Here is a 1,072,342-nt window from a genome sequence, read left to right on the forward strand (position 1 = left end):
GTCGTTAGTATCAGCAGCACGACTGACATAGATGCTAGAAGTATAAAAGAATAAGCAACAATCTTAAAGGAGTCTATCATCTATCATTCCTTTGCCGAAATCATACAGGGTTTTCCACGATTTATTGGTCAGTTTCCACGATTTATTGGTCAGCTCCTACGATTTTTTTGTGTGTTCCCACGATTTTTTGATCGTATCCCATAGATTTTTAGTTCGTTCCCATAATTTATTGGTATTTTCCGATTGGATATCAATACAATTGGACCACAAAATTCTGGGAAACGGTAAAAAAATCGTGGGAACGCATCAAAAAAATATGGGAACCCACCAAAAATTGATGAGAATCAACCAATAAATCGTGGGAGACCCTGTAATTTAACTAGCCAACAGTCCATGGTACATTTCATTTAATTTTATTTTAATTAAACATCTGTCATCAAGGCTAAGTAGTGAATATTGAAAACTAATTAAAATAAAACATACTTGAGACGTTTGGTGACGGTTGCTTAAAGAATGAACACCAAATAACTGCAAATCCCGTTTCATTAGGAGGTAATGAGGCAGCACAAAAAAAAAAATGAGGTAAAACGTAAACCAAGGTTCCGATTAGATTTAAGTAAAACGTTATTAAGCTGCAGTTTAAAGTTTAAACGACTATCAAATATTACCCCAAGGTCACAGACATACAGTCTCATTCACATTTAGGTGTTGTATTCTCATTAACCATTTTGTTTGTGTCATTACGATCGAGATTTGGTGGTGCTTGTATTTCATTTCATTTCCCTACGTCTTCCAGTAATAAATGACCCGAATTTGTTGTGAATGTAACCTCACCATATTTATTGATGCTATTATTGTTCTTATTTCTGTTACCATTCCCCTTGCATGCCGCAGCTTCGAACTCGAACAAAACAATTAATGATATTTGCTGTACGCGAAAGTTGCTAATGCACGGGGGAGCGGCTCACATATTCACTTCACTGGCGCACTTCACGCACGGAACGGAAAAAAAGGCAGAAGAAAAAACACAAACAAACTAATTCCAAACACACAAACACACACACACGCTGGAAGTACTCTCGATGCAGCTGGCCTTACAAACGGACGAAAGTCCCACCGACCTCGTGTCAAACGGAACGGTCGTTGAAGACTATCGTCCGTCCGTACCGTACCGTATAAGCGTAGTGTGTAGCGGAGGAGATAACAGGACACTTCTCTGCACTCAATCTTCTTACCCGATGGAAGCAGAAAGAAATGCTCCCCGACTCCTTCCATGGTCGGTGCAGCTACTTCCGGAACGCACGCGTTTTTCAGAGGGAAATGATTCCGCTGCTGATAGGGAATAGAGGGGAGGAAAGGAAAACGATCGTTAGCGACAATTTCCACCACCACCATCACACAGGCCATTAACAGACTTGATTGGTGGACAGGAGAAGGTAGGGAGGAGGGGGAAAGAGAAAAACTAAACCAAAACCACCGTGGAAAACTAATTACACAACTTTGCTCCCCTCGCTTGCTCTCTCTCTCTCTCGTGCTTCTTTTTGTTCTGTCGAAGTTACTTCTTCTGCTCCACATCGCAGCAGGCGCAGCAGGGTGGCGTGTGCTGGCGGGTCCTGCAAAGAAATATGACTAGCTTCACCGCATACTATGTTACAGTGTTTACGCACTAAATTTGCTGCGCAATGATTTTTCTATTGACGTGCGTGCGCACCACACACAGCGGGGGGAATGTATTGGAAAAGTCGCATTAGACACATTTTGTAACAGTTTTATCTAACCAAGACGTTCCCCAGGGGGGAACGGGGTGATGGGTGAACCATATACCTCGGTTTGGAATGGGTTTGCATGCTGTCGGGGAATTAATTACCCAAAAACTTCCGCCCACAGTTACCTTTTGCGCATATTTTGGTAACCGCTTCTTTCGCTGGTTTTGCGGTATTGTCCTCCGGTTTACCTCATATTTATTGCTGTACTTCACTGATCCTTTATTATCTACTAACTCACACATACACACAAACACTAACACACTTTGAAGCTTTTGACGGCACTTTCAACGTCACTTGCGTGATAAAACCGGTTGCGCGCTCGCGTAAACAGTAATCCAATATCCTTGCTCATAATCTCATTAAAAGCTTTTCGGTCGCGCCACCAGCACCCGCTCAAAGGATCTGCATTTTTGACGATCGTTCGTAGACGCTAGCGAAACGGGAATGGGACTGGGGAGCCGTAATGAAGGCGTTTTTTCTCTCTACCACATAGTATTCCTTCACAAAGGTTAGCTTTCCACAGAGAATACTTCTTGCGTGTGCTGTTTTATTCCCTTTTTTTAGCGAACGCGAATGCCAGTCTTTATTTCTTTACTATTTTGCGCACACAGTCGCGGCGGTGCTGTTTGCTGCAGTACACTAAATTTGCTCCACACACACACACACACACACACACCCCTCCACGGGGCGCTGCAGCAGAACAGGCTCTTTTCTTGCCTCTATTATATTATTTATTATTATCATTATGCCTTCTTTTCGGTAGTTCGGGACAGCGGGAAAAATTAAAGAACAACCTTGTTTGGGGGAACGTACACAAAAAAAGGGGGGAAACAGAAACAGAGTACGTGCCACGCACGCAAGAAGGCATTGTATTCAATCCTTATAAGGAGGCAATAATGGGGCGAAATATGGAAAGCGCAACGCCACGGTAGCAGCCGAGCAGTTGCAGCAAACGGTGGCGGCAATGTTTCACTGTTTAATTTTTTATCTACCGGACGGATTATAAAAAGCGCCTGTTTGCGTTATTCGTTGTGTTATTTTTCAACTGTGTTTTTTTTCGTTTTGTTTTGGGGGGGGGGGGGGGGGTACGGGTGGAAGCGAAATACTAACCGAGTGAAGTATGTGGTTGGGTGTTGACAGTTGCTGTGGCGAGTGGATTAATTATGTTCCCGCCCGGGAGAAAAGCGTACTGGCACTGGCAGTGAGAGATGTTTGCTGTTTTTTACTCTCTTTTTCCCGTTCAACTGTTTGTTTGGGTGTGCCAGGTCGGAAATAGAAAAGTAGGAAAAAAAGATAATTAAATAGCTATGTGGGAGGAAAAAAATGTAGGATTAGACGTTAGGCGTTAGAAAAGGGCAACGTGGGATGTGTTTTGCTAAAATAGATTATTTTCGCGTGAAAGACTAAATGAGATAAAATAACGATAAACAAATTGGAAAAGTTATAAACTGTTTGCATGGTTGGATAAGAGGATTTTCAAATATGAATCTAGAATCTCACCTGATTCTAGCGAGGAGTCCTTTTCAGAGCCCTTTTTCTAATGTGATTTTATAAATTTTAGGTTGTTAAAACTCTAAACTCTAATTCTAACAGCTTCAAATGTGTTACAAAATGTATAACCACTCCAAATGTATAGCTCCCGTTTAATCTTAATATCAATTACTCACCATTAAATGAAACAAACGGAGGGTAATATTTTTCACCATCATCCTTTGCTTATTATCGCCCCAGAGAGAGAGCAGCAGTTTCGTAGGTGGTGCTGCATTTGGTGGCGCATCCCCCCCCCCCCCCCCCTACATTCGCCAAAAGGCTTCAGCCGAAACACCTCCCCACACACACCGCTAAATCCACTTGAAACGTGCCCTGCTTGAAAGATTCTCCTGCAAAAAAGAAGGAAAAAAGCACACACACCAAAAAGCACCGAAAGCACTGAAGGAAGGCTGCTTTTGCTATCTGCTTTCCCAGCATAGTGAGCGATAAATTTAAACGCAAACAACCATCCACACCCAGATCCCAGCTGGCGGGGCGTTCGTCTTTTCGTTCGCATCGCAACGAAAACAATGTTCGCGGGCAGTGGCAAAGAAGAAAAGAAAGGGAAAAGGGAGATAAAATCCAGCACATTTCGGAGCATCGTTCGGAATGGGGACGGAATGGGTTTCAAACCGGAATGGGCGATGCGCTGTGCTCGTTCTAAATCAAATCAGCTGGACCGGAGAATCAGTCGAGAGTTGTGGGAAAGATGGCGGCAAACACAAAACGCAAGAAAAGGCTGAAATCCTGAAAAGAGGAAAAAGTGTACCGCCGCTCGCTTTGTGGCGTCGAGCTGTGGTACCGAATTTTCCGTTTTTATTCCTCCACGGGGGAATGAGGAGGGGGGGGGGGGGGGGGCGGGGATAAAATCCCGTTCCAAATAACTATAACAGATCTGTTTTGGACCGGGGAAAAACGGCAAAATAATACTAAAAACAATGGATGCGGAGGGGCGAGACACTAGCACACCTTTGGCCGCGCGGCATCACTACCATATCATCATTTTTCCAATGGACTCATAAAGTAGGCTGTGGGGCACATTTTAAATACACAAGTGGTTTTCAAAGTGAGAAAACAGGGGAAAACCAGGGAAGGGCGGTGGGGGAGGCAGGGAATAAACCGCATAGCAACGCCTACGGCATGGCACATAAAGGCGCTCCATGGCCTACTTCAGTTCAACTGGGATGCTTCACAAACACACGCGCAGACACGCGCGAAAGATGCGGAAACGTAAAGCAAGTGAAGGAACAACATTCAGCAACGAGTTGATTTTCTTCCTCCGTCGCTTTCCGTTTCTCCTTCCACGCCGGAAGCAACTCGGCGTAGTAGCTAAACAAAAAGAAGAAAGCGAACAAAAACACATTTGGGGAAGATATTTTTCACTGGAAAACGTAAATCGCAAGCGAAAAACTCACGTCCCATTGGAGGTGGTGGGAAAATCGCGGCGTGCGCGCGGGTATAGCAAAAAAAAAGAAGCGATTCACAAATGAAATAAACTCCCCGAAAATCAGTTGCCAGTCTAACCCGTTCTCTCTCTCACTCTCTCTATCTCTCTCTCTTACCCACGGTTGGTCTCTCGGAACGCTGCTCTTCAAAGGGAAAAAACGGAAATATCTCTTACCCATCCTTATTTACGTGCGTTTCCGAGCCGCACTTCCGGTAGACAGGCCAAAAAAACTGGTACGGGCGCGGTTGAACGTTTCCGGCTCCGTTGAGTGATCGTTTCTCCCTGTGGAAAATGATGAAAAGGAAGGAAAGAAAAGGGGACGCATTTTTAGTATTTTTTGTACTGTTTGTTGTTGTTGTTTTCGTGTTAAAACAAAGGGCAGAAGAAGAAGGGGCCTGCGCTGGAGGGCGTGTGGAATCTTTTTCTCGACAATTTATTTTCTTTTCTGCTGTGCACTTTAAACACTGTTCCGTGGGGGGTGGTAGTGCTGGTGGTGAAAGTTTTGCACCACGTTTAACACAGTGGTTTACTCCTCGCGCGTGTGTATGTGTATGGTGCCGTTTTCGCTTGAGCGAGAAGTTTTGGGTTTGAACATGAAAGAGTTTGGACAGTTGGTTGTAAGGAGGGAGTTTTGTTCCTGAGATATCTTTCCTTTTAATCTTAAGTTTTGTTCATTCATCATTATTTAAAAACAATTATACCTTTATTCATACCCCTTGTTCGATTTTCCATTTGGGCTCCATTTTCTAATGTTATGCATTTTCTAATGCAAGCAAAATAATAAGAGCCAAAGAGTAAAGTTAAATGTTTAAAGAAATGTTTTAAATGATAAAGTAAAAGGTAAAATGAAATTCATATTAACAGTAAAAAATGATAAAATTTATGTAACATCACAGAACTCAATAAGAAAACCCTGAGAAGTACCACCATTCATCCTGACTACTAAATCACTGTTGTAACTATTCCACTTTTCACCGTTTTAAACTAGGCTCGATATAAACTTTCTTCCACTTACTAAATGTGACTCAGGGGGACACTTACAAACGATAAGAACTTATTTCTTAAATATTCTAATAAGAAAGCTTAACAGAAATGGTTACGGAGCTCTAAAAACATGCCCATTAAATAAATGTGTGTTGGAAAACCACACAAAAAAGCCCAAAAATGTCCTTCCAGTACGTACACACACACACTGTTCCAAACAAAAGAAAATAAAACAAAAATACTAACTTCTTCACGTGACAGTTTGATGAATTTGTTCCTCTCGCTCAAGTGTTTGCCCGTTTTCCACTACACCAACGTCCCGCAAAACGACCAGTACTGACCTGCGTCAGTACAAAACCCCGACCTATGAGCAGATTTGTTGCTTTTTTTCCTAGCCCACACCAGAAACCCCATAAACTTTGTAACTTTGTTCCCGGTGCCTCCACAGTGCGGGCGCAAAATGTTGGAACCCTGGGGAGGTGGTTGGGGATCAACAAAAAAGGGGGGATAATGTGAAAAATTTGCATACCCATTTCAGGGCTATTGGTGGAGACCAGGCCAGGCTCTTGTTGTGGTGGTAAATGAGCAAAGCACCGAATGGCCGCTTGTTTGGGCGCTTGGGTTTTCCTTTCGTTTTCCGATTTATTCCAGCGTTAATGCTGCACAACTTTACGTGTCTCTTGAAGGTGGAGGACACAAAATCCCTTCCCTTTTATTTTTTCGTCACGGCCATTTGCTAGCAAAGCTACTATATTTAAAGCGTCCAATAATTTGCGGCCTTCCCTTCATTGGCACTCCTTGCTTCGCGTTTTTGGGGTGAAGGAAGCGAGGGCAACGGGGTTCGAAAAACGATTAGAGGATTTTCTTCGTTCGTGTTGCTACTCTTTCCACGTGTTTTCTTCACAAGGATGGGGCCATTTTGGGGGGAACCATAAATTATGCTGTCCCTAATTACCGGACGATGTCACGCGCTTTCTAAGCAATGAAGGAAGCGACCATCGACCTGCTAAGCGCAATAAAAGTAAAAAAGTCCCTCCGAAACAAGGCAGAAAGTCCCTTTCGACATATTTTGCACTAACTTTGATTAGGTTTTTCGCTCGTTTTCTTTCCCCTTTCCTGTTCGGTAAATCAAGATTCCGAAGGCACATTATGCAACGACAGTCGCGGGAGGGCTGGAGGAGTTGCCGCCAACCGTTTTGGCGTATCGTGTGCGTGTAAAAATCACCTGTTTTAGTTTCCAGAAGAAGTCGTTGCAGAACGTGCACAATAGGACGCGTTCACATTAATTTAACTTTAATGATCATACACACGAACCGTGCACGAACGGTACGGTGACACGAAGGTGTAGATGATGTTTTTTTCTTTTCTTTTCTTTTTGTTTTATTTTGTGTTCCGGTGGTCGTTGAAACCCTTTTTGATAATCGGTGGTGCTGTTCCTTAAAAAGGGGTTTGTGAGACAGTTTTCTTTGTTCGTCTTATCATTGAGGTTTAGGTATGAGTTAGGCACATTTTTTTTATTGGATCAAAGCTTTTTAATTTTTCATCACGCGAGCATAAAACTATGAAAAATGTCAAAGCGAGCAAAAAAAGTGCTTGTTGCGTGATTAAAAATAGGTAGCAATTTTTGTTGCCATTTTTTTCACTATTTGAATAAGTGAACTTTCCGGTGTACATATTTAAAATCGTATCATTTTTTTTACTACTGTGTCATTATACACTTTTTGAGCAGTTGGAATTTTTATTTATTTTAATTATTTGCTAACAAATATCTCAAGTTTGAAAAAAAGCAACAAAAGAAATCATGTTTTCTTAGGTTCATTCACACCTTCACATTGTCACATTGTAGCACATTAAAGTCCATTACTTTTCTTATTGGAATGGAGACGCACAGTCATTTCAAGCAACATTGCTGTAAAAAAAAGCGCCTGAATGTATGCAATTTAAAACAATAACGTAAAAATTCCTTAAAATAGGCATTTATAATTCTTTGTCATTTTAAATTATTTTGTTTTAGTGTGAATTCATTAAATTTAATACTAAACATACATGAACCTCCCTTAAATGTAAAAGAATTAACAGCCAAAAATCGATAATGTGAAAGAATAACCTCCTCCCGAGCTGCACCGTGCCATGAATGTTAATCCTGCACATATCAATCATTACTTAAGAACACTCTTAATCGCACGTCAATCATGTGCAGCCGTAAACGGTGTTTTTGCTCACAGAACATTTCATGTGCCGTTAAATTAATTAAAAAAAAAAAAAACAAAATCCCACCACAACCAACTTAAACTGCAGCTTACATTGCTACCCCCTTGTGGCGATATAATACAAGAAACAAGAGAAAAAAAAGTTGAGTGAATTTATTACAAAGCTGCACCCCTTCACTGCAACTCCCGGGGGTGAGTACTGTATTTTCCACTGTTCCACAAGCTTCTGTCATTAACATTCATTTTTGAGTATGAAACAAAGCAACAAGAAAAAAGAAAAGAAATGAAAGAAAGTCGAAACCGGTACTTGTAGTTGCAAATAAAGCAAAACTTAAACACACTTTTCTCCTTCTAGGAGCAATGGAATGCATCCATCTGTGGCTTCACACACACACACACACCAACCCTTGCACACAGCCCTTTTGTACGGCGGTTAAATTTTTCAAATGAAATGCAAAAACTTTTGACACGCAACTTCGTCTACGGTTTTGTGGAAAAATATCGCGTTCCGGGGGGAGAGCAAAAAACACAGACACGACTGCAAAAAAAGGATATTATAAAACTCACTCGCTCCGCTCCATGTAGCTCCACGAGCTACAGCGAATCGTGTGTAACGTAACGGTGGCGGAAAATAAAACAGCACACTGAAAGGCAGGCACAAAATTTGCCTAAATTCCGCAAAGAAACGTGTTGCAAAACCCACCAGCAGACCAGGGCAGAAGTGTTGCATACGTACACGCAGGGTAAGGCACACAAACACACACACAGGCACACAATAAAACCTGTCCCAGCCCCAGCCCACCACCGCTAGAAAAGCGATTAACTTTACCGAATGGTATCGCTGACTCGTTCGTTTCTCTTTGGGTCTTTCTCGCTGTCCTTTTTTTGGGGCTCGAAGAAAGAGGGAATGGGAGAAGAAAATTACAATGCATCCACACACAGCGCAAGCCGCTACACCAAGCGTTTGTTGCCATGCCACGACCACGACGCTTACACAGAGCTTGCCGAAAGGGGGTAGGAGGGAAAAACCATAGCGAAAATGAACCATATTTAAACTTAACATCCTCCAGGGGATGGCCAAAACCTTCACCAAAAAAGTCCAGCACCTCCTCCCAAGTGTTTCCCCAATTGCAGCCACAGTTTCGTTCAAATGTGTGTATATTCATCCCCCTTTATCTTTACTCTCTCCAGTCACCAGCCACCACCAGCTGGCAGAAAGTTAAGTGAAGTTAGCTTAAAAATTGTAGCATAATTCACATTCCACGGCAATCTAACTATCGCGTCCTGCTCGTGTCGCGCGGACGGGATTTGGAGTGCGATGGGGCGACAGCAGGCGAACTGGTCCTGGTAGGTTTCTTGTTTGTTTTCCCCGTCCATTTTTAGTGTTGTGTGCCAAAACTTGCCAAAGAATTGCAGCACGACGGCTGTGTGCAAGACTGAAAGTAATTTTCCACAGCACAGTGCACCATCGGGGTAAAAGTTTGTGTGTGTGGAAAGCGAATAAGAAAAGCGAAGCAAAACGCACATAGAAGCATAAATAATCTTTCACCATTGCGTTGCAAGCCAGTCGCGTTGGGTAGGGGCAGAGCTGCAACACAATGTCCGTGTGAAAGGTGTGCTTTCTGGAGTTCGTTTTGGTACGCGAGCGGAACCGGGTTACAGGTTTGGCTCCATTGCATCCATTCGGGCAGCATCACACCATCACACACCTTGACCGTTTGCTGCAACCACGGTCAGCTACAGCATGCTTTATTAAATACCGTGAAAGGGAGGGAAAAATGAAAAAAATAATGGAACAGATTGTCCACCTGCCCAAACTTGGGCAAGAGCACAGATCGTTCATTTTCACACCGAAGCATATTGAGGTGAAAGGAAAAAAGATGAAAAAAGGATCATTTCGTTTGCTGAATGAAGCCATTTTTTTTTTGTGGAGCCTTCACACTAACGGGTCCCACACCAAACCGTTGAATTGCTTCTGTAAAAAAGGGAAAAAAGAGGATGTTTTTGAAAGGAATTTCTTCGTTTTTGCCTTACGGGTAGAGCACCGCCGATAAATAAGTGAAATCATGCTCAAAAGATAGGAAATTGAAACGAGTCAGCACAAAAGACCGTTTGGTCAGCACAGGAACTCTCCTTGGCAAGGAGCTGATGCTTCTTTAAAGGAAAAGCTCCGGAACGTTGCTATCTGCACGTGAACTAAACGCTTGAGAGCTTTAAGCGCTTTGGTACCGTGTGCGCTATGCGTGCCCACCGATTCAATTAAAGTTTTTCTTTATTCCTACTGGATGTGGCAATGTTTGTGGCCTCCCCTTGAGAGTGGAATGCAGCATAAACGGTGCTCCTCCTTCTCCACTTGCTACGTGTATTAGGCAGAGCATTAGGATAATTTCTTTATCGGCGCAAGCACGGACACATTCGGACGGTCATTAAAAATTAATTCCTTGTTCGGGGGAGGCGCCTCATCATTGTTGTGTGACCGTGGCAAACACCCCCGAGAAAGCAGCAGCAGCAGCAAAGATACGCAATGAATGATGATGATAATGATGATGCATCATTCGTGCTGTTCCCACGGGAGGCTGCTGCGTGCTGCGCGCTGCTGTTGCTTTCACTGGCTCATTTTTCGCTAATAAATCAAAGTGAGGCACGGCGCTCATCCAAACAGACACACAAAAACGCCACAGTGTGTGCGTTGTAGAGTGTAATATTTTTAAAAGGTAAATTTACGACCTTTAATAGAGCAATAATCATGGAATGGCTCCCCGTGGAGAGGATAAGCCGTGCACTGCCGGAGCCGAGCGAGGTTGTGTTGCTATTTAGCTAAGTTTGTTTTCTTTTTTAAAGAAACGTGTCCAGGGCGGACAGCAATTCTCGTAGGCTTTTTCTTTAGAGCTAATAAAAATAGAAACAACAGTAAAAAACACAAACTCCATCCGGTTTGGACCTAGGAGTGGGCTGTGGCGTGGAGTCCGGAGTCCGATAGAGGGAAGAAATTTCCCTCTGTTCTCTTGGGAGAAATTATTTCATTCTGACGAGTAGGAACAGTATGAAGAAGCTACCGGGCACTATTTCTCTTGTGTTTCCCGTGTGTGTGAGTGTCCAGGACTATGAAGAGTTTAGAGCACACGAAAGCACCAGCCACAGCCGTCGGACTGGAATGAGGTCTTCCTGTCTTCTCCCTGGCTCAATATAATGCTTGAGAAGGCAAGAAGGCGGGCAGTAAAAACAAAACAGATACAGGAGAACACTCAAACACGGCCGCCGCTATCGGTGGAAATTTTAAACCAGCTACGTGCTTCACTAAGCCGAATGACTCCAAGTGAAGCTACTTATGCTACCGCGTGTGTGTGGGTATGTGTTTGTGTGTATCGGGGTTTATGTGTTGTGTTAGACTTTCCAGGATTTTCACACTGTCGCTCGCCTGCCCATGCCAAACGAGCACTTAAATTTTACGACCATCTCGCCTAGGTCCACGTCACTTTCCTCATCTCACGCAGTTTTGTAAAGATGAGGAGGAAAGAGAAAAGAAAGCAGGGGACACATCCTCATTTTCTCCCCGGGACTGGTACACTTTCATCATTTACACTATCGATCATCGCGAGTCTTCGGGCCTATCCTTCGGGAGGAGCGCTAATGTAGAACGAGGTGGAGGATGAAAAACGTACGACAAAATAAAGTAGAAAGGAATGCAGTAAAACGTGCCTTCTGCCAAACGAGTATCGTTGTGTTCCCAGAGTGTCTTCTACACACTTAATGGTCGAAGTAGATAGGCAAAACCAATCGAATAGTGCGTGTGTGTGTGTGTTTGTGTCTTTCTCTTGGTACTTTATCTGTCCATTGGATTGAAGTCTGTTTTGTGTCTTTCGTTTGAGACGTTTTCTTACTCAAGAGATGCTATCTAGAGTCTTATTGCATAATGCTAGTCATGCAAGGCAGAGATTCTTAACATCATTGTGCAGTATTTGCTTATTCAAGTTTACTTTCTTGCTGTAAGGTGGGATTTTAGTGTTGCTTAACATTCACAATCATTAAGACACTATCTGTAAATCATTGCAATAAGAGAGCCGGAGAGGCTCAATGTGTCTAAAAACATGTTCAACATTGAATAAAGTAGAACTGGTAATTTTACGACACAGCAACAGAAAAGTTTCAATTCAGTTTCATGAAAAGTTTCAATTCAAAGCTCGCTAATAACAAATTCATTAGCATTGTGGCAAAATTAGAAACACAACACAACTGACCACGCTAAGACCTAGAACCAAACGTTGAATGTATCTTATACATACATCTTCATAAACCATGTCTGAAATTGTAGAATAAAATGATAAAGTAAAGCAATGCGTTTATTCCCGTCCTTGTTATATTGTCATGTGTCGCTGTAAGCAAATTAAATTAAAGCTTGATTGAAACGGGTTAAGCCAAGGATTATATTGGATAATAAAAAAAAGAAGTAAAACAGTAAAGAAGTAAAATGAATAAATCAATACATAATTCAATAAAATGTAACCTACTTCACTCTCGGGGGTTTTTTTTTTCATTTTACTTAAAAGGAATCACATTTTTTCCCTCTCCATGGCATCAATTTGAACTATTCTGTATTTAATTTTGCGTCTCTAAAATCAGAATTTTTATGTAAAATGCAGTCTTTTAGCAGGAAATACATTGTTTGCTTTATGGCAATTGTTCATTTAAATCACATAATTCATCATTTAATGAAAATGAATTCGTAAAGTGCTCATAGATTGGTTATCATCATTATTTTAAACGAGTAATTTGATTTAAGCCATTAATTTTATTATCGAATATTTTACTGTTTTACCATTGGATTCAGCATAAAAGTAGCTCCTAGAGGCATGGCCTATATATATATTTTTAATTTATCGATAAGCGTTGTGATGTTCTGATTAAACGAATTACCTGGGGTTATACTGTAACCGTGATGAAAATTCTGTTTTTCCTCCTTATCGATACAGTCATTGCTTTTCTGATGATAACATTTCTACTTGCTTAGTGCAAAAAAAGCAATAATTAGAATGTTCTCTAATCACCACAGGGTGCCACGGGCAGGCAGGTATTACCACCGATTGCGAAATCAACCACCCTGACCACCGCCCGATACATGCAAAACACGGCTCAAGGCAGGGCGAAAAATAAATAACAAAAATACACACACACACATCCATCAACATACTTTCTCTCCCCGGCCGGCATTGTTTTGTTGCGCGGCTTCAATTTTCGCGCTCAAATTAATGGTTGCGGAAAAGTAACAACTAAACAATGCCTCCCAGTGAGGCAACAACAATTTGCCGGATGGTTTTGTTTTGTGTTTCTCCACCTGTCCAGCTGGCTTAGACCGATTAGGTTTTTGGCGAAGTCTGGGTCAAACAAGGCGTTACATAAAAGCTTTTCTTCGCTGTCCGTAGGTGACCCAGATGGTATCACAACACAACACAACACCCGGCGGTGTCCATTTCATCGGAAAAGCGACCGGTATTTGCTCACGGGTTTACGTGTCCCCAGCGGAAACTATTCCCTTGTTGGGAGGGCACGCAACAAAAAAAAAACCCACAGAGAACGCTACGCCACCGCACCTGTTTTGAGGTGAATATACACGCACACACGAGCGCTCGCGTGGTAATTTCGCCACGACCAGCTAATGACCCCACGGGGGTGATTATCCTTGGACCTGTGCTCGTCTGCAGCTAACAAAGACCTCCGTTCTACAAATAAAAAAGATGCAAAAACCATATTCGCGAACATGGAATTTGCTAGTCGTGGGATGGGATGAGGCAAGAAAACCGCGACACAACATAAGGAAATTAATCAAAATGAGCCTTCTGCTGCTTTTTCTGTCTTACCGCTTATATTCACTTCGTCGGTCGATGGCAAAAACAAGCAAAAAACACCTTCCCGCACGCACATTACCATTCTAGATACAAAATTAGCTAAAGAAGGCTCACGTATACAGGCACCTTTCTTGCCACGACAGCCCGATATATCTTACGGATCAAGAAGTCAACCGCCTGTTACGCTGCAAAGCGATTAGCTAATCCGCTTGGGAAAATGAATGGAAAGCAAAGCGCCTACTCGGATCTTCAGGTTTAATAGGCTGCTGGCAGGCCAATGGTCTATACAAGGGGTCATATACGTACGGGTATGGTTGGCCTCTGTATCTAAGGCTCAGTCGCTTGCATAACCGTAGACTGTTTTTAGGCCTCCCCGGGGTTATGCATTCCACCGGTCCCCGGTCAATTCCAATTAGATTGCGTATCCTTCCCAGAATGTGTCCTCTGTCTCTCTCTCTCGCGAGGATTGTGCTCTCTGCCTCCAAAAACGCTTTAATCTCATAAAAAAACGAGAAAAAGACAACCCATATTTTTAAGTGCAAACCCCATCGTCGTAAAAAAACGGTGCCCTAAAATTGCACTTAAAAAGTCCAATGTAGCTCATCCGCTTGCACGCGGCCGACACTGTTGACTCATCAATCCGCTACATTGACTTTCAAAATAAAGTGATTTCTTTTCGTGGAAAAAGTGAAAGGGATAAAGCATTAAAAAGCAACAAAATAGGGACAGGCGGCGGCAGCAGTGCCTTTTTTTGATGAAGGATAAAAAACAAAGCTTGGTCCCCCTTTTCCAGCAAGCTTGTCATTAACAGCCCCACGGTCCCGTCCCCGCCAGGATGAATAACTTTGTTTCCGTAGTGGCTAAAGCTTCTCTTGCGGCGCGTGAATTAAAGTTTTATGCCGGGCTGGATTAAAGGCTCGGAGAGAGGATTTTTTTATGGGATCATTTGGCTGTTGTATTTTTCCTGTGTGGAGGGCTATTTGTCTTCTTTTTTTATCCTGGCTACCACCCTTCCAGCTTCCCAGAAGGGCGTCCCACAGGGCAAAGGGCAAAACGTCAAACGTTGTCTCGCTGGTGTTTTTTTTGCAAGCATTCGAAAAACTTTGAGCAACTTTGGTTCCGTGTCATCTCGTGCCGCGCGCGTCTGTTGCTTCTTTGGGTGAAGCTTTTCATTAGCCTTGCTCTTAAACCTCACGCGCGCGCTGCTGGAAAACTTAAGTTGGCAGGGGAAGGTAATTGTTTAATGGAGGGAATTACAATCCGTCCCTTTTCCCTTTTTGTTTGGTACGGTGCTAGAGAGGCATTTTTGACAGTGACAATAAACACTGGAAATTATCGTTCACAAAAGAGGGAGCATGTCCCCTTTTAAAATCTTTAAAATATGAATGTATTTTATTTAATATTATTGTATTCAATAAATGAGAATTTGGAAAACGAAAGAGACAAACTCAATCCATAACGACAAAAGAATAATTTCAAATCAGATTAATTCCAAAGCCTGTCCTATCACAACCTGTCCTAACCTATCCATGTCGTACAATCAGATTCAATTCGTTCATTATAGTTTCCACTTAAAATGGAAAACCTTTTGGCCATGTTTTTTCCCCTACCACTACCCTTTTAAAGACCTGTCCCTTCCTCCCCATTGGTACGGGGTAATAAAAACTAACCAACTTTCACGACACAAAAGGACTGAATGCAACAACGCAGAGAAAACAGTGGTTAGAAACGACGGAGGAAAATTAATATTTTCGCTCGCTTTTCGGTTCCGTGGTGCGGCACGGGGTACCTGGGAGCCAATTCCCACTCCCCGACGTGACACGACAATAGAATAACCAATTTAACTCCACCAGAACCATATGTACTACCGTGCTGCTCCCCACAGCGGAGTGTTCCAGCGTTTTTGCCTCCTCTCCAACCGGTTTGCCGAATTGTTTAATCAACTTTCAACAATCGTAAGCCCCGCACACCTCACCTCACTCGCTCCTGTTTCCTCCATCTCTTATCTCATTTGTGTGTCGGTGTCTGTGTGGTCCTTGTTTGTGTGTAGGCAATGTATGTTTGCGAATCGTTTTTCTTAATTCAAATTATTCTGTCATCGTCGGCGGTTGTGATGATGTTTTCCATCGCGCAAAGAAAGTACAAACACACACACACACACACACACACACACACACACACACACACACACAGACACGTACGATTGAGACACACTTGGTGCACCTTTCCCCCAAAATGGCGGTAAAAATGTACAGTAAAGTCAAGTGACGGTGCTTGAGCGTTGCCAACTTGATGTTGAAATGAACCAAAAAACAACAAAAAAAAAAAAAATAAATACAAAAGCTCAAGTTGCTATGGCAGTGCGAAACAAAGCAAACAGCAGGGGAAACGATGACTGGTTGAGCTTAGGAGTGGAAATAGATATGGAGTGGAAACCTGGAGCTTCACAATCGTGTACGAGCTCCGTACGAGCCGGGAAGCGGGTCGTTCATTTTGATTTTCAAATCCGATCTGCTCACTTGTTTTGCATGTTTTTTTACGTATGTGTATATGGGTGTGTGTGTGTGTTTGTGGGAGCAGAAGCAGTAGAAGTAGAACGCTGAACTGAATGAGCCAAAAACAAGAGCCCCTTTGAGGAGTCGGAAAAGTGCAAACACAGATTCAGATGGAGTACAAAAAACACATACACGGCGAACAAAAACTCAATTTGTCAAAGCAAAATTGAATCGTCACCCAAACCGCCACCCGAGACAGCCGGGAGGAGGTGGCCTCCTCGAACGTACCCCCAAAACGGGGGGGGCTTCATTTTGCACACAGCGTCAGCAAACGTGAAGGACGACGAACTTCTGGGCTATGGACGGATGGAAAGTAATTTTCTCTTCTTTATTTGAACCACAAACACCATGGACACACGTGGAATGGTTTGTGGGACGGGTCCGCGTAAGGTGCAAGAGGTTCAATCCGGGTGGCAACCCCGAAAAATGGATCAAATTTTTAAGGCAGCTCAGTGTGTACGTACTGCTGTACGTTTGTGCGACCACAAACGACACGCTGCAGGGTCGTAAAACTCTTTCTAAACAATTTCACTTCCACTTACTGCCAGCTACAAGCGGCACAGCTTTTCTGAAAATGCCTCACATGTCACGGCAGCCGAAGCCGGCACTGACAAAGTTTTCAATCGTTCAACGGGGGCCTTCGTTTGCCCAGTGTTCGGTCCACCAAAATTTCGTGCCAAGCTGCCAGGCACGGCAAAGGGTGAAAGGAAATAAAATCTGATATCGTTTCCAATTGTTTAAACAAACGTACCAGAGATCCATTCCCAGCCCTAAACCCCGTTTGCCGTCTGTGTGCTAGAATCACGCTCGATCTCAAGCACCACAAGCATCAATAAATGGGTAAATGTTATTCAAACTCGAGCACCAACCGACAAACTCCACCAATCGCACCGATGCAGAGCGACGACGAGAGCGACACGAAATTCCAATAAGTCTTTCTCCGCTGAAAGGACAATCAGTCAGAGCTATCCAACAGTGTACACTGTCGAACGAACGAAAGAGAGAGAATGTTGTAAGGGTTAGTGTTCTGGCAAGACCTGCTACTGGGCTATTTTGTGGTTGACAGAAAGACAAAATCCATCCCAGTTGGAAAGTACAACGGCGAGAGGCTCAAACCGGGCAAAAGGCGGCGGAAAAATTCGATTTGAGATCTTGTCGAATTGGAATTGTTTTTCGAGGCTGGGCCACAGAATGGCGACACATCCCGTATTGCCGAGCGCGGATCTACCATGGTTGGAGTGCTCAGTCGACTCAGCAGCACAGCACCAACTCAGTGCGCTTATCTTTCTGCCGAATGTCCCGGAAGCAACGCGTTGTAAAAGAGGCACGACGTTTCGGTGCTTTCGGTGGACAGTGCTGGGAGATTTATCATAACGAACACCACACACACACACACTATCAGAGATTGGACCGGCCAGGGCAGCACAACCCAACAAGGGCAGGCCCGGTGACATCAAACATAATAAATGCAACGGAACGGGGGCGGCTACGGTGCTTTCTCGTTTCTCATTTCCGGCCGGGACACCGAGGAGGGCAGCCCAGAAAGCAAACCAATCGATTATGCTGGATGCCGGATGGATCAGGCTGTCGTCAGTCGTCGTTCGTCACACACCGGGGCAGCGCAGCGTCGAGGTCAACACAGAGCGCTCCGTTCGATGACCGATGACTTGTGCGAAGGCTCGCCCCAGCAAAAAGCATTTTAGAAAAGACCAACCGACGGAAAGGTTAAAGCATAACGGATGGGCTGTTTTGGGAGTTTCTCGCCCAGCGTGAAGCGAGCAAATGAAAAAAAAAACAGCCGTTTCGATGAGATGATTGATTGTGCCTTTTAAAGATCGAGTGCTTATAATATCACCTCCCATCTCCTCCCCCCGTGTTCCCGACTGTGAAAGCTTCGTTTTACATCAGCGTCGGATTTGCTTATCGAATTCTTCGAACCATTTCTCTTTCGCCCCCTTTTACACGGTGTCACGTCTAATCAAACGGATGGATGGTGTTTTTCTGCGTTCGAAACAGTCACACAGACATAGAAACACGCGGTTCGCGGGGTGATCCTGCAAGCCAGCCGCATGTCGAAATTTAGCTCGTCAACCGGTCTCTTGTCACGACGGGTTGGGGTTTATGAAAAATTCATTTCTCGATTAGATTTATCAAAATTTGTCTAAGTGTGTGACGGTTCGTTTTGCTTCCTTTTTTTCGCTCTCTCTCATTCGTCGCCGGTATCCGCATTTTCCGGTACATAATTTACCTTGCGTTTGTGCTAGGCAAAAAGGGAGAATGGAGAAGATCGTGCGGCAGAAGCTTTCCATTCCATTTTTCGTACGCGCGCGCCTTTAACGTGCAATGTACACGGTCCTTCGGCTCATTGCGGCTTAAGAGGCCAGTGGCAAAAGAATCAAGAAGAAACATTTCGACTACCACTTATCCTTTATCCCGTTCGCCGTCGACGTTCTTGCCGCCTCCTGGCAGCACACGGCTCGTGCCCGAGGTCAGCCGATGTAAATTGCCTCATTAATTTTGATTGTTGGTGAAAGATTGGCAAGGCAAATTGGGTTTTGCGCCACTGCCGTAAGGACTTGTGTAGGAAGACACACACATACACACATACGCACACATTTTCCACCTTGTCGTTCGTTTTATCCTCGCTGGGGGTTTTTTTGTTCCTCCTCGGAAAGCAAACGCAGCGGCTCACGTACAACCGTCACGATCACGATGATGGCGATGATGATGATGATGATTGAGGACTTTTTAGACATTGTAATATATGATGAAAAATGCCTGTTGTGCTCTCAATTAGTCTATAATAGATCAACCTGCATTTGTAGAGACCTCCCCTTTTGCCCCCGAGACGTAAACAAATGCCATCCTGTCACGCCTCCATATCCCTCCTCGCAAATGGTACGAGGTACGAGTTGCGTTCACCCAACCCAACAACACTTGCTTTTATAGCCGTGTGTGTATAGTTTTGATGAGTGGAGCGAAAGGATTATTTATGTTCCGCCATCATACCATAACCAGCACACGCACTTTCCCTGTTTCGCGCACAAAGTAACACTTTGCTGCATGGATGGCCGCGTTTCTTTCGGTTGCTTCCATTCCTTAAGCTGTGCTCTCTGCCTCATCAGGGGAAGAGTGTATAATTATACCCACATATCAATGCGGCCACCATTCGCCGGCAGCATTTGTGCGCGTGTTGTTGTTTGAATAATCTCTCCCGCCCCTACTGCCTCCCTTGAAACTAGGATGGGCACTGAATAATGTTTCATCGCGCCCAGCACCTGCATTTTGATGCGACCAATCTCGCATGCTCGTAGGGTGCCGTGGGGTTAAAAAGGGTCAAGAGCGCAACGTGGCGGTGGTTAGTTTTATCGTGCGATTGCACACAAATATTTGCTTTAGCGAGTTGGGGCCGAGTTGGGTTGGAATATTTTCCCAGTGCCGGATGATGGCGGCGGTGGGTTGAAAATTGTAGGCCTTGCAGGGGGCCTAGTTAAGCGGAACGGGCCCTATTTGGTGGAACATTTTTTACCCCATGCCTACCATGGCGAAGTGTGTCTTGGACCGGTTTTGTAGGAAAACGGGAGCTTAAAATGACATTAGTCAAATGGTATTCGCGCTTCGCTTGCTCCACCGGAGTGCGATGGTAAACACTGGAGCGAAAGCTTTAAGGTAGTGTTTTAGGGACTTTAATTTGTGTCCTATCATTTTTTGAACAGTTCAGTTCCGTAAATCAACTAACAGTCAATCGAACTATCATTTAGTTAATGCGATATTTGTATTTAAACACACAAAACTGCCTTTCCGTTTTAAGTTCGAAGGCTGAAATTGCAGCCTGTCAGCTTGTACTGCATTGTATAGCAGTTTTCGAGCAGCTATCAAAGTGGGTATAATATACAGGTGGGCTTATCCCAAGGTGTATGTATTTAGAAGGTTGATTTTTATCGCTTCTGTTTCTGAATGAAGATTTTAAGAGTGTTTTGTGTATTCGTCAAGCCTCCAGAAAGCTTGGTCGAGCAAAAATATTCACCCGTTTTGTCAAAAAGTGATGTTTAAATTTGGTTATAGAAACATGATGTAAGACCTCCTGGTCTACATACACTTTGATTACAGATTCCACCACCTGATCTCTTTAATGCACCTTGGGATAAATGAAAATACGACCTTGTTTTGCAATTGTTTCGAGCAGGTACTCGAATCCAATTCTAGCTTTGAGGCGGAAATAATCTAGGTTGAAAATCGCAGGCTAGTTTTGTGTGTGGATTTGTATGGAGTGTTTACATGATTTCAGCCTCCAACTGTCAAACTCCATATGAAAAAGCTGACCAGAATCGTGAAGGGCCCCTTCCAGGGTTTTCCAGGGGTTCTCATAGTTGTGGGACACTTCCTTGACTTTTTCTGATGGGACGTGAAATTCAAATGATGGAAATTGGACTCTATGGCACTCTTTTTGGACAGGCTCCTAACAAATTCCTATTAGATTTATCCAACAATGGTGCTATAGAGTCAAATTCCCAATTCCCATTAACTTCATTACACGTAAGTAAGAGTCAATAAAGTGTTCCACAGCTATGAGAACTCCTGGAAAACCCTATAATTGGATAAATTCATGCTGTTGTTGGTGCTGTACTCGCAGGAATTATACACTATTGTTTAAACTTCAAATTTATGTAAATTATTTTAAATGCTTTCCTGAATTTTTCGATATAAATATTGTTGAATGTCATTAAATACTTAAAGGCTGGAATATCATTTCGTTGGGCTTGTTATTTTCTTCTATATCGAATTAAAAAATAATACTTCACGTTCACTTGCACTCGAACAAATTAATGAACCTATGTAGTTTAATTTATTTATTTTTTCTTATGACCTTTGACCCTTTAGCTTTACTTTTTGAAATGCAGTCCAGGCTCACATAAAGATCGTTTGTTTCAACTTAACTCAGAATGGTTATAGCTTGATTATAAAACTCATAATTTATTTCATACACACAACGAAACTTGTGCACAGTACAGTTCAAGTAATAAAATTACAGAAGATAAAAATCACTTTAATGCTTGAAGTTAGATGCATGAAAAGATTTGCACCGACAAGCTTCACCAAAAAAAAAAAAAAACAAATATTCATATTTCTTCATGATATCTACCTTTAATATCTCCTTCAGTGGCACAGCTGCACTCTTTCCCGCTGGCTTCAACCAGTCCGTACCGAAGAGCGAATCAGAAATATATCACTACAACCGTATGATATATACAATTTCCGTACCCATACAACCACGGCAGTGCCAGCAGCAGCAGCAAAAGCAGCAATTCCACCCTTCCGACACATACACACACGGAAACGAGCAAACTAAAACTAATTAGCACTCAAACGAACCTAGACAGAAGCGAACGAAACCTTCAATTATGCGGTATATGGGAGGTCGCCTGCATGCCATCACCCTCACCTCATCCCATCGCCAACGGGAAGCACTTCCCTTTCCCATGAAGCAAAAAAAAAAAGAAAAAGAAACAGACCTCGGGAAAAGCGACCGTAACACGACCAAAACGATACTCAACTGTCCGGGAGAAGTTTTCGATTTGCAGTGTATATGTGACTGTGCCTGTGTGTGTGTGTGTGTGTGTGTTTTAAAAGTCTTTCCTTCCGCGCCACATCTTTCCCTATTATCAGACCCCATTCAACATTGTCCTGCGTTATGCGTTGCTTTAATTTCAACTTGCTCCTACCCTCCTATCCCCCAATCAGAACCACCAAACTACAAAACCAGCATTTGAGTTTCGTGTTTCACCGCAAAACGGGAAAAGATTTGAAAGAAACCGCCATTTAGAAAGGGGTGGGGGGGAAGGGAGAGGGGGAAGATTCAACCCTCCCTTCTTGCCTTCATTCGCTTGGAAAACGAAAACGAGTTGTGCTCTTTTAACTTAATTTAAACTCAAAAAGTGTTTAAAAGTTGGGCCCCCCGGCCGAAGTGAATTTATCGTCCTCATCGTCGTACTGTTGTGTGCCCAATTGTCCGGGAGGCTTTTTTTTTCTCTCTCGGATAAAATTCATCTCTCTCGGTAAGATTCGGTGCTAGGGAGGGGATAATAGCAGCGGATGTGATCTGATCACAGAATGAAACGTTATTCTGCTTCTTGGAATGCTAGGAATCGTAGGCGACACCGTGTGCCGTTTTGTGATTGCTCTAACGCTGCGCTGGCTGTATCTTTTAGACTGTCTTCTAATGTTATCCTGCACCGGTGAACCTTTTCTTATCAACACACAGAGACACACACACACACACACACACACCTACGAGGTTGATATTTTATCATGCTCGGAGCTAAACCCGGGAACGATGTCGCGCGTGTGCTTCTTCACAAAACACATCCCACATGACAGCGCGTTTCTCGTTGTTGCGCATCGCTGCTCGCGTACACATCACACCCACAAGTGGCCAAATAGTGTATGTGTGTGTGTGTGTGTGTGTGTGTGTGTGTGCGGGGCATGAAATAGGAGTACTTTCAAACCATCCCATTCTTCCCACCCCTACCCTTCCCCGTGCTATCGATGAAAGTTTAAATAAGCGAACGAAACGATAATAATGCACCCGTGCGCAACTTTTACCTTTCATGCTGGAAAAGAAGAGAATGGAAGGATTTTCCACCTTTTTCACCCAAGGACACACACACACATAGACTGTTCTTGGAAAATCTTGCTTACCTTCTGCGCTTGCTCTTGCTTCAAAACGTCTTCGCCAAGATTATCTACACCAAACTACGAGTGGGCCGCGCGTGTGTGCTCCATCGGAGCCCGTGAACAGTAGTTTGGCGAAGGATATGGCGGGTCACTTATCGTTCCGGGACGGCGGGCTCTTCCTGAAACAAAAACGGAAATGCTGAGATAAGCAAAGAGCAAAGACACATATACACACACGGCTGTACGTTCACTATTTTATGTGGCAGGAATATGTTAAGGAATAAAATTAACTACAACAGCAAGAGTGCTCTCCAACAGATTAGGGTGGGCGAACGAGCAAGAGAGAGAGACAGCGGAGCACCGTTGAATTCAAATTAAATTTTCAAATTTCATCTCCAAACTTTTGCCACGATTTTACCGTTTATACAACCGCAACACACAATGCGCCTGTGTGTGTGTGTGTGCGTTCATTCCTTCCGGTTTTGTCTTCAACTTCAACTCGGCGAACGGCTCAGAATGACCACTAGCAACGATGGAGTGTGTTCGAGGCGTACTTTAACTACAGCAGCTACACCACTCGAGTGTGTGTGGTAGGATAACGAGCCCCGGCACAGGCTAAGATACTACTACCTCATACCACTCCTCCCCTAGCACACTCTTATCCTCCAAGCGCAGCAGTCTTTAAGTGAACCGTTTATCCACTCTCCCTACTGTCGCTCGTACGCTCGCGCTCCGCACATGTATCGGCAAGCTCGGGAGCAGCTAATTTTTCCCTTTTCCAGCTCATTTAAAGCGAAGAACGAAACACGCTTGCTTGCTACGAATTGATAATCACAAGATAGCATTGCAGATGAATGTGACTGGCTTGATAATCGTACCGACGGCGAGCAGCAGCAACGGAGCGAACGGAGCTGCCACTTCGTAGGCTTTAGCCCTGGATGCGACGAGCCCTTGGTGCGAACTGAGACGGAGCTTCAAACTGCTTCCGATTAGCATAGTTTATGGCAGGCACACACACACACACAAGCCGAACGAAAAGAGTGGTTTAAACAAGAAGCCACTCCACTCGTAATTTATTCAAACTATGCTGCTAGCCGGTTGGCCATGCACACACGATATGTTGCCACGTGAGCCGGTCTGGATCGTACGGAAGGCTTGACCATCGGGCCAGTGAAAGACATGAGCCGCCCTTTCCCTTCTCTTTCTCTCTCTCTCTCTGCCCCAAACGGTTAACCTCCTTTTGTGCTTATCGAAGTTTTCCGAACAGGCCCCATTGCGAAACATTGCCCCATTGCAACAAAGTTCCGCAGTTTGAGAAGTGCAGACGAGAGGAAGTTCCTCGACATGAAGAACATGCACCGGGGTGGGAAGGGGCGTTAGAGTTTGTGTGATGTGCGATACACCTGTGTGTTGGGAATGCGAACACCACCACCGGCTAGATAAAGCAATCTTCATCTTCAAGCAACCCATCCGGTGCAGCTAAGACAATATCCACCTCACAAGCTCAGCTCGCTCAAGCTTAAGCTTAGGTTTAGTTATCTCAACAAATATCTTCGACAGTTTCTTCGAGCGGACGGACCTGCTCCACCCTTTCCTTGGGTGTAAAAGCAAGCACTCGGGCCCAGACATGCTTGCTCTTGCTGTACTACATGAAAGAATCAGCACACAGAACGTTCGCAAATGGGTCCGCCTTTGTAGGTCGGGCTGCGCTTTATTCAAGAAGCTTTACGTGCTCGTGTGTGTGTGTGAGTTATGTATGTATATGCTTAAACGCTCGATAGTGACACTTAAAACACGACCTGAAAACCCCGGCTTCAAACTACCGGTGGCAAAATTATCGGCCTCTAATCGCCGTCTAGAGCCACCACGAGAGCTGGGCTGGGTTTATACATACGACCACATATTCACACATACACCGGACCGCTTTAAATGACACCTTTCAGCCACAAACACACGCACACGCACACATTCAGACAAGCACCCTTTCCGATGGGATGCACACAAATGGAAGATAATGAGTCGTGAGTAATGTGATTCAAAAGCAGACAATATCACTAAAATTATGGTATTATCAGTGTGTTGCGAAAAGGGAGGTGGGTGGGAGGAACCCGTTTGCTTTCGAGCTTCCTCGCGCTTCGTTTAAACGCGCTTTTGCATTCCAATTACACTGCCGCCGGAAGCAGGGCAGGGGAAGGTAATTCATAAGCGTGCTCTGGTCGATTTGTTCAAGTGCATTTAGAATAATAGATTGGAGTAATAATTATTCATAGAGGTGGATATCGTTTACTGTCCATTTTTTGTTGCTGTTGTTGTTTTGGTACTACTCCCATAAACACCTACACCTGGGTATCAATTATAATCCGACAATAATTACATGCATTGCTGGAAGGAATGAGAGTGCGTGGGTATGTGGGTGGGTGTGTGTGTGTGCATAGCGTAATATGCATTTCCCTCCCATTAAACAATCACAATCATTTGATGTTAATGATCATGAAATTTCATTCACTACACACATAGTTTTAAGCACAACAATAGCCAAGTGAAGTTTGATGACAGCTTCATTTCTAGCGCGGTTAATGCCCTTTGGAAACTATTGGGTTTAAAAAAAGAATCTATTTTGCAACTGATGCATTATTTGAGAGATCAGCAAAACTATTAGTCAGTCCTTTTCGTTTTCCAACCTACGAGCTGCAATGAACTTAATGTAATGGGAATTGGACTCTAAAGCACCACTGTTGAACAAATCCAGTAGGAATATCCAAAGAGCCTGTCCAAAAACGGTGCCATAGAATCCAATTTTCATCATATGAAGTTCATTTCCAATAAGAAAGAGTCAAGGAAGTGTCCCACAATTATGAGAACTTCTGGAAAACCCTGTAAAAAGTGTTTATTTCCTCCTTTTTCTGTTTGAAATGAGTAATAGTGCTCTTATTAAACTTAAATAAGTCGATCCAAAAAATGTTTATGCTTTATTGGAATAATATTTAACCTTCAGTTCAAAAGTGTAATCCTTCATGAGCATCCTTCATCACGCCCGCGACGAATCGGCGTGTGTTTACATATTTTTCAATAAATTCTTATTTTAGTTACAAAATTATGATATTGGCTACAAGCATTTGAATAATCTAAGCTGTCTAAAACCGTTGAATTTTATGTGATAAGTGTCATGCATTTCAAAAAGGTGCTTTAATCTTGTACCCTGTCTTAGTACAATGAGCGCTAAAGTCTTATGCTGATCAAATTATACCATAGCACTCTTGCTTAAGGAAAACAAAGGTAGTTGTAAACTGCTTCAAAAGCAAGCAAATTGTCCAAAGATGGTTCAGGGAAGTTTTAAAACATTCCAAGAACAGATTTATTCCTCCAAGAACTCAAGTTACGTCATCCCGGGCGAAGGAATGCCATACGAGGAATGCAACATACCGAAACGAACGCTGTGGAATCTGAACAATGTCATAAAAAACACACACACACACACATACACGCACACACACACGTGCAAACAATGCAGCTAACTTCCAATCGGGTCCAATGCCGGTGCCAAATAGACACATCGCCGGATACGTTCAAAGTTATCGCACAATGAAGAGGAACGGAAAGAAGAAAAAAAAGAAATAAAGGAAAACAAACGAAGAAACGAGTGCCATCGGTAGAAAAAGAGTAAACTATTTAAGTATTTACATTTCAATTTGCTTTTTTCCCCACACTTTTTTTTTGTCGGGAATCGCCATTTTGGGGTCCGTTTCGCTTTTCAACGACGCGCTCTCCCACGGGACCGAGCAGGGAAAAACCGAGCAGCTTCTCCCATTTTTCATGTTCCGGTTGGGATTGAACACACACACACACACACACACACACACACACACACACACACACACACACACACACACACACACACACACACACACACACACACACACATAAGCGCACACCAGTCGACACATATCCAGTTTGGCAGGTATTTCCCTGGTCGGTTTCCGGTCGTTTGTTGTTGGAAGGAAGCACTCTGGTATAGGGTTCTACCCCGTTTCAGCAAGCGCCAGGGAAGGTCGGTGTGGCTGTCCTATCCATTTCTTATACATTTTCAAAACCCACCGCGATGGAGCAGCTCTTTAAATTTTCCAACAAAATGGGAGTTTTTTTTTGTACGCGTTCTGCTCTAACATTCACGAGAAATGAGCGAACGATTGGAAAGAAGTGGGTTAGTTGGTGGTGCGAAGAGTTTCCGATGCTTTTAGACAATTTCGAAGACTCTGTTTGTGGGTCAAAGCAACGTTTGGGCGCCGCAAGCCAGCATGAAACCGCTGGGAAAATGGTACCGTGTATGTAGATTTCACATTTGTTTTTTGTTTGTTTGTGTGGTGTTGTTGTTGTTGCACCGTTCCGCTTTTTCATGTTATTTTATTGTCCGTTGCCGCACACTCTTAAGACTTTGCTGGGGCCGGTCTGCTGAACGAGCCGGGAAGCCCACGTGCCGCTGGTTCAGGCTTTTTTTTTTGGCGTAAGCACAACCAATCTAAAGAGAGCGGAAAAAGCACCGGAAATGTGAACGCTCGCCAGCTCAGCAGCGGGCCAAACGTGAAAGGATGTAAATGTGGCACATGATAACGAGGTGCTCAGGAAAGACAGGATGCGGCAGACGCGTTGGGGGAGGGACAGACGTAGCAAGGGTGGGAAAAAGATTATTGAAACGAAAAAAACATAACGTACGTGTGCGGTGCGGTTCCATTCAATATCGTTCCATCACGACACGGTGTGTACTCGGCGGAGGCCAGTAGAAAGTATAACAAGTGGAAAGAAGCAAAAGAAGCAATGAAAAGGGGGAAAAAACATTTCCACACACGCGGAAACGATACTTCCGTGGCACGGACAAATTGAGAGAGAAATGACATTTTTGCAACTACCTCGTTAGAGACACACTGGTGAAACACACAAACCACACATGCTACCGTGGAAATAAAGTGCTTCCTTTCGGTATGAAACGAGTGGCGCCGACGGCGAGGCCGATATAAAAGGAAGAAGCAAGAACACGCAGCATTTCCTTCCACATGGCAATGTGTCTTTTCACCAGCACAATATGCAGGATGTTTCTGGGAAGCGGGGCGCACAAGTTTTCTTATTGAACTGGTAGAAAACTGCCACTTATGTGTCGTACTTTTCGTTTTTTTTCTGTTTTCCCCTGTGCAGCGAACATTCCAATAGGAAAAGCACACCGAAAGGTGGGAAGATAAATCGAGCATTTAATTGATGCATTATGTAGCCGCTTTTGGCCGGGTGCGATGGCTGCTACGTTTGCAAGAGTAGCTTTTTGCAACAGTCACGGGTGAGGCGAGTGCAAAGCAGTTATTTAAATGTGGTGTGATATTTTTAAACACATCTTATAAAAAGCAGACGCGCAATGGAGACGCACGGTCTTTCACCAGACAGCTGGACGTTGCATGGAGACGCCTGGTTTTTCATCCGGTTGTGATGGAGGCGCCCGGTCGTTCACTTTTTGTGCGATCAAAACGTTGAGATAAGCATCAGATTTTTTTGCGAGGGTTGTACCTATGGTGATAAGGTCACAGGTTTTCTGATAACTGCATTACGTTATAAAACAAATCAACATTTTAAGGGGATGATAATATAACTAGAACAGCTACAATTTATTGAAAATGGATTTCTTTTAATGGTTAATAGTTGCACACAAAATCAAGTTTACTATCCGTACGATGGTACGTTGGAGAGTTCGTTCGAGTGCAAAAAAATAAATATGAACAACTTGAAGCCCCTCAATAATTCGTTAATTTATTTATTTCATTTGTGTCATGTTTCAATGCATTTAGCATCTTACAGTCGTTGCTGCTAAATTTTGACTCTAACTCACTTATTTTTGTCTCGAAGGCACCAATTTTTGACAGCGTTTCACGATTTTTGTCTCGAAGGCATCAATTTTTGACAGTGCGCATCAATTTTTGCCTCGAAGGCATCAATTTTTGACTGTGAGTTAATCGATTTATTTACAAAATTTTATGTAATTTCTGAAACTGTGTGTTCTGAAATGATTGAAATTTAGTTAAATAGTGATTAATTTTATTGATAGAATTTAAAATTAAACAATTGTTTTGCCAATTTTGGCAGTTTTAATGGAGTGAAAAAAATTGGCACGTATTTTCAGCTGTAAACAAAAGCTTTAGAAATTGTAAAATTTTATCATTTTTTCTCAAAACACAATCAATTTACACAGTTTTTGTATTTTTTATGTGTTGTGGAATAACATTTGTTAAAAATCTGCTGAAATACCTTGTAAAATTGTCATTATTCCTACAAGAGTCAAAAATTGATGACTTACAGACAAAAATAGGTGCGTTAGAGTCAAAAATTGATGCCTTAGAGACAAACATTCATGCGCACTGTCAAAAATTGATGCCTTAGAGCCAAAATTTGGTGGCAACGACTGTAATAGATGGCAAAATACATGGATACTAATCGAAGTAATGCTACACCAATATAGAACAAAAGTAATACTCAATTCCAAAACATGCAACATTATTTTACGAAGATTAAAAAATAAAGACAATTGTATAACAACAATTGTAGAAAATCGTAGAGTTCGACATTTCTTTAAAATAATAAAAACTAGTAAGAATTAGCATTGAGCACGTGATCCATGCAGACCCAGAAAGAAATATACAAATACATTCCTCCACAAAGGAATATCAATTATAAGGCGTGCAGCTGAAACTTGATAATTTAATAATCTGCTCAACGATTTATAGCTTCATAAAGCGACATTTCTCAAACAAATTGCCTCCTGCCGTCCGAAAAACCTATCGCCCGTTTCTTTGTGGTGCTGGAAAAAGCCCCCCACCCCTCCTCGATTCAATGGACTAGCCAGCCCCGCTAGCCTTTCAATACCGAAGCGATGGTTATAATAAAATCGCTCACCCAGCTGTAAGCAGCAGGCATGATTCATTACCATTCCGAATGCAACGGGATTCGTTTCCAGTGCTATGTAGATGGCAGTACTGATCCGGCAATAACCTAGCTACATTTCCCAGCCCATATATGCGTGTGTGGATGTGTCTGTGTGTATGTGTGTGTTTCCTATGGCCTGCAGCGTCGTTCCGGGTTTACGCTATCATTCATCTTTCACTAATTATTTCCGCACTGCAGCAAGTGGAGTGTAAAATTTAACACCTAATGCCGTACTCTCGCAACCCCTCTCCCTGCCAGTGTCGTGCATCCGTAGCACGGCCTGAACTTGCTCTACACACACACACACACTGTGAGCTCTATAAAATCCGCCTCACTGCCTCGCTGGATGCACCTCGCAATGCAATCATCCCTCCCTCAACCCGATGAGGTTGAGTCTGAAGCGAGAAAGCGCTTGAGAATGGATCGCAAAATGCAGAAATGTGGCCCAAGGCAATGTAGCAAAGCTATTTGTGTGTGTGCGAATGTGTGTGAGGGAATGTGTTACCGCTTTCGTTTCACCGCTTTCCGGTGGCGCAAAAGTGCAGCAGGAAAATGAGCTGCACACCGCTCGGCATGCCGGAATGGAATTATCCCCGGGAATGTACTGCAAGGCGGAACTGTCGTCTCAGCACAAAACAGATCGCTCTCGCCTGCTCTATCCCACACACACACACACACACACACACACACTTACGTTGATGGCACTCACCAGATACTGTATGCTAATACGCACGATGGTAACAACATAAACACGAGTTTTTCGCTTGTAAACAAACATTAGCTTTTGCACTCTCGGAGAACTCTCGCAGCGGGAAGCCAACGCACATGGACATAGGGCGAACCCCGACGACGACGACGACGACGACGACGATTGCAGATTGGAATGATGTTCTGCGTGCTTATGTTGATGATTATGACGATGGCAATGGTGCCGGTTTGTCGAGGCGAGTGCAATAGGGCCCGGAAGGACAGGACAGGACAGGAGACGCAAGTGGTGTGGCACATTAATGGTTGCTCTATCTGTGAAGATGAGGACTCGCCGAGCTGGGATGTTGATGTTCACCGAAATTGGAATGGACGGAATGATGATGGTTTCCTTTCACATTCCCTCTCTCTCTCTTTCCCTATTTTTCGCTAGCTCTGCTGCGAGGGTGTGTGTGTGCGTGCTCGTACCCTCAAAACCTCCGACCAGAGCGAGAGATTCGATCACCATCATTACAATAATCACAATAATGATAATGATAATAAAATATACATAATTTATCGATATTGAATTGCAAACCTGTGACCTCTTCTCTCTCGCTCCATGCCATTAGGGACACAATGGACAGAAAAGAACGACAGTACAACGCCTTTTGGGGTCAGCCTTTGGTTGTGCTGCTACGGTAGAGTGACAGAAAGGGCTATGGAAATGACAAAAAACGCGTTGGGGTTGGAGAAAAGCGTTTGATGGTAGCCCTTTTTCTTGGACATTCGGGGAGATCGAATGTACGCCAGTGCTGCAGCAATCGAAACGAGCTACGAGGAGATGGAGACCGCAATCGCCTTCCGGTTTGCTCGTTAATAAATTTTCATTTGGAATGTTATTGAAATGTCATCAAAAAACATAAATATCGCTGCTTGGGAGAGGATGGTGTGTGCAGTGCAGGAAAGGAATCTCCTGGATGCCAGCAAGCGATGGAACGTTTCGACCGTTGGCTAGTCCGCAGCCGCCGTTGGTACCGAGGAGGACAATATAATGTTTCATTGCAAATATTCACCATCAACATTGTGGATGACATGGAAAGGGAAGGGGAAACAAGAATGGACCACAAAATAGAATCTCACATTTCACTGGCTTTGATTTGATACACCCAACAACAAAAGCAAAGCCGCCGGCAAAAATAGGACATACGGTCGTTTGACAAATCTCTTTTTTGATGTTTTCTTTTCGATTTTCATAAAAAAAATCGACAAGAGCTTAGCTGAATCGCAGGTCAGGGGGCGGGGTGGCTGTTTCGATTTGCCTTCGAAGCGCCATCCTCATTTATTGTCACGACGGTGAAGGAAACAGGTCGCTCTCTCTGTTCGGTTACGGTTCTCCTTTCAATGTTTTTACAAAGGTCAAATGTTTTATTTGAGCATTTATTTATGATGCACTTCATTTCCCGCTTTTGGGCTTGATCTTCCCATTCGCTGGTCCTTCCAGGAACCACTTTCTTTTCTTCTGGGTTTTCGCTTCAAATGAAGAAAGCTTGTTTCACGCTATCTCCACACACAAATCCGATTTTGAAAGCCATTTTCTTGATCCGAAAATAGGCCGATACAACCGTTCGACGAGGAGAAAGTCTATTCCGTGGTAGCGTCGCCCAGAACGGAAAAAAAGGTTTTTGATAGTGCATGTTGTTGTTTCTTTTTTGCTTTTTATTTTGCAAAAAAAACAAACCAATCCATCAGCGCCGTGCCTTTTTTCCTTGTAGAGGAAGGCGAAGGAAAAATGTGCTTCACATGTCGAAATATTACGACCTTTCGGGATGGTCAATTTGGCTCAAACGGCTGCGGAGCAGCAAAGCAAACACAACACAACACATGCACTACTCAACCGCTCGATCGATTGATGGTGGAAGATGTGTTTGAAAGCGAACGAGGTAAGCGAAGAGCGGAGGCATCTTTTAGGCAGCACTAGAGAGAACGACTTGGAAAGGTTTCTTCTGAACCTGTTTTTTTCTATTTTCTTTGCCATGCTTCTGAACACGCTCCCCAACAGTATCAGGTGCAACAGTGTAGCAATTTTTATACGTTCGCTGACCCATATCGCTGTCGTAAAGTTTTGAGCATCTTGCGACCTGTCACTGTGTGTGTGTGTTCCTATATATGTGTTCCTCATAATGGGATATTCCATTTCAGAAATGTAGCGAAAAAGCACACAACACACGTTCCGTGTTGTTACACCTCCTTCCTTTATGACAGTGTAAAAAGCATGTTTTCATTAGGGATGTTGTAAACTTTGAAAGCTCACCACACACACACATACCTACCACCAAGCACATGTGCATGATCAGCGTGTGTGTTTTTGCGGTTTTGTCTATCTTGAAAGATTATTTACGACAAGTTCGATTCTCGAGAAAAAGGACGATATGGAGGTTGCGCTTTTGCAGAAGCTATTTCGTGCTCTGCTGGCGACGAACCCCTTACCAAACACATACACACACACACACACACTCAACACATCACATTGCCTTGTTTTAGTGGCATATAATTTTGAAATAAAAATTCTTTACTAAAGAACAAACATCCATCCATTGCGAAACCGACGCCATCGCTGTGGTAATCAATTATTAAACACCAATAAAAGTGGATTTTCGATTCAACCACCTATACCTATACACACTGTTTATGGTTGGCATATGGAGGATACATTTATCACTCAGGCCAGGGTTATTACTGATGCACGGTTGTAGTAGCAGCAGCAGCAGCAGCTGGCAGCGGGTGTGCGTTGATGCAAAGCTGATGAACTTTTCAAATATTTATTTTGCTACAACACACACACACACAATCTGTGCGCAAAGGGTGGTTGAACGACCGCCTGTTGACGGTTTAATATGTTGATGTTGGTGAGCAGTTGCATTACATTTTGATTCCATCGGTCCAACAAAGAAAGACAGAAGCCTGCTGAAAACTGATGTCTTCTCTTCATTGAGCGTAAATGAAACGTCAGATTGAAAAACCATTTGCTTCCGACAGCTTGGCGCAGCAGCAAGGCAACTTAATTACGTCGCTGCAATCCATCGATCTAGCACTATCCGCCGAACCAAAGCGATGATTGGAAAGTGAAGAAAATGCAGCATCAATATGTACTGGTTCCATTCCATCCAATCGGTTGCTCTCCACTCTTCACTAGCGATGGTGTGAGTAAGCGTCGCTAACTGACGTAGAAAAACAACCCAGCGAGAGTTTGAAAAAAAAACAAACAGAAGAAAACTAGCTAGATGATTAACTTTCGATTGTTCTTTTCCCCCATCTCGCTAAATAAGCTAAACGAAAATTGATTTTTCATCACAGGGCAGCGAAAACCAATCTCGTTTGACCATCTCACCCAGATGGGGTGAGGGAGGTGATGTACCGGGAACACGTCAGCTTACAATGAAATCTAATTTATTAACCTATACTCTACTTAAACCCTTTTTTTCTTTCGTCGGAGAGAGCTAATAAACGTGTCTGATGTGAAAAGTTTCAGCATCAGTGTTGTTCGATTTGTTTTCATTTTCCTCATTTTACTACAGTGCAACACTGGCTGGTGAATAGTGTGTAAGCTATTTTCAGTGTAAGCGTACAGCGGTCCGATGGATGGATTTTCTCAACAGCAAACGCAAATGTTAGTCTGCTATCAATTGTGATGAAATATTCATTTGAATCCTTTATCGAATGCCGTGTGCCCACACCCTAGGATATGGAGGAGCATGTTGATGGAGAGCATCCCTTGAAAGGGCATATAAACATGCCCTTTTAAATTACAGGGGATCTTTCACAATTTATAGACAGGTGTCTTAAAGCTACATTCCATTGGGATACGGTTTAACAAAAAGTGAAGCATTGAGTTCCTAGAAGATTTTGCAGCAGACAACCGCTGTTTAAACATTTTGTGTGACTTTGTGCATTATTCCACATAATATTAAGATCTTCAAATTCTCCATCAACACATCAAGCGTCGTATGGTAAACTAAAACTGCATTTGTTAACAACATTATACAGCATTTAGTAAAATTAATAAAACAATCTAATTTCAGAATATTTTTATCAGAATCTTCTTAGAAAGATTCTAATAATGTTTCATAAAGGAGCTTATTTGTAGTATTTTACGCAAATTGATCGTTCACAATATTCACTTAACAAAGCATATGATTCATGCACTGCCGAAATTTCATTTTATTTCTTCGACTTACACATTTGCACACTTCAGAAAAGCGCAAATCATTTTACAAACCCCGTCCTGAAGTGTGCTGAAGGAGTGCACACCAATCAACCTTCGTAATGGAATGGTTTGAATGAGATGATTTGCTCCTTTCCATTTGTCAAAAGTACACAGCCTACCTAAACAAAACCCCCCGAAACCCCTGTCCTTTGGCTCGAGTCCCAAACGGGGTCCCTTAAACACAACCACCACCGCCACCATCATGAATCATAAATCACATTCGCACGCGTGCTTAAAGCTGATAATATTCGAGGCAAAGTTTTCAGCAGCCGCTCGGTTTAAACTGAACAACTCCACACGCCACAGACACCTTAATGCCTATGATCCCTATTTTATCATATCAAACTCGCCACTGACTACCACTACCACTACGACTACATCAATCCTTCCGCTCCCCATACTGACAGCACTCGGTGCATGGTTCCGGTACCGGCTTTGCTGTTTGCGCTTCATTAAACACATTAAATTTCAACTTTTGGTTGGCAATAAATTTAAAGCCTGCCCTAAACAAACGGAAATAAAACCCAACCGGCATGTGTGGACAGCATAGAGGACAGCAGCAGGAAGTGTGTGTGGGGGGGGAAGGGGGAAGGTTCGAACAAGCATAAAGCAGGCACACAATGCCGCGTGTGTGTGAGATAAACTTTAGCCCTTAAACCCGATACGAATGCGCTGGAGATGGATCTTTTAACACACAAACACATGCACACATGCTGTGGCACACACGTGTTCCAGGATTCAGCAGACACACTCGTTCCTCAAAACGTGATGTAAATCAGGAAAATCTGTTGATCCAGGAGTGTGTGTGTGTGAGGGAGGGAGGCACGTCACAATAAAGGACGAAAAACGGTGCACGATGACGACCTTCGTCAGAAGCAACTTCAACGCCGTTTTTCCACCCTTCAAACTGTGTTCGCTATTTCACAAAAAGCTACCGTTGGAGGCAGATGAGGCATCAAACATACACACACACACACACACATGCTTGTGTTACGTACGTTTAGGGTAAACGGTAAGGACTACCTCACACATCAGCCGGCTGTTCCGCGTCGCCGACAAAAAGGGTATTAGTCATCCATCCAGGGCGAGGGATGAATTTGCGCCTTCCAACCCCAACTCAAGAAAAAAAGGAGGCGTCAACGGATCGTTAGCCGTCACCAACCCGGACGCTACCCGGATGGAAATTGATTCTGATGATAAATTAATCAAATCAACCATATCCATCCTTCCAGCGTACCCGGTACCACTGGGCCATTTGTTCCGCTATCCTTTGCTGAAGGTTAAATATTTTTTAAGAAATTCACACAGAACTGGAGCATAAGCAAAAAAAGGAGGGATCAATATGACGGCGACAGAAATAAATCACAGTTTGTCTAAGCCGCTTTTCATCGCCCGCTTGATTGCTGACACTTGCACGAGATGTGACGCACGAGTCAGCAGAATTCACAGCATAGTGCACCGAAACCAGCCATCGTTAGCTCTAATGCGCCACTAGGAGGGAGGATGGAAAGGAATTTAGTTTGGGGGGGCTGTTGGAGCATACAATGACTGATTCGCGTACGTCACCTTCCGCCGCAAAGCCGCTAACGAAACGGAGCACCCGGGAGGAAACGGGAGGAAGAATATCTTCCTTCAAGGTGAGTTGAAAGGTGAACGCAGCTTGTACAGGTGAAGGCACCCGGGTGTCGGCACTCGTACGCGGGTGGAATATTGAAACGAAGCACGGATGGACACAGGAGCACTTGGAGTGAGGAGGAGTGCGAGAAAGAGACACTCACGCCGCTTAGCACGCCGACACAGCAGCTCCAAGCAAGGCGGGTTTTCAAGAGGTAATTTGCTATGCTGCGGTCAGACATGAAGGAGCGAAGCAGTAAAGAAACAAACCTACACCGGCAGCGGCTCAGCTTCTCGAGCTTGTGACGGAAACACAAAAGCAAATCAAGTCAACAACGGTTCGGCGCCCGGTTCGGTAGCAAAGCAATGGAAACGTGAAAAATGATGCAACTGTCATGGGGCGGTAATATAAATAATGATGTTGAAAAGCGTCCTTGCTTGCTTCAGCCACGACAAGTTTGAGTGACGCGTTGCCACGGGAAACGGGGCCCGACGAAGAAAGCCCCACGACATTGGCACGGGCTGCTGCTGCTGCTGGGTTTTGGTGATGGTTCGGTGCCTACACAGCAACTTTTCGCCCCCACTGTTTACACTGTGTAGCTGTGGAGGAGGAAAGCGTATTCTTGTTCGTTTTCGTTTCGTACGCAAGCGGGAGAGAGGCGATAAATCTGCCAGCCGAAAAAAAAGACCACGCCAGCCACCGACGCGTCAAGGTATGTAAACAAGCGTTCAGCAAGGCGCTCGGAATCAGAATGAAAAGAAAACGCAGCCCCAACTTGTTAGCTAAACGAGAGAATCCATAAACGGTTTGGTAAAGTGCCACCAGTACAGGAAAAAAAGAAAAGAATGCGGCGACCATCACTTCAAAGTTTTTTGTGTGCGATTGTTATTGTAAGGCTCCGGTGGTAGGTACGCTAACAAATGGATAAAGTTTAGCGTTCGCTTCCATTGGCTACAGTTGTAGAACAAATTTGTGGGTCGGCGCTGCAGCCGAGCAACCGACTTTTGATTGGATTGGTAACGCGTGGTACGCGTCTGCTGTCTTTAGGACGACATTTTGCCGACTTTCAAGAAATCCGGTTCGAAGGACCAAAAACCCCTCGTGGGACGTATATTTATATTTTACCAATGTTTGTTACGTTTTACAAGCTACAAACTAGGACAGGTACAGAGGTGAAGGAAAAGCAATTGAAGGCAACTTTGGCATGTACTTACCGTGGTGAAATAATCGGCGTTTCGGTTTATCCCTTGAGCCTCGGTCTCTGCCTAAAGAATCCGACGCTTCCGACATTCAGTTTGTAGCACCTAAAGAGGCAGGAAGAAAGGCACAAAACAAATGAAATTGAATATTAATCAGCCTTGCTAAGACACACTCGACAATTCGGGAGGAGATTTCACTGACCCAAGGCACCATCGACTGTGGTATCAGCTCCCACTGCCATAGGAAGCATATCATAATATCTCCCCGGAGTTAGTTTGGTTCGTTGTTCGTTGCTGACTTCCAACCCACTGAACCCGAAATGTCCTTTCGGTAACACCGAACATCGTGAACATTGGGACCGGGTCTCCCGAAAAAAGCATACATAAATATATTCAAGCCGATGTTATTCATGGGATTTGGGCATCCTTCCCTCTCCCTCTCTCTCTCCTTTCACAACACAAAGGTCCCCCGTTGGGTGAGTGCTCCAGTACGGACATGCCCCGCCAGAGTGCCGTACTTTCTACTAGTCTTATCGTAAAATCACTGCCTTCTGGAAGGACCTGCCATCGTGTAAAGCAACAACCAACAGAGCGGCGCTACACTTGGGCACACAAACTGTCACTGTTGCCATGGTGGCCGGGGCGCTTCAGCGCATCGAACCGAGTACACTCAATGTGCTCTAAACGCTCCGTACTGTGGGCTTCGCTGTGCTGTTCTTTAGAGATTGCTTTGCGTTGTACCTTCGTTCGTTGCTTTTCCTTCTTTCAACTTGTCTTCTTCGTCTTACAGCATCCGCTTATCGATCGCTGGCACAGCACAGCGTTTGCTTCTACTTCCGGGCGAGCATGGCCGAGTGCATAGCTAAACCGATGCTTGAAATAAACTCAACATTCATTAGCTGTCACCTACTCACGGCCAACGCCAACGATCGCCTGGTCGCCTTCAGACAGCAGCATCTCGTGTGCGATTGCCAACGCGTACGCATGATGAGGATGAAAATGAAAGAAAAAGCCGGCACCTTCATAGCGCACCAAAGAAGCCTGGCCAAGGATATAATGTCCCTGCCGACAACCGTACCCGTATCTCATGCCTGTACTGTAACGCGTGCGCGCGTACCGTAGACTAATAAATAAAATCTAATTCCGTGATTTGTTGTGATAATGAATGCCAAACCGACCACCACCGCCTGTTTCCTTTGAACTCGGTCCACGGACGGTTCTGCCTAGCCGTCTCGCAGCACCCCACTTGGCGACAGATTTGCTAAAACCCCAAGCAGGCAGGCGGAGTGTCTATAGGTGAGCCCTTCATCATCATTAAACGGTGATTGTTGGCGCTGGCCCTCGAACATTTACCCCACACCGACTTTCCACTGCGGAAAGTCATTCATCAGTACATTCCCGGCGCTACCCCGGGTGTGGTGGTTCCCGTTTCTTCTCCATTTCTCCTTCCTTCACGCTCTCACGCGGCCGACGGTGCACGGAAAACAGCACAGAAGGTCTGACGAACTTCGACATGCCGCGCCTTGCGCGACACGTATTTTCGCGTCACGATGGCGACGATGACGACGCACTGCGGACACGACTTGCGTGTGTGTGTGTGTTTGTGCGTTTATGTGTATGATTTAAGCTTTCCGTAGTCGTTTTGGGCCACTCTCGCCTCTCTTGCAAACTGATTGCAATTGTCAAATGGCAGAAAATCATGACTCTCCGCTACCTTTCACCGCGTTTTGCATATCCTTGCAACGGATTGCTGTTGTTGTTGTTTGTGTTGTTTGTCATAGCACAGTTGCTCCTCCAATCTCGACACCGACAACCTCGCAAATTAGGCTTCATCGACATCGAAGCGTTTGCAACACACCGTGAAAACCCATCGTTACCGCATTTAGCACGCGCAGCCGGTGCCGGTGGTCGGATGTTTTGCTGTGGACGGCGGTTACGTGAGCTGCTGGTGGATGGTTGATTGCTCCGACGGAAGCATCATTCGACGTTTGCAGCTAATTATTTTCAATGGATAATCAGAGCAGAACTGTCACGTGCCGCGGGCGCTGGGTGGAACGCGGTGATTTGTCGCAAGCAAGTGTTTGTTGAATTCTGCCAAAGCCGAAGAAATCAGCAGCAAAGAAAAGAAAAATGGTATTTTCGTGGAAAAATATGAGAAAATATATTGACACATTCACAAGAGTGTTTCATTGTGACGACAATACGATCATTGAGTTAGATCAACTCAAAATAACATCATTTAAACAATGAAGCAATCTTTCAAAAATCTTCACAAAATGATTTAATTTCTCTGCGCGTGCTTAATTACATCAAACAACAAACCCCGTTCCAACAATTAGATTGTTTATCTTTATCGCATCTTGCGTATCTTTTGTCCATTTTTTCGTCTCCCTTTGTCAATGTTGTTTGACAGTTTCGGGAGGCTTTTTGGCACACTTGTTTGATCCTTTCAGTCTCCCAAAAAAGCAAAAAACCTATGCTTTTATAATGAATTTAATGTAAACAAAACTCTCCGCCGCGCATCCCAGAACACCAAAACACGGGAAGTGCAAATTAGCAAAGCTATCTTTCACAGTGAAAGGTCACTCCAAAAAACAAACACCAAAACGAGATCAACGTCCCAAAAAACCCACCGGTCCTTGTTGGGAACGGTTCAGATGCGCTCACTGGGTTTTTCCCCTTTTGTCTCTTTCACGTTTAAACGATCGTTTTCATTTTAATTAAACCTTCGCGCCAAACGGGAAAACATCTGTCATTCTTTGGCTTTTTTTAGCTCTGTGTGTGTGTGTTTGTATGTAAAGGTGTAGAAGAGCGGAAGAGGAAACAATCTTCGCTGCCAACAAAAACACAAAAAAAAACCGGCTGACAACAACTGGCCAACTTTGCTGAAAAACAATGCGGGCATCGGAGGGCATCCATCTTTCTCCAGCAGAACACCACCCAGCCGTTCAGTGGTGCACATCGAAAGTACAAGAAAAAACAACAACATTGTTCAAACAGATTAAAAATCAACGAGCGTCATGCTGGGCTGACTGGTATTATCCCTATCCCGCAGTCCCGGAGGTTAGGGCCGGCGACAGGCAGCGAAAGGATGTAATTTCTATGCAGTTCAGGAAGCGTTTTGTTTTTGCGCCAACCGCTTCCCAGGCCCGTTTGGGTGTGTCTAGGGATGTGTCTAAACTTTTCCGTCTCGGCTGGTCACCGCGCGATCGTGCACTTTTCCTTTGTCTTTCGCTTTGCCATTGGATTGGATGGTGCTTCGAGGGGCAGCAGACACACTTTATCCGAGTAGGCGAGGAGAGCACGGTGCATCGTTGCATGTGCTTCCGGCAAACGCGTTAACAACACACGCTGAAGCGAGCTTTTCGTCGACGATGGAAATTCCTTTCTATTGACGGCTGTTTCGCAAGGAGGATCGTTTTCTCATTTTTTGTAACGCGAGCAGCCGATGTCGTTTGGCCGTTGCTTTTGTCATACAAATCGCGATTGGATTGCTCCTTGGGCGATAATCGAACTGAGCGGTATGGTGGCGTACCATTTGGCGAGGAAGATTGTTTTGTGCATCACCATTTGTGTTGGGTTTTATAGGGGTTTACAGGTACTTTTCAATAGAAATCAATGTCAATCTGTAAACCTTTTGTTTACACTTTGACACTAGCAATGCCTAGACACTCAATTGACATTTTCGAGCATAGAATATGGAAAATTCGAACAAAGTACCTTAAACATGCGCCTTAAACTTTCCTTAAACGGCATCAGTTTAGGCGAATTTTAAAACAGGTCCTTTAAAATCGATGGTGATGCGATTTTGCCGGCAAATGGCGTTTCCGATCGTTGTTTTTGATGATGTAGTTATTTTATACTTTAAAAAAACAACGAGTTTTCACAAAATAACGCCAAACACAATTTGCATTTGTTATTAAATACAGGGTTTCCCACGATTTATTGGTGGGTTCCCATATTTTTTCGGTGCGTTCCCACGATTTTTTGGCCGTTTCCCAGACTTTTGTGGTCCAATTGTATTGATATCCAATCGGAAAATACCAATGACTTATGGGAACGACCCAAAAATCTATGGGATACAATCAAAAATTCGTGGGAACGCACAAAAAAATCTTGGGAACTGACCAATAAATCGTGGAAAACCCTGTAAAAAACCAAAACAAATGAATGTAATTGTTCAAACTCGACGCCATCGTCAATCGATAGCAGAAGTTCTAATTTACAATACAATCACAACATTTTGGCACTTTCAGCACAGTTGATCACACAAAAATCCACAATTTCAGAATACCTTAACTTCAAATAACTCTTGGAAAGTGTTTCTACTATCCGTTGGATCAAAGGAGCGAAGAAAATCATATTGACGATAGTAACCAACTTCCAAAGAAAACGGAATATGTTAACTTCAACCTAAAAACCCCTGTAAATCCAATATGAACAACGCTTCATCATGCTGACAACGCTCCAACACGCTCAGCCCGTACGCCTACCGAGCTGACATTAACCAAAGTTTACATTATCCACTGTGTACTGCCGGCCCTCCCATTCGATTTTGACCCCTCAGTCTCGAAGTGAAGAAAGTTTGCTGTGTGCGTGAGTGTATCTAACCTCTCAGCACATCCATCGCCGCTCGCTCGCTTGTCTTGTCGGTTTTGCTTTGCGTCAAAATCCATCAGAGCATCACAGCACAGCAGGATCACTCTCGGCAGCGCCGAGCGCGGGTTTGCTTTTGATAAGTTCCCGCGCCTCCAGGCTCCCGCACATTACGACCAACCAACGGTATGACACAGGCACGAAGGTTATGCTGAATATTCGCCATCGCCGGCGGGCTGCTACATTGCAGATTCTCTGGCGCCAACAAAAAGCCGTCGAATGTGATGTGCAAGACCATGTGCTTTGCAGTGCTGTATTTTTTTCCCGCATTTTTTCCCCGTTTCTTATTTACAACACCACACGCATACACGGTTTTGTGTGCAGTATCTTTTTTGGGCATGCCGTTTTACGAGCCGAAAGGAGAGAAACGATCTTTTTTCTTCCCGTCCACGTCCGATTTTGTTCGTTTTAATTTAGCACCGAGAGCGTTCTGGTTTCCCCGAAACACTTCACGTTTTGGGACGTACAAGTCGGAGCAGATTCCAGCTGCACGGTGGCTCTCAGTAGTACAGCGATGGCCGACAACGCACACCAGCCAGACATTTGAACCATTTTATTCGATTTGTTTCGCCCACGGTGGTTTGCTATCCTAAACCCATTAAGCGTTTCTCTCCCGATCGTTTCTCGTTCGGTTATGGTTCGGCCCGGGGTGGCTCATCTTGCTGTACTGCCCAACCCAACTAAAGACACACACAAAGACAGTACGATCGTTAGAGAAGGTCCTCTCATTGGCCTCCACGCTTTGCTTCCGCCCTCCCCGGGGGACGCTGCATATGTCCCTCCGCTGTCACATCCAATTGAAGGCCATTTTTCATTCGCTCAAAACCAAGAAAAGCTGCTCCATTGCCTTGCGCTTGCTTCTCACGAAAAACCAATTCACACAGCACAGACACGAACACACGCCCAAAAAGGAAAAGGTTAAATAAAATGAAACTGAAACGAGCTTCCATTCTGTTCCATTCTGACGGGCAGCAGCAGCTGAATGGATTCACCGTTTTGATTGCACCAAAAAGCAAAAAAAAAAAGGAAAGCAAAACGGAAAAGCGTACTGCTACACACCCCACCGGCGAAACGCTTTCCGAATGCTGCAGCAGTCAGCCGTTTTACTTCGATCTGTATGCCCGATGGTTGCCGCAATAAAGTGAACACCGGAAGGCAACGCACATACACACAAACACACAGAGGCGCACACAGTGGCAGCAGCACAAGATCACAAATAGCGAATGAATTAAACATTCGAGCACACTGCGGGGCAGCCATCGGCAGTATAGAGGGGAAGCTTTGCTGAAGCTTCATTCTTTCTTCCTGGCTTTCTTCTCGGTGGCTGTTGGCTTCCTTTTATTTGCCCTTCCGGAGCACACTTTAGGCACGGAGTCGCCCAATCTCGGGGCAGCCCAATTTGTAGACTGTTTATGATTCCGATGACGATCCGATACGTTCGCTTTTTTCTGTCCTTTCTTTCCTCTCGCTTTCCGCCTGACTCGTTTGATAGCTCCGTTTTATTAGTGTCTAAATCGGGGTGAGGGCAAAAAAACCATGGAAGCATTGGGCGTGATAAAAGCAAGAAAACTAGTCGAAATTTGTGTGAGCGATTTCCCGATGGAAAACTCATGCACAGCAGCAGTGCAAAGGAGCGTAAGAAAGCAGCCGTTTGCCTTAGAGTCAATAATTTAGGCTCATCTCGTTCCGGCTCCGTTTGGCGGGGGCCACAGCGCTTTGAGCCCCACAACCGACCCACAGCGCACTAATCGTCACGACGGCCCAAAGGAGGGAACCGCTTTTATCGCCCGTTTGAGCAGAACTGGCAAGGCAGGCAAGTGCCACGGTTTGAAATAATCATCGAGAAATTGAGTGAAGGCAGTGCAGTGCGCACAGCCAGCGGCCGGTAACGAGCGACACGATCGCACCGTAAAACATAACGATCGGCTCCTCATCATGCCAATCGGAGATGAGATGCCTGCTGCCCCGGCAAGTGATCCACTGCGAGTGGATGGATGTGGAATGTATGATGAGCTTTCCTTTGCTCTCTTTCAATGCTGTTCTCAAAGAGCCCGAAAAAAGAAGACAGCAAGCTACCTTTTTTTATTCTTCTTTAAAGCCAGCAAAGTTACATAAAAGCGCAACTTTAGTGGTATTACACATCTTCCAGCCAAACTACTTCCATTTCTTGCCATTCCCGCCTCAATGCGAGGCCTTTCTTTAATGTATTGAAATAAAACAGAAACAGACAGTTGCCTTTTTTTGCGGATGAAAAACATTGAAATCGGTCTGCCGCCAACCAGCCAGCCAGCCAGTTTGCGATTGCTAATTTATGGCCCCCCATTTTTGCCGAAACACAAGCCTCCCAGAACGTTTCGCCAAATGTTCACCCCGCTCTTCTGCATCGATGAGTGTGTGCCAGCATTGCTGCGCTCGGCCGGTGTATTTTTTATGGTGCGGGAAAATTCATGGCAAATGCAGAGAAAACCCCATGCTCCCATGCACGCGCACATACAATTTGGAAAGAAAATAATAATATCGAATTACACACATGCAATACACACATACACAGAAGAGAACTGCAATCTGAAATGCAGAAATAAAATACTGTCACAAAATAAAAAGCCCCCGATTGGTGCGGCGGAATTGTTTTTTAATCGTTTATTACATCAACGACGGGGCGTTTTCATGTGTGTGTGTTTTTTTTTTGGTGTTATTCCATTCCTCTGATCCACACACACACAGTAGTAAAACATTAAATAAATGTGAGAAGGGAGGGAAAACACAGCGTAACAAAAGCACCTCCGAGGAGGTATAGAGAGAGAGAGAAGGAACTGGGAGGAAAGGCGAGGGCAATATTTTCACATTCCCTGCATTAATTTGCCATTTCACTGGGAAGCGCGCGGCAAACGGCCATCCGTAACAAATTCGGTTTTTATTGCGCCGCAGCGCCAGCGCCAAAATCGAGCGACCCGGTGGTGAGTGTTCCCCGGCAATCGTTTTCCACCGCTATGTCAACAAGCTCGGGCAAACACATACGCATGCCGTAGGTGCGCACCTTAGGCTCACTTTCATGAGTACACAAACGAACACACACACACACTGGAGCAGAGCGTGTACAAATATTGTTATGTTATTCATGTTTCCTGAATGTTTGTCTCACTGCCATCACCACCAGCCCCATGCACTCATGAATGTGCTAAGGATAATCCTTATCAAGCGGCACTTCTTACGTATTACCTTCCCGTGTTCCACGCTTGGGAGTAAGTGTATATGCTGCTTCATGGGTTGTAATATTTTATCATGTTTTTCCTCCTTCCTCTACCGGTACCGGCTGGCTTCACGAGTAGTACCGGTTTCCTACCTTTGCCACTGTCCCGTCCCCACTTAGGGTGTCATAATCTCTCCGAACCATGCAGGAAATGCTTGGGAATGTGTATCTTCTTGCGAGGTGTACCTCGCGTAGAAACATGACAGACAGCGCACACGTTAGAAGGAAGGGCACGGTTTAACAACGGGAGCTGCTTAAGTGTTTGCCAGCATTCAAGCGACTGCAAGCGACTGATCCGAAATATGATGATCGTGTTGCGTTGATGCTGCTGCTGTCGCCCTGATGATTATGCCAGGCGTGGGCAGGGGTGGTGGTGGTGTTGAGAACATCCTTCAACCAAAACCCCCCCAGCCCTCCGGCCAGTCGGGGTACGGAATAAAGGCAACGAGAAGGAACGGCTCAGCTCTTACAGCTCAGGTTTTATGGGGACGACTTCTTCCAACAAAACCGAATCGTACGGCACAGTCGTACCTTCGTATTTGCTCTGATAAATGGTTTTTCCCTTTGCGGAGGGCTCATTGAGGGAGGGTCTGCACGAGGCCAAACCATCTGGCAGGGGCTGGAAGAATTTAATTTGCGTTATAGTCCAGCCAAGGTTGCAGCAGCCACACTTGGGAGCGGCAGCGGAGCCATAAAACCGTCGCCGTCTGACGACTAACGACGGCACCACAGCTAGTCGGTTTTAAATCATAGCCCAATTTTCATTGCTTTTAAGATGCTGCAACATTAATTCTGAGCACTGACCCCCCCCCCAAAAACAAATACCTTTATGGGAGGTTTTTAGTATGATGAGTACGGGGAAAGCGGTCCGAGGGCAATTCAAAATATGATCCGTTTTGCTCGGGACACGGCAAAGCTCGAGCGTTTTAGGAACGAATTCTCTTGCAGTAGGAGCGAACCCCCCGAATCTTCCCTTTTCCAGGAACGCATTAGCAGGCGGCTAGTGGAAATGTGTTGGATTTAGCACGTAATCCCCACTCAGCATCACATGGCGGCAGGCAGCTATTCCTGGCAATGGCCGAGCTTAGCACGACTTCACTCAATCCTTTTTCCGAACGATATCACACACACACGGCAGATTATGTTTGATTGAGTTTTTGCCTTGTCATAACACATAACATACACTACACCAGCACTGAGAAACGGTGCGATGTGTTCCGGAGTGCAAAGATGGTCCCTCGGATCTCGGGAGATGTTTCAAAGCAACAGCGACCACATGACGATGGGATCGGATCAAGTCGACTGACAGGCAGGAATTCTTTGGAAAGCGATGAGGAGAACTGACTGGAATAAATCCTTATCACCGATGTAGCACATTCCAATCTAAATAAAGTTCTTGCAAAAATGGGAAATCAAACCAATAATATCAACAAAAAAAACAGGATCGTGAGGCAACTTTTGAGGTTAAGACGTAGAGCACATTGCTGAGGGATTCAACACTCCAAGCAATTTACGACAACTCGATAACTTCCCAAACTGTAGATTCCAAACAGGACATTCATCGCATCATACCACAAACACACAAGCGCGCGTAATACTAACATGAGTGCATCGTTCTGTATATTGAGGTTTTTCCAATTGCTACTCCACACACGAAAAATAGAAATAAATATAGAAAGAAACGAAAAACCCGAATCACAGTTACAACATTCGCAAGAAATCGAATGAGCAAAGTTTGTGGAAAAGATAACTTTGGTGCCATTTTCCTCCTCGAACCGGCAGACACTGTGTACGTGTACGTGAGCGTGTTTCGTTCCTCCAAAAGAGCAGAAGAACTTGCTTTAACGAAATTCCTGAAGGGTGCTAAAAGAGGGGGGAAAGTGGCACAACCCGAAAAGCCAATCACCAGGATCCATTCCGTCTGTTTCCGGCATCAGCACACACCGGTATGTAGCTCGAAAGCTGACAAATGGAAAAGTTTTACCCTTTTTTTTTGAGAGTGTGTACGCCCGCACCCACACACACACACACACACTCACACACACACACACACACACACACATTCACACCCACGTGCACGGTGTCCGTTTCACACCGTTGCCGTTGTGTCATCGCAGGAAAGCAGGCAAATCGGAAATACGTCCGAAGGGGGATCGCTCACGTAATCCTTGTTAATCGTATCGACGTTGTTAACGCAGCCCTCGCGCCAAACCCCGTTGGGGTCTGCCAGCGTGGGCAGCCGATCACACATTATCCGTGGGTCACCAGCAGCAGCATCAGCAGTGTAAATGGCAGTAGATGTAGTAGTAGTTAGCCCCAGATAAAGCCATTGCAGCGGGGGTCTCGACATCGTTAACATCATCACCATTAAGTACCATTAACTATCAACGATCACACGACACCGGGTACAACCTTTCGGGGTGTGCAGTGAGGGAGTTTTTTGCTGCTGTTCTCTCCTTCGTCGTGCTTGCGTTGGCTTTGGTGGACGTCATTAAGGGATGAAGGAGTAAAATGAGATAGAGGCTAATTGAAGCTCTCAAACAAATCCGTCCATTTATGGGATGGTTACAGCGTTACAAAGGTTTCATCATTTGACTTTAGGCCTAACGTTTTTAACATGGATTTTTCAAGCAAAACGGGTACAATATGGCGTGATGAATGAACTCAGATCATTGAAGCTTTAAATAATGCTCGTATGCTGTGAATTTTGCATACCTGCAGGCGCTGAGAGAGCACTTTAAAATGAAGTGTTTTTGACTGTATTAAATTCACCTCGAAGTACCGCATATTTATAATATAAAAAATCAATTAAAGTAGAAACAAATTCCAGATTGCACAAACTGTATTTCAGCTTCTGCTTGATATTAAAATCTAACTCCAAGTATTCTGTTGCTCAGTCGGTTGGAAACAATACCTTGTTCATAATTAAAATATCAACTACTCCACTCCATCGAGACAGACAATGGTGGGCTAAGGTTGCATCAAAGCAACGTTTTCTTTCCCTGTGCTGTGGTTGTGGTTTACCACCGCAACCACATTTCCCGTACAAGCGCAAAAGTCACTTCTCCAACAGGAAAAGCTAACGTTGAGGACATATTCTAATCCGGTACTGAAAGGTTTCCTGTTCTATCCCGCATCCTAGTTTTTGCTTTTGGACACAATGTATCGACTGACTGGGCGAAGATTAGGAAGCTGGAATGGGTCAGTAGTAAAAAATAAGTAAGCACAAGCTAGCGTCCCATCACGTTGCTGTTGCTAGAAACTTACCACAAAACTTCATTCACCGACGCAGCATTTCCCCGTAAGCCCAACATTATTACACCAGACGCAAGAAGACTCCCGCCGGCACTTTCACAACTACCGCACACTACCAGGAAGCTTTTCCTGCAAGCGCGTGTTTACTCTTCCGGCCCGATTTCCGTTTATGAATATTCATCGTTACCCGCACACAATCGCCCACGCCATCGTCCGGGACTGCTGCTTGCTTGGGGAAGAAAAAGGGCCGAGGGCACGCGGGACAACGGCAAAAGGATCCATCTAATCGAGCACACAGATGGAAGGAAGGTACTGCGTAGCGCGATGATGCTGGACGTTGAAAATTCGAACCACCCATCAGCAAAGAAACTTCATTCATCCATTTGCGTCACCCTCGCCTAGTTTGCACCCACTCAAGGATGAAAGGTTAAACAGATCGAGCACCACACCTCGGGCGAGCGAGCAAATCGAGGGAGTGAAAATCTTGCGGGCAGGGATTTGCCAATAGCAAATGATAATGGTAATTGATATGGCATTTCCGTTGGCGTTTGCGGTTGCGGCCAAGGTGTTGGAAGGTTGGGTTGAAACTGGGCAAAGTAAGCATCATCAGCAGCCGCAGCAGCAGCAGCAGCAGTGTTGGCAACTGCTGAACCGATGGAACGGCTCAATCCCGTACGCACTCGTTCGTTCGGTCAGGCACCAAGGAGGCGCCTGAATGTAGGCAAACGCTAAGCAAAATTGGCTACGCGGTCGGGATTTGCGTACCGAATGGGAAATTAATTCCCTTTGTGCTTATCGTGGTCCTTCTGCGCCACGAACACAAGCTGCTCTTCTCATTTGCGTGACCATCGTTTGCCTTTTGCGGGCTCGCTGCTCTGTCACGCACGCTCTATCTCTCTTTCTCAGCGAACGCAACGCGGCGTCTTGCTGGCGGATATACGTGGATTAGAGGCATTTGGGCTAAGTTGCTGCTTACGATTTAATCTCGCCTCTTTTTTTGTTTCTCCCACTCCATCGTCACAGTAGTGTGTAATCGTGGTTCGTAAAATCTCCGCCACGGTTTCCTGCTAGTTTTGCTGCAGCAATCAGTTTAATCAGCCCGAAAAGCTGCCGGCCCCGAAAGCTTCAAATCAATCTCATTTTGTGCTGTTGACTGACACGCCGTACAGAGGCAGACAAAACAAGTGACAAGCAATCAATCGGAAAATGCGGAATACTTTTTTTTTGACTATACAATCCATCGCATGGTATGGTGTGTCGCAGACATATTCGGCTCAACTCACAGTTCCCACCGCTCATGCGGGTCCATAATTTACGAACGCACATGCGGAGACGCATATGCAGCGCACAAGCATTGGGAGAAGCACGCGGAAACGCTGAAGCGCATAGTAATTTTGCTGTCGGCTTGAATTACGAAATTTACAAAATGGCAAACGCAGACAAACACACACAGTGGGTTGATGTGTGGAGCCAATAATATATGTGTGCCGCCTTCCTGCTTCCGCAGTTTCGTTCCACTGTTCGTCTCCACTAAACTCGCAACGGTCGATGCAGCATCAGCAGCAGCAGTAATATGCCAAATTGAATTATACCAACCAATGAATAGATGCCGAGTGATCGGTAATAAATGGGGATTGCCGAGCGTTGGAACGATAATATCATTACCGATGCAGCATTTGAGACTGCCTTCGCACACACCGGGTGGGTCACACACATGGGCGGCTTTAGGCCTGGGATGCGGCAGATCGTTTGCTATCTGCCTGATACTATTTAGCAATTTATTTTACAAGCTTCCCGTACCCCATCCGCACAGAGCCCTTATCTACCGGTGGAACTTTCTGTGTGCGCCTGGAGAGTATGCAACGCGCACCATTGCGGACTGTTAACTAGGTTTAATACAATTATTAACAACATATTCATTCCACTGTGAATGTGACATAATTATCGTTCTAAAGAGCGAAAGCACACACCGGTGGAAGCGGCACGGGGAATTGCTGTCAACTTTCTGCCGCACGCAGTCAGCGTTTGTAGAAATAATAATGAAACTAGCAGAAAAAAACGGGTCACATGAAACGAAATTAGCCCACTGGGAGTGTCACACTGTTGTGGGGGAGAGGGGGGGGGGAAGGGCGTGGGCGCTTATGAAAAATTAAACCCAAACTTTAGGACGAACAAAAATAAAAGTCCTACAAGGCAGTGGAAGACGCGTGTGCCCGGCCCGGGGTTTAAGTTGAATGCAGATGGGGTGGCGTTGTCGTTGTTAAAATTGTTTCACCTCGTACACACACACACCTACAAACACCTTTGGGAATGGCGCACGCAAACATTAGTATGCGCTGCACGTAAGTGTAAGCCATTCGGGGGAAAAAACGCCAAAAAAAGGATATCTTTCTCTAGCGTTCTTAACGCCCGAATGTAGGCAATGTGAGACGTTTCAAGGAAATCCTTCCATTTTTTTTTATGAAAACCGCTACAAAAAACCCACACATCTCGACTTTATCTGTGGTGAGCAAGTATGTGTGTGTGTGTCTGTCTGTTTGTGTGCACACGTACACGAGCCCGTGCAAGAAGTGGCATTAGGTGAAAGTGTTGTGTTAACACGACACACCAACACTAAATCCTCGCTAAGCTCACGCACATGCCAGGGAGGTTGTGGTGGCCGGGGCTCCACTTCTCGTACCTGAGCCGAGCGGTATCTTTTTTCTTGCTTCTCTAACATTACAGCAAGCTTGGGAGCAAACAGTCAGAGAATCTGCCGTTAATGAGGAGCGAACGAAGATGGGGAGCATCCCATGGGAAAGCCGTGACGAGGCGTCACGTTAACTAGGAGGAAAATGAGAAAAAATAGAAACAGACCAGGAACCAAGAACGGTGAACGGGATTACACGAGTAAAATGCCCGGTAATCCTGTAATTCTCCAACATCCGGTGTTTTGCACCCTGTTTTTTATCAGAGGGGGCTTCCATTTGCTCTTCCATCTTGAGAAGGAAATGCACAATGAGCAATAGCACCAAACACACACCTTTATCACGACCTCTGTTCGCAATTTAGTGTGTGCTAGTGTGCAGGGATGAGATTAATGTTTGAAACCTTGGGAAATAGGGAAAACGAACACCTACTTTTTTATCCAAAATTCGTTTCATTTCTAGTGAAAAGCGTAAATGGATTTTCGTTTTACAAGGCTCAAAACAACTTCTCCCGGAACCGGAGCTGGGCCGTCCTGCGTTGCTGACCTAAAGAGGGACACCATGCGCGGAGCACAAACGTCCCCGCGTAAACGAATATGAATCACGACGAAGATTTCACATCGGCCTTCTTGAGCTCTCGTCGGAAAAGCCCATTTTTCATCCCCATTGTGTTGCATGCAAAGCACAAGGACACGCGCACAAGACGCACCCTGCCAAGATGATGTGTTGCTTTTTGGGGCGCGTTGTAATGTGAAGTTCCTCCGGTTTTGTACTTTGCGCCGTAGCGGTAACCCTTTCACAAGGGGATTGGGAAACGAAAAGAAAATCTGCCACCGTCACTTTGCTCCTGATCGTTATTCCTGCCCATCATCGACCGCCGCCAAAGCAAACAGGCAGAAAAGTAGAGCGAGAAAAAAAAAACCTGCAAAAACCTGCCGGCGGTCGTGAATATTAGAGATTTATATCGGAACCCCACACACACACACACACACACCCGCAGCTACCGCCAATGAATGTGATTTTAATTTCAGATAAAAGCTGCCACGAACGTCGCGAGGGGGCATAAAACGAAACAGCGGATATCCGGGTTACGGGCCCGAAAGGATCTAGTCAATATGATTTTTCAACAGCAACAACAGCACAAAAAAATGCACTCAAATCGTCTTCGGCAGGATGCTATGCTTCTGTCCGCGTGGGGCACAACGCGATCTATCGTGATGATAATCTAATATTGGGGCTATTTTTTCCTCCATCTCAAGTGGCTGGCACAGAAAGAAACGTGCGATCCGTTGCTGCTTCGCGCGTCGCGTTCGTGTGGTGTCAAATTTGCATGTATTATTTTTTTTGCGGAGCCCCCACACCTCACCACACTGGACATACCAAAATGAAGAAACACAAAAAGCCTGCAATTTTCCTTCCCTCTGTATTGTTGTTTTTGCCTGTGATGCATTGCAGATACACTCTGGGGCAGTAGTTGTGATGCTATCGCGCGTTCGGCATTCATAGGACCGCCATCTCTGTTTTGTTTTTTTTTTCCTTTCTCTCGATAACCGTAAATCGATACCCGTAACCCAGTCAATTGCTTCCCTGCCCGGGGAACAATAAACCACTTCCGAGCGGTATAGTGCATACGCATAACGATCTCGGTGTTATCATCTTCTGCTGCTGGAGCTGTAGATGCCGTCGATCTCGATTGGCACCAGATCGCCGTTGGGTTTCCCTCACAAGCTCTCTCTCTCTCTCTTTCTCTCTCTCTCTCTCTTGCTCTCTCTCTCTCTCTCTCTCTCTCTCTCTCTCTCTCTCTCTCTCTCTCTCTCTCTCTCTCTCTCTCTCTCTCTCTCTGTCTCTCTCTCTCTCGCTCTCTCTCTGCGATACCACTTAATCGAAGCCGTGTCGAAGCTTTACGATGAGCACGAGCTTTTCGCAGTTTTTCCCACGCTACGAATGCTTTTTATGCCATCGACAGATTCAGTGCTGCTGCTAGATTTATGATTTTTTGCATGTTTGCAAATAACTGAGATTTTTGTGCGGATGAAAACGAACAGGAAAAAAGACATTCCCCCATTCGCATCGGATAGTGATTGGAGAGGTGACGATGAATATAAGGCGAACCTTTTTCTTGACTCGATGCAATGCAATCAAAACTATCTGGCACAAAGCATCATACACACACACACTTTCCGACTTGAGAAACGCCACACCGATTGCCATATGGTGATTTTGATTGCTTTGGAATATTGCATCAAGGGATAAACTTTCATACGTGTTCGCCAGCCAGCCAGCCAGCCAGCCAGCCACCAACAATAAATACATATGAGCCCGGCGTACGCTGCAGCTGTGCAGTGGTTTTTCCATCCACTTGCCACACACGTTTTTTTTCCTTATGCAGTTCCGCACAATCCACAATAAACCAACTGTACGGGAGTCACATATAACACAATAACGCAGCCGGACAAATGGCCGGGTTGTGTGTTGTGGTGGCATTTTGTATGAATACTAGAGTAGGCCTTTGCCGGAAAGTGGACCGAGGTGGGTGGCTTAATTGACTTCTGGAATGTCGGCAAGGTCCAGGCCAGCGCGGCAGCTAGAAAGCTACCAAGAAGAGGAGGAAGAGGAAGAAGAAGAAAAACAATGCATGATGCAACACACGCAAGATGCCTGGCACATAACGCCAACCCCAAACACGGATCTGGTCCTTTGCAGCGCACTGCAACCACACTGCGGTACACCTCGGCACGGTAACAACAAGAGGAGATGAGTGTGTGTGTGTGTGTGTGTGTGTGCTCGCATGAATGCTGCTCTGTTCGCTTTCTTCGTCCTTTTTGCTCCGCGCTCCCTCCCCTCACTGGGCAAAAGCGGCGTTGCACAAAGGCGAAACAATGCAGCTTACATTATGCTTGCCACATTCCACCACAAAACGATGGGCATCATGCTGGTGACTTCCGTCCCGTGCTGGAGCGGGGTCGCCCGGGTCCGGCGGAGAAGATCATTCTGTTACAACAATATTTCATTATTGCACTCGGGAGGTAGTAGTGTGTGCGTTTGTGTGGAAAAGGTAATGGAAGGTGCAAAGAAAAGGCGAAGTGCACAGTGCACCGTTTAGCTTAGCAATGAAAAGGGGTTGTGCTTTTGCTGCAGAGGTTCATTTTTAGTATCACAAGCAGCAGCAAACCGTACCAGTAGCTTTTAGTGAGCAAGAAGGAAACCTTAAAATAAAACTGTTGAACAGGAATTGTAAGATAAAATTGTAGTGCTCAATGTAATTACTAGTTGTGCAATGAGATGAAAGGGCTTTCATGATTGAAAGTATAACATAGAAGCTTCTTATTGAAGAGACCTCGTCGCTGCTACTTGCCAATAAGTTAGCAGTGCTTGTCGTTAATGCAACAATTGTTGACAGTTTGTTAGTCAAAAGAGAACGTAGGTTTGTTGAAGTCCAAAATTCGATTCAAACTGCAAAAATTTCCAAGGCAAATTATCCAAAATTGATAGCTAACAAGCAAAACATCGCATGACCTGATTTAATGATACTTGTGTAAATAAATAATGGTAAATCTAGGATAAGCGAGCCTCCAATAAGGTAGAACATGATCAACAATCCATTTATAGGTAAAAAAGCTCATTAAAGAACAAGAAAGAAAATTGAAGAAGTAAGTATTTTTATCTGATCTGTTAGAGGATTTAATTTTTATGTTATTATTTGTAGTTCTGTACCCAGGAAACTTTTCAATGAAACTCCAAAATCTCTTAAGTTTTCATGCACCACGAATTACAAGAATTTAATTCTATGTAAATATAACAAAGATCCAAAAGATCGTTTAATCGATAAGTTATCCTAATAGACTACTTTCTGCAGAGCACATTTTTCGAACAAGAACCTATCTTCCACGGATCCTATGACTCCTGAAGGATGTTTTGTATTGTTTACTAACATTCCTCCCGAAGCACTGCCAACAAACTGCACACATTCTTTATGAGGTTTTGGAGTAGTTTCAGATTGGTAGAAACAACCGCGGAAGAACACATACAGCGAGTCCTTTATTTCTTACCAGCAATGTTTCCTTTGCTTTACAACGACGGAAACCGATAAACCTCCGTTTTGGGAATCGCAGCCATACACTCCTGTACGTACTGTATGTAGACACACACACTCTAAAGCCACCAAATCCCTATTTTCTCCTCGAGCCATGAGCTGTAAACGATGTAGCTGCAACGTAAATGTAAACTTACGCCCTGTTTGCTTGCCTTCCCTCGAACGTTACAATGCCCTTCACCTGAAGGCCACCCATTTCTTTTTTCCCGGATATAGAAAGCGACTCACAGCGTTAACACACGCTATGTTATCGTTGGTATAGTCGGTGGTCTGCTCACAAACACAAAAAGAGGAAAAAAACCCCCCTATTCCACTCTCGGGGTTGCAATGAGGTGGCCATCACCCGGCCCCGGCACAACCACACGCCGGGACCGTATCCGGCCACGAAGCAAAGAGTAAGGTTATTTTCTCATTTTAACCACCAAATGCCACAACAGGCCCGCCACTACACCAGCCAGCCAGTGTGCACACAATGCGGGATATCTCCTCCGTCCCCCCCCCCCCCCCCGTGCTTTCCGGTTGACGTGTTGTAACGTTGTGGTAGAATATGGGTCCCATCACTGCATCAAGCGAGTAACGTCCCTCGTTCAATGTTGCCATGCGTTGATGGGCATGCTATGGCAGACGATGATGGCGGCAGCGACGACGGCGTACGCTATGTTGCACTGAAAAGCAGAATTACGTTTCACCCTTTTTCCCATTCCCCAAGTGCAGCGGGCGGGTGCACCCGGCACGTATCCCGACGCCAGCAAAAATGTCACGTCAGGCGCGTGTGCATGATGCAAAAACTGCTAATCTCATCGGAAAATGTCTCTAGCGCGCGTGCGTTTGTGGGGCAGGGCTTTGCGCAGTCAATTGCAGGTCGTTAGAGGTTGACTGAGCTTTCGATCCTGTACCGCCCGCCCTGCAGCCCATTCAGCCTGCATTTGCATCTATATCCGATTAAGCGCGGGAACGTTTTAAACCCTTCGTCGCTCGATTTACATATCAATGGATCGGGAGATGACGTTTTTTTTTGCGATGCATCTACCCTTCGAAAAGTAACATCGAGGTGCACTGATTCCAATCAGGATCAAGGGTGACCAGCTTCCGGGGGTGCACAGAATTCGCGCAACTTGGTCAGCAGGACTAAAACATCGAGGCGGGAGCTCTCTCTCTCTCTCTTTTCGGAAGCAATTAACTGCACAACCTTTTATCCGTTCCGCCGCGCTGTATCTCGCTCGACTTAATTCCCCATCAACGCTACGCGACGCGGTAGTACAATAACTTGTTAAGCCTATCAGAACTTTTACATCTGGGTGGGCTGACGGCAGTGACGAAAAACGAACGAACAAAGACCACTTCTTTTACCCCCTTTTTGTTGTTTCCTTTAGTTAGTGGTGTATGGAAAGGCTGATGACAATTACATACCTGTGACATGGTCTGCTAAATTGCAGCTCCAAACTGCAGTCCAGGACGCGCGCTGCTCGGTTGATGAATTTAGAAAAGCAAGTGATGTGATTGCCCACAGCCACGCACGTAAACTGGTGGTGAGAGTGCACTGTGTACATGGCGCAGTGGCGATGTTGATTCTCCGAAATTACAGCTGACTTTTGGTCACCACCACAGTCCGTACCTGTTTGGAGAAGAGGGCAATAGAAAGAAAGAGAGAGATGAGAAATGAGGTGAAAATTTAAATACATGCACGCACGGGCTCTTGCACAAGCACAGAGTTCCGAAAACAACTGCTAGTTGTTGTTTGTGGTAAAGAAGGTAATACACGTAGAAGGAGTGTGCCTGACCAGACCAGGATGGTATGAAGTAAACCTTAGTTGGTAATGGTGCATTACACCGTGCTGTGTTGCAGACATGTAGCAAAGCATATACCGGTACCGGATTAGGCTACACTCTACAGGCGTCGAGTGGTCCTTCAGAGCCAATGGGTGACTTAATTGTACGTTATGGTTTATCGAGTGTTGCCAACGAGCCATGTAATTAACTAGTGACCGTAAGAAGGCAATGTGACTCTATCGTTCAGAAGTGCCAGCTCCACAACTACTGTGGACGTGGACTTGGTTGCTTGGAAGCGTTTGGATGCTTCAGTAAAGGTTGCACGGAAATTAGTCCTACAAGTCTTTAGACATTTGTGTGCCTTTGAAGAAGTGGTAGAAAAAAAAAATATTTATTCAATTTTATTATTTTAGTTGCTGCTGTAACTACAAAATTACAAAATTAATGTGCTTTATTCACAATTAGCTTCAAACAAAATTGATTATCAATAAAAACTCCTTATACAGTAAATTTAAATACTTGGTTAGGATTGTGAAACAGAGTGGCTCTAATCCGTTTCCCTTAGATAACAAATGATACTCTGTAACGACTGTAATGTTATCCATCTAATCAAAAATCTGCCTACAAAGATGTAGAGGGAGTTCAAATTATTCAAAAGAAATGCTTATAACAAAAGCTGTATGCTCCAATAATACATCGCAATGAAACAACTGTTTAAAATTCAAGCTACTATTCTCCAATGCATGTATTTAACATTGTACCGATAATGAGAACACATATACAATTATTCTCCTCTGCATCACCAAAACCGAGACGAAAAAGAAATGTTTAATTGAAGGAAAATTGCATTAAGAAAATGGCCGAACCCCGTTCACCCCGGGATAGGATAGGAAAGCAAAGGCCGAGCAAATTATGCTTAACGCTCACTTCGCTTCGTCTTATCATTATCGCACGGTTGTGTGTCGCAGTGGCAAATTAAAAGCAATCACAACCCTGCAATGCAGACGAGAGATTCCCGTTCTTTGGCTGCACTTTCCGCTCCGAAGCTGTCCTTTAAGCTTGCAACAAAAAAAAAGGAACTGTTGAAACAGTGCTGGATATTCGCTTTTCCACCTAATCTCTAATTTGAATAGCTCCAGAGAATAACCACCGACTGCGCCGAACAAAAGCAAACATTCGTTGTTTTTTTTTAAACCACATCGTCGCGAATAGCTCCAAAATAGACTGCGACGACAGTGCGAAAGACTCACAATCTCAAATCCCCTTCCTAAATCCTCCTCTTCCTCCTGCGAATTCTACTTTGTTTGTTTGAAAAAATAAATTTCACCATTTTCGCTTCGGTTATGTGTGTGTGTTCATTTTGTTTTCCACTTTCAAACAGTTCGCGTTCGGTTTCGTGACCGCGTGCGGTGTGCCACAGAGACCACGACGGTGCCTTCTTCATCTACTACTAGCTCCCACTCACTCCTTTCCTGCCCCACAATTTGGTAATATTTATTTGGCCTCGTCACTCGACCGTGCCGAGTTTTTCACGCTTTTCCAGCTAACCTGACGGTGACTACCGCCACTACTGCGCTACCTCTACCTCTTCTTCGTTCTCCGGTCGAGGTCGACACGCCATAGGAAGAGCGCACCGACGAACAAGGATATTCTTTTATTTTCATTCACCATCTCTCTGTCTCTCTCTCTCTCTCTCTCTCATCATCCCCGAGCGTAGGTCACGCAGAACATTATAGTCTGTGCACACACACACCCTACTAGTCCGAGACCGATCACGGTTATTTCATTTTTGTCATAATGACGTTTTTTTTTTTCTTCTATTTTTATTTTCCCCTTCGGTCACACTCCCCGGAGCAATGCGCTTGAGAGGAGGGGGGGGGGGGGGCAGAACGACGACTTGGTTCCTTAGCCGGTTCCTTCTAATTTAGAGCATGATTTTCCAGCTCACCTCCTTCGGTGTGGCGTGTAGCAATGGAGGGAGGGCTGGCTATAGTTTCACTGCGGCTGTTTTCTATGCTTTGCTACATAATCACGTAATTCCTTCCGCTTGGGCCAGTAAACAACATTAGCGTAATGAGAATTGTTAGCGAAAGCGGACGGTGCCACCGTCCGTATTGTGCTTTCTTTTCAACATTAACCGGTGCCGTGGGTTTTATTTTTCTCCTTTTTTTTGTTTCGTTTCGTTTTTGGTTAGCTGCTGAAGTGAAAATTTCGGAGTAATTGGTGGTGGTGGTCTAGGAAAATTAACTTCGCTAACAGCACACCAAGACCCCGGGTTGCTCGAGGTGGTCGAGTAGAGTACATTGACCATTAAAGAAGCACAAAAGCAGTACTCCAGTATTTTGTGGCGTGGAAGAAATGCACAACAACAACAACGAAAACACATCGTCTCTAGAGGCGTCAGCGTCATCACTGGACACTCTCGGGCACTCTTTCATTCCCGAAAGTGTTGCCGAATGCTACCCCACGTAAGCCAACCACGCGGTTAGGGAGTCAACTTCTTTTCCCGCTCATCGTCATCACCGTTTCTTCGTTTTCCAAGCACCCAAGCACAGAGCGCGCACTGGATCTCTTTAATTAATTGCTTCTCAATTAAATTTAATTTCACACCGGAACGCGGACCCGGTGTCAACTAATAGAGAGGTGGAAGGGCGGACTATCGCACCTCGCAGAGCAGCAGGACGAACTCCGAACATCGTCCGGTACGACCACTGGCAGCAGCAAAGGAGCAAGCGAGTGCTCCAAAGTGAAATTATACGGTTATTGAGATCGAAAGTTCAGTGCCGAGCACCGTCGGTCTGGTAGTTCGTACACTCACCGTGTAGGCACGTTTGGCGAACACCGTCGAACATAATAATTCTACCAGCCATTGCAGAAGGGAAATGGCGTGCGGTTTGTACAGGTGCTCGTAGAAAAAAGGGAGGGTTTTCTTTTCACGACGAGACGAGGCCCGTTTTCTCAGCAACGGGCACGATTACGGGCACGATGGTGCAGCAAATTGCAGCATCGACTGCTCTCTTATCCGTATCCTTGGCGCTTGCCAAGTGCTGCCGTCTGCCACAAAACCGCAAAACGGTAATGCAGGGGATGCCCATAACGAGCCGCACTGTATATATCACTAAATCAACAATCACATACTCCTTCCGAAAATTGCGAGCTGCACTCTAATGTATGAGCAGGTACGGATCCGATGTACTCCGAAACAGAAATGAAATGGCAAAGGGCGTGCCAATTTCAGAACGTGCCAACGCAAAACCCCATTCTCGTTTTGCACACTCCTGTGCCGTCTGCCGAATCGAACGAAAAGGGACGTCGTCGTCGTCGTCTGAGTTCGCACACTAGCTGCAGGCTGTCAATATGTCAAGAAGGATCCCCCCCCCCACTGCCACAAACCGCTCAACCCAGCGCTCAATCGACAAATGATGGCGTCTCTGCAGTTCGAGCGCCGGCAGGCTCGCCTCTGCCGGTGATTAATCATTTATTCAACGAAAGATCACTTCCGAAAATTATCCACCACGCGACGCTTTTGGATGCAAAACAAGGGCACCTGAGGGCGGTGGCGTGTCCAGGGAACAAGTGATTACTAATGGCCAGCGCAGGCAGGCAGGCTGGCTGGCTGGCTAGATGCAGGACCGAACTTCACCTGGTGCACAGATAGCCTTGGTGGTGGTGATGGTGTTATTCCTAGTTCGGTTGTTTGTCATTCATTCTGACACGCCCGGACACACCGGTAGCTCGAGCTCGCCGAGCGCCTCTGACAATCGCTTTCCACGTTTCCACGGCAATCGAACTGATGAGAGTAGAACATGAACATGGTTTCGTTGTTTGGTTTTGGATAGGACGTCCTGTTGGAATGCGCCACAATCATAATTCATTTTCTCGCTGGTCACTTTCGCAAATTAGTTTGCAACTCAGATCATGTTAATTAGCTCTTCGCTTTGTCTCTTGTGGCTCATACAACTCTTTCTCAACTTTAGCATGGATTGGTGCTGGCAACTGGGCCAACCCTTGTCCCTTAAGTCAACTGTCAATTGCATCCCGGACGAGATGATGATAAATTTAAAAGTGTGTGTATTTTTTTAGAAACTATGCTTTGCTATAGAAAAAAAAACTTTATAACGCTTTAGCAGCAGAATCTGCCATCCAACTTCAGAGTGACAGGGTGCGCCATCCTGAGCTGGCAGCCTTTCTTCTGCGGACACTCTACTACTGCTGCCGCCGCCGCCGCAGCAGTTTCATTTTCACGTGTCAACGAACAAACTCATCAACCGGACCGACCCGGGTCGACTCCCTGTTTTTTCGCTTCTACCTACTCTACTGCTGGCGCTTTGTTTTTGTTTCCCCAGCCCCACAACTCGACACGATGACGGCTACGGCCATGCCGTTGTGGTTGGTTTTTTGGGCGGCTCTGTGTGAGTGTGCGCTTTCGCGTTCCATTAATTTCGATTCAAATGAAAGACAAATTATGTAGCTCGGCTTCATGGCAGTGACACTATCGCCACCACCACCACCTCTACGAACTCGGTTGAATCACATAACAACAAAATACCACAACAACGACAAACGGCTCTCCAACGTATGGAGAGGAAGGTGTCTTGGGCTGCTGCTGTCACGCACCATAACAGCAAGCGCCACTAACTCCCGAAAAAGCTCGGAACAGCAAATGGCAAAACCACACAAACACACAGACACCCACTCCGTACTGGTGATAAATAGTGAATCACTTCAGCAATTTTGGAAAAGGGAGTGGAAGAGAAAATGCGTCTAGAAAGTTGCACAAGACACAAACAAAAGGGCTGTGCAGTTGTGTGGCGTTTCACGAGTTTAGAAGTCTCTTTACCGAGCGAGCGTCTTCGCTTAGTTCTCTTACCACAAAATCTAGCCGAGCGGGAGGCCCGCTCTTTCCAATGGGACAACTTGGACCACCTTACTCCTCGCCCCAAGTGTTTGGGCACTGTAATTGAGCCACGATACTTGTTCTGCTCCGGTCGGACATGCTATGCTGCCTTCCTTAAAAGACACACCACAAGAGGGCACTCTGCCTGTGTGAGTGCTTCTCGTGACGATCCATTTACTCAAACCTGGGAAGCGAATTAGTGAGTTCGTCGCCTGAGCACAGGGAACCACACTTTTTTGTTGTGCGCTATTGCGCTATCTCTGCTCTCTATGGCGGTGCGTGCTCAAGATGATTCTAACAAGATTTCCTACTTGCGACCGGTTTCTTTTGCAGATCGACAGGAGGAAAACTTCTCGCTTGCCTCTGATAGTCAACACGAGGACGTTCACGAGTACGTCCAGGGACAGGTTGCGTACATCACTATCTGATTAGAACGTACGGCTGCAACGTCTCGGAAGCTGTGCGTCCAGCTGGATGCGTATTTGTGTGTTTGCTTTGCCGACGAGACCGTGGATAAGAACCGGAGAGCATAATTGTGTTTGCCAAAGTTGATTCCTAGACAAATGCGTGCACAACACACGCACATACCGTACCCAACAGGTCGATTGGAGCTACTCAGACGACGCACGAACGACGACGAAGTGATACGCTTCTTGAGGTGGTTTGTCTTCATCAAATGCTATCACGTACAGCGTGCGGTGCCGTATCCTTTGGATGATTAAATTAGATGCGGATAGTTGTAATCTCCCAAGCGTACCCCGGAGCAGTAGTTAATTAAGCTCAATAATATGCATACAAGTGTATGTATGAATGCTGTAGGCACACCCCAGGGCGTATACTCGGTCTAGCGTTATACTAATTTCAAACATGATCTGCTCCATTTTCTGGGACGGAATAGCGTAAAATTATATTTAAATTTAAACTCTCCTGAGAAGAAAAAAAAAACTGGAGCTCTTTCAATTCACCTTAAGCACCGACATTGAAGTCTTCCAAGAGTGTGCCAAAAAAACGCCTTTTTTACACCAACATTTATTTCCATAATCTCAAAGTACGCCTGTTACCGCCATTTATCACGTGACAGAGCCAGCATTCAATGGCCCGTAAAAAAGCTCCAACTCCACCCCTGCACGAGTGCGTTCAGCACCACCACATCCACATATTCGCACATTGCGCTGTTGAATATTTTGCCGATAAAATTCGCTTTGCCCTTTTCCCTTCCACACCCGTCTCGATTGCGTCTTTCGCGGGGAGTTTGTTCGATCATTTGAAGCGAGATGCAAATTGTGGGAATTTATTCTCGTACAGGATAAATTATCCATTTCATTGCAAATGGCACCGTGCAGCAATCAAGCGAGCGGCAAGACACAGTTGGACGCAGGCGATGGTACAGGACACGCAAAACGAAAGGAACATCTTACACTGCTTCAACGCTTCTCCACATCAAAGGAAGTTTTGGAGTAAGACATACATATAACTAGAGAGAGAGAGAGAGAAAGATAGTGAAAGAGTCAGATAAGTTGGGTGCTATCCTTCACAGCTCTCTGAAATCGCTTAAATATCAATCCATATCCGCTCGAGCGTGGTTAGTGCGATGGAAAAACAAACAGACAGCACAGCAACCGCTATCTCGATCTATCTGTTTGCCTTTGCACGGTGAGATTGCCCTGATTGATACTGTGATCAAATCAGTTTGCATTTAATTAAAAACGCGCTGCGGACAACTAACTAACCAACCACATCAGGAATGGGGGAAAAAAGGGTCCAATTCAAAATTGGCTCAATCGATACTTTGTCGGCATTGATGACAGGGATTTATGACAAAAAAATGGGACATATTATTTGTATACATTTTTTCTTTGCTTTGCTGACGTGGATGGTCAAATAAACAACCTCCACTCCACGTTGCTGTGCTAAAAAAAAAACTGGCCAATCTATTTTGCCGATAATGTTGCTACTGCTCTTTTGGCACCCGACCACTGCTGCTGCTGCATTCGATCGTGATTTGAATTCGCAATCCGTTCGACGCAGGCCGGGCTCTCCCGCAATTCATTATCGTCGGTGCTCAAAATCAACATAAACTAACCGGTCCCGCAGTACTCGCAGTTGGCAAACGGCGTACACACACAATGCGTTAAGCGCAAAATCTCGGCTGATGTTTGATGAAAGGGCTCTTCCATCCCCAGTGCAGGACTTATATCCTCACGGCTTCGGGGGAGCTAGGAGCACGAGAAAAAAGCGTCACGCCCCACAGTACTCCCGGGAAATCGGGCGTGATTTGATGAGCAGCGGGACGGTACGTGATGAACGTGATATGAAAAATGTATATCACTAGCGTTAAACTAGCTTAGCAGGGCGAGAGCCAGCCAACACACGGTTTGTGTACGGTAGGCAGAAACCCCAACACTGCCGGGGATGGATTAAACATAAGCATTAAAATCGATTGTACCTCGCATTGATAGCAAAGGAGTGAGTCGATGGATGGAAAAATGACTTTTAAGCTGATTGCTGAAGCTAATATTGGGATGGTATGTAGTTATTTTGCTGGAGAATAGAGACTGTCCGACTTTCATTGAACTGGAGCAGCGTTCGGCAAAGTGCGGCTCGCGAGCCTCTTTGATTTTGAGAAGGAGGCTCTTAGTCGTTTATATATTTCATAGAAATTTCACACATTTTTATTCTTGGATTATCTCTTTGTTTCTTCACATAGAACTCTACATTTTTGTAGAATTTGGTAGCAAAGTTTGCCTACCCCAGAACTAGAGAAATTTCACGCCTTTTTGGCATTAACACATAGTTTTCTGAGTTTTTTAAAGATATCGGTCTGTTTTTTTTGTAGAAAAATGGCATTTTTTCAAATAAGTGGAAGTGGAAGTCTAAGGAACTGTCCAGAAAGCCTCCAAGTCACATGATAGGTAAAAATTTGAGGTATTCAACTTTTGTTGACTGCATATGATCTACTGCATATGATACTTGATCTAGTTAATCTTTAAACATAACATGATCTCAGGAAATCAATGCACAATACAAATAAAAGAAACGGAAAAATATACCCAACAATGAAAAAATAGCAAACAAAGAATAAACAATAAGAAATGTGCTCTTAAGTTTAGAGCTGAAACAAGAAATAGTAGCAATATTACCATTCTATAGGTTATGCTCTCTCTTTCTCTCTCACTAATCTTTTTAAAATTCGTTTACTACTACAATCCACCAGATCCTGTCTTCCTCTTCTGTTGTAATTTGAAGGCTCTACATTCTTTGGAGGATGCTTTCAATATCAAACGAAAATCATTCCAATGCCATCAAATTAGATAAAGATGATGGTGAGCGTTAACCTGCCAGAAACAGAAGCCGGCAAAGCGCGGAAAAGCCGCCCTCCGGAAAGCTCGCGCAGCAGCATTTTCTCATTACACTAAAAACCTGCCCGGCGCTAAATCGCCATGCCTTCAAGAAAGTGAAATGTAAACAGAGCACCGGGAACAGATCGAACGAACTTTGCAAAGCAAAACCGAGAATGAGATGAGAGTGACAGTTTTCCACCGGTCCGGGGAAAAACTTTTACACATTTTCCAGCATACCAGCGGCACACGCCACTGTGTGCGGCACTCCTTCCACGCGAACACTCATCAAACGCTCGGGTCGCTTTTCCCAAGGAGGCTAGGAAAATGGGCTAATTTTAACGATTGAAAATTGAAAACTCGAGCCACAATCAGCGGGAGAGCGAAATTACTTACTTGCCACCCTGTCAGCCCCGCAGCGTCACACCCATCAGCGATTTAGGGAGAATTCCCATCACACCCATCTTACCCCTGCTGCCCACTCTCTTTCACCCCTTTTCCATCCGCCCTTTTCATCCACAGCCTACTAAAGCTCGATTATTTGAAATGACGCGTTTGAAGACGCGCGTTTTCCCGTTCGGTTCGGTAGGGAAAACGAGGCAGCGGGAAGTGGGTCGGTTTTTGGCCAACGAAAGCGAAACCCAATTGCTTCGTTTCAATGTTATGCAAACAAGAGAGCAGTTTAAGTAGTAGTAGAAAACAGTGGGCGGCTTTGTTGGTTGCGTTTTCTTTGCGCCCAGCGCTTTACGCCTCCTGCTGGTCAAATGGATTTCCGTTTTGGCCCGCAGCAACAGCACAGCGTCGAAGGTTTTTGTGTTTTAAGAAATGAAGGTACCGTTTTTGTGTTACTTTCTTTGTGCTGATGCTTTTTTTTTGCCGCTTGGTTCTTGCGCTCAAAAGGATTTAATAAACCGGCGGAGGGAAACGAATTATTCCCCGCGCTTTCTGGAGCTATTCGTGGACACAACGTTAGGATTACGTCGTAGCGCCTGTCGGTAGCAATTTATCGTTGGAACCTGTGTCCTCGACCCGTCCCAGCGATGGTTTGGAAAGGATTGCAAATTTACGCTAACAGAATCAAGCGGGCTCGATTTAAAGTGGAAAAACAAACAATGGAAAGCGATTCTATCCAATCAGCAGTTTAGTGCCGAGTGGTCCCAAAGTGCTAGGAAAAAATAATGCTGACCTAGGCGGGGCATATTCGTGTCACGAAATATCAATCAGATAAGTGAAGGCGAGTAAACTGTTTTTGGATCTTTATTTTATACAGGAATTTAAAATCAAACGGAAATAAATACCGAACTTATTTGTAGTATAGATGAGTTAGTACAAAATATACCTTCTATAGTAAACCTACTAGACATACACATTGCATTAAATCATATTAGTCTATATCATTAAATCATATAAGATAACGCAAAGCGTGAGTTGTTACGTGAAAGGGATAATGGTAGTATATTAAATGCAGGAACAGAAAACAAACCAACAAAGCCCCACCGAATGATAATCCCACAATAATCAAGCTCTGACCTTTATCATAAATCTTTCCCGTGACCCTCGACAGCAAATACCTTCGCTATGCCGGACTGGTGGGGGCAAGAGCCCACGGCGCATACCTGTGCACACACAACTAACTCGGCTGCAACTCCGAAAGTAATGTGAAGGAAACCAAGTCTTTTTCCTTTTGGCTCACAGAGTAAGAGCAATTTGGAGCAAGCCCCCATCATTCCCGGCACAGAGCTGGGCGCCGGCATTTTTGCGCGTGTATTAATCCACCATTTGGCAAGATTTATTGAAATGTCCTGCAGCCTTTTCCGGTTCCCATTTTTCGGGTACCACGACCGTGACCGGAACTCTATTACCGGTAGAGTGAACAACAACAACAAAAAAACGCACGATAAAATGGTGTGGATAAAATGGAGTACCGAAATTTCAACAATGTTGGTAGTTCTTTTCCTTTTGGTACACACACACTAAGGGTTCGCTGAGGATATAAACCAACACACACACCATTTCGCAACATTCATCTCTTAATAAATAGATTGCAAGACCTTTGTTGCTGTTGCTGCTGTAAGCATGTTTAAATTCGGAAACTTTAAAACTACGCTTAACTTGTCGACACGTCGCTCCAGAGCTTGCGAAACTGCCGAGCGAAGATAATGCGAAACCAAGCAGCAACAAAGGCGTGGAAAACTTCAATCAGCTGTCTTGCAAACCAGCAAGACAACATCTTACCACTGTTGTTGCTGAACGTTTCGACACGGTGGTAAGCATAAAATTTACATTTTACAACACCCAATGCCGTCCTAATGGCTGTGTTCTAGCGTTCCTTTTTCCTAGCGGAGATTCCCGTGCACGATATGGCTCCTAGAAATTGTTCTTATCATAACCGGAACATGACAGCTTCGCAAAAGCTACATGCAAAACACGCGACGCCCAAGGAAAACTTTCGAGCCACGAGCCACTTTGCGAAAGCTTCAAAGAAACACGAGACTTGACTCTCGCTCAGCTCAAACCGGCAAACGGATTATGGGAAAGGTTGTACACAACAACGCACATTTTACCAAGATGTATCGCTGGTATGTTGTACTTTTCTTCTAGTTTTTTTTTTTTTTTGAGAGCACTAAAAATGAATATCTTCCATCAACAAACACGTGAGCAATGTCAAATAACAAGCCGCCCACCAGGAGTACCAAACAGGAAAGTGTTTCCAAAAAACATTCCCATCGTCACATGGAGGTGGTATTGATGTGGTGTTCGTTATTTCATTGCGTATTTGACTTTTCCACAAAATTCTTAGTCTTGTTAGGAAAATAATTCACCTACGGAAGGTTCAAACATCATGCCCACGAATGAGCGCAACACACCGATGTACAGAGATTGCGTAAAATGATGTAAAAGTTTAATGTCGTCAGTTACGAGGTACTCACCGAAGCGTAACTTTGGTTGTTCTTGGAAATCCCTCGTGGTGTATTTCACTCCCTTTTTTTTTGCTTACTGAAAGGTGTTTATGGGATCAATTCCGATAAGAACGAAACGGCTCGAACTTACCCCCCCACACACACCCTGGGATTGCTAAAAATCCTTCTCCGCTCGTCGGATGCGTCGGTTGATTCGGTTGGCATGACCATCAAGAACACCGCTCCTTCCCCAAGCCGTCATTCTAAAACTTCAACAACTTGCTTTTATCTCCGACGCTGACGCACCGCATCTCACACACTTCGTGGAAGAACAGTTACTCAATCTTTTAAATTCCACCTTCAACTGAAACCTAAGCCACCGGAACCGTTCTTGCGAAAAGGTGAAAAGTGCTCGAAACCGGCCCGGACTTGCTTTCCCGGGGCCAGCCCACAACAGCGAAAGAGGCCCGCTCTTATCATCTTTCCGATGCCCGAGGGGAGCGCGCGCGCGCGAATCGTGGCGATAAATTCATTAAACCAAGCTCACCCACTCACTCTCGACGCTACGTTCTGCATGGATCATCGGGCTGTGTTGATGATGGCAAAAAGGGCGCGCAAAAGACCTGGCTCTATGTACCAGCTGCTCGTTCTAAGCCGCGAGGGACTTTTGACGGGCGCCATCGACAGGTTTCGACGCGCGCTGTTGCTTCTGGTGCGGTGGAAAAGTGTTTTAAATTTACGATTTTCAATTTACCCGTGGCAGCCGCGCCGCGGACCTTTCGGGCGTAACGACGACGGTCACCTCCCACCCCGGGCTGGAGGGAGTGCAAATTAAAAAATAAACCGAACTTTAGATGAGCTGACGGTTTTATCCCTTGGAATTATCCTTGGCAGCGTGTGATCTTTGCTTCGGGAAGGTTAGCTTTCTTGTTGTGTGGCGTTGCTGGATGAGTGGTTGCATATTAAACCCAAGAAAGTACATGACAGCATAGACCGTTCAATGTTTGTGTACTGAGTTTTGGAAAAAGCAAACTTTTTGTTCATGATATTTGACCGTATTTCATCGAAATACCAAATCCCCATACTGCATCGGAACCGCATTAGTCTAATATAATTTATGCAACCCGCTGTGGTCCATTTTTGTCCCATCGTGACAACCCCGTGGTGGCGCAGATGCTCCCAATCGATTAAATCATGGCTGTCTATCGGTACCGATCGGTCGCCGGCGGGACGGACACCAACAACGCCGCTGGGAGTGTTGTCCCGCCCTGCAGCATACCGACAGCGTCCATATTCAACAGCACCGATAAGGTCCAACCGGCAGCACAACCCCCGGGGCATGACGACAGCATAATGCGGTAAATATGTGACCGCAGCATCCTCGCCACTCACCACCTTGTCCACCCAATATCACCTCCCCAAAAACAGGGCAAAAGCACAAGCAGTGACATGCTGTGTGTCCGAGTCAAAGCGAAACCTAGCATCGGTACACAGGCAAAGCCATCGGGGAACGCCCTTGCTATTTTGCTCACCACATTCTCCCCCCCCCCCCCCCCAACGGGGAACACACGACAAGAGCCGTTGAAATAAAAACTCCTGACCAACCGACCGAGAGCGACCTAAAGCTCCGATGTCAACACACATGTTGACCGAACCGAAAATCGAACGCTGCGGTTCCCGTACTGTGGACAAGAACACGAAGAAGCGATAACCAAACGAAGTTGAGCCACTCTACGCAGAGACACGGAACAAAAAATCTAGAACCTACACTTCGCACACACACCGAGAATGAACCACCGAGGGGAATAGGGCAGGCCAAAAAAGTCGTCAGCTAATTTATTGCCCCAAAAATTTGACCACCGGGCCACGAGAGTCCGGGCTATGTCGAAAGCAGGCTCCACCTTACCTCAAACCACTCTCGATGTGGGTGGACAAGATTTGCCCACTTTTCCTTTGAAAGTCTGTACCGACTCTCGTATTGACATTTCTGATCTCGAGCCAATCGTTTGCCGTTCGAGACGGTATCTATCGTTCGATAGCTATCGAAGCCGGTTTTGCTGCCATTTCCGGTTGGCACTCGGTGGTTGGCAAAACCCTTCAACGTGCTGTGGTGCTGGCTTGTGTGCCGGGCGGAAGAAGAATGCAAAAGGATGCTCTTGCACGAACTTTCTGCAATTTCATCGGGACCTGGAGAGCAGTGAGGAGGTTTAAAAGCTCTTTCCCGCAGTTGCGGTGGTGTCCGGGATAGTGGATCTAGAAGTTGGCTATATAGCATTGGCTAGGTCGTCAGGAGTACGGTTTTGGTGCAAAGAAAGGACACAGTGGTCAACAGAACGCTTTTTGCTACTGTAAACATGGCAACCTGCCGCTTTTGGAGGGAAGCTATTCATTCCTGCCAAAGCGTGCTCACTTCAGACATGTCTAGAACAGCTTTCCAAACGGACTTTGGAGGTTCGGAGTTAGAGTGCAAGCTGGAGATGGAGCTAGAGCATGCACAGGCATATTCACGCTGGTCACTTTTGTTCGAGATTATGATTTATTCGACCTTTTCCCTTTAAGATTTAAAGCACGATAGCATTAAAGAATAACTCTTATCGATGTGGAATGGTTAAAGATCTATTGAATATGTGGTCATCCACAAGAAGTACATTTCAAGTAAATTTTAAAGTTTCATCCCTTTTCCCTCATTCACCCTTGTCGCTAACCATGCGTGATGCGTCTGACACAGAAAAGGCATTCCATGGTGGAAAAGCGATAGCACTGGCATAACGTTTGCTCAGCAAACACAGTTATCCCCCCCTCCCAACCCCCGTCCCACCTGTTTTGCGACATTTTCCCGCAGCACTTGTAACAAATCGGTCCCGATGGGGCGACTTCCGGTATGAGAGAAACATGCTCCACCGAGGCACTCCGGCACAACCCTCTCCCCTTAGACACGCATGTAGCACAACGGGGCCCACAACTGTTTCTAAATTGTTTGTGACTACATCAAACAAAACGTGAGAAAGTATAAGTCAGCACGGATTTACACGATTGCCATCTCTGAGTGTGTGAGGTGAGGTTTCTTCTGCAGTAGGTTGCTGCAGAATGCCGCCGTCGGAACATTTACTTCCGGAAAATAATTTAAATTGATCGTAATTTCCTCACGTACACACAGGCGCGGGATGCGGAGTCGTGGAGGCTTCTCCTGTTCGCACAAATTGGCACACGGGCGAAAAGTTGTAGGCCAAACTTTTCCCATTCAGCACCCGGAATCGAAATCGTTTTAACGTGCGGTGAAGAAGCCGGGTGGACGCAGGAGTTGCAACCCTGTGCCCGTTGCAAGTTTGCTACACACACATTCACACTAAATGGCAATTTCTTGAGACAGGCAAAAGGGGTTTTGGATGCCGGTTCTTCCTAATGTTTGTCTTCTATTTGGGATAATTAAAGACACTTTACCGAGAGAGCAGATAACACACGTATCGCCCAAACTCCTCGCTGCCAGTGGGATATTTTGAGGGTGGATATAGGGGGCATGCAGTGGTACAGATCCTGGAATGGTTTGCTGTCGGAGGTTGGTGAATGTTTCTCGGAAGGCTGCCCTACATTTGACTCTCTCACACTACACTTTGTGCCCACATCAATCTGTGTGAGCTACTGGCAAATTACCTTTCAACTTCTACGGCTTACCAGCCGTCTTGAAGACGACAGCAAGCATCTTGAGCTGCCATAAATAATCCGGAGTAGATGTCCGGATGGTACGCTTGGTCCAGAAGAGCTGATGCATCAACATTTTTCGCCCGTTCGGTTCCTAATGGTGTGAAAGCAATAACTTGTTTTGATAACAACTGCCGACTTCTGAGGAAACTAATATTGTAGCATCATAGCTTCTTGGAAATGAATAAGTACACGTTCGTCAAGCGAATGAGATGTTGTTTACTTCTAAAGTTTTTAGTGCCTGTCACTCTCATTCCTATTGCTTTCAATAACATTGTAGCTACTAAGTAATCTTGCATTTCTTTTTTTCCACTTACTTGAACTCAGGCTGCAGGAGGTCCGACAAGACATGATGCGAAGCAGAAGTGCTTCACTTTACTTCACCCAACCACACCAAACACCTGTCCCATAACACAAACACACAGGCACAAAAGTCATCGCTTCGAAAGTTAATCCACTTCTCTAGCCAAAAGCGATAACGATGACTGAGCTACCGGATAGGTGGTACCGTTCTTAATCCAGGTGACACTTTCACGATTCCTCAAGGATTTTCCCATTTTCAGCATCGGGCACCGGCTAAGCCTTCGCCATCATCCTATTTTCATCGTTTTTTCTTTCTCTCTCCTTGTATCGTCCCGAAATAGAAACCATTTCCAAGGGGAAAGAAGAAAAAAAACAAGCGTGCGAAAAAGTTGCGGTTCCTTTCCCCCCCGGGGCCATTGGGAGCACTGATCGCAAGTTAAGCCTTGTGCGAGACGTTGCGTGAAAGAAAAACAATGACAGCACAACCCACTGCGGCACTGCAGGTCGAGCAGGTGTCGGAAGGAAAACGTCCACTTAGAGCCGTGGGAGGTGAGATCAGACCTCGGCAAAAAGGGGTGAAGAGATGCAGGGGAAAATTCCATTATTCTTCAATTTCATTGATGGCTTCCGGGTAAAGATGGCCCCAGAAGGGACGTCAAACGAATCTTTTGCTCTCCTTCCGCACGGTTTTTTTGGGTACGATATGTGCCTAACTTTTGGCAGTTTTGTACGGTGGAATGACGGTTTGGGATGAGAAGTATTTAGTGGTACTCTTGACGGTACGAGTCGAGTGTCGTATGTCGAACTGTGTCAACAAGTACCCGGCTGGATGGTTTTAATTCAACGTGTTTGTTTAGGCCTTTTTGGAAGCATCAGGAAAAACTTCATACGAACATTTTCGAAAAAGGTAATTTTAATTAACATTATCAGTACACATCAAACAAGAGATGATGCCCCACACATGATCAACATGAATGAGCAGCGTTAACATGGTTGGGTGAGCTTTCAAAATATAGTGCCGGTGATGAAATATTACATTCCGAGTTCGAACATCGATTCGTCCAAACTGTAAATATTCAAACAAACCCTTAATTTATTTAGTTATGCAAAAAAACAGCTCTTCAATAACACACTTCTGCATCCCAACTCCTCGCAAGAAACTCCCCCTGCAATGCTCTCACAAATCTGACTCATATAAGACACACCCGAACGCTAACCTTCAGCCGATCCCGCCTGTGCGAAGGAAGTTTATCATAATAATTCATTTATTCATTGAATAGTAAATAAGCTTCGTCAGCCGGCGTGCCGTAACATTGCACCGCAAGTGACATGCAAAACGATAGCTTCGGGAAAATGTGACCAATCCCAATTTCCAACGCCCTCCGCCGTTCCTCCACCGCCGCAATACCTAATTTGAATCTCATTCTCCCCTTGGTACGGTTGAGGAACGTCGTACCTCAAAGATCCTGAACTACCAACTAACCGTTCGCCTTCTTGATCCTATCATGCATTCCGGCAAAAGGCGTATGGGGCACACTTGCGTTGTTTTTCGTACCCGCACCCGTCGTTCCCGCGCGCCCCTCGGCCCAAACACCAAGTGTTGGTAAAATCATACCACATGCCCTCTCACAGAATTGGTTTCCAGAAATTGGGTTAGCCCCGGGGGCACACATCCAACCAACTCTTTTGGCTCCTTCAGAAGCAGAGCACTGCGTACCGTCGTTCCTTCTGACAGGGAAAATGTTTGCGTCCTCCTTCAATCGGAAGGATGTGGATGAGAACGGGTGTTGTTGGTAGGGTTGAATGCAAACTGTCCCCCCCCCCTCGGCTTCTATTCTCACCCAGAACAAACTGGCAAATAACGAGCGGCCTGGTTCGCAACAACACACAAGCACACACACAGACACTGCCCTGGAAAGGCACGAAGCACACGTTGAGGAGTTGAGAAAGTTTTTCAATAGAGAAAATAGTTCAACATATGTTGCCGGTTGGGTTTTATCGGGGCCAACTCCCACCCACCCGGCCGGCACACATACAAAAACAGCCCTGCATTTATCCGACCACGAGGTGACAGCTCGTAAATGGACATGATGGTAAACGAACCAGGTATTGGCTGATCTTTTAGCTGATTCGGTTCTCAACTTCCGGGGTGCGGTCGGTCGTCTTTTCATGCAGACGCAGACGCTAAGCCACAATGGGGAGCTTCTAATATCGCCTTCATGCTGATCGGGGCTGTTTTTAGCAAGGGGAAAGTTTTTTTTTGCCATGCCATGACATTAGAATGGTGAGTCGTTCTTCTTAATTTCTTCATTGGTTTATTAATGAATCAACACCATAAAACATGAAGGAATTTTAAACAGCTTTAAAGAGATAGGAATTAAAAATATCTATTTCTTTGAGCACTTTCTTGGTGCTCTCAAGGACTGTTTGAAGTTCATGGGATTTTACCTAAGGATGAAATAAAATAAAAATCCTATCAAGTGCAGGCGTCTGAGCAGTACACTTAATGACTTTACCGGTATTTCCAAGCATTGTACAACTAAAAAAAGGCAATAGAAAAGACACTCATCAACAGCTTCCTCTTTTTTTTCATTTTTCAGCATGTTTCCATCTCATCTTCTTCCCTCCACCGAAGCTAATCACAAAGCGAGGTCCCTCGTAAACGCGCTCTTATCGCAACGGTTCTCCGTTGCCCGAAACGGAGTGCCGCATGGAAACGGAAACGACTTCTAATTAGCTACGGGAAGTGGCTATTAAACGTCACAACGCTTGATGGCGCGCGAGTTTGAGATGATCTTGAGATGACGGCCAAGCCGGGACACCAAAACGACGCACAATGATAACGATGAGCCCATGGGATGGTGGACATAAATCATCGCGCGCGAGCGCACGGCGTGCCGAATCGTGCTCGAGAGAGACCCCGAAATTCCAGCAACGGAGGGGCTATCGGGTGGCACAGCAGCTGATAAAAATCGTTCCAAAATCCACTTCAACACGTCCACTCCACCGGTGGGCCATTGTGAAGTTGACGTCGATTGAGAGGTTTGCTGGAATGGACGCTCACGCTTCTGCTGGAGGTCGTGTCGAGAAGGTCGAAAGGAAAGGCGCCCCGAGGAAAGGTTTACGGGCGGATTTGTACTGATAAGCGTGGCAAAACGATGAACTTTTAGGTTTGTGGGTTTAGGAGGTGCTTTGAATAGCTCTCACCAAATGCGATGGATGATATAGCATCACTAAGTAATTGTTTGCGCAGAAACCCTTTAACAAAATTCGATGCCTTAGCTCCCTTTGGCTAGCAAACAAAGTGACACAAGCAGTTTCGCATTGAACAGGAGAACGCATTTTTATTTATCAATTCGATTGTTGACAACACAACACAAGATAACAGTTATAAATAAATTCAATTCTATTTTAAATTCTCTCCATACACGACAAGCTACGCGTAGTGGGCGAAATATTGACCATGCATGCGACTGTCCCCGATTCATGCTCTTCCCACGGCTAATCAAATATTCCAACATCGAGTACCAAGCACATTCGCTCGACTAGATTCAATTTTATTTACAGCACACACACAGACACACTCACGACACTGCAAAGGTACACAATAAATCACCCACGTGGGAATGAATTTCGGCGTCCAAAGCTTAACAGTGTGTGCGGGAAAAAAGGCTGACTTTAACGAATTTGTTCGCTACTGAGAATGGAGAAAACATTCACACACACACCCAAACAAAAAAGGAGCCAAACCGAACGATAATTTAATAACAGAACGTAGCAGTCAAACAATCCTGTCGCAGGCAACACAAAACAAGCTAAAACCGTTCTGCAACTTGACCGTTTGGCGCGAGCGAAACATAAATGGAAGTAAAACAAAAGGATGCAATCGAACACGTGTTCGCTTGATTCCGTGCGCTGCCGTATAACGGTTGCGACCAACACCGAACGCAACCGAAGACGCATTCCCACCCCTGAAACGGAGTCAAATCGAGAGCAAAATAAAGTCCCCCGACCACCCGTCTCAGTGCCGGCAGAACAAAACACTAAAATCCACCATTGTCGCACCGCTATGCGCAATAGAGCAAATGCACACAGACACACATACAGGCACACAAACACCCAAACTATTTCCATAATCGTCGCTGCATTTGTAGTCCAAAATGGGAGCCAGCACACACAAAAAGAAACAAACGAAAAGCAACACCCTCCAATTAGAAGGGCAAGGGGGACACACCACGGGGATGGGATGCAATGGTGCAGTTGCAACGCTGCAGCACCGGCGTGACAAGTGCAACCCCACCACAAGGGTTACACCCCGCCCGGAGCCACCACCTCGGGAGCCCCTCGAGGCACAATTTAAAGCACCGATCTCTCGCTCTTGAGCGAAATTCTGAATTGGATCTTTTCCGCAAATATCAGCGGGTGATAAGGGGGGGCGGGATGGGTACAACTGGTTCACTGCAAAAAGGAAATGCACTCCAGTGCAGTAGAGCCACACACACACACACACCGCCGACCGACCCGAACACACCGTCGGCGAGAGTATATGGTGCACATGTTTTACATTTCTGCAGTTGCACTTTTCGAAATCGAATGGAATATCGTTCGTGGCCATCCACCACCGTCGAGTGAAAGAGGGGGAAGGGAGGAGGGTTTACCCCCTCCCCCCCTTTTTGCCACTAGCGGTCCGCTACCACCACACGCGCAAACAAAGCACCCGCAAATGCGTTTTGGCGAAAACGGAATGCAAAGCGACCCGCCGCGTGCAACCGATTTTCACCTTTTTCCACCACCACGGCGTGCTCGAGGGCCATCGTGCCGAGTGTGGGTATGAGTGGAAGAATCAGAAAGGGAAGTTTGCAGTTGCTTGCCCTGAGCCACACACACACACACACACACACACCTACGGGGGGTCTTATTTTTTCGAACTAAAAACAAGGGAGCAAATGAAAAACGGCACAGAACTGTAGTTTACCAGCAGCCTTTCCATTCCATTGCCGCCCGCCTTGTTCGGTTGAACAAAAAGTTGAACCAGTTGCGGTAGGAACAAGTAGAAGGAAAATGCTGGCCTACTGCTACTACTACCCGTCATTTCTTTCTTTTGCAGGACAGCACCACAAATGGTACTAGCCGATTTTCACACACGAGAAAGAGAGAATGCTTCTCTGCGTGGAAAAATCTCCCTCTCGATGGGCATTTAAAAACGTCCCCGGCGTGGCCAGCTGGTTGGGGACGGACGCATGGGGCGGGTTTTATTTGCATGCATGGAATAAAATTTATTGCAAGCAGCAGCAGCAGACAGAAAAAGATGTAGACCGAACGTTTGTGTGTGTATGGTGCAAACGGTAGTACACATTGCTGCATCCTTGCAATAGTTTTACCTCTTTGCGTGTATTGTTTAAGCGTGTCGTTGCGTGTGATGGTGAGTAAGGATGGAAAAGAGTTTTGTAGCTTTGTTTTTGTTTTGAGTGCTTTATTTTTGAAAATATTTAGACTCTATAAAGGACATGATGTTGATTAAAATGAAAGTAAAGAGAAGTCGTACTTTGCTTTTATACGCCTGGAAGATATATTTATGATCGTGAGTTGGATCAAGTACATATGTAAATATTCTAAACTTGGATATTAGAATTATTTACCATCAACGGCTATGGAGGATGAATGGGTCGATCGCTGCTACAGCCAAAGTTTGATTTTATTATCATAATTATCAATGGATTGGCTACATTGGACTTATTATGGACTAAATAATCTTAGCCGAAACATGATCTGTACTGGAATATTTCCTGGTGTCTTGGAGAACCGCATCACATAGGCCCATAAGTTCTCCCAAATATGATTCCAATAGGATTGATTGCATGTATGAAAAAACCTATGGTTATGAATTTTGAATCTTGCACAGTATAAAAATTAAATGAAATGCTTTACAAGAAACAAATTTTTGAGCATTTCTGTACATAAATTCAGAGAAAAGAGCATTTTAAACTCAATGTTGTGTTGAATTCAGTTTGAAAGACTTGTATATGCTAATGTGTTTTCATGTTTCAAGGATAATTTTTATATAACAAAATGACAAAAGGAATTTTCATACAACACAACCCATGAAATTATCAGCGAGTGTCTCCAAAGCTTGGCAAGATGGCGTGGAGGCGTCCGCCATTAGGGCCGGGATAATGGACTGGCAGACGAAGGCGCGAGACCGTGAGCGGTTTCGGACACTCCTGAGGCAGGCCAAGACCGCAAAGCGGTTGTAGCACCCGATAAGTAAGTAAGTAGGTTTCCAAAGCTAGCTGCGCTTTATCATCACATGTTCAGCTGAAGCTTCAAGCTTCAGGTTTAAAATTCCCGATGGTGATCTATAGGAGATGATAAATTACAAGAAACAGTAAACTAATATATTATCCAGCTGATCAAATCCTGGATTCAAAATTGTCTTATATACTAACAAAATAAACTATAAACTAAATAACTTATATACTAACAGATGGCAACCAATTGGAAACGATTACTTTCAAGATCCCATCATCGATATGTCTGTTTCGATAAGGGTAGAATAACAATATTTCCTTTCCATACGCCTAACGAAACTACTACGGTATCGCTTATTTGCAGTGCGTAGGAAGTTGTCAATACAATGTACAGACCTATTCCAGACGACAAATAAACGATTGTTTACTTTATGAGCAAGCTTTACCAACACACACACATAGATCCAGAATCAAACAAAACAAACGCAAACAGCGCCTAGAGCCTAAAAAAACTTCCACCCATAAACGAAGACATTGTCAATTGCAATAAATAAACAATTACTAAGCGCCCTTGCCCTCGGAGGATGCCTACGTCATGCCGAACCCCACGCCACCCACTGCTGCGGGAGAACAATGAACCAACAAAAGCTTCGCCCGGAAGGAGGCGTCTGCTACTCGATTCGGCTAATTTGATGCAATCTTCTTCGAAATTTGCTCGACAATCGTAGGAAATAAAATAAAATAAATACGATCGAAGGACCGTGGGGCCAGTAGTGCCGCGCCGTGCAAGAATAGCACTGTTCGTGTGTCGGTGTGTGTGCAGGCAGGGATGATGGTATCGTACCGGTGTTGTGATGTCCGCCTCTCACGATGCTGTCAGAGATTTTCCGATCTGATGTGGTGAATTGAATCAATAAAGCGAACGAAATCGTGTGGCCACTTCAGCGCGACGGTTGTGAAATGGACTTAGGACATAGCCCAAGCGCACAGCAAAACAAAAGAGGCAGAAGAGGCAGGCGAAAAACTGCTGCGCCAAACAGAAAATCGCTGCTCCAAGACGGAAAAGGTTCAGTTGTTCGCTCGATCGGTCTTCAGGCATGGTGGTTCTTCCCCCTGTTCCCCTCCCTTGCGACAAATGTACTCCCACGCGCTGGCAGGCGATTTCGGTAGAACCTTTCTGGGGTAGAGCCGGTTGGAGTCTCTGTGGAGTCCGCAGTAGCGACAACGGCCGAAAGAAAAATTGTTGCTGTCTATTGAAATGTAACGATTCGATTCCGGTTATGGGATACTGTTATTGTTCGACCGAAAGCCTGCCCATCCCCCCTCCGCACCTCTCGGTTTTGCGCGCCATCATGAATGGAATCTCCGCGCTCCGTGTGTGAGGATGAAAAGCAAATTCCAATGGAAAAATGGCAGGGAAGGGGAAACTGTTGGAGAGCATTGCTTCTTCATCGGTCCCCGTCCATTCCCCTTTTCATATGCTTCTCCAATACATTCTTGCGCCGGCTGTGGGGGTGGAAAGGATAACGCGCTCGGGATGATTGTGGGAAAATTGTGGGCTTTTCCAACGAAACGAACGCACACAGCTCTGTGTCCACAATTGGGCGCTCGCTTTAGTCCCGATGTGTTTGCTTCCTTCCGGCCCATCGCCCCACACACAAGCACATACACACACACAACCGGAAGCCTCTCATCATCACGCCCCAGAAATAATCTCCTTCCTATCGCTTTTTCTCTGCATCTCTTTTTTTTTGTTAGGCCATTTCCCCACCATTGATTGTGGTGATTTTCCTCCCTCCCTTTTTTCCCGTTCGCTTCCCATTCGCTTGTCTGTCTGGTCGGCACCGGGTACCGATGGAATGGACGGAAAACGGTCGTTTGCTTCGCGTTCCACCACAAAACCATCAGCATTATGCAGCAGCAGACAAAGAAAAAAAGAGGACGGCGAGCTTTCGGGCGAAAAAACCCTTTAGCAAAAACATAGCTGGAACCATCCGGACCAGCACTCGCACACACACGCTCACACAAACACAGCTACTCTTTCCGCATGGAGAAATGTGGAAAATATGGTACCGCTCGCGACACGGTCTGAGTTAGGCGGGTAGGCACGCGAAAGGATCGACGGCAAAAGCAGCCTTCTAAGGTTCGTAGTCGCTGCTCGTAGTCTTCCCTCCCTGGCTCCGTTCGCTATCAAAAGAGTGTAACGGCAACATAACGGCAAACAAAAAAGAAAGAAAGAAAGAAAAAGGAACACAACACAACCTCCAATGCTGGCGATTGACTGGCAGGCTGGATGGCTTCAATAAGGATCGAATTTGGACTCGAACCAACCCCCCCCCCCCCCCAGCAGGAGCACAAAATGCCCATTTCCGGACGCCATTTTCACCCACTACACATCCGGCACATCAGGGCGGCACGGAGCTTTTGGGAGCAGTGAACGACGGCGGCTTTGAAAGGCTAGACATTCCCGAAGGCACACGCAAAAACCCCTTGGTATGAGATTTCCAATCAGTGCGGTTCGGAGCGGGCGGGTGCTGTGTGTGTGTGTGTGCTGTGTTTTTTTACGGCAAACTTTTACCAGCGATCGGAATTTTGCGTTGCTTTTTTTTGTCTTTTCCTTTTTATGGTCGGGCGAACGCCTCATGTACCTTTGGGTACCTTTGGGCGTCCTTTAACTTCTATCGGCCTACGAATTTTTACGGGACGCATTTACCGGACGGACGCACTTGGTACGATGTTGCAGACGGATCGCAGGTTGTTTTTTTATTTGGTGGTTGCAAAAACTAAAACCAAGCCCCAAGTGTCTTACCCGAAGGCATAAAACTGCAACACCATCCCAAAGGTATGGAGTGGAGAGAGAAAAACTCTCTCACACACACCCAACATGTTACTTTGCCACTTCCGACACAGTCGGTAGTTTCGGCCGGGATGAAATAATAAAATCAGAACCAAGTGGCTTTTATGCGTTTTATGGCGCATTATCGAAAGAAGCACGCTCTTTCCTCGGGGTGAAAGTAGTATCATCAAACACAGAAACGCCGGTCCCCCTACCACCACCACCACCATTTATGACCGCTTCATCGATAGGGCAAACGCGTCTTCTCGCTTAGGCGAGGAGGAGTGTTAAAAACAAGACGTCACGCATTCGCGATCGGAACAGATACACTAACGCTCAAACTTTTGGGCCGATGGGTTAACAACAACACATGGCCACGGATGGGAAGGGAGCAAGTAAAACAAACGATGAGCGTGAAATGTGCCATCAAATGTTGATGGTAGGCACGGTGGGTGGGTTGGAGTGTATCGATAGAACCCACCTTTCCCTGTACGTACACCATTACCGGATGGTTTGGGAATGGTAGCATGTTGGAAATGGTAGATTTTGATTTACGGCCAGTTGTGAGGTGAAAAATGGGCAAACAGACAGCTGCAAGTGCTCGTGCAGCATGAGAGCACGGGGAACTGTTTCGAATCGATAATATTTGCTTTCTTCACACACATACGCTTAACGGGAACACCCACTTACCAAGAGGACGTTTCTAATCGGGAGCCTGGTGCGGTTGGGTTGGGCCGATGGGGAAAGTGAATTACTAGCATCTGGAAGAATAAAGAGACAAATAATAGTAATGATCGGTTAGATTGGTAAACGCTGGTACGTGTTTGTTTTTCAGGGTAGTTAGATATTGAATTCGATTCTCAACATCTTCATTATATACAGTTAATGCAGCTATTTAATGAACCTTTGAAAAACACTGTTGAATGGACTGTTAAAATAGCAATAATCATTATCATCAGATTCAAACTTTTGCAAACCAAACCAAAGACCTACATAAATGTATATCGTTTTGTAATACTGGGGCCTTTCACGATGCTAGCCAGCTTGTTTATATGGAGTTTGACAGTTGACGACTGAAATCATGTCAACGCTCCATACAAATCGACACACAAAACAAGTGTACGATTATCAACCTAGATTATTTCAGCCTCAAAGCTAGAATTGGATTCGAGTACCTGCTTGAAGAAATGTCAAAACAAGTCGTTTTTTTTATTCACCACAAGGTGCATTAAAGAGATCAGGTGGTGGAATCTAGAATTAAAGTGTATGTAGAGCAGGTAGTCTCGTCCCATATAGTTTGACAACTATTTACAGAATCGAAAAAAGCACCATTTGACAGCACATACGCAGCAAACATTAGTCTCCTCATTGAAGATATTGAATCGAAACAAAAATGGAGATTAAGTCGTTCAGATTTGATTTAGCTTATTAGCGGTATTTTGCACGCGTTTGAAGAAGTTTTAGTGTATAAAATGAAGATTTTAAGAGAGTAATGTGTAGCCGTCAAGTTACCAGAAAGCCTGTTAGAGCAAAAACTTTCACCCGTCCTGTCAAAAAGTGACGTTCAAATTTGGTTATAACAAACATGCTCTGAGACCACCTGGTCTACATACACTTTGAAAATTAGTATGCAGGGATTAACAGACGTCTCCCACAATGTCGCCCAGCAGAAGCGATAAAAATCAATCATACATATACCTTGGGATAAGCCCACCAGTATATTATACTCACTTTGATAACTGCTCGAAAACTGCTATACAAGCTGACAGGCTGAAATTACAGCCGACGATTTTAAAAAGGAAAAGGGCCCAATGTTATAATATGCACAAACCGTCAGATGACTGTTGGCCAGGAAAAAAACATTGAAAATTCCGAAGTCTAATGTTTTTCTTAAACCTGACTAAAAACATAGGATAAATTTCCGTTAATAAAGAACCTTTCCTTTTATAACATATCCGTAGCGTTTAGCACTTATTTTTTGGAAAGAAGCAAATGTTCGGGTTTTAGTATCAAATTACTATCATTTTCTTTGCGATAAACTTCTCGTACACTAACAAGAATTTCACAAAACTGGAAAAAACATCCTAACACACAGTCCGTTCTTTCAATGAAACATCCTCGAGACACAAAGCTACACCAAAGATACTATTTATTCAAAGAAATAAACACTGCTGCTAAGCTTAGTAATTGGCTTTTCTTTTCAAAATAGCCTTTCCTACCTTACTGTAGGCCCTTTTACTTCACAAAGCAACTTTCCTCCAAACAGCACCTCTCCCTCCATCGCACACAAACGGGCCCGTTAGGGCTTTGTGCGGGACGACCGTGCGGACTATACTATCCCGATCAGGCTTATTTACGAGACATTACACCACGATCGGATAACACTTGGCTACCGAGGTCCGCTAAGGTCGACCAAGAAGCACAACCCATAAAAGCACAACGGGCTGGTGGTGTTCGGGGTATGTAGAAAGAAAGAAGCTCCACGATACGGTCCAACGATTGCCACTTCCAACAGCCAAAACCCCCCCGGGGCAGGTCGCCGGCCGGCTACCCGAATCTGGGCCATAAAATTCATTGCACCATTGTAGCGGAGAGGGGTCGGTCGCGAAACGATTCGGGTTAAAAAATTCGAGCTACCAGATGACCGCCGAATATCGGCCCCATGTGATAACAATGCCCGGCGCGGGCCCACTCGTTCGCTCGCCCATTTCTGGCCCAATGGCCAGTGAGGCTTAACGTTAATCAGCATTACGTTGGCGTCTAATTGGAGCCTCGGAGTTTATATTTGCGGTTAGGCTCAAGTGTTGCTGCGCTCGGGCAATAATCGGGGTGCCAACCCTCCAAATTGCGCCTCCCTCCACCACAACACTATAAATGTGCGCTTCACCAAACACCACCCGGCTCAGTACTTGCCCGGTTTGCCAATTTGTTCACCGAAAAAAAAGGGTTTTTTTGTTATAATTTCGGAAGCGCGCGACCGGGTGCAATAGAAACTTCATCGCATCCGGAGCACACCCCGAACCACCGGACAAACTGGGGTAGCTGCAAAACGCACGGAACCATCCTACACACACGCCACAAATCAACAACACTTGCCAGCAGCAGCAGAAACAATCATCCGCGCGGAAAGTGTTAATTAAAAAGCCATGTGAACACGTCTGTTTTTCGCGGCTGGAATCGGTAACGGTTCAGTTTGCAGGAAGTTTTACACAACTTTATCCCCTTCGGAGCGCCAAAGGGGTGGTGTGAAAGGGGAAGGTGATGGGGTAGATACAGTGAAAGAGAGAGAATGTGGCGTGTGTGTGGGAAATTGGCACATGTTTTGTTTAGTACTGGTACACAGTTTATTTTCGCCGCTGTCCACCCCACCGTCCGCCACGCGCCAGCCATGTGCAATCAAACGCAGCGAAACTTTAATTGTTTTAATGAAAATTCGAACCTATCATTCGCATTTTTCGCCAAACTTTTGATTGGTTTGGAGCGCGCTCTGTTGTTGGGCCGGCTGGGTGTGGGTCGCGCCACAAACCTAATACACCAACCCGTTCCCTACCCCGCCGGGTGGAGTTAATCCGTATAACTGATCATAAATTAATTGCCACGCTTCCACTAACCACTAAACAACCTGTTATTGTTAACGGGCCAGTGATTTCCCAACAGCGGAGAGCAGGGTGGTAGATTTTGGTGGAAGTTTTCCTAAACAAAAAACCCCCCCTAGTGACCATAGTTTTGGTTGCTGGCTGCGTTGGTCGCAAGCGCAAGTCGTGCGTAAACTTTTGGACGACCGGCGCAAACCCACCGGCAAACTAACCTAACCTCCACTCGCTCCCCCACCGGTCAATCATACGCACACCACGGTCTAGCGTCCTACCTTATAATGCGTGCACCTGCGTGCGCTGATGAGGTGACGGCGGTATGGGTTCTTACCTCAGCTATTTTCCAATTCCGATCCGATCCGTCCTCCGCCGGAGCGATCGGTCAAATTGGCTGCTGAACTTAATTGGCTCACATTTCGAACGCACTTTATGACCCTGGGCAACAGCAGCAGAAGAGACCGGGTCTCCGCCGGGTCCTAGGGTCGTTGCCGTTGTCGTTGGTGTGATTAGAGAGGAAACAGAAGGGGGATTTATACTGTTTATGATTGTTTTTTGGGGCGTTGTTTTTTGCAATATCGGGCGTAACGGTCACTGAATCGACATCAAGATAGGTAGTAAGGAAATTGGGATGGGTTGGGCAGACATAAGCAGACGGCGATTAGAGCTCAAGCAGAAATTTGGTTGACCTAGGCAGGTTTGTACCCAGTTTGCTATGGGAAGGCGGTGCAAGATGGTAATTCTGATGTTTTATTTCTGAGTTTTGTGGACGGCGGCGTGTGAGCGTCTCTGTGAATAATTTAACAAAAAATACCCCTTTCACATTTAAACATGGAAATATCAGTCTGTGTATTTTTGGCTATTTATGTTATTTTCATGTAGCACAACAGACAAACAACTAATAATGTTTCCTTGTTATTCTTTACACTAGATTAACCGTATGAGTCATTTGGATTGGTTGAATAGATTTCGAGCGTTACATTCGTTGCAGCTTTTAGATCTTCTTTGTAAACAAACATACAGTGTGAGCGATGATTATATGATTCGTTTTTCTGTTCAATAAGTTGTTTAATAATAATTTTAAATACATGAAAAAATATGTAAAAACGTTAAATTTCCAACAAGTTATACTAACATTTAATCCATTTCTACTTTAAAATTACTGTCTACACACATAATTATGGTTCTGGCTGTACTTTTCGATTTATCTCGACGAACGATATCGTATTAGTATTACATTGCATCGAAGTTTATACATTTATGATGCGTAGCGTTGTCCACTTTAAAATCAATACCATCTGATTGCTCGTTTAGCACAACTGCTTGCCTACAAAGCACACGCACCAACAAGCGAAACCGCTTGATTTTCAATATCTATTTTTTGCATTGAAAAAACATTAAACGACGAACCCGCTCTTTTCAGCTGGCATGACTATTCCAAATTTCTCACGCTCAACCAACATCAAGCGCTGGTTTTCGCATAACATTCCACGCACCACGCATCCACCAGGACCGCATGCTCGCTGCTTTCAAAAATAACATATGCCCGGCTCACCCAATGCCGAGCCGCAGATAAATATTTTCACTGTATGACTTTTAACGAACCTCTTTTGGGTAGTACGGAGGTAACGCCGGTAACGCCATCACGGTGGGAGTGGTGGCGGTTCGCAACCGGCTACATGATTATTGCTCCTTTTGCGGCTACGAAAATTCGTCATTTTGACATCAAAAACTCGCGCTCGCGGGAAGCTCATTCGTCGCCTATCATCACTCAATCAAATGGCATATATTTTCCTTTGCCCTCGAGACGCGCAAACAATTTCCTTCCACAATCCTTCCCGGGCTGTCCCACCCGCGGGCCGTCCTGGCCGTCAAGTATTTACCACAACAGGCGGTGCAAGGAGTGGTTTTTGTTCGGAACACTACCGCGAAGTCATTCACATCATCATCATCATCAGTCATACAGTCGTTCTGATGGGCCGTTGGGAAATGAGGGAGGAGGCGGGGTTGATGATCGTTCTCGTTCCGTTTACGGTTAATATTGCCGGTGAAATTCGTTCCTCAAGGGTGTTTCCTTCATTTGTGTGTGTATGTGTTTGTGCATTTCCTTTCAGTACACCGGAAAACAGCGAGCTTGTGGGTTTATGACGAGAAATGAATAATGAAAAATAGACAAAATGTTATTTTCTTGCTTTCTACTTTCTATTTTAAAGCTCTTAAACGCCAAAGAATGCCATTCTTCGAACGAAAATGAATAAAACTGTAACTAAATCATCGTCCATCATCTTTTATAAGAGCAACAATGGAAGGTTTTATCTCAACCATGTTACTTCTTTTGCAGCTTATTGAATAATATCACTGAACTGGTAATTGATTTTGAACTGGTTGTTCCTCCTCGCTAATATCCATCAATAATGCCGATAAAAAGCTGCAATGAACCCTTAGTAATTGCAAATTGAAAAGAAGAAAACCGCAATGCACTAATGCGCTATGCCACCGCCATCGCATTCTATTTATAAATAGCTACATTATTGCAAAACAGATATTAACTCTGCAGCAAACAATAGCAAGTTCCATCGTAGTTCCTGCACTCTGGGGAAACGATTTTTTTTTTTTGCTCAACCCACTGTCATGTCGTGGTGGATAGAATTTTCTGTGTTTTATGCCATTCAACTGACATTACACGAAAACTCCCAAAGACATTCGCGTGCGGCAACGAATTTGACTACATCCCAGGTGATCGGTGTTCGGTGCAGAGGTTGCAGAAGCCATTGGCAATTGAATCCATTGGTGTAGAAAATAAAGATGTCCTGCTTATCACAGGCCGGCAGTAGAATAACAGCAAGCACGCCACGAGGATGGGTTTTAAAGTTTGTAAAGCCGTACACGTTCCGCCCTTTGGCTTGTTTGGTGGTCGTATTCTAGGCTCTTTTTTTGTGGGGGGCTGATACCACAAAAGTTGCTCCAAAAACTTTCGAGCCGTCCGTAGGTTCGTGGGTTTCTGCCAGCAATGGAGTAGATAGTCAGGTAGACAAGTCATGCCATATCCTTTCTCCCCGCAGCTGTTTCGGGGGTGTGTGCGTGTGTGGGAAAGAGCATGGCTAATAATTTTGCACAAAACTTTTGGCCCAGAAAATGCAGCATACACACACACACAGACATTCCGTAAAGTAATTTTGAGCAAATGGCTGGACGACTCCTCTGCTGGCTGCCATTGTCACAACGGCTCCACCACCACAACGGCTTCTGTCTGATTCAGGGGTGCCAGCCAGTTGGCAAAAGTTCATCGTTTGCGTATATACCGTTTGAGTCCTCGACCCTCTCTCTCTTCCTCTCCCTTTCCACGTTGTATTTTTGACATTAACTGCCGTGTCCCCTCTGCATCATCTCACCTGAGCAAAAAGGCAGAAAGTTCGTTCTGTGCACGCCATCAGCCACAGCGCGGCATAATGCAGAACAGGTTGGCAGCGAACAAAACAGAACAAAAAAAAACTGCAGAAAACTGCTACCAAACACAGGAACACAGGACTACCAACCAAGGCTATTATCGAGCGAAAGCTTCAAACGCGCTACAACACTCCGCATCATGATTATGATGTTCATGCTCATGCCGAACAGCCGAAAATGGCACTTTCGGCCGTTTTATGTTGAACAGAGGGAGGAAAGGGACTGGAAAGACCGTCTAAAACTATTATTTGTTACTACACTCGGCCTCGGTCAGGAAAACTTTAGCATGGTACCACATCGTAGACTTGCAACCGTGTTCGAACTGAGCTTCTGTAGCAGTTGTATAAGAAAAGGCAGGTGGATGTGGAGCAGATGAAAGGAAAATAGGCATGAAACATGTGACCAAACATTCCCAAAGCCAGGGCCTGGGAACTGGGGTGGACTGGGCAGACAAGAAAGGAAGGGGAGAGTTTGTCTTCTAACGATCGGACCACCTCCTCCACACAGGGCACGTGGATAAAATCAACAGAGTCGAGAACCGTTCGGTGGAAATTTTCCAATACATGCGCGCACCGAGAAGCCGCCCACCTGTCATCCTACTAGGAGGAGAAAATATACACTCAGAATTCCATTTTTAAATATCAGCTCCCCTTCAAGTCACCTACCGTTGGGCTGACTGAACGATCATATTCCAAACATACAGAGGCAAATTCTAAGGTAAGAAAAAACTGTTTCAAAATGCGCTGTGTTTCTCCACTGTCAGAGTAAAATTACACCATTTTTGGTCACCGGTGTGACTAAATTAATATTGTTATGCAGCCATTCGCCTCTTGGGAGCGTTGTCCGACAGCACACAGAGGTGGAAAGACATAAAAATATCGCAACAAAAAAAATAAATAAAGCACAACTAGCGCAAGTACACTTTACGCTTCCCCATGGCAAGCCGATGAAGACTGTATGCTTTTTATTAAAGCACCTCGCAAAATGTAGACCGAGATAACGAGAAACGACAGTATTCTGAGGAAGTTACAACAAAGACACGGGCCCAACAACAGCAACAACAAAAAAACACTGCAAGTAAGAGTACAGATAGCGACCACGGCTGACGGGCGAAGTTCGGCGAGTTTGTTATGGAGCTTTCATTTTCATTTTCATTTTCAAGCTCAACAGCTCTCGAGACGTTCTTGCTTGCTTGCCACTACTGCTAGCTGCCACTTTTCACTGCTAACGTTTCCATTACGATTATCATCGTCGCATAATGCCTGGAAGGAAGTGGAAGGAGCACCGCAGTACGGGGCAGTCTTGTAACATTCTCACTGATGGGGCCGTGCACACTCCAACGCCAGCTCGATAGGCGTATCATCATCGTGCCTTGCGATCATCGTGCAAAAAAGCCTCTTGGAAGATTCGTTTCTTTATCTTCTTCTGCCATAATCGAGCACACTCGTTAGATTTAATTTGTACGACCTGCTCAACATCAGGCGTGCTTTGGTCCCTGATGTAAAATAAAACCCGGAACTTTCACTCATGACTGGAAACTTCTTCTTACGCGTGACTGAAGAAACTGAAGTGGCTTAGCACTGCTAAAAAAAGGGCTCTACAAAGCTTTACGTTTTCAAAGAACATACTTTCACACACTTTTTCTTACGGGTTTTAATGAAAATTTGAGAGCATTATTACGCTTGTTGAAGGTTGATATACAGACGAGATCATTCCTTGTCAGTGTGTCTTTGTTACGACCTAAAATCTGGAAGGGCGCGATGATGAACTTTCAATCTTCATCTGCACGGTCGGCTTTCATCTATCTGGCTTTTCCCTTTCCCCACGAGGACGGTGGCAAAACGATTCCAAAAATAGGTAAACACGCACCACTGTATGCTAATTTCCATTTATCTCGTCCTATATCAAAGACGTCCTCTTACCTAGATATTTGGCAATAGGGAAATTCATCCGCATTACGTATGTGTCGTCGAATGTGTCGTGTGAAAAAGCTTCCCAAATCAAGGATGAAAGGATCTTCATTTCGGTCCTGAAATGCCGCCACCCCGAATTTGGGACAGGCTACACAGCAAAATCTCGTAACTCCCGTGACTTTTCGTTTGATTCTTCACGACATTTCAAAATGTGTCGGAGTGAGACCTAGCTAAATACATTAAATATTCAACCTGCCCACGTCCCCTCTGTCATTTAGCATGTCTTTAGAGCTCATCAAAATTGGAATAATGCTGGCGGGGAGGGATGGGTTTTTGCAAACATTTTACTCCTGTTTGAGGTTAATGATATTGGACAGTTGAAGTTTCTCAGAAGTCTGCCCGAATTGATGAATATTTACTAGCATTCCGGGAGGACGGTGGCATCTATCACTTAATTATTGAATGACCTGCGAGGCACGTTTGAGTTTTGATCCGTAGCATTTACAGCGGATTATGTCCAGGATTATCAGGACGCTAACGAACCACTGCCAACCAAAGCCCGATTAATGACGCAAGTGGCATTCATTAGATTGCTAATGGCACTTGTGATTCCTTGAAGATGAGACATCTGAGTGTCTATTCTGGAGACAGTACTGTGTTAATTGCTGATCAAACAAACTCTGCTACTACTTTCCTGGAGATGTTGTGCATTAATCCATTGTACCAGTGTTGTCTGAAAAGCTTGGACGTTTCGATGAATTTTGAAATATTCTCCAAGCACGAAACCTAACCATACGGCGCAAGCCGTCACTACCATCGCCCCAACTGACTTGTTCTTCAAACATGCGCAATACTCCTAAAACTAAGACACGCAATAGATAGAGCCATGACCAACCCACCATCAGTTTTGGGGGCCATTCTTCAGATGCTTAGAGGAAGGGATGAAGCGTTAGGAGGCAGCGCTACTACGACGGAAGCTGAGAGTGGAAGAATCAGTGCTATTTGGTTACAGCAGAACGGGCGAGCACAATCTAACCCTTGTGTGTGTGTGTACTACCGCCACAAAAAAGGGGGACAACGGTGGTCCGAATAAGCAAAGAAGCCGAGTAAACCAAGACGAAGCGACACGAAAGATAGTGAGTGGGGTGCAAACCAAGTAAAAAAAAAAAAGATTGCCAAATTTTGTGCGTCCATCTGTGAGTGTGTGTGTGTGTTCTGTTCTGTTGGTTGCTGATTTTTTTTTGTTTTGCTTCTACCGCTTTTAAAGACCACAATTCGCAAATGGAAGCTTCAGAAGCGTGAGCGCTCGCAAGACAAAAAAAAAACAACACGTTGGCGGTTTGGAAGCGGGACGGATTCAGGGTCCAGCCCAGAAGATGTTGCCGAAAAGAAGGGTGGCGCGCAACAACGCCAGGCAGTCCACCGGCAGGGCAAAGTGTTGCAAAGAACTAGAAACTTCCTTCGTGCCAAGGTCACATTCGCTAAACTTTGCGCGAACTGGCCTCATCGCGCGCGCGCGCGCGCGCTCACATTCGCTCGCTCGTTCTCTCTCCCTTAAACCTCCGTACCTGCTGCACGGGGCACTTCGGCTGCCAGCGCCTCCCGCTGCCACTCGAATGAATGCGTAAAATTCGCATAAATACATACGCAAACCGCGAAACGGTGCGCGCGTATATGTTTTAGACCCCTTTCCCTGCCGCACCCCCGGCCTGTCTAAGCTTCTGCGCTTGTCGGACAGTCGGAGAGGCAGTGGTGGTGGTGGTGGTGCCGGTAGCACAGTGTGGTTTGCAAGGGTGAGCGGAAAATTTGGAACGCGGGTTGAACGGCAGGGCCACAACAATTCGGCTCTTTGTGCTGGTTGAAGAGTCCGTGTGTGTGTGTATGTGTATGTAAGCGCGCGCCCGCATGTGTGTGTGTTTAAAGACACATTGGCGGGCCTTCTGGTTCTTGGAGGGCGGCGGTACATGGTGTACGGAGAGTGCGTCAGGGGTAACGCATAACCTTTTGGCTGTCTATTTCGCGATGTTCGGTCCCGCACGGCGACGACCGTGGCCGCGGACGACGGTGGTAGCGGGGTCTTTAGATTAGGCGATATGCGTCGGAACAAACGGCGAATGACATCAGCCGAAGCCGTGGCCGGATTGGAATGGCCTGGGTGTGTGTTTGTGTTTGGTGAACGATTTTGAACTTCTGAATGTCTTTAGAATTTTTGGACAATATACGCTTAACGGGCCCCAAAAAGCCCTTTTTAAAGGATTTATGACTGGAGATGCGCTCCAGAAAGATTATTTGATCAATTGTAAAATAGCAAACTTTTAACATCTTCCAAGAGAACGTTATTGGATCTGGTTTCTCATAATTTGAGTACCTGTAGCAGTTTACAAGTTAACCCATATTATGGACATGGTGTGAGGACTTAAACTGCCTCTTCATTAAGAGTGAAGTCATTCCAGAGTGCAAATTGAGTTCTAGTTTCCTGTACTATGATCTAATACTATTTATCCACATAAATAAATGATAGTTCGCAGTTATATGTTAATCTTCTGTCAAGGCTATATTCAAACCCTTGATTTCTTCAATAGTTCATCGCATTAAGTTCGTTTTTACAAGATATCTTCCTAAGCTTTAGATTCCCTTGAAGTTTACCTAATGGAGCAGTCTCCAGTGAGTTCAACGACAGTTTATTAACGTCTGAAAGCATTTTGTCACCTATAACACCTAAAAACTCCCAAACCCAAGTTATCAGGTTGTCTAATTTGCAAATTGTTATAATGTTGATGCCTGGACGCCATTCTCAAGAAGACCCTGGTAACTGAAGAAGAGATCTTCAAATAGAAATTGGAATGATGTTTTGGAATTTTGAAATAGGTCTTCAAAGAAAAATTACTTCTGATTCTGTCCAAGTTTCTCTTTGTTCAGCATCGTAATGACTCACAAAAAGACATTTTAGAGTATACATGAGAAATATAAACAATCAGGATCGTCTTCAACCAATTTGAACAGCTTCATACACATTTTGATGCACACCACAGTTTGCTTCAAACTGAAGTACGATTTTTTCCTTAAACCATGAAGTTTAGAACCCTCTCCGCTCAGTATTTCTCTTTCAGACCTTCCCCTTGATCACTGCTGCTAGGGGTTATTGATCTCGTTACTGGTTCCTTCTCCCCCCCCCCCTCCCCCCCCCCCCCCCCTTCGCCCGCAGCCACGCATGATCGGTTTGATTATTCCAATTGCTGCTGGAGGCCACCCAACGCCACCCGGAAAGCGACTCTTCCCCGCTCAGCGCCATCCAAATTTGCCAACAATCTCGACGTCTCGCGTTCAAAAAGCATCCACTGATATGCTTCTTCTTGCTTTTGTTTGCCCTTTATGTGGCGCGTTCTGCCGCCAGTTCCCCGGCAAATCCCGGTACCGTGGATCGAGCAACTTGAAACCGCTGCGCCAAAAGAAAAGGGAAAGCACAGCCCGGCCGCGGGAGCGGAAATGTGAACCGGAAATGAACGAACGGAACCCCAACGCTGCAGAGGGAAACCGAAACCCCCCTTACTTCGTGGATGGAAACGCATAGATCAGTGCTACCAGAGGGAAATCGGGGAGATAAGTCTGCGGTACGGCAAGCAAAGAACAAATGTTTGCTTTCCGTTTGGGATTGCAATATTGCGAAAAAAAACAGACACACATGAATCGCTTTGTCCGTTGGTGCGCCGTTGGTGGTCAGAGGATGGTTGCTACTTCCGGCGGTGGCGAATGAGTGTGTGTGTGTGTGTGTGGGTCTATGTGCGTATGTGATTTGAACACTATCAATAACGTCAGTAATGGTCAGTGGAACGGAAAGCTCGAACAGATGACGCTAATATATTCGATTGACACATTATGGCTGGACGGGAGCCACTAACGGGAGGAAATTCAGTTTCTTAAGAAATTGAAGCTCGGATTAGGACAGAGGAGCAATAAAAAGCGAACCCCATCAAGATGTGGGCAATGAAGGGACATTTTACCTCTGATTCAATTTGAAAGCATTCGACTGGATCGTTCTGCGAGCAAAACAAGTTTCTTGGGAAAGTTTCTATCACCCTCAGTGACACATGCTCAAATATTACTCATTTTTGCATGCTTATGTGCCTCTTTTTTGCTATTACTTGTCTTCGTATTGAAATCGTATAGTATGAAGTCATTCTTCCTGCCAGACTGTTTCTTGCGCGTACAAACAAGATCGTACTGAAGGATTATTTTTTTCTCCCGCGACTGACATCGACGTCAAACATTGCACACGTCCGGTTGCCCACACACGATTGACAGCATTGACATCACTTATCTCGGCTGCTTTTGCTGCTAAGTGAGTTGCTCACCAGATGCCGGACAGCTTGGCAGACTTGGCGTGAGGACGGGCGATAGATTGCTAACGCTTTTACGGCCATACGAACACACATTGAAGGTTTAGAAACTTTGAGATGTTGGAAAACATTTTTACAGAATTTAGAAAAACTAGTTAAAATGTCATAGTTTACCTTTTTTATAACAGCAGCAGCAGCAGCTTTCTTGCAAACACTCAGCGTTGTATTCAAACAGAAAATTAACAAAAAATGCACTGCAAGCAGCACTCTTGTGTGTACACGGCGGCAACTAAACATCGGCAGCGTTGATTTGAAGGAAGTGTCAATCGTTTCAATTCCACAATACACTTGCAAAACAGAAACCAACCAAGCAAAAACCGATGAAACACAAAGCGACTCAAACGAATGCACTCAGCTGGCCGAAAAATTGCAACTCAAAACTGCACTCAACGATGGCATAGGAAGTAAAGCACGCACATCCATTACTGCAAACACTGGAAAGTTTAGCGACCGGTTTCATTATTTAAAAAAATCACTCAAAACACAAACTTCTAAACTACTTCTAAAATACTAGTTCTCGATCCGATTCCACAAAACTTCGATGCATGTAGCTCACACTTATAACACTGCAAACTAAGATAGTTGCTAAGGATACGGCTACGGCTGCTGCTGCTGATGATGTTGTTGGTTCAGCATTCGAAAGGACATTGCACCCCAAACCGGACGGCGAAAGGACCACCACACGACCCGGGTGGAGAAAGCGTACTGTACGGGACGACGACGGTAAACGGGCACTACTACTAGCGGCACTAACCACTGTCCAGGATCCCTTCACAAGGAAAAGTGACGGCCAGCCGCGAACGCAAAAGCGCCATCACCCCGTGTGTATGTGCACACACACACACACACATACACATACACAGGAACACACTCGGACACACATACACACTGGGGAGCAGCGGAGGCACGACCGAGCTGCCAGCCAGTGCACGAGAGGCTGTACTACCCCGATCCGAACGCTGCCCAAATTCAAACTTCAATAAAACCGGAGGCATCCGATCGGTTGCCCTGAACGCTGAACATCCCCCCACGAGCCAGGGCGCGTTTCGCTCTCGCGCCGAAGGAGAGGGTTTTTCGGTAGTTTTCTCTCACGAAACGCTCGCGCTCGATCTCACCCCTACCCCCGATCGCCGCACGATAGGGGTTGCGTTTTTGACATAAACGGGGGTTGCGGTACTTCCGGGTTTTTTCTGTTTTTTTTTGTTTGCTGTTGTATCTCTCGCTTCAGGTTGCTCTGATGCCTCTCGCTTTCGCTCAAGAATACATTCCGCTGTACGTACGCGCTCTCTTCATCCTTCTTTTTAACCCCTCTTATGTGAGCTCTCTCCTTCTCTCGGTTTCGTTCGCGAAGTTTAGCGCACTCATGAATTTCTGCTCTCTCTCTCTCTCTCTCTCTCCCCGTCTCAAAATGGACACACACGCACACGCACTGGTGAATTCTCACTAATTCTCCCCTATTCGAACAATTTTTGGGGTGCGTTTTTCGTTTCGGGGCAGGGTTTGGCAGCTTCAAACACACGCAATGACGACGCTCCGACGAAAATTTGCGTAGGGGAGCAGCACAGCTTACTATGGGAGAGTAATGAAACACGCACACACACACACGCGCTCTATACCCCTTCTTCCTCTCTCGTGGTGGTTCATTTTGCGTGCTGCAGTGTTCGCGACGTTCTCGTGCAAATTTCTTCGTTTTTGTTAGATCTTGCCTCCGGTTTCGTAATCTTCTAACATTCAAAAAAAAAAGGGCAACGACGACGTAGCGGTTCATCTGACGATTCAGGCGGCTCCCGATGATAGTCTGCAGAAAGAAAGCGTACAACAAAAGCAGAAAAAAAGGCATGAATTCCAAGACAAAAAGATCGTTAGATCGCGCGCGGAAATGAAACAGACAAAACCCGTCCCCGAGTTTCGCTCGCTGTGTCTGTTTGCGTCTGTATGTAGTAACTTTAAGCCCGGTGCAAGTCTGGAAGAGCTGGCACGACCGTGTTTGGACAGCTCTCGTGCATGCCGGAATGTGTCGCTGTGTTTACCGTCCCGCGTAACCCACGCTCTATCGCCGAAACGCGGGAGACCAAGTAAATTTAATTTTCAAATTTCATGCAACCGAATACCGCCGCAAAGCTATGCGACACGTAACGCTCGAAAGCGGACGAAGGGCACACGCATTCGTGCGGACAGGACTAAACGTGTTCCTAATGCGAGACACGCGCACCAGACACATGGCAGCAAACCGGCACCGAGGGAATGGTAATGTGGCGAGCGAGAGCACACAAGGGCACAGTGAAATACTAACCTTCTTGTAGGATTAACTGGAAATGGTTAGATTCTGACGAATTCTATGATATGTATTCACGGTGATACTACTAATACCAAAACACATACAAGATCCTTTCAAGTATCCTAACATCAGGTAACAGGACTCAACTGTCTAGAAGACATCACTGAAACATCACAAAAGGCATATGTCACACAGCACAAGAATCAAAGATTGTTCCAATGTATTCTTCACCACACTTCAGACACACACCACAACAGCCCACAACAGGCCAGACCAGAGCCTACCAAAGTGCAGTCAAGTGTCGCGCCACACTGCGCTAGCCGAAACCCCGTGCGAGAGAGCGTGCGACTGTACCGTTTCACCGATGGAATGCGATTGCGAATCGGTTCGTCCGTTTGGCCGTGAGGTAGCAGTTGGGCCCATGGGCTCCAGTCGCCTGTGTGCGCTCTGGCCAACACGTGGCGCGACTGCGTGCGCCGACAGTTTGGGCGCACGAACGAAACACACGCGAAAACCGCCCGAAAACTGCACGCAAAAAGGAGCAACCGAGGTAGCCGAGCTACGAGCGAGAATGGATGTGAAGAGGAGCGAGAAAGCGAGCGACCGAATCCAAAAAATGGCAAGGCGAGAAACGCGCTACCGGAAAGCCATAAATCAAGCCGATAAATAAGTCTCTCTCTCTCCCCGTACTCCTTTCCATTCGGTGCGGCTTCTTTTTTTTGCGTAAGAGGTCCGCGCGCTGGCTGGCTGGCTAGGACGACAGTTCAAGCATTTCAAAAACGTGCATTATGTACAGACACGGGTCCGAGGACATGCGGAGAGGACCGTTCGCGGCTGGAAGCAAAAGGAGCAAACCCCCGTGAGACAAAGTTTTCCTGCCCTACGGTTGAGAATACGACCGGTTGCCGAACGATCCTTTCATGGGAGAGGAGCAAATTCTTTATTAGAGAGAAGGTTTCTTTTTCTCGGGGCTGGCAGGGGAAATTCGTTATACCTGGGGAAAGTATAAACCGAGCGAGACCGATTCCCCTTAGTTATGGGTAGATCGAAAAGGATACGTTTAAGTATACGGTAAATGAATTCTAAACATGTTATGGTCAATAAACCAACACCAAGACCAACAGGGGTCTAATTGTGTTCCTTATTTTGAATCAACACAATTGCAATCGGATGTAAAGATTCATACAATGAATAAATCTATTGCACGTTTCAAACGCAAAACCATAAACCCCGTACCATGGAGACAATGTTATACAATACAGCAATTCTTCACTCGAGCACTGGTAGACAGATTACACAATCATCTGACAGCTGTGTACCGCAAAAAAAAAAACGAGCTGTAACTGCTGCAGACAGAAGCTGCTAACCGCTATCTAATGCAACGAAACAGAGCTGAACAACCGATTAGATAACGATAATACACGACCTTGACCGTAATTCGCAACACTTTTGCAGCGCACCAACATTTTTGATAACAATACGTTGATGATAAAGGAACGTGAGCATGTGGGAGTTGTAATGTATTTATACTGCTTGCAATTACCTGCTTTATGTTCAAAGAATGATAGAACAGAGTGTTTTTTCTCCCACTTCTTTTTTGATAGTTTTATGATGTTTTTTTTACAATTTTTATTACTGTACGTTTTAATCTAAAAACTGTATAATCTAAAACATAGCTTTATATTTACACTCTTTCAGGTTTGTTCCCAGGTTTTACACATTTTTGTTTGTTTTTTTTTTTTACAGTTTAACTTGAATAAAAATTGAATTATCCCGAGAAAGGATTAAAAAAAAACTCTTCACGAATTCTTGAGAAACGTTAAATCGTCATAAATTTCAAACTAAAATCATGAAATTAGCCATTTTTAACATTTTTTCAATACATTCCCAATCATTCTTTTTTTATTAATGAAAGAAAATGTGCAGTACTAACGATAACAAAGAAATGTACAAAAATCTGGTTATTCGAAATCAAGCTAAATACGATAATACTTTAAAAAAGCACAGGTAGTTGCTGCTTCTTGTGAAAAACAATTTAATAGTAATCTAATGTGATACCAACAAAATAAGGTAAAACAACTAAAAATATTAAGAAAAAACCAAAACAAAATAAACAGATATAAATGAATATCAAACAAACTCAAAAAAATATATGAGTAGTCAAACTTACAACAAGACTAAAGAAAATGTAAAAACAAAGTTAACAAAATCTAAATAAAAACCAAATTGAAACAAAAAGCACCTAAAACAAGTGCAAAGTATGAATGATTCGCCTTAAATGTTCATCTGATGAGATAAATTTCACTCCAATTTTTCCCCTCATTTGAGTGTCCCTTTAGTGAACCCCTCCCTACTACACCAAAACGAATGCAAACTGACCAGCAAAGGTGCGTTTGTATGCGTTCGGCCGATACACGATGTTCAGGGATAAGCGCTTCCCGCCCCGAGCATTGTGTCCGAAAGCGGAACCAAAATTTCGCCCGAGGCACTGCCCAGTTCCAAGCATCTTTTGCCGATATGTTAGCTGTTTTTTTTTTGCTGTTGGCTTTGCTGCAAACTCTCCAAACCTCTCTGCGAGCGGAGGGATGACGACGACACGGCAGCCTGAAACGACGGAGATGGCAAAAAAAAACTGGAATCGAAAGGATAGAACACACGAGAGGAATGAAATCATGCCGCTTGCTAACGGGATTTTACGGGGCCAACCCGCCGCCAGCACCGCCACTGGAATGTGTGTGTGCCATGCTGTCGGGACATATTTGCATCCCGTTCTTGCCGCTTGCCTTGACACATAAACCCGGCGGCTCCGTCTGGGCAAGGGGGAGATTAGTGGTGGATGAGAAGATTGGTTCCTTCGGCCGAATAACACCTTCGAGAAGCTTGGAAGCTTCAGCGCTCGAGATTCGATCCTCAGCAATCTCCTGATCGGCTGTTCTCTCGCCCTTTTTATTGGTACGGGCTCTCTCACTCTCTCTCCCTCTCTCGTTCTTTCGCGCTTTTTGCTTTATCAATGAACGATCAGTTTGAAAGTTTCGTGCGGAATTTCAAGAATTCGTTCAACTTTCTTTCATCTCTTCAGCCAGTCAGTCCTTTCCATTTTGCCACTCCGCGAATGCGGAACAAGTTTTGTGCTAGAAAGATTCGGCAGGTAGGTAGCTGGTTGGCTCGTGTGAACTGAATTTCCATTTCGAACTAATTTTTGAATTAGACAAAAAAAGGAAGATCATGCCTTTTGAATTGTAAACAACATTCCACTCAAATGATTGAATCTCATTTTACAGCGTTGTGTGTTTGTTTTGTTGTGGAAAACAACGTTTAACACACAAAACTTCTGCTTTTAATTAAATTATTAAATTCTATGTTTATCGACCCGTTTCAGCTTCTCCGCTCAAACCACTCTAATTTCGCCATTACTTTGTTATCGCAAACACATTATGGGGCCCTGTCGTGCGGCCCGAGCCGTAGCCGTACACCATCTGCCTGCCCTCTGCTGCGCGACGCCAGTCACGAGCAAAACGCAAAACGCGAATGATAAATGATAATTAATGTGCGCAATAGTTTATGTTTTCTTCTGCCATATCCATTTTAAACGTGCCGGGGGAGGGTGGGGGAAGGGGAGGACGAGTTCATGCCCTCTTTGACCCCTTTAGTTTTTATTCTTCTACTCATTACATTGCCTTTTCTTTTTTTCTTGCTAGTGTGTTTTTTTTTAGCTCCACAATGTCTAAATGATTGGCGTGAGCAAACTTGATAAACACGACAAATGGGTCATATTTTGGTGCAGGCGAGCGAAAGATATTAAATTCCAGCGAATTTTGGTCCTCCTGTTTTCCCGCTCCACCTTGATCGATCCGATTCCACCTGATCCGTGACGTGTGGCGCTGTCACACACAAAAAGAGCTGTTTCAAATTTCAGTTTTATTTCGATAGCGGATTGCACTGTAAACATAAAAACAAGTAATTAGCACCGCTGCAGCACCTTTACCACCATTTGCACAATCTGATCGACAACTCATTTCTGTTCTTTTTTTTTTTTTTTTTTTCAAGCCCCCAAGTGGCAAAAACGTCGAATCATTCCACATTTAATTGAGCAAATTTAAGACATCGAATAAATTTCAAAAACGTAACCGCAACCAGACGTTACACCCTGCAGTGCCGAATTGCAGCAATTGCATTTCAAATTTACTGCATATTACATTTTCAAGCTGCATTTTGAGTGGCGTTTCGGGAGCGTTTTTTCACTTTTTTTTCTCCAAACAAAACGACTTGCTTTTCTATACTTCAAAACGAGTTAATAAACTCCGAACCTTCATTTTAATGAGCCCCTGCACAGCTGTACCCCCATTTTCTGATGCACCCGAGTAAGTAAGAATGCGGTTTTCGGAATGTTTTGTTACCATTTCTTTTTTATTATTTTTGTTTGTCCTTACTAACATCGCGTGCATCGCCCGCAACGGGAGCAGCAGTTGCGCATCAAACACAAACACACACACAAACAGCGTTCGTTTTGTTGCTCCACCAATCAAACCCTTCAAAAGAAGCGAGAATGGGCAAGAAATCATAACGTTCGTTTAGGGTTGTCGTAGTACCGCGGAGCAGCAAGGAGCTTCGGCATAAAGCTCCATCGCACACAAATTAATGAACCATGAAACGTCAAACACGGTCCAGGGCTATCCCACTCACATCACCACCACCACTGCATCGGTGCATCGGTGAACACTTCCGTTTGGGGGCAATAAATGGAGCAAAGGAACTCAGAGAATAAGAAATCCATTCCCTGTCTGCCAGCGTGAAGATACCGCTTCTTGCCTTTTGCCACTGCACCGGGCTGTTAAACGATACTTTTATTCTATTTTCCAATCTCAAAGAGCTATATTTGCATTCGTCCTTTTTTTGTATGTTGCCCTCACTTTTCCTTGCCACTCCACGCACGCCGTGAATAGAATCATCGGCCTGGGTGGTGCAGCAGTGCGACCGCAACTTTGTGTGTTAAAGTTAGACTTTTATGAATGATTTATGCTGCGGTATGCGATAAAGTTTATTTTTTCCTTCCCATTTCCCCACCACTTCCCTCATTCGCTCCCTCTCTTACCTATTTTTAAATTATCTCTTTTGCACCTCTCTGGAAGGCAACTGTGGGGGGGGGGGGGGGGGGGGGGAATGAGAAATGGCACCACTAGCAGGATTGAGGCGTGACAGAAAAAAGCTTCACAGCATAATGGAGCAGTGTCAGCAGTGTCACCCCGCTTTCCTCCATTGGGTGATATGACAGTTTGTGACCACTTCCCCCTGTGACAACATCAGTGAGCGAGAACATCTTCTCTTCCCTCTGACCGACAGACACACCGATCGCGTTTATCTCGTGGTCCCGGTGTGCAGCCAGCCCAAACTTGTTGACAGCAAAACTGACAGCTTGCATCGGTACGGTGTGCGCGAGAGCTGCGAGCCGGCGATAAGAAGAGGTGGGAATGCTGCACGATGTCAGCCGCCTGGCAAATCGAATGCAGATAATTAGCCGCAGCCTGGGGATTGGCGAACCTAAGGCACCGGATGGGAACGCTAACGAGTGCATTAGTGCGCAGTGCTAAAGGTGAGCGGCGGGGTCGTGCCGAGGCGAGAGAATAATTTGGTTAACAATTAGTGCACAGGAGTCGGCATGCCGTTGATGAGGTTTGATGAACCTTTTTTTTATGTGTTTTTTGTGATGAAGTTTTAGCTTTCGCTTTAGTATGTGTGTCTCCTACAAATAAACAAAAAATGATGGATAGATGTAGGTTTGTGACATTTACTAATATGCTTTTTTAATTCAATATTTTATAACAACAAGGGCCCTTGATAACCTCATTTCAAGGATGGTAAAGTAGAAAAAAGTATTTTACAAAAAAAAAAAACAAATGAAAACATAGAGAGTTAGTTATTCTAACTATAGTTGCGTATTTTTAGCAAACAATTCTACAATACTACAATATTGCACATGGTTTAGAGCAGCCCGTGGAGGATTCCCTCCCAAGTGGGGTAATATTACTTTCCAAAGGGGAACTACTTTGGGGGAGGATTTTTGGTTCAGTTTTTGGTAAATACCATGGAGTGCCAAGCTCTACCCCTGCTCATGAGCTTGTGAGTGGGAAATGAAATCCTACATGCACCCTACATGAGCTTTAGAGCTTTAGAGCTACCCGATCTAGTTCTGAACTGAGTTATTAAGGTTACCCAGTAGACAATAACTGTAATCAGTGTCAGGCCTCGGAAAAGTGGCCAGTACCAGGGAAATTTTGAGAGAAACCTTTGGATATAAATTGAGCCAAGGTAACGGAACTGAAACCAATCTATTTTTTCCAGCAAAACAGCAAAAGTAATAAAATAGGGACTAAAATCCAACAAGGAACTATAGAATCTTCTTCTTCTCATTCTTCTCCTTCTTTTGGCGCGACAACCGTAGTCGATAAAGACCTGCCTGTACCACTAATGGACTGGGCCATCAGTGACTTCTTGATTACTTATAGCAGGATAGTCAGTCCTACGTATGGAGGACACGATCCATACGGGGCTTGAAGCCATGATGGACATGTTATTAAGTCGTGTGAATTGTTCTCAGGACCTCGGGACCTCGAGACTGGAATATAGAATAATACTTTGAAACAGCAAGTCAGGGACGAACACAGGAATATAATGTGAAATAGACCAAACAGGAAGAATTAATAAATTACCACAAATTCACAGATTCCACAGAACATATTCTCGAGCCTAAAACGCCCTGAAAAAGATATTGACATATCGAAAAAGAGTATTACAGTGGAGGATTTTACTCAAAATGAATCAAAAAAGTTTTCTGCGCTCTTGGGATGAATCACAAAAGATTGTAATAATCTAGAATAACAAGCCCTACTCTCCCTCCCCTTCTTCTGATGTTGTCTGTAGAGATGTTCAAGCGTCGCAGCTTAATATAAAGTTACTCTGAACAAGTCATATGTCAGATTTATTGTCATTTCCTGTAGTGTGTAACACTATGTGACGGAACAACCTCATCAACTTGATACTTTCGTTAAGACATCCAACAAATCCCTCGTACAGCACGAATAAGCTGCGAATGTTCAGTTCATCATTACAATTGAAATACCCGTATGTCGGTGTCTTTTAAACAAAGTTTAAACATTGTGGACTCAGGAAAACGATGGGAGAGCCACTATATACACAAAATCCAACCAAGCACATACAACAAATCCAGCAGTTCATTGTAACATTCATTGTCAAAAATGGGGAAAAAGATGTGCTTCATATGATCACAATAGATTGATTGTACATAAAATAATTCAGTCACCTTTAATTAAGACTAAATTGATATTGGCTTTCATAAAGCAAACTCCGAGCGGATAATGAACTGCGAAAACTTCCCCGTACACCGTCTGCCTAGCACATATATCCCTCCCCAAAAACACTCCACAGGTTGCACAATTGCATCACTCCAGACACTTTCTATCAAATTACACTTCAGCGGAAAACTTTTCCCAGGTAATGGCTGGAACTTGGTGAATCCCACCACCGGCAGCAGCAGCAGCAGCACAGTTAATTACAAGCACAGAATCGGGCAAGTTTTGCGCTCTGCTTCAGGTTTTACTGGGTCACTGCACGATTACAGCCCCGTACCGTAGCCACCTGTTGGTAGTCCCGATTACATTTCCACCCACGTGGCTACTGGGTCGAGCCACTGTGCGGCAGATTAGATCAACAAAGTTAGCCCAAAAGTTTGACCAAACTACCAAGCACATCACACGCCCGGCCCGGCTATCCCGGGAGCAAACAACACCGGCAGCAGGATTGGAATGAGTGAAAACGGGGAGCGAATTTCCCTTCGCTTTCCCCCGCGCTTCTGTCGACGTCAATAAACGATTAAATTACAACCCTCTCAAAGGCACGTCTCGTTACCTGTACCGCTTCAGTAGCTTCAGCAAATTGTGGCATTTTGCACCTTTCGCAATCGACCTGACCGGATCGAAATTACTCGTTTCACGCGTTGCCCTGAGATTGGCAACAGTGAACAGGGACGGCGGCACACCAGTCGGAAATCGGCAAACATCGTCATCATCATGATCATCATCATCATGTTGCTCTGAGTATTTTCAAGGGTATTATTTTCTCTTTAGCGAATAATAGACCGGACAGTGCCGAATAGTTTCCCACACTCAAAATTAGGAGTGAGAAAAAACAACGCAAATTCGATAAGGATACATAAGATATTCCTCACAGTTTTCGGCATTAATTCGACCTAAATCAGTTTGAAAAATATCTATAATTATAGGATTGTTTACAAGAAAATAGCACAACCGGCTAACAAAGATGCAAAACACATCCAAAGCTATGTCATTTGCAAAAATCAATGAGCTCTTTCCTTGCCTGTTCGAAACGCTAGACAGCAACAAAAAAAGAAACGACACAAAGATGTCCATCAGAGATTTGCTGGGCGGCAAGATTTCTACTTACACTCGTTTACCCCATCCTTGCCGCACTGCCAACCAAACCTTAATCATGCCCTCTATATATCAATACGATCGCGTAATTTGCAACCCAAAACCCAAGCCCACCCCCACCACCACCACCGCCCTCTGTCCCTCTTAACGATCGTGTACCGCAATCCGATCTAGCCGGCAACGATTCCAATGAGACAACGGATCGCAGGTTTCGCGAAAACGCAGATCCCCCGACACAACATCAAACAACCTTTACGAGAGCAACGGCCCACCGAAACAGCGACACGGGGCAGAAAAATGAACGATTTGCGAAATCGTTTCCATTTCGGCGCCTCTCCCCACCAAATTGAGGCCATCTGGTTTTTCGGCATTTCGGCGAGCAAGCGGGGAAGCGAAACTGCCGTTTGTCGTCGTCTGCCGGTGTGCCGGTGGGATCTCGTTCGTTCGTTCGCTTCCTACTGACATATTTGCGCGTCCCGTGTCCCGGGGCCGTTGCGGTCCTAAATCACCGTTTTTACTCCTCTCCCCTCCGGTGCCGCCAGTGGGGATAGACTCGTAGGTCTCGTTCCGCTACGCGATTGGAGCTACCGCACGGGGAGGTTGTTTTGCGTCCGCGAGCGCGCTTAGCAGATTTATTTACGCTCGCAGCCCACCTTGCGATTTATCCGCACAGGGTACAGGCAGGCTTTGCGACACAAATCATAAGACGGATCTGAAGCGTGGAAAGCGTTATTTACGTTAAGGCAAATGATTAGAGTTGAGGAGGAGTATATGGTAGAGGTAGAGCAGTGCAGCAAAGTGCAGGTTGAAAAAAGGAAAATTATTTTAATTTTTTTTAAGGATTTTTTTCATAAGGAGTCTTGGTGACTGCTGCTGGCAGAAGCATAAACCTAAATAAAAATAAAATTAATTTGAAAAAAATTATATCTAAGTTCCAGAAAGAATTCCAGGATTGGTAAGATCAGTTCTAGAAACGGTTAGGTTTTTCAATGAGTTCCATGACTGATAGCTGACTTGGCCCTGGATTTGCGTTGTCTATTAACAAAACCTTGGAGTTATTATAGTGTTTAAGACCATAAAAGTTGTTTCGGCAAAGACTGACAAAGGACCACAAGACCCTTACCCTTACCCACAATACCACAAAACCCTTATCAGTAGACAGTTCACTGTTTGGTAACTAAGCAAAGACATTGCGGCGATAAACGAAGAAAAAAGCTAAATCATTGTAATCCCATCATCGGAACGCTATACTGGAAAATATGACAATTCTGCCCCGCTACATAGTTACACAAACTGACCCATATATTTAACATCTAATCATCTTCCACTTCACATGTAAAGCGATTACACAATTCTGTAGATTATTAGGATGGAAAGGGTGGAATAGAATTTTCATGAGCATGTATTTTTCATCAGGCCCGCTTTACCGATCAATAATGCTATTCTGTGGCGAAACGGTTCATCCATACGGTTTGATACAAAAAAGACGAGGTAGATGGATCTTCAAGGTAAAAAAAAAATAAAAATAAAATTACAAAATCATGTACAAATTAATATACATAAATTACGAGAGGATTAATTAACAATAAATACTATCGAAACAACTAAATATTCAGATAATCCTTCTCCCACAAGTAAAATGTTTGGTTCACAGACCAGTTCCAACAACAACAACAAAAAAACATTCACCGGACACTTTTCGTACTACCACCGAATAAACGTATGCAGCCAACCCGCCCGGCTAGCAATGTCAACTAAAGACAATCAAAACATGAAATTCAATCAATCGTAGCCAACGGACGCGTGAACGCGACCTGCACCAGCAGCACCACGGAACCTACGGCAGGCGACTGGAAGAAGGTGAATCCTGACCTCATGCCATCCCGTGAAGGAGTGAAACTAGCGGCAGCCCCAGGCCCACCTATTCTACCCGGTAAGTGAATTCCGCTCTTGTTTTGCATTTCCAATCGGATTGGAGATGCGACCAGAAGAAGAAAAAAAACCGCCCGGCTGGCATGGCTGGATGGATAAATCCACACATCAGGATGAGGATTTCACCTTTGTCGCTGTGTTTTGTTACTATTTTTGTACCGCTTTTCCTCTCGCCGATTGTCAGCATACCAAGGGCAACGGTGATTCGATTGAACTTCAGCCAGTGCGTGATAGAACTTGTGTGGCTCGGGCAGGGGTCACTTATTGAAGAGGGGAGGAAAAGTGTGAAGAGGAACTGGTAGAACTATGTAATCAGATTTTGCATGGAATTTTATAATAAACAAACTAATAAATAAATAAATAAAACAGCATATTGTTTGCGGTTTGCGGAAGACATAGAGTTCCAATGATGTTGTCACTATTGGAACCAAAATCCCATCAGTGTCCTTGCAACAAGAAAAAACAAAATGAAAAGATTGAAACAAGAAAAATGCGTTAGAAATTGAAAATGTTCCGCCAAACTTCAAGACAGCTACTGAAAAATTAATTTACCAGCAAAAGCTACCAAGCCAAAGCAAAACAAAACAGAAACAACAGCCAAAAAAATAGTTCCAAAAAAAAACAAATGCATCAAAAAAACGCAGAGAGCTAACACACGTCACACAGCAAAACATTACCGGGCATGAGATGGCAGAGCAAAGAAACCATATCCACAAACTTTGCGAAACCGGGTAGGAGCAAGAAAACGGCTAAGAACCAAGAAACAAGTACCAAAAAATCCCAGAACCCCAGAAAACCACGCGCTCAACCTCAGTTTCTGGTTCGCCAGCTCTGACCGACACCAGTGCTCCAGTCACGACCCGTGGTGCCAGCAAGGGCCACGTCCCCCGGGGCAATGCTGAACGGACTGCTGCTGCTGCTGCTGCTGCCACCGGTGGAAGATGGAATGGAACGCAATGGCCGGGCAGTTGGCGCTCGTTCAAACGCAATGAATGTAGCCCGGGAGTCTCTTCCTGGGAGGATAAGATTTACATCGTACCAAGAAAACACTGTGGGATATTGAATAGAAAAGGTATTGCTTGGGTGGTCAAAATAGTTCACGTAGACGAGGATGCCTTTTTGAAGTTCTTTTTGGAGGATCAAGTCCATCAGGGACAAGTTTAAGCTAGTTATTATGAGCTGACCTTTCTGAGAGCCCTTCATAAATGAACTAATGAGGACAGTTGTTCAAAGTTATAGTCCAACATGTTTCTTTGACCAAAATCCAAACACCGACACCTACTATGCCTTTTACCACTCAGATAAACACTCCTGCTGCAAGTGATCCGCCATCGAGCGGCGGTGCGAGCAAGGTCTCACTTTAAGTCTTAATTCTTTTCTAACTCGATTTGGATCTTGCCCATCGTCATATAGCAAGAATGGGCTCCACAAACATACACACGAAATTTCCCAATACTTCTTGGGAACTCGCTGCAACTCTCGTCCACCATCGCGCACGTGTCCCCGAGAACAAAACAGTCGAGGGGGAGAAGCGTGATGGTCGGGAAAGCTGCTGCTGCTGCTGCTGCTGCTGCTGCAAAAAGCACCCATAAATCATGCTCCTTTTGGCCACGTCCGGAGCCACTCTCTTCTTCGGTTTCGGGCGCTCCGGTTTGTTTTGTAGGTTTTGCGCCTTTCGCCTCATGAACGTTTAATGGCTTTCTGCTTCGCTTGATGGTGGTGGTGATGGTGGCGCGCGTTCGAAGTTTTCTGTCTGTCGACCCACCTGGCCCCAAACCTTCACCGCCCCTCGCCTGCTTGAAAGGGGGGAGAAGCTTTCCAGCTGCTTGAATTTCTTGAGCCATCCCGGAGGCGCTGCTGCGCGCCCGAAAGGACACTGAGGTTGCTTTCGGTTCGGTTCGGTTCGGTTCATTAATTGTTACCATTTCACCCGGCAAAGGTTGAACGTTTTGCACAGCTTCTTTGATTGTTTTTTTGCGCTCTAGGGTAGGTTTTTGTGTGTTGCTGATGTACCATTGCGCTGTGTGACAGGTGATTCATTCAGTATGTCGATTGTCACGTTTGTCATTTGCACCTCGGCCGTTGGCGACAAACATGGACGTGAATAACAGTCCCATCAAAAAGTGGTTTATTATCAGGTTTGGGTTCAACATTTCCTAGGAACTATTGTTTGTGTCGGCTTTTTTTGTGTTTGGATGAAAAATATGGTAACGATTCTGCCGATGATCTGTGCAAAACTGACATCGAAGATCTACTCTTAATTTTTTAATAGTTTTTTCTTAATCATATGGAAAAGTACAATCAAATTTGTTTCACCTCATATAATTTTTTTTCGAATTTTTTAAATGTAAAACTGATAAAATATAATATAGTTATGCGTACTATAAATAATGTTTTGATTTTATTAAAACTTTAAGAATTAGGAAAAAGGGATGATATTGCTCTAAATTAACTATAAAGAAAAAAAAGTAAATTAAAACGAAAGCAAAAAATATATTGCTTTAAATTAAAATGAAATGAGAATAAAAGATATCAATGAAATGTGTTTAAATATCCCAACAATTCGGCAAAAACTTTTCAAATTTATATTATTTTTTAATATACATATTTTGCATCTTGCATGAAGGTTACATTAGTTTCAAATAGTTATTGGAATATATACATTTGAATGCATAACCTAAGTAGAACTTTAAGTGTTTTAGGTATGTTGTTTTGAGGTTACTTTAAGCAGTTATTTTAAGCCAATAATATAAACACTTTTCCGAACCACTGTCGAACGCTTTGAGCCTATTATACAAAAAGCAACCCAACAGTACCGTTTTGATCTAATTCCGCATTAGTAGCTGCTATTTGAATATGTATTTCTCCCCATGCCGGCACATCCCCAGAAAGGTCCCTCCTAGAGGGACATACACACAAACAAAAAAAAACGCCTAAGATACCATCACCTAGCAATTTCATTTTTTGCCAAACCGATGCGATCACCGAAAAAATCGCAAACGACCGAACCGATCGAGAAACTAATTTGGCCTTGAATGGCAATGCTTTTTAAATCTACTCCCATCCCCACTCGGGGAGGGGGTTGAAACGTTGTGGGTGCTTCTAGCGCTTTTAGCTTAGGTTAGGTCTATGCGATGCAGGGGAAGGAGAGCAAAACTCGCTAGCTGGCGATAGGCAACAGCGGCAGCAGTAGCAGCACCAGCCCGAAACCGAAATGATTATTCGGATACCGTTTTGCACTGGTGTTGGTGGTGGTGCTGCTGCTGAAACGATGCGAGTTGATGGTGCGGGACGGTTTCTTAATTTGCAAAGAACGACCGCTGTGGAGGCCATGCGTAAAGGCCAACCAAAAGCAAAAGAGGAGGAAGAAGAAGAAAAAAAAAACATTAGCGAAACATCCGCGATCTACCCCTCACGTTTCCGTTCACAGCCGTCTCGTGTCTGTGTGTGAGTTAGCGATCACGTTGAAAATTGCAAACGGAGATTGGGATTGATGGGCAAAGTTGTGCGCGAAATTCGGCTGCGTTGGCCGTGGCTAGGCCTCCGAATGGTTTATTTGGTCAGATGTTTCCGATCATGAGCGAGCGAGCCGGATTTCGCGGTTTGACCTTAAGCAATCGCGGATGGATGGAGAGGGCGTAAATGGTGGAAGGGGAATAGAAAAACGCGACCCGATCGTGATTCGATCATCTGTAACGACGATTTGCACCCTCCATTTTAACTATTTCTGTTCATTCTTGATATTTACATTCACATTTTTTTCGAGTTGATTCTATATGATGATACAAAAGTACCTCCGCTTCATAAGCAATTTATGTTCGGGATTAGCGAGTATGGGATACTATTTAAAAACTAGACTGAAAATTCATAGAACATTCGTCAGTTTACCCATCTTGCTGTCTTACACTCAATTAAGGCGATGCCGCTAAATTTTAAGTCTGAGGAATGCATTGTTGGGGTAGTGGGCATCCATTTTTAACTCTAATGCACTTATTTCTATGTGAATACAATCAGTTTTTATTCTCATGATCAATTTACAAGGTATTTGAGCAGACTTATGATAACAGCAATTTTATATCTCAATAACGTTATAAAAATCGTATAATCTGATTGTTTTTAGTGAGAATAACTACTTTAGTGCGAATTAACTACGTAACTAAGATTACTGGAACACAACGTTCCCATCCCAAGTTCCAAAGTTCCTAATATCTTAGGATGAATTTTAGGATTATGATTCTCAAACGAATACAGTCACATGCTGGTTATAAATGTTTGATGCAAGTTGTAGCTGTAAAAAGCACATTATATTCTTGAAATTGAGATATTTGAACTCCGAGCTTAAGGATTTTCGTTTGACAAAGCTCACTTTGGGGTTCATTTTCGCGATCCGAATGCAGTCGAAATCAGAATACAAAACGCTTGATTATCGATACAGTCTCGTGAAATGACAAGCTTATTTCGAATAAAGAAGAAGAAGAAGACGGTTAACAATATAAAATACAGTACATCACACGAATCTACCCTAAATTACATTAAACAGCCCTGCTTAACGCTACTATTTGCCAAAAAGAAGTAAACTGGGTCACTGTTCGCTGGGAGATAGAAAATGAGAAACCTTCCGGTAGCGTATAATAGCAGCAAATCACACTTATCATTCCGACGTGCGTTCTCCCGGGCTCCAGCCGAAAATCCCGGAAAAATGACCCAATAAAAACACACACATAAACACCTTGCAACCTTGCCCGACCGATGGTGTTGCGTATACGTATACGCATCCCTCCCCGTACGCCTCGCTGTGGTGACGACGCTTTAGACCCCCAAAATGCGGTCAAACGCGCTTCCAAACGCACTTTCGGTGTGCGAAAACGTGCCATTGCGTGGACGAGCGATCAAAGCGACCAAAGGGGTTTGGTCGTTCTCGGTGGCAAGTGGTCCGAGGTGCGCCATTCACTTCCACTACCTTCTGCTAACGCTTGTCTAATGCCGCCAGTGTTAGACACACACTCAGTTAGGTGCGACGCACGCAGTTCAATGGCCGTCCTTGAACGAATCTACGCGTCGGTGGTATGTGCTAGATGTTTGTGTAGATTTTTTATTATTATTTTTTCTATCTCGTCCAACCAGAATCGGTAGGGAGCGTTAGTAGCTCCAATGCTGTAGTGGTGAAGCGTGTTTGGCCGTGCGTCGTAATTTGTGTGCGCGGTTCGTCGCTTCACCACCACCATCAACGTGCGCATCGTACACAAATTGGCTGCCAAAATTAAAAATCGCGCTCTCGCACACACATTCTTACGCACCACAAAACATCTGTGAAACCTTGAAAATTTGCACTGACGGTGGGAGAAGAAAAAACACGCACAGAAAAGCAGTGGAATGGGGCAACGCTAGAGTCGACGGTTCCGTTCCACTTCTCTTCGGGCTGAGATTTTGCGCGATCATCATCATGCGTGAGAAATGCGTAAGACGAAGAATGGCAAAACTGGCACGCAACTTCTGCGTGTGCCGCCCTGGCGGTTTCTTTTTTTAGGTCATCGGAAACGGTTCCCTTTTTCGGCATTGAGCGACTCCTGTTTGCCGATTTCCCTTTTTTCAAACCGGGACCTGAGGTTGGTTGGTTCATTTTACGCGTTCATTTCGAACGGAAGGGTAACTCGCACTCGATCGTGCGATCGAAATTCAAATTCTCAATCGCAGGTATGCGCTCTCACGAGAGAATGAGAGCGGGAATGAACGAAAAAAAAAGAAGAAGAGTGCGTGAGGGGACAGCTGGTACCCGCATCATCAACTCGTGATCGTGATCGTACGGGAGGTACAAGGGACGGCTGGGTGCGAAATGGTTTGGGGAGAGGTAGCCAAAAATTTAGATCATTGCCAACTAACTAAACACACCGCCCCGGCGAGAACAACCTCCGCAACATACGTGAGGGCGAAGGGAGAGAGAGAGAGTGAGAGAGACGAAACAAAAAACATAACATAGCGCAGAAAGGGTCGTTGACCGGGCGAATGTGGGATTGACGTTCGCTTCGTGTTACACACGCATAGCAACGAGCGCGTGTGCGTGTTTTGGAACGGTCCAAGCATGCGGGAAACGCGTTGGCGAATATTCTTATCGAACCACCAACACCACCACCACTGTGGGTACGCTTAGAGGGCAGCAAGGTAACGAATGTAGTTTAGTTTGCTTTTGTTTTAGGAAAAAAAATGTGATAGAAACTGTTTAAATGCTGGTTCTAAATCTTGAAGTCTAGGAAATATTTTCTCTGCAATAATTTGGGGTTCTCGCTTCATTAGGCATGATTTCATTATATTATCCATGGAATTTACATTGAAATGGTACGAAAAATTGGTACATGAAACGGACGAATAGCAATTTCAATTAACTTTCCACCTATTATGAATACTAAGAATATGTTAAAATTAATTTATTTGTTTTTTGTTCAGCTTGGACTCTGCACTGTATGTTAAAGAAATCATTAAAGGAAAGAAAATTTGTTTAAAAATTTGGATATAACAAAATTACCCGTTTTTTTACAAGGAGTTTGACATTTGGCTACTAAAATCATGGTATCCATCTTATAAAACCACACGCCAAACCAGATTATCCACCTAGATTATCTCAGCCTTAAACATATGTAAGCACATACAGATTCGTCGTAAGTTCTATCAGGTTAGCTCATAAACGAATAATTGATTTGTAGCTTGATTGTATCTTTCAATTTGACATTTTGTCAAGAAATGTTAAAAACTGTATAATTCGATAATTCTATTATTATTCTTATCTAATATGAAAATTTCTATAACTACACTATTTCAAGCAGCAATCAATTTTAAAAAATCAAATGCATTTTTGTTTGTACACAAATTTTGAAAACCAGTATGACAGAACGTAACTGTCAAATAGATACAACTCGGATGATGAATATTGTACCACTGACAGACTGAACTGTCATATTTTTTACCTAAATTATAGAAGTGACCTATTTTGATTAATGTAATCATCATTAATAATTTTAAAGGTAATTGTTATTGCTGTTTAACATATTCAGTTTATATAAATAATTTAAGAAAAGTTAATCAAAAAGCTCTCAAAACAAATGCTATAAAGAAAATAGTTCAACACACAGAATTGAACATGAATCTGAAAAATATAATCGTTTTTGTTATATACGTTGTCTGTTGTAATAGGCTTTTAAGGTACAACAGACAAACAAATGACTGTATCATAAAACATTCGAATAATGTATTCCATTATAAATTTTCCATTTACATGACAAATTAAAAACATGATGGTCAAAAACGGACCTATCAACACATGTGATTAAACACCTATGATAAATATTATTATCATAATGAATATATTGTGAAGCGCGTTGATGTGAAAACGTGAATACATTCATCGATCAACTTAATCTTGATTTTTACCCATTGTGCAAATTTGGAGACATTTGTGTGCTCTAATTTTCTACAAAATCCCCTTGCCACATTTTTTTGCTACCTACCATGCCCCATCCACCTCCTGTACAAAGTATCTTATCTTTCGCACCTTTTCGAACTCCCACACACACACACACACACATACACACACTTGGATACTTCCGACGTCATCTTTGCTAACCCCGTTGATGTTTCTATTTCAATTACGCACATAGTCGTGTGCCTTTTTTCCAATACCACCTCAACACACCTCGCCTATGCTCTCGCATTTTGCCCGCCAAGCCTGTCATTCATATTTCTAACCTTTCTCCTCTGCCGAGGGAACCACATTTTTATTTTCTGGTACCACCTTGCCGCATGCCATTCGGGCAGCTGGCCCGTGGCCACCACATTGCCACCACCGGCGAGGGAGAGTGAAAACGAGTGAAATTAAAAATGGCAACATTTTTTATTGACGCTAATCAGCGGTGGCACGATGTCGGAGGCCCACCACTACACGCACACGGAACGGGCGTGTACGGCACACAGACCCGGACATTCTTATCGCAAAACCAGTTGCCCGGAAAGCTCCGCACTGAAACTGTACCGGTGTGGAGGAAAAGCACTCGCAGCAACAACACCGAACGACACATGCCGAAAACAGACACACACACACACAAAAAACAGAAACAAAATGCAATTAGATTCGAACGTTATTTGTACTACGAAGCAAAAACACGTGTTGCTGTGCGTGAGTTCCTAGTATAAAGCGCATATACACCCAAAAAAAAAAAACACCTTGCTCTACATTGAAACGATTGCTGCTAAAACCACTAATTGAGAAGCTATCGCTTTGTATCGTTTTGCTGCCGAACGAACGCTTTCTAGTGCTACAGTGCGGCTCGCACGCACTATTACACCTATTGGACTGACGCGTGTCGTTTCGAACAGTTTTAAAACAACATTCGCCCGAAGGTAATGTTACGAGGTTCGAGTTCGGGTGAAATGATTTGCTACCTCATTTATGCGAAGAAAGCATAAATTAGGTGCAATAAGTAAGAGAAGCGCCTTGAGGTGAAATTTATCATCCGTGTAATTGGAAGCACGTGCAGCGAAGCAAAGGGAATGATAAAGTGTAACAAGAAAAAGGCAAACAACAATAATAATTCATTCCAAGCATCATCAGGTCAGCTAAAACTGTCAGAATTTATTGAATGGCTTCTTACTATCCTTCAATGTGGCAAAGGAATAATGAAATGATAATAGTTTAATTAACAAAAAAAAAACGTTAAAAACACTTTCCAAATTAATTGCAAAATAGTAATTCATATGTAACTCGAATTTGCTATTGAAAGGGTACATTTTACAAGTGACTTAGTAACCTATTGACCTTCGTAGAACAATAGTTAGGTGAATTTTATTTTTTATTGTACAATGTAGATAACTAGCCGTTGAGTTGGTACTATAGAATTCATTTTCTCACTTCCAATCGAATTGAGTCGAAATCATAATAGAATAGGCATATATATATAAGGTTTCTGGCGCATTGAGAGTGAATTTTGATTTAATTGAAAGTTGAAAAGATTGAAAATATGGTCGAAGTCGTGAAAACGTATATTTCTATAAAAAAATAAAGTAAAATACAATAAAATAAAAGAAACATAAAAAAACATAAACTAACATTCAAAATAAAATAACAAAACATAAATAAAATAAAAAAAAAGTTAGTAAAAAAAATAAATAAAATAACATAACATAAAATTATAAAACAAAATAATAAAATAAAATAAAATTGTATAAAAATAAAAAATTATATACATTAAAACAAACAATAAATTTAATCAATCCTGAAAATTCCATTTACTATAAATGAGCTAAGAATAAATGAGCTACAAATAAATGAGCTAAAAGTTTCTATGTGGCAATATTAAACCATAAAAAATCAACAGTAAACGATGTCGTCCGAACCAAGCATATGGATTGAGCAACGTTCCACTAGGTGTGAGTTATTATCACTTCAGCCGAACCCCAAGATGACACCACCGTCAACTATATCTCAATCCTACAAATCTCAATCGACAGTAAACGAGCGACATAAAAGTGCATAATACTTTAATCCACTTCATCGCCCTGTAAATCCGGCTAAACTCCAACATCCACATCCACATCGTGCACCGAGAGTGCATGGGTTTTTCCCTCCTATTGGTCCTTTTTATCCTCTCCCCCCTATTTTTTTTTGTTGCTCTTGGTTGCTCTTCTAAGCGATACCACCACCCGAAGAGCATCAAACGAAACGGCACTCGCCTGCCAGCTAGATGCAAAACAGGTCAACAGGCAAAGCAAAAAAGGCAACAGAAAAGAGAGCCCCCAACCCCAACCACAACCTCTCCCTTATCCACCTGGTTCGGCGCGTCGATGATGAATGTGTACTGGAATGCAGTTTGCACACATTTTCCCAATTATGGTCACCGGGACCGGGTGCACCGCCGTGTTGCTGCAGTGGCTGGACACTTTGAGAGCTGCTAGAGTTCTCCACACACACACACACAACACAGCAATAAGCCTCCTTGCATTGTTGCTCGCATGGGCGAGGGAATGAGGGACGGCTCTGCTGCATTTTTGCCGAACTGCATCCAATGCAAAATTGTCATTTTTCATCGTCTCCCGTACGGACTGCTGTCTCATTCCCTACCCTTTGCCGTACTATCTCTCTCTTTCTCTCTTCCTCTCTCTTTCTCTAAACCTGTTCTTTTATTTAGCATTGGCAAATCTTCTTCATTGCAGTGGCCCGCTGCAGTTGGGGGCCTTGCAGCAACGATGACGCCGTACCGAAATCACCTCTGGGACGCCGTCGTCGGCTTTTACCACAGAGTCGGGGACAGGGCAAGAAGAATAAATGCCCTACCAGCGGGCGAGCTTTCGGGATGTGATGGTCGCATTTACAGCATCAATAAATATGCATGAACCACCGCGCTACGCCGCGCGATGACAGCAGGGACAGCGCTGACAGGCAGTGTTGGGGACAGGTTGGCTGGATTGGCTACGCGGTACGATGACTAAACACGGTGGCCACACGTTCAACGCCCGGGTCCGATGAATCATCACCACCATCATCATCACCGGCGAGCTAGAAGCCTTCGTCGTCCTTCTATTACCAGGATCGCTTTGCACGAGGAATGGCGAGCTGTCAGTTACTTTTACACCCATTCTCATTAGAGATGCTTTCATGCCGGTCTAGCCGACAAAACGATCTCTGCCGCACACGGGGAATTTTATTTTTTTTGCACGTAGGGCTTCATAATAGCGGCCAGCACGCGGATCCTTTCCGACTTGCCTCGAGGGATTGAAGTCCAGCTAGAGCTGCAGCAGTCGAGTAAGTAAATCATTCCGTTTTAGCTCAGGTGAAAAGGCCGGTGGTTGCACGAATCATCGTCCAAACGTTACGCAGAGACTAATGCAAAGGAAAGTACTAACACAGTCCTGGGGGATTGTAAAGTCACTTCCCGCCACCACGAAAGGTCTGCTAAAAGGGACGGCTTTTATTACCGGCCAATTACTGACCGGCTGGGAAGGGTTTTAAATATTTGTATAATGCTATCAAATTAAGGAAAGAAAAGCATTTTCATTCTTCGGGTTGATTGGTTTGGTGTTTGAGTAGAGAAATGGACATAATGGGTCAAATACGCGGGTTTCGTGGAACGATCCCGTGGTACGATCGTGAGCTTCCAAGACTTACATATGCCCGTCATGGGATCAAATCTCATATGGACCATTCCCTCCCGTACCAAGGGGAGTGACTAATCTGATTATTCGACTGCTAAATTACCACTAAATGTAGTCTCGAAACCCTATGAAATTGCGCGTAGACATGACCTCATTAAGGCGTCATCCATCAATTACGTAACGCAAAAAAATGCCATTTGCTTCGAATCGCGCGTTACCTGCGAATCGCATGCTAATATCATCAAATGCGTGCCTTTTTACAATCAAATGCGTGCCAGTGCAGTTGTCACAGTACCGGAATGCAACGTGTTACTGCGACGATCCTTTGGTAAGTTTTTCCGTCCGTCCGTCCGTGGTAGCCAAATTCCGCCTTGAATTCAATCTTCAAATGAATCGGCCCATTGACAATGACGTTCGGCATTCGGCATGGTACATAAAAATAGCGAAATCCTTTTTTTTAGGCCGGCATAACCGCAGAGGTTGGTTATGTTACCAAGAGTAATCCTCGTTTATCACTCATTTGTTATTCGAAAAAAATATTGAAATGATTTATTACGCGTTACGTAGCAAAAGATAAACTCCCCCTCTCCCACATGTAACACATTGTAACGATTGACTACACTCCCCCCCCCCCTATCAGCGTTACATAATTGATGGATGACGCCTAGGTCGTTACGCAAACCAGAAGTAAAAGAATAGGTACCAGTTTCAAACTACTTGTTAAGTATATATTTTGTTATAATCACAAAAATAGCCAATTTTCATTTGTTTCAAACAATTGTTAAAGAGTGTGTCAAGCACCAACCATAAAACAATATTAAAAGCGCTTATTGTAACACACGTTATTATCCTGTTCGCTTTGGCCACAACCACATCAACTGTAAACGTTCCACGTAAATGAGCGTAGAAAACAGCAACCACCACAACGAGCTACTAGCGGCGCAAGATGGAAATTAAGATAAAATAAAGATAACAATAGACCCTCCGTACGCCACGATTCCATCCCACAGATTTATCATGCTCGCGGCCAAAAAACCAGTGGCAGCGTAAAGTATAAAATAAAACACCACTAAAACAGTGATGATAAGTGCTGCGATGACTGTTGGGAAACAGTTGCCCGTTGTTGCTTTGCCTTAGCGACCGCCGCATCCGCGAATGGGTTGTGTGTGTGTATTTGGTGAAATGTGCCTCACACATACACGTCGTAAAAATGGCTAGCCCTGCAAGAAAGCGGAGGGGGTGGGTGAGGTAATTTTACAACGCAGAAGGGTTGTGGGAAAAGCAATAAAAAGTGAAAATGATGTGCGAAGCAGCGATCGGCTTTTTGATGGATGTTGACGAAGCAGGAATCAAGTGTACGCGACGCGTTGGGTGAATACGAAAATGTGGATGGTCTTAATCTTAATAGGATTGTTCAGATTTCAAGTAGGGACTTTCAAACGTATGTTGTAATTTATACTTGTTTACTTGTTTGATTGAGGGGCAATAAAAAAATAGTTAAATAGTCTTTTTCTAAATTCGTTTTAGGCTTTAGGCTGTAAATGATATATGTAGTATTTGCAAAAAATCGCATTCCCAGCTATGTTACCAGTTATTTCTACAATATTTAATACTGTAAAAAATAATTTAAATTATGTTTAAATTAGTCAGCAGCAATAACAAATCTCACATGCATATAAAATCCTCAATTTTGGTAAAAAGGAATTTTACTTAATTCACACATATTTAAAGTATCAAATATCGAAGAAATAAAATAAGAAAAACTATACTCATTTAACAAACAAAGACACAAAGGATAAAAAAATGTAACATTCATAAACAAATGAATGAGAAAATGAATAATAGAAAAACAACAGTTGAACATACATATGTTAACAAACATGAAAAAACAATTAAAATAAAGAAAATAATATGTTTTTAACTACCGGTAACTACTTGAACGGCAACCAAGTTATTAAACATTATAAAAATGCTGAGAAATTATATAAATGAAAAAAAAGTAGTATTTTAATAACATAACTATTGGTATCCGATACTTTTGATTAAAAATCAACTAAACGTTATAAACATAAACGTGTTATTTGACAAGTTTAAAAAGTCGATGAATAAAATGAATAAAAACAAAATTAAAGTATCTTCCCAATAACATAGCTTTTCATACTACCTAATCATATGAAAGACCTACCATCCTTTACTTAAAATTTACAAACAATAGAGTGAAAGTTTACATAAGAAAATTAATTCTGTCAAAAGCTCAAAACACACGCAACCGCAACAAAAAAAAATACATCCTATTCAGCACACACATACACAATAACGTTTCTTTTCTTCCAGCATGTAACAAAGCGTTACGCACTTTGCACGCAAAACCACGCAAACGTTCTACGTTCTGCCCCGGTACCTATTCTCTCAGATGCAGCCAGCTCCACAAAACCCGCAAACTTACAAAAGTGAAATCAATCGCTCCCCGGATACCGTTGCGGACGCCATAAAGCATTTTCCGGCACGCGAACGAGAGAACTGCCTCCCCCCCCCCGCCCTCCCCTTCAAGCAATTCTGTACGCAAAAGCGGTAGAGTGCACGCGCCCAGGTTGGTGAATTTTTCATGTGACGCCAAATGTGACTCCCAAACCGGAAGAAGTTAAGATGGTGGTGGAGCATTGGAAGAAGCAAAGGAAAAAAAAAATCCGTAAAACAGTCTGCAGAAAAGCAAAGGAAGAAAAAAACATTAACAGAAAAGCAGCGCAGTCACGTCCCATCTTTAAAGGGTTACGCATAACGAGCATGTATAAGCCTCCTGTGCTGATGGAGTTGGAAGGAGAGCACAGCAGCTTTACTTACACTTCGCCAAACATTAGCTGCCGCGGCACAAGGATGCGGTCGATTGTTGCGATCATGCAAATCACGATAAAGCGTGTAGTAGTTAAAAGTTGTACAGAGAGCGAGAGAGAAAGAGAGGTATCAAATTTTACTACTCATTCGTGCAAAGAGGTGGAAAGTTCGGAAATTTCCATTGAAAAGAAAGCCTCCTTATTTCTGCTCGAGCATCCAGGTTCGATTGAATCCTTTAAGCAGCAGTATTATCGTCAACATTCCTTTTTTCCAATAGACTGGTTGTGTTTATAGGTAAACTGGGTTGGATTTTCACACAGCAAAACAAAAAACGATTAAACTATCACAGATATAGAACAGTAAAAAAGTAAAAGGGAAAGGTAAAAGCGACGAAACGACATCCTGATGATGATCCTTTGCCGTACACGCACACACCTACAGACACACCGCTCCGTGACGCAATCGAGTAATGAACACTCGAAACGCACCACCCGAGCTTAGCAGTAGTAGTAGGCTTTGGGGTGGGGCCAGTGTCTTCCACTTCACGAAACTCTTCCCCTCCGTCCCAGCCATCGACAACTTTCACGCCGTCCCGGGCGCAGCTAATTCGGCAAACTATTTTCGAACGATGCGGTAAAACGATTTTATTATACGATTATGATTCTCCGTCTGCATTCGGTGGCTACCGGGCCAGGTTTCCCCCTTGCTCATGCACGGTAGTAGGCCCAATAATGTTCCCACTTGCTCGTTTGCTCCACCATCACCGCCTTGCTTGGCAACAGCCCCTTTGCCTGAACACAGCCGACAGCCGGTGGCATCAATTCTGCTCTCAATAAATTCCCAATCAGCCATGGGGCGGAGGGGGTTAGGGTTAAGCTTACGCTGCTGCAAAGTCACACGATTATCAAACCTCCCCTCTCCGTTTTTTCATCCAACTCCAGTGTCTTGGAAAATTTCGCCATCGACGCAACGTAACTTTTGCAGCAACTTCAACCCCTCTCTTTCTACTGTGTGTCTGTTTGAGTGTCTCTGTGTGTGTGTGTGTGTGTGCTTGGGTGGACATAAATTCATAAACGATTTTCCACCCCGCAAACTCGTGGTTGGATTGGTATTGGCGTTCCCTCTTGCTCTGTTTTTTTGCGGGCTTCTATCTCAAGCATCGAACGACTTTTCTCGAGCGTTGAGGTTTGGGGTGAAAATTGCAACCTTCTTACCAAACCGGTCTTCTTCTTCTTCTTCTTATTCTTCCGTTGGTATAGTTTTCCATTAGGATCGGCCTGCAGTTTGTCTGCAGCGGTCAGCACCAGCGTTGGAGTGTAAGAAAAATGGCTAATCAAACGGTCCACCCGAGTCGGGCTACACTTGTCTTGTTGATCCTTTCAGCAACAGACACGGGAATAGACGGGAGGCGAAGATATTTATCACTTACGGTTGCATCTTTCGACCGAGATATGACGATCGATCGATAGTGATACACGACGGTTCGCCAACGACGGTAGAATGTCTTGGAAAGGGGTGGGGTTTTTCCGTTTTAAGCACAAAAATGCGTAATACATAATTCACCGTAATTTGTCTGCGGTTTGAAAAATGTCCTGGTGGGCAGGTGTTATTAATTAGTTCCTCGCAGTACAGTACGTAGGTCGATCGGTAAATCAAACCCTGTTTGCATTAGATTTATGCTGTTTCTTGTAGGCTTCTTGGTGAAAATGATTGCTTTTATTTTAAGCACCTTGAGCACCTGCATGCAAATGATCGAATTTTCTAGTAAGATAGTATTTCTTTCTTTTGGCACAACAACCATTGACAGTCGAGGCCTGTCTGCACACTAATGGGCTTGGCTTTCAGTGACTTATTTATTACCAAAGCAGGATAATCAGTCCTAGGTATGGGGACACGGTTCACTCGGGGCTTGAACCCATTACGGGCATATTGTTAAGGCTGTCGAGTTGAAGACTGTACCACCAGACCAGCCCTAGTGGTACACACAGTATGCTTGGAAAATTCCACAATTCGGTTGCAACACTCCATTATGTGATTGCAAACCTCCACAGAATGTTTACAAAACTCCACAGAATACTTGCACTATTCCACTACCCGTTTTGAAACATTCTCTTAACCGATTGAACTATTCCATTACAAGGTTATCGATGATATTATTGACATGTTCAGCGAGTTGTTCGGACGGACATTTAATTGACTCTTTCAGCGATATATTGAATTGTTCGGTTGTATATGTTGACATGTTCGGCGAAATTATTGAACTAAAGAAAAGTAAATTGCTTCTTAAGAACAACTTTTATCTGTAAAAATCGTCGTATCTAACGTCGAATCGTTGTTACTGGAGGGTCACTGGGACCCCTACCTTTGATAACTTGATCTACTATTATATATCTTGGACTGATCATTCATGTGGCCCCCCGGCGGCACTGCGTTTTATCGTATATATTAACATAAACATGTTAAAAGCTAAGATTAAGAATACGACACAAAGAACAACGAGTTATTTTATATCACTATTTTTTCCTAACCTAAAATCTCTATCAAATTATTAAAAATCAAAAATCATTTAAGCACAGACACAAACAACCATCCCTTAATACAACAACGTACACGCGCTTGTTTACAATATTCTTCAAAATATGCAAAATATACAATTACTTTTCCACTGTCATTTTAGCTGAATTATCTAGTCGGCAAGCAGTCCTGAAATGGCAACATTCCCGGACGTTCTGAACATGCAACCTTAAATTTGATAACTAGCTGCTAATGATGGTAGTATTAAAATGACCTCCAGCAAGTAAGCTTTCCTTTTTTTTTTTGGTTCCATTGCCAACCGTTGTTTGTTTCTCGATTATTACTTTTTTATCTTGATGTGGCATAGAACCACGTTTGACCGCTTTGCCGCGTGACTTTAACCGCTGTAATGATGGCCATCGTGTTGGAATGATATTAGTCGTCCTGATTGTAGCTGAACCGCAGCTCTGCAGGGAATACATCAGCAGCGCAGCAAATGGATGGGACAAACGAACGAAGGTTTTGTTTTGAGTAGCATACTTGTGCTGAAGTGTTTAGCAAGTATTGGAGGAGCATAAGTGGAATACGATTTAAATGATAAGCTGTAACGTAATAGCAAATTCATAAACGAGAACATCTCTTCTATTATGCCTGTTACGTTCAAAAGAAACGAAAAAAGAATAAAGCATAAAGTTACGCTCGTTCATCGTATCGCAACGGTACTACATCCTACATTACGATAATAACCCTCCCGTGGTGGTTATTTAGTGGTGCCCCAAGTTACACTCTTGTTCCAAATTGTTCGCAGAACTATTCCTGCTGCCATTTGGTGCTCCTTCACCCCGAAACGCTACACAGGGATGGATCCACACGAAAAAAAACTTTCATCGTGTGCGGCTTTTTTTGCGTGATTCATAAATTGTGAATTATTGCTTTGCGCTATCGGGGATGTTTTCTTGCTCTCTTCCACTCTTTCTATCCCCACCAAATGTGGTAGTAAATGAGACAAAACCGCATCCACAATGAGACCGACCGATGGGTTAGTGAAGAAAACGTTCATTGAATCGTGACGATTACAGCACATTCTATGGTGCAGCGTAGGGGACGAAAGAAGACAGAGAGAGATAGAAAACAACACCGAGGACTTGTACTTACCACACTAATAGACCAGACAGTGGCCCAAAAGCAAAGTTTGAGCAAATAGCTGGGCGAGAAACTCCCTTTCCCCCCTCCCCGTAAGCCATTGGACGTGGCTAAAGTAAAACAATTCACGTTCGGTCAAACTTTGGTGGCAACTGACCAACGACCTCATCCACAAATGAGCCTCCATTTGCTCTTCGGCTGCTGCTGCTACATCGTTTGTCTTTGCTTTGCCGATTGTTTTCACCACCTATATGTGGTGATTTTTTCTTTTAGCGAGGTGATATCTATGTTTGGCCTAGGGACTGGGGAAACAATTTGTCACTTTAAAGCAAAAGGCGAGCAATAAAAGGCACGGTGGCACCGAGCTGTACAGGGATTCCTTTTAGGTCCCAAGAGCTCTCCTGGACGGATGTCTTGAGCAATACTGCAAGTTTCTATCAAAATCACCTTCCAATGCATCTATATGGCTTACAGGGGTTTTGTGCACTGTTTCTAGACGACGCAAAACTTTTCCAAGACATTTTTGGCGATGTTTTTCCTGTTGTCAATTCATCGAGGTACATTTTTTTGTACAAAAGGAAGGTTAAATGTACTAAAAACAGCTCGAAGGTTTTAGAACAAAATAAATGAAACGATAGAGCAACCCTGTACAAATTGCTTCCCGTTTTTGTAGAACCCCTTTTTATCCAAAACCTGTACCACACCTTCGCGGTTGAATGAGACAGAAGGTTAGGCAGGCGAGAAGGTACCTTGCTGCACTGTGGAGCTCCTATGGCAACCCTGTCGAGACCGGCGTCACACCGCAACCGGTATAGCTCATCTGATTTACATTACCCATTGCTTATGACGACACATCATCGAACCGCAATTTGTGTCGCAATCTGGTCCCAGCTGGAAGTAAACAGACGGTACCTACAAAACACGAGGGGTAGGTAGGGGAGGGTCCGTGCAAAACGTGTGAACCGTAACCGCGGTTTGGCGCAACGTTGCAGCCTGTAGATTTGCCGCAAAGATCTGTGTCTTGCCATGCAGTAATTTTCCTCTCTCCAAGGACTCATGTTTAGGATGAAGACTTCGACATGATGCGCCACCGATAGTACCCCAACCCATCTCCCCTCTCTCGTGCTCGGGCAAGCGTATCGGTGGAGTCTGTACAAACTCGTGGTCAGCACAACTGCTCGCTCCGTCTCTATCGCTATCTCTTCCTTGCTCTCTGTCTCTATAGGGCCCAATCGTTGCCCGCAACCAGTTCAAAGTCCGCCGGAACGCCTGGGAGATGTGTCTCCAAATGACCTCCGATGTGAGAGGAGTGAGGACTGCAGTAAGGGACATCCTTTCCGAAGGGGGTCGACGACAGGCAGGACACAGGAGCATCCCTGGGCGTGGTCCACCGTAGCTTGGCGAAATGTGTAGCAACACATAACATCAACAGTTACACGGCGCGTCCGAGGGGGTAAAGTACGACCGTGTTGACTTTACCAGGCAAAATGGGAAGGCTCCCGTCCCCGGGGCGCTTCCTGCGGGCGCGCTTCTTGTTTGGCTGATAAAATATTTATCCACTTGGGCATTTTATTATTCTGCACATATGTGTCAAAGCTCCGTCCCCCCCTCCCTGATCCACACTACGATAGCTGTCCTGATACGGAATCTGTTGAATCTCGGCGTTCTCACCCTATCCCGGCGGAGGGGAGCAAGAAAAAAAAAAACGGTGCGGAATGGGTCGGAGATGTCAGAACCTCCACCGGAGCCTTGGTTAAACAGACTGCGGCATATTACTGCCGCGCGATGCAGTATCTTTACCGTGGCACGGAACAGTTACCCGGTGCCGTGAGTATGTGTATTTCGCTATGCGCCTGCCGTCCCTCCATCCCTTTCCATGGGTATGTGTGAGTGTCGACCACCCATTTGGCCCTCTCCCTGGAGGGACATGCAGGGAAGGAAAGTACCAGGATTTATGAAGATGTCGTCGCCGAAACCACGCCACCGCGGATACACGCGGGGTGGCTCTTCAGTTCTTTTAAAACTTCCGCACAAACTCGGTGACCCCTTACTACCCTAACACGTGCGCCCCCCACACACACATACCGGTAAATGGAAACAAATGGCCCAAAGTGCACTCGCGTGACGACGGATGCATTCCGATGCATCTACTTTCCGGAATTACTTTCCATCCGGGACAGCGAGGGAACCGAGCGCCAAGGCCTCGGCGATGCATTCCGAACTCACGGTACAACACTGCGGCGCGCTGCCGCTGCTGATTTATGGTTCCATGTAGCCCTCATCGCATAAACATACCAGAAGGGTGAGGAAGGAGAGTCATGTTTATTTCCTAGCAGCTTGTGCCGGTGGTGGTGAAGTTTTCTGCCTTTTTTTTTGTTTCCCGTTCTCAAGTTCCCTCTGCGAATGATTGCACTCGCGCTGGCAAACAGCCGTATCGCTTTCGATCGTTTTGCAAATGTCCTTTTGCACTTGCAGTGCAAAAGGATAACGATTTGGGTGCTATGCGTCTTGAATTTTTGCTGCCCCCAAATTGATATTATACGATTTATGTGCTTTGTGTGGTTTGCGAAGCAAAGTGAAGCATAATGCTTGAATAATTGTTAATTTTGCTAAGCGAAACAACATATATCCTTGCAATCCTTCTTGTAAGCGAAGCGATAATTTATCTCGTGTAGTGTTTTAAAATTTGAAATAATTGCATACACAGTGTTGTTACTCCTGGTAACAATCTGTTTATTTTGGTAGCTGGTTAGACTTTCTTGTAACTGGCTCTCGCGTATAGGGTTTTCGCAGCACAGTTCAAAAAATAGTCTTTCTTCTTTCGCTTGACTTTTGCTACTGTCCCTTTTACGATGGCGGCATTTTACTCGATCAGCTGATCTCCTTGACCTTGTTTGCCCTTAAGTTGACCGTAGATGAACTATTTCCTAATTGGCCCTAATGTTGGAGATCTAGCTGTCTCGTATTTTCGTCCTTGTCTGTATGTTATAGCGCCATTTGAGGGATTTATTGCGACTTATTCGAGATATTAACAAGATAGCTCGATATATGTCAACATTCGCCTGACAGATCTCGCACGAGGTCGATCGAAAGAGAAAACAATGTAAATAATACCAAACAAAATAAATATAGGTACTATCAATAAGTAATTTCAATAAAAAAATAACAATAAAATAAGTTACCGAAATGAACTATGACGATTAACAGAAAATAGACAATACAATGAAAGTTTACAAGACTTTCTTTAAAAAAACGATCAATTTAGAGGACTTACAACCATGCCAAACAATCGATAGCATTGCCTTACAAGTACACTTGGGTTGAACACCCAACTTCTAAGTAAAATCAATTGGTATTTGTTGCTAAAATCTTAAAAAACTAATTGGATGTCCCTTGTTTATTAGAAAAGATCAACATCTACGCGCATTCGAGATCTTCTCGTAGTTTGCTTGTTGCTGGTGTTCCTTATATGGATACAGCGAACCGTTTGCAGCTATGACAAGACAATTCAAGACATGGTCCCATCACTTTGATTTTAATTTAACAACCAACGCAATTAATGAGATTATTTTGTTAATTTTCAATTTTGACGACACCGCATCAAGGCAGATGTTAGGAGAATAATTTAGGGATTGAGTCGAAGATAGTTATTAAGTAATCAGTTTGTCTTGGCCTCAAAAGAGCTATGACATGTATGTCATGTTGGTTAATAAATAAATAATATGAAAATGAAAATAGACTGTAATAAATAAAGTAAAGATCCAATACTAAAACCACGTCCGGTGATTTCCTGACCATGTTTGTCTGCAGCAGAGTAGCGACCGTTTTAAAATCGGCTCTGTTTCCCTTGCATGTCCTTTTTGTGATAATTATTAATAATGCAAGAAAGTCAAATTAGTAGAACAATTTTCAGGACATATTAATGCATTCCTCTTGCACCAAACAACCCTCTTCTCTTACACGTTCCATACCCTCCTCATGGAATGACACACACTCGCTACAGCGTGAAGGCTCGTCCTCCTGATAAGAGCGCCGCGACCTGACGCATGCGCACGCCGGCGCCCCTTAGGTCGGGAAAATTGCCTGGAAAACTGTACACTTCCACCGAGAGCAAAAAGGACATTTCATTTCCATCATACAAGCGGCCGTGTGGCCTAATGGAGAAGGCGTCGGACTTCGAATCCGAAGATTGCAGGTTCGAGTCCTGTCACGGTCGACCGCGCGCTCGCTTGAAGCTTCATTTTTGCTGTATTTGGAAAAATAAAAGTGCCCGTGAATTGATTTTTTGTTTTTGTTCAACTAGCACTGCAAAGGAAAATCATTTTTCTGCAGCCGAAAAAAAAGGAAGAAGCACAACTGGACGAAACAAATCGGCCATTCGTCTCCGCTGATTTAATAAAGAAAATTAATATTCATTGAATTTGGCTGATCGTCAGCGAGAGATAGCCCACGGCCATGTGTCCCGGTTCGAGGACAGAACGAGTCCGATGCCTATCTGTCGTGTCGAAAGTTTCTTTTTTGGACAAAACAGTGCGAGAGTAAAACGGAAAAGAAGCAGGAAAACTCATTTCGAAGGGGCTTATTAACACAAATGTGGTGTCACTGACCACTCAGTCCCTACCAGATAAAGAGAGAGAGAACCCTCCGAGGTTCGTGCTTTCTATGGCCCCAACGAACGAACCATTCTGCTAATGTGAGCAGAAAACTGTCTCCTTTTGCCGGAGCCATCAATCCGCTTACTAAACTCCGAGAGGCGCAACCCACACCCAGCAGCATTTCAATTAGCTGACTGGTTGGCGAATTAAAACGCGTAAGCCCGGCCGTGACCAAACCAACACGGCACATATTCCGTCGCGTATTCAAGGTATGTTATAATTACAGCGAGCTTACCCCGCTGCCATTTCCCTGCTGGCAAAGTAGAGCGTGTGGCAAAGGGCAAACTCATTACAATGCGCATTACAGCGCCACCCGATGCTGCCGATGTAAGCGCGAATTACGCGCGTACTGAAGGTAAGTTTACGATTTTAGCGCACCAATTTTTTACGATTACCCCCGTTCCCTCTGTCTTCGATTTGTGGTCAACCACCCATCCGCCATTGCTCGGTGGAATTCACAGCCCTCAGGCTTTCCAGCTTCGGCAAGCAGCTCCATTCAATCATTCGATCCACAAACCATCTCGGGCGACCGCATGTTTATCGACGAGTTAAAAACATCATGTCGGGAAGTTGGTTGGTTGGAGCGGGCGCAGTGGCACACAAAGGATTGCAGTGGAAAGAATCAAGGTGTGGATGTGGAGTGGACATTCAGTAAGGCCGTGACCATGGCCGATCAGCGTTTTTGGCAGCGTTTGTTCGCAAGCGAGCGAGGAGGAGCAAATTATCGGATCACTTTCCACGTACCGTATGGGGTAGAATACAAGGTATCACACACATACATACATACATACACACACAAACACAGGGATGTATACAGTAGCCGCTTTAACCGGTGCGGATTACAGTGGTTATGGTTTTGATCGTAAATTCCCTGCCCAATCCAGTTTTCCCTCCCGCTAACAGGGAGTGCTTGGCAGGGAGAAGGCTTGCTTTCACACACACACACACACACATACGCACACAGCTGTTTCAGCAGTCCCTTTCACCAGAGGGACTCCCTTTTCCGCACGCGGGCCTGACACAGCCGTGAAACGTACCAAGCGCCTCCATGTCGTGTTAGGAGAAATCGAGTAAAACTCGAGCATGGCGTAAATAAACGGGGATTATTATTCATTGATCCCCATTCTACACACACACACGCGCGTACACTCGACAAGGGGAAACTGATAGAGCTTTGCAGCTAACCGCTAGCGAACATTCAAATTACGACCGGTACGGGCAAAAAATTGTTCTTGTAGACATAGGTTCGAATGGGAAATTATGTTGCGGTCCTCCGAAACCGTTCACCCAACATTCCCTTCTCCCCTCCCCTGCATCGAAGTACCTGTGTACCTGTGTTTATGCATACGCACACACATACACATTTATTCTAATGGACTGCGACATGCCACTCGCACGTCAAGCCCCGGGTTTTCGCACCGTTGTCGTCAGCATCGTTAGTCAAAAAGTAGCTGATGTGTTTTGCTGGCAGGCGGCCGCGGAGAATGAGCAGACGCAAAGTGGGGTGCAATTGATGGGTTTTACGACTTCCTGCCTCCGCAAAGGGACTGCCGAAAGGGATTAATCACTCATAATCTTAATCGGGCGGGGGTAACGGGCGATGGGTTAACCACATCAATGGGCAGATACATTGGGGGAGAAGGAGCAGGAGAAGCTTTACTGCTCGGTGTAATCAATGCTGGAGGTTTGCCTTTAATTTTAATCGCTGTTTTGAAGAGAGTAACTCATCTTTTCTGTATAACTGATGAGGAATGAAACGACTGGACCCGGATCCTGGTGGATGTAAATTAATATTTTAAAAATTATCATATGATCTCGGGATGATGCAAGAAATGCGGAATTGAAAAAGAGGACAAAGGAATAAATATGTTTTAATGTTATATAGATATCTGGCATGAGGTTGATAAAACACAGAAAAAGCATTTAACCCTCAATAAGATTTTTTTAAAATGGAAATGGCGTATAATATGGAAAAGAATAATTATGTAAAAGGATGAAATATAAAGCTTTTTTAAGATTCTCTAATGTTCTACAAAACATCTAAGAAACATAACATTGTATAACTAAGGTCACACACTAAACAATTTGTTCACAAATTCACCGGAAAATACAAGAAATTAGAAAATAAATCAATAAAAAACATTCAATATGTGCATAAGCTTATCTCAGCTGATCATTCCTGACATAGTCTAAGGTATTATGTACTTGGTATTTCGATTCTAAGACAGTTTCTAATACAGTAAATATCTGAATATTAAAGATAAGATAACTTTATTTATTTTTAAGTATCCTGCTCGGGGTCAAATCATTCCTAGGTGCAATTAATATTTATATTATTTATTTATATTTCTCCCTTGAGGCACGTCCGAAGTACAACAAAATGGCTTCGAGTGTAGTTGTCCAAATGTTACCGTGTAAACCTGTTCCAACAGATATGATCTAAACCACACAATTATGATTTCTGGCGAACCGAGTTTTTTTATCTTTGCTAGCAGTATACCGTGCGATATACTGTCGAAATATTAATAACATATTCTCTAAATTATTATACGCTACAATTTTCACTATATCTAGATAAACGGTTCCGCTCAGCAAATCTTCTATTCCACCACCGATTTGAAAAATAATGACTTAATTTACACCGCAAATCATCCACCAACGGGGAAAAAATAATTATTTCTATTCGCGACGCTCCAATTAATCAAAGTTTTAGTGCTGCAACTGTACCCCTCACAGGTACCATCACCACCCGGGCCACCCGGGAAGGCACTCATTATCCAAACATATTACGTACCATACCGCGACCAGCGCCGGCAGCAGCAGGCGCCAATCCAAAACGGGCAAGTAGGAACTCTCATTAATTTGTCCCCGTTTGCCCGATGATTAAAACTTGTGTGCATCGATCCACTGCACCCTCGCAGACAGGACTACAGTAGTCACAGCGGTACTCTCACGCGGCTCTTTGTAGGACCTAGTGGTTTTAGCATGCTATTAGAAAAGTTCGCTTTTCCACTGCACGGGAGCCAGTATAGCAGTAAAGGAAAACAAAAACAACGCAAGAAACTTTCTCTACTCTAACCTGCCTTTTACTGGTTTGTCAGCCCTCGACCCAGGTATGGTTTGATTTCAATCGGTGTGCGTGGCCGTACCAGAAACTATCTCAGCAGTGTGGTCGTGCACATGTCGTGGAGTGCAAGCACTCGCAAAAGGACATTATTTATGAACTGCAGTGTGCCTTTCGTGCAGTAACGATCAAGCCTAAAAGGCCCTAGGGAGTTTTGGGTAGATTTTTTTCTTATTTTTGTCTAGGCTTTCGCTATAGGCTTTCTTTCTTGAGCAGTAGGTAATATCCGCGTGGCGTGAACGCGCGGTGGCGTGAGCTTGGTAATTTTCACAACTTTACAACCACAACGGTCGGTGACTGGCGGTAGTTAAAGAATTGCAATTACTACGTCCACCGTATCTGGGTTGCAGCGCAATTTGAAGCGCAAGTCAAAAAATGATTGTTATTCCAAGCCAAACATGTTGGGAGAGGTAAGGCACAAAAACAAGATTAGACAAAACAAGAAAAGACTATGACATGACGGATTTGTTTGAATAGTGTTTAAAAATAGGTTCTTTAGCATTCTTATAATGGGAATGTTTTCAGGTGGTACGATGGAGTGATTGCGGCATGATACAGTACTCTTAATAGAGAATTATAATTGATAATTATGTCAGAACTTCAGAGAGAACGTCAAAAAGTCAAATTTGACTCAAGTTAAAATATATTTCAAGTTTATAACATCTTTGAGGCAATTCATTGATAGAATTGATAGAATTTGAACATATTTTACTAAACTTATGTTTGCAAACGATTGAAGCTATGATGAACCGTATACAATTACGTATATGTAACATTTCGCTGAATTGTGCTGATCCCATTTCCTCCAACCGGAACACTTCAGAACAGAACAGAGAAGTCCAGAACATTCGCAATCGAGAAAGATAGCAGAAGGCTACATTTTGTCACTGTTGTCACCCTTTTCTACGGTTCTTATTTCAACCTCTGAAACGATTGTACTTCCCTTCGCGTGATCCACACACCAAAAAGATATCGTAGGGCTCGAGAAGAACCATCGACAAAGAACCATTCCCTCCACACAGGGAGAATTGTCGATCGTCGCTCCAAACACATCCCCCCGGCGGATGTGATCGTCTGAAAAGCTTCCGCGGTGTAACGTTACCCACTATTCCATGGGACGAATCTTTTCTAGGGTCACGATCGTACTGATACATTCCTTCCAACGATCGTCACCATCACGAACCGCTCTTTATTGTACTGATTCAAACATTTTGGAAGAGATCTACGGGGAAAACACGTCAGTTGAGCAAGCTGTAAGGAATCAGTGCGAGAACGAACCCCGTCCAGCGTTAGTCGTGATCAAGTGGTCGGCCTGAGCTGAAGCTACTTCGTGTTTCGCAGTGTTGAGAGTGCTGTAGCAAATGTGTTTAATATTGTAGAGTTTATTTGTTAAAAACTATCTAAGCCAGAGATTGTTAACTTTTAAAATGGCTGTTAAGCTAAAAGTATGATGAATTGAAAAGTGTGAAAAAGGTGATCCTCGAGGGAACCATTATTAGTCCTTGTAAGCTAATTATTCCGATATATATTGTCATACATAGACACGGATATTGAAACAAGTGTCGGTGAGTGCAAAATTAGCTAATTAAAATAACTCAAGAACGTGTGCTACAAATTAAAGGGAGTATCTACTTCTTCGTAGTAAAATGTTCAGAGTTTCTTCAAAGCAGCTGATAATGGTTAGATAAACGCATAGTTATTTGTAATAAAGTTATTAAGAATAAAAAGTCTAAGAATACAATGTACTCTCTCTAATCTGAGACCTCTCCTATTTGAAAATTTCCTATTATTTGAACATTTTAGACAGTCCTTTCATTTTTAGTACATTTTTGACCCACTAATTTGGAAAACCTCTGAAATATGAGTCCCTTTTATTTGTGTATGGTGTTGCCACATGGTTATTGAATGATGGATACTCCAATTTGAAAAAGTGTTCGCAGTTTCCTATGTCAACAGTCAACACTGCATATTAAGTGTTCAAGCTCTTTCTAGATTGTATAAACTTTCATTCCCTTTCAATCTTTCCAATTTGGAAACCCCTCTTATTTGACAATCCTATTGGCTCTCATATAAGAGAGAGTAGACTGTATTTCCAATGTATGGTAACATTTAACACATAACTAGAACATTGTTAGAGAAAGCTACAATTATTGTGGAAAGTGTTTTATTAAAAGTTTTAGTGTGTTTATAGTAAGAAAAGTCTCTCTTTGGATTCAGTATTTATAACTAGTAATGGTGTCAATAATAAAGAAGGGCGCTGAAGGTTCATTGAATTTAAAGCAAATTCTGAATTCAGGAATTTCTGAATTTAAGGAATTTTTCTGAATTGCTGCAAGCCCCTTATATGTCGATACATTATTACCCTGAATCAATGTTTTTAACTATGTTAGCTAGCTACTGCTTAAAAATAGTATGTAAATTTATACATTATAAATTTCCTACACTATAAAAAAATATAATCTCCAAAGCACCGCTGTAAGCTAATAGACATCGCCACAAATACAGGTACCGCAGATGCTACTCCTCCTGCATTCCTTCATTTCATTCGCAAGCTGCTCGTTTTGTCTAATACACTCTATTTTCCCAACTGCACTGTGTACACACTCACACACACACCACACACACATGGCAACCAATGGGGCTGTGTACAAAGTGTACCGAAAATTGCAGCATTTCCCAACAATGTCATTTTTCCCCCCTCGGGAGCACCACCCCACTCCTTCTTGTACTGGAACCAGGAAACCTTCAACCGACGAAGCCCAAGTATTTCACTTGTTTGGTTTGACACTCCACACACACAGGAGTGGAGCCTTTCTAGTATGCCACCGCATGCTTCTGGATGCTCTTTTCACGGTAAACAGAACCATCCGCGCGCGCTCAAAAGAAAAATGAAAGAAAAGCGCAGGGAATATAAAGAACAAAACAAACAAACGAGCTGAGCCCGCGTGTGTTGAGTCGCCCCAACCGCAAAAAAAAACGGAGGGGAAAAAGGGGCTCAACCAGCAAACCATTTGTAGCATTCGTTAGCAGCAGACAGGCAGGCAGCAAGCAGGCAACAGCAACGAAACACAGCGAAACAACAACCGCAGAGAATTCTTTCACCATTTTTACAGCATTACCATAAATGCAATCATAAATTTGGAGCCCATTCCCAACGACACTTTTGCACACACCGTTACAACGGGGCTTCTTCCCGTGGCCTGCACACACACATGACACATTTGTAACGGAATAGAGGGAGTGGAGAAAAGCGCCAAGAGAGAGTGAGAGAGTCACTTAGTCGAGACAAAAAGGTTTTTAAAAGAAAGAAAAAACCGCAAACCGCGGCAAGCACTTGGCAAATCTGTGATGTTTAAGCTGTGTGACAAATTATGACAAGGACGTGATTTTTATTCCTTCTAATAAATTTCAAACAATCTGTGGCCCGATGCGGCTTACACCACCAGAGCGCGATGAGGGGTGAGTTGCCGTTCTGTTGCTCTGTTCTAGCTTCGCTCCTTTCGCGTTCGCTGGAAGCCAATTTTTACTGCACGCGCGGCCAATCTGTACACTCTGCCAACGGTTTCCACCCATGCACACTATCAAGCGTTCTTGCCTCTGTCGTGTGTGTGTGTGTGTGTGTGTGTGTGTGTGTGTGTGTGTGTGTGTGAATGTAAAATTTTACTTAGCCAAAATGTTGAAAGTAAATACGCTCGCCCCCTCGCGTTTCGTGTGGCTTGCACAGACGGCGATGATGGTGGGACAGAGAGAAAAACCCGTAGTAAAAAAAAAGAAGGGCTCCATGGTGGGAGTTTTCACCGAAATTTTCCAACCCACCCAAGCACATTACTGTCCTGCCAGCCCGCTTTTGTCTCTGTTTGGTGCTGGTAAGTGATACATTTTTATTGAATCGTTGAACGGGCGACAAATGGGTAACTGTTGCACATGTGTGTTTGCCCAAAAAATCCCATTGGAGCCGCGCGTGGGATGGAACAAAAGAGCGGTGGGGGGATGAGGCGCCCCACTTCACAACCACCTTCGCACACACCCGGTGGAGGGAAGGATTGTGGGTTTTAATTCCATTGCACAACTGTTTCTCCCGTTCCCGCAAAACCGCCGAGACACTTGGAGGTTTTGTTGCTCGTTTTGTTTCTTTATCAAGCTGAATTGTTGCTTTTTCTTGTTTTATTTGATCGAAATGTTCGATCAATACGCATCTCACCGACTGTTTTCTGTGTGGCATTTCATCGGTTTTTGTGCGTTTTCAACATACGCACATTATTTAATGTCACCCTTCGTCGGTGAACGGGGTGGTGTATGGGGTGCCAGCGCTTTATGGATGCTTTTCGGGGACGATGCGACAATTGTGTGCTGCAAGTAATTCAATATGTTGCCGCTGCTGATTTGTGGTTTTCGTGAGATTTTTTTTGTTTTGTTTGCTCGCTCCTTTTCGCCCGTCCCGAAATAAGCGCCATCAATTCCCCTCTCGATCGGATTGATATTGTGGTGATTTTTATTGGATTAACGGTTGCAGCGCACAAGATGAACGCACGCACCGATGCTCCGATGGGGTTTTATTTCCGAGATTTGCGGCAATAAAAAGAGGAGTTTGTGAAAAAGCATGCCCGTGCCCGTACCCGTGGTATTGTTCTTGCTCAAGTAATAGTTCCGCTTAATGTTTACGCAACGGGAATGCGATTTTGAAAGAAATGGATTACTGCAGAATACATTGCAGGGGTTTTGGCGAGCTTTCTTTTTTTTGAGAATTTCACATGTTTTTTATTTTAGTTTTTATGTAATATGGGTGGAAGAGTTCAACAGTTCATAGGGTTAGAATAAATCTGGGAGGACAAATGTGAGATATGTTTGTAAATGTCACTGATTTTTGTAAAACTCCATTATATCAATCATGGACTAATTTAATACCTGCTTTTGTATTCATAATATGGCTTCTTTAACCACAAAATCATCCTTTCGTCTATTATATTTCATATGATTCTTTCTATTTCATTGAGGCTTTTGAAAGAGAAACAGAAAAAATAGGCATTTGGTACCTTCTACGTATACCAATCAATATTCTTACACACCATCTTCGCACCATCTCTCTCAGTATTGCTTACGGCCTACTATTCATTGCTAAGAATAATTAGCTGCTTGGGAAATTTGCACTAAAATTTGGTCAATATTCCAGCCTTAGAAGCTTACGACTTTCTTTATGGTAACTTGCTTGAACACTTTGAATGTCATGACTATCATATATGATAGCCAGTTATGGTTCCTGGGGGACATGGCTATTATATACGATAGTCAGAGATTACTGATTTTATCTCTTAATATAATCTAACAGATAAGGCGTAATTTACAATATGCTAAAAAACATGATTAATAACCCTTTCATGCACATGGTTTTCGCAAATAATATGTTTCCCCTTGTTACTGAATCATTTAATGATACTCATTACAGGGTTTTCCAGGAGTTCTCAGTTCTGACTCCTTCTTGCGTGAAATAAACTTAATGTAACGGGAATTGGTCTCTACAGCACCCTTGTTGAACAAATCCAATAGGAATTTCCGATCATATGAAGTTCACTTCTCATAAGAGAGAGTCAAGGAAGAGTCCCACAACTATGAGAACCCCTGGAAAACCCTGTAATGGTGAAAAACCAAAACTGTAAATCTAAAAAAACACATTCCATTGATAAATAAACTGTAGCTCTAGTTATGTTGTATTGTATATATTGTAATGTATGTACTCTAGTTATATTGTCAATGTTTCAACGAGCTATTTGATGGAAAATATTACTTAAAATATCCACTAAATGAAAACTTACTTTCTTTAACACTGTTGTATTCCCGACAACAAGACAACAACCAATTGAATATTAAAGTGATCAAACGTTTGTCACCATTTCATTCGGCTCTGAAACATATTTTTACAACATTCGATTATTTTGTTCAACAAATTCGGTTATTTTGTGTTGTTTTTTTTATATTCTGTGAATTTTAGAAATTGTCTGAGGAGCTACAAAAACGACACAATCGTTGTGAAATGATGAGGTTTTTGTTTCAAAATAACAGAAAACAATGAAACAATAACCATCCAATAAAGTTTAGCTGCATTTACGTAATTACTGAGCATCATCATCAGTGATGTTCTATTTTCAAATGTATGCATTCATATGTTGCGTATCTCACATACCTAATATTATTCGTCAATGTATGTGCATGCCATTAAATGAATTAAGCTTGCCGGACTCTTACAAACACACCACCATCCTGCCGGTTCATATTAAACGATTCCCACCACTACCACCCCGAAACCCGCAAAGCGAATCAATTTGCTGTGACTTTTGGTCAGTCTGTTTACTGACTGTTTTCCGGAACATAGTCGTAAAGTGTTGTCAACGGACTGCCAAAAAACAACCGAACAAACGCAACCAAACCGGTGATTAACTTCAAAGACTGCTCTCATTCCAGCTACCAGAGCAAATACAGTAAAATAAGAAAGTCTAAATTGTGGAAATAGTTTTCATCCCTTACTCCAAAGTCACACATTCCCACTGCTCGAGAGTGCCTTCCCCAGAGTGAGGCAATGTTAAGCGTCACGCGACCTCCACGAGAACCGGTTTGAGACCGGACTCGGGGCTCGGGTCGGTAAGGATGGTCGTAAATTTTCCGACCAGCCTTCGAGTGTTGAAAACTAATTTCGACAAAATTGTCATAAAAAGCTGCTGATCTGAGCGCTGCAGCTACGAAGACTTCTGGGAAAACTTCCCCTAAACGTGGGGGAAAACCTTACGCCTCAGCAGTCGTCGGTACACATTGCAACTTTGATGGTGCGTAAAGATCTTCTGAAGATGTGTTTTTTTGTATGCCAAAAAGTTCCACACTTTCGAGAAGCAGCTCGCCAAAACCAGCGTTGGTCAGTAGCGAAGGAAAACACTAGAACTCTGGGGGACGAAAAACTAGAATACCGCTCAAAAACTCATCCTAAAGAGTCGCAGAGTTTTTCACGTTGGAAGGACCAACAGGACACAAACAAAAGGCTGAACCAAAAATCGCGAGCCCATAAATTATTTCCCTGCCCTTTCGATGAATGATTTTGCGCACGCCAGGAGATGGGCACAAACACAAAAACCCAAAAAGGAAAAATACTTCATTTTATGTCGATAGCGCGTCGATCGGGGGGGTTGGGCGCCCGTCTTTTTTTCTCCATCGCCCCGCTGTGTAACGACCAAAACCGGGCCAATCGGTCACACTGGTTCTGGCTTCCTTCCGCTTCAGAATTGTCGCACCAATTGTCTCACACGCACCAAAAAAAAAACGCATTGCGTACAAGCGACGAACGCGAGCGCGAACAGTTCAGTAGGTTTTTGGGGATATTAAAATTTCGCGCGTTCATCCCCCCGCTGGGAGCAGTGCTTTGTCTTATTCGAACACGCTGCTGGCGATTTTTTTCCGAACAACGAGAAATAAAAACAACGATAACCCGACGACAGTAAGTCTGCCGAGACTCGCCGAGACGCCGACGGAAACCTGCAGCCCAATATCGCGGCGCGGCACAAAAGGGAGCTCTCCTGGGCTGGCCGGCCGGCCGGTGCCGAACTTTACAACAATCAATTTATCTCTTCAGCGCCCCGAATGCACCATCTCTACACATGGAGCCCACCGAATCTGCCAAAGGTTCGTCCGGGTGGAAAAGAAAATTGATGCAAAAATCCCTGCTTCCTCTGTGGATTGAAAATGCCCAAAACGAAGGGAAAACTCTCTCTTTCTTTGTCTTCCCCTTTGCTCCCTTCGATGCGGTAAGATTGTCGAGGAGGCAAACGCTGGGGCAGAACTGTCGCCAGCGGGCCTGCTACGTGCCTTGTTTCCGGTTTTAACGTGCCGGAAGCAGTCTGCCACGCACGACCCCGTCGACCTTTGCCCTCTTTCTTAGGGCTTTTTCTCCCCGTTTGTTCTTACTCCTCTTTTGCCGTGCCATTTGTCAAGCGGAAAATTGCTTGAGCACGGAAGAAAAAGGGCATGAGGAGGGGTGCCGATGCCCCACAAATCCTAAGACAAACGGCCTATGCAAAACCTCGAAGGAGCACCAGCCCTTGAGTAAGTTGTTGAAGATGATAAAAATTCCAATCATCGGAAAAAAGTCATCGGCAGCGGAGGAAAGCGGACATGAAGTAGTCGATTCAAATCGGCCAGCAACGTGTCCTCGCCCGCTCTGTTGCTGCCTGCCTGAACGGGGACACAGGCAGGTCACATATCAGATTTTATGTTGCGCCTCTTTTAACATCACTACAGAGGGAAAAGGAAAACCACAGCTCGTCACTGGAACACTTTTCGGACATTCCAATACTAGAGCTGGAGCTGATGCTAGTAGCTGGTGTGTACATTTGCTTATCACCAATTCAGCTGCCGTCCGCTATGTCTAACATAACTTACCTCATCCTTCTCCTCCTTCTTGCGGCTACTATCCTCAATCCTCTAGAACGCGTGCAGAATTTGAGTCACAGCATCACAAATTTCTACGCTAATCGCGTATCGCTCTTACTCGGAAAAGGGCACGTCTATAATTATGTCAAACTACTACTACTACTGCCACCAGCATCACCATCAGCAGGAAGAATTTCCGCTGCACAGCTTTGCATCAATCTGCACGCCAAGCTGCGGACATTGGACGAGCTTTTCGGAGTGGTTTAGTGTCACGCGCAGAATTCCTAATGCCGCCACGCAAAGATCCCCGCGCGTTCAATCCACTCAATCCAATGCGGGTATAGATAAAATCCTGATGGGAAAGATGGTAATAAAATAAAAAAGGAAATGCGAATTATACATTTGCGGTAGAGTTTTTTTTAGTAGTAAGTTTTATGTCGATATACAGTATAGTATAAAGCAAGCTTTGTTGCTGTGGTTTGCAATCCCATAAATAATACTACACTCATTTCGGCATATACTTTTCAAACGTTCATCGTTCAAATTGATTTTATCCTCTCCTTTTTTTTGGAACGGCTTATGTTTCACAATCACCATGACGCCCGATAGTGAACGATTTAACCAATGCGTGCCGAGGGAATTAAGCCTCTGTTTGCTGTTGATTTATTCCGAATAAATAAATTGTCGTGATTATTGTCCAGCAACACTGCTGTTGAGCACGGGCACGTGTACTGTTTGTTATGATGTACTGTGGTGGAAAGTTGTTGGGTTTATCAAAAAGTTTGTTCTACGATTGGCAGTAGATGCTTCGAGCTCGTGTGAAGAAAGGAAAAACATCACACATTTGTAAAAATGCAACTGCAATTTGTAAATCGTTAATGAGTGATATCACTGACTAATACTAATAAAGTATTACTAGATTAATTGCACTGTTATGGGACTAATAATATGTATTGCAAGCTTTTGATAGCTTTTTGGAATTTGTGTTTTTCATTCACTTTTATTCTAATTTTTATAGTTACTGATATTTGCCTTTATACAGTGTTTCAATATGGGTGTTTGGTTGTTTCTCAAGGATGTTTAGATGCATTCTAATGTTCTTAAAATATTTTTACAATTTATTTGTCCTTTTACATTACATGAATTCGTCACTTATTTTATATACTGTTTTCGACATGTTTTTGAATTGTGTAGAGACATCGTCAAAACTATTTCGAACAAAATAATTGAAAAAAATATATCGATACATTCAATAAATTCAATAAATCATGCTAGCCCTGCAAACATAAACGTTCATGGAATTCAATAACGTTACGATTTCTTGAATTTCCGCGTAAGTCGAATTTCACGCTTTAAAGCCAAAATATCACTAGTTTTTGTGTAATTTATTTTATTTTATTAATTTTATTTAAATTTAATCCTGACTTTATATTACAATTGTAAGCCTTCTTGAAGAATCATTAAATTTGACCAGAAGGGAATTTATTTTGGATTGGACAATTAATGTGTCAAATCAGTAGAATTGGCTCAAGAAACTGCTAAATTTAAAAAAACGCATTACTCTTAAGGACCGGGTTGGTGATACAGTCGTCAAGTGGTACCACTCAAAAACATGTCCGTCATAGATACCAAGTTCAAGCCCCGAATGGGGAACCATGCCCTAACTGGTCCGGACTTGTCTTGACTTTGACTATTCTGCATCATGAATGTTGTAATCATTAAGTCACTGAAAGAAAGGTCAACTAGTAGTAGTGGACAAGGTGGTAGGTCTTGACCCCGACTACGGTTATTGGGCCAAAAGAACGAACAGAAAGAAGCGTAACTTCAAGCGTATTTTCTCGGGGGACCTGTACTAAATTAGAAAAGACTAGTTCCTCGTATCATATTCCTTTCTATTATACAGAATCAATGGTCTAGTTATCAATTGTGTTTCTAAATGTATCTCATATAAAACGCTAGTTGAACTGTCTTTCACTAACAATATAAGGTTGATGAATAAAAATGGACTGATTGATACGATTTATCCCATATTTCATTCAAATTTAAAAGATGAGCAAATTATAAAAATCACTTTAACATAAAACCAAATAATTAAGAAAATTCAAACACATTTTTTAAACCTAATTGTAAAGCAGATTTTGGTATGCCCAATACGCTTACACGATTGATTGGCGCTGAACCGTTCGGGCGGCTGCCACGTTACATCACGTTCCGGTTGGCAAGTGATATTACCACCACCGTTGGCAATGCAGTGGTGGATCACATTTCATCAAGCCCATAAATAATACTATCTATCGGCGCATCGGTGCACCAAAAGCCACCATCAACCCGATAAAGTCCAAGCCCGGGTGCTTGGTAGATAACACAAATAGTAATAAAAAAAGGTGCAAAAAACGAGCAAAAGGCACATGCAGCAGCCATAATCTAAATGGTCATTTATCAAATTGCTTCCAGCAGGCGTTAAAAATCGATCACAATCGGGACGAAGGGAAAAATGGAGGGGGAGGAAAAGACACAACTGTACATTTACGGTTGCACTTTTTGACGTGGCGCACGTGAACATTTACCACAAAAGTAAGCCACACAAAAGGCAAAAGGACAATATTTTTTGCTGTGTGTGTGTGTTTGTGTACCGCATAAGTAACACGTAACACGAAAAAACTTTTTAACCCTGCAGCTATATAGGGAGATAGAGTGCAAACACCAGGTAAGCTTTCCAACACATCCTAATCTTTCGGATAGCACAATGTAACTAACACATGTAAAATAAAAAAACAAATCAGTACAATAAACCACTTTTCAAAGGCCAAAACCAGGGGGACGTTACATGACGTTGTGAAAAATCCCATATCAATTGGCCCAGACCTGCAACCCCCCAAAGCATCGCCACACGAGATGCTCCTGTTGCATCGTTTTATAATTTATTTGCTAACGCAGCCCCAATCTCACCGACCCGTCAGGGCACGCACGTACGCACGATATAGGCGGCGATAGAGCGATTGAAATGCGGCATTATACACCATGGCAAACCTGTGGCAAACAGGTACCAAGACCATGTGGGGGGAAAAAACACATAAAAAGGGCACAGGTCCCAACATACTATCCACCGCACACACCACACATAGCAACTTGGGGGTGTGGTTATCATTTTTCTACCAATATTTCATGACACTGTCCACACCCGGGGTGCCCCGCCAGCCAAAACCAACCTTTAAAAAAGTGTTGTGTCCTTTAAAAAAGTGCCAGCGCAAAAATGGCCATCAAAATGGCCTAACCAAACATCAGACAGGACACTAGTGGTGGGAGCACAGAATCAGAACCACCAGATTGCGGGTTCGGAATCGATTCCGGAGCTGATTTCAATTCTTGAAACTGATTCCAGAGTTGACTACGATTCTCCGTGGTCGGTATCGTAGTCGCTATCAACTCCAAAAATGAGTTCTAAATTGAAATCAGAAGCCTTCATAAGCGGAATATTCAAGATAATGGATCGTTTACAAGTACAACTTTGGATCCTTTGCGGCTATCGATACAATCGACTCCGTAATCGGAATTATCTCCGGATTCGGAATCGGTCCAGATATTACAATCAGAATTGGATCCGGAATTGGAATTGGTATCGGAATTATAATCAGTACTAAAATTAAATCAGAAATGTCATAAGGGGAATCAGTTCCAGAATATCATGAGAATGGATTGTTCACAAGTACATTTGTGGCTTACGATACAATTGTAGATACGACCCAAAATCTAATTCTTATAAAGATGCCCAAAACTGGTTTGATTCCGGAAATGATACCGATTCCGGAAACGATTATAACATCGGAACCGATGTCGATTCCAGAATTGGAGTCGACTCCGATTTCAGAGCCGATTCCAATACAGATTCCGAAGCCTATTCCGAAGCCTATTCCGGAGCCCATTTCGGGAGCCGGTTCTGATTCCGGATTAGATTCAAATTCCGGATTCGATTCCAATTCCGGAACCGATGTTCGATTTCAATTACGGAATTGATTCTAATTTCGGAAACGAATCCGAAAACTGATTGCTGACCTGTTATTCGAAATCGATTCCAAACAATTTTGAAGCTAGCCGCAATCGATTCACCCAAATACTTCATTTTTCACATCACTAGTCACATGACGTGATATCGTTGGACCGTGCCGTTTTTAGTTGAACTTTGAACAGTTTATAGAAAAAAAAAATCAGAAATAAACCAGGGCCAGGACTCCACAACGCGCTTCGATGGTGACGTTCACGATCTTCCGCAAACGAACCCTGCTTCGATTAAAACGATAGACAGCATCACCGTGCAGGTTGTGATATTACCCCAATTTTTTTTGTTGGGCTTTTCCATAGATAATGTTCCACACAACAAAAATCCCCAAAAACGTAAGGTACACAAGCGCCACCAACCAAGTTGTGAAAATAGAATTATTCGAATGGGAAAAAAAACTCCATAAACGCCTAAAACCACCGTCCGCATATGCCGTATACACTGCTGTTTCGCGGCAGTCACGGTAGATTTATTTACAACAAGCCAGCCAGAGATAAATTTATAGCTGCATCCGAGGTAGTGTGTGTGTGAGTGCATAAAAATGGTACCTCGCAAAACGCACACACATACACAGCCTCCACAACAAATGGTGACGCGAGGAGGCAAATAAAATAATCCGCTAACGTATTTTAGTCCAATCCGGCACATTCCATACCAATACGGCCGTGACGTGCCGGGAAGGAATTGAACATTAAAAGCAAACCATCAGCCCCTTCGGTGAGGACATAAAGCTTTTTAGGAAGGGATGGGGCGGCTAAGCAATCAACGCGGAAAAATTGGGGATGGAACACTCCCAACCACAGATTGGTGGTCAGCGCTTCCCTTTTTCTCATTCCCATTGGCGAACAGGCCGAATCTGCAATAGCGCACCGTGTGCGAAACGATATAGGTCAATATTTACTCCACATTCGTTTCGTCCTCCCCTTTGGGGACGCTTTTCTTTGGTTTGGTGTGCAGCAGCAGCAGCAGCAGGTTTAGTGGTCGCCATAAGCACGACCGGAAATGGAACCGGACGAGAACCGGAACGGGAGCGGTTTCCTTCCCGCGGTCCGTACACACACACACACCCGAAACGGTGTTGATGCAGAAATATTAAACCGACTTCCCTGAAAAAAATACTAAAAATAAACGCAATCCCTCCCCTCCCGGCACATCATCTTCCAAGGGGTGGTTGTTATCTGCATTGGGAAAATTGAAAATCTGCAGTGCCAAAACAACAAACCTTCTCCCCATCGCCACAATCACGCAATGAGGGATAATTTGGCCGGCGGGCCGGCTTCCCCCCGGTGTCCGGAAGGGCAATGGGGACGGCGGCTTTGCTGTTTGCTGCCGCTCCGGAAGGTGACAGCCGCGCGCTGCAGTAAGTCGTAAACAGGACCGACCCTGTCGCCTTGTCCCTGCAGACCGTGGCAACCGCTCAGGGGAACCCGACACGGTTTGCACGGATTCCGGTGTACATCCGGTGTGTGTGTTTGTGTGTGTCTTTCAGCATTTTTTTGTTGTTGTTATGTCCGATGGGCGAATGAAGTACTGTAGCATGATAAGTCAGGCGCCCCGTGCCATTGGAGCCATCGTAAAGTTACTCGCACGCGCTTCTCTATCCGAAGAGCGACATTCCACTGCACTTCTTCCCGCTGGAGCAATGTTGAGTTTTTTGTAGGTCATCCCCTAAAATAAAAGGATAAACATTAATGCTCGGCGGCTAAAAGAAGCTGCATTTATGCACACGCGTACAGTGTGCACTTTCCCTTCGGGGCAGGGTTGTTTGTGTCCTATCCGGTGCGTTATGTGTGTGCTTTTTGTGTTGCTGTTCCCTTTGCACAAAAAGCTTCCCCCCCAAAATCCCGACCAATTTCACTAACGATGAGGTTGAGCTAACAGTGGCTTCCGACTTGCACCGCTCTCCATCCTCTTGGGTCCTTTGGAAATTTCTTTGGTTTTGTGATAATACACGATAAATCTTGCCTTCGCCCGGGAGAGCACGGGACAAGGTTGGGCATTCCCGCAGCACAGCTGGGAGGATTGTGCTCCCTACCCTCCCAAGAGTCCCATGGAACGATGCCAACTGCGTACGAAAGTGTGTTCCTCCTTCTCCGTCCATCGCCATTCCCAAAAAAAGCGGGGTAACGAGGAGCTTTCGCGGCTTTCTTTGCATCCTGGCAAGCCTACCCGGAATTCTGACACAAACTCACACACACACACGCTCCTTTGGGGGGGGGAAGAAGAAGAAACTTCCCGGCACACCGGAAGCAGTAGATTTTGTGCAAGTTACGCATTCACAAATCAAATCGTAGCTTACAGAAAGAAGGCCCCCAGAAGCCTGCTCGGTTTTGGTTGTCGTACACCGATTGTTGTACGGTTGCAGATTTACTGCAATTTTATCGTCACCGATCGTGTTTCGTGAGGCGAGGAGTGAGGTCGGAAAAGGAGGCCATCAGATCCCCGGACACCCGAAAAAGCTCGTAGACATGTAACGTGACCGGCTTGCGAGAGAGAGAGAGCGAGGAAGAGATAAAGTACAATGAACCCCATTGGTGCACTCTTCTGCTGTGTCTTCTTGTCTGCTCTTCTCCGGGTGTGTGTGTGTGTGTGATACCGATCTTGGGTCCAGCGACCCAAGTTTCGGCAGCCACGGTGGGGCCTTTTTTGTTAAGGTTAGTTGCTGTGCGTCACACTGTAAGTTTATGGAGTGGATTTAAATAATTACAAGCGATGGCGACGGCGGCGGCTTATGGCTTTGTAACCGGTTTCCGGTGCATTGGGAATGCAGCAGCAGCAGCAGCAGCGTGGTAAGTTGGCAACTGCAACACTAGGATTTTGGGGCTGTAGTTTTAGCACATGTGCGCCGCCGGTGTAATAAAAATAAAGATGCACTGCAAACGTTTGTCTTTCTCCGTGTTTCACACAAGATGCATGTTTCGGTATTTTGAGGTAAGCGTTGATATATTTTAATCTTTTTTTTCCCCACCCATAGCTCTGCAAAGACGGGGAAATTGATTATGAAGTAAGCAAGCAAGTGGCAGCGCTCCAAGGCTTAACATTCTTTTCTGCTTATAACGGACGCCTCTACAAGGAATGTAAGACTAATTCGGACATCTTTTACACGCAAAAGAGTGAGAAATTGTGGTAAGATTTGAAAAAACACGTGCAGGTTTTGCTTGTAACGTGCAGTGACTTGAACGTGCGCGAACGAATGAAAAACATAATAAATGGGCATGCATATTGAATGATGATGATGACATCCACACGGATAGCTATACGGATGAAACATAGAAGGGCATGATTTTCCCTTTCTTTGTAATTGGAATTAACATCTTCTTCTCTTTAACAGGAAACACGTAAATTATTCAAAACAACTACTGACATACAATATTGGTGTAACCGTTTTATAAGCTATCTAATTCACAAAACCTCCAAAGTAAATGGATTATAAATGGTGCACAGCATCGTTGAAGGAGACCAATACCACAAAAATTTGTTAAAAACGAAATAAAGGTAATATTTTTCACTAATAGACGCACAATTTCAATATGAAGTTACGAATTACGTTCGATTGTTGCATAATGAGGACTTTCCCGTCAATTTTAAACGGGTTTGAGACACACACACGCGCGAAAATGTCTCGATATACCCAACACACTGATGCGACACCCTAAATAAGGCATTTCTCATTTTTTAACAAGGATCCAGGGATCATTATTGACCGCCTGCAAGATGTTTTTCAACCGCTTTCACGTATTGTATTGACATCACAATAAAATATTAGTCAGGGATTTTCAATAAATCGCAAAGAATTGTAAAACTTCATACAGCTTGAGACGTGTTGAAAATCATGTTGATGAACTGAACTATAATTGTGATGCAAATACCACATTTGACAGCTGTTGAACAACATCTCGAAGCAAAGATTTTTCTTATGGTTGAAATTTAATATTGACTCGGAAAACCCTGTAATGATGAGTTGCAAAAAAGGTATAAAAAGTGTTAAAGTATATAAATAAACTAAAATTTCAAACCAGGAATTACCTCAAAAATGCATTCCGAAAATATAAGTGCCTTCACAGGGTTTCCCTAGCCAGCTCAACACCATAAGCAAACTATTCAATATCGTAAAATACATTTCTACAATTACAATGAAAACTCAAATGATCTGTTATTGGTTGCTTTGGGTACGTTCGACATATATTTGACAATGTTGAATAGCGATTTAACGCATTGGTAATGAAGCTTACAGTGTTGAACTGTTCCAGTAAACGGTAAGGTAATTAATAGTGTTTATGTATATTTTACTAATGTCCTTTGTTACAATCACAGCATTTTTTTGTTTTATAATACAATTATTACCGTTGGAGAGCGATCCGGCCGAAAGGTATTTCCGGTTATTATTTACTGTCAAAATCCTTTTGTTTTTTGCCCTCTTATTTCTGTCTTTAGTGCCTTTGTTCTACTATATTTTCATTTTGTCTGCTAAATGTTCCCTGATTTCGCTCAACTATCGAATAATATCTTTTCTGTTACATACTTAATTACGAACATAACTTGTTTTAAGCTCCTTTGCTTCTTTTTTTCCTTTTTAAATAACTTTACAAATCTCATTATTATGTATGTTTTTATGTTGTTAAAATATTATGATAATCATGATTACTTTAATACCATTATCTTGTCATTTATTCAGATCTATATAAAATTAGCCAGAATAGGATAAGGTAAGCAAAATTAAAAGAGTTTTTTGTTATACTTTCTTAACCCCTCAACCTCCTGCACTCTTCAATGTGAATTTCAGCTGGTTTAAAGGTCAACAATGATCAACAGCAACAACCAAAATTACATTTTTAAACACTTTTTATGGACCAGCAATTTGTCCTCAACTATCCTCTCAAAGCGTTGGCAAACACCAGCCAACCGAAATCTTCAACCAAAACCATGCCCCCCAAAGTGCCTAATTTTCGCCCATTTGGCATCATATGTACGCCCATCATCAACAATCGCTTCAAGTATGACCACCACCCTTCTTCCTCGAAACCAGCTGATTACGCCACCGGCAACCAGACCGAAACCGTCACATCCGGGATAGGTCCCACATGCGCTTGAACGGGCGCGCACACACGCACACACCCACCTGCCCAAAACCGCACCACGGAGGGAGCGAAGAGAGAGAGAGAGAAGCGTATGTGCGTGTGTGGACAAACAAACAGAAAAAATGCAACCCCGCGTAACAAAACCGCGCGAAAGAAAGCGAACAAACACAGCAAAAATCATGAATGATATACAAACAACCGCGTAACCGCGCAATTGAAAACCCATGGCAGTTTAACAAATGATGAAACGCATTCCCATCCTTTCCGCCATTGTCCCATTTGGATATTACACACGCAACAGCCCTGCCTGCCCGCCCCCTGGGGAGAGAGTTTGTTGGGTGTGTGGAGTTTATAAATCATTCCCAAACCCAACAGCCACCACGTGACGGATACATCACCCATGGTCCGTTAATCCGTTTTCTTCCGATAAGCATCCCCGAAAAAACAACAGAAGAAACTGTTAAAAATGGGATGACGCACGCAGTGCGAGTGAAAGACACGAAAGATGAAAGTGCGCAAGACAGGTATGCAAAGTGTGGCCCTAAAAACAGTCCAACTGTCCAACGGGGTTCGTCCCGGTTACAGCAGAGGAATGCGGTGCGTACATAATATCGCATATCTTTCGCTTTCGTGATTTGTCTGTTCACCCCCGGCCCGGCGTGCGACACGACCTTGCGAGATGGCCAATGAGCAAGGCCCCCCTCCGCTAGTAGAAAGCCGTACACGAAGAAGTGTGTCACGAGCGGAGGGGGTAAACATAACCGGATGCATTAAAAGAAAGTAAAATTTCCTGCTTCAGCAACAATAACCCTCGTTGCTCACTGTCGAAAAACGACAAAAAAGTTCTCCACAAATCCGGGCTCGTCCGGGAATTGAACCCGGGACCTCTCGCACCCGAAGCGAGAATCATACCCCTAGACCAACGAGCCACATGCTAGACACACCACTACACTCCCTACTGTTTGCTCTGCCATCTACCGAGAGTGGGTCGTACTACCATCGTCGCAAGCCGTAACGGTTATGCTGACCTCTTCCCACCCAGCACCGCAGCATGCTGTTATGCTCTTTGCTATGCTTTTCTGTAACGCCCAAACAACAACAAAGCGACACGATTTTCATTGCAATATGCTGCACAAATTGCACAGAAAAAAAAAAGATTGATTGAGTCGCTTCTAATCAATAAACGCTAAATGTGGCGTGCACAGGTCTCCGAAGGGCCATTCAACAACAACAACATCGTGGCCTGATGACATTCTTTTGATGTCATGTGGCACCGCGTGGCAACAAAAATGCGGCCTAAAAACAGGACTTCAGCTAGATAAATGGATGATGTTGACCGGATTTTTCACGTTCATCACTCTGGTCTGCCCTGTACAGTTGCCCCCAGGGAGGAAGGTTGATTGACCTGTCCCGGTGTTTGGACCGTTTGCAGCAGCTTCCAACCAGTAACGATGTAACGATGGCTCTAAAAGCAGAAAAAAACGGACTTGTTCCCCTTACAGGACACTTTCTTGACCATGGTACAAAGCACGGATTTTGATTATTCGAGACGGCTAATCGGATGATGGATTAAGGATTGCCAATTCCCTCAGGGGAAAGTGGAGGAATAAAAAACAATGCACATAAAACCCATTTTATAGGCAAGCCCATTTGCATACGATGGGGACACAACAGCATGTGCCCCCCTTGGGAACTACCATGAAAGGTTCCTGCCTTTCCCTACCAGACCGACATCAAACGAAGCAAATCGTTGCAGCTATAGCCGTTTTTGTAATGCCTTTTCAGTCTCTTTCTCCGACTCTATCACATCGTTCACCTAACATCACATTTCGTCACTTTAAGTGATACACTAAACCGCGGCCGGCCATCGATTTAAACAACAGGCCAGTCGGGAAAAATGGAGCAATTATTTTCACACTCGATTAATCCCACGTGGATCGGACTCGCCCCGCCGATCGCCGTTACAACCGCAGTTGGTGGGCGTTTCGCACCTAGCCGAAATTAATTGGTCTCCCCCCGGCCGGTTGGCATGGGTGGTAAATCAACCAGGAGGTTGGTGGTAGCCGGCGCTCACATCACTCGTAAATCATTGTAGAAGAAAAAAAAATGCAATCCCCAGTAGCGGCCCAAATAATGCCAAATAGTAGCAATTTTCTAATGACATACACACACGTGGCATCGGTATAAAAGATTGAAGTTGCGAGGGGCCATAAAAGCGACTCATTGCAAGGTGGTCTCCCCCTGCGCGCGCGCGGGCTGGTACGCCATCCGTGCGCGGATCGAAAGCGAAAGCGCAAAGCGGGTGTGTGCGCCGCACGAAATCGAAAGTGTCCGAGCACTGCGTGCCACGAGATCCGTCATAAATTGTGTTGAGGCTGTTGTAACTCTCTCTCTCTCTCTCTCTCTCTTCAAATATCTCAATTTGTCAAACGATTTGCGCCGTGACGCAAAACGGTGTGACACGCGCGCGCGCACGTAGTTTGGTAGCGATGGTGGCGCGGAAGGATTGCGTGACTTCCATTGCGTCGTGTGCGAGACATACACGCACCAGCGGATCCACGATCCAATGCACACTGCAGCACGCGCGTCCGGCCGCTGGGTTCGTGTGAAATGGTGTTGGCGCGAAACACCTCCCACCCACCCGCCGGCCAGATCCGGTAGCCGAAATGTCACCGACCGCGGTCGCGATTTGGGGATGTTGCTGAGAGAAGGTTGGCTACCACACTGTCGATGAGGCGGATGTGAATGAATTGTTGTGCGGTTCCTTGTTTGTTTCCCTGTCTACAGTTCCCCACCCGGGCCAGTTACCTCTGCGTGGGGAGTGGGTGTCTGTCTTCCCGGGCTGCCTTTTGGCACCTTATTCGCTTTCCTTCGGTATATGGCGCACCATATCCGTGTGCGTGGTCGGTACGGGTTTGCCCATTCATAAGTTGCGCGCGTCTGGGAGCAAAGATGGGCCAACACAAGGGAGACGCACCACACCGGGATGAAGTAGGATGCATCGCCATCATGGAGATGCATTACGAAATCTCTCTCAACCTAAAAAAACAAGATGGGTACGGATGTGATTAAAATCTTCTCAACAGACACGCTCAACGCAACGATCTCCGATCACTTTTTGGAACATTACCCAAAATGGACGTCCTTGCCAAAAAAAAAAAAGCTGGTTATGCACAACTTCACACATCTCCCGGATGGAACCACAAACAACTTTCATCCGTTGTCTGTCGTCCGGGAACTAATCTGCCAAGTGTGGGAGAGAAGAGATTCAATATCATCCGGCACTGATCAACTTTTAATTATCCATATTTGGAACAATGCGTTCCCGTTCACACGTACATGTATTTCGATACTTTTGATCACTTAAAACACACAAGAAACGATACCGGAACATGTCTCGAAAGCACTACACAAGCAAGCATCTCACGGAAGTAGATCTGCAAATGCAAATGATGCTCCCCAAAGGACGCCATGATAAACTAGCTGTCAAAATCGGAGCAAGCGGCTGACGTCTATAGTTCATTACGCCATTTGCATTGTTTCCTCATGCAAAGCTACTGCTGGGAAGGACGCGTAAAGAAGCATCTAGTTTTACATTTGCAGTGGAAGAGCAGTTTGTGCTTTTTAATATGTTCGCAACATTGTGTTAATTGTGAATAATTAAGTGTTGAGTGACAGTTAAAGTTATTGTTCTTATGCAAATAGTGATTACCAGTGAATGGGTGAACTGTGTATTGTTTTTGGTGCATTGGATATCATTCGCTCTTGTTTCGGGTTGTAGAAAGAAATTGAACTAAAAATGAAACAATGCAGTCATTTCGAGAACAGGTAATGTACCATCATCTGAAAATCACGGAAATAATATCGTGAAACAAGGAAGCGCTAAATACTGTTTTTTTTTTTTCTCCAAAAATGTCACACAAATGTTGGTTGAACATGTAAGAACTACACTCCGTACATGTAGGAATGAAAAAAGATTGCTGGATGTTTACCCCAGATGGGACTCGAACCCACAATCCCCGGCTTAGGAGGCCGGTGCCTTGTCCATTAGGCCACTGGGGCGGTGTTTGAGAGGGCGCCAGTAGAACGTTTTAAGCTGGCTGTCATTTTCGCGCAACAAACTGTCAATCAAGCGTTGGCTTCATACTTTATTAAGTAAGCGTAATTTTTTGGTCGAAAAATTAAATTTTTAATCACCTACACATTGCATCATATGGCACCATTAACGATCATGTGGATAAAAATATGTGCCATATATTTCTTTCTTTTTTTCTTGATATTTCGTACCATACTGGCCCTCTGGCGGATTTTGCGTGAAACTGCGAGTTTATGGCATGCTAAAATCAACTGTCACTCGCAGCTGTCAGCACGATTTGTTTACAAAATAACACGCGCGCGTGCAACAGAGCAAGCGGCCGCAGAAAATGTCGCGATTGTGTGAAATTTGTGCAGTGAGCGAGCATAAATACCGTTGTAAGACCTGTCGTTTGCTCTAGTAAGTAGTGATAAAGCAATACTAAAACATTCGATGTAAACGATGCCTTTTTTGCAGCTGCTCGGTAGTCTGTTACAAAAAGCACCAAGAACAACCATGCGAACCACCGCCACCACCACCGGAAGATGCCAGCAAACCGGGTGGTGTTGCGGAAGGACAGCAGCAAAAGAAAATCATTTTATTCAGCACAGTTGACACCGTTCCAGCGGAAAAGCTAGAGCTGCTCGGTAAGCGTTTTGCGGATCGCTTTTATCATACGTTTTTGTACATGTAAACGAACGACACTTCCTTATCGTAGGCCAAAGTGAGCATCTGAAGAACCTGCTGTACAATCCTCACCTAAGACGGCTACTGACGGAAGTGGACAACGCTCGGGATGGCATGAATGCGGTCAAGGTCGCCATGATGGAGCCACTGTTTGTAGAGTTTGCCGACGAGTGCCTTCGATTGGTTGAGCCGGCGGAAGACGAGCCGGAAAGGCTGGACGATCTGGTGTTTACCAACCTTCAGCATCGGCGGTAGCATATCGAGAACAAGTGTATGTGATATTTTAATAAAACCCATTCAGTTGAATAAATTCCACAATATTTCATTGCATTATCAGTCCAGAAATAGTTCCGTAGTAACACTTAACAGCTAGATGCTAGAGAAATAATAGCGGAACAACGCAAAACGATTGTCCAATACTTCAGGGTTTCGTGCATAACTCTAAACCAATTGTAAGTGGGTTGTTTGGCGTTAATGGCAGCTACACACTCACTCACTCGCTCACTCATTCTCTCTTTCTCTACAGTTCCGTCTTCTCATGTGATAGCTGGCTGTTCTCGGGGGCCGTGTACAGGAACAGATCGTCCGGCAGGTGACTCTTGCCCAGCTCGCCCAGCGCGTGGTACCGCTGGCGCAGCAGATACGCGGCCGCCTTCGGTTGCCGGTTGCGAGTAAAAATGCCCTTCTTGTTGCCCCCGACACGTGTGTACGCTGTAAAGATGAAAGGGAAAACATTGACCGTTTAAGCTGCAGGGAACCGTCTCCGTCCGGGTTTGAGCGAGTTTTAGCCTTACTTTGCGCCGTTTTGAAGTCGGCAAAGTTCCACACAAACTCGCCGATGAAGAAGTTCTGCTTGCGCAGCGCATCGAACGCCTTGAAGTGCTGGCTGAAGACACGCGTCTGGTAGTCCTCGGACCAGATGTAGGCAGGAAGCTGTGAATGTGAGTTTTGAATTCGTAGTAGTTTAAAAAATAACAGTGTTTTTTTTTTTTAATTTTATGTACCGTATGAAGTCCTTCCTGCGTATCGGCACCATACTCCGACATCAAGACCGGCTTATTGTGTTTTTTGTTCCATGCTTCCGCCTCTTCGATGACACGGTTGGTGATCATGTTGAGCTTCCCGGAGTTGGCATACCACGCGTTGTACCGGTTGAAGCTGACAATGTCCAGGTATTGTGCCTGTTTGTGTGCGCAAGAAAGAGATAGAATTAGAAGAAAGTGAAAAGATGCACATGCGTAGAGGGCGCTGGTTTATGAACGCATTGTGGCCTTGCCCTTCCAAGAAGCAGTCGTGGCCGAGTGGTTAAGGCGTCTGACTCGAAATCAGATTCCCTCTGGGAGCGTAGGTTCGAATCCTACCGGCTGCGAATTCCGAAAATCTTTTTTCTTTGTTTTCGTGTAATTTTTGCCATTCGCGCTTTCTACATAAGCCAATGGAAGGTGACATTTTACGAAACTGTCAACTTACCGCAACATCATCATTTACGTTCACGGCAATGGCGGCCGTTATGGGACGCGTCGGGTCCAGCTTTTTCGTGTACTGCGCCACGGCCTCGAAGTAAGGACTCGCGACCATCTTGCCCGTGCGAGGTTCATTGGCGATCGACCACATCACCACGCTCGGATGGTTACGGTCCCGATGGATAAGCTGCTCGATGCTGGATTTGTGCTTTTCCAGCAGGATCTGTGAAAAATTCCTGTACGAGAGGAGGTACAGATACAAACTGTAAGGATGAGCATGTCCTTTTTAGATAAACAACCCTCCTTTGAACCAACTTACTCCGTGTCTACGCTAGGACACTCGTCGATGATCATGATACCGTGCTCGTCGGCAAACTGCATGCTTTCCTCCGAGTAGGGATAGTGGGACGTTCGGTACGCGTTGGCACCGACCCATTTGAGCAGATTGAAATCTTTGGTTAGAAGCGCTAAATCTAATCCCTTGCCACGTATCTGTAATGATGGCGGTAGTGTAAAGAACCATACTCAGACATACTCCAAGCTATGTGTGTGCGGAAGGCACTCCACTATACTCACATCCGAATCTTCGTGGCGTCCAAATCCCCTGAAGTAAATAGGCTTCCCGTTGATTAGGAACGAACTGTTGTTCCACTCGAGCGTACGGATGCCAACCTTGAACCGGTACACATCCAGCACCGTATCCTCTTCCTTCTCATCGGTAGGCGCATCGTTTGATTGTGCTTTCCCGAGAGTGATCTCCATCGTGTAGAGATAGCCCGGCTCGGGATGCATCAGATATGGCCACCAGAGCTGCACCTGCGGCACAACTACCGTGCCCTGCAGTTTCGCCTCCGATTCGTCCTTGCTGACGAGCGTGCCGTTGCGATCGTACAGCTTCACCTTCAGCAGCAGATGGTCGGTTTCGTTCGTACTGGTCGTGACCTGGTAGTCCACCCGGCCTTCATCTCCTTCGTAGCTGGTGTGGATGACTACATCGCGGATGTAGACCCGCGGCACCGTGTACAGCACAACCGACCGATGGATACCTGCGTAGTTGAAGAAGTCGAACGTGTACGACTGGACCAATTCCACACCGTTGTCACTGTGAAGTGGGACGACAGATGAGTGTTTTATGATCTATTCTAGTCTTCCAACATCAAACTTCAGTCTCTTACATCGCCTGATTGTCGACCTTGCCCTGTGGAACCGTCACCTGAAGCAGCACATTGTCACACAGCACGGTAATGCGGTTCTCGGCGCCGTATTTAAGCGCCTTCGTCACGTCGGCCTCAAACGGAAGATGTCCAAACTCGTGGGTCATCACCTGAACTCCATTGATCCACTGCAGGAAAAAAGAAAGGATTTAGTTTGAAAATTTGAGCTTCAGATTCCTTATACACTAGCTCCTGGAAACACATACCACAATTGTAGAGTAGTGCACAGAACCGAACCGCAGGAAAACGCGATCATCACCCTTGGACCATGCCCTCGGGACGAAGAACTTGCGATCGTACCACACCGTGCCGACGTGATCGCGCAGGCCCGCATCCTCCGTGACGTCGTTGTAACTGCTCGGCACGGGCATCTGGATCGTTTTGCGAAACCGGGCCAGATCGTCCGTGTACCACTTCTCCCGGATACCTTGCGATGGGTTGTTGCTTTCCGAGCGCACAAAGTTCCACATACCGTCCAGCTTCTTCATTTCGCGAGTTTCCGATTCACTTGTGGGGGGGTAGAAAATGAGAGTAACGATGATCGTGTCAACGTCATTAGTATTTCAGAGATGGAAGAGGCTGTGGCACTACTAGAATGCGACGCCCTCTCGACGCGCTCTCTCTCTCTCTTACATCGGATAGAGAAGGCCCTCGGTGGAGGACTCATTGCCTGAGGTGTACATTGCTCCAAACACGACGTTCACCATGCAACCGATCATGCCCATTACCGCAAACGTCACCACTGGAAAGAGACAAGAGAGAGAAGAAAAACGGGGTTAGGTGTTTAGAATTATTCATTGCTTTACGCTGCGATAGTTTGTTGTTGTTTAGCCTGAGGTACGACGCGACGATTATTGTAATGATGATCGTGATCTTGAAAACCAGGGCTTTTCCTCGTAGAATCGTTTAGACCGAATTCATTACCAATGCCAATATCGTATACTTTCGATTCGGTAGAATGCGCGATCATGGGACTTGCATTGGATGATTTTAAGCAGCTCCTCGAGTGTGTGATGATTGATGTGGAAGTTTCTTAGACACTCTAGAGTTCAGCACGACCTGTTACTGTTATTGCAAAGATCACTAATCTTCGCTCTCTGTTGCAGGTTCCCAGAATGGGCAACTGGTTTAATAGTTTTGCTAAATGCAGTTTTCGTGACCAACCTCAACACTCAAACGATCGAAGGTAATTAAAATGTTCTGAAGACGAGGAATAACTCCCGAGAGAGGGGGTGGTAAGTTGCTTTTAGTTTGCTTGAATCATTATTTATGATAATATAATTTATATAACGGCAACATCATACGTGACCATATAAAAATGAACTCAACCAATTACAGGGTTGTACCAGGTCAACAAACAACTGTCCACTTGCTTAAAACAATCATCTCTTTGAATATCCTTCCAAGCACATCAGCTGGTTCTGTGTTGTCTATTAAAGGAGACGATTGTGATAAACATGTTATTTATTGGACTGATAAAACCCTGGCTATAGTGAATGATTTTACAAAGTTCCAATTGCATGAATGATTTGTTTTCTGATCCCCATCCCTTGTTCTAAATAGTATATTTAGGACATATTGATTTCTTTAACTTAAAACCATCTATTACATCATTCTACATAGTTGAATCACATGTGTTTGTGCAAGGTTGACAGAGACCCGTACATTATCGCACGTTTGATTAACGTAGAGACAAGCGCCACACAGAGTTGGGGCACTCCCTTTAGCCAAACGAATAAACCTTAACCTACTACACCTCTCGCTTCGTCAGAGGCTTCCGGCGTCACGTGTACGTGTAAAATATATTTGGCAGCTAGAATTTCATGCAAGACTCATGTTTATTTACTAGTTACGGGAGTTTTTTTTTTTTTTTGTTGTGGTCGGGGGTTCTTTCAGGGGCTTCTCGAGGCATTCGTTGGGAAGCGCTAGTTTTGTTTATTTTTAAGGTTGGTCATGGTGGTTCGAGGCGCATCCATTCCAACCTTTCCGAAGTTGCGCCCGGTAAATGGCATTCTTTCATGCAATCCGGGTATAAAAATGATTACCCAGACACACACGTATATAAATTATAATACAGATAGGCGTAAATCCTTCGCAGAAGTGCTTCTAATTACGCAAATGCTTATCAAACCCAGAACTGCTTGATTTAAACAAGGGCCTAAAGAGCGAATGGTTTGATAAGCAGTGATTTTGTGTTGTCCGGAGATGCCTTTGAAATGCAAATGCTTTTTTATATTAACGGAAAACACTTGAGCCTGAAGCGTGCTCTGTCCCCACTTGAGATCGCGGGCATATGGTGGGGCCAAATGCTTGCGTAGGAAGTCCTCTTCTGACTATCGGACTAGCGTTAGCCGATATCATTCCACAGAGGAAACACATCCGTCCAGGCATTTATTGCGTTTATACATATTTATCGGCATGTTACATTGTATCCAAGGTCATGTTTTACAAGTCTCTTGCTACAACTATAGTCACAAATCCGGAGAGGGTCTACGACGAATCAATCGACTAGGGAAATATGGAATGGAACAGGGGCAAATCGTTCACCGATATCTCCAAAAACCAAAACAGAATGAAGCAAACTCCTAAAAAATGGGGGTGCGCGCACTGGCGCCGTGTGCATATATCTGTTCCGATCACTTTCGTTTGCGCAATTGAAGGATCGCGTGTTATTATTGGGGAACGTAAACGACGGCTATACAATCAACACATCGTGAGAACGTGTGTTTGGCAGCTGATACACCACTGCTGCCCCCCCCCCACTGCAAAAAGGGATGTTCCTCCCCGCAGGGCTGATGTATTCTTGTAAACAAATCTCACCCTATCATAACCTAACAAATGCCCGCTGCGTAACGAATTCGGTACAGCACGCCACACAAGGTCACAACACACACCTATAAGGAGCGCTGCGCTGTTGAGTGACGCGCAAAGCGATCAGTTTTTGTTGCTTAGATCAGCATATCTCAGATGCAGCTTAGATGGATATGTGCTTCCAGAGAATCCAAGACACGCGATAGGCCAAACAAAGCGAGCTCTCGATCCGTATGGGTGGGAAATTGTACGCTTCACGTGGTTTTTGTACGATCGTGTCATTTACGAGCATTATTGGTGGGGTAACATTTCACAGGAAGCACAAAAGAGTTTGTTTAGAGAGGTTTCCACGTCGTATCCCCTTCAGTCTACTCTCAAATAATGTATGACGAAATGCAGTTTTTATTGCTTTGGCTTCACAGCAAAACCAGATTAGAATACACATGTGTGTCTGTGTCTTCTTCTTGCTGTAAAAATCAATGTAACTCGTCCTGTTGGCTATACCCGGCTGTAGCTCGGAATTCGGTGATAGCAGCTGCAACGTTTTTGTGCTGTTGGCCATACTCGAACGCCTCTTTCTGATAACCAAACGTGGCTGGGCTCAATTAGATTGTGTTCTAGCTGAACCGAATTTATGACTTATTGTCTCTCTTTTGGGTCGAATTCAATTGTAACTTTCTATTGTAACTTTATGAACAAAGATAGCAAAATTCTTTAGCGATTCTACACCCTCATAACAGTGTCTCAACCCGGCAAAAGCTGTTTCTCCCGCGTACCTCTGAACGTACGTGTGCATTCACCTGTGTATATCAATTTGCGCCTCGGTTTTCTTCGCCGGTCTGCTGTGCCTGCGGCCACGGGCTGCTCACCATTCTCACTTTCACTACCACCGTTAGCGTTGCCGGCTTCATTATCGCGGTCCACGGAACCACCACCACCAGCACCACGACTGCACGAAAGTAATCGCATTACTCTACTGACTTCTTTCCGCGGGGACCGGCGCACATTTGTGCGAGCTGAGTTCTGGAGAGTGGCGCGACTTTGCGCGAAACCACCACTAAGAAAGCGCCTGCAGCACGTGCTTGTGTGATTGCGAGATACACGTGCACGGGCGCCGCTCTGCTGGCGCGAAGAGGACAGAAACGGAACGAATGCAAGATTGATCGCCAGTGTTTTCTTCGGTTGAAAAATTTGCATCCACCGGTCAAACTCTATGGGTGCGACAGCGCGCGCGCCCCTGAAGCCTTACGATGACCGCGGCCGACTACGGTTTTGAGTTGAACTTGTGCCGGCGTCGCGGGTAACACTCTCTCCCCTCCGCGGACAGCCTTGCACGCTTGAATCCCGTTGCTTTTTAAACTCTACATTACCGCCGCTGCCGCCATCCACCACCCCTTTTGCCCTAGTGAAGTTGCTTTGCAAAAGGATCCTCGCGTCCTTGTCGCTCCCATGCACGCTTTAGTACAATGGACACTGTAAAGAACTGCGTCGTGTGTGTGTGTGGGGCTTCCTGTGGCACAAACGATTATTTTCACTCTTCCTTGAAACTGTATCTTTCGTCTCCTCCTCTCCTCGTCCTTCACTTAACTGTTTTCTATTCAATGAGAAACTATTTATCACATGCCACTAATCACTCAAGACCACCCACCCGACATCGACAGCGCGACCGGCGTGCACGACTACAAAATGACGACTAATGCCTACTCCGTTGCTGGACGCAACTGATACGGTGGAAACAAACAATACACACACGTGAAGCGATCGGTGGGTAACGGTTTTACGCGCTGCGCAAGACACGACCAAACCGTGGCTGCGCTGGCATGCTTTTGTTCTCTTGTTTTTGAAAATAAAATTCGATCGTTTTGTTTCAAACAAAATTTGTGGAAAAACTGTTCAGTTGCGATTCCCAGGGAACAAAATCCAACACATGCTATCGCATTCTACGTCCCAAGGGACAGTCAAATAAGAATATTTAATATTGTTCAGTGGATTCTTAAGGCGCTTGTAGATGTTAGGCTGGAAATAGACGAACCGAGAATTTCGCGGTACCGGTGAAAATCGCGTATGACTTGTAAATTTAGCACAACTTGACTTGTGTTGCGCTGCTTATCCGCAAAAGTCCTTTAATTGCCTTCTAATCGCATTGTAATCGTCGGTGAATTGAAGTTTTCAATGAAACATTTCGTTTTGGTTTTGAAATTTAAATATGGAACTGCCAAAAGGAAACCTTACAAGCGTCTTCAACAGAGCAATATTGTAGTGATTCCCAGTGATGTGTGAGAGATTCGACAGCACTATATACGTGTTACGTTCTCTTGAGTTAAACCCTGAGCTATTTCACGTTATTAAAGAAGGACTGTATTATTCAATTTTTAAATACAAAAATATGAAAACTGTTAATTAGTAGTTCTCTTAAATGGTGAAATAAGAAATGAAATATGCATTAGAAACAAATACTAAAAAAAGTTATCATAAAAAATTAATAATTGAAATACACACTATCATGGGTTGGAATCAAACCACCACTCTATTCGGCAATTATATCTGTTAGGAAGCAAAAACGGAATATAAACAAATTAGGATGGTGGTAAGCTATTTGTTCTCGCTTAATTCACAATTCGAAAGATTTCGACGAGAATCCTTTACAGCCGTGATAGTTTCGGTTGAAACCTTTATTCACCTAAAACGAATAAGTCCTTATATGCCTTTTGGAGAAGCGATACTTTACGGAATTTAATTTCCTGGCAGTGTTAGACCGCTTTCAAAGGTTTGAATATTTAAAACATACTAGATTTTTAGTTTTTTTTATTTTTATTTATTTTTATTTTTATTCTAAAAATTCGAAATGTGGCTTTGGCGAATCTACTTTAACATGCTTTGTTAAACATTTTAATGACCACAATGTAGATTGAAGATTCATATACTAAATAGTTTTGAGGATTTAGTTCTTAACCAGCTCTGTCAACTCATCACATCTTACTGAGAGTACGGCACTTCAGACCGTTCTTGCCTCCCGCTTCCGATTCTTCAGAAGATAAACACGACACCGTAGGCTCGCCATCCTGCTCGTTTGGTGTCGTATTGTATGTACACGACTGCTAGTGGATAACTTTCACACAGTTGTTCCGTAATCCGATATGAAGGCTAGACGCGTCTTAAGCGGTTCTTAGCTTAAAATATAAACAACCATATGCTGACCTATGACGGCTTAATGTGGCATCATAATTCAATTTTTGCATCTTAATTTCATTAAAAAATATCAAACCTTCTGGCATTGCTTGGATTGCGTTAGCTTATATGTTAGTAAAAAAAGACCAAAAAGTGTGTTGCTGTACACTGCTTACCGATATTAATGTTATGGCTATATTTATTCTATTCTATGCTGTGTTATACCTATATTATTATAATTATTCTTTATTTTTGCATTTCATCGTTACTTGCCATTAGCACAAGCGTCTGATGTCGAGCGTACCTGAATGTACCTAAATTTCAACCAATTATTTCATCTTGATCATAACTCAATGCTCACTCGGCACAATATCGCCCTCAAGCAAGCTGGCCACCGTTTAATTGGCCCCTTCGATGATAACTCAATGTACGTTTCTTATCAATTTTGGTTTAGGCGCCTTCGACTATCAAACCTCACATGGTGCGAGATACACAAACTCTACCTCCGTTTTGGGAAAGGCGTACGTTTCATGATGTACTTTTACATTAAAATTTCTCGCTTACCTATTAACGCTATCACAATCAGCCGCATGCAATGATCGTGCTGGATGCGGCGCAACTTCTCTATCCGCCGCTTGCGTCGGTCTGCATCCCTGAGCAGCAGTAGCTTGCGGGACCCATCACTAGATGGCGCCACCATTATTGCGTGCTGGTGCTTCTCGACGCCACAGCCAATGGTAGACCGGAACACAAACACTCTTCAATCACAGTTGGGTTCGCTTGGCCAGCAAAAGTTACCGACATTGGCGGTCGGTAAACATAGGTCTTCGCATGCTCTCGTACCCTCTTCGTCAAACCTGTTGCGTGGTTTAACCCGATGCACTCCGAGCACTGACTTGCTGCTGTGTACTTTGAATCACGTGCTTCCCAATGCTGTAGCTGCTCCTGAACTAGTACACCCTACACCACACACGTTCCGACACTTCCGATTACGACAATCGAATTAAAGCGCTGTGTGGACATCTCATCCAACCAAACCCGACCCGCGAACCCGCGCTTCAACGAGTGACTGAGTTTGGTGTCGCTTTGATTATTTCCGATGGAGAGGAGGATGTCTCTCGCTGTGGTGTGTTGTGCTGCCCTCCTGGTTAACCACACCACGCACGCACACACACACACGCTGGTCGACGCTGGGGCTATTATCTTCGTCAAGAGCCAAAGATAGTCCCGAGCGTGAGATATGAACGGCGCGCCATACCGTACCGGGCCCAGGGATTGGTGCATTTGGTCCATTGCGTGGCTGGTGTGATTTTAGAGGTCTTATCGAACCCCTCGCGGGACTGTTGTCCCGACCGCCGCAACCGCCACGACCGTCGATCAGAGCTGCCTGCCTGATGGATTGGCCTCGGCAACGATAAGGGACGGTAATGATCAATCGATAGCGAGCCGTGTCATCGCACACACCAGCCCGGGAAAGCGATGTAAAGCTATAATCTCTGTTCTAGATAGGCCTAAGTCCTCTCCTCGGATAAGGCTTTTTTTCTGTAGACCAAAAGCGAGATAAGCTGTTGAAGGAGCTACGAATCCCCAAAAAGGGGGTGAGCAATGCAATTTAAATGTTTGCTCACTTTTGTAAAGGTAGCGTAACGTGTCGCGGATGCATTATGATGGAGCGTTATCGGTAGTCCTGGTGTGTTATTGTGACACAACAAGCGCTTCAGCTCCGTTCTACATATGGTTTGACCTACATTCCATTCTTCACAATCGCGCGCATGTAGAGAGGTCCCAACGACGCGGGTCCCAATGAAGAAATCGTTGACCTCGTCGTCGTTGATAAACTGTACCACCTGGAGAGGAGCTTCCATTTGGAGATAAACTGGAGTTGACCGAATTTTGAAGCGCGTTTGTGTGTACCGTTCTGTGAGGAAGAGGAGGACGTCGCTCGAGTTGTACTTAATGATGTTTGTTAAGCGATAATGCCAGGATGTAATTAATTCGGTGTCAATATCCATTACCCGAGAGGCACCACTGAAGCTCCAAGCTTTACAGATGCAATCAAGCGATCAGAGTTGACATAATTGGTTACATTAGAGCCCGGGAGGGATATAGCATAGAATAGCAACCAAGAACCTCTGAGTAATGTGTGGTGAAACGTGTGTACTGTGAAGGTTATTTATCACAAGGGGCATCAAGGAGAGCAAGATGACGATGACGACAACGCCGTGAGCATGCGAAGGATGGTCATTTCCAATGAAACGTTAATTGACACGATGATCAGAGATGGCTTTGGTGACGAGATCGATCCGGAGGGCTTTCTAACGATAAGCTCTGAGCTATGTGAGCTTAAATGGAGAACCATCCTTGATGATCGTCCTCACGATAAAGTATCGTCACGCACACAATAATCATAATAATTAGTATAGAATATCATTCGTTTCCAAGAACAATTAGGAGATACAAAATTATTTTGGGTAATTTTGCATCGTTCGTTTTGACGATCACATTCGTATGCAAAGCTCTCCTTCGCTTGACCTTTCACGGGTTTTTACACAGAGTTTTTGTTTACATTCTTCTCCACTTTACACTGTTAATTACTTAATACTAATTACCAGCAGCGATCGAACAGGTTCTCGTGATACGTTCCCAGAGACGTAAACCAGCAGCATGGGGAATTCAAAACGATTAACACACAATTCGTTGGAATCACTGTTGCTTTAAGCGAAGTTGGTATGCATCAAACAGCCAATAATTCATGTGCCAATAAAAAGAAGTATAGTAATAACTCATTTACCTGTTTTAGGTTGACCGGTGCGACGACCTCCACGCACAGCCCGCGACGAGCTATTACTGGCGGGACTCATCTTCGAAATTCTACCCAGAACCTTCAACACAATGAGATCAGCTGCACCCCGGGAACGGTTTTGAATTTGAAACTATGCTCACAACCACCGTATCACAATTATCAAATTTACACTACTCTATTTGTCTCGGACATCAGAGTTAATGATACGCGGAAGGGAAGAGCAGCCCTCGCGATAAGTATCAACTTGGCGTCCACCGCCAAAGGCGAATGAACCACAAATGCTTGAAGCTAATCAGCAGCGATCTTGCCGATATGTTTGTATGTGTACTTGTCTCGTTTGCACTTTGCTGCTGGACGTCTAATGCGCGCGATCTTGGAGTAACATCCGACGACGACGATTACCGATGATGAATTCTAACCCGCCCCCTCCCTGCGGACAAGTCCACACTCACAGGACAGACCACTACACACTCCACTCTGTGCTGTGCGTGTGTAGGAATAATCCACCACGCTTTACGCTACCAGCAGTTCGGACTCCGAGACGCTGCCCACTGATCAGTTCGAGACGACAATTCGAACTGGCGTGCTCGGCCCGACCGGAGACGCTACTTGTATGCAAAGGCCTCGGCCAGTTCGTGAGGCTTTGCCACCATACCCATCCGCGATCCGCATATCGCACCCGCACGCGGCCCGCACGCATTATTGCGATTATCGTCTCGTCGCTTTTCGTACCGGCGGGGAGGAAGGTGGTGTGTTTGATGATACAGTAGAAGCCCCCGAGGGTAGATATCGAGCGGTGGTAGGTTTTGTTCTCACACGCAAAAAAGGTTCTATTAACGTGATATGTTCCAGGAGTTTGTGTAATTTAAATTTAAAATTGTTGTGATAGCAGTTTATAGTATTTTAGATCACGAATGACTATCTCTTTTTACCCAAAAATTGTGTGAATGATTAAAAAATAAATAATGTTGTTTTATAGTTATTTGTTTGTGGAATTTTGTGGAATTTTTACATATTTTTCTCGATATTATAGAGTACAGTTAGAAGACTGGGCTTTATTTTTCGCGGATTTTTTTACCACTTTCCCCATTTGCATCGAGTTTCGTATTTAAAACAAAACGGAATATAAAAAAAAAAAACGAAAAGAATTTGGAGGAAAAATATAGCAAAAAAGTAAAAAGTTTAAAATTAATTATATTTACGAATAAAATAGATTGTGTTTGGACTGCCATTTCGCACACAATATCAATGTCGGTTGCTAGAGTAAAACAATTCCGATTCGAATCCAGCGAGAAAATGGCACTAATAATACAATGCTGAGCATGTACAAATAACGCTGAATGTTATACTACTGCTTGATAGCATGATGCGTAAGGCAACAGAGAATGCTGCCGTTAACGCAAACGATCTCTATGGTAGAACACCATCACAAAGCGAACGATTGCTACACTTATCCATTGAAGGTACACCGCACGATATAAAGGGGCTGATAAGAGCCCAGTCTCATTTCAACACGTTAACATAAGAAGATGAGTGCAATAGATAAGAGAGGCAAAAGATAAGGAGCAACGGCACATCAGCAACGACGAGGAATACACGCCATCGAGTCTTTGCCACTTTGCAAGCGTAGAGTGAGTGTTTTGATTCTACCCGCTATGCTACTCGCACAAGCAGAGCGGTAACTCTATCAAGCACGTGGATCATGTTAATTCTCACGTCTACCGGTGCACCTGTGTTCAACTATGACGTCATCAGGTGTATGCTAATGCTGGGCCTACATACCTCTAAGAAGGGCCAACAGATTGGCGCGCAATCGATCCACAAGTCGCCATCGGATGCTGTTGCTGTTTAACGATACTGATGAAGATACGGTCGACACTAGTTTGGTATTGTTTGATAACATTAAGAAACAAAAAAACGCACTAACTACTCATAAAACGTGTGAGTAATAACTAGCGAGCTAGCTGAACGAGAAACATCCACCACCAGTGGCCGATTGTTTACGATTGAGCTCATGGAAGGGGTGTGTCTGTCATCTGCTTTGACAATCAGCTGAGCACAAAAGCAAGAGCTTTGTGTGTTAGTTTTGCAGAAGCTTATTCGTATAACAGATGGTTAGATGGAAGCGTATGACAGACTTTGAAAAGCGTTTGTGTGCTGTTATACGAAACGCTCGAAAGTGGTGTAAAGTGTGAATGAGAGAAGGTTAGTAGCAAAGTTGGCAAAAAGAGGTGCGCAGCCGGTAGGATTCGAACCTACGCTCCCAGAGGGAATCTGATTTCGAGTCAGACGCCTTAACCACTCGGCCACGACTGCTTGGTGGAGAAGGAGGGTTGCATTGCCTACTGTACACGATGGACCGAGCGAAGTAAGCGTTACACGTTGTAACACATGATTGCAATCAAGAGACTTGAGATCACGTTACTTCAAATATCGAAGCAGCCAAACTGGTTTGGCGGAATGGTGATTTTTTTTGTTTGTGAATTCGCTGCCAAATACGGTGTTACACCACGTACGGCTTCAGCTTATCATCCCCGGGAAGGGGGAATCGTGATCCTATAATGGTCATCTGGTAGCTGCCAGAGTGGCTCGGCGTCTGAAATTTGCTGAAAGTAAAAGGCTTTGGCTTTTGATACTGGTTTTGATGGTTTCCTTTTTATCATTATCAGGCGCTCAAATCGCAGCTCTGATGTATCGACGCTGTAAGTTGTTCAATTGTAGAGTGTGATTGGCTTATAAAAAAAAAGAAAAAAAAAACAGAGAAAGACTTATCATTGGTCAGATAATTTCGTGATCATTTCAAAGGTTCTATCACGACGTGACGATTGTTCAAATAGAACCACGTGTGTGATCGTGTCCCATATGATTTTTTCTTCTGTCTTTTTGTTTCTCAGCCCTACGATTTTCTTTATAAACTGCTTAGAAAACGTGAGTCGTTGGTATGAATCACAAAATGATTAATAAACCGATCTTACATTGGAAAGTTTATCTTTCATTGGCTTAAAAACAATCATGTACACGCGTAGTAATTCATTTGGAATTGCATCATGTTGTGTAAACTTTTTTTTTAAAGAAGCGTTAATTTGGCAATGAAAGTTATCATGTGACCGGAACAATCGGTAGCGGAAACAAAATACATCACCATGCAATTAATCATAATGTTTGCCACATGACGTCACTGTGTCGATAATTACAAATAAACAAAAAATATCCTTACGATACAAGCAACATCTCTGAGTGCGACCTGTTTCGAATGTAACGGTATGCAATCTTGACACTATTGCGCAAGGCATAATCATCAATCATCGATTCCTGATTCCATGCTCGTCATTGATCCGGGTTCGCACGTTGGGTGGTCTAGTTGCTCTATTGTTGTTAGAACGCCGATGGCCGCGACAGATTTCGTTCCGAATGACTGTCTCCTCACGTGCTTTCTTTGTTGGGAATGTGCGAAGGACGGCCGAGATGCAGGAGATGCACAGCATGGTGGGGTCAGTTTGAAGGCAGCTTGCAATGCACGCGCATTGCTGTTTGAGCTTCGTTGTTCAGATGCTGGTTTGCTGGAAGATTTTTCCGCTGCGGGAAGGGTTTGTATACAAGCGTGATACTTCTCCAAGGACACATATACCATTTATGGAGGTGTGCACCGTGAAGCGTGCAATTCACACGAGAAGGCGTTACGCCTCATTCGCAAGCTCTTCCGCTCGGGTAAGATAGGCTTTTTTCTGGCAAACGTAGCATACAAGTTTGCTATTTTTGTTTAAAGGAAATGGTTCAAAGCAGTGTTGTGCTTAGAACATCGAAACAAAACAGAGTTTTGATCTTATCTGCGATATTGGGATTGCCATATCCTTTTATTTGTCTCATGTAGATGAGAGAGTCTTCTGCTTGGCTGCTGGAAATGACACCATCCTAGGGTCTGTCGTTTAGCAGCACTATTTATATGAAAACTAGAACTCATTTTCAGTTCATCTTACGTTCAACATAGCTACGTTTAAAAGTACGAAATCCAAACAAATTTCATGTTAAGGAACATTACAGCTTGTTGAAACAATGTTGATAGCTAAAACTATAGTACACGCCTGGTGCGTACGTGATAAGAAACTGTAGCTTTGGGGGAAAAGTAAGAAGCAAGCAAGAACCGAGACAACAAAGGGGTTATCAACAAGAGTTGTAATTGTTCCGGGGCAAGCACGCAGTTAGAAGGAGTCCCTGGAAATGCATATGCATGCATTGTCCAGTCAATGGGACACGCTGATAAGACGATTGACCATATGAAACCATTGCGTAGGATCAGAAGGTTCAAAATGCTTGTTAACCTTATGTTCGTTGCTTCCATAGGTTCATATTGCTCTTGATTTCTATATTAATTATTTATTCAAAGAGATTGTGCCTTCTTATCCGAAATAAAACAGTACGGTGAATATGATTCTCTTATGTTTGTTTTATTTTATATGATTAAGACCATTTAGTTACTGTATATAGATATGTATCAGTACTCCATTAAAGGGTTTTCCACGATTGATTTGTAGCATTTTTTTTGGGCTCGTTTCACGATTTATTCATCATAGCCCATAGATTTCTGGATCGTTCCTATGATTTGTTTGCAATCACCCAAATCGTGGGAACACAGCAAATAAAATTGGCAAAGAACCAAACATTTTCAGGAAACAACCAAAAAAAAAAAAACTTGAGAAACCCTGCAATTGATTTTATGCTGAAAAAAATTGTTGCCAAAGATGTAGTGATGTATTCTTCGCTTCGATCGGGAATTTTCGTTTGATCGGGGAACATCCGGCCGATCGGGATTGACGGCATCCAACGAGACCAGTGCTATAGTCTACTCTGTCAGGATAAACGAAGAATAACTCGTATTCAAATAATCTGCATCGCAAATGGCTCTTATTAGAACTTTTAATTCAGACTTTGATGTTACTTCTGACATATTTGGTGTAACATTCTTCGAGAGCCTGTACAGGCTTTCGAGACTTACACAGTTTTTTTGTGTCAATTTTTACTCTTCGCTTTCATTTGTTTGAATTTTTTAGTGTAGAGTGCTAAATTAAGTAATCGTTGTATTTGATATACATTGGAATACCGCATAACGAGTTTAACCCGTTCCAGTGACTCACTCGTTATACGTAAAACTCGTTATTGCGGAAGGCTTTTTTCCATTTGTATGAAAAGTAAAATAATTGGTCCCAGGATCAAAGGTGTGCTATAACAATGTGCGTTAAAACCTACAATCTGAAAAATAACAAAATGTCTTTATATGCAAATCATTTTGAAGATTTACATTTGTAGTTCACTGTTTCTGTATCGTTATTATTGATTCATTTTCTTGAAAAGATAGTTGATTAATTTAGTTTTTCCTTAATATTTCCCGAATATGTCGTTTTTTAAATGATGAGGGTTTGGCAACCAAGTTATACGAGTTTGATCGCAGTACCAAGAAAAACTCGGGACGTGTGTTTTGGCCTAATATGTAATATGTAATATGTAACATGTAATATGTAACATGTAATATGTAATATGATAAATATGATAAATATGACGTGTCCGACTTCAGGTTGCCGTCACTGTATAAAATCGAAGATCACAACAATCGCGAGAGAGTGAACGTTCTGCTAGAGAGAATGGTGAGAGCAGAGCTCTCTTAGGAACGTGCGTTCCTGCGAGAGCAATTGCTCCGAGCACCATTGCGCTCCTATCTGGCGATGGAGTGATGGTTACTTACTTTTTTACATTCACAAACCCATTGCAAACCACAAGCTATTGACTATTAAGGATATTTTTATGAAAATTTAAAGAAGCAAGTATTAGCTAACCGAACAGCAGTTTCTAATCAACAACAATAAACAAGAAATCAATGCAGAATGACTACAGAATGACCCACAATGGCACTGTACTTACTGTAGTATGCCTAAGTGAGCCTAGGAATCTAGCAAGAGTGGACAACTGATTATTTCACCATTCTACTCATCGGTTTTAGTTTGGAGGAACTCTGCTAAAATTAAGGACACATCACAACACATTAGAAGCAAATTCTGAAGAACAACTTTGATTTTGCGAACACTCCAGAATTTGTGGGGTCCCAGTAGGTTCCATCGGGCCTTATGACAAGTATCTGATTGAGACACCGATTTGTTTTATGGCTCACCATTATTGGTGCGCCCTTTCAATACGTGCTTGTTTAACATCTATCATTGTGGTATCTTTTACTTTCGATTGTCTATCCTATGACAAAGACAATTCAATGTTGAGTCATCAACAAAGATTTGTTGAAAGATATTTTTTTAAATTTCTCTCTGGCAGCCGTTACATTCACTTTTATGATCATTCCCAAAGGCCCTAAGACCCTAAAAAATGTTGCGAGAACATTTGTTGCCTAATTGGACGGACGAACTGTCAAACTCATGTTGGGGGAACATTTTTGTTCCAAGAGAAACAAATCGAGTTGCTACCCATACTTGTATGTATTGACAGATATTCGACATACGACTTTTTCGATTTACACTTTCAGGATTCAGGACCTGTTTTCGGTCCCAAATACAATCGTATGTCGGGGGTCACCTGTATTTTGAAGAGGTTCAATACCAGCCGGATAATCATTTCCACACTTTTTGCGTGACTGGCTATCAGAAACTGGATTCGTCACAGTAAGGTAGCTTAATTTTTAGGAAATATTATAAAAATCCAAGATACGGCGGGGTTTTTTTCAGATAGTTAAAAATTATTCACACACCGACAGGGATTCCCCCAAACTACCGGTATATTCCAATATACTTCAATATTCGGTTTATTCCAGCCAAGTATATTTCCCCCTCTGTTTTGTTGTCTTCGATATTCTCTCAGCGCTCTCTCTTGTAACGCAGCAAAGTGAGCGTACGCAAGTCCTACACGCGCGTGGCATGTTCGCTCTCTGTATTTTGCTCCCTGTAGATCGTAACGCTTCTTTGATCGTACTTTTGAAATCCTGACAAGAGCTAGTTAAGATCTGAACGCGCAGCAATACAGACCGGTTGCGCAGCGTCAGAAAGCGGCAATCTGGCGGGCTGTAACCAAACAACAACCGTATAGCGAAATATTACATCGGCATTAACGATTGAATAATGGTGTTAAGTTCTAGGCTTCTCATCCAATCGATTGCATGCCGACTTGACCGTGGACGGTATAGCATTTGTCCCTCTGTTTGAAGCCCGCCTGTTGCCGCTCCTTCCTCGTGTCAGCAAGCATTTACGCGTTACCTTCTATCGCTAAAGGAGAAAGGTAAAAATCACCTGTAACAGGAACAAGAGCCAGCGTAATAAGTGGTAAAACCAAAATAAAGCAAAAACAAAAAAAACTTCTAGAAGCCAAACGAATACGCACTAACATTTATACACGAAAGGACACATTGTACGCAAGCGCCGGAATCAACACGCTTCCCTCTGTACGGTCAGTCTGACGCCTTTAACCGGTCTTCCATTCTGTTTTGTTCGTTGTTATGCTCGTTGTTGGCAGTATTGTTTTGATACATCGATGCGTTTACGGTGCCCAGTGGCGTTCCGAATCTTGCAGTTTGAGTGAATCATGAAAAAAATAATTCCTTATAAAGTGCATTTATACGAGTAAAGTGGTTCAAAAGGCTCCGTATTTGTGTGTTTGTCAAAGTGTTTTTGAAAGTTTTCCTCGCATCGTGTAGTAAGCTTCGGCGTGTGAAAGTGTGTCAGAAGTGAGAAAGGAAAGGGGGAAGCGAGTTTCCAGCAAGGAAATCCCCCGAGTGCGTGAGTCATCGCTTCCGCCAAAACGGAAAGGATATCCTTTCATGTGTATAACGCGACCGAGTGGTGTATGTGTATCTGTATGAGTGATTCCAGTTAGCTGCCAGGAAGTGACGTGAGACGATACTCACACAAACGAAACGCCGCTCTGGCGCCAATCAGCTGATACGTCAATTGGTAGTGGTGTACGGCAAGTGTCTGCCAAAGTGTTCCCCCGTGTTAGTGCGTGCAATAGTAATAAAGCGTAGTGTGTATAATGTTTTAAAATTACCAAGCAAAAAAAAAAAAAAATACGGCCATCTTTTGCACGAGTGTGTTCTTTTTGCAAAATAGTTTAAATTAGTGGAGCCCGGTTTGTGCATTTAATCAACAGTGAACGTGAGCTACTGCTTACTATTACTGCCAGTAAACGTGCAATAAGTGTATCATATGAAAGCCTCTGCTGTGCCGTTTGCCTCATTCCCAATGGAAAGGATAATGTGGCTGCACAGTCCTGGAAGCAATAGCTGGCCGAGGGTATTTCGGATAGCGGGGTTCAGCTTAACGGTCCCATTTCTAATGCTCATGCTCATAGCCATAGCAATCGTGGCCAAGCCAATTGAACGGGAGCGACGGTCCGAAGCCAAATTCTGGGATTACGACGATAGCGTGGTAAGCATCTGTTTGTACGGTCTATACCCGTAACATCGAACAACCTTCGACCTGTTGATACGGGTCTTCTTCCTGATTCCGACTTGAAACGTGTTTTAACCGCTGGAAGATGTGGTAGAATCTATTCTTGACTCTGGTATTTTGACTTATTTATACGCGTTTCATGCGTTAGAATGAGACGATGTTATTCCGATTGGCGTCATTTGATAAGGAGTACGAGTTGGGAGTGATTACTAGACTGGCTGAGGAGTTGTGTGAGCCAATCGGCAGAGATTTAAATGGTTTTCAGACGATGCTTTAGAGAGCATTTAAAGAGTCTTTTAGGATGATTTTACACGCTTTTTGTGCTTTAAAAATCGTTTAAAACAGCAGAATGTTAAGTTGTGTAGCGAAGAACAATCAATATCAATAAATGAATGTGTGAAAATAATTATATATGATAGGCTAACAACTTCGTTATGGCCTAGGTGGCCCGGTGGTCGAATGGACACATGTGCTAACTCACACAAGACCGGACGGGTTCTCAATCTAGTGATGGGCGGGTCGACCCGAACCTACCGGGTCGGAGCCATCAGCGACGGTTCAGCAACGTTTGAGTTTTGAATATATTTGATAAAGGAAATTAGGCCTACTTTGGATCTGAACCTATCCCGGCCGCGTCGATTCAACCCTGTCTACGAATGAGCCTGAAAATATGAATCTAACCGCGCGGCTACATGAGGGGTGATATTATACAGCGAAATGAACTATTTGACAGGTTAAATATCTGTCAAATAACACACATCACCGCAACCCTTGATGTGCGTGCAGTACATAAATAACGTGTATAAACAAAATCGCATATTTTACCTCGTGTAGCCGCGCGATAAGATATAGCGCCTAATAATTTTTGGTGACTTCTACTAGGATTGAACTCATTACCGGTGGTGCACTGCACTCAACTGGTAGGCACAACGCTATTGAAAGGCTGTTATTTTTAAAGTGGTTATCTTCTATGTGATACTCAACATGGTTTTGTAATGACGATATCGCTAAAATACTCTGTGATTTGTTGTTTTTATAAAAAAAAAATAGAACAACAAAATACAGTAATGATGTTTAAACACCATTGTAATCGTAAATAACAACGCACGTGTAATCCGTTTTAAAATTTGACGGATGAAATATAGGTTTCGCAGTGTTCAATTACTTCCACCACTGAACCGGCTATCGGCAAATCTCTCAAACCATCTGCAATGTTTAAAGTTTCATCTACGAAGTCATAGAGCACGACCGACACGCTTGTTGTTAATCACGCATGGTAACGTGCCAACCCTCTGGCACATTGTAGAGAGATGTGTGTAGGAAAACTAAGCTCTACCCATGCAAACCCCGCAAAGAATGATGGTGCCAGGGCTGTGAAAACAGTAATCATAAGGAGTTGGGTGTCGGATGGGTGCTGCTATTTTCGCCCATTAAATCTAATCCATCATGGCTTTTGCGATGTGACGTGCAATTCTCGTGTAAAGTGTCCAGCGTGAGAAACGGTTTGAACAGTGGAAGAGCTACAATCATTATATGGGTCATAAATTAGCAGTTTTTTTTTCTTTGGTGGATAATGAACAACCTATTCAAAGAGGTCGCCTTTTACATATGTAGAATGGAATGAAGCAAAGCTGCAACTGTACGCCGATGATTCCAAGCGTAATGCCAAAAGCCATTCTCACCCGTGCGGATCACGTCTCACCGATAATCGATGGTCGCTAATTGCCTCCCTTGACCGTTACTGATGTACTGACTCGCTCGCTCAATATCCCTCATGGGCAACTGCATCACGTACCGGCGAATGGAATGTATGAATGGAATGGTTGGAGTCTTGCACTTCGGCCGGAACTGCAACAGCCAAGTCGTGCGTAAATTTGTCATATCCGTTGTAGTAAAATATGCAAAATAATAGGTCCTCCACTGTGTGCTACCATTTAAATCATGTCGACCCTCCCCGAAAGTTAATTCGTCTCAATTGAGTGCAAAAACGAAGCACAACTGGCTCGCTCGGCTTTTTAATTAAATTAAACCATCATGCCAGAGGCCCGGCGTTGATTACTGCGCTGGCTTGTAGAGCAGCATGCAACAGGAAACTCTTGTGTGGACTTATCAGCAACGAAGAGCCATGACATGCACGACACGCATATATGCATGTGTTTGTCTACACTCCAAACAGATGTTGGGAAGAATAGTACCAATGCAACACAAATACTTGGCCACGTCTCTGAACTCTGAAGTTCTAATGCTCTGCATCTCAATGTTGCTCACACAATTCGTCTTCATCAAGCGTTACCGGGGCAACATAAGCCAATTTAAAACAGCAGTTTGTTGCTCTCACTTTCTCTCTTTTACTCATTTTCTCTCCGTTCTTCCTTTACGGATTAATGCAAACTTGCTATGGTTATGTTCTTTATTTTTGGTTTCGTCCAGAGTTTCTTACTGGAAATTTTGAGCGCCATTTAAATTAGTTTTCTCAATGTCCATTTAATGTTGTAATTTATTCTTTTATTCTGTACGAAAGGTATTTATTTTTACGAAAATACTTTCCATGTTCAACAACTCATTTTTACCAAGAATTCATTCACAATCTCATGCCCCAACACTGTAGTCTCGTACTTCAAATAGCTTCCATCTGTGCATCAACAGTTGTACGCTTTCAGCGCTTTCTTTCACTTGTGCACTGCTTACTAGCCTATAGCTGGAAAGATAACAAAACCATTGCAAGATAATTCTATGCTGCCTCTGTGTTCTGGGTGCCGGTTCTCGCTTCCTCTTCCTTCTTTGGTTCACTGTACTGCTTTTCCATACTGTGCCGGCTGCATTTGTCAGACCCCTGCCCCTCGGTACCCGTCCCAGTACCCGACATTATCATGCTCATCATAAACATCATCATGCTGCGCATATGGTGGCACATGGTTTCCTGTACGCAACTTGAGACGCGGGCAGTAGCAAAGAATAGAACGGAAAAAAGGGGTACAGCGTGCATCGAGAACCGCGTCCCTTTATGTTTAAGCCGGGAGGCGATAGGAACGCTCTCCCTGCTCGTGCTGTGTTATTGGAGTAGGCCGGGAGTTTGTAGGAGTTTGTGGTTCCGCATGGTACTGCTGCTGCTGCTGTTAGCTCAGCTGGATGGATGGGTGGACGCTGCGCTGGATGTTGCTTCCAGGTCTGATCGAAGGGTCAGGAAATGGAAATGAATGGTTCATTCAAATATGAAAAAAAAAACACTCCTGTCATGCGTTGGGCACTTCTTCAGCTACGGAAAACAAACCGCAAAACCCGCCTTCGAAGCGGTGAGCTAATGAAGCGATGAATTTTCAACAGTTTTCGTAAAACATTTCCGTTGCCCTCTTCCGCTCGGAAAGCGATTTACTGTGTAGCCGAATGTTACGAGTGATAGAAAATCGATTGACAGAACTTTCTGTAGGTTCTGATAGGGTCGAACGGAAATGTGAATGTTCGAGTTGGGTTAACCTTAACGCGGGTAGAAGGAGTGGTATTTTTTCCCTGTGGATGAGGATGTGATGAGGAGAGAGAGTAGGGCAGGGTAGTGCTGACCACCCGACGATCCGTAGACGGTTGGGTACGCCGGCTGAATGTAACGAAGCGAAAGCGTTTAATGAATTCAAATGTCATCGTTATGTGAGTTGATTGACGAGATCGCGCAGGGTGAGCTCATGGGCTGAATGTTAAGCCCTATGTGTCGTAGAGAGTGTACCTCTGTTGCAAGCGATGTGTTGTCCAGCTCATGCCAGAGACCCATCAGAACGCATCGAAACAATCGCGCTATTGCTGAGAGTGTGAGAAAAACAGTTAATTAGTTAAATATACTAATTTTTACTAATTTTAAGTTGCTATGGTCTTGAAATATTCGCTTGATTTATTTGGTGACGAGTTGCGCTTGGTTCAGCATTCGCCGCGAGTCCCATGCTCGGTCAGCTTCATTAGGTCAGCGCCGGTTGGGTTCAGCACGCCATTTTCTAATTAACTTCTTGTGTTTTTTTTTTCTGTCCACAAACTCCGGTTCAAGGCTGGCAGCCGGCAGGGTGTGAATAATGTTATTTTCGAACGCAGTAGCTAGTCACCGGCGCGTCACTTGACGTCGAAAGTCCTTCCGTGGACATGTAAATTATGGCAATCGAGAAAGTAAATAAGAACCTTTACTGGCTTCACATCGCTTTAAATGTAGAGCAAATATTAGCCCGAGAAGAAGAAGACAAATTACCGCAAAAACAACATTTCTCCTCTTGATATTGCTTGCTCACCGTTCGGCCCTCTAAGTGGACGTCGGACCTAATGGATTGTGTGCTACCACGTCGAGAGTCGGAAGTGGTGCCGCTTTTCAGCGCCATACGATCATCGAAAGTGATTTTTGGCACACGGACGTTCGGGGGCCTGTCAAAGTCAATCACAATTGGATCTAGTTGGAGGTTGCCCTTAAACCCCTAAACCTCCTAAGGAAGGTTGAGAGTGGTTTTATTTTTTCCTGCGCTTGCTTGCTCGTCATGGGGTCGGGGTTGCCACCTTGCTGCCACCGTGAAGCCACTTGAGAAGTGAGGATTCAGAATGGACGCATGCCGCGGTTAGTCAGCTGGCCCGGTTAGATTTACTTGCGGGGGGGCTGTTAGTGAAAAAAAAGAACATTTTTGCGTGCGTAATTTAATAACTTTTCCATTCGAGTGAAGTTCTCTTGGCGTGGGGCGTGGCTTGTTGTTGTTGGGTCGTTTGTTTTGCCTTTAGTCGGTCGCGTTTCGTGACCGAGCATGCTTTCGCGTGTCTAGTCGGAAGGAATATTTTGTGTGTTATTGTTTTATACTTTTTATGTCTGTCTTTGTATGTGGCTGTGAGGTAAACAGTAGACGTGCAGTGAAAATCGAAATCGTTACATTTTTCACTTCTGTGCATGTGCGCAGGGTGGAATGAACACTGCGTTCTACCTCAACGACAACGAGACACAGCGGAGTGCCGGTTCGGTGCGTTTTTCATGCTGGTCTGTGGAGCATGAAAACTTCACATTTCAGCAGCACCAGAACGTACGGGAACGTTTCTTTGTTGACACTCTTTGTGGCATTTTGATGACGTTTTGGAAATGGATAAAATTTTCAATAAAAAATGGAGATAAAAATTCCATTTAATCTAGAATAATAATTTTAGTGCAGTGATCCTCTTCTTCCTTCCTATCATATCCTTCCTATATCTTTCCTTGTATTTACGTGTTTCCGAAAACTTGAGCTGTTGGCAGAAAATCAGTCAAATCTGCTTACTCGATCGAGATTTATTTATTGTTCAATTGGGACGGCCTGGCCGTACTTGATCGAGATATATGATGTCAATTTAAGCTTCATCGACATGAATCTGCCGACCGGAATCAACTTGTCAAATGATAGCAAAATGAACAAAATGAACAATTCGATTGAATTGTCTTGAGGCCTATTTGTCTTATGAGAGCCATGGGGACTGTGCTCTAAGTTTTGTATTTTAAATTTTTTGGGTCATCTTGTCACTTTTTGAAAATACCTAGAACTCTAGAACAAAAAGACATCAAACACAATGTAAAAATTAGTACACACCAATTTAATAATTTTAAATCACATTGAAAACATATAAACTTACAGCTTAAGCTAACCTGATACTCAAGAATTGGCACCCAAGAGTTAAGACGCACGATCCTAAGCATGAATCACACAGAACGCACCAAATTGTTTTTTTCGAACTCCCAACGATATTTTTCATTATATGCTTTGCGGCATGCGCCGGCACTGTTACAGCTGGTTAATTTCAGTATTCCAGTCACCATATCCGGCCATTCCGTCCAACAAGGCAGAGGGTTGAGGTCTCGCAAGGTCCAAAGCAGGAGTACCCAGACCAGAAGGCTTCGCTACGCGTTGGTCGCTTTTGTTTTCATGTTGTTATGCACACAAAGACATTAAGGTAACATAAAGCCTATCGATTGCATTGCGATTTCCGTCCGGCTTCCTCGACCGGGGGTAAAGAGCCATGATCACCCGCGGGTAGTAACGATCGTTCACGAACGATAGGCCGGCTATAGCTTACTGGCACTTCTACCTTCTTTTTATGCTGCCAGCCTTAGCAACTAAAATCCTCACCGTGCCCCTTCAGTTGACATTGTTCCGTTTCGAACTGTCTGTACGTGTCCCCGGTTAGTTTGGATTTCCTTTCTTCGAACATTGATTGCAAATGACATCACATGCAACGTTTACACCTGAACGACCAATTTTGTCTTTACGAAGCAACTCATTGAATAAGCACGTTGTAGGGTTGCTCCTGCGTAGGGCACGGGGTGACACATTTGAATTATGTGCGTGCGATGGGTTTTAATTAATTTCTCTGTTAGATTTCTTTTCCAGTTAACGCCACGCACCGTCCTTTCTTTTGTCCTCCCTCTCGGTACTGGGCGACTTATTTGCCCAATCGCGTGAAGACTTTGAGTCAGTCAAGCTACTACCCCAAACGGCTGCATGTGTTGTGCGAGCGCGCGCTCTATCCAATCAGCTAATCGCTGGAGCTTCTTCTTCTGTCACCGGGCGACAGCAAAAGGGATTCCCTGGTGATCCGTTGTCCGCTGGCTTAGAGCCGCACATCGTGCTGGGTAAAGAGCATACACAGGAGTCAATGGTCTCATAAATCAGGAACAGTACACCACTTGCTAGTCTCTGTGTTAGGCGCAGGGTGTGTGTGTCTGTATGTTTGTGTTTACGTTGTCTGCGCTTGCTGTATGCGTTGCCATAGGCGACGCGTCTATTACGCGAATTGAGGCAGCCGTCGCTGTCGTTGGCTCTCGCGCGCTACCAATATTGATTTATGAAGTTCAATCTCGCTGGCACTGCCAGTGGCAAGGGTGAAACGCCACTGGTAATAGGGACCGGGGAACCCTGTCTCGCCTGTCAAGGGCTTGAAAATAAAGGTCAATATTGACGGTATTGAACGGGGCTTGGTATTGGACCGTTGGCATGGTGGTTTAGTGTGGCTTTAAGGGGTTTTAGCGCCGCCGAAAGGAAACTGTATGTTTGTAGCCGGATAACGAGACGTTCGATTTCATTCTGCTTTCGGAGTCTGACTTTGATTGTTATGGGAGGCAATCAATCGAACAACGGCTATTTGCGACATGACACTTGATGAGTGCCGTGGAAGCGTGTATCTGAGTGAATCATCTATTCCATCAGAATTACTCATGGGATAGATGGGATTGTAACTTGTGAAGTTCTTTGGCAACAATTCAAGAGCTGCTTATTAGCTCATTAGACAGTGAAGCAGTCGTGTAACAGTAATTATTGAACGTCGGAAAGTTTTTCTCTTTCTTTAATTATTTACCTTTACTCTTCTTTTGTGTTTTTGAAATGATTCACCAATACACCAGCTGTACCTGGGAGACTAATCATACAATGTCCACGGAGTTGTATCACAAATGGTGGAAGGTGGGGATTTATTTCAAACCAACCAGATCTTGCAGGATGCAATGGTACTTTCCCCAAACTATGAATCACCAATCAGTTGCATCTCGTAAACTATTAAATGAAACAGTGGATAAACCCTCCATAAAGCATGGTTCATTTCTTGGAGTTGAGTAACAAATGACACATTCCCAGGAACTTCAACTTTTCAGCAAAGTTTCGAGTTTCCATTTCGAAGGTAGTGCATAAATTCGCTCCATCCGAAGCTTATTATCCACTGGATGCACCTTCCGGGCAATGAGGAATCATCCCTGCCACTCTTCTATCACTACAGGTACATAAAACTTGCCAAAAAATTAACCTCCGCCTCATCCGATAGGTTCGTCGCCAGCGCCCTTTTTTAACGAGCGGAAGTGGATCAAACCGGTTGGAGTGGTGTAGCCTATTTCAAATTGCAGCGCGCATCGCGCGTAGTTCACAAACAGCAGGGCGGCAATCCCGATCCTCCTCAATTGCATGTAAATCAGATGCAAATACCTGTCCGACGGTCTGTCTTCCTCCCCTCCCCACTGCCACTGTTTCGGGCTGGAAGGCGTACAAAAATGCGCGAAGTGGTGTGGTAAATGCCGATGCTATTTGCATCGATGCATCGTTTCCGAAATGCACGCCCATAGTTCACGCTCTCCCCTATTCCCGTCCTATCCATCGGTCTACCAGCAAGTGACCATTTCGAGAAGGAATGCTGTCGATTCCACTGAAAAGAAACGGCAAAAGGGCAGGATGGCGCCGGCGTTTTCCTGCTGTTAAATGGTTTGGCCGCCGGTACCGCGGCGATGGGCCAATGTTTCAGATGGTAGGGTGGTAGGGGGCACTCGGGGACGATCACTTGTGCATATTTATTTAAATTATTATGATTCCACGTCCATAATCTTGGGCGGGGAGTCGCCGCGCGACGGTCGCGAGGATACTGCTTCCTTTTCCAGAATGCCTCCCCCCTATGGCGAGGAACTCGGCGTTTGTCGAGTTGCTGGGTGGCACAAGTGCACACCATTGCATTGTTGCATATTTAATTGTTGCGAAGGGGTGTGATGGGAAGGGAAGCGATAAATGTGCACGACACGAATTTCGTTCCTCGCGGGACCTTTGAGAATCCTTTGCCCGATCATCGTGCCCGTCCGTCGTAGCGAATGTCCTCGAGAAGGGGCAATGTTTCTTTCGGACGTTTTATTTCCACCCCTCAGTGGTCCCAGGGTGGGATTTCTTCTTCTTTCGTCGAATCGTGTCTCGCACGCCGTGCGAATATAGCGAATGATTCTTTATCCCGCCTCGGCTAGTCCCATTCCTCCTGCTGGAGCTTCGTTCGGTAATTCCACCCAAGTGCCCCGGCGCTGGAGCCACGTTTCACTGACTTTTAATTATTCTAGTGTGTAGTTTAATTAATTTCCCAGTCCCTTCCCAGCGGACCAGGGGGCTCCTCATTTTGCATGCTGCCCTGCAGATCGAGGTGTGTGTGTGTGTGGGTTTTGAACACTGGCAAGAGGTACCGCCGGACTGAACGACGGTGGGTAAAAATGGTTCGAAGTCACTGACCAACGATATGCCGTGGCGTTCCTTACTTGGGAGTCCGGGAGCTCTAGACGCTTTGGGGGAGGTGCTGGGACGCGCTTTGGTTAAATTGTTTGCCAGATCTTCCTTTCCGAAAGGACGGGGCATGCAGCAGTGTTTTTTTCCAGTTTCGTCCAAGGAGAGACCGTTTCAGTCGAATGTGTTGCAAAGGGAGAAGCCGTCCTGGAGACGTGTGAACAGCCAGCGAGATATGTAAATCCAGCACCAGCTCCAAGCCGCTCCAATTCCATAATGAAGTAAAGTCCGAGCTGCATAAGCAATACTGGTCCTCAGGGGTTGCAGTTTGAGCTTGGTTGTAAAGTCATTCCAAGCAGCTAATGGAGCAATATTGAGTGTGTTCTACACTACACTCTGCATGCGGAACGTGAACTTTGACGGCGGCGAATCGGAGGTGTACCTCCCTGCCGGACGAAGTAGCCTCGGGATCTCCCGCTGCTGTTAATTGTTATTATACCAACCAGGGGGAGATGAAAGGCGCGCGCACTACTAGTCACTTGGTCGTGTGTTTGCTTATCAGTTGATTTTTATTAATTTAAGCAGTCAACCCGGGTCGGTGTGGCTTGAGCGCCTTGAGCGTAATATTCGGAAGGCGCCCAGCAGTGGGAGGTTTTTTTTTATTATTATTGTTTGCGTTGACCAAATCTTTATAAGGAAGCCGAAAAGTCCATGCAGGGATAGTTGGAACGTGACAACCATTGGAGGATAAAGTTGTCTCAATGTTGGTGTTTTTTGGAGTGGGAGGTTACTAAATGAGACTAATTTTCCCCCCTTGTTCTCATGCGCTCGGGATAAAAATCTTGGTAATTGCTGTTATGTTTATTCAAGAGCTTTATTGATTCGTCTGGATGTTTTAATTAAATGATGTGTTTAATTTAATACGTAAGCATGAATTTGATGAGCCTGTTTGGATGTTTCTTTTGAAGCAAATATGTTTTAACAGTATTTCTTTTACTTACTTATCAATTTCCATCGTGTTCTCATCGTCACATCCTACAAAGTTATGCGTTGCGACGTAAACGACAAGCAAACCGGCAAGTCATCCATCATATTGGGGGGTATGATGGTGTCGATATGGCTGAGTCCTCCTTGTCACTGCAGTGTTTATCGGTCCCTGGGTTTAACCGGCCTGGTAAATAATTTATCATTTTTAAAACGAAACTCCCTGCTCGTTCAATTTTACATGTGGTCTCTGCATCCCGCATGGGTTCTTCTTGTTGGAAAAGTCTCACTCCTGCCGGAACTTGGTACGGTTCCATTAAGCTAATCGATTTCCCGCGGCACGATCATTCACTCTGCGATACGATCGTCACCCGTCACACGATTATTCCCCTTCGGACGCGCGTATATTATCTCCGCTATACTTTTGCAGATGTCAGTCAAGCCCCTCGTTTCTTCATTGAAGGGATATGCCTAGGTCAGTTATGAAGAGAGCGCGCGCGCGCTCACGCACACGTGTCCGGTTCAATTAATTAATAACCCTCTCTAGGGTAGAATATGATGTGTATGAAAAGGGCGCTAAGAGTACATACAAACACATTCATGGTGTTTGGCTAGTTATTGTATATCTCGACCAACCAAATTCTTGTGCGATTATATTACGTCTCACTACTTTACCTTATATCCCCGCGCTATGTACTGTATTAATTTTGCCTTTTGTTTGGCTATGTTATCATCTTTAGGGTTGTAATTAATTTCAATCCGCCTGTGTGTTTCCTGCAATGAAAATCCTCTCCTTAAAAAAAGAGGGTTGCTATCCCCAGATAACGATCGATCCTGCCAGGAGTCGAACCTGGAATCTTCTGATCCGTAGTCAGACGCGTTATCCATTGCGCCACAGGACCCGTGTATGTACAGGCCGTCATCTGTTGATGTGTAATTAACACCGCAGCTAATGGAAACGTGCCTGTATGATCCCTTTCCTGCATTACACCACAGCGTTGTTTGAGGGAAATAAATTAAACTACGAAGCTTTAATTTCCTTGTTTGTTTTCTGTGTCCCCAATCGCCAAATCGGTTTCGGATGCAAAATTGGCGCCAGTGTGCTTGTTGTTGTTTTATCGCTTTGATTCGGAAAACTGCACGATTTTTCGCACATGTCGCATTCTCGTTACTCCCTTTCCGTCCTTTTGCTGCTGTTAAGATAGTTGGTTGTATTTGGCAAAAGGTCGGTGGCTGGCGGGACGGCATTAATCCTCACGCGGTCACGGTTCAATAGTCAATGGAATGGCCCGGCCGAAAAGGGGAGGGAGTGGTTCTATTTTTGGGGCCTGTCTAAGATTAAAATTTCGCTTACGGGGAAACGGCGATGCATACTGTGCGTGGATGAGCGTACTCTGTGACTGCGCGTGTGAATTTCCGTACCGGGGAATCAAAATAGGCGCGCGTGCGAGAGAAATTTATTTTTCACTTATATATGTATCAAATGCTCCACTTTCCAGAATCGTTTTCTTTACCTCGTCGTAAATCTTTTCCATCGGCCCAGCCGAGTGTGTGTGTGTGTACTCTCTGGCTATCTATCTATACTCCATTTCAGCCGGTGTTTTGATGGCATATTTTGTTTTACTTTCATTTCGATTTTCATTGGTTTTGAAAATAGGAAAGGGTAAAAGAACGCATAAGAAGAGGGAATAGTGTCGTTGCTCTTTGCGTGCTTCACGATCGCAACATTAGAATGATGATTTACGACACTTGTCGTGTTGGTCCATCCTTTATAAGAGCATATTGGGGTGCATTGGCCAATTTTGGAAAATACGAGCGAGAGAGATACAGAGAAGGGTTCGTATGCCGTGTTGTGATACTGGTTATGTTCCTTCTCTACACAGAGTGCTCATTTAATGATCCCAAAGTCTCAAAAGCGATAACTTCGCGTTGCAAATATGCAAAAAAAAAAAAAAGAATGATGGCACATTTGTTTGGAGATGTTAGAATTTCTCCAATATTGGCACGGCTTATGGTTCGGAGGCGCCCCAATCTCCCGGCAAGACAGCTCGCGGATGGTAAGGGGGAGTCATAAATGTCTTCCACAGCACGGACACGGACCCGTGCGCCGTGCAACAACACAGCTGTCGAAAGCGGTTCGGTAGATCGGCTTAGTTTATGGTGTAAATATACGAATTTGCAGGCCCGCTGCCTTGAAGCGCGCGCTGTGTTTGGAGCGCGTTGTGTAGACGCATCGAACAGGAATTTTGTGTACGTCAGCCGCAGGCTAGCGCAATCGTTTCGATCGAAGGCGGGAACCTGTGGGGCACATAGTTTTCCGGGATCCATTAGCATGGGCTAATATGGTGTTAATCCGTGGGACAGTGAGCGGCAAAGGAGTTACGGGTATGCAGTTAATCGAAATGAAGCGTGGCAATTTGCGATGTGTAATTCAAGCTACCAGCTATTTTGTCAGTTAGGTCTATAGGAGTAGTGCAGTGGAATGTTGTAATGGTACGGGCGTGTGCATTTATGACCAGGAAAAGGTTTGAAGACGAAATCTCAATTTGAGTGCTATGGTCGGTGTCGTAGGCTTTCATTTAATTCATTTGGGACCCAGATTATGACAGTCTCTTTTTTATATATTATAGTATTTGTTCGTGTTTTGTAATCAGTTAGTTAAGTTAAATCCTTTTAAATGATTTCATAGTTTCACTCATATGTTTATTAATATTTTACATATTTTTAAATGATATTTGTAACTTTTCAATTATTCATGGTTCTTTTGATGATAATTTTTATCAGGTTATATAATTTGAACCAACTTGTGCTATTTATCATTTATTTTGTTCCTTTTGCTTAAGGTGTTCTTTAACTTGTTAAGTCTTTTTTTAATTTTGTAATGTTATTGTTATGTTTTGTTGATATTTACTTGTAATGGTGCATATTTCAACCAGATTTTTGTACAGTTTCATGTGCTAATCGTTTAGTTTTTAAATTTCTATCATTTTAAGCAAGCTAGAGAGCTCTCGAGTTCTTATTGTCTTTATATTCTCACATGGTTGTGCAGTTGGCAATATATTCCGATCAATTTGTTAAGCTGATTCGTCGAGTGGATAGCGTCAATTCAGGATCCGGATAGTTTTAATTTATGAACTATCATTCAATCAATCCTGTCAACCAGTAGCGACTAGATAAATTGCATAAATTTTATCCATTTTCTCAAATGAGTGTCCCACGCGCGCTCTCTTCCCCAAGTGGTGTGCTAGTAGTAGTGGCGGTTAAGTGATCAATGTTTTGAAAACCTGCTATCCATCACCGGGCGGTATTCAGCTGGTGTGACTTTTCTTTTGTCGCGACCCAGTGAACTCCGGGCGGGAAACACCCGCCGTACAACAACCGACCGGCACTTGTAGCATATGCTGCGAAGGCTCACGGCAACAACCAGGGAGTTGAAGTAAACTGCAGTTAGCTCCATAAATCACGGTCAGAGGAAAAAAAACTGTAGCAATGGTGAGAAAATTAGTACAAGCAGAAGGAGGAGTACCCACAGACTGCTGTTGCGCTTGGGCGGCCCCAGTCCGGTCGGGTTGTTCAAAGGGGCAAAAGGATCCGATTTTACTTTGCCGTGTAACGTCAAGCCAACTCGGTTGGATCGGTTTACTTCAAATGGGTGTAAGCTACATTTTTCCGTACAAATGAGTGGGTTTGTCGGACGGATTGTGTAACAGGGAAGGCAGGGAAACTGCATGCAAAGCAATGCGTTTTTTCCAAAAATAAACTCACCATACTTTTCTTCCTCTACCACAGTGCAGTTCTTTTCGAGGCGTATGTTAGAGGCGAATGATTTTCCACGCTCTCCGAGTAAATTTCTTTCTTTCTTTCTCACTTTCTCTCTCTTTCTCTCTCTCTCTATCTATCTCTCTCTCTCTCTCTATATCTCTCTCTCTGTCTCTCTTCCTCTCGTTAAATGGTTAAGTAGTCACCCTCAGTATCGGAAAGGGGCAAATGTTTTCCCATCTCCAGGGTCACTCACCCTACGGTCGATCGATGCTTTCCGTCCCATCAGCTCTCTCTGCCTCTCTCTCTTCTTATAAAATTACTGTTTTGACGTTGGATTCGATTTCTGTATTCCAGATGGGATAGTTCTCGGAGGGCTAGTGAAATGTAACAGTTGCTGGTCGACGGGGCTTTCTTCAAAACGAAAAACAGTTTCACATCCAGTTTGCAGACGGACATGCATAGGTGTTTTTATTACTATAATCACATATTTACATCTTGGATGTGTTGTTTGTTCGATGTTAAATGTCATGTTTTTCTCATTCAATTGGCTGAAAGTGTTTCGTTGTTATTTCTTCGTTTTAATTTTGAGTAATCGTTTGTTGGTATAAGATTTGTTTTAAACGATGTTACATTATTTTAAATGTTTTTCCTCAATAATTGTATTTTTTTGTATATTTTCATAAAACTTATTGTGTGTTATATTTGTTTCATGTTTTTTTTTATTCTAATGTTGTGTATTCAACTTTTGTTCAATTTTCTCCTAATAAATTATTTTATACGCGTCAACATATCTACTTAATATTTGTATTTATATTTAATATTTTTGTTTATTATTGAAGAAAAGCTAGCTTCTTGGATGCTATATAGACGTTGGAATATTCGAAAATAATAGTTCAACCTCTGCAATTACTTACTACCCCCGCGGGACCTACGCAATGTTATTTTACCTCGGCTGGATGTTAGTAAATCTTCATTCTTTCCTGCATTTCTGTTTACCGTAGGCGCAGATTGCATACACCAGGTATGTCAAACTGGCGGCCCGCGGGCCGCATGCGGCCCGCGTCGATTCTGGATGCGGCCCGCAAGAGTATTTTGAGAATTGCTAAAAGCACTGCAAACCCTAAATCTGTTATTACTATTTGTCAAAGTGTATTAAATTTTCCAGAGAAGGACAATCCTTTTGTTGGTATATGGAAACTAACATGAATGTACCCATAACATCTCATAAACTTATTTTACACTAACGTACATATCAATCGAGACCCTTAAGAATCATTGAATCGAATGCAAGCTCAGTCGTATTATGTTTCGATTAAATTCTGAATATTAGCATAGTTTTGTGCACATTCGATTGCGCATTCTGTATGGAAAAATAGATTTGCGTCAACTGTCTACAAACGAAAAAGAAATGAAAATAACTTGATACACACACTAGGAAACTTCGCAACAACTAGTGATGGATTGTCGGAATCGCATCCACGGCTCAAAACCATTTCCGATTTTAGCTATTCTTACTCCGAATCCGGCCAAAATCAAACCAACAGTTCCGTTCGGTGCCGTCCGAAGCCTATCTTCTTCTTTTCTTTGGCTCAACAACCGATGTCGGTCAAGGCCTGCCTGTACCCACTTGTGGGCTTGGCTTCCAGTGACTAATTGATTCCCCCCATAGCAGGATAGTCAGTCCTACGTATGGCGGCGCGGTTTATTTGGGGATTGAACCCATGGCGGGCATGTTGTTAAGTCGTACGAGTTGACGACTGTACTACGAGACCGGCTCAATCGGCTACGGTCCGAAGCCTATAGAGCCGTTTAAAGCCATTCGGAACCGTTGGAGTCATCGGTTGTCCCACCGAATTTGACAATCTCCATGCCCCCGACTGCCGAGTAAAGGATTCATTCGGCTTCGATTTTTCCGACCTTAGAATGTTACATCATTGATATTCGATTGGAGCCACTTCTGTTTTTTGTCATAATCATGCCACCATAAATGTTAATAAAAATGATTGTAGCCAAGTTGGAATTATTTGTACCCAACATTCTGCAAGACGAATTAATGTAATTTCCAACCTCCTCAAAAATCAAAACCAAAATGATATGATTACGTTTAAGCCTAAAGGATTTAGATTAAGGATAAAAATAATCTAAATGCCGAAGCCATGCAATACAAAGCTTATTAATAGATTAGCTCACACAGTCCTCAATTCCTCAATTCGCGAATCATCTCCCTTCAAGTGTCAAAAACAGATTTGCCGATCTGTATGGGAACACACACCACGACTCTTCGTCAGATAAAATTATCGTAATTTAAAAAAAAAAGTTATTCGTAAAATACGGGTTCTTGTTATAAGAAATGAATATATCACCAGAACACTTGGAACTTGGAAATTAGCAAAAAGTAATGTTTCAACACGTGTTATTACAATTTTTCTCTTGATCTGTCAAAACATTGCAAGCAAATATTTTTGTTATTCATCCAGTGATGGATAGCTCGGATTGCTTGAAAAAGATTCACTACAGGCTGCTAGACTTCTCCTACTTCAGTGAAAAAGTGTGTTTAACAGATATTTTCTAGCAGAACTGCCGTAAGAGAACGCGAGTAATGTAAAATGTCCTATTTTAATAATAACGTTGAAAGTACATTAAAAAAAATTTCTCATGTAAAAAATAGCACATATAAAAATAACATCGCAAATTTGTACATAACAAACGATTCCAGATAAGAAGCGAGGAGTACACAAAAAGTCAATTTGTTTAACAATAAAAATGTAAAAAAGTATTTTACATAAATATTGGGGTATATTTTCCATTCCCAACTTTGCGGCCCGCGAATCACTGAAAATTTGTACTTGTGGCCCTCTGATGAAATGAGTTTGACACAGCTGGCATACACAATCCCGGCACCAAGCCTGCGTGCATCTGGGTGCACGCATTTCTAAGCAACTCCATTACCCAGAATTAACTCTCATACCATTACAACGATTACCCATCAAACACGCTGCACTAGAAAGTATGCCAACGGAATTGACTCACCAGCGGGTGTGCTGTACTACTCGCGAGACCTAGGTATGATATTTTTGGGAGCGAAAACGCCCTTCCGGTGCACTCCGAAGTATGTCGCTCCGGTGATGTTGTGCACATGCGATACTAGTTACGACATTTTCACTGTCGTTTGAATTTTTCCTGGCACCCGCTACCCCGCATGTTGCTGTGGGAATTGCTCCACCTATCGTGCCTGGTCCCATCTATTTTCCCTTTCCCTTTCGATGTCTATCGGATGGATCGGACGAAATAAAAAAAAAAAAGTGAAAGGAAACGCAACTGGCAATTGACTGGCGGCTCTACTGACCTACATTTTAGAAACAAATTTTTCATCGCTCTACTCGACGGTTTTCGGGGGTTTATCACGTGTTCGGAAATGTTTTCCCTACCGTGTCCCGACCCGATCAATATGCAAGTCGCGAACACTGTCTCGGACATTGTTGATACATGAGTTTTTCGTTGATGATTTTATTTGACCAATATAACCTGAGGCAGCTGTAGCGGACGGGCCCGATCCAGGCCGGCTTTTTAGCAGCGCAGCTTGTGGTGTTTTGGTGCAAGCGTGGCCTTTTTTCTTTCAACGTTTTCGCTTCGTTTCCTGTTTGTGTAAACAACTGCTAAACGCGCCCTGCAGACATGGGGAGATGACTCTAGTTGCCGAAGCACATCTTGACTGCAGCTGCAGTAGGAATGCGCGTAACGCACTTGGCGTGGGATGCAGTTTACTTTACGCGTTTCCTCATCCGCCAACTGCACATCTCCCCAAGTGGCTGACCGGGACGCTTGTTGGTACATTGGAAAACAGGTTTTCAGCTGGTTGATCAGTACAGCCAAGCCAAACTCGCCGATGTCCTTTGCCGGGTGTGTTGGTTTTACTGCGGAGCGTCGTCGCAAGCACCCCGGTCGTGCTGGTCGGGTTTTTGACCTCTACGTAGGACGTTGGCGACCCACTGGAAGGGCACTAGAATTGGCTAGGTGATGCACTTGGCTCGGACAAGGGTCTTCCAGGGACGCTGTCATAGTCTGGGCCTGACCATCTGGAGACAATGGAGCGGTGCCGTTGTGCACCGCACGGGGGGGGACCTACTCACGCGGACAAAGTAATAAAGAAATCACACGCCATTGCCCAGTGTTTACCGAAAAACCTCTCCAGAGATGACGGATCTGTCGGTGCTGTCTGGCGCGCTAATACAAACATGACGCTAATTAAGCTACCAGCCAAACGCTACCAGTCGTCGGACGATGCCGTACGGTTAAAGTCAGAGGATTTTCCACGAATGATGCGCTCTTCCTGGATGATGCGCTCACGAAGCAAAGTAGGAAAAAAAAAGCGATCCCAAAATAATAAATCATCTAAAAGGGTTGCTCCCACACACCAAGCGCCAAGCGTGTGTATTTTTACTTGCCAAGTCTTCAGGAAATACCGTCGTCCATCAGACCAAATCTGTCTGGGTGACCTTGCGGTGATTCATCGGCTAGTAAATGCTTCGGTCTAAATTAGAGAAGCTGACATCCAAAAATAAACTTTTGTATGCAACAGTTTTCGCAAAATCAATCAGATTTTGATGCGATTTTTAGAAAAGAAAGTGAATCAGAAAACCATTCTGAATTCAAGTACGCTGGCGCCGTTCCCTTGTTCCTTAACGCAATTCTCTGTGATGTGAACAATTCATTGGGCTTTTACAATTCGTTCGCCACTGTCAGACAACTGGCTTTACCTGGCGCGGCCAGGGATTTTTTTGTCGAGCAGTTTAACCTGTTGGAATCCGGTTTTTGCATTACTTTAATAGCTTATGTGTCTCGTTCACAAGTGTGTCCCCAGTATCAAGAGCTTGTGCGATGAAGAAGAGAGGAAACAAACTTACTTGAATCCAATGCTACCTTCGTCATCGTGTTTAATTCGTCATCGCACAAATTCCCTCTCCAAAGCTTGTGAGGCTCGTACGAAAAAGCCTGTTTTGGACGGTGACGCCGTAGATGGGCTGTTTGGCAAAAGACGTCACCTAAGCACTGCCACGCTACATCGGTTAGAAGAAACTGAGTAGTATGAAAGTTTGGTTGGAATTTCCGATGCTGCAGTCAATGGTGGTTCTTGCAATAAAAAGCAAAATGCGATCGAATGTCAGTTTATGGGCTCAGAACATCAGCAGCCTTCCATTGTGTGCCTTATTTGGATAAATTGTGCTCGCGGGATGAAACATATTTGCCAACGGGTGTGCTTCATCGGAGCGACCGGTACGATTGCACACAGCTCAAACCGGCACTCTGCACTCGGCGCGTCTGATGCGATCTCCAACGGAATGGAACGCTGTTAGAGAGAAATCGCAACCGCGATAGTTTCGTTGTTTGGTGTGTGCAAAGCGCACGCTGATTTTGTTCGTTTGCCGTTTCTTCCAGTTTTTATTCGCCGCCTTTGTTGCTGTTCGCATATTTATTCAAATGCATACACCGGATGAACCGAAATACGCATCCAAAGGTCAACAGACAGAGACCGGCCGGCACCCGACACGGGTGGCTCTATTACCATTGTGTTTGTTTGAGTAGTTTTTGGGAGATTTTTCGTACTGAAGCTTCTGCTTTTGTGTGCGCGTTTTGCTCCGGGCGCCATCAGATTTCATTAGAATGGATTTTGAATTGGGATGCATTTTGGGTTTGGATTTGTTTGTAGAACGATTTTTTTAGAATATGTTTGGAACTTTTTACTTTCATTCTAATGTCCATCATTTTTAATCGTATTTCAAAAAAGAATAGCACGTTTTTTTAATTGGTCCAATTGTCTGGTAATAGATTTCACTTGAATCTTCTTCTTCTTCAGTTGAATCTAAAAATGAACAAAGCGTTATATGATGTTAGGTCTCAAAATCTGCGTTACGGTAGTTATGGGGTGCGTGTTGAGAAATCCCAGTAACGAGTTTGTATAATACGTCATAAATTGACAGATAGGCTCCTTAATTTTTTTTGATAAATTGAGTGGAAACAAAAATAACTTGCAAGCGATGTTTTTTTTAAAACTACCTTTATAGTCTGTTTTTAACATTACACAATATATTATTTTCAGTTTTATTACACAATATTCTAGTTAAGCTACGATGCACTTTGATTTGTTTTTGAACTGATATTTTGTATAATTCAAAATATTTGCTAATTATCCTGAAAAAGTATCATGACATTAAAACGTCAAGCTACAATGGAAACTAAAGGTTGTAAAACTCATTTAATAAAAAAAAACTAATCACTTCGCCGATCCTGCCAGGAGTCGAACCTGGAATCTTCTGATCCGTAGTCAGACGCGTTATCCATTGCGCCACAGGACCCACATGCTGAGAGGGCCGTTCGTTGAGAAGCTGACGCACTCTGATGCTGAACTCGCTACCATGAGCCATGCGTGAGCATTGCGCACATTCTTATGTTCACAGCACTGCGCAGAGAGCGACTCAACGATTGCGCAATAGACCACTCGCCCGTCCGTTCGGCTGCTCTCGTTGCTGATAGCCCTTATCATGCCGCTGTCCTTCCGGAGGGTGGTCGCTTCCCATTCTTGTCGCAAGAGAGGCTCGTTGGAGGTCATTACACTTTTTTAACGAGCGGCTTTATCATTGCGTTTATGGTTCTTGTAATGTTTCTAAGAAGCATTAACTTGCTCACAGCATTTGAACGTCGCACCACACTATGTAAATAGCAACTCCAATCATCGCCCTTTTCTGCATTACCGTGCATAAACAAAAGTCTGAGGCGCATCGTGTTTACATTCGTCCGACCGCATTTGTCATACCAGGCTGCAGTCGATGGCAGAATGGAGGGTGATGGGCAATGGCAAATATTGATGTCAAACATGTTTACGCGATCTGAACTGTACGGCACGGATGACTTGTCACAGGTAAATCCCACTGGCCGGACAAGGCTAAGGAACAAAAAAAAAAGGTTAATCCTTTGTATCACACTACCGCACGGAACAAAGCACCGTACACACCAATTGCATCTATCATTAACCCACAGTCAGTCACAGCTTCTCATTCTGTCCGCCGTGTGCATCACGCTGCGGGATGAACGATTATTATTTGACCATTTCCTCCCGCGGATGCATTGACGTTCTTGTGTCCCAGTGTGGAAGTAGCACAGAGATAATCGTCGTGTAGTTATTGACCATGAAAGTGCCCCCTGATGAGAGCGGAGGGAGTGTGGTCAGCTTTGCATCTCACCTTTCAATTGTCCTTCATATTTTGTCCATCATTGTGGCGTCGGTCGTGACTGATCTGTTGCTGCATCACACCGTTTTATTGGCGGCGTCACGCTTGGTCGCGGCGGCGTCTGGTGCTGTCTGGTGCTGTATTTCCCCAGGGGCAGTAATTGTCTTTGTTTCGGTGCATGCCTTTAATAGCTGTAAAAGGATAAAAAAGGAGTGTTGTTTCATTTGGATGAAAATAGGAGGTAAAATTAATGGAAGTGACAGGGACGAAATTCAGTGTCAATTTGTTACAGCAGCGGTTGGTTGGCTTATAGAGACTTTGAGCATCTCTGCTTCATTCGTCTCCCCCAGCAGTTATTAACAAGAATTGAGGGGTATAGAACACGTGCAAAAAGCAGTTTATTTTCTATTCTTTAATTTTCATTCGTTGAAATTTTGTTCAAATTTGAACGTTGAATAGTTAATTTTACTCTATTATACAATCGAAATCATGTAACTTAATCTTTCATTAATATTATTATAGTTATTGATGGGAAATTATTTATTGGTTAATCTTCACATTGAAGGTAGTTTCCTATCCCTCTTCTGTATTAACAAAAAGAGCACGAATCGTTGCCAAAAGAGACCTTCTCAAACAGACGCCAGTTTCAGGGTGTGTTTCGCAGACGAAAGGTAAATCTTCGCGAAAACGGATTACCCTGTCATGCTAATTCTGGTCGCGAGACATACGTGGAAAATGGTTCGTGTCACTAAGCCAAGGTGGACGCAGCCGGGACGCGTGTACCCTGTCGACCGATGTGTTCCGGTATCTCACGGCTGACAACGCACGAGCGGTGTGCTTGGAGATCTCTGTCTAATATGGCAGCAGAAGGACATTGGTCGGCGAGATCGCGTGTGTCCACGCAATTCTAGACGAAAGGTTATTGAAAACGTCGTATGAAAGTGTTTATTATTAGTTTTTCATTTCTTTTTTATGGCGTTTGTTTGTTTGGAGTGAGACGCGGGGAACAGCTCGCACCGGCTAATGAAGAAACCGACTTACCTTTGTGTCAATTAATGTCATACTCGATCATATTAGCTGGCACAAAAATAGGAGACAATACTTTATTATAGCTACTGCAAGAGCGTGTGTTTGGAAAAGAGTAATCCACAATTTATGTTAATTTTTGCGCGGGAAGCTGCGACCATGCTCAATGCAGTACTAATTCATTGGCTTCCTTCACAGCGTTGGCGCCACACTGCAAAATCAGCGCTGTTTGCTATCGAGCGTAAAAATAAATTAGAGAAAATAGAAGCTTGGCCACGCGTGTCGCGTTACGGTCGGTATGAACCCCCTTGCTACCACTAGCAGAGAGCCAGAAAGTGAGAAGCTAAATGCGTGGGTGATTGTTTTGTTTACGATCCGCGGGGATGATGCTGGCCATCACGTTTCGGGAGACGTTTGTATAAGAGTCATTAACATTTTATTGCAACCGAAAGCGGCCGAACTGAGCGCGGTAGCGTCCGGAAGTCCAATTTAATGGTTTCGAGAGATTTTACGCGCTCTTACCGAACTCCCGACTAGATAGCGAAGCAGTTAGAACGGATGTCAAGTGTTATTTGATGAAGATCGATCAGAGCACTAAGCGGACCAATGATCGAGCGTGCGGTTTTGTTTGAGTGGAGATGAATTTATTGCCCCGAGGCTGTCTGACGCTAGTTGGTGGTGGTGGAATGCAATAAAAGTTTCCCTTTTTCTTCTCATAATGATTTGCTCCGCATGATTGTCCAAATTGACAGCATAGTCCGATGTTGGGGCTGGTTGGCTTACTGTAAACGCCTATTTTCCGTAGGATAATTAATTGCTAGCTGTTTATGTATCGGTATGGGTTACGCGAAGTTGCTTAATTACAGTGCAGAACGTGCTCGATATTTCAATCTTTTTTACAGCGGACTTCTTCATTTTCTACATTTTTTGTTTTCTTCTTCTTCTCCTTCCTCTTCTTCTTTATTTTTGTTTTTTTTCATCTATTTTATTCTTCTTATTAATTAAAGTTTAGTACGTGCTCGTTGTTTCAATCTTTTTATATCTCATCGATTCTTTTTCTTCTTCTTCTTCTTTCTTGCTTCGTTTTGTTTTTTTTCAAATCTTTCTCTTTTTGATTGAACAAAGCATTATTCCTCATTGATTTCTTCTTCTTTTTGTAGTTTCCTTTGGAGTATTTTGCTTTTTCCCCTTTTCTTGCATCTTTATTGTGTTTTCTTATTACAACTTGTTCATTTGGTATTACAACTTTGTCCTCTTTAGCTATGTAATACGGGTTTTTCTTCTTTTTTGTTTTCTTTTATGTCCTTCTTTAACTTATTCTTCTTATTGTTCTTCTTCTTCTTCTTCTTATTCTTCTTATTCTTCTTCTTCTTCCTCTTCTTCTTCCTTGCTTCTTTTTTGTTTTTCTAATTATTTTCTTTTTAATGAACGAAGCATTATTCCTCATAGATTTCTTCTTACAACTTCGTCCTATTACAACTTACAACTATATTATATTACATTACATACAACTTCGTCCTCTTTATTACAACTTCGTCCTCTTTAGCTATGTAATATGGTTTCTTCTTCTTTGTTCCTTCTTTTACTTATTTTTCTTCTTCTTCTTCTTCTTCTTCTCTTACATTTTTATTGTGTTTAGTTATCACAAATTATCCACAAACTTCAAGAGAATGAAGTATTTATGGTCGTGGTAACATAGCAATTTTTTGTTGCAATTCATTTGGAATTGGAAGAATACATTATCCTGTCCTTTCTTGCGTAGTATATTGAGAATCATGTTAATAAAATGACAGCAGAGCTTTAAATTGAATCAATTTAAAGTCACAATCAGTGCGTGTTCTCTGAACCACCACATTTGATAAATCAGAAACAAAAAGCTCATCGTTCACAAAAAAGTGCAATTTATTCATCTCCATTGCAGTACGAGGATTGAGGTAGGTCTTCCTTCGCGTCAGGGAATTGTGCCCGCCTAGCAGTAAAAAGAACCACTGTTAACATAACACAGTGACACCAAACAATCCCGCTTTATCCTCAGTCTTACCGAGATTGGTGGTTTCATTTTTTTGCCGTGGTTTGTTTTATGCTTGCCGGCGCTAGAAAACAGATAGTATAGACTCACAGATTTATGATATTTTCCATTTCCCAAGTGCGATTTCGTCGTGCTACCGCAGCGGGGCCCGAATATCTTGGGGCTGTCGGCGACGGGATAGTGTGTGAAAAGATGACATCGTTAGCTAAATGTCAAATCCCGGCTGGGGAAAACTAGTGGCGAAGGGAATGGCACGGGAGAGAACCTTGGGGAAGTAGGTATTGGTAGGTAATTTATGATACCATTTTACACTACGCTTCCCACGGGCGGCTCGCATATTAACACTTGCTCGCCCGGGGGCGGATAATGGTCTCTCGTAAACATAAAACCTCCACATACACATACATCCACATCCAAGAGCTCAACATTAAATTGCAGATTGGATTTCTTTGCAATAGTAGTTGTTGTTTTTTTCTTCTTCTTCTTCGTTTTGTTCTAACACTACGACTGCCGGGTGAACGATTGTGTTTGGGTTGCGAGAAAAACGATCTCCTGTTTGCGTGGAATATGAAAGAGAAAAATTACACATGCTCTGCTTGGTGGGTTCATGATAGTTGTGTTTCGTTGTAAACGTATCGCAACGGAAGGGTTTCCGTTTGCTTGATTGTTTGTGGTTTACTTATTGCTCACTGGCCGTCTGCTGCACGAGAACGGGTGTCAAATATCGCAAAAGTTTCCTGCAAAGCACCACGAGCACGGGTGAAGCATTATCACAGCTGGCAGCAGGGGGAGGGATAGTGTGCATTCCAAACGCATCAAATAAGCACCGAAGGTCGTCTCCATACGTCCAAGTTTGCTCACAACGTAAACAACTATCCAAACCCCCGCACCATCACAGGAGAATCGGATCCATGGTGCAGATGGTGTCTAATGGGTAGTGCAATTTTGTTTGGCTCATTTTTCGACCCTTCATTTAGCACTCGTAGCGTGTGTGTATGTTTAGGGATGGGCATCCATCATCGGTGGATCAAACTTTCTGTCCAGCGATTCCATCGTGGGGCGCTTTTCTTTTCCCATAAGTCATCGGGCTCGAAATTGGGTTGATTGTATCGCCAAGCGCGGGAAGTTGATGTTGAAAAGGAACGTGGAGATGTAATGCTGGGTGAGGTAAAGCATAATTTATGTGTCGTCGATGCTATCCAACTGCTCGTAATGATTTGTTGAAGGTGTTACCTATCCCCTCCCCTGTTCAATGGAGAGACTGTGGACGTTGCATGCTGGCGCTTTCCCGTCCTGGAATGGACGCGCTGAATCGCCATAACTCATCGGCCACAGTTATAGCCGGGGCCATCCCTTCCTGAGAAACACTCGGGCGCGTCTGTTCGTCCCAGCGAAGTGTATTGAATTAGTTGCATATTGTTCAAGTTGCGGTGGGGAATGTTCATGCATTAAACATCTGCACTGCGTGCTGGACAGCATCGTGCATAACGTTTCCCGGTTTGCAGCGGTATCGTCGACCGCATGTCGTTCGCTGCTGACTAAGCGTGCAACTTTTGAAATGGCTGATGCGAAGTGAAAAATGGGCAACGCAACGCTGTTCGCATATGTTTGTGGGAGGTTTGGAGCGTTCATAAATAGGTGACAAATGTTTTGAATGTGCTCCAGCATAAAGTGACCACCAGCGTTGCGAACGTTTGCAAACTTCGTGAGCAAACGTCTTGTGGAAGGAATCATTCCTCTCCTGATGACCTCTTGTTTGGTATTTACTATAAAGCTTTTGCTTCACCATACTTTTTCGTATACGAACGATGTATATATGTCCTTTTTGAGAAACTATAAACACACAAGAAATCCAGTTGCCTCAGAAAATTACTTCGATTGAGCCAGGTCAGAGGCGGAGTACGCAAACTAAGCAACTGCGTGGGGCCCCGAAGTATCGAGAAGGTCCCAATGAACGGAACATACCCTCTGCTTACAAGTAAATTTGCTTCTCAATCATCCTCTGATGAAGAATTTATCATACAATTTCTTTTGAGACAGTTCTGAAGAGCCTACATTCGTGTGACCGCTCAAGGCCTTAACTCGTGTTAATCCGCTACTGACTCAGGTTGTAAGAAAATGTATGATATTAACTTGAAATTAAGCCTTACTTACTTCTAAAACCTGAACATTATTAGATATAAATATTGATTTCTAGGGCCGGTCTGGTGGTGCAGTCGTCAACTCGTACGACGCGACAACATGCCCGTCATGGGTTCAACTCCCGAATAGACCGTACCCCCATACGTAGTACTGACTGACTGACTACCCTGCTATGGTACCAATGAGTCACTGAAAGCCAAGCTCACTTCACTAGTGGGTACAAGCAGGCCTTGACCGACAGTGGTTGTTGTGCCAAAGAAAAAAAAATATAAACAATGTTAAATGGATCAAATGAATATGGCTCGAGCTAAAATTAACGAAAAATCGCAAGGGTCGATCGTACCGGATCGATCGAATTTAGGAAATGTTACTAATGATTCACGTTGATCTTAAATATATCAAACTACATCGTAAACATCAATAGTCTTAATTATTTGATACAAATAAAAACCCCAACGCTGTAAAAATAACTTTAACCCAAGTGATTCATTGGCATTCTCGTCGAGTTACACGCTGGCTGTGAACGCCGTCTTCTGCCACTATCTTAATTACCGTGTCAACAGGCGCACGGACGCTGCCGAATAGCCCCAGCAATTAGCAGCGATCTTGTCAAACAACTCATGCCGCTCTTGCCCGCGCGATTTTTTTACACGCCACTAGAACGCTGAGATGGTGTTGGGTTGATAATCTCTGATCTCTTGTTGGCGCCTTGTCGCTCGATGTTTTCGATGAGGTGTGCGGAAGGAGCAACGGTGCAAAGGGGGGAAAAGAACGGAACAGAACGGCTCACCTACACGCCAAACGCCTCTAGACAGCTCCCTAGAATCGAAGGTTTTTATCGGGTGCCGCAGTTATGTCACCTTTTCGATGCGTTCGATGTAAAGAACGAAGATAAATGAGCCGGAGACGCATCGCCACAGCGACACGACACCCACGATATGTGTCTCGGACAGTACCGAACGTTCCCCGCGTGTGTGGAGGTGTGATGGGTTTTAAATGTAGTCGGATGGGAGTGCGAACCCCCCTCCCTCCTGAGTCTCGGACAAGCGCATGTCGTCGATCTCCTTCGATTATCTGTTTGCCGGGAACAGAACTGTCAGTTCCTGGCGCTTCTCGGAAGAAACGAGACGATGAGTTATATCGTTTGAAGGCAATTTTCCCCCAATAATAATAATCAATCTGCACCGAGACGGGGAGACGCGTAAGGGAGGAGGAGTAAATGGTGCAGGGTAGGGCAGAGAAGAATCGGAAATATTCTGATGGAAGGAGGCGTTTGTTTTGTGAGACGCGCATCATTCCCCAAAACGCGTACGCGTTTCGATGCATGACCGGATGCTACGCATACAACATAAATGAATCAATGATGGATTGGAATCCACCCACCATTGGAACTCCGGTCTTCAGTGTGTGAGTAAGTTTTTGTTAGTTCACTTTGTTTGATCTTCATCGTTGATTTTTATACTTCTCTCGTAGGCCGTAATCAGGGATGAGAAGATAAATTCATTGGTTACAACTTGATAATTTTGGAGATTTTCATAATTTTTATAATTCTTTATTCTACTTTTTGGAGAAAGAGACGATACACATTTGCAAAAAATATAACGACAGCTTTGAATTGTATTTTCTATGTACGATGTTTTGGCTAATCACTGTTCAATCAATCTACCCTCTACCGATTCTCTTGAGTGCCTTTTCCGATGTTTATCGTGTGGAAGCAAAACACACAAGTTGCCTTTTTCCCGTATCTTGCTCGTTCATTTTCCAAACCACCAAGCAGCACTCTTCTGATTTGGATATTCTGTATCAAGAGCATCCCGAGTGGGCTGGCTGCAAAATGTTTCTTCCGAGTCAACAATCTTCGGTTTCGGCTTCACCTTCCTGTGAACCATCACCCGCGCTTCAAACATTGCCTTCGCTTGTTTGCATGTTTACTTCCATTTTCTTTCCTTTACCGTGTTGATCCGGGCTGGTCGAGAAGGTTTACGGGGTTTGCGAGAGACCCCAGGGGAATCGAGTCTGCGTCGAGAGGGACACGCGTAATCCATCAAAACAAAGCGCGTCGTCGTTGCATAGCGGAGAGAGAAGCGGAAGAGCAGACAAAACCGTCTCAGACAGACGGCTGCGCGGGACAGGGGCGCATACAATAGATCGCGTTTGATTTAGTACCCATATGCGTGCATGTGAGCCGGTTTTTGTGTGTGAGATTTTGTGGTTTTCGGCATTAATATTTTCTCTGAAGCGTGATCGCACAGCGCGCGCTGTGTTTTGGGTGAGGTTTGACGCTGGAAAAAGATAAACCTTCCGGCACGTGCTCGCGGGAAGGTGTAGGAAAGAAGACACCGAGATCTTTAAATATGCGATTCTCTTACGGTTAGGTTTTCGTTGGTATATTTATGTTAAGGATGAGTAATGTCAGCCTGTTTCGTTTGCATGCGCGTCTGGAGTACGAACGTACGAACAGCATCGAAAACGGAACAAGATTTTAATGTTTGGTGCGGTTGTATCAAGCGGCCTCGTAATGTCTGTTTACAAACCACAATATCTTGTTTGATTATTTACAGGCAACATTGATGTTGCTATTCTCTCAATTCTCATGCGCTGCTTTAGATCAATCATTTATTTATTTATTAAATTCTTCGAGTCCTTGCCTCCCAAATGGAGCTGTGTTGGTGAAAGATCAAATTTGCCAACCGGTTGTCTACATTCTTTTATTTTTCAGTTTTATCTATTTCCCTCTTCTGGGTCAATCAAAAAGGCTCTGAGATCATCAACGCGAGTGGCCATTAGCTGTGGCCGAATATGGAAGACTTCACGAACAACAAGAACAACAAAATGGGATCACTTTCTTTCCACTTACAGTGTGTCACACTGTACTTCCATGAGTCATGGTTGGAGCAGATCTAAGCCTAAACGATGACATCAGTTTCTGCTTTATGCTTATCTATATAGATCGCCAAAATTTCAATTTTGGAAATGATCTAATCATAGTTCTTTATCCAACATATGTATCCGGTTTTATGACACTGTTTTATGCATAAAAAAGTCGCAAGCCTGTTGATGGTACTGTTCCCTTTTACTCAGCATGTCTGGAGGCTTATGGGAGGTATCAGTCAGCATCCAGTTGAGATGAGTGAGGATTGTTTTGTGCATTGGATTGTCACCATTCCTTCAATACGAGATATTCAGCAGGAATGGTAAAGGCGATAAATGCACGGGATTCGAACTTCCACTCCACTTGGGTATGGCAAGTGGAAGTGATTGCTAGTGATCTTCTTCAAACGACATCTTCAGCAATGTCGAACATCGGTCAACCAACAGACTCGGATGTAAATTGATAGTCGAACAGCGGAAAACTTCATCTCTACGGAAGGTGTTAAATGGGCCATTACGGACAAGATGAGCTGTAAATAGCTTCAAAAACGACCAGTAGTGGGGATGTTATGCGACAGACTGTTGGAATGATGAGAAAAAATTATGACATGTTTCCGTGAAACGTTATAACCCTGCCGAGACTGGTGCCTCTCCGCAGTCACGGCTGCTCGTCGCACGGCTGCTGGTTTTATCACGCAATCGCTCTTAAAGCCATCCAGTAAGATGAAGACATTTGCAAGAGGTGATAAATGTACGCGATTGCTGTGCATGATACCGTGAAGATGGTATGGTCCCGTCCCGAGATTGATTCGATTCACCATCCCCAGACTCGACACGGTGCACAACTCGAGGTGACAAAATCAATCGCCGACAACGGCAACACTCCCCGGCTCTACGCCACCAAAATCGGAACGGAACGGAAGCGGCGAGCGCCTAAAATCAGCTCGCGAGCACTCGAAGTGGTTGGGGGGGGGGGGGGGGGGGGGGGGGCTCGCTGAAAAACGCGATTGCTGTTTAATTGAATTTCCCAAACTAATTAACCGCCCGCGCGCGCAGTGACGATAAATTGAATTACCTTTCTAGCGCTACTCGCTGTTGCTGGCGGTGCTGTGCCAGGATTGTGGAAAATGTGGCATCCAAGCGTACCAAGAGTGTGTGTGTGGCAAGGCGCGAGTATGGGGTACGAATTATAAGTGAGTGTGTGGGTAGGTTGGTGGTGATGGTGGCTCGACGAACTTTGACAACGAAGCGTCATGTCGCATGCGATGAACTTAATCAAAGCACTAAAGTTGAATTCAATAATTTCAATTGATCAATTTCCTGCCGTTGATTACGATCATAAAATATTGACATGACGGATGATGCCGAACGCGGTCGTGTCGTAGTAGTGGTGGGCTCGGACTTTGGAAGTTGATGCTTCCGTGTTTTTTTTTTTTTGTTTGTTGGCGGCTGCTGTTCGGAAAAATTATTAGGTGTGCCATTCATATGGAGGCTTTTGGATGACATTAAAAAGAAAAAAGAAATAATGATAGCCATTTCAAGTAAAGTGCGATTTAAGGCACGTGTGGTTTGGAACATTATTAAATTTTCAAATTGAAGCAGTGGGGAAAGTCAATCTCTGTACGCGTTATATTCAATTTTGATTTTAGGAATTACCCTAAGGAACGTGTCCTTCTTTTGTTATACCTCTATAGGTCGTCTTTTTTACCTCTTTTCTTTTGTGTAATTAACCAATGAGTTAGAATCGTTGTTGGCCACCTGGAAAAGGTTCTAAGACATATTATTGATTGATGTACACATGGGTATATAATAAGCACTGCAACGAAATGTCGGTCTGAATGAGAATCAATCCCATGCTGGGTGGTTGGAGTCAGCGTGTTTACCGAATAATCTACCGCCACGCTCATCTAGGCTAGCCAATAATCGATTATAATAACTGGATATAATTTCACATGCAGTTCAAGAGGAACTTCGATCTTACTTTAGAATTTTCGTTATATTTTGCATGATTAAAAGCAAGAATTCATTATTGCTGTACTTTTTCGTATGTTTTTCCTATTCATTGCATAAGAATAAAATTAGAGAAATCGCTAATAAGTTCGTATGAACCTATTTTTTCCGTTAGCGTAAAGTGGTTTTGTTTGACACATTTTCTGCCTTTACCATTTGTTTTAAAAGTCATATCACCAGTGCGTATGGAAAATGGGCACCGAAGCCAACACAGATCACATACGTTGCAGAACGAATAAAATAAAATTTCCACAATCAATCAAACGTCAACCTTATCATTCAATTACCGGGATGCGTACAAACATCCCAACCCACAGGAAACAGATTCTTCCTAACAAGCTACCCCATAAGCTCGCTGTGCGGTTTGGAAATCGCACAATCGAATTGCCACTTTTGCAAACCGATCATTTTTCATGGTCAACATAAGCAAACACTCACGCAATGTGCAGAGGCTTGGGGGAAAATATTTACCCAAACATTTTCCCCTAGCCTCCCGGCACCCATGATCCTTGGCGGCCGATCCGATGTTGAGGTTGTGGGAACGGTTGGTCTCTCTTGCCCACGGCAGCATCCGAAACTTTGGACCCAAAATGATTGACAAGAGTTTGTAGTTCATTGAGAGAGGGTATGTACAGTAGTGTGGGATGCCTCCTGGCTATGTTTGGTGTTGGGATGGCTTATTTTTACACGTGCGTTGCCAATATTTTGGCAACAACGTATGCCGACGAGGCTCTATGCGGTGCTACCCAAAAACCTGCGTTTGCATGTGTGTACATACACACAAAATTTGTGCTTTCTGGAGTTTTTTTGTCCACTATAGGGGGAAAAAGTAGCTCACCAATGCATCGGTTGCCATCGGTTTCGTGGTTTCGCTATTTTATGTATGGCGGTGGATGGTTTGCCACCCATCGCGATAGCAGCGTTATTTATGACCACGCGGCTGCTAGTAGCTGGAGCCTGGAGCCGGGCACGCATGCTAAACGTGTGGAGATGGTACAGATGGAAGGGTGCGAGGATGAGGGGAAAACGAAAAGTGGACAGCTACTCCGGTGGCGGTTGACGCTTTATGACATAAATAAATATGGTTTTGAAAAATGATGATACTTTTCGCAAACGGACACCCAAGCTGTCGAGGCCTAGGAGGGATGGAACATTGGGTGAGTCCTTCGGGGGGAGTGAATTATGTATGCGTTGCGCGTATCTTCGGGTGTTAGGAGCGACTTCAATTTTTGGCGTGCCCACAATATTTCCAACTTTTGTTCCTCTACGAATTCGTTAAGAAACAAGCATATTTCTGGAGATCAAGCCTACTCGGGTGATTATTTCGATACAAGACAAGAAATGACACTTTTGTTCGTTAATAAACTAACGATTTGCATACGCATAGAGCGTTTGTTGGTAAATATAATTGAAGGTCTTGTTATCTATTGTTTGGTTTCGTTCAAAAATGTATTGTTTGTTCATGGCCAAATGCTGCATTGTGTTTGTCATGATGAAATATTGAAAGTTTGTACAGCAATGAATAAGTCAAGATCACCCCAAACTATACATAAGTTTAATAGACAAACGGCCACTCTTCATGTTCATTTTCTGATTGGAATTTGGCAAAAGATGACAAATTCGTTGTCGTAGCTATACGTCTAATAATGAAATTCATGACATTTGCTTTATATATGAATTGAATGTTCTTTATTATTACAATTCATGATACTAATAATCATCTTTTTTTCGTTTTATTCCCAGGTATGTACACCAAAACTATCCTTAAGCACAAGAAATGCGGGCTGCAAGCAGCAGAAGCGAATCCACATCGAAATGATGTTCATGAAACATTTACAGTAAGCTCTCGAGTTGCAGTCTTGTCCACGCAGAATGATTTATTTATTCCTAAATAGCCCTTACCGACCACAGCTCCATTAGTGGCTTAATTTATACCCCATCTAGAAGCAGAAAGCACCGCACAATTAAGGAAAGCTCTTTAGCCTGCACCAAAACCGTACGGCTCGGAGCCGAAACTCAATTGTAACGATATCGATATCGGATCTAATTTGCAACAATCTATTGGTCGATGGGAGGGCGATAGGAGGCGACAGATGTTGATTGGAATCAGCGGCACAGGTTCGTTCGGCCCGAGATGGTCTGATGAGATAGGACAGTAAACGACAGGATAGATAAGATCGCCGCTGACCAATTTGGTTTGGTCATTGGAACCGACTTGGTTCTGCGATGTTCCTCCGTGCATATATCCTTTCTGTGATAGTCAAAATTCTCCCCCTTCCATGTCGCATCAGCAACCGTGCCGCTGTGCGGTTCGAGTCTTACCGTAGCGGCAACAGAGTGGTGCGTAGAAAAAAGAAGCTCTCTGGCAGCTTGTCCTAACGTGTTATACTGGACCTTCTGGAAGATCTTGAAGGATTCGCCAAAGTTGGGATACATTTTTTGCATCTTCAGATGTCGGAGAGCATCCTTGTTTTTTTGCATCATTCCTTACAAGTGTCAGCAATACTTACATCGCATTTAACTTTTTAAAGACTCTAATGCATCAAGAATTGTAAATATTAATTTTCAATATTCAAAGTGTTCTATTTATAGCTCTTTGAAGCATCCCCACTCGAGTTTTTTCCCATCACTTCGTCCAACGAGCTACCGCCACTGTTGTTGACTTCAGCTGGAAGCGAGCTCTAATTGTGTGCAAGCATTGGGCGCACTTTACACTGATTATCACGCTTCGCTGACGCTCGTCATGCATGCGAGAAGAGTCTGCATGTGTCTCGATTGCTCAAAACCAAATCACTGCAGCCGCTCCGATAAGGTGACATGATAGTAGTGTCGGTTTCGTGCTGGAGCAAGCTCCAAATTCGGGACAATCACGCACCGTCGCATGTCATCACAGTGCGAATGTACCTTTTCCATTAACATTTCAAGCCCCAAACCAGAGTCTATATTCGTTGGGCTGGGTTCGAATCTAGCTTCCTCTCGTTCACCCTCAATTGCAATAAATTCGTCACATCCGAGCGAAGAGCTTTCGGTCGGTTTTGTGAACATACACAAAACCATCGAATCGTGGTCGCTGGGATCCTCACAATTGCATACAGCAGAGAGGTTAGATTAAGGAGGGTTTACCCCGGACCAGTGGGTTGTCTGTGCTGGTCCGGATATGGAGCCCATATCCGCACACAGAGCCATCAAAGCCGCATGGTGATTCCTTTTTTTGTTTGCCTGCCAGTTTGTGCGGTTATTTTAAGCTTGTTTGATGTTGTGTTGTATCGGTCGGCAGCTAATACGCCGTGAACGCACGGGGGTGCGTGTTTGGTGGTAATTTTTAATCACAACTTACCCCAAAAACCGAAGGGCGCATCGCTAAATGCTGCGTTTTTGCTAGGGCTAAGTGCACCTGATGATGGCAGATGGAATGAAACGAAACGGAGTGTGTGGGTCAGTAGGAACTAGATTAAAATTTTCGCAAAAACGTGCACCGCATCACACCACCCCACACAACACAGCTGGTCACTGCTGGGAGGGCGCATGCTGTTGTATTAATTAGTTTATGTAACGATCGTAAAACCTAATCCCAAACCATCACCGCGCTAAAACGTGCGGAGCGCATGGTTCCGAGCATATGGACGTTTAGCATTATGTTGGGCGGCCGCCACGGTACGCCTGGAAAATTGCAACCAAACACGTACAAGTGCCGGCGGGATGCACCAGCCGAGTTGTAACGGTGTGGTGAGAGAGTTTATTTACCATATCCTGGGCGCTGTTCCGGTGGTCAACAACTGTATCGGCAAGGAGAGGCAGGGAGAGCTTAGGGACAACCATAAGGATACTTAGAGATAGAGAGCGAGCGACGCCCGGAACTAATTGAATCCTAACCGCAAAAAAGCGTTGGTGTGGTAGAGGAAAGTTTTGCAGAGATTTCCCCAGAGTCGGCGAAGCTCTTTGGTTGCGTCGGAAACGAAGGGATAATGAAAATGTGGCACGCACAGGGGGGGGTAGTAGCTCATCTTCACCAATTGCATTGGTGCCGGTCGTCAATTGATGTGCTACACTCCGCTGGTGGAAAGGAAACTGCATCATAAAAAAAACACAAAAAAAGCTTGATGAAAGGTTTTGTGCCGCATCGGAAAACAACATTAGTGGTCCGGATGTGAGTGAAACAGCGGCGCGTAAACAATGCTGGACACAATTCCTGCTCGCAAATGGAAATGTATAATCCCGTCGTGGAGGGAGAAACTTCTCCATTCCATTCGGTGAAGGGGGGAGTATTGTATGTTCAGTAGCAACTTTATGATTTAGTTGTTTTGTTTTACGGTGGTTTTATTTTTCATTTCGCCCTGCGAAGCATTTGATTTGAGCGTTTAGATTACCAGCGTTTGTATGGATATTTGTGTGGGTTCATCATGTACCCATACCCTGTTCATACGGGTTTTCGACTGGAGTTCGACTGGAATAAAGCGCAACGATGATGATTAGTTTGAGTTTTAATTCGTTTGTTTTGCTTCTCCCTTGCTGTGTTGGCAGTTGGAACTGATGCTGGGAGTGTTACGTTTGGCCCGGATTTTAAAACAAGAGTTCCAGAAGCGCAACAAACCATATCGCGCAAATTAATTCAGCGCCGAGTCGCTGCAGCAGCGCTCGTCAAATTGCATTGAAGGAAAAGAGATGTAAAAAGCTGCTTCTAGACAACAAAGGAATGTTTTGTTTTAGTGCGCCGTCTAATATTTAATTGTTTTACATGAAGAAAAAGAGACATTACCCATGTTTACTAACCTTCCTTAATTTGCTTTTCTGACTTAACAGAACACCTTAGAAATAACAAATTGCTTTTATCGTAGAAAGAGTAAATACAGTTTCTATGGGAGGAATTAAACGCATACTATTTGCACAAAGAATATTGGAAAAATGTGTCGGTTCACAGAGGTGGCAATGAACGACATGAAAACATTGATATTGAATCACTGGTATGCTCCGGATGTTCAATTAATTTTCATAAAAAAGTTAGGTTCGTCGCTTATTCAACGGTTGAAGTCTTTTTCTCATTAGGCTTAATTACACCTAGCCACTGATGAATAGATTAAGAGATAAGTCACAGTAGATTAACTTACAGAAAGAGAGATATGAAATAGACTAAAAGGAGCATTATTGATCGTTGCATTCACACTTCGTGTAACTAAATGTCTGAAAATGTGTTAAATTATTATTTTTAGTGTGTTTTTTTCCTGAAGTAATGTTTTGTTGTTTATGTCACATTTCTAAAAATAAAATAATTTTTATGTCTATTATTTTTATACTGACCTTACACTCTTCCCCTTCACTGCATTAGTCTCTCCCTCCAATGTTGCTCCATTAAGCTTCGCTCAATTTCAGTAACCTCATTTTTGTTTAATTCAATCCTGCCATCCTTGACCACCACCCGTGACAAAAACATCCAGCACAGTAATGACAGACAACGGAAGGGCGTATCATTTGTAATATCTTTTCCCCCACAACCTACCAAAAGGAAACACGCAGCACAAGACTAGCCCTTTTTTGTCCGCCACATGCAGCGATTCCGTGGTATGTCCGTATGTCCACCTTAGTAGAATGAAACAGAAAAGAAAAAGAACAAACAAGTCTTGATGCTGGTTGTAAACGCTTGTTTCATTGCGTCTCGGTTGGTGGCAGAGTGGTTAAAGCAGAGAGCGAGAAAAAAAATATGATAAATTAGTGCAGCAAAAAGTATATCTGTTATACCCTCGCCTGCTTTTTGTTTGTATGGCTTTTTTCCTCGCCAAGAGTACCCACCTTTTTTTACAACAGCACGGAATCACATCCTTTGTGCGAGAGGTTGCTCAAGATGGTCAGCGAAAGAGCTCGGATCAGATTTGTAATTGGTAGTGATTATGACGAATTGGCAGGAGCGGACATCATCTTTGCCTTCCCAGTGGTTTTTGGAGAGGATTACACTCGTGTCCTTTGTCACCAGCAGATGGTGGTGGTGGTAGTGTTGAGTTAATTAGATTGGCGAGTAGCATTATCCACCCAAGCGAAACTAGCTGAAAAAAAACTACCAGCTGCACTTTTTGCAATTGCACTTACTGTCCGGAACCGCCCGTTACATTCCCCATTTTAAATGTTCGCTTTCTTTGTTCGCCCAGCGAGAACACGTGTGCTACTCGCGTGGCTCGCGTTCGGTGCAATATTGAACCGCCCTACAGACAAGGATGCAGTAATATTAATCTATCTGTACTACCCTTTGTACCTCTCGCTACTCCCATCCCCTAAAATGGACTAATTCGATTTGACCATTTAAACATCGAAAGCTTCCGCCAAAAGCGTGGTGAATTTAAACGTGAAACAGCTACCGATGGCAATGGCCAACATGTGTGTGTGCGACCAAGGCGGCGGGGTGTGTTGCAAGCAAATGGAGTAGAAATTCATTTAATTACCGCCGTCGCCGGTTTTGTACACAGGCCATCATAATGGTCCAGCTGGCAGCTGGCGTAAGGGCGAACGGTGCGGGAAAGGGCCAAACGCTTCGGGCAGTACAAATGTATAGATATCGCGTAAACATATGCGTTTATGTTTTCTATGCAATTGGTTTGTTTGTTGGTTGAAATAGCCCAACCGCGGGCCTCAAAATATAATCGTACCGGTGTTAAAATGTACCATTAAAGAGGTGGCAATGTTTGCACGCGAGAGTGTATGTTTGTAGGTGTTTGTGTAGATGCATTCGAAGCTGGATTTTCACGGATCATTATTTCAAATCAAAATGAAGGTGTGCTGCTACGAGTTTAGCGGTGCATAGGGGCGGCGTGTTGTGTAGGACGAGCGGTATTAATATTCGTGCCCAAAACGGAGTGCGTGTTTGGGCTCGAAACAATATCGCACCTCTAATTTAATTGCTTTATGTCGCGACACCCGGAAGGAAACGCGCGCGATCGACACCTCGGTGCTCTGCTTCTGCCTATGCGTTTATGCTTTTAGGATGGCACACGAGCGATATGCCGTAGGGGTGTGTGTACATTAAATTTGTTTTTGCTGCTTAAAACATCGGGGATAATCCGCTCGTTTTATCACATTGATGACAAACACGAACGCGAGAGTGATGTTCATAGGAAGCTAGCGAGGCTTTTCATTAGTGGGACATTTCGTGGGTCGGCTCATCTACATGATAACTGGTTTGAATTTGTTATGAGCTTAAAATGGACATTATGTGTTTAGCATATCTTTGTCCTACTTTGTCCTTTTAGTCCTACGCCGACTTTGAAATCTTAAATGGTTTAACACATTGATTTACTAAAAAAACGAGATATGCATATCTTACTTTGCATAAGTTTCATTTAATACGTCTATTTGTTATTATTTTCATTTAATGTGCTGCTGATTTTTCTTTCATATTTTTTAACTTTATTTTATGTTGTTTAAATTTTCAACATGTATCATAAATTTGACTCAATTTATGTTTTCCTTAAATCTTTTGTCTTATCTTACATTTTATTTTAATTTCTTTAAGAGTTGTCTAGTTGTGTTTTTGTTGTTTCAACTCATTTCTTTTTAATGTTTACCCAAAAAACTACTTTTCACTAACGTTTTTAGTTTTATTGCAATTAAATTTATGTATCTCTTTTTGGTTGTATTTTTAGCCAAGAATAGATCCAATGATTCACAGATAATGCATTTATTTATTTATATCAAATGACAGTCATTACCCGTGCAACCGTTTTTTCCCTCCGTCTCGGAACGATTTCTAGACCCAGCTTACCATTGTATCTTAATGGTGGTGGAGCTCCGATCTACATATGGCACCGAAAGGGGCAATGCGCCGTTTGATCGGCACCATAAATCTTACTCCCATTACTGCATGCTTGCTTGGTTTGTTTATTTTTTTTTCTTCTATTCTTCTATTCTATAGTTCAGTTTCCGCTGCCATTTTGCACTCCCCATGTCGCGTAACAGTTCATCGATCTTCGGAACTCGATGTGGTTTGTGTGTCGTTTCTGGTGTGTGTATTTTTTTGCTCCCTTCATGCTTCTTCTCCATGCTGCGATCGTACGCGGCGATAATGTGTTTGACAGTTTTTCAAATTGATCGTCGTTTGCCACACATAGTCGAGCGGCGTGTGTGTGTACGCTTTCATGCCCGCTCCGAATCGTTTGTAGGAAAAATAATACAATTATTACTACTATTGCCACTAAAGGATAGGATGTCACGGCTGCTCACCCGAGTGTGCTGTTTGAAACGAGTGCGTGATCGATGTCGATGCATTTCTTAGCTTGCACTTGCGTCGAAGAAAGAGTGCGGCGGTGGGAACGATTTATAGTCCCGTGCTATGTGGGATTGAAGAAAACTCATTATACCAGGCACATCGTGGACACAATCGTGTGCATTCATAGTGGCGGTAAGATGATGATGATGATGTGGTGATCATTGGGGTAGTGTTTTCGAGAGCATAAAAGCATCAGTCTCTGTGCCCAACGATCATAAGGTCGAAGCAATAAAAAACTACACTAGAACATGACCTATACCGTGGACTTGTGCTCTAGCCTGAGGTCTTGCCGAGCACTTGAGCGGGTACGGGCGGATTTAAAGTGGAATGCTGATCTATGACCAACTCCTCCAACCAACGAACAGTCGCTCCGTAAATGATGCCGCCAATGGTGCAAGATTGAAATCGGAGTCAATGAAATGCGTTCCTTTCGTTTGCACAGCATCTGGTTTGATGGTTCAGCATGATCATGCCTTATGTGAAGGAATGTTGTTAATTTCCTGGTAATGACCACAGCGCTCGCCGCGCGCACACGCCATCAGATGTGCAAAAATGCGATGACTCGTGCGGAGGATGCTGAAACGTCATCAAACGTTTGGTTACACGTCATCGATGGGGTTTGACCTGCTGGGCTTGGGGATTTAAACACGCCCCGGGTAAAACCCGCACCAAAGAGGTGTTAACCCATCTGCACGGATTTCTTCCTGTCCGGTACACACTCGTCTTGGTTAATCATTCTGTTGATCGATGAGTCAACGATTGCCACTTGGAGCTTTTCTGTTTACCGAATGCAATGGGGCATCCTCCCTCCGGTGAGAGATTGTGTGAAAATATTCAAAAAATGCAAATTCCAGCTTCAAAATACCGCATTGTTTGGGTTTGCGTCGGTGTCGAGTGTGTTTGCTCAACGATTGTCACTTGGTGTCTGACCGTTGCGCTAATAACAAACAGCTGCCAAAGTGGCACAAGCGACAGGGGCCTCTTCTACGGCTCGCGCTTAGGTGTTTGAGGCGGTGAGTACACACAACAAGTTTCCTTTACCGCGAATCTATCGTCGTCCAACGTAGGTGAGTCAGGTAATTGCGAGCGATGGAATCTCGGCAAATGATTCCACGCGTGTGCGGAGATTGATAGTGGAATTTTGAAAAGGGAAAATGAGCGGATTGTTTAAGCATTAACATTGCTAATGTGAATTATTTGACGTACAATCTATAATTAAATTACAGTTCGTATGCTAATGCTACTGGCAGTGTAGTAATTTCATCGGTAATATCAATTGTTTCCTTTGTTTTTGAACCCATATCATCATGTTGGTTGTTTTCTTGTGTTAATTAATCATGTCCATTTAGAGTTTTGCAAATTCCAACAATAATGTGATGTTAATATTGATGTATTATTATTAGCATATGAAGGTATATTTTTCTTTAGTATATTTTGTTTTCTGATGTGAAAGTTTGGCACACAAGCTAACCCTGCAATGTTATCTTTTTTGTCATGCTTTATTCGGATTTAGGATGTGAAATCTTAAATCTTTATATTTTTAGTTCATAATGCGACTAAATAAAAAAAAAAAATTGCTTTTATTTTACAATTTTAGTTGTTAAGTTGCATATAATAGTGTTTTTGTTAAAATTCAATATCAAAAGTTGAAAAAAATGTAAGACAATACTGCCAAATTTTAGGTAAAATAAACATTTTATTTGTAATTTTAAACGCTGTATGCATTGTTTGCTACAAAATCTTATTGTGATCGAAGAAATCGCTTGCTGTCTTATTGGTATATATCCACAAGGAAACCCTTTTACTTCACATCCCTGTCCTGGCTTTCATCCTAGCCTTGCTTAGAGTATCAGTTTTCATCTTGCCACATGTTTCGTTCTGTGCTGATGGCTCAAACAATTCCCTTTCTTGTACACATGGGATGCAGGAATCTGTATCTGCTAAGATCAATTACCATCCTGCAGTTGACTTTTGGTATGTGTGTGTGTTTCTCACATTAAGCAGAAAGCTAGTAATTGGGCATTAATGGCGCCTGGTGAAACACAAGAAGCGCGTTCACATTAACCGAAATTGAAATTCCATTTGTAGCGCAGACACGCTGATTCTTCCATTCTCACGTGATGCGAGTGATCTGGAGTTTGTCAGCGTGCGATGATGCTAATGTCACTTGACGCAGCAATTGAATCAAGAGTGAGAACAGAAAAAAGCAACCAAAAAGTATGTCCTCGATATGTATGAGAAAGATTGTATGCATGATGAAATTTGCTGCAGACACTGCTCCTATTGGAAGGTACTGAGGAACAAAGTAACAAGCTCAGTTTGCGCTGAGACTTTATTTTTGCCCGCTTTTCTCATTTACTCCTGCACTGGGAAAAAGATCCTTATAGCGAAAATTGGATCTTGATTGCTACCAGAGTGCTGGCGCCCATGTGTTTTAATTGATGATGGACGTCTATCGTGCGTATCCTTAATCCCTAGCCGGCTTGAATCGAATGCCAATTCCATATGCCCAACAAACCCATCCAGTCCCACTTAGTCGTCACTTGCAGTGCAGCAGGTTCTGCAGAGTCCGCGTAGATGGAGTCATAAATTTCCGATTAGCGTAAATTTATCGTCCTATAAAATTGTGAAAAATACTGCACTCTTCTCGCACTCTCGGTCAATTTTTTCCCCGTATTTAATCGATTGCCGGACTCTGTGGTTGAATGTCTGGTTTTGCAAAACAGTAAGTTGCAGCTGTAGGGGAAAAGGGTTGGCAGCGCAGCGGTTGAGACACGATGCTGAGCATTGATAGTTGAATTAGAACAGACGCTAGCTATTTGAGGAAATAACACAAGTAGCCGGACCAGACGTCCTCCATTGTACGTATATGGACATTGTCCGCCAACCCGACGCAGTCCTTATCGCGATCCGTCTACGCGCGCCGTCCTTGCCAACGATCGAAGCAGCAGAAGGAAACGTTCTTTCAAGTCTGATCGATCGGTCATTTCCAATCAAGCCCTTATCTTGCGGTTTGCACGGTAAGCAAGGCATTAAATTTGTGCAATAACACAAGAGCACTCTTGCTTCTTGCCCCTCAAGGGCCTTCTTTGAACTGTGGCCTTTCTTTTGTAGCAGAAAAAGTGACAGCTTCACCGGACTTGGCAGCTTGATGGTGGTACTGTCAAAATCGGCCGCCCAATACGGATGAGCAGTGCTCAAATGGGTGGAATCCAGATTAACGATTATCGGGCCCTGAACCACGCAACACGGATGGGGGACGCTTCACTGTCTATCCGTTTATCGGTCATCCGCCTCCCAGTTGGCGAACATCATGAACCTGTCAATCAGATTCGCTTCGATGGCAACCGCTTGATATCAAACCGTTCATTCCGTCTTATGGGCGGGTTTGAACTCCCGCCTGTGTGTGTGGGTGCTGTCCTTGGATTGATAAAAAGGAGCAGTTGTTGCTTGCACTGTTCCAACGATGGAATAACCGTCCGTCGCGTAGACGCTAAATACCGGAGGTCTAGTAAATCGAAGGAAAGGTAATATCTGCCGGTACTAATGATGCTGCTTGCATTGCTCAATGTAGGGCCCAAGCACATCAGAGGAATTACCGGCAGGTTCGCTAGTATGTCGTTGGTGCCAACGTATGGTATTGTATGTTCTCGTGATTCGTGGGGACGAGATCGGGATGAGATTCGATCACGGAAAAGTAATTTTCACGGTGGGAAGCTGGGAGTAAACGTTCGTTGAGCTCGCGTTTTCAACCGAAGCTAGCCGTGCGGTATCTTGGTGAAGAGTTTAGGGTGATCTTTTCCCTGCGCCACTGATCTCGATGGCAAGCGAGATGATATTTTTATCTCGAGACGTTGCTCGAGAGTCCGGAGGTAAACATATGGCACCGGAATGGTACTTGAATTGTAGACGGTGGTGCATATGTATACAAACGCTCATTAGCGAGAGCGCGAGAAAAGTTCATACAAATGGGCCGGCGCATGTGGAAGGCGCTCGTGAATGAAAATTATATTTAGCGCACAGCTGGGTAGTGGGGAGATTCACTCTGCGCCTGGTTTCTACGGGAGATGATAATAACCCGCGAGAGAAGAGAGTGCTTGAAGATAACATTCCCTTTTTGTGAAAATCCTATCTTATCATCTATTGTCCAGAGCTATGCAAATACGCTGAAAGACACTGCAGTTTTTAGAGGAAGATTCGTAAGGCTGATCAGATATTAAAATTCAAAATTTAGCTTGATAGAGCGCAAAATAGTGATCGTATGAATCATAGTAAAACAATCTAAATTAAAAATAATTATTGTTCTCAACTGTCTCAAATGTCCACGTGCTGCTAAAACTTGTCCAGCCCTGTTCACCAGACCAGTTAGCAAGACCGTTCAAAGTAACGGAGATGCGTAACGCTACGTAACGCTGTGTAACGCTTCTCAGCGCGTGATGCGTGTGCGTCATCGTACCGCTGTGCGACAAAAAGCAACTCGTCACGTTGCGTGGTTGCATCGTGAAAACGCGCGGTTCAGCACGCAACACGGAGCATGCTCGATGCGTGTCGTGTACTGGCTGCGCAGCGAAGCAGCAAAAAGAGGATGTCAGAAGTGGGGTTCGAACCCACGCTCCCTTACGGGAACCAGAGCTTAAATCTGGCGCCTTAGACCGCTCGGCCATCCTGACTTGTGCTGGCTGTGAGTCAAAAGCGCTATACAAACAATTCATCCCATGGCCGCACACAGCAAAGTGTTCGATGTGTTGATGCTGTTGACGGAGGCGGGTATGTAGATTTACGAGCGTTGTAAGTTAATTACAGCATGCCGCTGTTGCTATTTTCTCGTTCACATGTTTGATTAGGTGGTATTTCGTTTGCAAGTGCGTTCATGTCAAATGCTGCTGTTATTGTTCTGTTGGTGATGTAATTTTAGATTGCTCAGCAGAACGTATCGGTTTGGCATGCAAACTTGCCTATAGTTTTGTACGATTTGACATCGCATTAGGGTAGTAAAGTTCATTGGTTAGCGGTTGATGAGGATTTATCTTATCGTTAAACACCGATTCGACAGGAAGCTATCAGAGAAAATACTTGTGTTCTCTCTTTGTCGGGGGAACTCTTTACAAGCACGTTGACAATGCTCGCTGAGTTGTGAAAATGAGAAAAGTTGATTTGCTTGTTTCGGAAAACTTTCCTTTCTCGTTCTTCAGAGCATCCCTTATGCGCGCGCGTGTATGGCATCTTGCGGTGGTCTTTATTATTGCCCGCGGCGAGAGCGAAATCTGCATACCGTTGCCGATGAGCATCTAGGTTGGTGTGCTGCGGGTGCGGGCGCAAATATGGTGGCGGCAGTTTTCAATATCACCTAACGCCGCCGCCGCGTGTGTACCGGGGGTGCCGGCTGCATTCGTAATATCCGACGTAGGATCTCATTTAAGTTGCCGCCGCCAGCTCGGCCTCGTTGCTTGCCTGCATGATGTCGAACACACGTAATGCATTCCTGAGTAGAATCTGCTTTTATATGGGGATGATTGTAGTAAGCCCGATTGGCCAGGACGGTAAGGTTCCGCCGAGTCAAGGGTAAGTAGTTTTCAAACAGCTGCAAAGTTAGCGTCTCGCGATTGGGGAGCACAGTGGGGGAAAAGGTATGTTGCACCTTTACCGGCCGCGCCCGGTACACCATTGTGCATAAACGGTTCCGCGCTCGTGTGTCCTCTTTATTGGTTCCCACACAAAAGCACCGATGGTAATTTCAGCGATGATTAATTATGCAAACGAGAGTACGGCGCGGGATTGTGTTAATGAAAATTTGGGCAACAGTTTGTTGCTTGTGTGTGTGTTCCGTTGTTAAGAAGGGTGAAAAGGGACCTGCTACGCTGCTTAAGCTATAGGTAATAGGGGTGGCAAAATAGCTTAGACCTGGCAGGCAACTCAATTCTGGGTAACATTTTTGCGTTTATGATCATTAATCATGCAGGTTGTGGTCGGAAAAATAAGGCGGGAGGTATTTCCAGACCTATTGTCATTTAAGGAGTCATGTTTTGTTTCCTTTTCGTGTGCGTGCGTGTGTTGCTGTAAGTGTGTAAGTATATCGTTTCCTTTACTGCTGTCGCTGCCTGCCCCTTAGGGCCCAAGAGAAAGGTAAACCGTAAACGTGCGTAATGTTAACGGTAATCGCTAGCTTTTTATGGCGGTTAATTACCGATAAAGCTTTTCCGAATAGCAGACCCCGACAATTGTGGCCATCCAATGGGCGTCGTGCATTGTTTGCTGGGCCATGTGTGTGTATGTAGAGTAATAGAATATTTATGGTTGATTTTTATCGAATTGGTTTGCTTTAATACGAAGCGATCAACTATTCTTTCATGGTTAGCGTTACATTGCTGCTCTGTTAATTAATCAATAATAACTTTATATGAAGTGATATTTGTTGATTTGTTTATTTATAATATGTTTATTCAAGCTATTTTTTTAGCATTGTACAATAAAGTAATTTGTGTTTTTTTTGTTCTACGTTTTATATTACACAAATTTTGATATTAATTTTAAGTTAGATATGTTCTTTCCATCCATGTAACTGCATAATTATGTCATTATCATGTTTAATTAATTTTAATTAGTTCTGATGGTTTCGGGTCATTTTTGTTTCGTCTTTACAGATTTTCATACTTTTTGTTTATTTCAATTTACTTGTTGTAATGCCAGGTTGCGTTATGCATTAGTATTTAGTATGCATTCTTTAGTTGTAGTTATGTTTGTGTATCAGTCTTTCATTTTCGTTTAATTTTTTATTACAATCCTTTTTATATTTTAATATACACTTCGCGAAATTAAAATAGCACCACCTGTTGTTTGCAATAATTGTGGAATTACCAATCCACTAAAGATTATTTTACCATATACCATAAATATTTTACATTTGATGTTTACATTTCAATTGTTTCATTCACTAATTTTTATTTGTAATTGTTATTGTAATTGTTATTGTTTGTAATTGCAGTTATTCATTGAAGTACAACATTAAGCCTTCTTTTTATATATTTTTCATGTGTTTTTACGTTGTTGTAATTAAACGTTAGAGTAATATAGCCATAACCATTAATATAGAATCTTTTTCGTTAATTTTATGGCCATCACAAGGGTATTATTAAATAAATAAAACCCAAATTCTTTATTTATTCAAGCGTTTTGCATACGTTACAGTCTTTTACCTTTGGGATACGATTTTGTTTATGTTTTTCCAAGGCAGTATAACGAGATATCAAAAATGACAACCACGAGGGGAAAAAATTCTTCCTTTCAATCAGATTTTAACAAGCTTATCATTTGCAAACATAAAACATAAACAGCGCTCACTCCCATTCGCAACCGCCTCTCAAGTATTGTCCGCCTCAAACCCATGCCATTTACGATCCAATAATCGTAATCACATGCTTTCGTAGAGCCACACTTTACATCTCTGATCGTCATCGAGGTCTTATGACAATCATCACCCCGTACACCTTGTGGGCTGGGGGATGGTGTACGTTGTTCGAAAAGAAAAGCTCTCCACGTAGAAAATGCATAAACAAACACACAACTCAACAACACGGGGGGAACGGGGCAAACGGTATGCTCAAAGCAAACAAAGCGATAAGAAGAAAGAACAAAAAAAAAAATGAACACAGAAAGAAAGGAATTCACAAACAAAACGCAAAACTATCGTTAAATGCCCCCTAAAGGATTGGATGGAAAGGAAAGTGCGGCTGTGAACCAGTCAGTCGGTTTTTATTTTATTATAATCCCCCGCTGCCGTCCCGTGGCGCGCCAGCCAGCACAGCAAAACACTCGGCTAAGAATCGGTCCCCCCCAAGGGGTGGTGCAAAAGAGGAATAAACAAGTTTATCGCATAAAACCTGATTTAGGTGAGAACAAAGAAATGCATAAACTCTCCCTGTGTGTGTATGATGTTGTCGTTTTTTTTACACACATTTCGTTTTCCTCCAAAGGGAAATAATGTTCGCCCGGATTGGATGGATTAAGGAAAATCAAACCGAAGTAACGAGGAGCGCGCGTGCAGAACGGGGAAGTAGTCAGACGGGGGTTTGCAAAAAGGATTCCTTCGCACTTCGGAAAACTACTTCGGTGTGTATTTGTTACAGCTCTGTACCGCACGAGACGAGTTGGATAATCGTTATCGCTCCGGACAGTGGGTGAGGAGAGCTTGGGGTGACGGTATAGGGGGGGTGGCCCCTGGGTTCAATAACCAAATAAATTCGCAATCAAATTGACAGTGTGCTTTTCGTTCTGGTTCGCTTTTCGGGAAAAAATCGGAACCACCCGGGTTTCGGTGCAGCACACAGTGGAAAGGAAAAGCTAGCGAGAGGGGGCGTCTGTGGGTGGGTGTTTGTGTGAGATTATGTGTTTGGGTACGTGTCAATAAAGACGCATTTTACTTGCATCTTCCTAATCGTTGCCATGGGAAGGCCAAGGCGCCAGATCGAAGGAAAATCGTGTTTGCTTGGGGGAAAGTCTTACCAATAGCGTAATAAACCATTATTCGAAGTCATAAAAAGCAGGGAACGGGACAGTTTCCCCCCCATTTTTTGCGGCTTGAAACAGAGTTTGATTTTTGTTGAACGAGCTTTTTCGTCCTCGTTTGCTTGGTGTCATCACGACGTTTCTTCCGTTCCGTGCTTTAATGGGTTGATGCCACACACACAGACACATTAAGAGAAACACAGCTTCCTTCTCGGCCACAGTTGCGAATTGCATCCTTCGCTTGTCGATCGGAATCGTTTTTCGATGTAGCTGGTAAACTTCTTTTCTCAGCTTGTGTGTGTGCTTCCTTTTCCCCCAGAACCGGGTGTACCGAACCCCGAAGCCGATTCTTGTTGTCATGAAATCACACAAAGGCAAATAAATATTTATCACACAGCGTAGCACACCACGCTTACGACGCTGCTGTCGCCCAGGAGTGACGATGAAAATCGTCGGTTCCCTCAGTGGACGGACTGTGCCCATTAGGTGCAAAATCTTGGCAGGGAATGAATGGGGGAAAAATACAGAAAGAAAACACTGTAATATCGCGTTGACATCTCCTCACGTAACCATCACGCGTTACCACTCGCCCGGCGTGCATAATACTGCTGCACTAAGCTTTTTCGCTTCTTAGATAGCATGGCAATGGCTGTTCTTTCTTCGGCGGTCGGTTTTATCGGTTCATCGATAGCGCGCGAGCGTTAGATGGTGATGATGGCGTCCTTTTTTTAGTGAGGGTTATGGAATTTAGGTTTATAATATTCTTGGACAATTTCTGCGTTCAAAACCATGTGTAAAAAAGGGAAATATTTTCCGACGAATGTGATTAGTTGTTAATGAGTTCTCAATTGCAAATTCATTACAAAGTTGTATACAATTTATACAAAATATGAAAGTTTAAGCTTAACTATGAATACCAGCTTATCGTAGAGTTATTATGTTTTTGAATATATTACTCTTGTTGTGCGCTTATTAAATTTGGCATAAGCTACGTACAAACTATAAAAGAAGAAAAATAGACAGTGGAACAAAACAAACAAAAATAATAATAAATTATAACGAGACATCTATTTTTCATCTTTCGACTTTCTGTCGTAATGTTACCTTTTCCTTTGGTTATCTTTTATTAATTTCTTTGTACATTGATTCTGTTTTATTCATCTATGTTTTATACGTTTCATTCTATTCGATTCTATAAACATTCATTCCACTTTATGTTTACTTCGTTGTCTAGTTTAGTTGTCAATCAATTTATATTGTTTCCTTTGTTTTTATTGTAGTTATTTGATTGTTATATTTTTTTTTCTCTCGACTCAAAGTAGTATCATTCTTCTTCTTTTATTTGGTAACGTCCTACGCGGATATGCCGACCTACATAGGCTTTAAAGATATTATACCTTCCATACACCATGATACAAAATCATAATTCATTACAAGGTTTACAGCTCACTTTCGAATGTAAACATTATTATTCATCGCGTGCAAGATGTCAGTGCGCATCAATCTGATATTTAATTTCCATCATAATAATTTTTAATTTCATCAGCATGATTATCAACACTCATCGGTCCATTGTGATCGTTTTTTTCACCGGGGGCTTGAAGCCGCATCTCATCAAAATGAGTGCAACATTTTCAAAATTACAGGGTTTCCAAGCCAATTTCCAACATCTGCAACATTTTCCATTGTATGCGAGATATTTTTCAACAGCTGTCAAATGTTGTATTTGCATCACAATAATGTTTCAGTTCTTCCGCATGATTTTCAACACGACTCAAGCTGGATTGAATTTAATAGTTCTTTGTTATGTGTTATGTGTTGAAACTTAAATTTCATTTTGAAGCTAATAAACTGACAGCTTTTTAACAACATATTGGATGCGGTGAAAAACAATGGTTACATTCGAAACTTACTTGGAAAATCCTGTAATGATGCGCTAGAAAGTGACGTAGAAATGCATATAACACTAGTTTTGTAAATGTTGTACTAATTTAGATGAGATGCGGTTTCCAAACCCCGATGAAAAAACGATGGAAAAAATATACCCATGAAATGTTGAAAATCATGCTGAAGAAATTGAAAATGATTATGACGAAAATGAAATGTCATAATGATGTGGAAACACTTTTTGCACCAGGTGAAAAACAATATTTACATTTGAAAGAGACTGTGAATGTCAATAAAACTCGTTAAAATAATGTAATGAATGATAAAAGCGAAACAGTTTTGAACGCGAAAATGGGTTTTGCTCTTTTATTTATTTCTTGATAATTTTTACTTCCTTAAATGTAAAACAATGAATTTCTGATCACTAACAAATGCTTCACACACGCGCTTTGGTGCAGTAGCGCGCACTTGGTGGGATTCAAAATGTGATTCCAACGCCACCGCAACCTTACCATAGCGTTTCACTTGCCGCTGGCTACCCGAGGCGTAAGGATAAAAAGGAAAACATTTCCTCGGCATCGGGGCGAAAAAACATTTGCCTGCAAGTTAGTTGAAAAGCAATAAATGATATTGTCGGACCGTACAAACCGAACACATCCTCGAGAGAGTGAAGCGGTCATCGTGTGACGGGCGCGGATGGGAAGATTGCGGCGGCGGTTGCGAAAACATGAAAACATTTACCGAACACCACAGATCTCGGTGTGCGGCAAACGAAAGCCACTGCGCGCGACAACTGTTGAAGCAGCGTGGAGCAGCGGGGCAAGCAAAGGAAGTTTTGTTTTCACTGTTTTTGTTTGCCTTTTCGGCGGTGGTGGTGGTGGTGGTACTGGCAGCTGGCAGCAATGTCTTTCGTTGCTTTTAGAGCGATAAAAAGTGCAATCTTCTTATCGCCCTCGGTGCGAAATAGTTCTTTTACTGCAAACGGTGTGCCTCCTCCGCTCCTCCTCGCTCTGGCAATGGCCACTTCACGCTCTCTCCGTTCCTGAGCACAATGTATGCTGCATCCTGACAACCCCCGCGCCCGGGGGTGGTGTTCCACGGGTGACGGCTAGAGACGACATTTTCGCACCACCATTCCGGTGTGGTGCTGCCTGGCAGGGCGAGTGATGATGATGCTGACTTGGTGCTTGGTTTTGTGCAACCCGAACAACTGCAACCGAAAACGTCAACGACAAAGTTGATAAAGATTTCCCAGCCCCCAAATCCGGCAGCAGCAGCAGCAAGCATCCCAAGCTCTCTGCAGGCGATTGGGAAAGAGTGTCGGAAACTCTCCTGCCGCTGCCAACGCGGTGTGTGTGTGTACTAATGCCGGGGAAAGAATGTGCCACTTTCGAGTGGAATGACTTATTTCGGGCAGATTGGTTCTTGACGGAGCTAAGACGAAAGTGAAGTTAGCCGTAGAAAGGTTGGAATGTGCGTGTGGGTTTCTTTTTCTTCACTCTTCTGCTGCAAACAGTGCAGTGAAAGTGTTGTTTTTTCACTCGAATTGGAATGAAAATAGAGTCCACAAAAACAAATCGCTCCAAGAATGGTGCATTCCGGAGGTCACCATTGTTCCGGGCGAGTCGAATGGAAAATCGTTGTCTTTGACTTTGAGGGCTAGCTTTTTTGGTGGGAAACTTTTGAGTGGTTTGTTTCCTTTTCCCTTGAGAGGGGCGTTGGGTAAAGTTGGGAGTTTGGTTCGATGTAAAGCTAACGAAATAAGCTGTCAACTTCGAATTAAAAGAAAATAATTATTTGACCCCTCATGCTGTACTTACAATTCGTCATTGTTCAGCCTCACGTAATAATCGTGTTATCCTTGCGGGATTGGAGGGGAGGCATAACTAATACATTTGTGTGGTGCATAAGTAATATCTTCTTTATGTAATACGATTCATATTTGTGTTCATATCATATGAAATCCCAAGTGGCGAAAGAGACGCTCGAGATCCAAAACCGCTCTAATGTTACAACAACAACAGCTTGAAATCTCAAAGTGATCAAATAAGTCACATGATATTTTCTACTACCACCATTAAATGGTCACTAAGCTTATAAATCAATGTGAGTTTTCCATTATTAACATCAAACACCTGTGATTTCATTCATTTGGTGCCCTCGGACGATAGGGTTTCTGCTCGAATAATAGACGGGGGAAATCGAGCAAGGTTCGCAAAAGGGAAATCGAGTAGCAAAAACGTCCAGTTGTTACTGGTTAGGGGAATTTGGGGCAAGTGTGCCATATGGGGCAAGAGTGCCACCAAACATTTTTCCTTAAAAACTTTAGTTTAATGATCAATTGTGTATACAGTTGGTTGCTTTCCAACGAAAAGGTATACTGAGCCGAATTTCATATTGACCAATCGATATTTCGCATTGTTTTGAACTGATTTATATTGAGCTTCAAAATTGTGCAGAATATTATAATTTTTTCATCCAACCAAATAAGCTCTCAAAAATCATGCGAACAATCAACCGAGAAAATATTTACACCACCGTATAGCTGAGAAAACGTGAAATTTTTTGTGGGGTTAGTTGAAAAAACTTTCTTTTTGTCACTGAAATATTCAATTTCAAAAAAGTAACAACTTTTGGGGCAAAAGAGCCATCTCTATTTGGGGCAAGTGTGCCACCATCTTTCATAGGCGCGAGCTGTCAAAAATGTAAACATTGTTGTAGCGTTCAGTGGTATGGTCCGCTTTTACGAGCGGATTCTACTCCGGAAAAACAGACCAGCAACAACCCATATTGCGATACAGTTTGTGATGAAAAGGGGTTCATTGGTGACTCAAGACATGTAGGAATACATACACTAGTGGTACAAACGTAATTATTTCCAATTATCTAAGAAATACGGTTATTTTAACCAGGTGGCCATCTTGCCCCATGCGAGTGGCACTCTTGCCTTGCCCCATAACCCAAAAACATCGTCTTTTTGGACCCTTTTTAAAACGCTTCAAAAACTATGTTGTTTGCACTTTTTTCAAGCGAAATTCATTTATAAGTGAGGAAATAGATGTAAAATGGTTATGAGATTGAAATCGGCTTTTGAATAACACGTTTTAGTGAGTTATAACTTGAAATGCTTATGGTGGCACACTTGCCCCAAATTTCGCTACTATGGAATAGTTGCTATCAAATCATCATTATTTTTGCGGCAGTGGTGCCTAGCTTCCATAAAACGGATGCTGCTCGAAAAATCCAGTTATAATAACCGTTTCTCATGGTTACGACCGATCTATCGCCCGGCCTATCAAAAGATTGCAAGCAAAATAAATTTTTGTCATCCATCCAGCTCTTGAATTGTTCGAAAAAGATTCTCCAAAGGCTGCTAGACTCCCAGTCGGACAAATCGGACTTAATTTACCTCTATCTTACGACTAAATTACCGGTAATTTAAACCTAATTTAATGGTAAATTAGTAACCGTTAATTTACCCATTCGAGCAGTTTTGACAGATCCTATTCCTTCCTCTATTTTATTTTTATTTTTTATTCGGCAAAATTGTTAATAAATGACACGAAATGTATTATATTACAGTTTAATGGTTATATTCAATCATTTTCCTTAACTTATAAAAACGATTACAATGTATTTTTTTTAGCAAACTCGACTTGAACAGAAAAAGGAAGGTGATGCACAAATAGCACTAATAGACGCAATTTCTCGGCTGTTTTTTTATTTAACAGTTTTGAACATAGCGCCGACGTCTTCTTCCACTAAAAGGTCATTAAAATAATACTCTTTTAGTTCTTATTTATATCTTTTCACAGACAACAAACGACAACACTTCGTACCGCTAAATTGCTCCTAAATTACTGTTATGACAGACACAAAACTGCTCGAATGGGTAAATTAACAGTAGGCTGTCTGACTGGGTTCCCTCGCCTGAGTGAAACAGTGTGTTTGACAGATATTTTCTAGCAGAATAAGCATTGTAAAAAACGCAGGAAAGGGAAGGTTTCACCAGCAAAAACAGTCGATCGTTGGAAAGATATCTAGGATATTTTAAAATATTTTTGTTGTTTTTTAGATTGTATGCATTTCAAGAATTTCGTAAAAAAAATCCTTAATTTACCAAAAAAAAAGCTTCAAATGTCAGCTGTATTCTTAGTATGTTCAGCTCAGTTTATGTTTTGCTTTGATTTTTGGGAAGATGAAGCATATTGCAACACTATTTGTTTCTAAATTTTAAAATGCCTTTTTCAATAATCAAATATTGTGCAATCTTTCTCACCCACAATCTTAAAAAAAGGATGCAATTTCTTCTTGTTGCGCTGACCATTAAACGTGCGCGTGTTTCTCGTAAAACCCAGACCCAGTGATACCCCTCCCGTCCGGCAGTAGTGTCCCAAGCGCTTTGTGAAATCGGAAGAAACGTATGGGTAGAAAGTATGTGTGTGTGTGTGCTGCCCGATTTTCCACTCGTTGCATATTCCGTATGCAAAACTCACGGCGCAAATGAGGCAGAAGAACACATGTACAAACGGATCGTTGCGATGGCTCGTTAGCTGCAGCCTCCTCATGCACGTTGCGCTTGGTTGGGGGTTTTGCGGAGGAAAATAAAATTGGTGTATTTTCCACCAGCACCGTCTGTTGCAAAATAAGAAAAAGAAAGAAAAGTAAAACAAAAATGGAAAGGAAATCACATAAAAGCGATTCGATGTCGTAAAATTTCCCTATAAACGCGGACGAAAAAAAAAACAGCTCTTGATGGACAAAACTTGGGGAGCAAGGATATTTTCTTCCTTGCGATTCTTAACACTATGTAAGAAAGGGAAGCTGCACAAAAATTGTCCCAGGAGCGGGCGATCCCTTAGTCGACGACGGTTCGACGAAGCAAAATCAATAGTCCGCGGCATTACTTTTATGGTACAATAATCGTTATTGGATAAACACGGGGACCATAGTTTCTTATTGCTTTCTTCAAGAGCTGTCGTGGGGGGGGGGGGGGAGCGGTCCGTTATCCATCCCGCGAGCCGAACATTTACTATGTAGCAACATGCAACACAACACAACCGTGCTCGGCATGGTACAACACGGAGACGATTTCAACGATGGTTTTCGTTGAAAAATGGTGCACAGGCAGGCGAACGGAACGCCCCCTGGCCTTATGCTACTTCCGCTCTCCTTATCGGCAGTACACGCCGGCGACAGAGAAGGCGGAACCGGAAGCCCCGGGTGGGAGGGCGTAAATTGATTATCAATAGCGTGGAGCATTAATTGAATCATTCTAACTCGGCGCCGTCAGTGGTGTACTCTGTTGCAACACGGGGATCAAGCCGGCCCTTCGAGTTGGGCGTCCCTGGCGTCCAGAAGTCGTCCCGGTGTTCTTCCCCACTAAAAGGAACATTGTTTTTAAAGCCGCGAACGTGCATTTTTGCGATGCATTTGCGATCGAACGGCCGTCCCTTCCATGCTGGTAGAGGAAGCGGTGGGGGGATGCGGGATTCATTGCCATTGTTACCATTATTATTGTTGCCATCGCGGTCACCCGGAAGCTCTTTACCGAGCAAGGGGGAGGAAGGGTTGCATCCATTAGGGTGCGGATGCGGGGCTGATGATGCTTTCTTCAATGGTGAGTGCATCATCGTTTGACGTCAAGACTTGGTGTGGTGGGTTCGAGCAACCCCTACAGTGGAGTTGGCTCTCTGGATGCGGCACAAAATCGATGGCAAACAGGACGTGACGGATTTTTCTGACGTGCCTGCACTGCAATCTACTGTTCGTTTTTTTTTCTCCAGTAACCAAGCTGGGCCATAGTGGTGGTATGCCGTTTGCAAGGGAAACGTTATTTTTAACGGAAATCTTATGCACGTCTTCACTCTGCGGGAGGTCGTTATTGTGTGATGGGTGGGTTGCGATCTTTTTAACCCATCAAGTATTGATGTAGTGTTATTGGTTAGAGAGGAAATTGTGTTTATTTTTCAATTTATAGCGCTCTATTGCATTTCTTGTGGTTCAAAATTTTGTAATCTTTTTGAAAAAAGAAGTATGAAATTTGAATAAAAATAGTCAATTTTATTTGTGTAGTATATAATTAATTAGTATATTATAATTAGTAATATAATGTAAAACCTCGAATTTTACTTATTTGAATTAAACGTTCAAGTTATAACAAAGGCACAAAATCACAAAGTAGAAAAATAGACAGAAGGCTGAAGGTGTTATCAGTACAACGATCCGTAAACGAATGATCTTTATTTTGACATTCAGATTATCGCACAGTTGTCACGGTGATGGTCATATTCTGATCCGGCATATTGGGCACTATGGTCTTATCAGGGGTCAAATCTCCAGGATATTACAATAATTTGTGTTTTTTTTTTACGATACATATTAGTACAGTTAACCCTCTCTTATTTGAGAGGCGATGGGACTGTCGAATAAGAGGGGTTTTCAAATTAGAGAGGTTGAAAGTGAATGAAAGGTCCATACAAATAAGAAAGAGACAGAACATTTAGTATGCAGCCTTAACTGTTGCTATAGGAAACTGCGAACAGAATCGCCAATTTGAGCATACATCATTCAATAACCATGGCAACACCATACACAAATAAGAGGGACACAGATTTCAGAGGTTTTCCAAATTAGAGGAACAAAAATGTACTGAAAATCAAGGGACTGTGCAAAATGTTCAAATAAGAGAGGTTTTTCAAATTGGAGAGGTGTCAAATAAGAGAGGGTTCACTGTATTAGCAAACTGTCAATCAATATATGTCAAATGTTTGTTGCTCAATTGTGAACATTTGATGTTTAAAACTGTTCCAATCGTTTGAAACAGGAAAATGGAAAGCAAAACGATTTTCAAATGTATCTTTGAATTGTACACAATTGGAAAATTCCACTATGGTGCAAAGAAACTTTTAATTATTAAAACTAATTGGGATCGGGTGGACCAGAAGATGATACATACAAGTCTAGCCAATTTATTGTTATTTAAGCCTAATTTCACTGTAAGTCATTTTTGCGCAAATAACATCGAGCTTACTCTTAAAATTTCCAGGATATACATTTTCTTTCTCTCTCTCTCTCTCTCTCTAGTTCGTGGCCAATTAATACCGCTTGTCGTTTTGCCTGTGATCCGATCCGTGTGCTATATAGCTAGGTCATGTTCATTCCCCGAAATAGAACAAGCTTATACTCATCACGCATAAGCTTAATCATTAGAAACGACCATACATTTCGCACCGTTGTGCCTCCTGCTGAACTCCCACAGCGGCTGTAGATTCATTTAATCGAGCACAACACGTCCACTTTTCATCGTCCGGATGTTATTAAAACCACGTACCACAGGGCTGGACTAGCACGACTTCAGTGCGAACAGTGCAAGCCAGCGCACATCAACTTGCTCGGACAACGCGGATTAACCATTTCGTATTATGGAGTGATACCGTCAACGGGATGGGTGGTACCATTGTCCTGCTTTATGCCCTCCTTCTCTCTCTCTGTCCTCATCTCTTGTTAGTATATGCAAGTACCTCCCATCGGAAGTGTAATTAGTCATTCGCAACAAACGATAAAAAATAACCACCACACCGACGTGAATAGAAAGGAAGCAGAGGGTACAACAAACAGACATACATTGTTTTACATACTGTACGCAAACCTGTCGTTTGGTTTGTTGCGGGTTGAGACAGGGGGCCACTGTTATGTTGGAGGGACGGGTTCGATGGGATCGGTAACCCACCATTGAAGCATTCATCACTTACGGCGATTGGAATCATTGTCACTTGCAGGCGCACACTCGCGCTGACCCCGATCGGTGTTTTGGATTTCGTTTTATTGTACCCCGGGCCTGGCTCTGTGGTCAGTTTCGGTGGGGGGAGAGGAAGGGTTTGGGTTGGCAAGGTTGGAAACAATTCTATTTATGCTCTCGGTGCTGGCTCTGGCTCCAGCCGCACCGAACCCCGGGAACCCCGAGTGTGGTCGCTTTCGAGTGTGTCAATCAATATGGGCGTACACTGCAGCAGTGTGTATGTGTGTGTGTCCTGCCTCGCATTCTAGCTGAGTGGGGGGGTGGGGGGGTGGGTAGTGGTTGGTGTGTTGTTGTGGGCTCTTCCTGGCCGGCGGCCGGTCGGCATGTTGCTGGTACGGCGGAACGGTGACTAGAGGACGGTCTAAAAAGCCGCACTCGAGAGCTCGAGAGCGGTTGTTACGGGTGATGACGATGTCAATGCGGCGTCCTCCGGCTCGAAGGACCAAAATAATCGAAGTAGGCGAGGATGTATAGCTGTGTGTGTGTGTGTTTGTGTGAATACAATATAAATAAAATCCATATCGTTCGCACACGATACACCCAGCATCCCTGATGTGCTGGCTGGTCCGGTATGGACACCCGGTTCTGGCAGGGACTATTCAACAATTCCAGCACAATGCTTACTTCTTCACCTGCTGTGAAGTTTATCCACTTGAAATCAATCTCAATCAGGCCAATTTCGATTTTCTATGATCACGGCGGTGTGAGAGGGTCGTGTGGTGTGTGTGTGTGTACCAGAGTCCTATAAAAAGCCTTTAACGCTGCCCAATGTGGAACGATGCCAACAGCAGGTCCCGGTGCTTCAGATATGTGTTTGTGTACGTGTGTCGTTAGTGCACAACCCCATCATCTCCTGTCACCCTCGACCCTGTGGTAGAATTATTTTAACTACCGCTCACAAAGTCATCACCATCAGGAATTGCTGAATGAATGCAGGCAAGGTGTGCGCATAGTTTGTGGGTGACGGCACGGCCGGGGTTCGATCGCTTAGAATGCGAGCGTCAAGTGCACTAAAAGCACGTCGATTATTGACCGATGTGACAACTATTAGTTGTGTGTGTGTGTTGTCTTTGTCAACTTGTAGTTCCGGGCAAAGCGTTCGCCTCTCGGCAGGACCTCTCCGCGCAACACACAGCAGCAGGGAATCGTTTTGCTATTTCTAAAATGCTGCCTGAGGGTGTCGGAGAGAGGGTCCTGCCGGCAGGCATTTAGTCGATAATCCTTGCTGACAGTAATCGGTACCCGGAACACACATTTTGTCACCGCACACATCGCGATGTTATCAACCAGGCAGGCGTGTGGGACGCTGCTGTCCCGAATGGCTAATGGCTTAAGGGTTATTTATAGGAATCCATTCAATCCTGGAGTGTGCTGGGGACCGATCAAGCCTTCATTAATGGGTCGTAAGCAAAAATCCTACTATCTAGCCTGTTTGTTGATCTGTTCTCTGAGGTGTGTACTGGCACGGCAATTGTTTCAGACGAGAGCTTAACGGATAATCTAGAATGAAACGATCGATTATGGATGCATGTTTCCCAGCTGTAAGGGAAGAATTTAATAAAATATTGTAAGATTAAGAATTTAAAGTATTAACTATCAACTCAACAGGATAGTTTGGATCTAGAGCATTCCTTGGCGGCTATGACTCATTCTAATCTGATTATCCGTTCATTTTCCTTTCAAACATACAAACAAACGCACGCGAGACGGTACAATTGCTTTTTGAATTTCTTTACACGACTCCTTCCGATCGGATAACCGATTTACTTGCTCCACCGGGAGCTGCCAGTTCTAAATTTGCGTTGAAATGGTTTCCAACAAACAACCAAGCACACACACACTATATTGGACCACAAAACAGACCCACAACAACGGTCGCAATATCCGTTCTACGTTGTCGTAGATTTTTATGATCAAACTCTCAAAAGACCACACACAAACACAGAGAACCAGACGAAAAAAACGAAGTCGTCAAATTCGGCATCAGCTCGAAGCTGCTGTCATTCACTCTACCTAGTTTTTGATTCGTTAGTTTTCTCTCCCAACCTCCTCATCCTCAGCCTGCGGGAGTTTGATTCTTTCGAAAATGGCTCCAAAGCGACCTCTAGGACCTAGAAACCTTGGATCAATAGAAGGATATGCAAATCGATGCTTCGGTCGAATTTATCGCTCTAGGAATGTAGACGTCGGTCGGCAAAGAGGATATCTTTCCCGTTTCGTTTTGTGTGTACTGTGATACGATATCGAACGGAGGGATGGATTTCAAAAGGGATATAGATCGTTGGATTTTGTGATTTGACCGTTAACACCAGTCGAGCTAATGTTTGGAAAATCCCTGGGAACAGTTTTAATAGCGGTTTGGCCCCGCTTTTCGTGTCCTCTCTCTCTCTGCTTCGCTATATATTGGCTATCGTTCGCTTCAGTTCGTCGTCTGTTTCGGCTGTCGTTAGAACCATTTGGAAAGGATTCGTTTCGTTTTGTGTGTGTGTGTGAATAGAAGAATCCTGATCGAAGTTTTAAATTGTTCAATCATACTATGAGCCCGCGCAGTCGAGTCCCTGGGGGTTTGGGGGAACGTATCACTTTCAGGAGGTTATTGCTTTTGGTTTCACTAATCGAGTGTTGGTTAAAATGCCTGCAAGAAGAAAAAAAAAACAGCTCGGTTTACTGGAGGACTCTGTTAGCCTGAATTTCACCGGCCATCGGGAGGAAGGACAACAAAGCACACACATTGAAGAGGCGGAAATTGTAGTTGAAAGCTTTTGTGATGTGATTTCCTCCTGCCGGAGTCCCGGCGTGAAAGCCTACCCATGTTTTACGTCACCGGATGTTTGACGCGTCCAAGAGGGATGCTGTCAAAATGAACACCCAACACACCCAAGAACGCTTTCCAACAGTGTTAATGTAAGAAAGATTCGGTTTTTCTGCTGTTGTTGTTGCTGTAGATGATGAACGATGCGATGAGCAATAAGGAAATTACATCGAAAATAACGCTGGATATAATTTAATCACTACCAATCATTGCTCATGCTCCCCTTCGAATACCCTCCCGAGAAGCATACAATTTATTAGCCCGCCTAAACGAATCAATTAAAACTGTGTGCGTGCAGTTCCGGGGATGCATTTAATTGCGGTCGGTAAAGTCCGCCAAAGTGGTGTCCCTTTGGCGGTTGCCGAAGAAGAAACCGTTGGCGCCAATCGGGCGGGCCAGAATTGACTCAGAGTAGGGACACACGCTGTCATCGGGTTAAGGCGCATGGACTACGGAGAGACAATTTAATTAAGACCACAAGTAGAGTGTACTACGTGAAGCAGGCACACCGAGAGAGAGAAAGATAGAGAGAGCAAGGGAATGGCGAATAAAAAAGAAAAATGAAAGGTCCACAGCAAAAGGACCCGATCGAAATATGGGCAGTGGTGTGGCAAGTTGTGAAAGTAATTGACACGAGCGAACGAGGAGCAGCAGCAAAAGAGGATGCAAAATGAGAGAGTGTAAGGTGAAGCCGCGCAACTGGTGTCGTTGTGTCGTCTGTGGTTGCCAATTTGTTCTGTTCGGTGGGTCCCTTTAGGTTCCGCCGTCTCAAACGGGGAAGGATGCGCGCCCGAAGGGATATATTTGTTGTTTTTTTTCCTTTCCGTAATCATTATTGCTACTGTTTTTTTGCCCGTTCTCTCGAATCGTAGTAACGCAATTCTTCGATCGGGGTATGTGTTTTCGTTCGGCTCGGCTAACTTGTAAAGACCGATGGTCATAATTCAATTGCGAACGAATTGATTCCCTATTAGCGGTTCTGCGGAAGTCCACAGACAGAGCGAAAGAGTATTGTCCGCGTCGATGGTATCTCGAGCTTGGGGAGGAACCTTCCTCTCCCGTTCTAACTAGACAGAGTGTTTACAGCGATTGGCATCGTGATGGTATTTTTGTGTCTGCAATTTTTCACCTTTGCACTCGTGCGGCGGCAGTATCGACACGAGCAAAAGAAACTTTAGTCTTAACTCTTTGAACTGCTTTTGCTGCAATCGAACGCGCCCTTGCTTGCCCATTAGTAAGTAAATTGACAGTTATTGCGCTGACTATGCTCCTCGATTGTCGTTTGTCGAGTTGTTTGTCATAAATCTAACCAACCCAACTAACCAACTAACTGCTGCAGATCAGTTGGGGCTGAGCTGTTGATAACTCTATGTTCTTTTGGAGAGCGAAAACTTGTTGCCGTTTTTGGCTTCACAACTGTGATTCGATTTGGCTCTGCATTGAAAAAATGGGGCAAGGCAATGCGTTATCCTTTCAAGTTCGATTCGTTTATTGATCCGTTTGAGTAGTGCATTAGAGAGTACCATTGCAAAAGTATAAACTCTGGAGAAATGGACACCAAGTCAGGATGGCCGAGCGGTCTAAGGCGCCAGATTTAAGCTCTGGTTCCCGTAAGGGAGCGTGGGTTCGAACCCCACTTCTGACAAGCAAAAGAGGATGAAATTTGTGGAATTGTGATTTATGTTACAATTAAATTCCGCACGTTTTATTACAACGAAACAATTACAATTATTTCCAAGACTTTTTCAGTAACTGGACTTTTACTTTACGTACTACGTACTACGTACTTCAATCTGATTGACTGCATTCCCTTAAATCCCTCTCTAAGTTGTAATTATGTGTGTAACCTCTAATGTAGTAGTTATCTAAAAGTTACAAAATGGTTGTTGAGAGCTGCTAAATATTACTTTATGAAACAGGAAAGAGTAAGCTGTTGTTTTTTTTTGTATTTTTGTTGTTGTAAACATGAAACACCATAAATAAAAAATCATTATTTTATTTATTTATTTAATTGATAGCGTTGATAAAAGTCTGCTGTATTATTTTGTTGATTTTTTTTAGAACCATAAAAACCCAGTAAAAATGAATACATATTTTGTTACTAGCGGTGTAGCTTGTCCTCTTACCTCGACCTGTTAATAAAACATAACAAAAAGAGTAACAGATGTTAGTAAATTACTACAGCTGTACAAACGTTTGAAAATTTGTTTAGTATGAATAATGTAGATGAATATGAAATTTCATTTAAAATAGAAAATATGTGCTTTTGGTGTTGCAACTAAGGTTTTGCCGTGCGACTGTCGCACGTAATAGTTGCGTTTGATGATTGTCACACGAATGGCTGTCGCGCAACATTTATTTCGTTGTGCCGTTAGAAAACGTTTGAAATGAATGGAAGCAACGATGAACGGCAGAAACGTAGCGTAGAATTAGTAGGCCTGTAAGCACCCTCTTGTTCAACCGGGTCCTGTGGCGCAATGGATAACGCGTCTGACTACGGATCAGAAGATTCCAGGTTCGACTCCTGGCAGGATCGCTCATGAGAAACTTTTTTTATTTTTTTCTTGTGTTAACGTGGAAATAATAGTGACACTTGTGTGATGTTTTTCTTCTATTTTTTTTATTTTTAGCAAAAGTACTTGATGCAATTTGGATACTTGGAAAAATCAAACATCGAAACGGGCAATCTACGAACGATCGAAGAACTGGAGCAAGCGGTTCGTTCGCTTCAGGTGAGTCTACTAAATGCCGTATACGTAAAATCGCAACATACTAGTTTTAATCTATTATTTCTTTTACAGAGATTCGGAGGTCTCAAGGAAACCGGAACCGTCGACGAGGAGACGCTCGCACTGATGCAAAGGCCACGCTGCGGTGCTCCGGACGATAAAGATTCGCTAGACTTCCGGCCATCGTACGAAGTGCGCCTGAAGCGGTCTCGGTCTCGACGGTACGTCATCCAGGGTCAGAAGTGGCAGAATCCCATCGTAACTTACAGGTAAGTGCACAGGATGTAGCAAAATCATTTTCAACCCCACGCACCCCAACCCCTACCAACCAGACCAATGACATGAAAGTGTCGCGTGCGCTTCGATACTCAATTTATTACTTAATTAAATTAAAACACAATCAACCTCGTAACTGATTTGGAAAAGTGGCACCTTCCCATCTCGGGCCGCCCCGGTGCCGCCGTCAATGGGTGCGCCATCTCACTTGACAGGAACAAATTGGCAAACAGCCGTCGTCTCGGCGTCTCGGTGGATGCAACGCGGCCAAGCAAAGGGGTTAGATTTAAACTGTTTACTTAACGTTTTAGGGAAGCAGATGGATCAATAGCACCGCGTACACCCACTGCACTTGCCCAGCGTAATTGAACTGCAAAGAAAATGAATCTTGTCCTCCTTTTGCCCCAGCCCCAGGTTTTGCTCGCTCAGATTCCGCCCGAGACGAGACAGCTAAATCGAATTGACAACTTGAGTGATTTTGTTTGTGTGGTGCTCCCGTCCGCTTCCGGTGCTAATTGTGCGCTTAATGAAGTACGGATAATTGACATCCCTTTTGGGAGGAGGGATGGGGCTAAGCCCGGAAGTTGGGAGAACATCTGCTCTCGGGGGTTTTGCAATTGCAAACAAGCGTCTTGTCCTTCTTCTCTAAGGTTAGGGTGAAGAAGTAGGCTCACGGTGGTGCGGAAGAAAGTCAAACAAACGCTTCACAACACAAACTTTCTTCACCTTTGTGTGCTTTGCTGTTCCGTGCCGTCCGGGTATAATGTTCTTCCCCGTGGTATGGGACAAAGTTTAGAACAAGACTGCCAAACTCCTTCTACGGTTAAGGGGTGTTCTCTGTCTTGATTTTGTTTTTTGCCTGCTGTCATTTTGGCATGGTTGGTAGCTTTTTTGGTAGTTATAATTCTGTGTTCCTCCTCTCTTTTGAACTCGCAAACCGTTAAACTAATGCAACGGCGGGACGCCGTCTCGTGCAGTCGTCGTTGGTCAACCACTTGTTGGATGTTGTTCAGCATTTGGTGGTTTCCTTGGCGGTGTGTTTTTCATCCCAGTCTCAGTCCGAAGCTCACACACACACACACACACACACACACACACACACACACACACACACACACACACACACACACACACACACACACACACACACACACACATATATATATTGTTTTGTTTATGCCTGACGACCTGGCTCTAAACAGTAGCTCGTTTAACAGATGGACTCACGTTTCGCTCACGGAGGACTCTGTTCAGTGTGTCAAAGTCTCCGATCCTCGGGACTGGCTTGACAAGGAAAGCTTTCTCCCTGGGTCGCCATTTTTATTTACATCACGTGCAGCCAAAAGAACCACGTCACGTGGAGCCACGTGCCTCTGAGTATGTCTACGTTTTGCTTCGCCAGGGATTCATCGTCCTGTACCGAATGTCCTTTTCAACCACTTGCAAGGGTTTGATGAAGTCTATGTGGCCCGTTCTTCCTGAGTTGTCAGAAAAAGAGAATTGGCAGTAAATGGTAAGAAAAACAATTGTTTCTTGCAACCAATGCAATTTGCCATCTCTGGTAAGCTTTTTTTTGGCAATCCAAAAACCTGAATATAAACTGGAAAATGTGACAACATAAAAGCGGTTAGAAGTTTATGAATTGCGCTAGCAGAAGCGGAGTAATGCACCAATGTAAGACAAGGAACTTCGGGGAATGAAACCTAAAGCTGTGAAAAAGGTCAAAACTTTACCGCTGACGAATGTTTCACAGAAAAAGTGTTTTCTTTCCGGCAGTAGTATTTAGCTTAAAACTAGTCGGTGGTCCTGTCGGGAAGCCGTAACGCAAGTTGTGTGTATGCTTGTTGAAAACCTTTGCAAATGTTTTAGTGGAAAGGTGGAAAGTTTTCCCTGGCTGTGAATGGCGTGGTTTTGCGTAATTGTTTGCAAATGTTGTCTGATTGTTTTCCAAACGGGGTTGTTTCCGGCTGTTTTACCAATAGGTTTGGCCTTCCGTAGGTGCTGTACTGCGTAACATTGCCTTGTCATGGCTTCTTGGTAAAGTTTCTTTTTCTATGAAGTTTATCAACAACAGGAAACAAGACTTGTCGAAGAAAATCTGTGCTGTGAAACAGTTTTAGTAATGTTTAACATTTAATAATTTTAACTAACAGTATTTCTCAAATATTGAATATCGATTAAAATCAATATTTAGAGCTATTTTTACAAACTTGATTTATATTTTTTGAATGTATTAGACTTGAATTTAGTAATAAATTGTATATATCTCATAACACCTAAAGTGGCCTTTTTGCTGAATTGCGCATTTGTAGTAATTATGTGCTCTCTACCGAAAACAATAAACATATCGGTGATAGTTAGATGTTCATTGCTGATACTCAATGAAAGTAGGTCATGACATGCCGAACGCTACGTGCGAGTGCTTGAGTTAAACCCTATAATCTGACTGACAAGCTGGGCTCAATGCCGACGCAAGCATAATCATGATTTTTCTGGCTGTGAACAGTGCTGCCAAATGCTATTGTCACAAGCACCAACCAATCACATGCTTGGTGACATTTTGTTTAGCACCCAACTCTTGGACACTCAGTTTGTCACGACATTTTCTGTGGGTGATAATAACGACATTCTTGGAATATACTTGGTCTCGCTCTGTCTAGTTTGATGGCCTGTCGAGTCAAATTGAGCGAAAAAATATGCTCATTTTGTTGCTTGGGACCACTCGCACGCACCGTATATCTCCCGTGACTATCGTGATGATCACCTACAGAAAATATCGCAACCAAGTGACGTATCAAGAGTTGTCACAAAATGTCACCAAGCATGTGAGGCTCGCAGCAACTGTTTGAATCTCACCTATGATCATCACAGTAGAGCTCATTATTATCAATAGAGACATTATTTTGTTTCAGGCGGAATTTGTCATGACTATGTCAGTGACGTTTTGCAGAACTGATTGCAGTAAAAAAAGTCATGACAAAGTAACTGACAAGCAATGGATGCTACATTGGGTACACCTCCATTCTTGATAATATTACTGCCCACCCGAGGGCATCCAATTGATTAAAATTCCATTTTGAGCATTCCATTTCCGATGCAATTACGCCTCAAACTGGAAATGTTGTCATAATTGTCGTAGTGATTCGAGAGCCACCATACGCGCATGAATGTTATTTTAACGGCTGATAGAATGTATTAAATGGGAAACCTATGTGTCCTACATTGTATCATAGGTGTGCTGAAACTAAACCACTTCTTCCAAAGCGCCAGGCGGCAGCATGCAGCAGCGTGAACGTTGAAATCGAATTTTAATTTCTGCGCGTTCCATATCGACTGTAATTAGATTTCGGAAGCGAAAATCTTCTCCTATAAGCATATTTTCCATTAAGGAACGAGGCACCCATATACACAGACACAGTGACACACCTGCCTTCCCTTGCCGTCGTCCTGTGTCACCGTCGACGTCCTGCATTTGCTCCGGCCCCAGTGCGACCGAAGCGACCGAAGCAATTTGCTACTAATAACAATAATTAATATATAATGTAATATTATCATCTCGTCGCAGCGGTCTCAGCCACTGCTTCTGTCTGCTTCCTTTGCCGTCGTTGGTTCAGGTGGATTCTCGCTCGCTGCAATGTAAAAACGGGGCTTCGCCGTGTGGCTTGTTGTTGCATTCCGTCGTTGTCGTTTTTCTTCGACGGCCGGGGCCAACACTCGCATTGCTCTCGTGGGAGCAATCTGTGTGTGTGTGCGGCACCAGTCGAGACAGGAAACCAAGAATGATGGGATTCGACCTTCTTTATATTGATGGTGTCGACGGTAGGGAGGCAGTGTGTGGGTGAGCCCTCTGTCCATGGCGCGCTGGACAGAGCGCTGAGCCCTTGGGAAAATGCTTTAATTGCTTTCTGTAGTAGCATTCGTTGAAAGCTTTTCCCTACCCTGCTGCATCGGGTGGCATTCCTACCCTGCTGACCTCCTAGGTGGTGCGCTAACCCCTTTGGTTGGTTGATTGGTGTGAATTTTTGGGGATGGAACATCTTCAGGACAGCAGGGACATACGCCCCGGTGATGTTTTATCTGCTAACGGTACGGAATACTGTGAGTAGTGTGAATTAGTGATGTGCTGTGTAGAGCGCACCCACGACTCCGATCCGACTCCGACTATTGTTAGTTCGATTCCGACTCCAGCAAAATGGAACCACTAGATCCGCCCGGAGTCGGAGTCGTTTGGAATCGTCTGGAGTAGACCGGAGTCGTCCGGAGTCGACGACTCCGAACGACTCCGAACGACTCCGGACGACTCCGATTCCGGGCGACTCCGAACGACTCCGGACGACTCCGGACGACTCCGAACGACTCCAAACGACTCCGAAAGACTCCGACTCCGGACGACTCCGGACGACTCCGGACGACTCCGGACGACTCCGAACGACTCCGAACGACTCCGAACGACTCCAAACGACTCCGAACGACTCCGAACGACTCTGACTCCGGGCGACTCCGAACGACTCCGAACGACTCCGAACGACTCCGAACGACTCCGAACGACCCTGAGCGACTCCGGATGACTCCGACTCCGGGCGACTCCTGACGACTCCGAACGACTCCGAACGACTCCGAACGACTCCGAAAGACTCCGGATGACTCCGGATGACTCCGACTCCGGGCGACTCCGGGCGGCTCCAGGCGACTCCGTACGGCTCCGGACGATTCCGAACGACTCCGAATATTGCAGCGAGGACCTACCTTCCGGAGTCGATTCCGAATTTATCGGAGTCGGATCGGAGTCGACTCCGAATTTTTCCCAACTTTACCCATCGCTATTTTGAATAGATAGCAACGAGGCGCGTTTGGTTCTTAGAACTGATAATTGTCACTATCGTGGCTAGAAATGTTCGAGTGGGCTTTTAGCTCACTTTCCAATCAGAAAAGATAGGATACACATCTAATATTTAATTAAAAAAGCAATATAATTAGACGTTCTATCGCGATTTTGAATGCAACTCGAGAAACAATTCAATTTGAAATAATTTCAACACTGATTCACAAAAGATAGCCTATTTAGTAATTTACCCACAATTTCATTAAATAAACGACTTCTTCTCTCCTTAATTGGTGCAATATTCATTCTACCAAGATTTAAGTAATAATTTAAATTTAATTTAAATCCCATTATTGATTGAGAGCTTTTACGATTCTAGCCAGCAGTTCTATATAAGGAGCGTAGTTTATATATATATATATATAAGGATTGAAAATGTTTGGGGGAAGAATTAATGGCTGGTATTATTGAATCCGTACGTAGCGGCGGCGTACGTCCCGACACTCATTTTCCTAACGTACTAGATGGTTGCTACAGTTATTTACCGCGGCGTTATAGGACCGGGTTCAAGAAATGTGTTGCCATCCCTAGAATTTCATGTGAGCGCCGTACGTTCCCGCTACGAACGGATTCAATAATACCAGCCAATATTTCACCAAGAAACGTTAAATCTGTTTATTTATTAAACGAAGCCATCTGGCCATGCTAGCGGACCGAGCTTAATACTAATCTTTTAACACTCAACACATCGTAACACTCAATGCTCACTTAACACTCAATACAAACACTCAACACATATTGCAAGAGCTGATCACAAAAATAAATTAATAAATGAGAGTTTCGCTCGTCAGTATAAGCTGCGCAACCTTTTTTTGAGTACATTTACACTTCCATGCTAGGTTGTGACAGTATCTGTCAAATGGATACAACCTGGATGATGTTTATTGTTCCACTAACATGCTTAATTTTCAGATTGTTGACTAGAAAAAGAAAATGCACGATTGTTGGCTAGAAATAGACATCTGTTAATATCTGTATTCCTCTTCCTATATTTTTGGTATATTTCGAACATCAAACTATCACTTATCAAACTATTACTAGCTGCTGCATTTAAGCTTTATCATAATTTTAATTTAAAGAAAATAAATAATTATAACATAACTTACTGCTAACAATAAGTTTAACAAAATAAAGCACCCTGTTGGGCTGTTCCGGTTACTCACCACGCACCAACTCAATCGCCATCCACTCGACGTCAAATGCAGATTAAAATCCTATCGCTTGCTATATCGGTAAGCTTTCGTTCACTGTCATCCAGGCTCAACAGAAACACGTGGCATTGCACACAGCTAGCCACACAGCTCTGTCACACTAAGGGACGTGAAAAACAAAAAAAAAACCCTGTCCATAAGCATTAAATCACAGCGAACCGAAGCGATGTGTAAGATTGGTTCAGCTTGTATGTATTTTTGTTGCTGTTACAAAACACCACCTGCTAAGCCACCTTTCCACCACCGTCCAGCTGGTTGATGAGTGGCCTAATGGATCGATGGATTGAGCCCCTGGTCCCCATTACCCGTGTCCATTCTGACCTTTTTTTCGTTGTTGCACATTTTCAATCAAGCAAGAAAAGCAACAGGTTGAAGAGAACGGACGGCGGCGCATATAGGAAAGAAACTTTCATTTCGAACCAGGATAGTATGTCTCCCGTGTCCCGGTGTGTGGTTGACATGGCCATGGTTGTGTCAAACAAGTGGTAGGCCCCTCGCCGTATGTGCCTTAACCCTTCGCATTGGATGAATTTTCCGTTTATTAGATTTACGGAAAATGCTTTGGCTGCCGTAGGATATGGAGCACGTTGTTGCTGACAAAACCCCTCCCCCTTGCAAACACGAGGCAATGGCACGAGGATGAACCCCGGGGGAGAGGGAAGGTCAGAATTTATGGGCTCCGAACCACACCGGCGACAGGCGACGGTCGCGTTCGTCACTTGACGGGACTTGAAATTAACCTCTTTTTTTCGCTCTTTCGTTTACTTGCTTTTTTCTTCCGTTTTTCATGAGGGAACGGATAATTTAAACACATTTTGCTTGATGCGAGGAGTGAGGAATTTTACACAGGATATTTCCATCACACCGTAAAAAAAGAGCCCTTTCGTCCTGCTGTGCTCTGTCCCTCTCTCTCTACCCGTAACACCGGGTGGCACCGGTAAAATATATATCTTTTACGATTGTGTACAGGTTTTAGTCCGCCCGCTCTAGCCATGCTCGTAATGGCAAATGTCAATCCTTTTAATTTCATCACACATCTTCCATTGTTGTCGTGTTTTTTGCTACATGTCAAAGGGTGTAAAAAGTAAAAGAAGAAACACTCCCCCCCTCTGGAACCCATTGGATTGTGTTTGTATAGAGTGTTATCCCATCAATTCTGGTGCGGTCACAGAGAAACACGGAGACAACACAGAGACGGTGGTGTGCACTGTGCGTGTTTGTACTGCAAGCTAAAGGACTTTTAGTTCGGTTGATTTTCTGCCACAAAAGCTCTACAAAAGTCACACTGTGTGTGTGTGAGGCCATGCTTCTCGGATGGGAAAACCATCCATTTCCGTTCGATGCACGCCTTCACGACATCATTTTGCCTCGACTAGAGTGATGTGTGAGAACCTGTTGTTTATTTTTTGTTTCGTCTCTCCTGTTTTGTTTTATTGACCATCACGAAGGAGTCTTCGAAGCACAAACCAAAGGCTCTCCAACACTCCTCCTCCATACCACAGTACCGAAGTAGCTTGTATCGTTTCGGTGTGCTTTTGCTTTTATTAATCTCTCAGACGTGATACCATTACTCGGTCGGTTTCATTTTCCGGTCGGGGTTTGGGTTGCACAGCCCGATTGTGTTGGAAGAGGCAAAACAGGAAAAAATAAAACTTCACACTGCGACTGATTGCTGAACTGGTTTGGGTCTCGGCTCCTGCAGGACCTCTCCGGACGGATGTTGTGGCAGAATGTGCAGCCAACATGCTCAGTGGTTGGCTGGGCGGTACAAAACCATTAGCAGCTGCAGTGTTAGCTTTTTGGCACCGTATCACGGTGAGCAAATCTAATGTTACAACACACACACACACATTTACACAAGCATATACACACTGATGTCGGTGGTAGTGGTGCTTAAAACCAACGAGATCATTTACGATGCAATTCGAACACGCGGTGTCGAATTTAACCACCAGGCGTCCCCATTTTACGCGTGCTTTTAGTTAGTGTTTTTTTTCCTTTCTTCTTCTTCTATTTGTTCTAGTCGTGTTTATTTTGCACAGTTACGACTGCAAATTGTAGGGGTTTTTTTTTTAATTCACAAAAATTCAGACGCTTTCATATACGAATTGAAAACAAGAGACAATTTAAAATTTCGTGTCGCTTCCTTTTTATTTGTTTAAATACCAATTGGATTATATGTCACACGCTGTACTAACAAGCTGAGCCGATTGCTTTTAATTGATTTTAAACACGCACTGGTGGTAAATAGGGGTTCAGTTTGATTAGATGTTAATAGGATATGAAACTAAAAATAACCTTAATTTATAAGAAAAAATGCAAAGGCAATTAAAATATTAAATATCACATTTGGATGATGCAATACATTGTTTCAAATTATATGCAATATAATTTATCCAAAGAATTCGTAAAAATCGTTGATACTCAAACAAACGGGGGCTTTGACCGATTTTAACCATATTTTTTTACATGAATATTGACATTTGAGAACGGTTGAATGACTTAAAAACTTCGTTACGGGGGCCTCAAAGATATATACAGGCCTTCTTCTTCTTCTTATTTTTCTTCACATTGGCGTAACGAGCTAGGTGCTTTCATGCAGGTCGAATGCAGGGGTTTCATGCAGATAGATGGGCCCATATGAGGCATGAACCCACGACGAGTAGGTTATTAAGTCGTGTTCGTTGATAACTATACCACAGGACCTCCCAGACAGGACCTGCTTTATTATGTTTTTATTTATAACAGCCGGTTTATTGTGTACTCTTTAAGGGTAGCTCATGAGTATTTTAACTTTTAGTTAACTATTAGTTAGAACATTTGAACTACTATTGAATGTTATGTAAATGGATTTATCATTATGATGGAATTCATTGAGCTTTTTTTTACAAATTTTAAGTTTATACTGTTTTCAATGAGATTTGCGTACTGAGGATTACCTTTCAAATTTTGTGTTTGTATCCACAAAAAAACATATCTGTGACATAACACAGGTAGGTAAAGTTTATATTTGTTTTGCTCGATAAAACCGTTGAACTGTATAATGTTGATCATAGCATTTGTTTTTTACGTCCGATTGCACGAAGTCGAAAAAGCGACCAACTGTTTTAAGCGTCTCGCAGGAATTGCTATCATCAACCTGCAAGACGCCTGAGTGTCATCCACCAAGCGATAGATAATGCCTTTACCCATCACAATAACGATGGTGTTCATAACCGCGGATGTAATGAAACGCGCAAGTAATCAAAATCCAAAGCCCTCTTGCACTTCCAGCTCGCAGAAGAATAAATAAAACAGCGGATGATCCAAGGCAGCAAATGTGCATAGTTTCCGGTGCGGTATGTGTGTGTGTGTGTGTGTGTGTGTGTGTGTGTGTGTGTGTGTGTGTGTGCGATTTTCACACGATTGAACCCTGTGTGCAGGGCAGGGCACACAGGCCCTGACGGTGGACAACATCGCAGCGTGGTGGTGCATTAAACGCGTGCTAGGGTGCTTCATATTTAGCTCTGGCGACGAACCACCGATTGCAGGCGACAGGGGACGGGCGGTTCCCATAAACCAAGAGGCAACCGTACCGCGCTTTAGCATGCAAATGCGCGCGAAGCGTTTGTGCGAATGGTTCGCCCGAGCGGTGTCGCTTGTAGCCGTTTTTAATGCCGCTAAACATTACCGCGCCACAGCCGCTCCTGGTGGCACCACCTTCCCAGTGTGGGCGTGTGCCCGCGCGACGGAATCTAGCGCGCCCGTACACCGAGAAGCCAGCCCAAAGATTAATACCGGCGTCATCGTTGAACTTTCGTTGGGCGCGCTACGGCTTCGGAGGTTGGCTGTGTTGTGTGGCCATAAAGGCGGGATGTTGTGCAGCGGGCAAAAGTGGTGCGCGGTACATCCTTTAACCGTCTTGATCTGCTTTTAGAGCCTGTGTGTGTGTGACTGGTGGAAAGTTGTTGTCGTCATTGTCATCACTATTTTTGCCAGGGCCACACGCAGGCTGCCCCAGCGCCAAATGCGACAACAAAGCGGCGAACGAAGCAGGCAGCGAAGGCACCAGCGCGCTAATGATAATGATGCCAGAGCATATTATCGTGTCGCGGATGTTGTACTGGTACTGGCGGCGGTGGCGGCATCAACAATCTCTGCTGCGAACGAATGCTGATGAATCACACCAACGAGAGGAGAGTGGCGGAGGGGGGGGTTTAAGTGTATTTTTGTCGCCCAGTTCCTCCGCCTCCGCCAGCATGTGGAAGTCGTCTTCCGGGTGTTGTTCCGGGCGCAGAGTCACTCTGGCCGACGGGCGGGAAGGAAATGTCTTTGATTTTATCCATTTTTACTGAGCCGAGTGTACCGCTAGAATCATCGTCGTGCTTCTCTTTAAATTATACCGCTAGTTGGCCGCCCTGTAATCGACAACATTATGGGGTTGGAGAGCACAGAAGGAAGAAGACAAAAAACACACACACACACAAGACAACAATCACTCTTTGGCGGTACATGTTTTCCTGCCCTGCTTGGAGTTGTCTGTTAGTAAAAAAAAGAAACAACACTCCACCACAAAGCACCATTTTTAACTTCGAGTGGCAGGAGCTTTCCAAGCAGAAGCACAAGCAGAGAAAAGAGCAGTTAAAGCGAGAGGCAAAAAAAGTCCAATGCAATAAAAAGTGCTAATAAAAAATAATGCAAAATATCGTTGATAGCAACCAGTAACGATAAAGCTTGCGGGTGGGGAATGAAAGGCAGAGACGATACGGGTGAGGTAAGATGACAAAAAATATGTATGTATGCATATTGTAATTTACTGCCACAAAGTTCGCCGCCCACCATTTGTGACCATCCTCCGAGCACGAGGCGAACGATGATCGGGCGGCTGTCATCGCAGTGCGCCTAAATGACTGCAATGCTGGGCGTGGAGCGTCTACGGGCATACGGGGCAGGCGCGCGCCGTTTCTTATGTGCCTGCACGGGCACACTTTGCGTAACGCTCCGTTAGCGTTATGACTCTTTCGGGAAAAGAGGAGGGATGGGAAGGGGAAGAAAATATTTCATTAGAATTTTCATCGTTATCATCATCATTATCGAAGCGAGCTGATGTGGATGATGTGCTGAAGGGGCGTACCAGGGCGCTATGGGACCAGCATGAGCGGGACAAAAGCGGAGAGATTTGGGTTGTGCGCTATCGTTAAATTTAAGAAAACCTTCACCCTCTTTGATAGTGAGTGCGTGTGTGTATGTGTTGCAATAAAACAATATGAAGTGATGGATCCGGGATAATGAATTGTTTAGCCCAAGTGGAACCTGCTGTAAAATGTTTTAAATGGTCGGTTGGAAGCGTTGAGGTTGATGAGTTATTTTCTTGCTGTAATGAGATTGAAAACTTAAAAGGGCTATCAAACACACAAAAGCTAAGCATAGAAGCATTCACAAACAGTTGCAGTGTTGTGTTGCACAATTTATTGGATTTATTGCACGTTGTTTCGAATATTCACCATTCTTAGTATTAGTGAGCTGTAATGCACCTCCTTTCAAATGTATTGCAATGGCCCAAATGATTTTTGACAAACGTTTAGCCCTCAAAGCATGTGTTTCAAAGTTTAATTTAGTTATTATTCAACTGAATACTTGTCTTATTTTGTTCAAGTATACCATGAGCTATAATATACATTAATAGTTTATTGATATAAGTGATATCAATTTACAAATCATATTAATCATATTTTAAATAAATAAATAGTTGAAATTGCGTAACGAGAAACAATTTGTTTTTTAGTGCAAACATTAATGAAAATGAAGGAAGTAATAAAGTGAACATTATTTCAAGAAACTGGTTTATTTCGTCAGGTGTTATACAAGGCTGCGCTACGAAATTTCAAGGATCCCGTTTACTCTGAAGTATACGTCGAAATTAAATTAAAATGAGGTGTTGGAGACGACCCTTGAAGAGACCTAATACCAAACCCATCCAGGTCCTGATACCGATACCTTACCTTTACTAGTTAAGGAACTGATCTTGGTCACGTGCCGGTGACCTGGACCTGATCCGGAACCTATACCGGCCCAAGAACCATTCGGTAACCCAAATGGGTTCTGTAACCGATCATGAACCCATACCGGTCCTAGCACGGATACCGAACTCATACCAGCTCTGGAATCAAAAATGAGCCCAAACCAGTCCTGGAACCGAGAATGAACCCATATACCGGTCCTGGACTCGGTCATAAACGCATACCATTTATGGAGCTGTTTATGAACACATACCGGTCCTGGAACTGATGGAAAAACTCATACCGGAATCAAGAACGAACCTCTACCAGCCCCGCAAGTGATACTTAACTCATACCGGTCTGAAAATCTTCTTCTTCTTCTTCTGTTTGGCATAACAACCGTTGTTGGTCAAGGCCTGTCTGTATCACTAGTGGTGCTTGGCTTTTAGTGATTTATGTATTACCATAGCAGAATAGTCAGTCCTACGTCGCACGATCGATTTGGGGCTTGAACCCATGACGGGCATGTTGTTAAGTTGAACGTGTTGACGACTGTACACTCCAAAATAGGTCAAAATAGCTCCCAAAATATCCAAAATAGTCTGGAAATAGCTTCCTATTTTATTTCGTTCCTGAGACTGTACCTGGAACTGATGTGGATTCGGAACAAAATTTAAACTGGAACCGATACAGTTCCAGTTTCGATCGAGTAACTGATTCCGCTGGGCGACAAATCATACTCGCCAGTACATGAGCAGGAATTAAAAAAAAAAGATAAAATAAATGAATAAAAAGGCAAAATTTAATTGTTTTGTACAATACTCTTCAAAAACTAAAATATTGTGGTAAATATGTTAAAAAATATGCTAAAAAATGGTAAAAAAATTCTTTGGTCGATTCGAACGTACCGCAACAAAAACGTCGATGAGCGTTATTATAAAACCCTGCAGCACAAAAGGGCAGTGCATTTGCATCGGCAAAATTATCCCATCTACCGAACTGCTGCACTAAACATTGCATCACAGCCTGGTGTGCCAGAGGAAACAAATCTCTTCATGCAGTGTCAGCTCATTAAAATGAAGAAAATGAAGCATTTGAACCAAACCCAAAATCCCGGTGCACCGACAGCTGCACCACAAAGCTCCACTCCAGCATGGTTTGTGGTTCGTTCGTTTTCGTTCCTGTCTCTCTCCTCCCCACACACACACACACACACAACCATTCCTTTCTTGGGTTCATCACTGTTCGGGAAGAAGGGGTACTGAGTGTTACTCCTGCTGCACTTAAACTCCGACACACACTCAGTACATTTGGGTGAGTGATGACGAAACACAAACTGCTTGGTATGTGGTATGTGGGAGGACGGGGCGGGGGCACTGTTAAAGGTGCGAAAGGTGGGTGGTCACCTTTTTTGTGTTTTGTGAAACAAGAAACAATTGCACCAAAAAAAAAATAGCACCGAACATGCAGAACATGTATGATGGCGGCAAAGTTTTAACTTCGGGGTTATTTCTCATGCTTGTTTCGGGCACATGGGTTCTGTAGTGCGGCGTTGGTGCTGTGTTGCAGAGTTAGAAGGTAAAAGTTCGAGTGACATCGAACCATTTTCGGGGCGACGTTTCCCAGCCACAGGAACGACCGGGACAGCAAGCGAGCATTTCAGGTGAAGCAGCAAAAGTCGGGCCGCTCCTTTGGATTATGTGTTGCAAAAATCGCGGAAAAAATGCCAGGTGACTTTTGGAAAACAAGCCACCGTTCCCTATCCCTCCAAGATGTGTTTTTGGTGTGTTGGGTGAAATTTGTCCTTGAATGATGGCACTTTCTGTACGCTTGAGTGTGTGTATGTGTTTCCACCATCTCCTTCTTTCATGGAAAAAAGCAACTACTTCAAGGCCTTTCCAGCTGGAACCTCCCCCGCCCTTCACCGAACGCACGTCTGAATGGTTCTGAAAGCGAAGACATGTTTCTTGCGGCTGACAATAATTGCTGGCGAAGAAGAAAAGGCAAAAAAAACAAGACAAACCCGGTGTGAGATTTAGCCCAGAGACAAGAGCTGGAAAGTGGGGCCCACCTTCACAGCGCACAACGACAATAGCGGAAAAGTGCAGCCGAAAGGAAAATAGTTGGAAAAACCGCCGCCGACATTCCACCGTTTGCTGCTGGAAGTGGTGGGCTGGAAGGGAGGCCATTACAAAGCACGAACGGCGCGTACCCACCTGGCGGAAGCAGGCAGGGGGGGGGGGGGGGGGGGGCAAGCTCGACGAGTGGGATTAGCTGTCAAAACATGTCTTCTTCATTCAGGGACATCATGTCACTGGCAGGACACGGGCCCCGTTGCGCGGGAAGACTGCTCGCGAAATGTCTCTGCAAAGCTGCAAGGTTGTTTTTTTCTTCTTCTTCTTTATTGTTACATTTTGTATCGCCATTTTTCTCATTCGTATGTCATACCCAGAAGGATAAATAATTGAAGCGGTGGGGGAAAACGGGAAAACCCATCGAGGGGTGGGCTGAGCGGAGCAAAAAATCCATCAACGACACACACAATTGGCTTTCTCGTTGGCGACCGACTATTGACAGGTGCGGTAGGTCCCCGTTGCAATCGAACCGAGAGGGTGATGGATGGAAGGAGGACAAAATTTATTACACAAACCATCACCCAACCCCTCGACTCAGTGACACAAAAGGGAGGCTTTCGTCGAAATCGTTTATTTGAAAATGTAAAATCATTCCCAAAACGCGTTTGCAAAAGCTAATGTTGTCAGCAAAAGGCTTAAGAAAAGGCCTGGCATGGCATACAATATTGCGCCTGAATCGCGGGACCACGACAACTATTAATGTGTGTTTGGGGAGGGGGGTGTTTGCGGCGATGATTTTTCCCCAATTTCCCGATGACCCTCATCAAACGCTAGACGTCCTTTCCAGCGAGAGAGATATGGAGCCCATCTCGCAGGGGTCCTGCCATGCAAACAACAACACACTTTCAACCTACGCACCGCTTTGAGGACTATAAGGGGTATTGCTTTTGAAAAAAAGTAAAATTTATTGCCTCACATCAAGGTGCTAATCCTCCCACTCCCGTTGCTTTTGCTGCCCTCTAAACTACAAAAATATATTTAACGTTTGTCGCTTTCGCATTTATTACAAATAGTTGTTTATGGGTTTGCCCCCGGGGCGTTGGCTGATGGGAGGGCAATTATTTTAAAGCGCCTTGTATGCGCCTCCTCCCTCCGTGACGTGAGAAGCCTCCTGGCGCGGTTGGGAAAAAGGTCAAAACTGCGGGAAAACTCAAAGGCGTAGGCGATAAATTTCAATTTCCTGCTAAGCATATGGGGAAGGATTAATATCGACAGCGTTTGAAGAAGGATGCTTGAAAATCAAACACACACACACACACACACGTGGCAAGATAAAATGTGGTTGGAAAAGTGGAGAAGCAAACATTCCTAACCTGAAGAGAAATGGCACTTTGCTGTGTGTGTGTGTGTTTTTTTGTCGATGGACGACCCAAAGCGATTGTTCCGCCCAGTGACGGTTTGACTTTTGTTTTCGCTCGCCGAAGGATGAAGAGAAGAGACCAAGGCGTGTGTCGGGTAAGGAAGAAAAAAAAACAGAAAACGAACAACAGGCGAGATAGAAATGCCTTCGGGACCACTCGGACGCAACAAGCGTAAACCCAACACAGCGCTGCTCATCCTCTGCCGTGGATCTGCTATTCGAACGCGATGATCTATTGCGCGCTATGGCTGACATTCCTGGGATGAAGTGTGTGTGGGGGGATTAAAGAATTATGGCAGGAAAAATTTACAGACACACACATATAACACAAAAGGCAATAAAAGCTGCGCCCTCCTCCATGTCTGCAGCCCTGCAGGATGACCGTTCCATTTACAAGTGCGATACAACTCAATTAAGGATGTATGGCGCCCGGGCAGTGGTGGCGTCGTTCGCCCTTAGGGATTGTGCATTAAGGTTCGGAGGAGGAGGAGGAAATAAAATAAAGTGTGTCACCCTAAACACATCAACGGAGGGGGCGGGGTGGGATGATTAATTGTCCGCTCTAGTGGGCCATAGGTGACGGGGGCTGTTGTGTGCAATTTAGTTTCAATTTCCGACGGTTTTACAAGCGCTGTCAATGTTCGCAAGCAATCATCGGGTACGGGTTATGAAGTCGTTAATTTGCGAGAAAAGGAGTTGTTATTAACTTAAGTACAGTTTGCAAATGATTCATAAATTTTAACATAAAATTTTAGCTCCGTCTATTTGGATTTTGTTGTGAAAATCTTGCTTTTGAAAGAAACCAAAACAAAAAACAATGTTTTCGATTTAACGCCTAAGTGTAGGCAACTCGCATTGCAAAAACATCCTATTACTGCGTGATTCATCGTTATGAAAACAGAAGCATGGGATAAGCTTCTTTAGCATATTTATTTGTTTTATTTTTTCTCACAACGCAGGGTTCTTCGATTTATTTTGATTAAATGAGAAGTATTAGCAAATGATTCATAATTCTTAATATTAATCTTTATCTTCACCAGGCTATAATTTGCTGTGACAATCTAGCCTTTAAAAGTAATAAAATAAACTCGACTGTATTACGCCTACGTGTATGCAACCCGCATTTCAAACGCATTGCTATACTACGCGAGGATCTTTTTTTTTTTCAAAGGGATACACTCCCTTAGCATTATAATTTGTTTTATTATTTCTCACAAAACAGGGTTTTGTAATACCTTTTTTAACTTAAATGTTTTTTATTCTAATTTTTGAATATTTGTTTATGGCCTCTCTTCATCCTACTTGCAAATGATTGTCCTTCAGCTGTTGTGCAATCGAGCGTTCCGAGCGCGCCACGGACAATGGAAACGTGCGCCCTTTTAGTGCCCTCAATAAAGTCAAACAAGGGATGAAATATTATCCTACCGCTTCGGTTCGGGCACCACCGATACACACAAGAAGCCGGCAGGCTCACTTTAATCCATTTTGGCCCGGGCGATCGAGGAAAGCGAGCGGTAGCCATTAGTCGAGCAAGAAGTGTTTAATAGGCACGATGAAAATATATCCACAAGGAAACTCATCCTGACGGATCGTACACATGGCCCCGTACGCACACACGCGCACACAGACTGTTCCGCCGAATCGTGCCACGTGATGGATGGATTGACAACTTCCGGCCCTTCGGGATGGTCGGCTCTGGACCGTGTGCGAGTTTTTTGTTCGGTTTTGTTTTGTTTTGAAAGGCACACTGGGAAGTCCATCGCTCGAAGAAGGAGGCCTAAAATGGGAGGATTGGAATGGGGTGGGTAATATTGGAAGAACGGTCCAAAGTATCAAATGACCACCATTTGCCTGGAAGTGGCTATCGGTAGGCACACGCCATTTCCGCCTACTTAGTTCGAACTTCTCGCAAGGGAGCCAGCTGGATCGGTGTTTGGCTTTCATTGCTCGCTTTGTCGCAAACGTGTACATCTACTATCGCTTTGTTCATGCTTATCGAGAAAACAAAACGGGAATGAAACACACAAACGAAAAAAAAAAACCCCACAACCTCCCCCCCAAATGGAGGCTGCAAACTGTGAGTGCTTGCTTTTGCCGCCCCCTTTTTCCGGTCGGGTGGTCGTTACGGGCTCTCCGGCAACCGTAGCCGTAGCCAACCCAGTCTTCGTCCGGCCAGTGTAGCCAGGGTGGTTTCGTATAAAGTTTCCTGTCGATAAAACGCAGCTAGAAGACAGAAGAGGGGACGCCAATCCCTGTTGGTGGTCGAATGTAATCGAATAATGAGTGTACGCCCCCGGTCGGCTATATTCGCTGCATGACGGCACTGCATGTGCTGATTGTGTGTACGGGAGTATGGGATGTAAAGTGTGTGAGTGTGTGTTTGTGTTTAGGTAGTTTGTTTCTTTTGTCTGTGCTCTTTATACTGTATGTCCTTTACTTTCATACTACAAGGATGTGCAATAGTACAGGGTTTCTCAAGGCGAGAGTAAATTGGAGAGAGAGAAGCACCGTTCATGAATTGTATTACTTTGTATTATACATAAAAAAGTGACAAACTACAAAGCGCTTAGCGATATTTCACTCTTTATAATTATAAAGGCCAAGTGAACCTATTTTTTTTTACTAAAAGAAATCATTCACAGCTGAATAACAGGGACTCGATTTAAAAGTTAATGAATAAAAACAGCATTTTTTATGTTTTTTTTGTTTGATTTTCATTATTTATTACATTTGGTAAAACTTCATAAGCGTTACGTACTCGGTAAACGTGATTCAAACTAAAGCGCATCATTGTGGACCTACTAAATGGTTTAATGGTAACGCTTTGGCTTCTGCCAAGGCCGGACGTTGTTCTATTCTCAAGTTGAACCAGTGACAGAAGTGACATTAAAACATGTAAGTGACAAACGACTGACTTTTGACTGACTTGGCTTTCGTGCGAGAGTACAATGATTTGTGACATACTTTCAAGGAAAAAATATTCTTTGCCAAAAGCACAATTGTAAGGAGGCTCTCTCAAAAATTCCATAATCACACGAACCCTGTGCTTTTCACGCTCATCATAATAGCATTGTTTTTGTATGCATTGTTCGCTTTTGAGACGTAAACAAGAAAGTAGACCCATCAACTTATCAGGCAGCAGCGTTTGATCAAACGTTGTCACGCGAAAAAGCTTCCACGAGAGAGTGAGAGAAGGATGGCAATTTTTAATCGCCAAACGCGAACGATCTCCCATCCCGGTCTCATTCCCCCGACACCAACACACCAGATAGGTGCGCAAACCATGCGTCATCCCCAGACCAAACTAATGAAGGTGTCTGTTCAGCTCGCAGGCGCCGAAACCGTACGTCACCGGTCCAGGCCGGAAGCAGTGCGTCCGTATGCTTCATTTGTTTGATTTTGCGTTTAATGAAAAGAAAGTGAAAAATGCGTTGCACATTCCAGCTCTTCTTCCCGCTGGCATGTCTCAGCGCGTGTGGGGAGCGTCTGCAGTGAAAAAGAAAAACGGGGCCCACCCCACACACACATACACACACACACATTTTCTCGGGCTGACCTCGCTGAAGGTGATGCTGGAAATCGTGCTGTGCTGCAGCTCTGTCGGCGCCCGGTGGCGCAAGGGAACCTTCATAAAATGCAAATGATAGTGCCTGACCAGTCCGCATATATGGCTGTGTGGGTGTGCTTTAAACAAGTTCGTTAGTGTCATCCTGCCGTCCTGCCGCAGCAACCGCCACAGCTTCTTTTTTCAGCTGCCTTTCCAATCATCCCCCCCCCCCCCCCCCCCCACAAGTACAAAATAGTAGTTTGAAACGAGTATGCTGACAAGTAATTGGTATCGCTCATCTACATACGAAGTAGATTCCACTCGGTTTGGGGAGGGGGGGCGTGGGATTTGTGAGGAGTGAGGGCCTCCGGAATCCGGACGCAGTGGCGCCAAAATACTTGTTACGCATTTTATTACTGTTGTCGGGGACTGCTCTCTGGTTGACGAGGAGCAGAAGGAGGAGGTACATGGGGCTCATCATCCTTCATGGTTCACGTTGGCTTCTCGCATCGGTCTGTCGGGCGACGGGGTCGGGTGAATCTCCGGAAAAACGCGTGGAAAGTGTGTAATGAAGTGAGGAAAACTATTTGTTGTTGAGCAAAAATAAAAATAAAACGGAAGCACTGCTACCGGGTGATAGCGTACTATTTCGTTATGTAGTTGGAGAAATCGTTTGAGAGGAAGATTTAACGTATTTAACAATTGTAATAAAGGTTGATTCTTGATGAAATTTTACAATAATACACTCTCCAAAAAGCCGCACATTAGGGTTTCTCTAAACAACTTAAACTGTTTGTTACACCATATCGAACGACTCGAGACAATACAGTGATACTTTCTACACACTTTGTAGAAAATGTACATATTTCGTACGGCTTCTTCAATCATTCAGACCAAGACTGTGAGGATGATTTCTGATACCCAGCCGGACCAGAAAGGCGATATCGGAAGCATTATAAATTGATCCCACCATCACCATGCCTCTCCTGTTTACCTCATCTCCAAGCGAAAACCAAACGTGAAGCAAACGTTTGGCGCAAAATGATTGTGCTTTCGCTCTTGTTTATGATGAGAGAACCCTGCTGGGCTCGAACTTACCAGCGTGTGTACTTGTACTTCTTCCTCATCCTTGCTCATCGCGTGACGGCCCAAGCGGTCCGGTAACAAATATCTGCTGAATAAAATATCATTTGATGTGCGCCTGAAAGTTATGCAATGTGCTCAGCAATCGCACGCTAAAACTGTTTACAGTGTACGTTTGAATGGTGCTGTAGTGTTGGCATAAACAAAAAAACACACCGAGCCATTGGAAAACTGCTCCATCCCTGGTAGGCTTCATTGTAGATGTTTAGAAATTTATTTTCGTTCATTTATCTCCCCCAAACGGTTGCGAATCGGGGTGGGATAAATTTTCACCTCGTTTAGTTCAATGTGTTCAGTTGGGTGGAAGTTATCCCACGACTGCTTCAAGAGCGAGCGAGAGAGAGAGAGTCAGAGTGGGATCCACAGGCCACGCGGTGCTTGCTTTATTCGAAACTATACGCACACACCGTTGTTGTTTGTGTGTCCCGGTTGCAAATGTATGCTGCTTTATGTACAACCACTGGCAGTGTACAGCAGTACACGAGCGTTCGTTCAACATTTCGCCCCTTGTAGCTGTTTTAGATAAGGCTAGAAACCGCTAGCTAGCTAGAACATGGTCTCCTGTTCGGTGGCAGGATCAAAATAGTCAAAAGCAAAGAAAATGAACAACACACGCCGTAGCAACCTGTTGCATGCGGTGGGGTTAGATGAGCAAGAAGCCGGGACGCGAAACTCGGCATGCTTACTAAACATTCCGCACGATGTACACAGGGTCTCCTTGTTTTAAGGAACGGATCCCACCATAAAACGCCCCTTCTCTGCACGCAAGCGTTTGTCTTTTTAGACCGACGAAAGACAGAAAATGAATTACGGTACCCCGGTTGGAGGCCCTTTTCGACATCCGTGGCATGGCGTGGTAGCACATCATTAGAAGCAGACCTCCAAAAACTACGCTATTTATGATAACGATCCAACAATTTATGTGTATGTTGGCCCCCACCCTGAATTATGCTTGATAGAGGTGTAGGCGGTGGCAACTACTTTTTGCCTTTACTATTGATAGAAAAGAGTGAAACAGAGCTATTCGTAAGAGTGATCCAGATGATGCGAGAAACTATTCAAGGTAAAGACAAAGGTTGGAAGGGAAGTTGTTCCCCTTCGTAACCACTGTCCGCTGCAATCCTTCCGGAACACCGTCTGGCACACGATGGATACAAATTTTGAATCGATTAAGTTGTACAAAATAAAACCCGAAACGCGTAAACCTGCTGGGCGTGCTTCTGTCCTGTTAGCTACTAAGCAGCTTTGTCTAGATATTTCCTAAACTCTCTGCAAACGTTTTTGGCTAAACTTTTTCAAACGTTACCGACGTCTGCTTTATCAAAATTACGCACTATGTGTACATAATATGCTAATCACATTAACTCTCTCTCTCACTCTCTGTAGCCTAGACACAAACTAGGCGAACTCCACCGAGTTATGAGCGCCTGTAGATAGTTGGCCCCTGCCGAAACGGTGTTTAAGCGAAAATTTAAACCCAGCAGCTTTGGCTACAAACGAAAATTTGACTAGTTGATTTAAATCGAAGTTTCTTTTCAGGTAGCATTAGTTTTTAAAAACGTTACCAATAATTATCTGTTTCAGAAAAACAAAAAACCCTCAATCAAAAAAGGCTATTGGAGCGTTTAAGGAAAATTTTGGCTTTTTTGGGAGTGCCTTGGCAAGAAGCGGGAACGCATGACGTCCTGCAGGTGGATTCGAAAACGCTTCGCAATTTAGATACGATGCAAGCTGTTCGGATGGATGTATCGACTCGAGCTCGAATCATCAACCAGGAGCACACGCCGACTAGCATCCACCCGTCGGACAGGTTGTTTAGGATTTTAGAGCATCGAACGCAGCACCGTTATGGTTTGGGCGCTCCCAATCCCGGGGACAGTTGTTTAATGGGCAAGTCTATGAAAACGCGCCTGACGCTATGTACTCCAGCATCCGCTGTAGGGTAGGGTTGTGAATATACAAGAGAGTCGATAGTGTCACTGAGCAAGCAGCAACGATAGGCTTTGTACTGCTCTATTTCCAGTCGAGACAAGATTGTTAGAAACTCATTTTTGGCGCTAAAATAAGCCCTGTAATTTGTGATAGTTTTGAGCACACATTCACAGTGCCATTTCATGTGTGCGTGTGTGTGTTCGGTTGGACTGAAATGGTCCCAACTCACCGATAAATAGTTCCCCGTACCAAGATCCCATGACAGGACAGAGGAGTAGTCCTCTAAACACGCATGTTTAGCTAAACACTATCACAACACATCACACCACGTTTCCCCACTGCTTACCACAACCCCGCAAGAATGAAGCCTGTTGGCGTATGTGTGAACCTGAGAAGGACGCTGTAATTAAACCATTGTACATTGAATCAAACGTGTAACGGACGGGGGGTTATGAAGCGGCAAACAGGTCTTCAGGTTTTTGGTCCTTCGAACCGGATTTATAACTCTGAGACCGAGCGCACCGGTTACAAGACCGAACGGTATGTGTGGGTGTGTGTGTATGCGTATTTACCTCTCCACTACAGCCTCAACGCTTCAAGAAGATCGTTAGTTAAGAAGATTTACATAGATGAACAGTATTTAGTTTTATTACCAAACCGTAAATATCGGACCGAAAGGGCATCACTTCACTTGAGGCCTAGGGGTTTGGGATAAGTAGCCGCAAGGGTTCGCAGAGAGTGAGAGCGGATGTGTGTGCCTGTGTGTGTATGTGTGGTTTGGTATGTTAACGGGGGCGAAGAAGGCATCCAGCCCTCTTGGGAAGGGAGAGGAAAGGATGTTGTGCTATGCCGTTGAAGAGGCAGAGACGTATGCTCTGCCCAAAACCTCACAATGGCAGTTTGTGGCTGCTTTTTGGAGCTTATTTTGGGATGGTTACGTTACCAGCTCGAAATGGGACCCGAACCCATTGGAAGGAAGGTTCAGAGGTTTTTCTGAGAAAATGAATTATTATAAAATTCTAGAGCGGAAACTGATAAGAAGGAAGATATTCAAATAATTAGAATGTGTTCATCATAAATTGGGAAAACATGTTTAAATCAACAACAGTTTTTAGTGTGCATACTGTGTATTTCGCTCAAATGGAATCGCTGCTATTCGCACAACCTGGGCTACGTGCTACTCACAAGCAAGGAGCAGAGCTCAAACGGCAACCATCATCAACCCAACGTTTGTGAGGAACGCCAAACTAGTCTGGCATGTGTTTGCGAGCGAAAAGTGTGCATCCTCCAGCGCAACATTTCATCCTGGTAGTGGAAACAGTTTGCCAAAAATCGAACAAAACCATAGCAATGAAACTCAAGCACTTTCCTCCACCTTGTACCTAACCCGGAAGCGACCGGAAACGTATTCGTCGCAGTGCAATTGAAAAGAGGAAATCCGTACCGCTTGAAACATCCGTGTGCAATGCTCGGTCGATCCATACCTCCAGAACATGTTGTTCATTCCACACTTGATCGGTGATTTATTCCTTGCGCGTTGAATACAATACAAAAGCGAGCATGTTTTGTGAGGGGGGGGGGGGGTGCTTATTCTTCCTTGGGCATAAGAAAAGTTTTCCCCGTCTCTTGCAAGAATAGATACGTGTGGATGCACGCAATGAAAATATGCAAAATACACCTCCCTGCTTCTTCGTTTGCACGATGACCGGAAACTGCAACCTTGTTTGGGTTTTATTGCATACGCTTGGAAACTGTCCTGGTGGGGTGGGCGCAATGTCTGCCATTTTCCGGTCCGGCACCGTTTTGATGTGGTCCAGTCTGGCTCCCTGCGAAGCTGGAACACGTCCTGGAAAAATCATTGCCCATACACACACACAGAAAAAAACCCCAAATCGAACATTGCTTGTACCCGTTCCGTGCGTGCCCGTCGTTTCTTTATGGGAGGAAAAGATTAAAACTCAACAGGTTCCTTCTGTTACCGATCACTGGCAGAGGGACTACATAGTGACTCACTACGAACAGCAGGAAAGCTTATAGAGAGCTCATGTTGTTCCTACCACTGCGTTTTTCTACAAACGTTCCAAGTACTACAAGGGTGACTGCTTTGCTTCTTGGGAAAGAGTTAAGAGTAGAAAATCACTTCCGGCTTGCAGTCGGTGGATCGTCGTTGGCGCTTGCATTGGTGTGCTGGTCACCTGCAGGGTTAAAGGGAATGTGTTTGCTTGGGTTGTACCTCAAGAAACACACAACCTAGGGGTTTTGTTGGGTAAATGTTTCTGTTTGTCAAATGTACGGGGGATGTGTTTGAGGGGTTCTGTATGCATGTAGAATTATTTAGCTGAACAATAAGATTCCAGTGGAATATAATGGGGGTTTTCTTTGATGATTTATGCACATTAATTGGTATCCTTTAGCGGTATGTGATTTTTAGTTTTTTTTTCTATGATTGTTCTATGATTGTTCTGCTGGAGATTTGTGTATCTTAAATGTCCCTTAAGTTTTGGACAGATGTTAAAATAGTTGTTATTGGAAAACTTATAAAATAGTTGTTATTACGCAGATGTTAAAATATTGGACATTTTCAAGCAACTGGTCATCTTAAATGAACTAAGTATAGAAAGAAAAGTGCAAGATCAGCCATTGCGACCATTTTCGATGTCTGTTTAAGCTTTACTTCTGCATTACCTTGAACATGTTATCAATTTATTATGTTCAGTTTCCTTCTTTATTTTATTATTGTTTATCACATGCCACAAAAGTACTGTCACCAAATTTGGCAACAGTAACACTTTGATAGTCATTTTTGAATTTTCCACGCTACCGGACAGAACACCAAAAAGCATACCCATCACCGCCCACCGTCTGCCCGAAGCGCTTCCGCCTTGTAGCAGTCAGTCGAACGCCAGTCAAAATCAGCTGGCTACACCAAACATCAACATAACAAAAGAAACAAATAACGGAAGTGGCAGCACCGCGGACATGATGATCATCATTAGCATCATCGCTGTGTATCTCTCTGCTCATGTTTAAAAACCAATTAATGAGGCGATTTATCGCTGCCCATAAAGTGTTTATTTATAGCGAAACGTGAACGGAATGCGTAAAAACACCGCTCATGCTTTGTTTGCCATTCACTGGGGTGTATGTGTGAGTGTGTGTTTGTTGGTTTTTTGTTGCCCTCTTTATCTACACCGGTGCTTGTGGTAGTCCTTTGGGGGGGGGGCAAAACCGTTGAGGTGAAGCAAAATTCGGTGGACAGCAAGCCAGACGCCTACTATGCTGCCGGAGGGAAAATATGAGCTTGTACTACAAGCGTTGCGATTATTATGACGATAATGTTCCCGTGGTGTGTGTGAGAGTGTATTGCGCCATCATTGAGACCAGAACACGATGGATGAGTGGAGTGGTTGAGTATGCCCGCAGGACACACGAGCAGCACGCGAAGGAACCCTCCCATCCGTTTCTTGATTTGTTGCTGGGCGGATAAAACATACAGCTTTATCGACTGAAGGGAAACGATAACCATACACACACACATACACATGTATACCTTCCTTTTGCAGGCCTCTCCCGGCCGTGCCCGCTCATGGATTTATAATCGAAATAAAAAACACTCGCGGCCAACGGTGCGCCGCCATATCTTCACTCACCCTGCCAGCTGAACAATGGGGCCCCCAAAGCCACACCGGAAAGGAAACGCTCGGTTGTCCAAAGCAAACCAAAACCATGGAAAGGCCAAAACCATCTCGGCGCAGATATTGGGGGTGTGTGTCTCCATCTTTCGGGAAGAAAGTTTAGCCTCGATGTAGAATCGGGTTTTCGGGCTGCTAGGGCGAGCGGAGAGTGCTAGAATCGTTACCCAAGGCCCAACCATAGTGACTCCAAGATATTCCTTTCAATCTTCGCCTTTCAATGGCAAACGCATGAATGCAAGCCGCCAGCCCGCCAGCCCGGGTGGTTTTGGTAGATTGAGAGTACGATGGAATGATTAAAGTTTTGCCCCGGAGCCACCAGCTCACCTATTCACCACTGGAGCTGGCGCTGGAGTTGTTCGAGGTTCGGTATGGTGAGCAAATTAAACTATACCCGCGTCTCTATATCGCGATTCACCGCGCGCTTGTGGCGCTGACAGTGTGGGGGTTTTGTGCAAAGGTTAGCTTTAGTAAAAATTTATCAGCTTCTTCAGGTGAATGGCGGTGGGATTTTCAATGAAAAGCAGGAAATATCGCGCAACGGTGGCCATTATGTTTGAGACTCGTAGTGTTAAAGGAGGTTAACAACCGAATAATGAAAATTGAAGGTTATGCCGGAGTGTGTAAAAAAGTTCCTGCACGCTACTAGACAAGTGAAACATAATACAAGTTTATTGGAATTTAAAACAGCTAAAATTCTTTATTTATATTGACGAATGGATGTTTGAAACGAATAGTTACATGACAGCATTAAATTATTAACTTTTCTTAAACATATTTTGAAATAATAGAAATAGAAACAAAAAATAGATGCAAAATGTTTCAATATCGATATTTAAAATCAAAAATTTGTAAAATCATTTGATCTCTAATTAATGATTCATGTTTGGGCAAAGCGAGTGGTATTAGTTGTATATAAAGAGAATATGTTTTGTAAAGATATTATCAAAAAATTTAGTAGTTTGAATTCTTATTCTGATTTATGGAGTCAAAACAGGAAAACTATAATTGCATATTGTATTTCCGATACGCAAAAATTCTTGCCATTTCAGGCCTAGTAGACATGTAAAGAGTGCGGGCGTGTAAGGCTTTCAAAAAGCTTAACATACTTGTGATTCTTGTAAACATTTATTTTCAAACTTCTTGATACTGTATCGCAATATATAGATGAATTTCATTATGATCAAAGAAACGTTCCTTTACGTTTCTTGTTGTCCTTGCAACTTAATTTTGCCTCTATGTCAGAAATTTTGTGACATTTATTATGGAGTTTTGCTTCTTAGGTATATTTTTTGTCAAGAGGTAAGCCAATAACGTGTGCTTATAGCAAAACTCATAATAAATCCAATGAGAATTTCAACTGATTTGATGGAACTTATATACTTTACAAGGTTTTCATTACAAGTGTTGGGAATAAAGTATTACAATTGTATTATGTGAAACAACTGAGTTAGTTTAAACGTATTTTTAATGTATTGTATTTACTAGAAGATTATTTTTTTAAATGAATCAGAGCCTTCAAAGGGTCCTCAAAATTGTTACATTTGGTTACTCTTCAATTAATTTTTGACTTCTTAACTAGGCTTACCAATTAAGGGTTACCATAATTCATAAACTATACAATACATTCTTCATTCGTCTTAATTTCTATGAATTAACCAATAACTGATGCCTTGTGAATTAACCAATAACTGAAGCTAGAAAACCTTTCAACCAAAATGAAATTTCTTTTGTTTATTTCTATTTTCAGGTAAGCAAAGAATACCACCATACCAAAAATACCTCCATCACAATATCATTATAATCTCGCAAGGTAAATATCACTTATTGAAAACACCTCTGTTGACAGTTCTGCTATTATGCGCTGTTAAGCAGCGTACCCTCTCATACCTTTGTGTCAGTTAGCCGACCTGCATAAGGTAGGTGGCGTTCATGAATGCGTAAGCAGTAACAACACCGTCCCACAAAGCACATTTACCATTTTCCAGCACGTTCTCCCGGAACCAATTGAGTGAAAATAATGCCCCTGCTCATAACAGCTTGGGTCCGGATTTGTCGGAACACCCTTGGGTGTTCCGCACGCGTGAAGCAGTTGCAATGGGTAACGAGCAGCAGCAGCACCAGTACTTTGAATGATGCCCTAGCGACATGCAAAAGTTTCTCTCGTGCGGTGCAATACTTCGACGGGGTAAGGTTACTGCCAAATATCATTTCCACCACTACCCCGTACACTTTTGTGCAATGGTTCTTATAAAAAGACTGCACTGTAGGAGCGGTTGGCGGAACGGATCCAATCAACGTTCCCGTAGCATGATCCTTTGGCGCTGTGGTGGAACGCTAAAGAATGACTTTGGCAGGAAGTAAAGCGTCCAAAGTGGCCCTAGACAATGGGAATTAATAAAATATTTCGCACCGTTCACTTTCGTTCAAACGATAAATACATGTACCAGAAAAATTGTCCATTATTAGAAGAAGCCGCCTGTAGATAGCTGTGACTATGACTCAGCCTGTTTCAGCGTTTCTTTATTCTTCTTTTTAAAGCCCCTTCCAAAAATCGTTCTTCTGCAAGCAAAGATTTTAAAGGCAGTGATTTTTTATTCCATTATCTTGACCTACCACTGATTGATTGCTTCGCGAAAAAATTGATATCATTCATTTGGACGAAACTAATGGGTCTCGAGGCCACCTCTCTCCCGGCCTCGAAAACAAAGCCCGAACGGGAAAAGGAGCGAGGAAATAGATTAAACTTTTCTGCCGACTCAGAGTGGCATGGGAATCGGATGGTAGAAGGGAAACTTCGGTGCAAAATAAAAAAGAAAGAAACAGACGTACGAGACACAGCTCTGCTGCAAAGCGGAAGTGAAAGCAACGATATGGAAATAATGTTGTCTTCTAGCAAAGTGTGGGTGTGTGTTTGTGTGTGTGTGTGATTTTGGTTTGACTCCCCACGGAACCGGAAGAGAAATGGAAGCAGGCCGCGAAACTAATTGACAAATTGGTTTACATGGGCCACTTCCGGCTATATCCTGATGGTGGCTGTAAAATACAGTGAGATAGCGAGTGGTGGCGTTGGAGGGGCTGAGATATTCATCTGTCCCGGGCATGAGTGAAGACATGAACAGTCGGTCATTCGGTTTGTGTGTGTGTGTGTGAGTGACACAGTGCACGAAAGCTAGCATAAGCGGAACATTTAATTAGATCATAAATCATCGCTCATGAATATGTATGTCGGCGGAGATGGACACGATCTACCTAACCGGTGGTAGATACTCCGCCTTGCAAACAAACAAAAAGTAAGTTGTCCAAAAAGAGATACCCAAAATAAAAGGAAAAAAATGGACAAACTCCTGCAACACCGGCCCGTGATTTCCATGGGCCGTTCATCCCAACCCCAAGCAGTCGAGTCGAGTTTGAGCGCTCATCAGTGCGAGTACCGTGCAAAAATGGGTCGTAAAAGATCAAAGGATCGCTCCGTTCCCCTTGCCACGGGAAAAAAAAATCTCTCTCTCCCTCTAACCGGTTGTGTTAGGTCCCTCTATTATTCGTTGTTTTGTTTCCTTTCTACCTCCCCCTACTTTCAACTGCCATCAATTCAAACTCGAAACGCAGTGCCAAAACCGAATCAAAGTTCATACGAATCTCTCGATTTGTAATTCATCATTTCTCGCTCGTTGCAAAGGGGCGAAGTGGTGCGCTTGGTTGAAAGAAAAAATCGGAGCAACAAAAAAAAAACAACAGAAAAATCGAGTCAGCTCGCTAACACGTGGCGCGGTGGGCGCTTCGTTGCGATTGTTCTCCCAAGTTTTCCTCTCCCTTTGCGTACTGTTTGGGCGATTTGACTCGGACGGGAAATTTATTCAAATTTATACTTCCTCACTTTCCTCAAGAACATGTTTCGGGTGTGTGTGTGCGTTTCTTTTTTTTGTGCATACGTCATTCCATTCCAGCATTTTTTTTGCACTGGCTTTTCGCTGTCTTTGCGTGTGGAGTAGTACTCGCGCTTATCTGTTCGCGCTCTAAACGTGCGCTGAAGCGAATGTTCAGTGTCTTTCGGTTACATCGTGTTCGGTGCTAAATGCTGACGGCTAGAATGCTATTCATAACAGCAACTTTTCATCGGCGATACGAACTAGGGGAGTTGCGGTGAGGGGAAGGTATGTCAGCGAGCATTTTTTGTCGCTGTAACCACATGTTCGTGCCGGTGCGGGTGTGAAGATTTGTGTCCAATTTTGGAATTAGAGCGAAAGCTGTAGGGCACTTCCTTCGTGTGACATTGTAAACGATTAATATTTTACCTTAATTTGCACTGTAATTTAAACAGATTATTATCATGTTTTGCAATATAACAATATTTCTTGTACTTAAAGAGTAACAAATTACTTAAACAAACCTTAAAATAAATTTAAAACACTCATAATTATTATTCAAAAAAATCAAACTAAAAAGTAAAACAATTAACCAAAACGTTTCCTGCGGCTTGCCCGTGGTGAAAGCTCGCCTTTACGAGTGGTGAATAAAGGATACGAGCACGATCCCAGTATGCTCACCAAAACATTTCCCCTCACATGTTTATGGGTGTATGTTTCTTTGTCTGGAATCGTACACCAGGTCCAATACAGCGACGTGTGGCGTTCGGAAAGCTTTGTCGCAAAATCAGCTGACAAGTGGGGAAAACCTGTGTGTACATACATACAGACGCGGAAAGCTTCGCACCATCACCCAACCAGCCACTTAAACGAGATACTCGTTTGGTGAGCGATGAGAATGCAGCGGAGAGCAATCGTGCTTGCATGAGTGAGTGCTGGGTGAGTGAGATCCGGCGAGGGTTTCGAAAAATGAAAGAAGTGCGTGCGCACAGTGAAAAAGAAGTTGTGCTCAATTGATCAAAAAATAAGTTGTGAGATTAGAATTAGAAGGCAACGTTTCGAAGTAGTAATTGATTGGGAATGATTAAAGTTTATTTTGATATAGAGTTTCAGCATTATTATTTTTCACAAATTATTTGATAAGGTGTTTTGACGCTTTTATATTTTTAATTTGTTGAATTATCTTATGTTTCTTCTTCCTTTAATGTAATGTACAAGACAACTTATTTTGTCCTTGGAAAGAATATTTGATTTGGCCTTTTTGTAAACCACACTATGTATCATACTAGGTTCGAACTAGCGCCTGGCTGAGTAGCAACTTGAGACCTTACCGTGAGTCCATGGAGCCATCCATTTTCTTTGAGCTTATTATTGTTTTTAAATCAAGCAATGAAGCAAGTACTATTTCTTTCTTTCAGGCTCCTTTACACAGACTAAACGAGATACGATTTTTCTGTTCATTGTTCTTATGTAGTAATTTATTTCTACACTCAAGTTGAACATTAAGGAGATTAGTATTAATACCTAAACATATTTTGAGATTGTTTATGAACAAAATATACGTCACCCGCGCTATGGTATCGGTTTGTACCACCGTGGTGGTGCGTGCACGCTCCGCTTCGTTGTTGAGGAATTTCACTCCCGTTATCATCATTATCGGCCTAGCATGAAATCCGACCCTTCCAAACGACAGAGAAGCATACTCTTCTTTGTGTGTGTGTATCAGCAGCAGCAGCAGTTCGGCCTCCACTCGGCAGTCTTGCGTGAGAACACGAAGTCCCCGGGTCGTAGCGGACAAACCCGAACACTCATCTGCGCTGGGAGAGCATCCCTTCACGCGGCTGCTGCTGCTACATGTTCAGACCATCGCTGAGCGCTGCGGTGAGTGGAGTGTCTGTATGTACAGTTGGTCTTCTCCTTTCTAGTGCGAACATTACCGTTTTTTTGTGGAAAACAGGACACCGTACGAACGGTGTTCGGTTTCGTCCCGTTCACCGTGGGTTGGAGGGAAGTTGGAGTCGGTTTGGGTGTGGTGCGGTATCGAGTCGAGTGTGTGCGTGTGCTGGGTGGAGGTGAAAAGTCCTTCGGGGTCCGGTGCATATCCGGGTACGCTTCGGGTAGTGTTCGGGTCCCGACACCCGACGGAAGGAAGCGCGTGCGGATTGCATTCCACGCCCGGTCGATCGGTGAAGGGGTAGGGCGGGACAGGACGGCCAGCAACCACTCGGACCGGTCGTCTCGTTTTGGGGCCTCGCTGTTGGTGGTGCGCGTGTGTTAGTGCGCGGTGGTGCGTACAAGGCAGGCAAGTAAAGCGTGACCGGGATCCTGTGCTCGAGCAGCAGCAGTAGCCGTCCGTCGTCGGCTGGGTCCTGCTGGAGTTGGCAACTGCAAATTTAGTCATTGGCCTGGCCCAGTCAGGAGTGGTTGTGCTTTCCAGTGCTAACAGGAGCAGCAGTAGCAGCAGCAGCCAAGACAGTTACACCAGAGCCTTTTGCTTTAGGTTTGGTTAGAGTGAGCTTCAGTGAGATATAAGAGAAGTGTGTTAGCCTTAGATCCTAGGACAAGTAGTTGATAGTATAAGACAGTTTGTCTTACAGTTTGCTTAGACATTTAAGTCCCAATAAGCAACGTTTAAAGTCACCATAAACTGCAAACAATTAAGAGCTTAAAGCTGCAACCAAACCTAACGAAACATTTCCAACGAAAATTCCACTCCAATACGTTAGACAATTCCGCGTACACGGGAACAAGCGTACCAGCTTAACCTAGACGCTAAAGTGCAATCGGTTGTGTTCGCGTTTCAATCGCGTAAACTTTCCACTCCCTTAGCAACACCAAATTGGACAAACCCGATCCTCTTTATCGCACTCTCTCCCACTCTCTCTCGCTGTCGTGCGCATTAAATTTAGTGTGTGTAAAAAGGTTGGCAGCCCAGCCATTCCGCGCTCACAATTAAAACAAACGGTTAACTGAGCAAACAAAATAGGAAGCAACCAACGGGACGAAAACCAAAAAAAAAAAAAACGCCCCAAAACAACAGCACCAGCAGCACCCGGCACGATGACGAGCGCCCGACGAGTACCGACGATGGCGCTCCAGCAGCAGCTGCAAGAATGTTGCCACACGGCACTCGAAGCCTGCACCATCGGGCATAGCCTCGGTGCGCTTTGGACGCTTTCACCAGACCTCACGTGAGGAAGGCTCGAAGCGCTGGCGAGTAGCCTCCAGAATTTATGGCCCACCTGCCACCGCCCTCTAGCACTCGTGCCCGTACAAGCGAGGATGCTCCGGGGCTCCGAGGCTTGAAAGGGGAAGCCACCACGATCGGGTTGAGAGGCGCCCATGCTTTTGCTGTACTAGGAAACGTGTCAAAAGCAGCAGCAGCAGCAGCAACAAACTTCTGGTACACAAACTCCACACGTCCCTCTGTGTGTGTGTGGAAGTAGCGTCCTGATTTTGGGGGCTACCCGGGAATGCCGGGAGTAGGGGAGATTTCGGTCATTCGAGAATGATGTTGCGGTTTGGATGGGCAACGTGACTCAACCAGCAACCAGTGCTACCACCGGGAGCTGGCTCCAGCGCTTCCCGAGGTAGCAGGGTCAACAACGCCAGCACCACAACAACGTCCCAGCATCATCATTGCCATCATCGCCCTTCATCTCTCGGGACGCAGAAGGACCCGGGAAAAAACGGAAGCAGGACCACGAAACGCAACTAAAAGTGAGTGAAACACTGTTGTATATTTTTCCTCTCCTCTCATGCTCTGCATGCCACATGATTATGCTTTTCCGTCTGTGTTGTATGTCCCTTGAACAGTTCGTTCACTTTCCCTCCAGCCGTTCGGGGCCCATTTTCACCATTCCATCGAGAAGGGGAGCAATCGCCCCTATTCCACACCTACCGAGACACGAGTGCGATAGAGTATAGTCCCATTTTTATGTTACTCGACCTTTTTTTTTCTCTGTTCTGCCTCCAATTTCCATCGCTGGAAACTTTCCTCTGTCTTTTGATACATTTTTCATTGGGTCAGGAGAATGTGCGTGCGTGTGTGTTCGTTTTTACTCTCCTCCTTTTCTATTTCCGATCTCGCTGGGGGTGGCAATGTGGGCTCTTTTCGAGGCCGGGTTTGTTTCGGTATCGAGCTTTGGTCGCTTTTTTTCCTTTGCCTTTTCCTGTGAACCCGTAACAGTTTTCCGTATCCGTACGAATGTTTGTTTGGAAGAGTGTTTCCTTTTTGCGCCCAACGCATACACACACACACACACACACACACACACACACACACACTAACTCAATTTTATCTTTCGCTTTGGCTCTCTTTCCATTCTCCGGTCCGGTCTCTTATTCCATTTCAACCCGGAATATTGTAAGGACGAAGGGTGATGGGATGCGATGCGCGCTCTCTCTCTCGTGCACGCGCCCGAACACGGAACTCGACAGAGCACGGGGTCATATTTCTATTTTATTTTATTCGGCCAGCGTAGTGCCGCTCAAAAAACAAAAAGGAAAGAAAAATAAAAACAACTTCCAAAAAGTAATGCGAAACACCGCACCGAACGAAGGGCGCCTTTCGCTCCATTTCGCTGTGCGGAAAGTGGCATCATAGTGCTCTCGTTCTCGGCGTCCGTTGTTGGTTGTCTGTTAATTTTCGTCAGCCAACTAACAGTGCAGACTTGCTGCTGTCCGCCCACCGTTTGACGCCCCGTTCTTTCCATTCATGGACACGTTGGCACCACATACGGACGGTTTTGAGGTTGGAGAGCGCGCGCCACAGTTTTATTTATTTTTATGCGCACCAATATACACTAACGGCCATGGGGGGGGGGGGGGGGGGGGGGCGTTCCGCTATGCTCCGGGTCGCCGGCTCGATGGCAAGTGACAATTATCAACACGTCAATTGCACTTGGAGGGTTTCTGTTTTATTGGTTCGCCTGGAACAAATGCATTTTTAAGCCATTTGATAGGGGTAGCAGGGGAGGAGAAATGTGTCGCGTTGCAGAAGATGAAATTGAATTCGTTTTGTGTGTCGTGGACTTTCGAGCAGCGAGCGAGAGAATGTGAAGAGTTTAGAGGAAGAAAAAAAGAGTAATTTATGGGCTGAGGAGTTTTGCAATATTGTACACGACAAATTAGCGAAAAGGCGCGTGCTGTGAGAAACGAACTGTAGATGATTACTTGTGCTCTTTTTTTAATAATTATATATGAAAACACATTTATCGTTAATATCAGTTCATTGTGCTATCCCTACAAGACAGTAAAAGTCTCATGGTGCGTAAGATTAACCAAACCCTTGTTGGAATCGAACTGACGCTCTGCGGTGCACTGGAACGAGCGTTTACGTTCACCACTATAAGTCCGGTCCTGGCGTTCAAGAGTAAACTGTGCATAAAAAGAGAAACAAGATGGAACATAATGCATTCGTAAATAGTTTAAACTCATAAAAGTGGAATTATTCCAAGATAAATCACTTCAAAATGTCAACCATGCTCAAACATATTACATGCACGCAAACATAAGAGCACATGCGAGCCAACCACAAGCAAACAAATCATTCGTAAGTGTTTCATCATCATTAAAAAAGTACCAAAGCTGACAGCGCAAACAACGTCCACTTGTGAAAAATGGTGCACAATGTGCTGTGTACGGGTGTGCAAGTCACTCAACTCACTCCCGGAACCATTAATAAGCTGCCTTGTAGCGAGTGCACTACTACGGGTCCAACAGGGCCCATCAGCTCTCAGCACCCCTTTTTGTCTCTTTGTCCTTGCCATCCATCCTGCCATCATGGTGTTATGCATTATTCTGTGCACTATTTTCTTTCTATATGGTGTTAAACCATAAATTTCAATGTGCATAAATGTTGGTGGTTGGGAATGGAGGGAAAAGAAACACGCACAATAATCACACAACACCACACCACCACCAGAAGAGCTAGTTCATTGCGCTTACGAAACGTACGGTCAGTCGGGTTTGCGATGGCAAACCGGTTGCGAGTGTGTTAATCAATTATTGATGGAATTAATTTCTGTATTTATAAAATCGGAAATTGATTTTATGAAGTGGCTGCAGCTGCACACCCGCTGATGCCCGCTCGGGGACCCGCGGAAATGGGCGGCAACTTGGGGCTTTTGGGCCACACCAACCCAACAAGCGCGCCGATCGTGGTTCCACTCTGCACTGGGAAAACAAATATAACAATCAACACCGAAAGCAATCCGCTTTCAATCGGTCCCTGGGCATGCTTTAGCGGGGTTACGGAAGGGGTCCAGAGATGTACAATTGCAGTGGAAATGGCTGGTGGTAAGTTGCGCTTTCGGTTTTCCTCTCGGCTTTGTTGTTGTGTCTGTGTGAGTCCTTCGTTCGCGGTGTGTCTGTGTGGCGGAACCGTTTGCATTTTTTTTATATTGTGCTCACTTAAGCGCGGCCGTGTGCACACCCAGTGTGCATTTATTGCAGTTTTGTGTTTTTGTTTTGTGTTTGCTATTGGAAAACTGTGTGGAAAAATAAAAAGGAGAACAGGGCAAAATGACCAACGCAGCAACGAAGGAAGTGGTGAAGGTAAAAGTTTAAATTATTATAATGCTTCACTCTACCGCTCTGCTGCTCGTTTTTGGTATTTCGATTTGTGTGTGTTTGTACCTTTTTTCTGTGTGAATGTTTTGCTATTTTATTGGAAAACTCGACCCACAACACGCTTCATGGCGATTTTTGTGTGGGAAAAGAGGCGAATGGCATTCGCTTTTCGATCAGTTTTTTGTTGTGTGGAGAGGAGTTATTTCCATTGTGGGGCGGCGGCCTCCACTCGAACTAAAGCAATTACAATTTTGTCCACGCGAGCTGGCAGCTCATCCTATGTTTAAACACATCGACACACACACACGCGTGCGCGTACATGGCAAAAAAAATAATCATCCCAAGAACAGACGCCGAGAAATAATGAAAAGCTCGACCCAGGTGGTGATTGTTCCGTGGTGGAAGAGGGAATAACCCCCGGACATGACCGTACTTTATTTATTATTTGCCCTTTTTTGACGTTTAAACGGGTGTGTCACCGACGGTAAGCTGCACGCGGGATCAATAAATGAGAAGAGTAATAATTATAATAACCCCTCATCGAGTAACAAGCGAGCCTTAATTCGGCACACACATCAAAACCATACATTGGGTAAAATATTGCCCAATGCCTCAGTGTGCACCCAGTGTTCCTCCGCCGTAGAATGCAGATGTAAATTCGCAATAAAGTATTCATTCGACAGGGCCACTGCCACTCACTGTAATTCCGTCTTCTGTTGGTGGCACCCCCCCGGTGGCGTTGGGAAGCGGGCAAGGGACAAACGTTGCAATTTTTTGTCGTTTCAACGGTGTTGAACAAATTAATTCAAATAGCGAAAACCACGACGGCACACAAATTAAAATGAAATATGCTTGGAAGGGCGGCGCGGTGGGTGGGTGAGAGATGGGAACTGAAAGAGGTCAACTCGTGCCAGCAGCCAGTCGGTACGGTTTTAATATGTTAATCCACGTTTTGGTGTAGCATATGGAGCATGGTAGGTCTTTTTTTTTGCAGAGCGAAAGAAGTCAGGGACGGATATTGGCAGTGTAACGATGGGTTTTGATTTTTTGTTTAATTTTCTTTCATATAAAATAATATTTTGAAATAAATCAGATTTTACTAAAATAACAAAATAATTGATTTTTTTGCTGAAGACTCAAGCTAGTAGATAACGAACATAATGACGACAGTCAAAAAGGGTGCATACAAGTGTTAATCAACTTTACTTGAAGAAAATTCAGTAAAACAGTAAAACAAGCATAAATTCCTAAATCTTGTTTGTCTTGTTTGTGAAATAATGCTCCAAAAGCCACAAAAAAGGGATAATATTACGGTTTTGTTTGACTTCACTATTGCCTGCACTGTACGTCCATACGCCACGAAGTGAAAATGTCAGGTCAAAGGTCAATCTTCACCCATCGTTAACCGTCCGATGTATCAGCCTCGCTTATACCATGTACCTTAAAACACACACAACCATACAAGCTGTCCCAAACACCCGCATAAAAAAAACCGCCCAAACGGTGAAACATTTATCGGGAAATACACCGGAAACGACCGTGTACTGGTCACACCGCCGAAAATGTCCCACTTCCTGCCCTCGGCAAAGCAACAGCAGGCTCGCCCGTTAGCGCGTGGGCTTTCTGGGTCGAGTAGATGGTTAAACAAACAAGCTCGCTCTCTCCCGGGCACTTACACCAACAAACGAGGCGCCGTTTAGTGGCAAAATTAAAGCCATTACAGCCAGTCGGGGGTAGCCTTCCCTGGAGGGTGGCCGGCCGGCTAGCCCGGTGGGTGGTTTGCTCCATGCTTGCTCCATGGTTCGGGAAAATGATTAAGGGCAGTCCCGGACTCACTGGAGGCGCGGGCGCGCGCGCGAGGCTCGGGGTTTTGAAGTAGAAGGTGAAAAATTAGTTCCCCAGCACGCCGCTGCAGACCGTTCCTGTTTCCTGTTCGCATTTCTCCCCTCCACCGAGATGCGGGATGCGAATCAGCGGCCTGCGGCTCGCCTTGGGTTGGGTGAGAAAAACGGCCACCATCACCACCACCTTCGCAGCAACCGTTGCAAGACCGCTTCGCAAACACGCAGGCAACATTTACATTTGTACGATATAAATTTTCCGCCAGTGTGCGGAATATTTTTCCATTTTTATTCCACCCTTGGCTGGGGACCCGCTTTCGTCGGGCCTTCAAAGGTGCGTGTTGGTAGGTGCCCGCGGGCACAGCAGTAGCGTAGCTCCTTCCCGTGTGGAAATGCGACGCACACGCACGTAAGCGGTGCAAACGTGCGTTGGTTCTGTTCCCGGCCGGTTCCCATCATCAATCTTATTTCCGTCGTCCGTGGCCGTCTCTTTCTCCCGGGCGCTGGATGTGTTTGTTTTGTGAGGTTTGGAGTTTGGCGGAGCGCGTTTTGCCCATCGTAGAGGCTGAGGCAGGCGGGCTGGCAGGCTCCATGTACGGTCAGAGAATTCAGAAATTCAGAGTCCCTTCACCCTCGGTAGCGGGTTGGGATTTCTTCTTCGCGGGCGGAGATTCAATCCCATCCACTTCGGCTTGAAACACGTCGCATCTCGTGGTTCGTGAAAAAGGTTGGACGATAAATTGTGCCTTCCATTCCCTAGACACACACACACACTCACATCACACGCCTACGAATCTCGGCCCTCCGAGAACTCCGAGGACGACCACCAGCAGACCGTCCCTAGGACGCACCCGGAAGGCGGAAGTATGTGCGTGTTTGGGGATAGTACCTACCAACGTTCTCAAGATTTCTTGGAAAATGGGCCGAGAGAAGTCGAAGAATTCCTCAAAAATACGCACTTTATCAACATTATCAACCACTCTCGTTCCGAATTTCCCTTTCCAATCCGAAGTACTTTTCGGTCCTTCTGTAGGGGGGTATGAGGGCCTCTTATCACAATTTGTTTTATAGGCAACCGTTTTCTTTTTTTTTGCGTAGTTGCGTGCTTCGTCCAGCCGTTGTAAGTGGCTCCTTTTGGGTTGGTGGGAATCGGGCCTATCTATTCGCCTTCGAGCTGGACAGTTTCCGCACGCACTCAGCGGATCATCAGAATGTACAGCACCAAATTCCTTTTCCCCAGAATGCTCTGTTCGGTGGCTTGTATATTTGTACATGTCTTCCCATCACGGGTAGCCGGAAAACCGTATCGTGCCACCGATCGCTTAGTTCTGTGTCATCGACGAGCGAGCATCAAGCCGCCGCGAAGAGCACGGTTCACGGCCACGGATGGGATGTCCGTGCGGGTTTCCGTGAAAATCCTACCGTTACATCCGTTGCTACGAACGAAGGATTACGCTGCTGGATCCGTACCGTGAGGCTGCATGGGAAAGGGGTGGACACAGGGAAGCTGGGTTGCAGGATTGCAATGAAATAAAGAGACAAAGAAGCAAAAGCGGAACGGTACACTGAAATGGCACACTTTGATAAGGAAGAGGAGAAAGCGTCTGTAACCATACCATCGCACGTGATAACGCACATTCGACGGAAACGCGATTTTCACAGTAAATAAAACCGATGTTTTGTTCCCTTTTTTCCCTTTTAGTCTGATAAGAAATCATTGATAAGGAAGCTTCCAGTTAGAAGGTGTAGGTTTTTTTTTATTTGTTGCAATTGTGTTGGGTGTCAATAGGAATGAAACCGCGGCAGAAAGGATGCTTCCGATGTCTGACGTGTTCTCCTGCAGTTAAAGATCTTTGGGGTTTGGGGAGTAAAAAAATGGGAAGAAAGCCAAAAAAAGGCTTTGGTTGGTCTGCAAAAGTGTTGATTTCGGCACAAAGTTTAGCCAAACGGCGGCATACCCAAGCGAGAGAAAGTGCTTTATTATACACCAACCGAAGTAAGGGTTCATTTGCAGTGGCAGAAAGTTGTGTGGCAAGAATTTCCAACAGCAAATAGCTGCAAGAAGAACCATTTCGTTTTTGGAGTTTTTTTTTGTTTTGTTTGTTTTTGTTCACACGCCAAAGCCCCACCCTGTTCGATGAGATTTTCCAACCGAAAGAACATCCGGTTTGGCGATGCGTCGGCCCGAATCGAAGATGGATTAGAGTGGAATTAGATATCTTCTTGTTCTTGGCTTTTGTTTGGTGTTTTGTTTGTTTTGTATTGGTTCCTCCCAACCCACGGCCCGTCGAGCGGCGGTCTGTGGCGATTGATTGACGTACCTTCCCCCCCATTGGATTGGGGGTGGTTGAGTTTATTCTTCTGAAATGTTGTTCAAACTGTTTTTTTTTTTTTGCTGTCCGTACTGAACAAAGAACCAACAAAACAAACATTTTCACGAAGAGAAGATTCATTACTCCAAAACCAGCTTCGAACGCTACGGGACACGCTTTAGAGATTGGGTGGGTAGGATTAGTTTGCCCGGTTTGTTCTTAATTGTACTCGATTATTTCGCCCCGATTCCACCGAGGGAAGTGATGGGAGAGGGGAATAAAACAAGAAGCTGGTTTTGCTGAAGAAAAAAACAAACAAACCGGTTAAGTTTTACACTGAACTCTATTGCAATCGAATCGAAACTTTTCACCAGAGCGTGTCCACTGTGACGAAAGAAAGTGCAATTGAATTAGGGAGCGTAATGTCAAACCGAAAGTTCAGCTGCCGGGTAGCGAACAAATGTCATAAAAAAGAGAAAAATAAAACTGGGACACAGTCACAGATACTTTAGCTTTAGCGCTTCGTTCGGATTGAGGAAACTTGTTGTCGTTGTCTCTGTGTGTTATTCAATACGGCGCGCACACTTCGAACAGTGAGCGAAAATGGGAATGTCTTCCAGCCTGGACAGCAACGCCAAGGAGCGATGGGGCTTTGTCCAGCTTGTTTCCGTGTCAACACGCGCCGAGAGTTATGGCGCTGTTTTGTTTTTTTCCCCCGCTTTTCCACGCTTCGATCTTCAGTCCTCCTTGTCATTGCTCATTTGTAGTGTTTTGGTTTTTAATTACTCGCTTGCCCTGCAACGACGATTGCTGCGCTTCGCGGTGCTTTTAACTTTCAGTACGCTGAACTCTCTGTCCTCGGACGGAGGACATTGTGGATCGAGTTTTCGTTTTCGTTTCTATCGCCTCTGTCGTGTCAACGTGGAAGGTTGATAATTTTTCATGATTCATGCTCCTTGCTCCCTGTTCTCGGCATTTGTTTCGTTCCGTTTGGCTTTTCCTCGATCTGTAGACTGTTGTGCTTTTCTTCTTCTTCTTCTTTTAATTTAATTGCAATCCAGTTCGGTTAGCGTTTGAGTATCGCATTACGTGCGCAGTAACTTTTTTACAGTATTATTTCCCCTTTCTTTGTGTGTATTTAACGAGCACGACGTTTTTTTTTTTTTGCTTTTCAACGTTAATACTTATCCGTTATGGTTGGTTTCTCAGTTCGTACTGATAGTACTTATAGTTTTCTGTTCATTTTAGACACTTTTTATTTTATTTTATTGAATCATCTTTATAAAATGTTGCATTTCTGTCGCTTTTCAGACCGATGTTTGCAATTCCGGGCAGACTCGGGTTGTGTTTCTTTGGTCGCCTCGCATTCACTGTTGTTTGAATTCGCCCACTTAACGCAAAACGATAAAATGATGATGAGCGTTTCGAAAGGGTTCTGACCCAGCGACAAAGAAAAAGAAAAAGATCCAAGGTTCAAACTGAAAGAATAAAACTGAGTTCGGTCGAATGGGTTGAGAGTTTAGGTTGAAAACGCTCCACAGAAGGACGGACGCTTTAAAACAATGTTTTTACATTTTTATTTCTTTTCCTGAGCTAGAAAGGGTGGAAAAATAATCATAAGTAAACTCAAGTGCTGGTTGGATTGAGACCAACGAGCGAAGCGAACCATTAGTGATAATTAAAATTTAAAATGCATGGATAATGTTTAAAAACAGCTCCTTCTTTCTCCTCAAAAAATGACAAACAATTAATTTCTTGTTGGCGGTGGCGGTCCCGTGGTACAGTCGTCAACTCGAGCGACTGAATAACAAGCCCGTCATGGGTTCAAGCCGAGAATGGATCGTCCCCCAGCAGCAAGGATTTGACTTATCCGGCTGTTTGGTAATGAATTAAGTCTTGACAGGCCTATATAAGCCAGCTCGTTCGCTATATGGGGCTATATATCAGTAACTGTAGTATCAAATTGCGATGCAAAATTCCATTTTGTTGTGGAATGCCTTGAAAAAGAAAGAGAGAAAACTCAACATCGATTGAGCGTTACACTCAAACTATTACACACTTTTAGCTCTTCATTTGAAACCCATTGCCGAAACTCGTTCCTGCTCCCTTTATTTTTCTCTCTCTAACTCTCTCTGTCTACATGTCCTGCGTGCGACACGTCGAATGCATTACACCCGTGCAACGCGCAGTGCACCATCAATCTTGTAACTAGTTTATTTTCACCTTCACCCGCACCACCACCAGGCGGCCACAGAATGACCACCGACGATATGCAAGCTGTTAATGGTCATCCGGGACGGGCGCGCCTTGTAGAGGGAATATATGGCCACTAGATCATCCCTTCAGAAGGGTGACACAGAAAAATAGTTCAACTTGTGTTGCGTTTAAAAAAAAAAAGAACCACAAAGGGAGGATGATCTTTTTTTCTTTGTTTACAACTGTTTGCAAAATAGTCAGGTTCGGGGCAATAAAAGCTTCCGCATGGGAAGCTGCTGACCGTTTCAGTGGTCTGCGTTTTCTTTTCTTTTCTTTTTTATGCCCAGCTTTTCCACCGGCTCGGTTCCAATCCCAGCCGAACACTTTGTAATAAAGTGTGTGACCAAGTGTTGTCAGCATAAAAATTGTTGCATCCATGTGAAGCTCCCCTGCCTCCCTCCGGGTGTGGGTGGATTAGCACGACTGCTAAGCCCTTGAAAGTGTGTGTGTGTGTGTGTGTGGCAGATCACTGTAGCGTAGCGAAGGGTAAACTGGATTTTGCAGAGTGACACACAGGGCAGGGCAGTGTTCAAAGTGGTGTCCAAAAATGAAAACGAACCAACTACAACAACAAAAAATGGATACAATTCGACCGAAAGGGACCGGACATGAAATCCAGGAGATGAACATAAAAACAAACCAGTAAAATGGCTACGAGTGATGGGTACAATGGAAGGAGGAACAGTCACACGCAAAAAGAGCAGGAATGATAACGAAAGAAGGAAAAAAGTCGGTGTGGGAAGGGAAGGATAAAAACATCCTACCCTTCACACACTCGCGCGCGTGCACCACCCCACCAGGGAGCAAATCTACCTCACACGGATCATAAAGTTGATGGTTTCACTGTGTCCGTGGATGGTTTTAGGATTTTTTAGGATACAATTTGGTCGCGTCGCCTTTCGGTGGCTGTCCTTGTTTGGAGCTTCCAACCATATCTCTCGTCATTGCATCTCATCGACCCCATCGACCGATGATGACGATGGCGATCGTGCGCGGTATAGTGCAGGGGTGGTTGGTGGTGGTGTGTATTATTACAATAAAAAAGCCCCACTTCCTTCTCTCGCAACGGGGAGCTGTATTATCTTTTGCCAAGGGGTTTTTTGTTTTGCTTGTTCTGGTTTCGTTTGTATTTGTATATTGTCAACTTATCTGGGACGCCCCCGGGAGCGAACGTTTTGCGGTGGTGATGAGGTGCAAATATCACACTCGTCCAGTGCAATAAATAATGCAGGCACGGGGGCAGCAGGTTTAATTAATTTTATATGAATCCTAACGACGATAAATAAATGCCACCAGCGCGCGTCATACGCTCCGTTTGCGAGAACGCGCGATGCGTGGCGTAGAAAAGGGACACTGACGGCAACGGTTGTTTGCTTCATCGTTTAAGCTGAGTGTTCGCAAGAGTGTGCACCGTGGGAGTGCGAAAACTGAAAGAGCCAGAAAAAAGCTTCTCGTTTGTATCGTTTTTCACTCCTCTGTTTTCATTATTTGCGCGGATGGAGAGGGAAAAAAGAACAGCTCCTCTTATGGTGGCGATCAACGCGATAATTATGATGCTTATCGTGGTTCAAATATTCCCTGTTTTTTTTTTTCGTTTTATTCATACAGCTATTTTATTATCTTCACACCGGTTCCTCGCGCTGTTCAGAGAGATAGTGGCTGTTGCTGGCGAAGGTGTGAACAAGCTATGCGAAAGTATTCCTTTTCCCGCATCACACCGGCATGAAGAATGTTGGCGCGCTGGAGCTCATTTAAAGGTGTTAATAACGAGTTTAAAGTGTATCAACCCATCCCAAGCGACGCTCGAGATTCATGAAGGAGTGCATTAAATCACTCATTGCAATTGTGTGATTAAGGAAGGGCTACAACAGTGTGTGCAGCCATCACTGCGAAAGTAACCACGAGAGGGAGAGATAAAGAGAGAACGAGTCCATGTATCTAAATGTGTGCAGCAGCAGTATGTTATGCGGGATCGCTCTTCTCCTTCTCCACTGCTGCTCCGTGGCCGTACGATGAAAAGATGAAACTTTTCAACAGCACTTTATCGCGTACTCTAATTCGTTCTGCTCGAATTCACTTTTGATCCACTGCTCGAATCTCCCGCTCCGTAGCAAAAAGCAACGATTATATCCTCCCTTTTTTTTCAGCAGAAGAGAGTGGGAAAGAGAGACTAAAGGAAAAACATGAAACCGTACTGTTACATTGGGCAATGCTTCCTGCTATACCCCATAAAGAGCGTCACGCTTTTCCTCGCGGCCACTCCACTCCACCGTGAGTTTCACTTAACTTCGGGGCTTGCGTTCGGAAATGCTGGCGAATATTATAATTTGCATAAATTTGGAAACATAATTTACGGGGTTTTCCGGCATCTATTTATTTCCGTTTGGCGTCGTTACTTACGTTCTAGTTTTCATTACTGTAGTTTAAAAGCTCGCGCTGTTGGGTTGGGTTGGACGGGAGTGGTGGTTGGTTTCTTTGGTTTGAGCCCCTTCCTTTTTCTCGTTCGAATGTCGAGTTACCTTTGCCAAGGTCGTAAAATTGCAAACCCTGCTAACACGTGGCTGAGGGTGGGGATGTGGCAGGTGGAGTTGGTAAAGTTAATGTAACGAGAATAACCTCAAGCCTGAAAGGGGTCAAAAATGCAGCACCGAGAGCGCGGTCACGGTTTTCTGGTTGGTAGACGATGATACGGTTGGAGGTTGGGATATTGAAATTAAATTTGGAAAAAAAAATTTAAGATTTACTTGGAAATAAAAGCTGCTATGTTTTCGAATCAGATTACTTTCTGAGCGCGAGTGGCATTATATTTAACGATTAAATCAAGTGATTTTGATAATGATCATTAGAATTGATGATTTTTACGAGTTTTTCGGTATTGTTTGGTGATAGTTTTTCGGTACTTGACGAATGAATACAGTATATGATTTAATATTTTTTTTAATCAGAAAAGTGCTTACTAAAATTACAAATAAAAGTAATTCGTAATCCGTGATTAGTTTCAAGGTTTGAACCCACAACTTTGGAGACGCCCATTAACTGCGTTGCCATAGAGCCACAAAGCTTCCTACGAACAGAAGCAATTGAAGAGCATCTGGTTCTTCCAGTATAAGCTCGAATTATTCGTTTATATTGTTCATATGCATAAAAACAGAGTTGAAAACGACACAATTAAAAGAACTTTAAGAATTTCTCTGTAAATATGAGATTATTCATATGAGATGCACTGTAATGTTAAGCACAAGCGGTAATTAATTTGACTTTATCTCACCCGATGAATAATAATAATTTCCTCCCTTCAAAAACACATTGCACAAGGCGCATGCATGAGCAAATGTGTAACCGTCTCGTGTACACGCACCGAAAAGTAAGGCATAAAATTTGCAAAATTTCATCACACTATCACACCGAAAATGCTCGAGCCGTTGGAAAAGTCTCTCAAACGAGCGGGCCGGAATCCTTCCCGCTAAGCTGCTATCTTCCGCGTACAAGATTGTTGTACAAAACTTAAGTGAGCTTAAAGAAAAAGGTCCCCCCAAAAAAGGGAAATGCTTTGCACCTCCTTTGCATCTTGTCGTGCGAAGCTTGCTGCATTCTTCGCAAGCTCGCACGTAGCGCACTGCTGCGGCGCTCTCCAACTAGAAGACGAATTATCCTTATTGCGGCACACGCGACGCGTACCATCTGGACGCGGGTCCCGTCCTCTCTACCTCAGTCCGTTGCGTACCCTGTGTGCGTACATTCCACCACGGTATGTGTATGTTGGTGTGTTAATATTTATGCCTTCTTACACCTCTCGCACAATTTGCCCCCGAACAACAAGGACGACAGTGTACGAGTACGAGACACACGGTGACGGTGACATTTTCTTGATGAATGTTCGCCGTCGCAGCACCGTACAGCGATCGCTTCATTTCTCCCTCGTTATCAGAGGTTCATCGTCGTTGCCCTCGTCGACGACGGGTAGCACGCCCGAGAAACCACGTGGAACAGGAATTTGGGCGCGCTTACTACCGCGTCTAGCGTTTTTCTTTTTTGTGAAAACTCAGCATCATTTTGAGGGAGGAATCCCGAATGTGTATGTGTGTGTTTGTGTGTCTTATCGCGTGTATTTTGTTGCTGCTGTTGTGCTTGTTCTTCCTCTGTTGGGCTGTTGCGTTTGAAGGAAAGCGTTGAATGTAGATAAACCTTTGGTACGAAGATGGATCTGCTCGCGTGTGCCCTGCTGTTCCTGGGACAATTTATGCGTGGCGTAGTGAAGCAGCCCGAGCAGCATTTTTCTCGTGCATGATGGATGAGGGAAGCAAACAAAATGCGTAGCCCGGGAGCCTGGAAAAGGGAATTAGGTACGATTAGGACGAGCGAACGAGAATAGGGGATGGTGAAGAAGAGTGACACACATACACACACAAACAGAGCTTGCTTACCTTTGTGTGTGTGTGTTTTAGTCACCTTAGAGCGCATTCTAAGTGTGACGTGAGAAGAAGGAAAAAAGAATGCCTGGCATTGAGAATGGGGCGCCGACAAATCCATACCAAAGCTGCTGTGAAAAACGACTTCCAGCGAAAAAAAGGCGAAACGAATGAATTCATCAAAGCAATGTACCGGGGAGGGGAGGGCAGGGAAGGCATGTGGCCTAAAGGAAGGCCCAAATGTGTGGCAATATCTTCTGGAAAGTTTTGCTCCATCTCTCACGCACCCCAGACCGCACAATAACGTGTGACAAAGCTGGGCACAGGAGCATGATAATGGGACGGAGATGCAGCCGGGGGGAAATCATCCCGGATGGGAAGCTAACACCCGTTTCCGGCCAGCGCCAACGGTGATCCCGCTCCGGAAGCTAATGGTTGATGATGACGAGAATATGGAACAGAGGGTGTGTGCGTTTCGCCTCCGAGGCTGAGATTTGTGCAGCCGATTTATATCTGGCTGGGTTTGCTTATGTGCTTTTTTTTTTGTTATGCTTTCACTTCGTTGTCACTTTCTTCTCGCACTGGAAGTAGAATTAAGCTGTTCAGCTGCTTCTTCGATGAAGGTGGGGTGTTTCTTTTTTCCCCTTACTCTTCCATCCTTGAGGATGCTTTTTTTGGGAATGGGGTTTTTGAATATGCGTTACACGCGGTGCGTGTGAAGTCACGGCCGGGCAGGAGCCTCAATAAGAAGGCCTCTTAGCACAAGAGTAGAAGAAGTAAAAAAGAAACACACACACACACTACAGAAAAGAAGCATCAAGAGCAGAACAGCGAGGACATCGATACAATCACGAGCGCGTGTGCGACAACATCTCGAGCCTTTGAAAACCCCAACGCCCAACTCGTCGGGTCGGGTTGCTGCGACTACGGGTACGGGGGGAAGGAACGGTTTGCGAGAAGTTTTATTATAAGCACGTGCCAGCCGGGCTCTGATCAACCATGGCTTAGTGGAAGGCGGTCGGAAGGATGACAGAAGACGGTGTTTCGGTGTGATTACAATTAGGAATAAATTAAGAAGTAACACACCCCGGGTGGGAGCACTGTCACCCTCCAGTACAGGGAGGAAAGGAGCCACGGTTGCAATATTTATGAAAAATTGTACACAAACGCATACACACTTACTGCCGCGTTCCTCCGACAAAGTATGGACAACGGGTGGAAGTTTGTTGGATTTTGTTTTTTTTTCTTTCCTCTGTTTGTTGGCTCCATTTTCCTTGGTAAAGTAATTAACTTTACTGCCTGTTTTTGGGGTATTTTTATGACTTTGCTATCTGTTTCAATCTAGCTGCTGATGATAAATATGGCCCGCCAAAAGGACAGGGCGGTGCAAATTGGCGCCCGGTGTGTGGCTGTGGTGAGTGGTGATTTAATTTTTTTTTCTTCTGTCCCTCGCTGTTGTGCCCAATGGAAAATAATTACCCGCGTGGGGTGTACCACCGGCTGCCCAAGCGATCGTATCGGAACGTTTAATGTTAGTTTAAATTTATTATTTGTGTGACCACCAATTTACTGTTTTCCATTTCGCGTGGCAATTTTGTTTCCTCTCCGAGCGACCCTTGCGCACGCAATTGACTTTACGCAATAAAGTGCGTGCGTAAGTAACACAGTGATGATCTAAATTATGATTTTATGGTCATTATGATATGCTCGGGAAGGAAGAAAACTCGAAACACTAATGTTTATTTTTTGAAAGACATTTATTTTACTTCGTCCTGATAAATCCTGATAACTTTAGGAGAGATAACATTAGGGGCATAATTCTACGCAAATTAACAATAAGCAACTATTGTAACTTTTGCGATTGTAAATCATCAGCGGCTAAATTTCCTTACCTTAGCAATTCCAAAGCCTGCAAAGTGCAAAACGAAATATCATTAAAATAAACGCCTTTATGTCATGAAACATGAATATAATTCCGGGATTTGGAGCACGAGAAGACCTGCAGAACCTGACACAGGGGCCTCTCACAATTCTAGTCAGCTTATTTCTATGGAGTTTGCCAGTTGGCGGCTGAAATCATGTCAACGCTCCATACAAATCCACACACAAAACTAGCCTGCGATTTTCAGTTTAGATTATTTCCACCTCAAAGCTAGAATTAGGTTCGAGTACCTGCTCGAAACAAAAAATGCAAAACAAGGTGGTGTTTTCATTTATCCCAAGGTGCATTAAAGAGATCAGGTGGTGGAATCTAGAATCAAAGTGTATGCAGTCTAAGTGGTCTCATAGCATGTTTGTTATAACAAAATTTGAACGTCACTTTTTGACAGGACGGGTGAAAACTTTTGCTCAAACAGGCATTCTGGCGGCTTGACGAACACACAAAAAACTCTTGAAATCTTCATTCTGAAACAGAAGCGATAAAAATCAACCTTCTAAATTCATACACCTTGGGAAGCCCACCTGTACATTATACACACTTTGATAGCTGCTCGAAAACTGCTATACAATGCAAACAGCTGACAGGCTGAAATTTCAGCCTACGAACTTAAAACGGAAAGGGAGCCACAGCTAGACACTTTATTCTATCTAATTAGATATTGTATCAAAAATGTTTACATCAAATGATTTACGTTTTCTTTATGATCAAAAGATTTATCAATTTATCAATAAGTCAATCAAATGATAAATTGAAAGCTTAAATCAATAACGAAGAGATGACGAGAACTACATAAAGTCATCTAAAATAAGTGTTTAGAATGACCTCAAAAAGATACAGAAATAAAAGTTTGAATTCAACAAAACCCTTCCAACACATTGCAATTGAAATCTTCTATCCTTGATCATTAAATCACAATCACATCAACAATAAATCGTTCCAATCTCAAATTGAAACACTCTTCAAATGCGTCAAAAATCAAACCAAAGATGCAAAGCCATTGGGAAACAAAACGCACACAAATTGTGGTGCTGTGCGAACTTTGCTCGTTCTCCCGGCTTTTTCTTTCTTTCCATTTTTTCCTTCGGGTTAATTTAGCGATTGTTATGCAAACGAAGCGGTGCGTTGTGCGTTTTGTGTGCCGTTTAGGGGTTGGAAGTTTTTTCCTCCCACCTCCCATTCTCAAATCCTCAAATCTCATTGCTTCTCGTTTTCCGCCCCGTGCTAATCTGCGACAGAATGTGACACTCATTTCCCCACTCTCTGCTAATCGGCTCGCTCGTTTTACCTGATGGTGTCGCGATATGCCTTGCGGCGACGGCGGCAGCGGTCAGGAGCGGATTGAAGTGACACCACTGACAGAAAAGAGCCTTTTAGCGAGAGTGCGTTTGTGAGGTGAGGAGCGGAATTGGGGGGTACAGGACAACTGCGTGAAACAACGCAACCAGCTGTGCGCCCGCTTTTGTAGGCCCAAAGTTTGACACCCAACGCGGGCACACTTCCGCACACAACACTCCAAGGCAAGGATTAGGTTTATGGGGGTTTGGCAAAAATGTGCGCCACTTTGGGCGCCACGATGGATGGAGTGGGTGGCGGTGGGGTGGATGGATATTACTTCCTTCGCCCACCGCCATTCGGTCACGTTGAGTGATTAAAACATTCGGCATGGGGGAACGTCCTAAACGCTGCTCTACACACCTGAACGCGGCGCACAAAGTTTTCACGCCGGTGAAGAGCAGTTTGGAGCTTGTGTTACGACACGGTAAGTGTGTTCGGTTGCTGCTTTGCGCGCGGCATAATTTATCCCCGCTGGTGGCCTGCCCCAGAACAAACAGAGAGTTTCTGTTTGATTTGTTGAGATAAAAAGATTTAATTAAAAACTTCCGAAACGCGCATTCGCTGTACGAAAAACCGCTCGATTGAGTGCCTCGCTTACTCGTTTTGCATAAATGGTTCGCGGAAACTGTTTTGTAATATTTTTCCGCCCCACCGCCATGCTCCAAAAATTACACTCACAAATCAGAGTGGACAATAATTTACCACAGCTACCTCATCTACTCCCCGCGTGACAAACACACAGCACATTAAAGGACACGATGCAATCCTTCGGTAAATTCTCGTTAAATGCTGTACCTGTAACCGCGTCGGCTCAGGAACAAGGGGAAATGTTTTATTCTCCCCCTATCCTGTCCCCTCCCAATACCCCTTAACGATTGATAAATGTTTTTCTTCTGGTGGTTTAAACATATTTATTCCGAATGTGCAGTTTCCTGCCCGCCCGCACTCTGGTGGACGCACTGCCAATGAACCCCGTCCGCATGTTGAGGTGCGCATTTACATTGGAAACAGATAAGTGATTTCAAGCGCGGATATTTATGCGACAATATGAGAGAAATTAAAACCACTAGCCGGTGCGTGCGTATGTGCGATGTCAGACTCGCCAAAAGATCAGTGCCGGCCAGAAAAAAGAGGCGTAAAAAGGTAAACAATCAAATAAAAGAGAGCACAAAAAAACAGCAAACATATTCAAACAACAAGCAAAAGGAAATGGTAAAAAACACACACCAAATGTACAACAGTTTCCACCGATCATGCCAAAAGAGGAGGGTGCCGGGAAGGGAGAGTGTGGCTTCAAGTATGCCAAATGGAAATTGCCAGCGAAAGGAAACATATTAATTAAACGATTTACATGCTAATGAAATAAAGCGCCTGGCCTCATGTTACTGGCGCGTGGGAGCCGTTTGCGGTAAGTGACTGTGGGGACATTTTGTTTGTTTCATTTATGCATTTTTGTTTTTTGTTTTGCTGCTGCTGCGCTGCTTCCATTATGGGTTGCTCTTTATTGGTTTATTTTTATTGTAGTGTTGTTGTTGTTGTTGTTGTTGTTGGCTTTCTTTATGATCACAATCATTTGCATCTCGCACCACATTGCACAGAAACCTTACATTATAAAGGCTGGCAAATGGCGTCACTGTAATGCTTATGAATAGGTATTAACAGTACTGCTTTACTATTTTTTTACAGTCCAATTGAAACACTCTATGATGGTAGAAAAACAAAACAAAAAAGGCAATAACATATGTGAAAACAGTGCATAAACAATGATCAGATTCAATCAATTGTAATGATCAGAGTTGGGCGCTGATCGAATAAGCCTTTTGAAGAGGGCTTGTTGTATATGTAATAACTCTAAGGTAGGTTAGACTATGTATTTTGGGAATTCGACAAAAAAACGGTTGTAGAAGGAATTTCGAAGAATGTTGTGCTAAATTGTTTGTAAACTATGATTAGTTTAAGGGATGGGTGATTGGTAAATTCGTATTGGATAAAGTTCAAAAAATCCAGAGTCCTCTCCAATTCGACTCCCAGAAGTCGTCAGGAGCCGTCTGAAGTCGTCCGGAGTCATCCGGAATCGGAGTCGCAGTTTTCCAGAATTCGAATCGAAGTCATCCGGAGTCTGAGTCGGAGTGATCCGGTATCGGAGTTGAAGTTGTCCGGAGTCGGAGTCGAAGTTATCCGGAGTCGGAGTTATCCCAAGTAAAAATCAAATTCACCCGAAGTCAGGGTTGTCAAGTGTCGACTCCGGTTGATTCCGACTCCGGTCGACTCCGATTTCGTCGTACTGACTCCAAATGACGCCAACTTCGGGCAGAATTGATGGTTCACGGTTTTGAAGAATTCGGAATTGGACTCCTAATCGTCACTCCAATAACCAGACACAGACTAGATTCGTTAGAACACTCCAGAGAGCTCCACATCATTACTCCCAATTTGCCACATTACCTATTGTGAGCTTTTTTGGTCAATATGTTTAGCCTTTTTACATCCAACATTGTGCAATGTAACATTTTCTATGCTTCAATTAAGGAAAAAGTTCAACTTAAGGTCAAATTACGGTAGCTTCGTTTAAACAGTGTACCAGTGCAACCCGCGCAGCGAGGCTAACTTGTAACGCTCAATCTTTGTAACGTAATTTTGGAAAGGTTAGAGGGAACACATCCTTGTTTACCCTCGTCGAGGCATGCCGGCATTTATGACTGCAACAGTTACGGTGGCTTGAAAGCTTCTGTCCATTTTTCACCTGAGGCAGGCTGGGCGGAAACAGCGCGACGGTGGTCGATGCCCTGCCGCGGATAATGAGTATTACGATTATCCTCTCTGGTCAGTGGCACTGGCAGCAGGGCAAATAGAGCAGCGCACCCCCCCAATGGCACCCATGGGTCACGTACGAGTCAAACTCTCGCACACACACACACAACCAAAAACACACTAGCAAGGACATGAGCCGGGACGGCTATTAACGGCACGGGGACACTGGCCAGGTGCGCCCAGTGCTCTCGTTGTTGTGTGCGAGTGCGAAATCCCAGAGATTGTTATTGTTTTCATCGGATGGCTTTCATGTCATCATTATCGACAGGGGCTGGGCTAAAGAGGTGCATATGTTTTCGGTTTGCCGGAGGGGGACACGACGGGCGGACTGGCGCGGGTCGCGGCAGATGCTAATGGGATGAGAATGGAATTGATAATGATAATCAGTTGGAGTTCATAGTGTGTTGGGTGTGTGTTGGGTGCAATGTGATGGAAGAGAGCTTATCCGGCCGGCTTTTGTAACAACGAAGGTAGGATATGGAAACGCGCCATTATCACCCCGTTGATCCCGGAACACGTGCGCGTGGCGGTGTTGATTCCATGGCGGTGGGATGCATAGGAATAAAGCATCTACCAAACGATCGGGGTGGGGTGTACATGTAGGTAGCATGTACATTCCGTTTGTGGATTCGTTGTGCTGTATGATTAACATTCCCATAATCGGTTTATTACAATCCGATCAGATCTGGCGAGCTTCTGGCAGCTGGGCGGAAGTGAAAGGTGTATTTTTAAATAATAACATCTCTCTCACCCACTAGCAGCTGGATTTGGAAAAACGTTTCATCAAAGTGTAGAATGTATGTTGCCCCTTTTTTCGTTTTGCTTTTGGTAAGGGCGTTTCGGTAAACCACAACCATTTCTGGTTTGCTTTTCTGGTTTCTACTGCTGTTGGCAGAGTGTGGTCAGAGTGCGCAGAGAGAGAGAGAGAGATGGTTCTGTCATTCGGGCAGACAATTAATGGAAACATCAATCGGACAGAATTCCATGGGTCAGTAGCAGTACCGCTGCGATGCTGATAATTGGGAACGATCGGATCGCGTTCCGGGTCGGTGGCTAATGTTTGGTTTTAATTGCAAAATTATTTCTCGCATCTCGCATGGTTGGGAAGCGGTTTCACCACTTGATTGGCAATGCTTTCAAAGCTCTCCCTTTCTCCTGTTTATTTTTGATTATTTTTTATTATACACTTTACAGCTTATAGGCTGTGAAATTGTTTATTAGCATTTGTTTTACATATTTCTAACGCTTCGTAAAAAGTAATCGATCAGTATAACATACCTATATGGTTTGCGGGGAAAATCGGAAAGGAAAATAAATCCATTCCACCAAACTCCAATCCCTAGCAATACAGGGAAATGCATACCGCACACACGCACGCCCAGATCATCGGAAGAAATCAAGGAAGAAAACGCACACACGAGATATAGCAAAAATCGAACACACCATTCTGCTGCTCACACGCTGCAAATGTTTTATTCATTTCAATTCACCGCGATGAATAAATTATTGGGCAATTTGTTAAACGAAAGAGCACGAATGCCGAATTTATGAGGTTTTGAAAAACAGCAACCAACAACCACCACTTCTGTGTTGCTACTTTGCTTTCCCCGGTGGGGAAGGATAATAGAGGGAGGAAATTTGGAAAACGAGAAACGGCAACAAATAATACCTGTGTGTGTGTGTGCTTGTGTGGCACGGGGCAACAAAGCAGTAGCAAAAGCGGAAAAAAGAAAGAAAGAAAAAAACATTCGGAAAAGAAAAGTGCCTTTCCGCGCCCCGATCGATTGCCTGCTGTTCGATGACTTTTCCCAACTCTCTCGCCCCCTCCGGGAACGGTACCGCTTTGTTCGTGAGCCGAATTGTATCACTTGTTGTTGTTCTCACCTGTGTGACGGGTGGCAGCAGAAGCACTGAAACAGCGGCCGTTGCGGCCGTTCGCTCCCTGTGTGCTGCCCGAATTCATTTCAATTGTTGTGTCCCAACAACAACAAGAACAACAACAACAGCAACACAAAAAAGGAAAGGACACGAAACGTGCTTAAGGCATTGTGGGCATCCCGACGCTATCTTGATCCTCCTAACCGAACCTTCAAACGATGAGCAGGGATGGTGTACCGCTGTATCCTTGAGCTTGCTGGTCGTGCTCTTTGGAGGAACCGAACACACGATACACGATAAAAAAAGTAGAAAAAATAGGGACCAAAACGGACCAAACCCCCGATGGGAAAATGAGAGTTGAGTCTTTATCTCAACGTTGGCACACTGCGTCATGAATAAACAAAAAAGGTCTAGGACGTTTTTTTTTTGTCCCTCTCTCAGAAAGTACCAGTCCTCTACCATTGCATTGTCACGCTACCCTTACCAAAGCGTCCAAACAACGGGTAGTTTGCTTGTTAACCAGTGGTTCTTGCTGTGTTGCAAAAGCTGGCACAAGTACACACCTCGCAGCATGGGCAGGAATGTCAAACGAAGGCATTTGAAGGTGGGATCATTAGAAGCAGTTTTACTAAGAAGAAATTATAGGAAACTGCTTGTTGAATGTGTGTGTTTAAGGTACTCGTTTTGACATTAAATGGTGCTTGAAAAGAACACGATTGGTGTTTGATTAGTTTCATTTATGTTCAATATATCAAGAGAGCAAACAGAACTGTAGGTTTATTGTTTGAAGTGTCGAGGGAATTCAACGACCCAGTGTATGTGAATACTTTGTACTGTGCATTAGTAAGGCCTATACCGGAGTACTGCTCAATTGTCCGGTGTGCATCTGCAGAAGTTTGGAAAAAGATAATGGAAAGAATCCAACGCAAATTCACGCGTTTTGCGATATGGCTACTTCAGTGGAGTGACAGTAGCACTTTGTCACCATACCAATCACGGCGTTTACTGCTAGGATTAGAGACTCTTGCGGCTAGAAGAAGAAATGTGCCCAAGCTGCTGTTTACTGCTGACCTACTTTGTGGAAAGAATGACTGTCCGGAAATATTGGAACAAATTAATTTAAATGTAAACAGGCCAACCACTAGAAACCGACAATTATTAGGGACTAATTTCTGAAATACGCAGTACGGATCTAACTATTATTACTAAGGTTTGCAACTCAGAAATACATTAAATACATTAAATGTTAGTAGCACTCTCGTCTTGTAAGTCGCATCTCTTCAACTCCTGCTCCACTGTTCTACTCATCAAATCCAGTTTTGAGCATGTAATACCTCTATTTTGTCCATATTGGTACTAGGGCCTTACTTTTACAAGCAGTTTTGAAAATATACTGTTCGAATCATGGCAGGTTTTTGATCATTTGATTGTTATTTTAAAAAAAATAAGGGAAAAGATGTCTTCTATTGGGTTTGAACAGACCACTCAAGTATTCCAATGGGAAAAGAAAGATAAATATGTTCGTTAATTTAACACATTCTTATCAGATTTAAGGATTCAATAAAAGACTAACTAGAGTAAAAGGTTATATCATTTACCTTAACTTAATGTTAGTGCCTCCTAACTTTGACAACCCTGTGTACAAGCCGCGTTAGTAGCACCGGATTATTCCTGTTAAAAGCTCAACCCGCTCCAGCATCGTGCTCCTGTCTTAGTACGGGAAAAAATGAAAACCCTGCACCATTACCGGGCACCACTTCCCCCCCCCCCCCCTCACACTATGTACGAGCCAATAAATTTTCACCTAGATTGTACACTTGCTTGCGCCTTGCCCCTTCTGCGTGCTGCTACTTTAACGAGAAACGCCGTGACACAAACAACGGTGGACACATTACACCGACACCTGGTACAACAACCAGGGCCCGGGACGTTAGCGACCATCGCCGAGCGAACGCGGAGCCAAGATTGCGGGCAGGGAATGTTGGGAGGCTGCCCCAACCGGTGCTAATTAGATTTATGCGGTGCTTTTTGCATGAGTATAATTATCATGGCTGCGTTGTGGGTAAAGAGAAGCAGCTCCAATGGTAAGAGATTTTGTAGATAAAAGGTGTTTTTTTCCTGCACAGACAGATGTGCGAAGTGCACACGGAGAAGAACCTTCCCTAATAAGAAACCGTTCGTGGTGATGATCCGAATGGGGGAAGAAAGCAGACCCTCGGAATAGATGGTGTAAGATCCGATTCCGTTTCTGAGCGCGTTTTTATCGCTCCTCTCATCAGCCAGCCTTCTAGGAAGTGAGATAAATTTACTGACACGTTTTCCACGCTGCTGCTGCTGTTGCTGTACCGGCGTGTGTTTCGGTTGTAATTAGTAGCGACACAAAGCACTCACTCAGTAGAAGCTCATTTAGGATGAAGCGTCGTTTACACTGTCCGATGGAGGAGGAAGGAGGCGAAGGTTAGAATGGGGAAGGCAGTAAAAAAAAGCATCGAAATCAGCGATCGATAAATTGCAATCACAGCTCACAGAGCATCATTTAATTATAAGTTAATTGCATTGAAAAGAGCACACGTGTTCAGCTGGCTCCCCGATGGAAAAGTGCGCCTATACGCTCACACTCACACACCGCTCGACCAAACTACCTCGACAATGAACTTGCTAATTAGCGTATGTGAAGTGGTGTTCAGCTTTATCTTGAGTGCATCATCCTGTTTGGCAGTATGTTTTAAGCGGCATTTTGAAATTTGCCACTTTGTGACGTTTCACTGACCCATGACGTAGTTTTGCAAAGCCGCAGCCCGCGCTGGACTGCCCCACTGCTCGCCAGTTTAATGTGCATCAAAGTGTGCCATGCGCCATCATTAAGCACTGGGGTTTGTACTGTTGACCATCATTATCAAGCTGTTGGGTTGAATTATTGATTTAGGTGAGAGTGCACCACTACCGCGACGCGTGTATTACGCATCAAAATCGGCTTACTGATCGATACAAAACTGGCTAGGAAAAGGTATTTTCTTTTTTTTTTTGTTCCGTTGCGGTCTCACGATGGGTTTACACAATCAAAATTTAATTATGACGCCGTGACGCCAAGGGGTGGGCAGGGGACGCAATAAATATGGCGCCAGCAGAATATCGGGTCTCCATTTTGCTTCGGTGGAGAGCGCCCTTGTAACTCGTGGGCGCGTAAAATCAGGGATTCGGAAAATAATGCAATAAATATGTTAATCTCACCTGGGCCATGAATATAATTAAAATCGACAACTCGGCACCGACGCACGGTGCAGGTGCCGGTGGCGCGATGCTACCGATGGGCTGGAAAATGAGCTAAATTGGGATGAGGTCACATTAAAACACACACACAGACACACACAGAGGCACAAAGAGCGTCCCATCACGCCACCGAATCCGGACCAGCTTGGGCGTTTGTAAAACCGATTTTCCATCACATCAATCGGAAGCTGACCCCTCCGGACCGGGGGAGATGGTGAATCTTTTCCGTGTCAGTCTGCTGGGTTGGGTTGTGCTGTTAGGTTTATTCACTCTTTCTGCTTCATTTTCTGCACTGCAGCAGCGATAGCGACAGAAAGGATTACAGAGAGCACAGCGAGATTAGAGAGCACACCGGGGTTTATGGTTTAGGTCGATGAAGATTTCCCTGAAAGCGCCGGGTCGGGTCGGCCAACTGCTCGACATACCCCACAGCAAAGATCGAACTTTTGCGCTAAGAAAGGCTGCACACACAGCTTGAAGGATGAATTGGTCGGCTGCCGTGTGCTGGCGATGGTAGGTCGGTATTAGAAAATCATCACGACCGAAGGATTTGCATAATTTTCAGCTCATCCGGATGTTGGCAGTCGGGCTCGACAGTGCACGACGGCCACGGGACACTGTGCGGCATGAAAGCGCCGAGCAATGGACCGAAGCTCAGCACGATCGTGTGAAGTGTATCACTCGAATCGATTGCTAACCAAAAATGAATGTTGGTTTGGAGTGGTTTTTCAGTACGATCGATGAGCGATGCGGTGCGGGGTATGCCTAATCAAATTCTGTTTGGTGATTGGGTGATCAAACTATTTCAGCTAAATTAGTACTTCAGTAGTCAGTTGAGATTCTGTTAGCCGTTGATAGTTTTGCAACACATTATGGGGAATGGAATCGTGTTTTGATTAGTTTGCTTGGTGATGAAACGAACCGAATCGGTCAATGATGGTTGAGCTTTATTATAATTGAATTGCTACTTGTTTGGTCAACAGGGAAACAAAATTTCATTTTACTCAAAATATATGTGTTACGCAGTTTGGATTAATTAGAACTTCATGACCACTTCACTTCCACTATTCAAATAAAGTCAGAACTCGAGCTGTCTCTCCATATCGGTAGCAATAAAATGGGCAACGCATCGTTCCACGCTTTGTTTCGAATGTTGTTATTTATGTTATAATTCACAATGAACAAAAGGGGAATCAAAAACACGAGATGGTTTGTTATAAACGTTCAATTTGCAGGTTTGATTGTTGCATTTGTTCTTTGTGTATCCATTTTTTCTGACGCTTCCAATTGCTTTATTTGCCGCTTGCACAATACATTAACAAGCATTGCACATTTGCAAGTACATGTGTGAAATACATACATTTACTGGTATAAATTAACTGCTGACTTTTATTAATGGGCGCTTGGTGCAATGCCCACAGATTTGTTTGCGGTAATGGTACACGCTGACCGTATTACAGCGGATTCTGAGGCATTTAGGCACTTTTCCAAGGTATTTTGACAGTTTTCCATATATATTGGTATGAACTGTCTGGTTTAATGGCATACAAATAGTCAATAAATTGAAAGAAAAACTGTCCAAAGTACATAAGAAACCTTAGAGTAGATATAGTTTTAAGCTTACATTGTCTGTCAATCGAACTCTCTATGAAGCAACCATTACACCACGTGGCAATCCGGTTCGAAGGACCAAAAATAAAACAATCGACCGCAACCCAAATGTGCACACATCTCTTGCTCAAGATGCATCGTTTGCCGCACAGAATGGCATTAAAGATTCATTCGCTCCTCTCCCTTATGTCGGTGACATTTCTTGGCGCCACATTCGCATCGGACAGGTTTGTCAAGCAATTGAACACTTTTATTACGTTCATAGTGGATATATGGCGCATCCATTGTGGCTGGCAAAAATGGCAAAATGGCTTTGCACGGACCCCGCCCGACACACATTTTTTGGGGGGGGAGATGATTGTTTTGTTTTTGACATTTGCGCCATACTGACTGCCGCTGCACCATTGTGTGGTGGTGGTGGTGGGGCTCTGATGAGGGGAAAAATCCCGCGCCAAAAAATACGGCCACCTGACAGTTGAACTGTCACTGCCACGTTAACCCGGCAGCGGTAATTTCGAATTCTACCAAGCGGTACTGCACTGCGGATGAATGATAATTATCGGCCATTGCACATAGCAGTGTAGGGAGCCGTTCGGGTTCGGTTGAAGAGTTGAGCCAAAGTTTGGTAAAAGTTCGATTTTTGATAGCATGGCGGAGGAGGGGGGGGGGCCTTTTGACGGCAAAAGGAAACGTGAGTGCAAAATTCGGCCGGGACAAATGACATCCCTCTTAAACTGTCTACTCGGATGAAACGGTTTTGTGGCGCAATGGGATGTCACTGCTGTGTGTCTGCTTATTTGGCAATGACAACGGGCAAAAAATGAAGCGTACGTCAAAACTTCGACCAGAGGCCAATCATAATAATGGCTTCACTTTCTTTTCGCGTAACCCTTCCAAATTTTGGGCTTGCTATGTGACAAGTTTAAATTATTGAGTAGCATCGCAACTGTGCTCTAGTTTTTTTTGTAGTGTGTTTCTTCGTCTGTTGTTCCCTTTCGGTGAAATTGGGCGAACTTTCACCTAAGTTTGGCAATGTCCCATCATTCGTCTTACTTTCTTTCGGGTTTTTTTTGCGTTCTTCATCTTGTTGTTATTATTCGATAAAGTCTCTCTCTCTCTCTCTCTCCCCTACTCAACGTCAAACGCTCGCTCATCTGTCTTTGTGCAATCTCATTTTCCAATCTATTACCCCTTTTCTGTGTGAAAGTTTTTGATCGTTTGCCGAACTTTGCCTTGAGGCTTGAGCGTCTCGTCGAACTCAATTTTCTCTTTTTTTTCGCTTCAGAAATCTCACAGTTTTGTATTGTCTTTTTCATCATCTGGTTGCCTCTGGTTTGTTTTTTGTTGTCTACTGATGATACAAAACGAAAGGGAGCAACAATCCCCAAGAAGGAAATGGCCGGTGAAATTAATTAAAAAACAAGGCAGCTCATCATATTTATCCTAACCCTTTGGCTAGCCCTTGGCATCGGCCCTTGTTCGCAAAAACCCGGCCAAGATCCAGCCAGGACCCCTGTGCCCTGGTGGGCAAACAAGTGCATAAATTTTGGAGGCCCCGGTTGAGGCAGCTCCCCAAAACCCATCGCGGTGTCATTGAGGCCTGATGAGGCCCGGTGAGGTTGGTCGGTCTGGCAATTCGTGGAAATAAGGCTTTTTTTGTTTGCAGGGTGTGGTGGCGGCAAGAACTCATCCACCACAGGATTTTGCTCCTTGTGTGAACCACGGACAACGAACACGAACGCGGGGATTTCATTTCACCTAATTTGGTCCAGCACAGCTTTTGCTTCTCCTCCTTTCTGTTGTTGGTAAACTGATATCCATTTGTGTGTGTGTGTATTTTTTGGCTTTCAATTATAAATTACTTCCTGGAGAGAGCTGGAAGTGGAACTTACTGTTGAGATGAAAAAAAACTGACAAAGGATGGACTTTTTGGAGCAGATTACTGGTAATTCCCGAGAACCCGTAACCGAGTGATGTGGCAGCAAAAGGGCCAGTTGAAGTGGTTGTGTGTGTGTGTGTGTGTGTGTCATTCGAAGGGACACGGTGGGACTGGTGGGACACTGTGTGTAAACACTCGCTGGTTTTCGCGTCACGCTTAGCTTACTCTTCCAAGGAATGGTACCAGACAATGTGTTACGACGCGGCGAGAAGAAAACGGATCACTTTTTGTCGCACTTCGTGGAAAAGGTTTTGCTCATTTTTGGAGGCGAAATTCTGCCAAAAAGACTTTCCCATCTTTTGGTGAGCGAGGAATGAATGTTTTCTTTAATTGTTTGGTTAAGATTTATTCCGCAGCTAAAGCCATTTCATGTTCATAGCTGCTAAAAACCTGACATACCGTGAGCACTTTCTCGCTGTCGTTGGCACAGGAACATAAGTTAATTTTGTAAGCTTTATACAATTACTGGAAACATTTGAGTGCAACAAAAATGCTTTAATTAGTTTACATCTAAACCCTCACGAACACCATTAGCAGCTTCCCTCGGTGCGTGTCGTAATGATCGAGTCAGCAAAAGTCAGCAAACAAACCCGATCGATCGATTCATTATGCAAACGAGTGCACCTTAACGGAACGTAACTTCCACCCGTTCTCCGAGCCGCAAACGAAACTACTACTAGTTCTCGAACGCTAAGAACTATGTTTAACGTTTCCTTCGCATGTTGCGCAAAGAAGAAGCAAGAAAAAAATAAAGAAAATAATCTCGCGCGGTAAGCAAACTGCTGAACTGAAAGTTTTGGTTGCTGTTACTCCGCTCCGCAGTAGGAAAACTCCGATTGCCGCAGTATGTGTTATGCGTCAAACTTTAGAATCGTACTCTGGCAGCCGGCAGCGAATCGGATGACAGTGAGATGGGTGTCTGTGCGCGCGTGTGTGTGTGAGTTAAATTACTCGATAGTGGATTAACTTTTCCATGGAAGGAGAATTCAGCTTTGAGCCACTCGAATTCGTCGTTTTGGAGGACGACTTTAAGCGGCGGAAGAAAAATGCACCAATGGTGGAAGTTTCTCCGGATCTGTTTTGCCCATTCCTTTCGAAGCAGCAATCCATTCGGCGTGTGAAGCAATATCGGGCGATGGTCGCATTCCAGGAAGACGAACCGAGCCCGGAAAACACGGCCACATTCCGCTCCATTCCGCCGGGGCCGAGTGCCGCTAAACCAAACGAGCGCAACCGGAGTTCGATCGATCGGGGAAGAAGACCTGCTTCTTCTGCTGGTATTTTGGTTAGGTATTTCGTTCTCACACCCTTTTCCAACGGACGGAGGACGTTTCTTGAGCGAGTTTTCTTTTCGGACAGTCAAGCGTTCTGTCCGCCTCTTGGCTACGTTGCTGTGCACTTCTATTCAGGCATTTTATGTGTGTTTTTGCACGAGCTGTTTCAAGGAGTATTTGTTTCGCTCCGTGTTCCGCTTGTACACTTCTTACCCGGTGCATTATAATGTTACCTGGGTGTGCATGTGTGTCGCATTTTATGAAATGATAAGCCCAGCTGACTGTGCCTCCACCATCATCCACCACAAAGAACGTTATGTACGGTTTCCCGAGCAAGAAGAGTAATGGAATTATGTCCTGCGCTTAAAAGGAATAAATTTGTCTTTTCCCACCTCTACAAAACCCACTCCCGGACCAGTGTGCCCAGTCCAGTTGGCGGAGAGTGATTTAAAAGAAGAATGGGGGGGCAGGGGGGAACAACCACTCGGCAAAAGCTCGATGCTAAATTATGTGCACAGCAACCACCCCGGGAAGGGAAATTTATGAAAGCATGTGCGGTTTGTTTTGGTTTGGTTTGGTGTGCTTCTTTTGTCGCCATCGCCAGGCCATCTCTCGCAGGTGTGCTCCGTGTGTTTGCTCTTCTGATTGTGTTTGCCTGTGTGCTTTGCATTTCTCGGACAGTGCGATTTGAAGAGCCCGGTGGCTAAGGTGCGGCTAGAAACACTTGTCAATGAGTGAGGGCCAGTATGAAAGGGGTACCACTGTACGGAGGGGCACCAAACATCTCCAAGGTTTGATTTCGCACCACCCGTTTAGCCGGTGACGTTTCATTTTTCACTGTGAGTTTGGTACTGAGAGGAAAACAAATTATTTGCAAACCAATTCGAGTCTAGATAAGACTACTTGGTTCACGTTTGCCTGAACCAAACAATGCTCAATTCTGTTTACTACTTCAATGGTTTTATTGGATTTTTCTTCTACTTTTAATTCTAATTTTTTAGTTGTTTACTGATCTTATTTTGCTCCTACGTGACGTGTTTTGTTTGACATGTGTTGTCTTGTTTTGAAAATGAGTTTGGACACTGTTTTCTTGGATTGTTTTGGTTAGATTTTGCATATATATTGTTCTGTTGATAGATTTAACGTGTTTTAGTATGCCATTTTATACGTTCAAACTCTTTCAACTTTGATTATCGTAATATGCATTGACGGACCAATCATTATGGACGAATTTTTGGCTAAATTCCCATCACAACAATATCACTAATCGTATTGCTTGATATCATTAACCAATTATTTAATTTATAAAACCTTATCATGTAGTAATTAGGGTCCAAGAAATAAAATTACCCTCTACATCCTGGCCCGCTGCTCTCGATATTCTATTAAAGTTGTCCCTTAACCCCAAAAGTTTGCCGACCGCTGCTTTGAAATGATTTTTAATTATATTTTAATTATTAATTACAACTAATCCTCCTTTTTTCATTTCAACATGTATATTCTTCTCAATTCTAACATATTTTTCTTTCGTACGACTTTTATTTCTAAAAGTAAGCAACCTATTATTGCCGAGCATCTAATTTCGTTTGCTTTACATCTTGCCTTGCATTGAATTTGATTCGCTTTTTCTTTTTCAATCATCTTCATCATCATTTCTCGGATTATTTATTGCACATTAATTGAACATTTTATTCGGAGAAAACCGTCCAAACACGCAAAATTCATTTGCAAAACTTACCAAGTGGACATTACAAAATTATCCTATCCAGTTTGTCAATCTCCGCGTTCACGTGAACCTCGCCTCATGAGCAATAAACAAAGTTTTCTCTCCTGGCCTTTTAAGCACCAGAAACGTGATCTCAATTTCACCATGAAAAAAAAAACAGTATAAATTTACCCTGTACCACTTCAACCTCCCCCCCCCCCCCAACCGTAATTGTACGGAGGAGGGAGGAGGGTTGATATTTTACCTCCCCCCCTGTGTCCCCCGGAACCGCAATCAAAACATCGCGAAAACAACGTTTCCTAATCTTGCCATAATTTTAATGTAACTCAATTTGTTTATCAACTCCCAACCGTGAACCGGAAATCACCGATACGGTACGGGAAAAGCAAGAGACGCACGCAAGTGAAGAAACTGCAGCGGATGATCGGCTCATCGCCTCAAAGTTCCCTTTTCCGCCTACCCAAATCGCCCAGGTTTCGGTTTCCGTTCGTTAGCGTTATAGCCGGTTTGATAATTTTCCATCGCTCCATTCCATTCCCTCTCTCTTTGCAATCTATCTCGCTCTTTCCACCGCTGTGTATGGCTGCTTATGGTTTTTCCCTCATTGCCGCATTACTGAACGTTGTGTTTTTCTTGTTTCGATTTCTCGTTGCAGGTAAGAGTTGCTGATCTTTTAATTTCCATCATAAAGCAAACAAGTCACGTCGCAGCAAGCGAGACAAGCCAAGCGGAGACCAATCGATGGGTCTGTGTCGGTGTGTGCGGGTTGTGTGCTTGTGTGATTTGTAACGGCGAGTGCGGAAGGAATTATAACCGCACGCAAAAATGGAAACATCCTTTGGACTGGTGGCTGTGCGGATGCTGTGGGATGAACGATAGTGGGGAAGAAATTTATTTGCTTCCGCTTTCCGGCAACGGCGTATGGAGCGGGATACTCAGTACCATTCCCAACAACACTGGAAAGACAATTCTTGCCCCTCCCCTGAGTGCTAACGACAATGTTTCGCATCTTGTGACCGTAATGGGGTTAGAAACCGTTTAGGAGATTTGTAGTCACTGCGCCACAGCACGTCGCAGCAGCAAATTTGAAATAGGTGAGTTTTGTATGATTTGTTCACACCTCCAATTATCTTACAGAGGAAGATTTAAAAACACACAACAACGTAGAAGCAAGTTGTCTGCAAAACACGTTTCCTCCCCAAGTACTACGAGTGGTCGGTGTGATAAATCTTGTGCGGACGGAATGGATGGAAAAACATTACGATAACGCTCCTTTCGGTATTCTCGATAATAATCAGTAGGTCACGCCATCATTTTCTTCCCGATCTTAACACGCACAACGGAAAAAGAGAGAAGGATAGATTTACACGGGACAATTTTAAAAGAAATATCGCTCCAAAAAATACCGGATAAGGTCAAAGAAAAACGTGGAATGAGATGAAATTTATGAAACCCATTTCTCGTCATATCTGCGGCAGGTTGTTACACTGTTGCCCGGTAGCAACCATTCACCCTCCCTCCCATCCACCAGGATCCATCGCGGAAAGGCAGATAAAAACGTTAATTAATCTTCCCTTTCCGAACACGACACATCTCCCGCAAAGGGTGGTGAGAAGCGGAACCTTCGCACGCCTCCTAGCGCGCGGGCGCGCTCTCCTAATAGGTTTCGCGAAAGCACATTTAGATTTTTATGCTAAAAAGGGCGTGTTGTGTGTGTGTGTGTGTTTCGCTTTCGCTGCTACACCTGCTGGGTGTTGGAAAATTTAGTGCGAATTAGATTACCGACATTGGGCGGGTGTGTGTGTGTGGGCTTAATTGGAAGCGGCAAAGATGCGTGTCTATACAGCCGCACACCATCCTTCATGGCTCGTTCGCAGCAACCTGGCTGTTTGATAAGTTAAAGCAGATTATGTACTTTCCTGGAATATCCGCATTTGCTACAAAAAGCAAAACAAAAAAGCGGAAGCAAAAATGGAGCCTCATTTCCGCCGCAAACATCAAAAGCGCGCCTTTAATGGTGGGTAAAACATGGCTCTGAGACTCAGCTGAAAGCCCTATTTTCGTTCGTATGTGTGTGTGTATGTGTTTGTTTCATTCATCTAATCCAAAGCGCTTTAGCGAATACTTTTCATTTAATATGATTTGAAAAGAATTTTCACCCAGCGCGCGCTGCTTATCCTTGGGATCTGGGACGGATTTCGATCCATCCACTTCGTCTGCAGCTGTGTGGGTGTGTGTGTTTGCTTGGCTTTTCTTGTGTCATTAAAACGAAATTTTACTTCCACCCGTCAAACCCAGCCAGCAGTTTAGGGAAGAAATGTAATTATAAAAAAAATATATATTTATTTCAAAATAATGCTGAGAGGACGATTTTTTGAAATCAATCTTCCATCTAGCTGATTGTGAGTGTGTCCGTCCCCCCTTTACTGAAGGAAAGATGGAACGGGAGGAAACGAATTAGACATAATTGGAAAATAATGAATGAAAAATGAAACCATCTTTCAAAACCCTCCGGCGAAGAACAGGCTTGGCTTGGTATCGTTTCCCGTGATCCCCCCCGGACTTGTTCCGGTACTTGCCGAAATGCTTGCGGTGTTTGCAAATTTTTCACCTCCGTTTTCTAATTTATCGCACACCATCGCACAACAAAAATGTTACACCCCGTCATCATGCCTTCCGTCGCACCGTTGAAGTGTGCTGGTTTTGGTCCTTCGAGCCGGATTTATGCATTTACATCACACATTCTTGCCGGTGTGGTGCTGGTGTGCTGTGTTGTGATATCCACGCTGCCTTGTCACACCTTTTTGTGCGTGTTGGTCCATTCGCCAAATGTCCCTGAAGGATTTAGCCTCCCAAAAACGGTACACAAAATTGGAAATAGTTTCCACTAGGCGGCTTCGTTTGTTGCGTTCCGTTGGACCAGGAGCTCTCTCGTGCCTACATTGCTTGAAAGGCACACACACACAGAGCTCTAACGGGTCGTCTTTCTTGAGGTGCTTTCTGCTGGCCAAACGCACGTACCTTCATTCAATGGTACGCTATAAGGAGTAATGAAATTAGGTGAGTGTTTTTTGTGTTTCGGTGCTTTTCTTCTTTGCTGCTGCCCATTACACTCGGTGTAGCATTTAAATATAGAAAGGCAAAGGAATTTGTTGGGCAAGAAAACACAAAAAAAAAAACACGCACACAACACAACCTAAAGATGAAGAACGTGCAAATGGAGGGAAAGTGTTCGGAAAGCAAAAGGGAAATGAGCACAAATTCCTAACGAATTTAGTAATGGGATATTAAAAACCTGTAATTTGATACCCCGGCCCGGTCGTGGTGGCGCCAAAGAATGGGCCAAAATACTTTCGCAGTGTAATGAAGCAAAAAACGGGGGCAAAAAAGGCAACGCACACAACGATGGGAAAGGTAGCCAATGAGAGGGAGGCCGCAAATGAACCGACCGAACCGAGGGAATCATTTAAAAGAGAGCGCAAACCAATACACATCATATCGGTTTGTCTTATAATACTGGTAAAATGTAAAGCTTGCGGAGCAACAACACCCTCCACAACAAAAAAAGGATTCTGTAAGATAAGAATCTTTACAAAATGGAGCCGGAAAAATAATTGCTCATTTTCCCCGGTTCCCGGTTCACTGCGCTTTCTGAGTTTCGGTCAGCTTCTGGCCCCTTTCCCGCGACCATCGGAAATTGGAGCTGCAATCATCTTGGCGCTCACACACATACACACATACATACTCATAGAAAAGAAGCAAAGTTCTTTTTTTCCTTTCGTCCCCGTTGAATGAAGAACGTATGTCCTCTGCGTGAACGCACACGTATGTGTATGTGTGATAAACGACCAATCTCCTCCCGCTCGAAGAAAATAATTGCATTGTCTTAGTGTAAGTTGTTAGCCCAGGGGGAGGAGAAAAAAAAGTGATCATTCTTGCTCTCGGGGGAAGTTGGGAAGTTTCGCAAGCAGTAGATATAGAGAGAACGCGGGAGAGAGGGACTAAGTGCTTAGACGGATGGAAAAATATATCGAATTTCGTTCGCTTCCGTTGAGCTGCGCCAAGCAGTTGGGTGGGTGGTCGTAGAAGTGGGACACAGTTGGCGCAATCAGCTTCATTACTGCGCGCCATCGTCCCCCGCCCGCCCTCGGAAGAAATCGGAAACTCGTGCGAATCGTGCAGATTTGATCTAATTTGTGCGCGAAACCGTTTGGCAGTCCCAGCAGGCGCGAGCCTTTGCAGCGGGTGTGTCTTACGAGCCGGCGAAAGAAAGGCATAAGTTATTTCATTACTTTAAGCAATTACCTGCGCACAGAGAAAGAATACACGAAATATGATGCGTTTATTTGATAGGAGATGTGAAATTGGTACCTCATCGTTGGACTGAAAATGTCTTTTAAAAATGTTCATTTGGGTTTTAATAATTACAATATTAGATTATAGGTTTTAGTACAGATTTTTCACAGGGATTTTGGTCCATCCAGGTGCTGTTTTTGTATCAGATTTTGTAAGTCCAATCGTTCAAAGTAGACGTGCGTCACTTCCAAATTGAATTACTCTGGAGATGTTTTTATTAATTGGTATGAGTTTAAGCCGATTCTGTAGTCACAGTAGTTTACTTTCACGACTCAACAACATGCCTGTTATATGGGTTAATGTCCCGTACAGGATTTTCCAGGAGTTATCATACCTGTGGGACACTTTATTGACTCTTTCTTAAGCGAAATGAACTTAATGCAATGGGCAATGGACTCTATTGGGTATTGGAGCACCCATATTGGTCAAATCCAATACCAATTTCCAAGGAGCCTATCCAAAAAGGGTGCCATAGGATGCCAATTTCCAGCATATGAAGTTCACTTCCCTTTAAGAAAGAGTCAAGGAAGTGTCCCACAACTATGAGAACCTCTGGAAAATCCTGTAAATGTACTGTATTCACTATACGTTGGACTGAATACTCTACTATGCGTAATCAAGTCACTGATAGCCTAACCCATGTACCTTGGTGGTGAAGAACAAGAAGAAGAAGAAGAAGAAGAATATAATAATTTAAATTCATTAATATGAGATTTAAAAGATTTTTTATCATGCAATATGACTTCCGGCATATTACAAGCCGAAAAGGCATCTCTTTTTCACAGGGGTTTGTTTTTAAGAGCAGAAAAAGAACCGAAAATACCAACATATACGTGATAACAGGCTTGGTCGGATACAATATGTAATTAAACCCAGAAACAAGGATATTCATTGAAGTCTAAACAGCCAAAACTAGCAAATCTCCAAAAATAAAACCTTTAAATAAAACACGTACCACACCGTGCTTCCTTATCAATTTAGCAACTCGGCATGAAACCGAAATAATGAAGCTGTCGAAGTTAATAAAACTCAACATGCGTACACTACTCACAGTACAATAAAGACAAAGCGTGGACCTTGTCTCTTACAAATTACACCCTCAAAACCTTATCCCAGTCTTCGATAATCTCCCGAGTGTCGATTCCGGGGCGCGTTTGAATTAATTTAACCTTCCCATACTCATAAACCTGCGCCTATCTTACGTGCTCTCGTCGTCTCCGGAGTCCGGGTATCATTTGCATTCAATTTTCGTCCTATTGATTCAATCGCGATAACAACTCGCCTACGCTGCCTGTTAGTGGCAAATAACCGGAAGACACGATTGCTGATAGCCGATCGAGAATAGGGAAAGAAAAGAAAAACCGCTCAATAGTAGAACTCAACAAGTCGTCGCCGTGGTCGTTGTGACCTTGCGAGATTGTGACGATTGGAAATCTGTAAAATCGTTTTGCTCGCTGTAAATGCAGTATCATAACACACCCGCCTGCCGATATCGATTCGTACACAAGCCCCGTGATAACTAACGCCACCGCCATCCGCTTGAGCACCTTAACGACACAGCGGCCGTCTTTCGCTCGTGTTGATTTCCTGGCCTGTACGTGCTGGAACAACGCGCGAACCTCTGGCAGAATAGAAACGAAATGAAAATAAATGAAAGCAATAGAGCGGTGGCCAAAAACACAAGTCCTCACCTTGCCGGGAAAAAGACTGTCGCTCTAGTCTAGTGGCCCCTTTAGGTAAGCGGCAAGTCTGTTCAGAAGCAAGTACTCTCTCTCTTCACGGTGGTGCTTCCAGTGGGAAGAACCCTACCAGCTCCGGATGCTGCATGTTTACACCGTCACGAACCGTAATGAACTTGGACCCCTGCCAGCAGCCGCCCAGCATCCAGGGAAGCATATTCGCCTCATCATTCGTTGCCTCTCCCGGTCGGGAATTAGTTTGCATGAAAAACTAAGCTTGCAGTGTGTTGTTTAAGGGCGTTTTTTCTCCCCCCAAAAATAAGGCAACTACTGCTGCTGCTGCTGCTGCTACTACTACGTTGGCTGTCAGCGTCAGCAGATTCCGATGGACTGATGGCGATGTGTTTCTTTATGTGTGTAACTGTGTGTGAGAGGAGTGTCAGAGGCCTTTTACACGGAGGCTTAAATGTATTCCAAGCACGACGCTCACGTACATTCCTCCACAAAAGTACCGCTTCTGCACAGATCCATACCTTTGTGTGTGTGTGACCCCGGTTGCCGTGACCCTCGTGTGCTGAAGATTTTTCCTTCGGTCACAGTCGAGGGCTAGCTTGGCATGGATTTTTTGCTTCTCTTCCTTCGTTTTTTTCGTAAGAGTTGTTGCCTTCATATCATCTCAGATTTTTTTCTGGCAAATCGCCACCAGCCCCAGCTTTGTGTCTGCGCGCGCGTGTGTGTGTGTGTGTTACAGTGGACAATTTCGCGTGGCGTCGGTGAACATGGGGCAGTTTTTTTAACACCCGACGATGGCTTTCATCTTGCCACGTGACCCCACACCCCGGTATTCGTGTCGTTATTGTGTTTCTCTTTTCACAGCGAAACATTGAAAAAACGGGGGCGCTTGGTGTGGTTGTGTGCAAGGCGCAGAGCCAACAGGAAAGCACATTCCCGCCATTGTGGTTGTGTTCCTTTTTCCCGCTGCAAAGAAGGTGTTTTTACCTTCCCGTGGACACGGTGAGGCGAAGGATCCGTACCTAAATCAAACCGAACCTCGGACATGATGGGAGGATGCAGCTTACAGTAACTTGAGCTCGGTGGCAAGAAGCGGATGGCGGTGTGGGGAACTTCCGGTCGTTCCGTTTTCTTTAGGTGGCGTTTTTTTTCACAGGGACACACACACACACAGAGAAATCAGGTGCGTTGGGAGGGAATTTTGACAGAAAGAAGATTTTACCGTAACATCCCTATTACGTCGTTACCGTCCATCTTCGGACTGCCGGAGCTTTTCCGCTCGTCAAAGGAAGTAGACACCTACACACACACACACTTCCACAGGGTAAAGTTGTCCACTGAATAGGGGACAGCAGGAGCGTCTTTTCTTGATTTTATTTCGCTTATTTTTCTTCTAGATGCCTTGTTTGGTTTCCATTTTCTTTGGCTTTTTATGCAGCCTTAATGGTAAAACCTTGGAGCGGGCAGTGTGCGGGAGCTTTCAGTTTTGTTTGAAGCAACAGTGGGAGAAAGTTGTGCAAAGGAAGAAAAAAAAAGCGACGCTTTCCCCGACTGGTGGGCGGGAATAAAATGATTCATTCAGTTGCGAGAAGCATAAAATAGCTTCTCTGTTTCGGCAAACACTGCATTTTTTGTGTGTTTGTAATAAATTCTTTGAATAAAGTGTACGCCACAGGGAATGTTTGCTCTCTGAAGAAAATCGGGAAAATGGTGAAATATGCAAGAAAAATTATACCTCTCCAATTGAAATTGTAGCGTGGGTTCTTATATTTTCTGAAATATAATATAATATTTTGTTCGCTCTATTCTTGAATTCAACTACGTAGTTCAAAAATAGGATATTTTTAGGTTGGATTAATAGGGCAAATTATTTTAAGTTATTGTTCAATTAGACTTAAGTCCGTTGAACAGAATTAAAAAAAAATAATAATAAATGTTAGCTAAATTTGCTCATAGATGGCGCAAGTATCGTAATTGTTGAAAGGAGACTTAAGTAGAAATATATCAAATGTGAAACAACAGACAAAATAAGCTTTTATAACTCCAATAAGAACAACTGTAATAAAAGAGTAACTCGAGCAGATAGAAAATGAACGAGATTGCAAACACAACTGAGAGAGATATCTTAATTATAGACAGATTAGATAGTGCCTTACTAATCAAAACAGTGATAGTGCTGGCCGCTATCTATGGAAAGCCCTTCTAATCAAGCGTTTATTTGGCTTCATAAAACGAAACTTTATCCTACTATCGTAACAGAATAAACTAAAGCTTCTTGCTTTATTGATTTTCAATCACATTTTATATTTTGGAAATATAAGAATTATAAGTTACGTATAAATTAGCTTTTTTGTGTAAAAATAGTTCACAAAAACGCTGACCGAAATCATCAGCATTTATCACATGCAATAGTTTAGTTAGCAGTTTTATTGTTTTCTCCCAACCAAAAAAACCTATCACCAAAAGGATCCATCGCTCCCATTCCCAACCACATCCAGTATGGGCCACGTAACCGGACAGATCGACTATTCAGTGTCTCATTGTAATTAACTCTTCCCCGTACCCGCCGGAAACCCGACCCGTGCGCATCGACCAATACACCCATTCGAAAGGTCCCCCTGACAGGTCGTAAAATAACTGGTTCACGTGTACGTGACACGTGTTGTAACACACAATTTACTTCCTTTACGCCGTCGTCACCCACCGGTTCACCCACCGTCCAAGCATGGTCCAAACATCATGGAATAGTGTGGACAGCGAAAAGGTCAGCGCAGCGCTACGAGGACCACTCGAAAAACACGACGTACGTGATTCATTCTCCCCATACCTTCTCTCTCACTCTCTCTCCCCCCGGAGCTTACAAGCCACAACGCGTCGGATGACTTATGTCCGGTCGATTATAGTGCCGGCAGTGCCGGATTGTGCACGCGTCCTTACTATTGCAATGAAAAGTAATGATATCCGACACTCGACCGGCGGCCGTACACCGATCGAACGAACGGATGAGATAGGCTCCGGGCGCTGCTTCTTCAAGAAAATGATGGGGTCCGCCACTTCCGCCACTTACAAATCGGGTACATTATGTGCTTGATGATGATATGTGCCGCGCGTATAGCCGTGGGCGGTATTTAGTGCTGCAGGCGCGCTCAATTTCGCTCGTATCGCTTCATCCCGGATCGGCTGTAAAGTTTCGCTGTACGCGGATGTGACAATGTTTTGCTGCGCGGACGGAGGTGTGCGTTCGCTCCGTTCCGTGCCGCGTGGATTTGACGCTTACCCGTGATTGATGTAATCAAGATTGATAACAGACAAAATGGCGTTCGACAGATGGGTTCGGGAGGGAGTGGGAGGGAGCGAGTGTGCGGCCATTTACGTGCTTTATGTGAGGCTGATTTATACGAGCGATAACGCGCAGCTGCTTATCCACCGTACAGCAGTACATCAGTGTTTGCGATCGTAGCCGGAAGAGGAAACAACGATGGAAAAGAAAACCCATCCCGATAATCAAACGCATTTTCTCTGTTGAATGCACTGCGCACTTACACTCACTCATGTGGATGGATCAGCGGGATTGGGAAAAACGGTTTTCTCACCAAATCAAATTGGTTGCCCCTTTTTCCCGCCTCGGTCCTTGCACTGCTCGGCCGGTTATGGTGCTTTGGTGCTGGCGTTCGCTCGATCGCCGGGAGGATTAGCATGAAACCCGTAAATTATTTGCCGCATTATTGAAGCAAAGCCCCTCCCCCTCCCCACGCCATCAAAGTGCTCAATTATGGCGGCCATTAAACGGCCATCTTACGCTGGCGATAAGGGGGGAGGGATGGGGCCACCCATTTTGGAAAGAAAAGGGAAAGCTAACACGGACGGACAAGTAGGCCATGATTTTTATTTTGACAGCTCCAAAACTCGTTCGCTTTTTTTAGCTTTTCCGTTCGCTTAAGTGACCATTTGTGCATTGTTGTAAGCTTTTGTGTGTGTGCCAGGGGGGGTGGCTTACTGCTTCTTGTTCAAACAAAAAGCCCAAGCGCACTAAATTACTAGCGCCAAATCGCGTGAAGCTAATGGGAAGCGCGTGGATGATTCGCTTGTATTTGCCCAAGCCCGACGCCGGGCCATCACTTTTGTGGCTTTGTCTTGTCACGCACTAACTTTTGGCCAATGGCCGCCCAAATAGCTGAATCATTAAAAGCGGACCCCCCCCTTCCCCCAAACCCCAGAATGTTCGGAAATGGAGGAAAGCTCGTAAAGCGATCCATTCGTTCGAGAGCAGAAAAATTAAGACATACTGGAGTGGGCGGGCTGGGCTAGTGGGGGCGCAAAAAATGATGGACTACATCAACGTTTCCTTCTTCTACCTGCTGTTCTACTTGCTCTAAGTTGGACTTCCAATTTTCCAAAACCCACCCGCCGGAAGCTTTCCCGACAAAGGGGGCTACTTTTACGCGGACTTCACTTTTGATGAACGAGCCCGTACGTAGCCCGTAAATTGACAGCCCGCGCGAGTGAACCGGTTTTGAACAAATAGTAGTTCTTCCGCACGGTTGGCGTGAACACACAGACACACAGACACACATAATCATAATTAAGTTCCACTGGGAACCGGCTGGCCGCGCTTGCTCGGAGAGTTTGTCCCCTTGTTTGCCCAGCGAATGAGCTCGGAAAAGGTGATGTTCTAAAAGGGGGAATGAAATGAAAAAAAAGAAGAAAAACATGGAGAGCAACCAGGGGACACGAAGCTGGCTACGGTCGGATGAAAAGCTGGCGGTCAAATTACACGAGTCAATTAAGATTACAGTGCAAAGCGTACTTCTACAGGACCTTCGCACACAAGAGCGCGGTAATCGTCCTTAGCAGGGACAGACGGTTCATTGTTCTGTGATTTTTCAACCTGTAGTAGTAGTGTTTTAGCGCGCGAGTAAAAAGTTATATAGCTTTTTTTTGCTCTGTTTTGGTTTAAATTATGAGCGAAAGACAGCGGGGAAAAGAAAACGCGTTGCATCAAATATGCTTCAGTGCGCTTCGCAGGAACAAAAACAGAACCTGCCCACGGACAGCTGATCTGTTTGAGCAGGGATTTGGTGCGCGTTGCATTGGGATGGGTTGTAAAACTCGCTTTTATTAGTCTTCATGAATGTCACTTACTATTTCAAACCATTGTATTGTTATATAAACTATTTTTGTTGCAAAACTATGGCATTTAAAAGGTACAATCACGTTACCATTTCATATAAAGAAACGAATGTTTACAGTAGGATTAAAGTCACTGCAATTGTTTGTTTAAAGTAAGGTAAATGTACTAATAGCGATACTGGTGCAGATGATTTTAATGCTAGTGAAATGAAAAAGAAATCATAAAGCAAATGAAAAACGCTTTATCTTCTCAAACATCAATCATTGTTGCCATTAAAATGACTGCTCCGTGGGTTTTCCAAAATGAACTATTTTTTCTGAATATTATTACTAGAACCAATATAGACACATACTTTTTAATGTTCCTTTAGAAGCACCAGGTCTCATGGTACAGTCGTCAACTCGTACGACGTAATAACATGCCTGTCATGGGTTCAAATCCCGAATAGACCGCGCCCCCGTACGTGGAACTGACTATCCCGCTGTGGTAACAATAAGTCACTGAAAGCCAAGCTCACTTCACTAGTGGGTACAGGCAGGCCTTGCCTGACAGCGGTTGTTGTGCCAAAGAAGAAGAAGAAGAAGAAGAAGAAGAAGAAGAAAAAGAAGAAGAAGAAGAAGAAGAAGAAGAAGAAGAAGAAGAAGAAGAAGAAGAAGAAAGTAGCACTATAATAAAAATAAATGTGAAAAATAAAGAAGAACTTACCAAAGGTAATGAATTAGAGCCATTACAATTGGTACATTATCCCTAATCATATAGGGTTTTCCAGGAGTTCTCGTAGCTGTGGGACACTTTATTGACTCCTTCTTAAGTGAAATGAACTTAATGTAACGGAAATTGGACTCTATGGTACGCTTGTTGGACACATCCAATAGGAATTTCCAAGGAGCCTGACCAAATAGGGTGCCATAGAGTCCAATTACCACAATATGAATTTAACTTCCAATAGGAAAGAGTCAAGGAAGTGTCCGACAACTATGAGAACCCCTGGAAAACCCTGTACAATAGAAAAACATGTTTTTTAATGCTTTCCTGAAGTTAGATATAATCCGTTGTTTCATATAACCCTAATATACAGTTTGACTATTTAATGTTGACAAAAACCCTGCACTAATTTGCTCTTGTTTAAAAAACCAGTTGAAAATTTATTTCAAAATATTGTTTTAGATCTTCTATTCTTAGTTGTAATGAATTTAATTGTAACTTCTATCTATACCAGTAACAACGTTACACTTTTTGCTGTATTTGTTACCTGAACGAACACGGACAAGGAGAAACAGTACACATGATGAAGCAAACAGTCGCGCTATTTGGTCCAGTGGCTTTCTTGGCGACAATCGACAAAACTATAGAAGAACCAAAAAACGGTAGACAAAAAAAAAACAACCTCAAAGCCAACAGAACTGATGCTGATATCAAAGTAAGAATGAAACCATTTCAGCAAACAAAGTGTTTGCGCGAATGCATGGCGGGAGTGAAAAGAAAGAAAAAAAGTAAAACGTTTAGTTTACATGTAAAATGTACCAGAAAAGAAAAGAAAGAAGTGAACAGTATTAAGGCACCCACGACGACGACGACGACGACGACGATCGTTTGCCTTTGATATGTTGTTTTCCTCTACTGCTTTACATGTTCGTTACGTCCCTTACGGTTGACGTCGGTGCGTTAGTCTTCCACACACTGGAATCCTTTGAATCCTTTCCTGCAGCCCGTGCTGAGACACCAACGACCGAGGAAACTGGAGAAATTGCCAAATAAAAGAAACGAAAGCACCGTGAATCAGATCGCAATTCCTAAACGGTAGCGAGTCAGCCAGTGCGCGCTTCCCTGGAACACTTGTAAATAATTGTCCTTGTTTACATATTCATCTTTGTCGCATGACTATGCATCCACGGCGGCGGTGGCGGTGCCCGTTGTTTTCGCCACCCTCTTTGCTGCCCGCCCACCCAAATTGATCCCCGGGAAAACAAGGAATTCCATTTTATCACACGCCCGAAATGGGCTAAAGGCGTTCCAGAAGAATTCGCTGCCCGCTGGTTTGTCTGTCTTTGCCCCCAAAACGTTTCGATCGAATGTGTGCAATTTCGTTTACATTTTGCTTGTGCAGGGTGGCTGAACCAGAGGTGAAAGAAGACGGCCGAGAGGAGCTTGTTGAGCGTACGAACAAATTGTACACTTGTACCACCATCACCGGGATGGTGTATCAGATTTCCATCTTTACGTACCATTTTATTGTTCGTTGTTTGGCCCTCCGTGCTGCGTGCTTCTTGTAAGTGCACTGTTTTTCTCTCGCTCTCTCTCTCTCTCTCTCTCTCTCTCTCTCTCAGTTCCTTTTTATAACCAATTACAAGAACGTCAACAAAACCATCCGAAAGGAGTTTTGTGCTCCCCGCCGGGAACAAAGGCACTACAGCCCCGTACTGCGCCATACTGTTTGGCTGACGAGTAAAGGCAACTCTTGCTTACCTTCTAGGAGCATATTCTCAACTTCAACTTCTCGTTTTTGCTCCACTTTTGGGCCACATGAAAGCGGTAGCAGCACACACATTATCTTACGAACAATATTTTTCCCAGGAAAATGGGAAACCAAAATCTCAAAGTCGTCACCGTCAGCGAGTGTTTTTCGTTACAAATTATTACCTTTCATCCTTAATCCGTCCACAAAACTAAAAATAAAGGAGGGAAGCCAATCCTACTTCCAGGCTATTGTGGGAGAACCCGTTCACATTTGCTCCCTAGAATGGTTGGTATTGCAAACACACACTCACGAGGCGAGGAAAGCAATTTCCAGGTGCAATCTTGGTACTTGATCGTTTTTGGCACCGTGCACCGTGGGTTAAGCGATTGCTTCTGTGACTGCTGATGGCACACGGCTGTAGTAATGTGTACTCTGCAACTCTGGGTGTGTGTTTCTCTGAGAACACCGTTTTGAAAGGACCGTAGAAAAGACCAAAACGAACCCCTTTTTCCCGTGCATTACTTTTCTTTGCGCAGCAGCAGGTGGCCGGGATAGGAACATAGGGTAAGGTCCTTCACACTCGGAGGCAGTTACAGTAACAACATACCCTGCAAAAAAAGGGTCGTACTTGTAAAAGTCGTTCCCAAAATCGCTTCCGGATCGGTTTTTTTTTTCTTCCTGGGAGGGAAAATGTGAGCTTTACGACACTTTTCCCAGCAGCGTGTGCGCAACCTTTAAAAAGCGTGTCGCCAGTGAGGACTCGGGTCATCATAGCTGCACAGAGAGGTTACAACAAAAAACACATAAACGAGAACAAAATGGCACCCATCCCAACCTTCTCCTCAACCACCTCCATTAAGGGGGCCCATAACCCATAGGGGACCGCCGTTTGTCTAGGAAATGGGTTTCAAATTAGAAAACTTTCACTTGATTCCCGAATTTTTGGACCATTTTGTTGCGTTTGCCCAGGAGAGGACGAACCCCGAGCCGCTGATAATCGGTTCCAAAATGGGTGCTGCTGCTATTGCCGTTCGTACGTGAATAACGGACGAAGCCCAGGGAAAACATAAATAATTTGGCACACCAGTGGAGAATGATTGTTTTATAAATCGCTCGTGTGTTTCGGGTTGTTTTTTGGCCTCTTTTTTCTTACACTTTATCTCACAAATGTGACGTGTGTGTATAGCTCTCTTTCTCTCTTTGTTTGGTATGTTGTGTTTGTACCCCAGAGAAACAATTTCCAAGTTTGGCATTCGATAATGTCGGCGACAATGGAGTGAAAGCAAAAAAAAACACCCCTCACAAGCCTGTCAATTTCCAGCCCCGACCTAAATATCGGCCATTAAGGGCTGACAAATTGTGCGAAAAGGGAATTCCAGTCGGGGGAAGGAAAAATGGGATTTTACTCAGCAAATGGTTTTTGTTTTTTTTCTGTAACAGTTGCTGCAAATGCTCTGGTACACTTTGTTTTTTTTTTAACAAAATGTATGAAGATTTGTTGCTTATTTTAAAACTTTGAACTTTACGTTCAATGGTTTGAACATCCCTGGGCGTAGTACGTTAGTCTTGTTTCGACGGTTCCTGCTCGAAAATTCCAGTCAAAATTACCGTTTCCCATGGCTACGGGAAAACAAGCAGAGTTTGGCTTAACCTTTTCGAGCTCTTTGGTCATCTCTTATGGAGCTAGAAAACCCAGAAATTGTGGTTTTCTATCTGATTAATCGTGTTTAAAGAGTTAAGATTTCGTTTGTGCGTAAAATGGACTTTCTTGTAGCCATATTGACAATTGCGGTGAGTTCATCAAACATTCATTTCTTTTTATTGTTTGACAAAGAAGCGTTTTTATGCCGTGGTCATTTGTTGACAATTCAGTGCTTTTTATATAATTGGAAGTAGGAAAAAATAAACTATTTTCAAATGTTTTTATGTCGCCTCGTACACTTTTCTTCCACACAACATGTAATCCTAACAGCCCAAAATGTCCTCTTAAAACCGTGCCAGAAACTACTAAAACCACCTTTACGCGAGCGTCTTATTGCACGAACGCAAGCATCGATTTGAGACACGATTATCATCGCCATCGCTCCAAATTAGTATTCCACATGAGACGCACAGACACACACACATGCTCGTTAGTGCAGTGCGATGGAAAACGCCCGAGAAAACTCATCCTCCATTCCCTTTAGTGCCAGAGCCTGTACGAGCTTTAGCGTTTGATGAGCGTGGTGAGCAGCAGCAGCAGCAGCATCAGCAACAAAAAAAAGGACAACATCCTAGGTAAAATGTAATTTAGGCGAAAAACTGCTCCCTAAATAACCCTTCCGAGGGTGACTGGTACACTGTTATTCGCCTTTCCCCTGTCGCACATTCATTAGGGGAGTGTGTGCGCGCGCGCCCTTTAGAAAAAAGGTTTTCCAACCGAAAATAACTCCAATTATCATCAGTCTTCATCGAGGCCGAAAGCATCCGGGGAAAGAACCGCCCCGTCTCAAAACCCCGCTGTTGTTGGGATGGTGTCGATAATTATGACCCCGTCTGATAAATAGCCCAACCAAAGGTAACGAAAATACGCACACAAACACACACCCTGGCACACAAATGAAGGTTGGAAGTTGGCAGGTTGGCATCGGGGGCCGGGGTTGGGTGACGAACGGCACACACTGGCCATTCTTTCCCCGAGGGTCATTTTGCACGAGCGTAAAGAAAATGTGCTTTTCTTACTGTGTGACTAGAGATCCGTAAATCTAAATCTCTCTCCCGGCAGTTGGACCGATTTTGGCGCAGATGAAAGAGACCGCGTGGAAACCATAGAATGAGAAGTGGAGAAAAAAAATCCCTTCGGCCTAAAATACATCGCCCCCCAAAGTTACGCATTAGCGAAGCGATTAGATTTGCTCCACTGGTGTGGTGGGAAAAACGACCCCTGGTGGAAATTACCTCGGCCTCAGTGGGGTGGACGATGAATTTACGTACACGCTGTTTGGGCTTTAGGTGGAAACAAAACCGCAAACGAGAGAGAAAGCAAGAGAGAAGAAGAAGGACAAAGAAAAGCGAAACAGCAGCTTGAATCTTTCCATCTGTAGTAGGCTATCGTAGATGTGTTCGCCTGCCTTTCCCTCATGAAAAACTCATTCATTCGTACAATCAATTACCAACCGAAGCGCAAAAGGGAATGAAAGTGTGTGAGTGAGAGGAAGAGTATTAAGGAGCGAACGAGAGAGAGAGAGAGAGAGTGCCCATACAGAGCAATGTTCGGAATGGTAGATTAAACCACCATAATCTTGACATTTGCTCGTGGTTCTTTGGTGGAAATGATTACCATTTTCCTTCTGGTTTAGGAAGCGTCGCATGGATTTTTTCTTTTTTTTTTTGCCGAAGCCAAAGCAAAACCGCAGCTTCCAACCAGAAAATGCCTTTGGCACGTTTTACCGCGAGGCGCGCGCAAATTATGACCTATGAGCACGTCGCCGCCGGTCGCAAGGATCGATAGCAATCGGAGCGGTGTGTGTGTGTGTGTGTGTGTGTTTGGGTTTGTCAGCCATCGAAAAGCTTCTTGCGGGCAGGAAAATCATTAACCAGTGTCGGTATCATGCCCGTTTCGGTTCCCTCAGGTACGCATTCCTACCCTTGCAGTACCCCGTTCAGCTCTCCATTTCACATTGATGGTTGGCATAATTATCGAAGCCTATCGGCAGAGTGGATTTTTTTCTCCTCGTTCCTTATTATGGGGAGGGAACAGCATCGAAACAACAACAAAAACCTTCTACTGGAGCTGAGTAGAACGCAAGCTTTACGTTAGTTTGGGGAAGAACGCAAGCAAAAGGGGTTTGGTGGAGGCAGAACAAGAAAAAAAACCTTATTAATGGTACTGTGGAAAAATCACGCGCCATTTATTTCGTTTTGTTTTCCCTGTTTTTACTCCGGAGCATTTCCATTTGCTCGCCGTTTCTTCTCTGACTCACTGTTCTGGTGGTGTAGTGTGCCTTTATTTTTTGCCCTTCTAGTTTACTGCACCGACATGGCGCGACCTTTTGGCGCTAATGAGTGCGTCACGGAGTCGTGCAAACAATAATAGGAAGAAAAAAATGGCTTTTATTCCTTCAATACTCAACCGTGGAAGTGGGGAAAAGATTTCCCGTGGCATCAAAACAAAAAAAAGACCTCATTTATTGGGGCGAAAAGCACGGAACGGCTTAAGGCTCTTCAATTAAAGCTCTCGGTACGTTTGGTACTACGGGAAGCGGGAATTTTATAATATTATTTTTATTGCACCATTGGCACACGCCGCCACCACGAGGACAATCAAAACCATCTTGAGATGTCGAAAGCTGCGCGTACGATGGCACTAAAATAACCGATGAGCCTGAGAGTTCCTCACCAAATTCGGTATTTTTGCGTAGGCTGGTGTCACGTTTTTTGAATTCATTTCTGTTCTCATCAGTCCCATAAAGCGACCTCGGAAGAGGAGAGGAGGAGTAAGACACATAACGAAAGGGAAGGGTGTTGGTATCTGAGGTACTTCCGTTTGGTTCGGTTTTTACGATGTGTCAAAATGGGTTTTCCATTTCTTGACAATGACACACGCCAAACGAATGTAATGGTGTAAGGAGGGCGGCTCTACCATTACTCCCAGGGTACCGATAAGAGAACGGCGAATGTAGCGGAAGTAACGTAGGACAGTGTCTATGGACAATAAAATCACAACAGAATTCAGAGCAACGGTGCGTTGTTTTTTTTTCTTCTTTTCCGTCGCAATTCTTCATCAACGCTGTCTTTATATTTGCAACGTTCCACGCGTTCTGCTAATTCTTAGATGTGACAGATTTTCATTTCGCGCCACCCCATTAACCCAACACGAACATAATCATTATGGGGTTGAGGAGGATGGGGTTTTGGGGTTGAGCAGCACTGCTGGTGATAAAACGAGCAAGATGGGAAAAGGGACGCAACTGGGCTGTGATTGTGTTTTTGTGTGATGTAGTGTGGTCCAGCTGGGAGCAATGAAGCAATGGCTCGAGGAAATGTGTTGAAATGGGTTGTGTATGTATTGTATTTTTGTAGCGTTTGAAGACTCCGCTGGCGTATTGCGTTTTATTGTTCGATCGTGTAGATCACGCTGTGAACAAGACTTTTTTTATTCAAGGAATCAATCATATTTCTAGCTCTGGTAGAAACAATCATTCCTCCAAAGATGAATGTCCAATTGTTTTTCATTGTCTATTTCTCAAACGACTTTTAACATTCGAAAATTGTTCAAACAAACGAAACAAATTGTGTTTAGTTTTACGTGAAAAATTCACTTTTTTTTACAAAATTTCGTTGATATAGCTCGTTAAATTGATGCTTGTATTTGATTAAGTAGAGATGAACTTGTATATTCCGATGAGCTTGTAGATTAATGGCATGGCAAAACGTTACGTCAACGCAAACCAAGACGAAGAATTAGTGGAGGAGAATTGTGTGTTATTGAAATACCACAAAATCATGCTTAATTACGCAAGTAGTATAATTAATTAAATATCATCATGGTTGACAAGGTTTAAAGCATTTATTCCTACTTGATACACCATTTTATACTTCTTCTATTTGGCCGGTTAGTCAAGTCAATCCTTGTTACGGTATATTCTAGGCTTGAACCCACGACGGGCATTTTATTGAGTCGTTCGAGTTAACGATGGTACCACGGAGCCACCTCCATTTAATGCATTTCAAAGTTTTATACATTCTCACACTATAAAATGTGTAGGAAAATTCTAAAATGTGTGCATGAAAGAGAACTTCAAGCATTACCAGTGAATCATATTAACAATTTCACTGTTTTATCTGCTTTCAGTTAAATATTTTTGATGAGTTTTGCTTGTCGTTGAAAAATCACAAATTAGTTTGAAGGAAAAAATAAGCGCTAGAAAACCGAACTACTTACCACCATATTGGCTCGCCTCAAAGTTCAAGTGCCACACTTGCGTTGCATACGGCCAGGAGCTTGAAGAGTAAACCAGCCAACCAAGCCAAACCAAAAACAAAAAGAAGAGATAGAAAAAAAAACGAAGTAGAACCACAACACGTCCAATATTTTATGAGCTTTACTTGGCCCCATCCTTTCATCTCAAGGGGAATATATCATTGGTATTCCGTCCGTGGGTAAAATGCGAATTCCGTATGTATTGTGGCTCCGTCCGCTACGTTCATCCTCTCCTTCCAGCTTCCCGCTCTAACAAAGGACCCTCTCTTCCTCTCTTACTCTGGCATGCTCTGCCATTTTTTTGGAGGAAGGATGAGAGTTAATTTTGTGGTTCATTCTACCGCCATCAGGAAGAGAGAGGTTCCACAACGATTCGCTGATGACAACGAGGTTTGAAATTACTTTTTTTGTTGTTGTTGTTGCCGTTCGGTGTGTATGTGGTTGGGGATCTATTTCCAAACAGTCCAAAACGGCATTGGTTTTGGATGAGTTGGTGGGCTCGCGTGAGGGGAAGGGAGTTGGATAGAGGAGGGGTGTTTTATGGGCTCGTTAAGAATGCGGCAGCGAAGCATTCGGGAAGCTCGTTTGAAAAAGGATATATATGTATTGAAACCGATTGGAAACCCATCGCCCCACACCAATCCCATTGCCCGACGGTTGTAAAAGTGTGTTCGTTTTGGCTGGAGCGCGCCACCGCCGCCGCCGCCGCCTAGTTTTCCCTATCGCAAACGGATTGTAATTTCAAATTCAAAAGATGCTCAAATCCCCTCCGGAGCGGTAAGCGGTCGTGTTTCGTCGTGTGACATTATACGAATGTTGCCCTTTTTTATAGAGACTTTGAGCCAAGAAGAATGTAGGAATGGCACGGCTTGGAACCATCCCATCGATGTGTGGGTTTTGTTTGGTTCGTGTTGCGCTGTACGCGCAATCTTAACAAAGCTCCCGGAGAAGCATTCATTATCAGCTCGCCATATTAAATCCAATAAATCACGCGCCTTTGCCGGCCTTCGGCTGGAACGATCTCTCGTAAAATCTCGGGATCCATTCACCCGTTTGATGAGATTAGCTCCGGTGGACTCCCGGCTGTGGACGGACTGTGCGTTTGGCAGGCAAGAAGCTGCACGATGACCGCCAGGCAGCAAGGCTTCCGCCTGTCGGTCGCTTGGAATAGTTTTAATACCCTTATCTGCCGGGGTGCTGCTATCTACCCAGCAGAACCATTCCAGCAAATTCCAACGACCAGGGGGTTCTTCTTCCTGGAAAGAGCACCCTGGACTCCAAACAACCGCACACAGATTCCAGGGCAAATCGTTACACGTCCGAGATCATCCCCCTATCGTGTCGTCCATATTCTGCATCGTTTCTACCACTTCCGAGTCGGAACACGCTGCAGTTTGCGATAAATTGTTTCACAAAGTTTCGAACCAATTTTCTCACACTTCTCATGCACTGCTGCGGAGAAACGACGGGTTGTGGCGGCCGCTTACAGCGCGCTGGTGGAAAATGAAGGACAAAAATGAGGGGATGAGACGTAAGTGAGAGCCGAGAGACTGAGAAGAATATATACGTATAACATAAAAGTACTTTAAAAAAAACTCCTTTCCTGGGTCGATTCTCAGTACGTTTTATGAACCATTTTCCACACGGTGAGAATGTGTGCGGGATGCAGCATCCCCGAGGGTTGGTTGTCTATAAAAACTATCCATATTGGTTCTTAATTAAAAGTGTAGCACAATCGTTTACCCACAGCTTCCCCAGGCCCCAGAGCCACTGACACACACTACCCGACGTGTCCGTAGTGCCTTTATCCTATCCTTGTTGTGTTATTGCTTTATGGCGCCCTTTGGCTCATTAAATGTGACCTCTGAAGGGAGCGGTGCTGATATTATAGCATACTGAGCTCATCTCATAGCAGGCGACGGGGCAGAAAGAGCCCAATGATATTAACCCAATCCCTATGAGAACAACACAGCTGTGTCTCTGTGTGCTTGTGTGTGTTTTGCTGTGGGAATGAAGAGCTCCACGTGCGCACGGGAGAGTAATAATAAATTTACAGGCTTTTATGTGGACGCTGCTTTTTGATTGATTTTAATTGCATTGCAGCTTCGATATGGTGGTTCGATAGTTGGGTCTTGCTGGGTTTCCTTACCCACGAAAGAAACTTGCACCATAACACTAATTTCTTCTGTCCGTTTGTGGTTTGCGGAGAGATCTAGAGCTCTTACGGATATTTAATAAACAAGGTGCGCTGTGGACTGGACACAGGCAAAAGGGATGGAATAAGGATAAATGATTCCAAGCTTTGTGAGCGGTGGTATGTCCTCTTTCGAGCCCGTTCTGTTTGACCGCAAGACGCGCTTCCCGCAAGATGCACTTTAAATTAGTTTTATGATGAACCCAAAACGCAAACCGCGCCTCGTCTTTCCTGCTGCAACCTTTTGTGGGTTGTTTTTCGTTTGACTTTTCCCTTTCCGGGTGCCCCTACCCCGTACCAAGCACACAGGGCACAGGGCAGGCAGCGGACGAGACGCTTGTTTGATCAGCACCGGCACGAAATTGATCACCCCACAGGGGATGGCGTTTCGGGAGGTTGGGATCGGGCGGGCAAGAGGTTAAAGTAATTAAACACAAAGTTTACGACTAATTTAGCTGATTGAAATTGCTTTAATTGGCGCCAGTGGAGGGTGGAAGGGAAATGATGTGTTTTGTTTGTCCATTGGCGGCGGCCAACGTGCCTGTAGGAAGGGGAACCGTTAGGGAAGAGTTGCGAAGGAGCCGGAAAGCCATCACCATTATTGAACTTCCCTTTTTCCCATTCCCTAGGAAAAAAAAGAGAAATTCCATCCCTGACGAATGCGTGTGTTTGCTGTTGTTTGCCATGTGGATAAACACGTTTGCACTGTGCGCTAACGGAAAAGCACCATTATCTGGATCACCATTAAGATGCACAGCTTTTGGACAGTTTTTGGTCCTCGCACTCTACCTCTACCGTTCTCTTTCTCCTACCCAGGACGGACAAGAATCATTAGGGAAATTGAAACAGTATTCCATGTGTTTCATTACTCCACGATCGTACATTAGCCACCATCTTGGATGCATAATTTGCCCCCAAAACCAGCCACCAGCAACCTCTCCAGTCAACGCTTCCCCTTCCTCTGCTTCCAAAAACCAATGACAGCAAGAAATGGTCAGCGAGTTAGCGGCGGTGACATAGGTCTGCGGTTGGCTTGCACTGATTGCATCGCTGCTGGACCCAACCGGACGTCCAGACGTGCTAACCGGGTACGTGCGATTGCTAAAACCACCACCACCACCACCATCACCGGGCGGGAGCTTATCAAATTGATGAATGCACTTTTAATTACATCCACCACACCACCACACCGTTCTTACCTCAAGCTGGTGCCACAGATGAAAGCATGTAGGAAAGCGCGGACAATTCCAAATTGCTTCCGGGTGCCCTGGCTGGAGCGCGGCGGGATATACGGGCAGCAGTCGTGCAAACGTGACTGGCTCCATTCGGTGTGCCCATTTGCAGTTGCTCTTGCCAGCGCTCAATCTGTATGTTAATAAGACGACGATAAATTGTTTTGTTGGTTAATTGGGATTGCTGCATCGATGGCGCAGGGATTGTGCTGGTGCCCTCTCCTAAGGTGGTGGTGGTAGCTCTCCTTGATGAGGTCGTACTACATTTCACTCGCAGAAGTTATTTCTAATGAGAGAATGCATTCAAAGGGTGGTTGAGGGACACCCACACTGTAGATGAAGTCACCTTGCTACACACCACTTGAAGCATTGGATGTTGTGTGTGGCGGTTGTGTTTTATGCCAGAATTATGCGCTTCTACGAACTTGCCGGTTTGGATTTCAATTGCAGTTTGCACCGTTTGCTTTATTTCTGCAATTCCACAAACTGGTGGCTTCGTGCAATTTACAATTTAATTTTATCGCACCATATACTAATGAGCGTTGTTTGCTTTTTTTTCAATTATCGTTACAGGTAAATGTTCAGGACTTTACTCGAATTGATCGTATCATGGTTGATGATGTTGTAAGTACATCCGGTTTGAATGCAATAGTATACCAAGTAGAGACATGGCGTTCGTATGTCTGCAGTTGATTGGAACGCTGTTTGTCGTACACAGCGTTTAGTTTGGGTTTGTTTTTGTATCCATCCAATCGTTTAATTAATGTTATTTCCGCAAATAATTGTCGGACCGGTGTGACGTGCTTAATTTTGACTATGCTTACCCAAAAAAGACACCGAATGTGCCATATTTCTCAGTAAATAACTAATTACAATGTTTGATGAGTAGAACTAAATTGAACAAATCAATCAATGAGGTAAACCAAAGTTGGAATCAACAACTTTTTTGCACCGAAAAATGTAATGAATGATAAATCGGTTTTTCCGATTGATTTATGATTCCAGTTGATAAGGTGCCTATTGATTCGGTTCTTATAGTAACAAGGAAACCTGGCACCAGAATTGCATAGCATAGGAATGCGACTGAATTTTGAAGCTTTGTTGGTATTGAAACGTTAGCAAATGTATGATTTTGATTGATAAAAGCATGGCTACGATAAGTAAGTTATGAATGTGTTGTTCTCATGCATATTATCTAGAAATGTCATCTTTTCGTTGTCAATAAGTCTTCCGGATGCTCCAGGATCTGGAAATGCTAGTAACAGAATTTATGATTCCTTAGGTAAATCATGAGTAAATCAGGTAAATCAGGAGTCTAGAGTAAATCAAGAGTCAGAAGATCATCCAAATTCATTAAAGGACAGAATTGAGTTCTTGATCTTTCATCTAGTACGAAAGATATCTACCTTACATTGGTTTGAAAGGACACTAGAGGTGTTTAAACTGAATAAATGAAATATGAAATATAATGCGTTTAAATAGCTCCTTTTGGTGGTAAGTTTCATTTGTCGATTTTGTTTGTTCACACCAAAATAGAACGACACTTTATCCGAGCTTATTGGAGCATTGACGTAGGACATCTGAAGAGTGTTACGTGTTATGCCAGCACACACACCACACCACAGACAACACATGTACAACACATCGAACAAGGCTACCGAACGGGGCATCCATCCCGGGCCTGGGAAGGAGAGGATGCTACTGTCATTTGACTCGTTGCTTGCCTCCCCGGTGTGCGTTGCAAACATTAGGACCATCGCGCCATGCTGTGCCGAATAAACGAAATGAAGATATTAATCAATCATCTCCAATTAAGCTAGCCGAGGCCCAGATATTATCGGACTGGGGTTCAGGCCAGAACGGACCGGGCCAGGTTTTGCAAATGATCATTTGGCGCACACGAGCCTAACGAGACACGAGACGAAGACGACACTGGCTGTCCAGTCCTGCAGACTTGCTCTGTCTTGCGCACAAATTGATTTATCTCGACTGCACTGCTCAAATGCGTATGCGAAGTGTGTGTGTGGTGGATTGTGCGAAAATGAGTTTGATTCCCACCGTTCCACCACCTCATTTCCCCGCTCTCCGTAACACGGTGCGGGTGTGTGTGGAATTTGGGCCCGTGATGTTCTGTTTATGCGGCATCGGTAAAACTCGTTTCCGGGCGCATAAATCCGTTTCAATTATGCACCCGAAAGCTCACCCGACCCCGACTGGATGTGTAACTGTAACGCCGAGCAGCATCCTCTTCGTGCGTTGGTGGTCACCAATCGATGGTGTTCGGCGCCAGCTCCAGGCTTGACGTAACTCGATGCCAATTATTTCTTGAATCATTGCGTCCATTTGCGGACACAGCTGGGAAAGCGTGGTGGCAAAGGACAGGAAAGGGGAACTAAACCAGGAGCGTCCTTTCCGAGGAGGGGGGGGGCAGTGTCGATCAATTATATCAATCACCGGTTAAGGATGTGCTGAAGCTTCCGACATCTTGCATCGGGCACACACTCTCTCTCTCACTCAGTCACTCAGTCTAGAGTGCGCAAACGACGGTTGCCGTGAGATTGAATTCGAAATGATGGCTGAACGGGTAAGGGATAACTGTGAGTCTGTGTGCTGTGACCGACTTCTTCTTCATTCCCCCGTGAACGGTGAAGGGTTGCAAAACTTCAACCATCATTTATCAGCTCCTCCAGCAACCCGGAGGACGGAGGAAAAAGGATCAAATGGTTTAATAGATGATGGGTGGCAGTACGCGACGAGTGAATCCTTTCCCTATTCCTTTCATTGCCCCTGCACCGGATTTTTAATGATGCCAGCAGGAAATGGCTACCCATTCATCACAACGGCGTCGTCCGTTGGTCGGCCCATAAGGTGTGGCGAAGTCAAGTATAGGGATGGTGTTACGGTATCGGTCCCAGGACAGGAGAGAGTATCACCACCACTCTATTCCAATGCCCGGCTAGTCGACGGGTATTCTTTACATTCACTCCACCACCTTAACGTCGTTTATCGCACGGGGGTGTTGTTTACACTTTTTCACCCCAACAAAAAAAAAAAAGGAAAAAGCAAAATGTGGGAAATCCTTTCTTTTGCGAGAGCCAATTTTTCACTCCGCTATAGCCCGGGCTGCGCAGCTTTGACTCTTGCTTGGTTTATCTCCTTTTCTCGCAGCATGCTTTGCCAAAACCATTACCCCCCCGTTCGGTTTATGATCCTTTCTAATAGGATGGTTTATGGTTTGGTAACACGTGGTCCTGAGTTTGACTTTGCGAAAGTTTACGAGTAACGCCGCGCAAAGGAAAACGATAGTGCAAAACGGAGATTGCTCCGAAAGGTCTAAAAAGCTGAAATTAAGTCAAACAAAGCACTCATACACTCTTGCACGAAACTACATATGGGTAGAACCTTGTGTGTGTGTGTGTGTGTTTGTGCTTCTTTGTTGCAGTAGACGAAGGGAAATATTAAGAGCAAAAACAACAGAGTAGACATTGCAAATTGATAGGTTCAACTCGTTCGTTCGCATACGATTTTTTTACTTGCTCTCCATTCCCTATCGACAGTTGATATGGTTCAATGCACGTTCAGAAAGCTTCCTTCAGCTACACAAACATATACACCCGTTCGAAGCGTTGATGGATGGAGCAGCAAAAACTCCCTCCCATTGACCTCCCCCTTAGTGAGATTGTTTATCCTGATGAAAGGCATCCTCCTACACCCGAGCGCTCAGCCTCCAAGGCATTATTGTAGGAAATAAAGCGGACGTGGAAAGCAAGTCGACGGAGAGTCGATAGTCCTCTGTTTGGGCAAATAATTACTCAGACGTTTGTCTCGACCCGGCTAAGAGAGAGCGGTATGAAAAAAAAACAACAAAACCGTTTCCGCTATCGCAAATCTGCGCGCCTTTCCGCGCAAACGGTTTCATTCCCTCCCATCGCACCATCGCCTATAATTGATCATTGTTTGCTCTGCAGCACCATTGTTTGGCACGCCACGAATGTAGGAACTTTGCGTGGCTGGCGGCACCGCGTTATGTCAGAGGCTGTAGGGTTTTCCTTTTTTTTTTTTTTTGGCTTATTCCCCGGAACAGGACACGACACGCCACTCGCGGCTCGTGATGTTTGCGCATTATTTCACATGTGCTCGCACGCACACGGATCCGTGAACGTCGATTTATACCCGCTACCAATTTCTTTGCCTGTGCGCTGTTGTTCTTTGCGATCAGTGCCGGCCAACTTTGCGCGGCACCACGCTTGGCGTTTGGCTTTGTTTGGCGCTACGGGGACCAAAACACCAAAGTTAAAGTTCGATAAATCATTTGCGCTTTCGTGACAGTTTTATTTCACGCACAAGTACAAGAATCGATTTGCGAAGAAGATGTTAAAAGGCTGAGCAATATTTCAGGAATTGAAACGCTAAACGTTGCTCCATCGATTGTGTAATTTTAAATGTGAGTATTTTTTATCTGCTTATTGTAACATTAGAAACTTTCATTGTTATAAAACGTAAGATAAGGAAAATAATTCTTATTTTTTTTAATGTAACGTTAATCTCCCCTTCTGTGAGCGTTACGTGAGTTATGGTTGACGCCCTGATTGGAATTGAAGTTAAAAGTTGGGAGCTTCATACTTTATTAGTGCAGAATTTGGCGCTCAAAAGTAACAAAACAACAATTGCTGACACTTTCACCAATCAGTTCTACCCAAACAACAAAAAAACACAACACTTAATGCAAAACAAACGTTCCGTTTGCAATGTTTTGCTTTATTCGCAAACATTATGTCACGCTGCAGCACACAAACCCGTTTTCCATCTGCTCGAAATTGACCATTAAAAAGCATGAATAAATCTAAAATTGTTGCAGAGTTCGTTTTGCTTTTTGTAGTGACAAAATGATTTTTGTTTTATTTCAAAGTTGAGTAGCCTGAACAATTTCTGTTTGTAAAATATTTACACGAAAACCGTACGCTCAGCGCGCACCATCATCGCTCCGCTGCCAATATTAGCTGAACGACTGCACTCGGGCGGGCAAGTAAAATATTGTCCATCATTTATGGCCAGCACACACACACACACATGTCCCATTCCACCGGTTACATGGGTATATTTTATCGAAATAAAGCTATTGTTCCTGTTCATAGATTATTTATAGCGCTCTGGCCTGAATGTCGAGCGGACTAATGCTCAAAAAGAATGCAATAAACAAAACAAAGCAACGAACACAGAGCATGGGCAAAACGGAGCCACTTTCCCCCCTTTTTTCTCCCCGATATACACAACAAAATGAAGCAATATGTGTGCGTTGACGGGAGTTTGCCCATGTGTATGTGTGTGTGTCTGTCTGTGTGTACAGCGAACAATGAGCCCTCTTAGCGCGCCTGTACTTGGGGCTTGGTAAATCGCTTATGAATGTTACATGACCAGTGGTGATTTTTTATGCCCCATCTACGTCCCGCTCCAAACGACCACCAGGCTGCCCGCCACCCGGCTCCTTGCACACTAGTGTGTACCCATTTTTTTTTCCTCCTTTTTACTGATAGTGAATACTGATTCGCTCATCTGTTTGGCAATGATTTTGTAGTTTCGCTGTACGCATTTTTGCCGTTCAGCCGTTTGTTTTTCCACTTCCACTTTTGGTGCTCGCTTTGTTGCATTACACATCGCATTTGTTGCAGTTGCGCATACGAACGAATGGTTCTGCTGGATGTGCTGGAAAACGGGTCACGGTGGCTTTTGGGTGGTGGTCAGTTCGATCGGGCCTCGGACGATACAAAGCCAATCCCTCTCGCACCAAAGCGTGGCAACTTTTGGCCACTTTTATTATTATCTTTTGTGCCAAACAGCCAACAGCTAGGGAATGTCCTCCCGGCCCGGAAACGGAGGGACTTTTCGCTCTGGCATTGGTCTGTCCTACCCCAAAAGCAAGGGCGAACTGTTGGGATACGCTTTTCGAAAACGGCCCGCCGGAATCGCTGAAAGAAAGAATCACTGGCGCTGGCTGGCTGGCTGGCTGTGTGCTGCAACTATGCAGCTGTTTTATTATTATCCCATAGAATGGCTCGAAAATGGCTCGCCTTCATATATCCCCCACAAATCCCCTTTCCCTAGCACCATTCTGTATTGCAACCGGCATGGCATATCCACAGCATATTGTTCATAAATTTTTATCACTAAATTTGATGATGGATGGTACGCGATTGCTGTTTGTTATTACCCGCCAGCTAAACTAAAGCCTGTGGGGGCCAGTGGGCCATGCGGAGAGGGTTATGTCGCGTGAGGACGAATATGTTCTGTAGCAATTGTTCTTCTTCCCTCCCTGTCCTTGCGCTGCCATTAGTGAGTCACTTGAATGGGAAGTGTAGTTTTCGGTAGCTAAATAAACGCTCTCATTTATGATGGAAAATAGAAATAGTCTGCGTGAACCCACAGCACAGAGAACAATCTCGTTCGCTTGGTATACCCGTGCCCATCTGTGTCCGCTGTGGTTGAATGGAATTTTATGAGAATTTGCTGTACTGTAGCGGAACGTATGTTTGGGTTAAAGGGGGTTTTAGCAGTAAATGTATTTTTATATATATATATTTCATGCAACATATAACTTACTGCTATATGAATTGAATGTGCATAAAAGCTATTTCGATTCTTGCCATTGCTTTAAGCTGGAAAAGCCATAATAGTTCACACGAAAGGCATAAAAATGCATTTATTTTTTTTAGGAAAATAGAAAGAATTGTAAATTAAAAACAAAATTGTAAATGCCTTTCATTAAAGCAAAAAATCGCAATCAATTCTCCTACGAGAAAAACTCACTCGCAGAAATTCATTTATTTCCCTATTGGAAACGATTCCCATTTTCCCAGAATATAAACACAAAGCTGTGTACCTACGATTATATTCTCCTTCACCGTCGTAATTACAAAGAAACAGAAGCACCCAGAGGGGAAAGCGTTTCTGCTAATAAATGCATGCTGTACGGAATGTTTGCATTAAACGGCGATTAAACATGTTTCGCTTCAATAGGGTTTACCATTCTCGGTAGATCAGACGGCCTCGGACAGTAAATTCATGGAACGGGTTGTGATAATTATAACACTGATCAACGTTTCACGCTTAGGTTAGGAAGATTCACGGTGTAACTTTTATTGCCTGGAAGCAAGTCAATTAACGCGAAACATCCATTCTATTCCACAATTAATTCCTAGAAGCGCTTCCAAAAAGTTAACCTTCAAAAATGCTTCCCCGTTGTGGCAAACTACACGCACAACAGTCCGTTCTAGCGCGCACTGTAAAAACAACATGAGTTTTCCGAATCGCTCAATGGTTACGCTACACAATTTGCTTCTCCATCGACACAAATGGTGCTATATATTTCCAAAATTAAAATGATGGAATACCGACACTTCATACATCTGTATAATGTCCATCATCGAGAAACGCACCATATTCATCTTCGTTTGCCATGTTCGTTCTAGCAGTTAGCTATTTCTTAGAAGTGTCTCTTTAAACCCATGTCATTACCTCTAGGGCTCTTGTCAGCAAGCGGAAACAGTTCCCTATTCCTATACAACCACCAGCAAGGCGCTAATAAAAGAGGAGAACTGCATCCATCCAATTGTTTCCAGCTCGGTGCGTGTCGGAAAGCGCTTGCGGTGGATCTTTTCGATCTCCCAAATGATGGTGGTGCGGCTGGTGCCTTATGGGCCATTTGACATTTATCGGTGTGCATAGTAGGTGCTCACCGCTTAAGGGAGATGTTCGGATGCCGCTTGAACATGGCAAAAGAGACGATGTTGAGCCGTTGCTACCTCCTATTAGCTCTAGCGGGATCGTTTTACACAATGTTCTGAACAGTTGCAGCAGCACAAACGGGGCATCGTGTGTGGTGGACTTTCTTTTGTTGTTGTTACCATCAAGTTAAACTGTCTTCCAATTTGTTGAGCAAAGCCCGAGCTGGCTCTCCAAATCGTCACTCTTTTTAACGCTTCTAACGCAAAGCATTGTGATGATAAAAATATGAATCCTTTTTTCTTTCTCTCTCTTTCTTCACTGTTCCGCATGTGTTATCGGTGCGGTGTCAAACGTTTATTATTTCTTCCCCTATCGCCACGCCAACCCTAACTCTAACTAGGACATTTTCCCACCTCATCATCATGCCACATTGGGAACTGGCACTGAAGCGGAAGTAGACGTGCCCTCGTACAATAAAACCCTTTGTGTCGGGGTACGGTTTTGGAATGGTGCATTTGCCTTCCATTTCACCGCACACACACACATAGACGCACCAACCCAAAAGGACTCCGGCTTTTGGCAACAAACAGGGTGGAAAAAAACAAACCTCGTCACGGCGTTTCACTTTTTCAAGGGCTTTGCGTGTGAGTGGTTTGCATGCCAATGCAGAAAAAAAGGGGCCGGAGATGAAGTGGTGCGAACCAACACACACACACCGATCGACACCGTCACCGGTGGACGATTCTCGGGGCACCGACACTCACACACGTCGGTGTAATGTCGTAGAAAAGGGTTCAATGATTTTCTTGTTATTGAATATTTTATGTGCCGGAATGGAATGGCCGACCACCATACCGAGCACCGGCAGCGTTGTGTGTCGTCCGGGCTTCCGAGAGCCAACCGAGACGAATGTTACACATCCCATTTTGGAAGGGGTGGTGGGGTTCCACTCCCATGCCCGTACGCTTCTGGCTCGTTCTACGGCAAACAGCAGCAAAAGCTTATCGAATGGGTTGCGAGGTTATGTTGCGGAAAAATAATGATGAAATGGGAACCAAATGCTTCTCACATCGCTGGACGGACATGTTCGCTTGCACATGTGGGAAGTTGCTTTGACGTGTTGAAATCATTGTGTCCAATGCTCTTGAGCGTTTCATTCTTAATAATCTTTTGTTGCGAGTAATTGAATAAAAGGTAGCAAAAAAACAAACTTCTTTGTTAACATCCTTTAGGTTGCAACAAATGGAAAAAAGTCACCTTTTTATATTGTTGCAAAGCAGACACCATTTGATGCTTGCCCAAAATTGATGATGTCACCCGCAGCTCTGTTGCCACCCTCTCGCACCGGACAAGCGGACAGGCGAACAGGCGGACGGTTTTAAGTACCATCTCAAGGATGCTGACATCATTAAAAGTACACGAAGTAATGTCGGAAGCAGTAAAAGTGCTCATCCCCATCACCCCGCTCCCCACCCAGTTTCGGCGCCCCAGCGTTCAATGTTGCTCCAACGAACTTCCTAAAACGCTTCGGCGGATTCTTGGGTGTATATGTGTGTGTGTGTGCGTGTAATTGTGTAAGAGCGACCAGGCGTCTCCACCATCCTCCATCGGGTGTACCGCTGGTTTGGTGCTCTGCATAGGAAAACTCATCCACTCAAACAGATTTCCTCCCATACACACACAGACATCCCATACTCAAATGCTTGGCTTGCGGGCGAAGAGATTTTGTCCCCCTCCCGGCGGGGTCACACCAAGTCACGAGTGGGCACTTATTTTCCTGTTCAATTATAATTTTAATTTCAAGTGACACTCCCGCCCGTGACGGGAGCACATTAGCGCTAAGCAGAAGCGTCCCCTCGCCACGACCGAAAGGGGTTCGCAAATGTGACGAAAGCTCGTGCCTGAAGGCTGCAGCATGTCGAAAGCTGTTACACTTTGCGTTTTGCAGCGGCGCCGTAAGGAGATTTTCCCTGCTTTTTTGCACTTTCTTTCCTGTGATGCTGTGATGTGATCTAATTGCATTATATTTTCCCATTGGCATGGCAGCCCCAGAGCAGTCGACGATGGCAGATGGGTTCATTATCGATTTTCCTCTAATTAAGATTGAACGCTTCCAAGGCCACACTCGAACCCCCCGGTACTGGGGAACCCCAGCAAAAGTCGCAATGTCCCCGGGAAGTCTCCGTAGTTTGCGCTTCTTTTTCCGCCATGTTTTGGAGTTTTAATTTCCACTTCCGCATTGGGAAGAGGATAGCAAAAACACAAAATGAAAATTTAATCCGACACACACAGTGTCACGCTTTGCGCGCTCCGTTTTCGAGCGGTGAGTGGAGAATGAAAATTGAAATTAATTTTTTAATATATTAACACACCAAACGCGCGACTGTGGAATGGTACGCGGCTCACGTTTGGTGAAGATTTTCGCACCCACCACCCGCACCGCACCAAGATTTTCGACATGAAGGATTGAAGTTTAAAACATATTTTGCCCGATATTTCCCAAATTTGAAACCGCTTTTTGCAACAAACTACGCGATAGTGGCACACTTTCGGTTATTTTATATTCTCTTGCCTTAGCTTTCGTTCTTCGAATTAGCTTCCCAGCCCTGGGGGGGGGGGGGGGGGCAAAAGATAGCTTATTCCCGGCGCGAAAAGGCAAATGACAATTTAATTCTTCTAAGAAATCATCGTCGAAGGTGTGCTGGGTGCTGTGTGCCAGAAGAGGAGAGACAGCGTATTTGCTGGAAAACTCAATTACATCACTTTCCAGCGGGAAAACAGCAGTAGTGCCGGGAAGGATCCGTCTACTTGGAAGCTTTTCCGTCCGTCACACTCGCCAGCGAAAGCTGTATCCCCATGGTGGGCTGTCAATCGGGCCAATCAAATAGTTGATTAGATTTCGCCCGAAAGGGAAATACCAGCGCCTTAAGTAGTGTGTGTCTGTGTGGTGGTAATGGTGGCTTCCCTTTGACTGCGTGACGACCGCAATCGGGCGCGCAATCCTGTGGGAATCCTGTGGGAATTCTGTGGAGTGCGTTGGTTGTTTCAGTTAAGCAAAGGGAAAGCGATGTGGCAATGAAATGGGCAAATAATCATCCCTCTTTCTCCAAATATGAAACATTTCAACTTAAAATTTTAAATATATTTATAGCAATATTATCTTAAAAAACAAAACAAAAGGTCAAATGGTGAGCATGATATTAGCTTGAAATATAAAATCATCCAATTTTAGCTTCAGCAACATTTGGGCACGTGTACAACAATTTAATCCTTTTACAAGCAGCAAGCGAACCATGACGACCCGCTTTTATAAGCACGTTAACTCCTGTTATATTCCACCAATCTGCTTCTTGCGGCCCTGGCGATGATAGCTTTTGATGATGATTGCACCCTGGACACGTGTAAGAGTGTGCATGTGTGTGTGTATGTGTGTTAACAGTGAAGGACAGCTGAGCTGTCTTAAACGACTGCTCTAACACCTTCCACCATCGTGCAGAAAATTCACATTGCCCAATGTAAATTTTGCCGACAGGGAGTTGCACCACAGACGACCAGTAAGCTTTCACTGTGCTTGCTCTGTGTCTGCGACCTCTCGTCCCTCTTCCTTCGCTTGTCTTCTCGGAATCGGGGCTACGTTTTAAGAAAATTGGATTTCCACTTCGCGACAAACCGTCAGACACATACACACTCTGATACACACTTATAGACAGGACAGGGACAGCAGGCCAGCCGCACAGCAGCAATACCACACGCCCCACAGGCACTTTACCTAATGATTGTGTAATTCGATAGCTTAACGTTGAACCGGACAGTTGTCGGTGGCGAGCCAAACTGTACCACCCTGTCCTGTTCCCGTGGCCTATGGGCTGTCCGTGCATGCCACCATTATCCCCGGCCGGAGGGAAAAGCCACAAAAGCCTTCCATGACACGCGCTCATAATCGAAGTCGTGGTCACGTTCCGTGTCACAGCCGAGCCGAGCGGCCGACTAATTAAAAAGTCATCATTTACCTGTTCGATCACGGTGGACGTTGTACTGTGTACTAATGGTATACAGGGCAGACAAGACAACACGAAAGTGTATTGAGTGTAATTAATTGAGACACTATGCGAAAATCTTAATCCATGTGTAAATTAAATATATTATATCGTAAGGTTGTAATCCTGTATTATCAAGTTCTATGTTTCTAGAAAGTTGTTGAAATAAAACTGCCTGAATTTATGCAATTTGCATTACTAAAGCAACTGTCAACAGTAGAATAACGCCTAAAACTATGCAAAATAGGTATTTTTTCTGTTTATCACAAATTCAGAACAAATTATAGTAACATAATTGAAATAATTTCATTGAAATATTATGAAATGCTCAAAACAATCAACAAACAGTATAATGAGAAAAGAAGTAAATAAACTTAACAAGTGCATCAGTTCCGTTCAATCAAATACCAGCTAATAGTCGGTAGAGGATAATCATATTTTAGGCTTAACTTATTGACTAAAGCATATTTTATCGCCAAATGTTGCTTGCTTTTCTTCACACTTGTCCGTTTGTGTAAGAAAGCATTGAATAATCTTCCATTGAGTAAAACCTATTACCTCATCCTACACTTTTCGGCTACAAATGGCACTGCATTAAAGGTTGCTCTCAAACTCATGCATCAAAACAACGTTAATCAATTTATCAAACACATCACGTCCTCATCAAGCATTCGTACCAATTTTGCTCTCGTAACTTTGCATTACCACCACCACCACCCGCAGACAAAATGCAAAAGATGACAAATGGCGCACCGGAATCGTAAGCGACCGTAATCAGAGAGTTCAATTGACAATTACCGCGAAGGGTCAAGGATTATCAGGGCGACAATAATTGAAAATTATCATAATCGTATGTTACCGTACGGCGGCTGCAGCATCACGACCGTGTTTGTGTGTGAGTGTATTGGAAGCAGTGTTGAAGAGGGGAAAAAGCGTAGCTCACCTGAGCGGTATTTCGACCTTTTTACGCCCACGATGTCCTTTCCCCGTGTTATGGGAAATTCAAAATTCCGACCCCCAAAACATAATCCAGACTGACACAAAAGCGAACGACGCACATTGACCAACGCCTGAAATGGTACTGCAGGGCACAGCACGAGCCCAACGGATCAAACCATCGAACGATGGCCGCGCGAGTTGAACTGTTTAATGATTCATAACGTCAAATGATTTGCCATGGTGTAGCGTACGCAGCGGGCACTCACTCGTACGGGACACAACGTTTGAAACCGAGGCAGTTGAACGATGCCAACATTCATGAATTTTTAGCTGCCGTATCGTTTTGCATTTTCGAACGATGTGAGATAGCGCCTTGCTGCATGACGGCTTGGCTCTGCCGCCGTACACGGTAGGCTTAAACACTTGTGTCCCGTTTACTCTTCGAACTACTGTTTCGAGCTCCCAATCGTGGGAAGATATCTAGCTAGATGCGTAGAATCGCCCCGAATGCCCAGTACGGCCGCATTTGCAATCATTCGAACGTACTTGAAGTTGACCGATGATTCTTTTTGTTTTGCTGCTGCTGCTGCTGCTGCTGCTGCTGCTAGCATCTATCTACCTTCCAGGGTGATGATTTAGTCATCGAATACATCGACTGCTTTGCCGTGTCCAGTGGTAAGAAGGATCCGAAATGAAGCTCTATCTTTCTGATTTGCAAAGCACTAGCCACCCCATGGGCGAAACCTTCCGGTCGTCCGGGGATCCACAGCCTAAAAAAGGACGCCCAAGCAGTGCGGAACGAGATAGAATGTCACACAGGGCGTTATTAACGTGCAATGGGCGTACATGCGCCCCCTTCTTTACATCAGCTGGTCAGTTTTTCGGTAACGAATTCTAGGAAAGCGGGAATAAAAGAAACACACAGCCCGATAATGATGAGTGAGAACGCAACTCGTCACTCTCGTGGAACACTCCAGTGTGGACAGTGGACGGTCTAGTTGTTCGGTGTCCGAACGGATCTCCGCAACCGGAACGAACCAGCAAGCAAGAGCAGGCAAGAGAAAGGCTTTTTTGTGTAGCAGGACAGAATCCACTTGTAATCCACTTGATATCTCGTTATTTGAAGTAGATGAGTTCGGTTCGGAGTTGGGAGCTGCGATAGAGGAAGTTGGGATACTCCTTACTCCACCTGCTCCGTTCTTCAGGACTGTGCCGAGCTTTCAAGTGTGACGCGTTCAGCAGAGGACGGAAGTACAAACGATGTACACCCAGGATCTGACATAATTCATTCGCTACTGTTACGCATACATTCAGGATCCACCATCGGAAAGGTCATGTGCAAAGGAATCCTTTTGTTGGGGGTTACGCACACACAGGCACTCACACACTTCGTCCGGCTGTTTGAATACTTTCATCTGTGCGGAATGGTAGGTGGTCAGAATGAAGATGATACCGGTACGTTCACAGTCGTTGCAATAACATTACGCTCATCTTCGCACCTTGCTCTCCGGCTCACCCAACGTTGCAGAATTATTATTGTTCCATTTACTTTCTTATCGTTCATCGTGTGCCGGCGGCTTGTGTACTAGTAACGAATCTGAGGGGGGGAAGCAACCACCGCTGAAGAAGCACTCAAGCTGTGTACATTACCGGGGATTGCTACACTGAGTGCGTACGGTCAATACACGGTGCCCGAGAATTCACCTTCTCGAGCTCCAGCGCTACCTGAAGGTGACAGATTTTCATCTTTTATTCTTGGGCGTGTTTTTTTCCGTTCCAAGAAAACACATTGAATGACACCAGTGAGATGACCAGTGCCGATACTGCTATCACGATCATCATCACTACTCCGACCAAAGGCGAAGAGATTGTTCACCTTGTGATCATTGGGGCGAAGCGATAAAGTAGCCCTTTTTCCTCGAATGAAGGCTGCGTACTCTGGAAGAAACGTGAGAGAGCCAGATATAATGATTATACTTGCGACGGATTGACAAAAGGACCAGCAGGAGCTCTGTATCATGTAGGTGGGTGTGGAATAATATTAGTTTTCGCTCATCGGGGCAGCAGTACAAGCAGTTTCTGAGCCTGAGATATCTTTTGAAGGAAATTCAGGTTTGCAGACAAGATTAATATACCAGTTTCTGGGGAAGAACAATGCTGCCACTGCTCTTGAACACAGGCTACGAGTTGATGTATTAGTGGCTTATATCGAGGGTTTGTTCTAGCTCTCGAGCATTAAATGATCAACCAGTTGCGGTAGAGAGAACAATTCTCTGCCAATTCCATTTGGATGTGGTTTTGTCAGTGCAATGAGGGTTTCTGGGCGACATTTGTCAATGTCGCTACCGATAAGCGTCCTACTGCCTCCTCATGCATTGATTGTGAGCGATGAATTCTGGAGACATCCCAGAGTCTTGAACGGTTTTCCCCCGCTCGCTCAAACCAGCTGTTCGGTGGAACCTGTCGCGGTGCGATTTATCATTCCAACCTACTACTACTACTACTACTACCGTACGTCCAGTGCCATAATTCCGACCGAAGTCCAGTGGACATTCGATTGGATTCTGAGGACAAAAGCAAACAACAACAACAACAAAAAAGCGCACATTTTTCAAGATGTTTCAAGGAAACAGAAATAGAACAAACTAGGATAGGAAGTACCGTTCCCTCTATCTTTGCGATTTCGTTTCCCACTTCGCAAAGGAAGCAACCGCTGCCCGTGACACCGTTGCACAATTGTAACTGAACGCCCAACCCACCACCCACCACACAGCGATACGACGACACAGTCGAGGAGACAGTCTTGAGCAGCGCTGGGGCAGGGGGACGCTTCAGAAGAAATAAAACCGTAAAAGCTATAGTGTGGGATAAGCGACGTGAACGAGCGAAATAAAATCCTTTGCAATATTAATTTAATTTACGAAATTGAACCGCCGCCTCCCCTGTAAACGGTGGGCCCCATGCTCTCCCTCTATGTCCCCCATTGCAGCAGTGACAAAGTGGAAGTGGACGGATCACATTCCTCGAGTGAGTGTGCTCCACTTTTGCTTCGGTTCACGCAATTTCTTGGTATTGTATTGTCCCACAAAGCCGCTGATGCGAAACTTCCTTCTAGAAGGGACATCCTTTTTGGTACGGCCATCGATTGGGCTGGGAATTGCTCTGTGTGTGTGTGTGGGTGTGTGTTTGTGGGAGAATGATGGACAAATATGCTTACCACCACTATGCACTATGTCTGCGGACTCCAAAGCGACATGAGGGTTCCCAAAGCGGGCTAGCAGGAAAACTCTCTTGAAACAACGGAAGATCGATGATGACATTTTTAGCTTTGCTCCGTTTCTGAGCTCCGGCGCGATGAGATCTAAAACACGTTTCACGGCTTTGGGAAAGTAAGCAGAACCAAACGACATGAATGTCGTCGGCGTGTGTGTGTGTGTGAATTTTTATTCACACAAGGATTCAAAGAAGTTGGAAAAACTTGAGCCGATGTGGGACTTAGTAAATGCTTGGGAAAAAATCCACTAACAGGATACAAGAAATAGAGCCTTCAGGGAAGTGGTCTTTTTGTTTTCTCGATCAAAATTTTTCTAGTTTTACGGAGAATTGTACAAGTCTTTACTTGACGCCTTAAAGTCAACAAGACATTAAACTGCGTCCTTTCAATTGTTTTGAGATATCATGTAAAAAATTAAAGGTTAAAATCTGTTAAATACGTTTACAATGTACGTACTCCAAACCTGATTTTGACTGCTTGATACTTGTTTGTACTTAAATGTCACCAGAATAAGAACAAATGTCAAAATATGCAATATGGTGGCGTACAAACCAGTTAATGAATGATTCTCTGAAACAGACTTTTCAGGCTACAGTTTTGATGTTCCATACATAAACCCTCTATTTGCTACTTTCTTAAGAATAAGTCAGGATTTCTTGTCTGACTGTCCAAAAAGGTAAAAGAGAATGTTTTGCTGGGAAGTGATTCAAACAAATCAAAACCACATTGCAATCGATGTTAATATACATGGACGGAATTGATTATTCGCAGTATCATACAACCCTGAATCTAAGTTAAAATTAAACTTTTTAATGCCTTTTTTAACAGTTTCTTTGATATGGGTTTCTAAAAATCAATTTTAAGCAACCGAACCAATGCTCCAATAACTGCCACCTAATGTCACAACCCCAAAGGGTCACGTCTGTCAAGCAAAACGTTTACCACATAAGTGGAGGGTTCGCCGTTCCTGGAAAAAAGACAAACCCAGCATTTCTGCCTATCGGTACCGAGACCAGCAGGTGAACCGACCCAGCATGCTCAAACAATCTGAATAATATTACCGACAATAATAACGCTGATGCTCCACAGCACACACACACATGTCATCGGCCTGGTGAAATCGCGCACCCGAAACGGCAACTAATGATAAGGTTATGAATTTATGCATGACTGGCTAGCCGAATGTGTGGTTTCTCGTGGCTTTTGGTTACTGAACTTTCCCCCAAAGCAGCTCGATTCGTTCGCCCTTTCTTCTGGTGGATTTTATTTATGATCCCACCACCGTTCCACCGTTCCACTTCAAGCAGAGGGGAACGCGCTCGTGGACAAGCATATCAGGGTCCTCTTTTTGAAGCTGGAAGGAAAAGGTGTCGCTTTGAAGAGCGACTTTCAGCTTCTTTTCGTTATTGGCTGTCCAGGCCCTGCCCAAGAACCCAGGATCGGAGTTTGGATCGGATAGAGGAGAATGCAAAGGGATCCTGTGGTCGGTGTGTTACGAAGAAAACCTCAAAGAAATGCTCATCATGAATAGCGTCGTCCACCACACCAACTGAATTGGAGATTTCTTTGAAGTCGTTACCACACACAAACCGGGCAGTTGAAAACTCCAATTGACCTTCCGAGAAGTTTGCGTGCAAAGTGGATTACGGCCACTTAGCCATACGTACGAAGGGCAAAGCGTCGCATATACGGGTGCTGAGGTGGTCGCTACAACGGGTCGGGCGGGGCACAAAACTTGAATGATCAAATAATATTTTCATTCTCCCGGGACGATTCGCTCGTCGGGTGGACCGATTTCAAAGGGGAAGACCCGGAAGGGCGTAAAAAGGTCGCCACAAGAACGATATATCCTGGAGAATGGAGCACAAGAATAAAAAGGCCTTGCTGTTTGGCCTGTTGTAATAATCTTCCTGCTTTTGCTGATTGCACTAAAGAAACGGGTTGGCAGACACTTTCGGATGGGGTCCGAGAAGGAGTTAAATGTTCAAGGACCCGAGAGCTTGAATGCTACTTGTGCTAATGAACACCAAACATTCGTCCATTTCCGCAGGATCTCGTGTTGACCAGACACTGCTGTAATCGTCTCATCATCCGGGAGATGCTTCTGCCACTATCGATTCAAACGGACGAACAGCGTCATTCGGACATGATATGTTCAGTGCCCAGCATTGCTTGCAATCCAATTATCTGCTACATGATTACATTTGAGTGGCCTGCTTACGGCAAACTCCGGTCTACTGCTGTACTCTCTGAAAAGTTTTCCACCGGCACACTCAGTAAAATTTGCTTATCATATCAAATACGAAAAACCCCTTCATCATTCATTTATTGACACCTGTCCGGTAGTTTTCATACTGGGTACGCTCTGGGGTGCTCTCAACCACATTACAATTTCTCAGAAAGGGTCTCTTCCTACAACAGTTGAAAAATGGGATGCGAAAAGGGGCGGAATTTGTTTCTTTTAAGACTTGATTTGATTTTATTTGATACATACTGATGTATTTTTACAAGAGTTTGCAAATGAAAAGTTTAAACAAATGAACTGGTCAGCAAAACCATTTGCATGTGTGAAACAATAACACTACCCCTGTACTTTGAAATCATCATGAAACCGTCCGTTGTGGACTCGTGAAAAACACGTGATAAGTAGTGTCGCAGTCGCTCGCAGCCGGGCAAATGTATATGGCCCTGACGGGCATTGGGTAACACAAAAAGCCCCGGATGCTGCTCTTGTTGTTTTAACGTGTTATTTTGACTCAAAGCTCGACCCCTATCGCTCCTCCCCGTATCACTTTATTGCTTGCCGGTTGCTTCAACACGGATTCACAGATTCGAATGTTTTCGAAACGATTCGAAAGCAAGACAAACCCACAAAACCCCACTCAAAAACGTCCAAAAACGAGACAAATAAAACCCGTAACGCACAGCCCGAAAAGCGTTGCGGTTGCTATGGAAACGTTTTTATTCTCCCTTTTGCGCTATGTTAGGAGGAATAGCAAGCAGCACGGAACAGGATGGGTGGATGAGGTCACGCGCAAAAGGGACCTGTATCAGGTGTGGGAGGGAGGGTTTTGCGTTGCGTGCGTGTGCCCCTCGTTGTTTTGGCTTTCTCATTTCTCGCTCAAGCTGGCGAGCGCCACAAATTGATATTTAAATGAGGGAAAATTGATTTTCTTTTCCCTGCTGCCACTCGCTGTGCTGTACCGTTCTTTTTGGCACACTCTGTACAAGTCCAACCTTTTTCGCATGAATTGACAGTTTCCGGGGGAATTGGATGGGGGGAGGGGGAGGGACTACTCGTTCAATAAAACAAGCAGACAGAACAATATAAGCACAGGACACACTCTACATACACATGTTTCGTCGTACTCAGAAAAGGGAACAGTGTGTTGTACGGTCCAAATAATGTTCCTACGCTTGTTTTAGGCGTTTCCCGACGGGCAAGATGTTGCTTCAGCAGCAGCAGCCGTTACGAAAGCATCAGCACTCGTCCCGTTTGCAGCACAAAAAAAGCGTCCACCAAATGACTTCTTCCGCTTTGCGAAGCGACTTGCATGCGACGGCTTCTGCTCTAAGCAAACGCTTGCCTCTGCTCTCAAACCCACGACCACTTCAATTAATTTGAGATTTAAAATTTATATTCCCTCCCCTTTTACGCCGTCATGTCTCGTCGTGTGTGCCTTTGGAGTGGTTGGTGGAAGGAGCGCGCTGAGCGTTTTAGCGGTGCAGCAGCATAGTAGAAGCATCCTGGGCAGATCACACACACACACCAACCGTAGCTACGGACAGGTGCTTTATGCATTTAATGTGAAACGTGATTTTGATGAGCTTGCAGCGATGCCGAGACCACCACCACCACGGCGACGAGTTTGACTGGTTCTCCGAAATGGAGCGATGACACATGACGGATGCCACTGCGGAGTTGTGGCAAAAAACGCACCCCGAACTGGATGAAAGACGTGGACATAGAACTGAGACTTAGATGGAAGTGTGTGTGTGTGTGTGTGTTATTCAAAATGACACACACACAGGGGGTTTTTACGTCCCATCCGAGCTTGTCGTTCGTGCTAATGTGGTACTAACGCTCCGCTCCCTTGTGGAAGCTGTACACTTTCGGACAGACGCTGGAACCAATCAACGACTGGGCCTCTTTTCTACGTTGTACACGTGATCAATTTGGCGTTAGCTATGCCTATATGTGTGTGTATCCTGTGGAGCTACCTGTCATAAATGGTTGATGGACGGCCCAAAGCTTGAAATGTGTCAAAAACGGAACATTCTCGATTTCTCGTTTGACGGTTTAAATCCATCAATTATCGGCTACGAGCGAATGAATTTCTACTGATTGATTTGGTTGGATTGTGCATGCTGAACCTACATCACCGTACCTAATGAATATTCTTTTTTCCTCCTCTCGTTTCAGGTAAGCTTACAAAACCGACGCAACCAGCACTGGAATAGAAAACGTTTGTTTTGGGGGTATGTTGAAATCTTTGTGTGTGTGTGTGTGTGTGTGTTGTTTTACTTACGAAAATGTACCGTTCGCTTTAATTGAGCTAATGGACGAGAAATGAGCCGCCGAAAACCCGTGACGCTTGGCCCGTAATCCCCACTTCCGTTCCATTAAACTGTGTGTTTTGACACACCGGAAAAGGCTTAACCGAAAGTCATGATTTATCGACATCGTCGCTCTCCCAGTTGTGTGTAGAAAGAGCCGAGCCGTTCAGTCGAAGCCCAAAACCGTTCGCAACCCGCCAAGACAAATATCATCGTCTTATCGTTAATCAATTCCGCTTTTGGGCTGGGGAACGATGCTTAACAATGTGGGAATCGTTGGGCTAGTTTAGGACTCTTACAGAGAGACTGACTCTCCCGTCCAAACAGCCCGGCAGTCCGGCATCCCGGCGCCACCGACATTGATGATGACAAATCGGATTTTGGTACGATCCTTACCGTGCGGGGAAGGTTCATCAGGCTAGATATACATACAGAGATGCGTATGCAAACAGCCACGCATGGGAGCGATGATGAAGATGGATAATATCAATCGACGACGTAGAGGAGAGCGCGGGTGGTGGTTTGCAAAGGGTTGTCTTGTGAAAAAGGCAAGAAGGAGCGAAGGAGCATTCTACCGGAAATTCACAAGTCACAAAACCACAGCACATCTACCACCACTCAAATGTGTACTGGCCTGGCGGTATCATTTTTCATACCAAAGGGGACAAAATTGCATTTAATGCTGGCTGAGGATCAAAGCCAACGGAACAAGATGTATGTGTGAGAGAGCACTGGGAGAGGAGACGCTCATTACAAACATAAACCTCGATACAAAAGAAACCTCCAGGCTCCTGGCATAGGACATTCGATTGATCTTCCAAATGGCCAATTATGTTTGATTGCAAATGGGTAGCTAAATTGAGTTTTAGCACCCGTTTTCCCGAACCGAAGCTAGGGAAATTATTTATAGCTTCCAGGGCTGTACAAGCCGTAAATTGATGCCAATTTGCCCCTTTCGTACGTAATACGAGTTAATTGTGTAAAATAATGAATTCAATTGCATCGGGAAGACATCTGGCCAAACACACACACACATACGCCTGTGTCGCCCCTGTGCAAGGTAAAGACGTGTTGGCACCAAAACTTTGTCCTTCTTAAGGTGCCTTTCTTGGGAGGAGAACTTGTGGCAAATCCACACCACACTGCACATTGATTATTGTGCCTGGAATCGGTGGTTTTTGCTCCTTTTAGTTGTGTCCCCCATTAGCATCATTGCCCCCCTTCAAGGTACAGAAGCTCCCCGTGGTGAAACATAGTTTTTGTTTCTAGCAAGCAACGTGGGGCCTCCTCGTTCTTATTGGGCCTTTCGTGTGCCCCAATGGGGTGCTGTTTCCACTTATGGCTTCAGAAGTCCACTGCTTGAGCTTATAGTTTGCAAAAACCCTTTCTACGCTATTGATTTCCCGCTGTGCTGAGGAACCGTAAGGGATAGTAGAAATAAGGACGCAAAAGCTCCGGACTGAATCCATTGCCGACCAGTGCTGCCTTACCCTAATGATGATGACGATGGTTCGTTATTGTTATTATAATTGTTAAAGGAGCCAAAAGTGGTTTCTTATTGTGGGTTTTTCGGGGGTGGCTTTTCTGCCCAGTCAGATCCATCGCACACCCCTCGGCCGGCTAGCATACTCAAAACCCAACCGCCACCATCATCGAAAAGCAATCGCTTTCCCTAAAAACAACGATGTGCTTGCCCCTACTTGCTTCTCCGACCACAAGCAAAGCACCCATTTATGTGCTGACCTTCACATTTTCTCTCAAGCGCTCCATTCACGATCGTATATTGTCCCTGTTAATATTCAAACAGCATAGAAAATACATTTCTAGCACCCCCCCTTTCCCAATATTTGGCCAAATTTGGCCACAGTCGAAAGTGGAAGTCGAGAACTTGCCTCGAGAACTGCTATATCCCCAATCACTGCCAGCTAACAGCGGGGACCACCGCGCATGTGGTCTCATTTTATTTTCTTTCTCCTTTGGGCCATGGACCGGATTGAAAGTTAATAGAAAATTGCGGCAACCACCCGGGAAAAGCGACGGGTCTGTGTGTGTCTCTTACATTGGTGCCTATTGTTTTATTAATGGAAACTGCCATCATCACCGGGGGCCTATTAATAATGTAACATGTATGCCCTCTCGGTACCGCCTCGGTCCACTTTTTTGGGGTAGGATTGGGGGAAGAAATTATTAAATCATCGTTTTCTAATGGCGGAAGAATGTATCGAGACGATTAGGTAGAGGGGATCGTGCATCGCGCTCATCCTACTTCCCTGTTTGCTCTTTGTATCGATGATAGGCGCCGTACAAAAGGGAATCTGTCTAGGATGCTGGTTTGATGTGACTTTTCCTGATAGTCCATTGTTCTGTTTGCTTTATGTGAATGTCTTGTTCATATATTGTACTCGTATTCGTTGGGAAATATCCTTATGTTGTCTATGAATGAACACCACGCCTGTATGTTACAGGCAATTAAGGACGGTGCTTGTATTAATTTTTAATTATTTTCTAATAGATGGCGCTGGTTAAAAGCCCAACTAGTCTCCGGATGATGACAGCTGTCATTTCGGGATTACGTTGTTTATTTTTTGAAATGCAAATGATGATGATTGTGATCCATCAACAGTCCTGGAATGGTGTAAATTAAACATTCTTGTGCTAACATGTATTGTACAGCCACTATTGAGCATTTGTTTACACTTTAAAGTCCTGGGGTATGTTTGACTTGTGATTTTGCATGCAAATTTTTGTCACCAAATGTCCTACTAGGCACAAATAACTGATTGTTATCGTGAAATACCTCAATGCTGCGTTAAACCTTATCGAACCGCATAAAATAATGAGTACTGTTCCATGAATTCTGCATTATTTCATCAACAGTGAGCGTTAAGTACTACTACAGACGAAGCGCCCTCTATTGGGAAATTATAAGCATGCCCATTGCTTTAATGTGACATTAAATTTAGAGCCAGTGATTGGGTACAACTAGCTCACAAATGCGCTCTGCCCAATCAATACCATTAATGTACGCCACAAATAATTCACACACCGTCCTAGCAGCGCTGCACCGCCCTTCTCTTTCTCCCTGTACATGTTGAGTAATTTCTAGCATTTAATCATACCGTACCTACCGAAAACACCACCACAACTGTGTACAAACTACACTAAACTAATCATGAACGATACTTATCACTCAAATTTGACTCCCTTTCGCCGTGCTAGAGTCCAATTATATTCCCCCAGAAACTCGACCACTCCACGCCCCGCGGCACCGGAACCAATTAGATATGCCAAATTAAATCACACCGTGCATCCAGTTTATGATTAATGCATCAATATTAAAAACGACTGCGGTGGCGGTAACATCGGCCGTGTGTCGTACGCTGTTGTCACAGGGAAGCCCCCCTTTCGCGTTCGATTTGCCCGAAACTGTTGTCCGGCAATTAACCGGCCAGCCAGGTTCGGGATCGACTTTTCGCTCTCGCATGTGCCTCTCTCTCTCTCTCTCTCTCTGTATGACTGTCCATCCACATTTGAGTTTGTCTTTCCGTGCCGTCACCTGCCCAAAACGGTTCGCATCCCAAACCGGCGCAGAAGAGGTCAACTGCGGGTGCGGTGCAATCGAGTTGATTAACTATTTATCCACCATTTAAAACCCGCACTCGCATCACTGTCATTCTGCTTCACGGGACCGGGCTACAGGAGCCACCATCACCCCCACCACCACTACCATCATCATCATGCTAATTGGCTGATTAAGTTGAAACGCATGTCCTATCCGCCCGTCGACTTGTCAACCTTTTCGGGAGAGCCCGACGCGGATGGGATGGGCTTTATGTACATACCTTGTCCAAACCCGGAAAACCCGAGGGGTAGCGACCTCCTTACCGACCCCACACCCCGTCGTGCCATCGTCATCATCGATGTCGGGCGGACGATGTCAAACCCGCGTCGAGCCCCGTCGAGCTGAAAGTCAACGCCGTAAATTCGCACTCCACCAACGCCAGCCGGAGATTCCGAGGGACCGGAGCGACCTGTCAGATGTGTCAGATGGATGTTTGTTTAAACGGGGCTTCTTCGCGACCATGCCAACAGTGGTGCCTAAAAGGGACCGATTTCGGTTTGAGATAGATGGATGAGATGAATGGATCGGGATTTTCACAAGAAATGCTACCTTTTGCCCACTGCTTGCGACCAGGGTGCGACCGTTAGTGTCGCTCGTCAGTATTAAGGTGAACCATTACCAAACATACTGGGCCCGGTCGAAACCGGCTCTGTGGCACTCCTACCGGGTTAGTTGATTAATTTATACTGCGTGGAAATAGTGCTTGCCGACCCAAATTGTAGCAAGATATGGGTTACCCCGGAAGTAGTAGCTTCAAGCTTCCACACGCACTCCACAGAATTACGGTATCATTTGGGTCCACGACCACAAGTGAGCACCAGCTGCTAAAAGAAGTATTAGTTCTTACTTGTACTTTGCGGGGGTAAAATTTTAAAGCAAACGCTCCATCATCATGTCACTCACTCAAACCGCTCTTGCCTGCAGAAGAAACCCCCCAAGACTATTTGCCTGGCTCACAAAAAAAAAATGGGGGGAAATCATTCACGTACTGCTGCTGCTGCTGCTGCTACTACTGCTTTCGGGTACAGTCGTCTGCCGGCACAGAATTATGGTTTCCATTTCGTATATTAAATCCGCCTTTGATTGTCGTACTAATATCGCAAACCCACCCGACATTTGTCTGCCGAAAAACTGTGCTAAACCCAGGCAGCCCTGTGGAGAAAAAAGGGGGAAGGGAATGCCGACAACTACCCAGAGCACACAGCCCACCGTGTCCCCACACAACTTCGCCACCACGCACACTACTAAGCGCAACCAGGATCGTTTTTCATGCCCCCCCGAAAAGTGATCTCCGTCTTTATGTGTTTGGCAAGAAAACTTTATGGCCACGTGTATATGTGTGGATGTGTGTGTGTATGCCCTTCATATACCGCGCTCTTTGCACCACACGCCACCACGCTCCACCGTTTTTGGTAATAATATTTTTGGGAATTTTCAAATTAGTCATAAAAGTTGCTCCTTCAGCTGGAAGCGTTCACTGTCGCTAAAGCACTGTCGCCTTCACGGTAGAGCAAGTGTCAAACCGAGGGAAGGATTATATGAAGGAACGTGGAGCCTGATCCAATATCCCAGCCAAGGTGACGATGACGATGGTAATGATGCTGCTAAGGAAGTACTTCCTTTCGAGGTTGCACCAGCGCCCGACTGCCGGCAGTGCACTTGCCAGGTTAGATGACCAACACCGGGAGATCGTTACATCACGGGAGACAAGTTCGAGGGTAGGAGCAGAGCAGGCGTTCCTTGGGAAAAAGGTGACAAGCTTAAGCATGGTTTTGGGATGCCCGCTGCTACCTACCGCGTGAGAGATTTTCCCCTCTCCAAGCTAAACGGTCGGCATGTAGGACGACAGCCACTATAAGCACCCGGGATCAGGAAAAAGGGACAATGTTGTCCGGGTTGTAATCCTTTTAGGAAAATGAATGTGTGTGTCCCTTCCCGTCACGGGAGCGTTACAGGCGCATGGGCGCTCAAATGTATAAATTGTACCAAGCCCGTCGTCTTCTGGGACTGACAGTACAGTGCCTTTCGCTGTATGTGTGTGCGAGCATTTTGACAAACCTTCAGAATGCGAAAGACATGCATCCCTTACCCATTCCCTAACCAAGACTCTCTAGCGCTCTCTTACCAGTAGCCGCTGGTGCTGTAAGATCTACACAATTTGTGACCTGCTAAAGAGTTCATTTCCTCCCGGCGCGAAAACCATGACTCGTAAATCCGGCCCCGGGACGATGTGTCCGATTGGATTGGATATGTGAATATGCTGGATTCGATTTCTTGGAGGATCCCGTGAACCTTCGCCGGGACAGACAGACAGACAGAGAGCAAGAGAGCGAGAGAGAGAGAGAGAGAGTGAGTGAGCGTAATTTATGCTGATTTATATATAATTTAACCATTTTCTTGATTGCCTTAGACGCGCTCGGGGATTGAAGGTGATTTTCCGTTCCGGACGTTGTCACCCCGTTGTCGGAGGTCGTCACGGTGGCAAGGCTTCTTACCAAGCGACCGACGTGAGAGTTCATTCCATACTTGCAATGATGATGATGATGATGATGATGACGATGATGATCGTACATTACAATCTTATTACGGTGCATGTGCAGTCCGGGCTTTGGTGTAATGTAATTCCCCCCAGTAAGGAAAGGCGCGCATTCCCATCGGGAGAAACTGTTGCTAGCCAACAGCATTTTGCCGAAATTGAACACACTTACCGTCCAGAACACCGGATTTGGTGGTTTGGCTTTTCTTTTCTTTCTTTTTTTTTTGTTGTAAAGCATCCTCCCCAGCGGAAGAAAGCAAGAAAGAGCCGAGCTTCGCTTTCATTCCTTACTTGGCATTCCATTCCGGAAACACGGACACACGGAAACAAATGTTCCGTACGTGACTGGAGTGTTTCGTTTACGGTGGCCTGGTGGAGAGACACACCCATCGTGGTCCACAACAATAGGGCGAGTAAATTTCCCTAAACTATTGTGCCTGATTGCTGGTAATGGATCCGTTGATTTTGGGCCCCTTATCTGGGCCCGCCAGCCCCTCGAAAAGGAGCTCCGGAGCCAAAAGTCCGAACTCCAGGAAAATGCTCTCCCCCCTTCCACCAGAGAAGATCTATTGCGGAAAGGTTGATGGTCCTTTTCAGCCGCGATGCAGAACGGGTGATAACGGGGGCATACAGCAACCGAAAAAGGAGGGCACAATACTCCCGAGGAACTACACACCATTTATCTTTCCACTGGTCCCCATTTTTTCCCACGCTCTAAGCCTTTGCGGTGTGTGTCCTGCTCGCATGGCATATATTTTATTTCTCCGATTAACATCGATAATCATTAGACAAGTGACGCCCCTACACACACACATTCATTTGCGCCGACGAACTTCATCTCTTCGAGATGTAGTGCTAAAGGTAATGTGGAAAGGGAGGACAAAGATTAATGCCAGTGATGCTGTACTACATCCATTCTCTACTATGTAACCAGTAAGTTGCAGTTCGTTGCAATTGTTACTCACTCAGCCGTATCTAAATGTAATCTTTCGTTTGATGAGGCGTTCAAAAATGTTAATTGTTCTCAGGAAGGAATTACAACGAAAAAGACAAGATTAGATTAGACGAGATTGAGATACCTTGTGGTGTATAGTGGTTTGCGGAATGTATACATTTCATGGTGGTTAGCTCATGTGGTTTCTGTCTTTTAAATCCCTTTAATTGTAATCAAGCCTTCCTGCGTTTCAAAAGAATGTTTCAATTGGTTCGCTTAAAGTCGTGCGATGTTATTTGTGTCATCCAGAGCTGTTCCCAGAATTTTGGAGCAATTAAAGTTTCTACATGTGTACATTTATCATTATATAGAAGATCTCAAGCAAAAGTGCTTCATTTTCACCTCATTTAAACAATTTAAATGTCACTGCATCATTTCCTATGATTGAAAGGTTTGAAGATCAACTTAATTTGTTTTATTTCTAAAAAAAAATAAGCTCGATGTCTTTAAATATAATTAATATATCAGCTACTTATTTAAATTTTTAGAATATTTATGAGTAATACAAAAAGTAATGGAACTACAAGCTCCATTTTGCTAGATTTTTCTAGCCAAAATTTTGTAATATTTTCTCAAATCTCTTCTTTAAACTTCCATTTTTGTTGATGAATTTCCTCCAAAACCCTTCCCACATTGCCCACAGTTTGTAAGAAATCCCCCCCAGTCACTCGCTCCCTTTCCAAAGAAGTGTAAACGATGGCCTTCACTGTCACCGGGTTTAATCCTTCGATTAAATGGCCTCATAATTCTCGGTCACCACCACCGCCACCAATGCTGCTTCTACTGCTTCCTTTCGCCACCCACTGTCCCACCCACTGGCCGCTAATCCGCTGGCATAATGAAACATCACGAAAATCCTCTGCCAGAAATTCATCTTCCTTAACCCTGTAGCGTCCTTAACCCACCAACTCATTTATTGTCACTCTTTGTGTCCTCTCTCTGTCTCTCTCTCTCTCTCTCTAATGCTGGGAGGGTCGTTTTGTGTTTTCTTCCCGTTCCGGGGAGGCGAATGGAGCTTTGTTTGTTTGACAGGCGGTGGGGTGGTGCAGTAATTACAGTCGGGGAAAAGGGACAAGGAAAATTATGACATTCTCTCCCTGCGTCTCAATTTATGTACTCTCGTCACATCACACTGTTGTGTGTGTGGGTGCATTGAGCGGTTACAATAGCTCCCCCCTCCCCCTCTCCCGGAATATCACACCACCCCGCTCTTCCTTGAGGCCGTTGGAGAGGGTGGTGGTCGTTTAATTGGATGTTGTTAAAAATTAAACGGGGTAGCGGGAGGATTTTTACTGACAGGACGATATTTCACGCTTGCCATTGTTGTTTTTTTTGTGTGCAAACTGTATGTCGTTATTTTAAAAGCAAACAATGCACAGCACAAATTTACTGATTTTTTTATGGCAAACACAACTTTTAGACGATCCAGTGCAATGGAGCCGTGGACGTAGCGGCGAACTTGGGGGAAAAATGAAATGATAACAGCGCACAATGAAACGAGCTTTGAAAATTAACTTTGCCTTAAACTCTCGACAATCCACTCAACTCGCGCAATAAGCATTTGCATTTGCGTAACAAAAACAATCGATTGTCAGAGTTTTTTTGCGCAAAAAAAGGGAATTCACTCGCAATGATCCCCTCGCAACGATCGTCGGACGCGCGATACGCGAGAGAGATTTTTTCCCCCTCGTCAGTCCATCCGGCGTTTGCGATTATTCAGTTGGCCGAGAATAGATTAAATTGAAATTTGCTACCTACGGAAAGTTAATTGCAGTAACACGGAAAGTGCATTTGGTTGCCATATTCCAGTAGCAGAAAGGTGCAGCAGCTCCCTCTTCAAGCTCTGCTGCGAACGCGGGCAAACAATATATAAAGGGCGTTTCTCTTCCCTCCCAGGCCACGCAGGGAGACGATAAGTCCCACGGGAGGGGGAGATAAAATAAGCTCAAGCACTCTTACACATACGCGCTCACACAACGAGAAATAAATGGGCTCTCTCAGGCATGGGCTCCTCGTGTCTCTCCTCGTCGCCGTCGTGGTATGCGCATTCTGCTGGGGGAAATCTGGACGGATGGAAAATATGAAGATAATCGTATCTATCGCTCTGCTACTACTTCCGACACGCTGATGCGCTGTCCGCTGGCCGCCGGAACGGGTTTTTGGGGAAAATGCCCGTTCGGAAAATGCCAGGTAATGGACGATAATTATATTTTGATTGAATGCACAAACGCATTAATCACGAGCAACTGGTTTGGCTGTGTGCGTGGTATTGCAATTTCGGTACTTTGATTTTGATGCGATTTGTGTCGGACAGATTTTGGATGATGTGCATCAGTTTGGGGTATATTGTGTGTGCTGTTTAATGTTTGATTTAAATTCGAGTATTTTCGTGGTTGCTTTAAATTATTTGAATCATATTTATTGAATATTTTGATTGTATTTATACATATCAGAGCGTGTTTGTAATTCGTTCCAAGTTCATTTCTTTTAATTTTGGAACCTTGTCTGTCCGGTTTTGCTCGTTATCAATTGATAAAATTGATCGATTGAATAGAAAGTAACACCTTTTGGTAGTTTTTGTTTGTGTAATCACAAAAGGAACATAAGATTCTTTGAAAATCATAGAATATGGGATAGTTTTTGTGAAAAAAAACTAATATGCTAAACAACAATCACTTTCAGTTTAACATTCATGGAACCTGAGGAATATTTCGTAAAAAAACAAAGCTAGTACACCACGCCCCAAGTGCGAAGCATGCTCTACAGTAGCCACTACTACTAAACTGTTCCCGCTTAAAATGCACTCAACCGGGATGGAAGGAACACACAGCACGCGCTTACCACGCGGTCGTACGCACACATTTGCTCTGCTCGCTTACGAAGGAAAGCTACGCTTGCCCAACAAACCCGCCAAACCCTGCCCGTGTAAGGATGAGCCACTAAAACTTATCCCTTTTTCTAAACCCCCCTTTCCCAGGCGAGCCAGAGAGCTCAGAAAGGGAAGGGACAGTACTAGCAAAACCGGAGCAAAACGGAGTGAACTAGAGCTCTCTATTCCATCAGCAAGCGGTGAACGTGTCACACAATGCTGTATCGCGTACCAGCACACATCAAGATCCCTTCGATTCTCCCCGCGCCTTACCGCGGTTCTTCGGGTGTGTGTGTCCCTGGGTTCAAGCTTGATCGCCCGGGACAATTTCTGTTTACACAAACGTACTGTATCCCTGTTTTCACCCGTGCTCGAAGGTGAAGCGGGCAACCCTATTCCGGGACACCAAAAAGAGAAACTAAAACATTGTGTATTGACAAAACCTGGGCAAAGGCAAGCGCGCTCGGTGCCATCCCTCGCACTTCGGACGATAACTTGGGATCATGTGCCGTTTAATCACTCACACCCAGCACCGAACACTGTGGGTGTGTGTGTGGTTGCGTGCGGTACACAAAATAAACAACCCAACCATGAACTATTGAAATGTGAAACCATGCAGCGTGGACACATATCGGAGTGGAGTGCACGTTCCCTGTTCGAAACCGCCCCCTTTTCCACCCCCTTTTTCCCCGAGAATTCCGGGGGACGGTTTTTCGTGAGATGATTACCGCCGATTGTGGTTCCGTGAGTTGTGCATTTGACCGGAACGTCACCGTCACAACGCTTTTTCGGTCAGCCGTTTGTAGCAGAAACGATGCACCAAACCACTGAGAGGAAGAGAGAGAGTGTGTGTACCATGTGGTCCGTCCTGAGCTTCCCCTCTGCCGTTTCGGACCATTTCAATCAAAACCAAACCCAAACGGACGTACGAACGGTCTGGCGAACGCGAACGGAGCGGCGAATTAGCTGCATAATGGAAATATTTTATTTTCCATCAATTTCTATTTATTATTCAAGCGTCGCAATAGACTGGGCTGCGTGAGGCGTGCGGTCGAAGGGGGGGATCAAGCGAGCAGGACACTATCCCGGCCACCGGGTTCCCGTCCTGTACGTGAGCGGGGTTGGTTTATGTTCAGTAAATGCACAGCAAAAATATGGTGCAACCCGATGCTGCACAGCCAGCCGCGGCTTAGCATAAACACCCCCGGAACACCGCTTGACCACGGATCGAAATGGCAAACATTCTGCTATTCACCGCGTCCAGCACAGCGCAGCACACACACACACACACAGGCAGACGGTTGCACCGTGCACGTGGTGAATCGATTTATTATCTCAACCTTTCCCCTCCCCCCTTGCCGAGCGAATGAACCACAGCGAATGATGTTGCTACTGCTGTGGCGACCTCTCGGCCAAAGCGAAACTCACCGTGGTGTGGTAGCAGGAGTCCGTGTCCTCCCCGCTGTCGCCCGTGCACAGTGGCAGGCGTGCGCAAATCCCTAATATTTCCTGCAAATCAAACCCGAAATGGGTTTCAAATCCCACCGGGAACCAGCCATTTCCCAGGAATACGTGATTACGGGCAAGCGAGCTTTTAGCCGATTGGACCCCGACCGGGTGTCGTCGCTTCACGTTTGCTAGAATATGGCATGGGGGCGATTTCCGTTCGCGTGACGCTCGTGGGTATCCGGACGGCAGAAAATGTAGTGCAAGCTTTGCAACTTAGAGTAAAATTGTCTGAATTTTTACGAAGAATAAACATGAATTTTCTCTAGAATAATCTAAAGTGCTTAAATTACAAAAAAAAATACAGAAGGCAGACTACAGCAAATGTTCAAGCTGCTAAACAATGCAAGCATGATGTGGCAATTGAAATCAATCTTTCAATTCAATCGTGGACCACTGGAACACAGTTTTAAAACAATTTCACAAACTTTAACAATTTACCAGTGTCAGAACCGATTACCCCGCCAGGCAAACAAATGCTTCGCCATCTTTTGCCTTCCCCCTTGCGCCTCCAAAAATGCATCCATTGGCATGAATAAATGGTTCCCGTCACTCTCTGCTTGACGCCCAAAATCTCGACAGCGCACCAAAAGCCGTTGCCGCCGCCCTGCCTAAGCGTGTCCTTTCCCCCGCGTGCTAAATGCTTTGCAAACTCCTTACGCCTTCCTGTGCACTCGCTTTCCTTATTTTCTATTTGTATTATCGCTCCCGAATACTGCCCGAATGCTTGTTAAGCTCGATTCGCTTCAGACAAGGTTCGCTGTACATTCCAAACAAACGCTTCCCGCTTGGTACTCCTTGGCGCGGATGGGAAGATGGTCTAGGGGAGTAAGAAACCAAACGCCATGACCACCATTCATCGTCCATTTATTACTTCTGCTTTTGGTGGACGAACTTCCCGCCTTTTTGTGTGTGTGTGTGTGCTACTCCCGCTTCCCCCAGGTACTATTCATCATCCCCTATTGGAGTCTGTTTGTTTCCTGCAGATTGTCGTAATCTTTTCAATATTTAAATTACCCACCGTTCTTACTCTGCATTTACTGGCTGGTGCGACCATCGTCGCATTGTGTTCGCATCGAACGCTCGGCTCGGTCGCTAGAATCGTTCTAGGGGATGGTGATGATGCGGGAATGGCAAAATTTCCACGGTTTGTTATCTACGATTTTAATTAAAATCCTTTCCCGAACGGTTTTTCACGTGGCAAACGGGGAGTTGTTCTATTCCAAGGCACACACACACACACAGTCATCGTCACTCCTCGGTCGGGGAACGATGGATCGCTTTCATCATTACGAGAGCAAAAACGAAATGCAAATATGCCAAGATCACTTACAACCGGCAACTTTTCAGTTCAGTTTTACAATTGAAAGATCGGCACCCCCCCACTGTGTCGGGGTGACGGTGTCCCCGGTCTACATCACACTTCACACGCCAGACGGAAGAGGATACAGCAACAAAAAAAAAACACACACAACTTTGACAAACGTGCACGACAAAACCTGCTTTTGCAGCGGGTTTCATTCGATTGTTCTGCTGGCATTGTGTGCTGGAATGCATTTTGATGAGAATAATTTCAATTATAATCGTTTTTTTTTGTACTTAAGTAACGTTTGTGTTATTATAGAAGGGCGATAAAAAGTATTAACTCATAAACGGATGAGTGCTGGCAAACCATTCCAGTAGAAAGTACAAACTAATACAGGAAAAACAGAGAACAGGGAGTTCGCAAGATTTAAAAAGAAACTTGCAACTAATTTTAAAGAATTCTGCCTGTGAAACCAATGCTTAAGCAGCTTTAACATTGGCATTCACAGATTTTGTTTACACCCCATTTGGTCGCTGCGAAAGCTGATCAAACGACTGCTTTCAAAGCTGTTCTTGCAGGCAAACACACAACCGAGTGCCCGTGCCCTTCTCTGTGCTGGTTATTTTAAAGTCAAATTACGCAGCATGGAAATGTAAACGACCGTAACAACCTGCAAACAGCGGGCCTAAACGCAGCTGCGTATATGTATATGAGTACACTCCAACCCAGTCTCCAACCTCCGGACGATCTGGGTAGGTGGGGCAATGGGGGCAATGGGATTGAAAACTTTTTTTCCCATCCCAGCCGCTTGCTAAGCAACCCGGGCGTGTTTACGTATGCACAGCATGGCATGCTTAGTCTATGCTACAGCTTAAGTGGTGTGAGGTGAAAAGAATTAGACTTTGTTTTGTCTTTGACGATATCTTTCCTTAAAATTAACAAGTAAGATAAGAGATTGTGAGCAAAATAACCCCAAACAAAGGACAAGAACAAAGCATTGGATAGGTTGAAAACTTGCCTTTTCTAGCTTGGAAAGTAGTCACAGTTCTCAACTAGAACTAAAAAGCTCTTTTTTCACGATGTGTGCAAGCAAGTCCCCTTGTGCTATTCTCTTTTGCGAACCACTGCTTTGTTAGGAAGATGATTGTTTGGGAAATCATCACAACAACGTCATGCCTTTTCCCAACACAATCGCTAAAAATACGCCTCCCGAAATGGCAATCGTTTAAAGCAAAATAAACCGTACCATAAACAGGGCTATCATGAAGATAAGCACACTTTATGCTGACCATTGCACGCATTCTAAACCCATTTAATTTACCATTTTGGGCTCAAACCTCGCACCCTTATTTTCCGTGCCACAATGCCACAATGGCTCCATTATGCTCCAACTATTACACTCACGCAATATTAAAGTGCTGGCCAAATATTGAGAAAATGGTCAAAAGTGAAGAGTAAAAAAAAAACACAACATTACCCCACAAAGCATTATCCGATGCACCCCCATTCTAAAGCACAAAAAAAACCCCCCATAGAATAGGCTTCGGAAAATTTAAATGGAAAATCTCAAAACAGCCACTCGAACTCGAACCAAATGTAATGCAAATTCATCTCTACCACTCGCCACTCAAACTCAACGCTCCGTTGAACCTTTTTCGAACAAAATGGCCCTGTGTGTGTGTGTGTGCTGTGTGCAAAAACCCGGATTATCCAAAGATCCGATTTTGCTCCGAAACCTTACCCCCACCGTCGCTCTATCACTCGCTCTTTCTCTTCTACCAACGTCCCGTAAATTCCGAGAAGAAAAAAAAAAGCATCATTTTCCCAACCGTTCGCTCCAACAGCATCTGAAAGGTAGTGACCGATAAAAATCTGTAAGTAAATAAAAATTGTAATTTAATCTATTTTCCAATGCCCACTTTCATCTCGTTCAGTCGGAAATGCGCGAACGCGAGGAATTGCGGAATTGCACCTGCCATGTTTAGCGCGTGATTTCTTTCCATTTTATACCACACACACACACATACAGGCACACATACATAGCAAAGCATAGCTTACCAAAGCAACATTGGTAACCGGCGTGGAAACAAGATGTATTTAAAACAGCAAACAGCAGTTTCGTGCTTCGATGGAGGCGCCTGGTAGGTTTCAGCTTACAAGTACAACTTCTTCGTATTACTCTATTACGTGTTTTTGGCGTTACAATGCGCACTGCAGGGCTTAGAAGCAAATCAAAATCACTTCACTGTCGATAGACCGAGCCGAACGTCCGAAATTTGCCTTATCCTTATCAATTATTCAACCTATTTTGGAGAAGCTTGGCCCATGGACACGAAGTAGCACGTGGGAATACACAGAATCGATGTGGGTGTGTGTTGGGATTGTTTGCTACGTTTGCCACTAAATTACTTTTCTTACGGAGCCTCGTATAGTTTATCTAGAGGTTTGAAATTGAACAGTGTGCAAAAGGCGTTCAGATCTCATGTTTATTACTGTCCCATCTTACTGTCTAACCTGAATTCGAACAATGCTCCAACTCTAAAACTTCAACACGGCGAACGGCTCGAAACGGTTCGATCGATTGGTACGCGCCGGTTTTCCCTTCGCACCGACCCACCCAATTTTTTTCTGGTGAACTCCTGGGATCCGCGGGACCGGCGTCACCCCTTTTGCGGCGTCATTTCGGTGGTTGTGGATAAATATTTCAAACAAGCGGACCCTTCGTTTTTTTTGCATACCCATTCCAAGCGTCTCCAGCAAACTTATGGCCACGGCATGGGTGTGTAACATTGACCGAAAGCGAGAGAATGTCTTGAAAGAACCCCACTTTAAGAACTTTAAGGAAGAACCCACCGGGCGGTTGGGATTTTGTGGATGGTCGCGGCAAACCATTCCAAGAAGTGCGGCTTAGCATGCGGCGCGTGTAGGTGTAAGTTGGTGGACTACGTCCCTGGAGGAAATGCGCCCAAAATTGAAACCTTACGACGAACGCGAGCCGACCAAGCTCTCTCGTGAATGCGAGCGTACACAACACCAGATGCTTGGCGTTCACAGCGTTCACAAAAGGATACTGCTTCGCAGATAGAGGGAACGCAGTGCAGATCTTCTGGGTCGTTCATAAATGATGACGTTGTTGTATTGTTGTGTAACAGTAAGTGTAGGCGCGTTTTTGAATGAGCATTGCGAAAAGCCAGTGTGAAGATAATGAAAACCATACACGCTATGATGTAGAACTTGTATTTGTTTTGCAGTTTCTACTGTACAGCAAGCAATGATGATTAAATGGGATTCGCTTTCCTTACACTATTCTGTACTGTTTTGTACAGCGAAAGTCAGTTAAAAAAATGTTGTTTGAATTTGGTAAAATAATGAAAAAGCTTTTGAAAAACGTTTATCGAAACTTAACTGCTTTTGCGCTGATTTTACAATAAAATATTGAAGTACTCAAGTATACGGAGAACAAATACCGACAAAAATCAAACAAAACAGACAAATTATCAATCATTGAAAAACACAAAATACTACCAAGAAGATTAATGTATTGCCTTTTTCACACCGCACAGTATTATGCATACATAATCCCGCAATCCTACTTCCAAAAATCCACCCAGCTGTTTGTTTGGAATTTAAATCATATCTCAACCTAATGCACCTTTTGAATGTATAAAATCTCACCAAACACAGTGCCACTCCCTTCAAACTACCAACAACCATAACTCTATCCCATCATTTGAAATGTCACATACAGTTTCTGGGGAAGAGAGGGTTTTGTTTGTGCTGGCGAGGTTTATTTAAACATAACCCTCTCCCCACCTTCTGCCAAATAGTTCGTTACAAAGAACCATAACAGTGGGGGAGGGAGTGTACGATAGTGTGCTACCCGTGTGCTCCATGTGTGCGCTCTTAATCTGATGACATTCATCCCGTAACAGTGGTGTCATCTCGCCTTCCCAAACTTTGTGGCGCGCGGCTGGACTGTCCCGCTGTCTAATCAGCGCCAGATCGAGCGAATAGATGGGTAGGCCCTTCAACCCGAGAACGACAATGGTAATCAGTATGTGTAGTGTAGGGGCCCTTGCTCGCCCTGTATTATTACCCTGCCCTGGGCTCTCTGGCTCGCTTGTTTGGCACTCTGACATAATAACGATGACGAGGTTGATGATACGGTTACAACAAACTAAAATTACTGCAGCAAATTATACTGATTTGGGTCCGGTGCTTCGTTCGAACGCACTGCCAAAGTTTCACCGACATCAAGGGGGAGCTTTCGTTAGCAAACACACACACACATACACCCACAAAAAAGCGCGCTCCCTCGCGGAACTGACCGTCGGAACGGCACCGGGCAAAACATCCCGCACTCCTGTGTTTTATTGTGCAATCCGTGTCACCGTCGCTTCCCAGTGTGACGGGACACGAATGAGCACGAAAGCTCCCCGCCCCGAGGCAGTGCTGCAAACCACACTACGAGCTATTAAGCCGACACCGGATCAACCTCACGTAACAGGATAAATTATGCACCGCGCGAACGAACATTTCGTCGTCGTCGTCGCCGTTGACGGTGCGGGTTCTTCGTGATGGAAAGCGTTGGTCTCACCGATACGGGAAACCACGCGTACGTGCTCTGCTGCTGCTGCTGCTGGTAAGAGCAGGCCATGAGTTTGCCCAAAAGCACACAGCCACCCATCCACCCAAACAGACAAAAACGCACCCGGGAAGGGGATCGTTCTTTTTATCCCGTTTTTACGTTGATGCACGGATCGTTGTTTAATCCGGTTGAAGCACTCCCGAGAACACCCTGCCAGTGGCTGTGCAAGCCGGTGCCAGAGCGGAAGCTTCAGGCAGAACGTTTTTCTTTTCTTTTTTTGCCCTCCGCAACAAATGAACATACACCTTGCTTCTCGAGGCTGATGGCAAGTTGTGCCCGTTGACGATGATGATGATGATCATTCCGGTTGTTGTCTTTGGTAAGAAGATAGATTGAACGAGTGATGTGTGCTTAGACAACATTGGTATAATGAATTATTGAAACCCCTTCTTCGAATGGTTCCTGAAGTGGTTTTAGTATCAATTATGACGCACCAAGCAAATGGTACTAAATTACAACAGAAAGGTAGTGCAGTTGGAACGCAATCGTAGAACGTTCTGTAGTTAGCACGCTTTTTAAGCTTAAAGAACTATTATATCACGTATTTATCGTAGATAAATTTTGTAAATAAAATAGCTCACAGTTGTAGGCGTACAATTGAAGTTCATCCACTGTATTACAGAGTGAGTTGTAAAGTCATCTAAAAGCTTCAAATTTGACTTAAGCTCAGTTTTGCTTTTCTCAAACAAATTAAGAAATTAAGTCAGTGAAACAAAATTACTGAACCTTTAAGACACATTTCTACACAAAAACATGATAATATCATAACTAACAAAACAACATATTATGTTTTATTTACCACATTTACATGCTTTACCTTTCGCTCATTAAATTCGCTCAAAACAGGGAAAAGCATTCACCCAAAAAACTACAATAAAAAAAAAAACAATCAAATAAATCCCAATCAAACATCTGTTCGCCTTTTCCTCTTTCTATTAACAAGCATTTTCCTTGTCATTTTGGTGGAGGGAAATCTTTCACCAGTAGATAATAGCCCCCGGGTAGTACGGCTGGGAGATGTAATGGTTGTTGTAACGGCATGCTTTTCCCCTTTTAATTATACAATCCCAACCGGATGAATGGTTGGATCGTTTCGTGCATTTTCCCCCGCGCCGAACGAGGATGTTAAATCCAATTTGGTAATTTTACACACACACACACACACACACACACACACACACACAAATAGTCATTGTGGTAATTAGTAGCAGCAGCAACAGCACCCGAAATTCGTGTTCTAGCGCTCTTTCATTGCATCGGTAAATCGATGTGATTGTGGCCGCGTTTTTCACGCGAAACTAGGCTGTGACAATACTGTGAAGGTCACTGAAGGGAGGGCAGTCTTGCAAAGAAGATTCGTTCTCATTTTTCGTTCTCTACGATCTTCGCCAAACCGGGACCCGAAATAATACGGGAGAGGGTCCCCTTTAATGGCACGCAAAACTTCGCCGTTGAAACGGTGGCGGTGGAAGATTTTTCGAGTTTTACCCATTTACATAATGACTGGAGGATATGAATATTAAACGATCGGATAAAGAAATCTCTCAAACCAAGCTTCTCCTTGCTGCAGCTTGCACGGTTACCAAGCTTAGCCCCGCGCTTACCCGCCTGCTTTTGGTGCGGTGGTATCGCAATCACAAATGAATCTCGATGAGCACACACGCACACACTCCAGCAGAAGAACGACAAATGAAAGAATCACGGTGTGCGATGCTTTCTTCTTCTGCGAAAGGGGGGAAAATCTGTCACCACCAGATGGGCAAAAGTCAGCCTCGCGTTCGCTTTCCATTGCCTTCCATTACAGTGCGCCATGTGCTCCGTATTTTACTTGTGCAGGAGAAGAAAGGGGGAGGAAAGCAGGGGGATGATCCATGTGGATATGATGTCACGCGAGCCGAGGTGAGTTTGCAGAAGGATCACCCACAATCGTTTGCGCTGGTTTGCTCCGGCTGGTTGTAGACCCTCAGATAGGACGATTCAACGATTTAATAATGAATGAGAGATTTGTTTTTTTTTTCTTTTGCTTTTCATTTCTGTCTCTCCATTTCTATGTTTTCCCATTCAATGGGGGAGTAAAAAAAGGGAAAATCCGGAAGATAGCAAATACTTTTCAGTGGCTGTAACTTCATACAACCAAAACCAAAGCCAACATTGGGACGCAAAAATGGGAATGAAAAAAAGCTCTCTCTCTCTCTCTCTCTCTCTCTCTCTCTCTCTCTTTCTCTCTTTCTCTTTCTCTCTCTCTCTCTCTCTCTCTCTCTCTTCCCATACGCAATTGTGCATGAATTTCCCTGGAATTTATTCCCTTTACGTTTCTATACGCTTTTCCCTCCGTCGGGTGGTACCCTGTGATTGTGATACCATGAAAATGATATGCCACCTTTACAGAGTGTTTAGAGTTTTCTCCGAATGAGTGTGCCTCGGTGTGTATGTGTGGCTTTGGGTTTACCGTGACTTTGCACACGTTTTTTTTTTAAATGGGCGTGTGTGTAAATATGTTGGGCAAACATTTCGTTCGCTTTCCGACAGTGAAGGCTTCCTTACAAAAGCCTCCAGCACACAGAGAGAAGAATGAGAGAGAAGAAAAACCAGCGGACCCACACATACACACAACCCACACACACACAACAAGACGATCGATAATTCCTGGGGCCTAAGCGCGTGGGAAGCAAGGTAAAAAGCCAAATGCTCCGACAAACGCACCATGCCGTGTGAGATACAACCGAAAGGCTGAAGCGAACAATTGCTGCGTTTTCGACCAGTTTTTACTCTTCTTCTTCACTTCACTCCGTCCACCATAGTACCCAATCCGCGCATTTGCAAGCATAAATCAAACTCGGAGCGCGCGCGGGATCACAAAGTTTCACGCACGCCGTCCCGGGTACGTGCCCATTTTGCTTATGCATCATCGATCTTACTCATCGTACCTTTTACCATTTACCGTTTTGGGGGGCGGTGGGAAAGAATCGGGAATTATGTTGCCCCACGAGGTAAAACTTTGCGCAATCGTATCCCTTCACAAACACGTTATTGGAATTCTTCCCATCGAGCGCTTTCCAGCATTGTATTACGTATATGCCCGTTTGACACGTACACTCGCATATGCATACACACGCGCAGTCGGACCGGCATAGCTTTCTCCTTGTTTGATTAGTTGCTCGCTGTAAAAAAGAGACCAAAAATTGCTTCCCAAGGTGTGTCGAACACGTACACGCAAAACTCACCTTCCAAACGGAAAAGGACGAACGAACGGAGCGAAGAAAACGAACTCAAATCTCACCACACGAGCAAAGCCTTTCCGGCAAACTTACCGCGCCGGAGTGAAGGTACGAATGAAAATGCAAAGCTTCGATGGGATGAGATGGGAAGAAACAAAAAAAAAAGCACACCCAAACACTGTCTGGGCCGTGGGGATTTACCAAAACCCCATTCTGGAGTTCCCGGGAAAGCCGCAGCCGGATCGAACCGGATCGAAGTTGGTCTTAAGAAACGAAGAGAAACGCACAAAATCACACAAAAAAAAAACAGAAATGAACGTTGCAGAAGATTTGCACTGTCAGGATTGTTTGGTGAACAGGCACGAAGAAGAGGAAGAAGAAAATCACTCTCGGGAACGATCTTTTTTCGCTGTGAAGGCGTTTGTGTGTAAGTTAATCCTGTGCCTGTTACGGCTTTTTCCCAAGTGCGCTTCACTCTCTCTCTCTCTCTCTCTCTCTCTCTCTCTCTCTCTCTCTCTCTCTCTCTCTCTCTCTCTCTCTCGTCACAGAATGCCACAGAATGTGAGAAGAAGAATTTATAGCCCAGAGAAGATAAGAGTAAGGGGGAACAAATTCTGAAGCTTTTGCAGGAAGAACGGTTCATTTTTAATTAAGAAATCGGCGCTCTTCGTTTTAACCGACGGTTGGAATTTTACCTTTTTTCTGACTTTGTTGTTCTATTTCTGTTTTTGTTTTTGTTTCTTTTGGGTTGATTTTTTCATTATAAAGCTTTACATTGCCTTTTTAAGGTCTATATAACTGTGTTTTCCGAATGAAGATGTTACATTTTTACTCTCTTTTTCCCATTTTCGCGTTGGAATTTACCATTCTACAAACTTCAACGCTAACATGTTTGACATGTATGTATTGAAACATTAATTTAGGGAGTCGATTTTAACTGTACTGCTAACAGTCTTCACACTACCAACAGCCACTTCTAAAGCAAGTTTACGTTGAAAAAATCTCAACCGCGCAAACCTCATGTTTTCACATCATCATTAAACGATGAGTATTATCTTGCATCGAGCTCGGAATTATCTTCCATGCCCCGATAAACTACACTTTAAATTGGCGTCATTCAATGCTGCCATACGATAGAGATAAATTTCACCAAACGCTGGCGGCTGCTGTGCTGACCGCCACAAACCAACCATCATCATCAAATGCCATGCCACTAGACATACACACAAACGCACACACAGACACTTGTTATGATTGATCGATCAGAGCAGCGAGAAATGTGATACACGATCCATTTGGGGGGGATGTGTTGGTTTTTTATGCGCAATCATAACCCATTCTGCAGCACACCAACAGCATGATGCATGCCGTAACACACACACACAAACACGAACGGGTTAAACTGTATCAATAATCCACACAACACCATGAAACGATATCAAAAACAAAGGAAAAAGAGTTGGCATTTTTGGTTTGTTTCTATTTCGTTTTGTGCTGCATGATTGATAGCGCTGTGTTTCCCTGCGTTTGCCACTTGACTTTTATTACTCTTTGCGCCTGTCGCCTGTTTGATGTACCCTTTTTCGCCAAACACACGTGGTACCGTGTGTTTACTGCTGCAGCACAGCAAAAGAATGAACGAAACGAAGCGAACATATCATTTGCGTTACATTGCAACGGCAATTGGCAATTTTGGGGAAAATCTGTTCCCCACCATCCTCATACAATGGGGGGGGGGCATCATCGGGGGAGTTGGTACAAACCATTCAAACGAGAATTTCATTGCAACCACCAAAACAAAACCGCGCACGCGGCTGACCACCACAGCTTCGGTTGCACGGTTCCGCCTGCAAACCCCATTTTCTTAATGTCCCACTCATGTGTTCTCTCCTGTTTTCTTCTTTCCGTAGGTAAGTGCAGCATCACAGGATCTCCAGCATCCCCTCTCCCCCTTCCCCACCGGTGAAAGCCACAGTGAAAAACCGCAGCAGTTCAATGCGGAACCATTTGTCCGGAGCCAGCCGGACGGTTGGGGTTCCACTAAAAATCGGGTTCAATCTGAATCCCCCCTCCTTACCCGGCACCCGCCACGATGATGATGATGGAGAGGTAAAGGAAATCAATTGCGGTAAGAGCCACCAGCCAGACCAGCCAATCGGCATGGCGAAACATACGGTTTTGTGGGGGAAGCGATAGCGGCGAGAGAGTTGAAAATCAATCAAACAGAATGTCACCAGCAAACCTCATTTGGCAATTTTCTAATAGTCTGCTCCACTCCAATGCACCACTGGTTAGCGGGGGGGGAGGGGGGCAGGTTGGTTTTGAAAATACCTTCTCCTAAAAACCACAACTTGACCGGTCGGAGGCAACCATTGTCGTCTGTCAGCGGTGCGCCATGAATACAACCAATAATCCCGCTGCTTTCTGGTCCTTCGAACCGGATCTCGTACGGCCATTGTCGAGCTAACCATAGCTGCGCTTGCAGCGTGTGTGAGTGTGTGTGCGTGCGTTTCGTTTGTGTAGAAGAGAACCAATCGATCACATTTACGTTTGCACCGAGGCGGCGCGGTTGCATGAAGGAGGAAGGGAAAATCTGCATTTCCTTTTTGTGGAGCAAATTGATTCCATACTGCACACACACACTGCTATGAGGGAGCGCACGCTGTTTGCAATACGTCACATACATGGCTTTTTTGCCGGATAGCTTCGGAAAACCTGGTAAGGATTTTTCACTTTTCCCCCACAAACCGATGAAGCTATTTATATTCAAACCCTCAAGGGTTTCTGTTTTGTTTTCCCCGCCTTCCCGAAATCCCAATATTAACCAAGAAAAATAGGGATAGCACGCACTACGCTAAACACTAAACCGATCAACCGGACTTGTGTCCTTTCCATTGGATTTTGAGCCCGATTTTCTTCAGCGTACGCAAAAAAGGGGAAATCCTTTTTCACTTAGACCCCCAGACCACTCGGTTCCAGGTTTTGCCACCTGTAGAAAATTGAATTTCTATTAGCGCAACGGTGTGTAGGAGTGGCCCCCTTTTGCCTAGTCCGAAACTCAAAAGGGACTCTTTTGTTTTTGCTTCCCGGTGTACAAAAAAGGGCTCATTTTTCACTTTGCACGAGTTTGCATACGCTTTCTCGCCGACCCTTTTACGGAACTGATTTTTGTAACATCAGATCCAAACGAAGGGATGCAAAATTAGAGCTAAAATGAACGTTCGTGTCTGTCTTAACCTAATTGTGGACCCCAGTTTTGTGGCCGTCCCGTTTCTTCCCGGCTCAACTCGTTCCAATGCCCATTAATGTCCCACGCCTTCCCCGGCGAGAGTTGAAAAATGAAGCTTTACTTCCCGGAACAAAGAGATGGCTTTCGTATGGCGGCCACTATTTAGTTAAGCTGATAGAATTTACTGAAATCCAACATTTTGATTGCAAATCGTCTCTCTCTCTCTCTCTCTCTCTCTCTCGTCTCGAAAGTGTGTGAGATTTTTAGTTGGAAAATTATTTCCAGCAACATGGCAAAGAGTTTCATTTTTTACCGGCCCTTCACACGAATCACGAACGAACGAGCGAAACCGAAAGTAATAAAGCCCACCGGAATTGATTTCCACTTCGACGTAGAATGATGATCATGATGACGTACTGTCTCCCACTCTGCCCCGATGATGGGAAAACGTTATGCTTCCGTTATTTTTTTTTTACTGACTCGTCATTTCATACCGATTCGAGGGATCGATTTCCGTGCAGTTTCCACAGACATCTCGCACTAACGCACGAAAATATCTTACCAAACCAAGCCCCAAAGGGGCTAGCTATAGCGGCCTGGTCTGGTGTCCCAACCATGAGAAACGGGGGGTTTGGAAAATAAATCGAGATTAAATCCTCCGGCAAACACCAGCGGCGTTCCTTCCATTTCGACAGACGAAAATCAATATCAAAGTGGCAGAGTGCCGACAGTGCTGCCCACTTTACATGCGTCTGCCCCTTTCCGGCGTGGGGGGTACCAAAAGGAAAGAGATCTAAAATTGGAGCCAAAATCGTTGGGTTTTCTTTAGCATTTTGCACTTCCACTTTTTCATTACGAGCGCAAAATGAAAATGAATGCTGATTGCTGAAGGTGGGGGGGGAGCGGGGCTAGGCCATTCTGGTGCACCGTTTTTGGAAGTGAGATGAGGATTTTTCAAAAGAATAGAGAATGAGCAAAGGCAGAAGGTCTTTATTGTACAGCGAAGCAAATAAAACAAAAATATGGAAAGCCTTCCTTGTATTGCTAATAAAAGAAACTCCTGAAAAATGCATGATCACGTCACTAATTTCGTAGTATTTTAGTCCGACAAAATTTCAACATTGTACATAAAAAATCAAAAAAATGAAAAATAAGCATTAGAATACAGTGGAATTTGCCCAAAAGATTGTCCATATTCATCGGTTCAGAGCGTGTTGAGATGAAATCTAATTACTTCCAAACGACACCATCACTTCCAACTAGAATCTTGCCCGCTTCTTTCCTTAAAGGTTTTTACACCCTTTTCCACGTAAGGGTTCCATACCAAATCCTCTACCCATTTGGCAGCATCCCCTGCGCTCTGATGCTCTAGTGGATGTGTGCCAAAGTTAAGAGATAAGTTTTTTTGTGTGTTAAGATGCAACGCCCACGTTCACCCTCCATGGCCGGAGTGGAAACTCGAAACAATGCGAGCAAATTAAATTACTTCATCACAAAAACACGTTTATCCTTTCAATTTCGCTTCCGGTAAAATTTACTGTCAATCGCTTCTCCCCTCCCAACAGCGGCGCTCCCCTGTTTGGGTTCGTTCGTTTAACTCCAGAAGTGACTTCTTGAAGACAGCACGACTTCAGCCTCCTTTTAAAGGTTTCTTTCGAGCATAAGTTGTCTTTTTTTTATTATTACACCGCGTGGCACTGTGCCAGCTAAATTATGGGACATAAAAAATTAAAACCAAAAGGGTGTGTGTGTGTGTGTGTGTTTGCCGGGGAATGATGCTTGACACAATGGAGGACAGAAAAGGCGTACCGTTTCTAATCGGCTTTTTTTGGTAAAATTATAACGTTTTTCAGGTTCCTCTACACAAAGCCTGCGGCTGCGAAAAGGAACAATTGCTTTTGTACGCAAATTTCTCGTTTCTAATACTTTGAAAGTATTGCACATTATTCAGAAGAGATATGCTTACCATATGCTTACCATATGCCATTACTAAAGAGTAGATAGCAAAGTAAACAACCATGTCCAAAGTACTGGAAAAGAAAAACTAAAGGAAATAGATCATATCAAATTTGTTGAATCGTTTCAGTTAACGTTATTTAAATAAATAAATTAATCATAATGAATGTAATACTCTTATGTTGCATGCTGTTATCAATCGTGTGCTTCCCTCAAACTGTACGCCATCATCCATTGGTTCAAAGGTATCGATTTGTTTAGCACAACTTGTGTGTGAAGATGTCACTGTAATCCAAAATTTCCATTTAACTATTATCATGAAGCATTGTCAGAAAACTAATTACAGTAGAGCGTCGACTATCCGGGAAGCTCGGGACCGGACGTCTGTCGGTTAATCCATTTACACGGATAATAATCCTTGAAATGTCAATTTCATACAAAAACATGGTTATATTAACAATTAACTTAGTTACGCACGGGAGAGAAGCTCGGCTTGTAACAAACTTTTTACCAATCCTGCCATCATTCAGGCACCCGTTCTTTGCTACTCATTAATATTATTTGGTTAAATTCTCCAGTTAAATTCAGAAATAAAACAACTGAATTGATAAAACTGAATCTGAATTGGATAAAATGTGTAAAAAAAACCCTTACATAAAACCCTACGACTGAAGACGTTCAAGCGTATAAAACAATTCATCAAACCATGTGGCGCTGAATCTTAGCGTTTTGTTGGGTTTTCCTTCCCGCAAACAATGGATTGTTTTATTTTTTCGTTCAACAAATTTTCCCACCATTTTCCCCCAAGCGATCAAGGGGCTTTCATGGCACCCCCTCCCCCCACCCCCCGCCAGACGACACCAAGACGCCCCAAGAAGCATCGCGACGTTCGCGGCAGCAGAATTTAATGAAAATTGGCAGCTCGGTAAATACATAAGACGCCGGAGAATGTCACCGTTTTCTTCAAGTTTGCTCGCGTTGCGGTTCCGTCCCCGGGCAACGGGTAAAGGAGGTTCAATGAGTGGCAAACATACCCTCCTGCACACGTCCGTCCTGTCCAACGCCACCATCGTTTCTTCCAACACGACTGAAATATTCAAAAACTCGACAAGCGCAAACGATTGACGCGTCCCGAGCTTTTGGGGGCGTACGAGCAGAGCAAGTCTGGCCGTTAAGCCAAAACAACACACACACACAAAAAGACATTCACCGTGCACACACTCCCACACACACACCGAGTGGGAAGGTAAGTTTGGCAAACCAAACCACTCGGTTTTCACACGACTTCACACCGTGGCGCTGAATCGATGGGGATTTGAGCGCCATTTACCTGTACCTACTGGGTTTTGAGTTGGGGAAGGGAAGGGGAGTGTGAGGTCACACCCGCACCACCCGGTCTCCAGTACAGTTCGATTCTGTACGTACAAATTCCTACCAAATACCTTCCGCGCACGTTTTGCCTGCGCATTTTCCGGACGGATGTGGAACTTTTCGATGCGCTGGTCTGGCATCCGTCGCCGTGCGCGCTAACGAAGGTGACGAGGGCCTCGCCTGTAATGTCTTATCGATATCACCACAAATTCCTCCCGTTGACGTTCGGCGTCATCGCGTATCGGTTGGGGAGGGCGGTGGCTCACTCGCACGACGCTCCCTTCCTTCCCCTTCCACGGCAAGCAGACATCAATGCGGCACTCAATCTCTTCTCCCCAAAAGACCGCCACAGGCAGACAAATGGCATACGTTCGTTTTTCGATGATTGTGTATGAGGCTTGCATGTTACGTTTGTGTGTGTGTGTGTGTCGGGGGAAAAAGTAGAGAAAAGCCACACGACGATCCTGTGGACGCATTGCCGCCGGAGACGCGTTGAGTGCAGAAAGGGCCGACAAAACATTTCCGGCGGCGAGTCGCTTCCGCAATATTTTGCTCCAGCAATTCTCTCCATCCTACCGTATCGATCTTTCGTTACCTCACACACCCATACACACCGTTACTGCTGCGCTGCGATTGCGGAAGCTTGAGCAGCAAAATGCGTCTCCTGCTGCTGCCGCGTTCACATCGCCGCATCACCATCGTAGTACCTTTAAGCTTTTGGTGAATTTATGGAAAATTCTTCCACTAACCGTTCAAAACCATTCCTCGGGGACGCGTGCTCTTTCACTTGGGGAATTTATTTTGCTCCATTCCATAGACTGTTCCAAACCAGTGGCAGCTTCACGTCCCTCGGGGCAAGCAGGAAAGCGGCAACAGCGGACCAACACAAAAAAAATGGAAAGCCTCGGGAATAAAAACATTCGACGCGGTCGTTGATGAGCCCGGTCGTACTGGAAAATAAGACCCTAAACGAAAGATCGCGCAAGGGAGGGGGAGGGGGAGGGGAATGAAAACCCCTTTGAGGATCCTAACCATCCTTTTTCAACCAAGCAGTGTTCGGTTCGGTAGAGCGTAGATGCTACTAATAGGAAACTCGTTTGCTGTCACTTTGTCGAAACTCTTTCGGCGCTTCTTTTCTTCGCAACTGGCCCTTGAAGTGTATACAGACACGGATGAAAGAAAGCAAAATGGGACTCTTGTACACCACAGCAAGCAACAACAAACAAAAAAAAACAAGAGATGATTCATCTGCATGCCTCTTTTCGCACGAGGATGACTTTGTATGTCCCAGCACATACGTACGTACAAACCGAACATTCTCAAGATTAACCATCTATGTCATCCTGTCCGGGGGTGGCTAATCCCGCTCAACTGTTAGCTTCCGCACGCAAAGGCCCTTTGTGAAAACGAAAACTATACACCATGGCACGAATCATCGATATACTACTATCATCGGCCTTTTTTCTCTAACCTTTCACCGGCCAGAAGCTTGGAAGGCGACACCACCACCCGCAAGCAAGCCCTTTCCCGACATGTGTAAATGGTGCTACGTAGCGCCAGCTTTCACACCGCCGGCTTCATGGCCAAGTGGCGTAGCAAAACCATAATGAGTATTGGTTTCGGGTGGGAAAGGGGGGGTGTTGCCATGTGTTGTGCTAAATTATGGGAAAATGATGAAGCAAAACCCCACTGGCCACCACGGCGCGCACATTGACTTCACACCGTGAAAGTGTTTCTTTTTTATTGCCCCATTACCACTTGTTTTGTATTCAAGTGATTTTCGGTGCAGTTTTTGTCTTTTTTTTGTGTGTGTTGGTTAGCTTTAGGAGAGGGTATAATTTTATTTTAATGATAGTAAATGTAGTCGTTTTTAATGGTTAATAGATTGCACAGTTAAAAGCAGCAAAATTATTTTGGACAATTTTACGATTCCAGCTAGTTTTTCAATTTAGATTTTGACATTTGTCAGATTAAATTACGTCAGAACTCTATTCAACTCTTACGTCAAATTATCCCAAATTATTTCCCATTTCAATACACTAAAACGGACGCTCAAGTTTCAGGTTAGTTTTTAATTTAATTCACTATAACCTCTTATAAAACTTAAAATTAACCTCAATTGAAGTTCATAAGAACTGTCCTTTCGCACAAAAACTACATTAAAGTCCAACTAGTGATAATGACTCCAAAAAAAACAACTCCCCCCCTGGAATCTGGAATCTAATCTGCACAGCATTAAACGAGCACTCATTACCACTTTTACGGGTCTTTTTGTTCTCCTTTCTCCACGATACTCTAAACCGAAATTGGGTTCCATCTACATGCAACTGTGCTCTAACTCCTGCTGTCTGTCTTTCACGTGGTTGACTGCGCTCATGCTCGCAACAAAGAAACCAACCCCGTACTATGAACAACCTGTCACTAGCACAACTCGCAAAAAAAATGCAAAAAAGAAACACTTCCCCCACCCAAAAACCGACACTTGATGCAATTACAGCTAATGGGGCAGTCAAAGATTCAAGTGCTTCGGGACGGGAGAATGACATAAAATGGCAACTATTCGCTAAAGTGGTTCATTCTTTGTTGCACCGCTATTCTCAAGACAGCGTTTACCGCAAGCTGAACAATGAGAATGGGTAATTCATTACCAGAAGATCCATTCCAGCGGGGCCTTCCGTCTTTTGGGTGAGAACAAACGCTTGTGTAAAGTGTGAATCGAAACCATCGAAATAGAAACCAGCAACCGTAACCGCATGCATATGAGACCACGACATAATTTTACAGCTTCACAGATGGTCAACTGGCGCCAACGGCGCCGTCTCTCCCTCATACCAGAACCAGAAACTAATGTACAAGAGCGCGCGAGCGCGCGCTCACACTGATTAAACTCAATAAAGAAAATTAATCAGAATCGGTTCGGTTAAATTGAAATAAATTACCCACGGACGGACCCCGTACGGTTTCCGAAACCCGGGCTGCAGTGGAGCGGACCGCTGCGATTGGGATTGGCCCACTATTTCAATCGATGTCTCCCTGGGTATTAGGGCCGAGAAATGTCACAAACGAGAATGAATCGTTGTTTCAATGCAACCGTCCTCTAGCCCTCTCTTTCTCTCTTTCTATCGCTCGCTTAACTGCTCGATGACTGGCCATTGGGCCGGGTGGTACATTGGTTCCGATGTTCGAAGCAATCGATCCGTTGTTCTGTAGCGAACGGCAAATGCGGGTTCTGTTCACTTCACAATATGCACATATGCGCCTCAATCAGGCATATCGCTCTTCCCGGCATTGGTGCTGGAGCTTCTTTGTCCTTCTTCTTCTGCACCAAAACGGGCACGGGGGCTCAATCGCATACAATCAGTGCGGCAAAGGTGACGCATCCAATTCTCTTTCCAGGAATGAGCCCCCGATCATTTAGAAGCACTTCATGATGACTGCCGCAACTGCACTGCACAAGGACATCATTGCTCGAGTGCCATATTTTAAGTGCACAAACACACACACCGTACCGTGCCGGGGTGGACCGAACCACAAATGATAATTTTCAATACATCCAATCAGTGATGACCGGACGTGTACACACATACACGCACTACCCCTGAGTGAGTGTTTGTTTGTCATTGGCACACATTAAGTGTCGGGGTATTGCCATTTTCCACGCAACGTTGTTGCTCGGAATTGCTTCATTTTCCAGCAAACCTTGTCGCAGCAGTTCCGCCAGCAGGATCGATTTCGGTGCAAATGGGCGGGTATGTCCAGGGCCATCCAGGACGGCCGGCCATCCGAAACCATCCGATAATGGACAGCGAGCGTAATTTATCTCTCAATTTCAATTTGTCTAATTTCTTCCTTCGACACACAGCCGGGGCGCAAAACCTTAGCCTCGCCTGTCACGTGCTATCATCTTTCTACCGGCGCGCGGGGATGTCTTTCGGATTTTCGTCCCCATTCGCCGGTGCCGGTGCGCTGCGGGAAAGCTTGCCACCAGCAAGCACGTGCGAGGGAGCGAAAAGGGAGGACAGTGAGGGAATGAGACAGAGCGGGAGAGAAGATAAATGGTGAAACTAATTTGAATTTAATGCTTATTGCGTTAAATACTCTGCGTGATTGCTCTTGCGGTGCCGTGCGATGGTTGCGGTGCAGTGCGGTAGAGAAACGCGTGGGCTGCCATCGCATCCCCAACCACACACACACACACACAAACACACAGTCACCTGCTGTCGGTTACGGGTGTGCTCATTTGCTGGCTTCTTCAAACCACAATTCTGTCACAGTTTATGAGCACAGCCGGGGCCACGTCGCTCCCTTTTGATACGCCAACAACCTACGCACCCAGTGTAGCCGAGGGAAGTTGCCTAGGCGACGACGCAAGTGTTCGGTCGAACACTCGCGCTGTGCGCCGCTTGTTGCCTATCTTTCAGGCGCGCAGGCGATAATCAGTTTCGAAGCCATTTTTCTGTCATCATTAGTGGGTTGATGATAGCGTTTTCCTACATTTCCCCCCCCCCCTTCTTGCCTCCTCCTCTCTGCTGAAATGTTTGCCGTTTTTCATTCAGTACACGAAAAACCAGTTAATTTCTCCCATTGCGCTATCGTGCCGTTGCGTTGTGGTGGTTGATTGCTTGCTGGAGCAATGATTTCCACTTTGCTGGCGGTACGATTTCTACGAAAAACTGCTCCCAAACATAGCTCCTTACCATAAACGACAGGAAAGAAGGAATAATATCAATACGGAAATGACAGAGAGGCAGAAGAAAAAACCAACCAACACTCGCTGTAACCACCGAACTTGCTAACTTTCTTTATCTTATCCAGTTAAAAGCCTTGTTCGGTTATGGTTTCACCCCCGCGGGTTCGCGGCTCGATTATCCAGCCAACCTTGCCTGTCGGAATCCATATCCAATCCTTCCATTAGTGCGGCGTCGTTCCCACTTGTTCCATTTCTTCCGCCTGGTTCGGTCTCGCTTCAAGCTCTCCCGTGTTTATCGTATCTGTTCATGCAAACATGCGTCGCTCCGGACGCATTTAACCATTGGTTTGTCATGAGTTTGCCTGCGCTGCGACGGCAGGCTAGAGTCACCATGGGGCAAATGACCGAGCGCCACTTTCCACGGGCTTTGACACTGGCCTCCACAAAACTCCACTACCGAACACGCTTTGGGTCGACAAAGTGTGAGAAAGATTCAGGAGCCAGGCCCGATATCTAATCAGCCGCATCTAAATTGCCACAATAGCATTATTTTGTTTGTTTATCCGATTATAGAGTCATGGAAATCGATTGTGTAGGTACGGCGCCGTTCTCGCAGTTCAATGCGTGGCAGTTAAAGCGAGGTAGCCGAAATGAGACGGGCGAAATAGATAAGAGGATTGACAGCGTTGGAAGCTCGCGGTTTGGAAGGGGAACGGAGAAGCAGCGAAAGCTTTGCGGCTTTGAATGCGGGAACTTTCTGCTTGAAGGCATGCACAGCCTACGGCCCCTGTAGCAACTCTGTGTGAGCGAATCACTCGCTACCGCTCACCACCACCAAAAATCGTTAGCTGCAAAGCGTGTAGCCTACCTTTCAGGCGCTTTTTCGTCCGCCGCCTTGTGATTAGTTACGGGCGCGTAGAGAAACGTCGCTTGCTGCACGATCGGTGCCGTGTCCGGCTGACCGACCTGAATGTGGTGTGAAGTGGACCCTTGTGTCGTTGTCGACAGAAAGAGAGTGAGAGAGAGAGAGAGAGAGAGAGAGAGAGAGAGAGCCCTGAAGAGACGGATCTTATCGTACGGGTCAGAGCATACGACACGCACACCAACAGGCGGATGGTGAAAAAGCGTTCATTCCAATCAACTAGTTTCCCAGCCAGGCTCGTCCGCAGCACGTACCATATTGATGTAGCCCACTCGAGCCACCACCGCCACAGTGAAGTGGAACTCCGTCTACTACGGGGAATGGTGCGTTTTTTTTTTTTTTTTGATGCTGCGTGTGGAAAGTTTTTAAACGTTTTACGGATGCCCGACTATCGTTCTCCACATAATGCAGATTATCTGCATTTTGAACGTTCCTTCAACAACAGCTTCGACGGTGTTGTGGAATGTGATGAGCAATTTTTTGTTCTCCCCTCCACAGGTTGCCCAGTATTGTTCCCTTTTACTCTTCGTTCTGCTCTCTACGAAGTTGTTTCAGTGGGATATTATGTCGAAAATACAATTGCACTTCAGCAAAATAGTAATTGTCAACGTTATTGAAAGACCTCTAACTATGGACATGACAATTCAATATCCCACAGGGTTGCACCGTGACAACAAAACGATACTAGTGCTCTGCATTATTTAACCTGGTTCTCCGAAAAGGAATGTAACAACTTGTGTTTTCTTAACCACCTTTCCAGACTCGTTATAAATGCACGATGAGCAAAAGTAAACGCTACACCTCGACACTAAAACTGCATTACCCCAAAAGGCAGACAACCCTCCGCGGAGCCAAGAGAATCCGTGCAGTGATCAACGTTTTTTTCTCCAAATCCTGCAACCAATCTCCAAAAGGAATGGTCTGCAGAAGGCTACAGTGTGGTAGAACGATGTGTTGTGATGTTGTTTTAATATTTTACACCGGAGACAGCAGAGCGCATGGTTGAGGTTCGTTTGGACGTTATGCACCGACACACTAAGCTACCGGCACACATTGCAACGCCTCAGAGTCTAGTGCTGCTTCTTCGACAACGTGTGTTTCTTGCCGGTGGAACGAGTGAAAGCTTAAATATGCAATCGATACAAGCATGTTCCCTGCCCCGTCTGCCTGCCTGAGCTGAGCAGCAGCAGCAGCAGCAGCAGAAAGCTAAACCGTATCGATGTGAGAAACGATGCTTCCGGTGGTGGTTCTGGAGCTTTGCTTTTTTGTCTGTGGTGCTCCCGGTATTGACGGTTTTGTTCTGCCCCCGTTATCGTATCGGTTGAAAGTGAGCAAAATTTGTTGCAACTCCTTCCCATATGCTCGAACAACCAGTATGTACATATGATGGTAGCTGCATCTGCTGCTGCTGCCACCACAGACCACGGTCAATAGTTTAACCTGAAGGGTACAAACAAGCGAGACACCAGGTCGTAAGGTCCTATCGGTGTCTATCGTGCCCCGTTGCCCTTACTTACTGCTTAAAGTTTTCTGCTCTCACTTTGATCCTGTTGGTTAAAATTACTTTTCCTTCGAGGAAAGATTTGATTTAGAAAATCCTCAAATCCAAAGACACTTCTTCCCAGTGTTCTCGTGTGTAAAATCCAAACCCCTGGGTAACTACACTAAGCTTGCTAAGTCTGTCTGTAATGGAATCCAATACGGTAACTGAAAAGTTTCTAACCAATCTTTGGACGAAGCGAAGTAGCGCTTTTTATCTGTTTTGTTATAAACGGTTCCTTGGCAATGCCGGGAAGGCTAAGTTTATCTTCTCACTGACCGCAGCTTAACACACAATATGTGTGAAAGATGAGACCCAACTACAAACTTACTGCCATCCGAGATTATAAGTTTGGTGCAAGATTTGTCCGTACAATCGATAAAACTAAAGTGTCCATTGTGCCAGTGGACATTACTTTAAATCACTTTAAACCTATAAACGTCCCACCAGATAACGCGCATGCACGCCAATCTCCCCGCCCCACTTTGGAGATGGTCTGTCTCCCCCGCCAGGTCCCTGGGACCGCTTTTCAAACAAATTATAAAGAGACAAAAGTTTTTAATGACTTCCGACGTTGGTGTAAAAATTAAAAGCAATGATTATGATACTTTTTCCCCATGCTCGGGCTTTCTTCTGATGAGCTCATGATCGCAATGATTCAAGGTCATCAGGACGACGAGCTGTGCGTTTAGATTGATGGCGCGTACCGCGTACAGGCGTACGGAAACAAACATTTGAACAAACATTTGTAACCGTTGCTAACAGTGACCGTATAGCAGCCACCGGAACCGATGTTGTGGACACTTGTTGGACCTGCGCACAGCAAAGCAGAAACAACAGAAGAAGAAGCAACAAGAAGCAATAACGCCTCACGGCGATAATAATTCTAATAGCAATAATAACAGCAATCAGCGGGTACAGCCAAACGCTCCCAAACGGCAATCAATTAAAGCATTAACGATTATGGTGTCTCGCACTAATTAGTCGTATAGATCCTACCGAACAAGAGAGGGCACCGAACCAACCGTAACTCCACGCTGCCGCTCCCTATACCGTATAGCAATATATCGACAAACACAATCAAACAAACACTGCGTTGCGCCAGGATGAGAAGCGCTCTCCTGGGGACTAGAGACAGCCAGAGTTTTGTGCCGATGTTCGTATTTGTGTTTTCCCTCTTCACACTAATTCCCCCTACCCTCCCGCCTGCCTAAGTTACTGGTTATATGTGCCTTCTTCGCAACTAAAACCGTGTGTTTCCAGAAGCCATCTTTGCTGTACCGCTGTGTGCCCGCTGCCGAACATTGGAACCCACCCTGCAAACTTGCTAGATCAACTGAAGCACAAAACTTACTTTTCGATTGGCAAACTTATCTTAGCCCCGGCTCGAATTTTGTCCGGAAGTTTGCGCTGCATTATCTCTGTTTGCTTGCTTGCCTGCTTCTCCTGCTCCCGTGCTCGCTGCTGGTTGTGGTAGAGTTTTCTGCCAGCGAAACGCTCCCCACACAAGGTCGCACACAAGGGGCATTCTGCCACTGCAACTTTAGCTACACCTGGGAAAACGGAAAGCCCGCAAACTTTCGAGCAAAACGAAACTTGAAACTGGAGAAGGGGAACGGGGAAAAGGACGGTGTGTTTCATCAAATAAAATAAGTAATATCTTTATGATGGAACATCGGCATTGCGTGCCTTTTGGGTGCATTTTCGCGCATTCGAAAAGGGGAAACTTGAACGAAACGATGCCTTTTTCTGTGGAAGTTGGGATAAATTACTATTACTTGGCAATGTGAGAAATTTCCCATGCTTTCAATTCACTGCTTTGAAGCATCTCACAATAAGGTTTTCCGTTCTTTATAATAAATAATGGTTCAAAGGGTTTGCAAGAAGAACTGTAGCTTGTTCAATCCGGTTCGAAGGACCAAATTACATATCTAATGTTTCTTAAGAAAACAATTTTAGGCTAGTTTGACTAAGCTTACCCTCAACTTCAGTCACTGAAGCCAATTCGTTTAAATCTTTCTGATCAATTGAAATCTTTGCAATATTTCTTAAGAGATTTTCCATTTCAATCTTTAAGTTTCCTATAATAACTGATGATTATAGGCATTGAGCCCTAGAAGAACTTTGAATTATTAGCTTTAAAGCATTGGCAACCCCCTTTAACTATCTTTAATTGAATTATAATTGTGAAGACACAACAAAACGAACCAATACAAATGCACAAACAAGCTTTAATGCTCATAACGAGTACGCACACAACACAGAACCACATACGGGTGAAGTTATTGATTTTCAGTATTGCCAGACTCCCTTTTTGCACGCTGCACCGCTGCAGTGCTTTTCTTTCTTGGGCTTCACCCGACTGCAACTCACCCTGCTGCAATATGGACCGAAAAGTGCAGTGGAAAGAAAAACTTGCCGCCAGCGTTATTGCCTTCATTGTATCGAACTGAGTTTTCGAGTCCCCCATTTTCCTCTTTTTTTCTGCATTGTACATCTGTTTCTCCGCCGGTGGGAAACCAAACAACGAAAGCCAGTTGTCATTGAGCACATTATTGCCCAGCGGGCCCGAACTACAATGCTGTTGTAGCGGCAGCTACTGCTCATGATGATGATGATGATGATGATGGCAATGATGAGGATGATTGGATGAACTTTTCATTTTACAACTTCCAATACATTCACACACACACTTACTCCCCCTTGTTTGACCGTCCACTGTGTGCGTGTACCTCCCAGGACATTACTCATCGCAGCGTCGTGGCGCGGCAGCAGCACAGCAGCACTGGAGCAGTGATCTAGTGGGAAGGTCCGGTAACGATCGAAATCGATGCGAAAACTTTCCAATCATTCTGTTTCTGTTCCTCTTTGCTCATTTCGCTTTTTTTTCTTTTTTACTATTGCATACACACGATGCATTGCAGAGTGAGAAGATGGTGAAATGTTTAAGCAAGTGATCAACGGACAGGAAATTTACCGCTTGTGAAGTTAATGGGAAAATAGTACATGCGGGGGTCCATTTTTGTTTTGTTTTATCATTCTACTATCTTTCCCTGTTTTTGTTGCACAATTAATGGAAAGCACACTGAATGCACCATTTGCGTTGCGAGTCTTTTGACGTAGCTCTTTTTTTGCAGTTCGTGGGCTGTCCTTGCGAAAGGGGAAATTACCTCAAAACACTGCAACAAAGCAGGTCTAAAAGGAGGAGTGCAAGAGGGGAAAGAGCTGAGCAAGAAATCGTTACCGCAATTTCCTAGCAAAAGTGATCAACAGCGCTGTAAAATTGAATGTTGCAAACAGCTAATTATTTTTCCCGACGTTTCATTACCTGGTACACCCAGGCAAGAGGACAAACAACTCCCTCTCCCTTCCTCTCCCTTCTCCCTCCACTAACAGGCTATGATGAAAATGGAAAAATTATTGACTCCTTATCTGCGGTCCTGCTGCGCTACGGTGTTTTGGGGTGTTGTTGTGGTGTCTCATAAACCGACCTGGCGCTCTCTCGTACTTGCCGTTCAAAATTCATCCAATTTCCTGTTCACCGTGCAGCGCGAGCTGCTGCTTTCCATTGCTTCCTGTTTTCCGGTACAGTTTTCCCCCTTTTCCTGTGCTCTTTGTTTCATTCTCTTCGGCTCATTCTTTCATAAGCTCTACCTTTCCCAAACTCTCAGTGGCATATTCATTTACGACCGCATTTATACAGCCACCCCCGGGTACCACCCCCGGGTATGGTTGTGTGCCGTCTGCTCCCCCAGCTCATGGAAGTGGGAAAATCAAAAGCCACACAACATTCACCACAGCACCGGACGGTAACTCCTGCGTCCTGCAAAAGAGAGTACCACTCTTCATCACTGCCCACTGTGTACGGGGGGGGGGGAGAGCACTCTTTCTTTTGCTAGCACATTACGAAATGAAAGCGTGGATTTAATAACAAAAAGAGGGAGAGAGAGAGAGCACTAAATGTAGAATATTCTTGAAAGGGTGACATTCTTTTAGCGCTCTTAAATGGCAAGGACATTAGCGAGCACGAGATCGTTTCGGTTCGGGTACGCTGTCCGTGTCCGGATCCGTTGGAAGGCAAGGAGTTGAATAAAAAAATCACTGCAAAGAGTGTTACGCGCGCGCTGCTGCTGCTGCTGTTGCTGGTGGCAGGTGTTGTGTAATGCACTTTGATTGCATGCCATAAAAATTTTCTTCCCACTTTTCATCACACCGGTGGAACAGAGTTTCATCACACAAAGTGACAAAACTGGACGATGAAGAGAGAAAGAGAGAGAGAGAAAGTGTGTGTGAAGTAGTAATCCAACGTCAACCGGACGCTTGTCATCGCCCGCCGTCGTCGTGGTTGGTTCGATGGGGCCACAGCAAAGGAGCTACCGGGTGGATGTGTTTAAAACGCTCCTTCCAACGGTCCACCGGACCCGTTGTGCCCGTCAGCAAGAATACCTGATCATTACAAGCATTCTGCCAGTTTTTTTTTTGTCTTTTGTTGAGACTTTTACTTCACACTCCCACGGCGCGTACCCCTTGACCAGTAAAGGGTGCCAACTTTCAGCAGCGGTGAAAGCAGTAAATCGTTACTATGGGCGCTCGGCAGCATGATCGTCCCTGCTCGGACAAACCAGTTTGTGCAAAGTTTTTCCCACTCTGCTGCTGCTGCTGCTGGTGGTGAGAGAAGTTTTCATCTTGTTCACGCTTTGTCCCACGGTTCGGGAACGTGCGCGCACACAACCGCAAGCAATGGTTCACTATTGACCCCTATCAGGTAGAATCCCACTACCCACAGCATCAAAGTGTGCAAAGTATTAAAGTACAATTTATAGAAAATTTCAACCAGCCACAGAGGATCTCTTCAAATCAGCCAATTTGGCCAACACCGTTTAAGCAATTCCCGGCAAAAAGAAAACAGTACGCGGAAAGTGGCAATAAAAATCCGTTTTGGAAACTTTTCCTTTTGCTTTATGACTTCATCGCCTAATGTGTGTTAGAATGGCAGGCCACCACCATCGCCATCATCATCACCAAGCCACTTGTGGTCATAGATCGAACGGCGCTCGTCAAGAATAAAGTGTCTTTTCGTGCCGAATCAAACCACCATTAGAAGTGCTTTGTTCTCGATCTCGCCCGTCGCTCGGTATCGGGTGAGTGAGGGGAAGAGAGCGGGGAACAAAGCCAAACCACCCCCGTCCCCCGAGAGTACTTGGAATTGATTCTCATTTGCATACTCTTGCAGGCTGGCAAAAGCTGGCAAAAGCTGGCAACACAAAAAAGCGCAGACGAAGAGCGAGCTGAAGAAAGCATTACAAAGCATCGCACACCGCATGAAAGGAAAGCAGCTGCAGCTTTTTTTTGCTTTTTTCCCTACCGCACCATTGTGTTTGGGGGGGCGCGAAGGAGAGTAGTGCAAATCCCAATTTTTCCTTATCATGCTTGATTTTCCCATTCTGACGTATCCTCCTGTATCCTTCGGCAGAGCCGGGTTTGCTCCAGCGGCAGGCAGGATTTCCTGGGACGAGTGTGTACGAGGGATAAGCACCGAGCTGAAAGGGACGAGTGCACTGTGATTAGACACGTAGCGTTTCTTCTCGTGCCGAAGAAACAACAGTCTTCGCCCCTAAAGAAACCAGCATGTGCAGCAACGGTTGCAAGGATAGAAACGATTTACATTGCATTTCTTTGCTTTTTTTTTCGTTCGTTCGTTCGTTCTTTCTGCTGAATTCTGTAACGAGAAAGCGAGAAAACGTTGCATACCCTGCAGGCGAAACGTCATTCCGGCTGCAGGCAATGTCGGTGCCCTCACTTACCATCAACCGGTAGCAGTTCGTTCAGCAAGGGGCTGGAGAACACGGTGAGGTGAAACATGCATTATGCATTTTCCATATACATGGATCCCTGTCCTTTCCACTCCGCTCCCCAGGCCGCAACGCGCCGCATCATATCTGCGTGTTTTTTGTCTGTGTGTCCAGGACTCTTCATATAGAGCGGCAACACAGCACCCAGCAGACCCTCCAGTCGTACAAAAACGGGGAGATCTCTTTACTCTGTGTGTGGTAATACCCTCTGTTTTGAAGCATTTGGAGCAGAGTGCAGTGCTGCCAGCGCTACAAAACGGGAGCGGCGGCGCTGGTGTTGTTGGCTGCTGTCAGCAAGAATGACATCGTGTTGTCTACCTTTCGGGCGCCGACACAGCACAGCCGAACCACAACAGCGTCGTACGTAGAAGCTGTACCGCTGCAACCGATGGCGCTGACGTCTGGTAAGAATGTGGGGCGTCCCTTCCTATACGACAGAGGCTTGGTGAATATCATTCCAAACAACAGCAGAAAAAGAAGAATAAAGAAATTGTGAATGCTGCAAGCAGAAAAATATGAAAACGGACTCAGTTGTTGATAGAACCGAGGAGGTGCGGCCCACAAACGAGGGCAAACTGTGGAAGACTTCTGTTTAGTGGAAAAAGTAACAAAAAATGCAAACAAACACACATACAAAAGAGAAAAAAAACAATAGCATACATACAGGCGTGAAGCGCAGCCGTGTGCTTGCGAGGGCCCTGGGCCCCACCACATCGTTACCGGCCGCCCTTAACGCTGTACCGCTGAGGATCTAGCGCTCTAAAACTCGTATGATTATGATGATGAAGCAATGAAAATTCAACAGCCAAAACATGCCGGAGCCAGGCACACTCCGTCCCATGCCGCGTTGTTTGCAGCGTATGGACGTTTAACTCTGCTGGACGTTCTGCACGGACCGGCGGAGCTGGCCGGAAAAGATGGCCCGGGCGAGGTGTCTCCCGAAAGAAGCGAGTGACACTCTTGCACACTCTCCTAATGGTGTTCTGAGATGTCGGTGGCGAGGACAGGGAAAAGTCATTATGCATAACGATTCTCTCCCGTGTCTCGGAGAAAGAACAAAACTTCCGCATGCTTGTGGCGTGTAGTCAAGTGGGTGGATGTAAGCGAGAGCCCGGTTGACCGTGTATGCATAAATTTGAAACCTACCAGCACGCCCGGCTAACACCAAACGAAACACAGTTTCCTGCCGGTGCTTAGCCGCACATGTAAACTTGTCAATTGTCTGCAGAAGTGCTTTTAAATGATATGCCCAACAGACCGGGGGCGACCGGTGGTGCACCGGGGGAAAAAATGGAAATGAAGCACTAGTGAGAGGATCAGCAACAACAACAACAACAGTAACAAAAAAAACCCTATTCCATTGGAAATCGGAAACAAACAAATTGAAATCGCGCGCTCTCGTTCGGCTTGCACGTTGCGCGCGTTGCATACCATGCAGGCGCACTAGCCCGTAGTACCCAAGTTGTACGGGAAGTCGTGGGTTTGTTTTACAGCTTCCGCTGTTTTCCACTCACACAAGCGTGCCATCGTTGCCTGCAGGGACATTTGGTTCGTTGCAGGAAATCAGGAAAAATCAAGAAAATTGTTTTCCGCCCATGGTACTGCTCTCGCTGCAACTTTCGCACCGTGGCAGAAACGCAGAGGTTACAGGTTCGGGCGGGCGTATGTTTTTTTGCCATAGGAATGTGTTTTTTTGGCGACGTAAACCTGCTCCCTTGCCATGTAGATAGTAGGTAAATAGTAGTAATTGCCCTGGGTAGAAAGGCGAAAATATAACACATCCACTCGCTCTGCGGCTTCTGCCAGGGGCCGCCAATGCCGATTGTCATCGTTAAGAAGGCTGCTTGCGTAAAAACAACAATAGGAGAAGGGAAAGAAAAAACTCTCTCTTTCTCACACACACACACACTCACACACTTTCCCATGCTACCGTTTGCGCTTCATTTCCATTTCGTAGCTTTGCATTTCCTTTCCACTTGCACCATTTTCCCACCATTTTTGCTTGAGATGAATCTGAGCGGAATTTGATTTTTCTTTTCTGCTGGCTCTTACCTCCTCCCCCACCACTCACTTTTTTTTTGTTCTTCTACACGAGATTGTTCATATGCTGCTGCTGCTGGTAGTAGGGAAAATAGATTTTTGCTGCTGTTCGCCTAACGAGGCGGAAAATTAAATTTTTCGGTTTTACCCAACAACAAAAGCCGGCACACCAAGCGACCGAAACCAAGCGAACGATACACACAACGGCAGCAAACCAACGCACCGAAACACTCACACACAAACACATATGGGGGAGGGGTGAAACAACCCGGCCAACCATTCCGTAGCCTTAGCCCAGCTTCTTCCGGTTCCGGTGATTTTCTACCGGGTGTGTGTATGGCTGTTTTTCCCCCGTGCCTGTTCTTACTACTTCCATCATATAATTTTACCAGCGTTGTTGTTTTTTTTTTTTTGTTTCTACTTTCTTGTGTGCCAGATTTGCATGTGTGCAGTTTTTGCGCGCACGACAGCGCGAAAGCTTTTTACTACAGAGGCGGTAGTCGCGGTGCCGCGCGGTCCGGGTTTAATTTATATTCCAATTTCTGTTGCTTAGCCACTTGCTGCCCTGCTTGCGCCGGTTGCATTCGTACGCTAACGAGCGGTTGGCGGCGGCGCTGTGTTGTTGTTTCGGTTCGACGTTTCGTTGTTGTTCCCTGCTGTTCCCTTTTGCACTAATTTTCCTTTCCCGCCATACCTTTCATGCCCCTCTTCCGATGAGGGAAAGCCAGTAAAACCCCAATAAAATCCTGGCAAAGATTGCAAAGAACTGATTTTGTATGTAATACGATTTTTCTTTCGCTCACCCGCTGCTGTTTGTTTGTTTTCTGTCTCCTCCCTACAGGTAAGGAATTTGATGCTAACGCAAGCGAAAAATCGTTTAACCAGCAGGCATGTACCGGCGCTGTAAGGAGGAAGCTCACCAGCGGTTTGTAAGTACTGGCAATGCATGTTTTAGTAGCACGGCCGGGCGAAATGGGAGTGATTGGTGGGGGAAACAATAATTCCAAAACAATCCTAACTTAATTTTCCCGAACCATCAGTGCTGCTCTGTGCTCGCTCAAGTGTGTTCTTGTCTTTTTTTTTTTAATTTTATTTATATTTTCTGCCAATGTTTTTCAATGCCATTGGGCAAGGGAACAGTCAAAAGACACAGCCCGAGCTCGATGACTCGCATGGACGCATGGCGTCATTCGAAACGACCATTAATGCGGTACCCCCGTGCAGGCACCATTTTTCAGGTCCAGAATACCCAATTTCGCACAAATAACAAACTCCATCAAACTCTTTATCTCGCCACGCATCCACACCACGCATCCTGAAGTGAAATATTGGTTTTGGTATTATTTTTTCGATAACTTTACCGATTGGTTCGACGGCAGATGGGCTAGGCAACGAACCCCATACTCAATCAAACCGGATTGACACGAAAACAAACACACTCCCACACTCCTCCAAAAAAAACGGATATGACCGCCCGACTCCGACGCCATTATCATAGGTCGTTATGGTTTGATCATCAACTTACACACACACCGTCGTGCTGTGTGCGAAATCCATCGCCCGGCCGGCTAGAACTCTTGACCCAGTTCCCCATCAATCAAAAGCCCGGGGGGGCAGAAGAAAAGGAAGCCGGCAGCAAAATATTACACTTTCAATTTGTGCCGGACACCACCCACCCAGCGGTTAGAGGGCGCGCCGGTTCGATTCGAGCGGCCCGGTAAATTGGGGCACACTAAGGCAACATCGTCCACCGACGCCGCCCGGAGGGGCCACTCCATCAAATAAAGTGGCCCAACTCCACCGCCAGCGCTGCCAATTTGTGGTAGCGTTCGCGTTGAAATATTTCATTCAGAAGCGGCTTTGAAAGCCGATTCGGGACGATTTCGGGACGCGCATTGTTGATGTAGCCGAGGACAGAGGAGGGAGAGAGAGAGAAAAAACACATCACGAAGGACACCACATCCTCCAACCAGCCACAATAGAGGAAATGCGTTCACGACGTTTTGATACCCACTGAGGAGGGGGGGGGGGGGGGCACTGGGCAAATATTGAATGGACGGCGGCTGGCTTTCGGTTAACTTTTTCGATATTTTATTTTATTTTATTTGCCTACCAACTCCCCCCCAACATCCACAGCGATCCCCAGAAACGCTCAGAAAGCTGCAGTATATTGTGTTTGTATTTTCGCTGCTGCTGCCCGCACGATGGATGGATGGGAAATGAAAATATTTATTATTGCTTATTGGAGGAGCGTTTGGAGGACGGCGTTCGCAAAATGGGTTTCCGAATGTTGCGCCACACACCGGACAAAAAAACAGCCTTCCACAGTCAGTCTCAATGGGCAAGCTCCTCAGGCGTTGAAGAAAATTAAACGAAACAACCTTCATCGCCAGTCAATTCGCTCTCTCTCCCTCTCTCCCTCCCTTTCTCTCTTTCCTCATCTTGTGTTTTACACCCACTCTCGTTGTTTCACCATTCAATGAAACCATTTTTCCAAAAGCGCTGCGAAACCGAATCTTTTCATCGTCGGTTGGTCGGGCAACCGTTTTGTGTTACCACAAGAACAGAAAAAAAAAATTGCCAAAAAAAGCTCTAATGCGCCTCAAAACTCAATTTGGAACTGCTCCACCCACTGCCAATGCTCAATGCTTCGTGATGTTCTGCACGATATGCCTGTGAAGGATATGATTAAAATCAATACATCCAACAATAATAAATTGAATGTCTTTCGTTCGGGATGATCTAAGGCAAGGCTGTGATAGCGTCCTGCCACCTCGGTGCGCTTTCATCCTTCATTTCCCAACCCAGTTAAGTGTTGTTCCATTATGTTTTGTCATTTTTTCCGCTCTAAAAATATCAATCCCAAAGCTCCCCAGCACACATATGGATGCTTTTTCGCACACCTCACAATACAGTCCCCGGGATGGTGGTGTGGCGTGGATTTAATTATTTCTTCCTACATTACATTTATCACCATTAAAATTGACGACTATGACGACGACCAGTACAAAATCAAATCGCACCTCCCGCTCCTCTCGCAGCACCGTTGATGATTCAATAAACGCAGAACAACAACGCCAAAGGAACAACAAGCTCTCCGTAAAGTGATTGGGGACACGCTCTCCCTACTCATAACACCACACCACACCGTGCACGGCAAATGTCAATCGATCTCAATTTATCCCCTTACCCTTGTTCCCCACGTTCATTTACTTCTGCTCCCTTCACTTCATCCATCAGACGCGCGGGGCCGTATTAAAACCCGCACGCGTGTTTATCATTCCACTGCCGAATTCATCCCTCAACCGTTCCGTTCGGGGGGGGGGGGGAGGGGGGGGGGGGAAACATCTCCCTGGAAGGGTACAAAATGTGACAAACAAATTGGAGAAGCATGTGAGCATATGAAAAACATTTTGCATTTTTTGTTATCCTACTACACACTCCCCAGCCGAAGACACTTGCGAAGATGTGCACGCGCAAATCGCAGGAAATATTGTATCACTTGTGATTTCAACCTGCCGTCGGGCGGAACGGCGTGAAAAAGGGATTGCAGCAGCAGAAATATACATTCAATAAATAAATTTAAATAAATTGAGTTTCCAGCATGTCGATTTGGAGCAATACACCGTACCTTTTTCTGCTACCCCTTTACGTATACGTGCATGCAGCGATCAACGGAAAGCATCACCGTCGTGTGGCTCGACGTGTGTCGCCTGTTGAGCTACGAATGGAGCTCACTGACCACACCGAGCCACCGGGTGTTTGAGTTTGAATTGGACCTGCTACATATGCAACACACATTCGGTTTGATGCATTCTCTCCGTTTGCTCAGCAGCTTCCCGCTTCAGCGCACATCTCACCGATATGATTAGCATCGTAATGAGATTTATACTACCGTGCCGGGGCCCACCCTTTTTGCTTTCCCGGGTCCGAAGCTATGAACAGTTCTGAGTATTTGCGTCCGAGCAGACACATCTTACAGCGGCTCCCACGGGTGAAAAATCAACCGTGGGCTACCAGACACAATCAAAATCTCGTCACCCCAAGATTGCACGCCAGATGAATGATTCATAATTTTTCGCTTCCTTCTTTCTACCGGTGTAGCAGTGAACTTTAACCCTGTCACAAAAAGTGAAGTGGACCTTCATCATTGAAACTCGACTGAGAACGTTCAGCTGGGAGCTACAGTGTTGCAGCGCTACAGTGTAACCTCTATCTATTTATCTGCAAAGCTGTAAGCGAGACAAAGAAAGTAATCGTTCAACTCCTTTTTTTTAACTCCGTTTCCAAGTCCCCATGTTTTTTTCTTATTCTCCCTCGTGGAAGTTACTTTTGTGTGTTACTGTCGGAGGGAAATGGAAAAAATGGATCCTGCAAAGATTCCTCTTCTTGCTGTGTAGAGTTGTTTTTTTTTTGCACACTTCCCATCGGCATCGCACACAAAAGGAAGACAAAAAAGGTAGCAAGTGTCTTCACTATCTCCAGTCTATTGTGTTGGATGTGAGTGTATTGCAGCATGTGTTTAACATCTGCTGTACAAGCTTACGCGAACGGGAAGCGTCCACCAACAGCGGCGGCAGCTCAATTCTGCAGAAATATCGGGGAAAGTTGGTAAAGTGCCAAACGCTTGAGTCAATCGATTTTTGAAAGGTTCACTTATTACTCACCCACTTAGTGTTGGCTTCAAGTTCGGCAGTGTTGAGTACAAGTGTTTTGTGTATCTGCCCTGGACTTTTTTATTCCCAGGAGAGTCACCAAATTGCCCATCCCAAAAAAAAAACTTTTCGCTCCTCTTTGGAACAGTACAGAGGTTAAGCGTACAAATTCCCTCCAAAAACGCACACACACACATACTAACACTTATTTTTACGCAACGAATGTCAGGAACCAATGGAAAGAGAGATGTCCTCGATGCAAACTACAGGATTACACACACACACAGACACATCTGACTGTCCAACTTTTGACACTTGGACACCACGATTCTTGTTGGAAGACGAATCGATTCCGTCGGGTACTACCACCACCAGTCAAACGTCCAAAGTCCTTCTGTCAAACACTGTACCTATGGCACACAGACACACATACACACACACAAGCTATGGAACACTTGATCAGCAACTACAACCGGTGGGGCTAAAGTTCCTCGCACAAACCTCACCACTACCGAGAATCCTTTTCGAGACACTTCGCTCATACGGAACACGCCAACACAACCGCAGCTCCAACAGACCTTTGATGTATTTTGGGGGGTAGTGGGGAGCAAGTTTTTCAACCGGACCGACCCATCGACCGATTCAACTTTGCCTACTGTGTACCTCTGGCCGTATGTCCGACACAAAACGTGGACGCAACTTCAAGTGCACCTTCCCTTCCCGCACACAACACTCGCCACAACAACCAAATCAGGAAGAGGTAGTGCGATTTGCTCCAAAAATGGCCGACTGCCATTCAGGTTCATTAAAGTGGCCGAAACCCAAACAGCCAAACAAACAATGCTCGGTGTGCAGCAATTGGTGGTGGGATTTTCGGAACGGGTTAGCCACAACCGCCGGGAAAACAAGCTGCTCCTGCTAACCTCAAAGCTGCACTACTACTACTACTACTACGGAGCAGCAGTACGCAACTGCTGAACTGAACACAGCAACACCTGCCTATGGTGGAGTGCTTGGTCGGTACAACTTTAATCAACTAACCAACTGGTTGTTGTTCCAGAACCTCCCCCCAAAACACAAGAACCCAAAGGATACATTATATACGCCTAACTCCACCAGCGGGACGATATGGTATGGATACCCCACACCCCATAAGGTATAAAAGATATGAGATAAAGCGCTTTAACAAACTTTCTCCTTTCGGCTCCGGGAGGGTGGAAAATCGGTAGAAACAAAAAAAGCGAAACATAACAGAGTGGCGAACTATAATCCTTGTAGTAGGCTTTCAATGTGGGCATCTTGTCAGAAGCGGTATGATTATAACCCCCCTCATCCAATCCAGGCGTCACTGCACGAGAAAGGATTAGGAGGCTCGTTTTTGTTTTGAAGTTGCGCCTTCAGCCTTTTAAAGGTTCTGCATCCTTTAAAAACAATCCTTTCCCCAGTGTGGATGGGACGTCGTTGCTATAAGCGACAAAAGAACATGGCAAACACGGATCGACTACATCCAATATCTCTCTCAGTGGCTGTTGGCTGTAGAGTATAAGAGGGTTGACAAATCATGTGCTCAAGATTCCCAAGCTAAGGGTTTCGGAACTCGTCACGCATGCCTCGGGATATTGCAACCCAACCTGTTCCTTCACAAAACCACCTGTTTTTGAACGCACCTCATGTGCCACGCTTCAGGCATACACACACACATGCACCCGACAGGTGGCCACGACTGTACGTGGCGTAATTAGCGCTCTCTACACAGCACACCATCTCCAGTCCAGTTTTTCGTGTCAATTCTGCCAATCCCCTTGGCGTACAAACAAACACCGCGTGGCAGCATCCAATTGAGCCACTAATACACAGAACTCCCGATGGGTACAAGAATCTTGCACACACGCGTTGGCCCAAAACGCCTTTGTGTTTTTGCACCCACGGGATGAATGTTTGCACTGCCCTGGAAAGGTTCCGGCAAAACTTGGCCTGGGTGCATCGGCGTACAAAACATGCAATTAAACATCAAAAGCAAACGTTCGGGGTAACAACGCCGGGCGGGTATAGCAGCAGCGCCGTTGTTGCAGTGTTGTTTAATTAGCACCTTGCGGACGTGCTGCTCTAACCATTTCTGGTGGCAGCAAAACCCACCTGCAAACCTTGAGCAGTAAGGGGGAGAGAAGCAAATGGTAGGGGGTACTTCCGGCAACAATACAATCTAGCTGCAAGTACACCGAAATAATTGCAATTGAAATGGGTGTGAAATAATGCATGCTTAAAAATGGTTTACAATTCTTCGTGGAATTTTCCACTTATTCCCTGAAAAAAGCTTCATTTTGTTATGAACACAGTGTTGCAGAATTATTAATGGTCATATCATTTATCTGCTTCGGGTGCTTACTTTCATTCCCGTAAAACATTTTTCCATCCCACTGAGGAAAAAGGGGGGACAAAAAGTTGAACTTTATCCCATTTTTCGTATCAACAGTTTTAATGGATCGATTTCAGTTCAGTTGGAGCAAAAAGGCAAAATTCGAGGAACCGTATCCGAGGCTGCGTAGCGTACCACAACAGTTGCTACGATTGCTTTTTTGCATTTCATCCCCGGATGCTGCAATTCTAAGGGGATGTTTGTTGCCTCTGCTCCAGGGGCAAACACTAATTCATCTGCTTTTTTTTTGGTGAGGGTAACTTTTGATTGATTGAGTCGATTTTTCCATTCCGCACAGAGCCGACAGCAGCCGAGAACGGTGGCAAACAAAGAACTTTGCCTGCGTAGTCGGTTACTCGATTTCCTACGCAGAAGGAACGTTCCAGGTTCGGTACGCAAGACCACACGAAGCACGCAAAAATGTATGAGACGAACGTGTGTGTGACTGGAAGGGAGTGTTGAAAACTCGCTAAAGACCTTCCGAAAGGCAATTAAAACATTTAAAAAAAAATGTCCACAAGGTTAGTCAGAGCCACGCATCGCGTCTATATCAGTTGCTACTCCCGTTGATAGTTTAACTCGAAACAAAGTGCACACTGCCGCCGCCAGGTCACCTGTCAGATTTTGACCTAACAAAGGAATATTCCGAGTACCACATCGAAACAACAAAAAAAACCCTTAACACACACACACACCGATTTCATGCACAATCACTCACGCTTAGCACACACTCTGGCATGCGTAGTGCGGTGGCGCACCCGTCCGCGCATAACGGGGTTTATTTTGACAGATAGACAAATAGTGCCGTAATTGAAAGGAAACAATGCAATTCCAGCATTGGCGTCACGAGCAAACATTGCCACATTTAATATCCCTGCTTCCCTGGTGAGCGAAACGAAACTGTGCTACCCGGAACACTCTGCCCTGAAAAGCAAACACAATGCAACTACTACTACCCGTTAGGCCATTAGCCACACTCTGGTTCGTTCGTTTCGTTGCAAGTTTTTGTTGTTCGTGAGTCTGAAATTGGTCAAATAAATTGCAAAATTCGAAGCAAACACGACCGCCATGACACGAGAGGAGCTATAGGTGTATCAAATATTGAAACAAAGTAGTGGAAAATGGCAACAGCCAAAAAAATCAGGCCAGAGGACAGAGGGAAACAAATCACAACACCAGAGCTTTGCTTTTTAAGCTGTCCCTCTTTTTTTGCTGCTAAATCAAAACAAACTCTTTTTGATTAAATATGCAGCACTCATCTCGGTGAAGCGGGAGAAGTGTAATCAGTGCCTGTTGCAGGTGCAAATTGACGGTAGTAGACAACCAAACCAAAAAAAAGGATATTTATTTCCCTCCTCTTCATTACTGCCACAAATGAAACGCGAAACGCTAGCACCGGTATTGCGAGCACAATTTAGCTTCATCAAATGTACGAATTAACTCCTCTCAACACGCCCGAAGTCAACAAGTGACCGTGGCGATACACGCACACACACAACAGTCCAACGGTCACTTCATTCGGACAGCGGAACGGACTGCCTGCTGTCGTGTCGCCCGCCTTGTTAAGTGCACAAACAACATCATCCAGAGCGGTCCAGAGGTCGTTTCAATCTTTGCGCTCGTTTAGCCGCGTTCCTCCTTCAGCACGAAAACCCGGACACCGGTACCGGACCCAAATCACGAATGGAACCCTTGCCGTTGTTTCCTAGCCTTTTTTTTTTTTTGCTTGGTCTACTTCATAGCTAGAGCCTCGAGCGATGTTGTGTGTGTGCAAAGCCACTTAACAAATCGGTACCGTTTTCAGGACCAATCAGCCGATTTCAACAACAGGATTTTGATTCAGCTCAGCTTTAGGTTTGAAGAAGGGGTTGAGTGTTAAGTCGGATCGATCTCCTCCCGCCTAGGCATGCAGTCCAGCGCAGCCAGGGTAGCTCGTATTATGGAAATCCAATTAAAAATTATCCCTCCCTTTTGCTTTGATGGGGGTTCGATTCGGTAACGTTTCGATTCAAACATCAGAATGACTCACAACGACGCGAGCAACACAGAGAGAGAGAGAGAGAGAGAGCGAGAGCGATAGAGAGAGAGAGGAACAAAGATAGAGAGAGAGAGCGCACGAGAGATGATCTAAATTCAACATGAGCTTTGCAGCAATGAACTGACAACTTCATCCTCAAAATCCTGCTCACACTCAGCACGCTCTATATCCCGGATCATCCCGGAAAACGGCGGCTGCATTGCATTGGGGATGTGGCGAAGAACCTGAAAGATATACAGCCGGAAGCGGTCCCATGGATCTGTCCGCTATTATCGTCGCTAGTTCAACAACTGCTTCCTTGCTTCTCTTCGCCCCCGCTAGCTATCGGTTTTGTTGTTTGCACCTGGCTCCGGGTGTTGAAACCGCTGGTCCACTGCCAACAGAAAGGACAAAGTTTCGACCAACCCGACCCCAAACCGACCCCTCCCTGTACCGAGATCTGCCTTGAGGTCAAATGAATTTCAAGCATCGCTATCCGGTGGCCTTTTCGTCCCAGGTGGGAATGTGTATCTGTGCATAGTGTACAACAGGATGGCAAGCAACCGACAGGAAGCAACGTGTAAGGATATTAATGATGAAATTTAAGCCGCTCCCTGTTTGGCAAAGACAACAGGGAAAAGTTCAACCTCGAAACACAACGTGGCTCGGGATGTCGCCGAGATGTTTGTCAGCAGCCAGGCTGGCGAAACCCGAAACCATCGCAACCCGGGACACATCACATGCACCGTGGCTTGACAACTTCCGGTCAATGATGGTCGCGTAGTGGCCGTAGCAGAAGCACCAGCAGCTGTTGAAAGTCACTTAATTGAATTGAGTTATGGAGTGTGGCCATATAACCTATGGCGGCGCCCCCTGTTTGGGGATGCTTCCAGGTGCGGAGCCACAATCCTTCAGTGTTGAGCGAGCATTGGGGCTCTACTCTAAGCCTTTTTTATAGCTCGCACGTAGTACTTGATCCCGTCGGTTCCAATCAACGCATGCCCTGCTCCATTAGACTCTCTCGCTCTCTCTCTCTCACGCTCTCTATACACGCCAGGTGCAGCGGTTAGCCACGTGCTAGACGTGAGAGATAGAGATTAATTTCTCAACGTGCAGCGAGGACACGGTTTCCTGTTCATTATGACGCTCGGACATATCCATTTATAATATCTCCCACTTTCTTTGTGTCTTTGTGCAATAATGCTTATACCGTGAGGCTCCAAAACAGACGAGAAATGTCGGACGATCTTCCAATGGAAGCTTCAGCAACGCATAATGCGGACACCTTTGCACACAACGTTCCTTAAATATATCTTTATGAAAAATGGTTTCGCCTGACATCGTCCAACGCTTTCTAAAGCTGTTGAAGCATAGTCTACTCCAGCATATGTGTGTTGCGTCCATTCTCCGACGCTGAGATAAAGCCATTGCTAAAACTACACTCAAATTCTGTCACTCTCACACACGCGCTCAAGCGACCAAGGTCCGGAACATAATGTCCACGGGATTTAGGTTTTCATAAGGAAACTTTGTCCCAACCAGAGACTGGTGGCGTAACCAAACTGTACAAATACTCCTTTCGTTCATTAGAACTTTTTCTGGACAACGTTAAAGCACAGCGATATTTGTAGATATGTCCCCCAATATCATCTCCAACAAAATGTCCGTGAAAGCTAGACACATCCCAAATGTGCTCTCATGTGCTAGGGACGTAAAGGCGATGTTTTTTTGTTGTTGTTGCCTCGCTCCACACTCATGTCCATATCATAAAAGCTGGACCGATAAATGAAGTTAGTTTTCTCCCACCCTTTTGACGCTGAGCACAGTTGAACGGACATTGAAGGTGCTGCTCTCGTTGGTTGCTGGTCCTGTCGTACCGAAAGTTTGTGTGACTGCTGGTAAACTTTTTGTATTTGAAAACTTAAATTATCTCAATCTCTCGCCTGCATTCTGCAAGAAACTCTGAAGGTTTGCAATGGTTCTATGATCGCACACATATGGTTGGATCTGTTCGGAAGCGGAAGTCAACCATCTCTGCCAACTGTACCGCGTGTACTTCGTTATGAAACGCAAAATACAGATGGCGTGCAGCACATACGCTACCCAAAGAACGATACTGACAGCTCCTACACCACTATTCGAATATTTTAATTGAATTCGATGTAATTGCTCCACACGACGGCAGCGGCAAACGGTGTATAGCTGACGGTATCAACGGCGCAACAATCAATTCCGCAGCACAACCGTTTCGCGCCTAATGAAACATGCAACCGTGCAGCACCACCACAGGGGTTTGTACACTGTTTGAAGCCAGCGCGGTAATATTGCATACGTGGATGTGGACCGTCCCAACACACACAACCCTCAAACATCGGTTGCTTCATCCATCCATCCTACTTCCGACAAGCTTCCGCCACATAGTGTGGCACCCATTGCCACTGCCTTGCCTGATTGAGACGGGATTGGTCGATATGTTGTTCGGTGGCATCGACAAAGGATGGTGCAACCATGGCGCAAGGCTCATATTTTACATTCCATTCCATTCGATTCGGGTGTTGAGAGAAGGACGGTACACCGGGACGATACACACCGGGGAATACACATGCATTCACGCGGGGACGACCTAATCATAATATCGCGAAGGCACTTAGTTTAATAACGCCAATATAAATTCAAGCGCGCAAACCCGTGGGACAACGCTGACGGTAGAACGGTGGGGAAGCGGTGGCGTCTGTGCCGCAGCTACTGGCAAATGGCAACATTACAAACCATCATTTGTGGAGCGAGTGCCTCGAATATTGCAAAAACGGATCATGTGCTGGCTGGCAAAGTGGCAGAAATTTAACCCACGACGACGCCCCCTTGCAGCAGAGCAGACGGGACTCGCTATCAGCCGGTTCCGCTTCCTTCTTCATTACTTCCGGCGCTGGGTGCATATTATCGCAACATGTTTGGGGTGTGTTGTGTCCCCTTACGCCCGGACACACACACACACACCAGCACTACACGTCGTCGTACGTTGTATAAGCAAATATTGCCAAAGAGTGCCAAACACTCGAGCGCGGGCGGACCATTTTGGCATGATTTCTGGTGCGGCTGGGACAGTACCACCACCCACAAAGTGGAAAGCGGAACCTTCCCCCCCCCCACTCCCACAGCTCCGTTTTTGCTCCACCGTGACATTGACCACGTTGCAAATGTCGTCTTTAACGAGCGTGTATATTTTATGGCAACGTTCCCTTATATTCCTGGGACGGGGTGCTACTGTTGCCGCTTTTCACTATGCTAGGAAAACGGAACTGGAACAGTGTGGGTGTGTGTATGTCTGTGTGTGCATCATCATAACATATTTCCAATAAAGCATAAAAACCACTTAGCCTCAGCGATAGCAAGCGCAAAAAAACGGAACGAACGAAGGGCACTCACCATCACACAGAGCGAGAGCGCACAGAGAACGTGCCACAGAGACGCAAGAAGAAGATGGCCATTCTTGCGCTTCTCCTTCCTCTTCTTCTTCTGATTCTGCCACTTTTGCCTTATTACGCCCGGGAGTAATGGCATTAGCGATATTATTGGGACGTCGATAGGCACGACATGGACATGGTTCAAACCATGGTCCCCCGCCGAACTCGAAGAAGACTTGCAAAGGAATTGAGTACGGGACGTACACCACCGGAAGGATGTGTCCCTTCCCCCTCCCCTCACAGCTCTCTCGATTCGTCTTCGAAGCCTTGATGATGGTGCCCGTGTGTTGGTGGTCGTCACTAAATAAAGATACGGCACAAGTCACGCGAAGCTGCCCAGCTTTTTTTTTCTTCCTCCTTTTTGGCAAAATCTTTCAACCGGATTTCGCGGGATACTTTTGGCACAAGCGTGTCTAAGCCTTCAACAGGAAGGTCTCCCGTCTTTTTCTCTTCGTGTCACGTCCCTTTTCATTGTCAGTGTGTGCTTTGCTTATCGAACGAATGCCTTGTGCTCTCTGGGCAAGTCGCTGTAGAATTTTGCCATGGAAACGCTTGGAAGTGCGACACACAGGAGGCCATGAAACGCCGTCATTATTTAGGTGTCGTTCGGTTTGGTCGCTGAAGAATGACTTTACAGCGCCCGACAGCACATTGCCGTTTTCAAAAGCCGTGGTGCCGTGGCTTCATGAAGACGCTTCTGCGAGATGAAGTCGAATGAAATGACAGCGAACCTGCGAGAATGCGCCTTTGCGGTGTGTTTTCGTGCGATGGCCACGGTTCGGCGCTTGTTATGTGTGTGTGTGTGGCTGTGTGATGGCAACGAATAGCGTCGTGGGAGCATTTGGGAATGTTTTGCTTATTTGCTTATTCGCTTTTTTCACCCTCTCTTCAGTTTTGCTTTCCTGTAACACATAACAGGCTATGAAAGGAGCGACTCGTATACGCCACAGCTTACGTACACAAAGCACAAATGATGTTAAATCGTTATTTGTGAACATTTGCTGGTGCTTTTTGCTGAAGTTTAGCGCCCTTTCTGGGCGGGGAGAGAAAGTGGCAGCGTTTCAATGAGTTGTTGTTTATCGTAGCGAAGATCGTAGTCATTGCGTCAAGAATTGGTGGATATTCAGCAGCAAGGGATATCCTAAAGGTGTATCGGCTTTTTAGTGAGAATGCAGACAAATTCTCCGCGGCGCTGTTTAATGCAATTTCTCTCTGCTTTATTTTTATGAAATTCCCCTTTTTACGATATTGTAGTTAAAATGACCAAAGGACTACCTCTTGCAAAACCAAACCCGGTATGCCGCCACACGGTCTCGGTTTGTGCTGCAGAGTAACCACAACACACACACACACACAGCAAAAAAGCAAAACTTCACAAGAATAATGAGCTCTTGGGAGCTGTGCGGCACTGCTGTATGTTCGTGCACCTCTTCAACTGTCAGACACTTGCCTGATGTATGTCCCCCGAGGAGTCGGACCGACTGCACCATGTGCTTTCGTCCGAACTGCTTCACAGCCACTGCTGCAGGATAAGAAGCATGATGAGCATGTCCACATTTCTCCCACACTGAACCTTCACGATGCACACAGTAAACAGCCCAACAACAACGACATCCAAACACACCCCCCCCCCCCTCACCCTCCATTATTTAATAGGCAACAACAACAATCCCTAAAGAGATTTTAGAATCATTAAAAAGGCGTAAAACACCAGCACAGCGAAGCGAAACACAGAAGCGACCACGCGGGCATCGGCCTTTTTCCCTTGGTTCCAAGTGGTGCCAATTATTATCGTTCTGGAAACAGTGCTGAAGCACAAAGCAGCTAATGGCCTTTCCAGGTGAGCTTTAAACAAGGGCAAATGGCTCTTGCAGACGAGCTTTCACTCTCTCTCCTTCTCGCTAGAGGTGCACGATTCGGACGTCAAGTTCTCGTAATTTAAATGAGTGAAACACTGCGTACGCGTACGAATGAGCAAAGTGGTACTTGAAGTAATGTTCCTAAGAAATTAATCATACATCAAGGCAAAGGCGCACACACACCCACACCCAAAGCGGTGGTTTGTTTGCTGTTAATTGCAAGTGTGCATTTAAACGACAAATTGTTTGTGTGTCGATTGACGGTTCATTGTGTGTGTTGAACTGATAGTGAGGATTAAGAGGAAAAGGACAATAAAAGAAACTCTTCGAAAAACCAAGACCCAGAACGAACCACAGTGCCTGATACGATTTGCTCCCTGTCTTTGGCAGCTTTAGACACCAAACAACGACCGTGTTTGAAGTAAACCAGCTCAAGACACTGGAAACCAGAATGGCAGTCCTTCAAAGCGCACTGATAGCTTCAGTCCAAGAGAGAGTACGTTACATCAACTCCAGAGCTTAGCTGCAGTACTACAACTGCCGCGCAAACTCTACTGAAAGTAAACCATGCATCCGATGCATCGCTTTTACCACTACGGTACTAGGATTTTCTTCCCCTAAACGTCGCAAACCGCCCGGATGCGAAAGGTGATAAAGAAGCGAAAACGAGCGTGAAGCCGAAAGCAAGGAAAAAACAACATTTCTCCACTTGAAAACTGCGACTTCCTTTCAAGCACCCAGCTCTGTCCGGGGTTTTAAGGGTGTGAGATTTTTCTTGCACTTTCCTGATTTTTGTGTGTGTGTGTGTTTGCTGTACACCGAGCCGAGTGCACGGTTGCCATTGACACCTTTGCCACTGTGCCACTACTGTGAGAAGTCGTTCCGAAGAAAGTCGCAAGTACCACACCACCATCAGGCCAGGCTTTCCGCGGAGGGCCGAAGTGCTTATCTCTGCGGCTCGTTTGCATCCTCTTCGGGCACGTTTCACTGTTGCCACACTGGGAAAGAGCGAGCCGAAAGGATGCGGTTGGCTTGTTTTACTCGTCTATTTTTCCCATCCCCTGCTGCTTTTTTTTTGTTGGCTTTGTTTGCTACCATCGGTAAGTTGATTTAGGGTTCTGCATCTATGCAGAAAGCATCCTACGCTGCCGTACTGCCGCTTGATACTGCTGCAACTGAGCAAAGCGAAATGGCTACGTTAGAGGCGAACTTTTTTCCCTGCTTCCAAGCAATGATTTTCAGCGGGATTTCCTTTCGTGCTGCTTCTTTTCCCCCCACCGGCACATATCTATTAGTTTGCTATTTGAATGCATTCTCACCTCAAACCCCAAGCCAAACGTAGAACGACAAAAAAGAATGTGGTTCCACTCCAGCACCAGCACACGGATGCACGGATGAATGTCGGGTGTTTTAGAAAGAAAATATCGCTCTACCGAGCGAGTGGGGTGGAGGGGGGGGGGGATCAATTATTTTGGGCTCTAGCTGTCAGTTTAGTGAAGGGAGGAGGGAGGAGGGGGTATTTTATTAGCACACAGCACAAAAGCGGATTTATTCTGCCTTATAAGCAATGTTCTTTCCAAACTCCTTCCGGATCAGCTTAGAAGCGCCTATGGCAAATGGTGCGGGTTAATGTGAACATGGCTATAGGATCGATCGTGTGATGCGTGTTGTGTCGATGGGAATAATCTTAAAATTGCGGAAATCCTGGCTTCATTTTGAAGCTTATTTCCTGTGTAGAGAAAAGTCTTATCTAAAAATTCTAAAAAATCTAAAATTATATATCTTTCTGAACGACTACTTTACAAATTCCTGATTTTTATCGCGGATAACACCTGTCAGCATGTAACTTCCCTTTAAAGCTCATATTTTTTCAATTAACTCGTTCTTTGAAATTGCGGCATTTAACATGCTCAGTTGCAAGCGTAGTGCAATTGGACGGGTTTTATTTGATTTCGCTCGACTTCGCTTCGCTCCAGTCTCAGCAAATAGTAATCGAATAATGTTATCTTTGCATCTCCCGTTTCCACTTCGTATCCGCTGCGATGCATGCATGCAATGTATGAAATCAACCGGCGTTATTAGATAAAATAATAATAAAAAAAACACAACCCTAGCACACACAACCAGCTGAAACGAGATGATAATGATGGCGCTCATAATAAATCGCGCATTCGCCGGATGCCAGTTCCCGATTGCATTACGTTGCCACTTTATATCAATTTATTCGCAAGGCGCACAACTAGCTGGAGAGTAGCACAGTTCCCGCCCAACCCTTTTTCCCATCCTGATCGCTGCTGGTTGCACTGTTACACGAACCTACATTTTCTGCTCGCACATCTCGTTCGGTGTATCGCAATAGAAGAAAAAAACCGAAACCACACCGTGGGAAAGGAGATGGAAAGCGATGCGCGCGATAGAAATAAGCTCAACACGCTCACTCGGTGGAAAGCAATTTCCCGCCAACTCCCATCGCCCGATAGACAGCCATAGATAGAGAGAGAGAGAGGGAGCAAGCGAGTACGGTGCAACTTCATAATAGACGGAAGGATGCATTTTTAATTGAAAATCGGTATTTGCGCACTGCTCTCTGGTACATCAGTCATCAAGCGCGGTAAAGAAAGAAGGTGGATGATGGAATGGAACTCATCTCACGCGTCTCTCACACACCGATCCACCACCACCAGCCTTGCCACGCCAATCTATTTTCCGGTCGCAACATCATCATGCACCGCGCACTCGTGTGATGGTAAAACGATAACGGAATTAATTCCACGGCAACCGTCATGACGTGACGGACAACCGTGGGAGCGCGCGGAAAAAAAGCGGATTAAATGATTTTTCTACGCGTTTCGCATTGGCAAAAATGTACTTCCCTGTCTGCACCCGATCAGTCCCAATTGGAAATTTGAAATGCAATCGGAAACACTACGCACTCGGTTGCTCGGTCCTTCGGGGGTAGGTGTTGTTTTGCTTTCGTGTTAGAGCTACCGAATCGGGATCGCTCGATGGTTGTAACATTTTATTTCCAGCGCGAAACGATAAAAGGAATTGCTTACTGCTCGGGGTGGCTGCCCGCCCTTCGATCGAGTGCGATCTTCGCCCTGAACCTTACCCTGACGTTAACGAACCTTGTGAGCGCACTGTGGATCACCGAGAAACAAAGCCTTCTACTCAAACGGGAAGTAAATGGGAAGAAAAATGATAAGCTGCATGGCAAAATCAACGCAGACAAAGTGAAACTTCAACGGTGGTGCTACAGCTATAGAGAAAGAGAGAGAGAGAGAGAGTGCCTTGGTAAATATTTTCCATTTCCAGGAGGATCCATCAATTTTCTGCCAACCCGAAAGCAGAACAGAAAAGTTCATTCGATTTTATCCCCACCTTGGCCAAGTTGTCCGGACTTGTCTATTATTTTCCACTCGCTTCCTCCTTCCTCGGTCCACCCGAGGAGGGGACGGGGGATAAGATTCGATCGTCCTCCATCGGCAACGCGGTGCGAGAGCGAGAGAGAAAAAAGGTAAAAATAAATAAAGTTAAAGTAGAAGATAAGGCCACCCTAAGAGGCATGGGGCCGGTATGGAGGTTGCGGAAAGATAAGGTGCTGCCAGTGCCATCACCATCATCATCATCGTACGGCACGGGAGCGTCACCACCACCACCGCTATCTTATCGCCGTGTGTTCGCGCGTTCGTGTGCCAGATAATTGCCAATCATCCGAAACTCAAGCCACGAACGCTGAACTGCGAAAGATTAGTTCGGGGGAAACATTTTAACCATCACCACACCGACACCCCATTTACCACCCCATTCCTCCTACCCATCATCCCCGGCTGCCCCTTTCCACCATCCACAGTGTATGCGCACCGTGATGGGTGGCGATGGTGTGGAAGAATTATTGAAAACTTTCCAGCACCGCCACACCCGCGACCGAGAGAGAGAGAGAGAGAGAGAGCCACTTTCTGCAGCATATTTTTCCCGCCCGGCTTGCTGGCCGGGCTGTCCCAGGGAAAAGCATCTTTTCGTGATGCTCATCATCTTTCCATCTTTACTCCTCTTTTTTTGTGGAATTCACCCCGTACCTCCCGTATCTTCCACAAAACCACTTACAATCTGCAGTTTGCTTGCGCTTGCTGTGCTGCATACATTGGCCACACCGCGTTCGGGAAAGATGGATGTTACCTTTTCGATCTAAGCGGGAAAAGTTGGAACAAGACAAAACGAAGAGGAAAAACTTTCCCAAGTGTGTGTGTGTGTAATTCCTTTCTCTTCCCTTTTTTTTGCGTTGGTTAAGTTTTTCACGCTTTTCTTGGTCGCCTTTCCTGTTCGCTTTCCCTTCCCATTTTTTCCCAGCTCTCCAGCATGTTTCCTTCTGCGTCTGATGCTACTTTTCCATCACGCCCCGTGTGCCTGAATGGGCAAAAGTTTTGTTATTAAGGTTTGATCTCCATCCCTCCGTCGCTCGAAACTGCTCGATGCAAAGCAAGCTGCGAAACTGGTGCGGGGAGCTTGAAGAAGATTTTTTACCACAGAGACGTAGAGGGCAGAGCGTGGTTGTATGCTGCTGCTGCTGCTGCTGAATCGATTATGTCTCATGTTGTCCGGTTCAATTTTTCTGGACACGGTACAACTACACGGTACTTATTGATGTTTTTTTTTCCTTCTTTTCTTTTTGGGAGAATTACTTCCAATTGCTTGTATCATGAATCGATGAGATTAATGTCTGTTAAGGTTGTTGCAATTTACGTACTTGAGTGTAAGTAATTGCCCCATGAAAATGCGGGATGTATAACAAAGGAGGAACAAATCATGCACGAATCGTCGTCGTACACTTGGTTTTCATGTTCATGTCCAGCTTATCATGTTGGTGTTATCATGCATTTTTGAACAACAAAAGTACAACATATAATGTAAAATGCATTTAAAAAAAAAACAAATAGTGACACATCAGGATTTACTAACGTGCTTGCTAATAAAGACTTGCTTTTGATTACAATTTAATTAATAATCAGAAACAAATTACAAACAATTTTTATTCAATTTAGTTAATCAATCGCTAGGGGTGCACAATATACTTTACATTATTAATTCTTCTCTTTTGCGATAATACATATTTGAAGGTCAAGGAGTGGCTCTCAGATAAGTTTCCACTATTTTGAAGGCGTTAAGCTATTAAAGAAAGCTTTATTTGTTGACGGATGTTCAAAGTATGCAGATGTTCTTGTAAAAAAAGCATTTAACTTCAAACTAATTACATGAACGAATATGAAACCACATGTCCCTCAATGATGATTGAACGTAATGGCTTTTCATTTATGCTATCATTTGACCAAAACTGTCCAGAAATTTCGTCTCCAAACAATTTAACCATAGACTTCCACACTACCTTAGATTGAATTCATCCCCACTTCAAACATGCATCATCATATCAATTCCAATTTGCCCAACAATGCGTCCCGCTCAACATGCTCTGTTGGTAGAAGAATTTTTCAATCCCCACGCATTGCTGGCAGGCAGTAAACTATGTCCGTCCAAAAGTGACCGTACTTCCTGGGAGAAACCCAACCCCCCCAGGAAGTAGAACAAGTTTCGCACGTTCGGCAGATTGTAAAATTCGTCCGTCTGCCTGATTCTCGGTGATTGCTTCTTATTTTTTTCTTCTTCTTCCACGACCCGTCGTCTCATCGAAACTTCGAGACCGTCGTCGCAAAATGGACTCGTAGAAAAGTGCCCATTGGTCACACCCCGGAGCACGGGAACGGGAAGCAAAATGGTTGAAAAATAATAATCTCATAAATCAACAGCAGGAAGAAAAATTCTTCAAATTGTTTCCTCGTCTCCCTGCGACGTGACGTGGGGTTTTTTTTTCTTTCGCCACTTTAAGCCTCCGCTTCAAACTTTGAACCGTGGTCCGTCAAGTGTTTGATAGCTGCTACAAGCCCCCCAATCACTCTCACTCACACACACACACACAAACAGTACAGTTGGAGACGAACTTTTCGCCTTACTTGCAACTCCACCACCTAGCAACCATTTCGTGTTTTTTAGCACAATCCTCCATAGCAGGCCATGTACGCGTCTGCTGATGCCGCTCATCGATGGAAGCGACAGGGTGGAAAATTTGTTCGCTAAGAAATATTATCGACAACGGCGGGAGCCCACATCGTTAATTGCTAACAACGCATAAGCTTCATCATCGTCGTGCAAGAAGGTGGAAGACTTTCATCATTACTCAATTCAAAGCCAGCATAGGAACCCCTTCGCAGGAAGCACTTCGCCATTCGCTTGTTGAAAGTAATGAAATAAGCTAAAATTGCGTCATAACTAACTGACTTACTATCGAGCCGAAAGGCCTTTCAATCTAAGTTGATGCTCAAAATGTGTGGGAAGGTTGCGCTACAACGCTTTACTTTCTCTTGCTCTTTCACTCCTCTTACGTAAAATTCAATCTAAAACTCGAAGCGAATTTTGCCACGTTTCACCCACCCACACTCACAGGGCAGCATCCGCGAGACGCGGGTCACCCCCATCGCGCCACACAGCATTACCGTGTATCAAAGGGATCAGAAAGCCGTTTATCCGGCTTTTTGTTTGAGAGCTGGCTATGGCTTTCTTTTTTGTTGGTGGCCTGAACAACAAGGCGCCTCCATCGTGAACGCACACAGCACGTAGCAGCCCACAACACGCTGCCCTAGAAGAATGTGGACGAGAGTGGAGTGGAATAACGCGTAAAGTGGTGTTTATATTTTTCCAAATTTTCTTCCCCCGTTTCCACTTTTGCAAAATCATACCCACAGATGGGGGGGGAGGGCGAAGGGGGGGGGGGGGATTTGCCATTTTTTAAGCGTTTTGTTTTTGTTGTGGGTACAAGTAAGGGATGGGTTGTGATGTGGTTTTAGTCCAGTCGCGGTTGAATTACGGGCAAGTTTTTAAATTACACTTTTTAAGCAGCTCTCACTGCCCTTGTTTCTCCCTTCCCCATTCCCGTATGTTGAAGGAAATTCACTCTCGTCTCGGCTACAATTTCTTACGCTACCCAGTGACGGACTCGTCGGCTGGCATATGGCAACAAGTCCGCCGTATATAGTACGGGCGGTACAAAGTGTATGTTGAAAGAGGTTATTAAAACTCGCCCCCAAAAAAGGTAAACACTTTCCCCGGGCGCAGTTAATATTGCAGAAGCCACGTGGATCCGGTGCGTGGGCCGCGGGGTGTGTTAGCACTGAAGTTGAAGTTTCAGTTTCACTCTTTGCGCGACTTTGTTATAGTTTCGGCTCGCAAAAACGACCACGATGGGCATGGCGAAACAAACACACAATGAGCGGTTTTCTGCCGTGAACTGCTGTGCAAGCTGCTCGAGTGGAGTTTACTGGAGTTGTGAGAGGGACGACGGGCAGAGAGAGCGTGCAAACGAAATAAAACAAAACGCAGCGATTACAAAAGTATCGCTTTCCGGCTGTTGTTTGAGTAGCGTAACACGGTTTAGGGTGAACCGGCAGTGGGGTTTTTTTTTGTTTGTTTGTACGGCGTATGCGTTACGCGGAACAGGAAAGTTAAGCGTCCAGCTTAAGAAGATTTGCTTAAATAGAGTGAACTTTGCTGTCAAAGTCATTGCCATTACTGATGAAACATACTGAGGCTTTGGTAAGAAATTAATACCATCTTTGTTTGTGATCTTCGACATTTAAAGGTATCAAAGAGTTTGTTCTGTATCTGCCAATCCAATCTATATGCAACCTTGAGACTAATTATTAGTGCTACACGTGCAATAAAGGCCTTGCGTATCCATATTACTTTATAATAACACACGCAAAAGCCTACAGTGCTTTGTGAATGATCCTTGATTGCAATTGATGATCATCTTCAGCCCAAGGTCCATAAGGGAGTTTAGAGATACTTAGCAACTCATGCAAAGTCCTTAGCAACCGTAACTCCCTATCTGCCAATCTCCAACGGAAATCTCCATGCATCATGGCTACCAAATCAGAACTAAGAGCCCACCTGTCTATCTAGCCACCTTGGTACAGCCCTAAATGTACTGAATAAAGACTTTTTTTATTGTTGTTTGAATTGTTTGGATACTACATAGCCAAATCCAAATGGGAATCGAACTAGCCTTGTGAAATTTCGTAATTTAATCACTTAACCACCGTGACACACTTAGCCATGTGCCTTTTCATTTACATGGTGCAAACAGTACGAACATCTACCAGGACTAATTTAAGATTTGTACCAAATACAAACCATCACAATCAAAACAACCAAACTCAATTGGTTGCTTTTGATATACGAGTTACATCATACCGAGGACAATTGAATTTACTACACCTTCTTTGCCTTCGCTTCTTTGCTCACTTCTGCTCCAATACCGAGCCCAACCGACCGAGCAAATGAAAGCGAAAGAAAATGTGGTGTATTTGCTACGTCCCTTCCACACAAACGCACGCTTACATCGTCAATCTTCCACAATGTAAACGCGTCACAATCGTTGATCTACTTCCTAACTGACTATACCACCGTGTCTTTTCCCTATGGCACACCCAATCTTGAAAACATCTCCAAAGCAAGAAAAAGAAATTGCTTCCTAGCAAGAATGAAACAAAAAAAAAACAAGCGCCATGTAGTGGTTACGATAAGCAAACCAAGCCAAGCGGAGCAGCAGAAGCAAATCGTTTTCGGGAAGCCCGAGTGAACGGTAGATGGAACGCACACACACACACACATACGTACAGAAACCTAGAAAGCATTCTTCGAACGCAGAACCATTGTCACTCAAGAACAACCACTTAACAATTGTCTTATCAGCGTTTTCTGCGGACTTGAAATCTTTGCCTTTGCCCTCGCCGCCGCGAAAGTTGCGGCGCATCTCATCATCTGGACCACTTCTTTTGTGCACGGGTGAGTGTGTGTGTGTTTGTGTGAGTAATCTTGCTATTCAAACTCATCCCACTGGCCTTAAAACCACACACACACACACACACACCACTCTCCCGATCCAGATCTTGATATGTCTTGAAAAACCGCTGCAGGAGCACCCTTGACGGCTGGAACGCTTTTGAACCAATAACAAAGACCCATAACCAGGAACACCGGAAACTGAGAGCCGACGGAAGCTGGGAGCTGAATGTCACCCAAGAAGCAGCATAAAGTGTATGTCTATATCTATGTCTGTGTGTGTGTGTGTTTGTGTCTAAGAAGGAAGACAAAAGGGTTGGCCTTGTTCATTGTCTTACGATTTGCTTACCCAACCTCGATCGAAGTTCCTGGCTTAGACGACTGCAGTACTGCAGGAAGTGTACCCTGTTTACCCTGCGATCTTCATCGCTGTCCGTATCTCCTCTCGGAAGCCCCAACACCCCATTACCATTCCTTAAATAGCTTCTGCTCGATAATGTCGATCGATGGAAAACCATTCCTCGGTGCGGTTATAGTGCCCCTGGCGCCTCTCAGCAAATTATGCCCCGTGCATCTCCAGGCACGCATGTTTCACCACCGAAGCCGGAGAGCGATTATACCACTCAAGCGCACACTAATCCCAGACCCCCAACTCGGTACGTGTGCAGCTGCGTGTGCGTCTGCCAATTTCCGATTATGCAACGGCATACAGGCAACATCCAGCCTTGCCACCAAACAGACGGTGCAGCAGTACCGTTTGTGCTCAGGCATTCACTGTCACCTCTGTGCGAGAGAAGCAACCGATTTGCCATCGTTTTACAGGACGTGCAACACACTCGCACGGGGCACTCCCGTACCTGGCACACGTCAGACGGCGAAGCATCGTCCAAGAATGATAAAGAAATTGCTCACGTCGTGCCCATCGGTAAGCTCCAGCCCATTCCTGTAAATGAGCAACAACTCCGTTGCCGGGACGCGCCTCCCTGCATATCGGGGAGCATAGTGTTGATGTGCGAATATGTAAGCAACACGTTTCATACTACCCTGGACTGTTCCGCCAGGCCGTGCCGGTCCTGCCAGCTGCCAAATGCGTGTACTATTTACACAAGGTGTGTGTGCCGTACGATAAAACACTTACCTAATGCACACATCATCGCGCCAGCAACACTTCTTGAGCGCCGTGGCAGGTTGAACACAGGGCAGGCGGTTTTAAACATTGCATTGAAGTTGAAAATCGTTCAACAGAATTCACCGACCGGCTGATGCGTACGTCTTGCTGATGGTGGTTCCTCACATCCATGCACCGATGGTGTTGGGAAAGGATTTTAGGCTGAATGTTTGAAACAACATTACAGCCGCCTTTTACCTCGTTGGGTAAGTCTGAATAACAAGGATTTGGATTAAAGCGTGAGCCTAAGAGCCTAAGAGTACCTTAGCTTGATGTCTGCTGTCGCTTGTGGTTTGTAGAAAACTTCAAAGAATTCTTAAAGTAAAGTTGGCAAAATTCTTAAGTCTACTCCAAACATTTCCCAATCTACTCTGGAAGGTAGGTCCGACCAGCATTATCCGGAGCCTTCCAAAGTCGTCCAGAGTCGTCCAGAGTCGGAGTTGATCGGAGTCGCCTGGAATCTGTCAGTATCGGGCCAGCATTCCAATTCATTAGCCGCGTTTCGACGGAGGAATTTGAAAATCCCTGTCAAAATCACCGTTTCTCATCAATCAGACAAAGAATTACCGGAGTCGCATCGGAATTGTAGGTACGCTCCAGCGAGCACATCACTAATCCAATCATTCTCGAACCATCAAGGTCGAGCAGTGTGTGATCAATACACGGCTTCGAATTAAACGTTGTAAATTACACGCACGATACTGTAATTCGTAGCAATTTGTAAATTATGAACATAAATCCCATATAAATGCTACAATTACACTTTACCAACGGTTGATGGTGTGATCGTATCACACAAATCGCGCCATAAATTAGATCTACCAAACTACGCCTTATAAGACGCCTAGTCTACGGCTCAATTTTCCTATACCGCAACCATAAAAAGGCACCGGAGCACGCCGTAAAGGTACACACGTACGGCAGCGTCACTAGAAATTGCCGCTACTCTCTAGCACACACACTCACACAGAGTTTCCCCAAAGTGTTTGGAGAAATTTCGCTAAATGAAACCCGATTGCAAATTGAAAGCAATAAATATTGCCTCCCAGGCTGACACAGAAGGTTGGTTCTTCCGATTGCCGATGGAAACAAAGTCGAATAACGCCATTCGAGGGTGGAAAATACCCAAGGAAAGGAGATGCTGATTGAATTAGGCGCTCGAGCGGAAAGCGGGAAGCACGAGCACTTTTAGTGATGCTTCCCACCATCGGTTCGGTTGTTGATATTGAAAACGGCCACAGACACCTCACACCTTTCCAACGGACAAAAGCATAAAGCGGTAAACGCGGAAAGCTTGTTCCCACAATGATTTTCCATATTTTTCTCCACCAGATGCACCGGTGTAGTGATGGTGGCGGTGTCGGCAGATCTTCCCCAAAGCTTTGTCACTCTTGTTGCCTGATAGTTGCATCACTGACACTTGGAAGCCTTTGTGTGCCTCCGAAGCTGACGGGGGAAAAGATGACATCTTTCCAAATGAACGGAACGTGACAAATAGAAGATGGTGATGGTGGTTGCAAAACAAAAAAAGACAAGCTGCCATACCATGCACACACCATATTCTCCCCCCATCTGATGTCTTGCATCTTAAGCGCACACAGGCGAGGATGGGGGAGAAAAACACAAAAACCGGGACGTAGAACGTCTTGTGACGAACTTCTTGAACCTTAAGCTGCTACTGCCGACCGAACTCGCCACCCATTTCATTACACTCTTCGCAAAAGTCAAAGTCAATAAATCAATGTCGAAAACGTGCGTCCAAGCACCGACCGTTGGATGACCGTCGTATGGGCAATGCCGTGATGCACTCGACACTTCGAAGCATCGACAGCGGGAGATGGATCGATCGTTCGATGGTAGATGGATGATGATGATGATGATGATGCGTCTGTCACAGATGAAGTCCAGCAGAAACTAATAAATCCGTATCACACAGGATTTCCAGACTGCTTGCATCGGGACGGGCGTAATGCAACTTCGAACCTTTTGCAGCAAATGGTGGACCACGACCACGACGGGGACACACCAGTAGTAAAACATTCCCAACAGCGAAATGGAATATTCCACTTTTGTCAACTTTGATCGATATCTAGAGCCGTCCTCCCCCCCTTTAAGTGCCTTCCCCGTCCCCGTGCAGTGATTTTTATGGCGTAACTTATAGATTTCAGCATTTTTGTGCTTTGGGGTTCGTGTACCGGAGGGTGCTGAAGCAAACACGGAACCTCGGAACCATAAAATTCCCTGTTACATGTCTTTCACCCGTTCACTTCCGTGACCATGTTCTGCTCGATCGTTCGCCGAGTGAAGCTCCAACTTCGTTGAGTTAGAGTTGGTTTCTTTCTGGGAAGAATTTTATTGTACGCTCTTTCGCTAAGAACTTGCTTTTATGTGCGCTACCGTGCACCGTGGTAGAAGCATAAGTTAAAGTACTTTCTGACTGCAGTGAAACAAAAAAAAACATCATATCCTTCAAGAAAAGATCTATAAGACTTGCCAGCAAAAACGCGAAATCAAAATGAACGAGAACAAAAAAACGGGAGGGAGAAATCCTAATATTCGATCCGGCCATAAATCTTGGCCACGACAAATGGACCGCTACTGATCTTCTAATACTGATTTGGTTTTTTTGTTTTCTTCTCCATTTGCTTTCTTTGCAGGTAAGGACGCACACACCCACAGTCTATCCTTGTTTCAGAAGAACCACCAGAATGATAAGAAATACTTCAGGGTGAGTCTCTTAGCAAAGCGCTTGCTTGCTTGTTGTTTTAAAGAGAGCTTCCGGGGAAGAATACCGATTAAGAAAAACACAAAAAATACTCTTTACGCTACACCACTGGCCAAATGCTCGTCAGCACATCTTTTCCAGCTCCCTCGCTTCCTCCCCCCACCGGTCGCCTCATTTACGGTCGCCACGCTGCTTAAGCACGCTCCGCTCCGTGTGTTTGTGTGCCCGTTTCTTTCGCCCGTCCGATTAACTCAACTGCCATTTAAATCATCCGGAAAAGGAAAGCAACAAAAAACCGGGCCCCAAATGACTGTCACTCTGGAGCTCTGTGCGGCCCCACGGACCACCATTGAACGCCCAATTAATTCTGGTTTATGAGCTTTCGAGTCGTTTCGAGCCCCGGAGTCGAAGCCGAAAAACCTTCAACCTCGCAGACAAGCAAGGATGACTCGCTGTGCGCGTACTACACGGTTGGCCGCGTGTTTCGCAACGCGCTTCCGCCTGGTGTTCGCATTACCCATTTGCGCCAGGGTGGATGGGCAAAACAGGAAGTTAAGCAGACGACGACGACGGCACGAGACGAAAACAACTTCAAATGTCTCTGCAAACATGCGGCAGCAGCAACTCAGTTGAGTGGCGGGCGTGCCGTGGAACGATTTTCCGAATCTTGTCCAGCGGTGTGGGCAGGTCCTTACAGTGCCCATCCAAGTTCCCGCTCATTGGTTGCGCTTCCGGTCTTGCCGCTGATGATGATGATGGCTGCTGCCGTTTGGGTCACATTTTTCCGGTGTTTGTCTTAAGGATTTCCGCGTCGCTCTGTAGCCCTACCCGGGAGGGCAATTTTTCTTTCCTCTACGGGTGGGTTTTTTTCCTTCCGCTTTCATCATCATTATCAATCCTCTTTTTAGTGCGTATTGCAACAAACAGCAATCAATAGCACGAACTTTTCATCGAATTTGAAGGTTTCTTGCTTTTGCATGGTAATCAAACGCGGCAGCAATATTACATTTCCGTCGCTAACCGTGAACACAGTGCAAAGCAAAACCTCCCGTTTTGGAAATGAGAAAATTTTAATATGAAATCAAAGTGAGACAAATCGAGCGCAATTTTCATTTCGGGGGGCTCATCAATCAAGTTGGGTTTTAAATTGAAATCTTTTTTGTTTTCTCCCCCAATGTTATTTGATATACCGTTTGCCATACTTTATGGACGCTTTATCTGTGTCATGTTGTCGTTTGTTTTTTGAAAGGACGCCATAAAACATGCCGATGTCTTTTAGAACCTGTGTCAATGCACCAACACAAATCTCTAATAATACTCCATTTTGCACTAATTCACTCAATTCCGCTCAGCTTTAATGTGCAGCAGCGCATAATAAGCTTTAATAATGAAAATCGTGTGCCGGAATTTGCCCAACACTCTCGACTCGACCAAATTAAATTGATTTCCCTTGACCATATCGGACGCGAACGCACCACAACAACAGCAGCAAAAACTCCCTTGACCACTCCTACACACCACCATCACACAAAACCGGAAGCAGGAAATGCGAACTTTTCAATGATTCCGCTTTAAGTCGTGACGGCTCGCCCGCTTTGGGCATTTATCGCAAAACTCGAATCATATAGCCTCGAACGTGACCCCTTGGGGAAAATGGTCAACAAAGGACAACCACTGCGTTCCATTTTTAAGCCACACAGCAGAAGCAGAAGCAGAAGCAATTGGGGGGGGGAAGATGGGGGCACTCCCGTTTGGTTCATAAATTATGTGCTTATATCTCCCGCAATTCCCTGTCCCACAGTGTGTGCCGTTGGTGGCAGGAAGGAAGCGATGCAGGAATATTACTGACCGCAGTATGACTTTTCGGGAGGAGGAGGGAAGCTTCGTCTGTGAGTCTATCGGGCTGGATGTACTCTCGGACTTGGACGACGAAATCACTTCCACTGCCGGTCTGGAGGTTAATTTTTATTGTTGCTAAACCGACCGAAATCATTCATCCCCCAGAAACGTAAGCTCAGGCTACGCTCGAGCTCAACCGGTACACAAGTGTGTACCACATTATCACAAAACGAGCTTTGCTCAACATCCCTGACCAGACCAAAACTCCGAGACCCAACTCACTAACCAAAAAGCCAAAAAAAAACCAAACCTCCCCCAGTGACACTGGCGGAAAGTGTAAGGAAATGGAAAACAATTCTGGTCTGCCGGGACCAGGCTGCTGCATGGGAAGGAAGATAGGAATTAGGCTCCGGCAATCGGGCTAAATAATTAATTTAGTCAAACCAGAAGAACTGCAGATCCTCCAGAAGACCGACCCCCAGCCAGTAACGTCGTCAAATGAGTGTTAGTGATTGTGAGCTTGTGTGTGTGCGCGTGTGTATGTCTTTCATCAGGTCTGGCAGAGGGCCGTTTCAGCAGGAGGATGATGGTGCCACCTTCCCACCTTCCCAAAGGATCCCTCGTTCATCGGCGGCGGCGACATCAATTTCATACCGGAAGCCCAACAAATGCACTCCGGAAGCCATCGTCTCGTCGTCGTCGTGTTTGTGATTTGTGGTCTCAACAAGTTTCTCTGTTCGATGTCAACGTTCAGCGTCGCACAACGTACACGGAAGGATCGAAATGGAAGCCATTTCACCACCATCTCTCTCTCTCTCTGGACTCATTCTCTCGATCACTCACTCAACCTGGGTGTGATGCTTTTTTGAATCATCACAACCTCCTTGAGTGAGCGACCGCGGATTGACTAAAACCACACATACGCACGGCTCGTGTGCCCCTGAGGCGGCAGAGCAGCGCCAGCATTTCGGATCGGAAACCCATTTACCCAACACAACCGGATATCGTAAATTACAAATCAACCTTCGTGCAGTTCGTGTTCGGTCGTCCTATAAATGAAGCGCCGTAAAATGGATGACGCCGTGTTTCGTTCAAGCGATTTTCCCGAAACTCCCAACTCTCGACGTGAAGCGGGCGTCAAATAAACCCACCAAAATGGAAGTGTTCCATAGCCTACACTCATTTTTTGCGTCTCTCGAACGATAGAATTCAATCAAAGACACCACCTCCGACCGGCTTACCGGCGACGCCCGAAAAGTCCGGCGCCATCCCATGGGCAGTCGTCCGGGAGACTGGTGCAAGATTTAAATTAACGCAAAATGTGGCTCGTAAATTAATTAATTATGGTATTAATTACCCGTTTAAGTGTCGCTACGAGAGGCGCCGTCGTACGCGAAACGTGTTCCACGATACTTCTGGCAAATGGTTTGTTCGGACGCCCAGGATGAGCCCCGGATTATGTTTTCGCAGTCTCGCCACCTCGAAGAAACGTGCTTTAGGGCAGCATCGGGCAGAAGGAGCATCCCCAAACTGGGTGGATTTTATTTCGGGCCCATAAAAACTAAACATTTCCGTCGTGGGCTTGCCGTGGCAGAGCGTGGCGGCGAACCTTTCCAACCGTGGACACATTTTGCCCCGATGATGGTTTGTAAATTTTAATCTTCATAAAGTGCGCACCTAGCGGACGCTACGCGGCTAGGCGATGGAGAGCGGGCAGGGTTTGAAGGTACTCTTGGCCGTCTTGGCACGCACGCCATGAAATGGGCCTCGGAAATTCATTTACACTGCTCTGGACGGATGAGTCGCTGTGCCTGGTGGAGTTAATTGTGTTGTGTTGCCGTGATTAAGTGCGAATTACTTTGGGAAAAACTGGGCGGAACAACCACCACCGTGCTGCTTACATGACGCGCTCGCTGATGATGCCCGACGACGACGATGATGAGGTGATGTCGCTGCTTCCCAGTGTTCCCGGGGACACTCTGACGCCAAACTAAATTCCCAATTTACGGCTCAATTTATGGCAGAATTATAGCAACACGGCGGGCAACGGCCTGTCAACTCGTTCAGGACAGAGAGGACGTTATTTTCTAATTATGGTTCAATTTAACGAAACAGATTGCATGAGGCAGAACTTCATTAATGAAGCACGTTAGACAACAAAACCAAATCACCCTCTTTTTTTACACTTACACGTACAGCAATCTCTAGTTAGCAAATGGGGTAAGTGTGTGATGTGTTCATCATCCTATGACGCTTGCTCGTGCTGTGATGTGATCGATCACCTTTCCGTTCGCGTTAGTTCATAAAAGTTGGTCGCCGTCCCTACACTTCTTCATGGCGCACCACCAGCCCACGGAGTTGATGTATGTTTCGTACAAAACACGCTCAACCGTGACCAGTGCATTAGTTTCGTCAATCGTTTTTGCTCTCTCTCCCTCCGTTTTCTACTTTTCCCTTCTCAATCCGTACTCCATCCGTGCCAGGACAAATTACCCTTTTGCTTAGCGAAGGAGCAGCGCACAGCACCGAAGACGCTCTTGCCACGTCCATTACCATCGCTCCTCGTCGCCAACACCCGGCTCGAAGGATGATGTCGGATCGATTTGTGCTATTTCTTTGCCATCTCTCTCGTCGTCCCCCTTTCGCTCAGGGTTTATCGTTCACGCGACAGCTGAACGCGCACCCTTTTACACACTGCGGCCCTCCTCTCCCCCGAAAAATGCGATGCGAGAAGCTCGTTTATACAAAGGGACGACCCCGGGTGTGTAGGAAGAGTCGCACCATGGTGTGCGCGCCGCAGTTTATTCAAATTTGATAACATATTTACCGCTCCCGCTCGAACCGTTCGCGTGAAAGGATGGCTCGTTAGGACGCGTGTTTTGATGGGGAGACCTTGACACGTGGGCGGAGGGGAGGGCCTCTCCGAACCGTGGTAGCTGCATTAACCGCGGCTGAAAGGATGAGAAACGTTTATGGCGTCGTCGTACACACATGAAAAAAGGCGAAGCTGCCACCACCAGGGGAAAGTAACCCCACATATACTGGTATGATATAAATCGCTAGAGGGGTGTTGATTTTTCTCACAGGAGTTTGCCTCCGCATGGGTGATTGTGAAAATTCGAAAATGTAAAAAAACGACAAACAAGAGTCGTAAAATGCACAAATTTGTCAAGCATTACACCTAAGCAATTGGAACGCTAACCCCGCGCGACGGGCAGTATGTGTTTTGCTCCTTTCGTGCCGGGGTAACGCGTATTTCTAACACACACCACACCCTAATCATCACCTACGGGAATAGTGTCTTAAAATAGAAATAAAACGTACTAATCTGCACGAAACGAACGAACGGTCACGGTTCGTGGGTGACGGTATTTTACACAACGGAACAACGAAACAAAAAGTGCAGGCAACGTAATCATCTAAAACCAGCAAGATTATCTGATAATGAACGATTTTGAAGCTTGTTGATTCATGTCGCCCCTCCCGCAGCGCAGCAGTCGTGGCCGAGTGGTTAAGGCGTCTGACTCGAAATCAGATTCCCTCTGGGAGCGTAGGTTCGAATCCTACCGGCTGCGGAGAGTGAAATGTTCTCTTTTTTTAATGAAGACTACACTACGCAGACTAAACGTTACTATTCTAGCTGAATGCAGGAGGACGAGGAAGAAGAAGACACAAAAACATTGCTTTATCGATTGTTATCATGGTGTGCTGTTGTCGAAAATCTTATAACGGTAACGCTAACGAGATAACGTAATGATTCGGTTTTAATGTAATGTTTATGCTCAATTCCTGTGTTTTTGAACGTCTAAGGGCAAACAGATATATATGGTCCACTATTATTAATAAAACCATTAAATATTGTGTTATTAAAACGCTTCAGAATGTACAAAAATATGCGTTTGAGCGTAAAAAGGTTTTTAACAAATGCATCTTACTGGTCACACAAGTCCTTATCATCGTTTTGGCTTCTTAAATCACCACAAACCAACAGAAAAGTTTGAAAACCTTAATTATTTGATATTCAATCTATTTTAAGTAGTGGAGGATCTACTTGAGCTTGCCTGAATTGAAACACAACAGTCCATTTGTAAAGCAAAACACACTCGCAACATAAACCTTTAAAGCCGCCTTATTACACACGCTCGACAGAAGTTGAAGAAAGTGCATGAAGCTTACCCTTGCTCGGCAAAAGACGAGGCAAGTATAATTGAACGCTCCACGTGTGTTATAGCACTCTTGTGAACCGACTCTTGAACCCACCCTCTTAACCATTACCCCTTTTGGTCGGCAGTTCGACACGCGGAAATATTGTTTATCGAAGACAGACAAGATAAGCGCCCGTCTCAGGACTTCTTGCCGATGTTCTAAAGTGCAGCCCAAAGCAGAACCACGAACCATCAAAGAGCAGAAGACGATGGTGCTACTCTCTATCACATGGCAACATATGAAGAATTTAGCATCCATTCGATGCTGTTCGATTCATCGGCTACTGCTACAATTGCGCCTCTGAAGTAAGGTTATTACTACTCCAAAGCAGTGTAGTGAGGGAAGCACCGTGTCAATACACTGGGCGCTTTTGATCTGAGGCGTAGTATTGGCAGCAACACATCACCTACAACGGCAACGGCGTCTCCCTTTGCTAGAGATGGAATCTTCCGTTCGAGCGAAAAACTGGCCCTCTGTCTCTGTCCTACGCACAGCACAGCATACTAGTCGCAACAAGAACGCTCATAAAGAACATGGAGGTGTAAAGTATGGTGTACACGGGATGGGCGTCTGTGAAACATATCGCTACACAAGCTCTCTGCACTGTACAGGCACAAATCGGCACAGGCACATTCCCGCACACAGGAATCGCACTGCTGCTTCTGCACTCAAGTATTCAACACCCACCCAGCCAAGAAGGGCGCACGCGTTGGCAGTCCAGACAGAGGACGATAAAAGGCAAAGTGTACAAGCAAATTATCTTACAAGCTTGCAAACAACCTTCACCCAGGCCCAGGCCCGAAAGGGCTTTGGGGGAGGGGGCTTGCTTTCTTTCCGCCTTTTCGAAGTGCGGTAGTGCTAAATCCGGACACCCATGGTACTCGACGGTCGTGTTCCAGCAGCTTCTTAACACCGATTCAGACGGGCGCGCTTCCGTAAATGTTTTTTCGGATTTGATTATGCCGAGACACTCACTTCTTTCACGCTGCTCTTCCCCTGCACGAGAGGCACAGTGGGGAGAGTTGTGTATGTATATTGCATGAAATTGGTAAAAAGAAACTCCAAAAAAAAGGAAGGAAAGATGCCGACAAACACCCAGAAGCTACGGCGACAGTACAAAAAAACCAAGGCAAGCCCCAGAAAATCGATGAATTCGACAGCACATAGTGTAAGACATTTTACGGCTCAATTCAAATTTGATTGCTCGTGAGGGAAGGAAGGGAGATGAATGGGAGTGGAAGATAGAGACGGAGCGAAAAACAGTACCAATGCACTTCTGATGTCCCAAAAGAGACCTGATCTGACTTTTTTTGTCGGTTCTTGCTCTTGTTCCCCTTAAACAATGTACTCTCCCAATGTCCCGCTTACCATCCAAACCGAAATCCCAACCAACACACTCTATCAGAGGAAGTACTCGATCCGTTCTCTCTATCTTTCTCTCCTCTCCATCTTACTCCTTCCCTCTCTGTCCCTTTTGGTGCCACTTACTCAATCTCGCATAAAACATTCAATTTCCAATTTTCGCTAAAACTTTGCGCATCACCGAGCGCAACAGAACCCCAGACAGTGCCGAGGAAGTTGTTAGAGTGCGGGGAAGGGAAGAGAGGGTTCGAAACCACAAACGGTAATGCAAACGAAAAAGGGGTTTTAGGGTGGCTTTAGGTAAGGTGGGTAACTACCGCAACACACTCCTTCCGGGAGCCTGTTGGAGACACAGCACAGCTACATCTTTCGCTTTACCTGGTGTGTCCTTGCCCGCAACAACACAACAAAACGCACATACCACCATCCTACCAGGTACCTCTGTATGGGTGGATTTGCCCGAAAAGTTCACTTCCTTCAAGGGCTGTGCTGTGCTTGTGGGTTTGGGATTAAATAAAATCAAACAAGCAACGGTGCAAACTCCAGCTGTGTTACGTACAATGGGAAGGATACGTTCGATAAGCAACACACATACACACAGAGAAACAGCCTCGCAGCACACCTCTTAACATGGGAAACCTCTTCCGGTAGTGGTTCCGGAACGGTAAAGTTGCGCGAAACACTTTACCGAACAGAGCTACCAGGCAAATGGTACTCCGTCGGTCGTGCAAACCGATTCTCCCAGCTTAGCTCAGCGGTGGTCGCCTTCCAGGGTTCCTCCTCCCTTTTAGCAACGGTAATCGATATCGGAAGCGTCGTCAGTGTTTGTGCAGTTTTCAGTATGTGTGATTGACGATACAAAATGGGGAAAAAACGAAGTTTTTATAAGTATCGTCGTGTTCTCTTGCGTGATATCACCGGTACCGGATGCCGGAAGGTGTGTAATGTTTGTGTCTTTGTGATGCTGTCGCATCCTTTTTCTCAACTCTACAAGCCGAGCGAGCAGATAATAAAAATCTCATCCAACCGAGCAACCGATATAATTTGAATTGACAGTAGGAGCTTTTGGAGGAATTCGATGGGAATGCTGTATGTTGTACAGGACTTTCCGGACGACATTACCTTCACGGGATTGTCCGATACTGGGAAACAAACAACCTCCTTTTTGGATCAAAATTCCCCCAAAAAGCACCTATAACCGAGCAAATCCCTTCCCCGAATGAATCCAATCAACAAAGAAGAGCTTCTTCTCCATACCACCACCGGGGCCATTCGTTCCGTTCGCCATACTGCACTATTCGGCAACCGAATTGCAAAGGTTTCAAAAAGCTCCAATACTGGGTAAAAAGCGGTGTAAAAACTGAAGGGAGAATATTCCACACAACAACAAAAAAGTCGTCCAGAGACCTGAGCCCAAACGCTCTATCTTTCGTTCGAATGGGAGTGCACTTTGATAATGACCAATAATCTTGGCTCAGTTACATCAGCTTCTCGTTTTTTTTCTTCTCTTTTGTTTCTGTGCACCGTTTTCATCTATCTCTCGATTTTTCCACCCCTCGTTTGTCTGTTATTCCCACGGAACAATTCCATCCACCACCGGCGTCAATGAAATGCAATGCCAATCCTCGCGTGATGCGCTAAACCTTTCGCATTCTCGGCGAACTACTACTCTCTGCTCGAACGCCAACTTCCCAACCCAACGGCAATGTTTGCACACCTTGATCGAATTGATTACGAGAAAGGCACGGTGCAAACACAACGGTCTTTATCCGCAGGCGCAAGGGTAAAAGGGTTTAGGAAAAAAGCCAGCAACAAAAAAATGCTACTAAAACTGCAATCGCTTCGTTACCACTTCGTTCTCGTGGTCGATTTTTTCATCCGCTTTCGTCGGAGCAATTTTCGCTAATAACCCACCAAATGGAACTTGGGAAGCGGAGTTTGGAATCGCGTCGGTTCTTGATGATGAAAGCAGTAACAAACCGCACCGCAAGGAGAGTGTCCCGTAGTGTATTGGTTTTCCTGCTAGGAAAGGCGATGGGATTTTAGGGGTTTTTTTGCTGGACCTTACGTTTAATCGATCCGGACACAATGGTAATATTGTTTTGTGTGGTTTAGCACATTAAAAGAGGATATTCTTTCCCTATGGATTTTCCCTAGAGTGTTTTTGCGTAGAAAAATCTGGTAATCTAAAGGGTTGTAAAGATAAATGATTCTGACGGCACTATTTAGATTAACTATTACAAAGGTTTTCAGCGTGAGTGTAATGAAATGCAATGGAAGAATAGATTTAGTCAATTGGGTAGATAAATTCAACCTAGTTGATGAACGTCTGTCAAAAGAAAGCTGTAAAATTATAAGAATTAAAAAAAAAATTGTTCAAAAGTGTAGTATTAATCACCCATTAACTTCACTGTTTCAAACATGATAAATATATAATAAAAATAGACTCTTTTTTCAGAGTGATAATCACCAAAAAATCCATCATTACAACTAAAGTTAAATGATAATATCCATACATGGATATCCGAAAATAAAGATACATAAACCAACTCAATGAACAAACAAATGAACTCAAAGTTATTTAAGTTTGAAACTAAAAAAAAAAACTTTAAAATTAACCTAAAAACCACATCGAGCCAATTAGACCGAGGCATTGGTCTCCCCCCCCCCCCCCCTCAAAACCCGAAACAATTGTAAATCGATTCAGCGGCAACGGCACCCAAACAAAACCCAAAAACTATCCACCAAAAAACAGCACGCGCACAAAAAAAAGCCATACGATGGACTGATTACATTAAAGTGGCTGCTATTCCCTTTGCCCTGTGGCGTTGTTCAATTTGTTTTGTTTTGCTACGAATTGCTACGAATCGCTTTTTGTTCCTTTTTTTTTTGTTCGAACGATGCATCGGTGCATTCGGCACAACCATACAACCATACACAAGCGAAAGGAAATTGGAAATTTGCTGTTTTGTATTTTTAGCAAAAGAAAACGCGCAAAAAGTACATTCTCATCCTTAGCCCAAGCGTCTGTTAGCGACTACCAACAGCGGGCTCGATGATGGTCGACCCAAGCCACGTAGACGTAGCACACCCAAGAAAAGGTTAAGTTTTAATCTAAAACCAACTCCTCTCCTCACCACACCACAGCAGCTCTAGCAGAATTGGGGTTTTTTTTAGTATAAACAAAGGAAGAAATTGAGTTCCTCTGCTCCCTATTCGTCTATTACTTCGTTTTCGTAAGGGGAATGAGCTCTACTTTTAAAAAGGGATTTTCGTGCCAGCTAATTCAAGCGTCTTGCTCCCAATCTAAACTACTGTGGATGAGCTTTGTGAGCGGCGTCCGAGACCAAGAAGCCCTTTTGCCCGTCGTCTTTGCCCGTCGTCTTTGCCCGTCGTCTTTGCCCACACACAGTGTACGTTCTCGGCCCCGTGATTGATGACTGGGATGGCCATTTTCGCGTGGCGAAACGACGCAAAAGATATTAAATTAGTCTCGTTCGCAAGGAGGGAAAGAAATTTATCTTATTATACTGCGCCCACTCGATTCTAATAACCGAGGCGTTGGGGGAGAACAACCAGCAGAGAGCACTCACTAGCAGCACTGACGACGACAAGAAGATCCCTCTCGAGCACCGCCAGCAGCCTCCTACCGAATTCGCAAAAAATGTATTGCCAATCTACCCTTCTTCTTCTGTCTTACAACGGCTCACAACTCTTTGCCACGTCCGACCAGAGAGAAAGAGAGAGAGAGAGACCATTAACTTTTGCCACTTCTGGATTTTTTTTTACATTACTTGGCACAAGAAGACACGGGAGCCAGAATGAGCGTTGTAGCAAAGCGATGAGAGATGCGACAGAAGCGATAAGACTTCTGACCGAATAGCCACCTCAAAACCACCCTCATTTTGTCGCCCAAGTAATGGCGAAAGAGTTGAACAGAAATTCGGAAATTGTGGGCCTTTGGTTTTGGTTTGTTTTGTTTCTGTCGTGCCTTTGTTTTGTTGCACTTGGACGGGGAGTTGGAATTGGAGATAGGTCTAGGGAAAGGTCGTCGTCTACGCCACTTCACAGCCACCAGAACAAGGGCGACACATCTTTGAACCCGGGCCGCCTCCCGGCCAAGACACACCAACACCAGACACACGAAAAGAGACAGAAACGATTTGGAATGGCATCACACCAATGGACCAAGGGATAGAAACGGAAATATATTTAACAAATTGCCAACAAATGGGTCCTGTTTGTGTTTATGTGTGTGCATGTGCCGCACTACCAAGGAGGCGCCCAATTCCTTCACTTCACCTCGGGGAACGCGTCGCGTCGGTCGCCTCGGAGGGCGCATTGATTCGGGCGGGGACGGTATGACCGGTGTGGCGTGGTCGTTAGGTTTTATTTGTCTAGAGGACACTGCTCCAACGATTGGCGCAAGTTTCTTTTTTTTTATTGTCCTCTTTCCTCCAAAGAAAGTGATGGCAAACTCTTTCGATTGCTACAAGGCCAAAGACACACCAACAAAACACGGAAGCTGGTTGTGGTTGAAAAACGAACAAATGAAAGAAACGCTACACGCAAAAGGTTCTTCCTTCCTTGTTACTGTCCCCTCTGCCCATTTGCTTTTTATGGCCATTGCATGCATAATTCGTATAATTTTGCAGTAAAGTCAATAAATTCAAATTCACCCATTGCAAACCTTGGGTTGCGCCTGGTGACTGCCTGCCTCTCGCCGCACCAACACTCACGAAACATCGGAAAGAATCGGCATGTGTCGGCGTAGTACGAAACAACAAGCAACGCAGAGCTGTGCGGACACAAGCGGAGACATAAACAAGCTTCCCCAGTACGAACCGATTCCGTTTGAGCTGCCGGAGACGGAGACCATTCCGACATGGGCGCGCACATTCTTCTTCGCCCATGAATGGGAAATATGAGTACTTTGGTTCGGCTGTAACCAGTTTTTGTTTGATTTACCCTAACATCACCCTCTCCTTTACTTCGATTGCCTGAAATGGAGTCAATTATTGAAATTTTGCTCGATCGCTCGATGAAATGGGAAACTTCATAAAAAGGAAGTTGTGCCCAGTGGTGATGGTACGCCGCAATACAAAATACAGTAACAGTAGCGAGCTTGTAAAGGTTTACGAAAGTCGTAAAATTTATGCAGTGTGATACCGAAACGGATAAACAATACTGGAATGGTTTCGCTTTACTCTGGAGAACCGAATTTGCGTTCTTCCAACGAACGTACATGCTTATATATTCGCAATAATGCATAAATGTGGTAGACAGATTTTTTTCCCTACAATAAAGTGCTTTTTTTATCATCAGAGAAGATGTAAACTTACTAACAATTATTACAGTCCCACACCCAGTAGGGAAGTTCCCATTGGAAACAAAATGTTGATTGCCAAATAATACACTTTTGCCACACCAATTGCATACTTTTGGGCGCAATTTTTAGATTTGCACATTACGTTGTTGGATTTAGGGTTTATACAGTTAATATTTCGAGTATGAATTTAAATAAGGAAACACATATGAATTAGAAGGAACTAAACCATAGGATTTAGATTTAGAAATCTACTTGACTAATTTAGACTGCATGAAATGAACTGCTCGAACTACACGAATGAACTTTGTAATGAATTATGTAATGAACTATGGGACCAACGAATACACAGTTGCAAACAGACCGGCGATTAAGGTGCACTCTTCTTATCAAATTTATACTAAGCTAATAGCATAATCCAGCACTTGAGTCAATATATTTCACAACAGTCAAAAATATAGTCGATATAGATAGGCGAGAGGCTCTACAATCTTTTTAAACAATTACCGGGCAGCCACAAAGTTTGAATTATACAGCTGATGTTCAGTGTAAACCAATTACATCAACATATCAAGCAAGGTTTTTTTTTAAGTTACACTTTTTGTATGATTATCGAAAGAGGGTATTGTATTTCGGCTGTGATATGATCTCCTCCAACGTATTAGCGTTTTCCGTCAGACATTTTAGCTGTCAAATTGCCCATTTCGCTGTGTATTTCACTCTTTGTAGCCGTACGGTAACGTACAATGCGTAAAATTATTATTTTAATGTTTGTTTGTTTGTTTTTTTTTTTGTTATTCAAAAACTAACTGTATAATCGCCTTTCAGCATAATTTCAGGTGCATTTACATCCATGAAAAATGCCAAAACGTTGTGTAAATTGCACTATATTCAAATTCGGTTAATAATACGGTAATTGTCCTTAGCTCTTTAATAATGCTCGTTGCATCTATATACCTCCAAAATACTCATTGATCCATATTGAGCAATTGTGGTCCATCTTTCAAGTTAAAAATCATCCCACAGAAGCATTCAATTTACCCCAAAAAACAGATCCTCTCTTACCCTCACTTGAATCGAGTAACAATTCTACCCGAACCGGTGAAAACCGTTCAAATAGTCTAGTAGTAGCAACTGAAACTACTACCAGCAGGATCAATGTGGGTGGTATGCGCATATCGTCCAATTGGAGGACACGCTTTACATTCCGTTTCTCGACAATTGTTTCCGTGCGTAAAAGAGAGAGAGAGAGAGAGAGAGAGAGAGAGAGAGAGAGAGTATGATGATAGGCTTCACGCAAAAACTGAAGCAAAAAAAAAACCCCTCCGTTCCAAATCCCACCGATGCAAACTTGCAACAAAGGATGGAGGTTTATAAAAATTGGTTCAGGAAAGGATGGGAAAAAAACCTTCATTTATCGGATTTCCGTACCCAATAATGGGAAGCCAGCGAGATGGAACTGAACCTTTGAATTTCCACCATTCATACAATGTCAATGCACACAGACAGACTCACACAACCCACCGGACCCCATCCACAGCCGGGGTGTGGAATTTGAAATGTTATCACCGTTTTCCGTTCGCAAGTCGCAAAACGGCCATCGACAACGTGTGTTCGTTGTCCGCTTCGGTGGGACGAAAACACGGGACGAAGCGGTTCGGTTGCAGCATTGCAACGCCCAACACACGCAGCAGCAGCTCCAGGAAGGGGACAAGTGCCTTGGAAGCTTATCGTACTGACGGCACACTCGGTACTCGGTTCGTTCCGTGGGGTGCTTAAATTCCATGCCCGGCATACCCAACCATCCTCACTCCCAGAAGGTATTGAGTAGTGGTGAGTTGTGAGGAACCAGGAACCAGCACGCAGGAGACGCATTGCCAATCAACAGCTCGTCAGAATGCTGCCCCGTTTGCTCGTGGCAAGTTGTTTGCGTTTTTAGAAGCTCCATAAAGCTTATGTTTAATGTAAAAAATGTACAAAATACAAAAAACATTAATAAACATTCCACTAACCAGTGGAACCACCAGCCAAACGATGCAGCTTCGTTGAACTCTCAACTTTAGGAGCTTTTAATTACTATTGATTAGATTGCATGCGAGAGATGGGAGCTCGTTTTGCACACCAAACCTCCTGCACACCTCCCCCCAGACAGACACTAAAAACAGATTCAACAAGTCATAAGCTAAATGGTACGAGCTCGTACGAGGTGCACACACACACACACACATATATAAAGCGCAACCCAGCCCTGTTCGGCACCAGTGCGCGCAAAACGAAACGCGCGCCCTGGCTTATGCAAATGAGCAGGCAGTCCCCAGCCAACGTTTGCACTCATAATCGTTTATCACGAAATTACGGACCACCCAGCATATAAACCACCCTGGGGGGAGGGGTGTGGGGGGGGGGGTTTAGGGTGTCGGTAGCCGTCTAAACAAAACTTTTGCCATTGACTGTGATGAAAAGCGCACAACCGCAGCGGCACCGCACGGTTCGAACTAAAGGGGGGAGCGAAGTTTCGGAGAGGGTGGGGGGGGGGAACGGTGGCGGTGCAAAAACGTTTCAATGTTTTTGGGACCAGCCACCATTACCACCCTCAGGCCTCTTCCCCCATTTTGGTGGGGTTCGAAAGTCAGTATCTAGACCAGAAGAGCGGTGCCATGTCTCGGGCCTGACTCTGTATGACATGGAGGTGACATCGAGGAGGACTGGATCACACACACACACACGGAGTTTTCGATAAACATGCAAATGGTGTCGACGATATGATGGCACCCAACAAACGACACCAAAACTGGAGGGAGAGAGTTTCAAAACTTTCACCTAGGATGACTCTTTTTTTGTTGTTGTTTCGCTGTAGTACTCCAACTATCATGTCGCATGTCCTCCCATATTCTCACTTCATCCAATTCCACCCAACAATGGATATTGTGTTGTGTACCTTCCCGCCCCATCTAGCTAGTCAGTGTCCTCTAGAGATCTCTACCAACACACACACACACACACACATACACCTATATAACGCTGGCAGGGACAGGAAGGCAACACACTTTGTTGCAGCGCGGAGGAGCTATTCCACTATTTCCAACCTTTACTCTAGACATAGCGAAGCATTTATCATCAGGTTCACACTCTTCTTCCTGCAAGGGCCACACCCAGCCACTACTGTGGAGCTACGCAGAGGACGCGACCGACATGATACACGTCATAAATGAATGTAATTAAAATTTACTGAATTAAAACACTGCACAAACTCCCTCCACATCTCGTGCCACGAGTGACAGCGACAGCCTTGAGGGACGAGCGGAGAAAAAGGAGGGCGGCTAGTTGTCTCTACCGGCTTCAGAGTAGTAGGTAGTGTTGCGAAGGTATTACAGCGAGCGATATTAAAGTCTTTTTTTTTTGCAAAACACACACCCAACTCCATCCCATTGGAACCTCCAAACTGGAGTTGGACCCCGAACGCGCAAAGGGGTGTTGATTGCTGGACGCTATTTGTAGACATCACATGGCCTGGGCCTGTGTGCGGACCAATTGCACCACACCCGGCAATAGGAGGGGATTAGATGAAGCTCGGCGAGGTTTTATCTAATTTGGTGCCATTTCGTACTGTGCCGGGTTGTCCCGTGTGATGCGATTTGCAAACTTCTGCTCACTACAGACAGACTTTGGAGCGGAGAGCGATGCTTGGGATTGGGTCCACCGGAACCGGGATCCAATTGGCGGAGGAAATGAAAACCTGCCTTGCTGTCTGGTTGACAGAGCTGCAGAGTGCCCCGAAACGGACTTATTAATTGCATTTGCACCGGTGCGTTAGGTGGGAGTGGCCACACCATATGTCAACTTACTGGGGATGCAAATGAAGACCCGACCGAGCATTCTGGTTAGAGGAGCATTCAGGGAGTGAGCACTGAGGTTTGAGGAGTGGTGTGAGTTGGCACTTTCGGTATATTTGAGGTCACAATGCGCGCGTGGGACTTGGGTGTAGAGCTTGATAACTCTTTAAAGGACATAGTTTATAATAATTCCATAAAAAAATGCACCCAAAACTGTCCATCAACTTCAAATTTAAACCCCAAAAAAATGCCCTACTACCTTGTCAACACGATTTGAACAAATTTACGCTCCCTCCTCCAGGGACTACCCCCATGTGCTACCAGAAATGAGCATTATAACGTTGTTAATTTTCAATTAAAAAACCATCCTCACTGCGTGCACCGGTTGTGAGCCGTTTTTGGAGGTTCTCCAACTCACAGACACAAAAAAAGCGACGATTTATCTACCGGCCTTCCCCAAAGGTATGATCCGGGCCCACGGGCTGTCACCACCAACGCATTGCCAGTGCCGTTTCCATCAGAGCAGTATGTAAAGAGTGAATGGCCTCGCGAGGATACTCGCGCGTTGCTCTTTGCCTTTCTTTCAACGCCTCCTTTGCTCACTCTCTCTATGCTGCTACAACATTCCTCGGGTTCGCAGTTCAAAATGGGGCGCCGCTGAAATGGAAAGAGAGCAGCAACAACACAGCAAAAAAGTGACCAAGCGGAAATTAGGAACGCTTGATGAAAGTTTAACGTCAAGGAAAATTACGCCCAAGCGCGTCCGCGTGCAGACGAACAGCCGACGCTACACTCGCTCGAACCCATCCATCATGCGAGGATTTGTACGGAAGGTACCACCGCCTTCTCATACTCACCTCTCACACACACACTGCCTTTTGCTGCTTCCGGTACAGCAGCACCCACGGTTTTGCAACCGCCCTGCTTTCCCATCATCATCATCTGCCTGAAATGACGGACGGGGACGGTTTTCCATATCCCACCACCATGCCACACTACTCACACTTACACTACACTACACACACTACACCGAAGACAGTGGATAAAAACGGAGGTATTTTCGCCACCAAGTCGCAGTTCTGTCGGAGCGCAGTCCTTGCTCTCCTTTGCTCCTTCTCACCGCCTACTACGATGTGTTGAAACGTGTGTCGTGTTAGGCACTGGGTACATCTTCCCACGGCTGGTTGGTTTCATATTTTTATCTACACCTGCGAAGTAGGCGACGGATGCACGCCTCTCAACTCAGCTGTGACTTGCAGGAAGTCAACTTTTGACGTCCACACAGACACGAAAAGTTGCCCCATGGAAGGGAGCAAAACAAAAAGGCGAAGGCGAATAAAAGTTCATTTATAATTTCATTAACTGCTGTTTGGCGTTCTCCCTTATCGGGGTGGATGGAGTGCTGGTATGTATATTCTGGTAAAATATAGTTCGCTGTTCTCTTTGCGGTAGTGATGAATGATGTAAAACAACGATAACGTTTCTGAAGGGAGTTGCATGGTAGATGGCGCTACGGGACGCTCTGTGGGAGCTGTTACTATGTTTTGGTCCTTCGAGCCGGATCTACTACAGCTCTAAACGTTCCGTTTTCTTCTTTTAAGCGATGTTTTTTTAAGCTCTCTGTCATTAATATTAGTTTAAATAATTATATTAAATTTATAACATCTCCACTAATGCTCTACCCTTACCCTCTCTTTCTCGCCCTTTGCTACATAGTTTGGTGAATCAAACGATGTCCGAGTTGGATGCGGGACAGGTCCGGCGGATACTGCACGAGGCGCTCGGTCTTTGGGCACAGCACGCGAACATAAACTTCCGCGAGGTGTACAGCACGGACGCCGACATACAGGTCATGTTTGCGCGCAAATTCCACGGCGACGGCTACAACTTTGACGGCCCCGGGAAGATTCTCGCTCACGCCTTCTATCCCGGCACGGGCATTGGAGGGGATGCTCACTTCGATGCGGACGAGAAGTGGCTGCTAAATGAACCGCTCGATGCAGAAGGTAAGCTGGACATTAAACGCGTCTATTTTGAGTGTAACTAAATCCCCGTGCTTTCTTTTCCTCTCCAATCAGGCACACGGCTTTTCGATGTGGCGGTGCACGAGTTCGGCCACTCGCTGGGGCTTGGGCACTCGTCGCAGCAGGATGCCATCATGTTCCCGTGGCACCACATCTCGTACCGCGGCAAGGACACAATCCCGGAGGACGATCGGCTCGGCATCCAATCGATCTATGGACCGCGCAAGAAGATCTACGGCAAAAACCCGGAACGTCATACGCCGAGCACGACGACCACGACCACCACCACGACACCGGCGCCACCGCCAAGGCCAACGACAAGGCCCTACTATCCCGTCAAGAACACGACGGGCCACCCGTGGGAAGGACTGTATCCGCACGGTCGACCTTACACTACGCGAAGGACTACCACCACCACCACCACCACCGAGCGAAGTCACCATCGAGGAGATGAGGAAACCCGATATCGAACGCAACATCCTGCAACGACGGAAACGACCACCGTACGGCATCGGCCCCATCATAGACCTCATCATCGAACAACCACGACGACAGCAATGACAACGACCACCACCACCACAACACGGCGACCGTACCGTCATCGGACGACGATCCACCCGAACCCATGCAACACCAGCTTCGACGCGATCACGCTGATCCGCAACGAGCTGTTCATCTTCAAGGATCGCTGGCTGTGGCGCATGAACGAGAACGATCTGCACCGGCCGACCCCGTTCGAGATCCATCGCATGTTCTTCGGGCTGCCGGCGGACTTCGAGCGCATCGACACGGTGTACGAGAACAAGCATCAGAAAATCATCTTCTTCATCGGTAAGCAGTGCTGTGATGATGTTCTATGAAGCTGTCACGAATCTTGATATTAACGCCGCCCTACTCTTCTTGATCTCGATTTTAGGCAAGCAATACTACGTGTTCAACTCACAGTACCTCGAGCCGGGGTACCCGAGACCACTGACCGATCTCGGGCTGCCGGACAGCATCGAGCGGATCGATGCGGCCCTGGTGTGGAGTCACAACAATCGCACCTACCTGTACAGTGGTCGACTCTACTGGAAGTGAGTTCAACTCCCTAATCCGCCCCAAGAGGGTTCTATAACACCAGCTTCTAAATGTCCACATATTTCACCGCACGTTTTCAGATTCGACGAAGACACGAACCGCGTCGAGCTGGACTACCCGCGCGACATGTCCATGTGGAGGGGCATCGGGTACAACATCGACTCCGCGTTCCAGTACCGCGACGGCAAGACGTACTTCTTCAAGGGCCGTGGCTACTGGCGGTTCAACGATATGAACATGAGCATTGCGCACGAGTACCAGAAGTCGTCCGCCAGGCGATGGATGAAGTGCCACGAGCGCCTGCTGCTGAACGATCTGGACGAGGATATCGATGTACCGCCGACCGTAGTCCATACGGCCGGTGTTGGCACCAGCCGGGGTACGAGCCTTGGACGAAGCGATGGCTATGCGCCCGATACGATACTGCTGTTAGTGTCCTGCTCCCTGGTAGCGGTGGTTTTGTCCCACTTTTCCAAACATTACGCTTAAAGCAGTGATTAGAGGTGTGCAATGAGAGTGGAAATGAAATGATGCGGTTTTTTTGTTTTGTTTTGGGTGCATTCCCATTCAACGGTGGTTTGTTTCAGAGGTGCCACACTGTCTTGACTATTTTGGGCCCGGGAAGTGATACTTTTGGCGCTTGCTGGTGATAAAGCTTTAATCAACTATATGTGACAGTTAAAGGGGAGGAGTCTGGTGATACAGTCGTCAACGTCAGTACGACTTAATAACATGCCCGTCATGGGTTCAAGCCCGTCATACCATCCATCCCCCCGTAGCCAAGGACTGACTATCCTATCCGACTGCCTGGTACACGAAATAATTATCTATATCGGAATATTCTGTTAATTCCGCCATGACCCCGTAGCATTAGATCATTATGCACCTCCAATAAAAGACCTGGCACCTCTGAAGCCTATATTGATACTGATCAGCTTAGCAATTTCCTCAAAACCCCAGAACGAGAGTATAAGGGATCATCCATTAAGTACGTAATGTCAATAAAAAGTTGTTTATCCCTATTCTCCCTCCGCCCTTTGAGAGCATTACGTAATTAATGGATGCATCCTTAGTTAATGTCCGCAAGCGTCTAGGAGAAGAATAGCCAGATACGCTCTCGATGCTTGGTAAATAGCTCTCTTCTCACATCTTCCATCTCTCCTGTGATCCGTTCCATGCCAGAGGGCTGAGTCCAGAAACAGTTCTTAGGGGCGGCATTCGTTCAGGATTCGTTCCATGATCTGGAAAGAATTTGCGAAATTATAGGGAAAAGGGTGTCCCATTGTACAATCATTCAGCTAGATTATGTTGTTCTCTGCACAAGATACTCATTCATTAGGATGAATGCACTACCGATAGGGATCGGGCGATGCATAGAACGTTACATTTCGGTTTGGCGTATGACCACTCAAAACACCCCCCAAAAACCAACGTTTCATGTGCACTTTCACACCGCCTCTAATCACTGCTTTAAGTGGTATGCGCATAACCACCGCCCACCGCACACCGGGGCTTTTCCATCTGACTTTTCGTACGGTTAGCGAAATCAAACTCCCGCGATCCCGTCAGCGGCGCAGGATCTTCTGGTGCTTTTTTGCTATATTTAGTCTCGTTCTGTACGGTAGAACATAAACGTGATCGTCTGTAGGATAATAAATGTAAGCTAGGCGCGGTTACGAGTGCCGTACGAAAGCCTACACATACACAATTTAAGCGCAAAAGAGAACCATAAAGATGGCGAATGCTTGTGCTTGTCGATGTGAAGTGGACAGCAGTCTGCACAAGTAATAAAACAATTGTGAAATCTAATCGGAAACTGTGAAATGGGAAAAAATAAGATTTAAGGTACAAGAACATATTGAGAAATGAGTAGTTTATTAGTGTGGGAAGCTGAAAATTCGACCACAGCGGGGGCGGTTACGCACTCCAACCACCCTTCCCGTGACCTACACCGGCACTAGCTCCGCCACACCACTTGGGTTGCGGTTTGAACAGACAGTTCGTCGGCTGCTTCAGCAGGTACGGCCGATCGTCCTTCACCTTGTACGGCTGCGTGTACTTCTGACAGACGGCCGCCGTGGTCGTACACTCGGACGGTGGATAATGGCGCGAGATGCGGTACGGCTCGTGTCCGTACACCTGCCGATGGTACTCGGTGCTGGTGTGGTAGGCGAAGCTGCTCGTCGTGGTTTGCGAAACGCTCCACGAGGGTGGCTGCAACGGGAGGAGGCAGGAATCGGGGCGGGGTCACGATACAAACTTCTAATAGTAGGCGCTGTGTTGAAAGACGCACACAGACACACACACACATAAAGGTACAGATAAAAAGCGAACATGAAGCAGATGAGGAGCAGACGTTACGATGGGTGACGAACGAAGCGCACACACTCTACTTCTTCCCTTTGCGAGATTCTTGCATGTATCGGTGAAAGGCAAGCTTTTTGTCGATCGCGTTCTGCTTCGACCGGGCAGCACGTATACCACCACCACTACCACTACCACTCACCACATCGTGCTTGTTGATGGAAGGCGTCATCAGCGGACACTGTTCCGGCTTTTCGAACGGCGTCAGTGGAGTCGTCAGGCGATTAATGGACGACAGCGAGTGGCGGCTATCCATTGCGCCTGCTGCTGCAAGCTGCCCCGAGTCGCCACTGTTGCGCTCCGAGCTTATCGTAATGGTAGAGGCGGTCGATGGCGAACGGGAGGCAACGGACGCCGTGCTTTGCACCGTTTTGCCTGACCCGGTAGACGATTCCGATTTGGAGCTGGAAGAGGAGCTCGTGTTGGAGCTGGAGCTCGAGCTGGAACTGGAACGCTTGCCCGGACCGGCAAGCGTTCCCTTCTTGGCAAACACGAACGGTGGTGGCCTTGGCTTGGGTTTCACCGGAGCCGCACTTCCGAGGGGTGGATCTTCCCCGGCCGGCACGACCGTGCCGGAGAGTTTCTTCTCCCGGCCACCTCCATCAACCTTGCGCACTCGGTACCGCATGTGAAGCTTGCCCTCGTGCAGGTAGTTTTTCACCTGCCGGTGGGAAAGCGACACGCACCGTTCCTCGTCCAGCAGTTCGGCGAGATTTTCCGAATCGGAGTTGCAACGCTCCACAAACTTGACGGTGCGGGAGAAGACGCTCGCGTCGGGTGCATCATCCTCGACCACCGGCGGGATGGTGGTGGCCTCTTTGTCCGTCCCATTGGCGGGTGGCGCAAACGGTCGGCCGCTAATCTCCAGCTCGTAGCAGTACTGGGCCGCCTCCTCGCGCCGCCCGAAGTAAAGCATCAGAAAGGAGAGCTTCTTGTGGGCGACGTCCGAGAAGAAGTAGAACAGGAAGCGCTTGCTGAACGCATCGACCAGCTTGAGACCGCCGAGCGAGATCTGCTCCTTGAACACGAGCGAGGTGCTCTCGCGGAACCGGAACACCTCGCCCAGCTCTTTGTGGCCCTTCGCTAGATGGTCCTCGATCTCGTGCTGCAAACCTTGCCAGTTGCATCTGGAAATGAAAGCGCAAGTACATACGATCAGAGCGCATTTCAGTGACATCTGTTTAGGGTTGAACGGCCTTACTTGATCACGTTCAACGAAGCAGCCACACATCGGTACGGCCGAAAGCGACACTCGACCAAGTGCGCGTCCATCTCGCTCTGCACAAACTTCCAGGTACATCCGTTCGGTGCGTAGCGGCACGGACACATCGCTTGGTGCAGCAGCTTCTCGATCGGGTTCGGTACCTTGCCATCCTTCAGCTTCGCTCCACACTGAGGCGGCAGAAAAGTCAGTACAGAAGAATGGATTAGAAACGGGGTAAGACACATTGTTGTATGAAAACCGGTGGCAGCCCAAAAACATTGGAAGACTGTCGAACAAGGGCTAAGGCAGCGTGTACCGCGCGCTCTTATCGGACAGATGTTAATGTATTGCTGCCCCTGTGTTGCTGCCTCTTCCGGAAGGTTGGATGGTGGTGTTTTTAGCGCTTATCATACCAACAGGCCGCCGCCCCGGTGGGTTTAGGCGTGTACGGAACAACATATCAGGCCTAACTTTATCTGTGAAAAATGCAATCAAAGCAACGAACAGCAAAACGGCGACGGGCAAGTAGGTGTGCCGCCCCCTAGGCTAGAGCTGCGCCTTGTTTGTACAAAAGATATTCGCCATCTTGAAATGACGCGCATCGTAGTAGGCTGTTCGTTGCACGCTGTTCGGTGCGCGTTGCTCTGGGGAGTTTGTTTTTCGTGTTTCGGTTATTGGAATTAAATTTATTACGATATTAAATGAAGTCTGCTCCCGAGTTATCAGTGCAACTCGAATATCTTCGAGCGATCCTTCTTCTATCCCCAATGACCGTACACTTTCAGTAAGAGGCAATCCATCAAACCTGAACCATATAGTTCCAAGAAGAATTAGAAAACGTTGCTCTCAAGCAACTCGGGAACAAACGACATCGAACTTCCAGAAACTCTCACCATCTCCATAGTACTCACCGTGCATAGCGTCCTGTTCTTTGACTCCTTGCAAGTTGCGCAGTAAAAGTGATCCTTGGCAGCACACTGGTACACCTCCCCGTTCGGGAAATTGCAACACTGCTTACATCTCCAGTTTTCCATTGTCGTTGTAGGTTATGCAGGAATCAACTAACCAATTATACTCTGCCCACAGCGACAGGGATTTTAACGGTGATATCCCGATCAGCAATTGGCAATTGGGAATTCCTGAGAACCACCTATAGAGGAACGCGGTTGCACGCTTTCACTCGCGCACTGACGGCCTTCCAATGGCTACTTCGCTGTTTGGCAACACAAATCACGCTTTGACATTTGTGCCGTTTTGCATTTTGGCAACCCTGCTTTAATCCCTTTTTTTCACAGGGCTTCTTCCTTATCGTTATTTCAGCCACTTGGTCTAAGCTTCAACATCGGAGGCACTAATCAACGTATGTGTAACAGCACTTCCCGTCTGGTAGACAGTCCGGATTATACTACACTGCGCAAGCTTTTTAAAATATGTAAAAAACAAAAACAAAACGTGTTTGAAGGATACCTCAGGTCTCGGGTGCCAGCGTTATCAGATAAGCTGATATCGAAAGGAAAAGTATCGAAAAATTCCTACACTGATGACGCCCGTGCTCGATTTGCTCACTCGTCACACACACACACACACACACGATTTGCAATACGACAAAACGTTGGAAGAAGTTCAGGAAATGAGTGCACGTGGAATTACACCTGCAACACACGGAAACGATTGCAACGATCGCCAAAACCTCAGCACAAGTTACCCAACGATTCTTCCCAAAGCACTCCCTCCAACCGGGGACGACCTTCCACCCAGGTCCGTCACCTTCGACAGGCGAAACTGATCTGACAGCCACGCGCAGCACGGCTTGTGCCAAAATGTGTCTTTTACCATCCCACGGCTAACCCACCCGACCCCGGGTCCTGTGTACATCGGAGACACAATCTACCCAGTTAGTTTGTCTTATCGTTGCGCTATCGTCCACACACATCGACAATGTCGACGGGAGACTGTTCCACGCGACAGCTACACCCGTGCCTCCGCCCAGAGATGACTCAGATTGATGGACAAGACGTCTCGGTCGGTGTCTCCGATAGCACTGATTTCGCAGGTAACCCGACACACCGGGCGGGACATCCCATCCCAAGGGTCCGCGGGGCCGTCAATTTGAGGAAGTTTACTTTACTCTTTCGGTGCAGCATAGCCCCGCAGTTTTGCTTTATTACGGAGGTACATTTAAGATAAGGAGGAGCTAGGTTTACCACCTCATCAGTTGCGCTGCGGAGAGTCATCGCCAAAAAGGGGGTTTAGAATCGACAGGGTGGTGGCGCATGTCAGAGCATTACCACTACCTGGAGTCCGGTACTGATAGGGAAATTAGTTTGTGCATCGTTGGTAGATTCGCTTATCAAGCTTGGGAGGGAGACGAAGCTCAAAACACTAATAAGAAGGGTTTGGGTTGGTTTGTTGCTTTTACAGCGATCGCGAGATGAGTCTGTGAAACGGAGATTAGTTAGATGAATTCTAGAGACACTACGAAAGCATATTGGTGGGGTAGCAATGGGTAGATTTGAGAAGATCTTTAAAAATTGTAACATATCGTATCGCTGATACTGAGCTCATCGATAATACGATGCAACAAGAGGGTCACGGAAAATAGAAAAAAAAACACACCAATGCATAGATTTTCAAAAATCGGCAATTACATATTTTACAAGCATTGACACGAATACATTTTAAAACAACGTGTACGGGCACGTTTCCACAGTATCATACATGCTAATTATATACATTATATGAGAACCAATGTTTGTTTAATAAACCTCACATTTACCCTCAGAACCTAAACAGAGATCGTCCAGATTTTCTTTTGAATTTCTTGTCCTTTCCTCGGATTTGTTTGAATCTCTTCCGGGTCACTCTACCCTATCAGAACAGTTATTTCGATTGTGTCACTTCCGCGGCATCGGTTGACTCTTATTGTTTGGAGTAGTGATGGGTAAAGTTGGCAAAAATCCGGAGTCGACTCCGATCCGACTCTGATAAATTCGGAATCGACTCCGGAAGGTAGGTCCGCGCTGCAATATCCGGAGTCGTTCGGAATCGTCTGAAAAGGCCCGGAGTCGTCCGGAATCGTCCGGAGTCGGAGTCATCCGGAGTCGGAGTCGTTCGGAGTCGTCCGGAGTCGTTCGGAGTCGTCTGGAGTCGCCCGGAGTCGTCCGGAGTCGTTTGGAGTCGCCCGGAATCGGAGTCGTCCGGAGTCGTTCGAAGTCGTCGGAGTTGTCGGAGTCGTTCGGAGTCGTCCGGAGTCGTTCGGAGTCGTCTGGAGTCGCCCGGAGTCGTCCGGAGTCGTTTAGAGTCGTTCGGAATCGTTCGGAGTCGTTCGACTCCAGACGACTCCTCACGACTCCGAACGACTCCAAACGACTCCGACTCCGGGCGGATCTAGTGGTTCCTTTTTGCCGGAGTCGGAATCGAACTAACAGTAGTCGGTGTCGGATCGGAGTCATGGGTGCGCTCCATACAGCACATCACTAGTTTGGAGTTATACGGCCAAAGTAGACATGTTTCGTTATTAAATGCAGCCTGAGGATTCATAAAGGCACTTGCTCATAAATAGTATAAACAATTTCAGCCTACCTGCAGAACTGGCCAAGATATTTGCAAATATTTCCCAAAAAAAAGTTAAATGAACGATCAATTCCGTAAGCCACTGTATGCCTCAAGTTTGCAATGCAACAATGTCGCACATTGCTTTGACAAAGTGTATTCCAATTAGCCTCATGACACTCATGAGTCAGCGCCACCCCTTTGGCTGGCAATAATGCGCCATTTGTTTATTTCTCTTCACCCCGCCAATGAGCTGCCCTAAACAGCACGCTCATCAAAGCAGTCGCCGGTTGTTGCCAACAGCAGTTGCTGCTCCTCAGATTGAACGCATCGTCATCACGTCTTACCATCCATGGGGACTTTTAAATTTATTCTAAACAAACCATTACAGTTCAGTGGAGTAATGGCAAAGCAAGCAACTTTTGGTACCGTAACGTACGATCCACTTCAAGTGCTTGGCCACGATTTATTCAACACTGATCGTGTGCGACGCCTTTGAAACTGTACTTCATTTGCGGGACACATTCTTGCCAACCGCTTTTGGGCAACTCAATGTAATCGGCTAATCGAACCATCATCATCATCATGTCAATCGAATTATTTATCTACTATCTGGGAACCGAAACAGTAGCACCACAGTGTGGGATGTGTAAAACAATTGTCACCGTGTGTCGGGCCCTAAAAAGGCCTGATTAATCACTGCTCACCCAAACGCACACACCCGCCTGCCAGTAATATAATCGACACTAATTGGTTCGGGAGCGGGATCGGTGATTGATTTGTTATCGTCTCTCTTTCCCACCTGCAGCCCAATTTTACAGGGCTGATTATTACCGGGAGCTTGCATTTATACACCCACCCACCTATTGCTGTCCGTGTCTTATCCGACCCATTATCAGCGGGTGTTATATTAGAGCTAGCTCTACAGCAAAACGAGCGCCACTGGATGTTGCCTGCCGTTACATCGTTCGAATAATGGACACTTTCTGTGCGGTTGATCGATCACTGCTAAAGCACAAACACATTAAATCACCCTTTACACGATGTGTAACGCGTTTCTATCAACACTGGTAATGAGGGGCACACCGATAACAGCAACTACTTTCCCATCGGCGACTGCGATCTTGCTCCGCTGATGAAGCGCTTGCACTCACTGAATGGATGGATGCTGCAGCTTCATCGACGCGATCGGACACGAACTTGAAACAGACGCACACATGCACACGCAATAGCGCAACGCGTGTAGCACACACGCACGCACACAGGGGAACAAATAATCGCTTCGTGCTTTGGGGTAGCTTCAGTTCAGCATTCAATTTAAAATATAATGAATTTATTTCACGCCATTTCGTTTCATATTCGTCCCACGGCTACACATCAGAGATTATAAGGGTAAGTCTTATCCTTTCAGCTAATTGTGTTGTTTTTTCTTGTTTCTTTTGTATGTGTGGGTGTGTGGGTGTGTGTGTGTGGGTCTTGTGTTTACTTTTTTCTCTCCTTCTCATCTCAGCACTTTTTTTTATCGCGATTGATGCACGTACTCCTCCACCATCGGCATTTTCATTTTCAGAATATAGTATTGGCTTTCGGGTTTACGGGTCCTGAAGTGTCCGCGATGGGCCAACCAGCCGCCTGTAAGCGCCTCATGTCCTCTATCTCAATGCAACGGGACAAGAGGCAACAAAACTCACTACTACTAAACAACCTACCTGCTCTTGTCTGCTATTCTGTTACACCATGTTCCTTTTCTTTATTTTACTCCAACTCGTATGCTCATATGCTGGTTCAACGTTATTTGATTCAATTGTAGCGGTGCGCGCGCGCGTGTGTGCGTGTGTGGGCAGCATTCTTCCAGAACCATCCTTCACGGGGAGAAAGCATTAAAATCGCGATAAAGCAATTTAATCAATCGCATCGAGGACGTTTATAGTACAAAAATCGAAATCATTCGCACCACACCACACCCACTGCGCCCTACACCTTACGGCCACGAACAACAGAGGTCGCCACCTTCCCTGTACTAAGACGGTTCTAATTTATTAGCTACCTGTTCTTATGTTGCTGTGCCGATTTACCGGCGATGGACGCGACACGCACCCACACAAACTTTGACCGCTCTCGCGCGAACGAAAACTCGCTTCCTAATTACAATCCACGTTCTCTTCTATCCCTCTCTCTCTATTCTCTCTTTCTAACTCCACTCATTTTATGTACTGACTCTGCGTCTTTTCCTTCTTCAATGCGCGGAAGAAACACATCTAGTACGGTAAAAAAACATTATTTGTTTAAAAAAAAAGCTATGCTTTTATTATCGTTCCGCTGCTCTCATTCGGCTATCTCTCTTCTTCCTCGACACGACGTAGCTTGTCTCCAAAAAAAAGGGGGAAGGGTTCAATTTTACTTCCACCCTTTTCTCTAATCCCATTTCATACCGTCCGCCCGCACGCGGCTCTTCCTTTCTGCTCGAGATCGGGCTCGAATCGCGATGCCAACGACTCCTCTCCCCGCTTGGGCCAGAGAGGGAAAAGTGGGGCGTAGGAATATTAATGAACAATAAATACTAAGTGATACCACACACGGCACCGCAAGAGAGAGAGAAAAAGAGGGAATTTAGAGGTCAAGGGCGACCACCACACGCGTTGCCTTTCCATCATGGGTTGGGTGGTGGCCACTCGACACAAACCGCTTGATCTTCATCGAAGGGATGGGTGAAAAATGCGCACAAACTGCACTCGTCGATTGTTTTATGCACGCTCAAGCCTGTTAAAAGTTCGTCACTTTGCGCAATTTGCTCGGTGTGCAACGCTCTCTGTGCTTACGACAGTACAAACCCTTGCTTTTCTACCTAATTCACGTGTTCAGCTATTCATTGTTGCATTTTCCCTTTTACTTCTAATCTCTCTCTCTCTCTCTCTATCTCCTATCTTCCTCTTCCGTGCCCTTCATTTCTCTTCAGTATCGACAAACATTAATCCGTACTCGAAACTTCCCCCACACCACCGCAGCCCCCTTCTTCTAGCGCCTCCGCCACCACTTAAGCTATTCAAGGCAACACGTAGCGCACGTACGGCACCTCCACGTCCTCGCCCTCCTCGTCGTTGCAGCAGATCTCGAACACGAGCGCACGGACGTGCGGCTCGATGCTCTTCTTCGACACCTTCCGCACGACCTCGGACATCGGCAGGTTCAGGCGCTCCTGCTGCTTCTGCTTCGTCATGAAGAACGCGTACAGCATGCAGACGCCCTGCGACAGCATCGTGATCTTCAGCTTGTGCTCCCGCTCGAAGTAGTCGAGGAACTCCTGCAGCGTCAGCTCGCCCTTCACCTCGAACCGGTCCCACAGCGTCCACTCCTTGTCGTAGTAGGTTGCCTTTTTCGCCTGGATCGGCTCGGAGAAGGTGAAGAACGGCAGGGCCAGGTTCAGGAAGCCGTTCTTGAAGCGCTCCAGCGTGTTGAAGCTGTAAAGTGTGCAAGTTGAATTCGGGTTTTAGAGCAATTCATTCACTCTCCTCTCTCGCTCTATCTTACCCTTGTGCCAGCTTGTAAAGCTCGAGCGAAGCGCACCCGGCCACGAGCGACGTGGTGGTGGCAATGGCCGGCATGATTTTGCCCGCAATCAGCTTCGACTTGTGACGGTCGGCCGGCGGGATTTTGTAGTTGGCCGCGCGCAGGTTGGACGCAGCGACGATAAAGTCCATGTGCAGATTGTTGTCGTCGTCCTTTTCGAACTCGAGCGGTGTGATGGTGAAGTCGGGCTTGCCGAGCGCGGCCAGCTCGCTCTGCAACCGGCCGATGCGATCGGGATCGAGATCTTCGCCGCCGGCGCCGCCACCACCGCCGCCGCCGCCGTTCTCCTCCGCCTGCAGGGCTGAGTCTGTGACGGCAATTTTAACGCCCGAGCGTGGCGTAAACTTCGGCACCTGGAGCAAACAACACGTCGTGTGCAAGGATAAGGTGTGTTATAGTTATTGACAAAAAAAAAGAATCGAAAAAACCATCTCACTTACCTCAATGGTCATCACAATCTTACGAATCGCATCCCGGTTGCGCTGCTGGGGAATGCCGTACACTTCCGCCTTCAGGTTGGCGGTCGCAAAGATGTAGTCCAGGTGCAGCGGCTCCTCCGGATCGAACGTGATCGCTTCCGGCAGACGCTTCGGGCCGGACCAGAACGGTTGGCCGGTGGAGCTCATCTGGTCGGGCGGGAAGTTAAATAGCAGCTGGCGGATCTGGTTCGAGTACTGCTCCTCGAAGTACATGCGGGCCCATTTCACGCAATCCTCGATCGATTTCGGCCTGTCGTCGATCAGCGCTTTCTGTGTGATGATAAAAGAAAATGGCGTTAATGTGTAATCGTCACCTTTGGTGCGCTCCCTTTCTATCTTTCCGCCGCCCTACCTTGACTGATTCCAGTGCCTCGAGGGGCTGCACGCCGGGCAGCTTGAGCGTGCGCTCGATAAACGTCGGATCGGAGATGTACTGGGCCGCATTTTCGGCCACCTGCTTAAAGATGCCCTCGAACGTGTCCCGAGCCCACTGCAGCGTGTGCTCGATCGCGTTCGGGAAGTTCTTCAGCGTGCAGATCGGGATCGACTTCTCCGGCGGATCCTGGGACGAGCTGTACGATTCGGTCAAAAATGGTACAACCACCTGTGTAAAAAAAAGACAATTGAAAACATATTCACATTAATGAACTGGAGCTGAATGAATGCAAGAACCAGAAAGTCAAATAATGATCACATCCTATCTTAGCGTTGTGTTGTATCGAACCATATACAGACTTTCGCCAAAAAAGGAAAGAATGATTTTTGGTTCAAGATATAGCTTTGCTTTCCCTGTCCTAATTATGGACATCTGGAAATGTTTTTGAAATCCAGCGTCCCATGGAAAACAGGTTATTCCCGGGGTTGCACAGTTAATTGGCTACTTCCTTCTTCTTAATCTACTATTATAATATCCTTCCTAATAATAGGTTGTATCGAACTGTACAGAACCAACCAGACCAGAGAAGAATGACATTTGATTGAAAATAAAGCTTTGCTTTCCCTATCCTAATTATTGATATTTAGAAACGATTTACTCAATAATTTCATGGAAAACAGATTCATTATTGCACGATGGACAGCCGATTGGCCACAAAATTCTTACTAGAATTAAAACGTGTTTCTTTATCCTATGTTGTGTTGAACCGCGTTCAGGCCTCCATCAATAAGGAAGGAATGATATTTTGGATCAATAAACAGCATTACTTTCCCTGTCCTAATTATGGACATCCGGAAACGGAGTAACATTCCGGCGTCCCATGGAAAACAGGTTAATTCTTAATTTACATGCAAGATGGACAGTCGATTGGCCGTTTCTAGTTCTGTTCATTATTGCTAAAATATGCTTCCTAATAGCATGTTGTATCATACCATATACAAGCTTCCATGAGAAAGGAAACAATGACTAAAGGTTCAATAAACAGCTTTACTTTTCCTGTCCTAATTATGGACATCCAGAAACGGAGTAAGATTCCGGCGTCCCATGGAAAACAGGATACATCTTACGATACATGTAAGACGTACTTTTCATTTGACGCGTCATTCTTCTTCTTCTGTTGCACTACAATCATTCCTAGGTCTTCCTATACCGCTAGCGTACTTTAATTTCAGCCACTTCCTAGTTATCCATAGCAGGATAGTCAACCCTACGTATGGGGACACGGTCCATTCTGGTCTTGAACCCATGCATCATTCTTACATTATTTAAATATCCTTCTAAATATTATTTTGTTTTTTTAGCCCTAGATAAGGCTGTTCCACTAGAGGAAATGCCTTCGAAGAAACACGATTGACTAATTTAATAAAAAATGTTGTATCGAACCACAGACAGGATTCCACCAAGAGACGGAAGAATTATGTTTGGTTCAAGATATAGCTTTACTTTTCCTGTCCTAATTATGGACTTCTAGAAATGGTTTATTCCAGCGTCCCATGGAAAACAGGAGTTTGCACTGATTTTTTCTGCATATCGTATCTGGCCGCACTATTGTTTTACGTTGATTATAAATAGAATGTAGCCTGTCATATAGAGATCGCCATCAAACTACATCCTTTTGGCATCTGATAGGAGACAGGGAGAAAAACTTTTCATTTATCTCGTTCTACTGTTCCATTTCTCATGTGTGTGTGTTTTCATTGCACAGTTGCAGAACAAAACTCACGCTCTCACACTAAGAGAAAGGTATTTTCTTTTCCTGCATTTAATTTAGACAACTGAAAGCAACCATCCAGCATCTCATGGAAGACAGGATCCCCCACCCAGCAAAACAAAACAAAAACGACAGCCTGGGCTCGGCACCACTCACCTGAATATTGCCGAGCGTGCCGAGCGTTCCCGACTCGAGCAGCGGCTTGCGGTAGTACACGCAGCGCCGATCCATGTAGATACGCGCATCGATGTTGTCCAGCGCGTTCGCCACGCCGTCCAAGCGGTTGAAGAACGTGTCGTCGTAGAAGCGCTCCGTTTCCGGCCCGACGCGGTTCTCGTGCGACGTCACCTTAATGTCGCCGTTCATGCGCTTCACGGCCTGGGCGGCGACGCGCGACTTCGGCTGCTGCACATCGTGCGGCCGGAACAGGAACTGCCGGTTCAGGTTGCTCTTCTCGATCAGATCCATATCGGTGACGATGATTTCACCGTCGCCCTTGGACGCGACGCCAATCATCGCAAAGTTCTTCAGCAGCTCGCAGCCGATCGCACCGGCGCCGACGATGAAGTACTTCAGCTGACCCAGCACGTCCTGGAACTTGCGCCCGAACACGGCAATCTGCCCATCGTAGCGCGACCCGGTCGGAGCACACTCCTCCTCCGTGAGGTCCGCCTCCTGCAGACACTCCAGCGCATCGTAGCACAAGTACTGATTGATCGGGGTGAACTTGCCCGTGCAGGCCTTCATCACCTCCTGCGCCGTAATGCCACCGATCGCACCGTTCATCGGGCACAGGTCGCCGGCGCACACCTTGGCGAACTTGGTCAGCATCGCTTCGTTCAGCTCCTCGACCCCCATCTCCTTGGCGCGCTTGCGGCACATCTCCACGAACTCGGCCGCATCCTCCACGTTCCAGGGGCGCGGCAGCCGGCCGTGCTGCTCCTGGTAGCGGCCGAGCACGGTGAACGCGATCTGCGTGTTGGCCGGATGGTCCCACTTCGCAAAATCGGTCATGATGAACTCGGGCGCATTCTCCGCCTCCGCCAGCGACTTGAAGCTCATCTGCTTCGACATCTTCACCTGGGTCGCGATGCCGCCGCGCAGGTACGGGCTCAGCTTGCTCGTATCGCCGATGCTGAACGTGTACGGTCCCAGCACCTTGATCTTCATTGGTGCGCAACCGTTCAGCTCCGTCATTCCTTGCACCTACAGAGGACAGAGACAGAGAAGAATGAGATAGATACGTACATTTAATTTGTTATTTTTCAGTGCAACTGTTATTTAACAGTGGTGTTTAATTTGGTAAAGCAAAATGTAGGCTTACAGCTTACGGCTTAAAAACGAGAAAATTGTTGTTGTGTTTACTTTTAATAAATATAATTGCTTTTTTAAGCTACAGCAAATTCATGCAGTATCGTAATCGATGAATATAATATTTATTTTGAAATATTTCATTTTGATTTTTGCGTTTTCTTTTATTTGTTCATTAGGAACGACATAGGCTATACTTCTATATTTTGATATAAAATTATATCATGTATACGGCAAAATCATTTTGTACGTACTTTTTCTCATATTGATTCATCTTTTTCAAAAAAAGGTGTCAATTTTTAATAACCTTTTAGGAATAATTTAAAGCCACCTTCCAACATTTCTTTGCGAAATTCTAACACTGCCCTTTATATGGACCAAACTATTAATTAGCATGTGTCAAAGGAGTCGTCATAATTCTCGCCACCTCGCGCCCATACCGCCAGTGTGTCTATCAGCGAACAATGGGTATCGATTGCTTCGCTAATTAAATTTACCAAGTACCTTCTCGAGCGTAATGTGCCATTAGTGGTACTACATTCCGGGGAGTGCACATTACTTCCATTGATTGACTAATTTTGTTTTATTTTTCTTCTTGTTGTTGCTGTCCCTACTGTGCTGTTCTAGTTTCTGTAGCAATTTAATTAATATCATTGAGCAAACCAACAGCAACCCACTGGTGTCAATCATCGGCCAAAGCAATGAGCAATCGCTTGAAAGGGAGGAGTAACCGAAACGATCGATTAGCCACTCCCGGGGGTGGGTCGTGTGAAGAGGGGTTGGGATGTGTAGCAACCGAGTACCCAGTAGGCAAACTTTCTGTACCTCGTTGCTATGGTCGATACACATCAAATCGACGTACGACCGGATTTCAGAAAGAAGATTCGTAAAAAGTTTCACTTTTTTTCCGAAATGTGTTTTAAAAAGAAAGAAAAACATTTATTTTAAACGTAATCAAATCATGCCCACAGTCGACTGCTGTCTGTGTTCAATCATTAGCTCAACATTTCATTTTCATTTCAAATTGTTTTCTGCAATAACTCTACACCCCTCAGCGGTTTCTGTCTCGGTACATGGCAAGATTGGACAAAGAAACCGATCACAGTCCGCGATGTGCAGCAGCAGTCCAACGGGCACGGGTGTTGTTACACCAAAAAGCGTTACGCATCCTTCGCCCCCTCTCACCCCTACTCCCCTCAAAAGCTGCATTTTCACGTACGTGTATGTCTCGCTCGGTTAGAGGTAACCGCAATGACGATAATCATCATCATCATCACGACGACGAATGATGTCAGATGACGATGCGAGAAACAAGGAAGTTTCAACACAACAAAGAGAAACACACAGCTCTTGGCAGTAGTACAAGGCGGTAGAGAGAGTATATGGTGCATTGCGGGGTGTGGTGCTGCTGCTGCTGCCCACATTACATCGCGGTTTTTGTTTGCACTGCGTCTGAAAATACGCATTCGAATTGTGCATATTCTACTCCTTCAACCCCGTTACACCGTTTAACCCGCTGGCAAATAACAAAAACCGAGCCACGGGCACGGGAATCATCAGATCAGCTTCATGGGACTATCATAGGAAGAAGCGAAAAAAAAAGCCTACTCCGCGCTTCGCTGCAGGTGGTGCATGAGGTTTTAGCCAGCCAGAGCACTCCTTATCTCGTCGTTATTTTTACAGCCAACGTCAAAACGCAGGCAGTGCGCATTGGAAAGTAAAAGTGTGACACACATGACTCATCATTTGCTCGTGGCCATTCTCTCCCGTCGGCCGTCTTCGGTTTCCATCGACACAGAGAAAAAGCCCCGAAAATATTATAGCAACAGCGCCCCTCCTCCCCGGCCGACTTTTTCATCGTAACCACCACCCTGCTGCTCGCCCTGCTGCTGCAACATAGGAGCCAAACTCCGCTCACACACACACACACACGCATACAGCAACAGCGCGCACATACACACACACACACAGGCGCGTGCGGTTTTCAACCAACCCTGGATATAGCACGCGCGCACACACACACACACGCGTGCACGGGCTCCACCAGCAAGTGCGGCCAAAGAAAAGCGGAGTAAAAGAAGAAAATTCATTTCGAAAGAGTAATGAGCGATTTTAAAATGGGGGAAGGAGGATTTTCCATCCGTTGTTTATGGCAAAATTTCACCATACCAGCTAACACGGCAAAGAGGCAGCATACACGAACGCACGAATGCACGCACACAGCAATCGCCGACCGTGTCTTCACTCGGGGCTCCCCCACAACCCATTGTGTACTCGGGAGGCGTATTTTTTCTGTCCCAAGCGCGGTGAATATCGCAATGCAACACCACCAATCACATCATCATCACGCAATGTTTCACTAATTCATTTTTCACTCTGTCACATGAAATGCACTAGAAAATTCGACGAACCAAACTCCCTTTTCGCGTGCACACACACACACACATATACGCCACCTATGGATTAGCTTTCCAGTTCCCCAAACACACACACACACACACACACAAGCACACGCACAATGGCCACCCCGTTTTGGGGCCCCACCGCGCCAGCAGCACTAGGGGAGGGAAGAAGAGATAACTTACCTCGGTGAAGGTAACATAATCGCCATCCTCGAACCCGTGGCGCGTCTCGTCCACGCACGTAACGAGACTTTCCGCGTCGTTCGTAATGCTGGCCACCATGGCCGAGCTCGGGTTGGCCCCATTCTGGTCGTACACGGTGAAGTCGACGCCAAAGTCGCAGAACACCTGGGCGAACAGGCCGCGCGTATCCGCCACGATCAGCGCAATGTTGTGGCGGTGCGTAATCTCCGCCACACGGCGCTGCTCGGCGGGCGGGGCCAGCGTCAGCACCACCACCCGGAACTTCTGCAGAAACTCCTCGGTCAGCTCGCCCGTGTAGGCGACGGTCGGGACGTAGTGGTTCAGCTCGGACAGCTGCTGGCAGCTCGCCTCGGCCCGGTTGCGCCCGCCCGCCACATCCTCCGCGGTCAGATAGAACTGGGACGACAGGTCGCCGACCGTGCAGACTGCCGTGTCATGCAGCGTGACAGATTTCACGCCGCCCAGGATCACGTTCTTCGCCACCTCCACGCCGAGCCCGCCGAGCCCGGAAATCAGCACGTCCGACCGGGCCATCCGGCGCATCGCGTCGTGGCCGAGCACGTACAGCTGGCGCGAGTACAGCCCCTCGTCGATTTCCTGGGCACCGCCGCCGCCGCCACCTCCCCCGGCGCTGTTGTTCTCCACGGACGGCACGGGAGCGGAGCCATTGTTATTGGACGTCGCCATTACTACTACTGCAGCGGCTGCGGCCGACGATGGTGCAGAGCGCTCAATCGCGGGCGATGACGAATGCGGCGGCTGCGACGGCTGCTGCTCGTGCTCGGGCGGCTGTGTCAGCGACGGCGTCGGCGATGGCAGCTTCCGCTTTTTGGCGGCTGGGGGATCGACCAAGCTGTCACGAAACTCACCACTAGACATTAAGCCAAACCGGGTGCGTCCGTGACGGAGACGGAGGTGTCTGGGGGTGCGCGGAGATGATGATTCTGTTTGCGGTCGCCCTCTCTTCCTCGCTGGGATTTTTTCCTTCTCTTTACACCGACGACCACAGTGTTTTTACACACTCGTGGATACCGAGGGGGTGTGCGATGGGGTTGAAGATGAAGCGTCCTTCTGCGGGAAGAGGTTCCGTGGGGAGGATGGAAGATGATTGAGGTTACAATTCGGTCCTGCTAAGACCGGACGAAAAGCTGCTGCTGCTGAATCGCACTCACTTGGCGTGCGGTTTTTGCGCGTTGCTAACGGCTACCCTCTTCCTTAACTACGATTGCTGCGAATAAAATGGAAGAAAACAGCGGTTCCGCTACATTAAAACACCACACTTGGACATTGCCACGAAAGAACAGAGAACAAGCCAGTGTCGGCACCACAAATTGCGTTCGCTTTGCTGTGCGGTGGTGTGTGAGTACGACGGCACTGTTCTTGCCGTCTTTTGGCAGTAGGCGACACAGACGGCGGCTGCAATTCATGAGACAGCCGCACACACACACACACACGCACGCACGCTCGCGTACACACAGAATCGCAAAACACCGCTGGGAAATTTCCACGCATAAATCGCCTGTCACTTCATTCTATTCCTGCTGATTCAGCCTTCTGCCCTGGCTACACACAGAATTAAAACCGATGTACGAAACTCGGAACATACTTTTTGCCCCTAACAGCGTTCTAACACGTTCAGGCCAACCCACACACACGCGCGCGTACCGGCTCCTGTCTGTCCTCTGGTGCTGCCTGCACGGAAAATGCCCCCCGCTGCCAACACACGGTTCGGTCCGTCGAAAAATTTACAATGGCTTGCTTCGATCGGGGACTGCTGCCGGCAAAGCAGCATTTAAGCGCATGTTTAAACGCCACGGTTCATTTCTTTCCTTTCGCTAACGATCATCTAGCGAAATGTCGGAGGGATATGGACGGGAACGGGGGGCAAGGGCACATGGAGATATGTCTGGCATTCGGATGCAGTTCTTTTACACCTCACCTACACACACGAATTACCCTGACTGGCGGCCCATATTCCGTTGCAAAAGATGATTTCAACCGAAAAGAATGCAAATTTCTCACTTGCTCCGTCTTATTTCCAGACACCGAACGCTCTCACAGACACGCACACAGAGGTAGAGCAGACACAAGCGCACAAAAAACGCGGGGTGAAACATATGCATTGTCAACTGCTTGTTGCAAATTGTCTTTCCAGCCCTGTCCTGCCCTATCCGATTGATCGAAAAACGTTCGCCAATCAGCAATAGATCGCCATTTTCTCCCTGCCTCGACCGCTTAAAGTCTAAACAACCGGCCAAAGACCCGTCGCTCTGATTACTTACATATTGTCCACCTTTGCACTGCACTGCTGCTTTGCTCGCGATCCTATCAATGCAACATCGTCCGACATCGGTCGTTTCGGACGGGAAGAGCCTACACACACGCGACGGGGCCGATTGGGGACGAGCCGTTTGGGAAGCGCTTGATTTCCGCTCGAGCGTAAATGTTGAATGAGGGTAAAGAACGGAAGCGCAACACATACACAGAGAGAGACACAAACACACACTCACGGGTGAAAAATAGGTGCAAAAATTATGCTCCGGATCACAGCAGCGACTGCACTCGGCGAGGGCTAATGAAGCGGCTTCGATGCTCGGGCGGTATAGAGCGCCGTGACAGGCCGTGACGGCGGCTCGATATTTTTTTGTTTACCACCGAGCTAGCCGCCGGCCGTTTTGCCGGCTGTCTGATTTGAAACTCACCACTCGGGCGGCTCTTTCGTTGCTTTTGCCGTTGGAGTGGTGAAAGTGTAGCGTTATTTGAATTGACAGTTGGTGCGTTGTACTTGTGTAGCCGCCGTAACGATGTTAAACCTAAATAAGCTGAGTTATGAGTTCAATTTTAAAGTTAGCCACCTACATGGCATCCACTTTCTTCAATTAAACAATTTTAAACGTCTTGTTAACATTCTACATTCCAGTTAATTAATTTATTCGTTTACAAGAAAGGCACCATTCACAATCGAATGTGTTGCATACTTTTGATTTCCTCTGCTATTAAGCTGCACTTTCGGCCATACATTCTAGTTCCCTGCGCTTTTCAGTACATTATCACATGATGCTCCTTTCCAATGCACACCGCTCACCCGTTTGGGAACGAAGGGTGCTTTCCTCCCGTCTTGTTTAACTGATCATGCTGTAACGGAAAATCGGAAAGAAAGCATTCTTGAAAGAGAGCAGATGCAGCTTTTTTTTTCATTAAAAAATATATTCTAGTGAAGCATTGAACGTTTATCAACAATACAAAAAAAGAGTCTTTATAACAACAGAATCTCCAGAGCGCGGACAAAAGTTTCAACAACCGGACGATCACATTAGTACATGCACCATGCATCTATTTGGCTTCTACGTACGTACGTCAAGTGATTGGGAGAGGCGCCGCAACGCGACCTTACGAGAGTCTTCCCGAGTGGGTGGGGACCGTTTCACAACGGCGAAACAGTGCTCTCAGTCATCGAGCGACACTAGGCTACCGAATATGTTCCGCCTCAGCGGCAGAATGCCCTCGTCCGTCGATTTGCTCTTAGCGAGCAGAAACGTCCCCTTCCGGACGGACAGTGGCGTGGCCGATTTCTGCGCACTGGACGACCGCGGTGCTGAACGTCTCCAGGGCGGATGAGACGCAGCACTGGAGCGTGCCGTCTGAGGGGGGTTTGGCGCGAGGCTACGGTTAGAAACGAGGGAAGTGAATCAGCAATTTACACCATTCGAAACATCGTTGCCTTTACAAAACAAACAAATGCGTCCTAATGTGTCCTCTGCCCCATCGGTGTGCCGTCCCGGGTCGTTCCAAAGCCATGCCATCCACCACCAAAGTCGCTCCGGCACCACTTACTACACTTACTCTATAATTCTTGTCTGACTCGTTCTCGCCTGGCTCGGATCCGAATGGCGACTGTCGGCCGAACCCTTGCGGGAGGCCAGCTTCATCCCATGCATGGACGTCCCGTTCGAACGGTTTGCAGTGTCCCACGAGTTGTTGCGCGTCAGATTGTTAGCAATCGTGGTAATGCTGCGGGAAAAAAAGGCCAATCATTACAATCATTCCGTCCACAGCTAGATTCACACCAGCTTCGCGTACCTATCACCAATCCGGCGCTTGTCCAGTTCCTTCTGCAGCAGTTCCGGTATCTTGTTCTCGTTGGCCGACACACGCCCATCCAACGATTCGTTGCGGTAGCGATTCATGCTGTCGGCGCTGGAACTGAGCGGATTGCGCCAAATGTTCGACACCTCCAAATCGCCGCTCGCCGCAGACAGATTCAGCATTTCGGCGGAAAACGTCGGTCGGGCCGGTATGATCGGCGAACGGCAGCAGACTCTAATGAAGAAGAACAAACAAAACACTCCATAAATCACCTTTCTCAATGCTCCAAAACGCCGTTACTCACGAATTAACATCCTCGAGCTTTTTGAGCAGCCGTTCGTTCTCCCGGCACACCAGCTCCTGGTCGCGGATAATCATTTCCCGCGTCGAGTACAGCTCTGCATTCTCCTGCCGGAGCGCCTGATTTTCCGTCACGTACACCTTCACCAGCTCCTTCAACTCGTTGCCCTCCATGTCGGTCAGCTTCTCCACGTCCACCTTCGGCGGGCTGCGCGGTATCGGTCGACGCTCGAGCAGATCCACCTGGCTGTTAATGTCCTGCGCTTCGGTCTGCAGGTTGAGCGCCGTTCTGAGGTGCTCATTTTCCACCTGCAGTGCGCCGATTTCACGCTTCAAGCTGAGGATCAGTGCCTCCCGCGGGTCCATCACGATGATCGGTTTCGTGCGGATGCGTTTGGCACGGGCCGCATAGCGCAGTGTGTTCACCGTTTCGGTCACGTTCGATTGGGCCGGCGAAATGCATGCAATCTAGAGAGAGAGAGAGTAAGAGAGAAAGAGTAGACGCGGAAAGTGCCAGACGTTCATTAGTATGAATTGTTCATTCGAGGATGGGACACAGCAACTTTCGCTGCACACAACTTTACCATCAAAGTTACGCCATTCCCTGCCAGACTGTCCGCCAGCAGCTTGGTTAGCTTGCTGTCCCGGTACGGAATGTGGCCGCCGCGCCGCTTGGAGTCGCTTAGCGAGGCGATACAGTAACCTGACGGAAATAGATTAAAACCATTAGGATAACGCTTTCTACTTGAACAGGGTCCACCCACTCTCCCCCCCTCCCCCCTTCGATGCCCTTTCGAATAACTCACCCAGCACCATTAGGCTTTTGTTGATGTTGTTCGCTTCCTCGAGCGTTTTGCCCTCGCTGTGTGTTTTCTTCGTCATCTCGCTGCCCGCCAGGTCGACAAAGTTAATTTTGCCCTGCTTGGAAATGAACACGCCGCCCTCGGCCTGCTGCTCGGAGGTGATGTGCACCGTCAGGATCGTGTGGCTGCGCGAGGAGTAATCGTTCATCAGGTGCGAACCAACGTGTCGATTTCGCATTCCTGCAAGGAGGGAAATGGGAAAGCAAAGCGGAGAAAACAGGCAACAAAGTCAATGAAAGGTTCAACTTTAAACGTGACCCACACTAGGGGCCGGATAGGAATTATTCATCCGCCATCCATGCGTCATCCGGAGTACCGTACCTTCTTCCAGCACTGCCAACAAATCGTCCAGCTCCTCGCAGTCGACGGTGAACAGATTCTCCACAAAAAAGCCACGCGACTTTTTGGACCATCGTACGGCGAGCGGTTTCCTAGCCGTGCCGGGATTAAGCAAATCGATCACCTTGGGAAAGGCAGGAAAGAGTGCAAGGTTAAATGATAAATCTTTTTCAATCACAATATATGTAGCCTCCCCAAAATGTTAACTATTTGAATGAACCACGGCAGGGCACAACGGCAATTGAAAACTCAAACGCTCTCACGATTGCCAAGAAAAGTGGGAAAATCGATCATTTCCTGCATGCATAAATCATGCCCCACCAATGTTGCTGCTTACAGGTTGGCAGTGAAGATAATTGCTGCCCCGTTACATCCCCCTTCAATTGTCTTCTGCTGCTCAACCCGCAGCTGACACCCTGTCGGGTTGGGTTCTCCCCAGCGCGGGCGATGCGAAAATGTTTCCATGCTTTCCGCTAAACGCTGATACGATCGATTTATGAGCCCGTTCGAATTATGAACCAGAGTCAAGGCCAGTTTGACCGCGGCAAAGTGATAGTGCATGCCGGTAAAGTACAGTACAGTTGCATGCTCGCTGCTGGCACTGAGGGCCCCGACAGAGCATGTAGGACAGTGGCATGTGTTTTGGTGTCATGCAAGGATCCAATTATTCATTCCATTTTTTATACTTTCCAGCCCGCCCAGGCGGCGAAAGCTGCCTGTATTTGCTCGGTCGGCAAATTGCTGCGGCATGTACAGAAAATGTACATTATCGAAGGCACTTGTACGTAGCATCGAATGAAATGGTGGTCGTACCCAATGAGCCGGCCAGCCCTGTCGAATAAATTCAATTAAATCCACTACTGCTGCAATTCCTCCTGCGGATGATCATGCTTCCATTGAGTGGCCATCGAATCGGTCACACCAACCACTTCGCGGTGGCCTTTTAGCAAAGCGGATTCCTCTAACCAGCGAATGCAAATGAAATTTTAAAATTTAATGCCCCCACAGTCAACACGTTTGCGGAACGGAGGGGTGTGGAAAGTGCATCGTATTTGCGTGTTGGCAAATCACGCCACAAACGTCACGTCACGCGATCGATACAATTTAAATTGATTAGAGAGCGGTACCAGCGGTGCGCGATTGATTGATTGGCGAAATCTAGACGTACCTTTTCGTTGTAAATCTCCAGGAACGATGCCTTCAGGACAAAGTTGGTATCTTTGCGCTCTTGCAGCAGCTTGAATAGGTAGAGAAATGAGCGAAACACCAGCCCATGATCCTCGTGTGCCGGGTCGGGTTTACGATAAAACTGTACAATACACCAACAAAAAAAGGGATTAAATGGCAAATGGGAAAGCCAAGTCTTCCACTGACTTACCAGCTCCGGCGGTCCGGTAAGTGTGTGCGTTTTGCCCGACCCGGTCTGGCCGTAACAAAACGCGGTACAGCTGAATCCTTCGATCGCCATCTCGATCAGTCGCTTGATGCCGGAGTACTGCAGCACATCGTCCTGTGTGGCGCCCGGTTCGAACACGACGTTGTAGGAGAACAGCTTCGGCTTCTGGGCACCAGCGCCCGAGGTTAGCGGAATTCCGTCACACTGTAGGAGGGTATGCTAGGGTTAAGATCACTGCTGTTGACGCCGGGCTTACACGGGAGGAAGTTATTCATACCAATATTTGGCCATTTCCAGGAAATTGTACCACCATTTCGTCTCCATGTCTTGCCTCCTTGTTGCTTAGAGGACGGACCCGAACCACCACGTTGATGTTATCCTCGGGCGTGCCGGGCATTGAGTTGCTGCTGCCGGTCGATGCTTGGGTGATGTTATCCAAATTGTCCATGCTGCCGATACTGGAAAAATAAACAAAAGTGGCATATTATTGAATATTCAAATTCTGTTTTTTTCCTAATAGATTATGGATACTTTGCGATTTGCTCTGTCGTGCTACAAAACCTAGCTTAACGAAAAAGGGTAGATGCTATTGAAAGCAATCGCCAAAGGATGGCCAATTTTGCCCATTATATCAATTTTCGTATTGTTATCCATCTGTACGATCCATCGATACTTTTCCGGCTAAAACCATCACGAAAAATCGATACGCTATTGCTATGAAAGCGTAAGCATTTTCGCATACGCCGACAGGAGCCAGTTGGTCGTGTCCTGTAGCGCGATTGAATTAAACAAGATTGTGAGCACATTGAATGGAATGTAAACACGTATGTAGCTGTGACGCATGTAGTAAAGCTCCCGCCGTTCCCGAAAGCACTTAAATATATCCCAAGGTTAAATCAACAAACGAGTTTCTATTACGCAAATGAAAAGCTAAAGACATTACCAATACGATATCGTCGTATATCCTGTAATGAAAGAGCATAGTGGAAAAGTGGAAGGGTATAAACGTTTGCTAACGGAAATCAATATTTACGACCGGTTTTAGCGATGGGTAATTGTTTTTGTTTTGTTTGTGTTGAAAGTTGATATGATAAAATGTGCATTGCAGGAAACTGTATCGACTTAAACGATTTTAATATACTCAGACTACTTAATATGCTCAAAGGATGATGAGATGAATAGAATTGCCATATCCTACGCAACCGGATGTAGTTCGAATCTCGAACCCATCTGCAATAAACACATGCGATTTATTCTATCAAATCTAATTTAAGTTTTTCGTTTTGTCCAGAAGAAATAGATAAACGAAGAAGAGCTTTTGCAAATGGGTAACCCGGCGCTCTGGTACCAATTGAACACAACATCAAACATGAAAAATGTATGGAATTTGACAGATTCGAGTCTTGTTTGTTTGAAGATGTCTGACGGTGCACCTATTCGTTTGCTCGGTGTCGGATGTCATATTCGATGCCAGAGCACCGCCTAAGCATTATCAGATTTAGGTACCGCATTTCAGTGTGTATAACACTGCTTCTAGACGACCCAAAAAATCTTCCGCGACAAATTTTGGCGACACTTTCCACCTGTCAAACCGTCAACGTTTTAGCACGAAAGTATGGCTAACTTTGATTGTTTCGTCGCGAAACGCGAGCGCTGCGTTTCTGAGAAAATGCGGTATTTATCCAAGCAAGAGTTCAACAGCAATCAACAACATCTGACTAAGAGAGACAAGCTAAGATCTTTTGATACTAACATTCCATTTTCATCTTATTTGGCAACAAGTTTCTATCTATAATAAGTCACTGTAATATGAGAATAAAGCACTCAAAAGCTTTATCCCAAAGTAATAAATCTTTTCAAAGGCATAGTCAGTTACTGTGTATAAGGCAACCATTACTTGAGGAATTGTAACTTAATGGGTTTTACCCATAGTAATATAGGCAGTCTCATCAAAGATTTTAATATATAACAAATATGTTGTGTTATAGATCGCATAAAGAGGATGACAAATAGGTGGAGCATTAATTTATGCACAACTGGATAATCGAGCTGATGATTGAGCGAGAGTAGCTATGGCGAATTCATGGACGTCATTAAATATTAGGGTTAGTAAAAAGGACACCGAAAACTGCTACAAAATGCGCAAATTTTTCTTCTCCTCAATGGAAGTCTAAAAATATCATATCTCAGACTAATACTAGCACCTTTTGCTGGGATTTTCCCGTTAAGTACACAGCATAAACATAATCAGTGAACACAGGCTAGTGTTAATGGTCACGCTAACGAAGAATAAATAGAAAATTCTGCGCCGTTTTTTTTTTTTGTTTCGTCCCCTCTTTAACTTCGAACCGGACTAAGCTACTCCGAAGGGAGCTACTACACCTTCTGTTTGGCCTTCGTGTGTTTAAGCGTCTTTTACACCCCACACATTTTTACGGTATGTAAATTAGGGTCTGGAAAAGCTTTCCACCCCTTTAAATACGGCTGCTATGTACCACACCGAGCCGGTGTGACCACCGTCAACAGAAACATTCGTCGACATACGCCACCAGCGTAGGAACTGCAGGGAAGAACCGGTCGGTCGGTCGGTCGGTCGGTTTCAAGTTCGGCCAAGCGACTATTGACCCCGTGTCGTGTCGTCATGACGTCCGTAGGTGGTTTTCTTGACCTTCGCGTCAAAAGCCCTCCCTTCCTTGCATTTGGTTTGGTGGTTATCCCCTGCTCTACCCATTACTTTGGGCGCCATTTTGAACGCCACGAGGTATTAATTATTTCTTAACAGCTTTTCCCCGACACAGGCACACATTACTTAAAACATAACGAAATGCGTCTTATGGAAAAATCCTCCATACAAGCACACTCACACTCATGTGAAGAATCATCTAAACGCCGTAACGTTAGAACCACCATCCAACCAACCGGAAGGATAGCGGACCTCAAGGATATAGCGCAAGATATTGATTTTTGTGAACCGTTTTTCCGAATTGACCAACGCGGTCACGCGGATGAAGGTTGTATCGTGGGGTGGGGGGCGGCACAGGGCCTAACAACCTCCAGCTGCCTGTGTGGCTGATGTATTATTCTACGGTTCGTTCGAGTTCATGATACGCGTGTGTTTCGTGAGTATTTAACATCAGGTGATCTTTCAGTTGGATGGAGCCGCGGGAGAAAACGCTATTTATGATGTGACGGGAACTTATCTGCTTTTTAGGATCATGGGTGTAAAAACGGGCAGTAATGATCATGTCCGTCATGCACGCAACAATACAACGTCAACAAAACTGAGCCAACGCTATTAGATACGGACAATAATTAATATCTATAGGTCAGACCGATGGCAGATGACGCTTTCGGGTTGATCGGATTGTTTTACTTTTTCCACAAAATATTTCCCTCTGATCTATGAATTTATCATCAATGCCTAAACCAAACTTCAGGCCTATCTTCAGGTCGTTTAACGTACGTTTGCGTGGGGCGATTGAATTGCGTGACAGTACTTTAAAATTTATACACGCAAACACAAAGGCTCTAAAAACCCTCCCCCGGGGTGAGAAATGTCCCACTGCGGAGGACCCTAGTGCAAACAGTGATGACCAAGGTCAGTGACATTTAAACACCATTTCCGGTGTGTCATCGGTACATCCTTCCAGGCGGCAGACAAGCAGACTGGGGGTTTTCTGGGTATTTGAACGTAGCTGTTTGTAATTTATAGTGCATTTATTAGGAATTGATAACAATATAGAGCTCAAATTATCAGTTTTTTTATGAAAAGGAAACATTGTACAATGTGGGGAGCGGGGAGGGACTACAACATCTTTGTCTGGTGAGAGCAACAAAAGCATTAAAAATGATTAATATTCAACTTCACAGCTTTTTTCTTTGTGTGACTAAAGCTCGAAAAAGAATTAACCCCCTATAACACCGAACACATTCTTTGTGCTGTTTGGCTTCAAATGTCTTCAAACACGTTCGGTAGTACACGTTGCCCTTCAAACAACATTTCCAACACAAAGGGGAAAACGGACGAGACTAGCAAATTCTCTAGCAATCACACAATCGACCATGACGCGGGGGAAAATCGAAAGCACAAAGCTATCCACGATCAAACCAGTTTTTACTTACTCATTTCCCCGGGAGCGAATCAGAACCGGCTGGTTCCGGTACGGGCCACTGCCGGCGCCCGTCATGCTGTGCAGGTTCGAGGTGGAATTTCGCAACGGACTACGCCCACGGTACACCTTGCCGTTGTTCATCCGATCGATGCTGTTCGAACGACGTGGCTGCGTCGTCGTCGTTGTTGCTGCTGCTGCTGCGTAATTGTTGTTATACTTATTGTTGAGACTGTTCGATCGCTTCATGCCACCGCCACCACCATCGCCGCCGGATGTACGGATGCCTCGGTCTGCCGGTCCGCCGGCATGATTGTTAAGCTTGCTGCGCACACTGCCAAAGTGGGAAATGGACTGAAAAGCTTCACCCGGTACCACGGCACGCCGTCGACTGGCGTCGTTGCGCTGCTGGCTCGTCGCGTACTGCTGTGCCCGCTGCGGTGAAATGCCACGTGATGAGGTGGAGGTGCCCGGTGGTTTGTACACCATCGTTGGATCGAGGTAGGCGGGGAAAACACGCTGTTTTTGTATGTAACCACTGAGTACTGCCGTCCGTTTGCCCGGCACTGGTCACATTAGCAGCAACAAGGTAAAACAAACAACCACCGCAACAAAGAAACAACCGATCCAAGTGACCACTACGATTCTTTTCCTTTTTTTGTTCGTACTAGACACCCCGTTTAATGTGATTGTTAGCGTGTGTTTGTCATTAATTTGTAGATTTGTTTGCCTTTCGTGGGAGTTTGCCAGCGTGTCACTCCGGATGGGCTTACATGTCACTCACAAATGTGGCCACCGCTCGGGGTCTGTTGTTAAACATTAATGAACCTCTTTTTTTGTCGGGTAACACCACCAACGCACGGTCAAGTACTCACTGAAACAGCTGCCGCACGTGGCAAGGGATGGACACGTATTGAACCGCCGGAACACAAAGCTGGACCACTGGACGACCACTGTTTTAAGCTGATCGTGTTGCACAGAGGTCACAGTCCACAGGGGCGTAATTAATAATTCACCTCATCAAAACCTGCGTTCCAGGTGCTAGATTAAGGCACGAGATAGGGTTAACTATCGGTAAAGAGCCAGTGTCGTTGCATGTTTCTTACGACAAGCAAGCAGCAACTTGACGGTGTGGCCCAGATAAAGTAAAAACTAAGATCATCTTAATGAAAACGATAGGAATCTTCAACAATGTAGACAGTCAGCTCATCTTACTGCACAATTAAAATTGAATATGGTCACGATTTTGTCACAAACTGTTATTAAAAAAGAAACCCGCGCACACCATTCTTGCAATCATTACCTCTCTCAATTCTCAATACCTCCCCGCAAAAGCGGATAGTCACGATCCAACTATAAATTGTCCCGTGTACCGCAAAACCCCCGTCCCGTCAAAAAAGCGACAAAAGTGCCATCGTCAAAGTCACCACGAATTTCCACAAATCCACTTTCAATCAATCAATCAACCGGACTACGAAAAGCTCAATTATCTGTTAACAATTCGTGCCGTTAATGTACTGTGTGTTACAAGTTGCCCCCATTTTCGCTACCCTTCGCCACTACCACCACCCGCTCGGAGGACGCAGCGGTTCTCACGTGGAGACGTCCTCTGCTTGCCGACGAGCAGTCACTGTCCATCGAGGCGTAGGGGATCTCCTCAGCCATTAGCTTAACCGGGTCATCATAACACGAGATCCCTTCAAACCTGCCCATGCATACATGCTATCCTTGCAACACACACAAACAGGAAACGTGCTTAGCTTTGTTTGGGTAACCTACTGCCCGTTGCCTCCCGGTACTTTGGGTTGGCTGGAAAATTTAACCCACCTTGCTCCCGCCTTCGACATTCAACCACAAATACCGGCGGAAGTGAGTGTCGCGAGGTGTCAACACCGAACCGGACAAAGGCATTTCGCTCCCATTGCATAACTTATGAGAGAAAGCGTGGGGGCCCTCGCATCGGAGGGGTACATTCGGTTCGGTACCGAATATTATGCTTCCAAGCATTGACCAATTTCGATGTACACCTTCCTCCCTCACACACCACACCTTCGTCCACTCTCTGGAAACTTTTTCCATTTCCAACATGTCCGTGTCCCCCTCGGGCTCGGGACCGCACCGCTGCGCGTTCAAACGTACAGCCAGATCCTTAATTATTCATGATGCAACGCGCGCGCACACTCCCACACACACACACACACCATGCCGCCGCTTTGTGGACATTACCACCGGGTTGGAGAAAAACACAAATGGGGGAGAAGTTAAAATAATGATCGCAGTAGACACAGCAAACAACTCAAACACCTTGGCCGCAACGAACCACTCTGCTCTACGGGTGGAAAAGGGAAACACACTCAAGCTGTTTAAATACACTTTAAGCAGTTGCACGCGGCACGCTTTTCAGACACAGATTTACAGATTGTACTGGCTCACTTATACGGTGACCAGGTGCAACACCTGCCCACACACGCGCACACGGCGTAAGTAATAAAACCATTGGCGTTTACGGGGTAATCAAACGATTGTAGGGGTCCACGAAAACGTTACTTTTCCAACAAAAATCTTCATATTTCTTTGAGGAAATTATTTCAAACCGAACCCGTCGCTCAAATGTCCATCAACCGCTAGCACACACACACACGCACGCACACTAATACAAAAGAACAGCCTTCTATGATTGCAACGGACACGCGCTTGTCGTGGGTCTCAGCCAACGCCGAAGGTTCGACCGTCCGAACCGTTCGATGGTCACCACTCGAATGAAAGCGAACGCGAAGGGCATGTCATGTCCTTTAGTAATAACTTTTCCGACCACTGAATTCCGTGACGTCACCGGCGGTCAAAGCGGACCCGAACGCGTAGCCGGCGGCTTCTGTGGGGACGAAACGTTCGGATATTTCTCGCGCCTGGGCAAAATATGCTCCGAGCATTGGAGCCGCAGAATTTTTGGTTCGCTCGTTTCTGTAAGTATTTAACTTTTTGTATAAGAATTTTAAATGTATAGCATATTGATTTTAAATGCATAGCAAATGGTAGCATATTGAAATAAACTAATTTTTCTTTTTGACATGTAAGGATGCGGTCATGCCGGTCTATACTAGATTACTAGAGTTATTCCCGAATAATTAGTCCTTACTACGGGGGACAATTTTACTGGAAATCGAACCTGTTAAGACTTCATAGAAATGTTATAAATGGCTACTACAGGGTTTTCCAGGAGTTAATTTTGGAAAACATCCTAGACCCTTTCACACGGGAAGTTGATTCTATGGCACCCGTTTTGAATGAGCACATTGGAAATTCCAATTGGATTCCAAATAAGCCTGCCCAATAAGGGTGCTATAGAACCCATTTCCCATCACACAAAATCCTACTTTATTACCAGTGCGCCAAAATTACCACTTCCCCGGCGGAAAGAGTCAAGAAACTATGCACAAAACTATCAGAACACCCCTGAAAACCACCAATAATTAGCAAACGGAAAGACAAAAAACACAAAGTAGGGAAAAACGGCGACAGGATTTCTTTCTGTTAAACAACTGCGAACACAGAGGAAGGAGTTGGCTTCATAGATTTTATTCCCTCACTAATCCAGCGCGCGCAGAGAGATCAAACATTCCGGCATTCCTAGACACGTTCTACCGCCCCCGTTGGCGCTTTTTCTTCGCTTGCTGCGTGTATGGGTGTGTGTGGGTATTTATTTCAGTGCAGTGGAAAGGAGCGGTCGAAAGGAAAAGGACTAAATATTGCTGCCACAATTGCAAACAGAACCCCCGTTGCTGTAAAAGATCCTGCAGTTTTCTTGTCTCTTTTTCGTTTTCTATTGTATGTTTGTATGTTTTCCCTGTTTCAGTGCACGCGACGATTTAAGTAAACGCCAATTAAAGTTTTGTTTCTTTTGCTTTGCACTCGCTCTCTCTTTTTGTTTGTATTGTTTGCTCACCTTCTCACTCTTTGCTAGGAATTGCTATATCACACACACACACACACGCGTTTCACATCCACACGTACACACACGCACACTCACACACATGCCTATATAGGTAATTCTACGGTTAATGCTGTGCCCTCTAGATCACACTACCACGAAACAGCAGTACGCGGATGGTGGATTACTACTGTTTTTTTTCATGAAGCGCTTACGGTCACATTGCACCCGGTACATGCTGCATTCCCATGTTGGCCCAACAGTAAACCGCTCCACTGCTGACAATGTTACATTATGCTCGTAACTACGTGTATCATAAGCCAACCGCCCTACCACAAAAAAAGTATAATAGCTTAGCCTAAACTAAACCTAACGTTCCTCAAAAACATAAAGCTAAACAACGGATGCTCTGCTCGCTCGATACGGCGGCGTGCCTGATAAACCTTACCACCGCGCCTCCAGCTTTCCACCTGGCTCACCGCGTTGACCAATGCACTGGCGAGGTGTTGCCTATCCTGGGAGGTACATGATACCCTCCACTGGTTACTTAATAAGCGTGTTTCTCTGTTTTCCATCCTTCCCGCCCCTTACTGTGGCTGACCCCAGTGGGTGTAAACGGACGAGGGTTGTGCTAAGCTGGGTCCACCATTCGTTGAAGTTGCTACTGCTAAGGAAGACGACATTCCCCCGTCACCACTGACAGCATGCCCCGTCGTTGCACTTTGACCACCTTCTTCCATGCTCTCCAAGCCCGTCGACAGTACCGTGCCCGACTGCACCTGTCTTAGCTTGCAGTCCGGACAGAACCACTTGCCCTTCGGTGGCATAATGATGCCGACACACTCGAAGTGGAACCATTCGATCCGACAGTTGTCATCGTCGCAGGCAATCATCTCCGACACCTCGTCGTACGGCGCGCGACAGTAACAGTACACCGATTCACCCTCCTTGGGGGCGCGCCACCCGGCCGGCACGCGAATTTGATTCGGCCGGAACAGATCCGTCTGTATGCTGGGAAACGATCCGATCGGAGGAATTTTGGGCCGTGGCTCAGCGGCAGACAGGGTGGGCGCTTGGTACAGGGCGGACGATGCAACGCCCCCGGCAGCCGGTATGAGCGGGGCAGACAGGGGACCGGGCGTTCCCGGGGTACCGGTCGGTAGCAGCATCGGCGAACCATGCAGGCTCAGCCCCATCGGCGGTGCCGATTTGGGCGTCTTCACTTTCGGTGTGCGGGGTGTCGCCGGTTTGCGGCGTCGGCTGTTGGCCGCCGGCTGCCTTACACCCTTGGGCGTAACGCTAGCGACGGTCGATTTTTTACCCAGCGAAAGCTTCAACTTTGGCAGCGGCGGATGGCTCGGGGTGGTGGGAGTGCTCGCATCGAACGACGGCATCATCACCGTCGGCGTCGCGAGCTGCTGGACGGTCGGGTACTGCTGCTCGGCAAAGGCGGCCGCTGCTGGAGGCACCGAGCCCAGCTCTTCCAGTGTCATACCGATGCCGGAGTTTCGCCGCGATGACACCGGCGTCAGGTGATCGATACTGCGCCGCTGGCCCGACGTCGCTTTGCTGCTGGCGCCAGCACCACCCGCCGTTTTGCTGGACTTTGTTGGGGGCGAAGGAAGATCCTCCTTGCTCCACACCAGGTTCGGTGGCGGGGTTGGCTTCATCAGCGAGAGGATCGATTTTTCCGGATTCGTTGACAGGGTTAAGCCGGATGGGAGTGGTAGCGAAGCGGCCGCACTCTCGTCATCGCTCGTGTAGCCGTAGAATTTGTTCGGCTTACGGCTGCGTTGCGATCGCTTGAGCGGTGCGTCCGATTCCGAACTATTGCCCGTGCTGAGACGAGGGGCACTGATTTTGCCCAGATCGTCGCCGGCGACGACGGCTGCTGGCAGGGCGGACTGGACGGGCAGTGCTGGTGGTACGACCGGCATCTCCAGCGGTGCCATCGCTGGCGCCACCTGCATTTGCTGGGGCTGGTTAGGGGTGTGCAGGGAGGGTGCCGCCACTGCAGCTGGTCCCATCTCTGCGGAGCCGTGCGACGTAAAGCCAGCTAGATGCTGCTGATGATGCTGTTGCTCTCCTTGCGGCCAATGGTAAGGGATGTGCTGTGGTACGTACGGCACAACATCCATCGCCGGTACGGCGGACAGGGTGGCGTTGGTGACCGGCACCTGCTGTTCCACGAACGTGCTACCCGCCGGCGACATGAACCGCTTGGAGGACTTCCTCTCCCGTTTGCGCTTCTTCGGCTTCACTTTCTTCTTGCCCGGTGCCACCTCCTCCGGCGGCAGCGACGGTGTCGATGGGCGGCTGTTTTCCACCATGCCGTAGTTCATCGAGGCGCCCGTCTGCGCCAGCAGCTGGCGCCGTTTCTCTGCCAGCAGCTGGTTGGCCAGCTTCTGCGGATGCTCGTCGTAGAACTCTTCGTCCGTTTCCGACTCGTCCGTGTGCAAATCCGAATCCACGATCACGCTGTCCGGATCGACCGGTTCGGGCGGTGGTAGCTCCTCCACCTCTTCCGGTTCCGGCACCGGTTGGGCGACAGCCTCGGCAGCTGAAACGGCCGGTGAGATAGCTTCATCCTCTTCCTTCTTAGGTTGATCCGTCCCTTTCTTGCTACCCTTTCGTGCGTCTTCGTTGTCGGAGCTGTCGGAATCGTCCGAGCTGGAGCTGGAGCTGTTGCTGGAGCTTGAGCTGCAACTACAGTTCGAGCCACATTCACAGCTTGAATCAGAATCGCTGCTGTCCTCGCTGTCGGACGATTGGTCGTCATTGCGCTTGCTCGAACTCTTGACAGCCGCCTCGGGCGTACGGCGACCCTCTTCCACGTTCTCTTCCGCATCTCGTCCACCTTTCAGCAGGAGTGACTCTTGCTGTGGTTTGCTTTGCAGCTCTGCTTCCAGCTCCGCCTCGGACAAAATGGGCTTAAACATCATGCAGTAATCGTGGTCCGATTGTGACACATGCAGTATCGTTGTTTTCAGCATTCGCTCCACTAGCTCGTCCTCTAAACGCTGCTCCTCGTCCGCCGACTGTTTCCGGCTGGCTGTCCGATGATTCGCCTGGTAGCGCTTGAAGTTGTTCCAGATGTTTGCAATCGGGTCCAGCGGTGCCGCCAGCTCTTGCGAAGCATTCTCACTCCGCTCCGTTTGGTCGTCTTCGTTTGCTGCACCCTCTTTCTGCTGCAGGCCTTCTTCCGGGGTTTGTTCGCGGTCGACAGCATCCTCGCCGTGCATAAGATTCACACCATCCACTTTAGACTCCATTGGATCGTCACGGAGAGCACCGGATTCCGTTTCGATACAGTCCCCAAATCGTCGCGAGTTGAAACTTGCGTTCGAGTTTTCGTTATCCGAATCGTCACTACTGTCACTCTCGGAAAGGTTCAACGCGGGCAAATTCATCAGATCAACCACAGACTTATCGTCGTCCCTTGCCTTCCGTTTCTTCTTTGACTTCTTCGCCGGTGTTGAGACGTCCATCGCTTCCACCGCAGCCGATGCCGCTTCTGGTGCTTGCTCTTTCGCCAATTCTTCCTTTCTGTTCGAATCCTCAGAAAGCTGGTCCTTGCTATCTGCGGACCCACTGCCATCTTTGCCCTCCAACGGTTTTGCGCTGTCGGTATCCTCGGCTGACTCCTTTTTAATCGTGTCCTTGTCAGCAGATTCTTCCATCGGTAGATCTTTTCTATCACCAGCATCAGCGCCCTGTCCTTCGGCCCCGGAACTGTTAGCAACACCTTCTGCGTTGTCGTCCGTCAGTGGTTCAGTTTTAATTGTATCGGCTGCATTTGCTTCGTCTTCGTTCGTTCTTTTCGGGTCCGATCCTTCCTGTGTCGCATCATGAGCGTTTCCATCGTCAGCTGAGGCAGCTTCCGTATCCATGCTTGCAGTGAGCTGTTCCTTCTCCGTCTCCGCTTTCTCTAAGTCGTGCCTGTGCACGTGCTTCAGCAGCAGCTTTTTCGAAATGAACCGCTTTTCACAGCCATCTTCCGTGCACGGATACTTCGCCTCGCCGTTGTGCAGGCGCCGGTGCACCTTCAGCGCTACCGAGCGATTAAACGTTGCCTGGCACACCTCGCACACGAACTGGGCCGGCGGTACGCAGAAGTGATACACGTGCGGCCACTTCTTCTGCAGACACCGTTTGCACAGCACTCCCTCGGTGCCGTGCTTCCAGAACAGATGCTTCAAGATGTCCGCCTTGTTGCGGTAGCCGATGCCGCACCGGTAGCACAAATGGTGCAGCTTGTGCTTCCACACGTGGTTCGAGAGCCGGCTCTGATCCACGCACTCCTCCAGACAGACGTCACACGCGTAGTGGCGTTTGCGCAGGTGCACCATCAGCCGGAAGGCGGACGGTATGCCGTCCACGTTGCAGACGCAGCACCGGAACATGTAATCCAGCGCGGTCGTATGGTTGGACACGCCCGGGCACATGTGGCAGAGCAGCTCGCTGTAGCTGAAGAAGTTGCCCTTGCACATCAGACAGAGCAGTACCGACTTTTGATGCATCTTGCGGTTGTGCAGGTACAGCTCCTTGTGCACCACCGTGCTGAAGCGACACTGGAAACACTCAAACACCTTCACAAACGGTACCGCCGTCCGTTGCTCCGTCGTCCAGGAGTTGTCGAACGTTTCCACGTTCAGGTAGGCCTGCTCCGTCCCGAGCTCGTCGAGGGTGTTGAGAAACCGCTGCAAAATCGTCTCGGGAAGCAGCTCCTCGCCGGTGATGCTGTTCACCGTCGCCTGGAACCGATGCATCGCAATTATATGCAGCACGAGTTGCCGGCCATTGACGGCGATACGTCGGGCATGGTTACAGTACAGACAGAAGGGAACGGTCGCGCGCAGACAGATCCGTATGAACTCGCGTATTGGGATACGATCGAGCGGTTCGTCCAGCGTTAGCGTGAACAGCTGAGCTTCACTGTCCGCTATTGCCATCGAATCTTTTTCGGGAGCTTCTTCCGCATTTTCCGGTTGCATACTGTCCATTGTCATAACTTCACCACCAGTTGCCGACAAATCAAACAGCATCTCGGCAGCGGCCAAGCGCTCCGATGCTTCTTCCTCTTCGAGCGTTTTGGCCACTTCCGCAACACCTGCACACTGCGGAGGCGGTTCGTTCTGTTCCGTTTCGGACGCCAATGGAGTGGGCACAGCGTCCATCGGTTCCGTTTTATCCTCCACATTTGCACTTGCCTCGACGGAAGCCGCGAGAGAGGTAGAACCATCCGATGGTCCGTCCGTGGGAGCAATTTTGTTTCCTTCCGCCACGGCAGATGCTTCATCAGCAGCACCACCACCAATCTCTTCCGGCGATTGTTTTGCATCGGTCGACGCTCTGGTTGGTACATCGCGCCTTCGCTCGATCATGAGGCTTTCATCGATATCCATAGGGATTGGCTCCTGCAGTGCCGTATCTTCCGCCACTTCCACATTGTCCTGTTTTATTTGCTCTTGTTCTTCCGCTGCATGATGTGTGTGGTCAGGTTTGTTCTCGTCAAATGCTTCCTGGGGCTCTTCTAGATGTTCACGATCGGTTTCGATTTTCTGCGCCAGTTCGCCGCCTTCAGCTTGCTCCATTTCAGCATGACTGTTCCGTTCGTTCTCTTCTGCTGTCGCCACCGTTTCTGCCGGTTCTTCGCCATCTTCCTTGACCTCTTCCTCTTCCTCTTCCTCTTCTTCATCTTCTTCCTCTTCCTCCTCTTCGTCCTCCTCCTCATCGTCACTTTCTGCGGACGATTCTTCGCTTTCCATCGGCGTCAGATACTGGATCGGTATTTTTACCTTTAACTTTGGCACTAGAGGAGTCACTGCTGGCGGTGGAGGAGGCGGTTCGTTCGCTTGCTGATCAACAACAGATGTCAATGAAGTGGACTCACTAGGTTCGTGCGCTGGTGGAGTCGTTGCATTGATGACGGGTGGAACGGATTCCTTCTGATGCGTTAGTTCACCGTTCATCACTGGTGTAGGGTACTGCAAATGACCGTAGCTTTCTGCTATGGGTTGAGCGAATGCGCCATCCACATCACCAATGCCGGGATGAAGAGCGCCTTCGCAACTGTTTCCAATTGGAGCATGTAACTCTGCGCTTTTAACGTCCTTCAAGAGTTGCGTCTCTAGGATAGAGCTGCCAATAAACGGTTGCTGGTGCTGCTGTTGCTCCTGTTGATGATGACTGTGTTGCATTTGGGGTTGTTTCTTCTTGCTCGATGATTTACTACCGACTCCCTTTGATGGCGTTCCTCCCTTCGGTGTACCGAGCGTCTGGTTGGTACTACTGAACCCACTCTCCGGCACATTTCCGTTCAGTTTCACGCCAGCAGCCGCTGCATCATTGCCAGCTAGAGGTCCATTAGCGTAGCCGGAACCACCAGGCAAGGACTTTTTCGGTGCTTTCTTTTTGCCACCCGCCAGTGTACCGTTCACACCATCGCACCGATGTTTGGCCTGCTTCAGCTGGCCACAGCTACCACACGTTTCGAGATAGTTCGCACAATCATGGGCCCGGAGCTGTTCCTCCCTTTGCTGCACATCGTTCACGTTGCTTTCGAACATGTGCTCGCAGCGGGAGCACATCAAATAGAACGGTTGCTGCTGGACAGTGTGCTGCACATCGGCCACCGCCCGATCGGCATCGTCGTAGTGGCACTGCCTCAGATACTCTTCCAAACTTCCGTGATGCTTCTTCAGCACGCCGTGCTTCGTGCCAAGATGGCTTACCAACCGTTCCGCCGACGGGAAGATGCCCAAGCAGTAGAGACAAATGTGCTTACGATGGACCTCCCGCATGTGCAGGAACAAGTTCCAATTCTCGTAGTGCGTACCACACGGCGAACAGAGGAACACCTTCTTTTTGTCCTTCTTCTTCTCGGGCGGCGGCGGTGGTGGCTGTAGCTGCTGCATCGCAGGAACTTGTGGAGGGTTTCCCATCGACTCCAGACGCATGTGACTGCTGTCAGGATGACTGTGAAGCGCAGACAGCTGCGAAGCGTTTGGAAGCGTCGGCGGCAGCTGCTGTTGGTGCTGCTGAGCGTATTCGTTCGGTTTGCTAAGCTTGGACAAATGCATATAGCTAGCCGTTAGCGGAGAGGTAAGGTCGCCCAGGGCAGGGCCATTGCCGCCAGCAGCTCCCGGTTTAGCTTGATTTCGTTTCCTTCGTTCCGCCGGCCGCTTACTATTGCTTGCCTTCGATTGGTTCCCCTTCGGTTGAGCAGCCAGCTGCGCGGCATCGATGAAATGTTGCAATCTTTCCGCAGCAGCACCGGGCAGCGTAGGATGGGCAGCTAGGGCGGCATTGTGGGTTTGTGGCGTCGGAAGCCCAACCGTTGCTCCATAGTTGGCTAAACTCGTGTTCGCAAACCCGTGCAAACTGTGCATGTTGTTGTGGAGCGCATCGGACACACCGGGATAAAACTGTTGCTCCTGCAGTAGGTGCATTTGTTGGTATGGGAACATGGTCGAGTTCATCTGATGCGCAGCCGGTTGCGTCGCATGGCTGTTAGTGTTTTTCTTCCTATAGCGACGCTGCTTCTCGGCAATCACCAGGCGATTATCCTCGTCCATCGTGTCCGACGACTCGTCCTGCGCTGGTGGAGCCACCAGCGGGACGGATTTGCCCAACTGTCCAATGCTACTTAAGTGTTTCGATATCAGCGTGTTTTTCAAAATGTTTCCTGTCGCCATACTTGCCCAATCATTGTTCCAGGGGGTGATATATTGCATCACAGGTCGATTTTCCGCCGGTTGATGTAGCGAGGCGGGTACAGGGGCGGGCTCTGGCAATGGTTGGATTTGCGGTGGCTCGCAAGCCGTCGTGCCCTGCTGTGAGTAGTTCATGACCGGTAACTGGTTGTAGTCGATCTTGATCAGGCCCTTGTTTTCGTTCAACAGCAGGCCCTTCTTCAAAATGTTGCTGAAATCGACCGGCTGCAAAGGTTGTGTAGGTTGCAGGACACCCGTTGCTTTACCCGCCGATGGCGTCTCCTCGCTCCTATTTGGAGTGGCGACGGTTGATGACCGTTTCAACGATATCGACAACTTTAGGCCCTCGCTTCGAGTAATCTTTGCCTCATCGTCCCGATTGCCCGGTCTTTCTTCTTCCGAATCTGCCGACTCGTCCACTTCCATCGCTGTGCTGTCCCTGGAACTATCCTCCGAGGAATCCTGCTCGGAATGATGTCCCTGTCGGTCGGATTCCGGCACGTGTGTAACCGCTGAGCCGGGCGCTTCGCTTACAACCGACCGTCCGGCTATTGGTGTTGATTGTTTGGCGGGCGACACTTGTTCCTCGCTTGGTTCAGCCTCATCACCGGAACTATCGCTTTCCGAGGATGACGAGGACGAAGAGGACGACGACGAAGAACTGTCCGAAGAGCTGGAGCTGTTACTGCTGCTACTGCTATTACCGTCCGCCGGCTCGGCTGGTTCATTCTGCTCGTGATGGACGAGCGCGAACGATTTACCTTCGCCGTCTTCTTCCCCAATATCTTCCAGCTCTTTTGGTATGCGTGGCGTTAGCGGTCGATCCATTAGCTGCTCAGCGGAGGCATCGATCGAGAGCGACGACTTGCCGGAATCGATTGAATGGTTCAGGTTGTTTTCCTCGCCGCTCTTACCATCCGTGAGGTTAACGTCCGTTTGTTCAGCCTGTTCACTTTCCATCACGCGCTCCACAACCGAATCGTCAGCTGCAGGTGCCTTTTGACTAACTTGCTCACATTCGCTCATCTCACGCATTTCTTCATCTATTCGCTGCGGCGAGCAACTATCTTTCACTGCAACACGTTCTGTGGCTCCGTCCGATGAAACGGGGGGCTGATGATGATCATCGAACTTCATTTGCTTTAACTGAATTTCACCACTAGACATCCTTCTCTTCCGCTCTTCGTTTTCTCCCTCCAAAGGTGTGTCCGATGCACGGCGCTTTAGCGAATTCGTGCCGGCGGTTAAGTGCGGCGCCATGCTTTCCTTCATGCCCTCCGTATCTGACCAACTAACGGGCTGTGGTTCTGGTTCCTTGCGATCAATTTCGCTCTCTTTCTTCTCTTCCCTTTCACTGTCCACTGAGGAATCGTTTCCAGCCGCTTCCGGAATTGTGGTTGAGCTCATACCGTTGATAAATGTATCTGCAATGGGGAGCGAAAGTAAAATTAGCGAAACTCATTTTACCGAAACCATTCCTTTAGCGTTATCTACTCACCTTGCACATCTGTGCTTGCGCGTTCTGGGGTTAAAATATTTACAACTTTACTACTGCATGTGCTTTGCCGGTCGACCTCCGATGGATGGTTGCTCCTCTCTGGTTGGCCGCCCAAAGGCGACGCAGATCTGCTTCGTTCACCCTGGTGGGCTGTTTGTTCCTTCTCTGGCGTGACGTTACTATGGTTACCGTCATCGGCAGCAGCACTGCTCTCAGGATCGGAAAGCGATTTTTCAATAACGTTTGGCTCCGACTCTGTCGCAGCTGCCGACGCGGCTGCTTCTGCCTTTACACCTATGGTAGCTGTGCCATCTGCTTCTGAAGCGTCAGACATTTCCACATTACTCGTATCTACACTTTCATTACTTTCTTGACTACTTTTCGTTGCTTGTGAAATGTGTGCCTGTGACGAAGAGGTCGTCTCCGTATTTAAGCACGATTCTCCAGCCTCGTCGCCGGATACTTCTTTTGCTGCCGTTTCCTCAGGCGGGCTGTCATCTTTTGCTTGCTGGTCCGCTGCCGCCGCATGGCTCCATCCGCAGGGCTCTGTCGGCTCGGTCGCACCACCAACGTCAGCATCCATATCTTCCGGCAACGCTTCACCCGATTCGGCAGTGCTTTTTATCTCACTGGAAATCTTTTCCTCACTAACTTCCGGATGGCAATCGTCTTTCTGCGTCGAAGTTGACTCCTTTGCGGAGGTATCAAGTACCAGTTCATCCTGCTCGGTCGCGACACTTTGCTCAACGTCCATGTCTGTTCGGGCGGCGTCAGGCAAATCCGACTGAACAACATGCGTATCGACGGCCGACTCCACACCTTCGACTGTTTCAGAACATTCCTCTTCGGCGCCATTGACTGCGACGATGCTTTCCTCCTTCTGCTGTTGGTCTGCATCGCCACTCCCGTCTGCAGCAGCTTCCAATGCCTTCTGGCCGGTGGCGTGTGCCATTTCTCCCCCGCTCGTGGATGCAACATGACATTCCTCGAATGGTTTTTCCTTCCCTGGACTGGCATTTTCGCCTGCAGCCGGCGGTGGTGCCGTTTCCGTGCCGTCCGCGTCTGTGGCATTCTGCTCCGGCGGTTGGCACGATTGCGACGCAAGCGATTCGCTACCTTCTTCCATTTCGCCGCCCTCTGTATCGATTGTAGCTGATAGCGGAATATCGCCGGCGACCTCCGGCTTTGTGATGCAATCGGGCTGCGTACTGGGCTCCGTCGTCGTTGGCGTATTTTTATCAGCTGAGGTAATAGTGGCTTCGGATCCATGCTCATCGTCCATACTTTTTAAACCCCTGGGATAAGGAAAACAATACAAACGCATTAGGTCAACCGTACCAATACCAAACAAATATGCAGTTTTATAACAAAACAAGCACCATGCTCTGCCTCTTGGAGAGTAAATCAAGTGTAATGAATGTTCGAGCGTTCAGTTCACTCGCTGCATGGAATTGTGCCAAACGGAACGTCACAAAAATGTGTGGACAAAGCGTAAAAGTTATCGTTACTGATTATCACACAACTTTCATCTGCCACACATACTTGTGTGTGTACCACCGCACATCCCCAATGCAAGCTCGTTAGCACCAAGATGCCAGGGGACAAAGAAAGTGTGAAGCGCGCTCACTCAAGAGGGCATCGGGTGTTTTTTTTTTCTTTATTGGCTCTTGGTCTTGTCTTGCTAGAAACGAAATTACACGCAAATGTGGAATAAAAAAAAGCCCAGTTTCGTCGGTACTCTCACGTCAGTACTCCTGTGTGAGTCATCAGGGTACACTTACCTCACTGAGGAATAGTGGTTTTAATTGCTGTTTGCCGCCTGTAAGCACACATGTACAAGCGGGGGTCGTCTAACGTGCTTGGTGGTGGCTTTACCGGTACCGAGCGCTGTTGGTGGGTTGCCTTGGTCGCAACGAATGTTGCATCGGTTTGTTTGTATCCTGTCGCGGGTACTGTTTATCGTGTACGGCGGGAGTAGCGCGGTGCTAATGGAGCAGAATATTGTACACGGTAACGAGAACGGCCACTGCTACGAGGAAGTTATTACTATCCTTCCACACCCATTGACAGGTTGTTGCTGGTCGAGGAATAAACTGAGCCGGGAGATAGGTGTGTGCTGATGTAATTGCCCTACAATGTTGCACGGTTACACTGTTCACGATCGCCTTAGCACTCTTCCCGAGAAGCTTTTTTTAGTAAATACTGAAATTGAGAGGAAAAAACATGACACCATCATCACTTTAAATCCACAAAAAAAGCAACGGCGCACATGTGCTTCCAGTTGAATGACGAGCGAATGATCATTTCTTTATGTTCTCTTTGCTATGCGCATCGTGTCCCAAGCGAATCGAAACAGCAGTAAAAAAACACTTCCTCGTTGTGCTTACAAATCCATTCAAACGCACACAAACACACATACACGCACAGTGCACAGGACGGGACAGATCGCCCACACTGCCGCAATAGAATACGCCGCCAACTATTTTTGCCACAAATCGCTTCAGACACCACACACGCGCGCGCGTATGTTTTTGACACAATGTGGTAGCGCGCACCGTGTGGGACCGCACACAACACAACACGTGGGTTGAAGGGGAAGGGAGAGGGGAAAGGGACACTGTCGGCAAAGAAGCAAACACCCTTCATTCAATATTTAAAGCAGAGGGAAGGTAAACACAGCCGCACAGCCCCCGTATACACGCTTAGCCATTACAAAGCAACACCACACCACTACACTGACACGCACACGCTCATCCCGCTCACTCACCCAACCATGACTTGCTTTGATCCGGCATCGGGCCTCAACTGCACTGCAAGCATTGAACAGGGACAGCACTGTGCGTACGTGTGTGTGTGTGTGCGCGTTTGTGTTGGTAAGCGTATGCGGTAGAGCGAGCGGGAGGTAATGCGACAGGGTGGGGGTAGGAAAAAAAAGCGCGCGCGTTCAATATTTCATGCTCCGGGTGAGTTGAGCCCGAGGAGCAGTACGATATTACATGCCAAAAACTTATTTTTCACACGAAGACACTCGAGATGCACCACATGGAGTGTCCTTCCCGTACACTTTTAGACGGTGGTGCACATCCACGAGTGGAATCCACGTTTTGTGCGAAGTAGCACTCTCTTAGATCACGCCTCAAAAACACAGTTTCAACATTAGGACTTCTACATTAAGACGCAAAAGATAAAAACGTACACACAGCGCACAGGCAGTAAACGCGACGCAATTTCAACACAAGAAATATTTCACAATAGAAACAGTTGCGCTGCGCTTGGAGCAGCTGTGTGCGTTGTGCTCAAAGGGCACACACATCGTTTGCTTACTGCTACCGTCCGCCGCTCTACAGCTCGACATCACACGCCCGATTTTCTCGTTCGTCTCTCCTTCCATCCAAAACGGGGCACACAGAAACGAACCCTCTTTCAAAACGCCCGGAGATTCTTAGCGCTGTTCAGGCGTAACAACACCCGTCCCCGCACGGACCCGAACCAGACAAACAGCGCACAGCCCCGCTCAGGGACGAATCGCTCGCATATGGACCCGACATCGTGCGAGACTGTCACACCCGATGACGATAGCGTGAACGGAAGACGGAAGCAGTAGCACCAGCAGCAGCACCAGGCAGCCGCACCGAGCCAAGCGAGATGATGCCGCACCATACACACACACACACACTCACACACACACACGGTCCGCAGCAAGGCGGGGGGATGAGCACAATGTGCGAAAAATTTAAACACTTTTTACACCCCCAAATCGTACCGTAATCGAGTGTACTGCACCACTTTCCGGTAGCACGTGTCGTACGCTTCCGTTTGGCGATAGTTTCAGCCGCGGTGGGCACCTTTTTACGGGTGCTTTTTCGATTTTTCCTCACAACACGTTTATCAAGCACAAGCGAAAACGTAATGGCGACCGTATTATTTTTCTTTCATCTGCGCTCCTCTCTCGCCGTTTGACGCATTCACTCTCTCGCTCGCTCTCTCACTTTCGGCTGCGTTGCCCGTATTCCGCGGTGGCGGCCGAGAGGCGTTCTCGTTCGTTCCCTCTCATTCTCGCTCGTTTGCTCTTTTTCGTACTCTCCTTCTTTCTCTCTGTGCGGTGGTTACGGGGTTTGGTTCTATGCATCCGGCAGGGCATAGAACCCTAGCTTTGGGGCTTCTGTTTGTGCGTACGGAATGATTTGTGGCTTAAGGGTATTATCGCTGTATTACAGATAGAAATCTAGATGAAGACATTACGAAGAATTAGACGCTTTGAAGCAGCAAAATGTGGTCGCATTGACACAAGGAAAGAGCGTATCATTCTAGCATCTTGCTAGAATGCTAGGGCGGAAAGATAGCGGCCCGTGGGCCTTATCGATTCGCATTCGATGTTTTGTACAGGTTTCGGTAATTTTCTGTCTTGCAATAGGCCGTATCGTTTGGCAAAATGGTAAAAAAATCTCGTTTCATTCCTGCAAACTAATTTAAAATGTAAATAAAATATTCAAACGCTTCGTGTTGACGTCTACGTAAAATGTGCCATCACGGAACAGTTTTTGCTTTTTTTGGGCGCAAACAGTTCATGGTTCAGTTCTTCAGATGGTGTTCAGCAACCACGAAACGTGTGGCAAAAGAAGCACAAACTACGATTCAGCGTGGAAAGTAATGTCACGTCAAACCAGATTGAGATTATGAAGCGTTTCACATAATTCATTGTTCAGTTGAATAATTTGCATTAAATTTACTTAAACTCTCTTTGCAACATTTAGTTGAATTGAAATACTTATGTTCCACTCTCAACTTCATTTAGAATTATCAAATAAAAATAAAGCCCAGCGGCCATCGTGCACAGTGTTGAGTTTTCATCATTTTTCAATTAAATGTCATCATGCTGTCTGAGCTCATGACCGCACAGTCGGCAGCTCGCAAGACATGTTTTCCTGTGCTTCAGGTGCACAAATCAATTTCGTCGCAAAAGTAATTACATTTTCCCCTAGTCTGCCGTTTCTCCACTGTTAATGCAATGAGCACACAACTTTCCAACGCAAACGACGAAGAAGGTGGTGAAGCGTCCAAAAGCACCATCATAGGGCCGCTCAACTTTACCAAGGACTCGTCAACCGATCCCCCAACGTCGCTGGTCGATGAGCGGACGGTACCGTGCATGTTCTGCAGCAACACATACGATTTCCACACTCCCGACAACGGTTCCGACCAATGTCTGGCTCATCTGTACCTGGTCCACCGACTGGTGGTGGCCGATGTGAAGGAAATTGCCTGCCTGCCCAGCTACTGTTACTACTGGAAGGAAAAGTTCGCCCACGAACCGGTGGAGAAATATTGCTCCTCCATGCTGCTGAACCAGCTGCCCGACGGTACGAGCTCACCGAACGAGAAGTATTTCCTGCTGAGCGACGTTGAACCGTTGGACTACGAGCTGCGGCAACGGCTGCGAAGGGAGAAGCTGGAGCTCGTCCTCACCCGCCATCAGTTCGAACGGACGGATCGGAATTTTAACCGCGGCTGCCTGTACTGCCGTGACTATCGGGCGGAAACGCGCCCCGAGTTTGTGAGCCATCTCTACACGAAGCACTTTCTCCTGCTGGGCAAGCCGGAACATCTGGTGTTTGTGGACGAGCTGATCGAAATCGTGCAGGACAAGCTGAACCGGTTGATCTGTTTGTTCTGCGAAAAGCTGTTCAAAGATCGGCCCACGCTCAAGGAACACATGCGCAAGAAGGGCCACAAGCGCATCAACCCGGACAACCACTACTACGATCGGTTCTTTCTCGTCAACTATCGGCTCAAGCAGAAGCCCGAGTACGTGCCCATCGCGAAGCGGAAAGAGGAAAGCCGCGTCTTTGCGTCCGACTCCGACTCCGACTCCGATTGGTCCGACTGGAACGGGGAGGAGCAAACGACCACGTGTCTGTTCTGTACGCACGCCGAAGCAAATGTGGACACGCTGAAGCGCCATATGGTGGCGAAGCATACGTTTGATTTCGATCAAACCGTGGCGGACATGAGCTTCTATCAGCGCGTAAAGGTGGTGAACTTTATTCGCCGTCAGATGCACATACGCAAGTGTATTGCGTGTGGCGAGCAGTGCCCCGATTACGAGAGTCTTTGCAAGCATCTGGCAGAGTTGAACCACTTCCGGCTGGACAAGGAAGCGGGTGCGTGGGACCAGCCGGAGTACTTCTTTCCCACGTACGAGGACGACCAGTTCCTGTGCCATCTCGAGGAGGTGGACAACGAGCGGGACGAGCTGTCGCAGGAGGAAGGATCGATCGTTATATCGGAGAGCGTTACGGCGAGCATCAATCTCGATGCCGAATCATTATCGTTGGAAAACTTTAAACTGTAGCACGCGACGGTACTAGTTTAGAGGATGTGTTTTTTTGTGATAAAAGCTTCCGTTGAACAAATAAAGTGGTTTAACAATGCAAATATTCAAATACAAAAACTGATTGTTCCAATGATTGCTGGGATATCTGAAACGGGCCTTGGGTTGTTCTGAACCGGGAAACAAGTTAACGAAGAAGAGAAGAAGAAGACGCTGTAACTGTCATTGCGTTTGTTTACGTTTGGAAGGGACGCGTAAACAACCGCGAATCGTTCGCAGAGGAAAGTAGTTGTCGGGTTGCAATTCGAGTGAGAATCAAAAGAATGGAAAAAAGTGAAACACGTGCGTTGTGTATGGAAAGTGTGGCCACAAAACTGCCGGACGTTTGCCGTGTTTGTCTGCTGGACGAAACCGACGGCCAGACGGAACTGTACACCATCGACGATGTGTACGTGCAGCCAAACAGTGTGGAGCATATGAACTGTTTCCGAGATATTTTATCCATTTTTATTAATGATGAGGTAATTTTGTGGAGTTCACTTTGCTTCCATTACTTCAATTCACTCACAATTTGCTCAATTTTCAGCTCGAATCGTGCAACGAATCGCTGCTGCCCAAGCACATCTGCACCAGGTGTGTGACTCGGGCACAGGAAGCGTACCAGTTCATCGAGCAGTGCCAGCGGGCGGACAAACTTCTGGAGCAGTGCTTTGAAAGCCTTCACAGTAAAACGAAAACCAATGCCACCGTAGCATCCCCCGCGAAAAGTCCCACATCCGAGGGCACAGTGATTAAGCTGGAAATAGCGAATGCCCGCCCCGCCTGTGACGACGCGGAGGACAGCAATGCGGAGGAAATGGAGCACCCCGTCAGCCAGCCACTGATGATACAGAAAGGGAAACGCTGGTACTGTGACAAATGCAGCAAGAGCTTCAGCCAGCCGCAAACGCTGCGCCGGCACTACCGGATACACGACGAAACGGGCAGCAGTAAGATAGCGTGCCCGCAGTGTGACCGGCAGTTTTTGCGCTCGGACGATCTGACGCGCCACATACGGACGCACACCGGGGAGCGGCCGTACCGGTGCAAGCTGTGCCCGAAGAAGTACAAGCAGGGCTCGGAGCTGAAGGAGCACATGCTAACGCACAGCCAGGAGAAGCAGTTCCGGTGCGAGGAGTGCAACAAACAGCTTGCCTCGCGCAATGGCCTGTACGTGCACATGAAGCTGCACCGGGGGGAAAAGCCGCACGCCTGTCCGCATTGCGACAAACGGTTTACCACGTCGAGCGAGCGCATCTCGCACGTTCGGCACATACACACGCCACGGAAGTGAAACGCTCTCAAAACCCGTCATTACGAACTATTCTGTTTTGAAATAAAATTCGTTCCTAGGTTTGTTATAGGACTTTTTACTTACTGTACTTTTCATTTCCACATTACATTTTCTTTTGGGGACTTGATCGAAAACCCACTTATTACGGCGTCCAGTAGAAACCACTCGTTGCTCAAAGGGCCTTGGAACTCGAGAGTGGTCGCTTGCGCGGCCGTTGGCAGCGTACCGGATTGTACCATGCTTTCCTCTTCGCTATAAATTTCCAATCGTTTGCAGCAACCGTTCACCGTTTCGTCTCCACCATTGTTTGTCATTTTAAAATTGATTTCATATTTTACACACTTTTTGGGAAGTTGAAAATTGTCCAACAAATTCACTCCTAGCGTGGGATGAAGCGTGCACGACGATTGTACCATAACGAATATGTTTGTGTCGCTCGTTACAGCCTGGCCGCTTACCAGTTGATCACAAAGCGTAAGCTGTAAACCTAACTTTCGGAGCACTTTTTCCAACGATCGTTGATGGTTTTCGCCAATGTGATTCCTATCAATGGCGGGCAGTGTTATTATAAACGCTTCCTTGGCAGTGTAGATTGTTTTGCCAAATACGATCATCAGCTCACCGATCGGTGGGTGGTTGGACAGTATTTTCTCTATCGTCTGGAAGCAAAAAAAAACGGGTGTAAATCCAACGTATTTGAATGAAGTGATAGTGTTTTTCCCCGGCTTCGAGCTTTAATACTCACATCGAACAGCATTTCCACGCACTGCACCACATGTTGCGCCTTTTCGCGCTGCTTTTGTATCCGAAGTTCCGCCACAGAATGGGTAGCGTCCGTCGGTTCAGCTGACTCCAGCTTCTTTACCATCGCCCGAAAGGTTGTGTATGGGAAGGGAATTTGTGTGCGATTGTACAGCAACAGCTCCACAATGGTGCGAACAATTCTGCTCGCACAGCCGTGCGTGATTAGTGGTGTGTCCAACTCAATGCTTATACTGTCCATATCGATATCTTTCACTTTCTTTGATTCTAATTTAGTGCAAGAATGTATGCCGGCAAACGGCATAGAAGGGTTTGTTTGATTATTGTTGTTTGTTTACACTTCGATACGGAAGCGGGTAGCTTCGTCTGTCATTCAAAAAGTAACTGCCAAAAACGCCACCCGTCAACTGCCCGCGATTGCTATATACAAGGTGTGACGAGCAAATATTTGTATTGTTTTGTTTTTACCGTTTCGTGCAGTAAAACTAAAAACTAATTAATTCCTTGCACCCTAAATCGTAAATTAGCCGATCACAACGCATCACTTACTAGCGTGGCACACTTTCAACAGCACTAAATCCTTCACCTTGTCGTAATCGAAATAGCGCGGAAAGTCCATACACACATTGATGAGCTTCCAGCGGTTCACGCCGAACCGGCCGTTACGCTTTTCAAAGTAGCGCAGAAAGTAATCGTAGCACGGTGCGACCGAGTCCATGTCCTCGAGCGTGAATACGTAGCGCTTTTCCAGCGCGATGTAGATCGCCTTCAGCTTCGGCAGCTCTAGCAGCAAACTAACAATCGTCCGCACGAACGCTTCCGTTATGTCATCGTCGTAGATCACTGGCAAAAGAAAACGAACAAAAAATGAATTTGTTAGATAAAATTGTTGCAACGGATGAACGTATCAACCATATCTGCTTACCATCGGCGGCAATCACGTACTGCACGTCCTGGAGTTTGGTCTTCAAATCGCGTGGATAGTCCTGATAACTAACCTTGAAGTCGAGCTCGGTGACATGCACACGGCAGTGCGGGTTTGAAAGATGAGCATTTCTTTGCACGTTGTCCCGTAACAGATCCAGCAGCCCTTCAATATCAATGTCTGTTGAAGATGGAATAAAATGTTACTTCTTTTCACGATGTTTTAGCACGAAGCAACTGTATCACTTCGAACGTACCGGTGCAGATGACTTCTCGTGCATACATGCTAGCGACTATGCTGGTAAGCCCAACGCCGGACCCAAGTTCCAGGATGTGAGTGTTTTTGAACTTTCGCTCGTTGTGCATGATATAATCGCCCAGCAGTAGTGCACCGCGCCATATCTGCAGTCCAACCGCGTCCAGCCGCGTCGACTTACGATGCTCTAGGTAGGGGTAAGAGCAGACACATGCCATTAACCAAATTTCGAAAAACAAAACTCTCGAAAAAAAACCTTCACCAACCTATATCTATCGCTCCTTTCCGCTGGCGCACCACAACAACGTCGCCATCTTTATCGAGCACGATTGGAGGTGGTTTTGTATCTTTCTGGTGCGTTGCTATGCAACATTCATCACCGGATTCACCGTACAACAGCACTTCCTCCTGCTCCTCTTCACACAAACTGTCACCATAATCCGATGCGAATGATTCTTCTTCAAAACAGCTTTCTTCCTCCACCTCCTCCGAGTCTTTGACGCTTGATGCCTTCGACTCGCTGTCAGCCTCGGGCTGACCGTTGTGCTGTTTGTCCATGCCATTTGCTAGCCCCGGCTGTGTGCCGTTCTCGGCGGGCGCAGCATCGCGGCGGTTTGGATACACAAAGGTAAATTTAGAAATAGAATCTGCACAAACGGAGACATCATTCCCGCGGGGAACAAAAGTTTGCCACAGGAAGAAAGGGGGGCGGAGCGTTTGGGAAGAAGAATGAGAAAAGTTATGAAATATCCGCCCTGGGATCAAAGGATCGTTAGCAAAAAGCAAGAAGCAACAGCCTCGCCTTTGGAGGAGGCGTTTAGGAAAATTTCGAAGCACATGCACAAGCGGTAATTTTTCGGCGAAGAAAAAATCCGTCATACTCACTGCCATTACCCGTTTCTGTGCTGCAGAATTCTGCCTCGCTGTACAGCTCCGACGTAACTTCGAGTACGGACATCGTGCGAACGGGGTTTTTGTTTCACTTTTCCGCCAATGTTTCTGTAAGCATTTGGTGACGAGTTGGGTCTTTGCTGAGAACGTTTTCGCGTGCGTGCCAAACCAGCTAATCAAAGCACGCGCAGCGTACTCAGCATTTGCACGCCCAAATCTCTACTGACGACAATATTAGAACACAGCGCCGACGGGACCGTGGCGATTCGGGTCGCTTATTCTACACACGAAACGGAGCGCAGTCCGACAACAACAGAAGCGCGCCGACCGAGCGGTTTTATGCTGTGTATAAATAATTTACCATTTCACGACCACCGTCTAGAATATGTGTCGTATTGTGTCCGTTCGTTTTAATAGCATTTTCGCCGCTGCTGCTGCGAATCAACAGATGCGCTAATGTTTGTGAGCAGCGGCTGGCGACACCGACGCTGTAATAGTTCCGACAACAACAGGCGTGCGGGGAATATGCGGCCCAGGCCAAACTCCTCCTCCATGTGATCAACAAAGCAGAGCCGCAAGCAATTCGCGGAAAGTGAAAACAGCACGTGACTTTGGGTGTTATTTTTACATCGGCTAGACGCTGCAATTTGCGTCGCTGTCCTGTGGTATGACCAGGCAACTTATTTCCCCGGATGGATACAACGTACAGCACGGCGCGTTTTATGAATGAAAATAATCCAGCCACTCCAGGGGAGGGGGGGAGGGGGCTATTCAGGCCCCGCTACACCTCTCGATGTGAGCGCGTGCCACAGATGCACCTGAAACGGCAAGCCAAAGGTCTAGGTTAAAAGCCAATCCGGTAGCACTTCGCGCAGCGGGGATCACCGGGCACGTAACGGCATACCTAACGGGGTGTTAAAAATAGCATTTTACCGCTCACAAACAGCTGATCACACGATTCGAACGCTGAGCCTGGGGTGCCTGGGGGGATGCAATCGACGAGACAGCGATTCGAGGGAAAAGGGTTTTGTTTTTCTTTTTTTTTTTTTGGTATCAGCAGCGTCTAGGAAAATATGTAAACAAAGGCAACCAGATGATTCAGCTGGTGCCAAGATTTATATATAACGATTTTGGCGCATTTTTAATTTTGGATAATTATTTAAACGTAGTTAATTTGCAATTATGTTTTGCACGAACACAAAGAATATTTTCAATTAATTACTTACGTTTTTCATTATTTTTTACATTTTAATAAACTGAGCTATAAACCTTGTTAGAATTTAGACCAGCTGTATTAATCTTGTGTCATCTCCGTCTTTTTGACAGCTCTCAGTGTGGAAACGGCATGTAAACAAAACAATTGCTGCGTTCGTTTTTCTGTGTGCTTTTACGCTTTTGGCTGGTTTTTAATTAATACACAACGCTTCCACAGTAATGGACGACGACGAAGAAACCCTCTGTAGGTATGGAACGGCCCTACCAGCATTTGAAGAAGGTAAGTAAGCAGTATTAGGCCAGCGACTAACACCAACTACACCAACTTCACAATTGCCCACTCTCGGCACCCACAGATGCAGTGCCGTCGAAAAAGCCCATCACGGTCGAGGACCAGATCGTGCTGGATAGCAATGGAAAGCGCCGGTTCCATGGCGCATTTACGGGCGGGTTTTCGGCGGGCTACTGGAACACGGTCGGCTCGGAGGAAGGCTGGAAACCGGCCGAGTTTAAAAGCTCGCGCACGGAGAAATCCTCCCTTGCGCGGCAGCAAAATCCGATGGATTTCATGGACGAGGAGGACCTGGGCGAGTTCGGCATTGCGCCACAGCGTGTGCAGGCGAAGGAAGACTTTGCGCACAGCAGTGCGGCCGGCCGGTCCAACAAACGACGCTTGGATCTGGCCTTTTCCAAGGGTCCAATTCCGGGTCAGCCCGTGTTGCGCGCGCTGCTCGAACCGGCCAGGGAGAAAACGGCCGTGAAGATACTCAAAAAGATGGGCTGGAGGGAAGGGCAAGGAATCGGTGAGCGACAAACGAAGCGAGAGAAAAAGCGAGCCAACGAGCGGAACAGCAAGGAGCAGTATATCTTGAAAATGTACGGCTGTGAGATTCCGGGTCGTGAGGGGCAAACCAGCGCCAGCGCGGAGAACGACGACGGGGATGATGGGGAGGAATCGGACGGTTCGGACAGTGACTATGAGATAACGTTCGCGCCGGATGATTTCGATCCCTTGGTAGCGGCCCTAAAGGACAACACGTTCGGGCTGGGCTACAGTGGGCTGGACCGTGGCGGCACTTCGAAAGGATTCCAGCTGTTCGATACGCTCGAGGTGGTCGATCGCAACAACAAAAAGCTTTCCATCCGCGGGCAAGCATTCGGCATCGGTGCGCTGGAAGACGATGACGATTTAGACGTGTACGCACGGGATGACATGTCGCGGTACGATTTTTCGCTCGAAGATAGATCCAAATCGAAGCGGGCGATAGAGGGGAAAAAGTCGGGCAGTGAAGCGAACACGCTGGAAGGCTTCTGCCCGGTCAGCAGTTCCCGCAAGCTGGCGAAGAAGGTGTTCCGAGTGGACGTGCCGGAAGTGTTCAGGCCACGGAATTGGGAGGAACGACGCTCGCGCTTCGACCGCATCGACGAGGAACGGGCGAGGAAGATGCAGCAAGAAAACGAGTACAAAATCAAGGGACTCGGAAGGCACGATCTTGACCCGAAGGAACGGGGAGCGATTCTCGGTGAGCAGACGGTCGCCAAGAATCCGGTGCTGGAAATGATAAACAAGCAAAGTTCCAACTTTGTCCGGCGGGAAGTTATGAATGAGGTGGTAGATCCGCTTCCGCAGGAAACGAAACGCGCGGCAAGCGAAGAGAAGAGTGGACAAGATTCAAAGCGGGACAGCTCACCGTCGATCGTTCCCTCGGGTCTGGTACAACAGCCGAGTGTGCTGCAGCGCCAGTACGTCGGTTCCACCAAGGAAGGGTTCAAACCGTTCATTGCGATGCCCGACAAGCAGGAACGCTACGAACGGTTCCTTGCCTTTCAGCCAACGGAGCGCTACCTGACCCGCGAACAGTACCTCGAATCGTTGCAACCGCTAAACCTTTCCGCCTGGGATCGGGAGCGAGAGCGGAAGGAGTTTATGCAGGCCGAACGCATGTACCGCCCACTGGACGGCCTTATGTCCGAACGGTTCGTTACGGCATCGAGCCTGATAGCGGACAAAACCATTCCCGCCGATGGGGACGCAGGCAAACCGCGCGAAATTCGCATGACACGCAGCCGCGTAATGTGGAAGCCCCACAAGGACATCTGCAAACGCTTCAACGTGCCGGAACCGTTCGGCGGAATGATGGTGGACGATACCGATGCGGTGGAGAAACGGCGCAAAGAGAAGGGCAAGTTCTCCGTGTTCGATTACCTCGAAGCGCCGGTTACGAATAGGCGAGATTTTGTAACACCGACCATGATACCGGTCGCACAACAGGTAGCGGAAGACAAGCGACCAAACGGTGGCGGCAGCAAACCGGTGGAACAGTCGAGCGGCACGAGTACGGCCGGGCAGAGATGTTCGTCGAAAGATTTTTTCCTAACCGAAAGTACGTCATCCGCGAAGGAAGTTGACCGGAACGATGGCGTTACGATTGAGCAGCCAAAACCACCAACATCTCAAACTTCCCGGACGGTGCCCACAAAACCGCCGTACAAAAAACGAACCGAATTGGAGGAAAAGGTGCTCGAGGCGACCAATAAAAAGCCGGAAGAGAAGCGTGACCTTTTCAAGTCCATCTTTTGCAGCAGCGATGAAGAGGAGCAGGAAGATGAGCAGTCGAAGAATCAGCAGTCGTCGAAACCGATCGATGGACCAGCAGCTCCATCCGGAAGCGCGGCATTAACCGACGAGGAAAAGCTTAAGATGGTCGACAGCTTCGTATCGATCAAGCCCGCCAGCCAGCTAAACATTCTGCGCAATAACTCTCCACCTCGTGGGATTTTTAAGAATTTGTTCGAATTCAAAAAACCACAACACGCTGACGGGGAAGATCGTTCAAAGCGCGACAGCGTTCTGCAGTGCTCATCGAAAGCTGCAGCGGGCAAAGCGAAGGAGATTCTTCAACAAGCTGGTAAAGACGGAGCAAAGAATGATACCGATTCGTCCAGCGATTCGGACCCGGACAGTGCGTCCGATTCGGACGAACCGGAATACTATGGTCCACGGTTACCGTCGCAGGGTGGTGCCAACAATGCTCCCCATTCAAAGGCTCCCGTCGAGCCAGCATCGCATTCGCTTCTGAGTGGTCGGGAAGTAGCGGGAACACCAACGGGAAGGTACACCGAGGTATGGATCGAAAAAGATGCCGGCGAGGATCGACACTCGTCTTCGGGAAGGGCGAAGAAAAAGAAAAAACACAAACATCATGAGCACAAGAAAAAATCGAAGGGGAAGCACAAAAAAGAGAAAAAGAAAAGCAGCAATAAGCATAAGAGTAAACGATAGCCGCCGTGTGTGTGTGCGTACTACGTTTGGTTTTTGGCAATAAAGCTACCCAGGTAGTGCGAAGTGTTACGTTGATTTTCTTTCCTTTTTTTGTGTCCATCTATGAACCGCGCCGCTGGTCCGTTGCTTTCCATTTAAATTCATTTTTATTGCGTCATTACATAAATTCGACACTAAAACAGGGAGTAGTGATTGGCAGGGCAGAAAGGTTGGCTAACTCAAAGGATTTTTTCCCACCCCGCTCTCACTGTCCTGCCCAAACGAGTCTTGAGAAGGCAACTCAGTGCTGGGGAAATTGGGTGCCAGAAGGAGAAGACGAGAGTGCCACGCATTTGATATGAGCAATTAAAAAAAAACAAAAACGCCGCTTTCGAGCCGAGAAAACATTAAGACGGTGGCGTTAAAAAAAAAGCTATCTTCTCTACTGCCGATAATTCAAACTAGGCGCTAACTAAAAAAACACCTTTCTTTCTAACACTCGTTACATTGGTTAGATGAGAGGAATAGAAAATAGATTGCGCGCAAACTAATAAAAAAAAAACAATTTTATAAAATCAAACAATCCGAACACGAAAGTTTGTTTCCCCTCGTATTATTTTGCCTTTCGATTAGTAATTAACACCCATATCATCAGTCAATCGTCGACATTATGGATCTTTCAGTTCATAACAACATGTCGTCGCGATCCTGCGAGAAGCGGGAGAACAAATGGCAGTGTATCAGTATGTGTGTGTGTTTGTGGTGGGTGAACACGTAATCCCCGTTTCTAGGACCTTGCCTGCTGCGTCTTTGTAATCGTCTCCATTCTTATGCTTTCCAATGTCTACTTGATTATATAGATAGACAACGAGCTAAAAATGAATGTTGTGGCTTGATGGAGAAGAGACGGATTGAACCAAACGGATAGAACCAAAGCCACATTTCACACGACCAACCTTCGTCCGATCCCTTCCGAGGTATATGCAATTGTTTATCCTACCACACCCCAACCATAGAGGCAGTGTCGCCCTTCCCTACGCTTTTAGGACGTAAACTGTAGCTGTTTCTAGATTGCTCTACTAATTATTTTCACTACACTTTCCCGAGAAACATTCCTGCAATAGTTTTCCATCTCTCTTACGGTGTGTGCCTTCCTCTATCGTTGATTTTGTTTCGCTTTTAAAAGCACAATCGGTTATTATAGCTCCAGCTGGTGATACTGTTTTCCTCCATTATCCGGCACACAACGACACTTGTAGGTGTGTCACGCGACATCAGATTTACAATTTTGTTGACCGGATTTTGTTGTTTTGCAACTTTCCAATAAGAATAGTCGTTGCATTTGTCTACCATCATGCGCGTTCCTGTAATCTGTTGCCATCGAAACATGACTTGTTTTGTTTTGTTTTGTTTGTTTTTGTTTTCTTCGTTCTGGGCGGTTAATGAAACCACTCACTATCGGCACATCGTTTAGGATCGCCCCATTTCAGCTCTACACACCTTTGCGCGGGTAACAACACTTTGATACGGCGTGTGCTGCGTGTGTGTGTGTGTGCTTACACTTACTTGCTAATACGTATTGTATAAAAATATGCTATCAGAAAGTATGTTCATTTTCGTGCAATCCACACAGTGCTGCGTACTGTGCGCCCTTTACCTAGAGCGTGTTCACCACCTCCCTTGTTAAAATATATGATTCCCTTCGCTCTTCTCTCTCTCTCTCTATCTCTCTCTGTCCGGGCTCGTTGCATCGCCAGCAGTAGTAGTAGTATGCAGCCAGTGGCCGGTGGTCGGACCGGTAGGACGGCACAGCCCACGCGCCCGTTACAGCCAGCATCAGTTGAGGGACCGCTTTCGGAGCAGCAGATGCGAACCTAGGGAAAGAGATTTCCTGCGCGTCATTATGGGGGAATAGGTTATGCTGCCCGTCGAATGGTTGTGGTGTTTGTTCGTGCCGGAGGCGGATAGGGCGGTAGGAGAGGCAAACAGTTTGGTGGAGGATGATTTTCTGCCCCCGGCAGCGTTGGCAGTGGATGAGGATGATGACGGCGTTTTCCCCGAGCCCGACGGTGCCTTTAGCCCCGCGGTAGTGGAATGTGGCGAGCCGCTGCTGGTGGTCGCTTTACCGGCGGACGAATGCGACCCACTGCCACCGGTGTTTTTGTTCGCGTTTCCGGCACTTCGACGACGCCGGGAATGCTCTGCTTTTAGCCAATCAACATTTACAGCACACACAAGAACACAGCCCAACCACATACAGCGTGAATATTGCATGATTTGCATGAGTAAAGAGTTGAAACAGTAGGCGGGGTGGTTTATGAATGGCGAACATAAAACACATTAAAAAGAAAATACAAAAGAAAAAAAAAAGATACAAGAAAAAAAGAAACCATAAATTAGTGAAAAAGAAGCAACAATGTAAGTGCACGAAATGAGATGAATGTGTAAAAAAAGAACAACAAAAATGAAAGAATAACATTGCTTTACAATTATTAAACCCCCCTGTAGAAAATAACAACCAAAAACATGAACCGACACATGGCCTTCAAACCAGATGCAAAGCACAAGCTGGTAGTGGACAAATGGTTCCCTAGGGATGGAATTTGCTACAAAAAAAAGCGAACCATTTACTAACCTCCCGGGTCCGTGTTCTTTGCCGGCGTTATCGTCGGCTTCACCTTGCGCTGCTGTCCGTCGCCAGTGGTGGACGTGCCGCTGCCACCAACGCCGTGGCCAGACTTGTGGTGCTGATAGGACGAGATGCCAGAGATGGACGTGCTTGCGCCTGCGCCGGCCGTACGCTCTCCACCGCCGTTCCTATGTTCCGTCTTGATCGTTTGCGGCTTGTGCACGGTCACGTTGTTCCAGTAGTCCATCTGTTCGGTCCGCGCCGTCTTCAGCGCCTGCTGCAGTTCGGTATCGTTGGCTGGTATTTTCTACAAAGCGTACCAAATACCACATGGAATTATTATCACAAATTCCACAATCCCCCATAGGCTATCGTGCCCGTACTATACGTACCCGCAGCTTTCTGATGATGCGCTGCATAACGTCGGCCGACACCAGCCCGAAGTCAAACAGCGAGCACATGTGCAGCACAAAGTTGCGGTAGAGGTTGCGGGCCATCAGCTCGCGGCCGCGGAGATCGATAAACATTTCCAGCGCGATCGGTATCTGGCAGTCGCCGGAGTAGCCGTACTTCATGACGTGCAGGTTCCACAGCTTCATCAGCTCCTTCTCGCCCTCGTTAACGTCGGTGAACTCGTCGATCATCTGCATCGTTTTCTGCTGCAGCCAGAGCGGATCGCTCTCGCCCTCCGAGTCGATGTCGAGCTCCCTCGGGTACACTGGCAGACACGTCATGGTGTGATGGTACATTCTGCCGGAAGCCAAAAAGAAAAGAGGATATAATAAGAGACAGTTGGTGGGGAAAATGGACCTGCAACAAGTGTGTGCATCCATGCTTCACCCACCTGCTGTGGCCGGTAATGTACGGCCGCTGGCTGTCGAACTCGTTCTCGTCGTTGTCGATAAACTCGGACAGGCTCGGTTTCGGTCGCCGCGGGCGACAGACGAGCAGGTTCGTCACCACCGTCCGGCGCATCGGATCGCGCACCGTGTAGGCCGTCGTCGGGCCGAGCAGATCGTGCGGCGACCCATTGTACGACCCGTCGTACAGCTCGTTGATCGTCACGTCGATGCGGGCACCCTCCGGGATGGGCACGTAGTTGAAGTTGAGCCGCGCGTGGCACAGCTTCAGATGCTTCAGCAGCGAGTACAGCACGGCACAGTTCAAGGAGCACCACGGGCACGTATAGTCGTCCCCGGTCTCCGTGCGCTGGCGGGAGTAGTTGTTGTGGATGAAGTGATAGATCACCCGCTTGCCGTCTTCCTCCTTCTTTGGACCCACCTCACCCCCGTTGCTGACCACGACGGCCAGGTTCGACTTCTCGTCGACCATTGGCGTGTCTTCATCGCCCGGAGCCGTCGCCGACGGTTCAACCTCATCGGGATGGCCCGCCGCCGCGGCCGCCGGCGTCAGAATGCTGTTGTTGTTGATGTTGATGTTCAGCCCCTTCCGGTACGGTTCCAGGGACGGTGGTTTGTGGTTCTCCTTATCGCTGTACCCGTTCTCCAGCTTGATCTCCGCCGCACCGGCGGGCTCGTACCCGCGCGGCGGCTCTTTGGTCCACAGCAGCCGAACCTTGAGAATGGGCCGGATCATCTCCTCGTAGCGATCGATAAAGTCCTCGCTGGTCGGTGGCAGCACGTCGCCCTTGGCACAGTCGTCCGACGGCAGAAAGTCCATGATGTCGTACGCTTCCGGCATCGACGACCAGTACCGGTTCTTGATCGGCGAACCGTACTTGGCCGCGACCGTCTTCTGGTGCGAGATGATCTCCCGCACCGTCAGCTCGTAGTCCGCCTGCTTCAGCAGACACCGGCCGTACTTGTCGCACACGGTCAGCTCGGTGCTGTACAGCTTGCTGTGGCCGTGCAGCTTCTGCCGCTTGGCCGACGGTTCCTCGCCGTCGCTCACCGTGCCAGCGCTGTTGGTGAGGTAGTTATTGTGCTCGCCCCCGTTCGTATCGCCCGGGCCGGCCCCTGCCGGTGCCGTGTACTGCACGCGAAATCGCAGTACGAACGAGACCTGCGTGGCGGCCACCTGATTCACCATGCCGTTGGTGTTGAACGTATCCGTCGGTATGCTCACGATCGGTGGTTTCTCCTCCTGCCCGAGGGTGCCACCGCTGCCGCCCCCCTCCACCGCTGGCTGCTCATCCTTGGGATTCACCAGCACCTGCGACTTGCCGATCGTCAGCTGCATCTGGGTGGCGGCCGACGCGTCCTTGCGCTTGGTGTGCGCGATCTTGAGCAGATTCGTCTCCACCTGCACACACTTGCGCCCACAGTCGGACGCCCCGATGTCCGCCTCGTCGTGCGGCTCGTCGGGGAAGGCATTTTTCAGCGGCACCACGATCCCGTTGCTGTCCGCCGCACCGTTGCGGATCGTTTGATTCTTCTCGTCGAAGAAGCCCAGAAACACCAGCGTCAGGTAGCCGTCGGCCATCGTCAGACCGTTCGCCTTCTCCGAGCGCAGCTTGGCCACCTTCTTCTCGAGCATTGAGTCGATTTTGAAAGACTGGCGGGATTTGTGAGATCGAGACATGCGATTACGCATGTAGGTCAGATTGCGGTGCAGAAAGATTGGCTGGCACGGAGCAATGGAGAAAAGAAATACGTTCACGTTAGCGGATTTTGCTGTTATTTTATGTGTTTTGTTGAAGTTTTGTCTCACCTTTAAAATGTTTCGCGTTCGAAGAAATCGATAAATGTGTGTGGATTCTGCAAGAGAGAAAAAAATGCGATAAAATTCGGTCTATTTGTAGTCGTTTATTCGTCATTTTATCTGCTCCAGATGTTTCCAAAAGGAACAATTTAATGTATGAAGATTTTCATCCCAAGTAGGACCTTTATACTCACTTTCGAAGGCCTGCATAAACACCTCGTGATCGGTGGTCAGTGTCTCGGCCCGCGGCGGTCGGCCCATCACCTCCGTATCCTTTTCCTTCTTCCTCAGGGGATGGTTCTTTTTGGTTTTGCTGCTGGTGCTGCCGCCGCCCGACGACGATGGGACGCAGCCCGCCCCAGCAGGTGAAACGTCCGGGTGCTTCCTGGCCTGCTTTTCCATCGCGCTTCGTGCAAGTGTGCCGCCGTCGTCGGAGCAGAAAAAAACTATCGCTACACCGGTAGTCACGCTACCCCGCACGGCAGGTGGTCGGTTCGGCGCTTCGCTTGCGGATACTGACCATGCAGCAGGAATTGCGATAAGTTCGGTGCTTTTTCTTCCCCTTCCCGCGATTCCTGAAATGCCCCGATTACACTGCGCTGCTGCGGCTCCCCCTGCTCGTAACAATAGAGTGCTATGCACCCGCAGCACAAACACACAAACTCACACGCACACCCAAACACACACACACACACACTCACACACACGCTCACGCGCTAGAAAATGACAGAAATACGCGGCTTGCCTTCTATGCAGGAGTCAGAGCGTACTATGGCTGTTTTTTCCGCCGTTCAGCACCTGTGCTGTCTCGCTCACACCAACGCGCAGGTCCGGATCGTGGTGGTCTGCCCTTCTGCCCTCGCTGGCGCGCCGTGCTAGGACAATTGTTGGAAAGCAAAACGTTCCTCCATACGATTTCCGCTTCACCTTCGTTTCACTGCACTGCGAACGGAATTGCACTAGCGCCCGTTTGGCACTGCGACTAGTGGAAATGGGAGCTTCCCGTCAAACGATGCACAGCGAGCGCGCGCCAACAGCAGCCATGGAACGCACTTTGTTACGCTTCTTCACGGGGCTGTTCCGAGGAAAAGGCCCATATCACACAAATTCCGCTGATATTCTCGGACGATCTGTTCGATGCGTGCTTTGGGTGAACCGCTCGCCGAATCGAAATCGGGATCGCACAAGGGAAAGGGAACTGATATTTGCGGCAGGCGTACGCTTCTCAGTTCCCTTGCGTAGAATTCCTTGCCTAGAATATTACAATAATCTGCAGTACCCGCTCAAAAAGGGAGCGCTTGACAGTGGGTGACGCTGAGCAGGTTTTAGTACAACTTTTGCAACCGCAACTGACAGCCAGCAGCTGTTCAAGGTGTCTTTATACACGGTCGGCTACAAAATCAGTCAATTGAAAATGGAATAAAATGCACGAAATCATACTTCGAGCTGTAATTTCTATTATCCTATTCTTGAGAGGGTAATCAAAACGATCTAATAGATATATAATTTAATTAATTTGCTCAAACTGACCTTGAACTCGCCAAGAAAAGAGAGTTGAATTTTTCGGAGCCACCCTGTAGATTCCTCAATTGGAAGTTTTCGCCCCAATGTTTTTTTCCCCTAAAGCTTATACTGTCTAATTTATTTTTTGATGAGTTTTTAAAAATATTTTTTGTACGATTTAAAGAGCTAAGGAGAAAATAAATGGAGTATATGCTAAAAAATCAATTAAATAAACAGCACAGCACAATCGGTACAGCTTGCTCTGTTATTGAACAACCTTGTGCCGAACTGTCATTTGGGGCCAATGTTTGCTGATTATTTGTAAACTTTTCGTAGAAAATCTAGAAAATTTGCCTTTTCCTGAACGCCCAAGAATAAGCGATTAGTTTAGTTATTTTGAATTGCCACCGCATAACGCAAGCAGCTCCCGAGAGTGCGTTTCTGCAAAAATGGAATCCAATCTAAACAAGGTGTTGAGCATGAATCGGCAGCAACTCAGCGGTCAGCTGTACAAGTACACCAACGTGATGAAAGGTAGGAACATCGTTTGCATTATCCTCGTCCCAACATTTAACCGAAACTAATCCCGCTCCTTGCAGGCTGGCAGTATCGGTGGTTTAGTGTCGATGCGCAGGGCGGCCTGCTCAGCTACTACCTGTGCGAACCGGCCGGGGAAGACTCGAGCTCCTCGTCCCACATCGTCGGCAGTACGCCCCGCGGCCAGGTTCATCTAGCCGGAGCGGTGATCTGTCCGAGCGATGAAGATTCGAAAACGTTCACCGTGAATTGCGCCTCGGGCGACATGCTGAAACTGCGCGCGGTTGATGCACGCGCTCGCCAGGAGTGGGTCGACGGGTTGCGGGCCGTCGTGGAGAGTCATTCGAACTCCACCGGTACGGCACTGCCGCCGCGTGATCAGCTGGCCGCGCACGATGCGTTCGGTGCGGCCAGGCAGCAGCTGCAGCAGACGGAGCTCAGCAATGCCGCGCTGGCCCGGGCGATCGAGAATTTGGCCGGTCCGCTCTCGAACACCGATCCGGATCTGCTGATGGTGAAGGCACTGTCCGCTGCCAGCACGCACTGTTTGCTGCAGTGTTTGGGGCTGCTACAAAGGCACCAGGAGCTGGTGCCCGATCCGCGCCTCGAGCAAAGCTTCTAGCCCCACAGGCGCCCGATGTCGCGCGACGGATGCAACAGAAGCTCTTACTGAAGCGTGAAGGTATGAGTCCGTTGCAGCGTCAGAGCGTTCGGAAAATATCATGTTCTCGGAGGGGGAAACGAACATCATTAGCTGGATAATTTCCTCGCATGCCTTTCCTTTAGCATTCATAAACGTCCCTTCAACTGTGCGTGTGAATGGAGTGAGTCGTTTAACAATTATTATTATTTACTATATAGTCGTGTCCTCGAATATTGATGTATTTAGCCAAAATGAGATAGAAATGGGTCGGGACGCTATGCTTCTATAATCGTTATAGTCCTACATTCCCGTAGGATGTAGTTGCTTGATAACTAAACAGTTCCAAGTGTAAAATAAAGCCCTCGTTTAAATGTGTGGTAGACAACAAATGTGCTGTACCTCATTTATTATCCACTTTGTTACTTATATACGATACAAAATAAACGTATGAACCGATATGCCCCGAAACACCATCCTCACTCACTCGCTGTACCATTTCTTCTTGCGTACCGGCTGTTTCGTCGCCTGGCTGATCATATTTTTGTACTTGCCGATGGCCTCGTTAAAGAAGGCGTCTTCCTTCTTCAGCTCATTTACGTTCATTTTCTGCTTCACTCTCTTATTGCCCTGCTTCGCAATGCGATTACGCGCTGCCTCCTGCTTGCGCCGCAATTTCTTGCCCTCCTTGCGCTCCTCCTTGATGCGCTGCAGGTGCGCATCGGCCTGGTACGTAATCTTGCGGTTCGAGCGCAGCCCCGCTTTGCCCTCCTTCGACAGCTCGCCCGAGAACGGCGTCACCATCTGTTCGAGGTCGCGCTTGCGCTGCTTCTTCTTCGGTACCAGCGCGACCGGTTTCGCGTTCGGATTCAGCTTTTGCAGCAGGGCTGTCGGCGCCACGGCCAGCTTTTCCAGCGTTTGCCGCTTCGTTTCCTTTCTGCTCTGCGACCGTTTTGCCTTCTTCTCCTGCAGCTCCTGTATCTTCTTCTGGTAGGTAGGATTGTTTGCGCGCGATTTTTCCAACCGCTTTTGCCGTATGTTGTACACGTTTCGGTCCTCGATGCTGAACGACACGATCGGCCGACTGTTCTTGCCAAACACTGACGGGTTGTTGTTGAGCTTCCGCAGCACGTCCAGCGCTATTTCGTGCTTTGGAAACGAAACGAACCCATAGCCGCGCGACCGTCCCGCTGCGCTGCCAAACGATGGACGGTTGTCTCGCATCACGCGACACTCGCGGGGCCTGTAGGAGGTGAAGTTGATGATCATCTTGCGCAGATCTTCGTTCGTGTAGCTTTGCGGGATGTTGTGAATGGTTAGCCGGTCGCGTGCGACGAACCGGTTGAAGTTCTTGAGGATTTCATTGCTGCGCTGTTCCAGGCGCAACCGTTGCGACATATCGGACTGTGACACGCCCTTTGCCGCCGGCGAACCGGCCATTATCAGGCCTTCCTTCAGAAGGTACAGATTGCGCGAATCTTTCGCACGCTTCTCCTGCTTTGCCTTCTCCCGATCCAGGATGTCCTTCTTGCGCAGCGCGGGCATGATTTCGGCGTACTGATCGTGCACCTTCAGCTTCAGACTTTGTCGGCAGCTTAGCTGTGCCGAGTCTTTCAGCTTAAAGATTACAAACGCCGTACCCTTCGAGTGGCCTGATATACGTTCCCGGTTGATCAACACCTTCTCCACTATGCCAAACTGGGACATGATTTCCTTCAGCTCGTTCGCTTCCACATCGTAGGGAAGGTTCTTTACGAACACTTCGCGGCCTTCTTCCACTTCATTGCGATTCTCCTGTTTAATCTTAGCTTTCAGTAGCTTCGATGGCTTTTTGTCTTCATCTTCCTCATCTTCATCCTCTTCATCATCGAAATCTTCCTCATCATCATCGAATTCGTCGTCATCCCCATCATCTTCATCATCATCCTCATCATCCTCATCGTCCATTTCGTCGTCCTCCTCGTCGTCCTCAGCATCATCCTCCTCGTCGTCATCCTCATCCTCCTGCTTGATTTCAACATCTTCATCGTCTTCGAGTTTGATGGCATCTTCCTCTTTGATTTTCTCCTGCTTCACCCTGGAATAGTCCGATTTATCTTTTGCATACTGCACCCCTATCTTTCTTCCCATGTAAACATGCCCGTCCATCTCGTCGATCGCTTTATCCGATTCTTCGCGCTGGGAAAACTGCAGAAACGCACAACCGACCATCTTGCCATCTTCCCGCTTAAGGATATTCACTTCCTCCAGTTTGCCGAACTGTTCGAATTCCTTGCGCAGCTTCTTTTCGGTGATTTTGTATGAAAGGTTTCGCACGATGATGCGGCATTGCCGGTGAAAGTACGAGCGGCTTCGCCTGCGTAATTCATTTATGCTGAATTTTTTGGCCTTGTGGGCCTGTGCTAGAGCCATCTGAAAGGATCCGACAGTTTGGGTTGAGAAGAAAATGAAAACAAATTACGATTATGTTTTCGAGATACGAAAAACTGAACAGAAACGCACGTTTTCCTCGCACGAGCACCAGATCAGAAAACACGTTGTGAGTGAGAGGTTTTGTTTATCCCTCGGAACTGTCAAATCACCGGCCAATTTACACAAGGTTCATGGATGAAAGATAATTTTGGCTGTTTGTACTAAAAACCATTTTCAACAGAAAAATAAAATTTTCAATTCGTTGTGTAAGTTTAGCATTAAAAAACTGCTACTTTCTATTTAAATAACAAATATAAACAGAATATTTATTTTTTATAATCATGTCTCAAATTTTCCTCGTCACACCTTTCCTTATTACCTTGCACCCAAATGTAAATAAACAGCATTGCCCAAACACATTCAGCATGAGCCGGATCGTAGTGAACTTTATGCACGGACGGGGGTTAATTTTTAATGCCGAAGGTAAGATTTTGTGATTATTCCTACTAACCCTCAGCTAATAATCGTTCCACCGTCCATTTTAGACTATCTGAAGCTCCGGTTCGAATATCGAATAGTTGGCAATCTAATTGGCGTTCCCGTCTCCCACCCAAGAAATGTGAACCAGCAAGGAATGCCGGTCGCCCTATCGGCGTATGAAGTGAAGCTGCTTCTAGACAAGGAAATAATAACTTTGGTGGATAAAACTGGCGCTTTACAACGGATTCCTTCCGACGAGCAGTCGCAGCAGTATGGCGCGATGGTTGAGCAACAGAAGCAAGAAATGCATATGCCCGTGGTCGAGAAAAGGCTTGAAGCGTTTCGAAAACACATGCCAAGAATCATTGAAGGCAAGCGCCGGAAGCTATTGAAGTCGGGAGTAAAAGAAGAAGGTATACAAGTAAGACAAACCCTTCCAGTTGTGACCATTCGGTGATGAGGTTTTTTTTAAATATTTGTAGATATCCATCTCGATCCTGAGCAGCTGCTCGATCAAGAAAAGAAAAGGATAATGCAGGAAAAGTTCGATCAAATGGTACAGATTCCATTAAAGTACCCTCTCACACTTGGTAAGCGTTGTGCCCATTGTCACGAACCAGCGGGACGATTTTATTTACATTTTCCCCTTTTAAAGAATTTTCCGAATGCTCGATCGCCTTGAGCGCCCAAGAGGATGTAAAGTATCGCGTCTTTAAATCGCTCTGGCAACAGGGAGGCTTCATCACAACAGGAGATGCATTCGGATGCGACTTTCTGCTCTATCCAGGCGATCCGATGTGTTTCCACGCGTCACACACGGTGCACGTGCTGGCGGGAGGCGTTTCTCAAAAGCTAGACGCAAAGTACCTGATCCGGATCTGTCGACTATCGGTGGTAGTGAATAAGCTGTGCGTTATCGCCTACGTCGACGAGTCGAGCGACGAGGTGCACTTTGAAACTCTCGAATGGGAAGGTAACGTTACGAATAAAGGAGACACGTTTTGAGAAGCAATTGGGAAGGTTTGTTTTACAGAGGCTAAATACGTTTTTACTCTAAATAATCGCGTTACAACAAACACCTACCCCCGCCGGTACCGTCTCACTGTGCTTCACTTGCGAGATGAGCCTTTCGTTTCTCCTTCCCCAGAAGGATGGCATTCTTGAACAGCTTGCAGTACAGCTCGATCGCGGCCGGGCTATCGTCATTGCCGGGCACCGGGTAAGTGATCAGGTTGGGATTGCAGTTCGTATCGACGATGCCGATCGTCGGAATATTCATCTTGGCCGCATCGCGCACGGCCGTATGCATGTCCAGCACGTTGTTCATGGTGTTGAAAAATATGCACAAATCCGGCAGCCGGGTGACCGCCCCGAACTGCACCTTAGCGTTGGTGAACACACCGCCCCGCCAGTAGCGCGTGTGGGCGAACTCCCCGCACTCCTTCGCCGTTTGCTCTACCCTGTGCGCGTTCAGTGCGTTTCGATTGAAGAACAGTATGATCCCGTCCCGGTACGCAATGTGGGCGGCAACGTTTAGCGCCGCGCGCAAATAATCCACCGTCTTATCCAGATCGATAATGCAATGCCCCAGCCGGCTACCGTACAGGTAACCCTTCATGTTGTCGTTCAGTGTGCCCTCCTTGTGGCCGAAATGGACCCGTGCCTTGAACAAATCTTCCACGGTGAACAGCTTGTGCACGCCGAAGTAGTCCGGATGGCTTAGCACGTCGGAACCTGGCGCAAAATGTACGCAGAGTGATTAGACAACATACAGGGGATGGGTTTCGCTTGAACTTACCTTTTTCAGGCGCTACCAATTGCTGCTCAGGCATTGTGACTGTGGCCATTGACCGCGGTAAATCTAAAACAAAACAAAAAAAAACCGTGATGTAATGTACCGGCACGGTACTACGGCTGTCTTGCGGATTCTTACTCAGCTTGCCGGCAGCAACAATCCTACGCAGAAGCATTTTTGTGCTGGAATTTATGGACTACGATGAAGTAGGATGCTTTAATGACTAGTTCAGTAAGTAAAATGCAAGAAATCTGTGTGGGAAACGAGTTTTTAAGCGAATAATTTGCAGCTCGCTGAACAAAACTCCGTACGCGTGCTGTTTATTGACAACAATTGACGTTTATTTTTATTTTGATGCAATGACAGAAACGCCTCCCCGAGCAAGGTTCACACAAACCATGTTACTTTTTAGTACATTTGATCTTATTAGAACAACCGTCGCGATTATTTCCAATTAGAAAAATGCATTTTATTCATTTTCAAATCGAAACCTTCCAGAAGCAAAGTTTACGATCGGAGGCCGCCACAACGTACGGTAGCTGGTAATGCCAGCAGAGCCCTCCGTACAGCAACAGCTTCGCCTCGATTTGTGGCAGTTTGTTCTTCAAGTGGATAACCTTCAGCGTCGCGTTCGGCCGCCCAATGCTGGCCACAACGCTCTCCGAGTGGGGCGAAAATTTCACAATATGACCGCACTCGTCGTGCATCGGTTTGTTCTCGATCGGCCAGCTGGCATTTTTCAGATCCCAAGAGAAGATGCAACCGCGTGCCATCGCTGCAACGTACGCCGCGTTCGCCAGGCTCCAGTCCGCGTAGCTCAGTGGGTTCGTGTCCGTTTCGACCGACAGCATCGACGTCTTCATATGCACCTTGTACAGGTGTATGGCGCCGCACTTTTCCGCAATCAGCAGATGGCCCGACTCCTCCGGGTGCCATTTGGCCGATTGCACGGCCGAGCCGAAGAAAAAGCTGGGCCCCTGGCTGTAGTCCTCCTTGCACTTCCACAGCACGCAACTGTTGTCGTCGCTGCACGAGGCCAAAAACTCCCCGTCCGGATCCCAGCTCACGTGGTTGACGTACGAGCTGTGGCCCTCCAGCAGCTGCACGGTGTCGCTCTGGTCGAGGTCGCTTTGGAAGATGCGGATTTTGTAGTCCGACCCGGCGCTCGCTAATACCACCTTCTTCGGCACGACGGCGAGTGACGTTTCGGGCGCAAACGCCACGGAATGTGGTCGGCTTTTGTGGTGGATTTCTTTCAGCTGATTCCACTCGAAGCACTCATTTTCGCTTTCTTCCTGAAGAAGAAGTAACCAAAGAATAGTAAAACACGATACAGAACGGCGTGAACAAGTGAACATTCGCCTACCGGAAAGCGCACACTGCCAAGGATCAGCTTGTCCATCAGCGCGATGCAGACCAGATTTTGTGACCATTCGTAGGACGACAGTTCGAACGTGATGATTTGCTCCGGCAGCGAGATGCTGTGCGTTGGGGGCGATCCTTTCGTGTCCATGGCTAGTGCTGCGGATTATGCGAAGCTAAAAAATCTCACCAAACAACTGAACGCACTTGGCGTGAGGGAAGCAGACAAGCAAAACAACTATTCCGCGCAATGCCGGTGTTTTTGACAGGAGCGGCTCTGTCAATTCCACCCAAGGTTGCTTGAACTACTCGAACGAATGCGCTCAAGGCGTGGCTGAAAAATCGAAAGAAAAAACCGGTGAAAACCCCTTTTTAAGATCGCAGAATAATCGACCATTTTTTATTAAGTTTATTTACTAGCAATTGTGCACCAAATATCGTTTTCCGGCTAGATTTCGCATCGCTCTGCTCGACAACAAAACGGTTGCGGTCGCTGTCAGATTTGAAGTTCGAGCTCGCGGCCCGTCGCGATGTCGTTTGCGTATCGAGCAGAATTCTTGCGGAGAAGAAGAGAAAGAAGACATTTAGCAGCGCGAGACCGCCTTTACAAAAATTGTTCTTACTGCATTTTACACAATTTCGCTTGCGGCACGCTACCGAAAGCAGAGAGCAGCCAGCCAAATTCACGCCGGAAATGACAAACTGTTGACGGTGCAGCCGAGTTGGGAAACGCGTGCGGTAAGTTTGTGTTTGCTGGAAAACGTGCATTGAAACTGCTGCCGTGACACTCGGACACACGGGCCCCATGCACTGTCCTCGCCGCGCATCGTTCCCGCACCGGAGGCAACAGGGGGAAAAGGCATGGCCCGTCGAGAAGTGTGTGTGTGTGTGCGCGCGCGTCTGGTTTCGGCGATGCACCTGGGCGGGAGAGGGTTTAGTTTGCAACATCTACCGGCCACATTGCATCATTGGCGTAGCATTTATCGCGAACTAACCTCCGTCTCCACTGAGCGACAATTGTTGCTTCCCCTGTCTTGCCTCACCTATCAGCGCAAATGTCCTGCGAGCAATGTTTGTTCTAATTTGTTCATTTGATGCAATCCTAGTGTGCTGAGAGGCAAACTTCCTGGCCCCCCATTCGCCCGTGCTCGATTCAGTCGCAGTCGAGGTTGTGCCACTCGTCGGGCTGCAGCGCAAAAGCAGGGAGCGAGAAGAGTGTGAACGGTTTCGACAGAAGGGAGTGTGTGATCCGACAAGCGCCACCCGCCCGCAATGGAGATGGCTCACGATGTGGTGGAACTCGCCAACGAGCTGGCTCGTGCCGTGAAGATAACGATGGATCCGGAAGCAACACAGCAGGCAAGGATGGACGCGTACGTAGCATGTGAACGGTAAGTACGGCTGACCTGTCTGCATCTGTGTCTGTGTGTGTATGTGTGTGCGTGTGGGGTAATTTCACGTTTACAACATGCATCCCGTATCTTTCCGGCAGCTTCAAAGACATATCACCACTGTGTGCACAGGCGGGTCTTTCGCTGGTGACCGGCGCCTATCCCCCGATCGTGCGCCACTTCGGGCTGCAGCTGATGGAACACACGGTCAAGTTTAACTGGAACAGCATCTCGCAGCAGGAGAAAATATTCATCAAGGAAAACGCGATGAAGCTGCTGCAGGCCGGCGTCGGCGAGGCGCAGGACCAGAGCCTGGCCCACATCAAGGACGGCGTGTCGCGCATCATCGTCGAGATGATCAAGCGCGAGTGGCCCCAGCAGTGGACGACGCTGCTGGTCGAGCTGAGCGACGCCTGCTCGCAGGGCATGGCCCAGACCGAGCTGGTGCTGCTCGTGTTTCTCCGGCTCGTCGAGGACGTGGCGCTGCTGCAGACGATCGAGTCGAACCAGCGGCGGAAGGACATCTACCAGGCGCTCACCGTGAACATGTCGGAGATCTTCACCTTCTTCCTGCGCCTGATCGAGCTGCACGTGGGCGAGTTCCGCAGCGCCACTACCGGCGGTGACGAGCACAAAGCGCACGGCCACAGCCGGGTGGTTCAGGTGGCACTGCAGACGCTGACCGGCTTTGTGGAGTGGGTTTCGATCAACCACATCATGGCGGCCAACGGCCGGCTGCTGCAAATCCTGTGCATCCTGCTGACGGACGTCGAGTTCCAGCAGCCGGCGGCGGAATGCTTGGGCCAGATTACGAACCGGCGCGGCCAGCTGAAGGACCGCAAACCGCTGCTGCTGCTGTTCGAGGATGCGCCGGTCGAGCACTACTACCAGGCGGCCACCCAGAACGAGCGGCTCGAGACGGAGGCGTACTATCTGTTTCTGAAAAAGCTCGCCCAGGTGCTGACGGGGCTTGCCTCCCAGCTGACCGCCCTGTGGGGCAAGGAGGAGTGCCAGCCGATCAAACCCCACTGCCTGGCGACCTTCCTCGGCACGGTGCTGATCTTTACGCGCCACGCCAGCTACAGTCTCGCGCACCCGGCCGCCCTGATCTGGACGACGCTGCTGAAGCACGAGCAAATCTCGAAGGAGCATCTCGTGCTCGAGTACATTCCAAAGGTGATCGAGGTGATTGGGCCGAAAATCATCAAGGTGAACTATCCGGTGCGGCGCTGGACGGGCATCACGATGCACCCGCAAACGTTCGCCAGCCTCGACTACGACGCGGAGGAAGAGTGGCTGGTGTTTTTCTTTCGCTGCCGGACGGACTTTTTGGAGATCTTTCGTCAGGCCACGCTGATCGCACCGCTCGTGACGTTCTCGTACTGCGAGCACTGGCTGAACGCGATGCTCGCCAAGACGGCTAGCTGCGACCGGAGTGCCACGGCCTGCAGCGTCACCGACCCGCTCTACCTCGAGTGGGACGCCCTCACCAACGCGCTGGACGGTGTGCTGTCGCGCATCCTGATGGTGACCGAGCGGCCGTCCGTCTCGGCCGGGCTGCGCCTGCTCGAGGAGTGCCTCAAGGTGGAGTCGAACGATCCGCTCGTCCTGTCCGTGATGCTGTCCTGCATCTCCTCGCTGTTCGTGTTTCTCAGCATGTCCTCCTGCCAGATTACGGCCGCGAACTGTGTGGCCATGACGGGGGTGCAGCTGTTGCCGCGCGTGCTCGAGAAGATTTTCGCCTCGCTCGTGTTCCAGGAGCTGGGCGAAACGCGGCACACGCGCACGGTGGCGGTGAAGAACTTGCGGCGCCATGCGGCCGCCCTGATGGTGAAGATTGCGCACAAGTACCCGCTGCTGCTGCTGCCCATCTTCGACCAGATCAACACGAGCGTGAAAAACCTAATCGTGCAGCCGGAGCGGCTGAGCAAGGTGGAGCAGGTGACGCTGCTCGAGGCGCTGTTGCTCATCTCGAACCACTTCTGCGACTTTGAGCGCCAGAGCGGCTTCGTGGCGGAAGTCATCCGGGATGGGGTGTCGATCTGGGGCGGGCTGCTGGTGCCGGTGGTGAAAAACGCGCACACCTTCATCGAGTACGTGGGGCTGAACCGGCCGGCGATCGAACCGTTCGCGACCACGGTCGAGGATCCGTACAACGTCAATCGGCGGCAGCTGACGTACGCGCTCAACCTGGTGCTGGGCGTTATTAAGCGCTGCTCCTGGCCGGACGATCCCGATCGCTGCTCGCGCGGCGGATTCGTGGTCGCGCTCACCGAGTCCGGCAATCCGATCTGTCGCAATCCGGCCACCTCGCACGTGGTCCCACTGTTACCGCACATCCTGTCGCTGATGCGCTGCCTCAACGAGCTGTGGAAGCCGGACGCGCTGCAATCGTTCTCCGACTCGTTCCGCAACGCGAACGGTATGCAGGAGAGCGAGAAAAAGCAGCTGCTCGGCGTGTCGCCGGTGTTGCAGGATCCGCTCGATCCGTCGCAAAAGCTGCCCCCGACCGCGTTCGGGCGTATGCAAACGTTTCTGGCGGGCATTTTCGAGCACTGTTACCACATGATGGGTTCGGCCGGACCGTCGCTGGGGCGTGATCTGTACGCACTGCCCGGCATTGCGAACGCAATCGTGGGGAGTGTGTTTGCGAGTCTCGAGTATGTGCCCGACTTTCGCCTTCGGACGATCGTGCGCGTATTTCTGAAGCCATTCATCTACTCCTGCCCACCGGTGTTCCATGAAGCAGTCCTTTTGCCAATCTTTGCCCACTTTGTTCCATTCAGTAAGTGTGTCCCGTGTTTGAATTGATTGTACAAACGAGTCATTCTCTCAATTTAATAATTCTTTGTTTGGTTGTTTTATGTATTTCCAATAATAGTGCTGACAAGACTGACTGCTCGCTGGCACTACATAACGGCGCTGTATGAATCCGGCGAACTGGGCGAGGACGTGAACGACACCCAGGAGGTGCTGGAGGATATGCTCAACCGTACGCTGACCCGCGAGTACATCGACGTGCTGAAGGTGGCGCTCGTCGGCAGCACCATCGATCCGACGGCCAACTCGACCAGCGACGCAACGATGGCCGGCGGCATGGATCAGGACGATCAGAGTATGGACGGTACGCCGCAGGCACTGACGCGCGCCGCCCAATCGGCCATGACGTCGGAGGTGATCAGCGATCTGGGCGGCAAGCTGCTGCGCAATCAGTACACCAGCAACCCGATCGTCATGACGGTGCTAAGGTATTGAAGCTACACGGGTGACCCATCTTATGGACGTTCAAATTAACTGAGTTTATTGTGCTTGGTCATACATTTTAGCGTACTTTCGTGGAATGACAGCAACTCCAGCCTGAAGGCGACACTGCTCAGCGGTCCAATCATCCGTTTCCTAGCAGCGGAACAGTTAATCACGGAAGCGCTGGCCTCTAACATTATCATCGCGGTGTTGAAGGCCCTGCAGCTGCACGGTCAGCACGAATCGAATCAGGTACGGTGATGAAACTCCCCTTGTGTAAATAGAAACTCGTGCCATCTGTGTGACAATAATTTGATCATGATTTGTATTCCCTGTGCCGTAGACGTCACTCATTACGCTCGGCGTGCAAGCGTACGAAATACTGCGCCCCAAGTTCCCGAACATACTCGAGGTGCTGCAGCAGATCCCGAACGTGAGCGCCGGCGACATACAGAAGCTGGACGAGAAGATATCGTCCGGCAGCACCAAGGGCAACAAGATCGACAAGGCCAAGAAGGACCTGTTCAAGAAGATTACCACCAACATTATCGGGCGCAACATTGGCCAGCACGGTCGGAAGGAGGTGAAGATACTGAACCTGCAGCCGATCGTGCCGCCGCCCAACAATCATCGCCCGAACGCATTTAATCTGATCGAAAGCAACCAGGAAACGGGACTGGCGCATTTATTCACCAACCGCAGCTAGTGTGCCATGGTAGGAGGAAGCGCGATGGGTGTTGCTAGAGTGGTGTGTAGAGAGCGAGAGAGGTGTGCGTGTGTTCAGTCAGTCTCAGTGTAGAAGGAGTCGGATCAGGTCCAGTGTGCGTGACGCACGTATTTGTGAATACCTTTTTATTATGAATTAATGCTTAAGCTAGCCTCGGTCGGTTTCTTTTTTTTATATTTATTAGTCAATCGAGCGAAAAACGATGAAACTCTCGACGCGTGGTACGGCGAGCGTGAGTACCTTGGGAGGGTCGGGACGAAACGAACGATACAAACCTGTAAATCCACGCGTAACCGATTGATAATTGTTACGCCAATGCATTTGTTTATTATTTTCCCTCCCCCTACTTGTTGTATCGATCGTTTTGTTAATCGTTACCGTTTTTGTGGGGATTATCCTATCGGCGCTATTACAGGGTTTTCCAGGAGTTCTCATAGCTGTAGGACACTTGATTGGCTCCTTCTTACGTGAAATGAACTTAATGTAGTGGGAATTGGATTCTATAGCATCCTTGTTGGACAAATCCAATACGAATTTCCAACGGTCCTGTCCAATAAGGGTGTCATAGAGTCCAATTACCATCACATGAAGTTCACTTCCCATAAGAAAGAATCAAGGAAGTGTCCCACAACTATGACAACTCCTGGAAACCCCTGTATTGAAGCCTATGCACCGGCGCCGACAAAAGGAATGGTGTATAATAGCTCTGTTTGTTTTTTTTTCTTTTTGCTTTTCTGTAAAAAGGTGGAAATTAAATTTCTCTGTTAATTGCCGTCGCAGCTTCGCAGCAGGGCGTTGCGTTTTTGAAACGATTTTTGATACGGCAGGCACCGAACGGAACGCAAACATTCGCGTGTCCGAGGAGGGGGACATTGTTAGATAGTTTTATACGAACGCGATATAAGGGTTATAGAATGTTAAGAAAAAGAGAGGAAGAAAGACAGAAAAGTAAACCAATCGTCCTCTTCGGTTACTACACCTCGAACACGTGGAGGCGATTTAACGAATGTAACGCGCACGGATGGATGGTGTAGGAGTCAGTGGGGTTGGGATGCCCGAATCCGTCGTGTTGTGCTCGCGGCGGATGTTCTCGTAATGGGCCGTAATGTGCTTAAAATGCTTGTTGCATTTTGTTTCCATTTCGTTACGTTTTCTTTCTTTCCACCCTTTTCGTATCAAACATATGGGGTTATGTACACGTCTGCATCAGATATACGCAGTAGGGAAAGGAGGCAAAAGTTAGATTGGTTCAATGGATCGGGGATGGAACGCATGTTTACACAGCAGGGCACGAGCGGACGAGTAGAAAGAGAGGGTACACGTTTCCTAATGTAGCTACTATTTGGTAGGTGCGAATGTGTGTGTGTGTGTCGGCCGTACGGATCGATACGAATATGTAATATTTATAACATTACAGCCAGATTGCCGCGCTGATTGCGTCAAAACGACCGGGAATATAAATGTGTAAGAAACAATTACTGTGTAATGTAACAATATGCTATGTGTTTTTATTTCAATTTCGTTTGAATCCATTACAATTTCATTAAGAATTAGTGCAACAATTCATTCTACATTATTAATTTCACTTGAGGTGCTCAACATGTTCCGTCCCTTGGTCCTTCAACACTTGGTGTCTTCTTTACCACCGTCCTCTGTGGTATCCGGAATCGGGTTCGCTTTAATAGTATTTTTTAGGTACTGGAGAATCTGATTAACAGCATCCTTGCCGGCTACTCCTGCCACATACTGTAGCGCTACATAATAACCGTCGTCCTTCCGTTGGATGTGTACTGCGGCCCTCACATAGGGTTGTTCATCCTTACGATCGTCCGCTTGCTGGGAACAGGTATCACTCAGGTCCATCTCAAGTCTTGGCCGTTTTTTGTAATTATTATTCTCCTGGCACACTTCCGTACCATTTCCATTTTGCGATGGAATCACGTGCGTCTTGTCTGGGCTCGGTATCTGGGCGGCACGTCGCTTTCTCCTCTGATGCGACCAGGTGTTTTCCCGTGCCGTAAGCTCGAGTACCATCTCTTCCCCCTTGCTGCTGGAATCTAGCACCGTTCGCACATCGATCTCGATCGAGCGCAGTTGCGCGGTGAGGTAATTTCGCACGCCTTGCATTGAGTCCATTTCTTCCAGCGCAAAGATCCGGCATGCCACCGGTTTGCCGATGGGTTTCTTCTTTCCTGGCGATGGATTATTGCCATTCCCATTCGCCGTGTGACTGTTGGGAACGAGAGATAGCAGAACCGTGTCGTCGAAGCTCCACGCTACGGCCCAACGGGTCGTATTGCCCTGACAAAATCGGCTCGCGGTAACGTTGTGTACGGAAGCGTGCTTAAGAATGCGTAATACCTCCTCGTAGCTCTTCTTGTGGCCAATCATCGTCGTGTACACCGCGATGCGGTCCTTCAGCAGCAGACTTTCCTCTATAATTTGACCTATAAACTTAACCTCCCCTCCCTCCGTACAGAGCTCCTCGAGCGAACCGGTGCTGGCGTTCGACGGTTCCCGGCGCTTTCCCGTCCGATCCTGCGGTTTCAGCTCTTTCGCACCGCTGTCGTAGAACGGTGGATTGCACATGCAGAAGTCGAACCGCTCGTTATGAAAATCCTCTAGCACGTCTAGCAGAATGGTACTTCCTTCTAGCTTTTGTGATTTCACCTCGATGCAGCTTTGCAGCTCGTTCCGGGCGACGTTCGCTTTGGCGCTTTCCACGCTGTCCTGCGCCTTTTCGATCGCGACCATGTGCCAGCGTTTGTTGGACTGTACCACCGCCAGCAGCGGATAGATGCAGGACGCCCCGCAGCCTATATCGATGCCGCGGACGGGTTGCTTCCGCTCCTGCTCCCATCGAGCCACGGTGCCGATATCTTCCAGCCAGTGGATGTAGTTCAGCCGGAGGGGAAGCGTCGGCACCAGCTTGTCCGGTGGTAGCTCCAGCTTGAGGCCGAAATCACGCAACAGCAAACACTTTGATAGCAGGTGTACCGCGCGCTTGTTACGATAGTCGAGCCTCACCTTTCCCGCCAAGTCCTGCAATTTAAGCACACGTTGCGAATGACGAAGTAATAGGGCAGGAGGAGCATGCCAGAACGTCGGAAACAGGTACTTACCACACTCGCCACATCGCTCAGCTCGGGGTATTGCTTAACGAGCTGCTGAAAGTTTGGCCGCTGTCGATACCGGTTTCTCGGGTGCATAAATTCGTTCACGGCCATTCTTCACCGACCTTTTTCCGCTCGGGGCGTTCGTGACAAGCGGGCTGGCGTTTTGCGCGGCATTTGAATTGCAAGCGGCATGTGTGTTTGTTTACATCCGTGCGGCCTTCACGCCCGACAGCTCGAAAAACGTGCGCTCGTACTGCTCGAACGGGTGCTGGAAAGTGTGCACTATGGGCGTTTTAAAAAGCGAAATTTTATTTTCTAAATTAACAAATCGCTTCTTCTATCGATAAAAATGGACAATTTCACCGGTTTTCTTCAATGTGGGATAGCATGTTGACTTTAAAATATTGTCCGGTCATCAAACACAGAAATAATCACTATCTAGTACATTTTAACAGGAAAAATCCATGGCAAGGGTATCAAACCTACGGGTACAAAACTATATTTTATGACAACTCCAGTTCCCCAAACTGGAATGACAGCAAACCCCGGCGAAAAAGCTCCACCAAACGCGGGCCATATACGGACTAGTGATGGGAGCTCCTGATTGGAGCCGTGAATCCACTCTGACTCCGACCTTGTTATTCCGGATCCGACTCCGAAATAAATATGGCTTCGAATCTGACTGCTCCGAACGAGTACAGATCCAATTTGCTACGATTGCATACGGATTACTACGATCGAATCCAAATGGCTCCAATTGAATCCGTTTTACTACCGTGCTTAATTCGTAGAGTAAAATAAAACACCACAAAAGCAAGCTTGCAAGCTTGAATAGCTCAAATCAAATTAATTTAATCCAACTAATTTCTGGAAGCTAACAATAAAACGTGAGCTGAGCACATTGCTACCAAACCCCACTGCTAACGCCGGAGTTGATCCGGTTTCGAATCCGAAAGCAGCTGGATTCGGAACAATCCCATTCCGGCTGCAGGCCCATTTTGCCCATCACTAATCACACGAAACGAACGAAAAACAGCAGCACGCGCTGTGGTGTGTGGTATTGTTGATCGCTGGTTGGAGCTGCTCGGTTATTTGCGTTGATGACACAATGACAAAAGGATTTCACCGCGTCCGCTCCTGCACTGGTGAAGCGGTGAAGCGAAATTAGAAGAAAGTACCCAGCGGGAAAGAACTAGCGAACAAAAACTGGTACCCGAAAAAGTGCGTGTTTGTATTTGTGTGACATTCCCAGTGTGAGATTTGCAGTCGGAGTTTTCTATTGTGTCGTCGTCGTTGCTTCACAGTCGTGTCAGTACGTCCCTTGCCCCCCTCCCCCCTCCACGCTGAGCATACGATGCGTTGAAGTGGCGTGGGAAGTGTCCGGATTGGCTCTTGTGGTTAGTAGTGTTATTACTCGCGTTGTGCTGCGTGTGTTGTGTGTGCCATCTTTCGTGATTTGTTATATAATTGCGTGCACTGCACGTATGTTTTCCATCGGCCCAGTACCTGCCGACAGTCGTACATGTGTGTGTGTGTGTGCGTGTGTGCACTTCAATGCCATGTGGTGCCACCCTACGACCCACCAGCAGTGATTCAAACGCGAGCGCACAAAGCGCCTTCTCACTGTCGCCGACCCAGCTCCTGCCAGTTGTGTTGTGTTGATCGGCCGGGGATCGCTAAATCGTGAAAAGTAGGCCTCGAATTCGTCATCCGCATTGGGAAGGGAGACAGACAGGCAGGACAGAGAGAAAGTTCCGAAATAAACAAAGTCAGTCAGACACAATTTTGCATGTGATAGTGCACATTAGTGAAGGTCCGTTTTGAACGCGTGTACGTTTGTGTGTGTGTGTGTGTGTGTGTGTGTGTGTTTGTGAGTGCATTTTTGTTTGTGTCGAAAGTTTCCGTGCCGTCTCGTGTCTGTCTGGGCTGGGCACATAATCGCAAACCCATAACGCAGCGCCCTAGCGCCCAGTGCAGCAAACCGGAAGTGCCCAGCGTGCGTCACATCCCCCCTCCGCCGCGTCAGCGTGATGTACGCGATGAAACCGATTCCGGTACAGCAGCTGCCGACGCAGCAACAGCAGCAGCAGATGGCCATGCCGCGACAACCGAAGATGACGCCGATCACGGACGACTACGACATCTCCAACACGGTGCTCGGGCTCGGCATCAACGGCAAGGTGGTGCAGTGCACGAGCAAGTCCACCGGCCAAAAGTATGCCCTCAAGGTAAGTGGACGACGCGCGCGGGAGTGTAGGGCAAGGAAATGCCACATTGGGTCCTCCGCTTCGAATTGATTTGCAATTTCTACAGCCGTCTCAGTGGATGTACTTGAAGGGATGTCGCGTAAGGGCTCGCGTTATGTTGTCGCGCGGTTTGGAAAAGAAAGGGGAAACCCCCGTACCGCCCGATCGATTCACGCGGTTTCGGTGCGTTTATGGTAATAACAATGACACACCTGGTGTTGTGGCAGTGATGTTGTATTGCTTTGAAAAAAGTGTTACTATTTTTTTTGCTCAATGTTTGCTTTTCGCTCTGCGCACGTAACCACGAACAACGGCCGCTCTGCCCCAGGTGACTGTTGACGCGACGCGGTTCGATTGCGTTTTATCTGCTGCGTACGATTGATAGGAGATCTTGCGTTATCTAACACACAGGTTCGATGATAAGGCGCTGATAGCGTTAAACCGCATCTGGTTTGAGTTCTCGGAATGGGGTTTAGGTTGGAAATAGGAAGTTAAATTCCGGAGAGGAGGATAGAAGTCAGATATCTATTTTAGCTATTTTTTATACGAAACGGTCAGAGCATAGAAGAGAGATATCAGTCATGCTCTTTACTACAATCGTTCGTCAAAAGAAGGAAATACGTTGCTTACTTATCTGGTATTACAATTGCTATGCGGTCTTGCCCCGTCTCAGGAGTATCTGGATCCGATACTCAAGGTCTTACACCTGCGTCTGCCAATCCGCTATTCCGGCCTTAATGGTGGACGTCTCCATGTCATCTTGCTCCCTCAACTTGGGCATCCCGGAGGACAGCCTAAACGTCTTCTAGGGGCCGGCTTGTCTGTTCCAATCCTTATAATATGGACCGGACTCCAGCCCCTGGCAAAGCTTGATGCGTTGGTATAGCTAGCTCGTTGTTGTAAATGAAGGGAACATCACAATAATATTTAATTCGTTTGACAAATGATGGGAACTATTTGGATGCCCGTCATAGGTTCAAGTCTCGTATGGACCGAGCACTTCCCATACATACGACTGACTAAACTGTTATGGGAATAGCAGACAGTCTCTATTCTGCTTAGGCAGGCCTAGGTCGACAACCGTAGTTGCGCCTAGAAAGAAGAATACGAATTCCAATTCCACAATTGAAAAATACACCACAATCTGTTCAAATCATTAACAAGAATTAAAATTGTAAAGATTTTCAAAAACTAAAACTAAAAAGTGCGGTCTCATGGTACAGTCGTGAACTCGTACGACTTAACAACATGCCCGTTATTCAAGCCCCAAATAGTCCAAAAGTCATTGAAAGCCATAAGTGGTACAGAGACAGGCCTAGACCGACAACGAGCCAAAAAGAAGAAGAAGAAATAAACTTAAAAGTAATGTCATAACTTCAAACTAAATTCAAAGTTCCAATTGTGAAGCAATGGAATAGAATAATTGGAAGGTGCAATTGCAGCCAGAATTACACTAAATGAAATGAAAGATACCACCATACTTAATCTGCTACAGAGTCAATAATCCTGGGTTAAATCCTAATAGATTGGACCATTGGTAAACAAGTCAGTTAGTTTTGGAAGCCTAGGATAAGGTATTGTTGTAGTAACAAACTTTTTCCAGCGAAACTGGAATCCTACAGAAAGTTTATCACAATTTAAGTAAAAAGAAGATGTCGGGCAAGATATTTGGCGCAATCCTTACCAAACGACAGATAAGTTGATAATAATCTCTGCTATTCGAATAATTCTGTGATGGAAGAGCAGGTTATAAAATTAGCCTGTGACTGGGCCGAGCTTTACAATGGATTTGGTTTGGTACGGCTGTGCCGCACATGTAAATCTTCGCCAAAAAGTCCCATCTGCAGTGTCATTCCAATGACACCAGACGACGGCCCCAGCCAACCGTAGACGTGACCGGCGAACCTTGAATGAGTATGGTCTCGAGAAGTCTTCTTCGGGGTTTTTTGTTTTGTTTTGTTCCATGGCATTCAGATTCTGACGATAATGCAAGCTTTACACAAAAGGCACTTATTTTACCACGTAACTTGAAAGGTACCAGTTACTAGCTGACTGATTTGGGAGGATTAAACCTGGGTTGTGTTGCATGTGGAACCTTGCCACCGCATAATAGGATAGCTTAGCCGTAAATAGAGTGGTAGCGTATTGAGGGAATGATGGGAATTAGTAATTCTATTAGAACGTATTACTGTATAACTCGAAAAGAAGGTTTTTTTTTATAGCCAGAAGCTACAATACAAGATTTCATTCTTCCCGATTGATATCAGGGCTAAACCGGACCTTATTTGCTCAGCAAACATGTAATGTTGCAACATTGTCCCAAACATTGAGCCATCACCTAGGTACATTCAACAGGAATTCGGGTTCAATCGAACATAAAAATACTTCCTCTCCCATAATTAACTCATAAACAACAGCTATTTAAAGAACCGAACTCAAAGTTTAATTACCGCGCGACAGCGGCCCTATATTTAGAATCTAATTTATCTCTATATCTTTGTGCACTGCCACAAAACATAAAATGCAAATGGGATTTCGCTTTCGCTTCATTGCTTTCGCACGGTATCTGTTTGCTGCCATAGCAGAGGAGCCATCACACACACACACACACACACACACACACACACACACGATCGACAACGACCTCTGACGCGCGAGAAATGTGTTATCCCTTCGAAAAACGTCTCATGGCTTCCTATGATGGTGGCGACGACGACTGCACCATTGCAGGCCATACGGCTGGAGGTTGCCTGGGTAATGTGCCATTAGCCTTTCGCAATTACCCTTTTAATCTGTTTCCATCCGGAAACTGCTAAGGTTTCTCCAGCTGCTTAGGCGTAATCGGGGCCAGAAAAGTGATCGTTTTGGTACATACCGGCAGCATTTAGGAAAATATGGTAACGTACTCGATTTTGGGTTTGGGCCACCGGGCTGGGTTCGTTTTCAAATGGCCGTCTGACGCGATGTGTGCAGCGAAGCAAATTTACTGTAATAATTTCGTGATTGTCCTACGATGGCTCACCGATGGTGGTTTAATTAGCACACCCCGCGCGCAAATGTCACCAAGAGGGGGGGAGAGAGAGAGAGAAAGAGAGGTGTCTGTTTTGTGAGCGATGTTGCAGCCGGGTGTGTAAACCTTCTCCATTTCAACACCGACTCGGAATCGGTGTGGCCTCGCCGCGGGACTGCTGCTAGCACCTAGCAGCAAATGCAATCGCAATTCGTAATTGGCATGAGTGCGGAAGGCAATGCTCTCTACGGACACTCCACACTCCTTACCCAAATGACTGACTTTGGCCCTGTACACACATCAATCAGCTGAATGGCCTGGCCTGGTGTCAGTCTCTGACTGTCGTGTCCCATACGTGGTTGTTGTGCGGTGGCCCCCAGATATAACAATTATATGCACACGCGATTAGAAACTGCCGCGAGCAAAATGGAAGTTGATGGGCGTGTTGATGTGTAGCACCAAAAGGTCGGGAGGAGGGTCAGCGCCGGTTAGAACCGTCAAAACACCTTCTTTAAACCCAATCGCATCTAATTTAGTCAGCCAAAAAAAGCCTGCTCTCACTGTCTGAACTGTGAACCTGAACCGCTTGGAGAGAGGCGTGTGATATGATGCATTGCTCCGCAATACGCAACAGGGCCGTAAATGATGTGGTCTGACAAGCAGCGCTGTCCAGTGCGGAGGAAGCTGTCCGGTGGGTGTCCCGGGTTGTCGTCGTTGTGGGTACGTAGTTATGCAAACCTGCTGCCATTTCGCCATCTCTGTGTGTGTGTGTGTGTGGTGCGGCATGCCACCCAGAAGACACGATATCACCCGTGGGGAGAGGCAGCCGCCACACTGCGGCAGCAGCGAGCGCCTCTCTGGTGGAGTGGTGTGTACGAGCGGCACCTTCTTATCTTTACCACCTCAAGCTAGATATGCGCATTGGGCGAGGGAAGGCTTGTCGGTGTAAGGGTGAATATGTTCAGCCCGCCTTTATCATCATCCCATGCTCCCCCCTCCCCCCGTGTATTCCTGTTTATCAACGCTCCTGTACAGCCCGTTGTACATGCCATCGACACGTCTGGCTCTATCGGTTGATGATATAAAAATGGTGCGATAAATCATAGTAAAATTAGTGCCAACTACTAGCAATGTGGGAGGGGAAATGAGTGCAAGGGGAAAGTGTGTGTGTGTGTGTGTGTGCCGGACACTTCTTATCATTACCGGTTTTATGATGTTTGCACGATATTTTTGCATCTCGTTGCTGATGGACATCTTGGTATTGATGCAGTTTATGTTCTTTTAATGCTCTTTTTCCCCAGTTTGTGAAGTTGTTCACATGCTCGTGGCTGTATGCTTCAACTATCGAGATTTGTTCATCGTTTTCGAGTACAAAAAGCAATGGGATTTTCCACCACACTTTAACTTTAAATTAAACGGATCACCCAAAAAGAGTTGTCGTGTGCTGTTGCTTGTTTGCATAATCGTGCGTGTTCTGTTTTATTTTTATCAAATGCCCTCGTCTGATTAGATGGTTTACGCTAATCTGTTTCCATTGGTCAACGCTAATCGAAACCGGGCGCGGTAAGGCTGGGCATTTTAGAAACGGGAAGTTTTTTTTTGTTGCTCCCTGTACAGTGCCTGCTGCAAAAAGCAAACATTACATTTAATTTTGTTACTAGAAAAATGGTACTTTATGAGTGGATAATTTTGCAACATTTGTCGTAAAATATTAATATAGCTAGAAATAAAAAAAAAAAAACAAATTAATTAAATGTATCCCTTCGATAACGTAGTCTGTAGAACATTTCCCACCTATCGATTTCTGAGCGGTCAATAGTTTTGATTGGCATAAAGCGCCTCCATTTTAACCAAGCTTACAGTACTGTGCGTTATCTTTTGTAATCATTTGGTTGCTTATGTACGGTTGGCTGTATTCGGTTATTTATTGGTAGATTAAAGGTATAAGGTAATATTAAGTTATAAGGCCAATGCGCTCGACTATACAATACAATAAAACAATAATGTAGTAGTAACCCTAGAGTAATATTGTAATGTTTATGGGTCCGCAATTGCTCTTTGAAGGCGTCGAGAGCCAATATGAAAAGTTAAAAAAGAAATAGCATTACATATAATGCTTATTATACAAATCTAAAACAAGAATTCGATTCTAATAATGGGAGAGCAATGTGTTTCATAAGAAACAGAAAAGGTTTTAAAGTTTCTCTTTCTCATTTTCTCTTTCTCTCTCTCTCTCTCTCTCTCTCTCTATCTCTCTCTCTCTCTTACTCTCTCTCTCTCTCTCTTTCTCTGTTGTCTGTATGTCTGTTTGTTTTAACAATTTAGGATGTATTAAAGTATAATTTGGAAAAGTTTGATAATGGCACTGATACACTATTTGTAGATTCTTTTCCCGTTTAAGCATTACGGCCGTTCATTTTGAATAATCAATCCCAATAATTACTAGCTGTGTGTTTATTTTTCTGGTCATCACTGTAGCGCCGGATCGCTGCTGCATGAGGATGATGATAACAACCTCACCCGAAAAAAACATAAGCTTGCTAATTACACCAGAATTAGTAACTGTTTTCCTGTCAATCATCTTTGGGTGGTCCTGTATGTGTTATTTCCCGTACTTGTACTTCCGTCAATATTGGACCTACAGTAGCTATTTTATTACTACCAATTTTATGATTTCTGTTTCGTTCCACTGGCACGGCGCACAGCTTCACAGTACACCCGCGACGTTGGCTGTAAAGTAATTGGAAAGCATTTAGCCGGTTAACCATCCGTGTAGCAGCTGTAATTAACGCTCATTAAAACGTGACACCCACACGCGCTGGCAGCAGCTTTTGGAGTTGGTAAGGACCGTGTGCTGAAGCCGGCCCTGGAACGGTTGACAGTTTCCTTACCACCGCTACCCGCCCTCAAGTGGCGGCAATCTTTCGATCGATTTCCTTTCCTTCCTCATTGCTCTGTTGTTGCATCAGTGTACGCAACGGTAATCGGCATGCTGCGGTTTCGCATCTCTGTCGGAATGATGATGTCAGGTGTTTACAGCGCGTTGTGCCTCTATCTCCGGCCTAGGAGGCGGCGAAATTGTTTCCTGCGTGGGTTATTGACGAGTATGTGTGTGTGTGGTTGCGGTTGGATTGAATGAAAGCACGGCATAGTTCGCAACACACCGAATGTGTTGGTGTTTGATAGGGGTCGTTGTGGTAGGACGGGGGGGTACACTGAATTTCCGGAAGCTGTCATCATCACCCTTTGCCAAAACACCCTTAACGCAGTAAATTGTTCATCCTCTCTGTTCACTGAAATAACGCCGCTCGAGATTATTGTGTGTTTGCCTCTGCTGCCAATTGTTACTCATACGCTCACTAATTCTACATGTTTGTGTGTTTTTTTCTTCTTCTTTTTCTTCCTGTTTCTCCCTCGATCCATCCATCCGCAGGTACTGCACGACAATGCCAAGGCCCGGCGCGAAGTGGAGCTACATTGGCGGGCGAGCGGATGCCGAAACATTGTAAATGTCATCGATGTGTACGAGAATAGCTACGGCGGCAATCGATGCTTGCTCGTCGTTATGGAATGGTAATAATAATGTCCAAATCTGTACATACCTGAACAATCGGAACCGAACCGAAAAAAAGAACAAAATCAGGCGAGAATAATTAAGCAGTAGCACAATCGTGAGTGGCCAGAGCCGCGCATTCCGTCATCAATATTCCGATTGGCAGAACCAACTGCAAGTTTAGGCGCGCGCTCTCTCTCTCTTACTCTTTCTCTCTGTGGCCAGGGCCAATCGGCCAAGGAATTTCCTCGGTCCCGTGTGAATGTAGGGTGGAATGCGTTCCTAATTTGTGTAGTTTATATAGCTTGGATTTCACAACAACTATTCGGGGGGAAGGATAATTACACTGTTTTGTATTGAGTCACCTTTCTTCAGTTCAGCGCAGCGTAGCATTGGCGAACGAAGCGTTTAGGCATGGATTAGTGTTAGGAAACTGGCGGATTAAACGGTTACAAAGACCTGTAGCGATTGGTTCATATTTTGTTCCTGCTGTAAATTGTGCTATTTCTAAAATTATATAATGTTTTTTTTAATAACATGATTAACGGTTTTTTTTTCTTCTACATTTTTTGTTTCATTTTAGCATGGAGGGTGGCGAACTATTCCAACGAATTCAAGAAAGACAGGATGGCCCATTCACGGAACGAGGTAATACAAAGTGCTTAAGCATCGAATAGTGTCTACGTAGTAAAAGCTATTAACGTCACTTAAACACATATGGATACTCAATGCATGGCTTTCACTGTCAGGGCGGTTTGATTAGGCGGTGTCGATCGTACCTCATCAAAAACACCCTTCTAATCATTCCTAACGAACCGTTTCCGCTGAGATGCATGGATGTGGATTGTTAGCATTGATCGCACTAATACGCGATTCTAGCGGCTGATCGTTGCGTTTGTGATGCACGTGCTGGGCTCTATAAGTTGCGGGTCTTTTGGTTTGATGCCTCCTTCGGATTGTATTTCCGTTTACAAGAACTTTGGCAAACGCGTTGCCCGTAAGGAAACTGCCCAGAAGTCAATGCAGGGTTTTCCAGAAGTTCTCATAGCTGTGGGGCGCTTTATTGACTCTTTCCTAATTGAAATGAACTTAATGTAATGGGAATTGGACTCTATAGCACTCTTGTTGGATAATTCCTATAGGAATATTCAAGTAGCCTGTCCAAAAAGAGTGGCGTAGAGGCCAATTTCCATCATATGAAGTTCACTTCCAATAGGAAGGAGTCAAGGAAGTGTCCCACTACAATGAAAACCCCTGGAAACCCCTGTAAGATGGACGTAAAGCAAAGAAGTATGTAGTAGCATTCCAGTACAAAAAGCTTTAGATTGGTGAAAATGCCTGGGTCTGGGACCTGGGGTACAGTCGTGAACTCGCAGCACTTAACAACATGCCCGTCTTGAGTTCTAGCCCCGTGACTAACACCCAGAATATGTTTTTTTTTGTTATACATAAATTTCAAAAAATGTTTGGATAATTGTTATGAGAGTGTTTTGTATTAAGCCGGAAATAGTCAACATTGTTAAATAGTGTTGTTACATTTAACAATGTTGTTAAGATCTTTGGTTAATGCATGCTAAATCTGGTCTTGTAAAAAGTTGGATGTTTGGGTTAGAAATTCCATAGAGTTTCAAAAGCTTCATGATTTACTCGCCCTAAATAAACATGCAACATGCATCATATTAACTGTGCTCTCGAGAGTTGCATCGTTTAACCAAGTTCACACAATAATCAAACGCACGTGTGAACTCTCCTTGCAACCATGAACATAATGAATCGTAGCAGCGCGAACCTATGTTATTCATGAAGAGTCAACAGCTCAACACCAATTTCAATGCCAGTTGCCTGAAAGAAGTCGGCACATAAAGAAGGAGTATAAAAGGCATACGTCATCCACGCAGTTTACAAACACAAAAGAATTAATCATCCCGCGCGGTTAACCCGTTCGATGTTGCTCTGCAGAAGAACGCCACGGCAAGATGATAGTATCATCAACCACCAACTCTAACTCCCCTTCTGGACATGCATTTTTTTATTGCTGAATGGCTGAACAAGAGATAAGGCAATACCACAATATGGTATGGTTCGCATTAGTGACGTTCGGAATGACGTTTTCCGGGCATCCGCGTCGACCGAAGGGTGAAGCGTAAACGCACCCCCCTCCCCCATCTCGTTTCCATACCGATCTATCATCGTGTCCATTTTTGTTTTGTGCTGCATGCATTATGTGTCGCTTAAAGGAACTCCTCGGTACTCCTCGGTACTCGTCGGTGTATGACTAAGCGCCATGAATCATTACTGCTTGCCGGCGGTCGTTTGTTTATCGTATTTCACCACAGCAGCGCGCACACTATGCATAATGGGGGTAAGGTGCGAGGATTTATACCGTCTACCAGCCCTGAGATGGTTGGCCCTGGGAGCACCCCACAGCCAGTAGACGGTTCGCCAATTTAATGACCACGGTAAACATGCGCCAAAACCGTACGCGTACTCGTGTTGTATTTGTATCGCAATCGTTGTGAATTATTGCCAAAGTTTAACAATTCATGCTGCCCTTTAATTGTTCGATGCAATAGAGACCTCTATGTCATTATCATTTTATCTTTCTTGCGCATGATTCTGTTCGTTTTTGTCTTGCACGATGGGCGACCGGGCGTGACTTGGTTGTGTACCACCCGGAATGTCTTCTGTAGGGACAGCTTTTACATTAGCAATGCCACTTTTCTTTAACTATTTTGTGCAACCGAGTAAAAATGATTCCATCTAGCACTATATTAGTTTTAAATATCATTATTGTTTCATTATCTTGTTCTTTTCCATATCAACTTTTCTCTTTCTCTTCTCTCTCTCTCTCTCTCTCTCTCTCTCTCTCTCTCTCTCTCTACTTTCTCTTCCATGTTGTGAACATACGTCTTGTGCTTCGTGTATCTACTATTTTCCTTTCCCCCCGACCCACAACAAAAAAAACACGCATCGCACACACACACACATGTCCCTTTCCAACTTTCCCTCCCTCCTGATTACTTCCGTTTAGAGGCCGCCCAAGTCATGCATGAAATCTGTGTCGCTGTCAAGTACTTGCACGATTCCAACATCGCACACCGTGATCTCAAGCCGGAAAACCTGCTGTACACGTCGCCCCACCCGAACGCCATACTAAAACTGACCGATTTTGGCTTCTCGAAGGAAACGTTCATCAAGGACACGCTGCAGACGCCCTGCTACACGCCGTACTACGTCGCGCCGGAAGTGCTGGGGCCGGAGAAGTACGACAAGAGCTGTGATATTTGGTCGCTCGGTGTTATCATGTACATTCTGTAAGTGTGTGCGTTTTTGTTTGCGCTGTGACGTGCGAGAGCGAGCGCTAAAGCAGCGGAGGTGTTGACGGGTGTTCAATCTAATTTTCCCCACAGGTTGTGCGGATTTCCTCCGTTCTACAGCAACCAGGGGCTAGCTATCTCGCCCGGCATGAAAGCACGCATCCGCACCGGACAGTACGACTTCCCGAACCCGGAGTGGAAGAAGGTTAGCCAGGCGGCCAAGGACCTGATCAAGGATATGCTGAACGTGGAGCCGGAGAAGCGGCTCACAATTGAGCAAGTGATGATGAACCCTTGGATTCGGGTAAGCTGGGGTGTGGGCTGGGTTGCGTTTCCGTTTGTGCGTATGTACTTAAAATTGTCCGCCCTTTTCTCTCCCTTCACTCTGCAGCGCTACACCGAGGTGCCCCAAACTCCGCTACACACCGGGCGCATGCTGAAGGAGGGCGAAGAAATTTGGCCCGAGGTGCAGGAAGAGATGACCCGCTCGCTGGCCAACATGCGGGTCGATTATGAGGTGGGAAACACACACACATAGGATGGTATAATTGAATCCGTTCGTAGCGGCGGCGTACGTCCCGACACTCATTTTCCTAACGTACTAGATGGTTGCTACAGTTATTCGCCGCGGTGTTGTAGGAACGGGCGCAAGAAATGTGGTGCCATCCCTAGAATTTCATGTGAGCGCCGTACGTTCCCGCTACGAACGGATTCAATAATACCAGCCATACAGTCATACTGTGGATGACACATCGAATTAAAAATCGCTTTTTTGCCCCTTTCCCCCCCCCCCCCCCCCCCCCCCTCACAGATGCACATCAAGAATCTGGACAGCTCAAACAATGCACTGCTCAACAAGCGGCGAAAGCGCGTGGAAGAAAAGGCTGCCCCCAAAGAATAATGCGCGACTGGCCGGACGGCGCAGCATTCTCCTCCTGTGGCGGCCCACGTTGCGGTCGCCTACTATTTCCCGCTGGTCGCCTTTTGTTTGCTCGTGGGCTGGTTTTTCGTTAGCGGCGGGGGCAAGTAGGCGCTGAGACGGTGCCGCCAGCCAGACAGCCAGCAAAAGCCAGCCGTCGCTTTTTCGGGTCGATTATTCTGGTGTGCATCGCATCGGGGTCGTCCCCATTCCCTTTTCCCGGTACGAGGGGGAAGGGCCGATTTTCCCTCCCTATTTTACTCTGCTGAAAAGTTAGAAAAAAAAGACTAGTATTTAATCAGTGTTTAAGCATTTTAACGAAAACAATCAGTTGCTTTTTTTACATCATTTTATTTGAAGGCACTACTCGCGATTCTAGCGCGAGTTTCCGCTCTCAAGCAAGTGGATTTGGGTTTTTTTTTTAATTTTTTAACGGAATGGAACAATCGAAAAGACGAACGGAACGAGAACAGCAAAAAAACCCAAACATTTTACATATACCGGACACAAATTGACTGCTGCTGACGTCACTGTCCCCGGCTGCTTACCGTTGAGTACACCAGTTGGGGTCGCGCTATTTGGCCGCAGTACAGTTACCGCAATACATCACATTTATAGATATATATAAACAATGTATAAATATTTACAATGGTGCTGCTGCTGATGCCTCTCAGCTTCTTGTTGCTAAAATGGAGCCCCTGTTATAATGCAGTGGGAAACTGCCACGCATTCGGAGAGGGGACAATGAATGAGGAAGAAAAGTTCTATATATTTTTTCAAATCGTGACCGTTATTAACGCACTATAGCAGACAGTTTTGCCCGATGCGGATAGAGATGTATAGCTTGATAATGAACAGAAAAAAACACACACACATTTTAAACGCTAGATTAAATACGTAGAACCGCGACAAGACAAGATAAGGTAGGCAGGAATTGACGAAGCGAGGTAGGATAAACAAACAAACAAACAAACGAAAAAATCGCCCACGCGTACAGGAATCGAAAATATATGTATATGCTAAAAACAAACAAAAATGAGGAAACAATAATCAGTGTTTTGGGAGGGGAAAATAAATAGGAAAACAAAACATTAAAAAAAAAACAATTTCTAGCTTAAGCTTTTTGGCGTTTAAAGGCAACAAAAACGAGGAAAAACAGACGAAAAAAATACAAAATCGACTTAACAAAATCACTCGATAATCAGTAATAAATGCTCCTGGCGTTGTGCTCGCGATCGTATTGTGGCCACCCAGGGAAGACGGGCCATTTTCATCCATCCATCCATCAACACAAAACGGAGAAAGATATAGGGAAAGTAGGACCTTGTCTTACCGAACATTAAGAGCGAGAGATGAGGGCAACAAATCGAACAAAACGGAAAGACTTAATCTCAAAATGTCGAACTACCTTTACCCCCGGCACGTTGCAAAACCATCCTCCCCGGAGGAGGGGATACGAAAGCAAGAAGAGAAAAGTTTTCAATATATTACAACAAGGCGAATTGCAACGTTTGCCAATGCCATCAAGGGCGACCACGTCCTACATGAAACATGAAATTTGTCAATTTATATCTTCTCCTATCCCGTTTACTCTTTCACGTTGAATAAACTACAATATCTTACTAATCGCTTTCCTCATCGGTTTGCATTTAGGGGAAAAACATCATCATCTGGCTAGTTAATTCTTTTGCTCGATGATCTCTCGTTAATCTCGGGAGCCACACTTCCCCGATAGGATCGCTTTACAGCAGATATATTTATATTCCTTACATATTCCTTGCCACCACGCGTAACAAAAACACATTCCGTGCCAGTCCACAGTTGTCCACAGTGTTGTTTACCTCAGCCAAAAACCTCAACCTTCACGCGAACAATCCACTCAATTAAGGCCAATGGAAGTAGGACGACGTACGACGGAATGTTGTTCACAGCAAGAGATTAGTTGTACCTTTCATAGAGCGTTTTAGAGTAGAAATTGTTTTGTTTTTTTTTTGGTCGTGTGGTGTGTGATACATTTGCCGGTTGTGTGGGAAAGAAAACCCCGTTAACGCTATCGTGCTGGGGCGTTTCTAAAACGCTTGGTGTGTGTATGTTTGTCTAAGTGTATCTTGAATGGGGAGGGTGCTGTTTCAAGAAGGAAGAAATATTATAAAAAATCTAAATATAGCTAATTACATGAAAGTCAATGTGTTTCTTAAAGTCATGTTACAAAAAACGTGAACAATAAAACAAGTAAGCAAACAAACAAACAAACAAACAAACAAAACCCCAACAAAACAACGAAAAAAACGAAAGTTTCAAACAAAGTAATAGAGTCAATGCTTCTATAGGCGCATCCTACCAAACACAACACAAAACCCACTACTAACGCCAAATCGCTCCTGTTCGTTCTACCCTTTTATCTTCCCTCCCTTTTCCCTTGCCCATCGCAAATCACCTTGTTCTTGGTGATTTAATACAAAAATAAAGCCAGACACTTCTCGTCGTAACGAAAGGTTGTTCAATTGAAGCAGTTATCCAATAACAATGTTATGCAAATAAACAAAACAAAACAAAAGGACTAAAAAAAGAAGAAAAAAAAACAAGTATGTTAAGCGCAAAAAGGGAAAAATCAACGAAAACAATACAAACAATAAAGAAACACGTTTCGTCCAAAGGCAACACTTTTTTTTTTGGTGGACGGAGGAAAAGAAGCATAAAAATATGTTAAGAGTGGAAAATAAAAAGGCAAAAAAATAACGACGATGATTAACGCGAATAATGCATATTATGGGAAAAAGTATTGGGTGTGGAAGGGGGACGTACCGTACATGTGTTTTTTGCGTGGAATTGTATGATTCTAAATTTAGAGAAAATCCTAAATTGTTAAACGAAAGCACATAAATCCCCCCTCCCCCTTATTGGCTATTGGCGAGCGAGTAATAAACGGATAAAAGAAAGCAAACTTCAATCAAACAAAAAATCGACTTTCTTTTAAACAAGCTTCGTGTTGTTGTTTGAAATGTTCATGCCTGCTGGTTTCCCATATAATACTCGTGTGTTGTTTGTTTTGTTTTTATTTGTCGTCAGTAAAAATATAATATATTTGTTTTATACATATATTTACAGCCTTTCTTGCGCTTCATCCCCTCCACACCACCACCACCACCACCACCGCCGCCGTCACCACAAGAGCAACTCCACTGCGCGCTGCACGGTCCATTCATTTCGGTTGCGTATCCATTCCATTCATTGCGCGTACGATTATCGTCCCTTCTCACTATCGCTGTGTTGCTCTCTCCCTCTACAATCCTACTTTTTTTGCTTTTTCCATTAGCTTCCTAATCTTTCCTTTTCTCCGTTGCGGCCACGGACTCTTTCTGTTTTGCGACAGGAGCTTCTTTTTTTTAAATTGAATTACACATTTCCCCTAATTCACGTTCTCTTTTAGAGCATGTTAGCAAGCAACACCATCCAAAAAAACATGGAAACTTATAAATCTTAGCAGGAATTAAACACCTTTTTTGACACAGCAGTAAAGAATAAAAACACGCACACATTTTAGGGTAATAATAATTTAAAAAAAGAAGGTACGACTTATACACAAACATCAGTTAAATCTTGTGATTTGTAACATTCATCACCTTGGAAAGGGTTCTTTCTCTCTTTCCCACTCTCTCACTCTCTAGCTCTATGAACGTGTTTTTTTATGCGAATATATGAGTATAAACACAAACAACAGCAAATCTAAATGAACATACAGCGAATAATAAACGCGCCTACTACTGGAAGAAGTTTGCCAGGCATGCTATCCAATGTGTTTGCCAATCCTTTGTGTTTTCTTCATTTGCTTTCTTTCTATATCGTTTCCACAGCTACATTCCGCTAGCCTACTGCGCATACAGCGCGCCAACTAAACGTTTGGGAGTTTTATGTTCCCTCTCTCCCTCTCTCCGAACACATCCATCTTTTTTTCGAGCCATTTATCAGCTTGGCGTTTGGTGCCATCTTTAACGAAATTATTCTGGCGCATTCGTCCAATTTTACCATTGTGTTTTGCATCGTTCAACAAATACTCCCTATACCGTGTCGCCTAATATTCCCCCCCTTCAGTTCGAGCGAGGTGTGCAGTAAACACTAGTGGTGCCGCCGTTCCATGCATCTTCACTGGACAAGCTACAAAGCTACATTTTCTTCCCAATTTCCATTCGCTACTTCCTAAACCACGCGATCCATCGCGTACCATCTCGATTCTAATTGCGCTAGCTGGATGGGGAGGGGAGTCTAGTGGGAGGGGTAGCAGCGGGTGCGCTCAGAAGTAGATCAGCTTGGCATCCGATGGGCACTGCTCCATGGGGCAGTAGGGACACTTTAATCTGAAAGTATTGTTCATGCTACAATTAGCGTGTCGTTGTGTGTGTCGTAGGGTGTTTTACACCCAAGTGAGCAAAGATGGTAAAAAAGGTGCAAAAAAAGGAAAAAGGGATTGGAAGAGGAGAGCAGAGTTGGGAGCAGTGTTTGAACGGTTGAGCGAGAGTCACACGGGCAGCGATGTCGTCGTGTTTTTGGTGGCACCGGCGCCGTCCGCGATCGATAGAACGAGAAGGAAAAGAAAATTAAAGGTGAACAAGATTATGTTTTATGTTTTTTTTGTTTTTGCTGTTTAAATATACGCAAACGATTGCAAACGGAATACTGGTCAAGAGGAAATAGTGTAGAAAGCATTAAAAAAGGCCAGTAACATAGGGTAGGAAGTGTGTGTGTGTGTGTGTTTTGTTTGCGAGAGAAAATGCTGCACTTACATCGGTCCATTGCTAAGTTTGTTAAGCGCATCGCGGGATATGACGTGACCGCACAGCAGCTTCATCGGCGGGTTGTCTTCCGAACTCTGCTGCCGCAGAATGGGACAAGCGAAGATGGAGTGAAACCGATTGTCCGGCTCTAGCTCAATTTCGATCTGGAAGAAGGTACGAATTAAAAGATTTGTTATATTAAAACAGTTATTTAGCATAATATTGTATTGTAAAGAGTTTGTGCGCAGAAGGTACAAGTAAACACGCATGTTTGGATAGCAATTATTTAAAAAAAGTGTATAATTTTAAAATTAATGTTACAATTCCAAACGTAGTTTAAAGACAAGGTCTGTCATGTTAAGAGAACGCACTTTTCATTATATTGGTTCAACAAACAGATGTTTTGTATGATTGCACGAATCGCATTTTCATTATATTGTTATTTAGCCTAAGACAGCCGACGGCCATTGTTGCTCAAGAAAAGGAAGTTATGTCCTCAAGTGTGATAGCGTATTGCTTCGAATTACGGACACTTAAGCCATTTTTGGAACTAGATTTGAACTAGAACTAGAAATTCAATAAAAACATGCCAAAAGTCCGGAATTTGAAGCTGTAAATTGTTTCGATTAATTTGATCGTAGTATATCGAACGTATAGCTAACGAACTAGTCAAGAATTAGCAAAGAACAGCGAAACAGCTGAGTGTAGTGCCCCACACTATCGTCCTTTTCCCTACAGAACCAATACTTACAGGCAGCTCATCGCGACCGTTCCAGATGCCCGTCACCTGGCGCGACATCATCACCTGCTTGAGATTGAGCAGCGCGGGCAGCGCGGTACAGCCCGCGTTCACGATCACGGACAGGGGCGAATCCTTGTTGATGCCCAGCAGCTGGCAGGCATCCTTGAGGAACACGTCCGCCGTCTCGATCCACATCTCCGGCGCGGTGAGGTACTTGTACGGTGAGTTGTGTATGCCGATCTGCAGGTAGATCAGCGTCCCCATCAGGATCTGGATGTCCTTCTCGAAGCGCCGCACAAACTTGGCAAAGTTGGAGCGGGCGTACGCGATCGCATCCGTTTGCGCCTGCACCCCGCCGTTCAGTATCTGCATGAACGCCAGCCGGTGCAGCTTGAACTCGAGCGTGCTGTTGCGCGCATCCAGCTCGGCCGAGTAGCGGGCGGCCCAGTCGAGGGCGGGTGCCAGATTGCCGGTGTGAATCGCCTCCCAGATGCGGTGCAGCTCGGCGTACGGTTCCGGCACGATGTCCTCCGCCGGCAGGCCCGACTCCTTGATCAGTGCGTCCGCCACGTCGTCCATGCCCTGGCGGTAGAAGTGCTGGGCCATGATTTTGTTCAGCAGCATCACGTTGCGCTCCGTCTGGAACACGTCCGTGCGCGAGGTGGCCGTAAAGTCGGCGACAAAGTTGCGGTCGATCGCCTTGCCCACCTTGCTGACCGTACCGTGCAGGTCGCGGTGCTCGGTCGTGAGACGGTGCAGCTTGTCCTTCGTCTTGCTGAGCGCCTCGTTCAGCACGTCCACCTGGCCGGCCGTAACTTTGCTGTCGGGGTTACCTAAAAGTGGAAGGGGTGGGGGGAGAGGGAATGGAGTGTTTATACATTTCTGCACCAGATGAGAGGGCAAATATGGGGAGGAGCGCTGAACGCCCGCTTTACCTTCCGCGATGGACGAACGAAGCTTCTCGATCAGCGAAATCACATCGCCGATGATGCGCTGGGAGTGATCGTTAATAGCGGAAAATTTGTTGATCACCTTCTCCACCTCCTTCTCGACGGCAGCACAGGAATCCATCGTATGGGACAGGGGTAAAGTTGCTCCAACGGACACGGAACGGCAGGAACGCTGACTGGGTGACGCTTTTTACTATTTTACTTTCAACAACACTCCAACAACAAGAGAGTTCACTGGTTGCAGGTGGAATTGTGTGCCTCCGTGCAGAGGGAATTTTCCACCAACCGATCCGGGGGCGGGACGAGGCGGACGAAAAGAAAGTGACAGGCAGGCGGGGGGGGGGGGCAGCGATTGATGGTCAGCAGGGGGACAGCAGCAACGAGCGCTCGCTTCCTTCGACCAGCAGCAGTGGCAAAACAACACACACACTTGCACCAGTGCTTGCGTTCGCCTCTCGTTCACTCATGGATGTGTTATTTATGCTTCCGTCTCTACCCGTTTGCGCCACCTTTCTGGGGCTCCGCACACATAATACAGACAACAAAGAAGCACCGCAGTAGCCCTCACTCCCGAACCACACGACACAGCACCACAGTCCACCACACGGGGCCACTTGGATGGCACAAGAAGAGCACAATAACTTTCGACACGTAAATAACGCACAGTCCTACATAGCAGTCCGCTTCCACAGTGGCACTTTGTTAGAGCAGAGAGGTGGCCCTTTCCTCCGTGGCCCGTGAGTTGCGTATTACACTGTGCGTTCCCCGATAGATAATTGCGATATTTTACGCCACCACAAGTTATACCGTGCTCATCGTTTCCTTCACTGTTTATGCAGAGATCATTCCACTCACTTCCACTCAAGTTTCGCGATGCCTTCGATGCGCCAGTGCCCGAGGAAAAGTGAACCCAGCAGTACGAGAGGAAATTTTCGCTGCGAGGACTTATTTCCGAAACCAGCCACTTTCCATCCCAATGATTACTTTTGCTATTATTGTTGTTCGTACTTTGCTGTGGCAAGGCACGGTGGGAAGCTGCCGATGGTACTGGCAAGTTGACAGCTCTTGTACAGCGCAAAAGTGAAGTGCAGGGGTTGCCACCCAACACAATGTATGCGGAATATTTGAATTTAAGTTTAGAACATATTTTAGGATAGTTGAATTTCAGTGGCAAAGGTTATGTTGAATCATTTCCCATGAAAACAAGGCAGAAAATATTGTTTTTCTTTGTGCATGTTGAACATAACGTAAAAAAATGCAAAATTGTGCCTTTTGAAAATGGTTTTATTTTGATCTTAAAAGCTGTTAATGGCATCACACCCAGGATTAAACGGGTTGAAGCCATTAAGAAGGCATTAAAGACCTTAGTCGCCTTAGAAGGTGAATAAAGATTTCAACCAAAACTTTCACGGTTGTTACGGGTTCTCTTCGAAATGGTTTCAGATTTTGAATTCAACGAGATAAGATAGCATGCCACCATCGTAATCTGTTTACATACCGGTTTTGCTCTCTCACATATGTAACTGCCAAATAGAGCAGTGTCAACGCTTTTGGTTCCGAACCAAGAAAGCGTGTGTTCAAATACTGATTTCTCTATGGGTGTGGTGTGTAACTTCTTTTCTTTTTTTTGTATTTGTTTCTATTTAAACTAATAGTTTTTGGCATTAGTATAAACAACAAAATAAAAGCAAAATTAAAACGATACCTTTTAAAAAAAACCATGCCATCGAATCTCTTACCATCTATTCATAGATTTCAAAGCCGCATACGATAGCATAGCCAGGGTAAAACTGTACGACGCTATGAGCTCATTTGGAATCCCGGCCAAACTGATAAGGCTAGTTAGAATGACTATGACCAACGTCACATGCCAGGTGAGGGTGGATGGAAAACTCTCAGGACCTTTTGCTACCACCAAGGGTCTGCGCCAGGGGGACGGGCTTGCCTGTCTCCTATTCAACTTGGCGCTAGAGAGGGCCATCCGCGACTCGAGGGTGGAGACTACGGGAACCATCTTCTATAAGTCAACCCAGATCCTGGCATACGCTGATGATATAGACATCATTGGTCTGCGGCTCTCCTATGTAGCAGAAGCCTACCAAGGGATTGAGCAGGCGGCAGAGAACCTCGGATTGCAGATAAACGAGGCAAAGACCAAACTGATGGTGGCAACATCAGCGGACCTACCAATAAATAATCCAAATCTACGTAGGCGTGATGTACAGATAGGTGAACGCACTTTTGAAGTCGTCCCAGAATTCACCTATCTTGGGTCAAAGGTCAGCAACGACAACAGTATGGAAGTTGAGTTGCGCGCAAGGATGCTGGCTGCCAACCGGTCATTCTACAGCCTGAAAAAGCAGTTCACCTCAAAGAACCTGTCGCGACGGACGAAGCTGGGACTATATAGTACCTATATAGTACCAGTACTCACATACGCCTCTGAGACATGGACACTGTCCAAATCTGACGAAGCCCTCTTAGCCGCGTTCGAGAGGAAGATGCTCAGAAGGATACTTGGCCCCGTATGTGTGGAAGGACAATGGAGGAGCCGCTATAATGACGAGCTATACGAGATGTACGGCGACCTCACTGTCGTACAGCGTATTAAGCTCGCCAGGCTCCGGTGGGCTGGCCATGTTGTACGCATGGAAACGGACGACCCAGCCCGTAAAGTCTTTTTAGGCCGTCCACAAGGACAGAGGAGGCGTGGTAGGCCCAAATTGAGGTGGCAAGATGGCGTGGAGGCGTCCGCCATTAAGGCCGGGATAACGGACTGGCAGACGAAGGCGCGAGACCGTGAGCGGTTTCGGACACTCCTGAGGCAGGCCAAGACCGCAAAGCGGTTGTAGCGCCGGATAAGTAAGTAAGTAAGCCATCGAATCTCACACTCATATCTCTGGGAATCACTACAATAGTGCAGTGTTGAAGACGCTTGCAAAGTGGTTTTCTTTTGGCAGTTGCAAACTCCAATTTCAAATTCAAAACGAAATATGGCATTTAATCACTGCTAAATGCACTGCTAATCGCTTTCCATTCGCCGTCAATTACAAGGCATCATTAGAAAGCATTTAACGGAATTTTGCGGGTAGGGATGTTATTTCGATATTTGATTTTCTAAAAAGATTCAATTTATAGAGCCTTAAAGCCTTTCTTTCTCTGCAATGATGTCATCGATAAAGCTTATCGCAGCCACAGAAAAAAACCAATTCTCACCAAACATTGATTTCAAACGGAAACCTACCGTTGTATTCGTTAAAGTTGTATAAGAATATGTTTTATCGTTATGGGTAAATAATCTCTGCTTAAGCAATAACAACGTAAAGAAAATAAATCTGTCCACATCTGTAAGGTCCATCCGGCGAAACGTGCGCTATGCGAAATCCAACCCGTCCATAGTTTCGCCTCCACCTTCCTCCACCGGCACCAGATGGCGCTTGGTCAGGGTAAAGCTGATGCCCGTGATGGCGCGGTTTTGTTTCATCATTTTCAAAAAGTTGTACCACGTGACGTTTCTCATCAAGTTTTCCGGATTGCCGATGACGATCGTCAGTGCCTGGGCGCGGGTCAGCGCGACATTGAGCCGTCGCGGGTCGGCCAAAAATCCGACCGTGGTGCGATTGGACCGTACGGCCGATATGATGATGACCGGTTTCTCCCGCCCCTGGTACTGGTCCACCGAGCCGACCTCAATGTTGTCCAGCCCGAGCGTGGACAGCCCGTTCTTAATGAACTCCACCTGAGAAGAAATGAAAGACGGTAAGAGAGGTGTGGTGCTAGAGAGGCGCATGGTATGTAGCGGCTCCCTTTTCCAATCCCATTTACCTGCTTCGAATAGGGCGTCACGATGCCAATGTCCTCTTGCCGCACAATTTGACCGTTAATTTCCTCCTTCATCAGTATTTGCACGTACTGGTACACCAGCTGCGCTTCCTGCACGTTCCAGTAGCTGAGCGAGATGGAGTCCTGCTGCATGAAGCCGACCACCGAGTGGAACAGCATCGGGAGCTTGCGATTGGGCAGATGGTGCCAGTTCACGGCCCAGTGCGTTATCGTCGGGTCGCCCTTGGCCCGCAGTTCCGCGTCGTAAAACTGCTGGTTGGAAAACCGAAACAGGGACTCGTGCGACCGGTAGTTGTCCAGCAGCTTCGTCACCATGTGCGGGCTGTACTCGTTGTTGTTGGCATCCTTCTGATAGACCGGCCGCTTCATCAGCCGCTCCAGCAGCGACGAGTTGTGGGGCGTATCGCGCAGATACGGCATGCGCGTGACGGGCCCGAGCTGCAGCGGATCACCGGCCAGCACGACACTCGCCTGCAGCCTGTTGTTGGTCGTATCCGTTCCCACGCACCCGATCGGTACGAGGGCGCTCAGCTCCCGGCAGCTGCCACACTCGTCGATGAAGATGTAATCGTACATGGACCGATCCACCCCCAGCTGCAGCAGCCGCCCGCTGGTCATGACGGTGCAGACGAGAATGCGCGTCTGCACAAAGTCCTGCATGGCCGGCGTTTCGTAGACGCCGTAGTGCATGTTCGATACCTGCACCACCTTCAGATCCATCCCGTTAATGTCCCGCTGGGAGGTTTGGGAAAAGTAGCGAAACAGATCGTTCACGGTGACGTACTTGAGCAGCCGCTTCGCCAGCTCGTTGCAGGCATAATTGGACGTGGCCGTTACGAGGATGCGTGACTTGGGCCGCATCTTCCAGATCTGCAGTACCGCTTCGACGATGGTGCAGGTTTTGCCCGTGCCGGGTGGCCCGAAAAGTATGTACGGTGCGGGGTAGGCCGTCCGATTGACGATGTTTTTGATAGCCTGCGTTTGCTGCTCATTCTCGGCAATGCATGACTGGAACCAGTTGAACCTGCGGATGAGACGAGATGAAAGGAATGACTCACGTATAGCGCATCAGTGGTGGGGAGCTTGGAATCGGACCTTCCCGATTCTGATTTCGTGTTTGAAATAAATTCCGGAGCCGATTCCAATTTCGAATTCGAATCTGATTCCGAATCCGGAGCGGATTCCAATTTCGAAGCCGTTTTCGATTCTGATTTCGGTACCAATTCCGGAATCGGTTCCGGAAACTGGTTCCGGACCTACTATCATGTATCGATTCCAGAAAACTTCGGAGCTAGCATAACGAACGAAGCCCAACCCCCAAAAATACCTACTCCGTAATAACCGCATCGTTGAACGTTTTGGCAGGCGTTTTTGGTTTCGCGCTTTCGATCTTCGGAAACAGGATGCTGCTAAAATCGAGCCGGCTCATGTGTACAAGCGCCGTATACTCCAGCTTGTACTGGAGGCGGTTCAGCGGAAACTCGATCTTCAGCGAGCGTAACGTTTTGAGCGGCGTTTCTGTCTCGATCAGTATAATGGAGCTGCGCTCGACGATCGTGCCCCGTACGATGGTGGGACCGCTGTTCCGACCGATCACACCACAGTTTACCTGCACGTGGCTGCCGACCTCGAGCAGGACGGGCGGCACCTTGAACTGGTCGATCGTAAGAACGTATTCCTTCGGCAGCCGTTCCTCCAGCGTGCCGTTCTCTACCGTGTAGCGCAGCATCTGCAGGTGGCTGTCAAATTCGTCAATTTGGTCCAGCGATCGCAGATAGTCGGTCAGATTGTCCGCGTTCAGTTGCTTCGCGCGGTACGCTTTCAGCCGCTCCAGCCACAGCGAAGCGTTGCGGCTGTAGTGTGGATTCTCCAGAAAGCCGTACAGATACACTTCCTGCACGTACTCCGGCACCGGGAACACGGGGAGCTTGGACAGTGTCAGCGGGGGGCTAAAAGTATACGCGATCGATCGTTTAGCACCGGTTTTTTTTGGTGTGTGTGTGTTGTTAGCAATGTTTCATTGCTTACCCGCGCGCTTTTCTCGGCGACAATAGATGAATCATGACGGTTTCCCGCAACCGGTACGGTGTGCCGAGCAGATCGGAAAGGAATACCACATGGTACGAGCGATCCTCCTTTTCGTGGATCTCCTTTTCCATCGCAAACTCGTAGCCGGGCACCATGCGCAGGACGCCCCCGAACAGGACGACACGTTTGCTCGTTTCGTAGTAGAGGTAGATGGAGCGTAGTATCAGTATTTGGGAGCAAAAGTTCTGCACCTTGATCGTAATCATCGACTGGGTAATGCTGAACTCGACCGTCATGCGGAAGACGGGCTTCGGCACTATCTGCGGCGTCCTGCTCTCGGGAATGTTTATCGCCGATTCGACCCATTGTAGGAGGCAGCGTGTCGTGCCGGTCCGTTTGAGGTGACTTTTGCGACTTTGTCGTGCTGGCTTACCTGAAAGGGGAAGTTGAAAAGGTGATTTAAATTTGGGGAGGGAATGGTAATCGAACAGGAGGGGACCCTTCGGTCGCATTCAGTACGACTCTAAGGCGATCGTCATTGTGGTGTGTAAGATTAGGGCTTAAGATGGCAGACGATGGACATTACTCAATTGCATAGTAAGCACCGTACAGTTACATTATGACCCTTCCTGGTAGAAAGACACTAACATCAACTAAAATTCACACATAATGTCTCTTTATAATGTATATTCAACACAACTCATCGATAGATACCATTTTATGAAGGTTTGCTTTTGTCGCAATAAAGCATTTTTATAAAATTATGATGACAGGTGCAGTTGTAACGGTTTTTATTGAAACTTCCTTATGGGAATTGGGAATTGGACTCTATAGCATCCTTGTTAGACAAATCCAATACGAATTTCCAAGGAGTCTGAAAAAGGGTGCCAGAGAGTTCAATTTCCATCATTTGAAGTTCACTTCCAATAACAAAGAGTCAAGGAAGTGTCCCACAACTATGAGAACCATTGGAAAACCCTGAAAAATCCTGTCAACTTTGAAAAGCTATAACATATAAACAAACGGTAGCAAGTTGAACCAATCGATGCACAGTAATAGAAACCACATTAATTTATTCAATTTTCATCACATTATTGCATCAATATTGGATTACGCATTCAAAAGTTATAGGCCTTCAATGGTTGACACAAACATTTCAAATTTGAAGTCAATCGGACTCTTAGAATCAGAGAAATAAGCAATCAAAATCGAATTGGCTACCCGGGTAGCAGGGTGCCGGGAATAGAGGGTTAACTGGTTTTCGATTCAAACGGTCCTCGAAATCATTACACACATTAAAAACACACATACATGGTGAAGTAGTACAGAAGTGTAGGTACATGTTACGGAAAGCTTATCACAGGTTTTATTCCATCCAACTTCCGGCTGAAAGATTGGGACAATCTAGCCATGCGAAAAGCACAGATAAAAGGTCATAGATAGATCCAAATCCATGTATGACTGCTGATACAGATCCATAAACCCACTATGGACGTTGCACCATAATTAAAAGAAGAAGAAGAAGAAGAAGATCCGGTTCCTACCACTCAACCAGATAACAAATCAATCGTTGCAACGGGTAAATGTAATCTAACCACGGCTGGCGGGGTATTGTACACATAAAATGATTAAGTGTACTTATTTTACTATTAAATTGGATTAAAAAAAGAACCCTTGCTACGCGGTGGCATTTGCTGGGATGAGAATCGAACCACATCCGAGTTTGCACGTTTCTTCATCAAAACACCTCTGGATACCGATCAGAGTCAGAGTCATCGATTCGCGTCACAAAAGCGATGATGTTGGGAAAAGAGACAGATTTCTAACAACCATCAAGGATCAAAGCAACCAAACAATGGCTAACCGCTCCATGATCGAATTCAAAAAGTAATCATAACATATTTACTTTGGTCCTTATGATCCACATAATATTTTTTGGTTTATTTTTGTGGCTCTGTTTGAAATTAATTTATGTAAGTTTTAAATTTACGTTGAATTTGTTTGAAACATTATGGCATTAACGTTCTCACTGAACAAAAGAAAAAAAAACACATGAACATGTTTCAAGTGTTAATTCAATCCACATCAACCGATCATTCCATTGATTTTGTTGACAATTTCCAAAGCAGCAACATCGCTTCAACCAGATGGAAATTGAAGAAGCTGTAAATGCGCTTTGTTTACGCTAGCACCAAACACCAATCTTCTGTGAGCGTGTTACTGGTTAGAGAGGAAAGAAAGCATGAAGGCGATTGTTTTCTGTCTACAAAGCATAAAGCATAATACGCATTAACATAACATGAAGCAGAGAAGGAAGGTCAAGAAAGCTGATGCAGCAGCAATGATGATTCAACCGGAGGTAGAAAGACCCTTGAGACCCTTGAGAGTGGTTGGTTGAGAGTGCTGATGGTGTGCGATCTTTAAATCGCTAAGACGCCAGCGATAGGGTACAAAGTAGAATCGCGATTGTTTTAGTGCGTTTCGGGACAAGAGAGCCCAAGGAAAGGATTGAGGACACAAAACAAATCAAAACAGAAATATTACAGCCAGGCATATACCTAATTGGGTACTTTTGAATTCAGGGAAAAATAATCCACGGGTAAAAGAGAAATAGGGGTAAAATTTCCCGAGCAAATTGGGCTTTTCCAACGTTAGCAATCAGTGATTAGTCTGTTGCGCGCTTAGTTTTGCAGCATCCACCAAAACTGCTGTAAGATCTTTACACAGCTGCTGATGGCGCAGAACGAAAGCGTCAACGCTACTTGACTACCAAAAGTGCAGCGCTTTGCTGTTCACATCTCTTTACGTTGTGAAGTATACACACACGCCCGATACTTTCAGAAGATCATTAAAACCGGTACGCGATCACGGGCCTGAGATTCTATCACATATAATTCCTATCCTCCCCTTTAACCACCCTTCTTCCCTCCTTAAATTCATCAAAGCTGTGTTGGAGACGCACAGTCTGTGTGTGTGTGTGTGTGTGTGTGTGTTGTCCACGGCACATATAGGCGCACATTGTTTCGCCGCCGTCATCAAACGGTGGAATCAAGCCCGTACGCGAAATCAAGTGCGATAAGCGTCGCGCAATGCCCGTACGTTCGCGCGCTTAAACGTGATGTAGAAGTAATTACAACATCCACAATTCCACGCGCCCTGGATCTTCTACTACCGGTATCGGCTTGATTCGTTGTTTTTGACTATCTACTGACTTCATTTTCAATATTGTTTACTACCTCTCGATCGATTCAAGTAAACCTGTGTAAAGTAAACAGACGGTTAAAGCTTAAGTCAGTTCGGATTAAGCACTAAGCACGCGGATTAGGGCGATGTAAGTACAAGATGGTGCACACCCCAATAGAAATCGGTTCCAAATGTTTACTACACCGCAAGACTACACCAGCTACTTCCCGCGGTATTGACGGTTGAGTGTTGTCGCCCATGGCAACGGAAACATGGTTGCACTTGTTGGAAAATACGAATTATCAATCGTGCGACGACAACGACGTTGTGGGGTGTTGACGAGAAAGAGAGCGCAACAAAGCGCTTGCAAAGGGTAGAGCACGGCAGATAACGTGGTGTGAGTGATTATTTGTATCCATACAGCCGTTCGCAATACGTTCGCAAAAAAGCATGCAAAAATAAAAGTAAACAACGCGGAACAAAAGGTAGAACAAAAAAACACAAAATTGCGAGAGGGGATCCCCCAACTCTACTCTCGCGATGAACATAAAAAACACGGGAATCGAGCGGAAAAGGTGACTCATCGGCGATCAATTATCGGTTTGTAATCTTGCACTGTAAATCCATTTGCATGATTAGCTGTTAACGATCAGCTTTAGTGATAAAAATTGGCAGCACACATCCTTGCATCTTCCGGATGTGTGTGCGTGTGTGTGTGTGTGTGTAGCACTACGAATACTTTGAAATGGCTGTTCCACTACCTCCTCTGGCTGTTGTTGCTCGTTGTTCGCCTGTCATGATGGAGGGCGCAGCTTACTGCGGAATGTTTGAAGAAGAAACTAGCAAGCACACGGGGCACTTGAGACTTTTTTTTTATCAGCAATTTTGAAAACTTCGCACTTCACTGTTTCCAAAGCGCGGCTCTAAACACTGAGTTTAGGGACACTTTTAAGTAAACACTCACACACACACATACACAGACGCGCGCGCGCACAAGTACGAGCCGGATCCGGCAAGCCGTCCGCATTCGGCGCTTAGCTCTTCCACACAGCACAACCGTAACGACGTGCCGCAGCGGTATGCATTGCCGGTGTATGCACCCTACAACTGAAACCGCCAATGGAAGCCGCACAATGGGTAAACTACAGTCGGTGCATCTGGACAAATATGTGTGTGCATTTTTTTTTAAATATTGTTATGGAAGTGTATCCTGTTGGGATTTAGATAATGTTTGGGACAGAAATGCTCGTGAGTCTCGATACATTTATTTATTGGATAGAAAGCACATGTTTCGACATGTTTCCATACATTTCCTTTCTTTGTCTTTCTTGTTGTCCAGTAAACAATCTCTCTCATTTTTTCTGTATGTTTTTCTTCCCTTCTCCCCTCCCCCCCCCCCTTCCTCTTCATCATTCATTTTCACTTTCACCCTTTCAAATTCTCTATATGACTTTCTCTTACTCTCCCTTTAACGTTTTCTCTGTCTGTCTTTGCCATTTTCTGTAACGAACTTTCTATCTCTCTCTAGTAATCTCTTTGTTTATATGTCTCTCAGAGCCTCTCTTTTTCTTTCTTTATTTCTCTCATTTTGTCTTTCTCCTTCTTTCTCTACCTGTCTCCCTCAGTACTTATTCTACTGTATAATTTTCTCTCTCTCTCTCTCTCTCTCTCTCTCTCTCTCTCTCTCTCTCTCTCTTTCTAGCTTTATTTTTCTATTTATTGCGGCCTTGGCGACATGATTCACTACTCAAGCATCACAAATTAAGCTTAAGGGCGGTGGCAACGCTCATCGGATGCGATTTTATCGGACGAGGTTTATATGGGATGGGACAGATAACGTCGGACGTGCGATTTCGTCGTCCGACGTTATCTGTCAAATCCCATATAAAAATTGACAGGCCGTCCGATAAAATCGCATGCGAAAAAGCGTTGCCACCGCCCTAAACGACTAAAAGTACAGTCAACTCTCTCTCTCTCTCTTATTTGAGAGGCGATGGGATTGTGAAATAAGAGAGCTTGAAAATGAATGAAAAGTCCCTATAAACTATAAAGAGACAGAACATTCAGTATGCAGCCTTGACTGTTGCTATAGGAAACTGCGAATACGGAAGCACATCCTTCAATAACCATTGCACCACCATACACAAATAGGAGGGGTACTGATGGCAAAGGTTTTACTAATTAAAAGAACAAAAATGTACTGAAAATGAAGGAACTGTGAGAACTGTTTAAATAGAAGGGATTTTTCAAATGAGAAAGGTCTCAAATAAGACATAGCTCACTGTAGAAGCTTCTGTAAGCTTCGATGAAAGCTCTTGTGAAACCCGTAGCTGACATCAACAGATGTTGCCATCACAAAAGCAATTTGATTTTATTGCTTAACAACTGGTTTAGGAGGGGAGGGGGGGGGGGTGAGCATTCTGTGTATGCCGAACGCATTCAAACCCGTTTAGGAGTCATTTGAGTTATTTGTGATGATTGGAAGATTAAATGTTCTTTCTTTAAATGGCGTTATTTCTAAAGAAAATGAACGAAAAGCTTTAACAGTAGATATCTGATATCATTTGATTATATTTAGACTGTTTAGGACCGAGCCCAGCATTACCGAGCGTAATTTACTGTGTGTAGGCATCGTCCATTTCCGCTGCGACCTTAAAATTCGTTCAAATGTTCAATGCAACCTCCAGCACCAGCGCTTACGCGACAACATCGAATTGTTTGACAGAGCAGCCAGGAGTGTCGTGTCTGTCGCATTCGCATCATTGCTAGAGCGCCACCTAACCACGGAAAAGTGAACTGTCACGATTACATCGGTGCATACGTTTATTTATTTTCTGTTCCTTTTTCTGTTGTTGCAAAACCCCGCCGCGAATCGACGAAAGTGTGCGATAATTCTGCCGGGGCTCTGCAAAGTTAAATTCGTAATCTCACCGCACACGAGGCTGCTGCTGCGCTGCATCTAGTAGGTGTTTGGTGTTTCGTTAGTGATTCTACTGGTTGGCCCGCAAAATCATGGAAAAGGTGCGCTCATAATTGATAAGGTTCAACTAGAGAGTTCAACAGCGGCTCGAAGAACGAGTTCCCCACGGTCAATTGGTAATTTGCCTAGCTAGTCGGAACCTCGCCACGATGGTCGAATCGTTCGGTCGTCTGCTGTTGATGCGTCTGTTGCTCGGTTTCTTGGGCGGCTTGCTGACGGCCACGCTGATCGTAGCGCTCATGGCACGGCAAGGCATTGCCCCGTTCGAGCCGGAACCGTCTTCACCGGTGCTGCCGCAAGCTCGTATCAGCGTAGGCTGGGACGTAAGTGACGGAGCGATTGTACTAAAAACAAGTCTAACATTGGGGTTTCCTAAAGACGGCATACCTCGTAACATCTGCCACAATCAGACCGAATAATACCCTTTTGTGAAGTGAAAGTCAGTCTGCTTCTCTTGCTAACGCTTTCCTGCGTCTGCTTTCTTTCTCCCTTTTTTGCAGGACTTCCCTCCGCTAAAGAATGACAATCTGCTGCGTGCGGCCCGGGGCGAACCGGTCGACCGTGTGCCGGTGTGGGTGATGCGCCAAGCCGGTCGCTACCTGCCCGAGTTCCAGGAGGTGCGCGCGAAGCATGACTTTTTCACCGTCTGCCGAACGCCGGAGCTGGCCTGCGAAGTGACGATGCAGCCGTTGCGCCGGTTCGACCTGGACGCGTCGATCATCTTTTCCGACATACTGGTCATTCCGCAGGCGCTGGGAATTACGGTGGAAATGAAGCCGGGCGTCGGCCCCGTGCTGCCCGAACCGCTCGTCGGTCCGGCCGATCTCGACCGGCTCAATCAGACCGGCACGATCGAGCGGCTAAAGTACGTCGGCGAGGCGATAACGATGATGCGCCGCATGCTCGAGGGCAAGGTGCCGCTGTTCGGCTTTACCGGCGCGCCCTGGACCCTGATGGGCTACATGATCGAGGGCGGAGGCAGCAAGACGATGTCCAAGGCAAAGGGCTGGCTGGCGGACCATCCGGAGGCAAGCCAGAAGCTGCTGGACATTCTCACCGACCAGGTGGTGGACTATCTCGTGATGCAGGTGAAGGCCGGCGCCCAGATGCTGCAGGTGTTCGAATCCAGTGCGGACCACCTGAGCAAGGAGCAGTTTCTTTCCGTCTCGCTGCCCTGTCTGAAGCGCATCCGGGTGGATTTGCTCCGGAAGTTGGCCGACGAGGGCGTTCCAGCTGTGCCGATGGTGCTGTTTGCTAAGGGCGCTATGCACTCACTGGAGGAGATGGCGCAAACCGGGTACGAGGTGCTCGGACTGGACTGGACGATCGATCCGGAGGAGGCACGCAAGCGGGTCGGCCCGAACGTGACGCTGCAGGGCAACCTGGACCCGCAGGACATGTACAAACCGCCGGAAGAGCTGCGCGAGCTGGTGCTGACGATGGTGCGCAAGTTTGGCAAGCATCGGTACATCGCCAACCTGGGCCACGGCATTACCCCGCAGACACCGATCGAAAGCATGTCCGTGCTGGTGCAGGCAGTGCACGATGCGTTGTGATAAGTGCCCAAACCGTTAACGCCTCCTGTCCCCAAACAGTGTCCCTTTGCGATCCAGTTGCTGTGGCGTACCATTTCGAAAATGGTGCATCGCGTAGAAACAAAACCATTTTGTTTTGATATATATTTGCATTTAATTAGCTTCCAAGTGAGACAAGATTATCAGCTGCATTGAGGGATTGCACAATATCACATCGCCTCGAAGCCATTACTATCTCTCAGGGCAGGTTTTGCAATGACGAGCGATTGGCAAGAAGTCGGCCTCCTCACCGTTATCGCTACTCAGCTCAACACGCGGGGGACCAAGAAACACGTTGCAATGCTTTTTGGCAGGGTTGGGGCATTTCGTTTTGTTATTGTTATGGGAAGAAAATTAACATGTTTTGCAATAAAAAAAGGATGTAAGGTGCGTGGCCATCTTAAAATCAAACGCAACATTGCTTACTCATTTGATTAGGACAGACTTTACCGATCACCTGGCAACGAAGTAAAGCGACCTCAGCAAACATACATCCAAGGATGCACAGACAGAACCATCTCAGTACCATCATCATCACAATCATCACTTGTAACTTTGGCGGATCGAATCATCTCAATTGCTGTTTCCAACTTTCCAATTAGATTTTGCTTTCACAGAACACACACACACCACCGGCAACGGGTACGAAAACAGCGAACGAACTAGTAAACGAACACACTGGCGGGTTTTTTTTAGAGTGGGATTAGCTGTTGTTTTCCTCTTCTTCGCTCACTTCTTTATTCGCACACGTCCGACGAACTGTCCAAAAAAACCCGTGGAAGCCAACCGAGCCTTCGATTATTTACAAAGCTCCGTCGATTCCACGCACCTACAGACTCAGGCTCCTGCTGCTTAATCTTCCGTCGATTCGACGTTCTCGGTCTGCAGCTCCTTGAACGTGGGCACCGGAACGTACGTGACCAGCGTGTACAGCTTGTTGGGCGAGTCCTCATCGTCGTTACGGCGGCGGGAAAGGCGCACGCGTATGCGGAAAGGTGGATTCCTGTGCAAGCGGAGAAAAGAGCAGAAAATGTGTATTAGTATCAGGAGGACGAGGTACTACTTCCGCTTATTCGTGCTTGTTAAAGCAACAAGCGAGTCCGTACCTGATTCCGCGGTGCCAGATAGCCTTGTTCAGGCGGGTGTCGATGCGAACGTCCGTGGTTCCCATCTCCTTCTCGGCAAACTTGCGCACGATCTTGATCGCTCGCGGGGAGCGCTTCTTGTAGCCGACCTTGTGCAGGCGTCGGTTCAGGTTGATGGTGCACTCCCGTGTCACCACTTCATTGATCGCCGACTTTGGCTTCTTCTCACGCTTGGCCTTAACCATCTTGGAGGATGTTTAATTAAACTGCAAACAAACGATACATGCAACGATACAGATTTCATTAATACGGGCAATTCTCAGTGCTAAATTTTGTGTGGTTTAATAAGAACACCGTAATGCTAGGAAAGGAGAGCGAATCGGAACACATGAAGTCCAGCCGGAGTCCAGCCGTGAGGGCACCGACGATACATGTTGACAGTTCCATCACCGAGCGGCTTCGTACACAACACCCACTTTCGGAGGCAAATTTCGGTGATTCTCGCGACCGGACGGACAAACATTCATGTGCCATCGAAGCTTTCCCTCTTTCCACACACAATCCACGCAAAACGGTGCCTTTTAGCAGCGAAAAACAAAACTTACAGAGCAATTCTTTTAATTAACCGAAATGTGTCCGCTAGCACTCGTCGATGCCGGAAACGAAAGAACGCTTACGTGGAAATTTGACACGTGCTGTCATTGGGGCAGGCAGCATGCGTTCCCGCTTGACAGCTGGTGCCTGTTTAAAGTGTGCGTTTTACAAAAACGCATGCTTGCGTGAAACCGTTGCATGGATACAAATTATCGTCAATTATTATTATAGTAATTCAAAAACTTTTTAAAAAGATTTGTTCTAAATTATGATTCTAGTTTCAAAAAGTTTGTTGGATAGTTTGTCATGAATAGAATAATTCATTACAGATTTAACGAACCTTTTGCGAGCATTTGAGCATTTTTCCGTATTGTTAACTAATTTTTTAGAAATGATTATAATCTGCTAAAATATGTTATCTGTTACTCAAACTGCAATATAACTTTCCCTGATGTTTGTTCAAGGGATAATTTGCTTGTCTTTAATTTTTACATCTCATTAAATTAAAGCTGCAAATTTATTTAAACATAAGCAACACTTTCAAAATCGATTGTTGATTCAAATGATAAAACACATCATTAAACGTCGTTTCAAGAAACTTTTCAATTGCTTGTTTAATTTTTTATTGCCTTATTTTACACAAAAATAATGGCACACGGTGTAAAACATCTTTTTTACGAATAAATAAATAAACAACAACCATTTTACAATTACAAAGACGCATTCAAACAAACACAACCTCCACAAAATCGGTAGACTCTGGGCCTACGATTGCGATGATCTCTTTCCGTGCCAGGCGCAGCTTCAGCACCGACATGCGTTTCGCCTTCTGCCGGATAGTGTTCGTGGTCAGTATCTCCCTGAATCCGGTCACCCCTTCGTACCGATACACCACCAGCGGATGTAGCCAATTTTCCGTCAGCGTGTACAGCAGCATTTCCTTCGAGGGTAGCACGGAAAGCTGGAGCTGCTTGGGCAGCTTGGTCAGTATGAGCTGATGCTGCACGAACGTACCATTCCCAGTCAGCCCCTTGCGCCAGACTTCAATCGATCCGTGGTGCGCCGTGTTCGGTGTGTTTTCTGAATTGATCGCTAGCATAAGCTGATTTTCGTACCTCGCGACAGTGAGGTACGATGGGTGCGATACAGTTATGGTTTGATGGTGTTTTAGATAGAAGCTGGCCGTCGAGCGCCAAATCTGGATCCGCTCGTTACTGTCCAGCACGATGAGATGGTTTTCGAGGGCAACAATTTGAAGGGGAACGATCGTTTGTTCCATTTGCCGTACGTCCAGTATTTGCAGCAGATTGTGTTCACGCAGACAGCGAACTTCGACACCCGGCTTTCCCTTCGAGTACATCACGATACAGTCTAGCTTAACAATTTTCATCCCGATCGCTTCCCTGGACTGGGTACTGTTCATCACGTACAGGGGGATGAATTTGTACATGCCCGTCGATTCGTGGCTTAGGTCTAGAATTTGTTGCACAAAGTGTTTGCCGCTACCATGCTCCTGGAACTCCACGAACAGGTGCTGTTTGGGGCCCAGGTTAAGCCGCTTCACGTTCACGATCGTGCGATCGCGTCCAACGATCGAAGGGAACGCTTGGGCAGGCACTAAACCTGGTCCCTTGTTGCCGGTACTCCAATGATAGAAATCAATGGCGGACGGTCTGTTCGATTCGGCACTGTGAACAGCTATCAAATCCATCGGCCCCGGATGTACTGGCAAGTTCAGGACAAGCATACGCACCGCTTGCACTGCCAAGGGTTTCATTTTATCAAAGTGGCTAAATACGGGACTATTTTCAAACACACTCTCCGCTAGCTTGTCGTTGACGCTGTTAAGCGACCGTACCTGCGACGCCAGTTCATTTATATCTTTACGATAGGAAGTACTCTGCAGAAGCTGGGTCACGTTCACACCAAACACCATGTCTCCCTCAAACACCGTTTCATCCGCTTCCAGTGGCTGCACAAACGTGACCGGAATGTTCACCGTCAATGGGGTTTGACCCGCCAAAGCAACGTTCTTCAAAAACTGCTCCACATCCTTTCCGTTGATGGCATTCGCTTGCAGCGCTTCAAACACCAGCGGGTAGATTTTGTTCTCCTTGGGGAATTTTGTGACCAGCCGCAGCGTGCCATTGACATGCTGCGGAAGCGATTTAAGCATCAAATGCTCCGCATCAAACTGCATGCCGTTCACTGTGCCGAGCACTTCCAGATTGCCGGTAACGATACCATTGCGAATGTGAAGCGTCCCTTCTATCGTTTGGTTGCCTCTCAAACGAAGCCCGTTCGCGTACCACTCATCCATATCGACGTCCTGTATGACACAGGGCGGAGCACAGACGATGCTTTCTACGTGCAGCTGGGTGAAACGCTTTGCAGCGGTAAAGTTCCCGCTCGGAGCATCGTTTCTCAGCAAGTCTGTCTTGACGTTGTAGCCGTTGAGGGTTTCCACATCGAAGTTTCCTGAAGAATGCGGGAAAATTCATGTAGCGTGGAAATTCGTTTGAAAATTAGCTCTTCGTAGCGCACTTACCGTGTACTTCCGCATGGTGGAAAAGCCATTTTCCGGTAATTTCCTGCGGTTCGTGATACCGCAAAGCATACTTATCGTACTCCACCACATTTAATCCAGCAGAGCTAAAAACAAAGGAAAAACAATTCAATTAAACGTATGTAATAAAATCCAACAAAACTGAAACAAAAATCAAATTTCTTTGGAGGACCAGCATTCAACTGTCATTTTAAATCCCCTCTTCAAACCGATCCCCACCAAACGCAACTGTGCGTTTCTTTTCCCAGCTGTCAGTTTCGAAATTGTTTTGACGGCACCCGCACGCGCACATACAGGTGTTTTGTTTTGGTTTGGTTTCGTGTTGGTTGCGGAAAAGATCACAGTGTGCCAGAGCAGAATTTGGACTCCGTTTTTGTTCCACCACATAAACTACAAGGTAATAAGTGTGCGCACATGCCTACCTGTGCGTGCTTTTCAGTGATCCTTGCAGGTGAACGTCTTGAAACGCGGCACCCGCATGGACCGTCACATCGCCCAGAAATTGTACCGGGGCCGTAATGTTTTGTGCTCGCTTCCCGCTCAAACATCGTGCTTCCACTTCGTCCCAGTTGAGGTGGTTAATCGGTTGATCCTGTACCAAGAAGCGTGAATGTTAAATGGTTTGAAAAAAGCTAAAAACAAACCCGTCAAATGCTCTTACCTTCGTGTGGAGTGGTTTGGCGAACTCAACGCTCTCAAACTGATACCGGCCAGTCAGTACCGTTGGCCGGTGGGGAAGCCACACCTCACCGTACAGCTTCTGCACGTTGTGCCCGTTCAGGTGGATGACGGTTGGGTCGTGCTCAAAGTACACGTTACCGTGTGTTTCGATGCCGACCGGTACACTTTCCCGGCCTTCGGCGTTTTCACCCGGGGCGCTGAAAAATTCCATCATCTTGGGGAAATTGATACCGTTCAGTTGGCTCAGAATGTGTAGCTCGCCCTTCGCTTCCAGCGTGCCCAGCACGTGCACGGTGCCGAGCGTTTGCATTTCGGGCGACTGCTTCAACAGTACGTCGCTGCTCACGTTAAGCCCCGAGACTAAACCACCCACGGAGCACGGCTCGTAGGTAACAATGCCTTGATCTGGAGGAAAGAATAAAAAATCACGTAATTAGCTCGAAATTATTTACGGTGATGAAACGTACGAAACACTGCCCGCTCGATGTATTCCTCCCGATCGGTTCGATACGCATGCTCCACCAGCTGCTCCATCGTAACGTTGTTCAGCTGGCCGGTAACGAATAACTGCTCCGTTGCAAGATGGTCGATCGATTGCCCTGCAGTGAACGTTTGATTGCCACTGTACATTAACCACGCACGACAAAACGCATCCTTCGGCACACCGTTGATGGAACCCTCGAACAGCAGATGGTTCACGGTGATGTCGCTCTGGAAGCTGTACGGTTCATTCTTGATGATGGTTCGATTATCGCCGGCAGCGATAATGTGCTTCAAGTTCTCCACCGGGATGGAATTCAGCGTTGCCTCGCTGTGCAAAATCAACTGCCCAATCGTTAGATTGCGGAAACTTTTCAACCCCTGCACGGTCGGTACGTTTGCTTCGTCCGCGTCGAGCATGAGCGTATCCTGCAGCAGGTACTCCAAATCGTACCCGTAAATCGTCGACTGGCGATCCGCGTGTAGTTCTTCCGCAACGATCGTGTTGCTTGCGTAGATGGTACAGTTTTCGAACCGTACCGCTGCGCTTACGTTTTGCGGCACGTCCAGCCGGAGCAATCGGTCGAGTCGTTTCGATTCAAAAAGGACGTTTTTGCTGTTCACAATCGGCGCAATAACCGTGTCGAAGTGGATTGTTCCTTCGATCTGCTGTTCGGCCCCTGCTCGCTGCAGCATGGTGCGATTGAGCAGATTCAGATCCACCTTGTTGATTTCGTTCGCATCGGCCACGCCGTCAATCTTCAGCTCCGAGACGAACGTTTTCCTCCCCGTTAGATACTGAACCTCCCCGCCGGCCGCTTGCGGTACGAGATCGTTGACGCTCAGCTCGTTAATTTGATCCGCCCGCAGATGCTCCACGAAAACGGGCTGCAAAAATTTAAGCACCTGGCCGGGCGGTGGTGCCGTCTGCACCTGCAAACCGTGCGTTGCCACCCGGTGAAGGTTGCGTGTACCGCCGGCACTGAGAATGTTGTGCGCCCACAGTCCACCGTTGAACGTGACGTTGCCGTGGATCGTGTAGTCCCCGTCCAGCACGAGATCGTCCCCGACCGTCACGATGGGGTTCATCTTGCTTAAGCTTTCGCCGTTGATTTTGCCCTGCAGCTCGATCGGATGCAGCAGTGTGACGTAGTCGAACGTTTTCGTGCCCGTGATGGGTTGAATTTCGTCCGACGATAGGTGCAGCACCTGCAGCTTTCCCTCGATCACGGGTATGTGATTGAGACGGTCCTGCAGGTGCAGGTGCTCTACCACCATCGGTTGCACGAACTGTAGGTCTTGTAGGATTTGCTGATGGCCCGTCGTGCGGGCAACGTTTGCAAGCGGCACGTCGGACAGCTTCGCATCACTTACGACGACATTGTGCGCAACCAGCTGATCGACGACGAGTTTGCCGGTAAGCTGTTGCTCTGCTGCTTCGTCCAGCAGCACGTGGTCGGAGAGAGCGCGCGGATCGATATCGTTCAGCAGCCCGGTCAGCTTGAGGTCGTCCGCATCGATGCTTTCGAAATCGCTCCCGTACTCGCGGGGCATTGCGCCCCGTGCCTTGGCCAGCAGCGTGCGGGACTGATCCATCATGCGCTGGACGGCGACGGCATCGGTTGCGTTGAGCCGCTTGCTCGTCAGCCGGTTCACGCTTAGATCCTTCACCATCAAGCTTTTGGCGGGGAACATTTGATTCACGTTCGGCAGCAGCACGTTGCCCGGGTGGAAGAAAACGCCGTCGATCAGCTTGTTCACGAACAGATTGCCTCCGACGATGACTTTTTTGGCCGACAGGGAAAGCGTTTTCCACTTCGCCGGTGGATCATCAACCAGCAGCAAACTTTCGGCCGCATGCCCATTGAAGAACTGCACACTGCCGATACGGTCCACTATGAGCCGATCGACCGTGATCACATCGTCCTCGGGAACGTCCCCCCTTCTGCCCTGTTGCTCCGTGTGGCGCGTCTTGTGTGCCGCATTGTTCAGCACCTTCACATCGAGCTGCTTCATCTGCCCGGCCGGTGCTATCAGCTCCGACACGGCCAGATCACCGTTCCAGCGGACCGTGTCGTTGGTCAGCACACTGCCGTGAATCGTTTGCTCGACCAGGTTCATCTTCTCCTGGACGTGCTGCACGTACTCGTTCACCTCGATCACGTACGACAGCAACGCATCGTCCACCAGGCCGTGCTTCGTCGCGATGGTTTTGGCTTTGATCGTCCTCACCGCCGAATCCTGCAGCACCAGATCCTTCTCGACGATGCGCGCCCCGTCCGGGGCATTGTCCGGCAGCCCGACCAGCTTGTTGTACAGCTGCTCCAGATTCACCTGCCCAAGCTGGTCGTGCATGCGCTCGCACCACTCGATAAAGTGGGCGTACACGCGGCGCAGATCGTTCTGCACCCCGTACTGGGGGGTGAACAGATTGATCGACTTGCCGAACAGATTGCTGTTCGCGATCACGATGACGCTCGCGTTCACGATGTGCCGGTAGACGCGCATGTGGGACACGCCGGCCGCAAACGCTTCGCCGGTGTAGTCGATACGGGACGGTGCCAGCTTCCAACCGTCGTACTCGTAAATCAGCAGCGGCTGGTCGTGACAGTGGACGAGCAGCAGAAATTCGCCATTTTCGTGCTGAAATCAAGTTGGAAATTAATGTTATGTTAAACTAGTGATGGGAAAAATAAGTTTTCGTCGGAATCTATTCCGGATAGCTCCGAAGCTGTCTGGAATCGATTCCGGATAGTAGGTTCGGAATCAGCTTCCGGAATCGAATCCGGAATCGGTTCCGGAAACGGCTTTGGAATTGGAATTGGCACCAATATTCATTGCGGAATCGTCTTCGAAATTGGTTTCGGATTCGGAATCGACACCGGATTCGGAATCGGAATCAGTTCCGGAATCGGAATTGGCTTCGAAACCAGATTCGGCTTCGAAACTGAGTCGGTTTCGACATCTTCATAAGAATAGGCGTTTGGGTCCAATGATACTACGTATTGGTAGCCGCAAAGAATCAAAATATACTTGCAAACGTTCTATTCTCACGGAGATTCCTGGTCTGATTTCGCTTCCGAAATTTCTTATTAAATTTATTAAATTCTGGAGGCAATTATGATTCCGTTTCTACTGGAGCAAATTGCGATTCCCAGGTCGATTGCGATTCCGGAGCTGATTCTGGTTCTGGAGTAGATTTTGATTTCGGAGTCGACTCCGGAATCGACTACGGGATCGAAATCGGTTCCGGAATTGATTCCGAACACGGAATCGGAATCGGGTAGGTCCGAATCCAAGCTCCCACCACTAAGCTCAAACCCACTCGTGGCCTATTACTCACCACAACCGGCAGAAACATCTTCACACCCGTAAGCTCCAGGTTTTGGAACGGCACAAAGTATCCGTCCACAAACTTGTACACGATCGAGCTCCGCTCGACAGTGCGCGATTTGATGCCGTTCGATGGCTTCGGGCCATCACCACCTTCCTTGCCACCTTCCTCATCAACCGAGTTGCCAGTAATGAGAAAGTGTTCCCGCCGCCCGTTTCGCGCTTCGAAGAAAAAGTACGCCATATGCGACACGGAGTAGATGTAGATGCGCTGGTGCAGCACGAGCTTCTGCGTGTCCGGGTTCAGCAGGAAGATGTCGGAGAACGTGTCCTTGCCCTGCGCCGGTGACATTTGGTTTGCCACCGCCACGAACATCTGCTGCTCGATCGAGAACGCTTCGATGTGCACGGAACTGTAGCACGGCATTTGATCGATCACGTCAAAGTACTGGCCGGCCCAGCGGTACAGTGGACAGACGTTGGCTGTGCTGCCGCGCTCCGCGTCCAGATTGATGTACGTGTGCGCTAGATAGACGTGCTTGCCGTGCACCCACAGGTGTACCGTGTTCTGGTTCGGCTGGCCGAACGTTTGCACCAGCTCGGTGCGGCCGTCCTCGTGGATTTGAAAGACGGGCGAACCGTCCCCGAACACGTTCAGCTCCTGGTCGTGGTAGTTGACGACCGCCACAAAGCCTAGGTGCGCGATCGACACACAGTCAAAGTGGCGGGCGGTAACGGTTTGATGTTCGAGATACTTTTCAAACTTTCCTTTCACCTACGGGGCAGCAAAAAAGGGGGCAAATTAAAACGAGAATTAAATGATAGTAAATATTGAAAAGAAAATACTAACCCTGCGATAGAAGGACACGGCCGTGGCATTCATCGTCCGGTTGCTGGTTTCGCTTTGGTGCAGGGCCGCAGCAAAGATCGTTTTGCCAACGCGCAGCAAGCAAATGTCCACTGGAAAGTTAACCGGCACGTGGCCCCGCTCACGGAATCCCTTGAGATAGAGCTGTCGTGCTGAAAGATGAGCGAAAAACTGGAACTATTTTAATACCATCCGTGAGATAACGTCTTCTTACACTACGTTTTCGTGTTTAAAATTTCACAGATAATTCCGCCCCGCCATGGATGAGCAAGCGCCACACAACGACCGCCAGAAAAAGGAGCTACAAAAGCAGCTGGACGAGTTTCAAATGCTGTCGGCAATTTACTGCAACCCGGGCGAGCTGCGAGTGGACGATTACGGCTGCATCGACAATCTGACCAGCTACAACAGCGGCGAAACCGATCGGCTCACCACGAAGCTCGACTACCGCTTCGAGCTGCCCCTGCTGCCGGACCAAAAGGTACAGATTTTGGTCGAACTGCCCCACCGCTACCCGGCGCTGGAAATGCCGCGGATCGTGATCCGCTCGGCCGTGATACCGCGCGACCAGGAGCGCCGCCTAACCGACCGGATCGTGCGATACATCGAGGAGGAGGTGCTGGAGCGCGACGAAGCGTACGTCCTTCAGGTGGTGGGCTGGATACAGGACAACTTTGCCGAGCTGCTCGCCGCGACCGCTGAGAGGAAGGAGTCGAAAGCGTGCCCGCGCTCCGCCGGCGCGACCACCTCACCGATCGTGTTCGAACGGTTGTGGATATACTCGCATCATCTTAAAAGCAAGATGAAAAGACAGACAATCATAAAAACGGCACGGGATCTGCGGCTGACGGGGTTTTCCCGGCCCGGCAAACCGGCCATTATCTGCGTGGAGGGACAGCAGGCCGACACGCAGGAGTTTTGGCGCACGATCAAACCGCTCAAGTGGCAGAAGATACAGATCAAGCTGTGCGAAACGGAGACGGTGGCTGCCGGCGGTGAAAACGAAATGGCCGCCCTGCGCCACTTTGCGGCCGGCTTTCGGGAGGAACTGTTCTGCGCCGATATGGATGAAGACTCGGACGCGGAGGATCAGCCGATGAGCATGAGCCTGTTTATGAAGTTTCTCGACAAGCACCGGTGCGGCTACATCAAGAAGGAGCTGTTCGGGTTTCAGAGTGCGATCGATGCTCCCGCTAGCTAGCGCTATGGTGGTACGGTACACGTGTGTGATGCAATAAACGCTCGCTCGTTGTTGAGGTTGTTGACCTATAAGCCGGAGGCTCGCTCCCCCTTTTCCTGCTTACCTTGTGCAGTGTCCGCCTCGATGGCTGCATCGGCGTCGTCTGCATCTCGCCGTACTCTCTTCTGCCCATTGCTGCCGGGTCCGTATCGTTCCACTGTTTCGCGCAAAAAGCTTTCTATTCTTTGTGTTAAGAGCTGTTCTCCCTCCACGGGTTGATCAACAATGCGGTCGGCGTAGTTTTGCAGCAAATTTTGCCGATAGACTGTTTTTAGTAGTTCAAATTCAGTTTCAGCGGGATCGTTAGACACGTCACTAGTTTCAGCATTTACGGTGTGTATTTTTAAAACTAACAATAGGCACACCAATCGCCACGCGAACCACTTCCACCGTTTCATCTTAGCACAGCAGCACGTGGTTTTGTTTTCAACGTTCCGAAAACACAACCGAACACGATCGGTTACTAAACGCAACTGGTGGTGCGATCACCAGACGAGCTCCGGTTGAGTCGAGCTCTCGATTCGAGAAAAAAGGACTCTCTGGAGTAGAATGCGTACAAGGTTGTGAGAAGAAGAGAAAAGATCAAGCGAAATACTACGTTACCTGCTAGCAATCACACTCAAGGATAGAACACGAAACGTTTTTACATGTATAGATAAGCCCGATCGTGCAATGAGACACGTACATTGATATTCATGTGCTAGGTTTATGTATTGTTAGGCTCGACCATGTGTGTCTTAACAGGGCACAACAACACGATTGGTCATTTGCTCTTGTTACTTATTGTTGTGTTGAACTGTGCCATTGAAAATGTCAGTTTTCACTTTTCTATAAATGGATTGAACGGTAAGCAGGTTAATCATTGAGTTTAGGTAAATGTGTACCGTAAAAATATATTATGAAACTTGAATTACGGAAAATCCAGTTACCAATTTTGTGTTGTGTTGTTGCAAGTATTGTAAATAATCAATCATCTATTAACATCTTGCCTATACGGCAATGCAACGAAGTGATAGATATGATTACTTCTAGATAAGAAGAATAAATGAGTTTAAACAATCAAATACACGAAAGGGAAAAAAACATGAAAAATAAATGAAAAGAATGAAATGAATTTAAATAAGAAATGCATAAGTGAACTGAGAAGATAAATTACTATATCACAACCCGACAGGATTTCATCGGAGCTACGGACAATTGCATACGTCGCTACGATTAAATACTACAACCGTTATTAGGCGACTAGTGCCGGCTTCACTTTTGAAGTCGTCCAAGAATTCACATATCGCGAGCAACGACAATAGCATGGGAGCTGAGTTGCGCGCAAAGATGCTGGCTGCCAACCGGTCTGCCCATATAGTACAGTCTGGGACTATATAGCACCTACAACTGTGAGACATGAACACTGTCCAAATCTGACGAATCCCTGTCAGCCACATTCGAGAGGAAGATGCTCAGAAGGATTCTTGGCCCCGTGTGTGTGGAAAGGACAATGGAGGAGCGGTTATAACGACGAGCTATACGAGATATACGGCGACCTCAATGTCGTGCAGCGTATAAAGCTCGCCAGGCTCCGGTGAACATGGCATGGAAACGGCATGGAACATGGAAACGGACGACCCAGCCCGTAAAGTCTTTTTAGGCCGCCCACAAGGAAAGAGGAGGCGTGGTAGGCCCAAACTGAGGTGGCAAGATGGCGTGATGGTTGTTAAGCCATGCGAGTTGACGACGGTACCACGAGTCTTTCGGAATATACGGAACTAACAATCGTTAAGGGTAGAACGTGTATCGTCGTCCCATTTGGCAGGGATTTTCATTGGCGGGAATTCGAAAAGAGCTTATTGGGTAATACGATTCTTCAAGTTTTGCCGCATAGCGTAGATTAGGTTCGTTCCCGAGGGGACACAATTCCGCTCTACTGATATAATTGGTACTTGAATCTTCGAGATTACGATCACGATATGTGTTAGTTGCAATGATTTTCTTGAAAGTTAGGTTTCCAAACGAACTTGTTGAAGTGTTCAGCTTAGAACAAAATGCAACAGGTGACCGCCTACCGCTATTCCACAATCTCAAGCGCAGTCGCACAAGTCCATCACAACCTTTGATCACCATAGCAACGCAAACATAGGCCATACAAAACAATCCCCGTTCATTCCCACAAAAACGGGATTTCTTTCCTAATTCAATCCTAACGAAATTCGCCCCCGAAATGGAGCTAGAACTGACGCGCGTCGACTACACCAACGTTGGATTAACTGGACCAAACAGCCTGCAGCTGTTGCCTCCGAGCGCCAGCACTGCGTCCAGTAGCGGCGGCGGGCACAAGCAGCAGCAGAAAGTGGCCATCGGCGACCAGGACGGGGTGCTGCAGCTGTTCTCCATGAAGAAGGACGAGCTGCAGGTGCACTTTAAAACGCTGCCGAGCGAAAAGATAGCCTCGGTCAAGCTGGGCGGGCAGGCGGGCTCGGTGGCGGACAAAATTTTCACCGCCTCTGAGAACAAGGTGCGTGGCTTCAACAAGAAGGGCAAACTGTTCCTCGCGTTCGAAACGAGCCTTACCGAAACGATACGCTCGATGTGCGTGAGCGGGAGTGATCTGCTGGTGTGCGGGAATCACGTGTACAACCACTACCGGGACTGCAAGGAGGTTGGGTCGTACCTGTGCGGGGACGTGATAGTGGACGTGGCGGCGCTTTGCCCCAACAACACCAGCCGGTTGATAACGGTGCTGGCCTGTTCGGGGCGTGTGTTGCGCGTGCTGGAGCATGCCCGTGTGCGCCAAACGCTCGAGCTGGAAAGTGTGCCGACGGTGCTGTACGTACCGAAGGGCATAGGGGATCGAATTCTGTGCGGCTTTTCCGACGGGAGTGTGATACTGTTTCATCTGAATCTGCTGTCGACGGAGGTGAAGCGAGAGGTGCTGGTTGCCGACCGGGAAGGGGAAGGAATACTGAGCGCGGTCACCTGTCTCGCGACGTACGATCTTTCCGGCGACGGCAAGGAAGAGTTGATCGTAGGACGGCGCGATGGCACGCTGCAGGTATTCGCGATGAACTCGGACGAGTATCAGTTCGAGATGGAATGTACGCAGATCTATCGCGACAACTTCAGCGAAAGCATATCGGCCCTGCAGGGCGGCTGTGTCGGGGCCACCAACTATACCGAGATCGTGGTCTGCACCTACTCGGGCCGCATCTTTGGCCTGACGACGCAGTGCATTAGCAAAAGCTTGGGCGACAATGGGTCGCGCAGCGCGGAAAAGCTCGCCGGCACACCGGTCGATACGTCCGCCAAGCTGCAGCGCATACGGGCCGAGATTTACGAGCTCGAGCAGACGATCGCGAAGGAACGGGAGCGCTATCAGCTCTCCACGCAGGCACTGTCGTCTGGGCTCTCCGCAATACCGATGCTACCGATAAACGATGCGTTCCTTCTGTCGAAGGACGACGCAACGTACCTGCTTTCGCTGGAAATACCGACACCGATCGAGCACGTGCTGCTGCAATGTGATGCACCGATCACGCTGCTGGATGTGGAGAAAAATACGGCCGTCGTGAGCTTCAGTGAGTGCGATAAGCTGAGCGGCAACAGTTTGCTGGCGAGCTACCGGTGCCAGTTGAACACGAACCGGATCGATCTCAAGTTCCGCACGATCGAGGGTCAAACCGGTACGCTGCAGGTGTACATCACGCCCAACCTGCAGCCCAAGTGTTGTCAGCTGAAGCGATATCCCATAGCGCCACTGTCGCTGCACATGATCGTGCATAATGCGACGGACGAAATGTTGGCCCGGCCAATGAACACGCTAACGTTGCGTGGCCCTTTCAGTCAGGCGGAGATGCACAACTGGATGATCAACAGCATCCCCGAGCTGCCGGAGAAGCTGTACGAGAGTGGTAAGGTGGCGTACACGTTTCGGCACGTCTTCATCGGTACGCTGCTCGTCTGCGAGTACGGCAAGGGGGAGGCCACGTTTCGGAGCGATAACATTTCCACCATCTCGATACTGAAGGACTTCATCACGAAGGAAGCGACGAAGAAGCGTATTAAGCTGGAAATCTCTACGTGTAAGTAAAGGCTTTCGGAGGCATTATTCACTCAAGGGCCGCAATATTATATACTTCTTTGTTTTGTTTCTTCTTCTTCTTAACAACAGCTATAAACGAGTCAACGATACCTTCCCTGATCAAGCTGATCGAGCCGATGATTTTACACTACAACAAACTTACCAAAGACTATCAGCTGGCCCAGGCCCTGCTCGATCTGGACATTCGCGACGACGACGAGTTTAACACACTGTCCGAGGAGTACCGGTCGCTCATCCGCAACCAGCAGGCGATCGGTGCCGAGTTCCGCAAGCAGCCGACGATACTGAACCGGATCTACGGCATCCTGACCGATCTGTACATCGACAAGTTCAAGTTCAAGGGCGTGAACGTGAAGACGAAGCTGCCGCAGCTGATCGAGCTGCTGGAAAACTACTCCTACGACGAGCTCGTTCAGTTCTACAGCGTTGTCAAGGCAGGCGACGAAGAGCTCGGTGACGGTTAGATGCGCGCTTTCGCCGGTTCGATTTAGTTCGCTTTCTTTTGCAGCACCACGCACCAGTTGCCCTGATCGTAGTAGCTTTCCAGCAGCACGATGCTGTCCCCGCCGCTAGCGAGACAAAGCTTCTCCAGCTCGTGCTCCTCGAACACGTGATAGTAGCGTAGAAAGGTGGCCTTTTCCGTCGACTCGCTCGACCGTAGCTTCCACGGTACGAGCAAATCTTGGTGCTGAAATTGTGTCCTATTGGTGTGGACGGGTAGCGTACAGTCACCCGCTCCCGAAACCCTTTCCAGCTGTACCGGCTGGGTGTCGGGTGGGGTTTCCGCCACGTCCTCGGCGGGTGGTTTGTTGTTCTGTTTGTTCTGCCGTAGGTAGCTGGATTTTTTCGCATTAGCTTCCTGATTTTTGGCCCACACGTAGATCAGCGCCCGGCTGCCGGGGCGTAGCACTCGTATCATCTCGGAAATGGCGCGCTGTCTGCGTTCGTCGGTTGCTAGATGGTGAATGACGGCTATGCTAATGCAAGCATCGACCGATTGGTCGCGGAAGGGAACCGCAAGACAGTCGCACTGGAGCACGTTAAACCCTCGTTCAATGCAAACCTGGAGCAGCCCCTCGCTACGATCACAACCGAGCTGAAGGTGGAGAAAGTAAGTGAAATTCATGAGTGAAGTCAAATAATTGTACAATAAATTTACGCCTTACCAACACAGAGCATCCGCTTGAAGCTAGATACTTTCCGTTGCCACATCCGACATCCAGCAAAACGTCACCGGCCGATAACGATCGAACGAAAGCTTCCACCCTTGGCCAGGGTGAATGTCGCGTGTCGCTAAAATGTTTCGCTATCTCGTTGTACACCCGATGCACGTTTTGCGCCTCCACCTGGGCAGCGTGTGACGCCAGCAAGCTGGCCTGATTCGATACCGACTGCTGCGCGGTATCACACAGCCGCGGGAATGTACACCCACACTGGTCGTTTGGAAGCAATTTTCTAAACGTTAACGAAACCCGCAGCTGTCGCTTTCGTACGGTCAGTCCTCCGTTCGGTGCCGGAATTGTGTCCATCTTGCGCGGCGTTATACCGTGCGTCCAGTCGTATCGGCTTTCGCCCGACATTATCAGCAGCGATCGCGACGGTAAGTCGACACAAACCGCTTTTCCGGAGGAGGGTTGCTTAAACTCCATCACAACGTCGCTGCCGAGGGAGAGGGACAGTATGGGATCGTCGAAGGCACTGTGTGTGTCCACATGCGGTGGTATACCCTGTCCCAGCTCGTACTGGTTCACCGTCAGCTGGTCCGGCACGTGCCAGCGTAGGTGGGGATGTAGCTGTTGCAGCTTTTGCCATAGCTCACCGCAAACGGAAGGTATTTTGCGTTCCAGCGGCTTCGTCCTGTCCACGTTGTTTGAACCGTAAACAAACTCGTACCCGAAATGTTTCACTTTTCGATGTTTGAGCGTTTTGTTCGGTTCTGTATCGGGTTGCTCGGTATCTTCACTGATTTGCACTGCCTCCAGCAGCGCCTGCTCCATTGCTTCGTCGATAAAATCACACTCCAGGATTAATCCATCGGGTCGGCAGGCATTCCACGGATCATCACGATACGCGGGAAGTGCATTACAGAATGCCAACAGCAACACGGCACCATCCTGGCCCAACGTGCAGAGTCCATTCAGTGCCGTGTAAATAACGTCGGCCTCGGTGATGGAGGAGCATTGAAGAAAACAGTACGATTTACCCGGCGGGAACAGCACCTGCTGGATGGTTCCGTGCTGCAGGGCTTCCTTTAGCAGAGCCTCTTGCTGCAAACCTGTCGATAGGCCCGCATTGCAGATCGCGATAAGCTACGGGATAAAGGAATGTGTGATTAGATTGTTTGGAACAACACACGGGATGGCGAGAATTGCATACCTTTGTTGGCTCGTCAGAGAATGTTATTCCCGCATCCTTTTCGATCAGCAGCTGGCAGCGTTTGATTTTCTTGCCGATCTTTTTCTCCAAATTTTTCGATAAAGTCATCGTGTGTGGAGTACGATTGCAGGGTGCCAAACACGCGCCCGCGTCGCCCGGTGGAATGTAAACAAACAAACCTGACAGCCGGGCCCAAGGTTATTAGAGGTGAGGTAGTGGATTTGTATTTTGCAATAAATATTGCCCAATATCAATGATAATCTGCATAACAGGAGAAGAAAACTGTAGGAATTTGATTAATTGAAAGTAAAACAAACATCTAGCATGAAAAATAGTGTGTTTGTGTGATAAATCGACAGCTTTTGCTGAACTTGTGCTTGGACATGCGGTGGTGTTAGAGCGCCAGCTACATGTGAACTATCAAAGCTTTCTTCAAACCCTTGAAGCTTTGATTACTTTTGCAAGGATATGATCTAGAAACATTAGCATTTATTCATGATGATCCTCATTATAATGCAAGCTATACATAAGTAACCTGCAATATTAGGTCAGAACTCATACTGGTGCTGGAACAGATTCCAATCCCATACAGGTGTTAGAATAAAGCGTGAACCTACACTGGGTATGGATCTGATCCTAACCCCTTACCGGTCCTCCTTTAACTGATAGTGACACCATACCGGTGGTGGACCATACCGGGCATTGAATTGATTTTGACCCTATATCTGTGCTGGAACTGCTCCAAACGCCGTACCGGCCCAGGAATTAATCGCGAACCCATAGCAAAACATATACTAAACCTATCCTGGTTCTTATTTTTCATCGACAGTATCGTCAACTCGGACGTATTAACAACATGCCTGTCCTGGGATCAAGGCTCGTATGGACCGTATCGTAGGCTCATATCGTTTTTTTTTTTTAACTATTTTGAACTCATTGGATTAGATAAGTTTTTTTTTATTTAGCTCGCAATATTTAATTGAATGTTAATAGGACCTCTAACCAATTCCGGATTTGGTACCGAAGTCGACTCCGGAATCAGCTCCATAGTCAACTCCGGAATGGATTCCGAACACCGGGTAGGTCCGCTTCCGAGCTCTCACCACTACAGCACACTTCTATGCATTTTTGCACTTCTCCGACAGATACTTCTCCACGGTGATCGTGATCTTGAACTGAGCTCGCTGGATATCGTTTTGTTTTATGCCAGTTATCGTTATTTATTATTTCTGTTTTTTGTTATTTTCTTCTTCTTTCCTTAGCATTTTTTCAAGAGTTAAGTTTATGTTTAAAGGCTTAAGATAACCATGAATAAACTCCACCTCCAATTAGACCACATGGTGTTTGTAGAGATATTTGAACAAGCAAATTGCAACGGCGATGGCTTCAAAGTCCTTTGAACTATGCCAACAGAAAATAGCAAATACATACAGCAACGCAATAATCATTATGACCCGATCGATTTCACCGATTTCACATTACACACCATCGGCACACACACACTAATCAAACGTATCACGTGAACAAAATGCAAATATTAAATGACATTATTTGCGGTTACACTGTTTACCGTTTGCCTGCCAATATCAATGGTTCGATTACCGTGTGCCGTAATGATCCAAACCCGTTATCGTTTGACCCTTATCGAGTGGGCCATAATCATCATCATCAATTGAATCAAAAGGTATGCCCCTATTGATCCCCCGCATTGATTGTCCCCTTTCCGAATGATTAGTTTGCAAATTATTAAAACCCAAGCCCGAGCGGCCCGACAGTTTCTTCCCAAAACGATGGTAAAATGCTACCACCCCCCGCACGGCGGCCAAAAAGCTAACCATTTGTTTGCTATGCAAACTTGCAATTGCAACGATGGGGCAGCAACATCAAAAGGTTAGCGGTGAGTTAGGGCCTTACGCCTTGCGGTGGTTCGACTTCAAAGAGGTGCAATGCTGTTGCATACATGGATGAGATCTGTCGACACGCGAAGCCACTTTTCCTTTCAATCCAGGCTCGTTTTGTAAGGAAAACGGAAAGGTAGCACTAAAGACTAGGAAGGATGCAGCACAAGCTAAATGGAACATTGGCAACTAGGAAAGGGAGCGTTTGCATAATTGATTGGAGTTGCTAGAGGAACGCTTTTTGGTATGGAACGGTGTACCGGAATTGAAGTGCCAAATATTTCCCGGAAGCTGTCCAATAATGCCATTCTTAATCGGTTGGTGAAAGCTAATTTCGCTACTATTAGCTTCCAAGAATTCGGACTCCGAAATTGAATTTCCCCCAAGCGATCCTTTCCGTGAGCATTAACAGTTCGCTCGACAACTGACTTACCCGCGAGTGGTGGTCCGAAAGAGTTCCACCGAACAGGAGGCTAACCGGGAGAGGTCAGCTGCGGTTTGTAGCCAGATTGGTGTGGAATAAATTGAATTTAATTTATTTATACGGTTTTGCCAATCTGTGCCGACAGGATGGTGTGTAGTGTCTGTGCCTCCAGCGCACCAGGACGGACACACTCTTTCCCCTCTCTCTCTCGCTCTACTGTGTTGTGACGTACGATCTGAAATCGATTTGAAAGCGATTAGAGAGAGCATGTTTTGATCCTTCCCTTGCAGTATCCCTACCTGCTCGCTCGCGGTTCCCAAACGACCTTCCATCGCATGGCGTGAACCAGCGAGTGACCGAAAGATAGCGAGAACTGCGCAATATCTGCACTCAGTGCATTTTATTGCACACGGCACACTGGCGCACTTGCGTTGGGCACTTTCCGGTGCAAACAGGCAAGGGAAAGGATTTGTTTTGCTCCCCCCGCCACTCCGATGGAGTCAATCTGACGCCAAACTGTCCGTGCGTGTGTGTGTGTGTGTGTGGCCCGTGTCCAGGGCGATGTTTATCTGTACCCGGTGCCCGGTTGCTGCCGTAAAAGCTTGCCGTTTTTTGTGTATGTTTTTGCCTTATTTTCACCCACCGTTGTGAGCGCACGATGGGGATCGAATCCTGGGTGCAATTAAATTGCATTTCCTGTTCGTCGGTGACGTTGGGGGGGGGGGGGGGGGGGGAGAAGACAGTGAGCGGCCAGAGTCATCAATGATTGCTATCTGTGGTATCGTTGTGGCACTGTCGGTTGGACCGAACACGAACCTTCGGTACCCAGGATTGGCCAAGCGAAAGGCCGGAAAGCCGTGGTCGATTTCGAGGAAGGTGCAAGGGGAAAATGTTTGCAATGGAAGGCTACCACAGTAATGCACCGGGAACGTATCATCAAACACAGAGAGAGAGAGAGAGAGAGAGAGAGAGAGAAAAAATCCTGAAAGAAGGGTAGCAAAATGACCAATGGAATGACCAACGACGGACTGATCACAAATTGAAATGAGCGTCCCGGGTCATCACGGAACCAGGGCAGGAGGCAAAAAACTGCACGCCATTGCAATAATTTGCTGTTTTTGTCATTGTGTCGATTGCAATAAAACACAAAAAAGTTAGAAGTTGGATAAGCAGAAGTATACGAACAAAGCATAAAAAACTAGGATGACATCGGTAGCAAATGGGGTTTTGCAAAGGTAAATGGCAACAGCAAATGGGAAGGAGTTTTTTTCAGACATTGAAAAGTGTAATTTGATGAAATTGTACATTTTTATCCCACCTCCTCTCCCGCGACTAAGCAAATTGCTTCTATAGTGATGTCAAAGGGAAAAGGAACATGGTCATCAGAGTGATTTATGTTTACGTCCTGTGGTGGCAGCATGCTAATGAAAAGAGATCGATTTTCTTTGGAGCGAACGAGTTCGATGGGAAAGACTGGGGCGTACTGTTTTACATAAACTTTTTCTTTAACTTTGTATAATTTCCTCGCGTTTGTGGCATTCTTCGATTGAATCCTTTAAATTAACCGAATTTTAAAGGTCTATCGATCGCTATCTAGGTTCTAATTTTATTCTTTTTCTCAGAGGAAGTATTGTATTGCCTGCATTGTAGACTACTGACCGTCATAGACTGACGGTGAGAATATTAATCATCTAAGGATGTGAATGTAGTAGGGGCTAGCAATCTTAACAATCTTAAAAACTCGTACATTCACATAAGATATGAGCATCGCTTAAAGCGGGGCGGTCTCGTGGAAAGGTCGTCAACTTGCACGGCTTAATAACACACTCGTCGTGGGTTCAAGTCCTGGAATGCGACAGAATCTACAGAAGTCGCGAAAGCCTGTATAGGCCTACATGATGTCCTTCTAGGACGTTACGTCAAGTAGCAGAAGAAGAAGTAAAGCGGGTTTTGTATCGAAGGATTGACACACGACAATATTAAATTGTCCCAAAAGTATTTATATAAAGCCCCTGGCCTTATAATAAAATGTGATTAATTGATACACATAAAAAAAGATCACGATCATTACATGCATTGCAATTTTTAAGACAAACAAATGATCATTGTTGTATGTTTTAAGTAAGACACGCACATGATTCATAATACTCAAACTCAAACTATATGTACATATTAATATATTTAAAAAATAATCGCTACATTCCATAACTATATACAAATTCATTTTCAAAAGACATGATATTTTCAATATCAATCTTGAAATTATATAATTTATTTCACAATATCACACAACAATATCACACAACTAACAATAATTACAAAATTGCGCTGATTAACTAAATTGCGATAACTTTGTAATGTTCGTTTCTACCTTTGACTGAAGGTGTATGCATTTTTGTCGCATTATTGAACTTTCACCTGCCAGCATCGGTGGCCAGTGTGTCCAAAATTGACCCTTTGCTGGGAACGCAATGCTTTTCGGACAGGATTTACCACCACAACTCTAACCATAGATGCGCTAAAATGGCACTGACAGCATGGCACTTTCAAATAAGAAACAAGCTTGCACGGTGGCATTATGGTATGCTATAATACCGCAGCCGAATGGGGTTGCATCTTCTTGAGGTTGGTTTTGTAAGCATTTATGACATCCATATTTTTCTCCCACCGCCAAAGCCGTCTCGCTGCAGCTAATTATCTTGAGCGTAGCTTCGGGCTCACCACTCAATCGCTGCCGACCATTTGGAAGGGAACGCAGGCACAGTAAGAGCACAGTAACTACCAACTAACCTGAATTTGGGGGCTCCTAAAATTCACGATGCACACCGAAAGATGGGGCGAGAGGGTTTTGATTTTTTGCACTTTTATTGCACCTCTACCCTCTCTCTCGAATGCAGTAAACAAATTGCATTCGGTCAGACGCGGTGCGCCATAAACCGAAGTGACGGCAGACATTTCTTCCCATGGGGATGCTATAAATTCAGTGTGGAGATGCTGTCCCCCTTCATTGTGTATTGCAAACGGTGGGAAATGCATTTCTAACAGGTTTTTGGTGGAAAAAATGTGGCCAAAATGAAGGGATTAAAACATTGGCGTGAACCGAAAGAGCACTGCACTGCACTGCGGGAGTTTAGTTCGTTCGAGCGAGATCGTTCCAGAACATTCTAGGAGGGCGTGCTCTGCTCCACCAACGCGTCGTTTCCCTAGCAGAGCATTCTTGTGGTAGATAAACTTTAAAAGCCTCCTAATGTTTGTGCCGTGATTTGCTGGATCTACACCATCCTGCCCCATTATGTCTCATCCCTTCTAATGCATGCAAGAAAAAGGATCCTCTATCCATAGACAAATGTTTGGCTTTGATTCCTATCAAATGTCCACGCATCCCGTACAGGCGGAATCGTTCGTCCTAAAGTTCCAGTTTACAAGAATCAACGTTCCCTTGCAACACAAAACCCAAAGAGAGGACACCATCTTCGAAAACACTACACAGCTAGATGACGAGACTGTCCTAGGAATGCTTTCAATTCCACGGCCCTGAGGAAGGACCCAAACCGGACACACACACACAGACCAAAAAAAGGTTTAATTTTAATATCAATTTTATTGACCATCGTAGAAAATGGTTGGAAAGATAAAACCGTCCCGCGCACGGCGAATGGCGCGCGGGAATCAAAACCCTCCGCATGTAATATAAACCCACGCGCAGCGGAGCAAAAGGGCTCACACAGGAAAGGATAACAAAACATGAAATTAAAAACACACACGCATTGGCCAGCCGCGGACAAAACGCGGACGTAGGGATTGTTGGATCTTCGATCCTTTACCTCGTTATCCTCCCCGGCTTGTGCCTTTGGGCCCTGATTGCTACACCATGAACTGTATTATTTTAAAAGCCTTCTTTTTCGTTGTTTCTATTGCCGTTTCTGTTCGCGGGGTCCTTAACGGAGGAAGGGGGGGCTGGCAGGTTCGGCGTCCTATCTTGCCCACCTAACAACACACCAAGGGGAGAAGTTGTTGTGCATCTTCTGCTCCGCGGAACAAGGCGACATGTCCGCAACGTATATTTTTTAATTCTTCTGCCCTGTCCCGGGATCATGTTTCCCGTGGTCAGTGTTTTACAACATTTCATTCGATCGCCTCGGAGACTCCTCGCAATGTGGCGTCACCAGAAGAGGCTGGCTGGCAGGCCTGAAATCAAGGAATGCGTGTTGTGTTGCGCGTTTTGTTGTGTGTGGTGGTGTGCCTTTATTCTACCCTCTACCCTATACCGGCTAATAATAGCTAATCATGATCATGATGGTCGCGATGGAACGAAAAGGGCTTTACTGTTGCCGGTGTGTTAATTCGTTCTTTTCTTTGTGGGCTGTTGTTGCTCTGTGTGTGTGTGTGACGGGAGGGATAGGCTATAAATAGGCTGTTTTGGTACAGTTTTACAATGGATGCGGGGTTTTATTTTGGAGTTTCGTGTCACGGTGTCAACTAGGTCTAGGTTCTGGAGTTACATTTGTTTGCAATTGTTCGGTATTACGCATTGAATTTCCCAATGAATGTCAATGGATATTTGAAGATCTTGGCGTACAGCAATTGCTGATATTGAAAAATCTACAACCAAATTGATATTTTTTATCAATATGCTCATAATGATCATACACGCTAATTTTGCTTTATACTTTGAGGGAGGTCAGAGGTCAATTTACACCAGGCTAGACCATTGACGAACTTCTTCTACTTGGTGTAACGTCTTACGGTGACATGCAGGCCTATACATACTTTAGGGACTTATTGGTACCACCACGTAGCCGGATAGTCAAGTCCTAACTATCAAGGGACGGTTCATTCTAGGCTTAAACTCATGACGGGTATTGTTACGAACCGAGCTTCTCCGGCAGGCCACGCGATGGTTTGGCCCTCAGCAAGAGTTGCAGGGTTGTAACGGAGGAGAAACAAACAGCAGCAGAGTGGACAGAGTATTTGATACTTCGCCTACTAACCAGTCCTTCCCGCTAGTTGCTTCTGATCCAAGGTTGGGAAGCCTATGCAGACGGAAGGGGGTGTTTGGCTCGGATATCCAGGGGCTCTGTCCTATTTCGGATATTTAGAATTAAACCTCTTTACTCCAAGAGCTTCTGCGTTTGAATCCTGCTTTATTCAAAATATGGCCTACTTTTATACTAAAATTATCCTCCCAAGTTTACCCGAATATCCGTTCGGACGGGATAATTCGTGTTTCCAGAAACATCTTATTTTGACTTGGAAGGATAAACAATGGTTACTACGATTAGATTGGTAAAAAAAAGAAATTTAGAATCGCGTGCGTAACAGGTATGTTATTGAGTCGATCGAGTTGACGGCTGTACCACGAGGCCGCTCCACACTGAGAACTGAAGGATTTGGAGAGTTCTATTCGTCCTGGAATCACAGGCCCAACATTAGTTGATACCCCAAGTCAGGCATGTTGTTTGACTTAGGACCCTCGATTGACAATTGTATTTTAATTCATGTTCATGCCCTGTTGAGTTAAAAAAGCTCTCAATTCAAAGGTTCAATTCGCAATGGTTCGAGCTCATGAACGGCTCCGACAAATTGGAGGTTAAATCCATGCAATGTTATTTATTGATTGATGAAACTTCAGAACCATAAGTAAACAATTTCAATAACTGTAGTTCCGAAGTCATCGATAAATCGAAATCTTTTATATTAACATAGAATAGGTTTAGTTCTATTTAAAAGGAAGGAAGGAACAGAAAGTAAAATGATTTTACAAACACCAAATTGAACCCAAACTCAGCGTAAATGTGTCAGATTTGTAACACGGTTATCACATACGCAACAAGCTTGCTTTACTTTTTTTTTCATTAGATCTGAAGAAAACAATCAGTATTTTTGTCATATAGAAAAAAAGCAGTTCCAGCGATACGAAGGCAAAGGATGACAAAAAATGAAAAAAACGCCCTCAAAAGGCTGCCTACGCTACTCCAGTTTCAGTTGCCAACGCCTTTTCGGGATAAGAAAAAGCTATTATGGCTTGGTAACGCCATCCCTTGGCATCATATGTTGCATATGTTTAGGAGTAGTGTGGAAGGTTTTTTTTCATATCCTTTGGGTTTTTTATTTGTGATGAAGTCAACCCACAGGAGTAAAAAAAATGAAAGCAAACAAATGGTGAGAGAGGAAAACAGAAGAAAAGAATATTCTTTCACACCAAGTGTAAAATTCGATCAGTGACCTCCTTTCGTTTGAAGGTAATTTCAAGGGCAAGGCTATACAAGGCGTGTACACGTCACGAAACGTGAGTTCTACTCGAACTCGGGATGTGAGGCAAAAAATAATAAAGAAAGAATGAAAGTAAAGTCGTTTCGTACCAAACCGTTCGCGATGACATGCGGGAGGTAAATTAGAAAAGGAAAACCATCACACAACATAACGACCAGCAATAATGATCGCCCGGGGGTGGACAGTGGGTGGAGTAGAGAGCAAAAGACTCGCGCACAGTACCGTGTAAAAGCTGCAAAATCGCCTTTTGCCGTGTTTGCGAATGTCGGCGGCGAAGGTAATTTTGGAGAAATTATTATTTATGCACCGGCGTGTAACCGGGATTTGTAACGTACGATCGTAAACAATCGTGTACACCGTGGGGTGGCTGTGTGTTTGTTTAGCAGTTCAAGGGAGGAGGTGGTGATGGTAGTCAGCATAAAGCTTTAATACATCCTCTTTCCAGCATGTTGGGGTCCTTCGGTGAAGCAATCACAGGCCGGTGGAGAGTGGTAAAAAATGGCAATTGCCATTTTATTTGCCACTAGTAAAATTTTTCGGTATTAATGCCGTCCCTGAGATTACTGTTCACGGCGCGGAGCCGCACGGGACACGCCGAGGCTCGTAAGCTTAGTTGAAATAAAAACAATCATACGAGAAATTTTAATTCGCCCCAGGAAAAAGGGAAAGCTTACCACCCCAAACAAAAACTAAGCTTTCTTCCCTCTCTCTCTCTCTCTCTCTCTCTCTCTCTCTCTCTCTCTCTCTCTCTCTCTCTCTCTCTCTCTCTCTCTATCTCTCTTAGTGATATAATTTTATACATATATAGCTTTATTGCTTGACACGGTAGTTATTTGTGGTGCGAAAATCACACCATCGCAGTCTCACAGGGTTATGCTCCCCGAGGGTGGGGGTGTGGAAAATCAACAAGAAGAAATGGCCACCCTCACCAACTACAAAACAACCGTAACTCGTTTCGGGCGTTTACTTTTATACCTCATGTTTCATGCTCGCACAGCACTACACCACACGGCACACGGCCTGCGCGGTGTAAAAGTGGCTAATTTCGGACGCTTTCGGAAGCACCTTTGCGCGGTCTCTCCGTGCGCACCGGTTATAACTATTATTTATGCCTTAATTTTACGTTTTGTGCACGACCACGGTGCGTTTTGCCAGCCAGCCAGCCAGCCAGCCAGCCTGTTCAACTCACGGCGGCGTGTGCCGTTTTTATTGCACACACACAGACCACCGGCCTTCGTGCGCTCTCGACACACGGTCTTACCGAATCAGCTGTTGCAAACTTTCTTTCGGTGGGCGGTGATAGATTCCGCGCCCGGTGTCGTACCGTGGCACCGGGCCAGGTAACAGTCGGTGACAAATTTTCCGATGACAGAGAAAACAACGCCATTTTAAGGATTTTTGTTCATCTGCAAAGGAAATATTTTACAATTTTATGCTAAATGCTGAAGACATATCATTTCATTCATCTACTTTTGCAAAACTATGCACAACAATCGATTGATTGGAAATATATTCTTGAAATCTTTCCAAAATGCTATTAATATAATGCTCAAAGTAATGCTATTAATCAGTTAAGCTTGCCGAGAATATCATTTTACTTACAGGGTTTCCCACGATTTATTGGTTAGTTCCCATAAATTGTTGGTTGGTTCCCATGTTTTTTGGTGCGTTACTACGATTTTTTGGCCGTTTCACAGAATTTGTTGGTTCAATTGTACTCAACCAATATCCAATCGGACGATACCAATAAATTATGAGAACGAACCAAAAATCTATTTATTCCTTATTTATTTATTTTCTCTTCATTTAATAGTGTCCGGGAGCGCTTCTTCGCTTCGCAAAAAAAATGACATTAAAGTGAACGATTAACGACTAGCATGACCACTAAACTAAAAGCCGCTCAAAACCAGCGCCTTATTTACAAGTGTTTCCAAAATTTGAAACCTACTGTCTGCAGGAAAGCGAAAAACAAACATTCATCCAAGCAGCCGTACCATGGTTCACTGGCCATCGGACGATAAAATTATGACAATCGCTGAAGCGCACTGGACAAGAAGGATGTGAGGAAAAGGAGAGAAGGTGGGTTTAGTGGTTGGAGAAAAATGGAAAGTTAACCTATGGTGCACGAAGCATTGGGGTTTTTTCTTCTCTTCTTCTTCTTTTGCCCACCCCTAATTGGTTTGCCCAGTTCAGCCCGGAGGTCGTTCGGTGCAATTATGCATTGCAGTGATTGATATTTGCACAAGGCACACACACACACACACACACACACACATACACATACAAAAATGTACACATTTTCCACCAAACCCGTTGAAGGCAGATGGCGTTTGTAGTGGGGAGAAAAATTAACAAACGCATGCGGTGGCCGCGGCTCCGTCCGATCCCGTTACGGTTTTGATAGTGCAGATAATTTTAAGATAATCGCGCTTCTTCTTCGTCTTTTTTTTTTCTTCGTGCAAGAGATGCAGCACGGTTAGAGGGTGAGTTAATGAGTGTGGAAAGCATTTAATAAATTAACACACAAATTGTAAAGCACGCTCACTGCTTATCGCATCATTGAAATAAGAGCAGCGAAAAAATAAGCCAAAATTACATTACGCTATCGCGCACTTAGCTGACTGCGGCTGGAATATACGGCTTGCAGGGGGTCGGGGAAACAGCACCACAAAAAAAAGCTGTAAAAAAGCGAAACCAATTCCCCTCACACTACATGCATCTGAAAGTGCACGAGATTTGTGTTTTGGTGGGCGGGTGCATACAAAGCTAAAAGAAAGAAAGAAAAACCACCACAACGTGCAGAGCAGATAGCACGCAGTCTGGACGCGCTACCTTTTAATCGAATCGCCCTTTTCCACCGACACAATGGCGGCCGGAAGGTAATAAAGAATGGGCGAAGCAACCTGTCAACGTTTCGGGTGAGATCTTCCGAAGCTACTCCTTCGATTTTAAAGGGAGTTCGTTTTGTTGCCATGGAGATGCAGGGTGCAAAGTGCAATGGCCGAAGGCGGGAAAAGCACCAAATGGCACAACGGTTCGGTGTCATTTTGACACATGATTGCTGTCAATGTTTTATTATTAAATTAGATTGAATAATAGCAAAGGTTTCCAATGATACTGTAATCCTATTTGAATCGTTTACTATTTTTCGTTTACGTCCATCTTACTGTCCCTCTTTCTCATTCTCATTCCTACGACTCCCTCTTCCTTCCTTCCACAGTTTTGTATTTTCAGTGATGAAGTGCCACTTTGTTTGGTCCCGATAATGGGAAATTTGCGTGCGCAAAATGTCGTTCCCCGAGCCCCCTCCTCGTACACGTCCGCAAATTATGCAAATAGCATTTCAGAAATAGTTTCTGTTGCTTTTTGTTTTCTTCATTCGACTTCGGGCTAGCCCGTCACGTGTTTTTGGCTTTAGCTTAATGTAACACCAGCAATGGAATGTGCTCTGACCGCGGGCTGGAAGATGGTATGGGAAAGGACCTGCTCTGAATGCTTTGTTTTGCACCCCTTTTTTGGTTCGCGATGCTAAACTATCGCGGCAGGAGGAGAAGGGCAGCAGCACGACAACCTGCTAGCGCAACAAAGCAGTGGAAGGAGACCCTTCCAGACTTGGCAAATACTGCCATACAATCGTCTAGCGATGATAAGTTTAACACCAGCAAACACACATAAAAACAATGTAACAAATATTATCATTCAAAACAAAAAGAAGGACTCTTCGACACGACAACAATTTGGTGGCGAATAAAAAAAAATTGATCATTTCTCTCTGCAACAGGACATAATGGTTGTTTGCAGGACATCAGAAGTAATAGGGACGATACTTTTGCGATGGTTAATGGAATTGCACCATAATGTAAACCGTTTGGGATGGGAAAAGCATTTAGCAAACGAAGTCGATTAGAGTACAAACGAGCCCATGCATAAATGGTGTTGGAAAACAGTTAGCAAACGCAAAGCTCTGTTTGCGTAGCTGCTGCTAAACAATGGTGCCCAATTATGAATCTATTCGATGATGGAGACGACTCACTCGGAAGTATTAAGCTGCTGAACTTTAAACAGAGTAAGCTTCAGCGACGGTTCGAGTGTAACAATTGCTCCTATTGAAGGGGCTGCAAGTGTTCGCTAATGAAAGCAATCTTAACGTATTTGTCAATTTGCCTCAATATGGCCATGAGCAATGTTTAGTTAGCTGTTGTTTTGGAGTTTGCTAAATTGTGGTGAACCCTTTTTTTAGGTAGTTTAACTATGACAGTTATGTCTTATGTGTTGAATCATGACATCGGTCGTATTTCAAGTTCAAATTTTAACCTGAATTTAAATATTTTATTAATAAATCTCATCAGTTCAGTTATTAATGTTATGTACCATCATTAAAGTGTATTTGAAGTATCTAATCGGTCATTAATTGGCATCTTTTTCCAGCTTGTAAAAAGTTCCAGCAGTGTAAACAGATTTTCTTCTTTCGAAAATTTCTCAAGATCATTCGATTCAATATTCTTTCGAGGATTTTAATCAGAAGGTACTTTATTAACCTACTAACATACAAGTTTGCTTAATCCGGCACAACACTAGTTAGGAGTAGCGATGTGCTCTTTGGAACTCACCCTTCACTTCGATCCGATTCCGGTTATTGCTAGTTCGATTTCGACTTCAGCTAAATTTGAACCACTAGTTTCGCCTGCACTCAGAATCTTCCGGAGTTGGATCCAGAGTCTGAATTGTTTGAAGTCGGAGTTGTTTCGAGTCTGAGTTTCGAGTTGCTTCAACACTGACAGGCTTGCTGCAACTCCAATCCCAATTAAATTTGGTCTATTCCGAACGACTCCGACTACAGACGACACCGACTTTGGATGATTCCCACTCGGACTTCGGACGATTCTGACTTTGGACGATTCCAACTCCAACGTACATCAGATGACTCCGACTCTGGATGACGATTCTTAACTACTCCCGATAATGCTGGTCGGACTTAGGTTCCGGAGCCAGTTCCGAACTTTACCAACTTTTATCTCTAGTTAAAGCATATGGCAGGTATTTTATGATAAATACAATTAATATGTCTACCTAAAATTGATACTCAATGTACCGAAACAAACATAATGTGTGCCAAACCACATGAAAACGGCAAAATAATGGACAAACGTTCAGTTCCGCTCATTCGAAACATGATTGAAAGATGTCAATTTACATCACCATTCTCTTCCCGATTGTTATTGATTGAATTTGCAAACTGAAACTTCCGAAAAAAAAAATAAAAGAAGTGGTCTGCATATTAACCTTCATTAGTAAAACATTCCTACTCTACGCAACATTGCGGATTGATCGTTTGCCCTCCAAAAAAAATCGAAAAAACATGTTCCAGAATGATACTCGATTCCGGTTGCTTCTCATACCACGCACGCACCTCATCACGCATCTACTTTCTTGGGACAGTGGCAGTTTTTTTTTAAATGCTGCTGCCTGTTGTTGAGAATATATGGGATGATATAAAGACCGTCCGAAACGGTTCGATCGTTGCGTATCGCAAAACCAGCGCAACTTTACAAAACCAACGTCCGTGTACCGCACACACACACACAAACACACATACACACAAGCCGCGACAGAGTACGAAAAGCGTTTCATTCGCAAAACGCTGCGGTGGGCGATAAGGATGGGGGTACTGCTTGTGCGTCTACGCATAGCAAACGGTTACGGAATAAGCGCACAAACCGAAGTGGGAGAAGCTCCCCATTTTGCCCCCCTGCTGCTCGCCCAATCCCTCTCGCAAGATCGCACGATCGCAATTTGGAGGCCATTTTTGCACGACCACGACTGATGTGGCGCTCGCGGATGCGTGTTTTGCTTGCGCAAGTTGCGTACCAACGCAACGTACGCGTGTTTGTGTGCGTGTGTGCGATCGCGTTGGGGAGGGGATTTTCGCGCTTCTTTGTTTGCGCATTTTTTAATTCGTTCTTCCAATGGCTTTCCCCACCCTTCCGGCCCGCTTCCTCCCGTATGTCCCGACCCGAAACTTTGCCAACCTCCATCACACGATCATCATCGCCATCATCAACGCCATCATCGGTGGCGTGCGGTGGTGGTGATCGTGAATTCAAGGACACATTTCTTTCGTTTTTTTTTCTCTCTCGCCGGCCAACCACAAATTTGGAAGCAACAACTTGGCAAAAAAACGGCCAGTCCGTACGCACATTTTATGCGTGCGCTGGTATGTATACGCGCGTGTGTGTACGCAACCCGATACGCCGTGTTCGCGATTATGGAAATTAGATGCTTGGGTGGGTGCGTGCGTAAGAACAGGGGAAAAGGGAAGGCTTGTTCAAAATTCGCGTCTTCTTCTTGTTTTGCGCGTTTTTTGGCGAACTTGCCGAACCACCAATCCAGTGCGAATGAATGTTCGGGTGTGCGTGCTTCGGGGCGCGCATTTTTTGCTGTAGCTGTACGCGCGCGCATGATTCGCCGGTCGGTTCAAAAAGGAACAAGGGTTTGGGTATCTTTTTGCGAGCAGAATTTTGCGTGTGGAAGGCAATGAACAAAGAATTAGCCCCGGATAGAGGTCGGCGTTGAGAAGGGGCAAGAGGGGGATCAAAGTTTTGTATTACCTCAGCGCGATCGCAACAGAGCGAAGAACCGCGGTGGACATGATGATCAGATAGCGATTTTCAGTGGGAGAATTGGCTTCTTGGCTTGGTTTATGTGATGTGCCGGTGGTTCTACTGGAATATTAATGTGTGGCACGGAGTTAGTTTGCTTTACCTGCTCGCTGTCATGTCATTTTGCTGAGGTTTGGCGAATAGAACCTTTTGCTACAATTTTGTTGGTTTTTCGACGCTAAATAATTGTGGATTTAAGGTTGTAAGCTTGTGATTTACGCCACAACCTATTTGTCATAATTTAGTTCTACTGGGAGAGGAAGACCGAGACGTGGAGTCAGTAAGGCATGCTCCACTGACCAGAACGGAGAACAAAGCGATTATTGTTGCAAAGAAATATTGTACTTATAAGACCCAAATGGTTGATTTTGAGCATTCTTAAATAGTTGAGGTTACTTGGATGTAGTTTAAATAACAAATAAAAATTGTCCTACTAAGCAAAATAAGAATGGTGCATTGTAATATCGAACAGTACCGGCCTTGAAGTTAATAGCAAAAAGCTTCTACCCAAGCACACAAATTGACACAAATCCACACATAAAGCGCTTCAGTATCGTTTTCAATTTGGGTCTTTTAAATGAATGGACTCAAGTTGATGATGATTTGCACTTTCTTGCCATGTGTGTGGGATAACAGCAGCATGTTGTATGTTCACTTCGCGAGTCTGTTTAACCGCAAGGTTAAAACCTGACTTGCTTGTACACATCGCAGGCAGCGTGTATCATTTTAACTTAGTTCGCTTAGTTCATCATTTTGTTTTATATTTATTTTTGGGATGCTCTGTTTTAAAATATATTCATCTCTTTTGTTCAATTTGATTTTTATTTAACTTTAAAGGTTGGTTTGGCGATTGTTGGTCAAGGCCTGCCGTACCATTAGTGGACTTTAGCTTTCAGTGACTTATTGATTACCATTGCAGGATGGTCAGATCTATGTATGGGAGCACGGTATATTCGAGGCTTGAACCCATGACAGGCATGTTGTTAAGTTGTACGAGTTAACGACCGTACCAAGAGAACAGCCCAATTAGAGTTTAAGGAGTTTAGTTTCCAAGAGGTTTAGAAGGGTCTAAAATCATACATCAATTCTAGAATGCAGATTTGTGGTTCGATGGAAACACATGGGAAACACATGCACAATTGGGGAAACACATGCACAATTGCGATAACCAAAGACGAGCACTTTTGAGGTCAAATTGAAGAATGTGAATATCCGTAGTAAGCAAAATATTGTCTAAAATTCTGAAATTAGATGCCACGAGTGCCATTGGGAACATTTACTTAGTGACAAAATTATAGTGGGATTTCATGTGATGCAGTTTAAGGCTCTTTTGCGAAAGAGTTTCATTCAATTTGAATTCATCAATTTGAAAAGCGGAAGATTCGTTTAGGTTCTTAATTTGAGCATTACAATTGAGTGAAATTCCCAAAAATTAGAAAAAAGTCTAAACAAGCACTTCTCAAGTACACTTCAATAAATTGCGAACGATCGTTGTACTTGTTCATGCACAACAGCAGTCAAAAGAGTAAATCGATTAATGAAAGTCCATTTATCTCAAAACATAATATTCCTTAAGCTGATCAAATTATTACTCATTAAGGGATCAAAACATCATCTTACCCGCGCGGCCACTAATCGCTCAAATTGACACTCGTTAGCAATGTTCCCTTCCCGGTTCTTTTAATCAACAAATTCCTCAATAACAATGTATGAGTGTTGAAAAATAAACTCCACCATCACCGTTTTCACCCCTTGCACATTACGCAAAGGAACACTTTTGCGTAACGCTGCATGTTTCTTCGATCAGCCGTGCAGCAATGGAACCCTCATGTGCGCATCTATCGGATTCTTGGCGGCGTAAAACGACACACGCGCGCGCGCGCACCATCGAATGCGGGCTTGTCGCGTATCAAATAATCAATCTATTGCACCGCGCATTGCCCTCCCGATCTTTCCCGGGGTTGCATTTGCAGCAAAATCGATGGCAAAAAAGAGAGTGAGAGGGAAAAACACACTCTCACACAGCGCTCTCTGCCTTCTAGACCAGCAGCATTGCTTGCTTGGATGCACTTTCACGGTGGTAATACACGGTGTGGTGGGTTCATTGCAGAACCCCGCGGATCGTTCGCGACCTGTATACACGTGGTGGTAGCAAGATGATGGTAGTAGTGACCCGGGGGTTGATGTGGTGGGAAAATAATCAACCTTACCGGTACCCATCTCTTTTTTTATTAATTCCCACCACCGAAGAAGTCGGGAGTCGGGGCAGGATTGTTAAAATCGAGATGAGATATAAAAAAAAGAAAGGAAAGTATGCAACGGTGGCATACTGGTAATCGATCATCATTTCTTTTCTTTATTTTTACTGCGATGGTGCGCGAGTGGCCTGTTTTGGGCCCGGTTGTTGTTCGCTGGTATTATTAGGTTAAGCAGGAGAGTACGACGACCGCGTCCATGGGAAACGCGGTTCGGGTGTGCGTAAGTGGGGAAGTGCTAAACGAGCCGGTTAATTTTCCTTGGGATAAGCGTTCTCCAGAACGGAGAAAAGTAGAAAGTATCCGCGGGTGGTAGGCTTTACGCTGAAGTGGGCAAATAAGTCCCATTGTGTTTCCGCGTGCCACCGCCAGCACCAACTGTGTGAGAGCGTGGTGGTAGCGATGGTGGATAAATTTATGTATGTAAGAATTGATTTTAATTACATTTGGCAAACGAAGGCCGGGTGTTAAACTGGCTGTTTTCACTATCAGCAAATCAGTATCGCTAACAACAGCAACCCGCCTTTCCCAGCAGTGCAGGAAAGTGCTGGAAATGCGCGTATCCGCGCGGCTTGGAAAATACTACTCCACCCCTCCAAGAGTTGTATCCAGCGGGCGGGCAAAAACAAAACCACAGGACCTTCCCATTTGTTTTTTTTGTTCACTTTGTTTGCAGGGAATTTGGGTGCTTGTCGGAAATTTGTATTGCTAATAGGGGCGGGATTGTGATTACGGGTGCGTTAATTATGGTGTTGTTAACTTCCGTTCGCACCACCAAGCCAGTGATTAGCGTTGCAGGCTGGGAAGTGGGCAGCGGCAGAACATATTTTTGCATATCGGACGAGCAGGTTGGGGAGAGGGGCGGAGAGGTACAAACAGTGCTAAAAACAACATTCCGGGGCTTTCCCTGAGTCCTTAAACACCAGAGCATGTTCGTGTTCAAAAGTTCCCAACTAGGATCCATTTGCCTTCCAACCTCCCCCCAAAAAGGAGGTCACTCTACGGCGATGTGATAACATATTCGCGCTCTTAACACCCCACGGGCCACCGATTGTTTTGCTTTCCAGCTCAACCTTTTCCAACGACAATCGCTGGCAAACACCGTTTGAAGGTCCATTAACATAAACGATAATGTTGTCGCCTGTCGCCCCGTTTTCCCGACCGCTTCAAGGATGATGGAGTCCCGCGCATCGAGTGGCCACTTTTGCGTGCTGCCATTTGAGCCCTCAGCACCCACTCCCCCCTGTTTTTTTTTTTATCGGTTATGCCTCTCACTCTCGGTACTCTACTCTTTCCATGTATTTTCACTCCCCTGGCGCGGAGTATACATATTTGCCGAATACGGGGTGAAAGTTGTTCCGATGGCATCACGATTTCTGCCGTGCCTGTAGTTCGTTTCGGTAAAAGGTTGGAGGTTTTGCTAACCACTCCGGAACACGTTTGCACCTTTCGCTGATAAGTGAAAGTCAAATGCAGCTGCCGGTGCGCTGTGCAGTTTAATCGGACATGCGGGGACGTGGGGTTGAAAGCGATCACTCACCTTAAACAAAATTGGTAAAATAAACGACATGGATTTTATCCACCCTCCCCAGGTCAGGTTGCTGAAGTTAAGTTGTCGCCCACGTACAAAATATGATCCATTTTCAATGATTCAGCTGTCATCGGCACGGGTGCGTCAAAAACGTCAACGTCACGGATGTTGTTGCCATTGACAACCACGTGGTGCGTGGTGCGTAGGGTGATTGGTTGACTGCGTTGACGCATGACGCAAATATGATGCACTTTTGCTTTGTGCAACACACCAGCATTTCCCTCCGGTACCTTATCTAGCAGTGGTGGGAGCAAATAAAAGCGCCACCATCACGGCCTGACATTGGGCTGTGGTGGGGTTGTGCGCTCTATCGTTGTGCGTTTCTTTATCGCTCGAACGAAGAAGGTTGCGGCCGATTGCAGTTGCATGGCAAACGAGTTTGTTGCCTGTGCTGCCAGCGCTAGAGACGGCAGCAGGTCGATGAACCTACATCGACGGATGGCGAAGCCTTTGGCATGCACATATTTGTCAGCCCGGTGTGCCTCGCGATGGATGGGATTGGGTTTATTTGTTTTTAAGGGCGGTATAGTGCGGAGGAGCCGTAGATCCTACGAGAACGATCGAGTAGTGTGGTCTCGCTGTGTTGGCTGTGTTGGAGGCATAGAAGCGTCTTTTGTTTGGATATGGTTTGCTTTTTTGTTGAACTTTTTTTTTGGCTGGAGGTTGTCTTCTTTTCGTCACCCAAAAGCCTACTTTCGGTTTCGGCGTTGAGCGTTGGGCGCATGGATGTGATGCGTTAGGTGTTTGAATAAGTTGACCCCTGTTCAGGGCTCATTAAATTGTGCGCCAATTGAGAATCTCGCACTTATTAAACAAATTTCAATAATTTGAGTTAGTTTTGACCTTTAAAATTATTATTGTTTTGAAATCAAATAGAATATATTACAGGTATTCCCCGATATACGCTATTAATGCCGACCAGAGCCATATCTCCAAACTAAATTAATTACTTGATCTGATATCAACTTAACATGCAATGTTATACCTTTTCAAATGGTTTTAAAAATTCGAACAAAAGGGAATTTGTTTTGCATTTGAGATTGGATGCGTCAAATCAGCACAATTTGCTCAAATAACTGTCAAATTAAGAATATCTTCTATTTCTATTTGACCAGAAGGTCCGATGTTCTTTGTGAAATTAAAAAGGGAAAATAAACAAAAGCTAGTATAGACATTAAAAGAAGAGAAAAGAGAATTTTAGGTTTAATTGCACAGAGTTCTAATTGTTATTTCTCACAGTTTCATCACTAAATAACGCTTAGTATTTGCTTAAAACGACAAATAACCTAAAATTCCTTCCAAACTTATCTAAACACCCAACGCACTGGCATAAAACTCGTAGACAATCGAATCTTGTCACTGCGTAACTAGTCTAGAAGACTGCAAGTGTTTGTACTAAAAGCTTGCAGCATGACGATTGGTTTAGCAATAACGCTCAAACACACCTAGAGAACGATTGCTGCAATTATTGTGTTACCTCTCGCCGCTCCAGCAAACGCTTACTGTTCCCCAGTGCTCTGTTCTATATTTGCGATCGCGCTAGTTGGATGGAAGTTACGGAATCAGTCATCCTGAGTCCAAACAAACTAGGCCACCCATGCGTACGCATACACCCATACATTCATGCATATGACCCACCGAGGTAGTTTGACGCTCCATGAACACGAGGTTTTTTATACCAACTTTCGGCAAATGGCTGCAGATGGTCGTGCAATGGGTACCGATAAAGCGAGCACCATGCGGGGTTGATAAGAGAGTAGTGTGAGCGTGTCTTCTGGCTCTTTTCGGGGCCAGATTTGCCTTTTACTAGAATGGTGGCCATCTTTACCACGCTCAATATTAGTTCAATCTGGTGTGGTGTTAAGAGTGTGTCAACACAATCGGGCTTGAGGAACTGAGCGTGCGGGAGAGACGCTCCAGTTTACCGAAGCGTTATGCAATTGAGGACGCATTCATCGTGGCAAGGTTCTCGAGCGCACCACGGTCAATGACCGGCAGCACCACAGACGTGCACGTTATTTGACAATCACTCAACCCGAAACGATGCATCTTATTTTGACCTTATTTTTCTATTCCTTCGTGAGGCGTGTGCAAATACGCAGACCTTTCGAACCCTTCAAAACCACATAAGTCTCAAACAATTCAGTGATCTTCCACTTGAGGTAGGACCTTTGTTCGCGCTCAGTTTCGGTAGGGTTAAACACCTTCACAAAACCCCTAAAATGCAAGAAAGTGCATTTTTGCTTTCATTACTTCCTATCCTCTTTCTCTCTATGTCCATACAAGTGAAACTCTGCGGAAAAGGGTCCACAAACCAAGTGCGTCGTTTTTATTTGGTGAAAGGATTTGATCGTTTTACTTTCCTATTCCTACTTCGCTCCCAGACACTGCAGACTCCTCCGCAAACAGTGCATTTTAGATTGTTATAAATGATGCATTGCAGTTCCCGAAACCATTCACAATCGCAATGACGATGCAAACCTTCTCCGAACCCGAATGCGAACGGTGTGTGATCGCACGAGAGGATCGCGGCGCAACTGGAAACTCGGTGCAGGTGTTTGGGTAAATTTTTTCCCAGGCTACAGAGCACAGCTCGAGGCGAAACATGTTCCCAATGCTGCTGACGCTGCCTTCATCGATCGCTTGCGCATCCTTTACGCACGCATCGTGCGCAGGACGCACGAGAAAGAAGCGTGCGGGGTGTAGAATGCATCCTTTATTGGTGGGATGCTTTTTTGTGTTGAGTTCGTTTCGTTACTCACTCAGTCCTCTTGCACCCGCTCTTGCCGATGGCACAACCCGTTGTCAAAATATGACTTGTCTTGTTTGAGTTCGGTACAGCGAAGCACAAATAATAATTTTGGTCCTTTTTTTTCGTTCCTTTTACAATTCGTTCACTTAGCGAAACAAGAAAAAGCGTTCAGTGCAAATGCGTGGTGAAGGATGTTGTTTGTGTAATAATGCATGGTTAACCCTTTGCGTGGTTGGGTGTGGGAGCCCAACCATTCCCATGCATCCTTCCTCGAGAGCGTATGCATTCCGTCAGATGTTACACATCCACCAGCAGGATTGAACTGGACGACCGGGAAAGTGACTTTTATTGACATGCGGTAGATGATGCGCCGGAAGTTTGATCTTCACTCCATCCGCGAGTGAAATCACGCCAGTCAGAAAAGGTTTCCCTTTCCTTGACGAATGTCGTGAGAAGTCAATGGTCCCGCGCGCGTGTGTGTGTGTGTGGGTCACGGTGGAGTCAGCTGGAACGCCATACGAGGATCCTAGACATATGGGACCGTGGCTACAGGATGTGGTTTCGTTTTTTTTTCTCTGTTAAAGGGATGTGTATATTCCAATCACCCAATGGCCTTTGATCGAGAGTGAGAGCGTGGGATTTTATGAATAAATCAATGGTTCCAGGAAGCGAGTGCATCCTTTCGTTGGACATCCGCCACTGCCAGGAGCGGGTGAACAAATGGTTGGCGATCAGACCGTCTGTATCGGATCCAGTTGTGGCAGAGGCTGGAAAGGGCTATTGAGAGAGTGAATTGTAGTTCATTTAACACAAACAACGAATGCAAATGGGAACAGGACAGTCCGGATGTGGGCGCAACAGATGTCTTCAGAAAAGTTCAGACGAGGATCATCTATCTTATTTACTTGAAGGATGGTTCGGTTTTTTGTGTGAATTCTACAATTTTATAAAATTGAAATATTTCTTTGAAAACTGTAGAATTTACGTGTTTTCTTTTCAATTCATCAACAGCAATGATGTTGTTTCTGGATGGTTATAGATTTGGTCTAGATTCGCTTCGTTTCAGTTAGTTGGTTCTTCATCAACAATCATCTCTTTTGAGTAAGAGTTATTCTACCATTCAAGAGAATCTAGGTTCAACTGATTCTTTTTGATATCAATGTCCATTTCATTCAAGTCCTTCATATGATGTGACCTTTCTCTGTGTGCAATAGCATACGAGCAATTCAAAGTCCAGAAAAATAGCCAAAACATGCCATCGATTCAGCATATCGAGACGATCCCCTCAGAATGGAAACTGCTTTTCAAATATAGTCTTTAAGTCCTACATAAACTAGTAACTTTGTCGTGTTTAGTTTTCATTGTCACTGTAGACTTGATAACTCTTATGTGTACTAAGCTATGCTCCATTGTAAAGGCTTTGCTTGTTAGCTCGTTAGGTTTTGCCGTATTATATAACAAAGTTTAAACTAAATAAAACCATTGAATCTGCTATAAAGTTATCTATGTATTAATCGCTAAAAGCAGCAAAAAGGATCAACAATATTTAAATACATATTCTACCTCTTCCTCTAGAGTTACTACAATATTATAAAGAGGTCATTGAAAAAGAATAAACATAATGAACAAGTTATAAATCGTCCCAGACAGAAGATGCACAAGAAAAGATTTGTGGTTATGATTGTTTAAAAACTCTACATGTTTGTTGACCATAGATACAAGAGAGCTCTTCATTACATCCAGGCAACAACCACTTTACGACCCACGACAAATGATTTTATTATCCTAACATCCCCATGAAGGTACAAGTTACATACGAAAGAAGGTACAGAACATCGGCCAAGGATCGTAATGTTGTAATGTTTAATGCGAAGCCAGAAGAATAGAGTTGAAGCTGTGTTTTTGTTGATCCAAACCACTCCTTTCCGTGGAAATGTGAAGTAGATTCCGCGGGCCTGTCACTGGTGCCCGTATCCTTTTCCCCGTCCCGACCACAGTCGCGAACGTGCATGATAAATGATCGGTTTGGACCGCCCGCGGTGGTGTCCTAAGATCGGCATGGCGGTGGTCGGGCTCGCTGGTCGGAAACTGAGAGAGGATGAGAAAATAAAGCCAAAGGACCCGTGAAAGATTATAAAAAAAAACTAATAGAAAAAGATTATATTGCCGTAGATCGAAAATCATCTGCCTCGCTTTAATTGGACAAGCAAGCTGATATGTGTAGTATAGGATGAACGTAAAAAAGTAGACTATATTAACGTAACCCTTCTGAAAGCATAGGACCGTGCACGAACGAAAGAGCTACAAAAATTGTGAATTTCGCCATTCCTATCTATACACTCGGTACTCGGCCTCGTGTAACAACACTAGAAGAACAAAAAGAAGTACCGGAAAAGCCCTACGCAGGCTCCTTTTTTTTGTTCGATAGCCAATTAAAAATTGTTACACCGTACCGTTCCTTTCATCCCGACGCCGTTCCCACTTGTGCCGCTGTGACGTTGCGCAATTTATGCCCCTGGCTCACCCTAACGCCATCATTATTGGCAGTTCCTCTTCCAGCCTGTGCGGTGCGTACAGCTCGGCAAACTTAATCAAGATTGCAGACTCTTGCCGCCTCTTTCATGTATCCTTTTGAACATCCGGAATAGTCCCGGAAGGGAATTATTAGTGAAAATATACATCTGAGCACTCACCGGCCTCTCGAGACGAGCCGATTTCCTAACGCGCACCTCAATTTCCCCTTTTATTCTGCACATTCATGCTACGAGATTGTAGTAGCAATTTAACGCATCCTGATCGTGTTCGATTGTGCGATTCCTCTCCTTCGGCGTTGCTTCGGCGAAACAGGGTGTCTTCTGGAGAGGGTTGTTTCACGCACGGATGCTGCGCACAAGAGCAGCGCAATAAAATAGGGTGGATAATGTTGGAGAGTTGGTGTAGCGGCGAAAGGAAAGGCTCGAGGAACATTTCGGGAAGAGCCAACCAATTGGAGCGCAGTGATGAGAGCAGCGAATGGGAAAGAATGTCGTGCCCGTAAAAGGATCGGAGGGATGCAGAAATGCGCAACTTATATTTGCATCTCTTCGGGCGGATTTTTCTGCGAATGGTGGGAAGGAAACATGCGTATAACGTTGCTGTGGGTATTGAACAATGAAACTTCTGCACTGAAGGGTATTGCAAATGGCGATTTTAAATATATGATTTATAAATGCAGCCTCAGTAGCACTGAAAGGTGGATATGGGAAAGCTTATTACTTGCTAATTGACATGATCTTGTATTTTGCTTTGTCATATTTTCATACATTTTGAAATGTTTATCAAATGTATTTCTTACCTGAACTTTTCTACTGATCCACACTTTTTCGGATGTGACGACGTTCTTTGCCAGTAGCTGTCCCAAGACACAGCTGCGAACGTGATAATTATTAAGCTATTTTTTCACCTTTTTTATCGTTCAAGAAGCCACGATATCTTTTTAGTTTTGATTCCACTGTTGATCTTACTGTCAAGTCATTGATTCACACTAAGGACCAGGGTTTTGTAATAAAAATTAAACAAAAGATGCTTCAAATTGAATAACTTCAGAACAAAATCATAAAATGCTGCTCAATTATGAAAGTTTTGAGTGGTTATTTATAAGTGATTTCGAACAGTTGTAGGAAATATCCAATTTTGAGCATCAACTATGAGATGGAAAACAATGATGTCTTGCAATTCATAATTCAATAACATTTGCCTCTTATTCGAATTTTTCAATCGCAAAAAACTAACAAAAAACAAACAAATAAAATATAGAATCTAATGATCCTAAAGCGAACTCCGATCTCGATGTTCGAATGTTCACGATCTCGTATTTGCGATAAAGCTCACAGTGGTTCTCAGCAAAACAAAAAGCGCCTGACGACTAAACTGCCAGGTTTGTTTTAATCCACCCGCTCTCTAGCTCTATTTTCGGCACACATTTAAGAGCGGACGATTACAGCCGAACCATTCCGCCGCCTGAATTGGTTTTGCTTTTTGTTTTACGATTTCATTAACGTTTTTTCGCCGTTCTTTTCTCCATCCCCGTGTGCGTGTCTGTCATGCTGTGGCCGTGTCCATTTCGCATGCGTTACGCATGCGGTGGTCTGTTTTTGGCGAGACAACTCATCCACACAGACGAACCATTCAGTAACCACCGGTGCTGGTGGTTTCGTGCAGGAAGGAGACCTTTTTTATTGACCTTCGCACAAATGCGCCATTCTCTGGGCGATGGAATTTGCCATACGAGATGCGCAGAGAAGCGCCGCAGGGGAAGGCGGGAATGCGAGGATGGTGCTGGGTTTTATTGGTTAGTTAGACATCGTTTGTCGCCTAAAAGGCTTACGTTCGGAACGCACGCACGCACGCACCGTCGCTTCCTGTGGCCTTGGTGATGGTTGGGGCCCCGCAAAAGCCTAATGAGCGTAGAGTGGTTTTGGTTTGGCGGATTTTTGATCGGACGTTGGTAAACCAACTCGCTTGCGAGAGCTGACGAGTGTAGATGCGAATTTTGTGATTTCGATTCAGTGTAAACTCGTTTGTCGAAATTAAGCGTTTTTTTTAATGGGAAGATTGGGTTTATTAATTCAAGGCGAATAATGCTTATTGGTGCTATAAATCTGTGCCCGCTGCGTTGTTTTCTTTTTTGTTTAATTGCTCAACGCCAAGCCCTGCGCGGCATTTTGTAAACAGGTTTGGCATTTGACGAACGCAATCAATGGCCTATCATTTTTATTAGTTGCTTTAGAGTAGGGGTGCACCAACCAACACTTCGATTGAGTTGTCTTGCGAATGGGGAAGAAAAGGATCATATTACGTACGGTTCTATTACGCGTCAGCAGGTGCCAATTTTCCTGGACCTCTGTCAATATGCCACTAGGGAGGTAGAAGAACAATAAGAAATAAAGTGAATCTTTATTGGAAAACTCACATTTACAAGCGTCATGTAATGTGATAGGAGATGTCTTCTCCTCGCTCTGTATATTAAAGGGCCATTTTTTAGCGATTGTTAGCTAAATTTGGACGTCCAAAAAAGGAAGAATCTCCAATGTAATTGATATGATGCTTGTAAGTGACTTGTAAGTGTGTGCACGAAAACAAGTGATGGATTATGTTACTAATGGCCACTAAAAACTCACCAAGGCACATGAACTGCAAACTCTACTGCAAATAATTGAGTTTATGTTGAGGAAACAGTCAGTTGCTGAACGTTGAGTACGTCGATTTAATTTGACTATCGTTTTATTGAATGTGAAACTAACGAAGATGGTGAGTGATCTTAATGATGGTTGTTAAAGGATGTCTTTAAAATTCAGCAAAACTTTAAACTATCAATTTTACAGGCGATTGAAGTTTATGAGAATCGGAAGAAACATGTTAAAACGTTCAGGCAGTCGTTGATCGTTGAAGGTCAGCTCAATCTCGTGATGACGGAGTCTAAAATCTAAGTTGAAAGGAGAATTTAATTTGCTTTATAATTCAAGTAAATGCAAATAATCAAATATTCGAGAATGAGAAACAAATGAGAATCATATAATGGAACAGTTTGATCACTTGGTAGAATGGTTCAAATCAATATTGGAGTATAGCAAGCATGCTGTGAAGCATTTGCAATTCAGATATAAATAATTTTTTACAACTAATTATGAAAATTGTTTCAATTTGAAATGTATTAGAGTAATTTGTCAACTATTGCACACGACAAATATATTAACAAATTAATATAACCTAGGATATATTTGTGGAACGTACAACAGAATGGGACGTAACCTGTTAGTTAATTGTTTATTCGAATGGTCTTCATTTAATCGACCGTCGCACCACGTTACATGTTTTATTAAAACATCATCCACAGTTTGGCCGCGTATCTAAGCTGCAATATCTACTGCCTGTTGTTGTTTTTTCTTCTTCCTCCATTCTCGCTCTGTCCCTTCTCTCATTTCATCTCTATTTCTTCCACCGCCTTCTCCCTTTCCCTTCGCCCCAACCCGCGTTTCTATCGCTTTAACATTCACCACCCTTTTCCTAGCTGGGGAGGGCAAACTTTTCAAACTGCAACCTGATCAATTAGGTTGCTGCACGGTCCGCCAACCGGTTTTTGTAGGGCCACGTGAAAACGGAGTGACGGTCATCCGCACGCAATGGAGACGCACGTGGAGGGGAAGGGAGCGTTTAGCAAACGGGTCGGGGACAGGAAAGCAAAGAAGAAGGAAAACAAAAACACACACACACACACACACACACACAAACACACGCACAGTGCCCTGTTTAGATTTACGAGCGAGCGAGAAAGATCGATACGAAGAAGGGTGGCTAAGGGGGGGGGGGGGGGGGGGGGTTGTGTGTCCACTTCCCCTCGCCCCATGCGTTTGCCTAAATTTTAGCCGACGCGGTTAGTACCGATTTCGAAATGTCCGAAACATCCCCGACACGACAACAATCGCGCAGGAGGGTGCAAAGTCCCTTTCGCCGGTGGGATTCATTCAGTGGTTCCATCAACAACGCGGTCTCCCCCCTTCCACTCTCATCATCATTCTCCACCCCCCTCTCCTCACCATTCCCATCTCTCTTTCTTATCTCTTCACGCACATTTTCATTATCTGTGTGCCGTGGTTCGTTTTTCTCTTTTTCCGCTTGATTGTCGATCCGTGCTGATAAACTGCACACACGATGCACGTAGCGCAGCAGCGCGACACTCCGCGCACAATGCTGCGTGCGTGCATGCGTTCGTGTGTATGTGTGTGTGTAGTGGTTAGGTTTAAAATTTTAATTTACAGTTTCCTTTCACACTGATAATGGCCGCAAGCAAGTCGAGCGACCCAAATTTGTTTTTATTGTGCTTCAACCGCCGCCCCTGGTTGTCGTCCACGTCCGCCAACAACTGGTCCCTATTTTCCGCTGATTGCTTTTCTGCGTGCGTATTCTATCGCGCACACACATCATTGGAACTGTGCCGGCCCTTTTTGATACTCTTTCTGCCGCTCGCTATACGACGGAGAATGTCATCTCGATGCGCGGCTTGCTGAGATGGGGCCGGCTGAAACCGAAACAAAAAGCACGAAAAAAGATCGCAAATGCTCAAAGATGTAACGCTGTTGGCAGGGCAGCAACCTTCGCCCCATCCAAGCAGTCTGGTCAAACAAACGCTCGCTTTTCTCTCTGCCTCGCGGCGCAGTCGTCACTCGTGGTTGTTTTCTTCTCTGCCCTGTGACGGCATTGTGACGATCGATTCTCTGTCTCGTTTGCTCCCACCCAAAACCATGCACAGCCGCGACTGCGTTTTTCGAATTTGTTCGCACTTGCCAATGGGTCACTTTCCCCACGTCCCCGTCATCCCCCTTCGCGCCGCTCAGTCTCTTCGACCTTCCCCCTCCGTTGGGGTGCACCAGCAAACGATACGATCGGTGTCAACGGCCTCCGCGCAGGGGCAGGTTTTTCGGTGGTGGTTTGGGCCCTGCTTCGCACAATCATACGGCTGCGGGCACGCATACCGACGCAATCAGCGCGATCCCACCGCCACCGCCCCTCCCCGGCCCTGGTGCTGCACTCTGTGGTGGATGCGCAACGTAAACGCATTCGCTCGCGCAAAGCCCGCAGCACACACGCAGCAGGCCGCGAACCTATGATCTTTCACACAGTTGATAGGAAAGTAGGGGAAACGGAACGGAAGGGAAGCTGAAGGGTGTGAAGGGGATAGCTGCTTCTGATGGGGCTGATGGAAAAGGGAGTTTAGGTTTGGGGTGGGGTGGACAGATGCATTTCAGCGTGTACGAGGGAGAAGGAAGCAGAATAGTACGTTACTGTGCGTACCCCGTGTCTGTTTTGGCCCGTGCTTAGTTTTGGGTGAGTTTTTCAAGCTTGGCCAGCTCGAGAGGGAGAGGTAGGGGGTAGGGAGGGAAGCCAGCGACTACATGGTGCGCTCTCGTGATGGTTGTGTGGTGCGGTTTTTTTTCCATTCCACCAATTGGGTGTCTTTTTTTCGCTGTGCGGCACAGCGTGCGTTCGTCTGCACTTGTTCACTTCCTCTGCAAACTCTGGGGGACTCGCGTGAAAGTGGCCAGACCAGAAGGTTTGAGATGCAAGAGGTGCGAAGGGTATTAACTGGATGGACCGCCTAAAGAACCCTCCAGGGGAAGGTTCCCGGAGAGGAAACGAGAATGTGTTATATGCACACGCACACACACACACGCCCAGCGCGCAACAAACGGATGGATTGTTTGATCTGGGCGGAGTGCTGAAGATGTTCCCCGGTTCTTCCAACCACCAGCACCGAGCTTGGCTTGGCCCGGTTGTGTGAAGAATGCACCCGCAAACTACCGCACCTACTACCGGCCTGCTGGAGCGATTGCGTGCGTTATCACTCGCGATGAAATAACGGCGCGATAATCGGCCATTTTTTCTGGAGTACCCGTGCGGCAGCCATCGGACAACTGCGATTGATGAAGTTGGCGACACGTGTACAGTGTGTGATTTACCGTGTTGAGGAAAAAAAGGCACATCCGGTAGAATGGTTAAGAAGGTATTGGTAGATTAGGGCGAGGAACGACTTCTTTTACGGAAAGTAATGTACTTCTATGGGTTTAGGATCTTCCCAAAATTATGACAACAGTAAGAAACCAAATCAACCTTCCGAGGACTTTTTTTCCAATCTAAGGCATATAGAAGAATGATATGTTTGTCGTCCTCTATAGTGCAGTCTATTGATTACAAACTAAAACGTTAAGTCACAGTCACAACACCAATGCCGAACCGTGTACATTTGGTGTAAACAAGGTCATACAGCCATGTGAGCGTGTAAACACGCACGTCTTCCAGAAGATAGCACATCTCCACTTGTGTTTGTTAGTGCAAATGTTGTTGCAAAACACGACAAAACTATCAATAAGTGTTACGCCGCCAGTTATGGTCTATTTTTGTCTTGGATGCATCATGAGTTCGACATATTGAGATATATGAGGAAGATCGTGATTCGGACTTAAGATGCTTAGGTCTTTATAAAATAAACTTCTAGCAATTTGGATCTTGCTGGGACTGTTGAAATAGACACATTTTCGCATTAGAGTGGTTGAAAAGTTCTTACGAGCTTGAATGAGATTGCAGAGTTAATATTCGAACAAAATTTACACACGCGAAACTGACAGTTGTTATTGGATAATTTGAATTAGATTGCAGAAGAGACCATGGAAACACCACATGAGATTAAGAATATTGCGAATCTATCTGAAAATGAGTTTTGAAAGTTTTTCAGGACTATACTTACTTACTTACTTATCCGGCGCTACAACCGCTTTGCGGTCTTGGCCTGCCTCAGGAGTGTCCGAAACCGCTCACTTTTCATCATCTTGCCATCTTTCAGGACTATAGATCAGTGTAAAACAACATTTTTAGCTGTTTATAACTCTCAATGCATTTTGTATACGTCAAAATCGCTAATTAAATACTAGAATTGACGTAGACTAATTGATATTGGATACAATAGTCGATTGCACTAACAGACGATGCAGTGTATTCAAGAATTTGACCAGAAGAGCTTTCATGCACTAAGACCACATAGGCCACTCTGGATCTGACCTGATGATCTACTAAAAGACATTCCATTTCAAACACCGTAAAACGTCTTGTAGCTCGGAAGTAATCAGTAAATGTACCTAACTGCAATCCACCATGGAAGAGTCGGCAATGCCAATTACATCTCCTAACACTACAATAAACGAAGACCATTAAAGCTATTCTCACACCGCATAACTTAATGTACGTAACATCTTTATTCATCCTTCAGCATTGCCAATTGATTGTTCCGGTGTCATCTTGTGCCTATTTTTGGCTCAAAATTCCGCAGCAAACCTCCAATTCCAAACAAACCCTCCAAACACCTCACCCTCCACACGCTCCCTTGTGTATGATTCGAGATGACAGCACAGATTACTTCACCACCCGGTGGGAGGGGGGAAGAGGATGGTGTTGTGCGCTTGAAGATTCACACTCAGGGCCACTCAGGGCCACACATACCGGATCTGCTGCTGCTCTGCGTCGTTCGGAAATCTGCCAGCCTTGGCCCGCAAAATCGTAAACAACTTGGCACACAGCGCAACGCATTAGCACGGTGCCTTGCCATCCAATGGCATTGAGCTCGGAACTGTTCCGACACTGGCGATCCTCCACGTTTGCGGTTTCCAGCCGCTGCTCGCTTCGCTTCTCTTCCGCAGCACACAAGGTCTGCTTGGAGCGCATGTTTCGCCATCGCCCTCAGCCGTTCACTTCCTTCGAGGGTAGAGTTTAAAAAGGCATTACCAAAAAAAAAAAAAACACACGCACAATTCCCTTCCGAGCTGGAAGCATATTTTGCTCGAGGCAGCCGTAGCGAATGCTGGCCGAATTCCGAATATTTTTTTTTGGCACACGCACAAACACCTCCGGGCAACGGCTGCCTATTTGCTTTGGCAGCAGCAGCACCACCGTCGTCGTCTCGCGTACGCACATTCGTCGCCTGGCGTCGTAAACAAGCGTGGATTGCGGCATGGCCTTCGCACGCGCGTCCGATTGTTTTGACCTAGATTTTTGCGCCACCCTTTTTACGAGTGCGAGGGGACGGGCGAAACCACACAGACAACCAAAAAAATCCCTTTACCCTAAACCTGTTGCGACCTCGCAACGGTGCACGTATTTGTGCACGTGGAATCGCGCGTACGACGGCCGCGTTCGGAGTACGCGTTCGCAGTGGTCAAATTCGCGGCGATAGAGTGCGTGGCAATGGTGGGGTTTGAGGCTGGGGGTTTTGAATTCTGCCCCCCTGGTTTGCGTACGGTTTCATCACGGACGGCCAAGAATTGGGTCTGTCGGGTTTGGCAAGATATGTGCAACTTCTTCCGCTCTCATTTGGCGGTGCCGTCACCTTCATAAGCAACGAAAATAAACAACGACAGAATGACGCTTGATTATTAAGACTTTACGGACGGGGCATGATACTGTTAGAAATGCACACAAGATGAACAAGTTTTCTTGGCGTAACAGTGCTGCGTTTTGTTCTGCTAATATCCCCTTGGAAGGTTGTTGTGTGTGTGTCTCTCTCTTGTGTTGACTTGACTTGGTTATTCTCTTTGAAAAGATGTATCGCCCAGTAACAAGTGGCTCCGTCGTCAACCTGATGCCACAGGAGGGAAGAAGCAGGACAAAAAACAGAGGACCGTTGTAACCTGACACAATGACAAGGTTTGTGTGTTCGATGGGCTTACTCCGCTGGGCGAAAACAGAAACCCGTCCAAAAGCCAATGACTGACACTGCGATCCGATCGTGCAAGGAAAAAAAAGATCCGTCATCGGAGGCTTGTTTCCCTCCTCCGTCTGTTCGTTTCTACTACCACGCTTGGCAAGCTTCTGCACACAATAGTGCACTTGCAGTGGTGTGCACCTGCAGGACAAAGGAAGGCAAGTGGAACAGAGTAGGATCAGCTACACACATGTGACAGTTACACAAACTGGAGGATTGGATCGAAGAATTTGGAACGATCCTTTTGGCAACTGTGGCTGTTCGAGCTGTATGCCATTGCCCGTGGCGCGATGGATTATATTACAATTCAATAAAATGAGCGACTTCGATAGAACCATCATGCATCTGGTGCCTGAGGGTGAAAGTGCGAGGGTGTACAAACCCAACAAAAAAGGTATAAAGAATAGGGAGCGAAGAAATTAATTCCTCGGACGCGTTTTTGGACATCTCGCCATGCAACTTTTCACGAAATGCTAAACTTTGGAGATCACACGGGAGATTAATCCGATGGTCACACACACACACACACGCTAGAGAACATGCTACCGACCTTAATTAATATTCTCCAGACGTATCAAGTTTAGGGCTGGCAAGCTAAGCTACTCGATCTCCAAGCTCGAAGGGGAACAGATTTTGACCCCTTGATAGGGCAAGATGCTGGTGGAATTTATGCATTATACACACACACAGTTCGGAGGGATTTGTCGTAAAAGGGAGTTGCACCATCCGTACACCATGGCTACCTGGAACATGGTTCGGTTTGTTGTCTATCTAAAAATCCCTTTTTTCTACCTGCCCCTGAACTCTGAGATGCACCTGAGCGAATGCGAATCATGAAATCAGGGCTGAGGGAACGAGAACTACGCACGCAATAGGAAGGGATTTGCGTAAGGAACTGGAAACGGGGGAGGGAGCATACAAAAGCGATCGTCCTTTGTTCGGGAATGCTTTATCCCCGCACCCTCACCCACGCACGCACCTGATCATTGTGGGTCAGCAGCAGCAGCATCACCAGCAGCATTGTTCAGGGTCCCAGGGCTCTGTGGTGCAAGGGATGTTTCGATAAATTTTATTGGATAATGCAACGCGACACGCCGCGCCACAGGTTTTGCGTTTTGAGCATGGCCGTATTTCTGAACTACCTTCGAACCGTATCGCCCGAAATCCGATTAACGATGGGGTATTTCTGTTCTTGAATGTTCCTTCTTCTTGCACAGCCTTTTTTGTGTCGGTGCCACGGTGATTCTTCACGCTGCGTTTCATGCCCATGTTGTATGAGGGTCCCTGGCCGAGACCCTGGGAGTCATCATTGCGGGATGAAATAGCACCACGACCAAGAACGACCCGATCCCGTCGATTTAGTTTATTTAGGGAATTAATTTTTTGGCATTTTGATCAAGTTGACGTTGCGCAGTGGAAGAATGCGCCTGGCTGCGTTTCTATAGAGCTCGGGTGTGTGATCCGTGTTTGGTGCATCCTTTGTTCGTACGTATGCGTGCGTGCGTGGGAAAGCGTTAACTCGTTAAAGCAGTGTGGGAACGATCGGAAGTGCAGGGAGACGTTTTTGCAACGGGGGACATTTTTTGGGTTGTTGTATCCAAGTTTTGACACACAATTTGATGTGATAGATGAATTAAGGTTATATAATACACTAAAAGAATGTTATAAATACAGTTTGGCAGGCTTCAAGTTGTCTTAAAATGCGAAAAATGCTGGCTAGAAAGTCTCAAGACCATTTACGTGATCTTAATTATATTACAGTTCAATAATTGCAGTCCTACGGACATACTAAACGCAATGGTGTCACGCAATAGCATGATAGATGCACATTTTTTCACGCAATCTAAAATGAAGACATTCTGTAATTGATCTCATTTTACGATCTTGGTAACCGTTCGTTGGAATTGGGAAGTATGTCAACTGGATTAAGAATCATATTAAATTATTAATAATTTTCGACTAACACATAAATGGCTCATGTTCGAAAGCTTCTGTTGACAGTTAGGAGAGCTTGGAGCATTCAAATCCAAATCTTGATCTACATCACACAAGATTAGCTTTCATCCATCTTTGTCCACCAACGCAAACGATACGGTTCTCAGAGAGTGTCCTTCCACTTTGCCACCGGCATCCGATGCCGATCAACAACATGTTGCAATGGCCGTGGCTTTCAGACGCGAAGAAAACCCGCACAAAACTTCTCTTTGCGGGATGGGTTTATTAATCTTCTCGCGTTCCGCTGCCGTGGCTGTTATCGTTGCAATAGATCCACGGCAAACAGATCCCGCAACGCTCGGGTGGAAAAGAAAGACTGTAAACAACGCAGTAGTGGGCTTTGGAAACGAGTTATTAATTATCCCGACGCGTTTGACAGCTCTCGTCTTCTGAGGAAGTGAAACGCGCGAAGAGCAAAGGAGTGGATCAGAGTGAGAGGATGCGAGAGAGTTGTCAAAAAAGCAGCATCGCAGTGTACCGATCTATAGTTGAACGGGTGAGTTTATGCGTCGCGAATAGCCAAAGAAACCACACACACAAATAAAAAAACAACCTTTACCCCAATTCTCTCACCGTGGCGTTAAAAAGTCCCAGTTTCTTGCTTTCTAGGTTCTTCTCGATGTCTCGATTTGATTTGCTTTGGTTGCTTCGTCGTTGTAGGTTTGATGCACACTGGTCTAGGTGTGGAGTTTCTTCTTACAATCTCCCCCAAGTTTATAGTTAGAAGGTTCATCTAAACGTTTCGAAACGACCAAAGCAGTCACGTAATCGGCCAGAGAACAGATATACAAGCCGCCTGCTATTTCTTGACGTTCTGCGGGGTGTGCCCGCAAGGAATTAATGCATCTTTCTCTTATGTTGTTGTTCTGCCTGGCACTTCTTCGTTGTAACGTCTCATGTGTACCTCGCCACTGCCACCGATTCTATCCACAGCCGAGCGGAGCTTGGTGGAGAATGTTTCAGTGGAGAAAAAAAAAACCGTGGAGAAAATTATCATAACCTTACCCAACAAAACGCACTTGGATAGGCCGGCCCAGGTAAAGAAGCGGAGAACACGGAGAAAGAATAATGCAGCGAGACGAACGGCGCAAATCACCTCTTCACCGGAAGAAACCACCGCGCGTCGCTAGATGTGGCCACACTATGTTCTTGTTTTTTTTTTGGGACTTTTTGGCTAGTCCACGGGGGATGGTGAAGTAGATTGTGTTTTACTTGTCCGTCAACTTTTGTTTCCTCTGGAAACAGCGGAACGAAAGGTTCTAGCAGTTCACCCTGCAGAGGAACTCTATGTACAAGTGAGCTGTTCGAGTGCAAGTGAACTGTAGGGAACGATAAGTTGGAGATAGAATTAAGATGTGAATTAATTCTTCAATTCTTGCTGAATCATGCCATGATTTTGCTGGACAAGTAGCTAGTATAGAAGTAATTGAAAGATTTCGTAGAATTGGTGCACTTTTATCAAGGAGTTATTGGATTATTTAGCGTTTTTGTAATTGGTTTACTCGGAATTGATTCCACGTAGGTCCTGTTTTGATGAATACATATAATCAATACTTGGGACCAGCGATTTTAGGTTACTCTCAACACAGGAAACTAGCTCAAAAGTCACTTAGTATGGAAAATGTGGTTTGATCAAGAACTATCTCGTATCAGAAAAAATATCAGACAGAATATTTGAGATATGGTGTTATTTGGCATCCATGATCAGATATTAATTATGTTCTGTTTTACATAATTAGCAATAGTGAATATATTGGAATCATGTACCTAAGATACAAAGACTATATCACATCTTATCACAACAAATATGATCTTATTTTTCATGGCTTTCGAAGATATTAATGTAGTAATCAGAAATTAAATTTAGTAGCTAGCTCAAGGACAGTTTGCTCGTTTTAAGTAGGCATTTCATATTGCAGTCCTGATAAGGATGAAGCAGGAACACAAGCAGGAATTGGTTTAGGACCAGAAACGCCAACGTCATTGCTCAGTGTCTTTAATCATCTTTAAAAACCACAATTCAATATTTTTGAGCCCAAAACAATATACATTAAACGGAATTAGTTAAACACCAGCAACCATAAATCCTAGAAAGGATCAGCTATGTTCCTTTATGGTCATCAAGACTCATTACCTATGTCCTGATTTATTGACCGGCAACCCGAGTCCCATGGAAATTAGCCTTAAAGTTCACATTCTGAAAAGCAGAAATATTTTAAGCCAAGAATAATAGCCATATTGGACACATATGTGGGTACATTTAATCACAACTCCTCTAGAACGCCCGAACGTTTATTGGCACCTTTCGCTTTTTTCTAGGTTCTAACCCCTATCCTTCGCTGGGTCAAATTATAGGATAGGAGCGTAACCCAAAATATAAAAAAACACACACATTATACCCAGCAGATGGTTTACTGGAGAGCGAACGGTTGATAATAAAAAAACGCAAACCGAACATCAGAAAGGAGAATGCTTAAAACGTAGTTAGCCAGATCGACTATCTTCGTGTGCGTGTTTGTGCATTTCGCAGCACGACCTAACCATTTTTGACCATCACAACTACAACCGCCAGCATTATTATTACTATTATCATCATCATCGTCATCATCGACAACTGCGGTTTGGACGGTTTTTGTTGGGACTTGAAAAAAGCAGATGAAAGTTTGAAGCGAACTTTACCCTACAGTGCACCAGTGGGACAACACACCTTTCGCCAGCATCTAAAAGTGAACCGCGAAAATGGTTCCACACCTTGTATTCTTTTCCCCAGTGGAAGGTGGGACAGGGGATACAGAAACCCCTTTTTATGCCCACAAAATATGAAGTGTAAAATAGTACGAAAAAAAGGACAAAAGCGACAGTCGCCACAGTGCTAGAATTAAGGGCATAAAAGCTGTGGAGTTGTTGAAACCAGAAAAAAAGGCTATAAAGCAATGAAAATAGAGAAAAAACGGCAAACTAAACGGGGATAACGATGTGGCAACAGGGTTGGGGAGGAAAGCATATAGATTGGAAAGTTCTTATCTTACCCGAACGGTTTCTCATTCGCTCGGTGGTGTCAGAGAGGGAATGTCCCCTTTTATTCATTCCGTTTTCGCTCAATTTAACCATTTCCATCGAACTACCGACCGTCTAGTCAGTACGAATTTGTGGCTTAGCCGGCCAAGCGGGAAGGGATCCCCATGGCCATTTAATAGGTTGCATTTGACGGCAATGGCAAACCCGAAAATAGCCACTGCTCGCACACGGGGCACACGACGAGCTGCTGCTAGGTTGCTGATGGCAATAGATTTTTTCGTTGTATTTGGAAATAGATAAAAAAGTACGCCCCGAAAAGGAAGCTAGAGGGCACGAAGGATAATTATTTCGAAAGCAATGAAAAAAAAAACGCATTGATGCAAGGGGGAGATAGGGCAGCGTAACGTGTGCGAAGGACATTAGGCGAGTTAGAAAGGGCCCAGAGGAAGGAAAAACGCAAATGACATTCGCTTGTGCCTGGGCGCTTTGTGTGCACGAGATATGGATGAGTGTTAAATATGCTTTACATTACTCCACCTTTCATGCAATATGCAATTTCATGTCCTTCTTTTTTACAAAGTTTATTGAATTGATAACAGAGGACTGCTTCGTTGGAAACGAATTGCGATGAGCGCTGGTTTCAGTTTGCAATTTATGTAGCAGAAAATTGGAAACCCGGTTGCCAGCGAAAGCCCGGCCGTCTGTTATCACGAGACGCTCAGCACCGACGAGCAGCACCGTTTGCCAACAATAAATGGCATTTTATTTGCGCTCGATTGACGCGCAAAAGTTGTGTGCCGCACAGTGCGTTCTGGCACAAGCAGCAGCAGCAGCATCATCGTGCAGCGACTGCGACTGGCGGGTGTGTGATAAGGCAGCGAAATGCGAGCGAATGTCGCTAAAGGTGCACACAGTCGATTTGATTTATCTGCTTCGAGAGGGTTGCCCGTGCTGAAAAGCATTTTTTCCACACATTTGTATGTGTTTTTTTGGTTCGTTTCGGTCCTTTTTTCCATTGCGCGATGCTTTGGATTTGAAATGAAAGGACTTAAAGCGCTGGGTATGGAGCGAAACAGGTCGGGAGGAAATTACGGCAATGTACAAGGATTTTCCTCCAGCTGGAAGAAGGATAGTTTATGCGCTGTGGCTGGAACATGTGTTTCCTTTACGAGTGTAGTGGCGTGGGAATATTTGGAATGATTCGATAGAAGCAAGCAGCCATTGAACGGAACGAAATGAGGAGAAGCTTATTTACCAAATATAAACAATGAAGTCATAAGTAAAAAGGTGTATGTTGAATATAAATAAAATTAAATTAGTTAGCAATAAAAAAATGAATTAAATTATGCTGTGAGAAAGAGAAAAATGGATTTGAATTGTTAAAAAAAAGTATAATAAATGAGTAATAGATGTATAGAAAAAACCAAATAACCTTAGTAATAACCAAGATCATAAAATGAATAAACACATTAAACTAAATAAACAGTTAAAAGCTCAATTTCACAATATACTTTTAAAAAAAATACAACAAAAATGGAAAAAAATGATGTTCACAATAATCCAAACATTAATAAAATGAAAATTAAGAAAAAGCTTTAAATCTATGACCGTAGCCCGTGACTATTAAAAAAAGCAAACAAATCTATTCAATAGAAACAAACAAAACAAACAATCAAATCATTGCATACACAGCAACCCGTAAGAGAAACTCGAGTTCACACCTTTTATTCCGCCAAATTGTCCGCACACAATGGAAGCAAAAAAGGGGCAAAAAAGGGGAAATGCGTTTCACTTTCGCATTTTCCATTTCGTAGGGAAGCGAACATTTCCTGTACTTCAAACCGGCCGATGCGATGCGATGCGATTGCGGACAAATATTGATCCTTCACAGGGAAGTGAGCGAGCAAACGAGCGGCAAACCTTCTCTCTACCCATTGTCCATTTTTTTAAAAGGTTAAACAACAGCGCGGCTCTCCTAATCAAACACATGCCATCCTTTCTATGTGGTATGCGGCGGCCGGAAATCATCACAGGATCGCGTTTCACCTTATCCGCCCCTATTCCAGCTGTCGGCAGATCGGTCCTGCGCATCATCGCAAGTTGTTTTACATTTAATTTGGATAGTAATAAAATATCCTTTCCGTGGAATCGTGAAGAGCGTTTTTGGTGGTGGTTTTTTTTAAACTTTGAGAGCGAAACGGAAATCGAAAGCAAACGTTCAGGTGTAACCCTTTCCGGTTTTTTTTTCTTCTGGCAATAAGAATCGGCACTCCGGAAATAAGGGTCTTAGGTTCTTAGTAAGAAAACCGCAGCTAACCCGAGAGCAGAAAGTGAATGCAAATAAGCAAAATATGGCTAGGGACGGTCCGTATTCAAGCTGACGTAAAATCGTGATCCTGCAGTTCTGTGTATCCTATTGGAATTTCAAGCCAGCGTATCGACATCACGCATCAACCATCTGGACCGAGGTGAAAAAATGGAAAGCAATAGAAAGAGGCGGCACTACTGTGCTTCCCTTCACCCTAAGCGCACGGTGCGGTTTCACCCCTTTGCTCGCGATGCGATGCTTTCCCTTTCCTTTTATAAGGACGTTCACTCCCAGGACACGCTGCTTGTCGGGGCCAAGGAGCACCAACCGTCCTGTATGCGAATGGGTTTGCTGAATGCATTTTTTGTTTCCTTCCTTCTTAGCTCCGTGCACCAAGAATCGAGAAGGTACGATTGCAAAGGAGAACAAAAAGGACTACCCAAAAAAAATTTAACGAGCTAACAGAATTAGAAAAAAAGATGCACAGTCTATTTTGCATATTGAAACTCATTTAAATTCATCGTCTAATGTTAATAAATGTGTGCTGCCGTTTTTTTCTTCTGCTCTCACTTCCCTCTAGCAAACTGTTCCCGTTTTTTGGCATCTATTCCAATGACACGGTACAGAGCAAAAAGAAGACAGAAAAAACAACAAGTCCACAACAGCCTTACAAACTGGATGCAATTCGACGGAATGGCGCACAAACACAAACAACGACGGGCCTGGTGAAAATGTGCAACGTTCACGTGGTAGGGACATTAAAAGCCACACGGAAGCCGGATCCGATGGAATCCGGTTCCGGGGACGCCGGTTGTTGTAGTGGTGGTGGTGTTGGTGATGCGTTTTTTATGTTGATGTTTTCCATGTCCGGGTCTAGGACGGGGCCGCAGACATGTGTTGCAATAAGGATTGCATAATAATTACGTAACCGTTTGCCAACCGACCGGTGGCAAGGAAGGGGAAGAAGATTATTTCGGTTGGCCTTTTTTTTTGTATATTGCATTTTTTTCTGTAGCCTTGCCAAGTAAAGCGAAGTGCAACGATGTAAGCTTAAAGTTGACCGTTTGCTCTTAAATATGCGGATTAAGAGGAAAAAAAAAACGACTGGACAATCTTCAATTCATGATATATTTTATAGTAGTAGAATTTGAATACTGTTGAAAATCTTCGTTCTGTTTAAAGTGGCGTTTGCATTCCACTCTTTTGCATGCAATGTTTGCTTCAAATTATTCAATAGATAGTCAAACAAAACACTTACTTTTGTGAAATTTGATTGACCAATACATAGTAACACTGCAATGTTGTCGGTGTAAAGCAAATGCTAAAGGAAATAGCAGCATTCATAAGCATCGTTTATCATGGAAAGTACTTATTCAGCTTCAAATGTACTTAAAGCCACTTCTGTCTTTCTCTGTCTGTATCTTAGGTCCGTCAGTGATTCATAAATAATAAATAAATATATAATTCAATGTTAATTGATATAAGCTTATAATACAATGTATTTAAAATACAGCAAAAAACTATAGCCTTAAAGTAGGAAACAAAAAATAACTTATCAAGAATGCGTGGTGCATCTCGTACAATTAAAAACTACTTTTGTAGAAAATCAGAAGTATAAATATACGATTAAGTCGTTGTTGCCAACCTTACATAGCTTTGTAACTCATTATTCTAGTCTTTATCCATGATATATCATTTGAAATTTGTAGCAGGAGCACGGCTTGTCTCAATAATGAAACTAAAAATGCGATTAATGAGCTCCAATGGAATGGAATCTTCAGAATGACATAAAATCATGCCCCAATTAAATAAAAAAGGACCAGGACTATTGATGCTTTCTTAGCAGAGCAAAATAAAACTATTATCCTTCGTTATTAAGCCGGTCTCGTAGTACAGTCGTCAACTCGTACGACTTAACAACATGCCCGTCATGGGTTCAATCCCCAAATAGATCGTGCCGCCATACGTAGGATTGACTATCCTGCTATGGGGGGAAATCAATTAGTCACTGAAAGCCAAGCCCACAAGTGGTACAGGCAGGCCTTGACCGACAACGGTTGTTGAGCCAAAGAAGAAGAAGAAGAAGATCCTTCGTTCTTTAAACATCAAATATTGTACTAACTCTTCAAGATGATTCCTGTTTGGTATGTTTATTTCTTAGTTTAGGTGAATTATTCGACCAATAATAAATAAATTTATTCTAAGCAGGTTATCACCATTATATAACATGAGATCAACACATAGAAATCATAAAAATCGATCGAATTAATCGAAGGTGTTAATTGTTTTCAATAGTATTAATATTCGACTAAATCCCATAAAGAACAAAACTTCACTTCACTCACTCCTGTTGCCCTGAATTAGCAACATTGTGCGATTTTAAATGGCCTTAACAGTTGAACGAGTTTAAAGAGCATTAAAGAGAATAAGATTTTCGCCATTTAATTACACACAAAAGCGCAAAACGCTCAGCTCAAGCAGATTTAAAAGTCCAACGGAAACCGAAAACTTTCTCACACCGGTTCACTAACGGAAAACGGACGAAATTTTTCGCTTGCCGCTCATTTTGCCACACTAATTGCCAACCGTTGCAATGTGACGATTTGAATGTGAAGTGTTCCAACAAAGGATGCGTTTTTTTGTTAATATGAAGAGTAACACAATCTTCCCTTTCACTCACAGACACCTCACAATGCAAAGCACCAAAGTAGAGGGTTTATAAAAAATGTGCATCCTTACCCCGTTTGGTTTGTGATGATAATTATAGCGAAAGTAAAGAGAGAGAGAGAGAGAGAGAGAGAGAGAGAAAGAGATCTAGTCGTCCGTATGCAAATGAGCCATCGGTAGTCGGGCCGGTTTTTAGGAAACGGGGCGCTGTTGCGCGAATGCTCTTATGCAGTTCTTTCTTGCCGCATGCGAAAGGATGCGCAAATGCCTTCGGGACGAAATTCGGGGATTTTTTTTTTGTATGTTGTTGCCAAGGATGGGGAAAACGGAGACGTGCGGATATTTTTTTCCCACACACTTACTTTGAGAGCGTGTGTGTGTGTGTGTGTGTTTGTGCAACTGTCTCTCGGGGAAAGAGGCTACGCGGGCAGGGAACATCTTCCCAACATTTGCGCAGGACAAAGCTGTGCGGAGGTTGTCCTTTAAAGACGACGAGCCGATATTAACCCCTTTGCACCGCTTTGCATAAATTATGGTGCATGGTGCTGCTGCTCTTGCATTTTATGATGCATCGGAACGCCGTTGACAATGTCCCTCGACTGGGTGTGTACGTGATGCGTCTAAACGTGCGTGTGTGTGCGAGCGCGCAAAAGCACCATTACGCAATATCTTCTCCGATCCTTTCCCGCTTCGATCAGATTTCGATCCATTCCGCACCGATTCAGTGCACAAAAATATTCAAATGAGTTGCAACGCAAAGGAAGGAAAGCCTGGGAAAAAAGCTGGCTGCGCCCGTTCCGTTCCAGGATAGAGCAAAAACCTAAATTTGCATATCAACGGCGTACGGGCCGGGAGCCGATTGATCGATAGGTTTCGGTATCGGTTGAGAAGATTAAGGTTTACAGAAGAGATTTACGATCATCTTCATGTTGGGTGCTGGTTGAAGACGGTTAAGAGGCGATGCTAGCTGCAGTGGTGTGTTAATTAATGAAGGGAATTATTGGGAGGTTTAGTTTGTAACGAAGTAAAATTAAACGTAAAACGTCCATATGTCACTGATGGTTTGACAAATATCAACTTAAATTTAACTTCATTTAGAGAGATGAATGCACGAAATCGGCAGAAGTCGCGCTATTCCAAATCATGTAGCAGCATAAATAGTCAGTATGATTGCATGTAGTATGATATGAATGAATTTACAAGCATGTATAACATGTTCTATTATTTCATCCATTTATCTACCTTATATCTATCAACGATCTCCCCCGAGTGACGAAACGTGCTCTTGTTGTTACCGCTTACCTCACCCAAAACATCCTTCAAGCAAAGGCAAAGGTTTTGAATTGTAAATAATTTCCATGACATTAAGAAGCCTGTTTTTGCAGTCTCACTAACACAGGCTCGCCCGAGCTAACGATCCGAGCCCTTGGCATGCAGATCCACGACCAACTTTCGACGGACGTAAATTTATCTATTCCGCGCACCGTATGGGAATCGGCTGCTAAAAGGCCATCTGCATATCGATCTCAGAAGGAAACAGAGAAGAAGAATTAAAAAAACCCCTACACGGACAGACCATCCTTCACTCGCGGCAACCTTCCGTCAATGCTAACTAGACGCCAACTAAGGGACGCCACCGTGCGATTGCACACGGCTGCAGGGTCATCCCTCACAGCGCGCGTGTTTGATTGTTTGCGTCTCCACCACGCGCACAGGAAGGTGGTTTCGCCTGCCATCAACGGCTCCACGCATGTGTGCTGCCTTCCCTCGTCTCGTAAATCAACCCACCCGCCCGGTGCCGATGGGGCGCGATTGAGCAATCGGGCGACGACGAGAAGGGAGAGCGCAGAAATTTTGTGGTAGCCCCGACTCGCGTGACCCTTTTGCCGTGGTGGCCTTTTACTTAAATCCGCGTGTGCGTACGCACACGCTAGCCCCGCGCGACTTGCGAGGCACACACACGCACAGGGCCGATCGCGCATTTGCTTATGAGTTGCGTAAACAGTCGCTGCGCTTTGGGCGGCCTGTAATCCATCTGCTCGTGCGTTCCCTACCCCACTCCATTAGGCCGGGCCGTATGCTATCGAGCCGGGGTGACACTTTGCACAGACCCCCCCCCCGAGTGCGACTTTGTGCGACACATATATTTTTTCTTATGCTGCTGCTGCTGCTGCTGAGAGGTGATTTTGGTATGAAATTTTCTCGAAACAAACACGAGCAGCAGCGCGCGCTGTTCGAAGCATCGACGTCCGGGACGGGTTTTGGTCGATGGTATTAATATTCATGCTTTCAAGCTTTCCAAACAAAACGTGTACGGAACACGGCTGCCGGCTGGCGGCCGGATGGTAGTCAGACTGGGGGTGAGGAGATTGGTTTGCTCACTTAAGCTCATACCCAGGGCCCCGGTCAGATGGAGCGGTTTTGCGCAAAAGCCCTTTATAATCAACCTCCACTGGACCAGTCCAAGTTCGGTGACAGATATGGGACTGTTTATTGGCATGTTTCAAGGAGAGCCAGGTTGTTGGCGCATATTGTTACACAGCTTACACGGCACTGGGGCCACTGGGGAGTCTGTGACCAAAAAAACGCCTGAGAGTCCTTGGCGATCTTAGGCTCAAACAGCTCTCTCTATGTGGTTAGCCTTATGCGAAAGTGTTAAAATTAGTCGCATGCTGTGTGGGGTAAGGGCAATCGGAATGAATGGTTTGAAAATTGGCTGAAAATTGGAAAATAAGTGTACATTTAAATGTTTCAAACTGACGGCTTTGAGCAGTTCAGTCTGTTTAGGAGTAGTGGCGAGAAGACATTGTAGGTAATTCCCCTAGAAAGATAAACGCACTGATGCAATAGTAAATGTTAACAGGACAATCCATGGGTGCATGTGTTTCCTATAAGCAGGCAATAAATTTTAATGATTATTGAGTGCTTATCATCACTTGTAATATTGTTATAGTCAAAATTGATGCCTTAAAGACAAAAATTAATACCTTAAAGGCGAAAGTTGTGACACGCTGTCTAAAATTGATGCCTTAGTGACACACATAGGTGAGTTAGAGTGAACATTTAGTGGCAACGACTGTAATATACCTTTATTTTCATTTTCACACTCAAGATCTCATTTATTATTTACCATTTTTTGTTTATTTTATAATTTATCACAAATGGTTTTCATTTCATTTAATTCCAAGGTTTTAAATGTCAATTGTGTTTTACAGTTAATTCAATCAACTGATCTTCTAGAATCTAAAGTCTACCTTTCTTCATTGCAGACCACTTATGGTTTGCAATTACCATATACCGGGTACAATCCGTTTACTTGTCGATTTTATGAATCATGATTATCTCGTTTTCATGTGGTTTAGGTAATATTTCTTTAAGAAAATGAGTAATACGGAGGAATTTTGTAAGTTCTCGCTAGCAATTGCTGTCTGGTGAGAGGACTTAAAGGTGTTGCTTATCTCCTTAAATGTTTTGTATCGTATTTTTGGAGTAAATTGCAATACTTTGTCACATTCATTTGTTCCGGAGTAGAGTAATGTGTTGTGTTGAAGAAGTAATTCAAGATAGTAAGCATAAAAATAGTTTCAATTATGTTTGCTTTTTATACACCTTCAAAACGTTTAATGAAACCAGTACGTTAGCAACCCTTTGTGCCCTTTAACCTGTCTCCAAAAATCGAAACCCACACCATTCTTCGCGCGATTTGCGAGGTCAGCTGAACCAAAGCCGATCCAAAGTGGTAAAGGTTAAATGCGGCTGCAACCACTTGTTGCTGCTGCTGTTGCTGGTGCTGCTGCGAGGCTTTTAATTAGCTTCCTCCCTTTCGGATCAGCCCCTCCGAAATGCCAAACGGGGCCACCGGCAGCCCTACAGCGTTTCCGTTTACATTCTCGCTTGGCTCCACCGCTCTAGTGGCTCACACACAGACACACACACACACACCTGCCCTTTTTGGATCGGTTTTTGGCCATGCTGCCAACTTCCCTCTTCGCAAACCTTCGCCAATCGCTAAGGTCGGGGGGTTATTATGTTTGGCCTATACCACACACAGTCCCATCGAACCACCAGCCGTCCGTGGTTGATGAGTTTTTACGCTCCTTTCGCTTTTTTCATATCGTTGTGGTTAAGTTTGGACCCGCAAGTGATTGGTTTTAGGCACGACGCAGTCAAAAGGTTGAAAGTGTGGTTTAATTTTTAAAGACAGTCTTTCAAAATAATTAAATACATTAATGGTTCAGTTAAAGGCCATTTAAAGGTAGACAGTTACAGCTGATCTAGTTCTTTCGTTTTTCGCAAACGAACAAGAACCGTTTCAAACCAGCAGCGTACCATTTAAACTAATGAATATGCAAACGGAATTTGCAACCCCAATACAGGTCCAGGTGATTTCAATCCCGTAACGGATGCAGTTTGCACAAGATGCGGAACTTTCCTCGACAAAGCTGAGGCTGCTTTCTTTCCCACCACACATCACACATCACATCAACGGACTTCTTCAAGGTATGCAAATGAGAATCCCGATAAAAAAAAAAAACTTCGCATCATCCTGCGATCGTTCGCTTATGCAAATCGATCGATCCGTTGTAGATGTCCCGGAAGTGTTGTCGCGGGCAAAATGTGCTCGCGCCAAAATATCCGCCGAGGTCACCAACTTTCACTGGCCGCCTTTCTCTGTCTGTTTCTTTGCCCTTTTCTCCCTTTGCATCCCTAAAGCAGGGTAATCAAACGATCGATCAAAACTAAATTATGCACAGTAAGATGCTGTTTTCTTAAATTTCTCTCTCTCTCTCTCTTTCTCTCTCTTTCTCTCTCTTTCTCTCTCTTTCTCACTCTCTCTATCCCTTCTAATACTTGACAGGGTAGTATGCAAATGAGCATAAGAAGCAAATTAAATTACATTAGCCGCTCGGCAGAAATGCAGCGTACGGGAAAGGGGACCATGCGGCAAACATTTCAAACTGCGCTTGTGGCACAATCGCCAAAATCGATTCCTGGTGCGATCGAGTCGCTCAGAAGCAAAGAAAAAACCAAGTTGTGGATTCCTTCGATCTTTACCACTTTCCATTTGCGCATCGGGGGCAATTCGCTGCACGCTGGCGGCGCTTCGTGAACCACCGTTAATTGCCAAATCAAACTGTTACCTTCGGGCCGATAGTACGCAACAGTGCTGGGAATTGAATTTGCATATTCAATCAGCGCCGTAGAAAGCGCGAAATGCAAACGTCGCCCGAGGGTCGACCTCTCGGGGGCCTGCCCAAGGAAGGCAGGCCCGGCAAGAGAGGTCATAAATTTGCCCAGCCAGGTCCAATGGAACAGTTGTGCGAAGATGTGCGTGGTTTGGTACGTTGGCAGGGAGTGAGAAGAGAATGTAACCTCCACCGAAGCAGCTGGACGCATTCAAGTGTGTAACGGCGTGAGCTAATTTGCATGTGCAGATGTGGTTGATTTAAAGGGAAACGGGGGGGTTGAGTTTTTAAATTGCCAATATTTTTGTTTGCTTGTTGGTGAAGTTCCCGTGGTGCGATTCGGCAGGTAAACTGATGTTGAGTTCGATTTAAAAATTAAAGACACACATTCCTCTGCTCAGTTGGCTCGACTCTGCACATTATTAGATGCATAGCATTACAGAATTTGCATTTCTTATCACTACTCGCTCGATCAAGTTTGCATTCGATTTAACATCCCCGGCAGGTTTCGCTTCAGAAAAGGGTCAAATTTCGAAAAGAAAACCTTTGCTGAACGATTTAAAAAGCGCTGAATTGAATATATTCAAAACGGCAAAGATAAAACCACACAAATGGTTGTTTCAAAACACACTTGATCGAGAGACCCTGTGTGACGTGTAATCCGAAAAAATGGACCATTTTGCTGTGTATTTGTGTGCCAACGAATCACGGCGCGAGCCCCACAGCAAAATGCAACGGCTATGGGGACACATGATAACGGCACACGGCGAATGCGGTACACAACGGGGCTCGATCAAGATGGAGTTTCTAAAATGGCGCTTGCATTCGCGTGACGCTTGCAGCGATCTGGGGCCGGCTGCTGACATGGGGCTGCTGCTGCTGCTGCCGCCGCTGGGCGAAAATTCGAACACGATTGCCATGTTAAGGCGTGGTGCGTACGAATGCATGCGTACGGTACAAAAATGCTGCGTGGCTGGGCTGGCGGACAGAAACTTGTTTGTGCTCTTTTTTTCTTTTTTTTTCATTCTTCTAGTTTGTAGCGGAGTTATGTTTTGCGTTCTTCTCCTAGCGAACGGTGAAACCTACGTGCAAAGTGATTTTGTTTTTGGGGAGAACTGTTGGGAGTCGCGGGTAGAGAGTGTGTTGAGGGAAACGGGGTGAAGGGCAGCCAAAAAATGGGGAGTTCGCTGAAACCCCCTTTCTAGCTTGCGGCAACCGGTGCGTTTGAGAGGGGTTTGTTGCACGAGTATGCTTTACCGGTCCGCTAGGGTGCAGGGTTCGTTTCTCGTTTTCTTTTTTTAATTTATTTGATAAATAAAATGTTGAACATTGATATCTCCTGGGCATTGAAATTTAATAAAAACACAATATAAAACTCCCTTGAAAGCAAAAAGCGATGTGTATAACTTTGTTTGGAGTTCTTGGATATGATTTATAATAATTAATTGTAATGTATGTATATTTTTTTGTTGAAGGTTTATTATGTTAACATTTTTATTATCTAGGCGAGTGATCGAAAGAGAGAGAGAGAGAGATAATGAGAGAGAGTGTGAGAGAGAAAGAAAGAAAGAGGTAGACAGAGAGATAAAGAGAGAGATGGTTGTAGGGAGAAAGAGAGAGATAGATAAAGAGAGAAACAGAAAGATAGATAGATAGATAGATAGAGAGAGAGAGAGAGAGAGAGAGAGAGAGAGACTATGAGATTAAATCTTGTCTTGAATAATCTTGAATCTTGAGTAATAACTAAGCAATAACTGAACATGCAGAAGTATTTTTAATTATTCTATTATTCTAGATAAATAAAATGATCAGTAGCAATAAAGTTATGGAGAAAATTTTGGGAAATAATTAGATCAACAAACGATTTTGCCTCATTAGACACGATACACCTGAAAGCGATCGGCCAGCCCTGCCTCGAGCGGTACGACCCGCACGCTAATGGAGTGCTGAAAGGCAGGCCTTGGCATAGGCGTCCGTCAACCCAACCGGCGAGTGACGTGCGACATGACGGGAATGCATTTCGGAGCCGCACGAACCCACGAACTGATCACGGTTTTTGATTAGGATTTTTGCCATTTCATTGCAGCGTTCGAGAGCGCGATCGAGATTGGATCATGCAGGGTACGATTGACGGATTTTTCCGCTCGCTGCTGCCCTCGGCACGATTTGACCTCTTTTGCGGTGCCAAAACAAAAATGGAAAAAACCAACATCGAAACCGCCTATCGAAAGTGTGCACCCGGCCGGACTGATCAGATCGGAGCAGCGCGAATGACCTATTTTGTAATTTTATCTCAACCAGATTCGAAAGGGCAACATGCCGCCACCGCAGGAAATGCAGCGACGATTACGCGACCAGATCACACCGCCATGGCGTGGATGTTGCAATTTTACCCAAAACGATCGCCGAAACGATCGATATGCAGCAGTCCGCCCGCATAAAATATGGTCCGGCACGAGACCGGCGGGTGCTGTACGAGAGAGGAGTAAAACGACACACACACACACACAGCGTACCGTCCGAAAGTAACTTTCTCAAGGGTGACACACAATGGGAGATGATGATGTGTGGTGTGGCGCTCTTGCACGTGCTTTCTGCTCGGAAAGCAATTTTCCTCGCGCGAATGCGGTTTTTTATTAGAGCCCACCCCCCCCCCCCCCTCCCCCCCCGCCAATACGATCAAACACCGACTTTCACCTCATCTAGCGAACGGATTTTGACCATTTGGGCGAACGGTTGCCGCTGTTGTTGTGGTTCGGTTTAGCGCTTTAGCGCTCCGTTCCGAACGCGGTTGCGGTTTTATTGCGTAAAAAATATGCGCGTCAACAAAAGCGGTGCCCACGCGCGGAAGGTGAATGCACGGAGGGTGCAGGGAGGAAATAAAAAAAAAAACAGAACGTGAAAAAAAAGCACGTTGATTAGTGCAGACCGCCATCGAGGACGGAAGGATTGAAGAGTTGGATACGATCGTTAAAGCCCACACTCTTGCGCCTCTTTCCTGTCGTCTCATTCGACGCTCAACCAACGCATTACGCTAACATTGGGGTGTTGTGTGTGGGTCGCAGAGAGTGCATAAGATAAGTGTATGTGTGTGTGTGTGTGGGTGCGGGCAGCACCGCATTGCAAGAAAGAATGAAACCAGTGGGAGGTAAAGTTGCACCTTGTGAAAAAGGGAAGCCCTTAAAACCATTCGTGCCATTCAGAAGAGGGTCGAGAAGGTGGTTCACACACCAACCGGGAAGGGTCGGTCGTAAAACATTCGTTAGGAGAGCAACAAATAAATCAACACTATCTTATTTGCTAATTTGCTTATTAATTAATCTATCTTCAAGCGCATGGTTGGGATTTTTTCCTCCAACGATGTGCGCGTTTCTATCGCGTTTTGTTGTTCCGGTCATGCGTTTGCCTTTTAATTTGCTTTAAATGCATAAGGGGGAAGACAGCATTTGGAGTTTGTATTACAGCTTCTAAAGTAATACAGTGGCCATTTTGTGTAGTTTTTAATGCATTTTTGCCTAATATGCGCTCTTTTTAGCAAACTGCGAGCTACATATCAAAGTAAAATAGATTTAAAAAAACAAATGCTTCGGTTTTGTCTTTTCTATACAATCTCCGTACGTTAAAGCAAAACGTTAAAATGGCTCGCCACAGCTCGGCCGAATTTCTGTGCCGTTTTTTTTTTACGCCAGCTCCCGTGGTGTATTTTTGTGTGTATCACTTTTTTTTTTGTCTAGCCCGATTTCGCCCCGAACATTCGCGGTTCCACGAACATTCGCAAATCATACCACTACAGTGACAGTGGCTGGGTCCAATCACAAAGCAGCGCGCTGCTGTGCGTGAGCTCCCCGTGTTTCCCCGCTTTTTCGAAGCGAACGGGCGCTCACGCTGAGTGCTTGTTCCCCTTACGTACGGCGCGGCGTACGAACGCGAACACTCACGAGAGCACGGCGAGCGAGATGAAAAATTGTGCGTGAGAGGCACAAGTTTGGATGACTTTTTTTTGTTTGTTTGTTTCGGCGCTGTTCCTTTGCACGCACACACTCAGACAGCACACTGGGCCATACTGCACACACACACACGCTCGTCTTACGCACCTCGCACGCAGCGCGCACCACTTGAGACGGCGATGGGTACGGCGTGTTTTCGACGGCCGCACATTTTTCGGCGCATGTTTGCTACGCCGATCGCGGAGTCGCGGGCGCGGACGGGTGCGCGTTGTTGCTGTCTTCGCCGTCCCCGGGGGATGCATTCTTATTCTTCAAAAACCCTCGGCGTTGTAATAGAGCAAAGGGAAAGAGAAAGGAATATGGAAGAAAACCCACACGCACAACCCGCGTGTAGTGTAACGCGGCCCCGCGAGCCGTTGGTTGTGGTGTGTGGGTTGGCGGCTGTTGGCTGTTTGCTTCTGCTGCTGCTGCTGCTGCTTTCGCTGCGAATGCGTGTGCGGATGCGGAATTGCGTTAGCTGTTGAAGGTGAGCATGAGGCGGCAGAAAGGTGGGGCTGGGAGAGTGAAAGACGAGCGGCCGCATTTTTGGCCGGTTTCGTACACATGCTGGATGATATTAGAGGCACAACATTTGGCAGAAACATTTGGTAGCGGAGCACTGTGAGCGACGATGAGTCGGAATGATGGCAAATGATCGTATTTTTTTTGGGTTTGTAAATATATTTAGCATGAGTGTTATTGCAATATTTGTATCGATATAAAGTTCATCTAGATTTAGATTTTTAGAACCAAATTCTGAGTTGAATTTAACGTTTATAAGCTCAAGAAAATGAATCCCTTCTTATGGAATAGCTGCTACACCGTTTCGCAAATGTCATTTGGTCGTATTGCGCAAAAACTGTTATACCGCACAATGCCATTATTGCGTTAATGTTTCACAAAACAATTCATTACGCTATTATGTATTGTGCAACGATACAATGTTTTGCGGCAGAGTGGCAATGTCATGCGAAAATGTAGGACAACTATGTACCTGAAACAGTTATTATACCTTATCGAAGACTAATCGATAAGTGTAACCGTATAAGTATGACATTTTTGGTGAAAATATGATAATTGGTGTCAGTCAAGCATTTACATTCATTTTCAGCAAGATTTCATGTAATTAAACAATATTGGCGTTTGGTTGAGTCTAGATTTGCAACCAAAACAGATGGATTAGCTGATCTCAGACATATCTTTACGGCTAATTGACCGAAGATCAACTTTAATTCACTTCTTCCAAATACCCGTGTTCAGTTCAGATTCTGTTGTTTGATGGCAGAATACAAAAATCATGAAAGTAAACAATGTACCTTAAGTTATTTCCTATTAAAATATAGTTTTATTTATTTGGTAACTCCTTTGTGGTTCCTAAATTTCACAGATCAAATGTCCAATCAGTACAATTTGCTTCAAGAATTGTCTAACGCGGTATAAATTGCATTTTTGCAAACAAAAAATTGATCCCTTCAAAAATCGGAAATACCCTAATTTTCTGCACCAATTGTACTTTTGCAGAAAAACGTGAAATTGGACTTTACTATTCGAAAAGAGAGGACAAAATCCCAAAAAATGACAAGTAATCAAATAAATTATCAAGATAAACATCTTATGATCGTTTGGTGCAAGCAGACGCGCTTGATTTGCTGCATGATTTGCTAAAACGAGTTTATCATTGCTTTCATTTTAACCACTCCCTCCCCCCCGGACAAAAAGGCTAGCTTTGTATGCACCAGTTTCACCCCAACCCGACGACCAAAAGCCGACTCCCGATTCCATTAACCAATTTTTTTCCAGCACGTCACGTCTGTTTCTTATTCATTAAAACACGCGTCCACCACGCGTTCCGCGGTGAATGGGCCAGTCCCTTCCCACGCACTCGGCAGGCATCTCGGCCATTGCATCCGCGCGGCCGAAAACGCGCCCTGCATACGCACATTTTCGACCTGCTGCACCAAACGAAAACGCCCTGCCGCCGCCAACGCCGCATCAAAAAAAAAAACCCCCCGCAACAACGCTCCCATCCCTTGCCATCTAGCTCTGCAGCTATCGATCGCACACGCAGGCATTAGAAGCCAAACAGACGCGAAGGCCAAAATAGGGCCTATCTCTCCGAAATTTGTTTGCGTTTGTGCGTGGCTCCCCTCTCGCCGCGCCGCGGCCACTTCTCGCACGCACCCATTCGCGGTGGAAATGTTCTTTTGCTGCTGCTGCTACTGCTCGTCTCGCCTAGCCTAGAACCGACAACGACCGAGTGAGCGAGCGAACCCTGCCCCGAAATGCAATGGTGGCCGCCGCGCGCGGTGGCATTCGCGCGAACTGCAGCGTTTTGACTTTGAAATGACCGTGAATTGGGCGAGGGTAACGACCGGTCCGGGGCACACAAAAACGCACCGCATGTATTAAGCGAGTGGCAGGCAAGGCCCCCGCTTCCTCCCCGGGGGTGTTACTGGAAAAATAGAGGGGAAAAAACGAGGCAGACAAACGAGGGAAAAAGGGAAGCAAACAACAACAACAACCTCTGCGTGTGTGTGTGTGTATGCGTTTTTCGGGATGCGTTTGTGCGTCTTGCTTCCGCCCGCTTGTTTGCGCTAGACTCATTCCGGCACACCATCAGTGTTTCGAATCTAGGCACACATACACACACACAGGCAGCCACATTTCTTCGTGCCGCTCTTCTCGTTTCGCCCACATGATTGGCACGCATACATACAAAGAACAGCATAATCTTAAGGGCGAAACGCAACCAAACCATCATCATGATCACCATCATCGTCATCGTCAACGGCAGCAGAAGCACAGTCATCATTGTGATCAGCATTACCCGACTGCTTTTGCAGTTACACGGTTGCATTGGACTGCGGGTGCGGGTTGTGGAGGGAGAGCAGCGGGGCCAGAGCCGTCCAGAACTAGGCAAAAGTCGAGACGCAAGCAGTCCATGGCAAGGGAACGAAAACGAAGGTAATGAAACGTAAGATGATGATAACAGCATGGGCGAGGAAAAGGGTCGGGCCGACGTTATAGGGTTTCCCAACGATTGGTTTAACGTTTGATCAGGTTTCGTCCAATGCATGTCATATTTAATATTCAGGAATTTTTGGTGGGGTGTAGAAAAAAACAAGTGATAACTGCTTGAGGATGAAAAAATATATAAATTTCATTTTCAATCAGCTAATAGTAGAATTGATGCATCTTTTGTAGTATTCGATGCAAAAAGGGTAAAAATCGAATATTAAGGAAATATTGTTAGTGAAAACTTAAGAAAAAACAAGTAAAAAATATTTAAAAAAAACATGACAAAAGAAACAAAATTAGAATAAGAAAATTGGCAGAATAAACAGCTTCAGAACAATGCGAAAATTGTTAAAGGGTAAGGGAATGATGTAAACACTAACATTACAAAGGAAGACAAAAGGAAACAGAACAAAAAAACAAACAAAAAAAAAAGGAAAAAGAAAGAGGATAACAACAATAGAAGAAATAAAAGGCTAAGGTGATCAGCGAAAGTTACAAAAAGTGAAATAAAAAAGGTTCGAAGATAATAGTGCAAAACCAGATCAAAATAATAAATCATTTATGAGAGAAGGAACATTAACAAAAAATGAACAAACAAACTACAAAAGCGTCATGGAGAAAAATCAATAAAATACGTGAAAGAAAATCACTTTTGCAAAGATAAAACTAAAGCTTTGCGTAAGAAAAACAGAACAATTCTAGCTTCCATTGCGAGAACCCTGTACGCTCAGTCAGCTATCTGCACAAAGTAGGAGATGCAATAAAGGAGAATGAAGAATGAACGAGGGAAAATGACAGAGCGCCGAGAAGCAATTGATGCATCGAGTGGCAAAACAGGATTTCTAGTTAGACCCCTAGAGATTCACGATGCCAACGCAGCAGCAAATACAAGACGTGCGTCTACGCAACCAAAGCAAACGCGCAAGTGCTCCGAACGCGCCCTGCTAGCGGCTGTGGAATATAGCAGCGCCTACTTCTTGCTCGAACCTACATTCTTAGCAGAATGCGTTGCTGCCAGAATGCCCCCACCCCGCCGCGCCGCTGTGCGTTGGTGTCTAGGGTTGTGTGTTGTGCTTCTTCTGGATGGTTTTGTTTTTCTTCCTACCTCTTTGCTTTGGGATTTGGCAGTTTCCCTCTATTCTTCGTCGAGTTTTCGCGCCCTGCTCTCCACACCACACTCCTAGATTTCGACTAGCTCCTATCCTATATATCTGCCCTATCTCTATCTTACCTCTTTTACTTCGTTGGCCCCGCTTGCACGCACTTGTCCCCGAGCAGGGGGCCGCTGCTCCTGCCAACGCCACCGCCGCCGCCACGCCGTGCGAACGATTGCAATCGTGGATGACGACGATGCTGTTCGTTTTCTTTTCACGGGATTTTATTACAGCGACGGTTGCGGTCGCTGCGTCTCCTGGGTGGGTAAATGCCTACGCTATATCTGCAACTGCACGGCAAACGGGCGGGAGGAAGACAACCCTGGAGGGACAGGAGCCGAAAGGGCCGCGCAGACTGGTGGTTCGCGTACGTACGATCGCGGTTTGAATGTTTGACAATTCTGTGCTCGCTGCTCGCTTGGGTGGAAGGTTCTTAGAAATCCTAAGGAGTGGTAGAGCATGGGAAATGGAAAGAGGGTTGGTAGGACAGTTTACATAACTTTTTAACATTCTATAGACCCTTTACCGCGGACGACAAAAAAGGGCGAAGGACCGCGCGGCGCAGAGAGAATGGAAATTGAGGGATAATTCAAACTTTGACAATCACCCAACTAGTGCTGTGGTGGCTCGACGGTATTTGCTCTGGCAAGGATCGCCAACGGGTTACCGTGGATGCGGATTGGGTCGGACAGGAGGTGAGTGGGCAGCTTGACGAAACCGACGACAAATTGGGATGCGGTAGGGATTAGGTGAATCGAGGGTTATTTATTTACAATTTGGAATGTTATTAACATATTCAATTTCCGTCGCCTTTTTTTACTTGGAATAAACAAAGATTTTTCCAGATTTTTTGAGTATTATTACGTGCTAAAATAAAGTAAAACTAAACCCAAAAATATATGTCATTTACAAGAGATATGATCTTATTGCTTTAGTTAGTAGGATATAGGAGTTTTCCAATAAACTACAAAAAAATAAGTTTACCCAAAAAAGTTTAAATATCATTTTCATGTATTACGTTAACATAAAAAGCGAATATTCCGAAGTCATAACAGCTAGATAATGTATTCATCTTTGTTAAAATAAGATAAAATATATTATTTCTTTCATTAAAACACACACAAAAATGATCATTTTTGTAAATTCCACTTGCGGTCTCCATTTTATGATTGTTTTAAAGCAGTTTTCAATACCAAAATAGGTAAGTACACATAGTAAAGGAAGCGTGCTAATTCACACAATGAAATAGGTCCTATTCGTTAAGGATAGATGTTTACATAAACAATAAAAAGAGAAAATATGAAAAATTCAGATACAATATAATACAAAAATCTAACTAATATACGATGATCAATTTACAGCACAAGAAATCAAGGTTTTCTAAGAATAAAAGTGAGAAAAAAACCAAAAAGCATTTCTTCGCTCCTTCCCTCCCCCCCCCGCTCCCAAAACGTATTAAGTCCTTGATTTAATGCGCTCCTTGCACAGCCTTCCACAATTCCCTTGCAGTTACGGTTGCGTGCCACCGGTGCGAGGGGAAAACCGGGGCAGGAGATTTAAAAATGATCCAAGATGCCCCGGATGGGAACAGAACGCCAAACGAAAGAAATAATGGGCAAAATAGGAATGGACATAAATTTGTAGGTTTATTTTATTGCCCAGCAGATACCGCTCTCCCCCTCCTTTGCGCTTCCGCCACATGCTTTCTCCCCATTCTTTCCCATTGCAACAGGCTAGACACAAACACCTAGATTCTCCACCGAAGGAAGAATAATAATAAAAAAAACAACACAACAGGACTGTGGCATGGAATCCCGAAATCTCTTGCGCGACGCGCACGATCTATCTTCCCAAAAACTCGGCTAGGCGAAAAAAGGGTGAGATGCATTTTTAATTCCTTTTCTACCGTGAGCGTGTTTTTTTCTTCCTTTCTTGTCGATTGTTTTGCTTTCTTCCTTTTGCCGTTCGATTCGATCCATCGCTCGAGGGCGAGATCGAAGTTGTTGTTTGGTGGTGGTGGTGAATCGGTTGTGCAAGTGCAAGACGCCTGGTTCCTGTCCCGGGGTGGATAAAGAAACCTGTTGTCTCGCCAGGAAGGAAGAAACTGCGACGCCGAGGACGCCGGCAAATCGGAGAATCGAAACTTCATGGCGGTCCCCAAAAAACATGCGTGGAGGAAACTAGGAAAAGAGGAAGAGGAAAACAAGAGAAAAGGATTGCTTGTAGCCATTATGCTTTGGGCAAGGGTCAGAGGTGATGGTGGTGTGTGACGCGTTGAAGGGATGGAGGGTCCAAATTCTAGGCGAGTGGGTCGAATCACCACAACCCAGGAAGAACAGGTTTTCTATTTTGTTCGTTCCGCCTTTATCCTATCCTTTGGCTGGATTTCCAGGTTTAAGCCCCACAGAAATCACGGACACTCTAATTGGATTTTTTGCCCTTTCTGCCTACACCTGACTCTCCTACACGCCGCTTCTTCTGCCTTCGCTTGACTCTACGAGTTTGGTTGCGTTAGGTTTTGAGTGCAATGCAAAGGCTCCAGGGTGCGTTCTTCCGAAACATTCCGAAAAAGGAAATTCTTATAGCATTTTGAACAAAAAGACAAAAATAATACACCACCGAACCAGTGTGAACAAGTGTGCAAGGATAGGAACATGAAAACGCAACGAAAAGAACGCTAGATTCATAGAAAAGAAAACAATGATTCTTTTTTATTTTCTTGGGAGTAAATATGAAAACACAACACAAAACTCTTTACAATGTCCACCTGACCTTCCCTCCCTTGCCATACATTCTTACGATTGCGCAACGACGCCGTCAACTGCCGGCAAGCGTGTTGCGCAAAGTGTGGGCATGCGGCATGATCTCCTTGATGTTTCCCCGTTTCCCTGTCCCGCTGTGAGCGGGCGCGGGAGAAAATTCGTTTCGCACAATAAAGCCATCCCTGAGGATCCTGCAATTTTTATGACGCTTAGTCGAGTGGTAGTGGAGAAGATCTGTAACTAGAAGCGCATTTTGATGGTCCATGTGTGTTGTTGCCGGTTGGGATGGTTGTTCTACGCGTATGACTTTAATAAAACTAAATAAAATGTTATTTTCACTCGAGAGTCTTCTTTCTAGTGATGGGAAAAATGAGTTTTTGTCGGAATCGATTCAGGCTATCTCCGAAGTTTTCTGGAATCGATTTCGGGTCGGAATCAGCTCCAGAATTGGTTTCGGAATCGAAATTGGCTCCGAAATCAGAATCGACTTCGATACGGAGTCGGTTTTGGCATCTCCATAAGAATAGGCGTTTGAGTCCAATGATAATACGTATTGATAGACGCAAAGAATCAAAATTTACTTGTAAGCAATCTATTTTAATGGAGATTTCCGGATTAATTTCGTTTCTGAAACTTCTTATTTCAATTCAAGAACTGATTCTCATTCCGGAGCTAATTTCATTTCTGGAGTCAATTATGGTTCCATTACCGGGACAAATAACGATGCGCAGGTCAATTCAGATACCGAAGCCTAATCTGATTACGGAATCGATTCCAAAGCCGTCTCCGGAATCGGCACCTGAGTCAACTCCGGAATCAACTATGGAATAGGCTCCGGAATCGACTCGAGAAATCGGAATCGATTCCAACATCGGAATCGGCTCCGGAATTGATCCCATACATTAAATCGGAAAAGGGTAGGTCCGATTCCGAGTTCTCACCACTACTTCTTTCTTTTCAACTCAATAAACATCACAAAATGTTTTATCTGTGTTTCTTGAGTGTTTATTTATTCATAAATGTATTCGTAACTTTTTCTTTTATCATTTTATAGAAAGGCCAACCTTTCGATGTTTTAAACTTGTTTGGTCGAGGCAGGCGTTTAATTCCATTTTGCAAACATTACGTTCTAGCCTTCGGTTAACATACAACAACATTAATGTTATTGACAGCATCGAACTGAACAATTTATCATAAGAATATTTAAAAAAAAAATGTATTATGTTACTAGTTTTAAGAAAATAAATGCTCTTCATTTTGTTCGAATAATTCAACAATAATAAGAAAGAATGTATCAGATGATTATGAAGATACTTTTAAATTCAATGAGCTCTCAACCACAGAGCCACGCATGGGTCTCGTTATTTAATTCGTCGAATATCTCAATCCTCAAGCCTCTACGCGTTCCCGCGTTCGGTACCTTTGCCCATGGCCCATCGATGATGCAGCGCAATCAACAGCAAAACCTTTATATCTCTCGCATTGTTTGCACAAACAAACACCGCACCGGTGTGCAGTGCAACAGTGGCCACCACCATTCCCCGTTCTCCCCTTCCAGTGAGGGGCAACACACATACACACAAATACACCATCTTGCTACCGAGGGGGGCTGCCCTTGTGCAGCCCTTCTGCCGGCAAAAGAAAGCCTCGTAGCTCTCCACTTCGTCGCACGTTCCCTCGCGCGACCGATCATGCCGACCGATGGTGGGGCAGCGACGGGCCTGTGACTGGAGAAAGAAGTAGCCAAAAGACGGGAAAACGAAGCGGTGTTTATTTATTCAATTTAATTTAATTTTCACCATATCATTTCCCCCTTGTGCCCGGCGAGGGCCGGCACATTTTGGGGTGGTGGTAGTGGTCGCCACGATCGTCATTTAACACCGAGGTCTTTTGCTTCTTTGGTGTCCGTTGGTCGGCCGGATTGGGCCGGGTGATGCTTTCTATTATGTTTTTTTCATTGGTCGGTCCGTTTCATTGAGTTCCAGCAGCAGAAGCAGCAGCAGGAATTTGCCGTTTGGTGGAATTAGTTTTCCGCCAGCGCATCGTTCTTGGCGCGTGACTTCTTAGTTTGTACAATCGCTCGTCCCACCCATGTACGGTTCTGGTGTGTGTGTATGTGTGTGTATGAGTGGTAGCAAACTTTGGATGCATCGTATTGGGAACTTTCCATCGCGATAGCGTGCCGTTGCAGATACATTTGATTTACATTCATTAAAATACATATCTTTTAGAAAGCGAAATATAATTTTATCTACACTTCGCATAAAACCATCCATTGTAGCATTCGAAAGATTTTACTAATGGAACATTTAAAAATAAATAAAAAAAAGCTATAAAAAGGGATCCGTTGCAGATAATCATGTAGAAATTCATGCAATTCATTGAATTGGTGTAATAATTAAAGTAGAAAATAAAACAAGAGAAAAAAAAGATAACAAAATAACAAAACAAATATAAATTGTTTATAAAGAGTCAAATAGGAAACAAAACAAAAACATAAAAAGTGAATTGAAAAAAGAAATTTATCCAAGTGCCGATTCGATGACAACACGTCCTCTCTGCTGTTTCGCACTCAGCAACACTGGCACACAGCCATTCAAAACGCGATCGCCTCGATCGATGGAACGCAAGTAGGCGCCCATCGAGTGCGCTTTTTCTGCAGCTGTCAGAAACCGTTTCCAATTTGGCTCAAGAAAAACGGAAAAAGCAGCGGCAGCAGATAGCGCTTGGGGTTGCCCTCCTTCGGTTCGGGCAGGGCTGGAATGTGGCTTTTTCTGCGCACAACAGGGGAAAGAAGTACCTATTTATAGGTGCAGATGCACTTGAGAGGTGGAATGGTAATATGTAGGGCGCGCGCGCTTGCTTTTCCCCTTGCGAGTCCCACGCCCAATACCTGCCGGTCGTCGTGGGCATTCGCATTTCATGGGCCTCTGCACAACTTGCACAAGGTTCGGTGCTTCGGTTAGCCAAAAAGGAAGCAATCAGCGATGATGAAGTGCTTTTCGGTGGCTCTCCTGCGTTGCGCGCATATCTAGCCGCACCCATACGCAACACAGACAGACACAGGCAAGGGAGGAAAGATCTGTTTTTAAACACAGACACACACACACACACTATTCTACACCCTCGCAGCAAAACCCTCGCGATCGTATGTGCTGCTGCTGCTGCTGCTCACTTCCGCAAAATTATTATTAGCTCTAATTTTTGAAACTCACGCCCTTGTTCGCGTTCCAAGCGGCTGCTGCTGCTGTTGCTGCCGTTGATTTTGTCGGTTTTTCGTACGCACATTTTCGTCGTATTTTTTTTTTCTTCTCTCGGCTTGACTTCGTAAGCGAATTGCTGCTACTCCATGCGAGTGATAGAGATAGGGCCGGCTGCACGAGTTTTTGTTTTGTTTCGTTGCGATTCACGCGTTCTTTCGCTTTGCGCATTTGTGCCGCGGGCTGGTGCCCCGTATGTGTGGTGGGTTTTCGGTTTTAGTTCATTATTTTTCTATCTTCCTTCCCTACCCACACATGCCTTCAGCGAAACACACAACACACACACACACAGGCGGCCGTGTTGTTTCCGGTTCGAATCGCACCGGAACACGCTGGCAGGTCTCGCTGGCGCAAATGTGTGGAGCAGCGCGCGGGCGATACGCGTGATGGGTTTGCGCGAAGGAGTGCGTTTTTTCTCTCTCCCCCTCCCCCGTTTCCGACAACATCGCAATATGTGTGCATTTTTCATGTGCAGTTTGAAGTCAAAGCCGATTCCAGTAACTTGGGCTGGGAGCGAGGGGAGGCCACTTCGTGGAAGCGGTGCAACGGGTTTGGGCCTCGGACTAGGGCACAGCACTGATGAGCGCGAAGGGGCGTGCGAGCAAGGAAAATGCTGAAAATCCCACGCATGGTTGACGGTCGCATGGGGTGGCCCAAAACATGCGCGCGCTCTCTCTCTCTCTCGCGGGTGCTGGTGTAAACTGCATGCACGGCATGCCGAAATTAACATTCGGTATCCATTAGTTGGATATTGGAGAGTGGTTGCGAGAGGGAAGGGCGAAAGGAGGCCGGCGTTCGATGCAGGAGAGCGAACGCGTGGAATGAAATTTTGGCAGTTGTGAAGGGTGAGCCCCGTATTGAGGGAACCAAAATGGACCAATATTTTAAGCGTGGTTGACATTTTTAAATGCTTTCTGTTGATTTGTTGTAGTTTGTTTATTTGCGTTCCTTTTTTTGAACCTGAGTTCAAAAGTGGTTGAGTGGTTAGACATATGTTTTTTTTTAATTTAACAAAATCTGTAGCAAAGTTATCTAGCAGAATGATTGGATAAATCTTTGTTTAACAAGATACATTTAGAGTTTTTAGGCTTTTGAATTGAAAAGCTGAAATGTTGGGCAGCAACACATGTTGTATTCTTGCTTAGCCCAAATGAAGATATCAATTTCAACTGCTAAGTTACAATTTTCGATGTTATTGATGATCTGATTGATAACAAATGTATGATCGTTTTCCAGAAAAATGTGAAAACAGACCTGGATTTAAAACATGAGTTTGCACAAATCTTACTAGTTTAGTCAATGAGTCAGACACCATTACTTCTTGTTACTTATTCCAGAAACTGCCAAATTTATGATTTTACTCAGTTTTTTACATTGTTCAGTTGTACATACTCAATTGTAAATGATATCCAGAGCAATGCAGGTTGATAAATAATACATCTTTCTATAAGCCATAAATAACATGTTGAGTTTCAATCGGTAAAAAGTCCCTTCAAAATCCGAAAAAATGTGGTTCAGATAGCAAGAAGCAAGAAGCAAGACAGCAGAATGCCTAGGCTTCAAACAAAATAGAACAAAAAAGCAAAATAAATAAAAAAATAGACACCATTTAATAGAACAATCCAAACTGCAAAACAAAACTGCAACGATAGCTGAAATCAAAAAATCTATACAAAGAAATATAAAGAAAACAGTGTCAAAGGTACTTCAGGCAATAGAGAGATGAAAGAAGCAGAGATGCTCAAAGCCTCTGTAAGCCAAAAAAACAAACCAACCTTTGTATTAATATTGTGAAATTGATCTTCCTTGTTCCAGATGATGCTACAAAATACAGGATAGTACACATCATTCTATTACAAACATGTAAAAAAGTGTACCATTTGAGATAAGCAACAGTTTATTCCTGCCCTGCGTTGTACCACTGCTTGTGGGCTTATTGTTTCCTACCATAGCAGGATAGTCGGTCCTACGTATGGCTGCACGGTCCATTCAGGGCTTGAACCCATGACGGGCATATTGTTAAGTCGTTGGAGTTGACGACTTAACCACGAGACCGGCTTAGGAAATTGAAGATACAGAACTTAAAAAATCAAATGTTAAATCCCAATGCAAGAATTTTGGACGTTAGGTACTTCGAACACATTTTTACATATCTTTGCCAGCTCATAATAATAACATAAAATAAAACGATATGTTATGAAACCACACGAAACAGGAAGCATCGTGCTTGTCGGTGCAGCGGTACAGGCACTTCTCGTGCTCTTCCTCAGCCATCCGTCTTAAAATCAATCACAGAATGGGCTATTAAATTTCCAAAAATAAATCCAACCAACCATGCACACCGTGGCCGACCGCCGCAATGAAGCCGTCCAATGGCAGTGACCATGAAAACTGAAGCAGCTCATCATCATCGGTACAGACGCACCACCGTCCAGCCGTCCGGGCTAGATGCATCGTGTGGTCGATCGGTTCCCGGTGCCGGAAGAAATGCAGCATTTTTTCTATCGTGACACCTAAATGTGCATTTTCGATATGCGAGATGATGCGAGGTGGAGGAACAAGAAGAAGGAGATGTAAAAACCACCCACACACGGCAGTGAAGGTGTGACACGGGGTAAAGAATGTCCGCCCGGTTTGCCCACCTTTTTTGTTCTCCAGACAGGAAGAGCGCACGTCATCCATTATACCGACGACACTGTCATCGGGGTCCCACCGTTCGGCTCTCGCACGTAGAACGGAAAATCTGTTGGCGTAGGACCGGGTTGTCGTCGTTGCATTTCCAAAGCTGAGCCCGAAGAAGTTCTGGGGGACACGAAATGGGAAAAGGGAGGAACGCGAGAGGCGCGACATGGAAATCATCCATTCCGCCGAGAACTCGTTCCGCCGAGAGCGTTGTGTGGTTTGGGCCGCGCCTGGTCGTAGGAAGCAAACAAGAATGCACGCAGCGGGTGACGCGCGATACGACGCGAGAGACGACGCGCTGGTGTTTAATGTCATCGGCGTCGTCGTTTGGCTTCTATAGGGCCTTGTGGATGCACGTATGGTTTCTATTAGTATGTGAGTTGTATACAGTTTTTGTCCGTGCTTGGTTTTGGTTGCCGTTCCTCTTCCCGTGCTTCACCGCATATACGCGGCTTTTCGTCGGAAACGCGGATTGAATGTGCGCAACGCGCAACCCCGAAGGCGGAACACACTCGCTTTACGCATAGCCCACGCACGGACTCAAGGAATCAGTAGAGTCAGGTGACCGCGCGGGAAAGGGGCACAGAGCAAAGGTACGGGGGGTTTTGGTTTTCTACTTCTTGCAGTTTGCCGTCTCCTCTTCTATTCCCTTCTCTTTGGGGCAGGCATTACTCGTTACACTGCGGTGCTGCGGGGTCTGTTCGCGTCCCTTTTGCGGCCACCACTCGGGCAATAAATAATGCGAACGCAGATTAAAACGAAGAGAATCTATGTGTGTGTGTGTCTGTCTGTGTGAGAGAGAAAGAAAGAGAGAGAGAGAGCAGAGAAGGGTACGCAGGATGCCTGATGCGCGACAAAATGACGGAAAGCGCGATTAGACCGCGAGCGCGACTAGCGTGCACGTCTGATGTGCCCCGGCATCGTAGTTGCGTATCTCTTGCGTGGCTTCTTTTCACTCCATTCTGCGGGTGGGGAAGGGATAGAGTGAGAGAGAGAAAGAGAGAAAGAAAGGGTGGAAGGGCAAGACGAAAAAGTCAGAAGGACTTAGACGGCGAAAAAAAGGGAAAACGTATAAAACCAGAAACGCGATGCGTACGCACACACGCACATGCGTATGTATACGCGCGCGCAAAGGCCACGGATGCGCAAACTAAACAAGCCACGGGGGGGGAAGGAGGATAGCAATGGACGGGAGGCGGATGACTCTTCGCACCTACGTCCCCCTTGCATTCGTCTCAACCCAGACACAGCGACTTCCTCGCCGCTGGGTGCATCTTAAAATTCGGAATACGGCTTCCCCGATGCGCCATGCTCTATGCTAGTGCTGCGGCGGGTTCGAGTTCGGGGCGCTGTTTTTTTGGTGTGTTTTCTTTCCAAACCAGCCCAAGTGTTTGGCGGACGCGTAATGGCGGACGCGCATCAACGGGCAGACATTTTAGATTCGCTGCACAGCACCACGTCGTGGCCGTCGTGGCATGTGCGTGCGTTTTGTTGCGATCGCCAGTTTGGCCAGTCGCAGTCAGCCATTGATTCGGTTTACTCTGATGTGACAGCTTTCTTAAGATGATGATCTACGATAGACTATTTTGATACAGTTTTTGAAGGTTTGCAGGTTAACTTGGGGTTGTAATGTCTGTAGTAATTTGTTCTAAATATTCTTAGAGGGACCTTGTTAGGGCATATCTACTGATATTTAGAAGCTCAGTATCTTCAAAATAACTAGAGTACCTCAAACAATTCAGTATTAGAACAAGGTATCTCGGAAGAAGAGTCCTCTACGAGCCCGCTTTCAGAACTATTGCTAAATCCATTAGTTTTTGATGTTCTTCAAGAATCTCAGGAATACTTCACAGATGAGTAGCATCATGCGTAATACGTGAATTCCCAAAAGTTGTTATACCCCAGGTAATAGCATTAGATAACTTTGTAGATTAGGTCATCAATCTGCAAAATTCAGACCAATACATCACTAATAAATGTCTTTCGACAGCTCATAAAGCACATCTTGGCAATAGATTCTCCGTAATTGTTCTTCTACAAAGAGGTCTTTTGGGTCTATTTGACTTGGAATACTTTGAATATCGTTTTAGATTTAGAATTGATGATTCCCAAAGCCCAAATAATGAATGATTGGTACCGACTATTGACCGGATTTAGGTAAGATTTTAGACAAAGAGCTGGGATCTTCAAGCATTCTATAGAGATCGAGCAATCCTGAGCTTAAAGACCTGCATTTGTTAGGACTTCGTTAGAGCATATTTTCCTTGGAGCGTGCGTGGGAGTTTGGCTCTGACTATGAGCGTATGAAAAATCCTTATCACAGCTTATCTATCTGAGATGGCGGGTCGAACAACCTTACTGATGAAGCTTGGTGGAACCATAAGGTTAGAATTGACAACAATTGCAACCATTTTCAAAATATTGAAAGCTCTTCTAAAGAACCAGTAAGGGCAGAGCTAAATAAATGCACTTGGTTTCAATCTCTCCAATTAAAACAATATTATTTGCATAATTCAGATTAGGCCTCTCAGCAGTCAACAGTCAATTGTGTATCAAAACAAACCAATTAATGCAGTAAAATTACCTACCGACCTAAACTGAGGTTGTTTTTCTAAGCAAGACGACCTTTATCCCCACGATTAGGTATGCATTTTGCTTCTCTTTTTTGCTTTCTCTAACATTATTCTCTCTTGCCTTCAGGTATACCTGGATCAATCAGAATGAGTCAAACCATAAAGAGATAGGAAAACTTCCCCCGAGGGTCCCGTTTCTCGCGGTACAATAGATACAGCTTTGCATTTCTCAGCAACAACGAAAGCAACGTTGCAATGCATTCTCCGAAGCAAATCTTCAAAAAATGACGAGCGCGAAGTGACCTGTCCTCCAATTCCATTCCCCCCCTGTCCAGCAAAACTGAAGGGGCACGCGAGATTGATAAATGTTTTGCAGCATGATTAAAATACTCCCGCCAATTAGACGGGGAGGATGGTTTTAATTAATTATCCACTTCTTCCCATTTTCGGACGCACCGGAGTATCGCAAGGGCAAACCCAAGTGACCCACCCGTTGCCGATGCTAAGTTGCGTCTTGTAGTAATTAACCTTTCTCTTGTGGGCCCTGCACGCGTTTACGGCGTCAGTGGAATGATTTTCCAGAATGTGCGCGCCGGCACTCCCGGGTACGCTTCGTTATAATGGAATCTCCCATTCTCCGTGCGCTGTGTTCTGCCGGGAGTTTGCGCGTCCGGCGTTTGCCCTTGCGCAAGAACGCGTTGCAATGCAGCCAACGAGTTGTTTTTTTCTCTTCTGGCTGCTAATGATGAATGAAAGAAAGCGCACAACAAAATGCAAAAGGAAAGGTGGGGAAGGGCGTAAGCGTCCTACTTTCTTCTTTGCCCGGTTAAGCTGTACATTCGGCAGCCAAAGCCAAAGCCCCTCGAACGAAGGGTTTTTATTGTAAAGGAGGCTAACAAGAAGAAATTAACATAGACAATTTGTTTCGTTCATTTGCGCCTGTGCCATGTTTGTTCTCGAAATAGGTAGCATTTTCCTAACATTAAGAGAAAAAACAACAATTGTTTCTGTTGCGATGCGCGATCATTCGCGTCCACATGTACGCGGCTGTTGTTAAATTAAGCGTTAAACGATCTGTTTATGAAAATTCAAATCTACAGTTCTAGAGCCATCATCCATTGCCGCATTCACCCTTTGCTTCATAATTCCAATGGCAAATGTCTCCAATTAATCTTCACGCGGGCGCGCCAGGAAGGCGAAACCGCACACGACCACACGCTGCACCGAAACCGAACCCGTCCAGACGAAGATGCCAGCGGACCAGCGCATAGGAAACAACAGCATTGCGCAGCGGGAAATACAGTGTTTACACTAAAGTTCATTGAACATCGCGGGTCGCGTATTCGGTCGCGTTAAACCAGTCGGAAGGCTGTACGCCACTTGAAACCCCGCACCAAGCGCACAGTGCAGCGCCCTTGGCCAATGTCTTCTGCCACACGACAGTGCGCACACACTGCATCGGGATCATCCTTCTGCGCGCGGTTTTGCCTTGCCGTTATTTTAAGGAAAAACAAAAACGACGCACCCGCACACCGCACGGAAAAGAAGCGGCGAAGCGGAGGGTGAAAATGTATACAGAAAACCGAACGACGGTACGGTAGGTAGGAAAAACAAATCGAATGAATATGATGTAAAGGGGGATGTGGGACGGTCGGCAAGGGAGCGGACTCAAAATGCACACCGAAAATGCATCCGGCCATTGGCGAACGCGCAACGGGAGCAATGCGCGCATCGCGGGTGTCTGCAATTGAAGTGGTGTGCCCCTAAAATAGCTTCCCGGTTCTGTTCCGATCTACTCTTTTACCCCAGGCTGGGTGTGGGGGCTGGGAAAGGTGAATGATGGGGAGAAGGGGGCAGTTTTTCGTGTTTTCGATGTGAATAAACTCTTTACTGTAAACAATCGCAACCGCCGGTTGAGGGATGAAGCAGAAGCTGGTCGATGGTGGTGCATGTGTGGTGGATGAGATTTAATTTAATTTCAAATAAGAACTCGATCGATGGAGCTAATAGAGGGCTTGCGCGTATGAAGAGTGTGCGTAACAGACGGCTAGGCCTTAGTTTTACTAATAGGTATTTGCAGTTGCCTGTACTTTTGGCTGTACAACAGAAAGGAAATGTGTGCGATCATATGAACAAATATAATGATTTAAATGATGCTGATGTTTTAAACATAATTGCACGGAACATTCTAAATTCAACTCGGCACAACTATTGCAACCTCCAAGAACTTACAAACAATGGAGGTAGATAATGTACAATATCTACCTTTGCTAACTAAAATGCTTAAACTCTACACACATTTCAGGATTACTGAAACTATATAGAAAATAAAAAAGCAATTAATCGTGTATGATTATTGTATTTTAATTACCTAATTCTGTATTATTTTTTTCTGTTGACCATTCTGGGATTATTTAGTGCTGTTCATTTAGTTCCACTCTTTGAGGTTCTTAATTCAATTCGATATCAAAGTTTAATTTAAATGGTATATTGCTTCACCTTGTTTGATTTAACTTTTAAAAGTTGGCAATAAACTCTATCATACTAGCAAAACATAATAAGCATCTAAAATCGAAAAAGCTAGTCAAAATCTATGTTGAGCAATTTTGAAGATTTCCTTGTGAAGATCTCTCCAGGATAAAACAAACAGCAGCTCATTCCCAACCTTCCCAGGGTGAATTTCTTTTCTTTTTTCTTTACGGAAGCAACAGCATCTTCCAAACCTCATCTCATAAAATGGGAAGAAAATAAGTCAAAACTCCAGTCAATTAGCGAATGGCATCGAACGGTGCCTGTTCCCAGTCCTGCCAAACTGCAGTGTCTAGCGGATGCTGCCTAGAAGAGGCAAACTAAACAAGTAAAAACAAAAAGAACGGCACAAATGCTTTTAGCGATAAGATACGCACATGTACAAGAAACATATGGCCAAAGTGGCTCGAGTGTGTGAGTGCGCTTGAGCATAGGTCGCGTAATGGAATACGCAATGGCTAAAAGAGTGAGAGAGAGAAAAAAACGAGTCCTTTGCAAGGACACGACGGCGGCTGGCTGGGGTAGTGTTAGGTACGAAAAGTCATAAAAAGTCGGCATATCTCTACGTGGCACCCGCGTCGACTTGAGGGGGCAGGGGGGTGCCGCGCAGTGAGCGGATCTCTGCAGCAGCGGATGTGCGCAACCGAAACATGTTACCGAAAATTGAACATTTTCACATGGAACGAAGGACACAGCGAAAGCGTAGGCGAAAACTGAAGTTAATGACGTTGGCCGAATCCGAGAGAGAAAACGAGTGAGGTCAAGGAAAGGGAAAGAAGAAAAAACACACGACCTGCGAAAGGATCGACGCATCCTTCCTAGCCCTCCGGACGTATCTATTGGCGGCGCGCAAGTTGCGCAAGCTGATCATCGCAAATGTTGCTCCGTTGGGTATGGGAAAATAAATGGACGGCGGGAAAAGTGAGCAACGTGCACTTCATCCCGCCTGGAGTTGCACATTTTCTGGGTTCTGTTTTTTTCAAGGTTTCTGCTATCGCCTATTTTTTCCTTTTGCGTTTTTTGGCTCTTCCTAGGTCAGGTGCAGCTGCAAAACGAGACCTACGATTGCGCAACGCATCTCGTAGGGACTTTTTTCCGCCTTTGACTCGTATCAGTTTGGCTTTTTTGGTTTGCCTTTTTAGCTTTCGAGTTAGTTTTGTTTCCTTTTCGGTGTTGATTTTTCTCTGCCGTTCTGTTCTGTTCGAATGCTTTTTTAGGACGCGTTGCGCAATTTGGGATTTCAACACGTTCGCTAGCGTTGATGCGTCTGAGATGCTGGTGGTAGTTTCGGAATGATAGAAGATTTTCAATGGCCGGTTGTGTGCGTTTGGGTGTAGAATTGTAGAATATCAATGCGCTGTTGGTAAGCGGTAAAGAGCGAGCTATTTAGTGTTCGTAAAACAAGTGCCAACAGCCAACAGCAAGGGCAAAAGTTGTCATTTGTTTATTATTTCAACTTCTACATTTCCTACGCGTTGGCATAAACAAATCCGACCCGGCTTTGGGGCACCTCCGGGCGCATGAGATAAAAAGGAACCGCCAACAAGAATCGGGCTCCTGGCTCTCTACAACACACCTCCCCGCATCCGCCGCTTGCACTGTGGCTGATTTTCTCCACAGCAACATTAGCGTTCGATGCACGAGCAGCGATAAATGCATCAGCGAAGATGCTCGAAACACCGTACCGCCGCCGCCGCCGCCAAGGGGTACGCGCACAAAACGTGCCCAGGAGATGGCGGCATAATGTCGGCGGCACTTGCTTAAATGACTTGCGTAGTCTGGGCAAAGTCGTGCATGCATGCGTTTCCTATACGCTGAGATGGTGCGTTGGAGTGTGTGTTTGTGTGTGTGTGTGTATGTATCTATGGCGCTACCGATGCCCTTCCGGACCACCCGTGCGCTATCGGGCAGCGTGACACGGGCAGAAGGAAAGGGGTTGAGGTTCGGGTGCTCGTTTAGCCGAATTATGACATGCGCCAATCGCTGAGTTTCATCACGAGACATTCAACTCGAAGCAGCGTTTCGATGGGGAAAGAAAGGCCTTCCTGTGCGTCAAAGTTGTGATACAGATCTCAAAACCGTTTCCGGACAGAGGGCGCACATTGTGTGCGCATTGTGCACGCCGAGCCGTTTGCACGAGAGGCGAACGGGAAAGAGGCGGTGCGGGGCAAGGGGCGCAAGGGACAATAAAAACGAACGGAAGGAAGGAAATGGGAAATGTAGTGTAACTGTTTCATTCCTGCGAACGATCGCGCATACGCATGTATCTCAGGTGATCATTCTTCGCAGTGCAGGCGATTCATCAATCATCGATCATTTCATTAGAAAACGGGAACGGAACAAAGCGCAGACGATTAGAAGAAAGAGAGAAGTAGAAGAATTCAAATGCATTCGAATTGTGAGACATACAATAAACGAACCTGAAAGAGTCGATTTTAATCATAATAAAAGTGATCTTTCTTTTGGACATTGAAATTAGGATGATGCTTTGGATAAAAGATCGTCCATGAATGTGTTGTTTGCATTGACAGGTGTTTGTTGAGATAAACTGCTAACTGTCAGCGAAACTGTGTATCTTCTATGGTGAAACATCCACACATTCTGCTAACCGGTTAAGTATAAAGCTGAGTACTTAACTACCTTTGTCAATTAAACATCATATGAAATAGTCTTATATTTTTGCCAAAATATAAGCATTTTAATTAGAAAGATTGTGATCTAATAAGTCAATGTTTTGAAATTCTCTTGATGATCCTCCAAATGATCAACCATTTAATGCACCGGCTAGATAACATTCAATTTTGTCGCTCATATCTGGAAAGAGCTCTAATAAGCTTAAATAGGCTATTGTTGTGGTTACGTTTTAAGAAATTTATTCAAGACCTGAACATAAACCAAATAGCAGCAAATGTTGCCAATAAAAAATGCATAATCAAGCCATCTCCCCAGTACAAAGATTCTTACCAAACGCCTAATAAAGGACTACTCTTGTGCGGTATGAGTGTTCCATTAACTTGAACTTTATGGGACAATGAATTTCCAAAAACTCTTCCGTTATTTTAAATGTTGAACTTTTTTAAACTTTAGCAATGATTTGGATACTTCACAGATGATAGTTCGTCAAAATGATGTATTCTATTGTGTTGCACCATCCTCCGAAAACTCTAAACGATACAGCTACACACCTAATAATGTATTGTGTCTTTTAAATCTCGCCTTCATTCTCCTGTGCCCATTCTAACAATACTTTCGTATTCCAATCGGTTAACAAACAATTTAAACTCCAACAATGGACGCGTTTGTTTTGCGATTGCTTCAGGAATTGTTTTATCAGAAGTCCGATCTCGCTTCACCCCCATCGGAATCGGAGGTACACAAGAAGCTGCCCAGCCCTTTTTCCACACAATTACTACCCGCGACAGCAAACACATGAACCGCTACACCTACACACAGCACATCCCTGTGTGCTACCAAAATACACAATCCAATGTCACTGTATGTCCTTTCGGCTGACCACTTCAACAAACGGTACAAACGGGACGACGGACACGGACACGGATGTCACTAGCACGCCGAGAAACCTGTGCCTGATTTATGATCGTGTACGGCGCGACTGCAATCCGTGCAGGATAAAGAAAGACCATGCACACCTTACTATAAGCCAAACAAATTGTAAACGTACGCAGGCAGTTTCCTTTCCTCCCCACGCACGGTCATACGGAGACATTCGCTCGGGGCTAAAATATCGTGTGACTTTGGGTTTTTTGTGTGCTTCAGGCTTTGGTCCAGAAATTGAAGGGTCGTCCAGCGGGCCAAACGATCATCCCAATCGCGGAAAGGTTGACTCCGAGTGGAAAAAAAAGATAAAATAACAATCTTCTGCGCCTTAATGTCTCTCCTCATCGAAGTTGTGACTCTCCCGGGTATATTTTTATAGCCAGCGGGGCCTGGTGACGGGGGAAGGAATTAGATAGAAGCAAAGACGATCCGAACAAAAAAAGGATGAAAAGGCAAAACCAAGTTCTGTCCACTTGTTTGTCCGAGAGGCACTGGCACGGGACGGGGAGAGGAGATGATAAAAATTACACCTCCATCAACAATGCCCACCACCAAGACGGTGGCCGAAGCGAGCGACGATCGTGCAGGGAAAGGTACCTAGATAAAGGAAAGAAGAATATAGCAATGCTGCCAAAAAAAAGGTAACCTCCCTAAAAGGCTACGATCGTGCAGGAGTGGTCCTCTCCTAGGGCTCTCGATCACACAAGAAACCCAAACTCAACCGCGCAAAAGGGACAAAAGGGATCCTTTGCCCGAGATTGCGAGCCGATCTCGTACGAATAAAATCAAACTCGGAGGAGCACGGGTGGTGAAGGGACACACGAAAAGTGCGCAAGAAAGTAACAATAAAAAGGTACGAATAAAATATATTGGATAAAAAGGGATATTGCGTTTATTCGTAACCTTTCGGTTGCGCTTTCCCGTACAGAAACCCCGCACTGCTAGGGGTGTATTATGATCGACCACTTCTCGGCTGGTGGAATTTATTCGTGGGTGCTAGAGCAGTGCTGCGCGCTTCTTGGATGGTGGCGTTGTTATTCTTTCGCCCCGGCACGTTTTCTTAGGACCTGCTCTAAGGGCCCAGGCTTGCGCAGTGTGTCCCTTTTTCTTGCCATCCTTTTTATTGTAGAACGAAACAAAAAGGAAAAAGCACACTGTTGGCCTTGAAAGCCTCGATGATATCGCGAGGATCCGTGGGAAAATAATATCCCACGCCCGCCGAGAGATCGCAATCTGTTGCATTCGAATGCGAAAGCGACCGGATTTTATTGGTGATTTCTACACACCCGCGCTTGCTTGCATTGGGAATCCATTATGCTTTTTTGTATTATTATTTTCTATATCGAAGGCACGCATCATAGATTGTGTTTCCATTGTTTGTTCCTTTTATCCATCAGTAGTTGATCGGGTTTGATTTGCACGGTGAATGTAAAACTCAACCCACCGTTTGCTCATTTTTATCCCTTGCAATGCAAAGAGGCACACAAAACTGGGGAATAATGGTTCAATAATGCACTTGTGGTTTACAAAATCATCCCCCCCCCCCCCTTGTTGCATTCAGCGAGAAGGATCGTGTTTGATTTCCAAAAACCAAAAAACCCCTTGCCCGACATAGATCATGTTTTGATCGGGTTTGAAGATATTCTGCACGAAAAAAGGGAACATTTTTGGTTGCACTGTTTCTTCCCGGTTTCATTGCAGCTTGTGCTTTCACGCGTTCCTTCGTAGCGTTTGGCGCAACGTTCGATATGATTCGCCCACAGGGTTTGATTGGCCCCTCGCATTGTGCGCGTATCGATCGTGAGAACAAACATGCTTCTACACGCAGGTGATAGCCGTTTTGTTAGATTCGTTCGTTGGATTGGCATTCTCAGGATTTTTTTCTCCTGGATGTAACATCGAAAAGTCAGGTTTTGATTTTAATCGCCGCCTTCAGCAAAGGGCGACCTTTCGGTAGAGTTTGGGATCGTGTGGGAATAGTGTGGGAATAAGAGGATTTATATTTCGCCATTGTAAAGTAGTGAGGCAATGCTAGATGCATCCCAGATTAACGACGGAGCTAAACCGCAAAAGGATTAATCCTGGCAATTTAGACACCGATATCTCATTTCCGTTCAGGTTGTATCCAATCGTTGTGGAATCGGAAACAGATTCACAGGTATATTGATAGGAAACATCAATGGAAAAGATGATTGTATCAGTTTCAATAATGTTGCATTTTCGTAAAAAGACTCTATCAAGACTATATTTTAACATGTTGTATATATTTCTGCTTGTCCTTGGTTTATTGGTAGTAACATCACTATTTTAACATCACATGATGGCCAAATACGCCTGAATTTCGATGGGTTGATAGAAGATTATCGATGAAATGCTCAATATTCTTCCTTAAAATGCTGTTTGAAGATATTAGAATCCCAAACTGTGCTATCGCTGCACAACAATACTGATTATGATCAGTTCCTGATCTGATCCTGAAGAAAATTCATTGGCGCATTGCAACATTGGCATATTACCCAACAATTTGTAATAAGTCACTTGAAATCCAACTTGGCTTAGACCAGAACATCATTTAACACTTTATGTGCCTCACAATTACTACTAGGTCGACTAATATGTTTCCAGTAGAACCTCATCCAACCATGTATCGGTTATTCAGGTTCATTCTATTTTCAATTGTTTCAACTTTCTAGATTACATGGGATGCTCATCAAGAGTATGCATAGGTTTAACATCAATAAATCGTTCTAGGAAGAGAGAAAGGACCAACAGAATAGATCCTTTCTTTGTTCTAAATTACTTTTTAGACCTAATGATGACTTCTCTGATCTTCAGAATCAGATCAGAATCTGGTTGCAGTTCTTGGTTAACGCATTCCTCAGATTTAAGAGTAAAACTTCAGGAACTTTGAGAATATTGGAGCTACTGGTTGTCTGGAAAGACCACTTCAATACTTTGAATTCCGTTTACAAAACACATCTTCTAAGACGATTTCAAAGATGACGATCACCGGTTACGGATTGATTCGCATGATCTCACACTTTTTGCATCGGTTTGTCACACATGTTGCACATACAATTTGCCTCAATACTTCAACGCTTTGCTAGCCACTTTTCATTTTTGTCACACATTGAGCAATCCATATCATCACACTTGCACAAACTGCTGGAGCAGCATCGTTGTTGTTATCCTTTTGTTTCGCTGGCTGATGGGTACCTAATAATCCACAATCCAGTAGGCGTTGAGGTTTCGGATGGCTCAGTTTCGGATGTTCGGCCGTTTCGGATGCCATGCTGCCGGGTGCGGGTGCTTCTTCTCAGACGATCTGCTCCATCCGGTGGCCAGCATGCGAATGGCACACAAAGTATGGGTCTGCCAGTATGGCCCCAACTCCGTGTACCAAGCAGCAGCCTAAGCCGGACAGCCGCACAACCTGCCGGGTGCACGATCGCAAGTCGAATGCGACTGCGGCCTCGGGCCAACGGCGAAGGGGAGCCTCATTCGCGAAACTCGGGTCCACAATTTCGCCAGTGTGTGCGAACATTTTTGCACTCACGCACTTTCGAAAATGGTGAGAGGGGGATCTTCTGCCATCCTGCTTCCATCACTAGCAAAGCAACCGGGGACGGAGCGAGAGAAAGCGTGGCCAGCTGCTACCCTCAAGGGTTAAGTTTTCCCATGTTCGCGAATCGTGGTTTCGCGAATCGTCGGTTTTGCGTACGTGGTGGGGGCTATTCGCCCCTGCTCTTTGTGTTGGAGTGTGGGGAAGTTTTTTTTTGCTCTACAGTGTTTGCAAAATGGCGAATGTTGTTCGCAAAAAAGAGGCAAATTCAGGGGAAATGCTGAACTAAAGTTACTGTGCAAGAGCAGGACGGAGTAAAAAGGCCCGAATGGGAGGCTTAAAACAACACACACAGAGGCAATCGCGTTCGCGCACACGTTTCGCACAGCTCCGTTAGATGACCTAGTTTCGGCGAGTGTGTTCTGCGTGTCTGTGGTCGCTCTCCCACCCCCAGAGACCGACGTGACGATGATTGCGTGAGTGAAATGGGAAGAAAGTGCGTAGTGAGCGTCGATCTGTTCTGCCAATTGGTGGAGCCTTTGGAAGGATGCCATTCAATATGGCGATGTATGAATCTACTTGAAACTTTATCTCGAATTATTATTTAAATTTTAATGTTTATTTTTATAAGAAAACTAAATTATTCTCTAAAAATCAACACAAATCATCGATTCCTCATTTCACCTTTCTCTTCTGCATCCTGCAAATAGCGCAGCGCTCTGCTGAAACCCATCCGACCGTTACGTTCAAACGGGAAAGAGGGAAAAAAGAGCATGAAAAAAGCATCTGAGCAACGGACAAGCGGCACGTGTCGAAAAACATCGCCAATTCAGCTTCAAAACTCACGCAAAAAAAAAATAGATTCTAACACCGAAACACTCCACCCGGGTTCGAGTGCGAAAAACAAGGGTGGGGATGCGCCATACCACATACATATGTGTCTCACACACCAAGATCTCTCTCGCTTGGGGTTTCGCGAATTCAACGGCGTACGCAACGCAAACGAACACACAGGGGCGAAATTCGCACAGCCAGCCTTCGCGCACTATCTCACAACAAAGTGGCCGTGGTGGGGAGAACCCACACATACACACAGTTCGGAGCGAAACGCGCGCCACTCAGCGCAAACCCCTTTTTGTTAACGCAACCTTTTGCCAAAAAACATCGCCTCCAGTGTCGGCCAACAGTTTTTGGGGTAGGTCAGGGATGTGCCAGACAGACTCGAGGATCTCGATCTGCGAGAGTGACCGTAATCGACCGGGTTGTTGCGGTAGGTCAGCAACGAGAGTCCCTGTGATGCGTAATCGGATCTCAATCGGGGCGAAACGGTGCCGGCACCGGGGCAGATTGCACATGGCGAACGGTCGGGCTGTGCGTGAGCTGCCGCTAGCACCAGAGTAACTCATTAGAATTCGCGCAAAGAGACTAGTGGGTAAGGTTGAACGGGGGAGGTGGAGAAGATGTACAGAGAGAACACGGAAGAGTATTCAGGGTTGTTGTTTGTTTTAATCCGACTCCTCACACTACGGATATTGGAGAAGGGGTGGGATAAGGAAGAAGTTTGTGTGCGTGCAAGGACAGTCCGCCGGTAGGTGCGTAGGTTACGCATACTCAAGCATCAGCTCTCCCCTTATATATTCTACACATACAAATGTACAATCACGCAAAAAAACGGGGGGGGGGGGGGGAGGGGCGTTTGAAAGACTCTTGCGTTGGTGTTGGTTAGATAGTGCGTATGGGAGATATTTACGCACCGCAATGTAAAAAAACATAACAACGCAACAGTGTGCGTATATAGCTCGAGAGGATCTAAATGTGCGTGCCACCGGCATCTCCCCGGTCATGTGCGTAGTCGCTGCCTGCGTATACGCAAAAACAAAACGCACGATTCGCGCGAGCGAAACCAACATTGGCGAACCCCCATCGCTCTTCATTATAGAATTTGCTTTCGCAATGTAGCAAAATGGCGCACTTGTGGTGGGGAGATGGATGAAGGTGTCGACCAGTATGGATGGGTTAGAATGGTTGGGGTGGAAGGGCAACACTTTTCAATGTGTTTGTTTACGCCGGCACGCAGGCCGGCGTTTGCGTACGCATGTTTTGGTGATTTGGGTTTTGCCAAACGCGCAGCAGAGCGGACGGATTGCGCTGTGGGAGTGGGGAAGGGGAGCAAAGGGTGCGTTTGGCAGTGACCGAGAACTTGAAAATCTTTGCCACAATGTTACACACCGACTCAGCCGCCTGAGACGGACGAATACACAGTCGCCACACGCGGGACCCGCGCAGTTGTAGTTTTTTTTCCTATTTTTTTGTCTATCGTCTCCCCCCCCGTGACACAACACACACGCACCTCTACTATTACTCCTTCGCGCGGGCGCTCTCTCTCTCTCTCTCTCTCTCTCTCTGTCTCTCGCTCTAGTGCTAGAACGCAGCCACGCGTGTAAAGGAGAGGAGGTGAGGCCTCATCTCACACATCCTCGTCTGGATTGGGGCTGCCTCCCACCACAGCTCCAACAAGCGTGCGCTCATCGGAAGGCCCATCATCCAGCTAAAACAGCAGCAGCAGCAGGCCGCCCCGGTGCTCTTGAAAATCTAAAAATTCAACTCCCCAAAACGAGGTTTCGGTCAAGGTTATACGCATCGTGTGCCGGTTGCGCGTCGCAAGTCGCAGTTTGCTCGCAATCGGGAGCGGTTTTGCCTGGGCGCTACACGTAAGGGGCGCGCGCACTACAAGTTGTACGGGGTTGTTTTTCGACTTAGTCTCGCGGTGTTTCTTCTTTCCCGATAACACGCATCGCTCTATCGCTCGGGATTTCGGTAGCAGTCGGGGTGGTGTTGTGTTCAGTGTTCCATACGACACCGCCGTTCGATATTAAAATGTACATTTTCACGGTCACCAATCGCCGTTAGCCGGGGTGATGGTGGTGTCCATCATATCTCGTCCCTCCTGTGTACCAAAGAATTGTTCGAATCGAAAGTGCAGTAAAGAGGAAAGTGATGATCGACAGTAGTAATAAATGTAAATAAGTACATAAGTGACTTCAGTGTGCGAGTGTTTTCTGGTTGGGGAAATTACACATTTCCACCAACGCCGCAGAAAATGTGCAACAGCACTTAAACTCAACCCGGACGGAAAGCTCACTGCTATAAATGAAGATGTATCAGCAGTGGATCAAAAGTTGGCAAAAGCGTCCAGCTGGAAGGCACCAATCGAAACTGTCACCAAGGCAACGCGCAACTGCATCGCGACAGTGCTGTCAGCCGCCATTGTGTTTAGTGAGTGAGGCCTAAAGGTCTAAGGGTCTAAGGGCAGCCATTTCAGTTTTCACACCAACCGGCACGAAATGAGCATCTATGTGGCGCTATGGGCATGGATAATGCCGGAACGAACATTTCCCACCGCGATAGGACTCTAGTGAAGAGTGAGTGAGCGAGTGAATGCTTGTTGTAAGTGTGAAAGTAGCGGTGTGAAGTGTACCCAAATTTCGAGATAAAAAGGAAACTTTCTCGTGGGGCTTTGCGTTTGCGGTTTTGAAATGTGGCCAAATTATAGTGCTAGTCCTCACGGTTGTAATTCGCCAAGCGAAAAAAGCAGCGGTGAAGCAGCGGAAAGTGATTATCATGGCGTACGACGAAGGAAATGGTGACCTCCTACGAGTCGCACTGAACTTCCCAAACGTGTAAGTATGTTTCGTGTGGCAAAACTATCTAATTAATGACTAGTTTGTGTAATTGTGAAGTGCAGCAAACGGCAGTCTTTAGGTTCAAAATAGGCTACAATGCATGTTGGACATAAGTGCATTTCTTACTTGCTTACCAGGCGGTATATCTCGCTCGCTAGCTAGAATCCCTTGGGGGGCTTGTGGGAAAATTTTTTCAAAGGAACAGGTTTTAAATTCGCCAAACCCAGCGACCCGTGTGCTCCAAACTTTGAAAACAGGTTCGGGAAAAGGTGGGAGAGCACGCACCATGTTCCGGTCCGCATTTTGTGTTGACTCATTGGCACTACCAGCAATGATCGCCAACAGAGCTCAGAACACTGGATTTGGTTGCCAAAAACTTGCGCTTCCGGTTGCGGCACACTAGCCAGGAAGAGCCCAAACAGCAGAGTGCCCATTTTCGCACAAGCGCCATTTTTGTTGCCAATTTGGCAGAATTTACGCCACTTCCCCGGTGCCATCGACCGGGCAAAGAATGTTTCGCCAATTTTTTTTTTTGTATTCCCACTTCCCTCCATTCTGGGTGCGTTTTCGTTCAACGGCTCCAGCAGCACAGGAAGGTTTAGTGTGAGACAAGCAAAAAATTAAAAAAAAAAAAAAATGCGTACAGGAAAAGTAGGAAGTAAAAGAAGCACACACACAGCCCATTCGTAGAATGGCAAACGAATCTAGTTAGCTTGCCCGAGCACCGGCAGAAAAAAAGCTAACTCTTTGCCTTTACATACACACACGCACACACACACACACACACCAAGGCACACATACGCATACACCAGCCGAGTACATGAATTTGCTATTCGGCTTCCTTTCCTCGCCTCCCAACAACTTCCTTTTTGGCCGCGTGTTCTTCTTTTCGATTCACGCATTAAAAAGTGCGTTTCACTATGTGCAAGAAAGAAGCGTGGAGTGGACGTGGTTGGTGGACGGGAAAGGTGTGTGTGTGTGTGTGTGTGTGTGTCGTTGCTAGGCTAATGAAGAGAAAGAGCAAAAAAAAACTGCGTACGCAAGGGGATAATGTTGCGAGGGGGGGGGGGGGGGGTTAGGGGAGATGGGAAAGAAATTTAAGCCAGCAAAAAGTCAAAATAACCAACCCCGCGCGACTAATGGCGGCATGGAGGGTGCATGAAGCGGGTAGGTGGTATGGTTTGGGGAGGTTCTAACGAATGATCGTGAACGCAAACGCAGCGCGCAGCGCTTCCGATGGTCGCGAGTTGTTGTTTTGTGGTTGTTGTGTTTTTTTTTCCTTTCGTTCAGTTCGTGGTTCGCTGGCCCTCGCAAGTTCGTTCATTATTTTTTTGCACCCCACCGTGGTTTTGTACTGTGCTCGAGTATTTGTATGTAAAGTCAGCGAAAAGAGAGCATCACAGCAAACACTAGTCGAGGGGAGGAGGACGATGTGACGAGCGCAAACAAAAAAAAACGGAAAATACAACTGACAGACACGGACGCGAACAAAAGTGCGTATGTCTCTCCAAAACGCACACATAATCTATCCTTCTGCCCCCCAACCCTCAGACAGACAGAGAGAGAGAGAGAGAGAAGAGAGCAAAAAAGGAACAGCACCAACAGCGATAGCCGAAGGGAGCGGTCTAGAAGCGTTTGAAAACGGAAGGTGAGAAGCTAAATTGAAAGCGAAAATGACCACGAAAACAAGAGAAAGAGGCGAAAGCGGCGGAAACAGACAGGCGGCGGTGTGGAAGAACGATAAGGGTGGTGCCGGTGCGAACGAGATGGGTAGAGTGGGGTGGTTTCGGTGGCGAATTCTGAAAATTCGCCGACTCGAAAAGCGAGAATAACGAGCGATCTCGGGAGGTGTTTGTTCGCTGTGCCCGTATCAGATGTTTTTTTTTTCTCTTCTTTCTTCTCCCTGTCTGCTTGCTTGGGCAGGAGGTCTAAAATGAAGAGTTGAAGGTAAGACGGACGCGCGCGTCTGTGTTTGTGCGTATTATGCGTAAACAACCGCCCCAATCGCTGTTCTCTCACCCTTCTGGGCTTGCAGGCGCGACCGCGAGCGTGCGTGAGCGCGAGGGCGATAGACAGAAATTGTAGAGAAGATGGAAGAGGCAGCAAATCATATTCGCTCGCCGGCTTACGCATGTCTTACGCAGAAATCATTTGGAATTGAAACCCACCGTCAAGGGTGAAAGGGGAGAGGGACAGAGAGGAGAGGGCTGATATGAGGATGGGCCAAAAAGTGTTGTGATGTTGATAGTGGAATGCAGAAGAAGCAGACGATACCCTGGTGGCGATGGAGAAGGAAAAATCACCCCCGAAACCTGCCAAGAACTGCAAGAAAATAAAGAAACGAGGCAGCATTTGGGGAAAATGTTGGAAAAAACAATAACAAAAAACTGTGAAAGAACTAATTGTACACTGTGGGGAAAACATGTTCATCAGACTGGACAGCAATGGGAGAGCGGGGCAACAATGCGTCATAGGCACTATGGGAGCGCATCGATGGGGCGTAAATCGTTAGCGATTTGACCTTGAATGATATTTGTTACAGAAATAGTGATAATGACGTTTCGTGTAGGCTTATTTGGATGTATGTAGAAAGATTTTCATGTTTTGTAATAATAAATAACCCCATTTTCAATTTAAAAATTATAATAAATATTATAATACAAGCCAGAATCTTTGTTCTACTATCTACATGTTTGCATTTGCGATGAAATGAGAAGAAATTTAAATTTAAATTCTACCAGAGATGTTAATCTATCATACAGATCTTTTTTTTGTGGAGAGGTAAAAAAAATATAACATATTTAAATAAAAAGAAAAAAAAACTTAATCTATAAAGAATACGATTGAGTCTTAGAAGTTTTAATTGTTGGGATCATACACATAAACTCAAGAAAATATTGCTTTAAAAACATTGCCACATAAACATATAAACCGTGTTGAAGAGTTGCAAGTAATTAATTATGTCCATTCACTCATATCAAAGTGCACCACTGTGCCAACCTTGCAGGGATCAATTAAATTCTGGATATCTGCACAACTCTTATCCAATATGCCTAAACTTACACACGCAAATTGTGTTTATTTATAGTACCGTATGTACCGGAATGTTTTCAATTGACGAATCCAGTTCCCAGTCGTAATCATCACACAAGCAGCCACACAAGCATCACTGTCAAGGTCAAATGCTAATCTAACACAAACACTGTCGTCGCCACGTGACTAACGCGGACTGCCGAAGAGGTTTGAGGCGGAGCGCAGTGGGTGGATGCATTAATTATTGAAATATTGATGAGCGTTAGTGGTGGTGGCCGGTTTTGAGGGCGAATGATGATAGCTAACGATTACCTGTTACAAAATATAGCCAGTTCTTAAAAATGTTCAAAAATAGCAAACAACAACAACAGCATTGCATAGTTTTTTTTAGATTTTACGGAGAGGTATAAACGGGGGCTTAGCACAGCTTCTTGTTTATTTGTTTTAATTCGACAGTCTCTCCAAAAACAAGCGCTTGGAGAGACAGAGAAAAAAGAGGTTATTTTTTGGATGTAAATTTAATTTGAGAGCATTAGTTCGTCTTACAGAAGAGATGGAGATTTGTGGATCTATTCTGAAGTACATAAACTTTGGTTTTACGGCTCTACTCCATTGGCCTGGTCGCAACATGCCAACATGACGCCCTCCTTTGCCACGTGTGCGCTCCCCTAAATAAGCATTAGTGAACATTCCCAGCAGGAGGTGTTTGCTAAAAGTGTCCATTATTTCGTCACCTTTCAACACAAAGCGCAACCAACCAGCTCCCGTACTGCTGTTTTGTTTTTTGAACTCATTCTATCACCGCTGCTTGGTGTGTGGGGACTCTTACTGGGACCTCTTGGTGTGTGTACCATACCCTTCACAAAATACCCCTCGTCTTCTTAAGACGATGCCACAGTGTCACAGGGGGTCCGTCGTATTTGCGTGCCAAAAACTATCAAACAGTCATAAGATTCATTTAGTGTCGATCGCCATCGCTTTGGCCATCGTCTCCTGTCTCAGCGGGACCCAGCGGCGGGTGCACAAACAAACACACACCAAACCGCCAGCCGCGGGACGGGAAAAACGGGAAGTTTGTTTTATTATTTTTCATTTGGGCAGTCCGACTTTATGTGTCCGCTTTTGCACCGTCGTCTCACCGTGTTATTCGCATTCGTCGTCCCGGGCGTGTCGTGTGGGAAGAGTGGAGAGTGGAGACATGAAGGAATTTTCCTGAAAAACAAAAACCCAACCACCCAACTACCAGAAGCATGCCCTAGCAGTATGAGAAATGAAGGTAAAGAAAGGGTGGCCGGCGTTCCGATTCCGAGCTAATCTTTGATGGCAGTAGGCAAAACAAACAGCCAAACATTAGGTAGGACGAAGCACGTGTAGGGTTTGGGGGTTTGGAGGCAAAGCATAGTGTGCGCGATTTACGACGGCGATGGTGCACGAGATGGATGGACGAATCCATCGCGCAGTTTTTCGACCACTGGAGCCAACCATACCACACCAACCGGTTGGGAATGATAATGAGAGTTAAGTATGAAAAATGGGAGCACCAGAAAGGGAAATGCCAAACCGACGCCGTTTGGCGGACTGTGTGGCAGACTGTGGTAGTGACTAATGCAAAGCTTATTTATTGGCTTTTAGCCACCGGAATTAAGCTTTCAGTGAAAAGAGGAAAAAAAGGAGGCAAAGTAAGTAAAGCAAACCAGGTGGCTACAAATGATAAGTGAGCAGCAAGTACGCGGGCGTCGCTGGATGTCCGTAGATTTATTTAATGTTTGATTCCCTCCTGGTCGGATTTCGATTGGTTTAGATCGTGGAGGTGGTGGTGGTGGCTTTTAGCGACGGCCCTTGGGTTGGGAGAACCAGGGGTAAATGAAATAGAAACAATACACCCTTTGTGAGTAGAAGTGACGATTTATGCGATTTTGATTTTTACGAGCTTTTCCAGTCCGTCTCCACACCGCGACAGGTACCGCGCGAATTGCCGGAGGAGTATCGTACGTCGAGATTAGCTTGATTTGATTAGCCTTAGCCGGTGGTGGGTTACTTCGGGTGAGAATTTACGGCCCGTGGGGATGGAGCTTTAGCCTTTCGAACGGTCACATACATTCGCATGATTGCAATTGATGGTGTGGGGCATTAGCGGCAAAAGGAATACATTTGCATTTTGGCGTGTTTCAGTGAAATCCTTTGACTGTTTGTCTTAGTAGACTCCAGCCGTCCACTCTGGTGGTTTTCTCTATGAGATTTATATTGGAATACTGTTCGACCAATACTGATTCTAGTTTTTGGGCTGTTGAGCAATGCTAAAACTGCTCATAAGAGTACATTTCTCGCAATATATTACCTGGTGCCGTGACCAGGATTGGATTGATTTTTAATAGTATTTAACCTTTTCTTCATTCCAATATATTTCATTTCATCTCGTTTCATTTTATCTGGTTATTTCTAATTATTTCTTAAATTAAAACCACAAATCTTACTAATGGTAGTATTTCATTGCATGTATCATTGCAATTACTGAAAAGAACAGGGTTGACGTTAAGATTTTTAGTTTTTACTTTTAATAATCTTTTGATCAAATCACACTTGGTGTTGGTCACAGTTGGTCACTTGGACTTGAACTAGTTTGCAAAAGTAAATTTAATTCCTTCTGAGAAGTCTTTGATTGAATATTCCTACACACTTAGCCCCCACATAAATCCACAATCTTGGAATTTTGCTACACAATTTTGGTTCTCCCCTTCGGAAACACATGCAGGTTGTGGAGGTGTTTTTGCTTAAAACATCCACACACTTATTCAACCATCAGCGGCGGTTGAACTGAACCACGAGCACCACAGTTATGCTCGGAGCACCGGATGCATTGCCGTCCGCTACGAGGCAGCAGCAGCATGAGGGTAGCAATGACGAAGGCAAGATTTTCGAGCGTTTCCGCCTGCCGATCGAAACAGCAATCACGGTTTGCGCTTTGACGTCGCCCACTGTCCGGGGGAGACAGGTTTTTGTGCCATCAAGAACACTGCCAAAAATGATCGTGTGTGTGTGTAGTGCAAGGGCGGTGGTATGAGGAAGAGCGTATTATTATTATAACATTTATTTTTTCAACATACATTTCGTGCAGCAGCGTTTTCACGAAATAATTTCTTTGTTTCCGGACGTCGCAGAAACAGAAAATATTTGAACATCACCGCGCGAAGCAGCGCAAAAACTAATCCAATTTAGCACAATACAAACCCTCCCTCCCGGGACGGGTGCTGTTTTCGTGACTAGGATTTGATTGTTGGATTATAATTATTTCTTTTTCGAACTGTTTTCTTTCCCTGCTATTACCCCAAAACTCTGATTATGCAAATCCATTCGGTAGAGACGCCGATTTCTTTAATCAAACCGATAGTAGTAAGCTGTTTGACGAACGAAAAACAAAACACAACCCGTTTCGTTCTTTATAGAATTGATTTAAAAACAAAAACTATTGTCCAACACACTGATAAGAGGGCTCGGTTTTGCGTGCTGCATGAAACTTCGCTTAAAATGACGTCTCTGATAAGCGAATGTAAAGGGATGTGTTCAGGTTTGCAAAAAAAAAGAGAACAAGAACATAAAAGTATATAAATTAGACCCAAATCGCGTCGAGCGTTTTCGAGCAAGTTTTGCAATCATGCTTCGACGTAACACGCTACCATCATAAATGACGAACTCAAAAAAACAAAAATCCGTGCAATTCTGCTGCACGAAAGTGTATGCCTTTGGCACGAGAACAGCCCTTTTACCCTTTTCATGCCATAGTCCCACCACCAACCGAAAGCGTTTTATTCGCTTGCGCTAAATCTCTTTAATATCCTTAATCAAAAAAAAGGAGCCGTGCGCTAAAAACAGCACCCCGTGTAGATTTTATCGATTAGGGATTTCATTAATAATCAACAAATTGTCACTGATTGCTTTCCGGAGTAGTACCAGTGACCACCTTCCGCTCGACCGGCTAAGGTACGTCCTTGATACACACAACGACCTAAGAGCGCCTAATGACAATTTATTTCACGACACATTCACTCCGCCGATTTAATGCAATTGAACGGAAATGTGTGACCAACGCAACGGGAAGTAAGCCGCGTTAGCATTGGAAAGCCTTCATTAGTCATATCGTTTTCGCGGAGAAACTAATTTTATCTCTAGCTTTGTAAGGAGCTGCTTTGTTTTTGGGGGTAGGAACGAAAATGGTCAAGCAAGGGGCAGCAAAGTGTGCTAACCGGAAAAGCGCAAGTGAAATAAATAATTCATCACTATGCAGGGACCACCGGCCGGTCGGATTCCAGCGCATCAGGACGCTTTCGCAATCGAGCAACCAAGGAAAACCTTCAGCACTCCTTCGCATTCGATAGCGAAACGCGCTGACATTCGCACAACGAAGGCTGGTGCCTGAAACGGCCAACTACTTAATCAAAGCAACGAACCCTTTGCCGTGGGACTGTCCTTTGCTGCCGAATAAATCAGGCCGAACCGCTTGTTAATGGATGGTTTTTCTGTTTTGTTTTTGGCTAATGACGACTTCTTGCGCCGTTCCTTTGCGTGAGGAGCCTTCTGGCGACAAACCGATTGTTTTGACGTCGGTGAAAATGCGAGCAAATTTCCCGGAAGGCCCGCCGAGGGTCGCCCGATTGCCTCGATAATGATTTTACTTCCATTTATCATCGGCACATTTATTGCGATTTTCAAGACATTCCTTTTTTGACCAACGGGGGCGCGCTGGTATGACGTACGATTATCTGCGATACATGGGGGTATGTGTTTGCGTGTGTGCGTGTGTGCTTGGAGGTTCCGAAAAGGAACTCTCATTATAGACGGGGGAAAACCACCGCCGTTGAAGCAAGGGTGAGAAATAAGCAATAAAAGCCGAATGTAATCAGGCTAATATTTTCGCTTACACCTTCATATCCTCGCGCGCGCGTTTGTTGCGTGGACTGAGCTTGCAATGTGTCGGTGGGGTCACTGCCGGAAGTGCTTTTCGCCGGGCAAGCAGGATCTAGGCAGAGGGTGAGGTGAGCTGGGTTAGTGAATTATGGGAAGTATTTAGGACATTTTTGTTACGTTGGCATTTGACTCGAAGAAGTATTTGCACGATAAAGTTTTTTTACGCGACCAGCAAAAGGCAAAAGTGCGCTGATGAAGTGATTAACTAATAGGTGTAATTACTATTGGGAAGTAAGCAGTGAATCAGGGAATTAAGATGAATAGTTTTCGATGGATGAAATTAAATGTGATAATTAGCGTACATTTATAAAAAAATTGAAAAGAAAATACACAAAATTCACTATTACTTAATTAATGATTTGATTATTTATGTCAAAAGTTGTTGTAGATTATACAAAAAATTAGGTTATTATGTTTTAGATTAGCACATAAATAGCACCATTAGTAAATAGCAGATAGCCATACCTAAAGAAATCTCTTGCTGTTTAGAAGACAAATTATTATAATTTATTGCATTGCATACTTAATAGTATCATTTTATTATAATTTAATTCACAATCTGTCTCAAGAAAAGCATCAATAACTAATTTATTTAGCATCTGAAAACTAATTTATTACGAACACATAATTCCCCCTTCTGGACTAACATCTAACCTAACAAATAAAAAAACAGAAGAGACTATCGTAAACCTTAAAAAAAGGAAACTAAGAAGAGGCATTGTATAAATAAGAAGAAAACTGTAACGAAAATTGTTTAGAAAAGAGCTAAAATCTGAAGCATCTGAAGCAAATCAATTTCGAGACTTCGAAGTTCTCGATCGTTTTTTTGTTCGCAGGGGCATAGTTGAGCTTTTTGTAATTGCTTCAAGAAAATCATAGCTTAGTCTAGAAGACTTCATGCGCTAAAACATAGAAGTGTATATCGTAATTTTTAATGGCTTACGCGTGCATAATCTTGTGATGATCGAAACAATGTACTACACTTGGATCGAGTGGCAAAGAACAACACAATAAACAATTAATGTGATAAATTGAATACTTCTCATACTACTCAATCCCCCCATATTTCCAGAGCAAGTTCTATGTTTGTCATAGTGCTCGGATCAAAACATTGCAAACTATACAAGCATACAACTCCGCTATCGGGGCTAATTCCAAGGCTTCTGTTTCGTTTGTGTGCGTTCAGAATTTATGTTAATTTAATAAATAAAAAACGCCCTCACCCTCGCGCGACGAAACACATTTGTTGGCGAGGTGGCACTGTTGAAAGGGAAACAACATTAGATCATTAGGATTTATCGTGGCTTTTTCGGTACAGGTTCTGGCCCGCCGCTTAGCCACACGGAAGTGGATAAGAAAGAAACAAAACCAAAACAAAAAAAAAAAACAACGGAACCAAAATCATGACCACAAGCAAATTGCTACCCGATTGGAAAACTGATTTCGTTCGAATTTCATTTCCCTGCTTGGTGCGCGAACACGCTCCGTGGTCAACTTCCGGTTAAGCGCGCGTTTGGGCGCGCAAAAAAAGGGAGGGCTATACCTTGGGGACCGGATGCAGGAAAAGCATTCCGCGGTTCGATCGATTAGCACAGTGCGATAACACCGACGACCCCCCATCGGTGGCGGTGCACATAAAAATAATGGCGAAAAATCGTGTATCAAAAGGGGACGAACGAAGGTGCTGACGGAATGAATTTTCGATGGGTTTTTATTTTTGCTCGTAAACAACACGACACACGAGGGGGGAGGAGGGAGAGGGGGGATCAGAAAAAGGAACAAAAATGGACTAGCAACGGACTAACGCGGCGAGCAAATAAATCCATTTTGCGGTCACCACTGTGCACCGGGGACCACATGGACGAACCTGGAGGAAGTCGGCGCCATTGTGCCTTTTATCCTGTCCTCGGTGGGAAAGGGCGAATGGCATGGCTGATTGGAAGGATTAAAAGGACGCACTTTAATGACCTCGCGCTGTGGAGCGGGGCAAAGCGGTCGGTCGAATTTCCCAGAAAAAGATTGCCACAAAGTGGCCTGACGATGGTGTGGTGTGTTGAATGGGAATTATTTGCGTCATGTTTTTTTTGGCTAGATAAACGCACTTTTCCTCCAAAAGGGTGGAGAGACGCCCGCACACCCACAAACAGCTAAAAAGGCCATCATTACCATCAACTACTTGCGGTGCGATCCTTTCCCATCTCCCCCGGCCGCGTTCCACTAATGACGCTTCAGAGTACACCTTGGTGTTCGATTTTTCGGACACGAAACGATTAGAAGCATCGAAAATCGAAATTTGCTGCCAGGTCTCGTGCCTTGTCCACTGCCCCAACTCACCCACATTCTTGCCCACACCGCCCAGCGGAGGGCACCGCACTGTAATCAATAGTACACCTTCGGAACCGCTACCGGTAGAGTTCGTCGTGCGCTCCGCGCAACACCGAGCGAGGGTCCTTAATAATCGCGTGGTCAATAATTTATTTGGGATTTTCCCCCAAAAAACGCACATGTGTCCTGATGGGCTGGGATGCGGATGCGTGGTGCGTGCCAAGAGGGCCCAAGCGAAAGGGACAGGATGCATAAATAAAGTATTGCTCAATAGTTGCGTTGCGGAAAGGCTGCGCGTTACGCGCTGGCATTCGCAGCAGCAGTTTGGAACACCGCTGGGGGAAAACACGAGCAAGAAGAGAACCGTCCGAAGAGCGGCCATAGTAATTTAATAGTGATTATGTTCCCTTCCCCACTTTAACCTCCCTTCACTCCTTCGATGCTGGGACATTGTGAGGAAACGCAACGTCCCATTCGTTTGCATTCGTGTCCTTGTTTTCCCATTTCCCAATATTCTTCCACCCAGTTTTGGGGCTTGTGACATGGAGGAGGGTTAGCTATTTTTCGGCAATCAATTGTTTCGATCTACTGGCAAGTGACAAGATCCGGTCTGAGATAGAACTTTCTGAGTGGGTGGGAGGGAGAAATGGTGAGCTGCGTGTGTGTGTGTGTGTATTAGAAGACAGGTGAAGGAGAAGCTATTTAATAAGATATGGAGTAATGTGTATCGTAGTTTAATTTTGTTATTAAATCTCCTGACACGTTGAAAGGGTTGTAAACTCTGGGAAGGGAGTTTATTAGCCCGGTGTGAATAATTGAAATTAAGTTCTCATATTGCATTGTTGTATTGTTGGCATCGCTGGTAATTTTATTACTCTACAAGAGCAGTAAGAGATCTTTGAAAACTATTGTTTCGTTAGTCATAGTGTAATGAAGTTGTCTATGTTTTTCTATTCTTCTAGTAGGTTCGGTGTTAGAACTTTACATAGAAACCATTCCAATCTTGTTAAGAACAAATGTACTACGAGGCTAAAACACATGTATTGCTTGATTGGTTTTTAAGATAAACTATCAGAAATTACAGCGTTGGAAGTGTTTGGAGATGCATTTTAACACATTAAGAGTGAACAAGAACGAAAATCATAGAAAATATCATACAATTCTTATGAATAAAATATGCTCTCTGAAGCGCACCTACGACTCCGATCTGACTCCGGTTATTTTTAGTCCTTTTTCGAATATGACTATGATATCCCGGACTCTGACAGACTCCCTCCATCTTCTAAATGACACCGACACTCAGAATATGACCAACACTGACCGACTCCGCCCGACTCCGACTCTGACTCCGACCCCAGATGATTCCGACTGTGCTCTGCCCGACTCCGGATGGCTCCGGACGATACCAGACAATGCCGTATAATGCGGATATCTTACCTTGCGGAGTCGCTTACAAAAAAATTGAAGTCGGATCGAAGATAACTACGGATTTTTGCTAATTTTACCCATCACTAGTGCGCACAGCCGGTCTCGTAGTACAGTCGTCAACTCGTACGACTTAACAACATGCCCGTCATGGGTTCGATCCCCAAATAGACCGTGCCGCCATACGTAGGATTGACTATCCTGCTATGGGGGGAAATCAATTAGTCACTGAAAGCCAAAGCCCACTAGTGGTACAGGCAGGCCTTGACCGGCAACGGTTGTTGAGCCAAAGAAGAAGAAGAAGAAGTGCGCACTTTAAGTAAACATGAGGTCTTAAATTATCAAAGTTAGTTAGATACCTATGGTTCCCTATGGTGCTCGCTTAATGGTCTAATTCTTTGCCCTTCTAAATGTAATGTATTATATTTTGGTTGTATGTAAACTTAAATTTGACTACACTCTATGCGAAACAACCTTAAATAGGGTCTCAACTGCGAAAGATCTATGCGTTTGGCTGGATGATGAGCTTTCGTTCAGCGAATATATAAACTTCGTCGTAGTTGCATACGTAGTCTGGACAACATCTGGCATCAAAGCAATGCAGAGACTCGAAAGTATCCAGAAGAAAGAACTCGGAAAGAACTTGCGCTCCACAGGTTTCTCCATGGATACGATAGCCCAATGCCTTCTTACTCAGCTCGTTGCCGACTATTAGGCTTGGTTGACATTAGGACTCGATACTTGCACGCTCAGGCCTTATTCATAGCCGGTCTCCTTTCCTCCGATCTTGATGTCTCGTCTATTCCCCTTAACGTTCCTGCTCGTCGCCTCCGGGCTAGGCCTCCACTGCCTTTACTCAAAATGGTCCCAGGATCAGAGCTTGTGAATCCTTTAATTCTTAATATCATCTGTTTGACTTCAATCTCCCTCTTTCCCAATTTCTCTCTCGCCTCCTCAATTCTGTATAATTTCCTCTGCACCCCAAAGCAAATAAGAAGAAAGAAGATAATAAAATATCCGCGAAACTCTTACATCTATCAGGGTTTTACTTTGAAAAACTTAAAACATTCAGATAAAGGGAAAAGTCTAAATACTATTCTGAGAGAATTAATCATCAAACTTGTGAATATTCTGCAAAGACGAACAAAAACCTCAATTAGATTTAATACTTTAATCTTGCTGATATTAATTTGCAATAAAAATACATCTTATATGGATATAACCGCAACATATTCCACAAATACAATCTACAGGTGTGTAGTTCGGTTTAGAAGATCGAACAAAAAATTCAAACCACCTTTCTAAACCGCTATTTGAATATCCGCTACACCGAACTCGCAATACACAGTACTGTGTCCTTTATATGCTGATATTGCATGAAGCAATAAATTATTAACGAAAGCGGACATTAATTTCGAAATGGCTCAGCTCACTCTCTCTCTCTCTGTCGCCCTGGTTGAGTAGTGCGCCGTTTTTCCATTCCCTTTTTTCTTTCCCACTGCGAAGCGTTTTGTTTTGGCTCTAGTTGGCATGAAAATTGCTTTCGGATATTTTCTATCACACTACGGTCGAACTCACCGCACGCACAATCAAGGAACGCAGGAGTAGAAAGGGGGAAAAGTTTGGTATGAAATGATAAAATCAATTGAACACCGCAACAGCACACCGAGGGTGGTCAACACATAGTGCCCCCACCCTATAATGCCCAACCACCACCACAGGCCGGGGCCAGGGACCTCGAATTGCGAGATATTGACGTTTTAGCGTACGCATGTACGCCGCCTTCCAGGATGGACAAGGGGCACCCACGCAGCAGCGGCGATGAAGCTCCCTTTTTTTTGGTTGACGAACGAATTGTGCGTGTCGTGACACCAGAAAAATATAAAAAAAAACCCTCGCACACACATACACAGAAAAATTCCACCCAGGACGAAATGGCGATGGGGAACGAGGGGTATGAAAGATAGCCCAGCTGGCCGTAGGGGAAAGTATAAGGGGCGGAAGGTGATTCAAAGCTGTTGGTTAACGGTCCAAAATTGACTGTCCATTTCGCCCGAGCTGTCCATCAGGATATCGAGAAATCGACGAATTAGATGGCGCGCACCGCAAGGCTCGTTTTTTTTTCGTTCGTCCTTTTGTTGCGTTTCGACTTCCTTTCTCCATTTGCAAGGTACTCCCGTGGGGGTTTGCGCGGTCAAAAAAAGGTAGATAAAGCCTTGCCCCTTGTGAAGGGGAAGGTAATTTGTTACCGGCAGGAACGCGTTGCGTTGCACGTAGGGGCAAGATTATTCATTTACCAATGCCCGGCAAAGGTGCGTATTGGGTGGGGAGGGTTCAAACGGGAAGAATTCGCCCTTTATCCGCTGCTGTTGTCCATGCGTTTTTGTTCGACCCCGTGCGTTGATATGTTCCGCACGCATATGTCAGCCCTCCTACCTACGCATCAACGCCGTGCTATCACAACGTGCTATCAATCTCCTATCGCATCGAACTGCAAAGAGAGTAAATGAACCGTGGCCGGAAACGCGAGCAAAGTAATTTAATGTAAAAAAAAAGTGAAACACCAATCGAGGCAATCGAGGCTCGATGTGCGCCATTATCCTTCTCACGTGGAGTTGATTAACGCGCGCTCGAAAGGTAGCTTTTCCTTTTCAGCACAAACAACACACACACACACACACACATCAAACGGAGAGCAAATTGCCGCTCAATCCTTCTGGTCGGCGGCGGCACCCAAATGGTACCGGCTTTTACCACCCGCCGGGCTCGAGAACCAAAGGATCAACAGACTGCAATTTGCGCCTTCTGCAGCATCGGAATGCGCAGGCAGTACCTGCCGCGCCACCATTGTTTAGCCAACACGCGCAGAAGGCTTAGCAGGGTTTTTTGCTGGTCCACACTGGCAGGTACACAATGGCAGCGGGAAAACGGATGCAACTTGTCGGCAACACAGAAAAGACAAACGTGTGTTGTGTTGTTTGGTGCGCGTCCAGTTGTGCGTCCTTTTTTTTTTTGCCCAACAGTTGCTATTATGATGTGAAAATGGGATTATGATTGTTTTCGGAGTAGCTTGCTGTGCTGCCTTCGTGCTGGTAATGTATTTATTTTCCAATGCGAACAAATTAGCACATTTCCGGGCACTTTTAACTGCGTTGAAAGCAATCCTGCAGGATAGCTGGTGGAACGTGAGGTGGATGGCCGTTTGGTTAATTAGAGATTGGTGAGGAAGTCGGTTGAGAAGAGTGAGAGATAATTGGTGCAGTTTGTGCAGATTGCTAGCAATAAGTGCAAGACCACTTGAAGTTTTTAGGAAATTGAGTTTAAGCTAAATCGAACATTAAAAAACAACTACAATTCAAGTTAAACATATAACAAAACGGTTTACATTCATATAGCAAAATCAACACATCAGCTGAATGCACTCTGATGGTCTAATGCATATAGTTCCGATGTGTGGGAAACCCGGACGTAGTTCAAACCCCATCCAAGATCGTATTTTCGAAGCTAGAACTTTCAGTAAAGTGGCAAGCAAGGTGTATTAACATTTTTTACAGCAGGACTGCTTTGGATATGGTCTTGCATATGTAGTTATCTTCAAGAAACAAACGAAGAAGGAGAATAATAAGAAGATAAGAAAAGAACTTCAAAAAAGGATCAAGCCACCCTCCCAACAAAACTTTAATCCTTCTATAAAAACATTACACCAGAGATTAGATCCGAGGAAATCTCAGAAGTTTCTAGTTCTTTGTTGTCTTGGACCTTCAGTCTTCGTCGCTGCTGTACATGCGAACCTTTCAAAAATTCGCAGTACCTTCTGCGCAGAATTCCTAACTTCAAAGCATTTTAGTGTGATAAGTAAAAGATAACGCAATGTACTGTAAATCCAGCAACGAACTAATAGTATCTGCCAATTATTTTAACCTATGTGGGAAATCTAATCTCCATCGATCGGAAAATAACTATGAACTGGAGCATTGTTTACCAAAATAACATCACTACCAATTCCCTGTTCTTCCAGCAAATAGTATAATGCAACTGCTGCTAAAATAATAACTTTGTCAATTCTAATGTGTGCTTAGTGTGGACCGCCACCACCTTGTGTCTACACCAGTATCGTGAAAATAAATCACAAAGACAACTCCAATGATTACCCAAGCGCGCGTCACAGACAGTTCGCTTCTTCACCCTACCATTTGTGTCTTTTGCACTGGAATCATTCCATCGGTGCATTATGTTTGCCGTTCCTTCCCATTTCCAATTCGGTTCCCATTCCCGCTCCCTAATCGATTGCCACCGACGACATCGTCGTGTGTGCGATTCCATGGCTCTACCGTGCCACACCGGATCGCAGAAAACATGCTAATTCTGCATTCATCGTTCCCTTCGAGCGTGGAGTGTGCTCTCGTGCACCAACGGCGCTGGTGTCCGTCCACCAGCTCGCATATATTTGCGCTAGCCTCCCGAAGCGGGAGCGAGCGGGATATGAGGGGCTACCGGCCGTGTTCAGCGAGCCAAGGTAATTGAGGTTTGTGGCATAAAAAATTCACGAAAAAAGGAACCATTCGCCAAATCCCGGGTGGTGCACCCGGCATTGGTCAGCGCCATTTCGCCGGCGCACGGCGAAGGTCTAATGGTCACTGGCGCGACACCGCTCGGTGGACCACTTTTGGAGAAGGTGTGCACCGCGTGCACTCGTGGACCGACGAGCTGGGTGGGTGACTTGCAAGTTACAGCGGGGGAGCAGAACAGAGGGTGATAGTAACATGCACATTCCGCGGCGATGCTTGTGGGTTCTCGCGGCAATGGCACGAAAATTGGCAATTTATTTGTCGTGCAGAAGGTCCGACAAAAACGGTGTGGGTGCACTTTACGGGGGCAGGGGGCAAAAATTGCTATCCAGCCATTTTTAAACAGCAGAATATTGGTGGCGGTGATGGTGTTGGTGGTGGAAGGCAGAAATCACTATCTTGCTTTGCATGCGATTTCGATGGTGTGCTGGTCAGGCGAGCACAAAAAGGAACGACTTCAAACAAAAACCATCCACTCAGAATGTAGACTGGCACGGGGCGTTGACGAGGGACGAGCCAGGCGAACGGATGCACGGATAGGGATTTAAGGGACCCATGGTAGGGCGCCTCTAATGCTCGAAGCGTCGAATGACTGAGCTTTCGTGCCAATTTTATTCCTAATTCTCCTGCCACCATCGGGTGGCACAAATCAGCACCACACAGCCACACATGCATGCAAAGAGAACCACCACGGGGTGCTTGATGGTTGAAAATCGGCACACAGCTGGAAGTAATGACCTTCCGCTCCGGTGCGCACAAGCCAGCTGTCCACTAAAACAGTACACACCATCAAAACATAAATCCTTGGAAAATCCAAAACAAACCATTTTCTACCGCTCACCAGCGTGCGCACCTGCTGGGACGCACAAACTGAGGACACAGTTTTGAGTTGTGGACGCGGTCTTTCCGCTACATTTGTCCGAGAGCTACTTTGCATAAGCTCCATTGGAGTGCGTATGACTGCACTGCTGTAAAGTTTGCATCAAGTTGAAGTGGACGACGAACACGCAGAATTATTCGTAATGAGACACTTTAGTGGCTCAATTGGTTCCTCCTAAAGACGTCATGCAGAAGTTACATTACTTATGCCCAAAATAAGCCCTCCCTAACGCGACAACTCACCGATGAGGAAATGTAATAGATACACAGCAGCTTGTTCGCTCGAAACCATCGACCTGAAGGTCAAAACATTCAAATGTCCCGAAATCGCCAAAAATTATCTGCAGCGACCTCCACACACACACAAACAAGTTCAACTTTGTGCTACTTGAGAAGCGTCCCACTTCCTCTACACACCCGGCCCAGGTCAGCGGGTGACCATTGAACGGGGACCATTGAACCTAGGAACAGGTTCTTCTTACCAGCGCGCAACAAAGAAACGTTTGCGGAACAACATCGGAACTATCGCCAAACATCCACCGTAAAAGTGCATTTCGACCCGTCGCTGTCCGTTTCTCGGCCCTTCCCGAAGGCATTTTTGGGTCTCGTCGATATTTACACACTGATTAAAGCTGAGAGAGCGTGTCTTCCTGGTACCCTCCCCGTGAGAGGGCTTTGTGAACCGGCGGCCGATGGTGCGTTTTGCATGCACCCGCATGCAGCAGCAGCAACGGGGCGCGGCGGTATATATGATTATTAATGCACATTTTGGCGGTCGAAAAGCGCCCGGAAGTTGGATGGCATCGAACGATACAGTGTGGCGACAGTTCGTTGAACCACACTGGTGCAAGCACATTGTGTCCATGGCAAACAGGGAGCCGCCACCCCTATGGTTTGACCGATTTCAGCGTCCATTAGAGGGCCAGCTGACGGGCGGTGGCATGCATTGCGTTGCGCTCTTGTCGCTGCATTATCTATTTTAAGACGGAGATGTACCGTGAGTTCCGATGGAACATTTTTGTCTCGTTGGGTGTAATGTTTGGCGATTGCTTTACGATACAATTGCAAGAAACAAAGGCAAGCAAAGCTTCCTCTAACCCGTTCTCCCGTCTGGCGACGGTTGGCTTAGCAAAGCGATCGCAAACCATATTATTGCATCGAATTTTTGCACCCTTTTTACCTGCCAAAAAAGCTCAGCTTTGCAATTGCAACTAACCCATAAAAAAGTGCATTTGTCTATTGCTGCCGAGCTACGGCGGTTGTCTACGGAGATAGAGTTGCGATAATGCACCAAATTTCGGTTTTGTTATTTTAAGCCTTTTTTCCCCCTACTAGTCCCGTGCACGAACAGTACGAACGGGGTAAAATAGGCGAAGCAACCCATTGTGCGAATTTGGCTCCGGTCTTCCTGAAGCATCCGCTGATCCGCTTTTTTACGACGCATCATTGTGTGCTACCTGTGGCCGAGGGCGACCCTCTTTGCAATTGCAAGCCAGCCTGCAACATGTGGATGCGAGCTTTTACGAGTTTTAACTCTTTCGTACTTTTTACATACATGTTTTCGTCTTTTTTGTCCCTCTAAAAACCCTTTCCAGAGAGTATAAACAGTAAAATCGCATTATGTTGTGCCAAAAAGCCCGAAAAAAACGGAGGTGGGTTGTAAAAGTTAACAACGATTGCTAATGATGATGGTGGCAGGGTATGCGATTTTGGTTTTTGCCATGTAAGAAGAAAGCATGCTACAAACTGCAATAAACAGGGAGATAGAGGGAGAGAGAGAGGTTCTGGGGGTTGCCAAAAACACTAAAAAGGGGTCCCATAACAGGGAGTGACCATCGATTAGGGGATGCCATAAAAGCGGGTGCTTTTGCTTTGAAGCATTCACGCCGAAGAAATGGGAGAATGAGAATGAGCGAAATTGGGAAACGAGGAAGGTGCAAAGCGAAATTTTATTTTTGCCTACCTTTTTTGTGGAAAGTCATCGAGAGCAGAAGGGAATGGGCAAGGGTTAGAGCGCAATATTTGGGTGCATGGGTTTATGAATTATTGCAATGTTTGCCGCTAATATAATACTGTTGAGGTACAGCGTCGTAAAACCTCTTTACGGAGGCCATTCATGTGATAAAAGTGTGCAAGAAGTTCGACAAAAGAAAGTGAAATTAGTTTCTCACATTTGTCTTTAAAGACATATTTTTTCGCCACAACAGTACGTATAATATACTTCTTTTCTAGCAACTGCGGCACTGCCAGCATTATTAATTATATTAATCACATCCTCTGTGTAGCATATCCGTTTGCTGCAACCGGCACAAAGGGATCATGAGGGACTCTCCCTTGTCTGTATCTATTCTGCAAAGGCGATTACAACAATTGAAGAAGGAGTAGAATCCAGAGATGGCCTTAATCGACAGTCCCAGCAGCATCGGATCGATGCCAATTGCATTCAATCAATTAATAGAGTGTCAATTATTGCTAGACTTCTAGTGGATTCGCATTACCGATGGTTCTCTCCACCATCGGAAAACACACTTTCTCCCGCTGGTGGGTAATTCTGCAGCAGAGGGCTAACAAAGCAACGAATTCACGTGCCAATCGCTTTTAAATTGCCACACTAATGGCATCCCGCATACATTGGGCGAGTATTAATTCGTGATCAATCTGGAATTGTAAACATTACAATTAATAAGCCGGAAGGAATTAAATGGGAGGAAAAAGAGGAGCAAATTATAAAGGATCTAACTGTTAGAAGAGATATTATTGATGTTTTGCATCGAATACAAATATGTTTTTCAATTTCCAGACTTTTGACTTCAGACTATTACTATTACTATTGAGACTATTACTATTACGAGAGTATTAAACTAAAAGAATCGCATTGACGGCTAAAAATCTAAAAACCTAATATAAACTTAAAGCTAATAAAAAGCTAACAAATGTATGGAGGAAAACTAAATTAAAAAAGAGACTTATTTACCGTCGTGCGTCGTAGAATTCTGTCATAATATTGCATATTTATGCTATTAACAACGTATGCTACATCGCTCAGAAGAAAAAGGAACCGAATACCAAAGTTTTTGCACAAAATATTAGTGTTGTGCTTCATTAATCTTTGAGATACATTCATGTGAATCTACAGCGATGAGTGAATCGAATCTCAAATGGAATCTCTAAAGATTCATAAACCTCCAGATCATAATAAGTCATCTTTTTGACGGCTTCGACCTACGACATATACAGGCTTTCGAGACTTATTTAGTACCACGCAGCCGGATACTCAATTCTTGCTACAGGTGGATGGGTCCATGTGATACTTGAACCCATGACGGGAATGTTGTAATGTCACGTTAAGTGCAAGCTGACGACTGCTCCACGGGTCCGTTTCGGAAGATTTATATATCTTATGCGGTTCATGAATCTCTAAAGATTTATGAAAGTAAAGAAAATGACAAATCCTTGTAGCTGTTATCATGCATCTTTAGTCTTTATAGATTGTAAATCTCTATAGATTCGCGAATTTCATGATAATCTCTTGAGTTTCATGAATCTTAAGAGAAACGGAGATTCTTGAATAATTTGATGAATTTATAAATATGTCTTCTTCTTCTTCATTAGAACAACAACCGTTGCCGGTCAAGGCCTGCCAGTACCCACTAGTAAAGTTGGCTTGGCTTTCAGTGACTTATTGTTACCATAAGCAGGATAGTCAGTCCTACGTATGAGAGCACGGTCTATTCGGGGCTTGAACCCATGACGGGCGTGTTGTTAAGTCGTTCGAGTTGACGACTGTACCACCAGACCGGCTCTTATAAATATGTATGGATTCAATAATCTATGACAATTCATGAATCTTAAACACTCTTCATCAAAGATTCGTTCAGGTGCATGAAGCTGTATCAGAGTTGGCCATCTCTACAGCATATTATTATTATTATTCTTACTATTATTATTATTATTAGCAAAGTTATTACTGCCTCAGAAATAGAAACTCAAGTAAGAAAGAAGTCGAATAACTCATCTTGAGAAAAGTGGAATTTCTGGGGAAGAAAGTATGAATTTCACGATATATATATTATTAAAACCATTTTTTTATTCAGGAGGAAAGGTCCAAATTAAAACCAATTGACAGCAACAGAAAAGAGCAAAATGTTCTTAAAGCACTATACAGCATTGGCTCAATCGCACTCTTTTGATACAAAATGGTAACATAAATCCGTATGTGCAACGTTCCAGTACAGCACTGAGCGTGCATGTGCGTGTAATTAACGTAGCATAACAGTCGTGTCTAATCAGTGACACTGTTGTAATCGCCGACAATAAGCACAGAAGCAGTAGCTGATTATGCAGAGCATATTCATATTGCGACGCAAAACGAACCAACAAAAACATGGTGAAACACATCGAGCGTGGCCTCCGTTCACTAGAGGGGGACCACCGCTCTACCATCATCGTCGCTCCGATCATCGGCCGGTTCAATTGACCGCCCGGTGCATTGCCACCACCCGGTAAAGTGCGTGTAGAAAGGGACGCCTCAATAATGGGCAAAAAAAACTCGCTCGCACACACACACACGCGCGCGCTCGACAATCAACGAGAAAACCTCAAAGTGCATTGACCGTCCAAAATTCGTTTCAAATGTCCAGAAGCTTCACCGCCCCTCGCGCCCACACACACACACACTTCCGCGATGTTGCATCGCCGCGAATGCCGAACACAACGCACACACACGCTGCTGCTGCTGCTGTGGCGTTGTGAATTTGGAAGTTGTGTGGTGGCGCGAATGCCGCGTTGTTGCTTCATTGTGGCTGTCGAATTAGAACTGGTTCTGCAGTTTGCGTAGGTTTGCTGCACTCGTACGTGCCCGCTCGCTCGCTCGAATGGGCGACGGATGGATGGCAAGCGGATGGTCGCGCGTAAAACGGGGGAAGAGCGCACGGGCGTGTGTGGCGATGCGTGAGATATGCAAGTGAGTCAATGCACGTACCCCTTGGGTGCGTACTGTGTGCAAGCACACGGTGCGTATCTCTATGTATGTGAGTGTGTGTGTGCCTATGCTCGTTTCTAAACGATCGCTTATCGCTCGAGCTAGGCGTAATCGTGTACGAGCTGGAAACAGCATTTTGGAAACACATCTGCAATGCTTGTGAAACGCATTGGCAGGAAGCAGTGATCGATGATTATCATTTCAACACATATGAAATTGTCATTTGAAGTGTGTAGAAATAATTAAAAATATTCACACAAATTGACTTACAAAATAAAAGAAATCATTTCCATTAAAAGCTGCTTTATTTCTGAGATTTTAAGTTATAGGAAAAAAAAAAACAAAATAATACGCTTCTAATTCCCTAAAATGTTCGATCTCCTTTTGCATTCCACACTTGAGCATACAAAGAGAACGATCGATTCCAGCAAACAACATGCAATTGCTACCCTAATTCGATCCTCCTCTTCGGCGAAACGGCTTACAATGCGCTTCAACATTGCCAAAAATTAGAAACGAATCCCTTTTCAAATGCCTATTCTCAAAAAGAAGGCTTTCCAGTGTCCTGCTGCTCCTTCTTTACCATTGTGTGTGTGTGTGTGTGTGGAAGAAATTGTCAACAGCACCATCAACTTGTAGACAAAAGAGAAGGAAGCACAACAGAGGGAACAGAGGAAAGAAAAACACAGAAATTGCCTCATCAGCCTCTCTATCTACCCTGAGCAGCAGCAGCAGCCACAACCGAAAGCAGACCGACAATGCCTGCAAGCGCATTATGTGTGCTCGCTGTGCACGGTAATGTTGTTATTTCTTCTTTTATTGTGGTTATTTAAGGTTATAATAATCGACCCCGCCCGATGCAACGCTGCCGCCGTGCACTTTTTTCCCCATTTTTCTGTTGCTGTTGTTGTTGTGTGAATCTGAATGGAAGAAGCAAATAATGCGTGTGTGTGTGCAATTTTCTCCCTTTTGTACCGTACGATTGCACCTCCCTTGGGACAGCGGGCGCGGGTGGGTTTTGAGAGGGTCATAAACGTACCCGGGGTCAAAAGCAAACGAAACCACCACCGAAAACCGGGGTTTTGTTGAAGAAGGATTGAAGTGAAACAGGAATAATAGAGAGAGAGAGGAATGGGTTGTCAATCCTTGTTGTGGAAGGAATGCTTCTCACAGTTCCTTCCTTTTGCACTCCTACTGTAAACATCCTATTTGTGAGCGCTTTTTTCTTTACTTTAACCCCATCATCAGCAAGGGAAAGTGAGTTTGGGTCTTTCCGTTCTTTGTGCATTCGTCGTTCGATACCCTTAATTTAATTTTTAAGCACAGCTCTCCTTCACGGGTGCACGGGATCCTTCAATTTGTCAATTTTTGCCATTGTGTTGGCGTGTTTCTGTACCCCTTCCACCCCCCTACTTTGGGCATTGCTGCAGCATTTTTTTAGATGCTTCTCTTTACCCCGTTCTCATTCATAATTACGTCAGGGTGTACACGAATGCGCGAATTACCCTTGAACAAAAAAGAAGGTATAATAGCAAAAAGGAAGGACAACGGGATCAGGTAGGATAAGAAAAATGTGTTTTTAGCAACGAAGTAAAAAATTAAACGAAAAAAAAGAGGCGTTATAGGCGGGACACCAGTATTGAGCGCTCGCAGCTACTTGCTACCGTGAGCTGCAGGGGTGACAAAGCGCGATTTTAGGGTAAAGGTAAGTTTCATTCAGAATGCACTCAGAATGGACATTGGTACAATTATGCTGCTATCATTTCCATTCATGCGTCTTTCCGCAAACCATTGCCCAATCGATGCATCAATGAACCCGTGAAGGTAGAAAAGCATTTCGAACAGTGAATGGTTCAGCACCAAACAAATCATCAATAGCAAATACAACAAATTTAATTTAAAAGTTAAAATGAAAATAAGGAAATATAATATTGATAATGATAATATTAATATAAATGATATAAAAATAAGCATGTTAAACCAATGACTTACCTGATGCTTCATTCATCCTGAGTGATATGTGCATCTGGGGCATTTACATGCCGCCCAGAACAAATACTTCTGACATAGGATCGTCGCTGCAAGATCCAGCTCATGCCTGTTTGGCGTATGTAAGCAGTAGTAATGCTATGAATGTGCTGCAAATATTAAAACAAAATGAAGATAAACTGAGTTTAATACACAAACAATGTGAAATAACCAATCAAAGAATGAATAAATCACGAAATCAAAAGTTTTCATTTCAAATAAACTATATTATAGCAAACAAGTAATGTGAAATGAAAAATATACAAAGTTTTAAAAGCGATCATTTTTCATACTAAGGGTCGAGTTACAGATCAAGTGAAAAGAAATTTTGTGTTTTACTACATTTCATTTAATGTACATCAGAATATGGCTTATCGCACATCAAAACCATATCCAATTCCCCAACTATTTAGGCTATAAATATTGAAACAATAAAAAATAGTCCGAAACATATTCAAATAATGAATTAAATGCATTTGCTTCTGATTTGCCGCTGATAATTATTTTTTTTTTACCGTGAAAAAAGCGGGGAATCACAAGGAAATGCATTGAATTCATATTTTAACAAGTTTTATAGTTTCAAAGGATAGGGAATTGAATTACTTTTTTTTTTTGTGGTGTACGATAAGCCTTATTCTGATTAATGCTTAATCAAATATAGCAAAGAATCATAAAATTTCACGTTCGAATTTCACTCGAACACGGGCTTAAAATGGGCTAACCACGCTTGCCAAATGCTTGCCGTTGTACGGGGCACCAGGCGTCCGCTTGAATTGCATCGAATATTATGAAACATAAGAATAGAGATATATTTATGAATTAAATATCATTTGATTATCACCGTTCGTATACTTTACAAAGATTGAGTTAAATTTGAGAAGAAAAAAACATAACACTCTCTACAAAGTAGTACATTAACAGAATTAAAATAAAGTAAATAAAGCATATTTTTTAAAATATATTTAAAAAAATCATAGAAATAACTATTAAACAGATACGAAGGCAAATTAACTGCCTCTACTCTCTTTCGCCTCCCTCGCGCTACCGGTCAGCACTTGCGCGACCGTAGTGCTAGCTGAGCATGATGCTAACGATTATGGTCAACGAATGCGCCAATATAATCGACGTGGCGTGTCACGTTGAATGCTGACCTCCGGTGCACAGATAGAGGAAAGACGGAGACAGAAACAAACACGCACAGCAGCAATACAGAGTGAAACAGGAGATAAATGAAGCATCCATTGGGCCGGGAGACGATAGAAGCGATATAGAAGCAGAGAGCATAGAAATGCGCTAGATACGAACGTTTCGTGTGTGTGTGTGTGTGTCTGTGTGCGTGTATGCGTGTATGTGTGTGTGATTCTCTATCGCTCGTTTTGCTGTGATGAAACTTGCCTCCGACAACAGCAATTTAGCCCTGTTTGTTCCGATCTCACTGTGCCTCTGAGCGTGTATGTGTGTGTGTGTGTAGATATGCTAGCATCCATCCCGCTCGTCCGTCCCTTCACCATCGCACACAATTCGCTCGCACACCGAAAACTGCATCTCGCACAAGCAAGCACAAGAATCCAGCGCGCGGGAGAGGGGCGAAGAGAACTCAGGCTTTTCCATTTGCCCGCGATCGTGCTGCACCCCGTGTGCGAGAACTCACGCGCATCGCGATGCACCCCGCGGGAGGAGGGGGTTGCTCACATTGTGCGTGCGTGAGCCATCCCCTCCACAAACCGGCCCGGCGGCTGGCTGCCGGTGAAGGTTTTGCGTGCGCGATCAACAAAACCATTTCCCCCACGCCACCGTCCGATGCCGTTGCAGCCTGCGTGCATAAATCGGTCCGGCGGTGAGTGCACCGGCGTGAGTGGTGGTCCCACCAAAAACCCCCTCTTGGGTCTGCCGAATAATTTTTGTGCTAAGGGCACAGCACAAAAACACCGAAGGGCTAGCTGTGTTTTTGGTGGCGCAAGCGACAAACCTTTAGGGTCGGCGCAAGCGAGAGGACCAAACCCTTAACAGGGGAAGGTAAGACAGGTTTGTTGCGCTCGGCGAACAAAAGAGATAGCAAGAACACACAGCAGAGAGAATTGTTTGGCCGACTCGCGGCGGCACTCCTTCCTTCCCCTATGCGATGCTGCGCGGTGCAGCATAAAAAGTGCGCCCTTTCCAAGTGCGCAAAGAGAAGTGCGGGAAAGAGAGCGAGCATTTTGTGTGCGCGTGTGCATGCTGAGAGCAACAGGGATAGGGAAAACCCCCTTCGAACAAGGGCGCAGATTCACTCACCCAAGCCCAGCCCTGCGTGCAGTGGGCAAGGCATGGAAAGGGAAAACTGCCAGTTGCGAAAAAGGGACAGGAACGAGGAGCGCCGTGAGTGACGGGTGGCAAAGGATCGTGCATCTTTCGTGCATCCTTTTGCTGGGCTGCTTGCCAGCCGGTGGTGCAAGCGAGACAGTGCGACGAGTGACCCGCTGGTGGTGGTGCTGGTGAGAGTGAGCAGGGGTCTGTGTGCAGTCCCGCTCTGCGCTACTTCCACTCTCCCCCGCCAGTGCCATCGACAGCGGGTTTTGACTTCGGGCAATTTTCGGTACGGTGGGCTCTGGTTTTGGCCGCAACCGTTCTCGGAATCAGAAGCGAAAAGTCCGCTCATTGGCAAGCACGTGAGTCCGCGAACGATCGAAAAAACGAGAGCGCACCAGCGGCCGGGCCGATAGATACGGCGTTCCAGAGTGTTGCAAAGTGTCCGTGGTGGGGCAAAGTTCAAAATTGCATGTGCAGTTTTGTGAAAGCGCGTACGGGTTTTTTTTTCGGCGGTGGCAGCAGCGAGAATTTGAATTATTAATTTAAAACCAGCGAGGCGCGAGTGCAAAAGTGCATCAAACGAAAAAAGCAAAAAACAAATAAAAAAAACGGTACGTTACGTTTCAAACGCAGTTGTGCATTTAAATCTCAATTTAGCAAAGTTAAAAACACACACACACACACAAGTGAACTAGTAGTAACGGGATCATCCTCTCCTCTCGTCGCAGGTGTACGTGACATTTGCCAAGTCAGCCAGCCAGCAGCACGGGCGGAAGTTTGCGCAGACGACCTTCCCGCGCCACTCCGGAAGTATGGTCGCGTGTATGCAGCGACACACAGCAGTGCAGTGCAGTTCCGGTGCAAAGGTGCAAAAGTTCGTAACATGGTAACATGAAAGACGTGCGCAAAGCGAAGTAGATGTAACGACAAAAACAAACGAAAACAAACAAACAAAAGAAAAGCAAAACGAAACATTAGTGAATTTAAACAAAAAAAAAGGAAACAAACGAATGCAAAAAAGTGAAGCAAAAGTTGAAAGTGAGAAGAGAAAAAAGTGCAAAAAAGCAAGTAAAACTTTACAAGTTTGTTGCATTGCAAGTGCATTACACAGTGAATGAAAAACTGAGCAACGATCGCATCGAAGAAAGCATAACGAATGTAGCGAAGTAACGAACGCGTTAGAAGAAAAAAGTAATAAGAAGACAAAAGTGGCGTAAAAAAGTCATCGTGCGCGTACCCTAAACAAGCAAGTTTTCAGTCTCATCTCTCAAAAAAAAAAAAGCAAAAAAGCGCCTCACAGCAAAACTTCTTCACCTCGCACAGCATTAATCAAGCAACGCCACCGCCTAGCAACTTCTGGAAAGCAAGGAAGCGGCTAGCGAGTACGTGAATTTTTCACACACACACACACACACACACATTTCTGCAATAACTTTTTCGGACCTAGCTGTGCTTGAGGTTATCAAAATTTTTCTCGCCCCTTACCCCCATTTCAATCATCACCCTTCATCCCCACACACACACCAACGCGCGGTTGTTGTAGTACACGATCTCCATTCCGAACGCCGTGTGTGTAACGACGAAGACGACGACCCACACGCATCAACCAAGTGTAGCTGTGTGTATGTGTGCAGACACACGGTCGTGATGAGCGTGAACTTTGGTGAGCAGGCGGTTCGTTTTTTGTTGTTCACGAAACGGTTCTGGCAGTGATTACGGCGACATAAGGCGATTTTCCAGGACAAAGCTAGAAGCAGACGTCAGCGAAAGGTAAGTTGTTTTTACTTCTTTTTTTTTTTGTTTTCTCTCTTGTTGGTACAATTGCACATGTTTGCTGGCTAGACGATCATGTGACATTGCATATTTACAAAACGTCTCAAAAAAAGAGATGTCTGTACGAGGTACAACTTTCTCCTGCAACACCAACACTCCCTCGCTAGTCTCAGTTGCTCACAGAAGGAAGACAAGCGCATATGTTCGCTAGAAGCGATAAGCAACGCGGGCGAAGAATTAGGCCAAACGAAGGCAGAACACACACACACATGCCCGTCTGCACACATTGCACAATTTGGACGGTCGCCTGCGAATAGAAAGCGAACGGCGGAAACCAAACACTAAACAGAACGCAAACCCGATGTCTGTGTACTTCAAGGATCACATCCAAAAACATCGTTCGAAATGTGTGCTGATCACACACATGTTCGTTGCCCTGTGTTGCTGTGTTCCGTGTGTGCGTTTTTTTTGCACTCCAGGAATAGACAGGCTCGATTTCCCGAAGGACGGCGTTGAATGCCGTTTTCAAGAAACTTTTAAACATCGTGTCGTGGATATTTGATCTTTTTTTCGCGTCAGTTTTCTCTAAAATCCGGAGGAATCGGTTTGTCTGTCTGAGGGCTGCTAGAACTACCCAACGGAACGCTGCTGGCGGTGAAGGCTGGAATTCTTCACATTTCTTGGAATGTGCGATAGAGCGTACACATTTACACAAGATACGGCATTGGTGACGTGAATAACTCCGCACGAGATTGTGCATTATCAGCAGCCAAAGCCCGAGACGATTGGTGGTGCTGCTGTTGGTGATCTTTTCGACCGCAATGATGCAATGGCTGTGCAGGTTTTGGGTCGTTCAACAGACACAGGCCTTGGGAAATTGTGTTCTTGATGATGCGAAACTCATCTTCACTTTCCTTTTTTCTCGAATCCCGCTGTTTTCCCATCCCTTCCTGCTTGAGAATCCGTGCGAAAGTGAAGCGGAAGAATTTGCATAAAACGTTTCCTCCCATTTATCGTTTGCTGTCTAATCTTGTTTCGCTTCCCAAAACAGTCCTTTCATTCCCCTTCGACAGTGCAGCATTACAGAAACATTTGCATAACCAACCTTCGCAACCCGAGGGAGGGATTTTTAATGATCTGTTCGAATGCATCAAAGTGCATCCCATGCATCTCCCTTTTGGCCATTTGAATGCAATAGAAAAGATGATCCTACCCCGTTTATTGTGCGGACCTTTAACCTCAAAGCAATAGGCATCGGGTTGTCTAAATTCCGCTGCTTTCCATCTCCTCCGCTGGTTGTTGGCACTCAACAATGGCAAAGAAGTGATAGTTTATTTGCGCCCCTTTTCTTCTGTTTTTTTTGCCCTTTTCACAAAGAAAGGCAACGTCGAAGAAAAAAAAGAAGGGAGGGAACGCGCACGCAATAGATTTGTGTCCCGAAGCAACACACACACACACACAAAAGGAGGAAGAAATAGAATCACGACCAAAAAAACGAAATGAACCGCAATCAAACTGATGATCTTCGAATTTGAAGAGTTTGCGATGCGCTGAGGCATCGCCTTAACTGCACACAGACACACAATCAGGGAACTGCATAGCCGTGGGAAAGCCAAAGGTTACCTTCTGGTGGTTAGGGGTGTCTGCTTTTTTGCTCTTTTCTTCGCCTGTATTAAGTGACGTGACGATTTTTCGGGGGTGTGTGGGTGACGTCAACGCAGCCAAGTCGAGGCAAGTTATGGCACCGGCACCGTCAGCAAATTGCAAAAAAAAAAACACGCAGTCCCAAAATCGTTCCCTCTGCTGCCGGAGTTACTTTGCCGAAAGCACCCAAAAAGGTCGTCCGTTTCGCAATGTCTTTGCTGCGAGTGAGTGTGAGTAATTAATGGTAGGAGCTCGAGACAAGGGTTCGATGGCAGGGACCCTCCCGGATCATTTATCTCGGGGGTCGCCGCCGGTGCGCGGTATGCCGGTAGTGCTTGTGCACTGTCCCTCAGCCACCATCTCAGTCCCAGCGTTAGAAGCATTTGTCAATAAATCATTGCCGCTTACGATAGTATGGAATTGATGTTGATGATGATGATGATGATGCTGGTGCGATCTTGTGAGGATGGGAATTTGCTGACCCCGAGGACATTAGGTCCCGTCTGTTTGTCCAGCGATCCGCACATCCCTTCTGCAGCACGCTCCTGCATCGATCCTAATTTGACCCACATTATACCTGCAACGGTATACGGAGAGAGAGAGCAAAAGGCACCTTGTTCGCCTACTAACCCAATATTGCACAACCGTACCGTGTGTTTAATCCTCCTGCTATTCACGCTTATCCGAGGGAATGCAGAAAGGACGACCGATGAACTTGATTTATTTTGTTTCCGATCCTCTCCAGGTTGCATTTGACCTGCGCGCATAGCACACGCATCCCTTCTTCGCTGCGCAAAGTGCAAAAATCGCTTGCCTTTTTTCAAATTCTCCTTCCGTCTGGGCACGTTTTTTTGTTGTTCTCTTCATTTTATTTTCCTCGCTCTGTTGATGATGATCCTTTTTTTCTTTTTTTGGCAGTGCGTGTTTGCTTCATTTTCGCATTGTTCTTCGCTTGTTGGGTTTGTTGCTGTTGAGCTTTTGGCACTTGAGGATAAAACGAAACGGAAAAATTGGCATGAGCATTCGAAGTCGAAAAAGGGCCGGAGCCGTTGGTCGCCAAATTAGGACATCAGGAAGTGGATTATAAGGATGGAGGGCAAAAAGATTGGCTTACATTTTTTTTGGCAAGCACGTAGAAACCCGATTTCACCCAAGAAAACACACTTGCTTTGGGTTATTTTTTTGTTTTTTCCTTAAACTCCCTCTCTCTCTCTCTCTCTCTGGCTTGAACAAGTGTTTCGATTTTCTGTGCTGGAGGACCCTTTGTGAAGTGGAACCTTTTTTCATTATTATTCTGCTGCTGCTGCTGCTGCTGGTGCTTCAGACACCATGATAAGGATCGAAATGGACGGAAATCTGCCCGCCGAAGGAAATGGTGAAATAAAAATGCGAAGAAAAACAAGATAAAAGTCGCAACAAGCACGGACGCCGTCGGAGGAAAGAAAGGATTTGGCAAAAGCTCCTGACTTTCTTCCATTTCCGTTGCAAATATTAAACCGTCTGAATCGGTGCCCCTTCTGAACACAGTGCTCTCTTGCAGAAGTGTCTCTCGTTCCCTCTCTAACACCTACTATCGGGCATGGAAAAATAGAATTTGGTTGCAAAAAAAAGGAAGAAAAACAAAACCAAATCAAGAAACACAACAATAAAGGCAACTCGTCGTTCGTCCCTAATTTGTACACTAAAATTGGCGGAGCACGGTTTAGTGGTCACGCGATGTGCGATTTCGACACGATGCTAACCCATCCCACCCGTCTACCAGCCAATGTTCCCTATATGAGGTTTCGGCCCCCTGTTACACCTGTGTGTAGAAGACAGCAAGGAATAATCAGATAAGCCAGTGGCAAAAGTCAAATCCACCATGCCCCGTTACCGTTTTCCGCTCCGATGTTGTTGCTGTTGTACCTCCCAATATCAGCGCCATGCTTTTCCGGTCACCACCACCGGTTTGATAACCGGAGCTAATCGAGCGGATGACCGGTCCGGAGCCCAGGGGGTGTTGTTATTTTCGCACGATATTCGCACTCGGGCGCCGGTTTCGTCTTCAAAATACACAATCTTGCGCCGTTACCGTAAGATAACGGCCCCGATGGGTCAATTTTCGGCAATCACGCTTCCGTTACGGTGCGCTGATATGCTGCGACCTAGAGCGGGGTGGCACCAGGCACACACACACGCGCGCGCGTGCACGGCTACCTTTGCGATTGCGATTATCAGACACATTCCGGGCTCCGCGTGACTCACGGCACACTTCCACGAGGCGTGGAGCGGTGGTGGATACATTTCGTCACTCAACCTCCCTCGCGTAAACAACAACAGAGGGCTTTCGTCAGAGGCGCTCATTTTGCGACGCAAATGTTGTTTTTGTTCGTCGCGGGAGGAAATGCTCGTGGACAAGTGGGCGCAACGCCATTGGCAAAGTGTAATTGTACCGCAAGGGGACCCTTGCAAGCGTTTTTTTGTTTGTCGCAGGCGCTACTCTCTCTCTTTCTTTATCCTTTATCCTGAGATGAATGTGTACAGTGTTGTTGTGTACTAACCGGTAGAATGGTTTCCTCTTATTCATCCCTTTTCACCCCAGCGAACGTTCAGCTCTGCCTGCAATTGCGCAGCATACACACCGTACAACACCGATATACATCGACCTCTCCCCGCCTCCGGTAGGCGACTCGACTCCATCACCATGGGTAGCAGCGAAGGGCAAACGTACTGTCTGCGATGGAACAACCACAAATCGAACCTGGTCGAGATACTCGACGCGCTGATCAAGATGGAGTGCTACGTCGACTGCACGATCTACGTCGACGACCAGGTCCAGTTCAAGGCGCACCGGGTCGTGCTGGCCGCCAACTCGCCCTACTTCCAGTCGATCCTGCAGGACGTGCCGATGGATCACTGCAGCATCCTGTTCCCGGGCGTGCAGGAGTTCGAGATGCGCGCACTGCTCGAGTACATGTACACCGGCGAGGTGAACGTCACCCAAGCACAGATCCCGCGCATCATGAAGATCGCGGAACAGCTCGAGGTGAAGGGCCTGTACGATATGGCGGACCTGAAGGGGCGCTTCAGCAAAATGGTCGATGTGGATCAGCTGATGCGCGACCGTGACCCGGCCACCACACTGCACGCGAGCAGTAGTAGCAGCAGCAACAACAACTACACCGGCAAGGGTTCGTCGTCTACTGCTACCGGTGCCGCTGCGGGTAGTAGCACAGCCGGTGCTGCTGCAGCAACCGCCACATCCTCCTCCTGGCGCGATGTACCGCCAACGAGCAGCAGTGGCAGCCATTACCCCCACTACCAGCACCAGTCGTCGCCGGTCATTTCCACCTCCACGAACGTGTCACTCGCCCAAAGCAGCAGCTCCTCGCCACCGTACTCGTACAAGTCGCCCTACTCTAGCCTGTACTCTCGCAGCCCCGGCGCGGTGGAGCGTGATCGCGAGCGGGAAGAGCGTAGCCGCGACCGTTCCGCATCCTTCTCGCACGCGCCAGCCACGACCTCACCGCCGCCCCATCGCACCCAGTCCACGTCCGCCGGCTCGTCCGCCTCCTCCGTATCGGCACAGATCGCACTGCAGTCGCAGACCGCCAGCAGCAACCACCAGTCGTCCTCGGCATCCCACCAGTCCGGCAGTTCCGCCTCCTCAGCCTCCGCGCAACCATCGACCGTGGCGGCGGCTGCCGCCCTGGCCGCCGGTTGGCCCTCCCTCGGCCAGACGCAGCTGCACAGTATGCTCAGCTCGGCGTACGATTCCAGCACCGACATGAACCCGCTCAAGCGCAAGAAGCTCCAGTCGATGTCGAGCATGCTGCGCGACACACCGATCCTGCGCAACGTGCTCGCGCAGGCCAACCCGGCCGACTCGTCGCAGGCGGGCGGTGTGCCTGGGGCTGGGACAGCGCAGGCAACCGTGGCCACGATACAGTCCCAGTACCAGGGCGGCATGAAGTCGGATCCGGACCAGCCGAGCAGTCATCACTCCAACGGCAGTGGTTATAAGGTAGGTGGTTACAGCTCAAGCACCTTCAATTAGAATCTCTCAATAACATTCTTCTTCAAATCCATCTCTTTTCCTAAAAATAAATTAAAAAAAACAGTCAATCAAGGACCAACCCCACTCACCGTACGCGGACAAATCGTTCGATGACGATCTGCTCGACTCGCCGCACAACTTTGGCGGCGACGCGCGGCTAGCATCGTACGTGCCGCACCAGCAGCAGAAGCCGGAGTGGAAGCGCTACAAGCAGTACACGCGCACCGACATCCTGAACGCGATCGAGTGTGTGCGCAAGGGCATGAGTGCGCTGCAGGCGTCGCGCAAGTTCGGCGTGCCGTCCCGCACCCTGTACGACAAGGTGAAGAAGCTGGGCATTACGACGGGCCGGCCGATCAACCGGGCGCTCAAGCGGTCGCCCAGCTCGGGCGGCAGTCCGGCCTCCTTCCCGTACGGGCTGAGCGGTGCGAGCCACATGTTCGGCGGGCCGGGCAGCGGTGCGCCCGGCGGGCCCGGTGGCCATCCGGGCGGCGACCACCACCAGCAGCTCCCGTCCCAGTCGTCCCAGGAGGACGATGCGGCCGCGGCGGCTGCTGCGGCGGCTGCCGCTGCCGCCGCCGCCATGGCCCACCATCACGAGGCGGGCCGCATGATCAAGCTCGAGCACGGCAGCCATCACGGGCTGCCGCCGACCATCCCGCACCCGGCCGCCGCCCTGCTCGATCCCTCCTTTCTGCAGCAGGCGCTGGAAGCACGCGGCGGCGACATTGCCGGCCGCGAGGCACTGCACGCGATGGCGTTCGCGGCGGCCGCTCACGCCGCCGTCAACGGCATGAGCACGTCCCCGGGTACGCACGGGACGGCCCGCTCGCCGAGCCCGAGCGTGCTGATGAAGTACATGCGCTCCGTTTCGATGAGCTCGCCCGAAGACGATCGGCACCATTCGGCGCAGCAGCAGCAGCAGCGGGAAGCACGCGATCTTGCGGAACGCGAGCGCCGAGAGCATCACAATGGGTCGGAACCGGCCTACGCCAGGCGGGACCACCATCCGATGGAGCAGGACGACGAACCGGGCAGCGACTGTGGCGAACGGCCACCGAGCGGCGGTCCGGCCGAAGGCCAGGACGACCACGTGGAGGATCTGTCCATGGGCCCGAAGCGGGACTCGGAAGAGCGGGGACCATCCGTCTCACCACCGCCGGCAGCGGCGGTGTCCGTCGTACGGTCGGCGGTTGCACGGTCGCGATCACCCTCACCTGCACCCTCGCTACCGCAACAACCTCCCCAGCAGCAGCAGCAGCAGCAGGGTGTCATTGTGCCAGCGCCCGGTAAGTTAAAGGAAGACTACAACATCACCATCAAGCGGGAAATCATTGCGGACAGCAATGCGCCCGCAGAATCGTCGTAGAACGGCGGCAGTCCCATTCGCCCGGAGCAGTCTCCTCCATGTTCGTACTAAACTAAACGTTAAAACCTAAAAACCTTATTCGCCACTGTGAAGGACAAAACGGTAGAAAACTACTGGAAACGGGTAACTAAGTTCACTGAGTTTTTCCACGCCTTTTTCCCCCTCCCCTCCAAGCCCATGGGGAAGTACATTAGAGTAGCGTTAGTTGGGCAATTTGAGTTGGGTCCGTTGATGGACCCACCAGGTTTTGCAATAAACCGTAATTCACAAGCGACGAACCCCCTCCCGGGGAGCCACGTGGCTACGATTCCATGCAGGAAGTTGCAAATGTGTGTCTTGAGAGAGCACGAACGAAAGTTACCTTCAACGACGTCATATCGAAACCGATCCCACCAATTTCATTTAGCCGCCTAGAGGACCTGTAGTTTTAGCTATTTTGCTGCATGTTTTTTTTATCTATTTTGTTTCGTACACTTAGCAAAGTTTAACAGTAAGCAGTATCAGTAGTGCACATTCTACATCATGAAAGCCTCACCATCAAGAGGCATCCATTTACAAATCAGAATCTCTCTTACTAGCTACGCGCCCTCTCTTCGTACGCATTCTCTTTGTCGGCTAAAGTTAAACCGAGAACCTTTATAGACTGAAACGAGTACTCACCGCACAAACCAACAAACAACAAAGATAACCCAACCCACCAACTCCAACAAAGTAAGAAAAGCTAACCCCTATCAATCAGGCAATAGATGATACGTGTTTTGTATGTATGTCGTAAGTGTGCGATTTTCCTTCAAGGCCGCGTTGCCCACACAACGGAAGTGCAATAGAAAGAGAGAGAGAGAGAGAGAGAGAGAGAGAGAGAGAGAGAGAGAGAGAGAAAAAAAAGGAGGAAATTGGCGGCGCAGAAACAGCAGTCGTTTGTCGTTAGGCTAGGCTTGAACCCATCTTAGATGATTTTGGGCTTTTACACCTTCTTGTTAATTGCCTTCTTTAAACCCCTCCTGCCAGGGATGGGGAAACGCATTTTGCTTTAAATGATTTTTGTTTTGCTCTCGTTTCCAAATCATTTGTTTAACTCTCTTTAAGCGGTGGAGCGCGATACGTTTTAGCTGTTTTCATTAAAGCCTAGCTCCCGGCTAGTTCGTCGTTTCCTTTGCCGCATCGAAAACCGCAGGCTCTAAAGCCTGTACACCATCGTTTCTTAAAGTTTTGGCAGTGCAACCCCCTTTCGAAAGTGTTAGCGGGTAAAGTGTTGACGATAATATCCTTAGCGACACACGCGGTAGCCTTAGTGAGCAAAAGTACTACCCTAATATTACTACGACTATCCTGGCGTTAAACAAAACAAGACTAAAAAGGCAAAATCGCACCTTTTCCTTAACAGCATAACAATGAAACAAACAAACAAACACGCGAACGAATATTGTTTTATCAGTAGTTACATTAGTTGTAAAAAATTAACCAATATTGCGTTGGATGGTATCGCCAAATTATGTACTATTAGTTGTAAGGTTTTTTCCCGTTGTTTTAAGCTCTTATACACCTCCTCTTCTAGCTTTATAGACGGATATCTATGTTGCCTTTCAATCGCTAACTGATTAGCTTCTATGTGGTTATTAGTTTAACATCGTTACAAGACAAGACAAGAACAGTGGGGTTTGGGGAATGTCGCCTCGCCACCCCCAGATTAATTCTACCATTGAGTGCCTATAATTATGATGATTCCTATAAGCTTAGGAGCGAGTTATAGAGTTAAACAAAACAACACGGTTCCTGCATTTTATGTTTATGTTGTTTCCGTATGTCTCCGGCTTTGGCATCCGCTCATCACAACCGAGATCGAGATGGGAAGCTAAGGCGGGCGAAGAAAGTACGTTACATTACGTGGAAATGTTCTTCATCATATGAGTTTTCCTATTAGCTAGTTACCATACGAGTGTAAGGCAAGATGGACACACGAAATTAGTTACACATTGTGAATCGGAAATGAAAACAAAAAAACGGATAAGTTTACACGTTTTTACACTGCTTTACCAGGATGAAGCCATATATATTTCTTTTTTTTTACCGTTGCGATGCCCTAGTGAACAAAGCAAGAAAACATATAAACAAGCAAATCAAACTATTTAAGGCATGTAACACAAGCAGTAGTAGTAGTAATGGTAGTAAAAGTAGAGCAAGTAGTAATAGTATACGTAGAAATAGACAAACAAAAAGTAGCAATCAAAAAAGATAAAGTGTATAATACACAGCATGTTGGTGGTTTCCTCATCGTTAAGAATGTGGTAGAGAAGTAGTAAAAACAAAACAAAAAAACAAACACAAAAAGGCTTTGATGTTACCGTAGCATTGACTTGTTGATAAAGAGAAGAGAAGAGGAGAGAAGAAGGAAATAAAAAAAACAGTAAAGAAACAACAACAAAAAAATACGAAAAAACTGAAACATATAAAAACAATGCCATATAAACTATATATAAAAAACAAGCATACAACTATAGACGCAGAACTTCATGTTGAATGCGTATTATTCATCGTACTGCTGCTCAGTATGTTAGTAGATGTTAGGGACACCAGAAATCAAACCCAACGGTGGCAAAAGGGATACAGCAAAAGAACGATAACGTTAAGAACCATTAAAAGCGTACCAATTGTAAGGATAATTATTGAAAAGACTGATTAAGAGAACCTTGTTTGTTGTTACCTAAAGGGGATTGGGGACTTTAGAAATGTGTACAGACGCGTATTACGCAAGCGAAAGAGTGAATCGCAAACGATGTAGGAAAGTGTGTCCGGATCCCATTGGTGAAATATCCTTGGATCGAGCTGCATTCACACCAAACAACCCCTTTGGTCCCCCCTCTTTTCCCTTAATTGAAGGCATTTAGCGCATGCCAGGCCGATCGTTACGCAAAAGATCCTTCCTAGCAACAAGAAAAAACAAGCCCTTTACGTTACCCGCGCAAATACGCAAAGACTGAGTTTAATATTTACCACCTATATATCCTTTGACCGAGATGGGCCGAAAGGACAGACCGATTGGACGGACGCGGTGCTCCTGGTCAGTTGGCTGACACACACACCCAGTAGAGCACCCGCTGTAAGCATGTATTTATTTTGTTTCTTTTATTTTTTTGTCCCATTATTGTCCTTTTATGATTACAACAAAAAAAACTGCGCTAAAACCTTAATGTAATATTCCGGCAGGATTCATATGTGACGGCACGGGCTACCCCCTTTTCGTGAGAGAGTGTGTGTGTATGTGTGTGGATGTATGTGTTTGAATGTCTGCAATTTGTATGTGTGTGCATTTGTGTGTTTGTGTGCCCTTCGAAATGTTGTTTAAAATTCTCAAAATAATTAAAGAAAAAAAAATGTGCTGGGCCGATGCAATATCATCACCTGTGTAGTAAATCCACTGGAGCACATGGAACACGCGGCGGAAGGCGGCCGCGAGCTGCCAGGACCTGCCAATCCTCCAGTATTTGCTAGGCCAGAAGAACTCGAACTCGCGGCAGAGTTGTAAATTGTATGTATTTTTAGCTGCACCATGCGTATCCCAACCCACCTCCTTATAAACGCCTCCCGCGCTCATCCAAAATTAAGTTTGTGAAATAGTCATTGAATTACTAGAGTGCGGCAAGCAGTCAGGAAGGAATCCTCTAGCGTAAACGAATAGGATAGTCGGAAGGAAGGGGCAGCAAGAGCATGCTTCTCGTTAGTAAAAATGGTTAAATAAAAATGAAAATAAAAATAAAAATAAAACAAAAACATACACTTTATAAAACAAAACAATTCACTGAATAGATGGAAAAGTCCTACCCGATTAGATTCGGTTGTGGAATGCGGGGGAAGGGGATGTTTGATTACGGGTTTCAGGATCAACCGAACGTTTAGATGAAAGTTTATGCAACTGTGTCAGATGGGAGAACAGCATCGAAACAGCATAAGTAGCGTCGCAGGAAGGCATATCAGTGTTGTGTTGTGTTGAAGAGTTGTGAACGTTTGTTACAGCAATCGTTCGTGGAATGTTGCACAGTCGAACCGCAACTCAACTCGGTATAGCTGCATTTGCAAACACAAAAGCATATGAGCATGAACATAATAAAAACTTTGTAGAAACATTATAAGTATCATTGTGTTGTTTCTTATGTGTGTGTTTTTACATAGAAAGAAAGGATTTTTAAAGCTGTGCCTTGATATTTCTCGTTTATTCCAGTTTCGATGTATGAAGGTAGTGTATTTTCTTCTATTTTGAGGCTCATTTTGCGTATCTCGGTATAAGATGAAGAGGAATACATCGATGGACAAATCCGATCAATTTTTGGATGGGGTGGTGCAGGATAGAGCTGAGCACTCTGAGTAATAGTGAATGAGCGAGTTGAATCCTGCAAGTGGATGTATCAATTCTACTCAACTGGAAGAGTTTGTAAGAGTCTCTTGCTTACTCTATCCATGTTATGAACTCATCTTTTGGTATTTTATCACACTAGTACATGTAGTAAAATGTGCCAAAAATGTAAGACAATATTATCAATCCGAAAAGAGTATATCACTAGTCACCACAGAGAGTAAATGAGTTGAATTGTAGAAAACTCTGTAGAAAAGGATCTGCAGGGAATTAATACTGCTTTGCATCCTTTAGTCCTTGATCCTTTACGAACATCGCTACTCTTGCTCCGATTCTGGGTCGGCACCGACGACTCCGGTACCAAGCTTGACACATTGTACCGATATTCCGGAACCGCTTCCGATTGAAATGGAATCATTCGGAAACGATTCCACTTAGTTTACATAATTTGAATAATTTTAGTATTGTTTTTCTTTATTTTTCTTACAAATTACATCTTTTGGCAAATTGCAAACCCTCCTGTCGTGGCAGGATCTGTGGGAATATAAAATTAGGCAGAATTCCTGATGCGAATCATCCTGACAGTTTTAAAAAGCTATGAAGTTCCACCAAGTTCGGCACACCTTCTAAACAAGCCTTCAAGTTCCATCGTGAACCCTACAGATAGTAGTAATCAGCTGCAAAGTTCCAAAGAGTACGGTGTGCTTGTAAAAAAACTCCAAAGTTCCGCAAAGTACCGTTTATCTGTTAATCAGCCACAAAGTACGACATTGGAACGATTTTTCATTAAACCGCCCCAAATCAGCTATGGAGTTCAAAGCTGGCTATTTGGGATGTCCGTACCTTTGTGCCAAATTTGATATTTTAATTTTCAATGCAACAAAAGTTATTGTTAGTTAAGTTTTAATGTGAAAACGAAAAACTTCCCATACTAAATGTACGGGATACCCGGGTATGCCGGTCGTAGAAAATGGTGATGGTGTAAATTTGGTCATTGAGATAACAGTTAATTAAATGTCGAAAGCTTGTATAAGCCGGCATTTCCGTGAAGGACGTTACGCCAAACAGAAGAAGAGGATAGCAGAACAACAGACGCATAATCACTGAATATTCCGGCTATTTTTCCACACCGCTTTTTCAGAATGATTGTTATGCAACAGCTTTCTATGGACAACTCCAATATGCTCCCACAAACTAGCAGCACCTACTAGCCAAAGACAAATACGTTTCAAGCTAGACATCCGTGTAGTTCCGGCTACAAATGATTCTTTTCGATACAATTCAAATTAAAATGTACAAATAACACTTACCATTTTAGTTCTTAAGCTTCAAAATCATCTTCGAAATAGAGGAGAAACACGTATCTACTACAGGCACACACTTACATCAGCTCTTCGTGTTCCAAACCCTACTTTGATGTCAGCACTTGTTGTCGAAGAGATGGCAACACACAACCGAACAGAGACACAATTCCAACCAAAGTTGGCGACGAAGTGGTGAACACGGGAATAGAACAAATAGAATATTAGCTCATTAGATTGCGTTACAAACATTAAAACTACCGAATAATCCTTTCTTAGCCAACGGAACTACTACAAACACTACCGAAGCTGGCATCTGTTTTTCAAACGCCAGTTGTTTTGATCTGCGGTCTTTTGACAGTTTGCATACGCTCGCAAACCAAGTGTCATATATACAAAAGGAATATGGTGTGTTTCACACGGTGTGGGCTGTTTTCCACAATTCAAATACATTAATTGAAGCTAAATGTGATGTTATTTCTGTTTACTTAAACCGTTTCTTGATAAAATTGTTGGAAGAATTACACATTTTATAAACTGTGTTATTTGAACCTGCGAAAATGTGTGTCTATTTACCTTGTGCCGTTTACATGAGGCCAGATATGCAAGGCTGGATCATTGCGAGTTGACAGTTGACAGAGCCGTTTCGTCAACAAAACCTCTTGATTACAAGAGTTTGATGAAATAAGGGTGAAATAAATACATTTGTTCATGATATGAGCTTTAAATTATTCAAAATAATCAATTTTAAAATCTAAATACCTCATAAATAGTGTGTATGGTGTACACTTGCGCTGTTGTTTTATCAATAGTTGTGCCCAAACGTCAAACGGCTGACGCGAAAGAAATTGCAACAGAAATACCGATGGTCTCACCGCTTTTCGTCCAGCTCGCCCTCCCAGCACGGCAGGCACACAAATCAACACCTACCGGTACCGTGCAAATTCCGTGACGAAGCAGTGAGAAACCCATAAACATTTGCTATGTGAAAACGCACCCCGGTGGCTGGTGAAAAGCTGCATCAACGTCAAGCGAAAACCCCCCACGGCGCACCGTCCCGCGGACAGTTGTGAGAGAAGGCGAGCGCAGCCAAACGGCGGGCAGAAGCAACAGTCGCGCATTTTCGGGTGTGCGTAGCACGACCACGACCACGACGACGAAGGCGCACCGTACGGAGCAGCCAGACAGGCAGGCAGGCAGGCAGGGTCGTCGCTTCTTTGTCGTCCGAACGTCCGAGGAACCGAAGACCGAAGAATCGGTCGAGTCGTCGAGCAGCGACCGCAGCACAACCGTGGTTGTTTATGTCGCGAGAAAGGTCACACCACGCCAGCCGTGTGTTGAAAAAGTGTGTTTGTTGCCACTGTGTGTCGGTGGCACAGGAAAAGTGTCGCCGTCGGTCAGGGTAGAAGACGAAGCAACCAGCCCATTAGCCGAGCCAAACGCATCGCGGGAGGAGTAGAGAAAAACACGCACACACACAGTGACGCATAGACAGAGCACACACAACCAGCCCGTCGTGGTACAGGGGAAGTCCTCGCCCATATCTTGATGCGAAGCGAAAAATCACTGCAACGATGGACGAAACATATCTGAAGAATCTCGAAACGGCGGCCCACATCATCATGGTAAGGCTAATCGAAGTAGCACTCCCCTTTTTTCTCAGGGTTGCTGCTGGTGGTGGTGGTGGGAAGGGGCAAGGAAAACAAAGGAACACCCGAGGGACCTTGGAATGCGTGCGCGGTGCGTGTGTTGGTTGGTCTGCTGCTGCTGCTGCTGCTCGGCGCAAAGAAAATCGATATCGGGTTGTTTTGCTACCCTTTTCCCCTTTTCCCCTTTTTGCGCAAAAGGAAAACACTTTCTTTGTTTTGATTGCGTCTCTTTTCGTCCTGCGATTGTTTTCGCGCTGTGTGTGGTGGCCTCCTCCTTTCGCCCACAGTGTGGCGTGGAGCAGCACCAGCGAGTCGTGCGTAGTAATAATTTAACTGTTTTGTTTCTGATTCATCTCTCTCACTTTTCTCTCTCTCTCTCTCACACACACACACGCTCTCTCCCCTTTTATTAGGCACCGCCGAATTCCATCACCAACCAGCAGCGGCAGGAGTCGGAGCACATTTTCACCACCTTCCGGAGGACGAAAACGCCGTACGCCCTCTGCCAGGCGATACTGGAAAAATCGTCCGTCGATCTGGTGCTGTTCGAGGCGGCCGACGTGCTGAAGAAGGCGGTCGTCGGCGAGTGGAAGTTCATCGCCGAGCAGGACCGGGCCTCGCTGCGCCAGTACCTGCTCAGCTACGTCATACAGCGCGACGTGCCGGTGTTTATCCGCGACAAGCTGCTCCAGGTGGTGGCCATCATGATCAAGCGCGCCAGCCTGGAGGATCACGGCGCGGAGCGGGGTCAAATTTTGGAGGAGACGAAAAAGATGCTCACGTCGGGCGAGCTGAAGCAGCAGATACTGAGCTGCAGCATCATGCTCGCCATCCTGGAGGAGTACTGCAACATCGTCCGGTCGGACGATACCGGGCTGAACACGCTCGAGCACTTTAAGGCGAAAAAGCAGTTCGAAGACTCCGACCTGCTCAAAACGTTCTGCATGACGCTGCAGGCGATGGTGGAGATTGTGAACGCGTTCGATACGTCCAACAGCCTGCAGATGTACTTCTTCAAGCAGCTGCTGACGGTGATGGAAACCGTGCTGACGTGGGGCTTCCTGCTGCCCAATCTGCGGAACGTGCGCGTCCGGCATTCGCTTTCGAAGAGCATTATCGATACGTCGGAAACGGTGACGAAGGCGCTGCACGCACCGCCGCTACGCCTGCAGGCCCAGTGGAAGAGTGTCATATTCGATCCGAAGGTGCTGGAGGTGTTCTTTCACACCTACTGGAAGATGCGCGAGATTGACGATCTGCAGCCGAAGGCACTGACCTGCATCCTGCAGCTGTCGACGCTGCGCGGTCCGATCATATCGGAAAACATTGACGAAAGCATGTCCTACCTGGCGAACTACCTGACGCACTTTCTCTCGCTGATGACAAAGTAAGTGTGAAGCCGTGGAGGAAGAATCCCAATTATTATAATACTTTCCTTTCCTTCCCGTTAAACAGCATCGAAATCAAAGACAAGGAAGCGTACAGCTTCTCGCTGATCCTGCGCAAGCTGTTCCAGTTCCTTCCGACCGACATGCTGAAGATGCTGCCCAACTCGCTGTTCGACGCGTCCATGCAGCAGTGCTTCACGCTGACGATGAAGTTTTTCGAGCAGTCGGCGGCGGAAGAATCGGTCGCACCGGACGAGGCGTGCTACATCGATGCGCTCAGCAACATGCTCGGCATCTGGCTGTCCTTCTTCGACGACAAGCGCAACTATCCGACCGAGCCGATGCTGCCCTACATCACGCAGATGTTCGAAAAGTACGTCCAGTGCCATCTGGCACCCCCGCAGGGCATCCGGGGTGCGGGCGGGCGCGAGGGCGACGGGGACAATGAAATTACCGAGCTGGAGGAGTCGGACCGGGAGCGGTTCCGGGAGCAGCTCACTGTGATGGGATTTTTCGGCCGCCAGATACTGCAGCACGCGCTCGGCCTGCTGGCGAAGCTGCTGGAGGATCGAACGCGCAAGCTCGGCACCCATCTGCACATGCTGCACGCGTCCAAGACGCTGTCGCTCTCGGACGGGATGAGCCTGGAGAATCTGTTCGAGGACATTCACTGGCTGCTGCTGATCAGTGGGCACGTGATAGCGATGGAATCGGTCGGCGAGACGCCGATGATACCGGAGCCGATACTGGTGCTCAGCAAACAGCAGGTCGAGACGGGTGCGACGGACGTGTCGAACAGCTTAAAGCTGCTCGCCTCTCCCCACCAGGACATTCAGGAGATAGCTAACGCGGAATCGAACACGGACCCAGTAATACGGCTAATGGCGGCCGGCTTTCGGCTGTGCGAGCTGGAAAAGACCGCCATCGAGGTGCGCATGTACCAGTTCCTGAGCCCCGAGCTGAGCGCCACCACCATGTGGTTCCTGCGCCACTGGTGCGGCACGTACGTAATGTCCGCGTACGAGCCGACCGCCACCCACATCTTCGCAAATGCGTTCGGCGTCGGCACGGCTGGGGCACTGTGGGTGATCAACTACCTGCTGAATAAGATCTGCCTGAACGCGCAGCACCTGCGGGCGGAGCCGGCCGTGATGGAGGAAACGATCGAGCTGCTGCTGGCGCTGCAGCGCAACCGGTACCGCGCGCAAACCATCTTCAACTCCGAGTACTTCCGCTCGATCTGCGACCTGAAGAGCTTCGAGCTGCCGCTGACGGTGAAGCGCAAGCTGCTGCGCGGCTTCGTCACGATCGGCGGCAGCGTGGAGGGCGAGGAGGTGCGCACCGAGTACATTATGCGCATCGTGCAGGGGACGAAGGAGAAGTTCGGGCTGCTGCAGGCGACGTTCCAGCAGCACGCCCACCTGCACCAGAGCGAACAGTTCAAGCAGAAGGTGATCGAGGTGCTGGAGGAAACGATCGGCTGCGTGGAGGGTGCGTACGACAATCTGATCCTGATCCTTTACCAGGAGGTGCAGCCGATCTGCAAGCAGCTCAGCACGTTCATGTCGGTGTACAGGAACGATACGGTGAGGATGGTTTTTTTATTATTACACCTTTTATTGAAGTCGCTTACTTTTGGCTATGAAAATGTAATGCTCGTCACATCGCCGTGTTTTGGGAGCATTATTCTCACCAACTCTCCCAAATGCACCTTACGCTATAGGGTAGGGTAATTTCGACGCCGATTCCGATGCTGGAATCGATTCCGATTCCGGAGACGATTCCGATGTTGGAATCGAATTCGATTCCGGAGTCGATTCCGAAGACGTATTTGGAGCCGTTACGTATTTTTTTTAATTTTATTATTTTTTCATTTGAATTTTCTTTCATTGTTTCTAATGGGTTCGTTTCTATCCCTCCCAGGTAATTGTGGAGCTTGTGCTGGAGCTGCTGAACGAGCTGGAACGGTCGGCGGAGGTGAAGGAGGTGCGCGCTGCCCTCCACCAGTACAGCATGGACGTGATCGGGGTGTACGTGAAGAACAACAGCAATCGGATTTCGCTCGATCCCACCAACAACGAGCGCGATCCGCAGGATTTGATCCTCATCCTGAAGCTGATCCACGGGCTGAGCGCTAGCCGCGTCGGCAACGATCCGGAAACGATCAACCAGGCGTCGGACGTCTGCATCTACGGGCTGACGAACATTGTGCCGCTAATAACGGCCGATCTGATACGCTACCCGGAGCTGTGCTATCAGTACTACATCACGATCACGTCCTTCGTCGACTCCAAGCCATATGTGGTAAGAAAATTTGCGAAAAAAAGAAAATGAAATATGCGCCTTGAAACCGCGAGGTTTTTCTTCAATTGTATTTTCAATCCCTCTTCCCCAGGTGCCCGCACTGCATCCCGACTTCCTGAAGCAGCTCGTCGCCTCGGTCGAGCTCGGGCTCACCTCGTTCACGTCCGAGGTCGAGCTGAAGTGCGTCGAGTTTATCGAAGCGTTCGCGCAGGTCGTCCGGCTGCACCAGAACCCGGACGCGCTCGTGACCCAGCTGCTCCAGTCCTTCCTCAAGCTGATGCTCGACATGACGATCGGGCAGAAGATCGACTGGAACAATACGAGCGACTGGTACAAGGCGATGTACACCGTGATCTGCTGCTTTCCGCACACGTTCAAGGACATGGTGCAGAGCTTCCTGCAGGAGCACGTGGACAGCACCACGGACAAGGCGAAGGAGATGATCGGCGAAAGCTTGGCGCGCCTGAACCAGATCGAGTTTGCGAACGTGCGGCTAATGAAGCTGCGGTTCGTCGACTGGTACGATCGGTTCGTCTCGCTGGTGAGTCTTATGTACAAGAAGTAGAGTGGAACTGGGTGGTGAGAACGGAGAGAATGGGGGGAAGGAAAAGGGAACACGATTAAAAACGACAAACGACGCGCGTCGCAAATGGAAAATGTGCAAACACCAATCCTACTGAGGGGGAAACAAACGAATGTTAGGGATGATAGCCAGTGTTAGGCCGACCCCCCCTATGTTTGTGTGCTGTTCGAGTTTTCCGTTTCAATGTTTCATACTTTCTCTTTTAAATGTATGAGAGTTTTCGATATAAACAACTAAAATTAGAAAAAGCGCTTGAGTTGAAACGAGTTTTGCTTGTTTTTTTTGGCTCACTACTGTACAGTTCCTTTCGTCTTTGTATGTGAACGTTAGGCAAAGGTCTGGAGAGGCATCTCTCGCATCTGGCTTATATATCGTTAGGGGATAAAAAATAGTACGACGCAGAGGAGGGGGGAGAAATGCGATGGAGAACTTTTAGCTATGCGCGATTATTGAAAAGTAAGAAACGTTTGTACCCGTCCCGTCCCGCGGCGGGATGAGATTGGCGATGAAATGACAAAAAGGATTCGATTCGAATCGGCACGAACGATATCTATATATATACAAATTAATAGATAGTGGAACACACAATACTTAACTAAAGAAACAAAGAAAACAAAGGATATAGCTAGGGGCTTACTCTAATTGTACTGGGACTGTGCACACACTGCGGGAAGGACTCTTGAGGCAGCGAAGGATATTGAGCTGCATTACAAAACTCTCTCAACCACACATGCAAACACAAAGATTGGGTAACTGATTGAATGTTTGAGGGACGGATTCGGCGGTGAAATGGATCACTTTCCAAAGAATCCGCGAAATGTCTACACAAAAACACAGCGTTGGGTGTGGGTGTGATATGGTAAATTTTACAAGCCGGAAAAAATGATACGAATTTGCACCGTGTATTTGCGCACCTACTACTACTACTACTACCCGTTTCTTTCCGGTTTATTTTAGATAGCATGTAGAGCATATGTAGTTCGAACGATATCTGCACGTTTTTTCTGCAATACGACGCACGACGCACACAGTGGATAGGCATCATCACCCTATGGAAAGGGTTTACGAAGAGATATATACATAGATAGAGAGAGAGAGAGAAAGCAAGAGCACACAGTGACGTGACGTGTAACACGGTGCAACGATAGATTAGCGTTAGAAAGTTTAAAAACATTCACAGAAGCAAAAAAACAAAATAAGCAAAATCCAACGCGCACCCCCTTTTTCGGAAACCTTTCCTTCCGCAATTTTTCCTTCCTGTTCCTGTATTTGAAACATTTATCGCGCTTTGATGAGAAGAGCGCCAAAAACAGCAGTGTAGTACAACACCACCAACACGTTAGAGTTTCACGTTCTGACTAAGGATCGAGCCGCGGTTACTGGCCATAGCAAGTTTTGGTGTCTTCTTCGGCGCGATTGTAGATATTTATATGTAGCCGTAAATGAGGAAACGCGCGTGTGCCCTGTTTTCCAAGGAGAAAAGCATACAATCTCCTCCTTAAGAGCCCGCCCCAAGCCAAGGAGAGAAACGTTTCAGAATAGAAGTGTTTCATTTTTCCCGTTCAGTTATGTCGTTACACTTCCTTTTTTAAGATGGTTCATCCTTCGCCTTTGTTCCCGAAAGAGAGAGAAAGGGAGAGTAAGCAAATTTGTAAGACGGAGGACAACAATTTAGTTAGTTTTGCCCGAGAGGGGAGGACATTAGGTCAAAGATGCCGAGAGTCGAGCTTTGTCTCTCTTTCGCTGTGTGTGGATGTGTGATATTCGACTTATGATAGAGGATCGGCGAGGGAAAGCGACGAACCTTAGTAGGAAAAAGCCCCCCACACGTGTCACGCGGTGTAGGAGCAGCAGCAGGGTGGCAGTTTCAACGGATAGCGAAAATGTAATTGAATTAATGTTTTCTACATTTGCCATTTTTACTATCGTTCGATCGAATTTTGATGTCTGATGTCGTCCTGCGCGCGCCCCCCTCTGTGTGGGATGAGTGGTGCCACGGAAGAGGGGTATAGCTAGATTTGATATGAAACAAACAAATGAAGTATTTTGCAATGATTTAGTCACTGACGCGCGGGGCACGATGCTTGGAGAGTGAAACGAGGAACGCACCGAGTGAGAAACAGCGTGTGTGTATGTGATCAGGTATCGGGGAACAATTGTTTTGCTTTCCTTTTGTGTGGCATTGAATTAGGCAAACGTTTAAAGAAACAAAACTGCAAGCCAGATATGTGTGCGTGTGTTTTTTAAATACACTACGAGCTTTCTGTTTTGTTGATTGTTAGAAATCTGTTTTAAAAAGAAAGGCGTGTTATATACATTTTTGATTTTTTTTCTTTCCAATAAGTATTGAGCATACTAGAGCCGGCAAGGCGAACGGGGCATTTTAAGAAAGATCAAATTTGCATGATCAAAACTACTACTACTACTACTACTATTACTGCACATGGGTGTGCCCGCGAGAGTAATATAATAAAAAATAGCAACAGAAAGCGAAACAAAAAGTGCAAAAATTCGAAACATCAAAATTTAAACCAGCCGCGCGTGCTCTGTTTTTGAAAGGAAGGATTGCATTTGTCATGTAATTATGTCTGGCGACTAATCTACTATTGCGGTGACTACACTACACACTACGAGTACTACTTCCACTGGAACATGTACTACCACTACTGGCAGGTCCGCAGCTATATATACACATTGCACACGAACCACGTGGGTTCGTTGGTAGAGGTAGCGCAGTAACTGAGCATACACACTGCACGGACACACGGATTGTTGAGTACAAATTAAAGGCAAAAATAAACACAAACACAACGCAACTACGCCACTAAGCTACTAAAAGCAGAGCGCAAAAAGTAAAACAAGGCACCACGCTTATGTGTTGTGTTTGGGGTAAACACAAACACACCTATGAAACACATTGTACGATTCACCAATATGAGAATCCTCGATCCTCGGCGATCATTATAAACAGGCAGAGTTAGCAGGGTTCTCCGGGAGTTACGGTTAAATTGTGGTCTCAATTTTGAGGTATCTTTTGCAGTTTCCAAACATCATCCAACCCGGTTTTCGCTGCGTCGTCTCACTGCAAAGAGAGAGAGTGAGAGATGGCCACGCGGAGGGTGGCATTAATGAGAATAAAGTTTATCGATTGGGCTACACAAATCAATAACAAAGCTAACCCGAAAGCTACAACAGAATTTTGTTCTTTTGCCTTGCTTTAACTGCATACATATACTGTGGGAAAGAAACGTCCATCGAATGGTTGAAAATTGTCAGTTGTTTAAAAGCACGTAGAGTAATGTACGCTTTATTATTATTGCCTGCTTAGCTGTGTATTCTTAGCTGCTTATCTTACGTTGTACAATCTGTTTTGTTCTTTTGTTTTTGTTACTGTATGTATCAATAGTTAAGTTATTGTGTCCCATGCGCTCATTCTGGAAGTAAAAGGTTTGAATCGAAAAAAGCCTTTTTCTTTCACCTTAAAGCATATTTGCTAGCAAACGGAAATATAAATAGAAATTGCGGAGCATTCAAGAGAGAACAAACGCTAAACCGGGTGTATCCGAGAGCTTAAGTCTAGTGCGACTGCGGCCCTCTCTATGCTAAGAAAGATAACGTAACAAACTAAACCTACGCTAGTTTCCCTATCATTTTATCGTTTAATTTACGTATTCAATCGCCGCCATAGCCAAAGAGAGCATTGTTCAATTTCTGTGCCATCGGAGCGGAGAAGAAACCGCACATACAGCGAAATATAGGTCAAAGGGTTTCTCCTTCCCCAATGCATCATCATATTGCAGCATTTATCCGGCAAACCCGGAAGCCGTTTTGCTTGTGGTTAGCCGCACCCAGCCGGGCCACCCGCCACCACCCGTTCATAAGGACGAGTACACCAGATTGGTGACGGCAGTTTGGATGGCATTGAGTCGGCTGGCGGGCAGGTTCGCTTCGTCGATCCGCTGGGCCAGCGCCTCGAACAGTAGCTGCGTGCTGCTGCGGCGAATATGGGCGTGCGCCTCGAGCTGCACCGCTTCCGCCGCCGTCCGTATGATTTTGATGCATTCCGACTCGATCAGATCGGTGTGGCGCTTGCGGCTACTGCCGCCGGTTTCGCTCGCCGCCTGCTCATGGTGCGTTGCCTTGGGGCGGGCGTTGGCAAACCGCTCGCTCACCGCCACCAGCCCGGTACCGCAGTCAACGAACGCGGAAGCGGGATCGTCGCGCACAAACTGCTGCCGCCCTATCGGATGTTCACACTTGATGTCGACATACCGCTCCTCGCCCGGGTACATGCTGTCCAGGAAGTTGGCCGTTGTGCTAGGGATGGGAAAAGGGAGGAGATTCAGGAGAATGTAAGAGAAGCCCAATAAAAAGCATTACTAGCAATTACTCACAGCGAGGCCTTGTTGTAGCCCTGCAGAAAGGAGAGACTGTCGAAGTAGCGCCACTTCTTCGGCTGCTCCTCGTCGGACGTGCCGCGGGCCGCCTGTTCCGCTCGGCTCAGCTTGATGAACTTGTCCCGCAAACTCTTCCATCGCCGTTTGCACACCTCCACTGCAGGCGGAAGAAAGAAAAGAAAGTGCACGTAATAATCATTTCGTGTGTGCGTCTTTCTGCCTTGGACAGTGGCCAACACGGGACAATGTCCGGCACCAGGGGGACTAGCAGCAGCAGCAGGAGCAGCAGGGACTTGAGATGGGCAAGGCTTACCGGAGCAGTTGAGCTCGTACGCGATCTGTTGCCACAGCCGTTCCTTGTCGTTTTTCCTTCGATAGTTTACGTTCTTCACGTTGTACAGCACCTCGTTAGCGCGAACTTTTGCAATTAAATCCTCCTCGAAGGTCATATTTTTCAGGGCGCCAGCCAGTTTGTAAACATTCGTCTATTATTGCACAGCAGTACCTGTCAAACTGGTGGGCGATGTTTTTTCTTTCGTTTTTGGCTGTCAGCTGACCTTTATTATTTTGTGGAGCGATGATATTTTTTTAAATCAACCGTTGTGGCGATCTTTTAGGTGGATAACGTATGATTTATGGTTTTTAGTAATTATTTTTATATTTGATTCATAAATCTGCTTCTATAATTTATCGTTGAAAACCTTAACCAATAATAATTTATTGCGAATTTCAAGGCGAAAACAAAAACAAACACATCTGTACACTCTATTCCATCAAAGTTCCTCTTCTACGAAGCGCCTTTTTCTACACCTTTCCGAAAATCCACTCATACGGTAAAATATATCGTCTCAACTCTTTTATGTAACAAACACTACACGTGCTATACACTACGCGTGCGGACAGCATCCTAACTTTGGCATTGAATTTTGGTATCAGCATTTGAGCGGTTAAACATTTTTTCAACTATCGTGGTACAACGGGTGGCGCGCTTTCATCTAATGGACACGTGGCGTACCACAACATAGTTAGCATCAGTGATGTTCTCTCTGGAGCGTACCCACGACTTTGACTCTTGTTAGTCCGATTCCGACTCCGGCAAAATGGAACTGTTGTATTTCACTCGTATATTTGTACTTCTGTATCTTTTCCGTTTGTACGCTTCTCCCGACGCTGCTCCAGTGGCGCACTTTTTTCCCGTTCCCCCTGTTGACAGCCGCTGTCAGCCAACCGCTACCAGGTTGGTCCATTTGGTGATGTTGACATTTCGATGGTTATGACAGCTCTTCCCTCCGAAATAGTTATTTACAGTAGTAGCCTTTGTGGTGTTTTGATACTCCTTGCTGATCGCCGCAGTTTTGCTTCCGGTGGTATTTCCGCTGAACATGGAGCCTCTGATGGAAAACTCATTGGTGGAGGGTTGGATGGTTGCGCTTGTACTATTGACCTAGATCCACAATCTGTCATTAGTTCTGGTGTACTGCTATTTTTCGGGATGGTATTAGTTTCTGATTCCAAATTATGCGAAGTAGTCTCTCTGCCTTGCCAAGAAGTGTTCCTATTTATGGGTTTTTGCATACTAATACCCACAGCGCGCATTTGATCGATGTGACGTCTCCAAGTTCGTCCATCATCTAACTCTATTTCATAATGCAGTTTACCTAATCTTGCTGTTACTTTTCCGAATTCCCATTTGTTATTTTTAATGTACTCCCTTGCAGCTACTCTTTGTCCTATTTCAAAATCTTTAGTTTTTATGATTTCTCTATTGTTCGAGTTTGAAGTTGGAATCATTATGTCAATACGGCTGCGTATTTGCCTTCCAAATACTAACAAAGAGGGCGAAAAACCAGTGCTAGGATGAATTATTTTTCTGTAAGACAATAGAATATTGCTCAACACTTCTGGAATTTCTGTACGATTACACTTTACTGCCTTCAGCTTTGATTTTAGTGTTTGAATAAAACGCTCGGCCTGTCCATTTGTCGCTGGATGGTAAGGTGCACTAAATTTATGAATCACCCCGTTTAGCTTTAAAAACCTGGTAAATTCCGTTGACGAAAATTGAGTGCCATTGTCGCTAACCAAAACCATAGGAATTCCGAATGTACTGAATATTTCCCTGCAGGCATTAATTGTGGTTTCGGTAGTCATGTTGTTGACGACACGGACCTCAGGCCATTTAGAGAAAGCATCCACTAAAATAAAAAAGTAGCTTCCCATGAAAGGACCAGCATAATCCACATGCACCCTCTGAAAAGGCCCTTCTGCTTTCTCCCAGCAATGTATCGGTACTTTTGGTGGGTTTGCTCTTGTCTCTTGACAGGGTTGGCAGTTATTTACAATATTTTCAATTTCTTTGTCTATGTTGGGCCACCAACAATAACTTCTTGCCAAAGATTTGATTCTAGAGATCCCAAAATGAGAAGAGTGAAGCTCCTGTAATACCTTTTCTCTTAATAAAGGCGGAATGTAAACTCTACTCCCCCGCATAATACAATCACTTTGTAAATCGAATTCATTTTGATCAATACCAAAACAGTGTTTCGGTAAAATTATTTTACCCGTTCTGAGGGCACGCAGTAGTTCTTCAACATTTGGGTCTACAGCTGTGGCTTTTGCCAATTCAGGAACTGTTAAAGGCAATGTTTCGATTACGTTGATCTCAACTAAATCGGAATCCTCTATTCTTCTATCAGAATCCTCTGACGGTAAAGGCAACCTTGACAATGCATCGGCGTTACAGTGGTTTACAGATTTCCGGTGACGAATGTTATAATCAAACCCTTGTAAAAAAGCTGCATAGTGCTGCATTCGCATTGCCGACATCGTTGGTAATCCTTTGGATTCTGAAAATATCTGTGATAAGGGTTTGTTGTCCGTTACCAGAGTAAATTTCCGTCCATATAAATATTGGTGAAATTTATGCACTCCGAAAATGATTGCGTAGGCTTCTTTGTCGATCTGAGAATATCGCTGTTGAGTTTTGTTTAAAGTTTGCGATGCGTATTGTAATGGCCTTTCGGTTCCATCGGCAAATTTATGGCTAAGGACGGCACCTACCCCGTAGGGTGAGGCATCTGTAGCTAATATGAGAGGAAGGTTAGGATCATAGTGTACCAGTACTCTCTCCGTTTGCATTTCCCTTTTTACCTGAGCGAATGCCTTTTGGCAATGCTCGTCCCAAACGTATGGTATTCCATCTTTTAGAAGATTGTTTAAAGGATAGTTTACAGTACTTAAATTTGGGAAGAACCGTCCGTAATAATTTACCAAACCTAGAAAAGATCTTAATTCATCTACGGATTTCGGAGCCGGCATGTCCTGTATGGCCTTAATTTTTGTATGTAGTTTGTGTATGCCATGTTTATCAACTAGGTATCCACAATATTCTATTTGATCTGCGAAAAACTCGCATTTAGCTTTGTTTACTTTTAGATTGTACTTTCGTAATCTTTTTAGTACTTCTTCTAATCTTTTTAAATGGATTTCATCGTTTGGCCCTGTAATTCTAATATCATCAATAAAAGCAGTTACTCCTGGAATGTCCTGTAGAATCTGTTCGATTAACCTCTGAAATATTGCTGGTGCCGATGCCACCCCGTACATTAGTCTGGTAGGGCGGTACAATCCTTTGTGGGTTGCTAATGTTAAAATATCCCGACAATCGGGGCTTACCTCCAATTGCAGATAGGCTTGGGAAAGGTCTAATTTAGAAAATTTTTCCCCGCCTGCAATATTTGTGAACAATTCCTCAACTGTCGGTAGTGGGTGCTCGTCTACTAATAGGTTTGGATTAACCGTGATTTTATAGTCACCACATAATCTTACATTACCCCCTGATTTTTTTACTGGCACAATAGGTGTAGCCCATTCAGAATGATCCACTTTCTCTAGAACGTTTTCCTCAACTAACTTATTGATTTCATTGGTTACAGCATCTCGGACAGCAAATGCGACAGGCCGCGCTTTGATAAAAATAGGTTTTGTTTCTTTGCGAAGAGTTAATGAAGCTTGTAACCCTTCAATTTTGCCTATTCCTGCCTCAAATACTTCCGAATATTTTTTTAGTAGAGCTTCTAGTATTGAGCATGGAGTGAAATTTTCCTTTTCACAATATGAAACTTCTTGACTGGTATGCATAAATTTATTCAAATCTAACTTTATAGTTCTCATCCAGTTACGTCCAAGCAAAGGATTTCTGTCGGATTTTGTGACAAGCAATGGCAAAGGAATTTCTAAATTTTTAATTTTTGCTCTCACTTCGATCTCTCCAAGAACGTTGATAACACCGTTGCAGTAACTTTTCAATTTTACATTGCTTTTCTTCATCAATGTGTTAGGAAAACAATTTAATCTATCCCTGTTACTTATTAGTGATACTGGAGAACCCGTGTCCACCTCGAAAATAAGTTTTCTATCAGAGATTTCCATTTCCAGCAAAAACTTACCCGCCAGATTTTGCACTGCTCTCAGGTTGAGCACATCCACAACGTCATCGTCACAGGCAGGAAGATCAGGCTCGTACTCCAGTGTGTGTACTCCTGCTCGTTGTAGTTTTGTACGACACACTTTATCCAAGTGTCCCATTTTCTTGCAGTAGTTGCAAATTGCATTCCGGTGTCGACACTTATCCGCAAAATGCTCTTCGTTTCCACACCGATAGCAAGCTGTTTTCCTTTGAACCGTTGTTGGCTTGCTCTTCTTCTTGCTCGTGGTGCTGATGTGCTGAACTGGATACGCTGCACCGGCGCCGTGTATTTCGTCTGCGCCTCGATTTGACATTTCCATACTAAAAGCTATGTCCTTCGCTTTAGCCAATGTTAAGTCGCGCACCTCGAGCAACCGCGATTGGATCGCACGGTTTTGGAGTCCGAATACAAATTGGTTTCTCAAGGCTTTGTCGAGGTAATCCCCAAAATTGCATGTTTGTGCTAGCTTCTCCAATTCCATTAGATACGTAGACAGTGTTTCGTTTTCAGCTTGCTTCCGATTTGCAAACTTGAAATTTTCCAAAATTTCTAAAGGATTTGGGTTGAAATGCTCTTGAAGAATGGAAACAATTTCCTGGAACGTTTTAGTTTGCGGTTCTGCATTCTTTAACTTGTTGCACAACACGTCATAAGTAGCACCACCCATATAATGGAGAAGGTAATCACGTTTGTCTTCTTCGGAAACTCGATGGATTTTGAAGGCAATTTGCAACCTTTCCAACCATCTCTGGATTTTGCAGTTTGTTGGATCAAACGGCTCAAATGAGAACATTGTAGACATATTCGTAACAGCAGTAGTTATCCCCCGGACCGAAACAGACAGAGCGGTACCTTCACCCACACTTGAGCCGGGCACCGATGTGCTGGATGTAGTAGAACTGGATGCCTTTGGTTTTACCGCAGCAGAATGGGCCGTAACAGGGTCTCTAGTAGAAGTTTTCGAAGAAATAGGCTTAGCAGTAGCAGAATTGTCCGTAGCAAGGACGCCAGTAGGAAGGTTTGAAGAAGAATCGGCCGTAGGTGTTCCGGTACTGGCAGATTTAGCAGCAGCCCGTGTGGTGACAGAAGCAGCAGGAATTTCGGTCTTCTTTGACGCCGGATCCATGAAAACAACACAAGCTTAGTTTGCTTAGGTATAATAACGTGGTTTTCGTACTTCCTCGTCGCCAATTTGTTGTATTTCACTCGTATATTTGTACTTCTGTATCTTTTCCGTTTGTACGCTTCTCCCGACGCTGCTCCAGTGGCGCACTTTTTTCCCGTTCCCCCTGTTGACAGCCGCTGTCAGCCAACCGCTACCAGGTTGGTCCATTTGGTGATGTTGACATTTCGATGGTTATGACAGGAACCATTAGATCCGCCCGAAGTCGGAGTCATCCGGAGTCTTGCGGAGTAGTTCAGAGTCTTCCGGAGTAGTTCGGAGTCGTCCAAAGTCGTCCAGAGTTGTCGTAGTCGTCTAGATTCCGGCTGGACGAGCTGAACGACTCCGAACGTCTCCGGACGACTCCGACTCCGGGCGATTCCAAATTTATCGGAGCCGACTCCGGCTTTCTGGCAACTTTTTACCCACCACTAGTTAGCATAGCGCCTAACTGCCTAACATATAGTGCTGTTAATAAAATCGTAACAGCTCAGCGTAAGTTCCGTTTTCTTGTTCAGCTTAATGTTGTTCAGCTTGTACTTGATGTACTCCTCCACCCAGGCCTGCGTCAGATCGAGATACTTCTCCGGCGGTCCGGGCAGATAGTCCCGAAATCCAAACACCGGTATGGCCGCCTCGATCTGCGTCCCATCCACCCAGTTGTTGTAGCTGTTGATCGTGATGATCTGCAAATTGTTCTTGAGCGAGGTACGCCAACCAACGTCAAAGTACTGACCGTTCGACCGGTACCGCTTGATGTTCGTAATGCCGTGGTTCTGGTTCACGTTCCGGTGATACTTCCGGCGATCGTAGTACCCGGGCCCAATCGTCGGTACGAACAGTAGCCGATAGCTGTCCGCAAACTTCTTCAGCTGGTTCCAGTTCTTCCACGTTGACGCATAGTTCGCTCCATTGCTCGGCAGGTACGTGTAGAACCCGTCGAACCCTGCCCGCCGTACCATGGATTTGTGGTCCTTGGAGCTGATGTGCGCCAACAGTACGGCATCATAGCTCGCAGCACCCCGGATAGTCAGTATGCCGTTGCGGCTCAACAACCGCTTCCATTCCGGGTCCGTTATACGGTACGCCTTGCGTATGTAAAACAGTGGCAGGTCACGCCTTTTCGACAGCACCGTGTAGTAGCTGAGCGTGCTGGTCGTCCCGGCCGGCCCCTTCCCGAACCCATCCACAAAGTACTTGATGTTGCTGCGGATGCTCTCGATCGTGCGGTCCGCGTAGTCGAGGATTTCAATCGCCACCTTCAGATCGTACTGCTCCGCCACCCTGAAGATGGTGCGCAGCAGGTACTCGGAAAAGTTGGGCTGCCAGCCGAGCACCACCGTACCGATGCCGCAGTTCTGTATCTCGTTAAAGTGTTCCCGCACGATCGATTCGCTCGTGTTGTACAGCCGGCGCTTCGGGTAGAACGCCGTGTTGATGACCGGCTCGTCGTTCGGCTTGAACGACACGGAGTTGTTCTCGTAGATGCGCGCTATCAACCGATCGCTGGACGGATGTGTGGGGCGCGGTTTGTACCACGCCACCGTACCGTGGTAGTGGATCTGCACGTTCCGATTCAGCGGGAACGTTCGATTGCGGTGCTCCGACGGTGGTACGGTTGCGGTGTTGGGATTTCCGCTACCGACCAGGCGCTTGATTTTGTCGCGAATGATGCGCGCCTTCACCTGGTGCTCGTTGTACTTCTCCGGCACGATCGTTTGGCTGCGCCGTAGCTCGTACGAGACCACGTTCTGGTAGCCATCGTTCGGCAGGGACAGTGGCGCTACCTCCTTTTCCGGCGTGCTGATCGTGGTGTAGAGGCAGAAGATGAGCAGCAGGAAGGACGTGACGCCAATCAGGCAGACGAACAGCTTCATCGATTTGATGCTGCTCAGCTTGTGTGCGGCCATTTTTTGGGTGCTTTTTGTTGTGTTTCCGGTCGCGAACTTCACTTGCTTCACTTGCTCAAGCACTAGAACGGAGTACGGAGAGCATGCTGCTGTCCGGATCTGAAAGGACGAAGGTTCAAAAAGCAAGCAATAGTTTATCGAAATACGAGACAGCAGGTTAGAATTGTTTTCTAGGGAAAGGAAGAACTGACAACTGTCTGTGAAGGATACACAAGTGGGGGAAAATGGAAAAGGATGTAGCGTGGCCATTGCGCATGTGCCGTTTTCCCCTCGGCTGTATCCTTGCCGGAGACAGTGTGCGAGAGCAGGCAAGCCAAATGCTTGTAAAGGTTTGGAAGGGAACGAAAGGAAATGGCTATAAATTTGTTTGTAAACAAATTAATAATGCACTGTTTTCCAACGACACCCATAAACTGTTGCTTCCTGGTAAACATGGCGTTGAACAAGCGTGCGAGTGTCGTGTACCTTTGAAGGAGGATCTGGTTTTCGTTTTTCTTTTTACGTTTGAAATGGAAAAGTGGAGTTTAACATACATTTTTACAATATTCTTTATTTTTTTTTGCATTTTATTTGATTCATATTGAATCTGTGCAACGGCTTTTTTAAATTTCACACTTTCAAAATTTTCCGCAAGGTGGCGCTTCTATGTCAAGTGTCAAAAGGCAAACAAAAAAAAAACACAACCATTTCAAAACAAAACACATCGCGACCGGGAAACACGTTTTGGTGCTGGGCGAACGAATTGAATCGCATTTACCGCCATGCCGCAAGATACGAAGCGAATAAATGGACCAGAATTTACCCGAACGTACCGGATCCATTGCAAAGCCAACGCGCCAAAACCGTTCGACGAGCGGTTGCAGGAAGCCCTCGGAAAGGACGGCAAACGAAAGGATGGTCGTCGCCTGCAGGAAAGCCGCAAATATTGTATGTAATTCAACGTATTGAACAGTAAATTTCCTTTCGAACACACATTTGCTCCCTCGTTTTTAGATGCAAAAATCGGCGTAGTTTCAACGGCCAAAGGATCGGCGTACGTCGAGCTGGGCAACACGAAAGTGATCGTGTCCGTGTTCGATCCGCGCGAAATACCAAAGCAGAACAAATTCTGCGAGCTGGGAGAGCTGTTCTGTGACTTGAAGTTTTCGCCCTTCGCCTCGGCAGTGAGAAAAACGCACCAAACGGATGCGCGCGAGCGAAGCATGGCCGCGGCACTGACCAGCGCCTTGAACCCGTCCGTCTGCCGGCATCTGTTTCCCAATCTGCAGATAGACGTGTTTGCGAACGTGCTGGAAGATGATGGCTCGGCGCTGGCGGTGGCGATAACGGCGGCCGGCCTTGCGCTGGGCGATGCGTGCGTCCCAATGTTTGACATCGTGACGGCGGCAACGGCCGGCGTGCTGGGGGATCGTGTCATCATGGATCCTACGGCGGAGGAGGAGGCGCTGTGTTTGGCCGGCCACACGGAGGAAAATCATGGGCTAGTGATGCTGGCGAAGCTGCCCACGCTGGACCAGGTGCCGGAGATTTGGCAGTACGGGTTCGTGGATGTGGAGCTGCTGTGGGACACGTGCAAGCAGCTGAATGCGGCTTGTGGCGATCTTGTGCCGGTAGTGCAGCATCTGCTGGTGAGCAAAGTGAAAACACATCTGCAGGAGCTGGAGCTGGAGAGTGATGAAGAGGAGGAAGCTGAGCAGGATAAGGAGGAAGGTGCTGCCGAAGCGTCAACCCAGGGTTCCGGGGAAGATCGATGAAGGAAAGAGAACAATAAAACACAAAAAAAACACACACACTTGGTACATTTCGTCGTTAAATTACGTTTATTTTGGGCGGCTTCATGAAAGTTAATCTTCCACCTTCTCCGGCGGAGGTCCACAGGGTTGCAGCATCTTCTCCATGATGTTGAAACGGATGCGTGCCTTCGATTCGTTCTCGGCCACGGCGAAGTAGCTCAGCATATCGTAGTGCCCGAGGTAGCTGGCAAGCGAGTCCCGGTGCTGGTTGGTAAGCCACTCGTACTTCGTAGTGTCCGCATGGCCCGTACCGATGTACTTGCTTTGCAGATGCTCCAGCTGGCTGTGGATGTTGTACCGATCGCCCATCGTGCGGTAGGGAGGTTGTTTTCGGGCGGTTTTTCCACTAGCGGGATTGTGATTTTCCACAAGCGGTGTGTTTGTTTATGCCGAGACGCGCTTTCTGTTGTGGTTTTGGGGGCGATTGCTTCGCTGTCAAATTTGCAAGAGAAGGCACGGGAGCGCTCCAAGCGGATGGTACCGAAAGCTGTAACACGCACAATGGTTAATGTTTTTGCGAAAAGGCCGAAAAGTTTATTTCAAATTTGTCCGGTATTAATTAATAATGGTGCCCGGCTACGGGCGTTTCGAAATTTCAACGTTTCTTTTTATCTGAGGAGTATGCAAAGAAGAAAAAAAAAAAAAATGTCTCCCAAACTCTACTCATACCATACCGGTCCTGGAACTATTACTGAACCCATACCGGCCATTGACCTGGTAGAAAACAAACCTATATCTGGAAGTGATCCCGAACCCATCCCAGTCCTGGAACCGATACTGAATCCATACCAGTCCAGGAACCAATCGTGGAATCATACCGGTTCTGGAACCAATACTGAATCCATATCGGTCATAGAACTGATGCTTCATCCATACCGATTGTGGAACTGATACTGAACTCATATGGTCTTTGAAAGGGAAACTGAACCTATACCAGTCCAGGAACCACCCATTAACCCCCCCCCCCCCCCTCTCCCACCGGTCAGGGATATTCCCTTAACCCATACCGGTCCGAGATACTTTCGATTTCGGACAACTCCGCCTCTGGACTACTCCAACTTCAAAGGTTATCGACTCCAGATGAATTATACTTCAGACTAGTGATGGGTAAAGTTGGCAAAAATCCGGAGTCGACTCCGATCCGACTCCGATAAATTCGGAATAGACTCCGGAAGGTAGGTCCGCGCTTCAATATCCGGAGTCGTTCGGAATCGTCCGGAGTCGTATGGAGTCGCCCGGAGTCGCCCGGAGTCGGAGTCATCCGGAGTCATTCGGAGTCGTTCGGAGTCATTCGGAGTCGTTCGGAGTCGTTGGGAGTCGTTCGAAGTCGTCCGGAGTCGCCCGGAGTCGGAGTCGTCCGGAGTCGTTCGGAGTCGTTCGGAGACGTTGGGAGTCGTTCGGAGTCGTTCGGAGTCGTTCGGAGTCGTCGACTCCGGACGACTCCGAGCGACTCTGACTCCGGGCGGATCTAGTGGTTCCATTTTGCCGGAGTCGGAGTCGAACTAACAATAGTCGGAGTCGGATCGGAGCCGTGGGTGCGCTCCATACAGCACATCACTACTTCAAACGACTCAAAGTTCAAAAGACTATGCCAGACGGCTTGGCACGATTTCCTAGTCTCTAGTCCCTAGTCATCATTAGTCTAGAACAAAAATCCGAATGGATCTCAAAAATACCATGGATCCACAATCCTGCTCTAGAACAGCTCCTTAGCCTAGACTTCCGGTTCTAGAAAAAGTTCCAAAGCAGATTCGGAAAATTTCCCGAATATATTTTGGAGCTGATCTTCAACCAATAATTCGTCCAGTACTGGTCTATGTTTGAAATGAATCGGTAGAGACAATGAAAAGAGTCATGCTTAACGAAACAGCCTTAGCTATAGTTTGTCATTGATCGAACTGACCTCGTAGCCTTCCCCGTAGCCCCTCTACTACACTTGAACTTAGAGTGAGGGAAAGCTGTTTACACAGCTGGCTTTAACAAAAAATGCGCATCAATAGCTGGCTTGTTGCATCTTCCAGATACTTCATTAAAATATCGTTTGAGCACTCCACTCATAGTCCCTCAACTTGTCAGTAGTCAAAATGCGCTGGCTGTGTGCGGTAGTATTGGCAACGCTTGCCCATTCAGTTCCGGTCCGTGCCGAATGGTTCGATTCCTGCGATCGACAGTTTCAACTCACCAGCGTGGCAGATGTCACGCTAAACTCACCCTTCTATCCCTCTAACTATCCCGCCGGAAGCTCGTGCCGGTTTGTGGTACGTGCCCCACCGGGCTACACGATACAGGCCACGTGTACGCTTAACATGGCCAATCCAACGGCCGCCTGTACGACGGACTTTCTGTACGTGTCAACGGAAGGCTTTGCCTCACCGGTGGGCAGCGAGTTCTTCTGCGGCAAGGGACAGATCGCGCGCAAGTCGCTGTTCAACAAGCTGACGATCTCGTACATTTCGTCCAGCTCGACGAACTCGGGCTCGTTCACGTGCCGGTTGGTGGTGCAGCCGCAGGAGTGTGACTGTGGGTGGTCGCGTACGGCCAAAATCGTGGGTGGTAGTGTGGCCGGTGTTAATGAGTACACTGCGATGGTGGGACTGTTGGATCCGCTAACGGTGAACGTGTTCTGCTCCGGAGCAATCAGTAAGTCGAGATGGCCGAGATGATCTTGCAGGTCCTACTGACGTCTCTTCCTTTCCATTATTGCAGTAAGCTCACGCTACGTTCTTACTGCCGCACACTGTGCCCGCACCATTCCGAGCGTGAGCCGCGTGCAGGCTCTCGTCGGTGATCATGACTATCGTTCCGGGTTGGATACACCGTACTCGGCGATCTACAACATCGAGCAGATCATCTCGCACGAGTACTACAATGAGCAGACGCGCAACAATGACATTGCGCTGCTGAAAACTTCCACCGAGATGGACTTTAACCGGGGTGTAGGCCCCATCTGTTTACCCTTCACGTACAGTACGTACAGCTTTGGCGGGCTTTCGGTCGACATTGCCGGCTGGGGCACGACGAGCTTCGGTGGACCGATGTCGTCGATACTGCGCAAGACCACCCTCAATGTGCTGCAGAACGCGAACTGTACCGCGCCGTATGTGAACGATCAGAAGATCTGCACGTTTGCCGTGGGCCGTGACTCCTGCCAGTACGATTCTGGCGGCGCACTGTTCCTGCGGGGCAGCCAGCGCATGTACTCGATCGGTATCATTAGCTACGGGTCGGCCTGTGCTGCCTCGACACCGTCCGTAGCAACGCGCGTCACGGCCTACCTAAGCTGGATCCGTCAGAATACACCGGAAGTTTCGTACTGTGCGAAATGAAATTGAATTAGCGTGTTAGCGTTCGTTTGCGTTTCCTTTATTGATAGCAATAGTTCCACTCCGGCGTGTTGTTCATTATCCACTGCGTGTAGTAGAGCACGTTCGTGCTGACGCTGGGCCGATCGGTGGCACAGGCAATACCGTACCCGATCGTGCCGAGCAGATAGGCCCGCTTGTTGTACGCATCGGTGTAGAAGAGCGGACCGCCCGAATCGCTCTGGCAGGTGTCTTTGTTCGGGGTCAGCGTGCACAGCTGCTGCTGGGCGGAGAAGGTCGGATAGAGCGCGGAGCACTGGGACGGGTTCACCACCGGTAGGGCGACCTTCATCGGTACGTTCGATTTGGGAGCGCCGTAATCGAGCGTACCCCAGCCGACCGCTTCCAGCTGGATGCCGACGAACGAGGCACCGACGAACTTGATCGGTAGGCAGGCAGGTCCAACACCGGCATTGAATAGGATCTCCGTGCGCGTGCGTACGATTGCGATATCGTTGCTGCTGGAGCTGGTGGTGCTGCTGTATCCTTCGTGGATTTTGATCGACGCGAGCAGGAGTAGGGCTGTGTAGGGAGATTCGGACCCGGTGGTAATGTCGTGCTCGCCAACGAGCAGCGCCAGGTTTGCTATGGAGCGGCCCATGTAGCAGTGGGCGGCCGTTACTGCGTGATAGTTCGTTACTGGAAAGAAAAGGGAGGATCACGTTGAGTGATTTTTATCCAGAATTATGATGTTTTTTATGTTGAGAAGAATGAATGAATTTGCAATTCGTTCTAGGGGAATTCAAGAATCGTTGAAGATACATGAACTGGAGTGTGTGCTAAATTTTTCTAAAAATATGATCTTTATGATTAGAGATCTTAAAGATCTTTATGTTTCCATGAAGTCTAGAAGATTCAGATGTTCTACAACAGGGGTCTCCAAACTACGGCCCGCGGGCCGCATGCGGCCCTCGGGAGCCTATTATGCGGCCCTTGGCGGCTTAGTTAAGGTTAAAAGAAATAGTTGATTATTGTGACTATTTGTAAAGAAAATATAATTGTTGCTATTCCGAGCCGTAGACCAAGCTTAAATATTAGAAAGCTGTAGAAGTTTTGTATATCATGTTAGTATTTTCCTATAAAGACGAAATTTAAACGTTCGCATTAGTAACAGGCAACGGAAAGATGGTCATCAACACCATTTTATGTGAAGCAATGCGGCCCGCGATCTGAAAAGTTTGGAGACCCCTGTTCTACAAGACTACAATCTTGCTCTCAGTAGAGGGTGTCAAAAAGAGATGGGAAGAATGAACGAGATCTGATCAGTTCGTTTCCAGTGGAAGATCGAACTGCGTCCACAACATTGCTTAAATGTAAATCGTTTAACAACAAGCGTACAAAATTAAACGGACAAACGACAATTCCCAGGCGACACAGATTAAGCCTAAACGACTGGTAAATTGTATGTTAATGCAAAACCATACAACAGTACAAGAGGAAGGTGAACACTATCAAGAATAGCTATCCCATCAACAAATGGCGCCACAATTAGTTTGATATTTTTTAATGCGCCAGTCGTCTACTAAGGGGAGTCTTTTAAGGTTCCTTTTAAGCTTAGAGCTTGAGTCGTTTAGGCTCCATTTAGGTGGCGCTTGGGAAGTTCTTTTGATGAAGTATCCGTCCATGCGACGAATGAATCTATTAACAAATAGTTGAACGACGAACTGATTGGACAGGACAGTTTAAAAGAATGAACTGATTTGTACACATACAAAAGAACGGGTTTTCGCAGGTCGCAATCGTGCTTTCGATTCGAAACATGTGTCAAGAGATTTAAACAAAGCTGCTAAGTTGATCTGTAAGCTGGAAATAAGGTTAAAAATCATGCATCTTCCATGATCAACGATTCAGGCCCCTTAAGCGACTCGGTACTGAATCAACTCGTCATTTAATGAATCAAAAAGAATTATTAGAATGTGTCTTACTGATTGTTGCACCGCAGAAGATGCCCTCGCCGCTTTTCGATCCATCCACCAGGGCGGCCATCATGGGAAACTCGTTCACCAGCGTCTCCTCACCGCCAACAATCTTTCTCTACGCGGAAAGTAAGTGATTCCGTATGAGCGCATCTGCTGAAGCTCATTTTATGCTCAATAATTCGCCTTACCGTTCGACGCACACCACACTGACACTCGATCTTGGTGGCGGTACAGAAGAACCGTCCCCCTTTCGAGGTGCCGGGCACGAGCAGCGCGATCGTGAGCCCGCTGTACGTTGACTCCGTGCTCAGCACGCCGGAACCACAGTACGCCTGCCCATCGGCCAGGTTGCTTTGTCCCGTTTTGGAGATGACAAGCCGATCGGCAGCGCAGGAAGTGCTCTGCAAAGGATGGTACCAAGTTCTCACTCAAAACATACAATGTTTGTAACGATCAACGAACGGACGATCTTACCAGCGGGATCGCAACATCGCTGCAGGATAGCGCGATCCGGGAACCGGGCGTTGTGGTCAGTGTCCACCGGCACTGCGTGTAGGCGGGATAGAGCCCACTGTAGTACGGTGAGTAGATCGAGTACGACTGCCCGCTAGCGACATCGATCGTGTAGTCACACCCTGCATACTGAGCGTCGGTCATCAGTGCCGCATCAAGCGCGGCACAAACAAACAGCCATAAAGTGGCCGGCCCTAGAGAGAGAGAGAGAGAGAGAGAGAGAGTGGTGGAAGCCCAACCACAACGTGAAGCGTGAAGAAGAACGAAGTCTTAATTAAATGTTTGTCCAACGTTTTCACCGCGTTAGGCTCCGGGGAGCTACCGAGAATTGGAGCTATTATTTAATCCGTAATATTGACATTCTTCCGTGCTTTTCGTTGTTGGATGTGGTGAATGGAGATGTTTTTTGCGTGTCTATAATGTAAAGCGCCTTCCCCGGATGTAAATGTAAATGAAAGCAAAGCCACAGATTGAAGAGGAACTTCCGGTCATACAACAACAACAACAAAAAGCACGACCAAACAAACGCTCATTAACCTTCGGTTCCGTCCCCTTTGCGTTTATACACGATCACGCCGCGATAGAGAAGTGGATATTTAATTATGGTTCCTCCCCGGAAGCCGTATCCGATGAGTTCCGATACTTGGTGTACTTTTTGTGTGTTGTCCTGTGACCTCACCCTCTCTCTTTCTACCCCTTCCTCCCCTCCTCCCCCCTCCCCACTTCTGACGACTATTTACCGAAGGATAATTTTAATTTCATTTTGCTTATCCGCTCCCGCTGCTTTACAGCGGTGTTCCGGTGGTCCAGTCCCTTTGCTGCCCAATTCTTCCACTCGGGTGGATTGTTTTTTTTTATTGTCGACCCTTTTTGTTGCTTCTTTCCTTCCGTTTGTTATTAATTTTTGCTGTATTCATCAACGCCACTCGAACCGAGTTGCCGGGCGGGAAACAGCATAAAAGCGCTGATCATTCAGCGTTCAGCTTATTAGCTTCTTTTTTAGTCCTTTTGCTCACACAATTCGCACAGTTTTAATTCCGCTTCTTTCACTAGACAAAAATCACACAATTAAATAAAACTACGGACACCAAAAAAGAACTGCTGGAATGCCAAAACGTCTTCCAGCTCGCAAAGTTTATCCTGCCCCTGTGGGAAAGCTGGGCAGCAGACACAATTAACTGTCCGGAAGGTGGCCCCGAACCACGGATGATCGCTCGGACTGAAGCTGGCGGGATAATTTCTTCCGCGTTTATAGTCCAATAGTCCGGCATTGCTTTGCCTTTCAGCCAGGAGGGGGATAAGAGATAACCAAGCGTTCGTGATAAGCATGAACCGAGGCGAAAGGTCTTCCCGGGTTTTGTCTACAGCGCTGACATGGGTTTTCGGTGCGTCTCGAGCGTGGATATGGGACCTCCTACTGGCCCCGGTCAGTCATAAAGATAAAAAGCATGGAAGTAAATATACATTTACACCACTAAAACGTCAAGCATCGTGGGCAGGAACGCACTAGCAGAGGGAAACAAACGAAAAAAATGAGAAAAAGCGAATCCAATTGATGATAGTAAGTGAGATTTTATTCCTTTTTCACACGCTGCAGGCGGGTGGAATTTTCATTTCATTTTCCAAACCTTCAACTTTTGCAAATACTTTCACCCGTGCTTCCTCCTCCTCCTGCACACACACACACACACACACACACACCAAGCGTGTGTCTTTGGAGGGCCCGTTTTTGTGTGTGCGGGGAAAAGTTTGCACCGCTGCGGAAGTGTAAATTGCGTCGGAAGGAAGCTCCTTTCCACCGAGGCAGGGGAGAAGTTATTTGCTTTTCATTCTCTCTCTCTCTTTCCTTCTCTTTCTCTTTCAATTTTCATCTGTTGGGAAAACAGGGAGAGTGGCGGGGGAGTGTTTATAGTTTCGCATAGTTTCTTCCTTCTCCCACGTTAGTGCCTGGGGAGCGGGGGCCAGCACGTGTGGGCCACATTCTATCACGTGCTTTATACCGTGAAGGCTGCTGGAATGCACGAAAACAGGGGGGGGGGGGGGGGGCTGGTGAGTGGTGAGGCTGGAAAAGTATTAAAAGGGATAAATAGGCGCACACATACCAGTGGAAATAAGAACGAAGCAAAATGGTCACAATGTAAGCTATGTGTCCGTTTTCGCTGTAGAAAGTTGTGTGCTTGTGATGCGTGGAATGAGGTCAAAATATGTCCGTGATGTTTGCTGTTGGATAAGAATAATTTTGTCATTTTCCTCCCCTTTCCCCACACGCATGATAATCACCCATTTATTGCAGGCAACCAAAAAAAAAAAAAGAAACAAAAAATGTCATGATATGATTTTTATACTTCTAATCTTTCGACCGTAAGCTACAAGCAATATACGTAGTGGCGATAGGTACGGGCTTCCAGGAGCATGGTGACACAGTAATTCCGAATGTTAACAAATGGGTGCGGACGTTGGCTGCATGGGAGAACACAGATAAGCCTTTCCAAAAACAAAAACCAAATGAGAGGAAAAAAAAAACACGAGTCTGAGACAACAATCACACATTATTGTTCACGTTGCTGGTGATGGTGGGTTGGGTGGAGGTGCAAATAAATTTTGCATATCATCATGTGTGTTTGTGGGGTGGCGTTGGTCGAACGGTGGTCTCTCCCGCGCATGGACAGGGTGGGATGTGCCATACAGTAGCGGGTTTTATGTGACCCAGAAGTAAAGAAAGCACAACACACAAGACGGTATACACACAAACCTCTCTCCTTGAATACCAACCCCTATCATGCTCTATCTGCGTGGGATGGTTTGCCGAGTGCGGAGAGATAGAGATAAAGAGAGAAAAATAGTTGAGTTTTGGGGTTGATTGGGCTGGTGTTTTTTTGGTTCCTATTATACGCCGCATCATCGGGTGTGCTGAAATAAACTCGATCGAACCGCTTTGAGCTGGAGGTTGGAGCTCTTTTTTTTAACCATTTCCACAATCCATTGAGATTGTAATTTAAATTGTATTATGTCTTTTGACCGGTTGGGACAATTGGTATCCTTTTTCCCCCCTGCTATGAGCTAAATTAAATATCAGCATCGCATGGTTTACAGCGAGAGCGCTTCGAAGTAATGGTTTTGGAACCTTTTTTTTGCAGATAGAAATGATTAGGCTTTTTGTTTGCTGCCATTCCCAAAACTTGTTTCATTATCATACTAGTTAATTGCTTTAAAGCTAATTGAACGTTTTACCTTTTCCGTGAAGTAGTTGATTTTCCTTTGAGGAGCTTTCTCTCTCTCTCTCTCTCTCTCTCTCTCTCTCTCTCTCTCTCTCTCTCTCTCTAGTTGGCCTGCTATAACGATAAAGCAGGTCGTCGTGATATGACCCGGTCAATAATGATTCTTCAGGATGTTCGGTCCATGGTTGCAGCCTTCCATTCCATGTAGACACCCGATCTCCGTCAGGTCTCGCCTCACCTGATCCAGCCATCGAGTTCGCTGTACTCCCCTGGGCCTCATACCAGACTCTTTGTGTTGAGCTCTTTGGATCGTACCCACGACTCCGATCCGACTCCGACTATTGCTAGTCTGATTCCGACTCCAGCAAAATCCGTACCACTAGTTCTGCGTGGAGTTGGAGTCGCCCGGAGTCGTCCGGAGTCGTCCGGAGTCGTCCAAAGTCGTCTGAAGTCGTCTGAAGTTGGCAGGATTCGTCCGGAGTCGTCCGGAGTCGCCTGGAGTTGGCAGGAGTCAACCAGAGTCGGAGTCATTCGGAGTCGTCTAGAGTCAATCAGAGTCAACAGGAGCTGCCCGGTGCAATGTGCTTGTGATCAGGCATTTCATATAGTTTTCTTTCTGTTTCTTTCACTTTGCGCGTGCACTTCGTATACAGGCCTTTGCGTCGTAGGCCGACTCCAGACAACTCCAACCAATTCCGAACGACTCCGGACGACTTCGGGCGGTTCCGGGCGATTCCAAACGACTCCGGATAATGCTGTAATTTCATTTGTACCACCATCCGTTAGTATCGGGAGTGCGGGTTCGACCAATGACCGTGTGAGATCCGGCCGCCGCGTTCGGCAAGAAAGTCAGCAGTAGAGAGAGGTTTCGTCTTCCACTCGATCCGGCAGACCGCTACTGACCTGGATGTGTCGATCGGGACTGCTCAAACCATCAGTACGAAGGACCTAGGATGCAAGCCTTACAAGAAAGGCTACAGCAGAAAAGAGGCTGGTCAGAGCCAAACCGTTACTTTCGCGGCACGCTGGTCATGAGTTCGTGTTGAAACTGATGAGACACTCTTTTCGTCTTGAAACAGCCACACAAGGTTCAAAATGATCGGTTGTGGTCACCGACGTTGGCTAGCATTCTAATAAACATCCCAAAATTCCAAAACGCCGCATCAGTGATGGTTTGGGGAGGTGTATCCAAACGTGGGAAGCTCCCACTGATATTCATTGAGAAGAACGTGAAAATCAATACTGCGTACTACAAGATCGAGGTTCTGGAGAAGGTTGTGGCCCCAGGCACTTTAGGAACTGTACGGAAAGGATCATTACGTCTTTTCAACAGGACGGTGCACCTGCCCACACCTCGAATATTGTCCAAGCGTGGTGTCAATTTGACCCCACTGAGCTCGTAATTAAAAACAAAGGGTCTGTGCTCCCCACCAATATGCACTACACGTTCTCAATAAACATAGCTTCCATAGGAATTGGCTTGAATCCATAGGATGTATATCTTGTTTATTTATCTTTTAAACACATTTCAAAAATGTATTCGAACTTATTCAACATGGTGTAAAGCACTCCATTCAACATCTTTACAACGGGACCAGTTCAACAACCTCACCGCACTACGATCAATAACAATAATTTGAAAAAAACAATGTTAAGCAAATAATTAATAGATTGTTTTGTTTGTTTTTTGGTCTGAAACTCTGGTTGTTCAATCACACTGCAGGATGCAATGGATTTAATTGAACAAAGCATAAATAAAATGTATTAATGAGGCAGCAAAAAAAAAATGCTATTGGATTTTATACATTCAAGCCAATTGATTGTAATGGTAGGGTGAAAAACAAAAAAACACGCTGCCAACAACAGCGATTACGAGGTAAAATGAAATCGATTGACAAAAATTTAATTTTACGCACAACTAAGTTGACGAAAATTTACGACCCTCTTCTCTCTCTCTCTCTCTCTCTCTTTCTGCTGCTCTCCGAATGACCTGGCCGTTTGCCGTTTTCCGTGAATCCATTACGGACGTAAATATTGAATTTAATTGCTTGCGCTCCGTCACGGTCGGCAACTGGGGGGGGGGGGGTTAAAAAGTATGGCAGCAGGCGTTGATGCAAGTGCCACGCGTTTGCAGCTGATTACAGGGTACGGGGTGTGGCGCCCGCGCACGCGTTTGTGTATTAATGCACGCCGCAATTGTTGTGTTCTTTTGTTTTGCTTTGTTTAAATAGCTTATATCAAACAACTCCCCCCCCCCCCCGCCGTAGTGGGTGGGTGTGTGTTATCAGTTTAATATTCACACTTTTTTGCTGCTGCTGTTCGTGTTTTGTTTGTAGTGTTATTGTGTAGTTGTCATTCGGTTAGCTGCTACCATAGCGACCGAAGCAGGGTGGCAGGCTTTCGGAATAATAGTTTTTAATACGCATCGTTGTTTATAGTTTTTAACACGTTAATACGCAGCACGTTCATGGGACTGGTTTTCAGCGCATTTGATGGTGCAGTATTGTGGGAAAAAAAAACAAAAATAACCTTCCTTCCCCTGGTGTTGTTTATTTTACTCTGTCCCTTACCGAGGCGATGATTTATGGAACTGTTTTCAGCATCATTGAATCTGGCTGCCCACCTGCTAGCGGGTAGCCTGGTTGAAGGCCAGCTGGCCAAAGTGTTTTTTGCACTATTTTTTATACTCTACAATAGCTCACGAAGCGGTTAAATCCCGGTGGATGTTGACAGTGGAAAAATGAACAAAAAAAAAAAAAAAAAAATAGAAAATGCCTAGTTCAATCTAGCAGTGGCTTCAGTTTAGGAGTATATTCTGCCTCCTCTAGAGTACAAGCATAAACCTCCAAAAAAACGTATGAGAACGCGTCCTTGTGACGTTCGGAGCTAAAACAAAAGCGAATCCATTAATTTGAATGATCCACCCGTCGTCGTCGGTTTGCAACTCTTTCAGGTGTGAGAAGGCTTAATATCAAAAATTCGGTAACGATATAACTCGCGTGTTCCGCCATGCCCCCACAATGACAGGTGAAATCGCTTAACCGCTCGTAATTTTACCAAAAACCGTTGTGTCCCACTTTTCACCCAATGCACCTAGTGCTGCGGTGCTGAGTGCATGTGTGACTAGAAATTGGACGGTTTTTTTTTCAAACCGGTCCTACAAAAAAGAGAGAGCGAGGGAGAGAGAGAGAGAGAGAGGGTCCTACTACATACCAAACCAGCCGGGGAAGTAAGTTGATAACGGGCCCGGGTTAGTCTGTGTTCAATTTTAGGCTACGTCAATCAAAAACTAATCAAAAAACCACCAAAAAGCGCCAAACGGACCTGGCGGGGCTCGGTTAGAAACCTGTTTTTGAACCCCATCGCTCCCACCAAAAAACACTCCACCGGAGCACAATCGGAAGCCATTATTTATGCTTCCTGCAAGTAGTCGTAGTCACCGAAAGCCCCGATGGCAGCATTGTTTTCCGGCCCGTTCGGTCTTGTTTTTTGTTTCATGCACATTAGTGTTGGGTTGTATGGTTGTACTAACCGAGCAAACCGGGAGTCAGGTCCGCGGCTTGGTCGGAATCGAGTTCGACCCAGCATATGTGACTCCGATCCATAGGTGCATATGAGTTCGGTAGGTTCATACGAGTTCGGTAGGTTCTTACGAACTCAATAGGTTCAGTGTTCTACTTAACTACTACTTAACTACATATGAACCTACTGAACCGTTTGAACTCCTATGCACCTACCAAACCTACCAAACTCGTACGAACCTATTAAACTCGTTGCACCCATGGGTGGGAATCGCATATGATTTGCTGTACCTACTGGAACCAACATTACGACTCGGAGCGCTTTGGATGGCTTCGACCCCGTAGGTTCGTGTCGACTCACCCATCACTAAGACATGTGTATGCATGATTCGCTTTTCTGGTGCACTTTTTGATCGCTCGATAGATAGACTAACACACACACACACACAATAGGATGGCTAACATTGTTTAAAAGGTTGGCGGAGTTTGCACGCGCCAAGCCAGGTGCAAAACCGTATTTAAGTATGCAAAGTGCGCCCCAGCAGCGTTAGTGTGTTCCGGCGCGAGTTTTCTGAGCGTCGTACAGTGTGCAACCGTGTTTTTACGCAGCAACACACACACCATGTGGCACTCGGGGTGGTCAACAGTGGTACGGGTGTTGCTTGTCCTGGCCACCGCTACCCGTCAAGTGCAGGGGCAGTGTTCGTTCACGCTCGATATGAAGTTTGGCTCGGTGTATCAGCTTGTCTCGCCCCGGTATCCTTCCCGGTATGGGCCGAACCTGCAGTGTACGTACGTCATACGCGCACCGTTCGGTTACCGCATCTCGCTGGAGTGTCCCACGTTTCAGATACCGTCCGTAAGTGTGTGTGTGTGTGTGTGTGTGTGTTTGTATTTCTCGTGGATGCATAATCCTGTAAAACACTGTTGCCTCTCTGCTCGCTGGGCAAGGGAGGGTGGTTTGAGTTAGTTATTAGTTACCAAACACCTTATTGTAACCTTTGTTTTTCTCTCTCCTTCTCTCTCTCTCTCTTGCTCCCACAGAGCACGGACTGTCAGCTAGATTCGTTCCGTGTGTCCCGCACTGGGTCGCTGAGCTTGGCCGATGCTTACTCCTACTGCGGGGCGGGCCGCTTACAGGAAAAATCGGACACCAATCAGATGACGATCCGGCTAACGTCGGCACCAACCAGTACGGGCGGGCTGTTCTCGTGCAATCTCAGCATCCCGCAGCAAAGCTGTGAGTGTGGTAAAAAGAAATTGGTAAGCAAGCTCTTTAGAACTGCTTTTTGTATGCCGGCTTGCGAAATCTATTCGTGAAAAATTAAAGGAAATTTGGGTATTACATTTAGGGTGAAAGGTGGTTTGGCCTGTTGTGCTTTCTTCAGCATTCAGTATTTTGGGAACTTTTGCCTCAAAATACCGAAATGCTCGAGGTTTGGTAATGCTTATTTGCATAATGACTGGCAGGGAACTGTATTCATGATTTTCCCCCTTTTTACCAACACTTTAACCGTTTTCGTCTTTACACCGTCTTCAGCTCTCTATCACCATCACTTTCTGTCTCTCTTCCCATATTATTCGTTATTCTTATGTCTAATGTATGCCTTCTTTATCTTCCGATGTTGTTACTCATTAATTTCATTTATTTTGTGTCTTTTTTCGACACCTTACACAATTCTAATGCTTTTTGTTTCAAAATATACAATTTCTACATTTTTTTCGAAGTGATGTCAAGTACACATGTTATAGTTTTAAAATACGCTCAAACAGATAAATCTTGTTTTTTTTAGCTGCCACCCATTTTACATGCATGTTTTTACATACCAAGAAAGTCTTTCTGATAAAACGAAGTAACTAATTTTAACAGTTCAAATCAAAGTTCATAACAAAGATGAAAATTTTCGAAATATATACTAACAACCAGTAATTAGTAACTGAGTACTTAGCCCATTAGTAATTTGCTACCTAAATCCAGTCTATAGTTCTATACAAAGCAACTACGTTTTACAGATAATATTCATACGTTTATAAAGTTAAAATAATTGAAAAAACCATTAATATTTGTATAATTTTTGCATTTGTTGTGTAACAACTTAATTACATTGTTTAGAGCGACAAAATTATTTGACATTCCAATCATATTCAATTCTGTTTGAGTTTATTATTACTTTACTTGACTTGACATGCTTTTTCAGGAACTAGAAAAAGGAATATTCGATTTTCTCACTGAGTTGCGATTAAAGTTACTCACTCTATCCGCACAATAGAAATTTACTCTTTTGGGAACATACTTCCTGAATCAGAAGAAGATCTCCTCTTCTTGTTGAGTTGAACTCCCTCGGGACTTACCGATTCACTCTTACCCAGCGTGCACATCACAAATCGGAGCAATATCTCCACAATAGATAGAAAAGAGCATTTGAAACATGATGTTGTCTTTTGTTTCTTCCATTACAAGACGAGAATGGGCTATTTTTGATAAGGAAAGATTATTTGGTATATTTTCCATTCCAAATTTCACCATTTGAAGTGAATTTATATTTACTTAGTGTTCTAGCTTTTGTGTTTCTGGTTCATTCAACTCACTCTTTCCACCTTTTTGTTCTAATAGAACCGTATCGTGAACGGGGTGGAAACGGCAGTGAACGAGTTCCCCATGATGGCGGCATTGATAGACGTCAAAACGAAAACTGTCATTTGCGGGGCCACTATCGGTAAGCTTGCCAGCTACAATTACAACACACACACACACACACACACACACACACACACACACGATCGCTGTCGCTCGCTTGCTCGCGGTAGTATTACTACATCCGATGTTCGATGCGCTTCCTCCACACAGTTACCAACAGTTACGCGCTGACGGCGGCCCACTGTCTGCTGCAGCGCACCGTCAACGATACGGTGCTGCTGGTGGGTGATCACAATATCAAAACCGGAACCGATACCTCCTTCTCGCAGGTGTACATCGTCGCCCAGTTTATGAGCCATCCCGGGTTCACGGTCAGGCCGGTGGCGAATGACATTGCGCTGGTACGCACCGAGCGACCGATTCAGTACAATCCGGGCGTCGGTCCGGCCTGTCTGCCCTGGAGCTACACGACGCAATCGTTCGAGGGTCGCACGGTGGAAGCGACCGGATGGGGCGATCTAGATTTCGGTGGACCGCGGGCCACCGCCCTGAACAAGGTGCAGCTGGCCGTTATTGGCAATCAGGAGTGCTCCCAGCGGCTCAGCGTGACCGTGCCGTATCAGCAGCTCTGCACCTACACCGCCAACCGGGACACGTGTCAGGTATGGGTTAATCTCGCACGCGTTTCTTGACGGGTGTTTCGCTTGAAGGATCTCACTTCAGTGGCTTCTCATTCTTTTGGGTGGACTTTTTTTGTTGTCTGCTGTCTCTAGGGCGATTCCGGAGGACCACTGTTTTTCACGAACCTCGCAAACGGGCTGCTATACGATGTGGGCATTGTTAGCTTCGGCATTGCGTGCGCTACCGCAAATCCGAGCGTTAATACGCGAGTGACTGAGTATCTGGACTGGATTATGGTCAACACTCCTGGATCGTTCTACTGCTATCAGCCATAGGGGGTGGGGGGCGTCTTGGATTGCTTAATTCTACAACAACAAAAACAACAATGTTGACTGTGTATCATTTATCAAGGTGCGATAAATAAATGGTTGGGAGATATATAGTTTATTAGGTGAAATAATAAGTTCGTTGCGCTTTTTTAGTGAGCTTTGACGAAATGTACGGATCTCGAATCGAAAAAATTCACGGCTTTTTGAGAACTATCGACTTTGCATGGATGGTAGACAAACATTTATGCTCCATAGGCCAGAACGGACAGTAATCCGAACAAGCAATGTCAAGGCTTTAGGCAGACTATAGAATTGTATTTGTTGCAACCTTTTTTACAGACGATGTAAAAGCATTACGTGTTGAAAGGAGAGTAAATGGCGTCTCTAGGTTTCAGTTAATATCTCACAGATCTGTTAGCACACCATTCAGAACATGTCCTTTGCTTTTGATTGATGAGAGATGTTTTGCCGAGACAGTCCATGTGTCTTTGTGCGTTCTTGGTGTGTTTGTGCATCGTCTCTAGTTATTGAACACAAGATTTTGTGCGTTTTTTATTCTAAATCAAAATTAACACTTTCAAACCATGCCAAACATATAGGAAAAGTGGGGCAAAATGGTCATCTGCATTATTAACAATAATAGACGTATATAATGACTTATAAACATTACCATATCACATCACAAAACAATATTTCATGCTTACTATAAACATTTTATAATCTAAGATTTGTAAATAGATGAATAAATATGAAAATAAAATTATTGCTCAAAACGACGTTATTTTGACCGTCTCGAAATTAAACTTTCGTTAGAATTTAAAAAGCAATTGAAGAAAAACAGGATGTTTATCCAGGCACATGACATTTATCTATGATTTGCGTGAAAAAAGTAAACATTTAAATTGACTATAATGTTTTTAAAATTAAGCTTTGGTAAAATGATCGTTTTGGCATTTTGTGTATGACCATTTTGCGCCATAGCGAAACCATTTTTTACCTCGAAACTTTCATTTTATACACTTATGTTTGTTGTTAATACGTCTACTACTATTTTAGTTTAATGAAATAGAATTTGAAGCAACGATTGCTGTGAACACATCAGTGTAAAGTGGTTTACCCAATGAGATATAGAGCAAGTGCCACCTGAACCAGTGCCTTTTTGCCCCGCTTTACCCTACAGCATCAGATAGGGCACGGTTACCATAATCTTTGAAGAAAGTAAAATGAACATCGTACACGTTTTATCGATATGAAGTCAATAGGAGCAGAACTCTGGACTAAAACACATTATTCGTGGTAAATAAAACATAAAATATCGTTAAACTTGAAGAAACAGAACAGAGAAGACTGTAGCTAAATGAGACTGTGGAAAAGAAAGGCGGAAAGATATTGCAAACATATATAAAAAACATTGCTGACATTTGACAAAAAATGCCACGAACTTATTGATACTCCTAATGTAAACCAAACTCATCTCTTTACACTCCTCAAAATGGAATGCTTTTTGCTGTTTTGTAGGGGGCTGTAATGGGCTGTACGCGGGAGAAATGACAAATTGTTTGGTGCTAATTTTATGTAAAATAAATTCAACTTCCTGCTTGAATACATTCCGTACCAAGGGTTGGCCCGAAGAACAGTTGTTAGCAACAAAACACTCTCCTAGCGACCAGCGGAACGCCCAGGACGACACCATCGTCATCACATCAGCATGATTGTAGCCATGTGCAGCAACGAGCGCGTTTGGTTTTGCGCCGTTGCGCGAATCGCAATTGGAAAAATCTACCACAACCTCCTCCCAAACCACCCACCCAGGAATAAATATTAAAACCAACTGTTACCGACAGTTGGTTTCTGGGGCCAAACTGGAGGCACAGCATAGTAGTGAGATTTATGTGCATCGCCGTCCTCTTGCGCGGGAAGCTGTTTTTTGAGGCCTCCTGCAAATCTCAGACCCTCAGCCGCCCGGGATTGACTTTTATCCAATCTGCACACCGGTTTTTCGGGAAACTTTTCACATCAAATAGACGACACATCTCCGGGATGCATTTCCGGAGGGTCCCCCGGGGGAGTGGGGGACAGATGCACATGTTGTGCGTTAAAGTGGAGGGCTGCTTGGTGTGTAGTTGCTTGGACTGGCCTGGGTAAGGTCTGTTTTCTTCCGTTCTGTCATAGTCCTCCGGCGCTGGGCGGAAGGACGAGTAGGAGTCAGGGTTTGTGTTCCTTGTTACGAGATTGGGCCGGTTTGACGGTTGCGCGAACGTGTTTTTACAACGTTTGGACCGGGTTGAGCCTTTACCCGCGGTGTGTGTGTGTGTGCTTTTTCTGAATCTACCACACAAAAACATGCACATGTTTGTATGTGTGTGTAATGAACAACAATGGACGAAAAGCTTGAAGGAGCTGGCTAGGGAAAAACGGCCTCAAACCTTTGAGTTTGGGTGCACACGCCTGCGTTACAGTGAGTGCAATCGTTCACAGGGCAGCATGGAATGATGCCACCGGAGAGATGAAAAACAACAACAGAGCAAAAACGTGCGATGGAAGAAGCGTTTCCCCGGGAACGGATGGTGCAAGGAATTAGCGTGGAAATGATAGTACATCACGCTGCGGTGTGGCAAGTGACAGGGGTGGCATGCCAGCCTGCTGATGTTGCTACTGCTGCTGCTGCTGCTGCTGCTGCTGCTACTGCTGCCAGTAACGAATAGGTGCAGTCGCTTCGTTGGAGAACGCACAGGAGGCCATGCAGTTGGGTTTTTATTTATGATTCGAAGCAGCGCCCAACACAGGCTTTGCACGTGTTTTTCCATTACCTTTTTTTTCGCACCGTCCTCATCGCTGGCGTGCGCTGAAAGCCCGCCCTGCCCACGTGGTGTGCGTGCGCGAAGAAAAACCCGCTCGAAACGTGCGGGCTTAAATTTATTGCAGATTGTTGCAACGGTGGTTTTTCGTTCAAGGGGTTTTTGCTTGTTGTTGGAGGCCATTGGGCCACGCCGTTCCGGTGATTTCCGGTGGTTCCGTGTGTGAGCAAACAACGGTTTTATATCATTTCATCGTTTTCGGATTTCTATTCGGTGCGTTTTGGTGCGCCCTTTTATTTGGCCGGGATGGGACTGCTGGGACTCGGAGAAAGAGGTAGATTTTTGTGTGATAAGAATATTTTGACAGAAGGTTAACACAAAAATCGCTCAGTTTTACACAAGCGAACGAGCGCTGGCCCGCCCCGGCCCGTCGTGAAGGGCATACAAATGAAATTCCTTACTGTTTTACGTTGAGGCTGGTGTTTTTTTTTCTTCTTCATTTCACCAAACTCACTATGGTGCGCAAAACGCAACGCCAAAGGCACGTGAGCTTCTGCTAACCCTCCCTTCCTGCTGAGCACCCAAGAATCTCTTCTCTTGTTCTTTACACAATTTTTAAGGGTTGAGATTTGCTGCCTTCTCGATGGTGAATGTTGAATTTATCGTTTTCATTAGTCGACGGATCGGACCGTAGGGCTGTGTTCAAACAGGGCAACGCTGCCCTTGTTCTCTTTCTCGACACTAAAAAGTTAAACCATGCACGACGCGTTTTGGAAAGGAATGTGAATGTTATTTTTGCAGGGGGGTTTTGTTTTTTAGTTGGAAGCGATTACAGTCAAATGCATCGTTGAGGTGAGATGGAGGGAATAAAAAAAAGGGAGCAACGATGCCAACGAAGGATTGTTGTTTGGTGAGCGTGAGCTCAGGCATGATGGACGATGGAGCGATAGATGAATAATGCATCGCCCGTTTTCGGTATTGAATAATGGATGGAAAGATTTATTTTCTCGAAACGGAAACTAACCGTGAAGATGGCATGATTTGTATTATCATTTTTATGTTTTGTTATTAGATTCAATAGATTTTGGTTGTAGGTTTTTCTGGAAACAATCATTGTGATTGCTCAAATTGCTTGGATTAACGTGTAATTGTTTTTTTATTATTATTATTATTATTTATTTAATCTTCAACGGGCCGTATGGCCTAATTAAGATGTAACAGTTCAATAACGTGTTTTAACGTGTTTTTTTGAAACTTTTTGTTTTGTGAGCAGACCAGCTGATAGCACATAGCAGCAACTGCTGATCGAATCTCACCCTGGTGAGATAAATAAAAGGAAAAATAAATAAAAGGAAATATCCCTAAATAAAAGGAAAAAAAGAATAGAGCGTAAACGGGGCAAAATTAGCACCTTTTATGTAAGCGTTATTTCACAGCAAAGATCAATTGCAAGGGAAAAACGTGCACAAAAGCTTTGACCATTAGCTAAGTGCTGCTGTTGTGGCCCATATTGCCTTAGTGTTTTGAGGTTTTTTTACATATGCCCCATAAATGGTGGAGGCATACATAAGAATATTTGTGTTTTATGACAAATTGAAAGGAATATTAATTAAACTGCTTAACAAGCCCCATTTTGCCCCGCTTTTTCTTACTACAATAGGAATAGGAACAAAAAAGAGCTAAGAGTAATTTTGCTAACGCATACAATATTTCAAAGTATTTTTTTTAACATTGAGGATAAATACAATTTAATTGTTCATTTAAAAATGAGTTAAGTCCGTTACAATAATACAAAAAAAAGAGAACAAAACACTAACCATTTATTTTTCAATTAACTATGTCCATAGACAATTTTTTATCGTCGCTGCTGAACAATTTTAACCGCAATCTGGAAATAAATTAGACTATCGATCAATGTTTCGAGAAGTTTTCCGTCCTCTCTCTTAGCCTTTTTTTACAACAATTTGAAAGAGAACATAATGAGACGGTGTTAGTATGTTGAGTTTGACGAACTGCCATTCCCAAATCCAACCAATTTTTGAAAAATTCCTGTTTTATATGAGCGTCGTTTAACCGCCCTTGTAAAGCATGGATGTATAAAAGTTGCTTCTCAGCGCTCTCTGCTAGTGAATTTTTAAATAATTAGCATACCGTAATTTGCTGTGAATGTTTTATGTACAACTATAAATTACTATATGTAAATTTCAGTTTTCAGCTTCAACTGCAAGCAAAGCATAAAGGAAAAAATTGTCAAAAGTTTAGGCCCAAGCAGTTTTAAATAACAATTATTTACTTTTAAGGCTTAAATATCACTTTTGGATCTTAATGGGGTGCAGCAGAATACAAAAGATGATGTCTGTAACATAAAATACGTTAGCTTGAATAATAACTACCTTTGGTTCAGCAATTAAATGATCCTTGAGTGTGATTTTATTTGAATTTGTTTTTATTTTAACATTGATATACTGATTTAAAGGAAAAAACAACCCAAACCATAAAGCTTTCCAAAGCATTTGAGTGCGTATTAAGAATTATTGAAATAAGTCGAATAAGCTTGCCAGTGCCCTAATTAGTATCTAGTATCAACGTACTCCGTTTTGTGTTTGATATCGCTCACGGTTACAAACAAATCCCCCATTTATTCATACAACCCACCTTGCAAAACACAAACGCTAATTACACCCGGTGCGCTTTTCCCCCTAAAGCAGGGGAATCTTTTACAAAAATCAATTACCAGAATATAATGCCGCCTTGTTCTCGCTCCAACACGCAAAATCCCACCGTATCCGGTCGCATTATAATGATCATTCCTCGTGCCCCTTTTGGGACGCGTCATGTCATGAGCGGGAGCATCAGGTTAACTCCCCAGAACCAAATTATTCTAATCCTGCCCAGCCCTCATCACCTCCCGGGACAGAAGACAATAAAGGGGAGAGTGGCCGCGGTGCTTGCATTCGAATATTTGCGCGGTTTTGCAGCAGCGTGACCCTTTTGGTGCTGGAGCTGGTGCGTCAATTTGGTTCAACAAGCAAATTAGGGTGAGCGTGTTTGTCATTCAATCCACCTGATCGCATGGTGGAGGGCTGTATGTGTGTGTGTATGTCAGCCAGGGCTGTGTCATCATTAAATTGTCGTTCCGATTACAGTGTGGCCATCATTGTGTGCAGTGGGTTAAGGATCCTTTTGGAAGGTGTGTTATTCAGGCGGTCATGACAGCGTGGCATACCAAAAAAGGGCAACAGAGCTGACTCTTTCCACTCACACTCTGTTACAAGGTGCATTAGTTTGAGTGGCAACAGTGTTGTTGTTGGTGGGGCACGCTTTTTTTTCTTCCCCATCGGTGGGACAGGATGCAATGTCACACCCCAGAACCCCCACCGAAATTCCCGAGCCACCACCCAAGGCCGAACACTCGAGTTCACATTACGGCGAAATTGGTTTGTGAAGCGTTTCATTACTTTACCGCAACCGGTGTTCCACTTGTGTGGGCCGCTGTTCACTTCAGCGGCCACGTGCCATCGATGCATGGTGAAGTGAAATTTCATTATGTGCGCTGCTCGGCGGGGTTTGCCCGCTCTCCCGTTCCCCCGCTGCCTCTTTTCATCCCCTTTTTAGGTGGCAGAAAAGGCGTAAGCACACACGTAAAATAAACGCAATCTGTGTGTGTATGTACATGTTCGTGTGCTTGTGTGCGGTCGCATTTGGGACAAAACGGCCAAACAAAACGGAAGCTTCCGGCAGGGCTGACAATGCGCGTGTGTGTGGTGGGGTGTGGGAATCATCTCCGCAAAACCCGGCGCCATTATCTGTGCGCCATTTTTACTTGATCCCAGGTCGGTGGCGGATGGCGTGGTTTTTCGCTTTTCACCTTTTTTCTGTGTTTTTTTTTTATAAAATTGATGCTACGATGCGTGGTGCGTGACGGTGCTTCACGGTGCTGCAAAATAAAGTGTGCTTTACAGAGAGAGAGAGAACCACACAGACACAGAGGCACGTAAAAATTCAGCACCAGATAATGAGACACGGTGCGGTGCGGAGGACGCAGGAGCCACGTGGCGCTCTAGGATGTTTCGTTAATGGATTAAATTAAAATAAATAACAGTACTGGTGCAGCACCGATGGCAGCAAGCTGCGACAATCGGGGCTGGCAGGGAGTTTAAAGAGCTCAAGCTGTTTATGGTTGGTCCGATTTGATGTTAAGACTTACGAGCTTTTTGTTACTGTAAAAAAAGAGTGAATTTTCACGCCCTTTAAATTAGGATGCATTTTTAAATACATCCTCCCCAAATTGAGGTTGGACTTTTGGTGAGATTTTAATTCTTTTCTGTGCGTTTCGCACCATCTCTCTCTCTCTCTCACGCTGCTTCCACGCGATTCACATACTGGAGCAAACGGTGTACATGCGGGCAGGATGCACTTTCGGGTTGGGGCTTTGATTTATGGGTGATAATTAAATTGAAATTCAGTAGAGGGAAATTTAATTGTTGTCGGTTGGATTCTTTTCTCATTTTTTGCTCTTTGCGCGTGGGTTTGTGCCGTAATTCCGGGCTCCGGTTTTGGAAAGGTGTACAGTTTTATTTGCATACATTGTTTGTGCCGCTACTGTGTGTTCGTTGTTTCCTGTCCGTGTTTTACGAGCACTTTTTTTTGCTCAGTTTTTTTACGTGCATTGTGTGCATGGTGAAAGATGATATTTATGTACCTTCGACACGAGCTGGCATTCCGTGGTGTTCTCATTGGTGGAGCTGTTTCGTCACCTGACTGCTGTCGGTTAATGCTGCAGGAATTGTGTTGAGTTTGGAACTCATTTAAATAATGCTTGTAATACGCTCCTTGTATTTCCCATACATTCCTTTCGTCCAATCGAATCCGCACCACCCCCGAATGGAGGCGCCTGGTACGCCACGTCAGCTCCTGTCGAGCTGTACCCTTTGTAGTGTGCTCTGGTTTTTTTTCTTTCCCGCTGGTGACGAGATTATTGTCAATTAAATTAATTGAACTCATACGATGTTCAGCACGTCTGGTGCTGTAGCTTGTGTCACGTACGACACGTCGTTTCGATCGTCGGTAGAGATTGCACCAATCTTGGTGGCAACGGAATTGGTGTGTAAGCTTTGGTACAAAAAGATACAAAAAAGGGAATAAAAGGTATTGATTGTGTTGCCCGGGTACAGTAAATAGTAATCAAATGCAATGCTAGTTACGTAATTAACTCAATTAGCTACATCAATTGAGTGGTTTTATTTTGAAACACTTTCAAATAATTGATAATTAAACCCGGTGAAAATAAATTTCGCTTTTTTGGCCATCAAGGTTAGAGTTCGACTGATAGATGTGTTAAATTTTGACTACAGACTCCTCCGATACTATTACTGAAAGTGCAGCTAACGTTTCGTTAGTCTGGTTGAAGATAAACCCATTTAAATTTATCTTCTCAAAGTATGCCTTACAGGGTTTCTCGCGATTTATTGGTTGGTTCCCATCAATTGTTGGGAGGTTCCCAAATTTTTTTTGGTTCATTCCCACGATTTTTTGGCCGTTTCCTAGAATGTTTTGGTCCAATTGTATTGATATCTAATCGGAAAATACCAAAAAATTATGAGAACGAGCCAAAAAATCATGAGATCATGAGAAAAATCGTGAGAAACCCTGTATAGACCTTTGATTAAATAAAAACTTTTAAATGATTTTTATTTTACAAAAAAAAAACATAATAATCAACATACATTTTACAGCATACAACATACAGTACCACTGCCAACAGGCAAACGAAAATAACACAATGAAAATGAAAAATAATAATTCATTACCGATTGAATGCGTGTCATTACACAATCGCGCAAGTGCATTGTTTACGATCCCGTTAAGCTGCAACAACATCGCAACATTATACTTTCCAATAGAATGGCAAATCCCATTTACCCATTTAGCTGTAATAAATATCCTGTCAATAGGCATGAATTGTGCTATCAAAGCCAACAGGAAATCATCACTTTCAGAGCTGTGCAAATACCTTTTTTTGTATTGTTTTGGAGGTGTCCACAAACAAAAGAGTGCGCCAAATGGAGGCATCAAGTGTCACATAAATCATCAACATTGGCGCAGCTAGTTTAAGACCCGTTTTTGGTTTACACTTCCCATCGTTTACCTGTCCGACTGGACGGATCGTTTTTCTTATTTTACCTCAAATTCCGCTACGCAAAACAACAACTTTTGATTGAATTTGTCAACGCAAAAAGCGTCGAAGAGGAATCTCTAGTGGACGTTTCCGACCAACACGGCAGCACGGCAATTGGCGCTGCAAAGTGCTCGTTGGGCTATGTTTTGGTGTTGTTTTTCGCATGTTTACTTAAACGGTCGCTATTACGGAAAGCGCAATCGGTCGCGGTGAGAAGAGCTGGGATGATTTGTTTGTTTCTTTTTTCTTCTTCTCTCCCACGGGTAGGCTTCACCAGAAGCTGTAAAATCTGTAAACACACACACACACACCGTCTGTTGCATATTTGTGGAGTTTTTTTTTGTTCGTTCTGTTGTTGGCTGCTCGTTGAAGCCTCTTGAACTGTCAAAAATGGATGGCTCCAAAATGGAAATATGCATTATGGATGGCATACGGTTGTAAAAAAAAAACGAGTGGCGTCGCGTTCCGGCGCAATGGAGTGAAAAGGAAGCACAATTCATACAAAAAAGAAAAAAAACGTTATAACTTTAACTTAACTTTCACGAGTGGAGCGGTACCTCGTACCTCGCACCGGGTGGATGAGTGTAAAAGTTATTTAGCAGTGCGAAAGCGAACGAAAAAAGTACCCCAAAAAGCGATGAAATGATGGACGAGAAATCGAAAAACTTTACCATTGAGCGTGCGAACACGACATTCGACGCTTCGACACATTTGCTCAGTTCAACTGCCTGAATAACGGGGAAATGATTCATGAAGACGATGACACGCAAACACACACACAGACAGCGCAAAGGTAGCGATGCGTGAAAATTTGATGAGTACCTAATACAGCTAAGTGACACAGTGCTTACGCACTCGACTTACATCTCGGAACGATGCTGAGAAATGGGGAATAAATTATGAGAGGGAAAAAAGAACGTCAGGAGCTCAAAAACGATGTATTTGTTGGGCATACACTCACTGTTCGATCAATCTTTGCTTTATTAATCATGCAAATAGATAGACTGTATGTGTGTGTAGGAGTGTGTGTGTGTGTCGTGTGATTTCGCATTCCTCGTAGTGGATGTGTATTGAAATAAGGGAACATCAGCGTTCGGAACTTGAAAGTGTAAACATGAAACAGATTTTATTTCCAATATACAGGCGGCAATGAGCGAGGCACCGATTCGGCGAGGGTTTTTTTCTTCTCTGTTTTGCTTTGTTCCCTTGTGTTTGCTAACGTTTGAATACAGGTTTGAATTTTCCTCTTAACCTAGGTGGAGTGGATGCGATATTTACAGATGGGAGATTAATCCGTGCAAATGTATCCTTTAATAAGTAAATATTGATGCCGCTCTTTGAAATGTTTTTTTTGTTTACTTGTTTAAGCTTGTTTATATAGTGTTTAATAGTGTTTATTTTAATATGTGTTAGTTTTGTATCAATAAAAACATGAAAAGGACTTTGTTTTTGCAACAAGCATTTGGTACCAGCATGCCGCTTTAGGTATCACTGCTAAGGCATCGATTGAAAAACAAAAAAAACCCATACTTTGCAGCGTGCAAAGATAAATAACAGCTACGTATGGTAAACATCAACGAGCATCACATGGTAGCAGTTTTTTTTTGTTTAATGTAGCTATGCAAAGCATAGCGCTTCTACATCCATAACTGTCAGGTGAAGTTGGCATTAAAAAAAATCTAAACCCAGAAACCGATGCTGTCTTTGATGTTTCTCGATCGATCAGACAGTAACAAGAACTGTGCAATACGTCACGAGCAGGAGCACCACTACAACATGTGTCGATTCTTCGAATCGTTTCTGTCGATTGATGAGTTAACAAGTTTGTTTTCTTGGAAATACCAATTTTCGATGGTTAAATTGAAAGCAGAAAAGATTAGAAATACAAAACATACAAAAAAAACTAATACAGTTAGTACTCCATCGATGATTGCTCTTTTCAGCCTCTCAAAGTTTATTACAGCAATTAGTCATCATAGTGACCAAACCTCAACCTTAATCCCATCTGTTTATTCTAAGACAGAGAGAGAGAGAGAGAGAGAGAGAGGCAGATATGGAGCGAGAGGAAAGGAGAGAAAGAGAGAGATGAAGAAAGAAAGACTTTTAAAAGCAAAAAGCCTATTCACCTTTCCGTTTTAAGTTTGTAGGCTGAAATTTGAGCTTGTCAGCTGTAAATTATTGTATAGCAGTTTTCGAGCAGTTATCTAAGGGTGGTATAATATACAGGTGAGCTTATCCCAAGGTGTATTAATTTGGAAGGCTGATTATTATCGCATCTGTTTCTGATTTTAAGATTTTAAGAATTTTTTGTGTGTTCGTCAAGCCTCCAGAAAGCTTGTTTGAGCAAAAGCTTTCACCCGTCCTGTCAAAAAGTGATGTTCAAATTTAGTTTTAAAAAGAACATGGCATTTTTTCGAGCAGGTACTCGACTCTAATTCTAGCTTTGAGGCTAAAATAATCTAGGCAGAAAATCGCAGGCTAGTAGTTCAGCCTCCAACTGTCAAAAAGCTGACTAGAATCGTAAAGGGCACAACTAGTCAAATTCATTTGTTAGGTACACGATTAGGTGCTGAACTAGTTAAATCAAGCAGTATCGAATTAGTGTTGTAGTACAGGTGGTTCTCGAGGTACACGGTTGATGGGGACCGAAAACGGTCGCAAAATACCGTGTGTTTCGAATTTCCGCGTACGTCAAATTTCACGGTTTCCCTCCAAAATATCACTTATTTTCGTGTAAGTGGCGTAATAAGTTTTTGCAACTATTAGATATAATTTGATCTTAATATAACAATATAAAACATTCTTGAAGCACATCAAGTTCAACCAGAAGAAAATTTATTTAATTTATTTGTTTGCAAATTTATTTATTTGCATTTAATAATTGATGACTCAAACCAGTACAATTTGCTCAAAGAACTGTCAAATTGAGAAAACCGCGTATCTCCGAATCCGCGTATAAAAGGTACCGTGTATCTCGAGGTTCACCTGTACCATTCTTAACACTACTTTTATTTACAATTCTAAGCCTTTTAAATAATTAACAAGTAACATTTCAAAAAGTTTTTGCATAATTTGTGTAATAGTGACAATAAAACTAGAATAATAATATTAGGAGCTTAAACCAAACAATTCTTCATAAAATAATAATTCAAAGCTTCCTATAGCTTTTGGGCAGAACTGTTTAAATCGTAAGGACATTCCCCTTCAACTAGGAATGGTGATGGAGCGAGGTATGAGTACAGTTCAATAGGCAATTTGGGGTACAAATCAGCGAAAAGTCCCACTCGTTTCACCATGCGATCAAAGCGTTAAACATTCTGTCCAAAAAAAAGTTCAACATTCCAACTTGATTATAGCAAAACTAATGACTATTTCATAAAGCTTTTGATGAAACTTGATTCAACTAAAACCCCCCTCCGTTCAAAAGTCGCCGCTGCGCGACACATCGAATAACGTTCCAATGTCAGCAAGCGTCACTTTAATGAGCTGTTAATAAAATTGAAATGAAAAGCAACTGAAAACGCTTTAACGCTTGTTTGTCAAATGACCTATAAAGTTTTTCTTCTTTTAAAATTATTTTCTTCTCGCTGTTCTTCCGCAACTCATTTATTATGGTTGTGCTCCGAAGAAAACTCCATCATCATCACCATCACCATCAGCATGCAGTCTTTTCTCATCGCTTGGCGTGGAAAGTTTCTTCTCAACAATCACAACCCCTAGCTGACGCCGTGTGTTTGTTGATAGGAAAATTTTATTGAATAGTTAGCAATTAGTTCCCCTCTCTCCCCCCCCCCACCCTTATCCAGCGGAGGCGTGCTGACTCGACTGCTGACGAATTTTGCCTGTTAAAGTTTTTCCCGCAAACCGAATATCTTTGCCGTTTTGTGTCTGTGTGTGAGTTTTTGGGCGAAAAAGTAGTTCCCACTACTGCATCCTGACAGCCCACGCCCTCGGCAACCAATGTCGTATGCTTTACGCTTTCGGTCACTCTCGGTTCTAACGAATCATCAACTCTCTCCCTCTCTCACTTTTTCTCTACTTGATGGATGGATGTTTGGTCGAAAAGTTTGCTGACATGGATGCATTTTTCATTGCACCTTGTGTTGCATATTCGTCAAGCGACTTGTATCGTTTCCCGTCCCCAGCAGGCCGGCAGGTGGCGAAAAGTGTCTCGTGAATAATGAAGCCGGGCGATGGAAAAGTTGAGTTTAATTTACCATCAACCTTTGACATTTGCAGTTGGCGTGTGAGTGTGTTTGTTTGGAGAATGTTTCACCTCCCCCCCCCCTCATCGACAGTGCGCCGCTGCACGCTTGACCGATGGTAGTTGGTAAAAAATATTAAAAAAAAAAATCTTCTCTCTGTAGGACACATCCGAAGCCATTTTAATGGCAATGAGCGGAAGGAAAAGGTCTTATGTCGGGACCTTCGCTTGCGGTACTTGGCGGAAAGTTTAGCAGCATAATTATGCCATGCTGATAAAATAATTTCCCTCACTTTCTCTCTCTCTCTCTCTCCCGTTGCCTGCCTTCTTCTCTCCGTGATGAAAGAAAAATTGTTCAATTATTTTTGCTTAATTAAAAACTCTTTCACTCCCATTGGTGAACTTGGCACAGCGGGAGAGAGCGTGAGCTTTCGTCGATTCTTTCCATTCCACCCTATCGCCCCGCGGTGTTCTTCGTGGATCGGTGGGATACATGGAGGATGTAATCCGGTGTCCAGCACCCGTATACTTTTGCTTCTCAACTTCTCCAGCGAAGAGAAACAGACGAGGTCGGAGTACAACAAAAAAAGGGGATTGAAACACTCAAACGGCTACATGTCGCGTTAGTGACGCCATCTGGAACTGCTCCTCGGACAGGAGATGCCAGTAGGGGTGGTCCAGTATGCGGGACACTTCCTGTTCGGTCGCTTCGATCGACGCCGCCGTCGACTGCAGCCAGCCGTAGAACTCGTCCGTCCAGTCGGGGCTGCGGGGCCAATCGCAGCCCAACCGAACCTGGGCCCGGTTGATGTAGAGATGGCGCAGGTTTTGTGCCGATGTGGCAATCAGCAGGATCGTGGCCGTTGAGATGCACTCCCGCACCATCTGCGGTACAAAGCGGTGAGCAGTGAGTGAAGCGGTGCGATCAAAGGCACGTGGCAGGACAACTTACCAGCGCGTTCAAACCGGGACAGGAGCGGGCCAGCAGCAGGAGCAAACTATCCGGGCGCTCCTGGAACTCGCCGTCGCCGACCGCTTCGGCCGTGGTCGCGGGCAGCTGCTCGTGCCCGTAAACGGTCAGCGTGTACTTGTAGGCATCGACGGCCGCCACCAGCTGGTCCGAAGTAATCTGCGAAGAGATTAGAGATTTTGCATAAAAGCTCCCCAGGCATGATAAACTTTCGACTCGATTCCGCTCGAGAGATTGCCGCTTGTTGCATTGTTCCTTCAATTGCAATTGCCGGCAGTACAATCGGGCTCGGTGCACAGCGTTCTCTGCATATGAATAAGAATAATCAACAAAACTTATCGCCCACCCAAAAACTTAATTAACACTCTATTGCACAGGGAGCCCGTTTTGTCGGTGCTACTGTGGCCGTCTCTTTCTCTCTATCTGTCTATTCGTTAGCCATGATTCTTTTGCTCGATGTAACATATTCGTGTCGGTGGATGTAAGCTGTGCCGGCTGAGCTTTCTGTGCCGGTTTGTTACTGTGGGGTGCAGGAAATAATTTATCGCAATCGTTTGTCGACGGTAGGGATGTGTGTTTGCGCTTGTTATGGTCTGTTTACCTTACACCGGTATGGCTGGAGTGGATACGGCGGGTTGTGGGTTTGTGGTTTGCTATTATTTGCTTTGCACTCGAATACTTTTCGCTTTGTTTGTGCTGTCCGGAATAGGGGACGGAGGAAGGGAGCTTACAGATGTGTGTGTGTATGTTTTGTTTCAGAACTAGCTTGGGTTAGTTTCAGAAGTGATTTACTTTATGGGAAAAAATGGAAATGATAAAACAAGCTGTGTCTTCCATTACTGTGTTTTTGAATGCATAAGTTGATGAGATGGGTTTCCTACCGTATTTTTTTCACGTATGAAACCCATTAGGTACACTGGAGTCAAATGCAAACAAATGCTGTATGACAGTAATTGGAATATTTGCATACTGGAGGCTTTGGTTGCGCGAAAAAGTAGGATCGAAAAAATGAATTTCAAGCGATGGAAATATTTGTAAAATGTGACAAAACTCATATTTGTTTTAGAATAGTTCTAGTTTTGCCGTAAACTATTCGCTCATATAGTTTAAATGAGCAAATTATTATTTGTGATAAATTATTCGGACAATAATCCCTTCTTCCTCATTGATCTTTAATTGAGTAAGGGTCAATTATAATCGATTTGTGTTTGCTTCGTGTACCTATTTTCTCAAACGAATTTTCCCTAACTGTTATGTCCAAGTTTTTACCTTTAAACCAAACCAAAAGGCAATTCTCAAATCGGAAAATGACCAAACATTAATATAATTTCCTATCACATAAGTCATACCTTACAACATGCATGAAGAGCCTGTGACCCCGGACAAAACGTGCAGCAAACGAGCTTGATCTATGTGGCCTAAGAATCTATTTCAATTGAACATTACTCCTAAATGATTTTTCAATTTGAATATGTCAAGATAACGTCTTTTGAAAAATTTAAGGAATACAGGGTTTTCCAAAGGTTCTCATAGTTGTGGGACACTTCCTTGACTCTTTCCTATTGGAAGTGAACTTCATGTGTTGGAAATTGGACACGAAGGCACCCTTTTTAGACAGGCTCGTACGAAATTCCTGTTGGATTTGTTCAACAAGGGTGCTATAGAGTCCAATTCTCATTACATTAAGTTCATTTCACGGAAGAAAGAGTTAATAAAGTGTCCGACAGCTATGAGAACTGCTGGAAAACCCTGTAATGATAGCTTTGGTAAAATAAGTTCAATTTGTTAAAAAAGTGTTTTTTTTTTGCAATGAACCTAAAGAAACAAGTTTTCACTTCATGCCATTGATTAAAACGAATTTTGGAAGTAAAAAATATAAAGTATGATTTATTTATACAAGAAGTTTGAAGGTTTTATACAAGATACACTGCGTGAAACAGGTCGTGATTGAATTTGAAAAAGAAATTAACTCGAAATCCGTTATTATAAACCATTTTCCCAGGATCACTATACTACTCCCTTCCACTGACTTGCCTTGGAGATGTTTGATGTTTAATAAATCCCATACTAAAGCTTTACCGATCCCATCTTGCCTGCTGTCAAGCTGAACCCGCCAGCCCGACGACAGCACTGTCATAGCGAAATTGCGAGCCACATGCACTCGAAGCGACACACACACACACACAGGCAAGAACACACGTGAGTTTATAGTTACCATTGTTTTGGGCGTCTGATAAATCATGCTAGCGACGGGCGCTTCGGGCTGCAGCAGGATCACCGCGTTGGTGGTGGACTCGACGCACAGGTGGACGCGCAGCTTCGGGTTATCCCGCCGCACCGTCAGCCATGCCTTGGCCGAGCACGGGCTGATGGCGAGGGCGGGCGGTGTGTAGCGGTTCTGGAGCAGGGTGAGATGCTTCACCTTGGAGTCGGCCAGCAGCATCAGCACATCGTCGTCAATGTTCTGCGGTGAAACGACCAGCACCTGGGTTGGGCGTGGAGGCAAACAGGAAAGGAGGGCAGTGAGCCCGGATGAGCGAAGCGTAAAACTAACGGACGGACGGACGATGACAAGGGTGATTAATCGTTTTCGGTTATTAAATATCTTGTCGCGCTCGGTTTGTCCTTGGGTTGTGTCCCGTTGCGTCTACGTGTGCGTACGAGAGATAGAGAAGGAGTCAATAATAAGTTCCCGGTTGGGTGAGTCAATTCTCCTAGCCACACTCGGGACACACAACCGCACACACAGTATACATTTTGCACGCCTTTGGCCGGGACTGGAACGGTCGAGTTACAAATTGAACGGTTATGCAAATTGGGCATTGCTTAAAGCGCCTGCATGTTAGGCAACCCGCCACACACGCACATACCGTAGCGTTTCGAACGGACCGTTGGGTTGCTTGCCTGCTGTCCGTCTGTCTGTGTGTATGTTCTTGTTAAAGCGGGCGTGAAATTGATGATGAAAAGTAGATATAGCTTGAGCCGGTTTTGCTTTTTCACTTGTGCCACGGAACCTCACAATCATAAAGTAATTGTATTAGCCAAGGCTGTACGCACACTGCACGGTTTCGGGGGCAGTCCCGTTGTACGATGAATCAGCACCGTTCGGACTGGGCGTTGAAAAACGATTCGTTGACAATACATCCTAGGGTGTGTTGCGGATGAGCTCGACAATTTCGGGGCCAGCTAAAGAAGCCGTGGGTGTGTAGTCCGTGCTGATTGGTATCAGCTTTCACCTGCGACTAACCCGAACGTTCCGAAACCTCATTGTCGCAGGTCCCGTACCACCCCGCAGTGGATAAGATAATTTAGTTTAGGGCCAGCACGTCATCACTCACCTGTAGATTGAGAAACAGTCCGATGTGCATGATGGGACAGTGCACGTTGGTCACGTTGACGAGGCAGAGCCGGCGCAGCACCAGACAGCACGACTCGAGCACCTCGTCCAGCAGATGGTTCGCCTCGTACCGCTCGAGGAAGAGGTCGACCAGCGACAGGGAGTGCAGGTTGGTGAGGCAGAGCATCAGCCGCTTGAGTGCGGCCAGCAGCTGACCGCCCGTACCGAACAGCTTGATTGACTCCGGATCCTCGCTCATGGCCATATTGCACGGGAACAGGTAATTGAGCGAGCGGATGCGCGAACCGCAGCCGACCCACTCGCGCGGACACCCGGCCGTCCGGGCGTTCTGCTCCATCGCCCACGAGATGAGCGACATGAACTGGAACATGTTGTTGAAGCTTACCTGCGGCCGGAAGTCGAGCCCGCGTATGAGGTGACCGACGGACAGCAGGCAGCTCTGGAGGCGGGCGTGATCGAGCACGGGCTGCCAGCCGGAGTAGTAGTTGTACCGCATCCGGCCGAGCGTCGCGTCCTCGACCAGAAAGTTAGACCACACGTGGGGCAGATAGAACGCGCGATACCAACCGGAACAGGTCTGCAGAGCGGAGAGTGCGATTGAGAGAGAGAGAGAGAGAAGGCCTTGAGTACACAATTAATCAATTGGTCGCGCTGAACACCGTCGGGGCTACAGCCTAGTGGTCTCAGACACCGAGCCCAGGTGATCATTGTTATTATCGTCATCATCATCATTCTCATCGTTTGCGTTTGGGACGCACGGGCAAAAGAGACATGCACACACACACACACATTCGCGAGGGTTTTATAGCATCATACCAGGCTCGCGTAGTACCGCTCCTTGATGGTGAGATGGGAGAAGATGCGCTCGAGGATGTGATCCGGTAAATTACTCCACTGCGTCCAGCAATGGTCCGGGTCGTCATTGTTGGAATCGTTCTCGTCCGACCGGTCGACGGTTTCGTTCTCATTCTCGTCCACCTCGATGTAGCACGCTGTACAGCATTCGGAATCGCCAGAGATAGAGAGAGTGTGTGTGTGTGGTGGACGTCCAGGGTTATGCACACGCCGCATGAAATGAAAAAGAAAGGAGAATGGAGAATAAAATATTTATAATTCCAATTCAGTGGCTAGCGTTTCGTGCCGGGCCGGTAGTGCCTTCGGTCCGGCAGCAACGGGCCGGCACGGCGCAATCGTTTTTGATATGAATGTTTCGCGTACCTAGCATAGCGTGAGAGAAGTGAAATAAATTGAGAATAAATTTGAAATAAAGACGATAAGGACGACGGGCTCGAGTCGGTGTTGCAGTTTTTGCTTTTGCACCGGATTGCGGGCAATACAGGTGGTTTAACGGTTTAGCGTGCCAGCGTACGCGGTGGCACAGTAGTGATTTCGGACGTCTTATTTCTCGGGTGATGTATATTTTGTGAATTTAATTCGCTTTCTCTACAGGCTATTCTTGCTTTCGAGCTTTCGTAGCGACGGGAATGGTTCAAACTCTATTTTCTCTGTCTTAGTTTTTTTTAGGCAAATTTAACAATAAAGATGTCTTGGATGGTGTGAGCGAAATATGGCTGAGCCTTAAAGAATGGTAGGGTTGCAAAAATTCAAATTTAAATTCTAACGCGTCTATAGACAGATTTACGGATATGTCTTAGTTAATCCTTTAGTTGACTATTCCGTAGGATATTACAGCCATAAACTATTCTGAAACTTGTATGTAACTACTGTGTACTTGTCCCAGATTTTGACTTTATTGAGGTTTCTAGGTCTTTCGTAACCTAAATACAAATGCAATGAAGAGGCCAAAATGAGTATTGTTAAAAATAATGTGTAGTTCAACGCATTGCATAGTTTAAGGCGCTTTGAGACAGGGTTTTCGATGGTATTATGGACGTGTTCAGCGAGTTGTTGATTTGGTGGAGCATATCATTGACTCTTTCAGGGAGATATTGAATAATAATGTGTTGACATGTTCGGCGATACTATCGAGCTGTCAAATGTTTCGTTTTCACCCTGTACCTAAGCGTGTAATTTTGCATTCTTAAAGGTCTTAAAAGTAGTAAATAATCATTCCCCAAGCATTTTAATAGTTTACCAAGAATGTTTTGATACCAGCTCTAACCATAGTGGAGATGCTTCTCTTCTAGACAACGAGCGTAACTAGACCCCTTTACGCCTCTTTGTTTTTTTGTGCCTTAACCATCTCTGGACCTTGGGCCCAGGATTACGAGCTTCTGCAAAGCTGTGCAAAGCAAATTATTACAAAATACCATCGTTACAATGAAGCGTTCTCCTCAGTGCACACGCGCGAATGCAACGAAGAATAGCTGGCGAAGTGTTCATTCTCTGTGATGAGCAGGAACTTTGAAATGAAAACGTCCTGCAGTTTGAGCTGCTTGTTGCAAGCATAAAAAAGGCATTTATAACTGATTGTGATGGAGAAAAACTACACCAAAACAACGAGAACGAAATGCTAAATCCAATAATATGCTTTAATGCTTTAATGGTAGGAAAAGTTAAGACGTGCCTGATTATCCATTAGACGAACTTCCCGTCCCCACACCCAAAGTGTCCCGAAAAACCACTCAACACCTTTTCAGTCTCTGAAGTTTTAAAGTGCGCAATCATTCCTGTCAAACTTCCCCCAGGCCGGTCCCGGCAACGCTTAAAGCATTTAAAGTGAAGTTTGTCGCACTGTCGCTTACATTCTTTGGGCAATCTTTTTTTACGATTTCAAACAATCTCATACCGGCTAGCGTGCCCTCCCGGAACGGCACGGCAGGCAGGCCAAATATGCTCGCGTAAAGTGCTGCACCACCCCACGCCAGCAAAGCCCAGCCAGCCAGCCCTGCCGTCAAAGGCTGTTAACTAACACAAGTGGCAGCCCCGTCCTTTCCCCGCCAGGGCAGCGTGGGACAATTCGTGGAATCCAGCGTGCCGCGGCGGGTACGTGTCTGTTTTAAAAGTGGTAATTTTTGTGAAAACTCATAACGATTCCACTTGCTCCTGGTGGTTGGTGGGCGAAAAAAGAACCCCTTTCGCTATCCGGCTCCTTTCCCGGCTACTTTCACCCGCTCTGCCACGGTTCACGGCGGAAGATTATGACAATCGTTTCCGCCTGCCGCGAGGCAGCGCACGAAAGGCTCAGGTGAGATTTTGGGTGAAACACGGGAACACAGTTTCGGGCCTCGTTAACATTCGGATTTATGGGTACGAAACTTATTAAATGAGCTTCTTATGACTTTTCGCGCGCTTTGATGAAACTTTCCGCTTTGCTGTGCGGTGTGTGTGTGGGAATGGGAAGGCCGTAGAAGACGGGCGGGAATAGCGGGAATGAGAAACACTCCATTTCGCTGCATACCTTTCGCGAAAAGCGGAACACTCCTCTCGGGCTGGGAAATACAATGGTGCGCAGCGCGAGGGCGCCCACCAACCCGTTCCCGAGGGGCAATCCGCATTGTTGCAAATGTCAAGAGGAGAGTGGGGAGTGAGAAGAACAAAAGCGGGGAGCGAAAAAGCTCGCTTAAATTATTTAAAATCCACCTTCCCCGTCCCGCAAGTACTTGCGAGTGTAATTCCGACGCTTGTGCATAATTTATACTACGCCCCGTCTCGCATTCCGCAAGGCTAGAGTAGCGGAGTAGTAGCTTTCTTGAGCCCATCCGTCGTCGTTTCCGTCGTGGTAGTTCGTTCCCCTCGCGGTAAGTCGAACCGTTAGCGTATCCGTTCGCTTCCATCTACTGGCAGTTGGTCGCTGTTAAAACCTTACCCTTTTTGTGGAAGAATCTCGTTTCGGTAGCAGGGTCGCTTGCCGTTTGCGTTTGATTGTGAGTGAAGCGATACCGGGTGGCAAGATTTAATGGCGTGTGGTGTGCGGATATTTATGATCGAGATTTTGTTGTTGTTGTAGTAGCCACTCGCTTGTTCTCCCTTCCACTGACAAAAGGATGTTATGCCTTGTTCTGCCCTTACCGCCAAAGCGAACAGCTTGAGTAATGAAGGTGTGTATCTGTGAGCAAATTATTAGCGCCGGTGCGGTGGTGAACCATTCCGATGACTTGTTTCAAGCCTTAATAGAGTCGTCGCGGAAGTAGCGACTAAAAAAAAAATGTGCCATTTCAATGAGACTGGCTGTTCGGTGGTGGAAAAGCGATCCTTTCCCTGAACCCTTCGTACGGCATGAATCGAGCAAGCAATTATGCACAATTATTCGCTCGTAATACACCGAACGTGGCCGTCGCCTTCCACCACTTTCCGGCTAGATTAAGCGCCATGCACCTCACGCAGTGTCGAGTGAACGGCATCGCCCGTTCACACCCGTTCGCATACGTTCGCCGGTAGGTTCGGTGTGTATCAAGATTTATTCGCCCCTTCCTGTCGGCGGATTTACGAGAGCCAAGGCAAGCCAAACCCAAGCTGGAGGATAATTTCCTCGCTCGCTCGCTCGCTATTTATTGCACCCGCGTGAATTGAGAGTTGAGTGCGCGGGTCGTAACGCGGGTGTAGCGGGATCGCGATGGTTCCCGATGGCGGTAATTTAGGCGGCACTACTGCCATTAGACACAGTCGGGCGAGAAACCACCACACGCTCACCCTCAACGCCGTTGGTTCGCACCAAAGTTTTCCACTGCCTTCAATTAAGCTAAAACGTGTGCCCCCCCCCCCCCCTTTTGTGGCAGTGGTAGGGACATTATCGTTTCGCTGGCTTTCTCACGGTCTCGGTCTCGGGGTGAGTGAGTTACAGCCGCTGGGTCTGATTGCGGATGCGAGCGTGCCTCGTCAACGTGTCCTCGTGCCGTGTTCAGGTGACTTTAGTTTTTACACGTTGCTTGCTGAACGTTTCTCGTGTCGGTGGTGGTGGTGAAGGGGTGTATTTAGTGTAAATCGAATTTATCACTCACGGAATTATTGAATTCGTCGCTATGGCTTTGGGGACTGATTGGTACGCGTGGCGTGAGCAAACCCAGCGGCATGGGAGATCCAGCTGTAAACATTCGCCATTTCTGGTAATGACTTGTCTACGAAGGTACGGTTTTTGTCAATTAAATGTCACATTGGAGGTTTTAATAATTCGGGTAATGAGTTATCAGATTGTGTGATTCCAACGGGAGCTGCCGTAAATCCACACATGTTCATCAAGAAGGACCAGCTGTAGTGATGGGAAAAATGACAGGTTCTGGAATCGAAATCGGCTTCGGGATCGGATTTGGCTTCGAAATCAGAATCGGCTTCGAAATTGGAGTTAAATTTGGCATCTCTATATTAATAGACATTTGGATCGAATGATGCTACTTGTTGATATAAGCAAAGAATCAAAATTCACTTGTAAACGATCCATTCTCATGGAGATTCCCAGACTGATTTTGCTTGTGAAACTTGTGAATTTTGCACTGCTTGTGATTCCGAAGTTGAAGTATCTGCTTAAAAACAAAATTACAGTTCTTACACATGATTTTCAATTCACCACAAACAACTGTTAAAAATCAATCCAGCTTGAGACGTGTGGAAAATAATGTGGAAGAATTAAAATAATAACAAGGTTTTCCAAGGCACCTTCGAATGTGCACATAATTATTCAGCGATTTCCGATTCAAGATGTTTTTCAACAGCTCTCACACAGTATTCATCAGAATCAGAATAAACTTTCAGTTCTTCCACATGATTTGCAACACATTATAAAGAACTGTCAAACTAAACCCAGCTTGAGACGTGTTGAACACTATGTGCAATAATTGAAATATTATTGTGATGCAAATGAAATATTTGACAGCTGTTGAAAAACTTCTTGCAAGCAATGAAAAATGTTATTGACATTGGAAATTGACTCGGAAAGGGTAACAGAGTAAGAAGAAAAAGATAAAATTATGGTTATCCTCACTCTTTGGATGGATTAGGCAGATCAGTGAATGCGAAAATGCACAAAGCACGTAGCCTCAGTGTATCGTCTTCTTTATCAGTCTTCAGTGTCGAATATTTCACTCAACGTTTTAACTTATCTAACGGCTAACCTTAATGTTTTAACTTGCAGACAGCAGCATCTCGAGGGATTAACAGTGGAATGTCCGTGTGCTCAGGAGAGAAGAAAGCATGAGGAAATAGAAACAGGCACTAAACCTGACAATGATGAAAACTGATGATACAAACAGGAAATGAAATGTGAAGTTCGTGGGAAACTCAATAAGAAATACAATGTCAATGTGAGTTCATAAATTGTAATAAGAGCAAACTACCCCGATAACAGCAATTAAATAGTAGAACAAGATGAGAGACAAACATGGAAACATAATAGCGAGACAGAAGGGTGAATTACTAAAGAGCCGAAAGTACTTTCAAATAGCATTGCTGATACCATACTAGAACTAGTCGTGAAGGAAACCCCAACGAAGCGCGCGTGACGACGGCATCAAGATGAGATAAAAAAGGAATGTGTTTCCATAACTCTGAGAAAGAGTTATATGACAAATGCAATCTGAGCTGCTGGAAATTCAACATCAGGGAGACTCAGACGTTTCCACTGGATGGAGTTGAATGATAAAGACAAATAAAAAAGGATACCAGCTTTCAAGTACATTTTGGATTCACATATTTCATTTATGCCACATGTTTTCCATTCGAGAAATATTTTAAGAGATCATAAATCTGTGATATACCATAATTATTGCTGATGTTTTTTGTGTGTAGTCATTTTATACTTTTCATGCAGCGATACATTGCAGAAAATCTGTCAGGCAAAACTCATCACTTGTGTTGTTCCAGTAAAGATTTTGAAGGGCACAACCAATTGAAAAGGCATTTCAAATTAAACATTCCATTAGAATGCAAATGTCCTGTGATGTTTCATATCTCAAACGAATTCTTTGTGGTAGCAGTGACAGATGCACTAGTCTTATAGCCGGTTCGTTAAGCATCAATGGAATGTGCATTTTTTTAACCAAACATCCTTTATTAAATTGAGGATAAACTCTTGAAGGGAAACAACGTAATGGCGTTAATTCAATCATTTTCCTGAAGAGCATTTTTTTCTCCTAACTGTGTTTTGTTCTATGATACTAAAGAAACTTTCCGCTTGCTATGGACATCATAAGGTGAAATATTATTTAATTTAAAGTTGTTTCAGACCGCAATCATTCATGTTCTTTTCTCACTGCATACATAACATTAGCAGTTTAATTATACCAGTTATTTTGTTCCTTACGTCACTCTTTTGATTCAGAAAATATGAACTCATTTCACACCAAGCAACGGAAATCTCAAACAGTTTAGCACTTTAGCGTTCACAAACTCTAGCTTGGGCCCATCCATCCTGTACCGAACCGAAACACTGCTTGATCACCGACACCGGCATTTGTTTTTCCTGCGTCGTTCTAATTTTCCCATTCATCCCCTTTTCCTCACACCATTTCACGGTCACCGCGTTCGGCACACGTTTCAATTCACACAGCTGTGCCGAACTGCAACGAGAGCACAGCAGCAGCAACAGCAACACCACTACACACGCTGTATTTATCTTAGTTTTTCCCGCTACGGGCCGCCGACCGGCTTCGGGGTGGGTTTAAAAATACAACAAGCACGCAGTATACGCCTGAAAACACTGGCCCGACTGACACGACGGGGTTACAAAAATGGCGAAAATTGCGAAATCACCGAAAAGGGGGGTTTTCGCTTGCCACCGCACACACTACACTACACACACACATATGACGCAGACGGTGGTGGAGCAAAATTGTGTAACAAAGGTGGTTTTTGATGGCGGTGATCCTGATGGCGGCTGTCCAGCATCGGTTGGTGATGGTTATGGGATGAAGTATTTTCGAAACACTTCATGCTCCTCGGTTCGTACCTTTATCATCGCTGTCCAGCTTCCAGCCGGCGTTTACAGCTTTCGTCATCGTGGGTTTGTAGCGTTACTGCTGTAGCGTTACACTTTGCAAAAAACATCAACTGATGGTCCCGATCGATGGATGCGTTTGCGATTGGGGAATGGTACTGCAAATCACTGGCAATTCACACTTGCTTCCTGTGCGTAGCGCTTGCAGTCTGATCTTATGCGCGCAAAAACTCACGATCCACTGAGTTGGCGATCTCGCCGATCGCCGGTGTGTTTGTGCGCTTGGCGTACAAACGTTCATCGATTTCTGACCACAGCGGCCAAAGAGGACGGTTGTGCTGGTCAGTGAGGGTCGGTGAGAACTGGCAAGGATGGGATGAAACTAATACAAGCATGGTTTGTGCTTTGTAGAAGCTGCAAGCATTTAGGAAGAGTTTTACATGAAAAAGTAATAGTAAAGAAACAATCGGGAATAATATTGTGATTTACATGGCCATCAAACATCAAACGAAATACGTCATACCAAACAACAACTGTACCACAGCGCCTTGTATCTTCCACGCACAGGTAGTGGTGATGCCAAGCGCCAACGAAAACCACCTTGCGCAGTAGACGCAGACCGTTTTCAGGTTCATCCACCAGCACCCCAAAACAAACTCGTTCACGTTGCGCATGAGCATGCGCCCGAATCTATTTACGTTACGCAAATGAATGTTTTGTTTGAACGGGTGTACGGGCCTAACTAACGAATTCATTCGCCAGAACATCAAACAACTGGTAGTGTGATGGGTGAATTAAAAAGCACAAACACAAGTTTCTGCTTCATTTGCAAAGTAAAGAATAACGCTTTATTTAACGATCAGGCCGTTACGGTGTGCAGTAGGTAACGCCCGGTGTAACGCTTTGAATCCACGACAGATAGGAAGTGATGCGGCTGCTGACGGACGGTTTGCTGGAAGCGCACGATACACCGTAGTTGACGACGCCGACCAGATAGACGCGTCCACCGGTGGTGAACAACAGCGGACCGCCGGAATCGTACTGGCACGTATCCTTCCCTGGCGTGTACGTGCAGATGTGTGAGGCGAGAATGTTGGGCATCGATGACTGGCAGGACTGTTCCGAGATCACATTGAGCGACACCTTGCGCAGCACGTTCGAGGTCGGTGCACCAAAGTCCATCGTACCCCAGCCGGTCGCTTCCACGATCGAGCCGGCGAAGTTGGAGGTGGAGTAGCGGAACGGCAGACAGGCCGGTCCGACGGCGGCATTGAAAGCGATCCGGTCGGCCGTACGCACGAGCGCGATATCGTTGCGCGACGGGCTGACGACGTACTGTGGATGGTTCGTGATGGAGGCGAGGCGCATCAGCACCGAGTAGCTCGTGTCCGTACCGACGCTTAGGTTGTGATCGCCGACCAGCAGCCCGGAAGCGGATAGACTGCGTCCCCGCATGCAATGGGCGGCCGTTATCGAGTGATAGTCGGAAACTGTGAATGCACATAACACATAGGGAAAACATATCACTGCCTGGAGAGAAAGATACACTTTAAGCCTGTATACTCACTAATTGTAGCACCGCAAAAGACGCTCCGTGAAGAGGAATCGACCAGTCCGGCCATCATGGGAAACTCGTTCACAAGCGTCGGCACACCGTTCACAATTTTAGACGTACGGCGCAACCCGCAGCTACATTTGGGAGCCTGCGCTACCACCTGGCACCGGAACCGTCCTCCAGATGTGGTCGTGGTCGTACGCAAAGCAAACACCGCCCGATTGCCGGTAGATTGTAGCGTAAAGGTACGCTGTCCGCAGTACTTGGTGGCGTACGCGAGCGTAGGATCATTCTGCAGCGATATCTCCACACGATCCGCGGTACATCCGGTTGACTGGAACGAACGTGAAACGTTGTCAAAATGTGAGAGACGTACCTTTGTGAGGAAGATAACACTCGTAGCCTTACCGCAGCCAGATACATGTCGTAGCAGTTCACGTAGATCGTGTTGCCGGCCGGTGCCGCCAGCTGCCAGCGGCAGTTGGTACCGCGCGCATAGTAGTTGGGAAAGCTCGGCGATTCCACGTAGAACACCTCACCGGCAGCAAGTGTCTTCTGCCGATCGCAGCCGGTGAATTGGCCTACCGCGGGCGAAACTGCCAGCGCGACCAGCGCGACCAGCCACGCGATAAGAACGTTGCTTCCGCACATTGCCAAATGATAGCGCGTACTGTGCCGTCCCCATCGTTGCCCGAACCTGTGTTGGGGGGCTGGTTTGCGATGTGATAAACGAGCAACAAGACGACTTATTATCTTAACTGCTGCATCGTTTCATCGTCCCACACCTTACCTCGCTTACCTGTTGCGATCGATCTGTGTACGGGATGACGGTGGGCAAACAATGGGGTGTACATTTTGTAACTTTCAAAAACACATGTTACGTTCTAAACTGGCAAGAACTGGCTATCTGATAGCGAGCCTACCGCGCTACACCGCGTGTGGCCGTCAGGCGTTTTTGGATCTAGAGCGCAAGAGGGTGCATGTTAGTGAACTTTGGAACGAAATTTCGATCAGACCTTTGTGGGAGATGTGATCCCTTAAAAAAACGAGCCGCAAAACATCCGGAAGATGTTTTTGTTTTGATGAACCTCCTGTGGATTGGGATGTTTTTCACTTTTGGCACTATTTGGCAAACACGTGTCCAGGGACGTTCTTGCAACTAGCTCTTCTTGGTGAATGAGAGCAAGTGTAGTACTGCTACAATGTTCCTTTCACCGGCTTGAGACGCCATGTAGCTTGATAACAGTGTCAAGTTAATCGGGTCAATATGTTTGATCAGTTGGCTTTTCAAGCCCACTCTAAATCTTACACCAATCGTAGGCGTAAGCGATTGCGTTAGCCATCGCAGCTTAGCGGGAGGCTTTAAAATGCTAATGTCAGAGGGGGAGATTAGTTTAGTGATCGTCCGCGATCGAGTAGTGAAAGTACGTGTGCAGCAAGAGATAGGGCAACAATTGAAAGGAAAATGCTCAAGTTCGTTTGGAATGACAGTGGAGCGATCTTGGTGCTGTTGGTGATGCTAATGACCACTGCGGTGACCGGTCAGTACGGTTCGTGTGATCTGACGTACAATTACACCAGTGGTCAGACGAGCTATATAGAGTCGCCCAACTTTTCCAACTACTATATACCGGGCACCAAGTGTCGGTACACAATAAACGCCCCAGTGGGCCATACGTTGTACGCGCAGTGCTACGATATGTATCTGCCGTCGAGTACGGGCTGTTACTACGACAAGCTGGCCATCTCGCGGTTCGGCGATCCCAATCTGAGCGATGCGATTGTACGCTGCGGAACGACAACATTCAACGTGGAAAGTCAGTACAACAAGCTGGTGGTGGCTTTGCTGGGGAGCACGAGTACGTCCGGGGGAAGGTTCCGTTGTCAGATTACGGCGCTCAAGCTTGCCTGCGACTGTGGACGTCACAAAACGGTAAGTGTACGATGGTTGTAATGTTTGTTGTTGAGGAAGTTCATGATCGTTACTGGAATTATCCGTTTTATTTACCTCATGTACTATTGAACTGTTCCACCAGCCCACGATCGTCAACGGATTCCCGACGCAGGCAAACGAGTACCCGATGATGGCAGGATTAGTGGACAACAGTTTGGCGAAGGTGTTCTGTGGATCCACAATCGGTAGGTGGCACGGCTTGGATCAATTATTGAAGCTTATTAAAGTGTCCTGCTTGTGGTTTCAGTTACCGATCGTCATGTGCTTACTGCTGCTCACTGTCTGCTGGATAGAACAGTTACCGGTACAAGCGTTCTCGTCGGCGATCAGGACATAAGCACCGGCTCCGACACCCCCTATTCGTCGCTTTACCGCATCTCCACCTTCACACAGCATCCGAGCTATAATCCTACTTCTAAAACGAACGATATCGCACTGGTGCAAACGTTCAACACGATCGTCTTTAATCCGGGCGTCGGCCGGGTGTGTCTTCCGTTTTTCTTCAGCACGTCCAGTTTCGAGAATGTACGGCTCAGTGCGCTTGGCTGGGGCGCGATCGACTTCGGTGCTCCATCGTCGAATGAGCTGCTGCAGACAACGCTGACTGTGGTGTCATCCACCAGCTGTGGCACACAGCTCTCCCGCACGATCCTTGCGTCGCAGATGTGTACGTTCGCTGCCGGTAACGATACCTGCCAGAATGATTCGGGTGGCCCACTGTACTATACCGATCCGAACAGCCAACTGGTCTACAGTATCGGTGTGGTAGGGTTCGGTGTGGCCTGCGCATCGAGCTTCCCGAGTGTGAACACGAGAGTTACGTCGTATCTGGATTGGATCAGTAGTACCACAGGGTATACGTTCTGTGAGAAGTAATTCGGGTTTAATAGTGATAATACAGTGCGAGTAATGGTAATAAGTAAGATTCTCTTGACGTTGAGTTATAAGTGGAATACATATTCAATTGTAGCTAGTTATGCTTGAGATCCATTTTGTCTTGGTATGATTAAAGATTATAAGTATAGACATTGGAAATATCAGCTGTAATGGATCGTCTAAACGTTGTTCTGTAATTTTAAACTATAATCGTCATAATCATAAATTAAAAGATTTGTTTAAATATGGGGTTGCCACAGCCAAGCTACACGTTCCGGACGACATTGGACGATGCAATAAATCCGTTAATGACAACTGTAGAATCTCATACCAAAATTCAATGCACGGCAAATACGTAAAAAGGGATCAGAATCGCCAATGCAGGCTTCTTTCTTAGGGACAATCATCTAAGTCAAGCAACGACCTGGGTCGGAGCGATGGGACATACAATTTTAGGCTGGAAAGTAGCGCCGGTAAGTCAACAGAGTTGTCCAGCAGTTCCACGACAAATAATCTCTGGGCATTGCAATTGCGTTGCCAGCATAGTACTGAAGCGTATTCCAGCATTTGTCACAATCAGTAACGGTTATCAGTGAAAAAATTAAATAAATCTCATAAAAATTAGTAAAATGACAACTATAAGCTAAAACATATTGTTACCAAAGTGTGTTGCAAATGTAGAGTCTACTGTACTTCATAGTTGTAGTATTAACACAAAGAGCATGCAATTTATGTTCCCAATGTTGTCAGCAGTATACAGTAAAGCGCTCGCACTGTGAAACAGGTGTATTATACTTGGCTTTTTAAAGCATCTCCAATGTTCAAAGGTGGTACTCGATTAATACGAGTTACGCAGAGGAGTGGCCATGTAAAACTATATTTATTGCAAAATATATGTTGCAACGATTTCCTGAAATTAAACGATATCAGAATTAAAATGGCATATATTACAATGTAGAACAAAAGAACTAGTATTGGATTTCAATCCTAGAACACCACAGAACACCAGAGAATCTCAAGTCAAAATACAGTGGAGGTACGTATGATACGCTTATTAAGTCTCCAAAGTATCTTAAAGTATTGTTGCTTATTTGACCGAATCACGTTTAGCATTTGTCTAAATTTGTACCAAGGAAAGTATGGCGCTGTCATGGATTAAAGCGATGTTTTTTGTTGTTAGCTCTTTAATGACCTCATAAATAAAAAAAGAGTGCTTTTAAAAACCAGCTGTAGTTAAATATTGAACAAGAAAGCATTAAGATATTTTCATAATTTGGGGCAACATTAAACAACACCTATTGCAAGAAAGCCATGCAACAACCTATAGCTCTTGGGTATCTAACACTCAATCACAGCAGTGTTTAAGTGAAAATAGTAACATCTTCCAATGCCCAGCAGTACGCAGTGTTTCTTTTCAAATAAAGCTGAGCGGTTTTTACACAGTGAACAATCGAAATAAAATAATGATGTATGTATCTTATATGTACCGAGCTTCTTTCACCTGGTGGAAACAGTTGGCCATTACCGTGAGCAACAGTAGCGCCCATTGTAGGGTTTTGTGCTTGCTTGGCCTGAGAGTGACAATATGCTCAAACGTTAAGGAGAGAGTTGTTACCTCATAAACATACCCTAAGACACATCCGGAAGATGTTATGGTCTTGCGGCACCTTCTTTAGAGTTGGATGTTTTTCACTTTTGGCACTATTTGGCAAATATATGCCCAGAGGCGTCTAGTACGCGTTGGAACAGACTGGTGAATGATACTATGTGTTCTAAAAGTACAATGTTCTTTTAACAAACTCGAGACAGAGTGCAGCTTGATAAGAGAGTCAAGTCAATCGGATCGATATGTTTGATCAGTTGTTGCGCCCCTCCAAAACACACTCCGAAACGTACCTCAAGTGTATGCGATTGCGTTAGCCATCTAGAGGGGGAAGCTTTAAAATGCTAATACACGTGCGGAATAACGATTTAGTGATCGTTCGCGATCAAGTCGTGAAAGTACTGGAGCAAGAAGAGGTAGTAAATCAATCAAAAGAAAATGCTGAAGTTCGTTTGGAATGTTGGTGGAGTGATCCTATTGCTGGTGATGCTAATGATTGATATTGTGACAGCTCAGTATGGTTCGTGTGATCGGCAATACAACTACACCAGTGGTCAGACGAGCTTTATCGAGTCACCCAACTTTTCCAATTACTATACACCGGGCACCAAGTGTCGGTACACAATAAATGCCCCAGTGGGCCATACGTTGTACGCGCAGTGCTACGATATGTATCTGCCGTCGAGTACGGGCTGTTACTACGACAAGCTGGCCATCTCGCGGTTCGGCGATCCCAATCTGAGCGATGCGATTGTACGCTGCGGAACGACCACATTCAACGTGGAAAGTCAGTATAACAAGCTGGTGGTGGCTTTGCTGGGGAGCACGAGTACGTCCGGCGGAAGGTTCCGTTGTCAGATTACGGCGCTCAAGCTTGCCTGCGACTGTGGACGTCACAGAACGGTAAGTGTTGTATTAGAGAAGTGTGTAGTGATGCACGATCTTGATCGTTAACGAAATTGTTTTACTATCGTTCCACCAGCCCACGATCGTCAACGGATTTCCCACGTTGACAAACGAGTACCCGATGATGGCAGGATTGTGGGATAACAGTGTGTCAAGGGTGTTCTGTGGATCCACAATCGGTAGGTAGCATAGTCGATGTACCATTTGGTTACTAGAAGCTCACTCCAGTGTTTTACTTACGATTGCAGTTACCAATCGTCATGTGCTTACTGCCGCTCACTGTCTGCTCGATAGAACTGCAGCAGGCACACGCGTTCTGGTTGGCGAACAGAACACAAATATTACCAACGAAACCCCCTACACATTGCGCATGCTTGTGTCCACCTTCATAAGGCATCCCAGCTACAATCCAACATCCAAAGCGAACGACATCGCACTGGTGCAAACGTTTGACACGATCGTCTTCAATCCGGGCGTTGGTCGGGTGTGTCTCCCGTTCCGATTCGGTACGTCTAGCTTCGAGAATGCACGGCTCAGTGCGCTTGGTTGGGGCGCGATCGACTTCGGTGCTCCATCGTCGAAAGAACTGCTGCAGACAACGCTGGCCGTGGTGTCGTCCACCAGCTGCGGCACGAAGCTCTCCCGCACGATCCTTGCGTCGCAGATGTGTACGTTCGCTGCCGGTAATGATACCTGCCAGAATGATTCGGGTGGTCCACTGTACTATACCGATCCGAACAGCCAACTGGTCTACAGTATCGGTGTGGTAGGGTTCGGTGTGGCCTGCGCATCGAGCTTCCCGAGTGTAAACACGAGAGTTACGTCGTATCTGGATTGGATCAGCAGTACCACAGGGTATACGTTCTGTGAGAAGTAGTGCGAGTATACGCTGTATGGTAGTGATGAGGTGTGATCGAGTAGTAACAAGTAAAATTCTGTTTATATTTTGTACGGGTAGAACGAATTTGAAAAGTAAATTTGCTATATTTGCGCCATGGAATGTCTGTTTAATCTCTTGATGAAAGAAATGTGGGAACATGCTTATTATTATTTTTTTTTTATTTCTTATTTGGCACAACAACCAGTGTCGGTGAAAGCCTGTCTGTATCACTAGTGGCTTTGGCTTTCTGTGATTTACTGAATACACATAGCAGGATAGTGAGTCCTACGTATGGGGACGCAGTCCATTTGTGACTCGAACTTATGGAGGACGTCGTAAGTAAGTAAGTAAGTAAGTAAGTAAGTAAGTAAGTAAGTAAGTAAGTAAGTAAGTAAGTAAGTAAGTAAGTAAGTAAGTAAGTAAGTAAGTAAGTAAGTAAGTAAGTAAGTAAGTAAGTAAGTAAGTAAGTAAGTAAGTAAGTAAGTAAGTAAGTAAGTAAGTAAGTAAGTAAGTAAGTAAGTAAGTAAGTAAGTAAGTAAGTAAGTAAGTAAGTAAGTAAGTAAGTAAGTAAGTAAGTAAGTAAGTAAGTAAGTAAGTAAGTAAGTAAGTAAGTAAGTAAGTAAGTAAGTAAGTAAGTACGTAAGTAAGTAAGTAAGTAAGTAAGTAAGTAAGTAAGTATGTAAGTAAGTAAGTATTGGTAATATCAAAGGAGCTCATTATTTCCTCTATGCTTTTTTGTCATGCTCCTTCACTAATCTTTCTGCGACACCAGATCCAACATGATTGCTGCTTTTGAATCTAAATGAAGCTTTTGAATGCACTCTCTAGTTATACTAATGGAATAGAGCAACGTAGGTTATCTTTCTTAATTGACACCTCATGAAACACGACCTTGAAGGTCTCACTAACAACCCATGACATGTGTCCCTTCGAGGGGCTCGACACGCAAAGACATGCCCCTTCAGTAGTATTTATTTAAGAAAAAAGAAACCATTTCTAATTATAGCACCACTTACACTTTGTGCACTGTGTACCTTTAGCACTATGCAAAATAGCTTTTCAAATACAGCTCACCGACCGGCACACAGCGCACATTCGGAGGAAATTAATGATGTCTGTGCTTGAGGTGTACCGAGCACCCCACGGTATGTTGAAAACAGTCAACCCTTCCTTTTGACTACAGTAGCACCCATTTGGAAGGCAGTTCAACGTACCCGGCCGCAGAGAGTGCATTGAAAAATCGTTCTCCAAATGGAGTGTAGAAGTGTGCTTGCGGCAGGGCGATAGTAGCACCGCTTAATGATATGAAAAACCCGAGCCATTTTCCTGCGTAATGACTTTTAGAAGTAATGGTCACTGTCAATGAACTGTGTATAATTAATCTAGCATTTATTTTAGCCAGCTAGTTCAAAGGAAACCCCGGGTGCTGTTAAGGATGTTAAATTGCATTCGACAGGGGACGGCAGGGTGGGGGAGGTGATGCTGCAATGGAGCTCCGATGCACCCACATTCGGATTCGGACCGGTGGTACCGAGATTGGGCCACAGTGGGCACTGCTTTTGTCTGGTTAGGTAGTTGTGGATTTAATTATTTATCGTTCAGGAAAGCTGAATGAGTACATGGGCGTACTCGGGTTTGGCCTCGGCTTGTGGACAATCATACACACACACACGTACAGCCAGGGCGGGTGCATTGAAAGTTTCACATCGTTTGAACTGTCATCCTGAGGGAAACTCCGAGCGAGTGAAGGGAATGGCAAGGAAGAAGGGGTGGCGTGTGCTAGATTAGGAAAATTCCCCGAAGGACAAATTTGCACAGGAAAGCTTCCCCTTACTCTCGCCCACACACTCGCCGTCAGACTTTGAGTTCGTATCGTCTTGCAGCATTGGTACCGGGGGCGGTTCGTTTTATGTATTTGAAATTCGATGATAAAACCTGACACTTTGGTACGTACCGGGTGACCTCGCTCTCTCTCTCCCCAGGGCCACCAGCAGACAGTGCGCGCTTGTATGTGTTTGTAAAAGTTCATTTCTTAGGTTTAAAGTTTCAAGTAGAGCATCATCACCCAGGAATATCCATAAGGCTGTTAAGGAATCGGCACCATTAAAACGAGAGAGAGAGTGTGGAGGGAGGTAAACTTACACTTTGTACGAGACGGTTTAAACCCGATCCAGCATGAGACCAGCAGGTCAGCTGTACTTCGGGGTTTGGCAAACTGGAAAGCAAAGGGGCAGCTTCAAACGACGCCAACGACTGGCAAAAGAAGGAAATGTTTAATTTTGTTTCAATTTAGCACTACACTGCACTTTGGGGGCTCCCGGCCTGGTACAAGTGTCATTGCCCGAATCAATGCTTAGAAATTTCTTGAACAAGGAACGAGATTGGTTCCGTCGCAAGCACTGGGGTGAGATGCACTCTGGTCGATAAGAAAGTTATGACCCTGGATGGGATGGGACCATGAAGCACACCCAATGCAGGCTGTGACAGTTTTATGAGCAGGATGGTTTAAATTTCTTGTGACCCTCACCCGCCTTAAAATGCAACCAAAACTGACAGGAAACGATAATCTCCAAGGGTGCGGGAAAATGGAACCATCCAGGGACATAGATCTGGGCCGTGCTAGCCGTTTGCATTCGGATTATGCTTGGAACGATATCTGTAAAGGGAAGGGGACGAGTTGTCAGCAGTTGAAGACGAGACGAGCGTCATTTAGAGGCGATTAAATTAGCCGGATAAGCTTTGCAAAAAGCTTTGCGCAAGTAAGTGTGCTTAATGCAGCTGCAGGGGAAACGATAAAAATGACTCGAAGAAGTGCACAGTTGACCTCATTTTAGTGGCATGTCTCGTATCGCAAGGGCAAAGTATCCTTTCCGAACGTCTCATCAGACTCAATCGAGCGTTACCGGATTTAAGATTCCTCTGCGTGACCATCGCATTCTCCTTGTTACACAGGTTCCGGCAAAAGCGATAGCGATACAACCACAGGCTGGTGGTGTTTAGTGTCCATTCTGGCGTAAAATTCAACATTCCAGCCCCGTTCCCGGGGCGTGCTGGGTGGGGCAGCTTACAAATAGTGCGATGTTTAGCGGTCAGAATGACAGGTTAATTGGTATAATAACATGAATTCGTAACAGCTGCCGTGCGAAGTGGGAATAAATTTTAATTGACAACTGCACCTCTCACCCAGGCCTCGGTCGGTTAAGGCCACATAGCACCTCGGCAATAGGCCAATCGGTGTCGGCCCCGAACGGGGTTGACTTTTGCACTCGTGGCTCGATAGAGAGAGAGAGAGAGGGAACCTTTCGCCTAGCAGGACAGTATTTGTGCAGTGTCTGGGCTTTGCCAACCGCAACCATGTTCCCCGGGAGACAGATGTCTGTCTGGTGTTGCGTGGTGCGAAAGGGGTTGTGTGCGTTAGTGTGCTGGTCGCTATCGATTGCTGGTTTGTGGTGTAGCGCACTAGGTCCTTGTTTAGCTACACCGGCAGTGTCGAGTTCACCTTGCAACCACCCCGGAACCGTTTCAAATCATGTCGGTTTTCACGGCTGACATGGCTAAACGGAAAGACACACACCACGAGTGCAAAAACAAAGAAGTCGCAGCCGGGTCAGGAGGAGCGCAAAAAAGGAGATACTCATAGCAGTACGCAAGCAGTAGGGAAGAAGGTGCCCGCTGCTGTTGCTGCTAATGCTGTGGTGCTAAGCTCGTCAAGCTTGACAACGACTATCGACGCCTACTTGCAGCGCTCCCTTGCTGTGTTGTGTTGGTGTTAAGGACGATTGACGAGAAAACAAGCACAGTGTGGCCATAGTCTGCTCGAGGGGAGCAAACGCACCGGAGAGTCGGTTTGCCACGTCACTTATCGCGTGCGGAGTGTGTGGAAACCGAGCGGCACTTTTGTGAGTTGTTTGTAGCTGCCGCTCGCGTTAGATTGAACGGTGTCGGTGAAGATGGATTCGTTTGCGTCAATACTGGTGCAGTTGCTGCAGGGTGGATTGATGTATTATTTCTTCGCTGCAGTTGAGATATCGTTTACAACACAGGAACAGCCAGCTCTGTTTGGCATCTGTTAGCGTTAGCGTAATCTGTTTTGATTGGTGTAAAATAAAAGAAAACAAAAGCGCCGGTTGGTTTGTATTGCTGCTTTTCGTTTCTCGTTAAATTGTTCCGAATGATCGTGTTGATGCTAGTTTGTGCTGTAACGGCGTCAGAACCTACACCTACAGTAATTTGAGAATGGCAGGTGCCTTTAACCCAACAGGGCTTCATGCAAAATACTGGACCCACACGTGGCCACGCGCTGTCTGGTACGGTAACATTCGATCTTCTTACATCAATTGCTATCATAAGCAGAATAAGATATTAGATGCAACTTTCGAAATTGAAATTGAAATTCGTTTTAGACACTCCAGAGACTCAAAAGGGGATTTAATAACAAAAATGGTAACTTTCTACGTGATAGTAACTTCTAAGAGCAGTAAGAAATGCTCATCGTTTGTTTGTGTCAATATAATATAGATTTTGTAAAATTTTCTGGAATTTCTTGGACAGACCTGATATTAAATCATGAATCGATAGAGAGACAAAACTTCAAACATCAATTTGTCAATACGCAACTCTCAATTCGATAAGTAAAATAGGTCAACAAGTTTGAGACAAAAAGTCATTATTATTAATTAGAAAACGTTAATATTGTGTTCATAAAATGCCCGCCTATCTGCTGATCAGATACCGTTATCGAAGGATCCAAAAATATGAAATACAATCAAGATATAAAAGAACCCATTTCCATACTGCGAAACCTCAAAACATCAATAGTAAAAATGATACGCAGAACCATTACCGAAAAGCCTCTCTGCTAGCGACAAGCACTCATTGGGCTCGCTTTTGGAGCAACGACCACGGCACATGCATTATCCGGCGTATCGACAGGGCCACTATTAATAAAACAATGCACACCTGGAAGGGGAGGGAGGTTGGTTGGTTGGAAAAGCAAAAGCGAACTAATCAGATCGATTGTGCCCTGGTGCGAACGGAACGGACACAAACCGGATGGAATAAAATGACCACCAAATGGACGCGAGCTTGCCAAACACGTTAGCCAAACCTCGAGGCGATGGGACAGGTTGAACTAAATGCACTAAATGACGCTGAGCGAAGGGGAAGGGGTGGTGCCATCGTGTCGTGGAGGGCAAAGAGGATCAGGGAGATGAATTGTAAATAAAATAACTGTTTGCACCAAAACGTAAAACTCACCCCCCCGGGTCCCCGGGACAGCATCACGCGACAGCGACACGTTTTGTCCAGCCCAGTGCCATAATTAAACTCGCTAAAATGACCCCGAGCTGATTAACATAGTTCATTACGGGCGAATAGGTGAGTTATTTAAATGAATTACCTCCGGAACGGGCCGAGCTGTCCACTCTGTCCACTCCGCTGTTGCTGCGGTCATCGCAAGAGTGGTTTTAAACCGCATAATTTATGATGGCAATAGGCAAAGCTCGCTAATGGTGGTTTGGTGGTGGTGTGAGTGGTTTTTTGTATGCATTCGTGTGTGTTTGTTTTTTTTTGTAATAAATAGAGAAACTTTGCCCACATGCAAAAGCAATTCGAGGAACATATGAGTTAAGCTCGCTTGTCAACTCCCCGAATTGGTAAGGCGCTGGTAGAGTCGTTGTCATTTGCATAGCGTGCGGTTCCGCCTGTGTAGCGTTAATCGGATGGATGTGCAAATGTACCACTTACTGGGCGGCAGAATGTGTATGGTGTAAATGTGCACCGGGATACAGCAGCATGCAAACAATCATTTGGAAATCGATAATTACATTATGCCCAGCAGTCACTGTTCGACTGTAAGTGAAACGAGGAATTAGATTCGGCGAAGGGGGATAAGAGCTCCTGCAGCTGTCTATACGCGACAGATGGGTAGAGTTATTTCGACTTTTTCCTTAATCCAAACAGGTGCAACTATCCGTTCAGCTATCGGTGTAAACAATTCAATCCGGTTTATTAAAATCATTGCAATGCAAGTGTAAACGGGGTGATGGATACAACGAGCAGGTATGGAATGAAGCATTACGAACGATAAACGTGCATGACGTTTATATTTGCGTAATCCATTACAAATACCATAACCAAGGGGAAGGGAAGCGACGGATATCGGGGATATTGGTAGAATTAATGCATCTGAATGGTGCAATTGATTTGCAATCATTTGAATCAACAGTTTTCGCACGGAAAAAGGGTACCAACGTACGAGCTACACATCCATCCGGCAGCAGTTATCAACTATCGATTGATTTGTTTTGTAATTTTAATTATCGCATACATGGCTGACTTTTCTCGACTCATTTTCTATCGGTACGATTGTAACGATTTGTAAATAAATTACGGTGGAATTACCTGGAATGAGCTTTTTCTTGGAAATATACGAGGGGTTGTGTTTGGTGCATACAATGGATACAATTTGAAACAATCCATGCTAGAGAGAGGTAATAAAAAGGTGTGAAGATATGAATGTATCTTTATAACAGTATTTTGTTTTTAATGATTGGTACATAACGCTGTTTTATTTATTAATGTTACTGTTGGATTTTGGGTTTGTACAATATTTCGAATATGAATTAAAATGAGATAACACACATTAATTAGAAGGAACTAAACTACAGCATGTAAATTAAAATACTTGACTAATTTGAACTGCATGAAATGAACTGCTCGAACTACACGAATGAACTTTGAATGAAGTATGTAATGAGCTGTGGAACAAATGGATATCCAGTTACAAACAGACCGGCAATTAAGGTGCACGCTTTATGTATCAAATTTACACTCAAATATAACAGTCTTGTAATATTCGTGAATATACTTCACAGTAACGAGAATGTGTACTAAAAGTTATTTCGTGAGAGTACCAATTTTCGTGCTTACATGTCTTTAGGACCATGCAGCAGATCAACACTGAACTTCGTTTTACCTATCAGATAATTTGCTACAATGAATATATCATTGTTTGTCATGTTTTTTATCATCACTAAAGCTACTGGCGGAAGTGTTGCTCCGTCGTAGCTCCCAACGCCGGACTTTACAGAATGATCGATTCTGTGGTTGGTGTCTGAATACGCTTGATTTATTTAGGTTCTGATCTCTTATATACTATGAAGTTGCTCAACGTATATAGGTCAACTAACTGTAACTATGATTATTTTGATAACAAATTATCATTTTAATTTAATGCGGCATGTACCGCTATTTGGTTTGTGAATTGCGTAAGGTAACTCACACGATTGAACCATGAGAATAGCTGACTAACCTGTGCATATGTTTGTTGCGTTTCTGAAGCTTGAGGTGTGTTTTTACTTGATGTATTTTTACTTTCCTATGAGGTCGTACGCAACAATCACAGTGGTATATCATGCTTTAAACATGGCAAAACAAGACTTATCTTGCTGCTTATTTGCTGTAACAACCGAAGTCAATCTAGGGCTTTTTGGCTATCTATGGCTGATTGGTGTATCATAAAGTGGATAGGATCAGTTTAACGTATAGGAGAGTCGATCCATATGAGGAGTTCACTACTCTATCATGATGCCGGCTGTATTTTGAATCAGAAAACAACGAACAAACCACTACAAAATTGAGTGAAACTACACTTTGCTTGATGAAGAGCATTGCTTGATGAAGATCCTGCACAAATAATTAGAATGTCCCATATTCACTGAAGTCTAGAAACAACAAATGCCATTTGTTATTTAACGACCAACGGTACGGCGCCCCTTACGGTAAGCTAATACTTAAACAATGAAATGATTAGATCTGCTCCACTTACTGTGTAGCCTAAACATAGCTTCTGTCTGTTCTGGTCGATGAAGCATGATCTCTCACTCCTTCAACTAGGATTAAATGAAAAAAGGTCGATGAAAGGTGAGTGGTCCAACATCCACGACGATTCGAGATCCATTGTTTTACTTTAAAGATGTGAAAAATAGTGGAAATAGATAAAACATACGTTGAACCATGATTAAGTAACCAATCGTTGTATTCAAACTAAAAAAAAACGATAAAACTATGAATTAATAAAACTCTTAATAAGCTTTATTTCCTTTAAATGTTACAATCTCACATGTAAATTTTGTCTATTTTGAACTATGCTGGCACGTCTAAAGCTCATTTTAGCAATTGAATAGCTGCTCTGCCTTAATGGGTGTTTTTATAAACAGAATTTCAGCGTCATGACCACAATCCTCTTAAAAAAACACGCTACGATATAAAGAAGTCAAGAATAAAACGCTGCGCTATCTTCTTTATAATCTGTTGAAAATTTGCTGAGAAACGTTGTAACAGTTGTAAAAAACTAAGGGCAATCTTTTCCTGTAATTTACTTACAGACACAGTCACTGAAACCTCCACCACTATTACATTCTCCGCTCCCAATCTTCTATTGCTGCCGGCTCAAATTGCTAATGATTATAAGCTTAGAAAGAGAGAGAGAGAGAGAGAGAGAGAGAGTAAGAAGAAAAAAACGCTATTCATTCCATCCTCCTCCCATTATCATCTCCCTTTTACTTACTTCCCCCCGGTCGATCAGTGGAGTAAGGAACTCGCGCCAAGCCGCCGCACCCTGCAGACCACCCCAAACGCATAATGATTAATCCAAATGGCAATGATCGAGCACGTTTCGCCGCCCAATACAATCATCATCGCCACATGGTCCACGAAGCGCATTTCATTGCCAGCCCGATACGGTACGCAAACATACACAGCACCCAACAGCACGGTGACGGCGTACATTTTTGCGTTTCTTGCGCCAAAAAGGCAGCCCGCACCGAGAGAGCGGAAATCAGCAACATAAAACATAATCGGCACTAATGTCCAGCAGCAGTGGCAGGGCGCATCGTTTTTGTGCGCAGCTGTGCCCGGATGAAAGCGTTAGTCATTACCGTACCATCGGTCGCACGGTGTCATCAGCGCGCGCGGTGCCGGATGCAAACAATTGACTGGTGCGGCAACCATTTACTGTTCGACTTTAATGTTTTATTTTCCCCTGCCCGGAAAATATTAACTACCAATGTATGGGGATGGGAGCGAGCTTGCCGCTGTAACCGCTTTAAGTAAAATGGGGTAAAAATTATCCTTTTTAAATAGCTCTTCCGGAATTCGACTTTAAATTTTCGCTTCCTTTTTACATTCCCACTCGCAGTGTGAGCATGAACGGGGTTTTGGGCAATTTTTACAAACTGCTCCAAATGATCGTTAAGTGTCAGCAACACCCCGCTCAACAATGAAAGCAATGACGAGACAGTGGCACAAATATTGCACCCGAGAAAGATGCATTCGCTTCACTTCTTGGAAACGCTTTAGCCTTCGTTATAATTGATTGTACAAGCGCCATTTGTGTTGTTGCTGTGCCCACGGTTTTGTCGGCCTGCCACAGTTTTCCTTTTTTTCTAGCGGGTGCAAAGCAAAACAAAAGAGAAAATGTGGAAAAAACTCCACCCGGGTAAAACAATAGCACATTGAATTGCTTTCTTTATAATTATTCGACTTTGGCCAAAGTTTTGCCACCACCCCACTGTGAGACGGCTTTGCCAAGGGTTTGCCCTTCCATCGAGCCATCAGCGGAGCAAGAGGCGGGCGCAAAAGTAGCTCTTTTAAACTTGGTCCGTATTTCGCTGCATTGCTGGGTGGTGTGTGTGTGTGTCTTTTTTGCAGCATTTTCTCACCACACTGTCTGTGCTAAAGGAGAAGAAAAGAGAAAAAAAACCCGCTGGAAAAAGTGCCATCCGAAACAACAACAACCGGAGTGATGGTGCTTGTTTAAACGTTGCAAAGGAAATTGAAAGACGATGTCGGGTAGTGTTGGCTGCTGGCCTCGCCAAAGTATTGTTCTGCATTGTACTAGACAAAGTAAATGATAGATAATACGAATAGAGAGAAGAGAAGGGAGTTGGTGCGGCAGGCAGACGGTGGCAAACATTCATTAGCTCGTTCTCGCACCCGAAAAGTGCTTTCGTCAAGTACGCCCTCCGCCCGGTAGCCATTATCTTGTAATGAAAATGAGCGCCCGATAGCAGGGATACCGGGAACTAGTTGCAGAAAGTTTCGACCACTTCCTCGCATCGTTCATCACATCCGTCCCGCTAGCAAGTACCAGTTGCCACGAAACAACTCATCGTTCTGACTGAATTCGTTTTTTTTTCTTTCTTTTGGGCTTTCGGGGCTACACGCTTCTCGCCTGGCGGGAACAGAATTAACTACGAATTGGAGAAGCAGTGTGGAATGTGTTGTTTTCTTTTCATGCTCGTGCAAAACTGCAATTCGCTCAAATAAGAGAACACATTGGAAATAGCATTGAAAACCATAAGACAAATCGTAGCGCAAAAAAGCCCTACAAGACACACAGAAAAAAGCTCGCCCCCGGTGAAGGATGAAAACTTCGAACATCCCGTTTAGCTGGTACGGTAGCTGTAGCGTACGAGTACCGGGGCTCTCGCTCTCTTCCAGCGAAGCGAAAGGCAACAAACTTAAAATGCCATTTCCCACGGGCTATCGCGGGATAGAAAGTTGAGATGAGCTAAGAAGCGTAAGAAGTGCCGTTGTTTTTGTCGTTGTTATTTTCTTCGCTTTTATTTCCTATCGCACGCCATTTCGCCCATTTACGGGAAATGGGCTTTTGGGGTTCTGTTTCCTGTTTTCCAGTACGGTGTCGTATTTTTTCACCTTTTTTCCGCCCCACTCTCATTTAGCTCATCGGATGAAACTGTATTATTGTTATGTTCCAAGCATATTGATGTCAGACCGACGCTCCCTTCTCGTCCCACACGTCCCCACCAAAAACCCGAATTCGACGATTTGTCTAGAAGTTTCATCCGGAACTTAGGGCAACGGTTTTCCAAACCCAATCGATCCATTTCATTCACTACAGAACGGGCACTTTCAATAGGGTCAGCGTGAGAGTGTGTGTGTGTGTGTACTGACCCCGAACTGACCATCGTTCGCCTGGCAGGGTTGCGCTCAGCCACGATGTAGGGCTTGCGGGGGCGATTTTTTCTTTTCGCTTTTCCCTGCCCTATTTTTTTTGCAATAAATTCAATGAGAGAAAAAGTTTTATTTCAACAAACCGGTGTGCGGGTGCGGGGTTGGTGAACAGTTTTCACGTCGTACGGAATTATGATTACTGCCCGGGTCCAAAACATGGTTTGGAATTGAAATTCAATGGCCGCTTTAGGGCTTGCGGATGGTTTTTGTTTTTGTTGCTCAAAACGATTATGTCCCAACTACGTTTCGGGGGTAATAATATGGAAATGTTGGGCCGGAAAACATTTCCCCTTGGCGTGGTAAAAACGGTGCCGTAAAATATAATCACAGTTCCTCTTGACGGCACTAGGGGTTGAAGCTTTGGGTGATGTGTTTTCTAATAGTAGAAAAATGAATTCATGAACTTTATCCTTTTTTTTTGCGAGACTGCTATTATCAGCACATTGTGCAGTTTGTTTATTTATTTATGGCTTATTTATTGGTCACCATCTGGGGAAAGGAGAGAAACGTGCATTGGAAAGATGTTTTAGTAATAATAAGCGTGGGAATGAGTAAACATAATCCTTGACGATAACAATCCCTAGAGACGAATGGAGTCCAAAAGACTCAAAATGTTAAAATAAACTAGGAATCGTTATTATATGATAACTCCTCAAAGTTATGAGACACTTTCTTGACTCTTACTCATGGGAAGAGAACTTTACATGCTGGGAATTGGACCCAATGGCATCAGTTTCTGGTGCATTTGGAACAGGTTGAATTTGAGAAACAGGAAATTTGTATGATTTGCCTCTTCTAAATATCAATTTTGCGCATTTTTTTTTAATAAGATAGATTGCAACGTCACAGAAATTTCAAAATGTCATTATTTTGGGGTACTTTCTTGACTCTTTTTTAACGGGAAATGAACTCATCACATGAGGAAATTGAACACGATAGCACCTTTAATGGACAGTCACATTGGAAATTAATAATTGATTTGTACAAAAAGGGTTCAATAGAGTACAATTCCTATCATATTAAGTTCATATCCCTGAAGAAAAAGTCACGAAAGTGTCACAAAACCATTCGCAGTTATTGTGAACAGAGAAATGGTTCAAACACATACATATGCTCATTCTCGGTCTCGTTAATAAATCTGACCTTCCTGCCTTGATATTTCTGGATAACTGTTGTACTCTTATGAGTCGATGGCATTCATCATTAGCACATGGCCTTGTTTATCGCAAGTGATTGGACTGGCTGTAATTAACGTTACCACAGTTCGTAGAATCATTATCTGAGTAAACGGTTTTGCTGACAGTCAACGATATTTGTGGCCTTTTTATATGTTTCTCGAAGGTTTGGTTTGATTCGCGCAAATGCAAACGCAGGGAAAGTGAGCTCACTGATGCTGTATTGTAATATAATGTTTGTCGTTATAACAGTGTGCCTAGACATATGGAGACAATTGAACGTCGTGGAGCGTGAAAAATAGGTAAAATCAACATGGCTGAAACATTGCAACATCCATTTGTGTGTGTACCTGTCATCCAAGGGTGGTGTGATTCTTCTTCTTCTTCTTCTTTGGCTCCACAACCGCCGCTGTCGGTCAAGGTCTGTGCCTGTACCACTTGTGGGCTTGGCTTTCAGTGACTAATTTATATGCCCCCATAGCAGGATAGTCAGTCCTGCTGCATATGGCGGCACGGTCCATTTTGGGATTGAACCCATAACGGGCATATTTGTTAAGTCGTACGAGTTGACGACTGTACTACGAGACCGGCTTACCGGGTAGTGCGATTACAAACGATAAAATGTCAAATTTTTCACACGAATACCATCAAATATCATCGATTTTGGGTTCACGTTTAAAGGCGTGATTCTATGTGGCGGATTGTCTGGTTGGGCGGTAAAGTATCAGCATTCCTATTTTTTCATTTTTTACCCTTTTCAAGTATCAAATGAATCGAATATACTAAAAACATGGTTTATTCTATATGAAAAATTCCACTCATTTCAAACAAAGAGACACACACACCGAAGCAATCATTAGCAACACACATTTGCCCTCCCAAAGCCCTAAATCACACACACGGAACCTTCACAAACTGCTCACCCTGAAGCGAAATTTGGTACTTCATTCTCTGCGCCAAACGAGCAGCAAACCGCTCGAATCTTAAGTTTAAATATTTTCACATAATTTCCCCCACGCGAAGCGAAGCAGCGACCCGTATGGGGCAGGGATTCCGTTCTTCCCAACGCCTAATCCGGTGACAATTAAAACAGCATTAAACAGCGAAGCGGAGCAAAACCTTTCGGGGGTACAACAATTCATTTTCATTCGGGGTGCGCGTTACGGGTTTTTTGACAAAAAAGAGAACCTACACAGTGAACAACAACCGTGGCGGCCGAACCCTCCCCTAACGGATGGTCTCTTGGAAAAGTGCGTCAAAATTCGGGGTTGTTGCAAAATCCTTGAGATAAACAAAACCTTCCCGGGGCCCAACGGTAGTGCCTTTTTGCTTTCGGTAAACAGGATTTTGTCTCCTACTCGTTCTCATGCCTCTTGCGCCTTTTTGGTGCCCTTCACACACGTGTGCGCACACTCAAGGTAAAAGTGGTCTCCGATGGCGCAGTCCGTGGATCCTAAGCTGTCCCTCCTTTTTTTATCTATTGCCGCACCACAAATCCTGGGCTCGCGGGTTTCGCTGTTCCCTTCCCTCGGTCTTCGTTGGAAAAGTACTCCAACCATCCGTGCGACTCCATTGCCCGTTTATTGTTGGGCTCATCGTCATCGCACCGCAGCTTGACCATGTAAATGTGGTCAAATTTTGTTTATTTCGTTTAGCCAGTTGTGTTTCATACCTTTCCTTTTTCGCTCCTTTTTTTTGGGCTACTCTTTCCACACACCTCCCCGTTTCATCGTCCACCGGCCGGGACAGTGATGTTACAATTTCGGAAGAGATAATTAAATTGAAAAGTTGTCGTTTTTGCTGCTGTATCACGGTCTTGTCTTCCTTCATCGCACCGGGGTTTGCTTTTCACCATTCCACCGAAACCGTGGCGAGGCGGCTAATACTGGCCAAATGGCATTTGTTTGGCAATCAGCAGCACTCAATCCGGATGAGCATTCGTTTTTTTTTCGGTTTTGCTGTAGATTGACAAAAAATGACACAAAATAGGATGGTGAAGTAAAAAAGGAAAAAGAAAGCAACAGCCCCAGCCGCTCCACGCTGCCGGTGAAAGTAACCAGTGATCTGTTTTATCATATCCCATTTTCCGTTTCGCTTTTTTCGCTACACTTCCGGTAGCCTACTTCGTCATCATCGCCGCTTCCGACTTGATTCGACTTATCTGGTCTGCCGTCCTTCGTGCCTGTGCTGTGAGGTATTGCGAACCCCTAAAACCATTCGCCGTGCGTCACCATTGCTATGTTTTGGGAAGGGGGTTTGCGTTTAGCATTTTTCTGCCTTTTAATGTGTGTAAAGCTTGGTGTGTATCTATGCGCTCTTGCTCTTTCTCCTTCTGCCTCCATTTGGGGCGACCATTTCCGAAACGGTCCAAATGCCAAAGCGCCCAATTTGCTTTTCATTTGTGGCGTTTTGGGGCCATGCTAAAAAAAACCCCGCTGTGTGAGGAAGGAAGTGACAGCACTCGACGGGTACGTGGAACGAAAAATGAAAATTAAATTTTATAATATGCTAATAACTCCCGGCGGTACCATTCATATTTTCTCTCCGCACCGGGGTTTTTTTCGGAACAACTTTTTTGATTTCGTTTTCATATTTTTTTTTCGGGTATCCATACCCATACAAAACTGGACAATGCTCCAAACTGGACCGAAATGTCCTTGGTTTTGTTTTTTTTTTTATTTGCCTCAGTATTCCATTTCCATTTTGTAGCGATCCTCGCTTGAAGGAGCGGGACACAGATCGAGGTCCGCATATCTTGGCGGAAGCGCACACGGAAGCATATCTCACACACAGTCACTGGCTGATGAGGATGATTTCGGTGTGTTTTATTCGTGTTTCGGTGCTCCGCTTGCGCTATGGCTTTGCCGACAAAAGCGTGCAGAATGTAGCCTGAAAATGTTGTTCGAAATATAGTTTTTTTTTGTGTTTGCAAGGCTAACCGGGACAGCTGCAGTAGTAGTTTTAAGCGGGTTATGCCACACCGCATCTGAAGAGGGTGTGCTACATATGTGAAGCATCTGTAAGCCGTGGCCGGCGGAACGGTGGGCACTGGTGGGCCGGGAAGCATTTATTACAAGCTATTTAGCATACTTTTTCGTATCAGTTAATTTATGACACCAAGCAGAGGGGTGGGGGTGCAAAAAATGAATCCACCATACCCGCGGACACACTTAAACCCATGCCAGAAAGTATACAAAAAGTGCTGCGCACAGCAGCAGCAGCAAAAGCGAACACACTTTCGTGCATCTGTCATGGCTGCAGGCACTGCAGTTCCGCCGCACACCATGCCGCAACACACGTGAAAACAATCGACAATATACATGCATGCATACAGCCAAAATGTATCGCGGCGCTGAGGTACACAGGTAAGCGGGCGCGGCGAAATTTGTCAACGCGCAAAAGTCCACTTTTTAATGTCCATTTCGCGCCACGCTCGATGACTTATGGAGCGTGGCAGCATTATACCCGCCCCACATGGGTGACAGGTTTATGGTTTTCTCTGGAGGGGGGAAAGGGTGCCGAAAATTATGAGCACATTTTTATTGAAATTCGTTCCCGTGAGGTTGTTGAGCCGGTGCTGGTGGAAATCTATTTAGTTTGGGGCTTCATCGATCGATCAGCAGGTCTGTTAATCACAATTTTGGGAATGCAATACTTGAATTAGAGATTGAATGGAGAAGGGAAGTAAAATAATTAAAACAAGCGTGTTTTTTTATTGTGAGTCAAATCTATACAAATAACATGTCTTAACGTGAGAGCGAAACGTTATGCAGTAAACCCTCTCTTATTTGAGACCTCTCCAATTTGAAATCCCCCTCTCCTATTTGAACATTTTCCGCAATCCCCTCATTTCTAGTACATTTTTGTCCCTCTAATTAAGAAAATCCTTGAAATCTGTACCCATCTTATTAGTGTATGGTGTGGCCATGGTTATTGAATGATGTATGTTTCAATCTGCAACCGTATTCGCAGTTTCCTGTAGCAACAGTCAAGGCTGCATACTGAATGTTCTGCTTCTTTTTAGTTTATATGGACTTTTCATTCATTTTCAACCTCTGTAACTTGAAAACCCCTCTTATTCGACAGTCCCAGCGCCTCTCAAATAAGAGAGAGTTGACTGTATACTCTTAAGATCATTGCAATTAATTAATCACCTCATAATCAAGGCCCTAACGTACGTTCTATAGAGTTTCCTTTATTTCTAAAAGTTTTTATCTGGAATAATTTTAGATGCTTTCCATATTCTTTGACATTCTTTCCACGATTTGTTGGTCGATAGCCAGCATTTTTTGGATGATTTGTATTGATTTTATGAGACAATTTAAAAAAATCGGATAAAAAATCTTATACCCATTATAATTAGTGTAGTATACTTTTTACAATAACTTTTTTTTTAATTTGTTATGAATATGAAGGTGATTTATCAACTTTTAGCGCTAACGACCAAATTTGACAGAATACCTAATTATGTTGCACCACTTTGCTTAAAATATTTAAGATGTATTGCAAATCCCGAATTCAAACGAGACGGTTCTTCAGAAAAGCACCTCAGGTTCTTCAATGAATCGATTGTTTGAAAAGTTATAATTATTGATGCTCCAAAGCGAACTGCGTAGTAAATTAAAAGCAAATACACGGATTGATTTTAAAGATATACATTTACTAGTAAATATCGTACCACAAGCTGGCAATATCTGTATGCGATACAAAGTATGAAGTTTAATAAAACGAACCAATCACACCCTTCCACCGCTAGCTTAATTGACATCGCGATGCGCGATACAAAAATAAAATATGAAAAAATACACATTACTACTTAATTATGACCAAACATGTCCTGGCAAGAGGCTCATAAAAGAAAAAAAAACACCAGTAATGCTACCGATCAGTGCAATTTCATCTTCACGCACCGACCGACGTAATTACATATTAATAAAAGCCTTCAATTAACCATTCGGTTGCGTATGCACGTTCGCGTCCTTTTTCGCAACGACTCGGCACGATCCTGCATGGTCGTGGCCGTCATCCGCTAAATCCTGCTACATGTCAATAATTACATTTCATACATACACCGTAATGGCACGTTAGTGGTGGTCTTTTTTAAACCTTTTATTTGCTACTGTGATCGGCCACGTAGCAATATAAACGCAGACAGTTCCAGTGGGACCAGTCCTACCTTTTGCAATCCGAACCCATTCCGGGTTTTTCGATCGTTCCATTCCGCCCTCCCAGCGTCCCACGGGGCTATTATCTTCCGCTCTTGGCGCATTATAAAAACATCAGCACACCATTACCGGTGTAGTCACAATTTGCACAATCTTAAAGCAATATTTACCCCTTGCATCGCTGCAGTTCATCCGAGCAACGGTGCAACGCGGGGAAGGAGAGAGCAAAATTTCATTATCGTACACACGGCACACATGCGCTGCAAGGGCAAGTAAATGAGATATTGATGACTGTTGCGGTAGTGTGTCGCGATACTTCCTCCGACGAGCGAGAGTATCAAAACTTCACTTTTGCCAGTTTTTCTTACGATCGAGTGAATTAAATGCAAAGAAGATCGTGTCTGCTAAGTGACGAGAAAATTAGTATTAACTGTAATGAATCTTGCAGGAGGTTCACTATAGTAATATCATGAACATAATTCATTATTGAAATATTTCATAATAAGGATGACGGTTGAAACCCCCTTCAATGTAAGGTTTTACTCGTTAAACTTATTTTGAAATTTTGAAGCCTAAACAGTATGACATCGACATAAAACGTTACTATTCATTTATGGAAATAAAGAGCTTACATCCAGGAAACAAAACAGCTATTCATGTAAACCCATACATTGATAAGTACAAAATGAAAGGATCAGTTCCTTTAACCATTTCGATAAACAGTCCATTGAGCCGTAAAGATTTATGTTCGTTGCCTACGACTAATATGAATTAGTAATGCCTCAAAAAGTCGCGTAGTAAAGCCCCAACATAAAGCCAAACTCAAAGTCCAAAACATAAATACTTATAATCCAAATTCAAAAATCAAAATTTACAATAAAAGCAACAAAACGGACAAAAATTTGTGTTTTGTCACAAGTAGCTCAATCCCACAATGAACGCGTGCCTATTTCCCACATAGATCAATTTGTTTTACACCAGTAATCGTTGTCACCGATCGGATATCCCGAAACAGTAAAGCTTATTGTTCCCGATGCATTAATCGTATGGTCTGTCACTCGGTTTGGAACGACTTTCGTTATTTATTGCATCGGATTTCGATATATTCAGGTTCAGGATTTATTTCAACCCAAATGCATCAACATAAAAAAACAACCCGCGAAAGTGCACTCTAAACAAGCTGGTTTTGCATTTTTCACACAACACACAACATGTGCACCCGTTCCGGATGGATAATTAATCTCACCGCCCGTACTTTAATACCGCAGGCGTGACAATCGGAAGAAAGCGCAGCTTTGAAAGCTTCAAAAATCCTTCCCCTGTCCAGGGGACACACATCGGGGGACGCACGTAGAGCCCAGTCACTGCACCGGGATTATCTGCTACCGCATACCGGTTTGCACGTACCAAAACGTACACACACACTCAAAACGGTTGCGGTGAGTGCGCGGTCATTTGCGGACCTCCTCGCCTACGCGGTGGCTGGGATCCCCACGAAGCGGGGAATCCACGGGTGGGCCACGGATCCGATATGATTTATGTTTATGTTGCATATTCATCTCGTATCTGTCTGACAAGCAGGCAAAGGAATGGACAGCACCAACAGCGTTAGATGGAAGTAGCGTGCATTTTTATGCGACTTTTTTGTTGTTCGTTGTGTTGATTTCATTTCAGCTCTACCCCTATCATCTCGTTGCAAAACACAGTCAGCATCGGGCTGCATTCACGTACGTATGAGTGTATACTTTTTGGTGTGTAATTTATGATCATAACCATTGCACGCGACGCATGGTTTGGATGCTCGACATGTTTTATTCAACAGTTATTCAAACCTTAAATATAACATACGGGTTAGCGAAGTGATGATTTCGTATTAGCTAAACAATATTAATTGCTCACGCTTTGAAGTGATTTAAACAGTGCGTCAATATGAGTGATAATAATGAGTGATAAGCCGGCCAATACTAACTTTCGAGACTTATTCAGTATCACGCACCCGGATAGTCAGCCCTTGCAACGGGAGGAAGGTGCATTCTAGGCTTGAATCTACCGCGGGCATGTTTATTTATTTATTTATTCATTTACCTGTACTGCATATTTGTGCTACAATAACTTATTAAACTATCTCAAAATGAGCATTTCAACTAATCCCCAGATCAACGGCTAGTAACACCGAAATTGAAAGGTAATAAATGACTCTTTAACGAAATAGCCGAGAGATCAAAATTAAAATGATCCATTAAGTCGTTAAATTGCCTTGCCATCGATAATTCAGGATCGTTAGTTGCATCAAGTGTGCGTCTTGGTACGGTATTAAGTAAATTGCGCGATCGAAGTGTTCTACCAGGTGCATTAATGATAAGCTCTCTTAGTAGAGAAGGTGCATCTAATGCTTTCTTTAACAATTTGCTGACACTTTTATTAACACACTTTCATTAATTTTGAGACGATGTTAAAACGCTTGAAGATGTAATGACAAACAAAGGTCTCTACAGTTTGGCATACAATTAACATTTGCAAGTTCTTCATAATTATCTAAGCTTCAAGATTTAAAAGAGTCTATAAACTGTTGTAATAAATGATCAATCATTCTGAATTTTAACAGGTTAAAACAGTTCAACATCCTCAGCACACATCAGATATGTATTGGGTGGAACACAAGTGGTCAAATCGTTGATAAATAGCAATAACAAAAACGGACCTAAGTTACCTCTTCTTATTCTTCTTCTTCTTTGGACACAACAACCGATGTCGGTCAAGGCCTGCCTAGTAGTACAGTGGGCTCAGAATTCAGTGACTTATTTATTACCATTGGGATTGAGCAGGATAGTCAGTCCTACGTCTGAGGGCATGTTCCATTCGGGCTTTGAACCCATGGCTTAAGGACCTAAGTTACGACCTTGGGTTCGCTTAGTTAGTTACTGCGAATAAACTAACGAACACATCAGACAAAACACTATCAATGTTGACTCTATATCGACGATTTGTCTTCTTCTTCTATTTAGCATAATGTCCAACGCGGACATGCCAGCCTATACAGACTTTCGAGACTTAATTCATTAACACGTAGCCGGATAGTCAAATCCTTGCTACGAAAGGAACGGTCCATTCTAGGCTTGAACCCATGACGGGCATGTTATTGAGTCGTTCGAGTTGACGACTTTACCACGGCATGGCCCCGACGATTTGATAGGTATTAATTAATTAACGGTATGAATTAACGAAACAGTATCATATGAGAAATTTATGTGCAGAAGTATCTTGGCAAGGAGCTCAAAGGTTATGTTGTTAAGCCGTACGAGCTGATGATTGTACCACGGGACTGCATGTATTAACTTAGTTTACAAATCGAGATTGTTCATACAAATGGAATACCATAGCCATTCTATTAAACTAAACCTCTTATATCGAATTACTCTTGTTGAGCCCAATAATTAGACACACAGTAATGTCTTGCAGTTTTATGAACGCCCGGAACACGGCGGACATTTGTTCACGCTACTCGGTCGACTAATCCGGTAATAATTTCTCCAAAGCCACAGATAACAAAAGCCATTGGAAACGGTCAAAACACAAATCCTCACATCGCGATGGCCGGATCGAGCGGCCTCATAATCTAACCAACGCTAAAGGGGCTGATTATGATTAGCCATTCTAAAGCCTTTCACTGCCACTGCCTACTGCCTATCGATATTTCCCGAACAGTGCGCTCAATTATTTGGCATCCGAAACTGGTGTTTAGCATTTGCATTGCTAGGATTCGGGTGTGGAAAGAATGCGGCATTCACAGCAACTAAATAGCTTCCAGTGGATTGCAGCATTTCGTTCACCCAATCCACTCACCGTTCGGTGTCACCTTACCAACGCTTGGAAGCGTGCCGGGGACTGCTATAGGAAATTAATTTCACTTCCCATTAGCAATGGGATTCGTTTGCTGCGCGCTGGAATGGCGCCAGTTTCCCCGCCTGTAAGTTAGTCCCGGGTAATGGTGTTAACCTTTGCACGGGGTGTCCCTTTCTCGCCCCCTTCGATCTAAACGCTACTGCTGCATTCCAGTCTAAATTGACACGAACGTGATGAAGGATCAGCAACAGCTCTATTGAAGCTCCCCCGTGTCCCGGGCCGGCGGGCGGTAAGGGGCAAGGGCATGTTCGGTGATCGCCGCGAGTGTCGTACTTATCGACGGTGACATAATAATTAATTGAACGTGTCACAAACAGTAACGATATTATCAGCGCAGCTGAAATAGGGGACCGGGCCGCAGTCCTCACACTACTGCTCAGGCCCACTGTTTGTACACAAATGAGCGCGTGAACCGTGGACGGATCGCTTGGTGCTTGGTGAACCGTATCACTCAATCTTATTGGCTGCTGTCTTCAGAATTGAGTGGACGAAGTGTTTCGAGTGGTTGCCCTGCTGGCACCCGGGGCAAGGTTGAACGATTATCACATGCTTCAACGCTGCATCTCCATTTCAACGCTGAGGCTCAACGAGATTAAAGTTCACAATGCAACGGTCGTATGGCATTCAATGGGGGTTAAACTGAGGAAAATTTTATGTTTGAATCTGATTGTAGTAACAGTTCGACAATGCTCAATCTTAATCGTTTTGTGAAGGAGTTTTATTATAAGCTTATTATGATTTATAAATAAAGCCGTCACCAATTTGTCTTTCTTTTTTCCACAACCTCCTTGGTAATCAGAACGTTCAGAATGCTTGATTCCATCGCACTAACTTTCAATTAATCCTCTCGTTTGCTAACACTCCAACACAGCGGCTTTGTCATAAATTTCACCCTCTGAAGCATCCTATCACTTAGCTGCGCTCTGAACATCGCCCATCGCACTGCACCGAAGGCACCCTCTGCGCAAGGCAAATTTTAAAAAGGACCTGTATTAATTTCCATCCCTTCGCACCACGCAACCATCATTCATCCGCTCCCGAAAAGTGCATATTGTTCGTTTGGCGATAATTTATATTAAAGTGTAGCCGCCCCTCCCTGCCAGCAAGATATTGCACCGGTAGTGAGCAATCTGTTTCGAGCGATAGAGACCGTAGAGGCGGTTTAGCACATTTTCCTTTGCTTAAAAAACTTTCCGAAGGGAATGAAAAGGATACCCCATCCAACGTTGCTTCCCCAAAGCATGGTTGGTTGGAATAGCTGCGGTGCTCCTGCTCGATTAATGCTATTAGCATAATAAATTATCCTTTCACCTTCTCCCGGAAGGTTGCAGCACAGCACCGCCTGGAACTATGTGCCGAATGTTTGCGTGAAAGAAATTGCAGCGGGCGAGAAGAGGTGGGTGAATTTTTAATTAAAAACTCTTCGATTATGAATTATTAACAGTTTTCGTAAGTTTCATTTTTGCAGCAACCACGCGTCCTCCTCCGGTGGCTGTACTGGCAGCAATGTGCTGTGCAGGGTTTCGCTTCATCCACAACGTTACGAGCTATTTGTCACCCTGTGCCGGTGAAGCAACATTGTCATCGCCTTCTCTGCAAACGAACCCCCGTTTGATCTTACGGACGATAATGGCGTGCCACTTGGACTGCTGCCCTAATCGATTGCTCCAAAGTGATGCGCTGTCATCACAAGATGCAGAAATAATAAGGGAAGTGCTTCAAAGCGCTTCGCTCAATGCAAGCATCTAACGGGGACGTCTCGATGCGCTCGATATCATTAAGGTGTGCTGATTTGATCTTCTAATCTGTATTCGTATCACTCGCTTGCTACACAGGTTGGAAATCTGGACTGAGAACGATCACAAACACACTAACTGTTCGTCAACTTACTAGCGTTGCCTGGAAGCGCATGAAAAGGTAATTTGTGTCGATTGATTGTACAACAACAGCTGTCTCATGAGGAGATACTGTGGGCGCTAATTAATTATGTCAAATGTTTGAAGAGAATGCAGTCTTACCGGACCTGATCTTTGTGTCGCTGTTGGGTGATGATGCAGCATAATAATAGACGCTTGGAAAATGGTGATTCTGAATGAGAATCATGATAGAATAGTTATCATGATTAGAAGTTTCCTTCTACCTTTGTTCGTATACAAACTTTGTGGAATTGAAAAACAAAGGATTTTATATGAAGACCAATGTGAAAAAAAGTTGTTTGTCACTTCATGTTCTGTTAAATATCGCTGTAGGTGTAACTGCTTGAATCGGATAGATCGAAGCGGAGCGGATCGAATCTGTTTATTTGAATTTGTTTGAGCTGATATCAGGTGCGATAAAAAAAAATTATTAATAGATGACGAAAAGGCTTTTATGTCCTCTTCTTCTCTGGCGAATTGTCGTTACAAAATGTGTAATTATTGATAGCATTATATTGAAAGAATCGCGCAAGAATTTAGACTAATTTTTCCCTACCCTTTACGTTGGTGCCGTGACCAGGAAATTTTCCCTCAAGTTAGCAACAATCTAATTCGGCGAATTGTTACCATAAGTTGCATTAGAGATAAAATGTAAACCGAATGTTTTTTTTACATACTAAGAAGGCATCCAACTATAAGTATTACGCTGATAAGCAGTCAAATTAATTGAAATGTGCATAAGAGCATGGTGAATGGTGTCATTGGGTCGTTGATCCAGTGCACTTAATGCACTTCAACCCATACTCCCCATCCTTAATCAATCCTGTTCATATACCAGTCACCCGCAAAAATGTGCGAAATTGTTAAATGAAAATTCTTCCATAACTTCCCTTACAGGTCCATCCCCGCACTGGTACCGTTTCAATATAGCTGCATCATAAAACAATTGAAGCTGATGAATTCACACCACGGACAGGTAAGGGCGGAAGGGCAAAAATATAAAACCAACAAACAGCCGCACCAGCTGGATACCCAGTGCCGGTGACGGTCGGATGAAATGAAATTTGTGGAAGTTATCCATCAAAACTAACCACAATATTGACACAACCAGCGCGCCATTCCGGCGCGCGCGCCTGGCAGCCAAACATGGGGTGGCTGGTGCTGGCTGTAGTTGTCTGTTGTGCCCGCATGCATTCAAGACGGTTTCGGTTTGTGGTTTGAGACCCCACGCACCCCCAACTCGCTTACTCTCATTTCACCTTTTTCCCCGGTGGCAGGTACATGGTTTGTGGTTTTTGCGGTTGACCCTGCTCTATTGTCACTGCGACAAAAAGGGACATGACGCACGCGGGGTGAAAGGAGCGTATCACCACGAAATCGTTTTATGTTTTGAATGCTTTGGTTATCCTGTTTTGCGTGAGCGTGAGGAAGGGTGGGGGAGGGGTAACAAAAATACGGTGACCGTCGTTGTAAAAGGGATAAAAACAAAACAAAACAAAATCATCCACCCAAAGCCGCGTGTACGTGCGTGGCCGGAAATTGTGTAACCTCAGCGAAGCATTAACTTTAATTGAAATATTTATGATCATTTTCCGGCCTTTGCGCTTGCCAGCAGCGACGGGTACCCGCCACTCGGTAAATTGTCACAATCGAATTGGCTACTGGTGGTATTTTATGAGTTGAGAGTTGGTGCTGGGCTGACAGAGGCAGGCACGTGCCGTCAGACCATAGATTGGCGCATTACTAATGGAGCAATCAGAAGTGCTTTCAACGCATCGGTTTTTGCACAGCGCATGGACGGGGGTGAGTTTTTGCAAACCTCCTGGGGAGGGATAAGAGATGATGGCGGTTGACAGCTTACAGGATTGTGTATATATGAGAGATATAATTCCAATGTTTTTCACGCGTGAGTAATGTGTTTTTGAGAGGTGAATTTTCACTACTTCAAGCTTCAAAATTCATTCGTAGCGAGTTTGTAGGAATGACTGCATCCTTGTATATTGCCATGCTTGCCATATAAAGGATATAATTTAAAGTTTAAATTTTGCATGAGGTAATCTATTGGACACATCTTAAAAATGTTGAACATATGTAACATCTCGATAAAATGGTTTATTTTTCAAAAAATTGTCTATATTTTATATTTTTATATTTTCAGTTCGCCCGATTCTAGGAATGTTTATTGATAGATTACAGCTTACAGCTAGGAAAAGGAATATATTTTTTGTTCAATGCAGTACCAAGTGCCAGCCAGGACAAGATCAGACACAATATGGGGTAAATATTGAATGTAAAACTATGCCATTCAACACAGATTTAAAGTTTGAAAGACAGATATTTTAATTCTGCTTTCTTTGACGTTAGGACCTACAATTTCGGCTGATTGGTTTCCGAGACCAAACAACTGGATGACCTTGTCTTGCTGCATAAAAGACGACAAATGTTCTTAAAACTAATATAGGGTAGAATTAATACACGGTAAGTAACTTATACTGGTTGTATCAAGTTGACAAGGAAAGGTGAATTAATGCTTGCGAGATTTGGTGAAAATCATGATTGTTTTGAGAGTGCCTTCAATGTACAGAAGAACTTGAATCGCTATTAATACTGGATGAAGCTTAGCATAGAAGAAAACACAGTAACTGTGGTTGAAAATGTTACTGACACACTATTAACCCTACGGATGTGGCCATGAACGTGAGTAGCTAATGTGTGCACTTTATACTTAAAACGCACATTTAGGTCATGATTACTAAAACATAACATCCATTGTGCTGGAGCACTTTACAATTACTCGTTCAAGCGGTCGAAGCCGCAAGCCAGCACTCCGAACGGTCCGTTTTTCTGCACTGCTCATTAACTATGATAATTGATGTGTTTGCCCAACGAACGGAAGGGTTCGAAACCGGAACACTACCACACCTGCCGTTGAGGGCTGTCCGCTCATCAGGCTCGATCCATTTGAGTCGCACACTAGCCGAGGTATCGATGGCAGCATCAACGAGCGTATCCATTGCTTATTGTGTATACCACCGGGTTTTTCCCCCTCCGGAAGTCAATCCGTTCGATTTCGGCTCCGACTGAATGGGGCAGCATTTTGAGAGCCGTTTCATCAGGCCGCCTGCCATGGAAAGATAATTAAAATTTTGCGAATCAAGTAGAGCACCCAGACGCGACCGATGGATTGAAGTTTCCCGTAGTGTGCCTCATGTCAATCATTTCACACGGGCTGGCGGGTCAGGCGGGATCCACACCGAAACAGGGCCAACTCATCAGCCCCATTCATTATGGGCAAATTGATCAGAACGTTTCCTCACTTTTAAGCTGCAAATGTTTCCCCACTCAACGAGACGCGCTGCTAATGAAAAATAATTAATTTCTGTTTCGAGCTACGGGGCAAAAAATGCTTCAACCAGGGCGGCTCATTTCTTGACGGTGTCATTCCATGCCTTCCCTTCCCACAAGAGATTGATGATGAAAATTCAATCCTTTGAATCGTGGTGGACTTGCCAGACCGGCGTTTCGCCGTCAATTTAATCAGCCAAGAATAGTGCCGCCGTGGCATTGCTTTGAGGTGAGCTGTTGTTTGGATTGTGCCCCAATGCTGCTGCCCCGCGCACCACCCAACGAGGCAAGGTGCACGATGTCTTGATGGTCATTTTGTTTTACCACCACGGGAGCAGTCATTAGCACACAGTATCAGCGTCCTTGTGCTTTGGCAACTGAAGCAAAAGGGGTGGAAAACGAAATCCCCACCGGAATAGGGATGGCGATAAACAAACAAACTAAAACCCTGGTAACTGCTAGGTAGCACGACGGCACCAAACGACTAAAGCGTCCCCGGGGTGCACGGTCGTTTCGTTCGAGTGTTTGAAAATTAAAAGTTCTTCTTCTAATTAATTCAATTATCTGTGGTGAGCGCGAATGTTGAGCTTAATTGAAAGCTGCTCTGCTGTTCTCGACGAGCGAGAACGGGAGCGAGAGCGCGCAAAAGAAGGAAGTGTTGGAGAATTTTCACGTTCACTCCGAGGTGGTTTTAAATTGTCCCTTTTGGGGGAGAGGAAACGAATATTTTTAACCCAGTCTTGAGCTGTTGGTCGATGCAGACGTCCGGAATTTGCATAGGTACATGTATCTGTTTGTTTTTTAATCGCTGAAACTTGTGGAAATATTTTATCACCGGGGTGAAAAAGAGAACCGGAGGCACAAAACAAAAAAAAAAAAAGCAAACAAAAACACTCGCAATGAATGAACAGCGCAGGGAGGGGCACTCGTATCGGGCTAGTAAAGGATAGTGAAAGCACAGCAGTGAAGTTAAATCCGTTGGTGGGTAATTAAAACGCGGAAATGACTTTTATTATCCTGCCCGAGTATTACGAGCGTCATGATTGTGTAAACTCCCCTGGTGGGACATTCGAATGGAAGGGAGCTATTAAACTAATTGATATGAAGAAACTTTCCATCATCAAGCGGTACAGTTGATGGGGTTGTGGTGAATCGCTACTTTTGATTTTATTATTCTACTGTTTATTAGTGTAGGTTAACTGTTTCACTTTGCAGTGCAGAAATGTAGAAATGCATTTTCTTGAATTAATGTTGCTAGAATATTTTGCGGTTAGACTCGCAAAATGTACCAAGAAGTTTTAAGAAAAATTGTTTTGCGATGCCGTTAAGATTCAAACTACGGACAGCTTCATACTTCGGACACTGTATTGCGATTTTCATTTTAATACTTATTTAATTCTGTCCGGATTTGATGATTTTTTTTACATTATTTTTAATTCCGCACAGCCAAAGTAAATTGTGTTTAGCTTCATATTTATTTAATTATGCGATGATAATAACAAGAACAACCATACAGTGATGATACTAAAACACGATATTTGAAGATAGATGTGACAGCAGTACCCCGGATAAATGCAGTACCCCTGTTGTCGGTAAGACCGTCGTCCCTTTAGTCCAGGAGTGCAAAAATCCTCAGGATTGGGTGTCCAGATTTTAAAATAACTTTAAAACAAAATAAGGTGTAGAGTGCGTGTGAATGTAGATATTATTGACAAAACTTTGGGGCTATCTGGAATTTCGATGGATCGAGTTTCATGGATCGAGTATATTAAGTGGACATCAAAATGTCCGTTATTTGAAAAATGAGCCCAAAACTGTCCAGCATATTAATGAAAATATCATTGAAATTTAATGAATTTCTTAAATTTTCTGATTGAAATTATGGTAGAATTTTATTTTTTCCGCAATTTTTCCAAATTCCTTCCTATTTCCATACGGTGGAGACGCCTGGTGTTTTGTCTGTTTATTTATATAAACTATTCGCTTAATTATCAGAATATAACGGTATTCTATGATTCATAAGATATTCATTTTGAGCGGTCCTATTATACGAGTACAACTTAACGACATGCCCGTCATGGGTTCAACCCTCATGTGGACCGTCCCTTCGTAGCAAGGACTGACTATCCGGTTGCGAGGTGTTAAATAAAGTCTAGAAAGCCTTTATAGGACGGCATGTCCGCGTAGGACGTTTACGGCACATAGAAGAAAAAGAAGATGAAGTTCTTCATTTGAAATAATAATGAAATGCACAGTGAAGTAAGTGATAAAAGTTTTAAGAAACACAAACATCATACCAATTGGACTGGCTGTAGATTGATAAATGCATATCTAAAGTAAACCTTATTCCAGGCAAGGTTTCGAGAATCAAGAAACAGCTACAGCTCATTGTGTGGCAAAAAAGAAAACAAAACAAAAAGTCCAAAGTTGATTTTGGGTCACATCTGTTCAACTCAGTTATAAATTTATCGCTCAATCTTGTGACGAGCACTAAATCAGAGGAGAACTTTTAATTAACTCTAGCAATAGCTGCCATCCAACTTTGGGTCAGTTTGCTTCCCATTTCAGTACAGAATGGGTTTGCAACGGAGCAAGAAAAACATGCATCGTACAAAAAAACATTTTTGCTCCAGACCTTGATACTGTTGACCGTCAAACGTTGCAAAATGTGTCAACCTATCAACTGATGCAGCTGAATCTCGTTCGCCTGAATCAGAATACCAAACCACCATTGGCAGTGGAAGAAGATGAGATGCTTTTTTCTACACTATTTTCACATTCTAACCATTGCAGTCGTTGTTCGTTGGGCGACACAAAAGCACCATTAGATCTGTCGTCCTGGCGCTGCCTGTACCACGAGGCAGAAACGGACAGGAAACGAGGCATAAATAAATCTATTGCAAACCGCTTTCAGCCTCGCATGAGAGTCGAACAAGGCCACGGGAAATATACGACGGGAACAGTTGCGAATGCGGTTAAATCTTTCGAATGATAGTTTATGTGCAATCGGTACAGTCCATTTGTTGTGCTCGGTTGGGGATGGTGGTTGTAAGGAACAGTCATATTTTAATAATTTGTGTTGTGTTTTGCAAAATTTGCCAATTGAAAATACGTAACGTGACTCAAATTTGTTCAAAATATAGGGAACTCTTTCATTGATCTCATGTAAAGATACCTCTATTACGCTATTCAAAACAAGAATAATTCACAATCCTTCACCATTTTTGTATTGCAAATAATGCAAAGCAGAGCACAAACGCGAACCGAAATAAAGCGAAGTAAATGGGGCCTCGAGCTTTTGGACGAGATCGGGCGACCAGGCCCCGGTCGGCTCAAAATCAGTTATAAATAAAAATCCACCGAAAGATAAATCTCTCAGAAGATTACCATAAATTTTGCCTCGCGTTGTTTAACGTCTCTGCACCGGGCGCTGGTGGTTTCGCTTGGAGTACCGGTGTGTGTGAGTGTTTTTTCTCTATTTCTTCTCTTGTTGGTTCTATTGTGGCTGTCATCCATTATTCCTACCCAGCGGGATGGTTCAATCCCGAGCAAACGCTTTTCCCTGCCGGGCACAAAATGGAGCCGGTGGATCGAACAGCGAACAAACATGACACGAGTTTCGATTTGATTCAATTCCGATCCCATTCGGAGCGCGTGGCAACGAAGTTTGCCCTTTTTTTCTAGGGGCCTAGTGTGTCTGGCTATGTGTGGGTCTGTTGATCGGCAGGAAAAATCCCCAAACCTTCAAAACTGTTGTGATTGTGGTGTGGCAGGCAGAGCGTGGGTAAAGGTTTGATTGAAATTTGCCTAAGACCATTGCAAACGTTTGGCGGATTATCAGATGCGAGACGCCGCATAATAGTGTGTGCGTGTGTGTGTGTGGGTGGGAGTTTGTGGTATAAGCATATGGATTTCTTTTTGCCTTCTGTGGCAGGAAAGGAAGCCTTTCGCAACGTTTTGGTTGCCGATAATCTGGCTCGGACGGAACCGGATGGGTTGAGCGGGTGGAAATTCAAGAAGTACACTCATAATTGATTGACTTCTAATCGTGGTTTTATCGTGGTGGACAGCTGCCAGCCGTCTTACCGGATTAGGGATTGAATTTATTGCCCTCCGAAACCCTTGGGTGGGATTATATCCAACACAGGGAAAGAGAGAAAGAGGGAGGAAAAAACACACTCACACAGTATCGTGTGCTAGGTGTTTACATAGAAGATTTGAAAGATTTGCATTTTAATGTCAATAAAGGGAGAAAGTTCAAGGGAAGCTTTATTGGAAATACATGGCATAGAATAGGCATGCATAATTGCGATTAAAAATAATGTAGGATAAGCCAGAGCGAGAGATTGATTTGCTTCCTCATACCATTTGTAACACAGAGATATTAAGATTTATTCGAAAAAAGTACAGCAAGGTTCTGCTTGCACTGGGCTGTACTTAAGGACATTAAATTTTGTTAAACATGGTAAATAATTTGATGTTAGCTTTTAGCACATTTATTTCCGGATTAGTTCGGACTCGCACCCATGGCTTCGATTAGACTCCGGCTACTGTTAGTCAGATTCCGACTCTGGCAAAATCCGAACCACTAGTTCTGCTAGGAGTCGTTCGGAGTCGTCCGGGATCTTCCAGAAATGTTAAGAGTCGATCGTAGTCTACCGGAATCGGAGTTGGCCGAAGTCCGGGTCAATGGAGCCGTCCGGGGCATTGTGTTTGTGATAAGGAGTTCAGATGACTTCAACTCCAACCGATACTGGACGACTCGGACGACTCCGAACGACTCCGAACGACTCCGGATGACTGCGACTACCAATAACTCCATTCGACTCCGAACGACTCCAGACGACTCCAGATGACTTTTATTCCGGTCGACTCCGACCGATTCCGGAAAACTCCGATCGACTCCGGAAGACTCCTGACGACTATGTACGACTCGAATTCTGATATTCAACGACTCCGGCCTACTCCGAAAGACTCCTGATCGACTCAGGAATTCTCCGGAAGACTTCAGACGACTCCAATTCCAACTCCAAAATAAGGATCAATCAGGGAGCGGTTTAAATGGGGTCTGAAAAGTCTGAATAAAGCTACTCAACTAAAGATTGTTAACAGGCGTAGAAACACTTTATGATATCGGTCATACCAAAAACTGTTCCGTGAGCATAATTTACATCATTACATACGTTAGCAATAGTGTCGTAGCATAGTGTTCATAAAATTAAGCAGCTCGGTTTATCCTTAAAATCCCCATCCTAGCGAACCCAAAATTATTCCACCCTCTTGGCACCATCGCGAGAAGCAGTGCAGCTGTGTTGTTTTGATTTCAATGTTAAAATTAACCACATCAACCACATTGCACGGTTCACCTCGTACCGTGAAAGCCAATCCCAACCAAAGTCAAGGAAACCTTACTCTTCTAGAACCTGTGTGTGTGTGTGTCTGCATCTCAAATTCAATAACACCACCGAAAATCCACATACCATTTCTGGTGCGTGTCGGGGCGGGAAATGCAATTTACCCGAAAAGCTGGCACGACTGCACGAATGCGTCTTTGGTGCGATCCGTGATGCATCTTTGCGTCAACAGTGGCACGCGTCCGGCAAGACCGGAAAACGTAGCACGGAGATTTGCCGAACGCATGGCAATCCTGCGCTTCTCCTTATCCTGCTTTGGTCCTGGTAGCAGCATACGCTACTCACGAGCCCGGTGGGAGCAGTTATTCATAAATTTTAATTAATTTTCATTATCCTTTCAGCAGCGCCATGATAAGGCCTGGGATTGGAATGTACCGCTGACGTGCACACGTGGCTAAATTGTAGCCCGGGCCAGGTAAGCCCGGCTGACTTACGACGAGCAGGAATTGGTAGTTGTGAGTGTGTGGGTGTGTGACTTGCCGACCATTGCTAGGGCTTTCCGTACCGGTTGTGCATTACTAATGCAGCAGCGTATTGAAATCAAGTTTCTATGCATTTATTTATTCATTCGTGTTGCGCTCACCCTCGGCCCTGGTCGGCGGTCGCCATTGGGTTAGCATTGTTGCCCATCATCAACCATAGATGCAACCGGTGCATCCCAAAAGGCTGCTGCTAAGCTGCTCGTACGAGTGCAATCTTGAATCGGGCCAGCGTTTGTGCTAGTTGATGGATTATATAAACCAGCGTGGAACGGGGAACAACAAACATGAAATCGCAGCCAATCGCACGGTACCGGTGTGAGTGTGTGAGCTGCAAAAGGATTCATTTTTCATTAAAATCCGCTCGATTCGTGATCATCTGGATGGTTGTGTGGCTGTCTTGCTTCTGCCTTTTTTCGTAATCCAAGCTCCAAACATCCGGTAATCCATCATTCATATGGCACCACTACCGCCCGAATCGGGTCTTTTCCCACGGGTGAAACCAACCATGTGGTCAAATAGTTTTAGTTTGCGTTTTTCTTTTGTGTGTTTGTTTGTGTGTGTGTGATGAACGTTGAAATGGAGAGCAGAAATATTTGTCCATTTTATGTTTACATTCAATTTTTCAACCGAGCTCACCGAACTAGAACGTAAATATTATCCGATCGGCTTTTAGTTGCCTTTTCTGGTTTCGTTCCGTCGGCTTGGCCGACTGAAAAAAAGGGAAAAGGAAACGAGTGCGTATCGAATGTTGCCATTTGTTCATGACAATGCAATTGGCATCGTTTTCGTTTGCTATCAATCGGTTGTTGGTTGGTAGTTTTCAGTATCAACAATCAACAATAAAACTACCCCTGTTACATCGACTCCTTATGACCCAATGTGACCTTATGGTCAAATGTGGTCAAATCAAACTCTCTTGATCCTTGGTTGATTAGGACCATTTCAATTAATTTAAGAGACAAGCACACATTTAATAATCTATATGCTAGATTGTGATGAACAACTTGAAGTTGTGTGAAATTGAAGCATTGAAGAATCAACATATAGTAACAACATAATCATGTACAGATGAAAATAACATTATGAAAATGAATTCTCAGTTCCAGTTTTTGCGTTGATTTTATAGGTATCATTGTACATGATTACTGTATGTATCGCTATACTCATAACCAAGTGTGATACCCGCGCTCTGTTACCAAGTGTGATGAATGGAAAACTTTCTCTATATAAACGTTATTTATGTCACTGTGCTGTAGCGCACTGTTTGCTGCTACGTGTAGCGTTGCCGCAGAATCGGAGCGTTGTTTGAAGATGGGCTTTGCTCTTGTGCCGGACGGTAAACGTTAGCCGCTTACTTTGTATCATCCAGTGTGCGCGCAAATCCTTGATACCTCCGTCACACTGCTCGACGACGACGACGACGGTGTAATGTAAGTTGTGGCAACGTTTCCGGGATATATCATTTTAATGGCTGTTGACAACGTTATGATCACCTGCATGATGGGTTAGCACGGTGTGCTGTATGTGTTTGTGACGATAGCGAGAACGTTTGCGGTAGCTGTTTGTTAAAGCGATGGAAAAAGGTTGGAAGTAAAGGAAGCTTTAAGTTTGCACCATAAACCAATTCAAACTTAAGTTAACTGAACTTTACTCTACATTTGTATCATTAGTATTGCAGCTTGAATGATAAATCAGGGCTGGCAAAACATATGGAACAAATCGCTTATAAACCTATAAAGCTGTAAACATATCCTACATATATACGGCATCTTAGAACGATCCACTAGATCACAGCGAAATAAAGAGCAGTAACAAGACTAATAATTAGACACACCGACTTGCGTATACATATAGACTAAAATAAACGCCTTTAATTTGCTTGCTTTGTGGATGTGATTCTACGGATATTTTGAAATTTCTGCCGAAAAGAAAGAGCACAGACTTGGAAAGCTTTTGAACATTGTGCTTTCAAACAAATACATGCAAATTGATAAGCTTTTGATGTTTTAAGGATACCAATCTTTACAAACAAACAATCAAACAAGTGTACGGCTAAACTTATGTCTTTCTTTTAGCTATTAGAGAATAACTAAGTTTTCCGTGCTAGCTGGGATATTTTTATAAAACATAACTACAATGAAAAATCTTCAAAATTAGCACATATTTTTCCACCTCTTATGATTTTTTCCTCAATCATTATTATTCTTATTAGAAGTCTTTCTATGATTTTATTTTTCGATATTAACAGTCAATTACGAGGAAAAAATGCTGAAAATCCTCCTAATAACATAAAACAACAACCTTGAATGATTCAAAATACTGTTATCTATATGAACTTTTTATTCACTCTGTTATAATATCTCAAAGCATTTATCAAAAAACAACAATTTATAAAAACCACATCGTTCAAGCTGATGCCATCTTGACGTTACATATTTGTAGATTACTACTTTGTTCACAGGACCGTGCTGTTAAAACAAACCACCCGTGACTCTCCATGCCTGAACTGGCTAGCTGAACTAGCAAAAGGTGCGCTGCAAATGCATGTTTTCATTTTATTTTTCCACCACTGATAAGTTTACAGTTTGTGCTCCATTCGTGGATTACTTTACCACGGTGAAAGCACAATAAAACAACGAGATGGCGTGAAAAGTTTTCACGGTACGCTAAACCATCTCGGGCAGCGGGCGTACTTGATGAAGAAGATGATGAAGGTATAGTTTGTACGGGTGTTTTTTTGTCTGTTTTTGTTTTGTTAACTGCCAGTAGGTACAGCAAAAACAGAAACAAAACAAAAACCCGTCGCTCGCTTTATTCCATCACGTTCACACTAGTTCTGCGTTCAACGGGTAGCGAATCGGAAAACCTCAAAGCCGGACAAATGATGGCAAAGCGCAGTAAGTTTGCTGTTGTTTTTGTGAACGAATGAGAAGCAACGGGAATTGTTGCACGAAGACAAAGTGTATGAAGGTAATGGAGTGACAGGAAAGTACAAGTAGTGTTACAGTTAGTTCAAATGATTTCACCTTACGCTTTCGGGATTTTGAAATAGTGCTAAAGGATTTGTTTTTTTACGGTTTGTTTTACTCTTGCAATGCTAGCGCTAGTTGTAAAGTTTAATTTATTTAAAAAAATGATAATAATTATGAACAGGTGAATTTTGGATTCATCCATTCGACTGTTAGGAATGAAATTTTAAAGTTTTCTTCGTTAATTTATCTTGGAACGTCATGGTCACTCCTGAACACCTAGACACAAGTACTACAAACGTCCTGAAAGCCACAGCTTGATGAAGACTTTTTGTTGAGCTGACGCGTTGAAAGGGGGCCCCTTGTTATGCTTCGATTTCACTTGCCAAACACGGCTGTCCTTTAGACAATGTTGAGCTATTGCGTTCGTGGCGCGAAACAATCGAAACACCATCGATCCAACACGATCACCATGTGTCGCTAAGGACGGGAGATTAATCTGTCATAATACGATATGAATACTAATGCGCCTGGTGGTGGCACCACCGTACCACCCAGGACCAACAGTGCGTACAACAGTGTCAACTTCCAAATAACGTGTCACGAATACCCGTGCGGGCGCATCACACAGGATTAACGGTGACCGTGGCGTGGCGGTTTCGGTCCGACAAACTGCAATTGGTCCATCCGTGTCCTACACGTGTCCTACACTCACACACACACACACAATGTGCCTAAATACTGTGTATGAGACCGTACCGGAGAGCGGGACAAACCACCAGGTAAAAAGTTACTAGCACTTTAACACACGAAGCATCGGCTTACCGGTCGGACAGTTTGGACAGTTCACGTTTTGGCGTAGTTTTGGCGGGCAGTGAACGAGCTTAGCTGTCGCGCGGCCCGAACTGACCGGATGTAGTATAAATCGATCTCTGACCACATCCGTTCGCCATCGATTTTTCGCCATGGCTGGAAGGGATGTTTTTGGTATGAAGTAAGTTAGCAGCCGGTTCGCCGGTTTAGAGTGGAACGAATGGAATCTACTCGGTGGCGAGTAACGAAAAAAAAAAAAAACAACAGAAACGTCCAGACCATTCTCCATTTGAATATTCATCGAGAGTATTGGAGAGTTTGGATGGTATAGTGGGCTGCAGAATACAATGTCCCCGCAAGGGACAGGCTACATTCGTGCGCTTGATGAGTGGTTTTTCAGGGTGCTGACATGCTTCGGTTTGGAAGTTATGTTCCGCTTCCGGGCAGTTCTTGGTTGTCATTGGGCAATGGTTTGGTTCGATTGTTAGTGGTACTTTCGTACTAGTTTGATTCCATTAGCCAACCGAGGGACCTTGCATTCGACCGCACGGGTTCGATGGATTTACAGCAAACGTGAGAATAATTCACAATTTGCCAAACTACGAACCCTAACCACTGGGCAAGAGATAGTGAATGTGGGTTGCTAGAGGCATCGTACTGGATGTTGAAAGTTTTCCGTACTTTGTCAGTGGTTTGCATGTAGCCGGGGTTGGATATTGGATGATTGATGTTGTTCTTAGAATTGTGTGAAATTAAATAATGGTAATGTATCTTTCCATTGAAAGAGAATAAAGCGATATTAAGGGAAACAGTGAAATGAGTACTACATGGAAACCCCATTGGTAAGTTGTGGGTATAAACTAGAGATGTGCTCTGCGGGTCGCACCCACACCTTCGATCCAGCTCCTGATATTGTTCCAATCTACATCCGACTCCTGCAAAACCGGATCCAATAGTTCTACCTGTAGAGTTGTTCCGAGTCAGAGTTAGCCGGAGTCAGGCGGAGTTAGAATCAAACTAGAGTCAGAGTCGCCCGGTGTCGCCCAGAATTCGTCAGTCTTGGGCCGGCATTTCACTCGAACTTCGAATCGTAGTCGTAGGATGACTCTGACAACTCAAACTCCAGATGACTTCGTACGATTCTGGATGGCTCCGAAATACACTGGTTGGACCTATCTTCCGAGGTTGGTTCACATATTTTCGGAGTTGGATCGGAGTCGACTTCGGATTTTTGTCAAATTCAGCCATCATTAGTATAAAATACATTCAAATAATTATCAATAAGAATAATTTCAGTTTGTTCAGTCTAATCCAAACCATAGTGATAAAAACCAGCAAAAAGGACATTTAAAACAAAGTAATACAGTGAGTTGCTGAAAGGTGTCATTTTTAAAGCCTTAAAGTCTCGGATTAAATGAAAAGTCATTCTTAATTAATCTAAAGGTTCAACAAGATTACCCTAAATTGATTAGCTAAAACAAGCTTAAAAGTTGAAACGAAATCAAAACACCAGGAATTTTGTCGATACTGTACGAAACAATAATCGTCAGACCAAGGCAAATGGTTTAAACAAATGTAAGAAAAGTTAATTGACTGCCTGAATTTAAGTAATAGGTTAAACATTGGATATTTTAAGGCTATGATGTTGGAAAATTTTAATTAAATTTAAAGAATAGCATCATTGAAAGTTTGTATCAATTTCAAAATCATTCGCCAAGCAAAGTGCAATAAGATAGGTTTGAGCAATCAGTAGAAACTGATCTTCAAAAGAACACTAAACATAATCCTTTGTTCGACAAATGTTTCAATCAAAGGCAAACCCATTACACCACTCATAAATCAATCCCATAAATCAGCGTGTTATCATCATATCCATAAATCCGAACCAACCTTAAGAATCATTTTTAATATTCTTCCACTCTAGGGGTTCACTTTCCGCCACTAGGGCGATATAAAATCACCCAATTACTTGGCGAGCGGAATTTTATAACTTTGAAAGTAAAAAAAACATCGTAATGCTTCTTTCTCTCTGCCACCATGGGATTCATTTCACTTTGATGTGTTTTTTTCTTCGGCCCTTCCCCCTTCTCGCCTCTGCATTTGACTCGATTGTCTTGCCATAAATTTTGCTCCCAAACGATGCTGTACGATCCTTTAGCTTTTAATTGCCACTTGGAGGTGGTGGTGGTTCCAAAGCGCTGGGGTCCGTATCATCGTTTACGTTTGAGAAAATGATTTCGCAATACCGCTGGCCACTGTGCGGTTCCTTTGCCACACCCGCCAACACAAAAGGCGCGGTGTTTAAAAGTGTAAAATTTCGTATTAATTAGCCATTAAGTCGTATCATTAAAACCGTTAAATCTCTTCACCGGCCGGCCGAGCGTGGTTTCCCCCGTTGGTGGCCGTTTAGCGGTGAGAAATTTGTCAAGTATTCGATTTGGTCATCGGGCAAGCGATTAACACGGCCCTTCTGCGGGGAGAGGTGGTTTTCGTCCCCCCCTTAGGTTTCCCACGATCTGAGCAGCTGAACCGGAGAGCACGGCCCTCGCCAAAAGGGGCGTGAAAATGATGTTGTTAATGAAATTTACGGTTCTCGCTTTCGTTTCAGTGCTGCCGCGCCGTTTTAGGACATTCGCTCGCTTTCATTTCCGATGTGTCCGGGTTGAGCACTCCCCGCTATCCCTCTGTTTTGCTCCATGGGGAAATCTGGAAAAACAGTTTTTCTACCCGTCGTGTGCTGTGTGTGTGTGTGAGCTGTGCTGCAGACGGATGAGAAGTTGTCCATTGACGAAGTTTTTCTTGCTCGCTGCTGGGGCGTAAAGGCTGTTCCTCTTTCCCATCCAACCGCCTCCGTCTTCCTTTGGCCTAGTTTTTGGGGCCGGCCCGCTTCTCCGTAAAAAGGTACTAAACAAATGCAATCAGCATAATTCACTTTATCCAAGGCGCGTACCGTCCTCGGGCACTGGCAGCCCAGCGCTGAAGGTGGAATTGTTTTTCTCCACCCACATTGATGCCATTTTTTTCTTCTTCTTCTCTTACTCACTCTGAGCTTGCTGGGAGTCAGTGTACGGGGTGGATGGTGAAGCGGGAATGGTGACGCAAAACTGATGGCCTGATTTTGGGAATTTAATGTTTGGCACGGTGAGCTTATTTCTCTCGCTCTCGCTGGCCAGCAGCTTCGATTTGATAGGGGTGTGGAAAGCGATTTGAAAGGTGCGCGGTAGGGTGTGTGTGCGCGTGCCGGTAGTGGGGCTGGAATTTTGTGGAACAGCAGTTTGGGGGCCGAACAGCACGCTCTCGAAACTCTTACATCGATGATGATTGCTGTGCTGCAGGTTCTGGAATGCGAGCGTTCTGAAAATGCTTCTGAGTTCTGAGAAGTAAAAGCAGCGGCGCTCGGAAAAAAAAATCATGTCTTTTGTTGTTCAACAACCGGTCGAACTTTACTGGGGGAATGTTTTATGAGTTTGAAAATGTTGGCGCATTTTTAGTTTGTTTGTTTTTGCTTTCCAAAGGGCTTAATTGAAGCGGAGTTTGTGGTTGTAAAATTATGCCTTTGGCATGTACAGGTGAGATCTATGGTTTGTGAAACTAACGTAAATAACGCTTTCTATACTTCAACGTGAAAGTTTCAATTTGGATTAGGTTAAATTGTATGAAATTAATGCTATTAAAACTAAATTTTATTTAACGCATATCAATGGTTGAAGAACATTAAACCTTTGTATGCGTTCATGGAATGTCCTAGAACACAAAATCGTGGTTACGTCGATTATAAAGAAGCGCGTGTGTGTGAAGATTTTATGATAACTTTTGCCTTAATTTGGCGTTGCCATTAAATTCACAAACAGTGCGCTTTGATAAATTAACGTGGTCAGTGGTCAATGATATGTGTGTGTTCCAATTGTAGTGAACGAGTATGATTTTGATTTTCCGTGGCATTTAAGCGTAGCTCTACTTTCTTAGTATTTAAAAAGGGAACGATCACAATAAATTTTGATCAATTGAAAACATGCGTAGTACTTGTATGAATTGAGAATGAAACGTAATTCTGATTATTTGAACAATTATTTTATTAAAGTCTGGCTCCTTCTGGGTGTAAAAAGAGACACAATTTTCAGGGTTTACCAGTCAAATAAAAAACTGTCGACTTGTTTTTAACAATAGTCGTTTTCAATCGATACCACTGTCTACTCTGTCCACTTTCATAACACAATTTTCGCTTTCGATTGCACAGCTGTCAGATTCGGAGATTACTCTGTTCCAGAAACTTATTGCAAAACGAGAGTAGATGGACACTATATGGAGGTAATGAATCGCACCTTGCTTCGGCTCGACAATTTAATATATGGTCTGAACATTTCGACTTTAATGTAACTACTAATACTTTCAAAGGAAACTTGATTTTAATTTTTAACTCTGGTGACGGCACAACCCGATAGAGTTAGAGATAGGGTAAAATTAATATTATATTTAAGTTGTCTCAGAAACATTAAGCAAGACAAATATGGGTACAAATAAATAAATAAAATGATCATTATAATTGGTTGTTGGCAGTCAATACTTGCTTGTACGACTTGGATATCAGTGACTGCTTGTTTAGCAATAGCTGGATGGTCAGTCTTACGTATGGAGGGACATGGTCTCATTCAGGGCTTAATCATACGACGGACGTGATATTAAGTCTTGCGAGAACTAGATCGATTTAATAAATACTCTTACCACTATTGTGGTCTGATTCTTGTGTTGGCCATGCTTTACAACGGTAAGAAACTTAATCTCCATTCTTGTTAGGTTACTTAGGTGTAATGGATGCTCCTAGATTGTGACGCATTCGTGGAACCTTTTCACAAAACATTTAGCTTTTTTGGGAGTAGAAGTAGTACAAAAATGATATTTCTCATTTTTTGTTTAACCACTTTTAGATAAGCATCTGCTCCCAATAACTAGCACGAACCTCCTTCATACCTCTAAATTGCACTTTAAGTCGCGCCCGTCAGTGCAACAACTGATGCCAGGTGCAATCTAAATCCATTTGTTACACTTTCGAATGCCGGTGGCTGCAAACAACCTCCCAACTGCCAATACTGCCAGCGCTCAACCGTTCGGTCGGTTTCGCCCGTTGAAAGGTGGAACATTGCTTCGTTTACACCGTTCGCTGTGGTGCGCTTATCGAAACGCCCGCCTTCTAGCTCGCGTGGTGGCCGCGCTAGTGTGCGCGAACTAGTATACAAAACCGTTCAGCGCTAATTTACATTCCGGCAGCATATATCATGTACAGTTGACGTAAAAACCTCATAAATATGTTTATCGCCTGACTTGCGTCCCGCTCGACCGTAGGAGCTTGTCTGTAAAGGGGTAGCCCCCACCGTTAAAGAAGCTTTCCCGCCCTTTCCTTGCAGTTAGCATCGCAGGTAGCAGTGTAGCTTTTGTACCTTTTGGAGCGGCGCTCACCGGAAGGGCAAAAACCCGCCCCTACGCAGTACAAGACGTGAAGGATGTTGCGGATAAATCCTTCCGTCCGCATAATGCCAACTAAAAGGTACCGCGTGTTCCGTGAGCACGTCGAGGAGTGTTGATTTAATGCAAATACCAGATATTTACTCAAGCAACCAGCGTTTTCCGGCGGTGCTGGGGCAAATAAAGGCAAGGAACCCGCAGCACCGAACAGAGGGTCCGGGAGGTTTCGCCTCACCCCGTCCACGTCGTACCCCTGTTCAGGGAAAGCACCGTGCTGCGTTACCGTGGCAGCTTCCGGAGTTTTCTGGCGGTTCCGTGCGTATTATGCATTGCGGCAGGGTGATAATATGCCTAACAAGCTGTGGGTTCGCTTCCACCCCGAAAAAGGGAAATGGTGCAGCGCGGCTAATATTTACCGTAGCGCCTTGGGGAACGCGGGTGGGCGGCGGTGGTAGCGCAGAAATTTTGCTCGCTATAATGAGCACAGAAAACGCACTTCACTAGAATGGAATGGAATAAAAGGAATCGTTTGAGCTGTCGGTGTTGGTTGCTGTGGCGAGGTAGCTATGCTGACTGGTTGTGGCATTTCTTAGACGAAGGGATTGTGCGAAAGTTGTGTTTGAAGAAGTCTTACCTGTTGTTCGCAAACCATCCATCATGGGTGAAAGTAACATGGGTGGGTGCGTGGAAGGGGATGGAAGGGGGATGTATATGCTCAGACAAGTTTTGCCTTTTGCCTTAGAAAAGCAACAATGCACAATTTAGTGGGAGAGGAGCTTGTCGAAATGAAAAGGATTCCCTGGCTGTATTGTACCATACAATATGGTAAAAAACTTTCAGCATTAGTAAATTAAGTTGAATTCATATTCAAATAACGTAAGACACACTTTTAGTTAAATGTGAAAATACCTAGAAACTAAAGTAATTAAAGCTTATCGAAACTTAACACTTGACTTTACTAAAGACAGGTTTTATAATCATTTTTACATTTCTGTGTAGAAGTAATTTTAGAATTTTAGAATAAAATATCAAGTTTAGTTACATAGGTTAGAAAGATTCTTTTTTAGTCAAACAGTAAAAGGAACATAAAACTTGGCTCTCGAGTTCAAAATATTAACAAAAAAGTTTAATAACAACGTTCATTATGAAAAAATAAAATAAAATTGAAGTGATTATAATGAGCTTTTGTTAATTCATGTTTTGATTGAAACTTACTGCTTCTTCTTATAAACGACGGAGATTATTAATTGACGGAGATTTTACAGCGTTTATTACTTGATTTCGCAAATGTAGCAATGCTTAACGCAACCGCAGCATTCAACAGGACAACGGCAACAGTTGTTTTCGGAACGTCATCATGCGTAAGACAACCTTCGCACTTGATACTACCAGAGCGATACACAATATCACAATTACAGTGTTGCGGATTCAAGCAAGTATTTAACGACATGTGTTAAACGGATTCAGTTTAATTTACAGCATGCAAAACTGGTTGTTTACAAGTCTTAGAGAAAAAATCAACAATATTTTTTCACATTAATTTACAACTATAAGAGACGAATACTTTACCTAATTATGTACTTTCGATTTTCAGATGTGTGCTGAAATTTCGGCTCTTTGGATTAAACTATGGAAGAGGTCATTTATTTAATTCGTACGTAGAAGCCTGCTTCAAGTTGTATTCAACATTTTAGAAATAATAAATTATCTTTATCCTTTACAAGTTTTTGCCGCTTCTGTTCAAATAATAGCCATTGAAACATGTAAGTTGTATAATCTACGCACGTAGCAATACGGCCTTTTTGGTCCGCTTCTCCTGGATAACAAAAATAATCTAAACATGCAACTGCACGGAGCTGCACTATGACTAGACGATAAAATAGTTGCAATTTACAATCCTCCATGGTACGACCCGTCAGAATCAGATACATGGACACATTTATGGCATTACAAAACGAAAGTCAACTAAATTACGATGTCTGGTGGTAAATATGAATCGACCACATACGGTGATCAACGCACCCGTGGGAATGTGCGTGTGTGTGTGTGTGAGTGGTAAACGACTAGGTTGACACTGGAAAATGGGCAAATTTTATAAAACCTGTCCCACCGGAAGCTTCGCAGCCACACACACACTTTGGACAACCCTGCACTGGGGACCTTCAATTACATCGGCCAACTGCGGGTCCCGTATGAGCGGACCCCCGGTTTGACTACGAAAAGGTGGTAACACGAAGCCTGGCCAGGGCCGGGTATCGGGTACGCTTCCAGATAAATTCCCATCGAAACTGCACTCTAATCGAATCGGAGCTGCTGGAGCGGGCTTGTACGCGCTCGTGCAGGATTAAATACGTACCGGCTATAAATTCATTAGGAAAACAATGTAGCGCATGCTTACCGATCGGCCTGTACCGATCGAGGGCTGGGAAACAATGGCGAAGTGGTCAACCGAACGGGAAGGCGGACGATGAGGGATGGCGGCGATGGCGGTGCAAGCGGAGATGCGATGCGTGAATGCACTCTTCTGATTGCACTGACCAAACTGGGCAATGTTGGCATAATAAATTTACTCAAGGAATTAAACTTCAATTATTAGAAACGTGCAGGCAGGCGTGCAATAATGCTCGGGTACGGTATTCTGCACGAGTCTGCCGGACTTCCATTGCCACTGGTTGCAGGTTGCCGGTGGATTGCTGTGCGGTGGTGAGGTGTTAGCACGGTGGCTTAGCATCGGGGGTTCCGGCACACGTGCTGTGCAGGCGCACGGCTGAAAGTGCTGATGAGTGCGTTACAGACTGGAGACTGGGTATATGTAAGGCATTTGGACATGGAAATGCAAATGGACTCATGAAGGTGTTTTGAAAATAAATTTCTAAAATGTTTTATCTTAAAGTTGACATCCTTAAAGAATTGCTGAAAGGCAAGCATTTAACGACGGTATAAAATGTTTGAAAAACACTGAACAATTCAGCAATATTAAAGCCATCTGAATAAGAGCATCACATTTTTGATGAGTAAATCAAACTACTAGCGACAAGTAAATTAAATAAAACCAGAACTAAGGTTAATCATTAAAAAAGTTATAACAGCTCTTGAAAAATATATAAGAAATGTGAGGGAAAGAAAAGAGAAAGTAGAATAGGCTTTACGAGGAATGATAATAGAATTTAGCGCAGGAATGATAAGAGTTGAAGGATTGAAGTCGAAGAGTCCTTAAAGCTAAATGAACTGAGTGGCTGTTGTTGCGAACGCGACAATCCAGATTTTTTATATTTCTTTCTAACCATAAAATAGAATAAAATATGATAGTTCAAACATACTCGAGAACAGACGTACCATCAAGGAGACAAACTTAATGTAATCCTAAACCCTTCAAGTAGGGCCATCTGGGTATTTTGACTTGCATTTTTTAGCAGTCAATTACTTCAATTCGTTTCGAACCTATAACGATTAACTTAGGATTACAGCATGCATGTGTGCCAAGCTAGACCAACTCCGAGAAGCGTAGGAAAATTCCACATCCATTTTTCTCACGGCCGTAAAATCGTTAAACCTAAAAATCTCTCAAACATAGATGCGTTAATAACATGAACCAGATAAGATTTCGAAAGGCAATAAGTTCAAGTGTTTGTCAATGATGCGATACACCCGGAACATGCACCACAGAAGTCAAGTGTTAGGTACAGTTACGCCAAAAAGGGAAAACCACAACGCCTGCAATCAATGCAACAATTTGTTCTCACCAGAGAAAGCAATAAAAAAGGGATCACATTTCCTTCAGGAACGCTTGACATAAAACAGCACACCAGAACCAGAAAACCTCCTAGGAGAATGCGTAGGCGTGGCAAAAAGGAAAAGGCTAGCGACACGAACATATGCGAAAAAGGAAGAGAAAATAACCTTCCCAAAATAGAACTTGAAGAAATTAGTATATAAGAATTCATTTTGAATCTGAATAAACACTTACAATTCTGACGCCTAACTGTGCACCCGTGTACAGAGTTTTTTGTCTGAACCGATCAACTAACCTTCCGCGACTTCGCGAATTTCATATCCGAAATTAATAGCTGTATTGTTAAGAGACCAATTGATTGCTGATTTTATGCTAGATTATTACTTTTTTGTTTTTCTATTTTTATCCATTTTTGCTACTGGCTTCTGCAATGCAATACATCTATGTTTACTTCTGCAATTATTGTAAATCACTATTTAGTCAATATTATTATTGTAAGAGCACTAGTTTCGCGATAAGGCGTCATCCATCAATTACGTAACGCAAAACATGCGAATTTTTAACACTGTCTCCCTAGTCTAACAAACTGTAACGGTGAAAGAACCCTCTCCTTAAAAAATACGCAACAGATGGAGCTGCTTCCCAACTATAGATTATTTTAACTATTTTTACAAAATCCTTTTTTTGGTATTTTTCTTGTTCTAGCAGTATTGTGGTACAATCTCAAGTTTTGAAATGAAACAAGATTAAATTATATTATATTTTACAAAAAGAAAATTTGTCCCATCAAGCAATCAAATTTAAATAGATTCTGATAAACGGATCCGCAGCGTCGTTTGCAATATTCTTGCATCACCATCATCTGAAGCGTATTTCCTGCCATCTTCCTGGTCCTTGATTAATATGTCTATCTTTCAAGAAATGTTTCTTTGGCTGTAGATATTTTATCGTGATCAATTTGATTATTCTATTTCACATCATTTGTGATGCCTAATATGTTACACTTGTCTTACGAACAAAATCGGAACTGTTAGTTTTAGTTTTGGCTACATGTTTGATGAATCCATAAAATAATCAGCATCAACTCCATCTACAGTTTGTTCGAAACGAATTGGGCTTGCTAGTAATTGGATTGGTTCAACACCTGATTCCAGCGTTACAGTTGAATTTCGTGCTATCAGCTTTGAAACGCGCGCCTTTACTCTCGAATGCGACCGTCGCTGTAATGGAATGCATCATTACTGTAATGATCCTTTGGTAAGTTTTTCCATCCATCCGTCCATGGTAACTTCAGTGATGGATTAACTGCTTTAATCTTTACTTTCGTGTAAACTTCCACTCTGCGGATAAAGCCTTAGAACAGATGTTTCACAAACTCTGTAGTATAGTAGTTAAAACGTACCAACAAAAAGCATGCTCATCATGGATTCAGTGCGCAAAAATTCAAATTTGCTGCAATGTAAAGCTTTACAAATATTTTGTTCGTCGAAATTGAAAGTATAAAGCTGAGTAAAAGGTTCTTTCTAAATGAACTTATGGTATACCTAGAGAGAAAACAGTGGTTGTCAAGCACGTGCATGAAGCATTGCCTAAATTTCTTTGTAACAAGGTAACGCATTTGAGCTGACTTGAAGTAACAAAAGTAACTTTACGAATAATTACTCATAATTCGTACAAAAACCCTTGTTTAGCTAAATTGTGGATGAAAGCACGCTGATGCAGAGAACCATAGCATGTGCCCTTTCGCTACCCTAAATAAACTTTAGCCACAACAAATGTCCGGTGGCCCCACAAAAAAAGGCATGCACCCTTATCCCTTACCGTACTCACCTGACCGCTTGTCAGTATAGCATAAGAAGACCAATCATGTACTCTTGTGGTTCACTCTCCCAAAGAAAAAAAAGTGCTTACTAATCACCACGAGAGCCATGTTCCGGCACGGCCTACATGAAGCATATTCTTCATTTCAAGAGCTTACGGCAGGCGGGAACACCCTCCGTAGGTAGGACGGTAATGAGTGTGTACCTGCATTAATTTAACATTTGATTTGTATATTTCAGCTCACTCATCATGTTCTAATTTTTGTTGGTGGCTTTGCAGTATTTTTCGCTAGCTGACGATAAGAAATCATCACTCTCAGCATATATGCTATGAACAGACGTTTCCTTTTCTCCTTCCAAAACAAACACGCTTGATTTACCTTATCTCATCATTGCTAGCAACGCAGTAGGGCAAATGAATATCACCTTTATGAAAGGGTCTCTTGCAGATGGGGCATGAATAATTTTGCTGATTGAATGAATGGAGCGTAAAATAGCAAAACCAAGACAGCAAACGAAAAACTGACAAAAAAAAATCTTTCAAATTTCCATTCCGTACAAAACGGTACACCTGACCATTTGGCAAGGTGTGGTGGTGGTGCAATAGTTTGTCCATTTTCTGTTTGAGCCATGCTCATCCTCAAACATCGTGCAGTGTGGTCAGCGAACGAAAATTTGCGGTCGTCGATCAAAACTAATGACCGGGTGGAGGCGCACGGTGTGTGTGTGCGCTGCGTGCGATGGAGACGCCCGGTGGTTGGTGTCGTCGCGGTCAAAAGAAATGCACCGCACAGCTCTGCCATTTTTTGCTGTGCTGCTGCTGCTGCTGCTGCTCCTATTGGTGTGCCTGTATTCGTGTACAATTTTCTGCACAGCGTCATGAATTGCAAAGTGGTTTGAAGAAACAACTTTTCCTCCGGGCGTCTATTTCTCCGGGGTTACAGGCGCGTTTCGGAGGTTTTCCTGGGCCGGGCTTCCTTAAGGAACGAAGGGGGGGGGGGGGGGGGGGGGCAGAGCATGGGGCGTGTGCCATTTTTTATCCGTTTTTGTTCTGTCGATGGTTTGCTCGAGAGGAAAAGGAAGACATAAACGTAAATATCGCATCACAGTAGGATACCGGAACGTCTACCGTTTCGTTTAAGCAGTGGTGGTCGTGCAGCACCGAGCGTCGGGAAAAAGGCTTGCAAAGAGAATAAAAACCACATTTTTCCCGTTTTATTCCGCCGCTGTTTGTGAGGCTGGTCACTGGGGGGAGGAAGCGGTTTGCACAGAAAGCTACGGGCGCATCCTGTACGACGTGGTCGCACTCGATTAGTGCGGAAGTTCCGGTTTGGTGAAGGTTAAACGAGATGCGAATAATGGCCGGCGCATTGCATTTTATGAGATGCAGTTTCGTTTTGGGGTTACCAACCCCACTCTGCCAAACCGCTGTGTTGTGCCTTGTTCGTCTTGCCTTGCATTGCTGCCCCGACGGACATTCATGTTGGTTGGTTTTGAAGTTAAGCTGAATATGTATTTATTCGTTGCATCGGCATAATGAGGTACAGAACGGGCAAGGTTCTGTCCGGTGGCGTGTTCGTTTCGTGATGCGGTGCAAAAACGTACAAAGAAGCAAGCCGCTATGATAGCTCAAACTTGCATTGGCAGCTCGCAATGCCACGGGCCACGGGACAGAGCGAACCGAAGAACATTCATCCATTGCAAGCCAAAGTAATTTCACTGGGAAGCCACAACAAAAATCAACAACGATGAAATTAAATGATATCACTTGAAGTTCTTTATCGTTTGATATCATCGTTCGTTTGAGCTAGTGCTCCATAAAGGGAGACAAACGAGATGGTAAACTGAAGCAACGATATGATGCTTACTTCTTCTTCTCCTCCTCCTCCTCCGCACGCCATTGAAAGCGTGACCTTCGATTGGTGGATTGGCAAACTCACTGTACGGTCTTCTTGCCAGCCGACACAGAACGACAGAAATTTCAATTATTTTGGCCGGAAATAGGAAATAATGAAGCAATCTATCTGTCACCAGGCAATCGACCGAATAGAATATTGTCCACGCGAGCAGTACAACAACAAAAAATGACACCACCGTACAACACATTCCGTGCTGTGAGGGGAAAACAATAGAAGTAGTGAAATGGTTTCTTCCCGCGGTGGCCAGACAGACGCGCGGTCGGTTGGAGAAAGTTTATTTTTATCACTGTACGTGGCCGCTAATAATAAAGTGATGTGGTGCTTCCGGTGGTTTATTTCGGTTCGGTCGGTTTATCGCCTCGCACAGTGACAGGACATCGCGTGTGTGTGTGTGTTTGTAGTGTGTTATCTGTATGCTGTCGTTTAAGAAATTGGAATTGTCCGCTGTTCGAACGAGGACGTTGGACAGCGACGCAAAACCTTTCCCCATAATCGTTCGCTAACCCAAACGATAAACGGTTCGAAGCGGAAAGGAGAGCGACCGATAATGCGTTTCATGCAGCGGATGTAGTTGTTATCAGGGGGCCGATTGTTTTGGGAGCTGTGCTGGTGCCTGCTGGGTCGGGGCGGAGAGGGCGTTACTGTCGGCGTGCTGTAAGACGGTGATATGTAGTATCGCGGCACACGTACAACACAATCAAAATAGTAATTTATGTTTTCACACGTTCTTTATTTCCATTGGGCTGGGTGGGGAAGGAGATTTGTGAGATCATGTTGCGGAACCGTTGTTGGTTGTTGGTTACACGTTACACAAGTCAACGGCGAGATCCTTATGGCAAGAGAATGTAATTGAATTACATGGATGTTTTATGTAGTTTAAGTATGTTTAGCTGTGTTTGTAAGCGCTTCCCATAATTTATGTTTTTGAAATAAGACGCGGAGAATGAAATACCAAAGAAATGTAATAAAAAAGAGGAAACTGATTTCAGGCAGTGGAATAATAACTTTAATTATACGCAAGGTAAAGATTTCAAAGTGCTGCCGATCGTCAATGACTATTCAGTGTTCAGAGTTCTGTCTTTGCATTTTTAGCTTTTTCTTTTTGTCCTTTCCTCCTTATGCTCTGCTCTATCTCTATCCTTAATATTGTTTATTTTTCAGAATTTCGTTCCATAGTCTTCTGCGGAAAATTGTTAGTTCTTGTTCTGATATTTTATATTTATTTGTTTAGTTTTATTAAACTGTAATGTGTCAAAGTTTTCTTTTATTTAGGTGTAAAATTTCATTTGTTAGGTAGGCAGTAACTTGCCAGATAACTTAAACCTAAATTAAGAACTGAATAAATAAATAAATTAAATTATTACATTCATTGATAATTAATTAAATAAAAAATATTTTATTCCTCACTCATTTAATTAAATTTATGATTTCTTTATTTAATGTGCATATAAATAAATGGTAAAAAGGAATAGAAATCAAACTAAAATATAAAGAACCTAATTGGATAATCTAACCGTAGAATAAATCTATATCGACAAAAAAGAAGTGTTTTGTATAAACAGTCAAAACTTGATACATGCACGATGCAAATATATTGTTCCATCATACAGTCTGAAGAAGAACTGAGTGTTTTTCTCTTTTTTTCTTACAAAATTCCGACTAATCGTTGTTTTTGTTCAGCCTTTTAATTATGCCATCTTGATATACACGACGCCAAGAAACCCCCCAAAAAAGTTGTACAATAATAAGCAAAACGATTGATTTCTATTACTGCGCGCAACAAAACGGTACCCAAACGGTACACCTAGACAGATGGATGGGTTGCGAAAAATCCCCAAATTGGGTGTTTTAAATTAATAGCAACCAGGTAATAAATGCTTCCGGCGAAACCCGGCCAAATGTTACATTTCACCATTCATTGGCGCTGTTTGGTGGTTTTGTATCGCTTTCCATTACGGGACGCTACCCGGTTACGCTTCCGGATCGGAACGGTATGCTTGCATTTAGATAAAAGCTGGCCAGGGCTCTTTTTGCTGGTAGGCCTCCTTTTGCTGGTAGGCCTCTTTTAAAGGCTGCACACGCTCTGCTAGAGTTGTATCTTCTTCTCCCCTGCCCATTCGGTGCACGATTCACAGCTCGCCTCTCCTCACACAGTCCACACGAAAAAGCCTTCACCGATTGGGGTAGTAACATCATTTGCAGAGCGGTGATAAATTACCCTCTACTTTCTAGGCTATTTAGGGTGAGTTATGGGCTCGCAGTTGAAATCGTTTGTAAATTAGGCGTTGAAAGGCTGTGTGCACGTTGGCCGGCCCGGTTTGGGTTCGGTTTTAATGTTCGCACATTTTCGCCCCGCTGGCTCGAGGTTCGAGCGATGGGCTGTGTTTTGGTGGAGAGAGTACAGTTTTCTGCCATCAGCATCGGATAAATGGAATACGAGTGGCTTATTCGACTGCTGGATACAGTGAGCAGGACCGATGGTACAAGGGGAATAGAGATAGAAGAATAAATGAATACATAAATTTGTTCATTCCAATCCGCACACACACACACACATACACACACACAAAGTATACAAAGTCACCGAGTGATACTGTGTTTGAAGTTGGGTGCTTTTAAAGGTAGCTCTGTGTGCAAACAATGCTTCCCGTTTGTAGAACAAGAAGTGGGCCTTTTCATGTAAATTCAATTGTTTACTGGTTTTCGAGTGTGTATGATTTGGTTTGGCTCTGTTCCGCGTGTCGCAACCGAATAACAATTACTCCACTTCGAGAGAGAACTAGATGTTTCATACGTTGAACTAATTAAATTTTAATCTTTAGTCTACCGATGTATTTATTTAGTTAAAATTTGGATTTTTTTTGTCCTCGGATTTTGCTCGGATTTTGAAGAGTCTTGGATGCAAAATAAGCTCCACTTCCGTTCCCACTAACAACCACAACTCCATTGTCAGTAGAAAACATTGTCTAGTTGACTTATTGATTGTCGGTTTGAGCGGGAATTTCTGATTTGCGCTCGTCCTCCGCTCAATTGAATTAAAATTTGCCCGGAACTTCTTGATTAGCAATCAACCACTCGACGTGGTGAGTTGTGCCATTTCGCTAAAAGAGATCGTTGTTCTTCCAGCTGGGCTGGGTGGTTTATTTAGCATACATTTCATTTACAATTTAAATACACCCTCCAGGCGAAACGAAACTTAGGCATGGCAGGCCGCAAGAAACGACACGATAAGAGCTGCCATCGTAGCCAATCATATGGCTCGACGCGTTCAACGAGACAACACCGGAGTGCCGGAGAGCGGAGTAGGAGCAAGGAAGGAAAGAAGCGTAACAATTTCATTGCGGTAAACAGGCAAGTTTGCTAGCATAATTGGCATAATATTCACCGATACGTTTCGGGTGGTGGTGGTGGTGGTGGCCTGACGATAATGATGCTGAGGTAAAACCCATCCACAGTAACGACGGTGCGGTGGTACCGTGTCGATTCGCTTACCAATCAAAAGGAAGTGTGTGCACGCGGGCTGATTGAAGCCGGTTTCAAATGTAAAACGGCACACTGGTGTCGATAATTTCTCCCCTTCGCAGTCCCTTCCATACCGAAAGGAGTGGAAAGAATGGCCTCAGATGAAGCCCAAATACGCCTAGCACGCTATGGAGGAAAAGGGAAAATGTGGCTTGCGTCTGTTGCGGTTCGGGAATGATATCTTTATTGCCTCGGTCCCGGGGTTCGTAATGGGCCGACGGAACTATCATCTCGTTTTCGTAAACATCCGCCACGCTCTGGGGCGGCCTGAAATCAGCGACATCATCAGCATGGCATGGCCACCAGTCCGTGATTTCATCACAGGCAAGTGTTAATGTCACGCCTCTCAGTCGGGCGTGTCGGGCGGTGTTGTAGCTTGAACGTTCATGCCGACCGACAGACAGACACAGACAGATTGGCAACGGCAACACGTACATGCGAATTGTAACAGCGGGTTCGCGGAATCGCGTGTCATTTACATACGCTTTCAATACCCCCATCGATTATGGGCGTAGAATGGTATCGAAATTAGCAATGAATGCACTTCACCTTGTGCAGAAAGCTTCCTGTTGTGTTGTGCTCAGCCTCAGCTGCGATGCTATTGATTTTGAGTGTGTATTTCGAGTGGATGAGAGCATTCCATTGGATAGTATGGATGGGTGGTTTGCGCTTCTGTTCGCGGAAAGTTGTCATTTGTGCGCTGTAATGTTTGCTATGATCGCGATGGATTCGATTAGGGGCTTTTGAAGTGACGTATTCGATCAACCGAAAACACAGTTGGGTTTGTTTGACGTTTAATATTTAGGGTACGATACTTAGAAACAGATGCATTGAGATACCTTCAAACTTTAATTGGAATGAAAAGTATAACCACAGGTATTTGTTTTAAACTACAAAACCTGTGTTCAACAGGATCTGTGGAAGATATTATATTGTAATGTTTAACAATGTTATTTTGTTTGTTTTCTTTTTTTGGCAATTAGTTTGGATGTTTGAAATGTGTTTTAATAATTATCAAACTACCTTCAGCAATTCCAAGTAATTCATTACTAGTGTATCCTGATGACATTGAAATCTATTCATCTTTAGTAGCTCAAACGTCTGTCTTAGTCTACAGAACTCGCACGCAGGATTGGTATTGGTGTTCGTCTAATTAATTATCTTTATATGACGATGAATGTAGAGTTCTTCAAGAGCAAACATAATTCAATAGTTTACGCCTATTACCTTAACTATCATCAGCTAGCTCGTAAATATGTCATCCGGGACCTTGGAACGCTACTCCCTCATAGACAACAACGCTATCAGTCACTCATAGACAAGGCCAATCGTAAATTCATACTAAAGATTCATGCTAAATACTTCAGTGATCCATTATGCTTAAGAGCTATCTTCTCATCATTGGTTCTTTATATTTTTGAGTAAATTATCATGACCGATTCTCCTTTCTAGGGTTACCACTACTTTAGCACCATCACCTCTAGCACTTGGAAGTAGCGAAACACTTTAGCTTTCTATCACCAATTTGCTCAAGCAATATGCTCCATTGCTAAGCAGGATGTTCAATAAATTTGGCTACTCACACGACGATCTAACTAGCACTACGTGATTTAAGATAAATTATCTTTGAATTGAACTTAAGCCCATTGAATCGAACAGCAATTAATAATATGTTAACAAAAGCAAGTAGATAATTGAAGGTTAAAGTGCAAGTAGAAAAGTGCTGAAGTGCTCAACATGCTGTGAGTCGGACAAGTAAAATGAGAATGTGAAAAATAAGGAGGCAACAGCACTAGCCATGTTGGCACGATGTGCACCTCGTGCAGATTAGCTGCCGCAATGTTTACAAAACAACGAGCTGTCAAGGACAGCTCGAATAATTCGTAATAGAAACTCCAGATGGCGTTGTGAGTTAGATAAGGACGAACAGATATCCCCAAAATGAGGGGGCCAATAAGGGAAAAGTTCGACACAGGTCGCTAAGCGAGGTTACTTAGGGTCAAGAAGATCAGCTGGTCTGAAACAAAGCGCCATTGAAGACGGCGCTTAATTGCAAAATATATTGGAGAAAAGACAGACCAATTTTTGAACTGATCGGCGGAACCCTGAACACGCGAGCGACAGTTACAAAAATTCTGTAGCGGCAACTGAAATAAACATAAAGCTACACCCGTGGCAACAAGCCATTTATAAAGCTTGGTTTAACATTTGTTATACTGTGAATGGAATAAGTTCAAATCAATAAATAGTACAGCCATTCTTGCCGCAAGAGTTGCTTTCATGAAACTTCGAACAGGTTGATGGTCGCAATAAATACCAATTCTCGTAATGTTGCTGATTGTTATTAGATTATTTAATTCGAACGATTAAAGACATTAAATCATCGTGTTATCGGCTAGCTACAAAGCTTACCTCTCGGTCTTTACAGTGCCTCCCGTCACCTCGATAGGCTTACACATCCATCAAGTTCACTCAACCGCCGATAATAGACAGATTGTGTGCAAGCGTTCAATCGGCTCAACCACTCTGCACTCTCCCTTGAAGTGTTACGTCTCGGATGTCGAATCCGAATGACCACTTTAGCCCGCCCTAATAGCACCCGGATTCCCGGGGTATGGCCGTTGCTTTTCCACGAGCATTCGCCGGAAACGTCGGTCCGGTAACGAGGCGTAAAGCATTCGCACGCTTCATGCGGCCGTGCGCGTTCCTGAGAGCCTGTAGTCTCACACTGTTGCTGCAGCTCTTTGCGGCCGATACAATCATCCAAACCCTTACAGAGTGTGGGGCGAAATGCTATCGTATCGCTTTGCGAGGTGTCCGGAGGATGAGGGTGAGCCGTATTTACCCAAAACCGTGCTCACGCACACACACACACACATCCGGAGGTGCAAAACACTCGTCAAATTAATCGAATCATTCGCACTCGATGAGCGGCAAACTCAGCCACAGCGAGAGCGATCGTGCGTTAATGTCCAAATGGAAGAAACTCTTAACCAACGGCCAAGATTACAAACAGCACCGGCACTGGTCCGGTCTCGAGATCACAATTCTCTGAAGCAGCTCATGGGGGTGACTATGACTATGACGCCTATCGGTCTTATTTGAATCGTAAATACTTGACCGCTATTAGACCCTGCTCGATGTTTTGTCTGCCGGCTTCCAGCTCAACTTCTGGACACTGTCAATAGACGAAGTGAAAGACTGAGCACACAGGCACACCCACAAACAAAACCGGAAAGAATCTCGACAAACTCCTGAACGCTTGGGGGAGAGGGAAAGCAGCAAGACCTGATATGACTACAGTTGCGCAAGCAAAAGATTTTGATAGAGTGTCGGACGAGCTAGTCGACCGATGGACAAGATGTCATTAGGAAGTGTGATCTTATTTAATTATTTCGTTTCACGAGCGGCAAGTTCAACAGAAGTCATCAGCAAACGAGGCGTTCGAATAATTCTGGGTGGGTGGGTTGGGATGGGTGGAAAGAACTGAGCCCGACGCTTAGCTCAAGTGTGAACACGATAAGGATAAGGCAGTTGTACCAGCCGCTCCACCTCGTTAGAAGCTAGAAGGTGGAAGAGTTTTACCAAAGTAAGCTAGGTTGGCTGGCCATAAAAGCAATGGAGCCTTGTCGAAACGGGCACAGAAGCAATGGTAGACAACCGAACATGCTAGTATCGTATCGGTTAGTGCAAAGAAACTACACCGGAACCAGTGCCGGTGTGGGCAAGCGAAGGTGGTGGTGGCGGTGTGTTAAGTAAACAGAACCTCATTCAAGCCTCATTCGCACCGTTGGACCGTTGTGGTATGGAGGAGCATTTTCTTTTACCTCCTTTCGGTTCCGTCTTGTGCACGACACTTCTTACGAGATGAGAAGGATGTATGTGTGACTGTGACTGTGGAAGGTGGTGGTATAACTTTTGCATTTGATTATTGAAGCAGCTTGTATGTGTGTGAGAGAGAATTATAGTTGGTAGCTTGAAATGAAACGAATTGACCGAAACATTGACCATCCAGATCCGGAGAGGTTTGCCGGCAGCAGCAGCAAGGACGTATAAGAAGGACGTTGATGTCACTACGTCTACTTGAATGGTCCATTGATGGATGCAAAGACACTGAGTGCAACGGAGCGCAATCGAGCTTCCGGGAAACGGCAGTCAGTTCCGAAAGGATTGTTCGTTTCTGGTAAAGTTGATTGGCAAATGTTTGCACAAAAAGGTGATTCATAAGCTCATTTGTTTGGATGTACTGTTGACAGTAGCTGCTCGTGCAGGCTCGGTCCAAAAAGCACAGGTCACTTGCGAGTGTTATAATGCGATTTACAAATAGGTTTTACAAAAGTTTTACCATTGAAACGTTCAGCAGCAAAGGCGGCAGGCACACGTTATTGAACACAAAGATATCGTAGTACAGTTTGTTGGTTGGTTAGTCTACGCCGTACCAATGACACAGTCTTCTTTGTACAGCCGTTGGTCATTTTAGCTCTGAGGTTGATCACCTTCCCGCACGATCCACCCTGTCCATCATGGCTTATCACATGGTGGAACACAGAGTGGAATCAATTTCACCACCGGCCAGCCTTTTCCAGCCGCCGCTGTGCCCTAAATGTCCAATAAATTTGGTGGTGCAATTTTCCGCTGCCATGAATGCACGTTCGTGTGATGGCATAAATTTTAATCTTCCTCCAAAATGACCTCATCAGCGTTGCGGTGGTTTTGTGTGTGTGTGTGTGTGTGTGTGGATGTGCTGTCGCAACAGTTGAATGCACCGGTGGGTTGACTTCAATCACAGGCAAACCCTTGCGTGCCTTTGACTATTAGTTGACGTATCGAGGGGCGAAGAAGAAAGAGGGAAAGAGTGGCGCTTGAAGCTGCAGTAAAACCATGCAATTTCACCCCGAATATATCCGTGGAAATCAGGTTTATCATCGGGGAAAAAAGCGGAGCCGCTCAGTTGGTGCACACCAGTTGACGCACACACGCCATTTTACGGTCAGCAGCGTGTGATGAGTATCTTTTGACTATTTGAATTAACAAGCGGCAGCCTAGAAGCGTGCGCCGAACGTACCCCCGCCTTCGACCGAGCACGGTGATGGGAAGTTATTTATGCGCTGCCCGTTTATCAACACATCAATCGGGTGGGGTAATAGGTTTTTCGTGGACGTTTTCGCGATGCTGCGCTCTGGTGGGGGAGGATTTCGTTTCGGTTTTGATGCGTAGGAATAAAATTTATGGAAATTTTGCGGCCAGTGCAAAGGGACTGTTAAGGGACTGTATCTAGAATACGTTGGATGGACGGGCTATTTTCAGCAACGCATTTCCGGTTATTTGTCCATCAACGTAGTGATGGGTGGGAGTGAGTTTTGGCAGCTAACGTTGTATAATTAAACAACTTCAAATGTGTTTGTATATCAATTCAACATTATCGTTTCATGAACAAGGATTAGCAACAAATGTATACTTTTTCATAAAGATTTGAAATTTTTACGACTGAAGAAATCTCGCTCAAGAATGAACATGTTAATATCATCCTAGGTTTCAATCAATCTAAGTATAGCTGCATTATTAGTTATTATGTCCCTGCTACAGAGTTATGAAACGAATATTTAAAGATTTCACATTCTCTGAGGTGTACGCAGATTCAAATAAGGAACTAACGGTGAAACGATACAGGTTCTGGAACTGATCATGAATCTATGCTGGTCCTGGAACCGATCTAGAACTCATACCGATCCTGAAACTTCATATGAATTCAAACTTTTCCTGCAGCTCATACTAAACTCATACTAGTCCTGGAACTGCTCATGAAATCCATTACGGTCTAATAACCGATTATGGAACTGATCATGAACCTTTGCTGTGTAATGTGATGATCGTACATACTAGTGATGGGAAAAATGTAGTTTTTGTCGGAATCGATTCCGGCTAGCTCCGCAGTTTTCTGGAATCGATTCCGGATAGTAGGTCCGGAATCAGTTTCCGGAATCGATTCCGGAATCGGCTCCGGAATCGGAATCGACTCCGGAATTGGTTCCGGAATTGACTCCGGAATCGGAATCGGCTCCAGAATTGATTCCGAAATCGGCTCCGGAATCGAAATCGGCTCCGGAATCGGAATCGCTTCCGGAATCGGAATCGTCTCCGGAATCGGCTCCAGAATTGATTCCGGAATCGGATTTGGTTCCGGAATCGGTTCCGGAATCGAAGTCGGCTCTCGAGTCGAAAATGGCTCATAAATTAGAATCGGCTACCAAACGGAGTCAGTTTCGGCATCGCCATAAAAATAGGCGTTTGGGTCCAATCATACTACGTATTGATAACCGCAAAAATCCAAATTTACTTGTAAAAGATCCATTCTCATGGAGATTCCCGAACTGATTTCGCTCCGGAGTCCGCTCGGCTCCGAAGCCAACTCCGGAATCGCCTCTGGAATCGGCTCCGGAATCAGCTCCGGAATCAGCTCCGGAATCGGCTCTGGAATTGGCTTCGGAATCGGCTCCGGAATTGGCTCCGGAATTGGCTCCGGAATCGGCTCCGGAATCGGCTCCGGAATTGGTTCCGGAATTGATTCCGGAATTGGTTCCGAAATCGGTTCCGGAATCGACTCCGGAATCGGAATCGATTCCAGCATCGGAATCGGCTCCGGAATTGATTCCAAACACGGAATCGGAATCGGGTAGGTCCGATTCCGAGCTCCCACCACTAGTACATACGTCACAACTGGACGTCGGTTACCGTCGCAAAACTAGCACGCCCAGATAATCATAGAAACCTGGAAGGGGCTTTCCTTACTGGAAACGCTGGAGTTTAGAAGCCTTACCTTGGCTGGACGGACATTGCTAAACTCTTTAAATGAGAAGTCGTTTGATGAAAGAAGGACATAGTCCTATGCTGACAGTCCGAACGAATCTGACTTGCCATGGTCGGAGTTGGTTTTATTTATACTCAAAAGATGTGATGGGTTTCGCACATTTGGTTCTGAGTTGTATGTTGGAAAGTTATTGTAAGTAAGTTACGTTTGTCTTTTGTTTTACTGGTCCTAAAATTGATGTAGTACCCATACTTTTCCACGAACTAATAAAGGACTCATGCCAGTCTTTTACTAGATAATGAACTTATACCGATTCTGGAACCAATTCTGAACTGCTACCAATCCAGAAACCGTTAACGATCCCATATCGGTCCTCCCATATCATACCGATCATTATCCCATATGAACTAACACCGATCTTAAAACTTATTATGAATCCGAAACAGTTCTGAACTCATACCAGTCCTGGAACCGCTCATGGAAAAAATGCCTTACGGGTCATGGAAAAAAATTCGCAACCCATAACGGCACTAATAATGATCATGAACCCATACCGGACCTGGAACTAATGCTGAAGCTTTATCTGCCCTGAAATAGCCCTCAATTTCATTCTGTTTCTGAAACTACATCTGGACCAGTTCCGGACTCGGTACCGAACTTGAGCCGGTACAGTTTTAATGCCAATCGAGTAACTGATTCTGTTGTACGACAGCCCATACTCGACAGTACATGCGCAGCATAGGAATAGCGTAGGAATTAGAGAAAGAAATAGCTCAATTTGTCTAGGGATGATGATGATGATAATTTACGGCTTGAAGCTGGTTCCATTAAACCTTTCGAATGCTGGTTCAAACCATAACCGTTCTACGCTTGGCTTCGTTGGTCTCTTACTACAGCCAAGTACATGCGGGGGCTATACCTTTAGTTTATCAACAATCATACCAATGTTATTCGATGTGTGACGCCAAAATAGCAACTTTCATCACAAAATAATCATGCTGGAGCTGTAATTGATACATCACAATTCTAAAGCTTGTAAGCAACATGCTACACTGCAACTACCCTTTAAATCATCCCGGCAGTGTTGAGCGCTCTTTGTTTCGTAAAATCAAAAACCATAACCTACGCTGCAACATTTCCCAAATTGCACAGCTTAATGCAACATCTTGCACCACCACCCACATAAGCCAGGCCGGGCAACAGTGCGCCCACACAGTGCAGGCCCGTTGTTAATTTATTCGACTCAATTGACGAAAGTGTCTCCCCGGGTTGCGCACTGCAGCGCGCCATCAACGACCTCCTCCCGTTTCTTTCCCACACAACTCCAAGCGCAGCTCACAATGGGCAGTTAATCAACGGGCATCCGGGTGGGCTATGCCGGGTGGAGCCCTGAACACGGAACAATGGATTATCCCGCCGGCCGTGCTTTATGTGGCGATTATCAAGATCCGCTGGTTTATGATTCGCCGGCCGACCGGAAGCGGAAGGCTGTACAATTGTATCTTTCCTTGCAATCGCCCGCCCGGCTCGCAAATGGGCGCGATTGCTTCTTTTGTGATGGAAAAGCGTCCGGGAAAAGCACACTGAGCGGATGTGGAACGGGAGCAAGGGAGGGAGTAAGGTTAATGTTCAGGACGCCGGGTCATTACTTCAGCGAATGTCACCTAGCTTCCTTTTTGCTGGGACGAGGGGGATGGGCAGTGCCCGGCACGAGGCTTTCCCAGCGCAAGGAACAGCTGTGCGTGCGGAAGTGGAATCATGTTGTGAACGTTTATCAGTCTTCCGGGATGTTGTTGTCGACGTTTTTTGTGTTGTGTTGTTTTGTTTTGTTTTTGTCGTTTTGTTCCTCTTTGCTTTGTGGGTAAATTTACGGCCATTGTTCATGTTTGAAATAATCGAGTGGTGCTATTGATAATTTTAATTGCTCATTAGTCTTATCCACTGTTTCCTTTACCGCACACTGCTTACCTGTCCCGATGGAAGTAATGCTCTCTCTCTCTCTCTCTCTCTCTCTCTCTCTCTCTCTGTCTTTATTGTAGCTGCTTTTCTTTCTATTTCCCGCTGATGCTGTTTGTTGCGCAAAGCGCAGTGGTTGCAGAAGGATCTGGACAGACGATCGGAGGAGGATTTGCGTCCGGACAGAAAGTCATGTTTCTGCGAGATCTTTGCGCGCGGGATAATGAAGAGAAACAGCAGTGTACGAACAGAGCAGAGCATAGAGAAAGGAAATAAAAATCCCGATGGCCGCCGGGCGGGCCCAAGCGTGCAATGCAAAGCAATAAAACCCACGTGCTTTTAATGGTGGTTGCTATCGCTACGCGTCGTCGTCGTCACTGCTGCCCTCGGATGCGGTTTTCATTGCATCATTGCAACCTCTCTTGCAGGGAGTTTGCCGCCCGCTTTGCTACAACAGTCGTTGCGTTTTTATAGTGATTTTGCTTGCTTCCTCCCCTATCATTGTGGCGCTAGTGTTCTTTTCAATTAAAAGTGTCCATTTATTTTGCCATGAACCATTGAGCGCACCCGTCACAGGGTTGCGCTTTTTTCCTTCTTGCCACATTAAAACAGACTAAAAGAGATTTCCCGACCAGGGTGTATTATGTTGGCACAATCGTTGCTCATCAGCTGGAAAGGGGAAGAGTAGGACCCTTCAACACTTTTTATTCCTTTCTAATGTTCTTAAGGGTACGAGTTTTGCTTTGGCATAGTTGTTGAAGTTTAATTGTTCTTATTTATAGAAACACAGCATGTTGTTACTTATATTAATGCCGATCAACCAGTTTTTTCAGTTCAGAAAAATCAGTTCACCTCAAAGAACCTGTCACGTCGGACGAAGCTCTTAGCCGCGTTCGAGAGGAAGATGCTCAGAAGAATACTTGGTCCCGTATGTGTGGAAGGAAGTATAATGACGAGCTATACGAGATGTACGTGTGTATTCTAGATGAATGAGGAACTGAATGTCCTTTATTTTGGTGTACAATAAGCCATATTTGGATTAAAATTTCTTGAAATATAGCAGAAATCGCCAAAATTTTACGTTCAATTTCACTGTTGCTCTAATGCTGGCTTTAGAGACAAAAATTGGCGAACTAAAGCCAAAATTTACTGGAAACGACTGTAAAACCCATCACTGAATACACTTTGAGCATTGGAATGTATCCCTCCTGTGAGATAAAACTCAAATATAGGGTGTCCATTTTGTTCCGCATGCTCAATTTGACCGGCTTTTCCCCTTGTTTTACTCCTTTTTACTGTAAATTGCTTTTAAACGATTGTTGATGCCACAAAGTGGTTTGACTGAACGAAGAAGAAAGATTTGGCTTAACATTTCCATAAAATTCATTTTGTTTCAACAAACTCACTGTAATGTTAAAATATTCCCGCATTTGCACTATTCATTTTCCCTCATTTTCCCTGCTCCTTTACAAAATCAGGACACCGTTTTCATAACAAGTGTGCGACAATTGCTGCTTCGCTTCCTCCATCGAGCGCATAAAAATACAAGGTAAACAGAATCGGACACAAAATTCGCGCACGAAACGATCTAACTTTAATAATGTTTTTAATGAGAAAAAGTTACCATCGATGTGCCCGGCTTCCGTTGCCTTAAGGCCGGGCTACATTGATCGTACTCCGTAGTGTAATTTTTGTGAACGCGTACGCCATCTAGCGGCGGTGGGTTGAAGCTAGAGGCTGGTATAATTTATCTGTCAAAAAACGTTTTGGGTCGAGGAGCCTATAATTTTACCCAATGATGAATAGATATTCGAAGATGCGGAGAAATGTTGCCTAGCGCTTTGTATGAATGACGATTTGTCCAACAACAACAATTAACGGCCTACTTTGTTGCAATTTATGGACGTTTATCAACATTTCAAACGGCATACAAGTAGCCTGGTCGAAGCTTGATGAGACACCAAGTATGAATAATTTTGACACATAAATTATACCGACATCTAGCTTGCGCTGGTTGTCGCCAGATGCGCTAGTGAAAATAAAAATTACACTACGGAGTACGATCAATGTAGCCCGGCCTTTACGCCAGCGCGGAAGAGGTAGAAAGCAAAACAGCACAACAAAACCGGGTCAAAAGAATGTTAAAGTGGCGCGCGGGAGTTTTTTTTGTTTTTTCGTTCGTTCTTCATCCGCCCTTAGCACGGGATTTAACACCTTCTGCTCTAACCCTGCCGCAGTCCTGCAGGCAACGAACGGCTTCGCTTCGCGCATTGCTGTGGCCGAAAACGGGGAAAAAGTTTAAATATTTCCGTTTGTTGTTTATAATATAAATTTTAATTTGGTTTCCTTCCGCTCTCGTGCTTCTGATGGGGTGATGGGAAGGCGTCCAAAGGAATAAGGGGGTGTCAGGAAGCACTTGAATGATGGTTAGCTATGTGAAGGTTGTCAAGGACTTGCTAGTTGATTTGGGGGAATGTTGTACCACCGATGAAGCGCAAAATTGTGTCGCAGAAAGAAAAAAAAGCTCCATATTTCGTAAACAAAGTTCCACTAATTTTCATTGCAACCGATTGCAATTCATTTGAAAGTGAGGCGAAAAGTGCATGCATTGGGCTCATTTCCACTGCACTTGGGACGCTTCGGAAAGGCATGCGCACACGGATGGATTAAAACTCCAAATCGTACCGATCGGGTTGGCTAGGGTGGGCAAAGAAAATTGCAGAAAATAATCCACTCGTGAAGGTGGCTTGCAGGAGGTAGTTGATATAAATAGAAAAAACATTCACCGTTCTGTTCCGGGCGAAGTGGCACGAAACGGCAGCGGGAAATGAGGTTTTTAATTACTGGCACAAATTTCGCCCTCTCTCTAAACACTTTGCTGGCTGGAAAGAAGGAGCAGCATGAAGAAGATGGTAGCGCTAAAATGGAAAAGGAATTAGATTCCCTTCCATCATTTCGACTCGTGTCTCCGCGATGGATCCGTTTCCTGTGCTGATAGCGTTCGCTGGACAGTGGAAGCACTTCATTCCGTTTTAATTGTTGCGATGTTAACAGAACATGTTGCTACATCGCTCCATATCGTGTTGAGTGGAGTACGACATACCGCGCACTACTGACTGTGACTGCTTTCGCTTCGTGAATCCCTAGCATCTGAGGATTTCGTTCATTATGCTTGCTCCATTTTTCATTTTGTTTTACATTTCAAAACCCCCACAACAATACAGAAGACATTTTTTCCTGCCACAGCTGAGTGCGCTCGATGCAGTTTAGTGCCCGCGACACAATAGGGATAAGTGTATTGATTCGGCTTCACAACGTTCACAGTGCCGAGCGCACTTCATTTCCTTTCGAGTTTTGGGTTGGGTTTGGGCTCAATGAAAGAAAGGGAGCTCAAACAAACGGTCGAAGCGTACGCCCCGTCGCCGGAAACCGTAAATATATGCTTCACGGAAGCGTTCTGCCACCCTGGACGGTCGTACGACGGTGTGAGATTTTGGGTTTCACTGTGCAAAAATAGCCAATAAGAAAGAAGGGCCCTCAATCGAAGTGCTGCACACTTCGTTCAATGAGCCAATGCTTGTGACTGTTTTTGTGTGGAAGCATTCTTCGGTATTCTTTAGCATTCCGGGAACAGGTAAGAATGCGTTGGGTGTGAGCATGAGTAGTGCATGAGCAGTGGTGGCCCATTGTTGGTCCATTGCCTTTGAGACGTACCGCTATTCTTTAGATCGGTACAAAAAAGCACGAAACGGTTCCCAAGACTCTCCCATCACCATCAAAGGGCACTGTAAGACAAAGACCAATACCAATTGCTTCCATTGCAACCATTGTGCATCGGGAACGGGAAGCTGCTCAGGATGCAGGATGTGCACGGTTTCTTTCGGATATGCTTGATAAAGTGTGGGCCCGATTGGGTGAAATGAAGATACGAGCGTGCAGGGTGAATATCAAAAGAATGCTTATTGATTTATTGCTAGCTTGAGTGCTGTGAATTGTGCGAAAGTTTACCACAAAGGCGAAAAGACCGGGCCTTAGGTGCATTATTAGCCTTTTGTACGGTGCGTTTTTTGAACTTCGGATCTAGAACCTCTCCTCGGTTACGTGCTGCTTGCGAGTGTGGTGCGTGTCATCCTTACTGGCCGGTACCATCGAGTTGAACTGGATGAAGATGATCAGGTACGTAACCATGCCGGCAACGAGCTGCCAAAAAAAATAGAAGTATTAAAAAACAACAAACTTTAAATGATCTCCGCTCTGTCATCTACAAACCCCCGACAGCATGTTGTAGTTGATGGTGAAGAAACCAAACGCCGAGAAGCGAACGCTCGAGATCAGGTTCGGGAACCAAATCGACGAGTGTTGCGCCACCTGGCTGTGCTTCATGGAAAGCTTCGACAGGTAGGACATCAGCAGCTTCGATTCACTCTCCACCTGCTCGCAGATGTACGGCAGGGCCACGATCGCGATTACATTGTACAGAATGATTCCACCCGACAGGACGAGCGTTTCAATCGACAGGCCGCGATCACCCTTGGCCGTCAGATGCAGATAGCAGTAGTACGATTGGATCGTGGTGACCGAGAACAGTGCGGTGTAGACGGTCAGGAAGAGTGGGCCAAAGTACGACTCAATCTTCTGCCCGAGATCGATCGTGCGCGAAACGATCGCAAGAACCAGCAGGTCGTCCGATATTTCACGCCGCCCCACGGAGTGTAGTTCCTCACCGACCGCCGACTCCTCGTCCAGCTTTACCATCGTCGCGAAGCTGATGATCGTTTGACGCGCCGGTGCAAAGATGTGTCCCTGCCTGTAGTACTGCTCGACCAGCGTGTTTAGCCGGCGGAACCGCGCATGCAGCCAGTAGATCAGCACGTACGCGTGCAGAAATGCCATCGCGTAGATGATGAACGGCAGCTGGTGGGACAGCCAGTACCAAACCTCGACCGTAGTGAGCTGCACGAACGACACAAACCCATCGTAGACGGTGAGCGACATTAGGGCCAGCAGCACCACACCGTACCGGAGCAGAAACGACACGCGCTTGTAGCCCGCCACCTCGTGCACGTTGTAGCTGCTCAGCTCGCGATCGATCAGCAAAAAGCCGTCCAGTATCGAGCCGAGCTCGTCCGCCTTCAGCTGCGGCACGACCCAGGCCACCGTCAGTGCGATCGTGTTCATCAGGAACTGGATGTGGTTGGCAATGCCGGTGATCAGGGCCGTCCGGCGCTCGATGAAGAACGTCTCGAACAGCGCGATCCAGGCGACGACCACCAGCAGCAGCACGATCAGCATCATCCAGCGCGTGTTGCGCACCCGGTACCGATCCTTCTGCCTGTCCATCAGGCCCGGCGTCAGGGCAAACAGTCGAAAGCACTTGAACGCGAAATGGAACAGCTGCTCGAACTCCTGCTCGCCGACCGGGGTCGCTTGCAGCGCCGGGCCCGGTTTGGACGGTGGGGCCAGGTTCAGGATGGACACCTTGCGCTTATTAATCCACTTCGACATGATGATCCACCGAGTGCACGGACCGTTCTGTACGTACCGACCATCCCGGGCAGTAGTTTTGTGCCACAAACAAAGCGGGGCCCGAAAGTTTTACTTCTTGCAAGGGAATAATGGGACGGTATTGTGCAATTTTTGTGCGGAACTTTTGTGCTCCACAGCACAGCCCACCCATTCCAAGCTGGGTTGAATTGTTGGTGATGTGATTACCCAACGCCTCAATGGCGCAGAGAAGTTCCTTTTCTGTTTTTTTTTGTTTTGCTTGTGGGTGCTTTCATTCGGCGGTCCGTTTATTTCGCCTCGAGTTCGGGCTCGAATCGATTTTCAGCGGCAAAGCAAAGTCCCCGGCCGGTGCTAAAGGAGAAAGTTTTTCGGTTATCAATGAGGCAAGAAATATTTTACTCCACTCCCCGTTTCGTGCCCCGGGACACTGTAATGGATGCATTTGATTTCGGGTGATTGTGCTCGCCGGTTGTGCTGATGATTTCGTTTGGTGGTTTTCGGTCCGTCGGTTGCCAAGGAAAGATGCTAAAAATCGACCACTAATGGAAGTGGTTTGGGGGTGCGCTAGATCATCGCGGCTGCAGAGGACCTTCCATCCACGTTCCTCGGCAGGAGCCTGGTCTATGGTTCAGAAATCAGTCGTTTTTTTAGAAGGAAATGTAAATAAACTTCTGCCTGCAGTAAGCGTTGCGGTTGGGTTTGGTTTGGGAGGCAGTGGGACTTGGGGACAGTTTTCCACTTGAATGAGACTTGCGCTGGTACGATGCGGAGCGGTGTGCAATCGGTATAATTGAAAAAGCGAAATAAATTTCTCCAACAAGTTCGAAAAACTCTTCGAGAGGGCTTTGTGGGGGATAACTAGCTTTGAACCTGGGGGGATAGAATTTTTTTTGCCATTTTGTTTTTTAGCGACCAACAGCGACGAAACAAACGATATCCGTGGGATTGGGGGAATGTTTTAAAAATAGGGATCTAGCATCATTATGTGCGTACTATAAATTAAACTGGCTGACTCTCTATCTCTCACACAGCGCTCTACTGTGAACTTTTCCATTGTTAGCCGCTACTTAACCTGTCATATTTATTGCGTAGTAATTGCTCGGTACAATTGAGCGAGCATTCAATAGGCTGGAAGGTGCTTATTGAATAAAAAAAAACAAAGCCAACAGAAAGATGGGTGCGTGTTGAATGTTTTGTTTCCGTGGCGATAATAAATCAAGCCCTGGCGCGGTGGCAATGTGGCATTGTGTGAGTGTGGAAATAGAAACAATTGATTTTCCGCCGAATGAGAGCTTACGGTCGATAAACTAAATGATCAATAAGGTTTGGCTGTAATAGTGGTGATTAATTGTTATACGCTGAATGTGCTTGTGCTGTGATATGATAATTATATGTAACCACGCCAACCGTTAGTTTTGTTTATGAATCCTGTTACGAATAATTGAATCAGTTTTGATCAATTGATAAAGGATAATAAATATCATTGAATACAGCTCAACACTAAAAATATAAAATTTACATACATTGTTGTTGATGTAGCTTGTTCCATATGATATTTTAGACATAGCACAATACATTATTTCCAAGAGTTTTGCAATTACGCCTGATTGAAATTATGTCCAAGAAGGCTTACAATCAATAACTATAAAATTTTGATAATTAAAACCCTTTTCGTCCGAAGTTAAGTGCGAGAGTGTTTTTGAGTATGCAGAATTTTGCTATTGGGATGATAGAAATGTTAAAATTTTAGAGAAATATTTCAATTTGAACTAATTCTTCGATTGGTATGTTTACTATTGATCATATAGGAGGAAAATTTAAAGAAGAATAAAAATCAAAAACATTATGTTTTCTATATTACATAATCTTTTGATAACTGGGCTGCAAACTACTAGTATTGTGTACAACGTTTTAATGATACTGTAGTGAATAATGGATTTACATTTTGTTGGTATTATGACGTAGCGAGGCCCCGTAGCGTAGGATTTGCGCGGGTTGGCCACCGCTTAAGGAGCCAGACCTTGAGGAGGCATCAAATTAAGAAACGTACGGCAAAAAAACATCCTTCAGGACGCCTCTAAAGTTATGACAAAAAGGATTTCATATTCGTAGCAATCGTCAGGCGGTTCTGTGGTCCAGTCATGAAATCGCACGTCTCGATATCCTTATAGACCGGCATGTTCGCGTAGGACATTACGTCAAATAGAACGACCAATGGAATCGTTTAAATTTGAGTGTTAAATGACTTTATTAAAAATATAGCTAGGAGACCGAATTCTATCTGAACAGGTCTTTATATCGCAATATCTAATAATGTTAAAATAATTCAACTCAGGAAAGATGTGGTGAATAGGTTGAACGAATAGAAAAGAAGATTTATGATTATAATCATATAAATAGAGGATGATTGAGCCCGAAGGCCACTTAGTCGAATTGGTAAATTTATAGACAGGAGCAATTAATTCAACTCCCTCGAACTACGGCAAAGGTTGTTAAAGTTTTGCTCACAAACCGTCCGAACACTATCGTATAGTGATGTATATGTGATTGTATAGCGACCTTCCCTGACATTACGATTATGCCCGAACAGAAAAAAATCCTTGGCTTATTGAGTATCATGCATTCACTCAATATTTCATTTTTACGAACCGTTGTGTCTAAAATTACAAAAAATAGAATTTAATTGAAGTTGAACTAAAGGAAACTAATGAATATATATTTCACGAAAAGTTACATGTTTTATTATTACGGTATTTACGGTTATTAAAGAAATATCTGTTTTAAAACAAGATATCATGCATTTGAATCAGTGAACGCTTGACAGTTGTTATCAATATCCTATTCGTTATTAACTTATTTAAATGGTTAACATTCCTTGCTTAAAGTACTTTATCCAATTACGCAACTTCAAGCAGAATTTTGTTACGGAAGTATGTTTCACTTTACGAAGCATTTCACTTTTTCCTATTTAACTAGTTAAAAACTAGGAAAACTAACCAGGAAAATGTGTTCACTCCCCATTGTACCAGCAACCGTGATGACATATCACGTAAAATTGACTTTAGCCGCTTGACAAGTTTGTAAAGAGAAGTTTTCCATCGCAGAGAGAGAAAGAGACAGAGAAAGAGAGAAAGAGAGAGAAAGAAAGAGAAAGTGAGGGAAACAGATATGCCACTGAACAAAGCACTAGCCACAGCAGTGCCGACATGCACCGACAGGAAAAGAAAATGTTTTTCCACAAGAACAATGTACGATCGAGCCGGCGCACGATAAGGTAGCGGCATCGAGCTCACCGATGACGGCCCGCTGTTCGATGTTGTTTTCCATCCACACACCAGCAACTACCAGCAAAACGGAGCCCGAAATTGAGTTATTGGAAGCGCATTCCAGGCGAGGGCGGGAAGTTGCTGTTACCATCAGGGGCTGCTTTCCTCGCTGCAGGCGCACGAGGCGCAAAAAAACCCCTCGTTGTTTCGGTTGACTGTGCTGGAAATTAGTTTGCACAAAGTTTAGACAGTGTTGATTTTTCGACGCCGATTTGTTGTTCCCCCTAACCTACCCTACCTATTTGGACGGGGTTGTTTCTCATCATAATGAACGTTATGAATGGACGGCGGAGTGAAGCTCCAAGGGGAGTTGTGCTGGCACTTCTGGCTGAAGCATTTGTCATGTTTGCAAATCATTTGTTGAAGTGTCTGGGCCAAGTTATGAGTGAGTAAGTGGTGAGGGTCTCGGTCTCTAGCCATTAGCATACACAACTGTGTGTGTGCGTGTGTGTGTTAACCACCAACATGTGTTGCACCCTAATGAACCCTAACCACGGTGACATATGGAGTTGGGTGCGTGTTCGAGTAAAGTAACATAAAAAAAACACACACACACACAGCGACGGGTTTTGTTGAACTCGCGATATGTTTTTGAAACAAAATAATCAGCTAAAGCGCATAAAAACGAAGAAGAGACTACTCAAACATACCAAAAACAAATACACCGGCTCATGTTTGTGGCTAACATTAGCCCCGATGCGAGAGTCAACACAAAGCTCCACTAAATTAACACCATACAACAGCCCACTTCCGGGGGTCCAGCCCGTTCGGGTCAAGCGGTTTTTCTGCTGTGCGTATGTTAAACAATGGAGAGCCCCAGCTCCCTGGAGTAAGCGCTTGTGCTGCGGGCTTTAAAAGTGAGGCACAATGTCAACACCCAGCCACCCTTCGCCACATTATCGCCACGGAACATTCGTGCTCGAATTTTCAATCGCAATCATCGCCCTCACTAACGCTCGCATCATTAAAATGCGATGCCTGCGATGCTGCATTTGCGTTCGATTGTTTGGTAAAAGTACGGAACGGAACTCTTGTCGAAATTTCATGAGGAAAATAGTGACCCACAAAAAGAGGAAAAAAAGTCCACCCGTTTTTCTCGTTTCCAATCCGATTCCCTCTTCGATTTGCAGCACGATCACGGCAAATGGTAAATGCTTCCCGATGTGCAAAAAATTAAAATTCATAACGTTTTACACGGTTTTTGCTTTCCACTACGGGCGCGACTGTTATTCGTCGATGATCTTGGCAGCATTTTTCCGAGCACCAGGCACAAGCATACACGGGAAAGCAATCATTACGGCGTAGGAGTTTTTCACAGGTGACTCTCAAACTCTTGAACCAGCATGCTTAAAAACGTTGTACCATGCTCTTTGCTTCGTGTAAAAGCTGTCAATGGCAGTGAGAAAACCAGCGAGACTTTCGATCATGCATGAGGTACGCTTGATGCTTAAGTGTGTAGAGGGAATGGAAGCGTGAAGGCCAAATGGAAATCAAATCCACTCGTCTGCTTGCTGTGCGTGGTTGAATGCAGAGTGAGATACCATTAAGATTCAATTGAGGAAGTATGCTTTGAATTAGAGGGTGTTTTGTAGTGTGGGTTTGACTTTGGCGGTGTTACTTCAATCGAGTTTATTAAATAAAAATTAAGCCTTCGATCGCCATGAAACGCTTGATCCAAATCCATAAACATTCAAAGCCGTTTTATCTGGATTAACAAATACCTTAGGATATGACTAATTGAATCTAAGCTTATTTAAAAATAAGCCAATTGAGATAATTTCTTACCATAAACATCCATTCAACACCATGAACAAAGACATGCTTGTCGGCATGCTTTAAGATCTACTTTCAATTCTTACCAAATCCTCCTCTGCGTCCACGATAAAGTTGTTGGAGTAGAGCGTTTGCATTATGTTGGTCTAAAAGACATTCGTTGGGGCGCAGCTGGGAAATGTTGGACCGGTTCGCGGACTTGGTTATCCTATCGAAATACCGTCAAAACTCGCCTGAAATGATTGCATTGAGTGATTTCATGCCACTTTGAAGCCAGTGGGGACGAATTTGCTTCATGATATGTTTGTTCATGTTTCACTGTTTGGCCAGTTGCATCGACCTCCCGAACCCAAGCAAACGCAGCGATATAGAGTCTTTTCGCTCGGTCTTCATTTTCAATATCCTTTGGAGTTGCTCAAAGGATTCAATACTTTGGACCCTCAAGTCGCTTATCTTAATTAGGCTTTCCTTCGTTGCTCTGACTGTTGTCTAATAGTGCCGATGTTGTGGATGCCGAAATAGGCTTATACGAAGACTACAAACTGCGCTACGGGTCGTCGTTCTTTGATCGCGCACGCTTTTAAACGAAGTCTTGGATTATGCATGCGTAGTCTGGACACCATCTGGTAGCACAGTCATGCAGAGACTCGATAGTGTCCAGAAGAAATTTTATCAAATTGCAGTCCAAAGGCTTCTCCATGGGTACAATAGCCCAATGACTTCTTACTCAGCTCATTGCCGGCTATTAAGTCTGGTTGACATTAGGACTCTACACTTGCACGCTTATTCATAGCCGGTCTTCTTTCCTCCGATCTTGATGTTTCCTCCCTTGTCTCGTCTATTCTCCTTTACGTTCCCTCTTGTTGCCTCTGGGCTAGGTCCCCAATTTTCATCCCTTTCCGTCGTTCTGTCTTTACTCAAAACGATCCCTGGATCAGAACTTGTTAATCCTTTAAGTCTCACTATCATCTGTTTGACTTCAAGCTCCCTCGTTCCCAATTTCGCCTTCGCCTCCTAAATTCTATATAATTTCCTCTGCAACAGAATCCAAAATGCTACAAACGCTTTTTCTCCTTTCCCAGCATGATGGCCTTTTCATCATTCTGCCACGCACAATCAATTTGAAGAATTAGATTGATCCCGTCAGCTTATTGGCTTCCATCACCTACCAAACAAAGAAAAATCTAAAGAACAAAAAAAAAAGGCTCAAATAATCCACTCGATCTTTTTATTCGCAAATTGCATCGCATCATCGCTGCGCGAAGAATAATGAAAAATTATCATAATTCCTAGAGGGGTTGCTTTAACTTAGCTCACTCATCTCCTCCGACCAGGTCGTCTGGTGCGCTGCTGTGCCGAGCACAACAAATGGTACCGGCAGCCGAGCACAAAACGAATGTATGAAGTAACATATAAGAGCAGCCCAAACAAAAAAAAAAAACACATCAACAACATAAAACCCCTGTTTACACAATGGGTACCGTGTAGCAGAAGCGAAATCTGTTTGTGAAAGGGCAGGGGAGGCGCACGGTGGCGTACGTCCAACAGCGGGCAGGAAGACGTGGGACGTCGTCGTGGGAGCAAATAAAATATAACGATCTCATTACCCGAGTTTTGCAAGCGAGCGTTCTTGCCGCTCGTATGTGCATGTGCGTACAGCCTGTCAACCTGTCCTGGCACTGTGTAAGACGAGCCAAGCATATGTGTGTAGGCAACAGCGTTTTTTTCGTGTTGGTTTCTATTTCTTCCTCTCCATCTACCAGCATTACCACCCTACAAGCACTTTCCTTGGGTGGATGACGTTACGCTCGAGTGTGAATGTGTTCGATTTATTTGACATATTTTATTTCACATCCATTCGATCGAGGTTAAAACGAGCCGTTTGCTGCGCCCCAGCTGGATTCATCCATACTGTGCCGGTGGTCTCATCCCCATTTTGTAGCCAAAGACACTGGCTTGCACCAGCAGTGGCAGCAGCATCAGGCAGAAAATCAAACAATCGAAACAGCAAGGCGGTGGTGTTCAGTTTCAATCTGCGGTTCGTGCCCCATCCCCCTTGGGGAAGATTGCGAGCGTACGATAGGGACGTTTGAATGGGCTCGTTGAGGCGAAAGCGATGCAGTTGTAACGGTGTACTCGAGTACAATTACGTACGAGTAGCATCGTACGTTTAAAAAAACAACCCATCGTTACACCGCACTGGTGAGTGACACCACGAAGGGGCGATTGAATGGGTGTTTAAAAAAAATATAAAAAATATAGTTTCAGAAGGTAAATTGGAGGAACATTGTTAATGTTTGTTTGTTGAAAATAAACTCTGCGAAAGTTTTTTATACTGGCAATTATTTTGTTTTTTTTTTTATTATTTCCATTATTAGAAATATTAGTCATATTTTTAGGTATTATATCAATTTAATGATTTAATTAAATTTAATTGATGATTTAATGCAAACATTCCAAATCAATATTACAGTTTCCAATTTTTCTGTATTTTGCTTATTTCATGTTGTAAAAAGTTGATACTAAGTGAATTTTGCAGTGTAGTATATTGAAATATTGGAAGTGTTTAAATTTCATGTATAAAACAAATACTTTCCTATGCCTTTTATATGTTCGATAATAAACCTATTTTGTTGATGTCAACGATAAAATATTGCAAAAGTTTAATTGTTCTGGTTTTATTTAACTTCTAGTTTCACGTTAACTTAGAGCTTGGCGCAACAGGAGACCAAAGGCGCGACCTTAAGCACCATTGATACAATTTTGTTTCCTGCTGCTATCGCATTTTCCGATAGAAGAGGAAGTGCAATGTTTGGTCGACTTTGTGATTTAGTCCTTTGACAGCTTATCTAAGAAAGCGTGAGCTAGCTCCTTACCTTAAAAAACGAAGAAATAAAATACGATACATTCTCAATGCGGATCTGTGTGCGTTTCAATCCTTTCCTTGTACACATCATTTCCAATACACACAATAATAGCCAGTGCCCATAATTTCAGCAAACACTCAACATTCATGTAAACATCATTCCAAACTAGTAAATCATTCATCATCACTACGTTCAACCGCAACAAACAGTGATTAGTAGTCAATCACCGAACTAATCGTCTGTCATCCCAATGCCCTGAAGGTTCCTTGAAAATCCATCGATAATGGCAAGGAAAGCAGCAAAAAAGCGATGCATAAAACCACTTCGATGATGCGAATTCAATCCCGCTAAACACACTGCACTAATCGAACCCGTTTCCATCTTAACATCGAAGCGACTACCCATGCCGTGACGGAAAACTGATACCATTCACACCGGGTGGCTGTCGGTTGCATCCGCACCAGGCGGAACGAGACGATCAAGAGGCAAGAGTCGGTTTTTTTGCAGGTTCCTTTTTATTTTCTAAACCTACCACCACGCTTCCGACAGTTGCACCAGTGACACATCTGTTAGCTGCGGGCATAATTGGAGCTGACGCGTGGGTAGGGCCGTTTACTCTCGTATATCGATTGCAAGCCCCCGGGCCAGCTGCTGAGCGCGACCATTATCGGGTTTGTGCACAATACCCGGTCGGTGAAGCTAATCGTGCAATCAAACGGCAAACCGTCCGGGCGTGACAAAGTGAAACGCTTTTTCCAAATGTATTGTTTTTAAGCTCACCATTTGGCGACGCTAGGGGGGTTTGTTTTTGTCCCGAGCGCCACAAAAGCAGACACAAAACATTGAGTGCGGCGGGAAAAAGGAAATTTAAACGACCAGACCAACCAAAGTTCACCTCACAATCACAAACAGTCGGAGGAGGATGGGGAAAAAAGTGGGCACTGGCAGAACGCCATAAACAGACGTGAAGTGGGACTCGAACGCTTGAACTTCATTACAGCTGGCAGAAAACCTGGGAAGAGAGGAAGCGTAAGTGGAGAACGTCATGCCGTTTTGGTTGCCTCCCTTGGGAACATTATTCTACAGGATCTGTTCGGGTTCTCGGGTCTCAAGCACTGGCGAAAGTATTCATACACTTTTATACATTAATGCTCGAGCTCCAATCCAGCCCTATCCCAATGGTGGGCAAGCATGCGGGAACTTGTTGAAGGAATGGTCCGACAATGCTGGGAACGCTTGCAAAACTTAACTCATCCCGGGCCGTATGTCCCACCCGCTCCAATCAGTCGGCTCAAGCGAAGGGAAGACCGTTGTGGACGTTTTTCATTAAATCCTGGCACCAGCTGGTTGTTATGAAGTCGAAAATTGGTTTTTATGCTGCCCGGTGTTTTGGGAGGCGTGTAAACGGTCCTCCAGCGTCCTACTATAAATTTGAAGGTGACCAGCACTGGGCAGAAAGGTAGGCTGGCATGGAGTTACATCCAAAACAAGGGCGTTCGACAAACAACTTCACGGAACGCTTTGCTTTGTTTGGGAAATTGCAGTTCAAGCTCTGTGTGATTTGAATTCAACCAGAAGAACTTGGAATGCAGTCGTCTAGCGTAGGGGACGAACAGAAAGCTAATCAGATAGAGCTGATGCTGACTACGAAACGCTGAGATGCGATGTAATCGTGGCCGGGAATAACATTACCTTCGATGCTTGGCGATATCGGTTACGAAATAGATCCCGAATTGCTGGGGACAGTAACATTCCCGACATGGCAAACATGGTGGTTACGATACGGCATACGGTATGCTGCCTCGTTCCGATGACGTTCCTGGTTTGACACTGGTGATGCACTAGACCAGCCACAGCCACGACTCGAGCGCTTTGCGGTTTGTGTCGATGGCTTATGATGGCTAGGCTAGGCTTGGCTGGCTCGCTGCGAAGAATCGACACGCCCGCTTAACATGCTGCCAAGGCGCTGCGTCAACTTCATTGGCATTCGAGGCGCGGTTCAGTGTGCGAATGTCTGACGGAACTCTTCAGCTCTGCTTGTCCAGCGGACGAACGTGTGTGTCATTGAGTGTATCGATACTGGGAATGCACGCTGTCTCGTGTCCACACCACCAGCTCCAGTTGGAGTTGGACCAGCTAACGTTGGGGGACTGATTTATTTACCCAAAAGCAAAGTTCTTTCACCGTTGCACATCTTTACAGCGGTGGGCGATCGTTTCATTGGCCACACGCCAGCGAAGCGCCTTCGCCCCGGACGAACGGCACGTGCCCTGGCATAACTTCCTTTTTCGTTCGAATCGATGCGAGATGTGCCACGGAAATTTGTAAACCGTAAGGCAAAAGGACGAAGGTCGACGGTTGGCTGAGAGTGCCGATCCGGTGAGGTATGCAAGTGGACCAGTTTCACGTCCAATACGCGTACGGTGCGCTTGTTTGTGCAGAGTAGGCCTTCAGCAGAGCCTTGGCGGAGCAGTGGGAAACAGTTTTCTGAGCCACAGCATATCGTTAGCACAGTGTTACAAGCTTATTTGATAGTTGCCTTTTTTGTCGTTTCCTCTCGGTGGTCAGAGTGTATGTAGCGTGTACCGTTTGTTGGGGAGATAGTTTATCTACCCACCACTGCAGTTAGAGTTGGCGCTGCTACGGAGATGCAACGATATGGAATACTTGGTTTAGGGTATGCAATCTAGCATTGTAGCGTTGAAGTACTGGGATTGATTGTGATTGTAGAAAACAGGGTATATGAAGGCTTAAACACTCCTTTAGATTGATAATTGAACCGTATAGAGATATTTTAGCTCTGTATAATTATATTTAATCACAGTGCGTAATAAAATTTTCTCTATTTTAATCGTTCAACTCTTACAACAATGAACTAAACTCGGTAGAATGAATTGCATTGAGGTGTTTTTATTCCTACAATTTTTTGAGGTTTCCTGTATTTCTACACATTCTGCCTATGAGTCCAATAGTCTTCATATCTCGACCATTTACATACCTGTACTGAGCAATGAATTAACAGAACGTTAAGATCTCGTATAACAGCAACACGATTGAATACTTTTGAATCGAAGCAATACCTCAGATATCTTATCCAGTACTACTGCCAAACCGTATTATTAGTAGTTTATTGCAACTTACATTAAACAATGTGTGAGATATTTAGGCCTTTAAAAATAAGAACAAATCCTCGTTGACCGTATGGTTGATTTTTTTTACACACACGGTGAATATGATCAATCTAAACTGAGTGTCTCTGGAATCAAGCTACTGCAAAGATGACATGCATTGGAAGATATAATTATTGCGAACATCAAGAGACGTATGCAGCTAATCAACTCAGATTATCTTTACAATAATAATAAAACTAATGCATATTACTGATGTTTGTTTCACTGTACCACATATAGTTTTGTAAAGACTTTTTACCAAAACTCGATAAAGCAAAAAAAAAGAGATTTCAAAACACCCCGTAGACGTTTGCACACAATACATCAGAACACGATGTGATGGAGCACATCTGCCATTACAAAAGAGTTCAGTGGATAACTGTTTACCATGTGTAAACTGGAGTCAATTCAGCAGCCAGTTCGTTGGTAATAAAACCCAATAAGTGTTCATTCCTAGAAGTAGTAATGATGCAGTATTTCTATATTTCTTCCTAATTCACACCTGAATTTCATGGAAATGAGCCTTCAGCATTGTTGGAATAAATTCCAAGGTGAAGAGTTTGTTCCATCACGAGATGCATCATACAGAATGTGTTGTCTCTTATTCCTGTTTCATAGCTATGTTTCTTGGGATTCGACGTGCAATTCTTCTTGATAATCCTTTCTGCCACAGTTTAATCCACAGCTAACCCCATCTGGTAAGTTCACTACCACCGAGAATCACAGAACCATTTAACGCTGTTTTTGCTTACGCAATAAGCACTTTCAAACGATGTAACTTTTCCTACCAACTTTGAACTGACTGTGAAAGGTTGCGCATTAGCCTTGCAAAGGTATCGCCGTGTCCGGTAGTTGCATCGTCACAAGTTTGATGCTCATTTTTCAAGCTCAATCCATCCGGTCGACTTCACCACTTAATTAGTCTTAAAACCTCCGGGTTTCCCGGGCGCAGTCCTTAATCGTGGTGTGGGTTGATTTGTAAAGACTTTACTTTCATACCCATCCCAAGGCCTAACAAGTTGTTCGAAAGGGATGTAAAAAATAACGCTTAACGCAAGCAAAGAGGATAAAAACGAAAAAGAATTGAAAACAAAACACACAGCATATCGTTGCCCCTTATCACAGCACTTGATCCATCCGTAACCGTCTCCTTTTCTCGCTTTCTTTGGTTGACCGTTTTGCAGCTCGTACTAACTGGAAACTGCGTAGGTAAATCAGAAGGAGTGGATTCATTATGATAGAATAGGTTGTGAGGATGCTGATCTCTCTCTCTCTCTCTCTCTCTCTTTCTTTCTCTTTCTCTCTCTCTCTATCTCCCTCTCTCTCCCTCTCCCTTCTCTCTCTCTCTCATTCTCCCAGGATATGTTCCATCGGGAAGACCTTATTCGGGAATGTCCGTTTAAGTATAGCTCGTTACACATAAACCCTAGGGACAAAAAGCTCACATCGCATTGACCGACGGTTTCCCACCGCAACGCATTGCTTCCCCTCTTGCTGCGTACGAGAATGACGACTTGCTTCATTAACTTCAAGTGGGTGCTTGTGCCGACCGGTCGTGATATCGAGCCGAGGAGTCCTTCTCGTCAGTAAATGAATCAGGGATCGTTTAGCTCGAATGGTCGAGAGCGGGCGGTAGTACCGACCGGGTAGTACAGGAAACATATTCATCCAAGGCTCGTGTCTTCGATGATCATTATCACAAGAGCTGCATATGGTAAGAGACACATAGGGAAACGACCGGTAGGATTTGCTGAATGAGCTGAAAAAGACTACCGCAGAAGATTTTCCGTAAGCTTTTTTTTGTGGGTTGTAGTAACACAGCTTTTGGGAGCTGCCCTTCGAGATTCGTGTGGCTCTTTGAGTGGTCATTCGGTGGGAATTGAAAAGGGGAACATTATTATGATGATTGTTCGATGCTAGAAGCAAGGCCTCCGGAAGCAGATGTAGGAGTGGAACGGGAAAGACACTGGCAAAAGTCCATCCCGAAATCATTCATCATCCAGCCACGTGCACGAAAGGGATCGGAAGGGACTGCGAAGCAAACATAAATCCCAAACGCTGTGGCAGAAAGGTCACTGGAATGCATTCCCACTCACACCAATAGGTCAAAGTGGTTGTTGGTCGGTGTTAGAGCCCGTTGGAGGGGTAGAAGTTACGCACTGTAAAAAAAGGGAGAGAAAATCGTGATAAAACGGATGTGATTTTCCGCTACCTTCCATCCATTATCACAAACTGTGTACTGTGCCCGGCCCTTCGTTAAGGTTGGTGTGATTTTTGGCCTGCTTTAGATGGGGGGCAAAATGTGGCAAAAAATGGAACGAAAAAAAAAGCGAAAACACTGTTGCAAAAATTGATTGGAAATGGGAAGAAAAATATGGCACGGCGCAAGGATTCGGTTCCGAAACAAACTGATACTTTTCAAACACGCCAGACACACCGATGATGGATTCCCATGTGCATGCAATTTGTGGATATATTTTTCGCTGTCAACGCAAATGGTTCTGCGCTGTGGTGTGTGTGAGTGAGTTTTATTTGCCTTTCCTGTTAGTGTTTTAGCACATGGAAATGGAACGATTTGCGGTAAGGCGGATATCATAACAACACCTTCCGGTTACCTTCGTTACCGCAGTGTTCCAGTGAAGCACGTGTACACCGAACGAAAGCGATTGCATCGCGCGTCCGACACAAATAAGGTTCAAATAAACCTGCGCGAAGGGTTTGTAAATACGCATGAATACACGAAAAAGGAAGGTAGATAAACCACTCGAAAAAGTAAAACATCTCTATTGCTTGTACACCGTTTGTTTCTCGAGCTCACCAGCTATAACCCGCGCGGTTACTTTGGATATACATCCTGCGGGTAGGGAAAACAGCAACCATTTCCCTTCCGAAGCCGCTTGCGCTCACTCACTCGCTCGCTCGCTTGCCCGCTTCCTTTGATCTCAAGCGGGAGGAGGTTTGCTTTGATGGTTACAAGGGAGCGTATTTTGTTTCTTTTTGCCTTTGGAGCAAACCGAACAAGAAATGTTGTTCTTGGTCTGTGTGAAGCGGGGCACGCTTATATATAGAAGACTAGCTTAAGAGGCCCGGTTACAGTGCTACGCACGGAAACTCCAGGCTGCACAGAAACAACTGGAGCATGCCACCTCGTTCCTCGTGGAAATTGGAAGGCTCATGGCATTCCAAGGAAAGATTGCTGGAGAGCCTGGAAATGTGGGGTGTTCAGTCAAAGTCAGGTGCGCATGGAACGTGGTGCATGAAGTAAAGCTCCACCTTCCAGCATGGAAGTTCAATTGATTGTCCCGTCGTTTACGTGATCGTTTTGGTTGCAGGCGCTGCATGAAACGAAAATGCAGTAAGGATAGCCAAGGAAGATGTACACATGTATTGTTTGTATTTTGCTGCCGTCTTGTTCTAGGTTCTGGTAGATGTATTGTTAGTGAATAGCCGGTTCAAACTGAAAGAATGGATATTTATATTTATGTAATGTCTAATTTTCTGTTTTCAGTAATTACGTCACACTCTGGTTCAGTAGAAGAATCATCTGTCAACGACCTCTCGGTAGACGATGTTGCTTGTGGAGACACCTTCCTCGTCAGCGCGTTTCGGGTTCGGTATCAGCACAGCAATGTTCGCTCGTGATGTCACCCGCGAGAGTGCAACGTATAGCTGGCCATGGGCGAAAACATCTTGCGGCAGATATAGGCCCAAATGGTGAAGCGATTGCCCTTGCGACTTGTTGATGGTCATCGCAAAGCACACTTGCACCGGAAACTGTTTACGGCGGATCTGGAACGGGTGACCCTTATCGTTGCTGTCACAGAAGATCCGTGGAAGCAGGACGTCTTCGTCTCTCCGCGTGCCTGTCAGAATTTTAGCGTGTAAACAGTTTCGCTTTAGGCCTACAATTTGCAAACGCGTACCGTTACACAATCCCATGTCGGAATTAAGATTGCGCAATAAAAGTACTGGTGCAAATCGTTTCAGCCGCAAGCGATGCACTGGGATGCCGCTGACATTGAGTGTGTTCAAGTATTCGGAAGGAAGTTGCAGATGCTCGTGTTCCTCCGGGTTGACCAATGTATCGACCGAACGGTACTCCTGTTCCGGTCCAGGAATTCGGTCTAGGACCAGGTTGTTCACGCTGGCAACATCCACGTTAAGCGGCGACAGAATAGCCCGATCCGAAAAGAATGACGGATGTTGGAAGTGCCGTTGCATGTCCGGGTAGATTTTGTCGATCAGGGTGTTAAGGTCGTTTGTCGGATTCGCAGTATGGGGCACAATCATATCGTGCGGTATTTTTGCCAACGATGGATCCAGTCCTGCAAACGTATCGTGCCGTCCTTCACCGATACGAAGCAGAAGGTTGGCAAAATCTCGCAACTCACTGGCTTGGTTCGCGTTTGGTGCCGTGCGTACCCGCATGTTATCGCGCAATTGTAGCGACCTAAACAGGGGCCATAATGTGCTCTTCTTGATGCACTCGTTGATGATTTGTGCATCCGTGCCCTTCGGTACGATCGGTAAAATTTGCCGAAAGTCACCGGACAGCAGCACCACCTTACCGCCGAAAGGAAGCTGCACACCCGTTATGTCCTGCAGGGTCCGATCGACTGCTTCGAGAGCAAACCGACTGCTCATCGACGCCTCATCCCAAACGATCAGTGCTGTTTGTCGAAGCATTTCGGCCCGTTTCGACTGAACCGTAATGCTACAGGTGGAATGATTGTTTAAGTCCAGCGGCAACTTAAACGTGGAGTGTACTGTTTTCCCTCCTGTAAGCAACAGTGCTGCTATGCCGCTTGCTGCAGTTGCGAGCGCAATTTCTCCGCAGCGACGGACGTGTGCCAGTATCTTTTCTACCAAAAAAGATTTACCCGTTCCACCAGGGCCATCCAGGAAGAATAACCGTTGGTCACCAGCGTTCGCTTGGCTTGCCGCCGTCGCTAATTGACGATCGATTGCCGCCGTGACCGTTTCGTACACCATGCGTTGTTCGTCGTTGAGCTGATGTACGGTGGCAAGGGTAGCATCGAGATCCGTGATCAGATACGATCGTTCAGCGATAATGAACTCGTTGACATCATCATCGTCCATGATGTGTGCCTGAACGTGTTCATACTCCGAAAGCTGAGGCATTCCTGGGAAACTGGTCAAATCCTTCGATGGCGTCGTACCGCGCAGGTAGCGATCGATGTCACTCAGCGCCCGGAAGTGTTCAACATCACGTAGCAGCTTATTCAGGTCGGATTCCTCCGTCGTGTACCGGTCGCGATTGCGGTGGTGAAAATCTTCACTCATTTCACTCGCATAGCTTTCCCACAGGGTGCGCGGGTTTTGTGGCATCCCAGACGAAAGGATGAGTGCGAAGAAATGGCGCAACTGGGCGGGCATACGATAAGTGGCCGCTTCTTCTAGAGCACGATCCCACTCGGAATCATCCTCAAGCAGCCCTTCGTTGATGGCAGCCTGCTGAAACGTTTCGCACACCGAACCGTTAACAGTACGCAGATCCTCGTACGATGTTGGACCCTTGCGGTAGCAAAGAAGCAACCGTAAGCAGTAGCGTTCCATAAGCTGCATGCTACAGGACACCATTCGGCCGATCACTGTCTTGTGCCCGGTACGTATGCGACGGATCCAGTGCTTTGTTCCCGGTTCCTGCCACGGTAGTCGCTGGTTCGCAGTTGGTTTCGCGTACCGGTAGTACGTCGGGACATCGTGGTACAGGAGCGCTCTGGCAAAGTTGTCATGTGCCGCCAGCTGGAAGAATCGTGTCAACATGGTATGGTTACCACGGTTTAATACGCACGAAACGGTTTCGTTTGCCCGGAAAAACACGTTCTGTTGATTTTCCAGATGGATAGGCAGTGTAACAACGGTGTGCGTTTTTGCTTGCAACTCAAAGCGCATTATTCGCCAGCAGCTGTCCGTCGGTGAAAGGTAGCGTGCATCGATATGCTGCTGAATTTCATCGTTGCCTACCGCCAGGGTAACGCTCAGACGGTCGTGCCCCTTGTACACGTATTTGTACAAATATTTCACGCTGCTGATCGAAGTACACACCTCAACGTTGATGTGGCAATTGTACTTATGCGTGAACCATGGGTTGTAGGGCACGACGTACCGGTTGTCCAGCTCGATTCCTTTCACCGTCACACTGCGCCCATTGTTACGACGACGGTACTGTGGATAGCCATTATCCATGCTGCGCGTCTGTTCGCAGAATGACTTTGGGAACCCTTTTTCGCATGTACCATCCTTCATGCAAGGTGCGGCAGGATTGGCAGCCCCACACGGTCCATGCATCATACAGCTCTGTACCGTCTCGAACAGTTGCGACGACGTTGCAGGATTAGGAAGTTCGGCAGACACGATCTTGTCGTAGTCTGCCGGGGTCTGCGGTTTGTCTTCCTCGGCGAGAATCACGAGTATGTGTGCATGGGGAAGGCCACGTTTTTGGAACTCGATCACGTGAATGCGAGCTACCTCAATCCCGAGAGCTCCCATGGTTAGGTCATTCAGTATGGCTTTCAGCTTTAACCGAAAGACACGTACGATAACATCGGGTCGATCCGGGGCCTGCTGACGTGGAAGTAGGCACTGTGTGATTTCCGGCCACTTCGGATTGCACGTGACGGTGATAAACAGGTCCGGTTTACCCAAAGCTCGAACAATAGCCATTGCGTCTTGATATTGCGCTCGCATATATCGATTGCTACCGACAAATGATGGTCCGAGAATAACACGCGTGCCCGTACGCGACAGGTTCGAGGGCGGATCGATGATGGAACGACGGGGTGCAACAGGTGGTTCTTGCACTACAGGGATTTCCACAGCCACATTAGGCAAATTATCGGGATGAAGATCCGCGATGGTACCTTCAGCGCCGGCAAGATCCATAAAGCCCGTGTACGCCTCAGTGCGAAGTTGTGCCTGGTGCTCTCGCAAATATTTCAACCGCTGCATCTCTATCTTACAGTACTGGTCTACACAGTACTGCTGAAACAATCGTCCGGCACGATGCATAAGCGTTTGAGCGTTTTCCCGCCAGGCTATGCGATATGCGGCATATTCGCGTGGCGTTATTTGATTTGCTGAACGCTCTGCTCCATCCAACTCAGGATTAGGATCCTCAGCAGCATCATCATTTTCATCTATGTGCGCCGCTCCGTTGCTCGAACTTGTTGGTCTGCTTGGTTGTTGCTGCTGTCTGGTTCGGCGCTGTACCTTTGGCATACCGTAAGTCCAACCGGTTTCACCCCGCGGAAACAGAATCGGGTATTGGAGTGCATCTGCCAACTGGTTGGTATCAAACACAGGCTGCAAGTATCCTGTGGCACGATGCTGCAGCACAATATCGCGTGTATGTTCCGTGGCTCCGGTAGTATCATCGCACACGAACACGCCACCAACTTCATCTGCAGTCGGTGCATTGTAACGCCGTTGATCGATGCCTGGTATACGCGAGTGGATGCAAAGCCGCAGATCATCTCGAACAGACATCCGTTCGTACGCATGCTTAAACATCTCTGCAATCGGATTGTGAGTCGAAAAAACACGTTGCAAAATGGCCAATATTTCACGATTCAGCTCACTACCATATGCTATGGCCCGAGCGTTCAGCATTTCGTCGTACTGACCCTCCGAGCTTGAATCATAAAAGTACAGCTGTGCGTAGCATGGTGGACGTCCTGGAAGCACAGCGAGCGAACCGATTCGATGGCAAAGCGCACCTTGTATGCGATAGTTGTAAATTCCACCGTGACCGACTCGTAGATCCTGGCGTACTGGGTCATTTCCTCGTATTGAGGCACCGATAGAGGTGAAGGCAAACGCATTATTGTATCGCCGGATGTTGAGCAGAAATTGCGGCACGTCAAATAGTTGGCGCAACTCTGCTGGCGGTTCGGGAAACGGTGGAAGCACAACTTGTCCACTGTTGCAGCACACACTGGGCGGCTCTCCAGGCCACTTGAGAGCGGAACAGAAATTGCAAGGTACGCGTGGTGCAAGCGTATGAAGCGAGGGACAACTGTACGACTCATGGTTCCCATGTGCTACTCTCAGATGGCCGGTCATACGACGCCGGGCTATGAATTGTCGCTGCTGATCTGCTTCATGGTCGCGAAGATGGCGCACGTATGTTTGTAGCTGCTGATGTATTGGCACTCGGATAGCAACTGCTGCAGTTGGGTCTACCAATGCTGGTGTTGGTGCTGGTGCTGGTGCTGGTACTGGTGCTGATGCTGGTGCTGGGGCGCGGTTGACCACAGTTGCGACATTCGGAGTTTGCACCATGCGCTTCCTGGCATTGTACAGTGCCTGTCGCTTTCTGGCGAGCCTTGCCTTCTTCTCGGGTGGTGTTTCATCCGGTGGGGTGGAGTACCGTCCAGCGATTTCATTGAGCAAATCATCGTCAATATTCCTTCGTAGTTGTTGTTGTTGCAAGATTGCTGGAGCTCCTGATAAGGATGTCCCGGCCGAAGTAGACGGTACAGCCTGTTGGTCGTCCTGTACAGCTGCCACCGTAGGAGCTGCTCCCGCGAGGCGCTTCTTGGCCCTGTACAGCGCTTGTCGCTTTCTGGCGAGCCTTGCCTGCTTCTCGGGTGGTGTTTCATCCGGTGGGGTGGAGTATCGTCCAGCGATTTCATTGAGCAATTCGTCGTCCGTATTCCTTCGTTGTTGTTGTTGCAGGATTGCAGAAGCTGCTGATAAGGATGACCCGGCCAAAGTTGAAGGTTCAGCCTGTTGGTCGTCCTGTACAGCTGCCAGCGTAGGAGCTGCACCCGGGAGGCGCTTCTTGGCCCTGTACAACGCCTGTCGCTTCCTTTGAAGCCTTGCTTTCTTTTCGTTCGGAGTTTCTTCCGGTGGAGTGAGATTCTGTGAGACGATATCACTTACGGAGGGCTGCATGGTTTGTGGATAGGGTTCTGTAACTGGGGCTGTTGAAAATTGTAAAACAAAAAAAAAGAATTTTAGATAAGTGCTGTGAATAAAAGAAAGTAGGAAATATTATACCTGACATGATGTCAATCATAGGGCAACCGTTGCCCACACTTTCCTCATTATGCTCCATATCGTAGCAAAAACAGAATTGCAAGAAAACGCCGGAACACAGAAACACAGGAACACAGGAACACAGGAACACACGTTCCACGCAGGAACAACAAATTGAACCACAAAACGTACACGAAACGTACGTTACGAAAATAATCTCCTTACACTAAATCTACACTGCCCTGCGTACTAAACTACACTACAATACACAACACTTTTCTAAACTACACTACACTATACTTCACCATGCGCACCTAAAGAAATTAACCTAATACTCAAACTAAACTAAAAAAACTGGAAATCAACTTAAAAAAGTGTAAATCGCACCTATAACCGTATTAATAAACGATATTCGTTTTGTCAAAAAATATATCATATCGCGTAGCCAACTCGATCGTTCGCTCGCTCGCTCGCTTGCTCGTACGCGCATGCGCTGGCAGGGGCTCGCAAGGGCGAGTCGATAGTGTGCGCACTGCTCGGTCGAGTTCGGAAAGCGAGGAAACGGTTGAGCACCCCTGCAGCGTTGGTCGTGCTCACGATGGTAGGGGTATTCGTCGTGCGGTCGTGCGAGCGTGATGGTGTTATACGGCAGCGAAGGCAGAACGGGCGAGATAGAAACAGCGTAACGCAAAGTGTGACATCGAGCGTCAGCGTTAACGAAAATTTATATATAGACTAGCTTAAGAGGCCCGGTTACAGTGCTACGCACGGAAACTCCAGGCTGCACAGAAACAACTGGAGCATGCCACCTCGTTCCTCGTGGAAATTGGAAGGCTCATGGCATTCCAAGGAAAGATTGCTGGAGAGCCTGGAAATGTGGGGTGTTCAGTCAAAGTCAGGTGCGCATGGAACGTGGTGCATGAAGTAAAGCTCCACCTTCCAGCATGGAAGTTCAATTGATTGTCCCGTCGTTTACGTGATCGTTTTGGTTGCAGGCGCTGCATGAAACGAAAATGCAGTAAGGATAGCCAAGGAAGATGTACACATGTATTGTTTGTATTTTGCTGCCGTCTTGTTCTAGGTTCTGGTAGATGTATTGTTAGTGAATAGCCGGTTCAAACTGAAAGAATGGATATTTATATTTATGTAATGTCTAATTTTCTGTTTTCAGTAATTACGTCACACTCTGGTTCAGTAGAAGAATCATCTGTCAACGACCTCTCGGTAGACGATGTTGCTTGTGGAGACACCTTCCTCGTCAGCGCGTTTCGGGTTCGGTATCAGCACAGCAATGTTCGCTCGTGATGTCACCCGCGAGAGTGCAACGTATAGCTGGCCATGGGCGAAAACATCTTGCGGCAGATATAGGCCCAAATGGTGAAGCGATTGCCCTTGCGACTTGTTGATGGTCATCGCAAAGCACACTTGCACCGGAAACTGTTTACGGCGGATCTGGAACGGGTGACCCTTATCGTTGCTGTCACAGAAGATCCGTGGAAGCAGGACGTCTTCGTCTCTCCGCGTGCCTGTCAGAATTTTAGCGTGTAAACAGTTTCGCTTTAGGCCTACAATTTGCAAACGCGTACCGTTACACAATCCCATGTCGGAATTAAGATTGCGCAATAAAAGTACTGGTGCAAATCGTTTCAGCCGCAAGCGATGCACTGGGATGCCGCTGACATTGAGTGTGTTCAAGTATTCGGAAGGAAGTTGCAGATGCTCGTGTTCCTCCGGGTTGACCAATGTATCGACCGAACGGTACTCCTGTTCCGGTCCAGGAATTCGGTCTAGGACCAGGTTGTTCACGCTGGCAACATCCACGTTAAGCGGCGACAGAATAGCCCGATCCGAAAAGAATGACGGATGTTGGAAGTGCCGTTGCATGTCCGGGTAGATTTTGTCGATCAGGGTGTTAAGGTCGTTTGTCGGATTCGCAGTATGGGGCACAATCATATCGTGCGGTATTTTTGCCAACGATGGATCCAGTCCTGCAAACGTATCGTGCCGTCCTTCACCGATACGAAGCAGAAGGTTGGCAAAATCTCGCAACTCACTGGCTTGGTTCGCGTTTGGTGCCGTGCGTACCCGCATGTTATCGCGCAATTGTAGCGACCTAAACAGGGGCCATAATGTGCTCTTCTTGATGCACTCGTTGATGATTTGTGCATCCGTGCCCTTCGGTACGATCGGTAAAATTTGCCGAAAGTCACCGGACAGCAGCACCACCTTACCGCCGAAAGGAAGCTGCACACCCGTTATGTCCTGCAGGGTCCGATCGACTGCTTCGAGAGCAAACCGACTGCTCATCGACGCCTCATCCCAAACGATCAGTGCTGTTTGTCGAAGCATTTCGGCCCGTTTCGACTGAACCGTAATGCTACAGGTGGAATGATTGTTTAAGTCCAGCGGCAACTTAAACGTGGAGTGTACTGTTTTCCCTCCTGTAAGCAACAGTGCTGCTATGCCGCTTGCTGCAGTTGCGAGCGCAATTTCTCCGCAGCGACGGACGTGTGCCAGTATCTTTTCTACCAAAAAAGATTTACCCGTTCCACCAGGGCCATCCAGGAAGAATAACCGTTGGTCACCAGCGTTCGCTTGGCTTGCCGCCGTCGCTAATTGACGATCGATTGCCGCCGTGACCGTTTCGTACACCATGCGTTGTTCGTCGTTGAGCTGATGTACGGTGGCAAGGGTAGCATCGAGATCCGTGATCAGATACGATCGTTCAGCGATAATGAACTCGTTGACATCATCATCGTCCATGATGTGTGCCTGAACGTGTTCATACTCCGAAAGCTGAGGCATTCCTGGGAAACTGGTCAAATCCTTCGATGGCGTCGTACCGCGCAGGTAGCGATCGATGTCACTCAGCGCCCGGAAGTGTTCAACATCACGTAGCAGCTTATTCAGGTCGGATTCCTCCGTCGTGTACCGGTCGCGATTGCGGTGGTGAAAATCTTCACTCATTTCACTCGCATAGCTTTCCCACAGGGTGCGCGGGTTTTGTGGCATCCCAGACGAAAGGATGAGTGCGAAGAAATGGCGCAACTGGGCGGGCATACGATAAGTGGCCGCTTCTTCTAGAGCACGATCCCACTCGGAATCATCCTCAAGCAGCCCTTCGTTGATGGCAGCCTGCTGAAACGTTTCGCACACCGAACCGTTAACAGTACGCAGATCCTCGTACGATGTTGGACCCTTGCGGTAGCAAAGAAGCAACCGTAAGCAGTAGCGTTCCATAAGCTGCATGCTACAGGACACCATTCGGCCGATCACTGTCTTGTGCCCGGTACGTATGCGACGGATCCAGTGCTTTGTTCCCGGTTCCTGCCACGGTAGTCGCTGGTTCGCAGTTGGTTTCGCGTACCGGTAGTACGTCGGGACATCGTGGTACAGGAGCGCTCTGGCAAAGTTGTCATGTGCCGCCAGCTGGAAGAATCGTGTCAACATGGTATGGTTACCACGGTTTAATACGCACGAAACGGTTTCGTTTGCCCGGAAAAACACGTTCTGTTGATTTTCCAGATGGATAGGCAGTGTAACAACGGTGTGCGTTTTTGCTTGCAACTCAAAGCGCATTATTCGCCAGCAGCTGTCCGTCGGTGAAAGGTAGCGTGCATCGATATGCTGCTGAATTTCATCGTTGCCTACCGCCAGGGTAACGCTCAGACGGTCGTGCCCCTTGTACACGTATTTGTACAAATATTTCACGCTGCTGATCGAAGTACACACCTCAACGTTGATGTGGCAATTGTACTTATGCGTGAACCATGGGTTGTAGGGCACGACGTACCGGTTGTCCAGCTCGATTCCTTTCACCGTCACACTGCGCCCATTGTTACGACGACGGTACTGTGGATAGCCATTATCCATGCTGCGCGTCTGTTCGCAGAATGACTTTGGGAACCCTTTTTCGCATGTACCATCCTTCATGCAAGGTGCGGCAGGATTGGCAGCCCCACACGGTCCATGCATCATACAGCTCTGTACCGTCTCGAACAGTTGCGACGACGTTGCAGGATTAGGAAGTTCGGCAGACACGATCTTGTCGTAGTCTGCCGGGGTCTGCGGTTTGTCTTCCTCGGCGAGAATCACGAGTATGTGTGCATGGGGAAGGCCACGTTTTTGGAACTCGATCACGTGAATGCGAGCTACCTCAATCCCGAGAGCTCCCATGGTTAGGTCATTCAGTATGGCTTTCAGCTTTAACCGAAAGACACGTACGATAACATCGGGTCGATCCGGGGCCTGCTGACGTGGAAGTAGGCACTGTGTGATTTCCGGCCACTTCGGATTGCACGTGACGGTGATAAACAGGTCCGGTTTACCCAAAGCTCGAACAATAGCCATTGCGTCTTGATATTGCGCTCGCATATATCGATTGCTACCGACAAATGATGGTCCGAGAATAACACGCGTGCCCGTACGCGACAGGTTCGAGGGCGGATCGATGATGGAACGACGGGGTGCAACAGGTGGTTCTTGCACTACAGGGATTTCCACAGCCACATTAGGCAAATTATCGGGATGAAGATCCGCGATGGTACCTTCAGCGCCGGCAAGATCCATAAAGCCCGTGTACGCCTCAGTGCGAAGTTGTGCCTGGTGCTCTCGCAAATATTTCAACCGCTGCATCTCTATCTTACAGTACTGGTCTACACAGTACTGCTGAAACAATCGTCCGGCACGATGCATAAGCGTTTGAGCGTTTTCCCGCCAGGCTATGCGATATGCGGCATATTCGCGTGGCGTTATTTGATTTGCTGAACGCTCTGCTCCATCCAACTCAGGATTAGGATCCTCAGCAGCATCATCATTTTCATCTATGTGCGCCGCTCCGTTGCTCGAACTTGTTGGTCTGCTTGGTTGTTGCTGCTGTCTGGTTCGGCGCTGTACCTTTGGCATACCGTAAGTCCAACCGGTTTCACCCCGCGGAAACAGAATCGGGTATTGGAGTGCATCTGCCAACTGGTTGGTATCAAACACAGGCTGCAAGTATCCTGTGGCACGATGCTGCAGCACAATATCGCGTGTATGTTCCGTGGCTCCGGTAGTATCATCGCACACGAACACGCCACCAACTTCATCTGCAGTCGGTGCATTGTAACGCCGTTGATCGATGCCTGGTATACGCGAGTGGATGCAAAGCCGCAGATCATCTCGAACAGACATCCGTTCGTACGCATGCTTAAACATCTCTGCAATCGGATTGTGAGTCGAAAAAACACGTTGCAAAATGGCCAATATTTCACGATTCAGCTCACTACCATATGCTATGGCCCGAGCGTTCAGCATTTCGTCGTACTGACCCTCCGAGCTTGAATCATAAAAGTACAGCTGTGCGTAGCATGGTGGACGTCCTGGAAGCACAGCGAGCGAACCGATTCGATGGCAAAGCGCACCTTGTATGCGATAGTTGTAAATTCCACCGTGACCGACTCGTAGATCCTGGCGTACTGGGTCATTTCCTCGTATTGAGGCACCGATAGAGGTGAAGGCAAACGCATTATTGTATCGCCGGATGTTGAGCAGAAATTGCGGCACGTCAAATAGTTGGCGCAACTCTGCTGGCGGTTCGGGAAACGGTGGAAGCACAACTTGTCCACTGTTGCAGCACACACTGGGCGGCTCTCCAGGCCACTTGAGAGCGGAACAGAAATTGCAAGGTACGCGTGGTGCAAGCGTATGAAGCGAGGGACAACTGTACGACTCATGGTTCCCATGTGCTACTCTCAGATGGCCGGTCATACGACGCCGGGCTATGAATTGTCGCTGCTGATCTGCTTCATGGTCGCGAAGATGGCGCACGTATGTTTGTAGCTGCTGATGTATTGGCACTCGGATAGCAACTGCTGCAGTTGGGTCTACCAATGCTGGTGTTGGTGCTGGTGCTGGTGCTGGTACTGGTGCTGATGCTGGTGCTGGGGCGCGGTTGACCACAGTTGCGACATTCGGAGTTTGCACCATGCGCTTCCTGGCATTGTACAGTGCCTGTCGCTTTCTGGCGAGCCTTGCCTTCTTCTCGGGTGGTGTTTCATCCGGTGGGGTGGAGTACCGTCCAGCGATTTCATTGAGCAAATCATCGTCAATATTCCTTCGTAGTTGTTGTTGTTGCAAGATTGCTGGAGCTCCTGATAAGGATGTCCCGGCCGAAGTAGACGGTACAGCCTGTTGGTCGTCCTGTACAGCTGCCACCGTAGGAGCTGCTCCCGCGAGGCGCTTCTTGGCCCTGTACAGCGCTTGTCGCTTTCTGGCGAGCCTTGCCTGCTTCTCGGGTGGTGTTTCATCCGGTGGGGTGGAGTATCGTCCAGCGATTTCATTGAGCAATTCGTCGTCCGTATTCCTTCGTTGTTGTTGTTGCAGGATTGCAGAAGCTGCTGATAAGGATGACCCGGCCAAAGTTGAAGGTTCAGCCTGTTGGTCGTCCTGTACAGCTGCCAGCGTAGGAGCTGCACCCGGGAGGCGCTTCTTGGCCCTGTACAACGCCTGTCGCTTCCTTTGAAGCCTTGCTTTCTTTTCGTTCGGAGTTTCTTCCGGTGGAGTGAGATTCTGTGAGACGATATCACTTACGGAGGGCTGCATGGTTTGTGGATAGGGTTCTGTAACTGGGGCTGTTGAAAATTGTAAAACAAAAAAAAAGAATTTTAGATAAGTGCTGTGAATAAAAGAAAGTAGGAAATATTATACCTGACATGATGTCAATCATAGGGCAACCGTTGCCCACACTTTCCTCATTATGCTCCATATCGTAGCAAAAACAGAATTGCAAGAAAACGCCGGAACACAGAAACACAGGAACACAGGAACACAGGAACACACGTTCCACGCAGGAACAACAAATTGAACCACAAAACGTACACGAAACGTACGTTACGAAAATAATCTCCTTACACTAAATCTACACTGCCCTGCGTACTAAACTACACTACAATACACAACACTTTTCTAAACTACACTACACTATACTTCACCATGCGCACCTAAAGAAATTAACCTAATACTCAAACTAAACTAAAAAAACTGGAAATCAACTTAAAAAAGTGTAAATCGCACCTATAACCGTATTAATAAACGATATTCGTTTTGTCAAAAAATATATCATATCGCGTAGCCAACTCGATCGTTCGCTCGCTCGCTCGCTTGCTCGTACGCGCATGCGCTGGCAGGGGCTCGCAAGGGCGAGTCGATAGTGTGCGCACTGCTCGGTCGAGTTCGGAAAGCGAGGAAACGGTTGAGCACCCCTGCAGCGTTGGTCGTGCTCACGATGGTAGGGGTATTCGTCGTGCGGTCGTGCGAGCGTGATGGTGTTATACGGCAGCGAAGGCAGAACGGGCGAGATAGAAACAGCGTAACGCAAAGTGTGACATCGAGCGTCAGCGTTAACGAAAATTTATATATAGACTAGCTTAAGAGGCCCGGTTACAGTGCTACGCACGGAAACTCCAGGCTGCACAGAAACAACTGGAGCATGCCACCTCGTTCCTCGTGGAAATTGGAAGGCTCATGGCATTCCAAGGAAAGATTGCTGGAGAGCCTGGAAATGTGGGGTGTTCAGTCAAAGTCAGGTGCGCATGGAACGTGGTGCATGAAGTAAAGCTCCACCTTCCAGCATGGAAGTTCAATTGATTGTCCCGTCGTTTACGTGATCGTTTTGGTTGCAGGCGCTGCATGAAACGAAAATGCAGTAAGGATAGCCAAGGAAGATGTACACATGTATTGTTTGTATTTTGCTGCCGTCTTGTTCTAGGTTCTGGTAGATGTATTGTTAGTGAATAGCCGGTTCAAACTGAAAGAATGGATATTTATATTTATGTAATGTCTAATTTTCTGTTTTCAGTAATTACGTCACACTCTGGTTCAGTAGAAGAATCATCTGTCAACGACCTCTCGGTAGACGATGTTGCTTGTGGAGACACCTTCCTCGTCAGCGCGTTTCGGGTTCGGTATCAGCACAGCAATGTTCGCTCGTGATGTCACCCGCGAGAGTGCAACGTATAGCTGGCCATGGGCGAAAACATCTTGCGGCAGATATAGGCCCAAATGGTGAAGCGATTGCCCTTGCGACTTGTTGATGGTCATCGCAAAGCACACTTGCACCGGAAACTGTTTACGGCGGATCTGGAACGGGTGACCCTTATCGTTGCTGTCACAGAAGATCCGTGGAAGCAGGACGTCTTCGTCTCTCCGCGTGCCTGTCAGAATTTTAGCGTGTAAACAGTTTCGCTTTAGGCCTACAATTTGCAAACGCGTACCGTTACACAATCCCATGTCGGAATTAAGATTGCGCAATAAAAGTACTGGTGCAAATCGTTTCAGCCGCAAGCGATGCACTGGGATGCCGCTGACATTGAGTGTGTTCAAGTATTCGGAAGGAAGTTGCAGATGCTCGTGTTCCTCCGGGTTGACCAATGTATCGACCGAACGGTACTCCTGTTCCGGTCCAGGAATTCGGTCTAGGACCAGGTTGTTCACGCTGGCAACATCCACGTTAAGCGGCGACAGAATAGCCCGATCCGAAAAGAATGACGGATGTTGGAAGTGCCGTTGCATGTCCGGGTAGATTTTGTCGATCAGGGTGTTAAGGTCGTTTGTCGGATTCGCAGTATGGGGCACAATCATATCGTGCGGTATTTTTGCCAACGATGGATCCAGTCCTGCAAACGTATCGTGCCGTCCTTCACCGATACGAAGCAGAAGGTTGGCAAAATCTCGCAACTCACTGGCTTGGTTCGCGTTTGGTGCCGTGCGTACCCGCATGTTATCGCGCAATTGTAGCGACCTAAACAGGGGCCATAATGTGCTCTTCTTGATGCACTCGTTGATGATTTGTGCATCCGTGCCCTTCGGTACGATCGGTAAAATTTGCCGAAAGTCACCGGACAGCAGCACCACCTTACCGCCGAAAGGAAGCTGCACACCCGTTATGTCCTGCAGGGTCCGATCGACTGCTTCGAGAGCAAACCGACTGCTCATCGACGCCTCATCCCAAACGATCAGTGCTGTTTGTCGAAGCATTTCGGCCCGTTTCGACTGAACCGTAATGCTACAGGTGGAATGATTGTTTAAGTCCAGCGGCAACTTAAACGTGGAGTGTACTGTTTTCCCTCCTGTAAGCAACAGTGCTGCTATGCCGCTTGCTGCAGTTGCGAGCGCAATTTCTCCGCAGCGACGGACGTGTGCCAGTATCTTTTCTACCAAAAAAGATTTACCCGTTCCACCAGGGCCATCCAGGAAGAATAACCGTTGGTCACCAGCGTTCGCTTGGCTTGCCGCCGTCGCTAATTGACGATCGATTGCCGCCGTGACCGTTTCGTACACCATGCGTTGTTCGTCGTTGAGCTGATGTACGGTGGCAAGGGTAGCATCGAGATCCGTGATCAGATACGATCGTTCAGCGATAATGAACTCGTTGACATCATCATCGTCCATGATGTGTGCCTGAACGTGTTCATACTCCGAAAGCTGAGGCATTCCTGGGAAACTGGTCAAATCCTTCGATGGCGTCGTACCGCGCAGGTAGCGATCGATGTCACTCAGCGCCCGGAAGTGTTCAACATCACGTAGCAGCTTATTCAGGTCGGATTCCTCCGTCGTGTACCGGTCGCGATTGCGGTGGTGAAAATCTTCACTCATTTCACTCGCATAGCTTTCCCACAGGGTGCGCGGGTTTTGTGGCATCCCAGACGAAAGGATGAGTGCGAAGAAATGGCGCAACTGGGCGGGCATACGATAAGTGGCCGCTTCTTCTAGAGCACGATCCCACTCGGAATCATCCTCAAGCAGCCCTTCGTTGATGGCAGCCTGCTGAAACGTTTCGCACACCGAACCGTTAACAGTACGCAGATCCTCGTACGATGTTGGACCCTTGCGGTAGCAAAGAAGCAACCGTAAGCAGTAGCGTTCCATAAGCTGCATGCTACAGGACACCATTCGGCCGATCACTGTCTTGTGCCCGGTACGTATGCGACGGATCCAGTGCTTTGTTCCCGGTTCCTGCCACGGTAGTCGCTGGTTCGCAGTTGGTTTCGCGTACCGGTAGTACGTCGGGACATCGTGGTACAGGAGCGCTCTGGCAAAGTTGTCATGTGCCGCCAGCTGGAAGAATCGTGTCAACATGGTATGGTTACCACGGTTTAATACGCACGAAACGGTTTCGTTTGCCCGGAAAAACACGTTCTGTTGATTTTCCAGATGGATAGGCAGTGTAACAACGGTGTGCGTTTTTGCTTGCAACTCAAAGCGCATTATTCGCCAGCAGCTGTCCGTCGGTGAAAGGTAGCGTGCATCGATATGCTGCTGAATTTCATCGTTGCCTACCGCCAGGGTAACGCTCAGACGGTCGTGCCCCTTGTACACGTATTTGTACAAATATTTCACGCTGCTGATCGAAGTACACACCTCAACGTTGATGTGGCAATTGTACTTATGCGTGAACCATGGGTTGTAGGGCACGACGTACCGGTTGTCCAGCTCGATTCCTTTCACCGTCACACTGCGCCCATTGTTACGACGACGGTACTGTGGATAGCCATTATCCATGCTGCGCGTCTGTTCGCAGAATGACTTTGGGAACCCTTTTTCGCATGTACCATCCTTCATGCAAGGTGCGGCAGGATTGGCAGCCCCACACGGTCCATGCATCATACAGCTCTGTACCGTCTCGAACAGTTGCGACGACGTTGCAGGATTAGGAAGTTCGGCAGACACGATCTTGTCGTAGTCTGCCGGGGTCTGCGGTTTGTCTTCCTCGGCGAGAATCACGAGTATGTGTGCATGGGGAAGGCCACGTTTTTGGAACTCGATCACGTGAATGCGAGCTACCTCAATCCCGAGAGCTCCCATGGTTAGGTCATTCAGTATGGCTTTCAGCTTTAACCGAAAGACACGTACGATAACATCGGGTCGATCCGGGGCCTGCTGACGTGGAAGTAGGCACTGTGTGATTTCCGGCCACTTCGGATTGCACGTGACGGTGATAAACAGGTCCGGTTTACCCAAAGCTCGAACAATAGCCATTGCGTCTTGATATTGCGCTCGCATATATCGATTGCTACCGACAAATGATGGTCCGAGAATAACACGCGTGCCCGTACGCGACAGGTTCGAGGGCGGATCGATGATGGAACGACGGGGTGCAACAGGTGGTTCTTGCACTACAGGGATTTCCACAGCCACATTAGGCAAATTATCGGGATGAAGATCCGCGATGGTACCTTCAGCGCCGGCAAGATCCATAAAGCCCGTGTACGCCTCAGTGCGAAGTTGTGCCTGGTGCTCTCGCAAATATTTCAACCGCTGCATCTCTATCTTACAGTACTGGTCTACACAGTACTGCTGAAACAATCGTCCGGCACGATGCATAAGCGTTTGAGCGTTTTCCCGCCAGGCTATGCGATATGCGGCATATTCGCGTGGCGTTATTTGATTTGCTGAACGCTCTGCTCCATCCAACTCAGGATTAGGATCCTCAGCAGCATCATCATTTTCATCTATGTGCGCCGCTCCGTTGCTCGAACTTGTTGGTCTGCTTGGTTGTTGCTGCTGTCTGGTTCGGCGCTGTACCTTTGGCATACCGTAAGTCCAACCGGTTTCACCCCGCGGAAACAGAATCGGGTATTGGAGTGCATCTGCCAACTGGTTGGTATCAAACACAGGCTGCAAGTATCCTGTGGCACGATGCTGCAGCACAATATCGCGTGTATGTTCCGTGGCTCCGGTAGTATCATCGCACACGAACACGCCACCAACTTCATCTGCAGTCGGTGCATTGTAACGCCGTTGATCGATGCCTGGTATACGCGAGTGGATGCAAAGCCGCAGATCATCTCGAACAGACATCCGTTCGTACGCATGCTTAAACATCTCTGCAATCGGATTGTGAGTCGAAAAAACACGTTGCAAAATGGCCAATATTTCACGATTCAGCTCACTACCATATGCTATGGCCCGAGCGTTCAGCATTTCGTCGTACTGACCCTCCGAGCTTGAATCATAAAAGTACAGCTGTGCGTAGCATGGTGGACGTCCTGGAAGCACAGCGAGCGAACCGATTCGATGGCAAAGCGCACCTTGTATGCGATAGTTGTAAATTCCACCGTGACCGACTCGTAGATCCTGGCGTACTGGGTCATTTCCTCGTATTGAGGCACCGATAGAGGTGAAGGCAAACGCATTATTGTATCGCCGGATGTTGAGCAGAAATTGCGGCACGTCAAATAGTTGGCGCAACTCTGCTGGCGGTTCGGGAAACGGTGGAAGCACAACTTGTCCACTGTTGCAGCACACACTGGGCGGCTCTCCAGGCCACTTGAGAGCGGAACAGAAATTGCAAGGTACGCGTGGTGCAAGCGTATGAAGCGAGGGACAACTGTACGACTCATGGTTCCCATGTGCTACTCTCAGATGGCCGGTCATACGACGCCGGGCTATGAATTGTCGCTGCTGATCTGCTTCATGGTCGCGAAGATGGCGCACGTATGTTTGTAGCTGCTGATGTATTGGCACTCGGATAGCAACTGCTGCAGTTGGGTCTACCAATGCTGGTGTTGGTGCTGGTGCTGGTGCTGGTACTGGTGCTGATGCTGGTGCTGGGGCGCGGTTGACCACAGTTGCGACATTCGGAGTTTGCACCATGCGCTTCCTGGCATTGTACAGTGCCTGTCGCTTTCTGGCGAGCCTTGCCTTCTTCTCGGGTGGTGTTTCATCCGGTGGGGTGGAGTACCGTCCAGCGATTTCATTGAGCAAATCATCGTCAATATTCCTTCGTAGTTGTTGTTGTTGCAAGATTGCTGGAGCTCCTGATAAGGATGTCCCGGCCGAAGTAGACGGTACAGCCTGTTGGTCGTCCTGTACAGCTGCCACCGTAGGAGCTGCTCCCGCGAGGCGCTTCTTGGCCCTGTACAGCGCTTGTCGCTTTCTGGCGAGCCTTGCCTGCTTCTCGGGTGGTGTTTCATCCGGTGGGGTGGAGTATCGTCCAGCGATTTCATTGAGCAATTCGTCGTCCGTATTCCTTCGTTGTTGTTGTTGCAGGATTGCAGAAGCTGCTGATAAGGATGACCCGGCCAAAGTTGAAGGTTCAGCCTGTTGGTCGTCCTGTACAGCTGCCAGCGTAGGAGCTGCACCCGGGAGGCGCTTCTTGGCCCTGTACAACGCCTGTCGCTTCCTTTGAAGCCTTGCTTTCTTTTCGTTCGGAGTTTCTTCCGGTGGAGTGAGATTCTGTGAGACGATATCACTTACGGAGGGCTGCATGGTTTGTGGATAGGGTTCTGTAACTGGGGCTGTTGAAAATTGTAAAACAAAAAAAAAGAATTTTAGATAAGTGCTGTGAATAAAAGAAAGTAGGAAATATTATACCTGACATGATGTCAATCATAGGGCAACCGTTGCCCACACTTTCCTCATTATGCTCCATATCGTAGCAAAAACAGAATTGCAAGAAAACGCCGGAACACAGAAACACAGGAACACAGGAACACAGGAACACACGTTCCACGCAGGAACAACAAATTGAACCACAAAACGTACACGAAACGTACGTTACGAAAATAATCTCCTTACACTAAATCTACACTGCCCTGCGTACTAAACTACACTACAATACACAACACTTTTCTAAACTACACTACACTATACTTCACCATGCGCACCTAAAGAAATTAACCTAATACTCAAACTAAACTAAAAAAACTGGAAATCAACTTAAAAAAGTGTAAATCGCACCTATAACCGTATTAATAAACGATATTCGTTTTGTCAAAAAATATATCATATCGCGTAGCCAACTCGATCGTTCGCTCGCTCGCTCGCTTGCTCGTACGCGCATGCGCTGGCAGGGGCTCGCAAGGGCGAGTCGATAGTGTGCGCACTGCTCGGTCGAGTTCGGAAAGCGAGGAAACGGTTGAGCACCCCTGCAGCGTTGGTCGTGCTCACGATGGTAGGGGTATTCGTCGTGCGGTCGTGCGAGCGTGATGGTGTTATACGGCAGCGAAGGCAGAACGGGCGAGATAGAAACAGCGTAACGCAAAGTGTGACATCGAGCGTCAGCGTTAACGAAAATTTATATATAGATTTGTGCTGCGTACTCCACGCGCACGGGAAACACGCCGCGGTGTCGAACGCAAGCACGGGCAGCTAGGGGTTACTCGCGCGAGGAACCTTTTTGTGTGTGTATGTGTACGCGTGAGAAAGGTTTTTTTTCTGCTGTTGCTTCCTTTTGGGTGTTTTTTCCCTCCATGATGATGGATCACGGTTAGTAAGCGCCGCTTACCGCCGCGAGATCGATTGAGATTTTTCATCCTTAGAAACGATTTTTCCGCTGCACTACTTTTCCCACGCTAAGCTCACCCGACCGAGCGAAGCGAGCTTCAGCTTCTGACCGGAAATTGATTACATTGACGAAGTTGCTTCCCCCCAGTGCAGGGCTGGTGCGGTTTATGCGGCTTTGCGGGTGAAGGATTTTGAAGAACGGGGTTTCACATTTTTCATATGAGAAGGCCACGAAAACAACTTCACGGAATGATGGCTGAACGCAAGCGTTCGTTGGCTGGAACGAGGGCACTTGCCTATGTTTACAACCGATCCTGAGATTTTCACTCGATAAGTGGATGAATAAAAGGCTAGTGCGGTAGTAGTAGTAGTAACAAATACGTCTCGTTGTTTCGCTTTCGCGGCAGACAAATTTGGTGAGTGATCGTTTTTTGCTCCTTGTGTGTCTGTGCGCTTTACTCGCTTCAGATGATACTTCGTTCGCTTTACAGCTGCTCCCTTTACTGTGCAAAAGCAGTGGGGTTTGTGATAAAATTCGTACTGAAACGACGCTCCTCGGTCGGCAGAGAAATGGAGACACTTAATGAAATGGAAATTACGACTGCACATATGCTTCATTTGTTCGCTACAGTATGCAAATCCGTTAGTAAATGGGTGGAATGGGTGAAGAGGAAAAACTTTTATCACAACCAGGAAAAGCCATTTCTTACATTACTGTTTTATGGTGGGATCCAATCAAACTATCCAGAGCTTCCTTCAACGCTAGCAGGAAATTGCCAATTTAATCTATCGCTGATTTGTTTTCGGGTCATATAATGATTAAATGCTAGATTGGCAGTATTCAGCTACAAACACAGTTCAAACAAGAAAAGATGGATCTAGTTTCTGCTTTTCAAAAAGTGAAACATTTTAAAGCAATGCTCCTTTTATTCTTAATTCGAATGAACTTTAATTTGCATGTAAATTATAATCGGAAAAGAGCCAGATAACATTAGAAAAGAAAACATGCATCTTCCTTCATTGTCGTCGTGTATACGGCATACGAAAATTTCCATATATTGAGATTATGACATTACAAATATAATTATAATAAAACTGCATTAACAGTTAAAATTTGTTAAGTAAATTTTCATATTTCAACACAAAAGTGAAATATCAATTATATGAGCCGCTGCTATATATTGAGATTATGACATTACAAATATAATTATAATAAAACTGCATTAACAGTTAAAATTTGTTAAGCAAATTTTCATATTTCAACACAAAAGTGAAATATCAATTATATGAGCCGCTGCTAATGATGTCTACCCCATCAAATTGGATTTTCAGCCATATGTGTATTGTTGAGCTATTTTGTCGTTGAAAATTGTTGAGAAATACAGTGGAGCGCCTGTTTATCCGGGCTCATCGGGACTCGACCTCACCCCGAACTCGAATAACACGGATAATGAGTAAAAGTATATTTTATCTCCAATTTTTGACCTTGTTTTGATTTTTTTAATCATGCCTTGGTGAAACATAGTCAGTTTTCATTAGCTTCTTGTTTTTTAGTTTTATCTTTATTCAATTAATTTCGATTTTATTAAAGCATTCACTTGAATGTAACCAACAGAGTGATTTAAACTTAAATGTATTAACTGCTTCATTTCTTGTTTTCCTACCTGAGGGTAAATTTAAATTTCCATTATACTTATCGCGTAACTGCCTAAAAATTTCATCACTTGTTTTCCTTTATTGATATTCATTATGGTTTTATTAGTTTTTCTAATGGCAGCACTTTAATTTTAAGCTCTTCTGCTATTGCACAGAAAAGCACTCAATTGTGCTTTCTCTCACGACATTCTTTTAATATGTGTTGAATGTCTTTAACACATCCACATTTGACACAATGAATACTTTTTGCTAATTTGTAGCTGAATTTCAATTCCTGCGTGTAATTGGAGCTAAGTTATTGAGGTCTAAGTCAAATGATTGCTGTTATAAAACAGGAAAAGTAAATTTTAGGAATTAGCTTAAATTTCATTAATTATTAAAACGCATAAAACAGCGTCTGTAACATCAAAGAAATTATCACTAAATGATCAATTATCCCACTCAAATAATTTATAAAATTATTTAAAAAAAATCTTTACAATACTGAATAAAAGTGATCGTCTAAGAAAACATCAGTTTTGCTGTTCAAATATAAGAAACCGAAAAATACTCCGACAAACCGGTCAGTTAGTGTATTATGAGCCGTAGCGTATTACACTTGGCCGCAATCACTGTTCCATCCACATCAAAACCATCCAGCCAGATCAGGTGAAATAATAACTTTCCTCCAGCTATTCGCCTGAGATGTACACAATCGCCTCGAACGGGGTCGTTCGTTGCAAAGCAGTGCTGCTGTATCCGTGTCCGTTCGGGTACACTCAATTACCCTCAAGGATCGTAAATTTACATGTCTTATGTATCTGAATTCCATCACCCCAGTCTGTGTGCGTGTGTGTTGGAGAGCTATCGAGCGTGCAGAAAATGAGCTGCAAGATCGTGTCCTGGCAAAAAGTGGGCCACCGCTTCAACATATACCTGCAGCCATCAAAAGCATCGGATGCGGGAACACGGGTCAGCAATAAGGTGTGTCCCTACGGTGGTTCTTTCCCGGCGCCGGTTCCAGAACGGCACTGAACTGAACAGTATGTGTTCATAATGGTTCCTTTCTGTTGCCCCTGTGTCAGCCGACACACAGGCACACAGCTCACCATTTTCACCTGCACCGTGAACATATGAGCAGGGCTAAATTCCTTTCGCTTCCTTTCTGCTCCAGCGACGGACAGAACGGTTTGACTGATGTCAAATGGCGGAAGGAAACGGTGGAAAGATAGAACGATTCTCTGGGGTTAATAAAATTTCACCCAACCTCATCCGGAGCTGCAAGCCGGATAGGTATAGGTGAGGTTTTTTTCCAGTAACACTTGCTTCTTGAGATAAAGCAGCGTCCAGCACGAACGTATATATGTGTGTGTGTGTAGATCGTTTCTGGTGTACATAGATCGTCTTGATAGTCTCCGGGGAGGATGATTTTACGCAACAGCAACAAACGGACCGTCTCGGAAGTGTGAGACCAGCACCAGGTAACACGTTAAATCTAACGTTCAGGTACGGGAGGAATAAAGAGAAAAGAACAGAAAGGTACGCATTCCAGTCTCAAATCGAACATTTAGCATGAGAAAGAAAGATGAGAACATGAAACGGTGACGATGGGAAGGGTGGACATTTTTTCCCCAATAAACATGTATGATATCAATATTTCTTACCACCGTGCACACTTCAAAACCCACTCGAGCAGTAAACAGAAAACGGTAACACACACACACACACACACACACACACTTGCACCGAGAACGGAAGGGCTCGTGGGCTCGATCTTTTGCCAGTGCCCGGAAACGGCAGTAGAAGCTGCTTCTCGTTTACTGGCTCGCCGTCCGTGGTTGGTGTGCTGTGTTGTATGTGCTTTGCTTTCGAAAGTGTGCATTTGAGAAAATAATAATAAAACAGCGATTGGTTTGGTCACACACACACACACACACACACGCATACTCACACGCACAGCTTCACACACTCGTAGTGCACGGATCGGAAATACATGCCGAGAACACGATTTCTTTATCCTTCCGGCGTGTGGGCATGGACAGGAAGCGCAAAACCGCAACGCAGAGGAAGCAGAGGCTGAAACATAATAATATTTTCCCGGTGTTCCGTGATTGAAAACTGAACCAAGTGGAACGACCAAGCCCCTTACCTCAAGCACAGCACTGCAAACACATCCTTGACTGAGTGTGTCTGTGTGCGTGTGTGTGTGTGGATTTGTGTTTTTTCCTATACAACATTTCTGCTTCGATGGGGTCTTTTTTTTCTTCAATCCATCTCCAATCCTACAAAGCATACACCGAGTCAACCGACTGCATGAAACGAACCATAAGAAGATTGAAATTGAAGAAACAGCTAAACTGCTTCGTCTACCCCTTGTAGACACACGCACGCCAACCGTCGAGCTGCTTTGTTGTCGTGCTTTCCGTTGTGACGTGCGAGTGACATTACGCAGGGCACGGCACGGCCTACCATTTTTGCATGCAACCGAGACCGACCGACCTCGACGGTGCTCGATACTCGGTAAGGATATTAAAAATAAGGGCAAGCAATCTTATAAACCTTGCATGAAAGCAAAACGGTGTACGCATGATAAAGTGTTTTCAATTAAATCCGTCTTCCGGCTGTAGCTGGTGGGAGCAACATGGAGGCGCCCAGTCTTCCATTTCTTTCTGAGTGTACATTTGTAACGTTTAAAATTCGATTTTATTTCCAATGATTTCAATTTCATTCTTGATTTGGATGTGTAAAAAGTGTGAGTATCTTATGAAAATTTAGAGAGATTGCAACCGTGATCAAATCTAGAACTCAGCAATTGATTTAAATCAAACAATTAATATGGAGAGTAAAATACAAATTAACTATATAAAAAAGTTCATATTTATATGTAGTACAATTTACATTCCTGAAATATTTGAATCCAAAAGAAACTTTTATTCAATATGTTTATTCATTTTATTAAATGTCTGCAAGAGCGTAAATAAATTATGCTTTATGAAGCTTGGCTAAATGCATTTTTTTCTAAGGTCATACACTCAAAATTCTACTGGAAATGGATTACTTAAATTTGCCATTTAAATACAAGATTATTCAAGACCATCAAGAGTGAATTCAGCTTCCCGTACACTAGTTTAAAGTAAAATCAATAATCCACAGAAAAACTCGTACTGCAACTTTGGCCCGAAAAACGTGACTATCCAGCAGTGCCGCATGCACCAATTATTTTAGCGAAAAGTCAAGGCTGTAGTAGGCTTTGGACGGACGTTCATTGTTGCTCCATTTTTTGTGTGTGCGGAATGCTACATCAACGGCACAACACAGTGAGATGACACTGACAGTTGGGCGACCCTGTGCTGGGTTGTTGCGAAAAGTGAACATCCTTCCGTGCGACACACCACGCCACGGAATGCCCTCATCCCTAGGAGGCCCTAGTAGGGTAAAAACTGGGTCGTACTGAAAACCACCAGTAGATTTCGTTTCCATTAGCTGCCCCCGAAAGTATGCTCCTAGCGGTGGCACTCACACACACTCGTTCGTCGGCGTCATGTCTGCAGTGCATCGAGCATTCCTGATTCGGGGAAAGTTTATAACCACGCTGCTACATCTACCACTGTTGCTATTTCGGTAGCCGTTGCCGTACGTGGCCAAAAGCATTCCAAAATGCTTCCAAAAACTCGTCCGACACCACTCCGGTTGCGAATGACATTTGCATCAGCCAACGAGTAAAGTTTGGCAACACTGCGGCACAGGAGAGAGAAAGAGAGAGAAGAGGCTGTAAACAAGAATAAACTATGCCCTTCTCTTGCCCCCAGTGCGCTGTGACCTTTGCGATGAAGGTACCTTTACCAGTGATGGAACAACCATCGGGTTATTGAAACCGACTCTTCGGTGTGCTCTGAGATTCGGTCGCTAAATCCACTGCTGGCATATTTCGAAAGTGGCAACAGAGAACTGTGCATATAAAATCAACTAACAAAAAAACAAACCGTATCTTTGATGGAGAGCCATCCCAGGAAGGATGGATAGAGGAACGCAAGCCACCACACAGACCAGGAGAGGTGAAAGCTTTTCCTCATCCTTCTATCCTTTGCGCGGGTAGTGAAAGTGATGGTGCAAGAGTTAAAGAATGTCACCTGATGGAAGGGAATGCAGCGCGGATGCATCCGTGTTGCACACCAGACCATAGGATGCGCTTCAGCGATGACATAGTAAGGCAGTGCCAGTTTCGGAATGTGATCAGCGAGCTGATCTGGAAACTATCCTCACCGTTCGTACCATCGGATTCGGAATGGGGAATGATTTGTAATGCGCACAATGTTCGGCCAGGCGACGGATATTTCGGTTGCAAGATGAATGGTTCGTGCAGGGCGCGAGTGGAAAATCGATCGAAATCTTGGTACGTTGTTTCAGATGTTGCGTACTAATGGCCTGGCCGTTCAACTTTGCATCAATAAAGAAAACAGAACAATAATAAGAAGAAATAATGAAAAGCTAATAATAATGAACATGAAACTAGCTTAAATATATTTGGGTAAAAATCAAACGCAAGTAAAAAAATGGTAAAGATAAATTAACATAAAAAATATTATTTGTAATAAAAACTGAAAGACAAGAATTAGTTTCAAGCTGCTCGATGAAACTCTCTTTCCTGGAATAAAGTTACTATAACAAATATTTTGTCATTTAATCACTCTTATCCAGTACCATCTAAGCAGTTTATAGTCCATTACATCCTTCATTTGATTGAACAATTATTTATGTGTAAAGCCAACATAAAGTTCAAAATAGCCCATCGAAGCAGCTTCTTACCCTTTTTTTCTCCTTTTTTCCTTTTATTTTCCTTACTCATAACAATTTCTACATGGAAGATCCACTTGATCAGTGTAATTACTGTAGCAAATCCTGTGTAGCGAATGTGGACTAGCAAGTTTCAAGAAATATTTATGAAGCCGATACGTGGGATGTCGTCATTAACGCTAAACTTAACAGCAGGTAACTGTTCCAAGAACGTGTGAGCCAAGCTGCTTAATACAGACTCCATGAGATGCTGGCTATTGATTAGGAAATATAACGAATGGAAAATGATTTGCCACAAAGATCGATTTTTACTCTTTACCGTATCAACGTTCAACGTAAAAATCACAATAAACTCTTAGCTCGTCAGCATTCACATCGCCATGAAACAATCCCAATATGTTTAACCATCGTACGCGATAAGATTTAAACTTTTCACTAGAAATCTCTAATTTTGTGGGATTATTTTCTTACTCAGCGCTCCATAAGCTTAAAGCTGCTTATCGCAAACCCCCTTTCGACGCTTCTCCCGGTTTTCAAAACCCGAACCGTGCCTTTAACGTTACGTACACTGCACAATCGACCGTGTTTGTGCCCGTAAAGTTTGATGGACAATTTTATTGGATTACGGCACACGCCAACGAACGACGACGACGACGGATTTGGCATTGGGCGGTTGCAAAATTTAACTCCGACAGCAACAACAACGGTATCGTCGTACCGTACTCGCGCGCGGTTGCGCTAACGGAATGTCTATCTTTACCAGGGCTGTACCCCGGACCGAACAACATGCTACGCTCGATAACCACATCGATTGAATGTTATTAGCATAAAACCATCGACAATGCTGCGAACATATCTGCGCTGCTTTCAGTATCTTCGTCGCTATGTTTGGCATCTGACGAAAGCACAATGCTTCCGTCCGTACCGTTGCTACGATGCCGTACCGAGCTTGGTGGGGTAGTATGTAGTCCACGATGATGATGATGATGATGATGGTGATGATGGCTGATGAAGCCGTTTTGACAGAGCTTGCTCCTATGAATAAGGTCATCGATGCCGGACACGGAGTCAAATACTGATCCGACCGGGTAGTCTTCTGTTATGCTCAGCGGGAATAAAGCTCCAAGTACAAAACACAAAGCATACCAATGGGCAATGATGGAGATGGTTGGGAGCTGAGTTGAACCTTTGTCTGTGCACCGTCGAGCGATCGTGTTCGATCCATTGTTTCGCCAATGGCAAGACGATGGGCTTGAGAGTTTTGTCAGTGTCGGTGCGCCTGGGAGAACAGAACAATAAAACAGAATGCTCGCCCATTTTTACATCTCACAAGCACAGCTAGGAGAAGGAGGGTAGGGCTGGAAAAGGCTGGATTCTTCTTTTGTGCCGGCACTTGCAGCCTAAGTCACAACATCCTTAACCACTAGCATGGCGTCGCATCCGAGGATTTTGCTTCTGCACGAGGAGGGAAATTATTAGCAAAGTTTGTTACCACACCAACTTCTTTCACGCTCCTGAAGAGCTCTTTAGGCCATTGACCCTTGTGTATCTGTGTGTGTTTTGTGCTTTGCGTGAGCGATAAACTTGAAACAGCAACTTCAAGCTGCTTGCACGAGATATTCGCGTAACTTTTTGCTTAGTTGCTTTACCACCGCCCTTTTTTTGGTGGTGGTTTTGTGGCGCAAACTCTTCCAAACCGTGGTCTGAGATTTGATGAGCTGAGATCACCGTGCGTAGCATGTTTGAACAGCCCCAAAGCCCCACGCCAAACAATAAGATCGGTAGCGTTCCGACCGGGCGTACGAACCGATGACAACTTTCGGCCTGTTTATCGCACACCAGGCGCTAATCTTATCGCGGCAGCAGAGTTTTAAATTGCGATATTTTATCGATGCTGCACGCGCAGCGAGACACAACTCCGGGGGGGGGGGGGGCACCCCGAAACGTCGTGGCTCGATTCGGCCTAAATGTGAGCCGTCGCCTCGTGCAAGAAGTCAATCAAAAGTCAATTTTCCAACTTGAATTAACTCGCCCGAGCGAGCCAAACTACCCTAACTCGCGTGAGGATTACGCTTCATGCTGTGCTCAGTTTCTGGCTGCTGCCAACATGGGTGGGTAGGTAGATTGGTGGGCGTTTATTGACTTCGTTCCCTTGTTTGGCAGTGAAAGACTGGGCGTCTCCATCCACGCTCAGCTTACGTTGCATACCATTCAGGCGCAAGCGAGCGGCTGAAACTTTTGAGTGACATATTTCTCGTAAAATGGAAAGATTTTTCAGCTCAACCCATTAGCGATGGCAAAGAATCTGAAGTCGGTAGATGAAGCGGGCGAAGGAGCAAATTAGGCACCAGTGGGATCAATTAGTTTTAATGATCATTAAAATTGATTTCTTCGCACAGATTGAAAATTATCGTAATAAGGTGTATAGCTTTTTAAGCGGTTTTTGATGTGCTTTTTTATTCGGCAAGCGTTAATGTACGAGCTTATTTTGCCTAGTTGAATTTATTTTTTATGAAAAGCTTGTCGAAAGGGGGGATTTGAGCTCTACAGCTTGTAGTTATTGGTTCTTGGAGTGTGAAATAAAAATATTCTAAATTAATTCAACGTTCCATGGAAGTCAACACAATCCAAATTTGTATTCTGATCACAAGTGTTGAGCTAGGCTTATTGTTTGTCTGAAATTGATTAATATCATTAAAAATACCAGTCAAAAAGATTCTTTCATACCTCAAAATCATAAAACAGTATTAAAATATATTGCAAAATTAACGTACTAGAATGAAATCAAGCTTAACTAACGCATTGTATTGATCCACTTTTACAATCGATCAGGAAACCGTTACAAGAACAATCAACTTGCGACTGGTCGTGTCATTCTTCGTCCCCGATTTATGTGAACATCAACTTCGGCTCGTAAAAAAAGCAAACCACCATCCTGCTCCGGAAGTGACTAACCTCCACCAATGTCAACAGTTTCTTTGTGTTCCTGATGGTTGTGATTTCGCCGACATGCAAATAGTGGCTCGAAAGTAGCAGTACCCGTTTGTCGATGGCTGCGTACCGTCGCTCGTAACCGAAGTGAGCGTAAGCGGCCGGCGTTTTTGAGCGAATTCGATTAATTTTCCAAAATGAAATTGATGCTCCTGAAATGGTAAATATTTACACACGCTGTCGTTTCCGAACGCCCTCGACCCATTCCGTTGTTACCGGGCCGTACCACCGTGCCTTCGGCGGGTTGCGTTATTCGAGACAAACCTTGAGACAGTTTCGCTGAGCCCTTAGCCCCAGTGTGCTTAACCGAAGTGCGCGCGCGTTAGTCAAACAGAAGTTCTTATCTGCTTCTCACCTGGCAAATGGTAAATATGCTCCGATATGATACGCCTGCCAGCCGTGCCCCGATACAAGCCGCTGCAGACGCTGTAGAGGAGAGGCAGGGGAGCGGGTTTCGGCAGAAGTTCGCCACACTTCTTCGGTGGCGAAAGTTTCTGCACCGTGCGAGAAAACGACGTATTGCTTGTCTTGTTATCTTAATTAGATCCATAAAACCGAAAGCCAACTCGAGTCGTGCCTGTGTGTTTGACTTTTGCTTGCTCCCGTGTTGGCTTCCGTGCTTGGTTGGGCACGGGGTTTTACGGCCCTCGACTCGACTGTGCTTGTGATTTATCCCACGGCGTGCGTGCAAAGCTCAGTGCGTTTCGCAGGATGCGGTGTATGTGTGTTTGCGTGGAATAGCATCAATTATTGAAATAATCATCAGAAATGTTATCAACCTGCGAATGAAATTGTATGAAACGAGCTACTGTGCTGAATTCGTCGGGAATTCAACTTTAGTTTTATTTAATTTTAGTTGATTTGAACAAATTAAGCAAACAGTGAGGTCTCGTGATCGCCGGTGAAGCGGGCTTGGCACACATAATTCACCTATGGGACCGTATGTGCAACTACGTGCTGAGAGATATAGTGTTAGTGATTCAGAAGGATTATTTGTTTTTGAAAATAAAAGAAATATGATTCAGGAAAATGATATTACCATCGTGGACACTTGTACATTTCTTACTTATCTCAGATAAGCTACTCAAACAATCTTTTTCTTTCAAATGGTTTCACGCTATAAACCAGTGTTCAACCATTGTTCACGATCACCCAGTGAACTATACACATCACGTTCATCTGTCGATGGCAAAGCGTCGTATCAGTCGTTCCGTCGTAGTCATACGGCAAACAGCACCCAACATTTGCCCTAAAACCCTGAAAGCTGAAAAGCCAAACATAACCAATATCTTACCCAAAGCATCGTCTAAAACGTGTAGCGAATTTATCTCCATTTGATCCATGGTTTGGTTCCAACGCTCTCCTGGTGTGTGTCATCAGCATCATCGAAGCACAGCACAGCACACACACACACACCTATACACACACACACACAAAATAAAGCAAACCAAACAGAATCCCAACCAACGGAACAGAAGTGAAAGACTAGCCGAATTCGTTTATGTATTTGTGTCTTTTTGCTGCGTTGAAACATTTATTATTATCATCTCCACCGCTCTTCGCTGGGCTCTTCGCCAACCCAAAACTGTCACTGTCAACGATCGATCGTTTTGATAAAGCCCCACGCGAGTAACAGGGCGTCGTCGTAGCACCAGCGCACTTACAGCGAACGCCCGTGCTCTGTGTTTCTTTTTCTGTGTATGATGAGAGGATTTGTGTACGTGTGTGTGTGTGTGTGTGTGTGTGTGTGTGTGTATTTATGAGCGTGTATTAGTATGTGTGTTTGTGTGTAAACATGGATGACGACTCCTTCACGGCCAGTCGAAACGTGCCCCGGGAGCTGATCGTAGCTCTTTATCGCATCTTTATAAAACATTTGCCTAACATTGTAGTGTTCCTTGATTTTGTTCTTTTTTGCTTCCTGTGTCATTTGTTCCTCTTCAGCGTTGTGATGGAATGGAAAGGATGAACAATAAAGCTGACCCCTTTGTTGTATTTTTTTTTTAATATTATTGATGGCAGATGGTACTTCTCTTGCAGGTGAATGTGTTTGTTTTATGTACAAACGTACGTCGCTCGTGAGACGCTTTCTTGCAATGATTCCTTAATTCCTCGCTCGGCGCGATCGTTTCAAATCGTGTTAAATAGTATAGTTTGCTTTGCAAATAATGTTTAAATCGATTGCACCTAGTTGCCATAACTATTACTCAATCCCTCGATCGTTTACACTAACGATTTCACTAATGATTTTTGCTAAATAGACTCTAAAACTAAAAAAGCTGTTCACTTTAACCGTCCCCTGCATCTGCCGACGCGGTTGAACAGTCTTTGCTTTTTTCTTCTTACGTACCGGGTTGGAGAGGCTAGAGGGAGGCTAACATGGGAAAAAGGAATTGTCAGGGATGCGGGCAAGGGATGGAAGGATTGAAATAACGCATCAATTCGCTGCAATTTTCCTGCAAGCTCTGTACACACTCGAACGGAAACGGATAAATTCCTTTCACTTCACTACATTGTATCTACAACACTTCTACTTTCCTTTCCAGTTGGCAATCTCCCAAAGCAGCCGTTAGATCTTTGATAGATTTAAAATTTCAATTACAACCGCTCTCCACGCGCTCGACTCTTGCGCGTGGCTCAATTCCTTAAAATTTCCCATCCCAACTCCCTGGCGGGTAACTTCTGGGAACCCTTTTTTCTGTTCAGGAATAGCTTTAAACACGAGCTTCACGTTCACACGGTCTTAAATTTCACCATCAGCGTCTTCCCTATCCTTCATATCTTCCACATACCCCAAGGGGGATATTTTTTGACCGGAAGCTCACCTGTACCGGTCCGAGTGGCGGGTCCGAGCAAGCAAAAAAGGGACAGAAAAGGGATCGCCTAGATGTATCCCTCCCTTGCTCCCACCATTCTCTTCCCGGGCGGCATCGTGTCTTGTATTTACAGTTGAGATTTATTCCAGCCCGTGCTTCTCGTCGTGCGCTTGGCTTGGCTATTTGGGCCCGTTGACCTTCGGGGCAGCAGCAATCGATCGAACGGGGCAAACATTGGGTGTAGCAGGGGTAAAAAGGGATCAGCAAGACAGCACTGCCGAGTAAAGGTGGTTTGCTTTTTCTGGGAGCACTAATCTTGCCAGCTCTTTTTCTGGCGGTGAGCGAAAAGTCGAAAAGCTCAGCCCAACAGCGGTAGGGAGGTAAAAAAGAACACAGGCTCTACTTGTTGCACTTCGGGCAAAATCGCTTTCAAGAATCGGTCAAGGGTTCCATTTCTTTCCCAGCTCTCTCGCTTTTTTGTTCTTGCCAAAAGCAAAGATGAAGATGGAAAGATTTATTGATTGGAAAATGGTGAAATGGCTGAAAATGTTTCCAATCGATTGAATTAATGTTCTTTTTTCGGTGCTCGACGATCACCCCTAAGTTTAAGTGAGAAGTAAAGGAAGAATTATTGCATCGCCAATCAACTGCATAAAGGAAAAGCACGAAAAAAACTAAAGCAAGCACCCCACTTATCTTATTTACCCTTTTCGATCGATCGACCTGCTGCTGAAGGCAAGCATCTCGTTCCCGCATTACTGTAGCGCGCGCGTTACGCTCATTTATGTCTTCACACAGCTTCCTGGTCGTCGTCAGCTGTGCTGTACCGATGCTATACGGTAACCTCCTGAATCTGGACGCGTTTCTTGAGCGTGGCCGTACTGCCCGGAGCCGCAGGACCGCCACCAGCCGGGCCGCTGCCAGTGGTAACCGATCCACTTCCGCTCGCATGATGGTGCGCATGGTGATGGTGATGGTGGTGCTGATGCTGGTGCTGACCCAGCACAGTTGGTGGGCTGCTTCCGGTGGCTGCCGCCGCTGCCACCGTGGCTGAGCTTACCAGATCCACCGTTATGACGCTGCTGTTTGGTTGCGGTGGCAGGGTGGCGTTCGCCATTTCGCAGCTCTGTTGCTGATAGTGATGGGGCTGATGGTTGTTGTTGTTGTTGGTGGTGGTGCTGTTGCTATTTACAAGGATGGAAGTGAGCGGAACGACGGAGGTGGACGCGGTGCCGGAGGACGAGGAGGCGCTGCTACTGCTGCAGGTCGTCGAACGGATCGGTGGAAGGGGCGCTTTGCTTGCCCGGGGAAGCGTCTGATGGTGGCTGACGGTGGCAGCCGCCGGCGTTATTGTCACTGCCGTGTGGCCGACGTTGGTGCTGTGCGGTGCGATTACCTGTGCGGGCGAAAGGGCGGGAAGACAGTTTGAAGTGAGCATTAAATTCAAAGAGGATAAAACCGAAGAAATTTGGATTATTTAGGTATTGAAACGAGGATCAAATGTTAGTTGAAGTTTACCATGTTAGAATAACAGCAATGTTTTCTTTTTTTCATACAAACAGATAGTTTTTAATTGAACTGTCAACAACCTATCCAAACATTCATCCTGGAAACCGTGCAAAATAAAAGTTGGCTTAAATGAAAAACGATATTATCCTGGTGCTATGCAGTTGCAGTTGTTACAGTTCGATCGTTTTTAGAACAACACTGCGCTTTTTTATGTACTGTGAAGTCTGTCAAAGTTACAGAACATGGAATAAGTAATTTGATTTTTTTTCAAGCTGTTTGTTAGCAATCAATTAAATTCCTATCTCTCCTACTCTTACACACGAATTTTGAGCACTGCAAAAAAGCACAAAAAAGCATAAAAACATATCAGCCATAATTGATCGTCAAAATGTATTCCACTCCTGTTCACACAAACACTTCCTCCCGATTCCGTAATGTAATCCGTACAATCTGGCGCAGATTTGCTGGCGTGAGTTTTCATTAAACACTACCCCTCGTGTTTTCCCCGTTCACTACCCGGGAGCTTTTTTGTTAATTTTTCCCACTGCACTGCTCACCACTTTAGTGGCGTTTCACTTTCGGGCCCATCGCTTAAACGAATTAATTGAGCATTAAAGCAGAGCAGGAGGAGAGAGGGGAGGGGAAGGGCAACTTATCCCATATTGGCGAGCCCTGCCTTCCCCTTGCCGCTGCCGACCATACATTATTCATGGACTGTGTTGTGCTGTGCGCACATATAATTAACTGCTGAATAATCAACGGGAATTCATCATCCTGCCGCCTCGCCCAGGGTGGCATGAGGTCAGAGTCACCTTTCAAAGGGCGGAACGCAAGGATGAGCCCGAAAGCGATGCCTCATCAACTTCAACAACCGTGCCAGCAGGCTCAAGTGGGCTGTGCGAGCTTATCGTGGAGTAGGATTTTATTTTTGTAAACAATTTCTAAAACCGGTCACATGGGGATTGGAGTGCTTTGTGCGCGTTACTCATAACAGATGTTGTTTCTTCCTTCGGGGGGAGATGGAGGTATGGTGTCTTGGGAGCTTTTTTAACCACCCCCTTAGGCGCATTGTGCTGCGTTGTGAGTGTTGTGAATATTTTAATGAGTAAAATCACATCCAACCGGTTGCAGTGGAGGTTAAAGGTGACGAGACACTGGAAGTGTCTATTCTTTGGCCGATGATGAGCGTATCCATCATACCGGCTAACCGCACCGTGTGGGAGTAAATCAATCAATCAAATGCAAACATCGTGGTCCCGAGGTCTGATGGCGGATGTACATATAAGGTACAACGCACACAACTTGGCTGTCAGCAGTATGTATGTAAATCTGTACGCTTGGAGGTGAAAGGGACACAGGCGTTCTGCATTTCCTATCCTCCCAAGTTCTTATGCTATGCTAATGCTTCTGTTTTGCTCGCTCCTTCTCGGTATTCTCCTCCCAACCAACAGCTATGGCTATAATGGGCACGAAGATAAATCGATACGCATGATGGGGCAGTTTCTCGGGCCGTGATGAGATTATCGTGGATGAAATATTGCCCACACCAACGCACGCACGCAAACGATGAGCTGACAGTGACCGTTCGTCACCAAGTCTACACAGCCCGGGATGGGTTGCTACTACAACCGACCGTCACGTAATCATCCAAAAAGGCAACGTTGCGTTCAACACGGTCGACAGTTTACCGTCAAACGGTAAGAAAGCGACAGTTGTCCAGCAAACTGCCCAGAGGGTATCTGCTGGAATTGTTTCACATTCCGGACGGTACCGTGATTCCTTCCAGTGTAAAGCAGGCTCTCGTATGGCGTTCTTTTGCTGCCACTGTCATTTGTGCTGAATCTTATAGGAAAGCATCGAGGAGACAGTAATTGTATGCGACTGGGTGGAATAAAAAAACACACCATTTTAGCCTGGAGAATTCGATTCTCGTACTACCTGTACCTCGTGAACAAATCAAAGCTCAATCAAGGTTTTATCTTCAAGCGAAATTTGTACCTTTTACCAGGAACATGATAAAGATACAATGTATTGGAAGGAAAGTATTACGCTTTATTTGCATCGTTTCGAAGAGCCACTTCTACAGGGAAAATGATTTTTTCTCCCCAAAGCATTGTATCTGCTATTTAAAGTCCTTTTTTAAAGGGAGGTTTTTTAAGGCAGCTTTTCTGGGAAAATATTAAACGCTTTGTTCTTAGAACGTTCAGAGGCAATGTTCATTCATAAAATTTAAATTTCGACAATTTTGAGAGCAAGGATGATTAACCAATTCTATGAAACATTAATTTCATTCCGTTCCTTTGCCATCACTAAAGCACTGTAAACTTTAACGGGCTGAAAATGCTTTCAGTATCTGTGTGATGTTCAGGTGGTTTGAGAGGTTGCGTTAAATTGCAAATGAAGTTATTTATTTTGTATTTTTAAATTTTAAAACATGCTACCAAATATTTTTGCACCTTACGAAAACAAAAGAAAATTCTTTCTATTACAGAGTTTGCTAGTAGTTTTCATAACTGTGGCACACTGGCTCCTTCTTACGTGAAATGAACTTAATGCAATGGTAACTGAACTCTATAGTATCCTTGTTAGACAAATCCAATAGGAATTTTCAAAACGCCTGTTCAATGAAGTTCACTTCCTATAAGATAGAGTCAAGGCAGTGTCTCACAACTATGACAACCACTGAAAAACCCTGTAAATATCGAATGGCAAGCACAAAATCTGTAGCTTGGTGTGTTTATTTTTAATTAAACTTGTTTTTTTTTAACTAAGCTAATTTAAGCTTGTTTTCTGTTATTTGTGCCAACAAGTCAAATAAGGAATATTTTAATAATGTTCAAAAAACCTTTGATAAATACTTAACATACATAATAAATAAAAAAAAGGGATAAAAAGCCGCAATTCCTCTTTGTTTCATTATTTTGTATAAAATCGATGTAGTTAATGAACAGACTTATGCTTGTAGTGCTATTTTTCCGCTATCTGCAACAAGCCAAGTTTTATATTGTGCTAGTAAACTATCTGTTCACAAAATTTTCTAATAGGCTTTAATATTTTTCAGTTTTTTAATGTTTATGTTTTATGTTGTTTTATGAGTTAAATAGATGAATAACTGATTTGTAATAATGTTTGTATTTTTGATGCTGCTTATTGATTTTCTCGTTTACTTGTGAGTAATTTTGAGCTGAGTTGATTGGAATGAATATTTCGCCCTATTTTGTTCCATTTCACTGTTGAACATGTGTTTTTTTTTGTAATTATTTAAGAATGTTCGTCAAGGGTCACATTTTTCCATTCTACCTGTTGTTTAGCTCGAACATCTACTTCCAGTTTTCTAGAACTGCCCTATTCACGCATGTGTGAAACGCGCTGGATGAGCATCCAAACCACCCACGGCAGACGGGTCGGCACGTGTAGCACGTGATTTCCGTGTGCACGATTGATGCGTTGTCCATGTGTGTAGTAGTTTGGAGCTTTTGATTTAGAAACGAAAATAGATGGAATAAAAAAAGGAAACAAAACTTTGTTCCGTTCTAAATCGCTTTAACATGTTTTCCCACTCTCTCGCTCTTGCGTGTCTCACACACACACACAGTAGCATTCTCAGAACACGCACACGAAACTGCTAAAACATGCAGGCGAAAATCGTGCGTCTCCCCCAAGGGGCTTGACAACCGAATTTCTAGCTCTAGCCTCGTGTTCATACATAAAAATACGGGTCGGGTCGGGTTTGGTATGCATTTCGTCCCTCTCCCAGCAGGACACCTCTTCACCTTTTACCGCCTCACCGGTATGAGCGGAAGGCAATTTCGTGGCAAACGCAATCGACAGCATTCTTTTTTTTTGTTGTTGCTTGTCTTATATTCCACGTTGCTCGAGCTGCAAATTGAGCATGGTTTGTATTTCGATTCCCCGTTTATTTCTCACTCTTTTCCATCGCATTTGCAGCCGTGTTCCCTGACACCCTGCGATGCTATGATCCTATCATTTTCTGAAACAATTTTATCTTCTGTATCGTTTGTTTTTTCTCTTCTTCCTCTTTTTCGTGTCTCGCCTGGAACGTTTTCCCACGGGGAGTATAAAAGGGCAGCAGAACGGATGAAGGAAGGGACACAAAAAATGCAAAAAGCACACAGCAGAAGCGTGAGAGATCAGAGACATTTTGCGTTCATTTGTGCCTCATGCCGTACACCTCTTTTCTTCCCGCTTCCCGGGAAGGGTAAATATCAATTACCATTTTTTATCTTTTTTGCAGCGTTTCGTGTGCCCCCTTTGCCCGGGTGCGCGCACGCTGCGTGTCGTTCCGCCCTCTCGTTATCTGGTGGCAGTGGGGATGGCGAGGCCGCACGACGCATCGTGCTTTAGATCGGTGTGATGCGATTTCTGTGCTACTTACTTTCCTCTTTGGGGTTCTGGTTTTCCTTTTTTTTTTAGCACAATTCTCTTCCCTTCCTATCTTTTGCCGTCCTTGATTGCGGCCTACCGAAGAAGGCCTGTCCTGGCATGCAATAGTACGAGCCCGACGCTGGAATGTGCCTTTGGCGACAGAATTTATTGTGCTGCTGGGCAGACCTAAAGGTCTACCCCCCCTCACGGGCAAACGGTTGCGTTAGTGGCCTCCTCCCGATTTTTGCGATCTATTTTTATGCCCCACCAATGGCATCTTTTAAAGGACTTCAATTGGAGTTGTTCTGGAGAGAAATTTGAATAAAATTATCCTCCCGTTTGGAGAATAATCCGGAGTGCCCAGCAAGAAGAAGCCAGGAGAAAGACAGGGAATGCTGTAACAAGCCCAGCTAGCCCTTTCGGGGGAGTTTTTCTTATTTTTGATCAGTTATGCCCTTGGGATAGGCTCAATTCATTTCCCTAGTACGCCGTAAAAGCTTTCCAAGGCGATGAAAGCTAGAACGGAACGTAAAACAGATGGGCTGGAGTAAGCAGAAAGTACGCTACCCTTTAAACAGCTTCGATTTTCCTTATTCAAAAAGGAAGCTGGTAACATGGAGCAAGCCTTTTCCTTGCTGCCGATCCGCCACCCAGACATCAATCAGTCATGTGTCAGCTGAATCGGAGAAACATGGAGGGAAACCATGTGAGGGAGGGGCCTCGGGTACGAGGGGAAACTTGTTTGCAGACGCAAGCATAAATCTACGCTGCCCGGTTTCCCTCCGTTACGGTCTGCAGCACAGATAACACAGATGGAAGATAAATAAAATACAAATCCACCGCCCGGGCACAGGCTGCCGCTTGGCCGCTTGGCAGGACAGTCGAAAGATAATTCAATGTTTTCAATCGGTCACCGAGATGCGCAAAAACCTGCAACCGGAACGGGAAACGGCCGTGGTACAGAGATGGATGTGGAGCTAAAAATAGAGCTCCAGCTTGTTCGTAGGGTCTTTGTGAGGTAGAGGGGGGTGGTGGATGAATGGAGGAGCACAAATCAGGCGCCTTGAAGTGGGACGGGCAAGCAGCAAGCAGCAACGCAGATCAGTTTCTCGGCGCTCGAACGCATTTGATTGATGTGCGGACGGATGGGTGAACAATTAGGGGGTGGATGGAATTTAAATTTGTTTGCCAAATCGAAGAAAGATCTGTTTGCTGAGGCAGCCGTTCTGGCGTTGTTTGTGGATAGTTTTTAAGAGCGCATTTTGGGTGTCCGTTTGTTTGGTTGGTTTGCTCAATGGGCGAAGTTGTGGTGGATGCTTCGTTAGATATTAAAAACAAATAATGATTCGTAGAATACATTAATGAAACATTCTTATCAGTGGGATAATTCAAGTACACTATTTTCAAAATCAAAATTGGTGAAAAAGCAATGCTAAAATTCAAAATTTTAAATTTTAAATTTTATTTGTTTTATCTAAAAGTGTCTGGATGAAATAAAATATCAATTTTCCAATGATAAATGATTTTGCTAATTCTCCCAACGTTTCCATTCTGTCAAAGCATCCAAATTTATTGGATGTCATCATAAAAGCTTCAAATTTTGCTTCATAAACCTCTATAAATGTTTGAACTTCTTTGTTGTTTTCAAAAGCTTTACAAAATGTGTTTTAAAAAGAAATCTTTTTTTAAATGTTTGCACGCAAATAAATGAGCATTTGCTACAACATTTTGCTACAAACTTTTACCTGAAGATTTGAAGACATTAAAGTCGTTTATTGCGAAAGCAGAATATTTGTATAAGTTTAAAACACAGCACTTAAAAATTCAATGAAATATACAGCGGTTTATGGACGCAAATTGAAGTGACAAATTACTGAGACTAGTGGCAATGCTGCGAATTATAAGACTAATCTACAGAGCCACCGTAAGGTTGGTAGAATTAAACAAAAAGACCAAGTATGCCAAATTCCAAAATGCACTGAAGAAAAATTAGTAAAATAGAATCATGTTGAAAGGACCTGTTGGCTAATTTAGACAGAAAAAGCTAAAATACAACATGTTGCTAAATAAATAAATCATCTGTTTACATCTGTTTCACTTAACTGAGCTTGCAATATGCTAACGTATAGAAAACAAATCTATTTGAACACAATATTCTGGGCTTTCAGCTAATGTTTAACAACATCCTACCATTATATTGTACCACAAAGAAGCAAACGCCTGTTAGGTAAATAATGTGCCTTTAGCATGCAATGCGTGCTTCATATTACACAGTTGATTTTCGACAAACAGAGTTTTTTTTCTAACAGGTTCTGGCTTGATTATGAGTTTCGATTCTTTTTCGACTGCTTTTTATGCTCCCAGCACGCACCGAAGATACACGCACGCCTACGATCGGTATGGAAAAGATGAAGCGAAGCGAATTATTAAAATAATACCAAATACACACTCCTAGTCACGCTACGTGTGTGTGTATAGCCGCGAGAGAAAGAGACAGAACAAGGTCGCTCTGAGCTTAATGAAAATGTCAGAGAATGATTTAATCAGCAGCGACGCATACACAGCCCAACCCACAGCGATGCGTGAGCGTTTTGAGAAGAAAGCGACCCCAAGATTAGAAACTTCCGGAATCACTCACCCTGTCAAATGGAATGCTCCCCAGAATGGAATGGTTCGATTGGGCCGGACGGCAACGAGACGGCAAAGTTCACAAGGTCGAGCATAAATTGAATGCAGAGCTTTTTTCGGGATGAAAGAAATTGATTCGTGCCCGGAGAGGAAACAGACAAAGGGAAAATCAAGTGGAAGCAAAGTAAGAAACACTCCCAGTGGCAAACTGAAGTGAAGTGAACGAGACGAGTTTGCACCGGAGAGGGGAGGGGGTAAGACGGGTGCTGTGAAAGTTTAGGGACAGCTGTACCTTTCCGAGTGTCATTCCCAGGGACCACAGTACCGAGCGCACATTTGTGGTAAAGGCGGGCAAAAACGGGCAAGGCGAAAATAAAACCGACCACCATCGGCCGGATGCTGCCACAAGCCGAGCCCCGGCCGAGCCCGCGTGCGGAAGGAAACACTCCCGCCATCCCGCCCCAGACCGGCTGGTTGCTCCCCTTCTCTTTTTGTGGTATTAATGGAGTCCATTAACGACATTCAGCTTCCATTATTCGTCAGCAAATTGAGATGAATGAACGATGGCGTCGTCCGGCTTTTCTTTTTCTGCCCGACCGGACCGCCGATCGTACCGCCGGGCGATCTGAAAGATTGAAGAGGGGGAAAAACACGAAAGCCGAAAAGAAAAGCGCAAAGCTGCTGCCAAAGGATCGGGTGCTGATGAAATGAACGTGGTTTTTGACGTTTATTGGCATTTCCTTCGGTCGAATTAATGTTGACCTAAACAATCATAGAACGGGGCACCAGGCGCAGGGAGGGGCCGGGGTACAAAGGGTAAAAAACAGATTTGCAATCAAACGACCGTCTTCTTTGCCGTACTCTCAGTGATTGCAACCGAACGAAGGGTATGTTAAAGGATTATCGCATTCATTTGGTGGGGGCCATTGGAGTAGAACCGAGACCGAGAAAACGGGTTTTGTCCAGAGCAATTTAGAAGCACAGATGAAAAGCTTTTTCCCCCCTCAGTCAGTACCGGTGCTTGTTTGCCTTTGAATGTTTGGAAAATTTGGAAACCAGTGTTACTAATGAACTGATGAGTGATGGAGTACAACACTATTGAGTTGCTCTGGGGATTTGTTAAGCAAATAATGCAAAGGAATGATTCTCGGCACAGGGAAGTTAATTGTAACCAAGCCAATGAAGACAGTTTTCCATTACCATAAGGAAAACCATAACCACAGCTTTTTCAATTTTTGCATAAAAGGAAACTGATTGATTGATGATAGTAGTAGTAGTATATATGGATCTTTGGAGTAGTGGCTATGGAACTGATTTATCATTTAAGAAAGGGGAAAATGTGACTGTTTGGTGCCTAAATACGCTTTGTATTGATTTTTTAATCAACGGAAAATTTCAGCTCTTCACGATATTGCTTTCGAATTGGAAATTTCAATCAACAATATATTCTAGTTGGCTTTTCTAAACATTGATGAATGAATTAGATTTCAAAGATGAAAGATGAAATTTCCGATCAGAATATTTGTAGGATTTTTACTTCGGTTTAAGTTTCAAATGTGGTATGGTACGATGCCTTCTACCAATATTATGGTATGCAGTGTCCCAAAATATTTATTTATAAAATTGAAAATTGCACTAACTGCAACAACATCAAAATGCTCTTTTAAAACTTCTGTACATTTTATACGTTTTCAACTGAACGCTGAACACAATTACACAAAGTCTTTTGCGTGCTATTATCGTGCGAATTATTCCCACTGCACTTGCTCATGTTACGCTCAATAAACATTAATTATTGCACAATCGAAATGAAAACCGAAACTCCTTCTCAACGCACAACCGCTACCGTTCTCCACTTTCACGTACATTCATTTGTACAACAATTTAACTTAAAACTTCTGTTCTATAATTTCCATTTAGCTGTAGCCCGTATGCACAGCCACACCGTCACAGAAACTTTATCCTCTGTGCATGATCAAAATTCATGACCATTTTCAAACACCAACCGGAGGAGTGAGAAATGGTCGAGGTAAAGGAAACAACAACAACCGCCGCTTAAATGAAACCATTTTGTGCGCACTGGAAACGTAAAGGGTAACACCGTCAGCAACGCTTCTCCAACTGCTGCACCGGTGGGGCAATGCAATCAACCCAGCAACGGTACGCTTTTTGCCTAAGCAATCCCTCTATTTTTCGCGTAACACGCACGTGCACTTTTTTTTGGTACGCAAGCTCTGCTAACATACAAACAGAATGGGAAGGTTTTTTCTTTCTTATTTTCACCACTGCCAATGTTTGTTTTTTGGGTTGCTTTTTTGGTGGTTTTTTTGCTCACTCTCCTGCAAGCACTTTCACACATGCTTCACATACAACGAGCTGTTTGAGCTAGCTTTTAACGAAACATGTGGTCACAGTTAAGCTCGGTGAAACCGATTTGATTTATTCAGCAGCAGCGGCAGCAGTAACGCCGGCTGACTGTCAACGGGCGAACCTGTAACCGTGCCGATCAATTTTTAAATCAAACAAAAACTTCCCAGGAGTGGTGGAAGAAAAGCCATGGGAAAATCCCTACTCGTTGTGTTTGGGAGGCGTTTTCTTTTTTCGTTTTTCTTTTGACTTCTATTTGACAGAGTGCGCAATTGGTGCTTGGTTGCTTGTTTTCGCTTCTCGTCAATTCGTCAGACACCACAAGACAAACAGTGCGACCAATGTGAACGACAGTTTGAGCACCGATTGGTACGTCGGAGTGGAGCGAACAGCTTGTGCATTTTTTATGCTTCTTGTAGCCCGTGCGCCGTGTTGCACGATAAGCAGTGAAGGCTAAACATTGAGCATTTTGGGAATAAATCAATCATTTCTTGCTTATATTTACACATTGCCCTGCCATTGCAAGCAACGCCTCGGTGGCATTTTATCTTCTTTTTTTTTTATAATGCTCCAACTCCCTATGATATCGATGGTCATAAGTCACTGAGGTCACGGAAAGATGACAGTAGGGCGACCTTATCGAAGTATTGGAAAAAAAGCGGAATGTTTCCACTCACCTGTTGTGTCAAATACGGCTGCTGCTGCTGCTGGTGCTGCTGCCGGCTGCTGGTGGACGAGTCGTAGAAACTCCCCGTCCCGGAGCGGCCGAGTGTGCTGGCCCCCGTCCGAAGATGGGTGGACGTGGGCGGTGATCCCAGCTTGGTATCCTTCGTCCCACTCGAGCCGCCCGCCAGATGCTGATGCAAATGGTGATGGTGCTGGTGCTGATGGTGGATGCCCGTGGATGCCCCATTGTTGCCGGTTCGCTTCGGCAGTGTCGCGTAACTGGGCGGTGGCTCGATCGTACGCTTCGCCTTGACCGGGGACGGACTCGGTATGCTGGTGAGCGGAATTTCTGTCGATCAAGCGCAAAAGTACAAGATTAATCAGTACGCGACCGGCATGAAGCCCGGGCATGAGGGAAGATTTATTGGCCAGACACACCACTTACCCGACTCGTCCGGCGTTCCGTTGCTGCCCGAGAGGGAGGCGGATGTGCCGCTGGTAACGCCACTGCCGCCGACCGTTCCGCTCGACTGGGACGTTTGCGATTTCCGTTTCGTGCGGTCGCGCTGGTAGTAGATACCGGCAAAGATCAACATGTTGAGCAGCAGCAACAGACAGCCGACGCCCACCGTCACACCCAGCGCTGCCGTATAGCTACGAAATGAGAGTGACAGAGAGAGAGAGAGAGAGAGAGAGAGAGAGAGAGAGAGAGAAAAAAAAAAAGCGTGAGATAAAAGGGGATAAAATACGTAGGAAATTACGTAGTTTCGCTTCGCACAGTCGGCGCGAGAATCAATCATTCCGCCCGTACCTGTAGTAATGCCGGTTGGCGAGCTTTTCCAGCAGTTCCTCCTCCTCCTCCTCGCTGAGCACGTTCGTGAGGGTGTCGCCGGGACCACCGCCCCCACCGACGCCATTTTCCTGCAGCACCTCGCCCATCGTCGGGTCCGGTGTGCACTCGGTGCCGAACGATTCCTGGCGCGATTCCTGCGCATCGTTGATGACACCGTTCTGGTAGAGCGATCGCGGCCGGCTGAACGATTCCGCACGTACCGAACCTGGGTAGAAACGGGAAGGGAAACGGGTTGGTTGGGTTGGACTTTAGTTAATGCTGTTACCGGTCTGGTGTGTAATCAGATTTATTTATATTGGAAATGGGTGCCCGTGCGGCAACGGTTTGCAATAATTATTTTCCGATGAAATTAAGAGCACGGAAAATTGTGTCACAAGGGCACTGTGCTGTATGTTACAGTATATGTTTACTGCTGCAGTTAACTATGCGAAAAACAAACAATAAATAGCAATACATAGATGAAAAGTGTTCAGCAAATGGGGATTTAAGAAAGAAAGCTGAATTTTCTGACCATCAGTGGAACAATATTCAACAATCGTGATGTATTTTCTATACTCAGTTGACAGTTGCGTTCCACCATGTTGGGTTTTGGACAGTTGTAACTGTAGTTGTAGTTGTTCAAGATAGATAGCAGAATATAACATATACCTAAACTGTAATTTAATGAGAGATCTTAGGGAATTAAGGTAGTAATATATTATTCGAAGCTGAGAGGTGTTCAATCAATATTTCTTTTCCAAAACCATTCCTTCATTTTGCTAATGTTTCGATTCAAGATAAACTCTTGATGAGTGATTGTCGAGAACGCAAGTTTGGCCTGTTCCTACACATTAGTAAAGCGTTTAATTATTGAAGCGATAGCCTTAACTAGAAACGTTATCGATTAGATATTTCATCCATAAATTATATTATTTCCTTGTTGATATCACTCGGTATGGTGTAGCGGTTAAATGTATTTATGGTAAAGATCAATTACTTATTACCTAGGTCTATAATCATTTCAAGTCTGAACCTCAACGGCCAAATGCTTTCAATACTTTGCAGTTAATTCTGCCACGAAAATATCATCTTTCTCTTGATCTAGTGCTAAAGAGGACCTTCTTGGTGTTTGTGTTATGTGTCGAAAGTAGCGGTGGGAGCTCGGAATCGGACCTAAACGATTCCGATTCCGCCTCCGGAATCGATTCCGATTCCAACTCCGTCCGGAGCCGATTCCGGAGCCGATTCCGATTCCGGAGCCGATTCCGGAGCCAATTCCGGAGCCGATTCCGGAGCCAATTCTGGAGCCGATTCCGGAGCCGATTCCGGAGCCGATTCCGGAGCCGATTCCGGAGCCAATTCCGGAGCCGATTCCGATTCCGGAGCCGTATCCGATTCCGGAGCCGATTCCGATTCCGGAGCCGATTCTGATTCCGGAACCGATTCTATTTCGGAGCCGACTCTGATTCCGGAACAGATTTCTATTTCGGAGCCGATTCCGGAGCCGTTTCCGGAGCCGTTTCCGGAGCCGATTCCGATTCCGATTCCGGAGCCGATTCCGATTCCGATTCCGGAGCCGATTCCGATTCCGATTCCGGAGCCGATTCCGATTCCGGAGCTGACTCCGATTCTGGAGCCAATTCCGATTCCGGAGCCGATTCCGATTCTGGAGCCGATTCCGATTCCGGAGCCGATTCCGGAGCCGATTCCGAAAACTGGTTCCGGACCTACTAAGTGGAATCGATTCTACAAAATTTCGGAGCTAGTCGGAATCGATTCCGACCAAAACTTCATTTTTCCCATCACTAGTCGAAAGACATCCATATTAAAAATGCCAAAATGTTTTTGAAAAAGTTGAAGTCTATTAATTTGGTAGACACTGCAGGACAATGCATTAATAACCATTAATTTTGCAGAATTTCGTTTTTGAAGGTAGTAGCTTAAGGTTAGCATTAGTTTGTAAAAGTAATTTCATTTATAAATTATTGAATTTATGCGTTATAATTTCATTTATGCTTCTGAAATTATCAAATATTTGACAATAATCGTATCTTTTCCCATGTGTTTAGACGTGTTATTTAAGCACCTTCTGCTTAGTAATACATCTAGGCATAAACTTTCTTTACTTTTTCAATCAACAACACGGTTTCTTGTAATTTCTATCTTTTCCACCTGCTGTAAACGGTTCCTGCATCATCTTACCAACTGCACCGATGCTGCTCAGTGGCTTCATGGTTCAGGCATGCATGATCCCGTACCCGGAATGGAGTAATTACGCCAAAAAGTTATTTCATTCCAACGTAAAAGAACGCCTTTGTAGTCTAATTTCGCGACTAAGCGAGCGGGCCGCACTTCCTGCGAAACTGTGAAACTGGCTAACGTTAACGAAACGGTTCTGCTGCACAATTGCTCCACATTTCCAAACCCCAAAAGGCGGCGGCATGGCTAAAAAGAAGCCAGCTACAGCCGAGCGGAGCTCTTTCTGAAGCTGATTTTCTACGGTCCGTCTGATGTTAATGCTGTGAAAAAGGTTATTTTCGTCCGTTTGGTCCACGTCGAAGCGGTAAGCGTCTTGTCAGTCATGTTCAGCACACTTTTGTTGTTGTTGCGTCTGTACGGTGCACTTTACAAGGAAGAGGTTTTAGTTAACCCGAGACGAGTACGGGAGTGTGCAATGAAACTGACGCCAAAGAAAAAGTAAAAAGAACGCCGTTTCCGCCTCGCTGCAAAACAACAAACTGTACCGGAAACGAGTCGTTGAACGAGTCGTTCTCGCTTGCGTTGGATGCGCTGGCCGAAACGGGGTGCAAAAGAGATGATGGAACCCGTTTACCCTGGAACCGTTTCAGGCGAAGCAGCCAAACGCGGGGTAAAAAATGGCCCCCTTTTCTGCCATCGTAAGCGGGCACTCGTGCGAAACAACCCCGTGGCGGTAGAGAAGGAGAGCAGGAGCGTGCCAAATGCCATTTCCAATACCCTTAGGCTCTTGGGGACCGAGTTAATGTTTCCGTTGGTGTTGGTGCACGGGGCCGGGCCGCGTTGCCGTAAAGCAGCCGAAAGTAAGGCTGGCGATGGGCGGGACGGATCGACATGGATGAGTTAGCGATGTTCAAGCGGCGTTACTAGTTCCGTGGGTTTAGCATGCTCCGGAAGCAATTAGGTTTCTTGATTTGGAAATATTCTTCCCGCTTTTCCCTTGGCCCTTTGAGCCAATTCGCTTTGCTTGTTAAAGGCAGAAACTTAAAGGGGTCGCAAGAAGATGCGTGCAAGTTTTCGCCCGCTATCAAAACTATCGACCGCTTTAAAGCAAACCAGCTTCACCAGCACTCCAGCAACATTACTTAAACCGGGCAATCAAACAACAATTTCGATAAACCCTTGGCATTATAAGAGAGGGGATCGGATTTTACGTGCGTCAACTTTCACCAGCTGCGATTCAGGCCGCTAACGCAAACAAGCTCAATCTCAGGAGGACAACGACATGGCCCGGCTCATATTAAGCTTTGCTCGAATCGCGGCTAAATATCCAACAAACCGCAAACCGACACTTTACCTAATCGGCAAACTTTCCGCTCACTCAATATCTCAAGGGTTGCTCCTTGCGGCTGGCTGGTGTTTGCGAGCGAGCGAGCGAGCGGTTACTATTTGCTGGAATGTGTCCATTGGTAACATACACTCACGCACATCCCGCACAGTGTCACTTTGAGCACTACGCAGTGACGTGCAGCAGCGGTCGCTAAATGGACAAACTTTCGATTGAACTACACGCGAGAGGTAAGGGAGGAGATTGTTGCTGCTCACGTCATGTGACAAGTTGTGGGAAAAACGGGTGGGGAAGCTGAACGGTAGCCCGGATATTAAGCATCACCGCCCAGGACACAGGCAGGCAGGCTACACACTCACATGAGATACACTCGACGCTTTGTGTATGTGTGTGTGTGTATAACGGTTGAAAGTTTTACTTCCACCGTCTGTGCGGGCGTACATCGTTGTGCAACGGTTAACGAGTAACTTCCGCTTGCGGTTGCTTGTTGCGGCTCTCGGTCTGTGCCGTGGACAGGTCGTTGACGGGTGAAGAATGGGCGCAAACAAACTCGCACAAAATAAAATGTTGAAAACAAAATATAAATTGCTTTAGTTTCTTGTCCGGCTAAAGTGAACCACTGGGAAAGAGGTAACTGTACCACTTTTTTCGTTTACATGTTCATTTATCTAGCGCTGTGGTTGGTATACATTGTGTGTACGCTCTTTTGTGGCAGGTACAGGGTTTCCCAAGGTTTTTTTTGGTTGCTTCCCGAAAATGTTTAATTGCTTCCCATATTGTTTGGTGTGTTCCTACGATTATTTGTGCGTTAGTCACAATTTCTTAGTTCAATTGTATTGATGTCCAATGAGACGATACCAATAAATCGTAGGAACGAACCAAAAATCTATGGGCCAAACCATAACCATACCAAAAATGACCCATATTTCAAATTCCTCATCCATAAAGGTTTTTGGAGATTTTTTTAAAAGAATTATTCTGGCTTTCATGTTTTAATTAAATTAAGGTAAAAACCGCCTTAGTTCTTCCAATTATTTAATTTAATCCTTTTTTATTTTTTTGAGTTAGGCTTGTGCTGTAATTTCTCTATTTTTTATAATGAGATATTGACTAAATCCTTCCTCGAATATCTGCCGACTGAAAAACGCAATACTTTTACATTCATTAACGATTTCTTTGACCTAGTTTGATTGTTTGACATAAAACAATGTTTTCAAAATTTAAAATATGATGTAAAAAGAGTTATATGTGAAATATGCTTTGATATAAAGTATTAAACTAATATAATATGTTGTAAAACGAGAATGATGCATCAGAAGATGCACGATTTCCAAAGTAAAAGGTAGTAGATGTAAAAACTTCGTTTTCAATTCCCAGCACCATTACATTTTGTCAGCTAATCCAGTTAAAAAAAATACGAAAAGTTGTGTAAACACTGGGCGAGATAGCAAAACTTGATGAAAATTAAACAAAAGGATCTAAGAGAACACAAGCCGACAAAACGAAAGGTGATAAAGCACGTCATAGCTGCTTAAAATCGACCACGATGTCCCACAAATGGCTTCATCAGACCATGGCTTCCATTGGGACAAAGCGTTCCGATCGCATGTTTTCCCGTGGAACTGCAAGATTGAAACAAAAGTTTTACCTCGCCCCTTCCGTTTTGTTTCAACCAGAATAGTGGAAAATGGAGCAAAATGTTCCACTCCATCGCAGTAGATACACGTTCCCATGCTGTGGTTGTGGTTTTTCTTGGAGAACGAGACCATTCCCAACTCAACCGAACAGCAGGATGCTGACCGCGCTAGTGATACATTGTGTGTACATCGCGTGGGTAGTGATGGTCGTTATTGTTGGCTTAAGTTTGTTCGTCCTGAACAACTAAAAAAAGAACTTCTCGCCTCGCTCACTCGCTCACTCGTTCGACACGAGACAAAAGCAGCAGCAACTGTGGGTGGTTGTTGCTACGAGATTTGGAGGATTTGGAACACTGATACAAGCAAAGACCGACTTGGTGTAAGTTCCCCCGAGCAACCGAAACGCCTACACTCACTCTTGAAACTTACCGGCATAGTAGTGTGGTTCCCGTTCGCGGAAGTGGTGGTGTCGCATGGAAACTTCCGGATCGCCCGGACGATGAAGTTGCGGAATCAGGTTCAACCAGAGTGCCATCTTGTGCCCCCGATAGTGGCTACGCATTTTTGGCTTCGTCGCTGAAATGAGATTTGACGTTGAAAAGAGATGTTCAATGAAATGATGGGAGCAAAGGTATGTCGTTTTCGCAAACGCAAAATCTCAGGGCTGTTAAAGTGCTGTTAAAGTTTCGCTCAGGAGTGAGCGTGGTTTAAATTAAGCCAAATAAAACCCCGAAACACGGAAAAGCGTGTGTGAATCGTGTATCGCTAAATTAATTTCATAACGTCAAGCTTTTAATTATCCGTTGAGTCTGCATTCATTGTTCCCCACAAGCTGAACATACGCCGTAGAAGAGAGGGAGCAGCAGCAGACAAAAAAAAGAACAATCAGTTTTAATTCTCATCACGTGCGATGACCTTTATTGTGCCAGTCCTTTTGCAAGCAATAATCATATTGGTGAGGTGTATAATTTTTCCCACACGCCAACGCGGTCTGGCCGAGCTGTTTTTGTTTTGTTTTTGTTCGAAGTGCTCTTTTGTTTTAACTCCACATATTTAACAACAAACACTTTTTTCCTGAGTGACGAAAGCCCCGGGGGCGAAGCGCGTTGAAAACAATTCTCCTGCGTTTGAGCCAAAATTATGAACCACCATTGAAAAGGGAGCATTTTTCATTTTGCTGTCCCGAGTTTTAAAGCATTCCTTGTTTCAATTTAACCCACCCGGCATTTTCCGGCATGAGTACGGGAAAGCGTTGAAACGGCATAGCAGGAGTGTCAAAATTTATGAAAATGCATTTTTCATCCCTCACCAGCAGGATATGATTTATGTCAATGATCCGGCCCCCGTCAGTGTCAGACAGGCACTCTGGGGAACAATGTCAAAACTTGTGTTCGAATCAAAGGACACGAATTCTGATTCTCCTCCTCTCAAACATGGCAGTTTATTCGGTAAGCTCGCCCAGGACGGAAGTGAAGATCTATCAGGCTCCTCTGTCACGTGCGCATCTTTGGTGCGATTTTGCCAAATAGATCCGTTTGTTTTCGGACGGTGTAGGATCTGGAAAGAAATTCTCTCCGGTTCGACTAATGCGTTCTTGGGAATGGTGTGAGCGACTGCTGGATGTAGAGCCGTTAGTGTGGGCTGTCAGTTTTCGACGTCTGATTTTTGGCTGTTTTTCAGTTCCTCGGAAGAATGGTACAAAGGAACCGTTCGCTTCTTGCACGTACGCTAGACGGAAGCGAGTGTGTTTGATGAAGCTTCTAGCTAGAAATGAATCTATTCTGGGTAGAAGCATAACAGGGGGAAACTCATTTGATCGTGTTATTGAGCGGAGTCTGAGCTCATTGTGACAGAGCTTGGTTTCAGCTTGGAGGTTGATGTGATTTTAATAAATATGGTTAGCATTAGGATGATTGAGTTGTGCGCAATACTGTGTAGTCTGATCTCTTTGGCACAAAGTTTTGTATTTTTTTAAATTACATAATAAGTTTGGCTTTAAACTGTGCGCTGGATTTTAAATAGTTCGTATCATAAGTTATTTCATGGAATCTACATTTATATGCAAACAGAAACCTCTGCTATTTTGCCCATACCATGCAACACAGAACATGCATAAGACTTTACAGGCAAACTTCCATAACCTGTTTAATAATTAGTTTGCTATGCAATTCCAAGAAGTACTGGGCGTCTCCATCGTATCGAGTAATTATTAGTCGGCATCGCGAAAGAAATGTTTAAAAAATAACCAAAGTCGTTGAAAATTGCTCAAATTTGGCATCACAAACGCAATGAGTTCATATTTTAATTTGACTGACTGGTCCTAGACTGTCTTTAAATAAACGATCGTATGCGATACCAATTAACAGCTGTTTAAGAACACTGTTTAAATGAGTTCATATGTTAATTTGACTTACTGGTCCTAGACTGTCTTTAAATAAACGATCGTATGCGATACAAATTAACAGCTGTTTAAGAACACTGTTTAATTATTTCTCTATATTTGCCTAAATGCGATATAGAGCAGTCGTTAACTGTTTTGACGATCGTTCATTTTGATAAGAATGAACAACAAATGTACTCGGTTAATGCCCGTACCAGCCATTGGTAAAAAAAGCTTTAAAAATTATTTATATTTTGAGCGATAATGTTTTCGAGATATTCCTACTTTCCCAATCTTTTACGTAAAAATGATGAAGTCATGAAGATAACAGATTTTTTTACAGTTTTGTCAATATTTTCGATTCATTTGAAACGATTTTTTAACTGTTTACTATACATATTTAAATAATATACACCTTTAATCGATAATTAAACAAAATTGTTTGAATTTATTCCTTGTTTTTGACCTAATGGCCTAATGAAAACAAAAACATTAACCCAACAACCATCCCAATTCACACCCGGTGTAATGGATACAAATATTTTTGATCCAGAAAAGAAAAGACGTAACGTATAATCTATCTAACCACGTAATGGGAACTGTCTATAAAACAAAGAGCTGCTAAAAATTAAGATAAATCATACGGGAAAACTTGTGTGTTGTAAAACCACTTCATAAAACGAAGTAGAATCAAACTAGTTTTCACTGTGAATAGTTTTAAGAATCCAATTGTAAGTTAAGCACATTCAAAACTCTAACGATTCTTATCACTCAACTAATCATAGACATCTGTCCTAACAGTGCCACTGAGGGGGGGGGGAAATAGCTGAAAAAAGTTGAAACGTGCGCTTACTAATGCACATTAATTTATCTTCGTCACAATACATCCAGGCTATTTGTATTCCGAGCATACAGGCACACTCACACAAAGGGAAGACCCGGATGGAAAGAAAAACATACCCGATATAAGTTCTATTGAAAGCAGCCTAACAGCGAATGACATCTTGCGAAAACCGATTCAAAACTATTTCGACTTCCACCCACACCCGCCTGGGTTCCCCTACGCTGACAAAATACAACGTAAACAGGAACGAAATTGTCGATCCGCGCGCTCTCGCACAAACATGCCACACAACCTATAGCCGGTAAAAGGAAGACGGACTTATCCTTCTCCCATAGCGCCGCTAATACGAATATTGGCAGCGCCACACACCGTACGACGAAATGAAACTTTCAATTTGAAACACGGTGTCTGCTGCGACGTGAGCACGGATCTTCTCACGTGTGTGTGTATTCGGTGCTCCTTCCGAAAGGCAAAGCCGTCCGGGGTTTGCTTTTTATCCAGCGGGCGCACAGCACAGCCAGTAGCAGCAGCCGGTGGAACGAGCAGAGATGGAACGGATCGAGGACGAACGTGTGCACGATTGGGACGCATCCGCTGCATTGGAGATGAGAGTAGCAAAAGGATAATCCGCCCGTGTTTCGCAAAGAAGGTAGACGCGCAGCAAAAAGTGCTCGGAAATTGGATGGAAACTATCCTTTAGTAGTGCAGCAAATAAGCACTAAGCACTGTACGCTTGCACTGCGTCACTGTGGGAGAAGATGGTGGATTGAAGGCTGCTGGTAGATCAACCTAGCGACACACAGGACAGAAACACACTCACAAAACAGGGGTATTAAGTTTGCTCCACGCTAGGCTGAAAGATGAGCTCCAGCAGAAGCGTCTCGATCTCGATCGGCAGATGTGCCTCTCGGTGAGTATTGAATTGCACGCATTCGAATTCGCTACTAATAATGGATGGAGTGCTCTAAACGAGTAATCAATCCAACGGTTCCCGATTGAATTTTGGAACCCCGGCAAAAGGAGCCGGCAAGTTGTGGTCTAATTTGCCCCGGCACGAAGGGTTGTAGGAATAATGAGAGGCAAAGAATTGGATGCCTTTAACCTGCTCGCCCGAAGCAATGATGGTGCTGTTGTGGTTCACGAAGCAACCGTAAAGGAAGAAGTTGCTCCGCTTCGTTCGATGGCTTTCAAGCTACGCTTTTATCAGCAGCACAGGGGCGCAGCGGGGCCATGATTCTAATTAACAACAATCGTGTTCGCTTTTCGCTTGTTCAATTCGTGGGTAAGATCTTGCGCTTCAATGGTGCCGGGTACGAGTCAGTGAGCATTCGTGTCAAACCGACCGCTTTATGTTTAAATCACTCTACGCTCTGGCGCTGAGCGTTCGCCATTTCGGTGTTGGTTTCACAAGCAATCACTGCACCAGATCTCTACAGCCGTGGGTTTCGTTCAACCGTCAACGAAGACGTCAAATTGGCCCCTTTACGGGGTTAGTTCCGTGAATGGTTCATATTTGCTATGGCTAATGAAAAGCTAAAACTTAGTCATGCCTGCGAAACACTTCCGTTTCTCACCCCCGGTCTGGGCCGGGGTTTCGCTTGCCGGAGCCAATCTTTACGCCATTGCAGCCTTGCCGCCATGCCAACGCCCAAATAATTCACTGCTCAGTTCCGGGCGGCTTGCAACCCAAAGAAGATGCTGGCAGAAAGTTTAAAGACGCACGAAAAAAACAACAAAACATCGAGACACTGATCGAGATACTCCAAGTGCCATTTCTCTTTCCGGTGACAGTAATTCGTCACTTTCCCTCATTGACCTTCGCCATCATTTTCGGTGCCGGCTGGTTTTATCCCGCCGGGCCGGGGTTGCTAGTGGGCAGCTTGACATGGTACGATGAAAGCGTTTTGATCTTTTCCAGCATGATTCGAGCTTTCACTTAACGGTCGCTACGGCTCACTCATCCAACACTGGCAACCGTCTTTCGTACTGACGAGAACGCGCCGTTGCCTCTTACCACTACCACTGTCTCTCTTTCTACTCCTCTCTGTCACTCATTCTCTCTCTTCTTCTCAACAAGCCGAGATGTTTATTTTTCATTAGATTCTTTTCGGCTAATGAATGATGCAAACAAAAATATGCTTCATTTCATTCCCGGCTGCCGGGTTTCAATTTTCCACCAACAGTCTAGGGCACAGCCCGAGAGGACAATGCGGCCCCTTTGGTTACCCTTGGCATTAGTATGCGACCATTGTTCTATGGTAACCGAAAACTGGGGCTGTGGGTCGCCGGAAGAACAACAAGCATTACGCACGTCTGCTCCCGCACGGTGGTGGAGAGCTTTCACTTTTCACCGCCCAAATGAAGCGTTCTACCCCGATGCTTTCCGTTCTGTGCTGTGCTTGCGGGGATCGGGTGGGATGCCGGCCTACTCGTGCAGCATCTTTTGTGCCGTTGTTTTGTTTCGGCCTATTTTGCTGTCGTATTATTTTGGCTTTTGGTGTTTTTTTCCTCTCTTTCTTCTTGCTTTTGCGCCATGCGCTTCCTCCGGATGGAGATGAATGGAGCCCATGAGTATAAATCTTGAAAATAGATTCTTATCGGCGAGTTCGGCTTCGTTAGGTTTGTGCAAAACGACAGCCAACGACCGGATTCGCGTTCGCTTGGGAAAGGTGTGGAGGGAGGGAACGGATGGGGCCGTATCAGGCACTGAGCAGTGAGTTCAATTTATTATGCAAAACATTCGATTCTCGGTGCATTATGGCGAGTTACATAAACAGCGCTTTCCATTGTTATTGTAATTTGAAATGTAAGAAGGATTAAGTATCGCTTTCGAGCGGTTCAGGGGGGGGGGATTTACATATCTCAAGGGGAGATTTTAAAAAAGAAATACGATCAACACAATTATTTATTATCATTTGGGACGGAATTATTTATGCGATTTAATTAAGTTACATTGTCGGTAGAGAAAGATATTGTTTGGTTTAAGTTTTCTTTTACAATATACTGCCGTATGATGACGACTGCTACACAATTCAGCCATATTAGTCACGATATGAGCTTCGTGGCATTTTATTGTGTTTGTGACCTGTCATTGTGTCTTGGCAAATCTTGGCGGCTAGTTAGAAAAGCAACAGTTGGCGCGGATTGTCAATTACATGCTTTGTTATTTAACCAAGGTCCATAAATTAATACAGGCCGTCCAGTGTACTTTTACAAATCTTCATTTGACAGCTAGGGAGTTGAGAATTGCATTCAAAACCCTTAGCAATCATAACTCCCTATCTGTCAATCTTCTTAGAAATCTATATCCATCATCTTCATTCAAATTGGAAGCTATGAATAAAGCTTTCAGGTTCATTTCAATGTCTCGATATCGAGTTGAATATTGCTAAGAAAATCAGGTAAGTTTGTTGTTATTGGTCTGGCTATTTGTTAACCACTGTAATGTCGGCTGCCCTTTTCGAGATTGATTTTCCCAACCAGAAAAGCCTACTAGCCCTTCTAGAATAAGCTTCCTTGCAGTAAAAATTATATTTTGCACATTTTTTTTATTTTGAATAGTTTTCTTTGTATTGAATATTGAATAATGAATCATTTCACAAATTTCAAAATAAAGATTCTATCTTTCAATACGCAAAAATGTATAAGCGTTCTAAAGGAACGATCCAACATCAGTGGTAAATTCTACTTCCAAAAGCAAGCTTTAAAAATTGAAAGCATTAACCACCGTGGCTTTTTCCAAGAATCCCTCCATTTCCACATCCATCGCCTTCTTAAAACTGTAATTGAATGGAAACAACCAAACATTCCACGAAATTTATGAATCACATCCAAATCCGTACCATTTGTTTGCCTTCCGCCGCATCGTACACAATTCGTGAGGGGAAGAAACAAGAAAAAGCGGCAAAACAAGAACAGATTTTCCCCCCAGCAAAACCCCTAGCATCTTTTAATATTGGAAATCGTTTTCTTTAGCTGGTTCATGATTCAATTTTGCTACCACGTCCGTGTCCATTGCCCGCCAGCAAAATGGTACGCTCAATTGATGAAACAAAAACTGCTTTATCTTGTTCCACCGCCATGCGCCTCTTCCAACGGGGAAAGGAAACACACGCACAACTTTCCACCCTGCCCACAGTGGGCGGCGTGCCAGCGTTCAATACTTTTGGGCCGTTGAAATTGCCCCATAGATGTGTATCGATTTCATGGCCACTTGCGCACGCACCAATTGCCGGCAAACTTTGACGGGCGATTTGCCGCTAAAGCAAAGTCTCTCCCCTTCTTCAACTTCTTCTCTTAGGTAAAACAAACAAAGACAACGTGTGAAAGTTTGTACGCAAAAAGACAGGTTGGGGGAGAAATTAAAATCAACGTTTTCCTTTCCCAGTGAACAGAACAAAGCAGGATAAATATCGATCCACGAACATTGCCATCGATTTATCGACGGTGACAACCGGATCCCACCGAAAGGAGCGGCCAATGAATCGGAAAAAAAGTTGTCCATTTAATTGTTTACCCCTGAAAGTAAACCATAAATCTTCCGTTGGACAGCTGTAGTCATCGACTTGACCAGCAGCTGACATTTCTCTGTTTAAAGGACCTTTTTCTTCCGACCGTGTGCCGGAGGGGAAAGGCACAAGGAAAAGCAAAACAGATCCAAAACCCTCCGAAGCCATCGTAAACTTCAGCCATTCTTTCATCTCCCGTGTGGCCAGGGTCGCTCGTGCACTGTTGAACTTTTCCACAGGTTCGACCGGGAACTTTGAACGAGTTGCCGAAAGCCCCGACTTCACATTGTCATCACCCACTGGAGGAGGGGCGTCCCTGGGCGAACATTCGTCTTCACGCCAATTTCTTTCCGTGGAGTGTTTTAAGCGAAACGGCCCTTTGCCGGCACATATGTTTCGGCACGCAGCGCAAGCCCACACACACACCCGCAATTCTCACACGCCCGGCTATGGTTTCTTGGTTTTGGCCACAACATGGACGCCCGGCATATCTTGGTAACATATCTCGGGGAAGGAAAAAAAACCCATGAAACAAGCGTCGCTTCTGCTGCTGTTTTCGATGTTTTATTTCCTGCTCCACCCGAAACAGGCAGCAGTTCCTGTGAAGTAAATTTAAAAAGGATACACAGGCCACAAGCAAGTCCTCTTAGCTTGAAACTAGCAAACTTTATCGTCCCATCGTGTACCACTAGGTCCCTCGAAAAGAGAAAAAAAGCAAAAGCAGGGAAACCCAAAAGTTCCAGTGTCGCAAAAGGTTCGTACGGGTAAAAGATTTCCCACATTCGGCCGTCTCCCGCTCCCAGGACGTCCCGACTTCGGTTTGCTTCTTACAACGTAGAAAAGATTTTACTACTTAACCCTCAGCTCTTGGCAGGATGAAGAAAAACACAACGGCGAAAAAATAGCAGACAGCCAGCAAACTAGGAACGAAAAATGTGCTGGCCGGAAAATGGATTCGACCAAGCTCCTGTTAGTAGACTCCACCGTACACATCGTTGTCGCCGCTCGCGCGTGATCCGATAAGAGCCTTATAACTAAATTGAATTTATCTCTCACTCTCACTCTCTCTCTCTCTCTCTCTCACTCTATCTCTCTCTCTTACTCTGGGTCCTTTCAGTGTTTGGGAGTATTTCTTCCTGAACCGGAATCAGTGTGCATTTTCGTGAGGAACAAAAAAAAAGAAGGAAATCCTCGCCAGCTTTTTGAGGTTACGATCTGTTTTACCGATCTTGTGATTTCTTACGACAACAGCAAAAAAACGGCCAGGGATGTCGAACACAAGTCAGTCTGCGTTGGAGCAGTGAAGAACTATTTTGGGGAAAAATGTATAAGCCCTCGACGCAGGGATAGGTTATGGTTGCTCTCCAGACCGTTAGGCTGTTGGTCAACGACTCATTCATACCCTACGCTTACTAGCTTCGTTTGATGACCTTCATCAACTACCATGCCATGTTTGTCATCCCTGGCAAAGGACGCATGGGTCGAAATTATTCATGCTACGATCGTTCCTTTCATTCCTCTGTCTCTCTCTCTCTCTCTCTGTCTATTACCCACTCTGCCCGGGTAATCATTTCAATCGATCTTTGGTACCCCCAGCCAACCCGGGAGTTGCTTAACGCTGACTTACGACCGCTTGCGAACTACTCCACTGAATGCCTGGGCACGCATTTACCGCACCAGGGCAGGGTGTAATTTATCGAGGCAAGATAAGTTCACAAGCAATGGAGGTTTTTTTTTGCGTAGAACGGCACTTTTTTGTTCCGGGGTAGAAAGAAGCCAAAATTAAAGAACTACTAGCCCCAGGCCCTCTCAATATTCCGGCGAGGTTGCGTTTGCATAATTCAATGCAGTGGACTGCTCCGGCAACATATACACGCCCTTTGCCCGGTGGTCATTTTCAAGCTACAGTATACTCACAGATGCTCAGATACTGCTGCGTGGTGGTTTCGTACGTTTCCCACGTGATCAACCGGAAGCGGGTCCGCTCCTTCGCCGTACCGTAGTCGGGATGCAGCGGGGCCGCCTGCTGGTGGCCGGCCTCGTTCGGGTCGCCCGTTTTGCAGAAGTTGGTCACGAAGTTGAGCACCGCTTCGTTGACGCCCATGTCCTGGCGCGAGTAGTTCTGGGGAAAGACCGGCCCGCCCTGCACCAGCGGCAGCCCGAAGATGTACGGCAGATCTTCGCCCCGCACGCTCCCAAGCCGCTGATTTTTGCGAGAAGGAAGACAGCAAAAAAAAAAAAGCAGAGCAAGAATAAAATAGAAATATGATAAAAGGTTATAATACTTTAAAAAAATAAAACATAGAAAAAAATGGGAAGCACGGGCAACATCCGCTCGGGCAATGAAAAGCGGAAAGTCTTGAGCGGTGCATTAACTTTATTATATACGCCAAATGCGAGCGCGCTCGAACCAAGAAGCGGGTGGATGATAAGAGCTGAGAAGTAAATCATAGTTTATAGCTAGAATCTTCTTTGTTCGAGAGGCACAGAAAGAGAGAGAAGATGAAGAAGCGCAACGCTGTTAGAAATATTAATGCTCGAAAAGTATGCAGTTAAATCACACTCTAAATGTAAATCATGTGATAAGTTTTCTTTGTCCGCGCAAAAGCGCTCTAGAGTAAGAGCACAGCAAGTAGTTGAAGTTTGAAAATAGTGTGTTTGAAACTTTATGCAACTCATCACTGGCTGGTGATAAGTGTTCGGGTCAAGCATATTGATAAACCGATGGGCGCGTTGTACGGGAGGACGTTTTTACTACTTATTATGCTATAGGGCAGATATTTACACAATTTTGTTTGCTCCAATTATTGATAAATTGATAAACTTGCACCAAACACTGTGACTTGTGCCGTTTGAAATTAAACATGAAATTATTTAGAGTTTGAAAATTAATTTTTCAGAATGTATTGGAAAATCAAATAATTTGAAATTGATCCATAACGATACCTCAAAATAATAAGTTAAAAAATATTTAAACCTTAAAACAATTCTCCTGGGATTAACACTCAATATTTATTTTGCAATAATTACATTTTTAAACCATTAATGTACGTATCTTACCTGCGGATATTCACTCTCCTTGCTTTGATAGCCGAAGTGAAACATGTACGTCTTTGCGCCACGTCTCGCATGCAGATATGCGACCTTAATGATCGGTGCCACCGTGTGGCCATCGCTCAACGCTTCCATGGTCGAATCTCTGTTCGGGTTGGGAAAGCAAAGCAAAACGAAAAACAATCAAAAGATGGATCGTTTAAAACCCCAAAACAACAATACAATAAACCCATCCACCAACCCACGAGTGACGATGCCAACGATGATGATGATGATGATGATGCGAGTTACGAAAACGAAGTCCATTCTTACTGTGATTACCAGCAAAACAAAAAAAAAACAACAGCAAATCCAATCAAAATCGCAAACGCCAAATGCCAGGAGAAATGGGAGTAATAAAACACTGGGGCAAAATCAGTCCATCCATCAGTCGTGGATATACACGGGGAGGAAAATATAAACAACAATCATCTTTCAACAACAATTCAAACGTTTCCCTGCGCCCTGCGGGGAGTAAGAGCAGCGCAGGGAGAAGTTGCAATTTGTGGCTGCAAGGACAACAACTTGGAAGCTCACAACCGAAAATTAGCCACCACCATCCGGTGTGGTGGGGCAAATACTTGTCACGTCATTCTTTGCCATGACTAGCGGCAGCTCGGCGGTACGGCAGCATGAGCGAAAGGGCGTCCCCCAATCGTATGTTGTTAAGCAGTTGATTTCCTTCATTTTCCAATCGCTTTTCCGTGGCAATTACGATTGCAAAGGCACACCAATGCTGTAGATTTTTCTCTCCAACCAGTCTTTGCATCGTTGTAAGCACAGTCAGTTGATATTTGACGTAAAATGAGAGATATGTTCTCGTTCCTTCTCGCACTACTTCGCTGTATCGCGGGCAGACAAAACAAGCCACAAATGACAGGATGGTGACAGTGAAAATGAGCGGAAACTCTCACTCTCGGGACTCCGTCGAGGGCGAACGTCATTTGGGGGAAAAAAAGGTAAAACGGGAAAAGGAAGATAAATACAAAAAAGCAAAAAAAAATCGGAGAAAACGGAAAGAAAAGCGATAATCCCGCGGGTCGTGACTGGCAGCATTTGCGGGGGAAAAAATAAACGATTGCAAGCTGTCGCGCTAAAAGGGCGAGGTTTTGTTTCTACCCGGGCCCAACCGTCCCGCCTCCCTCAAACCACAAAGTGGATATTATTTCTGGACTGTATTTCACCGTAAGTCCGTCCCATTCGCGCACCATTCCCCCTCCCGAATGCGGTTGTTCAAGCGGAGCGCTTTGTTGGTCCGTGGGAAATTCTGCGCGTGCAGTCCCGTTGCGGTCGTTGATTGTCTGCTCTTGCACTGGCACAAGGATGTACGTTTTCCTAGAATTTGTTTTTGCTTCACTCTCCCTTCATGGAAACAATGTATTGATTCGGAAAGCTGGGCGAGATGTTGAGGGAGTGCAGAAGAACAAAAAATCTTCGCTTTTTGTTCGATTCCCGGGCATCCCGGGCAACGTTTAACAGACAACCTTGCGGATGACGGTTGACACATGCATTGTGCCCCGGTATCGATGGAAAAGATACTCCCAGACAGCTTTATATCTCTTCGAATTTTAAGAGCACCCCCGTGAGAAGGGAAAAACACACCCTCGACGAGACGGGCTGACACAAAAAAAAAAAAAAAAACAAAAAAATTTTATCGATTTTCAGCTCTTCCAGAAGCTTGAGAATTTGAGGACTGAGTTGCTTTTCCAGCGGGAAATATGTCGTTTGTCGCCGTCGACAGGCATGTCGTGATTATGTCAAGTTGTCCATTAATTCGAATGACGCCGCAAAGGCAGTGTCGATTTTCCCGGGAAATTGAGGATGTCTTAAACATTTCTTATGAAATGTATTGAAGCAGTGCGCTCATGCAAAACTGATACCCTTCGAACAACGAATCAAACCAGCAGATCGAAATTCACACGTACATATACGTATGCAGAAGTCAATTTTGCGCTAGAGCCCTTGCGTGACAAACGCAGTGCCGAATGTACATTAGCTCACCCATTGCACACTGGCCGAGCACAAAAGGTGAACCCAATTCTTAAAGGTGGTTTTATACATTTTTTATGAGCTCCCTGGTCCCGAGATCGCACCAAGGCGTGGCGCAAGCGATATTCGCCTAACGCATGGCTCGCCACCGGAGGACCACTTTCCGGGTGGTTCGGTTTCATTGGCAATTTATGCGCATCGGAAAAATGGCTCCGTTCAGGTTCGGCGCACCGAGCATCCCTTTCGGGGTTGGGAAATTGGGCCGGCCATTTTCATGACGAAGGACAAGAACTCATTTCACGCCCTCACGACCAGACCAGAGATTCGGGAGCACGGGGGCATGGGCCACGTTGATCTCGGTGAATCGATCTGAACCCCTCCCCATCCACCGGAAGTTAACCCAAAGCCCCCCGGTGAACGAAATGACCACATCTCGTCCTAGGAACCGCTTCCCTTCCCTCACTCACAGGTCGAGACGGGCGAGTGCTAGTAATAATTTTTAGCACAAGCCGCTGATTGATGAGTTTGTGTTACTGTTCGTTCGGGGTGGTTGTTTTTTTACCCCCGGTACACACCCATCCAAACAGAAAAAGTTTTATCCCAATCATTATTGATAAAGTGTTTGCCTCCTTTATGCTGCTCTCGGTCGGTCGCTGCCTACGTACAGTTCAATTTTGACCCAACCTCCCCGAATGAATCCGTAAGGGTCATGCGGTGGGAAAAATGGGTATTAATATTTATTGCCGCTATACGCACCAGCAGCAGCAGCAGAAGGGGGTTGGTAGTGCGCTTTGCTTAATTCGCTCCTTGTACGTGTGTGGCGTGTGATCGGCGTGTGACAAATGAGCCGGAATTATTCACATCACGCACAAAACTGGCCACTCATGGCGGATTAGCAGCTTTGGGTGCTGTTGGTTGGTGGTGGTCGTGGATGGTGGATGGTGATCGTTTTGTTTTACTCATGCGCATCATTTAGCCAACGGGCCCGCGTGACCCCGGCCGGAGCGAAGGTAATTTGTTATTTTAATTGCAAAGTTCGATTGTGCCGTTTTGGCTTTTGTTGACGGATTGGCTGTTCGGTGCAGTAGATATGTTTTTTTTTTTTATCTGCATCATTTTTTATGCTATGTTATCGTAGTTATGAAAACTGTCGTATACTTTAGTGAATAATATTTAAATAATTTGTTTGTTTTTTGGCATCTCTTCTTCTCTTCTTCTCTTCTTCTCTTCTTCTCTTCTTCTCTTCTTCTCTTCTTCTCTTCTCCTCTTCTTCTCTTCTTCTCTTCTTCTCTTCTTCTCTTCTTCTCTTCTTCTCTTCTTCTCTTCTTCTCTTCTTCTCTTCTCCTCTTCTTCTCTTCTTCTCTTCTTCTCTTCTTCTCTTCTTCTCTTCTTCTCTTGTCCTCTTCTTCTCTTCTTCTCTTCTCCTCTTCTTCTCTTCTTCTCTTCTCCTCTTCTTCTCTTTTTTTCTTCTTCTTTTCTTCTCTTCTTCTCTTCTTCTCTTCTTCTCTTCTTCTCTTCTTCTCTTCTTCTCTTCTTCTCTTCTTCTCTTCTTCTCTTCTTCTCTTCTTCTCTTCTTCTCTTCTTCTCTTCTTCTCTTCTTCTCTTCTTCTCTTCTTCTCTTCTTCTCTTCTTCTCTTCTTCTCTTCTTCTCTTCTTCTCTTCTTCTCTTCTTCTCTTCTTCTCTTCTTCCCTTCTTCTCTTCTTCTCTTCTTCTCTTCTTCTCTTCTTCTCTTCTTCTCTTCTTCTCTTCTTCTCTTCTTCTCTTCTTCTCTTCTTCTCTTCTTCTCTTCTTCTCTTCTTCTCTTCTTCTCTTCTTCTCTTCTTTTCGACTCTTTTACTTTTCTATTACTTAATTATTTTGCTCTTTTACTTTTTTCATTTATATTATTTTACTTTTCTATGAATGATTTCTTCTACTCCTATAAAATCTAACTCTTCTTCTTTTTGATTTCCTTATTCTTTGAACCTTTTACTTTACTTTCTTCCACTCATCTTCTTTTGCACAACGCAACTTTTATACTTTTATATTTCTTCCTATTCTGTTTATTTGATTCCCTTTCCGTATTATTCTACTATAATTATCTACTCATTGACGTTTGACATTGACGTCAGCAACAATTCATGGCCCAACAATACGAAAGCCCTTTGTCACAGATAACAGTTGCAGCGAGATTTATAATGTACGATGAAATTGTTATAAGATTGTTACAAAGCACCTCTTTCCGAACAACTAATAACATGTGTTATTAGTCGTTACACGGTATTTGATGCTCTTTGTTGTCTTACCATGTGTTTGTTCATTTCACTGTATGAAGATTAGCAAATATGATTTATTTTAAGAACCAGATAATGAGCATGCTTTCTATTTAATTCATCGAATGGAATGCATAGAACAAATTTCGTAGAAAAGCGTGGATTTACCAAACGAAACCTTACCACCAGCCACATTTAAATAATCAATGAAGCCGCATAAATACCGCAAACCGGTCCCAACGCCCATAACTAGCCATGCCACAATGCATTGCGCTTTGTCTTCATGTATGCTCATCAGTTTTATTTTCCCAGAAACCCGTTCCCGTTCATCATCACCGAGCACTCTCAGCCCTTTAACACGTAACAATGGCGCGTAAAATACTAGTCTAGCAAATTGATATTTGCGTAACGGAATTCCTCCCCACGTTCCAGCCGCCGGTGATACGATTTCTAATTCGCCGCGATCGATTAATGACTCCCGCCGCTGCATTGGAACGCATTTGGCACTCACTCACTCGTTTATTATCATTATCATCACCAAGCCTTCCCAGTTCCAGAGGAAAAGGGACCGGAAAGGGACGTAAATTATCGAGTGGCAAATTATTAATACTCTTACTATATCAACACGACAATAGACCGTCAAATGAAGTGGCCGGAAGGGGGACGAGGAGACCGAGTATTTTGCTCCATAAACATCAACGAATGCAGATGATTTAGTGCACGGTGGCATTATGAAAGCTGCGGGTGAATCTGCGAACCACTCTCCCCCCGCTCGCCACTGCTCCTACCCATCGATCATCCAATCAGCCGTACACGAGCGCTTCAATCCGGGCAATGCCAACGGTTAGCAAACGAGCTACATAACTAATCCTATTTTACGGTATTAATTGGCTTCACATTTTCATCCGCTTTGCAACAGTTGGTGGCAATGCATCCCTGGTTTGCAACCGCCTTTGCAACCTCCCGCAGCCCTGTAAGCAAATAATCAAATCGAAGTACCTTCCCCCATCCGAATGCTTCCAGAGTTTCGGGCGTGGGACGTGCGGGACATTCCGTTTCGCAAAACTACACGTGTTTTGTGGACACATCTCGTTCAATCCAGCTTCACCGCACTGGCTCAGCCTGGTTACGGGCGTAATGATTCGACCCCCGGTTGTAGTTACCTATTTCCTGCCTTTGGTAGTGGCAGGATGCATTCCAAGGCTGTTGGAGCGTACCTTGGGGAAGTGTTTCATTTGGCAGCCCACTACGGATGATTACACAAAACTGGTCCATCGAGGCTGGGTTACCAGCTGTCCGTTCGGTCGAGTGGAAATGTTTGAAATAATATTATTACCATCACCGGTTATCCCAACCCCCCCGCGGGAGATAGGCAATTGGGGCAAACTAAAAATACAACTTGCATAAACGCTGGCAACGGAAATGGGCAGGGAAATGGAAGGCAAATCTTCGCCAAATGCCGTTGTGGGAGCTCAATTTTATCAAACCATGACTACCGACAATCATGCCACTTAACACAAAGCTACATGCTGCTGGGGCTGCTGATGCGAAAATTACCAAACAGTCCCACTGTGCACAGTGGAATTTGCCTCGGCACTCGCATACACACTCCGTTCTTTATCGCAGTGCCCGAGCACAAACGTGAAAACCAGTCCGATCGGATTGCTGGTTGCTTGGGAGGTTTAATCTCATGTTGGGAATTAAAATTTCACAAAATCCAATTTAGAATCAAAAGTCTCGCTTTACTATTTCCGTGACGCGCCGGATTTAGTCGCAAAGGGAAAGGAGAAGAAGAGAAGCTGATGAAAAGGATGTTTCTCTGTCTCTATCCCTCTCTCTCTCTCTCGCTCTCTCGCTCTCTCTGGTTTCTCTCACACGCTCACATGTACTCGTACGCAATGGGAAAGCTCATAGTGGGAGCTATTTGCACTGCGTCCCAGTGGAAGCGTTCTGCTCACCCACATACGGATGCCGATTGAATTCCATCTGAAGGTTTTTTTTTTCTTGCGTTACCTACCTTCGAAAAGATTCTACACAGCAGCAGCAAATATGGGCCACCACAAACACACACACACACACACACACACACACACACACACACACACCCAACTGTCGGACTGGGAACCAATTTTCATTTTCCATTCCCGTTCCAATTTCACATCCGTTCCGTTTCGTTTGCGATTGTTTCGCAAACGCATCACGTCCGTAACCGTTCGGGGGAGAGTACGGTGAGTGCTGAAACTTTTATCAAAATCGCGCACACTCTGAAGGACGTGCTCTTTGGTCAATTGCATTATCGGGGAGGGAGCGGGTAAGAAGGCTTTCGCTAAATTATTCCCTGAGCTTTTCCTTGCTTGTCTGTAAATGAGCGTATTGTTAGTGGCTGTCGGTCAGCTAGGACATACAAATGAAGATAAAAAAGAGTAGCCCAAAAAAACTCTAAAATATACATGGCCTCATTAACTCGAACGTTAAATTGTTCCTAAACATTTCAACATCGAGTCACCTTTACATACCGATAAGGATATTCTTTGGATATGCTGGTACAATTCTTCAGTGCGGTATCTAAAAAACTCATGAAAGACTTAATATAAACTTTTTATTGATTTTAGAAACTTCCAAAGTCGTATTCGATCCAAATCCACAAACATCGAAATCGACTCCGGAAATATATTTTCCCCATAACTATCCGGAGCCGTTTGAAACCGCCTGGAGGTGTCCCGAGTCGGAGTCATCCGGAGTCGTCTAGTGTTGTCAAGGGTCATTTGGAATCATCTGGAGTTGTCCGGAGTCATTCGAAGTCGTCCGGAGTCGGCCAGAGTCGGTCGGAGTTGAAATCAGTCGGTGTTGGTTTCGTCCGAAGTCGGAGACGGAGACGGCCGTTGCAATATTTTGTGGTCTGATAACAACAGCAGGAGTCGAATCGGAGTACAGGATGCGCTGCCTAGAGCACTCCACTATTTCTAAATTGGGGTCATTAATTTTCTAATTTCACCTTCATATTATCCATTATTAACAAGCAATGATGCGATTTTATAAAGAAATGTAGACTGCCCAACCTTCCGTGGGCCTCATACATGGATTGTTTGAGAAATTAATCTGTGTTTTGAAGTCTAAAGATCTAAAAAGCTCCCCCACCAGTCTATGAAGTGTATACAGGCGTAATTTCAGCTAGCTAATATCAATCTCCCTTAGAAAAAAAAAACCTCAAAAGAATCGCAATGCTTCCCATACACTCATAGTCCATGGTAGCTTATAGATATAAATTTTGAATGAAAATGTTCTTAAGCAATTATGTTAAAATAAATATGTAATACTAGGCAATTGAAAGCAATGCGATAGCTGCTTACGATAAGCGTGCACATTGATCCGGTCTCTTGAGTTGTCTCTTATCCAGGTTGCACTGCATTCCATTGAACGTACATCAATAATATATCAAGCATTAATCAACCTTTACCTCAACCTCTCGCCAAGCCCCTGGAGAACGCGAAATCAATTGCTTTCCCATAACCTCCTGGCACACATATGGGAACTTTGAATCACAGTCGTCATTTCTCAAGAGTCTCGTCCCAAAATTTCAATCACCACAAGGCAGTAAGCTTCATAGGATAATTCCATCTTGGTGCCGCCGTTCCGCGGGTCTAACATTTCCCACATGCTCCGTCCAATTTCCAAACCATTTAGCCCTGCCCTGGTCGAGAAATCCCCTTTGGCGCCGTTGGCTTCCTTACCTGATATTGATTGGGTGCTGGATCGGTTTGTCCCAGTCGGTGTACTCGTTCCGGACGGCGGAGAATATCTCGTTCAGGTGAAACGTGAACGCGTTGCGAATGTACGTCCGCAGCAGCCTGTTTCGCTGGTCTTCCTCGAGCCCGTACTGTGTGTCGTGGTGGAAGCCACAGAACGAGAGAGAGAGAGAGACCAGAAATCATTGTCAAATGTTCCGCATTTGCTTTCACCCCTCCCTCCCCGCGTGCCATGCTCACCTGAATGTCAGACGCGCTAAAGTCGCTGTAGCTTTCGGTCGTGGTCATGCCCAGCATTAGCTCGCTCGTAATGAAGCCCTCGCCGGAGTGCTCCATCGCGAACTCCGGATCCATCGAGTCCTCCAGCGGCAGGAACGGGCCCCAGGAGGGCATAAAGCGCACGCTGGTGAGCCGCACGCCCATGAGCGCCTCGATTGGCTTGTCCCGCAGGCATTCGGTAATGTCGTCGGTGGTGGGCTTGCGACCGTTCCGGCCCGGCACGAGATGGCATGCCATCTGCTGCGACACCTCCAGCCGTACCGCGTCCGGGTCCGGGATGAGTGCCCACGGGCTGAGTGCCGAGCCGCTCAGCAGGATCGCCCGCTGTACCAGTCCTAAGCGCACGGGCAAGGGAATGAAAGATAGATAAGCGAATTGTTTCAAATCAAATGAAAGAACAACCGGAAGCGAAACAAAAGAGAAAAAAGAAGAAACAAACTGAAAAACCAAAAACGTAGCCAATGCCCTTACCCTTGCCCGCCTTGGAGATAAGGGCGAGATTCGCGAGCGCGGCCCCCGTATCGTGGCCGACGATGGTGATGCGCTTCGGGTCGCCACCGAACGACGCTATGTTATCTCGAACCCACTGCAGAGCGAGAATGATGTCCATTAATCCTAGATTACCGCCGGAACCGGGTGACAGTGAGGCACGAGTTTTTAGAAAACCTGCAACGAAACAAGAGCGAGAGCAAACCGTACCCAACAACCGGGCGATCGGGTTAGAAGTGGCCAGTGGAGGATGGAGCTTGCAGAAGTGAACAAGGCATAAGATAAACTTCTTAGAAAATCACAACATTTATCTTGTGTCGCAACAGCATTACGAATCCTTTGCCACTGTCACGCTTAATGAGATTAGGTTTCTTTTGAAAGATATTTTAACGCCACCGGGTACTGTTTTGCTTGCCTGAAAGGCTGAACGCTTGCAGCAGTGAAGGAATTGATGCGGTCAAAAAAGTTACATTAAGGGAGGTTTTGATTTGAATTTTTGGTCACAAAAAAGAATTCCCTTTTTTTGTGATAATTAATGGGATGTTTCTGTTTTCTTTTGGTCTTCGTAATGGTTCACTTTATATTTGCAATGTGTTCAGCTGTTATCGCGTGATTTGTGATTTAATTACCCCGTTTTATTCTCTTCCCCTTGTTTTATTCATTTTTTTTTAAACTATTGTAACGTTAATGTTCTTGTTTTTTTAACAGAAAAATTACAAGTATACAGTCTTACCCCGAATTACGCGACTATCGAGATATTTCAAATCAGTACAATTTTCTCCAACAATCGTCTCACGAAAAATAAATTGCATTTTTGCATGAAACAATCTTTTCAAAAGATTTAAATCGCTTAGAAGACATTATTGTTTATCAAAAATGACATTACATAAGTAATAAAGTACAAAGAAGGAGTAAATTCAATCAATAACCATTATTTATCAACTATAGTTTGGCTCTAAAACATGATATTCGACTACCAAGTTACGCGAGTGTCTCCGGAACGCATTATTCGCGTAACTCGGGGAAAGAATGTTGTTAAAATTATTTCGAAAAATTCAATTCTATCAACTAATATTTCGCATAAAACACAAGTATTCGAAATATTACATTAGTGAATTAAATTCCTTCACTGTTAATGAAAACGCTTCAAAGAATGAATAACATAAACGTAATTTTGTGTAACAGTGTTTGCGTGCGGTAGCTTTGTTACACATTTCCAAGATATGTTCCTCCCGCTACCTAACCTTATGCTACAAAAGATACAGATGCTTCAATAATCAAGTTGATGTTTTATCGTATAAAACATCCAGCCCAGCCTGTCAGCCTAATTTAACCGACATTTGCCACTCTCATTCAACCGATGTGTGCTTCCCGGAAGAAGCAAAAAAAAATCAAGCTTGGTGACGGTCAACGAGGCGATGAACCTTAGAACCGTTCCCGACCCTGTGCATATTTGACCGCTGGCCAAACGACGCCACACAAAAACAGTCCTTCCGAGAAATCGTTTACCCAACAAATAAAAAAAGAAAACCACTCGGTAAAGCAAAAAAAAAACAAGTAATTCATTCAATTATTCAAGCACAAAGCACCAGAGGCAATACTATTCTTTCTGTCACTCCTTCAACCTCCAACCCCAATCATCTTCGGGACCCCTTTTTTCCGTTTTGGTCGAGCATCATGTTGCCGTCAGATTGCGGCGTTTCTCGTTTGCACGTACGTGTTCGTGTTGCAGAAAAAGGGGTACAATGGAGGGAACGCATCAAAACCAAACGATTGAACAAATAAACCATTTCCGGCGATATTTATCTACTGATTACCTTTTGACCGTCTGGGCGGTCTGCTTCTGCCACCGGAGTCACTAGATCCAATCTATTTCTTCAACACCCCAAAGGTCTCACCCCCAGCTTCTCGGGGGCGGAAAAAAAGGGAGCACAAAGGCTCGCTGGACTCATAAAATTGATAAATGGTAATCTTCTAGGTAAACGTATGCTCTCCCTATGGAATGGGGGGAACAAAAGGTGAAGATGCTCGATTGAACCCAACCCACCCACCCTCGAAAACAATCACCCGCTCCCGATGATCCGCAGTGATCCCCGGACCATTCAAATCGATCGATTGGTTCCGATTCCGAAGGCGCTTTGTTGCTCATTGTCCTCCCGATGGACCATTATATTGGCCTGCGGAATAAGAAACAATCGCTTTTCTTATCGCATGTGTGATGCACAACGGAGGGGAGGGGAGAAGCAACACAAAAAACTACCCCCCAAAACGCGTAAATCTAACTTCAATAGAAATACAACCGGTACTGCACGGTACGGAATAGATGGACCATTTCTGCTACGAAGGATCTTGCCAGCAAGGAGGCATCAAGAGCAGTTTATTTATTGACTCGTTCGGGATCGATTCAAACGAATGGTCTGGCGCGTTAGTTTTGCCAGCCATGTTTTTTTGCTTTTTTTGTTTTGCTTCCTTTTGCTTCATTTCATATACACTTGTCTGGACTGTCCCACTAACGTCCCAGCGTCGAGCATGATTTATGGAAAATTCATAGTAAAAAGTAAACAAACCTCCAGCAATTCCATTTCGCGCACGGGCTTTGACAGCGAAGCGCGCGAACACTTTCTCCGTTCCCTTCGTCCCCTGTTTGGGAACAGAACTACCAACACTACTAGTCCCAAGTGCACACACACATACAGGCATAGAGAGGTAAGTATTGCTTCCTTCCCGCGAGAGCAAGCCGAGCGGGCAACACATCACTGAAGCGAAACGATCGGCTGGAGCGTATAAATTCGATTATTGAACCGCATAAATCAAACGACACATTCGATAGTTTCACCAGACTTTCTCCCGGACCCTGGGCTCCGGGGTAAGTCATAAAGCTTCTCTCTTTCATCCAAACCCCCCTTTGCTGCACCCTTGTGGCAGACGCGCAAGCCAGACGTGCGTTATTTTTCTTGCGCAAGCAGCACCGTTACATCTGTACACGATCGTGGTGCAACTGCTGTGACTGTGCTGTTTTTTTCTGTTTCTCTCTCTCTCTCTCTCTCTCTCTCTCTTTTTGGGTGCCAGATTTTTGGGCCACAAATTCTGCTTCAGCCTAGAAATCATTGCATATGACATCAGGTGGAAAAATGCATCCGCTGCGTTTGTGCGGAACCGGGGCCACGTGAATGCACCATCATTTGCATCTGTAAAACCTGGTGCCTAGCGTGGTGCCGGGGTGTTTTTTTTTTCGCTTCGAATGATGTTTTACACCCATCCACCCTTCAATTGGGCTCACCTATTGGGCGCGCGTTGGTGAAATCGCGAAACTTAACGGTCGGTGGCAGTCCGGGAAATTCAATCGCTCTCCCATGATTTACAGACACATTGTGCAATGCAATTTTATACTGCCATTGGGTGATGCTGTATGTGTGTTTGTGTGTTTGCTTACCTTGTATGAGAAAAAAACCCACATCGTTCGTGAGTGTTCAATACACGAAGAGTAAATCTGTGCTCACCCTTTCCTCTCACTCATTTGCCCAGCATGCAGTCTGTGATTCATTTTGCAAGCTAAACCACCCTGGTTTGTCGCTTTTGCAAATAAAATTCTATTCCATGGGAATTGCATTTTTGTGTTTGTTTTTTGCACTGTGAACAGTTTGTTTCATGTCTGTGTTCATTATTAAAAATGTACACAGAGCGCGCAGAAATAAATTGCTGGAATCTAACCAGCATACCATACGGCGTCCAATTTGTACGTTTTTCGCATCATGCAAACAGTCATGCGAGAGGGGTTTTGATGTGCATTATTGGTTGGTTCTAGAATTTTTCGCATTTTTGTTATTGATTGCAAACAATTTTCATGCTTTTTGATTTTACATTTGATTGTACAGTTATGGACACAGACAGTTTACATGAATACTATAAAAATAGGTAAATATTAAGTTGTTTTTTTTTTATTATTTGCAAATAAGATCAAATTTCTGACGTAGATTGATTTAATTCAAAAGTATCATGATCAAATATTCACTACAATTATTTTTCTAACCAATAAGCTGAAAAATCAGCTTGTCACTCGAACAATTTTTCCATTATCCAGATTGTATCGATTTTACAAATTCGTTCCACCATATTGAAATTCAGCTTTTGTGCACAAACAAAGATGTATTTTAAAATCGTATCGTTTTTTTTCCTGCGTTGAATGTGTTATAGTATTTTTAAGCTGATATTAAAATGTCGATCCAAGCAATGTATAGCCTTTTTTTGACTAAATATGTTTGCTCCAGCAAACAAATTTAAGCCTTCATCAGGTAATCTGGTCAAGCCTGCGACGAATTGGCGTTTGTTTTTATATTTTTTCAGGCTCTATAAATATTCTAAAATATTCTATAACGACATACTGAGGCTAGTTTTGCATTTATTGACTTGATTTAAGCCGCCAACTGTCACACTTTATATAAAAGAGCTGTCTGGTATCATAAAGTATCGTATTGTACCTCGTTTGATTAATCTAAGAATTGTCATATATTTACAATAGTTTACTACAAAACATACAAACATTTGCAAATTGAATTCAAATTGAAAATTCGACTTCGTTAAATAGTGATTCGAAGTATTGTCCTGCGGATCAATGCAGAACAACAACAAAAAACCCAGTCAAATAAGCGATAAGTCATTTATTTTCTGTAGCTTTTTTTACTCCTAATCGTTCCCAATGATGTTGGGCACACTGGTTTGTGAATAAATTTACGTCCTGTCAGCTGTGAAATTTATTGGAAAAAGCTTTCTTCACGTGCATCGCAAAAAAACGTCAAACTTTCGCCGAAATTTTGCCGTCAATCAAAGTGACGAAGGTAGCCGCAAAGCTGTTTGATGTGCAAGCACTGAAACTCGATAAGGTGCAAAGGTAAAAATCAAGCCACTGCCCAACAAATTTCGTTTTGTATGCGTGACAAATTTTAGGACGCAACAATCTTTTCTTCTTTTTTTGCGCATTAAAAGGAAAGCTTTTTCAAGCTTAATCGTTACGCGTGGGACTTAGAAAAACAACAAATTCTGTAATAGTCAGTGAACATAATTGACTTAAAACGATTAGTTTAAGATGGGTAGCATGAGCTGAAACGCTGCTTTTTATCTATTTTTTCCATACAATCCAAACACACATGGCAACACACAAATCTGCTAACATTGTCGTACAATTTTCTGCTAACAATCGTACCCAAATGCTCACACATTTCAAACGATTATTCCCTTATCTCTTCCGTGCCGCTGGTCGGACGGGGGCCCACCGTAACTGGATCACCATTGAAAATCGATTCCAATTTACGAACAATATTCGATGCAAAATTCGATGCTCTCCATTAACTTTAATACACCCGCTTGTGTAGAAAGTGTACAGGGATCCCCGAAGGTGGTGCCATTTTTACAATACACCCATGATACGACCAGGGGAGCTTGTGCCTGCTGCGTCCGCCCTGTGCAATGATATGGCGCCCACAAATGGCTCGGGAGAGGGAATCGTTAGACGATCGTTCGTCTTCCTATTCGTGTCGAAAGGTGTCGGAACACCTGTGGTTAAATTACACGTCAATTCAAATGCAGCCTTCTCCTTCAACCTTGTTTGGTGTGAGGTGTGATGAAGAGGACTTTTTCTTTCTGTCTCCTCTTCCGCCTATTCCCCAATCTCCCATCGTGGCATAGCTCGTGCGTGTATGATAGCTTTTTATTGTGCCAAAGCCCGCATGCTGCCGCAGCTCGTTTCCCACAGTTCCGCACATAATCCGCACAACAGTGCGCAACGCCCAACGAGATGAAGATTTTCACCGCAGGAGGTGCTACGCTTTACAGTGCTACACGTACGAATCACGCTCCAAATTCGTGGGGTTTCACCTTTACCCACCGTGGTAGACCGTGTGCAACCACAAACCAGAGCCGCTGCCGAGTCTTGGTGCCCAAAGTGTTTAGGAAGAAAAATAGGTGTTTAGGTGAGAGCATTACAGCCCAGTTGCCCAGGGGCACGCGTGTTGAATTCGAAATTTGGGAAAGCTAACGGGTGCGGTAGGCTTTGTGCATTACAGTGTGTGAGTGTGTCTGTGTGTGGATGGCCCTGTGAGCTATAAATATTTGTGTCTCACTTTTCCTTCGGCCGAAGAAACTCATATCAAGCGAATGCGACGGCACACAGCTGGAGATAGACAGGTCGTACGTTATCTCGTAGAGGGATTGTAGAAATTGGAACCATTTGAAGGATGTTGGTTGGTTTAAAAGGTGACCCAATAAGGGGAGGGGAGCTCAAGCATCGTTATAAGAAAAAAAAGCCCCACTAACTGTAATGGAATGTGAGATGTTGTGTAAAAATCCTCCATTCGCTTCAGTAAGTCGCTCAACTTCAGCTCTCCCTTCATCGCAACATCTTCGACTATGAATAGCGTCGCTCGGTTCCCGCAACGATGGAAATGGTTGTTGCCGACTATCGATGGCACGGTTACTCAGAATTGTGGCTATGAATAGAAATGGTGCAAACGCATGGTGGCGTTGAATTACCCTGATTGCTAAACTGGCGATGCAGAGCGTTACAGCGACCTGCACGAAGCCGTGCAATGCACATAGGGAAGCCTTTTGAAGGGGAAAAGGTTGAGCAACAATCTCAGCTGAGTTGAATTGCAGTGCACCAGATTATAAGAATGAGTATGATTGTGTTTGATGTTTTCATGGAATCAATTTTTGTTCATAATTAGTTTCATATAATAATACAATGTTGTGCTGTTCGATTTTAAGCTTGCGGCTCATCATCATCATCAATTTTATTCCCAGTTTTAAATGCTTCAATTGTTGTTGAATGAAACACGATAGAAAGAAGCTGTTTTGTCTTGGTAGACTGTCGTTACATTATACGTTTGATATCACTTAAACAAAAATATCCCCCCTTTCAAAGAAACATCCCTAAGTCCCCTGGTAATCATACATTTTAGACATGCTTTCCTGGATCTTTACAGGCAAGAAAATATGACAGTGGACTTTGTTATAATTTAAGCTAATAAGGCTATATATGGTTGAAATTTCAGTCGGTCTGTGAGACTACATTCATGATACAGGTTGTATTTATTTGGCAATTAAGTTCTGTCATATTGAATTTTACCATTTTTGTACAAACAAAGACGTATTTTAATATCTTATTGTTTTATTATTTTTAATATTTTAATAAAATTTAATTTAAAAATATCTATTTATACTGTTTTAAACATCTCTTGGCAATCTGATCGAGCCTATAACAATTTAACGTTTGTTTACATATGTTTCAGGCTGAAATAATCTAGGCTGAAAATCTTAGTTTAGCGTGTGATTTAGTACGGAGTGTTGACATGATTTCCGCCACCAAGTGGCCACCAAACTCCATACTAAATACTAGCTAGAAATGTAAAACCCCAATAGTAATCAAAGTGTTGAATGTTTTCTTATGATTTTGTATCGTTTATAACGAACTCAGTATAACTGTTTGAACAGTTTCTTAGGAATCCATCCAAATTCAATTCAAATTAAGATTAATTGAAAACATAAATCTCTCTCCTTTTATTTATAATTTTACATTGATACATACTATTGTAGAATATTTTACAACAGCAAATTCAAAAAAGCATCTAAATTTTCTAGTGTTTCATCGCGAGTCATTGGTATACCCTCAGTCAGCCAGCATAGTGCAACGAACTCACGCGCACGTTCCACGCTCCAAAGCGTCCAAATTACCCAACGACGCGTTGCGCATAGTTTATCATCGTAAACAATTTCCAAGCAGAATCTAAACAGAAATTGCACTTTCGAGTGGTTGCTGGGGCTGCATTTGGGCATGTCCAGCACGAAAATTCCCCATGCTGGTTTAAAGCAGCAACCACAAAAAAAACGCAGTTCGGCGACCACCGTTCTAGACGACCGATACGACCGATAACGACGACATCGATTGCACGTGTGCGTTTGGCTGGTCCGTTTGTAGCAAACCGTTTTCCCCCCGACTTTTGCAATAAATATTATTCCATAACGAAATGAATCCCAGCCATTGCGAAGCATTGCTGGCAGCTGTGGAACCGATTTTCCCATGGTCGTGAACCAAAACCGTGCCACGTGTGTGTGTGTGTGTGTGTTCACAACCAATTCCATTCATGCTGAGTTCGGTTGTTGTTCTGATTGCTCCGCTGTACCTGCTCTACAAATAAACCATCCCGATTGAGGTTGTATTTTTGGGCAACCATCCGATCCACAGCGAGCAGGGATGATCGTGAGCAGTTCAACATTATTTGACATCGTTCTCTTGAGCCAATGACGAAGGGATTGGATGGATTTCGGAGATAATCGGTGTGGAATTGCACCGCTTTATGAAAGCACTCTCCTCCGACAAACGCGCTCTCAATGTCACCTTCAATCATACGCAAAATTTAATGGCTAGTAGTTCGTGCTGTGACAGGAATTTTCCAGCTTTTTGTTCTGTTAAACTTTCCCCTCCAACCGAACCGTGCGTCGCATGTAAGGGTTTGATCCTCTCAGCAGTGCTTTACTGCTTGTTTTATTATTGTTTTCGTATAAGCACTAAAACCAGTGATAGAGTCAGCCGATAATCAGCCTGTGCTGTATGTAGTGTGCAGCAACGAAAATGCTACTACCACTCCCCTTGAATGTACTCGTGTCGTAAAAAAATACGTTAGGAGGAAAAATTTAATAACACCATAAAACGGGAACACCATAAACCTTGCCCCACCGATGTGACCGAGACGGCACAGTGCATACAAACAGGCGCGCGCGCGTGGTAGGAGAATAAAGTTTTTCTGCTAGTGCTGCTGGTGCTACAATTTCAATCTTTTGATAAGTAATGATTTATGATATAATTGTGCAGAATAAAGAAAAATACCATCACACGCGTGCAGCTAGCAACGACACCAATAGTGGGAGGTTAAAATATGTTGTTTTACGCTACATACTGCTCGTGCAAGTGGATCGCGAGCGTGATGCATGGGGTAGTAAAAATGTGTGACCAAAAACAGAAAATCCGTTCCCTTTCCTCCTGAAAACCCAAAAACCACTAACCCACCCTGACAGATGGCTTGCGTGATGGTTGAGGCGCGGTGGTACGCGTTTTAGACAGTGCGCGTTGAGTCAGCGAAAGAACGAATCAAAACTCGGCTCACACTGGATCGCTTCGAGCGCAGTGAATAATATAAATTTTCATTATCCCGAATCCACTGGACACACACTCGCGTTCGAAGAGTGCGCCACCACTGCCACTCGCCAAACGCTTCGTTTGAAAGTGTGGCAGTAGAGCTTTGAGCGCACTGGGACAGACAGCCAGCCGCTAGCCAACGCTTCGTAGATTTACGGTTAGCTCGGCAGTGACCAGTTCGGGCTCGGGCTCAGTTTTTCGCTGGAATGCTCCTTCGAAAGCCTTCACCCAAATTAATGAACGATGACGTTGATGATGACTTGTTGCAATGGGCAAGCAAAAGCACATCATACCTAAAACTAAACGCATTAGGTCACACACTGAACGCGTGCCATACAAGCGTTTCGAAGTCCGAAAGCGGTAAGGAGAGTGCACCAATGTCAAGCTGCATGCGAGCTTTTGCTGCACTACGCCTTCCCCGAAGTGCGTATCAAACGAAGGGTTAAATAGTTTTGTGAATAGCGGTTAGCAGACGTTTCTTAGACTAGGCCACCCAGCGCTGCAACCGATAGTGGCAATCACCGATAGAGGGCAAATGCGATAGCTTTACATTACCGTGTCAGCTTGCCAGGAAGGAGGACCGGCACGGACGATAACTTACCGAGTATTCCTAAACGAAAATTGACTGTAACAACTATGACGTGACCGTAGCTTGCCAGTACCGAGCCGTCGTACGGATTGCCGGAACCCCAGTCGTACGCTTCGCCGTGAATGTAGAAGAAAATTGAGTACGGTGCCTCCAGTCCGCGGCTTCCTGTTAGGTCCAGAGAAGGGATAGCAATGGAAGGGAGAAAAGAGAGGGGAGAAAATTATTAGTGCCATGTGTAGTTGTCGTGTCGTGTGGATGCGTATACCATCCGTACGTTTGCATAAAGCGAGAAACATCAAAACAGGAAGGGTAAATTCATCAACACCGCTCCGAGAATGGCTTAGATTGTTTCCAGGAAAGTGGTCGCCGTTCGAGTGTGTTACTGTTAGCGTAAGCCGTAGAACAGTTGCAATTGAAACAGATCCGGTTAGGAAGACTATTCTCAGTTCGTTATAATAGTGTAAATAGGTATTCTGTTGGCATGGCATGGCCAAGGATTCATGTGTGTAAATAAAAACAATATTCCATTTGAGTTGTTGGCACGTTTGCACGGAAATGAGTGATAGCTAAGTATTTGTAAGAAATTTCCTCTCAACACCTTTTGAATCTGAATCATTTTGGAATTATTAAATGGCTCAATATTAAGCTTATTGAATAAAAGCTTCTTTAAAGGCTCTGTTATTCTTTCATTATTCGCATGCAATTTAACGTCTCTGTGTGAAATTAAACTGGATATCATATGGAATAAGACTTCAAAATGTAAACGTATTTCAGGAGTTGAGAAGGACAAAAAGAGGTATAATGAATCTCAATTTGGATGCCATGATGCATGGATAGTGGAGATTGACAAATATAGAGAAATGGTTAAATGAGGTAGATTTTACATGACCAATAGTTCTCCTCAAACCCAAGTCCTTAAAACGTACTGCACAAATCAATCTGTTGTAATTTATTCATCTCGATTCCAAAATTAATATGTGAACTATCCTATGAAACTACAAATCTGGCTGGATGGTTCAACTTCATTAATATCATTGAGGGTGGCTTGTTAAGCAATCAACTTTGAACTTAAAACTTGTAAAACCTATTTTAAGATCGTTTATAGAGGTTGAAAAGCTTGCTTACAGGCTCTATAAAAAGTAATATAAAAATTCAAATATTTTGGAACCCCTCAGGAAAATCAATTTGCTTCTTGCATTGCTAGGGACATCCCGCAAACTCATATTGAACGAACTCTTTTTAAGAACAAACAATGGACCACCTTTATCGGTACCTTTTTAAATATTTGACGTACCTTCACGATCAAAAAGCAATGAGTTTTCCAACACAAAGTAATAATATGAGCAACTCATCTAAAGGTCAGCAAAGGGATCGGCAAAAGCAAAGTCCCGGAGCAATTTCGTGTTTGATATTTCATATAAAACGTCCTTAATGTCTTCGCAAAACGAGCACCAATCAAAATTAAAAGAGGATCTAAATAAGAGACATATGGAATAAACGAATACCTTTATATGTTTCCATTTAAAGGTCTCCAAAATATTTTTTTTCAAAATCTCTCATTTGATTTCTGCAGTTATCTTTCATCTGCGCACATTTGCAAAACATTATTCTCTTATCAAAATTTATTTCCGTCAGCTAGCAACAATCAAACGATCATTCGTAAAAGAAAACCCATTTAATTTAAAACCCACACACAAACCTGTGCATTGCAAACGAGCGTTTGATGAGCCTTAGTAGAATCAAAACCTCATGTTGTTGTTTCTCCACATCAAGGTAAACCGAGAACACATTCATACGCAAAAAAGACGCATTCAATAGAAGAAAGCAGTACCAGGGCAGGCTTGAAGCAAAAGCTAATCTTCATTAAATGAAGCTTGCTATTCAATTGCTTTCTGTTTTTCGGTGACATCAGTAAACGCTACCCAACCCAAAGCTGTGAAAGCTTGCTTTGAACTTTGAACTTTGAACCACCTCTAAATCCGGCTGACATACAACGCATCACTTTTTTCGGAGAAAAACTGCCTCCGGCTTGCAGCAAATCATAACGTGAAATCCATATCAAATATGAAATCATACGCCGTACGCCCACGCTCGCACCCACAATCGAGAATGGGGCTGCGGGGCTAGGATTTTAGCTAAAAATAATGAGTGAACATAAAAGTGAACAAGCGAACGCTTCCCGGCGTTTGTTTGTCCGGATGTTGCGGATGCTCGTTTACATAGGATGTTGTGGTTTGCTGGCTTACTGGCAGAGCGAACAGCAGGGGGAAAAACGGGGCTAAAACTCATCCTCGCCCGCCCAAACCAGCCACCAGCTCGTTTCGAACGATGGTGGCACGGGGATTATTACAACCACAAATCCGATACGAAAACAAGAAAGGGAGAGAGAACCATTTAAGACGTGTGCCCGGTCGTCCCGGACCCGGAAACTAAGGATCTGCTTTTAATTGCAAGCACTGGATGCTCTCCATCATGGATGGCGACAGTGGCGGCCCGGACAGTTGCTCTACCCTTTGTCTAGCGAAAGTCCGAAAAATCGATCGATCGAGAGCGTCACCCCGGCGACTTTCTGAAGAAACTTAATTAAAAATAAATAAATGGAAGCACAGATTGACGCAGCCCGCTGTTACACGTTTAATTAAGATTTCAATTAATCCGCTCTCTTCCTTTCACTTTCGGTGCTAAACGTTCTACGGATGTCCGCCGTCGTCACCGTTTAGAAGAGAAGAATCTACGAGCCTGGACTACAGTACTTCTTTTAGAAAATGGAGCGAAAGAGAGAGCTATAAAAAGAATGCCAACTTGTGCCGTTTAAATCGCAGTGCTTCAAAAGCTCTCCATCTCTCTCTCTTACACACTGATCACGTCTCAATGCGAACTAAAAGCATCTCATCTTTCCGTAGAACCACAGCCGTTCAGTTTACGACGATCATCATTTTCGTTGGAATCGCCTTTTAAATGAACCACCAACTCTGGTGGCCGGGCTAAGGCGAATCAGACGCAGACGGAGCACACGCATCAGCTCAATTATGGCTGCAAACGCGTGACACACACACATACACACACACACACACTCACACATACATCCGCTCTTAGGAATCTTATAGCAAACATTAAATAATCGTTGATTTTTTTGTCGCTTCTTTCAAACGTTTTCTCTAAAAGTCACTTACGCGAAAAAAAACATCCTCCCAACGAATGATTTCTTGGAAAGTTCAGACTGTGCTTTATAGCTTTCTTTTTCGGTTCGTTACAACAAATCCACCACCTTCCCTTTCCCTTTTGCCGTCTTCGTAGCAGCGTCGAAGCAGTGAGGATTTCCCTGTTAAAGCGAACTCGATCTCGAATGATGGAAAACCGAAAATGTTAAAGTTGAAATTCAATTATCATTTATCATTTGCTACAAGTATCCCACTTGCATCCCACTGCGCTGCCACTACGAGGAGGACATTGGACACACACACACAGAACGCACGCTTCCGTTCGAGCGGAAGCGTACTCGAACAACATCCTACGCTTGACGACAAGAAATACGGTTCGTTCTTCCGGCATACGTACGGCACACCGCAGAGACCAGCAAGGATGAGAGAGGGAGAGAGAAAACAAGAACGCCCGTGAACGTCTGGACGGCATGGGAGCCACAAAAAAAAACAGAAGGAAATTTTGCACATAATGTAGATAAATTGTCGTCCAGGGCAGCGTCCTCACCATCGGAAGAACGATTGCAAATACGAAATTCGAAACAAATAAAAACGCAAAGCACCGAATTGTATTCAAATTAATGAGAAAAAGATTTGTGTCAATGTTCTGCCCGGAAAAAGGAAAAGGACAGAACCGCTTTTGCTAGAGTAGGAGGTGTGTGTGTGTGTTCGAGGTGTTCCTAACGACACTGCTGCAAGGGCAACAGATGCTGCTTGCGGCTGAACGGCAGTCATCCGCTTTTAGTTATTCTTGAACATGTTTATTCACCTTTTCGGAAAGCGAATGCTTTGCAGCGAATCGTGTAAACAATTGGTGTCGGGAAAGTGTAGTGAGACTGGAGATGTTCTGGAGACAACGACCGATGCTATAATAACCTTGAAGTATAAGAGATTAAAGCATTTGGGGTGTAATCAATAATAAAACGTTACTTTCAACAGTTCGACCAGTTGTTGATGATGATACAATTCTCAGAAATATCTTCGTACCTTGCTCATGTTGTCCTTTTCTTTTTAGTACTTTTTTGTGAAACGTTTTAACGTTTTAATGCAGGACTATGTTTTGGCAGATAAATTCAAGAAACCAATTCGTTCATGGTAGATTCATATTTGCCGGAGTTGTAAAGAAATTCGTGTAAAACATGTTTTCCAAACAAAATACTCAAAATATTTGTGCCAACTTATGCTTTCGTACAGCAGCTTTAGCAGAATTAATTGCTGAATGGACTAAAACCTACGATTTTTTTGCCTTGCAATTCAAAAATGTTCCAATGAAACCGCTTTTAACAGTTGTCAAAGTTTCATTGTAATTTGCATTGTGTACTTGCATCCATCGCTCATTCCTGTGGGTCGAAAATTCTACCCCAAAACCTAGATAAACCATGGCAAGAAAAGTTTTGCATTGAACATGCTCCTAATCGAAAACAACATCACCATCATCCCGGCATCATCATCATCATCATCATGATCGTCTCACAAGCTAACGTCTGCCGCCAGCGTTCTCTACAGCGTCAAAAGCAAACCAGAACGATCCAATCAAACCAAGCTAAACGACCGAGAAGCTGATTCCACGAAAGTTTGCACTATTTCCCACTACACCAAAGCTACACCGCTCCTCAACACATGGCTGCCAGGGAGAGCCAGCCAGGGAAGAAGTTTGCGGTTTGTGGGCGCTACGAGCTCGTACGAGTTTTTGCCGCTTGCTTTGAATTTTGCCCATTTATCGACGTTTGAAGCATCCGCTTCTCGTGCCACCGGCCTCATTCACTCTCTCTCTCTCTCTCTCTCTCTCTCTCTCTCTCTCTCTCTCTCTCTCTCGCTCTCTCTCTCTCCGTATGAGTCATGTATTTTGCGTTGAAATAACCATAAAATATGCATTACTGTTGAAGCTGCTTGGCCGGAAAACGGCACGGTTCGCCTTGGCTGCCAATTGCAGCTCCCTAAAAAAGTTTCCCTACCGTTTCCGCCGTGCCACGAACGGCAAAACTCACCACTACTACTACCGTTACAAGGGCGTAAGGTGTTGGTACAGATTTTTCACCCAAATCTATGCACAAAAAAACCCACACAAGCATGCCCATCACCAGCCCCGTCCGTGTGACCCCGAGGTGGTAAAATTGAATTTACCTTTACCATATTTATTCGGTTAGACGTAATTTCATTGCTGTCGACTTTTGCCCCGTTCCCCCCTTTCTACCCAACCCTACTTCACTGCTCTGTCAATGAATGGAGAGGGGGGGGGGGGAGGAAGCGAATGATTTGACGGACGGGAAAGTTAATTCACTGCGATGGGTGCGGCTCATTTGGGAGCTTGTTTGCCTGTGCGCTTCAATTTCCGTGCCACCTTTTGTGTTGCGTTACGCTTTTGACAGCTTCCTGGTGGCGGGAGGCATCTTAAAATTTCTCAAAAGCTGTGAAGGACCCTTACCATGTTGTGTATATGGGTGCATGTGTGTGGAACATACATATTTACACGCACCCTAAACGTCAAGCGTTAAGCGCCACCGAAGTGATGAGATAAATTGAAAATAACACATTCAAAACAGCACTCACCCACACACTTCCTCCTAAAACGTATTCACGTACGCAAAACGGTTCAAAAATCTCTACATGCGCGTTTTTCCTTGCTACGCTTCTTGGCACATGGATGGCGTATGGATGATTTATTTTGCGAATTTTATTATCAAGCGTACATAAATCGAATTGCGTCGCTGTTCTCTATCTCTTTCTCTCTCTGAACCGTGGGTGGGTCGACTTGTAATGAAATGAAACGATAAAAATAATGCACACCCACACACACACGCATACAAACTCAAACTGATGTTGTGGACCACCATTACGGGATTAAAGAAACCAAACCGATCAACTCACACTCCAGCACTCCATACGCGTCGGTGGGGCTTTGTGATGTGTTTGCCTGTTCGTGCGCAACTGTTCACACAATGAGGAGAAAATGCATAAACAGCGAAATCGAATCTCATTGCCTTTGTAAAAGTTATCGCTTTGATTTTCGGTCGATTGCAGTGCGCATAAAAGCGGGAATCGTAAAATTACAATCTCAAATACTGTTGATTAGGGAAAATAAATGATTAGGATGAAAAATCCAACCCCTTTCAACAATTTTTGGGAAAACATGAGCTCTTTTTGTGCTCATTTTAAGCGATCACCTCTGGATGCCAACAACAAGAGCGATTCAGGCTCATGTACATGTATGCTTTAAAACAACGTCACACTCATCGTATCTTCTCATGCTGTGCATTCACCAAGAAACAAGATACATTTTGGTTTACCACCATCATTCGATCCGCCCATGTCGAAAACCCGATGCGATACGCTCGTTAACGGTCCTCTCTTCAGCAAGCAGGCCACACACCAGGCTCTAATCTCCCGTTTTCGCAAGCCCCTGGTGACTAATCTGTTTAAAGCATCGTAAAATTAGGTTCGAAGCTTCGCCCCACTATTTAGTCGACATGGGTAAAGCGGTAGCTCATCTGATAATGACCACCTTTTCGCCATTTTCGCCCGGCCTGCCCTTTGCCAACCAAACTCTCCAGTTGGCCATATATCTGAGGTTGATGACGGGGTGTGCCCAACCCAACCCGACACGGGCAATCCCGGCTGGCAGTGCCGCACGGGAGCTTAATAGTGGGACAATAGATTAAATTTTATAACTACAATTATGACGCTACGTCGAGGCACCGGGCTACCCCTTTTTGATGGGGGTTGTGCATTCGCAGTTCCGGGCCGGTAGCGCCGGTTTCTACCAGAGATGCTGGTTCGGGGTCCTATGTACTTTATAATTTCCCACCTTTTGATAGCTCCATTTCTTTGGCATGTTAAGGTGGCACTTTTCTTATCGTGCGCCTCGGCCGGGCAGGTTCCTAATGCTAGGAAAGGTGCTATTATTTTCTCGTTTCACACATCATTCCACCAAACAGAGGCATTCAGATAAAAAAAAATCGTATTATTCTTGAGGTGTGAGAGAAAACAACCTACGGCAGAGATAAGGAGTATTAGTTTTGAACCGATTTAAATTTACAACCGATTGTTTAATTGACCAGGTTTTAGATCGAAATTGGACATTTTGAAACAATCTACACTATCAAAGATATTTCATGAGCTTGGATAAAAATATTGCCAAAAGCAATCAGCAACAGTCGTCTTTACTGATATCTGAGTTAAAATTTCACAATTGCCGACAATGTGCTTTACGAATAACCGAAAATACAATAAACTTTAGTTTTGGTCGAATTTTAGGCAAAATGGTTTGCCAAGATCGTACTCCAACAATGCGAGATATCAGCTTAATCAAACAAACATTTACAAAGCTTTTATCAACCTTATTTTATCATTGCTTTACGGCGCAAATACAGATGTATGTACAAAGTATGAAAACACGTATCAACGAAAAATAAAATCAAATTAATAGAGTAAAAAATTCGAGTAAAATCACCAAACAAATGCGACGATGTACTCTAACTTGTAAGTGTAAGCTGTTGTATAAGATTCTTAAGTTGAATGGTTAAGGAGTTAGCCAACAAACCTTGATTTGCTTTGTTAGCAAATATTCAAATGTAAGAAAATATTTTTGAAGCTCAGCTCGAACAACTCCACTTTCAAAATGTATAGTTCCTGCCTAACAGTCCACCATTCCAACAAATACCAACCACTTCCACCAAGTCTCACCCTGAGAACAAAGTCAACTGCTAACAAACAATCATTGTTCAACTGCATTCAACATAGAAAAAACTTCCACAAAAGTACCGATTGTACTTTACAACAGAAAGTCCTGCCCCATCCCGCCGCGAGCGTTACTTTGTGCGTCAAAGTCAAGGCAACTTGTTTGTTGGCCTGCGATAAAATTGTTTGTTCAGTGTGCTCCTGGGCTGCTGACCTCATTTCTCCAGCCGGGATGCAAAAAAAAAACAATATCCAATTCCGCTCTACCAACTCGCCACACGCTCAACCGAGGTCAACCAATCTCACCAAACAAACGGCGATGAATATTACAAACCATAACCTTACGGTTGCTAGGGGAACTCTAAGAAACCTCGAAATGTTCTCGCCGGCTCTTCCGACCTTGCTCTGTTACACCCCGGCGTTGTATTTTGGGCTTAGCAAAGGCTTGTGTGCTGCAGCAGTACTTCCTTCCAATCCAAGGGTACCTTATAGTGATCCAATTTATGGTCGATGAGTGCGGAATTTATCACCCTCCGTTCACAGCCAGCCCGACAGGGCGCGGCCAATCGAATCGGCGACTTACATGAGGTGAAGCTATGGAATGGAATTGCTGGAAAATCGGTGGAAAGAGAAGAGTGCGACAAAGACTGTAGCTTACCACTTCCGGGGACGTAAATGTTGAGCGTCAGACAGTCCTCGCTCTGGTTCGCTAGCAGTGGCTGCAGTCGCTTCAGATGCTGGTAACGCCCCTTCGGCATCGAGAGCAGTGCCGCCGTCCGATTGCTGATGTCGGGGAAGCTCTGCAAAAGGAATGGTAAAGCGTAAAGGATTAGCGGCTGTCACTGGGTAACTACAGTGTGAGAGAGAGACTGTGTGTGTTTGTGTGTGTAACAATCATCAAGCGAAATGGGAATGGGTAGAAAACATACACATATATGAGAGTTATGAACAGCCATATCCTGTTCGGGGTATGGGTACGATACTGGCGGGCAATGCTGCAATCTGCTCCCAGACGGTAAGGGCTCGATGATAAAACGGTGCCCCGCGGCCACTACCGGCTTAATGGAAATGTTCAATTTGGAAAAACGAACTACCGAGACAGACCGAGATGCCCGCTGACGGTGCCGGCAGGCACGGTTTGCTGATGTCACGAAGCGTGGCCGGGCTGCAAGCGCGCGCGCACACACACCGTACACCGCACACCGATGGAGCCAAAGTGCAATTTGCAGTTTCTGGTTGCAGTGATTTACTGACCGTTTTTGCTTGGTTCGTCCTTCGCTCCTTGCCGTTGAGCGTTGGCTCCGGAAAAAAGGGATAGATTTTAAAATTGATCTCAAAATCTGAAACCCGTCGAGAAGGGGCCCTATTTGTCCGGGAGGGAAAGAGAGCTCGAATGAAAGGTCTTTCGATTTGGGATAATTTTCCCAACAATCAGGTTCTTGTTTTTCGACCAATTTGCAGCACGAGTTCGTAACGAGATGATGCATCATCTCGAGTTGTGGGTTTTTTTTTGCAAGATCGGTTTGCACAACGGTGGGACCACAGATAGCGGACGGCGTTGGAGTGTTGATTGCACTTAAGCAGCAGTCTGGTAAACAAACCAATCTGTTTCGTCGAATGGTCGGGGCGCTGATCGAGTGGGATTTTTGTTTCAGCGAAGGAGCGTTTACCCGACGGGGATATTCATAAGTGGTCTAGCGACCCTTGAGCAGGGTTAGAGAGCGGTTTGGTCTGAGTCTGAACCGCGGTGAACCGGGGGTTTGTTTGCTGATGTTTTCAGCTTTGCCAACTGTTTATCGATCAATTAGGAGAATTTAATTAAACTGAGCCCGGCGTTGAAAGGGTCACAGCATAATGTATTCCCCGAATAAGATGGTCGTCAGCTTTAACAAAGATCATTGGATTTGTCTTAATTAAAATGAGGATTGACACTTTGATGTCAAGATTGTCCACGCTCCAATTTTGTGGGAAAGGTTTGTTTGTTTTTGCACCTGAACGGATACTTAGATTCAGAGGAACTTTTACAGGCCTATTATATACATCCAACGACTCTCGAATCCGACGGGAGCTCTAGAATCGAACGGGAGACTATTTGGTATTATATTCGCCGTTCGAATCGATGAAGGTTTCGTCGACTTTTTTGTTCTAGTTCCAGCGTGCTTGACGCGTTGACTTTGACAGCGTGCTGATATGATACCATATTTTTCTGTCATTTAATTCTTCACTTAATGATCTGTTTTAATGCCATTCCAAAGACATGATTAGGTTGATTTTGGATCCTAAATAAAAGTCGGTAATAATAGATAAAACTAATAGATAATAGGTCCACCAATGTTCTGAAAAGTATCTTGCTGTCCTTGGTAAGCGTCGAAGTAGCCTTACACACCAAATTCTGGATAATGTGTTTACCACGATTTGATTTTAAACACATTATCACATTATATAAAAAATTAAGTTCTAGTTTCTTGTAGAAAATTTAAGACGTTTCAAGTTACTAGAATCAATCAAAACTACTTTAAACCATAAATTGATAGCTGTTTAACACTCTGTATTTATATTACTTTAACTAGCATTATCCAGAAATTGCTTGCAGAATTTATACAGATAAATGTAATATCCAAACAGACACATACATCCATAAAAACCTTTAACACATCTGCCTTTTTGCATGATTATTTCATGCATCAAAATGCCCGAAAGTGATTTCCAATGCAACGGACCTAGAGTAATCCTAACAAAAGCTCACTCACACGCTTTCATCTAAAGAAAAAAATACACACCGAAACCAGTAGCCAAACGTGCAATATGCACAGTGAGAGAAAGAGAGACAGAGCGTTTGCATTCGGGTAAGTATGCACTGTGCTCAACTCTTTAACTCAGACATTCCAGAACATGCAGCCATCGTTCGATCGTGGTCCGTAAGCAGCGCCCTTGGCCAAACATCTGCATAAAAACGTACACTTCATTTCTTTCTGTCAGCATTCCGATGATGAAAGCTAAGGAACGAACTACAAACACTCCTTGTTAGCAGCACATATAAGACTTCAAGGCAGGAAGAAACCTCCACACCATAGCATGCAAGCCCTTCAGCGTTCAGATTATTGATCGAAGCATGGTTTAGGTTGTGTAGAAGCCCGTTGTTAAATGGAATTCCGTTCCATTTTAGCAGCAGACGCAACCATCTGCATCCATCCTGTGGTAGAACGCATCGCATCCAGCAAGCACCACCAAAACCTCCTTAAATCCACCCCAATAACACACGCTCGCAGGCACACTTTTACAGGCTTTGCGTGTTCGGTTTCCGGAAAGGTTCAGCTCTTCAGGCGCAAACCTCTGCAGTGATGCTTTCTCGCAAGAGTTGGCAACTTTCTACGAGATCTTCCCCCCCACGTTCCCCCATAAGAAAAAAAACCGCAAGCATTGGACAGTGAAGCAGTTTGAAGCTGGCTGGCGTTCCGCTGGATAAGGATGAGGTCAGGGCAAACTGGTCGGAAAATTGGAAACTTCGTTTTCCGCAGTATGCACTTCACTTTTATCGAAATTAAAAACCGATGACGATGCTGGAATCTCTCGAGCCGCTGCTTCAACCGACCGTACAGGATCGTCTTCCCATTTGCTCGGTTGGCACAACCGTTTGCGGCATGACACAGCGTCCGCTGCCCCGCCCATCGCGCCATCGGTGAAGTAATATTTGTAACGATAATGAGAAAAATTTTCACTCTCGCAAAACTTATGATGGTTTATCGACGGCTATGTGTCGGCAGCATTGGCGCTTCGCCCATTGCCAGCCTCTCAAATTGTTACCTCAGCGTCTTGAGCGAGGCAGAAACCGCCGGTGGTGCCAATAAACACGCCCATCCTACACTCGAGCAAATGACTCTTTATCGGCACACGTTTCTGTGTACTGGCACCATCAGCCTTCGATACACACACACACACACACACACACATTATCTGGAAGATGCTCTGAGTCGCCAAAACTCGTCATCCGCAGCACGCCGGAAGAGCGGGCGTTGAGTGATGGATGAATATTGACTTTTATCCCGGGGGCCATCTTCGTATGTTTCCAGGCGCGTGTCCTCATGGAGGTGAAGTGAACGATATCGATCAAGCCCTCGCTGAAAGACGACGCAGGAAAGGTGTCATAAATGACTTGTCTGAGGGAAGGACGTTTCTTCCTGCACGTACTAGCGCAACTCGATTAGATCCTTCGGCCCATCCGTTTGCTTTGCCGTTCCGATTTTTCGCAAACGTGGCCAGTTAGGTACTGCTCAAGTGTTCTTCCCAAGGATCCGGGCAAGAGCGCTTACTGTGCCACGAGAGAAGGTGGGATGAAAACTTTCCAAACCTCAATCCACTGCTCCACCGTTTCCGTATATTGATCATCGTTTTCCTGGCTTCGGTTCGGTTTGGCTCGGCGCACGAACGAGGAAGCGACGGGTAAAGCCGTTCCAGCAAGTGCCTTAGTTAGGTAAATGGAGAGGAATGCTCTTTGCGATGCCGATGGCGTACGGTGGGAAGAAAAGAAGAGTTTAAAAGATTATCTGCATCCATTCGAGAGGTGTCGTTTGCTGCACACAGCGAGGCACTGCGATGTGTTGGGACCGTACGGAAACAATTCTCGCCCTGCAGATAAGTGTTCGGTGCGGGACCGTTTCGGTACGAAGGCAATGAGAAGCAGAACCAGCAATGAAAAAAAAGTGCCACCTCCTCCTTGCTTCGTTTGACGACCGGGGGAAATGGCTTCAATAATTGAAATTGCAATATTACCATCCCGTAACACATGATTCTGTATGCGCGATTGCACAGGGGAGCAAGTGGGAGCAAGTGTGTCGAGAATGTGCACTTTAGAGGGTTTGAAAAGACGCCATGTAAGAGTGAAGCCAAAATATTGATCCATGAAGAAAACTATCGAATTGATGTAATGATAAACAGAGTAAACAGATTTTAACATACATTTTTTTGAGTACAGTTAAAGATTCGCGTTTGGTGAGAGTAGTGTTCAGGACAGTGGTCTCCAACATGCGGTCCGATGGACCATTTGTGATCCTTGGCGTAAACAGGCGTTTGATCCGCAAAACGTTTGATTTTATAAAAAGAAAAGCTTATTCAAATACACATCGCTCATTTTTTTCCCAAAAAAATAAGATTAAATGTTGAACAGGCATGCCTAGAATGATATGGAAAATATTTTTAATCAAACAGCTATGAACTTTGTCTACTAAATATGTTCACTTATTATGGATCGGCCGCGGTAAATGTTTTTGTAAACACATGTGATCCGTGATCCTAAAAATATTGAAGACCACAGGGCTAGGACATTGTGCGATTGTATAAAATATATGAAAGTCATATAGGTTAAATGTATCAATAATTGCTATTCTATCCCATCAAGATACTGATTTCACTCCGGTAGAAATAATCATTGGGAAAAAGGTCCAAAGTCTATATGATTTCATGAAACCTAGAATGTGTACAACAGTACCAATTATGGCTGTAAGCCAAAATTCATGGACCAAAATTTTATTTTGTGACATTGTTTCGACTCATATCAAGTAGTTAGAAGTTCGCTGCTGGAAAATAAACTATATAACCACCAATAAATACATTATATTAAAAGTTTCGTACCACCGTTTCCTATCACTGGTTGTGTTACTAGACATGCTCCATAAATGAGACAATTGATAGAGCGTATTATAAAAGAAAAATAAACACGTTTTAACAAATAAAAATTTAACTAAAATAGCCCAAATAGTCAAAATAATAAAAGGCTAATAATAGACAGTAAAGGCTCTCAAGGGACGAATGCGGCCCGAGGACTGTAGTTTGAAGATCCTAAATCCAGAGCAGTGTATTTTTGAAGTGGCTTTGAACTCAAATTTTCAAATCAAATTTGAAATAAATAACGAAACAAATAATTTGAGCTAGCAGATTTTTTATTTTTCTCATTTAAATCATTGGTCGTTGTATATTTTTTTACTAAAAGTATTGTACGAAAATTAAAATAATGTACATCTCACAGTTTACTCGCTTTATCTTGCTTTCAATCTTATTTGCAACCGTGTCTGCAAATACTTGACTACTTTGAATGAAAATAACCATCTTATTCTTCTCCACCTTCCTGCCAAAGAAAGAGTTGGTGATGAAAATTTCATGATACTTCAGTTTGCCATTTTTATCGCTTGTACCCCCTTGCTGCCGTCCGTCCGTTTTCCATCTACCTCTAGCAGCTCCAAGCCTACGCCGCTTCGATAGCCTTGAGGCCTCGTTTGTTGTGGTTATGGAAAACAGGGGGAAAATAAAAAAGTACAAAGATGAATAAAAATGTCATCTTGCTGCCGCTAGCGGCCACCCTTACTAGTAGGTAGGCCCCTAGTCGCCCGGTTAGCAAATCTTCTCTGTCTCGGTTGCAGCGTAACCAAACCGGCGTTTGCCTTTAATGGTTTCCCATTTCCTTTCGCCATATGCGAGACTTGTAACGAGCGTTGAGCAAAAAGGAAGCTGGCAAAACTTTACCTCCGGGATTAGTAGAGGGCCACCATACAAAAACACCCACCAACAGCCATTCGTTGGCAAAAGGACCGAGTTTTCTTCGAGCAATTCGCTCATCAGTGCAAACGAAACGGTGTCTACACATGTGGATGACTGTGTGTGTGTGTGTGTCTTTATGAAAGAGAAAAACCTGGTAAAATATTGTAATGATTGTGTCGAGTTCTGGGCCGGGGCCCTGGGCCCGCATCCCATCCCCGTTGGGTGTGCCTAAGAAAAGCAAGTACCACTTCCCGAACCGGGTACGTTTGGCAGCGTTGCCCCGTTAAACGTGAACGTGTCGGTCGTTGCACGGGATGGATATACCGTTTACACACGATGTGTGTATGAGAATGACCCGTCGCGCCATGCCACCAGGCAAAAGAAGCGAAATGGGTCTGACGATGATGTGTGCGAATTAAAGCGGAAACAGATGGGAAACGCGCCGGCAAAGACAGGACAGACCGGCAGTTGGCTCCATACCTCGGGGCACTTTCGGCATTTTCCTACACCCGAGCAGCTTATTTTTCATTAGCCATTTGTCGACAATTTAATGCAACGAGTGTTTCCTGCCTGTCTGCCTGCCACCTTTGCCTTTTGAGCTCGTTTCGCGTAAGCAAAGATTTTGAACGGTTGCTCACGTTTCACTGCGCAGTGGTCGTGTTCGCCCTTACTTCCACACCAAACTAGGCGGCATTTTGTAAAGTCATGAAATTGACCTGAATTTTTGACGAAGCAAGTGACCGAACGCTGGTCGGTGTTCCCGCGAGACGGCAAAACTTTGCTTCCATTCGGGATTTAACTTTTTCCTGTTGTTTTTTTGTGTGTGTTCCCCATGGAACAAATTGCTTTTCCAAGTGGCTTACACGGTGTGCTTGCAATTTGTTAGCTAAATGATTTATATAATTGAGCGTACCAGCTGGTCGGGGAGTTGTCGTTTTTGTTCTAGCAGTTAATTTCTTTACGACAAAGCATCCAATGCAAGCAAAAAAAGACTCTTTGCACATGAGAATTGCAGCTAGCAGAAAATGCTTGTGTGAAATGTAACATAAGCTAATGCACTTGTTTCCTTTCATTTTTAATTTATGAAATATTTAATGTGGAAAAAACTGACATGGCGTAATCCTTCGTTGGATGCATGGATGACGTACGTGAATACTATTTTTGGCTTGAAAAAATTAATCTCTTGTACTCGGGAGGATTCAAGTTGTACACTTTCCTGTCGAGCTGTTTCACAAAGCAACAAAATGTTGGACTACAGTTTATGGTGGTTAAGTTAGGGAAAAAGGGCAGTATTACTCTTCACTCGTGCATTTGTTAGAACGGAAACAATAGTGAGGCGTAGCGTGGTAACAGAATAATTTTGCATAGTGCTCACTACATCACAGTGCTTAATATTTAATTGAAACAAAAAGCAAAACGATGATGAGAAGGACGATGCTAGTTTTTTTTTTTCGTTTATTTTGGTTGTTTTTATGCAATCATAAATGAGTATAATTCAAGTGAAATTTGAAAAAAAAAAAACATGTTATTTAATGGTCTCATTTCAAATTTAGCAAAAAAATAGCATTATGAACATCTAACAGGATATAAAATAATGAGTTCAGGATCAGGATCGATGTCGATTATCGATGACAATTTTGAAAGTTCTGGTTCATGATACGTCCAATGTGTAAGGTAAAACAGGATTTAATAGATTTTTGATTAAAAAAGTTTGCTTGTGTAAAACCTCGAATTTTACCAATTTGAATTAAACGATCAAGTTATAACAAAGGCACAAAATCGCAAAGTAGAAGAATAAACAGAAGGCTCAAGATGTTGTCCGTACAACGATCCGTAAACGAATGATCTTTATTTTGACATTCAGATTATCTCACAGTTGTCACGGTGATGGTCATATTCTGATCCGGCATATTGGGCACTATGGTCTTATCAGGGGTCAAATCTCCAGGATATTACACTGGGTTGAATCCTTTTTAGTCTATAATTTTTAAGAACATTTTATTGATTTTAGAGGACCGTCCTGATGATACAGTCGTTAACTCGTACGACTTAACAACATGTCCGCCATGGCTTCAAGCCTCAAACAGACCGTGGCCTCATACGTAGGACTAATTATCCTGCTATGATAACAATAACTGAAAGTTCTGAAACACTGAAAGTCAAGGTCACTTCACTAATGGGTACAGACAGGCCTTGACAGACGACCGGTAGTAGTTTGTAGTTTGTAGTGCCAAAGAAGAAGAAGATTGGTTTGAGAGTAATGATTGTAATGATTTCGATGTTTTTAAATATATCACATATGTTTTATCTGCCATTAAATTAATGATAACATCTTCGAATCATCACTTTAACACTTTGACCGCCAGCCTGACGTCACAGTTTTTGAGTGAGCACGTAGCGCATGGCAAGAGAGCGATGAGAGCGACAGTTTCTCGTGCGATGGTTATCACTCTTTTGTTTCATGGCGATAAGCGGCGTAGCACATGTCGTTCTCGTTCTCTCTTTCCTACCCCATTCGTTCTCAAGAGAATCACTGAGCGTCAAATGCAAAGCTGAACGGTGAGCAAAACCGTCATGCGAATTTATATGACACGGCGCTTAAAGTGTTAAACACTGCAGCACTACATTTTAAACATAAATAACCAGGCGCCTCCATGATTTAAAAATAATTGTTTTATTATTCCTTTTTTATATCAAGTTTTTCTTTTCACTCACATTTATTCAAATCAAATGTAGGCTTCATTTGTCCCAACAGCTATTAAAATTAAAAATTAATCACATGAACATGAAAACTATAATAAGCAAAAGAACAAAATTATTCGCATCTAGCTTAAAATGAGCAGCTTCATTCCAGATTTAAAAGTACTTCGTTATTTCACCTTCTTCCACAGTCAGTTTCATAAAAAAGCAAGGCAAGCAAATTACGCAAAAGTAAACTCACTCCCGCACGATTGCACTTTATGCCAACCCGATAAAGCTCCAGCGCTCGTTCGCCCACAACCAACGCGAAACGACAACCAACCAGATTGCACCGGTGTGCCCGGGAGACGGTGAAAAAATTATGATATTAATTTCCTGAACAAGTGCCGCCAGTGCACATTAAGCACGAACTGGCGCACACACAGTGGACTAAAATATTTCACTTTTGAATTGAATAAAAGTGCCCTGCTGTCCATGGACGGCAGTGCAATTGCCGGTTGGAATTTTGCTTTTCTTCCTTACTGGTACTTCCCTTCCTGCCCTTCTCGGGGAAAAAAATCCATAAAGCTGGGCAAGTCTGGACCAGATTGAAGCCTTCGAAAAACGGCACACTTTATTGCGGTGCAATCCTTACGCTCAATGTAAGACAGTTGGTGAGCGAAGGGCAAAGAGAGAAGCAAAAACAACGAGCTCACTCCATCTTGGTGAGGAAATGGAAAATGATGCTGACCATCTTTCACCGGACGACCGACGTAAGTGAAATGCGAGCTGTGAGAGTTACTTTGGCACCAGCATTTCTAGAATACGCCGGCGTTTTGAGCAATGGGGTGAATTTTGTCCTTCAGTGGCTGGTTGAGAATTTTGCCGGATAAGTGGGACAATTTTTATTCCGTACTTTTGTTTGGATTCGGTTTTTTCTATTTTTTTATTTTTTACTTCTTTTCCAACGCTGTTGTAAACCCATTTGCCAGTAGTGCTGAAACGACGATGATGGTACCATTTATCATCTACCAGCACGGACTGCAATCACGTCATCAGTGCGTTGAGGCAGGCACCGACCGTTGGGACCCCCTCTTTCGGTGCCCCTCTCAGCAGGACGGCAAACGTGCGCCGAATGCGAGAAACGGAATCGTCTCATCAGCGACCATTAGGCACGGATTTGATGGCGTGCGTGCTGGGCGCCTTAAGTCAGCCGCCCATTTACTTTCCATTCAACGCCGGCAGAACTGGTAGATAATGGGTTTATTGAAATATTTCCTCCCGTGAAGCAGGCACACTTTTCCGCTGAAGAACGGTTCCTTGCTGTGTTTCCTGGCCACATCATTAGAGAGTAATTGATTATATTACATAGTGACGTTTGTTTTGAGACCACTGAACATTAATAATTGGTTTGGGTTTTGTTTTCAGCGGTTTTGTATCCAAAAGCTTGCTTTAATAAACGTTATGAGCATTTGAAGGAAATATATTCGCATTTGAACTACCATGCGTCTCCATTTCCTATGAAATAAAGGACTTTCAATTGCCCCTTCGCATGACCTTGTCTTTTCGTATCACAAAAATTGAAACAAATATGTAGAACAAATTTAAATTAAAAAAAACACAATGAAAAATACAAGTAGTTGGTTTTAATTTATTTACTAGTAGAACACTTTACAGGTTGGGTACCCAAACAAATCATTAATACTTCCAATACTCAAAATTTATATATATTTCCATAAAAATAAACCAAAATTAAAATGAAATCAATATCGAATGTCAATATAAGTAAAACCATATTTATCAACGAAACATGTAGATTGTTTATTTTTATTATTTATCACTCAGAAGGAACATTACCTTATTTAAAAATGAATCATAATGCTATGCAGCATGAATGTTCCAATTCAAAAAGTTATTTTAAACTAATTTATCTTAAATTTTTGCAAGTCATAGAGATTGAAACTTAGCATGAGGCTGGATTGTTATGGAATGATTTTATGAAAAGTACCAGGCGCCTCCATTTTCATTAATTACCCACAAACATTTCAATTAAAAACTAATATACCATTAATTTAAGCGAATAAAGTAAAACTGTCAGTTGAATCATATACATTTTAAAATTTTAAATACATCAGTCACTTGCTTGTGCAGCTTAAACCAGTGTCAGAAACAGTAAATCACGTATGGCAAACTTACCTGTGGACACACCGAACCGAACGTATCCGCTAGCTTCGTTCCCTTCCACGGCGGAAGCTTCTTGGGTGGCTCAAAACGTAAACTTCCTATCGGAGGGGTTGCGTACGGCACTGCTTTAAAAACCTGTTTGTAAAAAATGACGGGAAAAAAAGCAGCACATACACTAACCATTTCACACCTTACGGCTACACTCTGAAAAACACTGCTTTCGCTCAAAACCATGCCCACTCACACACACGCGCGCGCGAGGGCGTGGTACTGAACACTGATCGAACACGAAACGTGCACCGTAAATTCAATTTACCTCCACTGGCTCGAGGTGCTTCGAGTTGAGCTCGAGAATGACGCCCCGAATGGCGCCCGACTTTGTATCGACGATGCGCGAGCTGTAGCGCGGTCCGGCCCGGGCAGGAGCGACGGCGAAGCTGCAGGCACACCACAGCACCCACAGCCAGATCGTGGCACGGGCTGGGACGAGTTTCGTTTGCAGCACGAACCCGGCACAGGACGTGACACGGCTGCTCACCTCCGGTTCCGGCTGCTGCTGCTGCTGACGGTCGTGGCGGTAGGATCGCTTTGGCCCATCGTGGGCCTGCATTGTACAGTGCGGTTAACGAATGGGGGAACATTACCGGTTCCCCACGTGAGGATCGGCCATTCTACACACGCGACGAACAACACGGTATGGGGTGGGGCCGGCCAGGATGACGGCAAGAACCTGCCCCACTCGGCATGCCGTTCTTATCCGGCTCGCGAGCGCGCCAGTAAATTCGACGGATTCAATTCACGGGTGCAATTAATATTCCTTACTCGGTTGCCAATTCAATTCCACCCGCACACCGAACACTGCATAATGGAGTAGAAATTATCTCTAGACAGTTCCACACCCGCCGCCAATTCACTTTCGTTAATCTTTGCACAGCACCATACGAATAACATATACCAACTGAAGAATGCAAATAAAAACAGGCAATGTATTAAAATTCCTTTTTCCTCAGTCGATGTTTTAGATGATAAAGTCTGCAAAGAAAAATGACGTATAAGAGTATCAGTAAATAAAGTAAATACAGTTGGATTATGTGAGATGGACGATAAGGTTATGACAATGTGTCTACGCTATTGGTACTTCAGTAGTGAACGCGTCGTGTCCATATGCGATTTCTGTAACCCAAGTTGCCAGTCGTTGCCACTAAATTTTGGTTCTAACTTTCCTATTTTTGACAGCGTGACATACATTGTTGACAACGTGAATCAATTTGTGCCTTTTATGCATCAGTTTTTGAATGTAAGTCAGTCTTTTTATTTACAAAATTCCACATAACGGCTGAAGCTGTGTGTTCCAAAATTGCGGTGAAACAATAACTTTTGACAACTAAACTGAATCTTGAGATATTTAAATTGTTTTGCTGACATTCGATTCTGGCTTGTAAAACCCTGTATTGAATTAAACGAAAAAAATCAAATTATACGATTTTTGTGGTGTTTTTGTGACGTCAAATAACAGTTGTCATAAATCTGCTCAAATACATTATACATTTATCATGATTGCTACATCAGTCAAATATTGATGCCTTAGAGCTCAAATTGGGCGATAACGATTATACACCAGTTCACGTTGAGTTCATCAGTATATGCCCATGTCATTTTGTGATCAAAATAAGGCATATTTAAACACTTAGTTTGTTGGATACCTTACTTGGGCAACCCGTTGTTGATTAGATTTCCTAAGTTATCAACTCAAAGAGGCTGCATTTGCTTTCATTTCATTGCGAAACTACATTTTTTGTAAAACAAAAGACATCAAAAGACTTTCCTTGTGTATACAAAACTTTCCCCAATCGTTGTAATTAGCACGATAGAGCAGACAGACAATTCCTTCAAACAAAAAGTACTGTCACATATTTCGTCGCCCATGCAGTCAGGCAATGTGACAAACTCATTATGATAAAACATTTGCCCTTTTGCCCGCTACACAAAGCTTCACCACTGCTGCAATCGCACCCAATTACCCACACCCTCACTCCCAGCGCTTCTTGATAACTCCAAACGCTACTTCTCCTTTCACTTGCGCTACTTCAGAAAGATAAAACACTCTCCCGACAGCGGTACTTAAGACAGCGGGCAAGCTCGCCCCCCCCTTACAGACAACTTTGCTCTTCCTGCCACATTGCCAATTGCAGCACCACGTTGCAATTCTAGCGCGTTTTTGGTAGAAGTCATCGGAAAACTTGCCAACTCGTACGCTGCTCACACGACGGACCAGCCCAGTGGGCTAGAGAGTGGTCACAGCAGTTCGCGTTTTCCACAGCGCAGCAGAAAACGGGAAGAGATTTAATTCAAAGTCATTTAAACTTCTGTGTAAGCCTTTAAATAGCTACACAGAAGGGAGAGCAGCAGTGTCAACCCGAGCTTGCATTGCGTTCACAAAATGGTGCCTCTAAGAACTACCTTGGCCTCTTGGTCGTTTTCTCTTCTACTCTTTTTGGATCACAGCGACCGAACGGTGCTGTCGAAGTCGATGAAAACTTTCCTATGCACATGGACACACACAAGGTGCGCATCAATGAACCACCCCACCACCGTTAGCCGAAGTAGGTCATTTAGCGATGCGCGACGAACCGAGGGTACTCCTAACCTCCAAAGCTACCGTGTCTTGACCATCTCCCCCAAGAATGTCGGTAGCCGAAAATTCGCGCTTCCCACACGCCAGGAAATTCGCTGACTCCCTGCTCAGAGCATATTTGTGCCGTGATTTGCATCGGTACAAATTAAACTAATTTGTTAGCAAAACTTTGCACCCTGCCAAAGTGCACCGTCAGCGGCCGCAGTAGCAGCAACCGGGACAAACAAAATGCCAACGCGCGCCGATGCGCGTTCGGTAAAGTTACTCCTTTCTCGGTTCGTTCGTTTGCTCACGCGTGGTGGTACATTTTGCGGACTGGGAGGAGTGCGTGTTGGTGCACTTCATGTAGTTTCAACCGACTTGACCTCCATTTTTGCAGCTTCCGTTTTCCGTTGTCGAGGCCCCACGGATGCAAGTCCCATTTTAAGGGCGGCTAAAGTCTCTAAAGTGTCTAAAGGAGCTGTTACTATTCACTCTCACGCGGCCGAAGGTTACGACCCAGTGGAGGGTCGTTGCAAATGGAATTACTTTACATTCCACCGGGAGGGCAGAGTTGCATTTTGCCTTCGAAGACGGCAGCCTCGCTCGGGTGGTGGATGAGAAATCTTAGCCATCACTAAGACACCTCGCATGGTACCGAAGGCGCTGCCTCGTATGGTTTTGGCTGTTGGGTAGACTCGTTTGCTAATTCCATGATTAGGGAAACCCATCCGACGATGTAATGGATGAAATTCGTCCATTATACACTCGGAGATGGGGAAGGAGGAGAAGGAGAAAAAAACACTCACAGGAAAATGGAAGCCAACTTGCACACAGCGAAAGCATTACAGTTTTCCTATGAACTGAGGAACGAATTTGAGGAGTTCCACTCAGTCGTTGTAGTATCCATTAGAAGATTAAATACTTTATCCAACACTTCAGCCGCTATAGCACACCCTCTTACCCTCTCTACCCTCTTCCACATTGCACTATGCATCGCACCAACTGCATCAATGGCGAGAAAACCATCCGAATCTCGCGCGTTTCCAAAATGAGTTGATTAGAAAAGTTTGGCTTCGTAAAAGCAAAAAAGTTTGGCTTCGTGCGCGTGAAAACTCGATCCTCAAAGCGCCCAACTTCTCGCCCAAACCATTGGACTATCTCTTTCGCGCCCGGAACTATCGAAACTCTGCTCCACGGGAATGAGAAATTGGAGAATCCAAAGTGCCCCAGCCAAGGGGTTGCTTCTTCAATAGTTGTTCGTTAAGAAGTTTAATAGATTTCGCCCCCGTTGGCAAGCGCCACACTCCCCGCTTCTCGCGCTTCTGAAAGGTAACCAACCAAAGGCGTTAGCTGTAGTTGTAATTAATTCCTTCAGTTTTGTTCTGCACGGCTACTGTTCTGCACGGCTACCGTAGCAAGCTGTTCGGGGCGACTTAAGAGATTACACCACAGCCGACAGCCACCAAACCCGACAGCTATCATCTGATGCGATTTCGGAAGTGTAGTGACCTGACAGTGTTGGCTCAGACAAGAGCCGCACCGACCGAAAAGTAAAACCACAAGCCTGTGTTAAACTATCCGCACTGATCGGCTTCTCGTGGGAAACAAAAAACCCCCCAAAGAGCAGTCAAGCTCGTCTCACTCTCCAGGAGATTAAGATTGTAAGCAAAGATGTTTCACACTGTTAAAGGTATTAAGCGATTTAAGCTGCACATTCTACAGCCCAATCAGTTGTTCGATCAAGCTGTTGGGGACTTTACGTACATCTTTTGCTTCATAAAACCCAAACACATGCAGGAGCTATGGTTACTTAATGCCCGAACGATGTGCAACGTGGTATCGGAAGCTCGTTATCAATCATGGGCGCTTTCGGTTGGTCGAATTATGGAAAGCGAAGCACACACTCGATCGATTTATCTTCACAGTTTATGAATTTTTATACCTTCTTTCCGGGAAATGGTACACTTCCTTGTGCTTTAGGGGTCGTTCCTTGCGTTGAAAGCTCACAAACAAGTCGTTAACAAAGCGCATCGCGTACAGCGCGCCCCAGTATGTTGTGCTTTCTAATCACGATCGCTTCATAAAATGTTTACTACCAGCAGCCGGCCAACCATGTCAGCCGTCCGGTACGCTATCGTAAAATTCGATTCTCCTCTCCCCCCCCTCATTCCCTTGCTCCTTCGAATAGTGTAACAACCCAATTCGGGCATCCCACCGTCCTCCCGTCCGCCTACACGGGCCAATGAATTTTCGCTTTATGAATAATGATTTTTCAATCCAATAAATCTTCCATTCGGCTGGTATTGGAAACAGGGATGCTGTGGATTGGGTGGCGAGCTAGTAAACCTCATCGTAGTAAACACGTTGGACATTGGTGTACGTTCGCGTAAGGATTCGGTCTGTTTAGAGCGAAACGGTTCAAAGGCAAAGCCGCGGGCGCGGAATGTTTTTCCATTATTTTTTTTTCGGAAAAATACTGTGCCCACCCACCAACGATTTGCTATTACTTGGCAGATCTTTTGCGATCCTTTCACGTACACACACATAGGGCCCGCGTGCCGTAATCCAATTCGGCTTTCGGCATTGCACGCGAAAGTGATTCCATGCAGCCGGCAGGTTTCACTTCCCCGAACTCATTGGAAGACTCAGCCGGCTGGCAGCAGCCACAGGCCAAACGTAAACAAACAGAAGGGCCGCGCGCAATCCGACACACTCATCGGCATAAAACACGACTACCCGTGATACTCCCCTGCTTCTCCACCCAAGCTCCCGCCATGGTTCGTTAGGACGTTCTGTGCAGAGCGCCTGGGCACGTGGACATGAACTCGTTTTTAGCTTATTTCTAAGGCTTCGTTGAATGGTCAAAGCAGAAACGAAAAAAACAACGAGAGCTAGCACAGGAAACCGGAAGCCGGCGACGTCCAACCGGGCACAAATACAGCGTATAAAGTTGGGCAAGAAATCCTTTTAGCCTCATTACGGCCGGATGTTTTGCTTCATTACGGGAATACTACCGATGTGTTGTGTAGTGGGGGGGGGGGGCAGGCCATGTACAACCCGGCCCGGCCTGATGCGCCTTTTTGTTTCCTGCTTATTATATTGCTTGCACTTCATCCGTATGATACTCGCCCTGCCCAGTGTTCCGATGCCCACGGACGGTAACGATACTCTGATTCACTCGTACCTGCAACGGGAGCTATAAACAGATTGCGCACACGGATTGTGTGTAAGCTGGTAGGCGCACGGGGCTGGGCTGTATTGAATTATTTCTGCCTTCGAAACGGCCGGCACCATGATGAGCCAATTAGAGCTGATAGACACAGCAGTTCAATAGATTGCTTGATGTGCGTTATGTTGTTTCTGTGCATCATGAGACTTTCCACGAAATATAATAGAGAGATTTATCGCAGCATAAATGCATGGTACATTTGCTTACAAAACTCTTGTAAAACGATTTAAAGTATCTAAATATCAAAAGTGCATTTGTATAGTTCAGCTATTTCCTAAAATACAATTAATAAATTCAATTATTACTAAAACCTAAGCCAAAAGTTCATGAAACATGTTTTCAATAAAACTATGTGTAGTATTTCTTTAACAATATTTCGTAAGAGATCATTTTATTGGACCTAAAACTATTTTTTTATATTTAATATTATAACAAGTCAAGATTGGTCAAACATATTTGTATGAAAACTTAACAAGACAACGCTAAGATATATCCTTAGCTAATAAAATCAATTTGCTTAAATTAACTCACATATTTCAACCATTTTGTTAAAGCTCTCATGAGCTCACAAAATTATCAAAAAAAAAAGAAGTTTACTTACAAAATGCTAATTAAATTTATTTTAGATTTTTTTCCTCTTTACATAAATAACCAACTCTTCATTATAAAGCATTAAAACCCATGCTCAAATTCATACAGATTTTTTCATCTTTTTCTTTGATTCGGATGCTCAACTTGTTCGTACAGACAGTATAAATCCGAAGTAATGAATTCGGTTGAATTTTTTATTAACCTTCCTTAACTCACCCATTAAATCATTCCATTACTATGAAACACCAAAGCACTCCCATTTGTCTTTAACGAAAGAGAAGAAACTCCTAAATGATCTGATTTAAATAGAAACAGACATCCGATATCGATTTGCTACACTGTGGTACACTCACGCTATTTCGACCCATTCAGCTGGCTCCAACGGTTTCAAAAAATAATAAAAAAAGAAGAGGTGATTTATAGCGGATCATCAAAATGTGCTTCACATCAACTTTATCGGCACATAACTCTCATATGGCTCTTCTAAACGACTTCAGCATTGCATTACAGCCGGCAGTGTATGGTTGTAAACTTCCACACACACAAACAGTGCTGCAAACACACAGAAACACATTTGTAGCTTTGTAAGCCATTTGATTCACAAAGTTAACCCATTTGCACTCCGCTTCTCACAAATGGAACGCTTTTACAGGCAAAAGAGCCACTCCTAGATGCCAACAGCCTGTGCAGAACACGTATAGTTTCGTAACCATTTTCACCGCTAGCCGTACTGTACAGTGGGTACAGAGACTTCTGATACTTTTACCACTATAAGTGTTTTTATTGCCACCATTTCCATGCGCGAGGTGAAACTGCCCATTATAGCCTCTTGGCGCGAAACAGGCAAGGTGGCGGGATCGAACACCTCCCCGAGCACACTATTGCCCTCGGTTGAAGGTGAATAAACAAACGCAAAAGAGCGTGGCGTACTTGTTTGGTGGCGAATGCTTACGTACACATTGCACCCAAGGGAGTCATCGCAGGAGTCATGAAATGCTCCAAAAAAAAAAAAACTTCGAAGGATCATATTTGTTCGACCTCGAAAAATGGGTCCAAAAATATGGTCCTAGATAAACAGAAAAAAAGGTTGTGGCACACAAAAGACAAGCCTTGCAATGACTTTTGTCCTTTCATTCACTTTGAGTCACATAATCATACGGTCTAATAGTACGTAGACAATACGGACCGTTCAATCCAATCCAATTCCATCCATCGCACACTGGTCTTGGGGTTTTAATAAAGCTTCCAATCATGGAGACAAATTTCACTCATAACCTCACACAACCCGGGTCAGTTACGTGCAATAACATCCTGTCATACCATTTCAGCGTGAGCAAATCTATTCCCGTTCATTCCCGTTCCCGGCCGGAAGCCTAACATTCCATTTGGAGTTTTTCTTTTCGCAGAAACAAAAGAACACAGGATCATTCCACAGCCGATGCAAGAAGTGGAGAAGTGTGGAGAAGCTGTGAAAAAAAAACACACGGGACACGGTTATTCTGGAACCGACACGATAAGGCTCTCGGCTAAAACCGGAAAATAAACCGAAGCGTCTGAGCTGAAGCAAAAAAGACGGCAACCCGCACCTGAGCAGCAACACGGGACGCGCACACACCGGAAGAAAAGAACATTCGGCTCCACTAAATGAGGAGGAGCAAAAAGACAGAAATAGAGCACAGTGAAAAGCACATCCATCATGGAAGCAACACGGTCTGCTGGACTTTTTATTGCAGTCTGCCTTGGAGCACGAGTTTGATTAGCGGACAAGTCGGGAGCAGGATAACAGAGCCAGAGCCTCTGGACCGAAGGGATAGTGCAAACGAACGCCGCTTTTCCTGCCGGACCCTTTCTACCCAACCGGTGGATCAATGTCTCCTCCAGCTTAAAGAAAAACGTAAAGGCCACAGGACGTAGTGACCACCGCAAGAGCTTCAGAGCAAAGCGACGGCTCGAACGGAAATGATGATTTCGTTACGTGTTCGTTTCGCCAGTCATTCGAGAAACGGGATTCACCGTTTGCGTTGCTGTGAAATGGTTGGTTTTGATGCTGTGTTTTTTTTCTCTCTTCACCCCGCTTTTACTTGTATTATACGCTCAGATTAACCGACCGTATTAGCGAAGACTTCACCCTGATACTAAGCGAATACTTCAATTGGGTTGCAGATAAGGCTAAGCCTTTCGTCGTCTTTGCACCGTTGCAATTGCATTTGCCATGCCGGACTGGCAAATACTTGTTAAAAGATAATTCTCTTCAGTCTAGTGATGTGCTCTCTGGAGCACAATCACGACTCCGATCCGACTTCGGATATTGTTAGTCCGATTCCAAGTCAGCCTAAACCGTAACTATTAGTTCCATCCGGAATCGGAATCGTCCGCAGTCGTCCAGATTTGGATTCCAGATATCCCGGACTTTGACTCCACATGTCCCCGACTATGATTCCGAACGTCTCCAGACGGCTCCAGACAGCTCCGAATAATGTTGGTCGTACCTACCATTCCAATGTCGGTTGCGTAATTTGCAGAATCAAATCGGAATCCGTTCAGGATTTTTACCCCCATCACTACTTCAGTCAGTATAAATCCACTGAAAAGGGTGAGCATCACATCGATTGAAGCCTTTTTTACAAGATTCATACCACAGGATAGAAATAAAACACTGCAAACCCGACCCGTCTCCAAGGAACTACTGACCTTTCTCTCACAGTGTGCAAATATTTATAGAAATAGCTCACCGAACGATGATGGATAGAGGCAACAGAAAATCCTTTAGTTTCATGGATAGAGGACGCAAACTCCCTAACTGTCATTCACAGGTCGATGTCCAGCAACTTTGCGAGTTGCTTGTCGCTGCCAGGCGCACGACCCAAAGTAGGACAAAATCCCAAACTGCGCCTGCCATTGCAGCAACGTCCCGCCTATGAATAATTGATGTAACACTTCGGAAGCGAACCGAATATTCGCCCCGAATATTGTGAGCGCCAACGGGGAGCTGCCTTTCAAATTTGAACACAACGCTTCAACGCTTCGAAAGCTCGGGAAGCATAAAGAAAGAGACCGCGACCAAACGCCCACCGACACATGGACTGTACTCCGGTCCGTCCAAAAAATATGCATCTACCCAACTTGCAACCTTCGGAGCATTTGTCCTGCGGAGCATGAGGCAAGGCGTCATTTTATTTATGCCGATTTTTGCCACGAGGCTCTCCGAATTGCTGAACCAAAAAAAAGGTTCTGGTTGGATCTTTGAAGACAGGATGAACCATTTCTGCCCCTTTCCTTTTGAATAAAAAAAACAGGGGCGCTAGCAAAAAATGAAGAATGAAAAGGCCGCCGCTTGTGTGGTCGTTTGGGCGACCCCGCTTGCTTTGGGGATGGACATTTATGCAAACTAAGCCTCAAATCCTATTATTTAACAGTCCCCCGAAAAATTGAATCAAACTTTTTTCTCCTTGCTTCATCCTTTTTTTTCTTGCTCCTGCTCTTTATTTTGTAGTTGTTGATACCCTGGTCGTTCATTTCTTCCGCACCTCCTTTACACTCCTATTCAGTGACCACGGGCACTTTTTTGCGCTACTCCGCCATTCTTCCGTTTTCGCCACTTCCGGTAAGGGGTGTGGTTTTGGTATTTTCTCACCACGCTGGCCACGCTGATCGTCGGGTAAGGGGCCTATCTGCCGACTGCCGACCGACAACCTTTCGAATCATAATATTTCAACAATGATGGATCCAACCCCACCCGCCATAACGGAAGTTGCGGATGGTCCGCTCTGCCGCTCTGCGTGTCGAGCGATGCCTCGGGATGAACATTGAGGTCGTGTGCTAGCGGGGAAAATGGAAACTTTTTACTCACGTACATCTATCCCTCCCTGTTGCTTTGCGTGCTTGTGTCCCAAAAACGGGAAGCTTCATTCGCTTTTCACCCTGCCCTCCCGGTGCACCATTCGTTTGCCGTCCTTTTTACGGGCTACGCTAGCAGGGCATCACTGGTGGGATAACTTTTTGACAGTTTCATGTGTTGTTTCGGTCCTGTAGCTCGCACTGGGCTGACAGATTTAGGGTTTTGATTTTCGGGCAGCAGAATAAAAAAAAACCGCACAAAGCAGTGTGTTTGCCTGCAGGCTTATGCAGCGGGACTACCTAAGCAAGGTCCGGCAGTGACAGTGGCGCCATGGGATGTGGATTGATATAATCACATTCAATGGTGAAAAAAACATGTCAGCAGTGTGTAGATTGTGCAGATTGAGCTGAGCACACTCAAACACAAGTACACTGGGGTGGCTTTTTTCGCACATTCCATCGCATGGTTCATTTTGTGTAATTGCCAAAAAGGCAACCATGGAGCTGTAACATGTGTTATGAACAATTAGAGAGCACCTTATTCATTTGTATTTGTAGACGTCAATCAAAACGATCTTCAGCTAAGATAGTAAAAGAAAAGCAATTATAATTGCATAAAAACTTGGATAGTGTGAAAAAATATGTATTTTGCGATAATTTGTAACATAGCTTCAATTAGAAATTAGCAATCTCACTCTGTTCCACTTCTTTGCAATTACACTCACTCATTCTCTATTCCGATTATTCACTTACTTCAATCTACAACTCAATTCACTCATCTTTTTTCGTTTTATGTGTCGTATTATTTTTTTATTTTATTTTATTAGTTAATCTACAACGGCCCGTACGGCCTAATTAAGATGGGTAACAGCACAAAACTACATAGCGACATCCAGCCTTTTATCACAGTTCACTGGTGCCATTGTCCAAGCCGGAGAAGTTCTTCGAAGCACTGAGTTGAAATATCAAAATCAAAATAATCGAAAACAGTATTGAATTCCACCGACATGCGAAACAAAGGGTTGGATGATGATGATGATGATGGAGCCATGTAGCAGGCCAGCGATAAAAGGGCACTGTGCATGGCGTCTTCTAGCCGAAAGCGGCACATCATAAGGAGGACGATTATTGCGATCATGTTAGATAAGTAGGTGAAGGTATTGGTGTATATCTTCTACCTATACTTGCTTGAATAAAATCCCAAAAATGGAGAGATTCAGAGCAAATAGAGAACATACTCAGTTTAAAGCATTTTATTGAGTTGCATCAATACATTTGCTTGTAGGATTCAAGTCATCCACTATTACTCATTGCGCATATCTCTGTTTCAAACCTTCTTTTTAAATCCTGATTGCAAATCTAGAGTATCAGAAAGAGTTTATATTTCATTTTCAGTAGTTTGATTGAGCTAAATATTATAACATCAAAGCGATTTATTCGTCCAAGGTCCAGAATTCTTCAGATTGTTTGAACTTTATCAAATTGAATTACTAATAATTGTACGTGAGCGTTCTGAACGGTAACTTATTTCGATAATATCAAAACAAAGAATGTGATTGAAAATGGGCTATTTTGGTATCAAAAAATACTGTTCTTAAAGTGGATAATGCTGCACATTGTTGTATGCAGGTCACGGTCATCTGTGGCAGCTCTAGTTCTCGTTGGTGAACCAGTTGATCGAAGAGATTATTTATTTTTTTATATGCTTCATGATTTTGTGATTATTTTGCTTAACTTCGTCTTCAATTCATCCGTTTCGAAAATCACACGCTTAAGCTTGAACTTTTTTCCTCCCTTTATAGCACAAAGCACACAATGAATAATGAGCCCAGATATTCAAGGAGGTCATTGCGGTTGCGGCTTCCTACTCCAACCACCAGTTATGTGGCGAAATTAAGCGACAGAGCTGTGCTCCATCTAGACTGTTATTATTATTTTAACGAGATGTTTCCCGCCGATTGAGAGGACAGGAAAAGACGGAAGACACAATAGAGAAATACTGACTTCATTGTTTCGCCAGGAAACCATCATTTGCGGTGACATAAAGTCTAGCAACCGCAATGCAGCTTGTTAGAAGGGAACCCGTGTTGGCATGGTATACATATTTTGTGGTGCGAAACATTGGCTCTGAAACGGTTTGTTTATTTTATGCAACACATTTATGCCCGGAAAAACTAAAAATCAACATAAAAGCTTGTGTGTATACATCACTATCACAAATAACAGGCACAGGTGGGGATTTCAGCAATATGTTTGCCCAAAATGATTAGTGGTGCGGCGCACGTCAAACTCGAAATTGAAGCATCATGTCAAATATAGTCCCGTGACCATTTGCAAACAAACAAATCCCAGGAACTATCCAGTGCAGAACGGGAAATGGAACCAAAAAAACTCGACCACTGATCAATTTACACACATGACCTGCTTCAAATTAAAGTCAAAATCAACTCCCGATTCATCGTTTCGTTTGCGCGGGGTCACCGATGCGTGACGCGAACCTTATACGCAGCAGGTTGCAAACATTTAAATTTATGCTTTGTTTACACGATTTACCCAAAAACGGTTCCCGTTTCACCCAGGCTTTGCGAGCAATAAAAAGTGGCAGTGGTCGTGCTTTTTTTTGCACTGTCCTCCCCTCTTCATGTTTTTTTTCTTCTGTTGGTTTCCGAGTTTCGCGGATGCGATTTATTCATCGCTTCATGCCTCCCCCAGCCGAGCGTGGGAAACAATGAGCCGCGCAAATGTACGCGCGAGTGTTGGATCCCGCCCGGATGTGGATATGGTGGATAGAAATTACTCGAACCAATATGACGGACAATAAATTCCGTTCTGCGTACTCTGCGTTGCCGTCCACGCTGTCCCACTTACCACGCTGCCACCTTCCGCTTGCCGCGATTCTTCGCATACTGCGCGCAACGTTTGAATACATTAAAATCCCCGACCATTATTCTCGGAAGCGCAGCTGCACGAAAAGCTACCCAAAATGAGGTCAACGGGATCCCCTTTACCCGACCCGACGAGGGATCGATTTGGAGTACTTACGCTTTAATTTTCCGATCTCATTGCGTCGACGGTTCATATCGTACCAATCGCACAAAGACACGCTTGTTCATCTTGTTGTCAAAAGCTCATCTCCAAAAACCCCCGAACGCCCAAATCATGTAATGTACAACGGCAATTTCGATGTTGTTTTTTTTATTGCCCTTACTTTATTTAAACTTTTATTATGAACCGCTCTGCTGTTTTTGTTGCTCTGTACGGGGTTAGCGTGTGTCTCATTCTCTCTCTCGCTCCTGGTGCGGTCTTCGCGTACCGCAATTCCGATACGATCCATTGAAGCAGAAGTTTAATTTTCTGTTTCATTTAAAATCCAATGAAAATGTTTGGGCTTGCACACGCGTCCACGGGCCTGGGTGGGAATGCTGACACTAAGGGTACATGCGTATACCCGTTTCTGTGGGACCGGTTAAGGGCGTTCACATGTAGGTGCAATAATTTTTTTTCCCAGCATTCGGTGAGTTTTTTGCTTTACAATCCCCGTTTTTTTTTATCGGCATCCTTTCATAAGTGTGGATCACTAATGGTTGCTGTGTTGCGTATTTTTGTTTTATTTTTTCGAATTCATCCTTTCAAATCCTTCACGCGGAGCTTGAAACAAGCGTCCCTCCTGAAGCCCTTGCTGTATGTGTTGTATTTTTTTGGTCGATGAAATGAGCTTTATATCGTACCCAATTCGATTCGATATCGACATCATTCACTTCCTGTTCATTTTTTAGAGAATCGTGCGGAAAAATCACTCATGCGAATTATGTGAAAATCGCTACCGGGGTTTTATCTCTATCGCTCTCGCTGTATCTCGTTCCTACGCCACCAAATCCACCAGTGTTCCAAACAGTGATAATACCCACAAGGGTTTCGGCACCCCCCGAAACACCCATACACCCAACCTTTTGGGGAAAATACATACCCAACAAGAAACCCGAACATTGTCCTTATGCTCGGCTAAAGCCAACCGATTAAAACACACTCACACTCGACGCGGGCGCTGCTACCTCCCAAAAAGTGTTTTGACGCCCAGTGCCACCAATTCCGAGGGCTTAGCAGTGTTAGTCAACGAAGCAAAACAAAAGCGGCGCGAAAAAAAAACGATAACAACTAGAGAGATAGAGTGGCAACACACACACACACCGTTTGCCGTTTCTCCAAAAACTAGGGCTTCCCAATGAGATATATTAGGCTTTACTAGGCTTCAAAATGGTAACAGAGTGAGGTTTTTGTGGGTAGGTATGTTTTTTCCTACAATAATTTTCCCACGTTTTGAGTAGAAAAGCACCCAACAAACAAACAAAAACAACCTCGCGCGTATGTTTGTGACAATCTCCACTTTCCTGGAATGGCGGCTTTCGGTTCGTAATTAAGGCTGTCAGTTTTCCCAGCTCTAAGCCGCTAGTTGCGCACAGTTGCGCTAAGCGCATTTAACGAGCTAACGAGCTTTCGTACAAAACATAAGCGGCTGTGTGTGTGTTTTTTGCGTTGTCTTCCTTCCTTCACCCAACACTTAGCTGTTGATCAGTTCAGCTGCCACGGGACGGGTTGGTAGATGTATTGCAAACATCTATTTTAATTACTGACCAGTGTGTGCGTTGGGTTCGATCCGTAAACAAAGCAGTGGACACATATAATTAATTTTAGCAATTTTTGGGATAAAATACGTGGAAAACTCCCATTTTGACGTCTCGTTCGCAGGAACACGGACGTCATTCAACAGCTTCGCTGCATCCTAAAAGCGTACTTGTATTAATATACTAAACGTATTCCGGGTGCTCTTACTGTGATACAGCGCACTACTCGGTCGCTGATGGTAATTATGGCGCTGCGTTACTCAGGCAATACTTTTTACTGAGCATTTACGGTAACATTCGCAACAAGACACCCGTGAAATGGGAGAGTGATTTTAAATTGTAATTTAATGGTACCCATTTACCATTCGACCCGTTTGCTTCCGCCACCATCGCTGCTGCCGGTGCCGCTGCCTGTGGTGTGATATAATATTCGGGTGGTTGCAGAAAATATGCTACTGCGGTTTCATTTGCTGGGACGTAATTAAACCTATCCATTCTACCGTTTCTACCATCCCACCAGCTGTAAACGATCTTACACGCCAGGCGAGATGGCGTTGGGGTTTTGCGTTTGCGGAGGCTCCATTTGCTGTTAATTAAAAATTGGAACCCGATCGATTGATTGGCCGAATCATGGGCGTGGGCGCACGGTTTCATAGGCACCATTCGGTAACACGCCTCGCACTCGACACGGGCACGGGCAGGTCAATAACAATTGCAGCCCAACTTCAAACGGGTTTGCAATCGCTAGCAGGTTCATCGTTTTTCGGGTGTGATAGGGCTGATTGCGCTGGAGTTTTGTGTTTGATTTCAATGATAAATTGAAGCACAATAAACGTTAAATTAGCACCGACCACAGGGGGGAGGCGTATCACTGCAATGAGATATTAAACATTTATTAACCGACGCACGAATGGATCGTTGTTAGTGTCGAAGGGGTACTTTTTAAGCGTTCATTGAATTTAGGTTCAGGTTTTTACGCAAGCAGTATCTTACAAAATTTGAGTATACTACCAAAAGATGTAAAGTGCATGGGTTTGATACCCCTTTGATACCGCAAACGAATAATAGTGCTAGATCTTGCTAGGATATTAGTCAATCGCTCTGTAATATGAAGCCAAACTAGCGGCATTTAATATTATTAAATATTGATAATTATTGGTACTAAAAATTATCAAACAAAAACAATGGTCATCTATTTTTGCAATTATATAAGAGCATTCTAGCCACGTAGAAATATCTGAAAGGATAATAAATAATACCGTCATGAAGATCAAATCAGCACTGTAGACGCTTTGAATACATTTATCAAGTCGGTGTCAACATATTTGATAACACAACACTTGTACCCATTATTCTAAAACGGAAATGTTGACAACATCCGAATAGTGTTGCACATAATCCGTTGCGTTCCTATTTGGTGAGAAGCCATTGCTCGCATCGGACCGTTGCCCAACAAGAAAACCCAATTCGTCGTCGTAGGCACGCGCTTAGCACGCTACATTTTTATCGATTTGTCATATTTCTCTTGCCATACTGCCCCCAATTCGTTGGTTTCCTTTTTTCATAGACGAGCACCAGCTTCGCCAGCAGCCAATAGAGGGTTTATTTTATTAGGTGGTACTCAAACAACTCGCTAGAGGACAATTGAGCGTGTCTTCCTTGTCTTGCCATTGTACGAGGAAAGCAACCATTCTTCCTACGTCAATGGTGTAGGCTTGAAGTTGCCAAAGCCAGCAAAGAATCTTTTTCCGGCTTTTCGCAGAAACAAAAACCTATCTCGGTTTTATGTCCGTTCTATGAAACTTATGTCAGGAGAAAGAAGATTTTATGACGTTCGTGAAACAGAATGGACATGGACCGATGGGGAATTTTGTCATCTTGTGTCGCCGTCGAGGAAAAGGAAAAAGGAAAGCATATAGAGGAAATGTTAAAGTAACAGCGTGTTACAGATCTGATGAGAAGAGGTGAACATGTAACAAACCATGCCAATGCTGCAATGTTTTAGCTTTAATATGTCAGATTATGATTATAGAATTATGAAAAATAGTTTGAGTTTATTTTTCCTAAAGCTTTGTGAAATAATGCTCTCATTTTTATTGCCTTGCCGAGCTTTCCATTCTATTTTCCTTTAACAAATACTCAAAAACTCATAGCAATAAAACCAACTATCTCAACATGCTAACGTAATTCCAGTAAATACCAATAGCATTACGTACACATTTCCTTTTTCCTCGCAATCACATCTCGTGACAGAATTGAATTCTTCCGCCGCTTCCGTAAGCCACCATTTCGATCGTTGCACAGGAGTAGAGCGCAGCACTTGAGCACTAGAGCAAGATTGGTGAGTGTTTTATTTCGCAGTCCCATTTTTTAGGCACTCTACCCATCCCCGGAAGGATGTGGATAGCGAAAAAAGGGGAAACATCAACATTGCAACCCTTCAACATTTTTCCAAATTAAAATAAATAGATTTACCTTTACCGGGGTTACCGCAGCGAGCAGTGTTTCAGGCAGCCTTTTTGAACATTTTCCTTTTTTTAGGTGTTTTTTATTCATCCCAATTTCCACATTGGAAATGCATCAATTTTTTCTCGAATCTTGTGTTTATATTTCCTTTTCCTCTAGCCCCTTTCCTCCCGCTTCTTAAGGTAGCTTATTATGGTCGTTTGTAGCTGGTTTCCTACGTTTGCTGGATGTTGCTGTTTCGGGGCGAGAATGCGCCATGCTTTTCCTTTCTACACAGCGCAAACTTTACAAAGCTGGAATAAAATTAGGAAATCATTACTGGCAGCAAACGAAAATAGAAATGACTTCCATCGCCTTTATTTTTTACAGCTAAATGCATTTCCGTACGAACATCCTCTTCGATTACTGCTAACAGTTGCCGGAAACGGCAAACCCAAACACACACACAGCTCGTCGAAAATAGACCATTCGTGCCAAATCTCTTACCTCCCGCACCCAGTAAGTGTGGCAGTGTTTGGGAAAATATTTACATTTTATCTACATTTTAAAATTCATTCCATCGCCTTCTATTGCACCGTTCGTATTTACACAAACCCGATCCGTGCAGCGAAAGGAAATGTCTTGTGTGCATCCGCACCGAGCGCGGCTGGTGTTGATGAAGCTAAGTGTATCTGGGAAGCGCCAACCACCCATGGGAAGCGGGAGCTTGCGCCAGCAGAAGATAAATAAACATGATCGGAAAGGTATTCGTCGTTACCGCACCGGAACCGGAGCCGGAGGAATGCATTTAGTCGTAAGAGTGGCAAGCGTCTTTTGCAGTAACGATTGCAACGATTGCAATTCTGACTCCCGCACGAGCACGGCCAGCTGAGGAGGTGAGTGATTGGAAAAGAAAAACACTCCCAACGGTGTTGCCTTCCGGGCGGTTCTTTTTAATGAACGACGTCCGTCTGTCTGCTTCCATACTTCGTACCTGGTCGTGGACGGTGTCTCTGTGTGTATAGCTTCTTGCAAGTGGAAGCCAGAAATAAAAGCTACACTCAAAGGTACTTTGTGGTGCTCCTGTTGGGGAGGAGGCGTATAAGCCAGCACACAAGGGTTGGATTGCTTTGGTTTGTTTTAAAAAACGTGGTAGAAAGCTTCCTTGTTTCTTTGCTGGGGGGAAGTTCTTCGTTCTATTTCCAACAGTCTTTTGTAAGCTTTACGGAGCGAAACGTATTCGAGGTTTCAAGTCAGTGATCTTGCTGCTCATAAAATGATTTCTGTAATTCTGTCATAAAAGTGTAATGCCACCCTCAATATTCTCTCTGTTGTAGTATTTGTTTTTTTTTAACTGACTTTTTTCAATTAGTGAGTTTCAAAGTTTTGGGCAATTGATGGAGGGAAAAGCTGCATAAAGGTTGAAAACCACTGATCTAGACTGTATTTAGTCACACTTTTGTAGTTATTGTTATGCTAGATTTGTTTTAATTGAATTTCTGCTGATTGTCGTTAAGTGTTACCTGTAAGTTATTAAACATCCATGTGAATTTTACTCAGTATGTCCGTTTGGTAGTGACTGTGGTAAAATGGAAGTGAACAAAGATATTCTGCTGTGAAAGCAAACTCAAAATATTATGGTAGGTGTAATGTTTCCTTTTATCTAAATTTAAGTGATGGCAATTATGAGTAAACAACCTAAGTCAGTTTATCTCTACGCAACCAACTATTTCCTTTAATTCTTTGTGATATTTCAGCGTCCTCGTAGCTAGATTTTCAATCCCGTTCGGCATATTGTTAAGTAGTGCGACGGTACTACGGAATGGGCCCGAATTAAAACCAGCGTACTGACTTACTCAATTTAAATTTCAAAGATTTGTTTGCATTTTGGGTACAGATACAGATCAAAACTAATTGAATTTACTTTATCCGCCTGTAAAAATATGGATTCCCAGTACGTTCCCGTTACAAGACATACGTGGCCGAATGTGAACAAGACATCAAATAAATGAAAAAGCAATAAAGGGTACTTATCAACGCTGAAAAAAAAGAAGGCTTAAACTAACATACAACTTTTGTGTTATTTGATAAGAATGTCAACACTCCGTGTAGTAATTGAAAACACGAGGGTGTATTCGGCCCAGATCCTTTCATCTTGCACTGCCCTTAAACATTCATTACACGCACCGCTACACCTAAATAGCGCCCATCTAAAATCTAAACAAGGTTAAAAAGAAAAGCCCTTACAGTTTTGTATCGCCTTCCCTCAACACCGACCACACGCACAGCAGGGTGTGTGTGTGCCTGCTAAGCTGATAAAGAGAGATTGTAACTGTTTTCATTTTTTAATTAAAATATCTCATATGTAAACGCGTCCCGTAGCGCGTACTGGCGTAGATGAAAATTACCCCCACAAAGATCCCTTTGATTTTGTCATTTGCGCTCCTGCTTGCTCCCTTTCCCGTCTCATATTCTCCTCTTTGTGAAGCTAAATTTTTGTATCCAACCAAGAATGGCGCGCTAGAGTGGGGCGGGAACGAAAATCCTTACAAATCCCACCCGCCAACAAGTAACACACACACACTTACACACTCGTGCACGCTCTGACACAGAAAATGTGCCATTTGCACAACACGAACCAGCGTGCGTTATATGCGCCGAGGTCGAAAACGGATCACAGGCAGTATGTCTTACGTTGTCAGGGCCAACACTTTCTCGGAGCGTTCGCTGTTGCAACGCTGCACTGCACGTGCATCGGTCCGTGGCGGGAAAACCGCCGAGCGGAACGCTCTTGAAGATTAACACTTCAAGATTCGTTTGCGCGGTAGCCCTGAATCCACCCATCCTTCCCATCGACTACCCCCGCGCGTTCCCCTCGTAAAAGGCGGCTGCTGGCAACGAGATGCGCCTTTTAGTGCCTTCACACACCACACGCTCCAAAGACAATGTTTCGTTCGTTCGCTCGGCTTACCAACACTGACAGGAGTTGGAGCACGGGCAGGGTGGTGGTGAAAAATATAGTTGAACTCCTGCCGGAACTTTATGATCTTTTCCCAGCTCACTCGCTTGCCCTCGGTAGCCTTGGCGTGGTATGGCGTGGCGTTGTTGCGGTCGCATCGCAAGCGAAAAATGTGCTCGCATTTGCCGACCCGTTTTCTGTGTGTCTGTGCCATGTGGGTTTTAAGAAAGGCTGCAGAAAGCAGGAAGAAGCCCGAGCTTCGCGTTATTATATGGATTGCTTCGTGCACAGCCTCCGTCGTTCAGGCGCGTCGCTGTGTGACCCACTTCGGGACGGGGGTCTTTTGTTTTATGTCCCGCAAGAAGATGATGACGGCTTACGTTCCGCGGTCCGTTGCCTTTACCGCGGCGAAATGAGCAACATGGAAGAAACGGTCAGGAGGTTGCATTTTTGTTTCGCCGGCTCATGCCTCTTCGTCGCAGTCACAGCCGTATCACAGCTTGGTGAGCTTCTTCTTGCGCTCTTTCTCTGATGGTGGTTGAATCGGTAACAAACAACGAGTGAAAAGCGCACAAAAGGTACTCGGGCAGCGGCTGCTTACGGTGTACGTACGTAAAGGGTAAGATTTACGGTGTATCAGTAAAAGTCAGCTGACCTCGGTTGAACGGTAGCACCGTATCGAGATGTTTTGCTCAGGTCCCGGGACAATCAGCGAGCAATGATGAAAAGAGCTGGGTAAGTAGTTGCTACAATAAGAGATTTGCGATTCGTTGTAAAAAGGGAATTGGGCTTGAAAGGGTGATGCATCAGAGAAGGTTCACAAAGAGTACAGGAATTAGAATTTTGCAGCAATGAGAGCTTAATTGGTTTAGAATAAAATAGCAATTCTCAACAATTATATATTGTAAGGATTGTTAAAACGATAACAAAAGGTTTAATTTCACACACTATCCTACACTAGTTGGCGTAGCGTCATGAAGGTATTGCGAGTTTATTTACCTGCAGAAGAAATTAAAACGCATCATGATTAGTATATTTCAAAAAAGTTATGTAACTTGTGGAATACGTTTTGTGTAATTTGTGAGCAGCATTAATCAAGCGATGTATTTTAATCAACATATTCGTTCAACAAGTCATGTGTCAATTTGAGCTCCAAAATTCAGTGCCAATGTGCCAATATAACGTCTTTAATCCAAAACAATCAAACTAATCTTGTCTTTCGAGTGGCAGTCAAATTGGTTAATGCCAGACTTGCGAAGCAACAATAGTTCAAAAATAAAAAAAATAAACTTTTAAGCTGGCGTTTTAAGCTTTACTAAGCTTTACTTCAATACAGCCTTGTTTAAATTTATTTTTAAAATGCTATAAAAAACTAAACACTTATGAATTATTTGATAAAAAACGATACAAATGAGGTTTACGCTAGCTTAAAAGGTTATTTTATTTTGCCAATAGAATTCAAGTGATCAAAGATTTGCAGGCTTTTGATGAGTCATTACTAAGGCTATGTTGATGGCATAATTGGAACGATTGATATATCTATGAATATTTACCAAAATAGTATTAAAAATAAATATATGTTTTGAGCCAGAATTTTATTTCAAATACAGCATCACTCAATGCAAAGGTTTCCGTTTTACGAATTATTTTTGAATAATCCTATGATATATACAGCAGATTGAAATATGGAACTTGATTGTTACAATTCCCACCATAACCGTTCTGGAAATGTATGAAACGCGTATTTCTGATGAGGTATTTACGATCTGATTTCGTAGAAACGTTTAAGATCCAATAAAGCTTCAATTTGGGATAAATGATTCCTAGAAAACGATATACCGCTGATGCTACCACAAGCGAGTGGGAATCAATTTTGCTTAAACGTCCTTTCCGTTTGATGTTATAGAACAGACATAATCTAAACATTCTATTTTCGAACCTCAAATCAATGCTGTTTCATGCATACATGTAAGGAATGAAAATACGAGGAAACGAATGTACGAGTTCAAAGTTCTTTATTAAGACGTGTTTAGTACAACAAACCGATCGCGACTGACTGATCCGCAAGTGCTCCCGTTTTTATAGCTATCCTATCATCTCCTATCTCGCTCACTCATCTCTTCGTTTCTCTTTCTCTTGATGTCCTTCGTCATCGCTCGCTTCGTTCCTCTTACGTTCGTCCTATTTCTTTCTAGGAACTTACATTCGGCCTTTCCTGGCCATCCATTGCCCTCAAGGGATTTCCTCATCACATTCGTCTAACAGATCATTTTCTACGGCGTAAGACCACAATTTCATGTTATCTGCGCTACTACTAGTTATATTAGGACCTTCACAATTAGCTGCTCTTTTTACTTTGTAACGATCGTTGCGCTTGGTTTCTATTACTTCGTAAGGCCCTAGATATTCATTTGCTAGCTTTCTACCTGCTACAAACTGAGTCCGTTTAATAGCTACCAGATCACCTATGTTATATTCCACGGCTTCCTTCCGCGTTTTGTCAAAGTTCTGTTTTTGTATTGTTTGAGCTCTTTTAATTTCTTCTTGAATCTGTTCCCTTATTTCTGTTCTATCGTTATCGAAACGTTCGTATAGTTCCTCTTCAATTATCTTTTGTAGTTGTTTTTCATCTCCATTTCGCATAGTTGTACCGAAAAGCGCAAAGAACGGTGTCCGTTTAGTGGTAGCATGAACATTTGAATTAATAGCTCGTTGCACTAATCCTACTGACTTGAACCATCTTGACGGTTCATCTGAACTTAACTTAGCCAAAGTAGACAACACAATTTTATTAACTATTTCGGCTTGCCCGTTTCCCCTTGGAACTCCTGTAGTGTTTATGACATGCTCTATCTGTCGATTTTTTAAATAATCCGTAAAGTTGTTCGAAGTAAACGCGCTTCCACGATCCGTAATAATCCTTTCAGGGTTACCAAAAATCTCTGACCAACTGTTTAGTTTTAAAATTACCTCCTCGGTACCAGTCGATTTTGTTGGGTAAAGCCAAACAAATTTGGAAAATGCATCAACAACTGTCAGAATATATTTATATTGTTTTGCCGTAGCATCCATTGGTCCTATATGGTCTAAGTGGATTGTTTGTAAAGGACTATTTCCTTTATCGATTTGATGCAAAAGACCTTCCTTCTTCCCCAGCTTCCTATTATGCAAAATACATTTCACACAACTTTCTATGACCTGTTTAACCTTGTATTCTAAATGTGGTATGAAATATAACTGCTTTATATTATGCATAGTTTTAGTATTACCAAAATGACCTACATTATGTGCATCTACAATTATCTGCTTCTCCATACTTTTCGGAATAACTAAAAAATCAATTCCTTCCACCGTTTTGTAAAGAATGTTTTCCTTCATCTTATATGAACCGTAAGGCCTTTCTTTTAATATTTCCATAATGGCTTTTAATGAATCATCTTTGAGCTGTTGTTTTTTGATAATTGCCGAAACCTCTGAAATTATCAGAACATTTTCCTCCGGATACCTACTCAAGCAATCAACATGACGCAACCTTTCACCTGGTCTATGTTCTACCTCGTAATCAAAATCTTGCAAAAACATTACCCACTGCGTAACTTCCCTTGGTGTGTCGTTCTTTTTTATGGTTTGCTTGAATGCTATACAGTCGGTAAAAATTTTAAATTTAATCCCCAATAGGTAATGGCGCCATTTTTTGACCGCTAGAAAAATTGCCTTTGCTTCTAAAATGTAGCTATGTTGATTTGACTCTCCTGGCGTTGTTTTTTTACTCCAAAACAAAATCGGATAAAATTTTCCATCAAATTTTTGCAATAAGACTGCACCAAACCCATACTTCGATGCATCAGTGTGTACTTCTGTTTCTGCATCCCGATCATACAATCTAAGAATCGGTTCCTTGATCAATAACTGTTTTAATTTCTGGAAAGCTTCTATTTCAATCTGCCCCATGTTAAACTCTACATCCTTCTTTAGCAAATCTGTTAATGGTCGGGCAATAATAGCATAATTTTTTATAAATTTTCGAAAGAACCCCGTCAGCCCTAAAAAAGCTTGAATAGCTTTAACATTTTTCGGTAGGCTAAAATGCTTAACGGCTCTTATCTTGTCTTCACCTGGTGAAATTGTTCCCTTTTCTACACGATGCCCTAAGAAGACAATTGACTGTTGCAAAAATTCACATTTCTCCCAGTTTACTTTAAGTCCATACTCCCTTATTTTATCAAAAACTAATTCCATTTTATTGAAACATTCCTCTGGAGTTACACCGTGAATGACTATATCGTCCATATACAGATCTAATACATTTTGATTAATTAGTGATTGAAAAATAGTGTTAACAAATCTAATGAAAACTGCGGGAGAATTACAAAAACCAAATGGTGCTCTTTTAAATTCGTACAATCCCGTTTTTGTGGCAAACGCGGTGTATTTTCTACTACTTTCTTCTATTGGAACATGAAAAAATCCGTTTGTTAAATCCATAACTGTAAAATACCTAGCTTTCTGTAATTTTTCTAATACCTCATCAATTACTGGGATTGGAAAACCATCTTTTAATACGATCGAATTTAGTTTCCTATAATCAACGCATAATCGGTACTTGCCGTTCTTTTTCTTGACGATCACCACTCTGCTCGCAAAGTCGGACGACGATTTCTGGATCACTCCTTGCTCCAGCCATTGTTCTATCTGTTGTTCCACGATCTCGTTCTCAGGCGGAGAGAAACGTCTCGGTGATTGACGAAACGGCACCGCCCCTTCGTTGGTGATGATCCGCATTGTTATCGGCGATTCCTTGGGCGGCTGTTGCTCGTCGTTGACACAATGCTTCTCGATCAACGCACTTATTTGTTCTTCATAAGCACTCGGCACTATTATTCTCGGAACGGTGGAGGTTGAAAACACATCAGCCAAAAAAACGTTGCTTTCTGCTACCTGCTCCTTTTCGTCACTCCGTGGGATTAGTTTTACACCATCTATTGTCACTTCGACGTTAAAAAACTGTAGAGACTCTCTTCCTAACAAAGCGTCATAAACCATCGTTCCATCCGGCACCACGAAAAAAGGAACGTTTTTGTATGATACGGCACACACACACATCCACAAAAATTCGTCCGATGGCTTTTGTTTGTGTACCGCCAAAACCGTTGAACGTCACGAACGTGTTTTCTAAAGGCGGGTAACCTATTCTCTGGAATGCTTTATTGGAAATTATATTATAACCACTGCCGCTGTCAAACAAAGCGTGAAGAACACAATCGCCAAATTCAATAATTACCATTGTATCGTTGCTCTCTGTCACCAAATGTGTACCCGCGTTGGTTGTTTGTTTCTTCTCGCATTCACTTGCTTTGTGCCCGTACACACCGCACCCGTAACACTTGACGCCCCTTTTTCGCTCGACACAGCTGGTGGCCACGTGCCCCAGCTGACCACAATTGTAACACTTGGGCTTCCGTGTATTTGGTGTGTCTTTGTGCTGCTTAGGCATTTGCTCAACAAAGGGCCGTTTTTTCTTATCCTCTGATTTTGTGTCTGCCCGTTCTCGCAGCGCTATTTTTTTCTTTAGTTGCGAAATTGTTGTTGCTTCGTACAAAATCGCCCTTGTTGTTTCATCGGACGAAAACCCGTCCACGATGAATTCGCAAAGGTCTTCTTCTTCGATATCGATAGACTGCGCGAGTTTTTGCATCGAATAAATGAATTCAAGCGCTGATTCGTCTTTCCTTTTCTTCCGCGAAGCCAATTGCCGATAGACATCACTCGCTCTTACTACTGTTGCAAATTCGGCTAATAACGCTCGCTTCAGCGCAGCATACGTGGTAACTCCGCGCAATGTAGCAAGAAAGCTCTTGGCCACACCGGTCAGTTTCTTCCGACACATAATAAACTTATGCTCATCAGACCAGCGCGCTAAACTAGAGATTTCCTCAAACTCTACAAACCAAGCGGTAAGGTCTCTAGAACCATCTGCGCTGTATGCTTCTATCCCTTCTTCAACGTCACGGAAGAAGTAGGGTAACGAAGTTTCTACCGCCGGCTCAAGTTTTGGTATGGCTGTTGCACTCTGTCCAGATGCAACTTCCCCCAACACCGCATCTTGATACCGTTCCGCCGAGGACACGTCGAGTTCGGCTTGAATCTCTTGATTCTCCACAAGCAAACGTGCCATTTCTTCTTTTGTTCCCGTGATCGGTAATCCCTTTTCTTGGCAACGTTTTATTAAGCCACAGCGTGTAAATTCTTCAACCAATACTGCAATACGCACTTCTTCCGTCATTGTCACACGTGTACCTATTATTCACGTTTGCACCTGAATTTTGCGTTCGCACTCAATTATTCGTGATTCGTGACACACGCTTTCTATACGCGTTCACCATTTACTTCCGCACACAGCAGTTTTCTTAGCTGTGCTTGCATCAAACCACGATGCTCACAGCATAACGTTTTGCACACAGCGTTTTATGTTTCGCACTCAGCGTATCGCACTCAGCATTAATTCTTTCACACACAGAAAAGACACAACGTTTTATGTTTCGCACTCAGCGTATCGCACTCAGCAGTTTTACTCGCACACAGCGTTTTCACATCGCACTCAGCGTCAATGCTTTCACACACAGAAAAGCCTCTTTATTAGCGTCGCGATCAGCACTTCAATCCTCGAATCCACAATCAATCCCATCAACATATTCCTCATTCCACAGTCAATCTCAATCCCGGTTGAGCCCCCAAATGTAAGGAATGAAAATACGAGGAAACGAATGTACGAGTTCAAAGTTCTTTATTAAGACGTGTTTAGTACAACAAACCGATCGCGACTGACTGATCCGCAAGTGCTCCCGTTTTTATAGCTATCCTATCATCTCCTATCTCGCTCACTCATCTCTTCGTTTCTCTTTCTCTTGATGTCCTTCGTCATCGCTCGCTTCGTTCCTCTTACGTTCGTCCTATTTCTTTCTAGGAACTTACATACATACTAAAAAAGACCGATATTTATAACTTGTCTCAACTGAACTGACAAAACCCAATATTGTAGTTGAGAAACTATACTTTTAATTTTGTTTTCCCTCCTCTATTTCCTTCCATAGCTCATGATTTGCTTTGCAGCATTCTTCACTACCTTTCAAAAACCACAAAGCCCCAGATGGAAGCAATGAGAGAAAATTGAATTAAAACTCACTGTTCCAAGCGCCTGATCCGGGGCCAACCATTTCCAAAGTTCCCTGTGTTCCCCACGATTTTTCCGCCTCCACCCTTTGCTTCGTAGCGCACATCGCGCATCACAAACGGGGAAGCGATAGCGAACACAAAAGCAACTTTTCCAAACCACCGGTTGGCAAAACTCTTGCATTGCTGCAAAAACAAAACCGACCGGTAAATGGTTGCGATTGCTCCGCTCGAAGCTCCAAATTTCCGTTTTAAATTGAATTCTCCATTGAATTTGGAGACGGACAAAACTCGAAGCCGTACAACCCAGCTTAATCATTGACGACGAAGCGGCCATCAAAATACGGTTTTCACAGTAGCACACCGGGCACCGGGAGCTGGACGCTTTTTCGGGTTGATGGCATAATTAATGCAAGTGTCCCTGCGGTACACGCCAAAGCACGTCAGTAATGACGGCTAACTCAACCCAGCGCCACTAGACAGAAGAAGGAGGCGTTAGTGTGCAGTAGCATTCCACACAGGAGGTGTGTGTATCAGTTGTGCTCGTTATGGATTTTGAGATCGATTTTTTGTTTCCCACCCCGGAAACCTTTCGTTAAACCTTACGATGGTACATTCCAACGTTCAAATAGACCTGCCAAACAGAAGCACACACCTCCAGCCATTGAAATGAAACGGTAAATGCACGGGGATTTATAAACATTATAAATAATTAAGTTAATGTTGGCTGGTTGTTACCCAATTAGAACTTTGACCGTGACGTGTGCGCTCCCCCGTCCGATGTCCCTGGCTACAGTGAGCACATAATTATTTAAACAAGAACGAGCCTCCACGAGTCGAACGGACCGCGGTACCCAGGGAATCGCCCTTCCGTACACTCATTTGTGGGCCGCGTGGGAAAACCACCGGTTGTATTTGCCTTTTTTTTTTGTTTTTGTTCCGTTTCTACCGTAGCAAGAGTCAACAACAACCAAAAAAAAACAAGAGCGTAGGGCGCAAATTCCTAGATGGGTCAAGAAGTTTTGGAGCAGTTTTTGTTCGTGCCCTGCCTCGGTTTCCGAAGCGTAGTAATTCCATTTGCGGTAGTAGCCTCCTGGCCCCGCTCGAGGTTGATTTATTTCGTTCTAATTTAATTCCACCCGGGTAGGAGCCAACATTCCGAAGCATTTTTCAACGAAGGTAGCAGAAATTTTAATCTATCCCAATTACAGCAAGGGCCGGACCGGGTTTACGGCGATCGGCATGGCAACGGCATGCACGTCTGGTTTTCGTCTGTAAAATGTTGTTTCGCTTTTTCTTACTCTCATCATGCCTTTTAAGCCACACACGATAGAGTTTGGCATGGGTTGTACAAAAAGATAAAATGCGAAAAAAACCAAAGGTAAAATTGTTTTACCCTTTAGTATTAGGAGCAAACACAAATCGCCCGTAGAGGTCGCTTCAACTCCCCCGAAGGGAGGCAACCCATTATGCTGGGCAGTAGCATTGTTATACGGTGAGTCAGGTGGGCACACGTTTGTTGGCAGAACGAAATGGTCAAGGTGCGTAACATACCTGCCAAAGGTTGCAGGAGAACATGGCAAACACTCCAAAACACTCGGAATGCCAGACCAGTTGGGAAAGAAAAATGGAGAAATGAGAAGACGAGGAGCCCTTCAGATCCTTTGTTATCATTAGACTAGTTATTGGGCCAGTCCGACTACATGCCCCTACTCATTACTGGAGGGAATTTTCCCCCGCCCTGTTCATTTTTTCATTTGCTGTGCCAGTTTTCATCATCACTCTGCATGTTCTGGCTTTTTTTTTGTTTGCCCCGTTGCTCTTCAAACATTGCCTTTGTTCTTGTTGAAGCCAAAGTTCTGTTCCCTGTTTCCTGTCCAGTCCAGACAGCGGTAGTGCAAGCGGTAGGATGCTTTAGAATGATGATTAAAATTTAGTTGTGTGCCACTCCTTCCAATTTGAAGCTACCGATTGGTACCGGTAGGACACCGCTCCCTTTCTCTAGTGTCGAACAAACTGACCTTAGCACACACCTGAGCACAAAACTCTTGTGCTGTTTGGTGAGCATGTTCTTCCAGTTTTTTTTCTTTTTTCAGTAGAACCAAAGGTATGTTTGACTTTTATTATTTTCACAAACATGCACCCATTCCTCCGTTTTTTGCTGACCGATAACAATGCGTGTGCAAAGAAAAGCGGGCTAATGAACGCCCCTGGGGGGGTCATAGCCATTTTGATGTTGGTTTAGCACTATCAACAGAAACGAAAAGGAAGAAACGATGTTCAATAATGTTTTTTTTCTCTCGCTCGTTGGTACAATATCTAGTTCAAATGAATGTCAGAATTAGTCAACATTATCTCATAAGCCCTATCCTCTGACTAGTATAGGTAGCTTTCGACATAAATGAGCTGACATAAATGCTTGGAGATCTATCCTTTCTGCATAAATAGGATTTGAACAAAATATTGCAAACTTCAATCGCTAGCTTCTTGCAAGCCTCACAGCTGCACAGCATTAAGGTACTATGAAATTCAAATTTCATATTTGTAAAGCTTATCCCAGTTCGATGCTGCCAGTGATACAGGATGTTGACCTGTTGTTTCCATTCCCGCCCACCGGTTAGCAATTTTCTATCGACTGTTGGCTCAAAATCCGTCGCTTGCAATCGATCGATCAAACCGTTCGACGTTTGCGATACTATACCATGGCAGAGCTGACTTCAAAACACTTCTTCCCAACCACCAGCCTCCGTTCAAACTCCGCCTACAAAACTGCCCTGCCAGCCAAAGCCAAAACCAACATGTGCGACGTCCTGTCCGTTGCATAAATTCCACGAATGCCATCATAATGAATCGCTCCTCGTGTCACACCTTCTCGCCGGTTTCTCAGTTTCGAGAGCTGCACACGACGCCGAGAATGTAAACATGGTTGGAATTTTTAATGACGCAAACGCAAAGTTTACCTTTGCGTCCAGGCTCTGGTTCAGCTTTGTGTGCTTCGGTTGAAAGCGAGCCCGGAAACCATCCGCTCCCTACATCATCATTGGCTGGCCGAGTAGCCGAGGCTGGACTGGGTTGCGTCTGACATTGCTGGGTGAGGAATTTTACCCACCCACCGAGGACGACCGTCGGCTGGATGGTACCGCCGTTGGTCACGCGTTGGCATTCATAAAAGGATTATTATGTAATATCGTCAACGTTTGGCGTGTTAGAGATGATCGTTGGCTGACGTCTGCGCTTCGCCCTTTTGTGCCTGACGCCGGCGACAAGTTTAGTAAAGCTAGCCGATTAGGGAATGTCTGTTCCAACTAGCGAGGTGACGATGATGATGATGATGGTTGTTGTGGTTGCGGGATGGTTCATTTTAAAATTAAGGTACATTGTGACTCGTTAAATGCATTTTTCGAAAGCAATGCAAATGATTGGGTGGAACGCTGACAGTTGAATTCATGTAGATGCTGTGTTACGTTGTATTGCTTATTGTCATGTGCGTTTATTGTAATCTTCACAACGACGTGTTTCATTTAAATGGGTGCTGAACCAGTTGAGTGTGGACAGTGAGGTACGTATATGGGACAGAATAGGAAGGAGATACAGAAACTTGGAACAAAGGTACGAATTGCGCGAATCATCTCTGAAGCTCTAACATTGAAAATTTAAATACTATATTTAAATATCATACAATATTAGCCAGTAAATTAAATATATAACTAAATAAATACATTACCATTTGCCAGTAAACTAAAAACAACTTTTTTTTATTATCAATATTACTTATATTTCAATGTATTGCCTTGAAATGTATTCGGTATGCTCATATGACATACCATATGAGACATTATAAATTTTTTGCACTATTTTCATTTAAGCAGATTTATAATCAGCAAACAAACTATTTTCAACTCAGCTGTGCTATAAAAATGCCCGGTTATTGAGCAGAGCACAAAGCGTTGATTTTTTTTTGGCATATTTTGCAGCGAGTATGTTTCTTCCTCATTAACGACATGTATATGCAATTAAATGCATCGTAATAAAAATCTCCAAAATAATTGAGGCTAAATCACCTCATTAAAAACCCGTCCGCACATTGCCGAAAATTGAATAAACCAACCAAACCAACAGTCACAGCGCATCATTATAGCATATTTTTCTCTCCCTACCAGACCGCCACACACTTTACAGCTTTTTGTTCATGTTTATGTTCATTGCACTCATCTGTTGAATGAATGATGAACCTTACCATGCCAACACCATGCTTGGTAGTGGGTGTCGACGATGAATTCAACAGCAACCGATGAGCGGTGACACAGAAAATTCACATCATCTTGCTTTGACAAATGTGGACCCCGTTACCCCACTGCCCACTTCGGTTATGCACGCTTTACAACCGGCCATTCAAATTAAAATAACACTTTACTCAACTCGCCCGCGCCAAGGATGATTCGCGCCCACAATTGGCGCGCTTTTTCTTGCTTCGCCTACGCGCGGAAATGGGCTCGCAAATCACCGCGTGAAAAATTCACGTGCGAAAATAAACATTAAATTATGCTGCAGGCGGCTGTTGCGGGCCTTGTGGGTGTGATCGCCGACAGTGCGGCATGATAAGTGCGCGGGGACGGTAAGGTCTCATCCCCGGGATGCGAATGGGTGGTCCTCGGGGAGGTCTTTGCCGTGGTGCTGCCACTCCGTTAATCTAATTTATGGGTCCATTTCGTTTGTTGATTTCGTTGCCGTGGCGTAAAACACGAGCCACCCGGGGGTGGCCCAGTAAGCCCCGATATCCACGGCCCCACGGTGAAGCGCGCTCGTAAAGCTCGTTTGATAAGGGCCGGTCGAGATTTAGGGTACCGTTGAGCGACAATGAACGCATAAATTGCTGGCCGATGGCGATGAACGAGAGAAAGAGAGAACGAGAGAGAGAGAGAGTGGCAAGGGGAAAAAACGCAACAAACGAACCCTCGTCCCTCGATGCTGTCGAAAGGTCTCCTTTGGGGATGGATGGTAGCGAGTGGATTAAGCCCAATTGCCACACCGCCTCACCGTCTCACAGCCAATATATCATTTTTGGTCGCCCCCTCGAGCGTAAGAAAACGTACGGAGTACGGTAAGCGTAAAATATGTAAAAAAAGTTAAACAAAGTCCACGCTCCTTAAACGAAAACGCATGTCCACCCGACATGAAACTGTTAACTTTCCCGTTGTGCCTTCGAGGGCTTTTCAAGTGTAATGTAATTATTGTGCGCATGGATATCACTGTCCACCCCGAAAGCTTGTTGATCAACTTTCAACGCCGGCACAACAGTTAACAGCTAAACTTTCGTAGCCGGTAGCAAAATCTCGGCTGCTTCTGTGTGTTTTGTTGACTTGCGATATGTCAAGCGATACTGCCGCTAGCCGTAAACTGGGATCGGGCTTTGATCATATCATGTGTGATATCTCAGCGGATAACCTAACGCAATGTACTGAACACGGTAATCCTGTACGCACAACTTTATTGGTTGCGACTTAACTCATTCGCGGTTTTCATCAGACTGACCCACTCCACTCGGTCACAAAATAAATTTCATAATTCCCTCTCTTCTCTCACTCTCTCCTTATCTCTTCATTTCCTCTCTGTTCCCCCCTAACGTGGTCCGGCGAACAGCCGCAACTCGCTTGCCTCGCTTCTCTGGTCCGTCCGACCACACAAGCCGCCCGCTTGCATTCTACGGTGGGTTTCGCGGAATTCTAGCCGGTGTCGATGAGATCGAACAACAATTGCGGGTGCCGCCGTTCCAGACAATTGTCGCCAAAACAGATGCCACTCGGACAGCCTTCCGTTCGCTCCTCACCCCGCACCTCTCTCTCCTTCCTCAGCCCGCCATTCTCGCCCGTTCCTTAGACCGCGCATCTCGCTCGTTCCATCGAAATGGAACATCCTCCCGGCCAGGTTGATGCTACGGATCTATAACTGGAAGAAGAGCTAATTTATGAACAGGACGTTTAAACTCACCATTCCTTGTCTTCACATCCACTACCCGGATCAATCCGTCCTCGCCCGGGAACACCCTTGCAATGCGTCCCAGCTTCCACAATTGCGGAGGCGTATTATCCTCCTTTATTAGAACCAATGCTCCCTCCTTTACGTTGTCCTTTATTTTGGTCCACTTGTATCTAGTTTGCAGTTCGCACAAATACTCCCTTTGCCATCTATTCCAGAATTGCTGCCGCAGTTGTTGGATTCTCTGCCATTTATTCAAGCGACCTTCAGGCATATCTAAATAGGATGGTTCTGCAACTCCAATCAAGGGACGATCAATTGTAAAATGAGCTGGAGTAAGGCATTCCAAATCGTTAGGATCATTTGAGTGAGCATACAATGGCCTTGAGTTTAAGATGGCTTCAATTTGGCATAGAAGCGTGCTAAAATCAGTTATTGTTAGAGATGCAGATTTATAAATCTTCTTCAGTACACTCTTAACACTCTTGACCCCTGCCTCCCAGATTCCTCCAAAGTGAGGGGCACCAGGGGGTATCATTTTCCATACGATCTCCTTTTCTTGGCAAAACTGGAAAATGCCTTGGCCTGTCGCCTCCTTGCCAAACATCTCATACAGCTCTCGTAGTTCATTTTTTGCTCCGACAAAATTTGTCGCATTATCACTGAAGATTTCTTCAGGTATTCCTCTTCTTGATACAAATCGTCTCAAAGCTGAGAGAAAGGCACCAGTTGATAAGTCCTCCACTGCTTCCAAATGGATCGCCTTAGTCACCATACACACGAATACACATATGTATCCCTTTATTGCCGCAACACGACGTATACCGGATTTCAGCATAATTGGCCCAGCAAAGTCAAGCCCAACTCGTTGAAAGCTAGGAGCAGCTGTTACACGGTAGCTAGGAAGATCACCCATCTGTTGTTCCAAAGTAGTTGGCTTGCTTCGGAAACAGGTAATGCATTTATGCAGAACCATTCGAACCGTTGATCGCGCATTGACAACCCAAAATTGCTGACGAAGAATCGCAATCACTCCAGATGGCCCGACGTGCAAATTTTCACGATGAATTGTTGCAATTAAACGATGTGTAATCACATTTCGATTTGGAAGAAGAAGTTGATGCTTGTTTCCAAAAGCCAGATTTGCATGTCTTATACGACCTCCTACCCGCAGTAACTCACCATCCAAAAAAAGGTTAAGGTCTTGATAACGTTGCAACGGTTTGCTATTTTTTACGGCCGAAACTACTTCCGGTAGATCCTGATGCTGAATTGCTCTAATGATCCAACGCATCGATTCTCGCAATTCGGGAATAGTAGGGTTTGGATCATTAATGCGTTCGCCCTTGCGACGCTTTGTGTTTTGTTTGAACCGCACGATGTAAGCAAGTATTCTTTGTGTCTTTCTAAAGGATTCATATTTCTCCAAAATTGGGAGAACTTTCAGCGGTACGATAACATTGCAGATAACCTCGTTGCGCAATTCCGGAATTTCATCATCATTTAGTTCATCGATGCAAACATTTGGTATCTCACAAGTACGTAAAAACTCCGGACCATTCCACCACATCTCATTTGAAACCAGTAGCGACGCCGATTGACCCCTTGATATAACATCCGCAGGGTTTTGATGTGTCCGAACATAACGCCAAATGAATGCTCGGTTCTCGTTGATCTCGGCTACACGATTTCGTACAAAAACATTCAGACGCTCCATCGGCTTTTTCAACCATGCCAAAACTATTTGGCTATCCGACCACAAGTTAATCGTTTCAAAATTAAAATCCTTTAATGCTTCCAGTACCTTTTTCACAAGACGACAAAGCAATAACGCTGCAAGCAGTTCCATTCTAGGAATTGTCACGTTCGATAAAGGGGCAACCCGAGATTTGCTGATCACTAATCTCAATTGCGCTTCACCATTCCTCTCTATTGATCTTATATAGACGCAGGCTCCATATGCCTTCAAAGAAGCATCCGCAAATCCATGGATCTCTAAGGAAACTGCATTTGTACTCACTACATGTCGAGGAATTCGAACTTGATTTTCTGTTGGCAATGCTTCCAAAAAATTATCCCATTCTTCTATCAACGGCTCAGAAATTTGATCATCCCAGTCCAACTTTGCTAACCATAGCTTTTGCATCAAAATCTTTGCCAACACAACCACTGGAGAAATAAGCCCCAATGGGTCAAATATTTTTGCAATGGCAGACAGAACCTCTCGTTTGGTAGGTGTTCTGCCCTTAGACGGTACCTTTGTCAAAAATATAAATTCATCATTCATCGGATTCCACATCAAACCTAACGTTTTGATGATTTCGTTAGCTTCACAATCGCCGATTTTTGTTAGAGCATCCCGATCTTCAAATGGTATCGATTCCAAAAGCCTTTCATCATTCGCTGACCATTTATGAAGTGTCATACCCGCCTTTCTAAACACCTCAATGAGTTGCACTTGTGCAGCATGGACAGTTTCGATATCATTTGCCCCAAACAATCCATCGTCGACATAAAAATTCTCTTCAATAATGCGACTGGCTAAGGGAAAACCTTCTCGTTCATCTCTCGCTAGCTGCAACAACGTTCGCGTTGCTAGAAAAGGTGCTGCTGCCGTTCCGTAGGTCACCGTGGTAAGCTCAAGCACACGCAGTTGTTCATTCGGCGAAGCTCTCCAGAATACTCGTTGTAGCGGGCTGTCGCAGGGATCCACCTTTATCTGTCGAAACATTTTAGATATATCGGCACTTACCACATATCGAGGCATTCTAAAACGCAGCTTGATGGAAAGTAAGTCGTGTTGTACCTTAGGGCCGGTCATCATAACGTCGTTCAAAGACAAGCCGTTTACCTTCGCCGAAGCATCGAACACCACACGGCACTTGGTAGTGTTCTTGGCCGGGTTCAATACAGCATGATGCGGCAGATACCACCTTTTCACGGAGCCATCGTCCTCACTTTCATCAACCACTCTACAATGCCCTAACTCCTCGTATTCACTCATAAACGCTTGATATTGTTCACGTAACGATGGATTTTTCAACAGTTTTGTTTCCAACAAATAAAACCTACGCAGCGCTACACTTCGCGAACAACACAATTGGCTTATCGATTCCCTTAAAGGCAACTGCACAACATACCTGCCACTGGATTCACGATAATGTGTCTTCACAAAATGTTCTTCACATATCTCGTCTTCCACCTTCACGGAACGCTCACTTGTCACATCTTCAACTTCCCAAAACCTTTGCACTATTGTTTCCAAATTTTCTTTTGTCACAACATTTGTGTACACCTCACGCTCTTTGTGTATTTCCGCAACACGTCCACCTATCACCCATCCGAAATGAGTGTCCGTCATCATGGGAAGTGTTTTTGCCAATTTCACTGAACCAGATGCCATTATTTCCGAAAGACAATCCATTCCCAATAAAATGTCTACACAACTTGGATTGTTGAAATATGGATCGGCCAACATCGATTTATCAGGCAAATTCCACTTCGACGTATCGAAATACACAGAGGGTATTCTACCTGTTATTTCACGATATACAAAACATGTCACGTCCATAGCAAAATCACTACACCGAGATTTCACTGTAAAAGTACACTTTTTCTTCACCGAAGATTCAACGTTGCCAATCCCCTTAACCGGTACGTTCACGTTTACCAAATTTACGCCTAATTTCGTTGCAAGCGCTTCAGTCACACAACTGATTTGCGATCCACTGTCCAACATCGCACGACACAACAACACCTCTTTGTTCGGTAATTCCGCGTAAAGCAAGACGGTTTGCAAGAGAACAATACTTCCCGCCGCATCGGTATTGTTCACATGCTGGCTCGCGCTCACTTGTTCGGGTTCCCTTGAAACCGGTTCCGGACCGTTGTCCCAATGCAATACCGTGTTGTGTGGTCCGTGGCACCTGTTACAATTCAAATGCGATTTGCAACGATTTCGCCAATGTCCTGGTTTTAGGCAAATTAAGCATAGACGCTTTGATCTAATAAAACTTTCCCGATCCTTTCCATGCAGTCGCATCAGCTCAGAGCACTTAAACGTTTCATGGGCACCCTTACACAATTCACACACAACTACACTGCACACGGTTGTAGCTGCATTCGATCTCATAGGCGTAACACCACTTGAGCTGGGCCCTTTCGAAACAAAACGTCCCCTTTGCCCCGCTGCAACATTTCCCTGGCACCTTTCTAGAACCGACACTCTTTCTTTTAGGAAGCACAAGGTTTTTTCATAACAAGGAAGTTCGTTTCTAGGGACACTCGCTTCCCATAGTTTCTTTGTTTCAATATCTAACGCATTCGCTATCAAATGTATCACCATCGCACACGACAGACCGGTAAAGTTTTCACCTAAATACTTTAGATTTTCCACGTGACTTTCAACCGATTCAACCAAACCGCGCAAACCTACATAACTTTCCTCATTTACTTTTTTCAAATTCAAAAGTCCACTAATATGTAAGTCTACCATACGCCGTTTGTTATCATAACGTTCGGATAACAGTTGCCACGCACGTTCATAATTACCGTCGTTTATTGTTTTCTCATCTATTACCTTGGCAGCCTCACCACTCAAGGCCTTTTCAAGATGATACAACTTGATACGCGAATCTTCACTACTTTTGTCAACAATATCTTTGAATATTGTTTTAAACCGCGCCCACTCCTCATACTTGCCACTGAACGAAGGTATTGGCCGAGGAAGCGGAGCATTCACAATCACTGACGAAACGCTAGGAGCAGGTATCAATGCTTTTGGTGAAATGGACTGTGCCGCAAGGGCTTCAGATGCACTTTCTATTTCCATCATCACCTCCTCATGCAATTTCACTGTCTCCTTAAACTTGGCGTCATGCACTTCACTTTCGTCATGTTTTATGATCTCACCATAATGTTTGTTGTGCTCTTCTAAAGCACTATCTGCCTTCTTCCCGAACACTTTGCACTGTACCGCGGTCAGCGCCTTTCCCTCTTCCTTCGCCTGCACAATGTTGTCCCTTATGCGAATCAATTCGCCATACGCAAGGTCACGCATGTGCACATGCGGCCTTACAGCAACAATTACATCCACCCAACCGGGTTGTGGCGCCGGCTTTACGGTTGGAGTGCGAGACGTCCGAGGCGTTCGAGTCATGATGACGCGATTTTTACCGATATCCAAAGCACAAAGGGTCAATATCCGAAGTTCGAAGGACCAATGTGATATCTCAGCGGATAACCTAACGCAATGTACTGAACACGGTAATCCTGTACGCACAACTTTATTGGTTGCGACTTAACTCATTCGCGGTTTTCATCAGACTGACCCACTCCACTCGGTCACAAAATAAATTTCATAATTCCCTCTCTTCTCTCACTCTCTCCTTATCTCTTCATTTCCTCTCTGTTCCCCCCTAACGTGGTCCGGCGAACAGCCGCAACTCGCTTGCCTCGCTTCTCTGGTCCGTCCGACCACACAAGCCGCCCGCTTGCATTCTACGGTGGGTTTCGCGGAATTCTAGCCGGTGTCGATGAGATCGAACAACAATTGCGGGTGCCGCCGTTCCAGACAATTGTCGCCAAAACAGATGCCACTCGGACAGCCTTCCGTTCGCTCCTCACCCCGCACCTCTCTCTCCTTCCTCAGCCCGCCATTCTCGCCCGTTCCTTAGACCGCGCATCTCGCTCGTTCCATCGAAATGGAACATCATGGCTTTTACAAATTAAGTTGATTTCCTCCCCGGTGAACTTGTTGTCAGTCTGTACAACAAAATGGATGAAAGGTTCTCTTTTGGGTGGTGTCGTGCAAATGGATGGATGAGATTTGACACGTGCAAAACTTGGCGTAAGATTGAAAATAGTTTCATCGCCATTGTTTCAATCACATGAATGAAATTAATTTTCATTTATTTTTTAATTCTTGTGAAACATCCATTGCGTTGAAAGGACCAAAATGAAATCAAACTTTCAATTAACAAAAGTTCAACGTACGGAATTAAGTTCAGCTTAGCCCCCTTAAAATGATACGATCCTTTCAACAACGCATCCTGCTTGAGAGCTTGTTTGACTTGAAATATTTCTCCAATATTACTAAACAGTTAGAGATTTTTTCATTTCATTTCGTTTATTCAATTCTACATCTGCCATCAAGGATTAATAACGAATATTCACAACTACTCATTAACAAAAATAAAATTCATGATCTAAACTAAACTAACTCTTACCTAACAAACAAAAAGAAGATAAAAGGTTAAACGCAAAGAGACTATCGTAAATCTAGAAAAAAGAGAGAGAAAGAAATCTAGCTGCTTGATAGATTAGAAAAAAACAGTGTATTCAGTAAGTTTTCAGAATATTTGAGCAGTTCTTAGTATCCTACTGTACAATTCATGCATAATTCAAAATCAAATAAATGCCCATTCCCAATTCCTAATTCTAACAGTACGTAATGTTATAGTTTCCTGGACCTACGGCCAACATTTCTAAAATTAAACTTTATTCAAGTTGATTAGATTACCGGTGATTCGTTTGATTCAAAGCATAACCAATGCTGCATAATATACTCAACATAATTTTACTATTTTACATAATCATATTAAAAAGATGAGAGGCTATCTGAGCATTACAATGAACATAAAGTAGAACAGATTGCTGACAGTTTCTCTGTAATAAAAAAGATCCAAAGCTCGAACATAATTTTACTCTTTTGCAGTCTGCTTAACATGCAAAAGTATATCATCCTTTTTTTTCACCCTAACATGCTTCCTGGAAACGAAAAACAAAACCGGCAATCATTATTAATTTCTGCCCCAAAAACAAACTCCACCGGATTAATGCTCTGCACCATGCGGAAAATGAATAAAATTTATCAATTATTCGTCTACCGAACTGGTGCCTGCATGCGAACACGGCCGGCACCAAAAGCCGTGGCAGCCCGCCACCGGGGCTCCACCTCGGCGATGACACGGGAATGTATTTCCTGGTGGGGGTGGGACCCATTATAAAGAAAAGCGCTATTCTCCCGTGTAGCGTTATTCATCTCCCATAAAGTTATTATGATTTCGTGCCGCATGCTTCCGAATAATGTAATATGCTACGCCATCTCTCCTTTCCGCTCCGCGCACACACACAGCTTCTCACGTCCTCCGCTGCCGCCTGTGCCTTCGCACTTTCGATGGAAAGCTCGGCATGGCTCCAAATCCTCCCGGGCAGCAGCACCGGCGGCGAGGCAGTGTGTCGGCGGGCAACGAATGTAAAATAGATGACATCGCACGGGGCCCGGGCACAGATGAGAACATCGAATGTCGGGATGAATTATGATACGGCTTAATACAGGCATAATCATTAGCATAAAAAATGAAATCATCAAGGGTGACAGTAGCAGCAGCAGCAGCAGCAGTAACAGCGATCGAAACTGTGCCTCCCGTACCGCGCAGATGAGTTTGTGAAATTTTCCACGGTGACATCCGGAGCAACATATAGCAACACACACACATAAGCGCGGCACCACGCGCAAAGCCCATGTACACAGCTGTCTCCAAGGAACAGCCGCAAACGGAGTCAGAGCAGCGGTGTAGCACACTTCTTTCCGAAAACCGATTTGTTCACCCATGCGGCACGGATCCCACGGGGCCGATCGCATCGCGAACGATTCGCTTTATCATAAAGCTATCAAACGAACAAGGGCTATTGATGTAAGCATTCCACCGGGAGCCATATGAGGCTCCACACTGGAGTTGTTTCGCCGAACAGAGCGGAAGCGAGCAGCAGCACTCAAACAGAACAACAACAAAAATCCTGGGAGCTCCTCAATTTCTTGATCAATCAAACTGGCGCTGAATAGAGGAAGTCGAATTGTTCCATTTCCGGTGCTGGTTGATTTCTTACCGCTTCTGATCCTGCTTTTCCCTCCTATCATTTAATCGCAATAAGCACCAAAAGGGCGAAATTAAGCCCATCATGGAAGAATAGGGGAAAATGGAAGTTTAATCTGCTGCAGGCAAATCTTCGTAATCAGCAAATCGTAAACCAAGGTTTTGTGAATAGAGTTGCTTGTTCTCTTCAGCAATGTTATACACAATTATGTTTTCTTCTCATGCATTTTACTTTAAAAGTTATAAAATCTCAAAAATAAAAGATTCTTCATTATCAAAAGCATTCAATTTATTCTTTATTGTTCTTACCATGAAACTCGCAGGATAGAATCAGTTCAATAAACTTCACAGGAACAACGCTCGAATCAATACGATCCTATTCATCCATACGTTCAGAGAATGAAATTAAGATTAGAAAACTTTACACCAGCAGCTCTTTGTTTACATTTTACACAGGAAACCAACTCCCCGTCTAGCCAGAATAACATCGCTTGCCATTTTTCAAAGCTGGTAGTTTCTATGTGAGCAGGATTTAAAATTAAAAGACATCCCCAAGGCGGTGCTCTTTGAATTCCCCAACAACTCCTTTCTCTTTTTTGTGAAATATTTAAACAAGCTGCCCGTTTGTTAAATATGTCAAACTCTCTTCCTTTATGAATCAGGCACGCGAAGGAAAGCCTGCTTGAGCAACAGGATCGAATACCTAGGAGGCATCGAAGCGAAATGAACGGAGCGAAATGTCCTGTGCCTTACGATGAAGTTTAAAGGAAGTAAGAGTTGCCTCGATAACCCTTGTTTCCTTCCACCGGCTTCGGTTTACTATTGTTCGCTTCTTCGCCTTTTGGTACAGCTGTCGGAAATATAAAACTTTTCTGCTCTCAAAACCACCAAGACACACCAAGGCATACATTGCCGTTCTCCTCCTGCATTTGACCGGCAATTTTTGCCCACAGGAAATCCTGGGCCCCCGATCTCACCTAGACACCCACTCGGTGGTATTGTTTTACCGAATGATTGCCGGGCACGGCCAGGCGGGACACGGGAACCGGAAACAGCGTGGGCAAGACGTGGTCATCATGCTGAAACGGACAACAATTGGCACGAACTCAATGGGGCAACGGGCGAGTATAGATCCATTTCGGATCGGTCTTCGTTTCTCTTCCCCCACACCAAACGTGGTAAGCAGCATCAAAGAGATGCTGACTGATCAAAGACGAAATCGAGAATGCCAAAATGCGCCATTGTGCGGAGTGAAGCTTTCATTTCACTGTCAGTTTCCGATTTCCGGCGCACAAGACTGGCGCGTGTGCTCGAACAAACACATAATCGATGGATCGATTAGGTTTCGCTCGAACCAAGACCTGCTGGATCGATTTTAATTCAATTTTTGGAGCATGGATTCACGGGGTTTTCGCACATTATCTTCCATCAAACGGTCGCTCGTGAGCTGAGCTGGTCCATTGCAAGCTCAATCGCTGAATGAACCCTCTAGTAAATGTATTTTCTACTAAACGTATTACCATTAGGTTTTATTATTTAATTTGGTTGTTATTTACTGTTTTGCAAGCCATCCAATAGCTTTCTAGTAAGAAAGTGACAGACCAACAAACGAATCAAGAGAATCGTACCTTGTGTCAAGGATTTTACTCTCATAGGAGATCTTACCACGTAATAGCAAATATCGTAACTGTCAATAGTGCAGGCTTTGAAAGAATGTGATTTTTGTTAATTAGGGCCTTATCTGGACAGTCCAAAACCACTTATTGTCTCAAGCGTCTTATTTATCCATTATTCTGGCTTTAAAAGCTAATGCTGACAAGCCATCTTGTTGTTAATTTGTGCCTCAGTACTTTATGAGCAGGGGAACGATCTAATTGGAGGACCTCAACTGCCCAGATTTTACCTTAGGTCCTTTATCTCAGGCCAGTGATATTAAGTGTCCAAGAAGATCTTTTTGTACGTCTCGAATTTTTCCATTTTTGTCTATCTTCCATAGATTTTAAATCTTCAAGGTCTCACCGCGTTATAACTGACTTCCAAAGCAATAATATTTAAGCGATTCAAAACTATTTGGAAATGAACGGTAAAACAATGGAATTTTATAATAATCGTCGAGACCCTGCATTAAAGCTATAATCCATATTTCCCCATTCCACCAGATCTGAAGCACAAGCAAAGAGTTTCTGTAACATGAAAAAACATAATAAAAAGTAGAACAATCATTAAAGTTCTTCATCATTTTGTCCAATCGTTACCTGAACCCTAATTCACGACGTCTAGAAAGCAAGTAGCGTTGATACAGAATCCAATTATTCAACCAACCCATTTAAACGCCTGACTAAGAACCCTCCCCAATGGAACCCCCTGCCCTCCACTCGACCTTCGCTACAATCGTAGCGCCAAATATGGCATGTAATTTGATAACGCTAAAATCATTCCACGTCTTTTTTCTTACCACCTCTGCTCATTTGCTAAATCACCGCTCCGACAGCCAAATCACCGATCCTCAGTCGCCCCAACCTCTTGCCTCTGTTGTGGTAAGTGTTTCTCGTGCCGTTTTTTGACAACACACAAACCCACAACCGAGTGAAACAAACGTAGGCTTATGATTCATATCGATCGTACTGCAGGTACAACAGCAACACCCCCAACGCCGCCGGCGGCGCCATTTCCACCCGAGCAATTCTCTGTTTTTGTGATTAATATTCTTCTTCTGCTGTAACGGCGCCCCTCAAAATGCTGCAGTAACGGGTCGAACGGCGAACGGGATGAAAACCTTTTGCCAGCGGTCTCGGGGTTTTCACTTTTTTGCACCCACCCGGTGCGCAGCAGAGTGAGAAAACTGGCCAAGCTTCTACGAATCGAAGCTCATCATAAATATTCATCAACATTGTGACCGGATTTTCCGTGGTTCGGGGCGGCCTTTCGCCCGTACGCAACGCTTATCGTTCGATCTGCCCGTTGTTGCCGTGGTTCGTGGCAACGTGGCTACAGAAAGCTTACCGTTTCCTTTCTCTTTTGCACTCTCTCTCTCTCTCTCTCTCTCTCTCTCTCTCTCTCTCTCTCTCTCTCTCTCTCTCTCTCTCTCAAGCCACCATGGCTGGGGCGCTCTGCACTGGCACGATCCGAAGCCGGGAGGATAAAACTTTGCTCCAAAGAATGACTAATTAAGCTTACCCCGCCAGGCGACACCACTTCAGGTGCGCTGTTTCGGGGTCGTCTAGGCGCCTAGGTGTGGAAATATCATATTTTCTGTACGTACGTCGCCCGAAAAAGGGCAACGGGAAAGGTGAAGCGGGAAATCTCATGCTCGAAGCGATTGGGCACGGAGCCGGAGATGATTTATGAAGCTTTTCCTTTCCGATGATGGATCAATGATGCGTGTTTGCGGGCGAGGATTGGAAATGCTGGACGCGCCGGAAGGTTTTGTTTTCCTAGTGGAGGAGCTTTAATGAAGAGTTGCCTACAGTCGAACGATAACAAACGAGTTTAAACGAGTAAACAGCAAAACAACACATTGAGACAGCAGCACATTCACGACTCAGATACTCAAATGCGAACAAAACCGTGGCTTAAAAGCTGTCTTTCATTATTTTCCATAATCCTTGCTTCATATTCGGTAGTACCACTACAGCGTTCCCGGCAATAATGAGGCAAGCGTTTTCGTGCTTTCATTCACAAACATTGCCAAAACGATCAGTTTGTGCGCTCTGCAGCGCTTGAACGAAAATTATGAGAGCATGGAGAAAGTTTTCCTTTTCTATTTATCACACGCTCGGGGGGAAGCAAGGAGTTGGAAACAATGGCATACTTTTCGCCCACCACCACCACCAACACCGACGATTCTGAGAAATGACAGTGCCTATAAAATAGATCCTAGACTTGCGTTTTCAATAGCCGGCAGAACTGGCCGGGGAACGACCGAGCGGGACGGTGGAAAGAATATCGCAACTTCTAGCTGAACAAATTCGTAAGCTTTAAGATGGAAAGATTATCGCCCCGAGGAACTTTTAATCCAGATTAATTTGCACTTAAACGGAGCAGAACACATTTCAATGTATGAATTTGGAGCCCAGCATTGGATTCCGGATAAAAGAGAAGCTAAAAGAGCACAGGTTAGTAGCATGATTCATAAAGTTTTGCACTTTTTATACGCAATAAAACTTTTTTAATTGGTATGTAACACTCCTCAAACTTCATTCACTATATTGCATGTATTTATTCAATTCACCTTTCCACAACTTTTCCTATTTATTGAAACATCTTCTGTGCTACGGATGCTTCCCTTGCAGTATTATTGCATCGAACCGCATTGCGGGTCATCCATCTGAGAAGAACTTGCTGCACTCAACCGGACCATCAAACTTCACCAGCATTTGTCGCAAAATCGTTCAGCTTAGGCAAGCTTAGCCAACGAGATTGATGGAATTTAAACGCTGCAAATGTACGTCTGTACGTCGTTCGGGCATTAGTTACCTGCAATGATCACCAATCATTCTGTCTTGACGATGCAGCAAAACAGTGCAGCTAATGGTACTGTAGCAAAATGGTAAAACAATGCTGTATCAATGATAGAAATGGTTGAAACCCGTTGACAATATTGCAAACACACGCTAATAAAATAATTTCTGTTCGAATTATGAGGCTAGAATTATTGCAAAAAGGTGTTTGATACAATTGAACATAGTCTTTTGACACGGCTCTTACAAATTCTTTCAAATATTATATAAAACATTTTCAAGAAACAAGATGCTGATTCTAGTATATTATCACACATTTTCCCAGACGGAGCAAAAACACCACTTTATCTAACTATAAACAATCCAACTACTAGCAATTAGAATGAGTATTATAATCTACTTCAGTATAGTTGCACAAGAGTATTACAAGACTGACTCTGTAGACATAAATGCTTGGTTTTTCCAGCAATACCTCCGCCCAGTAAAGTAAATGTAACCTAAAATGCAAAACCCAAACAATCAAGAGCATTTCCACGAAAAGCAGATACAAACACTCGCATTTTTAATCCCTCTCTTCCTTCAAACCATGCCAAGCGGGACATCTGGGAGCTATGTTTGAGATGAAAATTCCAACCCCGCCCTGTGCCGCGCTGCATATTGCGCTGGTTCCTTAAAATGTTAAATCGGATTCGGGAAAATCTCACTTCATGTATTCGTATCTATTGGAACATTGTTCTACGACAACAACGAGGAGGAGAAGAAAAAAACATCACCTTACCAACTTCCGGGTATGAAGCTAGCCTGGATGGTGGCTTTGTGACTCCCATTCTTTTCTCTTTTTTTTCGTCCCCAAAATTCCCGGAAGCGTCCTCGGCTCTGGCAAAAATGATGCAACACCCGGTGGTGACGCGTGATGGTACAATAACGGGTGACGCTTGCGTTACTGTTGACGTTAAAAAGTCATAACCGCTGCCCCGGAGCTAAGTGAATTTTTGTCATGAAATTTTAATTAAAATCGTGCCATATTTTCACTGGTATGCATGCAACAGAAACGTACAACGTAACGTCATAACAGCTTAATTTTTAACACATTTGAACAATGGTCTGGATGTGGGTTTAAATTTTAATTCTATAACATCAATTCCAAGAGCACAAGCTTTGTGCTTCTTTATCCCTTGAACTTGGACTATGGAGACTATGGACTTGGGAGCACTAAAGCGATTTGAAAAACTATTTCTAACAAGGCTAATTAGCATTCGGACGAAAACTTGAACAGTCTACTAGAAAACGAAGCTTTGACCTAACGATTCGTTGGAAAGAGGAAATCTGTTGGTTAACGATGGAAATTTAAACCAGCGCCATATTAAAGAGGTAACGCGGGTACCGAGAAGCCTCATCCGGAATACCGCAGCAAAACAACATTTTGCTGCTTTACTCATATTTCAGACGGTGAAAATTTGCTCCAATTATCCAGCGCCCGTATGAACCACTTTGAGCTTTTTACGTTGCACATTTGCAATCAAATCTCCGCACCTCTTTACCACCCCGGTTGAACGGAGCATAACAATTGCACTCATTATCAGCACCTAGGGGAGGGTTTGTAGGAAAAACAAGGGACGCACAGACGACATTCACATGTATGCGTTGGAGGTACCCCTCCAGTGTAAGTGTGTGTGTTTGTGTGCGAGATGGTTTCCTTCTTCATGCTAAAACTGTCCTCTGCAGCTTCCGTAAAGAAACCCCCAGCCCAAGATCTGAACCCAAAGCACTGGGCGGGAAGGGCCGCTTCTCAGCTGTCACCGACAAACGGAAGTTCCTGCAGCCATGTAATACTGTCCCAGCAGCAGCAGGCAACACTTGAAGGGTCACGGTTGGGAGCACGAAGCACAAAAGCATGCTGGCTGTGCACTCGCCTTACGCGATGGTAAAGATTCTACTACGTTTGTGTAATTAAAAGTTGTTCTCAGCTTGGGCTTCTAGGTTGCAGACTTTTTCTTTTCATGCTTGTGTACACGCTGGTCCTATTTACTGTTTTGCTTTGGCGCACTTGAGTCACATTCAGTCACTATTCAGGTCAGCCCGGTTGAGATGAAACGAGACCCACCGCTCATTTTTATTCCTTGACCTGCGCGAAAGCAGCGAGATGCCTTTCTGCTTACTGTTGACTGTGGCACTGTATACTGTTTATTTTGAACTTGAAGTCAGCCATGTGCAATGGTGCATTAACATAGGTGTTAATATTTGCAGCATCTTTTCCTCATATTCAAATATTAATGTTTTTTTTATTGTATAAACATCAAGATACCTCATGAACGTACTGTTTTCGATGAATATATGTTGAATTAAAATCTAAAACATTGCTTCTATAAATAAGTTATAATAATCATTTTAATAATTCAATAAACATTTGAAACGTTCTAAGTTAACAGCTGCACTCACAGTTCTATAGTGTACACTAGTTTGCAAGCGTATATGACAGCGATTCAATAAAACCTTTTAAACATGGGCCTATGATCAGCACTCACATTATTAAATGCCTTTCTCATTCATTCCGAGCACGTGTTTTGCCCCTTACAAAACAATACACAATTACCAGCTCACTCGCTCTCTGGTGAGATAGAAACTGGTTCAAAAATTTCATTTAGACAATGGTTGTCGAACCGCACATCTCTCGTGCCAATTATGCCAGACAATAGCATGTGCGATTCATGACGAGCCAGAAGTTGCATCCCCCGAAGAGAATGAAGAGTGTGTCCGGACAATGATCAGGAATTGCTTTCAATCAAATTTAATTTTCATTTGTGCTGTGTGTGTGTGTGTGTGTGTGTGTGTGTGTGTGTGTGTGTGTGTGTGTATGTTCTGACACGAATACTAAGTGATTGGTGCTTTCCTGTAGCCTAACGAGCCGGAATCCAATGGGAACATTAAGTGAACACTAATAGTAGCAGGTTATAAAGGAATACTTATCACTCAATAGAGGTGTAACGATTGGTTACATTCAATTGCATGATTGATACAATGTATCATCAGTATGAAATGTGTAATCATACCTTTTCTTTGAATTGTAAGCAATCAACACCACTTGATCGAATGAAGTATAATTATTAAATGATTGAAATACATTTATTATACAAATTACATACAATTGTCAATTGAGATATATATTTATGCCCTTCTTCAAACTTTAGCTGTTACCAAGCCATATTTTCATGCTCAATCTCATACATTCTTTTTTTATAGATATTCAATAACCTTCTACTATACTTCGAACAAGAAAATGTTTCCCCACAACAAAAACTTATTGATCACTACCATCAATACCCCAACCCAACTGAACATGGCGCTTCCGTTCGGGTGTTTTGTATTTTCCCCTACCTCCCGGAAGCACAGGTTGAAGCAATTCAATTAATTCTTCCATAAAATCCAATACCAAAGCGATAAATCTCGGGGCAAATTTAAAAACCACTCTGCCAAGATCACCTGGCACATGTGCGTCCGCTTTGCTGCAACTAATCGTTAGCAAACCACCCGCAGCATAAGACTACTTTTCCTCTATTTATCCATGCATCCATCCTCGTGTTCCTAGGAAGAGCTGGGTTCCAAGGTTTTTCCTCCCACATTTTCAAAGCAAAAGCGCCTCTTTGCAACCGACGACCACGCTAGATCGCGGACAGGGCAAAGAAGTGTGAAAGAGGTTTGCCGCTTTCTATTCTGTATTCCTTTTTTTGTCCCATTTTTATTTGTCTTCACAACGAACCGTTTTTCATACGGAGCGGAAGAACCACCAACGACCTACCGTACTTTATATATATCCCTCTCTCTCTCTCTCTCTCTCGCCAAGCCAGTGTATCGATTGCTGATACGCTCGGTAGTAGTATTTGCACAGCAATCGAATATAAAAACGACATGACGATGCCGCCAACCCCAAAACCCTAAAAAATGGAAGCCTCAAGCAGCCGAACCTATCGCAGAACATCATCAGAACAAACAAAATGTTCAGATTGTGATGCGAATTTTTCACTCCAGCTCCTTTCACTGGCACAAACACACACACCCATATCCATTTGTGGTCGATGCCTCTAGGCGAGAATCAAGCAACCCGGAAGCGGAAGTTCAAAGCCTATCGTCTCTTGTTGAGCCCACTCGATTTTGTGTATGTGTGTGTGTGTGTTTGTGTGGGTAGAAAATGTTGAGTGGGGTCTTTGCTCGCCTTGCTCTCTCACCGTATCGCATATCATCGATCCACTCATGCTTCTGCACCGACAGGAGGAAGGAAAAAAAGCTCAGCTCAGCCCTTCCCAGAAAACCAAGAGCATAGAACCAAAAATGTACGTGTACGTCGTTGGAGGCCATTCTGCAGGCCTCTGGCTGGCCATGCTTGCTATGATAGAAGCAAATAAAAATCTGATAGAAATTCATGAGTCGCTGTGTCGCTAGATTGCTATCGACCGTGGTCAAGCAAACTTTAGCGCAGATCGGACCATCTTTACCAGGAAATCATCTTCGAGATTTTGGAGCCTAAGGGAAAGAGGATCGGGGGCCGGTGGATCCCGGGTTTAAAAATAGATCGTGGATAGAAAGGTAGTGTTCGGTGGTGGTTTTATTCTTCGCTTGTTTGCATAGATATTGGACGCTAAGCTTGGCTAGCGTATGAATGCTGTTCTGATTGCAGCTTTGCTTTCTATTTTTAACACTCTACATCAGCGGTCGGCAAACTTTTGATCCAAAGTATCAAATTTACTTAATGATCAAGAGCCGCGGGCCAGGAGGAGCACATTTTTTGCACATACATGTTTACATTATACAATTTTAGAAACAAAACGTTTGCTGTTTGATTCATATTAAGCAATGCAAAGTGGTTATAATATATGCTTTGTGTGATTATATCATCCAAGCAAGGTTCAAAGGCTCAAGGGTTTCAAGGCTACTAAATAACTCTGATTAAATTTAATTGATTAATTTAAAGATGATCGTTAATGATCGGCAAGATAGCTACAGATACAAGTCTGCAAAACATGTTGGCAATATTCTGGGGATGGAACAAATTTTACAAATTTACGTAAAAGATTTTCAAAATCAGGCAAATCTTTTCGCGGGCTAGATTTAATGTTCCGGCAGACTGCATTAGGCCCGCGGATCAGACTTTGCCGACCGCTGCTCTACATAATGCTTGGACTACACTGCATGATCACCGAGAATAGAAAAGAAATTCAACAATTGCACGAATTGTTTGAATAATCTCAACTTGTAAGCAAGATTACTGAAATAATTTAGTGTTTTAAATAAATAATTTAAATGAATTAAAATATTCATATAATATTATTACTGATCATTGCTTTTACTTAATTCTAGGTATGTTTTAAACATGCTATTACATCTTTTAAAAGAATGTAATTTTTGGCTTTTCTAAACTTAATGTTCTTAAAAATAATAATGTATCAAATTTCTAATTTTCTCTTCATTGTCCTAATTTATTTATTTGGCTTCACTGTCTTAGTCATTTGTCACCTTTGTTTTCAACAAAATACATCTGAGAATATTTCATAATTGCTAAATGTGACAAATGTATTTAAACTATTTACTATAAATCGCTTATAATTTTGTCGGTTTCATATATTCGCATCATATTTTTACCCATCAGAGAAAAATCCTTTAAAACAATATTTTCAACTGCCCAGCCGATTATTATATCGCCAAAGACGGATACCAATACACTCACAGCTTGTGTGGCTCATCACGCCACTAATTGGATATTCAAGGCAGCAGCCTTAATCCACGACCACGTCACACCGACACGCCACGAGCATGCTCGCTTTTCCCACGCGTAGAGCAACCTTTTCTCTCATTTTCGGTCCATTGTTTTCATTGATGTTCAAATTAATTACTTAAACTAGTGGGCCACACACTTCACCACAGAATCCAAAACGAGCCAATGGAATGGGAGAGTGAAAAAAAAACCCCGTTCTAAGTAATTGCCACCAGCCACAACGGGGTGTGCCACTTGCTCTACCGGATCCAATCTTCTCGGAGCGGGAAGGCAGAAAGTAGCGAAAAGCAACGGCAACAGCAAAGCAAAAACCCCATCAGCACCGCCAAACAAACGATGGCAAAGCATAATCCTTCAAAACCAAAACCCACCGCCACCCTGCTCGTGCACACCCGGTAATGAATGGGTTGCAACATAATCCACAATCATCGTTCGCCGGCGTGGTCGAGAAACATCGGCGAGAAACAAGTGGGAAAAGAAAGCACACGATCCACCCACCGGCTAACATGCATACACAACACCACGGCACACGATGTCGACTGACACCAAACAACAACGTTTCATAATCATTATGTTTCCTCGCAGTACGTACCCCGCTTCTGGCCCCTCCCAGTGGGAGCCAAACGCGGAGGCCGAAGGTTATGCGGGTTGCTGCCGTTCGCTTCGATGATTCGTTTTCATTTATCGTCTTGTTTATCTCGTTTTCGGGACGCCATTTTCCCCGGTGAACAATAACACGCCCGAGGAACAACAACTATAATTCAAACCGGTGGGCTGCGTGTTGCTTGGCCGTGCGGACAGCGGAATGGCTGGCTGTGTGAGGGCTGGCTGTGTGCTTGCCGTACGAGCCATCTTTTATCCATCGTAGGATTTTTCTACTCAAACCGAACCGTATCTGCCTTTTCCCTTTCGCTTCCCTTTTTGGAAATAGAGGATGCTCTTACGAGCTTATTCTGTTCGGTTCTTCGCTTTTTGTTACTTGCTTTATTTGCACTGTTCTGTTAAACCGTCACGACAAACTGAAGGTGCTTTATTATATGTGTCTTCGTGATCGCCTTGCCGTACACACACACCCACCAGCACAGTTTGTAACATTGCAAACACCGAACGAGAACATTTGTTAGCGAGCCGGTAAGCTCGATGACGACGACGACGACGACGACGACGGCAAACGGTGACAAAATGCCACTTTTAAGCCCACGTCGCGGACGTCGCACCGTATGTGACAAGCATCTCATATAATGATTTTCCCCGGTGGCCCGTGTTTGGCCAGGCGCGTGGTTAACACGCTAGTAAATGAGGCATTGCCGTTGGTGGGCAGAGAGTGGAGCCGGCCATCACACCCGATGGTCTGATCTGTTCCCGTCGAGCGGCATCAATGTTGGGTGTACAGCCGCTGGGCGAGCGTGCCAGGAAGGAAAACACCTTCACGTGGTTCCTTTTCGCTTGTTTGTGCCTTACATGGGGCCACCCCCATCCCTGCCGGCGCTAGACCCAGTACGAGGTGTAAATGGATGTTTTTGACGAGGATTAGGAAGGCGCATGTTGGCAAGCATCCACTCGCACTTCGTCATGGTGTCACGTGGATTGAAGTGCAATCGATTTTTTACACTCTTATACCGCACGGTCTCCCGGGTGATGGATGAGACAAAAAGCTATTGTAAAAAAGGGGGTGACACATTCGAAGACAAAACCCCTTGTTTGTATGAGCGTGAAAACTGAACTCAAGTGTGACCAAAACAACAAGGGGTTTATGTAGAAAAAAATAATAAATATCTTACATTGTATTGAAACCAGAAAAAAATATACTAAAAACAGGTTTCTTCTCATTTTCTCACTAAAAACAATGATTTCTTTTCATTTTAATGGATAGCTTATCCCTATTTAGATAAAAGAAAATTAATTACTCATTTTAATAAAATAATTTCAAATTGAAAGGTGCTGCATTGTAAATAAACATAATAATAATACCAACAATAATAATAATACAAATAATGAAAATGATAATATTAATAATAATAATAATTACAAATGGTTGGTAGTCTGTTTTGCAAAATGACACGCCATACAAAGACTTTGAAAAGGCCTTTTAAAGCTACTTGAACCATTAGTGTGCTATAAGCAATCATATGAGCGAATGTAAAAGTATTGCATTGCAATTGTGTGCAGAAAAAATCCGATGTAGTGTAAATCGAATTAAAAATATACAAATTGGATCGGATTCATGATACCAGTTGGATTCATGATACCAATAAACTTCACAAGTAAAATGAAATTCCACTTCTCAAGTTGTTGGTGCATCCTTTCATGGTCGTAAATTAATCAATTATAATGGTCAGAATTTTCGCTGTCAGTCATTGAAATGTTCATGTCAGTTTTATTCATTTGTATTTCATTTTCATGTGAAATGATTTCCACCACCTGCAATCATCAAATTCTCATTAATTTAAAATAAAACATACAAGTTTGATTATCAAATATGAGTAAAAATCATGAAAAACAAGAGTATTCTCATTTTAAAAGAAATAATCAATAAAGATTTCTCGCTTCAACCACTTCTGCAGTAGAACAATATGACATGGAACGAAACATGTATGCATTAATTATAACTGAATGTTGAAATAATATTTCGAAAGCAAACCGCTCTGCAGTAATCGTTCGCTTGTCGTGATAACATACACACACATACAACCAAACTTAAGTAACTTAAACTCCAGTGTGCCGATCGCACCGTCAGCGTACGTGCGTGATAAGCATCAAATCCATCACACCGTCCTCGTCGCACACACTAATCCAATCGACCTGCAGTGGGCCTACAAAGCTGGCAGAGCGAAAATTTGTCTTAATGTATTTTTCAAAAAAGCAAGACCATGTATCAACGACCCAGAATGAACCAACTCCTCCACCACGTGCCGGGTTTGCTTCAACAACACACCAGCGCATGCCGTGCCACAAATAAACCCAAAACGTGACGTGCAGAATTCACGCTTCTTTTAATCTTGCCGGCTCGTCTGGCTACAAATGGTGCCCGGCCAGTGGCCCCTGCGAAGCCATTTGTGTGCGCAGCCCACCCCAGAACATGGTGGTCGTTCGGCGCGTCCGTAGAAGGACTTTCCCTTTTCGGCAAAAAGCTTTTACCCGTGACCCATTCGCAAAAGCGAAAGCTGGGGGGGAAGGGCCCATCGTCCAAACAGCGGGCTGTCGATGGCTCGCGTTTTCGCTCGGTTGTAAAACGAAGGTCAGCTGGGTTCTCCATTTTTTTCGTGCTGCATTGTGCCACTTTTGAAGCTACGAACCACTGCGGGATGTAATTATAAATCATGTCAACCTACACACCTGGGCAGTTTTTTTCATTTCTGTTCTCTTTTGAAGGTGAATGTTTGCTTTATTGTTTCCCCTTGCAAAGCCGCAGGACGACTCGCACCGCTTCCTTCCTAGCTGTCAATATTGCGTTATTTCCTCACGCACTGTAAACGACACACACACACACACATAGAGCAAACGCACGTCGGTGGCTGGACACAGGAGGTCGAATTTTAATGGCACTGTTTTATTCATGGCCCCGCTTTGGCTGGCTAACTTTTTTGCGTTTCATGTTAGCTGCTGCCCGGCGAAAGATGAATCTGTGGGCGGAGGGAGGCAGTTTTGCTTTCACTCGACGAGCATTTTCCAAACAGTAACGATAAAGTTTGATAATGGAGTCAGGTAAACAGTGGTTGGATTTGAAAAGCGGTTAAACCTGTGTAGGCAGTGTATTTAAACCCCAAGAATAATGTGATCAACGATGCGCCTACCTACACTCGTTTAGTTTGATTACATTTGCTTACTTTATAAAATGGTTTGCTTGCGCAGTTGGTAAAAAATCAATAAAATATAGCTAATGCTAATGGATTTATCTTATTTTAGATTAATCCTTGTTTAAAAGATTGGCTTATCGTTTTCCTCCAATCAAAGTTTATAGAAAACCTTATATTTTTCAACTTATCTATGCATTTGAGTTGGATTTAAACTTTAATGTTGAGGTGGTCAAAGAATTCCTGTAATATTTACACGGTTTTCCAGAAGTGCTCATTGCTGTGGGACACCTAATTGACTCTTTCTTACGTGATATCAACTTAATGTAATGGGAAATGGACTCTATGGCATCCTTGTTGGACAAATCTAACAGGAATTTCCTAGAGTCCTATCCGAAAAGGATGGCGTATTTTTCAATTTACATCATATAAAGTTCCCATAAGAAGGAGTCCAGGAAGTGTCCCACAACTATGAAAACCCCGGGAAAACTCTATTTAATCATAAGTTACTTACAATAAAAACAAATAATCTTATTTAGTTATCTTATTTTAGTTTTATACTATATATTGAAGCTAAGGCCCCCACATAACTTATTCTCATATTTGCTTTTGGATCGACAAAAAAAGCTAGTCATAAACGAGGCGCACAACGGTACGATGTCTCATGCCATCTGTTTCAGTAAAAATACTTGTCAAGTATTCTCTTTTAATTTCTTGTAAAAAAAAGATTTTACACAACACGCTCCACAAAACAGGGTAAAAAATAATCCATTCAAAGACGATGACGATTAAGTTGGCGTAAGTCTATTTTAATGGATATTTTCCACACCCAACCCGGCATGTAACAAAGCACATCTTCAAACATGAAACACAACTCAACCGCCGAGCCACCGTAGGCAGGCTTCCAATATAATCACATAAATCAAAGCAAAACGCAATCGGAATCTGACGGCAAAGGAACGAGCCGTAACCAACCAACCAACCGGTCCGCCCCGACAGGCACGCTTCGCTCCGTTTTCCCCCGAGGGAGGAGGGTGAGTTGAGAAGAAAGGGAGTCGAAAAAATACACCAATACAGCAAATAACTTAAGAAAGAGGATTACCTTCGAGCCTGATTTGAGCATTTCGGTGTCCTCCGTTGTTGGCATTTCCTGTCACCCTTCGTTCCCGTTTGTACCCCACACCTCGACCCTTTTGCTTTGTACCTAGGCGGTTACTTAGTCCTTAGTATACTATTTCAAGCAAGCAACCACAGAAGAAGAAAAAAAAACGACCCGCGTGATCAATGCTATTGGAACCGTGGAACAGTGGTACATTGTTGTCTCGTTGCATGTGAAGTGGAGCCCACCAAAAAAAAGCTGCTACAGCAACAACAACAACAAGCAACAACAACGAACAGTTCCCATTACATCGGATCGGGGAGCAAAAACAAAAAAAAATGAAATGAAAGCAGTAGCAGCGCCCCGATTCGCTCCGCTCCATTTAGCCCCGGTGTTCGCTTTCATTTCGCACTCTCGAGACATGGGCAACTGTTGGATCGTGTGGCAAATTAATTGGAAGCCATGTTACCACCTCTAGCGGCCGCCATGCATTTCTGCGTGTGTTCGCCCGCAAAGATCGTGCACGGTGTGATTAACTTGACGAAGGGTTTGCTAACCGCCGGCACTGCTAGGAAACTGCTACTCGGATCGGCGGGGTGGGTGCGAGGCGCAAAACGAGATGAAAATCTGCTTAATCCTTTCATCCGCGGTCCGGCACACGGTCCAGCACCCGACAGTGGTCAGCGATGAGAGAAAATGATTAATTAGCTGTGGCGTAAAGTCAAGCGATACGTTTACGCATTTATCAAGCAGGGAAATAGAGATGTAACGCAAAACGGGAGACCATGTCCGACCGGCTGATTGTTTGATGTTGTTGCGATTTTAATTAGAATCATGTTGCATTGCTTTGTGGGTTTCGTTTTGTGTTAGATTATAAGCTATTTTATACAGATTTTAATTGTACTTTGTTGAACGGCTTACAAATTGTTGAAGCTTCGAATGTTGCCTACGAGTGTTTGACTCGGAAAATCAATCAAAACGTCCTTTGTTTTAATTTCGAATAAAAGACTCTTACATTGTTTGCAAAAAAGCATCTTCGTAGAATCGGATTCCTAGTGAACAATTCAGATAAATTGTTAAGTTCTTTTGAAATTGTTTAATTGGGTTTTTGATAGTTCTCATATTCTCGCATTTCTTTTTAATTTTAAATTCGTTGAACCTTGTTTCGTTGATTTTTTGCAAACTTCATGAGATCGTCAATCGTTCTATATTTCCTTTTATAAGATTCTTGCAATATGCGGATGACGTTAAAGTTTTTCTTCCTATATCTTCTAAAGCGTATTATCTTGTCCTTCAATGCTGGCTCTGTAAATTCTCTTCATGGTGTGCTTCTAACAGTTCTGTGTCCTGAAAAATGTTCTGCCTTGCCTTTTTTCCGAACCACTACATGTATATCACACGTTTCTAGACCCTGTGATGCCCCTATTCCCCATGTATCTTTGTCTAAAGATCTTGGTGTATTATTTGATCCGAGTCTCTCTTTCAAAGAGCATCAAAAAGTCATCAATCAGGCCAACAACTGGTTATTTGGTTATATTAGTCGTTGCCTTAAGTCCCTTTATTATTGCTGGGTCCGTCCGTGATATATTCCTATATCATCTGGTCTCCTGTCCAAGTATCTCTGCTCCAAAGGATTGAGAGGATCCAGAGACGATTTACAAAGATTGTATTTCGTAGGTCACTGAGTCATCAGTCTATTCCCTTTTCTTCGTATGACGATAGATGCGCTCTGTCATGCCTATCTTGGAACACTGCTTCTCGGTCTCTCAGGCTCCTTTCGCGGCTGGCCTGTTGCTTCATACGATCGAGGCTCCTTCCCTTCTGTCTCCTGTACATTGTTATGCTCCTTGTCGCACCTCAAGTTATCGTTTTCGTCTTCACATACCTATATGTCGTATACGTTTTGTTCGCAATGAGCCATTATTAAGAGCTATTTCGTCTTTCAATAGTGCCTCAGATCTGTTCGAATTCAACCTATCACTTCCCGTCAACCGATCCCTTCTTCGCTCCTTTTTCATATCATAATCTTCTTCCTCCTATTTTCCGTCCTTTTCTTAATCCCTAATTATTGTACGCTTTATTTAGTAAGCACTAATGCTGTACCCCTACGTTACCGAGCAATTAAAAAAGAGAATTATCGAATAAATGATATCCTTTTTGTAGTCTCACACTTGTACCTTTCATTTCAACTGTTAAGCGTGCATATTCCAACCATCCAATAACATAACAATCTCTCCAATCTCCAATAACATAGATTTTTGTTTTCAATTGCTACTTGTTTTAAATTTACAATGCTGTTCATTTCCTAAATCACGTGCAATCTTATCAGTGCTCTCATGGAATGCAAACTAGCAGTTGCGAAATCTTTTCTCCCATCCCAATTCCCAATGCTCTGCAACAGCTGGATCCCAAGCATCCCGAAATGCGTCCCACGCCAAAGCGGCTCTGTCGTTCCAGCTGTGCGCGGCCGGAAGAACGTTGCAAAATCAACCATTCATCAAATTCCGCCTTTCTTCATCTTATTCACCTGAGCTGCTTCTACCACCTGCCACCTGTGCACCAGTGCGAACAACTCGCTACGCTACGCCATCAGCTCGAGCTCTAATCCGACTAAGCAGAACGATATCCGGTGAACGCACCTCGCTTCCATCCAGCCCATCATGCGCAACACAAGCATCAAAGCTAACAAACCTTCCCCGCCCACAATCCGGAAACGAGGAAACAAAGCACGACAAGCAGGAACCGGGGAAAAGAGGTGAAAAAATCATTCCTCTAGAACTACCGGTTCCACCGGAAAAGCCGAGCAAGCGTACTAAATCCCGCACCGAACACGGAGCACGGCATGATGGTGCACGTTCGATCCGGTCGGAACAATGCGTCGCATCAAGTGTGTTGCAAGGCGATAAGATATTACAACACTGATCGGGAGGAAGTGCAGCAGTGTGGTGGCAGTAGTAGCAGTCGCAGCGCTGCAAGCACAGTCAGGTGGGACAAATCAAATGACAAGTATTCTTTGAAGCGAGAAAAGCGAGAGAGTGAGAGAAAGAGGGACACAGAAAAAAGTGTGTTACCAGAGCCGGCTCGGTCCGGCACCGTCTGATCGTACACGCTTTGCTAGAGAAGTTTCCGGTTCGCTTCCATTTCCATTTCCAGCTGACAGAGTGACTGGTAACCCCCAGCATCCACCCTTCCCACGGTCGTCTAGCCCATGCTGGAAAGTTGAACCACGTGCAAGGAATTTGTAAGTTTTTCACGCTTCTTTTGTTAGTATATTTTAGTCGGTTGGTGCCTTTTTCTCCTCGGTCGGTGATTGGATTGTTGTTGTGCTTCTGTTGTTCTCCCGTTGCTCTCTGTTAACACTGGCAGGTAAATTGCACAGCAAGTCATATTGAATATCTTGAATACTCCGTTTCCCCTTTCCCCATCAATGGGGCGATAAACATCGGAGGCCGAATCCAAGTGCCGGTGGGGAGAAGTCACAACGACAACCGATTGTCGTAGCTCAGATTGCTTTAGCTTGATCGACCCCTTCTACCCAGTGCACATGCATGGCTGTATGTAAGATTGAAGCAACTTTTTCGCTGCCCTTCCCTTATGTTTACTTGCGGGTTCTTCGAAGAAACTTTCCTTTTCGCCCGAGTTGCTGAGTCCACTTGCCAAGTTCCCAGAAGGGGGCTTAGCACCGTTGGCAGCTGCTTCAAGTGGAATCGATTTATTTACACTTGTACAAATATTCACACCCTTGCCTGCTGCTGTGCTCGTGTTTGTGTCCCTGCGATTGTCTTCGCCATTCCCTCTGTGCCCTATTGCTGCCAACGCCCCTTCTTGTCAGGGGGCGACAACACAATCGTGACACGTGATGCGTGACTATCACCATTCACCGTGATGGCAAGTGTGTTACGACGAGCGTACGATCCTCCTGTTTGAATGACTCAACTGCTCAAAGTGTCATTTCAAGTAAGAAAAAGCTTCCCTTTTTGGTGTGGAGTGTTTTAGAAACGGCAGGGGAGACCAGACCGTGTCACCGGAGAAGCATTATCGGCTTCAACAACTTTTCGCTTCCAGATTTGCTGCTGACATGAGCTCTTCAGTGCGCACCCGTTTCAATGGTGCCGAAGAGACGAATGTGGTGTGGAATCGCTCGTTTCACTTGTTGTTTCATTCCCTTGGAAATGAAACCATCCCATTTCGCCACTTTGCTAAACGGGTAATGGTTCTGAAAATCGACCACTTCAAGGTGAACGAAAAGGCGTAACGTTGCTCAAGCAAAACGAACAAAAAAACTCATAACATGCACAGGTGGCTATGCTTCAAAACCGCAAGCTCGCGATCAGTTTTGCAGCGAAGGCAGAGCCATAGGCTCTTTCTTTTGCAATCGATATCGGGCTGAAGGGTGATGTAGTGGACCTTGTTGAATGTAGCTACAGGCATCCGTTTTCCACCATTTCCTCTAGCATCTACCATTTTATCAATGATCGCTGCAAGCCACCATCCATCACGGGCGTGATACGTGCGTTAGTGATTGATGAGCACGGTCCGGTCTCGTTTGGCTCTACCGCTCCGGTGTTCCATCTTAACGTCAGCCACATTAATTAGGTAGAATGGTTTAGATGGCAAGAGAAGGAGTGAGTAGATTGATTTCAACACATCTGTGCGGTATCTTTGGACGGGTGCGTTTGATCAAACGCTCTTTAATTAGGTAATTCAGGTTACACGGATGAAGACGAGACGCCAGAGAGGAACTGCTTGCCCATCTTTAATGAGCTTTTTTCGATATTAATTACAAAAAATAATCACTTGTTTTCTTTTTCTAGCCAGTAAGCTGAAATTTCAGCTTGTTACTGGAACAATATTCATCATCCGGGTTGTATCCAGTTGACAATTACGTTCCATCCACATTGAATATTAGCAATTGTGTGCATTCTAAAATCGTTTTGTTAGTGAGATTTTGACAGCCGCCAGCTGTTAAACGCCTTACAAAAAAGCTTACTAGTATCGGAAAACCTCCCAATAATTGAAAGCTGAATCCATCCCTTGATAAATGTAACTATTTAATAACTGTTTACCATGTAAACTTTATTTAGGTGTTGGAATCATTTTATTCCTAAGCGGCTCAATTCAAGAGCTAATGTGGTTGTTTAATTAATCAAGTTGCGATTATTTTTCAATTGCACATAAATCAAATCATCGATTTTTAATTAATTAAATAAGTTCGAGTTTTGTCCTTGCGCTTATAAAATAACATCAATCTTAAGGCCATCAAACTCTTCCATTCGTATTTGCCTCCATTCGTGACAAGCTGCCATTTGCACGTTACTGGAATTAATAAACATTCAACAATCTAATTTTACTCCAACTACCACCACTTTGATCTTCAAACGCATCAGCAACAAAACTTCAAACGGTTCATCAAACACGGGAACTCTGCCACGACAAACAACTGTACAAAACTTGTCCCTTCCGGGAGCCGCACCGAGCGTCGAACTAAACTTGCTCCGCCTCCATTTCCGTAGGCTGTGTATTGAGGCGTACATTAGTTACAGAATGTACAGAAAATCAATTAAACTTTTCGTAGCATCTGCATGTATGGGACGGACCCTTGCCAAACCCACCTGCACAAGCACTGACGGCCAAATGACGAACAATGGCTGCTGCTGCTGCTGTTTGATCCCATTGTCGTGGTACGCCCTCGAAACTCGCTGGACAGTGTATTGTTTTAATGAGACAACTTTTAACGCTCTACAGCGGCAATAACAGCAAAAGACAAATGAAGGGAGCTAGTTGGAGCAATGTGCAGCGAGTAGCAGCAAATGTTCAAACTTTACTGGTTATGTTCACGCAGCCGCCCGGTGCAGTGTCGGGCGTGTTTTGCATCGTTTTGTAGGAAGTTTTTGTGATTTCTTCACTTGCCGATGGTCTTTTCATTGAGAATGGATACATTCAAATTATGTTTGTATACAGCCACGCAGGTAATAACAAACAGTTTGTGGAAATTACTGTGGAAAGAAAACAAAAAACTTGACAGCATCATCAATTATGTTCTTTTCCTTAATTTATAGACTTGCTACCGTATTTTACATCATTAAAGGATACTCAGTGCATTCTGCTTTTACTCGTATTCCTTCTTTTGCATAAGCCTCATGTAGTTAGCTAAGCTCTCCTGGATGTTCGGTCACTGAATGCATCTTTCCATTGAAAATCAAACTATAATGTACATTGTACCTCAAATCTCTATCAATGTCTGCAATTGAATATTAAAGTAATAAAGACTTTTTAAAGCAGTATAGATTGAAGCCGTTCTGGTGGTACAGTCGTCAACTCGTACGACTTAACAAGCATGCCCGTCATGGGTTCAAGCCCGAAATGAACCGTGCCGCATACGTACGACTGACTATCCTGCTATGGAGTGAATCAATAAGTCTCTGAAAGCCAAGCCCACAAGTAGTAGGTACAGGCAAGCCTTGATCGACAACAGTTGTTGTGCAAAAGAAAGAGAAGAAGAAAAATAGATTAAAGCTTAAAGAAACAAGAATCAAGAATTCAGAGAAGTTACAGACCAAACACAATTAAGCCGACATGATAATAAGACACAATTAAAGAATGGATCGTTGTACCCAAACGGCATCCGAATGTCAGTAAATGATGCATGACTCCTGCAGCACACTGCCGGCGGGTAGGATAAGAATTAATAGGAAGGTCGAACCAGATAAAGTTTCTCCTGAATTTGCAAAGAGCATTTGGAGCCGTATACTTTTTTCTCGATTTGTAACTAAAGAGAGACAAATCTGGAAGAAACGTTTTGATATTGAATATAACTGTTTTGCCTTTTGGCTCTTTTTTGTTACGCTAGCAAACCTGTTCCATTTACATTTCCATTAGAATCACATTTATCAATAATTTGATTCAAACAAAATAAATACATTGCACATTTTCATTCCTAAGACAGAAAGGCAAATGACATGCTTAAAGTCTTGAGAAAAATAAACTAATAACAACTTGGTATCCTTAAACGCCTCCTATCCTGTCCAGATCATCCCATTTTGCAATAGCTGTTATTCAATGAATGTCACCGTATGTCATAGTATCATTAAAATCAATAACCACCTTGGCTTGGTGTCCGAGTGACCTCCTCACATTTGTCCACCTTACCACACCGAACACCCCAAAAACTTGAATTTATAATCTCTCCAAACCTGGTGGACCACAGACGCTGGACACAATCTGTACCTGTGTTGATGTACAGCACTGCTGCTTCTGTTAACTGTTTTCAACAGGTAGTGCACCGAGGCTGCCCGAAACCCCTTTTGGAAGCTCATACATTACCTCGCTTATCTTGCTACTGCCGCTCTAACTCTTCATAAACACGTAAACAACAAACAGAAGCCACACAGCCACGGCTGTGGAACGATATCGAACGTTTCCTTTACCTTCCCACCTTCCCTTTTGCTCCCTGGTCTAATCGAATAAGACAGCGCACCGAAGTGCACTAAGGCTGGCGTATGTTTGTGCACACAAACACACACACAAACACACACACTGTATATTTCCTTCCCTAAAATGTAAATTTACCACCATAAAGCATGCTTCCGTACGCCCGCAAACATACATTTCCGCTTCCTGGTGTTGGTCGTTCCGGTTACGCCACGTACTAGACCACGGGATCAACTGCCAAACCTCAACCCCCTTGGGGCAAGAGTCAGGAAGGTGGAAGCGTAACGCGGGGAACAAAGTTTTTTTCCCCTCTTCCGAGCGATACATCCTTCCATCGCATCGGGTCGGCAGCCCCGATTGTGCAGTGATTCAGCACGGCAGCGTAACAACATGACAAGGGCATTACAACCCACGGCCCATGGTCGCCGCTGGAGCCTGTCAGCTGCAGCCCGGAACTTGCACTTATTGTCCACCTTCAGAGATGTCGGTTGGGATGGGAAATCATAAAAAAAGCGCTTTTGGCACTACAGTCCAACTACACGAGAGAAGAGAAGAGAGAGAAGAGAGTTAGAAGAGAAAAAAAACGACTTGCAAATGTCCGACCCCTGGGCTGGAAAAGTGGGAAGCCCACCGGTCAATGGGGCGACCGAGCAATGGCCACCGTTTGCGAAACGTCAAGTCACGGTGAACTTGCCGGCTTATGACGCGCTTGTTTTGCTGCTTGTTCACCGTTCAGTGGAAGCTGCAACATGTTTACGGCTCCCCGTGTGCTGGCAGCGATGGCGATGGTGTCAAACTTTCTTGTGCAGTTTTTGTACAAGCGTTTGCGTGTGTGCCTTGACTCAACATGGGAAAAAAAAGCTGCTTTTCAAACTGTCACTGACCTGAAGAAGTACGCTGCACGTGGTGTGTACCTCGGGTACCGTTTTGCGCTACCATCGAGTAAGACGCTACCGGCGAACGAACCAAGTCAACGGCCTGGCGGCCGGGCTGATTAAGCATTTATGCTAATTAATTAGTTTCACCTTAATTCTTGTTTACTGCTAATACGCAAAGTCTGCCCCTTCATCGCGTTGTTAGTGACCTTGCGGAGCGAACGCAGTAACAAAAGCGAGGCAACATATTATACTCGAACAGCAGCAACCTGGTACCACCGACCAATCAGTGTCGGCCCTTGTTCACCGGAACAACTTTACGACCTGCCCACACGGGAACGGGCTGGCCAACTATAATCACATCCGGTGGCAGCGCTGGTAAAAACGCACGGAAGAAGCTATTAATTCCAATTATTTACAACTCAACCGAACGGGATAATGTGCGGCCTGATGTGAACGAGGCCCGGTCAACGGGCCGCACCCAATCAACCGAGCTTCGTTGGTTTCACCCCAAGCGCCCGGACGCACAGCCTGCCAGTACGATTACGCTTTGATTGAACCGTTTGATTTTAGCATCACTCTACTCCCTTTTTTCTCTCCATCTCTCTCTCTTTTCTCCCACTCATATGTCAAGTGTTTGCCGTTTAATTTATCTCATCAATGAACGTTTACCGCAGCTCTCATTTTTTGTTGGTACCATCACATCCCATCAAATTGGGCCCATTTTCTGTGGCTTACCTGTTATGTTTCCTCTTTTCTGTGCTTGACTAAATGGCCACGGCCAGGGGAGAAAATTACAGCTGTTCTGGCTGCAAAAAAGAACGGATAAAATTCATCGTTAGTAAATTTGAAGAGTTGATTGAAAGGAAAATACTTCAAAGTGGAATAGTTTTCTACTTGAATAACAATTTTAGCTATTTTTTCTGATTGTAAGCAATTACTACTACTATCAAATGTATATTATTTTGCCTTTGGGCTTACACATTGATTTCATAATCAGTATAAGTTTTCCAAAAGCCAAAATTTTCTCGAGTTAAACTATTATCGTTGATTGAGCAATGTTATTTTCTGAATATTTCTGACCAGTTTTTGAAATTTATAGGGCAACATTAATTAAATTTATATTTATATTTTATATCTATCTCAATTTTATACCTTTCTCTTGTTAAGTCGAACATGGTGGACAAGTATACACAAATAAATAAATATATTAATGTAAAGTTTAGGGGATTTTGTTACAGAGCCAAAGTGTTCACTATCACAACATATTTTTATAAAACAATATAAAATAACATTTATTTATTTGCTTCTATTCCCCTAATTTTGTCCATCTAATCTTTGATTCTCTTAACTGTATCGAAATTGCTCAGCATCAGAAATATTTCCCCATACCACCCTACAATTACAAAGCCCTCAGAGGATTAAAACAAACATTTCTCTTCAAAGTATGAATTAATTTGAACCATTTCAACGAGCCTTCGAATGTTTGCATATTTTTATTCACATAGCGCAACTTAGATAATTCAGCAATGTTACAAACCCAGCGAAAGTTACGCACCCTTGTTATCACGGCAATGCGCCACTAACAAGCCCCATTGATGCAACAAAATTGAAACTTAATGGGGAAAAACTGCCACTTTTCACGTTTCCAATTGGTACATCCCTTTCTTCCTACCTACCAACCCATACTTGCCTCCTGATGACCTTCCATAAAGAGCATAGTGTATAAAAATCAAACCCTGCTTGCTCACTGTTGCAGCAAATTCGAGCACCATCCAGCGATTTGCTCTCCAATCAGCAACAGCAAAAAATAAACCATTACCCTTTTTCCAATGCTTTTCAAAATTGTTCTAATTCTTTGCATCGCTTTTCGCACAGCCCGATCGGATGCATCACTTTACAAAGGGATGTAAACGATCGCTTTGCACATTCCAATATCGGGGGCAATATCGACGCATTGATGGGTAAAATATTTCCACACTAAAACCGATTCCGGGGCTCGTTTCACACACATTTCCGTTGCAGTCGCCTCTCTTTTTTTTTGCTTTCATTTTCCTCGCTTCATTCATTTTAGCTTCACATTTCGCGTGGCAGTGGGGTAAAAAGCGCACACATTCACGTCAAGGCACATCAAACCATCAATGTCATACGCTTAATTCCCGACCTCCCAACGGTATTCAATTACGCATCGCTGATGCCGCTGTATGCTTCTGACCTTTTTTATATCTTGTGATTAATGTAAAAACGTGCTCGTAAAAATGAACGCGCGTTACAAGCTTCAAAACGAAACCAAAAAAAGCCGTACCTCGTATCAACTGAGCTTTTTTCAATGCGCAATCAACCGGCATTGTATGCGCGCAGTATCTGGTCCCGGTAGCGTACTTGAACGCTTTGTAAATCATTCCGTTCTGTTACACCAAATTGCCGATTTCAATATTAATATCATCGATCTCCCTAGTCGGAATGAATGCCGAACCGCACACATCCGCTCTGAGCAACGTTCGAAACCGACGTCAATAAATGATGAATCGAATGGTCTGAGCTCGCGACAGGGCCGAGTCTGTGAGTGGTCTAGTGGTCTAGTGGTGAGAGGTTTTCTCGCATCAAACAGAGTCGGTTGAAGCATTTCGATCGATCGAATGATAAATCTTGACCACGTACAGGCTCGTACAGGTTGATTCGTGTAAATGCTGTCAGGACAAGTTTGAAAGGTCCCGACAGACCCATGTGGACCGTAACAGCAAACAGGCCAATCAGGTTAGGGAATCACGCTCAAGAATGGATTTGGTTTGGATATGATCATTGTAATTTCTTGTTTACCCTTCAAGCAGTAAACACAGAATATGTTGATCATCTCTAGCTGCTTGATTTGTAGAGTGGTTCAATCAAACTGCTTAACGAGCTGACGAGTTAGTCAAACTATCGGAGTCAGGTGTTGATCGAAACAAGGGTAGTGATGTTTATTACTCACCCAAAGCCCTAGCTGTAACAGGAGAACTGCCTTACGTGCTTGGAGTGGTGACCAACGATGCAGACCCCCATTGCCCACCCGAAGTGTGGGCGATAGGACCAAAGGGATCGCGTCGCACCACGGAAAGCAGCGTAATAAGCAGAATCAGTAGACCAGATCGCCGCAGAAGATGCGTCGTGACCCAGGGTGCAACCGCACACACGACTCCGCAAGAAGTAATACGCACCACAAGCGTACCGGCCGAGTTGGGTGAGTCGGAGAGGGGGATGGAATATGCTCACTCTTCGTTAACAAAAAAAAAAAAAAAAAAAAGCCCTAGCTGTAAGACAAATCAATAATGATAATCAAAATAAGGCTAAATCGAAGCTCACAAAGAAAATGGGTGGTAACGTTCATCTAAAATCTAAACGATTTCAACAATTTATATTGCTTTAAAAAAAACAGGCTTTATCACGACTATTTAAACTTTCCAACATTCCATTACTATGAATGCATTTTAAACCCTGGTGGCCCTGTAGTATCTAAAGCGGACTCCATGTGGCAGTTTGTAGACTTCGTACAAGCCTGTTCCAGCATCTACAACATCTTGGTACTATTAGACAACTCTCAGAGCATGGACAGTAATCCAACTTCCGAGTGGTCGACGAGTCTGAGTGACTTGAGGTTCCAATGGAAGCTGAAAATGAAACCCGGGGGGCATGTAGCTACTTTGCTGCGTTAGCTTGGCCGGGAAGTTGTTGCAACCATCCTGACAGGGAAATAGTACCTGGGGAACATGAACAAAGATATTAGGAAGTAGAGCTCGCGTCCAATGACTTCACAGCGACAAGCATTTGACGCCAAAACTCAATGCGACGAACTCAAGCAAATTTCGGCAGAATTTTTATATGACACTCTAATACGTGAACCGGTAAAAACATACCCCAGGTATGTCGCAAGAGATTTTTCAGGATTAATATGATGCAACAGCTCTATAATTTGGTCGCGAAAACGCCGACACGCATGTCTTCGTCCGATTTTTTCGGATAACTGACGGCAGGTACCTCGCAAGGTCATAGATTTATTTTTGCAAGTAAGCTTAAAAAATTACCTTTACCAAAGGATGTTCATGGAAAGAAATCCTCTCACTTATGAATGTTATGAAAAGATTCTACCTGAATCAAACCATGTGAGACAATAACGAGCAATCTTACGTTAAATTAATAAAATCAATTTGTTGAAAAACGTTCCAACAGTGCATCTAAATTGATGACGTTTAGCAGCAATTACCTCAACATCCGAAATTAAACTGAGCTTTATTTTATTCAAGCTACAAGAACAATTTCATAAAATATTGAGCTGAAACGAAGGCGTTTGGAATTGTATTCTCCGTTTTCTAAAAAAAACTCCTTTTAGAGCTACAGACAAAAAAGACGCCTTCAGGCTTGATTGCCAAACGGTTCGGGGTTGATTTGCCTCGTGCTTAATTTATAACGCTCTCAAAACACCCCAGAAGCTACCACTACTACCGAACACACACACACACACACACATACAATCAACCACAATCTACGGAACCAGGTGGGCCGAAAAGGACGAGCTCATTCTTCATTGATGTGCGAAAACCACCGCCAGCAAACGAGCACTTCTGTATTCATTTCAACTCTTATTTATATTCATTGTTGCTGTACGCGCGCGGCCTGGCCTCGCCTCGCCGCCGTACGACAAAAGCCTCGCGCGCATTGACCGTAGTTGAGTAGTGGCTTCCGCAAAATAAAACGCTCAAGTTGTTCGACTCAATTTCCGCCCTTTGGGTGGGAGCGCGACCATGCAAAAGAGTGCGCACAAATGGCGTTAACGGTGGTGCGCCATGGTATCGTCGGCCGGTGCACGGGGAACGATAGAAACCCCCCCTCTCCTGCGGCCCTTAAAATTTAGCCACCCTCACTAAATGTGACCAAAAGTGGATGCGCCAGATTGGGCGCATTATTTTTCACTCGCACACGCCCAGACCTTTTAACCCCCTCCCGAAAAAAAGAGGCGAAAGAAACGAGGATCCTGCCTTGCCTTTCGTGCCTGCGTGCCAACGCGCACCCTTAGGAGTCGGTTCGGTTTCACCCTCAAACCACCTGACAAGTGGAATGAAAATTGAAATGGCACACTGAAAGGGCAAGAGTGAAATTTGATTTTTCCCCGCATGCGACCAAGCGCGATATAAGACGACGATATAACGGAAAGGCAGGGGAGGGGAGGGCACAAATAAACTGCACCGGAAACTGTGGGCCGGCTGTGTCAAAAGATATTAAGGATCCCTCTCGCTCTCGCTCTCCCACTCAGCTAACATCCCCGCTGATTACTGATTCCAGCTACCAGCACAGCCTTTATCTTGTGCTCCAATTTTATTTTTATCGACGCTGAGCAAAATTTCGTAGAAACGAACCGTTCGTCCAGCATTTATGCAAAGGCAAACTTCACCCGTGGACTTGTGCAAATATAGAAAGAATGCTAGAAATTGAGCAGTAGTATTGCCTGCAGGACATTTTCATTGAAACTAGCGTTGCTTTGAATATGATTTTAATGGCCTTCCCATTCGGTTCGGTTCAGCACGCAAGGGGCAAGCGGGAACGGGAACATTCAGCGAATGCTTTATAACATTGGCGACGAAATTGAATTCCCCCTCCCCCCTCGAACCATTCTTCCATGCCCATTGTAATGAATGCCAGCTCCAATTAGGGGACACAGATTATAGTCGAAACGCCCTTCTATGTGCGCGCTCTTTCTCCATGACACTGTACTGGGTACCGGCCCCGATGGCTTCCCGATGCTCATTTCGATGTGAATGAGCCAGTTGCCGGAAATCTGTTTGGAAATTTGAGCAAAACATTGTTACGCTCGTAAAAATGAACGACCCCAAAATGGGCGCTGGTTGTCGTCGCCGTCCCGGAAGATGGAAAATTGGAAATTTCTGTCTTGAAACACCAGGCGCCCCCATCGCATCGCTGTGAGGGGGGTCTCCATCTCCTCGCCATAATTGTACCGAATAGAGCTGTCAAAGCGACACATTGTTGGGGTGCAATTTCTGTCGTCAGCAGAAGCCACCGGCGCTCCGGGACCGTCCGAACCAATCAATTGCTGTCGGGCTTTTGTTGATCGTCACTCTCGCCCCACTCGCCGTCGTCAAATGGGGGAGCCGAATTTGAACACACTCTCGACACAAGTACGCTTTCCAGCTAACAAAAGCGTGCAGCAAATCGTCACCGACGCTTCGGCTTCTCCATTTGACAGCTTTATTTAGAGGCTCACTTACGGTCCCAATCACTCCTCACAAGGCGGACTGCAAATGTGCGAACCAGCAATAGCTCGACCGCTCTGCGACTAGTGAAGATGTGACACGACAAATTGCCCGACACGAGCATTAAAAAACACACACACACATACACATACAGCAACAACCCACTCGTCGTTTTGTAATCTCGTTCACTTCTTTTAAATGTTTACCCCAATTTTAAACGCTCTCAATTAAAAACAAGCCCACTCTGTTGCGGACGGTTGGAGTTGTTTGACTCAACACGATTGCCGAAGCTCACCCGGGGCGCACATCGAAGTGAGATTTCGCGCCCCCCTTGTGGCCGTGCTCTACGCTGTGGTTAAACAACACGCCCCATCACAAACAATACTACTCGAAACTTCACTCCATCACACAGGGTGTTTCGGGTGAGGTCACTCGAGAAGCCTCAAGCGCAGCGCGTGTGTACTCTACAGCTCTTTGCGGGTGTGCTTCGAGCATGCTGCCCTATAACCCTCGCTCTCGAAAGCTCTCTGTTGTCCGGGGGGGTGAGTGGCACCACAATGGGAAAACAATAAATAAAACGGCACGGTATGAACAACGTGTTCGAAAAGGGTAAGGCCGGTTAAATATTTTCCGTGTCAAGCAACGGGCGAACTGGCCTGTGTTTTTTCGTCGCTTTCGAGCTCGCGAAATAGCAAACATTCAAGGGGCTAGTAGTGCTGGTACACTGCTTCGTTTGCGCTTGCGATGCTTCGGCACTTAAACGAGAGCTGTTGGAAAATGAATGTTCATGCCTGAAGAAATTTATTTTAAAAACACATACACAAACGCACCATGTTTGCTATCCACGTATGCAGTGATGCTTACGGTATCTCGCATCAGCATTTCTGCCACAGCAGAGCAGACCGTTTGCTGGAATGAGGGCGCCCACTTGCCACACGCTTCGCTACGCTCTATTTTCTTTGCCACGTGAACAAATTCCAATAAAGCCTTAAAATATAAATACTACCACCACTGTACGTTGCTGCAATGTAGCCAAATAAGCTTCGCCATCTCTCTTTTTGCCGTCTTCAAACAACGCGCCACACTGGAGCTCATTAAAACCGTATTAATATTATTCCTTTTTCTTCTTTCTGTGTGTGAGTGTCTGTTTCGAAAAGCTTTCAAGTAATAAGCATTGACCAGCAAGCAAGAGATGGTAACAAAACTGCCGCCACCGGCAAACCAACACACGCATTCTCTCGATCGTGTGGTTTTATTTGCTGTTTGGCTGCTGTTGCGTTTTCATATCAAACCGAGATCCGCGTATTTAATTAGCAGACACAACACAGGGGCAAGCAGTGTTATCGTTGTTTTTTTTATATCTCTCTCCATCTGATCTGCTTTAGCACAAGACACGTGCAAGATCAAAGGCACGTGATGGCCTGGCTGAAGCTGAACCGGGCCTTCTTCTTAAAGCAAATAGACGTTCTGTTAGTTTTGCACACTTTTTTACACACACATTCGATGCCGGTGTGCCGAGGCTGAGGCTGTGTTTGACTACATACGGCAACAAAACAAATCGAACATATTTTTCGACGCACGGTTGCAACGTTTACCCAACAGTTAGCAGCAACTTTTCTCGTTTTTATTCTAAAACAAGACTGGCACTATATTTGTCCCTGGGTAAATATCAAATTCGAGATATTCAGCTAACGTGTTTCATTAAAGTTCCAACGACAAACACGACGCATGTAGATGAAAATAATGTGTTTAAGCAAAGTGGTAAGTGTTGATCCTTCTGCAAAATGGAAAACGCTCCTGGACCTGGACAGGAATGGACAGTTTCCGTCAGATCATTTTTTGATTGAACATGATTGAATATCTAACAGTGTTTTCCCCTTAACTAAACTACGAAAGTTATGAAACAGAATGCAATAATTATAGAAGGACCATACACATATTTAAGAAAACGATGCTCAATAGCAACAATGGAAAGGCAATTTTTACCATCAGAGAGCTTTAAACCCAAAACTGTAAGCCAATTTACTTGCTTTGGCTCCTTTCATGGGCTATTTCAAACTCCATATAATCATACTTGAACTAACTATGCATGAACTTTACCAACACTTACACTAACATTGCTTTTGCATGACAATGGTCTTCTCCAATAGAAGGAGAAGTTTTAAAGGAAGTCAGTTATCAATTTGTCTGGCATGGCATTACTTGTTCGTAAAACATTATAATATTTACTGAATGTAAAGCCTTTTGAATCATTCCCAAAATGTTCCCAATTAAAGGTTGTCCCCGAGATACCACTAATAAACCACTTATCTCTAATTTTCAGGTAAGTTGAATCACGCGGTTTGTAGCCAAAATATAGCTTATTTTAGTGTAATTTTCTAAGCAATGGGTTAATTAAACCAAACCAAAATTAATTACTTAACATGATTCTGATTCTAAAGATTACAATTTTGAATCGTTTTGAATGATTTTTAAAATTCGATAAGATGGGATGGGTCAAATCACTACTATTTGCTCCAAGCACTGTCAAATTAAGAAATCCGTGTATCTCCAAATCCGCGTATAAGAGATACCACGCATCTTGGGGACTAGCGGTACCTTGTTTCAAAAAATTGTAAAATATAATTGTTTATGTGCAAAAACAAACTGAATGACTTTTACAATACGTGTAGTCTGTGGTTATGTATCTTTTTCTCAAAATATCAACCGCTAAATATCAAAATAATTTGCCTTTAATCGTAACACCACCATTTGTTAAATAAACACTATGTATCAATCAATTTACTTTGAGTTGCCTGATCTTAACATACGTAACGAAACGTTCATCACACTGCATGTGCAAAATCAAATGGATTCTAAAGCCTCTAACACTAATTCTAATCTCTCTAAACTTATCATGGCATAGCTTACGATCTTGCATGCTGTTGAAAGCTTTAAGAAGCTTTTCAACTCATTTTATGTAGATTAACTTTAAGTCTATTTTTTCGATTAAAATTTAAACGAATTTTAATCATCTACAAACGTAAAACATCCAGCTTTCCCTCCCTAATATGCACCCTGTTTGTTACAGATCTCAGATTCCCCAGACCCACGTTTGAACGTTAAATTTCCCGCCCTATTTTGTTAAGTGCGTTGTTTGGTATTCTCCTCCTTCTCGTTGGTTCCTAGTGGAAAACGCGAAAAGCTGCTACGAACAGAATGTGTTTGTGTGTGCTTTATTTATCGCTATAACCCGCTGTCTAAGCCAGCAGCGACCGGACACTAAACCACAAAACCCCGAAATAGGCAAAACCCCAAAGCCAACATGCGAGTCGGTGTATGTGTGTGCACAAACACAGCCACACACACACACACACACACTTGCTCGGCATTTGCCCAACGAATGAAAACAACCCAAAAATCTCTACACCGTGTACATAGCTCGCCAAACATGTGTGTTCCAATATTTGTGAAAGATTGCCTCTGTAGATGTTTGCATGTATGTGTGTGTGTGTGTGCGTATTTAACCTAGAAAAAGGAATTCGCACCATTAGGTTCAAATGCTGCGAAGCTGCGTTTTCTTCCCTTTTTTGCCACGTAGTGTGTTCGTTCTCCTTTTCTGCACTCCCCTGTGACGCGATAGCAAATGTCGACTCAGTGTATGGTTTTGAGTCCTTCCTCTCCTATCTCTCTCTTTCTGTCACACACATACGCACACAGTTCCCCTCGTTTCAAACCCACAATGCAATTCGGTCACAGGCATTATAGTTCTGCAAGTGTTTCGCCCGATAAAACAAACCAAACGTTTGTACAAGTCGTCTTCCCAACGTGGTTGTGCCCTGCCCGTGCTGCACCCAAAATCTCCGCCGAGCCGCTGATTCGATGACTCCACTCGTTAACCTTTTGCGAGAACTTTGGCACCACTTCGGCCGGTGTCTGGGTGCCACTCTCGAGCAGGAAGTAGGAACTTGGCTCTGGGCGTGAAGACTTGCCCGCCCGTCCCGGTCCCGGGCACCATCCCGAAGAAATGCAACAACGACTCCGATTTCGCTTGCAATAAAAATGCACTGCGACAGCACAAGCTTTACTTGCCCCTTGCAGTCACTGTATAGTGTCCACTGTGGCACTGTGCTAGAGTATTCCCAGGATCAGCTTTGGCGGTAGATAAAAACGCCAAAGCGTTCGTTCAAAGTTCGCATGACAAAAAAGTTAATTAAATTCCGCAGCATTCGCTCACTCGCTACGAAACACAACTCCGGAACTTTGGTTCGGTGGGCTCGGTTGGCAACCGGGGCCATGTTTGGATCGGTTCCAAAAGTGCTAATCCTGATAATTGAAATTAAAAATTAACCGGAGCGCGCAACAAAAAAGAATACCACGCGTGAACAAGTCCATACACACAAATGCACTGGTCGTTCATTTGGCTGTGTTTTGCAGTTCGGAGTTTTCCGTTTTTTCATGTCCTTCGTGTGTCTGGGAATGTCCTTCACGGTTCAGCAGTTTGTAGCTTTAATCTTATTATTCCTAAGAGTTTTGCTTGCTCTGTAGTAATTATAAAATGTATATTTCTCAAATTAAATACAGACATGCCCTTTTTTTTACTCTGCCTGCTTTTCTCAAGCATCTTAAGCGTTGACCTCACTTTAAGCATCAAAATACCAAACATTCTACAAGCCATCATTCCACCTGACACCGTTCGTTCAACTTTCTCCCTTCCCTCCATCATAATGCCTCAAACCTCAATCAATTCTTCGCGTAGCTCAGGGACCAGCTGAGCCATAAAATTACTCACAAATAGTCTACGAAAGCTGGCTCGACAAAAACCAGCACTCCCATCCCTGCCCCATCCTGTAATGAACCGTCTGTGCTTGCCGGACCAATGCTTAACCCCGCACAATTCACAGTTCACTCACAGAATAGCTCCTCGCTTCAGCATTTCGTTCACCCACCAGAGGTGAGACTTCCCATTGACGGTAAGGTGAGATTTGCTCAAGATTGTCGCGTGACTTTCCACTTTTCCGTGTGGCTGAGCTGGAGCGTAATTACAGGCACTAATTAAGCTCCGTGATAGATGTCGATTCGAGCCGTCGCATGGTAGGATGGTGACGGTGGGTGCCTAGCCTAGCCTAGCTCCGCCTATAGCAGCTGTTGCAAGCACGGTAGGTGAACGCGTCCCGCGTACAATGGTTACAAGATTAAAGGTGTAATTATGAATCATCTCCAGCCTTCTCCGCCTTATCGCCTCGGCCTCCCACTCTTGATGGAGTTTGATGGGAAAGGCCGGTGGTGGTTATCGTGACGCTGTTGTCTCATCCTTAAGATGGCCGGATATCTCGGCGAGTGTTCAACGAAGACGATCCGACCTCCCCCGGCTCAAAACCGTCTGGGAGTTAACGATCTGGAAAAATGCGACACTGCGATAGTGACAGTACACAGGTGTGTATGTGTGTGTGTGTGTCACAGGATTGTGTCAGCCTCTCGGTAAACAAAGCTCGGCGTGGGGACTGTTTATCACACACACACACACACACACACACACACACACACACACACACACACACACACACCTGTAAAGGAGAGCTGTCCAGCAGAAATAGCAACAGAAGCACCTGGTGGTTCACAGCCATCTACAAGTTAATAAGACTACTTCGCTACCATGCCACTGTCATTAGCGTCATTATCATCTTTAGTAGATTGGAAGAGGTGCAAATTTAGATAGGTATTCACAGCTTTTCGGATAGAAAGAGATATCCAAGAATTGTTGGAAGTCATCGGATTGAGTAAGACAAAATTATTGCATTAAAAAAATTATATATTAAGCGATACTTTATCATTTTTAGGCATATCCTTAATCAACAGACAACAAATAATTTGAAAAATTAAGGCAAATATGGCAATATGCATCAATATCAACAACGTGTAGACCCAATAGCCCCTTCTGTCCTCCCAAGATAAAACAGAAACTCGATTGATAGCAAATGGAGCTAAATATCCAGGCGTACTTCTTTATGGGTAGAAACGAAATGGCCTAGATGCTGACCTTTTTACTAGGAAAAATGAAAAACTTTGTGACACCCGTCCGTCTTTATTAATAGCATCATTTTACAGGTGTCTGGGCAAGTTCTAGGAATTGTTGACGTTTGGCGAAGCCTACCGAATAATGCCACAACATTCATAATTACAAAGAAATTAGCAAAATTTGCATTAATTACTTTTAGGGTAGGAAAGGTAACACCACAATTCATTTATTAAAATCCAGCTCCGTCTACTTGCCGTTTGCGCGACTCGTTACACGGGCGTTGAAATGTGTTTTTGGGATTTATCACAGGGAATCTTGTAGCAATTGTTGACTTCAATCTTTTAAATATATTTCTATGATCAAACTAGCTGTTGAGCTATGCAACAGTTACAAACAGCGATAAAGATACCTATAATGATATTATATGAATTGCACATAAAGAACCCCTGATTGTTTTTGTGCAAACATAAGCTATCAGTGGCTTATTTTTATCCACACCTTGATAATGAGTACAGCGTAATAGGCAAATCAAGATGAAATTCGAATAGTTGCGTTCTTGGAGGCGACATGACCATCAATCAATTCTCAAGCTATGCTTATAAAACGATCCATGCGTATTTAACTAAACGCAAGCGTCCTCTGCCAGTGCACAAACATCCTCCATAAATCCATTCAATCATAACAGTACATCCTTTTACATCATCTAGCTACATGACCACTTGATCTGGGATTACCATCCATCCAACTAATCAATCTGCAATCACAACAGTACAGTATCCGGTGAGCTTACACCCTAATCCTGAACCTTTGCAACAATAGTACATGAAGATGTGTTTTCCTTTTTTTTTAAACATTTCCAACCACTGCAGTACACCATGCGACAAAGATAGAGCATGATGGTGACATGATCATAGCCTTAAAGGCTGTAAAACGGTTACGCCAGCCAAAAAGGTTTAAATTGAATTGAAGCTCGCTTTAACATGCTAAAGCTATCTACATTTATCTGCTGCAGTGTCAGGGCGTGTTTATGTGTCTATGGCATGTTCTTTAATATTTGATCATCTTTTAAAGGACCTCCAGCACACAAATGTTTGCCTTCTGCTCGAATGCTTCCACTGAAGGGCCTTAACGTTTGCCTACTTTAAGAAAGGTTCGTCTTCATTGTCTTCATTATTCAGGATACGAAACACACATACAAACGCGCGTACATATACAAATAATAGCTTCAGGTACGTACCTTCATTTGTCACGATTTTGTTCCTCCCTCGAATATCCCCAGAACCTCTCCCAAGCTACCAGCAATAAACAGCAACAGCACCACTCCCCGCAGTACACCGGGGCTGCCGACCAACGCTTTACGGCATGATGAGTGTGGTACGTACATCAAAATGTAAGCTGCAGCTGTCTGTCGTGGCAGACTTTGTGTACCGAAGCCGTGAGTGCGCTCGCTACAGCAATAGGGCGGACCGAATTGTCCGTTTTAAAACCAAACAGCAGCACTGGTTGACAAGGCTTTAACACAACGCAAAACTTTGGCGCTTGATGAAGTTCAAAGCCATGCCAGCGTTATCGCATCCACTCCGAATTTTGCTCCCCACTCACAAGAGCTCTCCTTCAGCCATTCCGGCTCAAGTGCCAGTGGCGTGTACCAAAAAACAAACCCATCGGTCCTTCTTGAGCCGTCATCTTGATTTCTCGTGCAGACGCACAAACCCTCCGCAAAGTCCCTCCGCGTGCCCGACCGCGGTGACTCGTAAATCTTTGTACGTGTCAGTGCCGAAAGTAACCACCCCGCGCTCGTCCCTTCACCATCCTAACACGAACAAAACCATCCATTTCAGCAATCTAGGAGAGTTTTTTTTTTCGAGGCCCTCACCGGAGCCGCCCAGTGTAAACGTTTTCACTAACGTAAACTAACGGCCGCACAAGCTATGTGGTTGCATCGGCCGACAAACTGTGGGACAACCGGCTGAGGCCAGCCGACCACCGAACGAACAACGCTATGAATCATTTTAATTTGAAGATATCTTTTGTGTCCTGGCAAACTACCAAACCCATTCCCGGCCATTAGCTACAAGCGCCTGGAGCCGGCCGTTGTTCAAAAGCGCTCGTGCTCTTCTGTGCTCGCTCCTGCACAGGTAGGGGGATGATGTCTTCGGCAGGTAAGAGTCAAATTTGTGGCGATACGATAGCCAACACGGGCAACACGGTTGTGGCATGTATTTTTGGGCACTCGTGCTCGTGCACACCGTCCGATGAATAGCTGAGTGCTGATGAAGAATGACTGCAGTTTATGCTTCACTCTTCACATCCACTTGAGCCCACCCGTTCATCTTCTCGCTCCCTCTGGCTCTCCCCCTAGTCAATGTCAAACGAAAATTTTGATTTACCATTGTGTCGAGAGAGAGCGCGCCATGCTTAAAAGTAAGACACACCCGCATTGTCTGGATTGTTGGGAAAGTTTTACTTTTATCGGTGCCAGGCACGAGTGAACCTTTCCATTTTCCACCGTCCAACACGAAAAACAACGCACGCACATACGAAGACACATTGGTGAAAAGTTTCATCTCGACGAACGCGGGAGCCCTTCGCCTTTCGAATGATGCACCCATGTCGTGTTTGGGTTTCATATTCTGACGAAACACATCTGGCACCGATGTGTGGTTGGGACAAACTTATGACGAATTACTACCACCCCAACCTCCGCACAGGCTGTAACGTTGGCCAAAGGGATATTTTAATTAAGGGAGGTTCTTCGAACACGCAAACGAGCCCATTAGCACAAAAATGTTCCTACTGAGAATGTGGAGCTTTTTGTTTTTACTATTGAAGTGCTTTGAAGGAATGGTAGAAATAAGGGAGATTCCATCACACTTGCTCTATTATCACACTAAAACACTGGCTTATTCCTACAGTGACTCAATGACATGTTGGTACAGCTGCATTGGATTGGTAGTTTAATGTAACTTGTGTTGATGGTGGAGCTTAGTTTTGTTTATTAAATTACTTTGCTATCTAAAGATTAAGCCATTTCAAAATATGTTTCTAAGCATCTATTGGGCAATTTTGAAACCAAAAATTGTACAACTAACCAAGCCAAAGGTCAATAATATGGTTCAAATGTAGAATTATGAATAATATTTCATTTGATTTATCTTAAATACATATCAAACAATTGTTCAAATATCATAATGTGTTCAACGTGCACAGCTTTGATCAAACTTCCTCTGTTTTCTTTTGGCTTTACACTCTATTCCTACGAATACATCGATTTGAGTCGATTTGCTAAATTCGTCGAATTACGAAGAATTCGAAGAATTGCCCGAAGAATTGCCCGAAGCTAAATTCGGGCGCTAGCGCTTGTCTTTGGCGACTTGGGAGAAAAAGTGGCATCAGATCATGTCCCTTCATTACCATCGGGACAATTGGATCATTCGGCAATCCTCGATCAACGTTACACGCTCACTCTCTATCCTAAACAGCATCTACGGCGCTCTCTGTCGACTTCCATAGAAAGCCTGTCGTACGATCGAATCCACCATTAATATTTAATAACAGTTGCATTAAACAGACAATCCAGTCCCTGCTACGAGGGAACGGTCCCATGACGGGCATGTTGTTGAGTCGTTCGAGCTGAATACTGTACCAGAGGACCGACCTTAAGAATAACTTAGACCAACTTGTTTAAATTTCATAGAAGTGTCCATGGCTAAATTAGCATTTATTCTAAGTGTGTAAATTTATAAAGCCTAAGATGTTTAGAAAGTCTTGGATTCTCATTGCTCATAAACATTGATTTAGCAAGAGTTTACAGGGTTTCCCACGATTTATTGGTTGGATCCCACGATTTATTGGTGCGTTCCCACGATTTTTTGGTCATTTCCCATAATTTTTTGGTAGCAACCCACGATTTATTGGTCGGTTCCCAAATATTATTGGTCGGTTCCCAAATATTATTGGTCGTTTCCCAAATATTATTGGTCGGTATTATATTATATTATATTTGGGAACCGACCAATAATATTTGGGAAACGACCAATAATATTTGGGAACCGACCAATAATATTTGGGAACCGACCAATAAATCGTGGGTTGCTACCAAAAAATTATGGGAAATGACCAAAAAATCGTGGGAACGCACCAATAAATCGTGGGAACCAACCAATAAATCGTGGGAAACCCTGTATGAATCGATACATACAGGAGCTATTTCAACAATTATTTATTTCGAAACAATTGCATTGCAATACGTTCAGGTCAACACACGAGGGATAAATTTAATAGTTAGGTATTCAAGCAGCTTTTTTACCGAGCTGAACATCATAAACGACAATTGCAAATCCGCAAAATATACGTGAATATTGCCAATGGTCATTCAAATATTCTCCATTCGTTATTAGGAATGTAAATACGATTTGCACATACTATCCTGATTTCAAAGCCAAAGTAACGAAATTAAAAATGAACTTTTCTCAACCATCAAAACCAAAACCAGTTCATCAAGTCGATCTCAAGACAACTTCATTGTAAGAGCGCAGAATACGCTCGATTGCCATCCGATACAGCTGTACCATCAACACTGTAATCCACTGTGTATGGATTTTAATCAAATCACAGTGTTAACTGTTAATGCTGTAGCGTGCATCTTTCCCATTGAAATGAATGCCCAAAACCACAACCGCTCCCGCCTAGTTGAATGATAAATTGTTTTCACAATTTCACGCGAAAGCGCAGTATGAACACACACACACAAACACATGGAATTCCTCGATGATTAATTACCATCCGCATTCCGGATCTGTCTCACCCGTGCGTCCCCGAGTGTTAACTTTTGTATCAGATCATTTTCACTACAGCCTCCCGCCCCTTGTTCTCATGCCCCAGTGTATCATTGCACGGTCGCATTACACATCACAATCGTGACATTGAAGCACATCGTTGAAGCATTGAAGCTCATACATTTCTATTAGCTGCAGTCGAGTAACATCTAAATACACTTCAAGATGGACCGCCAACAACCATCACCCATATTACAGCTTTGCTAAATCCCACTCCCCAGGTTGGCAGGCCAAGATAATGTACACTTCCCGGTATTTATGAACTGGCTATAAATTTGCAATTTCCACAGCAATTTTGGAAAGCGTTCCCGCAGAAAAAGCCTCCCTTTCAGCCTCCCAGTGGAATGTTTCAGTTTTATTGTTATTTAGCGGCGTTTTCAAAGTGACGATTCGCGTAGGTAATAATACTAACTACACCCACAAGCGCTTTGCAAGAAGCGACCCTCAGAACTTGCCCGTGGCCAAGAGCGTGGGCTGTCCGCGGAGAGGTAAGACAGCCGGGCTAATTAGATTAATGGAAAATGCTATCGAAACCAGGGGACCAGAGAAACCGTTTCGGCTGAGTGCCAGCTCTTCCGTTAGTCATCTTCTAATGCCATCCGAAAGACCGTAAGACAGCGCACGCCATCTTATGCGTGCGACGGGGATAAGTAAGATTCCCAAGAATCTCCCGCACTCAGTGGGGAGGATGTGAGCCGGTTTTGGACGGACGGACACTCACACACACACATAATCATCCGACGCTAATGCCTTTCCGGTGTTCGTCGGCAAACAAACAGGACTTTAATTAACTATTTTTCTGTCAGTGTCATCAGTAGAGTTCCTTAGCACCGGTGTCCGTCAGCACCGGATACTCCAGATCCGGCTAAGCTGAGCTGATGTCCTTTTGCATCCGGTCAGGAGACCTTGTGCATGATGTTGGGATGTGTTCTAAGAAAAAAAAATCCGGCATTTAGCGATTGATTAGTAGATGGACGCTTCCTGACATCCGGCAGACACGCGCGTTGAAATTGATATTCATATCCGGAGGTAGGGTTTGAAGTACACGCAAACGACGTCGTCGGAAGGGACAATCCCTCACCAACAACGGCATGAGGTAATTCATGTTGAATTCGTAATTCCTTTCCAATCCGGTACATGCGAAATCGAAAAGAGGGATTTTTGTTTTTGGTTCTTGTAGTTTCAGCTGTTGTCCTTCCATGCACTCTTAGCATGTCCCCCAGCATCCCTGGTTGCAACGGGAAACGGACCATGTCCGGGGAGGGCGCGCGCGCGTTCACGTCGGAATAATTTATGGTGTCGCAGTGGAATTTTCATTTTACCCATTTCCACAGTGTGTTTATGTGTGTGTGTCTGCTGTCATGACGAGAGTGTTGTGCCCTGTTCCGCAAACACCACCAACACTCCAATCGAGTTGTCCAGAACGCAACGTGTGTGTGTGTGGTAAACACCACAAGAAAACATTCACAGAAGAGATGTTCGGGAAAGTTTTTGAAATTGAATTAAACTGACCCGAACTGACGGGTGTACGGGGTGGATGTCACCGGCGTTCCTACGCAATCCAACACGCACAAAACAGGCACACACACACACACACAAGCACTGTCACACAATGAGGTCACAAAGCATTACTTATGCATGTGCTGTGGGCAAACGTTTTCCCTCGTACCTCATCGCTGTGGGCACGCTTCCGCATCAAGCCGAACGAGAGCGTTGCACACGCGTTTGATAACTTATCCACCGTGTATAGTTTTGCCTATAGAGGGAGGGTCGGGGGAGAGCGATGAGGACCCGCTTCTTAGAACTTATTTCCCTGCTAAGAGCTTTTCCACCACCAAGCACACATACACAGAACAAAAGCGCCAGTACACGCATCGCTTTACCGCCCGTCCGTTAAACCGGGCCCAACCACTTGTAACCCAGCCCGTGTGAGCAACAACATGAAATGGCAATTTTCACCAATTTTCACCCCGACTTTTACAAGTGTGGTGTTGTGTCTCACTCACCTGTGGACTTTGTTCCCTCTCCCCGAAATCACCTGAGCGAAAGACACGCACCACACACACACACAGCAAGCGGGAGATATAAAAGCCTCCGAAAGCGATAGGCTGAATTAAATTTAAATAAATTACTTGCTGTCCTGTAGAGCGGGACGCTTTTGTGGCCTTGTTTTCTCGCAGGAGCGTTAGAGAGCGCCTTTCCCCCTGTGGTCGCTATTTTGTTTGCGGTTTAGCACTACAAAGCAACCGCACAGCACAAGGTTTGCTGTTACGGCGGGGCATCAAACAGCCATCAAACGGGAAACCTTATTCCCGCTTCCCAATCCGACTTTTGAGCTGTCGATCTTTTGCGTGAGTATTTCCCGCATTTGGCCCCGCTCCTGCGGAAGGTAATTTGTTTACGAACTCCTACTCCAGCTCTATTGGAAACGTGGGCACAAACGTTGAACTTCACTACGGTGGCAGGCAGGCTGGTGAAATTAATGATGGATTGTACACCACGTGGCGCGTGTTTGATTTCATCAAAAGCGCACGCTGCCTCCCACCGCTCACCGCTAATTATTATAAACGGATATTGTACACCACCACCACCGACATGGAGGCGTGCCGATCGTATCGAGACTCTACGAGTGGATGTATAAGTCACGCCAAACGGGATGGGTGACTTCATTATAAGGCTTTTTTCTTTCTTTTGCTGTTGGTTTTTGGTTCTTTCGCTTCTTTCTATCTCTTTGCAAGAGTAAGAAGAGCCATAAGACGACTCCTACCACACAGCGGAAGATACTTGACACGCGTGTAGCATATAAAATTAATCATCAGAAGTACGGGGGCGAACGAAAGAACCATCTGGGTCCTCCAAAAACCCCTCCCATTGGTCTGAGGATTCAATAACCTGACGACCTGACAGCACTGCGCCCGTGCACTGCAAACGGTAATCAAGCTCGAGAGTGTACGTCCTACCCAATTCCATGCGTACGCGTAAAACTGATCCAAATTCTCAGAAAATTATTCAAAATCGAACAGCTTTTTATAGAAAGCTCATGCGAAGGTTTCGCGGTTCGAAAAAAAAATCGTTCGATCAGGCACTACACATGACTGAGCACGGTTGCGCGATACCATCCCACCTCCCCACGGGGCATGAATGATACTTTACAACCATTTCATTCAACATGGTTCCGTTCCGCTGTTAAGTAATAGGGAGAAAAATAGTAGGGAAAAACTCCCATTTACATCAAACCATTTCCCGTTCTCCACGGGGCGAAGCGAAGCTTTCCGCACGGGCAACTAGATGAGTGGTGTAAATATTACATCGGCGGATAATGCTCCCGGTTTTTTGGTGAGTTTGATGAATACAGCAACCAAACCAAAAAAAAGGGAGCATCAATCCCTCCGTCACGTTTCGATTGAATTATGAAAGCGGCAGCGGTAGCGGGCCCACTTCGGGGAAGTCGCACATCCCCGAAACCGCTCTTAAGGGGACGCTCTTGAAGCGTTTCTGGGGGCCAGCAAACCTTGAATCGGAACCCTCGTTGCTCGGACGCAATCAAACTGCCAAGCGGTAGTCCATTTACGACACACACACACGCACCCAGCACGCGTCCAGGAAGCGGCAATCCCAACCCAGTTGGGCAGGTTTAACCCTTTTTGGCCTTATTTACCGGTGCTCACTTTCAGCTCGATTAGCTTTTAGCGTTTTCAGTGCAGTAGGGATTTTAAAAAAACCTTTTTCCCCTCACTAGTGAGCCCCTTTTTTGCCATTATTGTTATTTTGGTAAGTTGAAATGGTCACAAAACGCGCCGACATGCAGATACGATTAGAGCGATGGTCAGCAAACGGTCAAACAACCTACCCGGCGAAGATGGTTGGCGAAGAAATTGGGTTGAAGAAATTCCTGAAAACTTCCCCTTTTGCTGTAACCTCCAAAAAGCAGCCCTTTATTTCGATGCTTGATAACGAAAGGGAGCTTTCTTTAACACTTGGTGGGATCTCTTTTTTTCCTTTCCGCCTTCCACAAAAGGATGTCACAGCAAACGGCAAATACACTTTTATTTCCCCACTGGATGAAATTTACACTTCATTGCTGGGGCTCTTAAAGCTTCTGGGGGGAAAGCTCACATACCCACACTTTACGCCACACGGCTATCGCACAAAGATCTTCGCACAACATCACCACCATCAGGCAACAGCATCATCAGCATCATCATCATCATCATCATCATCACCATTAGCATGAATATTTGATCATTTTCGCTGAAACACAAATGCACCACGCACACACACGGTTACGGTAAGCGGGCCTCCATTTTTTGCTGCGCCCTTCCTACACAGCCGCATACCACCAGCGGCATTTAATCACCCCCCTGAAACACACACACACACTCATTCACATTCACATCTACCCAACCAAGGATAAGTTTAAGCCAAATCCACCGTTGCCTTCATTCGCCGTATTCACTGCAGCAGTACACACACGCACACGCAAGCAGCAGTTCCGCTGTCCGGGCTTCGGGCTATTTGCATGGCCGGTTGCAGCGGAATTTTATCATTTTTTTTTTTGTTATCTCCACTGCGGGCACAACATAAAAGATTCCCGCACACAAACGCACCCGAGCTGACGCAACCAACCAACGTACCGCTTTTGCTCAACCACACATTCGCGATCCACGCAAGCAACAATGTTTCTCCGCTGCTAAGGGAGGGACGCTTTACGCACTGCACACACCGGACGTCCGGACGTTGCCAGTGGGGCTTTTGCGTCAGTTTTGGACAGCCGGAAGCAATGCAAAACCAGATGGAAATACCTGGATGCTATTGTTTTTTGTTTGCAGGCAGCGCGGCGGAAAGTGAAACAATTCCACTTTTCCGGCTTCTGGATCGGTTATCCAAGCGCTAACCCCGGGGAGGGTTGATAACGCAAGTAGTACGCGACAGAACACAGCACAGCACAAACGCCACAATCACTCCGCGCGAAACGAACGAACCGCTAGCTCGAAAATGCCGCCGTCAATGCCGCCGCCGTCGGCAGAAGCTAAAGTGGAAATCGTACGCTGGCTGGTGGACCGACTAGCAGCGGGGCTCAGCTTTCCAAAACGGTTAGGACACTCACCACGGGATGGGTTTTTCCGTGGGAGAGGTTGAGGCACTCATCGCCTTCGTTCGCTCGCTCTCTGGTAAGGGTGAGTTTTCCGGTCTCTCTCTCTCTCTCTCTTGCGGGAACTCATTGCACGCGTGTGCCTTATCTGTGCCAAGAGAAAAGTACGTCCACGTGAGGTAGTAATGCAGGGGTTTTCCAACATGTTTTTCGCGGTGAGCGATGCGATATTATGTTTATTTTACGAAAGATACGCAAACACATGTAAACCTCTAACATTTCCATAACTTCTTGTTATGAACATTCCCCTTATTCATTCCTTGTAATAACCCAGGACACTCAAACCTAGGGTGCAAGCTCCCATACGTAGTAATTTCCATGTGTTAAATGCTTATTTCTAAACTCGCCGGCAAGGAGATTTAGTGTTGATTCATCATACAGCTCAACAAGCTCGTCTTTTATCGAAATAATGATCGTTCTTTTCCTCCACCCTAACCAACACAAACTTAAGTCCGATGCGCGAGCCATCCAAACACAGCAAGACCGTTTTGATCCTTCACGCGGATGGTCCAGGACTCTTGTATATAGAGGATAATTACGAGAATGAATGAGCAGTATATATCACGTCTTATGCTTCTCTTCTGGTTCTCATTAGATTCTTGTAGCTAATTAGACTTATAGCTTCCCCAGAGCATTGCAGCCTCGGATGCAACTGCTAAGATAATTTTCCCAAATAATACATTCACAAATGATAAATGTGTTGCTATACCACGTCCATTATTTTCATATACAACAAATTGAAGAAAAGTATAGTTAAAGTTATGAAATGGTACAAAATCAGCAGAAGAATAGATAAACAGAAGACTGAAGGTGTTGTCGGTCAGATTTGACTTTTCTTTGACATGTCAGATTATCGCACAATTGTCACGGTGATGATCATACTCCGATCCGACAAATTGGGCACTATAGTCTAACCAGGGGGTCAAATCTCAAAGATATTACACTACCCCCTCTCAAGTTTCAATTAAATTCGATTTAAAATTTCCTTTTCCTGCAAATTAATACTCTCTACAGCAACTCGCTACTATCATGTAGCTACTATCATGTCTAACGAACAAACCTATGCGTTTAGATCCGTTTAATTGAAATTCATTTGAAATATGTATGCTTTTGAAATTATTTTTTTCATTTCGCGCAAAGGCAATCCCAATTTATGAACCATTACGATAACTATTTCTCTTAATGCTACTAAAGGTTGTATTGAAGAAAAATGTTTTCCTTGTTTAACTTATTTTTCGTGCCACCAGCTGATAAGAATGTTTGAAACTATTAGATGTCAAACCCTGCAGTTTATCAGTCTTTTGAGGCTACCAGCTGGTAGCTTCTGCACCTTAAAAACCCATTTATGCTGCCAGTGTATTACTCTCTTTCTCTCTCAAATCAGATAGTAACTCATGAGAATGCTCTAAAATAATCAATCCCTGCCACCCGTATGCAGAATGGCGCTGCTATCGCTAGAAAGATTTTAAACCGAACGAACAGATGTTTTCTTCCACAGCGCCAACAGTTGAATTGAAAGTTTTATTTGAATGTTTTCTTGTGTGTGCGTAATACTTATTGCTACAAAGGAAATCCAGCAAATTTTACTCTTTTTCTCTTTCTTCAATCGAACCTCATTGCTGTCAAAAAAAAATCCTTTCGAGCGCAAAAAAACTCGAGCAATATTTACCAACACGAGAGGGCCAATTTGTACGTCCATGTTTTATGCAGCACGCTTGCCTACGCGCATACAAAATCAATCTCGATGCTAAGGTTTTTTCACGGTTTCCGCAAGCAACAAGCAAACCACTAACGGAGGAGAGCAGAAACGTACGACACGGCCAGGAATATTCTCATATTGCAAAAGTTGTTTTCTACCACCACCACATCCACCACCACCACCACCACCACCACAGCTCAGTAGTAGCATCGGGGTGCAGCACTCAACTTTGCATCTTTGGAACAGGGGAGTAGTAGTAGTAGTAGCAGTAGTAGTAAGTCACGCTGGAAACTGAAAACTGATTAAGCAACTGTGAAGTACTAACCAAGTGAGATCGCGCACTCGTCCCTACGGCGGGTACGGCGTTGTCTTGTCCGAGGAAGGAAAAGGAAAACAAAGAAGAGTAGGAAAACTTTCACCATTTTTACAATTGACTTTCCCTCCCTCTCTCTCTCGAGACACATCCTCAACCAGATCCGAACCGAGCGTACTAAAAAGCCTTCCCTTACGCCAGACCATGACGTACGCATCACAATGCATCGCATCCATCCATCCAGGAGCAGTCTGCACACAAAACTGCTCGAATTACTTTCGCCACCTCATCCCCCTCCTCACCCCCCTAAAAAAAGAACCAATTTTGCCATAAAACTTCTACCATCAGCGGCCAAACTTTCCACGCACACTGCAACACAGCTATTTTTAAAGCAAGCGTGGGCCTTATTCTACGAAAAAACAGCGTTCCTTCCCAACTCGCCTTCTGATCCATTTCGTCAAAAATTAATCCACCACCGGTGGATACAAATCGGAGCAATTTGGGCGAACAAATTTCTCACAGATCTTTTTATTGACGCGTTACACACTTTCTCTCCAAAAGGCTCGTACGAGATGGGACGCGGCGAGTACGATATCTTCATTTTCACCTTCACATTTCCTTCATGCGTGCACACACAGACAAGCGGCTTCGAATGTACTTAAAACCTCGTTACCGGCTCGTAAAAATTCCGCTTATTTCAACGACGCACGGGGAACACGCACCATGACCCGTACCAATTTGAACTTGAAGTGGTCGAGAGGATTAATTTTGGACCCACGTCCCACGAAACCCATCGAACACGTACAGTACAGTGCGTGGGAAATTTCACCATGCACGCCAAGAAGGACACGGACACAGACAGACAGACGTAAAAACAAAACAGCAACAAAACCCGAAAAAAGCACCTTTTCCAGTACAGCGAGATTGGCGCACTCTCATCATTAACCGACGACGGCGAACGACACGGTGTGGGACGTTCCCGTTCAGCCAACCGAACCCTCCCATGGGACCACCTTCCCGTTCCCCCCAGCGTTCGATTGAGCTGTGTGCAGAAGAGATCGTTTTGTTTTGTAATTTGTATCGCTTCAATTCACTCACCAGGATTGCGCGCGGGAGCGAGGAGAAAGCAAACCGGAGCAACGGGGTGACCGTAATGGCAATCGGTGGCAATCGCCAATTGGACGCCGTCATCGTCATGCCGGCCCTATTCGTATCGTTCCGTCCATCAGAGTGGGAACCCAATTTCGCTCTCCGGGGCCGAACATCATCGACCATCGCCGTCTAATGCTGGCGCTACTTACCGATGAAATTGGATTCTGGTTTCGATTTCTCCCTTCCCTCTTTGCCCTTTAATTTCCACCTCAACACCGTTTTGGATACGACAACGACCGTTCCACAACGACCGGTCGGGCGGTGAACAGCGTCTAAATGTCACCGAAATTGGATTATCTAATTCCTGCTAGCGCTGACAGCCTCTCGTTCCCTCTAGCGATGCCAGAGAAGTGCATCAATACTTTTATGCATCTTCGCTTTACTGCATGCAACGGTGCACTGTATAATTCGGTCAACTTTTCCTGCCCTTGTGTAAATGATTTACTGCCCAGGGAGGTCAGTGATACCTGACGGCACGGGCAGGATCACTGTTTTATCCGATTTGTTGCCGTTGCCCGGTTTTCGGGTATCAATGAATATCAAAAGCGACAAAATCGACATGCTTTCTCGCTCTCTCAGGTTTACTGATCTATTGGGTAGAATGAGAAAGCATGTCGATTTTGTTACTTGGGATAGAAATGCTACGGTGAAATGCAAGCTCTGTAAGGAGCGGAGGTAATTCAATTTTGACTTTGAAATTAATCGCTATTGATCGTTTGGGTTTGGAGCAGCATGGCACAAGGGAGCTAGCATTTACTTTAGCACTTTACCTCTGTTTACGCAGGCGAAGGGGCACCTGTTTGAGATGCATTTTAATTTCACAGTCAAATAGAAGCATTCACTGCAAGTGACATGAGTAGTACCATTGATAAAAATGGTTTGCAATTTAAAAATATATATAATTCTTGGTGCTTGCATCACTCCTTCTAGTTTCATATCGTCAGAATATCCCTTCTAGGATCAACAGGTATCATCCTAAGTACCTAATCAGTCCGTTGGAACTATTCTACTTGAATGAAACATATGATAGTCTTTCTTATAATCTCCTTTTCGCTTCGTACAATCAGACGTTTGTGTACAACAATGTTAAATGAAATGATTTCATAGCATTAAGTTTACCAAGAATACCCGAGAAAAGGTAGCTGCAGGCAGAAACTGGTTTACCTTCAAGCCACTCTAAGCGCTTTCCAGTCCTGATGCTCTTGAAATTGTGCGTCGAGAAGTGAGTTATCATTACATTTGCGAAAAAGCGGTGCCTCTTAGTATACGACTACCCGTCAAATGTATCTACCATTGAGCGGTAAAGCTGTGCCAGGGATCATGGAGTGCTCCTTGACGTAAAGTTGAGCCTCCACGTTCAGCTTAAGCACGTTGTTGCTGTGAGAAAACAATTGATCGGCGCACTAAAATAAATAGCGCGCGACATCACTGACCCGGTCAAGACGGTCACTGTGCGGTATTAGACCTCGAATCGTAGAACCAACAAGATTGCAACGTCCAGTGACTTTCGAGCCTCAACATGTATATCCCGCTGAGATCGCTCCGAACTAGATCGCTACTCGACGTAGAGGAAAACCGCACTCGCTTTGGCTCCTCTGATCAGTTTATCGGAATGTGGCGTGTGTTCAACTTTATCTGTGATCGTCATCAACCTGACATGCCGCGTGCCTTATTATTAGATAATATTGGTGCCTTGCGTCCTGCTACGTCCTAATTTTTACGACTAATGACTGAACATGAATTTATACATGTATTTTGTCAATATTTTGTTGAGCATATTGTACTGTATTGAATGCTTCAAGAGGATCACGCGATCCGTTAAATGGTAAATAAACAAATAACAAATAACCTTTTAAAGTTGTCTAGCTGACGCGATGTCGAACGAAGAATATCAATATTCGAAATTCAATTAAAAGCTAACCTCATACCTCGATAGATAACTTTGGAATGATACAAATGACTTTTTTTGCATTCATGATGAATGACTGGGCTGATTATGTGAAATAAACTAAACGACTAGCATTAAGGTTTAAATGTACGAATATATTTAATTAATTGTGCGTTATTTCTCTGCTGAACAACTTAAGCGCAGCTGGTTAGACCTTCAAACCCCTCATAGTCATTTATTTTAAGTCTCTTATTAATGAATGGACCAACACTAGAACTACCTTAGAATAAATTGGTAGCCTGTTGTACCTTGTTGCTTCAATTCAAATCTTCAATCCATATCGTCAACATACGTCACTGCTCTCAACAAAAAAAGTACCCCCAATACGCTATCAAGACAATCTGTGCCTTATCAGCCATACCTTATCAGCCACTACCTCAATGTCTCTACAGTAGCGACCCTCCCCTTAGAGCGATAACAAACAACTAGTCTGGTTTGAAATGCTTTGCTTTATTAACCTATAATGTGAAACATCGGTACTACCGATCGCCAACGCCAAACTTTATCACATCTTAGATAAAGTTCAGAATCCAGCTACGCACGGCCGAGATACGGACAAACACATCTGGCCGGCCGGTAGCGCACGGAATACCCCACGAGGCGACTCCGATGGCATAGTTGTCCAGCACAAGTGCGCCGCCCTCATCGCCCTAACAGAAAAAAAACATTCATTTAGTACATACGATCACTTCATGTACCACACACACTCCTCCTTACCCCACAGATGCCCTGTCCTTCGCGGGTCAGCGTACACAGCGAGGACGGTCCAATGCGCCATCCCTCCGCACCGAGGAAGTTGGCACAGTCGTCATTGTTCAGTGTGTTTACGTTCAAAAACTGCAGCGCGTTGGTGTTTCCTCCGTTGGCCTGAGAAAAAAACCCGTTCTTGAATCAATGGCAGGCAGCAAAGAATTACATACACCAAACTAAACATACCTGCGAAGCTCCCCAGCCAAAGACACGGGCACGAACGCCCACGCCAATCACATCAGCCGACAGTGGCAGCGGTTGGACCGATTGGGTCAAAATGAACTGCAGTGCCGTCTGGAACAGGGCGACATCATGCTCAAGCGTGTTGACGTTAAAGTTCGGGTGCGTTATGATCTGAATGCCATAGTACGGAATGGCGGCCGTGTTGAGGAAGCGGGATCCCGCCACAGCCATGGTGGCCGTTGCCAGCCGGCCCGACAAGCAGTTGGCCGAGGACAGGACGAACCGGTTGCTTAGCAGCGTGCCACCGCACAGATGCTGGTTGATCGAGTTCCGCAGCGAAACCATCCATGGTGCATCTCCGGCCACGGCATCAATGCCACCAACGATGCGCCCGTTCGGTCCAGCTGCAAAAGCAGGGAAAATCAGAAGCCCCAGTTTCACACAGTGTCTTGGAACGTTTGTTTGAACCTACCGATCGCGGAAGCAACCACAAGCAGGGCGCTCAACACCAACACCACCTGTTGTACGCGAGTCATTCTTGCAGCAGGGAAAGAGCACTAAAGGGCCACTGAAAGGGTGCTGCCCCTGGGAGGCACATTTTATGGGCTCGTACCAGCGATACACCCCCAACCGCTATCGCCAGATTAGCTTAAGCACCATCATCATTGCCTTAGTAGATATCGAGTCCCCGTCGATGACGATTTTTAAGCGAACAAGCTCTGCATAAGTATGAGTGAACCAGTTTAATCGCGTGATATTCGGAGTACATTTCGGCGGGAGATAAGCGGACCTCGTACACACCTATTTTAGTAACCAAAGAAACGAAACGATTCGTTGATTTATTTGTCGTCATGCTTTAATCGCGCTTGCCTTCGCCTGTCCTGTCGCTCGCTCAGTACACTCCGGTGACTGCACCGATCCAGGCGCGGAACGATGAAACACGCACATACACATCCGGATAGCCGACGGCACAGGGAATGCCCCACGACACGATGCCAACGAGCTCGCCATCCTCAACCAGCGGGCCGCCCGAATCGCCCATGCAAGTGCCCTGCTCGTTGCGGCTGAACGTGCAAAGAATGCTCGGCGTGATGGCACGATTCTGCAGCTTGCGGAACCGCTCCGAGCAATCCTCGTTGCTGATCGTACGCAGCGCCACGTACTGCAGCCGGTCGGCCGGTTTCGGTACGCTCAGCGTGGTCAAACCCCACCCGGATGCGAGCACGGCCCGATTGGCCGGCGTGTACGTGCGGGCCATCTTCACCGGGAACACCGCCGTATTGAAGCTGATCGACCACTTGGTGCGCACGAGCGCGATATCGTTCTGCTGCGTCCACTCGTTGAAGTTCGGGTGCAGTATGAACTGCTCCACGTCGTAGTTGTAGCCACCGCGCGCACTCGTCAGCGCACCGACCACGGCGATCACTTCCGCCGGCTTGCGGCCGGTGAGACAGTGGGCCGCCGTCAGGATCCAGTGGTTGCCGATGATGGCACCGCCGCAGAAGTGCTGGTACGTTGCCGATGTCAGCGACACCTGGTACGGGAACTGGCCCGAAACCGCGTTCAAACCATTGACAATACGTCCCTCCCAATCCGCTGTACGAAGCGCTGCGTCTGTCGGAGGAAAAAGCACAATTCCACACATTTAATCTCTATTGAATGTTTCACGCTGTTGGATTCATCCAGCTTTACCTTCTCCACAAGCCACACTGGCAACGCACAGTACTACAAACGCGACCCAACGGTTCATTATCACTGCTTTATCCTGTCACTTGTGGGCTCAGCCGTTCTCCTAAGCCTGCTGATTGGACGCTGTACTTTGAGACATACCCGGCGACGGTCGTTCAATTTATAGCAAATGGCATGAACTGCAAGGCATTCCAACATCTATGTCGATATGCCAAGAATGTGATCGCAAAAAACTTTCAACCGCAACAAAAGAGGGATTGACAGTTTACATGGAGGCGCGTAAGTCTCGGGCAGATAAGAGCTGACTCCACAGCGCGTCATAACAAGCGCGCCCAGTCAATCCTGTCACGAGACTGACACTCGATTATGATTGATACTATTATCGGTGACGATCGCTACTGGATCGTATCCAGTTTGGTTCGCAAAATGCATTCTCGCTACTCGGTCGGGCAATGCACACGTGCCATTTTATGATTGAATTATCACGAGACATAAAAATGACAGAATTAGCTGCCACATGTACAGTAGAACATTAATTTGTTGAATTGCCAATTATCTTCTTCAAAGCGATTCTTAACACTGAGAAGCTGAAAGAACTCCAAAGAGCAGCCGCGCTATGACTTTTGAAACGTAGCTGGAAACTAAACTTTACTGGCTAAAATGGAACCGACTAAGGTTCTTGCACCTTTCTGTCATATGATGCTACAGATATCAACTATTTAACCATTATCAACTACAGATTAATTGATTTGTTGATTGTTTTTTTGTTAATAGTTTGTGATTAAAACTGATTTTGTAGTTCGTTTTTGAAATTATTGGCGCATTGATGAATTGGTGCAAGATCTGTACTGTGTTCTCATGTTTTGGAATTCCAACTGATAAAATTGTTATTATGTTGAAGTTATGTTGAAACTATGTTGCATCCATGTGGAAATAATGTTTCAACTATCTTGAGATTGGGTTGAAAACTAGCTTGGAGTATGTGCTTGCATTTGTTTTTACAACTGTGTTTCAATGCTTTGTGATTAACTTATGATAAAGTTGTCAATACTATTTATTTATTAGTCTTTATTGTCGTTGTTAGAATCGGGGAATCATCGTCAAGACTACCAAATAAATCTTTTTTTTAAGGTTTATCAGAAGGTTGCATTGATGCATGGTTTTTTTGTTGTTTTTACATGTTTTATAATTTCAACATCAACTTGTTCACATTCCTCATATCCAGTTGCGCAGTTTTGGATACAACTTAAATTGCCCGGGTAACAAACAGGGTTATGCAAAATAACGGTAAGAATATCTAATAACTTCAGGATGCGCGCAAATGGTTTTTAAAGACAATCAAGACCTCGAGACAAATTGGTTCTTGGAGTTTTTACATAGTCCGTACTGGTACTGAATCTGATTCTAGCTCTTAGAGCTGGTTATAAACCTATACTACAGGCCCTGGAACTGATCCTGACACCATATTGCTACTGAAACTGATCCTACACCGGCCCTGGAACCCATATCAGTAATTTAACTGAACCCATACCAGTCCTGGAGCAGATTTCGCCACTTTACTGGTTCTGGGATTGATTTCGTTTGCAATCCTTTTTTGTAAGGATTCAAAACCTGTACCAATCCTGGAACAGATCATGACATCATTGCTAACTTAGAACTGCCCCCAACACCATGCTCTCTGAAACTTCTGCCATTTTTATTTTGGCTTAAAACAGAACCTGCATCTCAAAACTAGGCCGGCATTGCGTTTTCCATAACCAAAGCGGTTGTATTGTATGGATGTAAATTAAAAGCATTCAAGCTACCTGAAGCTACGCTGAAAATAATACCTTCAATTTCAATTTCGTCTTCAAATTAAGTCATTTTTAGATAGGTATCTATTTCACCCCGTCTTTCCTTACCATCACTTTGCTGTAATACAAACATGCCATACAGTGCCTAACATTAGGCGCAACTGAAACCATACATACTGCTGTTGCGATTTCACTGACTTCATTGACTTTAATTTGCTAATAAATGGGTAGCTAAAATGAATCAACATTTTATAGTTTGATAGTGCATTCGACGTTCCATTTCGACGTTAAATCAGGCTAGAAGGAAGGAAACATGAAGTGTCAGGTTATGCATGAACTGTGACAGTTTGAGTTTCAACAAACGCTCCCAAAAAGCAAACAAAACTATTTATGTTTAATTTTTTTTTTATTTTATATTACATTAAGTACACTCATTTCCTCCTTCTTGCTTAAGTTCTAATGTTACGCCTGCGCCTTAAATGAGAGTGTGCGCAAGGATCCAGCCACGGTGCGACGAGATGCGTGCGTAAACGTCCGGATAACCCTCACCGCACGGAATGCCCCACGAAACGATGCCGTGCAGTTCGGCACCGTGGATCAGTGGACTGCCCGCATCACCGAGGCACGTGCCCTGGCCGACCGGGCTGCTGCTGCACATGGTCGAATCGTAGATCCGTGCATCGTACGGTGCAGCGAACCGTGCGCGGCATTCCAGCTGCGAGATCACGTTTACCGCAATGTACTGCAAGTTGTCCGGGAACTGGGGGTTGGAGAACTGCAAAGCACAAACACAAAAGTGAAGATTTGTGGTTAGCGTCACACCGTATTGTGAGCTCTCTGTTGTAACCGTTGTGCTTTACTTACCTCGATACGACCCCAGCCGGACACAAGGGCTCCGTAGGCCACGTTAATGTTGTACGAGCCAAGCTGCACACCCTGCACGGCATCACTCAGCACCATCTGCTGTGCCACACGAGCCACCGCAACGTCGTTGGCCAGCGTGGCCGATGCAAAGTTGGGATGGATGACGATGCGTCGCAGGCCGAGATTGAAGCCACCCTGGCTCAACCGGTAGGCTCCCACCACGACGCGCGTGTCCGCAGTCGAACGGCCAAACAGACACGAAGCGGCCGTAATGACCCACTGCTGGTTCAGCACGGCACCGCCACAGATGTGCATACCGTCCAGCGTGCGGAACGAGGCCTGATACGGGAAGTCTCCATCGCGTGCGTAAGTGCCACCGACGATCCGACCCTTCCACTGCTGGTAGAGCGGATCCGAAGTGGCCGACTCACCACTGACGGCCACTGCCAGGAAGCAGGCGATTAGTGCAACAGCTGCTTTGCGATACATTTTGCGGACGCACACGTTCCCACGATACTAACAAACCGACGATCGAACTAGCAATTGTTCTTCAGTGACATGTGGTCGTGGATTTTTATACCAAAAAAGCCAAAGGAAGTGGATGGTCGACGGCTTATCGCAGATAATAATGGTGGGCAACGGTGGCCGCACCAATAGCCAGCCATTTGGAATTAGACAGATCAGCTCGATAACGTCTTCTACACAGCTCGGTTTATCGCTCCTCGTCGCAAACTGATGAATGTAAACCAAACTTTATCACCCATTCCCAATGCAACGCGAATGTTACGCTCGAAAATTCTCGTCTCACCCTTGCCGACATTCCTACATCGTTACATTTTAACCCTCTAAAGCGCATTTACGAGCAAGATAGTCGACAGCTCCTCGCCACAACACGCCACGAGCGTCGTGGATGCAGGTGTTCATTGCGGATTAATCAATGCAATTAGCAACCGTGTCTAATCTTTTGGCTTTCAATTAAGCTTATCATGCGAACGATTGCAAAAGTGTTGCAAAAAAATAAACGAGCCTAAAAAAGGATTACCAGTACAGCAAGCTCATTCGACATCAAAGAAAAACACCAACACTCGGCACAGACGATTAGATAATCAAGCACCGAGCCGCAAACATTCACATCATGTCTGGGAGTTATTTTTAGAGCAAGTTTACAATTGGCAGAATCGTATTCAATCTGCCGCCTCGTGGATGGTGACTGCGCGTAATAGATAAGTACTTACAATTATGTATGTATTGATTACTGGCACATTTTAGCTCCGACATAAGTAAACAAAATGCTACCATTTTGTAATGTGTTCATCGATATCATGCAGTATCGAAAATGGTCAACTAATTCAACAGCCGAATGGAATTGTTATCGATTGATGAATGCTGTGATACATGTAATTTGAACACGTTGTCGACCCGTCGTTTATATCGTTATCAATCGCGAGCAGCGGGTGTTTTTAAATAACAGTATTAAAATTAATACATGCTTGTATGATATCACCTGTTTTATTCTTTTCGGACAATATATATTTTTAATAGGAAATATCAGCAATAAAACATTACCATTCTGATGTATGTACGTTTACAGTGTTTGCGTTAAGTTTTGGTCTGTAAAGACGGAGGGACATTGTCCGTGCTCACTAGTGTAATTTAGTGAACGCACACGTCATCCAGTGGCGGCGGGTGGAAGCTCTAGGCTGGTATAATTTATCTGTCAAAAAGTGTTTTGGCTCGAGAAGCCTATAATTGTCCCCTAAGATGGATAGAGATTAAAAGATGGGGAGAAATGTTGCCTAGCGCTTTGTATGAATGACGATTTGTGCAACAATAACACTCAACGGCATATTCTGTAGCAATTTATGTACGTTGATCAACATTTCATACGGCATACAGATAGCCTGGTCAAAAATTGATGAGACACCAAGAATAAATAATTTTGACACATCAATTATAGCGCCCTCTTGCTTGTGCTGGTCGTCGACAGGTGCGCTAGTGAAAATAAAAATTACACTAGCGAGTACAGACAACCCCCCGGCCTTAATTAAAGTATCTGAGGGAAAATCAAAAGCACAAAACCATGTCATGTTTTTTCGTGAAAAGCATTTAGAAGATTCTGTTAAGACCGGGGTACACTGTCCGTACTCGCTAGTGTAATTTCGATTTTCACTAGCGCATCTGGCGGCGGCTGGAGGAAGCTTTTTTTGTCATCAAGGGAATGGTCATACCAGATCTCAAATATAAGTTGTTTTTTCACCGTTTTTTGATGCGAAAATGGCTGAAATACTTGCAAAACATAATCATCTATCAATTGCATAGCTTTTCCATTCCAGTTAAAGTAAAAAACAAGGAAAAAAAAAACATATTTTCTGAAGCGGCTACAAATTGTTTGGAAAAATGCTTCCGACAGCCGCCGCCAGATGCGCTAGTGAAAATCGAAATTACACTACGGAGTACGATCAATGTAGCCCGGCCTTTAGATTTATATTTTTTCTCATTCCTGAAGATATGTGATAACTTAGTGAAAACTCCAATGAAACTTTAAAAATAAGTATCCTTGATTTGAATAATATGGATAATTTAAGAAATTAATTTAAGGCAAAAATTGGTGACTTAAATGCAAATTCAGCTGTGATGAATAATTTTTAACGTTAAAAATACGTTGATAATTTTAACGAAGCTTAAATGCGTTGACCAACACAACTTCGCAGTTCTTTTGGAATCGTTCAAACTCAAGCAACGCGTTGCTACCAGAATCAAGATGGCGCTACAGCGCTAAACAACGTTTCTTTATCGCCATTTAGGCGTGAAGCTAGCAGTTGCACTAAAATAAGTTTCACTTCATCGGTCAATATTTTGTTGTGTTATTTTCACAACGTTCCGTATGTTCTGTATAACAGTTGAATGAATGAATATTAGATAGTTATGTAATTGAAAAAATCTTCTTCTTTTTCTTTGGCATAACAACCATTGTCGGACAGGGCCTACCTGTACCACTAGTGGGCTTGTCTTTCAATGAATTACGGATTGCCTTTAGCAGGATGGTCAGTCCTACCTATGAGGGTGTTCGAGCATTGCACGCATGACGGGCATGTTGATGTGCCCCAAAACCAATAATTTGTACAAAAATATTGTTCATTAATAAACTTACCTTTACCGCATATCGACGACTTGCCCTCTATTTATTGATTAATTTATTCACGATACAATGGTCCGATACGGCTTTATTTCTTGTTTCCCTCTGTTTATGAATTTGCTCTGGTTGGTTGATTTGCTTGAAGACAGCTTACTTGTTTTGAAAGGAATGCTTGGACCTACCCGATATCAGTGGGTTTACACTCATTAAGATAGTTTGACAACCTATCCGTGGGATAGCATCTTGCTATCCAAAGTGAGGCCCAAATATTTCACGCTGCTAGTCCATTCTACCAGAAGACCGTTAATCTCCCATTTGTTGCTGTTGATGTCTTGGGACTTTAAAGACTTTGTCCTTTCTTGAGACATCGTTAACGATTTTGTAAATGGAAGAGATGAAGTGTAATGCCAGCACCATTAGTACAGCACACAGTAGAATACTTACTGCCGAAGATGCGTAAATGCCTTTATCAGCAGTATGCCTGTTGAATTTCAATCCTTTTTCCGATAAATCGATAGTCGATAGAGGATAGTGGCGAGGAAGAAATGAACGATATGTGCTGGATCGATTTCACTCACAAATAATCCTGCAGCAAACAGATCACATAATGACGAATGGTTCTTTCTCTATGCCAAATTGTCACCATACACGTTGCATTTTCAAAAGTAAAAACTCTTTTAATTATCCTATCCAATCAGTGCCAAATTCATATCATCACAATCACACGGGGTTTTTTTTTGCTTCTGCCAAGCGACGATCGCTTAGACAGCGTTGGCATTGATCCAGCCGACGAAGGACGAGACGCGAGCGAACACGTCGGGCATGCCGAGACCGCACGGGATACCCCACGAGACAATACCGTGGAGGGCACCGCCCTGCACCAGCGGGCCGCCGGAGTCACCCATGCACATGCCCTGGCCGGACGGGCTCAGCGTACAGACGGTCGAGTCGAAGACGCGGCCAGCGTTGGCTGCGGTGTGACGGTTGCGGCAGTCAGCCAGCGTGATGATCTGGGTGTTCAGGAACTGGAGATGGTTCGGGATACCGATGTTGGCCTGTTGGTACAGAACAAAAAGTAAGTTACAATCACAGATCTTCACCAGCGAGCCAGCCAAGCCCAAGAACTGTCGAACTTACTCCAAGCTGACCCCAGCCGGAAGCGACGGCTCCACCACCGGTGACGAAGTTCGTTCCGAGGGCGATCGGCTGCACGGCGGCAGTGTACGTGATGAAAGTGGCGGTCTGCACCAGCGACACATCGTTGGCCAGCGTGTTGGCGTTGTAGCTCGGATGGTTGACGATGCGGGCAGTGCTGTGCGCAATGCCGCCTCCGTTCAGGAAGATAGCACCGACCACCGAGATGGTGTTGGCGGTGGTACGGCCGACCGTGCAGTGAGCAGCCGACAGCACGTAGCGGTTGTTAATGATCGAGCCACCGCAGAAGTGCGAGTTGCCGGAGGAGCGCAGCGACACCTGGTACGGGAACTGGTTCGTTCCAGCGTTCTGGCCACCAACGATACGGCCGGCCCATTCGTAGTACTCGGGCGACAGTACTGTTTGGGGAGAAGAGGAACGTTGATGAGGACATCCATACACTTCGTAGGAGGCGATCTTTTCCTACTTCAAACACATAGAACACTACTACGTACCGTTGCCGAGGGCCGTTGCGGCCAGACAGATGGTCAGCAGAACGCTAAGACGGAACATTTTGCAGAGACGGTTAGACGACGGATGGTCTTCCCGGTAGCCGAGCGGAGTCATTTTATATGGTGGCACCCGATGGTTACGACACCCAACAACAAAAAAACCCCTGATCGACTCGAGCCGCGTCACGCTGCCTGATAATCTACGCGATAGTGAAACGTCCGAGGATTTTGGAAAGTGTGTGTTTGGATTTGATTTATTGTGCTTCAAATTATCAGGCCCAGCGTGATAAGGATAAAATGGCGATAAGGGCAATCGTAAGGGAAGTCTCATTTGGCAATAATTAAGCGTTCAAATATAACGATCAGTTGGTAAAAAGTAAAGAAAATGTTTACACTTGTGTTCTGTTTGTACTGTCCGTTGTAGCTCCATTTCATTTTTTTTTTCTTGCTCCAATTCTTCCACCCACATCCACCAGTAATCAATTCTAGCCCACCGTCAAACCGACAAACGCCATCCTGAGACAAACGATATCACACTCCAGATAATAACCCATTTATAGATATCAATTACGGGAATAACCAGACCAAGAGGTGTACGTGTCGGTAACATCGCCATGTTGCACTAGGCCGCGCTCGTGGCTCGTGGCTAGACCTTGTCAATGAACCGTGGCTCAATTACGCGCAACGTCACGGCCTCTGCCAAACCGCTTGTTAGCTGTTCAAACTAAGGCCAGCTGCGATCGTCATCAAATCAATCTCAGTAAGTTTTACCAACCCGACAACGACACAGTCGTTGGCAAGAGCGTTAGCCAACCTTCAACGTCTGGCCACGAGTTATTCATACTCCTAATAAAAAAAAAACGGCGTCATCAATGCCCGCTGCGGTACAGAGTGCACTCCAAAATATTCAACCTGGAACGCAAAATTTTGCAAACAATACAAGGATTATTAACCCCCAAACTCTGGCGCAAAAACGGTTTATCGGGGTGTAAAGCTACCGTACGTAACGATACAGTTGGATGACTGAAATTGGATTTCCCTGTGTCATAATCGGGAAGCGATAAAGCAAACAGCTACAAGTAGCTGCACAACCCGATTAGCGATATACTACTGTTTGGTGTATTATCAATACGAACGGAGCTGCATGATTGTGATTTTTATTGTACGAAAGTTGGATTTCCAATTGTTCTTTCATACTTCAGTTGGTTTCGGTAGTGTGAGGCTTATTTTTAGCTTGTAGTTGTAAATCGTTTCAGATAACTGTCCACCAAGCAATCTTTGTTTTTATTTACGTACATTCCCATGAAGTTGTAAATCGTTTGAGATAACTGTCCACCAAACAATCTTTGTTTTTATTTACGTACATTCCCATGTAACATTTCATAACGGTCTCGTTTGACGTGTTGTATTGGGAAAATCCACGAGGATTCTAATATTGATTATGCTTGATCTGCAAATGTGATGATATTTTGAGAAATACGAGATTACTTTGAAGCTTAATACAGGGTTTCCCACGATATATTGGTCAATTCCCATGATTTTTTGATGCGTTCCTACCATTTTTTGATCGTATCCCATAGATTTTTGGTTCGTTCCCATAATTTATTGGTATTTTCCGATTGGATAGCAATACAATTGGACCAAAATATTCTGGGAAACGGCCAAAAAATCGTGGGAACGCACCAAAAACATATGCGAATTTACCAAAAACTGATGGGAAACAACCAATAAATCGTGGGAAACCCTGTAATTGCAATTATTTCAGAAACTAATTCCTTTCATCACATTCAGTGCCAAAGCTATCATATATGATAGCCTGGAATAATTGACTTTAAATCCTAATATCTTGAAACAGATAGGGTGTATTATCATGAAATTTTGCAAAAAGATCAACAAAATGCTAAATAACTTTATGATGTATACGATTTTTGGCAATTTTTTGTTCTTTCCTTTTTTTATAGAATAATTCATTGATGCCCTAAATAGTTGAAAATCGAGAATATAAATGCAAAATAACAGTTCCTTCGTTCAATATAGTGCAGCCACACATATTTGCGTTATTTTGTGAGTTTTCAAACCGTCTAATGTACAGCAGATATTAGTTAAAATATTCTCTAAATGTAAACATACGTTCTTTACACGAGCGCTTTTCAACAAAGCGTTCTGTTGAAAACAAATCTATACATATAGCTTGAAACAGTTGTTTTCCTCTTATTCGCTATAGCTACAAGAGGGTATACTAAAGAAGAACTTTAAACTGAAGACTGCTGAATTTATTTATTTATTTACGATGTTTTTAACTATAATTGAAACTCGATAGACTAAAGCTAAAGCTAAATTTTATTAGTACAACAATGTATGTACGGAAGTAAGAGATCATTCAACTTGATTATAGTACAGTTTCTACTAAATGAAGAAATAATCACTATAAAAAAAAACTAAAAAAAGTGTCAAATGAAATTAAAAAAACAACATATAAGAATCGAACAAGAAGACCATTCAACTTGATATCAAATAGATATGCAGTCTGCATGCAACACGTAAAAAACCTGAACTACATCCTACCAACAATATATTCAAAATAAGTTCTTAAAATTATAATATTATAGGAAAATTATTGATAAACACGCTACTAACTATTGAATTTTAAGTGAACCAAACAGCTTCATAAACTCTTTTACATGAATCCACCTCTTGAAGAAAACTTTTTGAAAGACACCACATCTCACCCATCAAAACAAACTTTTCCCTTTGTTCCTTCTAAAACTGCACACGTGCAAGTTTTCTATCACCCCCCTCTCCCCTCTCCCCTGCACAAGACGCTACCTAAACTTAATCCATTGCATTTTCCGAATTGTTGCTATCCCGAACAGCTACCCCGAAAAAAAAACACGCCTGTATGTTCTGTATGTCAAAAACAAAAACGGGTCAAATCAATCGTACCATCCGCCATACCCACCACCATTACCAGGCCTTTGCTTTCCCCTTTGCTGGGCATGTGCGCTCACACATTGGGACACCGTGTTCGCCGTGCCCATTTCCTATCGATCTAACAACTTAACCCAGCGTTGAGCTGGGCACGGATTCCGGGATTCCGAGTGTTTTGGGAAGCCGTTGGGTACCGAGACACTTGCGTTCCAGCGTGCCACCAGTATGGACGCGTACGAAGCAACCGGTTCGAGTGAAGATCCCGAGGTCCGGCAGGCATTTTCCGACAGTATTCTTCACATACTAAGGCCTCTTTCGGTGATGGAGCTGCCCGGGATCGGTTCCCGCCGTGATAACGGTTGCGATGCTACAGACAGTGCCCTATCGGAACCATTTTCCGATCTGGACGATTCCTACATCCTGCTGGATCAGCGCAAAAAGGTAAGCGTAATGGGTTCCTGTAAGCATCTTTACAATCTAATTACTTGCCGTTTACTCTAGCCAGTGGGGAAGGATGAAGGCGACGATATGATGCTGCTGAATCAGTTCACCTCGGAGTTCCGGGAGGTGTACGATCAGCTAATCGCAGAAATTGACCACGAGCAAGAGGAACCAATTCTACCCCCGGACAGTGAGCCAGACCTACCCTTCAGCGCCGAGATGCCGTTTGAGGATGCCGGTGGCTTCAGTCCACCCTTTCAGAGCTTCATCGATGAGATGCTGCTCAAATGTGACCTGAAGTACCATCTGGACGAGCGGAAGCGGCAGCGCGATCAGCATCGCCGCAAGCAACGGCGGGTACGCAAAGCGCCGCCGCCAGCTGCACCGAAGGACGCCCTGGAGCCGGCCGAACGTGACTCCCTGTCCGGGGTGTGGCGTATGCTCGATGCCGTGTCCGAACCGAACGGGTTCCCCATCACCGAGGGCCAGTACGATCTGTACGAGGACGAGCGGTTCGAGTGGTTGCTGCGCGAGCGGATGCCCTGGCACCGGTTGGAAGTGTCGCGCAAGAAGTGTGAACAGTGGCTGAAGATAGGCCCGAGCAGGGCCAAGCAGGCACAGGACGAGAAACGATCCCGCCAGTCCCATCGATCAGCGGGCAGGCGGTGAGGTGGGGTAAAAGGACGGTAACAGCATTGATAAAAATCAGTATTCAACATCCACATGTGCCATGGCGTGTCTGTGTGAAACGATATGACTGAAGACCGGTTCCGGATCGATCCATTCAACATGCAGCACTGCTTTCTATTCGGTATCTAAATCGGATTCCATCTGCTTACGAGTTCCGAGAAGCTGCACAATAGGAGAAAAGTGCACCAACAACAACTGCAAAAGAAAACACGATGCACTTTGCCACAAGTCAACCCGGATGTACTCTTAAAGGATTATAATAAAAGAAAATGTACCGTATTTCAATAGGTGCTTGTCGATGATGTGCTGCATGGATTGATAATAATTCGAACGAAAGGAAGCATACCCCGGTGCGATAAATTTGCGTTATGTGTTATCCATGTAGCATCTACTCAAAGGACGGTTTATGTATTGATAAATGGAGAACCAATGCACAGTGAAAATAGGACAGGATGATTTTTTTTTTATATTTTAATGGAGGAATTTATGGCAAAAATATAAGAACAAAAATTATAAAAAAGGCTAATTATGTCTTTTACATGGTGAAAAATATTGATTTTAATACATTCATGTTTTCCCTAGTATTACACATTGTAGAACGACTTGTTATATAGCTTGTATCCAAAAATCAAGATGCTTTTTCCGCAACCTTAGAAGTTATACCATATTTTGTAATTATCATTAATTATCAGTGTGTAAGATGTATAGGCGAATGTGCGTGTTGGGCCGGTCTGGTGGTACAGTCGTCAACTCGTACGACGTAATAACATGCCCGTCATTTGTTTATTTATTAAAATGATCGACGGACCTTATAAGCCCACTCGATTCATGCAAGAGTACAATATAACAGATATAGTCACAAAATTTACACAACAATAACAAGGACGCTAAAGATTCTGGCGAGATGCGCGAAGCAAATTAATGCGACTCAACAAATTTGCTATCGTCATGACGGGCTCATACGCATCAGATGCCGCATTAAGAGCAAGACATATACGCAAAAACGGGTCTCAGGAGGCGAAGGCGGTCCTTGACTCTGGGATGGCCAGCATCGCCCGAGGGCGGAGGGTTCTTGCAGGCACGTATAGCTGTATCGACGAGAGCAAAGCCGGACAATCGATGCTACCGTTGAGAAGCCCAACGATAAAAGCCAGCGTGGCATTTCGTATTCGGTTTGGGTTCCCGAAGAGTCCCGAATAGACCGTGCCCCCATACGTAGGACTGACTATCCTGCTATGATAACAATAAGACACTGAAAGCCAAGCTCATTTCACTTAGTGGGTACAGACACGCCTTAATCGACAACGGTTGTTGTACCAAAGAAGAAGAAGAAGAAGAAGAAGATGTGTAGGCAATACTACTTCTTCCAAATTCCAAGTCCAATGTTTACATTCGAAAGTGACTTTGAAAACTAAGTATTTCAGCATGGATAATAAAGAACAAAGTTAATTTAAATAGCAGACATCTGAATTATGAGCTTTTAGAACTGCATGTTTATAAGACGGTGAAGATATATTTGAGCAAATTTAGTAGGTAAGAATAAGATTATAAGTCTTCTTCTTCTTCTATTTGGCGTAGCGTCCTACACGGACATGTCGACCTATACAGGCTTTCGAGACTTAATTCATTACCACGCAGACGGATAGTCAAATCCTTGCTACGAGGGGACGGTCCACTCTAGGCTTGAACCCATGACGGGCATGTTATTGAGTCGTTTGAGTTGACGACTGTACCATGGGACCGCCCCAAGATTATAAATATATAGTATAAATCACAGCTGGAATGTTAGGATTTTTTATGCTTTTTTGTAGATGTAAATATTAAAACAATAAAATGTACGTAGGTAATATTGAAGATAAACCTTTTGTTTTGCAATAATAAATGAATACTTCAATTTATCCTCTCACCGATATATTCAACTCGTTTGTTCCATCGTTTGTTTCCTGTGTTGTCATTTCTGCTTCCTCAATCAAGAGCGCAACAATTCACCCGTACCACGTGTTTGCATGTGCAATTCAATTATCAAACCATAACATTTACGCACTACGGGACAGCGAACAGAAGGAAACAAAATAATGCAGATGAACATTCACGCACGCCTTATAAAAGTATGACTTTAATTAATCACGCAATCTATCGACACACCGACACCGTGCGTCCAATGCCCTCCAATGCCGATTTCGACCCGAGTCGTGCTTAAAGTCGACACGTGCTGCAGCCGGCCCCTGCAACGCCGGAAAAGCTAAAGGAAACGCACTTGTACACCTATCAAAATTAATTAAACCAAAACTTTACATTCATACCGACACCCGACAACGAACGGCAAGGAATGGTACGACTTGTCACAGAGGCAAACGGAAGGGCCAGAAACGGGACGGGACTTGTTTGCTTTAAAAACCTTTGTCACCAAGGCACCGACGATGACGAGGACGGGCGTGAACCGTAGCTCTATCGTGCGCTCAACCGACAAACGTGTGACTATCGTGCGTGCAGCACTGTGTTTGTCTGCCAATCGATGGTGTGCCAGCCCAAAGGGGTGTGTAATCCATCCGGGTGAAGTGGATACCGGCATGACAAAACATACCGCCCCGGGGGCACCGCCTGCTAAACACGCAACACGCCCTTCGGTAGTTGGCAAAGAGGACATTTCCGGCCCCCGAGGACGGTATAGGACGTTCGTCAGCACTTTGACTACAGCCGCTCGCACGCGTAAGTTGTTGCCATTTTTACGAGTACCTTCAGCTGTCCCTACTGCTGCGCTCACCCGTTGCTGTCGCCCTTACACCTGTGTTCGCTGCCGGAGTTGTTTGGATCCAACTCGACGCTGCCAACCGCCGGGTGATAAAATATCTGTGTAAGCATCAGCACCAGAGCCACCCAGACCAGTCAGGCCCAAAGCCAACGCCAAAAAGTGGGCAGCAAGCACAAGGGGAAGCCCTGTTGTGTGTTTCGTTTCATAAATTTAATCAAAACTAATGACAACGGCGCATTAGTATGCCAAGTCAGATTTTACCAATTAATTCTGCGCCGCGTCTCCACGCCGTGGCCACTTTCAAGCATCATCGTGCATCGAGGGACCAGACGTTGCGATGCGCAACCAACAGCATGTCCTCTATTTGGTGGCCATTCCATCCTACCGCCCCCTCCCCGGAACGCAAATGGGGAAAGTTTTGGAACTAGAAGAAGACAAAAAGAAAAGAAAAAACAGCAGTAAAAAATAACCACCCCAAACAACACTTTCCTGAGCGCCAAACCCCGAGAGCCAACCGGTAGAGAAAGCTAATGATTGTTTCGTAAATTCGAGAACACGACGCAAAACACTACTCTGCTGCTGCTGCTGCTGTTGCTGCTGTGTGCAGCGGGTGCTGCAAATGTGTTGCATCGCTTGTCCGTTCGCAAACCCAACCCAACGCGAGAGGTTGATCGATGGAAGTGAGCCACACCGCGGGAAAAGGCGGAATCGTTCCATTTGTCAAAACCTGGGCCGGGTGGGGATGCAGAACAGCACAGACGAGACGAAAGTGCACAGACACAAACACAGCAAAATAACCAGGCTGCTTTCTGGTAATTAGCGACAGGAAATTTATTCATTCGAAACGCTTGTTGAAGGCAATGATGGAGCTGTTGTTTGCTGTCCTTTTGCTGTAACAATGTTACAGCACAAAAGGAGATGGTAGCTTAGGCAAGTGGGAGAGAAAACATTTGCAAGGGTGATTAATTTAAAGAGAGAGAGCGATGCAGTTTTTTTAAACTTTTTTCCTGTAAATTGTTTAACATGAAAGCTGAGATATTGAGGCACGGCAACAGATTGCTTGCTTTTTTCAATTCGTTCTACCGAGGTTATGTGAAATATTCCCTTTGTGTAGCAGGAAAGATGACATGGCTTAGTAACATGGTCATGGAAAGGTTTAAAGTCTAGTTTAAATCTAGCTTGATCGAACGACTTGAATGACTGTACTGGTGTCGAGTATAAGGTAATTTATAACGCTCAGACATCCAAACCCATTGATGACTTACATAGTTAATTAGTTGCTATTTAAACATTCAAAACAAAGAATAACATCGTAATCAAGGTGATAGGAATCGAGAGCAACTTACACAAAATACTAATCTATCCGGTATCATTCTCTCTAGGTCAATGCTTCAAAGGCCGTCCCTGTTTAGTGCACTAAATATTAAAGAGCACAAACAAAGTGTTGAACAAACGATGTTCTCTTCTATTGTGCATATGTGTTCAAGTATTTGGAAGAGCATTTTCCCTCGCTCATACTACCCCGAAGAGATTCGTCAAGATTTGGACAATGTCTTAAAGGAGCAAATAGGCTCAAACTTCAGCCAAGCTTCAAACGGCAGTGAAAATTCCGCAGGCTACAGCTCGCAATTTTGACATAGTGCATTGAAACTCATCGTGAAATTCATACCATGAAACTGAATCTCATGTTGTCAATGATACTCCTGCATCCTCATGTTGTCAGCACTAGTGATGGGGGTAAAGTTGGCAAAAATCCGGAGTCGACTCCGATCTGACTCTGAACATTTCAAAACGAACTCCGCAAGGTAGTTCCAACCAGCATTATCGTCCAGAGTTGGCCCCTTCTGAGTCATCTGGAGTCAGAGTCGGAGTCGATCGGAGTCGAAATGTACCAGAATCAACGAGAGTCAGTGAGTGTCTGGGTTGGGGATCCCCGGTGCACAGATGATGGTACAAAGCATTGCTGTCGTCGCTAAACGATACTCTTAGAAGCAAAGGTCTATTTACAAAGAGCAAAGAGAAAGCAAAAGACGAAAAATCCGACCCTGGACGACATCCCCATGACTCCGAATGACTCCTACTTCGGGCGGAGGTAGTGATTCCGGTTTTGCCGAAGTCGGAATCGAACTAACAATAACTCTAGTCAGATCAGGGCCGAGCTCCAGATTACGATCCAGATCACACTGACTTCAACACGTGACCGGTGTAGTTCGAGCACGTTTCAAATAACACCGTTTTCCATTGTTTCTTAGTAGTTTTGGAGCTACGCTTCTTCATGTTTGACTCATCAGTTATCTATATGATATTCCCATTCAACAGTTAAAGTCATTATTTTCAAGCTTAGATCTTGATATACTCGTAGAAATTGGAAATTAGAACATCATTTTAAAGCCCACATTACTGGACATTCATGAAAAATCGATTTTTTAATGGCCGGCTTCTAAAAGACCGGACGAGAATCATTTCCTACATTTTACAAATAAATCTTTTTCAGCTGTCAGATTTGACTAGGGAGTATATTTAATCACAATAGTAGTCCAAATAATCCAAGCCTTTGTTTCAGATTCTACAGTATTTTAATTGCTTAGTCGTTTGAAGTAAAATAACTATTCCTCATTGTTTCCTTAGCAATTTAATGGACTTCATTGCTCAACCGAAACCAGTGTAATTATCTAATAATCAATGGCTAATAAACAGATCCACTCGCAAACAACTCTCCCACGAAGCACAGCAAAACAAAAGCGCAATCTCTACACCGAACGGCCAATCATCGCAAAACCGACATGATGATGCATGATGTCACACCGTTACGCGTCCCCTCCCTACTTGACCAGTGAGCTGTCTGTGCTGGAAACGGGCCCACTAAGGCCACACTAAACCATTCATCTAACGACCCAGAGGCACTCGCCATCCTGTCAGCTTTCGGTCCGAGCTTAATTGAATTGAACCATCCAACTGACCGCATCCGTCGGAACAGCCGTAGTGCTAGCCGTGAGCAGACATTATCTTACCACGATCCCCACAGCAGCAGCAGCAGTAGCAGCAGCATCCAACGGGCTTGCGGTAAACCATTTCTTCCTCCTTTCTTTGCTCCTCAAACGCACCCATCCGCTTTCTTTCCGTTTAATGCCGTGGCTTTCGTTTGCTGCTACCTCCCCCCCCAAAAGATTCCACCGTAAATCTCTTGGCGCTTCGTCTTTTTTACGACCACTTCCTCCAAGGTGTAGAGGACCACACCACACAACGCAAAGAGTGAGCAAAACACTTGCAAAACTTTATGTTAATTGTCATAAAGGATTACGGGCTCGTGAAACAAAAGCGTAAAGTTGACTAGACGCCGGCCGACGGTAGAGAGCTTACCGTGCACTGTTTCTCGTTCCACGGGCTGGAAGTATCGCACAGTAGTAGTAGAAGTAGCAGCAGCTCAGCAGTAAGGTTTTCCTCGTCAAACCTCAAAGCCTAGGACCAAAATCGCACTCCTGACGAGCGCCTTCCAGCGTGCGAAGTAAAGGAGGGCGTGTGAAGAAAAAACGACCACCCGAAACAAGAAAGTGAGTGTTGTAATTTATCTTGATAATTTATGAGGTGTCGTTTCCATCCACCAGCGACGAAGGATCCGATGGAGGGACGGTCCGCCAGGGTCCTGAAATTGGCCAACCAACTTACATACTCTCTTTCACTCTTCTTCTCCCACTTTCTCTAACCCACACCCAGCTGAAGACCACTAAAAGCGGGATTAGAGAACGCTTGCAGGAATACCGCCCGCTTAACCGCGCAAGAAGGAAGAATGCAAGAATTGCCGGGACTTGCCGTTTATACATACGCGCCCATTCTTATCCCACATCCCACACACACACACGGCCACCACTCCAGCTGTAATGATCCCAATTTACTTACGCCCGTGAGCCAACACCCGAGCACACTGCATCAATAAGTGCACCTGCACCACTTGGTGGTTTTGGTGGACTTGTAGACTGGTCCTCTAACTTCGAAAAGAAAAGAAAAAAGTGCAAGCACGTGCGACACCCAAAAGAAAGTGTGAACTTTCGTGCGGCCGTAACCTAACTTTGGACCAACAATCTGGGCGGCGGCGGAATATTGGAGAAGGAAAGAGAAATCTTTCTACCGTACCAACGCCTTCCGACGGCTGCTTAAGGAGGATTAAGAATGCGTTAGTTCTTGGTTTGTTCTTTTGGGGTTTACTACAATGCTAACCAAAAATGGAACGGGGTGCTCTGTTAGTTTCGAGATTTGACCGAAAGGCGTGAGCGTTGGGAACGGTCTCACGTCCAGACGGGCGCCAACAGCTCCGACCAACCGACAGTGGACTGCGTCCCTAGTCACGTTCTTCCGTTTATCTTGGGCCATTTGCAACTTTGCCGGTGGGCAACCCGGTGCCACTTGCAAGCAAGTTGTTCGCTTCAAGCAAGCTGCCACTGTGTGTTTTGTGGTTCAAGTTATTTCAATGCTTCTCTGCATCTACCTTAAGACACCTAACCAACGAAACGAAACGAAACAAAACCTCACATAAAAAAATCCAACAACCATGGTGCAAGTTTTGCGCCTGCATTTGCAAGCGTAGACTAACAACGCAATGTTGGCCGTGGTGCGTGTAGCGGCCGTAGTGCCTTGAAGAATGGTGTCGCACTCGTTCGCTTGCTTGCCTTTGAAATGCAAATACAGATGAGACTGTTGAGAAGAAGAACAACGCACATTTTGCACAGCAAGTAATTAGGAAAGTAGCCTCGCAGGTATTAATCACATTTTCTCGTCTAACTCAAGGTAATGGGACGCTAACTGGAGAGAGAGACAGAAAAAAGCACGATCGTTTCCCTTTCTTCCTAGAATGTACAAAGCGTTTGGCAGCGATTGCAAACCAAGGTATCGTCGAAAGGCGGAAGAAAGAAACCCGCAGCTTACCTTGAGGAGTAGAATTAGCTTTTGTTACTTAATGAAAAAACAAGATACTATTTCTAGGAATACACAAAGCACGACGCAATTACACTAAAAGGATACGGTGCATTGCACATTGAATGACTAGCCGAGTAGTGAAGTAGAAAGACATGTCGAATGTTTGTGGTATTTTAGACACTGTTTTGCTTATCTATTACAGGTACAAAAGTGTTTTTCCAAACGACAAGAAGCATTTGTCATCATTCACCACAATTGCTTTCAATTTATCCATTCGCCAGCTATAGAAAACAGGAACGGTGTGCTAACAGAATGATACCTGGAGCTGTAAGCCTCAAATGCAAAGTTTTCTAAAGAAGCCGTCACAAAAAAACACTGCGAAATAAACTGCACGATGAAAGCACACGTAGAAGAGGAAAAGGAAACAATAAATGCTGCATAGTAGTGACGACTTCCACGCAAAAGAATGCTTCGCGCAGATGCTTCTCACGCTTTCTGTAGAGTGAGAAAAACACTGCTACAGTTAGATGGACCCAAACCCACGCAAAGGACACAAACGCGCAAACTTCCTCTAAAATGCAAAGCTAACATACGAAATAGTGTAACTGCCACGAAGGGGCTGGTGCTGTTTGGCGCTGTCCTTCGGTGGAAATGCGCGTCGTCTTGAAACGAGTCCGTGCTCGAAAGGATTTACTATAAGTTTGGAGTTCGTGTCCATTTTCCATTTTTTGCACCGACAATAAGCATGACGGCTTTTTTAACAAAATTTAAGGCAGTATACTACGATGACCGGTCTCGTGGTACTGTCGTCAACTCGCAGACTTAATGCTTAAGAAGAAGAAGAAGAAGAAGAAGAAGAAGAAGAAGAAGAAGAAGAAGAAGAAGAAGAAGAAGAAGAAGAAGAAGAAGAAGAAGAAGAAGAAGAAGAAGAAGAAGAAGAAGAAGAAGAAGAAGAAGAAGAAGAAGAAGAAGAAGAAGAAGAAGAAGAAGAAGAAGAAGAAGAAGAAGAAGAAGAAGAAGAAGAAGAAGAAGAAGAAATGCGTAGGTAATAAATGTAATAGTACATGAATAAAAAATACAACAACACAATTAAAAGATTGAAGAAAATCAATCATAATAAGAAGAAAAATAATAAAAACACAATTAACTGTTGAAATACAAAATTTAATTAATAAATAAAATGAAATTTAAACTAAGAAAGATATCTCAGAGCAAAAGATGAACGGTGCAAAATATGCAAAAACATTCCATCGTCAAGTATTCTTAGTAGGATATTTAGATTTAAAGGATACAAAGGGAGCTTGCTTGGGAGACGTAGATAGAACAGGAAGCAGTGATGCACTGGAACGAAAATAGTGTGAGAAAAGCGTCCGTTTACGCACCAGTTCCTGTTCTAGAGCAGAAAAATAGTGGAGTACCTACTAGCGATCCCGTGTGGCATAATGATGACGATACAGAGATAGACCGGCACAAATAAAACAGTACCCCTGGCAGGGAGTTGAAACGAGCCCGATGGGAGGATAACAAAAACCACAACGTAGAGATAACACACACACCCCCTCCAGCTTTCGGTGTTGGCACTTTTCGTTCGATTTTCTTCGAAACGGTGCACAAAACCGCGCCTCTAGGTGGTACTAGGTTTGGCATGCAGACCCGTCAAAGTATGCAAATTACAGCAAATAAATTCACACACCCATTCCGGCCCGGCTCGAAAGGAAAAATGAAGATGCTACGGTAGGCGAGGTAGAAAGGGCAACACAGCCACAGCATCGTTTCCGTACGTTGTTTTCTCAGTGACGCGTTGCCATGTCCGCCTTCTTCCGTACCGAGCGGCCCAACCGACGCAACCGAAACACCTTCAACTCGGTGCAAAACGGTACCCAAAACGGGCATCACCCGAAACCCGGAGATGCGAAATAAAACAGGTGAAAATGAAGATAAACTCACACACACACATATGCACGTGTGGCATAATGTGTAAAACAGCTAGCATGTTAAATAATCAAAAAGCCATTCCGTCTGTCGCCATCTGTACCGTCGTCGTTGTGTCACTTAGTCAAGTCCGGGAGCACCGTCATGCTATCATCAGGCCACCGGAGTATCTCGCACCATCTTGCAAACAATTGCGTTCCATTGGGCTGGGCTTGCAGGCTCCCTCGTTCCGTCCACACCACCATTATGGTGATGTTCTGCCACGACAGTAGTCCTTCGCTTATCATCGCACCGTTGATATGGTCCGCACTTTGGCACTCAGACATGGGCACACGGGCATGCTCGTCAGCAATTTCTTCCCCGGAGAACGAAACGACCAGTTGTGCTGCTGCCACAAACCCACAAACGAGCAGGTTGTAGGAATGTATCATAAAAACGCCGAGATTTTATGAGAATTGATAGGTTAAAAGAACAATGCGCTCCAGCGGTTGACATGAAAAAGGTGTACTAAATTTACATACCTTTCCATGTTTTATGTGCGCGCGAGAGTTCCTTTTGCGGTGAGTGCACTCTTCCGAACCCATAACACCGACCGGGATTTATAGCAAAGCTATCAATTTTGCCGATCGTAATGATTCATCATCTCAAAAACTGCGATAATAACACAACCCACAGGGAGCAAAACATCAAGAGAGTGCGAGATGAAGAGGGGAAGCTCTCGCAGCTCTGAGCGCTAGCGTCCCGAGGCCATTCTTCAAATTCAATTATGAGTGTCAATTTAGCGATCCAGAAAGTGAGTCTTAAAATAATAATTTCCCACCATTGTGACCACCCCGGAATCACGTTGACCGAGGACGTTTGCGCTCTAAAACTTCTAAAGCTCTAAAACCACAGCGCGACAAAATCACCCAGCAGACTGCACTGTCTCGATCATAATTCAGTCATCCTGAGTGTGCTGGATGGAAGTAGAGCGCGAAACTTGTGCCCTCTCCCCTCGTACTGGCACCGGATTGCACCGGAGCGAGATTGTAAAGTTTAATGGTAGAAGATTTTTCTTTACGACCTTTACCCCCGGGGGTGAAAGCTCTCGGTTCTGCCACGTTCGAGTGGCTTTTTAGTGGCCTGGTGATGTCAATTTTCACGATTTTCCAATGTTTGATGCTTTTCTGGGGCACTATTCCGGCCGAGGGCACTCTACTGTTGGGAACGAACGAGCAACAGGTCGTTCTTGGGTTAGATACTAGAACACAGGAAAGTTTAGCTTCCTGCCTGAGTGGAGGGAAAGTTTTAACCGAATTAGTAAACACTTTCCCAAGGAACTGGAAGGGTTTCCATTTAGCACTTGCTTGAAGTTAGTTGCAATGTATTCTGTAGCAAGGGGAGGCAACTGTCGCCTCGCAATCCAACCTAAACGAAACAAAACACTAAAGACAAAGCTAAAACAGATATTTTTTTTTCAATTTATTTGAACAAATGCTAGTCTCTATTCCTATTCTCTATCGACTTACCTGTAAATCCGCCAAGGAAGTCACCAATATCCCAAATTCTCCTAGGACTGCAACACATCCGGCACACCCGGCAGGTGAAGAAACAGTCTCGGTGACATTTACATACGGCTAACGAGCTGTCAGCAGTGTGATCCGAGCATCCGAGCAAGCCGAGAGTTTGTCGCGGTGGAACATATGAATCAACATACCATTGGAAACTATCCTCGCGCGAAGAAGAAAAGGAACCATTGTGCTACAAAATGCACCACAGAAGTGTACGCGGGGACATCTTCTTTCCGGTGTTACGATCCATCACATCAGTCTATTCCTCGTCTGGTAGATACTTCCGGTGTTGGGGAGTGAACTGCTGAAAGAAGAAAAAAGTATTGTGCATCTTCCGAGACAGAGTGTGATAGTGCTGTTTTGTTTTGTTGGGCGTTGAAGAGGAGCATTGTGGTTGACGCGCGCGCGTTAGTGTGTAAATCGAAATTGAACGAGTTTCGGTGTGAGTGACAAAGGCGCGCTAGACGTGGGGAGCCCGAATACTACTCCACCGCGAGGTAAGGATCTTGCGCTCACCGTGTTGTTACGAATCACGATCTGGAAAGATAAATTCCCTCTCCTACTTCCAGATTGCTGTCGGCTCCTCGGCGCCATTGTGCCATGATCCGGAGTAGTGGAATGGAAAAGCACAAAACACATCTTCCGGACTGCCGGAAGCTTAACGTCACCGATGGAATCCCCGGCCCCCTCCGGCTTGTTGTTGTTGCACGTGCTGCAGTACCTTTTTAAAAAGGGGAGCGAGGTATTTTCTTACGTTCGTCTTTACGACGCAAAGCGAGACGTCCTCAACAAAACGTCCCACACACACACACACAGGCAGGCGTTTGTGGTTGCGTGCCCGGTGCAAGTGCATCTCGCCACACCGTCAGAGAGATAAATTATACGAACATGTAGATACACACACAAGCACGCACACGGCCTCCCCCGTGTGGGCGGAAATCAAGAAATGCATCAAGAAAGCTGTGCCGTTCGGGGCCGCCTTTCGCGCCATACTTTCTTCAGGGATTTTTATGCCTTTTTTGCCAGCCCCTCTCTAACCCGGTGTGACGCTTACGCCGGTACACATTTCATTTCTGCCGGATACGCCGCAAATGCCTTCGTCGCCCCGAGACCGGAGATACCACTCTCGGTTCCTCGGAACCCTCCTCGACGGAAGCTACCCACGCACATGCATAAATGTTTGCACAGGAACCGGATGAGCGATGGAATTTGTACCGCAAAGAAAGCAAACGCTAACTTCTTGCACTTCATTTCTCGTGCACTATAAATGCAATCTCGCAGAAGGTTTCATTGCATCCGCCTGTCGGCATCGTTTAAAAGCGAACGTGTGTGTGTGTGTGTGTGTACACTTCCATCGGTACCAGCTGTCGGAAAGCTCAGGATGGCGTCTTGGATTATTACTGCGGGTTTGGTTTTGTGTGTGAATTTTTACTTCTCTCTCTCTCTCTCTCTCTCTCTCTCTCTCTCTCTCTCTCTTTCTGTTCCGCTCAACTAAACTACACCAAACTTAACACAATTCAAAAACTGGAATCAAACGGAAAGTTTTTCCATTATGTGCTGCACAAACAGCAATTTACTGTAAACTACCACTACTACTACTACTACTGTGGGTGTTGCTTTTCATTTCCAGTAATGCATGCGGTTGACGCGCTACCTTCGCACGAAAACTATCTTTCCGGATTGCATTTGTCTCAACGGAAGGCGGAAAGACGAAAGAGTGAAGCTATGCCTCAAAATCCTTAACAACCAAAACGGAATGCGATAAATGGGCTAATTTGTTCGCATGGAAACACTACACTTTGCAGTCTTGGAATGCCGGCACGGGAATGGTAAGTGTGATGAGATGTTACCTAAAATTGTGAAACTTTTCGTCTGAATCTCTTTCCGGTCGGAATTAATGTTGCTAAGTAATAACGCGCTTGTTTCTGGCTGATGGCTCCAGCAAGGAAAGACGGTTAACATTATGCATATTTTCCGTGGAAAAGAAAAGTTGATACCTCAGAATTATAGCTACTTTCAATTGCTTGCACGGTTTCGAAGTAATTCTTTTCAGTTTTTAGTTGGTCTTTAAGCGCGATGGAGTCCTAAACTACTTTATATCGTTGAACATCGATGGGCATGTCCCCTCTATACCAAATATCTATTGTCTTTGGAGGAACTTGTAGATCTTCTATCAGTGCTTTCAAACCAACTCCCTTCAATCGATCATGTGAGCGCTGTGTTTTATGTTTTACGCGATCATGTTAGCGCTGAATCAGCATAGCTGTTCTGAGGCTCTTATCACTGAAGTCAGACCTCCAGAAGTATACACTGTACAGAAGACAAGGGGACAACTAAATTGAAATGGAAGAGATGACCATCTGTAAAATGGGATCTTTCATCCCAAATTTGAGACATTGCAAGAAATCTCATGGTGACTTCAAAGCTCCAACTCTTTGGCATGAAATGTTTTTTTAAGAATCAGATTAATTTTGACCAATTTTGAAAGGAGCATTGACTCTTTTATCGTAATGTCCTGGAAGTCTTAAAACAGCTTCATCACGAAGTGGACAGCGAAAGTTCACAATATTCTATAGATCTGGATCTAAAATGAAGAAGTCATCTGAGTAGAGCTTAGAGCAAAGCATACTACTTAAAGTAATGTTTTACTAGGTCTCCATTTTAAAGCATTTTAAACACCCTATTGAACCACAGTGGCTTTCATGGACATAAAAACGACGGTTCATGTTGACTCTTTTGTTCATTTTGTTGAAGTTCTCAGAGATGGCAGTTTTGTTTTTCATAAAAAAAGCCCAAGGCTTCCAACGTTCCTGAGAACTTCAAATATTCTTCAATGTCCAGTTGTTTATTTTTTCTTTCGGAGTTCTGTGAATTTTCCATGGATCCAACTAATGTAGCACTTCTTGTAATAACTATCATCCAGCCCCTTGAAAACCATGAGAAAAATACATTTCTTTGGCTCTTTTTATCTTTAAATTAAAACTCCTTCTCCCATTAATGATATCTTGACAAGGGAAGCAAAGCACTCCTCTCTCCGGAATGATAGTTAAAACTTTGTTTTCATTGCACTTTTCACCCATTTTGCTGTTTGTCAATCACCTCTACCTCTAATGACATCGCCACTTCACAAACTTAGTGCATCCTACCGCCATCACCATCCGCTTCTTAACGACACCGAAACCTTCGCGAGAAACTGATCCGAAGATGGTCTCACCGGTGCCGAGGGAAAACCGCAACCGTGACATCGCAATTCGCTCGGTCGTCCCGTATTATCAAAACCACCCCGTTTGGTGAACCGTGCGGGCCCACACGCGTATCCAAGCCGATGAAACACCGCTGAAATAATGCAGATTCCTTGTACCGGATGGAACCGAAGGTATTAGCGGATAAGGCGACCACGACGATGATGACAACGCCTCGCACCAAGATAGACATCTTTTCACGCTCGAGAGAGCAGCCCCGTACGTAGCCGCAACACCGCACTGTAGCCGAGCGTCGAACAACCGTCTTCTGCACGGTACAACGGTGCTAGCAAATGCATTAAATTCCAGCCGTTTGAACCCCACCCTCCCCCCACCCTCAGGCTTGCAACCATGCAGCAAGGGGATTACATGGTCGGGCAAAACTTAAATCCAAAGCAAACCCCAATCCCAAGAGCGATGATTCAGCACGGGGCCCCTCCTTGGGTGCGCGTCCCTGTGCAAGGCGACGAATGGGGATTGTTGTGCACTTGCTGCAAGTACCGGTGGGATAAGTACCGAGCTGCCATTTCCTTATTGCTTCTTACTTTCACACTTTCACGGAGCTCGGCTCATCCCGGGGTAAGTGTGTGTGGCATTAAAAAATAATCTTTCCGAGCAAGATGACGAACCCTCCTATCCCTGGGACGATGATCGAGTACAGCGTATCCACCAGTCAATCATTTACCACAATTGCAGAAAAACCCCTCAAAAACAATTGGACACTGAAGCTCAAAAATGCATCCGCAAAACACGGCACTGCAACATCGGTCAATTATTCATCCGCCCATCCATCAATCCGCCATCACACCGGGCCGGGCACCACATTTCCGAAAACTGCCCGACGACCTACGACGGACACACAGCACAAAATGCACAGTGCTCCCTTCCTTCAATTCTTCGAGTTCAAGTTTCGAGGTTTTTTGTGCCGTCGCTCTCCCACTTACCTGTTCGTTGCTTGCTTCCCTGCCCGCTGCATGCAGACACACACAGAGATACAAGAAATGCAAATTACCCGAGCAAGCTGGATGGCTGATGATGATGACGACGATACCAGCTGCTGGGCAGCATCTGTGCCGATGCCACAAAGGAGGACGGGAACGAAGCGAAAGAAATCGTCGTCCCCCGTATCTATAAATTTTCCACACTTCAAACGCTTCCGGTTTGCAGCAGACGAGCAAGTGAACCGATTCCGATTCTGAGGCACCATCCATTCTTGCCTCCCCAAAACCTGGCGCGAGCAACAGAGGCCTGATGGAGACGACGCTTAAATCTACGACAATGGGTAGCATGCACTTTTCCGGAGAAAAATCGCACCGAGCTTCTCTGATCTTATGAATTATTGCTTACCTACGTCAGGAGGTTGGGCCGGCGATAAAGGATGGGATAAGGATGCAACGTGCAGCAGCAGAACCCCCTCCCCGTGCGCCACACCAGAGCTTGCCGGAATAGTTCTATTTTCTCAAATTTGCCGCATGACTTCAGGAGAGGGGAACCTGCTGTTCCAGTGCCTACCTTCCCCCGGTGTTCAATACCGTTTGCCGTAGTGCCGCTGTGCCGATGTGTTTAACAAATCTTTCTAAAGGTTCGGACTGCGATTCGGTAGCTCAGAGACTCCCCGCCCCAGTACCGGACACGGTACGAAAACTCGGCCCTGTCGGAAGCTGATGAAAAATGCAAACGCTACGTCTCTAACAAACGGACGGCCTCTACTGACCCGTCATGTTTGGCCCGTATTTACTCGTGATATTTTTGGGATCTACCGGATGTGTGTGTGTGTGCGCTGAAGGAAAAATCACTTCACATTCACTCCTTCACAGTGCAAAATTGTTCAACCGGAAACGAAAAAAAATGGAGGCTTTTAACTAAGCAAAAACGAACCGATCACACCTGATCATGTTGAGATATTGCGGATTTTTTTTGTGTGATAATGTGTCTTTATTTGCACTTCTTTGCCTTAGAATCTATTCCGTGTGTGTGTGCCAAGGGAGATAGAGAAAACAGCCTGCAAGACTGCACAGAGTAACACAGCCTCTCTATCTACTGGAAAGCGGTGGATCGTCCTTTGTGTACACCCGGGAGGATACAAACGGCTGTCCGGTAACGCTCCGCAACAGGAAGTGAAGACGAGGTGAGATCTTTTCCGTATGGTGCAATGTGTGTGCAATTACATGTGTGTGCAACATGTGTGGTGCAATTACTCTCTAGCACGTGCGTGTACATATATGTCCTTCCTTTCCGCTCGCTTTGTGTGTGTTTGTGTGTGTGTGTGTGTGGGATGTTGCTAATAATTTGACTACAATTGACACCGTTTTGGCATTTCTTTTTTTGTGTTGTTTTGTGCCACTCCGCTTAAGTCGACTGACCAACTCGCTGCTGCTGTTGCTGTTGCGTGTATAACACCATCCCAGCGGCGACGAACAGTCCTATCAGCAAGTAGGAGCCCTCTATTGCTCCCACAAACCGACGCACCGCATCCAGCAACCAACGGAGCAACCAGTTCCACGAACCACCACCGCTGGACGATTGTTCCGCGGCCGTGCGGAAGTTCATCTGCCTCAGCTTGTCCCGCAGATGCGCATCCTCGCGGGAGAACACGTTAAAGTAGTCGGTGAGCCGTTCGCGCGTCCAAAACCCGCCGGCGGCCGCATCGGCGAACGAAGTGTACGCGAACCGGTACAGCGAGGTGCGCACGTACCGCGGCGCTTCCGCTGGGACGTGCCGGCTGTCGAGCAGATCGAGCACCGGTTGCTGATGGTCGAGCAGCCGCTGCACCAGCGGGTAGATCCACTTCTGGGCGTCCGATTTGGAGCCGGCGGCATCGTAGAACTTAAAGTCGAACCGCGGAAAGTGTAGCCAGCCGTACGGCAGCGAGGCAGCCCGCTCCACCGTCCACGGTTTGTACTGGAAGCCGTACTCGTGCCAGGTACCGTTCAGCTCGTCCCCGTACTCGAGAATGATTTCCCGGCGCATCGGGCGCATCTTGGTGAGGTGGCGGCCGTACTGGTTGACCACGTACAGGCTGTGCAGGCCGCCGTAGGCGCGTGTCATCACCGGCGAGGTGACGGCCGTGCTCGGAAGCAGCCGCGAGTGTGGAACAATCGACATGAAGAACACGGTAAACGCGACGATTGTCGATATGAGCAGGCCGAGATTTTTCGAAAACTGACGCATACCTTCCGCCTGCGGGAAAGAGGGATTTAAATGTGTGTGTGTGTGTGAGTGTTTGTTTATTTCATTATCGGCACAACTTTCGCTTACCAAACTGCCCACACTGTCCTGGGAGGAGAGTAGCTTCAGGAACTGTTTGACCAGCAGCACAAACACGAGCAGTGGCGCTGCCCGTATCATTGTCTGCATCATGTTCAGGTACTGGTCCTGGGTGAAGGTTGGCTGGAAGGTAAGCTGTCCGTCGTCCTTCGACACACCCACGCTGAAGCACAGCCACGAACCGACGACCATGAGCAGGCTGATCGCTTTCACCAGTCGGCCACCGTAACGGTCGGCCGAATCGTCCGTGCTGTTCGTTTGGCGTGCCGCTGTCCTTCCACGGCCAGCACGTCGGCGCGTGTCGTCCACCGCCAGCCGGTCCTGCACCCACACGACCAGCTCGTCCTCGTCGTCCAGCAGTGCAACCAGCAGCGTCAGCACGAGCGGCGACAGAAAGCCGTAGTTGCCGCACCCGATAATGTTTAGGTGCAGAAAGACGTGCCACCAGACGGCAAACCGGCGCACGGTCCGGCTCGGTGCGAAGAACAGCCACGGCACGACCAGCTCGCTCAGGTACACGTAGATCGTGCTGAGCCGGTGGAACGCGTCCGGCAGCTGGTACGTGTACCAGCTGTACGACGTCGGCAGTGGCATCGTTTCGTAGTGGCGCTTCAGCCCGTCCAGCGACCACCAGAGCGGGCAGCCGCTCGCCAGCTTCACCGAGCCGGACGCGAACATGAACCGAAACACGAGCCACTTGAGCAGCAGCAGCGCAATCGCCTCCATCGGATGCCGCCGGTCGGTGAGGCGGGTCGGCGCGAGCAATATGCACAGGAAGCCCGCCTCGAGCAGCAGATGGTCGGCCTGCTGCCGGAAGGATTGTGCTATCTGGACGAGCGAGAAGTACACCGACCACATCACGATGAAGCTAAGCAGCCGGCAGTGGGCGCGCGAGATGAGCCCCAGGAACGCGACGGTAGCGCCGACCAGACACAGCAAATCGATTGCCTCGTGACCGTGGCCCAGCCCGACGAAGGGCGCGAGCTGGAGCAGGCTGAGCCGCTCCTTCAGTGTGCCGTTTGCCAGTATGCGGCTCGCCGGCAGAATGCCCCCATCGCCGTACAGTCCTGTGGGGAAGGAGAAGAGATGAATCCGCGGGTAAAAGCACAGTCCGGTCCCTCCGGGTTTGGCGGGGTTCGGAATCTGAGATTAATCGAAGCGCTCTAATGGATGTCGGACATGTCGCGCTCGCCGTCTCCAATGTTCCGAAACGTAAAGGCCAGCGAACGATGACGAATGGGATTGTGCAACCGAGACGCCAGGAATCGATTACCGGCGAGTTTTCTTCTCAAATTGAGCGATAATTAAATTACATCATCGCTCGCTGTTGTTGTGCATTCGCATTCCCGTTTCGCTCGTGGGAGAAGGAATCAAATTGCCGATGATGACTGAGATGCGGTGGATCCATTTCAGCATACCCCAAGGAACACGGTCCAAAGGGCCCGATTTCAACAGCATCATTTAATGCCGTGTCTCTCGCTCCAAGGAGCCCAGGCTGTCATAGTTTGCCATCATTGATTTCTAATTCCTAATGTGCTGACGACCCGGTCATCGTTTCGTGGGCTGGCTGAATCGCAGACCGACAGGAGAGGCCAGATGAAAAGCGCGACCCCAGAAGATGATGAACCTTTCTTTCTAGCACGTGGGAGGGAATGAATCGCATCATTTTCTCTGACCCTGACGATTGGCAGAAACAAATCGATCTAATTTACGGTGATCCACTGGTACAAGTAGGAGACACTGAATCTTATTAAATTGGGCCAAGAAATTCAATTACTAAAACACATACACCCCTCTACAGACAGTCGAACAGTGGCTAACCACTTGGCAGATATGGTTTCAAAGCATTATTTAAACAGCTGGTCCGTGCGAGAGGGGTAAATGGAATTTGTTTTCAGTCATTTCGAAGAATGTATTTGGGCGAACAACGTTAAACCTCACAAGTCGAGGAATTTGGAGCGAGGATGCATTGGAAATGGGAAGTTAGTTTAAGGAATTAGCATTGACTATTCGAATCTTTTTTGTTCGAAACTCCATACGTTACGTTTACGTTTTGATAGTGTTGTACGGCACCAGTCGCATAGTATAGCTGCCAAATGCATTGTCTAACATCATGCCCATCTTGGGTTCAAATTTTGTATGAACCGATCCCTAAACACGCTGAAATGTTTATAAATTAATTGCTATTGCTATTCCACTCGCGTCTGTAAAGCGGAAATCCTTTTATGACATGACTGTTAAAATTGCGTTCGTTAGACGAATTTTACGATGTTACTACAATATTTCCATTGCCGTTGGCGTTAAACTAACGAGAAATACAACAACTCCAACCATTAAATTTTCATTAAACGGTTCTTTCTTATCGTCAGTAAACGCATTGAAGACGATTAGAAGAGCATTTAGCAGTAATAAAACGCCTCTGCGATATGTTTCAACAAAAAAAATCTTTCGTGAATTTTCATGAAATTTCATAAATTTCATTTGCTAAAATATTTACATGTATTCCCCGATATACGCCATACTCGGTATACGCGATGTTGCTATATGCTATTTTTTTAATTTATCAGTTGTTGGAGCAAATTGTACCGATTTGACGCATCAAATGTCAAATGCAATATAAATGCCCTTTTCATCAAATTTTAAAAACGATTTTATGCGGTACAAAATTGTAATCTTCAGTTGATATCAGATCAAATAACTAATTAAGTGGCTATAACCTACCACTTCAAGTATAATTATACGAAAATTATCTACAATTTGACTGAAAACCTTGAAATTCGACTTCACTAATATTCGACATACGCTATTCGCATTAATAACGTACATTGGGGAATACATGTACTAATAATTTGATTAAAATACTGAATTTTTATGAATTACATAATGTCTCCTGAACGCCTTCAATGCTGTGTAATCAAAATAGCAATTATTTTAAAAATCCTGAGAACTAACCTTCCAACTTTAGTATAATTAAATGCAAAAATTTAGCTAGACTGTCATTTACTTATATTTAAAATTGTTCACCTTGATGAGGAACCTGTTTTCCACTGCTTTACGCCCAAAAACGGACCAAAACAAGCCGACCATCTGACCGCCCGTTAAGTTAAGCGTTTTTCTCAGCCGAAGCGTTTCCGTTTGGCGTTTTCGCTCAATTTGTTACTTGGGCACTCTCTTTCCAGCCAAAGTGAGCGACCGCACGGTCGAACACACACACATACATTCGCACATTTGCAGAAGAATAACAAAAGCACCGGGTAGAAATGAAATCGATACAACAGACCCGAACTTTTTCGTGATTCCTTTGAAATTATTGCTTACCTTCCGCCTGACAATAGAAGCTCACGAAAGCCATCAGGTAAACGGCACACATCGAGCGCAGCAGCAAATTTCGCACCCGCGGCACATCTCCAACCTCATCTTCATGCTGTGGCCTTGGGTCGTGGTTTTTATCACTTCTGGCCTTTGCCTGCTCCATGCTTCTTGCAACTGTGTTTTGTTACGATTTATGACACAAATTTACAGCAGCAGCAGCATCCAAAATTGCCTACTCTACAGCCAAACATTCGCGAATTCACAGCACCACGTCTGTCGTTGAGCCAGCGTTTCGATGAGCCTAAAAATTAATACATTTCAGTTACACACAATACAAAACATTCTTTCCCAACACAACAAATTGCGACGCTGAGCCATCGAGCGCTTGCTCGGTACGTAGCGAACACCAACTACAAAATCAAAACAAAAACATAACCTAAACCCCCTTTTTCACTGCGCGGGAACTCACGAGGGAACTCTCCCACTGCGAATGGCGTCACTTTTTTTTTCCTTGTTCTGAAAAACAAAACCTTTTTTTGGATCGAAATTTTAACAAACTAAACCAATTTGCTCACTTTCGGATGCAATGCTTAAGGATTTAGAAACACCTGGCCCAAGTCACTGCTGGACGGGAAATGGGACGCGTGCGCTTGGACGGCTGAATTTCATAATACATTGGAGCCGGCGGGCACAGAGCCAGCCCCCAATGCCGGTGGTATCGATTGATAATCATCAGCCGGTAACCTGATACCGCGGGACGGCAGCGCGGCTTCATGGTAATGCTGATACTTTAAAATGCAATGGACAAGAACTGCAATACAATACTGCTCAATCATGAAGGCCCCCCCAGGACGGACTGACAAACGCCATTGCTATTGGCCAGAGGCGCACGTTATCTAATCAACCATTTAGAAATGGTTTTGGTCAAGCGCACACTTGTTCTATGGCTACCTGTAAGCACATGGTTCGTACTGCGTGGCGTCTTTCTGTCCCGGAGAAGAATAACCTTGGAAGAAGAGGACAAACCAAGCCGTGATTTTAATGCCGACGCAATCGAAAGAGATTCTTACCTGTACAAGAACAATCCATTTACCTCCATTTCTTTCTCCTTCAAAACTTAATCTTAATCTTAACTACAATGTAACCAACACAACAAGGGGACAAATTCAGTTCTTAATTTTTATATTTCTTCTTCACAATTCAGAAAGCAGTTGCGCACACAATTTCATTTCATAATTCACATGTCAGTACAGTTCATTTTCTAGTTCATTTTCCTTCGAATTCTCCGAATGTTCAACAGTATGCGTGCGCCTTAAAGTAATGTGGATCATCGTCATGAAACAACCACTTAAATTTCTGATAATTTTGTTGCCATACGAGAAGGCCGCCTGCTTTCGTAGCAGGGCGCTCCATGGTACGGCAACAAAATGTATCAGATTGGTAGAGTAGAATGTTTCCGGCAGCCTTCGTCTGGTACGCCATTATCTCACGCCACAGAGAATATTACACCGATCGTCTTCACTGGGCACGGTGAGGCTGCGAAGAAATAGAAAATGAAGAACAAATTGTTATAATAATTTTCCACATGGAGCTGGTTTCGGACTCCTTTACAAACGGATAAATTCTTACCTGGATAGAAGTAACGCGAAGTTATGAAGTGAATATTGTTCCCAAGAAAGAAACTCTTTTCAGTTCGGCGAGTTGAGAAGAAATGAAAGAAAAAGGCGGACAAAGCCTAGAAAAAACTTCACCAATACAACAAGCCAACTCCATCAAAACCCAACCAACAAATCTGCTGTCAAAATTCAAGCATGTGCTGGATTCCCAGTTAACAAAATAAGAACAGAGAGGTGCGTAGGCAAAATTGCACACAACTTTTTACTAATCTCTTTTTTTATAAATTATAAACCGACTGTTTTTACCTTTTCATTTGTCATACAGTGAACCCTCTCTTATTTGAGAGGCGATGGGACTGTCGAATAAGAGGGGTTTTCAAATTACAGAGGTTGAAAGTGAATGAAAGGTCCATACAAGACAAGAAAGAGACAGAACATTTAGTATGCAGCCTTAACTGTTGCTATAGGAAACTGCGAACAGAATCGCTAATTTGAGCATACATCTTTCAATAACCATGGCAACACCATACTCAAATAAGAGGGACACAGATTTCAGAGGTTTTCCAAATTAAAGGAACAAAAATGTACTGGAAATCAAGGGACTGTGAAAAATGTTCAAATAAGAGAGGTTTCTCAAATTGGAGAGGTGTCAAATAAGAGAGGGTTCACTGTATTTACGAGATTGCGCCAACGAAAAACATGCTTATTACATTTTAGAGTGGATTACCGATAACGTGTTTTATTTAAAATGAAAGCTTCATGCTGGCATAATTCACAGCCTATTCTACAATTTCCAAGTACCACAAATTCACTAAACGACCACTAAACGGGTTCTAAACGACTCAAGCTCTCTAACTAAACGAAATATAGAAAGACTTCGTTTAGCAGACGGCAAACGACTCATGCATTCTAAAAATGCAGTAGAACGTCGATTATCCGGGCATCTTGGGACCGGACGGTTGTCGGTTAGGGCGGTGGCAACGCTTTTTCGCATGCGATTTTATCGGACGGCCTGTCAAATTTTTATATGGGATTTGACAGATAACGTCGGACGACGCAAGGATAATGTATTTAGAACAAGGTGGAATGTATAATGAGGTGTAGTTATAGCGCTTTTGGCGATCCCCCCCAGGGCTCCGATTTTGACAGATGGTTTTCCGCTTGTATATGTATTGATGGATTGTTTACGTTTTGCATGGTCAATATTTGGTGGAGATCAATTTGGGTGAATATTTTAGTTTATTAGAACACAGTCCGTGATTTAAAATGGAAATTTCATTACCCCGCACCAGCCCTCCCCGATTTTTATACCGGAGCCCCCGGAAGAGAAATGTCAAGTCGAGAAATGTCATTTTGCTCTGAACAACTTCACCTTGTCATTTATAACACCTTGCTTATAACTTGACCTGATATCTTTACGGTCCTTGATTTAGAAGGTTGATTTTTATCGCTTTTGCTGGGCGACATTGTGGGGGACATCTGTCACTCTCTGCATACAAATTTCATTACCCCGCACCATCCCTCCCCGATTTTTATACCGGAGCCCCCGGAAGAGAAATGTCAAGTCGAGAAATGTCATTTTGCTCTGAACAACTTCACCTTGTCATTTATAACACCTTGGGACGACGAAATCGCACGTCCGACGTTATCTGTCAAATCCCATTTAAATCTCATATGATCAAATCGCATCCGATCAAGGATAATGTATTTAGAAGGTTGATTTTTATCGCTTTTGCTGGGCGACATTGTGGGGGACATCTGTCACTCTCTGCATACAAATTTCATTACCCCGCACCAGCCCTCCCCGATTTTTATACCGGAGCCCCCGGAAGAGAAATGTCAAGTCGAGAAATGTCATTTTGCTCTGAACAACTTCACCTTGTCATTTATAACACCTTGCTTATAACTTGACCTGATATCTTTACGGTCCTTGATTTAGAAGGTTGATTTTTATCGCTTTTGCTGGGCGACATTGTGGGGGACATCTGTCACTCTCTGCATACAAATTTCATTACCCCGCACCATCCCTCCCCGATTTTTATACCGGAGCCCCCGGAAGAGAAATGTCAAGTCGAGAAATGTCATTTTGCTCTGAACAACTTCACCTTGTCATTTATAACACCTTGGGACGACGAAATCGCACGTCCGACGTTATCTGTCAAATCCCATTTAAATCTCATATGATCAAATCGCATCCGATCAAGGATAATGTATTTAGAATTTGTCATTTATAACACCTTGGGACGACGAAATCGCACGTCCGACGTTATCTGTCAAATCCCATTTAAATCTCATATGATCAAATCGCATCCGATCAAGGATAATGTATTTAGAAGGTTGATTTTTATCGCTTTTGCTGGGCGACATTGTGGGGGACATCTGTCACTCTCTGCATACAAATTTCATTACCCCGCACCAGCCCTCCCCGATTTTTATACCGGAGCCCCCGGAAGAGAAATGTCAAGTCGAGAAATGTCATTTTGCTCTGAACAACTTCACCTTGTCATTTATAACACCTTGCTTATAACTTGACCTGATATCTTTACGGTCCTTGATTTAGAAGGTTGATTTTTATCGCTTTTGCTGGGCGACATTGTGGGGGACATCTGTCACTCTCTGCATACAAATTTCATTACCCCGCACCATCCCTCCCCGATTTTTATACCGGAGCCCCCGGAAGAGAAATGTCAAGTCGAGAAATGTCATTTTGCTCTGAACAACTTCACCTTGTCATTTATAAGGCTGCGCTCTGGCACCAATCGAACACGACAACCGACTCGAACAAACCCATATAATCATATGGAGGTGCACTGTCAGACACAAACAAACAAACAAGACAAACATGTCAAATCCCATACATTTTTCATGTTCGATGTCGTGTTCGATTGGTGCTAGAGCGCCGGGTAACACCTTGGGACGACGAAATCGCACGTCCGACGTTATCTGTCAAATCCCATTTAAATCTCATATGATCAAATCGCATCCGATCAAGGATAATGTATTTAGAAGGTTGATTTTTATCGCTTTTGCTGGGCGACATTGTGGGGGACATCTGTCACTCTCTGCATACAAATTTCATTACCCCGCACCAGCCCTCCCCGATTTTTATACCGGAGCCCCCGGAAGAGAAATGTCAAGTCGAGAAATGTCATTTTGCTCTGAACAACTTCACTTTGTCATTTATAACACCTTGCATCCGATCAGCGTTGCCACCGCCCTGACCGACAATGGCAGGCACAACACGAAGAAGAGACGACCCAGCCGTTTGGTATGGGAATTTTTGAGAACTAGGTAAATAATTCCAACAAAATTTGCTACACAGTTGTGAACTGGATCAAACTTTACACTTTTGATCTATTCCTTTCAAAAGTCTAGTTCAGCCTAATTTGATTTCCAATACATCACAGAAATGAGAAGTTTTCATTTGACGCTGCTTAAAGGTAACAGTCAGCTTCAAAGTGACAAAGAAGAAATATATTGCTCTTGCTCTTTTATTTTGTCTTTTTCACTACTGTACTGTAATGTAAATATGTACTGATTTTTATCGCAGCATAAGATTATACTGTTTCCTGAGTAAAAAAAGAGGATGATTCTGCAAACAGTACAAACACCATTGCAGTAGGGGAATTCATTTTTCTAATGTTTGTTTAAAAAAAGAGCATCATGATTCCGATTTAGTTTTACCAAACCTCGAATGGTATCAAATTTAAGCATTTTCAATTAGAACAAACACCAATTCAGTAGGAAAATGTAAATCCCTTTTTGAAATAAACGCAAGAACAACATTTTTATGACAGTTTCGAATAGTTGAGTGGCCGGCTTTAATTTACACTCTCGGATGCTGGTCAGTGGGTCACGCTCGACCTAAGCACCTAAGTGTGTGTTTCCTCTCCGTTCGTTACACCAGGCCAGGAGATGGCTGTACAAATTGGTGCATTACTTTTAATGTGCAGCAGCTTCACCATTCATAAATATGGAACAGTCGGTCCAGGTACTAAACGAACGATCACCCATACAAGCCCGGTTCCCCAACCGGCAGCCAAAAGTCCGAAATGGAACGACAATTCCATTAATGTCCCCTTTCGAACCCCACCGAGTGCTGCAGGAATAAATATATTCGCAACGGAAAATAATTTCCAAACTTATGCTCCAACCGTACTTACAAGCAAACTTAACCTTGCCGGTGCTGAGACTCTCATGGGTGTCGGGTAATTCCGTCTCCTTATCGACACACTTGTATGATGGGTCCATTTTCTCGTTTCGGAACGAAACATGATCCCCTTCCCCGCTTGGTGGCTCGTTGGTGTCGTCGTAAATATTATGTGCCCGTTGTATTTTTACATCACCCAACCCTTTAGCACGTTCTGGTTCAGCTATTTTTGGGTACTAGCACGATGGCTAAAATCCTTTCGCAGCTCGGAAATGAAACGGCCTGCCCTAAAAGGGATGGGAGGCGAGATACGGGACAAAATTGTCGTTCGATGATAAAGGTGTGGCAATTTATTACGAACGCTAAAATTGCTGGCATGGCGCTAGATAGAGTCGTCGGCTACATTAAGGGCTTTTATGCTAATCCCGTCTCGAGGGAGGGAAAGAGAGAGTGTATGTGTGTGTGTCCGTGAGTGGAAGGCTCCAAGGTACTTTTCGTTTATTTTTGTGTTGTGGTGGTGCTCCTTGTTGGTAGTAGCTTGTAACAAATATCTTCAAATCACTCAACCATATCGATGGAGCTTAGAAGCTTCAATATCCGGACTGTGTTTCCGATGGGTTTTGTGGGACAAAAATGTGTCACCAAAAAGGATTATTTCGTTGACCATTTGCTTGAAGAAGAGACGATTTGGCAGGGAGTGAGGCGTTGATACAGAATGTACGGTCATCCTAGTGTAGTTTCGGATGGATGAAATCAGGAAGGAAAGCTCACGCTACAAGTCTCCCGTTAGAGCTTTACCGACGTGTTTGCAACAATCGGATTTGGATGTACACAAAAGGATAAGAATGGATCTAAAAATGTTCTTTTCTAATCAACTCTGATCAGAATGGCAAAAAAGGATCCCCTGGTCTTAGATTTTACCCTCGAAACGTGTATAAATTCCACAAAGTTTTAGGAAATTGAGAATATAATAGACACTGTTGTACGACACAGTCAGCGCCTGATTGGGGTATTTTTATTCATGCATGCATCAGAACGTAATTTTGTATTATGGTAAATAAAGCCAATATTGTTAGAGAATGAAAAAAACGACAAATATTATACATATACGGAACCTAGGCTGATCTCACACCTTACACAGTAATCGGCATAATGAAACCGTTTTCCCCGATGAAGGGTGCAATTTTATCCGCGAACGTGGGAATGACTGTTTTACATAAGCACACCTCCCAGCCAGCTTCATGAATATTTAAGCTACTATTCGGTACTACTACTACACACGGGAACCACACGGGAAGCATGCAAGGATTTTATTTAGGCGTCAAATTTCATCACATCACGTCTGACACACTGAATGGAAGGAGTGGTACTATTGGAAGGAACTAATTTCGAGTCACTTGAGCGTACGGCAAAAAAAGGTCGTTGAGCACAACAAACGATATCTAATTGTGTGGATGAATTTGTTTTTCTTTGGGACATATTGTGAGAGAAACTGCTATAAAAATTAAGGCTTGAACATCAAGGATCAAACGACTGTTGAAACCCTTAGCTTCGGGTACAGCGTTAAGCATCATTGATTGTGGGATGGACCAACCATATCCTTTAATGTCGGCCCCAATGCTGTTGTTGTCCTTTCCCATTCTGCATCAATTGACTTCCCGTAAACGCTGCTGTGTGTCGTGTAATTTCTCCCCATGATTTTGCACCTCACGTTGGCCGTTTGTAAGGGGGCGTCGTATGGGAATATTGATGATGGGACGCATTACCATGTTATTTCTATGTTTGGTCAGCGATGGTGGCGATTGGCGTTAGCGAAGGTAAGGAAGCGTAACGATAAATCCTACTCTGCTCGGACAGAGATTGAGGGAATGTTGAGAGAAGTACGGTACAGTAGGAGAGGAAAGCACATAATATGTTTTCAAGCGTTCTTTCATCTTTCCAATGTTGACTTTTTGGTCTTTTGGCCATTAATTTGAATACTTGTGAATCACTTTAAGTGACGATTTTTTTAATCTTGATTTTTTTAATTATTAGGGCATATCACTGTTAAAATATCATTTTTACTAATTTTTCATCACACTCTATTTTTTTACACTAAATTTTAATTGGAACAATCTGTTTTTTTACTTATTTTGTTAGATGATCTTGGAGGCTTCCGACGTGGAAGTCGGGATAAGCGCGTTCTCGTGAGCAATTCCGGTAAGTTTTTACCCTAAATATGTCTACAATATTGAATGTTCTCTAGATGAACAGTTATCTTTTTGGAAATAACTCGATTCGATCCACACAAGTAATACTAAGGGCAATGGCAAGAGACTATAAACAAAGCAATTGACTCAAAACTGAAACATAGATAGTTGGAGAAGACACTTTTGTCTACACTATTAATTGAACAAAATAGCCAAAATAGTGTAAAAAATCAGACCAGTATTTAAAAATATTCATGGAAAACCAAGCATAACCATTCAATAAATTTTCGGAACTAGTGTTCTAAACATAGGCCATTTAATAGTCGTATTTTACCAATTTGACATGTCTGGTGTTGTATCTCAATGGTTATCAGGATAGTCGTCACTAAACAGTATTACCGCAATATGTAAGATCTGGGTCCATACAAGATTTGAGCCTAGGATGGGTGTGCTATGTTTCTGTTAGGTAGTACGACTAGACGACTATACCACGGGGCATTGACTGAAGGCTGACCTAAAGAAACCAATTTAACCCACACTAGAGACGCGTAATCAAACCATTCCAGAGTAAATTATAAAAAAGATACGAAACGGTCTATAATAACAACTAGCGATAAGGATACGCACGCAAAATGTTAGCGTTAAACAGTTTGTGTTCGCTAGCATATTCTTTCAACCTTCCTTCCTTCCTTCTTTTTGCATAAAACTTCGACCTGCTTGATTATTCCGTAATAAATATTGTCTTGGTAGTCCGCGCTTGCAAATCACGTGGGAAAACCTTACGCCCCACGTGCCGTCGTTACTCATAGCAGCAGATAGTACAACTTCTAACTCATCCACGCCACTTTACTTTCACCTCTTCCGTTACTTTATTTTCTTCATCTTATTACGTATGCTTGTTGCCCCCA

The 1,072,342-nt window shown here is 45.1% G+C and overlaps 52 protein-coding genes, 5 long non-coding RNA genes and 11 other non-coding genes across 115 annotated transcripts; 28 read left to right on the forward strand and 40 right to left on the reverse strand.

Annotated features, from left to right (window-relative positions):
- Positions 1-4,613: 4,613 nt before the first annotated feature.
- Positions 4,614-97,805, reverse strand: LOC133392725 (uncharacterized). Its single transcript, XR_009765777.1, has 7 exons — positions 97,305-97,805; positions 95,126-96,809; positions 82,355-82,425; positions 57,084-57,288; positions 37,748-37,837; positions 23,035-23,189; positions 4,614-5,025 (listed from the first exon to the last, which is right to left on the reverse strand). It is a non-coding gene; the product is annotated as an uncharacterized LOC133392725 (long non-coding RNA).
- On the forward strand, positions 79,613-155,706 carry LOC1280796 (zinc finger HIT domain-containing protein 3). Its single transcript, XM_320662.4, has 4 exons — positions 79,613-79,616; positions 155,049-155,129; positions 155,187-155,356; positions 155,428-155,706. Exons 2-4 carry the CDS (start codon positions 155,059-155,061, stop codon positions 155,649-155,651), a joined length of 465 nt encoding a protein of 154 aa, XP_320662.3. The 5' UTR covers positions 79,613-79,616; positions 155,049-155,058; the 3' UTR covers positions 155,652-155,706.
- Positions 129,455-129,527, forward strand: Trnar-ucg (transfer RNA arginine (anticodon UCG)). Its single transcript has one exon. It is a non-coding gene; the product is annotated as a tRNA-Arg (tRNA).
- Positions 151,492-151,563, reverse strand: Trnap-cgg (transfer RNA proline (anticodon CGG)). Its single transcript has one exon. It is a non-coding gene; the product is annotated as a tRNA-Pro (tRNA).
- Trnar-ccu (transfer RNA arginine (anticodon CCU)) lies at positions 154,624-154,696 on the reverse strand. Its single transcript has one exon. It is a non-coding gene; the product is annotated as a tRNA-Arg (tRNA).
- On the reverse strand, positions 155,703-168,860 carry LOC1280794 (beta-glucuronidase). 13 transcript variants are annotated; one of them, XM_320660.5, is made up of 10 exons: positions 168,638-168,860; positions 158,707-158,815; positions 158,280-158,580; positions 158,035-158,201; positions 157,436-157,961; positions 157,179-157,351; positions 156,867-157,095; positions 156,401-156,577; positions 156,191-156,329; positions 155,703-156,107 (listed from the first exon to the last, which is right to left on the reverse strand). In XM_320660.5, the coding sequence occupies exons 1-10, from the start codon at positions 168,756-168,758 to the stop codon at positions 155,917-155,919; spliced, it is 2,133 nt and encodes a 710-aa protein (XP_320660.5). In that variant the 5' UTR covers positions 168,759-168,860; the 3' UTR covers positions 155,703-155,916. The 13 variants fall into 13 exon arrangements, with proteins under 13 accessions (XP_320660.5, XP_061509535.1, XP_061509534.1 ...); XM_061653551.1 differs by lacking the exon at positions 168,638-168,860 and adding an exon at positions 166,844-167,443; XM_061653550.1 differs by lacking the exon at positions 168,638-168,860 and adding an exon at positions 164,617-165,118.
- On the forward strand, positions 156,684-156,765 carry Trnas-cga (transfer RNA serine (anticodon CGA)). Its single transcript has one exon. It is a non-coding gene; the product is annotated as a tRNA-Ser (tRNA).
- A 229-nt stretch (positions 168,861-169,089) lies between the features above and the next one.
- Trnas-cga (transfer RNA serine (anticodon CGA)) lies at positions 169,090-169,171 on the reverse strand. Its single transcript has one exon. It is a non-coding gene; the product is annotated as a tRNA-Ser (tRNA).
- A 4,628-nt stretch (positions 169,172-173,799) lies between these two features.
- LOC1280787 (matrix metalloproteinase-2) lies at positions 173,800-438,041 on the forward strand. 3 transcript variants are annotated; one of them, XM_061653558.1, is made up of 7 exons: positions 173,800-175,269; positions 238,217-238,318; positions 238,388-238,584; positions 434,845-435,134; positions 435,207-435,983; positions 436,069-436,228; positions 436,313-438,041. In XM_061653558.1, exons 1-7 carry the CDS (start codon positions 175,048-175,050, stop codon positions 436,719-436,721), a joined length of 2,157 nt encoding a protein of 718 aa, XP_061509542.1. In that variant the 5' UTR covers positions 173,800-175,047; the 3' UTR covers positions 436,722-438,041. The 3 variants fall into 3 exon arrangements, with proteins under 3 accessions (XP_061509542.1, XP_061509544.1, XP_320653.5); XM_061653560.1 differs by lacking the exons at positions 173,800-175,269; positions 238,217-238,318; positions 238,388-238,584 and adding exons at positions 269,781-272,057; positions 304,170-304,608; XM_320653.5 differs by lacking the exons at positions 173,800-175,269; positions 238,217-238,318; positions 238,388-238,584 and adding exons at positions 390,242-390,295; positions 416,495-416,565.
- Positions 186,100-186,172, reverse strand: Trnar-acg (transfer RNA arginine (anticodon ACG)). Its single transcript has one exon. It is a non-coding gene; the product is annotated as a tRNA-Arg (tRNA).
- Positions 195,313-195,385, reverse strand: Trnar-acg (transfer RNA arginine (anticodon ACG)). Its single transcript has one exon. It is a non-coding gene; the product is annotated as a tRNA-Arg (tRNA).
- Trnal-uaa (transfer RNA leucine (anticodon UAA)) lies at positions 219,171-219,254 on the reverse strand. The gene has a single exon. It is a non-coding gene; the product is annotated as a tRNA-Leu (tRNA).
- Trnal-uaa (transfer RNA leucine (anticodon UAA)) lies at positions 237,148-237,231 on the forward strand. The gene has a single exon. It is a non-coding gene; the product is annotated as a tRNA-Leu (tRNA).
- Positions 238,050-238,122, forward strand: Trnar-acg (transfer RNA arginine (anticodon ACG)). The gene has a single exon. It is a non-coding gene; the product is annotated as a tRNA-Arg (tRNA).
- Positions 421,895-421,976, forward strand: Trnas-cga (transfer RNA serine (anticodon CGA)). Its single transcript has one exon. It is a non-coding gene; the product is annotated as a tRNA-Ser (tRNA).
- Positions 438,042-438,088: 47 nt separating the features above from the next.
- On the reverse strand, positions 438,089-444,513 carry LOC1280786 (uncharacterized). Of its 18 annotated transcripts, none has more exons than XM_061653575.1 (6): positions 444,386-444,513; positions 442,008-442,237; positions 440,712-441,219; positions 439,798-439,988; positions 438,739-439,723; positions 438,089-438,446 (listed from the first exon to the last, which is right to left on the reverse strand). In XM_061653575.1, the coding sequence occupies exons 3-6, from the start codon at positions 440,832-440,834 to the stop codon at positions 438,150-438,152; spliced, it is 1,596 nt and encodes a 531-aa protein (XP_061509559.1). In that variant the 5' UTR covers positions 440,835-441,219; positions 442,008-442,237; positions 444,386-444,513; the 3' UTR covers positions 438,089-438,149. The 18 variants fall into 18 exon arrangements, with proteins under 18 accessions (XP_061509559.1, XP_061509552.1, XP_061509551.1 ...); XM_061653568.1 differs by having other exon boundaries at positions 442,095-442,237; positions 444,279-444,513; XM_061653567.1 differs by having other exon boundaries at positions 444,279-444,513.
- Positions 444,514-444,663: 150 nt separating this feature from the next.
- Positions 444,664-456,068, reverse strand: LOC3291445 (ubiquitin-like modifier-activating enzyme 1). 6 transcript variants are annotated; one of them, XM_061653557.1, is made up of 8 exons: positions 455,973-456,068; positions 454,635-454,690; positions 453,442-454,533; positions 449,702-450,751; positions 447,751-448,002; positions 447,360-447,668; positions 446,881-447,272; positions 444,664-446,810 (listed from the first exon to the last, which is right to left on the reverse strand). In XM_061653557.1, exons 3-8 carry the CDS (start codon positions 454,339-454,341, stop codon positions 446,396-446,398), a joined length of 3,318 nt encoding a protein of 1,105 aa, XP_061509541.1. In that variant the 5' UTR covers positions 454,342-454,533; positions 454,635-454,690; positions 455,973-456,068; the 3' UTR covers positions 444,664-446,395. The 6 variants fall into 6 exon arrangements, with proteins under 6 accessions (XP_061509541.1, XP_061509538.1, XP_061509540.1 ...); XM_061653554.1 differs by having other exon boundaries at positions 455,745-456,065; XM_061653556.1 differs by lacking the exon at positions 455,973-456,068 and adding an exon at positions 455,128-455,187.
- Positions 456,069-456,366: 298 nt separating this feature from the next.
- Positions 456,367-467,322, reverse strand: LOC1280785 (kinesin-like protein KIF12). Of its 5 annotated transcripts, XR_009766449.1 has the most exons (13): positions 467,244-467,322; positions 464,569-465,596; positions 460,724-460,904; positions 460,429-460,650; positions 460,219-460,359; positions 459,033-459,174; positions 458,655-458,891; positions 458,433-458,551; positions 457,853-458,316; positions 457,543-457,782; positions 457,306-457,473; positions 456,819-457,125; positions 456,367-456,597 (listed from the first exon to the last, which is right to left on the reverse strand). XR_009766449.1 is itself a non-coding variant. In XM_061660763.1 (11 exons), exons 1-11 carry the CDS (start codon positions 465,042-465,044, stop codon positions 456,585-456,587), a joined length of 2,403 nt encoding a protein of 800 aa, XP_061516747.1. In that variant the 5' UTR covers positions 465,045-466,164; the 3' UTR covers positions 456,367-456,584. The 5 variants fall into 5 exon arrangements, 2 of the variants coding, with proteins under 2 accessions (XP_061516747.1, XP_061516746.1); XR_009766448.1 differs by lacking the exon at positions 467,244-467,322 and having other exon boundaries at positions 464,569-466,164; XR_009766450.1 differs by lacking the exon at positions 467,244-467,322 and having other exon boundaries at positions 456,815-457,125; positions 464,569-466,164.
- Positions 467,323-468,115: 793 nt separating this feature from the next.
- Positions 468,116-482,227, reverse strand: LOC133393871 (uncharacterized). The gene is made up of 4 exons (XM_061660764.1): positions 481,460-482,227; positions 479,478-479,898; positions 477,697-478,991; positions 468,116-477,622 (listed from the first exon to the last, which is right to left on the reverse strand). The coding sequence occupies exons 3-4, from the start codon at positions 478,976-478,978 to the stop codon at positions 469,071-469,073; spliced, it is 9,834 nt and encodes a 3,277-aa protein (XP_061516748.1). The 5' UTR covers positions 478,979-478,991; positions 479,478-479,898; positions 481,460-482,227; the 3' UTR covers positions 468,116-469,070.
- A 340-nt stretch (positions 482,228-482,567) lies between these two features.
- LOC1280782 (zinc finger protein 277) lies at positions 482,568-484,147 on the forward strand. Its single transcript, XM_320648.5, has one exon. It carries the CDS (start codon positions 482,705-482,707, stop codon positions 484,046-484,048), a length of 1,344 nt encoding a protein of 447 aa, XP_320648.5. The 5' UTR covers positions 482,568-482,704; the 3' UTR covers positions 484,049-484,147.
- An 89-nt stretch (positions 484,148-484,236) lies between these two features.
- Positions 484,237-485,439, forward strand: LOC1280781 (oocyte zinc finger protein XlCOF28). The gene is made up of 2 exons (XM_061660768.1): positions 484,237-484,548; positions 484,614-485,439. Exons 1-2 carry the CDS (start codon positions 484,351-484,353, stop codon positions 485,358-485,360), a joined length of 945 nt encoding a protein of 314 aa, XP_061516752.1. The 5' UTR covers positions 484,237-484,350; the 3' UTR covers positions 485,361-485,439.
- Positions 485,417-486,426, reverse strand: LOC1280780 (uncharacterized). Its single transcript, XM_320646.6, has 2 exons — positions 486,106-486,426; positions 485,417-486,019 (listed from the first exon to the last, which is right to left on the reverse strand). The coding sequence occupies exons 1-2, from the start codon at positions 486,424-486,426 to the stop codon at positions 485,453-485,455; spliced, it is 888 nt and encodes a 295-aa protein (XP_320646.4). The 3' UTR covers positions 485,417-485,452.
- On the reverse strand, positions 485,417-489,280 carry LOC1280779 (methyltransferase-like protein 22). 2 transcript variants are annotated; one of them, XM_061660766.1, is made up of 6 exons: positions 489,098-489,280; positions 488,188-489,011; positions 487,569-487,949; positions 487,304-487,489; positions 487,048-487,227; positions 485,417-486,965 (listed from the first exon to the last, which is right to left on the reverse strand). In XM_061660766.1, the coding sequence occupies exons 2-6, from the start codon at positions 488,258-488,260 to the stop codon at positions 486,664-486,666; spliced, it is 1,122 nt and encodes a 373-aa protein (XP_061516750.1). In that variant the 5' UTR covers positions 488,261-489,011; positions 489,098-489,280; the 3' UTR covers positions 485,417-486,663. The 2 variants fall into 2 exon arrangements, with proteins under 2 accessions (XP_061516750.1, XP_061516751.1); XM_061660767.1 differs by having other exon boundaries at positions 486,557-486,965; positions 488,197-489,011; positions 489,098-489,269.
- A 226-nt stretch (positions 489,281-489,506) lies between these two features.
- LOC1280778 (G patch domain-containing protein 1 homolog) lies at positions 489,507-492,760 on the forward strand. The gene is made up of 2 exons (XM_061660771.1): positions 489,507-489,688; positions 489,765-492,760. Exons 1-2 carry the CDS (start codon positions 489,628-489,630, stop codon positions 492,689-492,691), a joined length of 2,988 nt encoding a protein of 995 aa, XP_061516755.1. The 5' UTR covers positions 489,507-489,627; the 3' UTR covers positions 492,692-492,760.
- Positions 492,761-492,814: 54 nt separating this feature from the next.
- On the reverse strand, positions 492,815-499,306 carry LOC1280777 (polycomb protein suz12-B). Of its 2 annotated transcripts, none has more exons than XM_061660770.1 (6): positions 498,155-499,306; positions 497,970-498,016; positions 496,144-497,882; positions 495,692-496,049; positions 495,306-495,606; positions 492,815-494,544 (listed from the first exon to the last, which is right to left on the reverse strand). In XM_061660770.1, the coding sequence occupies exons 1-6, from the start codon at positions 498,360-498,362 to the stop codon at positions 494,507-494,509; spliced, it is 2,691 nt and encodes an 896-aa protein (XP_061516754.1). In that variant the 5' UTR covers positions 498,363-499,306; the 3' UTR covers positions 492,815-494,506. The 2 variants fall into 2 exon arrangements, with proteins under 2 accessions (XP_061516754.1, XP_061516753.1); XM_061660769.1 differs by having other exon boundaries at positions 492,815-494,871.
- Positions 499,307-499,742: 436 nt separating this feature from the next.
- Positions 499,743-501,032, forward strand: LOC1280776 (oxysterol-binding protein-related protein 11). Its single transcript, XM_320642.4, has 2 exons — positions 499,743-499,997; positions 500,063-501,032. The coding sequence occupies exons 1-2, from the start codon at positions 499,913-499,915 to the stop codon at positions 500,620-500,622; spliced, it is 645 nt and encodes a 214-aa protein (XP_320642.3). The 5' UTR covers positions 499,743-499,912; the 3' UTR covers positions 500,623-501,032.
- On the reverse strand, positions 501,009-503,248 carry LOC1280775 (RNA-binding protein 28). Its single transcript, XM_320641.5, has 2 exons — positions 503,143-503,248; positions 501,009-503,052 (listed from the first exon to the last, which is right to left on the reverse strand). The coding sequence occupies exon 2, from the start codon at positions 503,050-503,052 to the stop codon at positions 501,124-501,126; it is 1,929 nt and encodes a 642-aa protein (XP_320641.5). The 5' UTR covers positions 503,143-503,248; the 3' UTR covers positions 501,009-501,123.
- A 166-nt stretch (positions 503,249-503,414) lies between these two features.
- On the forward strand, positions 503,415-504,544 carry LOC4577804 (tRNA-splicing endonuclease subunit Sen34). Its single transcript, XM_001238353.3, has 4 exons — positions 503,415-503,535; positions 503,598-503,945; positions 504,015-504,122; positions 504,188-504,544. The coding sequence occupies exons 1-4, from the start codon at positions 503,478-503,480 to the stop codon at positions 504,535-504,537; spliced, it is 864 nt and encodes a 287-aa protein (XP_001238354.3). The 5' UTR covers positions 503,415-503,477; the 3' UTR covers positions 504,538-504,544.
- A 9-nt stretch (positions 504,545-504,553) lies between these two features.
- LOC1280773 (small ribosomal subunit protein uS2m) lies at positions 504,554-505,668 on the reverse strand. Its single transcript, XM_061654530.1, has 3 exons — positions 505,466-505,668; positions 505,331-505,393; positions 504,554-505,266 (listed from the first exon to the last, which is right to left on the reverse strand). The coding sequence occupies exons 1-3, from the start codon at positions 505,500-505,502 to the stop codon at positions 504,632-504,634; spliced, it is 735 nt and encodes a 244-aa protein (XP_061510514.1). The 5' UTR covers positions 505,503-505,668; the 3' UTR covers positions 504,554-504,631.
- A 106-nt stretch (positions 505,669-505,774) lies between these two features.
- Positions 505,775-506,954, reverse strand: LOC1280772 (nucleoporin Nup37). The gene is made up of 2 exons (XM_320638.5): positions 506,694-506,954; positions 505,775-506,622 (listed from the first exon to the last, which is right to left on the reverse strand). Exons 1-2 carry the CDS (start codon positions 506,838-506,840, stop codon positions 505,807-505,809), a joined length of 963 nt encoding a protein of 320 aa, XP_320638.4. The 5' UTR covers positions 506,841-506,954; the 3' UTR covers positions 505,775-505,806.
- A 264-nt stretch (positions 506,955-507,218) lies between these two features.
- LOC1280771 (exportin-5) lies at positions 507,219-513,546 on the forward strand. The gene is made up of 6 exons (XM_320637.4): positions 507,219-507,427; positions 507,796-508,080; positions 508,182-510,865; positions 510,962-511,328; positions 511,407-511,575; positions 511,667-513,546. The coding sequence occupies exons 2-6, from the start codon at positions 507,962-507,964 to the stop codon at positions 512,027-512,029; spliced, it is 3,702 nt and encodes a 1,233-aa protein (XP_320637.4). The 5' UTR covers positions 507,219-507,427; positions 507,796-507,961; the 3' UTR covers positions 512,030-513,546.
- LOC1280770 (U6 small nuclear RNA (adenine-(43)-N(6))-methyltransferase) lies at positions 513,526-515,420 on the reverse strand. Its single transcript, XM_061654528.1, has 2 exons — positions 515,173-515,420; positions 513,526-515,092 (listed from the first exon to the last, which is right to left on the reverse strand). The coding sequence occupies exons 1-2, from the start codon at positions 515,275-515,277 to the stop codon at positions 513,671-513,673; spliced, it is 1,527 nt and encodes a 508-aa protein (XP_061510512.1). The 5' UTR covers positions 515,278-515,420; the 3' UTR covers positions 513,526-513,670.
- Positions 515,421-516,166: 746 nt separating this feature from the next.
- LOC1280769 (MAP kinase-activated protein kinase 2) lies at positions 516,167-529,367 on the forward strand. Its single transcript, XM_320635.5, has 7 exons — positions 516,167-517,394; positions 523,856-523,995; positions 524,559-524,623; positions 527,007-527,289; positions 527,386-527,596; positions 527,684-527,809; positions 528,104-529,367. The coding sequence occupies exons 1-7, from the start codon at positions 517,197-517,199 to the stop codon at positions 528,191-528,193; spliced, it is 1,113 nt and encodes a 370-aa protein (XP_320635.5). The 5' UTR covers positions 516,167-517,196; the 3' UTR covers positions 528,194-529,367.
- Positions 529,368-531,889: 2,522 nt separating this feature from the next.
- Positions 531,890-535,719, reverse strand: LOC1280768 (E3 ubiquitin-protein ligase RMND5A). 3 transcript variants are annotated; one of them, XM_061659694.1, is made up of 4 exons: positions 534,661-535,719; positions 533,735-534,558; positions 532,993-533,147; positions 531,890-532,566 (listed from the first exon to the last, which is right to left on the reverse strand). In XM_061659694.1, exons 1-4 carry the CDS (start codon positions 534,794-534,796, stop codon positions 532,503-532,505), a joined length of 1,179 nt encoding a protein of 392 aa, XP_061515678.1. In that variant the 5' UTR covers positions 534,797-535,719; the 3' UTR covers positions 531,890-532,502. The 3 variants fall into 3 exon arrangements, with proteins under 3 accessions (XP_061515678.1, XP_061515677.1, XP_061515676.1); XM_061659693.1 differs by having other exon boundaries at positions 531,890-532,584; XM_061659692.1 differs by having other exon boundaries at positions 533,735-535,719.
- Positions 535,720-537,897: 2,178 nt separating this feature from the next.
- Positions 537,898-544,990, reverse strand: LOC1280767 (putative helicase MOV-10). The gene is made up of 5 exons (XM_061659696.1): positions 544,491-544,990; positions 540,547-540,979; positions 539,850-540,467; positions 538,501-539,542; positions 537,898-538,414 (listed from the first exon to the last, which is right to left on the reverse strand). Exons 1-5 carry the CDS (start codon positions 544,525-544,527, stop codon positions 538,049-538,051), a joined length of 2,496 nt encoding a protein of 831 aa, XP_061515680.1. The 5' UTR covers positions 544,528-544,990; the 3' UTR covers positions 537,898-538,048.
- Positions 544,991-546,321: 1,331 nt separating this feature from the next.
- Positions 546,322-548,694, forward strand: LOC1280765 (uroporphyrinogen decarboxylase). 2 transcript variants are annotated; one of them, XM_320631.4, is made up of 2 exons: positions 546,322-547,032; positions 547,210-548,694. In XM_320631.4, exons 1-2 carry the CDS (start codon positions 546,859-546,861, stop codon positions 548,263-548,265), a joined length of 1,230 nt encoding a protein of 409 aa, XP_320631.4. In that variant the 5' UTR covers positions 546,322-546,858; the 3' UTR covers positions 548,266-548,694. The 2 variants fall into 2 exon arrangements, with proteins under 2 accessions (XP_320631.4, XP_061515681.1); XM_061659697.1 differs by having other exon boundaries at positions 546,322-546,750.
- On the reverse strand, positions 548,374-550,123 carry LOC1280764 (large ribosomal subunit protein eL31). Its single transcript, XM_320630.3, has 3 exons — positions 549,974-550,123; positions 549,390-549,634; positions 548,374-549,286 (listed from the first exon to the last, which is right to left on the reverse strand). The coding sequence occupies exons 2-3, from the start codon at positions 549,611-549,613 to the stop codon at positions 549,136-549,138; spliced, it is 375 nt and encodes a 124-aa protein (XP_320630.2). The 5' UTR covers positions 549,614-549,634; positions 549,974-550,123; the 3' UTR covers positions 548,374-549,135.
- Positions 550,124-550,550: 427 nt separating this feature from the next.
- Positions 550,551-559,528, reverse strand: LOC1280763 (uncharacterized). Its single transcript, XM_320629.5, has 8 exons — positions 559,195-559,528; positions 557,873-558,042; positions 557,033-557,797; positions 553,677-556,332; positions 553,190-553,614; positions 552,951-553,120; positions 552,511-552,614; positions 550,551-552,440 (listed from the first exon to the last, which is right to left on the reverse strand). Exons 1-8 carry the CDS (start codon positions 559,526-559,528, stop codon positions 550,687-550,689), a joined length of 6,378 nt encoding a protein of 2,125 aa, XP_320629.5. The 3' UTR covers positions 550,551-550,686.
- LOC1280762 (RWD domain-containing protein 2A) lies at positions 552,779-560,257 on the forward strand. The gene is made up of 2 exons (XM_061659698.1): positions 552,779-552,925; positions 558,134-560,257. Exon 2 carries the CDS (start codon positions 558,150-558,152, stop codon positions 559,089-559,091), a length of 942 nt encoding a protein of 313 aa, XP_061515682.1. The 5' UTR covers positions 552,779-552,925; positions 558,134-558,149; the 3' UTR covers positions 559,092-560,257.
- An 834-nt stretch (positions 560,258-561,091) lies between these two features.
- LOC1280761 (Bardet-Biedl syndrome 7 protein) lies at positions 561,092-564,393 on the forward strand. Its single transcript, XM_320627.4, has 2 exons — positions 561,092-563,200; positions 563,290-564,393. Exons 1-2 carry the CDS (start codon positions 561,343-561,345, stop codon positions 563,682-563,684), a joined length of 2,253 nt encoding a protein of 750 aa, XP_320627.4. The 5' UTR covers positions 561,092-561,342; the 3' UTR covers positions 563,685-564,393.
- Positions 563,254-565,815, reverse strand: LOC1280760 (alkylated DNA repair protein alkB homolog 8). Its single transcript, XM_320626.3, has 3 exons — positions 565,597-565,815; positions 564,387-565,529; positions 563,254-564,316 (listed from the first exon to the last, which is right to left on the reverse strand). Exons 1-3 carry the CDS (start codon positions 565,702-565,704, stop codon positions 563,708-563,710), a joined length of 1,860 nt encoding a protein of 619 aa, XP_320626.3. The 5' UTR covers positions 565,705-565,815; the 3' UTR covers positions 563,254-563,707.
- A 107,655-nt stretch (positions 565,816-673,470) lies between these two features.
- On the forward strand, positions 673,471-683,735 carry LOC1280759 (longitudinals lacking protein, isoforms A/B/D/L). The gene is made up of 3 exons (XM_061657920.1): positions 673,471-674,936; positions 679,165-680,586; positions 680,684-683,735. Exons 2-3 carry the CDS (start codon positions 679,267-679,269, stop codon positions 681,986-681,988), a joined length of 2,625 nt encoding a protein of 874 aa, XP_061513904.1. The 5' UTR covers positions 673,471-674,936; positions 679,165-679,266; the 3' UTR covers positions 681,989-683,735.
- Positions 683,736-688,508: 4,773 nt separating this feature from the next.
- Positions 688,509-696,758, forward strand: LOC1280758 (exportin-4). Its single transcript, XM_320624.5, has 5 exons — positions 688,509-689,262; positions 689,700-690,673; positions 690,742-692,260; positions 692,598-692,978; positions 693,070-696,758. Exons 1-5 carry the CDS (start codon positions 689,212-689,214, stop codon positions 693,541-693,543), a joined length of 3,399 nt encoding a protein of 1,132 aa, XP_320624.4. The 5' UTR covers positions 688,509-689,211; the 3' UTR covers positions 693,544-696,758.
- Positions 696,759-696,837: 79 nt separating this feature from the next.
- Positions 696,838-698,555, reverse strand: LOC133392772 (uncharacterized). The gene is made up of 3 exons (XM_061654033.1): positions 698,272-698,555; positions 697,956-698,115; positions 696,838-697,878 (listed from the first exon to the last, which is right to left on the reverse strand). Exons 1-3 carry the CDS (start codon positions 698,405-698,407, stop codon positions 697,437-697,439), a joined length of 738 nt encoding a protein of 245 aa, XP_061510017.1. The 5' UTR covers positions 698,408-698,555; the 3' UTR covers positions 696,838-697,436.
- An 89-nt stretch (positions 698,556-698,644) lies between these two features.
- Positions 698,645-705,712, reverse strand: LOC1280757 (glycoprotein endo-alpha-1,2-mannosidase). Its single transcript, XM_061654032.1, has 2 exons — positions 702,407-705,712; positions 698,645-699,402 (listed from the first exon to the last, which is right to left on the reverse strand). The coding sequence occupies exon 1, from the start codon at positions 705,497-705,499 to the stop codon at positions 704,045-704,047; it is 1,455 nt and encodes a 484-aa protein (XP_061510016.1). The 5' UTR covers positions 705,500-705,712; the 3' UTR covers positions 698,645-699,402; positions 702,407-704,044.
- Positions 705,713-706,173: 461 nt separating this feature from the next.
- On the forward strand, positions 706,174-707,298 carry LOC3291448 (exosome complex component MTR3). The gene is made up of 2 exons (XM_552338.4): positions 706,174-706,426; positions 706,493-707,298. The coding sequence occupies exons 1-2, from the start codon at positions 706,261-706,263 to the stop codon at positions 707,251-707,253; spliced, it is 927 nt and encodes a 308-aa protein (XP_552338.4). The 5' UTR covers positions 706,174-706,260; the 3' UTR covers positions 707,254-707,298.
- A 2-nt stretch (positions 707,299-707,300) lies between these two features.
- LOC1280756 (splicing factor 3B subunit 5) lies at positions 707,301-707,714 on the reverse strand. Its single transcript, XM_320622.5, has one exon. It carries the CDS (start codon positions 707,599-707,601, stop codon positions 707,344-707,346), a length of 258 nt encoding a protein of 85 aa, XP_320622.4. The 5' UTR covers positions 707,602-707,714; the 3' UTR covers positions 707,301-707,343.
- Positions 707,715-709,337: 1,623 nt separating this feature from the next.
- LOC1280755 (venom serine protease) lies at positions 709,338-710,625 on the forward strand. The gene is made up of 2 exons (XM_320621.5): positions 709,338-709,932; positions 709,999-710,625. The coding sequence occupies exons 1-2, from the start codon at positions 709,377-709,379 to the stop codon at positions 710,616-710,618; spliced, it is 1,176 nt and encodes a 391-aa protein (XP_320621.5). The 5' UTR covers positions 709,338-709,376; the 3' UTR covers positions 710,619-710,625.
- An 8-nt stretch (positions 710,626-710,633) lies between these two features.
- On the reverse strand, positions 710,634-714,316 carry LOC3291449 (venom serine protease). The gene is made up of 5 exons (XM_061658820.1): positions 713,827-714,316; positions 713,048-713,280; positions 712,762-712,974; positions 712,580-712,688; positions 710,634-711,293 (listed from the first exon to the last, which is right to left on the reverse strand). Exons 1-5 carry the CDS (start codon positions 713,846-713,848, stop codon positions 710,656-710,658), a joined length of 1,215 nt encoding a protein of 404 aa, XP_061514804.1. The 5' UTR covers positions 713,849-714,316; the 3' UTR covers positions 710,634-710,655.
- Positions 714,317-720,305: 5,989 nt separating this feature from the next.
- Positions 720,306-723,548, forward strand: LOC1280754 (venom serine protease). Its single transcript, XM_061658368.1, has 5 exons — positions 720,306-720,684; positions 720,870-721,088; positions 722,440-722,542; positions 722,674-723,125; positions 723,237-723,548. The coding sequence occupies exons 1-5, from the start codon at positions 720,448-720,450 to the stop codon at positions 723,417-723,419; spliced, it is 1,194 nt and encodes a 397-aa protein (XP_061514352.1). The 5' UTR covers positions 720,306-720,447; the 3' UTR covers positions 723,420-723,548.
- Positions 723,549-735,626: 12,078 nt separating this feature from the next.
- Positions 735,627-749,041, reverse strand: LOC1280753 (uncharacterized). Its single transcript, XM_320618.5, has 6 exons — positions 748,762-749,041; positions 741,738-741,913; positions 740,902-741,498; positions 739,779-740,048; positions 737,546-737,722; positions 735,627-737,478 (listed from the first exon to the last, which is right to left on the reverse strand). The coding sequence occupies exons 1-6, from the start codon at positions 748,808-748,810 to the stop codon at positions 737,197-737,199; spliced, it is 1,551 nt and encodes a 516-aa protein (XP_320618.5). The 5' UTR covers positions 748,811-749,041; the 3' UTR covers positions 735,627-737,196.
- Positions 749,042-749,570: 529 nt separating this feature from the next.
- LOC1280750 (venom serine protease) lies at positions 749,571-751,357 on the reverse strand. The gene is made up of 4 exons (XM_061658520.1): positions 751,104-751,357; positions 750,713-751,014; positions 750,317-750,638; positions 749,571-750,239 (listed from the first exon to the last, which is right to left on the reverse strand). The coding sequence occupies exons 1-4, from the start codon at positions 751,156-751,158 to the stop codon at positions 749,617-749,619; spliced, it is 1,302 nt and encodes a 433-aa protein (XP_061514504.1). The 5' UTR covers positions 751,159-751,357; the 3' UTR covers positions 749,571-749,616.
- A 274-nt stretch (positions 751,358-751,631) lies between these two features.
- LOC5667996 (venom serine protease) lies at positions 751,632-754,275 on the forward strand. The gene is made up of 3 exons (XM_001689225.2): positions 751,632-752,237; positions 752,341-752,443; positions 752,506-754,275. The coding sequence occupies exons 1-3, from the start codon at positions 751,770-751,772 to the stop codon at positions 753,132-753,134; spliced, it is 1,200 nt and encodes a 399-aa protein (XP_001689277.2). The 5' UTR covers positions 751,632-751,769; the 3' UTR covers positions 753,135-754,275.
- Positions 754,276-755,160: 885 nt separating this feature from the next.
- On the forward strand, positions 755,161-756,643 carry LOC3291452 (venom serine protease). The gene is made up of 3 exons (XM_552329.4): positions 755,161-755,640; positions 755,720-755,822; positions 755,892-756,643. Exons 1-3 carry the CDS (start codon positions 755,176-755,178, stop codon positions 756,518-756,520), a joined length of 1,197 nt encoding a protein of 398 aa, XP_552329.4. The 5' UTR covers positions 755,161-755,175; the 3' UTR covers positions 756,521-756,643.
- Positions 756,644-821,919: 65,276 nt separating this feature from the next.
- On the reverse strand, positions 821,920-823,969 carry LOC1280748 (gustatory receptor 68a). The gene is made up of 2 exons (XM_320613.2): positions 822,230-823,969; positions 821,920-822,160 (listed from the first exon to the last, which is right to left on the reverse strand). The coding sequence occupies exons 1-2, from the start codon at positions 823,463-823,465 to the stop codon at positions 822,041-822,043; spliced, it is 1,356 nt and encodes a 451-aa protein (XP_320613.2). The 5' UTR covers positions 823,466-823,969; the 3' UTR covers positions 821,920-822,040.
- Positions 823,970-837,698: 13,729 nt separating this feature from the next.
- LOC133393287 (uncharacterized) lies at positions 837,699-838,617 on the forward strand. The gene is made up of 2 exons (XR_009766071.1): positions 837,699-838,036; positions 838,110-838,617. It is a non-coding gene; the product is annotated as an uncharacterized LOC133393287 (long non-coding RNA).
- On the reverse strand, positions 837,962-844,484 carry LOC133393286 (uncharacterized). Its single transcript, XM_061657537.1, has 2 exons — positions 843,626-844,484; positions 837,962-843,549 (listed from the first exon to the last, which is right to left on the reverse strand). Exons 1-2 carry the CDS (start codon positions 843,681-843,683, stop codon positions 838,142-838,144), a joined length of 5,466 nt encoding a protein of 1,821 aa, XP_061513521.1. The 5' UTR covers positions 843,684-844,484; the 3' UTR covers positions 837,962-838,141.
- A 143-nt stretch (positions 844,485-844,627) lies between these two features.
- LOC133393284 (uncharacterized) lies at positions 844,628-851,035 on the reverse strand. The gene is made up of 2 exons (XM_061657534.1): positions 850,292-851,035; positions 844,628-850,215 (listed from the first exon to the last, which is right to left on the reverse strand). The coding sequence occupies exons 1-2, from the start codon at positions 850,347-850,349 to the stop codon at positions 844,808-844,810; spliced, it is 5,466 nt and encodes a 1,821-aa protein (XP_061513518.1). The 5' UTR covers positions 850,350-851,035; the 3' UTR covers positions 844,628-844,807.
- Positions 851,036-851,147: 112 nt separating this feature from the next.
- Positions 851,148-851,949, forward strand: LOC133393288 (uncharacterized). Its single transcript, XR_009766072.1, has 2 exons — positions 851,148-851,368; positions 851,442-851,949. It is a non-coding gene; the product is annotated as an uncharacterized LOC133393288 (long non-coding RNA).
- LOC133393285 (uncharacterized) lies at positions 851,294-857,667 on the reverse strand. Its single transcript, XM_061657535.1, has 2 exons — positions 856,958-857,667; positions 851,294-856,881 (listed from the first exon to the last, which is right to left on the reverse strand). Exons 1-2 carry the CDS (start codon positions 857,013-857,015, stop codon positions 851,474-851,476), a joined length of 5,466 nt encoding a protein of 1,821 aa, XP_061513519.1. The 5' UTR covers positions 857,016-857,667; the 3' UTR covers positions 851,294-851,473.
- An 11,120-nt stretch (positions 857,668-868,787) lies between these two features.
- Positions 868,788-1,023,186, reverse strand: LOC1280747 (neuroligin-4, X-linked). 2 transcript variants are annotated; one of them, XM_061657115.1, is made up of 16 exons: positions 1,021,980-1,023,186; positions 1,001,790-1,001,860; positions 936,619-937,334; positions 936,315-936,437; positions 925,567-925,708; positions 917,044-917,196; positions 907,238-907,432; positions 906,728-907,101; positions 906,473-906,618; positions 898,467-898,605; positions 897,324-897,609; positions 888,104-888,250; positions 882,473-882,719; positions 882,107-882,315; positions 881,673-882,010; positions 868,788-871,501 (listed from the first exon to the last, which is right to left on the reverse strand). In XM_061657115.1, the coding sequence occupies exons 3-16, from the start codon at positions 936,910-936,912 to the stop codon at positions 870,938-870,940; spliced, it is 3,357 nt and encodes a 1,118-aa protein (XP_061513099.1). In that variant the 5' UTR covers positions 936,913-937,334; positions 1,001,790-1,001,860; positions 1,021,980-1,023,186; the 3' UTR covers positions 868,788-870,937. The 2 variants fall into 2 exon arrangements, with proteins under 2 accessions (XP_061513099.1, XP_061513100.1); XM_061657116.1 differs by lacking the exons at positions 936,619-937,334; positions 1,001,790-1,001,860; positions 1,021,980-1,023,186 and having other exon boundaries at positions 925,567-925,706; positions 936,315-936,393.
- A 5,636-nt stretch (positions 1,023,187-1,028,822) lies between these two features.
- Positions 1,028,823-1,029,911, reverse strand: LOC3291454 (chymotrypsin-2). Its single transcript, XM_552323.3, has 4 exons — positions 1,029,799-1,029,911; positions 1,029,330-1,029,730; positions 1,029,111-1,029,260; positions 1,028,823-1,029,043 (listed from the first exon to the last, which is right to left on the reverse strand). Exons 1-4 carry the CDS (start codon positions 1,029,860-1,029,862, stop codon positions 1,028,906-1,028,908), a joined length of 753 nt encoding a protein of 250 aa, XP_552323.3. The 5' UTR covers positions 1,029,863-1,029,911; the 3' UTR covers positions 1,028,823-1,028,905.
- Positions 1,029,912-1,030,130: 219 nt separating this feature from the next.
- Positions 1,030,131-1,038,617, reverse strand: LOC3291457 (polyserase-2). Its single transcript, XM_552320.4, has 6 exons — positions 1,038,458-1,038,617; positions 1,037,946-1,038,361; positions 1,037,572-1,037,863; positions 1,033,673-1,034,115; positions 1,033,358-1,033,583; positions 1,030,131-1,030,940 (listed from the first exon to the last, which is right to left on the reverse strand). Exons 1-6 carry the CDS (start codon positions 1,038,567-1,038,569, stop codon positions 1,030,219-1,030,221), a joined length of 2,211 nt encoding a protein of 736 aa, XP_552320.4. The 5' UTR covers positions 1,038,570-1,038,617; the 3' UTR covers positions 1,030,131-1,030,218.
- LOC5667955 (chymotrypsin-2) lies at positions 1,033,240-1,034,229 on the reverse strand. Its single transcript, XM_001689223.2, has 2 exons — positions 1,033,673-1,034,229; positions 1,033,240-1,033,583 (listed from the first exon to the last, which is right to left on the reverse strand). The coding sequence occupies exons 1-2, from the start codon at positions 1,034,159-1,034,161 to the stop codon at positions 1,033,284-1,033,286; spliced, it is 789 nt and encodes a 262-aa protein (XP_001689275.2). The 5' UTR covers positions 1,034,162-1,034,229; the 3' UTR covers positions 1,033,240-1,033,283.
- Positions 1,038,618-1,038,751: 134 nt separating the features above from the next.
- On the forward strand, positions 1,038,752-1,042,630 carry LOC5667956 (uncharacterized). The gene is made up of 3 exons (XM_001689222.2): positions 1,038,752-1,038,769; positions 1,041,566-1,041,823; positions 1,041,884-1,042,630. The coding sequence occupies exons 1-3, from the start codon at positions 1,038,752-1,038,754 to the stop codon at positions 1,042,490-1,042,492; spliced, it is 885 nt and encodes a 294-aa protein (XP_001689274.2). The 3' UTR covers positions 1,042,493-1,042,630.
- An 11,679-nt stretch (positions 1,042,631-1,054,309) lies between these two features.
- LOC133393471 (uncharacterized) lies at positions 1,054,310-1,055,737 on the forward strand. Its single transcript, XR_009766180.1, has 3 exons — positions 1,054,310-1,054,400; positions 1,055,289-1,055,487; positions 1,055,567-1,055,737. It is a non-coding gene; the product is annotated as an uncharacterized LOC133393471 (long non-coding RNA).
- Positions 1,055,738-1,058,811: 3,074 nt separating this feature from the next.
- Positions 1,058,812-1,064,208, reverse strand: LOC1280745 (lipase maturation factor 2). Of its 2 annotated transcripts, XM_061657076.1 has the most exons (5): positions 1,064,055-1,064,141; positions 1,063,949-1,063,995; positions 1,063,486-1,063,780; positions 1,060,159-1,061,234; positions 1,058,812-1,060,080 (listed from the first exon to the last, which is right to left on the reverse strand). In XM_061657076.1, the coding sequence occupies exons 3-5, from the start codon at positions 1,063,640-1,063,642 to the stop codon at positions 1,059,250-1,059,252; spliced, it is 2,064 nt and encodes a 687-aa protein (XP_061513060.1). In that variant the 5' UTR covers positions 1,063,643-1,063,780; positions 1,063,949-1,063,995; positions 1,064,055-1,064,141; the 3' UTR covers positions 1,058,812-1,059,249. The 2 variants fall into 2 exon arrangements, with proteins under 2 accessions (XP_061513060.1, XP_061513059.1); XM_061657075.1 differs by lacking the exon at positions 1,063,949-1,063,995 and having other exon boundaries at positions 1,064,055-1,064,208.
- Positions 1,064,209-1,064,644: 436 nt separating this feature from the next.
- LOC4577688 (uncharacterized) lies at positions 1,064,645-1,065,291 on the reverse strand. The gene is made up of 2 exons (XR_009766094.1): positions 1,065,109-1,065,291; positions 1,064,645-1,065,015 (listed from the first exon to the last, which is right to left on the reverse strand). It is a non-coding gene; the product is annotated as an uncharacterized LOC4577688 (long non-coding RNA).
- Positions 1,065,292-1,072,342: the final 7,051 nt, after the last annotated feature.

Source organism: Anopheles gambiae, chromosome 3 (assembly GCF_943734735.2).
Source record: "Anopheles gambiae chromosome 3, idAnoGambNW_F1_1, whole genome shotgun sequence".
Lineage (NCBI taxonomy): Eukaryota > Metazoa > Arthropoda > Insecta > Diptera > Culicidae > Anopheles > Anopheles gambiae.

Bases quoted from the DNA above. Each gene is read 5' to 3' on its own strand.
- LOC1280796 (XM_320662.4), top strand. From the start codon at position 155,059: ATGTCGCGATTGTGTGAAATTTGTGCAGTGAGCGAGCATAAATACCGT. The intron at 155,130-155,186 runs GTAAGTAGTGAT...CCTTTTTTGCAG, and splicing joins AAGACCTGTCGTTTGCTCTA to CTGCTCGGTAGTCTGTTACA. The intron at 155,357-155,427 runs GTAAGCGTTTTG...TCCTTATCGTAG, and splicing joins GGAAAAGCTAGAGCTGCTCG to GCCAAAGTGAGCATCTGAAG.
- LOC1280794 (XM_061653539.1), bottom strand. From the start codon at position 162,081: ATGCAAATTTTTCAACCGAAGAAAACACTGGCGATCAATCTTGCATTC. The intron at 158,581-158,706 runs GTAAGAGAGAGA...CCCCCCCACAAG, and splicing joins GAGGGCCTTCTCTATCCGAT to TGAATCGGAAACTCGCGAAA. The intron at 157,352-157,435 runs GTGAGTATAGTG...CCATCATTACAG, and splicing joins GACGCCACGAAGATTCGGAT to ATACGTGGCAAGGGATTAGA.
- LOC1280787 (XM_061653558.1), top strand. From the start codon at position 175,048: ATGAAAGCCTCTGCTGTGCCGTTTGCCTCATTCCCAATGGAAAGGATA. The intron at 238,585-434,844 runs GTAAGTGCACAG...TTTGCTACATAG, and splicing joins AATCCCATCGTAACTTACAG to TTTGGTGAATCAAACGATGT. The intron at 435,135-435,206 runs GTAAGCTGGACA...CTCTCCAATCAG, and splicing joins TGAACCGCTCGATGCAGAAG to GCACACGGCTTTTCGATGTG.
- LOC1280786 (XM_061653573.1), bottom strand. From the start codon at position 440,834: ATGGAAAACTGGAGATGTAAGCAGTGTTGCAATTTCCCGAACGGGGAG. The intron at 439,989-440,711 runs GTGAGTACTATG...CTGCCGCCTCAG, and splicing joins AGAACAGGACGCTATGCACG to TGTGGAGCGAAGCTGAAGGA. The intron at 438,447-438,738 runs GTGAGTGGTAGT...CTCCCGTTGCAG, and splicing joins CCATCAACAAGCACGATGTG to CCACCCTCGTGGAGCGTTTC.
- LOC3291445 (XM_061653557.1), bottom strand. From the start codon at position 454,341: ATGTCTAGTGGTGAGTTTCGTGACAGCTTGGTCGATCCCCCAGCCGCC. The intron at 448,003-449,701 runs GTGAGTGGTGCC...TTTTTTACACAG, and splicing joins GCACGCTCGGCAATATTCAG to GTGGTTGTACCATTTTTGAC. The intron at 446,811-446,880 runs GTAAGATAGAGC...CACACTTTACAG, and splicing joins CTTTACAAGCTGGCACAAGG to CTTCAACACGCTGGAGCGCT.
- LOC1280785 (XM_061660762.1), bottom strand. From the start codon at position 465,044: ATGGTGTACAAACCACCGGGCACCTCCACCTCATCACGTGGCATTTCA. The intron at 460,905-464,568 runs GTAAGTAAAAAC...TTATTTTTCCAG, and splicing joins ATTCGCTCCCGGGGAAATGA to TATCGGCAGCATGGACAATT. The intron at 458,317-458,432 runs GTAAAGTTGTGT...CTCTCTCTCTAG, and splicing joins GGAATGGCGTAACTTTGATG to ATTGCATGCATTTCGCCGGC.
- LOC133393871 (XM_061660764.1), bottom strand. From the start codon at position 478,978: ATGGACGATGAGCATGGATCCGAAGCCACTATTACCTCAGCTGATAAA. The intron at 477,623-477,696 runs GTGAGTAGATAA...TCCCCATTGCAG, and splicing joins CGCAAGCACAGATGTGCAAG to ATACATTTATCAACGGTATG.
- LOC1280782 (XM_320648.5), top strand. From the start codon at position 482,705: ATGAGCACACAACTTTCCAACGCAAACGACGAAGAAGGTGGTGAAGCG.
- LOC1280781 (XM_061660768.1), top strand. From the start codon at position 484,351: ATGGAAAAAAGTGAAACACGTGCGTTGTGTATGGAAAGTGTGGCCACA. The intron at 484,549-484,613 runs GTAATTTTGTGG...CTCAATTTTCAG, and splicing joins CCATTTTTATTAATGATGAG to CTCGAATCGTGCAACGAATC.
- LOC1280780 (XM_320646.6), bottom strand. From the start codon at position 486,426: ATGCCGTTTGCCGGCATACATTCTTGCACTAAATTAGAATCAAAGAAA. The intron at 486,020-486,105 runs GTGAGTATTAAA...TTTTGCTTCCAG, and splicing joins GCGTGGAAATGCTGTTCGAT to ACGATAGAGAAAATACTGTC.
- LOC1280779 (XM_061660766.1), bottom strand. From the start codon at position 488,260: ATGTCCGTACTCGAAGTTACGTCGGAGCTGTACAGCGAGGCAGAATTC. The intron at 487,490-487,568 runs GTTGGTGAAGGT...ACCCCTACCTAG, and splicing joins GAAAGGAGCGATAGATATAG to AGCATCGTAAGTCGACGCGG. The intron at 487,228-487,303 runs GTACGTTCGAAG...CATCTTCAACAG, and splicing joins ACGAGAAGTCATCTGCACCG to ACATTGATATTGAAGGGCTG.
- LOC1280778 (XM_061660771.1), top strand. From the start codon at position 489,628: ATGGACGACGACGAAGAAACCCTCTGTAGGTATGGAACGGCCCTACCA. The intron at 489,689-489,764 runs GTAAGTAAGCAG...CGGCACCCACAG, and splicing joins CCTACCAGCATTTGAAGAAG to ATGCAGTGCCGTCGAAAAAG.
- LOC1280777 (XM_061660769.1), bottom strand. From the start codon at position 498,362: ATGGAAAAGCAGGCCAGGAAGCACCCGGACGTTTCACCTGCTGGGGCG. The intron at 497,883-497,969 runs GTGAGACAAAAC...GCTCCGTGCCAG, and splicing joins GAACGCGAAACATTTTAAAG to CCAATCTTTCTGCACCGCAA. The intron at 494,872-495,305 runs GTTAGTAAATGG...GGCTAAAAGCAG, and splicing joins AAAGAACACGGACCCGGGAG to AGCATTCCCGGCGTCGTCGA.
- LOC1280776 (XM_320642.4), top strand. From the start codon at position 499,913: ATGGAATCCAATCTAAACAAGGTGTTGAGCATGAATCGGCAGCAACTC. The intron at 499,998-500,062 runs GTAGGAACATCG...CGCTCCTTGCAG, and splicing joins GTACACCAACGTGATGAAAG to GCTGGCAGTATCGGTGGTTT.
- LOC1280775 (XM_320641.5), bottom strand. From the start codon at position 503,052: ATGGCTCTAGCACAGGCCCACAAGGCCAAAAAATTCAGCATAAATGAA.
- LOC4577804 (XM_001238353.3), top strand. From the start codon at position 503,478: ATGAGCCGGATCGTAGTGAACTTTATGCACGGACGGGGGTTAATTTTT. The intron at 503,536-503,597 runs GTAAGATTTTGT...CGTCCATTTTAG, and splicing joins GTTAATTTTTAATGCCGAAG to ACTATCTGAAGCTCCGGTTC. The intron at 503,946-504,014 runs GTATACAAGTAA...AAATATTTGTAG, and splicing joins GTCGGGAGTAAAAGAAGAAG to ATATCCATCTCGATCCTGAG.
- LOC1280773 (XM_061654530.1), bottom strand. From the start codon at position 505,502: ATGCTTCTGCGTAGGATTGTTGCTGCCGGCAAGCTGA. The intron at 505,394-505,465 runs GTAAGAATCCGC...GTTTTGTTTTAG, and splicing joins TGTTGCTGCCGGCAAGCTGA to ATTTACCGCGGTCAATGGCC. The intron at 505,267-505,330 runs GTAAGTTCAAGC...ATTTTGCGCCAG, and splicing joins ATTGGTAGCGCCTGAAAAAG to GTTCCGACGTGCTAAGCCAT.
- LOC1280772 (XM_320638.5), bottom strand. From the start codon at position 506,840: ATGGACACGAAAGGATCGCCCCCAACGCACAGCATCTCGCTGCCGGAG. The intron at 506,623-506,693 runs GTAGGCGAATGT...CTTCTTCTTCAG, and splicing joins TTGGCAGTGTGCGCTTTCCG to GAAGAAAGCGAAAATGAGTG.
- LOC1280771 (XM_320637.4), top strand. From the start codon at position 507,962: ATGGAGATGGCTCACGATGTGGTGGAACTCGCCAACGAGCTGGCTCGT. The intron at 510,866-510,961 runs GTAAGTGTGTCC...TTCCAATAATAG, and splicing joins TGCCCACTTTGTTCCATTCA to TGCTGACAAGACTGACTGCT. The intron at 511,576-511,666 runs GTACGGTGATGA...CCTGTGCCGTAG, and splicing joins GTCAGCACGAATCGAATCAG to ACGTCACTCATTACGCTCGG.
- LOC1280770 (XM_061654528.1), bottom strand. From the start codon at position 515,277: ATGGCCGTGAACGAATTTATGCACCCGAGAAACCGGTATCGACAGCGG. The intron at 515,093-515,172 runs GTAAGTACCTGT...CTTAAATTGCAG, and splicing joins TGAGCGATGTGGCGAGTGTG to GACTTGGCGGGAAAGGTGAG.
- LOC1280769 (XM_320635.5), top strand. From the start codon at position 517,197: ATGTACGCGATGAAACCGATTCCGGTACAGCAGCTGCCGACGCAGCAA. The intron at 517,395-523,855 runs GTAAGTGGACGA...ATCCATCCGCAG, and splicing joins GCCAAAAGTATGCCCTCAAG to GTACTGCACGACAATGCCAA. The intron at 527,290-527,385 runs GTAAGTGTGTGC...TTTTCCCCACAG, and splicing joins GGTGTTATCATGTACATTCT to GTTGTGCGGATTTCCTCCGT.
- LOC1280768 (XM_061659692.1), bottom strand. From the start codon at position 534,796: ATGGATTCCTGTGCTGCCGTCGAGAAGGAGGTGGAGAAGGTGATCAAC. The intron at 533,148-533,734 runs GTAAGTATTGGT...ACCTTCTTCCAG, and splicing joins ACGGTCGCGATGAGCTGCCT to ATCGAAATTGAGCTAGAGCC. The intron at 532,567-532,992 runs GTAAGTGCAGCA...CAATACTTTCAG, and splicing joins AAACTTAGCAATGGACCGAT to ATTAAAGTGTCCCTACTGCC.
- LOC1280767 (XM_061659696.1), bottom strand. From the start codon at position 544,527: ATGACAGGCGAACAACGAGCAACAACAGCCAGAGGAG. The intron at 540,980-544,490 runs GTAGTGGAACAG...TTCCCCTTTCAG, and splicing joins AGCAACAACAGCCAGAGGAG to GTAAGCCAGCACGACAAAGT. The intron at 539,543-539,849 runs GTAGGTATTTTT...TCTCATCCGCAG, and splicing joins AACGATGCGGTTATTACGGA to GTTCAACTGGTTCCAGTCAT.
- LOC1280765 (XM_320631.4), top strand. From the start codon at position 546,859: ATGGTCGAATCGTTCGGTCGTCTGCTGTTGATGCGTCTGTTGCTCGGT. The intron at 547,033-547,209 runs GTAAGTGACGGA...CCTTTTTTGCAG, and splicing joins GTATCAGCGTAGGCTGGGAC to GACTTCCCTCCGCTAAAGAA.
- LOC1280764 (XM_320630.3), bottom strand. From the start codon at position 549,613: ATGGTTAAGGCCAAGCGTGAGAAGAAGCCAAAGTCGGCGATCAATGAA. The intron at 549,287-549,389 runs GTACGGACTCGC...CCGCTTGCACAG, and splicing joins ATCTGGCACCGCGGAATCAG to GAATCCACCTTTCCGCATAC.
- LOC1280762 (XM_061659698.1), top strand. From the start codon at position 558,150: ATGGATGAGCAAGCGCCACACAACGACCGCCAGAAAAAGGAGCTACAA.
- LOC1280763 (XM_320629.5), bottom strand. From the start codon at position 559,528: ATGAAACGGTGGAAGTGGTTCGCGTGGCGATTGGTGTGCCTATTGTTA. The intron at 556,333-557,032 runs GTGAGTAATAGG...ACTTGATTTCAG, and splicing joins AGATGTTTCTGCCGGTTGTG to CACGAAAATGGCGAATTTCT. The intron at 553,121-553,189 runs GTAAGAGCATTT...TTCTTGGTACAG, and splicing joins CCAAACCACTCCACACGAAG to GATCAACCGATTAACCACCT.
- LOC1280761 (XM_320627.4), top strand. From the start codon at position 561,343: ATGGAGCTAGAACTGACGCGCGTCGACTACACCAACGTTGGATTAACT. The intron at 563,201-563,289 runs GTAAGTAAAGGC...TCTTAACAACAG, and splicing joins TAAGCTGGAAATCTCTACGT to CTATAAACGAGTCAACGATA.
- LOC1280760 (XM_320626.3), bottom strand. From the start codon at position 565,704: ATGACTTTATCGAAAAATTTGGAGAAAAAGATCGGCAAGAAAATCAAA. The intron at 565,530-565,596 runs GTATGCAATTCT...TTTATCCCGTAG, and splicing joins TCTCTGACGAGCCAACAAAG to CTTATCGCGATCTGCAATGC. The intron at 564,317-564,386 runs GTAAGGCGTAAA...CTCCACCTTCAG, and splicing joins CAAGCGGATGCTCTGTGTTG to CTCGGTTGTGATCGTAGCGA.
- LOC1280759 (XM_061657920.1), top strand. From the start codon at position 679,267: ATGGGTAGCAGCGAAGGGCAAACGTACTGTCTGCGATGGAACAACCAC. The intron at 680,587-680,683 runs GTAGGTGGTTAC...TAAAAAAAACAG, and splicing joins CCAACGGCAGTGGTTATAAG to TCAATCAAGGACCAACCCCA.
- LOC1280758 (XM_320624.5), top strand. From the start codon at position 689,212: ATGGACGAAACATATCTGAAGAATCTCGAAACGGCGGCCCACATCATC. The intron at 689,263-689,699 runs GTAAGGCTAATC...CCCTTTTATTAG, and splicing joins CGGCGGCCCACATCATCATG to GCACCGCCGAATTCCATCAC. The intron at 692,979-693,069 runs GTAAGAAAATTT...CCTCTTCCCCAG, and splicing joins TCGACTCCAAGCCATATGTG to GTGCCCGCACTGCATCCCGA.
- LOC133392772 (XM_061654033.1), bottom strand. From the start codon at position 698,407: ATGACCTTCGAGGAGGATTTAATTGCAAAAGTTCGCGCTAACGAGGTG. The intron at 698,116-698,271 runs GTAAGCCTTGCC...TTCCGCCTGCAG, and splicing joins GTACGAGCTCAACTGCTCCG to TGGAGGTGTGCAAACGGCGA. The intron at 697,879-697,955 runs GTGAGTAATTGC...TCCCATCCCTAG, and splicing joins GGCTACAACAAGGCCTCGCT to CACAACGGCCAACTTCCTGG.
- LOC1280757 (XM_061654032.1), bottom strand. From the start codon at position 705,499: ATGGCCGCACACAAGCTGAGCAGCATCAAATCGATGAAGCTGTTCGTC.
- LOC3291448 (XM_552338.4), top strand. From the start codon at position 706,261: ATGCCGCAAGATACGAAGCGAATAAATGGACCAGAATTTACCCGAACG. The intron at 706,427-706,492 runs GTATGTAATTCA...CCTCGTTTTTAG, and splicing joins GCAGGAAAGCCGCAAATATT to ATGCAAAAATCGGCGTAGTT.
- LOC1280756 (XM_320622.5), bottom strand. From the start codon at position 707,601: ATGGGCGATCGGTACAACATCCACAGCCAGCTGGAGCATCTGCAAAGC.
- LOC1280755 (XM_320621.5), top strand. From the start codon at position 709,377: ATGCGCTGGCTGTGTGCGGTAGTATTGGCAACGCTTGCCCATTCAGTT. The intron at 709,933-709,998 runs GTAAGTCGAGAT...CCATTATTGCAG, and splicing joins GTTCTGCTCCGGAGCAATCA to TAAGCTCACGCTACGTTCTT.
- LOC3291449 (XM_061658820.1), bottom strand. From the start codon at position 713,848: ATGAAATTAAAATTATCCTTCG. The intron at 712,975-713,047 runs GTAAGATCGTCC...CATCCTTTGCAG, and splicing joins GCGATGTTGCGATCCCGCTG to AGCACTTCCTGCGCTGCCGA. The intron at 712,689-712,761 runs GTAAGGCGAATT...CTTTCCGCGTAG, and splicing joins AGTGTGGTGTGCGTCGAACG to AGAAAGATTGTTGGCGGTGA.
- LOC1280754 (XM_061658368.1), top strand. From the start codon at position 720,448: ATGTGGCACTCGGGGTGGTCAACAGTGGTACGGGTGTTGCTTGTCCTG. The intron at 721,089-722,439 runs GTAAGCAAGCTC...TTGTTCTAATAG, and splicing joins AGTGTGGTAAAAAGAAATTG to AACCGTATCGTGAACGGGGT. The intron at 722,543-722,673 runs GTAAGCTTGCCA...TCCTCCACACAG, and splicing joins CATTTGCGGGGCCACTATCG to TTACCAACAGTTACGCGCTG.
- LOC1280753 (XM_320618.5), bottom strand. From the start codon at position 748,810: ATGACGAAAGCTGTAAACGCCGGCTGGAAGCTGGACAGCGATGATAAA. The intron at 741,914-748,761 runs GTACGAACCGAG...AATGCTGTACAG, and splicing joins GCTGGACAGCGATGATAAAG to CGTGCTACATCGAGGTGGAC. The intron at 737,723-739,778 runs GTAACTATAAAC...ATCTCTTCGCAG, and splicing joins ATCAGACGCCCAAAACAATG to ATTACTTCGGACCAGCTGGT.
- LOC1280750 (XM_061658520.1), bottom strand. From the start codon at position 751,158: ATGTACACCCCATTGTTTGCCCACCGTCATCCCGTACACAGATCGATC. The intron at 750,639-750,712 runs GTAAGGCTACGA...CGTTCGTTCCAG, and splicing joins ACGACATGTATCTGGCTGCG to TCAACCGGATGTACCGCGGA. The intron at 750,240-750,316 runs GTGAGTATACAG...GTGCATTCACAG, and splicing joins CTTTTGCGGTGCTACAATTA to TTTCCGACTATCACTCGATA.
- LOC5667996 (XM_001689225.2), top strand. From the start codon at position 751,770: ATGCTCAAGTTCGTTTGGAATGACAGTGGAGCGATCTTGGTGCTGTTG. The intron at 752,238-752,340 runs GTAAGTGTACGA...CTGTTCCACCAG, and splicing joins ACTGTGGACGTCACAAAACG to CCCACGATCGTCAACGGATT. The intron at 752,444-752,505 runs GTAGGTGGCACG...TTGTGGTTTCAG, and splicing joins GTTCTGTGGATCCACAATCG to TTACCGATCGTCATGTGCTT.
- LOC3291452 (XM_552329.4), top strand. From the start codon at position 755,176: ATGCTGAAGTTCGTTTGGAATGTTGGTGGAGTGATCCTATTGCTGGTG. The intron at 755,641-755,719 runs GTAAGTGTTGTA...TCGTTCCACCAG, and splicing joins ACTGTGGACGTCACAGAACG to CCCACGATCGTCAACGGATT. The intron at 755,823-755,891 runs GTAGGTAGCATA...TTACGATTGCAG, and splicing joins GTTCTGTGGATCCACAATCG to TTACCAATCGTCATGTGCTT.
- LOC1280748 (XM_320613.2), bottom strand. From the start codon at position 823,465: ATGTCGAAGTGGATTAATAAGCGCAAGGTGTCCATCCTGAACCTGGCC. The intron at 822,161-822,229 runs GTTTGTAGATGA...TTTTTTTGGCAG, and splicing joins ACTACAACATGCTGTCGGGG to CTCGTTGCCGGCATGGTTAC.
- LOC133393286 (XM_061657537.1), bottom strand. From the start codon at position 843,683: ATGGAGCATAATGAGGAAAGTGTGGGCAACGGTTGCCCTATGATTGAC. The intron at 843,550-843,625 runs GTATAATATTTC...AATTTTCAACAG, and splicing joins TATGATTGACATCATGTCAG to CCCCAGTTACAGAACCCTAT.
- LOC133393284 (XM_061657534.1), bottom strand. From the start codon at position 850,349: ATGGAGCATAATGAGGAAAGTGTGGGCAACGGTTGCCCTATGATTGAC. The intron at 850,216-850,291 runs GTATAATATTTC...AATTTTCAACAG, and splicing joins TATGATTGACATCATGTCAG to CCCCAGTTACAGAACCCTAT.
- LOC133393285 (XM_061657535.1), bottom strand. From the start codon at position 857,015: ATGGAGCATAATGAGGAAAGTGTGGGCAACGGTTGCCCTATGATTGAC. The intron at 856,882-856,957 runs GTATAATATTTC...AATTTTCAACAG, and splicing joins TATGATTGACATCATGTCAG to CCCCAGTTACAGAACCCTAT.
- LOC1280747 (XM_061657115.1), bottom strand. From the start codon at position 936,912: ATGCAGGCCCACGATGGGCCAAAGCGATCCTACCGCCACGACCGTCAG. The intron at 925,709-936,314 runs GTAAGTTTGCCA...TTCCTTTTGCAG, and splicing joins TCGGTTCGGTGTGTCCACAG to AGCTTCCCCGACATCAGCAA. The intron at 907,102-907,237 runs GTAAGGGCATTG...CCGTGCGCTTAG, and splicing joins TATCTCCAAGGCGGGCAAGG to GACTGGTACAGCGGGCGATC.
- LOC3291454 (XM_552323.3), bottom strand. From the start codon at position 1,029,862: ATGACTCGCGTACAACAGGTGGTGTTGGTGTTGAGCGCCCTGCTTGTG. The intron at 1,029,731-1,029,798 runs GTAGGTTCAAAC...CTGCTTTTGCAG, and splicing joins TGTGGTTGCTTCCGCGATCG to CTGGACCGAACGGGCGCATC. The intron at 1,029,261-1,029,329 runs GTATGTTTAGTT...TTTTTTTCTCAG, and splicing joins TTGGCTGGGGAGCTTCGCAG to GCCAACGGAGGAAACACCAA.
- LOC5667955 (XM_001689223.2), bottom strand. From the start codon at position 1,034,161: ATGTATCGCAAAGCAGCTGTTGCACTAATCGCCTGCTTCCTGGCAGTG. The intron at 1,033,584-1,033,672 runs GTAAGTAAAGCA...TGTGCTTTGCAG, and splicing joins CCGGCTGGGGTCGTATCGAG to TTCTCCAACCCCCAGTTCCC.
- LOC3291457 (XM_552320.4), bottom strand. From the start codon at position 1,038,569: ATGACTCCGCTCGGCTACCGGGAAGACCATCCGTCGTCTAACCGTCTC. The intron at 1,037,864-1,037,945 runs GTAAGTTCGACA...CTGTACCAACAG, and splicing joins CCGGCTGGGGTCAGCTTGGA to GCCAACATCGGTATCCCGAA. The intron at 1,033,584-1,033,672 runs GTAAGTAAAGCA...TGTGCTTTGCAG, and splicing joins CCGGCTGGGGTCGTATCGAG to TTCTCCAACCCCCAGTTCCC.
- LOC5667956 (XM_001689222.2), top strand. The intron at 1,041,824-1,041,883 runs GTAAGCGTAATG...CGTTTACTCTAG, and splicing joins TGCTGGATCAGCGCAAAAAG to CCAGTGGGGAAGGATGAAGG.
- LOC1280745 (XM_061657075.1), bottom strand. From the start codon at position 1,063,642: ATGGAGCAGGCAAAGGCCAGAAGTGATAAAAACCACGACCCAAGGCCA. The intron at 1,061,235-1,063,485 runs GTAAGCAATAAT...CCTTCCCCACAG, and splicing joins CTTCTATTGTCAGGCGGAAG to GACTGTACGGCGATGGGGGC. The intron at 1,060,081-1,060,158 runs GTAAGCGAAAGT...TCTTTCCCGCAG, and splicing joins AGGACAGTGTGGGCAGTTTG to GCGGAAGGTATGCGTCAGTT.